Consider the following 1,049,695-nt stretch of genomic DNA (forward strand, 5'->3'; position numbering starts at 1 on the left):
TGCAACATCACTTCACGACTCTTGAATTCAATCCCTCTGCTAATGAACGATAATACTCCATAGGCCTTCTTACAAACTCTAACCACCTGAGTGGCAACCTTCAAAGATCTATGTACATAGACCCCAAGATCCCTCTGTTCCTCCACCTGACTAAGAACCCTACCATTAACCCTGTATTCCGCATTCTTATTTGTTCTTCCAAAATGGACAACCTCACACTTGGCAGGGTTGAAACTCCATCTGCCACTCCTCAGCCCAGCTCTGCATCATATCTAAGTCCCTCTGCAGCCGACAACAGCCCTCCTCACTGTCCACAACTCCACCTATCTTCGTATCATCTGCAAATTTACTGACCCACCCTTCGACTCCCTCATCTAAGTCATTCATAAAAATTACAAACAGCAGAGGACCCAGAACTGATCCCTGCGGAACTCCACTTGTAACTGGGCTCCAGGCTGAGTATTTACCATCTACCACCACTCTCTGCCTTCGACCGGTTAGCCAGTTTTCTATCCAATTGGCCAAATTTCCCTCTATCCCATGCCTCCTGACTTTCCGCATAAGCCTACCATGGGGAACCTTATCAAATGCCTTACTGAAATCCATGTACACTACATCCACTGCTCTTCCCTCATCCACATGCTTGGTCACCTCCTCGAAGAATTCAATAAGACTTGTAAGGCAAGACCTACCCTTCACAAATCCGTGCTGGCTGTCCCTAATCAAGCAGTGTCTTTCCAGATACTCATAAATCCTATCCCTCAGTACCCTTTCCATTACTTTGCCTACCACAGAAGTAAGACTAACAGGCCTGTAATTCCCGGGGTTATCCCTATTCCCTTTTTTGAACAGGGGCACAACATTCGCTACTCTCCAGTCCCCTGGTACCACCCCCTTTGCCAGTGAAGACGAGAAGATCATTGCCAACGGTACTGCAATTTCCTCTCTTGCTTCCCACATAATCCTAGGATATATCCCGTCAGGCCCGGGGGACTTGTCTATCCTCAAGTTGTTCAAAATGTCCAACACATCTTCCTTTCTAACAGGTATCTCTTCTAGCTTACCAGTCCATTTCACACTCTCCTCTTCTACAATACGGTCCCTCTCGTTCGTAAATACTGAAGAGAAGTACTTGTTCAAGACCTCTCCTATCTCTTCCGACTCAATACACAGTCTCCCACTACTGTCCTTGATCGGACCTACCCTCGTTCTCGTCATTCTCTGGTTTCTCACATACGCATAAAATGCCTTGGGGTTATCCTTGATCCTATCCGCCAACGATTTTTCATGCCCTCTCTTAGCTCTCCTAATCCCTTTCTTCAGGTCCCTTCTGGCTATCCTGTATCCCTCCACTGCTCTGTCTGAATCCTGTTTCCTCAACCTTATGTAAGCCTCCTTCTTCCTCTTTACCAGACATTCAACCTCTCTCGTCAACCAAGGCTCCCTCACACGACCATTTCTTTCCTGCCTGATAGGTACATACATATCATGGACACGTCGTATCTGCTCTTTGAAAAAGTTCCACATTTCCACCACATCCTTCCCTGACAGCCTATGCTCCCAACGTATGCTCCTCAAATCCTGCCTTACAGCATCGTAATTTCCCTTCCCCCAATTATAAAATCTACCTTGTTGTGCGCACCTATCTCTCTCCATAACCAAGGTGAAAGTCACAGAATTGTGGTCACCATCACCAAAATGTTCACCCACTAACAAGCCCACCACTTGTCCCGGTTCATTACCGAGTACCAAATCCAATATGGCCTCCCCTCTGGTTGGACAATCTACATACTGCGTTAGAAAAGCTTCCTGGACACACTGCACAAACACCGCCCCATCCAATCTACTTGATCTAAAGAGCTTCCAATCAATATTTGGGAAGTTGAAGTCGCCCATGACTACGACCCTGTGGCTTCTGCACCTTTCCAAAATCTGTTTCCCAATCTGTTTCTCCACATCTCTGCTGCTATTGGGGGGCCTATCGTAAACACCCAACAAGGTGACTGCACCTTTCCTATTTCTGACTTCAGCCCATACTACCTCCAGAGGCAGATCCCCCTCAAACTTCCTTTCTGCAGCCGTTATACCATTTCTAATTAGCAATGCCACCCCCCCTCCTTTTTTCCCACCCTCCCTAATCTTACTGAAACACCTGTAACCAGGAACCTCCAACAACCATTCCTGTCCCTCTTCTATCCACGTTTCCGTGATGGCCACAACATCGTAGTCCCAGGTACCGATCCACGCCTTAAGTTCACCCACCTTATTTCTGATACTCCTTGCGTTGATGTATACGCACTTGAGCCCATCTCTGTGTCCGCTAGTAGTCCCTGTCAGTGCTACCTTCTCCACAGCCCCCCTACAGTCTTGAGAAGATAAAAAAGGAATCACACCTGAAACGGTAAAATCCTAATCCGATTACAGCAAAGGCCACAAAGTATTCAAACATACAGGCCATTTAAGGTGATAGATATGGCCATTAAAAAACAGCTGGCTCTTCCAACTGGACACAAACAATTTAAGTCACATTAAGTTGTGTAATGGAAAACTATCCATTTACTGTGAAATTTGAAAGAGAATGCTTTTCTAAAACTTAATGCTGTGCTGAGCTTTGTAAACAATACTTTGAGGAGGTCTGCAGTCAGCTGTTTGAATTTTGTAAACATTCACCTTGACCTTGCGATAGTCGTACTCAGCGAAAGCTGAAGAATTGTCATGTCCAAGACCAGGGGATGAGAGAATAACAATTTGAGTATTCCCAGTCTTTGCCCTTGAGAGCGTGATAAGAAACAGTATAAGGCAAGTATCTGAACAATGCTCAGATACCCCTTACATTGAGGCATCTAGCTGAATGTACTGGGTCAATTCTGCAGAATTTAAATAAAGCTCCTTTCTTTGCTCTTGCTAATAGTTGAGTCAAGTCGATTTAATTTCCATGACAGTTGCATAAGATCTTCAAATATTTTGGTCAATTTTGGGAATCTCAACATAGTGCATATTCTCAAGATGTTATCAGGAAAAGAGGTACAGACATGATCACAGATTGAGAAGTTCAACCTTTGAGGCACTCTTTATCTGAAAATTATGGAGTGACACGTGGAAGATCATGATTCTAGAGAGTTTTAAGAAGGTGAATAATAATCATGTATTGTCTTATCAACAAATGGAAACAGCAATAGAAAGACAGAAATGATACAGAAGAACTTGAAACAAATACTGAGTGACTGGAAGAGACACCATATATTATGTAAATAGAAGCAGAAACTATAGATTCTCAGAGTGAGCAAAGTTATGACAGATGGGATTTAATGGATAACAGTCTGATGATGATGAGGATGATAAATTAATAATAGCAGAGTACAAACAGTGGAGGAGAAAGGGGCTTTAGGATTTTTAGGGAAAGGGCAAAATAGTAAATTGAATTCAATGCAGTCATCAGGATCGAGATAATGTTTTTAACATGCTCTGTTATACATATCATCAATCAGAGCTGCTGTGGAGCACTCTTCACCCATACCTTTCTTGTTTAACTAAGGGAAAATAATTTTGTGTTCAAATGCCAAAAGCTGAATCTCACCTCACAAAAAACTCTTCTGCTCACACTCTCTACATCTTTCTATTTATTATACTTAGGGGAATGAACGATTTCAGACTGAAGGTTCTGAGCTTCAGCTTTCCAAAATCAGATCATTTTCAGTTGACTGCTGCACCCCTTTTATATTCCTGCAATTTGTAGGTAAATGCAAATCAGAAAAGAATGTGTCAGTTTAGTCAGGATGTTGCTGTATCAAATCAAAGTGACCCAAGCTCCTATTTCAGCAATTTCCTACATTGAATGCTCAGAAAGGAATGGACAGTATGAGAACTTGTCAAGCACTTCCATGAAAAGAGCTGCTTGCCCAATCAATGTTAATATGTGCAAACCATAAACCCTTCTGTTCTTCTAATCAGATGGTCATTCAGTCTCTGGACTTTGCTTCAGAACACTACGCTGGATAAACTGTGTGTGAACTGATTTAGCCAGAGATTGAAAAGCATGATTCAAAACAGTTTAAAAAAAAACTCTTTAAAAACATTGCCTCCCTTTGAGGGAAGGTCGGAAAAGTGCAGGAGGAAAAGATTTGAATTTCAATAGCAATCTTTAAGTTCTAAACTCAATAATTACACAGTAGAAATGGTCACTAAATCCTTGAGAAATAATCGGGTGTACTTATACATATTATTGAGAATTGATGGGCAAGGTCGAAAACAACGAGACACCAGAAATTTTAAGTACATTCCCCACAACTTGATTTTATCACCCACAAATATATTTTACAATTTATCAAAGTATTCCTCACAACAGTCTTTTGGTAAAGGGTCCTTGGGAAAGTGGAACACTCAGGGTAGTTTCTGAAAATGATGACCTGCAAAATGTGCCTGAAGAAAGTGGAGTTGTATTTTGGCATATTGCTCAGGAAACAACAATAATCCTGTCATTGGTCCCACCATCCTGTTGTTGGTACGACAGGGAGACAATCCTTTATTCGAAACCCTCGGGACCAGCTGGTTTGCAGAATTCGGAATTCTTTAGTTTTCAGAGTAAGTGACAGTTTAACAGTAAAATTTTTAAAACTCTCACTGAACAGCAGACCCACCTGTGAAAACTATGAGCCCTGAGACAGAACTGACGCCTGCCAGTGCTGGGCCACACCCCCAGTGTGATGTGGGTCGAGTGGGTGTGGAGTGGGTGTGGAGTGAACCCAAACAACCTTGTTAATTAGACAAAAAAAAAATTCACGACAAAAACTTCAGATTTCAGAGCTTTTCAGATTTTGGGATTTCAAATAAAGAATTGTCTACCTGTATGTTCAAATGTGGGAATTTAACGAGCTCTGGAATCATTACTAAAACAATTTCATCAATGCTTCGAGACCGATAACACATCTCCAATTCTTGAAATGCAAATCCATCCCAAAACAGCTTCAAAATTAATACTTACAGATCAGGGACAAAGATCTGGAGATAATACTTCCTCCTTCTCATCAACACTGTCAGCTCTTTCAGATGTCTCCAACTGGATAACAGTCTTGTGTTCCTCCTTTGGATCCTTGTAAGGTGACCTGGGCCAGGATTCAACATCCAGTTTGAACTGTAATCCTTGATTAGTAAGCTGGATCTTCTCCGCTTGAGACTTCCATGATTTCTTCCAACTGTTCAATAGCGTCCTTCACAAAGGAAGATGGCAATATATCAACCAAAGAATTGGCCTTTGAATCACTGCTCTTCCGATCATCTCCTTTAAAGTCTTCACTATCCTCATGATTGTCCTCAAGTTCCTCTCCTTTGATGTCCACGTGCTCCTCATGGATTTCCTCAGATTCAGGCTCGAGGAATGATACTTTAAATTGAGCCTTTTCCCTGTTGAGTAAATCCAACAGAAAAATTGAAGCGTTCCTGTGGATATTCAGTGAAAACTCCTCCCTTTGTGCACTGGAAGACACATTGGTATTGATATAGGTTTCTGTCTCTAGTACTGCCTTGGATGCTTTCTCTTTGAACACATCAGTATGATTAATGTTTTCTTCATTCTGGTCTTCACACAAGTTTGCCAATCGTTCCTCCTCACCAGACTTGGGCAAGCTCTCTTTTAAATTTTGGTCATCTCCAAAAGTTACCACTGCCTTGCGAGATTCATTAATAATGTGCAGTAAGTCAAAGGTACTTGGTTCAGAAAACTGATTACTTGCATTTGGATCATTCAAGCTGTTTTTAAATGAACTCAGCTTAAAGTCTTACTGAGCTCAAACTCTTACGCCTGCCGTTCTGTTACTTCTTTTAGAAAGCTCTGGCTTTTTTTCCTTCATCACAACACGTTTTGTAGTCTTGACCTAATTTATCCTCCACAAGTAGGTCCCTTTCATCTTCAGTTGTATTGATGCCATCCCCATAATATTCAGGTCGAAGGGAAATCTTGTGGGGAGGAGCAAAGATGCCACATTTGTCCTTGCATGTGAAGTATTCAACTCCATCATATGTCCCATTATGACTGCCTTCTGGCGTATCCAGCTCCACACCAGCCCAAAAGCCACTGGCGAAGCTAGTTCTGCCCTTGAAGTGAAGTGTCCCCAGTGGATGCTACGAACTAAAATTCTTGCACCAATTTGGGATTCAGGCAGCTCATCGGTTTCAGGCAACATGGCTGTTGGGGTGCGACACGGAGACGGAGAATGTGATGGCATGGGAATCTGTTCCTCATTGCTGGCATCACTTTGCTCTTCTCAGTTGGTGATTTCAAGTCTACAAGTTGTTCTGAATGTACGCTACCACAGCTGGGAGAGTATTTCTCACCCAGCCGCTTACTGATTTCATCATCCACACTGATACTTGGTGAAACACTTCGAGAAAGCTTCTTCCCTTCATTCATTCCCTCCTGCTGAAATGCACAGGACAGGAGAGCACTTGGGCCTCAGTGAGATTTTTGTCACTGGTGATTTTGATCCTTCGCGAAAGGACTTCTGCAGATTCCGGGCCAGCTTTGCAACTCCCACCGTGTAAACCTTTATTCATGTCTTCATTCCTCCATCGCAATGACTCAAAACTTTCTGAGTAAGTTGCTTCCTTTCCTTGGGAAAGGTACTCAAAACCTTGAGAATATGAATTATTCTCTGATGGAGTTTGTTTCAATTCTCCAGAGTCAGATAGCGCAGATGCAATGGAGGTGCCCAACTTAACTGATCTGACAATCTTCACAGAACTGGCTGAATGATCACTTGCACCGTCCTCCTCATCAGGATAGCCGTCCTTGTGCAAGTAATATTCTTCATCCTTCAAGTCCTCAAATGTCTTTTCAACAAGCTAAGCTACTAAAGGCTGTTCTGTGTCATCAGATAGGACTCTGTTTAGTGGAGTTAATTCCTTGATACGCTCAGGGACATTGATGTGCTGCAGTTTCTCAATGTCTCATTTCAGCAAGGGTTCAGACTGATCAGATTGCTGAGACAAGCCTAATACATCCTCGACATCAGAGTCTTAGTCATCTAAAATCATAAGTTCCTCCTGGATATCACCTTGCACAGATTGATGACTGGACACAACACTTTCATCACCAGAACCATTCTCTGGCCTAAATGCCAACTGATCTGGCATACGACTATATTTAAGAGTTCCTGCCACATTATCCAGCCCTTCAACAAAGTCAGGTCGAGATTTCAAATAACATTTGAAAACTGGAGAAGGACTCATAGAGGGGGCATCAAGTCGACTTTTGAAGAGTGCAGACTTGTTTCGATCTGATGCATCGTTCGCTGAGCAAGTTGGATTTCTGCCCATCTCGACTCGACGATCTTTGATCTGTAACAAATATAAGCAATTTGTGTTTATAACTCGGTATCTATAAAGAAAGTGCCTAAATATAATGTCTTTCACAATCAATGATCCCCAAAATCTTATTGTAATGAATCAAATAATTTTTCAGCATTGGTTGAAACATTGGAAGTCCAAAACCAATTTTGAACAGCATAGTTCCAGCAATGACACAGATGAAATAAACTGTTTTCGGTGTTCGTTGAAGACCGAATATTAGCTAAGACGCCCACAAGGACCCTCTATGCTTGTCTTCCAAAAGTAGCAAAGACTCTTTGCATTTATCTGATGAGCAGCCGGGGCCTCAGCTCAGCAAATGTTCGCACTCGAACAGCAAAGCACGCCCATGGCACTGCACTGGTGCATCAGTCTGATTCACAAAGCACAGGTCTCTGAAGTGGGACATGAACTTACTTTACATAATCTTATAATGAAAGCGCTTGAGAATGCAATTTTTATACCTTTCGAAAAAATGTGCATTCTTAATGAAAGAACAAGCCTTTTTGAAATATATGTTATTTAGATTATTTAAAAACAAGGTTTAGTGATGGCACATAGTGGTCTGAACTAAATTAAAAAATCCAGCTACAAGGGAGAACATGTTGAACTGAAGCAGTTAGTGAAGAATTTCAGAATTACAAAAAAACCAGATACATCAGCTGTCTATTTATGTTAGTTTCCGGTTTGAATGCTGATAGTTTGCTGCTGAATAAACAAAGTCAATTTATTAAACTACTCGTAAACATTTTATGGAATTTTGCAATCCTGAACTAAATTAACACCATAGGTGTTGTAAAGAAACAAGCCCTATAGTTTGTGGTGTTACATACATATCCTGCTTTGTAATGGGGCCGAGTGATGCTTTGGATATTTCACTCTCAGTAAGAGATTTCCAGCTCTTTGCAGATCCAGTCCTGGAAACATGGGAAATAATTTATAAAGTTGGAACTTTGCAGCATAAAACACACAGCACATGCAGAATAATCAGCTCTGTAATTTCATAACATATACATCCCGACACCACCTTCCTGGACAGTGGTGACAAAGATATAGCATCCATAATTATAGAATTATAGAATTTTACAGTACAGAATGAGGCCATTCAACCCATTGTGTCCATCCCGGCTACCCAAAGAGCTACCGAGGTAGTCCCACTGTCCAGACTTATCTCTGTAGCTGTCTAATTTAATCACTTTCAATGAGCATCATTCCCCTATTTCTGTCTAACCTTCAGTACAGTCTGCAATAGGTAAAACTGGCAACTGAACAGTGATAACCCCAGGCAGAATCACAAAATTGTTGCACGATTTTATTTCCACTAGATCATCATAAATTGCTTTTAGAGTCATAAGGATGTACAGCACAGAAACAGACCTTCCAGTCCAATTCGTCCATGCCGATCAGATATCCCAACCCAAACTAGTCCCACCTGCCAACACCTGGCCCATATCCCTCCTATTCATATACCCATCTAGACGTCTTTTAAATGTTGCAATTGTACCAGCCTCCACCACTTCCTCTGGCAGCTTATTCCATACACGTACCACCCTCTGAGTGAAAACATTCCCCCTTAGGTCTCCTTTATACCTTTCCCCTCTCACCCTAAACCTATGCTCTCTAGTTCTGGACTCCCCCACCCCACAGAAAAGACTTTGCCCATCACGATTTCGTAAACCTCTAGAAGATCACGCCTCAGCCTTCGACACTCCAGGGAAAACAGCCCTAACCTGTTTATCCTGTTTAACCCCTCTCTGTCACTCAGATCCTGCAACCCTAGCAACATCCTTGTAAATCTTTTCTAAACCCTTTCAAGTTTCACAACATCTTTCAGATAGGAAGGAGACCAGAATTGGACGCAATACGACTCATCTCCAGTTATGAGTCATACTTTAAATTACAAAACCAGTTTTCTGTACATCTGTCTTATAGGAGTTACAATAATGAAAAGACAGCCAGCTGTCAAAAAAGTCTCAGAGAAAAGCAAAATAATTCTCACTCCAATTCATGATAGAATTGAAAAAAAATAAGCACATTACTGTACTGATCTGATGATACAACAGTTAAATGCAAAAATGCTTTAAAAAAGCTACCATGCGTCATTTATAAAAGCATAGCAATTTTTATTTTCCACATATGCATGCATTGATATCAGTGCATTAATGTCAAGGAATTACAAGGTTCATACTGCCCAAACCAGGAGCTTATAAATTTTAAATGAATCACTGTTACCAACATCTGAAGGAGAATATAACTGTAGCATCTTAGCACAAACTGATGGAAGGTGATTGAAAATGGTACTGGGTTTGGTACAGACGGTATAAAAAGAAAGGAGTCAGCATCAAGTTGCATGCATGGCACTCACTCCGACATTCCAAGGTGACACCAGCAATTGACAACATGGCATGCAGGTTCGCCTGACACTGAAGGTCACCACAGAACAGTACTCAATGTATATGCAACTGGTTTGCCAAGCTGGAGCAAGACATTCTTCTGACAATACTGGTAATGAAGATCCGGACCCCCAGTGGAGTTGGGGGGGGGGGGGGCGGGCGGTGGTCTCTCTGTTCCATGATCGGTGAAAAAGCACTCACAATTGGTCTGGTTCTTGAACATTTCATTCTTTATTTTTCATACGGCCAGGCACAGATCGTCCACAAACACAGAGGTTATACACTTCCATATTCCTCAGAGGAACTGCGCATATGGCTTAAAACAGACATTTGCAAAGTTTGTAGCTCAGGTTGAGGTTTAGGGTGTAGGTTTGCTCGCTGAGCTGTAGGTTTGATATCCAGACATTTCATTACCTGGCTAGGTAACATCATCAGTGGTGACCTCCAAACAAAGCTGTATCAGAACACTATTCCAACGAGCCAAACTGCAGCACAGACGAACTTTGGAAAACAGAGGAGAACCTCCTATACAACGTATTCAAGAAGAACGGATACTCAAAAAATACAGTGCGCAGATTCCTCAAGAACAAACCATGACAAGCAGACCAAACACAGCCAGAAACCCAAACCACCTTACCATACATCAAAGAAGTTTCAGAAATGACAACCAGACTACTAAGACCCCTTGGAATCATAGTAGCACACAAACTCACCAACACTCTCAAACAAAAACTAACAAACTTAAAAGACCCAGTACAACCCATGGACAAAACCAACGTCATCTACAAAATTCCATGCAAGGATTGCCACAAACACTACAGAGGACAAACAGGAAGAAAGTTAGCCACCAGGATACACGAACACCAGCTAGCCACAAAAAGACACAACCCTCTCTCCCTCGTAGCCCTACACACGGATGAAAAAAACCCCATTTCGACTGGGACAACACATCTATCTTGGGACAGGCTAAGCAAAGACATGCCAGAGAATTCCGAGAGGCCTGGCACTCCAACCACAATGCCATAAACAAACACAGAGATCTAGATGCCATCTATCAACCCCTCAGAAAATGAACAGGAAATGACATCACCACAACCCCAGGAACCCCATCCAGGAGAAAGATATAAATAGAAAGCAGGAGACAACAGCTTCGCTTCACTTCGAGGTCGCCACTGATGATGTTACCAAGCCAGGTAATGAAACGTCTGGATATCAAACCTACAGCTCAGCGAGCAAACCTACACCCCTTAAAACAGACATTTTTATACTTCTCTTAAAGAAAGGTACAGGCCATTATTGTATAGTACATTTAGACAATTACAAACTAACTTATGAAACAATCTTAACTGACAGCTACTTGGTCCAATATTTCCTGGGAACCAACTTTGTTTTCCAACACTTAAGCCACCCTAACCTCACTAACCGAGTCTTGCCATCTGCACTTGAAGGTCAGTTAGGGTGACCAGTAATGTCTCATCTAGTCTAGTTATTTCTATGCTGTAAAGGAAGCATTGTCTGCTAATCTCTGTTGAGGCAGACTGCAGCCCGAACAGCATTAAAAGCTATTTTATGCAGCTTTTAACAGAATTGTCAATTTGCAGCCAAGAAGCCATTCTGTCATATTATTTGCATTGAGAAGCCATTTTGTTCCCACTTAAATTAGTAACAGCATGGGTTAAGTGGTTGTTCCTGACAACAACTAGTTACCTCAGCCTGTATTCAGGTTTCAGATCCTCAGGAGATAGAGATAGGGAAGTGGGAAGCAAAACAAAGGTCACATTTCATGTATAAAAGGGTATTGAATATGAACGGGCAGTGATCTTGTCCATTTCATTGTTTGAAAAATTACAGTATGGGGGTCGGATCACAATATATGTGGCAGTTCTCCATTCCAACAATACTCAATACTTTGGAGAAATCTTTCACCCACTAGACTGCTTTAAGGCACATCTCAAAAACCCACCTAATAGAACTGATTATATTCTATATGAACATATAATATTCTGCAGCAGCAAGTATACAGGTTTTATGTCAAATGCAACCTTCAGCCATCATTCCATCTTTAAAAATCATGATTCATTCTCTTTCTTTTTCATATACAGAATAAACAGATCGACTTAATTACAAATGCATCTTTTTTAAAAAAAATGTTAAACTCCAGATAGTTCTGGCCATGAAATATTTCATCTCAAAAGATTGATTGAGCATGGGGGTCAAAAGGCAAGGGGTCATAGAGTCAGTTATACAACAGACCCAACTCACCCGCACAAACCAGATATCTCAATGTGACCTAGTCCCAGTTTGCGAGCATTTGGTCCATATCCTTCTCAACCCTTCCTATTCATGTACCCATCCCGATGCTTTCGAAAAGTTAAAATTGAACCCCTCTCCACCACTCTGGCAGCTCATTCCATGTATGCAGCACCCTCTGCCTGAAAAGTTACTTCTCAGGCCCTTTTTAAATCTTCACTTCTCACCTTAAACCTTTGCCCTCTAGTTTATGACTCCCCTGCCCTGGGAAAAAAATCTTGGCTATTCACCCTATCCATGCCCCTCATGATTTTACAAACCTCTGCAAAAACCCTTCAGCCTCCAATGCTCTGGGGAAAAATACTTCAGCCTATTCAGCCTCTCCCTGTAAGTCAGTCCCAGCAACACCCTTGTAAATCTTTTCTGCACTCTCTCAAGTTTAACATCCTTCCTATAGAAAGGCGATCAGAACTGTATGCAGTATTCCAAATGAGGCCTCACCAATGTCCTGTACAGCTGCAACGCAATGCCTCAACCACTACAGTCAATGTTCTGCCGGCAACTCCTCTTTCAAGAAACTATGCACCTGCATCCCAAGATCTATTTGTTCAGCAACACTCCCCAGGGCCCGACCATTAACTGTATAAACTAGTGACCGGATAGAGAACTTTGAAAACGAGATTTGATAGAGAAGTTTAAAAATGAAGACCATAAGACATAGGAGTGGAAGTAAGGCCATTCGACCCATCGAGTCCACTCCACCATTCAATCATGGCTGATGGGCATTTCAACTCCACTTACCCGCACTCTCCTCGTAGCCCTTAATTCCTCGTGAGATCAAGAATTTATCAATCTCTGTCTTGAAGACATTTAACATCCCGGCCACCGTGGCAATGAATTCCACAGGCCAACGACTCTCTGGCTGACGAAATGTCTCTCATTTCCGTTCTAAATTGACCTCCTCTAATTCTAAGGCTGTGCCCATGGGTCCTAGTCTCCCTGCCTAACGGAAACAACTTCCCAGCGTCCACCCTTTCTAAGCCATGCATTATCTTCTAAGTTTCTTGTAGATCTCCCTTCAACCTTCTAAACTCTCATGAATACAATCCCAGGATCCTCAGATATTCATCGTTTGTTCAGCCTACTATTCCAGGGATCATCCGTGTGAATCGCTGCTGGACACACTCCAGTGCCAGTATGTCCTTCCTGAGGTGTGGGGCCCAAAATAGGTCACAGTGTTCGAAGTGAGGCTTATCTCAAGCTTTATAAAGTCTCAGTAGCACATCACTGCTTTAATATTCCAACCTTCTTGAGATAAATGACAACATTACATTTGCTTTCTTCACCACGGTCTCAACCCGCAAGTCAATCTTGAGAGAATCCTGGACTAGCACTCCCAGATCCCTTTGTACTTTGGCTTTTTGAATTTTCTCACCGTTTAGAAAATAGCCCAGGCCTGTATTCTTTTTCCCAAAGTGCAAGGCCTCACATTTGCTCACGTTGAATTTCATCAGCCATTTCCTGGACCACTCTCCTAAACTGTCTCAATCTTTCTGCAGTCTCCCCACCTCCTCAGAACATCCTGCCTATCCACCTAACTTCTTATCATTGGTGAACTTCGCCAGAAAGCCCCCAGTTCCCTTCATCCAGATCATTAATATATAAAGTGAACAGCTGCGGCCCCAACACTGAACCCTGCGAGATTCCACTTGCCACCAGATGCCATTCCGCACAAGAACCTTTTATCCCAACTCTCTGCCTTCTTTCAGACGGCCAAGCCTCAATCCATGCCAGTAGCTCACCTCAAACACCATGGGCCCTCATCTTACTCAGCAGCCTCCCATGAGGCACTTTACCAAAGGCCTTTTGGAAGTCTAGATAGATCACATCCACTGGGTTTCCCTAGTCTAACCTACGTGTTACCTCTTCAATGAATGCCAACAAGTTTTTCAGGCATGACCTTCCCTTACTAAATCCATGCTGGCTTGTTTTAATCAGACCCTGCACTTCCAAGAACTTACAAATCTCATCCTTAACGATGGATTCTAGAATTTTCCTACAACCGAGGTTAGGCGAAGCAACCTATAATTTTCCATCTTTTGTCTTGATCCTTTCTTGAACAAGAGAGTTACAAAAGCGATTTTCCAATCATCTGGGACTTTCCCTGACTCCAGTGACAACCAACGCCTCTGCTATTTCCTCAGACAAGTGTCTCAGAACATCTGGAATGGAGCCCATCTGGGCCAGGGGATTTATCAATTTTTACACCTGTTAGCTTTTCTCGCACTCTCTCTTTTGTAATGGATACCATACTCAACTCTGCTCCCAACTCTCCTTCACTCATGCCTTCCACTGTGAAGACTGATTAAGTTCTTCAGCTATTTCCTTATCTCCCATCACAAGCCTTCCTGTATCAATTTGGAATGGCCCAATTTCTACTTTTGCTTCTCATTTGTTTCTTATGTATTGAAAGAAATTTTTACTATCATTTCTAATATTACTGGCAAGCTTATTTGATCCTCTCCTTCTTTATTTCTCTCTTTGTTTGTTTTCACAGTCTTCCCAATCTTCTGATTTCTCAGTTCTCTTGGTCACTTTATAGGCTTACTCACTCTCTTTGATCCATTTCCTGACTTCCTTTGTCAGCCATGGCTGTCTAATGCCCCTGCCACCCCCTCCCCCCACCCCCGAATAATCTTCCTTTTTTTGGGCTGAACCTTTGTACTGTGTCCTCAATTACACCCAGAAACTCCTGCCATTGTTGCTCTACTGTCTTCCCCACTAGGCTCTGCTTCCAGTCGATTTGCATCAGTTCCTCTCTCATGCCCCTGTAATTACCTTCATTTAACTTTGACACCATTACATCCAATTTTGCCTTCTCCCTTTCAAATTGCAGACTGAACTCGACTATATTATGATCGCTGCCTCCTAAGTGCTCCCTTAGTTTAAGATCTTTTACAACATCTGGCTCATTACATAGCACTGAGTCCAAAATAGCCTGCTCTCTTGTAGGCTCCATCACAAGCCGTTCCAAAAAGCCATCATGTAAGCATTCCATGAATTCCCTTTCTTTGGATCCATTGGCAACATTATTCACCCAGTCCTTTGCATATTGAAGTTCCCCATGATCATTGTGACCTTGCCTTTATGACATGCCCTATCTATTTCCTGGTACATCTGTGCCCCTAGTCCTGAACACTGCTGGGAGGTCTGTACATAACCCCCCTTATGGTTTTTTTGCCTTTGTCGTTTCTCAACTCCACCCACACAGAATCCACGTCATCTGACCCTATATCATTCAGTGCCATAGATTTAATTTCATTCTGAACTAAAAAGGCAACTCTGCCCTCTCTCTCTCTAAGTTGTAAATCCTTGGATGTTTAACTGCCAGTCCTGAACCCCCTGCAACCACCTCTCTGTGATGCCTACCACATCATAATCATTCATCATGATTTGTGCTGTTAATTCATCTACTTTGTTACGAATACAACGAGCATTCAAGTAAAGTGCCTTAATGCTAGTTTTCTTATCCTCATGATTTCCAACATCTCTACTAATATGTTCGAAGTTATCCTTCTTTTTTGCTTCAATTCTAGTCTGCCTTGAACTTAAACCCTGCACACATGCTAACCCGCTGCTTATCTTTCTACTTGACTCCATACTCCCTGTTGCTTTCCCTTTTCCCAGACTCATAAGTTTAAAGTCCTAGTGACCACCCGATTTATCCTTTACGCCAGAAGACTGGTTCCAGATCGGTTCAGGTGGAGACTGTCTCATCGGTACAGATCGCCCAGGTTCCAAAAGCTGATGCCAATGTCCCATGAAATGGAATCCCTCATTCCCACACCAATCTCCTAGCCACGTGTTTACTTCCCTAACTTGCTTATCCCTATGACAATTAGCACGTGGCTCGGGCAGTAATCCAGAGATTATGACCCTCGAGGATCTGTTCTTCAATTTCCTTCCTAGTGCTTGATATTCGCCAACAGGCCCACATGCCCAGCTTTGTCTATGTTGTTAGTGCCAACATGGATCACAACAACTGGATCTTCTCCCTCCTGCTCCAATATCCGTTCAAGCTAATCGAAGATATCTGGCACCCTGGCACCAGGCAGGCAACACACCATGTGGGACTCCCAATCCGGCTTGCAAAGGATACTATCTGTCCGCTAATTACAGAATCCCCTGTAACAACTACTTGTCTTTTTACTCCCCTTCTTGAATGGCCTTCTGCACCATGTTGCAGTGGTCAGCTGGCTTATCCTGTCCACAGCCCTTTTCCTCACCCATACAGGAAGCAAAAATTGCATATCTGTTGGACAAGGTCAAGGGCTGAGGGTCCTCCACTCCTGAACTCAGAATCCCCCTACCTGCCTCACTTACAGTCACACCCTGTTGTTCCTGATCACTAACTGAATTTGAATTACTTAATCTACCGGGTGTGACTGCCTCCTGAAACAAAGCAGGTAACTCTCCCCCTCCTGGATGTGCCGCAGTGTTTGAAGCTCAGATTCCAGATCATTAATTCTGATCCGGAGTTCTTTTAGCAACCAACACTTGCTGCAGATATGGTCACTGCCCTTCACAATGGGTCCAGCCAGCTCCCACACCATACAGCTACAGCACATCACCTGTCCATCCATCTCTACTTATTTAATTCATTTATACAAATTTATGAATTAAATAATTTCTAGTACTTCTCTATGGTCTTATTCAACTAACTAACTAATAGCCAACTTTTAATTAATCACACGAAACACAAGAAATATCAATTGAAACACCTTACCTTAGCAACACACGGGAGGCTATTTTTTTGGTTAGAGGAGGGGGCGCGGGGTGGGGGGGAGGGGGGGTAACACTACACGTGTAGCATCTTGGGATTCAGCTGCTGCCCAAATATATATCCACCAGTCCGCTGCGCCTTCCCGTGCCCTCTCCCTCTGTTGCTCCTTTAAAAGCCTCACTTACCCAGCAGTCTCGTGTCCATTCCTGCACAGTGTTTGCTCTGCCAAGGTAAGTTTTTATATTGGAGGAGAAAGTGAGGACTGCAGATGCTGGAGATCAGAGCTGAAAATGTGTTGCTGGAAAAGCGCAGCAGGTCAGGCAGCTTCCAAGAAACAGGAGAATCGACGTTTCGGGCATAAGCCCTTCCTGAAGAAAGGCTTATGCCCAAAACGTCAATTCTCCTGTTCCTTGGATGCTGCCTGACCTGCTGCGCTTTTCCAGCAACACATTTTCAGCTAAGTTTTTATATTTCAAAGTTATCTTCCCATTAGGTCTCTGGTCCTCGCTGTCGCTCCTCCCACTCCACCTGCCACCGAAGAATTGAAAAACACTGAACTCCGAGCTAAGTTATTACATTTTCAAGTTACCTTCCCATCAGGCCTCTGGTCCTCGCTGAAGGTGCCTGAGCTGCATAGAGGGAGAAATGTTTTCACTTGTGAGGCTGACTGAACAGGAAGTTAACATTAACGAATTGAATCACAAATTCAAAACAAAATATTATTCCCTGAGAAAGGTGACAACATGAAACTTGCTAGAGCCGGGAATGCTGAAGTTGAATAGCACAAATTTCTGAAAGGGGAAATTAGATAGGTACCTCAGGGAGAAATATACAGAAGGATGCACTGATGGGATGAGACAAAGTGGGAGTAGACTCGCATGGAGACTAAATAACTGCACAAATCTGTGGGGCCAAAAAACACGTTTCTCTGCTGTAAAGTCTCTGTAAAAGTACTGGTCTCCTTAACTAAAGAACCACTTCATCACCAACTTATTTGGACAAAAGGGGTTCCACTAGGGCATAAAAGAGAAATACAAGAGGCTTTCCTTCGTAAGGTTACAATTAACGTCCATTACTGAAAGTACCTCTGCAGACAAGGAGGTTTCGTCTTCGGTTTCTCAGTAGCAGTGGAGTACAGAGTTTTAATCTGCGGTTTGGTTGAGTTTGAGCTGGCAACATCAAGATCTGTACTGAGTTCAGCTTTGGTCTTCTTTACAAACTCATCATAGGACTGAAAGAAACATGGACAGAAAGTGAAATCAAACATTGGGACTTAAAGAAGTACACATGACACTACTTTGCCAACTGCACTGAATTCAATGTACTTCTGAATATTTTTTCAACTTTTCTGGCAACTAAGGAATAATAGGATTTGGTTTTCAGCAAATTACTCCAGTGAGGACCCAAGTTTTCAATTCAATCAGAAAGTTGAAGCATTTTCTGGATGTGTCCAGGAGAACCAGACAGGTAAGCCAAAAACAGATAAAGCATTTGCCATTTGAAATAATAGAAAATTCAGATGTATGATGCAGTGTTCATAATCGTGACGTAATGCTACAATGTAAAACTGGACAATTCCGAAACTGAAGCACTTACCAAAATATGGGTCATCCAATCACGTTTTCTCCTGCCAAATTTCTTCATCTTCTGCCAAGCTGTCTTCTGCTATTGCTCCTGGTTGAATCCAAACAACATCATAACTTCATTAGAAATGAAGATCTGGGGATAGAAGCACTGGAGAAATGGCAGCTGTTGCAAACACCCTAAATACACAGACAAAACAATCCACAATCCATTATCCGTCTCTAAAACTGCTCAATGAAGATGCAAAATTGGATGAAACTCAAAGCATGTTCTATTTAACAAAAATCTGCTAAATGCTTGAAAACTGAATGACAATTGAAGTGAATAACATCAGTGAGATCTGAAAGCATATACAAAACAACATTAAGGTAGCATGCAACATTCCCAGATTGTGAGAAGTTTTGTCACTTTCTCTTGCTGAAGACCTCGGCTGAGAAAATTAATTATTTCACTTAACGATTCACTGCATTACGTGGTTCAGCACTTTGCCAACAGCACCTTCTAAGAAGCCTCTGCTCCCTCGAATTCCAGAAATGTTCTGCCTTTCATAGACTGTAGGCAGACAACTCAAGATCAGCGCTATGGGAAGTCTCACAATAAATATTGGGGCTGATGTGGATTCATACAGTGAACCCAGCATTTCAGGAGGGTCAAATCGTTCTCAGTTTAACAGATGAGTTCATCAAAGCTATATGACCTAACCACTGCCTCACATGGCTCCAGGCAGGAAGTGTTTGATAGGTTTCCCGGCTAACACCACCAAAGGCAAGTAACACACTGGAAATGTAGGTGTGGGAAATAGTACAGTTCAGACTGAAGACACAGTCGAGTCGAGTTATAAAGACAAAACAAAGGAAATGAACAGTCCCAAATTTGCTCTGTGAATGAAAAGCTGATGTCCAAACATGCCCATTCTCAGTCTCTGGCAAAGTGCAACACTTCACAAACTGTGCTCAAAGTGAAGTCAGGCTAGACAATGAGCAGCTTGATATTGACTTTAGACCGTGGTAAAAAGTTCACATTGCAGTGTTTCAAGTCTGAGTTACTGGAAGAAGTCATCCAGTGTGCACTTCAATGTCAGTGCCACAGTAAAATAGAAGGTGCATTGTTGTAATAGTAAAGAACTTGGTCTGCGTCCTGGACAATACTTTGTAACCAATGCTCAAGTCATCCACCTTAACCTCAAATTGCCAAAAACAACTTGCAAATATACATCACATTTCACACTTGTTGCATGTTGTTCCCAACCTTTGAAGTATATTCACTATTAAAATATCGTCAAAAGCTGCAACAAACTTTCACACAGCAAGTTCCCACAAATTAGAGAAATGGTTCAGTAAACGTTGAGCCAGACTGACTCATGTAGTAGATTGACCAGGACCATGAGGGAGAACTCCACTCCTCTTCAATGTCACACCAAAACTCTTTTAAAAAAACTCACCCAAGGGGGAAAATGTGGCCTCACTTCGAAAACAATATTTCAGTACTGCACCAGGACCGTCATCCAGGATTTCACTTCAGCGTTTGCTTAATCCCCTCTGCTGACTGAGGAAGAGTGCCACTGAGCCATGGCTAACACTCAGAGCTATTACATTGTGTCTCCAGTTTGGAGTAAAATGAGGTTCCTCGAGGATCATCGGGGAGATCAGAGTAAAATGGGGCTCCTCAGTTCCTGATCTTACTTCCATCATAAGGTCAGAAGTGCGGATGGTTGCACAATATTCAGTACCATTCACAGACTTAGTATCTGAGGAGTTATGTTCAAAGACAACAAGAGCTGGACAATATGCAGGTTGGACTGGCAAGAGGCAAGTAAGTTTTGCACCCAAACTGCCAGTTAATGACCATCTCCAGTAGGATGCCTGTGACCAGTGGTGTGCCACAAGGATCGGTGTTGGGTTCACTGCTTTTCTTAGGTTACATAAATGATCTGGATGTGAACATGGGACATAGTATGGTTAGTAAGTTTGCAGATGACACTAAAAATAGAGATGTAGTGGACAGTGTTGCATCTTGTGAAGGCAAATCGGGGCAAGACGTATATACTCAATGGTAAAGTCCTGGGGAGTGTTGCTGAATAAAGAGACCTTGGAGTGTATGTTCATAGTTCCTTGAAAGTGGAGTCACAAGTAGACAGGATAGTGAAGGCGGTGTTTGTTATGCTTGCCTTTATTGGTCAGGGCATTGAGTTTAGGAGTTGAAAAATCACGTTGCGGCTGTACATGACTCAGATTCGGCCTCTTTTAGAATACCGTGTGCAATTCTGGACTCCCTGTTCTCGGAGGGATTTTGTGAATCTTGAAAGGATTATGCAAAGCTTTACAAGGATGTTGCCAGGGTTGGGGGGGTTCTGCTATAGGAAGAGGATGAATTGGTTGCGGCTATTTTCCCTGCAGCATCCGAGGCTGAGGGGCGACTGTATAAAGATATTTAAAAGGTATCTGGATGAGTATATGCATAGAAAGTTTTTCAGAGGAAAAAGGGCCAAACGCTAGCGAGGGGACTAGATTTTATCTCGGATAACTAGTCAGTATGGACAAGTTGAACCAAAGGGTCTGTTTCTGAGCTGTACAACTCAATAACGCTCAGAATATTCAACCAATGGCCCTTGTCATTCAGTGGTGTTACCATCACTGAATCCTTCACTATGAACACCATGGGGGTTACCATGGACCAGAAACTCATCTGGACTCATCATATAAATACTGTGGGCTACAAGGGCAGGTCAGAGACTTGGAATACTGTGGTGTATAACTCACCTCCTGAATCCCCATAGCAAATCCACCGAGTACAAAGCACAAGTCAGGAGTCTGATGGAAAACGCCCCACTTGCCTGGATGAGTGCAGCTCCAGTAACACACAATAAGCTCGTCACATCCAAGACAAAGCAGCCCACTTGATTGGGACCACATCTGCAAGCAGCCAGGCCCTCCACCACCCTCCACTCAGTAGCAGCAGTGTGTACAATCTGCAAGATGCATTGCAGAAATTCAAAGATCTTTAGCCAGATCCTCCCAAATCTATGACCATTTAGATTTAGAAGGACAAGAACAGCAGATACACAGGACTGTCACTTGCAAAAGCCCCTCCAAGCCACGCACCATTCTGATTTAGAAAAATATCACTGGTTCTTCAGGATTACTGTATCAACTCCCTGGAATTTTCCCCCCTTAGGGCTTTGTGGGTCTACCTACAGCACATGGACTACAGTGGTTACAAAAGATAGCTCACCAGGTTCTCAAAATCAACTAGGATCGGTCAATAAATGCTGGCGAGCCGACGATGCCCAGACCCGAGGAGTCATTTAAAAAATGTTCATTGAGGAGTTTAGAATTAAAATGGAGTTCCTTGGTGCTCAATGAGCTTCGAGTAATTTTTTTTTGTTCATTCATGGAATGTGGGCGTTTACATAAATGTGGGCTAGCAGTTATTGCCCCTTCCTAGTTGTCCTTGAGAAGATGGTAGACGGAAGTGGATACTGCAGTTGCTGGAGATCAGAGTCAAGATTAGAGTGGTGCTAGTCTTGCACAGCAAGTCAGGCAGCATCCGAGGATGAAAGGCTTTTGCCCAAAACGTTGATTTTTCCTGCTCTTTAGATACTGCCTGACCTGCTGTGCTACACCAGCACCACTCTAATCTTGACACAATGGTGCTAACCTCGACCCACAATCTCATTAGGGAAGGACTTGCAAGAAGCAGTGGCAGAATTCCAAGTCAGGATAGTGGCCACTGTTTGAGTCACTCACTTACACAATCTACATATTTTAGCTCCAGGTAAAAACAAGGACTGCAGATGGTGGAAACCAGAGTCTAGATTAGAGCGGTGCTGGAAAAGCACAGCAGGTCAGGCAGCATCCAAGGCTCCAACTAGCAGTGCATTTGCAACATTATTACTGACAAGTAAGACAAAAGGATTCCATGGAATTATTACCTTCACTTCATTTAAATTCCTTGCTCGTTTGAAGAAAGCAGAGCTAATTCAGCTTGGCTTCATCCATGGGGCTTGACTGGCACTGGGGTCTTCAGAAAACATCTCAGTGAGAATTTCTCTCGTCACGTTAAATACAAGCTGGAAGAAGTAAAAGGGTAACGGAGAAAAAATTATATTAGATACGTCCTCCCCCCCCAAAAAAAGCTCGTTAGATCGCTACATGGAAAACAAAAAGGAATACTGTTCAAAATATATAAAATAGCAACTGTTTGCTCCACAATCTGAACCAAGGATAAATTTAGAATATCATTGATTGCAGGAGAGAAGGCAAAAGAGAGATTCAAGAAGGGGTTAAATAGGATTGCAAAACGACCAAGGGTAGGTGCAGACGTATTCGACAAGCTTACTAATATAATACTAAGGAAGGCACCACAACATAAAATGAGGCAAATCTTTGAAACAAAATGAATGACATTTGTGGGACATGCTGGAAATAGAAAGCAAACTATCATGGCTCCAATTATTACCTCCTAAAAGTTGACCAGAGGATTGGAGGGCAGCTAACTCCTCGATCAAAATAAGAAAAACAGGAATTTCTCAATCAGTTAGTTTTGCTTCATTTGTTGGTAAATTAAGAGTTAAAAATATGGAGATAAATACAAGCACTTCAAGAGACAGTAGCTAATCAGGAGCAATTAGCATGAATTTCTAATTAGCAGGTTGTGAACTATCAAATAATTTGACAAGGATGTATTAATAAAAGAGCAAATTAGTACGAAAAAAGCGTACATGGTTTACATGGATTTTCAGAAATTATTTCAAGAGTTGCCTCTGAGGAGACCAATGGCAAAACTCAAAAGCACCTCAAATGAAGGGGAGCATAGTCAAATGGATAGAGGTGGTTGGGAAATGCAAGGTTTGGGGTAAAATAAAGATTTCACACGAGAAAGGTGTGGAGAATGGAAGGGGCCCACAGGAGCCCATGCTCAGATCGCCCTTAATTGTTATAGTAATAAACACAATCTTGACTTGGGAATTTAAGAGAAGGAAACTAAATGATTCCAACTTGGGGTGAAGGGACAGAGATGGAATTGTAATGCAGTGACAGATACAGAAGAATATTTACCGGAAGATGGAATTGAAGTTGAGAGTGAGATGAAGTCATACATTGAGAAGATAAAAAAGGAATTACACCTGAAACGGTAAAATCCTAATCCGATTACAGCAAAGGCCACAAAGTATTCAAACATACAGGTCATTTAAGGTGATAGATATGGCCATTAAAAAAAAAACTGACACTTCCAACTGCACACAAATGACTTAAGCCACTAAGTTGCATAAGATCTTAGAGAATATTTTGGTCAATTTTGGGAACCTCAACACAGCACAAATTCAGACTGAAAAGTGCAACTTTTAAGTCTTTCTTCATCTGAAAATTATGGAGTGACCTGTGGAAGATCAAGATTCTGGAGAGTTTTAAGAAGATGATTAATAATTAAATGTTGTATTATCAACCAATGGAAAGACAGATGATACAGAAGAATTAAAAAAAAATGAGTGACTGGAAGAGACACCATATATTATTAAATAGAAACAGAAACTATCGATTCTCAGAGTTGGCAAAGTGGTGATAGATGGGATTTTGTGAATAACAGGATGAGGAGGAGGTTGATGATGATAAATTAACAATGGGAGAGTACAAACAGTGGAGGAGAAAGGGGCTTTGGACTTTTAGGGAAGGGGCAAAATGGGAAATTGAATTCAAAGCTGTCATCAGGATCGAGATAATGTTTTTAACATGCTCTGTTATACATATCATCAATCAGAGCTGCTGTGGAGCACTATTAACTCAGACCTTTCTTGCTTAATTGAGATAAAATAATTTTGTGTTCAAACGCAAAAGCTGAAGCTCACCTCACAAAAAAACTCTTTTGCTCACACTCTCTACACCTTTCCATTTATTATTCTCAAGATAGTCTGGGGTATTCGTAGATCTCCTGGAGCGTGGCCAAGTTCCTTCAACTTCCTCAGCCACTGCATGAACCATCTTCTCAACCTCGAAAGCATCAGGAGCTACAGAAAAGTAAGGTTCCCTTTGGATTTTCAGAGGCACATCCTTTGGAGACGGGGCCTCCTGTACTGGCTGCTGCATTTGCTACAGCTCAGCCCAAAGTCCTCATCAAACGAATTTTGGTCATCTACCAGGTCATCGAGTGTCTCATGACTCAATTCCAACTCTGCCAGGCGTTTGGCTAATTCTTCCTGCCCACTTGTGCCAAACACTGGGCTGCCCTGTTGCAAAGTACACAGACTGTTGGTCAATCTAGAAACTGAAGGTCAGGAACAAAACTGAAATCAAAACATGAAAGCGGGGAGACAAACAAACAAGAACCTTCTTTTTATATCTCAGAGCATGTCTGACGAGTTGGCCACAGGCTGGAATTCATTTCCAATTTATTCTCAGCCATGTAATGAAAGTTAAGGTTTCCACATGGAGTGACATTAAACAGTATATTTTATCGGACTGAGTACTCAAACTGAATACACAATTCAGTTAATGGAGTCAGGAGAAATGCTTTATTCTCGTTTTCGATTTTTAAAAATAGTTGACTTGATCAAGGTGGTGGAAAAAATCATCTTTACAAAGTTGCAAAGTATCCCAAGTGGTCTTCCTGAGCTTTAAAAATGCATTTGTTAACCATTTAACAGTCTTTTTGTAAAGGGCCCTTCGTAAAGGGGAACACTCAGGGTAATTTCTGAAAATGAGACCTGCAAAATGTGCCTGAAAAAAAATGGAGTTGTATTTTGACATATTGTTACAGAAACAATGACAATCCTGTAAGTATGTTAAAACATGGGAATTTAAGAAGCTCTGGAATTATTAATAAAACAATTGCATCAATGCTTCGAGACCAATAACACATCTCCAATTCTTGAAATTTAAATCCATCCCAAAACAGCTTCAAAATTAATATTTGCAGGTCGAGGACAAAGATCTGGAGATCATACCTCCTCCTTATCATCATCACTGTCATCTCTTTCAGATGTCTCCAATTGGATAACCGTCTTGTGTTCCTCCTCTCGATCCTTGGAAGGTGACCTGGGCCAGGATTCAACATCCAATTTGAACTGTAATCCTTGATTAGGAAGTTGGATCTTCTCAGCTCGAGACTTTGTGATTTCATGCAATTGTTCAACAGTGTCCTTGACAAAGGGAGATAGCTCAGGTGCACAATCCTTTATCTAAAATGCTCGGAACCAGCTGGTTCTCGGAATTTAGAACTCTTCAAATTTCAGAATAAGTGACAGTTTGATGGTGAAATGATTAAAAATCATACCGGAGGAATGATTTTTGTAAAATGGGGCAATGAAACAGAATTGCGGTTTGCCAGTGCTGCTCCCCCTGCCCCCACACTACGTTACATCTGAGTGATACGCCAAACAACCATGTTAATGAGGAAATAACTTCACAAAAACAACTTTGGACTTTGGAGCTTTTCGGATTTCGGGATTCAGGTTAAAGGATTGTCTACCGTTTCATATCAACCAAAGAATTGGCCTTTGAGTCACTGCTCTTCAGATCATCTCCGTTAAAGACATCCTTATCCTCACAATTGTCCTTGGGTTCCTCTCTTTTAATGTCCATTGTCCATGTGCTCCTCATGGATTTCCTCAGATTCAGGCTCGAGGAATGGTACTTTAAATTGTGCCTCAAGTTGGTCCTTTTCCCTGTTCAGTAAATCCAACAGAGGAGTTGAAGAGATCTCATGGATATTGAGTGAAAACCCCTCCCATTGTGCACTGGAAGAACACACAGACACATTGGTATTGATTTTGGTTTCTGTCTCCAGTCCTGCCTTGGATGCCTTCTCTATGAACACATCATTCCAGTTCATGTTTCTTCATTCTGGTCTCACTCAAGTTTGCCAATCGTTCCTCCTCACCAGACTTGGACAAGCTCTCTTTTCAATTTTGGTCATCTCCAAAAGTTTCCACTGCCTTGCTAGATTCATTAATAACGTGCAGCAAGTCAAACTTACTTGGTTCAGAAAACTGATTACTTGCATTTTGATCATTCAAGTTGTTTTTAAATGGACAGAGCTTAAAGTCTACTTGCCCTCCAGGAGTATTACTTCGACCCAACTCTTCCGCCTGCAGTTCTGCTAATTCTTTTGAAAGCTCTGGCTCAACCTCCATCACATGCCCCATTATTACGGCCTTCTGGCGTATCCAGCCCCGCACCAGCCCAAAAGCCATTGGCAAAGCTAGTTCTGCCCTTGAAGCGAAGTGTCTCTGGTTGGATGCTACTAACTAAACTTCTTGCACCAATTTGGAATTCAGGCAGCTCATCGGTTTCAGGCAATATGGCTGTTTGAGTGTGACACGGACAGAGACAGTGTGATGACATGAGAGTCTGTTCCTCATTGCTGGCATCACTTTGCTCTTCTCAGTTGGTGATTTCAAGTCTACAAGTTGTTCTGAATGCACGCTACCACAGCTGGGAGAGTATTTCTCACCCAGTCGCTCACTGATTTCATCATCCACACTGATACTTGGTGAAACACTTCAAGAAAGCTTCTTCCCTTCATTCATTCCCTCCTGCTGAAATGCTCAGGACAGGAGAGCACTTGGGCCTCAGTGTGATTTTTGACTCTGGTGATTTTGATCAGATCGCTGGGTGAGCCTCTGAGGTAGGTTACGCCCCCAGTGGGTATCCTGGTCCCAATCAACCCCGTCAGGGCTGGCACACAGCATTTGTGATCTCCCAATCACATGCAGAATTCCTTGAACTGGCCAGTAAGGTATATTTGCATTCTTTTGTTGGCAATGAGTTAAAGCAGCCATGCTTCAGATCGTTCTGAAACTTTCACTAATCAACAACCCAACATTGAACAACAAGACTAATGATTTCTGCCAAACATTCTCGACATTCTAAAATCCGACAGTTTTGTTATATCGTGATACTTCTTTGCTTCGTCTTTCACAGAACAATTTCAGAATTAATTTAGGCAACACCAATCCGACCGAATCCGAGTCCCCTACTCGTCTCTTTTTTTTTCCAAAACAAAAGTGTCCTGGACTCTATTTTGGATCCACAGGTCCCCGACCTGCTAGTGGGTGTTCCCACCTCCTCTTTAATCTTTCCTGAATTAATTCTTACCAAGGCCGATCCCTGGTAAGCAGCGAGGGGTCAAGTGAACCACTAATGAATGAGGGGGAAACCAAAGGGACAAAATACTCACGCCTGGCTGGCCGATTCCTCTACACTCAATAGCGGAGGACCCAAGGCACTTACACCGCTTCCCATAATCTGTCCGTACTGAGTCCGAGTCATAGCACCAGATGGGATTTGGACCCCAGTGGATAGGGGTGGGGGGGTTCTGTTCCGTGATTGGTCAATAAGCACTCACATTCTGTCTGATTCTTTAAGACTTCATTCTTTATTTTTCATATGGCCGGGCACAGATCGCCCAGAAACACAGAGGTTATACGCTTCCGTGTTCCTCAGAGGAGCTGCACGCATGGCTTAAAACAAAGATATTTTTATACTTTTCTTAAAGAAAAGTACAGGCCATTATCGCATAGTAAATTCAGACAATTACCAATCAAGTTACAAAATAATCTTAACAGACAGCAACTTGATCCAATGATATTTCCTGGGAACCAACTTTATTTTCCAACACTTAAGCCACTTTTATCTCACTAACCGAATCTTTGCACCAGCAATTGAAGGTCAGTTAGATTGGCCAGTAATGTATCATCTAGTCTAGTTATTTCTGTGCTGTAAAGGAAGCATTGTTTGCTAATCTCTGTTGAGGCAGACTGTGATTTGTCAACTATGGACTATAACAGCGTTAAAAGCCATTTTATGCAGCTTTTAGCAGAATTGTCAATTTGCAGCCGAGAAGCCATTTTGTCATATTATTTGCATTAAGAAGCCATTTTGTTCCCATTTTAGTTAGTAAGAGCATGTGTGAAGTGGTTGTTCCTGACAACAACTGGTTACCTCAGTCTGCATTCAGGATTCAGATCCTCAGTAGATAGAGATAGGGAAGTGGGAAGCAAAACAAAGGTCACATTTCATGTACAAAAGGGGATTGAATATGAATGAGCAGTGATTTAATTGTTTGAAAACTGACAGCATAGGGGTCGGATCACAGTATGTGTGGCAGTTCTCTATTCCAACAATACTTCAATACTTCGTAGAAATCTTTCACCCACTAGACTGCTTTAAGGCACATCTCAAAAACTCACCCAATAGAACTAATTATATTCTGTATGAACATGTAATATTCTGCAGCAGCAAGTGTACAACCTTCAGCCATCATTTCCTCTTTAAAAATAATGATCCATTCTTTCTTTTTCACATACAGAGTAAACAGATCAACTTCATTACAAATGCATTTTAAAAAAAAAGACGTTAAACTCCAGATAGCTCTGACCATGAAATAGTTTATCTCAAAAGGTTGATTCAGCATTGACGTCAAAATGCATGGGGTCATAGAGTCAGTTATACAACAGACCTAGCTCATCCGCACCAACCAGATATCCCAATGTGATCTAGTCCCAGTTTGCCAGCATTTGGCCCAATCCTTCTCAACCCTTCCTATTCATGTACCCATCCCAATGCCTTTTAAAAGGTACAAGTTGTAATTGTACCCCTCTCCACCACTCTGGCAGCTCATTCCATGTGTGCAGCTCCCTCTGCCTGAAAAGTTATCCGTCAGGCCCTTTTTAAATCTTTCCCTCTCACCTTAAACCTATGCCCTCTGGTTGACAACTTTCCTGCCCTGGGAAAAAAATCTTGGCTACTCAACATATCCATACCCCTCATGATTTCATAAGTCTCTACAAAAACCCTTCAGCCTCCAATGCTCCATGGGAAAAATACTTCAGCCTATTCAGCCTCTCCCTGCAACTCAGTCTCGGCAACATCCTTGTAAATCTTTTCTGCACTCTCTCAGATTTAACATCCTTCCTACAGAAAGGTGATCAGAACTGTATGCAGTATTCTAGGCGAGGCCTCACTAACGTTCTGTACAGCTGCAACGTAACACTTCAACCACTACAGTCAATGTTCTGACCGATGAAGGCAAGCATGCTTTCTTCACCACCCTCTCTACCTGCAACTCCACTTTCAAAGAACTATGCACCTGCATCCTGAGGTCTCTTTGTTCAGCAACACACCCAGGACCCGACCGTTAACTGTATAAACTAGTGACTGGATAGAGAACTTTGAAAACGAGACTTGATAGAGAAGTTTAAAAATGAAGACCATAAGACAGAGGAGTGGAAGGAAGGCCATTTGGCCCATTGAGTCCGCTCCGCCATTTAATCATGGCTGATGGGCATTTCAACTGCACTTACCCGCACTCTCTCCGTAGCCCTTAATTCCTTGTGGGATCAAGAATTTATCAATCTCTGCCTTGAAGACACCCAACATCCCAGCCTCCACTGTGCTCCATGGCAATAAATTCTGGCTGAAGAAATATCTCCTCATTTCCATTATAAATTGATGCCCTCTCATTCTAAGACTGTGCGCACGGGCCCTAGTTTCCCTGCCTAACGGTAACAACTTCCTAGCTTCCACCCTTTCTAAGCCATGCGTTATCTTGTAAGTTTCTATTAGATCTCCCCTCAACCTTCTAAACTCTAATGAATACAATACCAGGCTCCTCAGCCGTTCATCGTATGTTATGCCTACCATTCCAGGGATCATCCGTGAGTCTCTGCTGGGCACACACTAGTGCCAGTATGTCCTTCCTGAGGTGTGGGGCACAAAATTGGACACAGCATTCTAAATGGGGTCTAACTTTATCAAGTCTCAGAAGCACATCAATGCTTTTATATTCCAACCCTCTTGAGATAAATGACCACATTACATTTGCTTTCTTAACCACGGACTCAATCTATAAGTCAACCTTGAGAGAATCCTGGACGAGCACTCCCAGATCCCTTTGTACTTTGGCTTAAGGAATTTTCTCACAGTTTAGAAAATAGCCCATGCCTGTATTCTTTTTTTCAAAGTGCAAGGCCTTGCATTTGCTCACGTTGAATTTCATCAGCCATTTCCTGGACCACCCTCCAAAACTGTCTAAATCTTTTTGCAGCCTCCCCACAGCCTCAGAACATCCTGCCTGTCCACCTAACTACTTATCATCGGTGAACTTTACCAGAAAGCCCCCAGGTCCCTTCATCCAGATCATTATTATATAAAGTGAACAGCTGCGGCCCCAACACTGAATCCTGCGAGACACCACTTGTCACCGGCTGCCACCCCGAAAAAGAACCTTTTATCCCAACTCTCTGCCTTCTTTCAGACTGCCAATCCTCAATCCATGCCAGTAGCTCACCTCAAACACCGTGGGCCCTCACCTTACTCAGCAGCCTCCCATGATGCACCTTACCAAAGGCCTTTTGGAAGTCGAGATGGATAACATCCACTGGGTTTCCCTGGTCTAACCTACTTGTTACGTCTTCAAAGAATTCGAACAGGTTTGTCAGGTACGATCTCCCCTTACTAAATCAATGCAGACTCGTTCTAATCTGACCCTGCACTTCCAAGGATTTAGAAACATCATCCTTAACAACATATTCGAGAATTTTATCGACAACCGAGGTTAGGCTAATCGGCCTATAAGTTTCCATCTTTTGGCTTGATCCTTCTTGGACAAGGGGGTTACAAAAGCAATTTTCCAATCATCTGGGACTTTCCCTGACTCTATTGATTTTTGAAAGATCACAACCAACGCCTTATAGAACATAGAAGAATACAGCGCAGTACAGGCCCTTTGGCCCTCGATGTTGCGCCGATCCAAGCCCACCTAACCTACACTAGTCCACTATCCTCCATATGCCTATCCAATGCCCGCTTAAATGTCCATAAAGTGGGAGAGAGTCCACCACTGCTACTGGCAGAGCATTCCATGAACTCACGACTCGCTGAGTAAAGAACCTACCCCTAACATCTGTCCTATACCTACCACCCCTTAATTTAAAGCTATGCCCCCTCATAATAGCTGACTCCATACGTGGAAAAAGGTTCTCAGAGTCAACCCTATCTAAACCCCTAATCATCGTGTACACCTCTATTAAGTCACCCCAAACCTTCTTTTCTCCAATGAAAACAACCCCAAGTGCCTCAGCCTTTCCTCATACGATCTTCCTACCATACCAGGCAACATCCTGGTAAACCTCCTCTGCACCCATTCCAGTGCCTCCACATCCTTCCTGTGGTATGGCGACCAAAACTGCACACAATACTCCAGATGCGGCCGCACCAGAGTCTTATACAACTGCACATGACCTCAGGACTCCGGAACTCAATTCCTCTACCAATAAAAGCCAGTACGCCATATGCCTTCTTCACCGCACTATTTACCTGGGTGGCAACTTTCAAAGATCTGTGTACATGGACACCAAGATCCCTCTGCTCATCCATACTACCAAGTATCCGACCATTAGCCCAGTACCCCATCTTTTTGTTACTCTTACCAAAGTGAATAAAATGTTTAATACATGTAAAACTTCAGTATGGATACACTCACATTCCAGGCAATTCTCTCAATAAAATCCTAGGCAAGCCTATGACAACTTTGTCAAAGAATTAATAAATGGAAACTTAACAAAGCCATTATGGAATCAGACAATCTTTAAAAAGAGGTTTCTAAATCCTAAAAAAAAAAGAGATAATAATGACAACAAAATGTTAATATTTTCTCAGATAGGATGTCAATTGCTATATAGTCCAATGAGAGTCAACATTAGGATACAGGTCATTTGGTCAATGCTCTATAAATCTTACTTGGGCTTTTTCTAATTAAGAAAAAGATTTATAACTTGAGGACTGAATTTGTCAAAGATCAGCATTTTAAAATAAAAGCAGAAACAGATATCACATTTCAAATACTGGACATCAGATGAGTTATGGCTGAAAAAGGCAATTAAATTCTATTGATTTAGCATAACAATGTTTGCATTTTAACTTGAATCACGTGCAGCAGTTTGTATGACATTTATTGTCAGATTTATAAACTTTTCACAATTTTAGATCAAAACTCAATTCAACAAAATCCTAAGGATTCAGCATGTTTCAAACATTAGTATCGTAGCCACAGACAATGACTTTTTAAAAATAAACATCTTTCATTCCGATGTATCATTTTGTAGGTGATGCAATATCATTTTAATTTGGATTGTAAATGGGGTGGTTTCATTGTAATTATTTGTTTTTATTGCATCCAACTTCTTAATATATTCGGCAGGCAATCCATTCTGTTTTGCACCTGTACAAATTACCTTTTTGTAAAGTGGAGATGGCAGGGTAGAATTAAAATTCTCTATTTCCTTAGCCACTTCCCTCAGAACTCTAGGATGTGGCCCATCGGGCCAGGATATTTATCAATTTTGTTACCTTTTAGCTTTTCTAGCACTTTCTCTTTTGTAATGGCAACCATTCTCAACTCTGCTCCCTGATTTTCCTTAATTGTTGGGATATTACTCATGTCTTCCACTGTGAAGACTGACACAAAGTACTTATTAAGTTCTTCAGCTATTGACTCCCATCTCTAGCCTTCCTGCATCAATTTGGAACAGCTCAATTTCTACTTTTGCCACTCATCTGTTTCTTATGTATTGAAAGCAACTTTCACAAACATTTCTAATATTACTGGTGAGCTTACCTTCATATTTGATCCTCTCCTTCCTTATTTCTCTCTTTGTTATCCTCTGTTTGTTTTTGTAGTCTTCCCAATCTTCTGATTTCTCAGGCTTCCCAGCCACTTCATAGGCTCTCTCTTTTTCTTTGATACATTTCCTGACTTCCTTTGTCAGCCATGGCTCTCTAAATCCACCTCCCCCCATCCGGAAACACCCAGAAACTCCTGCCATTGTTGCTCTCCTGTCTTGCCCACTAGGCTCTGCTTCCAGTTGATTTTCCTCAGTTCCTCTCTCACGCTCCTGTAATTACCTTTATTTAACTGTAACACCATTATATCCGATTTTTGCCTTCTCTCTTTCAAACTGCAGCCTGAACTCTACCATATTATGATCGCTGCCTCCTACGTGTTCCCTGACTTTAAGATCTTTTATGAAGTCTGGCTCATTACATAAAACTAAGTCCAGAATAGTCTGCTCCCACGAGGGCTCCATCACAAGCTGTTCCAAAAAGACATCCTGTAAGCAGTCCATGAATACCCTTTGTTTGGATCCACCTGCAACATTATTCAACTAGGTCATTTGCATATTCAAGTACCCCATGGTCACCTTGACCTTGCCATTCTGACATGCCCTATCTATTTCCTGGTACATCTTGTGCCCTTGGTCCTGACCACTGCTGTGAGGTCAGTACGTAACGCCCATTACGGTTTTTTTGCCTTTGTGGTTCTTCGACTCCACATCATCTGATCCTATGTCATTCAGTGCCATGGATTTAATTTCATTCTGAACTGATAAGGCAACCCTGCACCCTCTGCCCATCTCTCTCTCTTTTCGATAAGTTGTAAATCCTTGGAAGTTTAACTGCCAGTCCTAAACCCCCTGCAACCACGTCTCTGTGATGCCGACCACATCATCATCATTCATGATGATTTGTGCTGTTAATTCATCTACTTTGTTACAAATACAAAGAGCATTCAGGTAAAGTGCCTTAATGCTAATTTTCTTATCCTCATGATTTCCAACATCTCTAGTCATATGTTCAAAGTTATCCTTCGTTTTTGCTTCATTCCTGGTCTGCCTTGAACTGAAACCCTGCACACATGCTAACCTGTTGCTTATCGTTCTACTTGACCCCATACTCCCTGTTGCTTTCCCTTTCCCTTCCCCCAGACTCATAAGTTTAAAGTCCGAGTGACCACCCTATTTATCCTTTTCACCAGAACACTGGTTCAAGATCGGTTCAGGTGGAGACTGTCTCATCGGTACAGATCGCCCCTGTTCCAAAACTGATGCCAATGTCCCATGAAATGGAATCCCTCGTTCCCACACCAATCTCCTAGCCACGTGTTTACTTCCCTAACTTGTTTATCCCTATGACAATTAGCACTTGGCTCGGGCAGTAATCCAGAGATTATGACCCTCGAGGACCTGTTCTTCAATTTCCTTCCTCGTGCTTGATACTCCCCACACAGGCCCACCTGCCTAGCCTTGCCTATGCTGTTAGTGCCAACATGGATCACAACAACTGGATCTTCTCCCTCCCGCTCCAATATCCTTTCAAGCCGGTTGGAGATGTCCAGCATCCTGGCACCGGTCCAGCAACACACCATGTGGGACTCCCAATCCGATTCGTAAAGGATACTATCTGTACCCCTAATTATAGAATCCCCTGTAACAACTATTTGTATTTTTGCTCCCGCTCTTGAGTGGCCTTCTGAACCATGGTGTCATGGTCAGCTGGCTCATCCTGTCCACAGCCCTTTTCCTCATCCATACAGGGAGCAAAAATCGCATACCTGTTGGACAAAGTCAAGGGCTGAGGCTCCTCCACTCCTGAACTCAGAATTCCCTTTCCTGCCTCACTTACAGTCACACCCAGTTTTTCCTGATCACTAACTGAATTTGAATTACTTAATCTACCGGGTGTGACTGCCTCCTGAACCACTGCGTCCAGGTAACTCTCCCCCTCCCGGATGTGCCGCAGTGTTTGAAGCTCAGATTCCAGATCATCAATTCTGATCCAGAGTTCTTTGAGCAACCAACACTTGCTGCAGATGTGGTCACTGCCCTTCACAATGGGATCAGCCAGCTCCTACAATATACAGCTACAGCACATCACCTGTCTAGCCAACTCTACTTATTTAATTAATTTATACAAAATCATAAGTTAAATATTATTCAACTAACCAACTAATAATGAACTTTTAATCAATCACACGATACACAAGAACTATCAATTGCCTTACCTTAGCAACACACGAGAGTCCTTTTCTTTGGTGAGAGAAGAGGGCGGGGGGAGACACGACACGTGTAGTACATCGGGATTCAGTTGCTGCCCAAATATATACCCAACAGTCCTCTGCGCCTCGCTGTGGCCTGTCGCTCTGCTGCTCCTTCAAAAGCCTCACTTATCAAGCAGTCTCACGTCCGTTCCTGCTCAGTGTTCGCTCCGCCAAGCTAAGTTTTTATATTTTAAAGTTATCATCCCATCGGGTCTCTGGTCCTCATTGTCGCTCCTCCCACTCCAACTGCCACCCATAAAATGAAGAACACTGATCCCCCGAGGTAAGTTTGTATATTTTAAAGTTAACTTCCCATCAGGCCTCTGGTCCTCGCTGAAGGTGCTTCAGCTGCATGGAGGGAAAAATGTTTTCACTTGTGAGGCTGACCTGAACAGGAAGTTCACATTAACGAATCAAATCAGAAATTCAAAACAAGATATTCTTCCCTGAGAAGAGTGACAACATGGAACTTGCTTATGCCAGGAATGCTTCAGTTGAATGGCACAAATATGTTTAAGGGGAAATTAGATAAGTACCTCAGGGAGAAATATACAGAAGGATGCACTGATGGGATGAGACAAAGTGGGAGTAGAGTCGCATGGAGACTAAATAACCGCAATAGCCTGTTGGGCCAAAAGGCACGTTTCCCTGCTGTAAATCTTCTGGAAAAGTTCTGGTCTCCTTCACTCAAGAACCATTTAATCACCAACTAATTTGGACAAAAGGGGTCCCACTGGAGTATGAAAGAGAAATACAAGAGACATCCCTTCATAAGGTTACACAATTAACATCCATTACTGAAAGTACCTCTGCAGAGAGCACGGTTTAATCTTCAGCTTCTCAGTATCAGTGGAGTACAGAGTTTGAATTTGCGGTTTGGTTGAGCTTGAGCTGCCAACATCAAGATCTTTACTGGGTTCAGCTTGGGTCTTCGTCATAAACTCATCATAGGACTGAAAGAAACATGGACAGAAAGTGAAATCAAACATTGGGATTTAAAGAAGTACACATGACACTACTTTGCCAACTGCACTGAAATCAATGTACTTCTGAATTTTTAAATAAGTTTTCTGGCAACTAAGGAATAGCAGGACTTGATTTTCAGCAAACTACTCCAGTGAGGACTCAAGTTTTCAAATCAATCAGAAAGTTGAAGCATTTTCTGGATGTATGCAGGAGAGCCAGACAGGTAAGCCAAAAACAGATAAAGCATTTGCCATTTGAAATAATAGAAAATTCAGATGTAGGATGCAGTGTTCATAGTCGTGATGTAATGGTACAATATAATACTGAACAGTTGCTAAACTGAAGCACTTACCAAAATATTGTCCACCCGATCACGTTTTCTCCTGCCAAATGTCTTCATCTTCTGCCAGCCTGTCTTCTGATACTGCTCCTGGTTGAAACCAAACAACTTCATTAGAAATGAAGATCTGGGGATAGAAGCACAGGAGAAATGGCAACTAATGCACACACCCTAAATACACAGACAAAACAACCTCCAATCCATTATCCTTCCTGTAAACTGCTCAATGAAGACTTTGATGCTTGGACCTTCTGATTCTTCTCCCATTCTGAAAGATGTAAAATTGGATGAAACTCAAAGCATGTTCCATTAAACAAAAATCACTAAATGCTTTAAAATGTAATTATAATTGAAGTGAATAACATCAGTGAGATCCAAAAGCATATACAAAACAACTTTAAGATAGCATGCAATACTCCCAGATTATGAGAAGGTTTGACATTTTCCCTTGCCTAAGACCGAGACTGAGAAATGAGTAATTATTCACTTATCAATTCACCGCATTACGTGGTTCAGCACTTTGCCAACAAGTGCTGGCCTCTGCTCTGTCAAATTCCAAAAATATTCTGCCTTTAATAGACTGTAGCTGAAAATGTGTTGCTGGAAAAGCGCAGCAGGTCAGGCAGCATCCAAGGAACAGGAGAATCGAAGTTTCGGGCATAAGCCCTTCTTCAGGAAACGTTGATTCTCCTGTTCCTTGGATGCTGCCTGACCTGTTGCCCTTTTCCAGCAACACATTTTCAGCTCTGATCTCCAGCATCTGCAGTCCTCACTTTCTCCTTTAATAGACTGTAGGCAGACAACTGAAGATCAGCGCTGTGGGAGGTCTCACAATAAATATTGGGGTTGACGTGGATTCATACAGTGGACCCAGCATTTCAGGAAGGTCAAATCGTTCTCAGTTTAACAGATGAGTTCATCAAAGCTATATGATCTAACCACTGACCACTGCCTCACGTGGCTCCAGGCAGGAAGATTTTGATAGGTTTCTCAGCTAACACCGTCAAAGGCAAGTAACATGCCCAGAAATGTTGGTGTGGGAAATAGTACAGATCAGACTGAAGAAACATTACAGTCGAGTTATAAAGACAAAGCAAAGGAAATGAACAGTCCCAAATTTGCTCTGTGAATGAAAAGCTGATTTACACATGCCCATTCTCAGTCCCTGGCAAAGTGCAACACTTCACAAACTGTGCTCAAAGGGAAGTCAGGCTAGACAATGAGCTGCTTGATGTTGACTTTAGACCGTGGTAAAAAGTTCACATTGCAATGTTTCAAGTCTGAGTTACTGGAAGGAGTCATCCAGTGAACACTTCAATGTCAGTGCCACAGTAAAATAGAAGTTGCATTGTTGCAATAGGAAAGAACTTGGTCTTCGTGCTGGACAATACTTTTTAACCAATGCTCAAGTCATCCACCTTAACCTCAAATTGCCAAAAAACTTGCAATATATATAACTTTTCACACTTGCACCATGTTGTTCCCAACCTTTGAAGTATAGCCACTAATTATAATATCGTCAAAAGCTGCAACAAACTTTCACACAGCAAGTTCCCACAAATTAGAGAAATGGTTCAGTAAACGTTGAGCCAGACTGACTCATGTAGTAGACTGACCAGCACCATGAGGGAGAACTCCACTCCTCTTCAATGTCACACCAAAACTCTTTTAAAAAACTCACCCAAGGGGGAAAATGGGGCCTCACTTTGAAAACAATACTTCAGTACTGCACCAGGACTGTCATCCAGGATTTCACTTCAGCGTTAATCCCCTCTGCTGACTGAGGAAGAGTGCCACTGAGCCATGGCTAACACTCAGAGCTATTACATTGTGTCTCCAGTTGGGAGTAAAAGGAGGTTCCTCGAGGATCACTGGGGAGATCAGAGTAAAATGGGGCTCCTCAGTTCCTGACCTTACTTCCATCATAAGGTCAGAAGTGTGGATGGTTGCACAATTTTCAATACAATTCATAGACTGCTTCAGTATCTGAGGAGTTATGTTCAAAGGCAACAAGATCTACACAATATGCAGATTTGGACTGGCAAGAGGCAAGTAATTTTCGCATCAAAACTGCAAATTAATGACCATCTCCAGTTGGAGGCCTGTGACCAGTGGTGGCCCAGAAGGATCGTTGCTGGGTTCACTGCTTTTCGCCATTTACATAAATGATTTGGATGTGAACATGGAACATAGCAAGGTTAGTAAGTTTGCAAATGACACCAAAATTAGAGGTGCAGTGGACAGTGATGAAGGTTCAGAATACAACAGGATCTCGAACAGATGGCCTGAGGAGTGGCAGATGAAGTTTAATTCAGATAAATGTGAGGTGCTGCATTTTGGAAAGGCAAATCAGGTCAGGACTTATACACTCGATGGTAAAGCACTGGGGAGTGTTGCTGAACAAAGAGACCTTGGAGTGCAGGTTCATAGTTCCTTGAAAGTGGAGTGACAAGTAAGCAGGATTGTGAAGGTGGTGTTTGGTATGTTTGACTTTATTGGTCAGAGCATTGAGTACAGGAGTTGGGAGGTCATGTTGCGGCTGAATAGGACACTGATTAGGCCTCTTTTAGAATACTCTGTGCAATTCTGGACTCCCTGCTCTTGGAAAGATGTTGTGAATCTTGAAAGGGTTATGCAAAGATTTACAAGGGTTTTGCCAGGGTAGGGGGCTTCTGGTATAGGAAGAAGATGAATTGGTTGGGGTTACTTTCCCTGGAGCATCAGAGGCTGAGAGGCAACTATGAAAAGATTTATAAAATTATGAGTGGTATGGATCGGGTAAATAGATAAGTCTTTTCCCTGGTGAAGGCAAATCCAAAACTAGAGGGCATAGGTGAGAGGGGAAACCTTTAAAAGGTACGTAACGGGTAACTGATTCATGCAGAGGGTGGTGTGTACATGGAATGAGCTGCCAGAGGAAGTGGAGGCGGCTGGCATAATGACGATATTTAAAAGGCATCTGGCGGAGTATATGAATAAGAAGGGTTTAAGAGGGAAATGGACCAAATGCTGGCAAATGGGACTAGATTTTATCTCGGATAACTGATCTGTATGGACAAGCAGAACCGAAGGGTCTGTTTCTGAGCTGTACATCTCTACGACTCTAAGAGACAATTTAACCAATGGCCCTTGACATTCAATGGTGTTACCATTACTGAATCTTCCACAATGAACATCATCGGGGTTACCATGGACCAGAAACTCATCTGGACTCATTATATAAACACTGTGGGCTACAAGGGCAGGTCAGAGGCTTGGAATACTGTGGTGTATAACTCACCTCCTGATTCCCCATAGCAAATCCACGGAGTACAAAGCACAAGTCAGGGGTCTGATGGAATACACCCCACTTGCCTGGATGAGTGCAGCTCCAGTAACACACAAAAAGCTCACTACATCCAAGACAAAGCAGCCCACTTGATTGGCACCACATCCACAAGCAGCCATGCCCTCCACCACCCTCCACTCAGTAGCAGCAGTGTGTACAATCTACAAGACGCATTGCTGAAATTCAGAGATCTTCAGCCAGATCCTCCCAAATCTGTGACCATTTAGATCAAGAAGGACAAGAGCAGCAGACCGCCACCTGCAAGTTCCCCTCCAAGCCACCCATCATTCTGACTTCGAAAATTATCATTGTTTCTTCAGGATTGCTGTATCAAATTCCAGGAATTCCCTCCCGAAGGGCATTATGGGTCTACCTACAGCGCATGGACTGCAGTGGTTACAAAAGATAGCTCACCAGTTTCTCAAAAGCAACTAGGATCGGTGAATAAATGCTGGCCAGCCGGCGATGCCCTGTGAGTCATTTTAAAAATGTTCATTGAGGAGTTTAGAGTTAAAATGGGGTTCCTTGGTACCCAATGGGCAAAGAGGAATTTTTTTTGTTCATTCATGAAATGTGGGCGTCACTGGCTGGCCAGCACTTATTGCCCCTTCCTACTTGTCCTTAACAAGATGGTGCTGAGGTAGACCCACAATCTCATTCGGGAGGGACTTCCAAGATGCAGTGACAGATTTCCAAGTCAGGATAGTGGCCACTGTTTACAAGATGAGTCACTCACTCACTTACTACATATTTTAACTCCAACCAGCATCACGTTTGCAACATTATTACTGACAAGTAGGAAAAAAGGATTACGTGGAGTTATTACCTTTACTTCATTTAAATTCTGTGGGTTCCTCACTCGTTTGAAGAATGAAGAGCTAATTCGGCTAGGCTTCATCCACAGGGCTGGGCTGGCACGGAGGTCGTCAGAAAAGATGTCAACAAAAATTTCTCTTGTAACATTAAGGACAAGCTGGAAGAAGTAAAAGACTAACAGAGAAAAGATTATATTAGATGCGTCCTCTCCACTCAACAAAAAGCTTATGAGATCATTACAGTGAAAACAAAAGGGAATCCTGTTCAAAATATATAAAATAACAACTGTTTGCTCCACGATCTGAACCAAGGATACATTTCAAAGTTCATTGATTGCAGGAGACAAGGCAAAAGAGAGATTAGAGAAGGGGTTTAAAAGGATTGCAGAACTACCAAGGGTAGGTGCAGATGTATTAGACAAGATTTCCTGCATAATGCTGAGGAAGGCACCACAACATAAAAGGAGGCAAATCTTTGAAACAAAATGAATGACATCTGTGGGACATGCTGTAAATAGAAAGCAAGCTATCATGGCTCCAATTATTAAGGTGAATAATAATCAAATATTGGATTATCAACCAATGGAAACAGCAATAGAAAGTCAGAAACGATGGAGAAGAGTTTGAAAAAAATACTGAGTGGCTGGAAGGAACACCATATATTATGTAAATAGAAACAGAATCTATAGGTTCTCAGACTGGGCAAAAGTTATGACAGATGGGATTTAACGCATAACAGTACAATGGTGATGAGGATGATAAATTAATAATGGGAGAGTACAAACAGTGGAGGAAAAAGGGGCTTTGGATTTTTAGGGAAGGGGCAAAATGGTAAATTGAATTCAATGCAGTCATCAGGATCGAGATAATGTTTTTAACATGCTCTGTTATACATATCATCAATCAGAGCTGCTGTGGAGCACTCTTCACCCATACCTTTCTTGCTTAACTGAGAAAAAATAATTTTGTTTTCAAATGCAAAATCTGGGTCTCACCTCACAATAAGCTCTTCTGCTGACACTCTCGTCATCCTTCCATTTATAATTCCCAAAGTCTGGGGGTATTTGCAAATCCCCCAGATCATGGCCAAGTTCCTGCCATTTGCACAGCTCCTCAGCTGCTGCATGAACCAATGTCTCAATCTCTACAGCATCTTGAGCGAAAGCAAAGTTATTTTCCCCTTGGATGTTTCGGGGCACATCTTTTAGGGACTGCGGCTCCTGCACTGGGCTGCCCTGTTGCAAAGTACACAAACTGTTGGTCAATCTAGATACTGAAGGTCAGGAACAAAAATGATGGAATTCATTTCAAAACATTAATGAACAATACATGGTTATAATAAACTGTGAAATCAAAGCATGAAAATGGGAGACAAACAAACGAGAATCATCTTTTTATATCTCAGAGTATGTCTGACGTGTCAGACACAGGCTGGAATTCATTTCCAATTTATTCTCAGCCATGTATTGAAAGTCAAGGTTTCCACATGGAGTGAGATCCAGAACATTAAATAGTATATTTTATTAGACTGAGTACTCAAACTCAATACAAAATTGACTTGATGGAGTCAGAACAAATGCTTTATACTCCTTTTTAAGTTTTAAAAGTTTTTGGCCTTAATCAAGGTGGTGAAAATAATCATCTTTACAAAATTTCAAAGTATCACAAGTTGTTTCCCTGAGCTTGAAATATAAATTTAGTATGATTAGATTAGATTAGATTAGATTACAGTGTGAAAACAGGCCCTTCGGCCCAACAAGTCCACACCGACTCGCCGAAGCGAAACCCACCCATACCCCTACATTTACCCCTTACCTAACACTACAGGCAATTTAGTATGGCCAATTCACCTGACCCTGCACATCTTTGGACTGTGGGAGGAAACCGGAGCACCCGGAGGAAATCCACGCAGACACGGGGAGAACGTGCAAACTCCACACAGTCAGTCACCTGAGGCGGGAATTGAACCCGGGTCGCTGGCGCTATGAGGCAGCCGTGCTAAACACTGTGCCACCGTGCCGCCCACCATGAAAAGAACACGTCACATTTATCCATTAAGTGGAATCAATATTCCATTCGGCTCACAAAGGGAGATATCATGGACTATCATGGAGTGTGGAGGATGAGAAGAATACAGTTATTGAACTGAAAAGAATACTTTTGGACAGTTCAGGATCAGATACATTGTGATGAAAACAGTGAATATTCTTCAAACTATGCAATCAAAAACATATGGCTTGTTACAAGTAACCATAGAGAAAGTAATGGCCATTTTAGGAAACTGATATAGACTGTTCAAATCTTTCCTGGCTCGCAGTATAAGTATGGAGAATCTCTTTATCTTCTAACTGTTGTGTACTTTGGGGAATGAACGATTTCAAACTGAATGTTCTGAGCTTCAGCTTTTCAAAATCAGATCACTTTCAGTTGACTGCTGCACCCCTTTTTATTCCTGCGCTTTATAGGGAAACACAAATATTGACAAATGAGAAGAGCATGTGTCAGTTTAGTCAGGATGTTGCTGTGTCAAATCAAACTGACTCAAGCACCTATTTCAGTGATTTCCGATATTGAATGCTCAGAAAGGAATGGACAGCATGAGAACTTGTCAAGCACTTTTATGAAAGAGCTGCTTGTCCAATCAATGTAAATATGTGCAAACCATAAACCCTTCTGTTCTTCTAATCAGATGATCATTCAGTCTCAGGATTTTGCTTCCGAACACTACGCTGGAAAAATTGCGTGCGAACTGAAAAAGCCAGAGATGATTCAAAACTTAGCTTAAAAGATCCACTTTAAAAACACTGCCTCCCTTTTAGGGAAGGACAGAAAAGTACAGGAGGAAAAGGTTTGAATTTCAATAGCAATCCTTCAGTTCTAAACTCAGTAATTACACAGTGGAAATAGTCACTAAATCCTTGAGAAATAATCAGGCGTACTTACACTTATTTTGAGAATTGATGGGCAAGGTAGAAAACACTGAGACACCGGACATTTTAAGAATATCCCCCACAGCTTGATTTTATCACCCACAAATATATTAACAATTTATCAAGATATTCCTCACAACAGTCTTTTTGGAAAGTGTCCTTGGGAAAGGGGAACACTCAGGGTAATTTCTGAAAATGTTGACGTGCAAAATGTGCCCAAATAAAGTGGAGTTGTATTTTGACATTTGTGACGGAAACAATCACAATCCGACATTTATGTTAAAATGTGGGAATTTAATATGCTCTGGGATTATTCATCAAACAATGCTTCAAGACAAATAACACATTCCAATTCTTAAAATTAAATCCATCCCAAAACTGGCTCAAAATTAATACTTACAGGTCGAGGGCAAGGATCTTGAGATAGTACTTCCTCTTTATCATCAACACTGTCATCTCTTTCAGATGTCTCCAATGGATGACAGTCTTCTGTTCATCCTCAAGATCCTTGGAAGGTGACCTGGGTGAGGATTCAACATCCAATTTGAACTTTAATCCTTCTCAGCTCTTCTCTTCTCTAATATCCCAAGTTGCCAGCATTTCGCCCATATCCTTCTCAACCCTTCCTATTCATATATCCAACTCAAAGCCTTTTATAAGTTAAAAGTTGTAATTGTACCCCTCTCTACCACTCTGGCAGCTCATTCCATGTATGCAGCACGCTCAGCCTGAAAATGTTAATCCTCAGGCCCTTCTTAGATCTTCCCCTCTCACCTTAAACCTATGCCCTCTAGTTTTGGACTCCCAAAACCTGGGGAAAAGATCTCGGCTATTCACCCTATCCAACCCCCTCTACAAAAATCCTTCAGCCTCCAATCATCCAGGGAAAAAAATGTTTCAGCCTATTCAGCCTCTCCCTGTAACTCAATCCCAGCAACATCCTTGTAAATCCTTTCTGCACACTCTCAAGTTTAACATCCTTCCTGTAGAAAGGCGATCAGAACTGTGTGCAGTATTCTAGAAATGGCCTCACCAATGTCCTGTACAGCTGCAACGTAACGCCTCAAGCCCAACAGTCAATGTTCTGACCAATGAAGGCAAGCACGCCAAATGTCTCCTTCGCCACTCTTTCTACCTGCAACTCCACTTTCAAGGAACAATGCACCTGCATCCCGAGGTCTCTTTGTTCAGCAACACACCCAGGGCCCGACCATTAACTGTATAAGCTAGTGACCGGATAGAGAACTTAAAAAATAAAATTTGATAGAGAACTTTAAAAATGAAGCAGCCCAAACTGCATGGAGGGAGAATGTCTTCACTTGTGAGGCTGACCTGGACAGGAAGTTAACATTAATGAATCGAATCAGAAATTCAAAACAAAACTTTCTTCCTTGGAAAGGGGACAACATGGAACAACATGACAATTAGTACTGGGAATGCTGAAGTTCAATAGCATGAATATGTTTCGGGGGAAATTGGATAAGTACCTCAGGGGGAAACATACAGAAGGACGCACTGATGGGATGAAACAAAGTGGGAGTAGACTTGCATGGAGACGAAATAACTGCACAAATCTGTTGGGCCAAAAGGCACGTTTCTCTGATGTAAAGTCACTGCAAAATGTACTGGTCTCCTTAACAAAAGAACAATTTAATCACCAACTAATTTGGACAAAAGGGGTTCCTCTCGGGTATAAAAGAGAAATACAAGAGGCATCCCTTCATAAGGTTATGCAATTAACATCCATTACTGAAAGTACCTCTGCAGAGAGCACGGTTTAACCTTTGCCTTCTCAGTTTCAGTGGCGCACAGAGTTTTATTTTATGGTTTGGTGGAGTTTGAGCTGCCAACATCAAGATCTCCACTGAGTTCAGCTTGGGCCTTTGCAATAAACTCATCATAGAACTGAAAGAAACATGGAGAGAAGGTGAAATCAAACATTGGGATGATAAGAAGTACACATGACACTACTTTAGTAACTGTATAAGACAAACCACAAAATCTTTTTTGAATGAACAAATCTAATTTTAGCAATCTGTAAAACCAGTTAACAACAAAATTGAGAAAGATTAACAGGGAGACCAAGAAGCCCAGTTGGTTGAATACGATCAAAACAAGTTTGTTTATTCCTCTCAAGCCACTGCACACACCAGTCAACATTACAACAACCTATTTATGCAGCACTTAACAAGTAATAGGCCCCAAAGCTGTTTTAATAAAGAATACTGGGACATTGCTCAGGAAGAAGTATAAGGACAGAATACCCAAGACACCATTGGAAAAAGGAAGCTCTTGAAAGTCGGATGAGATGAGGATATGAAGAGGAATTTGGGATAAAAGGTTTGAATGAATGTTTGAAAGAATATAAAAACTCTTATTAATGGCAGAGAAAAAAATCAAACAGATAAAGCAACCCTGCTTGACCACTTTTGCTTAAGATGGCAAGAATAAAAGTCAACAGCCCCCAACAATTTTTAGTTCAAGGAAATGGATGCTGATTTGGTTTTGAGAACGCAGTATGCAACATGTGAAATGCTCTGAACTCAACCTCTGCAAGGTCACATGTTCCAACCATCCCCAGCTGAAACCTGCAGGGCAGTGGAGGGTTCAATCTCACCTCTAGCTGTTTGATGAGACTGGCCTCCTGTGCTTTCAACCGCTCCTGTTGACGTTCCTCCTGCTCTTTCTTCAGCTTGTCCACAATGGACTTGCGCTTCTTAAGTTCATGGTCTCAATATCACTCTGGTCTGACGTAGTTTCTGTTGAAGATCCACCCAATGGATGTTAACAGGTCTCCTTACAATCAAATTCAACTTGGACACTAACATTAGCGGATAAGAGATATATGCAAACCTGCATAACTCTTGGTGGCACTTCTCACAACTTGTTCAACAACTTTAATCAAACCTGCTGAACCACTGACAAAGCCTCATGCAATGGACACATTGACCACTTGGGGGCCACAGTGTCACCAAACACATCAACTCCTCAGACCGACAGTATCACCGTACACACCGGCCGATCACACAGCAGGACTATCTGGGTAGTCAGTAACGGTGAGCATGGTTAGAACCATATTGAGGCAAAAGCCAAAATGAGAAGCTGGAGACTAAAAGCTTGCAAAAGATGTGCATTTGAAAGACAGGAGAGGAATGGGCTTTGGAAATGAATTCTGCAATTGGGCTACTATACATGGCCATTATTTAAGTTAACTCTGGAAGGGATGCAACAGTCAGAGAAATTAAGACCACAAGAGGTTGAAGGATGATGTTAGACTAAAAGTCACAAAGAGAGACAGGGATTCATCGTGAAGGGCTTTCTTAACTGTGAAAATTAGATTGGAGATGTTGAAAAATTGGGAGGCAAAGTTCAATTAAGGACAGTCTGATAATTTTCAGATAAGCGTTCTTTCCAGACTTTTGGAAGTGCTCACATTCATGGAGTATTCAGAAATCTGACCAGAAAAGGATAGAATGGTCAAGTCTCTGGGTGAGAGTTGTGGATGATGAGGCAGGAGGCATGTAACTTTACAGAGACAGGTTTGTGATTAGTAAATGCTGGGTTTACTCAACGATGGAACATGCTGCTGAGATATAAAGGGTGTGGACCAGCTGAGGATAGCAAATGAGAGGCTGGAGTGGCAAAGGGACACAGTTGGAGAGTCAGAAACAGGCAAACCTGTTGGAGTTGACTTTTCTTTGTTGAATACTTCAGTGGTGTGCAATTTTTTCTGAAAGGCTGGTGACATTCTTTCTCCAATTTAGACAGGTGTAACATGACCGAAGTTACAGACCAATGAAATCAAACTTGCACAGGCATTCAGCTCTCACTGTTTCAACTTCAGAGATTCCAAAGGAAACTGACAGAACGAGATGTTAACAGACAATCTACCACACCGATGCTGACTTAACTCTGGGCTGTCGTCCTCAATTACAGTGACAATACAGTAATAAGCAAAACTAGAGGGAAAACCTCCTGTGACAGAACTCATGTCATCATCCCACCATGCAAGATGGTGGAACTTGAATTCAATAAAATAAAAAGTCTGGAATTAAGATTCAAATGATAACCATAAATTCATTGTCGATTGTCAGAAAAATCCCATCTGATTCATTAATGTCCTTTCGGGAAGAGAAGTGCCATCTTTACCTGGTCTGGTCTCCATGTGACTCCAGACCCACAGCAATGTGGTTAACTCTTAACTGTTCTACAGACAATCATGGATGGGCAATAAATACTGGCCACCCAGCAATGCCCACATCCCACAAGTGAATTAAAACAAAATTCCCTTAATAAATCCTACAGCAAGGCCATTTTAGGTGTTATTTTCACTTTCACACAAGACAAAGTCTCAAGAATCACCATCCCTCGGTGTTGTGCTATACTCTCAGCCAAGCAACATTTTTAAACAAAAATTAATACACATCGTGTTTGAGTTTCGAAGCACATCAAATAATTTGAAGAACCTCTGTGAAGCTTGGTCATGTTTGAAATTTCCTACCTGACTGTGTCTCAGAAACAGTTTCATCAGACCAGCTGCCAGATGCTTGGTGGGATTTTAGAATCGGTCTGTCATGCACACGGATGCTGGAGCTGATTTTCTGGCCATCTTGCTTCGATGTACTCTCAGTCACTTTTGAGGAAGGAGACTGAAAAACCAGAGAAGAAAGCAAACATTAGTTCCAGTCTGACATTATTTTCCAAGTTTATGAAAAAGGAAGAAGGTGGCATAAGCCAGGAGATTGATTGTCAGCCTCCCTCTGGGTGTCACGATGTCTCAGTGGTTAGCACTGCTACCTCTGAGCATTATGTATCTGGGGTCAAATTCCTCTCTTGAGCAACTGTGTGTGTGGAGTTTGCACATTTTCCCTGTGTCTGTATGGGTTTCCTCTAGTTCCAGTTTCCTTCCACAGTCCAAAGACGTGCGGTTAGGTGGATTAGTGACACCACCACTAGGCCATCTAGAATTATGGGAAGATTGAACAATCTCTCTTCCTAAGTTCTAGAATTCTACTTGCTCTATAATTAAAAGTACAGCTTTTAAGGTAAAGCCTTTATTGCCCGTTGAACCTGCTTTTACAAATCACCATCCTTCATAGCACCAGGCCTGCTCCCACTCAAATTACAATTGCTGCTGGTACGCTTAATCTAAAATTAAAAAAACACACTGCCACACACATACCCGCCAACACAATTCTACCTGTCATCTTTCAACCATTCCTGCTTCTTATCAAACCTCCTCACAACTTCCTTAACTTTTCCAAAACACTCATCATTCTTCTTATTTTACAATATTCTGATTTTCAACACCACATGCTCTTGGTACACAATCAAATTATTAAATGAACACCGAAAATAAAAGTGCCCCCAGAAGCAAACCCAGAAACCACGACTTTCTTGAACCACTCTGGAACTTCCCCAAATCCTTTTCTATATTTCCACCCTTCTATCAGTTTAAATCCTGTTTGCTACCCCTGCCTTAATTCCTTGCCAATTAATCTTATGCATGACACCCATCATATCTCCACATCTGAAAGTTGAGGATTTTAAGCATAGTCATCACTTTTGAAATCTGCTCTGATGCTTTATTTCACAGTTACCTGTTTTCTTCCTATTTTATCTTTAAAAACTTGCATTTATAACAAATCTTTCATATGATAAAACAAACCAAGTAGCTTCACAGAAATAGAATAAAACATGATACTGAGCCTCAAAGAGATCCAGGGGCAGATGTGAAATCTGTCATACAGTTCGAGTGTCTTGAAGGAGGAAAGTGACATAGACAGAAATAAAGTTCAGGGAGAGAATTAAAGAGGTCACTGTCTTAGTAACTGAAGGCTTTTCCATTAATGGAGCAATTAAAATTGAAATTCTCAAAGATTTAATTAAAGGAATACAAATAGCTTGCCTGCAATGTATAATCATGTAAATTAATTTAAATGGTGCAAAGACTGGTTCTGGTATTATCCTTCACCAACCGGCTTTCTGGAATAGAACAAGTAGTATAATACAATCGTCAAGTCTGGAAGGAAGACAGACATTGATGAGGCTCCTGCAGTGGAAGAACAGAGGTGGGGCAGAGACAGATAATCGGAGATTCCATAAAGTGCCGAAGCAGGTCATTTGGCTTTTTAAGTCCACATCAACCCTCCGAGGACCAGCCCACCCAGAGCCCCCTCCCCTCCAGCTGGATTTCCCATTGCTGATCCACCGAGCCCGCACATATTTCACATGCCTTCACAAAATTCCTATTCTTTCCCACATTACATTTCTCATTCCCCCTCAGAATTCCCATTCTCTGCCACTCCTGTTTCCCATTCCCCTCAGAATTCCCTTTCCCCCAACACCTATATTTTCCATTCATTCTCAGAACTCCATTCCCTCAGATCTCCCACCCACCTCTCCATACTGTTTCCCATTCTCTCCACTTCCTGTTTCCCTGGGACTGATTTTGAGCGAAGCCAATGATTTTCTATTCTCTGCAGCCTTATATGATATTCTTTACTCATTAGAAACAGTTTTTGTAGAAAAAACAATGCAAAACATCTTTAACCATTTTTCTGTGTGCTGCGACAAAATCCTGGGAATAAACATCATCTATGAAAATACGATGGTCAGGACTGGTGGTCATCTGAAGGGCTGCTGATGGTGATTCCAGAGTCTGAGCAGGTGAACATCTAACCTCCTCAGGAATTGAACTGTCACTGTGGGGCTGGGAGCAAGATGGTGCAGGACATTCTTCCTCACTGCCTGTGTCTAGAGAAAATACCAATACTTAGAACATTTATACTGCAATGGGTTAACAGTGCTTAAAGTGAGGTGCACAATTCAGTATGTCTGTCTTACATGTCCGTCCTCCTTTCAATGTATTCTTTATTTCAGATGCATGTAACAATATCATAAGGAGAGTAGGTTAGAAACAGTTAACCAGAGAAAGTTAAGTTTGCACAGGTCACTGATGAAAAGCACCTTGAGCGAATTCAGATACTATCAGACATAACTGCTCATTGTCAAAATACTCCGATACAACATTCTGTGCAGTACTGCAGTTGCAGTTTCATGCTGCTGCTAATGGTGAGGAATGAAATTAATTATCAATATTGCAAAGAAAATTAGATTTTTCCATGTAAACAAAGTGACCACATAGTCTTGTGTAAACAACGTCCAAGCTCTCTCACTGATTACAACTTTTGCTGCTTCTCAACTCTGCAAGTGATACGCAACCACCAGCAGTGAAAGGAATTAAAATCTGAAACTTCAGCCTCCCTGAGAGGGTGAGTGGGAAACTACACTGGGCTATTGTGTCAAGGTACCATTGAGAAAGATGATAATTCCAACATCTGACCAATGCTGAATAAATGGATGACAGCAGATGCTTGGGAAATGTGATTTCCTTGAATGAATGAGACAGGCAAAATAAAAGGCCAGGTTTACACCTTGCTTCTTCTGCATTAATCGAGACTGATGACATTTACACATCAATACATCACCTCACACGTGCCATGACAATCAGCGATACCAAAGTGCACTTGAAAGTAGTCAGAACCACAGTAAATGCATTACTGTCTCGAAGAGAAAACAAACAAACAAGAAACAGAGACTAACATTACCTTTCGATTCGGGAATCTTCTCGCTTGACTCTCTCTTTGCCATGTTTGGTTTGAGCTCCCTGTCCCAAGCAGCCAGAGCCTGTTTTTCCATTTGCTGGATCACAGCTTCCTCAGCATCAAGCCGCCGCTTCCACTCCAGCAGCTCCTCTGCATGCAGTCGCCGATGCATCAGTTTCTGCTCTGTTTAGTGAGGAACCTGATGGACATGCAAGCAGGACGGGGGAGAGAGAGAAAGGAAGTGTCAGCCAGCTGCCGATATTCATTTCTAAAATCAGACATTAACCTGCAGCTCAAAATGTATAATTCTTACTTTTTAAATTCAACACTGTTTGGGTTATAGTTTCACAACACAAACAAAATTCAGGGCAAGGTCTCTTTGTACAATTCATGCATCCTAGAACATTGCAGCACTACTGCATGTAAATAGGCTCAGTGCAATTAATCAACATATTCAAAAGGGTTTCCTCCAAGTTTGCTGACGCAATATTGGTCAAAACCATCAACTTCAATCTGCAATGCTGCTCTTCAAAAAAACTTCAATCTGTCATAGATTTCCTCACCCCACTGCAATTGGTAACCTGGCCCGGCCCAGGGATTGGTACTGGGACATTAGTGAACTGTGATCTCAAAGGAAGCGAGCAAACAAAATTCTGATAGTAAACTTGTGAGGACCAGGCTAAGAGGTTTGAGACAAGTCAGATGCTATGCCTTCTTGCATTTAGCTCAATTGCATTTCCTATTTACAGTACATTGTTTTGCAAAGTGTAAAGAATTATGTGTTTTTTTGCCATGTTGGGGGATTTTTTTCCTAGTTTATCACAGTTGCTGCCTCTCGCTCCCCAAGTCAAATTATTAGCATCTGTAACAAAACAAAGAACTGCAGATGCTGAACATCTGAACCAAAGAAACAAAGTGCTGGAGAAACTCAGCAGGTCTGACAGCATCTGTGAAGAGAAAGAAAGGTTAAGTTCACTAACTCTTCGTCTGAACGGACAACAGGTCACTGGACTTGAAACATATAACGTCTTTTTCACTTCACTGATGCTGCTGGACCTGAGTTTCGTCAGCACTGCATTTCCAATATTGAACTTTATTTATAAAACAGATCAGAAAAATACTAATCTGTAAAAGTGAAACAAAAGCGTAAACTTGAGCGTAGTTTCCACACTTGAGTTACACAAGGACACCTCAGTTTAAAAACAAGATTTAACTCAGATTTAACTTTAATTCCATCTCAAAATGAGCCAAGTTACACCAGTAATAAAGCTCACCCACCCAATGAGGCACTTCAGCACAACATCCTGCAGTGTTGGACACAGCCACCTTTATCAAAGAATGATCACATGTCACAAAATTGTCGGCCTAGAGCATGTCTCTTTAAAGGAGCTGAAAACAAACTCTCAATTTTTGCGAGGTTTTTTGATCATACTTAATTGAACACTTAAATCTCAGAGAAAAATCTTTGCTTTTTAAAAAATGTTTGTGGGACACATCCCACATCTTGCTCAAGGTTCGGTTTGGTCTGATCCATAGAGACAAAGGTCAAGCAAGCATCACACTTTCCCTTCACTTCTACAAAGGGCTGGCATCACATTTCTTCAGGATTTAAAGAATTTTGGAAATTGTTTGTAAAATCAATGATCACATTAAAGAAGTGGACAATAAATGTATGCAATAAGAGTGAAGCCTGCGACAGCAGATTTTTCTTTGGAGGGCAGTGTGTCTGCTTTCCAAATTCTGGGAGCAGATACATTTACAAGCTATATTGGCGTACAGTCAAGTTCCTTACTGAACAGTGACAGGATTGGACAGAGTCGGCATAGATTTGAAAGAGGGGATTCATACTGAGCAAATCTACTGAAATTTTGAGGACCTAATTAGTAGAATTGATAAGGGGCAACCAGTGGATGTTACATTGACTTCAGAATGCTTTTGATCAGGTCCCACATAAGAAATTAGCATATAATGTGTGAGAATGGGGTGGGGGGGTGTATTTGCATGGACAGAGAACTAGTTGGCAGACAGGAAACAAAGAGCTGGAATAAACAGGCCATTTTCTGAGCGGCAGCCAGTGAGGTACTACAGGGATCAGTGGTTCAAACCCAGTTATTCACAATATATACAATATATATGAATGATTTTGATGAGGGAACTATTCCTATTTCTCAGTTTGTGGGTGACACAAAGTTGGGTGGAAGGGTAAACAGTGAGGAGGATACAGAGATGCTTCAAGTGTGATTTACTTAAGTTAAATGTTTGGGAAAATGCATGGTAGATGAAAGATAATTTTGATAAATGTGAGATTTTTGGTTGCAAAAAGAGACAGCGAGATTATCTGACTAGATTAGGAAAGGGAGAATTACAACAAAGGGTGTCTTTGTACACCAGTTACTGAGAGTAAGCATGCAGGTGCAGCAGGCAAATGGTATGTTGGCCTTCATGGTGGGGTAGGCCAGAACCAGTGGTCAGAGCCTAATGGATATAGGTTAGGCTATTCAGAACTGAGATAAGGAGAAATTTCTTCATCCAAATAGTGTTGAACCAACGAAATTCTCTGCCACAAAATGTATTTCAGGACAAAACATTGAATATTTTCAAGGGTTAGATATAGTTCTTAGAGTGAAAGAGATCAAATGGTATGGGGAGAAAGTGGGACCAGGGTATGGAGTTGGATGATCAGTTATGGTCATTCTGAATGACAGAGCAGGCTCAAGGGGCTTACTATTACTCTTGCTTTTCATGTTACAAACAGGAAAAATGTACAAATACTTCTAAAACATGTTAATTGCTTACCTGGATCACAAAAGAAAAAGCTTATTCTTTTTTACAGCCTCTTTAAAGGTTTACACAAGCATAATTATTACAAAGTTCCAGCGTTATTTAATTCACCCTGGGAGAACATGCTAGTTTCTATTAGCTTTCCAACATTACAATATTCACACAACAAACATAATTCACACTTCAAATTCTGCAATATCTTTCAATGAGTTTACTAATTCAGGGTGAATTGCTTTCAGAAATGTAGTACAGCCTACATGTAATCTAAACGTTCACATCACATTGTACAAGACAAAGAGATCTTCAATTAAACTGGATTATCACAAAATACTGTTCCATTGCTGCAAAATGACAAAGCTTTTTCCTCTCTCATGATTAATTATGAATAAATATTCAGTTAGATGCAGCGTTCTAATGAAAATACTATTTAGAACAGATAAAGTTTATAGCACAGTCTCTGGAGATTGTGTACACAGCTGCACTGTACCAAGGGGTATATTTGTGTTACTTGCTTTCATTGAAGATGGTTTCAAGGAATAAGAGTGGTGCCAATGAAACCAGAATTTGTTGCTCATTCCCAATTGCCCTTAAGTGGTGGTATGCTGCCCTCAGTGCTGTCAGGATGTTTTCCACGTTTAGCGATATAATTCCAATTCAAAAATGTTATGCAGCTTAGAAGGGATTTGGGAGGTGGTAGCATTAGTAAGGGAGCAGTAGCTACCATTGTCTTTCGATGGCACAGATCATGGGTTTGGAAGGTGCTGTGAAAACAACCTTGGTTAGTTGCTGTAGTGCATCTCATATCTGGTACACACTGCTGCAAATGTCCGCCATTGAGGAGGAAATCAATGGGTGGGGTGTCAACCAAGTGAGCTGCTTTGCTCAGGACAATGTCAAGCATTTTCCTTGCTGTTGGAGCAGTACTCATGCAAGCACATGGAGAGTATTCCATCACACTCCCAAAAAGTGCCTCTCAGGCTTTGGTCAGTTATTCTTTGCAGAACACCCAGCTGCTGGGCTGCTCTTGCAGCCAGAGTATTTATGTGGCTGATCCAGTTAAGATCCCAGGTAAGTTACCCTGCCATCAATGCCAAGTCCTTTTCTCTTGAAAAGTGAACAGGAAGAAGATGGTAGATTAACCCCACAACAGATCCTGTACGGTAGAAATACCAACAGTCAACTTGCAAAAACAAAGTAAAAAGAGGGAGATGTGATTGTCTTTTCTGTGGGAGTCTACAAAGGAGCTGCAGAAAAGTATTAAAGTAACAAACTTAATTTTGAATGCAGTTTAAAACAAAATAAAAAAGGGGAAATCAAGTAGCTCTGAAGCAAGATTAAATTCAAATTAGAAATCAATACAGAATTCCTGCCACTGCTAAACTCATCCAAAATGCTCCTGAGTTTGTCCAGTTGCTACTAAATGCAGCCCTGAGCCCTGAATATTATTTCTTATTGGTACTTTCAATTTTAAACAAAGATTTGAGATCTGACAGCACTATTAAACTGACAGGCGTTTTAACAAAAGTAGCTGCATGTAGTTGGAGATACTCATGTCGACTGTGATGGTTACATGCCAATCAAGTTTTCACATCCATAAGACAACCTCATATGTTCACCAAAGACACATTTGCACTCTTAAAGAGGCACTGCCATCTGAAAGTTCAACCTTGCAACTCAAATTTCAGATTTCTTAAAGCTACATTTATCAAGATTAGTGGGCTGTTAACTCTGCCAGACTATTTGCGAAAGTCCAACTCAACTTTAAAAAGGTCAATCTTTGTTGCATCCTGTTCACATGAACAGCTCAAGATTGTTTGTGTAACTTCAATTTGTTGCTTTCACAATAACACCCCTTTATAAGCACGTTCCAGTTTAATTATAAGGTCTGCAGTATATTGCCAACTAGCGGCTTGCTGCATCTATGTGAAGCCACAACTAAGCCAAAGGGATGCACATTTCTCGACACAATTCCTTTCCCTTGGCCCTCCACCGACCCCCACATCATCCACATGCATGTGATGAAACAGAGCATGTTCGATCAGTGAGAAGTAGAGGTTGCACAGTACCTGACCAGCTGGTTGCAGATGTACACCTGGAATTTGGGATGTACGTTGGGGAAACAGACACAGAGAGAAGCCCAGTGATGAGACGTAAAGACAGAGAAGGTGTGGTGACAGTAGAGCAATGTTTACAAAAAAAGGAGCAAAACAAGAAAAACAAAACAGCTGAGTATCACCCCAAAATTGCTTTATCTTAAGATACTCAAGAAAACCTCACATTATGAAGGAGAAATTCCAAATATTCCATCAAAACATTTGTAGCCAACCTCCCTACACCTCTGCCTCAACACAACCCCTTCTGCTCGGATTCATTAACTTCAAATGGCAACAGAGCTCATCAAAGCCAACCCCAGCTCCATTTCTCTTTCTGACTTAGATAGTGGGAGAATCTCAAGCACTGCCTTCCCAAAAGTCCATCCACAGCTTACAAACCCATCTGATGCTTGTTTAATGTTGTCATTATTGCTGCCTTCACCACCAACTCTGGCAGCTCATTCCATACATGTGTGAAAAAAATGCCCCTGAGGTAACTTTTAAATTTTTCCTTTCTTACTTATGCTCTCTAGTTTTCGACTCCACTATCCTGGGAAAAAGATCACTGCTATTCACTCTATCCATGCCCTGCATGATTTTATAAACTTTTAAGGTTACCCTTCAGCCTCTCCCGATAGCTCAAACCTTCAACCCGAGCAACATCCTTGTAAATCTTTTCTGAATCCTTTCAAGTTTCACAACACACCAGCACTGAATGCATTATTCCAAAAGTGGCCTCACCAATGTCCTGAGAAGAAAGTGAGGTCTGCAGATGCTGGAGATCAGAGCTGAAAATGTGTTGCTGGAAAAGCGCAGCAGGTCAGACAGCATCCAAGGAACAGGAGAATCGACGTTTCGGGCATAAGCCCTTCTTCAGGCTTATGCCCGAAACGTCGATTCTCCTGTTCCTTCGATGCTGCCTGACCTGCTGCGCTTTTCCAGCAACACATTTTCAGCTCACCAATGTCCTGTCCAACCATAACATGACATCCCAACTCTTATACTCAATGGTGTGCTGACCAATAAAGGCAAGCACACCAAACGGTTTCTTCACGACCCTGTCTGACTGAAACTCCATCTTCAAGGAACTAGGAACCTGCACCCCAAGGTTTCCTTGGTCAGCAACACTGCCTAGGACCTTCCCATTAAGTCCTGCCCTGATTTGCCTTAGCAAAATGCAGTACCTCACATTTATTTAAATTAATTAGATCAGAAAAAAACACCAGTCATTTAGCACATCATCCCTATCTAATTATTTATTAAATATGCTAAACCTGAATCAAACCTTGCTTAAACCACAATTGGATACTGTGTGCAGGCTGATCATCATACTATAAATAGAAAAAGGAGAAACTGAAGTGGGTACACAGACAAGATTGACAAGGTTGATCACAGAAATGTGTGAGGAGAAAGTGAGGTCTGCAGATGCTGGAGATCAGAGCTAAAAATGTGTTGCTGGAAAAGCGCAGGTCAGATAGCATCCAGGGAACAGGAGAATCGACGTTTCGGGCATAAGGCTGAAGAAGGGCTTATGCCCGAAACGTTGATTCTCCTGTTCCCTGGATGCTGCCTGACCTGCTGCGCTTTTCAAGCAACACATTTTCAGCACAGAAATGTGTGGGTTCACATGTCAGGAAAGAGTTGACAGGCTACATCTCTTTTCTCTGAAAGAAGGCCAAACAGGGACATAATAGAGGTCTTTAAAATGTTGAGAGGGTTCAGCAGACTGGATACAGACAGAATGTTTCCTTTCTCAGGGAAGAACATACCTTGAGGCCACAAAGTAGTCACCAAGAAATCCATCAGGGAGATATGGAAGTTCTGCAGAATTGGATTACAACAATGAAGACTGCACAGGGAGTGGTTGAATCAAATATCATACGGGTGTTTAAGGGGAAGATAGACAAGATTAGAGGGAGAAAGGAATAGAGGGTCAGGGTAATAGATGAGCAAAGGTGACAGGAGTCTCAAGTGGAGCAGTAACACTGATGTGAACTGATTGGAAAAAACATAGAATCCTTCAGTGTGGAAACAGGCCGTTTAACCCATTGAGTCCATAATGGCCCTTCGAACAGCATCCCACCCAGACTCTCTCCCCTATGCTATCAGTGTAACTCTGCATTTCCCATGGCTAATTCACCTAGCCTGCATATCGCTGGGCACTATGGGAAATTTAGCATGGCCAATCCACCTAACATGTATATTTGTGGACCGCAGGAGGAATCCCATGCAGACATTGGGAGAATGTGCAAACTCCACACAGTCGCCTGAAGGTAGAATCGAACCCGGGTTCCTGGCATTGTGAGGCAGCAGGCTCGCCATTGAGCCATGGTACTGCCCCAATAAGACCTGTTGACATCCTCTCTAGTGTACGCAATTGCCTTCATAGGATAAAAAAGCTTACACAATGATGTCAAGCTGATAATTCCACCAGGAAAAACAATTCCTGCAACATTTGCATGTACCTCCAGTTTCCCAACACACTCCACTGAAAGGCAAAGCAAGCTTTGCACCAGTGAAAGTTTTCACATTGCAATCCCATTCTGAGACTGTTGCACCAGGGCAATGGGTGTAAATAAAGAAGATGAGGGTAAGAAAAAAGCTCCACTACTTGGAGACCAGTAGCAGTGAGGCCATATTGATGTTTTGCTGCCCCACTCGCAGGGTCAAACATGACAATACCTCAGGGGGGATAATTAGAAACACCATATGCAGCAAACACACTGTCTTTGAAAAAACACAGTTAAATGGACTTCATCTATTTATCTCTGTTCAGAGCCACTCTGTCTCTCTCTTTCTCATCCTCTCTATAACATCACCAGCTGACAAATGAGATGGTTAGGCTTGCCAGCCTTTCACAGCAATATGCCTTATAAGGAACCATAAGAGATATTACTTTTCATCCATACGACTGTGCATCTTCTTCAGTTTTTGCATGATGCTGCTGGTCTCACTGCCTGAAATCGAAACAGGGGAGGGACTCCACGTCTCTGTATCTGTTTGCAGGGGACTGGAAGTGGGGCTCACTTTGGAAACATTCTCCACTTCTGGTTGTTTTGCATTCCGCTGGTCCTGTCGAGTTGGAACCTGAGAAGATACCAAGATGGACGCATGGAAAGTTAAGTTTGTTCCTAAAAGGAAACAGCTCCAGAATTAGTTGCAGTGAAACACAGATGAGATTCAAAGACTGGTTTCTGCAACTAAGCAACACCATTTCCTTTCAGGCAGGCAGAGCGTTTCATTAGTTTTGAATTAATTGAGCTTTAATTAATTGAAAATTTCAAAAGTGAGACTGATTTTTTGTTTGTTGGGAATGTTTATTCAGAGAAACCGATTAAGGGAGGGAGATGTAGATCAATGAAAATAGAAGTAAGTGCAAACAGATGAGTGGCTCAATAACCTAGTCCCATTCCTATGCACATGATCAAGTGCAAAAATGTTTTGACACCTTTGTAGGATATGCTGATAACAGGTAGGAGCCAGATTGCAGGGAGTGAAAGAACAGAACCACAGATATATTGGGCTGAAAGCTCCATTTCTTGTGCTGTCACTTCTACAGAATGCAGAACAAAACTCGATATCGATGAATACAAAGGATGGTATTCTCGGCAGCAGCAGGTATTCCTGCATATACAGCTTTAGGTTGCAGAGATTCGGACTCTACATAAGGGAACATGGGAACATATTATCAACTTAATAAAAGTACCGAGGCTTAAGTTGATGTTTCTCAGTGGCAGACAAACCATTCTTACATCTTTTCTGTAAAATGTTAAAAGTTTTATTTATATTGTAATGATAATATCGACCAGAAACCTGGCTGAGAGCAAGCTTGGATTGAAAGTGATCATCCAACATTTATGCTGCTGAGTAAATAATTCCTTACTTTAATAGTAACCTTGCATTGAACAGTTCAGGAGTTTACAAATGGTGGGATACTAACCAACTTGCTCTCCCCAGCGGATTTGAGTTTCTCCTGAATTTTGATGGTGGTCTGGAGCATATGTTGAATCTCCTGCTGTTTCAGAATCAGCTGCCTCTCCCTGTGAGCAGCCTTGTTGGCCTCTTGAAGATGCCTGATTTCAGCCTGTGATGAAATTGGATGCAATGTATTACCATGTTAGAGACCAACCAAACCCGTCTTTTCATCGTCAATAAATTTATTTTGACGACAGAGTACAGACAAAAATGAAGCCAGGGCACACAACTCCATAACCCATTAAGTTCTAAGTTCCACAGTTTCCAGGTGGCACTGTGCAACGTTTACAACTTATAATGCTTGTTCTTGATGAAAACTTTGTTTTTCTTTGACAAAATGTATTGTCAACACAAACTCAAACAGTCAAGTACTCCAGGTGGAAAATCATCATGAAAGAGTTACTCACATTCTTTTTCGACAACTGATGCCTAACTTTGAGTGAGCATTTCTGATTTTATTTCAGGAGGTTGCTTCCTGGTCTGTGGTGAGTTAACCTGAATTCTCAAACCTGAAAAACTGTCCTCAACAGCCAAGTACTTTGCAGAAGAGAAAGATGATGAATAGGCAGATTTCCGCTTTCGAGAATTGCACATTAGCTCTTGCTGCTGGGCAAGTTGGAAAGTGTTTCTGGATTAGTGGTGCTGGAAGAGCACAGCAGTTCAGGCAGCATCCAAGGAGCTTCGAAATCAACGTTTTGGGCAAAAGCCCTTCATCAAGAATAAAGTTGGAAAGTCTGCCTGGGTTGAGTGAATACATAATCTGGCAAATCTGTAGTGGATCCAACAGCAAATAACGTAACATTCCAAGTCTGCGTGACACTGCCTGACCCTGCGTGATTGGTAAAACCTCTGCCAACAAAAATCAGCAACTTGTTGAGACCATCGCTATATTTTTCTCAGTTTTGGTTTGGAACTGTGAGCTGAAGTTAAGAATTGAACTTTGAAAAGCAACTTGTTTTAAAACAACTGAATAAGGCTCAGTCGTTTATAATACCAGAGTTGATTTTACTCCCCTTCTTGAACAAGGGGACGACATTTGTTATCCTCCAGTCTTCTGGCACTATTCCTGTAGACAATGACAACAAAGATCAAAGCTCAAGGTTCTGCAATCTCCTCCCTGGCTTCCCAGAGAATCCTCAGATTAATCCCATCCAGTTTAGAGGCCTTATCTATTTTCACACTTTTCCGAATTGCTAACACCTCCTTTTGAACCTCAATCCCGTCTAGTCTAATAGCCTGCATCGCACTATTCTCCTCGACAACACTATCTTTTTCCCGTGTGAATACTAACATTTAGTGCTTCCCCATCTCCTCGGACTCCATGCACAACATCCCACAACTATCCTTGATTGGCCCTGATCTTTCTCGTCATTCTTTTCTTCCTGATATACTTATAGAAAGCTGTCTGGTTTACCTTGATCCTATCTGCCAGTGATTTTTCATGTTTCCTCCTGGCTCTTGGTAGCTCTCTCTTTAGGTCTTTCCTCACTAACTTGTATCTCTCAAGCTCCCTAACTGAGCTTCATGTCTCAACATGAGCCTTTTCTTCCTCTTGACAAGAGATTCAACTTCTTTAGTAAACCACAGCTTCTGACACATGGTATAATGATGCTGGAATTTACAGACAAACTTGGATAAATCTGCCCAAGTAGATCACACAGTTTCACCACTGCTGAATTAGCAACTGAACCAGAAAGAGACTGATCAGGGTTTAAGATTTTGTTAAACAGCAAATTCTTCTTAATATTTTATAACTTTAATGCCCTCCATGCTCGTCATACTCGATTTGGAGAAAATTTATCTCCACAAGATATTGTTTATGCTCACAAAATTAAAAAGGGTATTTTAAAAGTTACTCTGGAAATAAAAGGTTGGTGTCAGTAAAAGTGTCCACAAAGATGTTGAGCAGCCATAAAAACCCAACTAATTCATGGAGGGACTTTGAAGAAGGAAATCTTCTGCCCACAGCTAGTATGACATATGTGACTACAGTGTTACGGCAGCATGGATGGCATGCACACCATACCTACCAAGCATTGACCATCTCTTGCAATCCTTTTGATATGAAGTGTTATTATCATCACTGCTTCCCTCACAATTAACACATTAGAGTTACCCTCGACCTGAAACTGAACTGGATCAGCTAAACAATACTGTGTCAACAAAACCAGGTCAGAAGCTGGAACTTCTTCACTGAGTAACTCACTTCCTGTCTCCCCAGTACATGCCCTAGAAACATAACATCAAATAGAATGTAGCAACCTGCTTGATCAGCATCACATTCACCAATCTATACATTCACATCCTTCACCAATAAACAGTGAGAGCTATGTGCACTATATGATGCACTGCAGGAACTCACTCAATTCCTTCAACAGCATCTTCAAAGCCTCTGACCTCTACCACCTAAAAGGACACAGACAGTAGATAGCATGGTAACACCATTACTTGTAAATTCATCTCCAAGCCATACAACATCCTGACTTAGCAATATACCATTCCTTTACTGCTATAGGATCAAAATTCCAGGTACTCCTTTCCTGTCAGCATTGTGGTTGTACCTGTAGCAGGTGAACTGCAGATGTTTGAGGAAATGGCTCACGATCACCTTCCCAAGTGCAATGAAGGATGGACAACAATACTGGCCTTACCAGCAGCGAAGAAATCCATTGAAGTAATTTGTTTAAAATCCTGACCCGTGGGTTAGGACAACAGTCTTGCATCAATCTGTTCCAGAGCCCTGAACTCCAAACCTAACAGCACTTGCGAGTTGATATGTTTATATTGACCAAGCAGACTGCAGTAGCTCAAGGCAGCTCACCACCATGACCATTTCGAGAATGAGGGATAGTAAATAAATACCAGCATTACCGGATATATCCCAAATTCAAAGAACAAACTTAAAAATTCGAAAAAAAAAGTCAAAATTAAATTAATTCTACTCATTCCGAACAGTGATAAGGGGAAAGATGATGTGAATACCTAGCTTCTGCACAACAGCCTCACTGCAATGAGAAAAGACAACAGCTTTCCCCCTTCTCCGGAAAGGATTACTGGAAGTATCTGCACATTCTTACATTGCATTTTTGAAAAGCTATTCAGCTTAACATCACTGCATAGGTCAGCTACTCACTTTTTCTGGTGCTCCAACCAGGCCAGCTGTGCTTTGGTCTTTTCCTTCAAGGCTTGTCCTCTCAACTTGAGGAGTACACCTGGTGCTGTGCACGCATCTCCTCCTCCTCCATGTATTGTCGCACCATGATGAATTGAGAGAAACTGTCTTGACCTCCTGAAAAGGGCATGCTCAAATCATGCTGAACAGTGAAAGACAGGAGGACAAACAGTACAGAGTGAGGTGATCTGCTTCCCCTGACCCAAGCAAAACTTGCCCCATAATCCACAAAAACTCAGGACTGACTGCAGACAACAACAATTAAAAGTAGCTGGAGTATCATCAGACATGCCAATCATGCTGCATCACAAGTGATCCCAACAAACTATCCCAATATTTATCAGGATAAGTAAATGCTGACTGTCTTATTTCATCATCTGTAAAACACATTAAGACTGGCAAAGTCCCTCATACTGATAATTTTCTGGTCAGGACTCCAGTTACCAAATTGCTGCCGATAAAAAAAAACAAAAACAGAATAGGAGTTGCACATACAGAGAATAAGGGTGTCATGGTGACATCAACATTAACCAGGAGGAGGCTATTTAGCTTCTTGAGCCTATTCCACCATTCACCCAAATCATGGTAATCTTCAACATCATGACAAATCCCTGCCTTTGTCCCATAATCCTTCAGCATTTTGGTTAAAAATCTACCAATCTCAGATTTAAAATTTGTAACTGATTTCACATCAACACTGTTTGTGGAAGGGAGTTTCAAACTTCATCCATTTCCGTGTGCAAAAGTGTTCCACAATATCACACCTCAATGTTCTGACTCTCACATTTTATCTATTCAATCTCTCTTCTTAAATTAAGCCTCGGAGCCCAAATATCACTTCAGTAAGTCTACATTGCACTTCCACCAAGAGTGATACTCTTCTTAAGCCATGGTGCCCAGCCCTGACGGCTTGGACTGACTAGGTTTTGAACTGCTGAAGCATGACTTCTAATTCTTTGTTTTCGAGTCTTCTTTGGACATAAATGTCAACATTCCACTGGCCCCTTGATCACATTTCTGAGCCTGTTTGTGACATTTTCATGAACTGTATGCAGCTGGATCACCCCATCAAGTTTCTTTGAACTCCACTGTCTCTCGATTTTCACAATCAAGAAATATCCTATTTTGATCCAACCTCTCACTTGCCGACACAAACTCATCTGTAGATTTTTCATTTACTTAATCTATCAAGTTTGCTTTCTGATTTTATGCTTCCATCTACCGACACTCAAGATCACTGCTAATCTGTAGAGAGGCCCCAAATTTTGAATGTGGCTTTCCTTTCATTATGAATAGCAAATAAATAGGGCACCAACATAGATTCGTGCAGGTTATCTCTAACCATATCCTTCCAATTAGAATATCTCTTATTATCTGCACAAATGTCTCTTGTTCAAATCAAATTCCTCTGCAAGCTCCACTTGTCTTTTACATCTTATTACCCCCACCTTTAATGGACAGTAGAAAGTTGTCAATTCAGGGACATACTTTGCAGTCAAATTTAGCTTGTGTTTACCTGACGAGGTGAGCAAGGAATACCAGTAAATATTCATCTCTGTCTTCACTACATGGTAACTTGATCACAAAGATTAACAATGCAAAAGATTTATTCCTCTTCAAGATTTATAAACTCTGGTAACATTGTTAGTGAGTGGTACTTATCTTTTTTTAAAAAAACAGCCCCTGACCAACACTTGCCTTACACTCATTGCCCCATCTGCTCCTCATCCTCTACATCTGAATCTCATGGCAAGATACCTAGAACATGCAGAGGAGCAACTATTCCAAGCACTGAGATCCCACTAACTGGCACCACCACTCACCCTTGGCTAACCCATGGGAGAACTCACTTTTGCAGCTATTGAAGCCAATTGATCCTGCAGTATGTCCTCATCGGAATCATCCAGCTGGCTGCGTTTCTTCCCCATATTAAAGCAGCGATGGCTCTCTGATGGCAGAAGGGAATGGAAGGATTTCTCTTCAATCTCATCTTCAGTCACTGACTCATCAAACTTAAGGGAGTACTCAGTGGCAACAGAAGCAGAGCCTGGAGAGACAATAAATGATTTACATTGTTCTTTGTTATTTTCCATTGCTCACTGAAAGATTTAGAACTTGAACATGAAGTTAAAGGCGAAGCTAGAATCCTTGGATTAGTTATCTGCTCAAGGAGCAGAGTTGGGTTACAATTATTGATTCAACACAACTGTTCTGATGAATCACACATTGTTTAAGGGGACATGAGGAAGTTTCCTTATGCATAACCACATATCCAAGGGGAACACAAGAAAATTGGATTGAATAGCTTAAGCATATGACTGAATAAAGGAATCTTGAAATAAATCAGTGCAAGACATGTTACTATTTGACCCACATATCCTTTGGGTATGGAAGGAGTGCTTATGTGACAATTGGTTTGGTTGATTTGAATCACCTAACTGAAGAGACACCATTCCCCATTTAAGTCGTGAGATCAGTTGAAGGACAAAACATCATTTAGATTTGATGAAGTCTGTTGGGCCAAAAGGCACCTTTCCCTGCTGTAAACTCTCTGCAAATGTACTGCTCTCCTTCACTAAAGAACCATTTAATCAACAAATTATTTGGACAAAAGGGGTCCCACTCGGGTATAAAAGAGAAATACAAGAGGCATCCCTTCGTAAGGTCACACAATTAATATCCATTACTGAAATTACTTCCGCTGAGACAGCAGTTTAATCTTCAGCTTCTCAGTCGCAGTGGAGTACAGAGTTTTAATCGGCGGTTTGGTGGAGGTTGAGCTGGCAACACCAAGATCTTTACTGAGTTCAGCTTCGGTCTTCTTCACAAATTCACCACACAACTGAAAGAAACATGAAGAGAAAGTGAAATCAAACATTGGGATTTAAAAAAGTACACATGACACTATTTTGACAACTGCACTGAAATCAATGTACTTCTGAATTTTTTTAAACTTTTGTGGCAACTAAGGAATAGTAGGCCTTGATTTTCAGCAAATTACTGCAGTGAGGACAAGTTTTCAATTCAACCAGAAAGTTGAAAATAAAGCCTTTGTCATTTGAAATAATAGAAAATTCAGATGTAGGACGCAGTGCTCATAATCGTGATGCAGTGGTACAATATAAAACTGAACAGTTGCTAAACTGAAGCACTTACCAAAATATGGTCCACCCGTTCACGTTTTCTCCTGTCAAATGTCTTCACCTTCTGCCAGTCTGTTTTCTGATATTGCTCTTTGTAGAATCTAAACAACTTCATAACCTCATTAGAAATGAAGATCTGTGGATAAAAACGCAGGAGAAATGGCAGTTGTTGCACACACCCTAAATACACAGACAAAACAACCCACAATCCATTATCCTTGCCCAAAACTGCTCAGTGAAGCCTTTGACTCTTGGGCCTTTGGACTCTTTCCCCCATTCTGAATGATGTAAAATTGGATGAAACGCAAAGCATGTTCTATTCAACAAAAATCTTCGGAATGCTTGAAAATGTAATTATAATTGAAGTGAACAATATCAGTGAGATCCAAAAGCATATTCTAAACAACTTTAAGGGAATATGCAATACTCCCAGTCGGTGAGAAGGTTTGACATTTTACTTTGCCTCAGACCTAGACTGAGAAATGATTAATTATTCACTTAACGATTCACTGCACTACATGGTTCAGCACTTTGCCAACAGCATCTTCTAAGAGGTCTCTGCTCAGGCAAATTCCAAAAATGTTCAGCCTTTATAATAGACTGTAGGTAGATAACTCAACATCAGCACTGTGGGAAGTCTCACCATAAACATTGGGACTGACGTGGATTCATACAGCGGACCAGCATTTCAGAAAGGTCAAATCATTCTCAGTTTAACAGATGAGTTCATCTTAACTTCAGGAACTGAAGTTAAGAGTGAGATGAAGTAACACATTGAGTGGATAAGAAAAGGAATTATACCTGAAATTCTAAGATCCTAATCAGGTCAGAGAAAAATGCTACAAAGTATTCAAACATACAGGCCTTTTGAAGTGACAGATATGGCTATTAAAAGAAACCTGGCTCTTCCAACTGCACACAAACAATTTAAGCCACATTAAGTTGCATAAGATCTTAGAATATTTTGGTCAATTTTGGGAACCTCAACACATTACAAATTCAGACTCAAAAGTGCAACCTTTAAGGCTTTCTTCATCTGAAAATTATGGAGTGACCTGTGGAAGGTAAGATTCTGGAGAGTTTTAAGAAGATGATTAATAATCATGTAGTGTATTATCAACCAATGGAAAGACAGAGATGATACAGAAGAATTCAAAAAAATTAGTGACTGGAAGAGACACCATATATTATGTGAATAGAAACAGAAAATATAGATTCTCAGAGTGGGCAAAGTTGTGACAGATGGGATTTAATGAATAACAGGATGATGATGATGATGATGATAAATTAATAATGGGAGAGTACAAACAGTGGAGGATAAAGTGGTTTGGACTTTTAGGGAAGGGGCAAAATGATAAACAGAATTCAATGCAGTCATCAGAATATTTAACAATTTATCAAGATATTCCTCACAACAGTCTTTTGGTAAAGGGTCCTCGGTAAAGGAGAACACTCAGGATAATTTCTAAACATGATGACCTGCAACATGTGCAACCTGAAAAAAGTGGAGTTGTATTTTGACATATTGTGTGGGAAATAATGATAATCCTATAAGTATGTTAAAACATGGTACTTACAGATCGAGGACAAAGATCTGAAGATAATACTTCTTCCTTATCATCATCACGATCATCTCTTTCAAATGTGTCCAATGGGATATCAGTCTTGTGTTCCTCCTCTAGATCCTTGGAAGGTGACCTGGGCCAGGATTCAACATTCAATTTGAACTGTAATCATTGATTAGTAAGCCAAACCTTCTCAGCTACAGACTTTGTGATTTCTTGCAATTGTTCAATAGCGTCCTTGACAAAGGAAGATAGTATCATATCAGCCAAAGAATTGGCCTTTGAATCACTGCTCTTCAGATCATCTCCTTTAAAGTCTTCACTATCCTCACGATTGTCCTTGGGTTCCTCTGCTTTAATGTCCATGTGCTCCTCATTAATTTCCTCAGATTGAGGCTCGAGGAATGGTACTTTAAATTGAGCCTCGAGTTGGTCCTTTTCCCTGTTCAGTAAATCCAACAGAGGAGTTGAAGAGTTCTTGTGGATATTTCGTGAAAAGTCCTCCCTTTGTGTACTGGAAGAACACACAGACACATCAGCGTTAATATTGGTGTCTGTCTCCAGTGCTGCCTTCTCTCTGAACACATCAGTCCGTTAATGCTTTCTTCATTCTTGTCTTTATTCAAGTTTGCCAATCGGTCCTCCTGACCAGACTTGGGCAAGCTCTCTTAAGTTTTGTTTGAGAAAGTCTATAGCCTTAAAACTTGTCCTGAAACTTTTAGACTAAAATGTAATGTTGAATTACAGAACACATTTGCTGTCCACCAGAAAATAGAGAGGCAGGAGGGTAAGGCAATTAAGAATATTTTCCTGAGCATCAGTGAATCTGCATGAAGAGGACACCAAGTGATAACATTCACAGCTGTCCCTTTGTGAAATTAATAACTAGGTATCAATTAACTTCTCTCCCGAATTATTGTCCTTCACTGTTATCTGTCTCATTCAGAACAAGCAGTGCTTTTGTTAACTTTTTGTCGAAAGAAAGCATATTCTTGACAGTACAGCGTATGTAAACGTTCGTATAACGGTAGCCTGTTTGTGATAGTACAACAGAGTAACCAGCCAGGGCTCGTGAAGGAAGAGCAATATCCTACTCTCCTGGGATTTTAGAATCCAGTCAGCCTGGCTTATAGGTGTCAGTGTTATGTTGTAACAGTGATGCTATTAGTAAATTAAGGGGATGACTAAAATTAAACTAAACTGTCTGGAAGAGGTTTTTGTTTTATTCCAGACTTCCAAAAGTACGATCTCCAGGATGAACCGAGAGGGTTACAGGTTGAGTTCACAAGGGATTCCCTGGGCAATCTCAAATCTGTACTTTACCAATTTGGCGCTGCAAGCAGGGTTCCAACAAGGGATACGTTTGAATGAAACTGGAAAAGAGGAGCTTCACCTAAGGGTCGGACTTGAGACCAATGGGTCCACGAGGTAAGATTATACCTCGATTGCTCTCGGTCTGCACCTTTGTGTGCTGCTTCCCCCATTTCATTCTCACGGTACCCGGACGGAACCCTAAATGAGATCGTTTAAATAGGTACTAAAAACCGAATCTTGTGGGGTTAGAGGCCCCTGTGTTTTGTGGGATTGGAGACCCTGTAGATCAGTAATTCTGTGAAGATTTAAAATAAATAGGATAAATATGGGTGCACATTAAAGTGAACAAGGGATTTGGGGAAAAAAGGGAAGTAAACAGAAAGAAGCCATATCAGCGTGGAAAAAGGTAGATAGGGAAAAATGGGAAAAAGCCATGCAATCATCATGGAGACAAAACTGTATTAAAAGGGGAATTAGTCCATTAAATGAGGAAGGATCTGAACTAGATTGGACAGAACTAAAATGCAAATGTGAAGCACATGATTTAGAAGCAGAACTGGAATTGGCTAGGGAGAAAATAAAACAAAGTAAAGATTCAGAACCCTTGCTGAAATGTCAGGGGCCCCAAAGAAAAGGGAAACCGGTGAATAAACAACAGACTGCAACTGTAGCCGCGCAGGACCAGACTGACGACAAAGACAGTTCCTTATACCCCACCTCTCCCAAAGACCCGTTACTAAAGAATCCTGATCCGTGTGTGGATGAGGAATGGGACACTGATTCTGAGGAGGAAATATTTTACGCCTCCCGTCCTGTCAGCCGACTTCCTCCGGTTCCCCCTTCAAAACTCACCCACAGTATGGCCAAGGCGAACACACTGCATAAAACAAAACATTGCCTGAACTCCCCACCCCACTCTGAGGATCAACGTGCCAAGGGCCATACACGTCCCCCAATGAATCATTTGTCCCTGTGTGTTAGGAGTGCTACAATTGCACTGATAAGTGAACTTATGGCCACTGATTTTGATCAAATCTAACTGCTGCTTTTAAAAGCAGCTCGTACTCTTTAACCAGATGGTGAAAGGAATTGATGCCCTGCTGAAAGAAGGGCATCAATTGCAAAGTGACAATTGCAAATTTGTCAAAACATTAATCTCGGGAAAGGAGTGAAGTGTCCCCCAGGTGAAATGCCCTTGCCAAGTGCACCTTCTGACACTATCCAGTGAGATTTTAGACAGTCACCTAGATGCCATTGTTATAAGTATTGCTGAGTGGTAATTAATGTATTTAATAAAGGGTTGGAGTTTATCCCTGTACTGACTGACAGCAACAACAACTTGTAAAATTCTGTTAAGGGAAATCATACCCTTATTTGGAATACCATTAACGGTGTTTTCCGATAACGGCTCCCACTTCTGTGCGGAGCTAACCAAGCCACTATGTAAGAGTTTGAATACGAGTCAGAAATTCCATTGTGCCAACCATCCCCAAGCAGCGAGAATTGTAGAAAGAGACAAATGTAATTTAAAATGTCAGCTAAGCAAGTTGGTAGAAGAAATTGGCCTTCATTGGCTGCAAGTACTCCCAAAAGCACTTTTTAATATGAGAAAACCATGACATAGAAAAAGACGGGATTCTCGGCAGCTGAACTGATATATGGAAAGGCCCTGAGGACTCCCTGGTCTGCACCATTAACTCCCCAACACCCTGTTGATGGGCATGTCATGGCAGAAGAAATGCACATGTACCTGATTAAGCTGACCAAAGCATTGCAGTCGTATCATCAACAGGTCAAAAAAGCCTATTGAGTACGAGGGAAGGAAGAAGAAAGAGTTCCAACATTTAAAAACGTCAACCCTGGTGACTACGTATGATTGAGAGACATTAATCATCAAAAATTGGGCCCTTGCTGGAAAGGTCCTTATCAAGCTCTTCTGACAACTGAAACTGCAGTAAAAGTAGAAGGATGTTCAACATGGGTCGACAAAGGACATTGCAAGCGAGTATCCCCCTCACAGTCCTGTGTTAGTACTGACACAGGTATCCGACGAAAACCGAACCCAAGTAAATACGTCCAGATGTAACCGACCCATCTGTGATATCTCAGACTGGCTAAACCCCAATGTAACTGCATAAATGAAACCTGTACTAATACCATTGGAAGTTATGAATGCAGCTGCCCAGCTGAAGCTCAGTTAAACTGCTCACATTTTGTATCCAAACATCACTCTCGACCTTATTGTCATCCTCGCAACACTTCCATGCCAGCCATCATGGGATGGCACAATTCCATAACCTCAGCCACTCCATCAACCGAAAACTGTTACTTTGAAATGTTTGTCTGTTCCCCTCTCAAAATGAACCGTACAGATTGCAGTATTGAGCACATAGTACCGAAATCACCAAACCCTCAGCCACCTATTCCCATGAGACAGACAACCTATGCCTTCTCGATGGCATCTTCTCCTATCCGACCTACACCACTGACAGAAATACCTTTACACAGGTTCCTCAATTATCCGATAATCAGATTATCCGAAGCTGATCTTAAGGTCCCGATAGAAACATTACGTCAAAGAGCGGTTTCAACCCTGATCATGTCTTCTGTTTACAGGTACAATGATTAAAAGCAAACCCGGCTCACTGAAATGCTGCCGAGGACAGTCCTGACCAGTCCAGGCACCATCTTCAAATGACTGACCTCCTGCCCTCTCTCTCTCCCCCAACACTCTCCCTGGAGTTATACACAGGGGTGAACCCCAAACCCTCCATCCCCAGATTATCGCTCCAACATTGCCCTGTACAGGGCAGAGGCGGAACCTATCAAAAGGTTGTGCGCTATTTAGAGACTTATCCCACAAAGGCAGCAGCAGTCTTCCTGTTGGTGTCCAATCTGGTTGCTCCACAGGGTGGGTTGGGTGGGGCGTGCTCAGGGGTTCGAATGGTAGGTAGGGATCGACAGAAGTGCAGGTTTCGGGGAGTGGGATTGGGGCCGGGCGGTGGGGCGCGGACAAGGTTGGGGGTGGCAATGGGGCTGCTGGGTGGGATCGGACGGGGTTGGAGTTGGGTGGAAGACGGGGCTGGGGTTGGGCAGGCAGGTTCCCACGTACAATGTGCTTTTGCTGAGTCTCCTGAATGGGGAACAGACTTCACAGAAAACTCCGCAACCCAGAGGAAATCACTTTACCGAATAATCAATTATCCGAATGAAATAGCGCCTGCCCATCTCGTTCGGATAACTAAGGTTCCTCTGTTCCTATATTCAGTAGCTACTGTAATTAAGACGACAAGCTGGAAAGATGAACAAAGACCAAAAATACTATGTACTCCCAATCTCCCATCTGTTACCAATGGTTTCTTTATTCAAGCGAAACCCTCGATCCATGTGTTATTTGCTCACTCTTCCATCATTCTGATGTCCAGTGTATAAATGAGACTCACACACTTATGCAACCCCTCACTTATGATGGCAAAACCCATTCAGTAGAAGTAGCACATCGCTGGGTGAAGTGCACTGACAAACGTCAAGGATTCAACGTTAACGCTGTTCCGCTGTTAGAATGGTGCGTTGAAAGAACTTCCGGTCCCCACGACATGGGGAAAGTGAAGCCAGCACTGTGTAAAAAGGTTATCAAAGACACTGGTCATACTCCTGCTCTTCATCCACTAATACACTTGGACAACCAAACGTTTGATAGCACCCGCTGTTTACAAGATTCACCTCTAGCCCTGAGTGGACTCATCATTCACTCACAGAAGTGCGCCTTTGGAACTCCTTTTAGCCTTCATTGGCGATGTGAAAACAAAGGCTACCCATATTTACCCAATGACTGGTCCGAATGTTGTGCCCCCGTACAAACTTTACCACTTTTTACCCTCCACCATGAAGTACCTGAGGTAGATGATGAATAGAATGCCTACCAACATGTGAAGCAGTATGGAACAAAAAGGAGAGGAAAAACAAATGGGACTTAGACAACTTCTTCCATCAACAAACCTGGTGACCCAAGTTGCTGGGAGGACTTATTCCTGGCTGGGATGTTGAGATGGCCCAAGATCAGATAAGTGACCATGCATACGACATCGAAAAACTTGCAAACTCAACTGCCCACGCTTTGAAGCTGGTGAACAAAGAGTTACAGGAGACCCGGATGGTAACACTTCAGAATTGGCTCGTGCTAGATTTCCCCCTTGCTAAAGGAGGCGCTTGTTCTGTTATTGGCCCGCAATGTTGCACCTACATCAATGATTGCTCTGAAGACATTTTGGACAACTTAGATGTTATCAACAAAATGGGTCAAGATGCAGGGAAGACACCTGCCGCACCATCGTCCGATCCATATGGATGGAGTATTACTTGCTAGCTTTGGTCGCTGTGTGGAACATACTGATAGTCCCCAGTCTCATCCTAGGAATATACAGTGTCGTCCACTTATGCATGGAATGGACCGTACATTGCTTTTCGCCTAAACCAAAGAGGAATCTTGTTAATTGCCCTTGTCTATCCCTGTCGCTCCATGTGCGAATGTCTATGCTGAAATCCAGTATCTTTCTGACTCTGATCCTCTGGACAATGACTCGCAAGAGGAAGCACTCAAATTATTGAGAATACAAATCGACTGAATGGATTAATTATACTTGTATAAGCTGTGTAGTTGCCATGAAATGACAAAAGGAGGGAATGAGAACGTTTTCGCCTTAAAACTTGTCCTTAAACACCAACAGGCACCTGACTCGGCTGAATCTGTTTTCCCACCTGATGAATGGCTACAGACCTGTCGGAGTGATCAATTAGGCACACACAGACCTGTTAATTAACTTCTCTTCCTTATGAATTATTGCCTTTCCAGTGTTGTCTGTCTAATTAAGTGCTTAAATCTAATTAAATGCAGTGTTTTTGTAAAAGTTTGTATAAAGGAATCCTGTTGGTGACAGAAGGAGAAAGTAACCTGCGAGAGCTCTTCAAGGCAGAGCTGGTCGCTACTCTCCTAAGGTTTTAGAACCTTAGCTAGCCTGGCTAATAGGTACCAGTTTTATGTTGTAACAGTGATGCTATTGGTAAATAAAGGGGAAGACTAAAATTAAACTAAACCGTCTGTAAGAGGTTTTTATTCCAGACTATTCCAGACTATAAAGAGTACGATTGCCGGGACAAACCAAGAGAGGCTTACAGGTCTGAGCCCACAAGGGATTCCCTGGACCATCTCAAATCTGTACTTTAACATCAGTGCCTGCTAATTTTCATATAACATGTTGTTGCCTCAAATCTGTGCTCATCTTTCCCAAATTCTACGTGAATCCTTCCAATCAAGTTTGCAATTTGCCACATTTTTAAAATGACTCTTATCCAAGTTACATCCAACATGATGACAGAAGTAAATTGTTTTTTTTCTCCGTTTCAATCTACACACATCTCTGTCTACCACACGATTCTCCTAAAATACCTCTCCACTGGTATCCAGCTCGCAGCTCAGGGGCTGTTCTCATTTAGTCCTAATTCTACGGATGCGTTTGTAGACCAAAGAAGCCAATGAATTTAACCTTTATTCCCTCCTCCTCCTCCCCTCCTCAACTATCACAGTTATTGAACAGCTCCTTCAAAAAAAACCTTCCATCTAAAAGAACAAAGGCAGATATATGGGAACACTACTACCTCCAAATTTCCCTTGTGGGAAATAGAACGCACTCACTTCAATCATTTCAGTCCGAGACAAGATCTAAAGCAGCAGTATCATTTATTATACTCTTGCAAGAGTGGTACCTATGAGGTGGGCACATCGAGTTTAACGAGTACACAACTTATATACAATTCATTTTCTCTTTCCCTCCTCCCATTGTTCCTCCCCTGTTTACATTTCCCACTACTCTAAACCCAGCTGTTTACCTCTTGCCTCATCCGGCCTTGGGCATAACAAAGTACAAGTTTTGCTTGGCCATTTCATCACATCCTGCTGAGGTCCACTGTTATATATCCTCCTCCAATGCCATCTGCTTCTTTGCTTGCTAAAGCAACATTTCCTTCCATACTTTGCCCATACTGAGCCTGTTAACCTCTTGATTGTGTTTTTTTTTTGTTTTTACAGAAGCAGGAAACAGATGCTTGTAACTGTGTGTTCAAGCATATCCAGCTTAACCTCCACCCACTCCCCTCACAGCACCTTATCTATTTGTCTGTAACATCTACCATTGTTTGCAGGCACATTTCATTCTTGTATATACATTTTAGCTAATGCAAAAGCAATTACATATTTCCTTTACATTCTTGTTAACTCAGCTCTTGGCTGAACAATTATACACTTAGTGTGACTTCATTTACCTTACATAAGCAATTATGATTGCCGAAGTAACACTGCTTTACCTATATCCCACACCCTTCAAGCCACTCATCATCCTGACTTAGAAATATACTGACACTCCTTAACTATCACTGGTTCAAAATCCAGGAACTCCACCCAAGGGCACTGAGGGTCAACCTACAGCACACACACTGCAGTGGTTCAAGAAGGCAGCCCACTACCACCTATTCAAAGGTAACTAGGTATGAACAATAATGCTGGCCCAGCAGCGACACCCACATCCCCTACATTTTTGTTTTCCGTAATCATAGATGAGCAGGGATTTCCTACAACTGTAGATTAAAGTAATTGCTTTGAATCCAGTCTCCATTGCAATAGCAGGTGAAGCCAGTCTGGACAATCTTGGTGTCAGATTTGACTCTGAGAGGAGCTCCGAGCCTCACAGGGCTGTTCTCTCTGAGACTGAGCCGTTCCATTTTGAATTGCCCGCGATCCAAAGACTCGTGCACCGTGGCCGGCCATTCCGCGCCTGCGCAACGACACATTGGCCGGTAGAGGCGCGCCTGCGCACGACACCAGGCCAATAATCCCACGTCTGCGCGATGACACCGCGTCCGGCCGTACTGCGCCTGCGCAACGACAACAGGCCGATCATCCCACGCCTGCGCAGTTACACCGCCGCCGGTTGTACCGAGCAGCAAACCCACAGTTTTCTCTCAAACGTAATCCCCGCTGTCGCGGTCAACACCGGAGCCGGCATCGGCGGGTTCACCACCCAAACCCCCCAACCGGTATATCCGACACCCGCACAAAACAAACGCGAGCGTATGGAAAACCCTCCCCTACTGAGGTAAAAGGGGGAATTCGTGCAAGGCAACGGAATTGGTCGCACTCCAATTATTATAAATTTTAAATAAAAGTACAACTTGAAGACGCGGTTTCACTTCAGTCTGTTGAACTTTTTTTTACCGAATAAGCGGTGCAGTAGTAAGTCAGAGGGTGGTGGGTTACTCCTCAGAGGGTCGGTATGGATTTGTTGGGCCGAAGGGCCTGTTTCCACTCTGTTGGGAATCTAACCTAAAGTACCAAGCCACGGCCTCATTTCCGCCATGTTGAGGGGCAAGACCAGGAGGGGCGGGGCAAGACCAGGAGGGGCTGGGCTCTGATCACGTGAGTAAAGACACGTGATGGATGGCATGACGTCAGTGGTCCCGCCTCCAGCAGCGCTGATGAATCAATGAACTTTTCCCTGGGAAGTAGTGACCATAATATGATTAAATTCTACTTTCAGTTTGAGGAGTGAAAAGTGACTAGTGTCTGCAACTTAGTTAAGACAGTGATGAGGGTATGAGAGCCAGGCTAGCTAAGGTGAAGGGGCAATAAACCGGAGAGGAATCCATCAGCAGCAATCATGGGAGAGAAATTGTGAATTGGAAAATTGTATAAAAGCTAAATCTTGCAGTCACATTTGCTTGTATCTTGTACAAGTGAAGCCTGCCGTAGCATCTACAAGTAAGATATAGGTCAGGAAAAGTTGGGAGAAAGGAACTCAGCGAGTTTTGAGAAGATTTGTAGCTCAGGTTGAGGTCCTGGATGTAGGTTTGCTCACTGAGCTGGAAGATTCGTTTTTTGCCATACTAGGTAACGTCATCAGTGAGCCTCCAGATGAAACACTAGTGGCATAGCCTGCTTTCTATTTATGTGTTTAGGTTTCCTTGGGTTGGTGACATAATTTCCTGTCCTTTTTTCTCAGAGGTTGGTAAGTGGGATCCAAGTCAATGTCTTTGTTGATAGAGGTCCAGTTGGAATGCTTAAAAGCATGGCATTCCGACTGGACCTCTATCAACAAAGACATTTACTTGGATCCCATTTACCACCCCCTGAGAAAAGAACAAGAAATGACATCACCAGAGGAAATGACATCACCAACCCAAGGAAACCCAAACACAAAAATAGGAAGTGGACCATGACACCAGTACTTCATGTAGAGGCTCACTTATGATGTTACCTAGTATGGTGATGAAATGTCTGAAAATGAACCTTCCAGCTCAGCGAGCAAACCTACACACAGAAAGGAACTCAAGAAAATTACAATCAGTGGAGGAAGAAGTAACAAAAGGCAGAGTGGTGGATGTGATCTATATGGACTTTAGTAAGGCATATGACAAGGTTGCCCTTGGGAGACTTGTAGCAAGTTTAGATCTCATGGAATGCAGGGAGGACTAGACATTTGGATATAGAACTGACTTGAAGGGAGGAGATAGAGGGTGGTGGTGGAGAGTTGCTTTTCAGACCTAGAGGCCTGGGACCAGTGGAGTGCCACAAGGATCAGTGCTGGGTCAACAGCTTTTCTTCATTTATCCAAATGATTTGGAAGTGAATGTGGAAAGTGTAGTTAATAAGTTTGCAGATGACACCAAAATTGGAGGTGTCGTGGACAGCAAAGAAGTTTACCTCAGATTACAATGGGATCTTAATCAGATGGGCCAATGGGCTGAGAAGTGGCAGATGGAGTTTAATTTAGATAAATGCGAGGTGCTGCATTTTGGAAAAGCAAGTCAGAGCATGACCTAAACACTTAATGGTAAAGTCCTCGAGAGTGTTCCTGAACAAATAAACCTTGAAGTGCAGGTTCATAGCTCCTTGAAAGTAGAGTCATTGGCAGATAAATAGTAAAGAAGGTGTTTGGTATGATTTCCTTTATTGGTCAGAGAATTGAGTATAGGAGTTGGGAGGTCATGTTGCGGTTTTACAAGATATTGGTTAGGTCACTTTTGAAATATTGCGTGCAATTCTAGTCGCCTTCCTATCGGAAGGATGTTGTGAAACTTGGAAGGGTTCATAAATGGTTTACAAGGATGATGCCAGGATTGGAGGGAGTTGGATGGAGTTGTCCTGCTTGCCTTTAAACAATCCCCAAACTTCAAACAGATCATTGTTCGTAGCAAACTGCCTGGCTTTCAGGACAACTCCATACGACACTGTCATGGTCGACGCTGCAAGACGTATCAGAGTGTGAACATGGATACCATCATTACACGTGGGGACACCTCCCACCATGTACATGGCAGGTACTCGTGTGACTCAGCCAACGTTGTCTATCTCATATGCTTCAGGCAAGGATGCCCTGAGGCATGGTACACTGGTGAAACCGAGCAGAGGCTACGGCAACGGATGAATGGGCACTGCACAACAATCAACCAATAGGAGTGTGCCCTTCCAGTTGGAGAACACTTCAGCGGTTCGGGGCATTCAACTTTGGACCTTCGGGAAACCATCCTCCAAAGAGGACTTTGGGCCAGGCAACAGCGAAAAGTGGCCAAGCAGAGGTTGATAGTTAAGTTCGGTACCTGTAGGGATGGCGTCAACCAGGACCATGGATTCATGTCACACTGCAGGTGACCACCATTGCACTATATGCACACACATATGCACGTTCTCTCACAGACACTCACAAGGCCCCCCACCCACCCACCCACACACACACACACACACAAACCCACATACACATGTACATTTGTGGGGTGAATTTGTACTTGCAGAGTTACATCATACTTTGCTCAAATCCTGCATGAATCCATGTAAGATTCTGTTAATTCATTTTTCATAATGTTTAGAATCAGTCTAAACATTATGGCACAAACTCCACATAGAAAGTTACCTGAGGTGGGAATTGAACCCAGGTCTCTGGCGCTTTGAGGCTGCAGCACTAACCACTGTGCCACCCCTCCACATATAGAGAATTGGAAATAGTCCACACAGATTTGTCATGGGTAATTTCTAACTAACAAACCAAACGCATTAACTAAAATAGTTGATAGGACGTATAGTCTTAACAACTTTCAGAAATACACAATAATTTTCCGCAAAACAGTCTGCTGACCAAAGTTAAAACCCATGGGATTGAAGATGAATGTTTGACTCGGTTAGGAGACTGGTGACAGACGACAGGGAAAAAAAACACATTTTGAATGGTATTCCACAAGGATTCTGTGACGAGGCCTTAACAGGATACAAATGCTGCAGGAAGGATAGAAAGGGAGGCAAGAGAGGACAGGGAGTGGCATATTTGATAAGGGATAGCAATACAGCTGTACTGAGGGAGGATATTCTTGGAAATACATCCAGGGAAGTTATTTGGGTGAAACTGAGAAATAAGAAAGGGTTATGACTTTATTCAGATTGTATTGTAAACCCTCTGATAGTCAAAGGGTAATTGAGAATCAAATTTGTAAGGAGATTTCAGCTATCTGTAAGAATAATAGGATGGTTATGGTAGGGGATTTTAACTTTCCAAACATAGACTGGGACTGCCATCATGTTAAGGGTTTAGATGGAGTGCAAGTTGTTAAGTGTGTACAAGAAAACTTTCTGATTCAGTATGTGGATGTACCCAGTAGAGAAGGTGAAGAACTTGACGTACTCTTGGGAAATAAGGCAGGGCAGGTGACTGAGGTGTCAATGGGGGAGCATTTTGGGCCAGCAACCATAATTCTATTAGTTTTAAAATAGTGATGGAAAAGTCTAGACTAGATCTATAAGATGAAGTTCTAAACTGCAGAAAGGCCAATTTTGACGGTATTAGGCAAGAACTTTCGAAAGCTGATTGGGTACAGATGTTCGCAGGTAAAGGAACGACTGGAAAATGGGAAGCCTTCAGAAATGAGATAACAAGAATCCAGAGAAAGCATATTCCTGTGAGGGTGAAAGGAAAGGCTGGTAGGTATAGGAAATGCTGGATGACTAAAGATATTGAGTGTTTGATTAAGGAAAAGAAGGAAGCATATGTCAGGTATAGACAGGATAGATCGAGGGAATCATGAGAAGAGTATAAAGGCAGTAGGAGTATACTTAAGAGGGAAATCAGGAGAGTAAAAAAGGGACATGAGATAGCTTTGGCAAATAGAATTAAGGAGAATCCAAAGAAATTTTACAAATACATCAAGGACAAAAAGGTAACTAGGGAGAGAATAGGGCCCTTCAAAGATCAGCAAGGCAGCCTTTGTGTGGAGCTGCAGGAGACGGGGGAGAAACTATTTTGCATCAGTATTTACTGTGGAAAAGGATATGGAAGGTATAGAATGTAGGGAAATAAATGGTGACATCTTGTGAAATGTCCATATTACAGAGGAGGAAGTGCTGGATGTCTTGAAACGCATAAAGGTGAATAGATCCCCGGGACCTGATCAGGTGTACCCTAGAACTTTGTGGGAAGCTAAGGAAGTAATTGCTGGGCCTCTTGCTAAGATTTTTGTATCATCGATAGTCACAGGTGAGGTGCTGGAAGACTGGAGACTGGCTAACGTGGTGCCAGTTTTTAAGAAAGCTGGTAAGGATAAACCAGGGAACTATAGACCAGTGAGCCTGACGTCGGTGGTGGGCAAGTTGTTGGAGGAAATCCTGAGGGACAGGAGGTATATGTATTTGGAAAGGCAAGGACTGATGAGCGATAGTCAACATGGCTTTGTGCATGGGAAATCATGTCTCACAAACACGATTTAGTTTTTTGAAGAAGTAATAAAGAGGATTGATGAGGGCAGAGCGGTAGACGTGACCTATATGGACTTCAGTAAGGCATTCAACAAGGTTCCCCATGGGAGACTGGTTAGCAAAGTTAGATTTCACATGGACAACTAGCCATTTGGATACAGAACTGGCTCAAAGCTAAAAGACAGAGGGTGGTGGTGAAGGGATGCTTTTCAGAGTGGAAGTCTGTGACCAGTGGAGTGTCATAAGGATCAGTGCTGGGTCCACTACTTTTCGTAATTTATATAAATGATTTGGATATGAGCATAAGAGGTACAGTTAGTAAGTTTGCAGACGACACCAAAATTGGAGGTGTGGTGGACAACGAAGAAGGTTACCTCAGATTACAACAGGATCTTGATCAGATGGGCCAATGGGCTGAGAAGTGGCAGATGGAGTTTAATTCAGATAAATGTGAGGTGCTGCATTTTGGGAAAGCAAATCTTAGCAGGACTTATACACTTAATGGTAAGGCCCTAGGGAACAAAAAGACCTTGGAGTGCAGGTTCATAGCTCCTTGAAAGTAGAGTCGCAGGGAGAAAGGAAAGAGAAGGTGTTTGGTCTGCTTTCATTTATCGGTCAGAGTATTGAGTACTGGAATTGGGAGGTCATGTTGCAGCTGTATAGGACATTGTTTAGGCTGCTGTTGAAATATTGCATGCAATTCTAGTCTCCCTCCTGTCGGAAAGATGTTGTGAAACTTGAAAGGGTTCAGAAAAGATTTACAAGGATGTTGCCAGGGTTGGAGGATTTGCGCTATAGGGAGAAGGAAATGAACAGCAGAGTTTGTTTTCTCTGTTGATTAAATTCACCTTGTTTGCTCCTCTGAGCACCTGAAAGAAGGGGCAAGGCTCCGAAAGATTGTATTTTCTAATAAACCTATTGGACAATAACCTCGTGTCGTATGATTTTTGACCTTGTCCTCTGATCACATTCAGGTTATTCCCACAAGCACTGCATGTTCTTGCTTCTCCAAGTCAGTAGGTGGTGATGTTGACTATGGCTTTCACAATGGTCTCCATCAGAGAGGACCCACAAATCAGGGACAGAGACCAGAGATTGCAGGCCTCGCTCTTGCTCCTCAGTCCCAGACCCGAGCACAATGGGCCCCCTGGAATCCCGAGCCCTGTGCAGAATGCAAATGGTGTGACTGATCCTGCTGATTGTTCCCAACCTCACCAGGTCTCCACAGTCACTGAGATTATTTAAATACAGCCTTTGCCTATTAGGGACCCTGATTGATGGGATACAGACTGAAATGGGTTAATAATACAGTATTGGGGGGGTTACACATGCAGATTGTCAAGTGGAAATCTGATGTTGTGGCTCTAACAGAGATCCGGGATTGGGGATTCCTGGATACAAGGTGTCCAGTAAAGATAGGAAAGAGGGAAAACTGTGGGAAGTGGTGGGATTGATCTGGTACCAGACAGTACTGACCAACCTTAGGCCCTGAGATATGATGGAGATGAAGGGTGAACTGTGCCGGGCTTTAACTCACTGTTACCAGAGTAAAACAGGGATTACCCATTTCACAAGAATGGACCTAACAGACCAGGTGCATGTGAAACACCCACCCAGTCCCTGAGAGAGGGAGGGACAAGAACAATGACATTCTCAGACAGAAAGGATGCTAAAAATGGTATCACCCCGAGAGTGAAGGGTGGAGTCGGGATAGTGGCAGCGACATCCCCCAGAGAGTGAGGAAAGTAACACTGACACATTTAAAACTGTATTATCACAAGTGAGAATTCAAACAGACACCCACTCCGTCACACGGTGTTGAAGATGCACTGTCCTCATCAAAACACGTTTGCAAACTTCTTCATAACACGTAAGGGGAGAGAAACATTGAAAACTGTATTATCACGAGTGAGAGATGGTGCATTTAAATCCATGACCATGATGGTAAACGTTCTGAGCCGTAAACAACACTGGTGTATTGACGTCATTATCTTATTAAACAACATTAAAACCACGGCCAAACATTTTCCTGCAGACAGTGTATTTAAAATATCAAGAGGCTTTCCGCATTGTTGGTTTGATCAGTGACGCAGCAAGGAAGCAGCAGCTGCCCCATGAACTCCAACAAAAGAATGAGAACAGGCTCTTTATATGGAGCTGGCTCCCGAGAATCCAAGTCAACAGCAGGGACCAAAGAACAAGGAACAATACAGCACAGGAACAGGCCCTTCGGCCCTACAAGCCTGTGCTGACACATTTTGGCCTTCCTCACAGAAACTGTCTTCACCTACAGGATTCATAGCCCTCTATTCCCTTCCTATTCATGCATTATTTATTTATTGAATAATTCTATTCTGTCTGCTTCCACCCCCTCCTCTGGCAGTGTGTTCCAGATACTCAACTCCCTTTGTGTAAAATACTTATCTCACACATCTCTTTTAAATTCCCCCGCCCCTTGAACCTCTGTCCCTGAGTAAGTAACGCATACACCCTGAAAAAAAGCCTCATATTTTCCACGCTACCTATGCCGTTCACAACTCTGTAATCTTCTATCAGGACACACTTCATTTTCCCGTATTCCAATGAAAACAAGGCAAGTCTATCCAACCTTTCTTCAGAACTACCATCCCCCATACCAGACAATATCCTGGTAAACATTTTATGCACCATCTTCAAAACATCCACATCCTTCTGTAGTGTGCTGACCGGAACTGCATGCGATATCCTAAGTGTGGCCTAACTATTGTTTGATAAAGCTACAGAATAACTTGTCAATCCTTATACTCAGTGTCCCTTCCAATGAAGGCAAGCATGCCATAAGCCTTTTTTACTGCCTTACCTCTCTGTGCTGCCACCTTCAGTGATCCGTGAACATGCACACCCAGATCTCTCTGCATATCAATACTCCAGAGGATTCTGCCATTCACTGTATAATTCCCACCTGTACATCACCTTTCAAAATGCATCACCTCACATTTATCTGGATTAAGCTCTATCTGCCATTTTTCTATCCAAGCAGCCAACTGATCTATATCCTGCGGTATCCTGTGACAAACCTTCTCATTTTCCACAACTCTACGAATCTTTGTATTAACCGTAAACTTACTAATTAGACCAGCTATGCCCTCCTCCAATTCATTTATGTAGACCACCACTGAACCCTGTGGAACATCATGAGTCTCCACCCTCTATTCTGAAAACTATCCTTCCATCACTGCCCTCTGTTTCCTGTGACTAAGCCAGTTCTGTATTTAATGCTGGGAACATTTTAGACAAGACACCTTGTTGCCAGCTCGTCACTGCAACTTGATCCAGTTCATTCAGAAAGAGAAAAAGGACAATGTGCAGATTGTTGAACAGGCCCCTGCACCTGGGCCTGAGGCAGGGGCCCAAGCTCCAACACACTGGCCTCACTTCACACCAATCTTCACACAGTGCGGGGTCATGAACTCAGGCCATCAATTCCTCTGGGACCGGGACAGAATGAGAGTGTAGGGGGAATGTCCAAGAGTCAATAAGGATTAAAGCAAGATGGAGAGAGTGTGTTGGAAAGTGTTCAATGGAGGAAACATACTTTGTGATACCAAACATGCTTTGTGATACCCAATACTGACATAGTCCACGTGTATCATAGAATGAAAAAAAGCACAATCTGGAGACAATCAAAAATCACACCAAAGTACTCCGTTTTGATATACCATAGCATGCAGGGCATTTTCACTGTGATGCGATAAGTATCCTGGTCTGAAAGCTGTTCTCTTTTTTTCTCTCTCTCTCCCCACGATTCTCCAGATGGAGCCGGTTAGATCCTCTCAAAGCCCCAGTTTATTTGTACTGTTCAGTAATGTGGGGATGTCAATGGTGGACTGGGGTACACCTGATGAAGGAGCAGCGTTTCGGAAGCATGTGATTTAAAATGAACCTGTTGACTAGAACCTGCTTTTCTGTGACTTCTGACTTTGTATTGTTCGGGCAGAGAGAAACAACTGCCTTCTACTAACTATAGAGTACTTGCACAGCAGCTGAGGATTATGGGTAATGACTCTTTCCATTAGCCATGAATAAACCCACTTTCATTCCAGTCGATTCCAGTGGGAATGATCTATCAGTTGCCTCCCAGATATTACATGGCTCACCACCGCCATCTCCAGGACAATTCGGGAAGGGCAACAAATAACTGACACGTCAACGCCCACCCCATCCCAGGAGAAATCAAAATAAATGGCATACAATTCAAATGATCAAACTGGTGAGGCTTGAATTCATCTCTTTGAAAGACTGGAGCCTCGGCCAGAAACAGATCCATGACGTGGGTGACCCTGGTTTGTCAGACTGAAAGGTGGAGTGTCCTTTGGATTATCACTGGGATCAGCAAAAAATGAATTATACTCAAAGATCTAACAAACAGCTGTCAAAGCGTGCCCCCAAACTGCAGAGAACAGCACTTGAGGCATCGCGTCCCCATCTCCATCCTTGCTTGTTGCCCTTCCCTAACTGTTGAGCGGTGGTGGTGAGCCATGAGTTTCTTGAAGAGGATCTGACAGAGGGACAAGGTCATGTCCCCAGCCTGAGCACAACTGCCTGACCTGCTGTGCTTTCCCAGCCCCACACTTCTCGACTCCAAGCACATCTATCCCTCAGGAGAATGAGCTGTGACACAGGAGGAAACGTGGGAGTGTTGGAAAGGCACCGGCAGCCTGGTCAGCCTGCAGAGGGGCAGAAACAGATTTGATGAATGAGCTGATATCGTCTGAGCTGAGATGAATACTCAGGCTTTCAGAGCCACACAGTTTACATTATTACTGACCGTGGCTCCATGGGCAATGCTCCTGCCTCATCGTCAAAATGGTCACCTCAGAAATGAGAGCACAGAATCCAGGCTGAGACCGAGGTGCACTGTTGAAAGTTGCACAGTCTCTGGCTCCACCATTTGACGCTCCACCACCACCACACTCCGACCACCCCCACCCCCACCTCAGGTGGTTCGACAAGATCCCATTCTGAAGAGATTCCCTCGGGTATCCTGCTCGCTATTCAACGAGTGCCAACAAAACAGATATGTCTCGTCATTCGTTTCCTGTCTGCGGGACCTCACCATCTTGTCCGGGAACGTGACTGCTCTGTGCTCACAGCTTTGAATATTCTGAGATGATTAAAAAAAAACTGCACCAACAAGAGTTCTTTCCTCATTATCGTGTAAAAGGGAGGAGTTAATATTTGGGGTTCAGTGATGTTTTATCAAAAAAGCAGCAACATTTTATTTTATTTCATTTTAGGTTGTTTTATATTATTTTATTTAAATTTTGTTTATCAAATTTTAGCCCGCTTGTTTGGCACCACTTCCACACATATCCATTCCGTCCACACCAACATTCAGTAACATTTGTGTGTACTCTCTACAAGATGCATTGCAAAAATTCACCAAAAGTCCTGAGACAACACCTTCTAAACCCATGATTACTTGAATCAAGAAGGACAAGGGCAGCATCACCCCAGCAAGTTCCTCTCCAAGCCATTCACCAGTTTGACTTGGAGACATCGTCACTGGGTCAGAATTCTGGAATTCCCTTCCTAAGGACATTATGAGTCTACCTCCAGCACACAGACTGCAGCGGTTGAAGAAAGCAGCTCAGCACCATCTTGTCCAGGACAATTAAAGATGGACAGTAAAAACGCTGGGAAAATTAACAGTAGGCGTGATTCGGGACCAGAAAGTGAGACTGTGTTGTCTCAGTTATTCCTGGATATTGATGTGATCACAATATGTGTAGTTTTGGTCTCCTTACTGAAGGAAGAATATAAATGCATTAGAGGTGTTTCAGAGGAGTTTTACCCGATTGATCCCTGGAATGAGGGGGCTGTGAGATGAGGAAGGATTGGAAAGGCTGGCCTTGTTCTCACTGGAGTTTAGAAGAGTGAGGGGTTTTCCTGTCCCACTGTATCCTCCAAATCCCTATCTGCCTCCCTCGTGTGTCGTACCCTCCTGCCCTTTACTACACATGGAATTGAACTGTGCAGTCCTGAGGCCTATAACTTCCTTCTGGAGCTAAGTCTCCAGGTATCTCCGGCACTCCCTGATATATCACTGCTTTTTCAATTCAGCCTTCATTCCAAACCCCCTGAGTGGGAGTTCCTGTAGTTTTTTACATTCACTGCAGATGTATTTACCCTGGATCATTTCAATGCAATAAAGAAATGTTGATCTTACTTACAACTGAAAAATGTCCATTCCTTCATTGGACCAGTAATTGTCTTCAGTCTCTGTTTTGAAGTTTCAGTACTTTGCATTTATTAACCTTCCCGAATGGACATGTCCAGAAGCAGTCTATTTACACATTCCCTCATACGAAACAATTTCCAGATTCCTATTTTCTTGTTTACCATTTTGTTTCATTCAAACCAAGTGCACGTGCAGGCTCCCAGCAGCTGAAGTGACAGTCCCAAATCACTTTGGAAAAGCAAAGGTGTACTCCTTCCCTGAGTTCACCTAACTCCCACACTGACCAAACCTCCCAGCATTCCCCTCTGTGCTGGCTGCACTCAGTGCGAGCTGCAGTATATAAGCTGCCCTGTATTTATATTGCTTCTGATTTATATCACTCCATTCTGAAGTGCTGTTGTTCAGGACCTGGGTTAAGCTCACTCATTTCTCAATCGAAAGCTTCCTTCTTTCAGCCTGAAAGAGACCTTACATGTGCAACCAGAAAATGGGACTTCAATGTTGGAATCTGTTCTCAGGATTGATGGGCTTGATGAGTTGATTCAATGAAATAACCTCATCTAATCTCTTCAGGGGTCGACGTTTCAGGTGTAACGCTTCTTCAGGAAGGGGGAGGGTAGGTGTGAGGGGAGTTGCAGATAAAGGGGTGAGTGGGAGCGAGGTGGTGAGGTTGGGATAGGTTGAGAAAGATAGAGAGTTTGACCTGATTGGTCGATGGGAGAGATGAATCCAGAATTATCCCTCCCTTCGACCAACCATGTCCTATCCTCGACCTGTCTCCACCTATCCCCACCTAACCACCCTGCCCCGGCCACTCCCTTTATCTGCAGCTCCCACCCACCCCACTTCCTGAAGAAGGTTTACACCCAAAACATCGACTTCTCTTCCTCCTGATGCTGCCAGTCTTGCTGTGTTCTCCCAGCCTCCTGCTTGTCAACCTTGGATTCCAGCATTTGCAGTTTGTCTCTAATCTCTTCAGGGGCCAGGATGAGTGTGAGGAGATTGGGTTTTGATGGAACTACCCACAGACTGAAGTCAAAAAAAGCAAAGTAAGAAAGGCAAGTGGATCAAATTCGAGAGAGCAAATTGTGAGCAAAAAGTAATTGTTACCAGTTTAGCAATTGCAAAGGAGAGAGTGACCACATTGAATTGCTTCTGGTGTCATCCTCTGTGTCCGAACATTTCACAGAGCCAGCTCCACATCCTTCCATTGGCTTTGTCATTGAGAGGCAACATTTCCCTTCCCAAAGGCCTTTTTAAAATGTCCTGTCCCAGGGAATCACTGAGGCAGAGAATACTTCACCTTTTCTGGGAAAGATAGAGAAATATAGGGTGTCAAGGAGCAGTTTCTCTGCCTTCAGGGTCTGACAGAAGGATGTGTGTCGTGTGTGGATTCTGGAGACAGATCACTGAGCTATTCCTCACTCCCATCAACACCTGACTTTATTCTGACATCAGTTTCTATTCTTCATTATAAAGTACCCCCACCAGCTTCAGACTGGACATTTCACACCCAGCCCCCATTTCCCACAATCAAGAACCAAACTTGCCCCATCTCAGGATTGCCCTCTGAATGTGGTGTCAGTGTGTTAATGTTGTGTTTGAATGAAAGAGCCACGGTGGAATCTGGGACTGAGTCCAAGGGGTTTCTGAGCCACCAGCAGCCTCCCCGCTGTGTGAGGGTCTGTTTGGATAAGATTTCAGCCCCATTGATTCCCACTGATACTAAAGCCCTCGAATGAGATTATTGGAGTCACATGTGGACTAAGGAACACAACAGTCAGGTCAATGAGCTGCTCTGGAATCCACCCTGAGCCCTGGATGTCTCTCACTGAGATGGCCCAGGGGTTACAGAATATGACAGCAGAAGGTGGAACCAGTTTATCATTGACTGCCTTCCCCAGCCGTGACTCCCAGACTCCCCAGATTTAACATTCTCAATCTTACTCCAGGGATACACAGGCCCATTCCATTGCACTTTAAGAGTAAAGAAAACCCAAGTCTAATTTAAGTAATATTTATTTCCCAAAACCTGTGAAATTGTTATTCTGAGTAACAAGATGCTGCTGATCATATTCATCAATGCAGGGTTCCCAGTAGCTCTGGCCATTTCCAAAGCACACACGAGACAGAGATTGAATCTTCTTGATCTTTATTCCTTTTTCCAGATTGACATTGACAGAAAACAGACTTCAATTAACAGCCCAGACAGAGGAAGCTGCACAAATTCACAGCCACAATGGAGCTTGAGGAAAACACTTGTGGAGATTTTCTCAATGACATAAGAATCCTGTCCCTTTAAGTAGTGACAGAAGCTTAAATTCGAACTGGCGGCTGAGCAGGAAGGAGATCTGGTTTACTGAAGCAGAGATTTCAGAGGTTCATATTGTTTTGTACAGCTGACAGTTTTCAGCATCTTCGAGAGGTCTTACTTGGCATCACAAGTCATCACTGTCCCCATAAAACACTCCCAGGACAGGGTCAGCACAGGGTTTCATACAGAGTAAAGCTTCCTTTTGATGATCCCAATGACCTGCCTTAACCCTTGAACCTCAGAAATGTCACCGAGCCAATCCCAAGAAGGAAGAGAGTTGAAATTCAGTGCTGACAATGACCTTTGTCCTGCCAGCTCAGCCCTGTTCTTTTTAAAGTTGTGTCTCCTCTGCGGACTGTCTTGAACACTCTACACACATTCTGATCTCCTGATGCTCTTGCTGAGGGGAGAGGTGAGGGTCACGGGGGTGAGGGCACAGGAGAAGCGAGCGTTGGACTCCCAGTCAGACCCAGAGAGGGTCAGCAGGCTGCTGACACTGTAGGTGCTGTCCGAAGCTCGCAGGTAGTTGCTGGTCTGAACCCCATCCGAAATGACTGCACCATCCTTCTTCCACTGCACCTCCAGCTCATCGGGATAGAAGTGATTGGCAAGGCACATCAGGGTGGCAGTGCCCTTGGCATTGACCTGCTCTGGGGAGGGGGGCAGCAGGGTCAGCTTGGGCTGAGAGTTTTCACGGCCTGAAAGACAAGACAAACAATTTTAATCCCTGCCATTCAAAGGGATTTCAACTCTGAACATTCACTGGCAAAGCAATCCATTTGAACATTTGCATTCAATACCTAACAAACCCCATAAAAGGACAGGGCCTTTTAAAATTGCTTCTTGGGATATGACTGTCACTGGCAGGGCGAGCATTTATTGCCCATCCCTAATTGCCCCTGAGAAGGTGATGGTGAAAAAGAAGGGAGAGTTTTGGATCATTCTTTAGGGAATGAATGTGGGCAGCTGGAAGGGCTATCAATGGGGGAGCATTTCAGTGACAGTGATCGGAACTCAGTGAGATTGAGAGGAGGGATGGAAATGGAGAACCATGGGGCAAGTGTGAAAGTTTTCATTTGGGAACAAAACCATTTTACTAAACTGGGCAGGGATTGGGTAAAAGTGGGCTGAAAGACAAAATGCAAGGGTGAAATTTACCAGGACCTGAGGAAAGCAAAGAGCTGACAGGATGAAATGTGTCCAAATGAAGTCAGGGAAATCCTCGTGATGTTTTATAATCACAGAAAGAACAAGAGAATGAAGGAATGTATGAGGCTCATTCAAGAGCAGGAAGGGAACTTGTGTGCAGTGGTGGAAGATGGAGCAATGGTTCCTCATGAAAACTTTTGGTCTGTTTTCACAAAAGAGAGGGACATATATAGCAGTAACTGTAGTTCAGGAGGAGAACTGTGCACTATTGGAACAGCATCTTTCACATCTGAAAGACTCCCAGTTCATCCAATGAAAAGAAAGATCCATGCTGTCCCAAAGACATTTGCAGACCGTGTGGGACTTGTTTGAAATGTGGTCACTGTTGTAATGTAGGAAATGTGCAAGCCAGATTGTACACAAGATCCCACAAGCAACAATGAACCAAGGAACATTTTTGAATGATGTTTATTCAGGAATAAGTATCAGCCTGAATATGATTCAAAGAGAAAGTGGATGAAAAATGAGGAAATGAAAGTTAAAGGAGAAGGGAGGAATACTGGTTAGTGATGGGATTGATTGTTACTCGAAAATAAAAGGAAAGGCACAGAGTATTGTGAATGTCATATTGTACTGAGGAAACTTAAAAGTGCAGGGAAGAACAATTTAGAACAAGCTTAAAGGTTTTGTCTCTTAACACATGAAGCATTTGGATTAATATAGACAAAATGGTACCACATAAACCAAGGGAAATCAAGTTTGCGAGGAGTTTAAACTAATTAAAGAAGGTAGGGACTCAGGAGAAGTTATTAAAGTATCCAGACCAAGTAATAGGATCGAGAGTACGGAAAGGATCAAGAATCGAACTTGAGGCACCGTAGGGTGGAATGGTGGATCAGTGGTTAGCACTGCTGTCTCACAGCTCCGGAGACCCAGACTCAATTCCAACTGACTGTCTGTGTGAGATTTACACATTCTCCCCGTGTCCACTTGGGTTTCCTCCCATTGTCACAAAGAAGTGTAGGTTAGGAGGATAATCCATGGGAATTGTAGGGTGGGTAGGATGCTTTTTGGAGGGTCAGTCTGGGCTGAATGGCCTGCTTCCACACTGCAGGGATTCTGTGATTTCTAAAGGAGATAACTATGAGAAGGAGGCAGTCAGTGCATGACTGAGGGTGTTGTACTTCGATGCATCGAGTATATGAAACAAGGTAAATGAGCCTGTAGCGCAGGGACGTGGCTTGAAAGGAAATGCAGGGGGATAGAGGGTCAAGTGTGAAGGAGGAACTGAAGGTAATCCTTGTTAGTCAGGAAATGGTTTTGGGGAGATTGATGGTATCAAAACTTGTAAGTCCCCAGGGGCCAGCAACTCATCAAAGTATTTAAGAAAGTGGGTGTAGAAATAGTGGACACATTGTTGTTCATTTTCCAACATTCTGTCGACTCTGACAGAGTTCCAATGGACTGGACAGTATCCAATGTAACCCCACTTTTTAATAAAAGGAGGGAGAGTGAAAATGAGGAATTATACATGAGGAAAACGCTGGAGTCAGTTATTAAAGATACAGTTACCGAGCATTTGGAAAGCAGTGACAGGATTGGTCCAAGTCAGCATGGATTTACTGAATGGAAATCAGGCCTGACACATCTTCTGGAAGGTTTTGAGGATGTGATCAGTGGAGAATGGACAAGGCTGAATCAGTGGACAACAAAAAACGACGAAACAGTTCAGCAGGTCTGGCAGAATCTGTGGACAGCAATCGAAGTTAACATTTCAGATTGAGTGACCCTCCCTCAGGACCCAGTAGATGTTGTGTTCTGGACTTTCAAAAGGCTTTTGACAAGGTCCCATACAAGAGATTAGTGAGCAAAATTAAACCTCATGGTATTGGAGGTAATGTATTGACATGGAGAGAGAACTCGTTGGCAGATAGAAAGCAGAGAGTTGGAATAAATGGGTCCCTTTCAGAGTGGCAGGCAGTGATGAGTGGGGTACCGCAGGGTTCAGTGCTGGGACCCCAGCTGTTCACAATATACATAAATGATATGGACAAAGGAATTGAATGCAATCCCTCCAAATTTGCAGATGACACTCAGCTGGGTGGCAATGTGTGCTGTGAGGAGGATGCTCAGAGGCTGCAGAGTGACTTGGACAGGCTGGCTGAGTGGACAAATACTTGGCAAAAGCAATATAATTTGGGTAAATGTGAGATTATCCACTTTGGTGGAAAAACAGGAAGTCAGATTATTAGTGAATGGTGAAAGTTTAGGAAAAGGTGAGGTGCAATGAGAGTTGGGTGTCATGGTGGAACAGTCACTGAAAGGGGGCATGCAGGTGCAGCAGGCAGTGAGGAAAGCTAATGGCATGCTGGCCTTCACCATAAGACGATTTGTGTATTGGAGTAAGGATGTCTTGCAGAATTAAGGCCTCAGCTTGAGTATTATGTGCAGGTTTGGTCTCCTCGTCTGAGGAAGGACATTCTTGCTATTGAGGGAGTCCAGCGAAGGTTCTCCAAACTGATTCCCGGGACGGCAGGACTGACATATGAGGAAAGACTGGATCAACTGGGCTTGTACTCACTGGGATTTAGAAGAATGAGAGGAATCTCACAGAAACATATAAAATCCTGATGGGATTTGACAGGCTTGATGCTGGAAGAATGTTCTTGATATTAGGAAAATCCAAAACTAGGGGTCACAGTCGAAGATTAAGGGTTAAGTTATTCCGATGTTGTGAACCTGTGGAATCAAGGGATATGGGGGTGGAGTGGGAATGGGATAATAGATTGTGTAATCAGCCATGATTATATTGAATGGTGGTGCAGACTCAGAGGGCTGAGTGGCCTATTCCTGCAGCTATTTTCTATGTTTCTAATGATGGGTAGAGGTGTGAGGGTGGTGGTGGTGTGTGTGGGAGGAGCAGGGTTACCCTGTCAGGAAGAACTGAAATTACATCAACAGCAAGAGGAAATATGAAGTTGGAAAGCATAGAATCTGTGTGAGTCAACTTCAGGACCCACAAAATAGCAAAGGGCTTGATGGGAATTATGTACAAGTCTTCTCTCAGTAGTCGGGATGTGGGGCAGAAAATAAATCAGGAGATAGAAAACACATGTAAGAAAGGGATTATTACAATAATCATGGGGACTGCAATATGCAGGTAGACTGGGAAAGTCAGGTTGGGAATGGATCTCAAGGAAAGGAATTCATGGAATGTCTGCGAGATGCTTTTTTTTGGAACAGTTTGTGGTAGACCCACTAGGAAACAGGTAATTCTGGATTCGGTGATGTGTAATGAGGCAGCCCTGATTGGGGAGCTGAAGGTGAGTGAACCCTGAGGGGGCAGTGACCATAATGTGATACAATTCACTCTGCAGTTCGAGAAGGAGAAGCTGGGAATTATATGAAATAATATCAATGAGCAAGTTCGACAAAGGAGAGCCAATGGACATGATCTGTTTGCGTTTCCAGAAGGCCTTTGACAAGTTGCCACACACGAGGCTGCTAAATAACATAAGAGCCCATGGGGTTTGGAACCCAGTACTGACATGGACAGAGAGTGGAAATAAATGGGTCTTTTGCAGGAAGGCAGCTGGTACCTTGTGCAGTTCAGCAGGGGGCAGTGTTGAGACCTCACCTATTCATGTAACAATTAATTCTATATTTACGATCTGGAAAAAGGAACTGAGGGCATTGTTACTAAATTTGCTGATGACACAAAGATGAGGGGAGGGACAGGGAGAGTTGAGGAAGCAGGGAGGCTGCAGAAGGACTTGGAAAGGCTCAGAGAGTGGGCAAAGAAGTGACAGATAAAGGAACTTAGGAGCCCTCTTTCAGATTTCACTTAAGGTTAATATGTAGGTTCAGTTGGCAATTAGGAAGACAAATGCAATGTTAGCATTCATTTCAACTGAGTTAGAATACAAGAGCAGGTATGTACTGCTGACGCTGTATGAGACTCTGGCCAGACTGCATTTGGAATATTGTGAACAGTTTTGGGACCTGTATCTAAGGAGGGATGTGCTTGCATTGGGGGAGATCCAGAGGAGGTTTATGAGAATGATCCTGGGGGTGACAGCCTGGTCTGTTGAGGAGAGATTGAGGACTGTGGATGTGTACTTGATAGAGTTCTTAAGGACATGCGGAGGTCACATTGAAACTTACAGAATACTGAGAGGCCTGGATAGAGTGGGCAGGGATGAGATGTTTCCACCAGTAAGAGAAACATGGACCAGAGGGCACAGCCACAGAATTTAGGGATAATCCATTAGGACTGAGATGAGGAGGAATTTCTTCTGCCAGAGGGTGGTTAATCTGTGGAACTCATGCTGTGGAGGTGAAGGCATTGAGTGTGTTTCGGATGGACATTGATAGGTTCCTGATTGGGAAGGTGATCAAACATAATGGGAAGAAGGCAGGAGAATGGTCGTGGGAAATACATCAGCCATGCCCAAACGGCACAGCAGTCTTGATGGGGTGAATGGCCTAATTCTGCTCTGTTATCATATTGTCTTTTGAACAGACTCTGCCAAACCCTGGAACACTGAAAGGCCTGGATTTGAGCCCAGCTGGAGCTGTTTGTCATCAGAACTTTATCAAGGGATAACCAGGGAGTGGTGAGAGTGTGCACCCTGTTCCATGTGGGAACTTCAGGATGCTTCCCAGCTCCTGGAATACCATGAGTTCAGGAAGTGTGGTCAGTGACAGCAGTTGGAGCTCTGGGTTTCGGAGCTTGAGCAGCAGTTGGTGTCAGTGTGGAGAGTCCGTGAGGCTGAGAGCTCCGTGGAAAGCACGTTTCTTGATGTGGTCACTCTGCAGCTTCAGAATATGCAGGGAGAGAGGGAATGGGGGAGCACCAGACAGTCCAAAAGGACCAGGCAGCTCGTACAGGAATCCCCTGAGTGCATCCTACTGTCCAACCAGGATTCAGTTTGGAATCCTGATGAGAATGATGGTTCATCTGGGGAGTGCAGCCGGAGTCAAGTCCATGGCACCACGGGCACTCTGCTGTACTGGGAGGCACAAGGAAGACTGAAAGAGCGATAGTGAGAGGAGATTCGAGAATGAGGGCAATCGATAGGTGTTTGTGCAGCTGCAGATGGGATTCCAGGATGGCGTGTTGTCTCCCACCCTGAGGGGAGAGGGGGAACAGGCAGCAGTTGTGGTCCCAGTGACAGAGGGAGAAAAGGGATGTGGTCCTGCAGTCAGAATTTAGGGAGCTCTGGAGGCAATTAGCAACAGGAGCTCAAAATTGTGAATCTCTGGATTACTCCCAGTGACCAATGCAAGTGAGAATAGGAACAGAAGGATAAGGCAGGGTGTATCTGAGGCTGGAAAGGTGATCCAGGAGGGAGCGTTTGAGATTCTTGGGATATTGGGAATGACTTTGTGGCAGATGTGACCTCTATAGAAGAGATGGGTTGCTCCTGAACAGAACTGAGTTCCTTGTGGGGTGATTTGCTGGTGCTGTTGGAGAGGGTTTAAATGAACATGGAAGAGGGGCTGTGGGAACTTGGAGGAAATATCAGGGAGGAACACCAAGGAAAACAGAATCATGCGAGAGATAGATACTCTAAAGTAAGGAATAGTAACTTATTTGGCCAGGTCACAGTGAGGGAGAGAGTAATAATTTCTAAATCCAACTAACTGTGTGCATGTATGGGCCTGCGTGGAGTATGGGGAGTAAGATTGGGGAGTTACAGACGCATATTACCAAGTGGAAGTCTGGTGTTGTTGCTCTTACAGATGAGGCTCAAATGAGGACAGGACTGGGTGTTAAATATTCCTGGATACAAGGTGTTCAATAAAGATAGGAAAAGGGGAAGAAGGTGTGGGATTGGTTAAGATCGGTGCAGAGCTGGAGAAAGAGGATGTCCCAGAGGGGTCAAGGGCAGAATGGATTTGGTTTGAGATAAGGAACAAAAAAGGTGCAATCAGGTTGTTCAGTGCAGTCTGTTGGTCACCAACTAGAGGGAAGGATGTAGAGGAAGAAATCTGGAAGAAATTCACAGCACACATTTGGGTAACTTTAATTATCAGAATATAGAATGAAATCGGAGCAGTGTGAAGGGCAGAGAGGGGCCAGAGTTGTGAGAGTGTGCTCGGGTGAATTTTCTCCAACCGTGTGTTCCCATTCCAATCAAAAAGGAAACTCTGCCAGACCTGGATCTTGGGAATGAGGAGGCCCATGTAGATCAAGTATCAGTGGGAGGACATTTAGGGAATTGTATCACAAGGATTAGGGAGACAGTGGAAAAGGACAAAGGACAATCCAGAGTAAAGTCATGACCATGGATCATATCCCATGGATCACCTCCAAATGTCTCACTCTTAGAATTTTCATATTTTATTTTAAAACAGAATATGAATGAGTTACCAATCTAATATTTTGCCGCAGTATTTATGGTTGAGAAGGACATCGAAGTGAAGGAAATTCGGGAAATAAATGTTGATGTCTTGAGAAGAGTCCATATTACAGAAGAAGAGATGCTCTAATCTGTTCTTTAAACTCATAAAGGTAGATAAATCCCCAGGAGCTGATCAGCTCCATCCCAGTACTTTGTGGGAATCTTGGGAAGAGACTTTGACACCCCTTGGTGAGATGTTTGTATCATCAACAGCCACGGGTGATGTGCTGGAAGACTGGAGCATGGCTAATTTTGTGCTGATACTTAGGAAGGTCTGCAAGGAATACCCTGGGAATTATAGACCGGTGAGTCTGATAGTGGTAAGTTGTTGGAGGGGATTTTGACAGAAAGGATCTAAATGCATTTGGAAAGACAAGGATTGATTAAGGATAGTCCACATGACTTTGTCAGTGGGAAAACATGTCTCACAAATTTGATTGAGTTTTTTGAAGACATGACCAAGAAGATAGCTGAGGGCAGAGTGGTAGACATTGTCTACATGGACTTTAGCAAGACCTTTGACAAGGTGCTGCATGGACAACTGGTTAGTAAGTTAGATCAAGTTGGATCCAGGGAAGCTAACTGATACAAAGTTGGCTTAATGGTTGGAGACAGAGAGTGGTGGTAGATAATGGTTTTCAGACTGGAAGCCTGTGACCAGCGATGTGGCAAAAGGATTGGTTCTGGGTTCATCATTGTTTGTCATTTATAGAAACAAATTGAATGAGAATATAGGGGCCATGGTTTGTGAGTTTGCAGATGACACTAACATTGGTAGTTTCATGGACAGTGAAGAAGGCTATTTGAGAGTACATTTACATTACACATTGAGATAATAAGGAGGTGTTACATTTTGGTACAAAAACCAGGCCAGGGCTAACACACTTAATTGTGGGGCCATGGGGAGTGTTGTCAAACAGGGAGACCAAGGGGTGGAGGCACATAGAGGATTGAAACTGGTGTCACAAGGAGACAGGGTGGTGAAGAAAGCATTTGGTACAATTGCTTCTATCGGTCAGAGTATTACGTGTGGGAGTTGTTACGATTCTCCAAGGTATTGATCAGGCCCATTCCCAGTCACCCTGCTATTGGAAGGATGTCTTTAAATTGGAAAGGGTGTAAAAAGGATAACAAGGATGTCAGCGAGATTGGAGGGTTTGAGTTATAAGGAGAGGCTGATTAGGCCTGGGCTATTTCCCTTGGAAGGTCAGAGACTGCTGGGTGACATTTTAGAGGTTTATAAAATGATAATGGGCATAGATAAGATGACTAGCTCAGGTTTATTCCCCAGAGTAAGGGAGTCCAAAACTAAACAGCAGAGGTTTAAAGCAAGAGGGGAAAGATTCAAAAGGGACCTGAGGTGCATCTCCTTCACATAGAGGGTGGTGGGTGTATTGAATGAGCTGCCAGAGGAAGTCGTAGAGGTGAGTATGATAACAACATTTAAAAGGCATTTGAACAGGTACATGGACAGGAACGGTATGGGGGAAATTAGCTAAATGCAAGCAAATGGGACTACGGGAATAGAAAAGGGGAATAATTCATGAAGGATGTGAATATTTTGGAGATGGGGTAAAAAAATTCCCATAGAAGGTTCAGGGATGAGGAATGTCAGTTGTGAACAAACTTTGGAGAAGTTTGGACTGTCTGTCTTGGAGAAGTGAAGGCTGAGAGGAAATTTGTTTGAGGAATTCAAAATCAGGACGTGTCTGGCCAGAGGAAATAGGGAAAAAATGTTCCCACTCATGAAAGTATTGAGAAAGAGAGGGCACAGATTTAAGGTAATTAGTGAGAGAATCAAAAGTGAGATGAGGAAAAACATTCTCAGCCAGTGGGTGGTTAAGGTGTGGAATGCACTGCCTGAGAGTGTGGTGGAGGCAGCTTCAATTGAAACATTCCAAAGGGAATGAGACTGTTATTCGAAAAGGAACAATGTGCAGGGTGACAGGGAGAAGGCAGGAGAATGACACTCAGTGAATTGCTCATTCGGAGAGCCGGCCCAGACAGGATGGGCGGAACGGCCTCCGTGTGCACTGTAACAACTCTGTGATTGTGTGATTGAGCAGAGTTAAAGCGGGGGGAGGTGGGAGCTCGGTGTCTCACTGTGCTGCTGCTGCTGCTGCTGAGGTCAGTGAGATCAGAGACTGGGACAGGGAGCCAGAGCTCACATCAAACTCTGCCCGTGTCTGACACACTGAGATTGGCAGGAGGCTACTCACTGATTTCACTCCATGCTGCAGGAATGGGACCACAGGCTGCAAATGGACAGAGCTCCTCCACACGGTGAGTAAAACTAATTGACTTATATCTTGCTGCTTAAAGGGACAATGGAACTAAAGAAATACAGCTGGACACCCTGTTAGACACAGTGCTCCTTCATCAACTATTTCATTCACTGCAGCTTCTCACTAACACCTTCAACAATTCAGCATTTGTGTTTTAGAAAGTGTGTTTCAGTATTGACAGGGTTAATAACGGAGGATTGAGGTTTACTTACTCAGCCGGAGCTTGGTTCCTTTCCCGAACGTAAGCCACAGTGAGAGCTCCCAGTGCAGAGGCTGTACAAAAATCTCTGCTCTTTGCTTCCCTTTCTCACTCACTCTCACACTCTCCCTCTCACTCTCTTTCTCTCCCCCTCATTCATGTGTCTTTCTGTCTCTGTCTCTCTGGGTTGTGTCCAGCTGGGCTCGGGAGGTTTGTCAAATGTATTTTTCAATGTTAAGTTTTGCAGCTGTTCTTCACGTGTGGCGATGGAGTGTAAGAGGGAAACTTGAGGCCTTCAGTAAATGGTGGACACCACAGAGACTGGAGTGTGTAGTGGACAGTGACAATCCAGCATGGGTTAGTTTGTTCATTTACATTTATATGTAACTGGATGTGTCAGTACAGGCAGTGGGACTGTGCCTATTGAGGTTTTTGTACGGTTCTGTAACACTGTGTAGGGGGAGCTGCTTTCCTGCATACAGTAATAGTCAGCGACATCCTCATTCTGAACGTTGCTGATTTTCAGGGTGTAACTGGTCCCTGATCCACTGCCGGTGAATCGATCAGAGACTCCTGTGAATCGATTTGTTGCTTGATAGATCAGGAGAGAGGGTTTCTGACCTTCTCGCTGCTGGTACCAGCTAACCCACTTGCTAACAGATTGACTGGCCGTACAGGTGATGGTTGCAGTGTGGCCCAGTCCCACTGTCAGCACCGGGGGAGACTGGGTCATGATGATGTCCCCACTGATACCTGAGGGGTCAGAGAGAAACACAGTGAAGTCAAAACTGTCACAGAAAGAGCCTGTCAAATGAGAGATTGTTGGAGACACTGAGCATTCCTCTGGTTTCAGCATTTTCCCTTCAATCACAAGTCAGTGGAATTGGAGTGAAATGGAGAGCAGCTAAAGATTCAAGGTGGAAGGAGAGAGATTTGTACCTGCGACATAGAATGCCAGGGGCCAGATCAGCTGGATGTGTGAAATCATGGTGTGTGCTCCTGTCCCTGTGCCTGGATCCTGATAAACTCTCCCTTCACTGGGCTCTGCTTTATAAAGCTGCAGCCTGTGAGAGTCTGACTGGGTGTTCCTCAGTATGTAAATGGCATCAGGCAGAGAGAGCCACGTCAGCCCCTCACACTTCCTGTTCTCTCTCTCTCTCTCTTTCTCACTGTCTCAGAGAGTGATTGATGTGAACAGCACTGAATGAGGCCATTTGGCCCATTGTATCTGTGCTGTTAAACAGCAATCTGATGACACTAATCCCATCCTCCAGCTCTTGGCCCATTACCCTGGAGCCTACAGCAACACAAGGGGATATCTAAACACTGCTCCAATGTCACGAGAGTTTGTGACTCAACCAGCCTTTCAGGCAGTGAGTTCCAGACTCTCACCACCCTCTGGGTGAAAACATTTCTCCTCAATTCCCCTCTCACTCTCCAACTTGACTGGGCCTGGACTCACTCGAGTTCAGAAGGATGAGAGGGAATCTGATTGAAACATATAAAATTCTAACAGGGCTGGGCAGGGAGGAAGTTTCCCCTGGTTGGGGAGTCTGGAACCAGGGGACCCAGTCTCAGGGGGATGCGGGGTAGACCATTTAGGACTGAGATGAGGAAACATTTCTTCACTCAGAGGGTGGTCAACCTGTAGAATTCTCTACCACTGACCCTCTCTCTCAAAGCCATATTCCTGCTCTCTCCCCATTCCCTTCATGCTGTTAAAATACAAAACAATTATCTCTCTCCTTTTCTTGAATCAGCCTCCGCTCCTCACCCAGACCTGTTTAAGACCAGGGGTTATAAGATTAAGGTGGAAGTATGTTTTGACCCAGCGTGTGGTAGATATATGGAACATGCTGCCTAAGAGAGTGGTGCAGGCTGAAAATTTCACAACCTTTAAAAACATTTGGATGAGCACTTATAGTACCAGGGCATGGTAGGCTCCAGGCAACTGCGGGTAAATGGTATTAGTGTAGTTGAGTGTTTGTTGGACAGCATTGACATGGTGGGCTGAAGGGCCTATTTCTATGCTGTGTGACTCTCGAACCTGCGTCCCTGGCTCTGTGAGGCAGCAGTGCTGTGTTGCCCATATTGAGGGAGGCACACAAAAAAATCAGCACAAGGGGCGATAAGAATTCAGCTCTTCCTGTTTTTGAAAACCCCATCCACATCACCCAGTTAGCAAATTAAAACAAACGATGGGTTATTAGCACATCTCCTTGCTAGGGTGGTGAAGGGAGGTGTGGTCACTGGTCAGATAACAAAGACATAGGAATAGAGGGAGTGGACTCAATGAAAATGAAAGGGGAGTAGTGTGGATGGAATCTGTGAATGGATACTTACTCATCTGACAGAGTGACCTCCACCTGGCAATCTATTTTACATGATGTAGAAACATAGCGGATAGGAGCAGGAGTAGGCCATTCGGCCCCTCCAGCCTGCTATGCCATTCAATATGATTGAAGCTGGTCATGGAGCACATTACTGTAATCCGTCCCTACCCCATATCCCTTGATTCTTTAGCCACAAGAGCTATACCTACCTCTTTCTTGATAACATCATGTTTTGGTTTCAACCACTTTCTGTGACAGAGAATTCCACAGGCTCACCACTCTCTGGGGGAAAACATTTTTTCTCATCTCTGTCCTAAAAAGTTTACCCCTTAACCTTAAACCATGTGCTCTGTTTCTGGACTTCCCCACCATTGGGAACATCTTTCCTCCATCTAATTTGTCTCGTCCTGTTCCAATTTTACAGCTTTCTCCAAGAGTCCCTTCCTTCATTCTTCTAAACGCCAGTGAAGACAATCCTCATCAACTCAACCTCTCCTTATCCGTCAGTCCTGCCATCACCGAAATCAAATGGCATTCAGTAATTAATATTAATCAGCCCAATGTGGAACACAGACTTTGTAGGTCAGGGTTAGAAGACAATCATTGCCGGTTCTAAAATTCAGGGTTCTGTTGCAGTAATCTCAATGGAATCATTGGGTACAATCTTACAACAGCAGAAAGATGGGAGGTGTAGATGGAGGGTGCAGACAATGGTGTAGACAGTGGGTGTAGATGGTGGGTGTTCACAGAGGAACTAGACAGTGGCTGTGGATACTGGGTGCAGACAGTGGGTACAGACGGTGGTGCACACAGTGGGTGTAGACAGTGGGTGCAGACAGTGGTGTAGACAGAAGGTGCAGACAGTGGGTGCAGACGGTGGTGTAAATGGTGGTGTAAACACAAATAAGACTTTGTGTAGTGACCAGACGAGTGGCTGTGTGGAATCACACAGAGAGCAGTCTGTGAGCCTGACACAGTCCGGGACACCCCCTGGTGCTGAAGGTCATGCTGTTGCTGACAAAGGTCACATTTTAACTGAAACTGCACTCCTCCCGACACATTCCGCTCTTGTCCCCATTTACCTCACTACAACACAATGAGATGCCAGTCAGCACCCTGCTCCCTCACTCAGTCTCCATTGACCTTGCCTCCATTAGCCTTGACCCTCCTCCCAAGCACTTACTTGGGCCTTCACTGAAGCTTGAGCCATTTCCTCTGATCCTTGATCATGTGTTTGCCATCTTAGAACTGCCTCACCTAGTCACCATTAACCTGCACTGCCCTCTCAACATGGAGCACAGATTGATACAGAGCAGAAAAGGTCCTTTGTCCCATTGAGTCTGTACCAACATAACTACCACTAAAGGCACTCTCATCCCAATTTCCTGCACTTATCCCAGATTCTTGCATGTTATGATATTTAAAGGTTGTAAGGTTTCCATCCTGCACTACCTTCCCTGACAGAGGGTTGCATGTTTATAGTTTATATCACATCAGGCTCACGGAGCTTAACAAAAGCTCAACTCTTTGGGCATTGTTTTAAATTTGTGGCATGGTGGCTCAGTGGTTAGCATGGCTAACTCACAGCACCAGGGACCCAGGTTCGATTCCAGCCTCAGGTCTTTGTGGAGTTTGCACGCTCCCCCTGTGTCTGTGTGGATTTCCTCCGTGTGCTCCAGTTTCCTCCCACAATCCAAAGATGTGCAGGTTAGGTGAATTGGCCATGTTACAATTGTCACAGTGTTCAGGAATGTGTCGGTCAGGGGAAATGTCGAGTGATAGGGCAGGGGAATGGGTCTTGGGGAGTTTCTCTTCAGTGGGTCGGTGTGGACTTGTTGGACCAAATTGGTGATGTCTGTAATGAAATCTTTCAAACCAATCATTTTGTCTAGTGTCGTTTAGTTCTTGCACTCCTTGTTCAATAAATGTTTCATTTTTTCTGATAATATGAGTTCCCTGATGAGCTGTTAACCGTGTCCAATCAGGGAGTCCTGGCTGACAGATAAAAAGGGGAGTGTCAGAAGGACTGATACTCTGGTACCTGACTCTGAATAACAACCTGCCAACCAACCCCCTCCTTCTGTCACCCTCAATCACCCCATGCTTACTCTTGTGGCCTCGTCGATCCAGCCTGAGCTGCCTTTGGGATAGGTTGACCTTCCCTCCATTCCTGATGAAGAGCTTATGCCCAAAATATTGATTATCCTGCTCCTCGGATGCTGCCTGACCTGCTGTGGTTTCCCAGCAACACACTCTCAACTCTGATCTCCAGCATCTTCAGTCCTCACTTTCCCCTTCCCCCCACATGCTAATTACAAACAGAAATGACTGGTGGTGAGTTTAACCCTGAGGGTCATCACAGCTGAGGCAGAGGGAGAGAAGGTCACACCTTCATGGTGGTAGCACCCTTAATTAATCCACTGCAATCACTCTCGGGGCTGCAAGAATTCAACCTCCCTCACTCAGACAGCTCCCTCCCTGTAAGGTAATATTGCTGCACCTGGTTTAGGGCTAATTGACCATTGAAATACGACTATGGCTAGCCAGCACTGGCTGAGCAGACAACCACAACTGCAATGACCCCGGCTCCTTGTAATTGGGGAGCACATTAGGAACTACAGAGTGCACTGCCTCTGAAATCCCTCGCTTACTGAGAACACACTCTCAGTATTCACCTTTCTCAGCTGCCATCTCAATTTCATGACAAATTCTGTGAACTATGATCCTGCCCCACTAGCTGCCTGATGAAGGAGCAGTGATTAGATTAGATTACATTAGATTACATTACAGTGTAGAAACAGGCCCTTCGGCCCAACAAGTCCACACCGACCCGCCGAAGCGAAACCCACCCATACCCCTACATTTACCCTTTACCTAACACTACGGGCAATTTAGTATGGCCAATTCACCTGACCCTGCACATCTTTGTGATGTGGGAGGAAACCGGAGCACCCGGAGGAAACCCACGCAGACACGGGGAGAACGTGCAAACTCCACACAGTCAGTCGCCTGAGGCGGGAATTGAACCCGGGTCTCTGGCGCTGTGAGGCAGCAGTGCTAACCACTGTGCCACCGTGCCGCCCACAGTGCTCCGAAAGCTTGTACTTCCAAAGAAACCTGTTGGACTATAACCTGGTGTTGTGCAATTTTTAACTTTGGCCACCTCAATGAGCTGCCATCTCAGGCTAAATTGTTTTTCATCTGAGATTTGAGAAGATTAAGGCCTAATCTTCAATCCCCATCACAAAACCTATTCTCAGAGACACCTGCAGGCAACACAGAGTAACACACTGACACTCAGTGAGATACCTACAGGCAGTGCAGAATAACACACACACACTCAGAGACACACCTACAGGCAACACTGAGTTAACACACACACAGTCAGGCAGCACTGAGTAACATGCTCACAACCCTAGCTGCCTGTCGGTGTCTCTTTGAATAATACACCCACACTCAGAGTGACACCTACAGGCAGCATTATGTAGTACACTCACTCAGAGAGACACAGTCTGCAGTGTCAGTGATTGGCCTCAGTTCATTTCAGGGACAACACAGCATGCAGCAGAGAGTGCACAGTGCAATCCCAGCACCTGAGTTTGGACCAGAGAGTGAGTACGGAATGCCTCAGATTGTAATTATTGAATCCCAACAGCTTTCAGTTTCTATTCTGTTTGGAATCTTGAAACCTCCACAGATTCCAGATCAACTGGATTATTTGAAACTGATTGCTGATTGGCTGTCAGTATCATCTACCACGGATTGACAGGCCACGTAGCCAATTGTGACAATGTCATGCTGATATGCAGCTAATCAGCTGAATGGAGGGTCCATTTCCAAAGCACACAGAGACAGAGACTGAATCTTCATCATCTTTATTCCCTTTTCCAGACTGACATTGACAGAAAACAGACTGCAATTAACAGCCCAGACAGAGGAAGCTGCACAAAATAACAGCTACAATGGCTTTTGAGTAAAACACTTGTGGAGATTTTCTCAATAACATGAGAATCCTGTCCTTCAAATAGTGACAAAAACCTTAAATTGGAACTGGCTGCTGAGCAGGAAGGAGATCTGATTTATTGAAGCAGAAATTTTGAAAGTTCACATTGTTTTGTACAGCTGACAGTTTTCAGCATCTTCGAGAGGTCTTACTTGGCATCACAAGTCATCACTGTCCCCATAAAACACTCCCAGGACAGGGTCAGCACAGGGTTTCATACAGAGTAAAGCTTCCTTTTGATGATCCCAATGACCTGCCTTAACCCTTGAACCTCAGAAATGTCACCGAGCCAATCCCAAGAAGGAAGAGAGTTGAAATTCAGTGCTGACAATGACCTTTGTCCTGCCAGCTCAGCCCTGTTCTTTTTAAAGTTGTGTCTCCTCTGCGGACTGTCTTGAACACTCTACACACATTCTGATCTCCTGATGCTCTTGCTGAGGGGAGAGGTGAGGGTCACGGGGGTGAGGGCACAGGAGAAGCGAGCGTTGGACTCCCAGTCAGACCCAGAGAGGGTCAGCAGGCTGCTGACACTGTAGGTGCTGTCCGAAGCTCGCAGGTAGCTGCTGGTCTGAACACCGTCCGAAATGACTGCACCGTCCTTCTTCCACTGCACCTCCAGCTCATCGGGATAGAAGTGATTGGCAAGGCACACCAGGGTGGCAGTGCCCTTGGCATTGACCTGTTCCGGGGAGGGGGGCAGCAGGGTCAGCTTGGGCTGAGAGTTCTCACGGCCTGAAAGACAAGAGAAACAATTTTAATCCCTGCCATTCAAAGGGATTTCAATTCTCAGAATATTCACTGGTAAAATGTTTGAATATTTGTCTCCAATACCTAATAAACCAGACAAAAGAATTAACATTTTTAAAATTGATTCTTGGGATATGAGTGTCACTGGCAGGAGCAGAATTTATTCCTCATCCCTAATTGCCCCTGAGAAGGTGATAGTGAAAGAGAAGGGACAATTTTGGACCATCGTTTGGGGAATGAATGTGGGCAGATGGAAGAGCTAAAAGATGGCGAGCATTTTAGTGAGAGTGATCAGAACTCAGTGAGATTGGAATTAAGGATGGAAATGGAGAACCATGGAGAAAGTGTAAAAGTTTTCATTTTACTAAATGTTTCGGTAATTTAGTAAAAGTGGACTGGAACCAGTGACATGATGGGAAATCAGTGTCAGGGCAGTGGGAGCCCTCAAGTGACAAGACAGAGATCATTCAGAATCTGTTCCCACAAAGAGTAAGGGTGGGACTCCCAAATCTAGACTCTTAGCCTGGGATGTCAAAAGGCAGCCAGTGTAGGGAAGACCAAACAGGGAAGGTGATGTTGGTTATCTGGAGATCAAACCTGCAGAAAGCTGAGAGGAGGATAGAAAATGCAGGATTAAAATTGAACAGGACCTGAGGAAGGCAAAGAGTTGACAGGATGAAATATGTCCAAATGAATCAGGGAAATCCTACCGAACAAGAGGATTGGGGTCATGTACTGACATGGATTGGGAACTGGTTGGCAGACAGGGCAGGAAGAACAAGTCTTTTTCTGAATGGCAGGTAGTTACCAGTTGGGGTACCACAGGGGCCAGTCCTTGGTACCCAGTTATTCATAATATAATAGAGTCATACAGTCAGAGAGACACAAAAGACCCATCAGTCCATTGTGTCCACATTGGTCAAAAAACAACAACCCAATAATTCTCATCCATTTTTCCAGCATGAGGGAATTAGATGCAGTATGTGTTCAAGAAGGAATTAGATATATTTCTTCGGATTAATGGGATCAAAGAATGTGGGGAGAAAGCAGGAACAGGGGATTATGTTGGATGATTGACCATGATCATATTGAATGGTGGAGCAGGCTTGACGGGCTGAATGGCCTCCTATGTTTGATGTTTCTATCTGTTTCTCAGATATTGAAGGAATGTCTCTTGTCAATTTGAACCTGGAAGTCACATGTGTGTGGGGGTGGAAGATGTGGCCATGGTGATTAATGAATGCGGGTCAGTAAGGTGGTTAAGAAGACACATGGGATAAACTGTTTTTCTTTTTCCCTTGATGGAATGAGGTCATTGCTGGATCGGCAGCATTTATTGCCCATCCATAATCGCCCAGAGGGCAGTTTAGAGTCAACCACATTACTGTGGGTCTGGAGTCACATGGTAACGATGACCGTTTCCTTCCCTCAAGGTCATTTGTGAATCAGATGGCTTTTTCCTGACAATCAACGATGGTCATCATTAGACTCTTAATTCCAGATTCTTTTATTGAATTCACATTCCACCATCAGCTGTGGCAGGATTCTAACCCTGGTTCCCAGAACATTATCTAGACCTCTGGATTAAGAGTTCAGTAATTATATCATTAGACCATCACCTCCCTCTATCATTTTTGGTTGAGAGCGAAAGCAAGGAGTTTGTTTATTCTGGAACTGTATAAAAGCCCAGTTAGAGCACAGTGAGTGAACTGTGTACGGCTCTGGTCACCACATTACAGGAAGGATGTGATCCCACTAGAGATGGGGACAGAGGAGGATTTTGTCAAAAATGGGGAGTTTTAGCTTTGAGGAATGATTGGTTTGGCTGGGATTGTATTCTTTGGAACACAGGAGGCTGAGGGAAGATTTGATCGAGGTGTGGAAAATGATGAGGGGCCTGGATAGAGTGGGTAGGAAGGACTGATTTCCATCAGCACAGAGGATGATAACCATGGGGAGAGATTGAAATTAATTGGACACAGAGTTCGAGGGGCATTGTGGAGTAATTGTTTTCAGCCAGAGACTGGTGGGATCTGGGAACACTGTCTGAAAGGGTTGGAGAAGCAGAAACCCTCATCATATTGAAAAAAAAACACTTGGATATTCATTTGAAACAGTGAAACCACAGCCTTATGGAGCAAGAGCTGGAAAGTGGGATGGAGCTCGATATCTCTTTAACAAATCTCCGATTAAGCTAGTCCCATTTTCCAGCATTTTGCGCATATCCCTCTAAACCCTCCCTATTCATGTACCCATCCTCTTAAATGTTGTAATCATACCATCCTCCACCTCTTCCTCTGGCAGCTCATTCTATACACACACCACCGACCACGGGAAAAAGTTGCCCCTTCAGCCCCTTTCAATTCTTTCCCCTGTCGCCTTCAACCTATGCCTCTAGAACTGGACTCCCCAACTATGAAAATAATACCTTCTCTACTCACCCTTTCAATGCCCCTCATGATTCTATAAACCACAAAATGGTCACCACTCAGCCTCCAACAATCCAGGGAAATTAGATCCTATTCAACCTCTCCCAGTAGCTGAAAACCTCCAACCTTGGCAACATTCTTGTAAATCTTTTCTGAAGCATTTTAAGGTTCACAACATTTTTACTACAGCAGGGCAACCAGAATTACACACAGTATTCCAAACGTGACCTAACCAATGTCCTGTACAGCCGCAACAGCTCCCAGCCAATCAGACAAAGGAGAGTCTGAAGAAGTAATCTATTTGGATTTCCAGAAGGCCTTTGACATAAGGTACGAGCCCATAGAGTTAGGGGCAAGGTACTGGCATGGACTGAGGACTGGTAGGTTGATATAAAGCAGAGAGTGAGGAAAAATGGCAGCTGGTGACTAATAGAGTTCTGCAGGTGTTAATGTTGGCACCATAACTATTCATGTCATGCGTTAACAATCTGAATGAAGGAAGTGAAGACATTGTTGCTAAGTTTGCAGATGACATGAGATAGGTGGAGGGACAGGTAGTGTTGAGAAAGTGAGAAGGCTGTAAAAGGTCTGAGATAGGCTCAGAGAGTGGGCAAAGAAGTGGCAGATAGAATACAATGTGTTACAGTGTGAGATTATGCACTTTGATATTAAGAAGAGATGCAAAGGCTGTTTTCTAAATGAGGAAATGCTTTGGAAATCTAAAGCACAAACCTCATTCAGGTTTCTCTGAAGGTGAACAGGCAGGTCCAGTTTGTGCTTGGGAAGGGAAATGAAATGATAGCATTCATTTCAATTGGGCTAGAATACAAGAGCAGAGATGTAGTGCTGAGGCTGTGTAATGCTCTGGTCAGACCACTTTTGGAATATCATGAACAGATTTGGGACCCATATTCTAAGAAACGATGTGCTGTCATTGGAAGGGTTTACAAGAATGATCCTGGGGATGAAGGGCTTGTCATATGAGGCGTGGTTGAGGACTCTGAGTCTGTACTTGATGGAGTTTCGAAGGATGAAGAGGGATATTATTGAAATTTGCAGAATACTGATCAGCCTAGAAAGAGTGTATGCAGAGAAGATGTTTCCGAAAACAGGAGAGTCGAGGTAACCAAGGCACAGCCTCAGAATGAAGGGCCGACCCTTTCGAGCTGAGATAAGGAGGAATTTCTTCAGCCAAAGGGTGGGGAATCTGTGGAACTCATTGCTACAGAGGGAAGAGTGTATTTAAGACAGAGATAGATAGGTTTGTGATTGTTAAGGGGATCAAACATTCCCATGGAGCAGGCAGAAGAATGGGGATGAGAAGCATATCTGCCAAGATCAAATGGCAGAGCAGATTCAATGGGATGAATGGCTGATTTCTGCTCCTATTTCTTAAAGTCTTCTGGAGAGTTTCCCCAAAACCCTGGAACACTGAACCCACTGGACTGTGAGCCCTGCTTTAGCTGTTTGTCATCAGAATGTTGCCAAGAGGTAACGAAAGAGTGGAGAGAATGTGCATCTATGTGGGAATTTCAGGATACTTTGCAGTTCCTGGAATACCATGAGTGTAGGAAGTGTGGTCAGTGACAGCAGTTGGAGCTCCGGGTTTCAGAGCTTGAGCAGCAGCTGGTATCAGTGCGGAGTGTCCGTGAGGCTGAGAGCTCTGTGGAGAGCACGTTTCTAGACGTTAAGAAAGATTATGTAAGGTATAGACAGGATAGATTGAGTGAATCCTTTATAAGAGTATAAAGGAAGTAGGAGTATACTGAAGAAAGAAATCAGGAGGGCAAAAAGGGGACATGAGATAGCTTTGGCAAATAGAATTAAGGAGAATCCAAAGGGATTTTACAAATACATTAAGGACAAAAGGGTAACTAGGGAGAGAATAGGTCCCTTCAAAGATCAGACAGGCAGCCTTTGTGTGGAGCCACAGAAAATGGGGAAGATACTAAATGAGTATTTTGCATCAGTATTTACTGTGGAAAAGGATATGAAAGATATAGACAGTAGGGAAATAAATGGTGACATCTTGCAGAATGTCCATATTACAGAGGAGAAAGTGCTGGATGTCTTGGAACACATAAAAGTGGATAAATCCCCAGGACCTGATCAGGTGTACCCTCGAGCTCTGTAGGAAGTAGAGAAGTGATTGCTGGGCCTCTTGCTCAGATATTTGTATCATCGATAGTCACAGGTGAGGTGCCGGAAGACAGGAGGTTGGCTAACGAGGTGCCACTGTTTAAGAAGGGTGGTAAGGACAAGCCAGGGAACTATAGACCAGTGAGCCTGACGTCGGTGGTGGGCAAGTTGTTGGAGGGAATCCTGAGGGACAGGATGTACATGTATTTGGAAAGGCAAGGACTGATTAGGGATAGTAAACATGGCTTTGTGTGTGGGAAATCATGTCTCAAAAACTTGATTGAGTTTTTTGAGGAAGTAACAAAGAGGATTGATGAGGGCAGAACAATAGATGTAATCTGTATGGACTCCAGTAAGGTGTTTGATAAGGTTCCCCATGGGAGACTGATTAGCAAGGTTAGATCTCACGGAGTACAGAGGGAACTAGCCATTTGGATACAGAACTGGCTCAAAGGTAGAAGACAGAGCGTGGTGGTGGAGGGTTGTTTTTCAGTCTGGAGGCCTGTGACCAGTGGAGTGCCATAAGGATCGGTGCTGGGTCCTCTACTTTTTGTCATTTACATAAATGATTTGGATGCGAGCATAAGAGGTACAGTTAGTAAGTTTGCAGAAGACACCAAAATTAGAGGTGTAGGGGACAGCAAAGAGGGTTACCTCAGATCACAACAGCATCTTGACCAGATGGGCCAACGGGCTGAGAAGTGGCAGATGGAGTTGAATTCAGATAAATATGAGATGCTGCATTTTGGGAAAGCAAATCTTAGCAGGACTTATACACTTAATGGTAAGGTCCTCGGGAGTGTTGCCGAACAAAGAGTCCTTGGAGTGCAGGTTCATAGCTCCTTGAAAGTGGAGTCGCAGGTAGATAGGATTGTGAAGAAGGCGTTTGGTATGCTTTCATTTACTGGTCAGAGTATTCAGTACAGGGGTTGGGAGGTCATGTTGCAGCTATGCAGTACATTGGTTAGGCCACTGTTGGAATATTGCGTGCAGTGCTGGTCTCCTTCCTATTGGAAAGATGTGAAACTTGAAAGGGATCAGAAAATATTTACAAGGATATTGCCAAGGTTAGAGGATTTGAGGTACAGGGAGAGGCTAAACAGGCTGGGGCTGTTTACCCCGGAGCATCGGAGGCTGAGGGGTGACCTTATAGAGGTTTACAAAATTATGAGGAGCATGGATAGGGTAAACAGGCAAATTCTTTTCCCTGGGGTTGGGGAGTCCAGAACTAGAGGGCATAGGTTTAGGGTGAGAGGGGAAAGATATAAAAGAGACCTACAGGGCAACCTTTTCACGCAGAGGGTGGTACGTGTATGGAATGAGCCGCCAGAGGAAGTGGTGGAGGCTGATACAATTGCAACATTTTAGAAGCATTTGGATGGGTATACGAATAGGAAGGGCTTGGAGGGATATGGGCCGTGTGCTGGCAGGTGGGTCTAGATTGGGTTGGGATATCTGATCGGCATGGACAGGTTGGACCGAAGAGTCTGTTTCCGTGCTGTACATCACTAAGACTCTATTACTCTATGGTCACTCCGCAGCTTCAGAGTATGCAGGGACAGAGGGAATGGGGGAGCAGCAGACAGTCCAAAAGGACCAGGCAGCTAGTACAGGTATCCCCTTAATGAATGCCACTCTCCGACCAGGGTTCAGGTCAGAATCCTGACAAGAATGGTGGTTCATCTGGGAATTGCAGCCAGAACCAAGTCCATGGAGCCAAGGGGAGATTCAGCTGTACAGGGGGGCACAAGGAAGACTGGAAGAGCGATAGTGAGAGGAGATTTGAGTGAGTGGATCGATAGGTGTTTCTGCAGCTGCAGATGGGAATCCAGGATGGTGTGTTGTCTCCCTGGTGCCAGGGTCAAGGATGACACTGAGCAGCTGCAGAGCACCCTGAGGGGAGAGGGGCAACAGGCAGCAGTCGTGGTCCACATCGGTCCCAGTGACAGAGGGAGAAAAGAGATGTGGTCCTGCAGTCAGAATTTCGGGAGCTCAGGAGGGAATTAACTTCAGGAGCACAAAAATAGAAATCGTCACATTACTCGCAGTGCCCCATGAAAGTGAGAAGAGGAACAGGAGGATAACATAGGTGAATGTGGAGCTGGAAAGAGGGTCCAGGAGGGGGGGGGGGGGGCTTTGGATTCTTGGGAAATTGGGACTGGGTCTCGGGGAGATGGGATCTGGACAGACCAGACGGCGTTGCTCCTGAACAGAGCTGGGACTGAGTTCCTTTGGGGTGATTTACTCGTGCTGTTGGAGAGGGATTAAACTAACTTGGCAGGGCTGTGGGATCCAGGAGATGATATCAAAGAGGAACACCGAGGTCCACAGAATCGTCAGTGCAGTCAATACAGCACCACCCAGTGGGAAGGATGTGGAGGAATACATTTGCAAGGAATTTACAGAGACCTGCAAATATAATAGAGTCATTATAATTAGGGTGGAAGGGGTGTCTTTAATTTCTGAATATAGACTGGGGTAGTAGCAGTGTAATGGGCAGAGAGGGGCCAGAGTTGTGAGAGTGTGTTCAGGTGAACTTTCTCCAGCCGCATGTTTCCAGTCCAATGAGAAAGGAGGCTCTGCTAGATCTGGATCTTGGAGTGAGGAGGCCCAAGTGGATCAAGTGTCAGTCAGAGGACATTTAGGGAAGAGTGATCATTGTATCACATGGTTTAGGGCGACAGTGGAAAAGAACAAAGGCATTTTCAGGGTCAAACATACTCACTGGGGAAAATGCCAGCTTCCATGGCATATGGATGTATTGGATCTGAATAAAGTAGGGTCAAAGGTTGTCAGGAAAGCCCTGATGAGAATAGTAGAGGATGTGGACCACGGATAGTCAAGGTATATTTGAGGGAGGGCAAACAATTCCTAAACTCACTCGAGGGCAAACGTGGTAGAATTATGGTAAATAAGAAAAGGGCAGAAGAGTAACTAGAGAGAGATTAGGACCCCATGAAGATGAACAATGTACCTCTGGGTGGATCCACAGGAAATGGTTCAGATCCTAAATGAATATTCTGGGTCAGTATTTATCATGGAGAAAGACTTGGGAGTTTGGGAACTTGGGAAGTAAATAGCAATGTCTTGACACAAGTCCACATTATGGAAGAGGATTCCTTAAAGTGAAAGACAGTAGATAAATCTCCAGGACCTGATCAGATGTATCCCAGGACATTGTGGAAAGCTAGGAAAGAGATTGCTGGACCCCTTGCTGAGGTATGTTTCTGATCGATATCCATGAGTGAGGTGCTGGAGAACCAGAGAGGTTGGCTTATGTTAGCCATTATTTAAGGAAGGCTGTAAGGAAAAGCCAGGGCACTATAAACCAATGAGCCTGATGTCATTGCTGGGTAAGTTATTGGAGTGAATTCTGAGGGACAGGATTTACATGCATTTGGTCAATCAATGCAGTTTTGTGCATGGTAATCATGTCTCACTAACGTGATTGAGGTTGTTTGAAGAGAAGATTGATGGAGGCAGAACAGTAGACACTGTCTATATGGACCTCAGCAAAGCGTTTGACAAGGTTCCACATGACAGACTAGTTAGTAAGGTTAGACCACATAAGATCCAGGGGGGCTAGCCATTTGGGTAAAATATTGGCTTGAAGATAGGAGACAGAGAATGTTGGAGAAAGTGAGGACTACAGATGCTGGAGACCAGAGTTGAAAATTGTGGTGTTGGAAAAGCGCAGCAGGCCAGGCAGCATCCGGGGAGCAGGAGAATCGACATTTCAGGCATAAGCCCTTCTTCAGGAATGAAGCTGGTGTGCCAAGCGGGCTGAGATAAAAGGTAGGGAGGAGCGGAATTTGGGGGAGAGGCGCTGTGAATACGATAGGTGAAAGGAGGTGAGGGTGAGGGTGATAGGCCAGAGAGGGAGTGGGGGGCGGAGAAGTCAGGAAGAAGAATGCAGGTCAAGAGGGCGGTGCTGAATCCGGGGATTGGGACTGAGATAAGGTGGGGCGAGGGGCAACGAGGAAGCTGGAGAAATCTACATTCATCCCTTGTGGTTGGAGAGTTCCAAGGCGGAAGATGAGGTGCTCTTCCTCCAGGCATCATGTTGCCAGGGTCTGGCGATGGAGGAGGCCAAGGACCTGCATGTCCTTGACGGAGTGGGAGGGGGAGTTAAGTGTTCAGCCACGGGGCGGTTGGGTTGGTTGGTGCGGGTGTCCCAGAGGTGTTCCCTGAAATGTTCTGCAAGTAGGCGGCCTGTCTCCTCAATGTAGAGGAGACCACATCGGGTGCAGCGGATACAGTAAATGACGTGTGTGGAGGTGCAGGTGAATTTGCGACAGATATGGAAGGATCCATTGGGGCCTTGGAGGGAGGTGAGGGGGGAGGTGTGGGCGCAAGTTTTGCACTTCTTGCAGTTGCAGGGGAAAGTGCCGGGAGTGGAGGTTGGGTTGGTGCGGGGTGTGGACCTGACGAGGGAGTCGTGGAGGGAGTGGTCTCTCCGGAACGCTGGTTTCCAGCATCTGCAGTCCTCACTTTTGTCAATTTGCGACACCTCTGCCCATTTCCCCAAATGATCAAGGTCCCACTGTATTCTCAGATAAGCTTCTTCACTATCCACTGTCCCACCAATTTTGGTGTCATTTACAAATTTGCCATAATTCCTATATTCACATCCAAATCATTTATTTAAATGATGAAAAGCCATGGACCCAGCACCAATCCTTGGGCACACAGCTGATAACTCATCTCCAGTCTGAAAAGCAAGGCTTTACCAACATTCTCTGTTGAAAAGTGTGGTGCTGGAAAAGCGCAGCAGGCCAGGAAGCATCCGAGAAGCAGGAGAATCGACGTTTCGGGCATAAGCCCTTCTTCAGGAATGAGGCTGGTGTGCCAAGCGGGCTGAGATAAAAGGTGGGAAGGGGGTGGGGCACTGGGAATATATTGGTGGAAGGAGGTGAGGGTGATAGACCGGAGAGAGAGTGGGGGCGGAGAGGTCGGGAAGAAGATTGCAGGTCAAGAGGGCTGCGCTGAATCTGGGAGTTCGACTAGAGGAATCCTGATGAAGAGCTTTTGCCCGAAACTTCGATTTTCCTGCTCCTCGGATGTTGCCTGACCTGCTGTGCTTTTCCAGCACCACTTTGATCTAAACGTGTGGCAAATGGAGTTCAATTTAGATAAATGTGAGGTGCTGCATTTTGGAAAGTCAAACCAGGGCAGGAGTTATACAGCTAATGGTAGTGTTGCTGAACAAAGAGACCTCGGGGTGCAGGGGCAGGGGCAGGTATACGGGTAGGTGCAGGGGCAGGGGCAGGGGCATTATTCCTTGACAGTGGAGTCACAGGGAGACAGGGCGATGAAGAAGGTGTTGGGTACACTTGCCTTTATTGGTCACTGCACTAAGTATCAGAGTTGGGACATTATTTGCAGCTGTACAGGGAATTGGTGAGCCTACTTTGGCAATAACATGAACAATTATGATCATCCTGTGATAGGAAGGATGCTGTTAAACTTAAAATGCTGCAGAAAAGATTTACATGGATTCGCCTGGAACTGGAGGGTTTGAGCTGTCAGAAGAGGCTCATTAAATGGGTTATATTTTCTGCAGGATCGGAGGCTGAGGGGTGGCCTTATAGATGTTTATAAAATCATGATGGACATGGACAGGATGTATATCCCAGGTCTTTTCCTTGGGAAGGAGAGTCCAAAACTAGAGGGCACAGGTTTAAGGTGAGAGGCAAAAGATCCAAAAGGGACCTGAGGGGTAACTTGTCACACAGGGGGTGGTGCGTGTATGGATTGAGCTGCCGGAGAAAGTGCTGGAGACGGATACAATTATAGCATTTAAAAGATGTTTGGATGGGTACATGGATAGGAAGAGTTTAGAGGGATGTGGGCCAAATGCTGGCAAATGGGATGAGGTCAGTTTTGGATATCTAGTTAGCATGGACAAGTTAGACCGAAAGATCTGTTTCCACACTGTATGACTCCATGACCATGAGAGGCTGGAAAAGCTGAGACCTTTTACCTTGAAGTGCCGGAGGCTGAGGAGTGACCTTATAGAGGTTTATAAAATCATGTGGGACATAAATAATGTGAATAATGCAGGAAGGAGGTGAATGTTTTGTAGAGATGGCAAACATATGCCCAAAGATCATTCCAGGGATGAGGAACATCAGTTATGAAGATAGATTGGAAAATTTGGGATGTCTTCTTTGGAGAAAGTTACAGATCACACAACACCAGGTTATAGTCCAACAGGTTAATGTGGAAGCACTAGCTTTTGGAGCACCGCTGACAACCACCTGATGAAGGAGGGGCGCTCCGAAAGCCAGTGCTTCCAAATAAACCCCCTGTTGGACTATAACCTGTGTTGTGTGATTTTTAACTTTGTCCACCCCAGTCCAACACTGGCACCTCCAAGTCTTTGGAGAAGGCAGCGAGGAGAATTGTTCCAGAAATTCAAAATCAGGAGGGGCCTGGACAGTGTAAATAGGGAGAAAATGATTCCACTTGTGAAAGGATTAAGATTGAAAATAATTGGATAAGTAACAAAAGTGAAATGAGGAAAAGCATTTTCAGCCAGTGAGTGGTTAAGGTGTGGAATGCACTGCCTGAGAGTGTGGTGGAGGCAGCTTCAATTGAAACATTCCGAAGGGAATGAGACTGTTATTTGAAAAGGAACAATGTGCAGGGTGACCGGGAGAAGGCAGGAGAATGACACTCAGTGAATTGCTCAGAGAGCCAGTACAGACAGGATGGACAGAATGGCCTCCTTGTGCACTTTAACAATTCTGTAACTGTGATTGAGCAGAGTTAAAGCTGTGGGAGGTGGGACCTCGCTGTCTCACTGTGCTGCTGCTGCTGCTGCTGCTGCTGAGGTCAGTGAGATCAGAGACTGGGACAGGGAGCCAGAGCTCACATCAAACTCTGCCCGTGTGTCCGTCACACTGAGACTGGCAGGAGGCTACTCACTGATTTCACTCCATGCTGAAAGAATGGGACCACAGGATGCAAATGGACAGAGCTCCTCCACACGATGAGTAAAACTTACTGAATTATACCTTGCTGCTTAAAGGGGGCAATGGAATTAAAGAAATACAGCTGGACACCCTGTTAGACACAGTGCTCCTCAATCAACCATTTCATTCACTGCAGCTCCCCACTAACACCTGCAGCAATTCAGTATTTGTGTTTTAGAAATTGTGTTTAGAGATTGAAAGGGTTAATAATGGAGGATTGAGGTTGACTTACTCAGTCTGAGCTTGGTTCCTTTACCGAACGTGCAAGGCCGCCTGTTATGCTGCTTACAGTAATAGTCAGCGACATCCTCATTCTGAACGTTGCTGATTTTCAGGGTGAAACTGGTCCCATATCCTCTGCCAGTGAATCGCTCGGAGACGCCTGTGTTTAGAGTTGTTGCTTCATAGATCAGGAGAGAGGGTTTCTGACCTTCTCGCTGCTGGTACCAGCTGAGGTCATTTGTAATATCTTGACTGGCCGTACAGGTGATGGTTGCAGTCTGGCCCAGTCCCACTGACAGGACCGGGGGTGACTGGGTCATGATGATGTCCCCACTAATACCTGAGGGGTCAGAGAGAAACACAGTGAAGTCAGAACTGTCACAGAAAGAGACTGTGAAATGAGAGATTGTTGGAGACACTGAGCATTCCTCTGGTTTCAGCATTTTCCCTTCAATCACAAGTCAGTGGAATTGGAGTGAAATGGAGAGCAGCTAAAGATTCAAGGTGAAAGGAGAGAGATTTGTACCTGTAACACAGAATGCCAGGGGCCAGATCAGCTGGATGTGTGAAATCATGGTGTGTGCTCTTGTCCCTGTGCCTGGTTCCTGATAAACTCTCCCTTCACTGGGCTCTGCTTTATAAAGCTGCATCCTGTGAGAGTCTGACTGGGTGTTCCTCAGTATGTAAATGGAATCAGGCAGAGAGAGCCACGTCAGCCACTCACACTTTCAATGTCTCGAGGGTTTGTGACTCAACCAGCCTTTCAGGCAGTGAGTTCCAGACTCCCACCACCCTCTGGGTAAAAACATTCCTCAATTCTCCTCTCAGGGTCTACCTCAACTGAACCTGAACTCACTTGAGTTGAAAGGATGAGAGGAGGTCTGACTGCAATGTATAACATTCTAACAGAGCTGGACAGACTTTATGCTGGAAGAGGTTTCCCAAGGTTGGGGAGTCTGGAATCAGGTACCACAGTCTCAGGGGGACATTGGGTCGACCGTTTTGGATTCAGATGAGGAAACATTTCTTCACTTAGAGGATGGTTAACAAGTGGAATTCTCTACCAGAGAAGGCTGTTGAGGACAAAGGACTGAATATATTCAAGAAAAAGACAGAGGTAATTCTTTTGCATTTTAACAACATCAAGGGGTATGGGAAGATGGTAGGAATATGGCATTAAGTCAGAGGGCTATCCATGATCATATTGGATGACAGAGATACTCAAAGGGCTGAATGGCCTATTCTTACTATATTTCTATGTCTGTGTTACCTTCAATCTCTGCCCCTTGGTATTGTTCCCTCTACGATGGAAAAGGTGCCTTCCTACCCACCCTATCTCTGCATCTCATAATCTTACAGCCCTCTGTTAGGTCCCCTCTCAACCTTCACTGCTCCAACGAAAACAACTCCAGTCTTTCTAATCTTTCCTCATCGCTCAGCCCCTCCAGGCCAGGCAGCGTCCTGGTAAATCTCCTCTGTACCCTCTCTAGTACAATCACATCCTTCCCAGAATGTGGTGTCCAGAACGTGTCTCGCTCTCTCTCTATCACTGTCTCTCTGTCTCACATCTGCCATGTCTTTCTCTCTACATCTCTCTCCCACTCTTAATCTCTCTCATATTCTATCTCTCCCACTCTGTCTCATAGCCACTCTCTCTAACTCTCTTTTGCTTCTTCACTCTGTCTCACAATCTCCATTTCTTCACCTCTCACTGTTTCCCTCATTCACTCCCTCACTCCCTCCAATTGTGATCTGCCTCTCTCTATTCCTTCCTCTTTTACTCTTCCTCCCTCTCTTCCATCTCTTGTCGGTGGCACAGTGGTGGTGGGCAGCACGGTGGCACAGTGGTTAGCACTGCTGCCTCACAGCGCCAGAGACCCGGGTTCAATTCCCGCCTCAGGCGACTGACTGTGTGGAGTTCTCCCCGTGTCTGCGTGGGTTTCCTCCGGGTGCTCCGGTTTCTTCCCACAGTCCAAAGATGTGCAGGTCAGGTGAATTGGCCATGCTAAATTGCCTGTAGTGTTTGGTAAGGGGTAAATGTAGGCGTATGGGTGGGTTGCACTTCGGCAGGGCAGTGTGGACTTGTTGGGCTGAAGGGCCTGTTTCCACATTGTAAGCAATCTAATCTAATCTCTGCAGTCTCCCTCCCACTCTCTCTCTCCAGCATTCTGTCTCAAATCCTACTCTTGTTTCTCTCTCTCTCTCACTCACAACCCGACCCTCCTATCCTGATTCCCTTCACTCTTAGTCTCACACTCTCTTTCTCCTCCTCTGTCGGTTTCTCTCTTTCTCTCTCTCCATCCCTCTCAGTAACATCCTATTTCTCTCTCTCTATCCCTCAACCTCACCATCTCTACTTTCCTCCACCTCTCTCTCTCTCACTCACTTCACACATCTCACACTGTTCCAGACACTCCTCATTCTCTATCTCTCACCCTCTCACACACACTCTCTCCCTCTACCTCTCTCACTGACTCTCTTCTCTCTCTTTTCCACAGTCTGCCAGGAGGCAATATTTAAATGCAGGGTGAATCCCGCTCTGCTTTGCCTCATGAGTGGATGTTAACCATTGACCCCAGAGGCATGTCTTCTCCTGGAGTAAGGCTCCATTTCCCACACTGAGCAGACTTTAGCCTCTCTCAGGAAGATGGATAGATTCTTGTCAAATGAAGGGCAGTTCTGTGCTGTTGGCCTATTCTCACTGGGGACTGGTTTGGACACAAACCTCATTCCATGAAGGCCCAGCAGAGAGAGGAGATCCTCAGGCCATCAGTGTGAGCTGGAGGGACAGCACAGGCTCTTCCCCACTGACCCAGCCTGACAATCACAACATGTTCCAATCTCTTCCCCTCTCCTTCCCTTTCCATGATCAGTCTCCAGGTCAGAGTGTTTCACTGGGATGAGAGCTGGACAATTACATAGTTACAACAGAATGGAACTCAGCCCCATACCCACCATGGTGCCCATGACCCACTGGACTCTCCAAAAGGGGCCAGTAAACATGGAACTCCTTCCACTGGACAGACCACTCTGCAATAGACACTATTAAATATGGGCATCCTTCCCACTGGACCCTCCAATAGAAACCAGCAAACTGGGACTTCCTTCCCAATGGACAGTCCAATGGAGACCAGTAAACATGGACATCCATACCATTGGAACATCCAATAGATACCAGTAAACATGGGCCTCCTTTCCACTGGACTGTCCAGTAGAGACCAGTAAACACGAGCCTCCTTCCTACTGGATGTTCGAACAGATAGCAGGAACCATGGGCCTCCTTCCCCCTGTACCTTCCAATAGAGACCACTAGATATGTGTCTCATTCCCGCTGGAATCTCTAACTGAGATCAGTAAAGATGGGCCTTCTTCCCATTAGACCTTCCAGTATCTCAGCATTAAACCCCAAATTGGCCTCTGATTTCCATTCCCACAACATTGTCCGCCTTTGCAATACATCAGCCCCTTGACCACAGAAACCTTCATTCCTGTTTGTCCCACTCCATGATTCCGATGTCCTCTCCCAGCTTCCCCCATCCATGCTCCATAAACCCCAATTGTCTGAAATGGAGTGGTCCCTTCCCTGTCTCACATCAAGGAGGAGATGGACAGATTTTTAATGAGTAATGGGTTAAAGGATGATGGAGAATGAACAGGAAAGTGGAGTTGAGGCTGAGATGGGATCAGCCATGATTGTATTAAATGATGGAGTGGGCTCGAGGGGCTGAATTGCCTGCTCCTAGTTCTTATGTTCATCCACCCGCACCCCCATTCCTCTTACTGCAACTTTGTGAACCCTCTTGAAATGTTTTGGACATTGAAGGTGCAATGTGAATTCAAGATCTGTGTGGATTTTATGTGGGGACAGAATTATACAGGGGGAGTGATAGCTCCAGCAAGTGAATATCCCGCTGAGAGGTTCCAGCCTTCCATATACAGAATGGGGAAGTGGGGGAGGTCAGAATATACTGTCAGGGTCCATGGCACTCTCCCCCAGCAATGTGGTTGGCTCTGAACTGCCCTCTGAAATAACTGAGCAAGGCACACCGTTGTATCAATCGTGATGACATCTCAACAAAGAAATAAAATGGGACAGACCACCCAGCATCGATCTAAACACCAAAAAGACAATGACAGAAATAGTCCTGTCTACCCTGCTCCATCCTCCTTACTGACATCTGGGGGCTAGTGCCAAATTCAGGAGAGCTGTCTCACAGACCAGTCAAGCAACAGCCTGACACAGTCACACTCACAGAATCATACCTTACAGACAATGTCCCAGACACCGCCATCACTGTCCCTGAATGTGTCCTGTCCCACCAGAAGGGCAGACCCAGCAGAGCTGGCAGCACAGTGGTGTACAGCCAGGAGGGAGTTACCTTGGGAGTCCTCTCCGCTGACTCCAGACCCCATGGAGTCTCATGACACCAGGTTAAACATGGGTGAGGAAACCTCCTGTTGATCATCACATACCACCCTCCCTTGGCTGATGAATCAGTCTCTCCTCCATGTTGAACAGCACATGGCGGAACACCGAGGGTGATGACAGCACAGAATGTACTCTGGGTGGGGGATTTTAATGCCCACCACTGAGAGTGGTTCGGCAGTAGCACTACTGATCGAGCTGGTCGGGTCCTAAAGGACAAAGCTGCAGGACTGGGCCTGCAGCTGGTAGTGAAGGAAACAACAAGAGGGAAAAATCTACTTGCCCTCATCTTCACCAATCTTGCGGCTTTAGTTGCATCTGTCCTGTATATGTAAGAGTGACCATCACAGAGTCCTTGTGGAAACAAAGTCTGACCGTCACATTGAGAATACCCTCCATTGTGCTGTGTGGTACTAACACTGTTCTAAATAGGACAGACTTTGAACAGATAGAGCAACTCAAGGCAAGCTCGGGAATGGTGATGATCGCCAATGATTCCATAATGTTCAGCATCATTCACAACTCCTCAAAAACTAAAGCAGTCCATGATCAGATGCACCAACATGGACTGTCTGAAAAGCGACATTTCACATTGGTTCCATGCAAATGCCAGGCCAATAAGAGACAATCCAACCATCACTCCTTGACAGTGAATGGTATTATTATCACTGAATCCTCACTGTCAACATCCAGAAACTCAATTGGCTCACCACAGAAACACAATGGTTACAAGAGCAGGCTCGAGGCTAGCAATACTGCATCTAGTACCTCACCTCCTGATTCCCCTAAAGCCTGTCGATCATCAACAAGGCACAAGTCAGAATTGTGATAGAATACCCCCCATTGTCTGGATGGGTGCAGTTCCAACAACATTCATAGAGTGATGGTGTCATAGAATCACAGACCCTACAGCCAAACTTGTCCATGCTGACCAGGTTTCCAAACCTGAACGAGTCCCATTTGCCTGTGTTTGGCCCATATCTCTCTAACCTTTCCTATCCATGTCAATCATATCCTATGTCTTCCTTATCCACTCAAAAAGCTTGATAATGTTCAGAGCAAAGCAGCCTGCTTGGTTGACATCACATCCACAAAGCAGCCATCTTACCACCATTGACACTTAGTCGCAGCAGTGTGTATTATCTATAAGATACACTGCAGAGATTCACCAAAGATTGTCATACAACACCTTCCAAAACCAAAAATAGAAATTGTTGGAAAAGCTCAAGTATGAAGGGTCACGTGCCCCAAAGCGTTAACTCTGATTTCTCTTCACAGATGCTGCCAGACCTGCTGAGCTTTCCAGCAATTTCTGTTTTTGTCTCTGATTTACAGCAGCTGCAGTTCTTTTGGTACCTTCCAAACACATGAACAGCTCCAGTTAGAAGGACAAGAGCAGCAGATATATGGGAACAGCATGTCTGCAAATTCATCTCCAAGGCACATAACATCCTGACTTGGAAATATATCACTGTTCCATCACTGTAAGTGGGTCAAAATCCTGGAATTGCCTCCCTAAGGACATTGTGGGTCAACATACCGTATGTGATCTATAGCAGTTCAAGAAGGCAGCACCTTCTCAAAGGCAACTAGGGACGGGTAGCAAATGCTGACCCAGCCAGTGACGCCCACATCCAATGAGTGAATATATAAAAACAAATGAAGTGTCCCTCAGGAGGGGAGAGGGAATGTTCAAGGTCCTGAACTCCATTCCCCAGCCCAGGCAGCTTGTCTCCCAATGAATGAATGAGATGACAGATTAGGGACAGTCTCATGCTGTGGAACCAGGTCTATAAGAGAGAATTAGAGATCAAGCTGAAAAGGAAAGTATTGCTGGGTTATGGGGAGAGAGAGGGTCAATGAGATTAATTGGGTCACTCACAGGCACAATGGGCTGAATGGCCACCCCCTGTGCTGTCAGATTCCAGGGAGTTCAGACACTGGGGATTTCTCCTGTGGTCAGAATCTCTAATAATAAGTGTCCAATCAGTGACAATCACAGCAGCTAAGAGCAGTCAGGACTGAGGAACCAGGCTCACTGGAAACACATTGGGAAGATCAAAGCCATCCTCTTCAGCTCCCGGTACAAACTCCATCCCTCTCCCTGAGCACTGTCTGCTGCTCAACCAGACTCTTTACAAACTTAGACTCATCTCTGAGAATGATCTGAGCCTTATATCTTCCATATCACAAAGATCAGACACTGAAAATCTCAGCCATGTCTTTTAGACTCCAAATGTGACCATTCCAATGTTGTCTTAACCCATATCATAACCAGTGCTCTTCATACACTTCAGCTCATCCCAAACTGTGCTGCCTGTATCTGATCTCACACCAAGTCCCATTCTCCCATCCCACACTGTGCTCACTGACCTACATTAGCTCCCAATTCAGCAACATCTGATTTGAAAATTCTCACTCTTGTTCTCCAGCCCCTCCTTGTCCTCCACTCTCCCTATCTCTGCAACCTCCTTCAAGCACTCTCAGTCAGTGTGGTCAGCAATCTTAGATATATGGCTCTTGATTAGTTTATCCAAGTCATTGAGAAGTATCATAAAAAGCTGAGGTCCCAGCACAGATCCCTGGGAATACCACTATACATCTTGCTCATTGGAGGAATCATACATCCCCGATTGGTCTCACCTCCCTCTTTCTCACTATAACCCAGCTAACCTTTCCTTTCCAGCTCAATCTCCAGTTCCCTATTGAAGACCTGGGTTCACAGCATGAGCCTGTCCCTAACTTGGTCTCCAATTTGGCATCTTATTCAATCATTGGGAGACAAGCTGCCTAGGCTTGGGGTATGGAACAGAGAAAATAGAATATAGAACATAGAACAGTACAGCACAGTACAGGCCCTTCAGCCCTTGATGTTGTGCCAACATTTTATCCCACTCTAAGATCAAACTAACCTACAAACCCTACATTTTATTATCATCCATGTGCCTATCCAGGAGTCGCTTAAATGTCTCTAATGTCTCTGACTCTACTATTACTCCACATTCCATGCACCCACCACACTCTGTGTAAAGAACCGACCTCTAACATCTCCCCTAAACCTTCCTCCAATCACCTTAAAATTATGCTCCCTTGTGACAGTCATTTCTGCCCTGGGAAAAAAGTCTCTGTATTTACTCTATCTATGCCTCTCATCACCTTGTTCACCTCTATCAAGTTACCTCTCATCCTTCTTCACTTCAGTGAGAAAAGCCCTAGCTCCTTCAACCTTTCTTCATAAGACATGCCCTCCAGTCCAGGCAGCATCCTGGTAAATCTCCACTGCACCCTCTCTAAAGCTTCCACATTCTTCTGATAATGAGGCAACCAGAACTGAACACAATATTCCAAGTGTGGTTTAACCAAGGCTTTATTGGCCTGCAGCATAACCTCGCAGCTCTTAAATGCAATTCCCCTCAGCTACTGAAACACACCATGTATCTTCTTAAGAACCCTATCAACTTGGGTGGCAACTTTGAGGGATCTCTGGATGTGGACCCCAAGGTCCCACTGTTCCTCCACACTGTCAAGAATTCTGCCTTTAACCCTGTCATCTGCATTCAAATTCAAGCTTCCAAAATGAATCACTTCACACTTTCCACGATGAACTCCATCTGTCACTTCTCAGCCCAACTCCACATCCTATCAGTGTCCCATCTTCATAAATGTGTTTTGTCACACCCTCAAAGAATTCAGTAAGACTTGTGAGGCATGACCTGCCCCTCACAAGGCCATGTTGAGTATTTCTAATCAAGCTTTGCTTTTCCAAATCATCATAAGTCCTGTCTCTCAGAATCTTCTCCAATAATTTGCCCACCACTGATGTAAGACTGACTGGTCTATAATTCCCAGGGTTATCCCAAATCCCTTTCTTGAACAAGGGAGTAACATTTGCCACACTCCAATCATCTGGTACTACTCCAGTGGACAGGTTGCAAAGATCATCACCAAAGGCACAGCAATCTCTTCCCTCACTTCCCTTGGTATCATTGGGTATATCCAGTCTGGCCCAGGGGACTTATATATTCTTATGTTTTTCAAAATTATCAGCACATCCTCCTTCTTAACATCTGTTTGAGTGTATCACGCTGTCCTCACAATTGACTAGTGACTACTGAAACAAAGTATTCATTAAGGACTTACTGTACATCATCCAACATGGCACAAGCTCCCTCCACTATCCCTGATCGGCCCTAGCTTCACTCTGACCATCACGTTTTTCCTCACATAAGTATAGAATGCCTGAGGGTTTTCATTAATCTTACCCGCAAAGGCTTTCTCATGCTTGCCCCGCATTACAGCTCTGGATCTGTGGATGGACTCACTTTGGAGCATCCATGAGGCTGTGGATAGCACATTTAGTGAATAGGTCACACTGCAGATTAGGTTTCCTGAGGAAGGAAGGGAATGGGTGACCGAAAGAGCAGGAAGAAAGTGCAGGCATCCTCTGCGGTCATCTCCCTCCAAAACAGGTATACCATTTTGGACACTGTTGGGGGAGGTGGATCACCAGGGGAAGTAACGTTCATGTCACCATGGCTGGCTCTGCTGTACAGAAGGGTGGGAAAAAGAGTGGAAGGTGAATAGTCATTGGGGATTCAATTGTAAGGGGAGTAGATAGGTTGTTCTGTGGTAGAGAATGAGACTCCCAAATGGTATGTTGCCTCCCAAGGGCATGGGTCAGAGATGTCTCAGATTGGCTGCAGGACATTCTGAAGGGGGAGGGTGAACTGGGTGGGTGTTGTGGTGCACATCGGTAGCAATGATATTGGCAATAAACGGGATGAGGTCCTACAAGCAGAATTTAAGGAGTTAGGAGTCAAGTTAAAAAGTATAGCCTCAGAGGTAGTAATCTCAGAATTGCTACCAGTGCCACGTGCTAGTTGGAGTAGAAATGAAAAAATAGGCTGGATTACTGAGTGGCTTGACAGATGGTGCGGTAGGGAGGGTTTCAGAATTTTGGGACATTGGAACCGGTTCTGGGGGAGGTGGGACTATTACAAATCAGACAGTCTACACGTGGGCAAGTCGAGAATCAATGTCCTTGGGGGTGCTTTTGTTAACGCTGTTAGGGAGGGTTTAAACTAATATGGCAGGCATTGATATAGATAACAAACAGTAATAGGTCCAGCACCAAGCCCCAGGGCACTCCACAAGTCTCAGGCCTCCAGTCTGACAAGCATCCTTCCACTATTACCCTCTGCTTCCTACCATCAAGCCAATTAGAGAAAAATATTTGTCTTCGGTCAGGAATTAGTTTGGAGGGAGGAGACAGAGAAGAGGATGATGCGTGTGCTCTCCAATGAGCAAGATGTGAATAGTGTTGTCCCCAGGGATCTGTGCTGGGACCTCAGCATTTCATGATATTTCTCAATGACTTGGATGAAGGAATAGAGAGCCAATTATCCAAGATTGCTAATCACACTGACTGAGGCAGCTTGGAGGAGGTTACAGAGATAGGGAGGGTGGAGGACAGGGAGGGATTTCCAAACAAGGATGAGAATTTGAAAATCGAGGTGTTGTTAAGCCAGGAGCCAATGTAGGCTTCAGGATGCAGGAGTTGGGGGAACGGGACTTGGTGCAAGTTTGGATACGGGCAGCAGAATTTGGGATGAGCTGAAGGATACGGAGGGCAGTTGCTGTGAAGTGTGCAAATACAGCATTGGAATGGTCATGTTTGGAGTCCCATGACATGGCTGAGATTTTCAGTGTCTAATCTTTGTGAGATGGAGGATATGGGGCTCAGATCATTCTCAAAGATGAGACCCAGTTTGTAAAGAGTCTGGTTGAGCAGCGGACAGTGCTCAGGGAGAGGGTTGGAGATTGTACCAGAATCTGAAGAGAATGGTTTTGATCTTCCCAATGTGTTTCACAGTGAGCCTGGCTCCTCAGTCCTGACTGCTCTTAGCTGCTGTGATTGTCACTGATTGGACACTTATTATTAGAGATTCTGACCACAGCAGAAAGCCCCAGTGTAAAAAATAACTGCAAAGACTTCAGATCGCAAGGTTGAAACTTCACCAAGAGAGGAAGTGAAAGAAGGAGCTCAGAGCAGCTGGACTTTTGTTACTGAGACGGGAGAAAACTGTGAACCAACTGTACTCCCTGGAATCTGACAATACAGGAGGCTGGTTCTGGGATTTGTTTTGCAGAAACAGCACAGTGATGAAAAAAGTGTCAGTCACTCTCTCACAAACACACACGCCTGCACTCGGAGATCAGAAACAGAATCCAGCAGCAGCTCTGTCTCCAAGCTGTGAATCCTGCATAGAGTTGTTCCTTCATTCAGTTTTTAACTGGCAGGATAGACCAAGCAGGGGAGGCAACACAGTGGTGTGTACAGTCGGAAGGGAGTTGCCCTGGGAGTCCTCACCATTAACTATGGAACCCATGAAGCCTCATGACAGCAGTTCAAACATGGGGAAGGAAACCTTCTGCTGATTACCATATAGCACTGCCCGCCCCTCCAACCTCGACTGAGCAGTCAGTCCTCATTCATGTTGAACAACACTTGGAGGGAACACTGAGGGTGGGAAGGATCTAGGATATACTCTGAGTAAGGGACTTCAAAGTCCACCATCAAGAGCTGCTCAGAAGCATCACTACTGAGCAAATTGGTCAAGTTCCATCTGATTCAGCTGCTAGACTGGACCTGGGGCAGGTGGTGAGGGAACCAACAAGAGGGAAAAACATACTCACTATCGCCCTCACCAATCTGCCTGCTGCTGGTGTAGCTGTCCATGACAGTATCAGTAAGAGTGACCACCGCACAGTCCATGTGGAGACAAAATCCTGTTGTCACATTTAGATTACCTTACATTTTGTTGGGCAAGAGATATGGGATATCAGGAAGAGCTTTTTTTTCGCAGCAATTGGTAATGACTTGGAAATCAGTGCCCATTCAGGTGAGGCAGGTGAAGACACTCAGTGATTGCAATGGCAGATTGGATGGGCTCTTGATGGAAATAAACCTGCAAGGCTCTGGGGGTCGAGTAGGGGAGGGGGTGGGACTGACTGGATTGCCCCATAAAATGACAGCATTTCCCTGACAGGCTGAATGTTCTCCCTCTGTGCTGGAAATAGGTCTCACTCAATGAAGGGTTCATAATAAGAGAGTTTGGATGCAGTAAATACAGGACAAATTGTTTCTCCAGACAGGAGGGTCAGTAACCAGAGGGCACACATTTCAGAAAGGGTCTGAAGAAAAAGAGAGAAGATAGGAAAATTTTTATCCAGCGAGTTCATGGTGACTGTCTGCAAGGTGAGTGGAAGTGGATTCAACAGCAACTTTCAAAAGGGCATTTGGAGAAATAGCTGAAAAGGAAACAATTGCAGGGTTATACAGGAAGGGCTGGGTAAATGGGACTCATTGGACTAATTTGACTAACAGTGATAATAGGCCCAGTGACCTCTGTCTGTGCTGTACAAGAGCTTACACACACTTAGTCTCACCTTTACACAAAGACTAGGGGAAACAGACAACCAAGTTTACAGAAGAGTGTTTTCTCAAGCAAAACCCTCTTGAACCAACTAGATTTACTGAAATAAATGGCATCATCAAATCAATGGCAAGGGAATATCGAACCGAAAGCGACGGGGTTGAATATTCATTAGCACAACCACTGAGAGGAGGATGGATGAAGGGCAAGAGGTGAGAGAGCATGCTGTAGGGGTCTGAAGGCTCTGCTGTCAATGGTGGGATGGAGGAAGCAACAATGGGCAGGAGACCAGAGACAGAAGATGGAAGGGGGAGGGAGGGAATGTGAGTCTGCAGCAGGACACAGAGTGAGGGAGGAGGGAGGCCATGGAGGTAATTGGCTGGCAGTGAGGTCAGGGGTCATTCTGGAATGACAGATGGGTAAGACAGGGAAGGGCCCACTCCATATCAGACAATGTTGGGGTTTATGGAATGTGGATTCAGGCATCTGGAGAGGACATTGGAATCTTAGAGGTAGGAGGCGGGACAAGCAGGAATTAGCGTTTCTGTGTCAAGGGGCTGAGGTAGTGCAGAGACAGACAATGTTTTTGAGATTGAAACAAGAGACCAACATGATGGAGAGGATGTGGGGGTTGCAGCTCAGGTACTGGGTAGTCCAGTGAGAAGGTGGCCCATGTATACATCATCATAGAGTCGTAGAGGTTTACAGATTGGAAATAGACCCTTAGGCTCAACTCATCCATGCTGACCAAGTTTCCAAAACTGAACTAGTCCCATTTGCCTGTGTTTGGCCCAATCCTCTCTAAATCCTTCCTATCCATGTTCCTGTAAAAATGTCCTTGAAATGTAGTAATTGTACTCCCCTCTCCCACTTCCTCTGGCAGCTCATTACACATACACATCATCCTCTGTGTGAAAATGTTGTCTCTCAGGTCCCTTCTAATTCTTTCCCCCCTCAACTTAAACCCATTCCTTCTAGTCCTGGACTCTTCTCCCCTGGGGAAAAGACTTTGGCTATCCAACTTGTCTACAACTCTCATGATTCTATAAACCTCTATAATGTCACCCCTCAATCTCCTGCATTCCCTGGAAAAACATCTCAGCCTATCCATCCTCGTTTGATAATTCAAACTCTCCAATCTTGGTAACATCCCTGTTAATGTTTGCTTTATCCAAACCAGTGTAATAACTTCCTTTCTATGGAAGGGTAAGCAGAAATATATACAGTGTCCAAATGTGGCCTTCCCAATGCCTTGTACAGCTGTAGCATGATGTCCCAGCTCCTGTACTCCCTGCTTTGACCAGTGAAGGTGAGTGTGCCAAATACCCTCTTCACCACCCTGTCTACCTGTGACCCCACATCCATGGAACTATGTACCTGTACCCCTCGGTCTCTCTGTTCAACAACACTCCCCATGGCTCTACCATTAATTGTGCAATTCCTGCCCTGGTTTGTCTTACCAAAATGTAACTCCTTGCATTTATCGAAATTAAACTCCATCTGGATTTGTTGACCCACTGGCCCAGTTGATCAAGATGACATTGCACTCTTGGATAACCTTCTTCCCTGTCCACGATGCCAACAATTTTAATGTCAGCCACAAACTTACTGACCATTCCTGCTATTTTCTCATCCAAATTGTTCATATAAGTGATGAACAACAGTGGATCCGGGATTGATTCTTGTCGGAGACGGCTGGTCACTGGCTTCCAGTCTGAAGAACAACTCTCTCTCACCAGCCTCTGCCTCCCATCATCAGGCCAATTGTATACCCAATTGGCTAGCTCTCCCTGGATTGTATGTGATATGATCTTACCAAGCAGTCTCCATGGGGATCCTTGCCTAAGGCCTTGCTAAAATCCATGTAGACGGAGTGTACTGCTCTAACTGTATCTATCTTCTTGATGTCTTCTTCAAACACTCAGTCATCTACTGGTCTCTATTAGAGGTCCAGTGAACAGGAGGCTCATGTTTACTGGTCTCACTTGGAGGATCTCGTCAGAAGAAAGTCCATGTTTACTGGTCTCGTTTGGAGAGTCCAGCAGGAAGGAGGCCCATGTTTACTGGTCTCTATTGGGAGGTTCAGTGGGAAGGAGGCCCATGTCTCTCCATAGGGCAGCCCCGTGAACTGAATTCCATGTTTATTGGACTCTGTTGGAGAGTCCAGTGCATTGTGGACACCATGGTGGGTGTGGAGTTTAGTTCCTTTCTGTTGCAACTGTGTGATGGTCCAACCTTCACCCCAGTGAAACAGTCTGACTCAGAGACTCTTCATGGAAGGTGAAGGAGAGGTGTAGGAGAGGGGAAGGGATTGGAACATGTTGTGAATGGACAGGCTGGGTCACTGGGTCAGAGCCTGTCCTGTCCCTCCAGCTCACACTGATGGCCTGAGGATCTCCTCTCTCTGCTGGGCCTTCATGGAATGAGGTTTGTGTCCAAACCAGTCCCCAGTGAGAATAGGCCAACAGCACAGAACTGTCCTTTATTTGACAAGAATCTGTCAGTCTTCCTGAGAGATACTAAACCCAGGTCAATGTGGAAATGGGGCCTCACTCCAGGAGAAGACATGCTTCTGGATCAAAGGTTAACATCCATGAGTGGGGCAGAGCAGAGGGAGATTTATCCTGCATTCAACTGTCACCACCTGGGACACTGTCAGAAAGAGAGAGAGAAGCGAGACAGAGAGAGAGACATAGAGGGAGAGAAAGAGAGAGAGAGATTGTGTGTGTGTGAGAGAGATAGAGAGAGAAAGACATGAGTATGGGGAGAGACAGAATGACAGAGAGGGAGGGAGAGAAACTGTAGATTGGGATACAGAGAGGGAGGGAGAGAGAAAGAGGGAGGCATAGAGAGGGGTAGATAATAGTTGGGGACTTTTACTTGAAGTGAGTGATTGGGACAGTGAGAGATGGAGAAATAGAGATTATGAGATGGAGTGAGGAAGGGTGAATGAATTGGAGAGAGTTGCTATGAGACAGAGTGAGAGAGAGAGAAAATATAAGCGAGATTAGCAGTGGGAGAGAGAGAGATAGAGAGAAAGACATGGCAGGTGTGAGACAGAAGAAGGGGTGGGGAGAGAGAGAGAGAGGGTGGTCCTGCTCACCAATTTCTGGGAAGGTTGTGTACTTGAGAGAGGGTACATAGGAGATTTACCAGGATCAGCTGTGGGGAAAGATTGGAAAGGTGGGGATTGTTCTTGGAGCAATGAAGGTTGAGAAGGGACCTGATAGAGGGGTATAAGATTATTTGGGGCAATCTTAGGGTGGATAGGTAGGCACTTTTTACATGAGTGAAGAACTCAACAACCAGAGACAGAGATTGAAGGTAACACAGTCATAGAAACATAGAAACCAAGCAGGAGTTGGCCATTCGGCCCTTTGAGTCTGCTCTGTCATTCAGTATGATCATGGCTGATCCTCTCTCTCAAAGCCATATTCCTACTTTCTCCCCAATCACTGATGCAGTTAAAATGCAAAACAATTATCTGTCTCTTCTTCTTGAATATATTCAACCTGCCAGTCTTCAGTCCATGCCAGTACCTCACCCCTACACAATAGACTCGTATCTTATGTCAAATACCTCCTGGAAATCCACTTTGTCTGACTGGCTCATTGTCTCCTCAAATATTTCTAACAGATTTGCCAAGCATGACCTCCCCTTGATAAAGCCGTGTTGACTCCGCCCTATTTTCCCATTGCATTTCGAAGTCCTCTGTAATTTCACCCTTAAATTGAAATCTAAAACCTTACCAAAAACTGAGTCCAGGCTAACTGGCCTATAATTTCCCATCTTCTCCCTTCTTAAATAGGGGTGTTATGTGAGCCATTTTCCAGTTCCTTGCCCCCATTAAATCCCTCCCCACACCACCTTTACCCCCCGATTCCATTGATTCCTGAAAGATCATCACGATTGCCTCCACAATCTCCTCAGTGATCTCCTTCAGAACACACTCATGTAGTTCATCCAGTCTGGGTGAGTTATCCACATTCAGACCTTCCAGCTTCCCCAGTACCTCCTCCTTAGTGATGGCCACTACACTCCCCTCTGCCCCCTGACTGTCTTGAAGTCCTGGTATGTTGCTAGTATTTTCCATAGTGCAGACTGATGCAAAGTATCGATTCAATTCCTCGGCTATTCCTTTGTTTCCTATTATTCTTACTCCAACCTAATTTTCCGACAATCCAATGTCTATTTTTGCCTCCCTCTTCCTTTTTGTATATCTGACAAAACTCTTGCAATCTTCTTTTCTATTACTGGCTCACTTTCCCCTATATTTCACCTTCTGTATCCTGAATGTTTGTTTTAGTTATCCTCTCCAGATTTTTAAAGACTTCCTAATCCACTGGCTTCCCACTATTCTCCACCACATTGATGCTTTCTCTTTTGCTTTTATGCTGTCCTTGACCTCCCCCATCAGCCATGGTTGCCTTGTCCTCCCATTAGTATGTTTCTTCTTTTTTGGGATGAATTTCTACTCTGCTTCCTGAATTACCCCCAGAAACTCTGCTGTTTGCTGCCCCACCATCTTACCTGCTCGGCTCCCCTTCCAATCAACTCTGGCCAGCTCCTTCCTCATGTCTTTGTAGTTACCTTTACTCAATTGAAATCCTGTTCCATCTGATTGCAGCTTCTTTCTCAAACTACAGGGGGAATTCTATCATATTATGGTCACTTATCCACAAGGCTACTTTCACCTTCAGCTCACTAATCAACTTTGCCTCAATACACATCACTGAATCCAGACCTGCCTGTTCCATAGTGGCTCAACCACAAGCTGCTCCAAAAACCATCGTGTAGCCATTCCATGAAATCCTTTCCTTGAGACGCGCTACCCAGTCCACCTATCCATTGAAGTCTGCCCTGACATTTTGTATATGGCTTTTCTGTCTCCGAGTTGATTTCCTTCCCCACACCCTGATTACTGCTTGGAAACCTGGACATAACTTGCATCAGATTCTTTATTTCTTGCAGTTCCTCAACTCTACCCACACAGATTCTACACCTTCTGACTCTATATCACTTCTTGCTATTGATTTAATTTCATTTCTTACTAACAAGGCAACTCTTGCCCCTCTGCCCATCTGCCTGTCCTTTTGATAGGACATGTATCCTTGGATATTTAGTTTCCAGCCCGGATCCCCTTACAGCCATGTCCCTGTGATACCCACAACATCGTACCTGCCAGTTTCAATCTGTACTTCAAACCCATTGTGTATACTGTGTGCATTTAAGTACAACACCCTCAGTCCTGCATTGACTGCCCTCCTTCTCATCATTGTCCTCTTATCTCTTGTGTTTGATGTTCAACTCTTGATCCTTTCCATACTCTCTGTCCTATTACATCTTCTAGAAACCTGAATAATTTCTCCTGAGCCCTCCTCCACTTTAACTAGTTTAAATCTCTTGGAAACTCAATTTACCTCAATTTGTGGCATCACTTTGTCTCCCTTACTCGGAATGGTTCACGCATTTAGATAAAAACTCTTTAAGTTTGTTCTATTATTGATTTTCCCTGCACTTTTATGGTTCCTTTGATATTCAAAAATTCTGCACCTTCCTTTTATTTTCTGATAACAATCAATCCCATCACTAGCCAGCAACCTACCTGCTCTTTTCCACTCCATTTCCTCATTTTCCATCCAACTGAACCCAATTATTGGGTCTTTGGGTTGAGTTCAGGACAATATTTATCTTTGAACCAGCATCATTAACAGTGGTCTTTGACCTCATTGCTTTTCATGGGATCTTGCTGAGTAGAAACTGGCTGCCACTTTCCCGACATTGTAACAGTGACTGGTTTTCAAACAAAACTGTCTATAAATGTCTTTGGGAGAGCCTGGGGTGTTAAGGGTTCAATTGAACTTCAGTTAGAGTCAGAGATTTGTACAGCACGGAAACCAACCCTTCAATCCAACTCATCCATGCTGACCAGATATCCTAAATGATTCTAGTCCCCTTTGCCAGCATTTAGCCCACATCCCTCTGAACTCTTCCTATTCATATACCCATTCAGATGCCTTTTAAATGCTGTAATTCTACCAGCCTCCACCACTTCCTCTGGCAGCTCATTCCATACATGTACCACCCTCCGCATGAAAAGGTTGGCCCTTAGGTCCCTTTTACATCTTTCCCCTGTCACCTTCAACCTATGCCTTCTAGTTTTCAACTGCCCCACTCTGGAGAAAAGATCTTCTCTATTCACCCTATCTATGCCCCTCATGATTTTATGAACCACAATATGGTCACCCCTCAGCCTCCAAAGTTGCAGAGAAAATAGCCTCAGCCTATTCAGCCTCTCCAGATAGCTCAAACCCTCCAGCCCTGGCAACATAGTTGTAAATCTTTTCTGAAGCATTTTAAGATTCACAACATTTTTCCTATAGCAGGGAGACCACAATTGCACACAGTATTCCAAAAGTGCCCTAACCAATGGGCTGTACAGCCGCAACAGCTCCCAACTCCAATACTCAATGCACTGCCCAATAAAGGAAAGCATACCGAGCAACATCTTCACCACACTATCGACCTGCAACTCCACTTTGAAGGAACTATACTTTTTTTTGGATGAACTGGGAATCCTTCAGTTGTGAAAGATGCCATTCCATGACACCATTGGAGGAAGAGCAGGCAGCTCCCCCACCCCCTTCCCCACCCCCCCGTGCCCTGGTCAATACTTATACCCCAATCAAAATCAATAAAAATCTATTTCCCTGCTAATTATCATAATGTGTTTGGGATCTTACTGTGCACAGTCTGCTGGAAAGAGCCATTGGGGCATCCTGAGTTGGGGACAGGTGCTACACAAATTCAAGTCTTTCTTTAAGGTTGGAGCTTCCTGGTCCTGACCTTCACCTATTGTCCGTGCACTCTCACTTTCCAGGGGTCATTGAGTCATTAGGAGAAGTGACCTTGGCTGACCCTGGGGCAGTGAAACTCTTTGTAGCCTCACCCTTGACCTCAGCCCATTGGTGTGCAGCAAGGTTTGAAATGTAATCTGGAACCTTCCACATGGGCACCCAATGAAGTGTGTGGATCCAAGTCTGCTCCAATGTTCTCTGATAAAGTTCTCCTGATCTGTGGGTGACAGCAGGTTTGTTAAAGATGTATTGCGCTCCATCCCACTTTCCAGGTTTTGCTCCATAGCTCTGGAGGTTTTGCTGTTTGAAGTGAATATCCAAGTGTTTTTTCAATGTGATGATGGTTTTGGCCTCTCCCACCCTTTCAGACAGTGAGTCCCAGATCTCACCAGCCTCTGGGTGGAAACAGTTACTCCTCAACTCCCCTCAAACCCTGTCCCAATTCATTTCAATCTCTCCCCATGGCTATTGCTTCTCTGCTGATGGAAATCAGTCCTTCCTACCCACTCTGTCCAGGGCCTTCATCATTTTACACACCTCGAATGCTCCACCATTCAATATGATCATGGCTGATTATCCAACACAATCCCCTGTTCCTGCTTTCTCCCCACATTCTTTGATCCCTTTACTCCTAAGAACAATATCTAATTCCTTCTTGAACACATACCACATCTAATTCCCTCATGCTGGAAAAATGGATGAGAATTATTGTGTTGTTGTTTTTTGACCTGTATGGACACAATGGGCTGATGGGCCTTTTGGGTCTCTATGATTCTATGATTGTATATTATGAATAACTGGGTACCATGGACTGACCCCTGTAGTATGACAATTGGTAACTACCTGCCATTCAGAAAAAGACTTGTTGTTTCTGTCCTGCCTGTCAACCAGTTCCCAATCCATGTTAGTACATGACCCCCAATCCTCTTGTTCGTTGGGATTTCCCTGATTCAGTTGAACATATTTCATCAGTCAGATCTTTGCTTTCCTCAGGTCCTGTTCAATGTCACCCCTGCATTTTCTATCCTCCTCTCAGCTTTCTGCAGGTTTGATCTCCAGATAACCAACATCACCTTCCCTGTTTGGTCTTTCCTACTCTGCTGCCTTTTGACATCCCAGGCTGAGAGTCTATATCTGGGAGTCCCACACTTACTCATTGTGGGAACAGATTCTGAACAATCTCTGTCTCATCCTTCGAGGCCTCCCACTGCCCTGACCCTGATTTTCCATCATGTACTTGGTTTCAGTCCACTTTTGCTAAATCACCGCACAGTTTAGTAAAATATTTCATTCCCAAATGAAAATGTTTACACGTGCTCCATTGTTCTCCATTTCCATCCCTCCTCTCAATCTCACTGAGTTCTGGTCACTGTCACTGAAATGCTCCCCCATTGATAGCCCTTCCAGCTGCCCATATTCATTCCCTAAACAATGGTCCAAAACTGTCCTTTCTCTTTCACCATCACACTCTGAGGGGCAATTAGGGATGGGCAATGAATGCTGGACCTGGCAGTGACTCTCATATCCCAAGAAACAATTTAAACAATACCTGTTCTTTTGTCGGAGTTTATTCTGTATTGACTACAAATGTTCAATAAGATTGTGTTGCCAGTGAATATACTGAGAGTCAAAATCCATTTGTTTGTCAGGGATTAAAATTGTTTCTCTTGTCTTTCAGGCTGTGAGAACTCCCAGCTCAAGCTGACCCTGCTGCCCCCGTTCCCCGGAGCAGGTCAATGCCAAGGGCACTGCCACCCTGGTGTGCCTTGCCAATCACTTCTATCCCGATGAGCTGGAGGTGCAGTGGAAGAAGGATGGTGCAGTCATTGTGGACGGGGTTCAGACCAGCAACTACCTGCGAGCTTCGGACAGCACCTACAGTGTCAGCAGCCTGCTGACCCTCTCTGGGTCTGACTGGGAGTCCAACGCTCACTTCACCTGTGCCCTCACCCACGTAACCCTCCCGTCTCCCTCAGAAAGAGCATCAGGAGATCAGAATGTGTGTAGAGTGTTGGAGACAGTCCACAGAGGAGACACAACTTTACATTGTCAGCACTGAATTTAAACTCTCTTCCTTCTCAGGACTGCTCAGAGATACGTCTGAGGTTTGGATGTTGAAGTAGGTCACTGCGACAATGTCGAGAGACTTTATGCTATGTCAAATCTCATGCTGTCCTTGTCCGGGGAGTGTTTGATGGGGAAGTGTTGACTGTATGCCAAGTAAAATCTCTTGAAGTTGCTGAAGACTGTCAGCTGTACAAAACAATGTGAACCTCTGAAGCCTCTGCTTCAGTAAGCCAGATCTTTTGGGCGGCACGGTGACATAGTGGTTAGCACTGCTGCCTCCCAGCGCCAGAGACCCGGGTTCAATTCCTGCTTCAGGCAACTGACTGTGTGGAGTTTGCACATTCTCCCCGTGTCTGCGTGGGTTTCCTCTGGGTGTTCTGGTTTCCTCCCATAGTCCAAAAATGTGCAGGTTAGGTGAATTGGCCACACTAAATTGCCTGTAGTGTTAGGTGAAGGGGTAAATGTAGGGGAATGTGTCTGGGTGGGTGCGCTTCGGTGGGTCGGTATGGACTTGTTGGGCCGAAGGGCCTGTTTCCACACTGTAAGTAATCTAATCTAATCTTCTTCCTGCTGAGCTGTCAGTTCCAATTTAAGGTTTTGTCACTGTTTAAAGGGACATAATTCTCATGTTATTGAGCAAATCTCCACAAGTGTTTTCCTTAAGCTCCATTGTGGCTGTGATTTTGAGCAGCTTTCTCTGTCGGGGCTGTTAATTGCAGTTTTTTTCTGTCACTGTCAATCTGAAAAAGGGAAAAAAGATGAAGAGTCAGTCTCTGTCCCTGTGTACTTTGGAAATAGATGACCTCCACTCCCCCTCCCCCCCAGTTGATTGGCTGCATTTCAGCAGGTCATTGTCACAATTGGTTGCTTGGCCTGTCAATCAATTACAATCATCATTCATTAATCATTTTCAAATGATCCGTTTCGTCAGGAATTTATGCAGGTTACAAGATTCCAAAAAGAACAGAAACTGAAAGTTGTTAGGACTCAAAAGTACAATCTGACGCATTCCCTCCAGGCCCAGCTGATGGGATTGCACTGTGCAATCTCTGCGGCATGTTGGGTAGCCCCTGAAACAATCTTCAGCCATTCAGTGTGAGTGTGAGTGTTTTACTTAATGCTGCCTGTAGGTGTCTCTCTCAGTGTTACTCAGAGAGACACCTGCAGGCAGCATGGAGTGTGACCATGTTACTCAATGCTGCCTGTCTCTCAGAGTGCGCGTGTTACTTCGTGCAATCTGTTGGTGTCTCTCTCAGTGCGAGTGTGTTACTCTGTGCTGCCTGTAGGTGTCTCTGAGGTCAATGTCTCCGAGCGATGGATTGAGAATGGGCTTTGTGCTGTGGATTGAAGATGAGGCTTTAATCTTCTCATATAATGAATGAAAAACAGTTCAGCTGATTCAGTCTGAGAGGCAGTTCATTCAGATTGCCAAAGTTAAAAATCACACAATACCAGGTTTGAGTCAAACAGGTTTATTTGGAAGTAGAAGTACTCGGTGCACTGTTCCTTCATCAGGTAGCTGCAGGGGCAGTATGACAGGACACAGAATTTATAGTAAATTCAGATGGCAGCTGAGAGTGTATTCTCGGTAAGGGAGGGATTTCAGAGGCAGTGGGCACTGTGCTCCCTAATGTGTTGCACAATTACAAGGGGATTTTCTGGATACAGGTTCAGAGCAGTAGTGGCTGCCTGCCCAGCCAATGCTGGCTAACCATAGTTTTTTTTTAGATTAGATTAGATTACTTACAGTGTGGAAACAGGCCCTTCGGCCCAACAAGTCCACACCGACCCGCCGAAGCGTAACCCACCCATTCCCGTACATTTACCCCTTTACCTAACACTACGGGCAATTTAGCATGGCCAATTTCACCTGACCTGCACATCTTTGGACTGTGGGAGGAAACCGGAGCACCCGGAGGAAACCCACGCAGACACGGGGAGAATGTGCAAACTCCACACAGTCAGTCGCCTGAGTCGGGAATTGAACCCGGGTCTCTGGCGCTGTGAGGCAGCAGTGCTAACCACTGTGCCACCGTGCCGCCCACGAAGTTGTATTTCAGTTGTCAATTAGCCCGAAATTAGGAGCAGCAATATTACCTTACAGGGAGGGGAGCTGTCTGAAGGAGGGAGGTTAAATTCTTGCAGCCCCAAGAGACGTTGCAGTGGATTAATGACAGGTATGACCACCATGAAGGTGCCAAGTTCTCTCCTCCTGTCCCAGTTGTGATGCCCCTCAGGTTAAAAACGTGACTGTGCTCCTTTAGGATGGTGACTATGTTCCTGGGTGAGGTAGGGAGGGAAGATCAGCCTCTCCCAAAGGCAGCACAAGCTGGATCGAAGGGGAAACAAGAGTAAGCATGGGGAGATTGAGGGTGACAGAAGGAGGGGGTTGGTTGGCTGATTGTTATTCAGAGTCAGGTCCCAGGGTATCAGTCCTTCTGACACTTCCCTTTTCTTTTTTTTTAGAACCTCTGACATTCCTGTTTATTTTTCTTTCTATTACCCCCACACTACCGCCTAACTGCAGTCGTTTTGTTTTATCCCCAGCACCCATTGTGTGTGTGTGTGTGCAGGTGTGAGACACAGTGAGAGACACAAGGTGTACGAATCTTTATTCAGTTTCCACCACCAGAAAGAAAGGAAACACCCGAGTATCCTGCGACAAGCAGTGCCCTTCGCATCAAAGGGCAATGCTGTGTGATCAAACAGTGAAGGGGAGGGCAGGGATTAAATCAAAATAGAGTTGGAGGGGGAGATAATGCACTCCACTCCCTGTGGCGCCCCCCTCTTCCCTGAACAACTCCAGGGTGTTGGTCGACACCGCGTGCTCCTTCTCCAAGGACACCCGGGCTCTAACGTAACCACGGAAGAGGGGCAGGCAGTCGGCCCTAACGACCCCCTCCACGGCCCGCTGCCTGGACGTGTTTATGGCCAGTTTGGCCAGGCCCAGGAGCGGAGCCATGAGGGTGCCCGAAGATCAGGAGCGTGGGACTGAAGTGGAACCAAAAGCAGAGGAGGAGGTTTTTAAGAAAATCAAAAAGGGAGTGCAAACGCTCACACGCAACATATACATGGTCCACGGCCTCCACAGCACCACAGAACAAGCAGTTGGGCTGGGAGTCCGTGAACCACCGCAATCTGTGGTTGCAGGGACCGCTATGCGCAGCACCCTCGACCCCAGATCCCCGAGAGAAAGGGGGAGGACTCCCACATAGAGAGCCCTCCACTGGGGATCCCCACCGCCCGGTGGCAAATGGGCACGCCATGGCGTGTCCCGACACTGGATGAGGGAGAAGAGGTGGACGGTGTGCAGCAGCAGTCAACACAGGGCTAGCTTTTTTACATCCTTAAAAGGGACAAAATTAAAATTCCGGAGGCGGCTCAGGTTGTGGGAACAGGCTCCCGCGGGAGGTACGGGACCTTGGGGCCAATGTGAAATTCCGTCCGGGCTGGGGTGAGCGCGGATGGGATCCCACCGCACACCTGAGCGTCCTCCAACTGGTGCACTACTTCAGGTCCGAGCACCACCGTTTGACAGTCCCCTTTTCATCTGTCAGCCAGGACTCCCTGATTGGACAAGGTTAACTGTCCCTGTCAGGGAACTCATGTTATATATAAAAGAATAAAACATTTATTGAATAAGGATCTCAAGAGCTAAATGGCACTAGACAAAATGAATGGTTTGAAAGGTTTCATTATGAACACCGCAAATGAGATTTGGTGAAGAACTTTTTCACTCAACAGGTGGTGGGAATCTGGAATGGCCTGTCATAGAATCCCTACTGTGAGAAACGGGCCATTTGGCCCAACAAGTCCACACTGATCCTTGGAAGAGTAACCCACCCAAGACCCAATCACCTATCCCATTACTCTACTTTTTCCCTGACTAATGAACCTAACCTACACGTCCCTGATCACTCTGGGCAATTTAGCACAGCCAATTCACCTAACCTGCACGTCTTTAGATTGTGGGAGGAAACCAGAGCACCAAAGGAAACCTACGCAAACACTTGGAGAATGTGCTAACTCCACACAGACAGTTGCCTGAGGCTGGAATCGAACCCGGGTCAAAACATTTGGACCGGCCTTGACTTCGCTCCAGCTTTTGCATCCACCTCTGGCCCCTCCCACTCTGCAACCCAGACTCCGACTACATTTCCCAAAGTCACCCTGAGTCCAACTGCCTATCTGCAGCCATCCAGCACACTCACTCTCCCTCCTCAACCATACATCCCCACAGTGCATCCTATCCCTCCACTTCTCCCTCTTCACCTCATCCCCACCTTCCCACTCCCCCACCTCACTCCACAACCCACCTCCGCCCCAATCTCCTTTCTCTCCCACACCCATTCCCCTGTGCTGCATCACAATCAACCCTCACCCACCACATGTCATCACCCTTCCCCCTCCCCTCCTTCAGCCACCTTGGGCCTTCCCCAAAAACCTCACGCCCGAGCCTTGCCCATATTTACTACTCCCCCCCCCCCCCCGACCTCGAACTCTCTGAGGCTAAAAGGTCAATCCTCAGGAAAGGGGTCACAGTCATTCCCGCCTGACCCCAGCTCAACGAAACCCGCACCCACCACGACACAGAGCTCTTCTTCCGCCGCCTCTACCTCCGTGTCTTCTTCTTTAACAAAAACTCCCAAACTCCCTCTGAGGAACCCTCCTCCCACCTCCAACCTTCCTCCTCCATTTGGTCACACCCCCCATCCCCCACCACCAGCTGTGTACACATCCTAGACCTCTTCAGTGCTGACCACTGAAGTGACATCAGCCGCCTCAATTTCTCCACCTCCCGCACCCCTACCCCCATCACCCTCTCCAACCACCCCCCTTCTGATTGACGGCTCCACTCTCTCTGCACCAACTCCTGGTTCACTATCAAACCCACTGACGAAGATGGGGTGGTGGTAGTCTGGAGAATAGACCTAAATGTCACAGAGGCCGAACGCCAATTCTCCGACTCCATGCCCTACTTCTCCCTTGCCCATGACCCCGCAGTGACCCATCTGGCTAAAATCACTTGCACTATCAGTGCCCTCATTGCCTCCAGTGATCTCCCCTCCATTGCCTCCAATCTCATAGTCCCCCAGCCCCACAATGCCCAGTTGTATCTGCTCCTCAAGATCCACAAGTCCAACTACCCCAGCTGACCCATTGTCTCAGCATGCTCCTGTTCCACCAAACTCCTCTCATCCTACCTCAACTCCATCCTCTCCTCCTTGGTTCAGGCACTTCCCACCTACATCCACTACACCAACCACACCCCCCTTCTCTTCAGTAACGTCCAGATCCCCAGCCCTGAGTGCTTTATCTCCACTATGGATGTGCAGTCCTTATATATATACATCCATACACATTAAGGATGGCCTCCAGGCCCTCCACCTTTTCCTCTGAAACAGACCTATCCAGTCCCCCCCCACCAATACCCTCCTCCGCCTTGCTGAACTAGTCCTCACCTTCAACAATGTTTACTTTAACTCCTCCTATTTCCTCCAAATCCAGGGGGTGGCCATGGGCACCCAGCTGGGCCCCGGCTACGCCTGCTTCTTTATCGACTATGTTGTACAGTCCCTCTTCAGTATCTACACAGGCACTGTGCCTCAACTCTCCGCCATTACATCAATGACTGCATCAGTGCAGTGACCTGCACCCAGGCTGAACTGGAGCAGTTCATCGGCTTTGCCCACAACTTCCACCCCGTCCTCAAATTCCCTTGGTCCATCTCGGATACCTCCCTCCCCTTTTTTGACCTCTCCATTTCCAATTCTGGTGATAATCTACAGACAGACATTTACTACAAACCCACAGACTCCCACATCTAACTGAATTACACCTCCTCCCACCCAGTATCCTGTAAGAACTCCATCTCATTCTTCCAATTCCTCTGCCCCATCTGCTTCATCTGCTTGGATGAGGAGATATTCCACTGATCCCAGATGTCCAACTGTTACGAACAATGTGCTTTTCCTCCTTCTGCCATCCACTGCACCACATCTATTTCCTGTTTCACTGCTCTAAACCCACCCCCTTGAAATACAATAAAGGCAGAGTCCCTATTGTCGTCACCTATCACCCCACCAATCTCTGAATCCAACGCATCATTCTTAAACACTTCCATCAACTCTAACTAGACCACACCACCAAATACATCTTCCTCTCCCCACCCCTGGCTGCCTTCCACAAGGACCATTCCCTTCGATAATTCTTGATCTGTGCCACTCGCACTGCAACCATCCCGAACCCCTCGGTACCTTCCCCTGGAACCTGAAAATATGCAAAACCTGCAGGTACATCAATCCCACACCTCCATCCAAGGCCCCCAAACAGTCCTTCCAGGTGAGACAGAGGTTCACCTGCTTCTCCTCCAGCCTAGATTACTGCATCAGGTGTTCCCCATGTGGTCTTCTCTACATTGGGAAGAGCAAACGTAAACTGAGGAACATTTCACCGAACATCTCAGCCGGACCCGCAGGGGCCGAGCAGTCCTACCAGTCTTCACCCATTTTAATTCCCCTTCCCACTCCATTTTTGACATGACCATCATCGGCCTCCTCCATTGCCACAATGAACCAAACCACAAAATGGAGGAACAACATCTCATCTTCCTTCTGGCAGCATACAGCCCAGATGACTCAACATTGAGTTCTCCAATTTCAAATAAACTCTCTTCCCATCCCCTGACTCCCTTCCCAGCACCTCTCCCTCCCTTCCACTACTCCCTTACACTTACCAGATTCATTCCTCCCATTGACCAACCAGGTCATACCCTCCACCTGTCATCACTGATCCCCACTTCATCATCCTGTCCCCCGCCATCTCTTTATCTGCAGCTTCCCCTAACACCCACCCCCATTCCTGAAGAAGGGTTACACCCAAAACATCAGCTTCTCCACCGCCTGATGCTGCCTGACTTGCTGTGTTCTTCCAGCCTCCTGCCTGTCATTGAATGGAACCAGCAGGAAAGGGTTAGACAATCAAGGGTCAGGCTCACAAAAATATGGGAATGGGGCATGCTACAGATAGATGCATTGAGACAGTCAATCAAAGAGAGAAGACCAAACTGGAAAAGAAACACTAATACACAGTGGATGGAATTTAATATCAGAAAGTGTGAGACCATGCACTTGGGTCGGAATAATCTAAAGGCCGACTTTTAATTAAATTGTGAGAGATTCCAACAAAGTGCAGTACAGAGTGATCTGGGTAGTATTGTGCATGAAACACAGAAAGTTAGTGGAGGTACAGCAAGTAATTGAGAAGGCGAATGGAATTTTCACCTTTATTGCTGGGGGTTGGAATTTCGAAGTAGAGAAGTCTTGTTAAAACTGTACAGGGTGTTAGTGAGGCTGCATCTGGGGTATTGTGTGCAATTTTGGTCTCTGTATTTAAGAAAGGATGGACAGCCATTGGAGTCTTCTTCCAACTCCTATTTCCCATGTCCTTACGTGCCCCAGTGTCCCTCCCTCACAGCCGAGCCGGTTTGTAGCCTGCCTGCAGTAGCAGCCTCCAGTCTCTGGGTGGTGCTACCAAAAGATCTGCATTGCCCAGACTGTCACAGTTCCCACATCACAATAATGTCTGGTTTTTGGAAGCATTCCATTGGCTGTAATATATTTTCGAACATCTTAAGTTCAAGGATGGTATAACAAAAATATAATTCTCTCTCCTTTTATATTTTATCTCTATGCCTTCCCACCTGTCTCCTAACAACATCACAGACTTGTGTAAAATGTAGAATGAATCATGAATCTCTGGGAGAACTTACTCTGTGACAACACAGGGATTAATGACCACCTCCTCAGTGGGCTTTGAGGGTGAAGGTCAATAGCAGGCTCATTGGGACTTGATCTGAGTTGTCTCCAGTTAGTCAGTGTTATTGTTCTGGGTCCAGACAGTACTGACCAACCCTGTGTTCTGATTGAGATGAAGGGTGAGCTGTGCTGGGCTTTCACACGTGGCTTACACACACAGAGTGAAGCAGGGATTACCCATTTCATGAGAGTAAATGGAACTAACAAAATGGGTGGATGTGACACCCCCAAACTCTCCCTAAGATAGTGGGGACAGGAACAGTAATATTCTCAGACAGAAAGGATGATAGAAATGGTACCCCACAGACAGAGGTGAGACAGGAAAAGCGATGCTCCCGAAAGACAGGGGACAGAAACTGTGTGTTCCCTACTTTCTTGTTGTGACATATGTCCTTGGAAATTGGTTTGGTTTATATTTTCTCAGTTGTATTTAGGTTTGATGAGTTGATTCAGTAACAAGGATTCCAATTCTATATTTCCTGTCATAGCAGATCCACTGAAGGTCATGCTTTCATTTGGAGTTTGCCCAGGTTTCTATCCAGGCTGATACAGTATGATCTACCAGCGCTGCTCCTATTGGGCTCAACCATCACACACGAGGGAATCTGACGAACACTTTCTGTTTGTGCTGGCAAAGGGAGAGATTTGCTTTTACTGCAATGGCGGCCAAAGAAATTAGTCAGTGGATGTCGTTCCAGCTGAATATAGTGTTCTGATGTTCATGATGGGATTAACCTTGACAGTTCTCACTTGCCTTTACCCCAACAGTGGGACAGGAAATCACCACGCAGTGGTCTCCTGGCTCACACTGAGAAACCAAGTTGATGGTATAACTGCAGAGAGCAAGACAATGGCTTGGACTCACCGAACAATCAGAGGCTTCAGCCAACAACTGGATCACAGGCAAATGGAGGGTTGTGTAAACTCTCAGTATCTCAGGGAATAAACACAACTACTGAGCTACAAAACCGAACAGGATATTTTTATGAAAATTGGCATTCCAAAAATGAAATTCAAACACAATATGCATAAAACCTGGATACAATCTAATTTCAGAGACCACAGCATTTTCTTTGAAAGCTGGACAATAATGAGATGGGAATTCAGCCACCCACTCCGTCACACGGTGTTGAAGTTGCACTGTCCTCAGCATAACACTATTCAAAGCCTTTTAATAACACGATAGGGGAGAGAAACATTGCAAACTGTATTACCACAAGTGAGGATCCATTAAAAACTAGGACCATGATGTTAAATGCTCCCAGCCATAAACAACACTGATGCATTCCCATCATTAGTTTGTTAAATGATGTTAAAAAGTCTGCCAAACACTTTCATGAAGAAGGAGTATTTAAATCTCAAGAGGCATGGATGACTTTTTTTCAGTACCATAGCAAGGAAGCAGCAGCTGACATATAAACTCTAACACACTAATGATAACAGGCACTGAATACAGAGCAGGCCCCTGAGAGAGAGAGAAAAAAAACAACAGCAGAGATCTGTCCAGTGCCGGGAACACTTTAGACAAGACAGTTTGTTGCCAGCAAGTTACTGCAGCTTGAAAACTCCAGTACGGTCAGAAAGAGAAAAAGGACAATGTGCAGATTGTTGAACAGGCCCCTACACCTGGGCCTGAGGCAGGAGCCCAAGCTCCAACACATTGGCCTCACTTCACACCAACCTTCACACAGTACAGGGTCATGAACTCCAGCCATCAATTCCTCTGGGACCGGGATGGAGTGAGGTAACAGGGGCAATTGTAGAAGAGTCAAAAAGGAATAAAGCAAGATGGAGAGGGTGTTTTGGAAAGGGGTTAGAGGAGGAAATATACTTTGTGCCCCTCGATACTGATATTGTCCATTTGTATCACAGAATGAACCAAACAGCACACTGTGAAGACAATCACAAGTTACACCAAAGTACTTTTCTTATCACAGGGGTAATTTTCATTGTGGTGCGATAAGTGCCCTGCTTCTGAAGCTGTACACTCTCTCTGCATCTTTGCAGTTTCTTTTTTACTGATCAGGGACAGTGAAGCAGCTGCCCTCTAGTGGCGAGGGCTGTTGAGGATTATGGGTAAAGTCCCATTCCATTCGCGCCCACACAAACCTGCAGCCACTTCAGCTGGTTTATTGAAAATCACAAGCTTTCAAGGGGCTGCTCTTTCAACCGTGTAACTGGACTTCATACATCAGTTGAGGCCAAACCAACTTGTCATATAGCTGAGCACATCTTCCTGGCTTTTAGAGACACACAATTATGTGAATTAGGGGCAGATGAAGCAGATTCATCCTCTTGATCCTGTTCCACATGGCGGATCTGATTACTCCACATTCTTGCCTAACTCTGATAGATTACTGATAAGCAAGGGATGAAAGGCTGTCTAATTCTTCATTACAAGTATTCAGAGATTTTAGTTGACCTTTTGAACAAGAGTTTCAAAGACCTATGACTGTATGCAAGACAAAGAATTCTGCTTTTCTCATTCTTAAATGAGGGAACTTATTTTAGTTTTGTATTACCCCCGAAAACGTAACATTTTTTTCACATCCAGACTGTATTCTATGCTAATGTTGATGTGGCATCTGCTTTATCAGCTGCTCTCTCATGAAAACAGCTGCCTGTGCTGACCTTCAGTGACTAATGCACATAAACATCCAGGTCCTACTGCCCCTGCAGCTATCCATATTTATATCCTTTAATTTGATTTGTCTCACCACATTTTCCTTCCAAAATGAATCAGTGACATCTCTTTCCATTAAATTGTATCTGCAATCATCTGCTCATTCCATTAACTCACCTATATCCTTTTTGAAGTTCGACACTATCATCTTCATAAGCCACAATACTTCAACGTTTTATATCATCAGAAAACTTTGAAATTATGACTTGTACATTCAGATTTATTGTTAAAATTTATGTTAAATAAATGATCATCTGTTTTGACCAAATTCCCCAGTCAGTTAGGCCATGGCTAACCTGGAACACATTCCCCCTTAGTTCTGTAAACCTTATTGTCCTGAGCGAACGAACATCGAACCCTGGCCTTGACAGCTTTTCCAATTGCGAGTTCCGGATTTTCACACTTTTTCAGAAGGAGTTCTTCCTGAAATCATTCTAATTTTAATTTTAACAACCCTCTTGTTCTGAACTCTGGCACTGGAGTAAACAGTTTACATCAACATTGTTAATCATTTCCAGAGGAAAAGTCTCATTAAGCAACCTGTTTGCTCTCATTAACAGTTTCAGGTCTTAAGGTGACATGACAGGCTGGATACTGAGAGGATGGTTCCTGTTATAGGGCAGACAAGAACTAGAGGGTCAATTTAAAATAAAGCAGTCTCCTGTTTAAAACCAGGAGGTTTTGTTTTGATGGCTGAGGGTCAACAGTCTGTGGGATTCTCTTCTCTACATGGGAATGGAGGTTGGATCATTGAGTTTACTCAAGGTTGAGGTAGACAGATTTTTGATGAAGATGACAGTTAAGTACAATGGGGGAATTGGGGGAAGCAGAAAGTGCAGCTGAGACCACACCCAGATGAGCAGTGATCTTCTTCATTGGCACAGCAGCTCCCAAAAGGCCTGCTCCTGCTCCTGGGTCCTATGTTCTGGCAGTGGCTGCAGCAATCCTGGACCCCCATCTTTCCTTTGTCACTCACTGACAAAAATATCATTTCAAAACAAACATTATTTTCTTGAACAAACCCAACTCAACTCTCGTTACATTATTTTTCTCATCTGTCTTCTTATCTCCACAGGGTTTTGGAAACATACGTTTTGTCTTCAGTTGGAAGGGAGGCAAACAGAGACAGAGTGAGGCCTCAGAGAACAGAGAGAGCTCACACTCTGCAAAGCAAAGCTTTTTGGGTGGAGGTGAAGAGGCGAGAATCGCGGGGAAAAGAGAACTTAGAGTTCAAAATAAAAGCTCTTCTCATATTGCCATCACTTAATGAACTAATGTGAGAGGCCTAGAGACCCAGAACAACGAGAGTGTGGTGCTTAAGGGGCTAAAAGGCAAACATTATTCCTTCTCAGGGCATGAATGCCAGTGATAAGCCTCAAATGTATTGCCCATCTCCAGTTGCTCGGACTGAGTTCTTTGCTGAACCAGATCATGGGGCCGTTAAGAATTAATTGAGTCAGTGTGAGACTGGAGTCACAAGACCGGGTGATGACTGGGTTCCCTTGCCCAAAGAACATTCATGAACATGACATGGAGTTTCATGGGCTTTTTTGTTCAGATCCCAATGATGATGTAGACCCCCTTGCAGGACCCCTCGGTCTCATGATCGGTCCAAAGAATCACTAGGAGTACGGTCTGGTTAAAGCAAGGTTACCAGTTTAATAAATTAAGGCAGCCTGGCGCAGATTTGGCCAGCAACACGGAGGTTGAAAGCTTCTGTGTTCCGTGGAGAAATGGCACAATTATATTCAAAAATTACACATTATTTATATGTTTCTTAAGAGATAGGACAGCCTTAATTACAAGAAAAGACCAATCACATATAATAAGTTGACATGATTTACAGCAGGTTACTCCAATGATATTTCCTGGGAAAGGGTTCTTAATTACAAGGAAAGTACAATCAACCATAATAAAGTGATATGATTGCCAACAGGCCAGTCCAATGATATTCCCTGGGAAACAGATTGTTATATTCACAGAATCACCCCAGATTTGCTCGTTCAGGATTAGTTCAAATACCAAATCACTGTCTTAGATTAGATCACATTACAGCGTGGAAACAGACCCTTCGGCCCAACAAGTCCACACCGACCCGCCGAAGCGCAAACCACCCATGCCCCTACATTTACCCCTTACCTTACGCTACGGGCAATTTAGCATGGCCAATTCACCTGACCTGCACGTCTTTGGACTGTGGGAGGAAACCGGAGCACCCGGAGGAAACCCACGCAGACACGGGGAGAATGTGCAAACTCCACACAGTCAGTCCCCTGAGTCGGGAATTGAACCTAGGTCTCTGGCGCTGTGAGGCAGCAGTGCCACCGTGCCGCCCACAATTATAATTCCTAATTTTGAAAAATCCATTGTATTCTCTTATCTTGTATTTAGCTTAACCCAGCAAAGCAGCAGCATACGTTCACAAGAGTCAAATCATTACTTTCAGCCATTTTGTTGTGTTATTTTAAATTGAAAATCCATTTTGTGGTTAATAAAAATCTACATATACTTGTTGCTTCTGACAACAGCCTAAATTCAAATTTTAGATCCTCATTCCCCCCTTTGTCATTCTATGACCACACCATAAGGGTATGGATCAAATTAATCCAATTCAATAGCAGCGAAAGACTGCAATATTTTCTCTTCCACCGAAGATGATTCAGGGGCAGGCGATGATGCTTCTCATCATCATCTAAGTGGAGAAGAAACATTCTCTGGGTGGAGCCAATGTTGTCAATAGAAATTAATATTTTAGCAATAATACTCTTAACAATAGCAATACCAACAAAAAAGACCAACTAAAACAATAGCAGCATACATAGCCATATTGATTAGCCAGTTGTACCATGAGCCAAAACCCCAACCTCCCAATCCTGCACCTTCATTCATTTGGTTGACAAAAGTGTGGATGCTGTCTCTATGCCTAGTAATGTTTTCGATGAAATAAGTGACCCCCATGATACACTTTCCTTTGACTATGGTGCAAACTCCACCTTCCTTCACAAGTATGTAATCAAGAGCATAGCGGTTTTGTTGGGTAAATAGGCACAATTCTGAAAGCATGTCCCTAATTCCTATTAGGGCAGCAGTTGTCTCATTTCATGAAATCGTGAGTCCACAAATGAGATAATTATGGTTTTGATGACTAATAACTCCTGAAGACCCTCCTACAGAAAGAACACTAAGAGCTGCATATGCCAATGAGTGAGTTTTATTTTTTGATAGAACCCTTGCATTCTTCCATTCTGCACAAAAGTCAGGAGAAACTGAATGTTTAATCAGGGCATTTGAGTCTTGTTGTCAGGTAATTGGACAGGGAACAGTAGTTGGAAATAGTGTTCCTACAGCTACATCATGATGTGTACCTGCTCTATTCAGGACAAGGTAGGTATACGCCTTATTGTAACTGAAAAAATAGTATCCAGGTTGAGTGTAGATAATGGAGGGACCTTTCCAATAAGAAGCGGGCCTATCTTTGTAACTTCCTGGAGTACCTGTGTAATTCATGATTACATAATTTGGCCCCGAACGTAAAGGCTGAAAATTATTTAGTAGAATGAGGTGGGTTTCTTGATAAGGGACGTGGTCGACATCCCAGAATAGTTCTACCCATCCAATAATTGGGAAAATATTAGTGCCATTCGGGGTATCATAACGAAGGTGGGTGTTGTTACCCACCTTACAAAAGGTTTGAATACCAGTGGTAATCAAGACACATTTCTCCTTAAGGCATACACATGAGATGCAAGGTCCTTCAAGGAAGCAGTGATGACTGATACATTTAATCATAGTACAGGGGATAATTTTAGGCACTTTTACATAAGTGCATCTTCCTCATTCCTTACCATTGTAGCAATTTGGATAGGATATTGCGACTTATTGGATGAAGTCCATAATCCTGTAAATGCTTTAGAACTATTCTATACCCCCATGTTAGGAGTTGGAAGGATAAACGGGGTCAGGGAGTCTCTTGCTGAAGTAAGGGCAAAACAAACTACCTCATCCTCTCCAAATATTTTATTATGGGTTTTTAGAAACATATTGCTAGTGAAGGATAACATCCCCCTTTTGTCTATTTTAACAAAGGCTTACCAGGGATGCCCATTGTACAAATGTAATCAACTGACACACAACACCTTTACAGGGCAAAGACCATTTAGACTTGTTCTGTAAATTAGCTGGTCAATCTTTTTGATGCAGTTGATCACTGCAATGGTCATTCCTGGTAACATTCAGTTTCTCGGCACACAAGGACATCTTCCTGGTGTAGTTGGTACACAGTCTCTGTTTGCTCAGGATCGCACAGGTACACTGTCCCTTCTTATGCACCAATGCTGGCAATGGCAAGTCCACACAGCAGGTCAAGTTCGATCTTTATCATCTCCCCCTTGCAAGGTAGGAGGCCGCGGAGTGTCCATTGTAATACAATATAAACCGTTTCCTCCTTGTATGTACAATATACACATAATCAATTAAAATAGGCAGCAGCAAAGAAGGAACACAAACTCATCTCGTAAGAGTCACCCATATTCTGGTTTGAGTATTGAGGGAGTACCCGATTTGAGGCCCTAATTTGTGCTCTTTCGCAGGCTAACAGCAATTTTGAAATAAATAATTCTCAAATTAATCAAGTTCAAATAGCCCACTTGAGTAAGTATATTGCCCACACTGGCAAAAGGCTCATTCATTTTAAACTCTGCACTCAAGATTCCTTTCCTACCCATTATTTTCTCACTTTATACAGAGGAGCCCAGGCATGGGTGAATTAAGCAAACCTATTTTTTATAAATCCAGCTTTGCTAAGATGTAATCCTCCTCGAAGTTTTGCTACTAAAAACATCAATATTACCTAAAATTTAGATTAGTACTGCAATATATTGTATTCCATAAAAAAAAATTAACCTTTAGCCCAATCAAATGGCCTGAGCTACAGCTGTAGTTGACAGTATTTAGAATTAAGTGTAGAAAACAGATGGTGATTTTGCCACACTGAAATTTTCTAATATTGAGCTAACGCTAGAATTTAGACATTGGTACTGTCTTAAAATTATAAACCATCACTGTTCAGTATCAAATATTTAAGTGAAGATAATAGCTCAGCCAGACACTCCTTCTTAGATCTAACAGCCCAATCCAAAGATAAATCAAATCAACCAGTGTGCATTCTTATAAGCTCCATACACAAAGCAAAGACATTTAGGTTTAACGTCTACGTATGAAACCAAATCACTTGATAATTCAAACAGTAATACATTGTAATATAAAGTACCTGTAATTAATGCAGAAATGGAAATTTGCAAATTACTTCCAAATTTCTAAACAATATGGAAATCAATCCAAACACTAAACCTGTATGATTACAGTCAGTAAGCAATACAGAAATCAACCTCTACATTGTGAATTGGCACTGAACAGACAGTCTCATTCCTCCATGATTTCTGCACCTTACCCAGGTCTGGCAAACACGTCCTTATACTGTGTCTAACTGGGTTTTGCTAGGGACCCAATGGGATCAGAAGTTTGGGGTGTAAGGCTGCCTGCTTGGCAGCTGCATCTACTTACATACTACTTTAGAAACAGTATCAGTTTCTTCAGCATGAGCCGAAAATATTGATAATTGTCAGATTGATTGGACAAAGTAACATTACTATAACACTGCCCCCTTGAGGTTAGAAGTCTTCAATGTTCCCACAAGGCTCCAAAATCGTGGATCATATTAAAAGCACAATGAAGAATCAGTGCATATTAGTAGATTTTCCTTTTGATAGGATGAAAACATGTCTATTCCCAACGTCAGCACCGAGGTACATTACTCCCCATTGGCCACTTTTCAACAGTTAAAGCAAGGGCCAGGCATTTGTCCCTGGGGGATTTTGCTGTCTTGTTGCCAGTCTCAAAGGTGAAATACTGGGGTCTGCCTGTCCCCATTTTCAGGATCCCCTTGGGAAAAGGTTGTCCAGCAGTGCTAGTCGGGTGGGCACATGAGGTAGTTCCACCCCCAGTGGGTATCCTGGTTCCAGTCAACACTTTCAGGGCTGACATATGGCATTTAGGATCACATGGGCGCTGGATACAATTGGTTTTACCTGTAACTTGCATCATGGTTCAGTCCGGTACTGGCCATCCCAATAGGAAACCACCACTCACCTCATTTGCGACTGTTTCGTAATGTTGGTCTGGGTCGTGTCAGTAACTCCAGGTGGAAAACATTGCAAAAACATCAGACAGATAGGCAAATCTTACAGTCTTGTAACACAAGCCATTCATATTCAGGTTACTCCCAGAATTTTACTGCATTTACATTTGTATCACCCTTGGACATATTGAGCAAAGTTGGCCAGTTTGGTCTTGCAGTCAGGGGCATGGTTCATTAACATAACTCTAGTTCCTGTGCTGGGACCTGGTTTAGAACTGCACAGGCCACTTATCACCATGATATTGGCTATGAAGACTGAATGCTTCATTTCCAAAAGAAGGAAAGGTTTGCAACAAGTGGGTGGTTTAAAATTAAAGCTGGGGACAATCAGGAGATGTTAGGTGCTCTGTGGGTATACAAGAACATAATCCCAATCCTCAAAAAGGGTCAGTATGCCAGACATAGGCTCGGAGTTCCGTGTAGGATCTAAGTTCTTTATTTTGTGGTATTGTTGCTTTAAACTTGTTTATATATTCCTCAGCCTTAGTGGCCTTACACTGTTTTCTCATGTCCCTTTTTATATACCCATTCACAGTCACCTCCCCAGCTTTTGGGAGTTCCATCTGCTATATCTCTATCCCCCAATCACATGCAGAATTTCTTCAACTAGCCAGTAAGGTAGCTTCCCATTCTTTAATTAACAATGAATTAATGCAGCCATGTTTTAAATTAACCATGAGGCAATGGGACAGGTCACTGACAATGTGTAAAGGGATAAAAACAAGCGACCCCGCCAAATAATTTTGATTTGGGCTAATATAATTGATTATTATAAATATTATAAAATATTATTATAAAATAATAAATAAAATAATCATTATCTGTAATTCAGGGTGGGAACCCAACAAGTGACTAAGACATTTTAAAAACTGTACTCTGCTGCTTTATTCTTCTTATTGCATCATTCTCTTCCCTTCTGTACTTGATCTCCTTGCCTCTATTTTCATTTTTACCTTATTTAACCAATTTATGTTTGTCTAACTTTAAAGCCTGTTCCTAACAATACATTTTGGAATCTTGATTGTCATAATCTGAAAACTAGTTTTAGGATTTGAATTTTCAGCGAATCAAAAATTGCAAGAGGAGAATAACTAAATCGGTGATTTGTCTCATTCACTTGTCCTGGTCACTGTGTCATATGGCTGTGACATTATGGAGCCCGCTAACTCCATGGCAATGGGGCAGTGATGCTACAAAAGAAACAGTGATTGATTTACCACCCTGTTCCTCGATATGTTTGGCTATCCCTATTGTCCAAAGGGTGCAATGCTGGGTGTCAGCAGTGCCTGCTTAAGTCAGCAGGCGTCCTTTTTCATTTGTTAGGGACACCTAATGATATGGATAGAATTCAGTTTGCATTTTGTTTTTGGCAAGAGCACTGAGTGGAGTGGTACCAAGCATACTTTATGCATTACTGAGTGGGGATCCAGCTGAAGAAGAGTCCGGAAAAGAAGTTTTCATTTATTTTGTGGACATTGGAGGATCAACAGAGCTAAGTTTTCTTTGTCTTGTTTTGAAAGCAGATCTCCTCTGTGGTGATGGTCATTATTTTTACAATATATATCTGAATAACATGCAACATTTTATTTTGAAAATTCATTTATTCAGTATTTAATATTGAAAATGTAAAATGTATACAGTTCCCAACTTTGAAATCCTCTATACTTATCTGGCTTTAGTCCCTTAATTTAAATCCAAGATGAGGATTCTTAAGTGGTCCTGACCAGTCATTGCCCATTTACAATGCAAAGGTCGTGAAATAACTGGAGCTGCCTTAAAAGGTCTTGTATATTCAAATGAAAAAAAAACTCCTAATGCACGAATAATGGCCAAATCCAAAGACACAGATATTAACCATAGGATATTAATTTTGTTTGATGATTTATCACAACCTAAAGTTGAACTGAAACTTCAATTGTCATTGAGGGAGGGGACTCCCTCAATAAGACTACAACTGTCCTTACCAATAATCACCAATAAAACACAGCAGTTTTATTTTATTTCAAAAATATACTTTATTCATAAAATACTTTGATGATCTGTACAACTGGATATGCCATACATATGTAAACATTCCATTTGTTTGCATACCGAAAACAGAGTAATCATTCCTATTTACAGGTCTGTACGATTACATTTTATTGCTGAGTTGTCAGCAGAGCCCAAATGACTGCACGGGCCCCCTGTTCTTCGTTAGGCAGGCAGATGTTACACGGTGGTCTTTCCCCATCGCGCCTTGGCGGCAGCTGCCCCAAGCTTCAGCGCATCCCTCAACACGTAGTCCTGGACCTTGGAATGTCAGTCAGGGTCAACTCCTTCAGCTGGAAGATCAACAGGTTTCGGACCACCCAGAGAGCGTCCTTCACCAAGTTATTGATCCTCCAGGCACAGTTGATGTTCGTCTCGGTGTGCGTCCCGGGGCACAGGCCGTAGAGCACGGAGTCCCGCGTCACGGCGCTGCTCGGGACAAACCTCGACAAACACCACTGCATTCCTCTCCAGACTTCTTCTGCGTAGGCACATTCCAGAAGGAGGTGTGTGACAGTCTCGTCCCCCCCGCAGCCACTTCGAGGGCAGCATGCGGTGCGGCTGAGAGTCCGGGTGTGCATAAAGGATCTCACAGGCAAAGCCCTTCACCACCAGCCAAGCCATGTCTTGGTGCTCAACTACTCGGAGTGTTCCGCGGCAGCGAGGCCAGGCCCATCCTTCGCAACACCGGGGACAGGTAGAACCTCAGTACGTAGTGACACATGGTGTTTGCATACCAGGAATCCACGCACAGCTTGATGCAGCCACACACAAAGGTGGCCATCAGGGTGAGGGTGGCATTGGGTGTATTTTTTCCCCCGTTGCCCAGATCTTTGTACAGCGAGTCCCTTCGGACCCAGTCCATCTTTGACCTCCATATAAACAGTAAGATGGCCCAGGTGAATGCAGCGGCACAGGTTCTGGGAATAGGCCAGACCTGTGCCACATATAATAGCAATGACAGTGCCTCACACCTGATGACCAGGTTTTTTCCCGCGATGGAGAGCGACCGTAGCTTCCATCTGCCCAGTTTCTGCCTCACTTTGCTGATATGCTCCTCCCAAGACTTGGCGCATGCCCCAGCCCCCCCCCCCGAACCAAACACCCAGCACCTTCAGGTGGTCGGTCCTGACGGTGAAGGGGATCGAGGATTGGTCGGCCCAGTTCCCGAAGAGCATGGCCTCACTCTTGCCTTGGTTTACTTTGGCCCCCGAGGCCCGTTCGAACTGGTCACATATGCACATGAGTCTGCGCACGGACAGCGGATCCGAGCAGAAAACGGCGACGTCATCCATGTACAGGGAGGCCTTAACCTGCAGGCCCCCGCTGCCAGTAATAGTCACCCCTCTCAGGCTCGCATCCTTCCTGATGGACTCGGCAAATGGCTCTATGCAGCACACAAACAAGGCAGGAGAGAGAAAGCAGCCCTGCCTGACTCCAGATCTGACTGGGAAGTTATCTGATTCCCACCCATTGATTGAGACTGCACTGACAATGTTGGTGTAGAGCAGTCTGATCCAATTGCAGATTCCCTCCCCAAAGCCCATTTTGGAGAGAACAACTCTCATATACGTGTGTGATATCCTGTCAAAGGCTTTCTCCTGGTCCAGGCTGATCAGACAGGTGTCCAACCCTTCTGTCCTGCACGTAGGCGATCGTATCCCTGAGGAGTGCGATACTCTCAGCGATCTTCCTGCCCGGCACAGCACAGGTTTGGTCAGGGTGAATCACCGACCCTAGAGCAGACCTGACCCAGTTGGCGATTTTTTTATACAGGTCTGTACATTTTTCAATCATATGCCCATATGATTAGCTGAGGCGTCAGCAGAGCCCAAATGACTGCATGGGCCCCCTGTTCTTCGTTAGGCAGGCACACTTTACACAGTGGTCTTTCCCCACCGCGCCTTGGCGGCAGCTGCCCCAAGCTTCAGCGCGTCCCTCAACACGTAGTCCTGGACCATGGAATGTGCCAGTCTGCAACACTCAGTCGGGGTCAACTCCTTCAGCTGGAAGATCAGCAGGTTTCGGACCACCCAGAGAGCGTCCTTCACCGAGTTGATGATCCTCCAGGCACAGTTGATGTTCGTCTCGGTGTGCGTCCCGGGGAACAGGCCGTAGAGCACAGAGTCCCGCGTCACCGCGCTGCTCGGGACGAACCTCGACAAACACCACTGCATTCCTCTCCAGACTTCCTCTGCGTAGGCACATTCCAGAAGGAGGTGTGTGACAGCCTCGTCCCCCCCGCAGCTGCTTCGAGGGCAGCGTGCGGTGCGGCTGAGTGTCCGGGCGTGCATAAAGGATCTCACAGGCAGAGCCCTTCTCACCACCAGCCAAGCCATGTCTTGGTGCTTGTTGGAAAGTTCTGGCGATGAGGCATTCTGCCAAATGGCTTTGACAGTCTGCTCAGGGAACCGCTCGACAGGATCTGCCCTCTCCTTTTCCCGAAGGGTCTCAAGGACACTACGTGCTGACCACTTCCTGATGGACTTGTGGTCAAAGGTGTTTTTCTTCATACATTTCTCCACGAAGGACAGATGGTACGGAACGGTCCAACTACTCGGAGCGTTCCGCGGCAGCGAGGCCAGGCCCATCCTTCGCAACACCGGGGACAGGTAGAACCTCAGTACGTAGTGACACTTGGTGTTTGCGTACCGGGGATCCACGCACAGCTTGTTCGCGATTACCTTTGACAGAATTTTGTCATCCGCATTCAACAGTGAGATTGGTCTCCAATTTTTGAGTTCTTCCCTCTCCCCCTTCCGCTTGTAGATGAGGGTGATGATGCCTTTCCTCATGGATTCACTCATGGTACCTGCCCGAAGCATACTGATATGCACCTCCAGCAGGTCCTGGCCAATCATGTCCCACAGAGCGGAATAGAGCTCGACCAGTAAGCCGTCGCTTCCAGGAGTTTTATGCTTTTCGAAGGACTCAAGGGCCTTGGTCAGCTCGTCCAGAGATAGCGGCTGGTCCAACCTCTCCCGTGTTCTGTCGTCTAAGACCTCTGTGATAGAGGACAGGAACGACTGGGAGGCTGTGCTGTTGGTCGGATTCGCGTCGTACAGACTGGCATAGAAGGATTTACTGATCCTCATGACGTCAGCCTGAGGTGACGTTATCGAGCCATCTTCTTCCTTCAGGCTGCTGAGCACAGAGCTCTCTTTGTGTACCTTCTGGAAGAAGAAACATGAGCACATCTCGTCCTGCTCCACCAAGCAGACCCTGGACCGGAAGATTATCCTGGAGGCCTCTGAAGCAAAGAGCGAGGCTTGCTGGCCCTTCACCTCCTTGAGGTCCTCCGTGACATCCACCCCCATCGTCTGCAGCAGGAGCAGGTTCTGCATACTTTCCTGGAGCTGGGACAGTTTTCCCCGCCTCTCTCTCGCCTCCTGAACACCTTTGAGGATGAAGAACCTCTTGATGTTTCCTTTTACTGTTTCCCACCAGTCCGCTGGGGACTCAAAGAGGGGCTTCACGGTTCTCCAACCTGCATAGTCCCTCTTGAGCTCCTCAATGTTTCCCGGGGTCAACAGCTTTGTGTTCAGCTTCCACGTTCCCTTACCAGCCCGCTGCTCGTCCTGTAGGTGACAGTCGGCCAGTAGGAATAAAACACAGCAGTCTTAAAATTAAGTGGAAACAAACGAGTCCGAAACAAAAAAAAGCTTATAATATTGTTTTCCTCCATATTAAACTGATTTGAAATTGAATAAAGTTGGCTTTCATGTAAGGTTAAAAGAGATTGGTTAGAAACTGACAGTAGGGCAGTCATGACCTGTAAAAAGAACAGCAGTTAACATTTTATTTCATAACAACTGAAGGGTCCTTAACCTTAAAAGAAATCATGTTAAATTTCCAAAATGCAAATCAGATTCAAAACAGTCCTGGATCTTGAACTCCAGGGAACAAAGGACAAACATTCAATCACCAACAAACAAATGTGTATTCAAACCGAATCACAAAGGGTTAATCTTTGTACGAGTTTTAGGGCTTTCTCTGCCTCTCTCTCTCTCCCTCTGTCTCTCACACAGACACACACACCATATCTCAGTCTTTAGTACAGTAGGGCAGTCATGACCTGTAAAAAGAACAGGAGTTAATATTTTATTTCATAATCACTGAGGAATTGATGGCCGGAGTTCATGACCCCACACTGTGTGAAGGTTGGTGTGAAGTGAGGCCAGTGTGTTGGAGCTTGGGCTCCTGCCTCAGGCCTAGGTGTAGGAGCCTGTTCAACAATCTGCACATTGTCCTTTTTCTCTTTCTGATCACAGACTTTTTGAGATTGTTTAACAAGCTAATGACATACATGCATCATTGTTGTCTATGGCTGGAATAATTTAACATCATGGTTCTCGTTTTTAATGGACACACTCTCATGATAATACAGTTTTCAATATTTCTCTCCCCTTATGTGTAATTGAGACATTTGCAAATGAGGACAGTGCGTCTTCAACACCGAGTGAAGGGCTGGCTGGGTGTTTGAATTCTCATCTCACTATCGCCTAGCTTTCAAAGAAAAGGCTGTAGTATTTGTTGCTATATTTGAAATGAGATTGCACCCAGGTTTTATAAATATTATGTTTAGAATTGATTTTTGGAATGCTAATCGGCAATAAAAATATCCTGTTCGGTTTTGTAGCTCAGTAATTGTGTTTGTTCCCTGGGATACTGAGAGTTTACACAACACGCCATTTGCCTGTGACCCAGTTGTTGGCTGAAGCCTCTGGTTGTTCGGTGAGTCCAAGCCATTGTCTTGCTCTCTGCAGTTATACCATCAGCTTGGTTTCTCAGTGTGAGCCTGGAGACCACTGCGTGGTGACTTTCTGTTCCACTGTCGGTGTTTAAAGCAAATGGGAACTGTCAAGGTTAATCCCATCATGAACGTCAGAACATTATATTCAGCTGGAACTACCTCCATTAACTCATTTCTTTGGCCACCATTGCAGTAAAAGCAAATCTCTCCCTTTGTCAGCACAAAGAGAAAGTGCCCGTCAGATTTCCTTGTGTGTGATGGTTTAGCTCAATAGGAGCAGCACTGGTAGATTATGCTGTATCAGCCTGGACAGAAACCTGGGCAAGCTCCAAATGAAAGGATGACCTTCAATGGATCTGCTGTGATAGGAAATATGGAATTGGAATACTTGTTAGTGAATCACCTCGTCAACTGTGAAAATATAAAACAATCTAATTTCCCAGAAACATACATCACAGCACAGTGAGAAAGTGGGGAACAAGCGATTCCTGACCTCCCCACCCTGAGGAGTGTCACTGTTTGGGGAGCATCGCATTTCCAGTCCCCTTTCCCTCCCCAGGCGGTGTCGCTGTTACTGTCTCCTCTCCCGCTTTGGGGAGTGTTGCTGTTGCTGTTCCCACTCTTTGAGGAGTCTCCCTTTTAATGCTCTCTCTCCCTTGCTGGGAGTATTCTTTCTGTCTGAGGATGTTATTGCTTCTCCCTCCCCTCTCAGTTTGGTCATAAGACCATAAGACCATAAGACATAGGAGTGGAAGTAAGGCCATTCGGCCCATCGAGTCCACTCCGCCATTCAATCATGGCTGATGGGCATTTCAATTCCACTTACCCGCATTCTCCCCGTAGCCCTTAATTCCTTGTGACATCAAGAATTTATCAATTTCTGCCTTGAAGACATTTAGCGTCCCAGCCTCCACTGCACTCTGTGCCAATGAATTCCATAGGTCCACCACTCTCTGGCTGAAGAAATGTCTCCGCATTTCTGTTCTGAATTTACCCTCTCTAATTCTAAGGCTGTGTCCACGGGTCCTAGTCTCCTCACCTAACGGAAACAATTTCCTAGCGTCCACCCTTTCCAAGCCATGTATTATCTTGTAAGTTTCTATTAGATCTCCCCTTAATCTTCTAAACTCCAATGAATACAATCCCAGGATCCTCAGCCGTTCCTCGTATGTTAGACCTACCATTCCAGGGATCATCCATGTGAATCTCCGCTGGACACGCTCCAGTGCCAGTATGTCCTTCCTGAGGTGTGGGGACCAAAACTGGACACAGTACTCCAAATGGGGCCTAACCAGAGCTTTATAAAGTCTCAGTAGCACAACAGTGCTTTTATATTCCAACCCCCTTGAGATAATTGACAACATTGCATTAGCTTTCTTAATCACGAACTCAACCTGCATGTTTACCTTTCGAGAATCCTCAACTAGCACTCCCAGATCCCTCTGTACTTTGGCTTTACAAATTTTCTCACCGTTCAGAAAGTAATCCATGCTTCTATTCTTTTTCCCAAAGTGCAAGACCTCACATTTGCTCACATTGAATTCCATCAACCATTTCCTGGACCACTCTCCCAAACTATCTAGACCCTTCTGCAGCCTCCCCACCTCCTCAGTACAACCTGCCTGTCCACCTAACTTTGTGTCGTCGGCAAACTTCGCTAGAATGTCCCCAGTGCCTTCATCCAGATCATTACTATATAATGTGAACAGCTGCGGCCCCAACACTGAACCCTGCGGGACACCACTTGTCACCGGCTGCCATTCCGAAAAGAACCTTTTATCCCAACTCTCTGCCTCCTGTCAGACCGCCAATCCTCTATCCATACCAGTAGCTCACCTCGAACACCATGGGCCCTCACCTTGCTGTTTTAAAAAATTCTCAAGGTCAGGTTCGTAGGAGAGTAGTCTGACACAGAACAAACGACCAAGAGGCGAGTCTGCTAGAATATGGGCATTTTATTCCCCGCATCGTCGCCACAACCAGGTCCAAACAACGGGTCTGGCTTATACTCACTCTACATGTTACCAAAACTGGGAGCCGTCAGTTCTCGTAGAGCAGTTGCCAACAACCCACGCTCGGCGGTTAAACGTAACCCCGGAGCAGACTCACCGAACTGGAGACTTTTCCAGCTGATATACTCCCTTCCAGATATAAACATTCATGTGAACAGCAGAGCAAGGCTAAAAAACACATTCCATTCTGGTTACATACAGATAAGAAGATTCACACGGGACTAAGCAACACCTCCATTCCGGTTAGATTCACACATGTATTGGGACATAATTTTTAACCGTTTCACCACATTCCACTGCTTGGAATTTTACACCACATTCCACTGCTTGGCCCAATACATGTGTTACATTATGCTTAATTCAGTTCAATTCGTTTCAGTTAATTTCAGTTCAGTCAATTCAGTGTAATTCAATTCAGTTCCGTCCATTTCAATTCAATTTAGCTCAGTTCCATTTTGTTCCGTTCAATTTGATTCACTTCAGTTCCACTCAGTTCAGTTCAGTTCAATCCCATTCAATTCTGTTAACTCCGCTTCATCCTTTTGGACATGCCCACATCCTCCGCTGTACCCCAGGCAAGGGGTTCTTCGGCAGGACTGGGATCCTTTCTCAAACAAACTGCCACGTACATGCCCACATCCATGCCATCCCGGGACGGTCGGGACCTCCACAGTTTGTTCTTCTGGTTTCTTAGTCGTTTTCCAAAACATTGTTCTGTATCAAAATCTCTCCTCAATTGCGATTGATCCTGTTCGACTACGCCAAATGTTCTCAAAAAATTCTCAAGGTCAGGTTCGTAGGAGAGTAGTCTGACACAGAACAAACGACCAAGAGGCGAGTCTGCTAGAATATGGGCATTTTATTCCCCGCATCGTCGCCACAACCAGGTCCAAACAACGGGTCTGGCTTATACTCACTCTACATGTTACCAAAACTGGGAGCCGTCAGTTCTCGTAGAGCGGTTGCCAACAACCCACGCTCGGCGGTTAAACGTAACCCCGGAGCAGACTCACCGAACTGGAGACTTTTCCAGCTGATATACTCCCTTCCAGATATAAACATTCATGTGAACAGCAGAGCAAGGCTAAAAAACACATTCCATTCTGGTTACATACAGATAAGAAGATTCACACGGGACTAAGCAACACCTCCATTCCGGTTAGATTCACACATGTATTGGGACATAATTTTTAACCGTTTCACCACATTCCACTGCTTGGAATTTTACACCACACTTGCTCAGCAGCCTCCCATGTGGCACCTTATCAAAGGCCTTTTGGAAGTCTAGGTAGACCACATCCACTGGGTTTCCCCGGTCTAACCTACTTGTCACCTCTTCAAAGAACTCCAACAGGTTTGTCAGGCACAACCTCCCCTTACTAAATCCATGTTGACTTGTTTTAATCCAACCCTGCTCTTCCAAGAATTTGGAAACCTCATCCTTAATGATGGATTCTAGAATTTTACCAACAACCGAGGTTAGGCTAATTGGCCTATAATTTTCCATCTTTTGCCTTGATCCTTTCTTGAACAAGGGGGTAACAACAGCAATCTTCCAATCATCTGGGACTTTCCCGGACTCCAGTGACTTTTGAAAGATCGCAACCAACGCCTCCGCTATTTCCTCAGCCACCTCCGTCAGAACTCTAGGATGTAACCCATCAGGGCCAGGAGATTTATCAATTTTAAGACCTTTTAGCTTTTCTAGCACTTTCTCTTTTGTAATGACAACCAAATTCAACTCAGCCCCCTGACTCCCTTTAATTGTTGGGATATTACTCATGTCTTCCACTGTGAAGACTGATGCAAAGTACTTATTAAGTTCTCCTGCTATTTCCTTATCTCCCATCACTAGGCTTCCAGCATCAGTTTGAAGTGGCCCAATGTCTACTCTTGCCTGTCGTTTGTTTCTTATGTATTGAAAGAAACTTTTACTATCATTTCTAATATTACTGGCTAGCCTACCTTCATATTTGATCCTCTCCTTCCTTATTTCTCTCTTTGTTATCCTCTGTTTGTTTTTGTAGCCTTCCCAATCTTCTAATTTCCCAGTGCTCTTGGCCACTTTATAGGCTCTCTCTTTTTCTTTGATAGATTTCCTGACTTCCTTTGTCAGCCATGGCTGTCTAAGCCCTCCCCAGATAATCTTTCTCTTCTTGGGGATGAACCTCTGTAGTGTCCTCAATTTTACCCATAAACTCCCGCCATTTTTGCTCTACTGTCTTCCTTGCTAGGCTCTGCTTCCAGTCTATTTTCGTCAGTTCCTCTCTCATGCCCTCATAGTTACCTTTATTTAACTGTAACACCATTACATCCGATTTTGCCTCCTCTCTTTCAAACTGCAGACTGAACTCTACCATATTATGATCGCTGCTTCCTAAGTGTTCCCTTACTTTAAGATTTTTTATAAAGTCTGGTTCATTACATAGCACTAGGTCCAGAATAGCCTGCTCCCTTGTGGGCTCCATGACAAGCTGTTCCAAAAAGCCATCCTGTAAGCATTCCATGAATTCCCTTTCTTTGTATCCACTGGCAACATTATTTACCCAGTCCACCTGCATATTGAAGTCTCCCATGATCACTGTGAGCTTGCCTTTCTGACATGCCTTCTCTATTTCCCGGTACATGTTGCGCCCCTGGTCCTGACCACTGTTAGGAGATCTGTACATAACTCCCACTATGGTTTTTTTTGCCTTTGTGGTTCCTCAATTCCATCCACACAGACTCCACACCATCCGACGCTATGTCATTCAGCACCATAGATTTAATTTTGTTCTTAACTAACAAGGCAACCCCACCCCCTCTGCCCACCTCCCTGTCTTTTCGATAAGTTGAAAACCCTTGGATTTTTTAACTGCCAGTCGTGACCCCCCTGTTACCGCGTCTCTGTGATGCCTACCACATCATAATCATTCACGATGATCTGTCTGGGCCCGGAACAAAAGCGCAAACTAACTGGAGACAACTCAGATCAAGTCACAATGAGAGTGTCATTGACTTTCACACTCAATGTTGCCAAAGAGGACATTCTCCCAGAGATTAATGATTCATTCTAGATTTTAAACAAGAGACTGAGATTGTGAGGGGTGTGGTGGAAAGAACACCCACTACTCTAAGAAAATTACCAGGAGATGCAGAAAATCCTTCATGAAGTTAAACTTTTATTTGCAAATACAAGCTGTGGCAATCAAAAACTGTCTTTCCTGTCTGCCCACCCTCCTCCTGGAGTCTCTCCAGCTTATACTTTCCTAGTTTCTACACTAATCTGATAGCATTAGCATAACCAATCATACTAGCTTGCTTTGTCTCTCTAAACTAATCATCGTCTGACACACTGGTCTACCACTTACACTTAACCTATCACATTAACACCACCATCGTCTTTAGCATTAGCTCATCTATCGTGTGATTTAACTAGCCTATCAGAGTGTGCTACCATTATCTGTTAGCTAAGCCCTGTAACATGATCCTACGCATGCATTACTCCACTAAGTTAATGACATAACTGCCAAATTAAATTCTATATATTCCATACTAGTTACTTTATTTCCTAGACTAGCAGCCCGAAGTTTGCACCACTGCATTTATAGTATCTATGAGCTCCTCCAAACAAACGATTGTGCAGGCATATGCATTGTTGCAACAAATAGCTTATTCATGTCTTTAATGGATGGAAACCTGATGTTTTTACCTACTCTGACTTACAGTGGTTCAGATTCCTTTCTACATAGGTCATCCTTGATTCTGTCAGCAATATCTGATTTGCTAGATTTCCACCCCCCTCCAAAAAAAGCCAAATACTTTGTTTACCGACAAGAAGGAAACATACAGATCTACAATGGAAAGGTGCTTCATGTTTGATGCTGTTCTGGAGCCTGCTTTGTGATGAGTTCATGGTTTTTGCATTTGCTAACCTGTTTCTACTGTTATTCATATGGAATTATTCTTCTGGTGGCTGATTCATTTAAAATGAATTCATATAAATGGAGAGGCTGAGCTCAGCAGGTAATAGCCAAGTCAAAGTGCTGTTGGCCTTTACTTCAAAGGGAGCAGTGTGTAAAAATAGAGAGGTCTTGCTAAAATTATACCTAAAATCAAACCTAAAGTACCATGAAGAGTTTGATCCCCTTATCTGAGGAAAAATATACTGGTATTTGAGATAATCCAGAGAAAGTTCACTGTTAATTCTGTGTATGGAGGGATTTTCTTATGACAGGTTGAATACGTTAGACTCGTATTGATTGGAGTTTAAAAGAATGAGAGGGAACCTGATTGAAACATAAGGAATTCTTAGAAGACTTGACAGGGTAGATGCTGAGAGAGTGTTTCACCTTTGTGATAAAGTCTAGGGCCAGAGGCCATAAACTCGGAGTAAGGGGTTGCTCATTTGAAACCAGTTAGGAGGAGTTTCTTCTCAGGGTCGTGAATCTGTGGAATTCTTTACCACAAGATTGTCAGGGCTGGGAAGCTAAACATATTCAAAGCTAAAATGAATTTTTGTTCAGTAAGAAAATAGAAGGTTATGTGAACAGGCAGGAAAGGGGAGTTGCAGATTATGAGATAACCCATAAGCTTATTGAAAGGTGGAATGAACTTGGGCTGAATGGTCTGTTTTAGAGCTGCGGAACCTTTTCATGTTGGAAGGCCGCATTATGTTAGTTGTAATCTAATAAGGCTTCATCCAAGAAACTACAATTGTATAAATGTTGAGACGGTTAGACTGTGTAACTATTCTCAAATTTCACTTCAAATGGAAAGCCACATGCACTGTTGTCATCAGTTATAAACACTGGTGTACTGGATACACACAGGCTCTCGCCAATCAGCCTCGGGCGGAAGTGGCTCCAGTCAAGCAGGGAAGATAACGTACAGTCTAGAGTCGCATTATAAGTAAATCATGAGCATAGCAGGTGTCGAAATAGCCCTTATGACTTACCAATTTTTTAATTGTGGCGGTCAGTCTGTGAGGATTATTTTGCTGAATTTTCTTTTACTCTCTGGTATTTTAAATACATTCATGTTAAGATTAAAATAAAATAATAAAGGATGAAAAAAATTAATAAAAAAATACAAGATTTGTTCTGCAAAATTTGGATTCATTCAAAAGGCCACACACAATGGCCTAGAAGGCCACAGGTTCCCCACCCCTGATCTGTTTATTCTATGTCTTATTATCTTTTGGTCATTCATGACACAAGTATCGCAAGCATCGCAGCATTTATTACTCTTCATTGATCATGGTTCGTAATGTGGTGAGTTTAGAATTGCAGTCAGAGTGAACTTTGCAGATGTTTGACCCAGTGACAGCAAAGGAATGTCTTTATAATTCCACGTTTCGGTGGTACATGGTTTGGAGGGGAGCTCCAATGTACTTGTTATCTTTGCTTTCATAGGTGGAGGTCAGGAATTTGGATAGTGTTGAGATACAAGCCTTGATAGTTACTGAACTGCTGGCATTGTGCAACAGTGACTGAAGAATATTAAAGGCTGTATATTGGGTGCCATTCACCCTGGCTGTATTGTCCTTGATTTCAACTTCTTGAAATGTTTTTTGTAATAATTCCTGTTTTTCTGCAGGCAATACATCTCAAAAACAATCACATTTGTTTCAACAAAATGTAGTAGACAATATATTTTGGTCCAAGGAAGGACTGGACTTCTTGGCAATAATCTGAATTTGTATCTGGAATTTTAATGGATCGGTCAACATGGAAAATAGTGAATTCGTTTTTTAAGAATATTGTGTGTTTTACTTTTGTTGTGGAAGTTTTCAGCAACTGTGTTGCACATTATCAAAATGTGCGCAGAGTTTTCAGAGCAGATTGTAGGATGTGGGTTGGACTGAAGCTTTCTCAGTGAGAGGAAAGTATTGATAGAAAAACTATTTTTTCCGGTTTTCAACCAAACAGGGGAAAACCTCAAAGAAGGGCTATGTAATTGGAAGAGCATTGAGTTGTCAGTGTGGCAGAGGGATTTACTGTACTCAGTGCCTTCTTCCCCAAGCTGCATTCATCCAGACATCCTGATGTGTAAACAAAACAGAAATTTCTTAAACTCTAGCAGGTCTGGCAGCATCTATGAAGAGAAAGCAGAGTTAATCCCTTCTCAAGCATCCTGACTTGTACTTTTTGCATCAGACTTTGCCGAGTCAGGAGGTAAATTACTTCGCACAGAGTTTCCAGCCTCTGATGTTATCCTGTAAACCTTGCTTATTTGGCTAATCCAGTTCCATTTCTGGTAAATGGTGACATCCTCCAGGATACTGTTAGTGGGATTCAATGATGGTAATGTCGTGAATGATGAGGAGAGATGACTGGATCCTATGTTTTGGTCATTGTCTGGCACTGTTTGTCACCAATGTTATTTCCAACCTATCAGCCCAAGACTTCTTGAATGCTGTTCAGGTTTTACTGATAGTGACTCGGAATACAGCTGAGGAATTATGAATGGGATTCAACAGTGTGCAGTCATGAATCATCCCAATTTCTGACCTTATGGAGAAAAGGACTCTGAAGATGATTGGATCTTGGACAATGCCCTTGGACAATGAGGTGTTTGAACCTGCAATAGGCACAACTATTTCCTGATTCCATTGGCTTCAATTTTTCTCACACTCCTTGATACCATACTTCGCCAAAAGCTCCCTGAATGTCGGCCCAATTATTGGATGTAATGAGGATTGGAGCTGAATGGCCCTGACAGAACCCAAACTGGGCATCAGTCAGCGTTTTATTGGGGAATGTATTTCTTCATTGCATTGTTAATGATGATCAACCATTTTGCTGAAGATTAAGCATAGACAGATGAAGCAACGTTTGAATAGTTTGGATATTCCTCCATTTTGAGGGCAGGATTTACCTGGGTAAATTTACACATTGTTAGTAGTTGTCAGTGTTGTTGCTGCATTTAAACAGACTGCCAAGGGATATGACTAGTTCTGGAGCACAAACCATCAATCGTATAGTTAATATGTTTTCAAGCCTTATTGCTACTGCTGTGTCCTCTTATCCCTTCATAAGTATCAGAGAAGGATGGAGTTAAGTTGGTTATTTTCCCCATTGGTTTTGTTACTACCTGCTGCAGACCAAGTCTACCAAATTTACCCTTTAGGATTTCACCAACCTGGCCATTAGTGCTGCTATGAATGTATGTTTGGTGATGAAAATTGAAGTCATGTACTTAGAGTACATTCTGAGCCCTTGCCACCCTCACTACTTCCTCAAAGTGGCGTTCAACATGGAATACTGATTCACCAGTTAGGGGGTGGTGGTAATCAGCAGGAAGTTGTCCATGGTTGACCCGATGCCCTCAGACTTTATGGAATCTGAAGTCAATATTGAAGTATCCCAGAGCAACTCACTCCCAATTGTATGATACTGCCGCTACCTCTGCCGAGTCTGTCCTGCTAAGGAGGAGTGTGCAACATTGGCTATAAATTGGGTGTGACTATGTCAGGCTGAAACTTGAGTGTTCTGTGGGGCAATTAGACACAATCCCTGAATATGAGGAAGGAGAACTTTGCAGAGTCGTCTGGGCTGGATATATTGCTGTTATTTCTGGTTCCTTGATTGTTATCACATTGTGTGTTTGGTTTTATTATTTATCTTCCCCAGCAGTTTATGGAAGAACTAGGTGGCTTACTTGAGTGCTTCTCCTTCATCAAGTGGTTGTCAACCACAATCATAAGACACAGGATCTTATGATCCTGGTCCACAGTTACCTGATGAAGGAGCAGCACTCTGAAAGCGAGTACTTCCAAATAAACCTGTTGGACTATAACCTGGTGTTGTATGTTTTTTAACTCTGTAGAATTTCAGCAATGTTTGGAGAGGAGTATCTTTTGGTTGTAGTGTACTGATGGTGTTTCACCTCTGGTTTTCTTCAGTTTCTTCCTGTCAACTGATGTAAATTTCAGTCTCAGCAGTCTACTGGTTTCCTCATTCTGTTGCAGTATTTAGAGTTCTCAGACATGTGCAGTTTTGGCGAGGTTTCACTGAACAGACAGTCATCCCGATAAGATGGGCCACCTTTTTGAACAGCAGTGACCCTTGTAATGGTGGTAGGTGATTTGGGATTAAATAGAGCTACCAGTGATGAAGGAGCAAGTCAGAGAGATGGAGGTGATGGGCCTAAGGTGCTGACTCATTTGTAGTGTCAGAAGTTTCTTTGAAGTTTTCAAGTTGGCAGGGTTAGTGTTTGAAAGTGTCAGACTGTATCTGAACCCAGAAGTGTCTAGAAAATGAAATGTGCCATCATAACTTTTTTAATATAGAAAGATGATTATTCCTGTAAGGTGTTGACCCTGATCTCAATTTCTTTTTCTTGGAATGGAAATTTGTTTTCTCAATTTTCTTCCCTGTTCTCCCTATTCTGACTGAGAATTTGGCCAAGTAATCACTTTTTATTTCTGAGCCTTTATCATGTGTTGCCGGGCAAATTAGAGAAGGAATCACAGGGCTGATCCATCCCACATGAGTGCACTTGGCAAAGGGGAATCACTGGATGGATTTTCTTCCCTTTTCTGCCTAAGTTGAAGCCATTCCCTCCAGCTTGGAGATTGATCACTTCCAGAACACTTCAGCTCGTGGTGTGCAACAATGTCAGTGTTGTGTGTAACCGTATAATAGGGCCTGTGTCTGTTGTCTAGTATTGATCTGTGCAACTTCAGAAAAGAAAAGAAAACTTGTTTTAAATGGCACTGTTTACAATCATGGAGCATTCTTTATGTGGCTTACAGCCAGTGAACACTTTGTAGTTTATGAAATAGCAAATGCAAAATACAATTTTTAGCATGTTCGGTTCATCAAAACAGCAAATTGTTGAATAGGATAATCTGTTGAAATAAATATTGGCCAGAATGCTGAGGTCTTCTGCATCCGTCTCCTCTGAAGGACACCATCTGCAACATAGTGCAGTACTCCCTTAGTACTGGACAGGTCATTCTGCTATGACATGCATTTCATTAACACAAATTTGACAAATTGGGGACACTGTTTCTAAAGCACGAACTCTGAAAACGTGTGTTGGCTGCAACCCGAGTACATCGCGAAGACTTTAAATGCTGTTTCTAAAATGTGATTTTCCGATATCATGGGGGTTGGACAGCAAAGCAACCATTGTGTTATGGAAGAACTACCTGGAGTGAAATGCCTGCCTGAGAGATCTGCTCAAATCTCTGGTGGGATTTGAACCCACAATCTACTGTCTCAGGCTACACAACTGCTATCTGGTCAGTGACGGCCCTTTCTTGCTCTTTAAATAAGTGGCACAGTTGTGATGAAATACCCTTTCGGTGTAGTCTGCACATTATATGATATTTCTCCCATTCTGATCCTCTTTATTTGTCTAAATCAATTCAGAACCAGCTAATTTCCTGAATTATCAACCCTTCCACACATTCCCATGTCAATAAATTTTATTCATTGCCCTGAAGACCTCAATTGATAGAGAACAGCAAAAGACCAAGCAGATTATCAGACTTTATTGTTTAAAATATTAAACTTCTTTGATTTATAGGATATTTGATTAATCTACATGCAGAGGAGCCTCGATTATCTGGCATTCGATTATCAGAATTTCGGATCATCCGAAGTAGATTGTAAGATCCCGATGCTTGGCTAAACTGTATTACCCGGCATTCAATTATCCAAACAAAACACTCTGCCCATGTCGCTCGGGTAATCGAGGTTCCTCTGTAAATTGTTCCATTGTTTCAATGTTGTGCTTCCTTGTGAATCTACATTATTACCTGAAAAGCACATGGCTGTTCTGGCTCGTGTTTAATTGTTTGCTGTGAACAGTACGTTCACGACAACATTAAGTGTCCCAAACTAATTGTCATCAAAGTGATTTACCTTTCTCCTTCAGTTATTTTTTAAAAACTGGAACTTTCATTAAACCTTCAGAGTAGTCATAGCATATAACCTTGTGTCAGCTGTTTTCTCGTTCCTGATGAGAAACATTTCTGCCATGACACAAGCCAACCTCTGAGCTTACAGTCACTTTCAAATAAATGTTTGTTCGAACCATTCTTTGTTTCTGTATCAAAGGCATTTGCTATAACAGGCAATAATATTGGAAGAGCTCATTTATCCACCATTTTCCAAGGGTGGGTAATGGAGGCATATAAGAGACATTGACCTGCCAGACACAAACTGGGCATTTGTGTCTGAGCATAAGTTGGACTTTCTCTGCAGATTGCAGCTGCAGTAACATATCCCTATTGTGACCTTTTACCACCTGCTGTAGTTGCTTTATCAAACTCCCTGTTCAGTTATGAATATTTCACGTTTGGAAAAGATTTCTGTGCTGTGGATCTCTGTGACTATTGGACTCTTTGTGACACTCTGTGGCAATCTATTTCTCTCTGTGACTCTCTGTGACTCTGTCTCAAACATAATGAGAAATGCCACAATGTATTTATTGCACATTTCTGATAAATAATTTGTCTTGTGGAAAGGGAACATGCATTTAGCGTGAAGTGAACTGGTAGAGTTGTGAAAAGAGGTCTGTAATGTAAGAAAAAAATGTCAATCATGGTTTAATTTTACTAACGTCAGTAAATGACTATTAACCATTAATTTACATAAATGGAACATTTACATTGTGAGAAGGAAAAGAGACTAGATAATGTAGGGACCAGGAAATGGGACTTGGCCAGATTAGCAGTTGTTTACTGAATGGTAGAGTCTCAGAAAAACAACCAAATATTTTCAGGGGCAAATATTTGGCCAAAGGACTGTTATAAAGAAAGAAATATTTCCATCTAAATAATGAGTGTTGTGGTTACGGGACATCTCAAAATGGCTCTCTGCCAATGAAGTACTTTTTGAATTCTGGTCATTGGTTCAAGGGAGGTATTATGACGTCGTAGCTCCAATTGTTCTGGCATAATAGCCACTTGATGATCACGATAATCTGGATAATCAGATTCCTCACAAAAACTTGGTTGAATATACAACACAAAAACCAAAAGAGCTGCTGGAAATCTGAAACAAAAACAGAAATTGCTAGAAAAGCTGAGCAGGTCTGGCAGCATCTTTGGACAGAAATCAGTTAACATTTCTGGTTCAGTGATCTTTGTTGTTATGGGACATCTCAAAATGGCTCTCTGCGAATGAGGTATTTTTTGAATTCTGGTCATTGTTCCAAGGTAGGTATTACGATGTCATGGCTCCAATTGTTATGGCATAATAGTCAGGGGAACAAGGACTTGGACTTCTGTTGATGGTTACTGACATGATTTGATTTTGGTTCTGGTGTATACACACACAGATGCTCCTAGTTTGAACCTACTACTTACTACTAGTACATTCCTCACTGAAGCTACATTACCTCTCAGGACTGGAGAACGTCCCACATTTGAGTTTCTGATTGCAAGCTTGTAATGTAATCTAATCTGAATCTGAAAATCTGTGTTGTTGATTATCTTTGCTTTGTTTTTGTTTTAGGTGAGCTGACAAATTGTGGAGTAGAACATCTAACAAGTCAGCCCGACTAAATCAGAGACTGATAAAGAGTCGAAGTACGAGGCAAGGTATAGTGGTGCTGATTTGCAAACTACTCCAGTTAGTTGTCGTGCCTTCAATCATTGTTGTGGTGACTACTGGGTCTAGCCATCAATACTGTGTGGCAGATTAGAGATCATTTGATCCTGTGGCCAAAGAACTGTTATAAAGAAAGAAATATTTACATTTAAATGGTGACTTTTGTGATTGTGGGACATCTCAAAATGGCTCTCTGCCAATGAAGTATTTTTTGAATTCAGGTCATTGTTACAAGGGATGTATTATGATGTCGTGGCTCTGATTGTTATGACCTAATAGCCAGTTGGTGTTAGTACTGGATAATCAGATCCCCAGCAAACCTTGATTGAATATACCACACAAAAAACAAAAGAACTGCTGGAAATCTGAAACAAAAAAAAAGAAATTGCTGGAAAGGCTCAGCAGGTCTGGCAGCCTCTGTGGAGAAAAATCCGTTAGCATTTCTGGTCCAGTGATCTTTGTTGTTATGGGACATCTCAAAATGGCTCTCTGCAAATGAGGTATTTTTTGAATTCTGGTCATTGTTCCAAGGGAGTATTATGATGTCGTGTGTCGTGGCTCCAATTGTTATGGAATAAAAGCCGGGAGAACATGGGCTTGGGCTTCTGTTGATGCTTACTGATATTATTTGATTTTGGTTCTGGTGTACACACACAGATGCTCCTAGTTTGATCTTACTACTTAATTCTTTCACATTCCTCACTGAAGCTACATTATCTCTCAGGACTGGAGAACGTCCCACACTGGTGAAGGATTTGTTTGTGCTGTAAGGCTCAACGTTGGTATACAAACCAGATTTCAATTGTTTATACAAAATGTTGTATTTCATTATCATTAAATAATGTCGACTTAATATTTCTGTTTTTGACCAAATTGAAAATCCAAATCCAAAATAAGTATTTGAGTTTCCGATTGCAAACTTGTAATGTAATCTAATCTGAATCTGAAAATCAGTGTTGTTGATTGTCTTTGCTTTGCTTTTGTTTTAGGTGAGCTGACAAGTTGTGGAGTGAAACATCTAATAAGTCAGCCCTACTAAATCAGAGTCTGATAAAGAGTCGAAGTACGAGGCAAGGTATAGTGGTGCTGATTTGCAAACTACTCCAGTTAGTTGCCGTGCCTTCAATCATTGTTGTGGTGACTACTGGGTCTAGTCATCAATACTGTGTGGCAGATTAGAGATCATTTGATCCTATGGCCAAAGGTCTGTTATAAAGAAAGAAATATTTACATTTAAATGGTGACTTTTGTGGTTATGGGACATCTCAAAATGGCTCTCTGCCAATGAAGTATTTTTTGAATTCTGGTCATTGTTTCAAGGAAGGTATTACGGTGTCATCACTCCAACTGTTATGACAAAATAGCTAGTTGATGTTACTACTGGATAATCAGATCGCCAGCAAAAACTTGGTTGAATGTACAGCATAAAAACCAAAAGAACTTTGGAAATCTGAAACAAAAATAGAAATTGCTGGAAAAGCTCAGAAGGCCTGGCAACATATTTGGAGAGAAATTCGTTAACACTTCTGGTTCAGTGATCCTTCCTCTGAACACTGAAACATCAACTCTCATTTCTCTCCATGTTGTGAGGAAGAGTCACTGAACCCGAAATGTTAATTGATTTCTCTCTACAGATGCTGCTACTGAGCTTTTCCCGCCATGTCTGTCTTTGAAGACACAGTAAATGTTTTATTAACCAGCACCAATGGGACCAGGAGTGCTGGTTGATCAAATATTCCAGTAGATCAAATATTCCATCCCATTCTCCCAATTCCTTCGTCTCCGCCGCATCTGCTCCCAGGAGGACCAGTTCAAAATACGTACAACACAGATGGCCTCCTTCTTCAAGGACCGCAATTTCCCCCCCGACGTGGTCGACGGTGCCCTCCACCGCATCTCCTCCACTTCCCGCTCCTCCGCCCTTGAGCCCCGCCCCTCCAACCGCCACCAGGACAGAACCCCACTGGTCCTCACCTACCACCCCACCAATCTCCATGTACAGCGCATCATCCGCCGTCACTTCCGCCACCTCCAAACAGACCCCAGCACCAAGGATATATTTCCCTCCCCTCCCCTATCAGCTTTCCGTAGAGACCACTCCCTCCGCGACTCCCTTGTCAGATCCACACCCCCCACCGACCCAACCACCACTCCCGGCACCTTCCCTTGCAACCGCAGGAGGTGCAACACTTGCGCCCACACCTCCCCCCTCACTTCTCTCCAAGGCCCCAAGGGAAACTTCCATATCCGCCACAGATTCACCTGCACCTCCACCCACATCATCTACTGCATCCGCTGCAGCCGGTGTGGCCTCCTCTATATTGGGGAGACAGGCCGCCTACTTGCGGAGCGATTCAGGGAGCACCTCTGGGCCACCCGGACGAACCAACCCAACCAACCTGTGGCACAGCATTTCAACTCCCCCTCCCACTCCACCGAGGATATGCAGGTCATTGGACTCATCCACCGCCAAACCACAACAACCCGACGGTCGGAGGAGGAGCGTCTTATCTTCCGACTGGGAACCCTCCAACCGCAGGGGATGAACTTGGACTTCACCAGTTTCTTCATCCCCCCTCCCCCCACCTTGTCTCAGCCGGATCCTTCCAGCCCGGCACCGCCTTCCTGACCTGCAGTCTTCTTCTTGACCTCTCCGCCTCCACCCTACTCCGACCTATCACCCTCACCTTGACCTCTTTCCACCTATCACATTTCCAACTCCCCTCCTCCAAGTCCCTCCTCCCTACCTTTTATCTTCTCCTGCTGAACACTCTCTGCTCATTCCTGAAGAAGGGCCTGTGCCCGAAACGTCGAATCTCCTGTTCCCTGGATGCTGCCTGACCTGCTGTGCTGTTCCAGCAATAAAGTTTCAACAAATATTCCAGTAGCCAACAAACTGACACAGTCAATGCAAAAACACATGCTAAGTATTAGAAACGTAATGCAGGGGTATACACATTACTTTATTTATAGTATAACTCACTGAAACAAGCATGCACATTTGCCTTAAATAAAACTTAATGGCAGAGTGCCTTCTCACTTGCAGCCTCAACTCACTACTCTGACACCACGAAAATGCAGTAACCTTCGAATATTTCAGGTGAATAATTTTTGTTGGTTTATCAAGAGCGACAGTTCATAAAGTGCCAGTTAAAATAAAGTTTGCTGACCCATGATTGTTTTTGGCTATCTGGTTGAATTACTAGCGCATGTTGCAGTTCACCATCTACATTGCACAATTCAGTAGTGTGATGGAATACTTTCAACTTGCCTGGATGAGTGCAGGTCTACTCGTACCGAAGATGCTTGACACTATTTGGGACAAAACAGCCCAGGGCTAACACCACATGCACAAACCTTCACTTCCTCCAACTTCAACAATCAGCACCAATCTGTACCATTTACATAATACACTTACAGAAGTTCTCTGAGGCTGACAGGGTGGGACTTTCCAAATCCATTGGCACCTTGAAGGACAAAGGCAGCAGATACATAAGAGCACCAACACCAGCAAGTTGCTATCCAAGCTGCATCCTGTTCCTGATCAGAAATATATCACCGCTTCTTCAGTATTGTTGGTTGGAAATCCTGCAACTCTCTCCCTAATGGCATTGTGGGTTGACCTGCAATAAATGGACTGCAGGGCTTCAAATATGTGGTTCACCATATCTTCTCCATGGCATCCAGGGATGGGCAATAGATGCTGGCTCAACCAGAGAGACACTCATCGTGAATAAATCAGTTTATTTCTATTATACAGGAAAATTCCAAAGCTGGACCCATGGTAGAGTCATAGAGGTGTACAGCGCACGAAAGGACTCTGGCTCAAGTCTTCGCTGGTCAAAAGCAGCCACCTGACTATTTTGATCCAATTTTCCAGCACCTGGTCCATTGCCTTGTGTACTTTGATATCTCAGTTGTACATCTAATTAAATGTCACAAGGGTTTCTGCTTCTAACACTCTTATAGCACTCCCTGATTAAAAACACTTCTCCTATTCCTTTTTAACTTAAATCCATGCCTCCTGATATTGATCACTTCTCCCAAGGGAGAAGGTTTTTTTCCCGTCTACCCTGTTTACGCCCCTCATAATTTTATACATCTTGATCATGTTCTCACTCCATCTCCTCTGCTGTGAGGAATCTGTTAATGAAAGAAATTAGTATCTGAAGTTAATATCAGACTTGAGGTTATTGTGCAAAGATGAGTGGCAGGTCAGATGATTGGTCAGAATATAAAGATAGCAGGTAATAACTAAAAGGTTAATCAGGACGAAAAAATTAATATGGGTAGGAGAGAGTCAGGCATGCAAAATGGACAGAGTAGCTGGGATGAAGCTATTTCCGCTTGTGAAATAAACAGCGATGGGAGGACATAGATTGACATATTGTGCCAATGAAGCAAGAGTGGTGTGAGGAACAAAATATCTTTTTCATACAGCGAGTTGTTCGGATATGGAATACACTGCATAGAAGTGTGGAGCAGAAAGGTTCAGTTAAGTCATTCAATAAGGCATTGGGTTTTTTTTGGATAGAAATAGTGTGCAGCAATAAAAGAAAAAAGCAGATGTTTGTCAGACACTAAAGCTGGTGAAGGCATGATGGGCTGAATGACCTCTTCCTGCACTGTGAAGTAAAATGAGGTGCTGGTCCTGCAGAAAGTGAGAATGGAGATTAAATAGGAGAGAACAAGGGAATGGTAGAGGATTCAAAGAGACATTCCTGGACTAACTGTCAATCAGGTAGTGGAAAGGAGCAGTGGACTTGGTGAAATTACAATCATGAGGGAAACTGATGGAACTCTGCTCTGCCAATGGGGGTGGGTTCATTGAATTTTTTTTACAGAGGTGGTTTATGTTTGCCATGGGAATTGAAGGTAATTGGAGTTCGAATTGGAAACAGAGCAGCCGTGATTATATTGAAAGGTCGAGCAGATTTGAGGTGCCGAATGGGTTGCTTCTCCTATTTCTTTTGCTTATAAAGATACAGAGAATGTAAACATTATTGAAAGAAGGCAAGTAATTGACATTTTTCGTCTTGTACTTATTGGGATTAGCTTACCAAAAAATACTAGAATAGTTTTACTCAAGAAACATGATTATGTTGATAAAATGCTGTGCTCACTGATGATTCTAACTTTTTCTGTACAACTTGCCATTACGTGACCAAAGAGCTACAGTAGAGGGCAAGTTGCACAAAGCTGAGACAACTCCTGAGCTTGTGGAGATCTGGTGGCTCTCACTGTCTTGTTCTCAGACCCAACTGTTTATTTACCGAGAGCCAATCACCTCACTGTTGGCAGGCAGAAGACCCTTGTCATCGATGGGTACTAGTCTGCATACTAATCTTGTTGCTAACCGGATCTTCCCTTGTACACAGACCTTGGCAGCAGCTTATCTGTAAACCTTTCAATACTGCTTGAATCAGCAACTGTGTAAACAGAGCTTAGAATAAGTGTCAGGTAACTTGCTTTCAAAAACTTCAGCACTCCTTGGTTTTTAAACAGTTTTCTCACTTCAATCCATAATCAAAAATACAGAAAACTGAAAAGATCTGGTCTTTACATAGTTTATTTACCAATGTACCACTCCAGGGAAAAAGTGAGGACTGCAGATGCTGGAGACCTGAGTCAAGTGTGTGGTGCTGGATAAGCACAGCAGGTCGGGCAGCATCCAAGAAGCAGGAGAATGAACGTATCAGGCATAAGCCCTTCATCAGGAATGAGGGCTTATGATGAAGGGCGTATGTCCAAAAGGTCGATTCTCCTACTTCATGGATGCTGCCTGACCTAAGAATGTCCCTTTTTTATTTGATAAAAGGCCACATTAAAGGTTATTACTGAAAGTAATACCTCATCTTACAAGAGTTTAACATGTTACCATAAATAGGAGATTGGCTGGGAAACAGGAAGAGAGTCGGCATAAATGGGTCTTTTTCAGGTTGGCAGAATGTAACAAGTGGTGTGCCAAAGGGCTCGGTGCTGCGTCTCAACTGCTTATGATTTATAAAATGACTTGGATGAAGGGATGGAAGATAAGTTGCCAAATTTACTGACAACACAAGGAGAAAAGTAGGCTGTGAAGCAAACATGGGGTTGCAAAAAAGTTACCAGTAGTTTAAGTGAGTGGGCAAAGATCTGACTTAGTTGAAATGTGGGAAAAGTGAATTTTTTTCACTTTGGCAAGAAGGATACAAAAGTATATTATCTAATTGGTGGGAGATTGCTGAGCTGTGAGAGAGAGGGATGTGAATGTCCTGGTGCATGATTTTCAAAAGGCTCAAATGCAGTTATAGCAAAAAATTGGGAAAGCTGATAGAATGTTTTAATTTATTGCAAAGGGACTCGAACACGAGGGAGGTTATGCCTCAGTTGTACAGGCCATTGGTGGGATCCCATCTGAAGTGCTGTGTATAGTATTGGTCACCTTATTTAAGGAAGGATGTAAATGTGTTGAAAGCAGTTCAGAGAAGATTTAGCAGCCCTGCAGTGGAGGGTTGCCTTATGAAGAAAGGTTGCATGGATTGGGCTTGTCTTGCTGGAGGTTAGGAAAATAAAAAGTGACTTGAGAGGCTTTGATAGGATGGATGTAGAGAGGATCCTTCCACTTAATCGAGGCATCTAGAACTGTTTAAAAGTGAGAGGTTGCTGGTTTAAAATGGAAAGATTGGCTCCATATTTTTGAGGGTCATAAGTCTTTGGAGCTCACTTCCTGAGAAAGCAGTGGAAGCAGAGCCCTTGAATATTTTCAAGTCCATGGAGGATGCATTCTTGTAAAGAGGGAATAAAAGGTTATCAGGAATAGGAGGGAATGTGTATTTGGGTTACATTCATGATCGCCATGGTCTTGTTAAACCGTGGAGTAGGCTCAAAGGCTGATTCTTCTTTGTGTGCAGTTTCCACATGCTGACTTCTTTCATTCCATGCTGTACATTTCTACACATTCTATCTTCTGCATCATAGCCCTGCTTGCTTATCACTCTCTTGTTATTTATCTTCATTCTCTGCCTTAACCCAGTCCTTCAGCTGCAAAATTCCTATGTACAGATTTGTTTGTGGCTCCTGTTTACTTTTCCAACTCTTTTCTGCCCTGGCCCCCTCCATGTCTCAGGTCATTCTGTCCGCTGAACATTTTAGCTCCATACTTCCCAGTCTCACCCTGACATTTCCTGCTTCTTAACTTCCAAAATCCCTCAAAATATATATTTGACACCCTGCATGTTTTCTAGTTCCCCTTTGATTCCTGCCTGGGTCTATCCTAAGAGTTTTTACTGCAGGAAACAGACTATTTTAACTTGCATTGTGTTTGATTCATTATTTTTCTTTCATCCCAAGTTGCAGTACATAGAAAACAGGCTTGAAGCTATACCCACCACTACTGCAGTGACAGAAACAGTGATGGATACGAGGGAAGCTTTGAGCAGTGCTACTCGAAAAATTAGCAGACTGGGTAAGTGGAAGGAATACAAAATAGTTGTTCATGGCAATTAGATCAACAGTTACTCTTGACCTCATGCTGGCCATTATTGATCAGATAAAAGTAATAACCCTGGTGAAATTAAGTTAAATGGTCGAGGGTCATGCACTGACATTTTGCAGTGTTTTGAAAGCATTTGCAACAGAAACTGAGGCTATGGAATCTTTTCCTTCTCTCTAATTTATGGAGCTTCTTTAGTAAGACTTAGCAGGCAAAGTCAACCCTCCTGAAGTGGTCATCTCCCGCTCCCATCTGTGTCAACACCTGTTGCCCATTGCAGATTCCCCCAAATGTCTGGTTTATCACTTTGTGCTGGTCCACAGAATTTGAGGAGGTGGACAAGAATTAAATTACCATCTATCTCTTCTATATTCTGACAGCAACAATTTGAGAGAAACTTGTGCTTACTAACCAATCCCATTGATTGTGATAATGGAATGCATGCTCCTTTTTTACTTCTTAAACTTTGTTTCTATTTCTATCAGATGGAAGGTATCTGGAGAATTCTATACCCAGTGCTACATCTGTCAAATCCAGTAGTCGCAGAAAATCACGGAAGGTCAACACCTCCCGCAGCCCCTTGCGATCTACCACTCTGGAAAGTAACATTATGAAGAGCAGTCAAGTTGAATTCAGAGATCCACTAACTGCAGATAGGTATGACCAGACGTATGTACTTTCTGTCGGTCACTTTCTGTTATCAATTCCTTCAGTTGTGCATATATTAGAAACAACCAATACCTGCATGACAGCTTATAATTGCACTCTCCTGACACTCAATGCACGACAGAGTGAACAGTGGCAGGATAGATACGTAGAGGATCCCAGACTTCAGAATGCTTGTTCTTTCACACGTAATCTCATCCGAGAGTGTAATTTTAAAGATCTTGCATGCAAACATTTTCTGTACTTATGACTTTTTACAGTGTGTTCCAACTTGTGTCCAAATTGGACTTGCAGAAGCACTCGAGAACAGAAACCATTCGTAAACTGGGGTCTGCCAGTAGCCTGAGGCAGTTTCCATTAGAAACATGGGCACAATTTCCAATATGGAATAATAATAATAATAGAATGTGTTTACAAGAATCCTTTGCCATGTAGCCCACCTTAGTTAGTTCTATTTGGTTTTTATTCAATGCTCACTGCTCTGTGAACCAACTATTAATGGAGATATGTTGGTGAAGCTCAGTCTTGTGCAGTATTTAGATCATCATCAGTTCATCAGAGCCATTAAGCTTTTATAAATAGGGACTGGAGTACAAAAATGAATGATGTTAAACCATCACAAATCACTGGTTAAGCTACAGTTAGAATGTTGTCCCCAGTATTGGGAACCCTAATTCAGGAAGGACTTCAAGGCTGTGCACAGGAACCAGAAAGTGTTAACTTGACATTCGTTGATTATAGTAATCAAGAGAGATTCGATAAATTGCTGATCAGTTTGATTGAACAGTGATTCAGAGGAGACCTCAAAATTGGTCAGGACTTTGGAAGAACTGCTTCTACTGGTGGAAGAAACAGTAAGTAGAGGGAAAATACAAGGTGAAGTTATGGAAGTCACCAAATTAATAAAGTTACAGACTGTCATTGGCATCAAGTTTCATTTCAAGGGGAGGTGATAGCTGAGTGGTATTAGTGCTACGCAAATAATCCAGATACTCAGCATATTCTAGGAAGCCGACATTGGATAGTCCAACATATGTTGAGCTGGGGTGAATTCTCCTTGACGCTTATAGAAATTGGGTTGTTGGGGTTTTTTGGACTTCATCAAGGGCAAGTAGTCATCAGTGAGCATTTGCTTTATGTAGTGCATGTGATTTTGGAAAGTCTTCAGCTCTTGTATAATGGTGTGCTGTCTGTTGATGTGCATGTGATGTAGTTGTCCTTTATTTTTCCTCTGGCATCCCAGAGAGCTACCAACCAGACGGTGGCTAGTGTGATGGTAGTCACTGATGAATCCTCTTGATGACTCAAATGGACTGGTAAACCCGAAGGACCTTTTAGGCCTTGGCGAGTATGTTGCGAAGCTGTTGTCTGGATTGTCAGGTTTGGCAGGTTCATCAGCCTTTAGGCTGCTGTGTCCAGTCAGTACGTTGTTGTTTAAATTTAAGAGTGGGAATGGTATTGTAGAAGATTGGCTTTTGGGAATAGTAGAGGGAACATGGGCCCATCAAGTAAGGATGGCTGTTTATCCTCATGAAAGGCTTGTGCCGGAATCATGGACTCTCCTCTTTGGATGCTGCCTAACGTGCTGTGCTTTTCCAGTACCACACTTTTTGACTCTGTTTATCCCTAATGCCGACTAAGTCCGACAGATTGTTTAAAGCAGAGCTTCAGCAAACAGGTACTTGATGGCATGAAATCTGCAGTGTTAAATGGTTTAAGTGATGTCTCATTTTGGCAGTTGTCAACATTTGTGATTATGTAAATTTTGTGCTTTCAGTGCTCACGGGGAGTCATCAAAGAAAAGCACAAGCTCTCCATCGTTCCATTCCACTGTGAGTTCTATGTCTCAGAGCACTTTTCAGAATGGCGCAGTGATAACATCCAGCGAGGGGAAAAGGCAGCTGCGTGCTACTACCTCCACACCTTCACCTTCTCTAGCTGATGTCAGTGTTACTGCAGCCAGGCCCTCCACATCCTCTGCTGCAGGTTGGAACTCTCGGAATCATGTCTTCTGTAACTGTCATTTGTTTGTCCTAAACATCGCCATGGGAGTAGGTTTTTTAAAAATAAAATCCTGAGTAAGTAGACAACCAAGGTGAAGTGAGAGGCATAGTGATGATTGGAAGAAATGATGAGGTGCCACGTGACGTGGAAGCAGGTGCTTTTTCATTCAAGTGGTCGGATCCTGTCTGAGGAACATGAAGCAGAAGTAGGTTATTCAGCCTGTTGAGCCAGCCCCTGTCATTCAGTACAATCATGGCTGATCAGTGCTTCAGTATCGTTTTAGCCACCCTGTTCCCATGACCCCATACACTGTTGGAAAACAAATCCTGTCAATTTTTACATAAAACATACTTGATGACTATGCTTTCACAGCTCTCTGTGGTAGTGAATTCCAAAGGTTCATGACCCTGAAGCAGCAACAGAATTGTCATCAGCTCAGACCGAAGTGACATGCTCTCATTTTTAAGTGGTCCCACCAGTCCTAGACTCCCCAACAGGGGAAATGTTACCGACATCCACCCTTTAAGTATTTCGTAGATTTCAATGAAATCAATTCAAAATGCTGGAGAATGCAGGTCCAGTTTTCCCAATCTCTCCCCATGAGAATGTCCTGGAAACAAGTCTGGTGAACCTTTGTTGCATTCCTGATCTTTCACCAGGACCCAAATACAATGATTGGGTTTGGATCTTCTGCACGCTTTGCTATTTGTTGTATCCTGTGAATCTCATGAAAATTTCAATGTCTTGTCCCTTGTCATTTTTTATGCAGTTCCTGAACTTGTTTTGAATCCTGGAGAGGCGTGCAGTTAACCTCATGATCCCAATGCGTTATTTAACTAATTGTAAAAATTGTAATTACACTTTTCATTTTGGTTATTGCAGCCTCGATGCTCAGCTCCCCGCCAAGTGTCCAACACCACATGACTGCTCAACACACTTACTTGGATGCTATAGAAGAGTCCATCTGTCAGCTATCGGAGATAGACACGACTCGGGGAGTAGCCCTTGCTCAACAAGAGACTGTGTCGTTGGCTCAGATCCTAAAGGTACGGTCTATGCCTTGTGCTGTTTCAGAAATGATTTTGTAAAATTGTCTTAAGTGACAATGGCTGCGCTCGTTTTCCAAACCAGGCAATATTCTGAGCAACGTTCTTCAGTTAAATCAGGCAAACAAAGATTTTTCCAAAACTAAAGATTAAATTTACTTACCCTGGTGTTGTGTTGTACCAGGACAATGCCTAATCTTAAATGTGCAGATATTAACATCGAACCTGCGCATGACTGCACTTTACAAGTTGACTGATAGAAGCAGGGCAAACTTGCCAAGTTTTCAAGAAATTTCAGCTTTATAAAATTTGTGCCATTATGATGAGATTTATGAGAATTTTTTTTTATTTATAAAGTTGCAATCTGAAAATTAATTGATTAAAATCTTGTCATTTGTTACTCTTAAGATTTTGGTGCCTTTGCATTTCAATTGTTACTCTCTCTCTCTGGACACTGCAAATTTAAATACCAGCTTTTCACAGAGCAGAGCAGTTGAATGTAGAGTGATGGTTCCTATTTAATCTTTGTTTGTGTCCAGGCCCAACAGCAGAGACATGAGCACGACATAGCCCTGCTGAAGCTGAAGGCCGAGCAGGAAGCTGCTGCAAGTCAGAGGCAGCTAGAGGAGGCCAGACAGAAAGCTGTACAGGTACTTGAACATGTAACAGGTGTCTGGAAATGCAAGGAATTCAGTGTTGACTGCTTCTCACCGTGCAATAAGAACAAACAAATTATATTTATAAAGTGCCTTTAACATTGAAGCCAAACCTCTCCCCACCCCTGCCCTGTTCTGCTCCACTGGTAAACTGCCCCTCTCACCAAAAGCACATCATGAAGATATCATCATGAAAATCAACGGCAAACCCAGACTATGGGGACAGTAGAAGGTACAGTTTTAGAAGCAAAAACATAGGTTGCTGGTGACACTCAGCAGCATCTGTGGGAGGAAAGAAGAGTTAACATTTCGGAGATTCGAAAGAAAACCTGGACAGATTGTAAGACCTTAAGGAGTGAATTCTAAAGACTGAGACACACAACTTGATGGAGTGGGGTTGAACAAGATGACGTCAGGAATGTAGATGATGAAGGGGGATATAGGACTGGAGCATGTTACAGAAATGGGACAAAGGGAGGCTATGCTGACTTTGATTTGGGTGAGTACGTTTGGAAGGTTGCAGGTTCCTGTGTTTTTACTTCTTGGAATTCTGTATCTTAAGAGTTAGAAAGCTTAATCAATATAATCCTTGCTATTGTTCTTAGTTACTTGTGCAAGCTTGCTCCTGTGTTTTAATGCCTTAATGACAAGTTGTGAATTTGCATTCTGTAATTCTGGTGATCTCTAGGTGGGCCATAAAGGCCTGCTTGTTGGCATAGTCCTCAATCCAAGAACGATTCAAAAAAAGGCTGCAGTCTATTTTAGTGTCTGATTGACAGTGGCTCCTTCAACTATTGACGATCCAGGCACTGAAATTTGTTTACTGAACCTGAATGTGTCTCTGTCTTTCTTTAAGAAGCTCCTTAAAAACTATGTTTTATCTGAGCACTTCTTATGTGGCTACTTGTCATATTCTGTAATCATGTTCCTGTCAACGTCCATGGGATGTTATAGTATAAAGGTGTGATACAAATGTCAGTTTATCTCATTGTGAATGCAGCTGCCTCTAAATGAAAACATTTTTGTTTCAAGCCCCATGCTTCGACTTGAATGTAAGCCGACCATATGCCCTCACTCTAGAGCAGGACTGCGGCATTCTTAGAGATGACACCTTTCAGGCAAGACGTTAAAGCAAGTTTCCATCTTCTATTCCAGTGGATAGAGAAGATCCGTGTTAATACTTGAAGAAGTCAAAGGGAGTTCTCCTGTTATCCTGCTCAATATGAATTCCTCACTATTGTAGATGCTGTCTTTTTAGGAGCTTGTCAAAAGGCCCTTCTTGGACAGCGTGACTATATTTTGAAAGAACTCCATTGGCTGAGAAGGACTTTGCAATGACCTGAAGATGTCAATGACATCGTGAAAACTTTAGCTTCTTTAAACGGCAGTTTTTGCTTCAGATTGTCCCCATCTGAGGAACACAGTGCAGAACTGCCTCTGATGCCATATTTGTGATTTCTTTGGTAGAACCCATACAGAGAGAGTAGAACCATGAGGATAAGGAGTATCCACTTGACCAATAAAGATCGTGGCAATAAAAATAGACTGCAGCTTTTTTTGAATTGTTCTTCAGTTGAGGACTATGCTAGCAAGCAATGGCCTACCGAGGGATCACCAGAATTGTGGAATGCATATTCACAACTTGTCATTGGGATATAGGAACAAGAGGAGAACAATCAGCCTCTTAATTCTCTTATGCAATTGAGTTTAAATTTGTTTATGCCGAAATGCCCTTTCGCTTTTCATCAGCCTTATCCCTCAAAACACATGCAAAATAAAAGTATCATCTCATCACAGCAATTTGCTGTATAAAAAGCATTTAAAATAATAAAGTATCACAAAATACTTCAAAAAAGGATCAAATGGAAAAGTTTATGCTAAGTCGTGCAAGATATTCAAAATTTTGGTTAAGTTGGATTTTAAGGAGTGTTTAAAGGAGGAAATGGAGCTGAGAGATGAACAGGTCTAGGAAAGCATTATGATGGAATACTCCCCGCTTACCTGGAGGAGTGTAGTTCCAGCGATACTCAGGAAGCTCAACATCATCCATTACAAAACATTAGCATGATTTGAATTATGTCCACCACCTTAAGTGCCTATTCCCTCTGTCATCTGTATATGGTAGCAACAAGGTGCACCATCTATAAGATGCTCTGCAAGAACTCATTGAAGGCTCCTTTGACAGACCTAGACTCATGACCTATTCTGTCTGGAAGAACAGGGCAGCAAATGCCTGGGAACGCTGCATATAGTTATGACTTTAAAATATATTGCTCTTCCTTTGCTGCCTACAATGGTCTGACATACATTGGGAGTATCTTGCAGCCACGTGGACTGCCGTGGTTTAAGAAGATCACTAACTTTCACCTTTTAATGACAGTTGTGGTTGGACAGTCAGTGTCAGGGATATCTACATCCTGAGAATGAATTAAATAATTAATTCCTGCTTTTACAGTTCTGAATGGTCTGGTTTTTAGTTTTAAGGTTGAATACATCTCCCCATCATGGAAACAATCTCGCAATACCATGACCAGGTTAAATAAAAAAAAAACAAAGAACTGCAAATACTGGAAATCAAAAAAATAAAATCACACTATGACTAGGTTAGTGTGCCATTGGAGGAGAGGGAAAGGCTTAAAGGCTTGATTGTAAAACAGAAGCCATGTCAGTGAGCTTACGTTGCATGATGAAACATGATGCAAGGTCAATGCAGTGTTCTTACTGGATCATAAGTCAATTTCACATTGCATTTTAATAGTGCTCTGTCTCTTGATTAAAGTATCTGAATTATCAATTGCTGGACATGAAAACCTCTCTTTGTCTTCTCAGGCATGTGCAGAAACTCTGCAGCAGTTTGTACAGGTTCGCCAAGAGATGCTGCAAGAGTCCACAACTAAAATGATCGCTCAGCAGGTGGAACTTGCAAGGCTGTTGGCTGATACAGCACGTCAGGTTACAGAGGTACTTTCTTCTAGTGTACTTGGCAAGATGGCCCTTTCCCCCAGTCATGCTGAAGAGCCAGTACTTTCTGGAGTTTTGAAGGAATTTCTCTCATACAGTTGCTGCATTGAGTTAATTGTCACTGCAGTTTGGAATTATTTCATTCCTCTAATGTAGTAAACTGTCAAGGAAGAGCAGGGCAAAGCTTAACAGCACACCATATGATATTAAGAAAGATGACCAACTGCTTGGTCAAAGAAATAGGTCAGATAGAATGTTGGAAAGAAAGAAAATGTTACTATTTGAGCTGTGTTAGGACAGAATTGCATAGCTGATGACCATGCAGCTGAAAGCTTCAGTGCTGAGCTGGGGTGGTGAAAATGAAAATGCTAAAATGGGGAACGTAGACACTTCAAAAGTTTCAAGGATTGAAGGAAATTGCAGAGATAGAAAGGAAAAATATGTATGGAAGGACAGGACTTCTTATACTGAAGCTGTTGGCAAGTCATTAATCAGCAAGCACGAGGATCATGGGTAAAAGGGGCTTGGTATGAGGGCATGGTCAGTGGAGCTTTTGAATATGTTGAAGTTGATGAAAGTACAGTCAAGAGAACATTGAAATAGTCATGTCTGGAAGTGAACAAATAAGTAAACAGCTGAGGATTCAATTTTGGGTCATGTGATGGAAGAGTTTACTGAAGGTAAGAATTCGTATGAACTCTGTAGTAGCTTTCCTTTATTCATGGAGGGAATTGCCTTCATATTCATGACTGCATAGCTGTGATTGATTGAAAAATGCTATCGGAATCAGTATATAAACACCCCATTTTCATTCCTTTTCACAATGTCTGAGATCTTTTAGCACATTGTATCATGCTCCCCTTTGGAGAAAAGAAAGCATGAAATGGAGCCTTAAGGAATTGAGCAGGAGTAGGGTATTCGTCCCCTTGAGCTTGCTCTCCCATTCTATCAGATCATGGCTGGGCCAACCCAGGCCTCAACTTGTCTTTTATGCTTGATCCTCATAGCCCTCAACTGCTTAATATTTCAAAAATCTATCTACCCTCTTTTAAAATAATTTGAGATAGAATCATAGGATCCCTACTGTGTGGAAACAGGCCCTTCAGCTTAGCAAGTCCACACCCACCATCCGAAGAGTAACCCAACCAGACCCATTCCCCTATCCCATTTAGCTGTCACAATTCTTTGGGCGAGAGAATTCCAGCCATTCACTGAGAGAGAAAAAAAAACTTTACTTTTTTTTAAATGAATGTTCCCTTCTGTAATGTCCCCTGGGTTGAGACTTTACTAATACGAGAACATCTAGTCAACATCAACCCCTATTAAGCTCCTCAGAACATTGTTTCCATAAGATAACCCGTTATTTGTCCAGACTCTATTGAATAATGACCTAACCTATTCTTGACAGACCAACCTTTTCATCCTCGAAGCAACTAAATTAATCTTTTTTTGAGTGGCCTCCAATGCTAGTTTATCCTTTCTTAAATATGAGAACAAAAATTGTATACAGTACTCCAAGTGAGGTCTCAGCAACAGCCATTGTGGTTAACCAATCCTCAGTCCATGCTAATACATGACCCCCAATACCGTGAGCTCCTATCTTGTGCAATTGTCTTTTATGTAGCACCTTATCAAATGCATTTTTAAAATCCCAATACAGAACATCATCAGATTCTCCTTTATCAGCTCTACTTGTTATCTCCTCAATGAACTTGAGCAAATTTGTCAAATATAGTTCCCTTTCACAAAATCCAGTCTACCATGTTTAATGATAAGCTTTTCCAAATGTCCTGCTATTTCTTCCTTTAATAATCAACTCTGCTGTTCTGCCAAAACAGAAATTAAACTAACTTTCCTGATTTCTGTCTCCCTCCCTTCTTGAACAGGTGCATCAATCCACTGGAAGCTCCCTGTATCCACTGATTCAGGAATAATTCAAAAGATGCCTTGAATATCTCTGCAGCCAGTTGCCTTAAAAAATGTTTGATACATGCCATTTGGTCCTGTCTGCCTTTAATCGTATTATGATTTGGAGATGCCGGTGTTGGACTGGGGTGTACAAAGTTAAAAATCACACAACACCAGGTTATAGTCCAACAGGTTTAATTGGAAGCACACTAGCTTTCGGAGCGACGCTCCTTCATCAGGTGATTGTCTGATGAAGGAGCATCGCTCCGAAAGCTAGTGTGCTTCCAATTAAACCAGTTGGACTATAACCTGGTGTTGTGTGATTTTTAACTTTAATCGTATTAGTTTGTCATTACCTTGTCCCTTGTGACAAAGACTGTTGCAGCATTTTTCCTCCCATGAATACCTTGCTTTTTGTTATCTTTGGGATGATAATGGTATTCTCCTCCATGAAAACTAATGTAAAATATTGGTTTAAATTATCTGCTGTTTTCCCTGTACACATTATCAATTCCCGAATCAGAACCTCCAAGGGTTCGAAGCTCACTTTAGCTACTCACTTTTTACATTCCTGTAGAAACTTTTGCCGTTCGTTTTTGTTTCTTGTCAATTTAATTTTATGATCAATTTTTTTCCTTTCTCGTCCTCCGCTGTTGTGTCGTTCTTTTCCTGTTGGTACTGTCCTTGACTGCCTTTGTTACCCACGGGTGGTTCACCTTTCTCTCAGAGTTCTCCTTTTTGCCTCAAATAAAATTTTGCTCAGCGTTATGAGAAAAGCCCATCATATCTCAGTGACCGAGCATGTGAATTTTTTTAACACTGGATGCTTCAATTTTAATGACGTTCTCATTGGTTTTTGCTGTTTCAAAGAAGAGCTGAGATCATCTGGAAAGGAGGTGGCAGCTGATTCAGTATTAGTTCCAGAATTAATTTGAATACTTGCAAAAAGAAATTATTTGCAATACTGCGAGAGCAGGGGTCTAGCCAAATAGCTATTCCAAAGAGGCGGCACACATGTGATGGGTTGAGTAGGGGCCTCTGATTTCAAAAGCATGATGTGATCCAAGTTGTCTTCTCATCTGTGCTGTGCTAATTCTTTCTGGTTTAGATGACAGAATTGGCATGTGCACAGGTAGCAGCAGGATCTCTGACTGCCACAAACCTACCTCATGGAACAGCTCCTGTGCCAGTGACAGTGCTGTTGGACCAACAGAGGCAGCAGGATTCAGACTTCATGAACCAACTTCGAACCAGAGCTGAACCTGACAGGTAAGGTTTTTCCACTGCCCCAACCTGATCAATAATATTTAGCTTCTTGGCTTAATAACCTGAGGTTTGTTGCTTGATACGATGCACAGTTTTTGATGTTTTTCCTCTTATCTGTGATCAGGAGAGGCAGGGTCAATGCACTCAGTCTTTTAGGAAAAAAGGAGGTGGCTCAGTGGTCAACACTGCTGCCTCACAGCGCCAGGGACCCAGGTGACTCCAGCCTCAGATGACTGTCTGTGTGGAGTTTGCACATTCTCCCGTGTCTGCATGGGTTTCCTCTGAGTGCTCCGGTTTTCTCCCACAATCCCAAGATGTGCAGGTGAGGTAAATTGGCCGTGCTAAATTGCCCATAGTGTTCAGGGATGTGCAGGTTTGGTGCATTAGTCAGGGGTAAATGTTGAGTAATAATGTTAAGAGATAGGTTTGGTCGGGATACTCTTCAGAGGGTTGGTGTGGATTTGTTGGGCCGAAAGGCCTGTTTCCACACTGTAGGAATTCTATTCTATTCTATGATCAGAGTAATTTTGGGGATCTAATAGGATCCTGGTATTCAGAGGGTACTCTGTTCGTTAAAATAGTATTGTGCACTCTTACCTTCTGCAGCAATTTGAGGTAGACTGCTCTGTACAATTTCTTCAAACATTTTGTTCTGGAACCAATCAGGGACTTGGTAATATGATTGATTAATGAGTTCAAAATTGAAGACCCTTTTGGTAAGATTCAATGCAGCAGTATAGAATTTAGCTTTAGGCGAAGGAATTTGGTTCTTTTACTAGTTTCTAAAGTTAAAGGCAGTCACAAGGGTATAAAGTAATAGTGAGCTAAATGGGAATGGGATGAGAGGTTAGAATGTTAAAGCAGAAGAACATATTTAGTTATTTCATAATTCGCAACAATGTACATTTACTTATAATAGAAATGCACGAGGAAAAGATGGCAACAGCGGTGCATAACTAAAGGAATTGTGGGTGACATCAAATTGAAAGAAAAGATATACAAAACTGCAAAGGTGGTGGTAGGCCAGAAAATTTGAGAATTTCAAACTATTGAAGGATGAACAAAAACTGCTGGAAGATATTTTGTCCCTTGTGATAGAGACTGTTATAACATCTTACCTCCCATTATATACTTTGCTTATTTCCCAAATTTGGGATGGTAACAGTATCTTCCGGATTTGTAAGATAATTGGGCAAATTATCCCACTAGTTACTCAGCCTAAAACAAAGTGCTCTTGTGATGCTGTGGTCATGTCTCCAACTTTGAGCCAGAGGCCTGGATAAGTCCCATCTGCTCCAGAAGTGTTGATTAGGAAAGAAACATGAGACAAACTTCAGTAATTGAATGTACAATCTTGATGGTCTCTGGAAGTTCCAAACTTGACTGTTTTGTATCCTCACCTGAGGCCTGATCTCAATTAACCCATCTCATTTAAACTGAATTGTCTTTTCTTGTGTTGAATATAATTGAGGTTTGTCCTGTCTGCATGCTCCCTTGTGCAAAATCTGTTGCAACCTGTCAAAGAACAAGATTGTAAACTCAGATTCGCTGATAGCCTGTTCAAGGGACAGTAGGTGCTGCAGTATTGATCCCATTTTCCATTGAACTGAGACAGGAGATGGTGAACTTGCTGACATGTCGTTCACGGAAAAAACTGTTTTAATTTAAAAAATTGCCATGGCTGTGGTGGAATTGAATCCAGAGACTTAGCTGGAAGTAGCTGATCGTTGTTTCTTTCTTTCTTTCATCTCAGAAAGAATGAGTGCAGTCCAACACCAGCTGGATCTGCAGAGAAACTGCCGGACACTAAAATGCGTAACTCCACTTTGTTAGACAGTCTGTCTGAGTCATCCAGACTCAAACATCATGATCGGAGGTGGGCACTTTATGTTCGCTGTGGATGCTTTTACATAGTACAATATTAATCCATAACATATTTCTTGAGTACTGAAAACAACAAATACTGGAGATCACAGTGGGGAGATGATGGCCCAGTGATATTATTGCTGGACTGGTAATCCAGAGATCCTGATAACATCCCGGAGAACTGGGTTCGAATTGTTCGAATTGAATTCAATAAATATCTGGAATTAAGAATCTAATGACCATGAATCCTTTGTCGACAGTTGGGAAAAACCCATTTGGTTCACTAAAATCATATAGGTCGGAAACTACCATCCTTGCCTAGTTTGGCCTACATGTGACTCCAGACACACAGCACTGAGGTTGACTCTGAACTGCCCTCTGGGCGTGTTAAGGATGGACAATAAATGCTGCCCAGTCAGTGACACCTTCATCCCATAAACATATATTTTTTTTAATCCATGGAGAGAGCAAGCTAACATTTTGAGTCTAGATGACTCCTCATCAGAGCTCTGAAGAGTCATCTTGACTCAATGTTAGCTTGCTCAGTCTCCATGGATGCTGCCTCACCTGCTGTGAGCTCCAGCATTTGTTGTTTTAAGTACAGATTCCACCATCTGCAGTGATTTCCTTATATATTTCTTCTCTATTTTGTTTATTAAATTCCCCCTAAATTGCAGCTCCTACTCAGCACCTTACCTTACAGAGTACTGTGACCCTGGTGCCAAAAGCCTCCATTGATTTGTTCAATCACACCATACATTGGGGCAATTGCAAAATGCCACTGTGGCTGAAAGGAATAGAATCAGAGTCATACGACATGGAAACGGACGCTTCGGTCCAACTCGTCCATGCCAACCAAATTTCCCAAAATAAACTAGTCTAATTAGCCTGCATTTGGCCCATATTCCTCAACCTTTCCTATTCATGTACCTCTCCAAATGCCTTTTAAATATTGTAACTGTACTTGCATCTACCACTTCCTCTGGCCGTTCATTCCATGTATGAGTCAACCTCTTTGTGAAAAAGTTGGCAACTGATAGTTTCACTGTTGCCTACGGTGAGTGAATCGCTAGGGATTATTGTTCATTCAGGACCACCCCTTGCTGAGCATGGCTCAGGGCCTCAAGCGATTCCTAAATGTGGCTTCAGCCTCCTTGTGGGTTACCACATGCTACTCAAGGCCTTGTGTTTGAGAAGCGCAGGTATTAATGGATGGGGGTGCTGTGGAAGGAAGGAAGGAGGCGGCATTCATTAATTAATTAATTTATGGAATGTGGGTGTCACTGGCTGTGCGAACATTTATTGGCTAATTCTAATGCCCTTGAGTAGGTGGTTGCGAGCTCCCTTTTTGAATCACTACAGTCCGTGTGTTGTAGGGCCGACTGGTAGTGCTGTTGGGAAGGAGTTCCAGAGTTTTGGCCCAATGACACTTAAGGACAGCTGAAAGATTTTCAACTCAAGATGGTAGTGGCTCGGAAGGGAACCTGTAGGTGGTGGTGTTCTCATGAATCTGCTTCCCTTGTCCTTCGAGATGGTATTGGTCATGGGTTTGGAAGATCCATATCGAAGTATTATGAATTTCTGCAGTGTATCTTGTTGATAGTACACACTGCTGCCCTGGGCATTAGTGGTGGAGGGAGTGAATGTGGCCCCAATCACGTAGTCTGCTTTTTCCAGATGCCGTCAAGCTTCTTCAGTGTTCTTGGAGCTGCACCCAAACCAAGCCAAGTAGCGAATAGTCTATTGCACTTCTGACTTGTGGCTTGTAGATGGTGGACAGGCTTCAGGGATTCGGGAGGTGGTTTATTTTTGCAGGATTCATTGCCTCTGACCTTCTCTTGTGGCCACAGTAGTTAGATGGCTAGTCCAGTTCAATTTCTAGTCAATAGTAACCCCCCAGAATGTTGATGGTGGGGAATTTGGTGATAAAATTTAGTCACTAGCAGTAAATGACACCGGATCATCAGGTTATAAAGAAAAGTTGAGCATGGGTTTATTTCTGGGGCTACAGAATGGAGATGTGTTAGATACGTGTAGAACCATGAACAGATCACCCTTGGAGCACTGCAAACAATTCTGATCTTCATATTGTAATATGGATGTAGAGGAAGTAGGGAATATATTAAAAATATTTACTGGAATTATATCAAAACTGAATTTTAATCCATCAAGCAAGATTGGACAGTCTTATCTTGTTGAAAAAGAGTGACATGGTCGAGGCCATTAAAGTTATGTTGGGGTTTGATAGGGTTGACATAGAAAAGATATTTCTGCTTTTGAATGACACTGTCCACTGGAGCTATGGATACAATAGTACATCCAACAGGGAATTTGCTGGGGAGGAGGTGGGGGGTGGAGCGGGGGGCGGTGGGGAAGGTCTTTACCCAGAAAGAGGTTTGACGTCAAACTTACATCACCAGGAATAATTGAAGCAAACAACAGATGAATTCAAGAAGAAGCTTGGAATACAAGTTATCGAAGAAAAATATGTTGATGGGTTTAGGTGGAGAGATACAGAAGGAGGCCTGTATAAATCACAAATACCGAGACTCTGTTTTTGTGTTCTAAACCTGTGCATGTGTGTTGATCTGTGACATTTCTATGGCAGCAGTGGCAGCAGTAAACAAGACAGCCCATCCTTACCATTCTTGGAGAAAAGCAGAACCTCCCACCATACAAAGGGAAACAGCTGTATTGAAGAGGTGGTTCAAACAGCAGCTGACAACTCGATCCGCAGTGACAGTCTGCCTTCATTACCTGGTGAGAAAGGCGAATTCTTTAACCAGAAATGATGTTTTGTCCTTCCACTGATCTCATGACTTAAATGGGGAATGGTGTCTCTTCAGTTAACTGATTCAAATCAACCAAATCAATTGTCACATAAGCACTCCTTCCATACCCAAAGGACATGTGGGTCAAATAGTAACATGCACTGATTTATTTCAAGTTCCCTTGATTCAGTCATGTGCTTAAGCTATTCAATCCAACTTTCTTGTGTTCCCCTTGGATCTGTGGTTGTGCATAAGGAAACTTCCACATGTCCCCTTAAACAATGTGTGATTCAACATAACAGTTATGTTGAATCGATAATTGTAACCCAACTCTGCTCCTTGGGCAGATAACTAATCCAAGGATTCTAGCTCGGCCTTTAACTTCATGTTCAAGTTCTAAATCTTTCAGTGAGCAATGGAAAATAACAAAGAACAATGTCAATCATTTATTGTCTCTCCAGATTCTGTTTCTGTTGCCATTGAGTACTCCCTTAAGTCCGATGACTCAATGACTGAAGATGACACTGAAGAGAAATCCTTCCGCTCCCTTCTGCCATCAAAGAGCCATCGCTGCTTTAAAATGGGGAAGAAACGCAGCCAGCAGGATGATTCTGATGAAGACATACTGCAGGATCAATCGGCTTCAGTAGCTGTAAAAGTGAGTTCTCCCATGGGTTAGCCAAGGGTGAGTAGTGGTGCCAATTAGTGGGATCTCAGTGCTTGGAATAGTTGCTACTTTCCATGTTCTAGGTATCTTGCCATGAGATTCAGATGTAGAGGATGAGGAGCAGCTGGGGCAATGAGTGTAAGGCAAGTGTTGGGCAAGGGCTGTTTTTTTAAATGATAAGTACCACTCGCGAACAATGTGCCCACAGTTTATAAATCTTGAAGAGGAATTAATCTTTTACATTGTTAATCTTTGTGATCGAGTTACCATGCAGTGAAGACAGAGATTAATATTTACGGGGATTCCTTGCTCACCTAGTCAGGTAAACACAAGCTAAATTTGACTGAATTTACAACTTTCTACTGTCCATTAAAGGTGGTAACAAGATGCAAAAGACAAGTGGTGCTTGCAGAGGAATTTGATTTGAACAAGAGACATTTGTGCAGATAATAAGAGATATTCTAATTGGAAGGATATGGTTAGTGATATCTTGCATGGATCTATGTTGGTGCCCTAACTATTCAGTATTCACAATGAAAGGAAAACCACATTCAAAATTTGGGGCCACTCTACAGATTAGAGGCAATCTCGAGTGTAGGTAGATGGAAGCATAAAATCAGAAAGCAATCTTGATAGTTTAAATAAATGAAAAAGTTTGTGTCGGCAAGTGAGAGGTTGGATCAAACTAGGATATTTCTTGATTGTGAAAATTGAGAGACAGTGGAGTTTAAAGAAACTTGAAGGGTGTGATCCAGCTGTATACAGTTCATGAAAATGTCACAAACAGGCTCAGAAAAGTGATCAAGGGGCCAGTGGAATGTTGACATTTATGTCCAAAGAAGACTCGAAATCAAAGGATTAGAAGTCATGCTTCAGCAGTTCAAAACCTGGTCAGACTAAGCCATCAGGGCTGGGCACCATGGCTTAAGAAGAGTATCACTCTTAGTGGAAGTGCAATGTAGACTTACTGTAGTGATACTTGGGTTCTGAGGCTTAATTTAAGAAGAGAGATTAAATAGACAAAATGGTGGAGTCAGAACATTGATATTGTGGAACACTTTTGCACATGGAAATGGATGAAGTTTGAAACTCACTTCCACAAACAGTGATTGATTTGAAATCAGTTACAAACTTTAAATCTGAGATTGGTAGATTTTTAACCAAAATGCTGAAGGATTATGGGACAAAGGCAGGGATTTGTCATGATGTTGAAGATTACCATGATTTGGGTGAATGGTGGAATAGGCTCAAGAAGCTAAATAGCCACCTCCTGGTTAATGTTGATGTAACCATGACACCCTTATTCTCTGTATGTGCAACTCCTATTCTGTTTTTGGTTATTTATCAGAACCTGGCAGCAAATTAGTAACTGGAGTCCTGACCAGAAAGTTACCAGTATGAGGGACGATGCCAGTCTTAATGTGTTTTACAGATGATGAAATGAGACAGTCCGCATTTACTCATCCTGATAAATATTGGGATAGTTTGATGGGATCACTTGTGATGCAGCATGATTGGCATGTCTGATGATACTCCAACTCCTTTTAATTGTTGTTGTTGTCTGCACTCAGTCCTGAGTTTTCGTGGATTATGGGGCAAGTTTTGCTTGGGTCAGGGGAAGCAGATCACCTCACTCTGTACTGTTTGTTCTCCTGTCTTTCGCTATTCAGCATGATTTGAGCCTGCCCTTCTCTGGCGGACAAGACAGTTTCTCTCAATTCACCATGGCGATGGTGCGACAATACATGGAGGGGGAGGAGATGCGTGCACAGCACCAGGTGTCACTCCTCAAGCTGAGAGAACAAGCCTTGAAGGAGAAGACCAAAGCAGAGCTGGCCTGGTTGGAGCACCAGAAAAAGTGAGTAGCTGACCTATGCAGTGATGTTAAGCTGAATAGCCTTTCAAAAATGCAATGTAAGAATGTGCAGATACTTCTAGTAATCCTTTCCGGATAAGGGAGAAAGCTGGTGTCTTTTCTCATTGCAGTGAGGCTGTTGTGCAGAAGCTAGGTATTCACATCATCTTTCCCCTTATCACTATTTGGATTGAGTAGAATAAAGGCAATTTTGATTTTTTTTTTCAAATTTTTAAGTTTGTTCTTTGAATTTGGGATGTTTCCGGTAATGCTGGTATTTATTTACTATCCCTCATTCTCGAAATGGTCATGGTGGTGAGCTGCCTTGAGCCACTGCAGTCTGCTTGGTCAATATAAACATATCAACTCGCAAGTGCTGTTAGGTTTGGAGTTCAGGGCTCTGGAATAGATTGATGCAAGACTGTTGGCCTAATCCACGGGTCAGGATTTTAAACAAATTATTTCAATGGATTTCTTCGCTGCTGGTAAGGCCAGTATTGTTAGTATTGTTGTCCATCCTTCATTGCACTTGGGAAGGTGATAGTGAGCCATTTCCTCAAACATCTGCAGTTCACCTGCTACAGGTACAACCACAATGCTGACAGGAAAGGAGTACCTGGGATTTTGATCCTATAGCAGTGAAGGAATGGTATATTGCTAAGTCAGGATGCTGTGTGGCTTGGAGAGGAATTTACAAGTAATGGTGTTACCATGTTATCTACTGTCTGTGTCATTTTAGGTGGTAGACGTTGCAGGCTTTGAAGATGCTATTAAAAGAATTGAGTGAGTTCCTGCAGTGCATCATATAGTGCACATAGCTCTCACTGTTTATTGGTGAAGGGCGTGAATGTATAGATTGGTGAATATGATACTGATCAAGCAGGTTGCTACATCCTATTTGGTGTTGTTTCTTGGACATGTACTGGGGAGACAGGAAGTAAGTTACTTAGTGAAGAATTTTCAGCTTCTGACCTGGTTTTGTTGACACAGTATTGTTTAGCTGATCAGGTTCAGTTTCAGGTCGAGGGTAACTCTAATGTGAATTGTGAGGGAAGCAGTGATGATAATACCACTTCATATCAAAAGGATTGCAAGAGATGGTCAATGCTTGGTAGGTATGGTGTGCATGCCATCCATGCTGCCATAATACTGTAGTCACATATGCCATACTAGCTGTGGGCAGAAGATTTCCTTCTTCAAAGTCCCTCCATGAATTAGTTGGGTTTTTATGGCTGCTCAACATCTTTGTGGACACTTTTACTGACACCAACCTTTTATTTCCAGAGTAACTTTTAAAATACCCTTTTTAATTTTGTGAGCATAAACAATATCTTGTGGAGATAAATTTTCTCCACATCGAGTATGACGAGCATGGAGGGCATTAAAGTTATAAAATATTAAGAAGAATTTGCTGTTTAACAAAATCTTAAACCCTGATCATTCTCTTTCTGGTTTCGTTGCTAATTCACCAGTGGTGAAACTGTGTGATCTACTTGGGCAGATTTATCCAAGTTTGTCTGTAAATTCGAGCATTATTATACCATGTGTTGGGAGCCGTGGTTTACTAAAGAAGTTGAATCTCTTGTCAAGACGAAGAAAGGACTTATGTTACGATGAGGTGTGAAGTTCAGTTATGGCACTTGAGAGTTACAAGTTAGCAAGGAAAGACCTAAGGAGAGAGCTAAGAAGAGCCAGGAGGGGACATGAGAAATCACTGGCAGATAGGATCAAGGAAAACCAGAAAGCTTTCCATAAGTATATCAGGAAGAGAAGAATGATGAGAAAGATCAGGGCCAATCAAGGATAGTTGTGGGAAGTTGTACATGGAGTCCGAGGAGGTGGGGAAGCACTAAATGGATATTTTTTTTAGTATTCACACTGGAAAAAGACAGTGTTGTCAAGGAGAATACTGCGATGCAGGCTACTATACTAGACGGGATTGATTTTAACAAGGAGGTGTTAGCTATTCGGGAAAGTGTGAAAACAGATAAATCCCCTGGGCTGGATGGGATTAATCCGAGGATTCTCTGGGAAGCCAGGGAGGAGATTGCAGAACCTTGAGCTTTGCTCTTTATGTTGTCATTATCTACAGGAATAGTGCCAGAAGACTGGAGGATAACAAATATCGTCCCCCTTTTCAAGAAGGGGAATACAAACAACCCTAGTATTATCGATGAGTAAACCTTATTCGGTTGTGGGTAAAATGTTGGAAAAGTTTAAAAGAGATAGGATTTATAATCATCTAGAAAGCAATAAATTGATTAGGGATAGTCAACACAGTTTTGTGAAGGGTAGGTCGTGTCTCACACACCTTATTGAGTTCCTTTGAGAAAGTGACCAAACAGATAGATGAGGGTAAAGCAATTGATGTGGTGTATATGGATTTCAGTCAGGCATTTGATAAATTTCCCATTGTAGGCTATTGCACAAAATACAGAGGCATGAGATTGAGGGTGATTTAGCTGTTTGGATCAGAAATTGGCTAGCTGAAAGAAGACAGAGTGTGGTAGCTGATGGGAAATGTTCATCCTGGAGCTCAATAACGAGTAATGTACCGCAAGGATCTGTTTTGGGTGCACTGCTGTTTGTCAGTTTTGTAAATGACCCAGATAAGGGCATAGAAGGATGGGTGAGTAGATTTGTAGATGAAACGAAGGTCAGTGGAGTTGTGTATAGTGCTGAAGGGTGTTGCAGGTTACAGAGGGATATAGATAAGCTGCAGAGCTGGGCTGAGAGGTGGCAAATGAAGTTTAATGCAGAAAAGTGTGAAGCGATTCAGTTAAGAAGGAGCAACAGGAATAAGGAGTACTGGGCTAATGGTAAGGTCCTTGGTAGTGTAGATGAGCAGAGAGATCTCAGTGTCCATGTATAGATCTCTGAAAGTTGCCACCCAGGTTGATAGGGTTGTTAGGAAGGCATATGGTGTGTTAGCTTTTATTGGTAGGGGGATTGAGTTTCAGAACCACAAGGTCATATTGCAGCTGTACAAAACTCTGGTGCGGCCACACTTGGAGTATTGTGTACAGTTCTGGTCACTGCATTATAGAAAGGATGTGGAAGCTTTGGAAAGGGTGCAGAAGAGATTTACAAGGATGTTAGCTGGTATGGAGGGAAGGTCTTATGAGGAAAGGCTGAGGGACTTACGGCAGTTTTCATGAGAGAGAAGAAGGTTGAGAGGTGATTTAATTGAGACATATAAGATAATCAGAGGGTTAGATATAGTGGACAGAGAGAGCCTTTTTCCCCAGATGGTGATGGCTAGCACAAAGGGACATAGCTTTAAATTGCGGGGGTGATAGATATAGGACAGATGTTAGACGTAATTTCTTTAGTCAGAGTTGTAGGGGTGTGGAACGCACTGCCTGCAACAGTAGTGGACTCATCAACTTTAAAGGCAATTAAATGGTCATTGGATAAACATATGCATGATAATGGAATCATGTAGGATAGATAGGCTTCAGATTGGTTCTACAGGCCGGCACAACATTGAGGGCCAAAGAGCCTGTAGTGTGCTGTAATGTTCTATGTTCTATGTTCATGTGACTTTGCCATGTTCTCTAACCAGACGCCTTCGAGACAAGGGAGAAGATGATAAGATGCCATCCATCCGTAGGAGACAACGTGGGCTTCTGCTCAGGTTGCAGCAGGAACAGGTATGACCCACCGAATGCCAGGGAAAATGTCGGGCTATCCACTAATACTTCATGAATGAGCATATTTCCCCAAGGTTCCGATGGTTGCAAACCTTTTTTTTAATGGTGATATAGTTTTTCCTTGAAATGCCAACAACAAATGCTGCTGAATATAATGTATATGCTCGGCCTAGGGACAGATTTCCATGCCATGGTGTTTCTCAATGCAGTTCTCCTACTGGCAATGCTTTGCTATGATTATCCTCAATAGTGCACATTAAGGGGAGAATTAATAATCAAACCTTGAGTAGAATGATTGTACAATGAGGCTACAATACTTTTAATGCTGCTTGTTGTATTTTGAATTTGTTGATTTTCCCCCCCCTTATCCCTCCATGTGAAAGAAATTAGCTGCCTGCTGTTATTGCAATGGATGAGTTCTCACACATACAAATGAACAGATTCCAGCTCTCGTTGGTTGTCAAGTACCCTTGATTTGTCTTTAACTTATGACATTAATTGAAAGGACGCATCATTTATTGCCATTTAAATGTTTTATTTTTCACCCTTGCTTTCCCCTTGCCCTTGTACTTTTTTTTAAAAACTGCTTACAAGGCATGGTATTGCTGATTAGGAGATCACTTAGTTTGGATTCCTAATTGCGTTGGAAAAGCTGGTGAGCTGCTGCCATGATCCTGGTTAAAACATTGTCCTGTCTCTTTGTTGCATCTGACTTTGTCCTAAAGCCATCTTTATGGTTTTCACTTTGTCCTGTTTTCTTCATGAATTGTACATTTGAAGTTTGAGACAGAGATTGCAAGCCAAGCCAAATTACGTCACTACCATAAGTTGGAACACAGTGAAATTGAGATATTAACTAACGCTCAAAATTGCTCAATTGTTCTGACCTTGACTTTAGCAATAACAGATCTTGGACAACAAGGTTAGAACTTAAACAAAAACATGCAACTTTAACAGAATGCAGATGAATTACAAGGAAACGAAATTAATATGTACAATGTAAGCTCAATCTGCTTTGAACATTTACCCTACTTACATGGAACATTACAGTGCAGTACAGGCCCTTTAGCCCTCGATGTCACGCCAACCTGTGAAACCAAACTAAAGCCCATCTAACCTACTCTATTCCATTATCATCCATATGTTTATCCAATGACCATTTAAATGCCCTTAAAGTTGGTGAGTCCACTACTATTGCAGGCAGTGTGTTCCACAGCCCTACCACGCTGAGTAAAGAATCTACATCTGACATCTGTCCTCCATCACCCCTCAATTTACAGCTACGTCCCCTCGTGCTATCCTTCTGCACTCCACCGACTTTAATGTCATCTACAAGTTTACTGACGCATCCTTCTTTGCCCTCATCTAGGAGATTTATAAAAATGAGAAGCAGCAGTGGTCCCAAAACTGATCCTTGCAGTACACCTCTGGTAACTGAACTCCAGGATGAACATTTCCCATCAACCACCAAGTCTGTCATCTGACAGCTAGCCAATTTCTGATCCAAACCGCTAAATCACCCGCAGTCACATGCCTCTGTCTTTTGTGCAATAGCCCACCTTGGGGAACCTTAGCAAACACTTTACTGAAATTCATAAACACCACATCAACCCTTATCCACCTGTTTGGTCACCTTCTCAAAGAACTCAGTAAGGTTTGTGAAGCATGACCTTCCCTTCAGAAAACAGTGTTGATTATCCCTAATCAAGTTATTCCTTTCTAGATTATTATAAATCCTATCTCTTGTAACCCTTTCCAAAACTTTGCCCACAACTTGGCTTCCGCAGATTTCCAGAGATTTAACTTATTTTTTTACAGTCTGAGAATTGTTTCTCAGAACTTTCAACAAATCAATCACTGGAAAATAACTAAAGAGAGCAGCCAAGAACAGCCAGTCCAGAAGAAGTCCAAACCAAACCTGTCTCCTGCCCAAAACCCAGTCAGAGCCAATTCATTTTGTTTTCCGCCTCTTTTCAACATTCGCTGTTAGCAGTCCTTCCTAGATTGTTCAACTTAACATCCAAATTGTCTCTGAGCACAGCAGCACCCTGGTGCTGAAATATCTGGAGTGTTCTTAGACCAGTAATTAATCTGCATCGTCTTCCCAGGCCAGCAGACATCTATCTTTGAGCTCCCCTTTTTATGTTTTAAAACAAGTTGCTTTTCAAAGTGCAATTCTCAACTTCAGCTCGCAGTTCCAAACCAAAACTGAGAAAAATATAGTGATGGTCTCAACAAGTTGCTGATTTTTGTTGGCATAGGTTTTGCCAATCACGCAGTGTCAAGCAGTGTCACGCAGAATTGGAATGTTATGTTATTGCTGTTGGACCCACTACAGATTTGCCAGATTCTGTATTCACTCAACCCAGGCACACTTTCCAACTTGCCCAGCAGCAAGAGCTAATACGCAATTCTCGAAAGCGGAAATCTGCCTGTTCATCATCTTTCTCTTCTGCAAAGTACTTGTCTACTGAGGACACTTTTCAGGTTTGAGAACTCAGGTTAACTCACCACAGACCTGGAAGCAACCTCCTGAAATAAAATCAGAAATGCTCACTCAAAGTAAGGCATCAGCTGTTGAAAAAGAACGTGAGTAACTCTTCATGATAATTTTCCACCTGGAGTACTTGACTGTCTGAGTTTGTGTTGACAATACATTTTGTCGAAAAAACCCACAAAGTTTTCATCAAGAACAAGCATTATAAGTTGTAAACGTTGCACAGTGCCACCTGGAAACTGTGCAACTTAGAACTTAATGGGTTATGGAGTTGTGTGCCCTGACTTCATTTTTGTCTGTACTCTGTCGTCAAAATAAATTTATTGACGATGTAAAGACGGGTTTGGTTGGTCTCTAACATGGTAATACATTGTATACAATTTCATCACAGGCTGAAATCAGGCATCTTCAAGAAGCCAACAAAGCTGCTCACAGGGCGAGGCAGCTGATTCTGAAACAGCAGGAGGAGGTTCAACATATGCTCCAAACCACCACCAAAATTCAGGAGAGACTCAAATCCGCTGGGGAGAGCAAGTTGGTTAGTATCCCACCATTTGCAAACTCCTGAACTGTTCAATGCAAGATTACTATTAAAGTAAGGAATTACTTACTCAGCAGCATGAATGATGGGTGATCACTTTCAATCCAAGCTTGCTATCAGCCAGGTTTCTGGTCTATATTATCATTACAATATAAATAAAACTTCTAATATTTTACAGAAAAGATGTAAGAATGGTTTGTCTGCCACTGAGAAACATCAACTTAAGCCTCGGTACTTTTATTAAGTTGATAACATGTTCACATGTTCCCTTGTGTCGAGGCCAAATCTCTGCAACCTAAAGCTGTATATGCAGGAATACCTGCTGCTGCCGAGAATACCATCCTTTGTATTCATCGATATCGTGTTTTGTTCTGCATTCTGTAGAAGTGACAACACAAGAAATGGAGCTTTGAGCCCAATGTATCTGTGCTTCTGTTCTTTCGTTCCCTGCAATCTGGCTCTGACCTGTTATCAGCATATCCTACAAAGCTGTCAAAACATTTTTGCACTTGATCATGTGCAAAGGAATGGGACTAGGTTGTTGAACCACTCATCTGTTTGCACTTACTTCTATTATAATTGATTTACATCTCCCTCCCTTAATCTGTTTCCCTGAATAAACATTCCCAAGAAAGAAAAAAATCAGTCTCATTTTTGAAATTTTCAATTAATTAAAGCTCAATTAATTCAAAACTAATGAAATGCTCTGCCTGCCTGAAAGGAAATGATGTTGCTTAGTTGCAGAAACCTGTCTTTGAATCTCATCTGTGTTTCACTGCTACGAATTCTGGAGCTGTTTCCTTTTTACTTTCCATGCGTCCATCTTGGTATCTCTCAGGTTCCAACTCGACAGGAGCAGCGGGATGCAGAACAACCAGGAGTGGAGAATGTTCCCAAAATGAGCCCCGCTTCCAGTCCCCTACAAACAGATACGGAGACGTGGAGTCCCTCCTCTGTTTCAACTTCAGGCAGTGAGACCAGCAGCATCACGCAAAAACTGAAGAAGATGCGCAGTCAGATGGATGAAAAGTAATATCTCTTATGGCTCCTTATAAGGCATATTGCTGTGAAAGGCTGGCAAGCCTAAGCATCTCATTTGTCAGCTGGTGATGTTATAGAGAGGGTGAGAAAGAGAGAGACAGAGTGGCTCTGAGCAGAGAAAAATATATGAAGTCCATTTAACTCTGTTTTTCAAAGACAGTGTGTTTGCTGCATATGGTGTTTCTAATTATCCCCCCTGAGGTGTTGTCATGTTTGACCCTGTGACTGGGGCAGCAAAACATAAATATGGTCTCACTGCTACTGCTCTCCAAGTAGTGGAGTTTTTTTCTTACCCTCATCTTCTTTACTTACACCCATTGCCCTGGTGCAACAGTCTCAGAATGGGATTGCAATGTGAAAACTTTCACTAGTGCAAAGCTTGCTTTGTCTTTCAGTGGAGTGTGTTGGGAAACTGGAGGTACATGCAAATGTTGCAGGAATTGTTTTTCCTGGTGGAATTATCAGCTTGACATCATTGTGTAAGCTTTTTTATCCTATGAAGGCAATTGAGTACACTACAGAGGATGCAAACAGGTCTTACTAGGGCAGTACCATGGCTCAATGGCGAGCCTGCTGCCTTACAGTGCCAGGAACCCGGGTTTGATTCTAATTTTAGGTGACTGAGTGGAGTTGGCACATTCTCCCCGTGTCTGCATGGGTTTCCTCCCGCGGTCCACAAATATACATGTTAGGTGGATTGGCCATGCTAAATTGCCCATAGTGCCCAGCGATATGCAGGCTAGGTGAATTAGCCATGGGAAATGCAGAGTTACACTGATAGCGAAGGGGAGTGAGCCTGGGTGGGATGCTGTTCGAAGGGTCATTATGGACTCAATGGGCTAAATGGCCTGTTTCCACACTGAGGGATTCTATGATTTGTTCCAATCAGTTCACATCAGTGTTACTGCTCCACTTGAGACTCCTGTCACCTTTGCTCATCTATTACCCTGACCCTCTATTCCTTTCTCCCTCTAATCTTGTCTATCTTCCCCTTAAACACCCGTATGATATTTGATTCAACCACTCCCTGTGCAGTCTTCATTGCTGTAATCCAATTCTGCAGAACTTCTGAAGAGAGAGCTAAAAGCAGCAAGGAGGGGACATGAAAGGTCCTTAGTAGATAGGATTAGGGAAAACCCTAAGGCTTTCTATAGGTATGTTAGGAATAAAAGAATGACTAGGGTAGGAATAGGTCCAGTCAAGGATAGTAGGGGGAAGTTGCGTGTGGAGGCGGAAGAGATTGGGGAGACACTGAATGAATACTTTTCTTCAGTATTCACTCAGGAACAGGGCATTGTTGCCGACGTGAATACTGAGGCACAAATAAGTAGAATGGATGGCTTTGAGGTATGTAGAGAAGAGGTGTTGGAAATCCTGGAAAAGGTGAAAATAGATAAGTCCCCTGGGCCTGATGGCATTTATCCTAGGATTCTCTGGGAAGCAAGGGAGGAGATTGCAGAGCCATTGGCCTTGATTTTTATGTCCTCTTTGTCTACAGGAGTAGTCCCAGAAGACTGGAGGATAGCAAATGTGGTTCCCTTGTTCAAAAAGGGGAGTAGGGATAGCCCTAGTAACTATAGGCCGGTGAGTCTCACTTCTGTTGTGGGCAAAGTCTTAGAGAGAATTGTAAGGGATAGGATTTATGCACATCTAGATAGGAATAATGTGATCAAGGATAGTCAGCATGGTTTTGTGAAGGGCAAGTCGTGCCTCACAAACCTTATTGAATTCTTTGAAAAGGTGACGAAGGAGGTTGATGAGGGGAAAGCGGTAGATGTGGTATATATGGATTTTAGTAAGGCGTTTGATAAGGTTCCCCATGGTAGGCTACTGCAGAAAATACGGAGATATGGCATTGAGGGTGAGTTGGAGGTTTGGATTAGGAATTGGCTGGATGGAAGAAGACAGAGGGTAGTAGTTGATGGCAAAGTTTCTTCATGGAGTGCCGTCACTAGCGGTGTTCCGCAAGGATCTGTTTTGGGACCATTGCTGTTTGTCATTTTTATAAATGACCTGGAAGAGGGGTTAGAAGGTTGGGTGAGCAAGTTTGCGGATGATACGAAAGTCGGAGGAGTTGTTGACAGTGAGGAAGCATGTGGCAGGTTACAGCAGGATATAGAGAAGCTGCAGAGCTGGGCAGAAAGGTGGCAGATGGAATTCAATGTAGCTAAGTGCGAGGTGATTCACTTTGGGAAGAATAACAAAAAGATGGGGTACTGGGCTAATGGTCGGATACTTGGTAGTGTGGATGAGCAGAGGGATCTTGGTGTCCATGTACACAGATCTCTGAAAGTTGCCACCCAGGTAAATAGTGCGGTGAGGAAGGCATATGGCGTACTGGCTTTTATTGGTAGAGGAATTGAGTTCCGGAGTCCTGAGGTCATGATGCAGTTGTATAAGACTCTGGTACGGCCGCATCTGGAATATTGTGTGTAGTTTTGGTCGCCATACTATAGGAAGGATGTGGAGGCATTGGAACGGGTGCAGAGGAGGTTTACCAGGATGTTGCCTGTTATGGAAGGAAAATCGTATGAGGAAAGACTGAGGCACTTGGGGCTGTTTTCACTAGAGAAAAGAAGGTTTAGGGGTGACTTGATTGAGGTGTACAAGATGATTAGGGGGTTAGATAGGGTCGACAGTATGAACCTTTTCCCGCGTATTGAGTCGGGTATTACAAGGGGGCATAGCTTTAAATTAAGGGGGGGTAGATATAGGACTGATGTTAGGGGTAGGTTCTTCACTCAGCGAGTCGTTAGTTCATGGAATGCCCTGCCAGTAACAGTGGTGGACTCTCCCTCTTTATGGGCATTTAAGAGGGCATTGGATAGGTATATGGAGGATAGTGGGTTAGTGTAGTTTAGGTGGGCTTGGATCGGCGCAACATCGAGGGCCCAAGGGCCTGTACTGCGCTGTATTCTTCTATGTTCTATGTTCTATGTTCTATGTTCTAACTTCCATATCTCTCTGATGGATTTCTTGGTGACTACTTTGTGGCCTCAAGGTATGTTCTTCCCTGAGAAAGGAAACATTCTGTCTGTATCCAGTCTGCTGAACCCTCTCAACATTTTGAAGACCTCTATTATGTCCCTGTTTGGCCTTCTTTCAGGGAAAAGAGATGTAGCTTGTTAACCCTTTCCTTACATGTGAACCCACACATTTCTGTGACCAACCTTGTCAATCTTGTCTGTGTACCCACTTCAGTTTCCCCTTTTTCTATTTATAGTATGATGATCAGCCTGCACACAGTATCCAAGTGTTGTTTAAGCAAGGTTTGATTCAGGTTTAGCATATTTAATAAATAATTAGATAGGGATGATGTGCTAGACTACTGATGTTTTTTTCTGATCTAATTAATTTAAATAAATGTGAGGTACTGCATTTTGGTAAGGCAAATCAGGGTAGGACTTAATGGGAAGGCCCTGGGCAGTGTTGCTGATCAAGGATACCTTGGGGTGCAGGTTCCTAGTTCCTTGAAGACGGAGTTTCAGTCAGACAAGGTTGTGAAGAAACCGTTTGGTGTGCTTGCCTTTATTGGTCAGTGCATTGAGTATAAGAGTTGGCATGTCCTGTTATGATTGTACAGGAGGCCACTTTTGGAATAATGCATTCAGTGCTGGTGTGTTGTGAAACTTGAAAGGATTCAGAAAAGATTTACAAGGATGTTGCTCGGGTTGAAGGTTTGAGCTATAGGGAGAGGCTGAAGGGTAACCTTAAAAGTTTATAAAATCATGAGGGGCATGGATAGGGTGAATATCCGTGATCTTTTTCCCAGGATAGTGGAGTCGAAAACTAGAGAGCATAGGTAAGAAAGGAAAAATTTTAAAGTTACCTAAGGGGCAACTTTTTCACACATGTATGGAATGAACTGCCAGAGTTGGTGGTGCAGGCAGCAATAATTACAACATTATACAAGGGTTTGTAAGCTGTGGTTGGGCTGTTGGGAAGGCAGTGCTTGACATTCTCCCACTATCTAAGTCAGAAAGAGAAATGGAGCTGGGGTTGGATTTGATGAGCTCTGTTGCCATTTGAAGTTAATGAATCCGAGCAGAAGGGGTTGTGTTGAGGTAGAGGTGTAGGGAGGTTGGCTACAAATGTTTTGATGGAATATTTGTAATTTCTCCTTAATAATGTAAGGTTTTCTTGAGTATGTAAAGATAAAGCAATTTTGGGATGATACTCAGCTGTTTTGTTTTTCTTGTTTTGCTCCTTTTGTTGTAAACATTGCTCTCCTGTCACCACTACTTCTCTGTCCTTACGTCTCATCACTGGGCTTCTCTCAGTGTATGTTTTCCCAACGTACATCCCAAATTCCAGCTGTACATCAGCAACCAGCTGGTCAGGTACTGTGCAACTTCTGCTTCTCACTGATCGAACATGCTCTGTTTCATCACATGCATGTGGATGATGTGAGGAACGGTGGAGGGTCAAGGGAAAGGAATTGTGTAGTGAAATGTGCATCCCTTTGGCTTAGTTGTGGCTTCACATAGATGCAGAAAGCAGCTAGTTGGCAATATACTGCAGACTTTATAATTAATCTGGAACCTGCTTTTAAAGGGGTATTACTGTGAAAGCAAGAAGTTGAAGTTACACAAACAATTTTCAGCTGCTCATGCTAACAGGATACAATACCCTGTTTAACGTTGAATTGGACCTTCGCAAATAGTCTGGCAGAGTTAGCAGCCCACTAATATTGATAAATGTAGCTTTAAGAAATCTGAAATTTGAAATGTAAGCTTGAACTTTCAGATGGCAGTGCCTCTTTAAGACTGCAAATGTGTCTTTGGTGAACATATGAGGTTGTCTTATGGATGTGAAAACTTGATTGGCATGTAACCATCACAGTCGACATGAGTATCTCCAACTACATGCAGCTACTTTTGTTAAAATGCCTGTCAGTTTAATAGTGCTGTCAGATCTCAAATCTTTGTTTAAAATTGAAAGTACCAATAAGAAATAATATTCAGTGCTCAGGGCTGCATTTAGTAGCAACTGGACAAACTCAGGAGCATTTTGGATGAGTTTAGCAGTGGCAGGAATTCTGTATTGATTTCTAATTTGAACTTAATCTTGCTTCAGAGCTACTTGATTTCCCCTTTTTTTATTTTGTTTTAAACTGCATTCAAAATTAAGTTTGTTACTTTAATACTTTTCTGCAGCTCCTTCGTGGACTCCCACAGAAAAGATAATCACATCTCCCTCTTTTTGCTTTGGATCAGTGTTTTTGCAAGTTGACTGTTGGTATTTCTACCGTACAGGATCTGTTATGGGATTAATATACCATCTTCTTCCTGTTCAGTTTTCAAGAGAAAAGGGCTTGGCATTGATGGCAGGGTAACTTACCTGGGATCTTAACTGGATCAGCCACATAAATACTCTGGCTGCAAGAGCAGCTCAACAGCTGGGTGTTCTGCGATGATTAACTGACCAAAGCCTGAGAGGTACTTTTTGGGAGAGTGATGGAATACTCTCCATGTGCTTGCATGAGTACTGCTCCAATAGCAAGGAAAATGCTTGACATTGTCCTGAACAAAGCAGCCCACTTAGTTGACACTCCACCCATTGATTTCCTCCTCAATGGCACACATTTGCAGCAGTGTGTACCAGATATGAGATGCACTACAGCAACTAACCAAGGCTGTTTTTACAGCACCGTCCAAACCCATGTTCTGTGCCATCTAAAGACAATGGGAGCTACTGCTCCCTTACTAATGCTACCACCTCCCAAATCCCTTCCAAGCTGCATAACATTTTGAATTGGAATTATATCACTAAACCTGGAACACATCCTGACAGCACTGTGGGTGTACTTCAAGAGGGCAGCATACCACCACTGAAGGGCAATTGGGAATGAGCAACAAATGCTGGTTTCATTGGCACTACTCTTATTCCTTGAAACTATCTTCAATGAAAGCAAGTAACACAAATATACCCCTTGGTACAGTGCAGCTGTGTACACAATCTGCAGAGACTATGCTATAAACTTTTCCTGTTCTAAATAGTATTTTCGTTAGAACGCTGCATCTAACTGAATATTTATTCATTAAATAATCATGAGAGAGGAAAAGGTTTTGTCATTTTGCAGCAATGGAATAGTATTTTGTGATAATCCAGTTTAATTGAAGATCTCTTTGTCTTATACAATGTGATGTGAATGTTTAGATAACATGTCGGCTGTACTACATTTCTGAAAGAAATTCACCCAGAATTAGTGAAATCGTTGAAAAATATTGCAGAATTTGAAGTGTGAATTATGTTTGTTGTGTGAATGTTGTAATATTGGAAAGCTAATATAAACTAGCACTATCTCCCAGGGTGAATTAAATACCACTGGAACTTTGTAATAATTATGCTTGTGTTAACCTTTAAAGAGGCTGTAAAAAAGAATAAGCTTTTTCTTTTGTGATCCAGATAAGCAATTAACATGTTTTAGAAGTATTTGTATATTTTTGCTGTTAGTAACATGAAAAACAAGATAATAATAAGCCCCTTGAGCCTGCTCTGTCATTCAGTATGATCATGACTGATCATCCAACTCCATACCCTAGTCCCAATTTCTCCCCATACCATTTGATCTCTTTAGCCCTAAGAACTATATCTAACCCTTGAAAATATTCAATGTTTTGTCCTGAAATACATTTTGTGGCAGAGAATTTTGTTGGTTCAACACTGTATGAAGAAATTTCTCCTTATCTCAGTTCTGAATAGCCTAACCTATATCCTTTAGACAATGACCACTGGTTCTGGCCTACCCCACCATGAAGGCCAACATACCATTTGCCTTCACCACCTGCTGCACCTGCATGCTTACTCTCAGTGACTGGTGTACAAAGACACCCTTTGTTGTAACTCTTCCTTTCCTAATCTATTCAGATAATCTCGCTGTCTGTTTTTGCAACCAAAACTCTCACATTTATCAAAATTATCTTTCATCTGCCATGCATTTTCCCAATCACTCAACTTTGTAAATCACACTTGAAGCATCTCTGCATCCTCCTCACAGTTTCCCCTTCCACCCAGCTTTGTGTCACCCACAAACTTAGAAATAGTAATAGTTCCCTCATCTAAATCATTTGTATATATTGTGAATAACTGGGTTTGAACCACTGATCCCTGCGGTACCTCACTGGTCACTGGCTGCCACTCAGAAAATGGCCTGTTTATTCCAGCTCTTTGTTTCCTGTCTGCCAACTAGCTCTCTGTCCATGCAAATATACTCCCCCCACGATCTCTCACATTATATGCTAATTTCTTATGTGGGACCTGATCAAAAGCATTCTGAAGTCAAAGTAACACCCACTGGTTGCCCCTTATCAATGCTACTCATTAGATCCTCAGAATTTCAGTAGATTTGCTAAATATGATTCCCCTCTTTTAAATCCATGCCGACTCTGTCCAATCCTGTCGCTGTTCAGTAAGAAACTTGACTGTACGCCAATATAGCTTATAAATGTATCTGCTCCCAGAATTTGGAAAGCAGGCACGCTGCCCTCCAAAGAAAAATCTGCTGTCGCAGGCTTCACTCTTATTGCATACATTTATTGTCCAGTTCTTTCATGTGATCATTGATTTTACAAACAATTTCCAAAATTCTTTAAATCCTGAAGAAATGTGATGCCAGCCCTTTGTAGAAGTGAATGGAAAGTGTGATGCTTGCTTGTCCTTTGTCTCTATGGATCAGACCAAACCGAACCTTTAGCAAGATGTGGGATGTGTCCCACAAACATTTTTAAAAAGCAAAGATTATTCTCTGAGATTTAAGTGTTCAACTAGGTATGATCAAAAAACCTCGCAAAAATTGAGAGTTTGTTTTCAGCCCCTTTAAAGAGACATGCTCTCGGCCGACAATTTTGTGTCATGTGATCATTCTTTGATAAAGGTGGCTGTGTCCAACACTGCAGGATGTTGTGCTGAAGTGCCTAATTGGGTGGGTGAGCTTTATTACTGGTGTAACTTGGCTCATTTTGAGATGGAATGCTACTTTGAGTTAAATCTTGTTTTTAAACTGAGGTATCCTTGTGTAACTCAAGTGTGGAAACTGTGCTCACGTTTACACTTTTGACTCACTTTTGCAGATTAGTATTTTTCCGTTCTGTTTTATAAATAAAGTTTTATAGAAAATGCAGTGCTGGCGAAACTCAGGTCCAGCAGCATCACTGAAGAGAAAAAGACGTTATATGTTTCAAGTCCAGTGACCTGTTGTTCGTTCAGACAGAGAGTTCGTGAACTTAAAACATAACCTTTCTTTCTCTTCACAGATGCTATCAGACCTGCTGAGTTTCTCCAGCACTTTGTTTCTTTGGTTCAGATGTTCAGCATCTGCGGTTCTTTGTTTTGTTACAGATGCTAATAATTTGACTTGGGGAGCGAGAGGCAGCAACTGTGATAAATTAGGATAAAAATCCCCCACTATGGCAAAAAGACACATAATTCTTTACACTTTGCAAAACACTGTACTGTAAATAGGAAATGCAATTGAGCTAAATGCAAGAAGGCATAGCATCTGACTTGTCTCAAACCTCTGACTAAACTTGTGAGGACCAGGCTATCAGAATTTTGTTTGCTCGCTTCCTTTGAGATCACAGTTCACTAATGTCCCAGTACCAATCCCTGGGCTGGGGCAGGTTACCAATTGCAGTGGGGTGGGGAAATCTGTGTCAGACTGAAGTTTTTTTGAAGAGCAGCATTGCACATTGAAGTTGATGGTTTTGACTAATATTGCATCAGCAAACTTGGAGGAAATCCTTTTGAATGTGTTGATTAACTGCTCTGAGCCTATTTACATGCAGTAGTGCTGCAATGTTCTAGGATGTGTGAAGTGTACAAGGAGACCTTGCCCTGAATTTTGTACATTTTGAGCTGCAGGTTAATGTCCGATTTTAGAAATGAATATCGGCAGCTAGCTGACACTTTCCTTCTCTCTCCCCCGTCCTGCTTGCATGTCCATCAGGTTCCTCACGAAACGGGAGCAAAAACTGATGCATCTGCGACGACATGCAGAGGAGCTGCTGGAGTGGAAGCGGCGGCTCGATGCTGAGGAAGCTGCGATCCAGCAATTGGAAAATCAGGCTCTGGCTGCTTGGGACAAGGAGCTCATGGGAAAGAGAGAGGCAAGGAAGAAGATTCCCGAATCGAAAGGTAATGTTAGCCTCTGTTTCTTGTTTGTTTGTTTTCTCTTCGAGACAGTAATGCATTTACTGTGGTTCTGACTACTTTCAAGTGCACTTTGGTATCGCTGATTGTCATGGCACGTGTGAGGTGATGTATTGATGTATAAATGTCATCAGTCTGGATTAATGCAGAAGAAGCAAGGTGTAAACCTGGCCTTTTATTTTGCCTGTCTCATTCATTCAAGGAAATCACATTTCCCAAGCATCTGCTGTCATCCATTTATTCAGCATAGGTCAGATGTTGGAATTATCATCTTTCTCAATGGTACCTTGACACAATAGCCCAGTGTAGTTTCCCACTCACCCTCTCGAGGGAGGCTGAAGTTTCAGATTTGAATTCCTTTCACTGCTGGTGGTTGCATATCACTTGCAGAGTTGAGAAGCAGCAAAAGTTGTAATCAGTGTGAGAGCTTGGACGTTGTTTACACAAGGCTATGTGGCCACTTTGTTAACACGGAAGAATCTAATTTTCTTTGCAAGTTCCACCACCTTGCATGGTGGGATGATGACATGAGTTCTGTCACAGGAGGTTTTCCCTCTCGTTTGGCTTATTACTGTATTGTCACTGTAATTGAGGCCGACAGCCCAGAGTTAAGTCAGCATCGGTGTGGTAGATTGTCTGTTAACATCTCGTTCTGTCAGTTTCCTTTGGAATCTCTGAAGTTGAACAGTAAGAGCTGAATGCCTGTGCAAGTTTGATTTCATTGGTCTGTAACTTCAGTCATGTTGCACCTGTCTAAATTGGAGAAAGAATGTCACCAGCTTTTCAGAAAAAATTGCACCCCACTGAAGTATACAACAAAGGAAAGTCAACTCCAACAGGTTTGCCTGTTTCTGACTCTCCAGCTGTGTCCCTTTGCCACTCCAGTCTCTCATTTGCTATCCTCAGCTGGTCCACACCCTTTATATCTCAGCAGCATGTTCCAGCGTTGAGTAAACCCAGCATTTACTCATCACAAACCTGTCTCTGTAAAGTTACATGCCTCCTGCCTCATCATCCACAACTCTCACCCAGAGACTTGACCATTCCATCCTCTTCTGGTCAGATTTCTGTCCTTATACTCCATGAATGTGAGCACTTCCAAACGTCTGGAAAGAGCGCTTATTCTGAAAATTATCAGACTGTCCTTAATTGACCTTTGCCTCCCAATTTTTCAACATCTCCAATCTAATTTGCACATTTAAGAAAGCCCTTCATGATGAATCCCTGTCTCTCTTTGTGACTTTTAGTCTAACATCATCCTTCAACCTCTTGTGGTCTTCATTTCCCTTCCAGAGTTAACCTAAATCATGACCATGTATAGTAGCCCGATGGCAGAATTCATTTCCAAATCCCATTCCTCTCCTGTCCTTCAAATGCACATCTTTTGCAAGCTTTTAGTCTCTAGCTTCTCATTTTGGCTTTTTCCTCAATATGGTTCTAACCATGCTCACCGTTACTGACTGCCCAGATAGTCCTGCTGTGTGATCAGCCGGTTTGTACGGTGGTACTGCAGGTCTGAGGAATTGATGTGTTTGGTGACACTGTGGCCCCCAAGTGGTCAGCGTGTCCATTGCGTGAGGCTTTGTCAGTGGTACAGCAGGTTTGATTAAAGTTGTTGAACAGGTTGTGAGAAGTGTCGCCAAGAGTTATGCAGGTTTGCATATATCTCTTATCCGCTAATGTTGGGGCCAAGTTGAATTTGATTGTAAGGAGACCTGTTAACATCCATTGGGTGGATCTTCAACTAAAACTACGTCAGACCAGAAAAATCCAAGGGGAAATTAACTTTGCTTTTGCTGAAGATGCTGTCGAGATTTAGACATTGGTTCATGGAGTGGCTGAGGAGCTGTGCAAATGGCAGGAACTTGGCCATGATCTGGGGGATTTGCAAATACCCCCAGACTTTGGGAATTATAAATGGAAGGATGACGAGAGTGTCAGCAGAAGAGCTTATTGTGAGGTGAGACCCAGATTTTGCATTTGAAAACAAAATTATTTTTTCTTAGTTAAGCAAGAAAGGTATGGGTGAAGAGTGCTCCACAGCAGCTCTGATTGATGATATGTATAACAGAGCATGTTAAAAACATTATCTCGATCCTGATGACTGTATTGAGTTCAATTTACCATTTTGCCCCTTCCCTAAAAATCCAAAGTCCCTTTCTCCTCCACTGTTTGTACTCTCCCATTATTAATTTATCATCCTCATCATCATCATACTGTTATCCATTAAACCCCATCTGTCATAACTTTGCCCAGTCTGAGAATCTGCAGATTCTGTTTCTATTTACATAATATATGGTGTCCCTTCTAGCCACTCATTACTTTTTTTCAAATTCTTCTCTATCGTTTCAGTCTTTCTATTGCTGTTTCCATTGGTTGATAATACAAGATTTGATTATTATTCACCTTCTTAAAACTCTCTAGAATCTTGATCTGGAATCTAGAATTTAGAATCATGGGTAATTCCATAACTTTCAGATAAAGAAAGCCTTAAAGGTTGAACTTCTCAATCTGTGATCATGTTTGTACCTCTTTTCCTGATAACATCTTGAGAATTTGCACGATGTTGAGATTCCCAAAATTGACCAAAGTATTCTAAGATCTTATGCAACTTAACGTGGCTTAAATTGTTTTTGTTTATGTGGCCTTTGTTCTTATCTGATTAGGCAAGAGTTTTTTTAAAAAGATTTTTAGTGCTACTTTGAAGAGGAGTGGAGTTCTCCCTCATGGTCCTGGTCAATCTACGACATGAGTCTGTATGACTAAACGTTTACTGAACCATTTCTCTAATTTGTGGTAACTTGCTGTGTGAAAGTTTGTTGCAGCTTTTGACGATATTATAATTAGTGGCTATACTTCAAAGGTTGGGAACAACATGGTACAAGTGTGAAAAGTTATATATGTTTGCAAGTTGTTTTTGACAATTTGAGTATAAGGTGGATGACTTGAGCATTGGTTACAAAGTATTGTCCAGCACGCAGACCAAGTTCTTTACTATTACAACAATGCAACTTCTATTTTACTGTGGCACTGACATTGAAATGTACACTGGATCACTCCTCCCAGTAACTCAGACTTGAAACACTGCAATGTGAACTTTTTACCACGGTCTAAAGTCAACATCAAGCTGCTCATTGTCTCGCCTGACTTCCCTTTGAGCAAAGTTTGTGAAGTGTTGCACTTTGCCAGGGACTGAGAATGGGCATGTGTAAATCAGCTTTTCATTCACAGAGCAAATTTGGGACTGTTAATTTCATAGAAGAATACAGCGCAGTACAGGCCCTTTGGCCCTCGATGTTGCGCCGATCCAAGCCCACCTAACCTATACTAACCCACTATCCTCCATATACCTATCCAATGCCCGCTTAAATGCCCATAAAGAGGGAGAGTCCACCACTGCTACTGGCAGGGCATTCCATGAACTTACGACTCGCTGAGTGAAGAACCTACCCCTAACTTCAGTCCTATATCTACCCCCCCTTAATTTAAAGCTATGCCCCCATGTAATACCCGACTCCATACGCGGGAAAAGGTTCACACTGTCAACCCTATCTAACCCCCTAATCATCTTGTACACCTCAATCAAGTCACCCCTAAACCTTCTTTTCTCTAATGAAAACAGCCCCAAGTGTCTCAGTCTTTCCTCATACGATCTTCCTTCCATACCAGGCAACATCCTGGTAAACCTCCTCTGCACCCGTTCCAGTGCCTCCACATCCTTCCTATAGTATGGCGACCAAAACTGCACACAATATTCCAGATGCGGCCGCACCAGAGTCTTATACAACTGCATCATGACCTCAGGACTCCGGAACTCAATTCCTCTACCAATAAAAGCCAGTACGCCATATGCCTTCCTCACCGCACTATTTACCTGGGTGGCAACTTTCAGAGATCTGTGTACATGGACACCAAGATCCCTCTGCTCATCCACACTACCAAGTATCCGACCATTAGCCCAGTGCCCCATCTTTTTGTTATTCTTCCCAAAGTGAATCACCTCACACTTAGCTACATTGAATTCCATTTGCCACCTTTCTGCCCAGCTCTGCAGCTTCTCTATATCCTGCTGTAACCTGCCACATCCTTCCTCACTGTCAACAACTCCTCCGACTTTCGTATCATCCACAAACTTGCTCACCCAACCTTCTAACCCCTCTTCCAGGTCATTTATAAAAATGACAAACAGCAATGGTCCCAAAACAGATCCTTGCGGAACACCGCTAGTGACGGCACTCCATGAAGAAACTTTGCCATCAACTACTACCCTCTGTCTTCTTCCATCCAGCCAATTCCTAATCCAAACCTCCAACTCACCCTCAATGCCATATCTCCGTATTTTCTGCAGTAGCCTACCATGGGGAACCTTATCAAACGCCTTACTAAAATCCATATATACCACATCTACCGCTTTCCCCTCATCAACCTCCTTCGTCACCTTTTCAAAGAATTCAATAAGGTTTGTGAGGCACGACCTGCCCTTCACAAAACCATGCTGACTATCCTTGATCACATTATTCCTATCCAGATGTGCATAAATCCTATCCCTTACAATTCTCTCTAAGACTTTGCCCTTTGTTTTGTCTTTATAACTCGACTCTAATGTATCTTCAGTCTGAGCTGTTTCACACACCAACATTTCTGTGCATGTTACTTGCCTTTGACAGTGTTAGCCGAGAAACCTATCAAAATCTTCCTGCCTGGAGCCATGTGAGGCAGTGGTCAGTGGTTAGGTCATATAGCTTTGAAGCACTCATCTGTTAAATTGAGAATGATTTGACCTTCTTGAAATGCTGGGTGCGCTGTATGAATCCATGTCAGCCCCAATATTTATTGTGAGACTTCCCACAGCGCTGATCTTCAGTTAGGTGCCTACATTCAATTAAAGGCAGAACATTTTTGGAATTTGACAAAGCAGAGGTTTCTTCGAAGATGCTGTCAGCAAAGTGCTGAGCTATGAAATGCAATAAATCAATCAGTGAATAATTAATCATTTCTCAGCCAAGGTCTTAGGCAAGGGAAAATGTCATACCTTCTCTCAATTTGGGAGCATTGCATGTTACCTTAAAGTAGTATTGTCTGTGCTTTTGGATCTCACTATTCGCAGAGTTTTAAAGCATTTCGCAGATTTTTGTTTCATTGAACATGCTTTGAGTTCCATCCAATTTTACATAATTCAGAATGGGGGAAGAATTAGAAGGTCGAAGCATCAAAGTCTTCATTGAGTAGTTTTAGGGAAGGCTAATGGATTGGGGGTGGTTTGGTCTGTATTTAGGGTGTGTGCAACAGCTGCCATTTCTCCTGTGCTTCTACCCACAGATCTTCATTTCTAATGAAGTTTTAAAGTTATTTGGGTTGAACGAAGAGCAACATCAGAAGACGGCTTGGCAGAAGTTGAAGAAATTTGGCAACAAACAACGTGATTGGGTGGACCATATTTTGGTAAGTGCTTCAGTTTAGGAACTGTTCAGTTTTATATTGTACCACTGCATCACAATTATGAACACTTCATCGTACATCTAAATTTTCTATTATTTCAAATGACAAAGGCTTTATCTGTCTTTGGCTTACCTGTCTGGCTGTCCTGCATTTGTCCAGAAAATGCTTCAACTTTCTGACTGAATTGAAAACTTGGCCCTCGCTGGAGTAATTTGCTGAAACTCAATACCAGCTATTCATTAGTTGCCACAAAAGTTTCAAAGAAATTCAGAAGTATATTGAATTCCTTACTTACCTAATAAAAGCAAATTACTGCAGATGCAGGAATCGGAAACCAAAGGAGAAAATGCTGGAAAATCTCATCGGGTCTGGCACATCTGTAACGAGAGAAAAGCGTCAGTTAGACTTGAAACGTCAGCTCTTTTTTCTCCTTACAGATGCTGCCAGACCTGCTGAGATTTTCTAGCATTTTCTCTTTTGGTTCCTCACTTACCTGTCTTTTAGACCCAGTTTTACAGTAAGTACAGGTCAGGGTTCTTTGCTTAACAAGAGTTACAGTTTGTTACAAAAAATGCAAATAATTACCAACCACTGGCATATAACTACTAACTAAAACTAACAACCCCTCCCACATGCATTCCTCATTGCACATACACTAGACAGAAAGACAGGGACAAAGTGCACTGGGTGTTTTGCATAAAGGGAAAGACTGGGAACGTACTTCCAATGTTACTATTGATGGCTTTTCCTCAGATAATCCTTGTGCTGATCAGAATGCTGTTCCTTGATCTTCCTTCTCCAGATGCTTCCATTGGTTTTCAGAAGGCACAGGGTGACTAGTTCACACATGTACAAGTCTGTAACTTATTAATTAATAGCCACAGATTACAGCAAGTGCTGAAGGGAAAAGAAGCTGGTTTTCTTCAGGCTTTTTACTGCAGAGACAGATCCTTAACTTGTGGAGATCTGGTAATTTCTCAATTCATTTGTATACAGCCCCAGCTGATCAGTTACCTGGGAGCCAATCTCCGTTTTTGTTCAAAGGATATCTGTCTGTGGCCTCGTGACTAGTTAGCTACTTACTATTGACTGAAGGTCCCGTTGAACACAGCCCTTGGCTGCAGCTTGTCTGAAAGCCATCTAATACTGCTTGAACTGTGTGAGTAGCACTTAGTGCATGTCAGGGAACTTGCTACTGTGAAGTGCCAGCAATCCCTGAACAATCCTTGGGTTTTAAAATTGCTTTATTCCCATTTGAGTCCAAAATCAAAAGTATAGAAAAATTAGAAGACAGTTTTTGCAGACCTTTCCAGTCCTTCCCATGTGTTGGTGTGTCACAGCACAACATGTGTCAGCAGATTGATGAGTTTAACAGGTCTGTAAGAACACCGTTATCTTCAGGCCACACCACCACCTTGACTTGGTCAGATATCACCTTTCCTTTTATGTTTACATGTTTAATCTCCTGGAATCCCTGAGCTTGCAGTGCTGTGGGAGTACCTTCAACACGTAGGCTGCAGCACTTCAAGAAAAATATCTTTCCGTAGAGAAATGGGGGGGGGGCAGCATGCATCCCAACACTGAAGTTTTAAAAAATTGGGTGCTTGATATGCCAAAAAAAATCAAATCATTGCTTTTTTTCCCTCTTTGGATCAAACACTTTCAGCTGATAGTGTGTGTCCATTAGGCAAGGGTTGAAAGTCTCTGCTCTGCATCAGCTCAAGTAGAGATACCGTCAGGCCACAGCTACACCAGGGCAGAGGGCCAGCCTAAAGTTACAACGTGTAATTCAGTTACACTCACCAGCTCTTTCCTTGTGGTGGGTATTCCTTTCTGGTTGTGCGTGCTGAGTAAAACATCTCCACTCGTTTATTATGTTACTGGCAACATTGGTGATTGATCTCACTGGTTTGAGGAGTTGTGACGTTGGAATCAAATTCAAAACCAGGTAGGAACAGGATTAAGCCAGCAGCACCCTTCAGTCTGTTCTCGTACTCCTAATCATAGCTGATTTGTATCTTAATTCTGTATATTGATTTCCTAATTGCTCCTAACTGTTACTTGACCTTACAAATATCTCTCAACACTCATATTGAAATGCTGTAACAGTCACAATAGTTTTTAAGGCCAGAGGGAACCCGATTATTTTAGTATTGTTTGTGTGACAAAAGGCTTCTTCACATCACCCCCTAACCAACCTAAGTCTTATTTTCCTGCATGCCCTATTTCTGGCATGCCTCGCTAAAGGAATTAGTTTCTCACTTCCTTCGCTGTCAAATCGTTTAATCATCTCAGTCACTTCTATCGATCCATCCCCTAGTCATCAATACTCAAGAGAACGCAGGCCTCGTTTATCAAATAAAAGTAAAAAATGCTGGAAATATTCAGGTCAGACCTAATTTATGTAGCCAGTCCTTAACCTTCCCAGCCTTGGTATTGTTTTGTACAAGAATAACTAGTGACTCTCCATTGATCTCACAGTGAGCCCTCCAGAACTCCTGTCCAAGCTCCACTGCTGTGTGGGAATGGCCACTTGTGTGATCCTGGACACAAGGAAAGTGGGAGGCCTGAAGTCTGAGTGATTTTAGGGCAAACACTGCTTGGTACGAAAGGAAAGAGCTGTGACAAATAAATCTTGATATAAAAACAATAACACCTCCTCTGTTTTTTCTGGCAGGTTCAAGAGCTTTATGAGGAGGAAGCCCAATGGGTGAATTATGGTCAGGATGAGCTTTGTGTGAAGATGCAGTTGGCAGATGATATTTTTGAAGCTCTGATAAAAGACACAATAAATGTACTGAATGAGATTCACGGGCAACAGTTAAAACTCATGTTATCCTAACACGGGCCATGCCATCGGCCAACTTGTGGACTCCAGAAGGAAACCAAACCTCATGCCCCGAGCAGAAGAGAATCCACCTCGGCCTCTGAACTCCTCTCTCTGATTGAGTTTTGACATCTGGCATAGAATTTCCTCAATAAGTAGCTGGTTTGGGATATCGATCCTTACTGGCGTCAGCCGACTGGCAGGATGTGGATACCAGAAGTGCCAATCTTTCTCCCTACCTATTTATATACAACCCAAACCCATTTATTTATCCAAACTGTAGCATAGACTTGAATTCAAAGAAGTTTGCACATTCAATTTTGTATTTGTATTTACACCTACATTTACCTTTTTAAAAAGTATATCTAGTGGTGCAATGATATGTGTTTGGTGTATGTTAGCTCTGAGAGTTGAAACAATGGCTGATATCAGACACTGAATACTCCCTCTGAGTGAGGAGGACTATATCTGCATGACTGAAGTGGAAGGCAGAGGTATTGAGGATTTTAAATACTTGCACTTACTTCATTATGATAAGTCTTGATTTTATTTTTTGGTTTTAAATGGGCGGCACGGTGGCTCAGTGGTTAGCACTGCTGCCTCACAGCGCCAGAGACCCGGGTTCAATTCCTGCCTCAGGTGACTGACTGTGTGGAGTTTGCACGTTCTCCCCGTGTCTGCGTGGGTTTCCTCCGGGTGCTCCGGTTTCCTCCCACAGTCACAAAGATGTGCAGGTCAGGTGAATTGGCCATGCTAAATTGCCTGTAGTGTTAGGTAAGGTGTAAATGTAGGAGTATGGGTGGGTTGCGCTTCGGCGGGGCGGTGTGGACCTGTTGGGCCGGAAGGGCCTGTTTCCACACTGTAATGTAATCTAAATCGTAATCTAATCTAAATTATTTCAGAAAGGACAATTGATTTTTATTCATGTAAATGGACTGTATTTGTGATATTCGTTTTCAGGAAAAAGTTGCAAACTTTGAGCAGCTTTTGAGATCACTTGCACTGATTCAGAACTTCTTCAGAACTTTCTCTCTCTCTTTCTCTCTCCTTCAGAACTCATTCTCTCTCACTCTCGCTCTCTCTCTCTCTCTCTCTCTCTCCATACTACAGGAATCTCTCTTTCTCCCTCCTTTCTCACCACTCCTGATCATTTCTGTTGCATGCTGCTTCTATCTGTTAATTTTCCCTCATGTTCCTCTTTTTTTAGTAAATATTTATTGAAAAAATATTATATTATAATACAGTAATGTCAATAAACCGCCGGCTGTTGTTCAAGATACAGTTGTCTCATATTTGCTTAACTAAAACCAAATCAGCACAAACTCAAATTAAATAAACTAACATTAAATTTAATGTGGTGGGTGGCACGGTGGCACAGTGGTTAGCACTGCTGCCTCACAGCGCCAGAGACCCGGGTTCAATTCCCGCCTCAGGCGACTGACTGTGTGGAGTTTGCACGTTCTCCCCGTGTCTGTGTGGGTTTCCTCTGGGTGCTCCGGTTTCCTCCCACAGTCCAAAGATGTGCACGTCAGGTGAATTGGCCATGCTAAAATTGCCCCTACTGTTAGGTAAAGGGGTAAATGTACGGGAATGGGTGGGTTAAGCTTCGGCGGGTTGGTGTGGACTTGTTGGGCCGAAGGGCCTGTTTCCACACTGTATGTAATCTAATCTTAATTACAATCCACTAAAATTAAATTGCTCTACATTGGACTATATTACATGACTCCATTTGCCGCACCCTCCAACAAGGCTCCTGTCCACAGGAGCAACAGTGATTATACCCGTATTTACGAGACCACCCCCCCCCCCCCTCCCCCACCCACCAACTCCCTGGGGTCCCCGGACCACCACATACAGCCCTCGTGCCTATATAAAGGCCCTAATCAGTACTGCCGACAGATCCATGTTGATGTAAATTAGAAAGGGCCATGTCTTATAAAATTGCTCCATTCCGTGGTGCCCCATACTGTCAGGTAATCTTGTGGGACGTGCTCCATCACAAGTCTGTGCCACCCTGCAAGACCTGGAGGCTTTGCTGATATTCATTTCATTAGGATGTCCTTCCTCTCACAATGTGTACGAATGTTGAATAACCTCCTCCCATGCTCACCCAAAGAGGGAAGTTTCGGTCGTCCCAAAAGGAGGGACACCAGATCCTCCCAAACTTCCATTCCCAGGATTGTCTCCAGCTCATTCACTATGGCCCCCCAGGATCCGCGGATCTTGTAACAGGACCAAAAACAATGTGTAAGGATGTCAATACTGTTTTTACATTTGGGTCATTTCAGGGAAGACACTTTCTTCAACTTTGCTAATCTCTCTGGCTCCATTTGGGCCCTGGGGAGGATCTTCAATTGCATCACTTGTGCCTTATCACAGATTGAAATTTTCTTTACATCTCCTCATACGTCCTCCCACATTTCTGATGAGATTTCTTCCCTTACTCCTGATTCTAAATCTCCTTGACTCTCTCCATGTCCCCCAAGGCATTCCCTCTCTGCAGATGATATGTGGTACTAAATGAAAGACCGCCCCCACATCGGAGCACTCTTCATTCTATATCCGACTTGTCAGGCTGGGTCAAGAACATAGTCTTCTATATGTAATCCCGAACCTGGAAATATCGGAAAAGGTCCCTCTAGGGGATTCCGTATTTCTGACCTAATTGGCTAAAAGACATCAAGACCTCTCCCTCAAATAAATCTCCCAGACAGAGGATTCCTTTATGCTCCCATGCTCTGAAGCTGGAGTCCTTTTATCCCAGTCTAAATCCTAGGGCTCCCACTAACGGGGTGAATAGCAAATTGCCCCCACCCTGCAGCATTATCCTTCATGCTTTACCGTATTTATGCTAATCAGACTTTCACAATGCGCAACCACCGATCTCATCTTATCCATGAACAGTAAGCTTCTGAAGGGACATCTCGCCTGCGAGGCATCTACATCAAGCCACATCAACTTTGAGTCATTACGCACCCATTCACCTACATATGGCAGCAGGACGCCGATATCTCTTCAGATCTGGGAGGTCCACCCGCCCCCACCCACATATCCTGCGGAAGTTGCAACTTGGTAAATTTAATTAAGTTGCGCCTACAGCGCCAAATAAATGATCCAAGCCATCCCGCAAACCTCCGCAGCACCTGGTTGGGTAATAACAAAGGGAGCATCCTCACAGGATATAACAACCAAGGAACGTCATTTTAATCAAGGCTATACGGCCGAACCATGATCTGGGAATTCCCTCCCATCGCTGCAAGTCCTGCTTCACCCTCTCAAACAGCGACACAAAGTTAGCTCCATACAGTTGCCGGAAGTGAGGGGTAATAAAAATTCCCAGATAGAGAAAACCTTTCTGTGACCATCTAAAAGGAAACTCCATTCCGTCCTCCAGCTTCAGTAGCTCCACCAATCCCCCCACAGGCAGGACTTCCGATTTTGGAAAATTTATTCTGTATCACAAAAAGCTGCCGAATAATTTAATGTTTTGTATTAGCCGGGGTATGGACTATTTGGGGTTAGCTAAAAACAGTAGGACATTGTCCGTATAGAGAGTGATTTTTGTTTCCCCTTCTCCCACCTTTGGTGCCGTTATTTCAGGGTCTTTTCAGACAGTCTCTGCCAGTGTTTCAAGCACCAAGGTAAACAGTTGCGGCAACAGGGAACATCCCTGTCAGCTGCCCCTCCCCACACCAAAATTACTCAATTTCACACCATTCGCGATTCATCTCTCCCATCAACCAATCAGATCATACTCTCTACCTTTCTCAACCTATCCCCACCTCACCACACAGCTCCCCTAAAACCCACCCTGAGTCCTGAAGAAGGGTTACACCCGAAATGCCGACCCCTGAAGAGATTAGACAGAAAGGATTGGATTGCAACAAGAGTCACAGGTACTTCTTACCTCATCTCATTGAATCAAACCCTCGAGCCCATCAATCCTGAAAACAGATTCCAACATTGAAGTCCCATTTGCTGGTTGCAAATGTAAAGTCTCTGTCAGGCTGAAAGAAGGAAGCTCTCGACTGAGAAATGAGTGAGCTTAACCCAGATCCTGAACAACAGCACAACAGAATGGAGTGATATAAATCAGAAACAGTATTAATACAGGGCAGCCTTAATACTGCAGCTGGCACTGAGTGCAGCCAGCACAGAGGGGAATGCTGGGAAGTTTGGTCTGTGTGGGAGCTCGGTGAACTCGGGGAAGGAGTCTACGTTTGCTTTTCCAAACTGATTTGGAGCTGTCACTTCAGCTGCTGGGAGCCTGCACATGCACTTGGTTTGAATGAAACAAAATGATAAACAAGAGAATAGGAGTCTGGTAAGCAGATCAGCTGGGAATTGTTTAGTATGAGGGACTGACTAAATAGACTGCTTCAAGGACATGTCCATTAGGGAAGGTTAATAAATGGAAAGTACTGAAACTTCAAAACAGAGATTGAAGACAATTACTGGTCCAACGAAGGACTGGATATTTTTCATTGTAAGTGAGATCAATATATTTATTGAATTGAACTGATTCAGCATAAATACATCTGTAGTGAATGTATAAAACTATAGGAACTCCCACTTGGAGGCTGAGTTGAAAAAAATGATACATTCGGGAGGGGCAGAGATACCTGGAGACTTTGTTCCAGATGGAAGTTATAGGCCTCAGGACTGTACAGTTCAATCCATCGTGTAGTAAAGGGCACGAGGTTATGACCCGTGAGGGAAGCAGATGGGAGTTGGAGAATACAGTGGGACAGGAAAACCCCTCACTCTTCTCAACTCCAGTGAGAACAAGGCCAGCCTTTCCAACCTTTCCTCATCACACAGCCCACTCATTCCAAGGATCAATCGGGTAAAACCCCTCTGAAACACCTCCAACGCATTTATATTATTCCTTCAATAAGGAAACCAAACTACCCTCAGTATTTGAGATGTGGTCACACCAATGTCTAGGAATGACTGAAACATCACAGTCTCACTTTCTGGTCCTAACTCTTACTTTTACCAGCCTTTTTACTGTCCATGTCTAATTGCCCTGGACAAGGTGGTGATTAGCTGCCTTCTTGAATCCCTGCAGTCCGTGTGCTGCAGGTAGATCCACAATGCACTTAGGAAGGGAATTCCAGGATTCTGACCCAGTGACAAGGTAGGAACAGTGTTATAATTCCAAGTCAAACTAGTGAATGGCTTGGAGGGGAACTTGCTGGGATGATGTTCCCATTGTATCTGCTGTCTTTGTCCTTGATTTAAGTGATCATGGCTTTGGAAGATATTGTCTCAGGATTTTTGGTAAATCTCTGCAGTGCATCTTGTAAATAGTACACAGAGCTGTTACTGAGCGTCAGTGTGGAGGGAATGGGTGTGTGTGGATGTGGTGCCAATCAAGTGGGCTAAACGTTTTTTCAATGAGATTTAAATAAAATAATATAAGACAACATAAAATTAAATAAAATTAAAATGTGCTGCCTTTTTGATAAAACAAAAAGTTAACTTCTCCTCTCCCCATAGAGGCTGCACCTGTTGCCTTTCTCCAGCATCACGCTTCTATTTGAGATTTGCAGTATTTTGTTTATGTATCTGTTTTAATGTCATTGGTTATAAGAGAAGCATTCATCAGCACACTGGGGAGATATTTCCTGAGATGGTCACAAAGCCCTTATATTCACATCGACCTGAGATGGCAGTGGTTTAGCCGATCATCCAGCAGATGGCATCTTTGCCTTTGCCAGCCTCAGGATAGTGCTCCAGTCTCTGGAGTGGGGCTTGAAACCTGCAGGTTCAGATGACGGTGTTACCCCTGAGGCTGTCTATTCTTTCCTGGAATGAGGGTGTCACTGGCAAGGCCAGCATTTGTTCCCCATCCCTAACTGCCCCGAAACTGAGTGGCTTGCTCGGCCTTTCAAATAGCAGGTAAGGGTCAGCCACATTGCTAGAGTCCTGGCAGAGTCAGACGTCTACAACAGGTCTACAAGAACAAGGCCCTTTGGCCCAATGAGCCAAGCCAGTCAAACAACCACCTCACTATTCTAATTCCATGTTCCAGTACTTGGCCCGTAGCCCTGTATGCCTTGGCATTACAGCCACATATCAAAATACGTCAATGTTATGGGAGAGTTTTAGCCTCAACCACCCTTACAGGTAGTGAGTCCCCAGACTGTCACCACCCTCTGAGTGAAAATGTGCGTCCTTATGTTCCCTCTTAACCTTCAGTTATTTATCTTTAATCTATACCCCTCCGATCATTGATTATAAAGTAACCCCATGTGACCAAGTCACCCTTTATTGACACATGAACAGTCCTTGACTGTCATGCCTCATAGAGAGTCAGGCACCGGAGGCTCGGGGTCTCTGACACTCAGCCTGTTTATGTCAGCGAGTATTCTCCCGGTTATATCCTGGTCACAATTTCAGATTTTCTTGTGAAACCCAGTTGGGAATTTTCATGGCACTGAATCTTCCACACACTCCCACCTCTATTGATGCTCACCCTTGTCTGGTTAATTCTTCCCATTTCCTTCTCTTCTTTCAGTTCATTCCATTTCAGGAATGTCTGTGATATTTCCAGGGAGGATGTGCTCTGGAAACCGCCGTTGACAAACTCACTGCCCTTCAATGGAAGGAAGACCAATGTTTGCAGCAAGCCTGGACTATGTCCTTGTGTACCTTGTCTGAAGGATTCCATGTGATCTGTCAGTCTCCATCCCAGCCTGATAACCATCTCGGACATTGGAAGGAAATGCCCAGGGAGTAGGTTAACATGGTGCAGAAGCCTTTCAGTTGAAGCTTCAGTGTTTGCGCTCAGTGTGCATTATCACTTGCTCACTGCTCCCTTTTTACATGATAATGGAGAGAGAACTCTTGCTGGTGCCGTTTTTTTTAATCATCTCAGGATATTGTAAGTTGTGAGCACAGTGCAGTCACTTTCACGACAAGATGGTGAGGTCCCACAGACAGGAAACAAATGATGAGATAAATCTATTCATAGAGTCATAGAGATGTACAGCACAGACACAGACCCTTCAGTCCAACCAGATATCCCAAAACCCAATCAATCCCACCTGCCAGCACCCAGCCCATATCCCTCCAAACCCTTCCTATTCAAATACCCATCCAAGTGCCTCTTAAATGTTGCAATTGTACCAGCCTCCACTACTTCCTCAGGCAGCTCATTGCATACATGTACCACCCTCTGTGTGAAAGAGTTGCCCCTTAGGTCTCTTTTATATTTTTCCCCTCTCACCCTAAACATATGCCCACTCGTTCTGGATTCCCTGACCTCAGGGAAAAGACTTTGTCTATTTACCCTATCCATGCCCCTCATAATTTTGTAAACCTCTATAAGGTCACCCCTCAGCCTCCGACGCTTCAGGGAAAACAGCCCCAGCCTGTCCAGCCTCTCCCTGTAGCTCAAATCCTCCAACCCTTGGCAACATCCTTGTAAATCTTTCCTGAACCCTTTCATGTTTCACAGCATCTTTCCGATAGGAAGAGACGAGAATTGCGCGCAATATTCCAACAGTGGCCTACCCAATGGCCTGTACAACTGCAAAATGACCTCCCAACTCTTGTACTCAATACTCTAACCAATAAAAAAAAGCATACCAAACACCTTTGAGCAGGATATCTGAGGGAATCTCTTCAGAATGGGGATCTTGTCAAGCCACGTAAGGTGGGGGTGGGGGTGTGGTCGGGGTGTGGTGGTGGTGGAGCCTCAAATGATGGTGCCAGAGACTGTGCAACTTTCAGCAGTGCACCACGGTCTCAGCCTGGATTCTGTGCTCTCATTTCTGAGGTGGCTTTCAATCCGATGACCATTTTGACTATGAGGCAGGAGCATTGCCCATGGAGCCACGGTCAGTAACAATGTAAACTGTGTGGCTCTGAAAGCCTGAGTCGGCATCTCAGCTCACAAGGATATCAACTCAATTATCAAATCTGTTTCTGCCCCTCTGCAGGCTGACCAGGCTGCCGGTGCCTTTCCAACACTCCCAGGTTTCCTCTTGTGCCACAGCTCATTCTCCTGAGGGATAGTTGTGCTCGGAGTCGAAAAGTGTGGTGCTGGAAAAGCACAGCAGGTCAGGCAGTTGTGCTCAGGCCGAGGACATGACCTTGTCCCTCTGTCAGATCCTCTTCAAGAAACTCATGGCTCACCACCACCGCTCACCAGTTCGGAAAGGGCAACAAGCAAGGATGGAGATGGGGACGCGAAGCCTCAAGTGCTGTTCTCTGCAGTTTGGGGGCATGTTTTGACAGCCCTTTGTTAGATCTTTGAGTGTAATTCATTTTTTGCTGATCCTAGTGTCAATCTGAAGGACACCCCACCTTCCTGTCTGACAAACCAGGTGCACCCATTTCATAGCTCTGTTTCTGGATGAGGCTCCAGTCTTTCAAAGAGATGAATTCAAGCCTCACCAGTTTGATCATTCGAATTATATGCCATTTATTCTGATTTCTCCTGAGATGTGGTGGGCGCTGACATGTCGGTTATTTGTTGCCCTTCCCTAATTGCCCTGGAGAGGGTGGTGGTGAATCATGTAATATCTAGGAAGCAACTGACAGGTCATTCCCACTGGAATCCACTGGAATGACGGCGTGTTTGTTGATGCCTAATGGATGGAGTCATTTCCCATAATCCACAGTTGTAGTGCAAGTACTCTATAGTTATGCGTAGGCAGCTGTTTCACTGTGTCCGAAAAATACAAAGTCAGAAGTCACACAACACCAGGTTCTCGCCCAACAGGTTCATTTGAAATCACAAGTTTTTGAAGCGCTGCTCCTTCATCAGGTGTACCCCATCCCCCCATCAGTATCCCCACATTACTGAACAGTACAAATAAACTGGGGCTCTGCGAGGATCTAACCGGCTCCATCTGTAGAAACGAGGAGAGAGAGAGAGAACAGCTTTCAGACCAGGATACTGATCGCACCACAATGAAAATGTCCTGTATGCTTATGAGTTTTCAAAAAAGAAGTGCTTTGATGTGGCTTTTGATTGTCTTCACGGTGTGCTGTTTTGTTCATTCTGTGATATGCATAGACTGTGTCAGTATTGGGGATCACAAAGTATGTTCCCTCCATTAAACACTTTCCAACACACCCTCTCCACCTTGCTTTACTCCTTATTGACTCTTCTACAATTGTCCCTGCACCCTCACTCCATCCCGGTCCCAGAGGGATTGATGGCCGGAGTTCATGACCCCGCACTGTGTGAAGGTTGGTGTGAAGTGAGGCCAGTGTGTTGGAGCTTGGGCTCCTGCCTCAGGCCCAGGTGTAGGGGCCTGTTCAACAATCTGCAAATTGTCCTTTTTCTCTTTCTGATCATACTGGAGTTTTCAAGCTGCAGTAATTAGCTGGAAACCAGCTGACTTGTCCAAAATGTTCCCAGCACTGGACAGATCTCTGCTGTTGAATTTTACTCTTGAGACAGATCCTTATAAAGTGTCTGTTATCTTTACTTTGTTAGAATTCATGTGTCAGATGCTGCTTCCTTGCTCTGGTACTGATAAAATCACCAATGCAGAAAGTTTTCAAGAAAGTGTTTGGTACAATTTCAAATATTGTTTAACAATCTAAAGCTGTAGATACATCAGTGTCCGAGTTTAACATCATGGTCTGAGTTTTTCATGGCCCCTCACTCGTGATAATTCAGTTTTCAATGTTTTTCTTCCCTTACATGTTATGAATACGATTGCAAACATATTTTGATGAGATCAGAGCATCATCAACACCATTTGACAGAGTGGGCGGTTGTTGAATTCTCATCCCACAATTGTCTCGCGTTCAAAGAAAGCGCTATCATCTTTCTGGTTACAATTGAAATTAAATTGCTCCCAGATTTTATAAATACTGTGTTTGGATTTTATTTTTGGAATGCTAATTTGCAATAAAAATATCCTGTTCGGTTTTGCAGCTCAGTCATTGTGTTTGTCATAGAATCATACAGTCATAGAGATGTACAGCACGGAAACAGACCTTTCAGTCCAACTCATCCATGCTGACCAGATATCCTAAATTAATCTAGTCCCATTATCCAACACTTGGCCCATATCCCTCTAAACCCTTCCTATTCATGTACCCATCCAGGTGTGTTTTAAATGTTGTAATTATAACAGCCTCCATCACTTCCTCTGGCAGCTCATTCCATACACACACCACTCTCTGCATGAGAAAAGTCGCCCGTTAGGTACCTTTCAAAATTTTCCCATCTCATCCTAAACCCATGCCCTCTAGTTCTGGACTCCCTAACCCCAGAGAAAAGACCTTGTCTATTTCCCTTATCCATGCCTCTCATGTCTTCATAAAGTTCTCTAAGATCATCCCTCAGCTTCCTACGCTCCAGGGAAAACAGCCCCAGCATATTCAGCCTCACTCTGTAGCTCAAATCCTCCAACCCTGGCAACATCCTTGTAAATCTTTTGTGAACCATTTCAAGTTTCACAACATTGTAGATTTGTTCCTCTACATCCCTCCCACAAGTCAGTGATCCAGAGTGAAATCTGATTGCACATTTTTTTCTTCTGTATCTCGAGTGAATAAATTCTGTCCTTGACCCCTCTGGGACATTCACTCATTCCAGCTCCACACTGATCTCGATAAACAATCCTCAACCATTTCTCTATTTCCTATCTTTCCTGAACACCTTGGATCCAAAAACATTTAAAATCCAATCTTGCCCTTCTTTGAGCCGGGTTTCAGTTGGTGGGACAACATCAGATTCCCACATGGCAATCTGTCTCTATAACTCCCCAGTCTTGTTTCCCACAGACCGTGTTGCCCCATACATGCACAGTCACTTTGGTTCAGAATTGATTAAACTCTCCCGCTCTCTGGCCCTGCCTAGTAAGTTACGATTCCTCATTCTGGTGAAATCTATCACCCAGCATTCTTGGAGCTGAGGGTTCGTCTCTGATATTACCTTTTGGTTCCACAGCCCTGCCAAATCAGTTGAAATCCGCCCAACTAGCATTTGCAAGTCACTCCAGAAGGAACTTAGTCCCCAGTTTTGTTCAGGAGCAACCTCTGTCCAGGTCACAACTAACCAGGGCCAGTCACAACATGCAAGAATCTAAAGCCCTCCCTCCTAGCTGAATATTGGACCAGGAGATATCAGCTGGACCTCAGTGGGAGCACTCTCCCCTCGGGCTCATAATGTTTTGGCTTCACATCCCACTCCAGAGATTTCAGCCCATCATCCAGGCCGAGAGTGCAGTGCAGTACTGAGGGAGTGCTGCATTGTCGGAGGGTCAGTACTGAGGGAATGCTGCATTGTCGGAGGGTCAGTACTGAGGTATTGCCACACTGTCGGAGGGTCAGTACTGAGGTATTGCCACACTGTTGGAGGGCCAGTACTGAGGCATTGCCTCACTGTCGAAGGGTCAATGTTGAGGTATTGCCACACTGACGACGGGTCAGTACTGAGGGGGCACCACACTGTCAAAGGGACCACCTTAAGATGGGGCCACCTGATGCCTTTCCCTCTCCAGTTCGTGGAGGGGGGGGGGGGGTGTATGGGGTGGGGTGAAGTGCAGGAGGACTTGCCATGGCACTATTAGATGAAGAGCAAGGCAGTTTTCCCAGGTTTTCTAGTCAATATTTATCCTCCAATCAACATCACTAAAAAAAGGTGATCTGCTCATGACCATTCTGCTTTCTGGAATCTTGCTGAACACAGCCAGACATGAGGGACATAAGGCACCCTATGGTGTGGGACAGGTGCTACACAAATGCAAGTCTTTCTTTGAGGGTGGGAGTCTCCTGATCCTGACCCTCACCCATTATTCACACACTCTCCCCTTCCAGGGGTCATAGGGTCATTAGGAGCAGTGATCCTGTCTAACCCTGGGACACTGAGACTCATTGCAGCCTCACCCTTGACCTAAGCCCAGTGCTAGGAAGCAAGGTTCGAAATGAAATTTAGAACCTTCTACATGAACATCCAATGTGACTCTTTCCTGAAGTGTGTTGATCCGAGTCTGTTCCAATGTTCTTGGATAAAGTTCTCCTGATCGGTGTGTGATCAGGGGTTTGTTAAAGAGCTATCGACATAAAGACCTGATGTCCTTTAAGGAAGGAAATCTACCGTCCTTATCCAGTCTAACCTACACGTGACTCCAGACCCACAGCAATGAGATTAACTGTTAGTTTTTTGAAGAAGTAACAAAGAGGTTTGATGAGGGCAGAGCAGTAGATGTGATCTGTATGGACTTCAGTAAGACGTTCAACAAGGTTCCCCATGGGAGACTGATTATCAAGGTTAGATCTCATGGAATAAAGGGAGAACTAGCCATTTGGATACAGAACTGGCTCAAAGGTAGAAGACAGAGGGTGGTGGTGGAGGGTTGTTTTTCAGACTCGAGACCTGTGACCAGTGGAGTGCCAAAAGGATCGGTGCTGGGCCCTCTATTATTTGTCATTTACATAAATGATTTGGATGCGAGCATAAGAAGTACAGTTAGTAAGTTTGCAGATGACACCAAAATTGGAGGTGTAGTGGACAGCGAAGAGGGTCACCTCAGATTACAACAGGATCTGGACCAGATGGGCCAATGGGCTGAGAAGTGACACATGGAGTTTAATTCAAATAAATGCGAGGTGATGCCTTTTGGGAAAGCAAATCTTAGCAAGACTTAGACACTTAAAGGTAAGGTCCTAGGGAGTGTTGCTGAACAAAGAGACCTTGGAGTGCAGGTTCATAGCTCCTTGAAAGTGGAGTCGCAGGTAGATAGGACAGTGAAGAAGGACAGTGAAGAAGAGTTTAGAGTACAGGAGTTGGGAGGTCATGTTGCGGCTGCATAGGACATTGGTTAGGCCACTGTTGGACTATTGCGTGCATTTTTGGTCTCCTTCCTATTGGAAAGATGTTGTGAAACTTGAAAGGGTTCAGCAAAGATTTACTAGGACGTTGCCAGGGTTGGAGGAACTGAGCTTCAGGGAGAGGCTGACCAGGCTGGGGCTGTTTTCCCTGAAGCATCGGAGGCTGAGGGGTGACCTTATAGAGGTTTACAAAATGATGAGGGGCATGGATAGGATAAATAGACAAAGTCTTTTCTCTGGGGTCGGGGAGTCTAGAACTAGAGGGCATAGGTTTAAGGTGAGAGGGGAAGGGACAACTTTTTCACGCAGAGGGTGGTACGTGTATGGAATGAGCTTCCAGAGGATGTGGTGGATGCTGATACAATTGCAACAGTTAAGAGGTATTTGGATGGGTATATGAATAGGAAGGGTTTGGAGGGATATGGGCCGGGTGCTGGCAGGTGGGACTAGATTGGGTTGGGATATCTGGTTGGTATGGATGGGTTGGACCAAAGGGTCTGTTTCCATGCTGTACATCCCTATGACTCTATGACTCTGTAATGGCCGAGCAAGGCACTCCATTTTAACAATCACTGGAATGTCTCAAAACTGGAATGAAACCGGACAGACCACTTGGCATTGACATCGGTGTCAGAAACAACATCATCAAACACAGTCCTGTCCACCCTGTACCATTCTCCATACTTTATCTGGGGGTGAGTGCCAAATTCAGGAGAGCTGTCTCACAGACTAGTCAAGCAAGAGCCTGACACAGTCATACTCACAGAATCATACCTTACAGACAATGTCCCAAACACCACCCTCACCATCCCTCGATATGGCCTGTCCCACTGGCTGGACAGACCCAGCAGCAGTGGTGGTGCAGTCTTTATCATTTCAGGCACAGATTATAAGATCAGGGAGGATATGTTGGAGCTGGGCAGAACTGGTTAGGCCACAGCTGGAGTACTGTGTGCAGTTCCGGTCACCACATTGTGGGAAGGATGTGATTGCACTGGAAGGGGTGCAGAGGAGATTCATCAGAGAGTTGCGTGGAATGGAGCATCTGAAAAGATGTGAGGAGAGGCTGGATAAGCTTGGGGTGGTTTACTTTGGAGCAGAAAAGATGGATGAGGGACATGATCGAGGTGCACAAGGTCATGATGGGAATGGAAAGGATGGATAGAATGTAGTTGTTGGCCTTAGTTGGAGGTTCAGCACACATTCAATGTGAAAGGCAGAAGGTTTAGAGGGGATTTGAGGAAATGCTTTTTCATCCAGAGGGTGGGAGTCGGGAATGCACTGCCTGGGAGGGTCGCTGAGGCAGAAAGCATCACAACCTTTAAATGTACTTGAAGGACCACCAGAAATGTCTGAACTTTCAATGTTATTGATCTGGTTCTGGAAAGTTGATGCAGTGCAGTGTTGGTGGTACAGATTTGATGGAGTGAATGGCCTCTTCTATACTGTATGATTCGATTAAACCTCTGGTTGATTGGCACGTACTGTCCTCCCTCGGCTGATGAGTCAGTCTCTCCTCCATGTTGAACAGCACTTGGAGGAAGCTCTGAGGGTGGTGAGGGCACAGAATGTACTCTGGGTGGGGGACTTCAATGTTCACCATCAAAAAGGAATTTTAATAAATATCCATTCTTTTGTTGGGTTTATTAGGTATTGGCTACAAATGTTCAAACAGATTGTATTCCCAGTGAATGTTCGGAGAATGGAGGTCCCTTCGAATGCCCAGGATTAAAATTGTTTCTCTTATTTTTCAGGCTATGAGAACTATCAGCCCATGCTGACCCTGCTGCCCCCGTCCCCGGAGCAGGTCAATGCCAAGCGCACTGCCACCCTGGTGTGCCTTGCCAATCACTTCTATCCCGATGAGCTTGAGGTGCAGTGGAAGGACGGTGCAGTCATTTCGGACGGGGTTCAGACCAGTAACTACCTGCGAGCTTCGGACAGCACCTACAGTGTCAGCAGCCTGCTGACCCTCTCGATCTGGCCTCCGTCAAGTTTACAAAATTCAAATCAGAACAGAAACTGAAAGCTGCTGGGGGTCAATCATTACAATGTGAGGCATTCACTCTTCATTCTGTTGGTCCAGACCCAGTTGGTAGGATCGCACTGTGCACTCTGCTGCTGCTGCTCGCTAACACCTGAAATGAACTTAGGCCAGTCACAGGCTGCAGTCGTAAGGTTCATTCCTCCCACCTTAGCCTGTTACTCACTGTGGCAAAAGTGAGGACTGCAGATGCTGGAAACCAGAGTTTAGACCAGAGTGGTCTCTCCACCCTGGAGGCTTCCTGCCTCTATTCCTCATGAAGGGCCTTTGCCCGAAACATCGATTTTCCTGCTCCTCAGATGCTGCCTGACCTGCTGTGCTTTTCCAGCACCACTTTGTTACTCACTGTGACAACTCGAAACTGAACTGAGTGAGGGCATTGTTCAGAGAGAGAATCGGCCAGGATCTCACAGCATACATGACCCTGTATGGGTGTGACTCTAACTCTGTACTATCTGTAGGTGTGTCAGTCAGTGTGGGTATGACTGTTACCCAGTGTAGGTGTGTGTCCCTGTTCCCCAGTTAATGTCTGTGGATGTGTGTCTCAGCCATGCAGCACGTCATCCCTTCTTGAGTTTGATTTCAATGTGAAACCAATTGGTGATTTCAGGTTTGCTTTGAGGTGGGGAGTGGAGAGGATGTGCTGTGTCAGGACAATTTGTGATCATATCCTGGCCACCATTCCCATATTCCGGTTAAACCTGGCTTAACAGGATGCTGTGATTGGTGTGTCTGTAACTGAGATTTGGAGGACAGAATGCAGTCACTTATTGACACCCCACTTCTCTCCAGAATGTGGTCATGATGACAACAATCGAATAGTTTGAAGTAAATGGGAAAGAATTGGGATCTTTCTATACATCTAGATGAAGGGTCAGCAGTGTGGAGCGATCACAGAATACTGGCAGACCAACAACAGTGAGTCAGCTTATTGTTGTAAATACAATTGTTACAAATATAAGTTACCCCCAGAGATGGCTGAGCCAGGGAGAATGACTGGGGGGCAGCTGGCATTACAGATAAGCACACCAACAAAAGGAACCTGTTCACTGGGACAGCAAATTGCAAGAAGTTAAGCATAAATTTTCCTAAATTTTAACTACATTTAATATCGAAGCTGTTTGAAATGAAAGGAACAAGTTAGATCGTTTGCTGTTTGTGCATTGTGCAAAGTCCTTTAGCTGTTTCAAAGTAAACTATCTCTTTTTAACTGTTTCCGTATTTCTGGATTCCCCCACAGGAAGCAACATCCTCTTGGAATTCATCTGTCACGTCCTGTCAGGGTCTCAGTTAGAACAGCAGTGTCTGCGGAGAGAAAATTAGGATTAGCATTTCGAGTCCGGTATAACTTCTTCAGGAACCCTAACTCTGTTTCTCTCTTCACAGATGCTGCCAGAATTACTGAGTTTCACCAGAAACCCCTGTTTTTGGGTTTGGATTTCCAGCATCACAGTCACTTGCTTTTATTTCTCAGGATGCTGTCTGTTTCAATAAGATCATTTCGCATTGTCTGAACTCCAATGTGTACAACGTGTCCAATCTTTCATAGTATCATAGAGCCATCGAGATAAACAGTGCAAAAACAGATTCTTCGGTCCAACTCATCCATGCTAACCAGATATCCACATTAATCTAGTCCCATTTGCCAGCACTTGGCTCATATCCCTCGAAACCATTCCTATTCACATACGCATCCAGATGCCTTTTAAATGCTGTAATTGTACCAGCCTCCACCACTTCCTCTGGCAGCTCATTCCATACAACACTTCCTGCTAAGTGTAAAAGTTGCCCCTTAGGTCCCTTTCAAATCTTTCCACCACCCCAGGGAAAGACTTTGCCTGTTTACCCTTTCCATGTCCCTCATGATTTGATAAAACTCTATAAGGTCACCCCTCAGCCTCCGACGCTTCAAGGAAAACAGCCCCAGCCTATTCAGCCTCTCCCTGTAGCTCAAACCCTCCAACTCTGGAAACATCCTCATAAATGTCTCCTGAACCTTTTCAATTCTCACAACATCTTTCTTATAGGAGGGAGGCCAGAACTGCACAGTGTATTTGAAAAGTGACCTAACCAATGTCCTGTACAGTCACAACATGACCTCCCAATTCCGATACTCAGTGCACTGGCCAATAGAGGAAAGAATATTAAACACTTTCTTCACTAACCTATCTATCTGTGATTCCACTTTCAAGGAACTATGAACCTACACTCCAGGGTCTCTTTGTTTGGCAACAATCCCCAGGACTTTATCATTAAGTGTCTAAGTCCTCCCCTGATTTGCCTTTCCAAAATGCAGTACCTCACATCTATCTAAATTAAGTTCCATCTGCCATTCCTCAATCCATTGGCCCATCTGATCAAGATCCCATTGGACTCTAAGGTAACTTTCTTTGCTGTCCACTGCATCTCCAATTTTGGTGTCACCTGCAATCTTATTGACTATCCCTCCTATGTTCACATCCAAATTACTTAAATAAATGAAGAAAGGCAGAGGACCCAGTACCAATTCTTATGGGACATCACTGGTCACAGGCTTCAAGTCTGAAAAACAACCCTCCACCACTACCCTCTGCCTTCTACAGTCCTGAGCCAGTTTTGTAGCCAAATGGCTAATTGTCCCTGTATTCCATGTGATCTAACCTTGCTAATCAGTCTAAAATGAGGACAATTGTTAAACGCCTTTCCGAAGTCCATGTAGATCACTTTGTCCTCATCATAATTCCTCTTCATTACTTCTTCAAAAACCTCCCTCAAGTTAGTGAGACATGATTTCTCACACAAAGCCATACTGACTACCCCTAATCAGTCCTTGCTTTTCCAAATACATGCAAATCTTGTCCCTCAGGACACCCTCCAACAGCTTGCCCACCACCGATGTCAGGCTCAATGGTCTACAGTACCCTGGCTTTCCCTCACTACCTTCATAAATATTGGCACCACGTTCGCCAACTCCAGTCTTCCAGCACCTTAGCTGCGGCTATCGATGATATAAATATCTCAGCAAGTGGCAAGTGGCCCAGTAATCACTTCCCTAGCTTATCACAGAGTTCAAGGTACACCTGATCAGATCCCAGAGATTTATCCACCTTTATATGCTTTAAGACACCTAGCACCTCCTCCTCTGAAATAAGGACATTTTTCAGGCTTTCACCATCTATTTCCCCTCAATCTATATATCCCATGTTCTTCTCCACAGTAAACGCTGATATAAAATACTCATTTAATATTTTCTCCGAGGATTACTCCCCATCCCAGGAATGAGCTGAATGAACTGTCTCTCACACAATTACATCATAAATGACAGCAGCTGAATTAGGCCATTCAGCCCATCAAGTCTGTTCACAATTCAATGAGATTATGGTTGATCTGATAATGTTTAATACCACTTTCCTGCCTGTTCCCACAACCCTTGATATCCTTTCTTAAGTATCATGAAAACTATACACAGCTCTTTGCAATAAATACCAACGCTCTCCATCTCCCGTGCCTGTGCGGCACAGTGGCTCTGGGCAGCACTGTGGCTCAATGGTCAGCACTGCTGCCCCACAGGGCCAGGGACCCGGGCTGAATTTGACTCTCAGGTAACTGACTGTGTGTAGTTTGAATATTCTGTCCTTGTCTGTGTGGGTTTCTTCCTGGTGCTCCAATTTCCTCCTACAATCTAAAGAAATGCAGATTATGTAGATTGGCCATGTTAAATTGCTCACAGTTTTCAGAACACTATGTGGATTTGGCATGGGAAATGTATGCTTACAGGGATGGGGTTGATCTGGGTGGGATACTTTTCGGAGAGTCGGTGTGGACTCGATGGGCCAAATGGCTTTCTTCCATACTATGGGGATTCTATGATCGATGACCGTCCTCATCACTTGATACAGCTGACTTTGTGATTCATGTCCCTGGACACGTAGATCCCTCTTTGCTGTCTTATAGAAAGGGTCTTTGTGCTGGTCAGGGGTTCAGGTTTGACAAGAGGACACTTGCTAAGGGGAGCTCTTGCTGAGAGAAGAGGTTAGGAGAAAGTAATCAGTACTTTCCAGTGAGTTACTCATCAACAGGTGGTTGTGGTGAGTGAAGGAGTTGCGCTATGAAAATGCAGGAATAGGTACAGGCCTCAAGAAGAAGAGACAGGAAAATGTCTTTGCTCAGAAACTGCTTTGAGCAGAGAGCAGTCAGCAGGTACTGTGCTCACAGCAGCTAAGGCAGACTGGGAATGTTCAACTCGAATGTCTCAAAGCTACAAAAGTATCACCTGAATATGAGACTGAAGATGAAACCTCAGAGTTTGTCATCAGTGAAAGGAAACCGGGAAGCCGGGCCCCAGCAGGGTGTAGCTGCTCTAGGATGGTCACCCACTGACATTAAGAAAGGAATGAAACTCCACATTCAGCCACCCGATGCACCATTCGGTTCAACCCAATCTGCTCAGTGTCCATCACCCAGGAAATAGGCAGCAGGTCATGGTGTCGGCACCTGTCTGTGTTCTGAAATGATGGCACTTGTTCTGCAGACTTCACATTCCGCTTTCACTAACTCCCTGTGAGAAACCTCCTTAATCTGCAACAGCGGGAAAGCAAAGATCAGAACGAGAGGCTCAAACAGCATCAAACAATAACTACATGGACCAGACTCAGGCCTCACTGGACAGTTGGGTTTCATTTTCCAGCCTGTCCCATTCTCCGCTCCAGTGTCCTACCTCCCGATGTCCTGGTCAATAGCTCACTGTTGTTGTGGGAGCCTGCTGAGGGTGAATGAGCTCTCACAGTTCCCACATTACAACAATGTCTAGACTTTGAAGATATTCCATTATCTGTAAAACATCTTTGAACATTCTCAGCTCATGAACGGTGTAACAGAAATACAATTCTCTCTCCGTTTTGTTTCCTCTCCATGCCTTGCCATCTGTCTCCCCACAACATCCCTCCCTTGTTTAAAATCTAGAATGAATTATGAATCTCTGGGAGAACTTACCCTGTGGCAACGTTGAGACTAATAACAACCTCCTCGGTGGGCTTTGAGTGTGAAGGTCAATACCACTCTCATTGGGACTTGATCTGGGTTGTCTCCAATCAGTCAGTGTTACTGTTCTGGGGCCAGACAGTACTGACCAACCTTAGACCCTGTGATCTGATTGAGATGAAGGGTGAGCTGTGCCGAGTATTAACACACGGGTCAGTGTAGTGAAGCAGGGATTACCCACTTCACAAGAGAGTAAGCTGAACAAACAAACTGGGTGGCTGTGACACCCCCAACCTGACAGAGAGGGGTGGGGGACGGGGAACATGAGTAGTAACATCCTCAGACAGAAAGGATGCTCAAAATGGCATAGCCCCAAAGAGGGAGGGGACAGGGACAGCTACACTCCCCTGAGAGAGAGGGGACAGTTACAGTGACACTCCGTAGAGAGAGGGGACAGCAACTGTGTGTTCACTTTCTTGCTGTGTTGTGACGTATGTCCTGGGAAATTGGTTTGGTTTATATTTTCTCAGTTGTATTTGGGTTTGATGAGTTGATTCAGTAACAAGGATTCCAATCCTATATTTCCTGTATCAGCAGATCCACTGAAGGTCATCCTTTCATTTGGAGTTTGCCCAGGTTTCTGTCCAGGCTGATATAGCATGATCTACCAAATGCTGCTCCTATTGAGCTAAACCATCACACACCAGGAAATCTGACCGGCACTTTCTCTTTGTGCTGGCAAAGGGAGAGATTTGTTCTTACTACTATGGCAGCCAAAGAAATTATTGAACAGACACCTACACCTGGGCCTGAGGCAGGAGCCCAAGCTCCAACACACTGGCCTCACTTCACACCAACCTTCACACAGTGCAGGGTCATGAACTCCGGTCATCAATCCCTCTGGGACCGGGATGGAGTGAGGGAACAGGGACAATTGTAGAAGAGTCAATAAGGAGTAAAGCAAGATGGAGAGAGTGTGTTGGAAAGGGGTTAGAGGAGGAAATATACTTTGTGCCACTCAGTACTGACATTGTCTACGTGAATCGCAAAATGAATAAAAAACACACTGTGAAAACAATCATATCACAGGGGACATTTTCACTGTGGTGTGATAAGTATCCTGATTCAAAAGCTGTTGTCCCACGCTCCCTCCCTCTCTCACTCTCCGCATTTCTACAGATTGAACCAGTTAGATCCGAGCAGGGCCCCAGTTCATTTGTTCTGTTCAGGGACAGTGAAACAGCTGCCCTCTAGTGACTATAGAGTGCTGGTACCGCTGCTGAGAACCACGCGTCAAGTCCCGGGCCATGAGCATCTGAACGAAACAGCAGCCATTCCGTTGGATTCCAGTGGGAATGAGTTATCGGTTGTTCCGGCCTGGTTCCCCAGTCAGTCAGTCAGGCCATGGCTGACCTAGAACACATTCCCCCTTAATTCTGTAACCCTGACCATCCTGAGCGAATGAACATTGATCCCCGACCTTGGTAGCTTTTTCAGATTGAAAGTTCCAGATTTCCCCCACTCTTTGTCAGAAAGAGTTCCTCCTGAAATCATTCCCAATTCTAATTTTATCCATCCTCTTGTTTTGGACTCTGGCATTGGAGAATACAGTTTACATAAACACTGTTAATCATTTCCAGGGAACAGCCTCGCTTTTGCAACTTGTTCTCTCTCATTAACAGTTTCTGATCTGAAGGTGACACGGCAGGCTGGATACTGAGAGGATGGTTCCTGTTCCAGGGCAGGTGAGAACTGGAGGGCCGGTTTAAGACAAAGCAGCCTCCCGTTTAAAAGGAAGGAGGGGTTTTCTTGCTGAGGGTTGACAGTTTGTGGAATTCTCTTCTCTACATGGGAATGAAGGTTGGGTCATTGAGTTTAGTCATGGCTGAGATAGGCAGGTTTTTGATGAACAAGGCAGTTAAGGATAATGGGTGGGGGAGGGAGGCAGAAAATGCAGCTGAGACCATAACTAGATGAGCAGTGATCTTCTTCATTGGCACAGCAGCTCCCAAAAAGCCTGCTCTTGGGTCCTATGTTCTGGCAGAGGCTGCAGCAATCCTGGACCCCCATTATTCCTTTGTCACTCACTGACAGAAATATAATTTCAAAACAAACATTATTTTCTTTAACAAGACCAAGTCAGTTATGGTTGCTGTCGTTTTCTCAGCTCTCTTTACATCTCAGCAGGGCTTTAGAAACATGTGTTTTGTGTTACATTGGAGAAGAGACAGACACAGACAGAGTGAGGCCTCAGAGAACACAGAGAGCTTTCACTCTGCACAGCAAGGCTGTCACGGGAAACATCTGGTGAAAGGTTTGGAAGGAGGTGAAGGGGAGAGAGGTATGGGAAAAGAGACCTGACAGTTCAAACTAAAAACACTTCACATATTGCCATCATTTAATGAATTAATGTGAGAGGATTAGAGACCCATAACAGCTAGAGTGTGGTGGACCAGAGGCTCAAAGGTAGACAGCAAAGAGCTGCATTATTCCTTCTCGGGGCATTAATGTCATTGACAAGCCTCATAGTTATTGCCCATCTCCAGCTGCTCGGACTGAGTTCTTTGCTGCACCAGATCATGGGGCCGTAAAGAATGAATCACGTCACTGTGGGACTGGGGTCACAGACCGGGTGATGACTGGGATCCCTTGCTTAAAGAGCATCTGTGAACATGACATTGAGTTTCATGGTTTTTGTTTGTACCCATCCCAGCACCTTCCTTCCCAGAGTGGGAAGGCCACGTTGGGTTTGGTGCTGGATAATGAAACTGGCCAGCTGTTAGATTCAGAGGTAGGTGAGCATGTTGATGATAGTGAACAAAATTTGGTTTTGTTTACTTGAGCAATGGAAAGGGATAGGTATATATTGCAGGGCAAAGGTTATTGGTGGAGGAAAGGCTACTATGATGATATTACGCAAGATTTAGGGTGAATAGGATGGGGGAAGGAAACTGCAGGGGATGGGCACAACTGAAATGTGGAGCTTATTCAAGGAACAGCTACTGCATGTCCTTGATAAGTGTGTACCTGTCAGGATGGGAGGAAGTGGTTGAGCGAGGGAGCTGTGGTTTACTAAAGAAGTTGAATCTTTTGTCAAGAGGAAGAAGGAGGCTATGTTAGGGTGAGACCTGAAGGCTCAGTTAGGGCACTTGAGAGTTACAAGTTAGCCAGGAAAGACCAAAAGAGAGAGCTAAGAACAGCCAGGCGGGGACATGAGATGTTGTTGGTGGATAGGATTAAGGATAATCCAAAAGCTTTGTATAGGTATATCAGGAATAAAAGAATGACTAGGGAAAGATGAGAGCTGATCAAAGAGAGTAGTAGAAAGTTGTGTGTGGAGTCCGCAGACATGGTAAAGTGCTAATGAATATTTTTCCTCAGTATTCACACTGGAAAAAGACAACGTTGTCAAGGAGAATACTGAGGTCCAGGCTACTAGACTGATGGGATTGATATTCACAAGGAGGAGGTGTAGCAATTCTGGAAAGTGGGAAAATAGATAAGTTCCCTGGGCCGGATGGGATTTGTCCTGGGATTCTCTGGGAAGCCAGGAGGAGATTACAGAGACTTTACCTTTGATCTTAATGTTGTCATTGTCTATAGGAATAGTGTCAGAAGACTGGAGGATAGCAAATGTTGTCCCCTTGTTTAAGAAGGGGAGTAGAGACAACCCTGGTAATTATAGGCCAGTGAGCCTTACTTCGGTTGTGGATAAAGTGTTGGAAAAGGGAAGAAGAGATAGGGTTTATAATCATCTAGGAAGTATTAAATTGATTGGGGATAGTCAACACTGAAGCTCGGGCCTCGCAAACCTTATTGAGTTCGTTGAGAAGGTGACCAAACAGGTGCATGAGGGTAAAACGGTTGATGTGATGGATATGCACTTCAGTAAGGCATTTGATAAGGTTCTCCACAAAATAGCGAGGCATGGGATTAAGGGTGATTTAGCGGTTTGGATCAGAAGTTGGCTAGCTGAAAGAAGACAGAGCGTGGTTGTTGATAGATAATGTTAATCCTGGAGTTCATTTACTAGTGGTGTACTGCAAGCATCTCTTTTGGGGCCACTGCTGTTTGCCATTTTTATAAACGACCTGAATGAGGGCATAGAAGGATGGGTTAGTAAATTTGCAGATGACACTGAAGTTTGTGGAGTAGTGGATAGTGCTGAAGGATATTGCAGGTTACACAGGACATGGATAAGCCGCAGAGCTGGGCTGAGAGGTGGCAAATGCAGAGTTTAATGCAGTAAAGTGTGAGGTGATTCACTTTGGAAGGAGCAACAGGAATAAAGAGCACTGGGCTAATGGTAAGATTCTTAGTAGTGTCGATGAGCAGAGAGATCTCTGTGTCCATGTCCACAGATCCTTGAAAGGTGCCATCCAGTTCGATAGGATTGTTAAGAAGGCTTATGGTGGGTTAGCTTTTATTGGTAGAGAGACTGGGTTTAGGAGTCATGAGGTCATGCTGCAGCTGTACAAATCTCTGGTGTGGCTGCAATTGGAGTATTGCAAGCAGTTGTGGTCACCGCATTAAAAAAAGGATGTGGGAACTTAAGGGTTCGGAGAAAATATACTAGGATGTTGCCTGGCATGGAGGGAAGGCCTCATGAGGAAAGGATGAGGGATTTATGGCTGTTTTTGTTAGAGAGAAGAAGGTTGAGAGTTGTCTTAATTGAGACGTACTAAGATAATCACAAGGTTAGATAGGGTGGACAGTGAGAACCTTTTTCCTCAGATGCTGAGGGGACATAGGTTTAAATTGAGGGGTGATAGATATAGGAGAGACGTCAGAAGTAGTTTCTTTACTCAGAGACTAGTAGGGGCATGGAATACACAGTCTGCAACAGTAGCAGACACCCCAACATTAAGGGCATTTAAATGGTCACGGGATACACATATGGATGAAGATGGAATAGTGTAGGGTAGATGGAGTTGAGATTGGTTGTATAGGTTGGCGCAAAATCGAGGGCTGAGGTCTGTCATGTTCTATGTTCTATGTTCCAGATATGACATTGCTCATCACTGCCCTCTCCAGGACAATTAGGGAAGGACAACAAATAGCAGACAAATTAAAACTTGCCCCACCCAAGGAGAAATCAAAATAAATGACGTACAATTCAAATGATTAAACTGGTGAGGCTTGAACTCATCTCTTTGAAACACTGGAGCCTCGGCCATGACATGACATCTGCATTTTCCAGATTGCAATTGGAGTGCCCTATGGATCAGGCACAAAATGAATTACACTCAAAGACGGAACAAACGGCTCCCAAAGTGTGTCACCAAACTGCAATAAACAGCAATTTGTCAGGAAGAACTCAAGAGAAAGCCATTAGTGCGTGTACGCGGGTAAGCCAGACAAATGGCAGATGTCATTGAATGCACCATAAATACACTAAAGCTGTTGGGATGGAGCAGGGAAATGGGATTAATTGAATTTCTCCACTGAGAGCTTTCCTGGTTGTAATGACTCAGAACGTTAAAAGATGAAGTGTAGCTCATATTGCAAACAATGTACTGCAGTGGGCAAGAAAGGATGTTGAGCAACATAAATGCTTAAAATTGGGAAAGAAAATTTATAAAAGAAATGGGAAAGGCCAATGGGATTTTGGAATGAATATTGAGAGTGAGGAGATGGAGGGGAGAGTGGCCAGGACAGCTGTACTGAAGAAGGGTTAGGTCACATCTGGAATATGGTGTACAGTTAGGGGCTTCATTGAGGGGCAATGCAGAATGGGACAGGGATTGGGGACCGAGGTTACAAGGAAATGCCAGACCAGGATCTCGAGGAGGGAGGGAGGATATTCTGATATTCAAAACATCTTAATGAAATCGACACAGTAAATGTAGATTTACTGTCAATGTCGGCAAACAGAAAGGCAGGTACAGGAAGGAGATCAGGAAAAATATTTTGATGTAGAGATTGGAATTTAGTAAGTGCTGGTAAACTGAGTCCTTCATTCATAATGGGACAGAATTTGGAATTTGGAATTTTGGAATTTGAACAGGTCTGAAGCAAAAGAGCAAATTAGGATCAATTAGTCATTTGAGAATATTGACTTAGCCTGAAAAATGCTCGGTTTTTGGAAGCTTTTCATTTTGCCCTCATCAGGACAATTGTAAAAGTACCAATCAAAGGAGAAAAACATGACATTTATATTGCATATGAGGAAAGTGCTGATCGGTTGAGGTGTTGTCACTATGAACACACCAGTTTAAATATTGTTTTCCTTTGCTGTGGCATTTCTTGTAAATTGTCCTGATGCACGCAAGACAAAAAACTTCAACAAAATGCTTTGATTTTTGCAACATTCAAATAAGGATCAGTTTGGAGAGAAAGAATGAACATGGAAATGTATTAAGTTAACAATGAAAATTGATCTAAATTCAGGATAGCTTCACCTTGAACTTAATACAGGAATTATCAGGTGAAGTTTAATCACTGGAATTATTTAATCATCTTCCACCAGTTTAATTGTTTAAATTGTCCATCAGTTACGTTGATTACTCCTGGGATGGAGAGGACATTGACGTATCTGCTATTTATTGCCCTTCCCTAACTATCCTGGAGAGTCATGATTTGGAGATGCCGGTGTTGGACTGGGGTGTGCAAAGTTAAAAATCACACAACACCAGGTTATAGTCCAACAGGTTTAATTGGAAGCACACTAGCTTTCAGAGCACTGCTCCTTCATCAGGTGATAATGGAGGGCCCAATCATAACACAGAATTTATAGCAAGAATTTACAGTGTGATGTAACTGAAATTATACTGAAAAATTGATTGCCTGTTTCATCTGTTAGAATACAGTGATAGTTTCACTTCTTTCATGTGTAAATCACAAAACCTTTTTTTTAAAAAAGTTGCATTCTCGGGTTAGCTGTTAACAATGGTGATAGCTAGACAATATGTTGAAGGTGTTGGCCCCCTGTATTCTCTTTCTATGCCATGATGTTTAGATTGATTCTAATCTAAAAAGTGAGATAACGGAGTTTTACATAAATTCATGCAGTTTTTGAGCTCAGAGTTCTACATGAATGCATGTAGTTTTTGAGCAAAGTATTATGTAACCCTGCAAGTACAAATTCACCCCATAAAACATATGTGTGCATGTGGGTCTTTGTCTGTCTGAGTGTGTGTGTCTGTCTGGGTTGGGGGTTGTGAGTGTGAGAAAGTGTATGTGTGTGTGTCGTGAGTGCAGAGTGTCTTAAGTCTGTGAGGGGGTGCATGTGTGAGTGTGGGAGTGTATGTGTCTGTAAGGGTGTGTGTGTGGGTGTCTGTGTGCGCGTCTGTATTTATGTGTGTCCATGTGTATGTGTGCATAGGAGTGCCTGTGTGTGTGAGAGAGCGTGTGTGTGTAGGAGTATCTGTGAGTGTGTATAGTGCAATGGTGGTCACCTGTAATGTGACATGAACCCAAAGTCCCGGTTGAGGCCCTCCATATGGGTACCGAACTTAGCTATCAGCCTCTGCTCGGCCACTTTTCTCTGCTGCCTGTCCCGAAGTCCACCTTGGAGGATGGTCACCCAAAGGTCCGAGGCTGAATGTCCTGGACCACTGAATTGTTCCCCAACTGGGAGGGAACCCTCCTGTCCATTGATTGTTGTGCGGTGCCCATGAACGGTGTGTGATTTTTAACTTTATCCTGGATAGGGGGGTGGTGAGCCATGAGTTTCTCGAAGAGGATCTGACAGAGGGACAAATCATGTGCTGGGCCTGAGAACAGCAGTCCCTCAGGAGAATGAGCTGTGGCACAAGGGAAAACCTGGGAGTAGTGGAAAGGCACAGGCAGCCCGGCTAGGCTGCAGAGGGGCAGAACCAGTTTTGACGAATGAGCTGAGGTCCTTCCGAGCTGAGTTGCAGACTCAGGCTTTCAGGGCCGCACAGCTCACACTGTTACTGACCATAGTTCCATGTTGATGAAGCCTGCCCCATGAGAACATCCACAGAAAGCTGCCTCCTGTGTGTCTCTCAGACATGACTGAGCAGGGAGCAAGGGTTTCAGCAGCAACAAAGATGTTACTTTAGTGCCCCTCCCACTTTCACCCATCGACTTACAAACTCCTTCTGGGGAAAGGGTTCAGCACATGCTATCGCCTGCTTCAATGTCTCACACCCCAACTCAAGACAACAGACCCCACAGTCCCCTGCCCCCATCATCTGCTCTCCATCTCTCTCCTGAAGGCACTATCTCTGGCTGGGAAACATCTCTAGCTTCCCCAGATGGTCTCATTCCTCCAAGTGTGGGCTGGGATGGGGAAGCAAGGCAGGCTATTGGACTGGGAGATGTCAGCCTGGCCTCAGTGGGCAGCACTCTCCCCTCAGACTCACTATGTTGCAGACTGGGTGGATGAGCCATTGGGAAATGCAGGGTTACAGGGATTAGATTAGATTACATTGTGGAAACAGGCCCTTCGGCCCAACAAGTCCACACCGACCCGCCGAAGCACAACCCACCCACACCCGTACATTTACCCCTTACCTAACAGTACGGGTAATTTAACATGGCCAATTCACCTGACCTGCACATCTTTGGACTGTGGGAGGAAACCGGAGCACCTGGAGGAAACCCACGCAGACACAGGGAGAACGTGCAAACTCCACACAGTCAGTCGCCTGAGGTGGGAATTGAACCCGGGTCTCTGGCGCTGTGAGGCAACAGTGCTAACCACTGTGCCACTGTGCCGCCCACACGGTGGCACAGTGTAGTGGTTTGGATCTGGTTGGGATGCTCTTCGGAGGATTAATGTGAACCTATTGTGGTGAATGGTCTGCTTCGACATTCTACAGATTTCATCATAACATGATTCTATCTCTGAAGCAAATTATCCATGCACAGGGAGTGCCATACTGTCAGAAGGTCAGTACTGAGGGACTGCCACAGTCAAAGGGACAGTACTGAGGGAGTGCCACACTATTGGAGGGTCAATACTGAGGGAGTGTTGGACAATTGGTGGGTCAGTACTGAGGGAGTGCTGCACTGTCAGAGGGTGAGTACTGAGGGAATGCCGCACCGTCAGAAAGTCAATATTGTGGGAGTGCTGCACTGCTGGTGTGTCAATACTGAGGGAGTGCAACACTGTCAGAGGTTCAGTGCTCAGGGACCATCTTTCAGATGGGATATTCTGATATCTGCCTTCTCAGGGGAAAGTAGAAGATGCCATGACACTATTAGAAGAGCAGAGCAGATCCCCATGGTGTCCTGATCAATATTCTTAAAATATACCTTTTAAAAAATACCTGGATCAGCACTTGAAATATCCGAACATTCAATGCTTTGGGCCCAGTTCTGGAAAGTGGATGGAAAGTAGATTTAGTTTTGCCTTGGTGGGACAGACTTGATTGGATGAGAGACCTCTCCTACACTGTATGATTCTCTGATTCTGTGAAACCTCTGGCTGATGACCACGTACTGTCCTCCCTCGGCTGATGAATCAGTCTCTCTTCAACTCTTCACCCTTCCTCCTTCGTGTCTAAATCCTGAGCTCTCACTGTTGCTGGGAAATTTGAGAAGCAGATTTACTCACTTGCTCATTCACTCCCTTCTCAGCCTCTCTTTATCTCCTGAAACTCCACTCAACACCAATCTGCTGGGTCAGGAGCAAGGCTCTCAGCTCAATGGATAAAGGAACCTTTTCCAGCACCAAGCTGGTGAGTGTCAGCTGGAGAACAATGTTCCATTGCAATAATCAAGGTGTCCAGCCATTCTCTACATCCACGTTCACTCCTGGAGGGACCAGGTAGAGAGGAAGAGTCAGTGCAGCCATTGTGCAGCATCCAGTGTCGAGTTGCCCCATCTCCAAACCCATTGCAACATCATTGTCTGCCAACACCAAGCAGATGCTCCCATCACAAGAGGCTCCATGGCCCTGAGGACTGTGAGAATGACCCTGTCCATTCAGCTCGATCATCAAGCTCCAGCCTTCCTGATGTGGTGGCAGCCAGGAGAACCCTGCCCATGGGAGATTCCACACACACTCCCTCCCTCCCTGCAGGGAAAGATGATTCCCTGTCCCTGCTTTCTCTCTAAACTGATCCGAATTTGAGTGTTGCTGAAAAAAGAGACGTTTTGTGGAAGCTTTTGTCTTGCACACATCAGGGCAATTTGCAAGAAATGGCACAGCAAAGGCAAGTACCATGTAGACTGGAGATCCTAGAGGGTCAGGCAGCACCCATGGAGAGAAAGCAAGGCAAAATGAGATGTTTTCATAAGAAGGACTTTTTCTCACTCTAGTTCCAAATTCTCAAATGACTATTTGATCCTGATTTCCTCTTTTGCTTCAGACCTGTTGAAATTCTAAAAAGTAATTCTGTCCTTTTGTGAATGGAGCACTATGTTTATCATCATTCATCATTAAGTTCCAATAACTGCATCAAAATATTTTTCCTGATCTCCTTTCTGTACCTGGTATACGACTGGAGAATATGTTATTTTGCCTTTCAGTTTGTCTGCACTGATGGTAAATCTACATTTACTGTGTTCCTTTGTTTAAGAATTTTTGAACATCAGAATTCCCTCCCTCCACTGTCGAGATCCTGTTCTGACCTTCATAGAATCATAGAATCGAGGAATTCCTTCAGTGTGGTAGGAGGCCATTCAGCCCAGCAAGCTCGTACCGACCCTTTGAAGATCATCCCACCCAGACCCACACTTCCCCTACCCTATCACCGTAACCCTGCATTTTCCATGGCATTTTCCATTTGCTAGCCTGTGCATCTCTTGGACATAATGAGTAATTTAGCACGGCCAATCCACCTAACCTACACATTTTCTCTCAGTTTTGTAAATGAAACATCAGTTTTGAATTTTACACTTTGCGCTAGATGTAACACAGTTGGAAACATAACTCGAGGCACATTTAATCATTCAAGTGGCCCATTTCAATGCCCCCAATGGTAGCAAAATTTCTCCCAATGAATATCAGGATAGAAGGAATGAACTGGAATTCCCAGCCACCAACAGACGACATAAGCTAGATTGAGGAGCCAATTGACATCAACATTCCTGAATCTATCCTGATTTAATGGCAGTTCAGGAATTAAATCAGCTTGGCTTTCCCACAATGTGTCCAACCAAGGGACCTTGCTTCAGATGATGTCCTCATGTTAAACTGCCACCTCTCCCATGACCCACACCTGCCTTTAGTTGCATTTGGCCTGAGATTCCATAATAAGTCAAGGTCTCCAGTGAGAGCCCTGCCTCCAACAGGCATTGCTCTGCTCGCTTCCAACTGGGGACCCCCCCAGGAACCAAAAGGAGCTCCCCAGCAGTCCTGATCTCACTGATGGGTGAGATCATTGTTGACCCAACTTAGAGTGGACTGAACCCAAACCTTTCTGACTCCATGGAAGGAGTTCTACCAACTTAGCCAAGGCTGAAACTTAAAGAAAGTCATAAAATCTGTCAATAATTAGCACTGCCCAAAGGTTGTGAGAAGATTTGTAGCTCGGGTGCTTGTTGCTGTGGTTCTGTTCGCCGAGCTGGAAGTTTTTGTTGCAAACGTTTTGTCCCCTGTCTAGGTGACATCCTGAGTGCTTGGGACCCTCCAGTGAAGCGCTTCACAGGAGGCTCCCAAGCACTGTGGATGTCACCTAGACAGGGGACAAAACGTTTGCAACAAAAACTTCCAGCTCGGCGAACAGAACCACAGCAATTAGCACTGGCTTTGTGTGAGGTCAGAATTTTGAGGTTTAAACGTGTTCTTTTGGACACGTTACCATGGAGAATGTTGCTGCTGGACGAAAACAGCCAACTCTGCCCAAAAGGTCACCACAATAATTAATCCATCACCATCCAGTCGAATGCTTTTCAGCATTACTTTCCCTTTATTATTCCTCTTTTTCAGGTCATTAAATACCTTTTAAAATAGTGCACGTATGGGAATATTGCCATCTACAAGATTTCTCCCAAACCATTCATCATTCTGACTTAGAAATATCTCATTGTTCCTTCACTGTCACTAGGTTAAAATTGGGGAATTCTCTCCCTCAGGGCATTCTTGGTCTACCTACAGCACATGGCTGCAGCAGGTTCAGGAAGGCAGCTCCTCACCACGTTCAAAGAAAATGAGGGACATGCAGGAAATGCTGGCCAGCCAGCAGTGCCCATGTCCCACCAGAGAATAAAACATGGATAGGTTTTGTTTTAACAGCCTGTGGCAGAAAATTGCAAATTCTTACCACCTTCTGTGTAAAGAAATCTACATCCCGAAATAAAACTTGTGACCTAGATCCTCTGTCCCTGTCCCATTATGTATTGTCCCGCAAAGCAGTCCCTAACTGTGCACCATATTCTAGCCATGACCTAACCATTCTTCAGGACAGCTGCCATGGTCACTCTCCCCTCCATCTACTTATCTCAATATTCAATCCAAAACCACATTGACCTTTGTTTCTGATATTGTTCCAAAGTTAAAGGAGATATATCACTCAACATCCTTTCTTGCGCGCTGCAGTGTTGTTTATAAACGGCCCTTCAACCTTTATCGTTCTCAGAGGCGTTACAACCGAGAAAACCCCTTCCAGCTCTCAGTGGAGAAATTCAGTTATTCCCGTTTCCCTTTATGTGTGACTGTGCTTCCGGTGTGTTCAGCAATATCTGACACTTGCCTGCCTAATGCTCTTACACCCACTGATACCTGTTGAGTTCTCCCACATAAATTGCTGCTCTTTGTAGTTTGGTGACCCGCTTTGATAGCCGTGTGTTCGGTCTTTGAGTGTAGTTCATTTTGTGCCTGATCCCAGTGTCAATCCGAAGGACACTCCACCTTTCAGTCTGACAAACCAGGGTCACCCATGTCATGGCTCTATTTCTAGCCTAGACTCGAGTCTTTCAAAGAGATGAATTCAAGCCTCTCCAGTTTGATCATTTGAAGTGTATTTCATTTATTTTGATTTCTCCTGGGATTGGCGGGCGCAAAAGTGGCTGCTATTTGTTGCCCTTCCCTAATTGTCCTGGAGAGGGCGGTGGTGAGGCATATAATATCTGGGAAGGAAGACGTTGGGATCTGAACAAAAAAACCCATGAAACTCAATGTCATGTTCACGAATGTAGTTTGGACAAGGGAACCCAGTCATCACCCGGTCTGTGACTCCAGTCCCACAGTGACATGATTCATTCTTAACGGCCCTATCATCTGGCTCAGAACTCATTCCGAGTAACTAGAGATGGGCAATAAATTTGAGGTATAATTTACAATAGTTTATAAAATAGTTCATTTTAAAAACTATTTAAAATAGTTAAATCTATGTTAACCTGAGTGTACAAGGCATAATTTCAAAATTTGCTGATGGTATGAAACTTGAATGTATTATGGCTCATGAAGAAGATAGTGTCTAACTTCAAAAAAAGATATAGGTAAGTTAATGGAATGAGCAGATGGTTGCGGATAGAATTTAATGGAAAGAGATGTCACTGATTCATTTTGGAGGGAAAATGTGGAGAGACAAAACAAACTAAAGGGTACAAGTATGGGTGGGTGTAGGGGCAGTAGGACCTGGATGTTTCTGTGCATCAGTCACTGAAGGTGGCAGGATAGGTAGCTGTTCTCATGACAGAGCAGCTGATTTAAGCAGATGCCATATCAACATGAACATAGAATACAGCATGGATGTGAAAAGAATGCTTCCTTTTCAGGGAGAATATAAACTAAAATAAGTTCCCTCATTTAAGACCGAGATAAGCAGAGTTTTTTTTTTCTTGCTTAAGATCATAGATTTTTGGAACTCTTCTTCAAACATAGAAATGAAACCTCTGAATGCTTGTAGTGAGGAAGTAGACAGTCATTGCTTATCAAAAATCTATCAGAGTGAGGCAAGAATGTGGAATAATCAGGTCAGCCATGGGGAGCAGCTCAAGAGGATGAAGCTCTTTCATTTGTCCCTAATTCATATGACCATGCGTCAGTTCCACAATTGAAGGATCAGCGCCTTGAAAGCTTGTGGTTTTCAATAAAGCAGCTGAAGTGGCTGCAGGTTTGTGTGGGCGCGAATGGAAGGGGACTTTACCCATAATCCTCAGCAGCAGGGCAAACGCTCTCTCGCCACTAGAGGGCAGCTGCTTCACTGTCCCTGATCAGTAAAACATAAACTGGGGCCCTGCTTGGAGCTAACTGGCTCAATCTGTAAAGATACATGGAGTGTTCAGCTTTACACGCAGGGTACTTGTCGCACCACAATGAAAATGTCCCCTGTGATAAGGAAAGTACTTTGGTGTGACTTTTGTTTGTCTTCACAGCGTGTTGTTTTGTTCATTCTGTTAAACACGTTGACAATGTCAGTATTGAGTGGCACAAAGTATATTTCCTCTAAACCCTTTCCAAAACACCCTCTCCATCTTGCTTTACTCCTTATTGACTCTTCTACAATTGTCCCTGTTCCCTTACTCCATCCCGGTCCCAGAGGAATTGATGGCCGGAGTTCATGACCCCGCACTGTGTGAAGGTTGGTGTGAAGTGAGGCCAGTGTGTTGGAGCTTGGGCTCCTGCCTCAGGCCCAGGTGTAGGGGCCTGTTCAACAATGTGCACATTGTCCTTTTTCTCTTTCTGACCGTACTGGAGTTTTCAAACTGCAGTAACTTGCTGGCAACAAACTGTCTTGTCTAAAATGATCCCAGCACTGGACAGATCTCTGCTGTTGATCTGTTCTCTCAGGATCCTGCTCTGTATTCAGTGCCTGTTATCATTTTGTTAGAGTTCATATGTCAGTTGCTGCTTCCTTGCTATGATACTGGAAAAAAATCATCAATGCCTCTTGAGATTTAAAATACTCCGTCTTTATGAAAGTGGTTGGCAGACTTTTTAACATCATTTAACATTCTAATGATGTGAATGCATCTGTGTTGTTTCTGGCTGGGAGCATTTAACATCATGACCCTAGTTTTTAATGGATCCTCACTCGTGGTAATAAGTTTGCAATGTTTCTCTCTCCTTTCAAATGTGTTATAATGAGAACACCGTGTGATGGAATGGGTGATTGTTTGGATTCCCATCTCATTATCGTCCAGCTTTCAAAGAAAATGCTGTAGTCTTTGAAATGAGATTGTACTCAGTTTTTATACATATTGTGTTTGGATTTTATTTTTGGAATGCCAATTTGTCATAAAAATATCCTGTTCGGTTTTGTAGCTCAGTAGTTGTGTTTGTTCCCTGAGATCCTGAGAGTTTACACAACCCTCCATTTGCCTGTGACCCAGTTGTTGGCTGAAGCCTCTGGTTGTTCGGTGAGTCCAAGCCATTGTCTTGCTCTCTGCAGTTATACCATCAACTTGGTTTCTCAGTGTGAGCCAGGAGACCACTGCGTGGTGACTTCCTGTTCCACTGTCGGTGTAAAGGCAAGTGGGAACTATCGAGGTTAATCCCATCATGCACATTCCGCTCAGCTGGAAATACATCCACTAACTAATTTCTTTGGCTGCCATTGCAGTAAAAGCAAATCTCTCCCTTTGCCAGCAGAAAGAGAAAGTGCCCATCAGATTCCCTCATGCGTGATGGTTTAGCCCAATAGGAGCAGCACTGGTAGATCATGCTGTATCAGCCTGGACAGAAACCTGGGCAATCTCCAAATGAACGCATGACCTTCAGTGGATCTGATGCCACATGAAATATGGAATTGGAATCCTTGTTACTGAGAAAATATAAACAAAACCCATTTCCGAAGGATATATGTCACAACAAGAAAGTGGGGAACAGACAGTTACTGTTCGCCTGTCTCTGGGGAGTGTCACGTTTCCCATCCCCCCTCGCTCTGCAGCTTACCATTTTTACCAACCTTTCTGTCTGAGAATATTACTGTTCCTGTCCCACTGTCTTGGGGAGAGGGTGGGGTTGTCACAATCACCCAGTTTGTTAGTTCCATTTACTCTTGTGAAATGGGTAATCCCTGCTTCACTCTGTATGTGAGCCATGTGTGAAAGCCCAGCACAGCTAACCCTTCATCTCAACCAGATCACAGGGTCTAAGGTTGGTCAGTACTGTCTGGACCAGACAAAAACACCGACTGACTGGAGACAACTCAGATCAAGTCCCCATGAGACAGCTATTGACTTTCACCCTCAAAGCCCACTGAGGAGGTGGTCATTAATCCCAGTGTTGTCATAGATTAAGTTCTCCCAGAGATTCATGATTCATTCTAGATTTTACACAAGTCTGTGATGTTGTCAGGCGACAGCTGGGAAGACATGGAGATAAGATACAAAAGGGAAGAGAATTATATATGTGTTATACGTTCCTTGAACTTAGGATGTTTGGAAATGTTTTACAGCCAATGGAATACTTCCAAAGTCCAAACATTGTTGTAATGTGGGAATTGTGACAGCCTGGGCTAGGCAGATCATTTGGCAGCACCACCCAGAGACTGGAGGCTGCTACTGCAGGCAGGCTCCAACCAGCTCTGCTGTGAGAGAAGGATATTGGAGCACACAAGGACATGGGAAAATCGGAGCAGGAGGAAGCCTCCAATAGCTGTCCATCCTTTCTTAAATACAGGGACCACAATTGCACACAATACGCCAAATGCAGGCTCACTAACACCCTGTACAGTTTTAACAAGACTTCTCTACTTTTAAATTCCAACCCCCAACAATAAAGGTGAAAATTCCATTCGCCTTCTCAATTACTTGCTGTACCTGCACTAACTTTCTGAGTTTCATGCACAATACTACCCAGATCACTCTGTACTGCACTTTGTTGGAATCTCTCATTATTTAACTAATAGTCGGCCTTTAGATTATTCCGACCCAAGTGCATGGTCTCACACTTTCTGATATTAAATTCCGTTCACTGTGTATTAGTGTTTCATTTCCAGTTTGGTCTTCTCTCTTTGATTGACCGTCTCAATGCATCTATCTGTAGCATGTCCCATTCCCATTTGTGTATGGCCCTGACACTTGATTGTCTAATCCTTTCCTGCTGGTTCCATTCAATGACAGGCAGGAGGCTGGAAAAATACAGCAAGTCAGGCAGCATCAGGTGGTGAAGAAGTTGACGTTTTGGGTGTAACTCTTCTTCAGGAATGTGGTTGGTGTTGGGGGAGCTGCCGATAAAGGGGGTGACTGGGACAGGATGATGAAGTGGGGATCAGTGATGACAGGTAGATGGTACTACCTGGTTGGTTAATGGGAGGAATGAATCTGTTTGGTGGCAGGGAGGAGTGGAAGGGAGGGCGAGGGGTTGGGAAGGGAGTCTGGGGATGGGAAGGGTGGTTATTTGAAATTGGCAAACTCAATGTTGACTCCTCCAGGCTGTAGGCTGCCCAGACAGAAGATGAGATGTTGTTCTTTCAATTTGTGGTTTGGTTCATTGTGGCAATGGAGGAGGCCAGTGATCGTCATGTCAGAAAGGGAGTGGAAAGGGGAATTAAAATGGGTGGTGACTGGGAGAACCGTTCGGTCCCTCCGGGCCTGGCTGAAATGCTTGGCAAAACGTTCCCTAAGTTTACGTTTGGTCCCACGATGTAGAGATGACCACATCAGGAGCACCTGATGCAGTGAACTAGGTTGGAGGAGAGGTAGGTGAACCTCTGTCTCACCTGGAAGGACTGTTTGGGGTTCTGGATAGAGATGAGGGGTTGGTGTACCAGCAGGCTTTGCATCTTTTTGGGTTGCAAGGGAAGGTTCCTGGGGGTTCGGGAGAGTTGGTGGGCAAGTGGCACAAACCAAGAATTGTCAAAGGGAATGGTCCTTGTGGAAGGCAGCCAGCGGTGAGGAGAGGAAGATGTTCTTGGTGGTGTGGTCTAGCTGGAGTTGGTGTAAGTATTTAAGGATGATGTGGTGGATGCGGAGATTGGTGGGGTGGTAGGTGAGGACAAGGGTTCTCTGCCTTTATTACGTTTGGAGGGGTTTAGAGCAGTGGAATGGGAAGTGGAGGTGGTGCAGTGCATGACAGAAGGAGGAATAGCACATTGTTCATAATAGGTGGACATCTGTGATCAATGGAATGTCATCCAAGCAGTTGAGGCAGAGGCAGAGGAATTGGGAAAATGGGATGAAATTCTTGCAGGATACTGAGTTGGAGGAGCTGTATTCCAGTTAGTTATGGGAGTCTGTGGGTTTGTAGTAAATGTCAGTCTGAAGATTGTCACTGGAGATGGGAATGGAGAGGTCATTAATGGGGAGGGAGGTGTCCAAGGTGGACCAAGTGAATTTGAGGGCAGGATGGAAGTTGTGGGTGAAGCCGATGAACTGCTCCAGTTCAGCCTGGGTACAGGTCACTGCACCAATGCAGTCATTCATGTAATGGCAGAAGAGTTGGGGCACAGTGCCTGTGTAGGCACTGAAGAGGGACTGTTCAACGTAACCAATAAAGGGGCAGGTGTAGCTGGGGCCCATCCAGGTACTCATAGCCACCCCTTGGATTTAGAGGAAATGGGAGAAGTTAAAGGAAAAGTAGTTGAGGGTGAGGACCAGTTCAGCAAGGCGGAGGAGGGTATTGGTGGAGGAGACTGGATGGGTCTGTTGGAGAGGAGGAAGCAGAGGGCCTGGAGGCCATTCTTATTGGGTATGGACATATGTAAGGACTGCACACCCATAGTGGAGATAAAGCACTCAGGGCCAGGGATCTGGATGTTACTGAAGAGATGGAGGGTGTGGTTGGTGTAGCGGATGTAGGTGGGAAGTGTCTGAACCAAGGAGGAGAGGATGGAGTTGAGGTAGGACGAGATTAGTTCAGTGGGGCAGGAGCATGCTGAGATGATGGGTTACCCAGGGTAGATGGGCTTGTGGATCTTGGGGAGCAAATAAAACTGGGCATTGCAGGGCTGGGGGAGTATGAGATTAGAGGCAGTGGAGGGGAGATCACTGGAGGCAATGGGGGCACTGACAGTGTGAGTGATTTTGGCCTGATGGGTCGCGGCGGGGTCATGGCCAAGGGGAAAGTAGGACGTGGTGTTGGAGAGTTGGCATTCAGCCTGTGCGACATAGCAGTGAGTCCTCCAGACTACCACTGCCCCACCTTTGTCAGTGGGTTTGATGGTGAACCAGGGGTTGGAGCGGAGAGAGTGGAGTGCTGCATGTTCGGGGAGGGTGTGGCTGGAGAGGGTGAGGGGAGAAATTGAGGCACCTGATGTCACATCAGCAGTCAGCAATGAAGAGGTCTAGGAAGTATACACAGCTGGAGGGGGTGACCAAGTGGAGGAGGAAGGTTGGAGGTGGGAGAAGGGGCCCTCAGAAGGATGTTGGGAGTTTTTGTTAAAGAAGAAGACACGGAGGTAGAGGCGGTGGAAGAAGAGCTCCGCGTCGTGGTGGGTGTGGGATTCATTGAGGTGGGGGTCGGGCGGGAATGACTGTGAGCCCTTTCTGAGGATGGACCTTTTGGCCTCAGAGAGTTCGAGGTCGGGGGGGGATAGTAAATATGGGGCAAGGCTCAGGGGCAAGGTTTTTGGGGGGCACAAGTTGGCTGAAGGAGGGGAGGGGGGGAAGGGTGATGGCATGTGGTGGGTGAGGGCTGGTTGTGATGTTGCACGGGGGAATGGGTGTGGGAGAGAAAGGAGATTGGGGCGGAGGTGGGTTGTGGAGTGAGGTGGGGGAGTGGGAAGGTGGGGATGAGGTGAAGAGAGAGAAGTGGAAGGATAGGGTGCACTGTGGGGGTGTATGGGTGAGGAGGGTGAGTGAGTGTGCTGGCTAGCTGCAGGTAGGACTCTGGGTGACCCTGGGAAATGCAGCTGGAGTCTTAGTTGCAGAGTGGGTGGGGCCAGAAGTAGAGGCAGAGGCTGCAGCGAAGTCAAGACTGGTCCGAGTGTTTTGACCCGGGTTTGATTCCAGCTTCGGGCAACTGTCTGTGTGGAATTTGTACATTCTCCCCGTGTCTGCGTGGGTTTCCTCTGGGTGCTCTGGTTTCCTCTCACAATCTAAAGACATGCAGGTTAGGTGAATTGGCCATGCTAAATTGAACATACTGCTCCCTGGATGCTGCCTGAACTGCTGTACTCTTCCAGCACCGCTAATCCAGAATCTGGTTTCCAGCATCTGCAGTCATTGTTTTTACATAGTGATCTGCCAACCAACCCCCTCCTTCTGTCACCCTCAATCTCCCCATGCTTACTCTTGATGCCCCTTCGATCCAGCCTGTGCTGCCTTTGGGAGAGGTTGGCCTTCCCTCCTGAAGAAGGGCTTATGCCCGAAACGTCGATTCTCCTGTTCCCTGGATGCTGCCTGCGCCTTTCCAGCAACACATTTCCAGCTCTGATCTCCAGCATCTGCAGACCTCACTTTCTTCCCTCCATCACCCAGGAATATGGTCATCATCCCAGAGCAGTCACACTTTTAACCTGAGGGTCATCCCAGCTGGGGTGGGGGAGAGAAGGTGGCACCTTCATGGTGGTCATACCTGTCATTAATCCACTCAACCTCTGTTGGGGCTGCAAGAGTTCAACCTCCCTCCCTCAGATAGCTCCCCTCCCTGGAAGATAATATTGCTGCACCTAGTTTTGGATTAATTAACCATTGAAATATGACTATGGGGAGCCAGCATTGGCTGGGCAGGCAGCCATGACTGCTCTGACCCTGGATTCAGAAAATCCCCTCGGAATTGGGCAAGACATTCGGGAGCACAGTGCCCACTGCCTCTGAAATCACTCACTTACTGAGAATACACTCTCAGTATTCACCTTTCTCAGCTGCCATCTCAATTTACTATAAACTCTGTGTCCAATGATCCTGCCCTTCCAGCTACCTGATGAAGGAGCAGTGCTCTGAAAGCTTCTACTTCCAAATAAACCTGTTTGACTATAACCTGGTGTTGTGTGCTTTTTAACTTTGGCCATCTGAATGAGCTGCCATCTCAGACTGAATCAGCTGAACTGTTTTTCATTCATGATTTGAGAAGATTAAAGCCTAATCTACAATTCTGGATTAGTGGTGCTGGAAGAGCACAGCAATTCAGGCAGCATCCGAGGACAGGCAAAATCGACGTTTTGGGCAAAAGCCCTTCCCTGCACAAAGCCCATTCTCAATCCAGAGCTACAGGCACAGACCTCAGAGACACCGACAGACAGCACAGAGTAACACACTCGCGCTGAGAGAGACACCTACAGGCAACACTAAGTAACACATGCACTCTGAGAAATAGGCAGCACTGAGTAACATGATCACACTCCATGCTGCGGACAGATCGCTCCGAATGTGCGTGTGTTACTCAGTGCTGCCTGTCGGTGTCTCTCTGAATGTGGGTGTGTTACTCAGTGCTACCTGTAGGTGTCTCTCTGAATAACATACCCACACTCAGAGAGACACCTGCAGGCAGCATTAAGTTAAACACTCACACTCAGAGAGACACGCAGCCGACAATGTCTGTGAATGGCCAAAGATTGTTTCAGGGGCTACCCAACATGCAGCAGAGATTGCACAGCGCAATCCCATAAACTGGGCCTGGACCAACAGACTGAAGAGGGAAGGTGTCAGATTGTACTTTTTTTCATTAGATTAGATTACTTTACAGTGTGGAAACAGGCCCTTCGGCCCAACAAGTCCACACCGACCCGCCGAAGCATAACCCACCCCTACCCCTACCCCTACCCCTACATTTACCCCTTACCTAACACTACGGACAATTTAGCATGGCCAATTCACCTGACCTGCACATCTTTGGACTGTGGGAGGAAACCGGAGCACCCGGAGGAAACCCACGCAGACACGGGGAGAACGTGCAAACTCCACACAGTCAGTCGCCTGAGGCGGGAATTGAACCCGGGTCTCTGGCGCTGCGAGGCAGCAGTGCTAACCACTGTACCACCGTGCCGCCCGCTGTTATTGAGTCCTAACAGCTTTCAGTTTTTCTTCTTATTGGAATCTTGTAACCTACATAAATTCCTGATCAAAGGGATCATTTGAAAGGGATTGATGATTGTAATTGATGGACAGGCCAAGCAACCAATTGGAACAATGACCTGCTGAAATGCAGCCAATCAACTGAGGTCGTCTATTTTCAAAGCACAGAGACAAAGTCTGAATTTTGATCTTTATTCCCTTTTCCACATTCATATTGACAGAAAAAAAACACAACTGGAATTAACAGCCCAGACAGAGGAAGCTGCTCAAATTCACAGCCATAATGGAGCTTGAGGAAAACACTTGTGGAGATTTTCTCAATAGCATGAGAATCCTGTCCCTTTAAACAGTGACAAAACCTTAAATTGGAACTGACAGCTAAGCAGGAAGAAGATCTGGTTTACAGAAGCAGAGACTTCTGAGGTTCACATTGTTTTGTACAGGTAACAGTCTTCAGCAATTCAAGAAATTTTATTTAGCAACGCAAGTCAACCCTGTCCCCATCAAGCACTCCCAGGACAAGGAAGCATGAGGTTTGACACAGCATAAAGCTCTCTCAACACTGTCCAAAGACCTGCTTTAACATCCAAACCTCAGAAGTGTCTCCGAGCCACTCTTGAGAAGGAAGAGAATTGAAATTCGGTGCTGACAATGACCTTAGTCCTGCCAGCTCAGCCCTGTTCTATTTAAAGTTGTGTCTCCTCTGTGGACTGTCTCAAACACTCTACACACATTCTGATCTCCTGATGCTCTTGCTGAGGAGAGAGTGAAGGGTCATGTGGGTGAGGGCACAGGAGAAGTGAGCATTGGACTCCCAGTCAGACCCAGAGAGGGTCAGCAGGCTGCTGACGCTGTAGGTGCTGTCCGAAGCTCGCAGGTAGTTGCTGGTTCTGAACTCCGTCCGAAATGACTGCACCATCCTTCTTCAACTACACCTCCAGCTCATCAGGATAGAAGTGATTGGCAAGGCACACCAGGGTGGCAGTGCCCTTGGCATTGACCTGCTCCGGGGAGGGGGGCAGCAGGGTCAGCTTGGGCTGAGAGTTCTCACGGCCTGAAAGGCAAGAGAAACAATTTTAATCCCTGCCATTTGAAGGGAATTCAACCTTCACAATATTCACCTCAATACAATCTTTTTGAACATTTTTGGTCAGTATAGAATAAACCCGACAAAAGAACAGACATTGTTCAAATTGCTTCTTGGGATGTGGGTGTCACTGGCAGGGCCACCATTTATTGCCCATCCCTAATTGCCCCTGAGAGGGTGATGGTGAAAGGGAAGGCACAGTTGTAGACCATCGTTTAAGGAATGAATGTGGGCAGCTGGAAGGGCTAACCGGGGGATCATTTCAGTGACAGTGATCAGAACTCAGTGAGCTTGAGAGGAGGGATGGAAATGGAGAACCATGGAGCAAGTGTAAAAGTTTTCATTTTATTAAACTGTACAGTGTTTTGGTAAAAGTAGATCAGAACCAGCGACATGATGGGAAATCAGTGTCAGGGCAGTGAGAGCCCTCGAAGGATGAGACAGAGATCGTTCAGAATCTGTTCCCACAAAGAGTAAGGGTGGGACTTCCAGACCAAGACCGAATGAACTAGAGGATTGGGGGTCATGTACTGACATGGATTGGGAACTGGTTGGCAGACAGGACAGGAAGAAGGAGTCTTTTTCTGAATGACAGGTAGTTACAACTTAGTGTACCTCATGTGTCAGCCCTTGGTACCCAGTTATGCATAATATATAATCATAGAGTCATCGAGTCAGAGAGACCCAAAAGGCCCATCAGCCCATTGTGTCCATACTGGTCAAAAAACAACAATTCAATAATTGCCATACATTTTTCCAGCATGAGGGAATTAGATGCAGTATGTGTTTAAGAAGGAATTAGATATAGTTCTTCGGATTAAAGGGATCAAAGAATGTCGGGAGAAAGCAGGAACAGGGGACTGTATTGGATGGTCAGCCATGATCATATTGAATGGTGGAGCAGGCTTGAGGGGCCAAATGTCCTACTGCTGCTCCTAGTTTGGACGTTTCTATCTTTTTTTCAAACAATGAAGGAATGTCTCTCATCAATTTGAAGCTGGAGGTCACATGTGTGTGGAGGTGGAAGATGTGGCCATGGTGATTAATGAATGCGGGTCAGTAAGGTGGTTAGGAAGACACATGGGATAAACTGTTTTTTTTCTCCTTGATGGAATGAGGGCATTGCTGGATCGGCAGCATTTATTGCCCATCCCTAATCACCCAGAGGGCAGCTTAGAGTCAACCACATTGTTGAGGGTTTGGAGTCACATGGTAAGGATGGCAGTTTCCTTCCCTAAAGGACATTCGGGAATCAGATGGCATTTTCCTGACAATCAAAAATGGTTTCATGGTCGTCATTAGTCTCTTAATTGCAGATTTTGTTTGATTGAATTTGAATGCCACCGTCTGCTGGATTCTAACCCTGGTCCCCAGAACATTATCTGGATCTCTGGATTAACAGCTCAGCAATAATACCATTAGACCATCATCTCCTTTATATCATTTTTGGTTGACAGTGAAAGCAAGGAGTTTGTTTATTCTGGAACTGTATAAAACCCCAGTTAGAGCACAGTGAGAGAACAGTGTACGGTTCTGGTCACCACATTACAGGAAGGATGTGATCCCATGAGAGACCAGGACAGAGGAGGAGTTTGTCAGGAATGGGGAGTTTTAACTTTGAGGAATGATTGGTTTGGCTGGGACTGTTTTCTTTGGAACACAGGAGGCTGAGGGGAGATTTGATCGAGGTGTGTAAAATGATGAGCGGCCTGGATAGAATGGGTAGGAAGGACTGATTTCCATTAGCAGAGAGGGCAATAACCATGGGGAGAGATTGAAATTATTTGGGGACAGGGGTTGAGGGGAGTTGACAGTAATTGTTTTCACCCAGAGGCTGGTGAGATCTGGGATTCACTGTCTGAAAGGGCGGGAGAGGCAGAAACCTTCATCACATTGAAAAAACACTTGGATATTCACTTGAACAGTGAAACCTCCAGAGCTATGGAGCAAGAGCTGGAAAGTGGAATGGAGTTCAATACATCTTTAACAAACCTCCGATCACCCACAGATCAGGAGAGCTTTATCCGAGAACATTGGAGCAGACTTGGATCTACACAATTCAGGAAAGAGTCACATTGGGTGTCTGTGTAGAAGGTTGTAGATTATATTTCAAACCTTGCTGCACAACACTGGGCTGACATCAAGGGTGAGACTGCAAAGAGTCTCAGTGTCCTGAGGTCAGACAGGGTCACTGCTCTTAATGACCCCATGCCCCCTGGAAGGTGAGAGTGAGCAGACAATGGGTGAGGATCCGGATCAGGAGACTCAAACCTTAATGAAAGACTTGCATTTGTGTAGGACCTGTCCTCATCTCAGGATGCCCCAATAGATCTTTCCAACATTCTGTGCACAGCAAGATCCCAAACACAGTATGATAATTAACAGAGAAATAGATTTTTAGTGATTTTGACTGTGGGATAAATATTGACCAGGGACACCAGGGGGGAACTGCATGCTCTTCATCCAATAGTGTCATGGAATGGCATCTTTCACAACTGTAAGACTCCCAGTTCATCCAAAAAAAAATAGTTCCTTGAATGTGGAGTTGCAGGCAGGTAGGTTGGGGGGGTGAAGAAGTAATTTGGTTTGCTTTCCTTTATTGGTCAGTGCATTGAGTATTGGAGTTGCGAGCTGTTGCGGCTGTACAGGACATTGGTTCGGGCACTTTTGGAATACTGTGTGCAATTCTGGTCGCCTTGCTGTAGGAAAAATGTTGTGAATCTTAAAATGGTTCAGAAAAGATTTACAAGGATGTTGCCAAGGTTGGAGGGTTTGAGCAAAAGGAAGAGGCTGAACAAGCTGAGGCCATTTTCCCTGCAGCATTGCTGGTTGATGGGTGACCGTATAGAGGTTTATAAAATCATGTAGGATATATATAGGGTGAATACAGAAGATCTTTTCTCCAGAGTGGGGGAGTCCAGAACTGGAGGGCATAGGCTGAAGGTGACAATGGAAAGATTTAAAAGGGACCGAAGGGACAACGTTTTCATTCAGAGGATGTTAAATGTGTGGAATGTGCTGCCAGAAGAAGTGGTGAAGGCTGGTACAATTACAACATTTAAAAAGCATGGGTATATAAATAGGAAGAGTTTAGAGGGACATGGGTCAAATGCTGGTAAATGGGACTAGATTAATTTTGGATATCTGGTCAGCATGGACAAGTTGGACCAAAGGGTCTGTCTCTGTGCTGTATATCTCCATGACTCTAATTGTATTTCAATCCAGTCCTTAACACTTCAGGCTCTCCCAAAGACATTTACAGACAGTTTTGTTTGACAAGCAGTCCCTGTTGCAATGCCAGTAACGTGGCAGCCAGTTTCTACACAGCAAGATCCCATTAGAAGCAATGAGATCAAAGAGCAATAATGATGTTGTCTCAACGATAAATATTGGTCTGAACTCAACCCAAGGAGAAAGTAATTTGGTTCAGTTGGATGGAAAATGAGAAAATGGAAGGTAAAGGAGAAGGTAGGATTGCTGGTTAGTGATGGGATTGATTGTGACCAGAAAATAAAAGAAAGGGATGGAATTTTGAATATCAAAGGAAGCATAAAAGTGCAGGGAACATCAATAATAGAACAAACTTCTAGAGTTTGTAAAAAAATGCATGAAGCATTCCAACTAAGGTAGACAAAGTGATGCCACAAATCAAGGTAAATTGAGTTTCCAAAGAATTTAAAATAGTTAAAGTGGAGGAGGGTTCAGGAGAGGTTATTCAAGTTTTTAGAAGATGTAATAGGATTGAGAGGATGGAAAGGATCAGAGATCAAACATAAAGCACAGCAGATAAGAGGACAATGATGGGAAGGAGGGCAGTCAATGCAGGACTGAGGGTGTTGTACTTAAATACACACAGTATACACAATGAGCTTGTAGTGCAGATTGAAACTGGCAGGTACGATGTTGTGGGTATCACAGAGGCATGGCTGTAAGGGGATCCAGGCTGGGAACTAAATATCCAAGGATACATGTCCCATCAAAAGGACAGGCAGATGGTGAGAGGGGGAAGAGTTGCCTTGTTAGTGAGAAATGAAATTAAATCAATAGCAAGAAGTGATAGAGAGTCAGAAGGTGTAGAATCTGTGTGGGTAGAGTTGAGGAACCGCAAGAAATAAAGAATCTGATGCAAGGTATGTCCAGGTCTCCAAGCAGTAATCAGGGTGTGGGGAAGGAAATCAGTCAGGAGACAGAAACGCCAGATACAAAATGTCAGGGCAGACTTCAATGGATAGGTGGACTGGGTAGCGTGTCTCAAGGAAAGGATTTCATGGAATGTCTACGAGATGGTTTTTGGAGCAGCTTGTGGTTGAGCCACTATGGAACAGGCAGGTCTGGATTCAGTGATGTGTAATGAGGCAAACTTGATTAATGAGTTTAAGGTGAAAGTATCCCTATGGATACGTGACCATAATACGATAGAACTCCCCCTGTAGTTTGAGAGGGAGAAGCTGCAATCAGATGGAACAGGATTTCAATTGAGTAAAGGTAAGTACAAAGACATGAGGAAGGAGCTGGCCAGAGTTGATCGGAAGGGGAGCCGAGCAGGAAAGATGGTGGGGCAGCAAACAGCAGAGTTTCTCGGGGTAATTCAGGAAGCAGAGCAGGAATTCATCCCAAAAAAGAAGAAACATAATAAGAGGAGGACAAGTCAACGATGGCTGATGAGGGAGGTCAAGGACAGCATAAAAGCAAAAGAAAAAGCATCCAATGTGTTGGAGAATAGTGGGAAGCCAGAGGGTTAGGAAGTCTTTAAAAACCTGGAGAGGATAACTAAAAAAGCATTAAGGGTTGAGAAGGTGAAATGTGGGAGTTGTCTATCCAGTAATATAAAAGGAGATTTCAGGAGTTTTATCAGATATATAAAAAGGAAGAGGGACTCAAAAATATACTTTTGATCATTGGAAAATGAGGCTGGAGAAAGGATAATAGGAAATGAAGGAATCGTCGAGGAATTGAATCGATACTTTTCATCAGTCTGCACCATGGAAAACACCAGCAGCATTCCAGTACTTCAAGACTGTCAGGAGGCAGGGGGGAGTGTAGTGGCCATCACTAAGGAGGAGGTACTGGGGAAGCTGAAAGATCTGAATGTGGATAACTCACCCAGACTGGATGAACTACACCAGTGTGTTCTGAAGGAGATCGCTGAGGAGATTGTGGAGGCATTGGTGATGATCTTTCAGGAATCAATGGAGTCGGGGTGTGGAGGTGGGGTGGGGAGGGATTTGGTGGGGGCAAGAGACAGGAAAATGGCTCACATAACACCCCTGTTTAAGAAGGGAAGGAGGTAGAAGATGGGACATTATAGGCCAGTTACCCTGGATTCGGTTGTTGGTAAGGTTTTAGACTTCACTTTAAGGGTGAAATTGTAGAGGACTTGGAAGTGCAATGGTAAAATAGGGCTGAGTCAATAAGGCTTCATCAAGGGGAGGTCATGCCTGTCAGAGGAAGTAATCTATTTGGATTTCCAGAAAGCATTTGACATACGATAAGTGCCCATAGTGTTAGGGGCAATGTACTGGCATGGACTGAAGACTGGCAGGTTGGCATAAATCAAAGAGTGAAGAACAATGGCAGCTGGTGACCGATAGAGTTCTGCATGTGTCAATGTTGGGACTATAACTATTCACATTATACATTAACAACTTGGATGAAGGAAGTGAAGACATTGTTGCTAAGTTTGCAGGTGACATGAGATAGGTGGAGGGACAGGTAGTGTTGAGGAAGTGGGGAGGCTGTAAAAGATCCTGGATAGGCTCAGAGAGTGGGCAAAGAAGTGGCAGATAGAATACAATGTGTTACAATGTGAGGTTATGCACTTTGGTGGGAAGAAGAGATGCAAAGACTGTTTTCTAAATGAGGAAAGCCTTTGGAAATCTAAAGCACAAACCTCATTCAGGTTTCTCTTCAGGTTAACAGGCAGGTCCAGTTTGTGCTTGGGAAGGCAAATGAAATGGTAGCATTCATTTCAATAAGGCCCGGATACAAGAGCAGAGATGTACTGCTGAAGCTGTGTAAGGCTCTGGTCAAACTGCCTTTTGGAATATTGTGAGCAGATTTGGGACCCATGTTCTAAGAAATGATGTGCTGGCATTGGAGGGGTTTACAAGAATGATCCTGGGGATGAAGGGCTTGTCATATGAGGCATGGTTGAGGACTCTGGGTCTGTACTCGATGGAGTTTAGGAGGAAGAGGAGGGATCTTATTGAAATTTACAGAATACTGATCAGCCTAGAAAGAGTGGATGGGGATAAGATGTTTCCAAAAACAGGAGACACTCCGTAACCAAGGCACAGCCTCAAAATGAAGGGCCGACCCTTTCGAGCTGAGATGAGGAGGAATTTCTTCAGCCAGAGGATGGTGAATCTGTGGAACTCATTGCTACAGAGGGCAGTGGAGGCCAAGTCACTGAGTGTATTTAAGACAGAGATAGATAGGTTTGTGATTGTTAAGGGGAATGAAAGTTCCTGTGAGTAGGCAGGAGAATGGGGGTGAGAAGCATATCTGCCAAGATCAAATGGCAGAGCAGATTCAATGGGCCGAATGGCTGATTTCAGCTCCTGTTTCTTAAAGTCTTCTGCGAGTTTCCCCAAAACCCTGGAACACTGAACCCTGGACTGTGAGCCCTGCTGTAGCAGTTTGGAATCCTGATGGGAATGATGGTTCATCCTGGGCATGCAGCCAGAGCCAAGTCCATGGCACCACAGGGGGCTCAGCTGTACAGCGGGGCACAAGGAAGACTGGAAGAGCGATAGTGAGAGGAGATTCTAGAGGGAGGGCTATCGATAGGTGTTTCTGCAGCTGCAGATGGGAATCCAGGATGGTGTGTTGTCTCCCTGCTGCCAGGGTCAAGGATGTCACTGAGCAGCTGCAGAGCACCCTGAGGGGAGAGGGGGAACAGTCAGCAGTTGTGGTCCACATTGGTCTCAGTGATGGAGGGAGAAAAAGGATGTGATCCTGCAGTCAGAATGTAGGGAGCGTGGAAAGGAATTAGGACCAGGAACTAAAAAGAGGGAATCTGCGCATTACTTCCAGTGACCCCCACAAGTGAGAAGAGGAACAGGAGGATAACACAGATGACTGTGGGGCTGGAGAGAGGGTCCAGGAGGGAGGGCTTTAGATTCTTGGGACATTGGGACTGGGTCTGGGGGAGATGGGACTTGGACAGACCAGACAGTGTTGCTCCTGAACAGAGCTGGGACTGAGTTCCTTTGGGGTGATTTACAGGGCTGTGGGAGCCAGGAGGGAATATCAGAGAGGAACACCAATGTCCACGGAATCCTCACCACCCATTGGGAAAGATGTGGAGGAATACAAATTCAAGGAATTTACAGAGACTTGCAAATATGATAGAATCGTTATAAATGGGGTGACGGGGTCTTTAATTTCTGAATATAGACTGGGGTAGTAGCAATGTAATGGGCAGAGAGGGGCCAGAGTTGTGAGACTGTGTTCAGGTGAATTTTCAGGTGGCATTGTGGACAGTGAAGAAGGCTGTCTCAGAATATAATAGGATCTTGACCAACTGGGCCAGTGGGCTGAGGAATGGCAAATGGAGTTTAATTCAGATAAATGTGAGTGCTGTATTTTGGTAAGACACAGGAGATGGGTGAGATCCTAAACAAATATTTCAGGTCAGTATTTATTGAGGAGAAGGACACAAAAGTAAGGGAATTTGGAAAAATAGTGATGTTTTGAAAAAGTCCACAATACAACTGAGGAGATACGAAAGATCTTAAAACATATAAAGGTAGATAAATCCCTAGGACCTGATCAGGTGTATCCCAGAATATTGTGGGAAACTAGGGAAGAGATTGCTGGGCCCCTTGCTGAGATATGTTTATCATCAACAGCTATAGGTAAGGTGTTGTACCATTATTTCAGAAAGGCTGTAAGGAAAGCCAGGGAACTCTCGACCAATGAGCCCAATGTCAGTGCTGGGTAAGATGTTTGAGTGGATTCTGAGGGACAGGATTTACATCCATTTGGATAATCAGTGTGGTTTTATGCATGGGAAATTGTGTCTTCCTGATTTGATTGAGGAGGTGACAAAGAAGATTGATGAAGGCAGAACAGTAAACATTGTCTATATGGACTTCAGTAAAGTGTTTGACAAGGTTCCACATGATAGACTGGTAAGTAAGGTTAGACCACATGGGATCCAGGGGGAGCGAGCCGTTTGGGTAAAAAAATTAGCTTGAAGATAGGAGAGAGGGAGTGGTGGTAAAGGGTTGATTTTCAGACTGGAGATCTGTGAATAGCTGTGTGCCACAAGGATTGGGCTGGGTTCACTGCTTTTGGTCTTTTAAATAAATGATTTCACTGTGAATATAGGAGTTAACATAAGTTTGTAAATGACACCAAAATTGGTGCAACAGTGGATAGTGAAGAAGATTATCTCAGGGTACAGCGGGACCTTGATCACATGGGGCAATGGGCAGAGGTGTGGCAAATGGAGTTCAGTTTAGATAAATGTGAGACGTTGCATTTTGGAAAGGCAAACCAGGGCAGGACGTATACAGTTAATGGTAGGGCCCTGTGGAATGTGGCTGAACAAAGAGACCTAGGGGCGAGGGTGAGGGTGAGGGTGTGGGTGAGGGTGAGGGTGAGGGTAATGTGCATTATTCCTTAAAACTGGATCACAGGGAGACAGGGCGATGAAGAAGGTGTTGGGTACGTTTGCCTTTATTGGTCACTGTATTGAGTATCGGAGTTGGGACATCATGTTGCAGCTGTACAGGAGATTGGTGAGGCCACTTTGGGAATAATGTGAACAATTCTGATCATTCTGTGATAGGAAGGATGTTGTTAAACTTTTAAAAGGTGCAGAAAAATATTTACAAAGATTTTGCTAGGAATTGGAGAGTTTGGACGATAGGACAAGGATGGATAAATTGGGGCAATTTACCCTTCAGCATTGGAGGCTGAGAAATTTATAAAATCATGAGGGACACAGATAATGTGACTAATTCAGAAAGCATGTGAATGTTTTGTAGTGATGACAAATTATATTCCCAAAGGTCATTCCAGGGATGAGGAACGCCAGTTATGAAGATCTACTGGAGGATTTGGGACTATCTTCTTTGGAGAAGGCTGAGAGGAGATTTATTCGAGGAACGCAAAATCAGAAGGGGCCTGGACAGAGTAAATAGGGAGAAAATGTTCCCAATTGAGAAAGGATTTGAGACCGAGAGACCACAGATTGAAAGTAATTGGGAAAACTAACAAAGTGAGATGAGGAAAAACATTTTCGGCCAGTGAGTGGGTAAGGTGTGGAATGCACTGCCTGAGAGTGTGGTGGAGGCAGCTTCAATTGAAACATTCTGAAGGGATTGAGACTATTCTTCAAAAAGGAACAATGTGCAGGGTGACAGGGAGAAGGCAGGAGAATGACACTCAGTGAATTGCTCATTCAGAGAGCCGGTCCAGACAGGATGGGCGGAATGGCCTCCGTGTGCACTGTAACAATTCTGTGATTGTGTGATTGAGCAGAGTTAAAGCTGGGGGAGGTGGGAGCTCGGTGTCTCACTGTGCTGCTGCTGCTGCTGCTGCTGAGGTCAGTGAGATCAGAGACTGGGACAGGGAGCCAGAGCTCACATCACACTCTGCCCGTGTCTGTCACACTGAGACTGGCAGGAGGCTACTCACTGATTTTACTCCATGCTGCAGGAATGGGACCACAGGCTGCAAATGGCCAGAGCTCCTCCACACAGTGAGTAAAACTTGCTGACTTATATCTTGCTGTTTCAAGGGGGCAATGGAAGGAAAGAAATACAGCTGGACACCCTGTTAGACACAGTGCTCCTCAATCAACCATTTCATTCACTGCAGCTTCTCACTAACACCTTCAACAATTCAGTATTTGTGTTTTAGAAATTGTGTTTCAGTATTGACAGGGTAAATAATGGAGGATAGAGATTTACTTACTCAGTCTGAGCTTGCTTCCTTTACCGAATGTGTCCCACAGTGAGAACTCCCTGTGCAGAGGCTGTACAAAAACCTCTACTCTCTGCTTCCCTCTGTCACTCTCTCTCTCTCCCTGCCCCTCTCTGTCTCTCCCTCATTCATGTCTTTCTTCCTCTCTGTTTCTCTCATTCTATTTCTCTCTGAGATGTGTCCAGCTGGGCTCGGGAGGTTTGTTAAATTTATTTTTTGATATTAAATCTTGCAGCCATTCTTCACACGTGGCCATGGAGTGTAAGAGGGAAACTTGAGGCCTTCAGTGAGCAGTGGACACCACAGGGACTGGAGTGTGTTGTGGACAGTGACAATCCCAGCATGGGGTAATTTGCTCATTTTTATTTATATATTACTGTGTTTGTATCAGTGACAGAGGTAGGGCTGTGTGTCTATTATTATGAATAACATATAATTGTGAATGTGTCAGTACAGGAGGTGGTGCTGTGTGTATTGAGGGTTTTGCATGGCTCTGTATCACCGTGAAGGCCAGCTGTAAACTTCTGACAGTAATAGTCAGCGACATCCTCATTCTGAACGTTGCTGATTGTCAGGGTGAAACTGGTCCCTGATCCACTGCCGGTGAATCGATCGGGCATTCCTGTGAATCGAGTTGTTGCACTGTAGATCAGGGGAGAGGGTTTCTGACCTTCTCACTGCTGGTACCAAGCAAGGTAGCTGCTAATGCTTTGACTGGCCGTACAGGTGATGGTTGCAGTCTGGCCCAGTCCCACTGACAGTACCGGGGGAGACTGGGTCATGATGATGTCCCCACTGATACCTGAGGGGTCAGAGAGAAACACAGTGAAGTCAGAACTGTCACAGAAAGAGCCGGTCAAATGAGAGATTGTTGGAGACACTCAGCATTTTTCCTTCAATCACAAGTCAGTGGAATTGGAGTGAAATGGAGAGCAGCTAAAGATTCAAGGTGGAAGGAGAGAGATTTGTACCTGCGACACAGAATGCCAGGGGCCAGATCAGCTGGATGTGTGAAATCATGGTGTGTGCTCCTGTCCCTGTGCCTGGTTCCTGATAAACTCTCCCTTCACTGGGCTCTGCTTTATAAAGCTGCAGCCTGTGAGAGTCTGACTGGGTGTTCCTCAGTATATAAATGGCATCAGGCAGAGAGAGCCACGTCAGCCCCTCACACTTCCTCTTCTCTCTCTCCCCCTCATTCTCTCTCTGTCTGTCTCAGAGAGTCATTGATGTGAACAGCACTGAATGAGGCCATTTAGTGGCTCCTCCAGCTCTTGGCCCATTACCCTGGAGGCTACAACAACACAAGGAAAATCTATACATTGTTCCAATGTCACGAGAGTTTATGAGTCAACCAGCCTTTCAGGCAGTGAGTTCCAGACTCCCACCACCCTCTGGGTGAAAACAATTCTTCTCAACTCTCCTCTCACTCTCCAATTCGTCTGGGCCTGGACTCAGTTGAGTTCAGAAGGATGAGAGGGGATCTGATTGAAATGTATAAAATTCTAACAGGGCTGGGCAGGGAGGAGGTTTCCCCAGGTTGGGGAGTCTGGGGGATAGGGGGTAGACCATTTTGGGCTGAGACGAGGAAACGTTTCTTCACTCAAAGGGTAGGACAACTGTGGAACCCAAGGAACTGAATAAATTCAAGAAAAAGAGAGAGATAATTGTTTTGCATTTTAACAGCATGAAGGGAATGGGGAGAAAGCAGGAATATGGTTTTGAGATGGAGGGTCAGCCATGATCATACTGATTGACAGAGCAGACTCAAAGGCCGAATGGCCTGCTCCAGCTCCGAGTTTCTATGTGTCCATGTCTGTGTTACCTTCAATCTCTGTCCCAGGTTATTAAGTCCTCTAATGACGTATAAAGTGCCTTCCTTCCCACCCTTTTACTGCCCTGAATAATCCTATAGCCCTCTATCATGTCCCCTCTCAGCCTTCACTGCTCCAAGGAAACAATCCCAACTTTTCCAAGCTTTCCTCACAGCTGACCCTTCAACCCAGGCAGCATCCTGGGAAATCTCTGCACCCTCTCAAGTACAATCACATCCTTCCCAGAATGTGGTGACCAGGACCTGTCCACCTCTCTCTCTCTGTCTCACATCTGCTCTACCCCTCTCTCTACCCCTCTCTCTCCCACTGTTAATCTCTTTCGTTTTCTCTCTCTCTCTCTCTCTCACTCTGTCTCATAGCCACTCTCCCCAACTCATTCACACTTTCTCACTCCATCTCATAATCTCTATTTCTCCATCTCTCACTGTCTCCATCACTCACTCCCTCTCTCGCTTCAATTTAAAGCCTCTGTTACCTCTCCTCTCTATACCTCCCTCTGTCTCTCTCCCTCCCTCTCTGTATTCCCAATCTACAGTCGCACTCCCTCCCTCTCTGTCATTCTGTCTCTAATCATACTCATGTCTCTCACTTTCTCTCTCCCTCTCACACACACACGCACACACGCAAACACACACACACACACACACACGTACAGACATTCGCCCTCTGTCTCTGTCTCACTTCTCTCTCTTTCTCACAGTGTCCCAGGTGGTGGCAGTTGAATGCAGGATAAATCTCTCTCTGCTCTGGCCCACTCATGGATGTTAACCCCTGACCCCAGAAGCATGTCTTCTCCAGGAGTAAGGCTCCATTTTCCACATTGACCTGGGTTTGGTCTCTCTCAGAAAGATGGACAGATTCTTGTCAAATGAAGGGCAATTCTGTGCTGTTGGCCTATTCTCACTGGGGACTGGTTTGGACACAAAGCTCATTCCATGAAGGCCCAGCAGAGAGAGGAGATCCTCAGGCCATCAGTGTGAGCTGGAGGGACAGGACAGACTCTGACCCACTGACGCAGCCTGTCCATTCACAACATTTTTCAATCCCTTCCCCTCTCCTACCCCTCTCTTTCCTTTTCCATGATCAGTCTCTGAGTCAGGGTATTTTACTGGGATGTGGGTTGAACCATCACACAGTTACAACAGAAAGGAACTGAACCCCATACCCACTATGGTGTCCACAATGCACTGGACTCTCCAACAGAGTCCAGTAAACATGGAATTCAGTTCATGGGGCTGCCTGATGGAGAGACATAGGCCTCCTTCCCACTGAACCTCCCAACAGAGACAAGTAAACATGGGCCTCCTTCCTGCAGGAGCCTCCACTAGAGACCAGTAAACATTGGGTAAAAACAATGACTGCAGATGCTGGAAACCAGATTCTGGATTAATGGTTCTGGAAGAGCACAGCAGTTCAGGCAGCATCCGAGGAGCAGTAAAATCGACGTTTTGGGCAAAAGCCCTTCATCAGTAATACAAGTAAACATTGGTCTCCTTCTGACTGGACTCTCCAAAGGAGACGAGTAAACATGGACCTCCTTCCTGCTGGAACCTCCAATACAGACCAGTAAACATGGACCTCCTTCTGACTGGAACCTCCAAGAGAGTAAATATGGGCCTCCTATTCACTGGAACTTCCAATGGAGATAAGTAGATGGTTGAGTTTTTGAAGGCGTGAGCAAGAAGATAGGTAAAGGTAGAGTAGTACACTTTGGCTACATGGAGTTAAGCAAGGCCTGATACAAGGTTCCCCATGGTAGACTGCTTAATAAGATTATATCACATAGGATCCAGAGAGAGCTCGCCAATTGGATATAAAATTGGCCAGATGGTAGGAGGCAGAGGCTGGTGAGAGACAGTTGTTCTCCAGACTGGAGGCTAGTGACCAGCCGTCTGCCACAGGAATCGATCCCGGATCCACTGTTGTTCATCATTTATATGAACAATGTGGATGAGAAAATAGCAGGAATGGTCAGTAAGTTTGTGGCTGACATTAAAATTGTTGGCATCGTGGACAGGGAAGAAGGTTATCCAAGAGTGCAATGTCATCTTGATCAACTGGGCCAGTGGGTCAACAAATCCAGATGGAGTTTAATTTCGATAAATGGAAGGAGTTGTGTTTTGGTAAGACAAACTAGGGCAGGAATTACGCAATTAATGGTAGAGCCATGGGGAGTGTTGTTGAACAGAGAGACCGAGGGGAACAGGTACATAGTTCCTTGGAAGTGGTGTCCCACGTAGACAGGGTGGTGAAGAAGGTAATCATGAGGGTCATAGATAAGGTGAATAGACAAAGTGTTTTCCCCAGCGTAGGCGAGTCCAGTCCTAGAAGGAATAGGTTTAAGTTGAGAGGGGAAAGAATTAGAAGGGACCTGAGAGACAACCTTTTCACACAGAGGTTGGTGTGTATGTGTAATAAGCTGCCAGAGGAAGTGGGAGAGGGGAGTACAATTACTACATTTCGAGGACATTTTTACAGGAACATGGATAGGAAGGATTTAGAGAGGATTGGGCCAAACACAGGCAAATGGGACTAGTTCAGTTTTGGAAACTTGGTCGGCATGGATGAGTTGAGCTGAAGGGCCTGATGCCATGCTGTAAATCTCTATGACTCTATGATGATGTCTACATGTGCCATCTTCCCATAGGAATAATAAACATGGACCTCTTTCCACTGGAACCTCCAATAGTCACCAGTAAACATGGCCCTCCTTCCCTCGGGACTGTCCAGCACCTGAGCTGCAAACACCACATCCTCTCCATCACATAGGTCTCTTATTTCAATCTCAACAACATTGTCCATCTCTGCACTGCCTCAGCCCCTTGACCACAGAAACCCTAATTCCTGCTTATCCTGCCTCCTAACTCTATGATTCCAATGTCCTCTCCCAGCTTCCTAAATCCAACTTGTCTGATATGGAATGGGCCCTTGCCTGTCTTACCAATCTGTCATTCCAAAATGACCCCTGACCTCACTGCCAGCCAATTGCCTCCATGGCCTCCCTCCTCCCTCACTCTGTGTCCTGCTGTAGACTCACATTCCCTCCCTCCCCCTTCCATCTTCTGTCTCTGGTCTCCTGCCCATTGCTGCTACCTCCATCCCACCATTGACAGCAGAGCCTTCAGACCCTTACAGCGTGCTCTCTGACCTCCTGCCCTTCATCCCTTCCCCACTCGATGGTTGTGCTATTAAATATACTGTTCAGTGCCATTACTTTTGGTTCAATGTTCCATTGCCATTGATTTGCTGAATTATTCCTCATCAGTAAATCTAGTCTGGCCTATTCCCTGAGTTGGTTCAAGAGCGTTTTCCTTGAGAAAACACTCTTCTGTAAACTGGGTTGTCTGTTTCTCCCAGTCTTTGTGTAAAGGTGAGACTAAGTGTGTGTAAGCTCTTATACAGCACAGACAGAGGTCACTGGGCCTATTGTGACTGTTAGTTAAATTATTTCAATGAGTCCCATTTACCCAGCCCTTCCTGTATAACCCTGCAATTGTTTCCTTTTCAGCTATTTCTCCAAAGGCCCTTTTGAAAGTTGCTGTTGAATCCACTTCCACTCACCTTGCAGACAGTCATCATGAACTCGCTGGATAAAAATGTTCCTACCTTCTCTCTTGTTCTTCAGACCCTTTCTGAAATGTGTGCCCTCTGGTTACTGACCCTCCTGCCTGGAGAAACAATTTGTCCTGTATTTACTGCATCCAAACTCTCCAATTGTGAACCCCTCATTGAGTGAGACCTATTTCCAGCACAGGGGGAGAACATTCAGCCTGTCAGGTAAATACTGTCATTTCATGGAGCAATCCAGTCAGTCCCACCCCCTCCCCTGCTCGACCCCCAGAGCCTTGCAGGTTTATTTCCATCAAGAGCCCATCCAATCTGCCATTGCAATCACTGAGTGTCTTCACCTGCCTCACCTGAATGGGCACTAATTTCCAAGTCATTACCAATTGCTGAGAAAAAAAAGCTCTTCCTGACATCCCATATCCTTTGCCCAACAAAATGTAAGGTAATCTCAATGTGAAGACGGGATTTTGTCTCCATATGGGCTGTGTGGTGATCACTCTTACTGATACTGTCATGGACAGATAGACCAGCAGCAGGCAGATTGGTGACGGTGATAGTGAGTATGTTTTTCCCTCTAGTTAGTTCCCTCACCACCGCCCCAGGTCCAGTCTAGCAGCTGAATCAGATGGAGCTTGACCAGTTTGCTCAGTAGTGATGCTTCTGAGCAGCTCTTGATGTTGGACTTTGAAGTCCCTTACTCAGGGTATATCCTGCATCCTTCCCACCCTCAGTGCTCCCTCCAAGTGTTGTTCAACATGGAGGAGGACTGACTGCTTAGTTGAGGTTGGAGGGGAGGGCGGTGCTCTGTGGTAATCAGCAGGAGGTTTCCTTCCCCATGTTTGACCTGCTGTCATGAGGTTTCCATAGTTAATGGTGAGGACTTCCAGGGCAACTCCCTTCCGACTGTACACACCACTGTGTTGCCTCTCCTGCTTGGTCTATCCTGCCAGTTATAAACTGAATGAGGGAACAATTCTGTGCAGGTTTCACAGCTTGAATCAGAGCTGCTGCTGGATTCTGTTTCTGATCTCCGAGTGCAGGCGTGTGTGTCTGTGAGTGAATGACTGACACTTTTTCCATCTCTGTGCTGTTTCTGCAAAACAAATCCCAGAACCAGCCTCCTGTGCAGTCAGATTCCAGGGAGTGCAGACAGTTCACAGTTTTCTCCCGTCTCAGTAACAAATGTCCAGCTGCTCTGAGCTCCTTCTTTCACTTCCTCTCTTGGTGAAGTTTCAACCTTGCGATCTGACATTCTTTGCAGTTATTTTTTACACTGGGGCTTTCTGGTGTGGTCAGAATCTCTAATAATAAGTGTTCAATCAGTGACAATCACAGCAGCTAAGAGCAGTCAGGACTGAGGAGCCAGGCTCACTGGGAGACATATTGGGAAGATCAAAGTCATCCTCTTCAGCTCCCGGTACAAACTCCATCCCTCTCCCTGAGCACTGTCTACTGCTCAACCTTGATCTCTTCTTTGAGGCTGATCTGAGCCCCATTTCCTCCACATCACAAAGCCACTGAAAATCCCAGCCATGTCTGTGGGACTCCAAACATGACCATTCCAATGTTGTACTCACACACATCACAGTCACTGCCCACCGTAACCTTCAGCTCATCCCAAATTCTGCTACCCCTATCGAAACTTGCACCAAGTCCCATTCCCCTAATCCCCTGCACCTTGTGTCTACATTGGCTCATGGGCCAGCAATACCTCGATTTTCAAATTCTCATCCTTGTTCACAAATCCCTCTCTGTCCTCCACCCTCCCTATCTCTGTGACCTCCTCCAAGCTGCCTCACTCAGTGTGATCAACAATCTTCCTTCATTGAAGTCATTGAGGAATATCGTGAAATGTTGAGGTTCCAGCAAATATCCCTGGGTACACCACTATTCACTACTTGTTTATTGGAGGACACACATATTATCCCTCCTCTCTGTCTCCGATATCCAAACTAATTCCTAACCAAAGACAAATGCTTTTCTCTAACTGGCTTGATGGTAGGAAGCAGAGGGTCATAGTGGAAGGATGCTTGTCAGACTGAAGGCCAGTGACTTGTGGAGTGCCTCAGAATTCAGTGCTGGGCCCATTACTGTTTGTTATCTATGTCAATTATTTGGTTGTGAATCTGCAAGGCATGATTAGTAAGTTTGCAGATGACATTAAAAGAGGTGGTATCATAGAGATACTGCAGCAGGACATTGATCAGCAGGAGAAGTGGGACATGAAATGACAAATTGAGTTTACTGTAGATAAATGTGAGGTCTTGCATTTTAGCAAGTTAAATCAAGGTAGGAGTTTCATGGTGAATGGTAGGACCTTAAGGACTGTCGTGGAACAGAGGGATCTTGGAGTTCAAGTGCGTGGTTCTCTGAAAGTTCAGTCACAGTTAGACAGAGCAGTGAAGAAGGCTTTTGGCCCATTGGCCTTCATCAGTCAGGGCACTGGAGACAGACGTTGGGACGTTATATTGCAGTTGTACAGGATATTGGTGAGGTCGCACTTGAAGTATTGTGTTCAGTTTTGGTCACCTTGTTATAGAAAGGATATTATTAAAGCAGAACGAGTACAGAAGAAATTTACAAGGATGTTGCCTCGACTCAACGATATGAGTTATAGAGAGAGGTTTATCAAGCTGGAGCTTTTTGCTTAGATTGAAGGGGACTGAGAGGGGGATCTTTTAGAAATGTATAAGACCATGAGAGACATAGATAAGGTGAATGCATTCAGTTTTCTCAGGGTTGGGGGATCAAGAACTAGAGGGCATCAGTTTAAGGTTTGAGTGGCATGAATAAAAGGGAACCTGAGGGGCAACATTTTTACACGGGGGGTGGGACAAGTATAGAATGAGCTGCCAGTGGAAGTGATTGAGGTGGGTATATTAACACATTTAAAAGGCATTTACACAAATACATAAATAGAAAAACCTTTGAACGATGAAACCTATGAGCCAAGGGCAGTGAAATGGGGTTAGCACAGATGGATATTTTGGTCAGCATGGACCAGTTCGGGCCAAAGGGCCTGTCTCTATGTATTACGACTCGATGACACTTGTTGAAAATCACACAACACCAGGTTATACTCCAATAGGTGTAATTGGAAGCACTAGCTTTTGGAGCGCTGCTCCTTCATCAGGTGGTTGTGGAGTATAAGGTTATAAGATACAGAATTTATAGCAAAAGCTTACAGTGTGATGTAGCTGAAGTTATATATTGAAAAAGACTTGGATTCTTTGTTAAGCCTCTCATCTGTTCGAATGACCATGTTGGTTTCAGTTCTTTCATCTGTAAATCGCAAAACTTTTCAAAAAGTTACATTCTCAAGTGAACTTTAACAATTGGTGTCATGTTGGCCCAGATAATTTATTGAAGATGTGAGCTGCCTGTGTGAGAATGTCTGTGCCACAATGCTCAGACTGATTCTAATCTAAAAAAATGGATTTTCAGAATTTTACATGGATTCAAGCAGTTTTTGAGCAAAGTAAAATAATTATTTTATATTTATGTGTGTGTGTCTCTGTGTATGCGTGTGTGTGTGTATGTAGGAGTGTCTGTGTGTGTGCGTCCGTGTATGTGTAGATGTGTCTGTCTGTTGGAGTGTCTGTGTGTGTAGGAGTGTCTTGTGTGCACGCCTGTCTGTGTGTGTGTGCGCGCATCTGTGTGTGTTTGTGTGTGTATATGGTGCAATGGGGTCACCTGTAATGTGACATGCATCTGTGACTCTATAATTCCATATGTTTCCATATTTATGAACAGTCTCTCAAACGTAGAAACAAAGGAACTAGGAGCAGGAGGAGGCTATTCAGCCCTTCAAGTTGGCTCAGCCATTCAATATGACCATGGCTGATCATCCAACTTAGTCCCTGTTCCCATTTTTACCTCATAACCTTTAATCTGAAGAACTATACCTATCTCCTTTTTGAAAATATTTACTGTTTTGGGCTCAACTGCTTTCCGTGACAGAATATTCCACCAGCTTCCCACTCTCGAGCTAAAGAAATGTCTCCTCATCTCAGTCCGAAGTGGCCTGGTTCTGGATTCCCCAGTCATCAGGAACATCCTTCCTGTGTTATTTCTGATCTTGTCCTGTGTTAATTTTCAAGGTTTCAATGTGATTCATCTAAAACTTCTAACCTCCAGTGAATATAATCCTAACTGATCCAGTTTCTCATCAGATCTAAATGCTGTCATCCCAGGAATCAGTCTGGTAAGCCTTCGCTGCCCTCCCTCCACAGCCAGAACATCCTTCCTCAGGTAAGGAAACCAAAACCGTACACAATGCAATCATAAAATCACACAGTACAGAAGAGGCCTTTCAGCCCATTAACTGTGTACCACCCAAACTACACTAAACCTACACCAGTCCCATGTTCCAACATGAGGCCCATAGCTAGAATGTTGTGACATTTCAACTGCTCACCCAAGTACTTTTTAAAGTTTGTGAGGTTTCCCACTTCAACTACCCTCCCAGGCTGTACATTCCAGACTCCCACCAACATCTGGGTGAAAAACATTTTCCTCAAAACATCTTGAAACCTCCTATCTTTCATATTGAATGTGAGCCAACTTGTTATTGACCCTCCCATGAAGGAGAACAACTGCTTTCTCTCCACCCTGTCCATTCCCCTCATAACCTTATACACCTCGATCAGATTCCCCCTCCATCTTCTCTGCTCTGAAGAAAACAACCCGAGCTGATCCAATTTCTCTTCATCACTGAGAGGTTCCATCCCACGCAACATCCTGGTGATTCCCGTCTGCACCCTGTCCAGTGCAATCACATCCTTCCTACAGTGTGGTGATCTGAACTGCACACAGTATTCCAGCTGTGGCCTAACCAATGTTCTGCTTAACGGCAATATATCCTCCTGCTTTTATAACCAAAATCTGAAATGACAAAGGCAAGTCTACCATATGCCTCCATAATTGCTTTGTTAACGTGTCTTGCCACATTCAGGGATCAGTAAACAAGCACCCAAGATCACTCTCTTCCTCTGGGCTTCCTCAGTACAAAGAAAATTACAGCACAGGCACAGGCCCTTCGGCACTGTAAGCCTGCACCAATCCAGATTCTCTATCTAAACCTGGTGTCTATTTTCCAAGGATCTGTATCCCTTTGCTCCCTACCCATTCATGCATCTGTCTAGATACATCTTAAATGAGGCTATCATGCCTGCCTCTACTACCTCTGCTGGCAATATGTTCCAGGCCCCCACGACCCTCGGCATAAAGAACATTCCACGCATAGCTCCCTTAAACTTTTCCCCTCTCACTTTGAACTCATGACCCCTAGTAATTGTGTCCTCCACTCTGGGAAAGAGCTTCTTGCTATCCACCCTGTTTACACCTCTCATGATTTAGTAGACCTCAAGCAGGGTCTCCCTCAACCTTCGACTTTCTAATGAAAACAATCCTGATCTACTCAACCTCTCTCTTCATAGCTAGCGCCGTCGCTACCAGGCAATCCTGGTGAACCTCCTCTGCACCCTCTCCAAAGCATCCACATCCTTCTGGTAATGTGGCGACCAGAACTGTATGCAGTATTCCAAATGTGGCCAAACCAAAATCCAATACAATTGTAACATGACCTGCCAACTCTTATACTCAGTGCCCCGTCATGCCATATGTCTCCTTGACCATGCTATGGACCAATGTTGCCACCTTCAGGGTACATTGGACCTGAACATCCAAAACTCTCTGAATATCAATTTTCCCCAGGGCTTTCCATTCACAGTATAGTTCGCTCTAGAATTGGATCTTCCAAAACGCACCACCTCACATTTGCCTGGAGTGAAATCCATCTGTCATTTCTCTGCCCAACTCTCCATTCTATCTATGTTCTGTTGCATTCACTGACAGTCCCCTTTGCTATCTGCTACTCCACCAATCTGCAGACTTGCTAATCAGACCACCTACACCTTCCTCCAGATCATTTATATATATCACAAACTAGAGCAGTCCCAGCATGGATCCCTGTGAAACATCACTGGTCACAGTTCTCCATTTTGAGAAACTCCATTCCAGTACTACTTTCTGCCTCCTGCTGCCCTGTCTGTTCTCTATCCATCTAGCTAGTACACCCTGGACCTATGTTTTCTCCATCAGACTACCATGGGGAACCTGGATCAAACATCTTACTGAAGTCCATGTATATGACATCCACAGCCTTTCCCTCATTAATCAACTTTGTCACTTGTTCAAAGAATTCTATTTAGTTAGTAAGACATGAAATTCCCTGCACAAATTCATGCTTCATATCACTGATAAGCCTACTTTCTTCCAAATGTAAATCTTCCTCAGTATATTCTCTAGTAGCTTCCCTACCACTGACATCAGGCTCACTGGTCTATAATTAGCTGGATTATCCTTGCTACCCTTCATAAACAAGGAGACAACATTAGGAATTCTCCAGTCTTCTGGGACCTCACCCATATTCAAAGATGTTACAAACATATCTGTTAAGGCCCCAGCTATTTCCTCAGCAAGTTGGGCTAGATCCCATCCGGACCTGGGGACCTCTCCAACCTAATGCCAGTTAGAATACCCAACACTTGCTCCCTCCTTAAACTGACTTGACGGAGAGTAATCAAACATCTATCCCTCACCTCAACATCTGTCATTTCCCTGTCCTTGGTGAATATTGATACAAAGTACTCATTAAGAATCTTCACCCATTTTCTCTGAGTGGGCCAATACTTTCACGAGTCAACTTTCTCCTTATGTGCGCATAAAAGGCTTTGGGATCTTCCTTAACCCTGTTTGCTAATGTTATTTCATGATCGCTTTTAGTCCTTTTAAATTCCTCGTTTCAGATTGGTCCTACTTTCCCGATATTCTTCCAAAGCTTTGGCTGTTTTCAGCCACCTAGACCTTATGTATTCTTCCTTTTTCCTCTGAGCCAGTCTCACAATTTCATCTTTTATCAAGGGTTCCCTACCTTGCCATTTCTATCCTTCACTTTCACAGGGACATGTCTGTCCTGCACTCTAATCAACCTCTTTTTAAAAACCTCCTACGTATCAAATGTGGATTTACCTTCAAACAGCTGCTCCCAATTACATTCCCCAACTCCTGCTGAACTTTGCTATCGTTGGCCTTTCCCCAGTTTAGCACTCGTCCTTTAGGACCACTCTCGTCTTTGTCCATGAGCATTCTAAAATTTATGGAATTATGATCACTGTTCCCAAAGTAATCCCTAACTGAGGTTTCAACCACCTGGCCGGGCTCATTCCCCAACACCAGGTCCAGTAGGACCCCTTCCCGAGTTGGACTATTTACATACTGCTCTATTAAACCTGCCTGGGTGGTCCTTACAAATTCTGCTCCATCTAAACCTCTAACTCTAAGTGAATCCCAGTCAATGGTGGGAAAATTAAAATTCCATCACCGCCACCCTGTTGCTCCTACATCTTTCCATAATCTGTTTCCATATTTGTACCTCTATCCCACGCTCACTGTTTAGAGGCCTGTAGTACAGCCCCAACATTGTTACTGTACCCTTCCTATTTCTAAGCTCTGCCCATACTGCCTCACTGCTCGAGTCCTCCATAGCGCCCTCCTTCAGCATAGCTGTGATATCCTCTCTGACTAGTAATGTAACTCCTCCATCCCTTTTATGTTCCTCTCTATCCCACCTGAAACATCTGTATCCTAGGATATTTAGTTGCTGATCTTGTCCTTCCCTCAACCAAGTCTCCGTAATAGCAATAACATCACACTCCCAGGTACTAATCCAAGCACTAAATTCCTCTGCCTTACCTAATACATTTCTCGAGTTAAAACAAATGCACCTCAGACCACTTGTCCCTTTACGTTCATCATTTGCTCCCTGCCTACTCTTGCCGTTAATCACGCTGACTTCATTATCTAGTTCCTTTAGTTACAGCCTCCTTATTTTCCACTATCCTCCTCATTTGGTTCCCATTCCCCGTCCACATTAATTTAAACCCTCCCCAACAGCACCCCCTTGGACATTGGTTCCAGTCCTGCCCAGGTGTAGACCATCCGATTTGTAATAGTCCCACTTCCCCCATAACTGGTTCCGATGTCCCAAAAATCTGAAACCCTCCCTACCGCATCATCTCTCAAACCATTCATTCATCCTGTCTCTTCTTTCATTTCTGCTCTGACCAGAACGTGGCACTGGTCCCAATCCTGAGATTACTACCTCTGAGGTCCTACTTGACTCTAACTTGACTCTAAATGCCCTAAATTCTGCTTGTGGAACCTCATCCCATTTATTACCAAATCATTGGTGCCTATATGCACCATGGCAACTGGCTGTTCACCCTCCCCTTTCAGAATGTCCTGCAGCCGATCTGAGACATCCTGATCCATTTAGCAGGGAGGCAACATACCATTTGTGAGTCTCGTTTTTCAACCACAGAACCACCTATCTACTCCCCTTCCAATTAAATCCTGTTTGACTATAGCCCTTCCACTCTTTTTCCTGCCCTTCTGTACGGTAGACCTGTTTTGGAAGGACATGACTGCAGGGGACACCTGCACTACCTTTCTGCTCTCTCTCTGCCTTTTGGTCACCCATTCCCTTTCTCCCTCAGCAATCCTAATCTGTGATGTGTCCAATTTGCTAAACGTGGTATCCACAACCTCTTCAGTATTGTGGATGCTCCAAAGTGAGTCCATCCACAGCTCCAGAGCCATCATGTGGTCTAAGAGGAGCTGCAGCTGGTCACACATCCTGCGTGTGAAGGAGTCAGGGACCTCAGCCATGTTCTTGAGCTCCCACATTGAGCAAGAGGAGCATAGCACAAGTCTGGGATCTCCTACCATTTTTACTCTTAAGCATAACCTAGTCCACCTAGTCCTGTTATTTATTGAGTCCCTTGTCTTGTTCCTTTTTCCCAAGTGCATCACCTCACATTTATCAGGGTTAAATTCCATCTGCCTCTGATCTGTCTGTTGGACCAATCTGGTTACATCCTCCTGCAACCTCCTTCTTTCACCGAGCCAATCTTCATGTTATCTTCAAACTTACTTATCATCCCACGTCACATTATCATCTACATTGTTTCTATAGATCACAACTGAAAAGAGACCCAGCAGTGATCCCTGTGGTAACCCACTGCACACTAGACTACAGTTACACAAACAGCTTGCTGCCTCACCCCCTGTTTCCTGTCACTGAGCTAATTTGGAATTGAATACTCCAGGTGTGGTCTCACACCTGGAGTATTCAATTCCAATTGCAGCAAGACATTCCTGCTCCTGTACTCGAATTGTCTCACTCTGAAGGCCAACATCCCATTTACCTTCTACACCGCCTGCTGCTCCTGCACACGGACTTTCAGCGGCCTATGTACATGGACACCCAGGTCTCAATCCGCCTTGCCGTTTTTGCTGTTAAATTGGGTAACCTTACATTTCTCCACATCATATTTCATCTGCGACTCACTCTACTTCTCCAAATCACACTGAGGCATCTCTGCCTTCTCCTTACACCTCACCCTTCCACCCAGATTTGTGCCATTTACATACTTGGAGATATCACCCTTAAGTTGCCTCTCATAGATTATTCTGATGTGTATTTGTGAATAGCGAGGATCTTGGCCTATGATACCCCATTAGTAACTATCTGTCATTCTGAAAAAGGCCCATTTATTTTGACTCTTTGTTTCCTGTCTGGTGACCAGTTCTCTCTCCATGTCATTATGCTACTCCCATCACATGAGCCTTAAGTTTACACACTAATGTCTTACCTTGGACTTATCAAAAGCCTTTCGAAAGTCCAGATAAACCATATCCACAGGCTCCCCCTTATCAAATCCACTCGCTACATCCTCGAACAATTCCAGTCGATTTGTTAATCATGATTTCCCTTTCGACAATCCATGCTGACTCTGTCCAATTCTGTCACAGTTTTCAAAGTACTGAACAATAAAAATTTTTATACTGAAGTTGAGCATTTTTTCCATGTCTGGTTAATTGGTCTAAAGTTCCCAATTTTCTCTCTCTCTTTTCCAATAGACATATTCAATTAGCCGCACTCCAATCTGTAGGACCTATTCCACAGACAACCATCAAGGTTTCCAATATTTTATAACCACTTCCTGGATTACTCTGGAAAATAGATTATTTGTCCCTGCTGATTTAACAAACTTCAATTTTCCCAGAACCATTTCCCTCCAAAAACTGATTTCCTTCAGTACCTTGCTCTGACAAAACCTTGCATTCACCAATATTTTTGACATATATTGGAAAATTAATTTGTGCAGAAAAATCCAGAATAGGTTTATAATTGGTCCGTCATCTCTTTGTTTCAATTATAACATTATAACACTTGTGTGGAACGTCCTCAAATGTCATCTGGAAGTCCATTTGAACAACACCCATTGACATTCCCTTATCTCACTCATTAGTGACCTCTTTAAAAAATGTAACCAGGTTAATTAAAGATGCCTGATCCTTTTTAAATCCATGCTGACTCTCTCTGAGCAGTTCATATTTGTCAATTATTCTGTATCAAAAACCACATTCAATCACTTCCTAACAACAGACATTCAATGGAGATGTTCATTGTGAATGAGGTTAGGAGCTCATTCTGCTCCCAGTTAGCAGACTGGGAGATTATTCCCTGGAGTTTATTGGAGCAGGCTGGAGGGGCTGAATGGCCTCCTGTTGTTCCTATTCCTTCTGTTCTGTTGATGGTGTCAGTGTGTGTTGATGAGGAGCCTCCTCCTGTGCTGGAGCCTTCTCTGTTTCCTTGACTGTAACATTCAGGTAGGGACAGGAGCTGGGCTGCAGCTTCAACAATGAGTTCGATGTGGATGGATGGAGTGTCATTAGTGGGGAATACACAGTTTACATTGTGTCCAGGAGCCTCTCGAAAAGATGTCTTTCTCTTTCTCCCTTTTCAGCTCCAGGGCTGTCATGAAGGAGCTGCAAGAATCTTTGGTGAAGAAGTTTCTGGACGGTGAGGGCTGTGCGAAGGGTTTCAACAGTGACTAATGATTGCAGCTCCTTGTTCAGTTTGCTCCTCCCTCACCACTGATCAAGCCATGTAACCTCCTGTCACACTGAGGGACATTACAATCAATATCATAGTGTCAGTGCCAGCAAACAACAGCATCACAGTCTGACCCACAGGGATAGGCATCATTGTCTGACATCAAAGAATGGATCCTGAATCCCCTTCTGAATTTCCTTGCTCATAAACTCGACAGCATCGAAAATATACTGATACGCAGCCCTTTTGATTAAACACTGACCCCCAGAGAATCCCTTCAGAGGTAAAGTCAGCAGCAAGACGGAGAGAGAGGGAGAGGGAGAGATGGGGTGAGGCAAAGACAAAGAGAGGGAATGGGAGATAGTGAGATACAGAGAGAGAAGGAGGGAGGAGGGAGAGAGAGAGAGATAGAAAGAGGGAGGGAGAGAGAGAGGTGGGAAGAGAGAGAGAGAGACTGAAAGAGTGACTGAGAGGGAGTCAGTGACTGGCAGCCAGCTGTTGGCCATGTCTGAGGGAAGGAATCTTATTCCAATTATGTCAGACCTTGGTGAGGCCACACCTGCAGCACTGGGTCCAGTTTCGATTTCCTTCCCCATGGAAGGATATACTCACCCAAAATCTATCTGGAAGGAGTGCAGAAAGGATTCGTGAGACTGGTTTCTGACATTGGGGGATTCTCCGATGAGGCCAGACGGAATCGACTGGGAGATTATTCCCTGGAGTTTAATGGAGCAGGCTGGAGGGGCTGAATGGCCTGCTGTTGTTCCTATTCCTTCTGTTCTGATGATGGTGTCAGTGTGTGTTGATGACAAATGGGGTTCCTCTTTTGAAACTGCTCCTGATTTAATGATGGAGCTGGAAGCCAGGAGAAGCTGCAGAAACTTCAGTTTCTAACCAGAAACCACTTGGCCTCTTGGATACCATGAGCTGGTTTATTGTGCCCAGCACCGACATCCCCCTCCCTCCCTCCCTCCCTCCACGACAAAGCCCTGTCTGACTGGATTCTCATTGTTACATTTTCCCAATTCTGAAGGAAATCCAGTCCCTCTGATCCAGCATTCCGGCACATTCCCAAAACTGAGATCTGGATCTGGACTGGACCTGATCCTCTCAAATATCGATTCCAACTGGATCCCTTGCTGCAGGGAAAGGATCAGCCAGGGCCATATTCTTCAGCCATGGAGAATAATGACGGGATATTTGGAGTATGAGTTTGATGATGGAAATGTGAAACATTGCAGCAAAGACATTACAGATGGTTTGCACAGACAGCAAAGCCCAAACCACAGCATTGTGTCAATCAACACAGAACTCATGAAAGCTTCAATAAAAATGGTTATTAATGTGATTCTCAGAGATGTGTCATTATTCTAGTCACAAATGACTATTTCCCAGTGACGGGGTCCATGGGCTTTGGAGAAATATTGGGCAGATGGAGTGAATTGTGGGGGACATGAATCACAAAGTTAGTACGCAGCTACAGCAAGTGAATCAGGAGGCTGATGGAGTGTTGGTGCTCCTTGTAAAGGGAATACAATCTAAAAGCAGTGACGTTTTACTGCAGCTGTACAGGGGTTAGGGTTAGGGGCTTGGTGAGAGCACATCTGGAGTATGGTGTCCAGTATCAGGCTCCTTTTGAAGAAAGGACAGGAGCTGCATTGGAAGTAGTTCAGAGATAGTTCCCTTGACTGATTCCTGGTACGGAGCGATTGTCTTATGGACAAAGGTCAAACAGGTTTGGAATCTGATCCCTGGAGTTTAGAAGAATGAGAGGTAATCTCATTGAAATATGAACTGAGAGCATTGACCAGCACGTGGGAATATCATATTGTTGCAATTGCTGAAACATGATTGAAGAAAGATAGGACTGGCAGCTCAACATTCCAGGGTAGAAAAGTCTCAGGTGGGATAGAGGGGATGTAAGAGACGTGGGTGTTTTGCATTATTGATAAAGGAGGCCATCACTGCATTTCTTGGAAGCCTCTTCAAATGAGGCCATCTGGGTAGAGTTAGAAATACGAAAAGGTCAATCACTTTCTGGGATTATACTACAGGCCTCCCAATAGTCAGTTGGAGAGAGAGGAGCAGATATGTCAGCAAATCACAGAGAGGTGTGAGTGGAATAGAATTATATTAGTAGGGAATTTCAACTTCTCTACCATGAACAGGCATTGCCTTTGTGTGAATGGTGGAATTTTTAAAATCTATTCAGGAGAGCTTTAAGTGTCACTACATAGATTGTCCCCTGTGACTAAAGATAGGCAGTGCTGGACTCAATCAGAGGTAATGAAGCCGGTCAAATGGCTGAAAAGTCAATGGGTGAGCATTTTGGAGATAGTGAACACAACTCTGTAAGTTTCATAGCTTTTATGGAAAGGAATAAGTTTAGTGCAGAAATTAAGTGTATATAAATTGAGGCAAGGCCAATTTCAATGACATAAGACAGGATCTGGCAAACATAGACTGGGAGCAGCTACTTGCAGGTCAGTCTACATTTGGAAAGTGGGAAGCTTTTTAATGTGAGACAGTGAGAATTCAGGGCCAGCTCAGAAAGAAAGGCAAGGGCAGCAACTCCTGGGATCCTGGATGTCAAGGGATATGGATAGTTTGAGAAAGAAAAAGAAGGAATTATATGTCAGGTACAGAGCATCAAACACAGGGGAGGCCCTTCAGGAGTACAGAAAGTGTGGGGAGGTGCTTAAAAAATAGGAGGGCAAAGAGGAGCCATGAAATATCTTTGGCAGCCGGATCCCCTCACTTCAGAATACTTTAAAAAGTGGTACTAGAAAGAATAGATGCACTCGTGGTCACCTTTCAGAATTCTAGACTCTGGAGCAGTTTCTATGGATTGGAGGGTGGCTAACATAACCCCACTATTTAAGAAGAGAGGCAGAGAGAAAACAGTGATTTTTGTAGACCGGTTAGCTTGACATCAGTCGTGAGGGAAATACTGGAGTCCATTATAAAAGATGTGCAGCAAATTTTGTTGTAACGTGCACCTTATGAACTGGCACTCTTGACAAACTGCAAAAGTTATATCCCTCAAATGCCACAAAGTTTAATGCATCATTCTGTCCAATTATTATGCATGCATAATTTATTAACTTCAATGTAAATATACTTGTTGTTCAATTGAATGGCTGCATGAAATATCAACAGCTGATTCAATTTCAAGTCAATTTCTCCTCAAACACGGCGATCTGCCATGATGCCCAGGTAATCAGTTGAGAGTGTGAGTGAGAAGGATATGGGGAGAAAGTGGTCTATTCTAGATACAAAGCATTGCTGACCACAATCATCATCTAGTGGCCTGCTGGGCATAGCTTGTCAGGCGCTGAACAAGAAAGAAAGAGTCATTAAGCTGAACCAGAAAGTTTGCAATTAAAAATGACCAAGTTAAGTATATAAGTCACACACTGAGAGCAAAAGGATTTGCTTGGATTCTGGAAAGGTAGGAGCGGTAGCAGTGATGTGGTGACTGACAGATGTGAAAACAGTGTAAGGGTTTGTTGGATTCATCAAATATGAAGTGCCAATTTCTAATTAGAGTGACAGTCATGGTGCTAGCCAACTATTCCCATCCCAACTGCTGGTATTATTAGACAACACAGATCTCAGACTACAACACAAACAGAAACTGCTGAAGAAATGCAATTGATCTACAGCATCTATGGAGCATAAGCACACAATGCTGATGATTTAGATTTAGTAATAAGGCCTCCTGACAAAAATAAATGAAGATAAAATAAAACACACTGACAGAAAATACAAATTCAAAAGATTTCAAAACACAGCAAACTAAAATTCTTTCTATTCTATTATTATTGCTTTATAGTACTCAAAAAACAAGGAGAAGCGGCTCATTTCTCTATCGAATCTTTAGATGTAACTTAACTGTATTTTTCATTTCATTGTCTTTAAAGTTTGATTGCCTTTTCCTTGATTAATACTTCACTGGCCACAGGTGAGGTGCCAGACTGGAGGATTGTCAATGTGGTTCCTTTGTTCAAGAGGGCAGCAGGGATAGGCCAGGCAATTACAGACCAGTTAGTCTGATGTCAGTGTCAGGGAAATTATTAGAAAAAAATCCTGAAATACAGGATTAAGCAATACTTGGAGAGGTAGGGATGCCAGTATTGATTCGTTTGACAAAGGCCCCGCATGGAAGGCTGGTCCAGATGGTCAGAGCCCGTGGGATCCAAGGCAAGGCAGCAAATTGGATCCAAAAGTGGCTTCCAAATATGAGGCAAAGATTGATGGTGGAAGGTTGTCTTTGTGATTGGAAGCTTGTGACCAGTGGTGTGTGACAGGGATTGGGACTGGGACCCTTTCTGTTTGTAATGTACATTAGTGAATTGACTGTGATTGTATAATTAAAAAGCTTTCAGATGACACATAAATTGGTGGTGTTGTTGATATTGATTTGACTTTTATTATATTGTCACGTGTACTCGCGTACAAAAGTATAGGAGGACAGTGAAAAGTGTGTCATGTCACCTTGCACAGTGCCATCTTAGGTACAAGGATGGAGGTACAGAATCTTAAGAACAAGGTAAAAAGAAAGAATAAAGTTAAAAGTTATTTGTTCCAGACCTTTTTAGTTTTAAGAAGAAAATAAAGAAATAAATCTGGAAGTTCAATCATTACAGTCTTTCTTAAGCACTTAGCTACCATGGGATCATATTTTGAGTCATCACCTCGAGACCGGAAGACCATGCTAAGGCCGTGCTGAGCCGAGAGACCACCAAATACAGCAAAAGACTACCCTGTGAGCCAAGAGACAACCATATTGGATCACTGAGAGATCGCCACACTAGGCCAAGAGTCCATCACACTAGAGGGACAGTCTAGCACGTAGGTCTGAGAGGCCACCACATCGAACTGACAGGCCACCATGTCGGACCGACAGTCTGCCTTGTTGAGCTGAGACGCCACCATGTCAGACCATCAGACTGCCTCACCGGGCTGAGAGGTCTCCCTGCCAGGTCAGGACACTGCCACACCAAACTGAGAGGCCGCATCAGTGGGGCTGCACTGGTTAGAGGCCAGGTGTCTGAGGTTGGGAGTTGTGGCCGGGAGAGAAAATAAGAGAGAAGGACTAAAGAAAAACACAAAAGAAAAGAAGTAAAGGTGGAAGAAAAACAAGAAAAGGAAACAGACGGAGCAGATGAACTCGGTCTGAAGCGTCCTTCTCTGCTGCATCTTGGATTACTGGGTCTTAGGCTACAGTCTGATATTGATCAGCTGGTAAATTGGGCAGAGCAATGGCAGGTGGAATTTAATCCTGATAAGTGTGAGGTGATCCAACTTGGGAGGTCTAATAAGGGAAGGTTATACATAATGAAAGGCATGTGCCTTGGTGTCCTTGTGCATGAATCACAGAGAGTGGTCTCCGGGTACAACAAGGAATTAGGAAGGCAAATGGAATTTTGTCCTTCATTGCTAAAGGGATTGAATTTAAAAAGCAGGGAGGTTATGCTGAAGCTGTGCAGAGTGCTGGTGAGGCTGCACCTGGAGTACTGTATGCAGTTTTGGTCTCCTTACTTGAGAAAGGATGTACTGGCATTAGAGGGTGTACAGAGAAGGTTCACCAGGTTGATTTCAGTGTTGAGGGGGTTGGCTTATGAGGAGAGACTGAGTAGACACGGCTATATTCATTGGAACTTAGAAGAATGAGAGGGGGTCTTATAGAAACATATACAATTATGAAGAGAATAGATAAGACAGAGTAGAGAGGATGTTCCCACTGGCAGGTGAAACTAAAACAAAAGGGTTTAGCCTGAAAATTAGGGGAGCAGATTTAGGACTGAATTGAGAAGGAACTTCGTCACCCAAAGGGTCATAAATCTATGAAATTCCTTGTCCTGCGAAGTTGTTGATGCTACTTCAGTAAATGTTTTTAAAGCTAAGATTTTTTTTAACAATAAAGAAATTAAGGGATATGGTGAGAGCGCAGGTAAGTGGAGCTGAGTCCACAAAAACATCTTATTGCATGGTGGAGCAGGCTCAAAGGGCCAGGTGGCCTACTCCTGCTGCTAGTTCTTATGTTCTTATGTGCCTTGGGAGTAGTGAGGAACAAAGGGACCTTAGTGTACATCTCCATCGATCGCGGAAGGTATCAGCACAGCTAGACAGGGTGGTGAAGAAGGCACATGGGATGCTTGCCATCATTAGCCAGGGTGTAGAATATCGGAAGAAGAAATTCTTGTTGTTATTTTACAGAACATTGGTTAGGCCATATCTGGAATACTGTGTACAGTTCTGGTCATGACACTGTTGGAAGGACATGACTGCACTGGAGAGGGTGGAGAGGAGATTCACCAGGATGTTCTCTGGGATGGACAGTCTTACTTATTAGGAGAGACTGGATAGGCTGGTTTTGTTTTCTCTGGGGGGGAGGGGGGAGGGGGGAGTGGTGGGGGAGTCTGATTGAGATATTCAGAATTCTGAGAGGCACAGACAAGGTCAATTGTGAGAATCTTTTCCCACGGCAGACATGTCAAAGACTAGAGAGCATAAGCTTAAGGTGAATAAAATGTGTTTTAGAGGGGATTTAAGAATGCTTTTTTTCCAGAGGGTGGTAGAAATATGGAATGTGCAGCCTGAGAAGGTGGTGGAGGCAGCTCCTCTCACAACATTTAAAAAACATCCAGACGAGCACATAAAATGCCAGGGCATGGAAGGCTATGGACCAAGTGCAGTTAAATGGGATTAGTGCAGTTTGGTGTTTACTGATCAGCATCGACATGATGGGCAGAGGGGCCTGTTTGTTTGCTGTATGACTCTATAACTATGAAGAGAAAGATGTGGAAACATTTTCCATGTCTTTTATGAAGATAGCAACACAAGCGAGGTGGGAAAATAAATGGAGCTTGCCCATGAAAAAATGAACTTGGGAAGCACAAGAGGTTTCTACATCCCTGTCAGAGGAACGTTCTCAGGATCACGAGGAAGTGAAAAGGTGAAAAGCACATATGAGTTGGTCCTGGAAACACACAGACAGATGTTTCAGAACTTACAGAAACAACCTGGACAAACCTCTACTGATTTTGAGAGAGTTCAACAAAATAATGTTGTCAGGTGGACAAGAGCATTAAAGGCTGAGAATACTTATAATGCTCTCGGAGAAATTATTCTTTGAGAAGAATTTAAAACTTCCTTCCCTTGGAGAAGACTGAAGGGGAATGACAGTAAGACAAGCAGCTAGAATGGCTAATGATCTTACACTTAGTTAAAGCCAAAACCCTGCAGATGCTGGAATCCAAAGTAGACAAACAGGAGGCTGGAAGAGCACAACAAGCCAAGCAGCATCAGGAGGTGGAGAAGTCACCTGATGGGAGACCGATCCAGAAACCTTTTTCCCATCAGGCCCAGAAATGGGAGAAAAATGAAAATTGGGAGAGTCTAAGGAAGGCAGGTAGCCAGGGGAGAGAATGGACAGTAGGGAACAGCCCGAGTACCCCTCCTCAGATTAAGAAGGAAATTGCTGAGGGTGGAAGTGATGATCAGAAGCTGAAATGTTTCTCTGGGAATAAGGTGGGCCATGTACGTTTGGAATGTTGGAAGTTGTGAAGTAGACCCAGAGGATTTATAAGAGTTTGTAAAAATAAGTCAGAGACGGGAACACAAACAGATAATCCCACGGAGCAGGTTGTAACTGTAACTATAACAAAAAGGCCAGAGGTGAATTCTGTCGTTCGTAAAGGAAGTTGTAAGATAGATGAGAGGTGGACAGGATTTTTATCAAAAGGAATGGTGACTCCTTTTTCTTCAGCTAAACCCAGAATCAAACTGAGAGATACAAGGGCAACACAGTCACTTTTACTGGAGAATGAATTAATTTTCTCACCACAGAGCTCGATGGGAGCTAAGGTATTAATCAATGGGATTGGTGGAGAATATATTCCACTTCCATTCTGAAAGGTACAACTGGAATGTGATTGGTTATCAGGAGAAGTAATTGTCGGAGTGGGGAAAACATTCTCTGTTGAGGAAGTCGATTTCCTTCTGGGAAATGATTTGTCAGGACTAAAGGCAGTAATTTCCCCGATAATTACAGAATGTCCAAAGAAGGGCCAAAAAAAAGAACAATGACAGGGACAGGTTCCTGGTCTCTCTCCTTCGTGTGAGGTAACCAGGGCAATGGTTAAACAAAACCCATCAATAAGGGCTGATGTGACACCACAGGCAAGTGAAAGGATCGCTGAATCTTTCTGAAAGGGTGAAGATAATCCAGGTGGAGTGTTTGGTATGATGTCCCTAATTACAGCAGATCCAAAAAGCAGATCCTGAATGAAATAAATGAGCACAGTCAGCTCATACTGAGGTCGAGGCTGGAGGAGTTTCAGAGTGTTATTATCTTCAGAATGGAGCGCTGATGAGGAATTGGACACCCCCTCATGGACCCCCATCGTGTTGTGCTGTACTATCACAGTGCTAACTGGGACAGACTTACAACCGACCTCACAACTCACAACTGGGCATCCATGAGGTACTGTGAGTCATCAACAGCAGCAGAATTGTGCTCCTGCACAATCTGAAATCTCATGGCCCAGTGTATTCCCCCACTCAACCATTACAATCAAACCAGGGGATCAACCCTGGTTCAGTGGAGAATTCAGGAGGGCATGCCAGGAGCAGCACCAGGCATGCAGCAAGATGAGGTGTCAACCTAGTGCAGCCACCAAGCAGGACTTCTTGCATTCTAAAAAGCATAATCAGCAAGTGATAGATAGAATTAAACAATCCCACAACCAATGGATCAGGTCTAAGCTCTGCAGCCCTGTTATATCCAGTTGTGAGTGGTGGTGGATGATCAAACATCTTACTAGAGGAGGATGCTCCACAAATATCCCCATTCTCAATGATGGAAGGGCCCAGCACAGCAGTGCAAAAGATAAGGCTGAAGCTTTCGTAGCAATCTTCAGTCGGAAGTGCCGAGTGGATGATCTATCTTGGCTTCCTGCAGTGTTCCCCAGTGTTACAGATACCAGTCTTCAGCCAATTCAATTCACTCCATGTGATGTCAAGAAATGGTTGGAGGCTTGAACAAAACTGGAATCAAATGATATTGGGGGAAAACACTGCAGTGGTTAGCATCAGACCTGACACATAGGAAGATGATCATGGTTGTTAGAGGTCAGTCATCTCAGCTCCAGGACATCTCTGGAGGAGCTTCTCAGGTAATGTTCGAGGTGCAACTATCTTCAGCTGCTTCATCAATGACCTTTCCTCATAAGATCAGAAGTGGAAATGTTCAGTATTGCACAATGATGATTGCACAATGTTCAGTATAATTTGCGACTCCTCAGATATTGAAACAGTCTGTGTCCAAATGCAATAAGATCTGGATAATATCTAGGCTTGGGATGACAAGTGGCAAGTAACATTCATGTCACACCAATGCCAGATATGACGATCACCAATAAGAGACAATCTAACCGCCCCTTGACATTCAGTGGTGTTACCATCACTGAGTCCCCCACTATCAACGTCCTGGGAACTACCATTGATCAGAAACTCAACTGGACTCACCAAATAAACACTGTGGCTTTAAAAGCAAATCAAAGTCTAGGAATACTGTGATAAATACTTCACCTTCTGACTCCTGAAAGCCTGTCCACCATCTACGAGGCACAAGCCATGAGTGTGATGGAATATTCCCCACTTGCCTGGATGAATGCAGCCCCCAACAACACTCAAGAAGCTTAATACCATCCAGGACAAAGCAGACTGCTTGATAGGCACTGCATCCACATGCAACCATGCCCTCGATCACTGATGCTCAGTAGCAGCAGTGTGTACTATCTATAAGATGCACTGCAGAAATTCACCAAAGATCCTTAGACAGCACCTTCCAAACACAACCATTTCAATCTGGAAGGACAAGGACAGCAGACCTATGAGAACACCACCACGTTCAAGTTCCCTCCAAGTCACTCACCATCTTGACTTGGAAATACATTGCGTTCCTTCACTGCTGCTGAGTCCAAATCCTGGAATTTCCTCCCTAATGGCATTGTCAGTCAACCCACCTTCTCAAGAAAGACGAGGGATGAGCAATAAATGCTGGCCAACCAGCGATGCCCATATTCCAAAAAATGAATAGATAAAAAAACTCATGAGGTTGTAGGTAAACCCGTGATGAAAGCAGCATCCTTTTTACCTCTCCCAGTTTTTGAGGAATCATTCCGTCGTGTACAGGTGTGTCAAGTAGTGAGTATAATGGAGGAGGGGATGAGAGAAAGTGTGAGAGCCAAAGACAATTGGACAATTCCCAAAGTGAACTTCCTCCTATGAGGTGAACAAACTCAGAGATATTACAGAATTCAGACACTGTATTTTTGCATCTGGAGAAAGATCAACAGAGGGGCAGAGTGAGATTGCTCAGAGAATACAAAAAGGTTTGTGTGAGGAGTGGTTGAGGCCTGCACTTGGTCTGTACTTGACGGAGTTTGGAAGGATGAGGGGGAATCTCAGTGAAACATATAGTATACTGAGAGGCCTGGATAGAGGAGACATGGAGAAGATGTTTCCACTTGGCAGAGAGATTAGGATCTGAGGGCACAGCCTCAGAGTGAAGGGACCACCCTTTGAAACTGAAATGAGGAGGAGTTTCTTCATCCAGAGAGTGGTTAATCTGTGGATTAATCATTGCTGCAGAGTGCTATGGATGCCAAGTCATTGAGTGTATTTAAGACAGAGATAGATGGATTCTTGATTAGTAAGAGAATCAAGGGTAACAGAGAGAAAGCAGGAGAATGGGATTAACAAACAAATCAACTGTGGCCCAATGGGAGAGCAGACTTGATGGGCTGAATGGCCACATTCTGCACTGATACATGGTCTTTGAAAGATACACTTGGGTGTTCCACATTAATTGAACACGACGCTCTCTGAGCGGTCTGAAACCTGTTGATCTTCCAGCTGAAGGAGCTGACCCTGTCTGAGTGCTGCGGACTGGCACATTCCAAGGTCCAGGATTACGTGTTGAGGGACGCGCTGAAGCTTGGGACAGCTGCTGCCAAGGCGCGGTGGGGAAAGACCACCGTGTAACATCTGCCTGCCTAAGAAGAACAGGGGGCCCACGCAGTCAAATGGGCTCCACTGACGCCTCAGTAGAAGAGCTGGATAGTAAATGTACAGACTTGTATACAGGAAAAATAAATGTTGATGTCTGTATGTAAAGCAATGTAATGTGTGCACAAGAATGGCATGACCAATTGTATAGAGATCCAAATAATTTTATGAATAAAGTTTCTTTTTGAAATTAAAAAAAAATTGAACACAATATGAATGTAGGTAATTCAGACCCAAGAAAACAAAACCCATTTTGGTTAAGACCAGAGAACCAAGCCAAGGTAACAAAGAAAGCTCAATATTTGTTGGAGAATAAATCGATCGAACTGTCAGAGTAATTGGAGTTCTCCCGTGTAGGATTGAGCAAAAATCCCTATCATCTAAAACTCTGGATTTTTAAAAACCTTTTAAAAATAAAGAGGCAGCTGGGCTGAGCTCTGGGAATACACAGAGACACGGAGATGGCTGCCTGGAATCATTGTTCCGCGTGGAATTCCAGTTCACACCTCAACCCTTAAAGAGACACCAACCAGAAATCATTCTCCAGACTGAACCTCACTTTTACACCTCGGCCTACTAACACAGACACTTTGGAACTGACACAGATACTAGACATTCAACACAATCAATATTCATTCACAGAGACATTGGGCATTCAACTGACCCCAAAGGGAACACCAGAAACATATTGACCAACACAGATCTGAGGGGAGATAACGGGGCACACAGTCTGTATAACAGCCAGCCCTAATCTGCGGGTGAGCCTTTTCAACAACAAGATTCTGCAGGAACAGCTTCAGCACTGGAAAAGCACAGCAGGTCAGGCAGCATCCGAGGAGCAGGAGAATCGATGTTTTGGACAGAAGCCCTTCATCAGGAATGTAGGGCCGGAGGACTTACAGCACATTTCAGGGAATATTTCTGGGACACACACACACCAAACAATCCCACTGCCCTGTGACTGGCCAGTTCAAATCCCTCCAACTCTGCCAAATACATGCAGTCCCTGGGGTCCCTCCACAGCTAAATCCAAGCCACCTGCTGCCTGGAGGGAGAATGCCTCATCTTGCGCCATGGGACCCTCCAACCATGTGGCATCATTGTCAATTTAACCAGTTTCCTTATCTCCCCTACCCCCATCTCACCCTAGATCCAACCCCCAAACTCGATACCGCCCTCTTGAACTTTCTGACCTATCCATCATCCTTCCCATGCCACACTCCACTCCGACCTATCATTATCACCCCTCCATCTGCCCCTATCCATCACCTTCCCAGCTACCTTCTCCCCACCCCCAACCCCACCCTCCTATTTATCTCTCAGCTCACATCCCCCCACAACATTCCTGATGAAGGACTTATGCCCAAAACATTGATTCTCCTGCTCCTCAGATGCTGCCTGACCTGCAGTGCTTTTCCAGTGCCTCACTTTTCAACTCAAGCTTCTAGTAGTGTATAACCTGTGTTTAATTTGACAGTGTATTTAATTACTGATCTCTGTATAATTGATGGTGTTAATTTCACTGGTTATTACATATGTATTTGTTCTTGTATTATACTTACCTTTTATATTGAATAAACACAGAGATTATTTTGCCCTGAAACACCTGTCTATTGTCTCTTTCACTTGACATTTTAAAATAAATCTAGTGGCAGAACCAGGGATCAGGGGATGATTCTAACCACCTAAAAATCAGCAAATTACTGATCATAAACTAAAGAGGGTACCCTGATTGAACTGTAAGAATAATTGGAGTTGTCTTGTAGTGTTGGTTCTGAAACCAAACATTTCAATTAGATTCTGTGTATACTGTAGGAAAGTGAATGTAGTCACAAAGATGTTTTTGTACCTATTTCCCGGTCAGGAGATTGTATTGATAGGATAGGTAGTGTGTCATTCTTATTCAAAATTGATTTTTTGAAAGTAATGCTAACAACAAGAGCAAAGGAAATTTCTGCCTGTGCTGCATTCTGGATCTTTGTACACAATAGAAAACTCAAATACATTCTAAACGTGTTGGGATGACAGGGTAGAGACTGACAGCAGAACTGAAGAAACTTAGTTTTATTAGGGAAATGGCTTTGGAAAATTTATGGGATTAAAATCTGATAAAGACACAGGGACCAATAATTTACACCTCAGCTTACTTCAGGAAATGTCCGAGCATTTTGGAAACATTGACGTTCAAGATTCTATACATTCTGGAACAGTTCCCAGTGACTGGAGAGTTGCTAATGTATCATCATTACTTAAAATGGGAGGGAGAGAGAAAACTGGGCATCTTCGACCAGTCAGTCTGACTTTGGGATTGGGGAAAATACTCAAGTCCATTATGAAAGATTTAATCACTGAGCATGTGGAAGACAGTGGCAGGGTTAGACAGAGTCAGCATGGTTTGTGGAAAGGGAAATCATGCTTAACAAATGGACTGGAATTGTTTGAGGATTTAACGAGTGAATTTGACAAGGGGAAGCCAAGGGATGTGGTTTATCTGGAATTTTCAGAAGGCTTTTAATAAGTCCCACAGAAGAGATCAGCATATAAAATTAAGACTCATGGGACTGGGGAAAGTGTACTGACACGGATAGAGAACTGGTTGGCAGGCAGGAAACGAAGCGTAAAAATAAACTGGTCTTTTTCTGAAAGGGTACCACAGGCCTGGATCCAGCTATTCACAATATTTGTTCATGGTTCAGAGAGGGAACTTAAGAGTAATATCTCCAAATTTGCAGATGACACAAAGCTGGGTGGGAGGGGGGGCTGTGAGGAGGATGCAGAGATACCTCAGTGCTATTTAGAGATGTTAAGTGAGTGGCAGTTAAATGTGAGATTAACCAGTTTAGTAGCAAAACCAGGAAGGCAGATTATTATCTGAATGGTGATAGATTGGGAATGGGGAGGTGCAATAAGATTTGGGTGTTCATGTATGCCAGTCACTGAAAGTCAGTGTGCAGGTGCAGCAGGCAGTGAAGAAGGTAAATGATATGTTACCTTTATAGTGAGAGGATTTGAGTGCAGGAACAGGGATATGTTGCTGTAATTATATGGGGCCTTAGTGAGACCACACCTGGAATATTCAAACCAAAACTGGTTCAGTGACAGGAGACAGTGGGTGGAGGCAGAAAGTTGTTTGTGTGACTGGGCCCACTGTGCAGTGGGATACCACAGAGATCAGTGCTGGGTCCCTTATTGTTCAGGATATATTGAAACAATGAAGATGAGAATGTGAGAGGTGAGGGGTGGGGGTGAGTGGATGATGACTGAGTTTGTAGATGACACGAGGTTTGGCAGATGGTTAACAGTGAGGAAGAAGGTCTTGGGTTACACGAGGATCTAACTGGATTGGTCAGATGGGCAGATAAGAGTCAGATGGAACTTACCCCTGATAAATGTGAATTGATGAACTTTGGAAGATGTAACAGGTGAATAAGGTATTTATGAAGTCATATGGGACACTTGCTTTTATCATTTCAGGTACAGATGAGTAGACCAGGGAAGATATGTTGGAGCTGTACAGAACTTTGGTTAGGCCACAGCTCAGGTCACCACGCGATCGGAAGGATGGGATTGTACTGGAGGGGGTGTAGAGGATAGTGACCATGAAGCATTTCAGCGATGAAGAGAGGCTGGATAAGCTCGGGTTGGATTTTTTGGACCTGATAGAGGTATATAAGGTTATGAGGGGAATGGGCAGATTTAATAGAAAGCAGCTGTCCCCTTTACTTGGAGTTGGCACACATTCAATGGGAAAGACAGGGGCTTTAGAGGGGATTTGAAGAGCAGGTTTTCACTCAAAGGCTGTTCCGGTTTGGTTTGCATTGTTGGGAAGGTAGGTGAGGTGGCAAATCTCACAACCTTTAAAAAGTACTTGGATGAACACTTAAAATTTCATAACATTTAAAGCTATGGCCCTTGTGTTGGAAAGTGGGATGAGTGTAGGTTTAGCGTGGTTTGGCTAGTACAGTTTCAATGAGCCAAAGGGCCTCTTCCGTACTGTCTGATTTTATGAGTGTATTGTGTGCAGTTTTGGTCTATTTATCTGAGGAAGGATGTTCTGGCTGTGGAGGGAGGGCAGTGAAGGTTTTCCAGACTGAATCCTGGAATGACAGCACTTAGATCTGAGGAGAAATTGGATCAGTTAGGATTATATTCACTGGAGGTTAGAAGATTGAGGGGAGTCACATTGAAAACTACAAAATCCTAACAGGACAAGGCAGGATGTTCCTAATGACAGGGGAGTCCAGAATCAAGGATTACAACTTAAGGATATGGGAAAGGCCATTTAGGGCAGAGGTAGAAAGTTTTTCATCCAGTGAGTTGGAAGCCTGTGGAAGTTTCTGTCCTTGACAGCAGTTGACCCTAAACCATTAAATGTTTACCAGAAAAAGCTAAATATAGCTCTTCGGATGAAAGGGATCAAAGGTTATGGGGAGAAAGCAGGGACATGCAACAGAGTTGAATGATCAGCTGTGATCATATTGAATGGTGGAACAGGTTTGAAGGGCTGAATGGCCTACTCCTGCTCCTAGTCCCAATGTTTGAGAAACTGTTCGGCAACGTGGAAATATATTGAACTAGAGAAAAGCAATTGCCTTTTTTCAGGAATTAGTGTGGAGGTAGGTGACAGAGAGGAGGGATAATGTGTGTGCTCGCCAATGAGCAAGATGTGAATAGTGGTGTCCCCAGGTCTCTGTGCTGGGAACTCAGCTTTTCACAATATTTCTCAGTGACATAGATGAAGAAACAGAGAGCCATGTATCCAAGATTGCTGACCACACTGAGTGAGGCAGCTAGGAGGAGATTACAGAGATAGGGAGGATAGAAGGACAGGGAGGGTTTGAGAACAAGGATGAGAATTTGAAAATCGAGGTGTTGTTGGAGGGGGAGCCAATGTAGGTCAGTGAGGACGGTGAGGGATGGGATGGGATTTGGTGTGAGTTTGGATACGGGCAGCAGAGTTTGGGATGAGCTGAAGTTAACAGAGAGCAGTGGCTGAGATGTGGCCCAGGACAACATTAGAATGATCACGTTTGGAGTCCCAAAGCAACGGCTGGGATTTTCAGTGAGTGATCTCTGTGATGTGGAGGATTTGGGGCTCAGATCAGCCTCAAAGATGAGGCCAAGATCGGAAGGAGTCTGATAGTAAATAAAAGCTGAAAAAGCTGCAGATGCTGTAAATGAGGAACAAAAGCTGGAAAAGCTCAATAGATCTGGCACCATTTGTGGAAAGAAAGCAGAGTTAACATTTTGGGACAAGTGAACCTTCTCAGAACTGTTCTGAGGAAGAGTCACTCGACCTGAAAGGTTAACTCTGATTTCTTTCCCCAGATGCGACCAGACCTGCTGAGATATTCTGTTTTTGTAAAGAGTCTGGTTGAGCAGCAGACAGTGCTCAGGGAGAGGGATGGAGTTTGTGTCGGGAGCTGAAGAGGATGGCTTTGATCTTCCCAATGTGTTTCACAGTGAGCCTGACTCCTCAGTCCTGACTGCTCTTAGCTGCTGTGATTGTCACTGATTGGACACTTATTATTAGAGATTCTGACCACAGCAGAAAGCCCCAGTGTAAAAAATAACTGCAAAGGCTGTCAGATCGCAAGGTTGAAACTTCACCAAAAGAGGAAGTGAAAGAAGGAGCTCAGAGCAGCTGGACGTTTGTTACGGAGACGGGAGAAAACTGTGAACCGTCTACACTCCCTGGAATCTGACAGCACATAAGAACATAAGGGCTAGGAGCAGGAGTTGGCTATCTGGCCCCTCGAGCTCGCTCCACCATTCAGTAAGATCATGGCTGATCTTTTCATGGTCTCAGCTCCCCCTACCCACCCCCTCAATTCATTTACTTAATTCATTTACTGTTCAAAAAAATTGCCTGTCTTAGTTTTAAAAACATTTACTGAGGAAACCTCAACCACTTCGCTGGGCAGAGAATTCTATAGATTCACAACCCTCTGGGTGAAGAAGTTCCTTCTCAATTCAGTCCTAAATCTGCTTCCCCTAGCACAGGGGGAGGCCATTCAGCCCATCATGTCTGTGAGTGATCCAATTAGTCCCACTGCCCCCCTCTCTCTCCATAACCCAGCAAATCTTTCCTTTTCAGCTCAATCTCCAGTTGCCTCTTGTCGACCTCGGTCCACAGCAGAGACTGGGTTTTAAATTGGCACTTCATTCATTCATTGGGAGGCAAACTACCTGGGCTGGGAAATGGAGCTCAGGACCCTGAACATTCCCTCTCCCCTCCTGAGGGGCACTTGAAGATGAGGTATAGTTCCATGGAGCCATTCTGTGTGTAAAAGGCTGGAGCTTGCCAACAGGATATTCAACAGCAGGAGCCATCATCAGTTTGATTAATTCTGACCACACCCACTCTCCAAACATTTCAACTCATGAACAATATAAAATTTGTCCATCTCTTCCTTGGTGTGAGACAGGGAAGGGACCACTCCATTTCAGAAAATTTGAAATTTCTGGAGCATAGATGGAGGAAGCTGGGAAAGAACATCGGAATCATGGAGTTTGGAGGTGGGATGAGCAGGAATTAGGGTTTCCGTGGTCAAGGGGCTGATGTAGTGCAGACACAAACAATGTTGTGGATATTGAAATAAGAGACCTATGTGATGGAGAGGATGTGGGGTTTGAGGCTTCGATATTGGAGGGTCCAGTGGGAAAGAGGCCCATGCTCACTGCTGTCCATTGGACATTCCAGTGGGATGGAAGCCCATTTTTATGGAATCTGTTGGAGGTTCCAATTGATTCCAATGGAATTGGAATGTTGGCATTTCTTGCAGCAATTGGAATCTTGGTATTTATTATAAAAGGACTGGATTACAGAAATAAAGAAATATTGTTACAATTCTATGAGGCATTGGTGAGACCACATCTGAAGCATTGTGTCCAGTTTTGGTCTCCTTACTTGATAAAGGATATGGTGGCACTGGATGCAGTTCAGAGGATGTTCACCAGACTGATTCCCGGGATGAAAGGGCTGTCGTACAGGAACGGTTGAATAGCTTGGGCCTGTACTCACTGGAAATCAGTCCCATGAGGTGGGGATCTGAGTGAGCAATATAAGATGCTAAAGGGGATTGATAGGGTTCAGACATGGAACAGATGTTCCCTCTTGTGGGCCAGTCTCGAACAATAGGTCATAGATACAGAGTGATAGGAGCTTGGTTCAACACTGGAATGAGGGGAAACTACAGGTGGCACAGTGATGCAGTAATTAGCACTGCTGTCTCACAGTGCCAGGGACCCAGGTTCGATCCCACCCTGGGCAACTGTGTGGTGTTTGCACATTCTCCCCCTTGCTGCATGGGTTTCAGCTGTCTGCTCCTGTTTCCTCCCACTGTCTAACGATGTACACATTAGAAGGGTTGGCCATGCTAATTTACCCATAGTGTCCAGTTAATTGTAGGCTAGGTTCATTAGTCATGGAACATGTAGGGTTACAGAAAAAGGGTGGGGAATGGGTCTGGGTGGAATGTTCTATGAAGGGGCAATGTGGACTTGTTGCACTGAGTGGCCTGTTTACATACTGCAGGGATTCTGTTCTATTCTAACTATTTCTCTCAGCGTGCTGGAATTCTGTGTAAGTCACTGCCCCAGAGCGCAGTGGAGGCAGAATCATTCCACAGATTCAACAAAGAAACAGATACCTTTCTGATTAAAAGCAGGATGAAGGGCAATAGGGAGTAGTCTGGAAAATGGAGATGAGGATAAGATCAGCCATGATCATGTTAAACAGCAAACGGGCTCAGAGGGCTGAATTACCTATTCCTGCTCCTCATTCTGAAGTTCCAAACTTGCTCTGGCAATGTGATCCATGTTCAATGGGTCTGTTGGAGGGTCTAGTTGTAAGAAGTTGCATGTTTAATGGTCTCTATTGGAGGGTCCAAGTTTGAAGCTGATTCATATTTACTGGTCTGCACTGAAGTATTCAATGAAATGTAGGCCTTTCTTGCCTAATTTGTATTGGAGGGCCAGCAGGAATAAGGTGCATTTTTTCTCGTCTCTGCTGGAGTATTCAGTGGGAAACGTATCCATATTTATTGGTCTCCGTTAGACTGCCCAGTGCCAAAGAGGTCCATGTTTAATGGTCTCTACTGGAGAGTCCAGTGGGAATGAATTCCATGCTTACTGGTCTCCATTGAACAGTCCAGTGGGGCATGGATACCGTGGTGAGTGTGGGGCTCATTTCCTTTCTGATGCAACTGTGTGAAGGTCCAGCCCTCATTCCAGTAAAACTTGAGCCTGACTATGGAAGGGGAAGGAGAGGGGAAGGGATTGGAATATGTTGTGAAAGGACAGGATGGGTCAGTGGGCCAGAGCCTGTCCTGTCCCTCCAGTTCACACTGATGGCCTGAGGATATCCTCTCTCTGCTGGGCCTTCATGGAATGAGCTTTGTGTCCAAACCAGTCCCCAGTGAGAATAGGCCAACAGCACAGAACTGCCCTTCATTTGACAAGAATCTGTCTGTCTTCCTGAGAGAGGCCAAACCCTGGTTAGTGTGGGAAATGGGGCTTTATTCCAGGAAGAGCCATGCTCCTGAGGTCAAGGGTTAACATCCATTAGGGGCAGAGCAGAGGGAGATTTACCCTGTATTTAACTGTCACCGTGGTGAGTGTGGGGCTCATTTCCTTTCTGATGCAACTGTGTGAAGGTCCAGCCCTCATTCCAGTAAAACTTGAGCCTGACTATGGAAGGGGAAGGAGAGGGGAAGGGATTGGAATATGTTGTGAAAGGACAGGATGGGTCAGTGGGCCAGAGCCTGTCCTGTCCCTCCAGTTCACACTGATGGCCTGAGGATATCCTCTCTCTGCTGGGCCTTCATGGAATGAGCTTTGTGTCCAAACCAGTCCCCAGTGAGAATAGGCCAACAGCACAGAACTGCCCTTCATTTGACAAGAATCTGTCTGTCTTCCTGAGAGAGGCCAAACCCTGGTTAGTGTGGGAAATGGGGCTTTATTCCAGGAAGAGCCATGCTCCTGAGGTCAAGGGTTAACATCCATTAGGGGCAGAGCAGAGGGAGATTTACCCTGTATTTAACTGTCATCAACAGGGACATTGTGGGAAAGACAGAGAGAGGGAGAGAGAGTGAGTGAGAGGGAGAGAGAGAGAGGGAGATAGAGATAGTGGTGTTGAAGAATAGAGATATAGAGAGAGCCAGATAGGGTATGAGACAGTGTGACTGAGAGAGAGGAGAGAGAGAGAAAGAGACAGAGTAGGTATGAGACAAAGAGTAATGAGAATCAGTGAAAGAGAGAGTGAGAGACAGACAGGTAGGTTTTGGTCGCCACATTCTGGGAAGGATGGGACTGTACTCGAGAGGGGGCAGAGCAGATTTCCCAGGATGCTGCTTGGCCTGGAGGGTCTGAGCTATGAGAAAGGATTTGAAAGGCTGGGATTGTTTCATTTGGAGCAGTGAAGGTTGAGAGCGGACCTGATAAAAGGCTATAAGATTATGAGGGGCAGAGATAGAGTGGACAGGAAGGCAATTTTTCCATGCGTAGAGGGATCAATATCCAGTGGCAGAGATTAAAGATAACACAGACAGAAAAAGATAGAAACAGGGAGCAGGAGTAGTGTCAGTGTCAGTGTTAGGGTTAGGGTTAGGGTTAGGGTTAGGGTTCGGGATTGGCCCTGTGAGGCTGCTGTGTCATTCAATATGATCATGGCTGATCCTCTCCCTCAATGGCAAGCTGGATTAGTGTTGTTAGATCATTGATGACCAGCACAGACTTGTTAAATGCTGTTCATGTCATTGAGTTTCCAATTGAGAGAGGGACAGAAGACAGAGAGAGAGAAAGAGAGAGAGAGAGGGACAGAGGGAGGGAGAGAGAGCAAGTGCACATTGTGAGGTTGAGTGAGAGAGTGTGAGGCATTTAACTGCTGCCCCAAAACTCAGTGTTCCATTATCCTGGAATAACGCCTGCTATAGAGATCAGTTAGAGAGTGACCAGAGGGAAGGAGTGAGACAAAGAGACAATGGAATAATGAGAGATTGAGGGTACAAGGAGAAAATGAGTGAGATAACAGGTGGAAAGATAAATGAAGGAGAGGAATGGAAGATAAGGGATGGAAAGAGAGCAACCAACACAGAAAGAAAGGGAGATAATCAGAAAAAGAGGGAGTAAGTCAATGAGCGACAGGAATATATTCAAGCAAAAAGTGAGAAAGAGGTAAAAGTGAAAAGAGATGGAGGAAGTAGGGAAGGACGAGAGAGAGACAGAAAAACAGGCAATGTGAGGGGCTGACGTGGCTCTCTCTGCCTGATGTCATTTACATACTGAGGAACACCCAGTCAGACTCTCACAGGCTGCAGCTTTATAAAGCAGAGCCCAGTGAAGGGAGAGTTTATCAGGAACCAGGCACAGGGACAGGAGCACACACCATGATTTCACACATCCAGCTGATCTGGCCCCTGGCATTCTGTGTCGCAGGTACAAATCTCTCTCCTTCCACCTTGAATCTTTAGCTGCTCTCCATTTCACTCCAATTCCACTGACTTGTGATTGAAGGGAAAATGCTGAAACCAGAGGAAAGCTCAGTGTCTCCAACAATCTCTCATTTGACAGGCTCTTTCTGTGACAGTTCTGACTTCACTGTGTTTCTCTCTGACCCCTCAGGTATCAGTGGGGACATCACCATGACCCAGTCTCCCCCGGTGCTGTCAATGGGACTGGGCCAGACTGCAACCATCACCTGTAAATCCAGTGAGGATGCTAGTGATGATGTTGAATGGTACCAGCAGCGGGAAGGACAGAAACCCTCTCTCCTGATCTACGATGCAACAACTCGATTCACAGGAGTCTCCAAGCGATTCACTGGGAGAGAAGTGTCCAGCACACACTTCACCCTGACAATCAGCAACGTTCAGAATGAGGATGTTGCTGATTATTACTGTATGCAAAGTCAGAGCTTACCTTGGCACAGTGATACAGAGTCATACAAAAACCTCAATACACGCAGTTCCACCTCCTGTACTGACACATCCCACAATTACATATATTTAATATATAATAAAGAACACACACATACACCTCCTGTATTGACAGGTCCACATTTATAGATAAATGGAACTGAACAAATTACCCCATGCCGGGATTGTCACTGTCCACTGCACACTCCAGTCTCTGTGGTGTCCACTGCTCACTGAAGGCCTCAAGTTTCCCTCTTACACTCCATGGCCACATGCGAAGAGCAGCTGCAAGATTTAACATCAAAAAATAAAGTTCACAAACCGCCCGAGCACAGCAGGACACAACCCAGGGAGAGAGTGAGAGAGAGAGAGAGCGAGTGAGAGAGATAGAGAGAGAGAGAAAGAATGAGAAAAACAGAAAAACATGAACGACAAAAAGAAGGTGAGAGTAAGTGAGAGACAAAGAGAGACAGGAAGAGAGTGAGAGTGACGGAGGGAAGCAGAGAGCAGAGGTTATTGTCCAGCCTCTGCACTGGGAAGTCTCACTGTGGCTTACGTTTGGTAAAGGAACCAAGCTCAGACTGAGTAAGTAAACCTTTACAATACTGAAACTTTCTAAAACACAAATGCTGAATTGTTGAAGGTGTTAGTGGGGAGCTGCGGTGAATGAAATGGTTGATTGGGGAGCACTGTGTTTAACAGGGTGTCCAGCTGTATTTCTTTAGTTCCATTGCCCCCTTTAAGCAGCAAGATATAAGTCAGTCAGTTTTACTCACTGTGTGGAAGAGCTCTGTCCATTTGCAGCCTGTGGTCCCATTCCTGCAGCATGGAGTGAAATCAGTGAGCAGCCTCCTGCCAGTTTCAGTGTGACGGACACGGGGCAGAGTTTGATGTGAGCTCTGGCTCCCTGTCCCAGTCTCTGATCTCACTGACCTCAGCAGCAGCAGCAGCAGCAGCAGCAGCAGCAGCAGCAGCACAGTGAGACGCCGAGCTCCCACCTCCCCCAGCTTTAACTCTGCTCAATCACACAATCACAGAATTGCTACAGTGCACACGGAGGCCGTTCCGCCCATCCTGTCTGGACTGGCTCTCCGAATGAGCAATTCACTGAGTGTCATTCTCCTGCCTTCTCCCTGTCACCCTGCACATTGTTCCTTTTCAAATAACATTCTCATTCCCTTCAGAATGTTTCAATTGAAGCTGCCTCCACCACACTCTCAGGCAGTGCATTCCACACCTTAACCACCCACTGGCTGAAAATGTTTTCCCTTCATCTCACTTTTGCTTCTTTTTACCAATTATTTCCAATCCATGGCCTCTCCCTCTCAATTCTTTCTCAGGTGGGAACATTTTCTCCTGGTTTACTCTGTTCAGACCCCTCCAGATTTTGAATTTCCCGATCAAATCTCCTCTCTGCCTTCTCTTCTCTGAGGAAGACAGTCCCAACTTCTTCAGTCTATCTTCATAACTAACGTCCCCCATCCTCGATGGGTCAGATAGCCCACTCTTACTTAATAAATAAGAACATTAGAAATAGCTCTTATTTCTAATGCCCGGGTTCAATTCCCGCCTCAGGCGACTGATTGTGTGGAGTTAGCACATTCTCCCCATGTCTGCGTGGGTTTCCTCCGGATGGTCCAGTTTCCTCCCACAGTCCAAAGATGTGCAGGCCAGGTGAATTGGCCATGCTAAATTGTCCGTAGTGTTAAGTAAGGGGTAAAGGTAGGGGTATGGGTGGGTTGTGCTTCGGCGGGGCGGTGTGGACTTGTTGGGCCGAAGGGCCTGTTTCCACACTGTAAGTAATCTAATCTAATCTAGTCAGGTTTATAATGTCCCATCTCTGCCTCCCTCCTTTCTTAAACATGGATGTTACATTCACTATTTTCCAGTCTTCTGGGACCACCCCTGACTCCAGTGATTTCTGAAAGATCACAGCCAATGGCCCTACAATTACCTTCGCTATCTCCATCAGAACTCTGGGGTGTAGTCCATCGGGTCTGAATGATTTATCCACGTTCAGACCTTTCAGCTGCCTCAACCCCTCCACCTTAGTGATGCCCTCTCCACTCACTTCTGCTCCCAACTCTCTTGAAGATCAGGTGTGCTGGCTGATATTTTAGTAACATGGTTAGCCACAGGTGAGGTCCCAGAAGACTGGAGGATAGCGAAGACTGTGCCATTGTTCAAAAAGGGCTGAAAAACAAATGCCTGGGAATTATAAGCTTAACATTTGTGGTGGGTAAGTTGTTTGATAAGATAAGATACACATGCATTTGGAAAGTGTGGATTTGATTCGGAGTTTGTGAGTGGGAGAATATGCCTCACAAATTTGTTAAGGTACTTTGATGAAGTGACCAGGAAGGTTGATGAGGGCAGGATGGTATATGTGGTCTATATGGATTTCAGTGAGGCCTTTGATAAGGTTCCACATGGTAAGCTGTTGTGGAAGGTTAGATTGCATGGAATCCAAGGCGACCGGGCTAATTGGATACACGATTGGCTTGATGGTAGAAAGCACAGGGTAATAGGGGAAGGATCCTTATTGTATTGGACGCCTGTGACTAGTGGAGTGCCTCAGGGGTCAGTGCTGGGCCCATTGCTGTTTGCTATCTATATCAATGTTTTGGATGAGAATGTACAAGGCATGGTTAGTGAGTTTGCTGATGACACTCAAATAAGCAGCACTGTGGACAGTGTGGACATTTATCAGAAATTGCAGCAGGACCTTGCTCAGCTGGGGAAGTGGGCCGAGAAATGACAAATAGAGTTTAATACAGATAAATGTGAGGTCTTGTATTTGGGAAATTTAAAGAAAGGTAGGAGTTTCATGATGAATGATAGGGCCTTAAGGTAAATAGTGGAACAGAGGGTCCTTAGAATTCAGGTAAGCAGTTCTCTGAAAATGGAGTCACAGTAAAGAGAGCAGAGAAGAGAGCTTTTTCTGCAGTGCCCTTCATCAGTCAGGGCATTGACTACAGACGTTGGGAAGTTATGTTGCAGTTATACAGGACATTGGTGAAGCCATACTTGGAATATTATGTTCAGTTTTGGTCACCTTGTTACAGGAAGGATGTTATTAACCTGGAAAGAGTGCAGAAGAAATTTGCAAGGATGTTGCCAGGATTGAATGGTTTGGGTTAAAGGGAGAGTACTTTTTTCTTTAGAGTGTAGGAGACTGAGGGAGGACCTCATAAGATCATGAGAGGCTTGGATAGTGTGAATTAACTCAGTCTTTTCCCCAGGGTTTGTGAATATGGACCAGAGCACATCAGTTTAAGGTTAGAGGGGAAAGAATAAAAGGGAACCTGAGGGGCAACCTTTTTACACAGAGGGTTGTTCGCATATGGAATGAGCTGCCGGGGAAGTGGTTGAGGTGGGTACATTAATTATATTTAAAAGGCATTTGGACAAATACAGCAAAGGAAAGGATTCAGAAGGATATGGGCCAAGTGCAGGATTAGGGTAAATGGACATTTTGGTTGGCATGGACCAGTTTGGCCCAAATGGCCTGTCTCCATGCTATAGGGCTCTATGACATTGTTATGGACCAGGCCAGACCCTTCGAAACATTTTGAGAATGCAGCCCAGACCTTACCTTTTCGAATTGTGTTAAGCAAATGTAACCTGGATATTCCAGGATTGATACAACTGGCCAAACCACTCAGCTTTAAGGAAAAGAGAATTTATTTACACACAATCAAAAGAAAACAAAATTTAGAATAACTTAACTATTTGAAAACCCAACTGACGAGAAAATGTAACTTGACAAAGAGCTGTTCCAATTTGCTGCAACAGCCTCGGCAAAAAGGTAAATATAAACACAGGGGTTCTTATAGGAGAGGAATTTCAGACAGTGAGTCCACTGGAAAATGTTGAATTGGGGAACCTTTCTCACCAGCAGCTTTCTTTATCCAGGAGCTTCCAACCGACTGTTTGTCAAAAACAGCAAACTGGAAGAACTGGCCACTCTCCTTTTATTGGACAAGTGTTTAATATAAAACCTAAAAGCCTTTTCCCTGACTGCTGCCTTAGGCAGTATCTGTTAGCCATGAGCAAAGTCCCTAACCCAGACAAATTGGAACCTCTGCCTTTATAACCCCTCTTGAAAAAACATCAAAGGACAACTCAACCTTGTGAAATGAGCAGCATTGTCACACCACTGTGAAAGCTGATTTAACTCACCGATGCACTTCTTCCACCATTTCTTTGTTCCCCATTACTACTTCTGCCTTTTCCAGTGGTACAATTTCTATTATTGACTCCCTCTTGCCTTTCATATATCTAAAGAAAACCTCTTGCAATATTCTTTTATATTACTAGCTCGCTTACCCTTATATTTTATTTACACATCCACCCTTACTTTTCTTTAGTTACTCTCTGATGTTTTTAAAGGCTTCCCAATCCTCTGGCTTCCCAATAATCTCCACCACATTGCATATTTTTTCTTTTGCTTTTATGCTGACCCTGACTTCCCTCATCAGCCATGGTTGGCTTGGCCTCCACTCAGTATCTTTCTTCTTCCTTGGGTTGGATTCCTGCTCTGCCTCCCAAATTACCCCTGCCATTGCTGCTCCATTCTCTCTTATCAACTCTGGCCAGCTCCTCCCTCATGTCTATGTAGTTACCTTAAGTTAATTGCATTACTGGTACCTCTAACTCCAGATTCTCTGTCACAAACTGCAGGGTGAATTCTGTCATATTACGGTCAATGCCCCCAAGGGATTCCTTCACCCTAAGTTCCCTAATCAGGTCTGCTTCATTAAACATCACCGAATCCAGAATTGCCTGTTCCATAGTGAACTCTACCACAAGCTGCTCCAAAAACCATCTCATAGACATTCCATTAATTCTTTCCCTTGACATCCCCAAACAACTTAATTTTCCAGTCTACCTGCATATTGAAGTCCCTAATGACTATTGTAGCAGGGCCTTTATTACATCCTTCTCTATCTCCTGATTTATTTTGTTCCTCATATCCTGACGACTGCTGGGGGGAGCTGTGCAAAGTTCTCATCATGCTCTTTCTCCCTTGCAACTCCTCAACTCTACCCACACAGATTGAATGCATTTCAACTCTAAATCCCTTCTTGTTATTGATCTTATTTCATTTCTTACCAAGAAGGTAACCCCACCCCCACCTGCCCATCAGCATGTCCTGTCAATCGGATGTGCATCCTTGAGTATTTCATTCCCAGCCCTCAACCCCTTACAGCCACATCTCTGTGATACTCAAAACATCATACCTGACAATTCCAATCTGCGCTACAAGCTCATTTACCTCATTTCGGATACTCCCTGCATTCAGGTACAACACCCTCAGTCCTGCATTGACTGCCCTCCTTTTCATAGTTGTCCCCTTATGCACTGTGCCTAAAATTAATTTTCTGACCCTTTCCATAATCTATGTCCTATTAATTATTCTGGGAACTTTATTAACCTCTCCTGAGCCCTGCGTCACTTTAATGATTTTAAAGTCCTTGGGAACCTCAATTTGTGGCATCATTCTGTCTACCTTATTCCGAATGCTTCATACAAAGACTTTAAGTTATTTCTACTGTCAAGTTCCCCTGCACTTCTGTATTGCCTTGTTACAATATGAGATTCACAAATTCTGATCCTTCCTTTTATTTTCTGGTAACAATCAAACCCATCACTAACCACGAATCCCACCTTCTCCTGTGCCTTTCATTTTCTCACGTTCTGTGCAAGTGAACCCATTTGCTTTCTCTTTGGGTTGACTTCAGGTCAATATTCATCCCTGAAACATCACTGAACATGCTCATAATCTCATTTACGATTGCGCGATATTGCTATGTACAAATTATTTTTTCTGCATTAAACAGTGACCAGTGTTCAGACAAGTCCCTCACTCTCTGTAAATGCTTTGGGAGAGCCTGACATACAAGTCTCTCTTTTGATGCACTGGGAGCCTTTCAGATATCAGAGATGCCATTCCATGGCCCTATTAGACAGACAGCAGGACTGTTTCCCCTGGTGTCCTGGTCAATATTGATTCCTTAATTAGCATCACTAAAAACCTGATCTTCGACTCATTGTCACCCAGCTCTCTGGGATCTTGCTGAGCACAGTCTGGTGGAAAGAGCCACTGCGACATCCTTAGGTGGAGGCAGGTGCAACATAAATGCAAGTCTTTCTTTGAGGTTGGAGTCTCCTGAACCTGACCCTTGCCCATCGGATGCATGCTTCCATCTTCCAGGGAACATGGGATCATTAAGAGCAATGACACTGTCTGATCCCAAGACACTGATACTCTTTGCAGCCTCACCCTTGACTTTACCCCAGTGCTGAGCTGGAAGATTTGAAACAAAATCTAGAACCTTCTACATGGACACCCAACGTGACTCCTTCCTGAAGTGTGCTGATCCAACTCTGCTCCAGTGTTCTTACATAAAGTTCTCCCGAGCTGTGAGTGATCGGAGGTTTGTTAAAGAGGTGTCGAGCTCCACCCCACATACCAGCTCTTGCTCCATAGTTCTGGAGGCTTTGGTGTTTCAAGTGAATATCCAAGTGTTTTTTCAATGTGATGAGGGTTTCTGCCACACTCACCCTTTCAGCTCGTGAGGTCCTGATCCCACCAGCCACTGGGTGAAAACAATTACTCCTCAATTCCCCTCTAACCCTGCCCCCAATTCATTTCAATCTCTCCCCATGGTTATTGCCCTCTGTGCTGATGGAAATCAGTCCTTCTTACCCACTCGATCCAGACCCCTCATCATTTTACACACCTCGATCAAAGCTCCCCTCAGCCTCCTGTGTTCCAAAGAAACCAGTCCTAGCCAAACCAATCATTCCTCAAAGCTAATACTCCTCATTCCTGACAAAATCCTCCACTGTCCCCATCTCTAGGGGGATCACATCCTTCCTGCAATGTGGTGACCAGAACTGCACACAGTTCTCTCACTGTGCTCTAACTGGGCTTCATTTGAGGTCAGAAGTCACATGACACCAGGCTATAGTCCAACAGGCTTATTTCAAATCACAAGCTTTCAGAGCACTGTTCCTTCAGCACTGAAGTCGCTTCACCTGAAGAAGGAGCAGCGTTTCAAAAGCTCATGATTTTAAATTAATCTGTTGGACTGTAACCTGGTGTAATGTGACTCCTGAACATGTCCACCCCAGTCGGACACCAGAGCCTCCACATCATATCGATAGTTTCACATCTTTGCTGAGACTCTCTCTTTGGGAATGCCACTCTTACTCTTTTGGGAAAAGATTCTGAACGATCTCTGTCTCTGTCTCATCCTTGGAGGCCTCCCACTGCCCTGTCACTGATCTCCCATCAAGTCGATGGTTCCAGTACTCTTATATCAAATTACCACGCAGTTCGGTAAAATGGTTTGTTCCCAAATGAAAACTTTTACACTTGCTCCATGGTTCTCCATTTCCATCCCTACTCTCAATCTCACTGAGTTCCGATCACTGTCACTAAAATGCTCCCCCATTGATAGCCCTTTCAGGTGCCCACATTCATTCCTTAAATGATGGTCCAGGACTGTCCCTTCTCTTTCTGCTGCATCACCATCACCTTCTCAGGGACAGTTAGGAATGGGCAGCAACTGGCTCTGCCAGTGCTGTACACGTCCCAAAAAGCAATTTTTAAAATGCCAGTGCTTTTGTCAGGTATACTAGGTACTGGATACAAATGTTGAAATGTTTTACCAGTTAATGTTCAGAGAGTTGATGTACCTTCAAAAAGCAGGGATTAAAATTGTTTCTCTTGTCTTTCAGGCCGTGAGAACTCTCAGCCCAAGCTGACCCTGCTGCCCCCCTCCCCAGAGCAGGTCAATGCCAAGGGCACTGCCACCCTGGTGTGCCTTGCCAATCACTTCTATCCCGATGAGCTGGAGGTGCAGTGGAAGAAGGACGGTGTAGTCATTTCGGACGGGGTTCAGACCAGCAACTACCTGCGAGCTTCGGACAACACCTACAGTGTCAGCAGCCTGCTGACCCTCTCTGGGTCTGACTGGGAGTCCAACGCTCGCTTCTCCTGTGCCCTCACCCACGTGACCCTCCCCTCTCCCCTCAGCAAGAGCATCAGGAGATCAGAATGTGTGTAGAGTGTTCAAGACAGTCCACAGAGGAGACACAACTTTAAATAGAACAGCGCTGAGCTGGCAGGGCAAAGGTCATTGTCAGCACTGAATTTCAACTCTCTTCCTTCTCAGGACTGGCTCAGAGACATTTCTGAGCTTCAGGGGTTAAGGCAGGTCATTGGGATAGTGTAGAGAAAAACTTACACTTTATCTAGCCCCATGCTTTCCCTGACCTGGATGTGTTTGATGGGGACAGTGTTAACTTGCGATGTCAAGTAAAACCTCTCGAAGATGCTGAAGACTGTCAGCTGTACAAAAACAATGTGAACCTCAGAAGTCTCTGTTTCAGTAAACCAGATCTCCTTCCTGCTCAGCCGCCAGTTCCAATTTAAGGTTTTGTCACTGTTTAAAGGGACAGGATTCTCATGTTATTGAGAAAATCTCCACAAGTGTTTTCCTCAAGCTCCATTGTGGCTGTGAATTTGTGCAGCTTCCTCTGTCTGGGCTGTTAATTTCAGTCTGTTTTCTGTCAATGTCAATCTGGAAAAGGGAATAAAGATGAAGATGATTCAGTCTCTGTCTTGTGTGTGCTTTGGAAATGGCCACAGCTGAGTCCTCAAGGATAGGTGTATGAAGTGAAAAGCCCCACACCCACAGGTATGGAGCAGGAAGAGGAGAATAGAGGGGGCAATGGGGAACACAATAATCTGATGGGAATTCCCCTGAACACCGACACATCCTTTCAGCACAGCAAGATCCTGAGCCAAGCAGTTCAGTTCGCATTTGACCAGCAGGATCTTGCTACCCAGAATAACGATACCACAGGGTTTGCAAAGTAAATATTCCTTGCAGCATTTGATTTGTATTTGGAGAGAATGTGCAAAATCCACATATATATTTGCCTGAGGCAGGGATTGAACCCAGGTCCCTGGAACTATGAGGCAGCAGTGCTAACCACTGAGCCACCATGTCACCCCCTATAATGACATGATCCATCCCTGGTACAAAATGTTCTGATGGCAATTCCCCCTTCACACCAACCCATCCATCAGGGACAGCAAGATCCTGAGCCAAGCAATTCAGATCAGGGCCACTTGGGACACTCTATTGATCAATATGATCAGCAGAATCTTGGAACTCAGAATAACAATTCCACAGGGCTTGGGAAATAAATATTCCATAAATTAGACCTGGGTTTTCTTTACTCTTCAAATGAGATGGAATTGCTCCGTGTGTCCCTGGGGTCAGATTGAGAATGTTCAGTCTGGGAGTCACCGCTGGGGAGGACAGTCAATGATAAACTGGTTCCACTTTCTGCTGTAATATTCTGTAGCCCCTGGGCCATCTCAGTGACAACCATCCAGCGCTCATGGTGGATTCCAGAGCAGCTCATTGTCCTGACTGTTGTGTTCCTCAATCCACACGTGGCTCCAGCAATCACACTCCATGGTTCTCGTATCAGTGGGAACCATGGGGCTGAAATCTTATGCAAACAGACCCTCACACAGCGGGGAGGCTGCTGGTGGCTCAGAAACCCCTTGGATCCAGTCCCAGATTCCACTGTGGCTCTATCATTCAAACACAGCATTAACACACTGACACCACATTCAGAGGGCAATCCTGAGATGGGGCAAGTTTGGTTCTTGATTCCAATGTGAGGAATGGGGGCTGAGTATGAAACATCCCGTCTGAAACTGGTGGGGGTACTTTATATTGAAGAATGGAAACTGATGTCAGGATAAAGGCAGGGTTTGATGGGAGTGAGGAATATCTCAGTGATCTGTCTCCAAAATCCACAGACTACACACATCCTTCTGTCAGACCCTGAAGGCTGAGAAAGCAGCTCATCGACATCCAATATTTCTCCAACCTTCCCAGAAAAGGTGAAATATTTTCTGTCTGAGTGATTCCCTGGGGCAGGGCATTTTAAAAAGGGCTGTGGGAAGGGAACCGTTGACTCTCAATGACAAAGCCGATGGAAGGATGTGGAGCTGGCTCTGTGAAATGTTAGGGCACAGAGGATGACACCAGAAGCAATTCAATGTTGTCACTCTCTCCTTTGGGAATAATTGGTTTTCCCTCACAATGTGCTCTCTTGTATTCGATCCACTTGTCCTTCTTGCTTTGCTTCTTTTGACTTGAGTCTGTGGGTAGTTCCATCTCAACCCAATCTCCTCACACTCATCCAGGCCCCTGAAGAGATTGGTTAGAGAAGACTGGATTACAACAAGTGTCACAGGTATTTCATATCTTACCTCGTTGAATCAAACCATTGAGCCCATTAATCTTCAAAACAGATTCCAGCATTAAAGTCACATTTGTTGGTTGTAAAAGTAACGTATTTCTCAGGTTGAAAGAAGGAAGCTTCAGACTGAGAAATGAGCGAGCTTAACCCAGATCCTCAGCATTGGCAAGTGGAACGAGATTGCGTTGGGATATCTGGTCAGCATGGACGAGGTGGACTGAAGGTTCTGTCTCTGTGCTGTACATCTCTATGACTCTAATAGCACAACAGAACAAAGTGATATCAATTAGCACCAGTATAAATACAGGGCAGCCTATCTCCTGCAGTTGGCACTCAGTGCAGCTGGCACAGAGGGGGATGCTGGGAAGTTTGGTCAATGTGGGAGTTCGGTGAACTGACTGTCACTTCAGCTGATGGGAGCCTGCACATGCGCTTGGATTGAAAATAGCAAAATAATAAACAAGGGGACAGGAGTCAGTTGACTAGATCATCTGGGAAGAGTTTTGTGTAAGGAACCATATAAATAGTATGCTTAGGAAACCTCCATTAGGGAAATTCAAGAAATGAAAAGCACTGAAACATTGATCCAGAGACTGAGGACAATTACTAGTTTAATGAAAGAATTGATCTGTAGTGACTGTATAAAACTACAGCAACTCCCACTCAGGGGGTTTGTATTGGAAACTGATTTGTAAGAATCCTGATACATCAGGGAGGGGCAGAGATACCTGGAGACTTTGTTCCAGATGGAAGGTGTAAGCCTCAGGACTGGGCAGTCCAATTCCATGTTAGTAAGGGGCAGGAGGGTATGACCCAAGAGGGGGTCAGATAAGGGTTTGGAGAATACAGTGGGGCAGGAAAAACCCCCACTCTTCGAAACTCCAGTGAGAACAAGGCCAGCCTTTCCAATCCTTCCTCATCTCACAGCCCACTCATTCCAGGGATCAATCGGGTAAAACCCCTCTGAAACACTTCCAATGGATTTATATTCTTTCTGCAATTAGGAGACCAAAAGTTCATACAAACCTTGAGATGTCCAGGAAGAACTGAAACATCACATTCTCGCTTTCAGATCCCTAATCACACCTGCTCTTACTCTTCACCAGCCTTGTTACTGTCCATCTCTCATTGTCATGTACACAGTGGCACTGAGTTGCCTTCTTGAACCCTGCAGTCTGTGTGCTGTAGGTAGACACACAATGTCCTGAGGAAGGGAATTCCAGGATTCTGACCCAGTGAAAATGTAGGAACAGCAATATATTTCCATGTCAGACGGCTGAATGGCTTGGAGGGGAACTTGCAAAGAGCGGTGTTCCTGTGTATCTGCTACCATGTCCTTCTTGATGGAAGTGGTCATGGGTTTGGAAGGTGCTCTCTCAGGATCTTTGCTGAACCTCTGCAATGTACCTTGTAGATAGTGCACACAACTGTTACTGAGGGTCAGTGTGGAGGCAATGGATATTTGTGGATGTGGTACCAACCAAGCCGGCTGAAATTTGATAAACAAGATGTAAAAAAACAAAATAACATAAAACAGTTTAAAATTAAATAAAATAATCAAAAACTGTGGTGTCTTTTTGATAAAACATCACTGAATCCAAAACATTATTCTCTCCTCTCTCTAAAGCGGCTCCACCCGTTCCCTTTCTCCAGCATCTTGTTTTATTTGAGATTTGCAGTATTTTACTCTTGTATCTGTTTTAATGCCATTGGGTATAAGAGAAGCATTGGCCAGCACACTGGGGAAATTTTCCCTGAGATGGTCACAAAGTCCTTATAATTACATCGACCTGAGAGGGCAGTGGTTTAACCGATCATCCAGCAGATGGCGTCTTTGCCTTTGCCAGCCTCAGGATAGTGCTCCCGTGTCTGGAGTGGGGCTTGAAAGCTGCAGGGTCAGGTGACGGTGTTACCACTGAGGCCGTCTATTCTTTCCTGGGATGTGGGTCTCACTGGCAAGGCCATCATCTTTTCTCCATCCCTAACTGCCCTGAAACTGAGTGGCTTGCTGGGCCTTTCAAATGGCAGATAAGGGTCAGCCACATTGCTGGAGTCCTGGCAGAGTCAGACATCTACAACAGATCTACAAGAACAAGGCCCTTTGGCCCAATGAGCCAAAACCAGTCAAACAACCACCTCGCTATTCTAATTCCATGTTCCAGTACTTGGCCCATAGCCCTGTACACCTTGGCATCACAGCTGCACATCAAAATACTTCAATGTTATGGGAGAGCTTCTGCTTCAGCCATTCTTACAGAAAGCAAGTTACAAATTACCACCACCTTCTGCACGAAAGTGTGTTTCCTCATATTCCCTCTTAATCTTCTGCCATTTCCCTTAAATCTATACCCCCGGTCATTGATCATGAAATAACTCCACATCATCAAGTCACCCTTTATTTACACATCGACCGTCTTTGACTGTAATGTTAGAGTTAGGCGCCAGAGGCACAGGGTCCCTCACACTCAACCTGTTTGATGTCAGTGAGTAATCTCCCTGTTATATCCTTGTAAAGATTTGAGCTTTTCTTGTAAAATTCCTTTGGTATTTTTTAATGCCATGGAATCTCCCACACACTCCCATCTCTCTTGATGCTCACCCTTGTCTGGTTAATTCTTCCCATTTCCTTGTCTTCTTTCAGTTCATTCCATTTCAGTAAAGTCTGTAATATTTCCATGGAGAATGTGTACTTGAAACCGCCATAGAGAAGCTCCTATGAAGAAGCACTTCAATAGAAGGAAGGCTGATATTTGCAGGAAGCCTGGACTGTGCCCTTGTGTACCTTTTCCACACATTTCCATGTGATCTGTCAGCCTTCTTCAACTCTTCCCATTTCCTCCAAATCCAGTGGGTGGCCATGGGTCCCAGCTATGTCTGCTTGTTGTCGGCTACATCAAACAACACCTTACCAGTACATGCACAGGCACCGTTCCCCAAATCTTCCACCATTACATCAGTGACTGCATCAGTGCTGCATCCTGCACCCAGGCTGAACTGGAGCAGTTCATTGACTTTGCTAACAACTTCAAACCTGCCCTTAAATTCACGTAGTCTATCTTGGACAAATCCTTCTCCTTTCTTGACCGCCCCATTTCCATCTCCGGTGACAGTCTAGGAACAGACATTTACTGTAAACCCACAGACTCACACAACTACCTGGACAACACCTTCTCCCAACCAGTATCCTGCAAGAACACCGTCCCGTTTTCCCAAGTCTTCCATCTCAGTCACATCTGCTCGAACGAGGAGATGCTCCACTCCCAGGTGCCCCAGATGTCCACCTATTTTGAACAATGTACTTTTCCCACTTCTGCCATCCAGACAGCCCTCCACCGCACCTCCTCCATTCTCTGCTCCCCAAATCTAAACACCCCCCTCCAAAATGCAATAAAGACAGGGTCCCCCTTGTCTTCACCTTATGCCCCACCAATCTCCACATCCAACGTAGCATCCTCAAACAATTCTGCCAACTCCAGCTAGACCCCACTACCAAGAACATCTTCCCCTCCCCACCCCTCTCTGCCTTCCACAAGGATTGTTCACTTTGCCAATCCTTGGTTTTCACCACTCTTCACACCTACTCCCCCAACAAAACCCTGGTACCTTCCCCTGCAACCGTAAAAGATGCAAAACCTGCTGACACACACCACGCCTGCCATTTCCATGCAGGACCCCAGTCCTTCCAGGTCAGACAGAGGTTCACCTGCCTATCCTCTAACCTAGTTTATTGTACCCAGTGCACCCGTTGTGGTCTTCTCTGCATCGGTGAGACCAAACATAAACTAAGGGCATGTTTTTCTGAGCATCTCAGCCGTGCTCACAAAGGCTGACCTGGCCTCCCAGTCACTGCCTATTTCAATTCCCCTTCCTATTCCCTCTCTGACATGACCATCCTCTGCCTCCTCCATTGCCACAAGCAATCAGACTGCAAGTTGGAGGAACAAATAATTATCTTTTGCCTGGGGTAGCTTAAACCCAGAGGAATCAACATTGAGTTCTCCAATTTCAAAAAGCGTCCCTTTCCCAACTTTCAACTCCCTTTCCTGTCCCCCTCCTCCATTCTATTCCACTTACGCACCCTCCCTTCTAGCCACCAAATGGATTCATTCCTCCCATCGACCAACCACTTCAAACCCTCTATCTGTGTTCATCATTCAATACCGACCACTCCACCATTCCCCTCCACCCGCCCAAACAACTGATCCCACCTTGATTTGCAGCTCCCCCTACCCCCACCTGCAGTTCTGAAGAAGAGTTATACCCGAAATGTTGACTTCTCCACCTCCAGATTCTGCCTGACTTGCTGTGTTCTTCCAGCCTCCTGCAAGCCTCCATCCCAGCCTGATAACTATCTCGGACATTGGAAGGAAATGCCCAGGGAGCAGGTTAACATGGTGCAAAAAGCCTTTCAGCTGAAGCTTCAGTGTTTGCATTCAGTCTGGATTTTCACTTGCTCATTGCTCCCCTTTTACATGAGAATGGAGAGAGAACTCTTGTTGGTGCAGTGTTTTTTAAATCGTCCCAGAATATTTAAAGCTGCGTGCGCAGTGCAATCCCCTTCACAAGACAAAATGCTGAGGTCCCAAAATCAGGCGAATGAATGATGAGACAAATCTGTTTTGGTGGCATTAGATGAATATTGAGCAGGATACCCGAGGAAATCTCTTCAGAATGGGATCTTGTCGAGCCCCCTGAGGTGGGAGGGATTGGGGTCTGGGTAGTGCTGGTGGGGCTTTAAATGAACATCCCATACATAACATGGTGCAAGAGCTCACCGCAGCCTCAGCCTGGATTCTGTGCTTTTATTTCTGAGGTGCCTTTCAATCCAATGACCATTTTGACTCTGAAGCAGGAGCATTGCCCATGGAGCCAAGGTCAGTAACAATGTAAACTGTGTAGCTCTGAAAGCCTAAGTCTGTATTTCAGCTCAGAAGGATATCAGTTCATTCATCAAATCTGTTTCTGCCCCTCTGTAGGCTGACCAGGCTGCCGGTGCCTTTCCAACACTCTCACGTTTTCCCATGTGCCACAGCTCATTCTCCTGAGAGATAGTTTACTCGGAGTCGAAAAGTGTGGCGCTGGAAAAGCACAGCAGGTCAGGCAGTTGTGCTCAGGCCGAGGACATGACCTTGTCCCTCTGTCAGATCCTCTTCGAGACACTCATGGCTCACCACCGCCCTCTCCAGGACAGTTAGGGAAGGGCAACAGCAAGGATGGAGATGGGGACACGTGGCTGCAAGTGCTGTTCTGTGCAGTTTGGGGGCCGTTTGTTCGGTCTTTGAGTGTAATTCATTTTGTGCCTGATCCCGGTGTCAATCCGAAGGACACTCCAGCTTTCAGTCTGGCAAACCACGGTCACCCATGTCATGGCACTGCTTCTGGCCAAAGCTCCAGTCTTTCAAGAGATGAATTCAAGCCTCAGCAGTTTGATCATTTTAATTTTACATCATTTCTCCTGATTTCTCCTGGGATGGGCAGGCGTTGCCTTTCCCTAATTATCCTGGAGAGGGCGGTGATGAGCCATGTAATATCTGGGAAGAGAGGCGCTGGAATCTGTACAAAAAAAGACATGAAAATCAATGTGACGTTCACAAATGTTCTATCGGCGAGGGAGCCCGGTCTGTGACTCCTGCCCCACTGTGACATGATCCATTTTTAATGACCCCATGATCTGGCTCAGCAAAGAACTTAGTCCAAGCAACTGGGGGTGGGCAATAATTATGAAGCTCGCCAATGATGAAGCAGAAATAATAATGAGAAGGGATAATGCAGCTCCTTGCTGTCTGTCTTTTAGCGGCTGAGCCACCACACTCTCACCGTTCTGGGTCTCTAATCCTCTAACATTAATTCATTAGATTGTGGGTATATGTGAAGAGGTTTTATTTTGAACGATAGGTCTCTTTTCTCCGTGACTCTCTCCTTTTCAACCCCCTACAATCCTGTCACCAGATGCTTGTGCTGACAGCCTTGTTGTGCAGAGTGAAAGCTCTCGGTGTTCTCTGAGGCCTCACTGCCTTGTGTCTGTCTCCACTGCAACATAAGGCAAATGACGTGTTTCTAAAACCGTGTTAAAATTAAAAGCCAGCAAAGAAAAAGACTGCAACAAGAGTTGAGTTGGTCTTGTTCAAGAAAATAATTTTCATTTTAAAATTACATTTTTGTCGGTGAGTGACAAAGGGAAGATAGGGATTGCTGCAGCCTCTGCCAGAACATAGGACCCAGGAGCAGGAGCAGGCCTTTTGGGAGCTGCTCTGCCAATGAAGAAGATCACTGCTTATGGTCTCACCTGCACTTTCTGCTTCCCCACCCCCTCCCATTATCCTTAATTGCCTTGTTCATCAAAAAATCTGTCTACTGCAACCTTGAGCCAACTCCATGAGTGAACCTCCATTCCCATGTAGAGAAGAGAATTCCACAGACTGTCAACCCTCAGCAAGAAAAGCCCTCCTTCCTTTTCAATGGGAGACTGCTTTGTGTTAAACCGGCCCTCCAGATCTCATCTGCCTAATAATAGGATCCACCCTCTCAGTATCCAGCCTGTCATGTCACCTTCGGATCAGAAACTATTAATGAGAGAGAACAGATTACATCAGCGAGACTTTTCCCCAGAGATGATGAACAATGTTGATGTAAATTGCTTTCTCCAGTGCCAGAGTCCAGAACAAGAGGGTTGTTAAAATTGTAATTCAGACAATTTCAGGAAAAATTCCTTCCGACAGAGTGATGGAAATCTGGAACCCTCAATCCAAAATAAAAAGCTGTTGAGGTTGGGTTTCAATGTTCATTTACTCAGGCCAGTATGGTTTACAGGACAAAGGGAGAATGGGGAACTAGGTCAAAGCAACTGATTGGTCATTCCCACTGGAATCCACTGGAATGACAACTGGTGTGTTTGCAGCTAATGGAAGGAGTCATTACCCATAGTCTTCAGCAGCTGTGCAAGTCCTCCATAGTAACTAAAAAGCAGCTGTTTCACTGTGCCCGAACAATACAAAGTCAGAGGATACACAACACCAGGTTCTAGCCCAATAGATTCATTTGAAATCACAAGCTTCCGAAGCGCTGCTCCTTCAACAGGTGTACCCCAGTCCACCATCGGCATCCCCACATTACTGAACAGTCCAAATAAACTGGGGCTCTGTGAGGATCTAACCGGCTGAATCTGTACAAACGAGGAGAGAGAGCGAGAGTACATCTTTTGAACCAGGATACCTAATTGCACCACAATGAAAATGCTCTGCATGCTATGATAGATCAAAAATAAGTACTTTGGTGTAACTTTTGATTGTCTTCACAGTGTGCTGTTTTATTCATGATGTGATACACGGAGAGTATGTCAGCGATGGGTGGCAAAAAGTATATTTCCTCCTCTAGCCCCTTTCCAAAACACCCTCTCCATGTTGCGTTAATCCTTATTGACTCTTCTACAATTGTCCCTGTTCCCTCACTCCGTCCCAGTCCCAGAGGAACATATGGCCAGACTTCATGACCCCACTCTGTCTTAAGTTTCATGTGTAGTGTGTTGGAGCTTGGGCTCCTGCCTCAGGCCCAGGTGTCGGGGCCTGTTCAACAATCTGCACATTGTCCTTTTTCTCTTTCTGAATGAACTGGATCAAGTTGCAGTAATGATCTGGCAACAAGGTGTTTTGTCTAAAATGCTCCCAGCACTGGGTACTGAACTGGCTGAGTCAGAGGAGACAGAGGGTAGTGATGGAAGGATGGATTTCAGAATGGAGGGCTGTGTCTTGTGGGGTTTCACAGGGATCAATGATGGGACCTTTGCTGTTCATGGTCTACATAAATGATTTGGGTGAAAACATAGCTAGTCTAATTGATGAGTTTGTGGATGTCACAAAGATTGCTGGAGTTGCAGTTAATGATCAGATTATCAGAGGATACAGCAGGACATAGATCAATTGGATGCATGGATAGAAAATGGCAGATGAAGCTTAATCCAGATAAATGTGAAATGATGCATTTTGAAAGATGAAGCACGTGGCAGAATACCTGCACAGTGAATGGCAGAATCCTTTGGAGTATTGATATGCAGAGGGATCTGGGTGTACATGTTCACAGATCACTGAAGGTAGCAGCACCTAAGGTAGTAAAAAAGGCCAATGGCACGCTTGGCTACATTGGTAGGAGCACTGAGTATTAGGATAGACAAGTTATACTGCAGCTTTACTGAACTTTAGTTTGGCCACACTTGGAACATTTGCATACAGTTCTGGTCACCACATGACCAGAAGGATGTGGATGCTTTGGAGAGGGTACAGAAAAGATTTACCATGAATGCTGTCTGATATGGAGGGTTTTAGTTATGAAGAAAGGTTGCATAGACTGGATTTGTTTTCATTGGAATGCAGGAGGTTGAGGGGCAACCTAATAGAAGTTTATGAAATTGTGAATGGCATGGAGAGAGTGGAAAATATGAGGCTTTTCCCCAGAGTAGAGGGGTCAGTTACTAGTGGACACAGGTTCAAGGTATGGGCGGGGGGCGCGGGGGGAGCTGGTGGGTATTTAAAAACAGATGTGTGAGGTAAGTATTTCACACAAACGATGGTGAGGGGCTGAACACACTGCCAGTGGAGGTGGTGGAAGCAGATACAATAGCAGCATTCAAGAAATACCTGGATGAATACATGGATAGGAAGGGAATAGAGGGATATGAATCCTGTAGGTGAATACAGTTTCAGTGAGGAAGGGCAAAATGTGTTGGCACAGGCTGGGAGGGCTGAAGGGCCGGTTCCTGTGCTGTATTGTTCCTTGTTCTTTGATCCCTGCTGTTGAATTGGATTCTCGGGAGCCAGCTCCGTATGAAGAACCTGTTCTCATTCTTTTGTTGGAGTTCATGGGGCAGCTGCTGTTTCCTTGCTACGTCACTGATCAAACCAACAATGTGGGAAGACTCATGATGGAGTGGGTGGTTGTTTGAATTCTCACTTGTGATAATACAGTTTTAAATGTGTGGAGGAGGTCACTGTCACTGTCACTGTCTCCACCCCACCTTTTCACTCTTGTAGTGATAGCATTTTTAGCATTCCTTCTGTCGGAGAATGCTGTCATTCCCCCCTCCCTCCCAACCCACCCCCCACCCCCAACCTCCCTACACACCCCCAAACCTCTGGGGCACTGGGTGGGGGTGAATGGAATTTTAGCCTTTATTGCTGCGGGTTGGAATTTAAAAATAGAGAAATCTTGTACCAATTCTAATGGGTGTTAATGAGCCTGCACGTGCAGTGCTGTGTGCAGTTTTGGTCCCTGTATTTAAGAAAGGATGGACTGGCATTGGAAGCATCCTCCTGCTCCAATTTCTCACAGCAGAACTGGTTTGGCCCCTGCTTGCAGTAACAGCCTCCAGCCTCTGGGTGGTGCCTTGCCCAGCCTCCCGATTCCTCTCCCCAGTCTCCTTCTGCAGCAGGTGGGGGAGGTGATATAATGGACCACACGGTTATCCTCAATTCCTCCCCCATCTCCCAAACTCTCCAATCTGGCCTTCCTCCTCATGACTGGCAGCTGTGCCTTCAGTCTCCCAAGCCCTCAGCATGGGGATTTCCTCCAAAAACCCCTCTCACTTCTTAGAATGAGCTCTTTGTCTCTTTTTGGTCACCATCACAAACACCGTATGTCCCCACCTTTTGAATGGTTACTATATTAAAGATGCTATATTAATACAAGTTGTTGTTGTTGATACTACTGACCAGGGGTCATTTATTGACAGGTTTCACTGATATAAGAGGAAAGGGAATGACCACGGCTGTTTTAAAATAGTTCCTTCCAAACCTACGACCACTTCAGTCTGGAACGACATGGGCAGCAGATATATGGGAACACCAATCCCTGGAAGTTCCATGCAAGCCACTCACCATCCTGACTTTGAACTGTTCCTTCACTGCCACTGGGTCAAAATCCTGGAATTTCCCCTCTAAGGGCTTCATGAGTCTATCTACAGCACATAAATGCAACGGTTCAAGAAAGCAACTCAGCACCAACTTCACCAGGGCAACTAGGGATAGGTAATAAATGCTGGCCCATTCAGTGAACCCCACATCCACGAAGGAATTTTAAGAAGCCCATTTCCTTTGACATCTCCCTTCCACCCAGCCTCATACTCAGGCCTCATTGGCTGCTTGGGTTTCACTTGCCATTCCATCCTATTCTCCACTCCACGTCCTATCCCTGAGATCCTTGTCAATAGTTCGCTGTTATTGTGGGAGCCTGCTGAGAGTAAACGGGCTGTCACAGTTCCCACATTACAACAATGACTAGACTATTCCATTAGCTGTAAAACATCTTTGAACATCCTGAGCTCATGAACGGTGTAACAGAAGTGCAATTCTCTCTCCTTTTCGTTTCCTCTCCATGCCTTCCCATCTGTCTCCCCACAACATCCTTCCCTTGTTTAAAATCTAGAATGAATTATGAATCTCTGGGAGAACTTAATCTGTGGCAACATTGAGACTAACAACAACCACCTCCTTGGTGGGCTTTGAGTGTGAAGGTCAATAACACTCTCACTGGGACTTGATCTGGGTTGTCTCCAGTCAGTCAGTGTTACTGTTCTGGGGCCAGACATTACTGACCAGCCTTAGACCCTATGACCTGATTGAGATGACGGATGACCTGCACTGGGCTTTAGCACACTATTACCACAGCACAGAGTGAAATCATGTAGCGCTGGAAAAGCACGGCTGGTCAGGCAGTATCCCTGGCACAGGAGAGTCAGCGTTTTGAGCATAAGCTCTTCATCAGGAATAGGGAGGAGGGAGTGAGGAGTCAGAGAGATAAATGGGAGGGAATTGAGGCTGGGGGGAAGGTCGTGAAGATTGCAATAGGTACGTGGAGGTGGGGGGTGACAGTGATAGGTCAGAGTGAAGGGTGGAGTGGATAGGTGGGAAGGAAGATGGACCGGTAGGACAGTTCAAGAGGGTGGTGCTGAGTTGGAGGGTTGGATCTGGGATAGGTTGGGGGGAGTGGAGATGAGGAAACAAGTAACATCAACATTCAGAGTATTGAGTACAGGAGTTGGGAGTCATGTTGCAGCTGTACAGGACATTGGTTAGGCCACTGTTGGAATATTACATGCAATTCTGGTCTCCTTCCTATTGGAAAGATGTTGTGAAACTTGAAAGATTTCAGAAAAGATTTACAAGGATGTTGCCAGGGTTGGAGGATCTGAGCTACAGGGAGAGGCTGAACAGGCTGGGGATGTTTTCCCTGGAGCGTCGGAGGCTGAGGGGTGACCTGCACTTGTTTACAAAATTATGAGGGGCATAGATAGGATAAATAGACAACGTCTTTTCCCTGGGGTCGGGGAGTCCAGAACTAGAGGGCATAGGTTTAGGGCGAGAGGAGAAAGATATAAAAGAGACCTAAGGGGCAACTTTTTCATGCAGAGGGTGGTACGTGTATGGAATGAGCTGCCAGAGGATGTGGTGGAGGCTGGTACAATTGCAACATTTAAGAGGCGTTTGGATGGGTATATGAATAAGAAGGGTTTGGAGGGATATGGGCCAGGTACTGGCAGGTGGGACTAGATTGGGTTGGGATGTCTGTCGGCATGGACGGGTTGGACCGAAGGGTATGTTTCCATGCTGTACATCTCTATGACTCTATAACATTGATTCTGTGTCATTGGAGGGTCTCAAGTTGGAAGATGTGGTGTTCTTCCTCCAGTTGTTAGATGGCTTCAATTTGGCGGTGTAGGAGGCCTAGGGACTTGCATATCCTTCGCAAGTGGGAGGGGGAATTGAAATGGTTGGCCACAGGGTGGTAGGGTTGTTTAGTGCATGTGTCCTGAAGATATCATCTTCCAATCCTCCAATGAAGATGCACTGTTCTCACCAAAACATGTTGGCAAATTTCTACATAACACATAAAGGGAGAGAAACATTGAAAGCTGTATTATCATGAGTGAGAGTCCATTTAAAACAAGGACTATGATGTTAAATGTTCCCAGCCGTAAACAACACTGGTATATTGATGTCATTATCTTATTAAACAATATTAAAACACCAGCCAAACATTTTCCTGCAGACAGTGTATTTAAAATATCAAGAGGCTTTCCGCATTGTTGGTTTGATCAGTGACGTAGCAAGAAAGCAGCAGCTGCCCCATGAACTCCAACAAAAGAATGAGAACAGGCTCTTCAGACGGAGCTGGCTCTTCATACGGAGCAGGGATCAAAGAATAAGGAACAATACAGCACAGGAACAGGCCCTTCAGCCCTCCCAGCCTGTGCTGACACATTTTGCCCTTCTATACTGAAACTGTCTTCACCTACAGGATTCATATCCCTCTATTCCCTTCCTATTCATGCATTAGGGCAGGTATTTCTTGAGTAATTCTATTGTGTCTGCTTCCACCCCCTCCTCTGGCAGTGTGTTCCAGGTACTCAACTCCCTTTGTGTGAAATACTTGGTTTGTACATCTCTTTACAATTAATTCCCCCCAAACCCCTGCACCTTGAACCTGTGTCCCCTAGTATTTGACCCCTCCACCCTGGAAAAAAGCCTAATATTTTCCACTCTGCCTATCCCATTCACAAATCTGTAAGCTTCTATCAGGACGCACCTCATTTTCCTGCATTCCAGTGAAAACAAACTCAGTCTCTCCAACTTTTCTTCAGAACTACAATACTCCCCCCCCCATACCAGACAATATCCTGGTCAACATTTTCTGCACCATCTTCAAAACATCCACATCCTTCTTTTTGGACGGTATGCAGTTGTATGCAACCAGAACTGTACGCCATATTCCAAGTGCGGCCGAACTAAAGTTCTATAAAGCTGCAGCATAACTTGTCTATCCTTTTCTTCGATGTCCCTTCCAATGAAGGCAAGCAGGCCAAAAGCCTTTTTTACAACCTTACCTCCCTGTGCTGGCACCTTCAGTGATCTGTGAACGTACACACCCAGATCCCTCTGCATATCAATACTCCAAAGGATTCTACCATTCACTGTATAATTCCCACCTGTACACCACCTTTCAAAATGCATCACCTCACATTTGTCTGTATTAAACTACCTCTGCCATTTTTCGGTCCAAGCATCCAACTGATTTCTCTCCTGCCATATCCTAGATAATCCTTCTCATTATCTGCAATTCTACCAATCTTTGTATCAATTGTAAACTTACTAATTAGACCAGCTACGCTTTCCTCCAAATCATTTATGTAGACCATATACAGCAGAGTTCCCATGGAACACCACGAGTCACAGCCCTCCATTCTGAAAACCATCCTCCCATCACTGCCCTCTGTCTCCTGTGACTAAGCCAGTTCTGTATCCAATGCTGGGGACATTTTAGACAAGACACCTTGTTGCCAGCTCGTTACTGCAACTTGATCCAGTTCATTCAGAAAGAGAAAAAGGAGAATTTGCAGATTGTTGAACAGGCCCCTGCACCTGGGCCTGAGGCAGGAGCCCAAGCTCCAACACACTGGCTTCACTTCACACCAACCTTCACACAGTGCGGGGTCATGAACTCCGGCCATCAACTCCACTGGGACTGGGACGGAGTGAGGGAGCAGGGGCAATGTCTAAGAGTCAATATGGAGTAGAGCAAGATGGAAAGAGTGTGTTAGGAAGTGTTTAATGGAGGAAACATACTTTGTGATACCCAATACTGACACAGTCTCCGTGTATCACAGAATGAACAAAACAGCACTTGTTTTGAAGACAATCAAAAGTCACACCAAAGTACTTCTTTTTGATATACCATAGCATGCAGAGCATTTTCATTGTGGTGCGATAAGTATCCTGGTCCAAAAGCTGTTCTCTCTCTCGCCTTGTTTCTGCAGATGGAACCAATTAGATCCTCGCAGAGCCCCAGTTTATTTGTACTGTTCAGTTATATGGGGATGCCGATGGTGGACTGGGGTACACCTGATGAAGGAGCAGCGCTTCGAAAGCTTGTGATTTCAAATGAACCTGTTGGGCTAGAACCTGGTGTTGTGTGCCTTCTGACTTTATATTGTTCAGGCACAGTGAAACAGCTGCCTTCTAGTAACTATAGAGAATGTGCACTTCAACTGAGGACGATGAGTAATGACTCCTTCCATTATCAGAGAATAAAGCCACAGGCATTCCAGTGGGAATGACCTGTCAGGTGCTTCCCAGATATTTCCCAGGGAAGGTCAACAAGCAAGGATGGAGATGGGAGCGCGAAGCCTCAAGTGCTGTTCTGTGCATTTTAGGGGCACGCCTTGATAGCCAGTTGTTAGATCTTTGAGTGTAATTCATTTTTTGCTGACCCCAATGTCAATCCGAAGGACACTCCACCTTGCAGTCTGACAAACCAGGTTCACCCATGTCATGGCTCTGTTTCTGACCGAGGCTCCAGTCTTTCAAAGAGATGAATTCAAGCCTCACCAATTTGATAATTTGAATTATAGGTAATTTATTTTGATTTCTCCTGGGATGGAGTGGGTGTTGCCCTTCCCTAATTGTCCTGGAGAGGGCGGTGGTGAGCCATGAGTTTCTCGAAGAGGATCTGACAGAGGGACAAGGTCATGTCCTTGGCCTGAGCACAACTGCCTGACCTGCTGTGCTTTTCCAGCGCCACACTTTTCAACTCCGAGTAAACTATCCCTCAGGAGAATGAGCTGTGGCACAAGAGGAAACGTGGGAGTGTTGGAAAGGCACCGGCAGCCTGGTCAGCCTGTAGAGGGGCAGAAACAGATTTGATGAATGAGCTGATATCCTTCCGAGCTGAGATGCAGACTCAGGCTTTCAGAGCCACACAGTTTACATTGTTACTGACCGTGGCTCCATGGGCAAAGCTCCTGCCTCATCGTCAAAATGGTCATCGGGTTGAAACCCACCTCAGAAATGTGAGCACAGAATCCAGACTGAGACTGCGGTGCACTGCTGAAAGTTGTACAGTCTCTGGCATCATCATTTGAGGCTCCACCACCACCACACCCTGACCACCCCCACCCCCACTTCAGGGGGCTCGACAAGATCCCATTCTAAAGAGATTCCCTCAGGGGCCCTGCTCAAAATTCAACTAGTGTCACCAAAACAGATTTGTCTTGTCATTCGTTTACTGTCTGTGGAACCGCACCATCTTGCCTGTGAATGTGACTGCTCTGTGCTCACAGCTTTCAATATCCTGATACATTAAAAAAAACTGCATCAACAAGAGTTCTCTCTCCATTATCGTGTAAAAGGGGAGCAATGAGCATGTGATAATGCACACTGAGCGCAAACACTGAAGCTTCAGCTGAAAGGCTTTTTGCACCATGTTAACCTGCTCCCTGGGCATTTCCTTCCAATGTCCGAGATGGTTATCAGGCTGGGATGGAGACTGACAGATCACATGGAATCCTTCAGGCAAGGTACACAAGGGCACAGTCCAGGCTTGCTGCAAACATTAGCCTTCCTTCTATTGAAGGACTGGGAGCTTCTCTATGGCGGTTTCTAGTGCACGTCCTCCATGGAAATATCACAGACTTTACTGAAATGGAATGATCTGAAAGAAGAGAAGGAAATGGGAAGAATTAACCAGACAGGGGTGAGCATCAAGAGAGGTGGGAATGTGTGGGAGATTCAATGCCATTAAAATTCCCAACTGGGTTTCACAAGAAAAGCTCAAATCGTTACCAGGATATAACCGGGAGAATCCTCGCTGACATAAACAGGCCGAGTGTCAGAGACCCAGAGCCTCCGGTGCCTGACTCTCTATGAGGCATTACAGTCAAGGACTGTTCATGTGTCAATAAAGGGTGACTTGGTAACATGGGGTTATGTTATAATCAATGAACAGAGGAGTATAGATTAAAGGTAAATGGCCGAAGGTTAAGAGGGAATATAAGGAAACACATTTTCACCCAGAGGGTGGTGACAGTCTGGGGACTCACTGCCTGTAAGGGTGGTTGAGGCAGAAGCTCTCCCATAACATTGAAGTATTTCGATGTGCAGCTGTAATGCCAAGATGTACAGGGCTACGGGCCAAGTACTGGAACATGGAATTAGAATAGTGAGGTGGTTTTTTGACTGGCTTTGGCTCATTGGGCCAAAGGGCCTTGTTCTTGTAGACCTGTTGTAGATGTCTGACTCTGCCAGGACTCCAGCAATGTGGCTGACCCTTACCTGCCATTTGAAAGGCTAAACAAGCCACTCAGTTTCGGGGCAGTTAGGGATGGGGAACAAATGATGGTCTTGCCAGTGACTCCCACATCCCAGAAAAGAATAGACGGCCTCAGTGATAACACCGTCACCTGAACCTGCAGGTTTCAAGCCCCACTCCAGACACTGGAGCACTATCCTGAGGCTGGCAAAGGCAAAGACGCCATCTGCTGGATGATCGGTTAAACCACTGCCCTCTCAGGTCGATGTGAATATAAGGGATTTGAGACCATCTCAGGGAAAATCTCCCCAGTGTGCTGACCAATGCTTCTCTTATAACCAATAGCATTAAAACAGATACAAAAAGAAAATACTGCAAATCTCAAATAGAAGCGCGATACTGGAGAAAGGGAACAGGTGCAGCCTCTGTGGGAAGAGGAGGATTAACTTTTTGGGTTCAGTGAAGTTTTATCTAAAAGGCAGCAAATTTATATTTATATTTAATTTTATGCTGTTTTATATTATTTTATTTAAATATTGTTGAAAACAAGTTTACCCACTTGATTGGAACCGCATTCACACACATGCATTCCCCCCACACCGATGCTCAGTAACAGCTCTGTGTACTATTTACAAGATGCACTGCAGAGATTCACCAAAGATCCTGAGACAACAGCTTCCAAACCCATGACCACTGATATTTGGACAAGGGCAGCAGGTACACGGGACCATCACCCCAGCAAGTTCCTCTCCAAGTCATTCACCAGTTTGATTTGGAAGTATGAAGCTGTTCCTACATCATCACTGGGTCAGAATCCTGGAATTCCCTTCCTAAGGACATTGTGGGTCTACCAACAGCATACGGACTGCAGGGGTTCAAGAAGGCAGTTAATCACCACCAGGTCCTGGGCAATTAGACATGGACAGTAAGAAGCCTGGTTCCAAGTAAGAGTAGGCATGCTTGAAGACCAGAAAGTGAGACTGTGATGTTTCAGTTATTCCTGGACATTGGTGTGACCACATCTCAAATATTGAGGGTAGTTTTGGTCTCCCTATTGAAGGAAAAATATAAATGCATCGGAGGTGGTTCACAGGAATTTTACCCGATTGATCCCTGGAATTAGTGGGCTGTGTGATGAGGAAAGATTGGAAAAGGGGATAAAGGAAATGGGGCGGAGCAGGGTGTTGAGGTAGGGATAGGTTGAGAATGGTAGAGAGTATGATCTGATTAGTCGATAGGAGAGATTAATTTGTATTCGTCCCTCCCATCAACCAATCAGGTAGTATCCTCTACCTATCTTCACCTATCCCCATCTCACCACCACTCCCTTTATCTGCAGCTCCCCCATCATTCCCCCTACCCCCCAACCCACCCCCATTCCTGAAGAAAGGTTACAGCCAAAACTTAGACTTCTCCACCTCCTGATGCTGCCTGGCTTGCTGTGTTCTCCCAGCCTCCTGCTTGTCAATGTTGGATTCCAGCATTTGCAGTTTGTTTTGTCTCTAATCTCTTCAGGGGCCTGGATGAGAGTGAGGAAATTGGGTTTTGATGGAGCTACCCACAGACTCAAGTCAAAAGAAGCAAAGCAAGAAAGGCAAGTGGATCGAACACAAGAGAGCAAATTGTGAGGGAAAACCAATTATTACCAGTTTAGCAATTGCAAAGGAGAGAGTGACAACATTGAATTGCTTCTGGTGTCATCCTCTGTGCCCTAACATTTCACAGTGCCAGCTCCACATCCTTCCATTGGCTTTGTCATTGAGAGGCAACAGTTCCCTTCCCACAGCACTTTTTAAAATGTCCTGTTCCAGGGAATCACTGATGCAGAAAATATGTCACCTTTTCTAGGAAAGTTGGAGAAATATTAAATGTCAAGGAGCTGTTTCTCAGCCTTCATGGTCTGACAGAAGGATGTGTGTCGTCTGTGGATTCTGGAGACAGATCACTGAGATATTCCACACTCCCATCAATATCTGACTTTATCCTGATATCAGTTTCTATTGTTCATTATAAAGTGCCCCCACCAGTTTCAGACTAGACATTTCACACCCAGCCCCCATTTCCTCACACTGGAATCAAGAACCAAACTTGCCCCATCTCAGGATTGCCCTCTGAATGTGGTGTCAGTGTGCTAATGCTGTGTTTGAATGAAAGAGCCACAGTGGAATCTGGGACTGAATCCAAGGGGTTTCTCAGCCACCAGCAGCCTCCCCGCTGTGTGAGGGTCTGTTTGGATAAGATTTCAGCCTCATTGGGCCCCACTGATACCAGAACCATGGAGTGAGATTGCCGGAGCCACATGTGGACTGAGGAATACAACAGTCAACACAATGAGCTGCTCTGGAATCCACCCTGAGCCCTGGATGATCCTCTCTGAGATGGCCCAGGTGCTACAGAATATGGCAGCAGAAAGTGGAACCAGTTTATCATTGACTGTCCTCCCCAGCCGTGACTCCCAGACTCCCCCGGACTGAACATTCTCAATCTCACCCCAGGGACACACGGGACAATTTCATTTCATTTGAAGAGTAAAGAAAACCCAGGTCTAATTTATGGAATATTTATTTCCCAAATTGTTATTGTGCAATTGTTATTCTGAGTAACAAGGTCCTGCTTGTCATATTCATCAATATAGGGAGCCAGAGCCACTGGGAACCCTAACAGTTGATTTGAATTTCTTGGCTTGTGATCTTGCTGTGCCTAAGGGATGGGTGAGCGTTGATGGGGAATTTCCATCAGATTATTGTATTCCCCATTGTCCCCTCCTGCCTTCCTTCTTTTCCCCATTTATTGGGAAAGATTTCCTTGGGGTTGTGGATTCTTGCTGAAAGTGCCCCTTCTGGACACAATGGTAGCATTGCCCTCCTGCTCCGGGGACCCCATTGCCCCCTCTATTCTCCCCCTCATTCTCCAGGCCTTGAGGGTGGAGGTTAACACTTCACACAGCTTTCCCTGAAGCTTCAGCTCTGGCCATTTCCAAAGCACACACGAGACAGAGACTGAATCTTCTTCATCTTTATTCCCTTTCCCAGATTGACATTGACAGAAAACAGACTGCAATTAACAGCCCAGGCAGAGGAAGGTGCACAAATTCACAGCCACAATGGAGCTTGAGGAAAACACTTGTGGAGATTTTCTCAATAACCTAAGAATCCTGTTCCTTTAAACAGTGACAAAACCTTAAACTGGAACTGGCGGCTGAGCAGGAAGTAGGTCTGTTTTACTGAAGCAGAGACTTCTGAGGTTCACATTGTTTTTGTACAGCTGACAGTCTTCAGCATTTTCAATAGGTTTGACTTGGCATCACAGGTCATCACTGCCCCAATCAAACACTCCCAGAACAGGGTCAGCATGAAGTCTAATACAGCGTAATGCTTCTTTTTGATGATCGCAATGACCTGCCTTAACCCTTGAACCTCAGAAGTGTCACCAAGCCAATCCCAAGAAGGAAGAGAGTTGAAATTCAGTGCTGACGATGACCTTTGTCCTGCCAGCTCAGCCCTGTTCTATTTAAAGTTGTGTCTCCTCTGTGGACTGTCTCAAACACTCTACACACATTCTGATCTCCTGATGCTCTTGCTGAGGGGAGGGTCACGTGGGTGAGGGCACAGGAGAAGCGAGCGTTGGACACCCAGTCAGACCCAGAGAGGGTCATCAGGCTGCTGACACTGTAGGTGCTGTCTGAAGCTCGCAGGTAGTTGCTGGTCTGAACCCCGTCCAAAATGGCTGCCCTTCTTCCACTGCACCTCCAGCTCATCGGGATAGAAGTGATTGGCAAGGCACACCAGGGCGGCAGTGCTCTTGGCATTGACCTGCTCTGGGGAGTGGGGTAGCAGGGTCAGCTTGGGCTGAGTGTTCTCACGGCCTGAAAAACAAGAGAAGCAATTTTAATCCCTGCCTTTTGAAGGGATTTTAACTCTACGAACATGAACTGGCAAAACAATCCATTTGAACATTTGTCGCCAACTCCTAACAAACCCCATAAAAGAACAGACATTGTTTAAAGTGCATCTTGGGATGTGGGTGTCACTGGCAGGGCCAGCATTTATTGCCCATCCCTAATTGCCCCTGAGACGGAATTGAACTTGAGGCACCGCAGGGTGGAATGGTAGATCAGTGGTTAGCACTGCTGTCTCACAGCTCCGGAGACAGACTCAATTCCAACTGACTGTGTGGAGTTTACACATTCTCCCCGTGTCTACTTGGGTTTCCTCCCATTGTCACAAAGATGTGTAGGTTAGGAGGATTATCCATGGGAATTGTAGGGTGGGTGGGATGCTATTTGGAGGGTCAGTCTGGGCTGAATGGCCTGCCTCCACACTGTAGGGATTCTGTGATTTCTAAAGGAGATAACTATGAGAAGGAGGCAGTCAGTGTATGACTGAGGGTGTTGTACTTCGATGCATCGAGTATATGAAACAAGGTAAATGAGCCTGTAGTGCAGGGACGTGGCTGCAAGGGGATCAGGGCTGGGAACTAAATATCCAAGAATGCTAATCGTATTGAAAGGAAATGCAGGGGGATAGAGGGTCAAGTGTGAAGGAGGAACTGAAGATAATCCTTGTTAGTCGGGAAATGGTTTTGGGGAGACTGATGGAATCAAAACTCGGTAAGTCCCCAGGGCCTGATGCTCTACATCCCAGAGTCCATAAGAAAGTGGGTGTAGAAATAGTGGACGCACTGCTGGAAAATGATCACCATTCTGTAGACTCTAATGGACTAGAGAGTATCCAATGTAACATCACTTTTTAATAAAAGGAGGGAGAGTGAAAATGAGGAATTTTACATGAGTCAATTATTAAAGATACAATAACCGAGCATTTGGAAAGCAGTGACAGGATTGGTCCAAGTCAGCATGGATTTACTAAAGGGAAATCAGGCCTGACACATCTTCTGGAAGGTTTTGAGGATGTGATCAGTAGAGAGTGGGTATGGGAGATTCAAGATGGCGGCAGTCTGAACAGTCTGGTGTGTTGGATTCTGTGCCATATCCCAGGCAAGGTGGGCTCCTATACCTCCCCCCATTAGTCACCCCTGACGAAGGTTTGTGGTAGAAAGTCGGGAGAGAACCTAGAGCCCCTTTAAATTAGGATTGGGAAGATCTGAAGCTGAAATGAAGACATCTAAAGGAAAGGGAGCTAGAGGAGTGCAGCAGGCAGGATGCTCCCCTATGTCGGGCACACGCACAGCCATTATGTCAAACCCTGTGGCAGCGTCCTTAAGTTCAGTGGAGCAACAGAATTTACTAACGAAGCCTTGGAGGCCACGATGGAGAGGTCCAAGGGGCGGGTTCGAACCTTGGAAGGGCAGGTTCAGGCCCTGAAGGAACAAACAGACGACCTCGAAAATCAAGGTCGGAGAAAAATCTACAGATCTTGGGCTTACCTGAGCATGTAGAAGGTGAAAACCTCGCTGATTTCCTCAAGAGGTGGCTTCCGGAGTTGCTGGGCCTGGAGATTGAGTTGGGCCGGGTGAGTGTGGAGTGGGCTGACCGCATCGTGATGTGTAGGACTGGGCCGGCCCAGTGCCCCCGCCCGGTCCTAGTGCGACTCCAGCATCACAAGGAAAAGCATTTAATAATAGAAACAGCCAGAAGACTGGGAAGGGATCCATAGGCTTTGGCTTATAAAGGTTTGAAAATAATGTTTTTTCATGAATTTTCTGGGGCTATAATTAAGAAAAGAAAGACTTTTGATGATGTCAAGAAAAAAAAATTAAACATTGAATACTCTGAGGTACCCGGCGGTGCTACGTTTCAGTTATGGGGGAACTGTCTACAACTTCGACTCGGCGGAAAAAGTAAAAGAACTTTTGAACTTGCTGAAATGATAGACTTTGACCGAGGAGGAAGGAAAAGAGGCGAGCGGACAATGGCATAACGTAATTTTTTTTAATCTTCTCTCTCTTTGTTCTTTTCCCTTTTGGGGTCTCGCGCTTTATAGGCTTGGTATTGCTTTAGTGAGAGATCCGGTATGTTTTATATTATAGCTGTTTGGTGGTTATTAGCTATTCTATTGTTCTGATTTGCTGGGTGAGGGTGGTTACTCCTTTGATGTAAAGGTGTGTGGGGTTGAGATGAGAAGGGGGAGGGGTGGGTGTCCATTGTTAACTTGTCGGAGTGGAAATAATATGTTTTTTTCCCCATTGCTTGGGTTTGGGGCATGACCTTAACTGGAAGGTGCTGGGATGGTTGTGAGGTTGGGAGTGAAAGGCCCCTATGGGCAAGGGGTGGATCTCTGGAAATTTGTGTTTTTTGTGTTTATTTGTTGACATTAGGAGTAGTGGTTAGTTTTTTTTAGTTTTAGAAGTTTTGGTGGCGTTTGTAGAAATAGTCTTCAGATTTGATAAAGTCTTTTTTTTCCCACTCGTCACACATTGAATGGGCTTGTTCCTCTCGGTGGACTGCGGGCTGTAGTGTGTGGTCAAAAGGAAGAAGGTGCTCTCAAATCTTAAGAGGGAAAGGGTTGACATCGCTCTACTGCAAGAGATGCATTTGACTGACAGGGAACATCTGAAGTTACAGCAGGGAGAATACGATACGCTGTTCTTCTCCTCCTTCAACTCCAAAAGCAGAGGAGTGGCCATACTGGTATGAAGGAACCTCCCATTTCAGGTGATAGATCAAACTAAGGATGAGCATGGATGGTTCATTATTCTCAACGCTCTGGGACACGGAGAAGTGTATGCCATCCTGAACGTTTACTGTCCCCCGGCGCATCCTCTCAAGTTTTTAGTTGATGCAGTCTCTAAGTTAATGGCTCTTGGGATGCGCCGTATGATTATAGGAGGAAACTTTAATAGTCTCATGGACCCTGGGGTGGACAGGATGCCAAAGGAGCTGTCGGGTACACCTCTGCAGACTAGACAGTTAGTGGACTTGTGAGAGGAGTTGGGGCTAGTGGATGTGTGGAGGTGTCTCCACCCGAATGGGAGGGACTTTACCTTTTATTCCAACCCGCACAAGTGCCACACAAGAATTGAAATGTTCTTTGTTCCTTCGGTTTGTCTGGACTTGGTGTTAACCGCAGGATTGGGAGCATTACTATTTCGGACCATGTGGCAGTATATTTAGATGTTAAGATCAAAGGTAGTGGAGTAGACACACAGCAATGTCGCATGAATCTGTTTCTGTTGAAGGATGACAACTTTGTACAGTGTATCACAAGGGAGTTCAGGGTTTTTGGGACATCAATCTGGGCGTGGCCATTAACCCATCAGTGCTCTGGGAGACCACCAAAGCATTCTTAAGGGGTTTGATTATTTCACACTTGACAATGAGAAGGAGGCAGAGAGGAGAGCAGCAGCTGATACTTGAGGCCTGGCTGAAGGCAGCCAAATCGGCACATTATCCCAGACCATCCGGGGTCAAATTGCAACGGGTCACGGCTCTCCGGGCTGCTCTGGACTCAGCGCTCACACAAGTGGCAAAGACAAGGGTCTCCTTTGCAAACCAAAGGCTGTTTGAATATGGGGATAAGCCAGGTAGATCCCTGGCTTACCTGGCGAGGAAGGAAAGTGCTCCACAGTCCATTGTGTTTATCAGGGAGAGAACTGGCAATGTCACTCGTGAACTGAGGAAGATCGATGCCAGATTTTGGGAGTCCTATGCAGAGTTATACCGGTCAGAGGGCTGTGGGGATGGAGAAGTGAGAATGGAATCCTCTTTTGAAAACTTGGACCTCCCTGGTATAAATGCAGATCAGGCCTCCCTTTTAAATGTACCTCTCACAGTACAGGGGGTGCAAGAGGCGGTAAGGCAGGTCCAACGGGATAAGGCACCTGGTCCAGACGGATTCCCATGTGGATTTTACAAGGAGCTCATACACATGTCAGCTGAACCACTGCTAGAGCTGTATAGTCATTCGTATCGCCAGGACTGTCTTCCACCCTCTCTTACAGAGGCGAATATCTCCCTTATTTTAAAGAAAGGGAAAGACCCTGAGGATTGTGTATTGTATAGACCCATCTCGTTGTTGAATGTGGATTTTAAAATTCTATCAAAGGTGTTAGCTCTGAGACTGAAGAAGGTGCTGCCTGTTATTATAAAAGAGGAGTAGACGGGTTTTATCAAGGGCCGCAGCTCCTCCAACAACATCAGGCAGGTATTGAACATTGTGCAACTGTGTCAGCAGAGAATGATTCCGGGTTTGGTGGTCTCCCTGGAGGCAGAAAAGGCTTTTGATTGAGTGGAATGGTCGTATCTCTTTGCTGTTCTAGATAGTTTTGGTGTGGGAGGGGCCTTTGCCAGGTGGATGGCAGTGTTTCTAAAGACCCCAAGGCGGCAGTTATCATGAATGGGGTTAAATTGAGTAATTTTGGTGTGGGGAGTGGCAGCCGACAGGGATGTCTCCTGTTGCCCCTACGGTTTACCTTGGTACTTGAACCACTGGCAGAGGCTGTCTGAAAAGACCCTGAAATTCTCTTTCCCCGAAGGTGGGAGTTGGGGAAATAAAAATCACTCTCTATATGGACAATGTCCTACTGTTTTTAGCTAACCTTGAAATGTCCATACCCCAGATCATACAAAACATTAAATTATTAGGCAGCTCTTCGGAATACAGAATAAATTTTCCAAAATCTGAAGTCCTGCCTGTGGGGGGATTGGTGGAGGTACTGAAGGTGGAGGATGGAATGGAGTTTCCTTTTAGATGGTCACAGAAAGCTTTTCTCTATCTGGGAATTTTTATCACCCCTCACTTCCTGCAACTGTTTGGAGCTAACTTTGTGTCGCTGTTTGAGAGGATAAAGCAGGATTTGCAGCGATGGGAGGGAATACCCAGATCATGGTGAGGCCATATAGCCTTGATTAAAATGACTGTTCTTCCTTGGTTGTTATATCCTGTGAGGATGTTCCCTTTGTTATTACCCAACCAGGTGCTGCGGAGGTTTGCGGGATGGCTTAGATCATTTATTTGGCGCTAAAATTAATTAAATTTACCAAGTTCTTGACCGAGCCCTACAAGTCGGATACATAATGATGAGTGCTCCGACGTGGGGACGGTCTTTCAGTTAGTACCATATATCATCTGCAGAGAGGGAATGTCTTGGGGGACATGGAGAGAGTCAAGGAAATTTGGAATCAGGAGTTAGGGGAAGAAATCTCATCGGAAATGGGGGAATGAGAGAGAGAGAGAGAGATTGCACATTATTCAGTAACATTCATAACTCCTCAGATACTGAAGCAGTCTATGTTCAAAGGCAACAAGATCTACACAATATGCAGGTTTGGACTGACAAGAGGCAAGTGATTTTTGCACCAAAACTGCCAATCAATAACCATCTCCAGTCGGAGGCCTGTGACCAGTGGTGACCTACAAGGATCGGTGCTGGGTTCACTGCTTTTTGTCATTTACATAAATGATTTGGATATGAACATGGAACATAGTATGGTTCCCCTCCCCCCACCTTATCTCAGTCCCAACCCTCGGACTCAGCACCGCCTTCTTGACCTGCAATCTTCTTCCCGATCTCTCCGCCCCCACCTCCTCTCCGGCCTATCACCCTCATCTTAACCTTCTTCCACCTATTGCATTCCCAATGTCCTTTCCCAAGTCCCTCCTCCCTACCTTTTACCTTAGCCTGCTTGGCACACCTTCCTCATTCCTGAAGAAGGGCTTATGCCTGAAACGTCGATTCTCCCGCTCCTTGGATGCTGCCTGACCTGCTGCGCTTTTCCAGCAACACATTTTTCAGCTCTGATCTCCAGCATCTGCAGTCCTCACTTTCTCCACATACTTCGGTTAGTACTTTGCAGATGTCATCAAAATTGGAGGTGCAGTGGACAGTAAGAAGGTTCACAATACAACAGGATCTCGAAAAGATGGGCTGAGGAGTTGTAGATGAAGTTTAATTCAGATAAATGTGAGATGCTGCATTTTGGAAAGGCAAATCAGGTCAGGACTTATACACTCAATGGTAAAGCACTGGTGAGTGTTGCTGAGCAAAGAGACCTTGGAGTGCAGGTTCATAGTTCCTTGAAAGTGGAGTGACAAGTAAACAGGATAGTGAATGTTTGCCTTTATTGGTCAGAGCACTGAGTATAGGAGTTGGGAGGTCATGCTGCGGCTCTACAGGACACTGATTAGGCCTCTTTTAAAATACTCGATGCAATTCTGGACTCCCTGCTCTGGGAAGGATGTTGTGAATCTTGAAAGGGTTATGAAAAGATTTACAAGGATGTTGTCAGGGTTGGGAGTTTTCTGCTATAGGAAGAGGATGAATTGGTTGAGGCTATTTTCCCTGGAGCAAAGAAGACTGAGGGGTGACTGTGTAAAGATTTTATAAAATCATGAGGGGCATGGATAGGGTAAATAGACAAGTCTTTTAACCGGTGTAGGAAATCCAAAACTGTAGGGCATAGGTGAGACTAGAAACACAGGACTGTCACCTGCAAGTGCCCCTCCAAGACACTCACCATCCTGACTTCGAAAAATATCACTGTTTCTACAGGATTGCTGTATCAAATTACTGGAATAGACAATAGACAATAGGTGCAGAAGTAGGCCATTCTGCCCTTCGAGCCTGCACCACCATTCAATATGATCATGGCTGATCATCCTTAATCAGTATCCTGTTCCTGCCTTATCTCCATAACCCTTGATTCCACTATCCTCGAGAGCTCTATCCAACTCTTTCTTAAATGAATCTAGAGACTGGGACTCCACTACCCTCTGGGTCAGAGCATTCCACACAGCCACCACTCTCTGGGTGAATAAGTCTCTTCTCATTTCTGTCCTAAATGGTCTACCCCGTATTTTTAAGCTGTGTCCTCTGGTTCGGCACTCACCCATCAGCGGAAACATGTTTCCTGCCTCCAGAGTGTCCAATCCTTTAAGAATCTTATACGTCTCAATCAGATCCCTCTCAGTCTTCTAAACTCAAGGGTATACAAGCCCAGTCGCTCCAGTCTTTCAGCGTAAGGTAGTCCCGCCATTCCAGGAATTGACCTCGTGAACCTACGCTGCACTCCCTCAATCGCCAGAATGTCTTTCCTCAAATTTGGAGAACAGAACTGCACACTGTACTCCAGGTGTGGTCTCACCAGGACCCTGTACAGCTGCAGAAGAACCTCTTTGCTTCTATACTCAATCCCTCTTGTTATGAAGGCCAGCATGCTATTAGTCTTCTTAACTACCTGCTGCACCTGCATGCTTACCTTCATTTACTGGTGTACAAGAATACCCAGATCTCTTTGTACTGCCCCTTTACCTAAATTGATTCCATTTAGGTAGTAATCTGCCTTCCTGTTCTTGCCACCAAAGTGGATAACCATACATTTATCCACATTGAACTGCATCTGCCATGCATCTGACCACTAAGGGCATTGTGAGTCTACCTACAGCACATGGACTGCAGTGGTTACAAAAGATAGCTCACCAGGTTCTCAAAAGCAACTAGGATCAGTCAATAAATGCTGGCCAGCCGGCGATGCCCAGAGCCTGAGAGTCATTTTAAAAGAATGTTTATTGAGGAGTTTAGAATTAAAATGGTGTTCCTTGGTGTTCAATGAGCTTAGAGGAAAATATTTCTTTAGTTTGTTCATGGAATGTGGGCATCATTGTCTGGCCAGCACTTATTGCCCCTTCCCAGTTGTTCTTGAGAAGATGGTGCTGAGCTGGACCCACAATCTCATTAGGGAGGGACTTCCCAGAAGCAGTGACAGATTTCAAGTCAGGATAGTGGCCACTCTTTACAAGTTGAGTCACTCACTTAATCGATCGACATATTTTAACTCCAAACAGCATCACACTTGCAACATTATTACTGACAAGTAGGACAAAAGCATGACATGGAGTTATTAGCTTCGCTTCATTTAAATTCTGTGGGTTCCTCGCTCGTTTGAAAAAAACAGAGCTAGTTTGGCTTGGCTTCATCCATGGAGGTCGGCTGGAACTGGGATCTTCAGAAAATACCTCAGTGAAAATTTCTCTCGTCATGTTAAATACAAGGTGGAAGAAGGAAAAGAGTAACAGAGAAAAGATTATATTAGATACGTCCTCTCCCCCCCAAAAAAATGTTTGTTAGATTGCTACAGTGAAAACAAAAGGGAATACTGTTCAAAATACATAAAATAACAACTTACCACGATCTGAACCAGGATACATTTAGAATATCAATGAATACAGGAGAAAAGGCAAAAGAGAGATTAGAGAAGGGGTTTAATAGGATTGCAGAACTACCAAGGGTAGGTGCAGATGTATCAGATAAGATTACCTGCATAATACTAAGGAAGGCACCACAACATAAAAGGAGGCAAACCTTTGAAACAAAATGAATGACACCTATGGGACATGCTGCAAATAGAAAGCAAACTATCATGGCTCCAATTATTATATCCTAAAATTCGACCAGAGGATTATCGGGCAGCTAACTCCTTGTTCAAAAAAAGCAAAACAGGAATTTTGTGATTAGTTAGTTTTGCTTCATTTGTTGGTAAATTAAGAGTGAACAATATGGAGTGAAGTATGAGCACTTGAAGAGACCGTAGCTAATCAGGAGAAATGAGCATGAATTTCTAATGAGCAGGTTGTGAACTATCAAACAATTTGACAAGGTTGTATTTGTAAAAGAGCAGATTAGTGGGAAAAAGTTTACATGGTTGACGTGGATTTTCAGAAATTATTTCAAGTAGTTGCCTCTGAGAAGACCAATGGCAAAACTCAAGGGCACCTCAACTGAAGGGGAGCATAGTCAAATGGATAGAGGTGGTTGGGAAAATGCAAGGGTCAGAGTAAAATAAAGATTTCACACAAGAAAGGTGTGGAGAATGGAAGGGACCCACAGGAGCCCATGCTCAGATTGCCCTTAATTGTTATAGTAATAAACACAATCTTGACTTGGGAATTTAAGAGATGGAAACTAAACGATTCCAACTTGGGTTGAAGGGACAGAGATGGAATTGTAATGCAGTGACAGATACAGAAGAATATTTACCGGAAGATGGAATTGAAGTTGAGAGTGAGACGAAGTCATACATTGAGAAGATAAAAAAGGAATTACACCTGAAATGGTAAGTTCCTAATCCGATTACAGCAAAGGCCACAAAGTATTCAAACATACAGGCCATTTAAGGTGATAGATATGGCCATTAAAAAAACAGCTGGCTCTTCCAACTGGACACAAACAATTTAAGTCACATTAAGTTGTGTAATGGAAAATTATCCATTTACTGTGAAATTTGAAAGAGAATGCTTTTCTAAAACTTAATGCTGTGCTGAGCTTTGTAAACAATACTTTGAGGAGGTCTGCAGTCAGCTGTTTGAATTTGTAATCATTCACCTTGACCTTGCGATAGTCGTACTCAGCGAAAGCTGAAGAACTGTCATGTCCAAGACCAGGGGATGAGAGAATAACAATTTGAGTTTTCCCAGTCTTTGCCTTTGAGAGCGTGATAAGAAACAGTATAAGGCAAGTATCTGAACACTGCTCAGATACCCCTTACATTGAGGCATCTAGCTGAATATTCTGCAGAATTTAAATAAAGCTCCTTTCTTTGCTTTTGCTAATAGTTGAGTCAAGTCGATTTAATTTCCATTACAGTTGCATAAGATCTTCAAATATTTTGGTCAATTTTGAGAATCTCAACATAGTGCATATTCTCAAGATATTATCAGGAAAAGAGGTACAGACATGATCACAGATTGAGAAGTTCAACCTTTGAGGCACTCTTTATCTGAAAATTATGGAGTGACACGTGGAAGATCATGATTCTAGAGAGTTTTAAGAAGGTGAATAATAATCATATATTGTCTTATCAACAAATGGAAACAGCAATAGAAAGACAGAAATGATACAGAAGAACTTGAAACAAATACTGAGTGACTGGAAGAGACACCATATATTATGTAAATAGAAACAGAAACTATAGATTCTCAGAGTGAGCAAAGTTATGACAGATGGGATTTAATGGATAACAGTCTGATGATGATGAGGATGATAAATTAATAATGGGAGAGTACAAACAGTGGAGGAGAAAGGGGTTTTGGATTTTTAGGGAAGGGGCAAAATGGTAAATTGAATTCAATACAGTCATCAGGATCGAGATAATGTTTTTAACATGCTCTGTTATACATATTATCAATCAGAGCTGCTGTGGAGCACTCTTCACCCACACCTTTCTTGCTTAACTAAGGGAAAATAATTTTGTGTTCAAATGCCAAAAGCTGAATCTCACCTCACAAAACACTCTTCTGCTCACACTCTCTACATCTTTCTATTTATTATACTTAGGGGAATGAACGATTTCAGACTGAAGGTTCTGAGCTTCAGCTTTCCAAAATCAGATCATTTTCAGTTGACTGCTGCATCCCTTTTATATTCCTGCAATTTGTAGGTAAATGCAAATCAGAAAAGAATGTGTCAGTTTAGTCAGGATGTTGCTGTATCAAATCAAAGTGACTCAAGGTCCTATTTCAGCGATTTCCTGCATTGAATGCTCAGAAAGGAATGGACAGTTTGAGAACTTGTCAAGCACTTCCATGAAAAGAGCTGCTTGTCCAATCAATGTTAATATGTGCAAACCATAAACCCTTCTGTTCTTCTAATCAGATGGTCATTCAGGCTCGGGACTTTGCTTCAGAACACTACGCTGGATAAACTGTGTGTGAACTGATTTAGCCAGAGATTGAAAAGCATGATTCAAAACTTAGTTTTTTAAAAAAACCTCTTTAAAAACATTGCCTCCCTTTGAGGGAAGGTCAGAAAAGTGCAGGAGGAAAAGATTTGAATTTCAATAGCAATCTTTAAGTTCTAAACTCAATAATTACACAGTAGAAATGGTCACTAAATCCTTGAGAAATAATCGGGTGTACTTATACATATTTTGAGAACTGATGGGCAAGGTAGAAAACAACGAGACACCAGAAATTTTAAGTACATTCCCCACAACTTGATTTTATCACCCACAAATATATTTCACAATTTATCAAGATATTCCTCACAACAGTCTTTTGGTCAAGGGTCCTTGGGAAAGTGGAACACTCAGGGTAATTTCTGAAAATGATGACCTGCAAAATGTGCCTGAAGAAAGTGGAGTTGTATTTTGACATATTGTTCGGGAAACAACAACAATCCTGTCATTGGTCCCACCATCCTGTTGTTGGTACGACAGGGACACAATCCTTTATTCAAAACCCTCAGGACCAGCTGGTTTGCAGAATTTGGAATTCTTTAGTTTTCAGAGTGACAGTTTAACAGTAAAATTTTTAAAACTCTTACTGAACAACAGACCCACCTGTGAAAACTATGAGCCCTGAGACAGAACTGACGCCTGCCAGTGCTGGGCCACACCCCCAGTGTGATGTGGGTCGAGTGGGTGTAGAGTGAACCCAAACAACTTTGTTAATTAGACAAAAAAAATTCACGACATAAACTTCCGATTTCGGAGCTTTTCAGATTTCGGGATTTCGAAAAAGAATTGTCTACCTGTATGTTCAACTGTGGGAATTTAACAAGCTCTGGAATCATGACTAAAACAATTGCATCAATGCTTCGAGACCAATAACACATCTCCAATTCTTGAAATTCAAATCCATCCCAAAACAGCTTCAAAATTAATACTTACAGGTCAGGGACAAAGATCTGGAGATAATACTTCCTCCTTATCATCAACACTGTCATCTCTTTCGGATGTCTCCAACTGGATAACAGTCTTGTGTTCCTCCTTTGGAGCCTTGGAAGGTGACCTGGGCCAGGATTCAACATCCAGTTTGAACTGTAATCCTTGATTAGTAAGCTGAATGTTCAATAGCGTCCTTCACAAAGGAAGATGGCAACATATCAACCAAAGAATTGGCTTTTGAATCACTGCTCTTCCGATCATCTCCTTTAAAGTCTTCACTATCCTCACGATTGTCCTTGAGTTCCTCTCCTTTGATGTCCACGTGCTCCTCATGGATTTCCTCAGATTCAGGCTCGAGGAATGATACTTTAAATTGAGCCTTTTCCCTGTTGAGTAAATTCAACAGAGAAATTGAAGCGTTCCTGTGGATATTTAGTGAAAACTCCTCCCTTTGTGCACTGGAAGACACATTGGTCATTCATTCCCTCCTGCTGAAATGCACAGGACAGGAGAGCACTTGGGCCTCAGTGAGATTTTTGTCACTGGTGATTTTGATCCTTCGCGAAAGGGCTTCTGCAGATTCTGGGCCAGCTTTGCAACTCCCACCGTGTAAACTTTTATTCATGTCTTCATTCCTCCTTCGCAATGACTCAAAACTTTCTGAGTAAGTTGCTTCCTTTCCTTGGGAAAGGTACTCAAAATCTTGAGAATAAGAATCATTCTCTGATGGAGTTCTCCAGAGTCAGATAGCGCAGATGCAATGGAGGTGCCCGACTTAACTGATGTGACAATCTTCACAGAACTGGCTGAATGATCACTTGCACCGTCCTCCTCATCAGGATTGCCGTCCATGTGCAAGTAATATTCCTCATCCTTCAAGTCCTCAAATGTCTTTTCAACAAGGTAAGCTACTAAAGGCTGTTTTGTGTCATCAGATAGGACTCTGTTTATTGGAGTTAATTCCTTGATATGCTCAGGGACATTGATGTGCTGCAGTTTCTCAATGTCTCATTTCAGCAAGGGTTCAGACTGATCAGATTGCTGAGACAAGCCTAGTACATCCTCGACATCAGAGTCTTATGATTTTAGATGACTAAGTTCCTCCTGGATATCATGTTGCACAGACTGATGACTGGACACAACACTTTCATCACCAGAACCATCCTCTGGCCTAAATGCCAACTGATCTGGCATACGACTATATTTAAGAGCTCCTGCCACATTATCCAGCCCTTCAACAAAGTCAGGTCGAGATTTCAAATAACATTTGAAAACTGGAGAAGGACTCTTAGAGGGGGCATCAAGTCGACTATCGAAGAGTGCAGACTTGTTTCGATCTGATGCATAGTTCACTGAGCAAGTTGGATTTCTGCCCATCTCGACTCGACGATCTTCGATCTGTAACAAATATAAGCAATTTGTGTTTATAACTCGGTATCTATAAAGAAAGTGCCGAAATATAATGTCTTTCACAATCAATGATCCCCAAAATCTTATTGTAATGAATCAAATAATCTTTCAGCACATGGTTGAAACATTGGAAGTCCAAAACCAATTTTGAACAGCATAGTTCCAGCAATGACACAGATGAAATAAATTGTTTTAGGTGTTCGTTGAAGACTGAATATTAGCTAAGACACCCACAAGGACCCTCTATGCTTGTCTTCTAAAACTAGGCAAAGACTCTTTGCATTTATCTGATGAGCAGCCGGGGCCTCAGCTCAGCAAATGATCGCACTCGAACAGCAAAGCACACCCATGGCACTGCACTGGTGCATCAGTCTGATTCACAAAGCACAGGTCTCTGAAGTGGGACATGAACTTACTTTACGTAATCTTGCAATGAAAGCGCTTGAGAATGCAATTTTTATACCTTTCGAAAAAATGTGCATTCTTAATGAAACAACAAGCCTTTTTGAAATATATGTTATTTAGATTCTTTAAAAACAAGGTTTAGTGATGGCACATAGTGGTCTGAACTAAATTTAAAAAATCCAGCTACAAGGGAGAACATGTTGAGCTGAAGCAGTTAGTGGAGAATTGCAGAATTACAAAAAGAAAGATACATCAGCTGTCTATTTATGTTAGTTTCCGGTTTGAATGCTGATAGTTTGCTGCTGAATAAACAAAGTCAATTTATTAAACTACTCGTAAACATTTTATGGAATTTTGCAATCCTGAACTAACTTAACGCCATAGTTGTTGTAAAGAAACAAGCCCTATAGTTTGTGGTGTTACATACATATCCTGCTTTGTAATGGGGCCCAGTGATGCTTTAGATATTTCACTCTCAGTAAGAGATTTCCAGCTCTTTGCAGATCCAGTCCTGGAAACATGGGAAATAATTTATAAAGTTAGAATTTCGCAGCATAAAACACACAGCACATGCAGAATAATCAGCTCTGTAATTTCATAATGGATACATCCCAACACCACCTTCCTGGACATGGTGACACAGATGTAGCATCCATAATTATAGAATCATAGAATTTTAAAGTACAGAATGAGACCATTCAACCCATTGTGTCCATCCCGGCTACCCAAAGAGCTATCTAGATAGTCCCACTGTCCAGACTTATCTCTGTAGCCGTCTAACTTAATCACGTTCAATGAGCAACATTCCCCCATTTCTGTCTAACCTTCAACACAGTCTGCAATAGGCAAAACTGGCAACTGAACAGTGATAACCCCAGGCAGAATCACAAAATTGTTGCACGATTTTATTTCCACTAGATCGTCGTAAATTGCATTTAGTGTCATGGGGATGTACAGCACAGTCCAATTCGTCCATGCCGACCAGATATCCCAACCCAAACTAGTCCCACCTGCCAATACCTGGCCCATATCCCTCCTATTCATATAACCATCCAGATGCCTTTTAAATGTTGCAATTGTACCAGCCTCCACCACTTCCTCTGGCAGCTTATTCCATATACGTACCACCCTCTGTGTGAAAACGTTCCCCCTTAGGTCTCTTTTATATCTTTCCCCTCTCACCCTAAACCCATGCCCTTTAGTTCTGTACTCCTCCACCCCACAGAAAAGACTTTGCCCCTTATGATTTTGTAAACCTCTAGAAGGTCACGCCTCAGTCTTCGACACTCCAGGGAAAACAGCCCTAACCTGTTTAACCCCTCTCTGTCGCTCAAATCCTCCAATCCTGGCAACATCCTTGTAAATCTTTTCTAAACCCTTTCAAGTTTCACAACATCTTTCCGATAGGAAGGAGACCAGAACTGCACGCAATACGACTCATCTCCAGTTATGAGTCATACTTTAAATTACAAAACCAGCTTTCTGTACATCTGTCTTATAGGAGTTACAATAATGAAAAGACAGCCAGCTGTCAAAAATGTCTCAGAGAAAAGCAAAATAATTCTCACTCCAATTCATGATAGAATTGAAAAAAATAAGCACGTTACTGTACTGATCTGATGATACAACAGTTAAATGCAAAAGTGCTAAATAAAAGCTACCATGCGTCGTTTATAAAAGCATAGCAATTTTTATTTTCCACATATGCATGCATTGATATCAGTGCATTAATGTCAAGGAATTACATGGTTCATACTGCCCAAACCAGGAGCTTATAAATTTTAAATGAATCACTGTTACCAACATCTGAAGGAGAATATAACTGTAGCGTCTTAGCACAAACTGATGGAAGGTGATTGAAAATGGTACTGGGTTTGGTACAGACGGTATAAAAAGAAAGGAGTCAGCATCAAGTTGCATGCATGGCACTCACTCCGACATTCCAAGGTGAGACCAGCAATTGACAACATGGCATGCAGGTTCGCCTGACACTGAAGGTGACCACAGAACAGTACTCAACATATATGCAACTGATTTGCCAAGCTGGAGCAAGACATTCTTCAGACAATACTGGTAATGAAGATCTGGACCCCTGGTGGAGTTGGGGGGGGGGGGGGGGGGGGGGGGGGGAGGAGGAGGGGTGTGTCTCTCTATTCCATGATCGGTGAAAAAGCACTCACAATTGGTCTGGTTCTTTAACATTTCATTCTTTATGTTTCATACAGCCAGGCACAGATCGTCCACAAACACAGAGGTTATACACTTCCATGTTCCTCAGAGGAGCTGCGCATATGGCTTAAAACAGACATTTGCAAAGTTTGTAGTTCAGGTTGAGGTTGAGGGTGTAGGTTTGCTCGCTGAGCTGTAGGTTTGATATCCAGACGTTTCATTACCTGGCTAGGTAACATCATCAGTGGCGACCTCCAAACAAAGCTGTATCAGAACACTATTCCAACGAGCCACACTGCAGCACAGACGAACTTCGGAAAACAGAGAAGAACCACCGATACAACGTATTCAAGAAGAACGGATACTCAAAAAAATACAGTGCATAGATTCCTCAAGAACAAACCACGACAATCAGACCAAACACAGCCAGAAACCCTAACCACCTTACCATACATCAAAGAATGTTCAGAAATGACAGCCAGACTACTAAGACCCCTCGGAATCCTCGTAGCACACAAACCCAACAACACTCTCAAACAAAAACTAACAAACTTAAAAGACCCAGTACAACCAACGTCATCTACAAAATTCCTTGCAAGGACTGCCACAAACACTACGTAGGACAAACAGGAAGAAAGTTAGCCACCAGGATACACGAACACCAGCTAGCCACAAAAAGACACGACCCTCTCTCCCTTGTAGCCCTACACACGGTTGAAAAAAAACACCATTTCGACTGGGACAACACATCTATCCTGGGACAGGCTAAGCAAAGACATGCCAGAGAATTCCTAGAGGCCTGGCACTTCAACCACAACGCCATAAACAAACACATAGATCGAGATGCCATCTATCAACCCCTCAGAAAACGAACAGGAAATGACATCACCACAAACCCCAGGAACCCCATACAGGAGAAAGATATAAATAGAAAGCAGGAGACAACAGCTTTGCTTCACTTGGAGGTCGCCACTGATGATGTTACCAAGCCAGGTAATGAAACGTCTGGATATCAAACCTACAGCTCAGCGAGCAAACCTACACCCCTTAAAACAGACATTTTTACATTTCTCTTAAAGAAAAGCACTATCATATAGTACAATTCAGACAATTATCAACTAACTTATGAAACAATCTTAACTGACAGCTACTCGGTGTATTTCCTGGGAACCAACTTTGTTTTCCAACACTTAAGCCACTCTTATCTCACTAACCGAGTCTTGCCATCTGCACTTGAAGGTCAGTTAGGGTGGCCAGTAATGTCTCACCTAGTCTAGTTATTTCTATGCTGTAAAGGAAGCATTGTCTGCTAATCTCTGTTGAGGCAGACTGTGATTAGTCAATTATGCAGCTCGAACAGCGTTAAAAGCTATTTTATGCAGCTTTTAACAGAATTGTCAATTTGCAGCCAAGAAGCCATTTTGTCATATTATTTGCATTGAGAAGCCATTTTTTCCCACTTAAGTTAGTAACAGCATGGGTTAAGTGGTTGTTCCTGACAACAACTAGTTACCTCAGCCTGTATTCAGGTTTCAGATCCTCAGGAGATAGAGATAGGGAAGTGGTAAGCAAAACAAAGGTCACATTTCATGTATAAAAGGGTATTGAATATGAACGGGCAGTGATCTTGTCCATTTCATTGTTTGAAAAATTACAGCATGGGGGTCGGATCACAATATATGTGTCAGTTCTCCATTCCAACAATACTCAATACTTTGGAGAAATCTTTCACCCACTAGACTGCTTTAAGGCACATCTCAAAAACTCACCCAATAGAACTGATAATATTCTATATGAGCATATAATATTCTGCAGCAGCAAGTATACAGGTTTTAAGTCAAATGCAACCTTCAGCCATCATTTCATCTTTAAAAATAATTATTCATTCTCTTTCGTTTTCATATACAGAATAAACAGATCGACTTCATTACAAATGCATCTTTTTTAAAAAAAAAGTTAAACTCCAGATAGTTCTGGCCATGAAATATTTCATCTCAAAAGATTGATTGAGCATGGGGGTCAAAAGGCAAGGGGTCATCGAGTCAGTTATACAACAGACCCAACTCACTCGCACAAACCAGATATCTCAACGTGATCTAGTCCCAGTTTGCCAGCATTTGGTCCATATCCTTCTCAACCCTTCCTTTTCATGTACCCATCCCGATGCTTTCAAAAAGTTAAAATTGTACCCCTCTCCACCACTCTGGCAGCTCATTCCATGTATGCAGCACCATCTGCCTGAAAAAGTTCCCTCTCAGGCCCTTTTTAAATCTTCACTTCTCACCTTAAACCTTTGCCCTCTAGTTTATGACTCCCCTGCCCTGGGAAAAAAATCTTGGCTATTCACCCTATCCATGCCCCTCATGATTTTACAAACCTCTGCAAAAGCCCTTCAGCCTCCAATGCTCTAGGGAAAAATACTTCAGCCTCTTCAGCCTCTCCCTGTAAGTCAGTCCCAGCAACATCCTTGTAAATCTTTTCTGCACTCTCTCACGTTTAACATCCTTCCTATAGAAAGGCGATCAGAACTGTATGCAGTATTCCAGACGAGGCCTCACCAATGTCCTGTACAGCTGCAACGCAATGCCTCAACCACGACAGTCAATGTTCTGACCATTGAAGGCAAGCATACCAAATGCCTTCTTCACCACCCTTTCTACCGGCAACTCCTCTTTCAAGAAACTATGCACCTGCATCCCAAGGTCTCTTTGTTCAGCAAAACTCCTCAGGGCCCGACCATTAACTGTATCAACGAGTGACCGGATAGAGAACTTTGAAAACGAGATTTGATAGAGAAGTTTAAAAATGAAGACCATAAGACAGAGGAGTGGAAGTAAGGACATTTGACCCATCGAGTCCACTCCACCAGTCAATCATGGCTGATGGGCATTTCAACTTCACTTACCCGCACTCTCCTCGTAGCCCTTAATTCCTTGCGAGATCAAGAATTTATCAATCTCTGCCTTGAAGACATTTAACATCACGGCCTCCGTGGCAATGAATTCCACAGGCCAACCACTCTCTGGCTGACAAAATGTTTCCTCATTTCCGTTCTAAATTGACCCCCTCTAATTCTAAGGCTGTGCCCATGGATCCTAGTCTCCCTGCCTAACGGAAACAACTTCCCAGCGTCCACCCTTTCTAAGCCATGCATTATCTTCTAAGTTTCTTGTAGATCTCCCTTCAACCTTCTAAACTCTCATGAATACAATCCCAGGATTCTCAGATATTCATCTTATGTTCAGCCGACTATTCCAGGGATCATCCGTGTGAATCGCTGCTGGACACACTCCAGTGCCAGTATGTCCTTCCTGAGGTGTGGGGCCCAAAACAGGTCACAGTGTTCGAAGTGAGGCTTATCTCGAGCTTTATAAAGTCTCAGTAGCACATCACTGCTTTAATATTCCAACCTTCTTGAGATTAATGACAACATTACATTTGCTTTCTTCACCACGGCCTCAACCTGCAAGTCAATCTTTAGAGAATCCTGGACTAGCACTCCCAGATCCCTTTGTACTTTGGCTTTATGAATTTTCTCACCGTTTAGAAAATAGTCCAGGCCTGTATTCTTTTTTCCAAAGTGCAAGGCCTCACATTTGCTCACGTTGAATTTCATCAGCCATTTCCTGGACCACTCTCCTCAACTGTCTCAATCTTTCTGCAGTCTCCCCACCTCCTCAGAACATCCTGCCTGTCCACCTAATTTCTTATCATTGGTGAACTTCGCCAGAAAGCCCCCAGTTCCCTTCATCCAGATCATTAATATATAAAGTGAACAGCTGCGGCCCCAACACTGAACCCTGCGGGATTCCACTCGTCACCAGATGCCATTCCAAAAAAGAACCTTTTATCCCAACTCTCTGCCTTCTTTCAGACGGCCAAGCCTCAATCCATGCTAGTAGCTCACCTCAAACACCATGGACCCTCACCTTACTCAGCCGCCTCCCATGAGGCACTTTACCAAAGGCCTTTTGGAAGTCTAGATAGATCACATCCACTGGGTTTCCCTGGTCTAACCTACTTGTTACCTCTTCAATAAATGCCCACAAGTTTTTCAGGCATGACCTTGCCTTACTAAATCCATGCTGGCTTGTTTTAATCAGACCCTGCTCTTCCAAGAACTTACAAATCTCATCCTTAACGATGGATTCTAGAATTTTCCTACAACCGAGGTTAGGCAAAGCAACCTATAATTTTCCATCTTTTGTCTTGATCCTTTCTTGAACAAGGGAGTTACAAAAGCGATTTTCCAATCTTCTGGGACTTTCCCTGACTCCAGTGACAACCAATGCCTCTGCTATTTCCTCAGACACGTCTCTCAGAACATCTGGAATGGAGCCCATCTGGGCCAGGGGATTTATCAATTTTTACACCTGTTAGCTTTTCTCGCACTCTCTCTTTTGTAATGGATACCATACTCAACTCTGCCCCCAACTCTCCTTCACTGTTGGGATATTACTCATGCCTTTCACTGTGAAGACTGATTAAGTTCTTCAGCTATTTTCTTATCTCCCATCAAAAGCCTTCCTGTATCAATTTGGAATGGCCCAATTTCTACTTTTGCTTCTCGTTTGTTTCTTATGTATTAAAAGAAATTTTTACTATCATTTCTAATATTACTGGTGAGCTTATTTGATCCTCTCCTCCTTTATTTCTCTCTTTGTTTGTTTTCACAGTCTTCCCAATCTTCTGATTTCCCAGTTCTCTTGGTCACTTTATAGGCTTACTCACTCTCTTTGATACATTTCCTGACTTCCTTTGTCAGCCATGGCTGTCTAATGCCCTCGCCACCCCCCTCCCCTCACACCCGTATAATCTTCCTTTTTTTGGGGCTGAACCTTTGTACTGTGTCCTCAATTACACCCAGAAACCCCTGCCATTGTTGCTCTACTGTCTTCCCCACACGGCTCTGCTTCCATTCGATTTGCATTAGTTCCTCTCTCATGCCCCTGTAATTACCTTCATTTAACTTTGACACCATTACATCCAATTTTGCCTTCTCCCTTTCAAATTGCAGACTGAACTCGATTATATTATGATTGCTGCCTCCTAAGTGCTCCCTTAGTTTAAGATCTTTTACAACATCTGGCTCATTACATAGCACTAAGTCCAAAATAGCCTGCTCTCTTGTAGGCTCCATCACAAGCTGTTCCAAAAAGCCATCCTGTAAGCATTCCATGAATTCCCTTTCTTTGGATCCACTGGCAACATTATTCACCCAGTCCTTTGCATATTGAAGTTCCCCATGATCATCGTGACCTTGCCTTTCTGACATGCCCTATCTATTTCCTGGTACATCTGTGCCCCAAGTCCTGAACACTGCTGGGAGGTCTGTACATAACGCCCATTATGGTTTTTTTGCCTTTGTGGTTCCTCAACTCCACCCACACAGAATCCACATCATCTGACCCTATGTCATTCAGTGCCATAGATTTAATTTCATTCTGAACTAAAAAGGCAACTCTGCCCTCTCTCTCTCTCTAAGTTGTAAATCCTTGGATGTTTAACTGCCAGTCCTGAACCCCCTGCAAACACCTCTCTGTGATGCCTACCACATCATAATCATTCATCATGATTTGTGCTGTTAATTCATCTACTTTGTTATGAATACAACGAGCATTCAAGTAAAGTGCCTTAATGCTAGTTTTCTTATCCTCATGATTTCCAACATCTCTACTAATATGTTCGAAGTTATCCTTCTTTTTTGCTTCAATTCTAGTCTGCCTTGAACTTAAACCCTGCACACATGCTAACCCGCTGCTTATCTTTCTACTTGACTCCATACTCCCTGTTGCTTTCCCTTTCCCCAGACTCAAGTTTAAAGTCCTAGTGACCACCCGATTTATCCTTTACGCCAGAAGACTGGTTCCAGATCGGTTCAGGTGGAAACTGTTTCATCGGTACAGATCGCCCAGGTTCCAAAAACTGATGCCAATGTCCCATGAAATGGAATCCCTCGTTCCCACATCAATCTCCTAGCCACGTGTTTACTTCCCTAACTTGCTTATCCCTATGACAATTAGCACGTGGCTTGGGCAGTAATCCAGAGATTATGACCCTCAAGGACCTGTTCTTCAATTTCCTTCCTAGTGCTTGATACTCCCCACACAGGCCCACATGCCTAGCCTTGTCTATGCTGTTAGTGCCAACATGGATCACAACAACTGATCTTCTCCCTCCTGCTCTAATATCCGTTCAAGCTAATCGGAGATGTCTGGCACACTGGCACCGGGCTGGCAACACACCATGTGGGACTCCCAATCCGGCTTGCAAATTCCCTGTAACAACTACTTGTCTTTTTACTCCCCGTCTTGAATGGCCTTCTGCAGTGGTCAGCTGGCTTATCCTGCCCACAGCCCTTTTCCTCACCCATACAGGAAGCAAAAATTGCAAATCTGTTCGACACGGTCAAGGGCTGAGGCTCCTCCACTCCTGAACTCAGAGTCCCCCTACGTGCCTCACTTACAGTCACACCCTGTTGTTCCTGATCACTAACTGAATTTGAATTACTTAATCTACCGGGTGTGACTGCCTCCTGAAACAAAGCGTCCAGGTAACTCTCCCACTCCCGGATGTGCCGCAGTGTTTGAAGCTCAGATTCCAGATTATTAATTCTGATCCGGAGTTCTTTTAGCAAACAACACTTGCTGCAGATATGGTCACTGCCCTTCACAATGGGTTCAGCCAGCTCCCACACCATACAGCTACAGCACATCACCTGTCCAGCCATCTCTACTAATTTAATTCATTTATACAAATTTAATGAATTAAATAATTTATAGTACTTCTCTAAGGTCTCATTCAACGAACTACCTAATAGCCAACTTTTAATCAATCACACGAAACACAAGAAATATCAATTGAAACACCTTACCTCAGCAACACACGGGAGGCCATTTTTTTGGTTAGAGGAGGGGGGGGCGGTGGGGGTGACACTACACGTGTAGCATCTTGGGATTCAGCTGCTGCCCAAATATATACCCACCAGTCCGCTGCACCCTCTCCCTCTGCTGCTCCTATAAAAGCCTCACTTACCCAGCAGTCTCATGTCCATTCCTGCTCAGTGTTCGCTCTACCAAGGTAAGTTTTTATATTTTAAAGTTATCTTCCCATCAGGTCTCTGGTCCTCGCTGTCGCTCCTCCCACTCCACCTGCCACCGAAGAATTGAAGAACAGCGAACCCTCGAGCTAAGTTATTACATTTTCAAGTTACCTTCCCATCAGGCCTCTGGTCCTCGCTGAAGGTGCCTGAGCTGCACAGAGGGAGAAATGTTTTCACTTGTGAGGCTGACTGAACAGGAAGTTAACATTAACGAATTGAATCACAAATTCAAAACAAAACATCATTCCCTGAGAAAGGTGACAACATGAAACTTGCTAGAGCTGGGAATGCTGAAGTTGAATAGCACAAATTTCTTAAAGGGGAAATTAGATAAGTACCTCAGGGAGAAATATACAGAAGGATGCACTGATGGGATGAGACAAAGTGGGAGTAGACTCGCATGGAGACAAATTAACTGCACGAATCTGTTGGGCCAAATGGCACGTTTCTCTGCTGTAAAGTCTCTGTAAAAGTACTGGTCTCCTTAACTAAAGAACCACTTCATCACCAACTTATTTGGACAAAAGGGGTTCCACTGGGGCATAAAAGAGAAATACAAGAGGCATCCCTTCGTAAGGTTACAATTAATGTCCATTACTGAAAGCACTTCTGCAGAGAGGGAGGTTTAATCTTCAGTTTCTCAGTAGCAGCGGAGTACAGAGTTTTAATCTGCGGTTTGGTTGAGTTTGAGCTTGCAACATCAAGATCTGTACTGAGTTCAGCTTGGGTCTTCTTTACAAACTCATCATAGGACTGAAAGAAACATGGACAGAAAGTGAAATCAAACATTGGGACTTAAAGAAGTACATATGACACTACTTTGCCAACTGCACTGAATTCAATGTACTTCTGAATATTTTTTCAACTTTTCTGGCAACTAAGGAATTTGGTTTTCAGCAAACTACTCCAGTGAGGACCCAAGTTTTCAATTCAATCAGAAAGTTGAAGCATTTTCTGGATGTCTGCAGGAGAACCAGACAGGTAAGCCAAAAACAGATAAAGCATTTGTCATTTGAAATAATAGAAAATTCAGATGTAGGATGCAGTGTTCATAATCGTGACGTAATGCTACAATGTAAAACTGGACAATCCCGAAACTGAAGCACTTACCAAAATATGGGTCATCCAATCACGTTTTCTCCTGCCAAATTTCTTCATCTTCTGCCAAGCTGTCTTCTGCTATTGCTCTTGGTTGAATCCAAACAACATCATAACTTCATTAGAAATGAAGATCTGGGGATAGAAGCACAGGAGAAATGGCAGCTGTTGCAAACACCCTAAATACACAGACAAAACAATCCACAATCCATTATCCTACTCTAAAACTGCTCAATGAAGATGCAAAATTGGATGAAACTCAAAGCATGTTCTATTTAACAAAAATCTGCTAAATGCTTGAAAGCTTAATGACAATTGAAGTGAATAACATCAGTGAGATCCGAAAGCATATACTAAACAACATTAAGGTAGCATGCAACATTCCCAGATTGTGAGAAGGTTTGACACTTTCTCTTGCCTAAGACCTCGGCTGAGAAAATTAATTATTTCACTTAACGATTCACTGCATTACGTGGTTCAGCACTTTGCCAACAGCACCTTCTAAGAAGCCTCTGCTCCGTCGAATTCCAGAAATGTTCTGCCTTTCATAGACTGTAGGCAGACAACTCAAGATCAGCGCAATGGGAAGTCTCACAATAAATATTGGGGCTGATGTGGATTCATACAGTAATCCCAGCATTTCAGGAAGGTCAAATCGTTCTCAGTTTAACAGATGAGTTCATCAAAGCTATATGATCTAACCACTGACCACTGCCTCACATGGCTCCAGGCAGGAAGTGTTTGATAGGTTTCCTGGCTAACACCACCAGAGGCAAGTAACACGCCTGGAAATGTAGGTGTGGGAAATAGTACAGTTCAGACTGAAGACACAGTCGAGTCGAGTTACAAAGACAAAATAAAGGAAATGAACAGTCCCAAATTTGCTCTGTGAATGAAAAGCTGATTTACACATGCCCATTCTCAGTCCCTGGCAAAGTGCAACACTTCACAAACTGTGCTCAAAGTGAAGTCAGGTTAGACAATGAGCAGCTTGATGTTGACTTTAGACCGTGGTAAAAAATTCACATTGCAGTGTTGCAAGTCTGAGTTATTGGAAGGAGCCATCCAGTGTACACTTCAGTGCCACAGTAAAATAGAATTTGGATTGTTGCAATAGTGAAGAACTTGGTCTGCGTGCTGGACAATACTTTGTAACCAATGCTCAAGTCATCCACCTTAACCTCAAATATTCAAAAACAACTTGCAAATATATATAACTTTTCACACTTGTAGCATGTTGTTCTCAGCCTTTGAAGTACAGCCACTAATTATAATATAGTCAAAAGCTGCAACAAACTTTCACACAGCAAGTTCCCACAAATTAGAGAAATGGTTCAGTAAACGTTGAGCCAGACTGACTCATGCAGTAGACTGACCAGCACCATGAGGGAGAACTCCACTCCTCTTCAATGTCACACCAAAACTCTTTTAAAAAACTCACCCAAGGGGGAAAATGGGGCCTCACTTCGAAAACAATATTTCAGTACTGCACCAGGACTGTCATCCAGGATTTCACTTCAGTGTTTGCTTAATCCCCTCTGCTGACTGAGGAAGAGTGCCGGCCGAGATAAGCTAGAGGAGGGTCGGGGTGGGGAGAGAGTAGCATAGAGTACAATAGGTAGGTGGGGAAGGAGATGAAGGTGATAGGTCAGGGAAGAGAGGGTGGAGTGGATAGGTGGAAAAGGAGCTGGGCAGGTCGGACAAGTCCGGACAGGTCGAGTTATTGGAGGTTAGAAACTAGGATGAGGTGGGGGAAGGGGAAATGAGGAAACTGTTGAAATCCACATTGATGCCCTGGGGTTGAAGTGTTCCGAGGCGGAAGATGAGGTGTTCTTCCTCCAGGCGTCTGGTGGTGAGGGAGCGGCGGTGGAGGAGGCCCAGCACCTCCATATCCTCGGCAGAGTGGGAGGGGGAGTTGAAATGTTGAGCCACTGGGCGATTTGGTTGATTGATGCGGGTGTCTCTGAGATGTTCCCTAAAGCGCTCTGCTAGGAGGCGTCCAGTCTCCCCAATGTAGAGGAGACCGCATCGGGAGCAACGGATACAATAGATGATATTAGTGGATGTGCAGGTAAAACTTTGATGAATGTGGAAGGCTCCTTTAGGGCCTTGGATGGAGGTGAGGGAGGAGGTGTGGGCACAGGTTTTACAGTTCCTGCGGTGGCAGGGGAAAGTGCCAGGATGGGAGGGTGGGTCGTAGGGGGGCGTGGACCTGACCAGGTAGTCACGGAGGGAACGGTCTTTGCGGAAGGCGGAGAGGGGTGGGGAGGGAAATATATCCCTGGTGGTGGGGTCTGTTTGGAGGTGGCGGAAATGTCGGCCGATGATTTGGTTTATGCGAAGGTTGGTAGGGTGGAAGGTGAGCACCAGGGGCGTTCTGTCCTTGTTGCGGTTGGAGGGGTTGGGTCTGAGGGCGGAGGTGCAGGATGTGGATGAGATGCGTTGGAGGGCATCTTTAACCACGTGGGAAGGGAAATTGCGGTCTCTAAAGAAGGAGGCCATCTGGTGTGTTCTATGGTGGAACCGCTCCTCCTGGGAGCAGATAGGGCGGAGGCGGAGGAATTGGGAATACGGGATGGCATTTTTGCAAGAGGTAGGGTGGGAAGAAGTGTAATCCAGGTAGCTGTGGGAATCGGTGGGTTTGTAGAAAATGTCAGTGTCAAGTCGGTCGTCACTGATGGAGATGGAGAGGTCCAGGAAGGGGAGGGAGGTGTCAGAGATGGTCCAGGTAAATTTAAGGTCAGGGTGGAATGTGTTGGTGAAGTTGATGAATTGCTCAACCTCCTCGCGGGAGCACGAGGTGGCGCCAATGCAGTCATCAATGTAGCGGAGGAAGAGGTGGGGAGTGGTGCCGGTGTAATTACGGAAGATCAACTGCTCTACGTAGCCAACAAAGAGACAGGCATAGCTGGGGCCCATACATGTGCCCATGGCTACCCCTTTGGTCTGGAGGAAGTGGGAGGATTCAAAGGAGAAATTGTTAAGGGTGAGGACCAGTTCGGCCAAACGAATGAGAGTGTCGGTGGAGGGGTACTGTTGGGAACGTCTGGAGAGGAACAAACGGAAGGCTTGGAGGCCCTGGTCATGGCGGATGGAGGTGTAGAGGGATTGGATATCCATGGTGAAGATGAGGCGTTGGGGGCCGGGGAAACGGAAGTCTTGGAGGAGGTGGAGGGCGTGGGTGGTGTCTCGAACGTATGTGGGGAGTTCCTCAAACATTCCAGAAGATTCCCCTGGCCTCGGAAACGCCATTAGCCATGTGGCTGATGCAGCTACCACCCCCACGCTGATTGATGATGTCACTTCTGCCCCCATCATGGCTACTCCCACAGCCACTTCCGGCCCTCACATCATCGCTGATGCCACACGCTCAGTGATTTCCGCCACCCCTACTGCCATGTCTGCCACCACCTCCGCCCCCACCAGCGCCACTCACCTGCATTCTGCTGACACGCCCCCCACAGACCCCACTGTCACTATCCCCACCCCCGAGAACCCCGAGGGGAACATTACCCCTACTCATGACTCTACCCCCATTCCCCCCACCATCACACCCACTCCAGGTACTGGCACCGACCCCACTCCCAGCTCTACACCTACACCAGCTGCCGGCTCCCAGCCCTGCTGAGTTTTCACCATCCCCCCAGACCTCCCCCTCACTGAGGACGAACGATCAGTCCTTAGCAAAGAACTCACCTTTGTCCCCCTCCGTCCACACATCAATGAATTTAATACACGCCGTGACATCGAACAATTCTTCCGTCGCCTCCGCCTCCGAGCTTACTTTCACAATCAGGACTCCCGCCCACCTTCCGAGGACCCCTTCGCCCACCTCCAACACACTACATCCACCTGGACACCCCGCGCTGGCCTATTACCTGCCCTCGACCTCTTCATTTCCAACTGCCGCCGGGACATTAACCGCCTCAACCTGTCGACCCCCCTCCCCCACTCCAACCTCTCACCCTCACAACGCGCAGCCCTCCAATCCCTCTGCTCCAATCCTGACCTCACCATCAAGCCAGCGGACAAAGGGGGCGCAGTGGTAGTCTGGCGCACTGACCTCTACATCGCTGAAGCCAAACGCCAACTCGAGGACACCTCTTCCTACCGCCCCCTTGACCATGACCCCACCCCCCATCACCAAACCATCATCTCCCAGACCATACACAACCTCATCACCTCAGGAGATCTCCCACCCACAGCTTCCAACCTCATAGTCCGGGAACCCCGCACTGCCCGGTTCTACCTCCTTCCCAAGATCCACAAGCCTGACCACCTTGGCCGACCCATTGTCTCAGCATGCTCCTGCCCCACTGAACTCATCTCTACCTACCTCGACACTGTCCTATCCCCCCTAGTCCAGGAACTCCCCACATACGTTCGAGACACCACCCACGCCCTCCACCTCCTCCAAGACTTCCGTTCCCCGGCCCCCAACGCCTCATCTTCACCATGGATATCCAATCCCTCTACACCTCCATCCGCCATGACCAGGGCCTCCAAGCCCTCCGTTTTTTCCTCTCCAGACGTTCCCAACAGTACCCCTCCACCGACACTCTCATTCGTTTGGCCGAACTGGTCCTCACCCTTAACAATTTCTCCTTTGAATCCTCCCACTTCCTCCAGACCAAAGGGGTAGCCATGGGCACACGTATGGGCCCCAGCTATGCCTGTCTCTTTGTTGGCTACGTAGAGCAGTTGATCTTCCGTAATTACACCGGCACCACTCCCCACCTCTTCCTCCGCTACATTGATGACTGCATTGGCGCCACCTCGTGCTCCCGCGAGGAGGTTGAGCAATTCATCAACTTCACCAACACATTCCACCCTGACCTTAAATTTACCTGGACCATCTCTGACACCTCCCTCCCCTTCCTGGACCTCTCCATCTCCATCAGTGATGACCGACTTGACACTGACATTTTCTACAAACCCACCGATTCCCACAGCTACCTGGATTACACCTCTTCCCACCCTACCTCTTGCAAAAATGCCATCCCGTATTCCCAATTCCTCCGCCTCCGCCCTATCTGCTCCCAGGAGGAGCGGTTCCACCATAGAACACACCAGATGGCCTCCTTCTTTAGAGACCGCAATTTCTCTTCCCACGTGGTTAAAGATGCCCTCCAACGCATCTCATCCACATCCCGCACCTCCGCCCTCAGACCCAACCCCTCCAACCGCAACAAGGACAGAACGCCCCTGGTGCTCACCTTCCACCCTACCAACCTTCGCATAAACCAAATCATCCGCCGACATTTCCGCCACCTCCAAACAGACCCCACCACCAGGGATATATTTCCCTCCCCACCCCTCTCCGCCTTCCGCAAAGACCGTTCCCTCCGTGACTACCTGGTCAGGTCCACGCCCCCCTACGACCCACCCTCCCATCCTGGCACTTTCCCCTGCCACCGCAGGAACTGTAAAACCTGTGCCCACACCTCCTCTCTCACCTCCATCCAAGGCCCTAAAGGAGCCTTCCACATCCATCAAAGTGTTACCTGCACATCCACTAATATCATCTATTGTATCCGTTGCTCCCGATGCGGTCTCCTCTACATTGGGGAGACTGGACGCCTCCTAGCAGAGCGCTTTAGGGAACATCTCAGAGACACCCGCATCAATCAACCAAATCGCCCAGTGGCTCAACATTTCAACTCCCCCTCCCACTCTGCCGAGGATATGGAGGTGCTGGGCCTCCTCCACCGCCGCTCCCTCACCACCAGACACCTGGAGGAAGAACACCTCATCTTCCGCCTCGGAACACTTCAACCCCAGGGTATCAATGTGGATTTCAACAGTTTCCTCATTTCCCCTTCCCCCACCTCATCCTAGTTTCTAACCTCCAGTAACTCGACCTGTCCGGACTTGTCCGACCTGCCCAGCTCCTTTTCCACCTATCCACTCCACCCTCTCTTCCCTGACCTATCACCTTCATCTCCTTCCCCACCTACCTATTGTACTCTATGCTACTCTCTCCCCACCCCCACCCTCCTCTAGCTTATCTCTCCATGCTTCAGGCTCTCTGCCTTTATTCCTGATGAAGGGCTTTTGCCCGAAACGTCGATTTTGCCTGTCCTCGGATGCTGCCTGAATTGCTGTGCTCTTCCAGCACCACTAATCCAGAATCTGGTTTCCAGCATCTGCAGTCATTGTTTTTACCACCTTGAGGAAGAGTGCCACTGAGCCATGGCTAACACTCAGAGCTATTACATTGTCTCTCCAGTTTGGAGTAAAATGAGGTTCCTCGAGGATCATCGGGGAGATCAGAGTCAAATGGGGTCCTCAGTTCCTGATCTTACTTCCATCATAAGGTCAGAAGTGCGGATGGTTGCACAATATTCAGTACCATTCATAGGTTCAGTATCTGAAGAGTTATGTTCAAAGGCAACAAGATCTGGACAATATGCAGGTTGGACTGGCAAGAGGCAAGTAAGTTTTGCACCAAAACTGCCAGTCAATGACCATCTCCAGTAGGATGCCTGTGACCAGTGGTGTGCCACAAGGATCGGTGTTGGGTTCACTGCTTTTCTTAGGTTACATAAATGATCTGGATGTGAACATGGGACATAGTATGGTTAGTACGTTTGCAGATGACACTAAAAATAGAGGTGTAGTGGACAGTGTTGCATCTTGTGAAGGCAAATCGGGGCAAGACGTATATACTCAATGGTAAAGTCCTGGGGAGTGTTGCTGAATAAAGAGACCTTGGAGTGTATGTTCATAGTTCCTTGAAAGTGGAGTCACAAGTAGACAGGATAGTGAAGGCGGTGTTTGTTATGCTTGCCTTTATTGGTCAGGGCATTGAGTTTAGGAGTTGAAAAATCACGTTGCGGCTGTACATGACTCTGATTCGGCCTCTTTTAGAATACCGTGTGCAATTCTGGACTCCCTGTTCTCGGAGGGATTTTGTGAATCTTGAAAGGATTATGCAAAGCTTTACAAGGATGTTGCCAGGGTTGGGGGGTTCTGCTAAAGGAAGAGGATGAATTGGTTGGGGCTATTTTCCCTGCAGCATCGGAGGCTGAGGGGCGACTGTATAAAGATATTTAAAAGGTATCTAGATGAGTATATGCATAGAAGGGTTTTCAGAGGAAAAAGGGCCAAACGCTAGCGAGGGGACTAGATTTTATCTCGGATAACTGGTCAGTATGGATAAGTTGAACCAAAGGGTCTGTTTCTGAACTGTACAACTCTATAACGCTCAGAATATTCAACCAATGGCCCTTGTCATTCAATGGTGTTACCATCACTGGATCCTTCACTATGAACATCATGGGGGTTACCATGGACCAGAAACTCATCTGGACTCATCATATAAATACTGTGGGCTACAAGGGCAGGTCAGAGACTTGGAATACTGTGGTGTATAACTCACCTCCTGAATCCCCATAGCAAATCCACCGAGTACAAAGCACAAGTCAGGAGTCTGATGGAATACGCCCCACTTGCCTGGATGAGTGCAGCTCCAGTAACACACAATAAGCTCGCCACATCCAAGACAAAGCAGCCCACTTGATTGGCACCACATCTGCAAGCAGCCAGGCCCTCCACCACCCTCCACTCAGTAGCAGCAGTGTGTACAATCTACAAGATGCATTGCAGAAATTCAAAGATCTTTAGCCAGATCCTCCCAAATCTATGACCATTTAGATTTAGAAGGACAAGAACAGCAGATACACAGGACTGTCACTTGCAAAAGCCCCTCCAAGCCACGCACCATCCTGATCTGGAAAAATATCACTGGTTCTTCAGGATTGCTGTATCAAATCCCTGGAATTTCCCCCCCTCAGGGCATTGTGGGTCTACCTATAGCACATGGACTGCAGTGGTTACAAAAGATATCTCACCAGGTTCTCAAAATCAACTAGGATCGGTCAATAAATGCTGGCCAGCTGGCGATGTCCAGACCCTAGGAATCATTTAAAAAATGTTCATTGAGGAGTTTAGAATTAAAATGGAGTTCCTTGGTGCTCAATGAGCTTTGAGTAATTTTTTTTTGTTCATTCATGGAATGTGGGCGTTTATATAAATGTGGGCGAGCATTTATTGCCCCTTCCTAGTTGTCCTTGAGAAAATGGTAGATGGAAGTGGGTACTGCAGTTGCTGGAGATCAGAGTCAAGATTAGAGTGGTGCTGGCGTTGCACAGCAGGTCAGGCAGCATCCGAGGATGAAAGGCTTTTACCCGAAACGTTGATTTTTCCTGCTCTTTAGATGCTGCCTGACCTGCTGTGCTACACCAGCACCACACTAATCTTGACAAGATGGTGCTAACCAAGACCCACAATCTCATTAGGGAAGGACTTGCAAGAAGTAGTGGCAGAATTCCAAGTCAGGATAGTGGCCACTGTTTACAAATTGAGTCACTCACTTACACAATCTACATATTTTAGCTCCAGGTAAAAACAAGGACTGCAGATGGTGGAAACCAGAGTCTAGATTAGAGCGGTGCTGGAAAAGCACAGCAGGTCAGGCAGCATCCGAGGCTCCAACTAGCAGTGCATTTGCAACATTTTAACTGACAAGTAGGGCAAAAGAATTACATGGAATTATTACCTTCACTTCATTTAAATTCCTTGCTCGTTTGAAGAAAGCAGAGCTAATTCGGCTTGGCTTCATCCATGGGGCTTGGCTGGCACTGGGGTCTTCAGAAAACATCTCAGTGAGAATTTCTCTCATCACGTTAAATACAAGCTGGAAGAAGTAAAAGGGTAACAGAGAAAAAATTATATTAGATACGCCCTCCCCCCACAAAAAAGCTCGTTAGATCGCTGCATGGAAAACAAAAAGGAATACTGTTCAAAATATATAAAGTAGCAACTGTTTGCTCCACGATCTGAACCAAGGATAAATTTAGAATATCATTGATTGCAGGAGAGAAGGCAAAAGAGAGATTCAAGAAGGGGTTTAATAGGATTGCAGAACGACCAAGGGTAGGTGCAGATGTATTCAACAAGCTTACTAATATAATACTAAGGAAGGCACCACAACATAAAATGAGGCAAATCTTTGAAACAAAATGAATGACATCTGTGGGACATGCTGGAAATAGAAAGCAAACTATCATGGCTCCAATTATTACTTCCTAAAAGTTGACCAGAGGATTGTCGGGCAGCTAACTCCTCGATCAAAATAAGAAAAACAGGAATTTCTCAATCAGTTAGTTTTGCTTCATTTGTTGGTAAATTAAGAGTTAAAAATATGGAGATAAATACAAGCACTTCAAGAGACAGTAGCTAATCAGGAGCAATTAGCATGAATTTGTGAACTATCAAATAATTTGACAAGGATGTATTTAAAAAAAAGAGCAGATTAGTATGGAAAAAGTGTACATGGTTTATATGGATTTTCAGAAATTATTTCAAGAGTTGCCTCTGAGGAGACCAATGGCAAAACTCAAAAGCACCTCAAATGAAGAGGAGCACAATCAAATGGATAGAGGTGGTTGGGAAAATGCAAGGTTCAGGGTAAAATAAAGATTTCACACGAGAAAGGTGTCGAGAATGGAAGGGACCCACAGGAGCCCATGCTCAGATTGCCCTTAATTGTTATAGTAATAAACACAATCTTGACTTGGGAATTTAAGAGAAGGAAACTAAACGATTCCAACTTGGGGTGAAGGGACAGAGATGGAATTGTAATGCAGTGACAGATACAGAAGAATATTTCCCGGAAGATGGAATTGAAGTTGAGAGTGAGATGAAGTCATACATTGAGTGGATAAGAAAAGGAATTACACCTGAAATGGCAAGATCCTAATCAGATCAGAGAAAAAGGCCACAAAGTATTCAAACATACAGGCCATTTAAAGTGATAGATATGGCCATTAAAAAAAAACTGACACTTCCAACACAAATGATTTAAGCCATTAAGTTGCATAAGGACTTAGAGAATATTTTGGTCAATTTTGGGAACCTCAACACAGCACAAATTCAGACTGAAAAGTGCAACCTTTAAGGCTTTCTTCATCGGAAAATTATGGAGTGACCTGTGGAAGGTCAAGATTCTGGAAAGTTTTAAGAAGGTGATTAATAATTATATGTTGTATTATCAACCAATGGAAAGACAGATGATACAGAAGAATTCAAAAAAATGAGTGACTGGAAGAGACACCATATATTATGTAAATAGAAACAGAAACTATAGATTCTCAGAGTTGGCAAAGTGTTGGTAGATGGGATTTAATGAATAACAGGATGAGGATGAGGTTGATGATGATAAGTTAACAATGGGAGAGTACAAACAGTGGAGGAGAAAGGGGCTTTGGACTTTTAGGGAAGGGGCAAAATGGGAAATTGAATTCAAAGCTGTCATCAGGATGGAGATAATGTTTTTAACATGCTCTGTTATGCATATCATCAATCAGAACTGCTGTGGAGCACTATTAACTCAGACCTTTCTTGCTTAATTGAGAAAAAATAATTTTGTGTTCAAACGCAAAAGCTGAAGCTCACCTCACAAAAAACTCTTTTGCTCACACTCTCTACACCTTTCCATTTATTATTCTCAAGATAGTCTGGGAGTATTCGTAGATCTCCTGGATCGTGGCCAAGTTCCTTCAACTTCCTCAGCCACTGCATGAACAATATTCTCAACCCCTAAAGCATCAGGAGCTACAGAAAAGTAAGGTTCCCTTTGGATTTTCAGAGGCACATCCTTTGGAGACGGGGCCTCCTGTACTGGCTGCTGCATTTGCTACAGCTCAACCCAAAGTCCTCATCAAACGAATTTTGGTCATCTACCAGGTCATCGAGTGCCTCATGACTCAATTCTAACTCTGCCAGGCGTTTGTCTAATTCTTCCTGCCCACTTGTGCCAAACACTGGGCTGCCCTGTTGCAAAGTACACAGACTGTTGGTCAATCGAGAAACTGAAGGTCAGGAACAAAACTGAAATCAAAACATGAAAGCGGGGAGACAAACAAACAAGAACCTTCTTTTTATATCTCAGAGCATGTCTGACGAGTTGGACACAGGCTGGAATTCATTTCCAATTTATTCTCAGCCATGTAATGAAAGTTAAGGTTTCCACATGGAGTGACATTAAACAGTATATTTTATCGGACTGAGTACTCAAACTGAATACACAATTCAGTTAATGGAGTCAGGAGAAATGCTTTATTCTCGTTTTCGATTTTTAAAAATAGTTGACTTGATCAAGGTGGTGGAAAAAATCATCTTTACAAAGTTGCAAAGTATCCCAAGTGGTCTTCCTGAGCTTTAAAAATACATTTGTTAATCATTTAACAGTCTTTTTGTAAAGGGTCCTTCGTAAAGGGGAACACTCAGGGTAATTTCTGAAAATGAGACCTGCAAAATGTGCCTGAAAAAAATGGAGCTGCATTTTGACATATTGTTACAGAAACAATGACAATCCTGTAAGTATGTTAAAATATGGGAATTTAAGAAGCTCTGGAATTATTAATAAAACAATTGCATCAATGCTTCGAGACCAATAACACATCTCCAATTCTTGAAATTCAAATCCATCCCAAAACAGGTTCAAAATTAATATTTGCAGGTCGAGGACAAAGATCTGGAGATAATACCTCCTCCTTATCATCATCACTGTCAGCTCTTTCAGATGTCTCCAATTGGATAACCGTCTTGTGTTCCTCCTCTCGATCCTTGGAAGGCGACCTGTATCAGGATTCAACATCCAATTTGAACTGTAATCCTTGATTAGTAAGTTGGATCTTCTCAGCTCGAGACTTTGTGATTTCATGCAATTGTTCAACAGTGTCCTTGACAAAGGGAGATAGCTCAGGTGAACAATCCTTTATCTGAAATGCTCGGAACCAGCTGGTTCTCGGAATTTAGAACTCTTCAAATTTCAGAATAAGTGACAGTTTGATGGTGAAATGATTAAAAATCATACCGGAGGAGCATACTCACTCTGTAAAATGGGGCGATGAAACAGAATTGCGGTTTGCCAGTGCTGCTACCCCCCCCCCCCCCCCCCCTCCACCCCACTACGTCACATCTGAGTGATACGCCAAACAACCATGTTAATGAGGAAATAACTTCACAAAAACAACTTTGGACTTTGGAGCTTTTCGGATTTCGGGATTCAAGTTAAAGGATTGTCTACCGGTATCATATCAACCAAAGAATTGGCCTTTGAGTCACTGCTCTTCAGATCATCTCCGTTAAAGACATCCTTATCCTCACAATTGTCCTTGGGTTCCTCTCTTTTAATGTCCATTGTCCATGTGCTCCTCATGGATTTCCTCAGATTCAGGCTCGAGGAATGGTACTTTAAATTGAGCCTCAAGTTGGTCCTTTTCCCTGTTCAGTCAATCCAACAGAGGAGTTGAAAAGTTCTCATGGATATTGAGTGAAAACCCCTCCCATTGTGCACTGGAAGAACACACAGACACATTGGTATTGATTTTGGTTTCTGTCTCCAGTACTGCCTTGGATGCCTTCTCTATGAACACATCATTCCAGTTCATGTTTCCTCATTCTGGTCTCACTAAATTTGCCAACCGTTCCTCCTCACCAAACATGGACAAGCTATTTTCAATTTTGGTCATCTCCAAAAGTTTCCACTGCCTTGCTAGATTCATTAATAACGTGCAGCAAGTCAAACTTACTTGGTTCAGAAAACTGATTACTTGCATTTTGATCATTCAAGTTGTTTTTAAATGGACAGAGCTTAAAGTCTACTTGCCCTCCAGGAGTATTACTTCGACCAAACTCTTCCGCCTGCAGTTCTGCTAATTCTTTTGAAAGCTCTGGCTCAACCTCCATCACATGTCCCATTATTACGGCCTTCTGGCGTATCCAGCCCCGCACCAGCCCAAAAGCCATTGGCAAAGCTAGTTCTGCCATTGAAGCGAAGTGTCCCTGGTTGGATGCTACTAACTAAACTTCTTGCACCAATTTGGGATTCAGGCAGCTCATCGGTTTCAGGCAACATGTCTGTTTGAGTGTGACACGGACAGAGATAGTGTGATGGCATGGGAGTCTGTTCCTCATTGCTGGCATCACTTTGCTCTTCTCAGTTGGTGATTTCAAGTCTACAAGTTGTTCTGAATGCACGCTACCACAGCTGGGAGAGTATTTCTCACCCAGTTGCTCACTGATTTCATCATCCAAACTGATACTTGGTGAAACACTTCGAGAAAGCTTCTTCCCTTCATTCATTCCCTCCTGCTGAAATGCTCAGGACAGGAGAGCACTTGGGCCTCAGTGTGATTTTTGACTCTGGTGATTTTGATCAGATCGCTGGGTGAGCCTCTGAGGTAGGTTACGCCCCCAGTGGGTATCCTGGTCCTAATCAACCCCGTCAGGGCTGGCACACAGCATTTGGGATCTCCCAATCACATGCAGAATTCCTTGAACTGGCCAGTAAGGTATATTTGCATTCTTTTGTTGGCAATGAATTAAAGCAGCCATGCTTCAGATCGTTCTGAAACTTTCACTAATCAACAACCCAACACTGAACAACAAGACTAATGCTTTCTGCCAAACATTCTCGACATTCTAAAACCCGACAGTTTTGTTATATCGCGATACTTCTTTGCTTCGTCTTTCACAGAACAATTTCAGAATTAATTTAGACAACACCAATCCGACCGAATCTGAGTCCCCTACTCCTCTCTTTTTTTCCCAAAAAAAAAAGTGTCCTGGACTCTATTTTGGATCCACAGGTCCCTGACCTGCTAGTGGGTGTCCCCACCTCCTCTTTAATCTTTCCTGAATTAATTCTTACCAAGGCCGATCCCTGGTAAGCAGTGAGGGGTCAAGTGAACCACTAATGAATGAGAGGGAAACCAAACGGACAAAATACTCACGCCTGGCTGGCCGATTCCTCCACACTCAATAGCGGAGGACTCAAGGCACTTATACCGCTTCCCATAATCTGTCCGTACTGAGTCCGAGTCATAGCACCAGATGGGATCTGGACCCCAGTGGATAGGGGTGGGGGGTTCTGTTCCGTGATTGGTCAATAAGCACTCACATTCTGTCTGGTTCTTTAAGACTTCATTCTTTATTTTTCATATTGCCGGGCACAGATCACCCAGAAACACAGAGGTTATTCACTTCCCTGTTCCTCAGAGGAGCTGCACGCATGGCTTAAAACAAAGATATTTTTATACTTTTCTGAAAGAAAGGTACAAGCCATTATCGCATAGTAAATTCAGACAATTACCAATCAAGTTACGAAATAATCTTAACGGACAGCAACTTGATCCAATGATATTTCCTGGGAACCAACTTTATTTTCCAACACTTAAGCCACTTTTATCTCACTAACCGAATCTTTGCACCAGCAATTGAAGGTCAGTTAGATTGGCCAGTAATATATCATCTAGTCTAGTTATTTCTATGCTGTAAAGGAAGCATTGTCTGCTAATCTCTGTTGAGGCAGACTGTGATTTGTCAACTATGGACTATAACAGCGTTAAAAGCCATTTTATGCAGCTTTTAGCAGAATTGTCAATTTGCAGCCTAGAAGCCATTTTGTCATATTATTTGCATTAAGAAGCCATTTTGTTCCCATTTTAGTTCATAAGAGCATGTGTGAAGTGGTTGTTCCTGACAACAACTGGTTACCTCAGTCTGCATTCAGGATTCAGATCCTCAGTAGATAGAGATAGGGAAGTGGGAAGCAAAACAAAGGTCACATTTCATGTACAAAAGGGGATTGAATATGAATGGGCAGTGATTTAATTGTTTGAAAACTGACAGCATAGGGGTCGGATCACAGTGTATGTGGCAGTTCTCTATTCCAACAATATTCATTACTTCGTAGAAATCTTTCACCCACTAGACTGCTTTAAGGCACATCTCAAAAACTCACCCAATAGAACTAATTATATTCTGTATGAACATATAATATTCTGCAGCAGCAAGTGTACAACCTTCAGCCATCATTTCCTCTTTTAAAATAATGATCCATTCTTTCTTTTTCACATACAGAGTAAACAGATCGACTTCATTACAAATGCTTTTTTTAAAAAAAAGACATTAAACTCCAGAGAGCTCTGACCATGAAATAGTTTATCTCAAAAGGTTGATTCAGCATTGACGTCAAAATGCATGGGGTCATAGAGTTAGTTATACAACAGACCCAGCTCATCCGCACCAACCATATATCCCAATATGATCTAGTCCCAGTTTGCCTGCATTTGGCCCAAATCCTTCTCAACCCTTCCTATTCATGTACCCATCCCAATGCCTTTTAAAAGGTACAAGTTGTAATTGTACCCCTCTCCACCACTCTGGCAGCTCATTCCATGTGTGCAGCTCCCTCTGCCTGAAAAGTTATCCGTCAGGCCCTTTTCAAATCTTTCACCTTAAACCTATGCCCTCTAGTTTACAACTTTCCTGCCCTGGGAAAAAAATCTTGGCTACTCACCCTATCCATACCCGTCATGATTTCATAAACCTCTACAAAAACCCTTCAGCCTCCAATGCTCCATGGGAAAAATACTTCAGCCTATTCAGCCTCTCCCTGCAACTCAGTCTCAGCAACATCCTTGTAAATCTTTTCTGCACTCTCTCAGATTTAACATCCTTCCTATAGAAAGGCGATCAGAACTGGATGCAGTATTCTAGGCGAGGCCTCACTAATGTTCTGTACAGCTGCAACGTAACACTTCAACCACTACAGTCAATGTTCTGACCGATGAAGGCAAGCACGCCAAATGCATTCTTCACCACCCTCTCTACCTGCAACTCCACTTTCAAGGAACTATGCACCTGCATCCTGAGGTCTCTTTGTTCAGCAACACACCCAGGGCCCGACCATTAACTGTATAAACTAGTGACTGGATAGAGAACTTTGAAAACGAGACTTGATAGAGAAGTTTAAAAATGAAGACCATAAGACAGAGGAGTGGAAGTAAGGCCATTTGGCCCATTGAGTCACTCCGCCATTTAATCATGGCTGATGGGCATTTCAACTCCACTTACCCGCACTCTCCTCGTACCCCTTAATTCCTTGTGGGATCAAGAATTTATCAATCTTTGCCTTGAAGACACCCAACATCCCAGCCTCCACTGTGCTCCATGGCAATAAATTCTGGCTGAAGAAATATCTCCTCATTTCCATTATAAATTGACGCTCTCTCATTCTAAGGCTGTGCGCACGGGCCCTAGTTTCCCTGCCTAACGGGAACAACTTCCGAGCTTCCACCCTTTCTAAGCCATGCATTATCTTGTAAGTTTCTATTAGATCTCCCCTCAACCTTCTAAACTCTAATGAATACAATACCAGGCTCCTCAGCCATTCATCGTATGTTATGCCTACCATTCCAGGGATCATCCGTGAGAGTCTCTGCTGGACACACACTAGTGCCAGTATGTCCTTCCTGAGGTGTGGGGCACAAAATTGGACACAGCATTCTAAATGGGGCCTAACTAGAGCTTTATCAAGTCTCAGAAGCACATCAATGCTTTTATATTCCAACCCTCTTGAGATAAATGACAACATTAATTTGCTTTCTTAACCACGGACTCAATCTATAAGTCAACCTTGAGAGAATCCTGGACTAGCACTCCCAGATCCCTTTGTACTTTGGCTTAAGGAATTTTCTCACGGTTTAGAAAATAACCCATGCCTGTATTCTTTTTTTCAAAGTGCAAGGCCTTGCATTTGCTCACATTGAATTTCATCAGCCATTTCCTGGACCACCCTCCAAAACTGTCTAAATCTTTTTGCAGCCTCCCCACAGCCTCAGAACATCCTGCCTGTCCACCTAACTACTTATCAACAGTGAACTTTACCAGAAAGCCCCCAGCTCCCTTCATCCAGATCATTATTATATAAAGTGAACAGCTGCGGCCCCAACACTGAATCCTGCGGGACACCACTTGTCACCAGCTGCCATCCCGAAAAAGAACCTTTTATCCCAACTCTCTGCCTTCTTTCAGACTGCCAATCCTCAATCCATGCCAGTAGCTCACCTCAAACACCATGGGCCCTCACCTTAGTAAGCAGCCTCCCATGATGCACCTTACCAAAGGCCTTTTGGAAGTCGAGATGGATAACATCCACTGGGTTTCCCTGGTCTAACCTACTTGTTACGGCTTCAAAGAATTTGAACAGGTTTGTCAGGTACGATCTCCCCTTACTAAATCAATGCAGACTCGTTCTAATCTGACCCTGCACTTCCAAGGATTTGGAAACATCATCCTTAACAACATATTCGAGAATTTATTGACAACCGAGATTAGGCTAATCGTCCTATAAGTTTCCATCTTTTGGCTTGATCCTTCTTGGACAAGGGGGTTACAACAGCAATTTTCCAATTATCTGGGACTTTCCCTGACTCTATTGATTTTTGAAAGATCAAACTAACGCCTAATAGAACATAGAAGAATACAGCGCAGTACAGGCCCTTTGGCCCTCGATGTTGCACCGATCCAAGCCCACCTAACCTACACTAGCCCACTATCCTCCATATGCCTATCCAATGCCCGCTTAAATGCCCATAAAGAGGGAGAGTCCACCACTGCTACTGGCAGGGCATTCCATGAACTCACGACTCGCTGAGTAAAGAACCTACCCCTAACATCTGTCCTATACCTATCACCCCTTAATTTAAAGCTATGCCCCCTCGTAATAGCTGACTCCATACGTGGAAAAAGGTTCTCACGGTCAACCCTATCTAAACCCCGAATCATCTTGTACACCTCTATCAAGTCACCCCTAAACCTTCTTTTCTCCAATGAAAACAACCCCAAGTGCCTCAGCCTTTCCTCATATGATCTTCCTACCATACCAGGCAACATCCTGGTAAACCTCCTCTGCACCCATTCCAGTGCCTCCACATCCTTCCTACGGTATGGCGACCAAAACTGCACACAATACTCCAGATGCGGCCGCACCAGAGTCTTATACAACTGCAACATGACCTCAGGACTCCGGAACTCAATTCCTCTACCAATAAAAGCCAGTACGCCATATGCCTTCTTCACCGCACTATTTACCTGGGTGGCAACTTTCAAAGATCTGTGTACATGGACACCAAGATCCCTCTGCTCATCCACACTACCAAGTATACGACCATTAGCCCAGTACCCCATCTTTTTGTTACTCTTACCAAAGTGAATAAAATGTTTAATACATGTAAAAGTTCAGTATGGATACACTCACATTCCAGGCAATTCTCTCAATAAAATCCTAGGCAAGCCTATGACAACTTTGTCAAAGAATTAATAAATGGAAATTTAACAAAGCCATTATGGAATCAGACAATCTTTAAAAAGAGGTTTCTAAATCCTAAAAAAAAGAGATAATAATGACAACAAAATGTTAATATTTTCTCAGATAAGATGTCAATTGCTATATAGTCCAATGAGAGTCAACATTAGGATACAGGTCATTTGGTCAATGCTCTATAAATCTTACTTGGGCTTTTTCTAATTAAGAAAAAGACTGATTTTGTCAAAGATCAGCATTTTAAAATAAAAGCAGAAACAGATATCACATTTCAAATACTGGACATCAGATGAGTTATGGCTGAAAAAGGCAATTAAATTCTATTGATGTTTGCATTTTAACTTGAATCACGTGCAGCAGTTTGAATGACATTTATTGTCAGAGTTATAAACTTTTCACAATTTTAGATCAAAACTCAATTCAACAAAATCCTAAGGATTCAGCATGTTTCAAACATTTGTATCGTAGCCACAGACAATGACTTTTCAAAAATAAACATCTTTCATTCCGATGTATCATTTTGTAGGTGATGCAATATCATTTTAATTTGGATTGTAAATGGGGTGGTTTCATTGTAATTATTTGTTTTTATTGCATCCAACTTCTTAATATATTCGGCAGGCAATCCATTCTGTTTTGCACCTGTACAAATTACCTTTTTGTAAAGTGGAGATGGCAGGGTAGAATTAAAATTCTCTATTTCCTTAGCCACTTCCCTCAGAACTCTAGGATGTGGCCCATCGGGCCAGGATATTTATCAATTTTTTTACCTTTTAGCTTTTCTAGCACTTTCTCTTTTGTAATGGCAACTATACTCAACTCTGCTCGCTGATTTTCCTTAATTGTTGGTATATTACTCATGTCTTCCACAAGCTGTTCCAAAAAGACATCCTGTAAGCATTCCATGAATACCCTTTGTTTGGATCCACTGGCAACATTATTCAACTAGGTCATTTGCATATTCAAGTACCCCATGGTCACTTTGACCTTGCCATTCTGACATGCCCTATCTATTTCCTGGTACATCTTGTGCCCTTGGTCCTGACCACTGCTGTGAGGTCAGTCTGTAACTCCCATTCTGGTTTTTTTGCCTTTGTGGTTCTTCGACTCCACATCATCTGATCCTATGTCATTCAGTGCCATGGATTTAATTTCATTCTGAACTAATAAGGCAACCCTGCACCCTCTGCCCACCTCCCTCTCTTTTCGATAAGTTGTAAATCCTTGGATGTTTAACTGCCAGTCCTAAACCCCCTGCAACCATGTCTCTGTGATGCCGACTACATCATCATCATTCATGATGATTTGTGCTGTTAATTCATCTACTTTGTTACAAATACTATGAGCATTCAGGTAAAGTGCCTTAATGCTAATTTTCTTATCCTCATGATTTCCAACATCTCTAGTAATATGCCCAAAGTTATCCTTCGTTTTTGCTTCATTCCTGGTCTGCCTTGAACTGAAACCCTGCACACATGCTAACCTGTTGCTTATCGTTCTACTTGACTCCATACTCCGTTGCTTTCCCTTTCCCTTCCCCCAGACTCATAAGTTTAAAGTCCGAGTGACCACCCTATTTATCCTTTTCAACAGAACACTGGTTCCAGATCGGTTCAGGTGGAGACTGTCTCATCGGTACAGATCGCCCCTGTTCCAAAACTGATGCCAATGCCCCATGAAATGGAATCCCTCATTCCCACACCAATCTCCAAGCCATGTGTTTGCTTCCCTAACTTGCTTATCCCTATGACAATTAGCACATGGCTCAGGCAGTAATCCAGAGATTATGATCCTCGAGGACCTGTTCTTCAATTTCCTTCCTAGTGCTTGATACTCCCCACACAGGCCCACATGCCTAGCCTTGCCTATGCTGTTAGTGCCAACATGGATCACAACAACTGGATCTTCTCCCTCCTGCTCCAATATCCTTTCAAGCCGGTTGGAGATGTCCAGCATCCTGGCACCGGTCCAGCTACACACCATGTGGGACTCCCAATCCGGCTCGTGAAGGATACTATCTGTCCCCCTAATTATAGAATCCCCTGTAACAACTATTTATCTTTTTGCTCCCGCTCTTGAGTGGCCTTCTGAACCATGGTGTCATGGTCAGCTGGCTCATCCTGTCTACAGCCCTTTTCCTCATCCATACAGGGAGCAAAAATCGCACACCTGTTGGACAAGGTCAAGGGCTGAGGCTCCTCCACTCCTGAACTCAGAATCCCCCTCACTTACAGTCACACCCTGTTGCTCCTGATCACTAACTAAATTTGAATTACTTAATCTACCGGGTGTGACTGCCTCCTGAACCACTGCGTCCAGGTAACTCTCCCCCTCCCGGATGTGCCGCAGTGTTTGAAGCTCAGATTCCAGATCATCAATTCTGATCCAGAGTTCTTTGAGCAACCAACACTTGCTGCAGATGTGGTCACTGCCCTTCACAATGGGATCAGCCAGCTCCTACAACATACAGCTACAGCACATCACCTGTCGAGCCAACTCTACTTATTTAATTAATTTATACAAAATTATAAGTTAAATATTATTCAACTAGCCAACTAATAATGAACTTTTAATCAATCACATGATACACAAGAACTATCAATTGAAACGCCTTACCTTAGCAACACACAAGAGTCCTTTTCTTTGGTGAGAGGAAAGGGCGGGGGGAGACACGACACGTGTAGTACATCGGGATTCAGCTGCTGCCCAAATATATACCCAACAGTCCTCTGTGCCTCGCTGTGGCCTGTCGCTCTGCTGCTCCTTCAAAAGCCTCACTTATCAAGCAGTCTCACGTCCGTTCCTGCTCAGTGTTCGCTCCGCCAAGGTAAGTTTTTATATTTTAAAGTTATCATCCCATCGGGTCTCTGGTCCTCATTGTCGCTCCTCCCACTCCAACTACCACCCATAAAATGAAGAACACTGATCCCCCGAGGTAAGTTTGTATATTTTAAAGTTAACTTCCCGTCAGGCCTCTGGTCCTCGCTGAAGGTGCTTGAGCTGCATGGAGGGAAAAATGTTTTCACTTGTGAGGCTGACCTAAACAGGAAGTTCACATTAACGAATCAAATCAGAAATTCAAAACAAGATATTCTTCCCTGAGAAGAGTGACAACATGGAACTTGCTTATGCCAGGAATGCTTCAGTTGAATGGCACGAATATGTTTAAGGGGAAATTAGATAAGTACCTCAGGGAGAAATATACAAAAGGATGCACTGATGGGATGAGACAAAGTGGGAGTAGAGTCGCATGGAGACTAAATAACCGCAATAGCCTGTTGGGCCAAAAGGCACGTTTCCCTGCTGTAAATTATCTGGAAAAGTTCTGGTCTCCTTCACTCAAGAACCATTTAATCACCAACTAATTTGGACAAAAGGGGTCCCACTGGAGTATGAAAGAGAAATACAAGAGACATCCCTTCATAAGGTTACACAATTAACATTCATTAGTGAAAGCACCTCTGCAGAGAGCACGGTTTAATCTTCAGCTTCTCAGTATCAGTGGAGTACAGAGTTTGAATTTGCGGTTTGGTTGAGCTTGAGCTGCCAACATCAAGATCTTTACTGGGTTCAGCTTGGGTCTTCGTCATAAACTCATCATAGGACTGAAAGAAACATGGAGAGAAAGTGAAATCAAACATTGGGATTTAAAGAAATACACATGACACTACTTTGCCAACTGCACTGAATTCAATGTACTTCTGAATTTTTAAATAAGTTTTCTGGCAACTAAGGAATAGCAGGACTTGATTTTCAGCAAACTACTCCAGTGAGGACTCAAGTTTTCAATTCAATCAGAAAGTTGAAGCATTTTCTGGATGTATGCAGTATAGCCAGACAGGTAAGCCAAAAACAGATAAAGCATTTGCCATTTGAAATAATAGAAAATTCAGATGTAGGATGCAGTGTTCATAGTCGTGATGTAATGGTACAATATAATACTGAACAGTTGCTAAACTGAAGCACTTACCAAAATATTGTCCACCCGATCACGTTTTCTCCTGCCAAATGTCTTCATCTTCTGCCAGCCTGTCTTCTGATACTGCTCCTGGTTGAATCCAAACAACTTCATAACTTCATTAGAAATGAAGATGTGGGGATAGAAGCACAGGAGAAATGGCAACTAATGCACATACCCTAAATACACAGACAAACAACCTCCAATCCATTATCCTTCCCGTAAACTGCTCAATGAAGACTTTGATGCTTGGGCCTTCTGATTCTTCTCCCATTCTGAATGATGTAAAATTGAATGAAACTCAAAGCATGTTCCATTAAACAAAAATCACTAAATGCTTTAAAACGTAATTATAATTGAAGTGAATAACATCAGTGAGATCCAAAAGCATATACAAAACAACTTTAAGGTAGCATGCAATACTCCCAGATTGTGAGAAGGTTTGACATTTTCCCTTGCCTAAGACCGAGACTGAGAAATGAGTAATTATTCACTTATCAATTCACTGCATTACGTGGTTCAGCACTTTGCCAACAAGTGCTGGCCTCTGCTGTGTCAAATTCCAAAAATATTCTGCCTTTAATAGACTGCAGGTGAAAATGTGTTGCTGGAAAAGCGCAGCAGGTCAGGCAGCATCCAAGGAACAGGAGAATCGAAGTTTCGGGCACAAGCCCTTCTTCAGGAAACGTCGATTCTCCTGTTCCTTGGATGCTGCCTGACCTGCTGCACTTTTCCAGCAACACATTTTCAGCTCTGATCTCCAGCATCTGCAGTCCTCACTTTCTCCTTTAATAGACTGTAGGCAGACAACTGAAGATCAGTGCTGTGGGAGGTCTCACAATAAATATTGGGGCTGACGTGGATTCATACAGTGGACCCAGCATTTCAGGAAGGTCAAATCGTTCTCAGTTTAACAGATGAGTTCATCAAAGCTATATGATCTAACCACTGACCTCTGCCTCACGTGGCTCCAGGCAGGAAGATTTTGATAGGTTTCTCGGCTAACAAAGGCAAGTAACATGCCCAGAAATGTTGGTGTGGGAAATAGTACAGTTCAGACTGAAGACACATTACAGTTGAGTTATAAAGACAAAGCAAAGGAAATGAACAGTCCCAAATTTACTCTGAATGAAAAGCTGATTTACACATGCCCATTCTCAGTCCCTGGCAAAGTGCAACACTTCACAAACTGTGCTTAAAGGGAAGTCAGGCTAGACAATGAGCAGCTTGATGTTGACTTTAGACCGTGGTAAAAAGTTCACATTGCAATGTTTCAAGTCTGAGTTACTGGAATAAGTCATCCAGTGTACACTTCAATGTCAGTGCCACAGTAAAATAGAAGTTGCATTGTTGCAATAGTAAAGAACTTGGTCTTCGTGCTGGACAATACTTTTTAACCAATGCTCAAGTCATCCACCTTAACCTCAAATTGCCAAAAAACTTGCAATATATATAACTTTTCACACTTGCACCATGTTGTTCCCAACCTTTGAAATATAGCCACTAATTATAATATAGTCAAAAGCTGCAACAAACTTTCACACAGCAAGTTCCCACAAATCAGAGAAATGGTTCAGTAAACGTTGAGCCAGACTGACTCATGTAGTAGACTGACAAGCACCATGAGGGAGAACTCCACTCCTCTTCAATGTCACACCAAAACTCTTTTAAAAAACTCACCAAAGGGGGAAAATGGGGCCTCACTTTGAAAACAATACTTCAGTACTGCACCAGGACTGTCATCCAGGATTTCACTTCAGCGTTAATCCCCTCTGCTGACTGAGGAAGAGTGCCACTGAGCCATGGCTAACACTCAGAGCTATTACATTGTGTCTCCAGTTGGGAGTAAAATGAGGTTCCTCGAGGGTCACTGGGGAGATCAGAGTAAAATGGGGCTCCTCAGTTCCTGACCTTACTTCTATCACAAGGTCAGAAGTGCGGATGGTTGCACAATTTTCAATACCATTCATAGACTGCTTCAGTATCTGAGGAGTTATGTTCAAAGGCAACAAGATCTAGATGATATGCAGATTTGGACTGGTAAGAGGCAAATAATTTGTGCATCAAAACTGCAAATTAATGACCATCTCCAGTAGGAGGCCTGTGACCAGTGGTGGCCCATAAGGATCGGTGCTGGGTTCACTGCTTTTCGCAATTTACATAAATGATTTGGATGTGAACATGGAACATAGCATGGTTAGTAAGTTTGCAAATGACACCAAAATTAGAGGTGCAGTGGACAGTGATGAAGGTTCAGAATACAACAGGATCTCGAACAGATGGGCTGAGGAGTGGCAGATGAAGTTTAATTCAGATAAATGTGAGGTGCTACATTTTGGAAAGGCAAATCAGGTCAGGACTTATACACTCGATGGTAAAGCACTGAGGAGTGTTGCTGAGCAAAGAGACCTTTGAGTGCAGGTTCATAGTTCCTTGAAAGTGGAGTGACAAGTAAGCAGGATTGTGAAAGTGGTGTTTGGTATGTTTGACTTTATTGGTCATTGAGTATAGGAGTTGGGAGGTTATGTTGCGGCTGAATAGGACACTGATTAGGCCTCTTTTAGAATACTCTGTGCAATTCTGGACTCCCTGCTCTTGGAAAGATGTTGTGAATCTTGAAAGAGTTATGCAAAGATTTACAAGGGTGTTGCCAGGGTGGGGGGTTTCTGGTATAGGAAGAAGATGAATTGGTTGGGGTTACTTTCCCTGGAGCATCAGAGGCTGAGAGGCAACTGTGAAAAGATTTATAAAATGTGGTATGGATCGGGTAAATAGACAAGTCTTTTCCCTGGTGAAGGCAAATCCAAAACTAGAGGGCAGAGGTGAGAGGGGAAACCTTTAAAAGGTACGGAACAGGTAACTGATTCATGCAGAGGGTGGTGTGTACATGGAATGAGCTGCCAGCGGAAGTGGAGGCCGCTGGCATAATGACGATATTTAAAAGGCATCTGGCCGAGTATATGAATAGGAAGGGTTTAAGAGGGAAATGGACCAAATGCTGGCAAATGGGACTAGATTTTATCTCGGATAACTGGTCTGTATGGACAAGTAGAACCGAAGGGTCTGTTTCTGAACTGTTCATCTCTACGACTCTAAGAGACAATTTAACCAATGGCCCTTGACATTCAATGGTGTTACCATTACTGAATCTTCCACAATGAACATCATCGGGGTTACCATGGACCAGAAACTCATCTGGACTCATTATATAAACACTGTGGGCTACAAGGGCAGGTCAGAGATTGGAATACTGTGGTGTATAACTCACCTCCTGATTCCCCATAGCAAATCCACCGAGTACAAAGCACAAGTCAGGGGTCTGATGGAATACACCCCACTTGCCTGGAGGAGTGCAGCTCCAGTAACACACAAAAAGCTCACTACATCCAAGACAAAGCAGCCCACTTGATTGGTACCACATCCACAAGCAGCCATGCCCTCCACCACCCTCCACTCAGTAGCAGCAGTGTGTACAATCTACAAGACGCATTGCTGAAATTCAGAGATCTTTAGCCACATCCTCCCAAATCTGTGACCATTTAGATCAAGAAGGACAAGAGCAGCAGACCGCCACCTGCAAGTTCCCCTCCAAGCCACCCATCATTCTGACTTCGAAAAATATCATTGTTTCTTCAGGATTGCTGTATCAAATTCCAGGAATTCCCTCCCGAAGGGCATTATGGGTCTACCTACAGCGCATGGACTGCAGTGGTTACAAAAGATAGCTCACGAGTTTCTCAAAAGCAACTAGGATCGGTGAATAAATGCTGTCCAGCCGGCGATGCCCAGACACTGTGAGTCATTTAAAAAATGTTCATTGAGGAGTTTAGAATTAAAATGGGGTTCCTTGATACTCAATGGGCATAGAGGAATTTTTTTTGTTCATTCATGAAATGTGGGCGTCACTGGCTGGCCAGCACTTATTGCCCCTTCCTACTTGTCCTTGACAAGATGATGCTGAGGTAGACCCACAATCTCATTCGGGAGGGACTTCCAAGATGCAGTGACAGATTTCCAAGTCAGGATAATGGCCACTGTTTACAACATGAGTCACTCACTTACTTAATCTACATATTTTAACTCCAACCAGCATCACGTTTGCAACATTATTACTGACAAGTAGGAAAAAAGGATTACGTGGAGTTATTACCTTTACTTCATTTAAATTCTGTGGGTTCCTCACTCGTTTGAAGAATGAAGAGCTAATTCGGCTTGGCTTCATCCACAGGGCTGGGCTGGCACGGAGGTCATCAGAAAAGATGTCAACAAAAATTTCTCTTGTAACATTAAGGACAAGCTGGAAGAAGTAAAAGACTAACAGAGAAAAGATTATATTAGATGCGTCCTCTCCACTCAGCAAAAAGCTTATGAGATCATTACAGTGAAAACAAAAGGGAATCCTGTTCAAAATATATAAAATAACAACTGTTTGCTCCACGATTTGAACCAAGGATACATTTCGAAGTTCATTGATTGCAGGAGACAAGGCAAAAGAGAGACTAGAGAAGGGGTTTAAAAGGATTGCAGAACTACCAAGGGTAGGTGCAGATGTATTAGACAAGATTTCCTGCATAATGCTGAGGAAGGCACCACAACATAAAAGGAGGCAAATCTTTGAAACAAAATGAATGACATCTGTGGGACATGCTGTAAATAGAAAGCAAGCTATCATGGCTCCAATTATTAAGGTGAATAATAATCAAATATTGTATTATCAACAAATGGAAACAGCAATAGAAAGTCAGAAACGATGGAGAAGAGTTTGAAAAAAATACTGAGTGGCTGGAAGGGACACCATATATTATGTAAATAGAAACAGAATCTATAGGTTCTCAGACTGGGCAAAGTAATGACAGATGGGATTTAACGCAGAACAGTATGATGATGATGAGGATGATAAATTAATAATGGGAGAGTACAAACAGTGGAGGAGAAAGGGGCTTTGGATATTTAGGGAAGGGGCAAAATGGTAAATTGAATTCAATGCAGTCATCAGGATCGAGATAATGTTTTTAACATGCTCTGTTATACATATCATCAATCAGAGCTGTTGTGGAGCACTCTTCACCCATACCTTTCTTACTTAACTAAGAAAAAATAATTTTGTTTTCAAATGCAAAATCTGGGTCTCACCTCACAATAAGCTCTTCTGCTCACACTCTCGTCATTCTTCCATTTATAATTCCCAAAGTCTGGGGGTATTTGCAAATCCCCCAGATCATGGCCATTTGCACAGCTCCTCAGCTGCTGCATGAACCAATGTCTCAATCTCTACAGCATCTTGAGCGAAAGCAAAGTTATTTTCCCCTTGGATGTTTTGGAGCACATCTTTTAGGGACTGGGGCTCCTGCACTGGGCTGCCCTGTTGCAAAGTACACAAACTGTTGGTCAATCGAGATACTGAAGGTCAGGAACAAAAATGATGGAATTCATTTCAAAACATTAATGAACAATACATGGTTATAATAAACTGTGAAATCAAAGCATGAAAATGGGAGACAAACAAACGAGAACCTTTGTTTTATATCTCAGAGTATGTCTGACGTGTCAGACACAGGCTGGAATTCATTTCCAATTTATTCTCAGCCATGTAATGAAAGTCAAGGTTTCCACATGGAGTGAGATCCAGAACATTAAACAGTATATTTTATTAGACTGAGTACTCAAACTCAATACAAAATTTACTTGATGGAGTCAGAACAAATGCTTTATACTCCTTTTTAAGTTTTAAAAGTTTTTGGCCGTAATCAAGGTGGTGAAAATAATAATCTTTACAAAATTTCCAAGTATCACAAGTTGTTTCCCTGAGCTTGAAATATAAACTTAGTATGAAAAGAACACGTCACACTTATCCATTAGGTGGAATCAATATTCCATTCGGCTCACAAAGAGAGATATCATGGACTATCATGGAGTGTGGAGGATGAGAAGAATACAGTTATTGAACTGAAAAGAATGCTTTTGGACAGTTCAGGATCAGATACATTGTGATGAAAACAGTGAATATTCTTCAAACTATGCAATCAAAAACATATGGCTTGTTACAAGTAACCATAGAGAAAGTAATGGCCATTTTAAGACACTGATATAGACTGTTCAAATCTTTCCTGGCTCACAGTATAAGTATGGAGAATCTATTTATCTTCTAACTCGTGTACTTAGGGGAATGAACGATTTCAGACTGAACGTTCTGAGCTTCAGCTTTCCAAAATCAGATCACCTTCAGTTGACTGCTGCACCCCTTTTTATTCCTGCACTTTATAGGGAAACACAAATATTTACAAATCAGAAGAGCACGTGTCAGTTTAGTCAGGATGTTGCTGTGTCAAATTGAAGTGTCCCAAGCACCTATTTCAGTGATTTCCGATATTGAAAGGAATGGATAGCATGAGAACTTGTCAAGCACTTTTATGAAAGAGCAGCTTGTCCAATCAATGTTAATATGTGCAAACCATAAACCCTTCTGTTCTTCTAATCAGATGGTCATTCAGTCTCAGGGCTTTGCTTCAGAACACTACACTGGAAAAATTGCGTGCGAACTGAAAAAACCAGAGATGATTCAAAACTTAGTTTAAAAGATCCTCTTTAAAAATACTGCCTCCCTTTTAGGGAAGGACAGAAAAGTGCGGAGGAAAAGGTTTGAATTTCAATAGCAATCCTTCAGTTCTAAAGTCAGTAATTACACAGTAAAAATAGTCACTAAATCCTTGAGAAATAATCAGGCGTACTTACACTTATTTTGAGAATTGATGGGCAAGGTAGAAAATACTGAGACATCAGAAATTTTAAGAATATCCCCCACAGCTTGATTTTATCACCCACAAATATATTAACAATTTATCAAGATATTCCTCACAACAGTCTTTTGGGAAAGTGTCCTTGGTAAAAGGGAACACTCAGGGTAATTTCTGAAAATGTTGACAAGCAAAATGTGCCCAAATAAAGTGGAGTTGTATTTTGACATTTGTGACGGAAACAATCACAATCCGATAATTATGTTAAAATATGGGAATTTAATATGCTCTGGGATTATTCATCAAACAATCACATCAATGCTTCAAGACAAATAACACATCTCCAATTCTTAAAATTAAAATCCATCCCAAAACTGGCTCAAAATTAATACTTACAGGTCGAGGACAAGGATCTTGAGATAGTACTTCCTCTTTATCATCAACACTGTCATCTCTTTCAGATGTCTCCAATTGGATGACAGTCTTCTGTTCCTCCTCAAGATCCTTGGAAGGTGATCTGGGTGAGGATTCAACATCCAATTTGAACTTTAATCCTTGATTAGTAAACTGGATCTTCTCAGCTCTTCTCTTCTCTAATATCCCAAGTTGCCAGCATTTAGCCCATATCCTTCTCAACCCTTCCTATTCATATATCCAACTCAAAGCCTTTTATAAGTTAAAAGTTGTAATTGTACCCCTCTCTACCACCCAGGCAGCTCATTCCATGTATGCAGCACGCTCAGCCTGAAAATGTTAACCCTCAGGCCCTTTTTAGATCTTCCCCTCTCACCTTAAACCTATGCCCTCTAGTTTTGGACTCCCAAAACCTGAGAAAAAGATCTCGGCTATTCACCCTATCCAACCCCCTCTACAAAAATCCTTCAGCCTCCAATCATCCAGGGAAAAAATGCTTCAACCTATTCAGCCTATTCCTGTAACTCCGTCCCAGCAACATCCTTGTAAATCTTTTCTGCACACTCTCAAGTTTAACATCCTTCCTGTAGAAAGGCGATCAGAACTGTGTGCAGTATTCTAGAAATGGCCTCACCAATGTCCTGTACAGCTGCAACGGAATGCCTCAAGCCCGACAGTCAATGTTCTGACCAATGAAGGCAAGCATGCCAAATGTCTCCTTCGCCACTCTTTCTACCTGCAACTCCACTTTCAAGGAACAATGCACCTGCATCCCGAGGTCTCTTTGTTCAGCAACACACCCAGGGCCCGACCATTAACTGTATAAGCTAGTGACCGGATAGAGAACTTAAAAAATAAAATTTGATAGAGAACTTTAAAAATGAAGCAGCCCAAACTGCATGGAGGGAGAATGTCTTCACTTGTGAGGCTGACCTGGACAGGAAGTTAACATTAATGAATCGAATCAGAAATTCAAAACAAAACTTTCTTCCTTGGAAAGGGAACAACATGGAACAACATGACAACTAGTACCGGGGATGCTGAAGTTCAAGAGCATGAATATGTTTCGGGGGAAATTGGATAAGTACCTCAGGGGGAAACATACAGAAGGACGCACTGATGGGATGAAACAAAGTGGGTGTAGACTTGCATGGAGACGAAATAACTGCACAAATCTGTTGGGCCAAAAGGCACATTTCTCTGATGTAAAGTCACTGCAAAATGTACTGGTCTCCTTAACAAAAGAACAATTTAATCACCAACTAATTTGGACAAAAGGGGTCCCTCAAGGGATAAAAGAGAAATACAAGAGGCATCCCTTCATAAGGTTATGCAATTAACATCCATTACGGAAAGTCCCTCTGCAGAGAGCACGGTTTAACCTTTGCCTTCTCAGTTTCAGTGGCGCATAGAGTTTTATTTTGTGGTTTGGTGGAGTTTGAGCTGCCAACATCAAGATCTCCACTGACTTCAGCTTGGGCCTTTGCAATAAACTCATCATAGAACTGAAAGAAACATGGAGAGAAGGTGAAATCAAACACTGGGATGATAAGAAGTACACATGACACTACTTTGGTAACTGCATAAGACAAATTCTTTTTTGAATGAACAAATCTAATTTTAGCAATCTGTAAAACAAGTTAACCACAAAATTTAGAAAGATTAACAGGGAGACCAAGAAGCCCAGTTGGTTGAATGCGATCAAAACAAGTTTGTTTATTCCTCTCAAGCCACTGCACACACCATTCAACATTACAACAACCTATTTATGCAGCACTTAACAAGTAATAGGCCCCAAAGCTGTTTTAATAAAGAATACTGGGACATTGCTCAGGAAGAAGTATAAGGACAGAATACCCAAGACACCATTGGAAAAAGGAAGCTCTTGAAAGTCGGATGAGATGAAGATATGAAGAGGAATTTGGGATAAAAGGTTTGAATGAATGTCTTGAAGAATATAAAAACTCTTATTAATGGCAGAGAAAAAAATCAAACAGAAAAAGCAACCCTGCTCAACCACTTTTCCTTAAGATGGCAAGAATAAAAGTCAACAGCCCCCAACAATTTTTAGTTCAAGGAAATGGATGCTGATTTGGTTTTGAGAACGCAGTATGCAACATGTCAAATGCTCTGAACTCAACCTCTGCAAGGTCACATGTTCCAACCATCCCCAGCTGAAACCTGCAGGGCAGTGGAGGGTTCAATCTCACCTCTAGCTGTTTGATGAGGCTGGCCTCTTGTGCTTTCAACCGCTCCTGTTGACGTTCCTCCTGCTCTTTCTTCAGCCTGTCCACAATGGACTTGCGCTTCTTAAGTTTGTCCTTCAGTGCATGGATCCTGATCTCAATATCACTCTGGTCTGACGGAGTTTCTGTTGAAGATCCACCCAATGGATGTTAACAGGTTTCCGTACAATCAAATTCAACTTGGACACTAACATTAGCGGATAAGAGATATATGCAAACCTGCATAACTCTTGGTGACACTTCTCACAACCTGTTCAACAACTTTAATCAAACCAGCTGAACCACTGACAAAGCCTCGTGCAATGGACACATTGATCACTTGGGAGCCACAGTGTCACCAAACACATCAACTCCTCAGACCTACAGTATCACCGTACACACCGGCCGATCACACAGCAGGACTATCTGGGCAGTCAGTAACGGTGAGCGTGGTTAGAACCATATTGAGGAAAAAGCCAAAATGAGAAGCTGGAGACTAAAAGCTTGCAAAAGATGTGCATTTGAAAGACAGGAGAGGAATGGGCTTTGGAAATAAATTCTGCAATTAGGCTACTATACATGGCCATTATTTAAGTTAACTCTGGAAGGGATGCAACAGTCAGAGAAATTAAGACCACAAGAGGTTGAAGGATGATGTTAGACTAAAAGTCACAAAGAGAGACAGGGATTCATCGTGAAGGGCTTTCTTAACTGTGAAAATTAGATTGGAGATGTTGAAAAATTGGGAGGCAAAGTTCAAATAAGGACAGTATGATAATTTTCAGATAAGCGCTCTTTCCAGACTTTTGGAAGTGCTCACATTCATGGAGTATTCAGAAATCTGACCAGAAGAGGATGGAATGGTCAAGTCTCTGGGTGAGAGTTGTGGATGATGAGACAGGAGGCATGTAACTTTACAGAGACAGGTTTGTGATGAGTAAATGCTGGGTTTACTCAACGCTGGAATATGCTGCTGAGATGTAAAGGGTGTGGACCAGCTGAGGATAGCAAATGAGAGGCTGGAGTGGCAAAGGGACACAGCTGGAGAGTCAGAAACAGGCAAACCTGTTGGAGTTGACTTTTCTTTGTTGAATACTTCAGTGGTGTGCAATTTTTTCTGAAAGACTGGTGACATTCTTTCTCCAATTTAGACAGGTGTAACATGACCGAAGTTACAGACCAATGAAATCAAACTTGCACAGGCATTCAGCTCTTACTGTTTCAACTTCAGAGATTCGAAAGGAAACTGACAGAAAGAGATGTTAACAGACAATCTACCATACCGATGCTGACTTACCTCTGGGCTGTCGGCCTCAATTACAGTGACAATACAGTAATAAGCAAAACTAGAGGGAAAACCTCCTGTGACAGAACTCATGTTATCATCCCACCATGCAAGGTGGTGGAACTTGAATTCAATAAAATAAAAAGTCTGGAATTAAGATTCAAATGATAACCATAAATTCATTGTCGATTGTCAGAAAAATCCCATCTGATTCATTTATGTTCTTTCGGGAAGAGAAGTGCCATCTTTACCTGGTCTGGTCTCCATGTGACTCCAGACCCACAGCAATGTGGTTAACTCTTAACTGTTCTATGGACAATCATGGATGGGCAATAAATACTGGCCACCCAGCAATGCCCACATCCCACAAGTGAATTAAAACAAAATTCCCTTAATAAATCCTACAGCAAGGCCATTTCAGGTGTTATTTTCACTTTCACACAAGACAAAGTCTCAAGAATCACCATCCCTCGGTGTTGTGCTATACTCTCAGCCAAGCAACATTTTTAAACAAAAATTAATACACATCGTGTTTGAGTTTCGAAGCACATCAAATAATTTGAAGAACCTCTGTGAAGCTTGGTCATGTTCGAAATTTCCTACCTGACTGTGTCTCAGAAACAGTTTCATCAGACCAGCTGCCAGATGCTTGGTGGGATTTTAGAATAGGTCTGTCATGCACACGGATGCTGGAGCTGATTTTCTGGCCATCTTGCTTCGATGTACTCTCAGTCACTTTTGAGGAAGGAGACTGAAAAACCAGAGAAGAAAGCAAACATTAGTTCCAGTCTGACATTATTTTCCAAGTTTATGAAAAAGGAAGAAGGTGGGATAAGCCAGGAGATTGATTGTCAGCCTCCCTCTGGGTGTCACGATGTCTCAGTGGTTAGCACTGCTACCTCTGAGCACTCTGTATCTGGGGTCAAATTCCTCTCTTGAGCAACTGTGTGTGTGGAGTTTGCACATTTTCCCTGTGTCTGCATGGGTTTCCTCTCGTTCCAGTTTCCTTCCACAGTCCAAAGACGTGCGGTTAGGTGGATTAAGTGACACCACCACCAGGCCATCTAGAATTATGGGAAGATTGAACAATCTCTCTTCCTAAGTTCTAGAATTCTACTTGCTCCATAATTAAAAGCACAGCTTTTAAGGTAAAGCCTTTATTGCCCTTTGAACCTGCTTTTACAAATCACCATCCTTCACAGCACCAGGCCTGCTCCCACTCAAATTATAATTGCTGCTGGTACGCTTAGTCTAAAATTAAAAAAATACACTGCCACACACATACCCGCCAACACAATTATACCTGTCATCTTTAAACCATTCCTGCTTCTTATCAAACCTCCTCACAGCTTCCTTAACTTTTCCAAAACACTCATCATTCTTCTTATTTTACAATATTCTGATTTTCAACACCACATGCTCTTGGTACACAATCAAATTATTAAATGAACACCGAAAATAAAAGTGCCCTCAGAAGCAAACCCAGAAACCACGACTTTCTTGAACCACTCTAGAACTTCCCCAAATCCTTTTCTATATTTCCACCCTTCTATCTGTTTAAATCCCGTTTGCTACCCCTGCCTTAATTCCTTGCCAATTAATCTTATGCATGACACCCATCATATCTCCACATCTGAAAGTTGAGGTTTTTAAGCATAGTCATCACTTTTGAAATCTGCTCTGACGCTTTATTTCACAGTTACCTGTTTTCTTCCTATTTTATCTTTAAAAACTTGCATTTATAACAAATCTTTCATATGATAAAACAAACCAAGTAGCTTCACAGAAATAGAATAAAACATGAGACTGAGCCTCAAAGAGATCCGAGGGCAGATGTGAAATCTGAAATACAGTTTGAGTGTCTTGAAGGAGGAAAGTGACATAGACAGAAGTAAAGTTCAGGGAGAGAATTAAAGAGGTCACTGTCTTAGTAACTGAAGGCTTTTCCATTAATGGAGCAATTAAAATTGAAATTCTCAAAGATTTAATTAAAGGAATACAAATAGCTTGCCTGCAATGTATAATCATGTAAATTAATTTAAATGGTGCAAAGACTGGTTCTGGTATTATCCTTCACCAACCGGCTTTCTGGAGTAGAACAAGTAGTATAATACAATCGTCAAGTCTGGAAGTAAGACAGACATTGATGAGGCTCCTGCAGTGGAAGAACGGAGGTGGGGCAGAGACAGATAATCGGAGATTCCATAAAGTGCAGAAGCAGGTCATTTGGCCTTTTAAGTCCACATCAACCCTCCGAGGACCAGCCCACCCAGAGCCCCCTCCCCTCCAGCTGGATTTCCCATTGCTGATCCACCGAGCCCGCACATATTTCACATGCCTTCACAAAATTCCTATTTTTTCCCACATTACATTTCTCATTCCCCCTCAGAATTCCCATTCTCTGCCACTCCTGTTTCCCATTCCCCTCAGAATTCCCTTTCCCCCCACACCTATATTTTCCATTCATTCTCAGAACTCCCATTCCCTCAGATCTCCCACCCACCTCCCCACACTGTTTCCCATTCTCTCCACTTCCTGTTTCCCTGGGACTGATTTTGAGCGAAGTCAAGGATTTTCTATTCTCTGCAGCCTTATATGACATTCTTTACTCATTCGAAACAGTTTTTGGAGAAAAAAACAATGCAAAACATCTTTTACCATTTTCCTGTGTGTTGCGACAAAATCCTGGGAATAAACATCATCTATGAAAATACGATGGTCAGGGCTGGTGGTCATCCGAAGGGCTGCTGATGGTGATTCCAGAGTCTGAGCAGGTGAACATCTAATCTCCTCAGGAATTGAACTGTCACTGTGGGGCTGCGAGCAAGGTGGTGCAGGACATTGTTCCTCACTGCCTGTGTCGAGAGAAAATACCAATACTTAGAACATTTATACTGCAATGGGTTAACAGTGCTTAAAGTGAGATGCACAATTCAGTATGTCTGTCTTACATGTCCGTCCTCCTTTCAATGTATTCTTTATTTCAGATGCATGTAACAATACCATAAGGAGAGTAGGTTAGAAACAGTTAACCAGAGAAAGTTAAGTTTGCACAGGTCACTGATGAAAAGCGTCTTGAGCTAATTCAGATTCTATCAGACATAACTGCTCATTGTCAAAATACTCCGATACAACATTCTGCGCAGTACTGCAGTTACAGTTTCATGCTGCTGCTAATGGTGAGGAATGAAATTAATTATCAATATTGCAAAGAAAATTAGATTTTTCCATGTAAACAAAGTGGCCACATAGCCTTGTGTAAACAACATCCAAGCTCTCACACTGATTACAACTTTTGCTGCTTCTCAACTCTGCAAGTGATATGCAACCACCAGCAGTGAAAGGAATTCAAATCTGAAACTTCAGCCTCCCTCGAGGGAAACGACACTGGGCTATTGTATCAAGGTACCATTGAGAAAGATGATAATTCTAACATCTGACCTATGCTGAATAAATGGATCACGGCAGATGCTTGGGAAATGTGATTTCCTTGAATGAATGAGACAGGCAAAATAAAAGGCCAGGTTTACACCTTGCTTCTTCTGCATTAATCCAGACTGATGACATTTACACATCAATACATCACCTCAAACGTGCCATGACAATCAGCGATACCAAAGTGCACTTGAAAGCAGTCAGAACCACAGTAAATGCATTACTGTCTCGAAGAGAAAACAAACAAACAAGAAACAGAGGCTAACATTACCTTTCGATTCGGGAATCTTCTCGCTTGCCTCTCTCTTTGCCATGTTTGCTTTGAGCTCCCTGTCCCAAGCAGCCAGAGCCTGTTTTTCCATTCGCCGGATCGCAGCTTCCTCAGCATCGAGCCGCCGCTTCCACTCCAGCAGCTCCTCTGCATGCTGTCGCCGATGCATCAGTTTCTGCTCCTGTTTAGTGAGAAACCTGATGGACATGCAAGCAGGACGGGGGAGAGAGAGAAAGGAAGTGTCAGCTCGCTGCTGATATTCATTTCTAAAATCGGACATTAACCTGCAGCTCAAAATGTATAATTCTTACTTTTTAAATTCAACACTGTTTGGGTTATAGTTTCACAACACAAACAAAATTCAGGGCAAGGTCTCTTTGTACAATTCATGCATCCAAGAGCATTGCAACACTACTGCATGTAAATAGGCTCAGTGCAGTAAATCAACACATTCAAAAGGGTTTCCTCCAAGTTTGCTGACGCAATATTAGTCAAAACCATCAACTTCAATCTGCAATGCTGCTCTTCAAAAAAACTTCATAGATTTCCCCACCCCACTGCAATTGGTAACCTGCCCCAGCCCAGGGATTGGTACTGGGACATTAGTGAACTGTGATCTCAAAGGAAGCGAGCAAACAAAATTCTGATAGCCTGGTCCTCACAAGTTTAGTAAGAGGTCTGAGACAAGTCAGATGCTATGCCTTCTTGCATTTAGCTCAATTGCATTTCCTATTTACAGTACAGTGTTTTGCAAAGTGTAAAGAATTATGTGTTTTTTTGCCATGGTGGGTGATTTGTATCCTAGTTTATCACAGTTGCTGTAACAAAACAAAGAACTGCAGATGCTGAACATCTGAACCAAAGAAACAAAGTGCTGGAGAAACTCAGCAGGTCTGACAGCATCTGTGAAGAGAAAGAAAGGTTAAGTTCACTAACTCTTCGTCCGAACGGACAACAGGTCACTGGAGTTGAAACATATAACGTCTTTTTCACTTCACTGATGCTGCTGGACGTGAGTTTCGTCAGCACTGCATTTTCCATATTGAACTTTATTTATAAAACAGATCAGAAAAATACTAATCTATAAAAGTGAAACAAAAGCGTAAACTTGAGCGTAGTTTCCACACTTGAGTTACACAAGGACACCTCAGTTTAAAAACAAGATTTAACTCAGAGTAGCATTCCATCTCAAAATGAGCCAAGTTACACCAGTAATAAAGCTCACCCACCCAATTAGGCACTTCAGCACAACATCCTGCAGTGTTGGACACAGCCACCTTTATCAAAGAATGATCACATGTCACAAAATTGTCGGCCTAGAGCAGGTCTCTTTAAAGGAGCTGAAAACAAACTCTCAATTTTTGCGAGGTTTTTGATCATACTTAATTGAACACTTAAATCTCAGAGAAAAATCTTTGCTTTTTAAAAGATGTTTGTGGGACACATCCCACATCTTGCTCAAGGTTCGGTTTGGTCTGATCCATAGACACAAAGGTCAAGCAAGCATCATACTTTCCCTTCACTTCTACAAAGGGCTGGCATCACATTTCTTCAGGATTGTAAGAATTTTGGAAATTGTTTGTAAAATCAATGATCACATGAAAGAAGTGGACAATAAATGTATGTAATAAGAGTGAAGCCTGCGACAGCAGATTTTTCTTTGGAGGGCAGTGTGCCCGCTTTCCAAATTCTGGGAGCAGATACATTTCCAAGCTATATTGGCGTACAGTCAAGTTCCTTCCTGAAAAGTGACAGGATTGGACAGAGTCGGCATAGATTTGAAAGAGGGGATTCATACTGAGCAAATCTACTGAAATTTTGAGGACCTAACTAGTAGAATTGATAAGGGGCAACCAGTGGATGTTACTTTGACTTCAGAATGCTTTTGATCAGGTCCCACATAAGAAATTAGCAAATAATGTGTGAGAATTGGGAGGTGGGGGGTGGGGGCGAGTGTATTTGCATGGACAGAGAACTAGTTGGCAGACAGGAAATGAAGAGCTGGAATAAACAGGCCATTTTCTGAGTGGCAGCCAGTGACCAGTGAGGTACTACAGGGATCAGCGGTTCAAACCCAGTTATTCACAATATATACAATATATATGAATGATTTCGATGAGGGAATTATTCCTATTTCTCAGTTTGCGGGTGACACAAAGCTGGGTGGAAGGGTAAACAGTGAGGAGGATACAGAGATGCTTCGAGTGTGATTTACTTAAGTAAAGTGTTTGGGAAAATGCATGGTAGATGAAAGATAATTTTGATAAATGTGAGATTTTTGGTTGCAAAAACAGACAGCGAGATTATCTGACGAGATTAGGAAAGGGAGAATTACAACAAAGGGTGTCTTTGTACACCAGTTACTGAGAGTAAGCATGCAGGTGCAGCAGGCAAATGGTATGTTGGCCTTCATGGTGGGGTAGGCCAGAACCAGTGGTCAGAGCCTAATGGATATAGGGTAGGCTATTCAGAACTGAGAGGAGGAGAAATTTCTTCATACAGACAGTGTTGAACCAACAAAATTCTCTGCCACAAAATGTATTTCAGGACAAAACATTGAATATTTTCAAGGGTTAGATATAGTTCTTAGGGTGAAAGAGATCAAATGGCATGGGGAGAAAGTGGGACCAGGGTATGGAGTTGGATGATCAGTCATGGTCATACTGAATGACAGAGCAGGCTCAAGGGGCTTACTATTACTCTTGCTTTTCATGTTACAAACAGGAAAAATGTACAAATACTTCTAAAACATGTTAATTGCTTACCTGGATCACAAAAGAAAAAGCTTATTCTTTTTTACAGCCTCTTTAAAGGTTTGCACAAGCATAATTATTACAAAGTTCCAGTGGTATTTAATTCACCCTGGGAGAACATGCTAGTTTCTATTAGCTTTCCAATATTACAACATTCACACAATAAACATAATTCACACTTCAAATTCTGCAATATCTTTCAATGAGTTCACTAATTCTGGGTGAATTTCTTTCAGAAATGTAGTACAGCCTACATGTAATCTAAACATTCACATCACATTGTACAAGACAAAGAGATCTTCAATTAAACTGGATTATCACAAAATACTATTCCATTGCTGCAAAATGACAAAGCTTTTTCCTCTCTCATGATTAATTAATGAATGAATATTCAGTTAGATGCAGCGTTCTAACGAAAATACTATTTAGAACAGATAAAGTTTATAGCACAGTCTCTGGAGATTGTGGACACAGCTGCACTGTACCAAGGGGTGTATTTGTGTTACTTGCTTTCATTGAAGATGGTTTCAAGGAATAAGAGTGGTGCCAATGAAACCAGAATTTGTTGCTCATTCCCAGTTGCCCTTAAGTGGTGGTATGCTGCCCTCTTGAAGGTACACCCACAGTGCTGTCAGAATGTGTTCCAGGTTTAGCGATATAATTCCAATTCAAAATGTTATGCAGCTTGGAAGGGATTTGGGAGGTGGTAGCATTAGTAAGGGAGCAGTAGCTACCATTGTCTTTAGATAGCACAGAACATGGGTTTGGAAGGTGCTGTGAAAACAGCCTTGGTTAGTTGCTGTAGTGCATCTCATATCTGGTACACACTGCTGCAAATGTGTGCCATTGAGGAGGAAATCAATGGGTGGGGTGTCAACCAAGTGAGCTGCTTTGCTCAGGACAATGTCAAGCATTTTCCTTGCTGTTGGAGCGGTACTCATGCAAGCACATGGAGAGTATTCCATCACACTCCCCAAAAGTGCCTCTCAGGCTTTGGTCAGTTAATCATCGCAGAACACCCAGCTGTTGAGCTGCTCTTGCAGCCAGAGTATTTATGTGGCTGATCCAGTTAAGATCCCAGGTAAGTTACCCTGCCATCAATGCCAAGCCCTTTTCTCTTGAAAAGTGAACAGGAAGAAGATGGTAGATTAACCCCACAACAGATCCTATACGGTAGAAATACCAACAGTCAACTTGCAAAAACAAAGTAAAAAGAGGGACATGTGATTGTCTTTTCTGTGGGAGTCTACGAAGGAGCTGCAGAAAAGTATTAAAGTAACAAACTTAATTGTGAATGCAGTTTAAAACAAAATAAAAAGGGGAAATCAGGTAGCTCTGAAGCAAGATTAAATTCAAATGAGAAATCAATACAGAATTCCTGCCACTGCTAAACTCATCCAAAATGCTCCTGAGTTTTTCCAGTTGCTACTAAATGCAGCACTGAGCACTGAATATTATTTCTTATTGGTACTTTCAATTTTAAACAAAGATTTGAGATCTGACAGCACTATTAAACTGACAGGCATTTTAACAAAAGTAGCTGCATGTAGTTGGAGATACTCATGTCGACGATGACGGTTACATACAAATTAAGTTTTCACATCCATAAGAATACCTCAAATGTTCACCAAAGACACATTTGCACTCTTAAAGATGCACTACTATCTGAAAATTCAACCTTGCAACTCAAATTTCAGAAAGCTACATTTATCAAGATTAGTGGGCTGTTAACTCTGCCAGACTATTTGCGAAAGTCCAACTCAACATTAAAAAGGTCAATCTTTGTTGCATCCTGTTCGCATGAGCAGCTCAAGATTGTTTGTGTAACTTCAACTTGTTGCTTTCACAGTAACAAACTCTAAAAGCACGTTCCAGTTTAATTATAAGGTCTGCAGTATATTGCCAACTAGCAGCTTGCTGCATCTATGTGAAGCCACAACTAAGCCAAAGGGATGCACATTTCTCTACACAATTCCTTTCCCTTGACCCTCCACCATCCCCCACATCATCCACATGCATGTGATGAAACAGAGCATGCTCGATCAGTGAGAAGCAGAAGTTGCACAGTACCTGACCAGCTGGTTGCTGATGTACAGCTGGAATTTGGGATGTACGTTGGGAAAACAGACACTGAGAGAAGCCCAATGATGAGACGTAAAGACAGAGAAGTAGTGGTGACAGGAGAGCAATGTTTACAAAAAAAGGAGCAAAACAAGAAAAACAAAACAGCTGAGTATCACCCCAAAATTGCTTTATCTTTAGATACTCAAGAAAACCTCACATTATTAAGGAGAAATTCCAAATATTCCATCAAAACATTTGTAGCCAACCTCCCTACACCTCTACCTCAACACAACCCCTTCTGCTAGGATTCATTAACTTCAAATGGCAACAGAGCTCATCAAATCCAACCCCAGCTCCATTTCTCTTTCTGACTTAGATAGTGGGAGAATCTCAAGCACTGCCTTCCCAACAGTCCATCCACAGCTTACAAACCCATCTGATGTTTGTTTAATGTTGTCATTATTGCAGCCTTCACCACCAACTCTGGTAGCTCATTCCATACATGTGTGAAAAAATTGCCCTGAGGTAACTTTTAAATTTTTCCTTTCTTACTTATGCTCTCTAGTTTTCAACTCCGCTATTCTGGGAAAAAGATCACCGCTATTCACCCTATCCATGCCCCGCATGCACTTATAAACTTTTAAGGTTACCCTTCAGCCTCTCCCGATAGCTCAAACCTTCAGCCCGAGCAACATCCTTGTAAATCTTTTCTGAATCCTTTCAAGTTTCATAACACACCAGCACTGAATGCATTATTCCAAAAGTGGCCTCCTGTACAACCATAACATGACATCCCAACTCTTACACTCAATGCACAGACCAATAAAGGCAAGCACACCAAACGATTTCTTTACGACCCTGTCTGACTGAAACTCCGTCTTCAAGGAACTAGGAACCTGCACCCCAAGGTCTCCTTGATCAGCAACACTGCCCAGGACCTTCCCATTTAGTCCTGCCCTGATTTGCCTTACCAAAATGCAGTACCTCACATTTATTTAAATTAATTAGATCAGAAAAAAACACCAGTCGTTTAGCACATCATCCCTATCTAATTATTTATTAAATATGTTAAACCTGAATCAAACCTTGCTTAAACCACAATTGGATACTGTGTGCAGGCTGATCATCATACTATAAATAGAAAAAGGAGAAACTGAAGTGGGTACACAGACAAGATTGACAAGGTTGGTCACAGAAATGTGTAGGTTCACATGTCAGGAAAGAGTTGACAGGCTATGTCTCTTTTCTCTGAAAGAAGGCCAAACAGGGACATAATAGAGGCCTTGAGGCCACAAAGTAGTCACCAAGAAATCCATCAGGGAGATATGGAAGTTCTGCAGAATTGGATTACAGCAATGAAGACTGAACAGGGAGTGGCTGAATCAAATATCATACGGGTGTTTAAGGGGAAGATAGACAAGATTAGAGGGAGAAAGGAATAGAGGGTCAGGGTAATAGATGAGCAAAGGTGACAGGAGTCTCAAGTGGAGCAGTAACACTGATGTGAACTGATTGGAACAAATCATAGAATCCCTCAGTGTGGAAACAGGCCATTTAGCCCATTGAGTCCATAATGACCCTTCGAACAGCATCCCACCCAGACTCACTCCCCTACACTATCAGTGTGACTCTGCATTTCCCATGGCTAATTCACCTAGCCTGCATATCGCTAGGCACTATGGGCAATTTAGCATGGCCAATCCACCTAACATATATATTTGTGGACCGCGGGAGGAAACCCATGCAGACATTGGGAGAATGTGCAAACTCCACACAGTCGCCTGAAGGTAGAATCGAACCTGGGTTCCTGGCACTGTAAGGCAGCAGGGCTCGCCATTGAGCCATGGTACTGCCCTAGTAAGACCTGCTTACATCCTCTGTAGTGTACGCAATTGCCTTCATAGGATAAAAAAGCTTACACAATGATGTCAAGCTGATAATTCCACCAGGAAAAACAATTCCTGCAACATTTGCATGTACCTCCAGTTTCCTAACACACTCCACTGAAAGGCAAAGCAAGCTTTGCACTAGTGAAAGTTTTCACATTGCAATCCCATTCTGAGACTGTTACACCAGGGCAATGGGTGTAAATAAAGAAGATGAGGGTAAGAAAAAAGCTCCACTACTTGGAGACCAGTAGCAGTGAAGCCATATTGATGTTTTGCTGCCCCGCTCACAGGGTCAAACATGACAACACCTCAGGTGGGATAATTAGAAACACCATATGCAGCAAACACACTGCCTTTGAAAAACACAGTTAAATGGACTTCATCTATTTATCTCTGTTCAGAGCCACTCTGTCTCTCTCTTTCTCACCCTCTCTATAACATCACCAGCTGACAAATGAGCTGGTTGGCTTGCCAGCCTTTCACAGCAATATGCCTTATAAGGAGCCATAAGAGATATTACTTTTCATCCATATGACTGTGCATCTTCTTCAGGTTTTGCATGATGCTGCTGGTCTCACTGCCTGAAATCGAAACAGGGGAGGGACTCCACGTCTCTGTATCTGTTTGCAGGAGACTGGAAGTGGGGCTCACTTTAGAAACATTCTCCACTTCTGGTTGTTGTGCATCCCGCTGCTCCTGTCGAGTTGGAACCTGAGAAGATACCAAGATGGACGCATGGAAAGTTAAGTTTGTTCCTAAAAGGAAACAGCTCCAGAATTAGTTGCAGTGAAACACAGATGAGATTCAAAGACTGGTTTCTGCAACTAAGCAACACCATTTCCTTTCAGGCAGGCAGAGCGTTTCATTAGTTTTGAATTAATTGAAAATTTCAAAAGTGAGACTGATTTTTTTGTTTGTTGGGAATGTTTATTCAGGAAAACCAATTAAGGGAGGGAGATGTAGATCAATTATAATAGAAGTAAGTGCAAACAGATGAGTGGCTCAACAACCTAGTCCCATTCCTATGCACATGATCAAGTGCAAAAATGTTTTGACACCTTTGGAGGATATGCTGATAACAGGTAGTAGCCAGATTGCAGGGAGTGAAAGAACAGAAGCACAGATACATTGGGCTGAAAGCTCCATTTCTTGTGCTGTTACTTCTACCGAATGCAGAACAAAACACGATATCGATGAATACAAAGGCTGGTATTCTCGGCAGCAGCAGGTATTCCAGCATAAACAGCTTTCGGTTGCAGAGATTCAGACTCTACATAAGGGAACATGGGAACATATTATCAACTTAATAAAAATACCGAGGCTTAAGTTGATGTTTCTCAGTGGCAGACAAACCATTCTTACATCTTTTCTGTAAAATGTTAAAAGTTTTATTTATATTGTAATGATAATATCGACCAGAAACCTGGCTGAGAGCAAGCTTGGATTGAAAGTGATCACCCATCATTCATGCTGCTGAGTAAGTAATTCCTTACTTTAATAGTAACCTTGCATTGAACAGTTCAGGAGTTTGCAAATGGTGGGATACTAACCAACTTGCTCTCCCCAGCTGATTTGAGTTTCTCCTGAATTTTGATGGTGGTCTGGAGCATATGTTGAACCTCCTCCTGCTGTTTCAGAATCAGCTGCCTCTCCCTGTGAGCAGCCTTGTTGGCCTCTTGAAGATGCCTGATTTCAGCCTGTGATGAAATTGTATACAATGTATTACCATGTTAGAGACCAACCAAACCCGTCTTTACATCGTCAATAAATTTATTTTGACGACAGAGTCCAGACAAAAATGAAGTCAGGGCACACAACTCCATAACCCATTAAGTTCTAAGTTCCACAGTTTCCAGATGGGAATGTGCAACGTTTACAACTTATAATGCTTGTTCTTGATGAAAACTTTGTGTTTTTCTTCGACAAAATGTATTGTCAACACAAACTCAAGCAGTCAAGTACTCCAGGTGGAAAATTATCGTGAAAGAGTTACTCACATTCTTTTTTGACAACTGATGCCTAACTTTGAGTGAGCATTTCTGATTTTATTTCAGGAGGTTGCTTCCTGGTCTGTGGTGAGTTGTCCTGAGTTCTCAAACCTGAAAAACTGTCCTCAGCAGCCAAGTACTTTGCAGAAGAGAAAGATGATGAATAGGCAGATTTCCGCTTTCGATAATTGCACATTAGCTCTTGCTGCTGGGCAAGTTGGAAAGTGTTTCTGGATTAGTGGTGCTGGAAGAGCACAGCAGTTCAGGCAGCATCCAAGGAGCTTCGAAATCGACGTTTCGGGCAAAAGCCCTTCATCAAGAATAAAGTTGGAAAGTGTGCCTGGGTTGAGTGAATACAGAATCTGGCAAATCTGTAGTGGATCCAACAGCAAATAACGTAACATTCCAAGTCTGCGTGACACTGCCTGACACTGCGAGATTGGTAAAACCTCTGCCAACAAAAATCAGCAACTTGTTGAGACCATCACTATATTTTTCTCAGTTTTGGTTTGGAACTGTGAGCTGAAGTTAAGAATTGAACTTTGAAAAGCAACTTGTTTTAAAACAACCGAATAAGGCTCAGTCATTTATAACACCAGAGTTGATTTTACTCCCCTTCTTGAACAAGGGGACGACATTTGTTATCCTCCAGTCTTCTGGCACTATTCCTGTAGACAATGACAACATAAAGATCAAAGCTCAAGGTTCTGCAATCTCCTCCCTGGCTTCCCAGAGAATCCTCAGATTAATCCCATCCAGCCTAGAGGCCTGAACTATTTTCACACTTTTCCGAATTGCTAACACCTCCTTATGAACCTCAATCCCATCTAGTCTAATAGCCTGCATCGCAGTATTCTCCTCGACAACACTATCTTTTTCCCGTGTGAATACTAACAATATTCATTTAGTGCTTCCCCATCTCCTCGGACTCCATGCACAACATCCCACAACTATCCTTGATTGGCCCTGATCTTTCTCGTCATTCTTTTCTTCCTGATATACTTGTCGAAAGCTGTATGGTTTTCCTTGATCCTATCTGCCAGTGATTTTTCATGTTTCCTCCTTGCTCTTCTTAGCTCTCTCTTTCGGTCTTTCCTCACTAACTTGTATTTCTCAAGCTCCCTAACTGAGCTTCACGTCTCAACATGAGACTTTTCTTCCTCTTGACAAGAGATTCAACTTCTTTAGTAAACCACAGCTTCTGACACATGGTATAATGATGCTGGAATTTACAGACAAACTTGGATAAATCTGCCCAAGTAGATCACACAGTTTCACCACTGCTGAATTAGCAACTAAACCAGAAAGAGACTGATCAGGGTTTAAGATTTTGTTAAACAGCAAATTCTTCTTAATATTTTATAACTTTAATGCCCCTCCATGCTCGTCATACTCAATTTAGAGAAAATTTATTTCAATAAGATATTGCTTATGCTCACAAAATTAATAAGGGTATTGTAAAAGAAAATCTGGAAATAAAAGGTTGGTGTCAGTAAAAGTGTCCACAAAGATGTTGAGCAGCCATAAAAACCCAATAATTCATGGAGGGACTTTGAAGAAGGAAATCTTCTGCCCATAACTAGTATGACATATGTGACTACAGTGTTACGGCAGCATGGATGGCATGCACACCATACCTACCAAGCATTGACCATCTCTTGCAATCCTTTTGATATGAAGTGGTATTATCATCACTGCTTCCCTCACAATTAACACATTAGAGTTACCCTCGACCTGAAACTGAACTGGATCAGCTAAACAATACTGTGTCAACAAAACCAGGTCAGAAGCTGAAAATTCTTCACTAAGTAACTCACTTCCTGTCTCCCCAATACATGCCCTAGAAACATAACATCAAATAGAATGTAGCAACCTGCTTGATCTGCATCACATTCACCAATCTATACATTCACGCCCTTCACCAATAAACAGTGAGAGCTATGTGCACTATATGATGCACTGCAGGAACTCACTCAATTCCTTCAATAGCATCTTCAAAGCCTCTGACCTCTACCACCTAAAAGGACACAAAGTTGATAGCATGGTAACACCATTACTTGTAAATTCCTCTCCAAGCCATACAACATCCTGACTTAGCAATATACCATTCCTTTACTGCGATAGGATCAAAATCCCAGGGACTCCTTTCCTGTCAGCATTGTGGTTGTACCTGTAGCAGGTGAACTGCAGATGTTTGAGGAAATGGCTCACTATCACCTTCCCAAGTGCATTGAAGGATGGACAACAATACTGGCCTTAACAGCAGCGAAGAAATCCATTGAAGTAATTTGTTTAAAATCCTGACCAGTGGGTTAGGACAACAGTCTTGCATCAATCTGTTCCAGAGCCCTGAACTCCAAACCTAACAGCACTTGCGATTTGATATGTTTATATTGATCAAGCAGACTGCAGTAGCTCAAGGGAGCTCACCACCATGACCATTTCGAGAATGAGGGATAGGCGGCACGGTGGCACAGTGGTTAGCACTGCTGCCTCACAGCGCCAGAGACCCGGGTTCAATTCCCGACTCAGGCGACTGACTGTGTGGAGTTTGCACGTTCTCCCCGTGTCTGCGTGGGTTTCCTCCGGGTGCTCCGGTTTCCTCCCACAATCCAAAAATGTGGGGGTTAGGTGAATTGGCCATGCTAAATTGCCCGTAGTGTTAGGTTAAAGGGGTAAATGTAGGGGTATGGGTGGGTTGCGCTTCGGCGGGTCGGTGTGGACTTGTTGGGCCGAAGGGCCTGTTTCCACACTGTCAGTAATCTAATCTAATCTAAATAAATACCAGCATTACCGGAAATATCCCAAATTCAAAGAACAAACTTAAAAATTCGAAAAAAAGTCAAAATTACATTCATTCTACTCATTCCGAACAGTGATAAGGGGAAAGATGATGTGAACACCTCGCTTCTGCACAACAGCCTCACTGCAATGAGAAAAGACAACAGCTTTCCCCCTTCTCCGGAAAGGATTACTGGAAGTATCTGCACATTCTTACATTGCATGTTTGAAAGGCTATTCAGCTTAACATCACTGCATAGGTCAGCTACTCACTTTTTCTGGTGTTCCAACCAGGCCAGCTGTGCTTTGGTCTTTTCCTTCAAGGCTTGTCCTCTCAGCTTGAGGAGTATACCTGGTGCTGTGCACGCATCTCCTCCCCCTCCATGTATTGTCGCACCATCTCCATGGTGAATTGAGAGAAACTGTCTTGACCTCCTGAAAAGGGCATGCTCAAATCATGCTGAATAGTGAAAGACAGGAGGACAAACAGTACAGAGTGAGGTAATCTGCTTCCCCTGACCCAAGCAAAACTTGCTCCATAATCCACAAAAACTCAGGACTGACTGCAGACAACAACAATTAAAAGTAGCTGGAGTATCATCAGACATGCCAATCATGCTGCATCACAAGTGATCCCATCAAACTATCCCAATATTTATCAGGATAAGTAAATGCTGACTGTCTTATTTCATCATCTGTAAAACACATTAAGACTGGCAAAGTCCCTCATACTGATAATTTTCTGGTCAGGACTCCAGTTACCAAATTGCTGCTGATAAAAAAAAAACAAAAACAGAATAGGAGTTGCACATACAGAGAATAAGGGTGTCATGGTTACATCAACATTAACCAGGAGGAGGCTATTTAGCTTCTTGAGCCTATTCCACCATTCACCCAAATCATGGTAATCTTCAACATCATGACAAATCCCTGTCTTTGTCCCATAATCCTTCAGCATTTTGGTTAAAAATCTACCAATCTCAGATTTAAAATTTGTAACTGATTTCACATCAACCACTGTTTGTGGAAGGGAGTTTCAAACTTCATCCATTTCCATGTGCAAAAGTGTTCCACAATATCACACCTCAATGTTCTGACTCTCACATTTTATCTATTCAATCTCTCTTCTTAAATTAAGCCTCAGAGCCTAAGTATCACTTCAGTAAGTCTACATTGCACTTCCACCAAGAGTGATACTCTTCTTAAGCCATGGTGCCCAGCCCTGACGGCTTGGACTGACTAGGTTTTGAACTGCTGAAGCATGACTTCTCATCCTTTGTTTTCGAGTCTTCTTTGGACATAAATGTCAACATTCCACTGGCCCCTTGATCACTTTTCTGAGCCTGCTTGTGACATTTTCATGAACTGTATGCAGCTGGATCACCCCCATCAAGTTTCTTTGAACTCCACTGTCGCTCGATTTTCACAATCAAGAAATATCCTATTTTGATCCAACCTCTCACTTGCCGACACAAACTCATCTGTAGATTTTTCATTTACTTAATCTATCAAGATTGCTTTCTGATTTTATGCTTCCATCTACCGACACTCGAGATCGCTGCTAATCTGTAGAGAGGCCCCAAATTTTGAATGTGGCTTTCCTTTCATTATGAATAGCAAATAGATAGGGCACCAACATAGATTCGTGCAGGTTATCTCTAACCATATCCTTCCAATTAGAATATCTCTTATTATCTGCACAAATGTCTCTTGTTCAAATCAAATTCCTCTGCAAGTTCCACTTGTCTTTTACATCTTATTACCCCCACCTTTAATGGACAGTAGAAAGTTGTAAATTCAGGGACATACTTAGCAATCAAATTTAGCTTGTGTTTACCTGACTAGGTGTGCAAGGAATCCCAGTAAATATTAATCTCTGTCTTCACTACATGGTAACTTGATCACAAAGATTTATTCCTCTTCAAGATTTATAATCTCTGGCAATATTGTTAGTGAATGGTACTTATCTTTTAAAAAAAAAGCCCCTGCCCAACACTTGCCTTACACTCATTGCCCCAGCTGCTCCTCATCCTCGACATCTGCATCTCATGGCAAGATACCTAGAACATGGAGAGGAGCAACTATTCCAAGCACTGAGATCCCACTAACTGGCATCACCACTCACCCTTGGCTAACCCATGGGAGAACTCACTTTTGCAGCTATTGAAGCCAATTGATCCTGCAGTATGTCCTCATCGGAATCATCCAGCTGGCTGCGATTAAAGCAGCGATGGCTCTCTGATGGCAGAAGGGAATGGAAGGATTTCTCTTCAATCTCATCTTCAGTCACTGACTCATCAAACTTAAGGGAGTACTCAGTGGCAACAGAAGCAGAGCCTGGAGAGACAATAAATGATTGACATTGTTCTTTGTTATTTTCCATTGCTCACTGAAAGATTTAGAACTTGAACATGAAGTTAAAGGCTGAGCTAGAATCCTTGGATTAGTTATCTGCTCAAGGAGCAGAGTTGGGTTACAATTATTGATTCAACACAACTGTTATGTTGAATCACACATTGTTTAAGGGGACATGAGGAAGTTTCCTTATGCATAACCACAGATCCAAGGGGAACACAAGAAAATTGGATTGAATAGCTTAAGCATATGACTGAATAAAGGAATCTTGAAATAAATCAGTGCAAGACATGTTACTATTTGACCCACATATCCTTTGGGTATGGAAGGAGTGCTTACGTGACAATTGATTTGGTTGATTTGAATCACCTAACTGAAGAGACACCATTCCCCATTTAAGTCATGAGATCAGTTGAAGGACAAAACATCATTCAGATTTGATGAAGTCTGTTTTTTTCCCACTTGTCGCACATTGAATGGGCTGCTTCCTCTCATGGGACTGCGGGCTGTAGTGTGCGATCATGGCTCGCGATTTACTGTCCCCCGGTGCATCCTCTCAAATTTTTAGTTGATGCAGTCTTTAAATTAATGGCTCCTGGGGTACGCCATATATTTATAGAAGGAGACTTTAATTGTCTCATGGACCCTGGGGTGGACAGGATGCCAAGGGGGCTGTTGGATACACCTCTGCAGACGAGACAATTAGTGGACTTGTGTGAGGAGTTGGGGTGAGTGGATGTGTGGAGGTGCCCCCACCCAAATGCGAGGGACTTTACCTTTTACTCCAACCCGCACAAGTGCCACACAAGAATTGAAATGTTCTTTGTTCCGTCGGTTTGTTTGGACTTGGTGTTAACCGCAGGATTGGGAGCATTACTATTTCGGACCATGTGGCAGTATATTTAGATGTTAAGACCAAAGGTAGTGGAGTAGACACACAGCAATGTCGCACGAATCTGTTTCTGTTGAAGGATGACAACTTTGTACAGTATATCACAAGGGAGTTAAGGGTTTTTTAGGTCTTCAATCAGGCTACAGCCAGTAACCCATCAGTGCTCTGGGAGACCACCAATTTCACACTTGACAATAAGGAGGAGGCAGAGAGGACAGCAGCAGTTGATACTTGAGGCCTGGCTGAAGGCAACCAAATCGGCATATTATTCCAGACCATCTGGGGTCAAATTGCAACGGGTCATGGCTCTCCAGGCTGCTCTGGACTCAGTGCTCACTCAAGTGGCAAAGAGAGGGGTCTGCTTTGCAAAGCAAAGGCTGTTTGAATATGGGGATAAGCCAGGTAGATCCCTGGCTTACCTGGCTAGGAAGGAAAGTGCTCCACAGTCCATTGTGTTTATCAGGGAGAGAACTGGCAATGTCACTCGTGAACTAAGGAAAATCGATGCCAGATTTTGGGAGTCCGATGCAGAGTTATACCGGTCAGAGGGCTGTAAGGATGGAGAAGTGAGAATGGAATCCTTTTTTGAAAACTTGGACCTCCCTGCTATAAACGCAGATCAGGCCTCCCTTTTAAATGTATCTCTGACAGTACAAGAGGCGGTAAGGCAACTCCAAGGTGGTAAGGCACCTAGTCCAGACTGATTCCCATGTGGATTTTATAAGGAGTTCATAAACATGTCAGCTGAACCACTGCTGGAGCTGTTTAGTCACTCGTATCGCCAGGACTGTCTTCTGCCCTCTCTTACAGAGGCTAATATTGCTCTTATTTTAAAGAAAGGGAAAGACCCTGAGGATTGTGCATTGTATAGACCCATCTCGTTGTTGAACGTGGATTTTAAAATTCTATCAAAGGTGTTAGCTCTGAGACAGGAGAAGGTGCTGCCTATTATTATACAAGAGGAGCAGACGGGTTTTATCAAGGAGCGCAGCTCCTCCAACAACTTCAGGCGGGTATTGAACATAGTGCAACTGTGTCAGCAGAGAATGATTCCGGGTTTGGTGGTCTCCCTGGAGGCTGAAAAGGCTTTTGATCAGGTGGAATGGTTGTATCTCTTTGCTGTTCTAGATCGTTTTAGTCTGGGAAGGGCCTTCGCCAGGTGGGTGGCAGTGTTATATAAAGACCCCAAGGTGGCAGTTATCACGAATGGGGTTAAATCGAGCAATTTTCATGTGGGGAAGAGCAGCTGACAGGGATATTCCCCTGTTATTGCTACTGTTTACCTTTGTACTTGAAGCACTGGCGGAGGCTGTCCAAAAAGACCCTGAAACACTGGCACCGACGGTGGGATTTGGGGATCAAACATCACTCTCTATGCAGACGATGAGAGAGAAAAAGACCTTGACTATTTACACTATCCATGCCCCTTCTTGATTGTATAAACCTCTACAAAAACGCTTCAGTCTCCAATGCTCCATGGGAAAAATGCTTCAACCTATTCAGCCTCTCCCTGTAACTCAGTCCCGGCAACATCCTTGTAAATCTTTTCTGCAACCTCCCAAGTTTAACATCCTTCCTATAGAAAGGCGATCAGAACTGTATGCAGTATTCTAGACTAGGCCTCACTAATGTCCTGTACAGCTGCAACGTAACACTTCAACCACTACAGTCAATGTTCTGACCAATGAAGGCAAGCATGCCAAATGTCTTCTTCACCAACCTCTCTACGTGCAACTCCACTTTCAAGGAACTATGCACCTGCATCCCGAGGTCTCTTTGTGCAGCAACACACCCAGGGCCCAACCATTAACTGTATAAGTTAGCGATTTGATAGAGAATTTTAAAAATTAGATTTGATAGACAACTTTAAAAATGAAGGTGCTTGAACTACATGGAGGGAGAAAGGTTTTCACTTGCGTAGCTGACCTGAATAGGAAGTTAACATTAGAGGATCAAATCAGACATTCAAAACAAACCATTCTTCTTTGAGAAAGGTGACAACATGGAACTTGCGAGTACCAGGAATGCTTTAGTTGAATAGCATGAATGTGTTTAAGGGGAAATTGGATAAGTACCTCGCGGAGAAACATACAGAAGGATGCACTGATGGGATGAGACAAAGTGGGAGTAGACTCGCACGGAGACTAAATAACTGCACGAGTCTGTTGGGCCAAAAGGCACTTTTCCCGGCTGTGAACTCTCTGCAAATGTACTGCTCTCCTTCACTAAAGAACCATTTAATCAACAAATAATTTGGACAAAAGGGGTCCCACTCAGGTATAAAAGAGAAATACAAGAGGCATCCCTTTGTAAGGTCACACAATTAACATCCATTACTGAAATTACTTCTGCTGAGACAGCGGTTTAATCTTCAGCTTCTCAGTAGCAGTGGAGTACAGAGTTTTAATCGGCGGTTTGGTGGAGGTTGAGCTGGCAACATCAAGATCTTTACTGAGTTCAGCTTCGGTCTTCTTCACAAATTCACCATACGACTGAAAGAAACATGGAGAGAAAGTGAAATCAAACATTGGGATTTAAAGAAGTACACATGACACTATTTTGACAACTGCACTGAATTCAATGTACTTCTGAATCTTTTTAAACTTTTGTGGCAACTAAGGAATAGTAGGCCTTGATTTTCGGCAAATTACTGCAGTGAGGACATGTTTTCAATTCAACCAGAAAGTTGAAAATAAAGCCTTTGTCATTTGAAATAATAGAAAATTCAGATGTAGGACGCAGTGCTCATAATCGTGATGCAGTGGTACAATATAAAACTGAACAGTTGCTAAACTGAAGCACTTACCAAAATATGGTCCACCCGATCACGTTTTCTCCTGTCAAATGTCTTCATCTTCTGCCAGTCTGTTTTCTGATATTGCTCTTTGTAGAATCTAAACAACTTCATAACCTCATTAGAAATGAAGATCTGCGGATAAAAGCACAGGAGAAATGGCAGTTGTTGCACACACCCTAAATACATAGACAAAACAACCCACAATCCATTATCCTTGCCCAAAACTGCTCAGTCAAGCCTTTGACTCTTGGGCCTTTGGACTCTTTCCCCCATTCTGAATGATGTGAAACTCAAAGCATGTTCTATTAAACAAAAATCTACGGAATGCTTGAAAATGTAATTATAATTGAAGCGAACAATATCAGTGAGATCCAAAAGCATATTCTAAACAACTCTAAGGGAATATGCAATACTCCCAGACGGTGAGAAGGTTTGACATTTTACTTTGCCTCAGACATGGTCTGAGAAATGATTAATTATTCACTTAACGATTCACTACATTATTTGGTTCAGCACTTTGCCAACAGCATCTTCTAAGAGGTCTCTGCTCAGGCAAATTCCAAAAATGTTCCGCCTTTATAATAGACTGTAGGTAGATAACTCAAGATCAGCGCTGTGGGAAGTCTCACCATAAACATTGGGGCTGACATGGATTCATACAGCGGACCAGCATTTCAGGAAGGTCAAATCATTCTCAGTTTAACAGATGAGTTCATCTTAACTTCAGGAACTGAAATTAAGAGTGAGATGAAGTAACACATTGAGTGGATAAGAAAAGGAATTAGACCTGAAATTATAAGATCCTAATCAGATCAGAGAAAAATGCTACAAAGTATTCAAACATACAGGCCATTTAAAGTGACAGATATGGCCATTAAAAGAAACCTGGCTCTTCCAACTGCACACAAACAATTTAAGCCACATTAAGTTGCATAAGATCTTAGAATATTTTGGGAACCTCAACACATTACAAATTCAGACTGAAAAGTGCAACCTTTAAGGCTTTCTTCATCTGAAAATTATGGAGTGACCTGTGGAAGATAAGATTCTGGACAGTTTTAAGAAGATGATTAATAATCATATAGTGTATTATCAACCAATGGAAAGACAGATGATACAGAAGAATTCAAAAAAAGTAGCGACTGGAAGAGACACCATATATTATGTAAATAGAAACAGAAAATATAGATTCTCAGAGTGGGCAAAGTTGCGACAGATGGGATTTAATGAATAACAGGATGATGATGATGATAAATTAATAATGGGAGAGTACAAACAGTGGAGGATAAAGTGGTTTGGACTTTTAGGGAAGGGGCAAAATGATAAACAGAATTCAATGCAGTCATCAGAATATTTAACAATTTATCAAGATATTCCTCACAACAGTCTTTTGGTAAAGGGTCCTCGGTAAAGGGGAACACTCAGGATAATTTCTAAAAATGATTACCTGCAACATGTGCAACCTGAAAAAAGTGGAGTTGTATTTTGACATATTGTGTGGGAAATAATGATAATCCTATAAGTATGTTAAAACATGGTACTTCCAGATCGAGGACAAAGATCTGAAGATAATACTTCTTCCTTATCATCATCACTATCATCTCTTTCAAATGTGTCCAATGGGATATCAGTCTTGTGTTCCTCCTCTAGATCCTTGGAAGGTGACCTGGGCCAGGATTCAACATCCAATCTGAACTGTAATCATTGATTAGTAAGCCAAACCTTCTCAGCTACAGACTTTGTGATTTATTGCAATTGTTCAATAGCGGCCTTGACAAAGGAAGATAGTATTATATCAACCAAAGAATTGGCCTTTGAATCACTGCTCTTCAGATCATCTCCTTTAAAATCTTCACTATCCTCACGATTGTCCTTGGGTTCCTCTACTTTAATGTCCATATGCTCCTCATGAATTTCCTCAGATTGAGGCTCGAGGAATGGTACTTTAAATTGAGCCTTGAGTTGGTCCTTTTCCCTGTTCAGGAAATCCAACAGAGGAGTTGAAGAGTTCTTGTGGATATTTCGTGAAAAGTCCTCCCTTTGTGTACTGGAAGAACACACAGACACATCAGCGTTAATATTGGTCTCCAGTGCTGCCTTGGATGCCTTCTCTCTGAACACATCAGTCCGTTAATGCTTTCTTCATTCTTGTCTTTATTCAAGTTTGCCAATCAGTCCTCCTTACCAGACTTGGGCAAGCTCTCTTAAGTTTTGTTTGAGAAAGTCTATAGCCTTAAAACTTGTCCTGACACTTTTAGACTAAAATGTAATGTTGAATTATAGAACACATTTGCTGTCCACCAGAAAATAGAGAGGCAGGAGGGTAAGGCAATTAACATTTTCCTGAGCATCAGTGAGTCTGCATGAAGAGGACACCAAGTGATAACATTCACAGCTGTCCCTTTGTGAAATTAATAACTTGGTATCAATTAACTTCTCTCCCGAATTATTGTCCTTCACAGTTATCTGTCTCATTCAGAACATGCAGTGCTTTTGTTAACTTTTTGTCTAAAGAAAGCATATTTTTGACAGTACAGAGTATGTAAACGTTCGTATAACAGTAGCCTGTTTGTGATAGTACAACAGAGTAACCAGCCAGGGCTCTTGAAGGAAGAGCGATATCCTACTCTCCTGGGTTTTTAAAATCCAGTCAGCCTGGCTTATAGGTGTCAGTGTTATGTTGTAACAGTGACGCTATTAGTAAATTACGGGGATGACTAAAATTAAACTAAACTGTCTGGAAGAGGTTTTTGTTTTATTCCAGACTTCCAAAAGTACGATCTCCAGGATGAACCGAGAGTGTTACAGGTTGAGTTCACAAGGGATTCCTTGGGCAATCTCAAATCTGTACTTTACCAATTTGGAACTGCAAGCAGGGTTCAACAAGGGATACGTTTGAATGAAACTGGAAAAGAGGAGCTTCACCTAAGGGTCAGACTCGAGACCAATGGGTCCACGAGGTAAGATTATACCTCGATTGCTCTCGGTCTGCACCTTTGTGTGCTGCTTCCCCCATTTCATTCTCACGGTACCCGGACGGAACCCTAAATGAGATCGTTTAAATAGGTACTAAAAACCGAATCTTGTGGGGTTAGAGGCCCCTGTGTTTTGTGGGATTGGAGACCCTGTAGATCAGTAATTCTGTGAAGATTTAAAATAAATAGGATAAACGTGGGTGCACATTAAAAGTGAACAAGGGATTTGGGGAATAAAGGGAAGTAAACAGAAAGAAGCCGTATCAGCTTGGAAAAAGGTAGATAGGGAAAAATGGGAAAAAGCCATGCAATCATCATGGAGACAAAACTGTATTAAAAGGGGAATTAGTCCATTAAATGAGGAAGGATCTGAACTAGATTGGACAGAACTAAAATGCAAATGTGAAGCACATGATTTAGAAGCAGAACTGGAATTGGCTAGGGAGAAAATAAAACAAAGTAAAGATTCAGAACCTATGCTGAAATGTCATGGGCCCCAAAGAAAAGGGAAACCGGTGAATAAACAACAGACTGCAGCTGTAGCCGCGCAGGACCAGACTGACGACAAAGACAGTTCCTTATACCCCACCTCTCCCAAAGACCATTTACTGAAGAATCCTGATCCATCTGTGGATGAGGAATGGGACACTGATTCGGAGGAGGAAATATTTTACGCCTCCCGTCCTGTCAGCCGACTTCCTCCGGGTCCCCCCTCAAAACTCACCCACAGTACGGCCAAGGTGAACACACTGCATAATACAAAACATCGCCTGAACTCCCCTCCCCACTCTGAGGATCAACGTGCCAAGGGCCATACACGTCCCCCAATGAATCATTTGTCCCTGTGTGTTAGGAGTGCTACAATTGCACTGATAAGTGAACTTATGGCCACTGATTTTGATCAAATCTAACTGCTGCTTTTAAAAGCAGCTCGTACTCTTTAACCAGATGGTGAAAGGAAATGATGCCCTGCTGAAAGAACCGAAACCTTGCTAGTTTTTCAAAAAAAGTATTTCAGTTCAACTTTAAAACAACTAGAAGTGCAAGTTGAATTCAAACTAATACAATTTAAAATTCCGATGAGAAGGATTAGGCCAACGTACAGGCTGGCAATTCCAACCCTGCCTCCTAATTAGTAATTACAGACAGTCTGTGGCATTCTACTGGTACCGTGGATTCACAACATCCCAATGGATCTTGGGGTCCTCCTCTGTATCCTCCCCAACAGTCCACGATGTCCTTTACTCCCTATACATCCTCTCACTAGTCTTCACTGCCTCCCCCAGCCCGAGTTCCCCAACAATCACACATTTGTTTCAACCGTAATCAACCTGGACATTGGTCCAAGAACTGCCCTTTCCCAAAGCAGCCTCCGGTTGATCGCTGGAGTGGAAGCAGCTGGCAACCTCTTGGCCACCCTCCCCAGGGACCTCAGCAGGTTTACCCTTTTATTGCACAAAACCCTTTTCTATCCTTGACACCTGTGTTACAGCGGTTCTTATCCAGCAACATGACTCCTCTTGGTGCCCTGTTGCCTATTACTCCACTAAGATTGACCCTGTTTGCTCAGGGTATGCCTTCCTGCACCCAGATTCTCCCCACTATCCATCCTATGGTATTGGCTGCCTCTAATATAACTTTACATCAAAATGTAGAAGTCTGTACCTCGCATTCCGTGGTATCCTTGCTTACTTCTAAACATACTCAACACCCAACTTTGGCTCATCTAAGTTGCTATGAGATTTCATTACTTCAGAATCCACTTCTCCCCTTTAAATACTGCTGTTACATTAACCACGCTACATTCAATGGTTCTTCTTCTATATCTCCAGAGGACAAACACATGTCAGGATATGCGATTGTCACTTTGTCTAATGCAACAGAAGCTTATTCCATCGATCCACCTTGCTCCGCCCAGCAAGCTGAACTCCATGTTCTCACTTGTGCCTGCATACTTGCTGAAGGAAAGTCAGCTCATATCTATACTGATTCCCTTTGGATGTGCCCATGATGAACTCTGGCAGCTGCACAGCTTCCTTACCTCATCAGGAACCCCGATCCTCAATGCTGCCTATGTTGCTAATCTCCTCAGTGCTAGTCAACTTCCCTTTCAATTGGCAATTATCAAACGTTCTGCTCACTCCTCTGATGCTGCCAATGTCACTAAAAGCAACAATGCCGCTGATACAGCTGCTGAGAAACCAGTTTTTGAGCAGACATGGTTACTCAACTGACGAATCGGAAACCAAAGGGAGACTCTCCTATTTCCTCTTCTGACACCGAGAAAAATGCCTGACCAAGAAAAAATTCAGATCCATTGGGGGACGCCTCTGATTCGGGAAAACAAAATGGATGAACCACGGTTGTTATGTAAATAGCTACAATAAGCTTTGGGTTACGCTGGTAGAATAGACATGTCTGCCCGATTCACTTCTGCCTATTCTAGTTGATTATGTTCATACACATACACATGTGGAGAAGGAGGGAATGGTGGACAGAATTCTCCAAACTTGGTGGAATCCCCACCTGCAAGAAAAAGCAAAACAAGCAGCTTCAAATTGCCAAATTTGTCAAAACATTAATCTCGGGAAAGGAGTGAAGTGTCCCCCAGGTGAAATGCCCTTGCCAAGTGCACCTTCTGACACTATCCAGTGAGATTTTAGACAGTCCCCTAGATGCCATTGTTATAAGTATTGCTGAGTGGTAATTAATGTATTTAATAAAGGGTTGGAGTTTATCCCTGTACTGACTGACAGCAACAACTACTTGTAAAATTCTGTTCAGGGAAATCATACCCGGATTTGGAATACCATTAACGGTGTTTTCCGATAACGGCTCCCACTTCTGTGCGGAGCTAACCAAGCCACTATGTAAGAGTTTGAATACGAGTCAGAAATTCCATTGTGCCAACCATCCCCAAGCAGCGAGAATTGTAGAAAGAGCCAAATGTAATTTAAAAGGTCAGCTAAGCAAGTTGGTAGAAGAAATTGGCCTTCATTGGCTGCAAGTACTCCCAAACGCACTTTTTAATATGAGAAAACCATGACATAGAAAAAGACGGGATTCTCGGCGGCTGAACTGATATATGGAAAGCCCCTGAGGACTCCCTGGTCTGCACCATTAACTCCCCAACACCCTGTTGATGGGCATGTCATGGCAGAAGAAATGCACATGTACCTGATTAAGCTGACCACAGCATTGCAGTCGTATCATCAACAGGTCAAAGCAGCCTATCGAGTACTAGGGAAGGAAGAAAGAGTTCCAACATTTAAAAACGTCAACCCTGGTGACTACGTATGATTGAGAGACTTTAATCATCAAAAATTGGGCCCTTGCTGGAAAGGTCCTTATCAAGCTTTTCTGACAACTGAAACTGCAGTAAAAGTAGAAGGATGTTCAACATGGGTCGACAAAGGACATTGCAAGCGTGTATCCCCCTCACAGTCCTGTGTTAGTACTGATACAGGTATCCGACGAAAACCAAACCCAAGTACATACGTCCAGATGTAACCGACCCATCTGTGATATCTCAGACTGGCTAAACTCCAATGTAACTGTATAAATGAAACCTGTACGAATACCATTGGAAGTTATGAATGCAGCTGCCCAGCTGAAACTCAGTTCAACTGCTCACATTTTGTATCCAAACATCACTCTCGACCATATTGTCATCCTCGCAACACTTCCATGCCAGCCATCATGGGATGGCACAATTCCATAACCTCAACCACTCCATCAACCGAAAACTGTTACTTTGAAATGTTTGTCTGTTCCCCTCTCAAAATGAACCGTACAGATTGCAATATTGAGCAGATAGTACCGAAATCACCAAACCCTCAGCCACCTATTCCCATGAGACAGACAACCTATGCCTTCTCGATGGCATCTTCTCCTATCCGACCTACACCACTGACAGAAATACCTTCACACAGGTTCCTCAATTATCCGATAATCAGATTATCCGAAGGTGATCTTAAGGTCCCGATAGAAACATTACGTCAAAGAGCGGTTTCAACCCTGATCACGTCTTCTGTTTACAGGTACAATGATTAAAAGCAAACCCGGCTCACCGAAATGCTGCCGAGGACAGTCCTGACCAGTCCAGGCACCATCTTCAAATGACTGACCTCCTGCCCTCTCTCTCCCCCCGCAACACTCTCCCTGGAGTTCTACACAGGGGTGAACCCCAAACCCTCCATCCCCAGATTATCGCTCCAACATTGCCCTGTCCAGGGCAGAGGCGGAACCTATCAAAAGGTTGTGCGCTATTTGGAGACTTATCCCACAAAGGCAGCAGCAGTCTTCCTGTTGGTGTACAATCCAGCTGCTCCACAGTGGGGGGGTGGGTGGGGCATGCTCAGGGGTTCGGACGGTAGGTAGGGATCGACGGAAGTGCAGGGTTCAGGGAGTGGGATTGGGGCCGGGCGGTGGGGCGCGGACAAGGTTGGGGGTGGCAATGGGGCTGCTGGGTGGGATCGGACGGGGTTGGAGTTGGGTGGAAGACGGGGCTGGGGTTGGGCAGGCAGGTTCCCACGTACAATGTGCTTTTGCTGAGTCTGCTGAATGGGGAAAAGACTTCACAGAAAACTCCGCACTCCAGAGGAAATCACTTTACCGAATAATCAATTATCCGAATGAAATAGCGCCTGCCCATCTCGTTCGGATAACTGAGGTTCCTCTGTTCCTATTTTCAGTTGCTACTGTAATTAAGACGACAAGCTGGAAAGACGAACAAAGACCAAAAATACTATGTACTCCCAATCTCCCATCTGTTACCAATGGCTTCTTTATTCAAGCTAAACCCTCGATCCATGTGTTATTTGCTCACTCTTCCATCATTCTGATGTCCAGTGTATAAATGGGACTCATACACTTATGCAACCCCTCACTTATGATGGCAAAACCCATTCGGTAGAAGTAGCACATCGCTGGGTGAAGTGCACTGACAAACGTCAAGGATTCAACGTTAACGTTGTTCCGCTGTTAGAATGGTGCGTTGAAAGAACTTCCGGTACCCACGACATGGGGAAAGTGAAGCCAGCACTGTGTAAAAAGGTTATCAAAGACACTAGTCATACTCCTGCTCTTCATCCACTAAGACACTTGGACAACCAAACGTTTGATAGCACCCGCTGTTTACAAGATTCAGCTCTAGCCCTGAGTGGATTCATCATTCACTCACAGAAGTGCGCCTTTGGAACTCCTTTTAGCCTTCATTGGTGATGTGTAAACAAAGGCTACCCATATTTACCCAATGACTGGTACGAATGTTGTGCCCCCATACAAAATTTACCACTTTTTACCCTCCACCATGAAGTACCTGAGGTAGATGATGAATAGAATGCCTCCCAACATGTGAAGCAGTATGGAACAAAAAAGAGAGGAAAAACAAATGGGACTTAGACAACTTCTTCCATCAACAAACCTGGTGACCCAAGTTGCTGGAAGGACTTATTCCTGGCTGGGATGTTGAGATGGCCCGAGATCAGATAAGTGACCTTGCATACGACATCGAAAAACTTGCCAACTCAACTGCCCACGCTTTGAAGCTGGTGAACAAAGAGTTACAGGAGACCCGGATGGTAACACTTCAGAATTGGCTCGTGCTAGATTTCCCCCTTGCTAAAGGAGGCGCTTGTTCTGTTATTGGCCCGCAATGTTGCGCCTATATCAATGATTGCTCTGAAGACAACTTAGATGTTATCAACAAAACGGGTCAAGATGCAGGGAAGACACCTGCCGCACCATCGTCCGATCCATATGGATGGAGTATTACTTGCTAGCTTTGGTCGCTGTGTGGAACGTACTGATAGTCCCCAGTCTCATCCTAGGAATATACAGTGTCGTCCACTTATGCATGGAATGGACCGTACATTGCTTTTCACCTAAGCCAAAGAGGAATCTTGTTAATCGACCCTTGTCTATCCCTGTAGCTCCACGTTCGAATGTCTATGCTGAAATCCAGTACCTTTCTGACTCTGATCCTCTGGACAATGACTCGCAAGAGGAAGCACTCAAATTATTGAGAATACAAATCGACTGAATGGATTAATTATACTTGTATAAGCTGTGTAGTTGCCATGAAATAAAAAAAGGAGGGAATGAGAAAGTTTATAACCTTAAAACTTGTCCTTAAACATTTTGACTAAATGTAATGTTGAATTATAGAACACATTTGTTGCACAGTAGAAAATAAACAGACAGCCAGGGAGGCGCCAGGCCACAAAAGGGGGAACCCAGGATGTGCAGAAGATAAAAACATCTGTTCTCACCAAGTGGTAACAGGATGCACCAAGGCAATTAAGAACATTTGCCTTAACAGCAATGAATCTGTGTAAACAGGACACAGAGTGATAACATTCACGGGTGTTCACTTGTGAAATTAATGACAGTGTTTGATTGTGATCTTCGACTTGGTATCATCCTGCAAGCATGTCAAAAGTCTTGTAATTAATGGTCAGGTCATATCAATTATACTGGATTCTTATTACCCTTGCAAGACAGGCAAACAGAAAGGGAAAAACATTATTCTGTTATAGTCCCTAACCTGGGTGTTCAAAAAGACACTAGAGAGAGAATGAGTGAAGAACATTTTAATGCTGAGATTGCCAAAGCCAATAAAAAATTAACTCTTTGTGGTTTGGTTCAAATGCACGCTTACTTGCTGTGGTTTCAATACAGAGAATAGGTGCAGGAATAGGCTATTCGACCCTTCGAGCTAGCACCACGATTTATTACGGCCATGGCTGATTATCCACAATCAGTAACCTGTTCCGGTTTTATCCCCATAACCCTTGTTTTAAATTTAATTGCATTTTGGGGCTTTATGATTATTTTGAGTAACCATCGCTGATTATGAAATGCAAACTTTGTAAAAGGTAATATTGATGAAGCTTTAACTTACTTGCTCTTCTTACAGACCAGGATTGCCCCACTGTCAATTCTAACGAGTCGGATCTTATGTCCTATTTGAATTTGAATCACAACTCTGAAAAGAAAGAGTGTCTAATTCAAAACAAATGAATCATTTAAAATACAACCTTACAGTAACAATTCAGCCTCAGGTTCAGAATTATTCTTTTCTTAAGATAAAAAGCAAAAGTCTGCTCCTAGCTTAAAAATTATTCTCACCCTAACATTGAAGAGATTCTGACACAAACTATGAGGAAGCCATTTTTTACAGTCAAAGTTTGCCCTCCTCGCTAAGAAGCCATTTTGTAAAACATGATACCTGACATGCGAGCAATGCAAGGTTACCTTACAACTTCTCCCACTTAGACTGGTGCCTCCTTATAGTAGGGACTTGTCTCACCAACAGGCACCTGACTCGGCTGAATCTGTTTTTCCCACCTGATGAATGGCTCCAGGCCTGTAGGAGTGATCAATTAGGCACACACAAACCTGTCAATTAACTTTTCTTCCTGACGAATTATTGCCTGTCCAATGTTGTCTGTCTAATTAAGTGCTTAAATCTAATTAAATGCAGTGTTTTTGTAAAAGTTTGTATAAAGGAACCCTGTTGGTGACAGTAACCTGCGAGTGCTCTTCAAGGCAGAGCTGGTCGCTACTCTCCTAAGGTTTTAGAACCTTAGCTAGCCTGGCTAATAGGTACCAGTGTTATGTTGTAACAGTGATGCTATTGGTAAATAAAGGGGAAGACTAAAATTAAACTAAACTGTCTGGAAGAGGTTTTTATTCCAGACTCAAAAGAGTACGATTGCCGGGACAAACGAAGAGAGGCTTACAGGTCTGAGCCCACAAGGGACTCCCTGGACCATCTCAAATCTGTACTTTAACATCAGTGCCTGCTAATTTTCATATAACATCTTGTTGCCTCAAATCTGTGCTCACCTTTCCCAAATTCTACGTGAATCCTTCCAATCAAGTTTGCGATTTGCCACATTTTTGAAATGACTCTTATCCAAGTCACATCCAACATGATGACAGAAGTAAATTGGTTTTTTTCTCCGTTTCAATCTACACACATCTCCATCTACCACACAATTTTCCTAAAATACCTCTCCACTGGTATCCAGCTGGAGCTCAGGGGCTGTTCTCATGTAGTCCTAATTCTACGGATGTGTTTGTCGACCAAAGAAGCCAATAAATTTAACCTTTATTCCCTCCTCCTCCTTCCCTCCTCAACTATCACAGTTATTATACAGCTCCTTCAAAAAAAAACCTTCCATCTAAAAGAACAAAGGCAGATATATGGGAACACTACTACCTGCAAATTCCCCTCATGGGAAATAGAACCAACTCACTTCAATCATTTCAGTCCGAGACAAGATCTAAAGCAGCAGTATCGTTTATTATACTCTTGCAAGAGTGGTACCTATAAGGTAGGCACATCGAGTTTAACGAGTACACAACTTATATACAATTCATTTCTCTTTCCCTCCTCCCATTGTTCCTCCCCTGTTTACATCTCCCACTACTCTAAACCCAGCTGTTTACCTCTTGCCTCATCCGGCCTTGGGCATAACAAATTACAAGTTTTGCTTGGCCATTTCATCACATCCTGCTGTGGTCCACCGTTATATATCCTCCTCCAATGCCATCTGCTTCTTTGCTTGCTAAAGCAACATTTCCTTCCATACTTTGCCCATACTGAGCCTGTTGACCTCTTGTTTGTGTTTTTTTTTGTTTTTACAGAAGCAGGAAACATGCTTGTAACTGTGTGTACAAGCATATCCAGCTTAACCTACACCTACTCCCCTCACAGCACCTTATCTATTTGTCTGTAACGTCTACCATTGTTTGCAGGCATATTTCATTCTTGTATGCACATTTTAGCTAATGCAAAAACAATTATATATTTCCTTTACATAGTTTTCATTCTTGTTAACTCAGCTCTTGGCTGAACAATTATACACTAGTGTGAGTTCATTTACCTTACATAAGCAATTATGATTGCCAAAGTAACACTGCTTTACCTATATCCCACACCCTTCAAGCCACTCATCATCCTGACTTAGAAATATACTGACACTCCTTAACTATCACTGGTTCAAAATCCAGGAACTCCACCCAAGGGCACTGAGGGTCAACCTACAGTAGACATACTGCAGTGGTTCAAGAAGGCAGCCCACTACCACCTATTCAAAGGTAACTCGGTATGAACAATAATGCTGGCCCAGCAGCGACACCCACATCCCCTACATTTTTGTTTTCCGTAATCACAGATGAGCAGGGATTTCCTGCAACTGTAGATTAAAGTAATTGCTTTGAATCCAGTCTCCATTGCAATAGCAGGTGAAGCCAGTCTGGACAATCTTGGTGTCAGATTTGACTCTGAGAGTAGCTCCGAGCCTCACAGTGCTGTTCTCTCTGAGACTGAGCCGTTCTATTTTGAATTGCCCGCGATCCAAAGACTCGTGCACCGTGGCCGGTCACGGCGCGTCTGCGCAACGATACATTGTCCAGCTGCGGCGCGCCTGCGCACGACCCCAGGCCGGTAATCCCACGCCTGCGCGATGATACCGCGTCCGGCCAGACCGCGCCTGCGCATCGACAACACGCCGGTAATCCCACGTCTGCGCGATGACACCGCGTCCGGCCCTACCGCGCCTGCGCAACGACAACAGGCTGATCATCCCACGCCTGCGCAGTGACACCGCTGCCGGTTGTACCGAGCGGCAAACCCACAGCTTTCTCTCAAACGTAATCCCCGCTGTCGCGGTCAACACCGGAGCCGGCATCGGCGGGTTCCCCACCCAAACCCCCCAACCGGTAAATCCGACACCCGCACGAAAAAAACGCGAGCGTATGGAAAACCCTTCCCTAATGAGGTAAAAGGGGGAATTCGTGCAAGGCAACGGAATTGGTCGCACTCCAATTATTATAAATTTTAAATATAAGTACAACTTGAAGACGCGGTTTCACTTCAGTCTGTTGAACTTTTTTTTACCGAATAAGCGGTGCAGTAGTAAAGTCAGAAGAGGGTGGGTTACTCTTCAGAGGGTCGGTATGGACTTATTCGGCCAAAGGGCCTGTTTCCACTCTGTTGGGAATCTAACCTAAAGTACCAAGACACGGCCTCATTGCCGCCATTTTGAGGGGCAAGACCAGGAGGGGCGGGGCTGACCACGTGAGTAAAGACACATGGGCGACGTGAAGTCAGTGGCCCCGCCTCTAGCAGCGCTGATGAATCAATGAACTCTTCCCTGGGAAGTAGTGACCATAATATGATTAAATTCTACTTTCAGTTTGAGGAGTGTCTGTGCAAGCGGGCATCAGAGCCGCCCAGCATTTTCCACGGGACTATGCCTACATCAGGAAATGATAAGAATTCATTTTTATGTTTTAAACAGCAGTCGTAGCTTTAAACCCACAAAAACTCAGCAGCTGCTGGTCTGCCCACGTGACTGGGAGATAGGAGACAGAGGACAGATAGAATCCACACTAGACCAACATTACCCATGACTCATGGGCCAAAACTCCAGAATTAATTAAATATGGAAACCCATCTCCTAATCACATCAAGAGACTGACTGAAACACACACATACCCATCAATACGGAGCCATTCTGACACAAAGGACAGGCATCCACCAGACAGGTACGGACAGACCAATACACACCAACACCCCAAGGGAACAAAGGGGGGTGCTAGCCCCTGCCCTCACAGAGAGAGACAAGCAGATCATACCCGGACCCATTTTACATAAACCAATTAGCACCCTATTGTGCGTGCCCTGCAAATCTCCTGGGATGGCAGGAAACAGCCTATTCGCACCTACTCCAGTGATGATGGGGAACTATCATCCCATTCATCCTCAAATCCCACACATCCTGACAACTAAAAGTATATAATATGAAGCTGCGCGCGGGAACAGCAGAGCAGCCGAGATTCGAACCTCAGTTGGTCTCCGCCGGCGTTACTGCAGTAATAAACGTTACCGATTGTTGAACCGCACTCTGGGCTCGGACTGATATCATTTCATCCGCGCTAACATCTGCAACCTAGTTAAGACAGTTATGAGGGTATGAGAATTAGGCTAGCTAAGGTGAAGGGGCAATAAACCGGAGAGGAATCCATTAGCAGCAATCATCGAATAGAAATTGTGAATTGGAAAATCGTACAAAAGCGAAACCTTGCAGTCACATTTGCCTGTATCTTGTACAATGGCCTGATGGCTCATATGATAGTGAAGCCTGCTGTAGCATCTACAAGTAAGATATAGGTCAGGAAAAGTTGGGTCAAAGGAACTCAGCGAGTTTTGAGAAGATTTGTAGCTCAGGTTGAGGTTCTGGATGTAGGTTTGCAAACTGAGCTGGAAGATTTGTTTTCTGCCATACGAGGTAACATCATCAGTGAGCCTCCGGATGAAACACTGGTGGCATGGCCTGCTTTATATTTATGTGTTTAGGTTTCCTTGGGTTGGTGACATAATTTCCTGTTCTTTTTTCTCAGGGGGTGGTAAATGGGATCCAAGTCAATGTCTTTGTTGTTAGAGGTCCAGTTGGAATGCCATGCTTCTAAGCATTCCAACTGGAACTCTATCAACAAAGGCATTGACTTGGATCCCATTTACCACCCCCTGAGAAAAGAACAAGAAATGACATCACCAACCCAAGGAAACCCAAGCACAAAAATAGAAAGCGGACCATGACACCAGTACTTCATCTAGAGGCTCACTGATGATGTTACCTAATATGGTGATGAAATGTCTGAAAATGAACCTTCCAGCTCAGCGAGCAAACCTACACACAGAAAGGAACTCAAGAAAATTACAATCAGTGGAGGGAGAAGTAACAAAAGGATTGGTGAGGGCAGAGTGATGGATATGATCTATATGGACTTCAGTAAGGCATACGACAAGGTTGCCCATGGGAGACTTGTAGCAAGTTTAGATCTCATGGAATACAGGGAGGACTAGACATTTGGATATAGAAGGGAGAAGATAGAGGGTGGTGGTGGAGAGTTGCTTTTCAGACTTAGAGAGCTGGGACCAGTGGAGTGCCACAAGGATCAGTCCTGGGTCAACATCTTTTCATCATTTATCCAAATGATTTGGAAGTGAATGTGGAAGGTGTAGTTAATAAGGTTGAAGATGACACCAAAATTGGAGGTGTAGTGGACAGCAAAGAAGTTTACATCAGATTACAATGGGATCTTAATCAGATGGGCCAATGGGCTGAGAAATGGCAGATGGAGTTTAATTTAGATAAATGCGAGCTGCTGCATTTTGGAAAAGCAAGTCAGAGCATGACCTAAACACTTAATGGTAAGGTCCTCGAGAGTGTTCCTGAACAAATAGAGCTTGAAGTGCAGGTTCATAGCTCCTTGAAAGTAGAGTCACTGGCAGATAGGATAGTGAAGAAGGTGTTTGGTATGGTTTCTTTTATTGGTCAGAGAATTGAGTATAGGAGTTGGGAGTTCATGTTGCGGTTTTACAGGATATTACTTAGGTCACTTTTGAAATATTGCATGCAATTCTAGTCGCCTTCCTATCGAAAGGATGTTGTGAAACTTGAAAGGGTTCATAAAAGATTTACAAGGATGATGCCAAAATTGGAGGGAGTTGGATGGAGTTGTCCTGCTCGCCTTTAAACAATCCCCAAACCTCAAACAAATCATTGTTCGTAGCAAGCTGCCCGGCTTTCAGGACAATTCCATACGACACTGTCATGGTAGACGCTGCAAGAGGTATCAGAGTGTGAACATGGATACCATCATTACACGTGGGGACACCTCCCACCATGTACATGCAGGTACTCGTGTGACTCAGCCAACATTGTCTATCTCATACGCTGCAGGCAAGGATGCCCTGAGGCATGGTACACTGGTGAAACCGAGCAGAGGCTATGGCATTGGATGAATGGGCACTGCACAACAATCAACAGATAGGAGAGTGCCCTTCCAGTTGGAGAACACTTCAGCGGTTCGGGGCATTCGACTTTGGACCTTCGGGAAACCATCCTCCAAGGCGGACTTTGGGCCAGGCAGCAGCGATAAGTGGCCAAGCAGAGGCTGATAGCTAAGTTCGGTACCTTTAGGGATGGCCTCAACCGGGACCATGGACTCATGTCACACTGCAGGTGATCACCATTGCACTATATGCATACACACATATGCACGTTCTCTCACAGACACTCACAAGGCCTCCCCACCTACCCACACACGCACACAAACCCACATGCACACATACACATGTACATTTGTGAGGTGAACTTGTACTTGCAAAGTTACATCGTACTTTGCTCAAAACCTGCATGAATCCATGTAAGATTCTGTTAATTCATTTTTCATAATGTTTAGAATCAGTCTAAATATTATGGCACAGATAGCAGCACATAGGGAGCTAACACCTTCAATACATTATCTGAGCTGACACCAATTGTTAAATTCATTTGAGAATGTAACGTTTAAAAACGGTTTTGCAATTTACAAATGAAGGAAGTGAAACTAACATGGTCATTCTGACCTATGAGAGACTTAACAAACAATCAAGGTATTTTTCAATGTATAATTTTAGTTACATCACACTGTAAACTTTTTCTATAAATTCTGTGTGTTACAATCATGTACTCTACAACCATCTGATGAAGGAGCAACACTCCGAAAGCTAGTGCTTCCAATTAAACCAGTTGGACTATAACCTGGTGTTGTGTGATTTTTAACTTTGTACGTCACAGTCCAACACTGGCATCTCCAAATTGTGTCAATATAAATTCAGCATTCTCCTGTATCTCCACAATGAAGTGTGCTAAACACAGAGGAGCTCTGGGGCGGCTTTCGATGCAGCATAAGTGGGGGAAAAAGAGAAAAATTCACTTAATCTTTCTTCATCAGTATTGAGTGTTTCAAGAAATCGCAGAATGGTTATGGGGCAGAAGGAGGCTGTTCAGTCCATCCAGTATGCACATCTCTCTGAATGAGCATCATGACTCAGTGCCATTCCCCTCTGTTTTTTCCTGTGCCCTTACACATTATTTCCATTTAAATAACCATCTGATGCTTCTTGCCTGCCTCATTGAACCTACCTCCGTCACATTTCCAGGCAGCGCATTCCAGACTCTGCTGTGTGAGAGAAGTTTTTTTTTTGCAAGTCACGTTTCCTTCTTTTGCAAATGACCTTATATCCCTTCCCCCAGGTTCTCCATCCTTTTATAAGGGGGAACAGTTCCTCCCAATCTATTTTATCCTGCCCTCATGACTTTGAAACCTTCTATCAAATCTCCTCTCAGCCTTCTTCTTCTGAGGGGAGCAGTGGCAACCTCTCTGATCTATCTGACACTGATGTGATGATGTTTGCCAATGGTTGCACAGTGTTCAGCCACCAGTTGCGACTCCTCAGGTACTGAAGCAGTCCATGTTCAAATGCAACAAGATCAGGACAATATCCAGTTTTTAGCTGATAAGTGGCAAGTAACACCACACTGAACCCCACCCAAACCACCTTCTCAAGGGCAACTAGGGATAGGCAACAAATACTGGCCAACCAGTAAACCCCCATGACCCATGGCTGAATATTAAAAGAAACTGGGGAACCATTCAGCCTGAAAAATGCCCGCGAGTCTTTTTTTCACTACAACAATTTGTACCCATGGTGCTACTGTCTTGCTGATTCCATGAGATATCACTTTCCTGTCATATCTGTTGTGTTGCAACGCATCAATTCTTTCAGAAATCCCTATACACCACATCCACAACATTACTCTCATCATCTCTCTGTCTTTAATGAACCTTCTCTTAAAAAACCAATGCCAACTCTTTGGGATTAACCTACATTTTTCAATTAAGCTAGATTCATTCTATATTGAAGATTTGTTTCAAGAAGTTGCCCTTCACTGAAGTTAAACTGATCGGTCTGTAACTGCTGGGATTATCCTTACAACCTAAACAAAGGCACAGTGTTTGCAATTCTCCAGTTCTCTGTTACTTTCCCGAGTCTGAGGAAGACTGGGAGCAAGCATCCAGTTCCTCTGCAATTTCCACTCTCACTTCCTTCAATATTCTCCGATCATTTAGTTCCAGTGCCCTATCACCTGGAAGTAGCATGGTCTATCTAATGCCCCTCCTTATCAATTTTAAACCTTTCTAAGGACTGAGTTTCCTCTTCAGTCACTACAGCCTGGGCAGCATTTCCTTCCTGAGGAAAGTCGGATCAAAAATATTCATTTAACATTTCAGTCATGTTCCCTGCCTCCATGTGTAAATCTTATTGGTTGTCTCTAATTGGCCCCACTCTTCCATTTTTTGCTGTTTATGTGTTCTATCAAAGACATGAGGATTCCCCTTTGTATGAGCTGCCAGTCTTCATTCTTAACCTCTCTTGGCTGCTCTTACTTTGTGTTTTCACCTCCCATCCGAACCTTCTGCTTTCAGCTTGGCTCTCATTTGTATTTCCTTCCTGGGGCCTGCCATAAACATGTGATTCTTCTGAAGGAGATCGCTGAGGAGATTGTGATGGTTTGGTGATCTTTCAGGAATCACTGCAGTCGGGGCGGGGGGAGGAGGTTGCTAAGGGGGGGGTAGATGGTTGCAGGGTTCCAAAGGATTGGAAAATGGCTTAGATAACGCCCTTGTTTAAGAAATAAGGGAGGGAGGCAGAAGACAGGAAATTATAATCGGTTAACTTGACCTCAATCATTGGTCAGATTTGAGACTTAAAGTTAAGGATGAGATTGCAGGGTGCTTGGAAGAGCATGGTAAAATAGGGCTGAGTCAGCATGGCTTCATCAAGGGGAGGTCATGCCTGACAAACCTGTTAGTGTTCTTTGATGAGGTAAGAAGCAAGTTCGACAAAGGAGAGCCAGTGTACGTGATCTATTTGGATTTGCAGAAGGTCTTTGACAAGGTGCCGCACAGGGCACTGCGACACAAGATAAATCCCACGGTGTAAGGGGCAAGATACTGGCAAGGGTAGAGGATTGGCTGGTTGGAAAAAGGCAGAGAGTGGGGATAAAGGGGTCTTTTACAGGAAGGCAGACTAGCAGAGTACCGCAGGAGTCAGTGTTGGGACCACAACTATTCATGCTATACATTAATGATCTGGATGAAGGAACTGAGGGCATTGTTAGTACATTTAGAGATGATACCCGTAATGTCTATCTCCTTTTGCATCCTAGGAGCACTGAATTTGTTTTCCCTACCTTCTCTTTTTAAGGGAATGTACCTCAACTGTCCCCCTACCCATCTGTGCTTTGAAGGTAACCCATTGCTCAGCTGCTGGTTTTCTTGCCAGTCTTCGGATCCAGTCTATTCAATCCAGCTCTGCTTTTGCCCTGTTGATCTCAGCTCTCTCTCAGTTAATTATTCTTACTCTGGACTGTGCTTTGTTCTTTTTTTAAAAAATCATTTTCCTAAATGGGTGGCACGGTGGCACAGTGGTTAGCACTGCTGCCTTACAGCGCCAGAGACCCGGGTTCAATTCCCGCCTCCGGCAACCGACTGTGTGGAGTTTGCACATTCTCCCCGTGTCTGTGTGGGTTCCCTCTGGGTGCTCCGGTTTCCTCCCACAGTCCAAAAATGTGCAGGTTAGGTGAATTGGCCACGCTAAATTGCCTGTAGTGTTAGGTGCAGTGGTAAATGTAGGGGAATGGGTCTGGGTGGGTACGCTTCGGCGGGTCGGTGTGGACTTGTTGGGCCGAAGGGCCTGTTTCCACACTGTAAGTAATTAATCTAAATATTACAATACAATGATCATTGTTCTGAAAATACTTCCCATGACACTTGATCTACTTGGTCTAACTCATTACCAAGATCCAGGCCGAGCACAAACTCTTGTCCTGCATGCCCTCAATACAATCTTGGAATGAAAATAGAAAATCAAACTGAACAGCATGGTACAGGCCCTTTGGCTCGCGATGTTGTGCTGGCCTTTTATCCTACTCTAAGATCAGACTTGCCCCGTCTGTCCTTCATTGCTACTATCCCAGTCTATATTCAGATAATTTAAGTTTCCCCTTCTAATGACTTATTTGCATCTCTCTGTAAGTTCCTTGTAAGTTTGTTCCTATCCATCCTTCCCACTGGTTGGTGACCTGTAGTCTGCTCTGAACAATCTGATTGCACAATTTTTGTTCCTTGTCTCAAGCCAAATCGATTCTGTCCTTGACCCCTCAGAGGCACCCTCTTCCTCCAGCTCTGCACTGATCTTCTTAACCAATCGTACCACTTCTCACAATTGTCCCCCTCTCCTATCTTTACTGAACACATTGTATCCAGGAATACCCAGTCCCGCACTGTCTCTGTCAGAGCCATACATCAGATTTCCACTTCGCAATCTGTGTCTGTAACTCCCAAATCTTATTGACCCATTTCAGTCTGTTTCCCATCAATCAAGGTCCCTAACTGGCAAAGGTAGGCAAAGGCTTTGTCAGTGACTGTAGAGACCTGGTGAGGTTGGGAAAAATCAGAAGGATCAGTCACACCATTTGCATTATGTACAGGGCCAGTGATGCAACAACCAGTACCTGGGACACCAGGGGGAGCCTGTAATCTCTTATCGCTGTCCCTGGTTTGTGGGTCCTTTCTGATTGAGACCATTGTCAGATCCATTGTCAAGATCGCCACCTCCTGACCTGGAGAAGCAAGAACATGCAGTGCTCGTGGGAATAACCTGAATGTGATCAGAGGACAAGGTCAAAAATCATACGACACCAGGTTATAGTCCAACACGTTTATTAGAAAACACAAGCTTTCAGAGCCTCGCCCCTTCTTCAGATTCTCAGAGGAGCAAGCAAGGTGAATTTAATCAACAGAGAAAACAAACTCTGCTGTTCATTTCCTTTGAGGTTAACTCCGTTCTCAATGACATGAACAAGAGACAAGGCAGGAATAAAGAATATAAAGACACCACCAGTGACTTCCTGGAATGCAGTTTCCTGCTTTTTCAGTTTTTAGCATCGATTCAAAGCGGAAAGAGTCTTTCTTTCTCCTTCACGTCTTGAAACTCTTACTGAGATGATCAAACCCAGCAACAGTTCATGTGATGGGTTGAGGGGATTGTCTAATGATAGAGAGAGGGGACTGGGTCAGGAATGGGATTTATCCTTGGACCTTCTGGGAAGCCAGGAGGAGATTGCAGATCTCATCCCTGGAACTTAGAAGGTTGGGAGGAGATTTCACTGAAACATTTCAAATTATCCAGGGCCCTGACAGGGGAGATTTTGGAAGGATGTGCCCCAACCTGGGGATTCTAAAGCAGAGTCACAGTCTGGGAATAAGGGATTGATATTTATCTCAGAGATGAGGAATGGGTGGCACAGTGGCTAGCACCATTGCTTTGCAGCACGAGGGACCTGGGTTCGATTCCACTCTCAGGCGGCTATCGTTGTGGAGTTTGCATATTCTCCCTGTGTCTGTGTGGGTTTCCTCTGAGTGCCGCAGTTTGCTCTCAGTCCAAAGATCCACAGGTTAGGTGGATTAGCCATGGGAAGTGTAGGGTTACAAGAATAGGAGAGGGGGGTGTTTCTGGGTGAGATGCTGCTTGGACTTGATGGGCTGAATGGCCTTCTTCCACACAGTAGGGATTCAATGATTCTACGTTGCTGTGGGTCTGGAGTGATATGTTGGTTAGTTTGGGCAAGGACAACAATCTAAAGTACGTTAGTGGGCCCGATGGGGTTCTCCTCCAACACTGGTCATCATAAGACTCTGAATTCCAGAGTTATCTTTTCAATTTAAATTCCACTCTGTGCCTTGCCAGGATTTGAAGCCAGGTCCCCCAGAACATTACTGGGCTCTCTGGATTAAGAATCTCGTGATGATACCACGAGGCCATTGCCTCCCCACATGTGGATGATCTCCATTTTGAATTTATTCAAATGCCTAAGTATCGACAACTCTCTGGGGATGAGTATCCCAAAGATTCAAAACCCTCTGAGTGAAGAAATTCATAGAATCCCTACAATGTGGAAACAGGCCATTCAGCCCGTACCGCCTCTCCAAAGAGCATCCCACCCAAACTTACTCCCCTATAACCTTGCATTTCCCATGGCCATTCCACCCGACCTGCACATTTTTGAACAGTGGGAGGAAACCAGATCACCTGGAGGGAACCCAGGCAGACACAGGGAGAATGTGCAAATGCCACACAGTCAGTTGCTCGAGGGTGGAATCAAATCCAGGTCCCTGTGCTGTGAAGCAGCAGTGCCAGCCACAGTGCCTCCCCATTTGATTCTGAGCAATAAATGCTGGCATACCAAGTGATACCCAATCCTGTAAATGAATGAAGAAACGATCAGTCAAATTTGGATAGGACTGTGATGGGTTACTCCCCACATGCCTGGAGGGTGCAGCTCCAAAAAGAAGCTTGATATCATCCAGTACAAAGCAGCCTGCTTGATTGGCACCACATCGACAAACATCGACTCCCTCCACCACTGATGTTCAGTAACAGCCGTGTGCACCATCTACAAGTTGGGCTGCAGAAATCCACCAAATCTCCTGAGACAGCACCTTCCAAACCCACAACCATTTCCATCTAGAAGGACAAGAGCAGCAGATACACAGAACACCACCACTTACAGGTTCCCCTCCAATCCATATGCATCCTGATTTGAAAATATATTACTGTTCCTTCAGTGTTGCTGGGACAAAATCCTGGACTTCCCTTCCTCTGGGCATTATAGGTTTATCTACGGCACATGGACGGCAGCAGTTCAAGAAGGCAGCTCACCACCACCTTGCAAAGGGCAGGATTGTGGCTCAGTGGATAGTGCTGCTATGTCACAGCGTCAGGTCGTGGGTTCAATTCCACCCTGGGATAACTGTCTGTGTGAAGTTTGCACATTTTCCCCATGTCTGTGTGGGTTTCCTCCACACAGTCCATAGATGTGTCGGTTAGATGGATTAGCCATGCTAAATTGCACATAGTGTCGAGGGATGTGCAGGCTGGGTGGGTTAGCCAAGGGAAATGTAGCATTACAGGGATGGGGTCGGTCCAGATGGGATGCTCTTTGGTGGGTTGGTGTGAACTTGATGGGCTGAATGGCCTGCTTCCACCCTGTATAATGATTCCATGATTCTCAAGGGAAACTCAGAGTGTGTAATAAATGCTGGCCAAGACAGTAACACCCTTGTGCTCGGAGTGAGTTTAAACAAAAAAACCATCTGCACTGCTTACTATTCCATCAGTCTTTGTGTCAATGTGCAACTATGATTCTCATTAATACATACAGTAATTAGTTAAGGCCTCACCACAGAATCCTTGTGGAACACCACTCGTCACTTTCTTTCTCTGTTGTCTGTCACTAAACCAGCCTCCGAACCAAGTCAAACATTCATCTTCAATCCCGTGGGTTTTAACTTTGGTCAGCAGACTGTTTTGTGAAAATTATCATCAATTCTGAAAGTTGATAAGTCTATATGCATCAACTATTTTCGTTCATGCATTTGGTTTGTTAGTGAGAATCTACCCATCACAAATCTATGTGGGCTATTTCCAGTTCTCTACATGTTCATTCTCTTGACTGTTAATTATAGATTCCAATGAAACCCCCAAAAGAGATGTTAGATTGACCAGGATATAATTTCCTTGGTTCCCTCTCTCATCTTTCCTGAACTCATGGAGTTACAGCAAGATATTTTCCAAACTAAAGAAATGGTTGCTGCTTTGGAACCTGATGGGAAAAGCTTCTGACACTTCTTCCCCACCCCCCCACCCCTCTCCTTTAAACCCCTGAGGTCCTGAAGATCTGTCAGCCTTTAGATCTGCTCACTTTCCAATGCTGTTTTCTGGCACGTATCAAGTTTTGTGAATTCCAGTCTTCCATTCATTATTAACCTCCCTGGAATGGAAGCTGCATTATCCCGTTCCTTGACTGTGAAGACTGACACAACTAATTATTGTACATATCGGCCAGTCCCTTAGTTTCATTCGTGGAATTCCCAGTTTGTTTTAAAGGGTTCAGATTACACTGGAGCCACTTCTTTGTGTTATTCTTGTGACCCCTTGCAGATCCCTCTCTCAATCACTTTTTTGTAACTCTTGGTTCCTTTTTGTCTTCCTTTGCAGTTCTTCATATCTTCCTTCGGTTTCCTGAATTCTCACTGATATTCCCACATTCGAGTGTTCTCGTCTTTAGTTTTTTGTGTTCTTCCACTTATTTTGTCAGTAACGATGTGCTAACAAGTGGGGACCTGTTCCATACTGAGCTGAATTTGTCTTTAACCATCTCCCCATCTCATTGAGAGTCTGATCTGACAATTTTGGCTGACAGCAATCTCTGTTGCATTCTGTTTTCTGGGAGGTGGGTGTCACTGGCATAGATCAGCATTTGTTACCCAAGACTAATTGTCCTTGAACTGCTGGCCTTGCTGTGGCCTTGCTGTGGAGTCACATGAAGTCCAGACTGGGTAAGGTTGAGGCTGGACAGCAATCAGGGATCATTATTGTGATCACCATTAATGAGGCTTGCTTTGTGATTTGAATTCAAATGCCAGCACTTGTCACTGGGGGACATAGTACAGTTGGATATATTGTGGCAGGACCCCTGTTTTGTATCTCACCTGAAAGACAACAGCTCCCTCAGTTTTGCAGTGTCAGCCTTGACTGTGTGTTCAACATAGGAATTAGGAGCGGGAGGAGGCAATTCAGCCCTTCAAGCCTGCTCTGCCATTTAACATGACTGTGGCTGATCTTATCCTGGTCTCAACTCCACTCTCCTGCCTGCTCCCCATCGCTCTTTATCTCACTTTCCATCAGAAACACATCTTTCTTGAACCTGTTGATTGATTCTGCTTCCACTGCACTCTGGGGCATTGAGTTTCACAGATTCACAACCCTCTGGGAGATGTAGTTTCTCCTCAGCTCAGTTTTGAACCGACCTCCTCTCACTCTATATCGATGACCTCTTCTTCCAGAGTGTCCCGCAAGGGGGAGCATCTATTCAACATCCACCTTCCCAATCCCCTTTCCCATTTTCTATCCCTCAATCAGACCCCTCCTTCATTCTTTTGAACTCCAGCGAGTACAAGCCCAAGCTATTTAACTGCTCCATAGTAGGACAGCCCTTTCATCCCTGGAATCAGTCTGGGGAACATCCTCTGAACAGCCTCCAGTGCCACCACATCCTTCCTCAAATAAGGAGAGACAATGCCCAGGTGTGGTCGCACCAATGCCTTACCAATGTCCAGGTTTATAATATATGATCAATGCTCAATCAGTTGGGCCAATGGACGAGGAGTGAGAGATGGAGTTTATTTAGATAAATGACAGGCTTTGCATTTTGGGACGGCAAATTAGCCTTCTTCTCTCCAATGAAAACAGCCTCAGTTCCCTCAGCCCTTCCTTGTAAGACCTTCCTTCCATACCAAGCAACATCCGAGGAAATCTCCTCTGAACCCTTTCCAAAGCTTCCACATCCTTCCTATAATGCGGTGAGCAGAACTGTACACAATACTCCAGGTGTGGCCGTACCAATGTATTGTACAGCTGAAGCATGATCTTGTGGCTCCGAAATTCAATCCCCCTCCCAATAAACACCAACACACCGTATGCCTTCAACCTGGCTGGCAACTTCAGGGATTTATGCACTTGGACACCGAGATATGTTTATATATACTGCCAAGAATTTTACCATTAGCCCAGTACTCTACATTCCTGTTATTTCTTCCAAAGTGAACTACCTCACACTTTTCTGCATTAAACTCATTTGCCACTTCTCAGCCCAGCTCTGCATCTTATCTATGTCCCTCTGCAACCCATAACATCCTTCGGCACTATCTACAACTCTGCCTACCTTAGTGTCATCCGCAAATTTACTAACACATCCTTCTACGTCCATGTCCACATCATTTATAAAAATGACAAACACCAGTAGCCCCAAAACAGATCCTTGCAGCACACCACTGGTAACTGAGCTCCAGAATGAACATTTCCCATCAACCACACCCTCTGTCTTCTTTCAGCTAGCTAATTCCTGATCCAATTCACAAAATCACCTTCAATCCCGAAGTTCTGTATTTTGTGCAATAGCCTACCATGTGGAACTTTATCAAATGCCTTACTGAAGTCCATATACACCACATCAACCACTTTACCTTGGTTCACCATTTTTGTCACCTTGTCGAAGAGCTCAATAAGATTAGTTAGGCATGAGCTACCCTTCACAAAACCGTGTTGACTATCTCTAATCAAATTATTCCTTTCCAGATGATTATAAATCCTATCTCTCATAATCTTTTCCAACACCTTACCTACAACCAAAGTAAGGTTCACTGGCTATAATTGCCAGAGTTGTCTCAACTCCCCTTCTTAAACAAGGGAACATTTGTTATCTTCCAAAATTCTGGCATTATTCCTTTCGACAATGATGACATAAAGACCAAAGACAAAGGCTCTGCAATCTCCTCCTGACTTCCCAGAGAATCCAAGGATAAATTCCATCAGGCCCAAGGGTCTTATCTGTTTTCAAATTGCTAAAACCACCTCGTTATCAACCACAATCCCGTCTAATCTAGTAGTCTATAACTCAGTATTCTCACTAGCATTGCCCTTTTCCAATGAGAATACTGACAAAAAGTATTCATTAAGCACTTCCTCATATCCTCAGATTCCTCACATAACTTTCCACTCCTATCTTTGATTGGCCCTAATCTAGTCATTTTTTTTTAATCCTGATGTACCTATAGAAGGCCTTAGGGTTTTCCTTGACCCTATCCACTAACAATTTCTCATGTTTCTCCCTGGCTCATCTTAGCCCTCTCTTTCAATCTTTTCTGGCTAACGTATAACTCTCAAGCCCCCTAACTGAGCCTTCATGCTGCATCCTCACATAAACCGCCTTCTTCCTCTTGACAAGAGCTTCAACTGGTTTAGAAAACCATGGCTCCCTCTCTCAACAACTACCTCCCTGCCTGATAAGTATATACTTATCAAGGACCCACAGTAGCTGTTCCTTGAAAAAGCTCCACCCCCTGCAGTTTCCTTCCCCATCTGTTGCATCCTAAATCTTGCCTAATCACATCATAATTGCCTTTACCCCAGTTATACATCTTTCCCTGCAGTATATACCTATCACTGCCCAATGCTATTGTCAACATAACCAAATTGTGGTCATTATTGCCAAAATGTTCACCTCCCTCCAAATCTAACACCTGGCCAATATGGCATTGCCCTTTGTTGGCCTGTCTACATACTGTGTCAGAAAACCCTCCTCCACACATTGAACAAAAACTGACCCATCTAAACTACTTGAACTATAGTACTCCCAGTCAATATTGGGGAAGTTAAAGTCCCCCATAACAACTATCCTGTTACACTCACTCCTATCGAGAATCATCTTTGCCATCCTTTCCTCTATATCCCTGGATCAATTCGGAGGCCTACAGAAAGTTCCAAACAGGGTGACCTCTCCTTTCCTGTTTCTAATCTCAGCCCAAACTACCTCAGTGGATGTGTCCTCACATGTTATCTCAGCTGCTGAAATACTACCCTTAATTAACAATGCCACACCCCTCCCTCTGTTACCATCTTCTCTGTTCTTGCTGAAACATCTCAATCCCGGAACATGCAACAAAGTCCTCTAACCATATCTCTGAAATGGCCACAACATCGAAATCCCAGATACCAACCCATGCTACAAGTTCACCCATCTTATTCCGGATGCTCCTGGCATTGAAGTACACACATTTCAAACCAACACCCTGATTGCTGGTGCTCTCTCATGACCTTGCAAGGATGTTGCCAGGGTTGGAGGTTTTGAGCTGCAGGGAGAGGCTGAATAGACGGGGGCTATTTTCCCTGGAGCATTGGAGGCTGAGGGGTGACTTTATAGAGGTTTATAAAATCATGAGTGACATAGATAAGGTGGATAGCCAAGATCTTTTGCCCGGGGTATGTGAGTCCAAAACCAGAGGGCATAGGTTTAAGGTGAGAGAGGAAGGATTTGGTAGGGATTAGATTACATTACAGTGTGGAAACAGGCCCTTCGGCCCAACAAGTCCACACCGACCCGCCGAAGCGAAACCCACCCATACCCCTACATTTACCCCTTACCTAACACTACGGGCAACTTAGTATGGCCAATTCACCTGGCCCTGCACATCTTTGTGACTGTGGGAGGAAGCCGGAGCACCCGGAGGAAACCCACACAGACACGGGGAGAACGTGCAAACTCCAAACAGTCAGTCCCCTGAGGTGGGAATTGAACCCGGGTCTCTGGCGCTGTGAGGCAGCAGTGCTAACCACTGTGCCACCGTGCTGCCCACAAACTAGAGGGCATATGGATGTAAGGAGCAACTTTTTCATGCAGAGGGTGGTACGTGTATGGAATGAGCTGCCAGAGGTAGTGGTGGAGGCTGGTACAATTACAACATTTAAAAGGCACCTGGATGTGTATATGAATCGGAAGGGATTAGAGGGATATGGGCCAATTCCTGGCAAATGGGACTAGATTAATTTCGGATATCTGATTGACATGGATGAGTTGAACCAAAGGGTCTGATTCCATGACTCTCTGACTAAGTCTCTGGTTTAAATAGACAAAGCTTCTGAGACAGAGGTGACAGTGCTCCCACTGACCAGGTTCCAGTTTGCACAGGGCTCTGCTCTCAGCTGGATGGTTGGGAGTTTGAGGTGATTTTAAGCAGTATATTGGAGAGAAGTAAGCAATCTTTTTGATCAAAGCCTCCAGAAATGTGAAGGTGACATTTGTAAGCAATTCAGAGCAATGATCTACTCAGTTGGTTTGACTCCTGGGGCCTGCTGAGTACTAAAACTCAGCATTTAGGGATTGCTGAGAAATATCTTCATTGACTTGGACATTAATTGTACTTTTCAGGTTCCACAGTTTAATGAAGAGTCCAGAAGATTATAGCTTTAGGTTAATTCCCGATCTCATTGTTGCTGTCTGCAGGACTGTGAAGGACACAGAGTGGAAGAAGTACTTTCCAAAAGAATAGAGGCTGCTCCTGTCTTCAAAGGGTTTCCATCCCTTGAGTGGATATGAGACAGAACCACATGCATGCTTCAGGGCTAGAATGGAAAGCAGGAACTTAAATTTGTATCATAGAATCCCTATAGTGTGGAAGTAGGCCATTCAGCCCATCAAGTCCATACTGCCCCTCCGAAGGGCATTCTACCCAGCCACTTATTCTATCTCTGTATTTTCCAATGGTTAATCCACCTAGCCTGCATATCCCTGGACACTATGGGCAATTTAGCATGGCCAATTTATCCAGCCTGCAGATCTTTAGACAGTGGGAGTAAACCAGACCACCCGACAGAAACCCACACAGACTCAGTGAGAATGTGCAGACTCCACATAGACCTGCCTGAGGTGGGTCCCTGGCGCTGTGAGGCAGCAGTGCTAACCACTGAGCCATCGTACCATCCCAAAAGTATAGCACCTTTTGTCACCTGAGGATGTTCCAAAGCATTTTACTACCAGAGCTGAGGGCTTGAAACATGAATAAGGTTACATTTGTGCCACACAACTGCCAGACAATGACTGTCTCCAACAAGAGAAAATGTAACAATCTCCCCTTGATGTTCAGTGGCTGTGTGATGTGTGCACACATTGCCTTTAAGAAAGTCCACCCCTGTGTATGTACAGTGTTGCACTCTACCTACCAGTTAGCCATCTGTGAGCCTGCAAGCTGCACACACCGAGATCAATTCACAGAATCCCTACAGTGTGGAAACAGGCCACCTGGCCCAACAAGTCCAGATCGAATCTTCCAAGTGCATCCCACTCCCTCACCCCATTACTTTACATTTTCCCTGACTACTGCACCTAACCCACACATCCCTGAACACCATGGGTAATTTAGCTTGGCCAATTCTCCCAACCTGCACATCTTTGCACCATAGCAAGAAACCAGAGCACCCGGAGGAAACCCACACTGTCACAGGGAGAATGTGCAAACTCCACACAGACAATTGCCTGAGGCTGGTATTGAACCCAGGTCCCTGGTGCTGTGAGACAGCAGTGCTAACCACTGAGCCAACATGCTGAACATTATTGCTTGCTGTAACGTCTGCTTCATGACTTGTAACATGTTTTATTGTTTTAAATAAATCAACTTACAGAGTTAATGGAGTGATTATGGGACCATTATCTTTAACATGTCCTGGTGAAAAGCAGGAGAAAACACTGCGCAGATGAAGCATATTGTACAAGCAGCTTAATCTGCAGGTAGAAAATATAAACTACATTCTCTGATTGTGTGAAAGTGTATGAGGCAACAAATGGGCAAGGAACAAAAGTAGACCACTCGGCCCTTTGAACCCGCTCCCCCATTCAATAAGATTATGGTTGATCTGATTTTAGCTTCAACTCTACATTCTCTGATAATGTTTCATCCCTTCAGTCATCAAGAATCTATCTATGGTCATGGCTGATCATTGAGCACTGTACTGTAATCCCTCCCTAGCCCATATGGCTTGAATCTTTAGCCACAAGAGCTATCTCTACCTCCTTCTTGAAAACGTAATGTTTTGGCCTCAACCACTTTCTGTGACAGAGAATTCCACAGGCTCACCACTCTCTGGGTGAAAACATTTTTCCTCATCTCTGTCCTATAGGGTTTACCCCTTAACCTTAAACTATGAGCCTGGTTCTGGACTTCTCCAGCATTGGGAACATCCTTCCTCCATCTAATTTGTCTTGTCCTGTTCCAATTTTACAACTTTCTCCAAGATTCCCTTCCTTCATTCTTCTAAACTCCAGTGAACATAATCCTCACCAACTCAGCCTCTCCTTATACGTCAGGCCTGCCATCACAGAAATCAAATGGCATTCAGTAATTAATATTAATCAGCCCATTGTGGAAGACAGACTTTGAAGGTCAGGGTTATGAGACAATCTTTGCCAGTTCTAAAATTCAGGTTCCTGTTGCAGTAATCTCAATGGAATCATTCGATACAATCTTACAACAGCAGAAAGATGGGCGGTGTGGATGGAGGATGCAGACAGTGGTGTAGACAGTGGGTGTAGATGGTGGTGGAGACGGTAGTGTAGACATGAGCAAGACTTTGTGTGGTGATCAGAAGAGTGGCTGTGTGGAATCACAAAGAGAGCAGCCAGTGACACAGTCAGGGACACACCCTGGTGCTGGAGGTCATGCTGCTGCTGGCAAAGGTTGCATTTCATCTGGAACTGTACTCCCTCCCTCCACACTCCCCTCTTGTCCCCACATGCCTCACTACAACCTCTGGAGATGCCAGCCAGCACCTTGTGCCCTCGCTCAGTCTCCATTGACCTTGTCTCCATTAGCCTTGACCCTCCTTCCAAGCATCTACTTGGGCCTTCACTGAAACTTGAGCCATTTCCTCTGAGCTTAGATCATGTATTTGCCATCTTGTGACTGCCTCATCTAGTCACCATTAACCTGCACTGCCCTCTCAGCGTGGAGCGTAGATTGATTCAGCGCAGAAAAGGCCCTTTGGCCCATTGAGCCTGCACAGACATAACTACCGCTAAAGGCACTCTAATCCAAATTTCCTGCACTTATCCCAAATCCTTGAATGTTATGATATTTAAAGGTTGTAAGGTTTCCAGCATCCACTACCTTCCCTGGCAGAGGGTTGTGTGTTTATAGCTTATATCACATCAGGCTCACGGAACTTAACAAAAGCTCAACTCTTTGGGCCTTTTGTATGGGTGGCGTGGTGGCTCAGTGGTTAGCACTGCTGTCTCACAGCATCAGGCACCAGGTTCAATTCCAGCCCCAGGTGACTGTTGTGTGGAGTTTGCACATTCTCTCTGTGTTGGTGTGGGTTTGCTCGGTGTGCTCCAGTTTCCTCCCACAATGCAAAGATGTGCAGGTTAGGCTGAATTGACCATGTTACAATTGCCATAGTATTCAGGAATATGTCAGTTAGGTGCCTTAGTTTGGGGAATGGGTCTAGGTGAGTCTCTCTTTGGAGGGATGTTGTGGACTTGTTGGGCCAAATGGCCTGTTTCCACACTGTTGGGATTCTGTGACAGTCCATTCCAGATTCCCACCACCCGCTGAATGAAAACATTATTTCCCAAATCTCATTTGTGATGTTTGTAGTGAATTCCTCCAAACCATTCATTTTGTCTAGTGTTGTTTACCTCTTGAGCTGCTGGTTCAATAAATGTTTTATTCCTTTTGATAAAATATGAATTCCCAGACAGGGGCTGTTAACCTTGTCCAATCAGGGAGCCCTGGCTGACAGATTAAAAAGGGGAGTGTCAGAAGTACTGATACTCTGGTACCTGACTCTGAATAACAACCTGCCAACCAACCCCCTCCTTCTGTCACCCTCAATCTCCCCATGCTTACTCTTGAGGCCCCTTCAATCCAGCTTGTGCTGCCTTTGGGAGAGGTTGGCCTTTCGTCCATCACCCAGGAACGTGGTCATCATCCCAGAGAAACATAGTCTCACTCATTACAGACAGAGACAACTGATGGTGTGATTAACCTGAGGGTCACTACAGCTGAGGCAGGGGGAGAGAAGGTGGCACCTTCATGGTGGTAGCGCCCTTCATTAATCCACTTCAACCCTCTTGGAATTCAAGAATTCAGCCTCTCTTGTTCAGACAACTCCCCTCCCTGTAACGTAATATTGATGCATCTAGTTTAGGGCTAATTGACCATTGAAATACGACTATGGCTAGTCAGCATTGGCTGGGCAGGCAGCCACTATTGCAATGACCCCAGCTCCAGAATATCCCCTTGTAATCGGGCAACACATTAGGGAACACAGTGTGCACTGCCTCTGAAATCCCTCCCTTACTGAGAATACACTCTCAGCATTCACCTTTCTCAGCTACCATCTCAATTTACTATAAATTCTGTGTCCAACGATTCAGCCCCACTAGCTACCTAATGAAGGAGCAGCGCTCCGAAAGCCTGTACTTCCAAAGAAGCCTGTTTGACTCTAACCTGGTGTTGTGTGAAGTTTAATAAAGACTGAATTGTTTTTCATCCGAGATTTCGGAAGATTAAAGCCTCATCTTCAATCCCCATCACAAAGCCCATTCTCTGTCCATCACTCAGAGACAAATGCCTTAGCAACACCTACAGGCAGCACAGAGTGACACACTCACACTCAGTGCGATACCTACACGCAGTACAGAATAGCACGCACACACTCAGAGCCACTTACAGGCAGCACTGAGTAACATGCTCACACTCCATGCTGCCTGGAGGTGTCTCTCTGAATAATACACCCACACTCAGAGTGACATCTACAGGCAGTATTATGTAGTACACTCACATTCAGAGAGACGCAGCCTGCAGTATCAGCGATTGACCTAAGATCATTTCAGGTACTATCCAGCATGCAGCAGAGAGTGGACAGTGCAATCCCAGCAACTGGGCCTGGACCAACAGAGTGAAGGGGAATGCCTTAGATTGTAATCATTGAGTCCCAACAGATTTCAGTTTCTGTTCTGTTTGGAATCTTCTAACCTCCACAGATTCCAGATGGAAGAGATCATTTGAAAGTGATTGATGATTAGCTGGCAGTCAATACACAACAGATATCTTATTGATTGACAGGCCAAGCAGCCAATTGTGACAACGTCATGCTGAAATGCAGCCAATCAGCTGAACGGTGTGGTCCATTCCCAAAGCACACAGAGACAGAGACTGAATCTTCTTCATCTTTATTCCCTTTTCCAGTCTGACATTGACAGAAAACAGACTGCAATTAACAGCCCAGACAGAGGAAGCTGCTCAAATTCACAGCCATAATGGCGCTTGAGGAAAACACTTGTGGAGATTTTCTCAATAACATGAGAATCTTGTCCCTTTAAACAGTGATAAAAACCTGAAATTGGAGCTGGTGGCTGAGCAGGAAGGAGATCTGGTTTACTGAAGCAGAAACATCTGAGCTTCACATTGTTTTGTACAGCTGACAATCTTTAACAACTTGAAGATATTTTACTTGTCATCACAAATCACCCCTGTTCCCATCAAACACTCACAGGACAAGGACAGCATGAGGTTTGACACACTGTAAAGCTCTCTCTACGCTGTCCCAATGACCTGCCTGAACTCCTGAACCTCAGTAATGTCTCTGAGGAGTTCTGAGAACGAAAAGAATTGAAATTTAATGCTCACAATGATCTTTGTCCTGCCAGCGCAACCCTGTTCTATTTAACGTTGTGTCTCCTCTGTGGACTGTCTCAAACATTCTACACACATTCTGATCTCCTGATGCTCTTGCTGAGGGGAGAGAGGAGGGTCACGTGGGTGAGGGCACAGGAGAAACGAGCGTTGGACTCCCAGACAGACCCAGAGAGAGTCAGCAGACTGCTGACACTGTAGGTGCTGTCTGAAGCTCGCAGGTAGTTGCTGGTCTGAACCCCGTCCGAAATGACTGCACCATCCTTCTTCCACTGCACCTCCAGCTCATCGGGATAGAAGTGATTGGCAAGGCACACCAGGGTGGCAGTGCCCTTGGCATTGACCTGCTCTGGGGAGGGGGGCAGCAGGGTCAGCTTGGGCTGAGAGTTCTCACGGCCTGAAAGACAAGAGAAACAATTTTAATCCCTGCCAGTTTCAACTTTCAAAATATTCACTGGGAAAACGTTTGAACATTTGTAGCCAATACCTAACAAACCCGACGAAAGAACAGTAATTGTTTAAATTGCTTCTTGGGATGTGAGTGTTACTGGCAGGGCCAGCATTTATTGTCCATCCCTAATTGCCCCTGAGAAGGTGATGGTGAAAGAGAAGGGACAGTTTTGGACCATAATTTAGGAAATGAATGTGGGCAGCTGGAAGGGCGATCAATGGGGGAGCATTTCAGTGACAGGGATCAGAACTCAGTGAGATTGAGAGGAGGGATGGAAATGGAGAACAATGGAGAAAGTGTAAAAGTTTTCATTTGGGAGTGAAATATTTTACTAAACTGTGCGGTGCTTTGGTAAAAGTGAACTGGAATCAGCGGCATCATTGGAAATCAGTGTCAGGGCATAGGATCCCTCAAAGGAGGAGACAGAGATCGTTCAGAAGCTGTTCCCACAAAGAGTAAGGGTGGGGACTCCCAAATCTAGACTCTCAGCCTGGGATGTCAAAAGGCAGCCAGAGTAGGGCAGACCAAACAGGGAAGGTGATGTTGGTTATCTGGAGTTCAAACCTGCAGAAAGCTGAGAGGAGGATAGAAAATGCAGGAGTGACATTGAACAGGACCTGAGGAAAGCAAAGAGCTGACAGGATGAAATCAAATAATAGAATTTACAGTACAGAAGGAGGCTATTCAACCCATCATGTCTGTGCTGGCTCTGGAAATAGCTATCCAGCTAGTCACACTCGCCAGTCCGATCTCTGTTGCTCTCTAACTTCATTCATTTGCAATATGCACGTTGAAACCTCCAACAGAATCCACCTCCACCATCCTGTCAGGCAGCATGTTCCAAATCCTAACAACTCCCTCATCTCACTCCAAGCTGTCTTGTTGACCATCTTGAAATTGTTGCCTCTAGTTACAGACATACCAACTCATGGAAACAAAATATCCTCCTTAACCCTGTCAAAAATTGTTCAAAACAGTGAACAACTCTATAAGATCACCTCTTAATCTTCTCTGCTCAGAGGGGAATAAGCCCAATCTCTCTAAACTTTCCTTGTATCTAAAATCACTCATTCCTGGTATCATTTCGATAAAACTCCTTTGACCTGTCTCCAGGGTTTTAATATGGCTCTTTAAATAAGGTGTTCATAACTGAACACAATCTTCCAAATCTGGTCTGATCAGTGATCTGTAGAGGTGTAGCATTGCTTCCTTGCTTTTTTACTCTGTGCTGTATTTTAAAACCCAAGGATTCTGTAAGTTTATAACTAAAAATACAATAAGGGGTTAGAAGATGAAATATGAAGGTTTGCCAGCCAGTAATATAAAAGAAGATTGCAAGACTGTTTTTTTTTTGTCGAAATATAAAAGCTAAGAGGAAGGCAAGACTGGATGTTGGACTGCTGGAAAATGAGGCTGGAGAAGTACTAATGGGGAACAAGGAAATGGCAGAGGATCTGAACAGTGACTTTACATTAGTCTTCACAGTAGAAGACACCAGTAGTATACTAGAACTTAAAGAGATTCAGGGGCAGAGATGAGAGTAATGGTGATCACTGAGGAGAAGTTGCTGGAGAAGCTGAAAGTTCTAAGATGGATAAATCAGCTGGACTGGATAGACTACACCCCAGAGTTTGAAGGAGATAGCTGAGCAGATTGTGGAAGCATTGGTGGTGATCTTTCAGGAATCACTGGAGTCAGGGAGAGTTCAAGACGACTGTAAAATGGCTAATGTAACGCCCCTGTTTCAGAAAGGAGGGAGGCAGAAGATGGGAAATTATAGGCTGGTCAGTCTGACCTCAGTCTTTAGTCAGATTGTAGACTTCAGTTTAAGGATGAGATTGCAGGGGAGTTGGAAGTGCATGGTCAAGTCGGGCTGTGTCAGCATGGCTTCATCAAGGGGTGGCCTGACAAATCTGTTCGAATTCTTGGAGGAAGGAATGAACAAGTTAGATAAAGGAGAGCCTGTGTACGTGATCTATTTGGATTTACAGACAGCATTTGACAATGTGCCATACAGGAGGCTACTGAAGAAGAGAAGAGCCCATGGTGTTAGGGGCAAGGTCTTGGCATGGATAGAAGGTTGGCCGCCTGGCAGAAGGCAGAGAGTGGGATAAAAGGATCTTTTTCAGGATGGCAACCGGTGACTAGTGTGGTTCTGCAAAGGTCCGTGCTGGGACTACAGCTGTTCACCAAAAATGAATGATTCATTAATGATCTGGATGAAGGATCTGAGGACATTGTTGCTCAATCTGCAGGTAACCCAAAGATAAGTGGAGGGACAGGTCGTGTTGAGGAAGTGGAGAAGCTGAAGAAGGAGTTGATCAGGCTCAGAGAGTGGACAAAGGAGTGGTAGATGGAATACAGTGTGGGAAAGTATGAGCTTATGCACTTTAGTAAGAAAGGTAAAGGCATAGACTGTTTTTTAAATGAGGAAAGGATTCACAAATCTGAATCACAAAGGTACTGAGGAGTCATAATCAGGTTTTTCTTAACATTACCATGTAGGTTCAGTTGGCAGTTAGGAACACAAATGCAATGTCAACATTCATTTCCAAAGGCTAGAACATGCGGCACGGTGGCTCAGTGGTTAGCACTGCTGCCTCACAGCACCAGGGACCCGGGTTCGATTCCTGTCTCAGGCAACTGACTGTGTGGAGTTTGCACATTCTCCTCGTGTCTGCGTGGGTTTCCTCCGGGTGCTCCGGTTTCCTCCCACAGTCCAAAGATGTGCAGGTTAGGTGAATTGGCCATGCTAAATTGCCCGTCGTGCTATGTGCGTTAGTCAGGGATAAATATCGGGGAAAGGGTCTGGGTTGGTTGCTCTTCAGAGGGTCAGTGTAGACTTATTGGGCTGAAGGGCCTGTTTCCATACTGTAGGGAATCTAATCACAAGAAAAGAGGTGTACCGCTGAAGCTGTATAAGGTCAGAACACAATTCATATATTGTGAGCAGTTTTTGGGCCCTATATATAAGGAAGAATGTGCAGGCATTGGAGGGTGTACAGAAGGGTTTTACAAGAATGATCTTGGTGATGAAGGGCTATCATATGAGGAACAATTGAGGACTCGATGGAGTTTAGAAGGATGAAGGGAATCTCATTAAAACTTAGAGAATACAGAGAGACCTGTCTCGAGTGGATGTGGAGAAGATGTTTCCAACAGGGGAAGAGACTGGGACCCGACGGCACAGCCTCAGAGTGAAGGGAAGACCCTTTTGAACTGAGATAAGGAGGAATTGCTTCCACCATAGGATTGTGAATCTCACTGCTGCAGAAGGCTAGGGAGGCCATGTCATTGAGTGTACTTCAAACAGAGGTAGTTGGATCTGAATGCTTCCCACCATGAGTGGAGGAAGTGTGGTCAGTGACAGCAGTTGGAGATCCAGGTTTCGGAGCTTGACCAGCAGCTGGTGTCAGTGCGGAGCGTCCGTGAGGCTGAGAGCTCCGTGGAGAAACGTTTCTAGATGTGGTCACTCTGCAGCTTCAGAGTATGCAGGGAGAGAGGGAATGGGGGAGCAGCAGACAGTCCAAAAGGACCAGGCAGATAGTACAGGAATCCCCTGAGTGCATCCCACTCTCCAACCAGGATTCAGTTTGGAATCCTGATAAGAATGATGGTACATCTGGGGAGGGCAGCCAGAGATAAGTCCACAGCACCACGGAGATTTCAGCTGTTCAGGGGGACACAAAGAAGACTCTGAAGAGCGATAGTGAGAGGAGATTCGAGAGTGAGGGCAATCGATAGGTGTTTCTGCAGCTGCAGATGGGAATCCAGGATGGTGTGCTGTCTCCCTGGTGCCAGGGTCAAGGATGTCACTGAGCAGCTGCAGAGCACCCTGAGGGGAGAGGGGGAATAGGCAGCAGTGGTGGTCCACATCGGTCCCAATGACAGAGGAAGAAAAGGGATGTGGTCCTGCAGTCAGAATTTAAGGAGCTCGGGAGGGAATTAGCAGCAGGAACTATAATGTAGGAATCTCCGGATTACTCCCAGTGCCCCACACAAGTGAGAAGAGGAACGGGAGGGTAACACAGGTGAATGTGGGGCTTGAAAGAGGATTCAGGAGGGCGGGCTTCAGATTCTTGGGACATTGGGACTGGGTCTTGGGGAGATGGGACCTGGACAGACCAGACAGTGTTGCTCCTGAACAGAGCTGGCACTGAGCTCCTTTGGAATGATTTACTAGTGCTGTTGGAGAGAATTTAAACTAACTTGGCAGGACTGTGGGAGCCAGGAGGGATATCAGTGAGGAACACCAAGGTCCACAGAATTCTCAGTGCAGTCAATAAGTCACCACCCAGTGGGAAGGATGTGGAGGAATACAAATGCAAGGAATTTACAGAGACCTGAGAGTGTGACAGAGTCATTTTAATGTGGGGGAAAGGGGGTATTTAATTTCTGAATATAGACTGGGGTAGTAGCAGTGTAACAGGCAGAGAGGGGCCAGAGTTGTGAGAGTGTGTTCAGGTGAAGTTTCAGGTGGCATCGTGGACAGTAAAGAAGGCTGTGTAAGAGTACAATGGGATCTTGACCAACTGGGCCAGTGGGCTGAGGAATGGCAGATGGAGTTTAATTCAGATAAATGTGAGTGCTGTATTTTGGTAAGACACAGGAGATGGGTGAGATCCTAAACAAATATTTCAGGTCAGTATTTATTGTGGAGAAGGGCATGAAAGCTCAGGATTTTCGAAAAATAGTGATGTCTTGAAAAGAGTCCACATACAAATGAGGAGATGCTAAAGGTCATATAAAGGTCAATAAATCCCAAGGACCTGATCAGGTGTATCCCAGAACATTTTGGGAAATGAGGGAAAAGATTGTTGAGCCCCTGACTGAGATATTTTCATCATTGACAAGCATAGGTAAGGTGCTGGAGAACCAGAGAGGTTGGCTAATGTTATGCCATTATTGAAGAAAGGCTGTAAGGAAAAGCCAGGGAACTATAGACCAGTGAGCCTGATGTCAGTGCTGGGTAAGATGTTGGAGTGGATTCTGAGGGACAGGATTTATATCCATTTAGATAATCAGTGTGGTTTTGTACATGGAAAATTATGTCTCCCTAATTTGATTGAGGAGGTGACAAGGAAGATTGATGAAGGCAGAACAGTAGACATTGTCTATATGGAGGAGAAAGTGAGGTCTGCAGATGCTGGAGATCAGAGCTGAAAATGTGTTGCTGGAAAAGCGCAGCAGGTCAGGCAGCATCCAGGGAACAGGAGAATCGACGTTTTGGGCATAAGCCCTTCTTCAGGGACCTTCTTTCATTGTCTATATGGACTTGAGAAAGTGTTTGACAAGGTTCCACATGAGAAACTGGTTTGTAAAGTTAGACCACATGGGATCCAGGGGGAGCTAGCCATTTGAGTAAAAAATTGGCTTGAAGATAGGAAACAGAGAGTGGTGGTAAAGTGTTGCTTTTCAGACTGGATAGAGAGATAGGTAGAACAATACAGCGCAGAACGGGCTCTTCAGCCCTCGATGTTGCACCGACCTATGAACCAATCTAAGCTCATGCTCTATGTTATCCCATCATCATCCATGTACTTATCCAAGGATTGTTTAAATAACAATGTGGTTGAGATAACTACATTGGCAGGCAGGACATTCCTTGCCCTTACTACTGTCTGAGTAAAGAACCTGCCTCTGACATTTGTCTTAACTCTATCATCCCTCAATTTATAGTTATGCCCCCTCGTACAAGCTGACATCATCATCTGAGGGAAAGGACTTCACTGTCTACCCTATCTAATCCTCTGATCATCTTGAATGTCTCTATCAAATCCCCTCTTAGCCTTCTTCTTTCCAATGAGAACAGACCCAAGTCTCTCAGCCTTTCCTCATAAGACCTTCCCTCCAGACCAGGCAACGTCCTGGTAAATCTCCTCTACACCTTTTCCAATGCTTCCACATCCTTCCTGTAATGAGGCGACCAGAACTGTACACAGTATTCCAAGTGCAGCTGCACTAACGTTTTGTATAGTTGCAGCATGACATTATGGCTCTGGAACTCAATCCCTCTCCCAATAAAACTTAACACACACTCTGCCTTCTTAATAGCATTATCAACCTGGGCAGCAACTTTCAGGGATCTATGTAAATGGACTTCAAGATTCCGCGATACATCCACACTACCAAGAATCTTTCCGTTGACCCAGTCCTCTGCCTTCCTGTTATTCTTCCTAAAATGAATCACCTCATATTTAGCTGCATTGAACTCCATTTGCCACCTCTCAGCCCAATTTTGCAGTTTATCCAAGACCCCCTGCAACATGCAACATTCTTCCACAATGTCCATCACTCCACCAACTTTAGTGTCATCTGCAAATTTACTAATCTATCCACCTGTGCCTGTGTCCAAGTCATTTATAAAAATGACAAACAGCAGTGGTCCCAAAACAGATCCTTGTGGCACACCACTCGTAACCGGACTCCAGACTAAATATTTTCCATCAACCATCACTCGCTGCCTTCTTTCAGAAAGCCAGTTTCTAATCCAAACTGCTGAATCACCCTCAATCCCAAGCCTCTGCATTTTATCCAACAGCCTACCATGTGGAACCTTATCAAAGGCTTTACTGAAGTCCAGATACACCATGTCAACTGCTCTACCCTTGTTAACATGCTTGGTCACCTTCTCAAAAACCTCAATGAGGTTTATGACATGACCTGCACTTGACAAAATCATGTTGACTATCTGAAATCAAGTTGTGCTTGCTAGATGGTTATAAATGCTATCTCTTATAATCCTTTCCAAATCTTTTCCTACAATGGATGTAAGGCTCACTGGTCTATAATTACCTGGGTCATCTCTGCTGCCCTTCTTCAACAAGGGCACAACATTCGTAATCCTCCAGTCCTCTGGTACTAAACATGTAGACAATGATGATTCAAAGATCAAAGGCTCCTCCATCTCCTCCACAACTTGCCAGAGAATCCTCGGATAAATCCCATGGGGCCCAAGGGGCTTGTCGACTTTCACTCCATCTAGAATAGGTAACACCTCTTCCCTACTCACCTTGATCCTTTCTCGTCTAATATCTCGTATCTCATTCTTTTCCTCTACAATATTCTCCTTTCCCTGAGTGAAAACCAATGAGAAATATTCATTTAGCACCTCTCTGACCTCCACAGGGTACATACACAACTTCCCAATTCTGTCTTTGACTGGCCCTATTCCTACCCTAGTCAACCTTTTATTCATCACGTACCTATAGAAAGCTTAAGGGTCCTACCTGCTAAGGACTGCTCATGTCTTCTCTTTGCTCTTCTTAACTCTTTCTTTAAATCCTTCCTAATTAGCTAATCTGCTAATCTCTATCACTTCGTCTGAACCATCTTGTCTCATTGTCACAGAAGCCTCTTTCCTTCTGCTTAACAAGAGATGCAATTTCTATAGTAAACCACAGTTCCTTTACCTTATCACTTCCTCCCTGCCTGACAGGGACATACCTATCAAGGACATGCAATATCTGTTCCTGAAGCCAGCTCCACACTTTGATTGGCCCCATCCCCTGCATTTTTCTCCCCCATTCTATGTATCCTAAGTCTTGCCTGATCACATTATAATTGCCCTTGCCCCATCGATAACTCTTGCCCTATGGCATGTATCTATCCCTTTCCATCGATAAACTAAATGTAACTGGATTTTGGTCACTCTCTCAAAGTGCTTACCTACAACTAAATCAAACACCTGACCTGGTTCATTACCAAGCACCAGATCCACTGTGGCCTCCCGTCTTGTCAGCCCTTCGACATACTGTGTCAGGAAACCCTCCTGCACACATTCGACAAAACCTGATCCATCCGACATACTTGATCAGATTACTCAGTATGGAAACAGGCCCTCCAGCCCAACAATCCACACTGACCCTCCGAAGAGCAACCCACCCAGACCCACTCCCCTACATTTACCCCTTCACCTAACATTACAGGCTATCCAGCATGGCCAACTCACCTAACCTGCACATTTTTTGGATTGTGGGAGGAAACCTGAGCACCCGGACGAAACCTATGCAGACACGGGGAGAATGTGCAAACTCCACACAGACAGTTGCCCGAGGCGGGAACTGAACCCCGGTCTCTGGCGCTGTGAGGCTGCAGTGCTAATCACTGTGCCACCATGCCGCCCAGAGCCGAGTTATAGCATTTCCAGTCAATGTTGGAGAAAAGTCTCCATAATGACCACCCTGTTCCTTTCACTCCTAGCCAGAATCATTTTGTCAATCCTCTCCTCCACCTCCATGAAACTCTGCAGAGGCCAATAAAAAACTCCCAGGAGTGTGACCTCTTCTGTACCTGTTTCTAACCTCAGCCCATACTACCTCATCAAAACTTCTTTCAGCCACCATTATCCTGTCCTTGACTAACAAAGCCACACACCTCCTCTTTTACCATCTTGCCTGTTCTTAACGAAAGATCTAAACCCTGGTACTTGCGATATTCCTGACCCTGTTCTATCCATGTCTCTGAAATGGCCACAACATCAAAGCACCAGATACCTATCCATGCTGCAAGCTCACCTAACTTATTTTGGATACTTCTGGCGTTGAAGTAGACACACACCAAACCAGCTTGCTTTCTACCAGCACATTCCTGTGACTGTGAAATTCTGTCCATGCCCTCCCTACTCTCATCCTCCTGTGCACTGGAACGACACCTCAGGTTCCCATCCCCCTGCTGCACTGGTTTAAACCCACCCAAAAGCACCAGCAAATTTCCCAGCCAGGATATTAGTGCCCCTCTGGTTCAAGTGATGACCGTCCTGTTTGTAGAGGTCCCACTTTCCTCAGAATGAGCCCCAAGGGAGGGAGGACTTGAAACCCTCCCTCCTACACCATCCCTGCAGCCACATGTTCAACTGATATCTCTCTCTATTCCTTGCCTTGCTATCATGTGGCCCGGGCAACAAACCAGAGAAAACAACTGTGTTTGTTTTAACTCTCAGCTTCCACCCTAGCCCCCTGAAATCCTGCCTTACATCCCTATCCCTCTTTCTGCCTATGTCGTTGGTACCTATGTGAAGCATGACTTGAGGCTAGGCACCCCCTTCCTTTAGGACCCCAAAAACAGGATCCGAGATATCCTGGCACTTGGGAGGCAACGCATCAACCGTGAGTCTCGTTCTCAGTAGAGATCTGTGAAATGAGGAAGCTGGAGAAATCTACATTCATCCCGTGTGGCTGGAGGGTTCTTAGATGGAAGATGAGGCGTTCTTCCTCATGGTTGGAGGGTTCCAAGGCGGAAGTTGAGATGCTGGAGGCAGAGCGCCTCATCTTCTGCCTAGGAATCCTCCAACCCTCCAAGGGTGGCACGGTGGCACAGTGGTTAGCACTGCTGCCTCACAGTGCCAGAGACCCGGGTTCAATTCCCGCCTCAGGCAAATGACAGTGTGGAGTTTGCACGTTCTCCCCGTGTCTGCGTGGGTTTCCTCCGGGTGCTCCGGTTTCCTCCCACAATTCAAAGATGTGCAGGTCAGGTGAATTGGCCATGCTAAATTGCCCATAGTGTTAGGTAAGGGGTAAATGTAGGAGTATGGGTGGGTTGCGCTTCGGCGGGGCAGTGTGGACTTGTTGGGCCGAAGGGCATGTTTCCACACTGTAATGTAATCTAATCTAATCTAATCTAACCAGGAGGAAGAGCGCCTCATCTTCCGCCTAGCAACCCTCCAACCACACGGGATGAATGTAGATTTCTCCAGCTTCCTCATTTCCCCTCCCCCCACATTATCTCAGTCCCAACCCCTGAATTCAGCACTGCCCTCTTGACCTGCAATCCTCTTCCCGACCTCTCTGCCCCCACCCCCTCTCCGGCCTATCACCCTCACCTTCACCTCCTTCCATCTATCGTATTCCCGGCGCCCCTCCCCCAAATTCCCTCCCCCCACCTTTAATCTCAGCCTGCTTGGCACACCAGCCTAATTACTGAAGAAGGGCTTATGCCCGAAACGTTGATTCTCCTGCTCCTCGGATGCTGCCTGGTCTGCTGCGCTTTTCCAGCACCACACTTTTCAACAAGAATTGGTGCTTCGGCCATTGCTTTTCGTCATTTAAGTCAATGATTTGGGTGTGAACATAGGAGTAATGTTAAGTTTGTAAATGACACCAAAACTGGTGCAACAGTGGATAGTGACGAAGATGATCTCAGGGTACAGCGGGACCTTGATCACAAGGGGCAATGGACAGAGGAGTGGCAAATGGAGTTCAGTTTAGATAAATGTGAGATGTTGCATTTTGGAAAGACAAACCAGGGCAGGAGTTATACAGTTAATGGTAGGGCCCTGTGGAATGTTGCTGAACGTAAAGACCTCAAGGTGCAGGTGCATTATTCCTTGAAAGTGGAGTCACAGGGAGACAGGGCGATGAAGAAGGTGTTGGGTACATTTGCCTTTATTGGTCATTGCACTAAGTATCAGAGTTGGGACATCATGGTGCAGCTGGACAGGAGACTGGTGAGGCCACTTTGGGAACAATGTGAACAATTCCTCATCCTGCGATAGGAAGGATGTTGTTAAATTTAAAAAGCTGTGGAAAAGATTTACCAGGACATGACCAGGAACTGGAGGGTTTGAGCTACAGGAAAAGGCTGAATAGACTGGGGCTATTTTCCCTGGAGCATTGGAGGCTGAGGATTGACCTTATACATGTTTATAAAATAATGAGGGGCATGGACAGGATGTAAATCCAAGGTATTTTCCTTCGGTAAGGGAGTCCAAAACAAGATGGTATGGGTTTAAAGTGAGAAGCAAAAGATTCAAAAGGGACCTGAGGGGTAACTTGTCACACAGAGGGTGGTATGTGTATGGATCGAGCTGCCAGAGAAGGTGTTGGAGGCAGATACAATTACAGCATTTAAAACACATTGGGATGGGTACATGGATAGGAAGGGTTTCGAGGGATGTAAGCCAAATGCTGGCAAATGGGATGAGGTCAGTTTAGGATATCTGGTTAGCATGGACAAGTTGGACTGAAAGGTCTGTTCCCACACTGTATGACTCCAGAACTATGAGAGGCTGGAAAAGCTGAGACTTTTTACCCTGAAGCAGAAGGTTCTGAGGAGTGACCTTACAGAGGTTTAGATGATGTGAAGAATTCAAGAAGGAGGCGAATGTTTTGTAGCGATGGCAAAAAATATTCCCAAAGATCATTCAGGGATGAGGAACATCAGTTATGAAGATTAATTGGAGAATTTGGGACTGTCTTCTTTGGAGAAGGCTGAGAGGAGATTTGTTCGAGGAATTCAAAACCAGGAGGGGCCTGGACAGAGGAAATAGGGAGAAAATGTTCCCAATTGAGAAAGGATTGAGACCGAGAGACCACAGATTGAAAGTAATTGGGAAAAGTAACAAAAGTGAGATGGGGAACAACATGTTCAGCCAGTGAGTGGTTAAGGTGTGGAATGCACTGCCTGAGAGTGTGGTGGAGGCAGCTTCAATTGAAACATTCCGAAGGGAATGAGACTGTTATTTGAAAAGGAACAATGTGCAGGGTGACAGGGAGAAGGCAGGAGGAACTCAGTGAATTGCTCATTCAGAGAGCCAGTACAGACAGGATGAGCAGAATGGCCTCCTTGTGCACTGTAACAATTCTGTGATTGCATGATTGAGCAGAGTTAAAGCTGGGGGAGGTGGGAGCTCGGTGTCTCACTGTGTTGTTGCTGCTGCTGCTGCTGCTGAGGTCAGTGAGATCAGAGACTGGGACAGGGAGCCAGAGCTCACATCAAACTCTGCCCGTGTCCGTCACACTGAGACTGGCAGGAGGCTACTCACTGATTTCACTCCATGCTGCAGGAATGGGACCACAGGCTGCAAATGGACAGAGCTCCTCCACATGGTGAGTAAAACTGACTGACTTAGATCTTGCTGCTTAAAGGGAGCAATGGAACTAAAGAAATACAGCTGGACACCCTGTTAGACACAGTGCTCCTCAATCAACCATTTCATTCACTGCAGCTCCCCACTAACACCTTCAACAATTCAGCATTTGTGTTTTAGAAATTGTGTTTAGAAATTGAAAGGGTTAATAACGGAGGATTGAGGTTTATTTACTCAGTCTGAGCTTGGTTCCTTTACCGAACGTAGGAGTAGCTGTTATACTACATACAGTAATAGTCAGCGACATCCTCATTCTGAACGTTGCTGATTGTCAGGGTGAAACTGGTCCCATATCCTCTGCTGGTGAATCGCTCGGAGACGCTGTGTTTCGAGTTGTTGCTTCATAGATTAGGAGAGAGGGTTTCTGTCCTTCTCGCTGCTGGTACCAGCTGAGGTCATTTGTAATGTCTTGACTGGCCGTACAGGTGATGGTTGTGGTCTGGCCCAGTCCCACTGGGGGTGACTGGGTCATGATGATGTCCCCACTGATACCTGAGGGGTCAGAGAGAAACACAGTGAAGTCAGAACTGTCACAGAAAGAGCCTGTCAAATGAGAGATTGTTGGAGACACTGAGCTTTCCTCTGGTTTCAGCATTTTCCCTTCAATCACAAGTCAGTGGAATTGGAGTGAAATGGAGAGCAGCTAAAGATTCAAGGTGGAAGCAGAGAGATTTGTACCTGTGACACAGAATGCCAGGGGCCAGATCAGCTGAATGTTTGAAATCATGGTGCGTGCTCATCTCCCTGTGCCTGGTTCCTGATAAACTCTCCCTTCACTGGGCTCTGCTTTATAAAGCTGCAGCCTGTGAGAGTCTGACTGGGTGTTCCTCAGTATGTAAATGGCATCAGGCAGAGAGAGCCACGTCAGCCCCTCACACTTCCTCTTCTCTCTCTCTCTCTCTGTCAGTCACAGAGAATCATTGATGTGAACAACACTGAATGAGGCCATTTGGCCCATTGTGTCTGTATTGGTCTACAAAAATATGATGTCACTAATCCCATTCTCCAGCTCCTGGCCCATTACCCTAGAGGTTACAGCAATACAAGGGAATATCTAAACACTGCTCCAATGTCACAAGAGTTTGTGACTCAACCAGCCTTTCAGGCAATGAGTTCCAGACTCCTACCACCCTCTGAGCGAAAACATTTCTCAATTCTCTTTTCAGGGTCTACCTCAACTGAACCTGAACTCACTTGAGTTGAGAAGGATGAGAGGAGATCTGACTGAAATGTATAACATTCTAACAGGGCTGGACAGACTTCATGCTGGAAAGAGGTTTCCCCTGGTTGGGGAGTCTGGAATCAGGGGACACAGTCTCAGAGAGATACAGGGTAGATCTTTCGGACTGAGATAAGGAAATATTTCTTCACTCAGAGGACAGTCAACCTGTGGAATTCCGTTCAAGTTGTTGAGGACAAAGGACTGAATATGTTCAAGAAAAAGACGGAGGTAATTGTTTTGCATTACAACAACATCAATGGGTATGGGAAGATGATAGGAATATGGCATTAAGACAGAGGAACATCTATGATCATATTGGATGACAGAGATACTCAAAGGGCCGAATGGCCTATTCCTACTCTAAGTTTCTCTGTCTCTATGTTGGTGTTACCTTCAATCTCTGCCCATTGGTCTTGTTCCCTCTACTCATGGAAAAGGTGCCTTCCTGCCCACCCTATCTCTGCATCTCATAATCTTACAGCCCTCTGTCAGGTCCCCTCTCAAGCTTCACTGCTCCAAGGAAAACAACTCCAGTCTTTCTAATCTTTCCTCATAGCTCAGCCCCTCTAGGCCAGGCAGCGTCCTGGTAAATCTCCTCTGTACCCTCTCTAGTACAATCACATCCTTCCCAGAATGTGGTGTCCAGAACGTGTCTCGCTCTCTCTCTATCACTGTCTCTCTGTCTCACATCTGCCATGTCTTTCTCTCTACATCTCTCTCCCACTCTTAATTTCTCTCATATTCTATCTCTCCCACTCTGTCTCATAGCCAATCTCTCTAACTCTCTTTTGCTTCTTAACTTGTCTCACAATCTCCATTTCTTCACCTCTCACTGTTTCCCTCATTCACTCCCTCACTCCCTCCAATTGTGATCTGCCCTCTCTATTCCTTCCTCTTTTACTCTTCCTCCCTCTCTTTTGTCTCTACAGTCTCCCTCTCTCTCTCTCCTGCACTCTGTCTCAAATCCTACTCTTGTCTCTCTCTCTCTCTCTCTCTCTCTCTCTCACTCACTCACAACCCGACCCTTCTATCCTGATTGCCTTCACTCTTAGTTTCACACTCTCTTTCTCTTTCTCTGTCTGTTTCTCTCTTTCTCTTTCTCCATCCCTCTCAGTAACATCCTATTTCTCTCTCTCTATCCCTCAACCTCACCATCTCTACCTCTCACTCACTCGATTCACACATCTCACACTGTCCCAGACACTCCTCATTCTCTATCTCTCACCCTCTCACACACACTCTCTCCCTCTATCTCTCTCACTGACTCTCTTCTCTCTCTTTTCCACAGTCTGCCAGGTGGCAATATTTAAATGCAGGGCGAATCCCCCTCTGCTTTGCCTCATGAGTGGATGTTAACCATTGACCCCAGAGGCATGTCTTCTCCTGGAGTAAGGCCCCATTTCCCACACTGAGCAGGCTTTGGCCTCTCTCAGGAAGATGGACAGATTCTTGTCAAATGAAGGGTAGTTCTGTGCTGTTGGCCTATTCTCACTGGGGACTGGTTTGGACACAAACCTCATTCTATGAAGGCCCAGCAGAGAGAGGAGATCCTCAGGCCATCAGAGTGAACTGGAGGGACAGGACAGGCTCTGAACAACTGACCCATCCTGTCCATGCACAACATGTTCCAATCCTTTCCCCTGTCCTTCCCCTTCCATGATCAGTCTCCAGGTCAGGATGTTTCACTGCGATGAGAGCTGGATAATCACATAGTTACAACAGAATGGAACTCAGCCCCATACCCACCATGGTGTCTATGACCCACTGAACTCTCCAAAAGGGACCAGTAAACATGGAACTCCTTCCACTGGACAGTCTGCTAATAAATATGGACCACTCTGCAATAGACACGATTAAACATGGGCATCCTTCCCACTGGACCCTCCAATAGAAGCCAGCAAACTGGGACTTCCTTCCCAATTGACAGTCCAATGGAGACCAGTAAACATGGACATCCATACCATTGGATCATCCAATTGATACCAGTAAACATGGGCCTCCTTTCCACTGGATTGTCCAGTAGAGACCAGTAAACACGAGCCTCCTTCCTACTGGATGTTCGAACAGATAGCAGGAACCATGGGCCTCCTTCCCCCTGTACCTTCCAATAGAGACCACTAGATATGTGTCTCATTCCTGCTGGAATCTCTAACTGAGATCAATAAACATGGGCCTTCTTCCCATTAGACCTTCCAGTATCTCAGCATTAAACCCCAAATAGGCCTCTGATTTCCATTCCCACAACATTGCCCGCCTTTGCATTACATCAGCCCCTTGACCACAGAAACCTTCATTCCTGTTTGTCTCACTCCATAATTCCGATGTCCTCTCCCAGCTTCCCCCATCCATACTCCATAAATCCGAACTGTCTGAAATGGAGTGGTCCCTTTTGTGTCTCACACCAAGGAGTGGATGGACAGACTTTTAGTTAGTAATGGGTTAAAGGATGATGGAGAGTGGGCAGGAAAGTGGAGTTGAGGCTGAGATGGGATCAGCCATGATTGTATTAAATGATGGAGCGGGCTCGAGGGGCTGAATTGCCTGCTCCTGCTCCTAGTTCTTATGTCCATCCACCCCCTCCCAATTACTGCAACTTTGTGAATCATCTTGGAATGTTTTGGACATTGAAAGTGCTATGTGAATTCAAGATCTGTGTGGATTTTATGTGGGGACAGAATTGTGCGGGGGGGGGGGTGATAGCTCCAGCAAGTGAATATCCCGCTGAGAGCCTCCAGCCGTCCATATACAGAATGGGGAAGTGGGGGAGACAGAATATACTGTCAGGGTCCATGGCACTCTCCCCCATAATGTGGTTGGCTCTGAGCTGCCCTCTGAACTGGCCAAGCAAGGCATTCAGTTGTATCAATCGTGATGACGTCTTGACAAAGAAATAAAACGGGACAGACCACCCAGCATCGATCAAAATATCAAAAAGACAATGACAGAAATAGCCCTGTCTACCCTGCTCCATCTCCTTACTGACATCTGGGGGCTAGTGCCAAATTCAGGAGAGCTGTCTCACAGACTAGTCAAGCAACAGCCTGACAGAGTCATACTCACAGAATCATACCTTACAGACAATGTCCCAGACACCGCCATCACTGTCCCTGAATGTGTCCTGTCCCACCAGAAGGGCAGACCCAGCAGAGCTGGCAGCACAGTGGTGTACAGCCAGGAGGGAGTTACCTTGGGAGTCCTCTCCGCTGACTCCAGACCCCATGGAGTCTCATGACACCAGATTAAACATGGATGAGGAAACCTCCTGTTGATCATCACATACCACCCTCCCTCGGCTGGTGAATCAGTCTCTCTTCCATGTTGAATAGCACATGGTGGAAGCACTGAGGGTGATGACAGCACAGAATGTACTCTGGGTGGGGGATTTCAATACTCACCACTGAGAGTGGCTCAGCAGTAGCACTACTGATCGAGCTGGTCGGTTCCTAAAGGACAAAGCTGCAGGACTGGGCCTGCAGCTGGTAGTGAAAGAAACAACAAGAGGGAAATATCTACTTGGGCAATTTAGCATGGCCAATTCACCTAACCAGCACATTTTTGGACTGTGGGAGGAAACCCACAGAGACACGGGGAGAATGTGCAAACTCCACATAGAAAGTTACCTGAAGTGGGAATTGAACCCAGGTCTCTGGTGCTTTGAGGCAGCAGCACTAACCATTGTACCACTGTGCCACCGTGCCGCACCTTCTCATATAGAGAATTGGAAATTGTCCACATAGATTTGTGATGGGTAATTTCTAACTAACAAACCAAATGCATTAACTAAAATAGTTGATAGGAAGTATAGTCTTAGCAACTTTCAGAAATACGCAATAATTTTCCACAAAACAGTCTGCTGACCAAAGTTAAAACCCATGGGATTGAAGATGAATGTTTGACTTGGTTAGGAGACTGGTGACAGACGACAGGGAAAAAAAACACATTTTGAATAGTGTTCCACAAGGATTCTGTGATGAGGCCTTAACAGGATACAAATGCTGCAGGAAGGATAGAAAGGGAGGGAAGAGAGGACGGCGAGTGGCATATTTGATAAGGGATAGCATTACAGCTGTACTGAGGGAGGATATTCTTGGAAATACATCCAGGGAAGTTATTTGGGTGGAACTGAGAAATAAGAAAGGGTTATGACTTTATTCGGATTGTATTGCAAACAATACCCTCTGATAGTCAAAGGGTAATTGAGAATCAAATTTGTCAGGAGATTTCAGCTATCTGTAAGAATAATAGGATGGTTATGGTAGGGGATTTTAACTTTCCAAACATAGACTGGGACTGCCATCATGTTAAGGGTTTAGATGGAGAGGAAGTTGTTAAGTGTGTACAAGAAAACTTTCTGATTCAGTACGTGGATGTACCCAGTAGAGAAGGTGAAAACCTTGACGTACTCTTGGGAAATAAGGCAAGGCAGGTGACTGAGGTGTCAATGGGGGAGCATTTTGGGCCAGCAACCATAATTCTATTAGTTTTAAAATAGTGATGGAAAAGGATAGATCAGATCTAAAAGATGAAGTTCTACACTGCAGAAAGGCCAATTTTGACGATATTAGGCAAGAACTTTCAAAAGCTGATTGGGTACAGATGTTCGCAGGTAAAGGAACGACTGGAAAATGGGAAGCCTTCAGAAATGAGATAACAAGAATCCAGAGAAAGCATATTCCTGTGAGGGTGAAAGGAAAGGCTGGTAGGTTTAGGAAATGCTGGATGACTAAGTATATTGAGTGTTTGATTAAGGCAAAGAAGGTAGCATATGTAAGGTATAGACAGGATAGATCGAGTGAATCATGAGAAGAGTATAAAGGCAGTAGGAGTATACTTAAGAGGGAAATTAGGAGGGCAAAAAGGGGACATGAGATAGCTTTGGCAAATAGAATTAAGGAGAATCCAAAGAAATTTTACAAATACATCAAGGACAAAAAGGTAACTAGGGAGAGAATAGGGCCCTTCAAAGATCAGCAAGGCAGCCTTTGTGTGGAGCCGCAGGAGATGGGGGAGAAACTAAATGAGTATTTTGCATCAGTATTTACTGTGGAAAAGGATATGGAAGGTATAGAATGTAGGGAAATAAATGGTGACATCTTGTGAAATGTCCATATTACAGAGGAGGAAGTGCTAGATGTCTTGAAACGCATAAAGGTGAACAAATCCCCGGGACCTGATCAGGTGTACCCTAGAACTTTGTGGGAAGCTAAGGAAGTAATTGCTGGGCCTCTTGCTGAGATATTTGTATCATCGATAGTCACAGGTGAGGTGCTGGAAGACTGTAGGCTGGCTAACATGGTGCCACTTTTTAAGAAAGCTGGTAAGGATAAACCAGGGAACTATAGACCAGTGAGCCTGACGTCGGTGGTGGGCAAGTTGTTGGAGGAAATCCTGAGGGACAGGAGGTATATGTATTTTGAAAGGCAAGGACTGATTAGCGATAGTCAACATGGCGTGGGAAATCTTGTCTCACAAACCTGACTGAGTTTTTTGAAGAAGTAACAAAGAGGATTGATGAGGGCAGATTGGTAGATGTGATCTATATGGACTTCAGTAAGGCATTCAACAAGGTTCCCTATGAGAGACTGGTTAGCAAAGTTAGATTTCACATGGACAACGAGCCATTTGGATACAGAACTGGCTCAAAGGTAGAAGACAGAGGGTGGTGGTGGAGGGATGCTTTTCAGATTAGAAGTCTGTGACCAGTGGAGTGTCACAAGGATCAGTGCTGGGTCCACTACTTTTCGTAATTTATATAAATGATTTGGATATGAGCATAAGAGGTACAGTTAGTAAGTTTGCAGACAACACCAAAATTGGAGGTATGATGCACAACGAAGAAGGTTACCTCAGATTACAACAGGATCTTGATCAGATGGGCCAATGGGCTGAGAAGTGGCAGGTGGAGTTTAATTCAGATAAATGTGAGGTGCTGCATTTTGGGAAAGCAAATCTTAGCAGGACTTATACACTTGTTGCTGAACAAAGAGACCTTGGAGTGCAGGTTCATAGCTCCTTGAAAGTAGAGTCGCAGGGAGAAAGGAAAGAGAAGAAGGTGTTTGGTATGCTTTCATTTATCGGTCAGAGTATTGAGTACTGGGATTGGGAGGTCATGTTGCAGCTGTATAGGACATAGTTTAGGCTGCTGTTGGAATATTGCATGCAATTCTAGTCTCGCTCCTGTCAGAAAGATATCGTGAAACTTGAAAGGGTTCAGAAAAGATTTACAAGGATGTTGCCAGTGTTGGAGGATTTGCCAGGGTTGGAGGAGAGGCTGAGCAGGCTGGGGCTGTTTTCTCTGGAGCATCGGAGCCTGAGAGGAGGCCTTATTGATGTTCACAAATTTATGAGGGGCATGAATAGGATAAATAGACAAAGTCATTTCCCTGCAGTGGGGGAGTCCAGAACTGCATGAATTCATGTAAAACTCTGTTATCTCACTTTTGAGTTTACAATCAATCCAAACATTCTGGCAAAAACAGAGAGCGCAGGCGGCTAACACCTTCAACATATTGTCTAGCTAACACCCATTGTTACAGTTAACCGGAGAATGCCAGTTTTAAATAAAAGGTTTTGTGATTTTCACTTGAAAGAAATGAAACTATCATAGTATTCTAACAGATGAAAGCCTCAACAAACAATTAAGGTATTATTCAATGTATAATTTCAGTTACATCACACTGTAAACTTTTGCTATAAATTCTGTGTCTGACAATTGTACCCTCCGAAAGCTAGTGTGCTTCCAATTAAACCTGTTGGGCAACAACATGGTGTTATGTGATTTTTAACTGAATAAATTCAAGATAGAGATTGCCCACGTGTCGGCGGGCAATGGCCTAGTGGGATCATCACGAGATTGTTAATCCAGAGAGCCAAGTAATGTTCTGGGGGACCTGCGTTCAAATCCTGGCAAGGCATTTAAACTAAAAAAAACTCTGAAATTACGAGTCTAATGATGACTATTGTTGGGGGCAAACTTCATTGGTCCCACCAATGTCCTTTAGATTGCTCTCCTTGCCCATACCGACTGACACACGACTCCAGACTCACAGCAATGTAGAATCATAGAATTCCTACTGTGTGGAAGAAGGCCATTAAGTCCAAGCAGCATTCCACCCAGAACCACACCCCTGTCCTATTGCTGTAACCCTACACTTCCCATGGCCAGTTCACCTAACCTGCACATCCTTGGACTGAGAATGGAGACTAGCGCACCCGGAGGAAACCCACTCAGACATGGGGAGAATATGCAAACTCCACAAAGAAAATCACCTCAGGGTGGAATGGAAGCCAGCTCCCTGGTGCTGTAAGACAGTGGTGCTAGTCACTGTGCCACCCATTCCTCATCTTTGATCTAAATACCTAATCCCTTATTCCCAGACTGCGACTCTGCTTTAGAATCCCCAGGTAGGGGGACAAAGTTAAAAATCACACGACACCAGGTTATAGTCTAACAGGTTTAATTGGAAGCACTAGCTTTTGGAGCGCTGCTCCTTCACCAACCTTCACCTGAGGAAGGAGCGTCGCTCCGAAAGCTAGTGCTTCCAATTAAACCTGTTGGACTATAACCTGGTGTTGTGTGGTTTGTAAATTTGTACACCCCAGTCCAACCCCGGCATCTCCAAACCCAGGTAGGGGCACATCCTTCCAAAATCTACCCTGTCAGGGCCCTGGAGAACTTAAAATGTTTCAGTGAAATCTCCTCCCAACCTTCTAAATTCCAGGGAATCCTGACCCAGTCCCCTCCCTCGATCATTAGACAATCCCCTCAACCCATCACATGAACTGTTGCTGTGTTTGATCATCTCAGTAAACGTTTCAAGGAGGGAAGGAGAGAGAAAGGCTCTTTCTGCTTTGAATTGATACCAAACATTGAAAAAGCAGGAAAATATTCTCACCAAGTATTGTTCACATACTCGGAGGTCACTGGTGTGGTGTCCTTATATTCTTTATTCTTGCCTTTTCTCTTGTTCATGTCATTTAGGAGAACAGAGTCAATCGAGAAGGAAATGAACAGCAGAGTTTGTTTTCTCTGTTGATTAAATTCACCTTGTTTGCTCCTCTGAGCACCTGAAAAAAGGGGCAAGGCTCCGAAAGATTGTATTTTCTAATAAACCTGTTGGACAATAACCTGGTGTCATATGATTTTTGACCTTGTCCTCTGATCACATTCAGGTTATTCCCACAAGCACTGCATGTTCTTGCTTCTCCACGTCAGCAGGTGGCGATGTTGACTATGGCTTTCACAATGGTCTCCATCAGAGAGGACCCACAAATCAGGGACAGAGACCAGAGATTGCAGGCCTTGCTCTTGCTCCTCAGTCCCAGACCCGAGCACAATGGGCCCCCTGGAATCCCGAGCCCTGTGCATCATGCAAATGGTGTGACTGATCCTTCTGATTGTTCCCAACCTCACCAGGTCCCCACAGTCACTGAGATTATTTAAATACAGCCTTTGCCGATTAGGGACCCTGATTGATGGGATACAGACTGAAATGGGTTAATAGTACAGTATTGGGAGGTTACAGATGCAGATTGTCAAGTGGAAATCTGATGTTGTGGCTCTAACAGAGATCCGGGATTGGGGACAAAGTGTCCGTAAAGATAGGAAAGAGGGAAAACTGTGGGAAGTAGTGGGATTGATCTGGTGCCAGACAGTACTGACCAACCTTAGGCCCTGAGATATGATGGAAATGAAGGGTGAACTGTGCCGGGCTTTAACTCACTGTTACCAGAGTAAAACAGGGATTACCCATTTCACAAAAGAGAAAATGGATCTAACAAACCAGGTGCATGTGAAACACCCACCCAGTCCCTGAGAGAGGGAGGGACAAGAATAATGACATTCTCAGACAAAAAGGATGCGAAAAATGGTATCACCCCGAGAGTGAAGGCTGGGTGGGGATAGTGACAGCGACATCTCCCAGAGAGTGGGGAGAGTAACACTGACACATTTAAAACTGTATTATTATAAGTGAGAATTCAAACAGACACCCACTCCATCATACGGTGTTGAAGATGCACTGTCCTCATCAAAACACTTTTGCAAACCTCTTCATAACACGTAAGGGGAGAGAAACATTGTAAAATGTATTATCACGATTGAGAGATGGTGCATTTAAATCTTAGACCATGATGGTAAATGTTCCAAGCCGTAAACAACACTGGTGCATTAACGTCATTATCTTATTAAACAATATTAAAACCTCGGCCAAACATTATCCTGCAGATAGTGTATTTAAAATATCAAAAGGCTTTCCGTATTGTTGGTTTGATCAGTGACGTAGCAAGGAAGCAGCAGCTGCCCCATGAACTCCAACAAAAGAATGAGAACTGGCTCTCCATACGGAGCTGGTCCCCGAGAATCCAATTCAACAGCAGGGACCAAAGAACAAGGAACAATACAGCACAGGAACAGGCCCTTCGGCCCTACAAGCCTGTGCTGATACATTTTGGCCTTTCTCGCAGAAACTGTCTTCACCTACAGGATTCATATCCCTCTATTCCCTTCCTATTCATGCATTAGAGCAGGTATTTATTGAATACTTCTATTGTGTCTGCTTCCACCCCCTCCTCTGGCAGTGTGTTCCAGATACTCAACTCCCTTTGTGTAAAATACTTATCTCACACATCTCTTTTAAATTCCCCCGCCCCTTGAACCTCTGTCCCTGAGTAAGTGACGCATCCACCCTGAAGAAAAGCCTCATATTTTCCACGCTACCTATGCCGTTCACAACTCTGTAATCTTCTATCAGGACACACCTCATTTTCCCGTATTCCAATGAAAACAAAGCCAGTCTATCCAACCTTTCTTCAGAACTACAATCCCCCATACCAATCCCCCCGATAAACATTTTCTGCACCATCTTCAAAACATCCACATCCTTCTGGGAGTGTGCTGACCGGAACTGCATGCAATATTCCAAGTGTGGCCTAACTAATGTTCGATAAAGCTACAGAATAACTTGTCAATCCTTATACTCAGTGTCCCTTCCAATGAAGGCAAGCAGGCCATAAGCCTTTTTTACTGCTTTACCTCCCTGTGCTGCCACCTTCAGTGATCCGTGAACATGCACACCCAGATCTCTCTGCATATCAATACTCCAGATGATTCTGCCATTCACTGTATAATTCCCACCTGTACATCACCTTTCAAAATGTATCACCTCACATTTGTCTAGATTAAGCTACATCTGCCATTTTTCTGTACAAGCAGATCTATATCCTGCGGTATCTTGTGACAAACCTTCTCATTTTCCACAACTCTACCAATCTTTGTATCAACCGTAAACTTACTAATTAGACCAGCAATGCCCTCCTCCAATTCATTTATGTAGAACACCACTGAACCCTGTGGAATATCATGAGTCTCCACCCTCTATTCTGAAAACTATCCTTCCATCACTGCCCTCTGTCTCCTGTGACTAAGCCAGTTCTGTATTTAATGCTGGGAACATTTTAGACAAGACACCTTGTTGCCAGCTCGTTACTGCAACTTGACCCAGTTCATTCAGAAAGAGAAAAAGGACAATGTGCAGATTGTTGAACAGGCCCCTACACCTGGGCCTGAGGCAGGGGCCCAAGCTCCAACACACTGGCCTCACTTCACACCAATCTTCACACAGTGCGGGGTCATGAACTCAGCCATTAATTCCTCTGGGACCGAGACGGAGTGGGAGAGTAGGGAGAATGTCCAAGAGTCAATAAGGATTAAAGCAAGATGGAGAGAGTGTGTTGGAAAGTGTTCAATGGAGGAAACATGCTTTGTGATACCAAACGTGCTTTGTGATACCCAATACTGACAATAGTCCACGTGTATCATAGAATGAAAAAAAGCACAATCTGGAGACAATCAAAAATCACACCAAAGTACTCCATTTGGATATATCATAGCATGCAGGGCATTTTCATTGCGATGCGATAAGTATCCTGGTCTGAAAGCTGTTCTCTCTTTTTCTCTCTCTCTCTCTCTCCCCACGATTCTCCAGATGGAGCCGGTTAGATCCTCTCAAAGCCCCAGTTTATTTGTACTGTTCAGTAATGTGGGGATGTCGATGGTGGACTGGGGTACATCTGATGAAGGAGCAACGTTTCGGAAGCTTGTGATTTAAAATGAACCTGTTGGCTAGAACCTGCTTTTGTGTGACTTCTGACTTTGTATTGTTCGGGCAGAGAGTAACAACTGCCTTCTAGTAACTATAGAGTACTTGCACAGCATCTGAGGATTATGGGTAATGACTCTTTCCATTAGCCATGAATAAACCCACATTCATTCCAGTCGATTCCGGTGAGAATGACCTGTCAGTTGCTTCCCAGATATTACATAGCTCACCACCGCCATCTCCAGGACAATTCAGGAAGGGCAACAAATAACCGACACGTCAATGCCCACCCCATCCCAGGAGAAATCAAAATAAATGGCATACAATTCAAATGATCAAACTGGTGAGACGTGAATTCATCTCTTTGAAAGACTGGAGCCTCGGCCAGAAACAGAGCCATGACATGGGTGACCCTGGTTTGTCAGACTGAAAGGTGGAGTTTGGATTGTCACTGGGATCAGCAAAAAATGAATTATACTCAAAGATCTAACAAACGGCTATCAAAGCGTGCCCCCAAACTGCAGAGAACAGCACTTGAGGCTTTGCGTCCCCATCTCCATCCTTGCTTGTTGCCCTTCCCCTCTGTCCTGCAGAGGGCGGTGGTTTCTGGAAGTGGATCAAGGTCATGTCCTCGGCCTGAGCGCAACTGCCTGACCTGCTGTGCTTTTCCAGCGCCACACTTCTCGACTCCAAGCACAATTATCCCTCAGGAGAATGAGCTGTGACACAAGAGGAAATGTGGGAGTGTTGGAAAGGCACCGGCAGCCTGGTCAGCCTGCAGAGGGGCAGAAACAGATTTGATGAATGAGCTGATATCCTTCTGAGCTGAGATGCTGACTCAGGCTTTCAGAGCCACACAGTTTACATTGTTACTGACCGTGGCTCCATGGGCAATGCTCCTGCCTCATAGTCAAAATGGTCATCGGATTGAAAGCCACTTCAGAAATGAGAGCACAGAGCCAACAAAACAGATTTGTCTTGTCATTCGTTTCCTGCATGCGGGATCTCACCATCTTGTCCGGGAACGTGACTGCTCTGTGCTCACAGCTTTGAATATTCTGAGATGATTAAAAAAAACTGCACCAACAAGAGTTCTTTCCTCATTATCATGTAAAAGGGAGGAGTTAATATTTGGGGTTCAGTGATGTTTTATCAAAAAAGCAGCAACATTTTATTTTATTTCATTTTAGGTTGTCTTATATTATTTTATTTAAATTTTGTTTATCAAATTTTAGCCCGCTTGATTGGCACCACTTCCACACATATCCATTCCCTCCACACCAACATTCAGTAACATTTGTGTGCACTATCTACAAGATGCATTGCAGAAATTCACCAAAGGTCCTGAGACAACACCTTCTAAACCCATGATTACTTGAATCAAGAAGGACAAGGGCAGCATCACCCCAGCAAGTTCCTCTCCAAGCCTTCACCAATTTGACTTGGAAACATCGTCACTGGGTCAGAATCCTGGAATTCCCTTCCTGAGGACATTATGAGTCTACCTACAGCACACAGATTGCAGCGGTTGAAGAAGGCAGCTCAGCACCATCTTGTCCAGGACAATTAAAGATGGACAGTAAAAACGCTGGGAAAATTAAGAGTAGGCGTGATTTGGGACCAGAAAGTGAGACTGTGTTGTCTCAGTTATTCCTGGACATAGGTGTGATCACATCTCAAATAATGTATTGTGTGTAGTTTTGGTCTCCTTATTGAAGGAAGAATATAAATGCATTGGAGGTGGTTCAGAGGAGTTTTACCCGATTGATCCCTGGTATGAGTGGGCTGTGTGATGAGGAAAGATTGGAAAGGCTGGCCTTGTTCTCACTGGAGTTTAGAAGAGTGAGGGGTTTTCCTGTCCCACTGTATTCTCCAACTCCCTATCTGCCTCCCTCGTGTGTTGTACCCTCCTGCCCCTTACTACATGTTTAATTGAACTGTGCAGTCCTGAGGCCTACAACTTCCTTCTGGAACTAAGTTTCCAGGTATCTCCGGCACTCCCTGATATATCACTGCTTTTTTAATTCAGCCTTCATTCCAAACTCCCTGAATGGGAGTTCCTGTAGTTTTTTTACATTCACTGCAGATGTATTTACCCTGAATCGTTTCAATGCAATAAAGAAATGTTGATCTCACTGACAACTGAAAAATATCCATTCCTTCATTGGTCCAGTAATTGTCTTCAGTCTCTGTTTTGAAGTTTCAGTACTTTGCATTTATTAACCTTCCCTAATGGACATGTCCTGAAGCAGTCTATTTCCACATTCCCTCATACTAAACAATTTCCAGATTCCTATTTTCTTGTTTTCCATTTTGTTTCATTCAAACCAAGTGCATGTGCAGGCTCCCAGCAGCTGAAGTGACAGTTCCAAATCACTTTGGAAAAGCAAAGGTGGACTCCTTCCCCGAGTTCACCAAACTCCCACACTGACCAAACTTCCCAGCATTCCCCTCTATGCTGGCTGCACTCAGTGCGAGCTGCAGAACAAGCTGCCCTGTATTTATATTGCTTCTGATTTATATCACTCCATTCTGAAGTACTGTTGTTCAGGATCTGGGTTAAGCTCACTCATTTCTCAATTGAAAGCTTCCTTCTTTCAGCCTGAAAGAGACTTTACATGTGCAACCAGAAAATGGGACTTCAATGCTGGAATCTGTTTTCAGGATTGATGGTCTCGATGGTTTGATTCCATGAAATAACCTCGTCTAATCTCTTCAGGGGTCGACATTTCAGGTGTAACCCTTCTTCAGGAAGGGGGAGGGTAGGTGTCAGGGGAGTTGCAGATAAAGGAGTGGGTGGGAGCGAGGTGATGAGGTGGGGATAGGTTGAGAAAGATAGAGAGTATGTCCTGATTGGTCGATGGGAGAGATGAATCCAGAATTATCCCTCCCCTCGACCAACCATGCCCTAACCTCGACCTGTCTCCACCTATCCCCACCTAACCACCCTGCCCCCGCCACTCCCTTTATCTGCAGCTCCCCCAACACCCACCCACCCCACTTCCTGAAGAAGGTTTACACCCAAAACGTCGATTTCTCCACCTCCTGATGCTGCCTGTCTTGCTGTGTTCTCCCAGCCTCCTGTTTGTCAACCTTGGATTCCAGCATTTGCAGTTTGTCTCTAATCTCTTCAGGGGCCAGGATGAGTGTGAGGAGATTGGGTTTTGATGGAACTACCCACAGACTGAAGTCAAAAAAAGCAAAGTAAGAAAGGCAAGTGGATCAAATTCGAGAGAGCAAATTGTGAGCAAAAAGTAATTATTACCAGTTTAGCAATTGCAAAGGAGAGAGCGACAACTTTGAATTGCTTCTGGTGTCATTCTCTATGCCCTGATATTTCACAGAGCCAGCTCCACATCCTTCCATTGGCTTTGTCATTGAGAGGCAACATTTCCCTTCCCACAGCCCTTTTTAAAATGTCCTGTCCCAGGGAATCACTGAGGCAGAGAATACTTCACCTTTTCTGGGAAAGATAGAGAAATATAGGGTGTCAAGGAGCAGTTTCTCTGCCTTCAGGGTCTGACAGAAGGATGTGTGTAGTGTGTGGATTCTGGAGACAGATCACTGAGATATTCCTCACTCCCATCAACACCTGACTTTATTCTGACATCAGTTTCTATTCTTCATTATAAAGTACCCCCACCATTTCCCCACAATCAAGAACCAAACTTGCCCCATCTCAGGATTGCCCTCTGAATGTGGTGTCAGTGTGCTAACGCTGTTTGAATGAAAGAGCCACGGTGGAATCTGGGACTGAATCCAAGGGGTTTCTGAGCCACCAGCAGCCTCCCCGCTGTGTGAGGGTCTGTTTGGATAAGATTTCAGCCGCATTGGTTCCCACTGATACTAAAGCCCTCGAGTGAAATTATTGGAGTCACATGTGGACTAAGGAACACAACAGTCAAGTCAATGAGCTGCTCTAGAATCCACCCTGAGTCCTGGATGTCTCTCACTGAGATGGCTCAGGGGTTACAGAATATGACAGCAGAAGGTGGAACCAGTTTATCATTGACTGCCTTCCCCAGCCGTGACTCCCAGACTCCCCAGATTTAACATTCTCAATCTTACTCCAGGGACACACAGGCCCATTCCATTGCACTTTAAGAGTAAAGAAAGCCCAAGTCTAATTTAAGTAATATTTATTTCCCAAAACCTGTGAAATTGTTATTCTGAGTAACAAGATGCTGCTGATCATATTCATCAATGCAGGGTTCCCAGTAGCTCTGGCCATTTCCAAAGCACACACGAGACAGAGACTGAATCTTCTTGATCTTTATTCCTTTTTCCAGATTTACATTGACAGAAAACAGACTTCAATTAACAGCCCAGACAGAGGAAGCTGAACAAATTCACAGCCATAATGGAGCTTGAGGAAAACACTTGTGGAGATTTTCTCAATGACATAAGAATCCTGTCCCTTTAAGTAGTGACAGAAGCTTAAATTCGAACTGGCGGCTGAGCAGGAAGGAGATCTGGTTTACTGAAGCAGAGATTTCAGAGGTTCACATTATTTTGTACAGCTGACAGTTTTCAGTATCTTCGAGAGGTTTTACTTGGCATCACAAGTCATCACTGTCCCCATAAAACACTCCCAGGACAGGGTCAGCATGGGGTTTGATACAGAGTAAAGCTTCCTTTTGATGATCCCAATGACCTGCCTTAACCTTTGAACCTCAGAAATGTCACCGAGCCAATCCCAAGAAGGAAGAGAGTTGAAATTCAGTGCTGACAATGACCTTTGTCCTGCCAGCTCAGCCCTGTTCTATTTAAAGTTGTGTCTCCTCTGTGGACTGTCTTGAGCACTCTACACACATTCTGATCTCCTGATGCTCTTGCTGAGGGGAGAGGGGAGGGTCACGTGGGTGAGGGCACAGGAGAAGCGAGCGTTGGACTCCCAGTCAGACCCAGAGAGGGTCAGCAGGCTGCTGACACTGTAGGTGCTGTCCGAAGCTCGCAGGTAGTTGCTGGTCTGAACCCCATCCGAAATGACTGCACCGTCCTTCTTCCACTGCACCTCCAGCTCATCGGGATAGAAGTGATTGGCAAGGCACACCAGGGTGGCAGTGCCCTTGGCATTGACCTGCTCTGGGGAGGGGGGCAACAGGGTCAGCTTGGGCTGAGAGTTCTCACGGCCTGAAAGACAAGAGAAACAATTTTAATCCCTGCCATTCAAAGGGATTTCAACTCTGAACATTCACTGGCAAAACAATCCATTTGAACATTTGTATTCAATACCTAACAGACCCCATAAAAGGACAGGGCCTTTTAAAATTGCTTCTTGGGATGTGACTGTCACTGACAGGGCGAGCATTTATTGCCCATCCCTAATTGCCCCTGAGAGGGTGATGGTGAAAAAGAAGGGGCAGTTTTGGATCATTCTTTAGGAAATGAATGTGGGTAGCTGGAAGGGCTATCAATGGGGGAGTATTTCAGTGACAGTGATCAGAACTCAGTGAGATTGAGAGTAGGGATGGAAATGGAGAACCATGGGGCAAGTGTGAAAGTTTTCATTTGGGAACAAATCCATTTTACTAAACTGGGCAGGGATTGGGTAAAAGTGGGCTGACAGACAAAATGCAAGGGTGAAATTTACCAGGATCTGAGGAAAGCAAAGAGCTGACAGGATGAAATGTGTCCAAATGAAGTCAGGGAAATCCCAGTGATGTTTTATAATCACAGAAAGAACAAGAGAATGAAGGAATGTATGAGGCCCATTCGAGAGCAGGAAGGGAACTTGTGTGCAGTGGTGGAAGATGGAGCAATGGTTCCTCATGAAAACTTTTGGTCTGTTTTCACAAAAGAGAGGGACATACATAGCAGTAACTGTAGTTCAGAGGAGAACTGTGCAATATTGGAACAGCATCTTTCACATCTGAAAGACTCCCAGTTCATCCAATGAAAAGAAAGATCCATGCTGTCCCAAAGACATTTGCAGACCATGTGGGACTTGTTTGAAATGGGGTCACTGTTGTAATGTAGGAAATGTGGAAGCCAGATTGTACACAAGATCCCACAAGCAACAATGAACCAAGGAACATTTTTGAATGATGTTTGTTCAGGAATAAGTATCAGCCTGAATATGATTCAAAGAGAAAGTGGATGGAAAATGAGGAAATGAAAGTTAAAGGAGAAGTGAGGAATACTGGTTAGTGATGGGATTGATTGTTACTCGAAAATAAAAGGAAAGGCACAGAGTATTGTGAATGTCATATTGTACTGAGGAAACTTAAAAGTGCAGGGAAGCTCAATATAGAACAAGCTTAAAGGTTTTGTCTCTTAACACATGAAGCATTCGGATTATTGTAGACAAAATGGTACCACATAAACCAAGGGAAATCAAGTTTGCGAGGAGTTTAAACTAATTAAAGAAGGTAGGGACTCAGGAGAAGTTATTAAAGTATCCAGACCAAGTAATAGGATCGAGAGTACGGAAAGGATCAAGAATTGAACTTGAGGCACCGTAGGGTGGAGTGGCGGATCAGTGGTTAGCTCTGCTGTCTCACAGCTCCGGAGACACAGACTCAATTCCAACTGACTGTCTGTGTGGGATTGACACATTCTCCACGTGTCCACTTGGGTTTCCTCCCATTGTCACAAAGAAGTGTAGGTTAGGAGGATTATCCATGGGAATTGTAGGGTGGGTGGGATGCTTTTTGGAGGGTCAGTCTGGGCTGAATGGCCTGCTTCCACGCTGGAGGGATTCTGTGATTTCTAAAGGAGATAACGATGAGAAGGAGGCAGTCAGTGCATGATGGAGGGTGTTGTACTTAGATGCATCGAGTTTATGAAACAAGGTAAATGAGCCTGTAGTGCAGGGACGTGGCTGCAAGGGGATCAGGGCTGGGAACTAAATATCCAAGGATGCACATCGTATTGAAAGGAAATGCAGGGGGATAGAGGGTCAAGTGTGAAGGAGGAACTGAAGGTAATCCTTGTTAGTCAGGAAATGGTTTTGGGGAGACTGATGGTATCAAAACTTGGTAAGTCCCCAGGGACAAGCAACTCATCAGAGTATTTAAGAAAGTGGGTGTAGAAATAGTGGACACATTGCTGATCATTTTCCAACATTCTGTCGACTCTGACAGAGTTCCAATGGACTGGACAGTATCCAATGTAACTCCACTTTTTAATAAAAGGAGGGAGAGTGAAAATGAGGAATTATACATGAGGAAAATGCTGGAGTCAGTTATTAAAGATACTGTTACCGAGCATTTGGAAAGCAGTGACAGGATTGGTCCAAGTCAGCATGGATTTACTAAAGGGAAATCAGGCCTGACACATCTTCTGGAAGGTTTTGAGGATGTGATCAGTGGAGAATGGACAAGGCTGAATCAGTGGACAACAAAAATTGACGAAACAGTTCAGCAGGTCTGGCAGAATCTGTGGACAGCAATCGAAGTTAACATTTCAGATTGAGTGACCCTCCCTCAGGACCCAGTGGATGTTGTGTTCTGGACTTTCAAAAGGCTTTTGACAAGGTCCCATACAAGAGATTAGTGAGCAAAATTAAACCTCATGGTATTGGAGGTAATGTATTGACATGGAGAGAGAACTCGTTGGCAGATAGAAAGCAGAGAGTTGGAATAAATGGGTCCCTTTCAGAGTGGCAGGCAGTTATGAGTGGGGTACCGTAGGGTTCAGTGCTGGGACCCCAGCTGTTCACAATATACATAAATGATATGGACAAAGGAATTGAATGCAATCCCTCCAAATTTGCAGATGACACTCAGCTGGGTGGCAATGTGTGCTGTGAGGAGGATGCTAAGAGGCTGCAGAGTGACTTGGACAGGCTGGCTGAGTGGACAAATACTTGGCAAAAGCAATATAATTTGGGTAAATGTGAGATTATCCACTTTGGTGGTAAAACAGGAAGTCAGATTATTAGTGAATGGTGAAAGTTTAGGAAAAGGTGAGGTGCAATGAGAGTTGGGTGTCATGGTGGAACAGTAACTGAAAGGGGGCATGCAGGTGCAGCAGGCAGTGAGGAAAGCTAATGGCATGCTGGCCTTCACAGTGAGAGGATTTGTGTACTGGAGTAAGGATGTCTTGCGGAATTAAGGCCTCAGCTTGAGTATTATGTGCAGGTTTGGTCTCCTCGTCTGAGGAAGGACATTCTTGCTATTGAGGGAGTCCAGCAAAGGTTCTCCAGACTGATTCCCGGGACAGCAGGACTGACATATGAGGAAAGACTGGATCAACTGGGCTTGTACTCACTGGGATTTAGTAGAATGAGAGGAATCTCACAGAAACATATAAAATCCTGATGGGATTTGACAGGCTTGATGCTGGAAGAATGTTCTTGATATTAGGAAAATCCAAAACTAGGGGTCACAGTCGAAGATTAAGGGTTAAGTTATTCCGATGTTGTGAACCTGTGGAATCAAGAGATATGGGGGTGGAGTGGGAATGGGATAATAGATTGCGTAATCAGCCATGATCATATTGAACGGTGGTGCAGACTCAGAGGGCTGAGTGGCCTATTCCTGCAGCTATTTTCTATGTTTCTAATGATGCGTAGAGGTGTGAGGGTGGTGGGGGTGTGTGTGGGAGGAGCAGGTTTACCCTGTCAGGAAGAACTGAAATTACATCGACAGCAAGAGGAAATATGGAGTTGGAAAGCATAGAATCTGTGTGAGTCAACTTAAGGACCCACAAAATAGCAAAGAGCTTGATGGGAATTATGTACAAGTCTCCTCTCAGCCGGGATGTGGGGCAGAAAATAAATCAGGAGATAGAAAATGCATGTAAGAAAGGGATTATTACAATAATCATAGGGACTGCAATATGCAGGTGGACTGGGAAAGTCAGGTTGGGAATGGATCTCAAGGAAAGGAATTCATGGAATGTCTGCGAGATGCTTTTTTTTGGAACAGTTTGTGGGAGACCCACGAGGAAACAGGTAATTCTGGATTCGGTGATGTGTAATGAGGCAGCCCTGATTGGGGAGCTGAAGGTGAGTGAACCCTGAGGGGGCAGTGACCATAATGTGATACAATTCACCCTGCAGTTCGAGAGGGAGAAGCTGGGAAGTATATGAAATAATATCAATGAGCAAGTTAGACAAAGGAGAGCCAATGGACATGATCTGTTTGGGTTTCCAGAAGGCCTTTGACAAGTTGCCACACAGGAGGCTGCTAAATAACATAAGAGCCCATGGGGTTTGGAACCCAGTAATGACGTGGACAGAGAGTGGAAATAAATGGGTCTTTTGCAGGATGGCAGCTGGTGCCTCATGCAGTTCAGCAGGGGGCAGTGTTGGGACCTCAGCTTTTCATGTAACAATTAATTATATATTAACGATCTGGGAAAAGGAACTGAGGGCATTGTGACTAAATTTGCTGATGACACAAAGATGAGGGGAGGGACAGGGAGAGTTGAGGAAGCAGGGAGGCTGCAGAAGGACTGGAAAGGCTCAGAGAGTGGGCAAAGAAGTGACAGATAAAGGGACTTAGGAGTCCTCTTTCAGATTTCACTTAAGGTTAATATGTAGGTTCAGTTGGCAATTAGGAAGACAAATGCAATGTTAGCATTCATTTCAACTGAGTTAGAATACAAGAGCAGGTGTGTAGTGCTGAGGCTGTATGAGACTCTGGTCAGACTGCATTTGGAATATTGTGAACAGTTTTGGGACCTGTATCTAAGGAGGGATGTGCTTGCATTGGGGGAGATCCAGAGGAGGTTTATGAGAATGACCCTGGGGTTGACAGCCTGGTCTGTTGAGGAGAGATTGAGGACTCTGGATGTGGACTTGATAGAGTTCTTAAGGATATGCGGAGATCACATTGAAACTTACAGAATACGGAAAGGTCTGGATAAAGTGGGCGGGGATGAGATGTTTCCACCAGTAAGAGAAACATTGGCCAGAGGGCACAGCCACAGACTTGAGGGATAATCCATGAGGACTGAGATGAGGAGGAATTTCTTCTGCCAGAGGGTGGTTAATCTGTGGAACTCATGCTGCAGAGGTGAAGGCATTGAGTGTGTTTCGGACGGACATTGATAGGTTCCTGATTGGGAAGGCGATCAAAGATAATGGGAAGAAGGCAGGAGAATGGTCGTGAGAAACACATCAGCCATGCCCAAACAGCACAGCAGTCTTGATGGGCCGAATGGCCTAATTCTACTCTGTTATCATATTGTCTTTTGAACAAACTCTGCAAAACCCTGGAACACTGAAAGGCCTGGATTTGAGCCCAGCTGGAGCTGTTTGTCATCAGAACTTTATCAAGGGATAACCAGGGAGTGGTGAGAGTGTGCACCCTGTTCCATGTGGGAACTTCAGGATGCTTCCCATCTCCTGGAACACCATGAGTTCAGGAAGTGTGGTCAGTGACAGCAATTGGAGCTCTGGGTTTCGGAGCTTGAGCAGCAGCTGGTGTCAGTGCGGAGCGTCTGTGAGGCTGAGAGCTCCGTGGAAAGCACGTTTCTAGATGTGGTCACTCTGAAGCTTCAGAGTATGCAGGGAGAGAGGGAATGGGGGAGCAGCAGACAGTCCAAAAGGACCAGGCAGCTCGTATAGGAATCCCCTGAGTGCATCCCACTGTCCAACCAGGTTTCAGTTTGGAATCCTGATGAGAATGATGGTTCATCTGGGGAGTGCAGCCAGAGTCAAGTCCATGGCACCACTGGGACTCAGCTGTACAGGGAGGCACAAGGTAGACTGGAAGAGCGATAGTGAGAGGAGATTCGAGAGTGAGGGCAATCGATAGGTGTTTCTGCAGCTGCAGATGGGATTCCAGGATGGTGTGTTGTCTCCCACCCTGAGGGGAGAGGGGGAACAGGCAGCAGTTGTGGTCCCAGTGACAGACGGAGAAAAGGGATGTGGTCCTGCAGTCAGAATTTAGGGAGCTCTGGAGGCAATTAGCAACAGGAGCTCAAAATTGTAAATCTCTGGACTACTCCCAGTGACCAATGCAAGTGAGGATAGGAACAGAAGGATAAGGCAGGGTGTATCTGAGGCTGGAAAGGTGATCCAGGAGGGAGCGTTTGAGATTCTTGGGACATTGGGAATGATTTTGTTGGAGATGTGACCTCTATAGACCAGATGGGTTGCTCCTGAACAGAACTGAGCTCCTTGTGGGGTGATTTGCTGGTGTTGTTGGAGAGGGTTTAAATGAACATGGAAGGGGGGCTGTGGGAACCAGGAGGAGATATCAGGGAGGAACACCAAGGAAAACAGAATCATGTAAGAGATAGATACTCTAAAGTAAGGAATAGTAACTTATTTGGCCAGGTCACAGTGAGGGAGAGAGTAATAATTTCTAAATCCAACTGACTGTGTGCATGTATGGGCCTGCGTGGAGTATGGGGAGTAAGATTGGGGAGTTACAGACGCATATTACCAAGTGGAAATCTGGTGTTGTTGCTCTTACAGATGAGGCTCAAATGAGGACAGGACTGGGTGTTAAATATTCCTGGATACAAGGTGTTCAATAAAGATAGGAAAAGGGGAAGAAGGTGTGGGATTGGTTAAGATAGGTGCAGAACTGGAGAAAGAGGATGTCCCAGAGGGGTCAAGGGCAGAATGGATTTGGTTTGAGACAAGGAACAAAAAAGGTGCAATCAGGTTGTTCAGTGCAGTCTGTCGGTCACCAACTAGAGGGAAGGATGTAGAGGAAGAAATCTGGAAGAAATTCACAGCACACATTTGGGCAACTTTAATTATCAGAATATAGAATGAAATCGGAGCAGTGTGAAGGGCAGAGAGGGGCCAGAGTTGTGAGAGTGTGCTCGGGTGAATTTTCTCCAGTCGTGTGTTCCCATTCCAATCAGAAAGGAAGCTCTGCCAGACCGAGATCTTGGGAATGAGGAGGCCCAAGTATATTGAGTGTCAGTCAGAGGACATTTAGGGAAGAGTGACAATTGTATCACAAGGTTTCGGGAGACAGTGGAAAAGGACAAAGAACAATCTAGAGTAAAGTCATGACCATGGATCATATCCCATGGATCACCTCCAAATGTCTCACTCTTAGAATTTTCATATTTTATTTTAAAACAAAATATGAATGAGTTACCAATCTACTATATTGCCGCAGTATTTATGGTTGAGAAGGACATCGAAGTGAAGGAAATTCAGGAAATAAATGTTGATGTCTTGAGAAGAGTCCATATTACAGGAGAAGAGGTGCAGTAATCTGTTCTTTAAACTCATAAAGGTAGATAAATCCCCAGGAGCTGATCAGCTCCATCCCAGTACTTTGTGGGAAGCTTGGGAAGAGACTTTGACACCCCTTGGTGAGATGTTTGTATCATCAACAGCCACAGGTGATGTGCTGGAAGACTGGAGCATGGCTAATTTTGTGCTGATATTTAGGAAGGTCTGCAAGGAATACCCTGGGAATTATAGACCGGTGAGTCTGATAGTGGTAAGTTGTTGGAGGGGATTTTGACAGAAAGGATCTAAATGCATTTGGAAAGACAAGGATTGATTAAGAATAATCCACAAAGCTTTGTCAGTGGGAAAACATGTCTCACAAATTTGATTGAGTTTTTTGAAGACATGACCAAGAAGATAGCTGAGGGCAGAGGGTAGACATTGTCTACATGGACTTTAGCAAGACCTTTGACAAGGTGCTGCATGGTCAATTGGTTAGTAAGTTAGATCAAGTTGGATCCAGGGAGGGCAAGCTAACTGATACAAAGTTGGCTTAATGGTTGGAGACAGAGAGTGGTGGTAGATAATGGTTGTTCAGACTGGAAGCCTGTGACCAGCGATGTGGCAAAAGGATTGGTTCTGGGTTCATCATTGTTCATCATTTATAGAAACAAATTGAATGAGAATATAGGGGGGATGGTTGTGAGTTTGCAGATGACACTAACATTGTTGGTTTCATGGACAGAGAAGAAGGCTATTTGAGAGTACATTTACATTACACATTGAGATAATAGCGAGGTGTTGCATTTTGGTACAAAAACCAGGTCAGGGCTAACACAGTTAATTGTGGGGCCATGGGGAGTGTTGTCAAACAGGGAGACCAAGGGGTGGAGGGACATAGAGGATTGAAACTGGTGTCACATGTCGACAGGGTGGTGAAGAAAGCATTTGGTACAATTGCTTCTATCGGTCAGAGCATTACGTGTGGGAGTTGTTACGATTCTCCAAGGTATTGATCAGGCCCATTCCCAGTCACCCTGCTATTGGAAGGATGTCATTAAATTGGAAAGGGTGTAAAAAGGATGACAAGGATGTCACCGAGACTGGAGGGTTTGCGTTATAAGGAGAGGCTGGTTAGGCCTGGGCTATTTCCCTTGGAAGGTCAGAGACTGCTGGGTGACATTTTAGAGGTTTATAAAATGATAATGGCCATAGATAAGATGACTAGCTCAGGTTTATTCCCCCGAGTAAGGGAGTCCAAAACTAAACAGCAGAGGTTTAAAGCAAGAGGGGAAAGATTCAAAAGGGACCTGAGGTGCATCTCATTCACATAGAGGATGGTGCATGTCTTGAATGAGCTGCCAGAGGAAGTTGTAGAGGTGAGTATGATAACAACATTTAAAAGGCATTTGAACAGGTACATGGACAGGAACGGTATGGGAGAAATTAGCTAAATGCAAGCAAATGGGACTACGGGAAAAGATAAGGGGAATAATTCATGAAGGATGTGAATATTTTGGAGATGGGGTAAAAAAATTCAAATAGGAGGTTCATGGATGAGGAAAGTCAGTTGTGAACAAACGTTGGAGAAGTTTGGACTGTCTGCCTTGGAGAAGTGAAGGCTGAGAGGAAATTTGTTTGAGGAATTCAAAATCAGGAGGTGTCTGGCCAGAGGAAATAGGGAAAAAATGTTCCCACTCATGAAAGTATTGAGAAGGAGAGGGCACAGATTTAAAGTAATTAGTGAGAGAATCAAAAATGAGATGAGGAAAAACATTCTCAGCCAGTGAGTGGTTAAGGTGTGGACTGCACTGTCTGAGAGTGTGGTGGAGGCAGCTTCAATTGAAACATTCCAAAGGGAATGAGACTGTTATTCGAAAAGGAACAATGTGCAGGGTGACAGGGAGAAGGCAGGAGAATGACACTCAGTGAATTGCTCATTCGGAGAGCCGGTCCAGACAGGATGGGCGGAACGGCCTCCGTGTGCACTGTAACAACTCTGTGATTGTGTGATTGAGCAGAGTTAAAGCTGGGGGAGGTGGGAGCTCGGTGTCTCACTGTGCTGCTGCTGCTGCTGCTGCTGAGGTCAGTGAGATCAGAGACTGGGACAGGGAGCCAGAGCTCGCATCAAACTCTGCCCATGATCGTCACACTGAGACTGGCAGGAGGCTACTCACTGATTTCACTCCATGCTGCAGGAATGGGACCACAGGCTGCAAATGGGCAGAGCTCCTCCTCACGGTGAGTAAAACTGACTGACTTATATCTTGCTGCTTAAATGGACAATGGAACTAAAGAAATACAGTTGGACACCCTGTTAGACACAGTGCTCCTTAATCAACTATTTCATTCACTGCAGCTTCTCACTAATTCAGCATTTGTGTTTTAGAAAGTGTGTTTCAGTATTGACAGGATTTATAACGGAGGATTGAGGTTTACTTACTCAGTCGGAGCTTGGTTCCTTTCCCGAACGTAAGCCACAGTGAGAGCTCCCAGTGCAGAGAGTGAACAAAAATCTCTGCTCTTTGCTTCCCTTTCTCACTCACTCTCACACTCTCCCTCTCACTCTCTTTCTCTCTCCCTCATTCATGTGTCTTTCTGTCTCTGTCTCTCTGGGTTGTGTCCAGCTGGGCTCGGGCGGTTTGTCAAATGTATTTTTCAATATTAAGTTTTGCAGCTGTTCTTCACGTGTGGCGATGGAGTGTAAGAGGGAAACGTGAGGCCTTCAGTAAATGGTGGACACCACAGAGACTGGAGTGTGTAGTGGACAGTGACAATCCAGCATGGGTTAGTTTGTTCATTTACATTTATATATAATTGGATGTGTCAGTACAGGCAGTGGGACTGTGCCTATTGAGGTTTTTGTACGGCTCTGTAACACTGTGTAGGGGTAGCTGTTATACTGCATACAGTAATAGTCAGCGACATCCTCATTCTGAACGTTGCTGATTTTCAGGGTGAAACTGGTCCCTGATCCACTGCCCATGAATCGATTGGAGACTCCTGTGAATCGATTTGTTGCTTGATAGATCAGGAGAGAGGGTTTCTGACCTTCTCGCTGCTGGTACCAGTTAACATAGTTGCTAACAGATTGACTGGCCGTACAGGTGATGGTTGCAGTGTGGCCCAGTCCCACTGACAGCACCGGGGGAGACTGGGTCATTGTGATGTCCCCACTGATACCTGAGGGGTCAGAGAGAAACACAGTGAAGTCAGAACTGTCACAGAAAGAGCCTGTCAAATGAGAGATTGTTGGAGACACTGAGCATTCCTCTGGTTTCAGCATTTTCCCTTCAATCACAAGTCAGTGGAATTGAAGAGAAATGGAGAGCAGCTAAAGATTCAAGGTGGAAGGAGAGAGACTTGTACCTGCGACACAGAATGCAAGGGGCCAGATCAGCTGGATGTGTGAAATCATGGTGTGTGCTCCTGTCCCTGTGCCTGGTTCCTGATAAACTCTCCCTTCACTGGGCTCTGCTTTATAAAGCTGCAGCCTGTGAGAGTCTGACTGGGTGTTCCTCAGTATGTAAATGGCATCAGGCAGAGAGAGCCACGTCAGCCCCTCACACTTCCTCTTCTCTCTCTCGCTCTCTTTCTCACTGTCTCAAAGAATCATTGATGTGAACAGCACTGAATGAGGCCATTTGGCCCATTGTATCTGTGCTGTTAAACAGCGACCTGATGACACTAATCCCATCCTCCAGCTCTTGGCCCATTACCCTGGAGGTTACAGCAACACAAGGGAATATCTAAACACTGCTCCAATGTCATGAGAGTTTGTGACTCAACCAGCCTTTCAGGCAGTGAGTTCCAGACTCTCACCAATCTCTGGGTGAAAACATTTCTCCTCAATTCCCCTCTCACTCTCCAATTTGACTGGGCCTGGACTCACTCAAGTTCAGAAGGATGAGAGGGAATCTGATTGAAACATATACAATTCTAACAGGGCTGGGCAGGGAGGAGGTTTCCCCTGGCTGGGGAGTCTCAAAAAAGGGGACCCAGTCTCAGGGGGATACAGGGTCGACCATTTAGGACTGAGATGAGGAAACATTTCTTCACTCAAAGGGTTGTCACCCTGTGGAATTCTCTACCACTGAATATATCAAGAAAAAGAGAGAGATAATTGTTTTGCATTTTAACAGCATGAAGGGAATGGGGAGAAAGCAGGAATATGGCTTTGAGAGAGAGGGTCAGCCATGATCATATTGAACGACAGAGCAGACTCAAAGGGCCAAATGGCCTGCTCCAGCTCCGAGTTTCTGTGTGTCCATGTCTGTGTTACCTTCAATCTCGGTCCCTGGTTATTGAGTCCTTTACTCATGTAAAAAAGTGCCTTCCTACCCACACTATCACTGCCCCAAATAATCTTATACCCCTCTATCAGGTCCCCTCTCAGCCTTCACTGCTCCAAGGAAAACAACCCCAACCTTTCTAATCTTATCTCAAAGCTCACATTCAAGCAGCATTCTGGGAAATCTCCCCGTACCCTCTCAAGTACAATCACATCCTTCCCAGAATGTGGTGACCAGGACCTGTCCTCTTCTCTCTCTCTCTCTCTTTCTCTATCTCTCTCTCTCTATCTCCCTTTCTGACTCACACTTACACTTCTTTCTCTCTACCTCGTTCTCTCTCTCCCCCACTGTTAACCTCTTTCATATTCTCTTTCTCTGTCTCAAAGCCACTCCCTCCAACTCATTCCCAGTTCCTCACTCCGTCTCATAATCTCTATTTCTGCATCTTTCTCTGTCTCCGTCACTCACTCCATCTCTCGCTATAATTGAAAGCATCCAAATGTTATCTGCCCCTCTCTATTCCTCCCTCTTTCTCTCCCTCCCTCTCTGCATCCCAATCTATAGTCTCTCTCCCTCCCTTTCTGGCATTCTGTCTCTAACCACACTCATATCACACACACACACACACACAGAAACTCTCTCTCTCTCTCTCTCTCTGTCTCGCTTCTCTCTCTTTCTGACAGTGTCCTGGGTGGTGACAGTTGAATGCAGGATAAATCTCCCTCTGCTCTGCACCACTAATGGACATTAACCCTTTACCCCAAAAGGATGTATTTACCTGGAGTAACTCCCCATTTCCCAAATTGACCAGGGTTTGGCCTTGCTCAGGAAGACAAACAAATTCTTGTCAAAAGAAAGACAATTCTGTGCTGTTGGCCTATTCTCACTGGGGACAGGTTTAGACACAAAGCTCATTCCATGAAGGCCCAACAGAGAGAGGATATCCTCAGGCCATCAGTGTGAGCTGGAGGGACAGGACAGATTCTGACCCACTGACCCATCCTGTACATTCACAACATGTTCCAATCCCTTTCCCTTTCCTTCCACTTCCATGATGAGTCTCTGAGTCAGGCTGTTTCACTGGGATGAGGGTTGGACTATCACACAGGTACAACAGAAAGGAACTGACCCCCATACCCAATAGCGACCGGTAAACATAGGCCTCCTTCCTGCTGGAACCTCCAACAGAGACCAGTAAACATGGGCCTCCTATTCACTGGAGTTTCGGTTGGAGACGAGTAGATGACTGAGTTTTTGAAGAAGCAATCACGAAGATAGATAAAGGTACAGCAGAACACTCTGTCCACATGGACTTTAGCAAGGCCTTAGACAAGGTTCCCTTGGTAGACTGCTTAATAAGATTATATCACAGAGGATCCAGGGAGAGCTCGCCAATTGGATAGAAAATTGGCCTGATGGTAGGAGGCAGAGGCTGGTGAGAGAGGGTTGTTATTCAGACTGGAGGCCAGTGAACAGCCATCTGCCACAAGAATCAATCCTGGATCCACTCTTGTTCATCATTTATATGAACAATTTGGATGAGAAAATAGCAAGAACGGTCAGGAAGTTTGTGGCTGACATTAAAATTGTTGGCATCGTGGACAGGGAAGAAGGTTATCCAAGAGTGCAATGTCATCTTGATCAACTGGGCCAGTGGGTCAACAAATCCAGATGGAGTTTAATTTCGATAAATGGAAGGAGTTGCATTTTGGTAAGACAAACTAGGGCAAGAATTACACAATTAATGGTAGAGCCATGGGGAGTGTTGTTGAACAGAGAGACTGAGGGGTACAGGTACATAGTTCCTTGAAAGTGGTGTCACAGGTAGACAGGGTGGTGAAGAGGGTATTTGACGTGCTCACCTTCACTGGTCAAAGCAGGGAGTACAGGAGCTGGGACATCATGTTACAGCTGTGCAAGGCATTGGGAAGGCCATATTTGGACACTGTGTACATTTCTGCTCACCCTGCTTTAGGTAGGAAGTTATTACACTGGTTTGGGTAAAAGAAAGATTAATTGGAAGGTTTGAATCATAAGGCAAGGATGGATAGGCTGAAATGTTTTCCAGGGAATGCAGGAGATTGAGGGGTGACCTTATAGAGGTTTATATAATCATGAGGGTCATAGATAAGGTGAATAGCTAAAGTCTTTTCCCCAGTGCAGGGGAGTCCAGTACTAGAAGGAATAGGTTTAAGTTGAGAGAGGAAAGAATTTGATGGGGCCTGAGAGACAACCTTTTCACACAGAGGTTGGTGTGTATGTGTAATGAGCTGCCAGGGGAAGTGGTAGAGGGGAGTACAATTACTACATTTCAAGGACGTTTTTACAGGAACGTGGATAGGAAGGATTCAGAGAGGATTGGGCCAAACACAGGCAAATGGGACTAGTTCAGTTTTGGAAACTTGGTCAGCATGGATGGGTAGAGCTGAAGGGCCTGATACCATGTTGTAAACCTCTATGACTCTATGATGATGTATACATGGGCCACCTTCCCATAGGACCAGTCAACATGGGCCTCCTTCCCACTGGATTGTCCAGTATCTGAGCTGCAAAACTGACATTGTGTCCACCACATATGTCTCTTATTTCAATCTCAATCGTATTGTCTGTCTCTGCACAGAAACCCTAATTCCTGCTTGTCCCACCTCCGAAATCTATGATTCCAATGTCCTCTCCCATCTTCCTGGATCCACATTCCATAAATGCCAGCTTGTCTGATATGGAGTGGTCTCTTCCCTGTCTTACCATGTGTTGTTCCAGAATGACCCCCGACCTCACTGCCAGCCAATTGCCTCCATGACCTCCCTCCTCCCTCACTCTGTGTCCTGCTGCAGACTCACATTCCCTCCCTCCCCCTTCCATCTTCTGTCTCTGGTCTCCTGCCCATTGCTGCTTCCTCCATCCCACCATTGACAGCAGAGCCTTCAAACCCCTACTGCGTGCTCTCTGCCCTTCATCCCTCCCCCTCTCAATGGCTGTGCTATTGAATTTCCTGTTCACTTCCATCACTTTTGGTTCACTGTTGCTTTGCCATTGATTTGCTGACTTATTCTGGTACATCTAGTCTGGCCTGTTCCCTCTTCTGTAAACTGGGTTGTCTGTTTCTCCCAGTCTTTGTGTAAAGGTGAGTCTAAGTGTGTGTAAGCTCTTATACAACACAGGCAGAAGTCACTGAGCCGATTGTGACAGTCACATTAGTCCAATGAGTCCCATTTACCCAGCCCTTCCTGTATAACCCTGCAATTGTTTCCTTTTCAGCTATTTCTCCAAATGCCCTTTTGAAAGTTGCTGTTGAATCCACTTCCACTCACCTTGCAGACAGTCATCATGAACTCACGAGATAAAAATGTTCCTATCTTCTCTCTTGTTCTTCAGACCCTTTCTGAAATGTGTGCCCTTTGGTTACTGACCCTCCTGCCTGGAGAAACAATTTGTCCTGTATTTACTGCATCCAAACTCTCTAATTGTGAACCCTTCATTGAGTGAGACCTATTTCCAGCACAGGGGGAGAACATTCAGCCTGTCAGATAAATGCTGTCATTTCATGGAGCAATCCAGTCAGTCCCACCCCCTTCCCTACTCGACCCCCAGAGCCTTGCAGGTTTATTTCCATCAAGGGCCCATCCAATCTGCCATTGCAATCACTGAGTGTCTTCACCTGCCTCACCTGAATTGGCACTAATTTCCAAGTCATTACCAATTGCTGCTAAAAACAAAGTTCGTCCTGACATCCTGTATCTCTTACCGAACAAAATGTAAGGTATTCTCAATGTGAAGATGAGATTTTGTCTCCACACGGACTGTGCGGTGGTCACTCTTACTGATACTGTCATGGACAGATACACCAGCAGCAGGCAGATTGGCGAGGGTGATAGTGAGTATGTTTTTCCCTCTTGTTGGTTCCCTCACCACCTGCCCCATGTCCAGTCGAGCAGCTGAATCAGGTGGAACTTGACCACCTTGCTCAGTAGTGATGCTTCTGAGCAGCTCTTGATGGTGGACTTTGAAGTCCCTTACTCAGGGTATATCCTGCATCCTTCCCACCCTCAGTGCTCCCTCCAAGTGTTGTTCAACATGGAAGAGGACTGACTGCTTAGTTGAGGTTGGAGGGGAGGGCGGTGCTCTGTGGTAATCAGCAGGAGGTTTCCTTCCCCATGTTTGACCTGCTGTCATGTGGCTTCATGGGTTCCATAGTTAATGGTGAGGTCTCCCAGGGCAACTCCCTTCCGACTGTACACACCACTGTGTTGCCTCCCCTGCTTGGTCTACCCGCCAGTTAAAAACTGAATGAGGGAAAAATTCTGTGCAGGTTTCACAGCTTGGAGGCAGAGCTGCTACTGGATTCTGTTTCTGATCTCCGAGTGCAGGCGTGTGTGTCTGTGAGAGAATGACTGATACTTTTTCCATCACTGAGCTGTTTCTGCAAAACAAATCCCAGAACCAGCTTCCTGTGCTGTCAGATTCCAGGGAGTGCAGACAGTTCACAGTTTTCTCCCGTCTCAGTAACAAATGTCCAGCTGCTCCGAGCTCCTTCTTTCACTTCCTCTCTTGGTGAAGTTTCAACCTTGCGATCTGACAGTCTTTGCAGTTATTTTTTACACTGGGGCTTTCTGCTGTGGTCAGAATCTCTAATAATAAGTGTCCAATCAGTGACAATCGCACCAGCTCAGAGCAGTCAGGGCTGAGGAGCCAGGCTCACTGTGAAACACGTTGGGAAGATCAAAACCATCCTCCTCAGATTCTGGTATAAACTCCATCCCTCTCCCTGAGCACTGTCTGCTGCTCAAACAGACTCGTTACATCCTTGGCCACATCTATGTAAATGATCTGAACTCCATATCGAAAATCTCAGCCATGTCTGGGACTCCAAACATGACCATTCCAATGCTGTACTTGCACTCATCACAGTCACAGCCCTCCATAATCTTGAGCTCATTCCAAATTCTGCTGCCCATATCCCAACTTGCACCAAGTCCCATTTCACCAACCCCCTGCACCCCATGTTTACATTGGCTCCTGGCCCAGAAACACTTCAATTTTCAAATTCTTATCCTTGTTCTCAACTCTCTCCCTGTCCTCCACCTTCCCTATCTCTGTGACCTCCTCCAAGCTGCCTCACTCAGTGTTGTTAGCAATCTTAGATATATGGCTCTCTAATCCTTTATGCACATCATTGAGAAACATCGTTCATAGGTGAGCACAGATCCCTGGGGACACCACTATTCACATCTTGCTCATTAGAGGACACACACATTTTCCGTCCTCTCTGACTCCTACCTCCAAACTAATTCCTGACATAAGACAAATACTTTTCATGGGAGAAAGCAGAGGTTAATGGTGGAAAGATGCTTGTCAGACTGGACGCCTGAGTCTAGTGGAGTGCCTGAGGGCTAGGTGCTGGGCCCATTACTGTTTGTTATGTGTATCAATGATTTGGATGAAAATCTGTAAGGCATGATTAGTAAGTTTGCAGAAGACATTACAAAAGGTGGTATCATAGAAATTATCAGATATTGCGGCAGGACCTTGATCAGCGGGGGAAGTGGGAAGAGAAATGAAAATTAAATTTATGTAGATTAGTGTGAGGTCTTGAATTTTAGAAAATTAAATCAAGGTCGGGGTTTCATTGTGTAGGGCTTAAGGAGTGTAGTGGAACAGTGGGATCTTGCAGTTCAGGTACACGGTTCTCTGAAAGTTGAGTTACAATTAAACAGGGCAGTGAAGAAGGCTTTTGGTGCTCTGGCCATTATCAGTCAGGGCACTGGGTACAGGAATTGAGAAGTTATGTTGCAGTTGTACAGGACATTGGTGAGGCCGAACTTGGACTATTATGTTTAGTTTTGGTCACCTTGTTATAAGAAGGATATTATTCAACTGGAAAAAGTGCAGAAGAAATTTACAAGGATGTTGTCAAGTTTCAATGTCTGAGTTTTTGGGAGAGGTTGGACAAGCTAGGACATTTTTCTCAGAGTGTACGAGACTGAAGGGGAATCCTTTAGAAGTGTATAAGACCATGAGAGACATGGATAGGGTGAATGCACCCAGTCTTTTTCCCAGGGTTGGGGAATTAAGAGCGATAGGGCAACAGTTTAAGGTCAGAGGGGAAAGAGAAAAAGGGAACCTGAGTGGCTACATTTTTACACAGAGGGTGGTACACATATGGAGTGAGCTGCTAGTCGAAGTGCTTGAGGCGGGTGCATTAACAACATTTAAAAGGCATTTGGACAAATACATAGATAGGTAAACTTTTGAAGGATATGGACCAAGTGAAGGGAAATAGGGTTAATGTGGATGGACATTTTGGTCAGCACGGTCCAGTTTGGGCCAAAGGACCTGTCTCTGTGCTGTAGGACTCGATAACTCTATGACTCTATAATTCCATATGTTTCCATGTTTATGAACAGTCTCTCAAACATAGAAACAAAGGAACTAGGAGCAGGAGGAGGCCATTCAGCCCTTCGAATGGGCTCTGCTATTCAATATGACCATGGCTGATCATCCAACTTAATCCCCTGTTCCCACTTTCTCCCCATAACCTTTAGTCCCTTTAGTCCTAAGAACAATACCTATCTCCTTCATGAAACTATTTAATGTTTTGGTCTCAACTGCTTTCTGTGACAGAATATTCCACTAGCTCCCCAGGCTCTGGCTAAAGAAATGTCTCCTCATCTCAGTCTGAAATGGCCTTTCCCTTTTCTGTAAACTGTAATTCCTGGTTCTGAATTCCCCAGTCATCAGGAACATCCTTCCTGTGTTTTTCCGGTCTTGTCCTGTTAGCACTTTACAGGTTTCAAAGTGATTCCTCTCAATCTTCTAACCTCCAGTGAATATAATCCTAACCAATCCAGTTTCTCCTCAGATCTAAGTGCTGTCATCCCCGGAATCAGTCTGGTAAACCTTCGCTGCCCTCCGCCCACAGCCAAAACATCCTTCCTCAGATAAGGCAACCAAAACTGCACACAATACAATCATAAAATCGTACAGTATAGAAGAGGTCCTTCAGCCCATTAACTGTGTACCAGCCAAACTACACTAAACCAACACCAGTCCAACTTTCCAACATGAGGCCCATAGTTTGAATGTTATGACATTTCAACTGCTCATCCAAGTACTTTTTAAAGTTTGTGAGGCTTCCCAATTCAACTACACTCCCAGGCTCTGCATTCCAGACCCACACCGCCCTCTGGATGAAAAACATCTTGAAACCTCCTATCTTTCACACTGAATGTGAGCCAACTTGTTATTGACCCTCCCAAGAAGGAGGACAGCTGCTTTCTCTCCACCCTGTCCATTCCCCTCATAACCTTATACACCTCTATTAGGTCCCCCCTCCACCTTCTCTGCTCTGAGCTGATCCAATTTCTCTTCATCACTGAAAGGTTCCATCGCACACAACATCCTGGTGATTCCCGTCTGCACCCCGTCCAGTGCAATCACATCCTTCCTACAGTGTGGTGACCTGAACTGCACACAGTACTCCAGCTGTGGCCTAACCAATGTTCTGCTTAACTGCAACATATCCTCCTGCTTTTATAACCAATACCTGAAATGACAAAGGCAAGTGTCCCATATGCCTTCATAACCGCTCTGTTAACCTGTTTTGCCACATTCAGGAATCAGCTGACAAGTACACAAAGATCGCTCTGTTCATCTGAGCTTCCTCAGTTCAAAGAACAAAGAACAAAGAAAATTACAGCATAGCAACAGCCCTTTGGCCCTCCAAGCCTGCACCAATCCAGATCTTCTATCTAAACCTGAGACCTATTTCCCAAGGATCTGTATCCCTTTGCTCCCTGAGCATTCATGTATCTGCCCTGGTACATCTTAAATGAGGTTGTCATGCCTATCTATATCATCTCCACTGGCAACATATTCCAGGCACCCACCACCCTCTGCGTAATCAACTTTCCATGCACATCTCCCTTAAATGTTTCCCCTCTCACCTTGAACTCATGACCCCTGGTCATTGAGTCCCGCATCCCGGGGAAAAGCTTCTTGCTATCCACCCTGTCTACACCTCTCACGGTTTTGTCGACCTCAATCTGGCCCCCACTCAACCTTCATCTTTCCAATGAAAATAATCCTAATCTACTAAACCTCTCTTTATAACTAATGCCCTCCATACCTCAATTCTGATGAACCTCCTTTGCATACTCTCCCAAGTATCCACAATCTTCTGATAATGTGGTGACCAGGATTCTACACAGTTTTCCAAATGTGGCTGAACCAAAGTCCAATACAATTTTAATATGACCTGCCAACTCTTGTACTCAGTACCCTGTCCGATGAAGGAAAGCATGCCATCTACCTTTTTAACCACTCTATTGACTTGCATTGCCACCTTCAGGGAACAATGGACCTGAACACCCAGACCTCTCTGTACATCAATTTTCCCCAGGGCATTCCATTTACTATATAGTTCACTCTGGAATTGCATTTTCCAAAATTTATCATCTCACATTTGACCAGATTGAACTCCATCTGTCTGTTTCTCTGCCCAATTCTCCAATCTATCTATGTTCTGCTGTATTCTCTGACAAACCCCTCCACTACCTGCTATTTCACCAATCTTAGTATCATCTGCAAACTTAATAATCAGTCAACCTATGCTTTCCTCCAGATCATTTGTGCATGTTACAAATAAGAGTGGTCCCAGCACAGATCCCTGTGGAACACCACTGGTCACAGTTCTCCATTTTGAGCAACTCCCTTCCACTATTACTCTCTGTCTCCTGTTGCCCAGCCTGTTCTCTATCCATGTAGCTAGAACACCCTGGACCCCATGTGACTTCAATTTTTTCATCAGGCTACCATGGGGAACCTGATCAAACACCCCACTGAAGTCCATGTATATGACATCTACAGCCCTTCCCTCATCAATCAGTTTTGTCATTTCTTCAAAGAATTTTATTGAGTTGCTGAGACATGACATTACCTGCACAAAATCATACTGCCTATCACTGATAAGTCTATTTTCTTCCAAATGTACATTTATCCTATCCCTCAGTATCTTCTCCAGCAGCTTCCCTACCACTGACATCAGGCTCACTGGTCTATAATTACCTGGATTATCCTGGCTACCCTTCTTAAACAAGGGGACAATATAAGGAATTCTCCAGTTCTCTGGGACCTCACCCGTGTTCAAGTTTGCGACAAGGCCTCAGCTATTTCCTCTCTCATTTCCCTCAGTAAACTGGGATAGCTCCCATCTGGGCCTGAGGACTTGTCCACCTTAATGCCTTTTTGAATACCCCAAAATTCCTCCCTCCCTGTGCTGACTTGACCGAGAGTAATCAAACATCAATCCCTAACCACAACATTCATTATTTCCCTCTCCTTGGTGAATACCGATGTAAAGCACTCATTAAGAATCTCACCCATTTTCTCTGCCTCCACGCATAACTTTCCTCTTTTGTCCTTGAGTGGGCCAACCCTTTCTCTCGTCACCACCTTACTCCTTATATACAAATAAAAGCCTTTGGGATTTTCTTTAACCCTGTTTGGTAATGATATTTCATGACCCCTTTTAGCCCTTTGGATTTTCCATTTCAGATTGGTCCTACTTTCCTGATAGTTTTCCAAAGATTCATCTGTTTTCAGCCACCAAGACCTTATGTGTGCATCCTTTTTCCACTTAGCCAGTCTCACAATTTCACATGTTATCCAGGGTTCCCTAATCTTGCCATTTCAATCCATCATTTTCACAGGAACATGTCTGTCCTGCACTCTCATCAACCTCTTTTTAAAAGCCTCCCACATATCAAATGTGGATTTACCTCAGACTGCGGCTCCCAACCTACATTGGCCATCGCCTGCTGAATTTTGCTATAGTTGGCCTTCCCCCAGCTTAGCCCTCTTCCTTTAGGACCACTCTTGTCTTTGTCCATGAGCATTCTAAAACTTACGGAATTGTGATCACTGTTCCCAAGGTAATCGCCTACTGAAACTTTAACCACCTGGCCAGGCTCATTCCCCAACACCAGGTCCAGTGTGGCCCCTTCCTGAGTTGGACTATTTACATACGGCTCTGTAAAACTCTCCTGGATGCTCCCTACAAATTTTGCTCCATCTAAACCGACTAACTCCCAGTGAATCCCACTCAATGTTGAGAAAGGTAAATTCTCCCATCACCACCACCCTGTTGCACCTACATCTTTCCTTAATCTGTTACATATTTGTACCGCTATCCCACGCTCGCTGTTGGGAGCCCAATATTGTTATCACATCCTTCCTATTTCTGAGCTCTGCCCATATTGTCTCACTGCTCGAGTCCTCCATAGTGCCCTCCTTCAGTACAGCTGTGACCAGTAATGTAACTCTCTGACCAGTAATGTATCTCCTCCACCCCTTTTACCTCCCTCTCTATCCCACCTGAAGCATCTATATCCTGGGATATTTAGTTGCCAATCTTGCCCTTCCCTCAACCAAGTCTCAGTCATAACAATAACATCATACTCCCAGATACTAATCCAAGTCCTAAATTCCTCTGCCTTACCTACTACACTTCTTGCATTAAAACAAATGCACCTCAGACCACCTGTTCCTTTGCGTTCCTCATCTGCTCCCTGCCTCTTCTTCCTCTTAATCACACTGACTTCATTAACTAGTTCCTTACAGGCTTTAATTACTACCTCCTTACTGCTCACTAACCTCATCATTTTGTTCCCTTTCCCTTGAAAGATATGAAAGACAGCATAAGGATTTGTTGGATTCAACAAAGGCAAAGTGCCAATTTCTAATTAGAGTGACAATCATGATGCTAGCCAACTATTCCCATCCCAACTGCTGGTATTATTGGACAACACAGATCTCAGACTGCAACACAAACGGAAACTGCTGAAGAAATGCAGTTGGTCTGCAGCATCGATGGAGCATAAGCGCACAATGCTGATGATTTAGATTTAGTAATAAGACCTCCTTACACAATCCAAATTAAGATAAAATAAAACATACTGACAGAAAACACAAATTCAAAAGATTTCAAAACAGACAGCAAAATAAAATCCTTTCTGTTTGAATGTTATTGATTTATAGTTCTCAAATAACGGAGCAAAGGGGTTCATTTCTCTATCGCACCCTTAGGTTTAACTTAACTGTATTTTTCATTTCAGTGTCTTGAAAGTTTGATTGCCTTTTCCTTGATTAATACTTCGCTGGCCACAGGTGAAGTGCCAGACTGGAGGATTGTCAATGTAGTTCCTTTGTTCAAGAGGGCAGCAGGGATAGGCCAAGCAATTACAGACCAGTTCATCTGATGTCAGTGTGAGGGAAATTATTTGAAAAAATCCTGAATTACAGGATTAACCAATACTTGGAGAGGTAGGGATGCCAGTATTGATTTGATTGACCAAGGCCCCACATGGAAGGCTGGTCCAGATGGTAAGAGCCCATGGGATCAAAGGCAAGTTGGCAAATTGGATCCAAACATGGCTTCCAAAAATGAGGCAAGCAGTGATGGTGGAGGGTTGTATTGTGATTGGAAGTCTGTGACCAGCGGTGCATTACAGGGATTGGGGCTTGGACCCTTTCTGTTTGTAACAAATTGGATGTGATTGTATAATTAGAAAGTTTTCAGATGCCACACAAATTGGTGGTGTTTTTGATATTGATTTGATTTTTATTTTAGTTTATTGTCACGTGTCCTCACATACAAACGTATGGGATTACAGTGAATGGTATGTCATGTCGCCTCACAAAGTGCCATCTTCGGTCCAAGGACCTAGGTACAGAATCTCAAGAGCAAGTTAGAAAGAAAGATTAAAGTTAAAAGTTACACGTTAAAGACCTTTTTAGTTTCAAGAAGAAAATAAAAAAATAAATCTGCAAGTTCAAACATTACAGTATTTCTGAAGCACTTAGCTACCATGGGATCATTTACTTTGAGTCATCACCTCGAGAGCGGAAGTCCACACTGAGGCCATGCTGAGCCGAGAGACCACCATATGCAGCAAAAGACCACCTTGTGGGCCTAGAGACAACCAAACTGGGCCACTGAGAGATCACCACACTCAGCCGAGAGTCAATCACGCTGGTCTCAGAGACCAGCATGCTGGGCCAAGAGGTCACCACATTGAACTGAGAGACCATCATGTCTGATCAAGAGTCTGACTCACCAGGCTGGGAAGTCGCCCTGCCAGGCCAGGACACTGCCACACCAAGCCGATAGGTCACATCAGTGGGTCTGCACTGGGTCGGATGCCAGGCATCTGAGCTGGGAGTCTGTGGCTGGGAGAGAAAAGAGAGAAGGACAAAAGAAAAACACAAAAGAAAAGAAAAAATGGTGGAATAGAAAGAAGAAAAGGAAACAGGCAGAGCAGATGAACTCGGTCTGAAGTGTCCTACTCTGCTGCCATCTTGGATCACCGGGTTTCAGGCTACAGTCTGATATTGATCAGCTGGTAATTGGGCAGAGCAATGGCAGATGGAATTTAATCCTGATAAGTGTAAGATGATCTGATTTGGGAGGTCTAATAAGGGAAGGATATACACAATGAAAGGTATGTGCCTTGGGTGTCCTTGTACATGGATCACAGAAGGTTGGTCTGCAGGTACAACAAGGAATTAGGAAGGCAAATGGAATTTTGTCCTTCATTGCTAAAGGGATTGAGTTTAAAAAGCAGGGAGGTTATGTTGCAGCTGTACAAGGTGTGAAGAGGCCACACCTGGAGTACTGCGTGCAGTTTTGGTGTCCTTACTTGAGAAAGGATGTACTGGCACACAAAGGGGTGCAGAGGAGGTTCACTAGGTTGACTCCGGAGTTGAGAGGGTTGCCTTATGAAGGGAGACTGAGTAGACTGGGATATATTCATTGGAACGTAGAAGAATGAGGGGGGTAGGGGATCTTACAGAAACATATAAAATAATGAAGGGAATAGATAAGACAAAGGACATTTCCACTGGTAGGTGAAACTAAAACAAGAGGGCAGAGCCTCAAAATTAGGGGGAGCAGTTTTAGGACCAAATTGAGAAGGAACTTCTTCACCCACAGGATCATAAATCTCTGGAATTCCTTGCCCAATGAAGTAGTCGATGCTACTTCAGTAAACGTTTTCAAAGCTAAGATTTTTTTTGAACAGTAAAGGAATTAAGAGATACAGTGAGAGCGTGGGTAAGGGGAGCTGAGTCCATTAAAAGATGGGCCATGATCTTATTGAATGGCGGAGCAGACTTGAAGGGCCAGAAGGCCGACTCCTGCTCCTAGTTCTTATGTTCTTATGTTCCTTGGGAGTACTGAGGAACAAAGGGACCTTTGTGTACAACTCCATCGATCCCGGGAGGTATCAGCACAGCTAGACAGGGTGGTGAAGAAGGCACATGGGATGCTTGCCATCATTAGCAGGGTGTAGAATAGGAGCAAGGAAGTCTTGTTGTTAATTTACAGAGCATTGGTTAGGTCATATCTGAAATACTGTGTACAGTTCTGGTCATGACACTGTCAGAAGGATGTGATTGGACTGGAGAGGGTGTAGAGGAGATTTACCAGGATGTTCCTGGGATTGAAAGTCTTTCCTATGTGGAAAGACTGGTTAGACTGGGTTTGTTTTCTCTGGAGCAGAGGAAGCATGGGGGGAGTCTGAAGAAGAGATACAAAATGTTGAGACACATAGACAAAGTCAATCATGATCATCTTTTCCCCATGGCAGGCATGTCTAAGATCAGAGGGAATAAGCTTAATGTGAAGAAAATGTGTTTTAGAGGGGATTTGATTAAGCTTTTTTTTCTCCCAGAGGGTGGTAGACATATGGAATGTGCTGCCTGAGATTGTGGTGGAGACAGGTCCTCTCACAACATTTAAAAAACATCCAGACGTGCACATAAAATGCCAGGGCATGGAAGGCTATGGACCAAGTGCAGGTAAATGGGATTAGTGCAGTTTGGTGTTTACTGACCCGCGTCGACATGGTGGGCAGAAGGGCCTGTTTGTTTGCTGTATGACTCTATAACTATGAAGAGAAGGATGTGGAAACATTTTTCATGTTGTTTGAGAAGATAGTTAAACAAGTGAGGTAGAGAAAAACAATAGAACTTGCCCATGCAAATATGAACTTGGGAAGCACACGAGGTTACTACATCCCTGTCAGAGGAACGTTCTCAGGATCACAACGATGTGAAAAGGTGAAAAGTGCAGATGAGTTGGTCTCGGAAACATACAGACAGAGGTTTCAGAACTTACAGAAACAGCCTCCACAAAACAGCTGAGAATACTTACAATGCTCTCAGAGAAATTATTCTCTGAGAAGAATTCAAAACTTCCTTCCCTTCATGAATCGGAATTCATGTAGAAGACCAAAGGAGAACGACAGTAAGACAAGCAGCTAGAATGGCTCATGATTATAGACTTCAATAAAGCCAAAACCCTGCAGATGCTGGAATCCAAAGTAGACAAACAGGAGGCTGGAAGAGCACAACAAGCCAAGCAGCATCAGGAGGTGGAGAAGTCACCTGATGGGAGACTGTTCCAGAAACCTTATTCCCATCAGGCCCAGAAGTGGGAGTAAAATAAAAATTGAGAGAGTGTGAGGAAGGCAGGTAGCCAGGGGAGAGAATGGACAGTAGGGACCAGGCCGAGAACTCGTCCTCAGATTTAGAAGGAAATTGCTGAGGGTGGAAGTGATGCTCAGAAGCTGAAATGTTTCTCTAGGAATAACGTGGGCCATGTGTTTTTGGAATGTTGGAAGTTCTGAGGTAGATCCATGGGACTTACAGGAGTTAGTAAAAATGAATCAGAGAAGGGAACACAAACAGATAATCCCACGGAGCAGGTTGTAGCTGTAACTATAACAAAAAGGCTGGAGGTGAATTCTGTCATTAGTAAAGGAAGTTGGAAGGTAGATGAGAGGTGGACAGGACTTTTATCAAAAGGAACGGTGACCACTTTTTCTTCAGCTAAACCCAGAACCAAACTGAGAGATACAGGGACAACACAATCATTTTTACTGGAGAAAGAATTGATTTTCCCTCCAGAGAGCTCGATGGGAGCTAAGGTATTAATCAATGGGATTGGTGGAGAATATATTCCACTTCAATTGTATAAAGTGCAACTGGAATGTGATTTGTTATCAGGAGAAGGAATTGTCGGAGTGGGGAAAACATTCCCTGTTGAGGGAGTCGATTTCCTTCTGGGGAATGATTTGTCAGGACTAAAGGCAGTAACTTCCCCGATAATTACAGAATGTCCAAAGGAGGGCCAAGAAACAGAACAATGACAGGGACAGGTTCCTGGTCTCTCTCCTTCGTGTGAGGTAACCAGGGCAATGGTTAAGCAAAATCCATCAATAAGGGTTGATGTGACACCACAGGCAAGTGAAAGGATCGCTGAAACTTTCCGAAAGGGTGAAGATAATCCAGGTGGAGTGTTTGGTATGATGTCACTAATTACAGCAGATTCAAAAAGCAGATCCTGAATGAAATAAATGAGCACAGTCAGCTCATACTGAGGTTGAGGCTGGAGGAGTTTCAGAGTGTTATTACCTTCAGAATGGAGCGCTGATGAGGAAGTGGAAACCCCCCTCCTCATTGACCCCCAGATGAAGAATGGTTGGTTAGACATTGGCTAGTGATCCCACCCAGCTATCATAGGGAGATATTGTGGGGAGCACATCAGATTCCTATGACAGGACCATGGGGATTTGGATAACACAGGCGTCCAGAATCACGTGTACTGAGCCAAAAGTATGTAAAGATGTGGTTCAGTTTTATAAAACGTGTCATACTTGACCTCATCCTTAGAAATCTGTCAGTTACAGATGCATTTGCCCATGACAGTATCAATAAGAGTGACCACCACATAATCCTTGCGAAGATCAACTCCTGCATTCACACTGAGAATAATCTCTATTGTTTTGTGTGGCACTATCACCGTGCTAACTGGGACAGACTTACAACCAATCGCTCAACTCATGACTGGGCATCCATGAGGCACTGTGGGCCATCAACAGCAGCAGAATTGTGCTCCAGCACTATCTGAAACTTCATGGCCCAGTGTATACCCCACTCAACCATTGCCATCTAAGCAGAGGAACAATCCTGGTTCAATGGAGAATTGAGGAGGGCATGCCTGGAGCAGCACCAGCCATACATCAAGATGAGGTGTCAACCTGGTGAAGCCACCAAGCAGGACTCCTTGCAGGCCAAACAGCATAAGCAGAAAGTGATAGACAGAATGAAACAATCCCACAACCAATGGATCAGGTCTAAGCATTGCAGTCCTGTCACATCCAGTTGTGAGTGGATCTCACGGGAGGAAGAGTCTCCACAAATATCTCCATCCTCAATGATGAAGAGCCCAGCACAACAGTGCAAAAGATAAGGCTGAATCTTTCGCAGTAATCTTCAACCAGAAGTGCCGAGTGGATATCCATCTTGGCCTCCTCCAGTGGTGCCCAGCATTACAGATACCAGTCTTCAAGGTGGTAAAAACGATGACTGCAGATGCTGGAAACCAGATTCTGGATTAGTGGTGCGAGAAGAGCACAGCAGTTCAGGCAGCATCCGAGGAGCAGTAAAATCGACGTTTTGGGCAAAAGCCCTTCATCAGGAATATAGGCAGAGAGCCTAAAGCGTGGAGAAATAAGCTAGAGGAGGGTGGGGGTGAGGAGAAAGTAGCATAGAGTACAATAGGTGAGTGGGGGAGGGGATATATCATTTACTGTATCCGTTGCTCCCGATACGGTCTCCTCTACATTGGGGAGACTGGACGCCTCCTAGCAGAGCGCTTTAGGGAACATCTCTGGGCCACCCGCACCAATCAACCCCACCGCCCTGTGTCCCAACATTTCAACTCTCCCTCCCACTCTGCCGAGGACACGGGGGTCCTGGGCCTCCTTCACCGCCGCTCCCTCACACCAGACGCCTGGAGGAAGAACGCTTTCATCTTCTGCCTCGGAACACTTCAACCCCAGGGTATCAATGTGGACTTCAACCGTTTCCTCATTTCCCCTTCCCCCACCTCACCCCAGTTCCAAACTTTCAGCTCACCACTGTCCCCGTGACTTGTCCTGACTTGTCCTACCTGCCTATCCTCTTTTACACCTATCCACTCCACCCCCCCTCCACCCCCGACCTATCACCTTCATCCCCTCCCCCACTCATCTATTGTACTCTATGCTACTTTCTCCCACCCCCACCCTCCTCCAGCTTATCTCTCCACGCTTTGGGCTCTCTGCCTTTATTCCTGATGAAGGGCTTTTGCCAGAAACGTCAATTTTACTGCCCCTCGGATGCTGCCTGAACTGCTGTGCTCTTCCAGCACCACTAATCCAGATACCAGTCTTCAGCCAATTCGATTCACTCCACATGATGTCAAGAAATGGTTGGAGGCCCGAACAAAACTGGAATCAGTGTGTATTGGTGGCAAACTCTCCGGTGGTTAGCATCAGGCCTGACACACAGGGAGATGATCATGGTTGTTAGAGGTCAGTCATGTCAGCTCCAGGTCATCGCTGGAGGAGCTCCTCAGGGTCGTGTCCTTCAGTTGCTTCATCAATGACCTTCCCTCCATAAGGTCAGAAATGGAAATGTTCACTGATGATTGCACAATGTTCAGCACCATTTTCGAATTCTCAGATATTAAAACAGTCTATGTCCAAATGCAATAAGATCTGGACAATATCCAGGCTTGGGCTGACAAGTGGCAAGTAACATTCATGTCACACAAGTGCCAATCTATGACCATCACCAATAAGAGACAATCTAACCAGCGCCCCTTGACATTCAGTGGTGTGACCATCACTGAATCCCCCACTATCAACATCCTGGGAGTTACCATTGATCAGAAACTCAACTGGACTCACCAAATCAACACTGTGGTTATAAAAGCAGGTCAGAGGCTAAGAATACTGCGGCAAGTACCTCACCTCCTGACTCCTGAAAGCCTGTCCACAATCTATAAGGCACAAGTTGGGAGTGTGATGGAATACTCTCCACTTGCCTGGATGTGTGCAGCCCCCAATATCACCCAAGAAGCTTAACATCATCCAGGACAAAGCAGCCACTTGTTTGGCACTGCATCCACATGCAACCACGCCATCTGCCACCAATGCTCAGTAGCAGCAGTGTGTACCATCTACAAGATGCACTACAGAAATTTGCCAAAGATCCTCAGACAGCACCTTCAAGACGCACGACTAGTTCCATCTGGAAGGACAAAGGCAGCTGATATATTTTCAAGTTCCAAGCACCACTTTCAAGTTCCCCTCCAAGCCACTCACCATCTTGACTTGGAATATATTGCTTTCCTTCACTGTTGCTGGCTCCAAATCCTGGAATTCCCTCCATCTGGCATTGATGGTCAGCCCACAGCAGGTGGATTGCAGCAGTTCAAGAAGGCAGCTCCCCACCACCTTCTCAAGGAGCAACTAGGAATGAGCAATAAACGCTGGCCATCCAGTGCTGCCCACATTCCACAAAATGAATAAATAAAAATAACTTGTCGAGTTGTAGGCAAACACGTGACGAAAGCAGGATCCTTAATTCCTCTCCCAGTTTTGAGAAACCATTCAGTTGTGTACAGGTGTGTCAAGCAGTGAGGGAGCAGAGAGGGATGAGAAAAACTGTGAGAGCCAAAGAGAATTGGACAATTCCCAAAGTGAATTTTCTCCTGTGAGGTGAACAAATGCAAAGGCATGAGAGAATTCAGACACTGTATTTTTGTATCTGGAGAAAGATTAACAGAGGGACAGAGGGAGATTGCTCAGAGAATACAAAGAAGTTTGTATGAGGAGTGGTTGAGGCCTGTACTCGGTCTGTACTCGATGGAGTTTAGAAGGATGAGGGAGAATCTCAGTGAAACATACAGTAAACTGAGAGGCCTGGATAGAGGAGACATGGAGAAGATGTTTCCACTTGGCAGAGAGATTGGGACCTGATGGCACAGCCTCAGAAGGGGCCATCCTTTGGAAGTGAGATGAGGAGGAGATTCTTCATCCAGAGAGTGGTTAATCTGTGGATTAATCATCGCCGTATAATGCTGTGGAGGCCAGGTCCTTGAGTGTATTTAAGACAGAGATAGATATGTTCTTGATTAGTAAGGGGATCAAAGGTAACGGAGAGAAGGCAGGAGAATGGGATTGACAAACAAATCAACTGTGATGGAATTGCAGAGCAGACTTGATGGGCTGAATGGCCACATTCCGCACTGATACATGGTCTTTAAAAGATACACTTGGATGTTCCACATTAATCAAACATGACGTGGATGTAGGTAATTCAGACCCAATAAAACAAAACCCATTTTGGTTAAACCCAGAGAAACAAGCCAAAGTAACAAAGGAAGCTCAATATTTGTTGGAGTATCAATTGATTGAACTGTCAGAGTAATTTGAGTTCTCCCGTGTAGATTGAGCAAAATTCCCTATTATTTAAACCCCTGGATTTTTAAAAATCTTTTAAACATAAGGAGGCAGCTGGGCTGAGCTCTGGGGAAACACAGAGACACGGAGATGGCTGCCTGGAACCATTGTTCTGCCTGGAATTCCAGTTCACACCTCAAACCTGAAAGAGACACCAACCAGACCTCATTCTCCAGACTGAACCTCACTTTTACACCTTGGCCTACTAACACAGACATTTTGGAACCTGTACAGATACTGGATATGCAACACAATCAATATTTATTCACAGGGATATTGGGCATTCATCATCAATCAAGATACATTCACACATACTCTTAACTGTCAGGAAGCCAACTGACCCCAAAGGGAACACCAGAAACACATTGGCCAACACAGATCTGAGGGGAGATAACAGCCAGCACTAATCTGCGGGTGAGCCTTTTCAACAACAAGTTTCTGCAGGAACAGCTTCAGCAAGCCCCAACAAACAGCTTCAGAACCAAGAACCACAGAGGCTGAACAGAGAAGCTGCATCCAGAAACCAAACCAAGAGCATCATCGCAACAAAGGACACCCGAGAGCAGGAACACCAACCAAACGCGATCTGAACAAGAGCTTCCAGACACAGGCCTGTTCCGATCACATTCCCAGATACTTTCACCCCATCCCTACCCCCATTCCATTTATCTCTCAGCCCCGGCCCACAGGTCTTATTCCTGATGAAGGGCTTATGCCCGAAACATTGATTCTCCTGCTCCTCGGATGCTGCGTGACCTGCTGCGCTTTTCCAGCACAGCACTCCCGACCCTGATCTCCAGCATCTGCAGTCCTCACTTTCTCACAGACCTGTTCTGAGGCAAGAGAACTGACACTGAGAACCTCACCAACAGGACACATTTTAAACCTGTATTTTCCTCGGTGCTGAGCTGAAAATCCTGAGACCCCAAAGTTTCCCTCTGAGCTCGCAGGGAGGGGATGGCGGCTGGTGACAGTGTATTGGCACCCCAAGGGTAGGGAGCCTGATTAAAGTTTGTGTGATTCAAACTGTTTTGCTTATAATTGTAGAAAGTGAGGACTGCAGATGCTGGAGGTCAGAGTCGGAAAGTGAGGTGCTGGAAATGCGCAGCAGGTCAGGCAGCATCCGGGGAGCAGGAGAATCGATGTTTTCGGCAGAAGCCCTTCATCAGGAATGTTGGGAAGGATGAACTTGCAGAACATTTCTGGGACACATGCACCAAACAACCCCACCACCCTGTGGCCGGACACTTCAAATCCCCCTCCAACTCTGCCAAGGACATGCAAGTCATGGGCCTCCTCCACTGCCAACTCCAAGCCATTCGACGTCTGATTGTATTAGATTAGATTTCCTACAGTATGGAAACAGGCCCTTCATCCCAATATGTCCATACCAACCTCCGCAGAGTAACCCACCCAGACTCATTCCCCAACCTTATATTTACCCCTGACTAATGCACATGACACTATGAGCAATTTAGTATCGCCAGTTCAGCTAACCTACAGATTTTGATTAGATTAGGTTCCCTAGAAGTTAGAAACAGGCCCTTCGACCCAACCAGGCACCGACTCTCCGAAGAGTAACCCACCCAGACCCATTTCCCTCTGACTAATGTACCTAACACTGCGGGCAATTTAGAATGGCCTATTCACCTGACCTGCACATTTTTGGACTGTGGGAGGAAACCGGAGCACCTGGAGGAAACCCACATATGGGGAGAACATGTAACCTCCACACAGACAGTCGCCCAAGGCTGGAATCGAACCTGGGTCCCTAGTGCTGTGAGGCAGCAGTGCTAATCACTGAGCCACCATGTCTGGAGGATGAATGCCTCATTTTCCACCTTGGGACCCCCCAACCACATGGCATCAATGTTGTTTTCACTAGTTTTGTTATCTTCCCTCCCCCCACCCACCAACGAATATCCAATCCTCCAACTAGACACCACCCTCTTGAATTTTCCTATCTTTCCATCATCCATCTCACCTATCTGCTCCACCATCCCTTCTGAACTATCACTACCACCTCCACCCCCACCTGCATCTACCTATCCCCTTCCCAGAAGGAGGCAATTGATGTGGTATATTCGGAACGTTTACAAGGTTTTAATAAGTCTCACAGAAGAGACCATAAAAAATTAAGATTCCTGGGACTGGGGGCAGTGTACTGACATGGATAGAGAACTGGTTGGCAGGCAGGAAACAAAGAGTAAAAATAAACTGGAATTTTTCTGAAAGGGTACCACAGGCCTGGATCCAGCTATTCACAATATTTGTTCATGGTTTAGATGAGGGAACTTAAGAGTAATATCTCCAAGTTTACAGATGACACAAAGCTGTGTGGGAGGGGGAGCTGTGAGGAGGATGCAGAGATACCTCAGTGTGATTTGGAGATGTTGAGTGATGGCAGATGAAATACAATGAAGTTAAATGTGAGGTTACCCGGTTTAGTAGCAAAAAGTGGAAGGCAGATTATTATCTGAATGGTGATAGATTGGGAATGGGGTGGTGCAATAAGACCTGGGTGTCTGTGTATACCCGTCACTGAAAGTCAGTGTGCTGGTGCAGCAGGCAGTGAAGAAGGTAAATGATACGTTACCTTCATAGTGAGAGGATTTGAATACAGGTGCAGGGATGTCTTGCTGTAATTGTATGGGGACGTAGTGAGACCACACCTGGAATATTCAAACCAAAAATGGTTCAGTGACAGGAGACAGAAGGTGGAGGCAAGAAGTTATTTGTGTGACTGGGCCCAGTGTGCAGTGGGATACCACAGGGATCACTGCTGGGTCCCTTATTGTTCAGGATGTATTGAAACAATGAAGATGAGAATGTGAGAGGTGAGGGGTGGGGGTGAGTGGATGGTGACTGAGTTTGTAGATGACACAAGGTTTGGCAGATGGTTGACAGTGAGGAAGAAGGTCTTAGGTTACAGGAGGATCTAACTGGATTGGTCAGATGGGCAGATCAGAGTCAGATGGAACTTACCCCTGATAAATGTGAGGTGATGAACTTTGGAAGATATAACAGATGAATAAGGTATTTATGAAGGTAGACAGAACACTTGCCTTTATCATTTCAGGTATAGATGAGAAGACCAGGGAAGATATGTTAGAGCTATACAGAACTTTGGATAGGCCACAGCTGGAATACTGTGTGCAGTTCTGGTCACCACGCGATCGGAAGGATGGGATTGTACTGGAGGGAATGCAGAGGGTATTCACCAGGATGTTGGTTGGGATGAAGCATTTCAGTGATGAAGAGAGGCCGGATAAGCTCGGATTGTTTTCTTTGAAGCAGAGAAGGTGGAAGGGGGACCTGATAGAGGTGTATAAGGGTATGAAGGGAATGGGCAAAATGAATAGAAAGCATCTTTTCCCCTTACTTAGAGTTGGCAAACATTCAATGTGAAAGACAGAAGGTTTAGAGGGGATTTGAAGAGCAGGTTTTCATTCAGAGAGTCGTGGGGGTCTGGTTTGCACTGCCTGGGATGGTAGGTGAGGTGGCAAATCTCTCAACCTTTAAAAACTACTTGGATGAACACTTGAAATTTCGTAACATTGAAAGCTATGGGCCATGTGTTGGAAAGTGGGAATGGTGTAAGTTTAGTGTCGTTTGGCTGGTACACAATTAATGGGCTGAAGGGCCTCTTCTGTACTGTGTAACTTTATGATTCTATTGCCTGCAGTTTTGTTCTCCTTATCTGTGGACGGATGTTCTGGCTGTGGAGGGAGGGCAGCGAGGGTTTACCAGACTGATTCCTGGGATGACAGCACTTAGATCTGAGGAAAAATTGGATCGGTTAGGATTATATTCACTGGAGTTTAGAAGATTGAGGGGGGTCACATTGAAAACTCAAAAATCCTAACAGGATAAGGCAGGATGTTCCTGATAACTGGGGAGTCCAGAACCAAAGATTACAATTTAAGGATACGGGAAAGGCCATGTAGGGCTGAGATGGAGAGAAATGTTTTCATTCAGTGAATGGGAAGCCTGTGGAAGTTTCTGTCACTGAAAGAAATTGAGCTCAAACCGCTGAATGCTTTCGAGAAAGGGCACGATATAGTTCTCAGGGTGAAACGGTTCAAAGGTTACAGGGACAAAGTGGGAACAGGCGATTGTGTTGGATGATCAGTCATTGTCACATTGAATGGCGGAACAAGCTCCAAGGGATACTCCTGCTCCTAGTTTCACTGTTTGAGAGACTATTCATCAACATGGAAACATATCGATTGAGAAAACACATTTGCCTTGGGTCAGGAATTAGTTTGGAGGCAGGAGACAGAGAGAAAGGATAATGTGTGTGCTCTCCAATGAGCAAGATGTGAATAGTGGTGTCCCCAGGGATCTGTGCTGGGACCTCAGTGTTTCACAATATCTCTCAATGATGTGCATAAAGGATTAGACAGCCATATATGCAAGATTGCTAACCACACTGAATGAGGCAGCTAGGAGAAGGTTACAGAGATAGGGAGGGTTGAAGGACAGGTAGGGTTTGAGAATAAGGATGAGAATTTGTAAATCGAGATGTTGTTGGACTGGGAGCCAATGTCGGTTAGCGAGGATGATAGGGGATGGGGATGGGGCTTGGTGCAAGTTTGGATACGTGCAGCAGAGTTTGGTATGAGCTGAAGTTTACAGAGGGCAGTGGCTGTGATGTGGGCCAGAACAACATTGGATTGATCATGTTTGGAGTCCCAAAGCAAAGAGATTTTCAGTGGGTGATCTTTGTGACATGGAGGATTTGGGGCTCAGATCAGCCTCAAAGATAAGGCCAAGATAGCAAGGAGTCTGATACTAAATAAAAGCTGAAAAAGCTGTGGTTGCTGTAAATGAGAAACAGAAACAGAAATTGCTGGAAAAGCTCAGCAGGTCTGGCATCATCTGTGGAGAGAAAGCAGAGTTAACATTTTGGGTCAAGTGAACCTTTTTTAGAACTGTTCTGTTTTTGTAAAGAGTCTGGTTGAGCAGCAGACAGTGCTCAGTGAGAGGAATGAAGTTTTTAGTGGGATCTGCAAAGGATGGATTTGATCTTCCCAATGAGTTTCCCAGTGAGCCTGGCTCCTCAGTCCTGACTGCTCTTAGCTGCTGTGATTGTCACTGATTGGACATTTATTATTAGAGATTCTGACCACAGCAGAAAGCCCCAGTGTAAAAAATAACTGCAAAGACTGTCAGCTCACCAGGTTGAAACTTCACCAAGAGAGGAAGTGAAAGAAGGAGCTCGGAGCAGCTGGACATTTGTTACTGAGACAGGATAAAACTGAACTGTCTGCACTCCCTGGAATCTGACAGTACATAGGGATATTAAAACTAGGAGCAGGAGTAGGATATCTGGCCCCTCAAGCCCGCTCCGCTATTCAATAAGATCATGGCTGATCTTTTCCTGGCCTCAGCTCCCCCTACCCGCCCCCTCGCCTTAATTCTTTTACTGTTCAAAAAATATCCACCTTAGCTTCAAAAACATTTACTGAGGAAACCTCAACAACTCTGCTGGGCAGGGAATTCCATAGATTCACAACCCTCTGGGTGAAGAAGTTCCTTCTTAATCCAGTCCGAAATCTGCTCCCCCGAGCACAGGTGGTGGCCATTCAGCCCATCATGTCTGTGAGTGGTCCAATTAATCCCACAGCCCCTCTCTCTCCATAGCCCAGCAAACCTTTCCTTTTCAGCTCAATCTCTAGTTGCCTGTTGTAAACCTGGGTCCACAGCAGAGACTTTTCCCTAACCTGGGCTCAAAATTGGCGTCTTATTCATTCATTGGGAGACAAACTGCCTGGGCTGGGAAATGGAGCTCAGGACCCTGAACATTCCCTCTCCCCTCCTGAGGGACACTTGATGCTGAGGGATAGTTCCATGGAGCGCTACAATATATACCCTACCATACACACTTCCCCATTCTGTGTGTAAAAAGCTGGAGCTTGCCAGCAGGATATTCAACTGCAGGAGCCATCATCAGTTTGATCAATTTTGACCACATTCACTTTCCAGAATGTTTCAACTCGTTACTTATATAAAATCTGTCCATCTCCTCCTACGTGTGAGGCAGGGAAGGGGCCACTCCATTTCAGACAATTTGGAATTTATGGAACACAAATGGAGTAAGCTGGGAAAGGACATCGGAATCATGGAGTTTCGAGGTGGGATGAGCAGGAATAAGGGTTTCTGTGGTCAAGGGGATGATGTAGTACAGAGGCAAACAATGTTGTAGAGTTTGAAATAAGAGACCTATGCGATGGTGAGGATGCAGGGTTTGAAGCTCCAATACTGGAGGATCCAGTGGGAAAGAAGCTCAGGCTTATTGCTGTTCATTGGACATTCCAGTGGGATGGAGGCCCATGTTTCCTGATCTCTGTTGGAGGTTCCAATTGAGTCCCATGGAATTGGAATGTTGGTATTTCTTGCAGCAATTGGAATCCTGGTATTTATTATAAAAGGATTGGATTACAGAAATAAAGAAATATTGTTACAATTCTGTGAGGCATTAGTGAGACCACATCTATTGTGTCCAATTGTGGTCTCCTTACTTGATGAAGGATATGGTGGCACTGGATGCAGTTCAGAGGATGTTCACCAGACTGATTCCCGGGATGAAAGGGCTGTTGTACAGGAATGGCTGAATAGCTTTGGCTGATACTCACTGGAATTCAGTCGCATGACGGGAGATCTGAGTGAGCTATATAAGATGCTAAAGGGGATTGATAGGGCAGGCATGGAACCGATGTTCCCTCTTGTGGGCCAGTCTCGAACAATAGGTCAAAGATATAGCGTGAGAGGAGGTAGGTTCAAAACTGAGATGAGGAGAAACTACAGGTGGCACAGTGGTACAGTGGTGAGCACTGCTGCCTCACAGTGCCAGGGACCCAGGTTTGATTCCACCATCAGGCAAATATATGGAGTTTGCACATTCTCCCCCTGTCTGCATGGGTTTCACTTGGGGGCTCCGGCTTCGTCCCATAGTCTAAAGGTGTTAAACCTAGGAGGACTGGCCATGCTAAATTACCCATAGTGTCCAGGGATGTGTAGGTTCAGTTCATTAGGCATGGCAAACGTAGGGTTACAGGGAAAGGGTAGGGGGAATGGGTCTGGGTGGAATGCTCTTTCAAGGGTTGTTGTAGACTTGTTGGGCCGAATGGCCTGTTTCCATATTGTAGGGATTCTGTTCTATTGTAACTCCTTCTCTCAGAGTGTTGTGAATCTGTAGAAGTCACTGCCCCCAGAGTGCAGTGAAGGCAGAATCAATCAACAGATTGAAGAAAGAAACAGGTATCTTTCTGATTAAAAGCAGGATAGAGGGCAATAGGGAGCAGTCTGGAAAGTGGAGATGAGGATAAGATCAGCCATGGTCATGTTAAATGGCAAATGGGCTTGAAGGGCTGAATTACCTATTCCTGCTCCTCATTCCGAAGTTCCAATCTTGCTACTGCAATGTGATCCATGTTAACTGGTCTCTACAGGAGGATCCAGTTGCAATAAGTCGCATGTTTACTGGTCTCTGTTGGAGGGTCCAGTTTGAAACTGGTCCATATTCACTGGAGAGTTCAATGAAATGGAAGCCTTTCTTTCCTGGTTTCTATTGGAAGGCCCAACAGGAATAAGGTCCATGTTTGCTCATCTCTGTTGGAGTGTTCATTGGGAAGAAGGCCCATATTTACTCATCTCCATGAGAGAGTTCAGGAGCAAAGAGGCCCATGTTTAATGGTCTGTATTTGATGGACCAGTTGGAATGAATTCCATGTTTCCTGTTCACTATTGGAAGGTCCCAATGGGTCATGGACACCATGGTAGGCGTGGGCCTCAGTTCCTTTCTGTTGTAATTGTGTGATGGTCCTGGCTTCATCCCAGAACCTGACTGTGAAAGGGGAAGGAGAAGGGAAGGGATTGGACAATGTTGTGGATGGATCAGTGGGTCAGAGCCTGTCTTGTCCCTCCAGCTCACACTGATGGCCTGAGGATCTCCTCTCTCTGCTGGGCTTTCATGGATTGAGGTTTGTATCCAAACCAGCCCCCATTGAGAATAGGCCAACAGCACAGAACTGCCTTTCATTTGACAAGAATCTGTCCATCTTCCTGAGACAGGCTGATGCCTAGTCAATGTGAGAAATGGGGCCTTACTCCAGGAAAAGACATGCTTCTGGGGTGAAGAGTTAACATCCATTTGTGAGGCAGAGCAGAGGGAGATTTACCCTGTATTTAAATGTTGCCAACTGGGACATTCTGAGAAAGAGAGAGGCAGGGAGTTTGTGTGTGTGTGTGTGTGAGAGAGAGAGACAGTCAGAGAGATAGAGATAGAAGGACAGGGTGTGAAATAGAGAAAGGGACAGAGAGAGTCTGAGGCAATGTAAAATGAGTAAAGGGAGAGAGAGAGCAAAATAGAGGGAGATAGAGATGGTAAGGTTGAAGAATAGAGAGAGATAGGGTATGAGACAGCGTGACTGAGAGAGAAGAATAGAAAGGAGAGAGAAAAAGATAGAGTGAGTGTGAGACTAGGGGTAAAGGGAATCGAGTGAGAGAGATAGACAGACAGACAGGTTCTGGTCACCGATTATGAGAAGGATATGACTGTACTCAAGAGAGTTCAGAGCAGATTTCCCAGGATACTGCCTGGCCTGGAGGGTCTGAGCTATGAGGAAGGATTAGAAAGACTGGGATTGTTTCTGTTGGAGCAGTGAAGGTTGAGAGGGAACCTGCTAAAGGTCTATAAGATTATGAGGGGCAGAGATAGAGTGGACAGGAAGGCAATTTTTCCATAAGTAGAGGAATCAATACCCAGGGGCAGATTGAAGATAACACAGACATACAAAGATAGAAACAGGGAGCAGGAGTAGTGTTAGGGTTAGGGTTAGGGTTTCGCCCTGTGAGGCTGCTCTATCACTCAATATGATCATGGCTGATCCTCTCCCTCAATGCCAAGCTGGGATTAGTATTGTTAGATCACTGATGACCTGGATAGATTTGTTAAATGCTGTTCATGTCATTGAGGTTCTGATTGAGAGAGGGACAGAAAACACACAGAGAGAAAGAGAGAGAGAGAGAGAGAGAAAGAAAGGTTCACATTGTGAGATTGAGTGAGAGGGCAAGGCATTTAACTGCTACCCCAGGACTCAGTGTTCCAATGTCCGGGAATAGTGCCTGCTATAGAGATCAATTAGAGAGTGACAGGTGGGAGGGACAGAGACAAAGAGAGTGAGAGAATGAGAGATTGAGGTTATGAGGAGAGAACAAGTGAGGAAACAGGTAGACAGATAAGTGAAGGAGAGCAATGGATGATAAGAGAGAGAGAGATCAACCAACAAAGAAGGAAAAGAAGATAAACAGAGTGTCAAACATACATGGAAAAAGGGAAAGATACAAGTGGTTATATAATTGGGAGAGGACAGAGTCGGAAATGGAAATAGAAAAAGAGGGAGTAAGTCAATGAATGACAGGAACATATACAAGAGAAAGGGGAGAAAGAAGAAAAAGGGAAAAGCGAGGGAGGAAGTTCGTAAGGATGAGCAAGAGAGAGAGAGAGAAGAGGAAGTGTGAGGGGCTGACGTGGCTCTCTCTGTCCGATGCCATTTATATACTGAGGAACACCCAGTCAGACTCTCTCAGGCTGCAGCTTTATAAAGCAGAGCCCAGTGAAGGGAGAGTTTATCAGGAACCAGGCCCAGGGACAGGAGCACACACCATGATTTCACACATCCAGCTGATCTGGCCCCTGGCATTCTGTGTCGCAAGTACATCAGCAATTTCTCCTTCCAATCTGAATCTTTAACTTTCCATTTCACTTCATTGTGATTGAAGGAAAAATGCTCAGTGTCTTCAACAATCTCTCATTTGACAGGCTCTTTCTGTGACAGTTCTGACTTCACTGTGTTTCTCTCTGACCCCTCAGGTATCAGTGGGGACATCATCATGACCCAGTCTCCCCCGGTGCTGTCAGTGGGACTGGGCCAGACCGCAACACTCACCTGTAAATCCAGTCAGAGTACCACGACTGAAGTTGAATGGTTCCAGCAGCGAGAAGGACAGAAACCCTCTCTCCTGATCTACAATGCAGTAGCACGATACACAGGAGTCTCCGACAGATTCACTGGGACAGAAGTGTCCAGCACACACTTCACCCTGACCATCAGCAACGTTCAGAATGAGGATGTCACTGACTATTACTGTCAGCAAAGTTGGAGCTGGCCTTGGTGCAGTGATACAGAGCCATACAAAAACCTCAACACACACAGCACCACTGCCTGTACTGACACATTCCACTGATATATATAATATATAATAATGGACACACAGACCCACCTCCTGCACTGACACATCCCATAACCATACATAATATATAATAATGAACACACAGTCACAGTTATATGTAAACAAAACTTAACAAATTAGCTCCATGCCAGGCTTGTCACTATTCAGTCCCTGTGGTAGTCACTGCTCACTTAAAGCCTCGAGTTTCCTTATTACATTATGAGCACATGTGAAGAGCAATTGCAAGGGTGAACTTTGCAAAATAAAGTTCACAAACCTCCCAAGCCCAGCTGGACACAGCCCAGACAGAGAGACAGGGACTCAACAGAAAGAGAGAAATAGTTTGAGAAAAACAGAGATAAAAGAAGACAGAAGTGACAGTGAGAAAGACAGTGAGAAGGTGAGAGTAAGTGACAGACAGAGAGGGACAGGGAGAAGGTGAAAGTGAATGAGCGACAGAGAGAGAAAGGAAGAGGGTGAGAGTGACAGAGGGAAGCAGAGACCAGAGGTTTTTGTACAGCCTCTGCACTGGGAGCTCTCACTGTGGCTTACGTTCAGTGAAGGAACCAAGCTCAGACTGAGTAAGTAAACCTCAATCCTCTGTTATTAATCCTTTCAATACTGAAACACACTTTCTAAAACACAAATGCTGCAGGTGTTAGTGGGAAGCTGCAGTGAATGAAATGGTTGATTGAGGAGCATTGTGTCTAACAGGGTGTCCAGCTGTATTTCTTTAGTTCCAGTACTCAGCAAGATACAAGTCAGTAAGTTTTACTCACCATGTGGAGGGGCTCTGTCCATTTGCAGCCTTTGGTCCCATTCCTGCAGCATGGAGTGAAATCAGTGAGTAGCCTCCTGCCAGTCTCAGTGTGACAGACATGGGCAGAGTTTGATGTGAGCTCTGGCTCCCTGTCCCAGTCTCTGATCTCACTGACCTCAGCAGCAGCAGCAGCAGCAGCAGCAGCACAGTGAGACACCGAGCTCCCACCTCCCCCAGCTTTAACTCTGCTCAATCACACAATCTCAGAAATGTTACAGTGCACAAGGAGGCCATTCTGCCCATCCTGTCTGTACTGGCTCTCTGAATGAGCAATTCACTGAGTGTCATTCTCCTGCCTTCTCCCTGTCACCCTGCACATTGTTCCTTTTCAAATAACAGTCTCATTCCCTTCGGAATGTTTCAATTGAAGCTGCCTCCACCACACTCTCAGGCAGTGCATTCCACACCTTAACCACCCCCTGGCTGTAAATGGTTTTCTTCATCTCACTTTTGTTTCTTTTACCAATTACTTTCAATCTGTGATCTCTCCTCTCAATCTTTTCTCAATTGGGAACATTTTCTCCCTGTTTACTCTGTCCAGACCTCTCCTGATGTTGAATTCCTCAAACACATCTCTCAGCCTTCTCTTCTCCAAGGAAGACAGTCCAAATTTCTCTGTTCTATTTTCATAACTGGCATTATTCATCCTTGAAACTTCCACTTTTGTTTAACATGTCTGCAAACTATTCACATCCTTCGTGAAATATTCACCTTATCTATTCCCTGTATTCCTATTTGTCTGCATGTGGCTAAAATTTCTGTCAACCTTTCCTATCCATGTTATAATCAGATTCGCCTCTACGACTTCCTCTCACAGTTCATTCAATACATGCACTGCCCTCTATGTGAAAGAGATGCACCTCAGGACCCTTTTGAATCTTTCCCCTCTCACCTTAAATGTCTGCCCTCTAGTTTTGGACTCCCCTTCCCTAGGGAAAAGACCTTGACTAGTCACCTTATCTATGCCCATTATGATTTTATAAACCTTTAAAATGTCACCCCGTAGCCTCTGACCTTCCAAGAAAATAGCCCAGGCCTAACCAGCCACTCCTTATACTCAAACCCTCCAGTCTCGGTGACATCCTTGTCATCCTTTTTACACCCTCTCCAGTTTAATGACATCCTTTCAATAGCAGCGTGACCAGAAATGTGGCCTGACCAACTCCTATACCCAATGCTCTGACTGGCAATTGTTACCAAATGCTTTCCTCACCACCCTGCCCACATGTGACTCCAGTTTCAAGGCACTATATGCCTCCACCCCTTGATCTCCCTCTTTGATAACACTCCCCATTGCCCCATAATTAACTGTGTAAACCCTGGCCTGGTTTTTGTACCAAAATTTAACACCTCCCTTTTATCTCAATATGGAATGTAAATGTACTCTCAAATAGCCTTCATCACTGCCACTATGCCACCAACTTTGGTGTCATCTGCAAACTCATAAACCATGGCCCCTTTCTTCTCATTCAATTAGTTTCTATAAATGACGAACAATGATGAACCCAGAACCAATCCTTTTGCCACATCGCGGTCACAGGCTTCCAGTCTGAACAATAACCTTCTACCACCACTCTCTGTCTCCAACCATCAAACCAATTTTTTACCAATTGGCTTGCTCTCCCTGGATTCCATTTGATCTCACCTTACTAACCAGTTGTCCATGAGGTAACTTGTCAAAGGCCTTGCTAAAGTCCATGTAGACAATGTCTACAACTCTGCCTTCAGTTATCAACTTGGTCATGTCTTCAAAAATCTCAATCAAATTTGTGACACAATTTCCCACTTACAAAGCCATGTGGATTATCCCTAATCAATCCTTGTCTTTTCAAATGTGTGTAGATCCTATCTTTCAAAATCTCTTCAATAACTTACTCCTCACTGGTATCAGACTCACCGGTCTATAATTCCCTGGGTATTCCTTGCAGACCTTATGAACTAACAGCACAACATCAGTCAAGCTCCAGTCTTCCAGCACATCACCCGCGGCTGTTGATAATACAACCATCTCCGCAAGGGGCGTCGCTGTCTCTTCCCAAGTTTCCCACAAAGTGCTGCGATAGACCTGATCTGGTCCTGGGGATTTATCTACTTTAATGAGTTTTAAGAACAGATTACAGCACCTCTTCTTCTGTAATGAGGACTCTTCTCAAGATATCAACATTTATTTCCCAAATTTCTTCACTTCCATGTCTTTCTCAACTGGAAATACTGCAGTAAAATATTAGATTTGTGACTCATCCATATTTTGTTTGATCAAGAAATGGAAATTTCTTGTTCAAACAAAACATTTGGAGGTGATACACGGGATACGATCCATGGTCCTGACTTTACTCTGAATTGTCCTTTGTCCTTTTCCACTGTCTCCCTAAACCATGTGATACAATGATCACTCTTCTCTAAATGTCCTCTCACTGACACTTGATCTGCTTGAGCCTCCTCATTCCCAAGATCCAGGTCTAGCAGAGCCTCCATTCCCATTGGACTGGAAACATACGGTTGGAGTAAAATCACCTGAGCACACTCTCACAACTCTGGCCCTCTCTGCCCTTCACACTGTTGCTATCCCACTCTATATTCTGGTAATTAAAGTCCCCCGAATGTTTGCACTTCACTGTAAACTCCTTCCAGGTTTGTTCCTCTCCATCCTTCCCATTAGTTGGTGACCTACAGACTGCACTGAAAAAACTGATTGCACCTTTTTGTTCCTTATTGTGAACCGAATCGATTCTGTCCTTGACCCCTCTGGGACATCCTCTTTCTCGAGCTCTGCACCGATCTCCTTAACCAATCCCACATCTCTCACCCTTTCCCCCCTTTCCTCCCTTTCCTGAATGCTTTGTATCCAGGAATATTGAACACCCATTCCTGTCCTCATTTCAGCCTCATCTGTTACAGCAACAACATCAGATTTCCGCTTCAGCAATCTGTGTCTGAGCAGGATTCTCCTGCTCCTTGGATGCTGCCTGACCTGCTGCGCTTTTCCAGCAACACATTTTCAGCTCTGATCTCCAGCATCTGCAGTCCTCACATTCTCCTGTGTTCTGTCACTCCCCAATGTTATTTGTTTCTATAAATGATGAACAATGATGAACCCAGAACCAATCCTTTTGCCACACCACTGGTCACAGGCTTCCTGTCTGAATAATAACATTCTAATAACACCACTCTCTGTCTCCAACCATCAAATCAATTTTGTACCAATTGGCTTACTCTCCCTGGATCCCATTTGATGTAACCTTACTAACCAGTTGTCCATGTGTGCAGTCCCATACAGTCAACCGGATTTAGAATTTATTACTCTCTCTCCCTCACTCTGACCTTGCCCAAGAAGTTACTATTCCTCATTCTCGTGTATCTATCTCCCAGGATTCTGTCTTCCTTGGTGTTCCTCCCTGATATTACCTCCTGGTTCCCTCAGACCTGCCAAATTGATTTAATCCCTCTCCAACAACACAAGCAAGTCACACCACAAGAAGCTCAATTCCTGCTCTGTTCAGGAGCAACCCAGCGAGTCTATAGAGGTCGCATCTCCCGTGGAATCATTCCCAATGTCCAATATCTCAAACCCTCCCTCCTGGACCATATTTTCAGCCTCACATTCACCTGTCTTATCCTCTTATTCCTATCCTCATTTGCATTGGTCGCTGGGAGTAATCCAGAGATTCCTACTTTTGACCTCCTGCTGCTAATTTCCTCCCGAGCTCCCTAAATTCTGACTGCAGGACTACATCCCTTTCCTCCCTCTGTCACTGGGACCGATGTGGACCATGATTTCTGCCTGTTCCCCCTCTCCCCTCAGGGTGCTCGGCAGCTGCTCAGTGACATCCTTGACCCTGGCACCAGGGAGACAACACACCATCCTGGATTCCCGTCTGCAGCTGCAGAAACACCTATCGATTGTCCTCAATCTCGAATCTCTTCTCACTATCACTCTTCCAGTCTTCCTAGTGCCCCCCCACCCCTGTACAGCTGAGCCCCCCACCACCCCCGTGGTGCCATAGACTTGGCTCTGGCTGCACTCCCCAGATGAACCATCATTCTCATCAGGATTCTGAACTGAATCCCGATTGGAGAGAGGGATGCACTCAGGGGATTCCTGTACTAGCTGCCGGATCCTTTTGGACTGTCTGCTGCTCCCCCATTCCCTCTCTCCCTGCCTACTCTGAAGCTGCAGAGTGACCACATCTAGAAACATGCTCTCCATGCAGCTCTCAGCCTCACGGACGCTCCGCACTGACACCAGCTGCTGCTCAAGCTCCAAAACCCGGAGTTCCAACTGCTGTCACTGACCACACTTCCTGTACTCATGGTATTTCAGGAGCTGGGAAGTATCCTGAAGTTCCCACATGGAACAAGATGAATCTCTCTCCATTCCCTGATTTCCTCTTGGCAAAGTTCTGATGACAAACAGCTCCAGCAGGGCTCACAATCCAGTGCTTTCAGTGTTCTTGGGTTTTGCTGAGTCTCTTCAAAAAACATCAGAATTAGGCCATTCACCCCATCAAGTCTGCTGTGCCATTTGGTCATGGCTGATGTGTTTCTCAAGACCATTGTCTTGCCTTCTTCCCATTATGTTTGATTGCCTTGCTAATCAAGAACCTATCAATGTCTGTCCTAAATACACTCAATGACTTCACCACCACAGCAACGGGTTATCCTTTAACTCTGCGGCTGTGCCCACTGGCCCAATTTTCTCTTCCTTGTGGAAACATCTTCTCCACGCCCACTCTATCCAGGCCTCTCAGTATTCTGTAAGTTTCAATGTGATCTCCCCATGTCCTTCTGAACTCCATCAAGTCCACAGCCAGAGTCCTCAACCGCTCCTCATCAGACCAGGCTGTCACTCCCAAAGTCATTCTTATAAACCTCCTCTGGATCTCCCCCAATGCAAGCACATCCCTCCTTAGATATGGGTCCCAAAACTGTTCACAATATTCCAAATGCAGTCTGACCAGTCTCATACAGCCTCAGCAGTACACACCTGCTCTTATATTCTAACTCAGTTGAAATGAATGATAACATTACATTTGTCTTCCTAATTGCTAACTGAACCAAATGTTCACTTTCAGAGTGACCTGAAAGAGGATTTCCAAGTCCCTTTGTACTTGAGAATTCTGAATTTCCCCATTTAGAAAACAGTTTGAGCTTCTATTCTTCCAACCAGAGTGCATAACCTCACATTTTCCCACATTGTATTACATCAGCCACTTCTTTGCCCACTCTCTGAGCCTTTCCAAGTCCTTCTGCAGCCTCCCTGCTTCCTCAACTCTGCCTGTCCCTCCCCTCATCTTTGTGTCATCAGCAAATTTACCAACAATGCCCTCAGTTCCTTTTCCCAGATCGTTAATATATAATTAATTGTTACATGAATAGCTGAGGTCCCAACACTGCCCCCTGCTGAACTGCACGAGGCACCAGCTGCCATCTTGCAAAAGACCTATTTATTTCCACTCTCTATCCATTTCAGTACCGGGTCCCAAACCCCATGGGCTCTTATGTTATTTAGCAGCCTCCTGTATACCAACTTGTCAAAGGCCTTCTGGAAATCCAAATAGATCATGTCTATTGGTTCTCCTTTGTCTAACTTGCTCATTAACTCCTCTTACTAATCGAATTCCAGCTTCTCCCTCTCGAACTGCGCGGTGAATTGTATCACATTATGGTCACTGCCCCCTCAGGGTTCACTCACCTTCAGCTCCCCAATCAGGGCTGCCTCATTACACATCACCGAATCCGGAATTACCTGTTTCCTAGGGCTCTACCACAAACTGTTCCAAAAAAGCCTCTCATAGACATTCCATGAATTCCTTTCCATGAGATCCATTCCCAGCCTGACTTTCCCAGTCCACCTGCATATTGCAGTCCCCATGACAATTGTAATAATCCCTTTCTTACATGCCTTTTCTATCTCCTGATTTATTTTCGGATCCACATCCCGATTACTGCGAGGAGGTTTGTACATCACTCCCATCAGGGTTTTCGTTTCTTTGTGGTTTCTTAAGTTGACTTTCACAGATTCTATGCATTCTAACATTATATTTCCTCTTGCTGTCGATGTAATTTCAATTCTAACTGACAGAGTAAACCCGCTCCCCAACACCCCAACCTGCCCATCTACCGATCATTAGAAACATAGAAAATTGCTGCAGGACTAGGCTATTTAGCCCTGAGAGCCTGCACCACCGTTCAATATGATCATGACTGATTATGCAATCTCCGTATCCCATTCCCACTCTCCACCATATCCCTTGATCCTTTCAGGAGATCAGAATGTGTGTAGAGTGTTTGAGACAGTCCACAGAGGAGACACAACTTTAAACAGAACAGGGCTGAGCTGGCAGGACAAAGGTCATTGTCAGCACTGAATTTCAACTCTCTTCCTTCTTGGGATTGGCTCAGAGACAAGTCTGAGGTTCAAGGGTTAAGGCAGGTCATTTGGATCATCAAAAACAAGCTTTATTCTGTATCAAACCTCATGCTGACCCTGTTATAGGAGTGTTTGATTGAACAGTGAAGACTCGTGATGCCAAGTAAAACCTCTCAAAGATGCTGAAAATTGCCAGCTGTACAAAAACAATGTGAACCTCAGAAGTCTCTGCTTCAGTAAACCAGATCTCCTTCCTGCTCAGCCACCAGTTCCAATTTAAGGTTCTGTCACTGTTTAAAGGGACAGGATTAGATTAGATTAGATTACAGTGCGGAAACAGGCCCTTCAGCCCAACAAGTCCACACCGACCCGCCGAAGCGCAACCCACCCATACCCCTTACCTAACACTACGGGCAATTTAGCATGGCCAATTCACCTGACCTGCACATCTTTGGACGGTGGGAGGAAACCGGAGCACCCGGAGGAAACCCACGCAGACACGGGGAGAACGTGCAAACTCCACACAGTCAGTCGCATGAGGCGGGAATTGAACCCGGGTCTCAGGCGCTGTGAGGCAGTAGTGCTAACCACTGTGCCACCGTGCCGCCCACTTATGTCATTGAGAAAATCTCCACAAGTGTTTTCCTCAAGCTCCATTCTGGCTGTGAATTTGTGTAGCTTCCTCTGTCTGGGCTGTTAATTGAAGTCTGTTTTCTGTCAATGTCAATCTGGAAAAAGGAATAAAGATGAAGAAGATTCAGTCTCTGTCTCGTGTGTGCTTTGGGAATGGCCAGAGTTGAAACCTCAGGGAAAGGCGTATGAAGTGTTAACCTCCACCTTCAAGGCCTGGAACAAGAGGGGGAAATCAAGGGGGTAATGAGGTCCCTGGAGCAGGAGGGCAATTCTACAACTGTGTCCAGAAGGAGTTCTTTCAGAAGGAATGCAGGACCCCAAGGAATTCTTTCCCAATAAATGGAGAAAAGAAGGAAGGCAGGAAGGGACACTGGGGAACACAATAATCTAATGGAAATTCCCTCACCCATCCCTTAGGCACAGCAAGATCGCAGGCCAAGAAATTCAACTCAACTGTTTGTGAGGCAGTGCCATTGGGAACCCTGTATTTATGAATATGACCAGCAGGCTCTTGTTACTCAGAATAACAATTCTACAGGGTTTGAGAAATAAATATTTCATAAATTAGACCTGGGTTTTCTTTCCTCTTCAAATGGGACAGAATTGCCCCGTGTGTCCATGGGGTCAGATTGAGAATGTTCAGTCTGGGGGCATCTGGGAGTCACGGCTGGGGAGGACCATCAATGATAAATCTTCTGCTGTCATATTCCGTAGCCCCTGGCCGATCTCAATGAGGATCATCCAGGGCTCAGGGTGGATTCCAGAGCAGCTCATTGTCCTGCCTGTTGTGTTCCTCAGTCCACATGTGGCTTCGGCAATCTCACTCCATGGCTCTAGTATCAGTGGGGACCAATGGGGCTGAAATCTTATCCAAACAGACCCTCACACAGCGGGGAGGCTGCTGGTGGCTCACAAACCCTTTGGATTCAGTCCCAGATTCCACCGTGGCTCTTTCATTCAAACACAGCATTAACACACTGACACTACATTCAGAGGGCAATCCTGAGATGGGGCAAGTTTGATTCTTGATTCCAATGTGAGGAAATGGGGGCTTGGTGTGAAATGTCCAGTCTGAAACTGGTATTTTATAATGAAGAATAGAAACTGTTGTTAGAATAAAGTCAGGTGTTGATGGGAGTGAGGAATATCTCAGTGATCTGTCTCCAGAATCCACAGATGGTACACATCCTTCTGTCAGACCCTGAAGGCTGAAATCAGCTCCTCGACATCATATATTTCTCTATCTTTCCCAAAAAAGATGAAGTATTCTCTGCCTCTCTGGGACAGGACATTTTAAAAAGGGTTGTGGGAAGGGAACAGTTGACTCTGAATGACAAAGCCAATGGAAGGATGTGGAGCTGGCTCTGTGAAATGTTAGGGCACAGAGGATGACACCAGAAGCAATTCAATGTTGTTGCTCTCTCCTTTGAAATTGCTAAACTGGTAACAATTACTTTTTGCTCACAATTTGTCCCCTTGTATTCGATTCACGTGCCTTTCTTGCTTTGCTTCTTTCGACTTCAGTCTGTGGGTAGTTCCACCAAAACCCAATCTCCTCACACTCATCCTGGCCCCTGAAGAGATTAGAGACAAATAAAAAACTGCAAATGCTGGAATCCAAGGTTGACAAACAGGAGGCTGGGAGAACACAGCAAGCCCAGGCAGCATCAGGAGGAAGAGAAGTCGACATTTTGGGTATAACCTTTCTTCAGGAAGTGGGGTGGGTGAGTGTTGAGGGAGCTGCAGATAAAGGGAGTGGTGGGGGCAGGGTGGTTAGGTGGGGATAGGTGGAGACAGGTAGAGGATAGGACCTGGTTGGTCAAGGGGATGGATGATTCCGGATTCATCTCTCCCATCGACCAATCAGGTCAAACTCTCTATCTTTCTCAACCTATCCCCACCTCACCACCTCGCTCCAACCCACCCCTTTATCTGCAACTCCCCTCACACCTATCCCCCCTTCCTGAAGAAGAGTTACACCTGAAATGTCGACCCCTGAAGAGATTAGACGAGTTATTTCACTCAATCAAATCATCGAGCCCATCAATCCTGAGAACAGATTCCAGCATTGAAGTCATATTTCCTGTTTGCAAATGTAAAGTGTCTCTCAGGCTGAAAGAAGGAAGCTTACGATTGAGAAATGAATGAGCTTAACCCAGATCCTGAACAACAGCACAACAGAATGGAATGCTATAAATCAGAAACAGGAAAAATGCAGGATAGCATATATACTGCAGCTCACACTGAGTGCAGCCAGCACAGAGGGGAATGCTGGGAGGTTTGGTCAGTGTGGGAGTTTGGTGAACTGGGGGAAGGAGTCTACCTTTGCTTTTTCAAACTGATTTGGAACTGTCACTTCAGCTGCTGGGAGCCTGCACATGCACTTGGTTTGAATGAAAGAAAATGATAAACAAGAAAATAGGAATCTGGGATTTGTTTAGTTTGAGGGGCTGTATAAATAGACTGCTTCAGGACATGTCCATTAGGGAAGGTTAATAAATGGAAAGTATTGAAACTTCAAAACAGAATGAAGACAATTACTGCTCTAATGAAGGAATGGATATTTTTCATTTGTAAGTGAGATCAACATTTCTTTATTGCATTGAAATGATCCAGGGTAAATATATCTGCAGTGAATATATAAAACTACAGGAACTCCCATTCAGAGAGTTTGGAATGAAGGCTGAATTGAAAAAGCAGTGATATATCAGGGAGTGTCAGAGATACCTGGAGACTTAGTTCCAGCAGGAAGTTATAGGCCTCAGGACTGCACAGTTCAATTCCACATGTAGTAAGGGACAGGAGGGTGTGACCTGTGAGGGAGGCAGATAGGGAGTTGGAGAATACAGTGGGACAGGAAAACCCCTCACTCTTCCAAACTCCAGTGAGAACAAGGCCAGCCTTTCCAATCCTTCCTCATCACACAGCCCCCTCATTCCAAGGATCAATCGGGTAAAACTCTTCTGAACAACTTCCAATGCATTTATATTCTTCCTTCAACAAGGAGACCAAAACTACACACATTATTTGAGATGTGGTCACACCAATGTCCAGGAATAACTGAAACATCACAATCTCACTTTCTGGTCCCAAATCACACCTACTCTTACTTTTACCAGCCTTTCTACTGTCCATCGTTAATTGCCCTGGACAAGATGGTGCTGTAGGTAGACCCACAATGTCCTTAGGAAGGGAATTCCAGAATTCTGACCCAATGATAATATTTCCAAGTCAAACTGGTGAATAACTTAGAGGGAACTTGCTGGGGTGATGTTCCCATTGTATCTGCTGCCCTTGTCCATCTTGATTCAAGTAATCATGGGTTCAGAAGGTGTTGTCTCAGGACTTCTGATGAATTTATTGCAGTGCATCTTGTAAATAGTACACACAGATGTTACTGAGTGTTCGTGTGGAGGGAATGGATGTGTGTGGAAGTGGTGCCAATCAAACGGGCTATAATTTGATAAACAAAATTTAAATAAAATAATATAAAACAACTTAAAATGGAATAAAATAAAATGCTGCTGCTTTTTTGATAAAACATCACTGAACCCCAAAAAGTTAACTCCTCCTGTCCCCACAGAGGCTGCACCTGTTCCCTTTTTCCAACATCATGCTTCTATTTGAGATTTGCAGTATTTTGTTTTTGTATCTGTTTTAATGCCATTGGTTATAAGAGAAGTATTGGTCAGCACACTGGCGAGGATTTTGTCTGAGATGATTGGAAAGCCCTTACATTCACATTGACCTGAAGATGCAGTGGTTTAACCAATCATCCAGCAGATGGCATCTTAGCCTTTGCCAGCCTCAGGATAGTGCTCCAGTCTCTGGAGTGGGGCTTGAAACCTGCAGGTTCAGGTGACGGCGTTACCACTGAGGCTGTCTATTCTTTCCTGGGATGTGGGTGTCACTGGCAAGACCAGCATTTGTTCCCCATCCCTAAATGCCCCGAAACTGAGTGGCTTGCTCGGCCTTTCAAATGGCAGGTAAGGGTCAGCCACATTGCTAGAATCCTGGCAGAGTCAGACATCTACAACAGGTCTATAAGAACAAGGCCCTTTGGTCCAATGAGCCAAAGCCAGTCAAACAACCACCTCACTATTCTAATTCCATGTTCCAGCACTTGGCCTTTAACTCTGTATGCCTTGGTATCACAGCTGCACATCGAAATACTTCAATGTTATGGGAGAGCTTCTGCCTCAACACCCTTACAGGCAGTGAGTCCCAGACTGTCACCACCCTCTGGTGAAAATGTGTTTCCTTATGTTCCCTCTTAATATTCCACTATTTATCTTTAATCTGTACCCTTCCGGTCATTTCCACGTATGGAGTCAGTTATTACGAGGGGACATAGCTTTAAATTAAGTGGTGGTAGGTATAGGACAGATGTTAGGGGTAGGTTCTTTACTCAGCGAGTCGTGAGTTCATGGAATGCACTGCCAGTAGCAGTGGTGGACTCTCCCTCTTTATGGGCATTTAAGCTGGCATTGGATAGGCATATGGAGGATAGTGGGCTTGCGTAGGTTTGGTGGGCTTGGATCGGCGCAACATCGAGGGCCAAAGGGCCTGCACTGCGCTGTATTCTTCTATGTTCTATGTTCTATGTTCTAATCATGACGCAACTCCATGTCACCAAGTCACCCTTTATTGACACATGAACAGTCCTTAACTATAATGCCTCATAGAGAATCAGGCACCGGAGGCTCAGGGTCTCTGACACTCAGTCTGTTTATGTCAGTCAGGATTCTCCCTGTTATGTCCTCGTAACGATTTGAGTTTTCCTTGTGAAACCCAGTTGGGAATTTTAATGGCACTGAATCTTCTGCACACACCCACCTCTCTTGATGCTCACACTTGTCTGGTTAATTCTTCCCATTTCCTTCTCCTCTCTGAGTTCATTCCATTTCAGTAAAGTCTGTGATAATTCCATGGAGGATGTGCACGAGAAGCTGCCACGGAGAATCTCCCAGCCCTTCAATGTTTGCAGCAAGCCTGGACTGTGCCCTTGTGTACCTTGCCTGAAGGATTCCATGTGATCTGTCAGCCTTCATCCCAGCCTGATAACCATCTCAGACATTGGAAGGAAATGCCCAGGGAGCAGGTTAACATGGTGCAAAAAGCCTTTCAGCTGAAGCTTCAGTGTTTGCGCTCAGTGTACATTTTCCCTTGCTAATTGCTCCCCTTTTACATGGATAATGAGGAAAGAACGCTTGTTGGTTCAGTTTTCTTTTAATCATTTCAGAATATTCAAAGCTGCGAGCACAGAGCAGTCACGTTCCCAGACAAGATGGTGAGGTCCCACAGACAGTAAACGAATGACAAAACACATCTGTTTTGTTGGCACGAGTTGAATAGCGAGCAGGACACCCAGGGGAATCTTTCAGAATGGGATCTTGTCGAGCCCGCTGAGGTGGGGTGGGGGTGGTCGGGGTGTGGTGGTGGTGGAGCGTCAAATGATGGAGCCAGAGACTGTGCAACTTTCAGCAGTGCCCCGCAGTCTCAGCCTGGATTCTGTGCTCTCATTTCTGAGGTGGCTTTCAACCCGATGACCATTTTGACGATGAGGCAGGAGCATTGCCCATGGAGCCACGGTCAGTAACAATGTAAACTGTGTGGCTCTGAAAGCCTGAGTCTGCACCTCAGCTCGGAAGGATATCAGCTCATTCATCAAATCTGTTTCTGCCCCTCTGTAGGCTGACCAGGCTGCCGGTGCCTTTCCAACACTCCCACGTTTCCTCTTGTGCCACAGCTCATTCTCCTGAGGGATAGTTGTGCTCGGAGTCGCAACGTGTGGTGCTGGAAAAGCCCAGAGGTCAGGCAGTTGTGCTCAGGCCGAGGACATGACCTTGTCCCTCTGTCAGATCCTCTTCGAGACACTCATGGCTCACCACCGCCCTCTGCAGGAAAATTAGGGAAGAGCAACAAACAAGGATGGAGGTGGAGACGTGGGGCTTCAGATGCTGATCTTTGCACTTTGGTGGCACGCTTTGATGGCTGTTTGTAAGATCTTTGCATATAACTATATTTTTGCTGATCCCACTGCTAATCCAAAGGACACTCCACCCTTCAGTCTGACAAACCAGGTTCACTCATTTCAAGGCTCTGTTTCTGGGCAAGGCTCCAGTCTTTCAAAGAGATGAATTCAAGCCTCACCAGTTTGTTCATTTGAATTGGATGCCATTTATTTTGATTTCTCCTGGGATGGGGCGGGTGTTGATGTGTCGGTTATTTGTTGCTCTTCCTGAATTGTCCTGGAGGTGGCGATGGTGAACCATGTAATATCTGGGAAGCAACTGACAGGTCATTCCCACTGGAATCCACTGGAATGACTGTGGGTTTGTTCGCAGCTAATGGAAGGTGTCGTTACTCATAATCCTCAGCTGCAATGCAAGTACTCTATAGTTACTGGAAGGCAGCTATTTCACTGTGCCCGCACAATACAAAGTCAGAAGCACACAACACCAGGCTCGAGCTCAACAGGTTCATTTGAAATCACAAGTTTTCGAAGCGCTGCTCCCTCATCAGGTGTATCCCAGTCCACCATCGGTATCCCCACATTACTGAACAGTACAATACTGCGAGGATCCAACCGGCTCAATCTTAGAGAGTACAGCTCTCGAATCAGGATACCACAATGAAAATGCCCTGCATGCTATGGTATATCAAAAAGAAATACATTGATGTGACTTTAGATTGTCTTCAGATTGTGCTTTTTTTTCATTCTGTGATACACGTAGACATTGTCAGTATTGGGTATCACAAAGTATGTTTCCTCCATTAAACACTTTCCAACACACTCTCTCTATCTTGCTCTAATCCTTATTGACTCTTCGACATTGTCCCTGTTCCCTCACTCCGTCCCAGTCCCAGAGGAATTGATGCCCGGAGTTCAAGACCCCACACTGTGTGAAGGTTGGTGTGAAGTGAGGCCAGTGTGTTGGAGCTTGGGCTCCTGCCTCAGGCCCAGGTGCAGGGGCCTGTTCAACAATCTGCACATTGTCCTTTTTCTCTTTCTGAATGAACTGGATCAAGTTGCAGTAACGAGCTGGCAACAAGGTGTCTTGTCTAAAATGTTCCCAGCATTGGGCACAGAACTGGCTTAGTCACAGGAGACAAATGGTAGCGATGGAAGAACACTTTTCAGAATGGAGGGCTGTGACTAGTGATGTTCCACAGGGATCAGTGGTGGGAACTCTGCCGTTCATGATCTCCATAAATGATTTGGAGCAAAGTGTAGCTGGTCCAATGAGTAAGTTTACGATTGATACAAAGATTGGTAGAGTTGCAGATAATGAGAAGGATTGTCAGAGGATACAGCAGGATATTATATCAGTTGGATGCATGGACAGAAAACTGGCAAATGTAGTTTAATCCAGCCAAATGTGAGGTGATGCATTTTGAAAGGTGATGGACAGGTGGGAATTATACAGTGAATGGCAGAATCCTTTGGAGTATTGATATGCAGAGGGATCTGGGTGTGTATGTTGACAGATCACTGAAGATGGTAGCACGGGGAGGTAAGGCTGTAAAAAAGGGTTATGGCCTGCTTGCCTTCATTGGAAGGGGAATTGGGTATAAGGATAGACAATGCTGCAGCTTTATCGAACATTAGTTAGGCCACACTTGGAATATTGCATACAGTTCTGGTCACCACACTACCAGAAGGATGTGGATGTTTTGAAGATGGTGCAGAAAATGTTTATCAGGATATTGTCTGGTATGGCGGATAGTATTCCTGAAGAAAGGTTGAATAGACTGGGTTTGTTTTCACTGGAATGCAAAAAAATGAGGTGTGTCCTGATAGAATTTTATAAAGTTGTGAATGGGATATGTAGAGTGGAGAATATGAGGCTTTTTTCCCCAGGATGGAGGGGTCAATTATTGGGGAACAGAGGTTCAAGGGGTGGGGGAATTTAAAAGAGATGTGCGAGGCAAGTATTTCACACAAAGGGAGTTGAGTACCTGGAACACACTGCCAGAGGAGGGGGTGGAAGCAGACACAAGAGAAGTATTCAATAAATACCTGCACTAATGCATGAATAGGAAGGGAATAGAGGGATATGAATCCTGTAGGTGAAGACGGTTTCTGTATGGAAGGGCAAAATGAGTCAGCACAGGCTTGTAGGGCCGAAGGGCCTGTTCCTGTGCTGTATTGTTCCTTGTTCTTTAATCCCTGCTGTTGAATTGGATTCTTGGGAGCCAGCTCCGTATGAAGAGCCTGTTCTCATTCTTTTGTTGGAGTTCATGGGGCAGCTGCTGCTTCCTTGCTAAATCACTGATCAAACCAACAATGTGGAAAGCCTCTTGATATTTTAAATGCACTGTCTGCAGGAAAATGTTTGGCCGAGGTTTTAATATTGTTTAATAAGGTAATGACGTCAATACACCAGTGTTGTTTACGGCTGGGAACATTTAACATCAGAGTCCTTGTTTTAAATGGACCCTAACTTGTGATAATACATTTTACAATGTTTCTCTCCCCTGACGTGGTATGAAGAGGTTTGCAAAAGTGTTTTGATGAGGAAAGTGCATCTTCAACACTGTGTGACGGAGTGGGTGTCTGGTTGAATTCTCGCTTGTTTTAAATGTGTCAGTGTTACTTTCCCCACTCTCTGGGGGGTGTCACTATCACTATCCCCACCCCACCCTTCACTCTCGGGTGATACCATTTTTAGCATCCTTTCTGTCTGAGAATGTCATTGTTCTTGTCCCTCCCTCTCTCAGGGACTGGGTGGGTGTTTCACATGCACCTGGTTTGTTAGATCCATTTACTCTCTTGTGAAATGGGTAATCACTGTTTTAATCTGGTAATAGTGAGTTAAAAGCTGAAAATGTGTTGCTGGAAAAGCACAGCAGGTCAGGCAGCATCCAGGGAACAGGAGAATCGACATTTCGGGCATAAGCCCTTCTTCAGGAATGAGGAAAGTGTGCCCAGCAGGCTAAGATAAAAGGTAGGGAGGAGGGACTTGGGGGAGGGGCGTCGGAAATGCGATAGGTATCAGTGAGTTTAACAGTGAGTTAAAGCCCGGCACAGTTCACCCTTCATCTCTATCATATCTCAGGGCCTAAGGTTGGTCAGTTCTGTCTGGGTCCAGAACAATCCCACCACTTCCCGCAGTTTTCCCTCTTTCCTATCTTTACTGAACACCTTGTATCCAGGAATCCCCAGTCCGCCCGATCTCTGTTAGAGCCACAGCATTAGTTTTCCACTTGGCAATCTGTGTCTGTAACTCCCCAATACTGTATTATTGACCCATTTCAGTCTGTTTCCCATCAGTCAGGGTCCTTAATTGGCAAAGGCTGCATTTAACGAATCTCAATGATTGTGGAGACCTGGTGAGATTGGGAAAAATCAGAAGGATCAGTTGCACCATTTGCATTATGTACAGGGTCCAGGACGCAACAAGCGGTACCTGGGATGCCATGGGGCCCGTTGTGCTCGGGTCTGAGACTGAGGAGCCTGTAATCTCTGGTCGCTGTCCCTGATTTGTGGGTCCTCTCTGATGGAGACCATTGTGAAATCCATTGTCAAGATCGCCACCTGCTGACCTGGAGAAGCAAGAACATGCAGTGCCCGTGGGAATAACCTGAATGTGATCAGAGGACAAGGTCAAAAATCATACGACACCAGATTATAGTCCAACATGTTTATTAGAAAACATAATCTTTCAGAGTCTCGCCCTTTCTTCAGATGCTCAGAGGAGCAAGTAAGGTGAATTTAATCAACAGAGAAAACAAACTCTGCTGTTCATTTCCTTCTCAGTTGACTCCGTTCTCCTCAATGACATGAACAAGAGACAAGGCAGGAATAAAGAATGTAAGGACACCACCAGTGACCTCCTGAAATTCATAAGAAACCTCACCCAGCACTTTGGTGAAAAGTATGTGAACAACACTTAGTGACAATATTTTCCTGCTTTTTCAGTTTTTAGCATCGATTCAGAGCAGAAAGAGTCTTTCTTTCTCCTTCCCTCCTTGAAACTCTTACTGAGATGATCAAACCCAGCCACAGTTCATGTGACGGGCTGAGGGATTGTCTAATGATTGAGAGAGGGGACTGGGTCAGGATTCCCTAGAATTCAGAAGGCTGGGATGAGATTTCATTGAAACATTTCAAATTCTCCAGGGCCCTGACAGGGTAGATTTTGGAAGGATGAACCCCTACCTGGGGATTCTAAAGCAGAGTCCCAGTCTGGGAATAAGGGGTTAGATATTTCGATCAGAGATGAGGAATGGGTGGCACAGTGGCTGGCGCCACTTCCTTACAGTGCCAGGGACCTGGGTTTGATTCCACCTTCAGGCAACTATCTGTGTGGACTTTGTATGTTCTCCCTCTGTCTGAATGGGTTTCCTCTGGGTGCCTCAGTTTCCTCTCTCAGTCCAGAGATGTGCAGGTTCGTTGGATTGGCCATGGAAGTGTAGGGTTAGGAGAGGGGGCTAGTTCTGGTGAGGTGCTGCTTGTACTTGATGGGCTGAATGGCCTTCTTCCACACAGTAGGGATTTTATGATTCTATGTTGCTGTGGGTCTGGAGTCATATGTCAGTCAGTATGGGCAAGGACAGCAATCTGATGGACATTAGTGGGCCCGACAGGGTTCTCCCCCAACAATGGTTGTCATTAGACTCTTAACTCCAGAGTCTTTTTGAATTTAAAATTCCACTTCATGCATTGCCAGGATTTAGATTAGATTCCCTACAGTATGGAAACAGGCCCTTTGGCCCAACAAGTCCACACCGACCCTCCGAAGAGTAACCCACCCAGACTCATTCCCCATATTCACCCCTGACTATGGGCAATTTAGCGTGACCAATTCACCTAACCTGCACATCTTTGGATGGTGGGAGGAGATCGGAGCACCCGGAGGAAACCCATGCAGACACGGGGAGAATGTGCAAACTCCATAAAAGGCAGTCACCCGAGGCTAAAATCGAACCTGGGATCCTGGTGCTGTGAGGCAGCAGTGCTAACCACTGTAACACCGTGCTGCCCCCACGGTGATCCCAGGTCCCCCAGAACATTACTTGGGTCTTTGGATTAAGAATCTAGTGAGAATACCATTAACTCATTGCCTCCCCACATGTGTATTATCGCTATCTTGAATTTATTCAAACGCCTAAATATCGATGAGTATCCCAAAGAATCAAAACCCTCTGATTCAAGAAATTCATAGAATCCCTACAATGTGGAAATAGGCCATTCAGCCCAAACCGCCTCTCCAAAGAGCATCTCACCCAGACCCACTCCCCTGTAACCTTGCATTTCCCATGGCCATTCCACCTAACCCGCACGTGTGTAGACTGTGGGAGGAAACCAGATCACCTGGAAGGAATCCAGGCAGGCACAGGGAGAACGTGCAAACTCCACACAGTCAGTTGCCCAAGGGTGGAATTAAACCTTGGTCCCAGTGCTGTGCCGCCCCATTTGATTCTGGGCAATAAATGCTGACATAGCAAGTGATGCCTAATCCAGTAAATTAATTAAGAAAAGATCAGTCTAGTTTTGGATAGGACTGTGGTGGGTTACTCCCCACTTGCCTGGATGGATGCAGCTCCAAAAACAATCAAGAAGCTTGATATCATCCAGTACAAAGCAGCCTGCTTGATTGGCACCACATCGATAAGCATACACTCCCTCCACCACTGATGCTCAGTAACAGCCGTGTGCACCATCTACAAGATGCACTGCAGGAATTCACACCAAGTCTCGTGAGGCAGCACCTTCCAAACCCACGATCATTTCCATGTAGAAGGACACAGAACGCCACCAAAAACAAGTTCCCCTCCAATCCACATAGAATCTTGATTTGAAAATATATTACTGTTCCTCCAGTGTCGCTGGATGAAAATCCTGAAATTCCCTCCCTAAGGGCATTGTGGGTTTATCTACAGCACATGGACTGCAGTGGTTCAAGAAGGCAGCTCACCACCACCTTGCAAAGGGCAGGATTGTGGCTCAGTGGTTAGTGCTGCTACCTCACAGCACTAGGGACCTGGGTTCAATTTCACCCTGGGACAACCGTCTGTGTGGAGGTTGCACATTTTCACCATGCCTGTGTGTGTCTTCCACACAGTCCATAGATATGTTGGTTAGGTGGATTAGCCATGCCAAATTGCACATAGTGTCGAGGTATGTGTATGCTGGGTGGGTTGGCCATAGGAAATGCTGCAGTACAGGAATGGGGTCAGTCCAGATGGGATGCTGTTTGGTGGGTTGGTGTGGATTTGATGGGCTGAATGGCCTGCTTCTACACTGTATGATGATTCCATTATTCTCAAGGGCAATGCAGAATATGTAATAAATGCTGGCCCAGACAGCAACACCCATGTCCTCGGAGTGAGTTTTAAACAAAAAGACCATCTGCACTGCTTACTATTCCATCAGTCTTTGTGTCAATGTGGAACTATGATTCTCATTAATACATACAGTAAGTAGTTAAGGCCTCACCACAGAATCCTTGTGGAACACCACTCATCACTTTCTTTCTCTATCGTCTGTCACAAAACCAGCCTCCGAACCAAGTCAAACATTCATCTTCAATCCCATGGGTTTTAACTTTGATCAGCCGACTGTATTGTGGGAAATTATCGAGTATTTCTGAAAGTTCATGAGACTTTTTGCCCTATCGACTATTTTAGTTTATGCATTTGGTTCGTTCGTCAGAACCTACCCATCACAAATCTGTGTGGGCTATTTCCAATTCTCTACATGTTCATTCTCTTGGCTGTTAATTATAGATTCCAATGAACCCCCCAAAAGAGATGTTAGATTGACCAGAATGTAATTTCCATGGTTCCCTCTCTCATCTTTCTTGAACCCGTGGAGTTACCGCAGGACATTTTCCAAATTAAAGGAACGGTTGCTGCTTTGGAACCTGATGGGAAAAGCTTCAGAAAATTCTTCCCCCCTTCCTTTAAACCCCTGAGGTCCTGGAGAATCTGTCAGCCTTTAGAGCTGCTCACTCTCCAATGCTGTTTTCTGGCATGTATCAAATTTTGCGAATGCCAGTCTTCAATTCATTACTAACCTCCCTGGAATGGAAGCTGCATTATCCCATTCCTTGACTGTGAAGACTGACACAACTAATTATTGTACATACCGGCAATTCCCTTAGTCTCATTCATGGAATTCCCTGTTTGTTTTTAAAGGGCTCACATTGCACTGGAGCCCCCTTGGTTTTCTAATTTTCGTGTAAAATATTTGTGTTATTCTTGTGACCCCTTGCAGGTCTCTTTCTCAATCACTTTCTGTAACTCTTGCTTCCTTTTTGTCTTCCTTTGCAGTTCTTCATGTCTTCCTTCAGTTGCCTGAATTTTCACTGATTTGAGGGTTCTCACCTTTCGTTTTCTGTTTTCTCTCACTTATTTTGTCAGCGACGATGTGTTAACAAGTGGGGACCTGTTCCTTACTGAGCTGAATTCATCTTTAACCATCTCCCCATCTCATTGAGAGTCTGATCTGACAATTTTGGTTGACATCAATCTCTGTTGGATTCTGTTTTCTGGGAGGTGGGAGTCACTGGCATAGATAAGCATTTGTTACCCAAGACTAATTACCCTTGAACTGCTGGCCTTGCTGTGACCTCTCAGAAGGCACCTAAGAGTTAACCAGATTGCTGTGGGGCTGAAGTCACATGGAGTCCAGACTGGGTAAGGCTGAGGCTGGATAGCAATCAGGGATCATTATCGTGGTCACCATTAATGAGGCTTGCTTTGTGATTTGAATTCAAATTCTAGCACTTGTCTCTGGGGGAAATAGTACAGTTCGATATATTGTGGCAGGACCGTTGTTTTGTATCTGACCTGAAAGACAACAGCTCCCTCAGTTTTGCAGTGTCAGCTTTGACTGTGTGTTCAACATAGGAATTAGGAGCGGGAGGAGGCAATTCAGCCCTTCGAGCCCGCTCCGCCATTTAACATGACTGTGGCTGATCTTATCCTGGTCTCAACTCCACTCTCCTGCCTGCTCCCCATCGCTCTTTATCTCACTTTCCATCAGAAACACATCGTTCTTGAACCTGTTGATTGATTCTGCCTCCACTGCACTCTGGGGCATTGACTTTCACAGATTCACAACCCTCTGGGAGATGTGGTTTCTCCTCAGCTCAGTTTTGAACCGACCTCCTCTCACTCGATATCGATGACCTCTTGTTCCAGACTGTCCTGCAAGGGGGAGCATCTATTCAACATCCACCTTATCAATCCCCTTTCACATTTTCTATCCATCAATCAGATCCCTCCTCATTCTTTTGAACTCCAGCGAGTACAAGCCCAAGCTCTTTACCTGCTCCTCGTGGGCCGCCCTTTCATCTCTGGAATCAGTCTGAGGAACATCCTCTGAACAGCCTACAGTGCCACCCATTCCTTCCTCAAATAAGCAGACCGAAATTGGACATAATACTGCATATGTGTCTCACCAATGCCTTCCGTACGTTCATGTTTATAATGTATGATCAATGCTTATTCAGTTGGGCCAATGCACACAGGAGTGGTAGGCAGAGGTTTATTTAGATAAATGCAAGGTCATAGAGTCATACAGATGTACAGCTTGGAAACAGACCCTTTGGTCCAACCTGTCCATGCTTACCAGATATCCCAAACCAATCTAGTCCCGCCTGCCAGCACCCAGCCCATATCCCTCCAAACCATTCCTATTCATATACCCATCCAAATGCCTCTAAATGTTGCAATTGTACCAGCCTCCACCACACCCTCTGACAGCTCATTCCATACATGTACCACCCTCTGTGTGAAAAAGTTGCCCCTTAGGTCTCTTTTACATCTTTGCCCTCTCACCCTAAACCTATGCCCTCTAGTTCTGGACTCCCCGACCCAAGGGAAAAGACTTTGCCTGTTTATCCTATCCATGCCCCACTTAATTTTGTAAACCTCTGTAAGGTCACCCCTCAGCCTCTGACGCTCCAGGGAAAACAGCCACAGCTTGTTCAGCTTCTCCCTATAGTGTTGCATTTGGTAAGACAAATCAGGGCAGGGTCCTAGGGAGTGTTGCTGAGCAAAGAGACCTTGGACTGCAAAGGTTCTTGAAAGCAAATCCATGGGTAAACAGTGTAATGAAGAAGGTGATTGGTATACTTGTCTTTATTGGTCTGTGCACTGAGTATAGGAGTTGGGATGTCATGTTCTGGCTGTCCACCAAAGTGGCCATTGGTGAGGACCGCTTGAGAATACAAGGCTCAGTTCTCGTCTTCCTGCTCTAGGAACAATGTTGTTCAACTTGAAAGGAGGCAAAAAAGATTTGCATGGATGTTACCAGGGTTAGAGGGTTTGAGCTACAGGGAGAGGCTGAATAGACTGGGGCTATTTTCCCTGGAGTGTTGGAGGATTAAGGGTGACCTTATAGAAGTTTATAAAATCATGAGTGACATTAGTGAGCAAAAGTAGGGCGCATGGTATTGGGGGCAAAGTACTAACTTGGATTGAAAGATAGTTGGCTGATAGGAAGCAAAGAGTAGTGATAAACGGCTCCATTTTGGAATGGCAGGCAGTGACCAGTGGGGTACTGCAGAGATCAGTACTTGGACTGCAGCCTTTTATGATATATGTTAATGATATAGAAGATGGTATTAGTAATAACATTAGCAAATTTTCTGATGATACTAAGCTGGGTGGAAGGGTGAAATGTGATGAGGATGTTAGGAGATTACAGGGTGACCTGGACAAGTTAGGTGAGTGGTCAGGTGCATGGCAAACGCAGTTTAATATGGATAAATGTATGGTTATCCACTTTGGTGGCAAGAACAGGAAGACAGATTACTACCTAAATGGAATCAATTTAGGTAAAGGGGCAGTACAGCGATATCTGGGTGTTCTTGTACACCAGTCACTGAAGGTAAGCATGCAGGTACAGCAGGTAGTGAAGAAGGGTAATAGCATGCTGGTCTTCATAACAAGAGGGATTGAGTATAGAAGCAAAGAGGTTCTTCTGCAGCTGTACAGGGCCCTGGTGAGACCACACCTGGAGTACTGTGTGCAGTTCTGGTCTCCAAATTTGAGGAAAGACATTCTGGCTATTGAGGGAGTGCAGCGTAGGTTCACGAGGTCAATTCCTGGAATGACGGGACTACCTTACGCTGAAAGACTGGAGCAACTGGGCTTGTATACCCTTGAGTTTCGAAGATTGAGAGGGGATATGATTGAGATATATAATATTATTAAAGGATTGGACACTCTGGAGGCAGGAAACATGTTTCCGCTGATGGGTGAGTGCCGAACCAGAGGACACAGCTTAAAAATACAGGGTAGACCATTTAGGACAAAGATGAGGAGAAACCTCTTCACCCAGAGAGTGGTGGCTGTGTGGAATGCTCTGCCCCAGAGGGCAGTGGAGGCCCAGTCTCTGGATTCATTTAAGAAAGAGTTGGATAGATCTCTCAAGAATTGTGGAATCAAGGGTTATGGAGATAAGGCAGGAACAGGATACTGATTAAAGATGATCAGCCATGATCATATTGAATGGTGGTGCAGGCTCTAAGGGCAGAATGGCCTACTCCTGCACCTATTATCTATTGTCTATAGATACGGTGAATAGCCAACAACTTTTTCCTAGGGTATGTGAGTCCAGAACTAGAGGGCATAGGTTTAAGGTGAGAGAGGTAGGATTTATAAGGGATCTAAGGAGCAATTTTTTCATGCAGAGGGTGGTGCATGTATGGAATGAGCTGCCAGAGGAGGTGGTGGAGGCTGGTACAATTACAACATTTAAAAGGCACCTGGATGGGTATATGAATAGGAACGGTTTAGAGGGATATGGGCCACATCCTGGCAAATGGGACGAGATTAATTTCAGATATCTGATTGGCATGGATGAGTCAAACCAAAGGGTCTGTTTCCGTGCCGAATGACTCTCTGACTAAGTCTCTGGTTTAAATAGACAAAGCTTCTGAGACAGCAGTGACAGTGCTCCCACTGACCAGGTTCCAGTTTGTACAGGGCTCCGCTCTCAGCTGGATGGTTGGGAGTTGGAGCTGATTTTAAGCTGTATTTTGGAGAGGAGTAAGCAACCTTTTTGGTCAAAGCCTCCAGAAATGTGAAGGTGAAATGTATGAGCAATTCAGAGCAATGATCTACTCAGTTATTTTGTATCCTGGGGCCTGCTGAGTACTAAAACTCAGCATTTAGGGATTGCTGAGAAATATCTGCATTGACTTGGACATTAATTGTACTTTTCAGGTTCCACAGTTTAATGAAGAGTCCAGAAGATTATAGCTTTGGGTTATTTCCCGATCTCATTGTTGCTGTCTACAAGGCTGTGAAGGATACAGAGTGGAAGAAGTACTTTCCAAAAGAATAGAGGCTGCTCCTGTCTTCAAAGGGTTGCCATATCTTGAGCAGATATGAGACAGAACCACATGCATGCTTCAGGGCTAGAATGGAAAGAAGGAACTTGCATTTCAATCACAGAATCCCTATTGTGTGGAAGTGACCCATTCGGCCCATCGAGTCCACATTGCCCATCCAAAGAGCATTCCACCCAGCCCCATATGCTATCCCTGTATTTTCCAATGGCTAATCCACCTAGCCTGCTCATCCCTGGACACTATGGGCAATTTAGCATGGCCAATTTACCCAGCCTGCATATCTTTGGACTGTGGGAGGAAACCAGAGCACCCGACAGAAACCCACACAGACTCAGTGAGAATGTGCAGACTCCACACAGACGTCCCTGAGGCGGGTCCCTGGCGCTGTGAGGCAGCAGTGCTAACCACTGAGCCATCATGCCACCTGAAAAGTTTAGCACTTTTTGTAGGCTGAGGATGTTCTAAAACATTTTACTGTCTGAGATGTAGGCTTGGAACCTGAACAAGGTTACATTTGTGCCACACAACTGCCAGGCAATGACTGTCTCCATCAAGAGAGAATGTAACAATCTCCCCTTGATGTTCAGTGGCTGTGTGGTGTGTGAACACATTGTCTTTAAGAAAATCCACCCCTGTATATACAGTGTTGCACACTACCTGCCAGTTAGTCATCTGTGAGCCTGCAAGCTGCACAAACTGAGATCAATTCATAGAATCCCTATAATGTGGAAACAGGCCACTTGGCCAACAAGTCCACACTGAATCTCTGAAGAGCATCCCACTCCCCCACCCTGTTACTCTGCATTTTCCCTGACTAATGCATCTAACTCACACATCCCTGAATACCATGGGCAATTTACCTAAACTGTACATCTTTGGACTGTGGGAAGAGACCAGAGCACACAGAGGAAACCCACACAGACATAGGGAGAATGTGCAAACTCCACACAGATAGTCACCTGAGGCTGGAATCAAACCCAGGTCCCTGCTGCTCTGAGGCAGCAGTGCTAACCACTGAGCCCCCGAACCACACATTATTGCTTGCTTAATATCTGCTCCATGACTTGTAATGCGTTTTATTGTTTTAAATAAACCAACTCACAAAGTTAATGGATTAATTAGGGGACCAATATCTTTAACATGTCATGGTGAAAGGCTGGAGAAAACACTGTGCAGATGAGGCCGATTGCACAAGCAGTTTAATCTGCAGGTAGAAAATACGAGTGGCAGTCTTTGATTGTATGAGGCAACATATGAACAAGGAACAAAAGTAGACCACTTGACCCTTTGAAACTGCTCCCCCATTCAATAAGATCGTGGTTGATCTGATTTTAACCTCAACTCTACATTCTCCGCTAATGTTCCGTCCCTTCAGTCATCAAGAATCTATTTACCTCTGCCTTAAAAATATCTAAAGATTCTGCATCCACTGCCTTTTAAGGAAGGGGATTCCAAAGACTGACAACTCTGAGAGTAAAAACATGTTTCTGAATCTCTGTTTTGAATGGACTCTCCCTTAATTTTAAACTGTGATCCCTGGTTCTGGATTCTCCCACAAGAGGAAACATCCTTTCCACATCCACCCGGTCAAGGCCCCTCAGGATCTTGCATGTTGCAATGAAGTCATGCCTTCAGTTTTCCCGCACAACAGACCAATGAGCTTTCCTGATGACTTGCTGTACCTACACACTAACCTTCTGTGATTAATGCACAGAGACCCAGATATGGTTCTGGGGACGCAGGTTCACATCCCACCGTGGCAGGTGGGGAATTTAAATTCAAGAACAAAATAAATCTGCAATTAAGAGTCGAATGATGACCATGAATCCATGTCGATTGTCAGGAAAACCCCTCGGGTTTACTAACGTCCTTTAGGGAAGGGAACTGCTATCTTTACCTGGTCTGGCCTAGTTGGGAATCCAATCCCACAGTAATGTGGATGACTGTTAACTGCCCTCTGGGGCAATTAGGGGTGGGCAATAAATGCTGTCCTAGTCAGGGATGTCCTCATCCCGTGAATGAATTAAAAAGAAAAACCTGACTTTAAATAATCGACATGACAATTAATTGTAATTAATCATTTGTAATGGATGATCAGCCTTTGTTATAGGCCCTCATTATCTCCTGGATTTATTCTCTTTCCCACCATAAAGCTACTGATAGGAAGCATGGAGACTATTCCTACCAGCTCTTGGATCTCTTCCCTATTTGTGCTGCTTTCCAGAACACAAGCGTCTTCCTGCTCCAACCTCCATTCCTCACCCTCACACTGTTCTCCCTCTCTCCACTCCTGACCTCTCACACTGTTCTGCAGCCTCCGCTCCTCACCCAGGCCTGTTTAAGACCAGGGGTCATAAGATTAAGATGAAAGTATTTTTTGACCCAGCGTGTGGTGGATATATGGAACATGCTGGCTGAGAGGGCGGTGCAGGATGAAAATCTTGCAAGCTTTAAAAAACATTTGGATGAGCACTTATAATGCCATGACACAGTAGGCTCCAGACAACTGCAGGTAAATGGGATTAGTGTAGTTTAGTGTTTGTTGGTCAGCATGGACATGATGGGCCGAAGGGCCTATTTCTGTGCCGCATGACTCTCGAACCTGGGTCCCTGGCTCTGTGAGGCAGCAATGCTGTGTCGCCCATATTGAGGGAGGCACACAACAAAATAAGCACAAGGGGCGATAAGAATTCAGCTCTTCCTGTTTCTGAAAGCCCCACCGCCATATCACCCAGTTAGCAAATTAAAACAAACTGTGGGTTATAAGGACAGCTTCCGGCCGGGGTGATGAAGGGGAGGTGTGGTCACTGGTTAGATAACAAAGACATAGGAAAAGAGGGAGTGGACCCAATTAAAATGGAAGGGGAGTGATATGGGGGGAATCTGTGAATGGATACTTACCCATCTGACAGAGTGACCTCCACCTGGCAATCTATTATATGCTACATAGAAACATAGAGGATAGGAGCAGGAGTAGGCCATTTGGCCCCTCCAGCCTGCTCTGCCATTCAGTATGATTGTGGCTGATCATCAAGTACAAGACTGTAATCCCTCCCTACCCCACATCCCTTAATTCTTTAACCACAAGAGCTAGCTCTACCTCCTTCTTGAAAACACAATGTTTTGGCCTCATCCACTTTCTGTGACAGAATTCCACAGGCTCATCACTCTCTGGGTAAAAACATTTTTCTTCATCTCTGTCCTATAGAGTTTTCCCCTTAATCTTAAACTGTGAGCTCTGGTTCTGGACTTCCCCACCATTGGGAACATCCTTCCTCCAACTAACTTGTCTCGTCCTGTTCCAATTTTACAGCTTTCTCTAAGATTCCCTTTCTTCATTTTTCTAAACTCCAGTGAACACAATCCTCACCAACTCAACCTCTCCTTATACATCAGTCCTGCCATCACAGAAATCAAATGGCATTCAGTAATTAATATTAATCAGCTCATTGTGGGATGTCGTGGAAATTAAATTGACTCAACTCAACTATTAGCAAGAGCGACCAAAAAGAGCTTTATTATATATGTTTTTTAACCTCTGTATTGCAGGGGGACCACATGCACTTGACAAAAATGCCTTGTGCAAGGGCCATGAGCGTAATTCAGATATTCACCTTATACTGTTTCTTATCACACTCTCAAGGACAAAGACTGTGAAGATTTGAGTTGTTATTCTTTTCATTCCCTTGTTGTGGACATACTGTTCTTATATTTTTCTCTTGTTGAATGTTTACAAAGTTGCGCCGAGACAAGCTGTCCCTCGACTGCAGACTTCAGCAAAGTGTCAGAAAGTTTTAATTTTAGTCAAGCACTGTCTTTCAGATTTCAGAGTAAATGGATTTCAGAGTAAATGTTAATTTTGTTAATTTTCCATTACATGGAACACAGACTTTGTAGGTCAGGGTTAGAAGACAATCATTGCTGGTTCTAAAATTCAGGCTTCGGATGCAGTAATCTCAATGGAATCATTGGATACAATCTTACAACAGCAGAAAGATGGGAGGTGTAGATGGAGGGTGCAGACAGCGGTGTAGACAGTGGGTGTAGATGGTGGGTGCAAACAGAGGGACTAGACAGTGGCTGTGGATACTGGGTGCAGACAATGGGTACAGATGGTGGTGCAGACAGAGGGTGCAGACAATGGGTGCAGATGGTGTTGTAGACAGAAGGTCCAGACGGTAGTTGCAGATGGTGGTGTAGACAGTGGTGTAGACAAGAGCAAGACTTTGCGTGGTGACCACATGGGTGGCTGTGTGGAATCACACAGAGAGCAGCCAGTGAGCCTGACACAGTCAGGGACACCCCCTGGTGCTGAAGGTCATGTTGTTGCCGGCAAAGGTCGCATTTCAACCAGAATTGCACTTCCTCCCTACACATTCCCCTCTTGTCCCCACATGCCACACTACAACCCAATGAGATGCCTGCACCCTGTGCCCTCACTCAGTCTCCATTGACCTTGTCTTCATTAGCCTTGACCCTCCTCCCAAGCACTTACTTGGGCCTTCACTGAAGCTTGAGCCATTTCCTCTGACCCTTGATCATTGATTTGCCGTCTTGGAACTGTCTAACCTAGTCACCATTAACCTGCACTGCCCTCTCAGCATGGAGCATAGATTGATACAGCACAGAAAAGGCCCTTTGGCCCATTGAGTCTGCACTGACATAACTATCGCTAAAGGCACTCTAATCCCAATTTCCTGCACTTATCCCAAATCCTTGCATATTATGATATTTAAAGGTTGTAAGGTTTCCATCCTCCACTACCTTCCCTGACAGAGGGTTGTGTGTTTATAATTCATATCACGTCAGGCTCACGGAGTTTAACAAAAGCTCCTGTTCTTTAATGTGTGGTATGGTGGCTCAGTGGTTTGCACTGCTGCCTCATAGCACCAAGGACCTTTGTTCGATTCCAGCCCGAGGTGACTGTCTTTGTGGAGTTTGCACGCTCCCCCGTGTCTGTGTGGGTTTCCTCCGTGTGCTCGAGTTCCCTCCCACAATCCAAAGATGTGCAGGTTAGGTGAATTGGCCATTCTAAAATTGCCACAGTGATCAAGAATCTGTCAGTCAGGGGAGATGTTGAGTAAAAGGGTAGGGGAATGGGTCTCGGGGAGTCTGTCTTCAGAGGGTTGGTGTTGGCTTGTTGGGCCAAATGGCCTGTTTCCACACTGTGACAGTCTGTGGAGTCTGTGACAGTCCATTCCAGATTCCCATCACCCAGAATGAAAATCTTATTTCCCAAATCTCATTTGTGATGTTTGTAATGAAACCATTCATTTTGTCTTGTCTTGTTTAGCTCTTGTGCTCCTTGTTCGATAATTTTTTTTTTCAATAAAATATGAGTTCCTTGATGGGCTGTTAACCTTGTCCAATCAGGGAGCCCTGGCTGACAGATAAAAAGGGGTGTGTTGCATGTCTGAAGACCTCCTCGTGGGTCTGCTCCTGGGCCTGGCCAAACTGGCCATAAACAGGTCCAGGCAGCGGGCCATGGAGGGCGACTGCCTGCCCCTCTTCCGCGGTTACGTTAGGGCCCGGGTGTCCTTGGAGAAGGAGCACGCGGTGTCCACCAACACCCTGGAGTTGTTCAGGGAGAGGTGGGCACCGCAGGGAGTGGAGTGCATCATTTCTCCCTCCAATTCTATTTTGATTTAGTCCCTACCCTCCCCTTCACTGTTTTGATCACACAGCACTGTCCCTTGATGTGAAGAGCAGTGTTTGTCACTGGCCACTCGGGTGTTTTCGTATCTTCCTGGTGGTGGAATTTGAATAAAGATTCGTGCACTTTGTGTCTTTCACTGTGTCTCACACCTACGCACACACACCAAAAAAAAAAAAACCAGGAGATAAACCTCCTCTGTTTCTGGCTGCACTTCAGTCCCACGCTCCTGATCTTTGGGCACCCGGTACGGAGGAAGGAGGGCAGGTCTGAAGACCTCCTCGTGGGTCTGCTCCTGGGCCTGGCCAAACTGGCCATCAACAGGTCGAGGCAGCGGGCCGTGGAGGGGGTCGTTAGGGCCGACTGCCTGCCCCTCTTCCGCGGTTACGTTAGAGCCCGGGTGTCCTTGGAGAAGGAGCACGCGGTGTCCACCAACACCCTGGAGTTGTTCAGGGAGAGGTGGGCGCCACAGGGAGTGGAGTGCATTATTTCTCCCTCCAACTCTATTTTGATTTAGTCCCTACCCTCCCCCTCACTGTTTTGATCACACAGCACTGCCCTTTGATGTGAAGGGCAGTGTTTGTCACTGGCCACCCGGGTGTTTTCCTATCTTCCTGGTGGTGGAAATTGAATAAAGATTTGTGCACTTTGTCTTTCACTGTGTCTCACACCTGCACACACACACCATGGGTGCTGGGGATAAAATAAGCACTACTGCACTTAGGTGGTAAGAGAAAAAGAGAACGAAAAAAAAAAAAGGGGTGTGTTGCATGTCTGAAGACCTCCTCGTGGGTCTGCTCCTGGGCCTGGCCAAACTGACCATAAACAGGTCCAGGCAGCGGACCATGGAGGGGGTCGTTAGGGCCGACTGCCTGCTCCTCTTCCGCGGTTACGTTAGAGCCCGGGTGTCCTTGGAGGAGGAGCACGCGGTCTCCACCAACACCCTGAGTTGTTCAGGGAGAGGTGGGCGCCGCTGGAAGTGGAGTGCATTATTCCCCCTCTAACTCTATTTTGATTTAATCCCTGCCCTCCCCTTCACTGTTTGATCATACAACATTGCCCTTCTGTGAAGGGCACTGCTTGTCACTGACCACCCGGGTGTTTTCCTATCTTCCTGGTGGTGGAAATTGAATAAAGATTCATGCACTTTGTGTCTTTCACTGTGTCTCACACCTGCACACATACACCATGGTGCTCAAAAAAAGAAAATAAAAGGGGAGCATCAGAAGGACTGATACTCTGGTATCTGACTCTGAATAACAACCTGCCAACCAACGCCCTCCTTCTGTCACCCTCAATCTCCCCATGCTTACTCTTGATGCCTCTTTGATACAGCCTGTGCTGCCTTTGGGAGAGGTTGGCCTTCCCTCCATTCCTGATGAAGAGTTTATGCCCAAACCATTGATTATCCTGCTCCTCGGATGCTGCCTGACCTGCTGTGGTTTCCCAGAAACACACTCTTGACTCTGATCTCCACCATCTGCAGTCTTCACTTTCTCCTTCCCTCAAGCACCCAGGAAAGTGGAGCATAGTCCCACTCGCTCATTACAGACAGAGATGACTGGTGGTGTGTTTAACCTGAGGGTTACCACAGCTGAGGCAGGGGGAGTGAAGGTGGCACCTTCATGGTGGTAGCACCCTTCATTAATCCACTGCAATCCCTCTTGGAGCTGCAAGAATTCAACCTCACTCACTGCTCCCTTCCCTGTAAGGTAATATTGGTGTATCTAGTTTAGAGCTAATTGACCATTGAAATACGACTATGGCTAGTCAGCATTGGCTGAGCAGACAGCCACTACTGCAATGATCCCAGCTCCAGAAAGTCCCCTTGTAATTGGGGTGCACTGCCTCTGAAATCCCTCCCTGACTGAGAATACACTCTCAGTATTCATCTTTCTCAACTGCCAGCTCAATTTCACTGCAAATGCTGTGAACTATGATCCTGCCCCACTAGCTGCCTGATGAAGGAGCAGTGCTCCGAAAGCTTGTACTTCCAAAGAAACCTGTTGGACTATAACCTGGCATTGTGTGATTTTTAACTTTGGCCACCTCAATGAGCTGCCATCTCAGGCTAAATTGTTTTTCTTCCGAGATTTGACAACATTAAAGCCTAATCTTCAATCCCCATCACAAAGCCCATTCTCTACCCATCACTCAGAGACAAATACCTCAGAGACACCGACAGGCAGCACAGAGTAACACACTCCCACTCATTGAGATACAAAGTTAAAAATCACACAACACCAGGTTATCGTCTCACAGGTTTAATTGGAAGCACACTAGCTTTCGGAGCGCCGCTCCTTCATCAAGGGAGTGTCCTCCACAACCACCTGATGATGGAGTGACTATAACCAGGTGTTGTGTGATTTTTAACTTTGTACACCCCAGTCCAACACCGGCATCTCCAAATCATTGCATTGCCGACAGCCAGTGCAGAATAACACACAGACACCTACAGGCAACACTGAGTAACACTCACACTCAGAGAGTCAGGCAGCATTGAGTAACACACACACTCAGAGAGTCAGGCAGCACTGAGTAACACACACACTCCATGCTGCCTGTAGGTGTCTCTCTGAATAACATACCCACACTCAGAGTGACACATACAGGCAGCATTATGTGATACACCTGCACTCAGAGGGACACTCAGCCTGCAGTGTCAGTGATTGACCAAAGATCACTTCAGGTACAACACAGCATGCAGCAAAGAGTGCAGAGTGCAATCCCAGCACCTGAGCCGGGACCATAGAGTGAAGAGGGAATGCCTAAGATTGTAATTATTGAGTCCTAACAGCTTTCTGTTTCTCGGTAAAAACAAGGACTGCAGATGCTGGAAACCAGAGTCTAGATCAGAGTGGTGCTGGAAAAGCACAGCAGGTCAGGCAGCATCCGAGGAGCAGGAAAATCAACGTTTCGGGCAAAAGCCCTTCATCAGGAATAGAGGCAGGGTGCCTGCAGAGTGGAGAGATAAATGAGAGGGGTTTGGGGAGAAAGTAGCATAGAGTACAATAGGTGAATGGGGGTGGGGATAGGGGTGAGAGGTCAGAGAGGAGGGTGGAGGAAGGTAGCAAAGAGTACAATAGGTGAATGGAGGTGGGGATGGAGGTGATAGGTCAGAGAGGATGGTGGAGTGGATAGGTGGAAAGGAAGATAAGCAGGTAGGACAGGTCATGAGGATGGTGCTGAGCTGGAAGGTTGGAGCTGGGGTGAGGTGGGGGAAGGGGAAATGAGGAAACTGATGAAATCCACATTGGTGCCATGGGATTGAAGTGTTCCGAGGCGGAAGATGAGGCGTTCTTCCTCCAGGCATCGAGTGGTGTGGGAGCGGTGGTGAAGGAGACCTAGGACCTGCATGTCCTGCGCGGAGTGGGAGGGGGAGTTGAAATGTTGGGCCACAGGGCAGTGGGGATGATTGGTGTGGTTGTCCCAGAGATTGGTGTGGTTGTCCCGCTCTGCAATAGGAGACCGCATCGGGTGCAATAAATGATATTGGTGGTTGTGCTGGTAAAAATTTGATGGATGTGGAAGGCTCTTTTGAGGCCTTAGATGGAGGTAAGGGAGGAGGTGTGGGCAGAGGTTTTGCAATTCCTGTGGTGGCAGGGGAGGGTGCCAGGAAGGGAGGGTGGGTTGTTGGGGGGCGTGGACCTGACCAGGTAGTCACGGAGGGAACGGTCTTTGCGGAAAGGAGGAATGGGTTGGGAGGGAAACATATCCCTGGTGGTGGAGTCCATTTGGAAGTGGCTGAAATGTCGTCAGATGTTGTGGTTTATGCGAAGGTTGGTAGGGTGGAAGGTGAGCACCAGAGGGGTTCTGTCCTTGTTACGGTTGGAGGGGTGGGGTTTGAGAGCAGAGGGGTGGGATGTGGACGAGATGCGTTGGAGTGCATCTTTGAACACATGGAAGGGAAATTGTGGTCTCTAAAGAAGGAGGCCATCTGGTGTGTTCTGTGGTGGAACTGGTCCTTCTGGGAGCAAATATGGCGGAGGCGGAGGAATTGGGAATACGGGATGGCATTTTTGCAAGAGGTAGGTTGGGAAGAGGTGGAATCCTCGGTGTCGGTGGGTTTGTAAAAAATGTCAGTGTCAAGTTGGTCATCATTAATGGAGATGGAGAGGTCCAGGAAGGGGAGGGAGGTGTCAGAGATGGTTCAGGTTGTCATTAATGGAGATCTGTTTGGAATCTTGTAACCTCCAATGATTCCAGATCAAAGGGATCGTTTGAAAGTGATTGATGATTGGCTGTCAGTACCTCTACAACGGATGTGTCATTGATTGACAGGCCAAGTAGCCAATTATGACAATGCCATGCTGAAATGCAGCCAATCAGCTGAATGGAGTGGTCAATCTCCAAAGCACACAAAGACAGAGACTGAATCTTCTTCATCTTTATTCCCTTTTCCAGATTGACATGGACAGAAAACAGACTGCAATTAACAGCCCAGACAGAGGAAGCTACACAAATTCACAGCCACAATGGAGCTTGAGGAAAACACTTGTGGAGGTTTTCTCAATAAAATAAGAATCCTGTCCCTTCAAACAGTGATAAAACCTTAAATTAGAACTGGCAGCTGAGCAGGAAGGAGATCTGGTTTACTGAAGCAGAGACTTCTGAGGTTCACATTGTTTTGTACAGCTGACAGTCTTCAGCAACTTCGAGAGATTTTACTTGACATCATAAGTCATCACTGCCCCAATCAAACACTCCCAGGACAGGGTCAGCATGAGGTTTGATACAGAGTAAAGCTTCTTTTTGATGATTTCAATGTGCCTGCCTTAACCTTTGAACTTCAGATGTGTCTTCGAGCCAATCCCAAGAAGGAAGAGAGTTGAAATTCAGTGCTGACAATGACCTTTGACCTGCCAGCTCAGCCCTGTTCTATTTAAAGTTGTGTCTCCTCTGTGGACTGTCTCCAGCACTCTACACACATTCTGATCTCCTGATGCTCTTGCTGAGGGGAGAGGGGAGGGTCACATGGGTGAGGGCACAGGAGAAGCGAGCGTTGGACTCCCAGTCAGACCCAGAGAGGGTCAGCAGGCTGCTGACACTGTAGGTGCTGTCTGAAGCTCGCAGGTAGTTGCTGGTCTGAACCCCGTCCGAAATGACTGCACCATCCTTCTTCCACTGCACCTCCAGCTCATCGGGATAGAAGTGATTGGCAAGGCACACCAGGGTGGCAGTGCCCTTGGCATTGACCTGCTCCAGGGAGGGGGGCAGCAGGGTCAGCTTGGGCTGGGAGTTCTCACGGCCTGAAAGACAAGCAAAACAATTTTAGTCCCTGCTATTTGAAGGGATTTTAATTCTCTGAACATATACTGGCAAAACAATCCATTTGAACATTTGTAGCCAATACTTAACAAACCCCATAAATAAACAGGCATTGTTTAAATTGCTTCTTGGGATGTGAGTGTCACTGGCAGGATCAACATTTATTGCCCATCCCTAATCACCCAGAGGGCAGTTTCGAGTCAACCACATTGCTGTGGGTCTGGGGTCACATGGTAAGGATGGCAGTTTCCTTCCCTAAAGGACATTAAGGAATCAGATGGCTTTTTCCTGACAATCAACAATTGTTTCATGGTTGTCATTAGACACTTAATTGCAGATTTTTTTTTATTGAATTCACATTCCACCATCTGCTGTGGCAGGATTCTAACCCTGGTCCCCAGAACATTAATCTGGATCTCTGGATGAACAGCTCAGCAATAGTACCATTAAATCATCACCTCCTTTATCTTATTTTTAGTTGAGAGTGAAAGCAAGAAGTTTGTTTCTGAACAGGGTGATTAGGAAAAGCACAACTGAAAGACTCCCAGTTCATCCCAAAAAAGATTAGTTCCTTGAAAGTGGAGTTGCCGGTAAGTAGAGGGGTGTCAAAGCCATTTGGCATGCTTTCCTTTATTGGGCAATGCATTGAGTATTGGAGTTAGGAGCTGTTGCACCTGTACAGGACATTAGTTTGGCCCCTTTTGGAATACTGTGTGGAATTCTGGCCTCCCTGCTGTAGGAAAAATGCTGGGAACCTTAAAATGGTTCAGAAAAGATTTCCAAGGATGTTGCTAAGTTGGAGGGTTGGAGCGATCGGGAGAGGCTGAATAGGCTGAGGCTATTTTCCCTGGATCGCTGGAGGCTGAAGGATGACTATATCGAGGTTTCTAACATCATGGGAGGCATTGATCAAGTGAAACAAGAAGATATTTTGGTCAGAGTGAAGGAGTCCAGAACTAGAGGGCATGGGTGGAAAGTATCAGGAGAACGATTTAAATGGGAACTAAGGCAAAATGTATTCCTACTGAGAGTGGTACATTTTTGGAATGAGCTGCCAGAGGAAGTGGTGGAGGCTGGTATGATAACATTTAAAAGGCATTTGGATGGGTATATGAATAGGAAGGGTTTAGAAGGATATGGGCTAAATGCTGACAAATGGGACTAGATTAATTTAGGTTATCTGGTTGGATAAGTTGGACAGAAGGGTCTGTTTCTGTGGTGTATATCTCTCTGACTCTATGACTCTATGTCTCTGTGGTTGGCATGGATAAGTCAGATCGAAGAGTCTGTTTCTGTGCTGTACATCTCCATGACGCTAATTGTGTTTCAATCAAGCCCTCAGCACCTCAGGCTCTCCCAAAGACATTTACATTTTGTTTGAAAACCAGTCACTGTTGCAATTTCAGGAATTGGGCAGACAATTTCTACACAGCAAGATCCCACTGGAAGCAATGAGATCAAAGAGCATTCTTCATGATTTTGGTTCAAGGATAAATATCGTCCTGAACTCAACCCAAAGAGAAAATAATTTGGTTCAGTTGGATGGAAAATGAGAAAATGGAGGGTAAAGAAGAAGGTAGGATTACTGGTTAGTGATGGGATTGATTGTGACCAGAAAATAAAAGGAAGGGACAGAATTTTTGAATATCAAAGGGATCATAAAAGTGCAGGGAAAATCAATAATAGATCAAACGTAAAGACTTTGTGTCTAAATGCACGAAGTAATCCCGAGTAAGGTAGAAAAATGATGTCACAAATCAAGGTAAATTGAGTTTCCAAGGAATTTAAACTTGTTAAAGTGGAGGAGGGCTCAGGAGAGATTATTCAAGATTCTAGAAGATGTAAAAGGACAGAGAGTGTGGAAAGGATCAGGTATCGAACATAAAGCACAGCAGATAAGGGGACAATGATGGGAAGGAGGGCAGTCAATGCAGGACTGAGGGAGTTGTACTTTAATGCACACAGTATACACAGTGAGCTTGTAGTGCAGATTGAAACTGGCAGGTACAATGTTGTGGGTATCACAGAGACATGGCTGTAAGGCGATCCGGGCTGGGAACTAAATATCCAAGGATACATGTCCTATCAAAAGGACAGGCAGATGAGCAGAGGGGCAAGAGTTGCCTTGTTCGTAAGAAATGCCTTTAAATCAATAGCAAGAAATGATACAGTCAGAAGGTGTAGAATCTGTGGGGGTAGAGTTGAGGAACCCAAGAAATAAAGAATCTGGTGCAAGTTATGTTCAGGTCTCCAAGCAGTAACCAGGGTGTGGGGAAGGAAATCAATCAGGAGACAGAAAAGGGTAAAAACAATGACTGCAGATGCTGGAAACCAGATTCTCGATTAGAGTGGTGCTGGATTGGCGCAGCACTTCAGGTAGCATCCGACGAGCAGTAAAATCAACGTTTCGGGCAAAAGCCCTTCATCAGGAATAGAGGCAGACAGCCTGAAGGGTGGAGAGAAAAGTGAGAGGAGGGTGGGGGTGGGGAGAAAGTAGCATAGAGTACAATAGTTGAGTACAATAGGGTTGGGAGGGTGGAGTGGATAGGTGGAAAAGAAGATAGGCAGGTAGGACAAGTTATGGAGACAGTGCTGAGCTGGAAGTTTGGAACTGGAGACAGAAAAGCCAAATACAAAATGTGATGGCAGACTTCAGTGGATAGGTGGACTGGGTAGTGCATCTCAACAAAAGGATTTCATGGAATGTCTATGAGATTGTTTTTGAAACAGCTTGTGGTTGATCATTTGGAACAGGCAGTTTTGGATTCAGTGATGTGTAATGAGGTAAACTTGATTAGTGAGCTGAAGATGAAAGTATCCCTCTGGATAAGTGACCATAATATGTTAGAATTCCCCCTGTAGTTTGAGAGGGAGAAGGTGCAATCAGATGGAACAATATTTCAATTGAGTAAAGGTAAGTACAAAGACATGAGGAAGGAGTTGACCAGAGTTGATTGGAAGGGGAGCCGAGCAGGTAAGATGGTGGGGCAGCAAACAGCAGAGTTTCTGGGCGTAATTCAGGAAGCAGAGTAGGAATTCCTCCTGAAAAAGAAGAAACAGACTAAGGGGAGGACAAGGCAACCATGGCTGATGAGGGAGGTCAAGGACAGCATAAAAGCAAAAGGAAAAGGTATACAATGTGGTGGAAAATAGTGGGAAGCCAGAGGATTAGGAAGTCTTTAAAAACCTGTAGAGGATAACTAAAAAAAAACATTCAGGGTACAGAAGGTGAAATGTGGGGGAAAGCGAACAAGTAATATAAAAGAAGATTGCAAGAGTTTCATCAGATATATAAAAATGAAGAGGGAGGCAGAAATAGACATTGGAAAAAGAATAATAGGAAATGAAGAAAAAGCCGAGGAATTGAATACATACATTACATCAGTCTGCACAATGGAATACACCAGCAGTGTCCCAGTACTTCAAGACTGTCAGGGGGCAGAGGGGAGTGTAGTGGCCATCACTAAGGAGGAGATACCGGGGAAGCTGAAAGGTCTTAATGTGGATAATTCACCCAGACTGGATGAACTACACCAGTATGTTCTGAAGGAGATCACTGAGGAGATTATGGGGACATTAGTGATGATCTTTCAGGAATCAATGGAGTCAGGGTGTGGAGGTATTTTCTAAATAAGGAAAGCCTTTGGAGATCTAAAGCACAAACCTCATTCAGGTTTCTCTTAAGGTTAACAGGCAGGTCCAGTTTGTGTTTGGGAAGGCAAATGAAATGTTAGCATTCGTTTCAATATGGCTAGAATACAAGGGCAGAGATGTACTGCTTAGGCTGTATAAGGCTCTAGTCAGACTGAATTTGGAATATTGTGAGCAGATTTGGGACCCATATTCTAAGAAACAATGTGCTGGCATTGAAGGGGTTTACAAGAATGATCCTGGGGATGAAGGGCTTGTCATATAGGGCGTGTTTGAGGACTCTGGGTCTGTACTCAATGGCATTTAGAAGGATGAGGAGGGATCTTATTGAAATTTGCAGAATACTGATAGGCCTGGATAGAATCGATGGGGACAAGATGTTTCCAAAAACAGGAGAGACTAGGTAACCAAGGCACAGCCACAGAATGAAGGGCCGACCCTTTAAATTAGAGTAGATTAGATTACAGTGTGGAAACAGGCCCAACAAGTCCACACCGACCAACCGAAGCGCAACCCACCCATACCCCTTACCTAACACTATGGGCAATTTAGCATGGCCAATTCACCTAACCTGCACATCTTTGGACTGTTGGAGGAAACTGGAGCACCCGGAGGAAACCCACACAGACACGGGGAGAATGTGCAAACTCCACACAGTCAGTCGCCTGAGGCGGGAATTGAACCTGGGTCTCCGGCGCTGTGAGGCAACAGTGCTAACCACTGTGCCACCGTACCGCCCACACGGCACGGTGAGATGAGATGAGGAGGAATTTCTTCAGCCAGAGGATGGGGAATCTGTGGAACTCATTGTTACAGAGGGCAGTGGAGGCCAAGTCACTGAGTGTATTTAAGACAGAGATAGATAGGTTCATGATTGTTAAGGGGATGGAAAGTTCCTGTGGAATAGGCAGGAGCATGGGGGTGAGAAGCATATCTGCCAAGATCAAATAGCAGAGCAGATTCAATGGGCTGAATGGCTGATTTCTGCTCCTGTTTCTTAAAGTCTTCTGGAGAGTTTCCCCAATACCCTGGAACACTGAACCCACTGGACTGTGAGCCCTGCTATAGCTGTTTGTCATCAGAACTCTGCAAAGAGATAATCCAAAAGTGGAAATAGTGTGCATCCATGTGGGAACTTCAGAATGTTTCCCCGTTCCTGGAATACCATGAGTACATGAAGTGTGGTCAGTGACAGCAGTTGGAGCTCCAGGTTTCGGAGCTTGAGCAGCAGCTGGTGTCAGTGCGGAGCGTCCATGAGGCTGAGAGCTCCATGGAGAGCACGTTTCTAGATGTGGTCACTCTGCAGCTTCAGAGTATGCAGGGAGAGAGGGAATGGGGGAGCAGCAGACAGTCCAATATGACCAGGCAGCTAGTACAGAAATCCCCTGAGTGCATCCCACTCTACAACCAAGATTCAGTTCAGAATCCTGATGAGAATGATGGTTCATCTGGGGAGTGCAGCCAGAGGCAAGTCCATGGCACCACGGGAGGCTCAGCTGTAAGGGGGGGGCACAAGGAAGACTGGAAGAGCGATAGTGAGAGGAGATTCGAGAGTGAGGGCAGTCGATAGGTGTTTCTGCAGCTGCAGATGGGAATCCAGGATGGTGTGTCTCCCTGGTGCCATAGTCAAGGATGTAACTGAAAGTCTGCAGAGCACCCTAAGGGGAGACGAGGAACAGGCAGCATTAGTGGTCCACATCGGTCCTAGTGACAAAAGGAGAAAAGTGGTCTTGCAGTCAGAAGTTCGGGAGCTTTGGAGGGAATTAGCAGCAGGAACTCAAAATAGGAGTCGCCGGATTATTCCCAGTGTCCCATGCAAGTGAGAATAGAATCAGGAGGTGAACACAGGTGACTGTGGGGCTGGAAAGAGAATCCATGAGGGAGGGCTTTAGATTCTTGTGAGGTGGTTTATGAGCGTTGTTAGAGAGAGTTTAAACTAACTTGGCAGGGCTGTGGGAGCCAGGAGGGAATATCAGAGAGGAACACCAAGGTCCACAGAATCCTCAGTGCAGTCAATAAGTCACCACCCAGTGGGAAGGATGTGGAGGAATGCAAATGCAAGGAATTTACAAAGACCTGCAAATGTGATAGAGTTGTTATAAATGGGGGAGGGGGCTCTTTAGTTTCTGAATATTGTTTGGGGTAGCAGCAGTGTAATGGGCAGAGAGGTGCCAGAGTTGCGAGAGTGTATTCAGGTGAATTTTCAGGAGGCATCAGTGGCTCAGTGGTGGCTCAGGGGGGCAGCATGGTGGCTCAGTGGTTAGCACTGCAGCCTCACAGTACCAGGGTCCCAGGTTTGATTCCAGTCTTGGATGACTGTCTGTGTGGAGTTTGCACATTCTCCCTGTGTCTGCGTGAGTTTCCTCCGGGTGCTCTGGTTTCCTCCCACAGTCCAAAGATGTGCAGATTAGGTGAATTGGCTGTGCTAAATTGCCCACAGTGTTAGATGCATTACTGAGAGGGAAATTGGTCTGGGTGGGTTACTCTTCGGAGGATCGGTGTGGACTTGTTGGGCCGAAGGGCCTTTTTCCACACTGTAGAGAATCTAATCTAATCATTGGCTGTGAAAAGGGCTAATTATACAATGGAATCTTGATCAACTGGGCCAGTGGGCTGAGGAATGGCAGATGGAGTTTAATTCAGATAAATGTGAGTGCTGTATTTTGGTAAGACACAAGAGATGGGTGAGATCCCAAACAAATATTTCAGGTCAGTAATTATTGGGGAGAAAGCTAGGGAATTTGGAAAAATAGTGATGTCTTGAAAAGAGATCACACACAAATGAGGAGACTCAAAAGATCTTAAAACACATAAAGGTAGGGAAAACTAGGGAAGAGATTGCTGGGCCCCTTGCTGAGATATGTGTATCACTGACAACTGTGGGTAAGGTGCTGGAGAACCAGAGAGGTTGGCTAATGTTATGCCATTATTTGAGAAAGACTGTAAGGAAAAGCCAGGGAATTGAAGACCAGTGAGCCTGATGTCAGTGCTGGGTAAGATGTTGGAGTGGATTCTGTGGGATAAGATTTACATTCTTTGGATAATCAATGTGGTTTTATGTATAGGAATTCATGTCTCCTGAATTTGATTGAGGAGGTGACAAAAGAAGATTGATGAAGACAGAACAGTAAACATTGTCTATATGGACTTTAGTAAAGTGTTTGACAAGGTTCCACATGATGGACTGGTTAGTAAGATTAGACCACATGGGAACCAGAGGGAGTGAGCCATTGGGGTAAAAAAATTGGATTGAAGATACGAGACAGAGAGTGATGTTTAAAAGATTGCTTTTCAGACTGGAGATCTGTGAATAGCTGTGTGCCACAAGCATTGGTGCTGGGTTCACTGCTTTTGTCATTTAAAGAAATGATTTGGATGTGAATATAAGAGTTACAGTAAGTTTGTAGATGACATCAAAATTGGCGGGACAGTAGATAGTGAAGAAATTCATCTCAGGGTACAGTAGGACCTTGATCAGATGGGGCAATGGGCAGAGGTGTGGCAAATGGAGTTCAGTTTAGTAAATGTGAGATGTTGCATTTTGGAAAGACAAACCAGGGCAGGAGTTATACAGGTAATGGGAGGGCCCTGTGGAGTGTTGCTGAACACAGAGACCTAGGGGTGAAGATGCAGGTGCATTATTCCTTCAAAGTGGGGTCACAGGTAGACAGGTTGATGGAGAAGGTGTTGGGTACACTTGCCTTTATTGGTCACTGCATTGAGTACAGGAGTTGGGACATCATGGTGCAGCTGGAAAGGAGATTGGTGAGGCCACTTTGGGAATAATGTGAACAATTCTGATCACGCTGCGATAAGAAGGATGCTGTTAAACTTAAAAAGCTGCAGAAAAGATTTACACGGACATGGCCAGGAATTGGAGGGTTTGAGCGACAGGGAAAGGCTGAAGAAACTGGGACTATTTTTCTTGCAGCATCTAAGGCCGAAGGGTGACCTTATAAATGTTTAGAAAATCATGAGGGGCATGGACAGGGTGTATATCCAAGGTCTTTTCCTTGGGAAAGGGATTCCAAAACAAGAGGGTATAGGCTTAAGGTGAGAGGGAAAAGATTCAAAAGGGACCTGAGGGGTAAGTTGTCACACAGAGGGTGGTATGTGTATGGATCGAGCTGCCAGAGAAAGTGTTGGAGGCGGATACAATTACAGCATTTAAAACACATTGGGATGGGTACATAGCTAGGAAGGTTTTCGAGGGATGTAAGTTAAATGCTGGTTAATAGGATGAGGTCAGTTTAGGATATCTGGTTATCATGGACAAGTTGGACTGAAAGGTATGTTTCCACGTTGTATGACTCCATGACGATGAGGGGCTGGAAAAGCTGAGCCTTTTTACTCTGACGCGTAAGAGTCTGAGGAGTGACTTATAAACCTTATAGAGGTTTATAAGACCATGAGGGTCATAGATAATGTGAATAATTCAGGAAGGAGGTGACATTTTGTAGAAATGGCAAAAAATATTTCCAAAGATTATTCCAGGGATGAGGAACATCAGTTATACAGATTGATTGGAGAATTTGGGACTGTCTTCTTTGGAGAAGGCTGAGAGATTTATTTGAGGAATTAAAAGCAGGAGGGGCCTGGATACAGTAAATAGGGAGAAAATGTTCCCAATTGAGAAAGGATTGAGACCGAGAGACCACAGATTGAAAGTAATTGGGAAAACTAACAAAAGTGAGATGAGGAACAACATGTTCAGCCAGCGAGTGGTTAAGGTGTGGAATGCACTGCCTGAGAGTGTGGTGGAGGCAGCTTCAATTGAAACATTCCGAAGGGAATGAGACTATTATTTGAAAAGGAACAATGTGCAGGGTGACAGGGAGAAGGCAGGAGAATGACACTCAGTGAATTGCTCATTCAGAGAGCCAGTACAGACAGGATGGGTAGAATGGCTTCCGTGTGCGCTGTAACAATTCTGTGATTTTGTGATTGAGCAGAGTTAAAGCTGGGGGAAGTGGGACCTCGCTGTCTCACTGTGCTGCTGCTGCTGCTGCTGAGGTCAGTGAGATCAGAGACTGGGACAGGGAGCCAGAGCTCACATCAAACTCTGCCCGTGTCTGTCACACTGAGACTGGCAGAAGGCTACTCACTGATTTCACTCCATGCTGCAGGAATGGGACCACAGGCTGCAAATGGACAGAGCTCCTCCACACGGTGAGTAAAACTTACTGACTTAGATCTTGTTTTTTAAAGGGAGCAATGGAAGTAAAGAAATACAGCTGGACACCCTGTTAGACACTGTGCTCCTCAATCAACCATTTCATTCACTGCAGCTCCCCACTAACACCTTCAACAATTCGGCATTTGTGTTTTAAAAAGTTGCTTCAGTACTGACAGGGTTAATAATGGAGGATGGAGGTTTACTTACTCAGTCTGAGCTTGGTTCCTTTCCCGAACGTGTACCACAGTGAAAGCTCTCAGTGCAGAGGCTGTACAAAAATCTCTGCTCTCTGCTTCCCCCCATCACTCTCAATCTCTCCCTGTCTCAGTCTCTCGTTCACTCTCACCCTCTTTCTGGCCTTCTCTTTCTCTCCCTCATTCATGTGTCTTTCTGTCTCTGTCTCTCTGTGTCCAGCTGGGCTTGGGAGTTTTGTGAAATTTATTTTTCGATGTTAAATCTTGCAGCTGCTCTTCAAGCGTGGCCATGAGGGCTAAAAGGGAAACTTGAAGCCTTCAGTGAGCAGTGGACACCACAGGGACTGGAGTGTGTAGTGGACAGTGACAATCCCAGTATAGAGTAATTTGTTCAGTTTCATTTGCATCTAGCTGTGGATGTGCCAGTTCAGATGGTGGGACCATTATTATACATTTATATAACTGGGAATGTGTCAGTACAGGAGGTGGTGCTGTGTGTGTTGAGGTTTTTGTATGGCTCTGTATCACTGTGTAGAGGGGGGCTGCTATACTTGTTGTTCTGACAGTAATAGTCAGCGACATCCTCATTCTGAACGTTGCTGATTGTCAGGGTAAAACTGGTCCCGGATTGAGTGCCAGTGAATCGATTGGAGACTCCTGTGAATCGATCTGTTGCATCATAGATCAGAAGAGAGGGTTTCTGACCTTCTCGCTGCTGGTACCAACTGAGGTAGTAGCTAATGTCTTGACTGGCCGTACAGGTGATGGTTGCGGTCTGGCCCAGTCCCACTGACAGCACCGGGGGAGACTGGGTCATGATGATGTCCCCACTGATACCTGAGGGGTCAGAGAGAAACACAGTGAAGTCAGAACTGTCACAGAAAGAGCCTGTCAAATGAGAGATTGTTGGAGACACTGAGCATTCCTCTGGTTTCAGCATTTTCCCTTCAATCACAAATCAGTGGAATTGGAGTGAAATGGAGAGCAGCTAAAGATTCAAGGTGGAAGGAGAGAGATTTGTACCTGCGACACAGAATGCCAGGGGCCAGATCAGCTGGATGTGTGAAATCATGGTGTGTGCTCCTGTCCCCGTGCCTGGTTCCTGATAAACTCTCCCTTCACTGGGCTCTGCTTTATAAAGCTGCAGCCTGTGAGAGACTGACTGGGTGTTCCTCAGTATGTAAATGGCATCAGGCAGAGAGAGCCACGTCAGCCCCTCACACTTCCTCTTCTCTCTCTCTTGTCCTTCCTTTTTATACTTCCTTTCTCCCTTTTCCCTTTTTTCTCTTTCTCACCTTTCTCTTGTATATATTCCTGTTCTTCGTTGACTTTCTCCCTCTTTTTCTATTTCCGTCTCCGACTCTGTCCTCTCCCAATTACATAACCACTTTTATCTTTCCCTTTGTCCATGTATGTTTGACACTTCGTTTATCTCCATTTCATTCTGTGTTTGTTGGTCTCTCTCTCTCTTTCTTATCATTCATTCTTCTTCACATATCTTTCCAACTAATTCCTCACTCATTCTCTCCTTATACCCTCAATCTCAAATTGCCTCACTCTCTCTTTTTCTGTCTCCCTCCCTCCACTCACTCTCTAACTGATCTCAATAACAGGCGTTATTCCAGGACATTGGAACAGTGAGACCTGGGGCAGCAATTAAATGCCTCGCCCTCTCTCACTCAATCTCACAATGTACACTTTCTCTCTCTCTCTCTCTCTCTCTCTCTTTCTCTCTTTCTCTCTCTCTGTCTTCTGTCTCTCTCTTAACCAGAAGCACAATGACATGAACAGCATTTAACAAGTCTGTACTGGGCATCAATGATCTCACAACACCAATCCCATCTTGGCATTGGGGGAGAGGATCAGCCATGATCATATTGAATGACAGAGCAGCCTCACAGGGCCAATCCCTAACCCTAATCCTAACCCTACTGCTGCTCCCTGTTTCTATCTTTTTATGTCTGTGTAATCTCCAATCTCTGCCGCTGGATATTGATCCCTATACTCATGGAAAACGTTGCCTTCCTTTCCACCCTATCTCTGCCCCTCATAATCTTATAGCCCTTTAGCAGGTTCCCTCTTAACCTTCACTGCTCCAAGAGAAACAATCCCAGCCTTTCCAATCCTTCCTCATAGCTCAGACCCTCCAGGCCAGGCAGCATCCTGGGAAATCTCTGCACCCTCTTGAGTACAGTCATATCCTTCTCATAATGTGGTGACCAGAACATATCTGTCTGTCTCTCTTTCACTAGATTCCCTTTACTCCTAGTCTCACACCTGCTCTGCATCTTTCTCTCTCTCTCTTTCTCTCTCTGTCCCCTCTCTCTCAGTCACACTGTCTCATACTCTATCTCACTCTATCTCTATTCTTCAACTCCACCATCTCTACCTCTCTCTCTCTCTCCCCCTTTTACTCATCTTACACTGTCTCAGACTCTTTATCCCGCTCTCTCTCACTTTCACACCGTGTCCTTCTATGTCTCTCTCGCCAACAGTCTCTCTCTCTCCCTCTCACTCACTCCCTCTCCCTCTCTCTGCCTTTCCAACAATGTCCCAAGTGGTAAAAGTTAAATACAGGGTAAATCTGCTCCAGCTCTATCCCACTACTGGATGTTAACCCTTGACACCAACAGTATGTCTACTCCTGGAGTAAAGCCCCATTTCCCACATTGACCAGGATTTGGCCTCTCTCAGGAAGACGGTCAGTTTCTTGTCAAATGAAGGGCAATTCTGTGCTGTTGACCTATTCTTACTGGGGACTGGTTTGGACACAAACCTCATTCCATGAAGGCCCAGCAGAGAGAGGATATCCTCAGGCCATCAGTGTGAGCTGGAGGGACAGGACAGGCTCTGACCCATTGACCCATCCGTCCATTCACAACATATTCCAATCCTTTCCCCTCACCTTCCCCTTCCATGTTCAAGCTCCAGTTTTACTGGGATGAGGATTGGACCATCACACAGTTACAACAGAAAGGAAATGATCCCCACACTCACCACGTTATCCATGTCCCACTGGACTGTCCAATGGAGACCAGTAAGCATGGAATCCATTCTCACTGAACTCTCCAGTAGAGACCATTAAACAGGTGCCTCTTTGCCACTGGAGCCTCCAATGGAGACCAGTAAAGATGGGTCTATTTCCCACTGAATACTCCAGCGGAGATTAGTTAACATGGAGCTTATTCCTGTTGGGTCTCCAATAGAAACCAGGAAAGAAAGGCCTCCATTTCTTTGACCTCTCCAGTACAGACCAGTAAATATGGACCAGCTTCAAACTGGACCCTCCAATACAGACCAGTAAACATGTGACTCTTTGTGACTGAATCCTCCAATACAGATCAGTAAACAAGGATCTCATTGCCTTAGCAAGATTGAACTTCGGAATGAGGAGCAGGAATAGGTAATTCAACCCCTCAAGCTCGTTTCCTATTTAACATGATCATGGCTGATCTTAACCTCCTCTCCACTTTCCAGACTGCTCCCTATTGCCCTCTATCCTGCTTTTCATCAGAAAGATATCTGTTTCTTTCCTGAATCTGTTGATTGATTCTGCCTCCATTGTGCTTAAGGAAGGGGGTGGGGGGGGGAGTGGGGAGCGGGGTAGGAGGGGTTGGTGGTGGTGCGCACTGACTTCCAACCCTCTGAGAGAAGTAGTTGGAATGGAACAGATTCCATACAGTATCGAACCAGGCCATTCAGCCCAACAAGTCCACACCGACCCTTCAAAAAGCATTTCACCCAGAGCCATTCCTGAACCCATTCCCTGTAACCCTACATTTCCCATGACTAATGAATCTAACCAACACTTTCCTGGACACTATGGGTAAATTAGCATGGCCAATCCTTCTAATGCATACATCATTAGACTGTGGGAGGAAATCGGAGCACACAGATGAAACCCACAAGTAAAACCCATGCAGACAGGGGGAGAATGTGCAAACTCCATACAGTTGCCCGAGGGTGGAATCGAACCTGGGTCCCTGGCACTGTGAGGCAGCAGTGCTCACCACTGCACGACTGTGCCACCTGTAGTTTCTCCTCATCTCAGTTTTAAACATACCTCCTCTCACTCTATATCTATGACCTATTGTTTGAGACTGGCCCACAAGAGAGAACATCTGTTCCATGTCCGGCCTATCAATCCCCTTTAGCATCTTATATACTTCACTCAGATGCCCCCTTCATGCGACTGAATTCCAGTGAGTACAAGCCCTAGCTATTCAACCATTCCTCATATGACAGCCCTTTCATCCCGGGAATCAGTCTGGTGAACATCCTCTGAACTACATCCAGTACCATCATATCTTTCATCAAGTAAGGAGACCAAAACTGGACACAATGCTTCAGATGTGGTCTCACCAATGCCTCACAGAATTGTAACAATATTTCTTTATTTCTGTAATCCAGTCCTTTTATAATAAATACCAAGATTCCAATTGCTGCAAGAAATACCAACATTCCAATTCCATGGGACTCAATTGGAACCTCCAACAGAGATCAGTAAACATGGGCCTCCATCCCACTGGAATGTCCAATGAACAGCAATAAGCATGGGCCTCTTTCCCACTGGAGCCTCCAGTATTGGAGCTTCAAACCCCACATCCTCTCCATCACATAGGTCTCTTATTTCAAACTCCACAACATTGTTTGCCTCTGCACTACATCATCCCCTTGACCACAGAAACTCTTATTCCTGCTCATCCCACCTCCAAACTCCATGATTCCGATGTCCTCTCTCAGCTTACTCCATCTGTGCTCCATAAATTCCAAATTGTCTGAAATGGAATGGCCCCTTCCCTGCCTCACACCAAGGACGAGATGGACAGATTTGATATTAGTAATGAGTTGCAAGGTTACGGAAAGTGGGTGTGGTCAGAATTGGTCAAATTGATGACGGCTCCTGCAGTTGAATATCCTGCTGGCAGGCTCCAGCCTTTTACACACAGACTGGAGAAGTGTGTATGGTAGGCATATATTGTAAAGTTCCATAGAATTAAACCTCAGCATCAAATGTCCCTCAGGAGGGGAGAGAGGATGTTCAGGGTCCTGAGCTCCATTTCCCAGCCCAGGCAGTTTGACTCCCAATGAATGAATGAGATGCCAACTTGGAGCCCAGATTAGGGGCAGTCTCTGCTGTGGACCAAAGTCGACAAGAGGCAACTGGAGATTGAGCTGAAAAGGAAAGATTTGCTGGGTAATGGGGAGAGAGAGGGCAGTAGGACTAATTGGATCACTCACAGACACCATGGGCTGAATGGCCTCTTCCTGTGCTAGGGGGAGCAGATTTAGGACTAAATAGAGAAGGAACTTCTTCACCCAGAAGGTTGTGAATGTATGGAATTCCCTGTCCAGCGAAGTCGTTGAGGTTTCCTCAGTAAATGTTTTTAAAGCTAAGACATGTAAATTTTTGAACAGTAAACAAATCAAGGGTTTTGGTGAAAAGGTGGGTAGGGGGAGCTGAGGCCATGAAAAGATCAGCCATGATCTGACAGAATGGCAGAGCAGCCCAAGAGGCCAGATAGCCTGCTCCTGCTCCTGGTTTTAATGTTCTTATGTGCTGTCAGATTCCAGGGAGTGCAGCCGGTTCACAGTTTTCTCCCATCTCAGTAACAAACATCCAGCTGCTCTGAGCTCCTTCTTTCACTTCCTCTCTTGGTGAAGTTTCAACCTTGCGCTCTGACAGTCTTTGCAGTTATTTTTTACACTGGGGCTTTCTGCTGTGGTCAGAATCTCTAATAATAAGTGTTCATTCAGTGACAATCACAGCAGCTAAGAGCAGTCAGGACTGAGGAGCCAGGCTCACTGGGAAACACATTGGGAAGATCAAATCCATCTTCTTCAGATCCCGGTACAACCTCCATCCCTCTCCCTGAGCACTGTCTACTGCTCAACCAGACTCTTGACAAAAACAAAATACCTCAGCAGGTCTGGCAGCATTTGGGGAAAGAAATCAGAGTTAACCTTTCAGGTCGAGTGACCCTTCTTCAGAACAGTTCTGAAGAAGGTTCACTTGTCCCAAAATGTTAACTCGACTTTCTCTCCACAGATGGTGCCAGACCTGCCGAGCTTTTCCAGCAATTTCTGTTTTTTTTTACTCATTTGCAGCATCTGCAGCTTTTTCAGCTTTTATTTAGTATCAGACTCCTTACAATCTTGGCCTCATCTTTGAGGCTGATCTAAGCCCCAAATCCTCCACATCACAGAGATCACTCACTGAAAATCCCAGCCGTTGCTTTGGGACTCCAAACATGATCATTCTAATGTTGTCCTGGGCCACATCACGGCCACTGCCCTCTGTAAACGTCAGCTCACCCCAAACTCTGCTGCCCGTATCCAAACTCAAAAAAAAAACCATCCCCATCCCCCACCGTCCTCACTGAGTGGCATTGGCAACCCCTCCAACAACACTTCGATTTTCAAATTCTCGTCCTTGTTCTGAACTCCCTCCTTGTCCATCCACTCTCCCCATCTCTGTAACCTTCTCCTAGCTGCCTCACTCAGTGTGGTCAGCAAACTTGGATATATGGCTCTCTATTCCTTCATCCAAGTCATTGAGAAATATTGTGAAATGCTAAAGTCCCAGGACGGATCCCTGGGCACTCCACTATTCACCTCTTGCTCATTGGAGGACATACACATTATTCCCCCACTCTGCCTCCTATCTCCAAACTAATTCCTAACCCAAGGCAAATGTTTTTCTCTAATTCAATATGTTTCCACGTTGATGAACAGTCTCTCAAACAGTGAAACTCGGAGCAGGAATAGGCCATTCTGCCCTTCGAGCCTGTTCTGCCATTCAATATGATCATGGCTGATCATCAACTCAGTTGTCTGTTCCTGCTTCCTCCCCATAACCTTTGATCCCTTTCATTCTAAGAACTGTATCGTGCCCTTTCTAGAAAAGATTCAGTGGTTTGAGCTGAACTGCTTTCAGTGACAGAAACTTCTACAGGCTTCCTGTAGAATGAAAACATTTCTCTCCATCTCAGCCCTAAATGTCCTTTTCCATATCCTTAAACTGTAATCCTTGATTCTGGACTCCCTCCTCATCAGGAACGTCCTGCCTTGTCCTGTTAGGATTTTAGAGTTTTCAGTGTGACTCCCCTCAATCTTCTAACCTTCAGTGAATATAATCCTAACTGATCCAATTTCTCATCAGATCTAAGTGCTGTCATCCCAGGAATCAGCCTGGTAAACCTTCACTGCCCTCCCTCCACAGCCAGAACATCCTTCCTCAGATAAGTAGACCAAAACTGCACACAATACAATCATAAAATCGCACAGTACAGAAGAGGCCCTTCGATCCATTGTACCTGTACCATCCAAACTACAGTAAACCTGCATTCAACCAACTTTCCAACACAAGGCCCATAGCTTTAAATGTTATGATATTTCAAGGGTTAATCCTCAACTACCAGCCCAGACAATGCAAACCAGACCCCCACCACCCTCTGGGTGAAAACCTCCTCTTCAAATCCCCTCTGAAGCTCCTGTCTTTCACAGTGAATGTGTGCCAACTCCGAAGAATAGGGACACCTGCTTTCTATTCATTCTGTCCATTCCCCTCATACCCGTTTACACCTCTATCAGATCCTCTCAACCTTCTCTGCTTCAAAGAAAACAACCCGAGTTTATCCAGACTCTCTTCATCGCTGAAATGCTTCATTCCAAGCAACATCCTGGTTAATATCCACTGCACCCCCTCCAGTACAATCCCATCCTTCTGATCACGTGGTGACCAGAACTGCACACAGTACTGCAGCTGTAGTCTAACCAAAGTTCTGCACAGCTCCAACATATCTTCCTTGGTCTTCTAATCTATACCTGAAATGATAAAGGCAAGTGTCCCATATGACTTCATAAATACCTTATTCACCTGTTACATCGTCAAAAGATCATCACCTCACATGTATCAGGGGTAAGTTCCATCTGACTCTGATCTGCCCATCTGACCAATCCAGTTAGATCCTCCTGTAACCTAAGACCTTCTTCCTCACTGTCAACCATCTGCCAAACCTTGTGTCATCTACAAACTCAGTCACCATCCACTCACCCCATCCCTCACCTCTCACATTCTCATCTTCATTGTTTCAATATATCCTGAACAATAAGGGACCCAGCACTGATCCCTGTGGTATCCCACTGCACACTGGGCCCAGTCACACAAACAACTTTTTGCCTCCACCTTCTGTCTCCTGTCACTGAACCAGTTTTGGTTTGAATATTCCAGGTGTGGACTCACAAGGCCCCATACAATTACAGCAAGACATCCCTGATCCTGCACTCAAATCCTCTCACGTGAAAGGTAACATATCATTTACATTCTTCACTGCCTGCTGCACGCTGACTTTCAGTGACTGGTATACACAGACACAGGCATCTCTGCATCTTCTTCACAGCTTCCCCTCCCACCTAGCTTTGTGTCATCGGCAAACTTGGAGATATTACTCTTAAGTTCCCTAATCTAAACCATGAATAAATATGTGAATAGCTGCGTCCAGGCCTGTGGTACCCTTTCAGAAAAAAGGTCTGTTTTTTCTTACTCTTTGTTTCCAGCCTGCCAACCAGTTCTCTATCCATGTCAGTACACTGCCCCCAGTCCCATTAGTCTTACTTTTATACGCTAATTTCTACTGTGGGACTTAATAAAAGCCTTCTGAATGTTCCAGATAAACCACATCCGTTGGCTCCCCCTTGTCAAATCCGCTCATTACACCCTCGAACAATTCCAGTCAATTCGTTAAGCATGATTTCCCTTTCACAAACCATGCTGACTCTGCCTAATCCTGTCACTGTCTTCCATGTGCTCAGTGATTAAATCTTTCACAACGGACTTGAGTATTTTTCCCAATACCAATGTCAGGCTGATTGGTCCAGGTTGCCCACTTTTCTCTCTCCCTCCCATTTTAAATAGTGATGCTACATTCGCAACGCTCCAGTCACTGGGAACAGTTCCAGAATTGATAGAATCTTGAACACCAATGTTCCCAAAATTTTTGGGCAATTCCTGAAGTAATCTGAAATGTAGATTTTTGGTCCTTGTGGATTTATCAAAATTTAATCCCATAAATTTTCCAAAACCATTTCCCGAATAAAGCTAATTTTCTTCAGTTCTGCCCTCAGTCTCTACCCTGTCGTCCCAAAATGTTTCAAATGTATTTGAGTTTTCCTTTGTGTACAAAGATCCAGAATGCAGCAAAGGCAGAAATTTCCTTGGCTCTTGTCAGCGGTACTTCTCAATATACTTTCATCAAATCAATTTTCGATAGGAATGACGCACTACCCACCATTTCAATGCAATCTTCTGACCTGGGAATAGGATACAAATCCATCTTTGTGACTACATTCACTTTCCTATAGTGTACACAGAATCGAATTGAAACATCTGGCTGAGTCACCAAACAAGAGAACTCCAATTACTCTTAACAGTTCAATCAGGGTACCCTCTCTTGTTTGTGATCAGTAATCTGCTGATTTTTAGATGGTTTAAATCATCCCCAGATCCCTGGTTCCGCAAACGGGCCTATTTAAAAGTGTGAAATTAAGAAGGCAATAGACAGGTGTTTCAGGGCAAAAGAATCTCTGTGTTTATTCAGAACAGGCCTGTGTCTGGAAGCTCTTGTTCAGATCGCGTTTGGTTGGTTTTCCTGCTCTCGGGTGTCCTCTGTTGCGATGATGCTCTTGGTTTGGTTCCTGGATGCAGCTTCTCTGTTCAGCCTCTGAGGTTCTTGGTTCTGAAGCTGCTTGTTGGTCGTGTGTGTTAGTAGGCCGAGGTTGTAAAAGTTCGTTTCAGTCAAGAGAATGTGTTCTGGTTGGTGCCCCTTTCAGAGTTGAGGTGTGAACTGGAATTCCAGGCAGAACAATAGTTCCAGGCAGCTATTAAAAAAAAAAATCCAGGGTTTTAGATGATACTGACTTTTGCTCAATCCTACACAAGAGAACTCCAATTACTCTGACAGTTCAATCAATTGATTCACCAACAAGCATTGAGCTTCATTTGTTACTTTGGCTTGCTTCTCTGGTTTTAATCAAAATGGATTTTGTTTTATTGGGTCTGAATAACCTACATCCACATCATGTTCGATTAATCTGGGACACCTAAGTGTATCTTTTAAAGACCATGTATCAGTGCAGAGTTAGGCCATTCAGCCCATCACGTCTGCTCTGCCATTCGATCATAATTGATTTGTTTGTCAACCCCATTCTCCTGCCTTTTCTCCATTACCCTTGATCCCTCTACCAATCAAGAATCCATCTATCTCTGTCTTAAATAAACTCAATGACTTGGCCTCCACAGCATTCTGCGGCAATGATTAATCCACAGATTAACCACTCTCTGGATGAAAAAACTTCTCCTCATCTCAGTTCCAAAGGATGGTCCCTTCACTCTGAGGCTGTGCCCTCACTCTCTCTGCCAAGTGGAAACATCTTCTCCATGTCTACTCTATCCAGGCCTCTCAGCATACAGTATGTTTCACTGAGATTCCCCCTCATCCTTCCAAATTCCATCTCTGAATTTGTTCACCTCATAGGAGGAAGTTCACTTTGGAAATTGTCCAATTGTCTTTGGATCTCATGATTTTTCTCATCCCCTCATCCATTATACTCACTACTTGACACACCTATACACGACTGAATGGTTCCTCAAAAACTGGGAGAGGAATTAAGGATGCTGGTTCAATCACATGTTGAGGTTTACCTATAACTTGACAAGTTTTTTTTAAAAATTATTCATTTTGTGTAATGTGAGCATCACTGGCTGGCCAGCATTTGTTGCTTATCCCCAGTTGCCCAAGGCCAGCATTTATTGCTCATCCCTAATTCAACTCTTTTGTCCATGTTTGAACCAATCTGTAATGAAGCCAGGAGCTGAGTGACCCTGGCGGAACCCAAACTGGGCATCACTGAGCGGGTTATTGCTGAGCAGGTGCTGATTGATAGCACTGTTGATGACACATTCCATCACTTTCCCGATTATCGAGAGGAGACTGATGGGTCGTTAACTGGCTGGCTTGGATTTGTCCTGCTTTTTATGTACAGGACATAGTTGGGAAATTTTCCACATTGTTGGGCAGATGCCAGTGTTATAGCTTTCCTGGAACAGTTTGGCTAGGGAAGTGGCAAGTTCTGGAGCACAAGTCTTCAGTACTATTACCAAAATGTTGTCAGGGCACATAGTCTTTGCAGTACCCAGTGCCTCCACCCATTTTTTGATAACACGTGGACTGAATCGAATTGACTGAAGACAGTTTTCTTTAATGCTGAGGACCACTGGAGGAGGCCAAGATGGATCACCCACTCAGAACTTCTGGCTGAGGATTTCTGCAAAAGCTTCAGCCTTATCTTTTGCCCTGATGTGTTGGACTCTTCCATCATTGAGGATGGGGGTTTTTGTGGAGCCCTCTCATCCAGTGATATGTTTAATCGTCTACCAGTACTCATGACTGGATGTGACAGGACTGCAGAGCTTAGACCTGATCCATTGGTTGTGGGTTGTCTCATACTGTCTGTCACTTGCTGCTTGTGCTGCTTGGCATGCAAGGAGTCCTGTTTGGTGGTTTCACCAGGTAAATAACTCATCTTGGTAAAAACAATGACTGCAGATGCTGGAAACCAGAGTCTAGATTAGAGTGGTGCTGGAAAAGCACAGCAGTTCAGGCAGCATCTGAGGATCAGTAAAATCAATCTTTCAGGCAAAAACCCTTCATCAGGAATACAGGAATACCTCATCTTGATGAATGACTGGTGCTGCTCCTGGTATGCCCTCCTGAATTCTCCATTGAACCAGCGTTGATCCCCTGGTTTAATGATAATGGTCCAGTCGGGGCTGGAGCACAATTCTGCTGCTGTTGATGGCCCACAGTGCCTCATGGATGCCCAGTCATGAGTTGTGAGATTGGTTGTAAGTCTGTCCCAATTAGTCTCGTGATAGTGCCACACAACACAATGGAGGCTATTCTCAATGTGAAGGCAGGTGTTGGTCTTCACAAGGACTGTGCGGTGGTCACCCTTACTGGTACTTTCGTGGACAGATGCATCTGCAGCTGGCAGATTGGTAAAGATGAGTTCAAGTATGATACATTTATAAAACTGTGCCACAACTTCATATATTTTTGGCTCAATAAAACACCTGATTCTGGATGCCTGTGGACAATTGGACAATTTCCAAATCCCCATGGTCCTGTCATGGAAATCTGATGTGCTTCTCACAATATCTCCCTACGATAGCTGGGTAGTACCACTAGCCAATGTCTAACCAACCATTCTTCATCTGGGGGTCCATGGAGAGGGGGGGAGGGGTCTCCACTTCCTCATCAGTGCTCCATTCTGAAGATAATAGAATTCTGAAACCCCTCCAGCCTCGACCTCAGTATGAGCTGACTGTGCTCATTTATTTCATTCGGGATCTGCTTTTTGGATCTGCTGTAATTAGTGACCTCATACCAAACACTCCACCTGGATTATCTTCACCCTTTCGGAAAGTTTCAGCAATCATTTCACTTGCTGTGGTGTCACATCACCCCTTATTGATGGGTTTTGTTTAACCATTGCCCTGGTTACCTCACACGAAGGAGAGAGACCAGGAACCTGTTCCTGTCATTGTTCTGTTTCTTGGCCCTCCTTTGGACATTCTGCAATCATTGGGGAAGATACTGCCTTTAATCCTGACAAAACATTCCCCAGAAGGAAATCAACTCCCTCAACAGGGAATGTTTTCCCCACTCCGACAATTACTTCTCCTGATAACAAATCACATTCCAGTTGCACTTTATACAATTGAAGTGGAATATATTCTCCACCAATCCCATTGATTAATACCTTAGCTCCCATCGAGCTCTCTAGAGGGAAAATCAATTCTTTCTCCAGTAAAAGTCACTGTGTTGCCCCTGTATCTCTCAGTTTGATTCTGTGTTCAGTTGAAGAAAAAGGAGTCACCATCCCTTTTGATAAAAATCCTGTCCACCTCTCATCTACCTTCCAACTTCCTTTACTAATGACAGAATTCACCTCCAGCCTTTTTGTTATACTTACAGCTACAACCTGCTCCATGGGATTATCTGTTTGCATTCCTTCCTCTGACTCTTTTTTATTAACTCCCATAAAAATTCTGGGTCTACCTCACAGCTTTCAACATTCCATATGCACATGGCCCACCTTATTCCAAGAGAATCATTTAAACTTTTGATCGTTGCTTCCACCCTCAGCAATTTCTTTCTGAATCTGAAGAGTAGTTCTCGGGCAGGTCCCTCCTGTCTATTCTCTCCCCTGTCTACCTGCCTTCCACACACACTCCCAATTTTTATTTTACTCCCATTTCTGGGCCTGATGGGAATAAGTTTTCTGGATCGGTCTCCCATCAGGTGACTTCTCCACCTCCTGATGCTGCTTGGCTTGTTGTGCTCTTCCAGCCTCCTGTTTGTCCACTTTGGATTCCAGCATCTGCAGGGTTTTGGCTTTAATGAAGTCTATAATCATTAGCCATTCTAGCTGCTTGTCATGTTGTTGTTCCCCTTCAGGCTTTTACATGAATTCTGATTCTAGACGGGAAGGAAGTTTTAAATCCTTCTCAGAGAATAATTTCTCCGACAGCATTGTAAGTATTCTCAGCCTTTAATGCTCTTATCCACCTGTCAACATTATTTTGCTGAATTCTCTCAAACTGAGTAGAAGTTTGTGGAGGCTGTTTCTGTAAGTTCTGAAACATCTGTCTGTATGTTTGTGGGATCAATGCATATGTGTTTTTCACCTTTTTACTTCCTCGTGATCCTGAGAATGTTCCTCTGGCAGGGATATAGAAACGTCTTGTGCTTCCCAAGTTCATTTTTGCATGGGCAAGCTCCATTGTTTTTCCTCACCTCACTTGTTTAAATATCTTCTCAATTGACATGAAAAATGCCTCCTTCTCTTCATAGTCATAGAGTCATACAGCAAACAAACAGGCCCTTCTGCCCATCATGTCAATGCCGATCAGTAAACACCAAACTGCACTAATCCCATTTACCTGCACTTGGTCCATAGCCTTCCATGCCCTGGCATTTTATGTTCTCATCTGGATGTGTCTTAAATGTTGTGAGAGGAGCTGCGTCCACCACCTTCTCAGGCAGCACATTCTATGTGCACATTCTTCTGCGTATAATGCAGAAGTTGCAGGATCAGTTCATTCCTAAAAGGAAGAAAGATCCCAGGAGGAGGCATGGGCGGTCGTGGCTGACGAGGGAAGTTAAGAAACATATAAAGTTAAAACAGAAAAAGTATAACATAGTAAAGATAAGAGGGAAAACTGAGGACTGGGAAACTTTTAAAGAGCAACAGAGGATTACTAAGAAGGAAATACACAGAGGGAAAATGAGGTACGAAGGTAAACTGGCCAATAATATAAAGGAGGATCGTAAAACTTTTTTAAGTATGTGCAAGGCAAAAAAATGGTTAGGACTAAAATTGGGCCCTTGAAGACAGAAACAGGAGAATATAGCAGAAACAAAGAAATGGCAGAAGAATTGAATTGGTACTTCAGATCTGTGTTCACTGGGGAAGACGCAAGCAATCTCCCTGAGGTAACAGTGGCTGAAGGACCTGAACTTAAGGGAATTTATATTTGCCAGGATTTGGTGTTGGAGAGACTGTTAGGTCTGAAGGTTGATAAGTCTCCGGGGCCTGATGGTCTACATCCCAGGATACTGAAGGAGGTGGCTCGGGAAATCATGGATGCGTTGGTGATTATTTTCCAGAGCTCGATAGATTCGGGGTCGGTTCCTGAGGTTTGGAGGGTGGCTAATGTTATACCACTTTTTAAGAAAGGTGGGAGAGAGAAAGCAGGAAATTATAGATCAGTTAGTCTGACCTCAGTGGTGGGAAAGATGCTGGAGTCTATTATAAAGGATGAAATTCCTGCACATCTGGATAGTAGTAACAGGATAGGACAGAGTCAGTATGGATTTATGAAAGGGAAATCATACTTGACTAATCTTCTTGAATTTTTTGAGGATGTAACTCTGAAGATCCAATAGATGTAGTGTACCTGGACTTTCAGAAAGCTTTTGATAAAGTCCCACACAGGAGGTTAGTGAGTAAAATTAGGGCGCATGGTATTGGGGGCAAAGTACTAGATTGGATTGAAAATTGGTTGGCTGATAGGAAACAAAGGGTAGTGATAAACTTTCGAAATGGCAGGCAGTGACCAGTGGGGTACCGCAGGGATCCGTGCTGGGATCGCAGCTTTTAATAATATATGTTAGTGATATAAAAGATGGTATCAGCAATAACATTAGCAAATTTGCTGATGATACAAAGCTGGTTGGCAGGGTGAAATGTGATGAGGATGTTAGGAGATTACAGGGTGACCTGGACAAGTTAGGTGAGTGGCAGATGCATGGCAGATGCAGTTTAATGTGGATAAATGTATGGTTATCCATTTGATGGCAAGAACAGGAAGGCAGATTACTACCTCAATAGAATCAATTTAGGTAAAGGGGCATAACAGAGAGATCTGGGTGTTCTTGTACACCAATCAATGAAGGCAAGCATGCAGGTACAGCAGGTAGTGAAGAAGTCTAATAGCATGTTGGCCTTCATAACAAGAGGAATTGAGTATAAAAGCAAAGAGGTGCTTCTGCAGCTGTACAGGGCCCTGGAGTACTGTGTGCAGTTCTGGTCTCCAAATTTGAGTTAAGACATTCTGGCCATTGAGGGAGTGCAGCGTAGGTTCACGAGGTCAATTCCTGGAATGGCGGGATTACCTTACACTGAAAGACTGAAGCGACTCGGTTTGTATACCCTTGAGTTTAGAAGACTGAGAGGGGATCTGATTGAGATGATGAAAGGATTGGACACTCTGTCAGCAGGAAACATGTTTCCGCTGATGGGTGAGTGCCGAACCAGAGGACACAGCTTAAAAATTTAGGACAGAGATGAGGAGAAGCTTCTTCACCCAGAGAGTAGTAGCTGTATGGAATGCTCTGCCCCAGAGGGCAGTGGAGGCCCAGTCTCTGGATTCATTTAAGAAAGAGTTGGATAGAGCTCTCAAAGATAGTGGAATCAAGGGCTATGGAGATAAGGCAGGAAGAGGATACTGATTAGGAATGATCAGCATAATCATATTGAATGGCGGTGCAGGCTCGAAGGGCTGAATGGCCTATTCCTGCACCTATTGTCTATTGTCTATATTTCTACCACCCTCTGGAGAAAGAAAACAATCCTCAATTCCCCTCTAAACCACCTTTTCATCACATTAAGCTTATTCCCTCCGGTCATAGACATGTCTGCCATGGGGAAAAGATGATCACGATTGACTTTGTCTATGTCTGTCAGAATTTTGTATACCTTAATCAGATTCACTACCCACCCCACCGCCCTCCCCACCACCCCCCCCCCCCCCCCCCAATGCTTCCTCTGCCCCAGAGGAAACAAACCCAGTCTATCCAGTCTCTCTCCTCATAACTAACACTTTTCATCCCAAGCAACATCCTGGTGAATCTCCTCTACACCCTCTCCAGTCCAATCATGTTCTTCCAACAGTGTCATGACCAGAACTGTACGCAGTATTCCAGATATGGCCAAACCAATGCTCTGTAAATTAACAACGAGACTTCCTTACTCCAATATTCTACACCCTGGCTAATGATGGCTAGCATCCCATGTGCCTTCTTCACCACCCTGTCTAGCTGTGCTGATACCTTCTGGGATCGATGTAGTTGAACACCAAGGTCCCTTTGTTCCTCACTACTCCCAAGGAACATAAGAACATAAGAGCTAGGAGCAGGAGTAGGTCATCTGGCCCTTCGAACCTGCTCCACTGTGCAATAAGATCATGGCTGATCTTTTGTGGGCGGCACGGTGGCACAGTGGTTAGCACTGCTGCCTCACAGCGCCAGAGACCCGGGTTCAATTCCCGACTCAGGCGACTGACTGTGTGGAGTTTGCACGTTCTCCCCGTGTCTGCGTGGGTTTCCTCCGGGTGCTCCGGTTTCCTCCCACAGTCCAAAGATGTGCAGGTCAGGTGAATTGGCCATGCTAAATTGCCCGTAGTGTTAGGTAAGGGGTAAATGTAGGGGTATGGGTGGGTTTCGTTTCGGCGGGTCGGTGTGGACTTGTTGGGCCGAAGGGCCTGTTTCCACACTGTAATCTAATCTAATCTAATCTTTTCCTGGACTCAACTCCACTTACCTGCGCTCTCATCTTATCTCTTAATTCCTATAAATGTTTAAAAATGTTGACTGAAGTAGCGTCAACTACTTCACTGGGCCAGGAATTTCATAGATTTACGACCCTCTGGTTGAAGAAGTTCCTTCTCAATTCAATCCTAAATCTGCTCGCCTTAATTTTGAGGCGATGCCCTCTTGTCCAAGTTTCACCTGCCAGTGGAAATATTCTCTCTACTTCTGTCTTATCTATTCTTTTCATAATTTTATATGTTTCTATAAGATCCCCCCTCATTCTTCTAGGTTCCAATGAATATATCCCAGTCAACTCAGTCTCTCCTCATCAGCCAACCCCCTCAACCCTGGAATTAACCTTCTCTGCACCCCTTCTAGTGCCAGTACATCCTTCTCAAGTAAGGAGGCCAAAACTGCACAAAGTATTCCAGGTGTGGCCTCACCAGCATCCTGTACAGCTGCAGCATAACCTCTCTGCTTTTTAAATTCAATCCCTTTAGCAATGAAGGACAAAATTCCATTTGCCTTCCTAATTACTTGTTGTACCTGCAGACCAACCCTCTGTGATTCAGGCACAATGACACCCAAGGCACATAACTTTCATTGTGTATATCCTTCCCTTATTAGACCTCCCAAATTGAACTACCTCACACTTATCGGGATTAATTCCATCTGCCATTGATCTGCCCAATTACCAGCTGATCAATATCAGACTGTAGCCTAAGACCCAGTAATCGAAGATGGCGGCAGAGTCGGATTCTTCAGACCAAGTTGATCTGCTCGATCTGTTTCATTTCCTGCTTTTTCTTCCACTGGTTTTTATTTTCTTTTGTGTTTTTCTTTTGTCGTTCTCTCTTCTTTTCTCTCCCAGACACGGACTCCCAGCCTCACTTGCCAGGCCTCTGAACAGTGCAGCCCCAGTGTTGCGGTCTCTTGACTTGGTGTGGCAGAGTCCTGACCTGGCAGAGAGACCTCCCAGCTCGGTGAGGCAGACTCTCGGTCTGACGTGTTGGGCTCTCAGTTTAATGTGGCGGCCTCTCGGCTCAGTATGCTCGACTGTCGCTCCAGCGTGATGGACTCTCGGCCTGGCATGGTGATCTCTCAGTGGCCCAGCGTGGTTGTCTCTTGGCCCTCAGGGTGATCTTTTGCTGTATAAGGTGGTCTTTCAACCCACCACAGCCTCAGTTTGCCTTCCGGTCTCGAAGTGATGACTCAAAGTATGATCCCATGGTAGTTAAGCGCTTAAGCAAGACTATAATGATTGAAATAATGATTTATTTCTTTATTTTCTTCTTAAAACTAAAAAGGTCAAGATGTCTGTAACGTGTAACTTTTAAACTTATTCTTTCTTTTTACCTTGTTCTTAAGAGTCTGTATCTCGGTCCTTGTACCTAAGATGGCTCCTTACAAGGTGACATCACATACATTTTACTATACTCCAATGCTTTTGTACTTGAGTCCATGTGACAATAAAATAAAAATCAAATCAATATCAACAACACCACCAATTTATGTGGCATCTGAAAACTTTCTAATTGTACAATCACAGTCAATTCATTAATGTACATTCCAAACAGAAAGGGTCGCAGCCCCAATCCCAATGATACACCACTGGTCACAGGATTCCAATTACAAAGACAACCCTTCACCATCAACTTCCCAACATGCCGCCTTGCCATTGCATGCTTATGCTCGACAGATGCTGCAGACCAAGTGCATTTCTTCAGTGGTTTTTGGGTTTGTTCTGAGATCTGTGTTGTCCAATAATACCAGCAGTTGGGATGGGAATAGTTGGCTTGCATCGTGATTGTCACTCTAATTAGAAATTGGTACTTCATATTTGATGAATCCAGCAAATCCTTCCACTGTTTTCACATCTGTCAGTCATCACATCACTGCTACCGCTCCTACCTTTCCAGAATCCAGGCAGATCCTTTTGCTCTCAGTATGTGACTTATGTACTTAACGTGGTCATCTTTAATTGCAAACTTTCTTGTTCAGCTTAATGACTCTTTCTCTCTTGTCCCTGACAATGTAGACACTTAACCTCTGCACTGCCCTTATCTGGTTCCATAATAACTATGAAACTTTTTTTTCAACTATAATAATTGCAAAGAATGAAATATTAATCTTTGTTGCATTTGAGGGATATAACTTTCGCCGGTTTCTCAAGAGTGCCGGTTCAAAAGGTGCAGATTATGTGACTTATGAACTTAACTTAGGCATCTTTAATTGCAAACTTTCTTGTTCAGCTTAATGACTCTTTCTTTCTTGTTCAGCTCCTGACAGCAGGCCACTAGATGATGATTGTGGTCAGCAATGCTTTGTATCTAGAATAGCCCACTTTCTCCCCATATCCTTCTCACTCACACTCAACTGATTACCTGGGCATTGCGGCAGGTCGCCGTGTTTGAGGAGAAATTGACTCGAAATTGAATCAATTGTTGATATTTCATGTGGATATTCAATTGAAAAACAAGTATATTTACTCTGAAGTTAATATATTGTAATGTATAATAATTGGACAGAATGATATATTAATAAACTTTCTGGCATTTGAGGGATATAACTTTTGCCGGTTTGTTAAGAGTGCGAGTTCATAAGGTGCAGGTTACAACAAAATTTGCTGCACATCTTTTATAATGGACTCCAGTATTTCTCCCACTACTGATGTCAAGCTAACCGGTCTACAAAAACCACTGTGTTCTCTCTGTCTCCCTTCTTAAATAGTGGAGTTATGTTAGCCATTCCCCAATCCATAGGAACTGCTCCAGAGTCAAGAAGTTTGAAAGGTGACCACGAGTGCATCTATTCTTCCTCGTGCCACTTTCCAAAGTATTCTGGGGTGAGGGGATCAGGTTACCAAAGATATTTTATGGCTCCTCTTTGTCCTCCTATTTTTTAAGCACCTCCCCACACTTTCTCTCCTCCTGAATGGCCTCCCCTCTTTTTGATGCTCTGTACTTGGCATATGCTTCCTCCTTTTTCTTTCTCAAACTATCCATGTCCTTTGACATCCAAGATCCCAGGAGCTGCAGTCCTTGCCTTTCTTTCTGAGCTGGCCCTGAACTACATTAAAAAGATCCCCACTTTCCAAATGTAGACTGACCTCCAAGTAACTGCTCCCAGTCTGTATTTGCCAGATCCTGTCTAATGAAATTGAAATTGGCCTTGCCTCACTTTAGACACTTAACTTCTGCACTATTCTTATTCCTTTCCATAATAATTAGGAAACGTACGGAGTTATGTTCACTATCTCCAAAATGCTCACCCATTGACTCTTCAACAATTTGACATTACCTCAGATTGAGCCCAGCACTGCCCATGTCTATGGGACTATCTACGTACTGGCACCAAAAGCTCTCCTGGTTGGACTTTAAAAATTCCATTCACATGAAGTCAAACATAAAGTTTATGTTAGAGAAGTTGAAATTCCTTGCTAATATAACTCCATTCCTCTCACACCTCTCAGTGATTTGCCGACATATCTGCTCCTCTCTCTCCATCTGACTATTGAAGAGCCTGTAGTATAATCCCAGCAAAGTGATTGTCCTTTTGTCTAGCTCTACCCAGACGGCGTCATTTGAAGACTCTTCCAAGAAATTCTCCTTCAGTAGCAATACTGCAGTCATGGTTTCTTTTATCAATAATGCAACACACCCACCTCTCTTGCACCCTGTCTATCCCACCTGAGACTTCTCTACCCTGGAATGTTGAGCTGCCAGTCCTATCTTTGTTCAATCATGTCTCAGCAATTGCAACAATATGATATTCCAAAAAGACAATGCAACAGCATATGAAATAGCATAAGAGATATGGTTAGTAAATTTGCAGATGACACCAAAATTGTAGGTGTAGTGGACAGCAAAGAAGGTTACCTCAGATTACAACAGGATCTTGATCAGATGGGCCAATGGGCTGAGAAATGGCAGCTGGAGTTTAGATTAGATTAGATTAGATTACTTTACAGTGTGGAAACAGGCCCTTCGGCCCAACAAGTCCACACCGACCCGCCGAAGCGCAACCCACCCATAACCCTACATTTACCCCTTACCTAACACTACGGACAATTTAGCATGGCCAATTCACCTGACCTGCACATCTTTGGACTGTGGGAGGAAACCGGAGCACCCGGAGGAAACCCACGCAGATAATTCAGATAAATTCAAGGTGCTGCATTTTGGGAAAGCAAATCTTAGCAGGACTCATACAATTAATGGTAACGTCCGAGGGAGTGTTGCTGAATAAAGATACCTTGGAGTGCAGGTTCATAGCTCCTTGAAAGTGGAGTCACAGGTAGACAGGATATTGAAGAAGGTGTTTGCTATGCTTTCCTTTATTGGTCAAAGTATGGAGTACAGCAGTTGGTAGGTCATGTTGCGCCTGTACAGGACTTTGGTTTGGGCACTGTTGAAATTTTCTGGTCTCCTTGCTATTGAAAAGATGTTGTGAAACTTGAAAGGGTTCAGAAAAGATTTACAAGGATGTTGCCAGGGTTGGAGGAATTGAGCTATAGGGAGAAGCTGAACAGGCTGGGGCTGTTTTCCCTGGAGCATTGAAAGCTGAGGGTTGGCCTTATAGAAGTTTACAAAATTATGAAGGGTATGGATAGGATAAATAGACAAAGTCTTTTCCCTGGGGTGGGGGAGTCCAGAACTAGAGGGCAGAGGTTTAGGATGAGAGGGGAAAGATATAAAAGAGACGTAAGGGGTAACTTTTTCACACAGAGGGTGGTACGTATATGGAATGAGCTGACAGAGGAAGTGGTGGAGGCTGGTACACTAGCGACATTTAAAAGGCATTTGGATGGACATATGAATAGAAAGAGTTTGGAGGGATGTGGGCTGGGTGCTGGCAGGTGGGACTAGATTGGGTTGGAACATCTGGTCGGCATGGACAGGTTGGACCAAAGGGTTTGTTTCCATGCTGTACATCTCTATGTCTCGATGACTCTATATCCCCACGTGATGTTTAATGCTCTCAGTTCAACCACATGACTTGTCAAGCTCCTTCCATTAAAATCGATACAATTCAGCTTTCTGATCCTCCTGTGTTCTGGATCTTGTCCTAGTGGTCACTCAGTGGTTTTCTGTGTAGCCCTTACTTTTCCATGAAGGGAAACATTGAGCATTTACTTTAGGGAATTTTAGACCAATTATCCGGACATCTGTCGTGGAGAAAAAGCTCAAATTCATTGTAAAATATTTTATAGCTTAGCACTGAGAAAACAGTGACAGAATTGGACAGAGTCAGCATGGATTGTCAAAAGAACAATCATGCTTAATAAATCGACTGGAATTGTTTGAGGATGTAGTGAGTGGATTTGATAAGGGTGAGCCAGTGGATGTGGTTTATTTGGACTTTGTAAGGGGAATAGATAGGTGGTTCTGTGGATGAAAACGAGACTCCCGAATAGCTCTGAAGGGGGAGGGTGAACAGCTAGCTGTGATGGTGTACGTAGGCCGCAATGGTATACGTAATAAACGGGATGAGGCCCTACACGCAGAATTTAGGGAGTTAGGAACCACATTAAAAATAAGGACCTCAGAGGTAGTAATCTCAGGATTGCAACCAGTGCCGCATACTAGTCAGAGTAGACATGGAAGAATAGATTAGATTAGATTACATTACATTACATTACAGTGTGGAAACAGGCCCTTCGGCCCAACAAGTCCACACCGACCCGCCGAAGCGAAACCCACCCATACCCCTACATGTACCCCTTACCTAACACTATGGGCAATTTAGTATGGCCAATTCACCTGGCCCTGCACATCTTTGGACTGTGGGAGGAAACCGGAGCACCCGGAGGAAACCCACGCAGACACGGGGAGAACGTGCAAACTCCACACAGTCAGTCGTCCGAGGCGGGAATTGAACCCGGCTCTCTGACGCTGTGAGGCAGCAGTGCTAACCACTGTGCCGCCTACAGGATGAATGAGTGGCTTGAGAGATGGCGCGGTGGGGGGGGGTGGGGGGTGTTCAGATTTTGGGACATTGGGACTGGTTCTGGGGGAGGTGGGACTATTACAAATCAGACAGTCTGCACCTGGGCAGGTCTGGAACCAATGTCCTCCAGGCTACTTTTGCTCACGTTCTTAAGGACGGTTCAAATTAATGTTGCAGAGGGATGGGAACCAAATGAGGAGGTTAGTGGACAGTAAGGACGTAGTAACTAAAGCCTGTAAGGAACTAAGTAATGAAATCAGCGTGACTAAGGGTAAGAAGGTAGATGATGAATGCAAAGGGACAGGTGGCCTGAGATGCATTTGTTTTAATGCAAAAAGTGTAGTAGGTAAGGCAGAGGAATTCAGGGCTTGGATTTGTATCTGGTAGTATAATGTTATTGCTATTACTGAGACTTGGTTGAGGGAAAGGCAAGATTGGCAACTAAATATCCCATGATACAGATGTATCAGATGGGTTCGAGAGGGAGGTAAAAGGGGGAGAGGAGTGGCATTACTGGTCAGAGAGGATATCGCAGCTGTGCTGAAGGAAGACACTATGGAGGACTTGAGAAGAGGGGCAATTTGGTCAGACCTCAGAAACAGGAAGGGGACAGTAACAATGCTGGGGCTGTACTACAGGCCTCCCAACAGCAAGCGTGAGATAGAGGTCAAATATGTGAACAGATTACGGAAGATGTAGGAGCAACAGGGTGGTGGTGATGGGAGATTTAAATTTTCCCAACATTGACAGGGATTCACTTAAAGTTACAGGTTTAGACAGAGCAGAATTTGTAAGGAGCACCCAGGAGGATTTTACATAGTATGTAAATAGTTCAACTTGGGAAGGGGCCACACTGGACCTCGTGTTGGGGAATGAGCCCAGCCAGGTGGTTGAAATCTCAGTCGGGGATTACTTTGGGAAGAGTGACCACAATTCCGTAAGTTTTTAGAATGCACATGGACAAAGATGAGAGTGGTCCGAAAGGAAGAGGGCTAAACTGGGGGAAGGCCAGCTATAGCAAAATTCGGCAGGAGATGGGGAATGTAGATTGGGAGCAGCTGTTCGAAGGTAAATCCACATTTGATATGTGGGAGGCTTTTAAAGAGAGGTTGATTAGAGTGCAGGACAGACATGTCCCTGTGAAAATGAGGGATTGAAATGGCAAGATTAGGGAACCCTAGATGACAGGTAAAATTGTGAGACTAGCTAAGAGGAAAAAGGAAGCATACATAAGGTCTAGTTGGCTGAAAACAGACAAAGCTTTGGAAGAATATTGGGAAACTAGGACCGATCTGAAATGAGGAATTAAAAGGACTAAAAGGGGTCACGAAATATCAAACAGGGTTAAGGAAAATTCTAAAGTCTTGTATTCATATATAAGGAACAAGAGGATGACTAGAGTGGGTTGGCCTACTCAAGGATAGAGGAAAGTTATGCGTGTAGTCAGGGAAAATGGGAGAGATTCTCAATGAGTAGTTTGTTTTGGTATTCACCAAGGAGAGGGAGAAGATGGATGCTGAAGTTGAGGATAGATGTTTGATTACTCTAGGTCAAGCCGGTTTAAGGAGGGAGAAAGTGTTGAGTATTCTAAAAGGCATTAAGGTGAACAAGTCCCCAGGTCAGGACGGAATCTATCCCTGGGTACTGTGGGAAGCAAGAGAGGAAATAGCTGGGGCCTTAAGAGATATCTTTGTGGCAACCTTGAACACCGGTGAGGTCCCAGAGGACTGGAGAAGAACTAATGTTGTCCCCTTGTGTAAGAAGATTAGCAAGGATAATCCAGGTAGTTATCAAGCGGTGAGCCTGACATCAGTGGAAGGGAAGTTGCTGGAACAGATACTGATTTGGAAGAAAATGGATGTATCCATGATAGGAAGCATGATTTTGTGCAGGGAATGTCATGTCTTACCTACTTTGTAGAATTTTTGAAGAAGTGACAAAGTTGACTGATTAGGGAAGAACTGTGGATGTCATACACATGGACTTCAGTAAAGTGTTTTATAACGTTCCCCATGTAATCTGATGGAGAAATTAAAGTCACATGGCGTCCAGTGTGTACTAGCTAGATAGATAGAGAACAGGCTGGGCAACAGGAGACAGAGAGTAGTAGTGGAAGGGAGTTTCTCAAAATGGAGAACAGGAATCCATTCTGGGAGCACTCTTGTTTATGATAGATATAAATGATCTGGAAGAAGGTATAGGTGGTCTGATTAACAGGTTTGCAGATGACACTTAGATTGGTGGAGTAGCAGATAGTGAAGGGGACTGTCAGAGAATGCAGCAGAATATAGATAGTTGGAGAGCTGGGCAGAGAAAGTTCAATGGACAGATGGAGATCAATCTGGGCAAATGTGATCTGATGAATTTTGGAAGATCCGATGGTGGAGTAAACTATACAGTGAATGGAAAGCCCGGGGGAAAATTGATGCAGAGAGATCTGGATGTTCGGGTCCATTTTACCCTGAAGGTGGTAATGCAGGTTGATAGAGTGGTCAAGAAGGCAGATGGCATGCTTTCCTTCATCGGTTGGGGTACAAGAGTAGGCAGGTCATGTTAGAATTGTAACAGACTTTGGCTTAGCCACATTTGGAATGCTGCATACAGTTCTGGTCACATTACCAGAGGGATGTGGATACTTGGAGAGGGTACAGAGGTGGTTAACCAGGATTGTCTCATATGGAGGGAGTGAGCTATGAAGAGAGGTTGAGTAGATTAGCATTATTATTTTCAATAGAAAGTTGAAGATTGAGTGAGGACCTTCTAGAGGTCTACAAAATCATGAGAGCTATAAACAGGGTTGATAGCAAGAGGATTTTTCCCAGAGTGAGGGGCTCAATTACTAGGGACCATGGGTTCAAGATGAGAGGAGAAAGGTTTAAGGGAGATATACGTGGAAAGTTCTTTCCACAGAGAGTGGTTGGTACTTGGAACACCTTACCAGCGGAAGTGGTATAGGCGGGCATGACAGCATCATTAAAGATGTATCGAGATAGATGCATGAATGGGCAGGGAGCAGAGGGATACAGATCCTTGGAAAATTGATGATAGGTCTAGATAGAAGCTCTGGATCAGCGCAGGTTTGGAAGGCCGAAGGGCCAGTTTCTGTTTTTTTAATTTTCTTTGTCCCTTGTTCTTTGACCTGAGAAAGCTCAAAGGAACAGAGTGATCTTGGGGTGCTTGTCCACTGATCCCTGAATGTGGCAAGACAGGTTAACAGAGCAGTTATGAAGGCAGATGGGACACTTGCCTTTGTCATTTCAGGTATTGGTTATAAAAGCAGGAGGATATGGTGCAGTTAAGCAGAACATTGGTTAGGCCACAGCTGGAGTACTGTGTGCTGTTCAGGTCACCACACTGTAGGAAGGAGGTGATTGCACTGGACGGGGTGCAGACGGGAATCACCAGGATATTGTGTTGGATGGAACCTCGCAGTGATGAAGAGAAATTGGATCAGATTGAGTTGTTTTCTTCAGAGCAGAGAAGGTGGAGGGGGGACCTAATAGAGGTGTATAAGGTTATGAGGGGAATGGACAGGGTGGAGTGAAAGCAGCTGTTCTCCTTCTTGGGAGGCTCAATAACAGGTAGGCTCACATTCAGTGTGAAAGATAGGAGGTTTCAAGATGTTTTGAGGAAAATGTTTTTTACCCGGAGTGTGGTGTGGGTCTGAAATGCAGAGCCTGGGAGTGTAGTTGATGTGGGAAACCTCACAAACTTTAAAAAGTACTTGGGTGAGCAGTTTAAATGTCATAACATTCAAGCCATGGGCCTCATTTTGGAAAGTGGGACGGGTGTAGGTTTAGTGTAGTTTGACTGGTACACAGTTAATGGGCTGAAGGGCCTGTTCTGTACTGTGTGATTTTATGATTGTATTGTGTGCAGTTTTGGTCTCCTTATCTGAGGAAGGAAGTTCTGGCTGTGGAGGGAGGGCAGTAAATGTTTACCAGACTGATTCCTGGGATGACAGCACTTAGATCTGATGAGAAACTGGATCAGTTAGGATTATATTCACTGGAGTTTAGAAGATTTAGATGAATCACATTGGAACTTTTAAAATCCGAACAGGACAAAACCAGAAAAACACAGGAAGTATGTTCCTGATGTCTGGAGAATCCAGAACCAGGAATTACAGTTTAAAGAAAAGGGAAAGGTTATTTCAGACTGAGATGAGGAGACATTTCTTTAGCTAGAGACTGGGAAGCTGGTGGGATATTCTGTCAGAGAAAGCGGTTGAGACCAAAACATTAAATGTTTTCCAGAAGGAGATTGGTCTAGTTCTGAGGACTAAAGGGATTAAGGTTATGGGGAAAAAGTGGGAACAGGGGACTAGGTTGGATGATCAGCCATGGTCATATTGACTGACAGAGCCTACTCAAAGGGCTGAATGGCCTACTCCTGCTCCTAGTTCCTTTGTTTCTGTGTTTGACTGACTGTTCATAAACATGGAAACATATGGAATTATAGAGTCAAAGAGTCATCGAGTCCTGCAGCACAGAGACAGGTGTTTTGGTCCACACTGGTCCGTGCTGACCAAAATGTCCATCCATGCTAACCCCATTTCCCTGCACTTGGCCCATTCCTTTGGAGCCTTTCCTATCCATGTATTTGTCCAAATGCCTTTTTAAAAGTTGTTAATATACCTGCCTCAATCACTTCCACTCACCGCTAACTCTGTGTAAACAAGTTGTCCCTCAGGTTCCATTTTATTCTTTCCACTCTAACCTAAAACTGATGCTCTCTAGTCTTCAATTCCCCAACCTTGGGAAAAAGACTGAGTCCATTCACCCTATCCATGTCTCTCAAGGTCTTATACACTTCTAAAAAAAAAACCCTCAGTCTCCTACACTCTCAGAAAAAAGTTCTAGCTTGTCCAACTTCTCACAAAAACTCTGTTGAGTCCTGGCAACATGCTTGTAAATTTCCTCTGAACTCGTTCCAGTTTCATAATATCCTTCCTACAACAAAATGACCAAATACTCCAAGTGCGACCTCACCAACGTTCTGTACAGTTGCAACATAACTTCCCAACTTCTATACTCAATGCCCTGACTAATGAAGGCCAGTGTGTCAAAAGCCTTCCTCACTGCCCTGTCAAACTGTGACTCAACTTCCAGAGAACCATGTACCTGAACTCCAAGATCTCTCTGTTTCACTACAGTCCTTAAGGCCTTAACATTCACCATGGTACTCCCACCTCAATTAAACTTCCTAAAGTGCAAGACCTCACAATTATCTCTCTGAACTCATTTCACCATTTCTCTGCCCATTTCTCCAGCTGATCAAGGTCCTGCTGCAATTTCTGATAACCTTCCTCAATGTCCATTGTAATGTCATCTGCAAACTTCCCAATCATGGCTTGCAAATTCTCATCCAAGTTACTGATAAAGATAACAAAGAGTAATGGGCCCAGCACTGAGCCCCGAGGCACTCCACTAGACACAGGCCTCTAGTCTGACAATCATCCTTCCACTGTTACCCACTGCTTCCTACCTCAAGCCAATTAGAGAAAAGTATTTGTCTTTAGTCAGGGATTAGTTTGGAGGTAGGAGGCAGAGAGGAGGGATAGTGTGTGCATCCTCCAATGAGGATGATGTGAATAGTGGTATCCCCAGGGATCTGTGCTGGAAGCTCAGCTTTTTATGATATTTCTCAATGACTTGGATGGAGAAACAGAGAGCCATACATCCAAGATTGCTGATCACACTGACTGAGGCAGCTTGGAGGAGGTTACAGATATAGGGAGGGTGGAGGGCAGAGTGGGATTTGCGAACAAGTTTGAGAACTTGAAGATCAAGGAGCCAATGTAGTCACAGGGTGCAGGAGGTTGGGGAAACAGGGAGAAAGTGAGGACTGAAGATGCTGGAGATCAGAGCTGAAAAGGTGTTTCTGGAAAAGCGCAGCAGGTCAGGCAGCTTCCAAGGAGCAGGAGAATCGACGTTTCGGGCATGAGCCCTTCTTCAGGATGGAGGAACAGGACTTGATGCAAGTTTGGATACAGGCATCAGAATTTTGGATGAACTGAGGTTTATGGAGGGCGATTGCTGTGATGTGTGCCAGAACAACATTGGAATGGTCATGTTTGGAGTCCCACAGGCATGACTGAGATTTTCAGTGGCTGGTCTGTATAATATGGAGGATATGGGGCTCAGATCATTCTCAGAGATGTGGCCACGATTGTAAAGAGTCTGATTGTGCAGCAGACTCCCAGGGATTGGGATGGAGTTTGTACCAGGAGATGAAGAGGATGGCTTTTATCTTCCCAGTATGTTTTACTGTGAGTCCGGGATCCTAAGTCCTGACTGCTCTTAGCTGCTGTGATTGTCACTGATTGAACACTTATTATGAGAGATTCTGACCACAGCAGAAAGCCCCAGTGTAAAAAATAACTGCAAAGACTGTCAGATTACAAGGTTGAAACTTCAGCAAAAGAGGAAGTGAAAGAAGGAGCTCAGAGCAGCTGGACGTTTGTTACTGAGACAGGAGAAAACTGTGAACTGTCTGCACTCGCTGGAATCTGACAACACAGGAGGCTGGTTCTGGGATTTAATTTTTGCAGAAACAGCACAGTGATGGAAAAAGTGTCTGTCACTCTCTCACAAACACACACGCCTGCACTCGGAGATCAGAAACAGAATCCAGCAGCAGCTCTGTCTCCAAGCTGTGAAACCTGCACAGAATTGTTCCCTCATTCAGTTTTTAACTGGCAGTATAGACCAAGCAGGGGAGACAACACAGCGGTGTGTACAGTCGGAAGGGAGTTGCCCTGGAAGACCTCACCATTAACTATGGAACCCATGAAGCCTCATGACAGCAATTCAAACATGGGGAAGGAAACCCCCTGCTGATTACCATATAGCACCACCCTCCCCTCCAACCTCAACTGAGCAGTCAGTCCTCTTCCATGTTGAACAACACTTGGAGGGAACACTGAGGGTGGGAATGATGCAGGATATACCCTGAGTAAGGGACTTCAAAGTCCACCATCAAGAGCTGCTCAGAAGCATCACTACTGAGCAAGCTGGTCAAGTTCCACCTGATTCAGCTGCTCGACTGGACCTGGGGCAGGTGGTGAGGGAACCAACAAGAGGGAAAAACATACTCACTATCACCCTCACCAATATGTCTGCTGCTGGTGCATCTGTCCATGACAGTATCAGTAAGAGTGCCCACCTCACAGTCCGTGTGGAGACAAAATCCCATCTTCACATTGAGAATACCTTACATTTTGTTCGGTAAGAGACACAGGATGTCAGGAAGAACTTTGTTTTTAGCTGCAATTGGTAATGACTTGGAAATTAGTGCCCATGCAGGTGAAGCAGGTGAAGACACTCAGTGATTGCAATGGCAGATTGGATGGGCTCTTGATGGAAATAAACCTGCAAGGCCCTGGGGGTCGAGTAGGGGAGGGGGTGGGACTGACTGGATTGCTCCATGAAATGATAGCATTTACCTGACAGGCTGAATGTTCTCCCCCTGTGCTGGAAATAGGTCTCACTCAATGAGGGGTTCACAATTAGTGAGTTTGGATGCAGTAAATACAGGACAAATTGTTTCTCCAGGCAGGAGGGTCAGTAACCAGAGGGCACACATTTCAGAATGGGTCTGAAGGACAAGAGAGAAGATAGGAACATTTTTATCCAGCGAGTTCATGGTGACTGTCTGCAAGGTGAGTGGAAGTAGATTCAACAGCAACTTTCAAAAGGGCATTTGGAGAAATAGCTGAAAAGGAAACAATTGCAGGGTTATACAGGAAGGGCTGGGTAAATGGGACTAATTGGACTAATTTGACCAACAGTCACAATCGGCCCAGTGACCTCTGTCTGTGCTGTATAAGAGCTTACACACATTTAGTCTCACCTTTACACAAAGACTGGGAGAAACAGACAACCCTGTATACAGAAGAGTGTTTTCTCAAGGAAAACACTCTTGAACCAACTCAGAAAACAGGCCAGACTAGATTTACTGAAATAAGTCGGCAATGCAATGGCAAGGAACAACGAACCAAAAGTAATGGGACTGAACAGTATATTCAATAGCACTACCATCAAGAGGGGAAGCGATGGAGGTGGTCAGAGAGTATGCTCTAGGGGTCTGAAGGCTCTGCTGTCAATGGTGGGATGGAGGAAGCAACAATGGGCAGGAGACCAGAGAGAGAAGATGGAAGGGGGAGGGAGGGAATGTGAGTCTGCAGCAGGACACGGAGTGATGGAGGAGGGAGGCCATGGAGGCAATTGGCTGGTAGTGAGGTCAGGGGTCATTCTGTATCGACACTACGTGTAAGAGAGGGAAGGACCCACTCTATATCAGACAAGTTGGGGTTTATGGAATATGGCTTTAGGAAGCTGGGAAAGGACATTGGAGTCATGTAGTTTGGAGGTGGGACGCGCGGATTTAGGGTTTCTGTGGTCAAGGGGCTGAGGTAGCGCAGAGACAGTGTAGTTGCAGAGGTAGTGTTGTTGAAATTGAAATAAGAGACCTACATGACGGAGAGGATATGGGGTTTGCAACTCAGGTACTGGACAGTCCAGTGGGAAGGAGGTCCATGTTTACTAGTCCTATGGGAAGATGGCCCATGTATATATCAGCAGAGAGTCATAGAGGTTTACAGCGTGGCATCAGGCCCTTCAGTGCAACTCCTCCATACTGACCAAGTTTCCAAAACTGAACTAGTCCCATTTGCCATTTGCCTGTGTTTGGCCCAATCCTCTCTAAATCCTTCCTATCCATGTTCCTGTAAAAATGTCCTTGAAATGTAGTAATTGTACTCGTCTCTAACACTTCCTCTGGCAGCTCATTGCACATACACACCGTCCCCTGTGTGAAAATGTTGCCTCTCTGGTCCCTTCTCATTCTTTCCCCTCTGAACTTAAACCTATTCCTTCTTGTACCGGGCTCTCCTACCTGGGGAAAAATCTATGAACCTCGTGATTCTATAAACTTCTGTAAGGTCAACCCTCAATCTCCTGCATTCCCTGGAAAAACATCTCGGCTATCCATCCTCGCCTTGAAATTCAAACCCTCCAATCTTGATAACATCCCTGTTAATCTTTCTTTTACCCAACCCAGTGTAATAACTTCCTTCCTATAGTAGGTTGAGCAAAAATGTACACAGTGTCCAAATGTGGCCTTCCCAATGCCTTGTACAGCTGTAACATGATGTCCCAGCTCCTGTACTCGCTGCTTTAACCAGTGAAAGTGAACATGTCAAATACCTTCTTCATCACTCTGTCTACCTGTGGCCCCACTTCCAAGGAACTATGTACCTGTACCCCTCAGTCTCTCTGTTCAACCACACTCCCCATGGCTCTACCATTAATTGTGTAATTCCTGCCCTGGTTTGTCTTACCAAAATGCAATTCCTTGCAGTTATCAACATTAAACTCCATCTGGATTTGTTGACCCACTGGCCCAGTTGATCAAGATGACATTGCACTCTTGGATAACCTTCTTCCCTGTCCACGATGCCAACAATTTTAATGTCAGCCACAAACTTACTGACCATTCCTGCTATTTTCTCATCCAATTTTTTTATATAAATGATGAACAACAGTGGATACAGGATCGATTCTTGTGGCAGACGGCTGGTCACTGGCCTCCAGTCTGAAGAACAACCCTCTCTCACCAGCCTCTGCCTCCTACCATCAGGCCCATTTTATATCCAATTGGCGAGCTCTCCCCAGATCCTATGTGATATAATCTTATTAAACAATTTCCCGTGAGGAATCTTGTCTAAGGCCTGCCTAACTCCATGTGGACAGAGTGTACAGCTCTACCTTTATCTATCTTCTTGAATAATTCTTCAAAAACTCAGTCATCTGCTCATCTCCATCAGAAACTCCAGTGAATAGGAGGCCTATGTTTACTGGTCTCTCTTGGAGGTTCCAGCAGGAAAAAGGTCCATGTTTACTGGTCTCCTTTGGAGAGTCCAATAGAATGGAGGCCTATGCTTACTGGTCTCTACTGGATGATCCAATCTGAAGGAGGTCCATGTTTACGGTCTCTCTTGGAGGATCCAGTCAGAAGGAGATCCATGTTTACTGATCTCTCTTGGGATGTTCAGTGGGAAGGAGGCCCATGTCTCTCCATTATGCAGCCCTGTGAACTGAATTCCATGTTTACTGGACTCTGGTGGAGTGTCCAGTGCATCATGGACACCATGGTGGGTGTGGGGTCAGTTCCATTCTGTTGTAACTGTGTGATGCTCTGACCTTTATCCCAGTCAAACAGCCTGAATCAGAGACTGATCATGGAAGTGGAAGGACAGGGGAAGGGATTGGAACATGTTGTGAATGGACAGGATGGGTCAGTGGGTCAGAGCCTGTCCTGTTCCTCCAGCTCACACTGATGGCCTGACGATCTCCTCTCTCTGCTAGGCCTTCATGGAATGAGATTTATTTCCAAACCTTATCTTACCAAAATACAGCACCCACATTTATCTGAATTAAACTCCATCTGTCATTCCTCAGCCCACTGGCCCAGTTGATGAAGATCCTACTGCACTCCGAGACAGCCTTCTTCACTGGCCACGATGCTATTTGAAAATTCACCTGAACACAGTCTCACAACTCTGGTACCTCTCTGTCCATTACATTGCTACTACCCCAGTCTATATTCAGAAATTAAAGACCCCTTCCCCGCATTTATAAGGACTCTGTCATATTTGCAGGTTTCTGTAAATTCCTTGCAGATGTATTCCTCCACATCCTTCCCACTGGGTGGTGACTTACTGACTGCACTGAGGATTCTGTGGACCTTGGTGTTTGTTACTGAGATGGGAGAAAACTGTGAACCATGTGCACTCCCTGGAATCTGACAGCACAGGAGGCTGGTTCTGGGATTTCTTTTTGCAGAAACAGCACAGTGATGGAAAAAGTGTCAGTCACTCTCTCCCAAACACACACGCCTGCGCTCGGAGATCAGAAACAGAATCCAGCAGCAGCTCTGTCTCCAAGCTGTAAAACCTGCACAGAATTGTTCCCTCATTCAATTTATAACTGGGAGGATAGACCAAGCAGGGGAGGCAACACAGTGGTGTGTACAGTCAGAAGGGAGTTGCCCTGTGAGTCCTCACCATTAACTATGGAACCCATGAAATCTCATGACAGCAGGTCAAACATGGGGAAGGAAACCTCCTGCTGATTACCACATAGCACCGCCCTCCACTCCAACCTCAACTAAGCAGTCAGTCCTCTTCCATGTTGAACAACACTTGGAGGGAGCACTGAGGGTGGGAAGGATGCAGGATATACCCTGAGGAAGGGAATTCAGAGTCCACCATCAAGACCTGCTCAGAAGCATCACTACTGAGCAAGCTGGTCACGCTCCACCTGATTCAGCTGCTAGACTGGACCTGGGGCAGGTGGTGAGGGAACCAACAAGAGGGAAAAACATACTCACTATCACCCTCACCAATATGTCTGCTGCTGGTGTATCTGTCCATGACAGTATCAGTAAGGGTGACCAATGCACAGTCCGTGTGGAGAAAAAATCCCATCTTCACATTGAGAATACCTTACATTTTGTTGGGCAAGAGATACAGGATGTCAGGAAGAACTTTGTTTTTCGCAGCAATTGGTAATGACTTGGAAATTAGTGCCCATTCAGGTGAGGCAGATGAAGACACTCAGTGATTACAAATGCAGATTGGATGGACTCTTGATGGAAATAAACCTGCAAGTCCCTGGGGGTCGGGTAGGGGAGGGGGTGGGACTGACTGGATTGCTCCATGAAATGACAGCATTTACCTGACAGGCTGAATGTTCTCCCCCTGTGCTGGAAATAGGTCTCACTCAATGACGGGTTCACAATTAGTGAGTTTGGATGCAGTAAATACAGGACAAATTGTTTCTCCAGGCAGGAGGGTCAGTAACCAGAGGGCACACATTTCAGAAAGGGTCTGAAGGACAAGGGAGAAGACAGGAACATTTTTATTCGGCGAGTTCATGATGACTGTCTGCAAGGTGAGTGAAAGTGGATTCAACAGCAACTTTCAAAAGGGCATTTGGAGAAATAGCTGAAAAGGAAACAATTGCAGGATTATACAGGAAGGGCTGGGTAAATGGGACTCATTGGACTCATTTGACTAACAGTCACAATCAGCCCAGTGACCTCTGTCTGTGCTGTATAAGAGCTTACACACACTTAGTCTCACCTTTACACAAAGATCGGGAGAAACAGACAACCCAGTTTACAGATGAGTGTTTTCTCAAACAAAACAGGTTTGAACCAACTCAGGGAATAGGCCAGACTAGATTTACTGGAATAAATCAGCAAATCCATGGCAAGTGAACCGTGAAACAAAAGTGATTGAACTGAACAATATATTCAACAGCACAACCATTGAGAGGGGGAGGGATGAAGGGCGCGAGGTCAGAGAGTATGCTCTAGGGGTCTGAAGGCTCTGCTGTCAATGGTGGGATGGAGGAAGCAACAATGGGCAGGAGACCAGAGACAGAGGATGGAAGGGGGAGGGAGGGAATGTGAGTCTGCAGCAGGACACAGCGTGATGGAGGAGGGAGGACATGGAGGCAATCGGCTGGCAGTGAGGTCAGGGGTCATTCTGGAATGACATATCGGTAAGACAGTGAAGGGCCCACTCCATATCAGACAAGTTGGAGTTTATGGAATGTGGCTTTAGGAAGCTGGGAGAGGACATTGGAATCATAGAGTTAGGAGGCGGGACAAGCAGGAATTAGGGTTTCTGTGGTCAAAGAGCTGAGGTAGTGGAGAAACAGACAGTGTTGCTGAGATTGAAATAAGAGACCTACGTGACGGAGAGGATGTGGGGTTTGCAGCTCAGGTACTGGACAGTCCCATTTGAGGGAGGCTGTTGTTCACTGGTCTCTTCTGGAACATCTCGGCCTATCCATCCTCGCCTTATAATTCAAACCCTCCAATTTTGGTAACACCTCTGTTAATCTTTCTTTAACCCAAACCAGTGTAATAACTTCCTTCCTATAGCAGGTTGAGCAGAAATGTACAAAGTGTCCAAAAGTGTCCTTCCCAATGCCTTGTACAGCTGTAACATGATGTCCCAGCTCCTGTACTCCCTGCTTTTACCAGTGAAGGTGAGTGTGCCAAATACCTTCTTCACCATCCTGTCTACCTGTGGCCCCACTTTCAAGGAACTATGTACCTGTACCCCTCAGTCTCTCTGTTCAACAACACTCCCCATGGCTCTACCATTAATTGTGTAATTCCTGTCCTGGTTTGTCTTACCAAAATGTAACTCCTTGCATTTATCAAAATTAAACTCCATCTGGATTTGTTGACCCACTGGCCCAGTTGATCAAGATGACATTGCACTCTTGGATAACCTTCTTCCCTGTCCACGATGCCAACAAATTTAATGTCAGCCACAAACTTCCTGACCATTCCTGCTATTTTCTCATCCACATTGTTCGTTTAAATGATGAACAACAGTGGATCCAGGATCTATTCATTTTGCAGACGGCTGGTCACTGGCCTCCAGTGTGAAGAACAACCCTCTCTCACCAGCCTCTGCCTCCTACCATCAGGCCAATTTTATATCCAATTGGCTAGCTCTCCCTTGGATTCTATGTGATATAATCTTACTAAGCAGTCTACCATGGGGAACCTTGTCTAAGGCCTTGCTAAAGTCCATGTGGACAGAGTGTACTGCTCTACCTTGATCTCTCTTCTTGATTACTTCTTCAAAAACTCAGTCACCTGCTCATCTCCATTGGAAGGTCCAGTGAATAGGAGGCCCATGTTTATTGGTCTCTGTTGGAGTGTCCAGTGTATCATGGACATCATGGTTGCTGTGTGGTTCAGTACCTTTCTGTTATAACTCATCCCAGTGAAACACTCTGATTCAGAGACTGATCATGGAAGGGGAAGGAGAGGGGAAGGGATTGGAAATGTTGTGAATGGACAGGATGGGTCAGTGGCTCAGAGTTTGTCCTGTCCGTCTAGCTCACACTGATGGCCTGAGGATCTCCTCTCTCTGCTGGGCTTTCATGGAATGAGCTTTGTGTCCAAACCAGTCCCCAGTGAGAACAGGCCAACAGCACAGAACTGCCCTTCATTTGACAAGAATTTGTCCATCTTTCTGAGAGAGGCCAAACCCTGGTCAATGCAAGAAATGGTGCCTTACTCCAGGAAAAGACATGCTTCTGGGGTCAAGGGTTAACATCCATTAGTGGGGCAGAGCAGAGGGAGATTTGTCCTGCATTCAACTGTCACCACCCAGGACACTGTGAAAGAGAGAGAAGCGAGACAGAGAGAGTTGGAGCGAGAGTGTCTGTGTGATCAAGGGATAGAGGGAGGAGCATCTGAGATATGTGAGGGGACTAAGAGAGAGGTAGAGGGAGGTAGAAATGGTAAGGTTGAGGGCTAGAGGAAGAGAAACAAGATGTGACTGAGAGGGATGGAGTGAGGGAAAGAGTGAGGGAAAGAACAAGAGGAGTGAGACCAAGAATGAAGGGAATCGGGAGAGAGAGAGTAGGGTTGAGTGTGTGTGTGTGAGAGAGAGAGAGAGAGAGACAGACATGAGTATGGTTAGAGACAAAATGACAGAGAGGGAGGGAGAAAGACTTTAGTTTGGGATACGGAGAGATAGGGAGAGAGACAGAGGGAGGAATAGAAAGGGGCAGATAATATTTGGAGGCTTTCAATTGAAGTGGGTGACGGAGACAGAGACAGATGGAGAAATAGAGATTATCCAACTGAGTGAGGAAGCGTGAGTGAGTTGGACAGAGTGGTTATGAGACAGAGTGAGAGAGAGAAAGAAAGAGAGAGAGAGAATATGAAAGAGATTAACAGTGGGAGAAAGAGGTAGTAGTAGAGAGAAAGATGTGGCAGATGTGAGTCAGAAAGGGAGATAGAGAGAGGGAGGTAGACAGGTCCTGGTCACCACATTCTGGGAAGGACATGATTGTGGGAAGGACATGATTGTACTTGAGAGGGGGCAGAGATTTACCAGGATGCTGCCTGGACTGGAGGGCCAGCTGTGGGGAAAGCTTGGAAAGGATTGTTTTCCCTGGAGCAATGAAGGTTGAGAGGGGACATGACAGAGGGGGATAGGATTATTTGGGGCAGTGATAGGGTGGGTAGGAAGGCACTTTATACGTCAGTAAGGGACTCAGTAACCAGGGACAGAGATTGAAGGTAACACAGACATGGACACATAGAAACTCGGAGCAGGAGTAGGCCATTTGGCCCTTTGAGCGTGCTCTGTCATTCAGTATGATCATGGCTGACCCTCCATCTCAAAGCCATATTCCTGCTCTCTCCCAACTCCCTTCATGCTGTTAAAATGCAAAACAATTATCTCTCTCTTTTTCTTGAATATATTCAGTTCCATGTACTTCACAGCCATCTGTGGTAGAGAATTCAATAGATTGACCACCTTTTGAGTGAAGAAATGTTTCCTCATCTCAGTCCTAAATGATCTACCCTGTATCCCCCTGGTTCCTGACTCCCCAACCAGGGGAAACCTCCTCCCTGCCCAGCCCTGTTAGAATTTTATATGTTTCAATCAGATCCCCTCTCATCCAACTCGAGTGAGACCAGGCCCTGTCAAGTTGGAGAGTGAGAGGTGAGTTGAGGAGAAATGTTTTCACCCAGAGGGTGGTGGGAGTCTGGAACTCACTGCCTGAAAGGCTGGTTGAGTCACAAACTCTCGTGACATTGGAGCAGTGTTTAGATATTCCCTTGTGTTGCTGTAGGCTCCAGGGTAATGGGCCAAGAGCTGGAGGATGGGATTAGTGTCATCAGATCGCTGTTTACCAGTACAGACACGATGGGCAAAATGGCCTCATTTAGTGCTATTCCACATCAATGACTCTCTGAGACAGAGAGAGAGAGTGAGAATGCGGGAGGCTGATGTGGCTCTCTCTGCCTGATGCCATTTACATACTGAGGAACACCCAGTCAGACTCTCACAAGCTGCAGCTTTATAAAGCAGAGCCCAGTGAAGGGAGAGTTTATCAGGAACCAGGCACAGGGACAGGAGCACACACCATGATTTCACACATCCAGCTGATCTGGCCCCTGGCATTCTGTGTCGCAGGTACAAATCTCTCTCCTTCCACCTTGAATCTTTAGCTGCTCTCCATTTCACTCCAATTTTACTGACTTGTGATTGAAGGGAAAATGCTGAAACCAGAGAGTGCTCAGTGTCTCCAACAATCTCTCATTTGACAGGCTCATTCTGTGACAGTTCTGATTTCATTGTGTTTCTCTCTGACCCCTCAGGTATCAGTGGGGACATCATCATGAGCCAGTCTCCCCTGGTGCTGTCAGTGGGACTGGGCCAGACCGCAACCATCACCTGTACGGCCAGTCATAGCATTAGCAGCTACCTTGCTTGGTACCAGCAGCGAGAAGGTCAGAAACCCTCTCTCCTGATCTATGATGCAGCAACTCGATTCACAGGAATCTCCGATCGATTCACCGGCAGTGGATCAGGGACCAGTTTCACCCTGACAATCAGCAACATTCAGAATGAGGATGTAACCTCAATCCTCCGTTATTAACCCTGTCAAAACTGAAACACAATTTCTAAAACACAAATGCTGAATTGTTGAAGGTGTTAGTGGGGAGCTGCAGTGAATGAAATAGTTGAGTGAGGAGCACTGTGTCTAACAGGGTATCCAGCTGTATTTCTTTAGTTCCATTGCTCCCTTTAAGCAGCAAGATATAAGTCAGTCAGTTTTACTCACTGTGTGGAGGAGCTCTGTCCATTTGCAGCCTATGGTCCCATTCCTGCAGCATGGAGTGAAATCAGTGAGTAGCCTCCTGCCAGTCTCAGTGTGACAGACACGGGCAGAGTTTGATGTGAGCTCTGGCTCCCTGTCCCAGTCTCTGATCTCACTGACCTCAGCAGCAGCAGCAGCAGCAGCAGCAGCAGCAGCACAGTGAGACACCGAGCTCCCACCTCCCCCAGCTTTAACTCTGCTCAATCACACAATCACAGAATTGTTACAGCGCATAAGGAGGCCATTCTGCCTGGCCAGTCTGTACTGGCTCTCTGAATGAGCAATTCACGGAGTATCATTCTCCTGCCTTCTCCCTGTCACCCTGCACATTGTTCCTTTTCAAATAACAGTCTCATTCCCTTCAGAATGTTTCAATTGAAGCTGCCTCCACCACACTCTCAGGCAGTGCATTCCACACCTTAACCACTTACTGGCTGAGAATGTTTTTCCTCATCTCACTTTGTTGCTTTTCCCAATTACTTTCAATCTGTGGTCTCTCGGTCTCAATCCTTTCTCAATTGGGAACATTTTCTTCCTATTTATTCTGTCCAGGCCCCTCCTGGTTTTAATTCCTTGAACAAATCTCCTTTAAGCCTTCTTCACAGAAGACAGTCCCAAATTCTCCAGTAGATATTCATAACTGATGTTCCTCATCCTTGGAATGATCTTTAAGAATATAATTTGTCATCTCTACAAAACATTCACATGCTTCCTGAATTAGTCACATTAGTTATGTCCCTCATTATAAATTTCTCAGCCTCCGATGCTGCAGGGAAAATTGCACCAGTTTATTCATCCTCTCCCTATCGTTCAAACCCTCCAATTCCGAGCAAAATCTTTGTAAATCTTTTCCTGCACCTTTTTAAAGTTTAACAATATCCTTCCTATCACAGAATGATCAGAGTTTTTCACATTATTCCCAAAGTGGCCTCACCAATCTCCTGTACAGCTGCAATATGATGTCCCAACTCCTGTACTCAATACAGTGACCACTAAAGGCAAACGTTCCCATCACCTTCTTCATCACCCTGTCTCCCTGGGATCCAGTTTTAAGGAATAATGTACAGTACACTCACCTTCACCTGCGTCTTCACCTTCACCTTCACCCTCTCGGTCTCTTTGTTCAGCAACACTCCACAGGGCCCTACCATTAACTGTATAACTCCTGCCCTGGTTTGCCTTTCCAAAATGCAACATCTCACATTTATCTAAACTGAACTCCATTTCACACTCCTCTGCCCATTACCCCATCTGATCAAGGTCCCGCTGGACCCTGAGATCATCTTCTTCACTATTCACTGTCCCACCGATTTTTACAAACTTATGTTAACTCCTATATTCACAGTGAAATCATTTATTTAGATTAGATTAGATTAGATTTCTTTACAGTGTGAAAACAGGCCCTTCGGCCCAACAAGGCCGAAGCGCAACCCACCCATAACCCGACATTTACCCCTTACCTAACACTACGGACAATTTAGCGTGGCCAATTCACCTAACCTGCACATCTTTGGACTGTGGGAGGAAACCGGAGCACCCGGAGGAAACCCACGCAGACACGGGGAGAATGTGCAAACTCCACACAGTCAGTCGCCTGAGGCGGGAATTGAACCCGGGTCTCTGGCGTTGTGAGGCAGCAATTTAAATGACCAAAAGCAGTGGACCCAGCAACAATCCTTGCGGCAAACAGCTATTCACAGATCTCCAATCTGAAAATCAAGCCTTTACCACCACTCCCTCTCTCCTATCTTCAAGCTAATTTTTTTACCCAAACGGCTAGCTCCCCCTGGATCCCATGTGGTCTAACCTTACTTACCATTCTATCATGTGGAACCTTGTCACTTCACTGAAGTTCATACAGACAGTGTCTACTGTTCTGCCTTCATCAATCTCCTTTGTCACCTCCTCAATCAAATCAGGGAGACACAATTTCCCATGCACAAAATCACACTGATTATCTAAATGGATGTAAATCCTGTCCCTCAGAATCCACTCCAATATCTTACCTAGCACTGACATCATGCTCACTGGTCTATAGTTCCCTGGCTTTTCCTTACAGCCTTTCTGAAATAATGGTACAACATTAGCCAACCTCTCTGGTTCTCCAACACCTTACCTATAGCTGTTGATGATAAACATATCTCAGCAAGGGGCCCAGCAATCTCTTCCCTAGTTTCCCACAATGTTCTGGGATACACTTGATCAGGTCGGAGGGATTTATCTACCTTTATATGTTTTAAGACCTTTAGCATCTCCTCATTTGTATTGTGGACTATTTCAAAACATCACTATTTTTCCAAATTCCCTCGCTTTCACGTCCTTCTCCACAATAAATACTGACCTGAAATATTTGTTTAGTATCTTACCCATCTCCTGTGTCTTACCAAAATACAGCACTCACATTTATCTGAATTAAACTCCATCTGCCATTCCTCAGCTTACTGGCCCAGGTCAATAGCCCATTGTACTCTTAGACAGCCTTCTTCACTGGCCACGATGCAACCTGAAAATTCACCTGAACACAGTCTCGCAATTCTGGCCTCTCTCTTCCCATTACATTGCTACTACCCCAATCTATATTCTGGAATCAAAGACCCCGTCACCCCATTTATAACGATTCTATCATATTTGCAAGTCTCTATAAATTCCTTGAATTTGTATTCCTCCACATCCTTCCCACTGGGTGGTGAGGATTCTGTGAACCTTGGTGTTCCTCTCTGATATTCCCTCCTGGGTCCCACGGCCCAGCCAAGTTAGTTTAAACCCTCTCCAACAGCACTAGTAAATCACCCCAAAGGAACTCAGTCCCAGCTCTGTTCAGGAGCAACACTGTCTGGTCTGTCCAGGTCCCATCTCCCCCAGACCCACTCCCAATGTCCCAAGAATCTGAAGCCCTCCCTCCTGGACCGTCTCTCCAGCCCCACAGTCACCTGTGTTACCCTCCTGTTCCTCTTCTCACTTGCTTGGGGTACTGGGAGTAATCTAAAGATTCCTACCTTTTAGCTCCTGCTCCTAATTCCCTCCCGAGCTCCTTAAATTCTGACTGGAGGACCACATACCTTTTCTCCCTCTGTCACTGGGTCCAATGTGGACCACGACCGCTGCCTGTTCCCCTTCTCCCCTCAGGGTGCTCTGCAGCTGCTCAGTGACATCCTTGACCCTGGCACCAGGGAGACAACACACCATCCTGGATTCCCATCTGTAGCTGCAGAAACACCTATTGATTGCCCTCACTCTCAAATCTCCTCTCACTATCGCTCTTCCAGTCTTCCTTGTGCCCCCCTGTACAGCTGAGCCACCCGTGATGCCAGGGACTTGGCTCTGGCTGCACTCCCCAGATGAATCATCATTCTCATCAAGATTATGAACTGAATCCTGGTTGGACAGTGGGATGCACTTTGGGGATTCCTGTACTAGCTGCCTGATGCTTTTGGACTGTCTGCTGCTCCCCTATTCCCTCTCTCCCTGCATACTCTGAAACTGCAGAGTGACCACATCTCAAAACGTGCTCTCCACGGAGCTCTCAGCCTCACGGATGCTCCGCACTGACACCAGCTGCTGCTCAAGCTCCGAAACCCGGAGCTCCAACTGCTGTCACTGACCACACTTCCTGTACTCAAGGTATTCGAGGAACTGCAAAGTATCCTGAAATTCCCATATAGGTGCACATTCTCTCCACTCTTTGGTTATCTTTTGACAATGATCTGATGATAGCTGAAAAATGTGTTGCTGGAAAAGCGCAGCAGGCCAGGCAGCATCCAAGGAGCAGGAGAATCAATGTTTCGGGCATGAGCCCTTCTTCACAGCTCATGCCCAAAACATTGATTCTCCTGCTCCTTGGATGCTGCCTGACCTGCTGTACTTTTCCAGCAACACATTTTTCAGCTCTGATCTCCAGCATCTGCAGTCCTCACTTTCTCCTAATGATCTGATGATAAACAGCTACAGCAGGGCTCACAGTCCAGTGGGTTCAGTGTTCCAGGGGTTTGGGGAAACTCTCCAGAAGACTTTAAAAAATAGGATCAGAAATCAGCCATTCAGCCAATTGAATCTGCTCTGCCATTTCATCTTGGCAGATATGCTTCTCACCCCCATTCTCCTGCCTACTCCTCAGGAACGGTCAATCCGCTTAACAATCACAAACCTATCTATCTCTGTCTTAAATACACTCAGTGAGTTGGCCTCCACTTCCCTCTGTAGCAATGAGTTCCACAGATTCACCACCCTCTGGCTGAAGAAATTCCTCCTCATCTCAGCTCGAAAGGGGCCGTCCTTCATTCTGATGCTGTGCCTAGATTACCTCGTCTTTCCTGTTTTTGGAAACATCTTCTCCGCATCCACTCTATCCAGGCCTATCAGTATTCTGTAAATTTCAATAAACTCCTTCCTCATCCTTCTAAACTTCATCGAGTACAGACACAGAGTCCTCAACCATGCCTCATATGACAAGCCCTTCATCCCCAGGACACCTCCAAAGCCAGCACAGCATTTCTTAGAATATGGGTCCCAAAACTGCTCACAATATTCCAAATACAGTCTGACCAGAGCCTTACACAACCTCAGCAGTACATCTCTGCACTTGTATTCTGGCCCTATTGAAATAAATGCTAACATTTCATTTACCTTCCCAAGCACAAACTGGACCTGCCTGTTAACCTTCAGAGAATCCTGAATGAGGTTTGTGCTTTAGATTTCCAAAGGTTTTCCTCATTTAGAAAACAGTCTTTCCATCTCTTTTTCCTCCCAAAGTGCATACCCTCACACTGTCACACATTGTATTCTATCTGCAACTTCTTTGCCCACTCTCTGAGCCTATCCAGGACCTTTTACAGCCTTCCCACTTCCTCAACACTACCTGTCCCTCAACCTATCTCATGTCATCTGCAAACTTTGCAACAATGTCTTCACTTTCTTCATGTATGACGTGAATAGTTATGGTCCCAACACTGACACATGCAGAACTCCACTGGTCACCAGCTGCCATTTTTCCTCACTTTTTGCTTTATGCCAACCTGCCAGTCCTCAGTCCATGCCAATACCTTGCCCTAATACAATGTTCTCTTACCTGATATCAAAGGCCTTCTGGAAATCCAAATAGATTACTTCCTTGGACTGTTCTTTGTCTGACTGGCTCATTGCCTCCTCAAAGAATTCTAACAGATTTGCCAAGCATGACGTCCCCTTGATGAAGCCATGTTGATTCAGCCCTATTTTCCCATTGTACTTCCAAGTCCTCTGCAATTTCACCCTTAAATTAAAGTTGAAAACCATACCAACAACTGAGTCCATGCTAATTGGCCTATAATTTCCAATCTTCTCCCTCCCTCCCTTCTTAAACAGGGGTGTTATGTGAGTCATTTTCCAGTGCCTTGCCCCATCAAATTCCTCCCCAAACAACTTCACACCCCGACTTCATTGATTCCTGAAAGTGAGGAATCACAAGTGAGGAAAAAAGCCTTCACAGTGTCCTCAGCGATCTCCTTCAGAACACAGACGTGTAGTTCATCCAGTCTGGGTGAGTTATCCACATTCAGACCTTTCAGCTTCCCCAGTACCTCCTCCTTAGTGATGGCCACTATACTCCCCTCTGCCCCCTGACAGTCTTGAAGTACTGGGACGTTGCTGGTGTTTTCCATGGTGCAGACTGATGCAAAGTATCTATTCAATTCCTCTACTATTCCTTTATTTCCTATTATTCTTCCTTCAGCCTCATTTCCCAGTGATCCAATGTCTATTTTTGACTCCCTCTTCCTTTTTATATATCTGATAAAACTCTTGCAAACTTCTTTTCTATTACTGGCTGGCTTACCCCCACATTTCACCTTCTTCAGCATCAATGCATTTTCAGTTATCGTCTACAGGTTTGTAAAGGTTTCCTAATCCTCTGGCTTCCTACTATTCTCCATCACATTGGATGTGTTTTCTTTTGCTTTTATGCTGTCCTTGACCTCCCTCAACAGCCATGGTTGCCTTGTCCTCCCCTGTGTATGTTTCTTCTTTTTTGGGATGAATTCCTACTCTGCTTCCTGAATTACCCCCAGAAACTCTGCTGTTTGCTGCCCCACCATCTTACCTGCTCGGCTACCCTTCCAATCAACTCTGGCCAGCTCCTTCCTCGTGTCTTTGTAATTCCCTTTACTCAACTGAAATACTGTTCCACCTGATTGCAGCTTCTCCCTCTCAAACTACAGGGGGATTTCTATCATATTATGGTCACTTATCCACAGGGATACTTTCACCTTAAACTCACTAACCAAGTTTGCCTCATTACACATCACTGAATCCAGAACTGCCTGTTCCATAGTGGCTCAACCACAAGCTGCTCCAAAAACTATCTCATAGACATTCCATGAGACACGCTACCCAGTCCACCTATCCAGTGAAGTCTGCCCTGACATGTTTTTTATGGCTTTTCTGTCTCCTGAATGATTTTCTTCCCCGCACCCTGATTACTGCTTGGAGACCTGAACATAACTTGCATCAGATTCTTTATTTCTTGCGGTTCCTCAACTCTACCCACAAACATTCTACACTTTCTGACTCTATTTCACTTCTTGCTATTGATTTAATTTCATTTCATACTAACAAGACCCCTCTGCCCATCTGCCTGTCCTTTTGATAGGACATGTATCCTTAGATATTTAGTTCCCAGCCCGGATCCCCTTACAGCCATGTCTCTGTGATATCCACAACATCGTACCTGCCAGTTTCAATCTGCACGACAAGCTCATTGTGTATACTGTGTGCTTTTAAGTACAACACCCTCAGTCCTGTGTTGACTGCCGTCCTTCCCATCATTGTTGTCCTCTTTCTGCTGTGCTTTACGTTCGATTCCATATCCTTTCTGTACTCTCTGTCCTATTATGTGTTTTTGAAACTTGAATAACGTCTCCTGAGCCCTCCTCCACTTTAACTAGTTTAAATTCCTTGGGAACTCAATTTACCTCAATTTGTGGCATCACTTTGTCTACCTTACTTGGAATGCTTCATGCATTTAGATACAAACTCTTGAAGTTTGTTCCACTATTGATTTTCCCTGCACTTTTATACTTCCTTTGATTTTCAAAGATTCCGTCCCTTTCTTTTATTTTCTGGTCACAATCAATCCCATCACTAACCGGCAATCCTACCTTCTCCTTCACCTTCCATTTTCTCATTTTCCATCCAAATGAACCAAATTACTTTCGCTTTGGGTTGAGTTCAGGCCAATATTTATCCTTGAGCCAACATCATTATTGCTCTTTGATCTCATTGCTTCTAGTGGGATCTTGCTGTGTAGAAACTGGCTGCCACGTTACTGACATTGCAACAGTGACTGCTTGTCAAACAAAACTGTCTGTAAATGTCTTTGGGAGATCCTGAAGTTTTAAGGGCTGAATCGAAATACACTTAGAGTCAGAGAGATGGACAGCACAGAAACAGACCCTTCGGTCCAACTCATCCATGATGACCAGACATCCTAAATTAATCTTGTTCCATTTGCCAGCATTTGGCCCATATCCCTCTAAACTCTTCCTATTAATATACCCATGCCTTTTAAATGTTGTAATTGTACCAGTCTTCACCACTTCTTATGGCAGCTCATTCCATACATTTAACACCCTCTGAATGAAAACATTGCCTCTTAGGTCCCTTTTAAATCTTTCCCCTGTCACCTTCAACCTCTGCCCTCCAGTTCTGGACTCCCCCACTCTGGAGAAAAGATCTTCTCTATTCACCCTATCTATGTTGCTCATGATTTTATAAACCTCTATACGGTCACCCATCAACCTGCAATGATCCAGGGAAAACAGCCTCAGCCTATTCAGCCTCTCCCTTTCACGCAACCCCTCCAACCTTGGCAACATCTTTGTAAATCTTATGTGGATCATTTTAAGGTTCACAACATTTTTCCTACAGCAGGGAGAACAGAATTGCACACAGTATTCCAAAAGTGCCCAAACCAAAGTCCTGTACAGCCGCAACAACTCCCAACTCCAATACTCAATGCACTGACCGATAAAGGAAAGCAAACCAAATGACGTTGTCACTCCCCTACCTACCTGCAATGTTATCTACAAGGAACTATTCTTTTTTTGGATAAGCTGGGAGTCTTTCAGTTGTGAAAGATGCCATTCCATGGCACTGTTGGATGAAGAGTAGGCAGTTCCCCCTGGTGTCCCTGGTCAATATTTATCCCCCAGTCAAAATCACTGAGAATGTATTTCTCTGCTAATTATCCCACAGTGTTTGGGATCCCGCTGTGCACAGTCTGCTGGAAAGATCTATTGGGACATTTTGAGTTGGGAACAGGAACTACACAAATCCAAGTTTTTCTTTAAGGCTGGAGTCTCCTGATCCAGACCCTCACCCATCGTCTGCACACATTCACCTTCCAGGGATCTTGGGGTCATTAGGAGCAGTGATCCTGCCTGACTCTGGAATAGGAAGACTCAGTGCAGCCTCACCCATCACCTTCAGCCCAGCAGTGTGCAGCAAGTTTTGAAATATAATCCAGAACCTTCTACACAGACACCCAACATGACTCTTTCCTGAAGTGTGTGGATCTGAGTCTGTTCCAATGTTATCGGATAAAGTTCTCCTGATCTGTGGGTGATCGGAGATTTGTTAAAGAGATATCGAGATCCATCCCACTTTCCAGCTTTTGCTCCATAGCTCTGGAGGTTTCGCTGTTTGAAGTGAATATCCAAGTGTTTTTTCAATATGATGAGGGTTTCTGCCTCTCCCACCCTTTCAGACAGTGAGTCCCACATCCCACCAGCCTCTGGGTGAAAACAAATACCCTCAACTCCCCTATAATCCTGCCCCTAACTGATTTCAATCTCTCCCCATGGTTATTGCCCTCTGTGCTGGTGGAAATCAGTCCTTCCTATCCAATCTATCCAGGCCTCTCATCATTTTACACACCACCATCAAATCTCCCCTCTGCCTCCTCTGTTCCAACGAAAACACTCCCAGCCAATCCAATCATTCCTCAAAGCTCAAAGTCCCCATTCCAGACAAACTCATCCTCTGTCATGGTCTCTCGAGGGATCACATCCTTCCTATAATGTGGTGACCAGAACCGTACACTGTTCCCTCACTGTGCTCTAACTGGGGTTTTATACAGTTCCAGAAGAAACAAACTCCTTGCTTTCGCTGTCAACCAAAATGGTATTATTGCTGAACTGTTAATCCAGAGCTCCAGATAATGTTCTGGGGGCCAGGGTTAGAATCCAGCAGTTGGTGGCATTCAAATTCAATCAAAAAAAATCTGCAATTAAGAGACTAATGATGACTATGAAACCATCATTGATTGTCAGGAAAAAGCCATCTGATTCCCTAATGTCCTTTAGGGAAGGAAACTGCCATCCTTACCATGTGACCCCAGACCCACAATAATGTGGTTGACTCTAAACTGCCCTCTGGGTGATTAGGGATGGGCAATAAATGCTGCCGATCCAGAAATGCCCTCATTCCATCAAGGGAAAAAGAAAAACAGTTTATCCCATGTGTCTTCTTACCCACCTTACAGACCTGCATTAATCACCATGCCCACATCTTCCACCTCCACACACATCTGACTTCCCGCTTCAAAATGATGAGAGACATTCCTTCATTATCTGAGAAACAGAAACATCAAACACAGGAGCAGCAGTAGGCCATTCGGCCCTTCAAGCCTGCTCCACCATTCAATATGATCATGGCTGATCATCCAACACAGTCCCCTGTTCCTGCTTTCTCCCCACATTCTTTGATCCCTTTAATCCTAAGAACTATATTTAATTCCTTCTTAAATACACACCGCATTTAATTCCCTTTTGCTGGAAATATGGATGACAATTATTGGGTTGTTGTTTTTTGACCAGTATGGACACAATGGGCTAATGGGCCTTTTGGATCTCTCTGACTCTATGACTCTATTATATTATATTATGAATAACTGAATACCAAGGGCTGACCCCTGTGGTGCCCTAAGTTGTAATTACCTGTCATTCAGAAAAAGACTCCTTCTTTCTGTCCTGTCTGCCAACCAGTTCCCAATCCATGTCAGTACATGACCCCAATCCTCTTGTTCATTTAGTCTAGATCTGGGAGTCCCACTCTTACTCTTTGTGGGAATAGATTCTGAACGATCTCTGTCTCGTCCTTTGAGGGCTCTCACTGCCCTGACACTGATTTCCGATCATGTCGCTGGTTCCCGTCCACTTTTACCAAAGCACCGCCCAGTTTCATAAAATGAAAACTTTTACACTTGCTCCATGGTTCTCCATTTCCATCCCTCCTCTCAATCTCCCTGAGTTCTGATCACTATCACTAAAATGATCCCCCATTGATAGCCCTTCCAGATGCCCACATTCATTCCAGAAACGATGATCAGAAACTGTCCCTTCTCTCTCTGCTGCTTCGCCATCACCTTCTCAGGGGCAACTAGGGACGGTAATGAATGCTGGCCCTGCCAGTGACACTCAGATCCCAAGAAAAATTTGACCAATGCCTGTTCTTTTGTTGGGTTTATTCTGTATTGACTACAAATATTCAAAAAGATTGTATTGCCAGTGAATATTGTGAGGGTTGAATTCCCTTCAAATGGCAGGGATTAAAATTGTTTCTCTTGTCTTTCAGGCCGTGAGAACTCTCAGCCCAAGCTGACCCTGCTGACCCCTCCCTGGAGCAGGTCAATGCCAAAGGCACTGCCACCCTGGTGTGCCTTGCCAATCACTTCTGTCCTAATGAGCTGGAGGTGCAGTGGAAGAAGGAGGGTGCAGTCATTTCGGACGGGGTTCAGACCAGCAACTACCTGCGAGCTTCGGACAGCACCTACAGTGTCAGCAGCCTGCTGACCCTCTCTGGGTCTGACTGGGAGTCCAATGCTCGCTTCTCCTGTGCCCTCACCCACGTGACCCTCCCCTCTCCCCTCAGCAAGTGCATCAGGAGATCAGAAGATCAGAATGTGTATAGAGTGTTGGAGACAGTCCACAGAGGAGACACAACTTTCAATAGAACAGGCCTGAGCTGGCAGGACAAAGATCATTGTCAGTACTGAATTTCAACTCTCTTCCTTCTTGGGACTGACTTGGAGACACTCCTGAGGTTTGGATGTTAAAGCAGGTCATTGCAACAGTGTCGAGGGAGCTTTACACTGTGTCAAACCTCATGCTGTACCTTGTCCTGGGAGTGTTTGATGGGGACAGGGTTGACTTGTGATGCCAAGTAAAATCTCTTGAAGTTGCTGAAGACTGTCAGCTGTACAAAACAATGTGAACCTCAGAATTCTCTGCTTCAGTAAACCAGATCTCCTTCCTGCTTAGTGGTCAGGTCCACGCCCCCCTACGATCCACCCTCCCATCCTGGCACCTTCCCCTGCCACCGCAGGAACTGTAAAACCTGCGCCCACACCTCCTCCCTCACCTCTATCCAAGGCCCTAAAGGAGCCTTCCACATCCATCAAAGTTTTACCTGCACATCCACTAATATCATTTATTGTATCCGTTGCTCCCGATGTGGTCTCCTCTACATTGGGTGACTGGACCGCTTTAGGGAACATCTCCGAGACATCCGCACCAATCAACCACACCGCCCCGCGGCCCAATATTTCAACTCCCCCTCCCACTCTGCCGAGGACATGGAGGACCTGAGCCTGCTTCACCGCCGCTACCTCATCACCACCAGACGCCTGGAGGAAGAACGCCTCATCTTCCACCTCGGAACACTTCAACCCCAGGGCATCAATGTGGACTTCAACAGTTTCCTCATTTCCCCTTCCCCCACCTCACCCTAGTTCCAAACTTCCAGCTCAGCACTGTCCCCATGACTTGTCCAGACTTGTCCTACCTGCCTATCTTCTTTTCCACCATCCACTCCACCCTCTCCTCCCTGACCTATCACCTTCATCCCCTCCCCCACTCACCTATTATACTCTATGCTACTTTCTCCCCAACCCCACCCTCCTCTAGCTTATCTCTCCACGCTTCGGGCTCTCTGCCTTTATTCCTGATGAAGGGCTTTTGCCCGAAACGTCGATTTTACAGCTCCTTGGATGCTGCCTGAACGGCTGTGCTCTTCCAGCACCACTAATCCAGAATCTGGTTTCCAGCATCTGCAGTCATTGTTTTTACCATGTTATTCAGTGCTGCCTGTCTCAGAGAGTGCGTGTGTTACTTTATGCTGTCTGTAGGTGTCTCTCTCAGTGAGAGTGTGTTACTCTGTGCTGTCTATAGGTATCTCTCTGAGGTTTGTGTCTCTGATTGATGGATTGAGAATGGGCTTTGTGCTGGGGATTGAAGATTAGGCTTTAATCTTCTCAAATCATGAATGGAAAACAGTTCTGCTGATTCAGTCTGAGACGGCAGCTCATTCAGATGGCCGAAATTAAAAATCAACAACACCAGGTGATAGTCAAACAGGTTTATTTGAAAGTAGAAGTGTTCAGAGCACTGCTCCTTCATCAGGTAGCTGGAGGGGCAGGATCTTTGGACACAGAATTTATAGTAAATTCAGATGGCAGCTGAGAAAGGTGAATACTGAGAGTGTATTCTCAGTAATGGAGGGATTTCAGAGGCAGTGGGCACTGTGCTCCCTAATGCAGAAATGTCGATTTTCCTGCGCCTCAGATGCTGCCTGACCTGCTGTGCTTTTCTAGCACTACTCTAATCTAGACTGTACTCCCTAATGTGTTGCCCACTTACAAGGGGACTTTCTGAATCCAGGGTCAATCATGGCTGCCTGCCCAGCCAATGCTGAGTCCCCATAGTCATATTTCAGTGGTTTATTAACCCAAAACTAGGTGCAGCAATATTACCTTCCAGGGAGGGGAGCTGTCTGAGTGAGGGAGGTTGAATTCTTGCAGCCCCAAGAGAGGTTGCGGTGGATTAATGACAGGTATGACCACCATGAAGGTGCCACCTTCTCTCCCCTTGCCCCAGCTGTGATGACCCTCAGTGAAAAGTATGACTGCTCTGGGATGATGACCACATTCCTGGATGATGGAGGGAAGGTCAACCTCTCCCAAAGGCAGCACAGGCTGGATCGAAGGGGCATCAAGAGTAAGCATGGGGAGATTGAGGGTGACAGAAGGAGGGGGTTGGTTGGCAGGTTGTTATTCAGAGTCAGGTCCCAGAGTATCAGTCCTTCTGACGCTCCCCTTTTTTTCTCTCTCTTTTTTTTCTTTCTTTTTCTTTTCTTTTATTTCTATTCTTTTTTTTTCTTTTTTGTTGTGTAGGTGTGAGACACAGTGAAAGACACAAAGTGCACGAATCTTTATTCAATTTCCACCACCAGGAAGATAGGAAAACACCCAGGTGGCCTGTGATAAACACTGCCCTTCACATCAAAGGACAGTGACACTTCTGTTTATTTTTTTTTTAAAAAACTCTGCTTTTTTTTTGCTTTTTTTGTCTTTTCTTTTTTTAACCCTCTCACTACCAAAGCTCCCCTTTTTATCTGTCAGCCAGGGCTCCCCGATTGGACAAAGTTAACTGTCCCTGTCTGAGAACTCATATTTTATCAAAAAGAATAAAACATTTATTGAACAAGGAGCTCAAGAGCTAAATGGCACTAGACAAAATGAATGGTTTGCAAGGTTTCATTATGAACACCGCAAATGAGATTTGGTGAAGAATTTTTTCACTCAACGGTTGGTGGGAATCTGGAATGGACTGTCATAGAATCCCTACTGTGAGAATACAGGCCATTTGGCCCAACAAGTCCACACTGACCCTTGGAAGAGTAACCCACCCAAGACCCAATCCCCTATCTTATTACTCTGACTAATGAACCTAACCTACACATCCCTGATCACTATGGGCAACTTAGCACAGCCAATTCACCTAACCTGCACGTCTTTAGATTGTGCGAGGAAACTAGAGCACCCAGAGGAAACCTACGCAGACACTTGGAGAATGTGCAAACTCCACACAGACAGTTACCTGAGGCTGGAATTGAACCTGAGTCAAAACACTCGGACTGGCCTTGACTTCGCTCCAGCCTCGGCCTCCACTTCTGGTCCCACCCACTCTGCAACCAAGACTTAGTCTACATTTCCCAGAGTCACCCGAGTCCTACTGCCTACCTGCAGCCAGCCAGCACACTCACTCACCCTCCTCACCCATATACCCCCACAGTGCACACTATCCCTCCACTTCTCCCTCTTCACCTCATCCCCACCTTCCCACTCCCCCACCTCACTCCACTAACCACCTCCGCCCCAATTTCCTTTCTCTCCCACACCCATTCTCTCCCATTCACCCTTGCCCCCTCCCCTCCTTCAGCCATCGTGGACCCCACTGAAAACCTCGTCTCCCACCCCGAGCTTTACCACATATTTACTATCCCCCCACGACGTCGAACCCTCTGAGGCCAAAAGGTCCATTCTGAGGAAAGGGCTCACATTCGTTCCCCACCTCAAAAAATCCCGCACCCACCAGGACGCGGAGCTCTTCTTCCGCCGCCTCGACCTCCGTGTCTTCTTCTTTAACAAAAGCTCCAAACCTCCCTCTGAGGACCCCTTCTCCCACATCCACCCCCCCCCACCCCCCACCACCAGATGTGTACACACCCTAGAGCTCTTCATTGCTGACCACTGATGTGACATCAGCCGCCTCAATTTCTCCACCCCCCTCACTCTCTCCAACCACCCCCCGTCCGAACGTGCAGCAGTCCACTCTCTCTGTAACAACACCTCGTTTACCATCAAACCCGCTGACAAAGGTGAGGTGGTGGTAGTCTGGGGAACAGACCTCTATGTCGCAGAGGCTAAACCCCAACTCTCTGACACCACGTTCTACCTCCCCCTTGCCCATGACCCCACCGTGACCCATCAGGCCAAAATCACTCGCACTGTCAGTGCCCCCATTGCCTCCAGTGATCTCCCCTCCACTGCCTTCAAACTCATAGTTCCCCAGCCCTGCATTTCCCAGTTCTACCTGCTTCCCAAGATCCACAAGCCCAACTACCCCGGCCGACCAATCATCTCAACATGCTCCTGCCCCACCGAACCCCTCTCATCCTACCTCAACTCCATCCTCTCCTCCTTGGTTCAGGCACTTCCCACCTACTTCATCTACACCAACCATGCCCTCCATCTCTTCAGTAACCTCCAGTCCCCAGGCCCCCAGCTCTTTACCTTCACTATGGACAGTCCTTATATACGTCCTTACCCAATTGGATCAGCCTCCTGGCCATCTGCTTTTTTCTCTCCAACAGATCCATCCACTCGCCCTCCACCAATACCCTCCTCCATCTGGCCAAACTGGTCCTCACCCTTAACAACTTTTCCTTTAACTCCTTCCAGTTCCTCTAAATCCAGGGGGTGGCTATGAGTACCTGGATGAGCCCCAGCTACCCCTGCCCCTTTATTGGCTATGTTGAACAGTCCCTCTTCAGTGCCTACACAGGCACTGTGCCCCAGCTTTTCTACCATTACATTGATGACTACATTGGTGCAGTGACCTGCACCCAGGCTGAACTGGAGCAGTTCATCGTCTTCGCCCACAACTTCCACCCCACCCTCAAATTCACTTGGTCCACCTTGGACACCTCCCTCCCCTTTATTGACCTCTCCATTCCCATCTCCGGTGACAGTGTTCAGATAGACATTTACTGCAAACTCACAGACTCCCATTATTACCCGGACTATACTTTCTCCCACCCAGTATCCTGCAAGAACTCCATCCCATTCTTCCAATTCCTCCGCCTCTGCTCTATCTGCTCGGATGAGGAGACATTCCACTCCCAAGTATTCCAGATGCCCACCTATTTTGAACAACGTACTTTTGCTCCCTCAGTCATCCATCGCACCCCCTCCATTTCCCGTTCCACTGCTCTAAACCCACCCCCCTCCAAACAGAATAAAGACAGAGTCCCCATTGTCCTCACCGATCACCCAAACCAATCTCTGTATCAAACACATCATCCTATTCCGCCAACCCCAACAAGACCCCACCACCAAGAATGTCTTCCTCACGCTACCCCTGTCTGCCTTCCACAAGGACTGCTCCCTTTGACAATTCTTGGTTTGCACCACTCTCTCCACCATCTTTCCTGAACCCCCAGGAACCTTCTCCTGCAAACGGAAATGATGCAAAGCTTGCTGGTACACCAACCCCTCACCTCCATCCAGGGCCCCAAACAGTCCTTCCAGGTGAGACAGAGCTTCACCTGCCCCTCCTCCAACCTAGTTTACTGCATCAAGTGCCCCCAGTGTGGTCTTCTCTACATTGGGAAGACCAAACATAAACTTAGGCAGCGGTTGGTTGTGCATCTCAGCTGGGCCTGTAGGGGCTAACCAGACCTCTCAGTCACCGCCCATTTCAATTCCCCTTCCCATTCCCTTTCCGACATGACCATCATCAGCCTCCTCCATTGCCACAATGAACCAAACCACAAATTGGAGGAACAATACCTCATCTGTCGTCTGGCAGCCTACAGCCCAGGTGACTCAACATTAAGTTCTCCAATTTCAAATAACCACTCTTCCCTTCCCCCAACTCCCTTCCCAGCCCCTCTCTCTCCCTTCCACTCCTCCCTGCCACCTACCAGATTAATTCCTCCCATTGACCAACCAAGTTGTACCATCTACCTGTCATCACCTATTCCCACTTCATCATCCCGTCCTCACTACCCCCTTTACCTGCAGCTTCCTATACACCCAAAACATCAACTTCTCCACCTCCTGAAGCTGCTTGACTTGCTGTGTTCTTCCAACCTCCTGCCTGTCATTGAATGGAACCAGCAGGAAAGGGTTAAACAATCAAGTGTCAGGGCCATCAACAAATGGGAATGGGGCATGCTACAGATAGATGCATTGAGACGGTCAATCACAAAGAAAAGACCAAACTGGAAATGAAACACTAATACACAGTGGATGGAATTTAATGTCAGAAAGTGTGAGACCATGCACTTGGGTCAGAATAATCTAAAGGCCGACTATTAGTTAAATAGTGAGAGATTCCAACAAAGTGCAGTACAGAGTGATCTGGGTAATATTGTGCATGAAACACAGAACGTTAATGCAGGTACAGCAAGTAATTGAGAAGGTGAAAGGAATTTTCACCTTTATTGCTGGGGGTTGGAATTTAAAAGTAGAGAAATCCTGTTAAAACGATAGAGGGTGTTAGTGAGACTGCATTTGGAGTATTGTGTGCAATTTTGGTCCCTGTATTTACGAAAGAATAGATAGCAATTGGAGGCTTTCTCCTGCTCCTATTTCCCATGTCCTTGTGTGCTCTAGTGTCCTTCTCTCACAGCAGAGCTGGTTTGGAGCCTGCCTGCAGTAGCAGCCTCCAGTCTCTGGGTGGTGCTGCCAAAAGATCTGTCTTGCCCAGGCTGTCACAATTCCGACATTACAACAATGTTTGGACTTTGGAAGTATTCCATTGGCTGTAAAACATTTCCGAACATCCTAAGTTCAAGAAACGTATAGCATAAATATAATTCGCTCTCCTTTTATATTTTATCTCCATGTCTTCCCAGCTGTCACCTGACAACATCACACACTTGTGCTAAATATAGAATGAATCATGAATCTCTGGGAGAACATAATCTATGACAACACTGGGATTAATGACCACCTCCTCAGTGGACTTTGAGGGTGAAGGTCAACAGCAGTCTCATTGGGACTTGATCTGGGTTATCTTGATCGTGATCCAGTCAGTCAGTGCTCTTGTCTGGGTCTAGATAGTACGGACCAACCTCAGACCCTGTGATCTGATTGAAGTGAAGGGTTAGCTGTGCTGGGCTTTCACACATGGCTCACACACATAGTGAAGCAGGGATTTCACATTTCATGAGAGTAAATGGAACTAACAAACTGGGTGGATGTGACATCCCCACCCTGTCCCCAAGAGAGTGGGGACAGAAACAGTAATATTCTCAGACAGAAAGGATGGTAAAAATGATATTCCGCAAAGAGAGAGGAGACAGGAAAAGCGATGCTCCCCAGAGACAGGCGAACAGTAACTGTCTGCTCCCCACTTTCGTATTGTGATATATGTCCTTGGGAAATGGGTTTGGTTTATATTTTCTCAATTGTATTTAAGTTTGACGAGTGATTTGGGAACAAGGATTCCAATTCCATATTTTGTGTAGCAGCAGATCTACTGAAGGCCATGCTTTCATTTGCAGGTTGCCCAGGATTCTGTCCAGGCTGATGCAGCATGGTCTATCAGTGCTGCTCCTATTGGGCTAAACCATCGCACATGAGGGAATCTGACGGGCACTTTCTCTTTGTGCTGGCAAAGGGAGAGATTTGCTTTTACTGCAATGGCAGCCAAAGAAATAGGTCAGTGGAGGTAGTTCCAGCTGAATATAATGTTCTGAATGTTCATGATGGGATTAACCTCGACAGTTCCCACTTGCCTTTACATCGACAGTGGAACAGCAAGTCACCACGCGGTGGTCTCCTGGCTCACACTGAGAAACCAAGTTGATGGGATAACTGCAGAGAGCAAGACAATGGCTTGGACTCACCGAACAACCAGAGGCTTCAGCCAACACCTGGATCACAGGCAAATGGAGAGTTGTGTAAACTCTCAGTATCTCAGGGAACAAACACAACTACTGAGCTACAAAACCAAACAGGATATTTTTATGACAAATTGGCATTCCAAAAATAAAATACAAACACAATATGTATAAAAACTGAGTACAATCTAATTTCAGAGATTACAGCATTTTCTTTGAAAGCTGGATGATAATGAGATGAGAATTCAAACAGCCACCCATTCCATCACACAGTGTTGAAGTTGCATTGTCCTCATCATAACACATTTGCAAGCTTCTTAATAAACACGAAAGGGGAGAGAAACATTGCAAACTGTGTGAGAAACAAAGCTCACTCACTTCAATAATTTCAGTCCGAGACAAGATCTGAATCAGTAGTGTCATTTATTTCACACTTGCAAGTGGGTGTGATGTCCAGTGCCTATAAGGCAGAGGACATACACAACCCAAATTCAATTCATACACAATATTTATATAATTTAGTTTCTTTTGTTTTACATTGCTCCTCCCCTGTTTACATCCTCCACTTCCCTAAGACTGGCCCCATTTCTCCTGTTTATCTCTTACCTTATCCGGCATTGTCTGTGACAAAATGCTTATTTCTGACCTCACAAGGCCATTTGACCTCATCCCATCCTTTGCTTACCATTATCTACTCCCTCCATCTGTGCGGCCTCTCACAGCATCTTATCACTAAGCCCTTTTAGTTGGGGTTTGTTCCTGTGTTTCTGTAAAAGTGGGAAACAGATGTTTATACCTACTGTTGTACAGGCGTATCTAGCTTAACTTCATCCCCCCACAACATCTTATCTATTTGCCCATAATATCTACCATTGTTTTGCTGTCACATTTCATTCTGGTATACAATTTTAGCTAATACAAAAACAATTATATATTTCCTCCACATCGTTTCCATTCTTGTTGACTCAGCTCTTGGCTAAAACAAGTACACACTGGTGTGAGTTCATTTACTTTTATATAATCAATTATAATTGCAGAATTGCAGAAGTAACATTAATTTACCTATATCCCACAACTGTATTACCACGAGTCAGGATCCATTAAAAACTAGGACCAGCCAGACGCAACACTGATGCATTCACATCATTGGAATGTTAAATGACGTTAAAAAGTCTGCCAACCACTTTCATGAGGACAGAGTATTTTAAATCTCAAGAGGCATTGATGATGTTTTTTTCAATACCATAGCAAGGAAGCAGCAGCTGATATATGAACTCCAACAAACTAATGATAACAGGCACTGAATGCAGAGCAGGCTCCTGAGAGAGAAAAGAAATCAACAGCAGAAATCTGTCCAGTGCTGGGAACATTTTAGACAAGACACTTTGTTGCCAGCAAGCTACCGCAACTTGAAAATTCCAGTACGATCAGAAAGAGAAAAAGGACAATGTGCAGATTGTTGAATAGGCCCCTACACCTGGGCCTAAGGCACGAGCCCGAGCCCGAGCCCGAGCCAGGTGCCCGAGCCCAAGCCCAAGCTCCAACACACTGGCCTCACTTCACACCAACCTTCACACAGTGCGGGGTCATAAACTCCAGATATCAATCCCTCTGGGACCAGGACAGAGTGAGGTAACAGGGGCAATTGTAGAAGAGTCAAAAAGGAGTAAAACAAGATGGAGAGGGTGTTTTGGAAAGGGGTTAGAGAAGAAAATATACTTTGTCCCACTCAGTACTGACATGCCTACGTGAATCACAGAATGAACACTGTGAAAACAAACAAAAGTCACACCAAAGTACTTTTCTTATCACACGGGACATTTTCATTGTTGTGCTTCTGAAGCTGTGCTCTCTCCCTATGGGTCTGTACAGATTAAGCCGATTAACTCCAAGCAGGGCCCCAGTTTATTTTTTACTGATCAGGGACAGTGAAGTAGCTGCCCTCTAGTGGCGAGAGAGCGCTTGCCCTGCTGTTGAGGATTATGGGTAAAGTCCCCTTCCATTCGCGCCCACACAAACCTGCAGCCACTTCAGCTGCTTTATTGAAAACCACAAGCTTTCAAGACGCTGTTCTTTCAACGGAAGAATTGGACACACGATCAAACGAATTAGGGACAGAGGAAGGAGATTCATCCCCATGGCTGACCTGATTATTCCACATTCTTGCCTTACTCTGATAGATTTTTGATAAGGAGAAAGTGAGGTCTGCAGATGATTAGATTAGATTACAGTGTGGAAACAGGCCCTTCGGCCCAACAAGTCAACACCGACCCGCCGAAGCGAAACCCACCCATACCCCTACATTTACCCCCTACCTGACACTACGGGCAATTTAGCATGGCCAATTCACCTGACCCTGCACATCTTTTGGACTGTGGGAGGAAACCGGAGCACCCGGAGGAAACCCACGCAGACACGGGGAGAACGTGCAAACTCCACACAGTCAGTCGCCTGAGGCGGGAATTGAACCCGGGTCTCAGGCGCTGTGAGGCAGCAGTGCTAACCACTGTGCCACCGTGCCGCCCACGATGCTGGAGATCAAAGTTGAAACTTTATTGCTGGAACAGCACAGCAGGTCAGGCAGCATCCAGGGAACAGGAGATTCGACGTTTCGGGCACAGGCCCTTCTTCAGGAATCCTGAAGAAGGGCCTGTGCCCGAAACGTCGAATCTCCTGTTCCCTGGATGCTGCCTGACCTGCTGTGCTGTTCCAGCAATAAAGTTTCAACCTAGATTTTTGATAAGCAATGACTGTCTACTTCCTCACTACAAGCATTCAGAGCTTTCATTTCTATGTTTGACGAAGAGTTCCAAAGATCTATGACCTCATGCAAGAAGAAACAAAACCCTGCTTTTCTCGGAACTTATTTTAGTTTATATTCTCCCTGAAAAGGAAGCATTCTTTTCACATCCACGCTGTATTCTATGTTCATGTTGATATGGCATCTGCTTTAATCAGCTGCTCCCTCATGAGAACAGCTACCTATCCCGCCACCTTCAGTGACTGGTGCACAATTGCATCCAGGTCCTACTGCCCTTACACCCACCCATACTTGTGCCCTTTAGTTTGTTTGTCTCTCCACGTTTTCCTTCCGAAATGAATCAGTGACCTCTCTTTCCATTAAATTGTATCTGCAAACATCTGCTCATTCCATTAACTTACCTTTACGCTTTTTGAAGTTCGACACTATCTTCTTCATCAGCCGTAATACATCCAAGTTTCATACCATCAGCAAATTTTGAAATTATGCCTTGTGCACTTAGGTTAACATATATTTAACTATTTTAAATATTTTTAAAAAATAAACAATTTTATAAACTATTTTAAGTCAAGCCTAAAACGTATTGCCCATCTCTAGTTGCTCGGACTGAGTTCTGAGCCAGATCATGGGGCCGTGAAGAATGTATCATGTCACTGTGGGACTGGAGTCACAGACTGGGTTCCCTTGTCCAAACTACATTCATGAACATGACATTGAGTTTCATGGGTTTTTTTGTTCAGATCCCAGCGCCTTCCTTCCCAGATATTACATGGCTCACCACCGCCCTCTCCAGGATAATTAGGGAAGTGCGAAAAATAGCAGCCACTTTTGTGCCCGTCCATCCCAGGAGAAATCAAAATAATTGAGATACACTTCAAATGATCAAACGGGAGAGTCTTGAATTCATCTCTTTGAAAGACTAGAGGCTAGGCTAGAAGTAGAGCCATGACATGGGTGAACCTGGTTTGTCAGACTGAAAGGTGGCGTGTCCTTCGGATTGTCACTGGGACCAGGCACAAAATGAATTACACTCAAAGACCGAACAAACTGCTATCAAACTGCAGAGAACAGTAATTTATCCAGGAGAACTCAACAGGCATCAGTGGGTGTAAGAGCATTAGGCAGTCCGATATTGTTGAACACACCGGAAACACAGTCACACATTAAGAGAAGCTATTGGGATAGAGCAGGGAAACGGGAATAATTGAAATCTCTGCTGAGAGATGGAAGTGGTTTTCTCGGTTGTAACTCCTGAGAACGATAAAGGTTGAAGGGCCGTTTATATCATAAACAACATTGCAGCGCGGTGAATTGCTGCCTTCCTGAACCTGCTGCAGCCATGTGCTGTAGGTAGATCCAGATTACCCTGAGGGAGAGAATCCCCTGATTTTAACTCAGTGACAGTGAAGGAACAGGGATTTATTTCTAAGTCAGGATGATGAATGGTTTGGGGAAAATCTTACAGATGGAAGTGTTCCATGTGTGTTATTTTAAAAGGGGTTTAATAACCTGAAAAGAGGAATAATAAAGGGAAAGTAATGCTAGAAAGCATTTGCCTGGATGGTGATGGATTAATTATTGGGGTGACCTTTTGGGCAGAGTTGGCTGTTCTTGTCCAGCAGCAACATTCTCCATGGTAACGCTTCATTGCGTTCCAAAAGAACACGTTTAAACCTCAAAGCTCTGACCTTAAACAAAGACAGTGCTAATTATTGACAGATTTTACGACTTTTTAAAAAGTTTCTGCCTTGGCTAAGTTGGTAGAACTCCTTCCATGGAGTCAGAAAGGTTTGGGTTCAGTCCACTCTGAGATGGGTCAACAACGATCTCACCCATCAGTGACAGAACTGGTGGGGAGCTCCTTTTGGTTCCTGGGGAGGTCCCCAGTTGGATGTGAGCAGAGCAATGCTTGTTGGAGGCAGGGCTCTCACTGGAGACCTTGGCTTATTATGGAATCCCAGACCAAATGCAACTAAAGACAGGTGTGGGTCATGGGAGAGGTGGCAGTTTAACATGAGGACATCATTTGAAGCAAGGTCACTTGATTGAAAACATTGTGGGAAAGCCAAGCAGATTTAATCGCTGAGCTGCCATTAAATCAGGATAGATTCAGGAATTTAGGGGTCAATTGGCTCCTCAGTCTAGTTGATATCGTCTGATGGTGGCTGGGAATTCCAGTTCACTACTTCTGTCCTGATATTCATTGGGAGAAATTTTAGCTGCATTGGGGATATTGAAATGGGCTACTTGAGTGATTAAATGTGCCTGGAATCATGTTTCCAACTGTATTAAATCTAGCTCAAAGCATAAACATCAACCCTGATGTTTCATTTGCAAAACTGAAAGAAGATGTGCAGGTTAGGTGGTTGGCTGTGCTAAATTACTCATTATGTCCATGGGATGTGCAAGCTAGCAAATGGAATACAGGGATAGGGTAGGGGAGGTGTGGGTCTGGGTGGAATGGTCTTCAAAGTGTCGATGTGGACTTGATTTGCTGAATGGCCTCCTTCCGCACTGAGGAAATTCCTCGATTCTATGATTGTATGAAGGCCAGAACAGGATCTCGACAGTGGAGGGAGGGAATGCTGATGTTCAAAAATTCCTAAACAAAGAAACACAGAAAATGTAGATTTACCAGCAACGCTGACAAACTGAAAGGCAAAATGACACATTCTCCAGTCATATACCAGGTACAGAAAGGAGATCAGGAAAAATATTTTGATGCAGTTATTGGAATTTAATGATTATAGACTGAGTGCTCTGTTCAAAAAGTACAGAATTACTTTTTAGAATTTCAACAGGTCTGGAGCAAAAGAGCAAATCAGGATCAAATAGTCAGTTCAGAAGACAGAATTTGAGTGAGACAAAACCCTTCTTGTGAAAACGTTCATTTTGCCTTGCTTTCTCTCCATGGGTGCTGCCTGACCCGCTGGGATCTCAGTCTACATGGTATTTGCCTTTGCTGTGCTATTTCTTGCAGATTGTCCTGATGTGTGCAAGACAGAGTTTTTGACAAAATGTCCTTTTTTTCAGCAACACCTAAATTCAGATTAGTTTGGAGAGAAAGCAGGGCAATGGAATCATCTTTCCCTGCAGGGAGGGAGGGAGTGTGTGTGGAATCTCCCATGGGCAGGGCTCTCCTGGCTGCCACCACATCAGGAAGGCTGGAGCTTGATAATCGAGCTGAATGGACAGGGCTCACTCTCACAGTCCTCAGGGCCATGGAGCCTCATGTGATGGGAGCATCTGCTTGTTGTTAGGGGGCAGACAATGACATTGCAGTGGGATTGGAAATGGGGCAACTCGACACTGGATGCTGCACAATGACTGCACTGACTCTTCCTCTCTGCCTGAATCCCTTCAGGAGTGAACGTGGATGTACAGAATGGCTGGAGATCTTGGTTTTTGAAGAAGACATGTGCAATGGAGCATTGTTCTCCAGCTGACCCTCACCAGCTTGGTGCTGGAAAATGTTCCTTTATCCATTGAGCTGAGAGCCTTGCTCCTGACCCAGCAGATTGGTGTTGAATGGAGTTTCAGGAGATAAAGAGAGACTGAGAAGGAAATGAATGAGCAAGTGAATAAATCTACTTCTCAAACTTCCCAGCAACATTGAGAGCTCAGGGTTAAGACATGAAGGAGGAAGGGTGGAGAGTTGAAGATTTTTTTTCTCACAGACAGTGTGCATGAGTGGGTACAGAGGAAAGAACATTCAATTGGTTTGAACTTACAAATTAGAGACTGAATTAGGCAATTCCATCATTCAAGACTTCTCTACCTTTCAGTAGGACCATGGCTGATGTGTTTGTGTCTCCAATTCCACATTCCCATCCATAGAGTCATAGAGTCATAGAGATGTACAGGATGGAAACAGACCCTTCGGTCCAACCTGTCCATGCTGAGCAGATATCCCAACCCAATCTACTCCCACCTGCCAGCAACCGGCCCATATCCCTCCAAACCCTTCCTATTCATATACCCATCCAAATGCCTCCTAAATATTGTAATTGTACCAGCCTCCACCACTTCCTCTGGCAGCTCATTCCATACACGTACCACCCTTTGCATGAAAAAGTTGCCACTTAGGTCTCTTTTATATCTTTACCATCTCACCCTAAACCTATGCCCTCCAGTCTGGACTCCCCGACCCCAAGGAAAAAACTTTGTCTATTTATCCTATCCATGCCCCTCATCATTTTGTAAACCTCTATAAACTCACCCCTCAGCCTCTGACACTCCAGGAAAAACAGCCCCAGCCTGCTCAGCCTCTCCCTATAGCTCAAATCCTCCAACCCTGGCAACATCCTTGTAAATCTTTTCTGAACCCTTTCAAGTTTTACAGCATCTTTCTGATAGGAAGGAGACCAGAATTGCATGCAATATTCCAACAGTGGTCTAACCAATGTCCTGTACAGCCGCAACATGACCTCCCAACTCCTGTACTCAATACTCTGACCAATAAAGAAAAGCATCCCAAATGCCTTCTTCACTATCTTATCTACCTGCGACTCCACGTTCAAGGAGCTATGAACCTGCACCCCAACGTCTCTTTGTTCAGCAACACTCCCTAGGACCTTACCACTAAGTGTATAAGTCCTACTAAGATTTGATTTCCCAAAATGCAGCACCTCGCATTTATCTGAATTAAACTCCATGTGCCACTTCTCAGCCCATTGGCCCATCTGGTCCAGATCCTGTTGTAATCTGAGGTAACCCTCTTCATTGTCCACTACACCTCCAATTTTGGTGTCAACTGCAAACTTACTAACTGTACCTCTTATGCTCGCATCCAAATCATTTATGTAAATGACAAAAAGTAGAGGACCCAGCACCGATCCTTGTGGCACTCTATTGGGCACAGGCCTCCAGTCTAAAAAACAACCCTCCACCACTACTCTCAGTCTTCTACCTTTGAGCCAGTTCTGTATCCAAATGGCTAGTTCTCCCTTTATTCCATGAGATCTAACCTTGCTCACCAGTCTCCCATGGGGAACCTTGTCGAACGTCTTACTGAAGTCCATATAGATCACATCTATTGCTCTGCCCTCATAAATCTTCTTTATTACTTCTTCAAAAAACTCAATCAAGTTTGTGAGACATGATTTCCCATGTACAAAGCCATGTTGACTATCCCTAGTCAGTCCTTGACTTTCCAAATACATGTACATCCTGTCCCTCAGGATTCCCTCCAACAACTTGCCCACCACTGAGATCAGGCTCACCAGTCTATAGTTCCCTGGCTTGTCCTTACCACCCTTCTTAAACAGTGGCACCACGTTGGCCAACCTCCAGTCTTCTGGCACCTCACCTGTGACTATCGATGATAAAAATATCTCAGCAAGAGGCCCAGCAATCACTTCTCTAGCTTGCCCCAGAGTTTTCTGGTACACCTGATCAGATCCTGGGGATTTATCCACCTTTAACTGTTTCAAGACATCCAGCACTTCCTCTCTGTAATCTGGACATTTTGCAAGATGTCACCATCTATTTCCTTATAGTCTATATCTTCCATATCCTTTTCCACAGTAAATACTGATGCAAAATATTCATTTAGTGTCTCCTGCATTTTCTGTGGCTCCACACAAAGGCCACCTTGCTGATCTTTAACTCTTGAAATTTTGTGCAATAAAAGTCTGCTACCTCCACTTTTAAAATATTCAAATTGTTGAACTTTTGAAACAGTGCTCTCTGAAGGAAATATCCTTTAGAAAGACTGGCAGCCCAGCAGGAAACAGTATCCTGAGAGAAGCCCTTTCAGGTTGCCTGCATGTGCTTAGTGTATCCCGTAGCGCTCAATACTGGGCCCACAGCTGTCAATTTCTCTCACTGGCTTCAGTGAGGGAATAAATGGCATGGGGGCAATACTTTCAGAGGGTTCAAAGAAAAGGAGGAAAGCATGCTGTGAAGATGACATGACAGGAGACAGACCGATAGAGCTCGGTTCACTGGGGAGACAGAAATCAAGCTGATGGTGTATAATTTGGGAAAATGTGAAGTTGTTCACTTTGACAGGAAGAATCAAAATGTTGTGTATTATTGCAGTGGAGAATGACGGAGGAGTTACACACATAGTAATGTATGAGTAATTACTGGACCTTGGTGAGAACAAATCTCAAACACTGTACACGTTATGGTCTCCTTCTTGAAAGGAGAATATAAATGCATTGGAGGTGCTTCAGAGGAGTTTTACCCGATTGATGCCTGGAATGAGTGGGCTGTGTGATGAGGAAAGATTGGAAAGGCTGGCCTTGTCCTCACTGATGTAGAGAAGAGAGAGGGGTTCAAGGTTGGCGCACAGATTTGTAGCTCGGGTGCTGGTTGCCATGGTTGTGGGTGTGTTCGGCCGAGCTGGGAAGTTGATTTGCAGACGTTTCATCCCCTGTTTAGGTGATACCTTCAGGGCTTTGGAGCCTCCTGGGAAGCGCTGTTGCAAAGACTAGAACAAACAGCCATCCCACAAATCCAACCCAAATTCTGGATGAGATTCTTGGACAACACTTTTATGATAATAAAGAGAACAGAGATCGAGAACACACAGTGGATTATCAACACCATGTTCTCAGGGCTCAAATTTACAAAAGAGGAAGAAATTAACAACCAAATCCCACTTTTGGAAGTGATGGTAGAAAGAGCACAGAATGGTGAATGCACAACAAAAGTGGACAGAAAAGCCAGATCCTGAATGACAACAGCAACCACCCAAACACACACAGGAGAAGCTGCATTAGGCCCCTGTTCCTAAGGGCTACAACTCACTGCAGCACTCCCGACCTGCAAAGGGAAGAACACTTCTACAAAGACTTTGCCAAGAACAGATATTTCCATAACTTCATCCACAGATGCCTAAGAGACAAACAACGTGATGAGGAAATGCAATGACCTAACTCACTAGCTACGCTACCTTATATAAAAACATCACAAAACTGACAGCTAGACTTCTCCATCCACTCATAAACTGCCCAGAAACTGACAGCCACGCTCAGACAATGACTCATGAGAACAAAAGGCCCATGGAGAGAAAGACAGATGTAGTTTACAAGATTCCATGCAATGTTTGCACGAAACACCTCGGACAAACAGGCAGACAACTAGCCATCCATATCCATGAGCAACAACGAGCCAGTAAACTCCATGAGCAGCTGTCCCGAATAGCTATGCACACAGATGACAGGGACCACAAATTCGATTGGACCAACACTATGATAACAGGACAAGCTCAGCAGACGGCAGCCAGAGAATTTCTAGAGGCATGATAATCATCCATGGGCTCCAACAATAAACACATTGACTGAGACCCAATATACCGATCACTGCAATGACCATCAGGAACCAGTAACTGGAAACAGCAGGAATGGAACCAAATAAATTCCAGAAGACACAGCACAACAGCGCTTCACAGGAGTCGCAGTGCACTGAAGATGTCACTTAGACAAGGGATAACAATGTCTGCAAATCAACTTCCCAGCTCGGTGAGCATACCCACATTATGGGCGGCACGGTGGCACAGTGGTTAGCACTGCTGCCTCACAGCGCCAGAGACCCGGGTCCAATTCCTGCCTCAGGCGACTGACTGTGTGGAGTTTGCACGTTCTCCCCGTGTCTGCGTGGGTTTCCTCCGGGTGCTCTGGTTTCCTCCCACAGTCCAAAGGTGTGCAGGTTAGGGTGAATTGGCCATGCTAAATTGCCCGTAGTGTTAGGTAAGGGGTAAATGTAGGGGTATGTGTGGGTTGCTCTTCGGCGGGTCGGTGTGGACTTGTTGGGCCGAAGGGCCTGTTTCCACACTGTAATGTAATCTAATCTAATAACTACAGCAAGAGTGAGGGGTTTTCCTGTCCTACAGTGCTCTCCAAATCCTTACTTTCCCTCCTCATTGTCATATCCTCCTGCCCCTTACTACACATGGAATTGGACTGCCCAGTCCTGAGGCTTATAACTTCCTTCTGGAACAAGGTCTCCAGGTATCTCCACACCTCCCTGATGTGTTACCAATTATTTCAACTCAGTCTCCAGTCCAAACACCCTGTGTGGGAGTTGCTGTAGATTTATACATTCACTACAGTTGTATTTAACCTGAGTCACTTTAATTTAATAAATAAATATAGATCCCACTTACAAATGAAAGATACCCATTCCTCTATTAATCCAGTAATTGTCTTCAGTATCTGAATTAAAGTTTTCGTGCTTTCCATTTATTGACCTTCCCGAATGGGGGTGTCCTGAAGCAGTACAAGACGACATGAGGATATAGACGGCCTGGGAGAGTCAGATGGGCTGATCAGTATCAAGTGGAATTCATTCAGATAAATGTGTGTCAGTGGACTCAGCTCTCTCTGACCATGCGAGTGAGGTGAGGGCAGAGTGACAGCACTTGACATCAAGACCTCTTTGATGGTGTGTGGCATCAAGGAGCCTGAGAAATGCAGCAACTTTTCATCTGCTATTCCAGGGAAGGGATCAACATCGGGATCCCTCTGAGCAACTCCTGGGAGTTCTGTCATCCCAAAGGGACAAGTCCTCCTCCTCAGTTCCCACAAACAGCAGCAAGTCAGACACACACTGTCCAAACTGTTTGGGGGAGCTGACCTGAACCCTTGTGCCATGCTCTCCTGGAAGATGGAGGGACTATTGGGGAGCCCTTGGGGCAGGTAGCTCCATCAATATTGTTGGTCTTTAAACGTGAAGGTGAACTTGTCCTGGTCCTCAGCCCTCCCTGACCCGATATGGGCCAGGACACATTTGAAATGACCAATGTGTAAAGACCCATTGCCAGTCCATCAGCAATGAGCCAATCTGCTCTGAACACTCCCTGAGTGAGTTCATTCCATTATGTTCGGATAGACTGCCAGAGAGTGCCCAGGGAGCCCACCCTTACACTCCAGGGTTTTGATAGCTCTCCCATCACAGAGTCCCCCCATGAACCCCTTCAGTTCGTTCACTACTGGAGGGGGCTGATCCCAGTGGTTTTGATGGATGCATCTGTGTGTGAGATATATAAATATATAGTTTCTCCCCCTGTCTAGGTGACATCCTCAATGCTTGGGGGCCTCCTGTGAAGCGCTTCTGTGATGTATCCTCTGGCATTTATAGTGATTTGTCTCTGCCGCTTCTGGTTGTCAGTTCCAGCTGTCCGCTGCAGTGGCTGGTATATTGGGTCCAGGTCGATGTGCTTATTGATCGAATCTGCGGATGTGTGCCATGCCTCTAGGAATTCTCTGGCTGTTCTCTGTTTTGCTTGTCCTATAATAGTAATGTTGTCCCAGTCGAACTCATGTTGCTTGTCATCTGCGTGTTGAGCTACTAAGGATAGTTGGTCGTGTCGTTTCTTGGCTAGTTGGTGTTCATGGATGCGGCCAAAGGACAAGCCACACTAGCATACATCAAGAACATTTCTGAACTGGCAGCCAGATTACTGCAACCATTAGGACTCATAACAGCACACAAACTAACAGCCACTCTCAGACAACAACTCACTAGGACGAAGGACCCGATACCCAGCATGAGCAAAACCAGCAGAGTGTACAAAATCCCATGCAAGGACTGCACAAAACACTACATAGGACAAACAGGAAGACAGCTAACGATCCGCATCCATGAACACCAACTAGCCACGAAATGACACGACAAGCTATCCTTAGTAGCCACACACGCAGATGACAAGCAACATGAGTTCGACTGGGACAACATTACTATTATAGGACAAGCAAAACAGAGAACAGCAACACAAATTCACAGCTCGGCGACCCCCCACCCACACACATATGGACACAGGCTCTTCTCCATTCATCGGGCACAGGTATTCAGGATGGGTACTGCCCCTTCAGAGCACCACCATGGTGGATGGGGGTTTATGGAGTGAAAGGTACCCTCCACACTCTGGGTTGGACCTTCCCCATCTACAATCTGAGTTCAGCTTACTCTCGGCATCATTCTTCAATCTTTCTGAACTCCAAGGTACCTTTCTTCGTTTCCCCATTTATTGGGGATGATTTTCTCAGGGCCCTGCATTCCTGCTGAAAGTGCCCCTTCTGGTCCTGTTGCCCTCCTGCTCCTGGGACCCAATTGCCTTCTCTATTCTCCCCTTCATCTTCCGGGCCTTGAGGGTGGGGGGTTTCACTTCATACATCCTTTCCCTGAGGCTTCAGCTTGGGCCATTTCCAAAGCACACACGAGACAGAGACTGAATCTTCTTCATCTTTATTCCCTTTTCCAGATTGACATTGAGAGAAAACCGACTGCAATTAACAGCCCAGACAGAGGAAGCTGCTCAAATTCACAGCCACAATGGAGCTTGAGGAAAACACTTGTGTGGATTTTCTCAATAACCTGAGAATCCTGTCCATTTAAACAGTGACAAAACCTTAAGGTGGAACTGGGGGCTGAGCAGGAAGGAGATCTGGTTTACTGAAGCTGACACTTCTGAGGTTCACATTGTTTTTGTACAGCTGACAGTTTTCAATATCTGTGAAAGGTTACTACAAGTCAACACTGTCCCCAACAAACAGTCTCCTGGACAGGGACAGAATAGGGTTAGATACAGAGTAAAGCTCTTTCTGTACTGTTCCCACCAAAGAATAAAGCTGTCTCCACACTGTCCTTGTCAAACACTCCCAGGACAGGGACAGCACTGGATGGGTACAGAGTGAATCTCTCTCTCTACAGTGTCACAGTTACCTGCCTTAACCCCTGAACCTCAGAGTCTCCCAGAGGCCAGCCTCAAGAAGGAAGAGAGTTGAAATTAAGTGCTGACAATGACCGTTGTCCTGCCAGCTCAGCCCTGTTCTATTTAAAGTTGTGTCTCCTCTGTGGACTGTCTAGAACATTCTACACACATTCTGATCTCCTGATGCTCTTGCTTAGGGGAGAGGGGAGGGTCACATGGGAGGGCACAGGAGAAGTGAGCGTGGACTAGAAAAAGTATCATTTTGAATATTTGTATCCAATACCCAACAAACCTGATGTTTTTAAAATTCCTTTTTGATGGTGAACATTGAAGTCCCCCACCCAGAGTACATTCTGTGCCCTCACCACCCTCAGAGCTTCCTCCAAGTGCTGTTCAACATGGAGAAGAGACTGACTCATCAGCCGAAGGAGGACAATACGTGGTCATCAGCCAGAGGTTTCACAGAATCAGAGAATCATACAGTGTAGAAGAGGTCCCTCATCCGATCATGTCTGTCCCACCAAGGCAAAACTAAATCTACTTTCCATCCACTTTCCAGAACTGGGCCCAAAGCATTGAATGTTCGGATATTTTAGGTGCTGATCCAGGTATTCTTTAAAAGGTATATTTTTAAAATATTGACCAGGACACCATGGGGATCTGCTCTGCTCTTCTAATAGTGTCATGGCATCTTCTACTGCGCCCTGAGAGGGCAGACATCAGATCATCCCATCTGAAAGATGGTCCCTGAGCACTGAACCTCTGACAGTGTTGCACTCCCTCAGTATTGACACACCAGCAGTGCAGCAGTCCCTCAGCATGAACTATCTGACAGTGCAGCACTCCCTCAATATTGACTTTCTTACAGTGCGGCATTCCCTCAGTACGAACCCTCTGACAGTGCAGCACTCCCTCAGTACTCATGCTCTGACAGTGCAGCACTCCCTCAGTACTGATCCACCATTAGTGCAACATTCCCTCAGTACTGACCCACCATTAGTGCAACATTCCCTCAGTACTGACCCTCCAATAGTGTGGCACTCACTCAGTACTGACCCTCTGACAGTATGGCACTCCCTCTGCATGGATAATTTGCTTCAGAGATAGAATCATGTAATGATGAAATCTGTACAGTGTCGAAGCAGGCCATTCACCTCAATGAGTTCACACCAATCTTCCGTAGAGCATCCCACCCAGATCCAAACCACTACATTATCCCTGTAACCCTGCATTTCCCAATGGCTCATCCCCAGTCTGCTACATTGTGAGTCTGAGGGGAAGAGTGCTGCCCACTGAGGCCAGGTTGACATCTCTCAGTCCAATAGCCTGCCTTGCTTCCCCATCCCAGCCCACACTTGAGGGAATGAGACCACCTGGGGAAGCTCGAGATGTTTCCCCAGCCAGAGATAATGCCTTCAGGAGAGAGATGGTGAACAGGTGGTGGGGACGGGGGCAGTGGGGTCTGTTGTCTCGAGGTGGGGTGTGGGACATTAAAGCAGGCGATAGCAGGTGCTGAGCCCTTTCCCAAGAAGGAGTTTGTAAAGTTGATGGGTGAAATTGGGAGGGGCACTAGAGTAACATCTTTGTTGCTGCTGAAACCCTTGCTCCCTGCTCAGTCACATCTGAGAGACACACAGACACATCAGACACACAGGAGGCAGCTTTCTGTGGATGTTCTCCTGGGGCAGGCCTCATCAATCATGGAGCTATGGTCAGTAACAGTGTAAGCTGTGCAGCTCTGAAAGCCTGAGTCTGCAACTCAGCTCGGAAGGCCATCAGCTCATTCGTCGAAACTGGTTCTGCCCTCTGCAGCCTAGCCGGTCTGCCTATGCCTTTCCACCACTCCCAGGTTTTCCCTTGTGAGACACCTCATTCTCCTGAGGGACAGCTGTTCTCAGGCCCAGCACATGATCTTGTCCGTCTGTCAGATCTTCTTCGAGAAACTCATGGCTCACCACTGCCCTCTCCAGGATAGTTAGGGAAGGGCAATAAATAGCAGACACGTCAACGCTGTCCCCATCCTAGGAGTAATCAACATAACTGATGGACAATTCAAACAATCAAACTGGTGGAAGGTGGTTAAATCATTGCAGTGGTTAAATTTCACCTGATAATTGCTGTATTAAGTTCAAGCTGAAGCTATCCTGGTCTCTGCTGAATTTAGACCAATTTTCATTGTTAACTTAATACATTTCCATGTTCATTCTTTCCCTCCAAACTGATCCTAATTTGAATGTTGCAAAAAACAAAACATTTTGTTGAAGCTTTTTGTCTTGCATGCATCAGGACAATTTACAAGAAATGCCACAGTTCAAAATTCTCAAATGACTATTTGATCCTAATTTGCTCTTTTGCTTCAGACCTGTTCAAATTCCAAGAAGTAATTCTGTCCCATTTTGAATGGAGGACCCAGTTTACCAGCACTCACCAAATTCCAATCTCTACATCAAAATATTTTTCCTGATCTCCTTCCTGTACCTGCCTTTCTGTTTGCCGACATTGACAGTAAATCTACATTTACTGTGTCGATTTCATTAAGATGTTTTGAATATCAGAATACCCTCCCTCCCTCCTCGAGATCCTGGTCTGGTGTTTCCTTGTAACCTAGGTCCCCAATCCCTGTCCCATTCTGCATTGCCCCTCAATGAAGCCCCTAACTGTCCACCATATTCCAGATGTGACCTAACCATTCTTCAGTACAGCTGTCCTGGCCACTCTCCCCTCCATCTCCTCACTCTCAATATTCATTCCAAAATCCCATTGGCCTTTCCCATTTCTTTTTTTCCGATTTTCTTTCCCAATTTTAAGCATTTATGTTGCTCAACATCCTTTCTTACCCACTGCAGTACATTGTTTACAATATGAGCTACACTTCATCCTTTAACGTTTTGAGTCATTACAACCAGGAAAGCTCTCAATGCAAAAATGAAATTAATCACATTTCCCTGCTCTATCCCAACAGCTTTAGTGCATTTATGAAGCATTCAATGACACCTGACTCTTGTCTGTCTTACCCTCTTACACCCACTAATGGCTTTCTCTTGCATTCTTCCTGACAAATTGCTGTTTATTGCAGTTTGGTGACACACCTTGGTAGCCGTTTGTTCGGTCTTTGAGTGTAATTCATTTTGTGCCTGATCCATAGGGCACTCCACCTTGCAATTTAAAAATGCAGGTTCACCCATGTCATGGCCGAGGCTCCAGTGTTTCAAAGAGATGGATTTAAGCCTCACCAGTTTAATCATTTGAATTGTACGTCATTTATTTTGATTTATCCTGGGATGGAGAAAGTGAGGACTGCAGATGCTTTAGATCAGAGCTGAAAATGCATTGCTGGGAAAGCGCAGCAGGTCAGGCAGCATCCAAGGAGCAGGAGAATCGACATTTCGGGCATGAGCCCTTCTTCAGGAATGGCCCCTGGGATGGGGCAAGCTTTGATTTGTCTGCTATTTGTTGTCCTTCCCTAATTGTCCTGGAGAGGGCGGTGGTGAGCAATGTCAGATCGAGAAGATAAAACATAGAACATGACAGTGCAGTACAGGCCCTTCAGCCCTCGATGTTGTGCCGACCTATGGAACCAATCTAAAGCCCATCTATCCCACACTATACCATTTTCATCCATATGTGTATCCTGTGACCATTTAAATGCCCTTAGTGTTGGCGAGTCTGCTACTGTTGCAGACTGTGCATTCCATGCCCCTACTCGTCTCTGAGTAAATAAACTACTTCTGACATCTCTCCTATATCTATCACCCCTCAATTTAAACCTATGTCCCCATAACATCTGAGGAAAAAGGCTCTCACTGTCCACCCTATCTAACCTTGTGATTATCTTAGTACGTCTCAATTAAGACAACTCTCAAGCTTCTTCTCTGTAACAAAAACTGCCACAAGTCCCTCATCCTTTCCTCAGACGGCCTTCCCGCCCTGCCAGACAACATCCTAGTATATTTCCTCTGAACCCTTAAGTTCCCACATCCTTTTTTTAATGCGGTGACCACAACTATTTGCAATACTCCAATTGCGGCCACGCCAGAGATTTGTACAGCTGCAGCATGACCTCATGACTCCTAAACCCAATCTCTCTACCAATAAAAGCTAACCCACCAAAAGCCTTTTTAACCACCCTATCAAACTGGGTGGTAACTTTCAAGGATCTGTGGACATGAACACCGAGATCTCTCTGCTCATCTCCACTACTAAGATTCTTACCATTAGCCCAGTGCTCTTTATTCCTCTTGCTCCTTCCAAAGTGAATCACCTCACACTTTTCTGCATTAAACTCTGCATTTGCCACCTCTCAACCCAGCTCTGCAGCTTATCCATGTCCCTGTGTAGGCTGTAATATCCTTCAGCAAAATCCACAACTCCACAAACCTCAGTGTCATCTGCAAATTTACTAAGTCATCCTTCTATGCCCTCATTCAGGTCATTTATAAAAATGGCAACAGCAGTGACCCCAAAAGAGTAACTGAACTCCAGGATAAACATTATCTATCAACAACCACACTCTGTCTTCTTTCAGCTAGCCAACTTCAGATCCCAACCGCTAAATCACCCTTAATGCCATGCCTCGGTATTTTGTGGAGAACCTTATCAAATGCCTTACTGAAGTGCATATGCACCACATCAACGGTTTTACCCTCATGCACCTGTTTGGTCACCTTCTCAAAGAATTCAATAAGGTTTGTGAGGCCCAATCTACCGTGTTGACTATCCCTAGTCAACTTATTCATTTCTAGATGATTATAAATTCTATCTCTTCTAATCTTTTCCAACACTTTACCCACAACCGAAGTAAGGCTTACTGGTATATAATTACCAGGGTTGTCTCTACTCCCCTTCGTGAACAAGGGGACTACATTTGTACTCCTCCAGTATTCTGGCACTGTTCCTGTCAACAATGATGACATAAAGATCAATGCCAAAGCCTCGGCAATCTCATCCCTCACTTTCCAGAGAATCCTTGGATAAATCCCATCCGGCTCAGGGGACTTAAATATTTTCACACTTTCCAGAATTGCTAACTCCTCCTACTTCAGAGGGAAATCAGGATGGCAAAAAGGGAACATGAGATAGCTTTGCTTAATTGGGCTAAGGAGAATCCAAAGGGAGTTTATAAATGCATTAAGGACAAAAGAGTAATAATTAACAGAATAGGACCCCTCAAAGACCAGCAAGGCAGCTTATGTGTGGAACTGCAGGAGATGGGGCAGATACTAAACAAGTACTTTGCGTCAATGTTTACTGTGGAGAAAGACACAGCAGATATAGAATGTGGGGAAATAGATGGTGACATCTTGAAAAATGTCCATATTACAGAGGAGGAAGTGCAGTTTGCATTAAAATGCATAAAAGTAGATAAATCACTGGGACCTGATCAGGTGCACCCCAGAACTCTGTGGGAAGCTAGGGAAGTGATTGCTGGGCCACTTGCTGAAATATTTATATCATCGATGGTCACAGGTGAGGTGCTGAAAGACCGGAGTTTAGCTAATGTGGTAAGGAAAAACCAGGAACTGGTGAGCCTGACATAGTTGGTGGACAAATAGTTGGAGGGAGTCCTGAGGGACAGGATTTACATGTATTTGGAAAGACAAGGACTGATTCAGGATAGTCAACATGGCTTTGTACCTGGGAAATCATGACTCACTAACCTGATTGAGTTTTTTGAAGAAGTAACAAAGACAATTGATGATGTCAGAGCAGTGGACATGATCTGTATGGACTTCAGTGAGGCATTCAACAAGTTTCCTTGTGGTGGATTGGTTTGCAAGGTTAGATCACATGGAATACAGGGAGAACTAGCTACTTGGATATAGAAATGGCTTGTAGGTAGAAGACAGAGAGTGATAGAGGAGGGCTACTTTTCAGACTGGAGGCCTGTGATCAGTGGTGTGCCACAAGGATCAGTGCTCGGTCCACTGCTTTTTGTCATTGACATAATGATTTAGATGTGAACATAGGAGGTATAGTTAGTAAGTTTGCAGATGACACCAAATTGGAGATGTAGTGGCAGTGAGGAAGGTTACCGCAGAGCACAATGGCCGATGAGTGGCAGATGGAGTTTAATTTAGATAAATGCGAGTTGCTGTATTTTGGAAAGTCAAATCAGGCCAGGATTTAGATGCTTAATCATGGAATTACTACAGTAAGGAATCAGGCCATTTGGCCCAACAAGTCCACACCGACCCTCTGAAGAGTAACCCATCCAGATCCGTTCCCCTACCCTGGTCCTTTACATTTAACCCTGACTAATGAACCTAACGTATATATGCCTGAACATTTGACAATTCAGCATGTCTAATTCCCCAAACTGCACATCTTTGGACTATGGGCGGTAACCCACGCAGACACATGGAGAATGTACAAATTCCGCACGGACAGTCACCCGAGGCTGGAACTGAACCAGAGCTCTGGCACTGTGAGGCAGCAGTGTTAATCACTGAGGCACTGAGCCACCGTGCCTTAATGGTAAGGTACTGGGGAGTGTTGCTGAACGAAAAGACCTTGGAGTGCAGGTTCATAGTTCCTTGAAATTAGAGTCACAGGTTGAAAAGATAGTGAATAAGGCATTTGGTATGCTTTCCATTATCAGTCAGAATTTAATACAAGTGTTGGGAGGTCAGGTTGTGGATGCACAGGACATTGGTTTGGCCACATTTGGAAAGTTGTGTGTAAATCTGGTCTCCCTCCTATCGGAAAGAAGTTGTGAATCTTGAAAGGGGTCAGAAAAGATTGACAAGAATGTTACCAGTGTTGCTGTTTTTGTTAAGCAATGGGGTGAGACTGAACAGGCTAGGGTTGTTTTCCCTGGAATGTCGGAGGCTGAGGGGTGACCTTATAGAGGTTTATAAAACCATGAGCCCCACGGATAGGGTAAAAAGACAAGGCGTTTTCCCTTGGGGGGGGGGGGGGGGGGGAGTCCAGAACTAGAGGGCATAGGTTTAGGGTGAGAGGGGGAAGATTTGAAAGGGACTTATGGGGCAACTTTTTCACACAGAGAGTGGTTCATGTATGGAATGAGCTGCCAGAGGAAGTGGTGCAGTTTGGTACAGTTACAACATTTAAAGGATATTTGGATGGGTGTATGAATAGGAAGGGTTTGGAGAGATATAGGCCGAGTGCTGGCAAATGGGTCTAGATTAGTTTCATACATCTGGTCGATATGGGTGAGTTGGACCGAAGGGTCTGTTTCCATGCTGTCCATCTCTATGATTCTGAGACTCTATGAAATGCAGGAAAGCTGAGACACAAATCCACAGACATTAACTGGGTAACAGTCACACCCACACTCAGGGACACACACCTACAGACATTAACTAGGTAACAGTCACACCCACACTCAGGGACACACACCTACAGACATTAACTGGGTAACAGTCACACCCACACTCAGGGACACACACCTACAGACATTAACTGGGTAATAGTCACACCCACACTCAGGGACACTCACCTACAGACATTAACTGGGTAACAGTCACACCCACACTCAGGGACACACACCTACTGACAGTCATGTATGATGTAAGATTCTGACTGATCCTCTTTCTGAGCTAAGTTGTCACTCAGTTCAGCTTTGAGCTGTCACTGTGAGGAAAAGGCTAAGGTGGGAGAAATGAATGTAATGACTGAAGCCTCCAGTGTCTGTGATTGGCCCCAGCTCATTTGAAATGTGACTCAGCAGCAGCACAGTGGGCTCAGTGCGATCCCACCAGCTGGGTCTGGACCAACAGAGTGAAGAGGGAATGCCTCAGATTGGAATGATTGGGCCCCAGCAGATTTCAGTTTCTGTTCTGTTTCGAATCTTGTCAACTTGACAGATTCCAGATCGAAGGGATCTCTTGAAAATGATTGAAGATTGGCTCAAATCCAGTCTTTAGCTGATGTGTCATTGATTGACCATCCAAAGAGCCAACCATGATAACCATTTGCTGAAACGTAGCCAATCAGCTGAGGCTGGAGCAGTCTATATACAAAGCACTCAGAGACAGAAACTGAATCTTCTTCATCTTTATTCCCTTTTCCAGATTGACATTGACAGAAAACAGACTGCAATTAACAGCCCAGACAGAGGAAGCTGCTCAAATTCACAGCCACAATGGAGCTTGAGGCACAACACTTGTGAAGATTTTCTCAAAAAAAAAAGAATCCTGTCCCTTTAAACAGTGACAGAACCTGAAATTGGAACTGGCAGCTGAGCAGGAAGGAGATCTGGTTTAGTGAAGCAGAGACTTCTGAGGTTCACGTTGATTTTGTACAGCTGACAGTCTTCAGTATCGAGGAGTTTTACTTGACATCACAAGTCAACGCTGTCCCCAACAAACACTCCCAGAACAGGGGTAGTACGGGGTTAGATACAAATTAAATCTCCTTTACACTGTCCCAATGACCTGCCTTAACCCCTGAACCTCAGAAGTGTCTCTGAGCCAGTCCCAAGAAGGAAGAGAGTTGAAATTCAGTGCTGACAATGACCTTTGCCCTGCCAGCTCAACCCTGTTCTATTTAAAGTTGTGTCTCCTCTGTGGACTGTCTCAAACACTCTACACACATTCTGATCTCCTGATGCTCTTGCTGAGGGGAGAGGGGAGGGTCACGTGGGTGAGGGCACAGGAGAAGCGAGTGTTGGACTCCCAGTCAGACCCGGAGAGGGTCAGCAGGCTGCTGACACTGTAGGTGCTGTCCGAAGCTCGCAGGTAGTTACTGGTCTGAACCCCATCCGAAATGACTGCACCATCCTTCTTCCACTCCACCTCCAGCTCATCAGGATCGAAGTGATTGGCAAGGCACACCAGGGTGGCAGTGCCCTTGGCATTGACCTGCTCCGGGGAGGGGGGCAGCAGGGTCAGCTTGGGCTGAGAGTTCTCACGGCCTGAAGACAAGAGAAACAATTTTAATCTCTGCCATTCAAAAGGATTTCAACTCTCTGAACATGAACTGGCAAAACAATCCATTTTAAACATTTATATCCAATACCTATCAAATCCCATAAAAGAACAGGCATTGTTCAAATTGCTTCTTGGGATGTGGGTGTCACTGGCCATTATTGCCCATCCCTAATTGCCCCTGAGAAGGTGATGGTGAAAGAGAAGGGACAGTGTTAGACCATCGTTTAGGGAATGAATGTGAGCAGCTGGAAGGGCTCTCAATGGGGGAGCATTTCAGAGACAGTGATCAGAACTCAGTGAGATTGAGAGGAGGGATGGAAATGGAGAACTATGGGGCAAGTGTAAAAGTTTTCATTTGGGAACAAACCATTTTACTGACCTGGGCAGTGACTTGGTAAAACTGGGCTGAAAAACAAAATGCAGGGGTGAAATTAACCCGGACCTGAGGAAAGCAAAGAGCTGACAGGATGAAATGTGTCCAAATGAAGTGAAGGAAATCCCAGTGATGTTTATAACCACAGAAAGAACAAGAAGAGAATGAAGGAATGTAGGAGGCCCATTCGAGAGCAGGAAGGGAACTTGTGTGCGGTGGTGCAAGATGGAGCAATGGTTCCTCATGAAAACTTTCCATCTATTTTCACAAAAGAGAGGGACAAAACAGAAACTGTAGTTCAGAAGGAGGACTGTGCAATATTGGAACGGCATCTTTCACATCTGAAAGACTCCCAGTTCATCCAAAGAAAAGAAAGATTCATGCTGTCTCCAAGCCATTTGCAGACAGTGTGGGACTTGTTTGAAATATGGTCACTGAAGGAATGCAGGAAACGTGGAAGCCAGATTGTACACAGCAAGATCCCACAAGCAACCATGAACCAAGGAACATTTTGAGTGATGTTTGTTCAGGGATAAATATCAGCCTGAATATGATTCAAAGAGAAAATAACTGGAACAGTTGGATGGAAAATGAGAAAATGGATGGCAAAGGAGAAGGGAGGATTGCTGGTTAGTGATGGGATTGATTGTTACCAGAAAATAAAAGGAAAGGACAGAATATTGTGAATGTCATATTGTACGAAGGAAACATAAAAGTGCAGGGAAGCTCAACAATAGAACAAACGTAAAAGCTTTGTCTTTTAACGCACGAACCATTTGGAATAAAGTAGACAAAGTGGTACCACACAAACCAAGGTAAATAAGGAAGATAGGGGCTCATGAGAATTTGTGAAAGCATCCAGAACATGTAATAGGATGGAGAGTATGGAAAAGATCAGGAATTGAACTTGATGCCTAGCAGGGTGGAATGGTGGATCAGTGGTTAGCACTGCTGTCTCACAGCTCTGGAGACACAGACTCAATTCCAACTGACTGTCTGTGTGGAGTTTACACATTCTCCCCGTGTCTACTTGGGTTTCCTCCCATTGTCACAAAGAAGTGTAGGTTAGGAGGATTATCTATGGGAATTGAAGGGTGGGTGGGATACTTTTTGGAGGGCTGAATGGCCTGCTTCAACACTGTAGGGTTTCTATGATTTCTGACGGAGATAACTATGAGAAGGAGGCAGTCAGTGCATGACTGAGGGTGTTGTACTTAGATGCACTGAGTATATGAAACAAGGTAAATGAGCCTGTAGTGCAGGGACGTGGCTGCAAGGGGATCAGGGCTGGGAACTAAATATCCAGGGATGCACATCCTATTGAAAGGAAATGCAAGGGGATAGAGGGTCAAGTGTGAAGGAGGAACTGAAGATAATCCTTATAAGTTGGGATGTGGTATTGTGGAGACTGACGGTATCAAAATTTGTAATTCCCCAGGGTCTGATGCTCTGCAACTCAGAGTCCTTTCCCTGACGGCTTCAGAATGGCTCCTGTTATTGTGAATTAGAGCGTGTTATAAAGTGACTTTAGCGTAAATGTGGTAAAGATGTAAGGCTTTGTAACTCCAAGAAGAAAAGACTTGAATAACAGTACCAGAAAAACTGTTATTGTAGAAATTGTGGACACATTAGTGACCATTTTCCAGCATTCTGTAGACTTTGACAGAGTTCCAATGGACTGGACAGTGTCCAATATAACTCCACTTTTTAATAAAAGGAGGGAGAGTGAAAATGAGGAATTATACATGAGGAAAACACTGGAGTCAGTTATTAAAGATACAATAACCAAGCATTTGGAAAGCAATGACAGGATAGGTCTAAGTCAGCATGGATATACTAAAGGGAAATCAGGCCTGACACATCTTCTGGAAGGTTTTGAAGGATGTGATCAGTAGAGAGTGGACAAGGCTGAATCAGTGGACAATAAAAACAAAAATTGATGAAAACGTTCAGCAGGTGTGGCAGCATCTGTGGAGAGCAAGCGAAGTTAACATTTCAGATTGAGTGACCCTCCCTCAGAACTCAGTGGATGTTGTGTGACTGGACTTTCAAAAGGCTTTTGACAAGATCCCTTACAAGAGATTAGTGAGCAAAATTAAACCTCATGGTATTGGAGCTAATGTATTGACATGGAGAGAGAACTCGTTGGCAGATAGAAAGCAGAGAGTTGGAATAAATGGCAGGCAGTGATGAGTGGGGTACCGCAGGGTTCAGTGCTGGGACCCCAGCTGTTCACAATATACATAAATGATATGGACAAAGGAATTCAATGTAATCCCTCCAAACTTGCAGATGACACTCAGCTGGGTGGTAATGTGTGCTGTGAGGAGGATGTTAAGAGGCTACAGGGTGACTTGGGCAGGCTGGCTGACTGGACAAATACTTAGCAAATGCAATATAATGTGGGTAAATGTGAGACTATCCACTTTGGTGGTAAAACAAAAGTCAGATTATTAATGAATGGTGGAAGTTTAGGAAAAGGTGAGGTGCAATGAGAGCTGGGTGTCATGGTGGAACAGTCACTGAAAGGTGGCATGCAGGTGCAGCAGGCAGTGAGGAAAGTTAATGGCATGTTGGCCTTCACAGTGAGAGGATTTGTGTATTGGAGTAAGGATGTCTTGCAGAATTAAACAGGGCCTTGGTGAGGCCTCACCTTGAGTATTGTGTGCAGGTTTAGTCTCCTAGTCTGAGGAAGGACATTCTTGCTATTGAGGGAGTCCAGCGAAGGTCACCAGACTGATTCCCGGGACGCAGGACTGACATATGAGGAAAGACTGGATCAACTGGGCTTGTCCTCACTGGAATTTAGAAGAATGAGGGGAATCTCATAGAAACATGTAAAATCCTGATGGGATTTGACAGGCTTGATGCTGGAAGAATGTTCCCAATATTAGGGAAATCCAAAACTCAGGGTCAAAGATCACGAATAAGGGTTAAGTTATTTAGATGTTATGAACCTGTGGAATTCTCTGACACAGAAAACTGGTGGATCCAGTTTGTTCGATATATTCAAGAGGAATATGGCACTTGCAGCTAAAAGGATCAAGGGATATGGGGGGAGAGTGGGAATGGGATACTGAGATTGCATAATCAGTCATGGTCATATTGAACGGTGATGCAGGCTCTAAGGGATAAATGGCCTCTTCCTGCACCTATTTTCTATGTTTCTGTGTTTCTAATGATCTGTAGATGTGCAGGTTGGGGTGTTGGGGAGCGGGTTTACTCTGTCAGTTAGAATTGAAATTACATCGACAGAAAGAGGAAATATAAAGTTGGAATGCATAGAATTTGTGTGAGTCAACTTAAGAAAATACAAAGGAACAAAGAGCCTGATGGGAGTTATATACAGAGTTGGAGAAAGAGGATATCCCAGAGGGGTCAAGAACAGAAGCGATTTGGTTCAAGATAAGGAACAAAAAAAAGGTGCAATCAGATTGTTCAGTGCAGTCTGTAGTTCACCGACTAGTGGGAAGGATGTAGAGGGGAATCTGCAAGGAATTCACACTGGGATAGTAGCAGTATGAAGGGCAAAGAAGGGCCAGAGTTATGAGAGTGTGTTCAGGTGAATTTTCTCCAGTGGTGTGTTCCCATTCCAATGAGAAACAAAGCTCTCCAAACCTGGATCTTGGGAATGAGGAGGCCCAAGTAGATCAAGTGTCAGTGAGAGGACATTTAGGGAAGAGTGACAATTGTATCACAAGGTTTAGGGTGACAGTGGAAAAGGACAAAGGACAATCCAGAGTAAAGTCATGATCATGGATTGTATTCCATGGATAATCTCCAAATATCTCACACTTCAAAATGTTCACCTTTTTTTTCAAACAGAATATGAATGAGTCACAAAACTAATATTTTGCCTCAATATTTACCACTAATAAAGGTAGTGAAGTGAAGGAAATAAATGTTGCTGTCTTGAGAAGAGTCCTCATTACAGAAGAAGAGGTGCAGTGACCAGTTCTTTAAACTCAAAAAGGGAGACAAATCCCCAGGACCTGATCAGGTCAATCCCAGTACTTTTTGTGAAGCTTGGGAAGAGACAGCGACACCCTTTGCAGAGATGTTTGGATCATCAACAGCCACAGGTGATGTGCTGGAAGACTGGAGCGTGGTTAATGTTGTGCCATTATTTAAGAAGGTCTGCAAGGAATTATAGACTGGTGAGTCTGATGTCAGTGGTGAGTAAGTTGTTGGAGGGGATTTTAAAAGACAGGATTTACATGCATTTGTAATGACAAGGATTGGTTAAGGAGAGTCCACAAGGCTTTGTAAGTGGGAAATCGAGTCTCTCAAATTTGATTGAGCCTTTTGAAGACATGACCAAGAAGATAGCTGAGGGCAGAGTGGTAGATATTGCCTACATGGACTTTAGGAAGGCCTTTGACAGGTACAACTGGTTAGTAAGGTTAAATCAAATGGGATCCAGGGATAGCAAGCCAATTAGTACAAAATTGGCTTAATGGTTGGAGACAGAGAGTGGTGGTAGAAGGTTATTGTTCAGACTGGAAGTCTGTGACCAGCGGTGTGGTAAAAGGATTGGTTCGGGGTTCATCATTGTTCATCATTTATAGAAAATATTTGAATGAAAATATAGGAGGTATGGTTTGTGAGTTTGCAGATGACACCAAAATTGGTGGCTTAGTGGGCAGTGACGAAGGCTATTTGAGAATACATTTACATTCCGTATTGAAATAATAATGAGGTGTTGCATTTTGGTACAAAAACCAGTCCAGGGCTAACACAGTTAATTATGGGGACATGGGGAGTTTTGTCAGGCAGGGAGGCACATAGTGCCTTGAAACTGGTATCACATGGAGACAGAGTGGTAAAGAAAGCATTTGGTACACTTGCCTTCGTTGGTCAGAGCATTGAGTACAGGAGTTGGGACATTATGTTACAGCTCTCCAAGATATTGATCAGGCCACATTTCTGGTCACCCTGCTATTGGCTAGATGTCATTAAACTGGAAAGAGTGTAAACAAGATGACAAGGATGTCATCGAGACTGGATGGTTTAAGTTATAAAGTGTGGCTGGTTAGGCCTGAGCTATTTTCCTTGGAAGATCCAACACTACAGGGTGACATTTTAGAGGTTTATAAAATCATGATGGGCATAGATAAGGTGACTAGCCAAGGTCTTTTCCACGGGGTTGGGGAGTCCAAAACTAGAGGGCAGAGGTTTAAAATGAAAGGGGAGAGATTCAAAAGTGACCTGAGGTACATCTCTTTCACATAAAGGGTGGTGCATGTATTGAATGAGCTGCCAGAGGAAGTCATGACATTTGAACAGGTGCATGGATAGGAAAGATAGAGGAAGAAATGACCAAAATGCAGGCAAATGGGATTACGGGGAACAGATAAGGTGAATAATTCATGCAGGATATGAATACTTTGAAGATGGGTAAAAAAAATTCCCATGGAAGGTTTGGGAATGTGGAACATGAGCTCTGAAAATATATTGGAGAAGTTTGGATTGTCTTCCTTGGAGAAATGAAGGCTGAGAGGAAAGTTGTTTGAAGAATTCAACATCAGGAGGCGTCAAGACAGAGTAAATAGGGAGAAAATGCTCCCAATCCAGAAAGGATTGAGACCGAGAGACCACAGATTGAAAGTAATCAGGAAAAGAAGCAAAAGTGAGGTGAGGAAATAGTTTCAGCCAGTGGGTGGTTAAGGTGTGGAGTGCACTGCCTGAGAGTGTGGTGGAGGCAGCTTCAATTGAAACATTCCGAAGGGAATGAGACTGTTATTTGAAAAGGAAAAATGTGCAGGGTGACAGGGAGAAGGCAGGAGAATGACACTCAGTGAATTGCTCATTCAGAGAGCTGGTGCAGACAGGATGGGTAGAATGGCCTCCGTGTGCACTGTAACAAGTCTGTGATTGTGTGATTGAGCAGAGTTAAAGCTGGGGGAGGTGGGAGCTCGGTGTCTCACTGTGCTACTGCTGCTGCTGCTGAGGTCAGTGAGATCAGAGACTGGGACAGGGAGCCAGAGCTCACATCAAACTCTGCCCGTGTCCATCACACTGAGACTGCCAGGAGGCTCCTCACTGATTTCACTCCATGCTGCAGGAATGGGACCACAGGCTGCAAATGGACAGAGTTCCTCCACACGGTGAGTAAAACTGACTGACTTATATCTTGCTTTTTAAAGGGGGCAATGGAAGGAAAGAAATACAGCTGTACACCCTCTTAGACACAGTGCTCCTCAATCAACCATTTCATTCACTGCAGCTTCTCACTAACACCTTCAATAATTCAGCATTTGTATTTTAGAAATTGTGTTTCAGTACTGAAAGGGTTAATAACGGAGGCTTGAGGTTTACTTACTCAGCCTGAGCTTGGTTCCTTTACCAAAAGTAAGCCACAGTGAGAGCTTCCATTGCAGAGGCTGTACAAAAACCTCTGCTCTCTGCTTCCCTCTGTCACTCTCACCCTCTCCCTGTCTCTCTCTGTCGTTCACTCACTCTCACCCCTCCCTGTCTCTCTCTGTCGTTCACTCACTCTCACCCTCTCCCTGTCTCTCTCTGTCTCTCACTCACACTTACCTTCTCTCTGTCTGTATCTGTCTCCCATGCCTTCTTTCTCTGTTTTTCTCATTCCATTTTTCCCCCCCTCTCTCTACCATGCTCTCTATCTCTCTGGCTCTGCGTTGTGTCTAGCAGGGCTCAAGCAGTTTGTGAACATTTTTTTATTTGTTAAATCTTCCAGCTGTTCTTCCCATGTGACCATGGAGTGTAAGAGGGAAACTTGAGGCCTTCAGTGAGCGGTGGACACAACAGGGACTGGAGTGTGTAAGGGATAGTGACAATCCCAATATGGTTTAATTTATTCAGTTTAATTTTAACATAACTGTGGGATGTGTCAGTACAGGCGGTGGGACTGTGTGTATTGAGATTTTTGTACGACTCTGCATCACTGTGCCAAGGCCAGCTCTCACTCTGCATACAGTAATAATCAGCGACATCCTCATTCTGAACGTTGCTGATTGTCAGGGTGAAGTGTGTGCTGGACACTTCTGTCCCGGTGAATCTCTTGGAGACTCCTGTGTATCGTGCTACTGCATCGTGGATCAGGAGAGAGGGTTTCTGACCTTCTCGCTGCTGGTACCATTCAACATCACCACTGGCACTCTGACTGGATTTACAGGTGACGGTTGCAGTCTGGCCCAGTCCCACTGACAGCACCGGGGGAGACTGGGTCATGATGATGTCCCCACTGATACCTGAGGGGTCAGAGAGAAACACAGTGAAATCAGAACTGTCACAGAAAGAGCCTGTCAAATGAAAGGTTGTTGGAGACACTGAACATTCCTCTGGTTTCAGCATTTTTCCTTCTATCACAAGTCAGTGGAATTGGAGTGAAATGGAGAGCAGCTAAAGATTCAAGGTGGAAGGAGAGAGATTTGTACCTGTGACACAGAATGCCAGGGGCCAGATCAGCTGGATGTGTGAAATCATGGTGTGTGCTCCTGTCCCTGTGCCTGGTTCCTGATAAACTGTCCCTTCACTGGGCTCTGCTTTATAAAGCTGCAGCCTGTGAGAGTCTGACTGGGTGTTCCTCAGTATGTAAATGGCATCAGGCAGAAAGAGCCACGTCAGCCCCTCACACTTCCTCTTCTCTCTCTCTCTTTCTCTCTCTCTCTCTTTCTTCCTTCCCTCCTTCCTCCCTCCCTTTTCCCATTTTTCCCTTTCTCTGCTTTCACTTGAATATATTCCTGTCATTCATTGACTTTCTCCCTCTTTTTATATTTCCATTTCTGACTCTGTCTTCTCCCAATTATATAGCCACTTATATCCTTCGCTATTTCCATGTATGTTTGATACTCTGTTTATCTCCCTTACCTTCTGTGTTGGTTGGTCTCTCTCCTTATGTCTCTCTCTTATCATCCATTCCTCTCCTTCACTTATCTTTCTAACTATTTCCTCACTCATTCTCTCTTCATCCCCTCAATCTCTCATTGTCCCCCTCTCTCTTTGTCTCTCTCTCTCTCTCTGTCTCCCTCCGGTCACTCTCTAACTGATCTCTTTCGCAGGCGTTATTCCAGGACATTGGAACAGTGAGTCCTGGGGCAGCAGCTAAATGCCTCGCCCTCTCTCACTCAATCCCACAATGTACACACTCTCTCTCTCTCTCCTGCTCTCTGTTTTCTGACTCTCTCTCTCTCATTCGGAAGCTCAATGCCATGAACAGCATTTAACAAGTCTGCACAGGTCATCAATGATCTAACAATACTAATCCCAGCTTGGCATTGAGGGAGAGGATCAGCCATGATCATATTGAATGACAGAGCAGACTCACAGGGCCAATTCCTCACCCTAACCCCAAGCCTTACCCTGAACATAACCCTAATCCTAACCCTAACCCTAACCCTAACCCTATTCTTGCTCCCTGTTTCTAGCTTTGTATGTCTGTGTTATCTTCAATCTCTGCCTCTGGATATTGATGCCTCTACTCATGGAAAAATTGCCTTCCTGTCCACTCTATCTCTGCCCCTCATAATCTTATAGCCCTTTATCAGGTTCCCTCTCAACTTTCACTGCTCCAAGAGAAACAATCCCAGCCTTTCCAATCCTTCCTCATAGCTCAGACCCTCCAGGCCAGGCAGCATCCTGGGAAATCTCTGCACCCTCTCGAGTACAGTCATATCCTTCTCATAATGTGGTGACCAGAACCTGTCTGTCTGTCTGTCTCTCTTTCACTGGATACCCTTTACTCCTGGCCTCACACGACTCTGTCATTCTCTCTCTTTCCTCCCTCTCAGTTACACAGTCTCATAACCAACCTCATTCTCTCTATATATCTATTCTTCAACTTCACCATCTCTACCTCCCTCTACCTCTCTCTCTATCTCCCCATTTACTCACCTTACACAGCCTCAGACTCTCTCTTGCTCTCTCTTACACACACACTCACTATCTCTCCCTCTCGCTCTCTTTCTCTCTCTCCCTCTCTCTCTTTCCCACAATGTCTCAGGTGGTAACAGTTAAATACAGGGTAAATCTCTCTCTGCTCTGCCCCACTAATGGATGTTAACCCTTGACCCCAGAAACATGTCTACTACTGGAATAAAGCCCTATTTTCCACACTGACAAGGATTTGGCCTCTCTCTCAGGAAGACGATCAGATTCTTGTCAAATGAAGGGCAGTTCTGTGCTGTTGGCCTATTCTCACTGGGGACTGATTTGGACACAAACCTCATTCCATGAAGGCCCAGCAGAGAGACGAGATCCTCAGGCCATCAGTGTGAGCTGGAGGGATAGGACAGGCTCTGACCCACTGAACCATCCTGTCCATCCACATCATGTTCCAATCCTTTCCCCTCTCCTTCCCTTTCCATGGTCAGGCTCCAGTTTTACTGGGATGAGGATTGGACTATCACACAGTTACAACAGAAAGGAAAGGAGCTGCACACTCATGTTGTTGTCCATGTCCCATTGGACAGTCAAATGGAGACCAGTAAGCATGGAATTCATTCCCACTCTCCAGTAAAGACCGTTAAATTTGGGCCTGTTAATTGATTCTGTCTCTACTGCGCTCTGGGGGCAGTGATTTCCACGGATTCTCTACCCTCTGAGAGAAGTAGTTAGAATAGAACCGAATCGCTAAGTATGGAAACAGGCTATTTGGCCCAACAAGTCCACACCGGCCCTTGATAGAGCATTCCACACAGACACAGTATCCCTACATTTCCCGATACATCCTTGGACACTACAGATAATTTAGCACAGCTAATCCCCTTAATATGTACATCTTAGACTGTGGAAAGAACACCCAGATGAAGCCCATGCAGACAGGGGGACAATGGGTCAAATCCACACAGTTGCCAGTGGCTTGGATCGAACCGGGTCCCAGGACTGTGAGGCAGCAGTGCTAACCACTGCGCCACCAAGCCACGTACAATTTCTCCTCATCTCAGTTTTGATCCTACCTCTCTCAGTCTATATCTATGACCTATTGTTTGAGACTGGCCCACAAGAGGGAACATCTGTTTCATGTCTGCCTTATCAATCCCCTTAAGTATTTTATATACCTCACTCAGATCTCCCCTCATGTGACTGAATTCTAGTGAGTATAAGCCCAAGCTATTCAACCATTCCTCATATCACAGCCCTTTCATCCCGGTAATCAGTCTGGTGAACATCCTCTGAACTGCATCCTGTACCACCATATCCTTCACCAAGTAAGGAGACCACAATTGGACACAATGCTTCAGATGAGGTCTCACCAATGCCTCGCAGAATTGTAACAATATTTCTTTATTTCTGTAATCCAGTCCTTTTATAATAAATACCAAGATTCCCATTGCTGCAAGAAATGCCAACATTCCAATTTCATTGAAATCAATTGGAAGCTCTAACAGAGATCAGTAAACATGGGCCTCCATCCCACTGGAATGTCCAATGGACAGCAATAAGCCTGAATTTCTTTCCCACTGGACCCTCCAGTATTGGAGCTTCAAACCCCACATCCTCTCCATCACATTGGTCTCTTATTTCAATCTCCACAACATTGTTTGTGTCTGCACTACATCAGCCCACTGACCATAGAAACCCTTATTCCTGTTCATCCCATCTCCAAACTCCATGATTCTGATGACCTCCCCCAGCTTCTTCCATCAATGTTCCATAAATTCCAAATTATCTGAAATGGAGTGGCCCATTCCCTATCTCACACCAAGGAGGAGATGGCCAGATTTGATATTAGTAATGAGTTGGAATGTTACGGAGAATTGGGGTGGTCAGAATTGGTCAAACTGATGATGGCTCCTGCAGTTGAATATCCTGCTGGCAGGCTCCAGCGTTTTACACACAGAATGGGGAGGTGTGCATGGTAGGGATATATTGTAGGGCTCCATTTAACTAACCCCTCAGCATCAAGTGTCCCACAGGAGGGGAGAGGGAATGTTCAGGGTCCTGAGCTCCATTTCCCAGCCCAGGCAGCTTGTCTCCCAATGAATGAATGAGATACCAATTTGGAACCCAGGTTAGGGGCAGTCTCTGCTGTAGACCAGGTCTACAACAGGCAACAGGAGATCGAGCTGAAAAGGGAAAATTTGTTGCAATATGATGAGAGAGAGAGGGGCAGTGGGACTAATTGGATCACTCACAGACACGATGGGCTGAATGGCCTCCCCCTGTACTGGGGGAGCAGATTTAGGATTGAATTGTGAAGGAACATCTTCACCCAGAGGGTGGTGAATCTATGGAATTGCCTGCCCAGCAAAGTGGTTCCTCAGTAAATGTTTTCAAAGCTAAGACAGGCAATTTTATAAACAGTAAAGGAATTAAGGGTTATGGTGAGGGGGCGGATAGGGGGAGCTGAGGTCAGGAAAAGATCAGCCATGATCTTACTGAATGTTGGAGCAGGCTCGAGGGGCCAGATAGCCTACTCCTGCTCCTAGCCCTTATGTTCTTATGTGCTGTCAGATTCCAGGGAGTGCAGACCGTTCACAGTTTTCTCCCGTCTCAGTAACAAACGTCCAGCTGCTCCGAGCTCCTTCTTTCACTTCCTCTATTGGTGAAGTTTCAACTTTGCGATCTGACAGTCTTTGCAGTTATTTTTTACACTGGGGCTTTCTGCTGTGGTCAGAATCTCTAATAATAAGTGTCCAATCAGTGACAATCACAGCAGCTAAGAGCAGTCAGGACTGAGGAGCCAGGCTCGCTGGGAAACACGTTGGGAAGATCCAAGCCATCCTTTTCAGCTCCCAGTACAAACTCTATCCCTCTCCCTGAGCACTGTCTGCTGCTCAACCAGACTCTTTACAAAAACAGATTACCTCAGCAGGTCTGGCTGCATCTGGGGAAAAGGTCAGAGTTAACTTTTCAGGTCAAGTGACCCTTCCTCAGAACAGTTCATGGTGCCACACCTGCTGAGCTTTTCCAGCAATTTCTGTTTTTGTTCCTCATTTACAACACCCACGGTTTTTTTTTAGCTTTTATTTAGTATCAGACTCTTTACAATCTTGGCCTTATCTATGAAGCTGACCTTGAGGATCTAAAATTTGAAGCAACAAGTATATGTCGATTTTTACTAACCACAAATGGCTTTTCAATTTGAAATAATACAACAAAATGGCTGAGAATAGTAATTGAACCCTGTGAACTTGTACTGCTGCATTAAGCTGAAATCCAAAGATAAGAGGACAATGGAGTTTTCATAAAATGAATACTGACACTTTAATTGACCATTTTAACTAACTTTGAACTGCTACCATGGCATGATGACTTACATAAATAAGATTTCTTTCCCAGAGAATATCATTGGATTAGCCTGTTGTCAATCATGTCACAAGTATTACAGTTGATTGGATTCTCTTGTAATTAAGAACTCTTTCCCAGAAACTATAATTGGATTAACTTGCTGTAAATCATGTCACCTTATTATATGTGATTGGTCTTTTCTTGTAATTAAGGCTGTACTAGCTCTAAAAATATATATAAATAATGTGTAATTTTTGAAAGTTATTCTGCAACTTCACCACGGAACACAGAAGTTTTAACCTTGGTGCTGCTGGACAGAATTGCATCAAGGTGTTTTAATTCAATAAACTAATGACCCTTACTTTTGTACAGACTGCAATCCGTTAATTCTTTTGATGATCTCGAACCAAGATGCCCCTCTTGAGGGGTCTTTATCTTCAATCTGAGCCCCACAAATCCTCCACATCACAGAGATCACTCACTGAAAATCCCAGGTGATCATTCAAATATTGTCCTGGGCCACAACACAGCCACTGTCCTCTGTAACCTTCAGCTCATCCCAAACTCTGCTGCTCTTATCCAAATTTGCACCAAGTCCCATCCCCATCCCCCACTGTCCTCACTGACCTACAATCGCTCCTGGCCCAACAAAACCTCGATTTTCTAATTCTCATCTTTGTTCTTAAATCCCTCCCTGTCCTTCTATCTCTGTAACCTACTCCTAGATGCCTCACTCAGTGTGGTCAGCAATCTTGGATATATGGCTCTCTATTCCTTCATCCAAGTTATTGAGAAATATCATGAAATGCTAAGGTCCCAGCACAGATCCCTAGTGAAACTAGTATTCACTTCTTGCTCATTGGAGGAGACACACATTATCCCTCCGCTCTATCACCTACCCCCAAACTAATTCCTAACCCAAGGCAAATGCTTTTCTTGAATTCAATATGTTTCCATGCTGATGAACAGTCTCTCAAACAATGAAACTAGGAACAGTAGTAGGCCATTCAGCCCTTCAAACCTGTTCCGCCATTCAATATGATCATGGCTGATCATCCAACTCAGTCACCTGTTCCCACTTGCTCCCCATAACCTCTGATCCTTTTCGTCCTGAGAACTATATCGTGCCCTTTCTGGCAAACATTCAATTGGTTGGGATTAACTGCTTTCAGTGACAGAAACGTCCACAGGCTTCCCACCCACTGGATGAAAAACTGTCTCTCCATCTCAGCTCTAAATGGCCCTTCCCACATCCTTAAATTGTAATCCTTGGTTCTGGACTCCCCAGTTATCAGGAACATCCTGCCTTGTCTTGTTAGGTTTTTACAGGTTTCAATGTTAGTCCCCTCAATCTTCTAACCTCCAGTGAATATAATCCTAACTGATCCAGTTTCTCATCAGATCTAAGTGCTGTCATCCCAGGAATCAGTCTGGTAAACCTTCGCTGCCCTCCCTCCACAGCCAGAACATCCTTCCTCAGATAAGGAAACCAAAACTGCATACAACGGAATCATAAAATCATTCATTAGAGAAGAGGCCCTTCAGCCCATTTAACCTGTACCAGCCAAACCACGCTAAACCTGCACTCATTCCACCTTCCAACACAAGGGCCATGGATTTAAATGTTATGAAAATGCAAGTGTTCATCCAAGTACTTTTTAAAGGTTGTGAGATTTGCCACCGCAACTACCAGCCCAGACAATGCAAACCAGACCCCCACCACCCTCTGAGTGAAAACCTGCTCTTCAAATCCCCTCTAAAGCTACTGTCTTTTACAGTGAATGTGCACCAACTCTGAGTAAGGGGAACAACTGCTTTCTATTCATTCTGTCCATTCTCCTCATGACCTTGTACACCTCTATCAGATCCCCCTTCCACCTTCTCTGTTTCAAAGGTGTTTTAAAAAATTCTCAAGGTCAGGTTCGTAGGAGAGTAGTCTGACACAGAACAAACGACCAAGAGGCGAGACTGCTAGAATATGGGCATTTTATTCCCCGCAGTGTCGCACAACGGGTCTGGTTTATGCTCACTCTACATGTTACAAAAACTGGGAGCCGTCAGTTCTTGTAGAGCGGTTGCCAACAACCCACGCTCGGCGGTTAAACGTAACCCCGGAGCAGACTCACCGAACTGGAGACTTTTCCAGCTTTTTATTCTTTTCCAGATATAAACATTCATGTGAACAGCAGAGCAAGGCTAAAAAACACATTCCATTCTGGTTACATACAGATAAGAAGATTCACACGGGACTAAGCAACACCTCCATTCTGGTTAGATTCACACATGTATTGGGACATAATTTTTAACCGTTTCACCACATTCCACTGCTTGGAATTTTACACCACATTCCACTGCTTGGCCCAATACATGTGTTACATTATGCTTAATTCAGTTCAATTCGTTTCAGTTAATTTCAGTTCAGTCAATTCAGTGTAATTCAATTCAGTTCCGTCCATTTCAATTCAATTTAGCTCAGTTCCATTTTGTTCCGTTCAATTCGATTCACTTCAGTTCCACTCAGTTCAGTTCAGTTCAATCCCATTCAATTCTGTTAACTCCGCTTCAGCCTTTTGGACATGCCCACATCCTCCGCTGTACCCCAGGCAAGGGGTTCTTCGGCAGGACTGGGATCCTTTCTCAAACAAACTGCCACGTACATGCCCACATCCATGCCATCCCGGGACGGTCGGGACCTCCACAGTTTGTTCTTCTGGTTTCTTAGTCGTTTTCCAAAACATTGTTCTGTATCAAAATCTCTCCTCAATTGCGATTGATCCTGCCGACTACGCCAAATGTTTTAAAAAATTCTCAAGGTCAGGTTCGTAGGAGAGTAGTCTGACACAGAACAAACGACCAAGAGGCGAGACTGCTAGAATATGGGCATTTTATTCCCCGCAGTGTCGCACAACGGGTCTGGTTTATGCTCACTCTACATGTTACAAAAACTGGGAGCCGTCAGTTCTTGTAGAGCGGTTGCCAACAACCCACGCTCGGCGGTTAAACGTAACCCCGGAGCAGACTCACCGAACTGGAGACTTTTCCAGCTTTTTATTCTTTTCCAGATATAAACATTCATGTGAACAGCAGAGCAAGGCTAAAAAACACATTCCATTCTGGTTACATACAGATAAGAAGATTCACACGGGACTAAGCAACACCTCCATTCCGGTTAGATTCACACATGTATTGGGACATAATTTTTAACCGTTTCACCACATTCCACTGCTTGGAATTTTACACCACATTCCACTGCTTGGCCCAATACATGTGTTACATTATGCTTAATTCAGTTCAATTCGTTTCAGTTAATTTCAGTTCAGTCAATTCAGTGTAATTCAATTCAGTTCCGTCCATTTCAATTCAATTTAGCTCAGTTCCATTTTGTTCCGTTCAATTCGATTCACTTCAGTTCCACTCAGTTCAGTTCAGTTCAATCCCATTCAATTCTGTTAACTCCGCTTCAGCCTTTTGGACATGCCCACATCCTCCGCTGTACCCCAGGCAAGGGGTTCTTCGGCAGGACTGGGATCCTTTCTCAAACAAACTGCCACGTACATGCCCACATCCATGCCATCCCGGGACGGTCGGGACCTCCACAGTTTGTTCTTCTGGTTTCTTAGTCGTTTTCCAAAACATTGTTCTGTATCAAAATCTCTCCTCAATTGCGATTGATCCTGCCGACTACGCCAAATGTTTTAAAAAATTCTCAAGGTCAGGTTCGTAGGAGAGTAGTCTGACACAGAACAAACGACCAAGAGGCGAGACTGCTAGAATATGGGCATTTTATTCCCCGCAGTGTCGCACAACGGGTCTGGTTTATGCTCACTCTACATGTTACAAAAACTGGGAGCCGTCAGTTCTTGTAGAGCGGTTGCCAACAACCCACGCTCGGCGGTTAAACGTAACCCCGGAGCAGACTCACCGAACTGGAGACTTTTCCAGCTTTTTATTCTTTTCCAGATATAAACATTCATGTGAACAGCAGAGCAAGGCTAAAAAACACATTCCATTCTGGTTACATACAGATAAGAAGATTCACACGGGACTAAGCAACACCTCCATTCTGGTTAGATTCACACATGTATTGGGACATAATTTTTAACCGTTTCACCACATTCCACTGCTTGGAATTTTACACCACAAAAGGAAACAAGCCAAGCTTATCCAGCCTCTCTTCATCGTTGAAATGCTTCCTCCCAAGCAACGTCCTAGTGTCTATCCTCTGCACGCCCTCAAGTACAATCACAGCCTTCCGATCGCGTGGTGACCAGACATGCACACAGTACTCCAGCTGTGGCCTAACCAAAGTTCTGTACAGCTCCAACATACCTTCCCTGGTCTTCTAATCTATCCATGAAATGATAAAGGCAAGTGTCCCATGTACCTTCACAAATACCTTCTTCACCTGTTACACCTTCCAAGTTCCATCTGACTCTGATCTGCCCATCTCACCAATCCTCCTGTAGCCTAAGACCTTTATCCTCATCTGCTAAACCTTGTGTCATCTACAAACTTAGTCATTATCCACTCAACCCCCCTCCGCCCACCCCTCCACTTACCTCTCACCTTCTCATATTCATTGTTTCAATACAACCTGAACAATAAGGGGCCCAGCACTGATTCCTTTGGTATTCACCGGGCCCAGTCACACAAACAACTTTCTGCCTCCACCTTCTGTCTCCTGTCACTGAACCAATTTTGGTTTGACTATTCCAGGTGTGGTCTCACTAAGGCCCCATACAATTACAGCAACACATCCCTGCTCCCGCACTCAAATCCTCTCACTGTAAAACCAACATACCATTTACTTTCTTCACTGCCTGCTGCAACTGCACACTGACTTTCAGTGACGGGTATACACGGACACCCAGGTCTTACTGCACCTCCCATTCCCAAACTATCACCATTCAAATAATAATCTGCCTTCCTGTTTTTGCTACTAAATTGGGTAACCTCACTTGGAGATATTACTCTTAAGTTCCCTCATCTAAACCATGAACAAATATTGTGAATAGCTGGATCCAGGCCTGTGGTACCCTTTCAGAAAAATTCCAGTTTATTTTTACTCTTTGTTTCCTGCCTGCCAACCAGTTCTCTATCCATATCAGTACACTGCCCCCAGTCCCATGAGTCTTAATCTTATACACCAATTACTTCTGTGGGACTTATTAAAAGCCTTCTGAAAGTTTCAGATAAACCCATATCCATTGGCTTCCCTTGTCAAATTCACTGGTTACATCCTCAAACAATTCCGGTCAATTTCTTAAGCATGATTTTTCTTTCCACAAACCAGGCTGACTCTGTCTAATCCTGTCACTGTTTTCCACGTGCTCAGTGATTAAATCTTTCATAATGGACTTGAGTATTTTCCCCAATACCAATGTCAGGCTGACTGGTATAAGATGTCCAGTTTTCTCTCTCCCTCCCATTTTAAATAGTGATGTCACATTAGCAACTCTCCAGTCACTGGGAACTGTTCCAGAATGCACAGAATCTTGAACGCCAATGTTTCCAAAATATTTGGGCGCTTCCTGAAGTAATCTGAGATGTAGCTTATTGGTCCCTGCGGATTTATCAAACTTTAATCCTATAAATTTTCCAAAGCCATTTCCCTAATAAGACTGATTTTCTTCAGTTCTGCTCTCAGTCTGTACCCTGTCATCTCAACACGTTTAGAATGTGTTTGAGTTTCCCATTGTGTACAAAGATCCAGAATGCAGCAAAGGCAGAAACTTCCTTCATTCTTGTTGTTAACGGTACTTGTCAATATCCTTTCAACAAATCAATTTTCGATAAGAATGATGCACTACCCATCCTATCAATGCAATCTTCTGACCTGGGAATAGGATACAAATCCATCTTTGTGACTACATTCACTTTCCTATACTGTACACAGAATCGAATTGAAACACCTGTTTTAGGAACCCAATACTACAAGAGAACTCCAATTACTCTTACAGTTCAATCAGAATATCCTGTCTAGTTCTTGATCAGTGATTTGCTGATTTTTGAGTGGTTAAAATCATCCTCAAATCCCCTGTTCTGCCACTGGATTTATTTAAAAATGTCAAATAAAGGCAACAGTAGACAGGTATTTCAAGGCAAAAGAATCTCTGTGTTTATTTAATACAAAAGGTAAGTATAATATAAGAATAAATGCAAAGGAAATAAACAGTGAAATTAATACTATCAATTATATGGAGGACAGTAATTAAAATCAAAGTAAACACAGGTTAAACACTATTAGATGCTGGAGTGGAAAAGTGTGGCACTGGGAAACCACAGCAGGTCAGGCAGCATCCGAGGAGCAGGAGAATCAGTTTTGGGCATCATGAATGTTGTGGGAGGCTGGGAGTGAGCTGAGTGATAATTAGGAGAGTTGGTGTGGGGGTGGGGGGGAAAGTAGCTGAGAAGGCGATAGGTAGATGCAGGTGGGGGGTGATAGTGATAGGGTGGTGCAGATAGGTGGGAAGGATGATGGACAGGTAGGAAAGTTCAAGAGGGTGGTGTTGAGTTGGAGGGTTGGATCTGGGTTGAGACGGGGGTGGGGAGATAAGGAAACTGATTAAATTGATGTTGATGCCATGTAGTTGGAGGGTCCCAATGGCGGAAAATGAGGCATTCTTCCTCCAGGCATCAGGTGGCTTGGATTTGGCAGTGGAGGGGGCCCAGGACTTACATGTCCTTGGCCGAGTTAGAGGGGATTTGAATAGGCTGGCCACAGGGCGGTGGGGTTGTTTGGTGCATGAGTCCCAGAGATATTCCCTGAAATGTTCTGCAGGTTCTCCAGCCCGACATTCCTGATGAAGTGTTTCTGCCCAAAATGTTGATTCTCTTGCTCCTCGGATGCTGCCTGACCTGCTGTGCTTTAACAGCACAACACTTTTCATCTCTGATCTCCAGCATCTGCAGTCCTTACTTTCTACTATTAAACAATAAACAGTTTTAATCACAGAAACTTTAATCAGACTCCCTACCTTTGGGGTCCCAATGCACTGTCAGCACGCATCATCCCCTCCCTGCTCGTTCAGAGGGGATACACTGGGCCATGAGGCTATAGATAGTGCTGGAGCAGAATTCTGCTGCTGTTGATGGCCCACAGTGCCTCATGGATGCCCAGTCGTGAGTTGAGAGATCGGTTGTAAGTCTATCCCAGTTAGCATGGTTATAGTGTCGCACAAAACAATAGAGATTATTCTCAATGTGAAGGCAAGAGTTGATCTTCGCAAGGATTATGTGGTGGTCACTCTTACCGATACTATCATGGACAAATGCATCTGTAATTGGCAGATCTGTAAGGATGAGGTCAAGTCTGACACGTTTTATAAAACTGAATCACATCTTTACATAATTTTGGCTCAGTACACGTGACTCTGGACGCCTGTGTTTTCCAAATCCCCATGGCCCTGTCATGGGAATCTGATGTGCTCCCCACAATATCTCCCTATGATAGCTGGGTGGGACCACTAGCCAATGTCTAACTGACAATTCTTTATCTGGGGGTCTATGGGGGGGGGGGGGGGGTCTCCACTTCCTCATCAGCCTCCATTCTGAAGGTAATAACACTCTGAAACTCCTCCAGCCTCGACCTCAGTATGAGCTGACTGTGCTCATTTATTTCATTCAGGATCTGCTTTTTGGATCTGCTGTAATTAGGGACATCATACCAAACACTCCACCTGGATTATCTTCACTCTTTCGGAAAGTTTCAGTGATCCTTTCACTTGTTGAGGTATCACATCACCCCTTGTTGATGGATTTTGTTTAACCATTGCCCTGGTTACCTCACACGAAGGAGAGAGACCAGGAACCTGTCCCTGTCATTGTTCTGTTTCTTGGCCCTCCTTTGGACATTCTGTAATTATCGGGGAAGCTACTGCCTTTAGTCCTGACAAATCATTCCCCAGAAGGAAATCGACTCCCTCAACAGGGAATGTTTCCCCCACTCCGACAATTACTTCTCCTGATAACAAATCACATTCCAGTTGTACTTTATATTATGGAAATGGTATGTATACTCCACCAATCCTATTTATTATACCAAGCTCAATACATCAGTTCTTTCTCCAGTAAAAGTGACTGTGTTGCCCCTGTATCTCTCAGTTTGGTTCTGGGTTTAGCTGAAGAAAAGGGAGTCACCATTCCTTTTGATAAAAATCCTGTCCATCTCTCATCTATCTTCCAACTTCCTTTACTAATGACAGAATTCACCTCCAGCCTTTTTGTTAGAGTTACAGCTACAACCTGCTTCCTGGGATTATCTGTTTGTGTTCCCTCCTCTGACTCATTTTTACTAACTCCTGTAAGTCCCATGGGTCTACCTCAGAACTTCAACATTCCAAAAACATATGGCCCACCTTATTCCAAGAGAAACATTTCAGCTTCTGATCATCACTTCCACCCTCAGCAATTTCCTTCTTAATCTGAGGAGGAGTTCTCGGGCTGTTCCCTCCTGTCCATTCTCTCCCCTGGCTCCCTGCCTTCCTGACACTCTCTCTCAATTTTTATTTTTCTCCCATTTCTGGGCCTGATGGGAATAAGGTTTCTGGAACAGTCTCCCATCAAGTGACTTCTCCACCTCCTGATGCTGCTTGGCTTGTTGTGCTCTTCCAGCCTCCTGTTTGTCTACTTTGGATTCCAGCATCTGCAGGGTTTTGGCTTTAATGAAGTCTATAATCATTAGCCATTCTAGCTGCTTGTCTTACTGTCGTTCCCCTTCAGTCTTTTACATGAATTATGATTCAGGAAGGGAAGGAAGTTTTAAATACTTCTCAAAGAATAATTTCTCTGAGAGCATTGTAAGTATTCTCAGCCTTTAATGCTCTTATCCACCTGTCAACATTATTTTGCTGAATTCTCTAAAACTCAGTAAAAGTTTGTGGAGGCTGTTTCTGTAAGTTCTGAAACATCTGTCTGTATGTTTCTGGGATCAATGCATACGTGCTTTTCACCTTTTCACTTCCTCGTGATCCTGAGAATGTTCCTCTGGCATGGATATAGAAACTTCTTGTCCTTCCCAAGCTCCATTGTTTTTCCTCACCTCACTTGTTTTAATATCTTCTCAAAAGACATGAAAAATGCTTCCACATCCTTCTCTTCATAATCATAGAGTCATACAGCAAACAAACAGACCCTTCTGCCCACCATGTCGATGCTGATCAGGAAACACCAAACTGCACTAATCCCATTTACCTGCACTTGGTCCATAGCCTTCCATGCCCTGGCATTTTATGTGCTCATCTGGATGTTTCTTAAATGTTGTGAGAGGAGCTGTCTCCACCACCTTCTCAGGCAGCACATTCCATATTTCTTCCACCCTCTCGGAAAAAAAATTCTTAAATCCCCTCTAAAACACATTTTATTCACCTTCAGCTTATGCCCCCTGGTCGTTGACATGCCTGCCATGGGGAAAAGATTCTCACAATTGACTGCGCCTCTCAGAATTCTGAATACCTCAGTCAGACTCCCCCCAGGCTTCCTCTACTCCAGAGAAAACAAACCCAGCCTATCCAGTCTCTCCTCATAACTGAGACTATCCATCCCAGAGAACATCCTGGTGAATCTCCTCTTCACCCTCTCCTGTGCAATCATGTCCTTCCAACAGTGTCGTGACCAGAACTGTACACTGTATTCCAGAAATGGCTGAACTAATGCTCTGTAAAGTAACAAGACTTCCTTGCTCTTATATCCTACACCCCGGCTAATGATGGCAAGCACTCCGTATGCCTTCTTCACCACCCTGCCTAGCCGTGCTGATACCTTCCGGGATCGATGGACTTGTACACCAAGGTCCCTTTGTTCTTCAGTACTCCCAAGGCACATAAGAACATAAGAACTAGGAGCAGGAGTAGGCCATCTGGCCCTTTCAGCCTGCTCCACCATGCAATAAGATCATGGCTGAATGTTTTTGTGGACTCGGCTCCACTTACTTGCATTCTCATCGTATCCCTTAATTCCTTTATTGTTTAAAAAAATCTTGGCTTTAAAGACGTTTACTGAAGTAGCATCAACTACTGCACTGGGCAAGGAATTTCATAGATTTATGACCCTCTGGGTGAAGAAGTTCCTTCTCAATTTGGTCCTAAATCTGCTCCCCCTAATGTTAAGGCTAAACCCTTTTGTTTTAGTTTCACCTGCAATGGGAACATCCTCTCTACTTCTGTCTTCTCTATTCTCTTCATAATTGCATATGTTTCTATAAAACCTCCCCTCATTCTTCTAAGTTCGAATGAATATATCCCAATCTAGTCAGTCTCTCCTCATAAGCCAACCCCCTCAACACTAAAATCAACCCGGCCACGACTCCCAGCCTCTGACCCAGTGCAGCCGCAGTGGTGCGGCCTCTCAGCTTGGTGTGGCAGTGTCCTGGCCTTGCAGGGAGACCTCCCAGTCCGGTGATGCAGACTCTTGGTCTGACATGGTAGCCTCTCAGCCCAGCAAGGCGGAATGTAGGTCCAACATGGTGGCCTGTCAGTTCGATGTGGTGGCCTCTCGGCCCAGCACGCTAGACTGTCCCTTCATATGATGGACTCTTGGCCTAGTGTGACAATCTCCCAGTGGCCCACAGGGAGGTCTTTTGCTCTATTTGGTGGCCTCTCAGCCCAGCACGGCCTTAGCATGGTCTTCCGGTCTCGAGGTGATGACTTAAAGTATGATCCCACGGCAGCTAAGTGCTTAAGAAAGACTGTAATGATTGAACTTCCAGATTTATTTCTTTATTTTCTTCTTAAAACTAAAAAGGTCTGGAACATGTAACTTTTAACTTTATTCTTTCTTTCTACCTTGTTCTTAAGATTCTGTACCCCCATCCTTGTACCTAAGATGGCCCTGTGCAAGGTGACATTACATATTTTTCACTGTCCTCCTATACTTTTGTACGCGAGTACACGTGACAATATAATAAAAATCAAATCAATATCAACAACACCACCAATTTATGTGGCATCTGAAAGCTTTCTAATTATACAATCACAGTCTATTCACTAATGTACATTACAAACAGAAAGGGTCCCAGCCACAATCCCTGTCATACACCACTGGTCACAAGCTTCCAATCACAAAGACAACTCTCCACCATCACTCTTTGCCTCATATTTGGAAGCCACTTTTGGATCCAATTTGCCAATTTGCCTTGGATCCCACGGGCTCTTACCATCTGGACCAGCCTTCCATGTGGGGCCTTTGCCAAACAAATCAATACTGGCATCCCTACCTCTCCAAGTATCGCTTAATCCTGTACTTCAGGATTTTTTCTAATATTTTCCCTCACAGTGACATCAGACTAACCGGTCTGGAATTGCCTGGCCTATCCTTGCTGTTCTTCTTGAATAAAGGAACCACATTGACAATCCTCCAGTCTGGCACTTCACCTGTGGCCAGCGAAGTATTAACCAAGGAAAAGGCAATCAAACTTTAAGACAATTAATTGAAAAATACAGTTCAGTTAAATCTAAAGATTCGATAGAGAAATGAGCCCCTTCTTGATTTTGAGTACTGTAAAGCAATAATAATAGAATAGAAAGAATTTTAGTTGGCTGTGTTTTGAAATCTTTTAAATTTGTTGTTTCTGTCAGAGTGTTTTATTCTATCTTCATTTATTTTGTGCCAGGAAGTCTTATTATTAAACATAAATCATCAGCATTGCATGCTTCTGCTCCACAGATGCTGCAGACCAACGGCATTTCTTCAGCAGTTTCTGTTTGGGTTTCAGTCTGAGATCTGTGTTGTCCAATAATGGGAATAGTTGGTTAGCATCATGTTTGTCACTCTAATTAGAAATTGGCACTTTGTATTTGATGAATCCAACAAACGCTTACACTGTTTTCACATCTGTCAGTCACCATATCACTGCTACCACTCCTACTTTTCCAGAATCCAGGCAAATCCTATTGCTCTCAGTATGTGACTTAACTTAGACATCTTTAATTGCAAACTTTCTTGTTCAGCTTAATGACTCTTTCTTTCTTGTTCAGCTCCTGACAAGCTACACCCAGCAGGCCACTAGATGATGATTGTGGTCAGCAATGCTTTGTATCTAGAATAGACCACTTTCTCCCCATATCCTTCTCACTCACAGTCTCAACTGATTACCCGGGCATTGCGGCAGGTCACTGTGTTTGAGGAGAAATTGATTCGAAATTGAATCAACTGTTGGTATTTCATGTGGCCATTCAATTGAATACAAAATATATTTACATTGAAATTAATAAATTATAAATGTATAATAACTGGACAGAATGATATATTAAACATTTGAGGGATATAACTTTTGCCGGTTTGTCAAGCGTGCCAGTTCATAAGGTGCAGGTTACAACAAAATTTGCTGCACATCTTTTATATTGCACTTCAGTATTTCTCCCACTACTGATGTCAACCTAACTGGCCTACAAAACCACTGTTTTCTCTCTGTCTCCCTTCTTAAATAGTGGGATTATGTTAGCCACCCTCCAATCCATAGGAACTGCTCCAGAGTCTAGAATTTTTAAAGATGACCACGAGTGCACCTATTCTTTCTAGTGCCACTTTCCTAACTATTCTGGGGTGAGGGGATCAGGCTGCCAAAGATATTTTATGGCTCCTCTTTGCCCTCCTATTTTTTAAGCACCTCCCCACACTTTCTCTCCTCCTGAAGGACCTCCCCTCTTTTTGATGCTCTATACTTCGCATATGCTTCCTCCTTTTTCTTTCGCAAACTATCCATGTTCCTTGACATCCAGGATCCCAGGAGCTGCTGTCCTTGCCTTTCTTTCTGAGCTGGCCCTGAACTACATTAAAAAGATCCCCACTTTCCAAATGTAGACTGACCTCCAAGTAACAGCTCCCAGTCTGTATTTGCCAGATCCTGTCTAATGAAATTGAAATTGGCCTTGCCTCACTTTAGACACTTAACTTCTGCACTACCCTCATTCCTTTCCATAATAATTAGGAAACTTACGGAGTTATGTTCACTATCTCCAAAATGCTCACACACTGACTCTCCAACAATTTGACATTACTCGGATTGAGCCCAGCACTGCCCATGTCTATGGGACTATCTACGTACTGGCAGCAAAAGCTTTTCTGGATGGACTTTAAAAATTCCATTCACATGAAGTCAAACGTAAAGTTCATGTTAGAGAAGTTGAAATTCCTTGCTAGTATAACCCTATTCCTCTCACACCTCTCAGTGATTTGCCGACATATCTGCTCCTCCCTCTCCATCTGACTATTGGAGAGCCTGTAGTATAATCACAGCAAAGTGATTGTCCTTTTGTCTAGCTCTACCCAGACAGCATCATGTGAAGACCCTTCCAAGAAATGCTCCTTCAGTAGCAATACTGCAGCGATGGTTTCCTTTATCAATAATGCAACATACCCACCTCTCTTGCACCCTGTCTATCCCACCTGAGACTTCTCTACCCTGGAATGTTGAGCTGCCAGTCCTATCTTTGTTCAATCATGTCTCAGCAATTGCAACAATATGATATTCCAAGAAGACAATGCAACAGTATATGAAATAGCATAAGAGGTATGGTTAGTTTGCAGATAACACCAAAATTGGAGGTGTAGTGGACAGCGAAGACAGTTACCTCAGATTACAACAGGATCTTGATCAGATGGGCCAATGGGCTGAGCAGTGGCAGATGGAGTTTAATTTAGATAAATGCGAGGGGCTGCATTTTGGGAAAGCAAATCTTAGCAGGACTTATACACTAAATGGTAAGGTCCAGTGAGTGTTGCTAAACAAAGAGACCTTGGAGTGCAGGTTCATAGCTCCTTGAAAGTAGAGTCGCAGGTAGATAGGATAGTGAAGAAGGCGTTTGGTATGCTTTCCTTTATTGGTCAAAGTATCGAGTACAGGAGTTGGGAGGTCATGTTCCAGCTGTACAGGACATTGGTTAGGCCACAGTTGGAATATTGTGTGCAATTCTGGTCTCCTTCCTATCGGAAAGATGTTGTGAAACTTGAAAGTGTTCAAAAAAGATTTGCAAGGATGTTGTCAGGGTTGGAGGATTTGAGCTATAGGGTGAGGCTGAACAGGCTGGGGCTGTTTTCCCTGGAGCTTCGGAGGCTGAGGGGTGACCTTATAGAGGTTTTCAAAATTATGAGGGGCATGGATAGGATAAATAGACAAAGTCTTTTCCCTGGGGTGGGGGAGTCCAGAACTAGAGGGCATAGGTTTAGGGTGAGAGGGGAAAAATAGAAAAGAGACGTAAGGGGTAACTTTTTCACACAGAGGGTGGTACGTGTATGGAATGAGCTGCCAGAGGAAGTGGTGGAGGTTGGTACAATTGCAACATTTAAAAGGCTTTTGGATGGACATATGAATAGGAAGGGTTTGGAGGGATGTGGGCTGTGTGCTAGCAGGTGGGACTAGATTGGGTTGGGATATCTGGTCGGCATGGACAGGTCGGACCAAAGGGTTTGTTTCCATGCTGTACATCTCTGTGTCTTGATGACTCTATATTCCCAATGCTCTCAGTTCAACCACATTACTGGTCAAGCTCCTTACATTAAAATAGATACAGTTCAGCTTTCTGATCCTCCTGTGTTCTGGATCCTGTCCTAGTGGTTACTTAGTGGTTTTCTGTGTAGCCCTTGCTCTCCCATGAAGGGAAACATTGAGCATTAACCCTGTCAAGCCCCTTAAGAATTCTGTACATTTCAATGAGATTCCCTCTCATTCTTCTAAACTCCAGGGATCAGATTCAAAACCTGTTTGACCTTTGCCCATAAGACAATTGCTCTATACCAGGAATCAGTCAAGGGAACTATCTCTGAACTACATCCAATGCAGCTCCTGTGCTTTCTTCAATAAGGAGCCTGATACTGGACACCATACTCCAGATGTGCTCTCACCAAGCCCCTAACCCTAACCCCTGTACAGCTGCAGTAAAACATCCCTGCTTTTAGATTGCATTCCCTTTACAAGGAGCATCAACACTCCATCTGCCTCCGGATTCATTTGCTGTAGCTGCATACTAACTTTGTGATTCATGTACCCCGCATTACACTCCATCTGCCCAATATTTCTCCAAAGCCCAGCTGTATCTAATATTTAGCAGGATGGACCCCGTCACTGGGAAATAGTCATTTGTGACTAGAATAAGGACACATCTCTGAGAATCACATTAATAACCATTTTTATTGAAGCTTTTATTAGTTCTGTGTTGATTGACACAATGCTCTGGTTTGGGCTTTGCTGTCTGTACAAACCATCTGTAATGTCTTTGCTGCAATGGTCCATATTTACATCATCAAACTCACACTCCAAATATCCCATCATTATTCTCCATGGCTGAAGAATACGGCCCTGGCTGATCCTTTCCCTGCAGCAAGGGATCCAGTGGAATTTCATCATTGGAATCGATATTTGAGAGGAACAGGCCCACTCCAGATCCAGATCTCAGTTTTGGGAATGTGCTGGAATGCTGGACCAGAGGGACAGGATTTCCTTCAGAATTGGGAAAATGTAACAATGAGAATCCAGTCAGTCAGGGCCTTGTCGTGGCGGGAGAGAGGGAGGGGGTTGTTGGTGCTGGGCACAATAAACCAGCTCATCGTGTCCAAGAGGCCGAGTGGGCAGTTTCTGGTTAGAAACTGAAGCTTCTGCAGCTTCTCCTGGCTTCCAGTTCCATCATTAAATCAGGAGCAGTTTCAAAAGAGGAACCCCATTTCTCATCAACACACACTGACACCATCATCAGAACAGAAGGAATAGGAAGAACAGGAGGTCATTCAGCCCCTCCAGCCTGCTCCATTAAACTCCAGGGAATAATCTCCCAGTAGACTCCATCTGGCCTCATCGGAGAATCCCCCAATGGCAGAAACCAGTCTCAAAAATCCTTGCTGCACTCCTTCCAGATAGATTTTGGGTGAGTGTATCCTTTCATGGGGAAGGAAATCGAAACTGGACCCAGTGCTGCAGGTGCGGCCTCATCAAGGTCTGACATAATTGGAATAAGGCTCCTTCCCTCAGACATGGCCAACAGCTGGCTGCCAGTCACTGACTCCCTCTCAGTCACTCTCTCTCTCTCTCTTCCCCCCTCTTCCTCTCTCCCTCCCTCTCTCTATATCTTCCTCTCTCTCCCATTCCCTCTCTTTGTCTTTGCCTCAACCCATCTCTCCCTCTCCCTCTCCCTCTCTCTCAGTCTTGCTGCTGACTTCTACCTCTGAAGGGGTTCTCTGGGGGTCAATGTTTAATCAAAAGGGCTGCGTATCAGTATATTTTCGATGCTGTAGGGTTTGTGAGCATGGAGATTCAGAAGGGGATTCAGGATCCATTCTTTGATGTCAGGCAGTGATGCCTGTCCCAGTGGGTCAGACTGTGATGCTGTTGTTTGCTGGCACTGACACTATGATATTTATTGCAATGTCACTCAGTGTGATAGAGGTTACATGGCTGGATCAGTGGTGAGGGAGGAGCAGACTGAACAAGGAGCTGCAATCATTAGTCACTGCTGAAATCCTTCCCACAGCCCTCACCGTCCAGAAAATTCTTCAACAAAGATTCTTGCAGCACCTTCATGACAGCCCTGGAGCTGAAAAGGGAGAAAGAGAAAGACATCTTTTCGAGAGGCTCCTGGACACAATGTACAATGTATTCCCCATTAATGACACTCCATCCGTCTACATTGAACCCATTGTTGAAGCTGCAGCCCAGTCCTGTCCCTATCTGAATGTTACAGTCAAGGAAACAGAGAAGGCTCCAGCATTGGAGGAGGCTGTTCAGCCCCTTGTGTCAGCACTAGCTGTTTCCTAACCTCATTCACAATGAACATCTCCATTGAATGTCTGTTGTTAGGAAGTGATTGAATGTGGTTTTAGATACAGAATGTTTGATAAATATGAACTGATCAGAGAGAATCAGCATGGATTTAAAAAGGGTCAGACATCTTTAATTAACCTGGTTACATTTTTAAAAGAGGTCCTAATGAGTGAGATAAGGGAATGTCAATGGGTGTTGTTTCTATGGACTTCCAGATGACATTTGAGGACGTTCCACACAAGTGTTATAATGTTATAATTGAAACAAAGAGATGACGGACCAATTATAAACTTATTCTGGGTTTTTCTGCACAAATTAATTTTCCAATATATATCAAAAATATTGGTGAATGCAAAGTTTTGTCAGAGCAAGGTACTGAAGGAAATCAGCTTTTGGAGGGAAATGGTTCTGGGAAAATTGAAGTTTGTTAGATTAGCAGGGACAAATAATATATTTTCCAGAGTAATTCATGAAGTGGTTATAAAATATTGGAAACATTGATGGTTGTCTGTTTGTCGACTGTGGAATAGGTCCTACAGAGTGGAGTGCAGCTAATTGAATATGTCTACTGGAAAAGAGAGAGAGAGAAAAAAAATTGGGAACTTTAGACCAATTAACCAGACATGGAAAAAATGCTCAACTTCATTATAAAATATTTTATTTTTCAGCACTTAGAAAACTGTGACAGAATTGGACAGAGTCAACATGGATTGTCGAAAGGGAAATCATGATTAACAAATCGACTGGAATTGTTCGAGGATGTAGTGAGTGGATTTGATAAGGGGGAGCCTGTGGATATGGTTTATTTGGACTTTCGAAAGGCTTTTGATAAGTCCAAGGCAAGACGTTAGTGTGTAAAATTAAGGCTCATGTGATGGGAGTAGCATAATGACATGGAGAGAGAACTGGTCACCAGACGGGAAACAAAGAATCAAAATAAATGGGCCTTTTTCAGAATGACAGATAGTTACTAATGGGGTATCATAGGCCAAGATCCTTCCAATCACAAATACACTCAGAATAATCTATGAGAAGCAACTTAAAGATGATATCTCCAAGTATGTAAATGGCACAAATCTGGGTGAAAGGGTGAGCTGTAAGGAGAAGGCAGAGATGCCTCAGTGTGATTTGGAGAAGTTGAGTGAGTCGCAGATGAAATATGATGTGAAGAAATGTGAGGTTACCCAATTTAACAGCAAAAACGGCAAGGCAGATTGAGACCTGGGTGTCCTTGTACATAGGCCGCTGAAAGTCCGTGTGCAGGAGCAGCAGGCGGTGTAGAAGGTAAATGGGATGCTGGCCTCCAGAGTGAGAAGATTCGAGTACAGGAGCAGGCATGTCTTGCTGCAATTGTACAGAGCCCTGGTGAGACCACACCTGGAGTATTCAATTCCAAACTGGCTCAGTGACAGGAGACAGGGGGTGAGGCAGCAAGCTGTTTGTGTAACTGTAGTCCAGTGTGCAGTGGGTTACCACAGGGATCACTGCTGGGTCTCTTTTCAGTTGTGATCTATAGAAACAATGTAGATGATAATGTGACGTGGGATGATAAGTAAGTTTTAAGATAACATGAAGATTGGCTCTGTGAAAGAAGGAGGTTGCAGGAGGATGTAACCGGATTGCTCAGACAGACAGATCAGAGGCAGATGGAATTTAACTCTGATAAATGTGTGGTGATGCACTTTGGAAAAAGGAACAAGACAAGGGACTCAATAAATAGCAGGACTAGTTGGACTAGGTTATGCTTAAGAGTAAAAATGATAGGAGATCCCAGACTTGTGCTATGCTCCTCTTGCTCAATGTGGGAGCTCAAGAACACGGCTGATGTCCCTGACTCCTTCACATGCAGGATGTGTGACCAGCTGCAGCTCCTCTTAGACCACATGATGGCTCTGGAGCTGTGGATGGACTCACTTTGGAGCATCCACAATACTGAAGAGGTTGTGGATACCATGTTTAGCAAATTGGACACACCACAGATTAGGATTGCAGAGGGAGAAAGGGAATGGGTGACCAAAAGGCAGAGAGAGAGCAGGAAGGTAGTGCAGGTGTCCCCTGCAGTCATGTCCTTCCAAAACAGGTCTACCGTACAGAAGGGCAGGAAAAAGAGTGGAAGGGCTATAGTCAAACAGGATTTAATTGGAAGGGGAGTAGATAGGTGGTTCTGTGGTTGAAAAACGAGACTCACAAATGGTATGTTGCCTCCCTGCTAAATGGATCAGGATGTCTCAGATCGGCTGCAGGACATTCTGAAGGGGGAGGGTGAACAGCCAGTTGCCATGGTGCATATAGGCACCAATGATTTGGTAATAAATGGGATGAGGTTCCACAAGCAGAATTTAGGGAATTTAGAGTCAAGTTAGAGTCAAGTAGGACCTCAGAGGTAGTAATCTCAGGATTGGGACCAGTACCACGTTCTGGTCAGAGCAGAAATGAAAGAAGAGACAGGATGAATGAATGGTTTGAGAGATGATGCGGTAGGGAGGGTTTCAGATTTTTGGGACATCGGAACCAGTTATGGGGGAAGTGGGACTATTACAAATCGGATGGTCTACACCTGGGCAGGACTGGAACCAATGTCCAAGTGGGTGCTGTTGGGGAGGGTTTAAATTAATGTGGACGGGGAATGGGAACCAAATAAGGAGGATAGTGGACAATAAGGAGGCCGTAACTAAAGGAACTAGATAATGAAGTCAGCGTGATTAACGGCAAGAGTAGGCAGGGAGCAAATGATGAACGTAAAGGGACAAGTGGTCTGAGGTGCATTTGTTTTAACTCGAGAAATGTATTAGGTAAGGCAGAGGAATTTAGTGCTTGGATTAGTACCTGGGAGTATGATGTTATTGCTATTACGGAGACTTGGTTGAGGGAAGGACAAGATCAGCAATTAAATATCCTAGGATACAGATGTTTCAGGTGGGATAGAGAGGAACGTAAAAGGGATGGAGGAGTTACATGACTAGTCAGAGAGGATATCACAGCTATGCTGAAGGAGGGCACTATGGAGGACTCGAGCAGTGAGGCAGTATGGGAAGAGCATAGAAATAGGAAGGGTACAGTAACAATGTTGTGGATTTACCTTCAAACAGCTGCTCCCAATTACATTCCCCAACTCCTGCTGAATTTTGCTACAGTTGGCCTTTCCCCAGTTTAGCACTCGTCCTTTAGGACCACTCTCGTCTTTGTCCATGAGCATTCTAAAATTTATGGAATTGTGATCACTGTTCCCAAAGTAATCCCTAACTGAGGTTTCAACCACCTGGCCGGGCTCATTCCCCAACACCAGGTCCAGTAGGACCCCTTCCTGAGTTGGACTAAACAGTGAGCGTGGGATAGAGGTACAAATATGGAAACAGATTATGGAAAGATGTAGGAGTAACAGGGTGGCGGTGATGGAATTTTAATTTTCCCACCATTGACTGGGATTCACTTAGAGTTAGAGGTTTAGATGGAGCAGAATTTGTAAGGACCACCCAGGCAGGTTTAATAGAGCAATATGTAAATAGTCCAACTCAGGAAGGGGTCCTACTGGACCTGGTGTTGGGGAATGAGCCCGGCCAGGTGGTTGAAACCTCAGTTAGGGATTACTTTGGGAACAGTGATCACAATTCCATAAATTTTAGAATGCTCATGGACAAAGACGAGAGTGGTCCTAAAGGACGAGTGCTAAACTGGGGAAAGGCCAACTGTAGCAAAATTCAGCAGGAGTTGGGGAATGTAATTGGGAGCAGCTGTTTGAAGGTAAATCCACATTTGATACGTAGGAGGTTTTTAAAAAGAGGTTGATTAGAGTGCAGGACAGACATGTCCCTGTGAAAGTGAAGGATAGAAATGGCAAGGTTAGGGAACCCTTGATAAAAGATGAAATTGTGAGACTGGCTCAGAGGAAAAAGGAAGAATACATAAGGTCTAGGTGGCTGAAAACAGCCAAAGCTTTGGAAGAATATCGGGAAAGTAGGACCAATCTGAAACGAGGAATTTAAAAGGACTAAAAGCGATCATGAAATAACATTAGCAAACAGGGTTAAGGAAGATCCCAAAGCCTTTTATGCGCACATAAGGAGAAAGTTGACTCGTGAAAGTGTTGGCCCACTCAGAGAAAATGGGTGAAGATTCTTAATGAGTACTTTGTATCAATATTCACCAAGGACAGGGAAATGACAGATGTTGAGGTGAGGGATAGATGTTTGATTACTCTCCGTCAAGTCAGTTTAAGGAGGGAGCAAGTGTTGGGTATTCTAACTGGCATTAGGTTGGAGAGGTCCCCAGGTCCGGATGGGATCTAGCCCAACTTGCTGAGGAAATAGCTGGGGCCTTAACAGATATGTTTGTAACATCTTTGAATATGGGTGAGGTCCCAGAAGACTGGAGAATTCCTAATGTTGTCTCCTTGTTTATGAAGGGTAGCAAGGATAATCCAGCTAATTATAGACCAGTGAGCCTGATGTCAGTGGTAGGGAAGCTACTTGAGAATATACTGAGGAAGATTTACATTTGGAAGAAAGTAGGCTTATCAGTGATATGAAGCATGAATTTGTGCAGGGAATTTCATGTCTTACTAACTAAATAGAATTCTTTGAACAAGTGACAAAGTTGATTAATGAGGGAAAGGCTGTGGATGTCATATACATGGACTTCAGTAAGATGTTTGATCCAGGTTCCCCATGGTAGTCTGATGGAGAAAACATAGGTCCAGGGTGTACTAGCTAGATGGATAGAGAACAGACAGGGCAGCAGGAGGCAGAAAGTAGTACTGGAATGGAGTTTCTCAAAATGGAGAACTGTGACCAGTGATGTTTCACAGGGATCCATGCTGGGACTGCTCTAGTTTGTGATATATATAAATGATCTGGAGGAAGGTGTAGGTGGTCTGATTAGCAAGTCTGCAGATTGGTGGAGTAGCAGATAGCAAAGGGAACTGTCAGTGAATGCAACAGAACATAGATAGAATGGAGAGTTGGGCAGAGAAATGACAGATGGATTTCACTCCAGGCAAATGTGAGGTGGTGCGTTTTGGAAGATCCAATTCTAGAGCGAACTATACAGTGAATGGAAAGCCCTGGGGAAAATTGATATTCAGAGAGTTTTGGATGTTCAGGTCCATTGTACCCTGAAGGTGGCAACATTGGTCCATAGCATGGTCAAGGAGACATATGGCATGACGGGGCACTGAGTATAAGAGTTGGCAGGTCATGTTACAATTGTATTGGATTTTGGTTTGGCCACATTTGGAATACTGCGTACAGTTCTGGTCGCCACATTACCAGAAGGATGTGGATGCTTTGGAGAGGGTGCAGAGGAGGTTCACCAGGATTGCCTGGTAGCGACGGCGCTAGCTATGAAGAGAGAGGTTGAGTAGATCAGGATTGTTTTCATTAGAAAGTCGAAGGTTGAGGGAGACCCTGCTTGAGGTCTACTAAATCATGAGAGGTGTAAACAGGGTGGATAGCAAGAAGCTCTTTCCCAGACTGGAGGACACAATTACTAGGGGTCATGAGTTCAAAGTGAGAGGGGAAAAGTTTAAGGGAGCTATGCGTGGAATGTTCTTTATGCCGAGGGTAGTGGGGGCCTGGAACATATTGCCAGCAGAGGTAGTAGAGGCAGGCATGATAGCCTCATTTTAAGATGTATCTAGACAGATGCATGAATGGGCAGGGAGCAAAGGGATACAGATTCTTGGAAAATAGACACCAGGTTTAGATAGAGAATCTGGATTGGTGCAGGCTTACAGTGCCGAAGGGCCTGTGCCTGTGCTGTAATTTTCTTTGTACTGAGAAAGCCCAGAGGAACAGAGTGATCTTGGGTGCTTGTTTACTGATCCCTGAATGTGGCAAGACACATTAACAAAGCAATTATGGAGGCATATGGTAGACTTGCCTTTGTCATTTCAGATTTTGGTTATAAAAGCAGGAGGATATGTTGCCGTTAAGCAGAACATTGGTTAGGCCACAGCTGGAATACTGTGTGCAGTTCAGATCACCACACTGTAGGAAGGATGTGATTGCACTGGACAGGGTGCAGACGGGAATCACCAGGATGTTGCGTGGGATGGAACCTCTCAGTGATGAAGAGAAATTGGATCAGCTCGGGTTGTTTTCTTCAGAGCAGAGAAGGTGGAGGGGGAATCTGATAGAGGTGTATAAGGTTATGAGGGGAATGGACAGGGTGGAGAGAAAGCAGTTGTTCTCCTTCATGGGAGGGTCAATAACAAGTTGGCTCACATTCAATATGAAAGATAGGAGGTTTCAAGATGTTTTGAGGAAAATGTTTTTCACCCAGATGTTGGTGGGAGTCTGGAATGTACAGCCTGGGAGGGTAGTTGAAGTGGGAAACCTCATAAACTTTAAAAAGTACTTGGGTGAGCAGTTGAAATGTCACAACATTCTAGCTATGGGCCTCATGTTGGAACATGGGACTGGTGTAGGTTTAGTATAGTTTGGCTGGTACACAGTTAATGGGCTGAAGGGCCTCTTCTGTACTGTGTGATTTTATGATTGCATTGTGTACTGTTTTGGTTTCCTTATCTGAGGAAGGATGTTCTGGCTGTGGAGGGAGGGCAGCGAAGGCTTACCAGACTGATTCCTGGGATGACAGCACTTAGATCTGATGAGAAACTGGATCAGTTAGGATTATATTCACTGGAGGTTAGAAGTTTTAGATGAATCACATTGAAACCTTGAAAATTAACACAGGACAAGATCAGAAAAAACACAGGAAGGATGTTCCTGATGACTGGGGAATCCAGAACCAGGCCACTTCGGACTGAGATGAGGAGACATTTCTTTAGCTAGAGAGTGGGAAGCTGGTGGAATATTCTGTCACAGAAAGCAATTGAGCCCAAAACAGTAAATATTTTCAAAAAGGAGATAGGTATAGTTCTTCAGATTAAAGGTTATGAGGTAAAAATGGGAACAGGGACTAAGTTGGATGATCAGCCATGGTCATATTGAATGGCTGAGCCAACTTGAAGGGCTGAATGGCCTCCTCCTGCTCCTAGTTCCTTTGTTTCTATGTTTGAGAGACTGTTCATAAATATGGAAACATATGGAATTATAGAGTCACAGATGCATGTCACATTACAGGTGACCCCATTGCACCATATACACACACAAACATACACAGATGCGCGCACACACACACAGACAGGCGTGCACACAAGACACTCCTACACACACACAGACACTCCAACAGACAGACACATCTACACATACACAGAGGCACACACACAGACACTCCTACATACGCATACACAGAGACACACACATAAATATAAAATAATTATTTTACTTTGCTCAAAAACTGCTTGAATCCATGTAAAATTCTGAAAATCCATTTTTTTAGATCAGAATCAGTCTGAGCATTGTGGCACAGACATTCTCACACAGGCAGCTCACATCTTCAATAAATTATCTGGGCCAACATGACACCAATTGTTAAAGTTCACTTGAGAATGTAACTTTTAGAAAAGTTTTGCGATTTACAGATGAAAGAACTGAAACCAACATGGTCATTCGAACAGACGAGAGGCTTAACAAAGAATCCAAGTCTTTTTCAATATATAACTTCAGCTACATCACACTGTAAGCTTTTGCTATAAATTCTGTATCTTATAACCTTATACTCCACAACCACCTGATGAAGGAGCAGCGCTCCAAAAGCTAGTGCTTCCAATTACACCTATTGGAGTATAACCTGGTGTTGTGTGATTTTCAACAAGTGTCATCGAGTCGTAATACATAGAGACAGGCCCTTTGGCCCGAACAGGTCCATGCTGACCAAAATATCCATCTGTGCTAACCCCATTTCACTGCCCTTGGCTCATAGGTTTCATCCTTCAAAGGTTTTTCTATTTATGTATTTGTCTAAATGCCTTTTAAATGTGTTAATATACCCACCTCAATCACTTCCACTGGCAGCTCATTCTATACTTGTCCCACCCCCCGTGTAAAAATGTTGCCCCTCAGGTTCCCTTTTATTCATGCCACTCAAACCTTAAACTGATGCCCTCTAGTTCTTGATCCCCCAACCCTGAGAAAACCACTGAATGCATTCACCTTATCTATGTCTCTCATGGTCTTATACATTTCTAAAAGATCCCCCTCTCAATCCCCTTCAATCTAAGCAAAAAGCTCCAGCTTGATAAACCTCTCTCTATAACTCATATCGTTGAGTCGAGGCAACATCCTTGTAAATTTCTTCTGTACTCGTTCTGCTTTAATAATATCCTTTCTATAACAAAGTGACCAAAACTGAACACAATACTTCAAGTGCGACCTCACCAATATCCTGTACAACTGCAATATAACTTCCCAACGTCTGTCTCCAGTGCCCTGTCTGATGAAGGCCAGTGGGCCAAAGCCTTCTTCACTGCTCTGTCTAACTGTGACTGAACTTTCAGAGAACCACGCACTTGAACTCCAAGATCCCTCTGTTCCACGACAGTCCTTAAGGTCCTACCATTCAGCATGAAACTCCTACCTTGATTTAACTTGCTAAAATGCAAGACCTCACATTTATCTACAGTAAACTCAATTTGTCATTTCATGTCCCACTTCTCCTGCTGATCAATGTCCTGCTGCAGTATCTCTATGATACCACCTCTTTTAATGTCATCTGCAAACTTACTAATCATGCCTTGCAGATTCACAACCAAATAATTGACATAGATAACAAACAGTAATGGGCCCAGCACTGAATTCTGAGGCACTCCACAAGTCACTGGCCTTCAGTCTGACAAGCATCCTTCCACTATGACCCTCTGCTTCCTACCATCAAGCCAGTTAGAGAAAAGCATTTGTCTTTGGTTAGGAATTAGTTTGGATATCGGAGACAGAGAGGAGGGATAATATGTGTGTCCTCCAATAAACAAGTAGTGAATAGTGGTGTACCCAGGGATATTTGCTGGAACCTCAACATTTCACAATATTCCTCAAAGACTTGAATGAAGGAAGATTGTTGATCACACTGAGTGAGGCAGCTTGGAGGAGGTCACAGAGATAGGGAGGGTGGAGGACAAAGAGGGATTTGTGAACAAGGATGATAATTTGAAAATCGAGGTATTGCTGGCCCCTGAGCCAATGTAGACACAAGGTGCAGGGGATTAGGGGAATGGGACTTGGTGCAAGTTTCGATAGGGGTAGCAGAATTTGGGATGAGCTGAAGGTTACGGTGGGCAGTGGCTGTGATGTGTGTGAGTACAACATTGGAATGGTCATGTTTGGAGTCCCACAGACATGGCTGGGATTTTCAGTGGCTTTGTGATGTGGAGGAAATGGGGCTCAGATCAGCCTCAAAGAAGAGACCAAGGTTGAGCAGTAGACAGTGCTCAGGGAGAGGGATGGAGTTTGTACCGGGAGCTGAAGAGGATGGCTTTGATCTTCCCAATATGTCTCCCAGTGAGCCTGGCTCCTCAGTCCTGACTGCTCTTAGCTGCTGTGATTGTCACTGATTGGACACTTATTATTAGAGATTCTGACCACAGCAGAAAGCCCCAGTGTAAAAAATAACTGCAAAGACTGTCAGATCGCAAGGTTGAAACTTCACCAAGAGAGGAAGTGAAAGAAGGAGCTCGGAGCAGCTGGATGTTTGTTACTGAGACGGGAGAAAACTGTGAACTGTCTGCACTCCCTGGAATCTGACTGCACAGGAGGCTGGTTCTGGGATTTGTTTTGCAGAAACAGCACAGAGATGGAAAAAGTGTCAGTCATTCACTCACAAACACACACGCCTGCACTCGGAGATCAGAAACAGAATCCAGCAGCAGCTCTGATTCAAGCTGTGAAACCTGCACAGAATTGTTCCCTCATTCAGTTTATAACTGGCAGGATAGACCAAGCAGGAGAGGCAACACAGTGGTGTGTACAGTCAGAAGGGAGTTGCCCTGGAAGTCCTCACCATTAACTATGGAAACCTCATGACAGCAGGTCAAACATGGGGAAGGAAACCTCCTGCTGATTACCACATAGCACCTCCCTCTCCTCCAACCTCAACTAAACAGCCAGTCCTCCTCCATGTTTAACAACACTTGGAGGGATCACTGAGGGTGGGAAGGATGCAGGATATACTCTGAATAAGGGACTCCAAAGTCCAACATCAAGAGCTGCTCAGAAGCATCACTACGGAGCAAACTGGTCACGCTCCACCTGATTCAGCTGCTAGACTGGACCTGGGGCAGGTGGTGAGGGAACCAACAAGAGGGAAAAACATACTCACTATCACCCTCACCAATCTGCCTGCTGCTGGTCTATCTGTCCATGACAGTATCAGTAAGAGTGATCACCACACAGCCCATGGAGACAAAATCCCGTCTTCACATTGAGAATACCTTACATTTTGTTGGGCAAAGGATATGGGATGTCAGGAAGAGCTTTTTTTTCTCAGCAATTGGTAATGACTTGGAAATTAGTCCCCTTTCAGGTGAGGCAGGTGAAGACACTCAGTGATTGCAATGGCAGATTGGATGGGCTCTTGATGGAAATAAACCTGCAAGGCTCTGGGGGTCGAGTAGGGGAGGGGGTGGGACTGACTGGATTGCTCCATGAAATGACAGTATTTACCTGACAGGCTGAATGTTCTCCCCCTGTGCTGGAAATAGGTCTCACTCAATGAGGGGTTCACAATTGGAGAGTTTGGATGCAGTAAATACAGGACAAATTGTTTCTCCAGGCAGGAGGGTCAGTAACCAGAGGGCACACATTTCAGAAAGGGTCTGAAGGACAAGAGAGAAGATGGAACATTTTTATCCAGCGAGTTCATGGTGACTGTCTGCAAGGTGAGTGGAAGTGGATTCAACAGCAACTTTCAAAAGGGCATTTGGAGAAATAGCTGAAAAGGAAACAATTGCAGGGTTATACAGGAAGGGCTGGGTAAATGGGACTCCTTGGAATAATTTAACTAACAGTCACAATAGGCCCAGTGACTTCTGTCTGTGCTGTATAAGAGCTTACACACACTTAGTCTCACCTTTACACAAAGACTGGGAGAAACAGACAACCCAGTTTACAGAAGAGTGTTTTCTCAAGGAAAACGCTCTTGAACCAACTCAGGGAATAGGCCAGACTAGATTTACTGATGAGGAATAATTCAGCAAATCAATGGCAATGGAACATTAAACCAAAAGTAATGGCACTGAACAGTATATTTAATAGCACAACCATCGAGTGGGGAAGGGATGAAGGGCAGGAGGTGAGAGAGCACGCTGTAAGGGTCTGAAGGCTCTGCTGTCAATGGTGGGATGGAGGTAGCAGCAATGGGCAGGAGACCAGAGACAGAAGATGGAAGGGGGAGGGAGGGAATGTGAGTCTACAGCAGGACACAGAGTGAGGGAGGAGGGAGGCCATGGAGGCAATTGGCTGGCAATGAGGTCAGGGGTCATTTTGGAATGACAGATGGGTAAGACAGGCAAGGGCCCATTCCATATCAGACAAGTTGGATTTAGAAAGCTGGGAGAGGACATTGGAATCATAGAGTTAGGAGGCAGGATAAGCAGGAATTAGGGTTTCTGTGGTCAAGGGGCTGAGGCAGTGCAGAGATGGACAATGTTGTTGAGATTGAAATAAGAGACCTATGTGATGGAGAGGATGTGGTGTTTGCAGCTCAGGTGCTGGACAGTCCCGAGGGAAGGAGGGCCATGTTTACTGGTCTCTTCTGGAGCATCCAGTGGGAAGGAGGTCCATGTTTATTGGTGACTATTGGAGGTTCCAGTGGAAAGAGGTCCATGTTTATTATTCCTATGGGAAGATGGCACATGTAGACATCATCATAGAGTCATAGAGGTTTACAGCATGGCATCAGGCCCTTCAGCTCAACTCATCCATGCCGACCAAGTTTCCAAAACTGAACTAGTCCCATTTGCCTGTGTTTGGCCCAATCTTCTCTAAATCCTTCCTATCCATGTTCCTGTAAAAATGTCCTTGAAATGTAGTAATTGTACTCCCCTCTCCCACTTCCTCTGGCAGCTTATTACACATACACACCAACCTCTGTGTGAAAAGGTTGTCTCTCAGGTCCCTTCTAATTCTTTCCCCTCTCAACTTAAACCTATTCCTTCTAGGACTGGACTCGCCTACGCTGGGGAAAACACTTTGTCTATTCACCTTATCTATGACCCTCATGATTACCTTCTTCGCCACCCTGTCTACTTGGGACACCACTTCCAAGGAACTATGTACCTGTACCCCTCGGTCTCTCTGTCCAACAATACTCCCCATGGCTCTACCATTAATTGTGTAATTCCTGCCCTAGTTTGTCTTACCAAAATGCAACTCCTTCCATTTGTCGAAATTAAACTCCATCTGGATTTGTTGACCCACTGGCCCAGTTGATCAAGATGACATTGCACTCTTGGATAACCTTCTTCCCTGTCCACGATGCCAACAATTTTAATGTCAGCCACAAACTTACTGACCATTTCTGCTATTTTCTCATCCAAATTGTTCATATAAGTGATGAACAACAGTGGATCCAGGATCGATTCCTGTGGCAGACGTCTGGTCACTAGCCTCCAGTCTGGAGAACAACCGTCTCTCACCAGCCTCTGCCTCCTACCATCAGGCCAATTTTATATCTAATTGGCGAGCTCTCTCTGGATCCTATGTGATATAATCTTATTAAGCAGTCTACCATGGGGAACCTTGTATCAGGCCTTGCTTAACTCCATGTAGCCAAAGTGTACTACTCTACCTTTACCTATCTTCTTGCTCACGTCTTCAAAAACTCAACCATCTACTTATCTCCATTGGAAGTTCCAGTGAATAGGAGGCCCATATTTACTCTCTTGGAGGTTCCAGTCAGAAGGAGGTCCATGTTTACTGGTCTGTATTGGAGGTTCCAGCAGGAAGGAGGTCCATGTTTACTCGTCTCCTTTGGAGAGTCCAGTCAGAAGGAGACCAATGTTTACTTGTATTACTGATGAAGGGCTTTTGCCCAAAACGTCGATTTTACTGCTCCTCGGATGCTGCCTGAACTGCTGTGCTCTTCCAGAACCATTAATCCAGAATCTGGTTTCCAGCATCTGCAGTCATTGTTTTTACCCAATGTTTACTGGTCACTAGTGGAGGCTCCTGCAGGAAGGAGGCCCATGTTTACTTGTCTCTGTTGGGAGGTTCAGTGGGAAGGAGGCCTATGTCTCTCCAACAGGCAGCCCCATGAACTGAATTCCATGTTTACTGGACTCTGTTGGAGAGTCCAGTGCATTGTGGACACCATAGTGGGTATGGGGTTCAGTTTCTTTCTGTTGTAACTGTGTGATGGTTCAACCCACATCCCAGTAAAACACCCTGACTCAGAGACTGATCATGGATAAGGAAAGAGAGGGGTAGGAGAGGGGAAGGGATTGAAAAATGTTGTGAATGGACAGGCTGGGTCAGTGGGTCAGAGTCTGTCCTGTCCCTCCAGCTCACACTGATGGCCTGAGGATCTCCTCTCTCTGCTGAGCCTTCATGGAATGAGCTTTGTGTCCAAACCAGTCCCCAGTGAGAATAGGCTAACAGCACAGAATTGCCCTTCATTTGACAGGAATCTGTCCATCTTTATGAGAGAGAACAAACCCAGGTCAATGTGGAAAATGGGGCCTTACTCCTGGAGAAGACATGCTTCTGGGGTCAGGGGTTAACATCCATGAGTGGGCCAGAGCAGAGGGAGATTTATCCTGCATTCAACTGCCACCACCTGGGACACTGTGAGAAAGAGAGAGAAGTGAGACAGAGACAGAGGGCGAATGTCTGTACATGTGTGTGTTTGCGTGTGTGTGTGAGAGAGAGAGAAAGTGAGAGACATGAGTATGATTAGAGACAGAATGACAGAGAGGGAGGGAGTGCGACTGTAGATTGGGAATACAGAGAGGGAGGGAGAGAGACAGAGGGAGGTATAGAGAGGAGAGGTAACAGAGGCTTTAAATTGAAGCGAGAGAGGGAGTGAGTGATGGAGACAGTGAGAGATGGAGAAATAGAGATTATGAGATGGAGTGAGAAAGTGTGAATGAGTTGGGGAGAGTGGCTATGAGACAGAGTGAGAGAGAGAGAAAACGAAAGAGATTAACAGTGGGAGAGAGAGGGGTAGAGCAGATGTGAGACAGAGAGAGAGAGGTGGACAGGTCCTGGTCACCATATTCTGGGAAGGATGTGATTGTACTTGAGAGGGTGCAGAGATTTCCCAGGATGCTGCCTGGGCTGGAGGGTCAGCTGTGAGGAAAGCTTGGAAAAGTTGGGATTGTTTCCTTGGAGCAGTGAAGGCTGAGAGGGGACATGATAGAGGGCTATAGGATTATTCAGGGCAGTGATAGGGTGGGCAGGAAGGCACTTTATACGTCAGTAGAGGACTTAATAACCTGGGACAGAGATTGAAGGTAACACAGACATGGACACATGGAAACTCGGAGCTGGAGTAGGCCATTCGGCCTTTGAGTCTGCTCTGTCAATCAGTATGATCATGGCTGACCCTCCATCTCAAAACCATATTCCTGCTTTCTCCCCATTCCCTTCATGCTGTTAAAATGCAAAACAATTATCTCTCTCTTTTTCTTGAATTTATTCAGTTCCTTGGGTTCCACAGTTGTCCTACCCTTTGAGTGAAGAAACGTTTCCTCGTCTCAGCCCAAAATGGTCTATCCCCTATCCCCCTGAGACTGGGTCCCTTGGTCCAGACTCCCCAACCTGGGGAAACCTCCTCCCTGCCCAACCCTATTAGAATTTTATACCTTTCAATCAGATTCCCTCTTATCCTTCTGAACTCAACTGAGTCCAGGCCCAGTCGAATTGGAGAGTGAGAGGAGAGTTGAGAAGAATTGTTTTCACCCAGAGGGTGGTGGGAGTCTGGAACTAACTGCCTGAAAGGCTGGTTGACTCACAAACTCTCGTGACATTGGAGCAATGTATAGATTTTCCTTGTGTTGTTGTAGCCTCCAGGGTAATGGGCCAAGAGCTGGAGGAGCCACTAAATGGCCTCATTCAGTGCTGTTCACATCAATGACTCTCTGAGACAGACAGAGAGAGAATGAGGGGGAGAGAGAGAGAAGAGGAAGTGTGAGGGGCTGACGTGGCTCTCTCTGCCTGATGCCATTTATATACTGAGGAACACCCAGTCAGACTCTCACAGGCTGCAGCTTTATAAAGCAGAGCCCAGTGAAGAGAGAGTTTATCAGGAACCAGGCACAGGGACAGGAGCACACACCATGATTTCACACATCCAGCTGATCTGGCCCCTGGCATTCTGTGTCGCAGGTACAAATCTCTCTCCTTCCACCTTGAATCTTTAGCTGCTCTCCATTTCACTCCAATTCCACTGACTTGTGATTGAAGGAAAAATGCTGAAACCAGAGGAATGCTCAGTGTCTCCAACAATCTCTCATTTGACCGGCTCTTTCTGTGACAGTTCTGACTTCACTGTGTTTCTCTCTGACCCCTCAGGTATCAGTGGGGACATCATCATGACCCAGTCTCCCCCGGTGCTGTCAGTGGGACTGGGCCAGACCACAACCATCACCTGTACGGCCAGTCAAAGCATTAGCAGCTACCTTGCTTGGTACCAGCAGTGAGAAGGTCAGAAACCCTCTCCCCTGATCTACAGTGCAACAACTCGATTCACAGGAGTCCCCGATCGATTCACCGGCAGTGGATCAGGGACCAGTTTCACCTTGACAATCAGCAACGTTCAGAATGAGGATGTCGCTGACTATTACTGTCAGAAGTTTACAGCTGGCCTTCACGGTGATACAGAGCCGTGCAAAAACCTCAATACACACAGCACCACCTCCTGTACTGACACATTCACAATTATATGTTATTCATAATAATAGATACACAGCCCTACCTCTGTCACTGATACAAACACAGTAATATATAAATAAAAATGAGCAAATTACCCCATGCTGGGATTGTCACTGTCCACGACACACTCCAGTCCCTGTGGTGTCCACTGCTCACTGAAGGCCTCAAGTTTCCCTTTACACTCCATGGCCACGTGTGAAGAATGGCTGCAAGATTTAATATCAAAAAATAAATTTAACAAACCTCCCGAGCCCAGCTGGACACATCTCAGAGAGAAATAGAATGAGAGAAACAGAGAGGAAGAAAGACATGAATGAGGGAGAGACAGAGAGGGGCAGGGAGAGAGAGAGAGTGACAGAGGGAAGCAGAGAGTAGAGGTTTTTGTACAGCCTCTGCACAGGGAGTTCTCACTGTGGGACACATTCGGTAAAGGAACCAAGCTCAGACTGAGTAACTAAATCTCTATCCTCCATTATTTACCCTGTCAATACTGAAACACAATTTCTAAAACACAAATACTGAATTGTTGAAGGTGTTAGTGAGAAGCTGCAGTGAATGAAATGGTTGATTGAGGAGCACTGTGTCTAACAGGGTGTCCAGCTCTATTTCTTTCCTTCCATTGCCCCCTTGAAACAGCAAGATATAAGTCAGCAAGTTTTACTCACTGTGTGGAGGAGCTCTGGCCATTTGCAGCCTGTGGTCCCATTCCTGCAGCATGGAGTAAAATCAGTGAGTAGCCTCCTGCCAGTCTCAGTGTGACAGACATGGGCAGAGTTTGATGTGAGCTCTGGCTCCCTGTCCCAGTCTCTGATCTCACTGACCTCAGCAGCAGCAGCAGCAGCAGCAGCAGCAGCAGCACAGTGAGACACCGAGCTCCCACCTCCCCCAGCTTTAACTCTGCTCAATCACACAATCACAGAATTGTTACAGTGCACACGGAGGCCATTCCGCCCATCCTGTCTGGACCGGCTCTCTGAATGAGCAATTCACTGAGTGTCATTCTCCTGCCTTCTCCCTGTCACCCTGCACATTGTTCCTTTTTGAATTACAGTCTCATTCCCTTCGGAATGTTTCAATTGAAGCTGCCTCCACCACACTCTCAGGCAGTGCATTCCACACCTTAACCACCCACTGGCTGAAAATGTTTTTCCTCATCTCACTTTGTTAGTTTTCCCAATTACTTTCAATCTGTGGTCTCTCGGTCTCAAATCCTTTCTCAATTGGGAACATTTTCTCCCTATTTACTCTGTCCAGGCCCCTTCTGATTTTGCGTTCCTCGAATAAATCTCCTCTCAGCCTTCTCCAAAGAAGATAGTCCCAAATCCTCCAGTAGATCTTCATAACTGGCGTTCCTCATCCCTGGAATGACCTTTGGGAATATAATTTGTCATCACTACAAAACATTCACATGCTTTCTGAATTAGTCACATTATCTGTGTCCCTCATGATTTTATAAATTTCTCAGCCTCCAATGCTGAAGGGTAAATTGCCCCAATTTATCCATCCTCGTCCTATCGTCCAAACTCTCCAATTCCTAGCAAAATCTTTGTAAATATTTTTCTGCACCTTTTAAAAGTTTAACAACATCCTTCCTATCACAGAATGATCAGAATTGTTCACATTATTCCCAAAGTGGCCTCACCAATCTCCTGTACAGCTGCAACATGATGTCCCAACTCCGATACTCAATACAGTGACCAATAAAGGCAAACGTACCCAACACCTTCTTCATCGCCCTGTCTCCCTGTGATCCAGGGAGGATTTAAGGAATAATGCACATTACCCTCACCCTCACCCTCACCCACACCCTCACCCTCACCCCTAGGTCTCTTTGTTCAGCCACATTCCACAGGGCCCTACCATTAACTGTATACGTCCTGCCCTGGTTTGCCTTTCCAAAATGCAACGTCTCACATTTATCTAAACTGAACTCCATTTGCCACACCTCTGCCCATTGCCCCATGTGATCAAGGTCCCGCTGTACCCTGAGATAATCTTCTTCACTATCCACTGTTGCACCAATTTTGGTGTCATTTACAAACTTATGTTAACTCCTATATTCACAGTGAAATCATTTATTTAAAAGACCAAAAGCAGTGAACCCAGCCCAATCCTTGTGGCACACAGCTATTCACAGATCTCCAGTCTGAAAATCAACCCTTTACCACCACTCCCTCTCTCCTATCTTCAAGCTAATTTTTTTACCCAAACGGCTCGCTCCCCCTGGATCCCATGTGGTCTAACCTTACTTACCAGTCTATCATGTGGAACCTTGTCAAACACTTTACTGAAGTCCATATAGACAATGTCTACTGTTTTGCCTTCATCAATCTTCTTTGTCACCTCCTCAATCAAATCAGGGAGACACAATTTCCCATGCATAAAACCACACTGATTATCCAAATGGATGTAAATCCTGTCCCTCAGAATCCACTCAAACATCTTACCCAGCACTGACATCGGGCTCATTGGTCGAGAGTTCCCTGGGTTTCCTTACAGCCTTTCTGAAATAATGGTACAACACCTTACCTATAGCTGTTGATGATAAACATATCTCAGCAAGGGGCCCAGCAATCTCTTCCCTAGTTCCCACAATATTCTGGGATACACCTGATCAGGTCCTAGGGATTTATCTACCTTTATATGTTTTAAGATCTTTCGTATCTCCTCAGTTGTATTGTGGACTTTTTCAAAACATCACTATTTTTCCAAATTCCCTTACTTTTGTGTCCTTCTCCTCAATAAATACTGACCTGAAATATTTGTTTAGGATCTCACCCATCTCTTGTGTCTTACCAAAATACAGCACTCACATTTATCTGAATTAAACTCCATTTGCCATTCCTCAGCCCATTGGCCCAGTTGGTCAAGATCCTATTATATTCTGAGACAGCCTTCTTCACTGTCCACAATGCCACCTGAAAATTCACCTGAACACAGTCTCACAACTCTGGCCCCTCTCTGCCCATTACATTGCTACTACCCCAGTCTATATTCAGAAATTAAAGATCCCGTCACCCCATTTATAACGATTCTATCATATTTGCAAGTCTCTGTAAATTCCTTGAATTTGTATTCCTCCACATCTTTCCCAATGGGTGGTGAGGATTCTGTGAACATTGGTGTTCCTCTCTGATATTCCCTCCTGGCTCCCACAACCCTGTAAATCACCCCAAAGGAACTCAGTCCCAGCTCTGTTCAGGAGCAACACTGTCTGGTCTGTCCAAGTCCCATCTCCCCCAGACCCAGTCCCAATGTCCCAAGAATCTAAAGCCCTCCCTCCTGGACCCTCTCTCCAGCCCCACAGTCATCTGTGTTATCCTCCTGTTCCTCTTCTCACTTGTGGGGGTCACTGGAAGTAATGCGCAGATTCCCTCTTTTTAGTTCCTGGTCCTAATTCCTTTCCACGCTCCCTACATTCTGACTGCAGGATCACATCCTTTTTCTCCCTCCATCACTGAGACCAATGTGGACCACAACTGCTGACTGTTCCCCCTCTCCCCTCAGGGTGCTCTGCAGCTGCTCAGTGACATCCTTGACCCTGGCAGCAGGGAGACAACACACCATCCTGGATTCCCATCCGCAGCTGCAGAAACACCTATCGATAGCCCTCCCTCTAGAATCTCCTCTCACTATCGCTCTTCCAGTCTTCCTTGTGCCCCGCTGTACAGCTGAGCCCCCTGTGGTGCCATGGACTTGGCTCTGGCTGCATGCCCAGGATGAACCATCATTCCCATCAGGATTCCAAACTGCTACAGCAGGGCTCACAGTCCAGGGTTCAGTGTTCCAGGGTTTTGGGGAAACTCGCAGAAGACTTTAAGAAACAGGAGCTGAAATCAGCCATTCGGCCCATTGAATCTGCTCTGCCATTTGATCTTGGCAGATATGCTTCTCACCCCCATTCTCCTGCCTACTCACAGGAACTTTCATTCCCCTTAACAATCACAAACCTATCTATCTCTGTCTTAAATACACTCAGTGACTTGGCCTCCACTGCCCTCTGTAGCAATGAGTTCCACAGATGCACCATCCTCTGGCTGAAGAAATTCCTCCTCATCTCAGCTCGAAAGGGTCGGCCCTTCATTTTGAGGCTGTGCCTTGGTTACGGAGTGTCTCCTGTTTTTGGAAACATCTTATCCCCATCCACTCTTTCTAGGCTGATCAGTATTCTGTAAATTTCAATAAGATCCCTCCTCTTCCTCCTAAACTCCATCGAGTACAGACCCAGAGTCCTCAACCATGCCTCATATGACAAGCCCTTCATCCCCAGGATCATTCTTGTAAACCCCTCCAATGCCAGCACATCATTTCTCAGAACATGGGTCCCAAATCTGCTCACAATATTCCAAAATGCAGTTTGACCAGAGCCTTACACAGCTTCAGCAGTACATCTCTGCTCTTGTATCCGGGCCTTATTGAAATGAATGCTACCATTTCATTTGCCTTCCCAAGCACAAACTGGACCTGCCTGTTAACCTGAAGAGAAACCTGAAGAGAAACCTGAATGAGGTTTGTGCTTTAGATTTCCAAAGGCCTTCCTTATTTAGCAAACAGTCTTTGCATCTCTTCTTCCTACCAAAGTGCATAACCTCACACTGTAACACATTGTATTCTATCTGCCACTTCTTTGCCCACTCTCTGAGCCTATCCAGGATCTTTTACAGCCTCCCCACTTCCTCAACACTACCTGTCCCTCCACCTATCTCATGTCACCTGCAAACTTAGCAACAATGTCTTCACCTCCTTCATCCAGGTTGTTAATGTATAATGTGAATAGTTATAGTCCCAACATTGACACATGCAGAACTCTATCGGTCACCAGCTGCCATTGTTCCTCACTCTTTGATTTATGCCAACCTGCCAGTCTTCAGTCCATGCCAGTACATTGCCCCTAACACTATGGGCACTTATCGTATGTCAAATGCTTTCTGGAAATCCAAATAGATTACTTCCTCTGACAGGCATGACCTCCCCTTGATGAAGCTGTGTTGACTCAGCCCTATTTTACCATTGCACTTCCAAGTCCTCTACAATTTCACCCTTAAAGTGAAGTCTAAAACCTTACCAACAACCGAATCCAGGCTAACTGGCCTATAATGTCCCATCTTCTACCTCCTTCCCTTCTTAAACAGGGGTGTTATGTGAGCCATTTTCCTGTCTCTTGCCCCCACCAAATCCCTCCCCACCCCACCTCCACACCCCGACTCCATTGATTCCTGAAAGATCATCACCAATGCCTCCACAATCTCCTCAGCGATCTCCTTCAGAACACACTGGTGTAGTTCATCCAGTCTGGGTGAGTTATCCACATTCAGATCTTTCAGCTTTCCCAGTACCTCCTCCTTAGTGATGGCCACTACACTCCCCTCTGCCTCCTGACAGCCTTGAAGTACTGGAATGCTGCTGGTGTTTTCCATGGTGCAGACTGATGAAAAGTATCGATTCAATTCCTCGACGATTCCTTCATTTCCTATTATCCTTTCTCCAGCCTCATTTTCCAATGATCAAAAGTATATTTTTGAGTCCCTCTTCCTTTTTATATATCTGATAAAACTCCTGCAATCTCCTTTTATATTACTGGATAGATAACTCCCACATTTCACCTTCTCAACCCTTAATGCTTTTTTAGTTATCCTCTCCAGGTTTTTAAAGACTTCCTAACCCTCTGGCTTCCCACTATTCTCCAACACATTGGATGCTTTTTCTTTTGCTTTTATGCTGTCCTTGACCTCCCTCATCAGCCATCATTGACTTGTCCTCCCCTTATTATGTTTCTTCTTTTTTGGGATGAATTCCTGCTCTGCTTCCTGAATTACCCCGAGAAACTCTGCTGTTTGCTGCCCCACCATCTTACCTGCTCGGCTCCCCTTCCGATCAACTCTGGCCAGCTCCTTCCTCATGTCTTTGTACTTACCTTTACTCAATTGAAATCCTGTTCCATCTGATTGCAGCTTCTCCCTCTCAAACTACAGGGGGAGTTCTATCGTATTATGGTCACGTATCCATAGGGATACTTTCACCTTAAACTCATTAATCAAGTTTGCCTCCAAACACATCACTGAATCCTGAACTGCCTGTTCCATAATGGCTCAACCACAAGCTGCTCCAAAAACCATCTCATAGACATTCCATGAAATCCTTTCCTTGAGACACGCTACCCAGTCCACCTATCCATTGAAGTCTGCCCTGACATTTTGTATCTGGCGTTTCTGTCTCCTGACTGATTTCCTTCCCCACACCCTGATTACTGCTTGGAGACCTGGACATACTTTGCATCAGATTCTTTATTTCTTGTGGTTCCTCAACTTTACCCACCCAGATTCTACACCTTCTGACTCTCTATCACTTCTTGCTATTGATTTAATTTCATTTCTCACTAACAAGGCAACTCTTCCCCCTCTCACCATCTGCCTGTCCTTTTGATAGGACATGTATCCTTGGATATTTAGTTCCCAGCCCGGATCCCCTTACAGCCATGTCTCTGTGATACCCACAACATCGTACCTGCCAGTTTCAATCTGCACTACAAGCTCATTGTGTATACTGTGTGTATTTAAGTACAACACCCTCAGTCCTGCATTGACTGCCCTCCTTCCCATCATTGTCCTCTTATCTGCTGTGCTTTATGTTTGATCTCTGATCCTTTCCATCCTCTCAATCCTATTACATCTTCTAAAAACTTGAATAACCTCTCCTGAACCCTCCTCCACTTTACCTATTTTAAATTCTTTGGAAACTCAATTTACCTCGATTTGTGGCATCACTTTGTCTACCTTAGTTGGAATGCTTCATGCATTTTTTTACAAACTCTAGAAGTTTGTTCTATTATTGATGTTCCCTGCACTTTTATGGTTCCTTTGATATTCAAAATTCCATCCCTTTCTTTTATTTTCTGGTCACAATCAATCCCATCACTAACCAGCAATCCTACCTTCTCCTTTACCTTCCATTTTCTCATTTTCCATCCAACTGAACCAAATTACTTTCTCCTTGGGTTGAGTTCAGACCAATATTTATCGTTGAGACAACATCATTATTGCTCTTTGATCTCATTGCTTCTAATGGGATCTTGCTGTGTAGAAACTGGCTGCCACGTTACTGCATTGCAACAGGGACTGCTTGTCAAACAAAACTGTCTGTAAATGTCTTTGGGAGAGCCTGAAGTGTTAAGGACTGGATTGAAATACAATTAGAGTCATGGAGATATACAGCACAGAGACAGACCCTTTGGTCCAACTTGTCCATGCTGACCAGATATCCAAAATTAATCTAGTCCCACTTACCAGCATTTGGCCCATATCCCTCTAAACTCTTCCTATTTATATACCCATGCTTTTTAAATGTTGTAATTGTACCAGCCTTTACCACTTCTTCTGGCAGCACATTCCACACAATTAACATCCTCTGAATGAAAACGTTGTCCCTTCGGTCCCTTTTAAATCTTTCCATTGTCACCTTCAGCCTATGCCCTCCAGTTCTGTACTCCCCCACTCTGGAGAAAAGATCTTCTGTATTCACCCTATATATACCCTACATGATTTTATAAACCTCTATACGGTCATCCATCAACCAGCAATGCTGCAGGGAAAATGGCCTCAGCTTGTTCAGCCTCTTCCTTTCGCTCAAACCCTCCAACCTTGGCAACATCCTTGTAAATCTTTTCTGAACCATTTTAAGATTCACAACATTTTTCCTGCAGCAGGGCAATCAGAATTGCACACAGTATTCCAAAAGTGCCCGAACCAATGTCATGTTCAACCGCAACAGCTCCCAACTCCAATACTCAATGCACTGACCAATAAAGGAAAGCAAACCAAATTACTTCTTCACCCCCCCCAACCTACCTACCTGCAACTCCACATTCAAGGAACTATTTTTTTTTTGGATGAACTGGGAGTCTTTCAGTTGTGAAAGATGCCATTCCATGGCACTATTGGATGAAGAGCATGCAGTTGCCCCCTGGTGTCCCAGGTCAATATTTATCCCACAGTCAAAATCACTAAAAATCTATTTCTCTGTTAATTATCATACTGTATTTGGGATCTTGCTGTGCACAGAATGTTGGAAAGATCCATTGGGGCATCCTGAGATGGGGACAGGTCCTACACAAATGCAAGTCTTTCATTAAGGTTTGAGTCTCCAGATCTGAATCCTCACCCATTGTCTGCGCACTCTCACCTTCCAGGGGGCATGGGGTCATTAAGAGCAGTGACCCTGTCTGACCCCAGGACACTGAGACTCTTTGCAGTCTCACCCTTGACGTCAGCCCAGTGTTGTGCAGCAAGGTTTGAAATATAATCTACAACCTTCTACACAGACACCCAACGTGACTCTTTCCTGAATTGTGTAGATCCAAGTCTGCTCCAATGTTCTCGGATAAAGCTCTCCTGATCTGTGGGTGATCGGAGGTTTGTTAAAGATGTATTGAACTCCATTCCACTTTCCAGCTCTTGCTCCATAGCTCTGGAGGTTTCACTGTTCAAGTGAATATCCAAGTGTTTTTCCAATGTGATGAGGGTTTCTGCCTCTCCCGCCCTTTCAGACAGTGAATCCCAGATCTCACCAGCCTCTGGGTGAAAACAATTACTGTCAACTCCCCTCAACCCCTGTCCCCAAATAATTTCAATCTCTCCCCATGGTTATTGCCCTCTCTGCTAATGGAAATCAGTCCTTCCTACCCACTCTATCCAGGCCGCTTATCATTTTACACACCTCGATCAAATCTCCCCTCAGCCTCCTGTGTTCCAAAGAAAACAGTCCCAGCCAAACCAATCATTCCTCAAAGTTAAAACTCCCCATTCCTGACAAACTCCTCCTCTGTCCTGGTCTCTCATGGGATCACATCCTTCCTGTAATGTGGTGACCAGAACCGTACACTGTTCTCTCACTGTGCTCTAACTGGGGTTTTATACAGTTCCAGAATAAACAAACTCCTTGCTTTCACTGTCAACCAAAAATGATATAAAGGAGATGATGGTCTAATGGTATTATTGCTGAGCTGTTAATCCAGAGATCCAGATAATGTTCTGGGGACCAGGGTTAGAATCCAGCAGACGGTGGCATTCAAATTCAATCAAACAAAATCTGCAATTAAGAGACTAATGTCGACCATGAAACCATTTTTGATTGTCAGGAAAATGCCATCTGATTCCCGAATGTCCTTTAGGGAAGGAAACTGCCATCCTTACCATGTGACTCCAGACCCTCAACAATGTGGCTGACTTTAAACTGCCCTCTGGGTGATTAGCGATGGGCAATAAATGCTGCCGATCCAGCAATGCCCTCATTCCATCAAGGGGAAAAAAACAGTTTATCCCATGTGTCTTCCTAACCACCTTACTGACCTGCATTCATTAATCACCATGGCCACATCTTCCACCTCCACACACATGTGACTTCCAGCTTCAAATTGATGAGAGACATTCCCTCATTGTTTGAAAAAAAGATAGAAACGTCCAAACTAGGAGCAGCAGTAGGACATTTGGCCCCTCAAGCCTGCTCCACCATTCAATATGATCATGGCTGATTATCCAACACGTTCCCCTGTTCCTGCTTTTTTAGATTAGATTAGATTACTTACAGTGTGGAAACAGGCCCTTCGGCCCAACAAGTCCACACCGACCCGCCGAAGCGCAACCCACCCATACCCCTACATTTACCCCTTTAACCTAACACTACGGGCAATTTAGCATGGCCAATTCACCTGACCCGCACATTTTTTGGATTGTGGGAGGAAACCGGAGCACCCGGAGGAAACCCACGCAGACACGGGGAGAACGTGCAAACTCCACACAGTCAGTCGCCTGAGTCGGGAATTGAACCCGGGTCTCTGGCGCTGTGAGGCAGCAGTGCTAACCACTATGCCACCGTGCTGCCCATCGGCATTCTTTGATCCCTTTCTCCCGACATTCTTTGATCCCTTTAATCCGAAGAACTATATCTAATTCCTTCTTAAACACATACTGCATCTAATTCCCTCATGCTGGAAAAATGTATGGCAATTGTTGAATTGTTGTTTTTTGACCAGTATGGACACAATGGGCTGATGGGCCTTTTGGGTCTCTCTGACTCGATGACTCTATGATTATATATTATGCATAACTGGGTACCAAGGACTGACACATGTGGTACACTAAGTTGTAACTACCTGTCATTCAGAAAAAGACTCCTTCTTCCTGTCCTGTCTGCCAACCAGTTCCCAATCCATGTCAGTACATGACCCCCAATCCTCTAGTTCATTCGGTCTTGGTCTGGAAGTCCCACCCTTACTCTTTGTGGGAACAGATTCTGAACGATCTCTGTCTCATCCTTCGAGGGCTCTCACTGCCCTGACACTGATTTCCCATCATGTCGCTGGTTCTGATCCACTTTTACCAAAACACTGTACAGTTTAATAAAATGAAAACTTTTACACTTGCTCCATGGTTCTCCATTTCCATCCCTCCTCTCAAGCTCACTGAGTTCTGATCACTGTCACTGAAATGATCCCCCGGATAGCCCTTCCAGCTTCCCACATTCATTCCTTCAACGATGGTCTACAACTGTCCCTTCTCTTTCACCATCACCCTCTCAGGGGCAATTAGGGATGGGCAATAAATGGTGGCCCTGCCGGTGACACCCACATCCCAAGAAGCAATTTGAACAATTTCTGTTCTTTTGTCGGTTTATTCTATACTGACCAAAAATGTTCAAAAAGATTGTATTGAGGTGAATATTGTGAAGGTTGAATTCCCTTCAAATGGCAGGGATTAAAATTGTTTCTCTTGTCTTTCAGGCCGTGAGAACTCTCAGCCCAATCTGACCCTGCTACCCCACTCCCCGGAGCAGGTCAATGCCAAGGGCACTGCCACCCTGGTGTGCCTTGCCAATCACTTCTATCCCGATGAGCTGGAGGTGCAGTGGAAGAAGGATGGTGCAGTCATTTCGGACGGAGTTCAGACCAGCAACTACCTGCGAGCTTCGGACAGCACCTACAGTGTCAGCAGCCTGCTGACCCTCTCTGGGTCTGACTGGGAGTCCAATGCTCACTTCTCCTGTGCCCTCACCCACATGACCCTTCACTCTCTCCTCAGCAAGAGCATCAGGAGATCAGAATGTGTGTAGAGTGTTTGAGACAGTCCACAGAGGAGACACAACTTTAAATAGAACAGGGCTGAGCTGGCAGGACTAAGGTCATTGTCAGCACCGAATTTCAATTCTCTTCCTTCTCAAGACTGGCTCGGAGACACTTCTAAGGTTTGGATGTTAAAGCAGGTCTTTGGACAGTGTTGAGAGAGCTTTATGCTGTGTCAAACCTCATGCTTCCTTGTCCTGGGAGTGCTTGATGGGGACAGGGTTGACTTGCGTTGCTAAATAAAATTTCTTGAATTGCTGAAGACTGTCAGCTGTACAAAACAATGTGAACCGCAGAAGTCTCTGCTTCTGTAAACCAGATCTTCTTCCTGATTAGCTGTCAGTTCCAATTTAAGGTTTTGTCACTGTTTAAAGGGACAGGATTCTCATGCTATTGAGAAAATCTCCACAAGTGTTTTCCTCAAGCTCCATTATGGCTGTGAATTTGAGCAGCTTCCTCTGTCTGGGCTGTTAATTCCAGTTGTGTTTTTTTTCTGTCAATATGAATGTGGAAAAGGGAATAAAGATCAAAATTCAGACTTTGTCTCTGTGCTTTGAAAATAGACGACCTCAGTTAATTGGCTGCATTTCAGCAGGTCATTGTCACAATTGGTTGCTTGGCCTGTCCATCAATTACAATCATCAATCCCTTTCAAATGATCCCTTTGATCAGGAATTTATGTAGGTTACAAGATTCCAATAAGAAGAAAAACTGAAAGCTGTTAGGACTCAATAAGTACAATCTGACACATTCCCTCTTCAGTCTGTTGGTCCAGGCCCAGTTTATGGGATCGCGCTGTGCAATCTCTGCTGCATGTTGGGTAGCCCCTGAAACAATCTTTGGCCATTCACAGACATTGTCGGCTGCGTGTCTCTCTGAGTGCGAGTGTTTAACTTAATGCTGCCTGTAGGTGTCTCTCCGAGTGTGGGTATGTTATTCAGAGAGACACCTACAGGCAGCACTGAGTAACACACCCACATTCAGAGAGACATCTACAGGCAGCACTGAGTAACACACCCACATTCAGAGAGACACTGACAGGCAGCACTGAGTGACATGCTCACACTCAGAGAGACACCTACAGGCAGCACTGAGTAACACACGCACATTCGGAGCGATCTGTCCGCAGCATGGAGTGTGATCATGTTACTCAGTGCTGCCTATTTCTCAGAGTGCATGTGTTACTTAGTGTTGCCTGTAGGTGTCTCTCTCAGCGCGAGTGTGTTACTCTGTGCTGTCTGTCGGTGTCTCTGAGGTCTGTGTCTGTAGCTCTGGATTGAGAATGGGCTTTGTGCAGGGGATTGTAGATGAGGCTTTAATCTTCTCAAATCATGAATGAAAAACAGTTCAGCTGATTCAGTCTGAGATGGCAGCTCATTCAGATGGCCAAAGTTAAAAAGCACACAACACCAGGTTATAGTCAAACAGGTTTATTTGGAAGTAGAAGCTTTCAGAGCGTTGCTCCTTCATCAGGTAGCTGGAGGGGCAGGATCATTGGACACAGAGTTTATAGTAAATTGAGATGGCAGCTGAGAAAGGTGAATACTGAGAGTATATTCTCAGTAAGTGAGTGATTTCAGAGGCAGTGGGCACTGTGCTCCCGAATGTCTTGCCCAATTCCGAGGGGATTTTCTGAATCCAGGGTCAGAGCAGTCGTGGCTGCCTGCCCAGCCAATGCTGGCTCCCCATAGTCATATTTCAATGGTTAATTAATCCAAAACTAGGTGCAGCAATATTATCTTCCAGGGAGGGGAGCTGTCTGAGGGAGGGAGGTTGAACTCTTGTAGCCCCAACAGAGGTTGAGTGGATTAATGACAGGTATGACCACCATGAAGGTGCCACCTTCTCTCCCCCGCCCCAGCTGGGATGACCTTTAGGTTAAAAGTGTGACTGCTCTGAGATGATGACCATATTCCTGGGTGATGGAGGGAAGGCCAACCTCTCCCAAAGGCAGCACAGGCTGGATCGAAGGGGCATCAAGAGTAAGCATGGGGAGATTGAGGGTGACAGAAGGAGGGGGTTGGTTGGCAGATCACTATGTAAAAACAATGACTGCAGATGCTGGAAACCAGATTCTGGATTAGTGGTGCTGGAAGAGTACAGCAGTTCAGGCAGCATCCGAGGAGCAGTATGGGCAATTTAGCATGGCCAATTCACCTAACCTGCATGTCTTTAGATTGTGAGAGGAAACCAGAGCACCCAGAGGAAACCCACGCAGACACGGGGAGAATGTACAAATTCCACACAGACAGTTGCCTGAAGCTGGAATCAAACCCGGGTCAAAACACTCGGACCAGTCTTGACTTCGCTGCAGCCTCTGACTCTACTTCTGGCCCCATCCACTCTGCAACTAAGACTCCGGCTGCATTTCCCAGGGTCACCCTGAGTCCTACCTGCAGCTAGCCAGCACACTCACTCACCCTCCTCACCCACACACCCCCACAGTGCACCCTATCCTTCCACTTCTCTCTCTTCACCTCATCCCCACCTTCCCACTCCCCCACCTCACTCCACAACCCACCTCCGCCCCAATCTCCTTTCTCTCCCACACCCATTCCCCCGTGCAACATCACAACCAGCCCTCACCCACCACATGCCATCACCCTTTCCCCCCTCCCTCCTTCAGCCAACTTGGGCCCCCCAAAAACCTCGCCCCCGAGCCTTGCCCCATATTTACTATCCCCCCCGACCTCGAACTCTCTGAGGCCAAAAGGTCCATCCTCAGAAAGGGCTCACAGTCATTCCTGCCCGACCCCACCTCAACGAATCCCACACCCACCACGACGCGGAGCTCTTCTTCCGCCGCCTCTACCTCCGTGTCTTCTTCTTTAACAAAAACTCCCAAACTCCCTCTGAGGACCCCTTCTCCCACCTCCAACCTTCCTCCTCCACTTGGTCACCCCCTCCAGCTGTGTACACTTCCTAGACCTCTTCATTGATGACTGCTGATGTGACATCAGGTGCCTCAATTTCTCCCCTCACCCTCTCCAGCCACACCCTCCCCAAACATGCAGCACTCCACTCTCTCCGCTCCAACCCCTGGTTCACCATCAAACCCACTGACAAAGGTGGGGCAGTGGTAGTCTGGAGGACTCACTGCTATGTCGCACAGGCTGAACGCCAACTCTCCAACACCACGTCCTACTTTCCCCTTGGCCATGACCCCGCCGCGACCCATCAGGCCAAAATCACTCACACTGTCAGTGCCCCCATTGCCTCCAGTGATCTCCCCTCCACTGCCTCTAATCTCATACTCCCCCAGCCCTGCAATGCCCAGTTTTATTTGCTCCCCAAGATCCACAAGCCCATCTACCCTGGGTAACACATCATCTCAGCATGATCCTGCCCCACTGAACTAATCTCGCCCTACCTCAACTCCATCCTCTCCTCCTTGGTTCAGACACTTCCCACCTACATCCGCTACACCAACCACACCCTCCATCTCTTCAGTAACATCCAGATCCCTGGCCCTGAGTGCTTTATCTCCACTATGGGTGTGCAGTCCTTACATATGTCCATACCCAATAAGAATGGCCTCCAGGCCCTCTGCTTCCTCCTCTCCAACAGACCCATCCAGTCTCCTCCACCAATACCCTCCTCCGCCTTGCTGAACTGGTCCTCACCCTCAACTACTTTTCCTTTAACTTCTCCCATTTCCTCTAAATCCAAGGGGTGGCTATGAGTACCTGGATGGGCCCCAGCTACACCTGCCCCTTTATTGGTTATGTTGAACAGTCCCTCTTCAGTGCCTACACAGGCACTGTGCCCCAACTCTTCTGCCATTACATGAATGACTGCATTGGTGCAGTGACCTGTACCCAGGCTGAACTGGAGCAGTTCATCGGCTTCACCCACAACTTCCACTCTGCCCTCAAATTCACTTGGTCCACCTTGGACACCTCCCTCCCCATTAATGACCTCTCCATTCCCATCTCCAGTGACAATCTTCAGACTGACATTTACTACAAACCCACAGACTCCCATAACTAACTGGAATACAGCTCCTCCAACTCAGTATCCTGCAAGAATTTCATCCCATTCTCCCAATTCCTCTGCCTCTGCCCCAACTGCTCGGATAAGGAGACATTCCACTGATCACAGATGTCCACCTATTATGAACAATGTGCTATTCCTCCTTCTGTCATGCACTGCACCACCTCCACTTCCCATTCCACTGCTCTAAACCCCTCCAAACGTAATAAAGGCAGAGAACCCTTGTCCTCACCTACCACCCCACCAATCTCCGCATCCACCACATCATCCTTAAATACTTCCACCAACTCCAGCTAGACCACACCACCAAGAACATCTTCCTCTCCTCACCGCTGGCTGCCTTCCACAAGGACCATTCCCTTTGACAATTCTTGGTTTGTGCCACTTGCCCACCAACTCTCCCGAACCCCCAGGAACCTTCCCTTGCAACCCAAAAAGATGCAAAGCCTGCTGGTACACCAACCCCTCACCTCTATCCAGAACCCCAAACAGTCCTTCCAGGTGAGACAGAGGTTCACCTACCTCTCCTCCAACCTAGTTCACTGCATCAGGTGCTCCTGATGTGGTCATCTCTACATCGTGGGACCAAACGTAAACTTAGGGAACGTTTTGCCAAGCATTTCAGCCAGGCCCGGAGGGACCGAACGGTTCTCCCAGTCACCACCCATTTTAATTCCCCTTTCCACTCCCTTTCTGACATGACGATCACTGGCCTCCTCCATTGCCACAATGAACCAAACCACAAATTGAAAGAACAACATCTCATCTTCTGTCTGGGCAGCCTACAGCCTGGAGGAGTCAACATTGAGTTTGCCAATTTCAAATAACCACCCTTCCCATCCCCAGACTCCCTTCCCAACCCCTCGCCCTCCCTTCCACTCCTCCCTGCCACCAAACAGATTCATTCCTCCCATTAACCAACCAGGTAGTACCATCTACCTGTCATCACTGATCCCCACTTCATCATCCTGTCCCAGTCACCCCCTTTATCGGCAGCTCCCCCAACACCAACCACATTCCTGAAGAAGAGTTACACCCAAAACGTCAACTTCTTCACCACCTGATGCTGCCTGACTTGCTGTATTTTTCCAGCCTCCTGCCTGTCATTGAATGGAACCAGCAGGAAAGGGTTAGACAATCAAGTCTCAAGGCCATGAATAAATGGGAATGGGGCATGCTACAGACAGATGCATTGAGACGGTCAATCAAAGAGAGAAGACCAAACTGGAAATGAAACACTAATACACAGTGAACGGAATTTAATATCAGAAAGTGTGTGACCATGCACTTGGGTCGGAATAATCTAAAGGCCGACTATTAGTTAAATAATGAGAGATTCCAACAAAGTGCAGTACAGAGTGATCTGGGTAGTATTGTGCATGAAACTCAGAAAGTTAGTGCAGGTACAGCAAGTAATTGAGAAGGCGAATGGAATTTTCACCTTTATTGTTGGGGGTTGGAATTTAAAAGTAGAGAAGTCTTGTTAAAACTGTACAGGGTGTTAGTGAGCCTGCATTTGGCGTATTGTGTGCAATTGTGGTCCCTGTATTTAAGAAAGGATGGACAGCTATTGGAGGCTTCCTCCTGCTCCGATTTTCCCATGTCCTTGTGTGCTCCAATATCCTTCTCTCACAGCAGAGCTGGTTGGAGCCTGCCTGCAGTAGCAGCCTCCAGTCTCTGGGTGGTGCTGCCAAATGATCTGCCTAGCCCAGGCTGTCACAATTCCCACATTACAACAATGTTTGGACTTTGGAAGTATTCCATTGGCTGTAAAACATTTCCAAACATCCTAAGTTCAAGGAACGTATAACACATATATAATTCTCTTCCCTTTTGTATCTTATCTCCATGTCTTCCCAGCTGTCGCCTGACAACATCACAGACTTGTGTAAAATCTAGAATGAATCATGAATCTCTGGGAGAACTTAATCTATGACAACACTGGGATTAATGACCACCTCCTCAGTGGGCTTTGAGGGTGAAGGTCAATAGCTGTCTCATGGGGACTTGATCTGAATTGTCTCCAGTCAGTCGGTGTTTTTGTCTGGTCCAGACAGTACTGACCAACCTTAGACCCTGTGATCTGATTGAGATGAAGGGTTAGCTGTGCTGGGCTTTCACACATGGCTCACATACAGAGTGAAGCAGGGATTACCCATTTCACAAGAGTAAATGGAACTAACAAACTGGGTGATTGTGACAACCCCACCCTCTCCCCAAGACAGTGGGACAGGAACAGTAATATTCTCAGACAGAAAGGTTGGTAAAAATGGTAAGCCGCAGAGCGAGGGGGGATGGGAAACGTGACACTCCCCAGAGACAGGCGAACAGTAACTGTCTGTTCCCCACTTTCTTGTTGTGACATATATCCTTCGGAAATGGGTTTTGTTTATATTTTCTCAGTAACAAGGATTCCAATTCCATATTTCATGTGGCATCAGATCCACTGAAGGTCATGCTTTCATTTGGAGGTTGCCCAGGTTTCTGTACAGGCTGATACAGCATGATCTACCAGTGCTGCTCCTATTGGGCTAAACCATCACGCATGAGGGAATCTGACGAACACTTTCTCTTTCTGCTGGCAAAGGGAGAGATTTGCTTTTACTGCAATGGCAGCCAAAGAAATTAGTTAGTGGATGTATTTCCAGCTGAGCGGAATGTGCATGATGGGATTAACCTCGATAGTTCCCACTTGCCTTTACACCGACAGTGGAACAGGAAGTCACCACGCAGTGGTCTCCTGGCTCACACTGAGACACCAAGTTGATGGTATAACTGCAGAGAGCAAGACAATGGCTTGGACTCACCGAACAACCAGAGGCTTCAGCCAACAACTGGGTCACAGGCAAATGGAGGGTTGTGTAAACTCTCAGGATCTCAGGGAACAAACACAACTACTGAGCTACAAAACCGAACAGGATATTTTTATGACAAATTGGCATTCCAAAAATAAAATCCAAACACAATATGTATAAAAACTGAGTACAATCTCATTTCAAAGACTACAGCATTTTCTTTGAAAGCTGGACGATAATGAGATGGGAATCCAAACAATCACCCATTCCATCACACGGTGTTCTCATTATAACACATTTGAAAGGAGAGAGAAACATTGCAAACTTATTACCACGAGTGAGGATCCATTAAAAACTAGGGTCATGATGTTAAATGCTCCCAGCCAGAAACAACACAGATGCATTCACATCATTAGAATGTTAAATGATGTTAAAAAATCTGCCAACCACTTTCATAAAAACAGAGTATTTTAAATCTCAAGAGGCATTGATGATTTTTTTCCAGTATCATAGCAAGGAAGCAGCAGCTGACATATGAACTCTAACAAAATGATAACAGGCACTGAATACAGAGCAGGATCCTGAGAGAACAGATCAACAGCAGAGATCTGTCCAGTGCTGGGATCATTTTAGACAAGACAGTTTGTTGCCAGCAAGTTACTGCAGTTTGAAAACTCCAGTACGGTCAGAAAGAGAAAAAGGACAATGTGCAGATTGTTGAACAGGCCCCTACACCTGGGCCTGAGGCAGGAGCCCAAGCTCCAACACACTGGCCTCACTTCACACCAACCTTCACACAGTGCGGGGTCATGAACTCCGGCCATCAATTCCTCTGGGACCGGGATGGAGTAAGGGAACAGGGACAATTGTAGAAGAGTCAATAAGGAGTAAAGCAAGATGGAGAGGGTGTTTTGGAAAGGGTTTAGAGGAAATATACTTTGTGCCACTCAATACTGACATTGTCAACGTGTTTAACAGAATGAACAAAACAACACACTGTGAAGACAAACAAAAGTCACACCAAAGTACTTTCCTTATCACAGGGGACATTTTCATTGTGGTGCGACAAGTACCCTACGTGTAAAGCTGAACACTCCATGTATCTTTACAGATTGAGCCAGTTAGCTCCAAGCAGGGCCCCAGATTATGTTTTACTGATCAGGGACAGTGAAGCAGCTGCCCTCTAGTGGCGAGAGAGCGTTTGCCCTGCTGCTGAGGATTATGGGTAAAGTCCCCTTCCATTCGCGCCCACACAAACCTGCAGCCACTTCAGCTGCTTTATTGAAAACCACAAGCTTTCAAGGCGCTGATCCTTCAATGGTGGAACTGACGCATGGTCATATGAATTAGGGACAAATGAAAGAGCTTCATCCTCTTGAGCTGCTCCCCATGGCTGACCTGATTATTCCACATTCTTGCCTCACTCTGATAGATTTTTGATAAGCAATGGCTATCTACTTCCTCACTACAAGCATTCAGAGGTTTCATTTCTATGTTTGGAGAAGAGTTCCAAAAATCTATGATCTTAAGCAAGAAAAAAAAAACTCTGCTTATCTCGGTCTTAAATGAGGGAACTTATTTTAGTTTATATTCTCCCTGAAAAGGAAGCATTCTTTTCACATCCACGCTGTATTCTATGTTCATATTGATATGGCATCTGCTTTAATCAGCTGCTCTGTCATGAGAACAGCTACCTATCCTGCCACCTTCAGTGACTGATGCACAGAAACATCCAGGTCCTACTGCCCCTACACCCACCCATACTTGTACCCTTTAGTTTGTTTTGTCTCTCCACATTTTCCCTCCAAAATGAATCAGTGACATCTCTTTCCATTAAATTCTATCCGCAACCATCTGCTTATTCCATTAACTTACCTATATCTTTTTTTGAAGTTAGACACTATCTTCTTCATGAGCCATAATACATTCAAGTTTCATACCATCAGCAAATTTTGAAATTATGCCTTGTACACTCAGGTTAACATAGATTTAACTATTTTAAATAGTTTTTAAAATGAACTATTTTATAAACTATTGTAAATTATACCTCAAATTTATTGCCCATCTCTAGTTACTCGGAATGAGTTCTGAGCCAGATGATGGGGCCGTTAAGAATGAATCATGTCACTGTGGGACTGGAGTCACAGACCGGGTGATGACTGGGTTCCCTTGTCTAAACTACATTCGTGAACATGACATTGAGTTTCATGGGTTTTTTTGTTCAGATCCCAACGTCTTCCTTCCCAGATATTATATGCCTCACCACCGCCCTCTCCAGGACAATTAGGGAAGGGCAACAAATAGCAGCCGCTTTTGCGCCCGCCAATCCCAGGAGAAATCAAAATAAATGAGATACACTTCAAATGATCAAACTGGAGAGGCTTGAATTCATCTCTTTGAAAGACTCGAATCTAGGCTAGAAGTAGAGCCATGACATGGGTGAACCTGGTTTGTCAGACTGAAAGGTGGAGTGCCCTTCGGATTGACACTGGGTTCAGGCACAAAATGAACTACACTCAAAGACCGAACAAACGGCTATCAAAGTGGGTCACCAAACTGCAAAGAGCAGCAATTTATCTGGAAGAACTCCACAGGTATCAGCGGGTGTAAGAGCATTAGGCAGGCAAGTGTCAGATATTGCTGAACACACTGGAAGCACAGTCACACATAAAGGGAAGCTATTGGGATCGAGCAGGGAAACGGGAATAACTGAATTTCTCCACTGAGAGCTGGAAGGGGTTTTCTCGGTTGTAACGCCTCTGAGAACGATAAAGGTTGAAGGGCCGTTTATAAACAACACTGCAGCGCGCAAGAAAGGATGTCGAGTGATATATCTCCTTTAACTTGGGAACAATATCAGAAACAAAGGTCAATGTGGTTTTGGATTGAATATTGAGATGAGTAGATGGAGGGGAGAGTGACCATGGCAGCTGTCCTGAAGAATGGTTAGGTCATGGCTAGAATATGGTGCACAGTTAGGGGCTGCTTTGCGGGACAATACATAATGGGACAGGGATAGAGGATCTAGGTCACAAGTTTTATTTCGGGATGTAGATTTCTTTACACAGAAGGTGGTAAGAATTTGCAATTTTCTGCCACAGGCTGTTAAAACAAAACCTATCCATGTTTTATTCTCTGGTGGGACATGGGCACTGCTGGCTGGCCAGCATTTCCTGCATGTCCCTCATTTTCTTTGAACGTGGTGAGGAGCTGCCTTCCTGAACCCGCTGCAGCCATGTGCTGTAGGTAGACCCAGTGTGCCCTGAGGGAGAGAATTCCCCAATTTTAACCTAGTGACAGTGAAGGAACAGTGAGATATTTCTAAGTCAGGATGATGAATGGTTTGGGAGAAATCTTGCAGGTGGCAATATTCCCATACGTGCACTATTTTAAAGGGTATTTAATGACCTGAAAAAGAGGAATAATAAAGGGAAAGTAATGCTGAAAAGCATTCGACTGGATGGTGATGGATTAATTATTGTGGTGACCTTTTGGGCAGAGTTGGCTGTTCTTGTCTCTATGGTAACGCTTCATTGCATTCCAAAAGAACACGTTTAAACCTCAAAACTCTGACCTCACACAAAGGCAGTGCTAATTGCTGTGGTTCTGTTCGCCGAGCTGGAAGTTTTTGTTGCAAACGTTTTGTCCCTGTCTAGGTGACATCCACAGTGCTTGGGAGCCTCCTGTGAAGCGCTTCACTGGAGGCTCCCAAGCACTGAGGATGTCACCTGGACAGGGGACAAAACGTTTGCAACAAAAACTTCCAGCTCGGCGAACAGAACCACAGCAACAAGCACCCGAGCTACAAATCTTCTCACAAACTTTGGGCAGTGCTAATTATTGACAGATTTTATGACTTTCTTTAAGTTTCAGCCTTGGCTAAGTTGGTAGAACTCCTTCCATGGAGTCAGAAAGGTTTGGGTTCAGTCCACTCTGAGATGGGTCAACAATGATCTCACCCATTAGTGAGATCAGAACTGCTGGGGAGCTCCTTTTGGTTCCTGGGGAGGTCCCCAGTTGGAAGCGAGCAGAGCAATGCCTGTTGGAGGCAGGGCTCTCACTGGAGACCTTGACTTATTATGGAATCTCAGGCCAAATGCAACTAAAGGCAGGTGTGGGTCATGGGAGAGGTGGCAGTTTAACATGAGGACATCATCTGAAGATGGGTCCCTTGGTTGGACACATTGTGGGAAAGCCAAGCTGATTTAATCCCTGAACTGCCATTAAATCAGGATAGATTCAGGAATGTTGATGTCAATTGGCTCCTCAATCTAGCTTATGTCGTCTGTTGGTGGCTGGGAATTCCAGTTCACTCCTTCTATCCTGATATTCATTGGGAGAAATTTTGCTACCATTGGGGGCATTGAAATGGGCCACTTGAATGATTAAATGTGCCTCGAGTTATGTTTCCAACTGTGTTACATCTAGCGCAAAGTGTAAAATTCAAAACTGATGTTTCGTTTACAAAACTGAGAGAAAATGTGTAGGTTAGGTGGATTGGCCGTGCTAAATTACTCATTATGTCCAAGAGATGCACAGGCTAGCAAATGGAAAATGCCATGGAAAATGCGGGGTTACGGTGATAGGGTAGGGGAAGTGTGGGTCTGGGTGGGATGATCTTCAAAGGGTCGGTACGAGCTTGCTGGGCTGAATGGCCTCCTTCCACACTGAAGGAATTCCTCGATTCTATGATTCTATGAAGGCCAGAACAGGATCTCGACAGTGGAGGGAGGGAAGTCTGATGTTCAAAAATTCTTAAACAAAGGAACACAGTAAATGTAGATTTACCATCAGTGCAGACAAACTGAAAGGCAAAATAACATATTCTCCAGTCATATACCAGGTACAGAAAGGAGATCAGGAAAAATATTTTGATGCAGTTATTGGAACTTAATAATGAATGATGATAAACTGAGTGCTCCATTCACAAAAGGACAGAATTACTTTTTAGAATTTCAACAGGTCTGAAGCAAAAGAGGAAATCAGGATCAAATAGTCATTTGAGAATTTGGAACTAGAGTGAGAAAAAGTCCTTCTTATGAAAACATTTCATTTTGCCTTGCTTTCTCTCCATGGGTGCTGCCTGACCCTCTAGGATCTCCAGTCTACATGGTACTTGCCTTTGCTGTGCCATTTCTTGCAAATTGCCCTGATGTGTGCAAGACAAAAGCTTCCACAAAACGTCTCTTTTTTCAGCAACACTCAAATTCGGATCAGTTTAGAGAGAAAGCAGGGACAGGGAATCATCTTTCCCTGCAGGGAGGGAGGGAGTGTGTGGGGAATCTCCCATGGGCAGGGTTCTCCTGGCTGCCCCACATCAGGAAGGCTGGAGCTTGATGATCGAGCTGAATGGACAGGGCTCATTCTCACAGTCCTCAGGGCCATGGAGCCTCTTGTGAAGAGAGCATCTGCTTGGTGTCAGGGCAGACAATGACATTGCAGTGGGATTGGAAATGGGGCAACTCGACACTGGATGCTGCACAATGGCTGCACTGACTCTTCCTCTCTGCCTGGTCCCTCCAGGAGTGAACGTGGATGTACAGAATGGCTGGACACCTTGATTATTGCAATGGAACATTGTTCTCCAGCTGACACTCACCAGCTTGGTGCTGGAAAATGTGCCTTTATTCATTGAGCTGAGAGCCTTGCTCCTGACCCAGCAGATTGCTGTTGAGTGGAGTTTCAGGAGATAAAGAGAGGCTGAGAAGGGAGTGAATGAGCAAATGAATAAATCTGCTTCTCAAATTTCCCAGCAACAATGAGAGCTCAGGATTTAGACACGAAGGAGGAAGAGTGAAGAGTTGAAGAGAGACTGATTCATCAGCCGAGGGACGACAGTACGTGGTAATCAGCCAGAGGTTTCACAGAATCAGAGAATCATACAGTGTAGGAGAAGTCTCTCATCCAATCATGTCTGTCCCACCAAGGCAAAACTAAATCTACTCTCCATCCACTTTCCAGAACTGGGCCCAAAGCATTGAATGTTCAGATATTTCAGGTGCTGATCCAGGTATTTTTTAAAAGGTATATTTTAAAAATATTGACCAGGACACCATGGGGATCTGCTCTGCTCTTCTAATAGTGTCATGGCATCTTCTACTGCCCCCTGAGAGGGCAGATATCAGAATATCCCATCTGAAAGATGGTGCGGAGCACTGAACCTCTGACAGTGTTGCACTCCCTCAGTATTGACACACCAGCAGTGCAGCACTCCCACAATATTGACTTTCTGACGGTGCGGCATTCCCACAGTACTCACCCACTGACAGTGCAGCACTTCCTCAGTACTGACCCACCATTAGTCCAACACTCCCTCAGTATTGACCCTCCAATAGTGTGGCACTCCCTCAGTACTGTCCCTCTGACTGTGGCAGTCCCTCAGTACTGACCTTCTGACAGTATGGCACTCCCTGTGCATGGATAATTTGCTTCAGAGATAGAATCATGTAATGATGAAATCTGTAGAATGTCGAAGCAGACCATTCACCCCAATGAGTTCACACTAATCCTCCGAAGACCATCCCAACCAGATCCAAACCACTACACTGTGCCACTGTGTGGGCGGCACGGTGACACAGTGGTTAGCACTGTTGCCTCACAGCGCCAGAGACCCGGGTTCAATTCCCACCTCAGGCGACTGACTGTGTGGAGTTTGCACGTTCTCCCCGTGTCTGCGTGGGTTTCCTCCGGGTGCTCCGGTTTCCTCCCACAGTCCAAAGATGTGCAGGTAAGGTGAATTGGCCATGCTAAATTGCCCGTAGTGTTAGGTAAGGGGTAAATGTAGGGGTATGGGTGGGTTGCGCTTCGGTGAGTCGGTGTGGACTTGTTGGGCCGAAGGGCCTGTTTCCACAATGTAATCTAATCTAATCCCTGTAACCCTGTATTTCCCAATGGCTCATTCACCCAATCTGCAACATGGTGAGTCTGAGGGGAGAGTGCTCCCCACTGAGGCCAGGCTGACATCTGCCGGTCCAATAGCCTGCCTTGCTTCCCCATCCCAGCCCACACTTGGGAGAATGAGACCACCTGGGGGAGCTAGAGATGTTTCCCAGCCAGAAATAGTGCCCTCAGGAGAGAGATGGAGAGCAGATGATGGGGGCAGGGGGCAGTGGGGTCTGTTGTCTCGAGGTTGGGTGTGAGACATTGGAGCAGCCGATAGCATGTGCTGAACCCTTTCCCCGGAAGGAGTTTGTAAGTCAATGGGTGAAAGTGGGAGGGGCACTAGAGTAACATCTTTGTTGCTGCTGAAACCCTTGCTCCCTGCTCAGTCATGTCTGAGAGACACACAGGCACATCAGACACACAGGAGGCAGCTTTCTGTGGATGTTCTCCTGGGTCAGGCCTCATCAACACGGAGCTATGGTCAGTAACAGTGTAAGCTGTGCGGCCCTGAAAGCCTGAGTCTGCAACTCAGCTCGGAAGGACCTCAGCTCATTCGTCAAAACTGGTTCTGCCCCTCTGCAGCCTAGCCGGTCTGCCTGTGCCTTTCCACCACTCCCAGGTTTTCCCTTGTGCCACAGCTCATTCTCCTGAGGGACAGCTGTTCTTAGGCCCAGCACATGATCTTGTCCCTTTGTCAGATCCTCTTCGAGAAACTCATGGCTCACCACCGCCCTCTCCAGGATAAAGTTAAAAGGGTGACCATCCTCCAACGTGGACTTCGGGACAGGCAGCAGAGAAAAGTGGCTGAGCAGAGGCTGATAGCTAAGTTCGGTACCCATATGGAGGGCCTCAACTGGGACCTTGGGTTCATGTCACATTACAGGTGACGACCATTGCACTATACACACTCACAGATACTCCTACACACACACACTCTCTCACACACACAGGCACTCCTATGCACACATATACACAGACACACATACATACAGACGTGCACACAGACACCCACACACACACCCTTACAGACACATACACTCCCACACTCACACATGCACCCCCTCACAGACTTAAGACACTCTGCACTCACTACACACACACATACACTTTCTCACACTCAACCCCCAACCCAGACAGACACACACACACAGACAGACAAAGACCCATATGCACACATATGTTTTGTGGGGTGAATTTGTACTTGAAGGGTTACATAGTATTTTGCATTCATGTAGAACTCTGAGCTCAAAAACTGCATGAATTTATGTAAAACTCCGTTATCTCACTTTTTAGATTAGAATCAATCTAAACATCATGGCATAGAAAGAGAATACAGGGGGCCAACAAGTTCAATATATTGTCTAGCTATCACCATTGTTAACAGCTAACCTGAGAATGCAACTTTTTTAAAAAAAAAGGTTTTGTGATTTACACATGAAAGAAGTGAAACTATCACTGTATTCTAACAGATGAAACAGGCAATCAATTTTTCAATGTATAATTTCAGTTACATCACACTGTAAATTCTTGCTATAAATTCTGTGTTATGATTGAGCCCTCCATTATCACCTGATGAAGGAGCAGCGCTCTGAAAGCTAGTGTGCTTCCAATAAACCTGTTGGACTATAACCTGGTGTTGTGTGATTTTTAACTTTGCACATCCCAGTCCAACACCGTCATCTCCAAATCATGACTCTCCAGGATAGTTAGGGAAGGGCAATAAATAGCAGACACGTCAATGCTCTCCCCATCCCAGGAGTAATCAACGTAACTGATGGACAATTCAAACAATTAAACTGGTGGAAGATGATTAAATAATTCCAGTGATTAAACTTCACCTGATAATTCCTGTATTAAGTTCAAGGTGAAGCTATCCTGAATTTAGACCAATTTTCATTGTTAACTTAATACATTTCCATGTTCATTCTTTCTCTCCAAACTGATCCTAATTTGAATGTTGCAAAAGACAAATCATTTTGTTGAAGGTTTTTGTCTTGCATGCATCAGGACAATTTACAAGAAATGCCACAGCAGAGGAAAACAATATTTAAACTGGCGTGTTCATAGTGACAACACCTCAACCGATCAGCACTTTCCTCATATGCAATAGAAATGTCATGTTTTTCCCCTTTGATTGGTACTTTTACAATTGTCCTGATGAGGGCAAAATGAAAAGCTTCCAAAAACCGGGCATTTTTCAGGCTAAGTCAATATTCTCAAATGACTATTTGATCCTAACTTGCTCTTTTGCTTCAGACTTGTTCAAATTGCAAGAAGTAATTCTGTCCCATTTTGAATGGAGGACTCAGTTTACCAGCACTTACTAAATTCCAATCTCTACATCAAAATATTTTTCCTGATCTCCTTCCTGTACCTGCCTTTCTGTTTGCCAGCATTGACAGTAAATCTACATTTACTGTGTCGATTTCATTAAGATGTTTTGAATATCAGAATACCCTCCCTCCCTCCTCGAGATCCTGTTCTGGCGTTTCCTTGTAACCTAGGTCCCCAATCCCTGTCCCATTCTGCATTGCCCCTCAATGAAGCCCCTAACTGTACACCATATTCCAGATGTGACCTAACCCTTCTTCAGTACAGCTGTCCTGGCCACTCTCCCCTCCGTCTCCTCACTCTCAATATTCATTCCAAAATCCCATTGGCCTTTCCCATTTCTTTTATACAATTTCCTTTCCCAATTTTAAGCATTTATGTTGCTCAACATCCTTTCTTGCCCACTGCAGTACATTGTTTGCAATATGAGCTACACTTCATCTTTTAATGTACTGAGTTATTACAACCAGGAAAGCTCTCAGTGGAGAAATTCAATTAATCCTATTTCCCTGCCCCATCCCAACAGCTTTAGTGTATTTATGGTGCATTCAATGACATCTGACACTTGTCTGTCTTACCCGCTTACACCCACTAATGGCTTTCTCTTGAGTTCTTCCTGACACACTTTGATAGCCGTTTGGTGACACACTTTGATAGCCGTTTGTTCGGTCTTTGAGTGTAATTCATTTTGTGCCTGATCCGTAGGGCACTCCAATTGCAATCTGAAAAATGCAGGTTCACCCATGTCATGGCCGAGGCTCCAGCGTTTCAAAGAGATGAGTTCAAGCCTCACCAGTTTAATCATTTGAATTGTACGTCATTTATTTTGATTTCTCCTTGGGTGGGGCAAGTTTTAATTTGTCTGCTATTTGTTGTCCTTCCCTAATTGTCCTGGAGAGGGCGGTGATGAGCAATGTCATATCTGGAACATAGAACATAGAACATGACAGCCCTCAGCCCTTGATGTTGCGCCAACCTATGCAACCAATCTAAACTCCATCTACCCTACACTATTCCATCTTCATCCATATGTGTATCCTGTGACCATTTAAATGCCCTTAGTGTTGGCGAGTCTGCTACTGTTGCAGGCTGTGCATTCCATGCCCCTACTAGTCTCTGAGTAAAAAAACTACTTCTGACATCTGTCCTATATCTATCACCCCTCAATTTAAACCTATGTCCCCTCAGCATCTGAGGAAAAAGGCTCTCACTGTCCACCCTATCTAACCTTGTGATTATCTTAGTACGTCTCAATTAAGACAACTCTCAACCTTCTTCTCTCTAACAAAAACAGCCATAAGTCCCTCATCCTTTCCTCATAAGGCCTTCCCTCCATGCCAGGCAGCATCCTAGTATATTTTCTCAGAACCCTTAAGTTCCCACATCCTTTTTTTAATGCGGTGACCACAACTGCTTGCAATACTCCAATTGCAGCCACACCAGAGATTTGTACAGCTGCAGCATGACCTCATGACTCCTAAACCCAATCTCTCTACCAATAAAAGCTAACCCACTATAAGCCTTCTTAACAATCCCATCAAACTGGATGGCACCTTTCAAGGATCTGTGGACATGGACACAGAGATCTCTCTGCTCATCTACACTACTAAGAATCTTACCATTAGCCCAGTGCTCTTTATTCCTGTTGCTCCTTCCAAAGTGAATCAGCTCACACTTTTCTGCATTAAACTCTGCATTTGCCACCTCTCAGCCCAGCTCTGCAACTTATCCATGTCCCTGTGTAACCTGCAATATCCTTCAGCACTATCCACTACTCCACAAACTTCAGTGTCATCCGCAAATTTACTAACCCATCCTTCTATGCCCTCATTCAGGTCGTTTATAAAAATGGCAAACAGCAGTGGCCCCAAAAGAGATACTTGCAGTACACCACTCGTAAATGAACTCCAGGATTAACATTATCTATCAACAACCACGCTCTGTCTTCTTTCAGCTAGCCAACTTCTGATCCAAACCGCTAAATCACCCTTAATCCTATGCCTCGGTATTTTGTGGAGAACCTTATCAAATGCCTTACTGAAGTGCATATCCATCACATCAACCGTTTTACCCTCATGCACCTGTTTGGTCACCTTCTCAACGAACTCAATAAGGTTTGCGAGGCCCGAGCTTCAGTGTTGACTATCCCCAATCAATTTAATACTTCCTAGATGATTATAAACCCTATCTCTTCTAACCTTTTCCAACACTTTATCCACAACCGAAGTAAGGCTCACTGGCCGATAATTACCAGGGTTGTCTCTACTCCCCTTCTTAAACAAGGGGACAACATTTGCTATCCTCCAGTCTTCTGGCACTATTCCTATAGACAATGACAACATTAAGATCAAAGGTAAAGTCTCTGTAATCTCCTCCTGGCTTCCCAGAGAATCCCAGGACAAATCCCATCCGGCCCAGGGAATTTATCTATTTTCACACTTTCCAGAATTGCTACACCTCCTCCTTGTGAATGTCAATCCCATCAGTCTAGTAGCCTGGACCTCAGTATTCTCCTTGACAACGTTGTCTTTTTCCAGTGTGAATACTGAGGAAAAATATTCATTTGCACTTTACCATGTCTGCGGACTCCACACACAACTTTCTACTACTCTCTTTGATCGGCTCTCATCTTTCCCTAGTCATTCTTTTATTCCTGATATATCTATATAAAGCTTTCAGATTATCCTTAATCCTATCCACCAACAACATCTCATGTCTCCTCCTGGCTATTCGTAGCTCTCTCTTTTGGTCTTTCCTGGCTAACTTGTAACTCTCAAGCGCTCTAACTGAGCCTTCAGGTCTTATCCTAACGTAGCCTCCTTCTTCCTCTTGACAAAAGATTCAACTTCTTTAGTAAACCACAGCTCCCTCGCTCGACCACTTCCTCCCTGCCTGACAGGTACACACTTATAAAGGACGTGCAGTAGCTGTTCCTTGAATAAGCTCCACATTTCAGTTGTGCCCAACCCCTGCAGTTTCCTTCCCCCATCCTATTCATCCTAAATCTTGCCTAATCGCATCATAGTAGCCTTTCCTCCACCAATAACCTTTGCCCTGCAATATATACCTATCCCTTTCCATTGCTCAAGTAAACAAAACCAAACTTTGTTCACTATCATCAAAGTGCTCACCTACCTCCGAATCTAACAACTGGCCAGTTTCATTACCCAGCACCAAACCCAACGTGGCCTTCCCATTCTGGGAAGGAAGGTGCTGGGATGGGTGCAAACAAAAACCATGAAACTCAATGTCATGTTCACAAATGTTCTTTAGGCAAGGGATCCCAGTCATCACCCGGTCTGTGACTCCAGTCCCACAGTGGCGTGATTCATTCTTTACGGCCCCATGATCTGGTGCAGCAAAGAACTCAGTCCGAGCAGCTGGAGATGGGCAATAACTATGAGGCTTGTCAATGACATTAATGCCCCGAGAAGGAATAATGCAGCTCTTTGCTGTCTACCTTTGAGCCTCTGGTCCACCACACTCTAGCTGTTATGGGTCTCTAATCCTCTCACATTAATTCATTAAATGATGGCAATATGTGAAGTGTTTTTAGTTTGAACTGTCAGGTCTCTTTTCCCATACCTCTCTCCTCTTCACCTCCTTCCAAACCTTTCACCAGATGTTTCCCGTGACAGCCTTGCTGTGCAGAGTGAAAGCTCTCTGTGTTCTCTGAGGCCTCACTCTGTCTGTGTCTGTCTCTTCTCCAATGTAACACAAAACACATGTTTCTAAAGCCCTGCTGAGATGTAAAGAGAGCTGAGAAAACGACAGCAACCATAACTGACTTGGTCTTGTTAAAGAAAATAATGTTTGTTTTGAAATTATATTTCTGTCAGTGAGTGACAAAGGAACGATGGGGGTCCAGGATTGCTGCAGCCTCTGCCAGAACATAGGACCCAAGAGCAGGCTTTTTGGGAGCTGCTGTGCCAATGAAGATCACTGCTCATCTGGTTATGGTCTCAGCTGCATTTTCTGCCTCCCTCCCCCACCCATTATCCTTAACTGCTTTGTTCATCAAAAACGTGCCTATCTCAGCCATGACTAAACTCAATGACCCAACCTCCATTCCCATGTAGAGAAGAGAATTCCACAAACTGTCAACCCTCAGCAAGAAAACCCCTCCTTCCTTTTAAACGGGAGACTGCTTTGTCTTAAACTGGCCCTCCAGTTCTCACCTGTCCTGGAACAGGAACCATCCTCTCAGTATCCAGCCTGCCGTGTCACCTTCAGATCAGAAACTGTTAATTAGAGAGAACAAGTTGCAAAAGCGAGGCTGTTCCCTGGAAATGATTAACAGTGTTTATGTAAACTGTATTCTCCAATGCCAGAGTCCAAAACAAGAGGATGATTAAAATTAGAATTGGGAATGATTTCAGGAGGAACTCTTTCTGACAAAGAGTGGTGGAAATCTGGAACTTTCAATCTGAAAAAGCTACCAAGGTCGGGGATCAATGTTCATTCGCTCAGGATAGTCAGGGTTACAGAATTAAGGGGGAATGTGTTCTAGGTCAGCCATGGCCTGACTGACTGACTGGGGAACCAGGCCAGAACAACTGATAACTCATTCCCACTGGAATCCAACGGAATGGCTGCTGTTTCGTTCAGATGCTCATGGCCCGGGACTTGACGTGTGGCTCTCTGCAGCAGTACCAGCACTCTATAGTCACTAGAGGGCAGCTGTTTCACTGTCCCTGAACAGAACAAATGAACTGGGGCCCTGCTCGGATCTAACTGGTTCAATCTATAGAAATGCGGAGAGTGAGAGAGGGAGGGAGCGTGGGACAACAGCTTTTGAATCAGGATACTTATCACACCACAATGAAAATGTCCCCTGTGATATGATTGTTTTCACAGTGTGTTTTTTATTCATTTTGCGATTCACATAGACAATGTCAGTACTGAGTGGCACAAAGTATATTTCCTCCTCTAACCCCTTTCCAACACACTCTCTCCATCTTGCTTTACTCCTTATTGACTCTTCTACAATTGTCCCTGTTCCCTCACTCCGTCCCGGCCCCAGAGGGATTGATGACCGGAGTTCATGACCCCGCACTGTGTGAAGGTTGGTGTGAAGTGAGGCCAGTGTGTTGGAGCTTGGGCTCCTGCCTCAGGCCCAGGTGTAGGTGTCTGTTCAACAATTTCTTTGGCTGCCATTGTAGTAAGAACAAATCTCTCCCTTTGCCAGCACAAAGAGAAAGTGCCGGTCAGATTTCCTGGTGTGTGATGGTTTAGCCCAATAGGAGCAGCATTTGGTAGATCATGCTATATCAGTCTGGGCAAAAACCTGGGCAAACTCCAAATGAAAGGATGACCTTCAGTGGATCTGCTGATACAGGAAATATAGGATTGGAATCCTTGTTACTGAATCAACTCATCAAACCCAAATACAACTGAGAAAATATAAACCAAACCAATTTCCCAGGACATATGTCACAACACAGCAAGAAAGTGAACACACAGTTGCTGTCCCCTCTCTCTACGGAGTGTCACTGTAACTGTCCCCTCTCTCCCAGGGGAGTGTAGCTGTTCCTGTCCCCTCCCTCTTTGGGGCTATGCCATTTTGAGCATCCTTTTTGTCTGAGGATGTTACTACTCATGTTCCCCATCCCCCACCCCTCTCTGTCAGGTTGGGGGTGTCACAGCCACCCAGTTTGTTTGTTCAGCTTACTCTCTTGTGAAGTGGGTAATCCCTGCTTCACTACACTGACCCGTGTGTTAATACCCAGCACAGCTCACCCTTCATCTCAATCAGAACTGTCTGGTCCCAGAACAATAACACTGACTGACTGGAGACAACCCAGATCAAGTCCCAATGAGAGTGTTATTGATCTTCACACTCAAAGCCCACCGAGGAGGTTGTTATTAGTCTCAATGTTGCCACAGGGTAAGTTCTCCCAGAGATTCATAATTCATTCGAGATTTTAAACAAGGGAGGGATGTTGTGAGGAGACAGATGGGAAGACATGGAGAGGAAACAAAACGGAGAGAGAATTGTATTTCTGTTACACTATTCATGAGCTGAGAATGTTCAAAAATGTTTTACAGATAATGGAATATCTTCAAAGTCTAGACATTGTTGTAATGTGGGAACTGTGAGAGCTCATTCACCCTCAGCAGGCTCCCACAATAACAGTGAGCTATTGACCAGGACATCGGGGGGGTAGGACACTGGAGCGGAGAATGGGACAGGCTGGAAAATGAAACCCAACTGTCCAGTGATGCCTGAGTCTAGTCCATGTAGTTATTGTTTGATGCTGATTGAGCCTCTCGTTCTGATCTTTGCTTTCCCGCTGTTGCAGATTAAGGAGGTTTCTCACAGTGAGTTAGTGAAAGCGGAACGTGAAGTCTGCAGAACAAGTGCCATCATTTCGGGACACAGACAGGTGCCGACACCATGACCTGCTGCCTATTTCCTGGGTGATGAACACTGAGCAGATTGGGTTGAACCGAATGGTCCATCGGGTGGCTGAATGTGGGGTTTCATTCCTTTCTTAATGTCAGTGGGTGACCATCCTAGAGCAGCTACACCCTGCTGGGGGCCGGCTTCCCGGTTTCCTTTCACTGATGACAAACTCTGAGGTTTCATCTTCAGTCTCATATTCAGGTGATTCTTTTGTAGCTTTGAGACATTCGAGTTGAACATTCCCAGTCTGCCTTAGCTGCTGTGAGCACAGTACCTGCTGACTGCTCTCTGCTCAAAGCAGTTTCTGAGCAAAGACATTTTCCTGTCTCTTCTTCTTGAGGCCTGTACCTATTCCTGCATTTTCATAGCACAACTCCTTCACTTACCACAACCACCTGTTGATGAGTAACTCACTGGAAAGTACTGATTATTTTCTCCTAACCTCCTCTCCCAGCAAGAGCTCCCTTTAGCAAGTGTCCTCTTGTCAAATCTGAACCCCTGACCAGCACAAAGACCCTTTCTATAAGACAGCAAAGAGGGATCTACGTGTCCAGGGACATGAATCACAAAGTCAGCTGTAGCAAGTGATGAGGACGGTCATAGATCATAGAATCCCCATAGTATGGAAGAAGGCCATTTGGCCCATCGAGTCCACACCGACTCTCCGAAGAGTATCCCACCCAGATCAACCCCATCCTTGTAAGCATACATTTTCCATGCCTAATCCACATAGTGTTCACACTCTGGAAACTGTAGGCAATTTAACATGGCCAATCTACATAACCTGCATGTCTTTAGACTGTAGGAGGAAACTGGAGCACCAGGAAGAAACCCACACAGACAAGTACAGAATACGCAAACTACACACAGTCAGTTACCTGAGAGTCAAATTGAGCCCGGGTCCCTGGCCCTGTGGGGCAGCAGTGCTGACCACTGAGCCACAGTGCTGCCCAGAGCCACTGTGCCGCACAGGCACGGGAGATGGAGAGTGGGAGAGTGTTGGTATTTATTGCAAAAGGTTTTAAGGAGGCCTCATCTGGAGAGCTGTGTATAGTTTTTATGTTACTTAAGAAAGGATATCAAGAGTTGTGGGAACAGGCAGGAAAGTGGCATTAAACATTATCAGATCAACCATAATCTCATTGAATTGTGAACAGACTTGATGGGCTGAATGGCCTAATTCAGCTGCTGTCATTTATGATGTAATTGTGTGAGAGACAGTTCATTCAGCTCATTCCTGGGATGGGGAGTAATCCTCGGAGAAAATATTAAATGATTATTTTATATCAGCGTTTACTGTGGAGAAGAACATGGGATATATAGATTGAGGGGAAATAGATGGTGAAAGCCTGAAAAATGTCCTTATTTCAGAGGAGGAGGTGCTAGGTGTCATAAAGCATATAAAGCTGGATAAATCTCTGGGATCTGATCAGGTGTACCTTGAACTCTGTGGTAAGCTAGGGAAGTGATTACTGGGCCGCTTGCTGAGATATTTGTATCATCGATAGCCACAGCTGAGGTGCTGGAAGACTGAAGTTGGCTAACGTGGTGCCAATATTTAAGAAGGTAGTGAGGGAAAGCCAGGGTACAGTAGACCAGTGAGCCTGACATCGGTGGTGGGCAAGTTGTTGGAGGGTGTCCTGAGGGACAAGATTTTCATGTATTTGGAAAATCAAGGACTGATTAGGGGTAGTCAGCATGGCTTTGTGTGAGAAGTCATGTCTCACTAACTTGAGGGAGGTTTTTGAAGAAGTAATGAAGAGGAATTATGATGAGGACAAAGTGATCTACATGGACTTCGGAAAGGCATTTAACAATTGTCCTCATTTTAGACTGATTAGCAAGGTTAGATCACATGGAATACAGAGAGAATTAGCCATTTGGCTACAAAACTGGCTCAGGACTGTAGAAGGCAGAGGGTAGTGGTGGAGGGTTGTTTTTCAGACTGGAAGCCTGTGACCAGTGATGTCCCATAAGAATTGGTACTGGGTCCTCTGCCTTTCTTCATTATTTAAGTAATTTGGATGTGAACATAGGAGGGATAGTCAATAAGATTGCAGGTGACACCAAAATTGAAGATGCAGTGGACAGCAAAGAAAGTTACCTTAGAGTCCAATGGGATCTTGATCAGATGGGCTAATGGATTGAGGAATGGCAGATGGAACTTAATTTAGATAGATGTGAGGTACTGCATTTTGGAAAGGCAAATCAGGGGAGGACTTAGACACTTAATGATAAAGTCCTGGGGATTGTTGCCAAACAAAGAGACCCTGGAGTGTAGGTTCATAGTTCCTTGAAAGTGGAATCACAGATAGATAGGTTAGTGAAGAAAGTGTTTAATATTCTTTCCTCTATTAGTCAGTGCAGTGAGTATCGGAATTGGGAGGTCATGTTGTGACTGTACAGGACATTGGTTAGGTCACTTTTCAAATACACTGTGCAGTTCTGGCCTCCCTCCTATAGGAAAGATGTTGTGAGAATTGAAAAGGTTCAGGAGACATTTATGAGGATGTTTCCAGAGTTGGAGGGTTTGAGCTACAGGGAGAGGCTGAATAGGCTGGGGCTGTTTTCCCTGAAGCGTCGGAGGCTGAGGAGTGACCTTATAGAGGTTTATCAAATCATGAGGGACATGGAAAGGGTAAACAGGCAAAGTCTTTCCCTGGGGTGGTGAAAAGAGTTGAAAGGGACCTAAGGGGCAACTTTTACACTTAGCAGGAGGTGTTGTATGGAATGAGCTGCCAGAGGAAGTGGTGGAGGCTGGTACAATTACAGCATTTAAAAGGCATCTGGATGCGTATGTGAATAGGAATGGTTTAGAGGGATATGAGCCAAGCGCTGGCAAATGGGACTAGATTAATGTAGGATATCTGGTTGGCATGGATGAGTTGGACTGAAGAATCTGTTTTTGCACTGTTTATCTCGATGGCTCTATGATACTATGAACGATTGGACACGCTCTACACATTTGAGTTTAGAAAATGCGAAATGGTCTTATTGAAACAGACAGCATCCTGAGAAATAAAAGCAAGAGACTGTGATGCTGGAAATCCAAACCCCAAAACAGGGGTTTCTGGTGAAACTCAGTAATTCTGGCAGCATCTGTGAAGAGAGAAACAGAGTTAGGGTTCCTGAATAAGTTATACCAGCCTCGAAATGCTAACCCTAATTTTCTCTCCACAGATACTGCTGTTCTAACTGAGACCCTGACGGGACGTGACAGATGAATTCCAAGGGGATGTTGCTTCCTGTAGGGGAATCCAGAAATATGGAAACAGTTAAAAAGAGATAGTTTACTTTGAAACAGCTAAAGGACTTTGCACGATGCACAAACAGCAAACGATCGAACTTGTTCCTTTCATTTCAAACAGCTTCGATATTAAATGTAGTTAAAACTTAGGAAAATTTATGCTTAACTTCTTGCAATTTGCTGTCCCAGTGAACAGGTTCCTTTTGTTGGTGTGCTTATCTATAATGCCAGCTGCCCCCAGTCGTTCTCCCTGGCTCAGCCATCTCTGGGGGTAGCTTATATTTGTAACAATTGTATTTACAACAATAAGCTGACTCACTGTTGTTGGTCTGCCAGTGTCCTGTGATCGTTCACACTGCTGGCCCTTCATCTAGATGTATAGAAAAATCCCAATTCTTTCCCATTTACTTCAAACTATTCGATTGTTGTCATCATGACCACATTCTGGAGAGAAGTGGGGTGTCAATAAGTGACTGCATTCTGTCCTGCAAATCTCAGTTACAGACACACCAATCACAGCATCCCGTTAAGCCAGATTTAACCGGAATATGGGTATAGTGGCCAGGATATGATCACAAATTGTCCTGACACAGCACATCCTCTCCACTCCCCACCTCAAAGCAAACCTGAAATCACCAATTGGTTTCACATTGAAATCAAACTCAAGGAGGGATGATGTGCTGCAAGGCTGAGACACACATCCACAGACATTAACTGGGGAACAGGGACACACACCTACACTGGGCAACAGTCATACCCACACTGACTGACACATCTACAGATAGTACAGAGTTAGAGTCACACCCATACAGGGTCATGTATGCTGTGATTTCCTGGTTGATTCTCTGTCTGAACAATGCCCTCACTGAGTTCAGTTTCGAGTTGTCACAGTGAGTAACAGAGTGTTGCTGGAAAAGCACAGCAGGTCAGGCAGTATCTGAGGGCAGGAAAATCGACGTTTCGGGCAAAAGCCCTTCATGAGGAATAGAGGCAGGAAGCCTCCAGGGTGGAGAGACCACTCTGATCTAAACTCTGGTTTCCAGCATCTGCAGTCCTCACTTTTGCCACAGTGAGTAACAGGCTAAGGTGGGAGGAATGAACCTTACGATCGCAGCCTGTGACTGGCCTAAGTTCATTTCAGGTGTTAGCGAGCAGCAGCAGAGAGTGCACAGTGCGATCCTACCAACTGGGTCTGGACCAACAGAATGAAGAGTGAATGCCTCACATTGTAATGATTGACCCCCAGCAGCTTTCAGTTTCTGTTCTGATTTGAATTTTGTAAACTTGACGGAGGCCAGATCAAAGGGATCACTTGGAAATGATTGACACTTCTCTCTCAGTCCAATCATCAGTCCAATGCCAGTCATTGACAGTCCGAGCAGCCAACCATGACACTCACTGCTGAAATGTAGCTAATCAGCTGAGAGGGAGGTGGTGCACCCAGAGACAGAGACTGAACCTTCATCTTTATTCCCTTTTCCAGATTGACATTGATAGAAAACAGACTGCAATTAACAGCCCAGACAGAGAAAGCCGCACAAATTCACAGACACAATGGAGCTTGAGGCAAAACATTTGTGGAGATTTTCTCAACAATATGAGAATCCTGTCCCTTTAAACAGTGACAAATCCTGAGGTTGGAACTGGCGACTGAGCAGGAAGGAGATCTGGTTTACTGAAGCAGAGACTTCTGAGGTTCACGTTTTTGAAAAGCTGATAGTCTTCAACATCTTTGAGGCATTTTACTTGGCAATAGGAGTCTACACTTTCCCCATTAAACACTCCCAGGACAGGGACTGCACAGGATTAGATACAAAGAAATTGTCTCTCTCCACTGTCTCAAGCTGTCTCAAGCTGTCTCAACACTGTTCCTTGCAAACACTCCCAGGACAAAAAGAGCACAGGGTCAGGTGCTGAGAAAAGCTCACTGTACACTGTCTCAATGGGCTGTCTTGACCCCTGAACCTCAGAAACATCTCCGAGCCAGTCCAAAGAAGAAGAAGAGTTGAAATTCAGTGCTGACAATGACCTTTGCCCTGCCAGTTCAGCCCTGTTCTATTTAAAGTTGTGTCTCCTCTGTGGACTGTCTCCAACACTCTACACACATTCTGATCTCCTGATGCTCTTGCTGAGGGGAGAGGAGAGGGTCACGTGGGTGAGGGCACAGGTGAAGCGAGCGTTGGACTCCCAGTCAGACCCAGAGAGGGTCAGCAGGCTGCTGACACTGTAGGTGCTGTCCGAAGCTCGCAGGTAGTTGCTGGTCTGAACCCCGTTCGAAATGACTGCACCATCTTTCTTCCACTGTACCTCCAGCTCATTGGGATAGAAATGATTGGGAAGGCACACCAGGGTGGCAGTGCCCTTGGCATTGACCTGCTCTGGGGAGGGGGGTAGCAGGGTCAGCTTGGGCTGAGAGTTCTCATGGCCTGAACGACAAGAGAAACAGTTTTAATCCCGGGCATTCGAAGGATTAAATGCCCATGCTCCGAACATTCACTGGGAATACAATCTGTTTGAACATTTGTAGCCAATACCTAATAAACCCAACAAAAGAATGGATATTTATTCAAATTCCTTTTTGATGGTGGACATTGAAGTCCCCCACCCAGAGTACATTCTGTGCCCTCACCACCCTCAGAGCTTCCTCCAAGTGCTGTTCAACATGGAGGAGAGACTGACTCATCAGCTGAGGGAGGACAGTACGTGCCAATCAATCAGCGGTTTAATCAAATCATACAGTATAGAAGAGGCCATTCACTCCATCAAATCTGTACCACCAACACTGCACTGCATCAACTTTCCAGAACCAGATCAATAACATTGAAAGTTTGGACATTTCTGGTGGTCCTTCAAGTACATTTAAAGGTTGTGATGCTTTCTGCCTCAGCGATCCTCCCAGGCAGTGCATTCCCGACTCCCACCCTCTGGATGAAAAAGCATTTCCTCAAATCCCCTCTAAACCTTCTGCCTTTCACATTGAATGTGTGCCAACTTGTTACTGAACCTCCAACTAAGGGCAACAACTACATTCTATCCATCCTCTCCATTCCCATCATGACCTTGTACACCTCGATCAGGTCCCCCATCCAACTTTTCTGCTCCAAAGTAAACCACTCAAACTTATCCAGCCTCTCCTCACATCTTTTCAGATGCTCCATTCCACACAACTCTCTGATGAATCTCCTCTGCACCCCTTCCAGTGCAATCACATCCTTCCCACAGTGTGGTGACCAGAACTGCACACAGTACTCCAGCTGTGGCCTAACCAGTTCTGCCCAGCTCCAACATATCCTCCCTGATCTTATAATCTGTGCCTGAAATGATAAAGACTGCACCACCATTGCTGCTGGGTCTGTCCGACCAGTGGGACAGGCCATATCAAGGGATGGTGAGGGTGGTGTTTGGGACATTGTCTGGAAGGTATGATTCTGTGAGTATGACTGTGTCAGGCTCTTGTTTGACTAATCTGTGAGACAGCTCTCCTGAATTTGGCACTCACCCCCAGATAAAGTACGGAGAATGGTACAGGGTGGACAGGACTGTGTTTGATGATGTTGTTTCTGACACCGATGTCAATGCCAAGTGGTCTGCCCGGTTTCATTCCAGTTTTGAGACTTTCCAGTGATTGTTAAAATGGAGTGCCTTGCTCGGCCATTACAGAGTCATAGAGTCATAGGGATGTACAGCATGGAAACAGACCCTTTGGTCCATCCCGTCCATACCAACCAGATATCCCAACCCAATCTAGTCCCACCTGCCAGCACCCGGCCCATATCCCTCCAAACCCTTCCTATTCATATACCCATCCAAATACCTCTTAAATGTTGCAATTGTATCAGCATCCACCACATCCTCTGGAAGCTCATTCCATCCACATACCACCCTCTGGGTGAAAAAGTTGCCCCTTCCCCTCTCACCCTAAACCTATGCCCTCTAGTTCTAGACTCCCCGACCCCAGCGAAAAGACTTTGTCTATTTATCCTATCCATGCCCCTCATAATTTTGTAAACCTCTATAAGGTCACCCCTCAGCCTCCAACACTTCAGGGAAAACAGCCCCAGCCTGTTCAGCCTCTCCCTGTAGCTCAGTTCCTCCAACCCTGGCAACATCCTTGTAAATCTTTTCTGAACCCCTTCAAGTTTCACAACATCTTTCCAATAGGAAGGAGACCAGAAATGCAGGCAATATTCCAACAGTGGCCTAACCAATGTCCTATGCAGCCGCAACATGACCTCCCAACTCCTGTACTCGATACGCTGACCAATAAAGGAAAGTATGCCAAATGCCTTCTTCACTATCCTATCTACCTGTGACTCCACTTTCAAGGAGCTATGAACCTGCACTCCAAGGTCTCTTTGTTCAGCAACAGTCCCTAGGACCTTTCCTTTAAGTGTATAAGTCTTGCGAAGATTTGCTTTCCCAAAATGCAGCACCTCGCATTTATCTGAATTAAACTCCATCTGCCACTTCTCAGCCCATTGGTCCATCTGGTCCAGATCCTGTTGTAATTTGAGGTGACCCTTTTTGCTGTCCACTACACCTCCAATTTTGGTGTCATCTGCAAACTTACTAACTGTACTTCTTATTAGATTAGATTAGATTACAGTGTGGAAACAGGCCCTTCGGCCCAACAAGTCCACACCGACCCGCCGAAGCGCAACCCACCCACACCCCTACATTTACCCCTTACCTAACACTACGGGCAATTTAGTATGGCCAATTCACCTTACCTGCACATTTTTGGACTGTCGGAGGAAACCAGAGCACCCGGAGGAAACCCATGCAGACACGGGGAGAATGTGCAAACTCCACACAGTCAGTCGCCTGAGGCGAGAATTGAATCTGGGTCTCTGGCGCTGTGAGACAGCAGTGCTAACCACTGTGCCACCGTGCCGCTCACATCCAAATCATTTATGTAAATGACAAATAGTAGAAGACCCAGCACCGATCCTTGTGACACTCCACTGGTTATAGGTCTCCAGTCTGAAAAACAACCCTCCACCACCACCCTCTGTCTTCTACCTTTGAGCCAGTTCTGTATCCAAATGGCTAGTTCTCCCTTTATTCCATGAGATCTAACCTTGCTAATCAGTCTCCCATGGGAAACCTTGTTGGACGTCTTACTGAAGTCCATACAGATCACATCTACTGCTCTGCCTTCATCAATCCTCTTTGTTACTTCTTCAAAAAACTAAAGGGTGGTTAACAGTTAACCTCATTGCTGTGGGTCTGGAGTCACGTATAGGTTAGACTGGATAAGGACAGTCGATTTCCTTCCTAAAAGGACATCAGGTCTTTATGTCGATAGCTCTTTAACAAACCCCTGATCACACATCGATCAGGAGAACTTTATCCAAGAACATTGGAACAGACTCGGATCAACACACTTCAGGAAAGAGTCACATTGGATGTTCATGTAGAAGGTTCTAGATTTCATTTCGAACCTTGCTTCCCAGCACTGGGCTTAGGTCAAGGGTGAGGCTGCAATGAGTCTCAGTGTCCCAGGGTTCGACAGGATCACTGCTCCTAATGACCCCATGACCCCTGGAAGGGGAGAGTGTGTGAATAATGGGTGAGGGTCAGGATCAGGAGACTCCCACCCTCAAAGAAAGACTTACATTTGTGTAGCACCTGTCCCACACCATAGGGTGCCTTATGTCCCACATGTCTGACTGTGTTCAGCAAGATTCCAGAAAGCAGAATGGTCATGAGCAGATCACCTTTTTTTAGTGATGTTGGTTGGAGGATAAATATTGACCAGAAAACCTGGGAAAACTGCCTTGCTCTTCATCTAATAGTGCCATGGCATCTCCGACTGCACTTCCCCCGACCCCATACACCTCCCCCTCCACGAACTGGAGAGGGAAAGGCATCAGGTGGCCCCATCTTAAGGTGGTCCCTTTGACAGTGTGGTGCCCCCTCAGTACTGACCCTTCGACAGTGTGGCAATACCTCAGTACTGACCCTCCGACAGTGAGGCAATGCCTCAGTACTGACCCTCCGACAGTGTGATAATACCTCAGTACTGACCCTCCAACAGTGAGGCAGTACCTCAACATTGACCCTTTGACAGTGTGGCAATACCTCAGTACTGGCCCTCGGTCAGTGTGACAATACCTCAGTATTGACCCTCCGACAGTGAGGCAATCCCTCAGTACTGACCCTCCAACAGTGTGGCAATACCTCAGTACTGACCCTCCGACAATGCAGCATTCCCTCAGTACTGACCCTCCGACAATGCAGCACTCCCTCAGTACTGCACTGCACTCTCAGCCTGGATGATGGGCTGAAATCTCTGGAGTGGGATGTGAAGCCAAAACATTATGAGTCCGAGGGGAGAGTGCTCCCACTGAGGTCCAGTTGATATCTCCTGGTCCAATATTCAGCTAGGAGGGAGGGGTTTAGATTCTTGGGATGTTGTGACTGATCCTGGTGAGTTGTGACCTGGACAGAGGTTGCTCCTGAACAAAACTGGGGACTAAGTTCCTTCTGGAGTGAATTGCAAATGCTAGTTGGGAGGGTTTCAACTGATTTGGCAGGGCTGTGGAACCAAAAGGTAATATCAGAGACGAACCCTAAGCTCCAAGAATGCTGGGTGATAGATTTCGCCAGAATGAGGAATCGTAACTTACTAGGCAGGGTCAGAGAGCGGGAGAGTTTAATCAATTCTGAACCAAAGTGACTGTGCATGTATGGGGCAACACGGTCTGTGGGAAACAAGACTGGGGAGTTACAGAGACAGATTGCCATGTTGTTGTTCCACCAACTGAAACCCGGCTCAAAGAAGGGCAAGATTGGGTTTTAAATGTTTTTGGATCCAAGGTGTTCAGGAAAGATAGGAAATAGAGAAATGGTTGAGGATTGTTTATAGAGATCAGTGTGGAGCTGGAATGAGTGAATGTCCCAGAGGGGTCAAGGACAGAATTTATTCACTCGAGATACAGAAGAAAAAAATGTGCAATCAGATTTCACTCTGGGTCACTGACTTGTGGGAGGGATGTAGAGGAACAAATCTACAATGTTGTGCAACTTGAAATGGTTCAGAAAAGATTTACATGAATGTTGCCAGGGTTGGAGGATTTGAGCTACAGGGTGAGGCTGAATATGCTGGGGCTGTTTTCCCTGGAGCGTAGGAAGCTGAGGGGTGATCTTAGAGAACTTTATGAAGACATGAGAGGCATGGATAAGGGAAATAGACAAGGTCTTTTCTCTGGGGTGGGGGAGTCCAGAACTAGAGGGCATAGGTTTAGGATGAGATGGGAAAATTTTGAAAGGTACCTAACGGGCGACGTTTTTCGTGCAGAGAGTGGTGTGTGTATGGAATGAGCTGCCAGAGGAAGTGATGGAGGCTGTTATAATTACATTTAAAACACACCTGGATGGGTACATGAATAGGAAGGGTTTAGAGGGATATGGGCCAAGTGCTGGCTAATGGGACTAGATTAATTTAGGATATCTGGTCAGCATGGATGAGTTGGACTGAAAGGTCTGTTTCCATGCTGTACATCTCTATGACTGTATGATTCTATGACAAACACAATGACTGAGCTGCAAAACCGAACAGGATATTTTTATTGCAAATTAGCATTCCAAAAATAAAATCCAAACACAGTATTTATAAAATCTGGGACCAATTTAATTTCAATTGTAACCACAAAGATGATAGCGCTTTCTTTGAAAGCTAGACAATTGTGGGATGAGAATTCAACAACCACCCACTCTGTCAAATGGTGTTGACGACGCTCTGATCTCATCAAAATATGTTTGCAATCATCTTCATAACACGTAAGGGAAGAGAAACATTGAAAACTGAATTATCACGAGTGAGGGGCCATTAAAAACTCAGACCATGATGTTAAACTCGGACACTGATGTATCTACAGCTTTAGATTGTTAAACAATATTTGAAATTGTACCAAACACTTTCTTGAAAACTTTCTGCATTGGTGATTTTATCAGTACCAGGGCAAGGAAGCAGCATCTGACACATGAATTCTAACAAAGTAAAGATAACAGACACTTTATAAGGATCTGTCTCGAGAGTAAAATTCAACAGCAGAGATCTGTCCAGTGCTGGGAACATTTTGGACAAGTCAGCTGGTTTCCAGCTAATTACTGCAGCTTGAAAACTCCAGTATGATCAGAAAGAGAAAAAGGACAATTTGCAGATTGTTGAACAGGCCCCTACACCTGGGCCTGAGGCAGGAGCCCAAGCTCCAACACACTGGCCTCACTTCACACCAACCTTCACACAGTGTGGGGTCATGAACTCCGGCCATCAATCCCTCTGGGTCCGGGACGGAGTGAGGGAACAGGGACAATTGTAGAAGAGTCACTAAGGAGTAAAGCAAGATGGAGAGGGTGTGTTGGAAAGTGTTTAATGGAGGGAACATACTTTGTGATCCCCAATACTGACATAGTCTATGCATATCACAGAATGAACAAAACAGCACACCGTGAAGACAATCAAAAGCCACATCAAAGCACTTCTTTTTTGAAAACTCATAGCATGCAGGACATTTTCATTGTGGTGCGATCAGTATCCTGGTCTGAAAGCTGTTCTCTCTCTCTCCTCGTTTCTACAGATGGAGCCGGTTAGATCCTCGCAGAGCCCCAGTTTATTTGTACTGTTCAGTAATGTGGGGATACTGAGGGGGGGGCTGGGGTACACCTGATGAAGGAGCAGCGCTTCGAAAGCTTGTAATTTCAAATGAACCTGTTGGGCTAGAACCTGGTGTTGTGTGACTTCTGACTTTGTATTTTTCGGACACAGTGAAACAGCTGCCGATGCATAACTATAGAGTACGTGCACTGCAACTGAGGATTATGGGTAATGACTCCATCCATTAGCCATGAACAAACCCACAGTCACTCCAGTGGATTCCAGTGGGAATGACCTGTCAGTTGCTTCCTAGATATTACATGATTCACCACCACCCTCACCAGGGCAATTAGGGAAGGCCAACAAATAACCGACACATCAACGCCCACCACATCTCAGGAGAAATCAGAATAAATGGCGTATAATTCAAATGATCAAACTGGTGAGGCTTGACTTCATCTCTTTGAAAGACTGGAGCCTCGTCCAGAAACGGGTGAACCTGGTTTGTCAGACAGGAAGGTGGGGTGTCCTTCAGATTGACATTAGGATCAGCAAAAAATGAATTACACTCAAAGATCTAACAAAGGGCTGTCAAAGCATGCCCCCAAACTGCAGAGAACAGCACTTTAGGCTTCGTGTCCCCATCTCCATCCTTGCTTGTTGCCCTTCCCTAACTGGTGAGTGGTGGTGGTGAGCCATGAGTTTCTGGAAGAGGATATGACAGAGGGACAAGGTCATGTCCTCGGCCTGAGCACAACTGCCTGACCTGCTGTGCTTTTCCAATGCCACACTTTTCGACTCCGAGCACAAGTATCCCTCAGGAGAATGAGCTGTGACACAGGAGGAAACGTGGGAGTGTTGGAAAGGCACCGGCAGCCTGGTCAGCCTGCAGAGGGGCAGAAACAGATTTGATAATTGAGTTGATATCCTTCTGAGCTGAGATGCTGACTCAGGCTTTCAGAGCCACACAGTTTACATTGTTACATTGCTCCATGGGCAATGCTCCTGCCTCATCGTCAAAATGGTCATCGGATTGAAAGCCACCTCAGAAATGAGAGCACAGAATCCAGGCTGAGACCGAGGTGCACTGCTGAAAGTTGCACAGTCTCTGGCACCATCATTTGACGCTCCATCACCACCACACCCCGACCACACCCCCACTCCCACCTGACGTGGCTTGACAAGATCCCCATTCTGAAGAGATTCCCTCAGGTATCCTGCTCAAAGGTGTTTGGTATGCTTTCTTTTATTGGTTAGAGTATTGAGTACAAGAGTTGGGAGGTCATTTTGCAGTTGTACAGGCCATTGGGTAGGCCACTGTTGGAATATTGCCTGCAATTCTCGTCTCTTCCTATCGGAAAGATGTTGTGAAACTTGAAAGGGTTCAGGAAAGATTTATAAGGATGTTGTCAAGGGTTGGAGGATTTGAGCTAGAGGGAGAGGCTGGACAGGCTGGGGCTGTTTTCCCTGAAGCGTCGGAGGCTGAGGGGTGACCTTATAGCGGTTTACAAAATTATGAGGGGCATGGATAGGGTAAATAGACAAAGTCTTTTCCCTGAGGTCAGGGAATCCAGAACGAGTGGGCATAGGTTTAGGGTGAGAGGGGAAAGATATAAAAGAGACCTAAGGGGCAACTCTTTCACACAGAGGGTGGTACATGTATGCAATGAGCTGCCAGAGGAAGTAGTGGAGGCTGGTACAATTGCAACATTTAAGAGGCATTTGGGTGGGTATATGAATAGGAAGGATTTGGAGGGATATGGGCTGGGTGCGGCAGGTGGGATTGATTGGGTTTTGGGATATCTGGTTGGACTGAAGGGTCTGTGTCCGTGCTGTACATCTCTATGACTCTATGAATAGATTTATCTGGTCATTTGTTTCCTGTCTGTGGGACCTCACCATCTTGTCCTTGAAAGTTACTGCACTGTGCTCACAACTTTCAATATCTTGGGATGATTAAAAAAAACTGCACCAGCAAGAGTTCTCTCTCCATTATCATGTAAAAGGGGAGCAGTGAGCAAGTGATAATGCACACTGAGCGCAAACACTGAAGCTTCAGCTGAAAGGCTTTTTGCACCATGTTAACCTGCTCCCTGGGCATTTCCTTCCAATGTCCGAGATGGTTATCAGGCTGGGATGGAGACTGACAGATCACATGGAATCCTTCAGGCAAGGTACACAAGGGCACAGTCCAGGCTTGCTGCAAACATTGGTCTTCCTTCCATTGAAGAGCAGTGAGTTTGTCAACGGCGGTTTCCAGAGCACATCCTCCCTGGAAATATCACAGACTTTCCTGAAATGGAATGAACTGAAAGAAGAGAAGGAAATGGGAAGAATTAACCAGACAAGGGTGAGCATCAAGAGAGGTGGGAGTGTGTGGAAGATTCAGTGCCATGAAAATTCCCAACTGGGTTTCACAAGAAAATCTGAAATTGTTACCAGGATATAACAGGGAGAATACTCGCTGACATAAACATGCTGAGTGTCAGAGACCCCAAGCCTCCGGTGCCTGACTCTCTATGAGGCATTACAGTCAAGGACTGTTCATGTGTCAATAAAGGGTGACTTGGTCACATGGGGTTATGTTATAATCAATGATCGGAGGGGTATAGATTAAAGATAAATAACTGAAGGTTAAGAAGGAACATAAGGAAGCACATTTTCACTCAGAGGGTGGTGACAGTCTGGGACTCACTGCCTGTAAGGGTGGTTGTGGCAGAAGCTCTCCCATAACATTGAAGTATTTCAATGTGCAGCTATAATGCCGAGGTGTACAGGGCTATGGGCCAAGTACTGGAACATGGAATTAGGAAAGTGAGGTGGTTGTTTGACTGGCTTTGGCTCATTGGGCCAAAGGGCCTTGTTCATGTAGACCTGTTGTAGATGTCTGACTCTGCCAGGACTCCAGCAATGTGGCTGACCCTTATCTGCCATTTGAAAGGCCCAGCAAGCCACTCAGTTTCAGGGCAGTTAGGGATGGGGAACAAATGCTGGTCTTGCCAGTGACACCCACATTCCAGGAAAGAATAGACGGCCTCAGGGGTAACACCGTCATCTGAACCTGCAGGTTTCAAGCCCCACTCCAGAGAATGGAGCACTATCCTGAGGCTGGCAAAGGCAAAGATGCCATCTGCTGGATGATCGGTTAAACCACTGCCCTCTCAGGTCGATGTGAATATAAGGGCTTTGTGACCATCTCAGGAAATATCTCCCCAGTGTGCTGATGAATGCTTCTCTTATAACCAATGACATTAAAACAGATACATAAACAAAATACTGCAAATCTCAAATAGAAGCGCGATGCTGGAGAAAGACAACAGGTGCAGCCTCTATGGGGAGAGGAGAAGTTAACTTTTTGTTTTATCAAAAAGGCAGCACATTTTAATTTTATTTAATTTTATGTTGTCTTATATTATTTTATTTAAATCTCATTGAAAAAACGTTTAGCCCACTTGATTGGCACCACATCCACACACACCCATTCCCTCCACACTGACGCTCAGTAACAGCTCTGTGTACTATTTACAAGATGCACTGCAGAGATTTACCAAAAATCCTGAGACAATATCTTCCAAAGCCATGATCACTTAAATCAAGGACAAAGACAGCAGGTACAATGGGAACATCATCCCAGCAAGTTCCCCTCCAAGCCATTCACTAGTTTGACTTGGAATTATAACACTGTTCCTACACTGTCACTGGGTCAGAATCCTGGAATTCCCTTCCTAAGTGCATTGTGGATCTACCTGCAGCACACGGACTGCAGGGATTCAAGAAGGCAGCTAATCACCACCTTGTCCAGGGCAATTAGACATGGACAGTAAAAAGGCTGGTAAAAGTAAGAGTTAGGACCAGAAAGTGAGACTGTGATGTTTCAGTCATTCCTAGACATTGGTGTGACCACATCTCAAATACTGAGGGTAGTTTGGTTTCCTTATTGAAGGAATAATATAAATGCGTTGGAGGTGTTTCAGAGGGGTTTTACCCGATTGATCCTTGGAATGAGTGGGCTGTGTGATGAGGAAAGGTTGGAAAGGCTTGCCTTGTTCTCACTGGAGTTGAGAAGAGTGAGGGGTTTTCCTGTCCCACTGTATTCTCCAACTCCCATCTGCTTCCCTCACGGGTCATAACCTCGTGCCCTTTACTACACGATGGATTGAACTGTACAGTCCTGAGGCCTATAACTTCCATCTGGAACAAAGTCTCCAGGTATCTCTGCCCCTCCCGAATGTATCATTTTTTTCAACTCAGCCTCCAAGTGGGAGTTCCTGTAGTTTTATACATTCACTACAGATGTATTTATGCTGAATCAGTTCAATTCAATAAATATATTGATCTCACTTACGATGAAAAATATCCAGTCCTTCGTTGGACCAGTAATTGTCTTCAATCTCTGTTTTGAAGTTTCAGTACTTTCCATTTATTAACCTTCCCTAATGGACATGTCCTGAAGCAGTCTATTTAGTCAGTCCCTCATACTAAACAATTCCCAGCTGATCTGCTTACCAGACACCTATTCTCTTGTTTATCATTTTGTTTCATTCAAACCAAGTGCATGTGCAGGCTCCCAGCAGCTGAAGTGACAGCTCCAAATCAGTTTGGAAAAGCAAACGTAGACTCCTTCCCCGAGTTCACCGAACTCCCACACAGACCAAACTTCCCAGCATTCCCCTCTGTGCTGGCTGCACTCAGTGCCAGCTGCAGTATTAAGGCTGCCCTGTATTAATACTGTTTCTGATTTATATCACTCCATTCTGTTGTGCTGTTGTTCAGGATCTGGGTTAAGCTCACTCATTTCTCAGTCGAGAGCTTCCTTCTTTCAGCCTGACAGAGACTTTACATTTGCAACCAGCAAATGGGACTTCAATGTTGGAATCTGTTTTCAGGATTGATGGGCTCGAGGGTTTGATTCAATGAGATGAGGTAAGAAATACCTGTGACTCTTGTTGCAATCCAATCTTTTCTGTCTAATCTCTTCAGGGGTCGGCATTTCGGGTGTAACCCTTCTTCAGGGTGGGTTTTAGGGGAGCTGTGTGGTGAGGTGGGGATAGGTTGAGAAAGGTAGAGAGTATGATCTGATTGGTTGATGGGAGAGATGAATCGCGAATGGTGTGAAATTGAGTAATTTTGGTGTGGGGAGGGGCAGCTGACAGGGATGCCCCCTGTTGCCGCGACTGTTTACCTTGGTGCTTGAACCACTGGCAGAGACTGTCTGAAAAGACCCTGAAATAACGGCACCAAAGGTGGGAGAAGGGGAAGCAAAAATCACTCTCTATACGGACAATGTCCTACTGTTTTTAGCTAACCCCAAATAGTCCATACCCCAGCTAATACAAAACATTAAATTATTCGGCAGCTTTTTGTGATACAGAATAAATTTTCCAAAATCGGAAGTCCTGCCTGTGGGGGGAATTGGTGGAGCTACTGAAGCTGGAGGATGGAATGGAGTTTCCTTTTAGATGGTCACAGAAAGGTTTTCTCTATCTGGGAATTTTTATTACCCCTCACTTCCGGCAACTGTATGGAGCTAACTTTGTGTCGCTGTTTGAGAGGGTGAAGCAGGACTTGCAGCGATGGGAGGGAATTCCCAGATCATGGTTCGGCCGTATAGCCTTGATTAAAATGAAGTTCCTTGGTTGTTATATCCTGTGAGGATGCTCCTTTGTTATTACCCAACCAGGTGCTTCGGAGGTTTGCGGGATGGCTTGGATCATTTATTTGGCGCTGTGGGCGCAACCTAATTAAATTTACCAAGTTGCAACTTCCGCAGGATATGGGGGTGGGGGCGGGTGGACCTCCCAGATCTGAAGAGATATCGGCGTCCTGCTGCCATATGTAGGTGAATGGGTGCGTAATGACTCAAAGTTGATGTGGCTTGATGTAGATGCCTCGCAGGCGAGATGTCCCTTCAGAAGCTTACTGTTCATGGATAAGATGAGATCGGTGGTTGCGCATTGTGAAAGTCTGATTAGCATAAATACGGTAAAGCATGAAGGATAATGCTGCAGGGTGGGGGCAATTTGCTATTCACCCCGTTAGTGGGAGCCCTAGGATTTAGACTAGGATAAAAGGACTCCAGCTTCAGAGCATGGGAGCATAAAGGAATCCTCTGTCTGGGAGATTTATTTGAGGGAGAGGTCTTGATGTCTTTTAGCCAATTAGGTCAGAAATACGGAATCCCCTAGAGGGACCTTTTCGATATTTCCAGGTTCGGGATTACATATAGAAGACTATGTTCTTGACCCAGCCTGACAAGTCGGATATAGAATGAAGAGTGCTCCGATGTGGGGGCGGTCTTTCATTTAGTACCATATATCATCTGCAGAGAGGGAATGCCTTGGGGGACATGGAGAGAGTCAAGGAGATTTAGAATCAGGAGTAAGGGAAGAAATCTCATCAGAAATGTGGGAGGACGTATGAGGAGATGTAAAGAAAATTTCAATCTGCAATAAGGCACAAGTGACGCAATTGAAGATCCTCCCCAGGGCCCAAATGGAGCCAGAGAGATTAGCAAAGTTGAAGAAAGTGTCTTCCCTGAAATGACCCAAATGTAAAAACAGTATTGACATCCTTACACATTGCTTTTGGTCCTGTTACAAGATCCGCGGATCCTGGGGGGCCATAGTGAATGAGCTGGAGACAATCCTGGGAATGGAAGTTTGAGAGGATCTGGTGTCCCTCCTTTTGGGACGACCGAAACTTCCCTCTTTGGGTGAGCATGGGAGGAGGTTATTCAACATTCGTACACATTGTGAGAGGAAGGACATCCTAATGAAATGAATATCAGCAAAGCCTCCAGGTCTTGCAGGGTGGCACTGACTTGTGATGGAGCACGTCCCACAAGATTACCTGACAGTATGGGGCACCACGGAATGGAGCAATTTTATAAGACATGGCGGCCCTTTCTAATTTACATCAACATGGATCTGTCGGCAGTACTGATTAGGGCCTTTATATAGGCACGAGGTCTGTATGTGGTGGTCCGGGGACCCCGGGGAGTTGGTGGGTGGGGGAGTGGTCTCGTAAATACGGGTATATAATCACTGTTGCTCTTGTGGACAGGAGCCTTGTTGGAGGGTGCGGCAAATGGAGTCATGTAATGTAGTACAATGTACAGCAATTTAATTTTAGTGGATTGTAATTAAGATTAGATTACATACAGTGTGGAAACAGGCCCTTCGGCCCAACAAGTCCACACCAACCCACCGAAGCGTAACCCACCCATTCCCGTACATTTACCCCTTTACATAACACTAGGGGCAATTTTAGCATGGCCAATTCACCTGACGTGCACATCTTTGGACTGTGGGAGGAAACCGGAGCACCCGGAGGAAACCCACGCAGACACGGGGAGAACGTGCAAACTCCACACAGTCAGTCGCCTGAGGCGGGAATTGAACCCGGGTCTCTGGCGCTGTGAGGCAGCAGTGCTAACCACTGTGCCACCGTGCCGCCCACCACATTAAATTTAATGTTAGTTTATTTAATTTGAGTTTGTGCTGATTTGGTTTTAGTTAAGCAAATATGAGACAACTGTATCTTGAACAACAGCCGGCGGTTTATTGACATTACTGTATTATAATATAATATTTTTCAATAAATATTTACTAAAAAAAGAGGAACATTAGGGAAAATTAACAGATAGAAGCAGCATGCAACAGAAATGATCAGGAGTGGTGAGAAAGGAGGGAGAAAGAGAGATTCCTGTAGTATGGAGAGAGAGAGAGAGAGTGAGAGTGAGAGAGAGCAAGAGAGAGTGAGTTCTGAAGGAGAGAGAAAGAGAGAGAGAGAAAGTTCTGAAGAAGTTCTGAATCAGTGCAAGTGATCTCAAAAGCTGCTCAAAGTTTGCAACTTTTTCCTGAAAACGAATATCACAAATACAGTCCATTTACATGAATAAAAATCAATTGTCCTTTCTGAAATAATTTAGATTAGATTACATTACAGTGTGGAAACAGGACCTTCCGGCCCAACAAGTCCACACCGCCCCGCCGAAGCGCAACCCACCCATACTCCTACATTTACACCTTACCTAACACTACGGGCAATTTAGCATGGCCAATTCACCTGACCTGCACATCTTTGGACTGTGGGAGGAAACCGGAGCACCCGGAGGAAACCCACGCAGACACAGGGAGAACGTGCAAACTCCACACAGTCAGTCACCTGAGGCAGGAATTGAACCCGGGTCTCTGGCGCTGTGAGGCAGCAGTGCTAACCACTGAGCCACCGTGCTGCCCATTTAAAACCAAAAAATAAAATCAAGACTTATCATAATGAATTAAGTGCAAGTATTTAAAATCCTCAATACCTCTGCCTTCCACTTCAGTCATGCAGATATAGTCCTCCTCACTCAGAGGGAGTATTCAGTGTCTGATATCAGCCATTGTTTCAACTCTCAGAGCTAACATACACCAAACACATATTATTGCACCACTAGATATACTTTTTAAAAAGGTAAATGTAGGTGTAAATACAAAAACAAAATTGAATGTGCAAACTTCTTTGAATTCAAGTCTATGCGACAGTTTGGATAAATAAATGGGTTTGGGTTGTATATGAATAGGTAGGGAGAAAGATTGGCACTTCTGGTATCCACATCCTGCCAGTCGGCTGACGCCAGTAAGGATCGATATCCCAAACCAGCTACTTATTGAGGAAATTCTATGCCAGATGTCAAAACTCAATCAGAGAGAGGAGTTCAGAGGCCGAGGTGGATTCTCTTCTGCTCGGGGCATGAGGTTTGGTTTCCTTCTGGAGTCCACAAGTTGGCCGAAGGCATGGTTCGTGTTAGGGTAACATGAGTTTTAACTGTTGCCCGTGAATCTGATTCAGTACATTTATTGTGTCTTTTATCAGAGCTTCAAAAATATCATCTGCCAACTGCATCTTCACACAAAGCTCATCCTGATCATAATTCACCCATTGGGCTTCCTCCTCATAAAGCTCTTGAACCTGCCAGAAAAACAGAGGGGGTGTTATTGTTTTTATATCAAGATTTATTTGTTACAGCTCTTTCCTTTCGTACCAAGCAGTGTTTGCCCTGAAATCACTCAGACTTCAGGCCTCCCACTTTCCTTGTGTCCAGGATCACACAAGTGGCCATTCCCACACAGCAGTGGAGCTTGGACAGGAGTTCTGGAGGGCTCACTGTGAGATCAATGGAGAGTCACTAGTTATTCTTGTACAAAACAATACCAAGGCTGGGAAGGTTAAGGACTGGCTACATAAATTAGGTCTGACCTGAATATTTCCAGCATTTTTTACTTTTATTGGATAAACGAGGCCTGCGTTCTCTTGAGTATTGATGACTAGGGGATGGATCGATAGAAGTGACTGAGATGATGAAACGATTTGACAGCGAAGGAAGTGAGAAACTAATTCCTTTAGCGAGGCATACCAGAAATAGGGCATGCAGGAAAATAAGACTTAGGTTGGTTAAGGGGTGATGTGAAGAAGCCTTTTGTCACACAAACAATACTAAAATAATCGGGTTCCCTCTGGCCTTAAAAACTATTGTGACTGTTACAGCATTTCAATATGAGTGTTGAGAGATATCTGTAAGGTCAAGTAACAGTTAGGAGCAATTAGGAAATCAATATACAGAACTAAGATACAAATCAGCTATGATTAGGAGTACAAGAACAGACTGAAGGGTGCTGCTGGCTTAATCCTAATCCTACCTGGTTTTGAAGTTGATTCCAACGTCACAACTCCTCAAACCAGTGAGATTAATCACCAATGTTGCCAGTAACACAATAAACGAGTGGAGATGTTTTACTCAGCACGCACAACCAGAAAGGAATACCCACCACAAGGAAAGAGCTGGTGAGTGTAACTGAATTACATGTTGTAGCTTTAGGCTGGCCCTCTGCCCTGGTGTAGCTGTGGCCTGACGGTATCTCTACTTGAGCTGATGCAGAGCAGAGACTTTCAACCCTTGCCTAATGGACACACACTGTCAGCTGGAAGTGTTTGATCCAAAGAGGGAAAAAAAGCAATGATTTGATTTTTTTGGCATATCAAGCACCCAATTTTTTAAAACTTCAGTGTTGGGATGCATGCTGCCCCTCCCCATTTCTCCACGGAAAGATATTTTTCTTGAAGTGCTGCAGCCTACGTGTTGAAGGTCCTCCCACAGCACTGCAAACTCAGGGATTCCAGGAGATTAAACATGTTAACATAAAAGGAAAGGTGATATCTGACCAAGTCAAGGTGGTGGTGTGGCCTGAAGATAACGGTGTTCTTACAGACCTGTTAAACTCATCAATCTGCTGACACATGTTGTGCTGTGACATACCAACACATGGGAAGGACTGGAAAGGTCTGCAAAAACTGTCTTCTAATTTTTCTATACTTTTGATTTTGGACTCAAATGGGAATAAAGCAATTTTAAAACCCAAGGATTGTTCAGGGATTGCTGGCACTTCACAGTAGCAAGTTCCTTAACATGCATTAATTGCTACTCACACAGTTCAAGCAGTATTAGATGGCTTTCAGACAAGCTGCAGCCAAGGGCTGTGTTCAACGGGAGCTTCAGTCAATAGTAAGTAGCTAACTAGTCACTAGGCCACAGACAAATATCCTTTGGACAAAAACGGAGATTGGCTCCCAGGTAACTGATCAGCTGGGGCTGGATACAAATGAATTGAGAAATCACCAGATCTCCACAAGTTAAGGATCTGTCTCTGCAGTAAAAAGCCTGAAGAAAACCAGCTTCTTTTCCCTTCAGCACTTGCTGTAAGCTGTGACTATTAATTAATAAGTTACAGACTTGTACACGTGTGAACTAGTCACACTGTGCCTTCTGAAAACCAATGGAAGCATCTGGAGAAGGAAGATCAAGGAACAGCATTCTGATCAGCACAAGGATTATCTCAGGAAAAGCCATCAATAGGTAACATTGGAAGTACGTTCCCAGTCTTTCCCTTTATGCAAAACACCCAGTGCACTTTGTCCCTGTCTTTCTGTCTGTGTATGTGTAATGAGGAATGCATGTGGGAGGGGTTGTTAGTTTTAGTTAGTAGTTATATGCCAGTGGTTGGTAATTATTTGCATTTTTTTGTAACAAAATGTAACTCTTGTTAAGCAAAGAACCCTGACCTGTACTTACTGTAAAACTGGGTCTAAAAGACAGGTAAGTGAGGAACCAAAAGAGAAAATGCTAGAAAATCTCAGCAGGTCTGACAGCATCTGTAAGGAGAAAAAAGAGCTGACATTTCGAGTCTAACTGACTCTTTTCTCTCGTTACAGATGCTGCCAAACCCTCTGAGATTTTCCAGCATTTTCTCTTTTGGTTTCCAATTCCTGCATCTGCAGTAATTTGCTTTTATTAGGTAAGTAAGGAATTCAATGTACTTCTGAATTTCTTTGAAACTTTTGTGGCAACTAATGAATAGCAGGTATTGAGTTTCAGCAAATTACTCCAGCGAGGGCCAAGTTTTCAATTCAGTCAGAAAGTTGAAGCATTTTCTGGACAAATGCAGGATAGCCAGACAGGTAAGCCAAAGACAGATAAAGCCTTTGTCATTTGAAATAATAGAAAATTTAGATGTACGATGAGGTGTTCATAATTGTGATGCAGTGGTACAATATAAAACTGAACAGTTCCTAAACTGAAGCACTTACCAAAATATGGTCCACCCGATCACGTTGTTTGTTGCCAAATTTCTTCAACTTCTGCCAAGCCGTCTTCTGATGTTGCTCTTCGTTCAACCCAAATAACTTTAAAACTTCATTAGAAATGAAGATCTGTGGGTAGAAGCACAGGAGAAATGGCAGCTGTTGCACACACCCTAAATACAGACCAAACCACCCCCAATCCATTAGCCTTCCCTAAAACTACTCAATGAAGACTTTGATGCTTCGACCTTCTAATTCTTCCCCCATTCTGAATTATGTAAAATTGGATGGAACTCAAAGCATGTTCAATCAAAGAAAAATCTGCGAAATGCTTTAAAACTTAATTATAATTGCAATGAATAACAGTAGTGAGATCCAAAAGCACAGACAATACTACTTTAAGGTAACATGCGATGCTCCCAAATTGAGAGAAGGTTTGACATTTTCCCTTGCCTAAGACCTTGGCTGAGAAATGATTAATTATTGACTGATTGATTTACTGCATTTCATAGTTCAGCACTTTGCCTACAGCATCTTTGAAGAAACCTCTGCTTTGTCAAATTCCAAAAAAGTTCTGCCTTTAATTGAATGTAGGCAGCTAACTGAAGATCAGCGCTGTGGGAAGTCTCACAATAAATATTGGGGCTGACATGGATTCATATAGCGCACCCAGCCTTTCAAGAAGGTCAAATCATTCTCAATTTAACAGATGAGTGCTTCAAAGCTATATGACCTCGCCACTGACCACTGCCTCACATGGCTCCAAGCAGGAAGATTTTGATAGGTTTCTCGGCTAACACTGTCAAAGGCAAGTAACATGCCCAGAAATGTTGCTGTGCGAAACAGCTCAGACTGAAGATACATTAGAGTCGAGTTATAAAGACAAAACAAAGGAAATGAACAGTCCCAAATTTGCTCTGTGAATGAAAAGCTGATTTACACATGCCCATTCTCAGTCCCTGGCAAAGTGCAACACTTCACAAACTGTGCTCAAAGGGAAGTCAGGCTAGACAATGAACAGCTTGATGTTGACTTTAGACCGTGGTAAAAAGTTCACATTGCAGTGTTTCAAGTCTGAGTTACTGGGAGGAGTAATCCAGTGTACACTTCAATGTCAGTGCCACAGTAAAATAGAAGTTGCATTGTTGTAATAGTAAAGAACTTGGTCTGCGTGCTGGACAATACTTTGTAGCCAATGCTCAAGTCACCCACCTTAACCTCAAATTGTCAAAAACAACTTGCAAACATATATAACTTTTCACACTTGTACCATGTTGTTCCTAACCTTTGAAGTATAGCCACTAATTATAATATCGTCAAAAGCTGCAACAAACTTTCACACAGCAAGTTACCACAAATTAGAGAAATGGTTCAGTAAACGTTTAGTCATACAGACTCATGTCGTAGATTGACCAGGACCATGAGGGAGAACTCCACTCCTCTTCAAAGCAGCACTAAAAATCTTTTTTTAAAAACTCTTGCCTAATCAGATAAGAACAAAGGCCACATAAACAAAAACAATTTAAGCCACGTTAAGTTGCATAAGATCTTAGAATACTTTGGTCAATTTTGGGAATCTCAACATCGTGCAAATTCTCAAGATGTTATCAGGAAAAGAGGTACAAACATGATCACAGATTGAGAAGTTCAACCTTTAAGGCTTTCTTTATCTGAAAGTTATGGAATGACCCATGATTCTAAATTCTAGATTCCAGATCAAGATTCTAGAGAGTTTTAAGAAGGTGAATAATAATCAAATCTTGTATTATCAACCAATGGAAACAGCAATAGAAAGACAGAAACGATAGAGAAGAATTTGAAAAAAAGTACTGAGTGGCTGGAAGGGACACCATATATTATGTAAATAGAAACAGAATCTGCACATTCTCAGACTGGGCAAAGTTATGACAGATGGGGTTTAATGGATAACAGTATGATGATGATGAGGATGATAAATTAATAATGGGAGAGTACAAACAGTGGAGGAGAAAGGGACTTTGGATTTTTAGGGAAGGGGCAAAATGGTAAATTGAACTCAATACAGTCATCAGGATCGAGATAATGTTTTTAACATGCTCTGTTATACATATCATCAATCAGAGCTGCTGTGGAGCACTCTTCACCCATACCTTTCTTGCTAAACTAAGAAAAAATAATTTTGTTTTCAAATGCAAAATCTGGGTCTCACCTCACAATAAGCTCTTCTGCTGACACTCTCGTCATCCTTCCATTTATAATTCCCAAAGTCTGGGGGTATTTGCAAATCCCCTAGATCATGGCCAAGTTCCCTGCCATTTGCACAGCTCCTCAGCCACTCCATGAACCATTGTCTAAATCTCAACTGCATCTTTAGCAAAAGCAAAGTTAATTTCCCCTTGGATTTTTCTGGTCTGACGTAGTTTCTGTTGAAGATCCACCCAATGGATGTTAACAGGTCTCGTTACAATCAAATTCAACTTGGACACTAACATTAGCGGATAAGAGATATATGCAAACCTGCATAACTCTTGGCGACACTTCTCACAACCTGTTCAACAACTTTAATCAAACCTGCTGTACCACTGACAAAGCCTCACGCAATGGACACGCTGACCACTTGGGGACCACAGTGTCACCAAACACATCAATTCCTCAGACCTGCAGTCCCACCGTACATACCGGCCGATCACACAGCAGAACTATGTGGGCAGTCAGTAACGGTGAGCATGGTTAGAACCATATTGAGGAAAAAGCCAAAATGAGAAGCTAGAGACTAAAAGCTTGCAAAAGATGTGCATTTGAAGGTCAGGAGAGGAATGGGATTTGGAAATGAATTCGGCCATTGGGCTACTATACATGGCCATGATTTAGGTTAACTCTGGAAGGGAAATGAAGACCACAAGAGGTTGAAGGATGATGTTAGACTAAAAGTCACAAAGAGAGACAGGGATTCATCATGAAGGGTTTTCTTAAATGTGCAAATTAGATTGGAGATGTTGAAAAATTGGGAGGCAAAGGTCAATTAAGGACAGTCTGATAATTTTCAGAATAAGCGCTCTTTCCGGACGTTTGGAAGTGCTCACATTCATGGAGTATAAGGACAGAAATCTGACCAGAAGAGGATGGAATGGTCAAGTCTCTGGGTGAGAGTTGTGGATGATGAGGCAGGAGGCATGTAACTTTCCAGAGACAGGTTTGTGATTAGTAAATGCTGGGTTTACTCAATGCTGGAATATGCTGCTGAGATATAAAGGGTGTGGACCAGCTGAGGATAGCAAATGAGAGGCTGGAGTGGCAAAGGGCAAAGAGTCAGAAACAGGCAAACCTGTTGGAGTTGACTTTCCTTTGTTGAATACTTCAGTGGTGTGCGATTTTTTCTGAAAAGCTGGTGACATTCTTTCTCCAATTTAGACAGGTGCAACATGACTGAAGTTACAGACCAATGAAATCAAACTTGCACAGGCATTCAGCTCTTACTGTTCAACTTCAGAGATTCCAAAGGAAACTGACAGAACGAGATGTTAACAGACAATCTACCACACCGATGCTGACTTAACTCTGGGCTGTCAGCCTCAATTACAGTGACAATACAGTAATAAGCCAAACGAGAGGGAAAACCTCCTGTGACAGAATTCATGTCACCATCCCACTATGCAAGATGGTGGAACTTGCAAAGAAAACTAGATTCTTCCGTGTTAACAAAGTGGCCACATAGTCTTGTGTAAACAACGTCCAAGCTCTCTCACTGATTACAACTTTTGCTGCTTCTCAACTCTGCAAGTGATATGCAACCACCAGCAGTGAAAGGAATTAAAATCTGAAACTTCAGCCTCCCTCGAGAGGGTGAGTGGGAAAATACACTGGGCTGTTGTGTCAAGGTACCATTGAGAAAGATGATAATTCCAACATCTGAGCTATGCTGATTAAATGGATCACGGCAGATGGTTGGAAAACGTGATTTCCTTGAATGAATGAGACAGGCAAAATAAAAGGTCAGGTTTACACCTTGCTTCTTCTGCATTAATCCAGACTGATGACATTTATACATCAATACATCACCTCACACATGCCATGACAATCAGCGATACCAAAGTGCACTTGAAAGTAGTCAGAACTACAGTAAATGCATTACTGTCTCGAAGAGAAAACAAACAAACAAGAAACAGAGGCTAACATTACCTTTCGATTTGGGAATCTTCTTCCTTGCCTCTCTCTTTCCCATGAGCTCCTTGTCCCAAGCAGCCAGAGCCTGTTTTTCCATTTGCTGGATGGCAGCTTCCTCAGCATCGAGCCGCCGCTTCCACTCCAGCAGCTCCTCTGCATGCCGTCGCCGATGCATCAGCTTCTGCTCCCGTTCAGTGAGGAACCTGATGGACATGCAAGCAGGACGGGGGGGAGAGAGAAAGGAAGTGTCAGCTAGCTGCCGATATTCATTTCTAAAATCGGACATTAACCTGCAGCTCAAAATGTATAATTCTTACTTTTTAAATTCAACACTGTTTGGGTTATAGTTTCACAACACAAACAAAATTCAGGGCAAGGTCTCCTTGTACACTGCACACATCATAGAACATTGCAGCACTACTGCATGTAAATAGGCTCAGAGCAGTTAATCAACACATTCAAAAGGATTTCCTCCAAGTTTGCTGATGCAATATTAGTCAAAACCATCAACTTCAATGTGCAATGCTGCTTTTAAAAAAAACTTCAGTCTGACACAGATTTCCCCACCCACTGCAATTGGTAACCTGGCCCGGCCCAGGGACTGGTACTGGGACAGAAGTGAACTGTGATCTAAAAGGAAGCGAACAAACAAAATTCTGATAGCCTGGTCCTCAAAGTTTAGAAAGAGGTTTGAGACAAGTCAGATGCTATGCCTTCTTGCATTTAGCTCAATTGCATTTCCTATTTACAGTACAGTGTTTTGCAAAGTGTAAAGAATTATGTGTCTTTTTGCCATAGTGGGGGATTTTTATCCTAGTTTATCACAGTTGCTGCCTCTCGCTCCCCAAGTCAAATTATTAGCATCTGTAACAAAGCAAAGAACTGCAGATGCTGAACATCTGAACCAAAGAAACAAAGTGCTGGAGAAACTCAGCAGGTCTGACAGCATCTGTGCAGAGAAAGAAAGGTTATGTTTTAAGTTCACCAACTCTGTCTGAACGAACAACAGGTCACTGGACTTGAAACATATAACGTCTTTTTCTCTTCAGTGATGCTGCTGGACCTGAGTTTCGCCAGCACTGCATTTTCTATAAAACTTTATTTATAAAACAGAACGAAAAAATACTAATCCGCAAAAGTGAGTCAAAAGCGTAAACGTGAGCACAGTTTCCACACTTGAGTTACACAAGGACACCTCAGTTTAAAAGCAAGATTTAACTCACAGTAGCATTCCATCTCAAAATGAGCCAAGTTACACCAGTAATAAAGCTCACCCACCCAATTGGGCACTTCAGCACAACATCCTCTAGTGTTGGACACAGCCACCTTTATCAAAGAATGATCACATCACAAAATTGTCGGCCTAGAGCGTGTCTCTTTGAAGGAGCTGAAAACAAACTCTCAATTTTTGCGAGATTTTTTGATCATACCTAATTGAACACTTAAATCGCAGAGAAAAATCTTTGCTTTTTAAAAAATGTTTGTGGGACACATCCCACATCTTGTTCAAGGTCTGGGTTAGGTCTGATCCATAGAGACAAAGGTCAAGCAAGCCTCACACTTTCCCTTCACTTCTACAAAGGGCGAGCATCCCATTCCTTCAGGATTTAAAGAATTTTGGAAATTGTTTGTAAAATTAATGATCACATGAAAGAAGTGGACAATAAATGTATGCAATAAGAGTGAAGCCTGCGACAGCAGATTTGTCTTTGGAGGGCAGTGTGCCTGCTTTCCAAATTCTGGGAGCAGATACATTTATAAGCTATATTGGCGTACAGTCAAGTTTCTTACTGAACAGTGACAGGATTGGACAGAGTCGGCATGGATTTAAAAGAGGGGAATCATATTTAGCAAATCTACTGAAATTCTGAGGATCTAATGAGTAGAATTGATAAGGGGCAACCAGTGGGTGTTACTTTGACTTCAGAATGCTTTTGATCAGGTCCCACATGAGAAATTAGCATATAATGTGAGAGATCGGGGGGGGGGGGGGGGGGAGTGTATTTGCATGGACAGAGAGCCAGTTGGCAGACAGGAAACAAAGAGCTGGAATAAACAGGCCATTTTCTGAGTGGCAGCCAGTGACCAGTGAGGTACTTCAGGGATCAGTGGTTCAAACCCAGTTATTCACAATATATACGAATGATTTAGATGAGGGAACTATTACTATTTCTAAGTTTGTGGGCGACACAAAGCTGGGTGGAAGGGGAAACTGTGAGGAGGATGCAGAGATGCTTCAAGTGTGATTTACATAAGTTGAGTGATTGAGAAAATGAATGGCAGATGAAAGATAATTTTGATAAATGCGAGATTTTTGGTTGCAAAAACAGACAGCGAGATTATCTGAATAGATTAGAAAAGGGAGAATTACAACAAAGGGTGTCTTTGTACACCAGTTACTGAGAGTAAGCATGCAGGTGCAGCAGGTGGTGAAGGCAAATGGTATGTTGGCCTTCATGGTGGGGTAGGCCAGAACCAGTGGTCATAGTCTAAAGGATAGAGGTTAGGCTATTCAGAACTGAGATAAGGAGAAATTTCTTCATACAGACAGTGTTGAATCAACAAAATTCTCTGCCACAAAATGTATTTCGGGACAAAACATTGAATATTTTCAAGGGTTAGATATAGTTCTTAGGGCTAAAGAGATCAAATGGTATGGGGAGAAAGTGGGACTAGGGTATGGAGTTGGATGATCAGTCATGATCATACTGAATGACAGAGTAGGCTCAAGGGGCTTATTATTATCTTGCTTTTCATGTTATTAACAGCAAAAATATACAAATACTTCTAAAACATGTTAATTGCTTATCTGGATCACAAAAGAAAAAGCTTATTCTTTTTTACAGCCTCTTTAAAGGTTTACACAAGCATAATTATTACAAAGTTCCAGTGGTATTTAATTCACCCTGGGAGAAAGTGCTAGTTTCTATTAGCTTTCCAATATTACAACATTCACACAACAAACATAATTCATAGTTCAAATTCTACAATATCTTTCAACGATTTCACTAATTCTGGGTGAATTTCATTCAGAAATGTAGTACAGCCGACATGTAATCTAAACATTCACAACACATTGTATAAGACAAAGAGATCTTCAATTAAACTGGATTATCGCGAAATACTATTCCATTGCTGCAAAATGACAAAACCTTTTACTCTCTCATGATTATTTAATGAATAAATATTCAGTTAGATGCAGCGTTCTAACGAAAATACTATTTAGAACAGGAAAAGTTTATAGCGTAGTCTCTGCAGATTGTGTACACAGCTGCATTGTACCAAGGGGTATATTTGTGTTACTTGCTTTCATTGAAGATAGTTTCAAGGAATAAGAGTGGTGCCAATGAAACCAGCATTTGTTGCTCATTCCCAATTGCCCTTCAGTGGTGTATGCTGCCCTCTTGAAGGTACACCCACAGTGCTGTCAGGATGTGTTCCAGGTTTAGTGATATAATTCCAATTCAAAATGTTATGCAGCTTGGAAGGGATTTGGGAGGTGGTAGCATTAGTAAGGGAGCAGTAGCTACCATTGTCTTTAGATGGCACAGATCATGGGTTTGGACGGTGCTGTAAAAACAGCCTTGGTTAGTTGCTGTAGTGCACCTCATATCTGGTACACACTGCTGAAAATGTGTGCCATTGAGGAGGAAATCAATGGGTGGAGTGTCAACCAAGTGGGCTGCTTTGTTCAGGACAATGTCAAGCATTTTCCTTGCTGTTGGAGCAGTACTCATGCAAGCACATGGAGAGTATTCCATCACTCTCCCAAAAAGTGCCTCTCAGGCTTTGGTCAGTTAATCATCGCAGAACACCCAGCTGTTGAGCTGCTCTTGCAGCCAGAGTATTTATGTGGCTGATCCAGTTAAGATCCCAGGTAAGTTACCCTGCCATCAATGCCAAGCCCTTTTCTCTTGAAAACTGAACAGGAAGAAGATGGTATATTAATCCCATAACAGATCCTGTACGGTAGAAATACCAACAGTCAACTTGCAAAAACACTGATCCAAAGCAAAAAGAGGGAGATGTGATCGTCTTTTCTGTGGGAGTCCACAAAGGAGCTGCAGAAAAGTATTAAAGTAACAAACTTAATTTTGAATGCAGTTTAAAAGAAAACGAAAAAGGGGAAATCACATAGCTCTGAAGCAAGATTAAATTCAAATTCGAAATCAATACAGAATTCCTGCCACTGCTAAACTCATCCAAAATGCTCCTGAGTTTGTCCAGTTGCTACTAAATGCAGCCCTGAGCACTGAATATTATTTCTTATTGGTACTTTCAATTATAAACAAAGATTTGAGATCTGATATCACTATTAAACTGACAGGCATTTTAACAAAAGTAGCTGCATGTAGTTGGAGATACTCATGTCGACTGTGATGGTTACATGCCAATCAAGTTTTCACATCCATAAGACAACCTCATATGTTCACCAAAGACACATTTGCACTCTTTAAGAGGCACTGCCATCTGAAAGTTCAAGCTTACATTTCAAATTTCAGATTTCTTAAAGCTACATTTATCAATATTAGTGGGCTGCTAACTCTGCCAGACTATTTGCGAAAGTCCAACTCAACGTTAAACAGGTCAATCTTTATTGTATCCTGTTAGCATGAGCAGCTCAAGATTGTTTGTGTAACTTCAACTTCTTACTTTCACAGTAACACCCCTTTAAAAGCACGTTCCAGATTAATTATAAAGTCTGCAGTATATTGCCAACTAGCAGCTTGCTGCATCTATGTGAAGCCACAACTAAGCCAAAGGGATGCACATTTCTCTACACAATTCCTTTCCCTTGACCCTCCACCATCCCCCACATCATCCACATGCATGTGATGAAACAGAGCATGCTCGATCAGTGAGAAGCAGAAGTTGCACAGTACCTGACCAGCTGGTTGCTGATGTCCATCTGGAATTTGGGATGTACGTTGGGAAAACAGACACTGAGAGAAGCCCAGTGATGAGACGTAAAGACAGAGAAGTAGTGGTGACAGGAGAGCAATGTTTACAACAAAAGGAGCAAAACAAGAAAAACAAAACAGCTGAGTATCACCCCAAAATTGCTTTATCTTTAGATACTCAAGAAAACCTCACATTATTAAGGAGAATTTCCAAATATTCCATCAAAACATTTGTAGCCAACCTCCCTACAACTCTACCTCAACACAACCCCTTCTACTCGGATTCATTAACTTCAAATGGCAACAGAGCTCATCAAATCCAACCCCAGCTCCATTTCTCTTTCTGACTTAGATAGTTGGAGAATCTCAAGCACTGCCTTCCTAACAGTCCATCCACAGCTTACAAACACGTGTTTAATGTTGTAATTATTGCTGCCTGCACCACCAATTCTGGCAGCTCATTCCATACATGTGTGAAAAAGTTGCCCCTTAGGTAACTTTAAAATTTTTCCTTTCTTACCTATGCTCTCTAGTTTTTGACTCCACTATCCTTGGAAAAAGATCACGGATATTCACCCTATCCATGCCCCTCATGATTTTATAAACTTTTAAGGTTACCCTTCAGCCTCTCCCTATAGCTGAAACCTTCAACCCGAGCAACATCCTTGTAAATCTTTTCTGAATCCTTTCAAGTTTCACATCACAACAGCACTGAATGCATTATTCCAAAAGTGGCCTCCTGTACAATCATAACAGGACATGCCAACTCTTATACTCAATGCACTGACCAATAAAGGCAAGCACACCAAACGGTTTCTTCACAACCTTGTCTGACTGAAACTCCGTCTTCAAGGAACTAGGAACCTGCACCCCAAGGTCTCCTTGATCAGCAACACTGCCCAGGGCCTTCCCATTAAGTCCTACCCTGATTTGCCTTACCAAAATGCAGTACCTCACATTTATTTAAATTAATTAGATCAGAAAAAAACATCAGTCATCTAGCACATCATCCCTATCTAATTATTTATTAAATATGCTAAACCTGAATCAAACCTTGCTTAAACAACACTTGGATACTGTGTGCAGGCTGATCATCATACTATAAATAGAAAAAGGGGAAACTGAAGTGGGTACACAGACAAGATTGACAAGGTTGGTCACAGAAATGTGTGGGTTCACATGTCAGGAAAGGGTTAACAAGCTACATCTCTTTTCTCTGAAAGAAGGCCAAACAGGGACATAATAGAGGTCTTTCAAATGTTGAGAGGGTTCAGCAGACTGGATACAGACAGAATGTTTCCTTTCACAGGGAAGAACATACCTTGAGGCCACAAAGTAGTCACCAAGAAATCCATCAGGGAGATATGGAAGTTCTGCAGAATTGGATTACAAAAATGAAGACTGCACAGGGAGTGGTTGAATCAAATATCATACAGTGTTTAAGGGGAAGATAGACAAGATTAGAGGGAGAAAGGAATAGAGGGTCAGGGTAATAGATGAGCAAAGGTGACAGGAGTCTCAAGTGGAGCATTAACACTGATGTGAACTGATTAGAACAAATCATAGAATCCCTCAGTGTGGAAACAGGCCATTTAGCCCATTGAGTCCATAATGACCCTTCGAACAGCATCCCACCCAGGCTCACTCCCCTACGCTATCAGTGTTTCTCTGCATTTCCCATGGCTAATTCACCTAGCCTGCATATCGCTGGGCACTATGGGCAATTTAGCATGGCCAATCCACCTAACATGTATATTTGTGGACCGCGGGAGGAAACCCATGCAGACACGGGGAGGATGTGCCAACTCCACACAGTCACCTGAAGTCAGAATCGAACCCGGGTTCCTGGCACTGTAAGGCAGCAGGCTCGCCATTGAGCCATGGTACTGCCCTAGTAAGACCTGTTTGCATCCTCTGTAGTGTACTCAATTGCCTTCATAGGATAAAAAAGCTTACACAATGATGTCAAGCTGATAATTCCACCAGGAAAAACAATTCCTGCAACATTTGCATGTACCTCCAGTTTCCCAACACACTCCACTGAAAGGCAAAGCAAGCTTTGCACCAGTGAAAGTTTTCACATTGCAATCCCATTCTGAGACTGTTACACCAGGGCAATGGGTGTAAGTAAAGAAGATGAGGGTAAGAAAACAGCTCCACTACTTGGAGAGCAGTAGCAGTGAGGCCATATTTATGTTTTGCTGCCCCAGTCACAGGGTCAAACATGACAATACCTCAGGGGGGATAATTAGAAACACCATATGCAGCAAACACACTGTCTTTGAAAAACACAGTTAAATGGACTTCATATATTTTTCTCTGCTCAGAGCCACTCTGTCTCTCTCTTTCTCACCCTCTCTATAACATCACCAGCTGACAAATGAGATGCTTAGGCTTGCCAGCCTTTCACAGCAATATGCCTTATAAGGAGCCATAAGAGATATTACTTTTCATCCATCTGACTGCGCATCTTCTTCAGTTTTTGCATGATGCTGCTGGTCTCACTGCCTGAAGTTGAAACAGAGGAGGGACTCCACGTCTCCGTATCTGTTTGTAGGGGACTGGAAGCGGGGCTCATTTTGGGAACATTCTCCACTCCTGGTTGTTCTGCATCCCGCTGCTCCTGTCGAGTTGGAACCTGAGAGATACCAAGATGGACGCATGGAAAGTTAAAAGGAAACAGCTCCAGAATTCGTAGCAGTGAAACACAGATGAGATTCAAAGACAGGTTTCTGCAACTAAGCAACATCATTTCCTTTCAGGCAGGCAGAGCGTTTCATTAGTTTTGAATTAATTGAGCTTTGAATTAATTGAACATTTTAAAAGTGAGTCTGATTTTTTTGTTTCTTGGGAACGTTTATTCAGGGAAACAGATTAAGGGAGGGAGATGTAAATCAATCATAATAGAAGTAAGTGCAAACAGATGAGTGGTTCAACAACCTAGTCCCATTCCTATGCACATGATCAAGTGCAAAAATGTTTTGACAGCTTTGTAGGATATGCTGATAACAGGTCGGAACCAGATTGCAGGGAGCGAAAGAACAGAAGCACAGATACATTGGGCTGAAAGCTCCATTTCTTGTGTTGTCCTTCTACAGAATGCAGAACAAAACACGATATCGATGAATACAAAGGATGGTATTCTCGGCAGCAGCAGGTATTCCTGCATATACAGCTTTAGGTTGCAGAGATTTGGCCTCGACACAAGGGAACATGTGAACATGTTATCAACTTAATAAAAGTACCGAGGCTTAAGTTGACGTTTCTCAGTGGCAGACAAACCATTCTTACATCTTTTCTGTAAAATATTAAAAGTTTTATTTATATTGTAATGATAATATAGACCAGAAACCTGGCTGATAGCAAGCTTGGATTGAAAGTGATCACCCATCATTCATGCTGCTGAGTAAGTAATTCCTTACTTTAATAGTAACCTTGCATTGAACAGTTCAGGAGTTTGCAAATGGTGGGATACTAACCAACTTGCTCTCCCCAGCGGATTTGAGTCTCTCCTGAATTTTGGTGGTGGTTTGGAGCATATGTTGAATCTCCTCCTGCTGTTTTCGAATCAGCTGCCTCGCCCTGTGAGCAGCCTTGTTGGCTTCTTGAAGATGCCTGATTTCAGCCTGTGATGAAATTGTATACAATGTATTACCATGTTAGAGACCAACCAAACCCGTCTTTACATCGTCAATAAATTTATTTTGACGACAGAGTACAGACAAAAATGAAGTCAGGGCACACAACTCCATAACCCATTAAGTTCTAAGTTGCACAGTTTCCAGGTGGCACTGTGCAACGTTTACAACTTATAATGCTTGTTCTTGATGAAAACTTTGTGGGTTTTTTCGACAAAATGTATTGTCAACACGAACTCAGACAGTCAAGTACTCCAGGTGGAAAATTATCATGAAAAGGTTACTCACGTTCTTTTTCAACAGCTGATGCCTTACTTTGAGTGAGCATTTCTGATTTTATTTCAGGAGGTTGCTTCCAGGTCTGTGGTGAGTTAACCTGAGTTCTCAAACCTGAAAAGTGTCCTCAGTAGACAAGTACTTTGCAGAAGAGAAAGATGATGAACAGGCAGATTTCCGCTTTCGAGAATTACGTATTAGCTCTTGCTGCTGGGCAAGTTGGAAAGTGTGCCTGGGTTGAGTGAATACAGAATCTGGCAAATCTGTAGTGGGTCCAACAGCAATAACATAACATTCCAATTCTGCGTGACACTGCCTGACACTGCGTGATTGGCAAAACCTATGCCAACAAAAATCAGCAACTTGTTGAGACCATCACTATATATTTCTCAGTTTTGGTTTGGAACTGTGAGCTGAAGTTGAGAATTGCACTTTGAAAAGCAACTTGTTTTAAAACATAAAAAGGGGAGCTCAAAGATAGATGTCTGCTGGCCTGGGAAGACGATGCAGATTAATTACTGGTCTAAGAACACTCCAGATATTTCAGCACCAGGGTGCTGCTGTGCTCAGAGACAATTTGGATGTTAAGTTGAACAATCTAGGAAGGACTGCTAACAGCGAATGTTGAAAAGAGGCCGAAAACAAAATGAATCGGCTCTGACTGGGTTTTGGGCAGGAGACAGGTTTGGTTTGGACTTCTTCTGGACTGGCTGTTCTTGGTTGCTTTCTTTAGTTATTTTCCAGTGATTGATTTGTTGAAAGTTCTGAGAAACAATTCTCAGACTGTAAAAAAATAAGTTAAATCTCTAGAAATCTGCGGAAGCCAAGTTGTGGGCAAAGTTTTGGAAAGGGTTACAAGAGATAGGATTTATAATAATCTAGAAAGGAATAACTTGATTAGGGATAATCAACACTGTTTTCTGAAGGGTAGGTCATGCTTCACAAACCTTACTGAGTTCTTTGAGAAGGTGACCAAACAGGTGGATAAGGGTTGATGTGGTGTATATGAATTTCAGTAAAGTGTTTGCTAAGGTTCCCCAAGGTGGGCTATTGCACAAAAGACAGAGGCATGTGACTGCGGGTGATTTAGCGGTTTGGATCAGAAATTGGCTAGCTGTCAGATGACAGACTTGGTGGTTGATGGGAAATGTTCATCCTGGAGTTCAGTTACCAGAGGTGTACTGCAAGGATCAGTTTTGGGACCACTGCTGCTTCTCATTTTTATAAATCTCCTAGATGAGGGCATAGAAGGATGCGTTAGTAAATTTGTGGATGACATTAAAGTCGGTGGAGTGCAGAAGGATAGCACGAGGGGACGTAGCTGTAAATTGAGGGGTGATGGAGGACAGATGTCAGATGTAGATTCTTTACTCAGTGTGGTAGGGCTGTGGAACACACTGCCTGCAATAGTAGTGGACTCACCAACTTTAAGGGCATTTAAATGGTCATTGGATAAACATATGGATGATAATGGAATAGAGTAGGTTAGATGGGCTTTAGTTTGGTTTCACAGGTTGGCGTGACATCGAGGGCTAAAGGGCCTGTACTGCACTGTAATGTTCCATGTAAGTAGGGTAAATGTTCAAAGCAGATTGAGCTTACATTGTACATATTAATTTTGTTTCCTTGTAATTCATCTGCATTCTGTTAAAGTTGCATGTTTTTGTTTAAGTTCTAACCTTGTTGTCCAAGATCTGTTATTGCTAAAGTCAAGGTCAGAACAATTGAGCAATTTTGAGCGTTAGTTAATATCTCAATTTCACTGTGTTCCAACTTATGGTAGTGACGTAATTTGGCTTGGCTTGCAATCTCTGTCTCAAACTTCAAATGTACAATTCATGAAGAAAACAGGACAAAGTGAAAACCATAAAGATGGCTTTAGGACAAAGTCAGATCCAACAAAGAGACAGGACAATGTTTTAACCAGGATCATGGCAGCAGCTCACCAGCTTTTCCAACGCAATTAAGAATCCAAACTAAGTGATCTCCTAATCAGCAATACCATGCCTTGTAAGCAGTTTTTAAAAAAAGTACAAGGGCAAGGGGAAAGCAAGGGTGAAAAGTAAAACATTTAAATGGCAATAAATGATGCATCCTTTCAATTAATGTCATAAGTTAAAGACAAATCAAGGGTACTTGACAACCAGCGAGAGCTGGAATCTGTTCATTTGTATGTGTGAGAGCTCATCCATTGCAATAACAGCAGGCAGCTAGTTTCTTTCACATGGAGGGATAAGGGGGGGGGGGGGGGGGGGGAAATCAACAAATTCAAAATACAACAAGCAGCATTAAAAGTATTGTGGCCTCATTGTACAATCATTCTTCTCAAGGTTTGATTATTAATTCTCCCCTTAATGTCCACTATTGAGGATAATCATAGCAAAGCATTGCCAGTAGGAGAATTGCATTCAGAAACACCATGGCATGGAAATCTGTCCCTAGGCCGAGCATATACATTATATTCAGCAGCATTTGTTGTTGGCATTTCAAGGAAAAACTATATCACCAATAAAAAAAGGTTTGCAACCATCGGAACCTTGGGGAAATATGCTCATTCATGAAGTATTAGTGGATTGCCCGACATTTTCCCTGGCATTCAGTGGGTCATACCTGTTCCTGCTGCAATCTGAGCAGAAGCCCACGTTGTCTCCTACGGATGGATGGCATCTTATCATCTTCTCCCTTGTCTCGAAGGCGTCTGGTTCGAGAACATGGCAAAGTCACATGAACATAGAACATAGAACATTACAGCACACTACAGGCTCTTTGGCCCTCAATGTTGTGCCGGCCTGTAGAACCAATCTGAAGTCTATCTATCCTACACGATTACATTATCATCCATATGTTTATCCAATGACCATTTAATTGCCTTTAAAGTTGATGAGTCCATCAATGTTGCAGGCAGTGCGTTGAACACCCCTACCACTCTGACTAAAAAAATTACCTCCACCATCTGTCCTATATCTATCACCCCCGCAATTTAAAGCTATGTCCCCTTGTGCTAGCCATCACCATCTGGGGAAAAAGGCTCTCTCTGTCCACTATATCTAACCCTCTGATTACCTTATATGTCTCAATTAAATCACCTCTCAACCTTCTTCTCTCTCATGAAAACTGCCGTAAGTCCCTCAGCCTTTCTTCATAAGACCTTCCCTCCATACCAGCTAACATCCTTGTAAATCTCTTCTGCACCCTTTCCAAAGCTTCCACATCCTTTCTATAATGCAGTGACCAGAACTGTACACAATACTCCAAGTGTGGCCGCACCAGAGTTTTGTACAGCTGCAATATGACCTTGTGGTTCTGAAACTCAATCCCCCTACCAATAAAAGCTAACACACCATATGCCTTCCTAACAACCCTATCATCCTGGGTGGCAACTTTCAGAGATCTATACATGGACACTGAGATCTCTCTGCCTATCTACACTACCAAGGATCTTACCATTAGCCCAGTACTCCTTATTCCTGTTGCTCCTTCTTAACTGAATCGCCTCACACGTTTCTGCATTAAACTTCATTTGCCACCTCTCAGCCCAGCTCTGCAGCTTATCTATATCCCTCTGTAACCTGCAACACCCTTCAGCACTATACACAACTCCACTGACCTTCGTTTCATCTACAAATCTACTCACCCATCCTTCTGTGCCCTTATCTGGGTCATTTACAAAACTGACAAACAGCAGTGCACCCAAAACAGATCCTTACTGTACATTACTCGTTATTGAGCTCCAGGATGAACATTTTCCATCAGCTACCATACTCTGTCTTCTTTCAGCTAGCCAATTTCTGATCCAAACAGCTAAATCACCCTCAATCTCATGCCTCTGTATATTGAGCAATAGCCTACAATGGGAAATTTATCAAATGCCTGACTGAAATCCCATATACACCACATCAATTGCTTTACCCTCATCTATCTGTTTGGTCACTGTCTCAAAGGAACTCAATAAGGTTTGTGAGACATGACCTACCCTTCACAAAACTGTGTTGACTATCCCTAATCAATTTATTCCTTTCTAGATGATTATAAATCCTATCTCTTTTAAACTTTTCCAATATTTTACCCACAACCGAATAAGGTTTACTCATCTATAATACTAGGGTTGTTTGTATTCCCCTTCTTGAAAAGGGGGACGACATTTGTTATCCTCCAGTCTTCTGGCACTATTCCTGTAGACAATGACAACATAAAGACCAAAGCTCAAGGTTCTGCAATCTCCTCCCTGGCTTCCCAGAGAATCCTCGGATTAATCCCAGGGGATTTATCTGTTTTCACACTTTCCCGAATAGCTAACACCTCCTTGTTAAAATCAATCCCGTCTAGTCTAATAGCCTGCATCGCAGTATTCTCCTTGACAACACTGTCTTTTTCCAGTGTGAATACTAAAAAATATATCCATTTCGTGCTTCCCCATCTCCTCGGACTCCATGCACAACTTCCCACAACTATCCTTGATTGGCCCTGATCTTTCTCGTCATTCTTCTCTTCCTGATATACTTATGGAAAGCTTTATGGTTTTCCTTGATCCTATCTGCCAGTGATTTCTCATGTCCCCTCCTGGCTCTTCTTAGCTCTCTCCTTAGGTCTTTCCTTGCTAACTTGTAACTCTCAAGTGCCATAACTGAACTTCACATCTCATCGTAACATAAGTCCTTTCTTCGTCTTGACAAGAGATTCAACTTCTTTAGTAAACCACGGCTCCCAACACATGGTATAATAATGCTTGAATTTACAGACAAACTTGGATAAATCTGCCCAAGTAGATCACACAGTTTCACCACTGCTGAATTAGCAACAAAACCAGAAAGAGAATGATCAGGGTTTAAGATTTTGTTAAACAGCAAATTCTTCTTAATATTTTATAACTTTAATGCCCTCCATGCTCGTCATACTCGATGTGGAGAAAATTTATCTCCACAAGATATTGTTTATGCTCACAAAATTAAAAAGGGTATTTTAAAAGTTACTCTGGAAATAAAAGGTTGGTGTCAGTAAAAGTGTCCACAAAGATGTTGAGCAGCCATAAAAACCCAACTAATTCATGGAGGGACTTTGAAGAAGGAAATCTTCTGCCCACAGCTAGTATGGCATAGGTGACTACAGTGTTACGGCAGTATGGATGGCATGCACACCATACCTACCAAGCATTGACCATCTCTTGCAATCCTTTTGATATGAAGTGGTATTATCATCACTGCTTCCCTCACAATTCACATTAGAGTTACCCTTGACCTGAAACTGAACCTGATCAGCTAAACAATACTGTGTCAACAAAACCAGGTCAGAAGCTGAAAATTCTTCACTAAGTAACTTACTTCCTGTCTCCCCAGTACATGCCCAAGAAACATAACATCAAATAGAATGTAGCAACCTGCTTGATCAGCATCATATTCACCAATCTATACATTCACGCCCTTCACCAATAAACAGTGAGAGCTATGTGCACTATATGATGCACTGCAGGAACTCACTCAATTCTTTTAATAGCATCTTCAAAGCCTGCAACGTCTACCACCTAAAATGACACAGACAGTAGATAACATGGTAACACCATTACTTGTAAATTCCTCTCCAAGCCACACAACATCCTGACTTAGCAATATACCATTCCTTCACTGCTATAGGATCAAAATCCCAGGTACTCCTTTCCTGTCAACATTGTGGTTGTACCTGTAGAAGGTGAACTGCAGATGTTTGAGGAAATGGCTCACTATCACCTTCCCAAGTGCAATGAAGGATGGACAACAATACTAACAATACTGGCCTTACCAGCAGCGAAGAAATCCATTGAAATAATTTGTTTAAAATCCTGACCCGTGGATTAGGACAACAGTCTTGCATCAATCTATTCCAGAGCCCTGAACTCCAAACCTAACAGCACTTGTGAGTTGATATGTTTATATTGACCAAGCAGACTGCAGTGGCTCAAGGCAGCTCACCACCATGACCATTTCGAGAATGAGGGATAGTAAATAAATACCAGCATTACCGGAAACATCCCAAATTCAAAGAACAAACTTAAAAATTTGAAAAAAAAATCAAAATTGCCTTTATTCTATCCAATCCAAACAGTGAAAAGGGGAAAGATGATGTGAATACCTAGCTTCTGCACAACAGCCTCACTGCAATGAGAAAAGACACCAGCTTTCTCCCTTATCCGGAAAGGATTACTAGAAGTATCTGCACATTCTTACATTGCATTTTTGAAAGGCTATTCAGCTTAACATCACTGCATAGGTCAGCTACTCACTTTTTCTGGTGCTCCAACCAGGCCAGCTCTGCTTTGGTCTTCTCCTTCAAGGCTTGTTCTCTCAGCTTGAGGAGTGATACCTGGTGCTGTGCACGCATCTCCTCCCCCTCCATGTATTGTCGCACCATCGCCATGGTGAATTGAGAGAAACTGTCTTGTCCGCCAGAGAAGGGCAGGCTCAAATCATGCTGAATAGCGAAAGACAGGAGGACAAACAGTACAGAGTGAGGTGATCTGCTTCCCCTGACCCAAGCAAAACTTGCCCCATAATCCACAAAAACTCAGGACTGAGTGCAGACAACAACAACAATTAAAAGGAGTTGGAGTATCATCAGACATGCCAATCGTGCTGCATCACAAGTGATCCCATCAAACTATCCCAATATTTATCAGGATGAGTAAATGCTGACTGTCTCATTTCATCATCTGTAAAACACATTAAGACTGGCAAAGTCCCTCATACTGATAATTTTATGGTCAGGGCTCCAGTTACTAATTTGCTGCCAGGTTCTGATAAATAACTAAAAACAGAATAGGAGTTGCACATACAGAGAATAAGGGTGTCATGGTTACATTAACCAAGAGATGGCTATTTAGCTTTTTGAGCCTATTCCACCATTCACCCAAATCATGGTAATCTTCAACATCATGACAAATCCCTATCTTTGTCCCATAATCCTTCAGCATTTTGGTTAAAAATCTACCAATCTCAGATTTAAAGTTTGTAACTGATTTCAAATCAATCAGTTTGTGGAAGTGAGTTTCAAACTTCATCCATTTCCATGTGCAAAAGTGTTCCACAATATCAATGTTCTGACTCCACCATTTTGTCTATTTAATCTCTCTTCTTAAATTAAGCCTCAGAACCCAAGTATCACTGCAGTAAGTCTACATTGCACTTCCACTAAGAGTGATACTCTTCTTAAGCCATGGTGCCCAGCCCTGACGGCTTAGTCTGACCAGGTTTTGAACTACTGAAGCATGACTTCTAATCCTTTGTTTTCGAGTCTTCTTTGGACATAAATGTCAACATTCCACTGGCCCCTTGATCACATTTCTGAGCCTGTTTGTGACATTTTCATGAACTGTATACAGCTGGATCACACCCTTCAAGTTTCTTTAAAATCCACTGTCTCTCAATTTTCACAATCAAGAAATATCCTCGTTTGATCCAACCTCTCACTTGCTGACACAAACTTTTTCATTTATTTAAACTATCAAGATTGCTTTCTGATTTTATGCTTCCATCTACCTACACTCGAGATTGCCTCTAATCTGCAGAGTGGCCCCAAATTTTGAATGTGGCTTTCCTTTCATTGTGAATACTGAATAGTTAGGGCTCCAACATAGATCCATGCAAGATATCACTAACCATATCCTTCCAATTAGAATATCTCTTATTATCTGCACAAATGTCTCTTGTTCAAATCAAATTCCTCTGCAAGCACCACTTGTCTTTTGCATCTTGTTACCACCTTTAATGGACAGTAGAAAGTTGTAAATTCAGTCAAATTTAGCTTGTGGTTACCTGACTAGGTGAGCAAGGAATCCCCGTAAATATTAATCTCTGTCTTCACTGCATGGTAACTCGATCACAAAGATTAACAATGTAAAAGATTAATTCCTCTTCAAGATTTATAAACTGTGGGCACATTGTTAGCGAGTGGTACTTATCATTTAAAAAAACAGCCCTTGCCCAACACTTGCCTTACACTCATTGCCCCAGCTGCTCCTCATCCTCTACATCTGAATCTCATGGCAAGATACCTAGAACATGGAAAGTAGCAACTATTCCAAGCACTGAGATCCCACTAATTGGCACCACCACTCACCCTTGGCTAACCCATGGGAGAACTCACTTTTACAGCTACTGAAGCCGATTGATCCTGCAGTATGTCTCCATCAGAATCATCCTGCTGGCTGCGTTTCTTCCCCATTTTAAAGCAGCGATGGCTCTTTGATGGCAGAAGGGGACGGAAGGATTTCTCTTCAGTGTCATCTTCAGTCATTGAGTCATCGGACTTAAGGGAGTACTCAATTGCAACAGAAACGGAATCTGGAGAGACAATAAATGATTGACATTGTTCTTTGTTATTTTCCATTGCTCACTGAAAGATTTAGAACTTGAACATGAAGTTAAAGGCCGAGCTAGAATCCTTGGATTAGTTATCTGCCCAAGGAGCAGAGTTGGGTTACAATTATCGATTCAACACAACTGTTATGTTGAATCACACATTGTTTCAGGGGACATGTGGAAGTTTCCTTATGCACAGCCACATATCCAAGGGGAACACAAGAAAGTTGGATTGAATAGCTTAAGCACATGACTGAATAAAGGGAACTTGAAATAAATCAGTGCATGTTACTATTTGACCCACATGTCCTTTGGGTATGGAAGGAGTGCTTATGTGACAATTGATTTGGTTGATTTGAATCAGTTAACTGAAGAGACACCATTCCCCATTTAAGTCATGAGATCAGTGGAAGGACAAAACATCATTTCTGGTTAAAGAATTCGCCTTTCTCACCAGGTAATGAAGGCAGACTGTCACTGCGGATCGAGTTGTCAGCTGCTGTTGGAACCACCTCTTCAATACAGCTGTTTCCCTTTGTATGGTGGGAGGTTCTGCTTTTCTCCAAGAATGGTAAGGATGGGCTGTCTTGTTTACTGCTGCCACTGCTGCCATAGAAATGTCACAGATCAACACACATGCACAGGTTTAGAACACAAAAACAGAGTCTCGGTATTTGTGATTTACACAGGCCTCCTTCTGTATCTCTCCACCTAAACCCATCAACATATTTTTCTTCGATAACTTGTATTCCAAGCTTCTTCTTGAATTCATCTGTTGTTTGCTTCAATTATTCCTGGTGATGTAAGTTTGACGTCAAACCTCTTTCTGGGTAAAGACCTTCCCCACCGCCCCCCGCTCCACCCCCCACCTCCTCCCCAGCTAATTCCCTGTTGGATGTAATAGTGACTACTATTGTATCCATAGCTCCAGTGGATAGTGTCATTCAAAAGCAGAAATATCTTTTCTATGTCAACCCTATCAAACCCCGATATAACTTTAATGGCCTCGACCATGTCACTCTTTTTCAACAAGATAAGACTGTCCAATCTTGCTTGATGGATTAAAATTCAGTTTTGATATAATTCCAGTAAATATTTTTAATATATTCCCTACTGCCTCTACATCCATATTACAATATGAAGATCAGAACTGTTTTCAGTGCTCCAAGGGTGATCTGTTCATGGTTCGACACGTATCTAACACATCTCCATTCTGTAGCCCCAGAAATAAACCCATGCTCAACTTTTCTTTATAACCTGATGAATCAGTGTCATTTACTGCTCGTGACTAAATTTTATTACCAAATTCCCCACCATCAACATTCTGGGGGGGTTACTATTGACTAGAAATTGAACTGGACTAGCCATCTAACTACTGTGGCCACAAGAGAAGGTCAGAGGCAATGAATCCTGCAAAAATAAACCACCTCCCGAATCCCTGAAGCCTGTCCACCATCTACAAGCCACAAGTCAGAAGTGCAATAGGCTATTCGCTACTTGGCTTGGTTTGGGTGCAGCTCCAAGAACACTGAAGAAGCTTGACAGTATCTGGAAAAAGCAGACTACGTGATTGGGGCCACATTCACTCCCTCCACCACTAATGCCCAGGGCAGCAGTGTGTACTATCAACAAGATACACTGCAGAAATTCATAATACTTCGATATGGATCTTCCAAACCCATGACCAATATCATCTCGAAGGACAAGGGAAGCAGATTCATGGGAACACCACCACCTACAGGTTCCCTTCCGAGCCACTACCATCTTGAGTTGAAAATCTTTCAGCTGTCCTTAAGTGTCATTGGGCCAAAATTCTGGAACTCCTTCCCAACAGCACTACCAGTCGGCCCTACAACACACGGACTGCAGTGATTCAAAAAGGGAGCTCGCAACCACCTTCTCAAGGGCATTAGAATTAGCCAATAAATGTTCGCACAGCCATAAATTAATTAATTAATGAACGCTGCCTCCTTCCTTCCACAGCACCCCCATCCATTAATACCTGCGCTTCTCAAACACAAGGCCTTGAGTAGCATGTGATAACCCACAAGGAGGCTGAAGCCACATTTTGGAATCTCTTGAGGCCCTGAGCCATGCTCAGCAAGGGGTGGTCCTGAATGAACAATAATCCCTAGCGATTCACTCACCGTAGGCAACAGTGAAACTATCAGTTGCCAACTTTTTCACAAAGAGGTTGACTCATACATGGAATGAACGGCCAGAGGAAGTGGTAGATGCAAGTACAGTTACAATATTTAAAAGGCATTTGGAGAGGTACACGAATAGGAAAGGTTGAGGAATATGGGCCAAATGCAGGCTAAACTGGACTAGTTTATTTTGGGAAATTTGGTTGGCATGGACGAGTTGGACCGAAGCGTCCGTTTCCATATCGTATGACTCTGATTCTATTCCTTTCAGCCACAGTGGCATTTTGCAATTGCCCCAACATATGGTGTGATTGAACAAGTCAATGGAGGCTTTTGGCACCAGGGTCACAGTACTCTGTAAGGTAAGGTGCTGAGTAGGAGCTGCAATTTAGGGGGAATTTAATAAACAAAATACAGAAGAAATATATAAGGAAATCACTGCAGATGGTGGAATCTGTACTTAAAACAACAAATGCTGGAGCTCACAGCAGGTGAGGCAGCATCCATGGAGACTGAGCAAGCTAACATTGAGTCAAGATGACTCTTCAGAGCACTGTTGAGGAGTCATCTAGACTCAAAATGTTAGCTTGCTCTCTCCATGGATTTAAAAAATATATATTTTTATGGGATGAGGGTGTCACTGACTAGGCAGCATTTATTGTCCATCCCTAACACGCCCAGAGGGCAGTTCAGAGTCAACCTCAGTGCTGTGTGTCTGGAGTCACATGTAGGCCAAACTAGGCAAGGATGGTAGTTTCCGACCTATATGATTTTAATGAACCAAATGGGTTTTTCCCAACTGTCGACAAAGGATTCATGGTCATTAGATTCTTAATTCCAGATATTTATTGAAATCAATTTGAACAATTCGAACCCAGTTCTCCGGGATGTTATCTGGATCTCTGGATTACCAGTCCAGCAATAATATCACTGGGCCATCACCTCCCCACTGTGATCTCCACTATTTGTTGTTTTCAGTACTCAAGAAATATGTTATGGATTAATATTGTACTATGTAAAAGCATCCACAGCGAACATAAAGTGCCCACCTCCGATCATGATGTTTGAGTCTGGATGACTCAGACAGACTGTCTAACAAAGTGGAGTTACGCATTTTAGTGTCCGGCAGTTTCTCTGCAGATCCAGCTGGTGTTGGACTGCACTCATTCTTCCTGAGATGAAACAAAGAAAGAAACAACGATCAGCTACTTCCAGCTAAGTATCTGGATTCAATTCCACCACAGCCATGGCAATTTTTAAAATTAAAACAGTTTTTTCCGTGAACGACATGTCAGCAAGCTCACCATCTCCTGTCTCAGTTCAATGGAAAATGGGATCAATACTGCAGCACCTACTGTCCCTTGAACAGGCTATCAGCGAATCTGAGTTTACAATCTTGTTCTTTGACAGGTTGCAACAGATTTTGCACAAGGGAGCATGCAGACAGGACAAACCTCAATTATATTCAACACAAGAAAAGGCAATTCAGTTTAAATGAGATGGGTTAATTGAGATCAGGCCTCAGGTGAGGATACAAAACAGTCAAGTTTGGAACTTCCAGAGACCATCAAGATTGTACATTCAATTACTGAAGTTTGTCTCATGTTTCTTTCCTAATCAACACTTCTGGAGCAGATGGGACTTATCCAGGCCTCTGGCTCAAAGTTGGAGACATGACCACAGCATCACAAGAGCACTTTGTTTTAGGCTGAGTAACTAGTGGGGTAATTTGCCCAATTATCTTACAAATCCGGAAGATACTGTTACCATCCCAAAGATGGGAAATAAGCAAAGTATATAATGGGAGGTAAGATGTTATAACAGTCTCAATCACAAGGGACAAAGTATCTTCCAGCAGTTTTTTGTTCATCCTTCGATAGTTTGAAATTCTCAAATTTTCTGGCCTACCACCACCTTTGCAGTTTTGTATATCTTTTCTTTCAATTTGATGTCACCCACAATTCCTTTAGCTATGCACCGCTGTTGCCATCTTTTCATCGTGCATTTCTATTATAAATAAATGTACATTGTTGCGAATTATGAAATAACTGAAAATGTTCTTCTGCTTTAACATTCTAACCTCTCATCCCATTCCCATTTAGCTCACTATTACTTTCTACCCTTGTGACTGCCTTTAACTTTAGAAACTAGTAAAAGAACCAAATTCCTTCACCTAAAGCTAAATTCTATTCTGCTGCATTGAATCTTACCAAAAGGGTCTTCAATTTTGAACTCATTAATCAATCATATTACCAAGTCCCTGATTGGTTCCAGAACAAAATGTTTGAAGAAATTGTACAGAGCAGTCTCCCTCAAATTGCTGCAGAAGGGTAAGAGTGCACAATACTATTTTAACTAACAGAGTGCCCTCTGAATACCAGGATCCTGTTAGATCCCCAAAATTACTCTGATCATAGAATAGAATAGAATTCCTACAGTGTGGAAACAGGCCCTTCGGCCCAACAAATCCACACCAACCCTCTGAAGAGTATCTCAACCAAACCTATCTCTTAACACTATTACTCAACATTTACTCCTGACTAATGCACCAAACCTGCACATCCCTGAACACTATGGGCAATTTAGCACGGCCAATTTACCTCACCTGCACATCTTGGGATTGTGGGAGAAAACCGGAGCACTCAGAGGAAACCCATGCAGACACGGGAAAATGTGTAAACTCCACACAGACAGTCAACTGAGGCTGGTGTCACCTGGGTCCCTGGCGCTGTGAGGCAGCAGTGTTAACCACTGAGCCACCTCCTTTTTTTCCTATAAGACTGAGTGCATTGACCCTGCCTCTCCTGATCACAGATAAGAGGAAAAACATCAAAAACTGTGCATCGCATCAAGCAACAAACCTCAGGTTATTAAGCCAAGAAGCTAAATATTATTGATCAGGTTGGGGCAGTGGAAAAACCTTACCTGTCAGGTTCAGCTCTGTTTCGAAGTTGGTTGATGAAGTCTGAATGCTGCTGCCTCTGTTGGTCCAACAGCACTGTCACTGGCACAGGAGCTGTTCCATGAGGTAGGTTTGTGGCAGTCAGAAATCCTGCTGCTACCTGTGCACATGCCAATTCAGTCATCTAAACCAGAAAGAATTAGCACAGCACAGATGAGAAGACAACTTGGATCACATCATGCTTTTGAAATCAGAGGCCCCTACTCAACCCATCACATGTGTGCCGCCTCTTTGGAATAGCTATTTGGCTAGACCCCTGCTTTCACAGTATTGCAAATAATTTCTTTTTGCAAGTATTCAAATTAATTCTGGAACTAATACTGAATCAGCTGCCACCTCCTTTCCAGATGATCTCAGCTCTTCTTTGAAACAGCAAAAACCAATGAGAACGTCATTAAAATTGAAGCATCCAGTGTTAAAAAAATTCTCGGTAACTGAGATATGATGGGCTTTTCTCATAACGCTGAGCAAAATTTTATTTGAGGCAAAAAGGAGAACTCTAAGAGAAAGGTGAACCACCCGTGGGTAACAAAGGCAGTCAAGGACAGTACCAACAGGAAAAGAACGACACAACAGCGAAGGACGAGAAAGGAAAAAAATTGATCATAAAATTAAATTGACAAGAAACAAAAACGAACGGCAAAAGTTTCTACAGGTATGTAAAAGGTGAGTAGCTAAAGTGAGCTTCGAACCCTTGGAGGTTCTGATTCGGGAATTGATAATGTGTACAGGGAAAACAGCAGATAATTTAAACCAATATTTTACATTAGTTTTCATGGAGGAGAATACCGTTAGCATCCCAAAGATAGCAAAAAGCAAGGTATTCATGGGAGGAAAAATGCTGCAACAGTCTTTGTCACAAGGGACAAGGTAATGACAAACTAATATGATTAAAGGCAGACAGGACCAAATGGCCTGTATCAAACATTTTTTCAGGCAACTGGCTGCAGAGATATTCAAGGCATCAATTGAATTATTCCCGAATCAGTGGATACAGGGAGCTTCCATTGGATTGATGCGCCTGTTCAAGAAGGGAGGGAGACAGAAATCAGGAAAGTTAGTTTAATTTCTGTTTTGGCAGAACAGCAGAGTTGATTATTAAAGGAAGAAATAGCAGGACATTTGGAAAAGCTTATCATTAAACATGGTAGACTGGATTTTGTGAAAGGGAATTATATTTGATAAATTTGCTCGAGTTCATTGAGGAGATAAGAAGTAGAGCTGATAAAGGAGAATCTGATGATGTTCTGTATTGGGATTTTAAAAATGCATTTGATAAGGTGCTACATAAAAGTCAATTGCACAAGATAGGAGCTCACGGTATTGGGGGTCATGTATTAGCATGGACTGAGGATTGGTTAACCACAATGGCTGTTGCTGAGACCTCACTTGGAGTACTGTATACAATTTTTGTTCTCATATTTAAGAAAGGATAAACTAGCATTGGAGGCCACTCAAAAAAAGATTAATTTAGTTGCTTCGAGGATGAAAAGGTTGGTCTGTCAAGAATAGGTTAGGTCATTATTCAATCGAGTCTGGACAAATAACGGGTTATCTTATGGAAACAATGTTCTGAGGAGCTTGACAGGGGTTGATGTTGACTAGATGTTCTCGTATTAGTGAAGCCTCAACCCAGGGGACATTACAGAAGGGAACATTCATTTAAAAAAAAGTAAAGTTATTTTTCTTTCTCAGTGAATGGCTGGAATTCTCTCGCCCAAAGAATTGTGACAGCTAAATGGGATAGGGGAATGGGTCTGGTTGGGTTACTCTTCGGAGGGTGGGTGTGGACTTGCTAAGCTGAAGGGCCTGTTTCCACACAGTAGGGATTCTATGATTCTATCTCAAATTATTTTAAAAGAGGGTAGATAGATTTTTGAAATATTAAGCAGTTGAGGGCTATGAGGATCAAGCATAAAAGACAAGTTGAGGCCTGGGTTGGCCCAGCCATGATCTGATAAAATGGGGGAGCAAGCTCAAGGGGACGAATACCCTACTCCTGCTCGATTCCTTGAGGCTCCATTTCATGCTTTCTTTTCTCCAAAGGGGAGCATGATACAATGTGCTAAAAGATCTCAGACGTTGTGAAAAGGAGTGAAAATGGGGTGTTTATATACTGATTCCGATGGCATTTATCAATCAATCACAGCTATGCAGTCACGAATACGAAGGCAATTCCCTCCATGAATAAAGGAAAGCTACTACAGAGCTCATCCAATGGGAATTCTTACCTTCAGTAAACTCTTCCATCACATGACCCAAAATTGCACCCTCAGCTGTTTACTTATTTGTTCACTTCCAGACATGACTATTTCAATGTTCTCTTGACTGAACTTTCATCAACTTCAATATATTCAAAAGCTCCACATACCTCACCCTCATACCAAGCCCCTTTTACCCATGATCCTCGTGCTTGCTGATTCATGACTTGCCAACAGCTTCAGTATAAGAAGTCCTGTCCTTCCGTACATATTTTTCCTTTCTATCTCTGCAATTTCCTACAATCCTCGAAACTTTTGAAGTGTCTATGTTCCCCATTTTAGCATTTTCATTTTCACCACCCCAGCTCAGCACTGAAGCTTTCAGCTGCATGGTCATCAGCTATGCAATTCTGTCCTAACACAGCTCAAATAGTAACATTTTCTTTCTTTCCAACATTCTATCTCACCTATTTCTTTGACCAAGCAGTTGGTCATCTTTCTTAATATCATATGGTATGCTGTTAAGCTTTGCCCTGCTCTTCCTTGACAGTTTACTACATTAGAGGAATGAAATAATTCCAAACTGCAGTGACAATTAACTCAATGCAGCAACTGTATGAGAGAAATTCCTTCAAAACTCCAGAAAGTACAGGCTCTTCAGCATGACTGGGGGAAAGGGCCATCTTGCCAAGTACACTAGAAGAAAGTACCTCTGTAACCTGATGTGCTGTATCAGCCATCAGCCTTGCAAGTTCCACCTGCTGAGCGATCATTTTAGTTGTGGACTCTTGCAGCATCTCTTGGCGAACCTGTACAAACTGCTGCAGAGTTTCTGCACATGCCTGAGAACACAAAGAGAGGTTTTCACATCCAGCAATTGATAATTCACATACTTTAATCAAGAGACAGAGCACTATTAAAATGCAATGTGGAATTGACTTATGATCCATGTTTCATCATGTAACGTAAGCTCACTGACACAGCTTCTATTTTATAATCAAGCTTTTAAGCCTTTCCCTCTCCTCCAATGGCACATATAAGCACAGTAACCTAGTCATAGTGTGATTTTGTTTTTTTTGATTTCCAGTATTTGCAGTTCTTTGGTTTTATTGATTTAACCTGGTCATGGTATTGCGAGATGATGGGGAGATGTATTCAACCTTAAAACTAAAAACCAGACCATTCAGAACTAAAAAAAGCAGTAATTAATTATTTAATTCATTCTCAGGATGTAGATATCCCTGACACTGACTGTCCAACCACAACTGGCATTAAAAGGTGAAAGTTAGTGATCTTCTTAAACCTCGGCAATCCATGTGGCTGCAAGATACTCCCAATGTATGTCAGACCATTGTAGGCAGCAAAGGAAAAGCAATATATTTTAAACTCATAACTATATGCGGCATTCCCAGGCATTTGCTGCCCTGTTCTTCCAGGCAGAATAGGTCATGTGTCGAGGTCTGTCAAAGGAGCCTTCAATGAGGTATTGCAGAGCATCTTATAGATGGTGCACCTTGTTGCTACCATATACAGATGACAGAGGGAATAGGCACTTAAGGTGGTGGACATGATTCAAATCATGCTGATATTTTGTAATGGATGATGTTGAGCTTCCTGATATCTTCATGATGTGCTTTTAGTGAGAGGGGCAGTTTACCGGTGGAGCAGAGCAGGGCAGGGGTGGGGAGAGGTTTGACTTCAATGTTAAAGGCACTTTATAAATATAATTTGTTTGTTCTTATTGCACGGTGAGAAGCAGTCAACACTGAATTCCTTGCATTTCCAGACACCTGTTACATGTTCAAGTACCTGTACAGCTTTCTGTCTGGCCTCCTCTAGCTGCCTCTGACTAGCAGCAGCTTCCTGCTCGGCCTTCAGCTTCAGCAGGGCTATGTCGTGCTCATGTCTCTGCTGTTGGGCCTGGACACAAACAAAGATTAAATAGGAACCATCACTCTACATTCAACTGCTCTGCTCTGTGAAAAGCTGGTATTTAAATTTGCAGTGTCCAGAGAGAGAGAGAGTAACAATTGAAATGCAAAGGCACCAAAATCTTAAGAGTAACAAATGACAAGATTTTAATCAATTAATTTTCAGATTGCAACTTTATAAATGAAAAAAACATTTTCTCATAAATCTCATCATAATGGCATAAATTTTATAAAGCTGAAATTTCTTGAAAACTTGGCAAGTTTGCCCTGCTTCTATCAGTCAACTTGTAAAGTGCAGTCATGCGCAGGTTCGATGCTAATATCTGCACATTTAAGATTAGGCATTGTCCTGGTACAACACAACACCAGGGTAAGTAAATTTAATCTTTAGTTTTGGAAAAATCTTTGTTTGCCTGATGTAACTGAAGAACGTTGCTCAGAATAATGCCTGGTTTGGGAAACGAGCGCAGCCATTGTCACTGAAGACAATTTTACAAAATCATTTCTGAAACAGCACAAGGCATAGACCCGTACCTTTAGGATCTGAGCCAACGACACAGTCTCTTGTTGAGCAAGGGCTAATCCCTGAGTCGTGTCTATCTCCGATAGCTGACGGATGGACTCTTCTATAGCATCCAAGTAAGTGTGTTGAGCAGTCATGTGGTGTTGGACACTTGGCGGGGAGCTGAGCATCGAGGCTGCAATAACCAAAATGAAAAGTATAATTACAATTTTTACAAGTAGTTAAATAATGCATTGGGATCATGAGGTTAACTGCACGCCTCTCCAGGATTCAAAACAAGTTCGGGAACTGCATAAAAAACGGCAAGGTACAAGACATTGAAATTTTCATGAGATTCACAGGATACAACAAATAGCAAAGCGTGCAGAAGATCCAAACCCAATCATTGTATTTGGGTCCTGGTGAATGATCAGGAATGCAACAAAGGTTCACCAGACTTGTTTCCAGGACATTCTCATGGGGAGAGATTGGGAAAACTGGACCTGCATTCTCCAGCATTTTGAATTGATTTCATTGAAATCTACGAAATACTTAAAGGGTGGATGTAGGTAACATTTCCCCCATTGGGGAGTCTAGGACTGGTGGGACCACTTAAAAATGACAGCATGTCACTTCGGTCTGAGCTGATGACAATTCTATTGCTGCTTCAGGGTCATGAACTTTTGGAATTCACTACCACAGAGAGCTGTGAAAGCATAGTCACCAAGTATGTTTTATGTAAAAATTGATGGATTTGATTTCCAACAGTGTATGGGGTCATGGGAACAGGGTGGCTAAAACGATACTGAAGCACTGATCAGCCATGATTGTACTGAATGACAGGGGCTGGCTCAACAGGCTGAATAGGCTACTTCTGCTTCATGTTCCTCAGACAGGATCCGACCACTTGAATGAAAAAGCACCTGCTTCCACGTCGCGTGGCACCTCATCATTTCTTCCAATCATCATATGCCTTGGTTGTCTATTTACTCAGGGTTTTATTTAAAAAAAAAACCTACTCCCATGGCGATGTTTAGGACAAACAAATGACAGTTACAGAAGACATGATTCCGAGAGTTCCAACCTGCAGCAGAGGATGTGGAGGGCCAGGCTGCAGTAACACTGACGTCGGCTAGAGAAGGTGAAGGTGTGGAGGTAGTAGCACGCAGCTGCCTTTTCCCCTCTCTGGATGTTATCACTGCGCCATTCTGAAAAGTGCTCTGAGACATAGAACTCACAGTGGAATGGAACAATGGAGAGCTTGTGCTTCTCTTTGATGACTCCCCGTGAGCACTGAAAGCACAAAATTTACAATATCACAAATGTTGACAACTGCCAAAATGAGACATCACTTAAACCATTTAACACTGCAGATTTCATGCCATCAAGTATCTGTTTGCTGAAGCTCTGCTTTAAACAATCTGTCGGACTTAGTCGGCATTAGGGATAAACAGAGTCAAAAACTGTGGCACTGGAAAAGCACAGCACGTCAGGCAACATCCAAAGAGGAGAGTCCATGATTCCGGCACAAGCCCTTCATGAGGATAAACAGCCATCCTTACTTGATGGGCCCATGTTCCCTCTACTATTCCCAAAAGCCAATCTTCTACAATACCATTCCCACTCTTAAATTTAAACAACAATGTACTGACTGGACACAGCAGCCTAAAGGCTGATGAACCTGCCAAACCTGACAATCCAGACAACAGCTTCGCAACATACTCGCCAAGGCCTAAAAGGTCCTTCGGGTTTACCAGTCCATTTGAGTCATCAAGAGGATTCATCAGTGACTACCATCACACTAGCCACCGTCTGGTTGGTAGCTCTCTGGGATGCCAGAGGCAAAATAAAGGACAACTACATCACATGCACATCAACAGACAGCACACAATTATACAAGAGCTGAAGACTTTCCAAAATCACATGCACTACATAAAGCAAATGCTCACTGATGACTACTTGCCCTTGATGAAGTCCAAAAAACCCCAACAACCCAATTTCTATAAGCGTCAAGGAGAATTCACCCCAGCTCAACATATGTTGGACTATCCAATGTCGGCTTCCTAGAATATGCTGAGTATCTGGATTATTTGCGTAGCACTAATACCACTCAGCTATCACCTCCCCTTGAAATGAAACTTAATGCCAATGATAGTCTGTAACTTTATTAATTTGGTGACTTCCATAACTTCACCTTGTATTTTCCCTCTACTTACTGTTTCTTCCACCAGTAGAAGCAGTTCTTCCAAAGTCCTGACCAGTTTTGAGGTCTCCTCTGAACCACTGTTCAATCAAACTGATCAGCAATTTATCGAATCTCTCTTGATTACTATAATCAACGAATGTCAAGTTAACACTTTCTGGTTCCTGTGCACAGCCTTGAAGTCCTTCCTGAATTAGGGTTCCCAATACTGGGGACAACATTCTAACTGTAGCTTAACCAGTGATTTGTGATGGTTTAACATCATTCATTTTTGTACTCCAGTCCCTATTTATAAAAGCTTAATGACTCTGATGAACTGATGATGATCTAAATACTGCACAAGACTGAGCTTCACTAACGTATCTCCATTAATAGTTGGTTCACAGAGCAGTGAGCATTGAATAAAAACCAAATAGAAACAACTAAGGTGGGCTACACGGCAAAGGATTCTTGTAAACACATTCTATTGTTGTTATTCCATATTGGAAATTGTGCCCATGTTTCTAATGGAAACTGCCTCAGGCTACTGGCAGACCCCAGTTTACGAATGGTTTCTGTTCTAGAGTGCTTCTGCAAGTCAATTTGTACACAAGTTGGAACACACTGTAAAAAGTCATAAGTACAGAAAATGTTTGCATGCAAGATCTTTAAAATTACACCCTCGGATGAGATTACGTGTGAAAGAACAAGCATTCTGAAGTCTGGGATCCTCTATGTATCTATCCTGCCACTGTTGACTCTGTCGTGCTTTGATTGTCAGGAGAGTGCAACTATAAGCTGTCAAGCAGGTATTGGTTGTTTCTAATATATGCACAACTGAAGGAATTGATAACAGAAAGTGACCGACAGAAAGTACATACGTCTGGTCATACCTATCTGCAGTTAGTGGATCTCTGAATTCAACTTGACTGCTCTTCATAATGTTACTTTCCAGAGTGGTAGATCGCAAGGGGCTGCGGGAGGTGTTGACCTTCCGTGATTTTCTGCGACTACTGGATTTGACAGATGTAGCACTGGGTATAGAATTCTCCAGATACCTTCCATCTGATAGAAATAGAAACAAAGTTTAAGAAGTAAAAAAGGAGCATGCATTCCATTATCACAATCAATGGGATTGGTTAGTAAGCACAAGTTTCTCTCAAATTGTTGCTGTCAGAATATAGAAGAGATAGATGGTAATTTAATTCTTGTCCACCTCCTCAAATTCTGTGGACCAGCACAAAGTGATAAACCAGACATTTGGGGGAATCTGCAATGGGCAACAGGTGTTGACACAGATGGGAGCGGGAGATGACCACTTCAGGAAGGGAATGGAGGGTTGACTTTGCCTGCTAAGCCTTACCAAAGAAGCTCCATAAATTAGAGAGAAGGAAAAGATTCCATAGCCTCAGTTTCTGTTGCAAATGCTTTCAAAACACTGCAAAATGTCAGTGCATGAACCTCGACCATTTAACTTAATTTCACCAGGGTTATTACTTTTATCTGATCAATAATGGCCAGCATGAGGTCAAGAGTAACTGTTGATCTAATTGCCATGAACAACTATTTTGTATTCCTTCCACTTACCCAGTCTGCTAATTTTTCGAGTAGCACTGCTCAAAGCTTCCCTCGTATCCATCACTGTGTCTGTCACTGCAGTAGTGGTGGGTATAGCTTCAAGCCTGTTTTCTATGTACTGCAACTTGGGATGAAAGAAAAATAATGAATCAAACACAATGCAAGTTAAAATAGTATGTTTCCTGCAGTAAAAACTCTTAGGATAGACCCAGGCAGGAATCAAAGGGGAACTAGAAAACATGCAGGGTATCAAATATATATTTTGAGGGATTTTGGAAGTTAAGAAGCAGGAAATGTCAGGGTGAGACTGGGAAGTATGGAGCTAAAATGTTCAGCGGACAGAATGACCTGAGATATGGAGGGGGCCAGGGCAGAAAAGAGTTGGAAAAGTAAACAGGAGCCACAAACAAATCTGTACATAGGAATTTTGCAGCTGAAGGACTGGGTTAAGGCAGAGAATGAAGATATGGACCCTCAAAAATATGGAGCCAATCTTTCCATTTTAAACCAGCAACCTCTCACTTTTAAACAGTTCTAGATGCCCCGATTAAGTGGAAGCATCCTCTCTACATCCATCCTATCAAAGCCCCTCAAGTCACTTCTTATTTTCCTAACCTCCAGCAAGACAAGCCCAATCTATGCAACCTTTCTTCATAAGGCAACCCTCCACTGCAGGGCTGCTAAATCTTCTCTGAACTGCTTTCAACACATTTACATCCTTCCTTAAATAAGGTGACCAATACTATACACAGCACTTCAGATGGGATCCCACCAATGGCCTGTACAACTGAGGCATAACCTCCCTTGTGTTCGAGTCCCTTTGCAATAAATTAAAACATTCTATCAGCTTTCCCAATTTTTTGCTATAACTGCATTTGAGCCTTTTGAAAATCATGCACCAGGACATTCACATCCCTCTCTCTCACAGCTCAGCAATCTCCCACCAATTAGATAATATACTTTTGTATCCTTCTTGCCAAAGTGAAAAAAATTCACTTTTCCCACATTTCAACTAAGTCAGATCTTTGCCCACTCACTTAAACTACTGGTAACTTTTTTGCAACCCCATGTTTGCTTCACAGCCTACTTTTCTCCTTGTGTTGTCAGTAAATTTGGCAACTTATCTTCCATCCCTTCATCCAAGTTATTTTATAAATCATAAGCAGTTGAGACGCAGCACTGAGCCCTTTGGCACACCACTTGTTACATTCTGCCAACCTGAAAAAGACCCATTTATGCCGACTCTCTTCCTGTTTCCCAGCCCATCTCCTCTTTGTGGTAACATGTTAAACTCTTGTAAGATGAGGTATTACTTTCAGTCATAACCTTTAATGTGGCCTTTTATCAAATAAAAAAGGGACATTCTTAGGTCAGGCAGCATCCGTGAAGCAGGAGAATCGACCTTTTGGACATAAGCCCTTCATCATAAGCCCTCATTCCTGATGAAGGGCTTATGCCTGATACGTTCATTCTCCTGCTTCTTGGATGCTGCCCGACCTTCTGTGCTTTTCCAGCACCACACACTCGACTCAGGTCTCCAGCATCTGCAGTCCTCACTTTTTCCCTGGAGTGGTACATTGGTAAATAAATTACGTAAAGACCAGATTGTTTCAATTTTCTGTATTTTTGATTATGGATTGAAGTGAGAAAACTGTTTAAAAACCAAGGAGTGCTGAAGTTTTTGAAAGCAAGTTACCTGACACTTATTCTAAGCTCTGTTTACACAGTTGCTGATTCAAGCAATATTGAAAGGTTTACAGATAAGCTGCTGCCAAGGTCTGTGTACAAGGGAAGATCCGGTTAGCAACAAGATTAGTATGCAGACTAGTACCCATCGATGACAAAGGTCTTCTGCCTGCCAACAGTGATGTGATTGGCTCTCGGTAAATAAACAGTTGGGTCTGAGAACAAGACAGTGAGAGCCACCAGATCTCCACAAGCTCAGGAGTTGTCTCAGTTGTATGCAACTTGCCCTCTCCTGTAGCTCTTTGGTCACGTAATGGCAAGTTGTACAGAAAAAGTTAGAATCATCAGTGAGCACAACATTTTATCAACATAATCATGTTTCTTGAGTAAAACTATTCTAGTTTTTTTTGGTATCCTAATCCCAATAAGTACAAGACGAAAAACGTCAATTACTTGCCTTCTTTCAATAATGTTTACATTCTCTGTATCTTTCTAAGCAAACGAAATCGGAGAAGCAACCCATTCGGCACCTCAAATCTGCTCCACCTTTCAATATAATCACGGCTGCTCTGTTTCCAATTCGAACTCCAATTACCTTCAATTCCCATGCCAAACATAAACCACCTCTGTAAAAAAAATTCAATGAACCCACCCCCATTGGCAGAGCAGAGTTCCATCAGTTTCCCTCATGATTGTAATTTCACCAAGTCCACTGCTCCTTTCCACTACCTGATTGACAGTTAGTCCAGGAATGTCTCTTTGAATCCTCTACCATTCCCTTGTTCTCTCCTATTTAATCTCCATTCTCACTTTCTGTAGGACCAGCACCTCATTTTACTTCACAGTGCAGGAAGAGGTCATTCAGCCCATCATGCCTTCACCAGCTTTAGTGTCTGACAAACATCTGCTTTTTTCCTTTATTGCTGCACCATTACTATCCAAAAAAAACCCAATGCCTTCTTGAATGACTTAACTGAACCTTTCTGCTCCACACTTCTATGCAGTGTATTCCATATCCGAACAACTCGCTGTATGAAAAAGATATTTTGTTCCTCACACCACTCTTGCTTCATTGGCACAATCTGTCAATTTATGTCCTCTCATCGCTGTTTATTTCACAAGCGGAAATAGCTTCATCCCAGCTACTCTGTCCATTTTGCATGCCTGACTCTCTCCTCCCATATTAATTTCTTCCTCCTGATTAACCTTTTAGTTATTACCTGCTATCTTTATATTCTGACCAATCATCTGACCTGCCACTCATCTTTGCACAATAACCTCAAGTCTGATATTAACTTCAGATACTAATTTCCCTAATTTCTTTCATTAACAGATTCCTCACAGCAGAGGAGATGGAGTGAGAACATGATCAAGATGTATAAAATTATGAGGGGCGTAAACAGGGTAGACGGGAAAACACCTTCTCCCTTGGGAGGAGTGATCAATATCAGGAGGCATGGATTTAAGTTAAAAAGGAATAGGAGAAGTGTTTTTAATCAGGGAGTGGTGTAAGAGTGTTAGAAGCAGAAACCCTTGTGACATTTAATTAGATGTACAACTGAGATGTCAAAGTGCACAAGGCAATGGACCAGGTGCTGGAAAATTGGATCAAAATAGTCAGGTGGCTGCTTTTGACCAGCGAAGACTTGAGCCAGAGTCCTTTCATGTGCTGTACACCTCTATGACTCTACCATGGGTCCAGGTTTGGAATTTCCCTGTACATTAGAAATAAACTGATTTATTCACGATGAGTGTCTCTCTGGTTGAGCCAGCATTTATTGCCCATCCCTGGATGCCATGGAGAAGATATGGTGAACCACATATTTGAAGCCCTGCAGTCCATTTATTGCAGGTCAACCCACAATGCCATTAGGGAGAGAGTTGCAGGATTTCCAACCAACAATACTGAAGAAGCGGTGATATATTTCTGATCAGGAACAGGATGCAGCTTGGATAGCAACTTGCTGGTGTTGGTGCTCTTATGTATCTGCTGCCTTTGTCCTTCAAGGTGCCAATGGATTTGGAAAGTGCCACTCTGTCAGCCTCAAAGAACTTCTGTAAGTATATTATGTAAATGGTACAGATTGGTGCTGATTGTTGAAGTTGGAGGAAGTGAAGGTTTGTGCATGTGATGTTAGCCCTGGGCTGTTTTGTCCCAAATAGTGTCAAGCTTCTTCGGTATTAGTAGACCTGCACTCATCCAGGCAAGTTGAAAATATTCCATCACACTACTGAATTGTGCAATGTAGATGGTGAACTGCAACATGCGCTAGTAATTCATCTAGATAGTCAAAAACAATCATGGGACAGCAAACTTTATTTTAACTGGCACTTTATGAACTGTCGCTCTTGATAAACCAAAAAAAATTATACATCTGAAATACTCGAAGGTCACTGCATTTTCGTGGTGTCAAAGTAGTGAGTTGAGGCTGCAAGTGAGAAGGCACTCTGCCATTAAGTTTTATTTAAGGCAAATGTGCATGTTTGTTTCAGTGAGTTATACTATAAATAAAGTAATGTGTATACCCCTGCATTACGTTTCTCATACTAAGCATGTGTTTTTGCATTGACTGTGTCAGTTTGTTGGCTATTGGAATATTTGATCAACTAGCACTCCTGGTCCCATTGGTGCTGGTTAATAAAACATTTACTGTGTCTTCAAAAACAGACATGGCGGGAAAAGCTCAGTAGCAGCATCTGTAGAGAGAAATCAATTAACATTTCGGGTTCAGTGACTCTTCCTCACAACATGGAGAGAAGTGAGAGTTAATGTTTCAGTGTTCAGAGGAAGGATCACTGAACCAGAAGTGTTAATGAATTTCTCTCCAAATATGTTGCCAGGCCTTCTGAGCTTTTCCAGCAATTTCTGTTTTAGTTTCAGATTTCCATAGTTCTTTTGGTTTTTATGCTGTACATTCAACCAAGTTTTTGCTGGCGATCTGATTATCCAGTAGTAACATCAACTAGCTATTATGTCATAACAGTTGGAGTGATGACACCGTAATACCTTCCTTGAAACAATGACCAGAATTCAAAAAATACTTCATTGGCAGAGAGCCATTTTGAGATGTCCCATAACCACAAAAGTCACCATTTAAATGTAAATATTTCTTTCTTTATAACAGACCTTTGGCCATAGGATCAAATGATCTCTAATCTGCCACACAGTATTGATGGCTAGACCCAGTAGTCACCACAACAATGATTGAAGGCACTACAACTAACTGGAGTAGTTTGCAAATCAGCACCACTATACCTTGCCTCGTACTTCGACTCTTTATCAGACTCTAATTTAGTAGGGCTGACTTATTAGATGTTTCACTCCACAACTTGTCAGCTCACCTAAAACAAAAGCAAAGCAAAGACAATCAACAACACTGATTTTCAGATTCAGATTAGATTACATTACAAGTTTGCAATCGGAAACTCAAATACTTATTTTGGATTTGGATTTTCAATTTGGTCAAAAACAGAAATATTAAGTCGACATTATTTAATGATAATGAAATACAACATTTTGTATAAACAATTGAAATCTGGTTTGTATACCAACGTTGAGCCTTACAGCACAAACAAATCCTTCACCAGTGTGGGACGTTCTCCAGTCCTGGGAGATAATGTAGCTTCAGTGAGGAATGTGAAAGAATTAAGTAGTAAGATCAAACTAGGAGCATCTGTGTGTGTACACCAGAACCAAAATCAAATAATATCAGTAAGCATCAACAGAAGCCCAAGCCCATGTTCTCCCGGCTTTTATTCCATAACAATTGGAGCCACAACACACGACATCATAATACTCCCTTGGAACAATGACCAGAATTCAAAAAATACCTCATTTGCAGAGAGCCATTTTGAGATGTCCCATAACAACAAAGATCACTGAACCAGAAATGCTAACGGATTTTTCTCCACAGAGGCTGCCAGACCTGCTGAGCCTTTCCAGCAATTTCTTTTTTTTTGTTTCAGATTTCCAGCAGTTCTTTTGTTTTTTGTGTGGTATATTCAATCAAGGTTTTGCTGGGGATCTGATTATCCAGTACTAACACCAACTGGCTATTAGGTCATAACAATCAGAGCCACGACATCATAATACATCCCTTGTAACAATGACCTGAATTCAAAAAATACTTCATTGGCAGAGAGCCATTTTGAGATGTCCCACAACCACAAAAGTCACCATTTAAATGTAAATATTTCTTTCTTTATAACAGTTCTTTGGCCACAGGCTCAAATGATCTCTAATCTGCCACACAGTATTGATGGCTAGACCCAGTAGTCACCACAACAATGATTGAAGGCACTACAACTAACTGGAGTAGTTTGCAAATCAGCACCACTATACCTTGCCTCGTACTTCGACTCTTTATCAGTCTCTGATTTAGTAGGGCTGACTTGTTAGATGTTCTACTCCACAATTTGTCAGCTCACCTAAAACAAAAACAAAGCAAAGATAATCAACAACACAGATTTTCAGATTCAGATTAGATTACATTACAAGCTTGCAATCAGAAACTCAAATGTGGGACGTTCTCCAGTCCTGAGAGGTAATGTAGCTTCAGTGAGGAATGTACTAGTAGTAAGTAGTAGGTTCAAACTAGGAGCATCTGTGTGTGTATACACCAGAACCAAAATCAAATAATGTCAGTAACCATCAACAGAAGTCCAAGTCCTTGTTCCCCTGGCTATTATGCCATAACAATTGGAGCCATGACATCGTAATACCTACCTTGGCACAATGACCAGAATTCAAAAAATACCTCATTCGCAGAGAGCCATTTTGAGATGTCCCATAACAACAAAGATCACTGAACCAGAAATGTTTACTGATTTCTGTCCAAAGATGCTGCCAGACCTGCTCAGCCTTTTTAGCAATTTCTGTTTTTGTTTCAGATTTCCAGCAGCTCTTTTGGTTTTTGTGCTGTATATTCAACCAAGTTTTTGTGAGGAATCTGATTATCCAGATTATCGTGATCATCAAGTGGCTATTATGCCAGAACAATTGGAGCTACGACGTCATAATACCTCCCTTGAACCAATGACCAGAATTCAAAAAGTACTTCATTGGCAGAGAGCCATTTTGAGATGTCCCATAACCACAACACTCATTATTTAGATGGAAATATTTCTTTCTTTATAACAGTCCTTTGGCCAAATATTTGCCCCTGCAAATATTTGGTTGTTTTTCTGAGACTCTACCATTCAGTAAACAACTGCTAATCTGGCCAAGTCCCATTTCCTGGTCCCTACATTATCTAGTCTCTTTTCCTTCTCACAATGTAAATGTTCCATTTATGTAAATTAATGGTTAATAGTCATTTACTGACGTTAGTAAAATTAAACCATGACTGACATTTTCTTCTTACATTACAGACCTCTTTTCACAACTCTACCAGTTCACTTCACGCTAAATGCATGTTCCCTTTCCACAAGACAAATTATTTATCAGAAATGTGCAATAAATACATTGTGGCATTTCTCATTATGATTGAGACAGAGTCACAGAGAGTCACAGAGAGAAATAGATTGTCACAGAGTGTCACAAAGAGTCCAATAGTCACAGAGATCCACAGCACAGAAATCTTTTCCGAACGTGAAATATTCATAACTGAACAGGGAGTTTGATAAAGCAACTACAGCAGGTGGTAAAAGGTCACAATAGGGATATGTTACTGCAGCTGCAATCTGCAGAGAAAGTCCAACTTATGCTCAGACACAAATGCCCAGTTTGTGTCTGGCAGGTCAATGTCCCTTATATGCCTCCATTACCCACCCTTGGAAAATGGTGGATAAATGAGCTCTTCCAATATTATTGCCTGTTATAGCAAATGCCTTTGATACAGAAACAAAGAATGGTTCGAAAAAACATTTATTTGAAAGTGACTGTAAGCTCAGAGGTTGGCTTGTGTCATGGCAGAAATGTTTCTCATCAGGAACTAGAAAGCAGCTGACACACGGTTATATGCTGTGACTACTCTGAAGGTTTAATGAAAGTTCCAGTTTTTAAAAAATAACTGAGGGAGAAAGGTAAATCACTTTGATGACTATTAGTTTGGGACACTTAATGTTGTCGTGAACGTACTGTTCACTGCAAACAATTAAACACGAGCCAGAGCAGCAATGTGCTTTTCAGATAATAATGTAGATTCACAAGGAAGCACAACATTGAAACAATGGAACAATTTACAGAGGAACCTTGATTACCCGAGCGACATGGGCAGAGTGTTTTGTTTGGATAATTGAATGCTGGGTAATACAGTTTAGCCAAGCATCGGGATCTTACAATCTACTTCGGATGATCCGAAATTCAGATAATCGAATGCCAGATAATCAAGGCTCCTCTGCATGGAGATTAATCAAATATCCTATAAATCAAAGAAGTTTAATTTTTAAACAATAAAGTCTGATAATCTGCTTGATCTTTTGCTGTTCTCTATCAATTGAGGTCTTCAGGGCAATGAATAAAATTTATTGACATGGGAATGTGTGGAAGGGATGAAAATTCAGGAAATTAGCTGGTTCTGAATTGATTTAGACAAATAAAGAGGATCAGAATGGGAGAAATATCATATAATGTGCAGACTACACCGAAAGGATATTTCATCACAACTGTGCCACTTATTTAAAGAGCAAGAAAGGGCCGTCACTGACCAGATAGCAGTTGTGTAGCCTGAGACAGTAGATTGTGGGTTCAAATCCCACCAGAGATTTGAGCAGATCTCTCAGGCAGACATTTCACTCCAAGTAGTTCTTCCATAACACAATGGTTGCTTTGCTGTCCAACCCCCATGATATCGGAAAATCACATTTTAGAAACAGCATTTAAAGTCTTCGCGATGTAATCGGGTTGCAGCCAACACACGTTTTCAGAGTTCGTTCCTTAGAAACAGTGTCCCCAATTTGTTAATCATGTTATAGCAAATTTGTGTTAATGAAATGCATGTTATAGCAGAATGACCTGTCCAGTACTGAGGGAGTACTGCACTATGTTGCAGATGGTGTCCTTCAGAGGAGACGGATGCAGAAGACCTCAGCATTCTGGCCAATATTTATTTTCAACAGATTATCCTATTCAACAATTTGCTGTTTTGATGAACCGAACATGCTCAAATTGTATTTTGCATTTGCTATTTCATAAACTACAAAGTGTTCACTGGCTGTAAGCCACATAAAGAATGTTCCATGATTGTAAACGGTGCCATTTAAAACAAGTTTTCTTTTCTTTTCTGAAGTTGCACAGATCGATACTAGACAACAGACACAGGCCCTGTTATACGGTTACACACAACACTGTGACATTGTTGCACACCACGAGCTGAAGTGTTCTGGAAGTGATCAATCTCCAAGCTGGAGGGAATGGCTTCAACTTAGGCAGAAAAGGGAAGAAAATCCATCCAGTGATTCCCCTTTGCCAAGTGCACTCATGTGAGATCGATCAGCCCTGTGATTCCTTCTCTAATTTGCCCGGCAACACATGATAAAGGCTCAGAAATAAAAAGTGATTACTTGGCCAAATTCTCACTCAGAATAGGGAGAACAGGGAAGAAAATTGAGAAAATAAATTTCCATTCCAAGAAAAAGAAATTGAGGTCAGGGTCAACATCTTACAGGAATAATCATCTTTCTACATTAAAAAGGTTATGACGGCACATTTCATTTTCTAGACACTTCTGGGTTCAGATACAGTCTGACATTTTCAAACACTAACCCTGCCAACTTGAAAACTTCAAAGATACTTCTGACACTACAAATGAGTCAGCACCTTAGGCACATCACCTCCACCTCTCTGACTTGCTCCTTCATCACTGGTAGCTCTATTTAATCCCAAATCACCTACCACCATTACAAGGGCCACTGCTGTTCAAAAAGGTGGCCCATCTTATCGGGATGACTGTCTGTTAAGTGAAACCTCGCCAAAACTGCACATGTCTCAGAACTCGAAATACTGCAACAGAATGAGGAAACCAGTGGACTGCTGAGACTGAAATTTACATCAGTTGACAGGAAGAAACTGAAGAAAACCAGAGGCGAAACACCATCAGTACACTACAACCAAAAGATACTCCTCTCCAAACATTGCTGAAATTCTACAGAGTTAAAAAACATACAACACCAGGTTATAGTCCAACAGGTTTATTTGGAAGCACTAGCTTTCAGAGTGCTGCTCCTTCATCAGGTAGCTGTGGACCAGGATCATAAGATCCTGTGTCTTATGATTGTGCTAGACAACCCCTTGATGAAGGAGACGCACTCAAGTAAGCCACCTAGTTCTTCCATAAACTGCTGGGGAAGGTAAATAATAAAACCAAACACACAATGTGATAACAATCAAGGAACCAGAAATAACAGCAATATATCCAGCCCAGACGACTCTGCAAAGTTTTCCTTACTCATATTCAGGGATTGTGTCTAATTGCTCCACAGAACACTCAAGTTTCAGCCTGACATAGTCACACCCAATTTATAGCCAACGTTGCACACTCCTCCTTAGCAGGACAGACTCGGCAGAGGTAGCGGCAGTATCATACAATTGGGAGTGAGTTGCTCTGGGATACTTCAATATTGACTTCAGATTCCATAAAGTCTGAGGGCATCAGGTCAACCATGGCCAACTTCCTGCTGATTACCACCACCCCCTAACTGGTGAATCAGTATTCCATGTTGAACGCCACTTTGAGGAAGTAGTGAGGGTGGCAAGGGCTCAGAATGTACTCTAAGTACATGACTTCAATTTTCATCACCAAACATACATTCATAGCAGCACTAATGGCCAGGTTGGTGAAATCCTAAAGGGTAAATTTGGTAGACTTGGTCTGCAGCAGGTAGTAACAAAACCAATGGGGAAAATAACCAACTTAACTCCATCCATTCAGCAAAATGGTTGATCATCATTAACAATGCAATGGAGAAATACATTCCCCAATAAAACGCTGACTGATGCCCAGTTTGGCTTCTGTCAGGGCCATTCAGCTCCAATCCTCATTACATCCAATAATTGGGCCAACACTCAGGGAGCTTTTGGCGAAGTATGGTATCAAGAAGTGTGAGAAAAATTGAAGCCAATGGAATCAGGAAATAGTTGTGCCTATTGCAGGTTCAAACACCTCATTGTCCAAGGGCATTGTCCAAGATCCAATCATCTTCAGAGTCCTTTTCTCCATAAGGTCAGAAATTGGGATGATTCATGACTGCACACTGTTGAATCCCATTCATAATTCCTCAGCTGTATTCCGAGTCACTATCAGTAAAACCTGAACAGCATTCAAGAAGTCTTGGGCTGATAGGTTGGAAATAACATTGGTGACAAACAGCGCCAGACAATGACCAAAACATAGGATCCAGTCATCTCCCCTCATCATTCACGACATTACCATCATTGAATCCCACTAACAGTATCCTGGAGGATGTCACCATTTGCCAGAAATGGAACTGGATTAGCCAAATAAGCAAGGTTTACAGGATAACATCAGAGGCTGGAAACTCTGTGCGAAGTAATTTACCTCCTGACTCGGCAAAGTCTGATGCAAAAAGTACAAGTCAGGATGCTTGAGAAGGGATTAACTCTGCTTTCTCTTCATAGATGCTGCCAGACCTGCTAGAGTTTAAGAAATTTCTGTTTTGTTTACACATCAGGATGTCTGGATGAATGAAGCTTGGGGAAGAAGGCACTGAGTACAGTAAATCCCTCTGCCACACTGACAACTCAATGCTCTTCCAATTACATAGCCCTTCTTTGAGGTTTTCCCCTGTTTGGTTGAAAACTGAAAAAAATAGTTTTTCTATTAATACTTTCCTCTCACTGAGAAAGCTTCAGTCCAACCCACATCCTACAATCTGCTCTGAAAAATCTGCTCACATTTTGATAATGTGCAACGCAGTTGCTGAAAACTTCCACAACAAAAGTAAAACACACAATATTCTTAAAAAACGAATTCACTATTTTCCATGTTGACAGATCCATTAAAATTCCAGATACAAATTCAGATTATTGCCAAGAAGTCCAGTCCTTCCTTGGACCAAAATATATTGACTACTACATTTTGTTGAAACAATTGTGATTGTTTTGAGATGTATTGCCTGCAGAAAAACAGGAATTATTACAAAAAGCATTTCAAGAAGTTGAAATCAAGGACAATACAGCCAGGGTGAATGGCACCCAATATACAGCCTTTAATATTCTTCAGTCACTGTTGCACAATGCCAGCAGTTCAGCAACCTATCAAGGCTTGTGTCTCAACACTATCCAAACTCCTGACCTCCACCTATGAAAGCAAAGATAACAAGTACATTGGAGCTCCCCTCCAAACCATGTACCACCGAAACTTGGAATTATAAAGACATTCCTTCGCTGTCACTGGGTCAAACATCTGCAAAGTTCACTCTGACTGCAATTCAAAACTCACCACATTACGAACCATGATCAATGAAGAGTAATAAATGCTGCAATGCTTGCGATACTTGTGTCATGAATGACCAAAAGATAATAAGACATAGAATAAACAGACCAGGGGTGGGGAACCTGTGGCCTTCTAGGCCATTGTGTGTGGCCTTTTGAATGAATCCAAATTTTGCAGAACAAATCTTGTATTTTTTTATTAATTTTTTTCATCCTTTATTATTTTATTTTAATCTTAACATGAATGTATTTAAAATACCAGAGAGTAAAAGAAAATTCAGCAAAATAATCCTCACAGACTGACGGCCACAATTAAAAAATTGGTAAGTCATAAGGGCTATTTCGACACCTGCTATGCTCATGATTTAGTTATAATGCGACTCTAGACTTTCCATTATCTTCCCTGCCTGACTGGAGCCACTTCCGCCCAAGGCTGATTGGTGAGAGCCTGTGTGTATCCAGTACACCAGTGTTTATCAACTGATGACAACAGTGCACGTGGCTTTCCATTTGAAGTGAAATTTGAGAATAGTTACACAGTCTAACCATCTCAACATTTATACAATTGAAGTTTCTTGGATGAGGCCTTATTAGATTACAACTAACATAATGTGGCCTTCCAACATGAAAAGGTTCCCCACCTCTGAAACAGACCATTCAGCCCAAGTTCACTCCACCTTTCAATAAGCTTATGGGTTACCTGATAATCTGCAACTCCACTTTCCTGCCTGTTCACATAACCTTCTATTTTCTTACTGAACAAAAATTCATTTTAGCTTTGAATATGTTTAGCTTCCCAGCCCTGACAATCTTGTGGTAAAGAATTCCACAGATTCACGACCCTGAGAAGAAACTCCTCCTAACTGGTTTCAAATGAGCGACCCCTTACTCCGAGTTTATGGCCTCTGGCCCTAGACTTTATCACAAAGGTGAAACACTCTCTCAGCATCTACCCTGTCAAGTCTTCTAAGAATTCCTTATGTTTCAATCAGGTTCCCTCTCATTCTTTTAAACTCCAATCAATACGAGTCTAACTTATTCAACCTGTCATAAGAAAATCCCTCCATACACAGAATCAACAGTGAACTTTCTCTGGATTGTCTCAAATACCAATATATTTTTCCTCAGATAAGGGGATCAAACTCTTCATGGTACTTTAGGTTTGATTTTAGGTATAATTTTAGCAAGACCTCTCTATTTTTACACACTGCTCCCTTTGAAGTAAAGGCCAACAGCACTTTGACTTCGCTATTACCTGCTGAGCTCAGCCTCTCCATTTATATGAATTCATTTTAAATGAATCAGCCACCAGAAGAATAATTCCATATGAATAACAGTAGAAATAGGTTAGCAAATGCAAAAACCATGAACTCATCACAAAGCAGGCTCCAGAACAGCATCAAACATGAAGCACCTTTCCATTGTAGATCTGTATGTTTCCTTCTTGTCGGTAAACAAAATATTTGGCTTTTTTTTGGAGGGGGGTGGAAATCTAGCAAATCAGATATTGCTGACAGAATCAAGGATGACCTATGTAGAAAGGAATCTGAACCACTGTAAGTCAGAGTGGATAAGAACATCAGGTTTCCATCCATTAAAGACATGAATAAGCTATTTGTTGCAACAATGCATATGCCTGCACAATCATTTGTTTGGAGGAGCTCATAGATACTATAAATGCAGTGGTGCAAACTTCGGGCTGCTCGTCTAGGAAATAAAGTAACTAGTATGGAATATATAGAAGTTAATTTGGCAGTTATGTCATTAACTTAGTGGAGTAATGCATGCGTAGGATCATGTTACAGGGCTTAGGTAACAGATAATGGTAGCACACTCTGATAGGCTAGTTAAATCACACGATAGATGAGCTAATGCTAAAGACGATGGTGGTGTTAATGTGATAGGTTAAGTGTAAGTGGTAGACCAGTGTGTCAGACGATGATAAGTTTAGAGAGACAAAGTAAGCTAGTATGATTGGTTATGCTAATGCTATCAGATTAGTGTAGAAACTAGGAAAGTATAAGCTGGAGAGACTCCAGGAGGAGGGTGGGCAGACAGGAAAGACAGTTTTTGATTGCCACAGCTTGTATTTGCAATTAACTTCATGAAGGATTTTCTGCATCTCCTGGTAATTTTTTTAGAGTAGTGGGTGTTTGTTCTACCACACCCCTCACAATCTCAGTCTCTTGTTTAAAATCTAGAATGAATCATTAATCTCTGGGAGAATGTCCTCTTTGGCAACATTGAGTGTGAAGGTCAATGACACTCTCATTGTGACTTGATCTGAGTTGCCTCCAGTTAGTTTGCGCTTTTGTTCCGGGCCCAGACAGATCATCGTGAATGATTATGATGTGGTAGGCATCATAGAGACGTGGTAACGGGGGGGGGGGTCAGGACTGGACCTAGTGCTATGTAATGAACCAGACTTTATAAAAAAATCTTAAAGTAAGGGAACACTTCGGAAGCAGCGATCATAATATGGTAGAGTTCAGTCTGCAGTTTGAAAGAGAGGAGGCAAAATCGGATGTAATGGTGTTACAGTTAAATAAAGGTAACTATGAGGGCATGAGAGAGGAACTGACGAAAATAGACTGGAAGCAGAGCCTAGCAGGGAAGACAGTAGAGCAAAAATGGCGGGAGTTTATGGGTAAAATTGAGGACACTACAGAGGTTCATCCCCAAGAAGAGAAAGATTATCTGGGGAGGGCTTAGACAGACATGGCTAACAAAGGAAGTCAGGAAATCTATCAAAGAAAAAGAGAGAGCCTATAAAGTGGCCAAGAGCACTGGGAAATCAGAAGATTGGGAAGGCTACAAAAACAAACAGAGGATAACAAAGAGAGAAATAAGGAAGGAGAGGATCAAATATGAAGGTAGGCTAGCCAGTAATATTAGAAATGATAGTAAAAGTTTCTTTCAATACATAAGAAACAAATGACAGGCAAGAGTAGACATTGGGCCACTTCAAACTGATGCTGGAAGCCTAGTGATGGGAGATAAGGAAATAGCAGGAGAACTTAATAAGTACTTTGCATCAGTCTTCACAGTGGAAGACATGAGTAATATCCCAACAATTAAAGGGAGTCAGGGGGCTGAGTTGAATTTGGTTGTCATTACAAAAGAGAAAGTGCTAGAAAAGCTAAAAGGTCTTAAAATTGATAAATCTCCTGGCCCTGATGGGTTACATCCTAGAGTTCTGACGGAGGTGGCTGAGGAAATAGCGGAGGCGTTGGTTGAGATCTTTCAAAAGTCACTGGAGTCCGGGAAAGTCCCAGATGATTGGAAGATCGCTGTTGTAACCCCCTTGTTCAAGAAAGGATCAAGGCAAAAGATGGAAAATTATAGGCCAATTAGCCTAACCTCGGTTGTTGGTAAAATTCTAGAATCCATCATTAAGGATGAGGTTTCCAAATTCTTGGAAGAGCAGGGTTGGATTAAAACAAGTCAACATGGACTTAGTAAGGGGAGGTCGTGCCTGACAAACCTGTTGGAGTTCTTTGAAGAGGTGACAAGTAGGTTAGACCGGGGAAACCCAGTGGATGTGGTCTACCTAGACTTCCAAAAGGCCTTTGATAAGGTGCCACATGGGAGGCTGCTGAGCAAGGTGAGGGCCCATGGTGTTCGAGGTGAGCTACTGGTATGGATAGAGGATTGGCTGTCTGACAGGAGGCAGAGAGTTGGGATAAAAGGTTCTTTTTCGGAATGGCAGCCGGTGACAAGTGGTGTCCCGCAGGGTTCAGTGTTGGGGCCGCAGCTGTTCACATTATATAGTAATGATCTGGATGAAGGCACTGGGGACATTCTAGCGAAGTTTGCTGACGACACAAAGTTAGGTGGACAGGCAGGTAGTACTGAAGAAGTGGGGAGGCTGCAGAAGGGTCTAGATAGTTTGGAGGAGTGGTCCAGGAAATGGTTGATGGAATTCAATGTGAGCAAATGTGAGGTCTTGCACTTTGGGAAAAAGAATAGAAGCATGGATTACTTTCTAAATGGTGAGAAAATTTGTAAAGCCAAAGTACAGAGGGATCTGGGAGTGCTAGTTGAGGATTCTCTAAAGGTAAACATGCAGGTTGAGTTCATGATTAAGAAAGCTAAAGCAATGTTGTCAATTATCTCAAGGGGGTTGGAATATAAAAGCACTGTTGTGCTACTGAGACTTTATAAAGCTGTGGTTAGGCCCCATTTGGAGTACTGTGTCCAGTTTTGGTCCCCACACCTCAGGAAGGACATACTGGCACTGGAGCGTGTCCAGCGGAGATTCACACGGATGATCCCTGGAATGGTAGGTCTAACATACGAGGAACGGCTGAGGATCCTGGGATTGTATTCATTGGAGTTTAGAAGATTAAGGGGAGATCTAATAGAAACTTACACGATAATACATGGCTTGGAAAGGGTGGACGCTAGGAAATTGTTTCCGTTAGGCGAGGAGACTAGGACCCGTGGACACAGCCTTAGAATTAGAGGGGGTAAATTCAGAACAGAAATGCGGAGACATTTCTTCAGCCAGAGAGTGGTGGGCCTGTGGAATTCATTGGCACAGAGTGCAGTGGAGGCTGGGACACTAAATGTCTTCAAGGCAGAAATTGATAAATTCTTGATGTCACAAGGAATTAAGGGCTACGGGGAGAATGCGGGTAAGTGGAATTGAAATGCCCATCAGCCATGATTGAATGGCAGAGTGGACTCGATGGGCCGAATGGCCTTACTTCCACTCCTATGTCTTATGGTCTTATGGTCTTATGACCAAACTGAGAGGGGAGGGAGAAGCAATAACATCCTCAGACAGAAAGAATACTCCCAGCAAGGGAGAGAGAGCATTAAAAGGGAGACCCCTCAAAGAGTGGGAACAGCAACAGCAACGCTCCCCAAAGCGGGAGAGGAGACAGTAACAGCGACACCGCCTGGGGAGGGAAAGGGGACTGGAACTGCGTTGCTCCCCAAACAGTGACACTCCTCAGGGTGGGGAGGTCAGGAATCGCTTGTTCCCCACTTTCTCACTGTGCTGTGATGTATGTTTCTGGGAAATTAGATTGTTTTATATTTTCACAGTTGACGAGGTGATTCACTAACAAGTGTTCCAATTCCATATTTCCTATCACAGCAAATCCATTGAAGGTCATCCTTTCATTTGGAGCTTGCCCAGGTTTCTGTCCAGGCTGATACAGCATAATCTACCAGTGCTGCTCCTATTGAGCTAAACCATCACACACGAGGGAATCTGACGGGCACTTTCTCTTTGTGCTGGCAAAGGGAGAGATTTGCTTTTACTGCAATGGTGGCCAAAGAAATGAGTCAATGGAGGTAGTTCCAGCTGAATATAATGTTCTGACGTTCATGATGGGATTAACCTTGACAGTTCCCATTTGCTTTAAACACCGACAGTGGAACAGAAAGTCACCACGCAGTGGTCTCCTGGCTCACACTGAGAAACCAAGCTGATGGTATAACTGCAGAGAGCAAGACAATGGCTTGGACTCACCGAACAACCAGAGGCTTCAGCCAACAACTGGGTCAAAGGGAAATGGCGTGTTGTGTAAACTCTCAGTATCCCAGGGAACAAACACAATTACTGACCTACAAAACCGAACAGGATATTTTTATTGCCGATTAGCATTCCAAAAATCAATTCTAAACATAATATTTATAAAACCTGGGTGCAATCTCATTTCAAATATAGCAACAAATACTACAGCCTTTTCTTTGAAAGCTAGGCGATAGTGAGATGAAAATTCAAACACCCAGCCAGCCCTTCATTCGGTGTTGAAGACGCACTGTCCTCATTTGCAAATGTCTCAATTACACATAAGGGGAGAGAAATATTGAAAACTGTATTATCATGAGAGTGTGTCCATTAAAAACGAGAACCATGATGTTAAATTATTCCAGCCATAGACAACAATGATGCATGTATGTCATTATCTTGTTAAACAATATCAAAAAGTCTGTGATCAGAAAGAGAAAAAGGACAATGTGCAGATTGTTGAACAGGCCCCTACACCTAGGCCTGAGGCAGGAGCCCAAGCTCCAACACACTGGCCTCACTTCACACCAACCTTCAACAGTGTGGGGTCATGAACTCCAGCCATCAATTCCTCAGTGATTATGAAATAAAATATTAACTCCTGTTCTTTTTACAGGTCATGACTGCCCTACTGTACTAAAGACTGAGATATGGTGTGTGTGTCTGTGTGAGAGACAGAGGGAGAGAGAGAGGCAGAGAAAGCCCTAAAACTCGAACAAAGATTAACCCTTTGTGATTCGGTTTGAATACACATTTGTTTGTTGGTGATTGAATGTTTGTCCTTTGTTCCCTGGAGTTCAAGATCCAGGATTGTTTTGAATCTGATTTGCATTTTGGAAATTTAACATGATTTCTTTTAAGGTTAAGGACCCTTCAGTTGTTATGAAATAAAATGTTAACTGCTGTTCTTTTTACAGGTCATGACTGCCCTTCTGTCAGTTTCTAACCAATCTCTTTTAACCTTACATGAAAGCCAACCTTATTCAATTTCAAATCAGTTTAATATGGAGGAAAACAATATTATAAGCTTTTTTTTGTTTCGGACTCGTTTGTTTCCACTTAATTGTAAGACTGCTGTGTTTTATTCCCACTGGCCGACTGTCACCTACAGGACGAGCAGCGGGCTGGTAAGGGAAGGTGGAAGCTGAACACAAAGCTGTTGACCCCGGGAAACATTGAGGAGCTCAAGAGGGACTACGCAGGTTGGAGAACCGTGAAGCCCCTCTTTGAGTCCCCAGCAGACTGGTGGGAAACAGTAAAAGGAAACATCAAGAGGTTCTTCATCCTCAAAGGTGTTCAGGAGGTGAGAGAGAGGCGGGGAAAACTGTCCCAGCTCCAGGAAAGTATGCAGAATCTGCTCCTGCTGCAGACAATGGGGGTGGATGTCACGGAGGACCTCAAGGAGGTGAAGGGCCAGCAAGCCTCGGTCTTTGCTTCGGAGGCCTCCAGGATAATCTTCCGGTCCAGGGTCCGCTCGGTGGAGCAGGTCGAGACGTGCTCACGTTTCTTCTTCCAGAAGGTACACAAAGAGAGCTCTGTGCTCAGCAGCCTGAAGGAAAAAGATGGCTCGATAACGTCATCTCAGGCTGACGTCATGAGGATCAGTAAATCCTTCTATGCCAGTCTGTACGACGCGAAGCCGACCAACAGCACGGCCTCCCCGTCGTTCCTGTCCTCTATCACGGAGGTCTTAGACGACAGAACACGGGAGAGGCTGGACCAGCCGCTATCTCTGGACGAGCTGACCAAGGTCCTTGAGTCCTTCGAAAAGAATAAAACTCCCGGAAGCGACGGCTTACCGGTCGAGCTCTATTCCGCTCTGTGGGACTTGATTGGCCAGGACCTGCTGGAGGTATGCTTCGGGCAGGTACCATGAGTGAATCCATGAGGAAAGGCATCATCATCCTCATCTACAAGCAGAAGGGGGAGAGAGAAGAACTCAAAAATTGGAGACCAATTTCACCGTTGAATGCGGATTACAAAATTCTGTCAAAGGTAATCACCAACTGGGTCAGGTCTGCTCTAGGATCGGTGGTTCACCCTGACCAAACCTGTGCTGTGCCGGGCAGGAAGATCGCTGAGAGTCTCACACTCCTCAGGAATACGATCGCCTACGTGCAGGACAGAGGGTTGGACACCTGCCTGATCAGCCTGAACCAGGAGAAAGCCTTTGACAGGATATCACACAGGTATATGAGAGATGTTCTCTCCAAAATGGGCTTTGGGGAGGGAATCTGCAATTGGATCAGACTGCTCTACACCAACATTGTCAGTGCAGTCTCAATCAATGGATGGGAATCAGATAGCTTCCCAGTCAGATCTGGAGTCAGGCAGGGCTGCCCTCTCTCTCCTGCCTTGTTTGTGTGCTGCATAGAGCCATTTGCCGAGTCCATCAGGAAGGATGCGAGCCTGAGAGGGGTGACTATTCCTGGCAGCGGGGGCCTGCAGGTTAAGGCCTCCCTGTACATGGATGACGTCGCCGTTTTCTGTTCGGATCCGCTGTCCGTGCGCAGACTCATGTGCATATGTGACCAGTTCGAACGGGCCTCGGAGGCAAGAGCGAGGCCATGCTCTTCGGGAACTGGGCTGACCAATCCTCGATCCCCTTCACCGTCAGGACCGACCACCTGAAGGTGCTGGGTGTTTGGTTCGGGGGGGCTGGGGAATGTGCCAAGTCTTGGGAGGAGCGTATCAGCAAAGTGAGGCAGAAACTGGGCAGATGGAAGCGACGGTCGCTCTCCATCGTGGGAAAAAACCTGGTCATCAGGTGTGAGGCACTGTCATTGCTATTATACGTGGCACAGGTCTGGCCTATTCCCAGAACCTGTGCCGCTGCAGTCACCTGGACCATCTTCCAGTTTATATGGAGGTCAAAGATGGACCGGGTCCGAAGGGACTCGCCGTACAAAGATCTGGGCAGCGGGGGAAAAAATACACCCAATGCCACCCTCACCTTGATGGCCACCTTTGTGTGTGGCTGCATCAAGCTGTGCATGGATCCCCGGTACGCAAACACCAAGTGTCACTACGTACTGAGGTTCTACCTGTCCCCGGTGTTGCGAAGGATGGGCCTGGCCTCGCTGCCGCGGAACGCTCCGAGTAGTTGGACCGTTCCGTATCACCTGTCCTTCGTGGAGAAGTTTATGAAGAAAAACACCTTTGACCATAAGTCCATCAGGAAGTGGTCAGCACGTAGTGTCCTTGAGATCCTTCGGGAAAAGGAGAGGGCGGATCCTATCGAGCGGTTCCCTGAGCAGACTGTCAAAGCCATTTGGCAGAATGCCTCATCGCCAGAACTTTCCAACAAGCACCAAGACATGGCTTGGCTGGTGGTGAGAAGGGCTCTGCCTGTGAGATCCTTTATGCACACCCGGACTCTCAGTCGCACCGCACGCTGCCCTCGAAGCGGCTGCAGGGGGGACGAGACTGTCACACACCTCCTTCTGGAATGTGCCTATGCAGAGGAAGTCTGGAGAGGAATGCAGTGGTGTTTGTCGAGGTTCGTCCCGAGCAGCGCCGTGACGCAGGACTCCGTGCTCTATGGCCTGTTCCCCGGGACACACACCGAGACGAACATCAACTGTGCCTGGAGGATCATCAACTCGGTGAATGACGCTCTCTGGGCGGTCCAAAACCTGCTGATCTTCCAGCTGAAGGAGTTGACCCCGACTGAGTGTTGCAGACTGGCATATTCCAAGGTCCAGGTCTACGTGTTGAGGGATGCGCTGAAGCTGGGGCAGCTGCCGCCAAGGCGCGGTGGGGAAAGACCACCGTGTAACATCTGCCTGCCTATAGAAGAACAGGGGGCCCATGCAGTTATTTGGGCTCTGCTGACACCTCAGCAATAAAATGTAATCGTACAGACCTGCAAATAGGAATGATTACTGTTTTCAGTATGCAAACAAATGGAATGTTTACATATGTATGGCATGTCCAGTTGTACAGATCATCAAAGTATTTTATGAATAAAGTATATTTTTGAAATAAAAAAAAACTGCTGTGTTTTATTGGTGATTATTGGTAAGGACAGTTGTAGTCTTATTGTGGGAGTCCCCTCCCTCAATGACAATTGAAGTTTCAGTTCAACATTAGGTTGTGATAAATCATCAAACAAAATTAATATCCTATGGTTAATATCTGTGTCTTTGGATTTGGCCATTATTCGTGCATTAGGAGTTTTTTTTTCATTTGAATATACAAGACCTTTTAAGGCAGCTCCAGTTATTTCACGACCTTTGCATTGTAAATGGGCAATGACTGGTCAGGACCACTTAAGAATCCTCATCTTGGATTTAAATTAAGGGACTAAAACCAGATAAGTATAGAGGATTTCAAAGTTGGGAACTGTATACATTTTACATTTTCAATATTAAATACTGAATAAATGAATTTCCAAAATAAAATGTTGCATGTTATTCAGATATATATTGTAAAAATAATGACCATCACCACAGAGGAGATCTGCTTTCAAAACAAGACAAAGAAAACTTAGCTCTGTTGATCCTCCAATGTCCACAAAATAAATGAAAGCTTCTTTTCCGGACTCTTCTTCAGCTGGATCCCCACTCAATAATGCATAAAGTATGCTTGGTACCACTCCACTCAGTGGAAAAAGGACGCCTGCTGACTTAAGCAGGCACTGCTGGCACCCAGCATTGCACCCTTTGGACAATAGGGATAGCCAAACATATCGAGGAACAGGGTCTTAAATCAATCACTGTTTCTTTTGTAGCATCACTGCCCCATTGCCATGGAGTTAGCGGGCTCCATAATGTCACAGTCATATGATACAGTGACCGGGACAAGTGAATGAGACAAATCACCTAATTAGTTATTCTCCTCTTGCAATTTTTGATTAGCTGAAAATTCAAATCCTAAAACTAGCTTTCAGATTATGACAATCAAGATTCCAAAATGTATTGTTAGGAACAGGCTTTAAAGTTAGACAAACATAAATTGGTTAAATAAGGTTAAAATGAAAATCGAGGCAAGGAGATCAAGTACAGAAGGGAAGAGAATGATGCAATAAGAAGAATAAAGCAGCAGAGTACAGTTTTTAAAATGTCTTCGTCATTTGTTGGGTTCCCACCCTGAATTACAGATAATGATTATTTTATTTATTATTTTATAATAATATTTTATAATATTTATAATAATCAATTATATTCGCCCAAATCAAAATTATTTGGCGGGGTCGATTGTTTTTATCCCTTTACACATTGTCAGTGACCTGTCCCATTGCCTCATGGTTAATTTAAAACATGGCTGCATTAATTCATTGTTAATTAAAGAATGGAAAGCTACCTTACTGGCTAGTTGAAGAAATTCTGCATGTAATTGGGTGATAGAGATATAGCAGATGGAACTCCCAAAAGCTGGGGAGGTGACTGTGAATGGGTATATAAAAAGGGACATGAGAAAACAGTGTAAGGCCACTAAGGCTGTGGAATATATAAACAAGTTTAAAGCAACAATACCACAAAATAAAGAACTTAGATCCTACACGGAACTCCGAGCCTATATCTGGCATACCGACACTTTTTGAGGATTGGGATTATGTTCTTGTATACCCACAGAGCACCTAACATCTCCTGATTGTCCCCAGCTTTAATTTTAAACCATCCACTTGTTGCAAACCTTTCCTTCTTTTGGAAATGAAGCATTCAGTCTTCATAGCCAATATCATGGTGATAAGTGGCCTGTGCAGTCCTAAACCAGGTCCCATCCCAGGAACTAGAGTTATGTTAATGAACCATGCCCCTGACTGCAAGACCAAACTGGCCAAATTTGCTCAATATGTCCAAGGGTGATACAAATGTAAATGCAGTAAAATTCTGGGAGTAACCTGAATATGAATGGCTTGTGTTACAAGACTGTAAGATTTGCCTATCTGTCTGATGTTTTTGCAATGTTTTCCACCTGGAGTCACTGACAGGACCCAGACCAACTTTACGAAACAGTCCAGGAATTTCGAGTCGCAAATGAGGTGAGTGGTGGTTTCCTATTAGGATGGCCAGTACCGGACTGAACCATGATGCAAGTTACAGGTAAAACCAATTGTATCCAGCGCCCACGTGATCCTAAATGCCGTATGCCAGCCCTGAAAGTGTTGATTGGAACCAGGATACCCACTGAGGGTGGAACTACCTCATGTGCCCACCAGACTAGCACTGCTGGACAACCTTTTCCCGAGGGAATCCTGAAAATGGGGACAGGCAGGCCCCAGTATTTCACCTTTGAGACTAGCAACAAGACAGCAAAATCCCCCAGGGACAAATGCCTGGCCCTTGCTTTAACTGTTGAAAAGTGGCCAATGGGGAGTAATGTACCTCGGTGCTGATGTTGGGAATAGACATGTTTTCATCTTATCAAAAGGAAAATCTACTAATATGCACTGATTCTTCATTGTGCTTTTAATATGATCCACGATTTTGTCGCCTTGTGGGAACATTGAAGACTTTTAACCTCAAGGGGGCAGTGTTATAGTAATGTTACTTTGTCCAATCAATCTGACAATTATCAATATTTTCGGCTCATGCTGAAGAAACTGATACTGTTTCTAAAGCAGTACGCAAGTAGATGCAGCTGCCAAGCGGGCAGCCTTACACCCCAAACTTCTGATCCCATTGGGTCCCTAGCAAAACCCAGTTAGACACAGTATAAGAACGTGTATGCCTGACCTGGGTAAGGTGCAGAAATCATGGAGGAATGAGACTGTCTGTTCAGAGCCAATTCACAATGTAGAGGTTGATTTCTGTATTGCTTACTGACTGTAATCATACAGGTTTAGTGTTTGGATTGCTTTCCATATTGTTTAGAAATTTGGAAGTAATTTGCAAATTTCCATTTCTGCATTAATTACAGGTACTTTATATTACAATGTACTACTGACTGAATTATCAAGTGATTTGGTTTCATACGTAGGCGCTAAGCCTAAATGTCTTTGCTTTGTGTATGGAGCTTATAAGAATGCACACTGGTTGATTTGATTTATCTTTGGATTGGGCTGTTAGATCTAAGAAGGAGTGTCTGGCTGAGCTATTATCTTCACTTAAATATTTGATATTGAACAGTGATGGTTTATAATTTTAAGACAGTACCAATGTCTAAATTCTAGGGTTAGCTCAATATTAGAAAATTTCAGTGTGGCAAAATCTGTTTTCTACACTTAATTCTAAATACTGTCAACTACAGCTGTAGCTCAGGCCATTTGATTGGGCTAAAGGTTAATGTATTTTTTTAGAGAATACAATATATTGCAGTACTAATCTAAATTTTAGGTAATATTGCTGTTTTTAGGAGCAAAACTTCGAGGAGTATTACATCTTAGCAAAGCTGGATTTATAAAAAATAGGTTTGCTTAATTCACCCATGCCTGGGCTCCTCTGTATAAAGTGAGAAAATAATGGGTAGGAAAGGAATCTTGAGTGCAGAGTTTAAAATGAACAAGCCTTTTGCCAGTGTGGGCAATATACTTACTCAAATGGGCTACTTGAACTTGATTAATTTGAGAATTATTTATTTCAAAATTGCTGTTAGCCTGCGAAAGAGCACAAATTAGGGCCTCAAATCGGGTACTCCCTCAACATTCAAATCAGAATATGGGTGACTCTTACGAGATGAGTTTGTGTTCTTTCTTTGCTGCTGCCTATTTTAATTGATTATGTGTATATTGTACATACAAGGAGGAAACGGTTTATATTGTATTACAATGGACACTCCGCGGCCTCCTACCTTGCAAGGGGGAGATGATAAAGATCGAACTTGACCTGCTGTGTGGACTTGCCATTGCCGGCATTGGTGCATAAGAAGGGCCAGTGTACCTGTGCGATCCTGAGCAAACAGAGACTGTGTACCAACTACGCCAGGAAGATGTCCTTGTGTGCCGAGAAACTGAATGTTACCAGGAATGACCATTGCAGTGATCAACTGCATCAAAAAGATTGAACAGTTAATTTACAGAACAAGTCTAAATGGTCTTTGCCCTGTAAAGATGTTGTGTGCCAGTTGATTATATTTGTACAATGGGCATCCCTGGTAAGCCTTTGTTAAAATAGACAAAGGGGGGATGTTATCCTTCACTAGCAATATGTTTCTAAAAACCCATAATCAAATATTTGGAGAGGATGAGGTAGTTTGTTCTGCCCTTACTTCAGCAAAAGACTCCCTGACCCCTTTTATCCTTCCAACTCCGAACATGGGGGTATAGAATAGTTCTAAAGCATTTACAGGATTATGGACTTCATCCAATAAGTCACAATATCCTATCCAAATTGCTACAATGGTGAGGAATGAGAAGGATGCACTTATGTAAAAGTGCCTAAAATTATCCCCTGTACTATGATTAAATGTATCAGTCATCACTGCTTCCTTGAAGGACCTTGCATCTCATATGCCTTAAGGAGAAATGTGTCTCTATTACCACTGGTACTCAAACTCTTTGTAACAACACCCATCTTCGTTATGATACCCTGAATGGCACTAATATTTTCCCAATTATTGGATGGGTAGAACTATTCTGGGATGTCGACCACATCCCTTATCAAGAAACCCACCTCATTCAACTAAATAATTTTCAGCCTTTACGTTCGGGGCCAAATTATGTAATCATGAATTACACAGGTACTCCAGGAAGTTACAAAGATAGGCCCGCTTCTTATTGGAAAGGTCCTTCCATTATCTACACTCAACCTGGATATTACTTTTTCAGTTACAATAAGGCGTATCCCTACCTTGTCCTGAACAGAGCAGGTACACAGCATGATGTAGCTGTAGGAACACTATTTCCAACTACTGTTCCCTGTCCAATTACCTAACAACAAGACTCAAATTCCCTGATTACTCATTCAGTTTCTCCTGACTTTTGTGCAGAAAAGAAGAATGCAAGGGTTCTATCAAAAAATAAAACTCACTCATTAACATGCAGCTCTTAGTGTTCTTTCTGTAGGAGGGTCTTCAGGAGTTATTAATCATCAAAACCATAATTATCTCATTTGTGGACTCACGATTTCATGAAATGAGATAACTGCTGCCCTAATAGGAATTAGGGACATGCTTTCAGAATTGTGCCTATTTACCCAACAAAACCGCTAGGCTCTTGATTACATACTTGTGGAGGAAGGTGGAGTTTGCACCATAGTCAAAGGAAAGTGTATCATGGGGGTCACTTATTTCATCGAAAACATTACTAGGCATAGAGACAGCATCCACACTTTTGTCAACCAAATGAATGAAGGTGCAGGATTGGGAGATTGGGGTTTTGGCTCATGGTACAACTGGCTAATCAATATGGCTATGTATGCTGCTATTGTTTTAGTTGGTCTTTTTGTTGGTATTGCTATTGTTAAGAGTATTATTGCTAAAATATTAATTTCTATTGACAACATTGGCTCCACCCAGAGAATGCTTCTTCTCCACTTAGATGATGATGAGAAGCATCATCGCCTGCCCCTGAATCATCTTCGGAGGAAGAGAAAATATTGCAGTCTTTCGCTGCTATTGAATTGGATTAATTTGATCCATGCCCTTATGGTGTGGTCATAGAATGACAAAGGGGGGAATGAGGATCTAAAATTTGAATTTAGGCTGTTGTCAGAAGCAACAAGTATATGTAGATTTTTATTAACCACAAAATGGATTTTCAATTTAAAATAACACAACAAAATGGCTGAAAGTAATGATTTGCCTCTTGTGAACGTATGCTGCTGCTTTGCTGGGTTAAGCTAAATACAAGATAAGAGAATACAATGGATTTTTCAGAATAGGAATTATAAGACAGTGATTTGGTATTTGAGCTAATCCTGAACTAGCAAACCTGGGGTGATTCTGTGAATATAACAATCTGTTCCTCAGGGAATATCATTGGACCGGCCTGTTGGCAATCATATCACTTTATTATGGTTGATCGAACTTTCCTTGTAATTAAGAACCCTTTCCCAGGAAATATCATTGGATTAACCCGCTGTAAATCATGTCAACTTATTATATGTGATTGGTCTTTTCTTGTAATTAAGGCTGTCCTATCTCTTAAGAAACATATAAATAATGTGTAATTTTTTGAATATAATTGTGCCATTTCTCCACGGAACACAGAAGCTTTCAACCTCCGTGTTGCTGGCCAAATCTGCGCCAGGCTGCCTTAATTTATTAAACTGGTAACCTTGCTTTAACCAGACCGTACTCCTAGTGATTCTTTTGACCGATCATGAGACCGAGGGGTCCTGCAAGGGGGTCTACATCATCATTGGGATCTGAACAAAAAAGCCCATGAAACTCCATGTCATGTTCATGAATGATCTTTGGGCAAGGGAACCCAGTCATCACCTGGTCTTGTGACTCCAGTCTCACACTGACTCAATTAATTCTTTACGGCCCCATGATCTGGTTCAGCAAAGAACTCAGTCCGAGCAACTGGAGATGGGCAATACATTTGAGGCTTATCACTGGCATTCATGCCCTGAGAAGGAATAATGTCTGCCTTTTAGCCCCTTAAGCACCACACTCTCATTGTTCTGGGTCTCTAGGCCTCTCACATTAGTTCATTAAGTGATGGCAATATGCGAAGAGCTTTTATTTTGAACTCTAAGTTCTCTTTTCCCCGTGATTCTCGCCTCTTCACCTCCACCCAAAAAGCTTTGCTGTGCAGAGTGTGAGCTCTCTCTGTTCTCTGAGGCCTCGCTCTGTCTCTGTTTGCCTCCCTTCCAACTGAAGACAAAACGTATGTTTCCAAAACCCTGTGGAGATAAGAAGACAGATGAGAAAAATAATGTAACGAGAGTTGAGTTGGGTCTGTTAAAGAAAATAATGTTTGTTTTGAAATGATATTTTTGTCAGTGAGTGACAAAGGAAAGATGGGGGTCCAGGATTGCTGCAGCCACTGCCAGAACATAGGACCCAGGAGCAGGAGCAGGCCTTTTGGGAGCTGCTGTGCCAATGAAGAAGATCACTGCTCATCTGGGTGTGGTCTCAGCTGCACTTTCTGCTTCCCCCAATTCCCCCATTATACTTAACTGCCATCTTCATCAAAAATCTGTCTACCTCAACCTTGAGTAAACTCAATGACCCAACCTCCATTCCCATGTAGAGAAGAGAATCCCACAGACTGTTGACCCTCAGCCATCAAAACAAAACCTCCTGGTTTTAAATGGGAGACTGCTTTGTGTTAAATTGACCCTCTCGTTCTTGTCTGCCCTATAACAGGAACTATCCTCTCAGTATCCAGCCTGTCATGTCACCTTAAGACCTGAAACTGTTAATGCGAGCAAACAGGTTGCTTAATGAGGCTTTTCCTCTGGAAATGATTAACAATGTTGATGTAAACTGTTTTCTCCAGTGCCAGAGTTCAGAACAAGAGGGTTGTTAAAATTAAAATTAGGATGATTTCAGGAAGAACTCCTTCTGAAAAAGTGTGAAAATCCGGAACTCGCAATTGGAAAAGCTGTCAAGGCCAGGGTTCGATGTTCGTTCGCTCAGGACAATAAGATTTACAGAACTAAGGGGGAATGTGTTCCAGGTTAGCCATGGCCTAACTGACTGGGGAATTTGGTCAAAACAGATGATAATTTATTTAACATAAATTTTAACAATAAATCTATATTAACCTGAGTGTACAAGGCATAATTTCAAAGTTTTCTGATGATATAAAATGTTGAAGTATTGTGGCTTATGAAGATGATAGTGTCGAACTTCAAAAAGGATGTAGGTAAGTTAATGGAATGAGCAGATGATTGCAGATACAATTTAATGGAAAGAGATGTCACTGATTCATTTTGGAAGGAAAATGTGGTGAGACAAATCAAATTAAAGGATACAAATATGGATAGCTGCAGGGGCAGTAGGACCTGGATGTTTATGTGCATTAGTCACTGAAGGTGTCAGCACAGGCAGCTGTTTTCATGAGAGAGCAGCTGATAAAGCAGATGCCATATCAACATTAGCATAGAATACAGCCTGGATGTGAAAAAAATGTTACGTTTTCGGGGGTAATACAAAACTAAGTTCCCTCATTTAAGAATGAGAAAAGCAGAATTCTTTGTCTTGCATACAGTCATAGGTCATTGAAACTCTTGTTCAAAAGGTCAACTGAAATCTCTGAATACTTGTAATGAAGAATTAGACAGCCTTTCACCCCTTGCTTATCAGTAATCTATCAGAGTTAGGCAAGAATGTGGAGTAATCAGATCCGCCATGTGGAACAGGATCAAGAGGATGAATCTGCTTCATCTGTCCCTAATTCGCATAATTGTGTGTCTCTAAAAGCCAGGAAGATGTGCTCAGCTATATGACAAGTTGGTTTGGCCTCAACTGATGTATGAAGTCCAGTTACACAGTTGAAAGAGCAGCCCCTTGAAAGCTTGTGATTTTCAATAAACCAGCTGAAGTGGCTGCTGGTTTGTGTGGGCGCAAATGGAATGGGACTTTACCCATAATCCTCAACAGCAGGGCAAGCACTCTCTCGCCACTAGAGGGCAGCTGCTTCACTGTCCCTGATCAGTAAAAAATAAACTGCAAAGATGCAGAGAGAGTGCACAGCTTCAGAAGCAGGGCACTCATCGTACCACAATGAAAATGACCCATGTGATAAGAAAAGTACTTTGGTGTAACTTGTGATTGTCTTCACAGTGTGCTGTTTGGTTCATTCTGTACTACAAATGGACAATATCAGTATCGAGGGGCACAAAGTATATTTCCTCCTCTAACCCCTTTCCAAAACACCCTCTCCATCTTGCTTTACTCCTTTTTGACTCTTCTACAATTGCCCCTGTTACCTCACTCCATCCCGGTCCCAGAGGAATTGATGGCCGGAGTTCATGACCCCGCACTGTGTGAAGGTTGGTGTGAAGTGAGGCCAGTGTGTTGGAGCTTGGGCTCCTGCCTCAGGCCCAGGTGTAGGGGCCTGTTCAACAATCTGCACAATGTGCTTTTTCTCTTTCTGACCGTACTGGAGTTTTCAAGCTGCAGTAACTTGCTGGCAACAAACTGTCTTGTCTAAAGTGCTCCCGGCACTGGACAGATCTCTGCTGTTGGGTTTTTTTCTCTCTCTCAGGGGCCTGCTCTGTATTCAGTGCTTGTTATCATTAGTGTGTTAGAGTTTATATGTCAGCTGTTGCTTCCTTGCTATGGTACTGAAAAAAAGTCATCCATGCCTCTTGAGATTTAAATACTCCTTCTTCATGAAAGTGTTTGGCAGACTTTTTAACATCATTTAACAAACTAATGATGGGAATGCATCAGTGTTGTTTATGGCTGGGAGCATTTAACATCATGGTCCTAGTTTTTAATGGATCCTCACTTGTGGTAATACAGTTTGCAATGTTTCTCTCCCCTTTCGTGTTATGAAAAGGCTTTGAATAGTGTTATGCTGAGGACAGTGCAACTTCAACACCGTGTGACGGAGTGGGTGGCAGAATTCCCATCTCATTATTGTCCAGCTTTCAAAGAAAATGCTGTGGTCTCTGAAATTAGATTGTACCCAGGTTTTATGCATATTGTGTTTGAATTTCATTTTTGGAATGCCAATTTTCAGAAAAATATCCTGTTCGGTTTTGTCGCTCAGTAATTGTGTTTGTTCCCTGAGATACTGAGAGTTTACACAACCCTCCATTTGCCTGTGACCCAGTTGTTGGCTGAAGCCTCTGGTTGTTCAGTGAGTCCAAGCCATTGTCTTGCTCTCTGCAGTTATACCATCAACTTGGTTTCTCAGTGTGAGCCAGGAGACCACTGCGTGGTGACTTCCTGTCCCACTGTCGGGGTAAAGGCAAGTGAGAACTGTCGAGGTTAATCGCATCATGAACATCAGAACATTATATTCAGCTGGAACGACATCCACTGACTAGTTTCTTTGGCCGCCATTGCAGTAAAAGCAAATCTCTCCATTTGCCAGCACAAACAGAAAGTGTTCGTCAGATTCCCTGGTGTGTGATGGTTTAGCCCAATAGGAGCAGCACTGGTAGATCATGCTGTATCAGCCTGGACAGAAACCTGGGCAACCTCCAAATGAAAGGATGACCTTCAGTGGATCTGCTATGACAGGAAATATAGAATTGGAATCCTTGTCACTGAATCAACTCATCAAACCTAAATACAACTGAGAGAATATAAACCAAACCAATTTCCCAGGACATATGTCACAACAAGAAAGTAGGGAACACATAGTTTCTGTCCCCTGTCTTTCGGGAGCGTCGCTTTTCCTGTCCCACCTCTGTCTGTGGGGTACCATTTCTATCATCCTTTCTGTCTGAGAATATTACTGTTCCTGTCCCCACTATCTTAGGGAGAGTTTGGGGGTGTCACATCCATCCATTTTGTTAGTTCCATTTACTCTCATGAAATGGGTCATCCCTGCTTCACTATGTGTGTGTAAGCCACGTGTGAAAGCCCAGCACAGCTCACCCTTCATCTCAATCAGAACACAGGGTTGGTCAGTACTGTCTGGACCCAGAACAATAACACTGACTAACTGGAGACAACTCAGATCAAGTCCCAATGAGACTGCTATTGACCTTCACCCTCAAAGCCCACTGAGGAGGTGGTCATTAATCCCAGTGTTGTCACAGAGTGAGTTCTCCCAGGGATTCATGATTCATTCTAGATTTTACACAAGTCTGTGATGTTGTTAGGAGACAGGTGGGAAGGCATAGAGATAAAATATAAAAGGAGAGAGAATTATATTTTTGTTATACCATCCTTGAACTTAAGATGTTCGAAAATATTTTACAGCCAGTGGAATGCTTCCAAAAACCAGACATTATTGTAATGTGGGAACTGTGACAGCCTGGGAAATGCAGATCTTTTGGTAGCACCACCCAGAGACTGGAGGCTGCTACTGCAGGCAGGCTACAAACCGGCTCTGCTGTGAGGGAGGGACACTGGGGCACGTAAGGACATGGGAAATAGGAGTTGGAAGAAGACTCCAATGGCTTTCCATCCTTTCCTAAATACAGAGACCAAAATTGCACACAATACCCCAGATGCAGCCTCACTAACACCCTGTACAGTTTTAACAAGACTTCTCTACTTCGAAATTCCAACCCCCAGCAATAAAGGTGAAAATTCCATTCGCCTTCTCGATTACTTGCTGTACCTGCACTAACTTTCTGTGTTTCATGCACAATACTACCCAGATCACTCTGTGCTGCACTTTGTTGGTATCTCTGACTATTTAACTAATAGTCGGCCTTTAGATTATTCCGACCCAAGTGCATGGTCTCACACTTTCTGACATTAAATTCCATCCACTGTGTATTAGTGTTTCATTTCCAGTTTGGTCTTCTCTCTTTGATTGACCGTCTCAATGCATCTATCTGTAGCATGTCCCATTCCCATATTTTTGTGAGCCTGACCCTTGATTGTCTAACCCTTTCCTGCTGGTTCCATTCAATGACAGGCAGGAGGCTGGAAGAACACAGCAAGTCAGGCAGCATCAGGCGGTGGAGAAGCTGATGTTTCGGGTGTAACCCTTCTTCAGGAATGGGGGTGGGTGTTAGGGGAAGCTGCAGATAAAGAGGTGGCGGGGGACAGGATGATGAAGTGGGGATAGGTGATGACAGGTGGAAGGTATGACCTGGTTGGTCAATGGGAGGAATGAATCTGGTAGGTGTAAGGGAGTAGTGGAAGGGAGGGAGAGGTGCTGGGAAGGGAGTCAGGGGATGGGAAGGGAGTTTATTTGAAATTGGAGAACTCAATGTTGAGTCATCTGGGCTGTATGCTGCCAGAAGGAAGATGAGATGTTGTTCCTCCATTTTGTGGTTTGGTTCATTGTGGCAATGGAGGAGGCCGATGATGGTCATGTCAAAAATGGAGTGGGAAGGGGAATTAAAATGGGTGAAGACTGGTAGGACTGCTCGGCCCCTGCGGGTCCGGCTGAGATGTTCGGTAAAATGTTCCTCAGTTTACGTTTGCTCTTCCCAATGTAGAGAAGACCACATGGGGAACACCTGATGCAGTAATCTAGGTTGGAGGAGAAGCAGGTGAACCTCTGTCTCACCTGGAAGGACTGTTTGGGGCCCTGGATGGAGGTGTGGGATTGATGTACCAGCAGGTTTTGCATGTTTTCAGGTTCCAGGGGAAGGTACTGAGGGGTTCGGGATGGTTGCAGTGCGAGTGGCACAGATCAAGAATTATCGAAGGGAATGGTCCTTGTGGAAGGCAGCCAGGGGTGGGGAGAGGAAGATGTATTTGGTGGTGTGGTCTAGTTAGAGTTGATGGAAGTGTTTAAGAATGATGCGTTGGATTCAGAGATTGGTGGGGTGACAGGTGACGACAATAGGGACTCTGCCTTTATTGTATTTCAAGGGGGTGGGTTCAGAGCAATGAAACAGGAAATAGATGTGGTGCAGTGGATGGCAGAAGGAGGAAAAGCACATTGTTCGTAACAGTTGGACATCTGTGATCAGTGGAATATCTCCTCATCCAAGCAGATGAAGCAGATGGGGCAGAGGAATTGGAAGAATGAGATGGAGTTCTTACAGGATACTGGGTGGAAGGAGGTGTAGTCCAGTTAGATATGGGAGTCTGTGGGTTTGTAGTAAATGTCTGTCTGTAGATTATCACCAGAATTGGAAATGGAGAGGTCAAAAAAGGGGAGGGAGGTGTCCGAGATGGACCAAGGGAATTTGAGGACGGGGTGGAAGTTGTGGGCAAAGCCGATGAATTGCTCCAGTTCAGCCTGGGTGCAGGTCACTGCACTGATGCAGTCATTGATGTAATGGCGGAGAGTTGGGGCACAGTGCCTGTGTAGATACTGAAGAGGGACTGTACAACATAGTCGATAAAGAAGCAGGCGTAGCTGGGGCCCAGCTGGGTGCCCATGGCCACCCCCTGGATTTGGAGGAAATGGGAGGAGTTAAAGTAAACATTGTTGAGGGTGAGGACTAGTTCAGCAAGGCAGAGGAGGGTATTGGTGGGGGGGGACTGGATAGGTCTGTTTCAGAGGAAAAGGTGGAGGGCCTGGAGGCCATCCTTAATGGGTATGGATGTATATATATAAGGACTGCACATCCATAGTGGAGATAAAGCACTCAGGGCTGGGGATCTGGACGTTACTGAAGAGAAGGGGGGTGTGGTTGGTGTAGTGGATGTAGGTGGGAAGTGCCTGAACCAAGGAGGAGAGGATGGAGTTGAGGTAGGATGAGAGGAGTTCGGTGGAACAGGAGCATGCTGAGACAATGGGTCAGCTGGGGTAGTTGGACTTGTGGATCTTGAGGAGCAGATACAACTGGGCATTGTGGGGCTGGGGGACTATGAGATTGGAGGCAATGGAGGGGAGATCACTGGAGGCAATGAGGGCACTGATAGTGCAAATGATTTTAGCCAGATGGGTCACCGCGGGGTCATGGGCAAGGGAGAAGTTGGGCATGGAGTCGGAGAATTGGCGTTCGGCCTCTGTGACATTTAGGTCTATTCTCCAGACTACCACCACCCCATCTTTGTCAGTGGGTTTGATAGTGAACCAGGAGTTGGTGCAGAGAGAGTGGAGCCGTCAATCAGAAGGGGGGGGTGGTTGGAGAGGGTGATGGGGGTGGGGGGGCGGGAGGTGGAGAAATTGAGGCGGCTGATGTCACTTCAGTGGTCAGCACTGAAGAGGTCTAGGATGTGTACACAGCTGGTGGTGGGGGATGGGGGGTGTGACCAAATGGAGGAGGAAGGTTGGAGGTGGGAGGAGGGTTCCTCAGAGGGAGTTTGGGAGTTTTTGTTAAAGAAGAATACACGGAGGTAGAGGCGGTGGAAGAAGAGCTCCGCGTCGTGGTGGGTGCGGGTTTCGTTGAGGTGGGGTCAGGCGGGAATGACTGTGACCCCTTTCCTGAGGATGGACCTTTTAGCCTCAGAGAGTTCGAGGTTGGGGGCGGGAATAGTAAATATGGGCAAGGCTCGGGCGTGAGGTTTTTGGGAAGGGCCCAAGGTGGCTGAAGGAGGGGAGGGGGAAGGGTGGGGGTTGATTGTGATGTAGCATGGGGGAATGGGTGTAGGAGAGAAAGGAGATTGGGGCGGAGGTGGGTTGTGGAGTGAGGTGGGGGAGTGGGAAGGTGGGGATGAGGTGAAGAGGGAGAAGTGGAGGGATAGGATGCACTGTGGGGGTGTATGGGTGAGGAGGGAGAGTGAGTGTGCTGGATGGCTGCAGATAGGCAGTTGGACTCAGGGTGACTCTGGGAAATGTAGTCAGAGTCTGGGTTGCAGAGTGGGTAGGGCCAGACGTGGATGCAAAAGCTGGAGCGAAGTCAAGGCCGGTCCAAATGTTTTGACCTGGGTTTGATTCCAGCCTCAGGCAACTGTCTGTGTGGAGTTTGCACATTCTCCAAGTGTTTGTGTAGGTTTCCTCTGGTGCTCTGGTTTCCTCCCACAATCTAAAGACGTGCAGGTTAGGTGAATTGGCTGTGCTAAATTGCCCAGAGTGATCAGGGATGTGTAGGTTAGGTTCATTAGTCAGGGGAAAAGTAGAGTAATGGGATAGGGGATTGGGTCTTGGGTGGGTTACTCTTCCAAGGATCAGTGTGGACTTGTTGGGCCAAATGGCCTGTTTCTCACAGTAGGGATTCTATGACAGTCCATTCCAGATTCCCACCACCCGCTGAGTGAAAAAGTTCTTCACCAAATCTCATTTGCAGTGTTCATAATGAAACCTTTCAAACCATTCATTTTGTCTAGTGCCATTTAGCTCTTGAGATCCTTATTCAATAAATGTTTTATTCTTTTATATATAATATGAGTTCCCTGACAGGGACAGTTAACCTTATCCAATCAGGGAGTCCTGGCTGACAGATGAAAAGGGGACTGTCAAACGGCGGTGCTCGGACCTGACGTCGTGCACCAGTTGGAGGACGCTCAGGTGTGCGGTGGGATCCCGTCTGCGCTCACCCCAGCCCGGACGGAATTTCACATTGGCCCCAAGGTCCCGTACCTCCCGGGGGAGCCTGTTCCCACAACCTGAGCCGCTTCCAGAATTTTAATTTTGTCCCTTTTAAGGATGTAAAAAGGCTAGCCTTGTATCTGCTGCTGCACACCGTCCACCTCTTCTCCCTCATCCACCGTCCGGACACGCCTTGGCATGCCCATTTGTCACCGGGAGGTGGGGATCCCCAGTGGAGGGCTCTCTATGTGGGAGACCTCCCCCTTTCTCTCGGGGATCTGGGGTGGAGGGTGCTGCGCGTAGCGGTCCCCTGCAACCGCAGATTGCGGTGGTTCACGGACTCCCAGCCCAACTGCTTGTTCTGTGTTGCTGTGGAGGCCGTGGGCCATGTATATGTTGCGTGTGAGCGTTTGCACTCCCTTTTTGATTTTCTTAAAAACCTCCTCCTCTGCTTTTGGTTCCACTTCAGTCCCACGCTCCTGATCTTCGGGCACCCTCATGGCTCCGCTCCTGGGACTGGCAAAACTGGCCATAAACAGGTCCAGGCAGCGGGCTGTGGAGGGGGTCGTTAGGGCCGACTGCCTGCCCCTCTTCCGCGGTTACGTTAGAGCCCGGGTGTCCTTGGAGAAGGAGCACGCGTGTCGACCAACACCCTGGAGTTGTTCAGGTAGAGGGGGGCGCCGCAGGGAGTGGAGTGCATTATCTCCCCCTCCAACTCTATTTTGATTTAATCCCTGCCCTCCCCTTCACTGTTTGATCACACAGCATTGCCCTTTGATGCGAAGGGCACTGCTTGTCACAGGCCACTCGGGTGTTTCCTTTCTTCCTGGTGGTGGAAACTGAATAAAGATTCATACACCTTGTGTCTCTCACTGTGTCTCACACCTGCACACACACACACACACACAATGGGTGCTGGGGATAAAAAAAAACGACTGCAGTTAGGCGGTAGTGTGGGGGTAATAGAAAGAAAAACAAACAGGAATGTCAGAGATTCTAAAAAAAAAGAAAAGGGGAGTGTCAGAAGGACTGATACCCTGGGACCTGACCCTGAATAACAACCTGCCAACCAACCCCCTCCTTCTGTCTCCCTCAATCTCCCCATGCTTACTTTTGATGCTCCTTCGATCCAGCCTGTGCTGCCTTTGGGAGAGGCTGACCTTCCCTCCCTACCTCACCCAGGAACATAGTCACCATCCTAAAGGAGCACAGTCAAGTTTTTAACCTGAGGGGCATCACAGCTGGGACAGGAGGAGAGAACTTGGCACCTTCATGGTGGTCATACCTGTCATTAATCCACTGCAACCTCTCTTGGGGCTGCAAGAATTTAACTTCCCTCCCTCAGACAGCTCCCCTCCCTGGAAGGTAATATTGCTGCTCCTAATTTCAGGCTAATTGACAACTGAAATACAACTATGGTTAGCCAGCATTGGCTGGGCAGGCAGTTACTACTGCTCTGAACCTGTATCCAGAAAATCCCCTTGTAATTGTGCAACACATTGGGGAGCACAGTGCCCACTGCCTCTGAAATCCCTCCTTACCGAGAATACACTCTCAGCTGCCATCTGAATTTACTATAAATTCTGTGTCCTGTCATACTGCCCCTGCAGCTACCTGATGAAGGAACAGCGCACCGAGTACTTCTACTTCCAAATAAACCTGTTTGACTCAAACCTGGTATTGTGTGATTTTTAACTTTGGCCATCTGAATGAACTGACTCTCAGACTGAATCAGCTGAACTGTTTTTCATTCATTATATGAGAAGATTAAAGCCTCATCTTCAATCCCCAGCACAAAGCCCATTCTCAATCCATCGCTCGGAGACATAGACCTCAGAGACACCTACAGGCAGCACAGAGTAACACACTCGCACTGAGAGAGACACCAACAGGTTGCACTAAGTAACACACGCACTCTGAGAGACAGGCAGCACTGAGTAACATGGTCACACTCCATGCTGCCTGCAGGTGTCTCTCTGAGTAACACTGAGAGAGACACCTACAGGCAGCATAAAGTAAAACACTCACTCACACTGTGAGAGACACAGTCAGCAATGTCTGTGAATGGCTGAAGATTGTTTCAGGGGCTACCCAACATGCCGCAGAGATTGCACAGTGCAATCCCATCAGCTAGGCCTGGAGAGAATGCGTCAGATTGTACTTATTGAGTCCTAACAACTTTCAGTTTCTGTTCGTTTTGGAATCTTATAACCTGCATAAATTCCTGACCAAAGGGATCATTTGAAAATGATTAACGAATGATGATTGTAATTGATTGACAGGCCAAGCAACCAATTGTGACGATGACCTGCTGAAATGCAGCCAATCAACTGGGGGGGAGGGGTAGTGGAGGTCATCTATTTCCAAAGTACACAGAGACAGAGACTGAATCTTCATCTTTTTTCCCTTTTTCCAGATTGACATTGACAGAAAAAAAACTGCAATTAACAGCCCAGACAGAGAAAGCTGCTCAAAATCACAGCCACAATGGAGCTTAAGGAAAACACTTGTGGAGATTTGCTGAATAACATGAGAATTCTGTCCCTTTAAACAGTGACAAGCCCTTAAATTGGAACTGACAGCTAAGCAGGAAGAAGATTAGATTACTTACAGTGTGGAAGCAGGCCCTTCGGCCCAACAAGTCCACACCGACCCGCCGAAGCGCACCCTCCCAGACCCATTCCCCTACACCTAACACTACAGGCAATTTAGCGTGGCCAATTCACCTAAGCTGCACATTTTTGGACTGTAGGAGGAAACTAGAGCACCTGGAGGAAACCCACGCAGACACGGGAAAAATGTGCAAACTCCACACAGTCAGTCGCCTGAGGCAGGAATTGAACCCGGGTCTCTGGCGCTGGGAGGCAGCAGTGCTAACCACTGTGTCACTGTGCCGCCCAAAAGGTCTGATTTACTGAAGCAGAGACTTCTGAGGGTCACATTGTTTTGTACAACTGACAGTCTCCAGCAACTTCAAGAGATTTTACTCGGCATACAGTCAACACTTCCCCATCAAACACTCCCCGGACAAGGACAGCATGAGGTTTGACATAGCGTAAAGTCTCTCGACATTGTCGCAGTGACCTACTTCAACATCCAAACCTCAGACGTATCTCTGAGCAGTCCTGAGAAGGAAGAGAGTTTAAATTCAGTGCTGACAATGACCTTTGTCCTGCCAGCTCAGCCCTGTTCTAATTAAAGTTGTGTCTCCTCTGTGGACTGTCTCAAACACTCTACACACATTCTGATCTCCTGATGCTCTTTCTGAGGGAGACGGGAGGGTCACATGGGTGAGGGCACAGGAGAAGCAAGCGTTGGACTCCCAGTCAGACCCAGAGAGGGTCAGCAGGCTGCTGACACTGTAGGTGCTGTCCGAAGCTCGCAGGTAGTTGCTAGTCTGGACCCCGTCCGAAATGACTGCACCGTCCTTCTTCCACTGAACCTCCAGCTCATCGGGATAGAAGTGATTGGCAAGGCACACCAGGGTGGCAGTGCCCTTGGCATTGACCTGCTCCGGGGAGGGGGGCAGCAGGGTCAGCTTGGGATGAGAGTTCTCACAGCCTGAAAGACAAGAGAAACAATTTTAATCCCTGCCAAACAAATGGATTTTGACTCTCAGTATATTCACTGGCAATACAATCTTATTGAACATTTGTTGTCAATACAGAATAAACCCCGACAAAAGAACAGGTATTGTTTAAATTGCTTCTTGGGATATGAGAGTCACTGCCAGGTCCAGCATTCATTGCCCCTTCCTAATTGCCCCTGAGAGGGTGATGGTGAAAGAGAAGGGATAGTTTTGGACCATTGTTTATGGAATGAATATGGGCAGCTGGAAGGGAGCATTTCAGTGACAGTGATCAGAACTCAGGGAGATTGAGAGTATGGATGGAAATGGAGAACAATGGAGCAAGTGTAAAAAATTTCATTTGGGAATGAAATATTTTACTGAACTGTGCAGTGACTTAGCAAAAGTGGACTGAAACCAAGTACATGATGGAAAATCAGGGTCAGGGCAGTGGGAGGCCTCGAAGGATGAGACAGAGATTGTTCAGAATCTGTTCCCACAATGAGTAAGTGTGGGACTCCCAGATATAGACTCTCAGCCTGGGATGTCAAAAGGCAGCAGAGTAGGGAAGTCCAAATAGGGAAGGTGATGTTGGTTATCTGGAGATCAAACCTGCAGAAAGCTGAGAGGAGGATAGAAAATGCAGGGGTGACATTGAACAGGATCTGAGGAAAGCAAAGATCTGACAGGATGAAATATGTTCAACTGAATCAGGGAAATCCCAACGAACAAGAGGATTGGGGGTCATGTACTAACATGGATTGGAACTGGTTGGCAGGCAGGACAGAAACAACAAGTCTTTTTCTGAATGGCAGGTAGTTACCAATTGTCATACTACAGGGGTCAGTCCATGGTACCCAGTTATTCATAATATACAATCATAGAATCATAGAGACCCAAAAGGCCCATCAGCCCATTGTGTCCATACTGGTCAAAAAACAACAACACAATAATTCTCATCCATTCTTCCAGCATGAGGGAATTAGATGTGGTATGTGTTTAAGAAGGAATTAGATATTGTTTTTAGGATTAAAGGGATCAAAGAATGTGGGGAGAAAGCAGGAACAGGGGATTGTGTTGGATGATCAGCCATGATCATATTGAATGGTGGAGCATTCGAGGTGTGTAAAATGATGAAGGCCCTGGACAGAGTGGGTAGGAAGGACTGATTTCCATCAGCAGAGAAGCAATAGCCATGGGGAGAGATTGAAATGAATTGGGGCAGTGTTTGAGGGGAGTTGAGGAGTAACTGTGTCCACCCAGAAGCTGGTGAGATCTGGGACTCACTGACTGAAAGGGTGGGAGAGGCCAAAACCATCATCACATTGAAAAAAACACTTGGATATTCACTTGAAACAGCGAAACCTCCAGAGCTATGGAGCAAAAGCTGGAAAGTGGGATGGAGCTCGATACATCTTTAACAAACCTCCGATCACCCACAGATCAGGAGAACTTTATCCGAGAACATTGGAGCAGACTTGGATCCACACACTTCATTGGGTGTCCATGTGGAAGGTTCCAGATTACATTTCAAACTTTGCTGCACACCAATGGGTTGAGGTCAAGGGTGAGGCTACAAAGAGTCTCACTGCCCCAGGGTCAGCCAAGGTCACTTCTCCTAATGACTCAATGACCCCTGGAAGGTGAGAGTGCACGGACAATGGGTGAGGGTCAGGATCAGGAAGCTCCAACCTTAAAGAAAGACTTGAATTTGTGTAGCACCTGTCCCCAACTCAGGATGCCCCAATGGCTCTTTCCAGCAGACTGTGCACAGTAAGATCCCAAATACATTATGATAATTAGCAGGGAAATAGATTTTTATTGATTTTGATTTGGGTATAAGTATTGACCAGGACAAAGATTTACAAGGATGTTGCCAGGGCTGGAGGGTTTGAGCTATCTGGAGAGGCTGAATAGGCTGAGGCTATTTTCCCTGCAACTTTGGAGGCTGAGGGGTGACCATATTGTGGTTCATAAACTCATGAGGGGCATAGATAGGGTGAATAGAGAAGATCTTTTCTCCAGAGTGGGGCAGTTGAAAACTAGAAGGCATAGGTTGAAGGTGACAGGGGAAAGATGTAAAAGGGACCTAAGGGCCAACCTTTTCATGCGGAGGGTGGTACATGTATGGAATGAGCTGCCAGAGGAAGTGGTGGAGGCTGGTAGAATTACAGCAATTAAAAGGCATCTGGATGGGTATATGAATAGGAAGAGTTCAGAGGGATGTGGGCTAAATGCTGGCAAAGGGGACTAGAATAATTTAGGATATCTGGTCAGCATTGATGAGTTGGATTGAAGGGTTGGTTTCCGTGCTGTACAAATCTCTGACTCTAACTGAAGTTCAATTGAACCCTTAACACCTCAGGCTCTCCCAAAGACATTTATAGACAGTTTTGTTTGAAAACCAGTCACTGTTACAATGTCGGGAAAGTGGCAGCCAGTTTCTACTCAGCAAGATCCCATGAAAAGCAATGAGGTCAAAGACCACGTTAATGATGCTGGTTCAAAGATAAATATTGTCCTGAACTCAACACAAAGACCCAATAATTGGGTTCAGTTGGATGGAAAATGAGGAAATGGAGTGGAAAGGAGCAGGTAGGTTGGTGGTTAGTGATGGGATTGATTGTTACCAGAAAATAAAAGGAAGGGGCAGAATTTTTGAATATCAAAGGAACCATAAAAGTGCAGGGAAAATCAACAATAGAACAAACTTAAAGAGTTTTTATCTAAATGCGTGAACCATTCCGAGTAAGGGAGACAAAGTGATGCCACAAATTGAGGTAAATTGAGTTTCCAAGGGATTTAAACTAGTTAAAGTGGAGGAGGGCTCAGGAGAAGTTATTCAGGTTTCTAGAAGATGTAATAGGACAGAGAGTATGGAAAGGATCAAGAGTTGAACATCAAACGCAAGAGATAAGAGGACAATGATGAGAAGGGGGGCCATCAATGCAGGACTGAGGGTGTTGTACTTAAATGCACACAGTATACACAATGGGTTTGTAGTACAAATTGAAACTGGCAGGTACGATGTTGTGGGTATCACAGGGACATGGCTGTAAGGGGATCTGGGCTGGGAACTAAATATCCAAGGATACATGTCCTATCAAAAGGACAGACAGATGGGCAGAGGGGCAAGAGTTGCCTTGTTAGTAAGAAATGAAATTAAACCAATAGCAAGAAGTGATATAGAGTCAGAAGGTGTAGAATGTTTGTGGGTAGAGTTGAGGAACTGCAAGAAATAAAGAATCTGATGCAAGGTATGTCCAGGTCTCCAAGCAGTAATCAGGGTGTGGGGAAGGAAATCAACTAGGAGACAGAAAAGCCATATACAAAATGTCAGGGCAGACTTTAATGGATAGGTGGACTGGGTAGCGCGTCTCAAGGAAAGGATTTCATGGAATGGCTCCAAGATGGTTTTTGGAGCAGCTTGTGGTTGAGCCACTATGGAACAGGCAGTTCTGGATTCAGTGATGTGTAATGAGGCAAACTTGATTAGTGAGCTGAAGGTGAAAGTATCCCTGTGGATACGTGACCATAATATGATAGAAATCCCCCTGTCGTTTGAGAGAGAAGCTGCAATCAGATGGAACAGGATTTCAATTGAGTAAAAGTAACTACAAAGACATGAGGAAGGAGCTGGCCAGAGTTGATTGGAAGGGGAGCCGAGCAGGTAAGATGGTGTGGCAGCAAACAGCAGAGTTTCTGGGGGTAATTCAGGAAGCAGAGCAGGAACTCATCCCAAAAAAAGAAGAAACATACGCAGGGGAGGACAAGGCAACCATGGCTGATGGGGGAGGTCAAGGACAGCATAAAAGCAAAAGAGAAAGCATCCAATGTGGTGGAGAATAGTGGGAAGCCAGTGGATTAGGGAGTCTTTAAAAATCTGGAGAGGATAACTAAAACAAACATTCAGGATATAGAAGGTGAAATGTCGGGGAAAGTGAGCCAGTAATATAAAAGAAGATTGCAAGAGTTTTGTCAGATATATAAAAAGGAAGAGGGAGGCAAAAACAGACATTGGATTGTCGGAAAATTAGGTTGGAGAAAGAATAATAGGAAACCAAGGAATAGCCGAGGAATTGAATCGATACTTTGCAACAATCTGCACTATGGAAAACACCAGCAGCATCCCAGTACTTCAAGACTGTCAGGGGGCAGAGGGGAGTGTAGTGGCCATCACTAAGGAGGAGGTACTGGGGAAGCTGGAAGGTCTGAATGTGGATAACTCACCCAGACTGGATGAACTACACCAGTGTGTTCTGAAGGAGATCACTGAGGAGATTGTGGAGGCATTGGTGATGATCTTTCAGGAATCAATGGAGTCGGGGGGTAAAGGTGGTGTGGGGAGGGATTTGATGGGGGCAAGGAACTGGAAAATGGCTCACATAACACCCCTATTTAAGAAGGGAGAAAATGGGAAATTATAGGCCAGTTAGCCTGGACTCAGTTTTTGGTAAGGTTTTAGATTTCAATTTTAGGGTGAAATTACAGAGGACTTCGAAATGCAATGGGAAAAAAGGGCTGAGTCAACACGGCTTTATCAAGGGGAGGTCATGCCTGGCAAATCTGTTAGAAATATTTGAGGATACAATGAGCCAGTCAGACAAAGTGGATTTCCAGGAGGTATTTGACATAAGATACGAGTCTATTGTGTAGGGGTGAGGTACTGGCATGGACTGAAGACTGGCAGGTTGAATATATTCAAGAAGAAGAGACAGATAATTGTTTTGCATTTTAACGGCATCAGTGATTGGGGAGAAAGGAGGAATATGGCTTTGAGAGAGAGGATCAGCCATGATCATACTGAATGACAGAGTAGACTCAAAGGGCCGAATGGCCAACTCCTGCTCGGTTTCTATGTTTCTATGTCTGTGTTACCTTCAATCTCTGTCTCTGGTTGTTGAGTTCTTCACTCATGTAAAAAGTGCCTACCTATCCACCCTAAGATTGCCCCAAATAATCTTATACCCCTCTATCAGGTCCCTTCTCAACCTTCATTGCTCCGAAGAGAACAATCCCCACCTTTCCAATCTTTCCCCACAGCTGATCCTGGTAAATCTCCTCTGTACCCTCTCTCAAGTACACAACCTTCCCAGAAATTGGTGAGCAGGACCTCTCTCTCTCTCTGTCTCTCTCTCTCTCCCCACCCCTTCTTTCTGTCTCACACCTGCCATGTCTTTCTCTCTATCTCTCTCTCTCCCACTGCTAATCTCACTTTTATTTTCTCTCTCTCTCACTCTGTCTCATAGCAACTCTCTCCAATTCATTTACCCTTCCTCACTCCATCTCATAATCTCTATTTCTCCAACTCTCACTGTCCCAATCACTCACTTCAAGTAAAAGTCTCCAACTATTATCTACCCCTCTCTATGCCTCCCTCTTTTTCTCTCCCTCCCTCTCTGTATCCCAATCTACAGTCTCTCTCCCTCCCTCTCTGTCATTCTGTCTCTACCCATACTCATGTCTTTCTCTCTCTATCTCTCTCTCACACACACAATCTCTCTGTCTCTCTCTCTTTCTCTCCCTCTATGTCTCTTTCTCTGTCTTGCTTCTCTCTCTTTCTGACAGTGTCCCAGGTGGTGACAGTTGAATGCAGGATAAATCTCCCTCTACTCTGCCCCACTCACGGATGTTAACCCATGACCCCAGAAACATATCTTTTTCTGGAGTAAGGCCCCCATTTCCACATTGACCAGGGTTTAGTATCTCTCAGGAAGACTGACAGATTCTTGTCAAATAAAGGACAGTTCTGTGCTGTTGGCCTATTCTCACGGGGGACTGGTTTGGACACAAACCTCATTCCATGAAGGCCCAGCAGAGAGAGGAGATCCTCAGGCCATCAGTGTGAGCTGGAGGGACAGGACAGGCTCTGACCCACTGACCCAGCCTGTCCATTCACAACAGGTTCTAATCCCTTCCCCTCTCCTACACCTCTCCTTCCCCTTCCATGAAGAGTCTCTGAGTCAGACTGTTTCACTGGGGTGAAGGTTGGACCATCACACAGTTACAACAGAAAGGAGCTCAACCCCACACCCACCATGGTGTCCACAATGCACTGGACTCTCCAACAGAGTCCAATAAACATGGAATTCAGTTCACGGGGCTGCCCTATGGAGAGACATGGGCCTCCTTCCCACTGAACCTCCCAATAGAGACCAGTAAACATGGGCCTCCTTCCTGCTGGACTCTCCAAATGAGACCGGTAAACATGGACTTTCTTCTGACGAGATCCTCCAAGAGAGACCAGTAAACATGAGCCTCCTGTTCACTGGACCTCCAATAGAGACCAGTAGATGACTGAGTGTTTGAAGAAGAAATCAAGAAGATAGATACAGTTAGAGCAGTACACTCCGTCTACATGGATTTTAGCAAGGCCTTAGGCAAGGATCCCCATGGAGACTGCTTGGTAAGATCATATCACATAGGATCCAGGGAGAGCTAGCCAATTGGATATACAATTGGCCTGATGGTAGGAGGCAGAGGCTGGTGAGAGAGGGTTGTTCTTCAGACTGGAAGCCAGTGACCAGCCGTCTCCGACAAGAATCAAACCCGGATTCACTGTTGTTCATCAATTATATGAACAATTTGGATGAGAAAATAGGAGGAATGGTCAGTAAGTTTGTGGCTAACATTAAAATTGTTGGCATCGTGGACAGGGAAGAAGGTTATCCAAGAGTGCAATGTCATCTTGATCAACTGGGCCAGTGGGTCAACAAATCCAGATGGAGTTTAATTTCGATAAATGGAAGGAGTTACATTTTGGTAAGACAAACCAGGGCAGGAATTACACAATTAATGGTAGAGCCATGGGGAGTGTTGTTGAACAGAGAGACTGAGGGGTACAGGTACATAGTTCCATGGAAGTGGGGTCACAGGTAGACAGGGTGGTGAAGAGAGTATTTGGCACACTCACCTTCACTGGTCAAAGCAGGGAGTACAGGAGCTGGGACATCATGTTACAGCTGTACAAGGCATTGGGAAGGCCACATTTGGACACTGTATATATTTCTGCTTACCCTTCCATAGAAAGGAAGTTATTACACTGGTTTGGATAAAAAAAACATTAACAGGGATGTTACCAAGATTGGAGAGTTTGAATTATCAAGCGAGGATGGATAGGCTGAGATGTTTTTCCAGGGAATGCAGGAGATTGAGGGGTGACATTATAGAGGTTTATAGAATCATGAGAGTTGTAGACAAGTTGGATAGCCAAAGTCTTTTCCCCAGGGTAGAAGAGTCCAGTACTCGAAGGAATGGTTTAAGTTGAAAGGGAAAGAATTAGAAGGGACCTGAGAGACAACATTTTCACACAGAGGATGATGTGTATGTGTAATGAGCTGCCAGAGGAAGTGGGAGAAGGGAGTGCAATTACTACATTTCAAGGACATTTTTACAGGAACATGGATAGGAAGGATTTAGAGAGGATTGGGCCAAACACAGGCAAATGGGACTAGTTCAGTTTTGGAAACTTGGTCGGCATGGATGAGTTGAGCCTAAGGGTCTATTTCCAAGCTGTAAACCTCTACGACTCTATGATGATGTATACATGGGCCACCTTCCCACTGGACTACCCAGTACCTGAGCTGCAACCCCCACATCCTCTCCATCATGTTGGTCTCTTGTTTCAATCTCAACAACATTGTCTGTCTCTGCACTACCTCAGCCCCTTGACACAGAAACCCTAATTCCTGCTCGTCCCGTCTCCTACCTCTATGATTCCAATGTCCTCTCCAGATTCCTGAATCCACATTCCATAAACCCCAACATTGTCTGATATGGAGTGGGCCCTTCCCTGTCTTACCCATCTGTCATTCCAGAATGACCCCTGACCTCACTGCCAGCCAATTACCTCCATGGCCTCCCTCCTCCCTCACTCTGTGTCCTGCTGCAGACTCACATTCCCTCCCTCCCCCTTCCATCTTCTGTCTCTGGTCTCCTGCCCATTGTTGCTTCCTCCATCCCACCATTGACAGCAGAGCCTTCAGACCCCTACAGCGTGCTCTCTCACCTCTTGCCCTTCTTCCATCCTCCTCTCAGTGGTTGTGCTATTGAATATTCAACCCCATCGCTTTTGGTTCGATATTCCCTTGCCACTGATTTGATGATGCCATTTATTTCAGTAAATCTAGTTGGTTCAAGAGCGTTTTGCTTGAGAAAACACTCTTCTGTAAACTGGGTTGTCTGTTTCCCCTCGTCTTTGTGTAAAGGTGAGACTAAGTGTGTGTAAGCTCTTATACAGCACAGACAGAGGTCACTGGGCCTATTATGACTGTTAGTCAAATTAGTCCAATGAGTCCCATTTACCCAGCCCTTCCTGTATAACTCTGCAATTGTTTCCTTTTCAGCTATTTCTCCAAATGCCCTTTTGAAAGTTGCTGTTGAATCCACTTCCACTCACCTTGCAGACAGTCACCATGAACTCGCTGGATAAAAATTTTCCTATCTTCTCTCTTTTTCTTCAGACTCTTTTTGAAATGTGTGCCCTCTGATTACTGACCCTCCTGCCTGGAGAAACAATTTGTCCTGTATTTACTGCATCCAAACTCTCTTATTATGAACCCTTCATTGAGTGAGACCTATTTCCAGCACAGGGGGAGAACATTCAGCCTGTCAGGTAAATGCTGTCATATCATGGGGCAATCCAGTCAGTCCCACCCCCTCCACTACTCGACTCCCAGAGCCTTGCAGGTTTATTTCCATCAAGAGCCCATCCAATCTGCCATTGCAATCACTGAGTGTCTTCACCTGCCTCACCTGAATGGGCACTGATTTCCAAGTCATTACCAATTGCTGCGAAAAAAAAGCTCTTCCTGATATCCCACATCTCTTGCCCAACAAAGTGTAAGGTCATCTAAATGTGATGACAGGATTTTGTCTCCACATGGACAGTGCGGTGGTCACTCTTACTGATACTGTCATGGACAGCTACACCAGCAGCAGGCAGATTGGTGAGGGTGATAGTGAGTATGTTTTTCCCTCTTGTTCCCTCACCACCTGCCCCAGGTCCAGTCCAGCAGCTGAATCAGGTGGCACTTGACCAGCTTGCTCAGTAGTGATGCTTCTGAGCAGCTCTTGATGGTGGACTTTGAAGTCCCTTACTCAGAGTATCCTTCCCACCCACAGTGTTCCCTCCAAGTGTTGTTCAACATGAATGAGGACTGACTGCTCAGTCGAGGTTGGAAGGGCGGGCAGTGCTATATGATAATCAGCAGAAGGTTTCCTTCCCCATGTTTGACCTGCTGTCATGAGGCTTCATGGGTTCCATAGTTAATGGTGAGGACTCCCAGGGCAACTCCCTTCCGACTGTACACACCACTGTGTTGCCTCCCCTGCTTGGTCTATCCTGCCAGTTAAAAACTGAATGAAGAAATAACACTGTGCAGGTTTCACAGCTTGGAGACAGAGCTGCTGCTGGATTCTGTTTCTGATCTCCGAGTGCAGGCGTGTGTGTTTGTGAGAGAGTGACTGACACTTTTTTCATCACTGTGCTGTTTCTGCAAAACAAATCCCAGAACCAGCCTCCTGTATTGTCAGATTCCAGGGAGTACAGATGGTTCACAGTTTTCTCCCGTCTCAGTAACAAACGTCCAGCTGCTCTGAGCTCCTTCTTTCACTTCCTCTCTTGGTGAAGTTTCAACCTTGTGATCTGATGTCTTTGCAGTTATTTTTTACACTGGGGCTTTCTGCTGTGGTCAGAATCTCTAATAATAAGTGTCCAATCAGTGACAATCACAGCAGCTAAGAGCAGTCAGGACTGAGGAGCCAGGCTCACTGTGAAACACATTGGGAAGATCAAAACCATTCTCTTCAGATTCTGGTACAATCTCCAACCCTCTCCCTGAGCACTGTCCGCTGCTCAACCAGACTCTTTACAAACTCGGTCTCATCTTTGAGAATGATCTGAGCCCCATATCCTCCATCTCACAAAGATTAGACACTGAAAATCTCAGCCATGTCATGGGACTCCAAACATGACCATTCCAATGCTGTATTTGCACACTTCACAGCAACTGCCCTCCGTATCCTTCAGCTCATCCCGAATTCTGCTGCCCGTATCCAAACTTGCACCAAGTCCCGTTCCCCCAACTCCTGCATCCTGAAGCCTACATTGGCTCCTGGCTTAACAATACCTCGATTTTCAAATTCTCATCCTTGTTTGGAAATCCCTCCCTGTCCTCCACCCTCCCTATCTCTGTAACCTCCTCCAAGCTGCCTCAGTCAGTGTGATTAACAATCTTGGATAATTGGCTCTCTATTCCTTCATCCAAGTCATTGAGAATATCATGAAATGCTGAGGTCCCAGCACAGATCCCTGGGGACACCACTATTCACATCTTGCTCATTGGAGAGCACACGCATCATCCTCTTCTCTGTCTCCTCCCTCCAAACTAATTCCTGACCGAAGACAAATACATTTCTCTAATTGGCTTGTTGGTAGGAAGCAGAGGGTAATAGTGGAAGGAAGCTTGTCAGACAAGAGGCCTGAGACTTGTGGAGTGCCCTGCGGCTTGGTGCTGGACCTATTATTGTTTCTTATCTATATCAATGCCTGCCATATTAGTTTAAACACTCCCCAACAGCGTTAACAAAAGCACCCCCAAGGACTTTGATTCTCGACTTGCCCATGTGTAGACTGGCTGATTTATAATAGTCCCACCTCCCCCAGAACCGGTTCCAATGTCCCAAAATTCTGAAACCCTCCCTACCGCACCATCTGTCAAGCCACTCAGTAATCCAGCCTATTTTTTCATTTCTACTCCAACTAGCACGTGGCACTGGTAGCAATTCTGAGATTACTACCTCTGAGGCTATACTTTTTAACTTGACTCCTAACTCCTTAAATTCTGCTTGTAGGACCTCATCCCGTTTATTGCCAATATCATTGCTACCGATGTGCACCACGACACCCACCCAGTTCACCCTCCCCCTTCAGAATGTCCTGCAGCCAATCTGAGACATCTCTGACCCATGCCCTTGGGAGGCAACATACCATTTGGGAGTCTCGTTCTCTACCACAGAACCACCTATCTACTCCCCTTACAATTGAATCCCCAATGACTATTCGCCTTCCACTATTTTTCCCACCCTTCTGTACAGCAGAGCCAGCCATGGTGACATGAACGTTACTTCCCCTGGTGATCCACCTCCCCCAACAGTGTCCAAAATGGTATTCCTGTTTTGGAGGGAGATGACCGCAGAGGACACCTGCACTTTCTTCCTGCTCTTTCGGTCACCCATTCCCTTCCTTCCTCAGCAAACCTAATCTGCAGTGTGACCTATTCACTAAACGTGCTATCCACGATCTCCTCAGCCTCATGGATGCTCCAAAGTGAGTCCATCCACAGATCCAGAGCTGTAATGCGGGCAAGCATGAGAAAGCCTTGGCGGGTAAGATTAAGGAAAACCCTCAGGCATTCTATACTTATGTGAGGAAAAACGTGATGGTCAGAGTGAGGGTAGGGCCGATCAGGGATAGTGGAGGGAGCTTGTGCCATGTTGGATGATGTACAGTAAGTCCTTAATGAATACTTTGTTTCAGTAGTCACTAGTCAATTGTGAGGACAGCGTGATACACCCTAACAGATGTTAAGAAGGAGGATGTGCTGATAATTTTGAAAAACATAAGAATATATAAGTCCCCTGGGCCAGACTGGATATACCCAATGATACTATGGGAAGTGAGGGAAGAGATTGCTGTGCCTTTGGTGATGATCTTTGCAACCTGTCCACTGGAGTAGTACCAGATGATTGGAGTGTGGCAAATGTTATTCCCTTGTTCAAGAAAGGGATTTGGGATAACCCTGGGAATTATAGACCGGTCAGTCTTACATCAGTGGTGGGCAAATCATTGGAGAAGATTCTGAGAGACAGGACTTATGATGATTTGGAAAAGCAAAGCTTGATTAGAAATACTCAACATGGCCTTGTGAGGGGCAGGTCATGTCTCACAAGCCTTACTGAATTCTTTGAGGGTGTGACAAAACACATTTATGAAGATGGGACACTGATAGGATGTGGAGTTGGGCTGAGAAGTGACAGATAGAGTTCATCCTGGAAAGTGTGAAGTGATTCATTTTGGAAGCTTGAATTTGAATGCAGATGACCGAGTTAAAGGCAGAATTCTTGACAGTGTGGAGGAACAGTGGGATCTTGGGGTCCACATCCAGAGATCCTTCAAAGTTGCCACCCAAGTTGATAGGGTTGTTAAGAAGATACATGGTGTGTTTCAGTAGCTGGGGGGAATTGCATTTAAGAGCTGCGAGGTTATGCTGCAGTCCAATAAAGCCTTGGTTAAACCACACTTGGAATATTGTGTTCAGTTCTGGTTGCCTCATTATCAGAAGAATGTGGAAGCTTTAGAGAGGGTGCAGTGGAGATTTACCAGGATGCTGCCTGGACTGGAGGGCATGTCTTATGAAGAAAGGTTGAAGGAGTTAGGGCTTTTCTCACTGAAGTGAAGAAGGATGAGAGGTAACTTGATAGAGGTGAACAAGGTGATGAGAGGCATAGATAGAGTTGATAACAGAGACTTTTTTCCCAGAGCAGAAATGACTATCACAAGGGAGCATAATTTTAAGGTGATTGGTTTAGGGGAGATGTTAGAGGTCGGTTCTTAACACAGAGTGTGGTGGGTGCATGGAATGTGGAGTAATAGTAGAGTCAGAGACATTAAGGACATTTAAGCGACTCTTGGATAGGCACATGGATGACAGTAAAATGTAGGGTATGTAGGTTAGTTTGATCTTAGAGTGGGATAAAATGTTGGCACAACATTAAGGGCTGAAGGGCCTGTACTGTGCTGTACTGTTCTATGTTCTATATTCTATTTTCTCTGTTCTACACCCCAAGCCTAGGCAGCTTGTCTCCCAATGATTGAATAAGATGCCAAATTGGAGACCAAGTTAGGGGCAGGCTCAGGCTGTGAACCCAGGTCTTCAATAGGGAACTGGAGATTGAGCTGGAAAGGAAAGGTTAGCTGGGTTATAGTGAGAAAGAGGGAGGTGAGACCAATCGAGGATGTATGATTCCTCCAATGAGCAAGATGTATAGTGGTATTCCCAGGAATCTGTGCTGGGACCTCAGCTTTTTATGATACTTCTCAATGACTTGGATAAACTAATCGAGAGCCATATATCTAAGATTGCTGACCACACTGACTGAGAGTGCTTGAAGGAGGTTGCAGAGATAGGGAGAGTGGAGGACAAGGAGGGGCTGGAGAACAAGAGTGAGAATTTGAAAATCAGATGTTGCTGGATTGGGAGCCAATGTCGGTCAGTGAGCACGGTGTGGGATGGGAGAATGGGACTTGGTGTGAGATCAGATACAGGCAGCACAGTTTGGGACGAGCTGAAGTGTATGAAGAGCACTGGCTATGATATGGGTTAAGACAACATTGGAATGGTCACATCTGGAGTCCAAAAGACATGGCTGAGATTTTCAGTGGCTGATCTTTGTGATATGGAAGATATAAGGCTCAGATCATTCTCAGAGATGAAACCAAGTTTGTAAAGAGTCTGGTTGAGCAGCAGACAGTGTTCGGGGAGAGGGGTGGAGTTTGTGCCGGGAGCTGAAGAGGATGGCTTTGATCTTCCCAATATGTTTCCCAGTGAGCCTGGCTCCTCAGTCCTGACTGCTCTTAGCTGCTGTGATTGTCACTGATTGGACACTTATTATGAGAGATTCTGACCACAGCAGAAAGCCCCAGTGCAAAAAATAACTGCAAAGACTGTCAGATCGCAAGGTTGAAACTTCATCAAGAGAGGAAGTGAAATAAGGAGCTCGGAGCAGATGGACGTTTGTTACTGAGATGGGAGAAAACTGTGAACTGTCTGCACTCCCGGGAATCTGACAGCACAGGAGGAGGCCATTCAGCCCATTGTGCCTGTGAGTGACCCAATTAATCTCATTGACCCTCTCTCTCCCCATAACCCAGCAATATGTTCCTTTTCAGCTTGATCTCTAATTCTCTCTTATAGACCTGGTTCCACAGCATGAGACTGTCCCTAATCTGTCATCTCATTCATTCATTGGGAGACAAGCTGCCTGGGCTGGGGAATGGAGCTCAGGACCTTGAACATTCCCTCTCCCCTCCTGAGGGACACTTAATTTGTTTTCATATATTCATTCATTGGATGTGGGCGTCACTGGCTGGGTCAGCATTTGCTACCCGTCCCTAGTTGCCCTTGAGAAGGTGCTGCCTTCTTGAACCGCTATAGATCACATGCTGTATGTTGACCCACAATGTCCTTAGGGAGGCAATTCCAGGATTTTGACCCACTTACAGTGATGGAACAGCGATATATTTCCAAGTCAGGATGTTATGTGCCTTGGAGATGAATTTGCAGACATGCTGTTCCCATATCTCTGCTGCTCTTGTCCTTCTAACTGGAGCTGTTCATGTGTTTGGAAGGTACCAAAAGAACTGCAGCTGCTGTAAATCAGAGACAAAAACAGAAATTGCTGGAAAGCTCAGCAGGTCTGGCAGCATCTGTGAAGAGAAATCAGAGTTAACGCTTTGGGTCACGTGACCCTTCATACTTGAGCTTTTCCAACAATTTCTATTTTTGGGTTTGGAAGGTGTTGTATGAGGATCTTTGGTGAATCTCTGCAGTGTATCTTATAGATAATACACACTGCTGCGACTAAGTGTCAATGGTGGTAAGATGGCTGCTTTGTGGATGTGATGGCAACCAAGCAGGCTGCTTTGCTCTGAACAGTAACAAGCTTTTTGAGTGGATAAGGGAGACATAGGATATGATTGACATGAATAGGAAAGGTTAGAGAGATATGGGCCAAACACAGGCAAATGGGACTCGTTCAGGTTTGGAAACCTGGTCGGCATGGACAAGTTTGGCTGTAGGGCCTGTGATTCTGTGACACCATCACTCTATGAATGTTGTTGGAGCTGCATCCATCCAGACAATGGGGGGTATTCTATCACAATTCTGACTTGTGCCTTGTTGATGAGGTGAGTTACTAGATGCAGTATTGCTAGCCTCGAGCCTGCTCTTGTAATCATTGTGTTTCTGTGGTGAGCCAATTGAGTTTCTAGATGTTGACAGTGAGGATTTAGTGATAATAATGCCATTCACTGTCAAGGGGCGATGGTTGGATTGTCTCTTAATGGTGATGGTCATTGCCTGGCACTTGCATGGAACCAATGTGAAATGTCGCTTTTCAGACTAAACCTGGATATTGTCCACATGTTGGTGCATCTGATCATGGACTGCTTCAGTTTTTGAGGAGTTGTGAATGATGCTGAACATTATGGAATCATTGGCAATCATCACCACTTCTGAGCTTGCCTTGAGTTGCTCTATCTGTTCAAAGTCTGTCCTTTTTAGCACAGTGATAGTACCACACAGCACAATGGAGGGTATTCTCAATGTGACGGTCAGACTTTGTTTCCACAAGGACTCTGTGATGGTCACTCTTACACATACAGGACAGATGCAACTAAAGCCGCACGATTGGTGAGGATGAGGGCAAGTAGATTTTTCCCTCTTGTTGTTTCCTTCACTACCAGCTGCAGGCCCAGTCCTGCAGCTTTGTCCTTTAGGACCCGACCAGCTCGATCAGTAATGCTACTGCTGAGCCACTCTCAGTGGTGGGCATTGAAATCCCCCACCCAGAGTACATTCTGTGCTGTCATCACCCTCAGTGCTTCCGTCATGTACTGATCAACAGGAGGTTTCCTCACCCATGTTTAACCTGGTGTCATGAGACTCCATGGGGTCTGGAGTCAGCGGAGAGGACTCCCAAGGTAACTCCCTCCTGGCTGTACACCACTGTGCTGCCAGCTCTGCTGGGTCTGCCCTTCTGGTGGGACAGGACACATTCAGGGACAATGATGGCGGTGTCTGGGACATTGTCTGTAAAGTATGATTCTGTGAGTATGACTGTGTCAGGCTGTTGCTTGACTAGTCTGTGAGACAGCTCTCCTGAATTTGGCACTAGCCCCCAGATTCAGTAAGGAGGATGGAGCAGGGTAGACAGGGCTATTTCTTTCGTTGTCTTTTCGGTGTTTAGATCGATGCTGGGTGGTCTGTCCCATTTTATTTCTTTGTTGAGATGTCATCACGATTGATACAACTGAGTGCCTTGATCAGTTATTTCAGAGGGCAGTTCAAAGCCATTCACATTGCTGGGGGAGAGTGTCATGGACCCTGACAGTATATTCTGACCTCCCCCACTTCCCCATTCTGCATATGGAAGGCTGGAGCCTCTCAGCAGGATGTTCACTTGCTGGAGCTATCACTCCCCCTGTACAATTCTGTCCCCACATAAAATCCACACAGATCTTGAATTCACATCGCACCTTCAATGTCCAAAACATTTCAAGAGGGTTCACAAAGTTGCAGTAAGAGGAATGGGGGAGGGGATGGATGAACATAAGAACTAGGAGCAGGAGCAGGCAATTCAGCCCCTCGAGCCCACTCCACCATTTAATACAATCATGCATGATCCCATCACAGCCTCAACTCCACTTTCCTGCTCACTCTCCATCATCCTTTAACCCATTACTCATTAAAAATCTGTCCATCTCCTCCTTGATGTGAGACAGGGAAGGGACCACTCCATTTCAGACAATTGGGGTTTATGGAGCATAGATGGGGGAAGCTGGGAGAGGACATCGGAATCATGGAGTGGGACAAACAGGAATGAAGGTTTCTGTGGTCAAGGGGCTGATGTATTGCAGAGGCGGACAATGTTGTGGGAATGGAAATCAGAGGCCTATTTGGGATTTAATGCTGAGATACTGGAAGGTCTAATGGGAAGAAGGCCCATGTTTATTGATCTCAGTTAGAGATTCCAGCAGGAATGAGACACATATCTAGTGGTCTCTATTGGAAGGTACAGGGGGAAGGAGGCCCATGGTTCCTGCTATCTGTTCGAACATCCAGTAGGAAGGAGGCTCGTGTTGACTGGTCTCTGCTGGACAGTCCAGTGGAAAGGAGGCCCATGTTTACTGGTATCTATTGGATGTTCCAATGGTATGGATGTCCATGTTTACTGGTCTCCATTGGACTGTCCATTGGGAAGGAAGTCCCAGTTTGCTGGTTTCTATTGGAGGGTCCAGTGGGAAGAATGCCCATATTTAATAGTGTCTATTGCAGGGTGGTCCATATTTATTAGCAGACTGTCCAGTGGAAGGAGTTCCATGTTTACTGGCCCCTTTTGGAGAGTCCAGTGGGTCATGGACACCATGGTGGGTATGGGGCTGAGTTCCATTCTGTTGTAACTATGTAATTGTCCAGCTCTCATCCCAGTGAAACACTCTGACCTGGAGACTGATCATGGAAAGGGAAGGAGAGGGGTAGGAGAGGGGAAGAGATTGGAACATGTTGTGATTGTCAGGCTGGGCCAGTTGGTCAGAGCCTGTCCTGTCCCTCCAGCTCACACTGATGGCCTGAGGGTCTCCTCTCTCTGCTGGGCCTTCATGGAATGCGCTTTGTGTCCAAACCAGTGCCCAGTGAGAATAGGCCAACAGCACAGAACTGCCCTTCATTTGACAAGAATCTGTCCATCTTCCTGAGAGAGGCCAAAACCTACTCGATGTGGGAAATGGAACCTTACTCCAGGAGAAGACATGCCTCTGGGGTCAATGGTTAACACCCACTCTTGAGGCAAAGCAGAGGGGGATTCGCCCTGCGTTTAAATATTGCCACCTGGCAGACTGTGGAAAAGAGAGAGAAGAGAGTCAGTGAGAGAGATAGAGGGAAAGAGTGTGTGTGAGAGGGTGAGAAATAGAGAATGAGGAGTGTCTGAGACAGTGTGAGATGTATGAAGCGAGCGAGTGAGAGGTAGAGGGAGGTAGAAATGGTGAGGTTGAGGGATAGAGAGAAAGAAATAAGATGATACTGAGAGGGATGGAGAGAGAGAAAGAGAGAAACAGACAGAGAAAGAGAAAGAGAGTGTGAGACTAAGAGTGAAGGGAATCAGGATAGAAGGGTTGAGTTGTGAGTGATTGAGAGAGAGAGAGAGAGACAAGAGTAGGATTTGAGACGGAGTGCAGGAGAGAGAGAGAGAGGGAGACTGTAGAGACAAAAGAGAGGGAGGAAGAGTAAAAGAGGAAGGAATAGAGAGCGGCAGATCACAATTGGAGGGAGTGAGGGAGAGGGATTGAATGAGGGAAACAGTGAGAGGTGAAGAAATGGAGATTGTGAGACAGAGTGAAGAAGCAAATGAGAGTTAGAGAGAGTGGCTATGAGACAGAGTGGGAGAGATAGAATATGAGAGAGATTAAGAGTGGGAGAGAGATGTAGAGAGAAAGACATGGCAGATGTGAAACAGAGAGACAGTGATAGAGAGAGAGCGAGACACGTTCTGGACACCACATTCTGGGAAGGATGTGATTGTACTAGAGAGGGTACAGAGGAGATTTCCCAGGACGCTGCCTGGCCTAGAGGCTCTGAGCGATGAGGAAAGATTAGAAAGTCTGGGGTTGTTTTCCTTGGAGCAGTGAAGGTTGAGAGGGGACCTGACAGAGGGCTGTAAGATTATGAGATGCAGTGATAGGGTGGGTAGGAAGGCACCTTTTCCATCGTAGAGGGAACAATACCAAGGGGCAGAGATTGAAGGTAACACAGACATAGAAATATAGTAAGAATAGGCCATTCAGCCCTTTGAGTATCTCTGTCATCCAATATGATCATGGATAGCCCTCTGACTTAATTCCATATTCCTACCATCTTCCCATACCCCTTGATGTTGTTAAAATGCAAAAGAATTACCTCTGTCTTTTTCTTGAATATATTCAGTCCTTTGTCCTCAACAGCCTTCTCTGGTAGAGAATTCGACTTGTTAACCATCCTCTAAGTGAAGAAATGTTTCCTCATCTGAATCCAAAACGGTCGACCCAATGTCCCCCTGAAACTGTGGCACCTGATTCCAGACTCCCCAACTTTGGGAAACCTCCTTCCAGCATCAAGTCTGTCCAGCTCTGTTAGAATGTTATACATTGCAGTCAGACCTCCTCTCATCCTTCTCAACTCAAGTGAGTTCAGGTTCAGTTGAGGTAGACCCTGAGAGGAGAATTGAGGAATGTTTTTACCCAGAGGGTGGTGGGAGTCTGGAACTCACTGCCTGAAAGGCTGGTTGAGTCACAAACCATCGAGACATTGAAAGTGTGAGGGGCTGACGTGGCTCTCTCTGCCTGATTCCATTTACATACTGAGGAACACCCAGTCAGACTCTCACAGGCTGCAGCTTTATAAAGCAGAGCCCAGTGAAGGGAGAGTTTATCAGGAACCGGGCCCAGGGACAGGGGCACACACCATGATTTCACACATCCAGCTGATCTGGCCCCTGGCATTCTGTGTCACAGGTACAAATCTCTCTCCTTCCACCTTGAATCTTTAGCTGCTCTCCATTTCACTTCAATTCCACTGACTTGTCATTGAAGGGAAAATGCTGAAACCAGAGGAATGCTCAGTGTCTCCAACAATCTCTCATTTCGCAGTCTCTTTCTGTGACAGTTCTGACTTCACTGTGTTTCTCTCTGACCCCTCAGGTATCAGTGGGGACATCATCATGACCCAGTCACCCCCGGTGCTGTCAGTGGGACTGGGCCAGACCACAACCATCACCTGTACGGCCAGTCAAGATATTACAAATGACCTCAGCTGGTACCAGCAGCGAGAAGGACAGAAACCCTCTCTCCTGATCTATGAAGCAACAACTCGAAACACAGGAGTGTCCGAGCGATTCACTGGCAGTGGATATGGGACCAGTTTCACCCTGACAATCAGCAACGTTCAGAATGAGGATGTCGCTGACTATTACTGTAAGCAGCATAACAGCCGGCCTTGCACGTTCGGTAAAGGAACCAAGCTCAGACTGAGTAAGTCAACCTCAATCCTCCATTATTAACCCTTTCAATTTCTAAACACAATTTCTAATACACAAGTACTGAATTGTTGAAGGTGTTAGTGGGGAGCTGCAGTGAATGAAATGGTTGATTGAGGAGCACTGTGTCTAACAGGGTATCCAGCTGTATTTCTTTAATTCCATTGCCCCCTTTAAGCAGCAAGATATAAGTCAGTAAGTTTTACTCACCGTGTGGAGGAGCTCTGTCCATTTGCAGCCTGTGGTCCCATTCCTGCAGCATGGAGTGAAATCAGTGAGTAGCCTCCTGCCAGTCTCAGTGTGACGGACACGGGCAGAGTTTGATGTGAGCTCTGGCTCCCTGTCCCAGTCTCTGATCTCACTGACCTCAGCAGCAGCAGCAGCAGCAGCAGCAGCAGCAGCAGCACAGTGAGACACCAAGCTCCCACCTCCCACAGCTTTAACTCTGCTCAATCACACAGTTACAGAATTGTTACAGTGCACAAGGAGGCTATTCTGTCCATCCTGTCTGTACTGGCTCTCTGAATGAGCAATTTATCGAGTGTCATTCTCCTGCCTTCTCCCTGTCACCCTGCACATTGTTCCTTTTCAAATAACAGTCTCATTCCCTTCAGAATGTTTCAATTGAAGCTGCCTCCACCACACTCTCAGGCAGTGCATTCCACACCTTAACCACTCACTGGCTGAAAATTCTTTTCCTCATTTCACTTTTGTTACTTATCCAATTACTTTCAATCTTAATCCTTTCACAAGTGGAATCATTTTCTCCCTATTTACACTGTCCAGGCCCCTCCTGATTTTGAATTTCTAGAACAATTCTCCTCGCCGCCTTCTCCAAAAAATTAGAGGTGCCAGTGTTGGACTGGGGTGGACAAAGTTAAAAATCACACAACACAGGTTATAGTCCTATAGGGGGTTTATTTGGAAGCACTGGCTTTCGGAGCGCCCCTCCTTCATCAGGTGGTTGTCAGCGGTGCTCCAAAAGCTAGTGCTTCCACATTAACCTGTTGGACTATAACCTGGTGTTGTGTGATCTGTAACTTTCTCCAAAGAAGACTGTCCCAAATTTTCCAATCTATCTTCATAACTGATGTTCCTCATCCCTGGAATGATCTTTGGGCATATGTTTGCCATCTCTACAAAACATTCACCTCCTTCCTGCATTATTCACATTATTTATGTCCCACATGATTTTATAAACCTCTATAAGGTCACTCCTCAGCCTCCGGCACTTCAAGGTAAAAGGTCTCAGCTTTTCCGGCCTCTCATGGTCATGGAGTCATACAGTGTGGAAACAGATCTTTCGGTCTAACTTGTCCATGCTAACTAGATATCCAAAACTGACCTCATCCCATTTGCCAGCATTTTGCCCACATCCCTCTAAACCCTTCCTATCCATGTACCCATCCAAACATCTTTTAAATGCTATAATTGTATCCGTCTACAGCACTTTCTCCGGCAGCTCAATCCATACACGCACCACCCTCTGTGTGACAAGTTACCCCTCAGGTCCCTTTTGGATCTTTTGCCTCTCACCTTAAACCTGTGCCCTCTAGTTTTGGACTCTCCTTCCCAAGGAAAAGACCTTGGATATACATCCTGTCCATGTCCATCATGATTTTATAAACATCTATAAGGCCACCCCTCAGACTCCGATGCTGCAGAAAAAATAACCCGTCTATTGAGCCTCTTCCGACAGCTCAAACCCTCCAGTTCCAGGCGACATCCATGTAAATCTTTTCTACAGCATTTTAAGTTTAACAGCATCCTTCCTATCACAGGATGATCAGAATTGTTCATGTTATTGCCAAAGTAGGCTCACCAATTTCCTGTACAGCTGCAAATAATGTCCCAACTCTGATACTTAGTGCAGTGACCAATAAAGGCAAGTGTACCCAACACCTTCTTCATCGCCCTGTCTCCCTGTGACTCCACTGTCAAGGAATAATGCACCTGCCACTGCCCCCGCCCCTGCCCCTGCACCTGCCCCTCCCCCTGCCCCTGCCCCTGCCCCTGCACCTGCCCCTGCCCCTGCACCTGCCCCTGCCCCTGCCCCTGCCCCTGCCCCTGCCCCTGCACCTGCCCCTGCCCCTGCATCAGCCCCTGCCCCTGCACCTGCCCGTATACCTGCCCCTGCCCCTGCCCCTGCACCGGCCCCTGCATCAGCCCCTGCCCCTGCACCTGCCCGTACACCTACCCCTGCACCCCGAGGTCTCTTTGTTCAGCAACACTCCACAGGGCCCTACCATTAGCTGTATAACTCCTGCCCTGGTTTGACTTTCCAAAATGCAACACCTCACATTTATCTAAATTGAACTCCATTTGCCACACGCTTAGATCAAAGTGGTGCTGGAAAAGCACAGCAGGTCAGGCAACATCCGAGGAGTAGGAAAATCGAAGTTTCGGGCAAAAGCTCTTCATCAGGATTCCTCTAGTCGAACCCACAGATTCAGCACAGCCCTCTTGTCCTGCAATCTTCTTCCCGACCTCTCCGCCCCCACTCTCTCTCCGGTCTATCACCCTCACCCTCGCTTCCTTCCACCAATATATTCCCAGTGCCCCACCCCAAATTCCACCCCCCCCCCCTTCCCACCTTTTATCTCAGCCCGCTTGGCACACCAGCCTCATTCCTGAAGAAGGGCTTATGCCCGAAACGTCGATTCTCTTGCTCCTCGGATGCTGCCTGGCCTGCTGCGCTTTTCCAGCACCACACTTTTCAACAGAGAATGTTGGTAAAGGGTTGCTTTTCAGACTGGAGATGAGTTGTCAGCTGTGTGCCACAAGGATTGGTGCTGGGTCCATGGCTTTTCATCATTTAAATAAATGATTTGGATGTGAATATAGGAATTATGGCGAGTTTGTAAATGGTGGGACAGTGGATAGTGAAGAAGCTTATCTGAGAGTACAGTGCGACCTTGATCATTTGGGGAAATGGGCAGAGGTGTGGCAAATTGACAAAAGTGAGGACTGCAGATGCTGGAAACCAGCGTTCTGGAGAGACCACTCCCTCCACGACTCCCTATTCAGGTCCGTACCCCCCACCAACCCAACCTCCACTCCCGGCACTTTCCCCTGCAACCGCAAGAAGTACAAAACTTGCGCCCACACCTCCCCCCTCACCTCCCTCCAAGACCCCAATGGATCCTTCCATATCTGTCGCAAATTCACCTGCACCTCCACACACATCATTTACTGTATCCGCTGCACTCGATGTGATCTCCTCTACATTGGGGAGACAGGCCGCCTACTTGCAGAACATTTCAGGGAACACCTCTGGGACTCCCGCACCAACCAACCCAACCGCCCCGTAGCTGAACACTTTAACTCCCCCTCCCACTCCGTCAAGGACATGCAGGTCCTTGGCCTCCTCCATCGCCAGACCCTGGCAACATGATGCCTGGAGGAAGAGCACCTCATCTTCCGCCTTGGAATTCTCCAACCACAAGGGATTAATGTAGATTTCTCCAGCTTCCTCGTTGCCCCTCGCCCCACCTTATCTCAGTCCCAACCCCCGGATTCAGCACCGCCCTCTTGACCTGCATTCTTCTTCCTGACCTCTCCGCCCCCACCCCCTCTCTGGCCTATCACCCTCACCCTCACCTCCTTTCACCTATCGTATTCCCAGCGCCCCTCCCCCAAATTCCCCCCCCTCCCACCTTTTATCTCAGCCCACTTGGCACACCAACTTCATTCCTGAAGAAGGGCTTATGCCCAAAACGTCGATTCTCCTGCTCCTCGGATGCTGCCTGGCCTGTTGCGCTTTTCCAGCACCACACATTTCAACTCTGGTCTCCAGCATCTGTAGTCCTCACTTTCTCCAACATTCTCTGTCTCCTATCTTCAAGCCAATGTTTTACCCAAATGGCTAGCCCCCCTGGATCCCATGTGGTCTAACCTTACTAACCAGTCTGTCATGTGGAACCTTGTCAAAAGCTTTGCTGAGGTCCATATAGACAGTGTCTACTGTTCTGCCTACATCAATCTTCTCTTCAAACAACCTCAATCACATTAGTGAGACACGATTACCATGCACAAAACTGCATTGATTGTCCAAATGCATGTAAATCCTGTCCCTCAGAATTCACTCCAATAACTTACCCAGCAATGACATCAGGCTCACTAGTTTATAGTTCCCTGGCTTTTCCTTCCAGCCTTTCTTAAATAATGGCTAACATTAGCCAACCTCTCTGGTTCTCCAGCACCTCACTCATGGCTGTCGATCAGAAACATACCTCAGCAAGGGGTCCAGCAATCTCTTTCCTAGCTTTCCACAATGTCCTGGCATACACCTGATTAGGTCCTGGAGATTTATCTACTGTCTTGCACTTTAAGAAATCCTCTTCCATAATGTGGACTTTTGTCAAGACATTGCTATTTACTTCCCAAGTTCCCAAACTCCCAAGTCTTTCTCCATGATAAATACTGACCCGGAATATTCATTTAGGATCTGAACCATTTCCTGTGGATCCACCCAGAGATACATTGTTCATCATCATGGGGTCCTAATCTCTCTCTGGTTACTCTTCTGCCCTTTTCTTATTTACCATAATTCTACCACGTTTGCCCTTGAGTGAGTTTAGGAATTGTTTGCCCTCCCTCAAATATACCTTGACTATCCGTGGTCCACATCCTCTACTATTCTCTTCAGGACTTTCCTGACAACCTTTGACCCTACTTTATTCAGATCCAATACATCCATATGCCATGGAAGCTGGCATTTTCCCCAGTGAGTATGTTTGACCCTGAAAATGCCTTTGTTCTTTTCCACTGTCGCCCTAAACCATGTGATACAATGATCACTCTTCCCTAAATGTCCTCTCACTGACACTTGATCCACTTGGGCCTCCTCACTCCCAAGATCCAGATCTAGCAGAGCCTCCTTTCTCATTGGACTGGAAACATACGGCTGGAGAAAGTTCACCTGAACACACTCTCACAACTCTGGCCCCTCTCTGCCCGTTACGCTGCTACTACCCCAGTCTATATTCAGAAATTAAAGACACCCCTTCCAGCCTAATTATAATGACTCTATTATATTTGCAGGTCTCTGTAAATTCCTTGCAAATGTATTCCTCCACATCCTTCCCACTGGGTGGTGCTGTATTGACTGCACTGAGGATTCTGTGGACCTCGGTGTTCCTCTTTGATATTACCTCCTGGATCCCACAGCCCTGCCAAGTTAGTTTAAACCCTCTGCAACAGCACTAGTAAATCACCCCAAAGGAACTCAGTCCCAGCTCTGTTCAGGAGCAACGCCATCTGGTCTGTCCAGGTCCCATCTCCCGAGACCCAGTCCCAATGTCCCAAGAATCCAAAGCCCCCCCCGTCCTGGACCCTCTTTCCAGCTCCACATTCACCTGTGTTATCCTTCTGTTCCTCTTCTCACTTTCATGGGGCACTGCGAGTAATGTGACGATTTCTATTTTTGTGCTCCTGAAGTTAATTCCCTCCTGAGCTCCCGAAATTCTGACTACAGGACCACATCCCTTTTCTCCCTCTGTCACTGGGACCGATGTGGACCACGACTGCTGCCTGTTGCCCCTCTCCCCTCAGGGTGCTCTGCAGCTGCTCAGTGACATCCTTGACCCTGGCACCAGGGAGACAACACACCATCCTGGATTCCCATCTGCAGCTGCAGAAACACCTATCGATGCACTCACTCAAATCTCCTCTCACTATTGCTCTTCCAGTCTTTCTTGTGCCCCCCTGTACAGCTGAATCTCCCCTTGGCTCCATGGACTTGGATCTGGCTGCAATTCCCAGATGAACCACCATTCTTGTCAGGATTCTGACCTGAACCCTGGTCGGAGAGTGGCATTCATTAAGGGGATACCTGTACTAGCTGCCTGGTCCTTTTGGACTGTCAGCTGCTCCCCCATTCCCTCTGTCCCTGCATACTCTGAAGCTGCGGAGTGACCATAGAGTCATAGAGTCTTAGTGATGTACAGCACGGAAACAGACTCTTCGGTCCAACCTGTCCATGCCGATCAGATATCCCAACCCAATCTAGACCCACCTGCCAGCACACGGCCCATATCCCTCCAAGCCCTTCCTATTCGTATACCCATCCAAATGCTTCTAAAATGTTACAATTGTATCAGCCTCCACCACTTCCTCTGGTGGCTCATTCCATACATGTACCACCCTCTGCGTGAAAAGGTTGCCCTGTAGGTCTCTTTTATATCTTTCCCCTCTCATCCTAAACCTATGCCCTCTAGTTTTGGACTCCCCAACCCAAGGGAAAAGAATTTGCCTGTTTACCCTATCCATGTTCCTCATAATTTTGTAAACCTCTATAAGGTCACCCCTCAGCCTCCGATGCTCCGGGGTAAACAGCCCCAGCCTGTTCAGCCTCTCCCTGTAGCTCAAATCCTCTAACCTTGGCAATATCCTTGTAAATATTTTCTGATCCCTTTCAAGTTTCACATCTTTCCAATAGGAAGGAGACCAGCACTGCATGCAATATTCCAACAGTGGCCTAACCAATGTACTGCATAGCTGCAACATGACCTCCCAACCCCTGTACTGAATACTCTGACCAGTAAATGAAAGCATACCAAACGCCTTCTTCACTATCCTATCTACCTGCGACTCCACTTTCAAGGAGCTATGAGCCTGCACTCCAAGGACTCTTTGTTCGGCAACACTCCCGAGGACCTTACCATTAAGTGTATAAGTCCTGCTAAGATTTGCTTTCCCAAAATGCAGCACTTCATATTTATCTGAATTAAACTCCATCTGCCACTTCTCAGCCCATTGGCCCATCTGGTCAAGATGCTGTTGTGATCTGAGGTAACCCTCTTTGCTGTCCCCTACACCTCTAATTTTGGTGTCTTCTGCAAACTTACTAACTGTACCTCTTATGCTCGCATCCAAATCATTTATGTAAATGACAAAAAGTAGAGGACCCAGCACCGATCCTTGTGGCACTCCACTGGTCACAAGCCTCCAGACTGAAAAACAACCCTCCACCACCACGCTGTGTCTTCTACCTTTGAGCCAATTCTGTATCCAAATGGCTAGTTCCCTCTGTACTCCGTGAGATCTAACCTTGCTAATCAGTCTCCCATGGGGAACCTTATCGAACACCTTACTGGAGTCCATACAGATTCCATCTATTGCTCTGCCCTCATCAATCCTCTTTGTTACTTCCTCAAAAAACTCAATCAAATTTTTGAGACATGATTTCCCACACACAAAGCCATGTTTACTATCCCTAATCAGTCCTTGCCTTTCCAAATACATGTACATCCTGTCCCTCAGGATTCCCTCCAACAATGTGCCCACCACCGACGTCAGGCTCACTGGTCTATAGTTCCCTGGCTTGTCCTTACCACCCTTCTTAAACAGTGGCACCTCGTTAGCCAACCTCCAGTCTTCCGGCACCTCACCTGTGACTATCGATGATACAAATATCTGAGCAAGAGGCCCAGCAATCACTTCTCTACTTCCAACAGAGCTCGAGGGTACACCTGATCAGGTCCTGGGGATTTATCCACTTTTATGTGTTCCAAAACATCCAGCACTTTCTCCTCTGTAATATGGACATTCTGCAAGATGTCACCATTTATTTCCCTACTGTCTATATCTTTCATATCCTTTTCCACAGTAAATACTGATGCAAAATACTCATTTAGTATCTTCCCCATTTTCTGTGGCTCCACACAAAGGCTGCCTGTCTGATCTTTGAAGGGACCTATTCTCTCCCTAGTTACCCTTTTGTCCTTAATGTATTTGTAAAATCCCTTTGGATTCTCCTTAATTCTATTTGCCAATGCTATCTTATGTCCCCTTTTTGCCCTCCTGATTTCTTTCTTAAGTATACTCCTACTTCCTTTATACTCTTATAAGGATTCACTCAATCTATCCTGTCTATACCTTACATAATCTTTCTTAACGTCTAGAAACGTGCTCTCCACAGAGCTCTCAGCCTCACGGACACTCCGCACTGATACCAGCTGCTGCTCAAGCTCCGAAACCCGGAGCTCCAACTGCTGTCACTGACCACACTTCCTACACTCATGGTATTCCAGGAACTGCAAAGTATCCTGAAATTCCCACATAGATGCACATTCTCTCCACTCTTTGGTTACCTCTTGGCAACATTCTGATGACAAACAGCTACAGCAGGGCTCACAGTCCAGTGGGTTCAGTGTTCCAGGGTTTTGGGGAAACTCTCCAGAAGACTTTAAGAAATAGGAGCAGAAATCAGCCATTTAGCCCATTGAATCTGCTCTGCCATTTGATCTTGGCAGATATGCTTCTCATCCCCATTCTTCTGCCTGCTCCATGGGAATGTTTGATCCCCTTAACAATCACAAACCTATCTATCTCTGTCTTAAATACACTCTTCTCTCTGTAGCAATGAGTTCCACAGATTCCCCACCCTCTGGCTGAAGAAATTCCTCCTTATCTCAGCTCGAAAGGGTCGGCCCTTCATTTTGAGGCTGTGCCTTGGTTACCTCGACTCTCCTGTTTTCGGAAACATCTTCTCTGCATACACTCTTTCTAGGCTGATCAGTATTCTGCAAATTTCAATAAGATCCCTCTTCATCCTTCGAAACTCCATCAAGTACAGACCCAGAGTCCTCAACCACGCCTCATATGACAAGCCCTTCATCCCCAGGATCATTCTTGTAAACCCCTCCAATGACAGCACATCGTTTCTTAGAATATGGGTCCCAAATCTGTTCATGATATTCCAAAAGTGGTCTGACCAGAGCATTACACAGCCTCAGCACTACATCTCTGCTCTTGTATTCTAGCCCAATTGAAATGAATGCTATCATTTCATTTCCCTTCCCAAGCACAAACTGGACCTGCCTGTTCACCTTCAGAGAAACCTGAATGAGGTTTGTGCTTTAGATTTCCAAAGCATTTCCTCATTTAGAAAACAGCCTTTGCATCTCTTCTTAATATCAAAGTGCATAACCTCACACTGTAACACATTGTATTCTATCTGCCACTTCTTTGCCCACTCTCTGAGCCTATCTCAGACCTTTTACAGCCTTCTCACTTCCTCAACACTACCTGTCCCTCCACCTATCTCATGTCATCTGCAAACTTAGCAACAATGTCTTCACTTCCTTCATTCAGATTGTTAACGCATGACATGAATAGTTATGGTGCCAACATTAACACCTGCAGAACTCTATTAGTCACCAGCTGCCATTTTTCCTCACTCTCTGCTTTATATCAACCTACCAATCCTCAGTCCATGCCAGTACCTTGCCCCTAACTCTATGGGCTTGTACCTTATGTCAAAGGCCTTCTGGAAATCCAAATAGATTACTTCTTCAGACTCTCCTTTGTCTGACTGGCTGGGAGCTGTTGCGGCTGTACAGGACATTGGTTAGGCCACTTTTGGAATACTGTGTGTAATTCTGGTTGCCTTGCTGTAGTAAAAATGTTGTGAACCTTAAAATGCTTCAGAAAAGATTTACAAGAATGTTGCCAAGGTTGGAGGTTTTCAGCTACTGGGAGAGGTTGAATAGGATCTAATTTCCCTGGATTGTTGTAGGCTGAGTGGTGACCATTTTGTGGTTTATAGAATCATGAGGGGCATTGAAAGGGTGAGTAGAGAAGGTATTATTTTCATAGTTGGGGAGTCCAGTTCTAGAGGCATAGCTTGAAGGCGACAGGGGAAAGATTTGAAAGGGGCTGAAGGGGCAACCTTTTCACGTGGTGGGTGGTGTGTGTATAGAATGAGCTGCCAGAGGAAGAGGTGGAGGATGGTATGATTACAACATTTAAGAGGATGGGTACATGAATAGGGAGGGTTTAGAGGGATATGCGCAAAATGCTGGAAAATGGGACTAGCTTAATCGGAGGTTTGTTAAAGAGTTATCAAGCTCCATCCCACTTTCCAGCTCTTGCTCCATAAGCCTGCGGTTTCACTGTTTCAAATGAATATCCAAGTGTTTTTTTCACTATGATGAGGGTTTCTGCCTCTCCAACCCTTTCAGACAGTGCGTCCCAGATCCCACCAGCCTCTGGCTGAAAACAATTACTCCACAATTCCCCTCGAACTCTGTGTCCAATTAATTTCAATCTCTCCCCATAGTTATCATCCTCTGTGCTGATGGAAATCAGTCCTTCCAACCCACTCTATCCAGGCCCCTCATCATTTTCTACACCTCGATCAAATCTCCCCTCAGCCTCCTGTGTTCCAAAGAATACAATCCCAGCCATACCAATTATTCCTCAAAGCTAAAACTCCCCATTTTTGACAAAATCCTCCTCTGTCCCCATCTCTAGTGGGATCACATCCTTCCTGTAATGTGGTGACCAGAGCCGTACACAGTTCTCTCATTGTGCTCTAACTGGGCTTTTTTTTAGATTAGATTTTTTAGATTAGATTAGATTAGATTACAGTGTGGAAACAGGCCCTTCGGCCCAACAAGTCCACACCGACCCGCCGAAGCGAAACCCACCCATACCCCTATATTTACCCCTCACCTAGCACTACGGGCAATTTAGTATGGCCAATTCACCTGACCCTGCACATCTTTGTGATGTGGGAGGAAACCGGAGCACCCAGAGGAAACCCACGCAGACACGGGGAGAACGTGCAAACTCCACGCAGTCAGTCGCCTGAGGCGGGAATTGAACCCGGGTCTCTGGCGCTGTGAGGCAGCAGTGCTAACCACTGTGCTACCGTGCCGCCCAGTTCCAGAATAAACAAACTCCTTGCTTTTACTCTCAACCAAAAATGATAAAGGGAGGTGATGGTCTAATGATATAATTACTGAACTCTTAATCCACAGGTCTAGATAATGTTCTGGGAACCAGGGTTAGAATCCTGCCACAGCTGATGGTGGAATGTGAATTCAATAAAAAAATCTGGAATTAAGAGTCTAATGATGACCATCGTTGATTGTCAGGAAAGAGCCATCTGATTCACAAATGATCTTTAGGGAAGGAAACGGTCATTGTTACCATGTGACTCCAGACCCACAGCAATGTGGTTGACTCTAAACTGCCCTCTGGGCGATTATGGATGGGCAATAAATGATGCCGATCCAGCAATGACCTCATTCCATCAAGGGAAAAAGAAAAACAGTTTATCCCATGTGTCTCCTTAACCACCTTACTGACCCGCATTCAATAATCACCATGGCCACATCTTCCACCTCCACACACATGTGACTTCCAGGTTCAAATTGACAAGAGACATTCCTTCAATATCTGAGAAACAGATAGAAACATCAAACATAGGAGGCCATTCAGCCCATCAAGCCTGCTCCACCATTCAATATGATCATGGCCAATCACCCAACATAGTCCCCTGTTCCTGCTTTCTCCCCACATTCTTTGATCCCATTAATCCAAAGAAATATATCTAATTCCTTCTTGAACACATACTGCATCTAATTCCCTCATGCTGGAAAAATGGATGAGGATTATTGGGTTGTTGTTTTTTGACCAATGTGGACACAATGGACTGATGGGTCTTTTGGGTCTCTCTGACTCTATAACTCTATTATATTATGAATAACTGGGTACCAAGGACTAGCCCCTGTGGTACCCCAACTGGTAACTACCTGCCATTCAGAAAAAGACTTGTTCTTCCTGCCCTGTCTGCCAACCAGTTCCCAATCCATGTCAGTACATGACCCCAATCCTCTTGTTCAGTAGGATTTCCCTGATTCACTTGGACATATTTCATCTTGTCAGCTCTTTGCCTTCCTGAGGTCCTGTTCAATTTTAATCCTGCATTTTCTATCCTCCTCTCAGCTTTCTGCAGGTTTGATCTCCAGATAACCAACATCACCTTCTCTATTTGGTCTTCCCTACACTGGCTGCCTTTTGATATCCCAGGCTGAGAGTCTAGATTTGGGAGTCCCCACCCTTACTCTTTGTGGGAACAGATTCTGAATGATCTCTGTCTTGTCACTTGAGGGCTCCCACTGCCCTGACACTGATTTCCCATCATGTCACTGGTTCCAGTCCACTTTTACTAAATTATCGAAACATTTAGTAAAATGAAAACTTTTACACTTACTCCATGGCTCTCCATTTCCATCCTTAATTTCAATCTCACTGAGTTCTGATCGCTCTCATGAAAATGCTCGCCATCTTTTAGCTCTTCCATCTGCCCACATTCATTCCCCAAACGACGGTCCAAAACTGTCCCTTCTCTTTCACTATCACCTTCTCAGGGGCAAGTCAGGATGAGCAATAAATTCTGCTCCTGCTTGTGACACTCATATCCCAAGAATCAATTTAAAAAATGTAAATTCTTTTGTCTGGTTTATTAGGTATTGGAGACAAATATTCAAACATTTTACCAGTGAATATTCTGAGAATTGAAATCCCTTTGAATGGCAGGGATTAAAATTGTTTGTCTTGTCTTTCAGGCCGTGAGAACTCTCAGCCCAAGCTGACCCTGCTGCCCCCTTCCCCGGAGCAGGTCAATGCCAAGGGCACTGCCACCCTGCTGTGCCTTGCCAATCACTTCTATCCCGATGAGCTGGAGGTGCAGTGGAAGAAGGATGGTGCAGTCATTTCGGACGGGGTTCAGACCAGCAACTACCTGCGAGCTTCAGACAGCACCTACAGTGTCAGCAGCCTGCTGACCCTCTCTGGGTCTGACTGGGAGTCCAATGCTCGCTTCTCCTGTGCCCTCACCCACGTGACCCTCCCCTCTCCCCTCAGCAAGAGCATCAGGAGATCAGAATGTGTGTAGAGTGTTTGAGACAGTCCACAGAGGAGACACAACTTTAAACAGAACAGGGCTGAACTGGCAGGGCAAAGGTCATTGTCAGCACTGAATTTCAACTCTCTTTCTTCTCAGGACTGGCTCAGGGACACTTCTGAGGTTCAGGAGTAAAGGTAGTTCATTTGGACAGTGTAGTTAGAGCTTTACGCTGTGTCAAACCTCATGCTCTCCCTGTTCTGGGACTTTTTGATTGGGACAGGGTTGATTTGTGATGCCAAGTAAAATCTCTTGAAGTTGCTGAAGGCTGTCAGCTGTACAAAACAATGTGAACCTTCGAAATTTCTGCTTCAATAAATCAGATCTCCTTCCTGCTCAGCAGCCAGTTCCAATTTAAGGTTTTTGTCACTATTTGAAGGGCAGGATTCTCATGTTATTGAGAAAATCTCCACAAGTGTTTTCCTTAAAACCCATTGTAGCTGTTATTTTGTGCAGCTTCCTCTGTCTGGGCTGTTAATTGCAGTCTGTTTTCTGTCAATGTCAGTCTGGAAAAGGGAATAAAGATGATGAAGATTCAGTCTCTGTCTCTGTGTGTTTTAGAAATGGACCACTCTATTCAGCTGATTAGCTGCATGTCAGCATGACATTGTCACAGTTGGCTACGTGGCCTGTCAATCCGTGGTAGATGATACTGACAGCCAATCAGCAATCAGTTTCAAATAATCCAGTTGATCTGGAATCTGTGGAGGTTACAAGATTCCAAACAGAATAGAAACTGAAAGCTGTTGGGATTCAATAATTACAATCTGAGGCATTCCGTGTTCACTCTCCGGTCCAAACTCAGGTGCTGGGATCGCACTGTGCACTCTCTGCTTCATGCTGTGTTGTACCTGAAATGATCTGAGGCCAATCACTGACACTGCAGACTGTGTCTCTCTGAGTGAGTGTACTACATAATGCTGCCTGTAGGTGTCACTCTGAGTGTGGGTGTATTATTCAAAGAGACACCTACAGGCAGCTAGGGTTGTGAGCATGTTACTCAGGGCTGCCTGACTCTCTGCGTGTGTTAACTCAGTGTTGCCTGTAGGTGTGTTTCTGAGTGTGTGTGTGTTATTCTGCACTGTCTGTAGGTATCTCAGTGAGTGTCAGTGTGTTACTCTGTGTTGCCTGCAGGTGTCTCTAAGTGATGGATAGAGAATAGGCTTTGTAATGGGGATTGAAGATTAGGCCTTAATCTTCTCAAATCTCAGATGAAAAACAATTTAGCCTCAGATGGCAGCTCATTTGGCCAAAGTTAAAAATCGCACAACACCAGGTTAGAGTCCAACAGGTTTCTTTGGAAGTACAAGCTTTCGGAGCACTGCTCCTTCATCAGGCAGCTAGTGGGGCAGGATCATAGTTTACAGAATTTGTCATGAAATTGAGATGGCAGCTGAGAAAGGTGAATACTGAGAGTGTATTCTCAGTAAGCGAGGGATTTCAAAGGCAGTGCACTCTGTAGTTCCTAATGTGCTCCCCAATTACAAGGAGCCGGGGTCATTGCAGTTGTGGTTGTCTGCTCAGCCAGTGCTGGCTAGCCATAGTCGTATTTCAATGGTGAATTAGCCCGAAAACAGGTGCAGCAATATTACCTTACAGGGAGGGAGCTGTCTGAGTGAGGGAGGTTGAATCCTTGCAGCCCCGAGAGTGATTGCAGTGGATTAATTAAGGGTGCTACCACCATGAAGGTGTGCCCTTCTCTCCCTCTGCCTCAGCTGTGATGACCCTCAGGGTTAAACTCACCACCAGTCATTTCTGTTTGTAATGAGCGAGTGGGGGGAAGGGGAAAGTGAGGACTGAAGATCAGAGTTGAGAGTGTGTTGCTGGGAAACCACAGCAGGTCAGGCAGCATCCGAGGAGCAGGATAATCAATATTTTGGGCATAAGCTCTTCATCAGGAATGGAGGGAAGGTCAACCACTCCCAAAGGCAGCACAGGCTGGATCGACGGGGCCACAAGAGTAAGCATGGGGAGATTGAGGGTGACAGAAGGAGGGGGTTGGTTGGCAGGTTGTTATTCAGAGTCAGGTCCCAGAGTATCAGTCCTTCTGACACTCCCCTTTTTATCTGTCAGCCAGGACTCCCTGATTGGACACGGTTAACAGCTCATCAGGGAACTCATATTATCAGAAAAAATGAAACATTTATCGAACAAGGAGTGCAAGAACTAAACGACACTGGACAAAATGAGTGGTTTGAAAGATTTCATTACAGACATCACCAATTTGGCCCAACAAGTCCACACCAACCCATTGAAGAGAAACTCCCCGGGACCCATTCCCCTGCCCTATCACTCGACATTTCCCCTGACCGACACATTCCTGAACACTGTGACAATTGTAACATGGCCAATTCACCTAACCTGCACATATTTGGATTGTGGGAGGAAACTGGAGCACACGGAGGAAATCCACACAGACACAGGGGGAGCGTGCAAACTCCACAAAGACCTGAGGCTGAAATCGAACCTGGGTCCCTGGTGCTGTGAGTTAGCCGTGCTAACCACTGAGCCACCATGCCACAAATTTAAAACAATGCCCAAAGAGTTGAGCTTTTGTTAAGCTCCGTGAGCCTGACGTGATATAAACTATAAACATGCAACCCTCTGTCAGGGAAGGTAGTGCAGGGTGGAAACCTTACAACCTTTAAATATCATAACATGCAAGGATCTTGGATAAGTGCAGGAAATTGGGATGAGAGTGCCTTTAGTGGTAGTTATGTTGGTACAGACTCAATGGAACAAAGGACCTTTTCTGCTCTGTATCAATCTGTGCTCCATGTTGAGAGGGCAGTGCAGGTTAATGGTGACTAGGTGAGGCAGTTCTAAGATGGCAAACACATGATCAAGGGTCAGAGGAAATGGCTCAAGCTTCAGTGAAGGCCCAAGTAAGTGCTTCGGAGGAGGGTCAAGGCTAATGGAGGCAAGGTCAATAGAGACTGAGCGAGGGAGCAGGGTGCAGACTGGCATCTCATTGTGTTGTAGTGAGGTAAATGGGGACAAGAGGGGAATGTGTAGGGAGGGAGTGCAGTTTCAGTTAAAATGTGACCTTTGTCAGCAGCAGCATGACCTTCAGCACCAGGAGGTGTCCCGGACTGTGTCAGGCTCACAGACCGCTCTCTGTGTGATTCCACACAGCCACTCATCTGGTCACTACGCAAAGTCTTGTTTGTGTTTACACTACCATTTACACCACCATCTGCACCCACCGTCTGCACCTTCTGTCTACACCACTGTCTGTACCCACCGTCTACACCCACTGTCTGCACCACCGTCTGTACCCACTGTCTGCACCCAGCATCCACAGCCACTGTCTAGTTACTCTGTGAACACCCACCATCTACACCCACTTTCCAAACCATTGTCTGTACCCTCCATCTACACCTCCCATCTTTCTGCTGTTGTAAGATTGTGTCCAATGATTCCATTGAGATTACTGCAACAGAAGCCTGAATTTTAGAAACAGCAATGATTGTCTTCTAACCCTGACCTACAAAGTCTGTGTTCCACATTGGGATGATTAATATTAATTACTGAATGCCATTGGATTTCGGTGATGGCAGGACTGACGGATAAGGAAAGGTTGAGTTGATGAGGATTGTCTTCACTGGCGTTTAGAAGAATGAAGGAAGGGACTCTTGGAGAAAGCTATAAAATTGGAACAGGACGAGACAAGATAGATGGAGGAAGGATGTTCCCAATGGTGGGGAAGTCCAGAAACAGAGCACATGGTTTAAGGTGAAGGGGTAGACTCTATAGGACAGAGATGAGGAAAAATGTTTTCACCCAGAGAGTGGTGAGCCTGTGGAATTCTCTGTCACAGAAACTGGTTGAGGCCAAAACATGATGTTATCAAGAAAGAGGTAGAGATAGCTCTTGTGGCTAAAGAATCAAGGTATATGGGGTAGGGATGGATTACAGTAATGTGCTCCATGACCAGCTTCAATCATAATGAATGGCATAGCAGTCTGGAGGGGCCAAATGGCCTACTCCTGCTCCTATCCTCTATGTTTCTACATCGCGTAAAATAGATTGCCAGGTGGAGGTCACTCTGTCAGATGGGTAAGTATCCATTCACAGATTCCATCCACACTACTCCCCTTTCATTTTAATTGAGTCCACTCCCTCTCTTCCTATGTCTTTTTAATCTGACCACTGACCACACCTCCCTTCACCACCCCAGCAATGAGCTGTGCTAATAACCCATCGTTTGTTTTAATTTGCTAACTGGGTGATGTGGATGGGGTTTTCAAAAACAGGAAGAGCTGAATTCTTATCACCTTTTGTGCTGATTTTGTTGTGTGCCTCTCTCAATATGGGCGACACAGCACTGCTGCCTCACAGAGCTAGGGACCCAGGTTCGAGAGTCACTTAGCATACTAATAGGCCCTTCGGCACACCATGTCAATGCTGACCAACAAACACTAAACTACACTAATCCCATTTACCCGCAGTTGTCTGGAGCCTACCATGCCCAGGTATTATAAGTGCTCATCCAAATGTTTTTAAAGGTTGTGAAATTTTCAACCTGCACCACCCGTTCAGGCAGCATATTCCATATATATACCACACACTGGGTCAAAACATACTTCCAACTTAATCTTATAACCCCTGGTTGCAGAACAGGTCAGAAGTGGAGAGAGGGAGAACAGTGTGAGGGTGAGGAATGGAGGTTGGAGCAGGAAGACACTTGTGTTCTGGAAAGCAGCACAAATAGGGAAGAGATCCAAGAGCTGATAGGAATAGTCTCCATGCTTCCTAACAGTAGCTTTATGGTGGGAAAGAGAATAAATCAGGAGATAATGAGGGCCTGGAACAAAGGCTGCTCATTAATTACAAATGACTTTAATCCTCGTCGATTATTTATAGTCAGATTTTTCTTTTTCATTCATTCACGGGATGAGGGTGTCACTGCCTAGGACAGCATTTATTGCCCACCCCTAATTGCCCCAGAGGGCAGTTAACAGTCATCCACATTGCTGTGGGATTGGATTCCCATGTAGGCCAGACCAGGTAAGGATAGCAGTTCCCTTCCCTAAAGGACGTTAGTAAACCGGAGGGGTTTTCCTGACAATCGACATGGATTAATGGTCATCGTTAGACTCTTAATTGCAGACTTTTTAATTGAATTTAAATTCCTGCATCTGCCACGGTGGGATTTGAGCCTGTGTCCCCAGAACCATATCTAGGTCTCTGTGCATTAATCACAGAAGGTTAGTGTGTAGGTACAGCAAGTCATCAGGAAAGCTCATAGAACGTTATGGTGTAGTGTGAGAGGAAACTGAATGCAAGACTTCATTGAAACAAGCAAGATCCTGAGGGTCCTTGACCAGGTGAATGTGGAAAGGATGTTTCCTCTTGTGGGAGAGTCCAGAACTAGAGATCACAGTTTAAAATTAAGGGAGAGTCCATTCAAAACAGAGATTAGGAAACATGTTTCTCTCTCAGAGATTGTCAGTCTTTGGAATTCCCCTCCTTAAAAGGCAGTCGATGCAGAATTTAGAATCTATCCAGTGTGGAAACAGGCCCTTCAGCCCAACAAGTCCACACAAACCCTCCAAAGAGTAATTAATCCAGACCCATTTCCCGACCCTATATTTACCCTAGGAAGGGGTAGATAGATTCTTGATGACTGAAGGGATGGAACATTATCAGAGAATGTAGAGTTGAGGTTAAAATCAGATCAACCATGATATAATTGAATGGGGGAGCAGGTTCAAAGGGCCGAGTGGCCTACTTTTGTTCCTTGCCCATATGTTGTCTCACACACCTTCGCACAAGCAAAGACTGCCACTCGTATTTTCTACCTGCAGATGAAGCTGCTTGTGCAATAGGCCTCATCTGCACAGTGTTTTCTCCAGCCTTTCACTGTGAGGTTAAAGATAATGGTCCCATAATCAATCCATTAACTCTATTTGTTGGTTTATTTAAAACAATAAAATAAATTACAAGTCATGAAACAGACATTACAGCAAGCAATAATAGGCAGCACGATGGCTCAGTGGTTAGCACTGCTGCCTCACCGTGCCAGGGAACCGCCTCAGTTGGGTCTGTGTGGAGTATGCACATTCTCCCTGTGTCTGCGTGGGCTTCCCCCGGGTGCTCTGGTTTCCTCCCACAGTCTCAAGATCTGCAGGCTCGATAAATTGGCCATGCTAAATTGCCCAGAGTGTACAGGAATGTGCAGGCTTGGTGAAGTAGCCATTGGAACATACAGAGATAGGATAGGCGTTGAGATAGAATGACCTTCAGAGGGGCGGTATGGAGTCAATGGGCTGAATGGCCGACCTCCACACTATAGGGATTCTGTGTTACAAATGCAAGTTCCTTCTTTCCATTCCCTGCAGCATGCATGTGGTTCTGTCTCATATCCACTCAAGAGATGGCAACCCTTTGAAGACAGGAGCAGCCTCTATTCTTTTGGAAAGTACTTCTTCCACTCTGTGCCCTTCACAGCCTTGGAGACAGCAACAATGAGATCGGGAAATAACCCAAAGCTATAATCTTCTGGGCTCTTCATTAAACTGTGGAACCTGAAAAATACAATTAATGTCCAAGTCAATGAAGATATTTCTCAGCAATCACTAAATGCTGAGTTTTAGTACTCAGCAGGCCCCAGGAGTCAAAATAACTGAGTAGATCATTGCTCTGAATTGCTCATAAATTTCACCTTCACATTTCTGGAGGCTTTGATTAAAAAGGTTGCTTACTCCTCTCCAATATACAGCTTAAAATCAGTTCCAACTCCCAACCATCCAGCTGAGAGCAGAGCCCTGTACAAACTGGAACCTGGTCAGTGGGAGCACTGTCACCTCTGTCTCAGATGCTTTGGGGAGTCTATTTTGATCATAGAGTCCTTCAGCACTGGAGGCTGTTCAGAGGATGTTCCCCTGACTGATCCCAGGGATGAAAGGGCTGTCCCATGAGGAGCAGTTAAAGAGCTTGGGCTTGTACTCACTGGAGTTCAAAAGAATGAGGAGGGATCTGATTGAGGGATAGAAAATGGGAAAGGGGATTGAGAAGGTGGATGTTGAATAGATGCTCCCCCTTGCAGGACAGTCTGGAACAAGAGGTCATCGATATAGAGTGAGAGGAGGTCGGTTCAAAACTGAGCTGAGGAGAAACTACATCTCCCAGAGGGTTGTGAATCTGTGAAACTCAATGCCCGAGAGTGCAGTGGAGGTAGAATCAATCAACAGGTTCAAGAAAGATGTGTTTCTGATGAAAAGTGAGATAAAGAGCGATGGGGAGCAGGCAGGAGAGTGGAGTTGATACCAGGATAAGATCAGCCACAGTCATATTTAATGGCAGATTGGGCTCGAAGGGCTGAATTGCCTCCTCCCTCTCCTAATTCCTATGTTGAACACTGCAAAACTGTCAAGGTTGACACTGCAAAACTGAGGGAGCTGTTGTCTTTCAGGTGAGATACAAAACAGGGGTCCTGCCACAATATATCGAACTGTACTGTCTCCCCCAGTGACAAGTGCTGGAATTTGAATTCAAATCACAAAGCAAGCCTCATTAATGGTGACCATGATAATGATCCCTGATTGCTGTCCAGCCTCAGCCTTACCCAATCTGGATTTCATGAGACTCCAACCCCACAGCAATCTGGTTAACTCTTAGGTGCCTTCTGAGAGGCGACAGAAAGGCCAGCAGTTCAAGGGTAATTAATCTTGGGTAACAAATGCTGATCTATGCCAGTGACACCCATCTCCCAGAAAACAGAGTGCAACAGAGATTGATGTCAGCCAAAATTGTCAGATCAGACTCCCAATGAGATGGGGAGATGGTTAAAAATGAATTCAGCTCAGTAAGGAACAGGTCCCCACTTGTTTACACATCAAAATAAGTGAGAGAAAACAGAAAACGAAAGGTGAGAACCCTCAAATGTGGGAATATCAGTGAAAATTCAGGCAACTAAAGGAAGATATGAAGAACTGCAAAGGAAGACAAAAAGGAAGCAAGAGTTACAGAAAGTGATTGAGAAAGAGACCTGCAAGGGGTCACAAGAATAACACAAATGTTTTACACAAAAATTAGAAAACCAAGGGGGCTCCAGTGCAATGTGAACCCTTTAGAAACAAACTGGGAATTCCATGAATGAGACTAAGGGAATTGCCGGTATGTACAATAATTAGTTGTGTCAGTCTTCACAGTCAAGGAACGGGATAATGCAGCTTCCATTCCAGGGTGGTTAGTAATGAATTGAAGACTGGAATTCGCAAAACTTGATACATGCCAGAAAACAGCATTGGAAAGCAAGCAGCTCTAAAGGCTGACAGATTCTCCAGGACCTCAGGGGTTTAAAGGAAGGGGGGAAGAATTTTCAGAAGGTTTTGCCATCAGGTTCCAAAGCAGCAACCATTCCTTTAAGTTGGAAAATATCCTGCTGTAACTCCACGGGTTCAAGAAAGATGAGAGAGGGAACCGTGGAAATTACATTCTGGTCAATCTAACATCTCTTTTGGGGGGTTCATTGGAATCTATAATTAACAGCCAAGAAAATGAACATGTAGAGAATTGGAAATAGCCCACATAGATTTGTGATGAGTAGGTTCGGACTAACGAACCAAATGCATTGACCAAAATAGTCGATAGGGCAAAAAGTCTCATCAACTTTCAGAAATACTCGATAATTTCCCACAAAACATCTGCTGACCAAAGTTAAAACCCATGGGATTGAAGATGAATGTTTGACTTGGTTCAGAGGCTGGTTTAGTGACAGACAACAGAGAAAGAAAGTGACGAGTGGTGTTCCACAAGGATTCTGTGGTGAGGCCTTAACGACTGACTGCATGTATTAATGAGAATCATAGTTCCACATTGACACAAAATCTGATGGAATAGTAAGCAGTGCAGATGGTCTTTTTGTTTAAAACTCCCTCTGAGGACATGGGTGTTGCTTTCTGGGCCAGCATTTATTACACGTTCTGTGTTGCCCTTGTGAATCATGCAATCATCATACAGTGTAGAAGCAGGCCATTCAGCCCATCAAATCCACACCAACCCACCAAACAGCATCCCATCTGGACTGACCCCATTCCTGTACTGCAGCATTTCCTATGGCCAACCCACCCAGCCAACACATCCCTCGACACTATGCGCAATTTGGCATGGCTAATCCACCTAACCAACATATCTATGGACTGTGTGGAAGAAACCCACACAGACATGGGGAAAATGTGCAACCTCACACAGACAGTTGTCCCAGGGTGAAATTGAACCCAGGTCCCTAGTGCTGTGAGGTAGCAGCACTAACCACTGAGCCACAATCCTGCCCTTTGCAAGGTGGTGGTGAGCTGCCTTGTTGAACCACTGCAGTCCATGTGCTGTAGATAAACCCACAATGCCCTTAGGGAGGGAATTCCAGGATTTTCATCCAGCGACACTGGAGGAACAGTAATATATTTTAAAATCAAGATTCTATGTGGATTGGAGGGGAACATGTTTTTGGTGGTGTTCTGTATCCTTCTACATGGAAATGATCGTGAGTTTGGAAGGTGCTGTCTCAAGAGACTTGGTGTGAATTCCTGCAGTGCATCTTGTAGATGGTGCACACGGCTGTTCCTGAGCATCAGTGGTGGAGGGAGTGTATGTTTATCGATGTGGTGCCAATCAAGCAGGCTGCTTTGTACTGGAAGATATCAAGCTTCTTGATTGTTTTTGGAGCTGCATCCATCCAGGCAAGTGGGGAGTAACCCACCACAGTCCTATCCTAAACTTGACTGATCTTTTCTTAATTCATTTACTGGATTAGGTATCACTTGCTATGTCAGCATTTATTGCCCAGAATCAAATGGGGTGGCACAGCACTGGGACCAAGGTTTAATTCCACCCTCAGGCAATTAACTGTGTGGAGTTTGCATGTTCTCCCTGTGCCTGCCTGGATTCCCTCCCGGTGATCTGGTTTCCTCCCACAGTCCACAAACATGCGGGTTAGGTGGAATGGCCATGGGAAATGCAAGGTTACAGGGGAGTGGGTCTGTGGGAGATGCTCTTTGGAGAGGCGGTTTGGGCTGAATGGCCTGTTTCCACATTGTAGGGATTCTATGAATTTCTTGACTCAGAGGGTTTTGAATCTTTGGGATACTCATCGATGCTTAGGCGTTTGAATAAATTCAAGATAGCGATAATACACATGTGGGGAGGCAATGAGTTAATGGTATCATCACTAGATTCTTAATCCAACGAGCCAAGTAATGTTCTGGGGGACCTGGGATCACCGTGGGGAAGCACGGTGGTACAGTGGTTAGCACTGCTGCCTCACAGCACCAGGATCCCAGGTTCAATTTTAGCCTTGGGTGACTGCCTTTTATGGAGTTTGCACATTCTCCCTGAGTCTGCATGGGTTTCCACTGGGTACTCCGGTCTCCTCCCACAATCCAAAGATGTGCAAGTTAGGTGAATTGGTCACGCTAAATTGCCCATAGTCAGGGGTGAATATGGGGAATGAGTCTGGGTGGGTTACTCTTCGGAGGGTCGGTGTGGACTTGTTTTGCCAAAGGGCCTGTTTCCATACTGTAGGGAATCTAATCTAAATCCTGGCAATGCATGGAGTGGAATTTTAAATTCAAAAAGACTCTGGAGTTAAGAGTCTAATGATGACCATTGTTGGGGGAGAACCCTGTCGGGCCCACTAATGTCCATCAGATTGCTGTCCTTGTCCATACTGACTGACATATGACTCCAGACCCACAGCAACATAGAATCATAAAATCCCTACTGTGTGGAAGAAGGTCATTCAGCCCATCAAGTACAAGCAGCAACTCACCAGAACTAGCCCCCTCTCCTAACCTTACACTTCCATGGCCAATCCAACGAACCTGCACATCTCTGGACTGAGAGAGCAAACTGGGGCACCCAGAGGAAACCCATTCAGACAGAGGGAGAACATACAAAGTCCACACAGACAGTTGCCTGAAGGTGGAATCAAACCCAGGTCCCTGGCGCTGTGAGGTAGTGGTGCCAGCCACTGTGCCACCCATTCCTCATCTCTGGTCGAAACGTCTAACCCCTTATTCCCAGACTGGGACTCTGCTTTAGAATCCCCAGGTAGGGGTTCATCCTTCCAAAATCTACCCTGTCAGGGCCCTGGAGAATTTGAAATGTTTCAGTGAAATCTCATCCCAGCCTTCTGAATTCTAGGGAATCCTGACCCAGTCCCCTCTCTCAATAATTAGGCAATCCCTCAGCCCGTCACATGAACTGTGGCTGGGTTTGATCATCTCAGTAAGAGTTTCAAGGAGGAAAGGAGAAAGAAAGACTCGTTCTGCTTTGAATCGATGCTAAAAACTGAAAAAGCAGGAAAATATTGTCACTAAGTATGGTTCACATACTCTTACTTTTCATCAAAGTGCTGGATGAGGTTTCTTATGAATTTCAGGAGGTCACTGGTGGTGTCCTTATATTCTTTATTCCTGCCTTGTCTCTTGTTCATGTCATTTAAGAGGACAGAGTCAACTGAGAAGGAAATGAACAGCAGAGTTTGTTTTCTCTGTTGATTAAATTCACCTTAGTTGCTCCTCTGATCACCTGAAGAAAGGGCGAGGCTCTGAAAGGTTATGTTTTCTACTAAACCTGTTGTTCTAATTGTTAGCGCGGATGAAATGATATCAGTCCGAGCCCAGAGTGCGGTTCAACAATCGGTAACATTTATTACTGCAGTAACGCCGGCGGAGATCAACCGAGGTTCGAATCTCGGCTGCTCTGCTGTTCCCCCGCGCAGCTACATATTGTGGGATTTGAGGATGAATGGGATGATAGTTCCCCATCATCACTGGAGTAGGTGCGAATAGGCTGTTTCCTGCCGTCCCAGGAGAGTTGCAGGGCACGCACAATAGGGTGCTAATTGGTTTATGTAAAACGGGTCCGGGTATTATCTGCTTGTCTCTCTCTGTGAGGGCAGGGGCTAGCACCCCCCTTTGTTCCCTTGGGGTGTTGGTGTGTATTGGTCTGTCCGTACCTGTTTGGTGGATGTGTCAGAATGGCTCCGTATCGATGGGTATGTGTGTGTTTCAGTCAGTCTCTTGATGTGATTAGGAGATGGGTTTCCATATTTAATTAATTCCAGAGTTTTGGCCCATGAGTCATGGGTAATGTTGGTCGAGTGTGGATTCTATCTGTCCTCTATCTCCTATCTCCCAGTCACGTGGGCAGACCGGCAGCTGCTGAGTTTTTGTGGGTTTAAAGCTGCGACTGCTGTTTAAAACATAAAAATGAATTCTTATCGTTTCCGGATGTAGGCATAGTTCCGTGGCAAATGCGGGGCGGCTCTGATGCCCGCTTGCATAATAAATCTGGTGTCGCATGATTTTTGACCTTGTCCTCTGATCACATTCAGGTTGTGCCCACGGGCACTGCATGTTCTTGCTTCTCCAGTCCACGAGGTGGCGATCTTGACAATGGATTTCACAATGGTCTCCATCAGAGAGGACCCACAAATCAGGGACAGCGACCAGAGATTACAGGCTCCTCAGTCCCAGACCCGAGCACAACGGGCCCCCTGGCATCCCAGGTACCGCTTGTTGCGTCCCGGACCCTGTACATAATGCAAATAGTGCAACTGATCCTTCTGATTTTTCCCAACCTCACCAGGTCTCCACAATCATTGAGATTCGTTAAATGCAGCCTTTGCCAATTAAGGACCCTGACTGATGGAAAACAGACTGAAATGGGTCAATAATACAGTGTTGGGGAGGTACAGACACAGATTGACAAGTGGAAATCTGATACTGTGGCTCTAACAGAGATCAGGCGGGATTGGGGATTCCTGGATACAAGGTGTTCAGTAAAGATAGGAAAGAGGGAAAACTGCGAGAAGTGGTGGGATTTGTCTGGGCCCAGACAGTACTGACCAACCTTAGGCCCTGAGATATGATAGAGATGAAGGGTGAACTGTGCCGGGCTTTAACTCACTGTTACCAGAGTAAAACAGGGATTACCCATTTTACAAGAGAGTAAATGGAACTAACAAACCAGGTGCATGTGAAACACCCACCCCGTCCCTGAGAGAGGAGGGACAAGAACAGGGATATTCTCAGACAGAAAGGATGCTAAAAATTGTATCACCCTGAGAGTGAAGGGTGGGGTGGAGACAGTGACAGCGACACCCCCCAGAGAGTGGGGAAAGTAACACTGACACATTTAAAACTGTATTATCACAAGCGAGAATTCAAACAGACACCCACTCCACCAAACGGTGTTGATGATGCACTGTCTTCATCAAAACACGTTATCAAAACCTCTTCATAACACGTCAGGGGAGAGAAACATTGAAAACTGTATTATCCCGAGTTAGGGTCCATTTAAATCTTGGACTATGATGGTAAATGTTCCGAGCCGTAAACAACACTGGTGTATTGACGTCATTATCTTATTTAACAATATTAAACAATATTAAGACCTCGGCCAAACATTTTCCTGCAGACAGTGTATTTAAAATATCAAGAGGCTTTCCGCATTGTTGGTTTGATCAGTGACGCAGCAAGGAAGCAGCAGCTGCCCCATGAACTCCAACAAAAGAATGAGAACAGGCTCTTCATACGGAGCTGGCTCCCGAGAATCCAATTCAACAACAGGGACCAAAGAATAAGGAACAATACAGCACAGGAACAGGCCCTTCGGCCCTACAAGCCCATGCTGACACATTTTGGCCTTCCATACTGAAACTTCACCTCCAGGATTCATATCCCTCTATTCCCTTCTTATTCATGTATTAGAGCAGGTATTTCTTGAATACTTCTATTGTGTCTGCTTCCACCCCCTCCTCTGGCAGTGTGTCCCAGGTACTCAACTCCCTTTGTGTGAAATACTTGCCTCGCACATCTGTTTTAAATTCCCCCGCCCCTTGAACTTCTGTTCCCCAATAATTGACCCCTCCACCCTGGGGATAAAAAGCCTCATATTCTCCACTCTACATATCCCATTCACAACTTTATAAACGTCTATCAGGACACGCCTCATTTTTTCGCATTCCAGTGAAAACAAACCCAGTCTATTCAACCTTTCTTCAGGACTACTATCCGCCATACCAGACAATATCCTGATAAACATTTTCTGCACAATCTTCAAAACATCCAAATCCTTCTGATGGTGTGGTGACCAGAACTGTGTACAATATTCCAAGTGTGGCCTAACTAATGTTCAATAAATCTGCAGCATAATTTGTCTATCCTTATATTCAGTGCCCCTTCCAATGAAGGCAAGCATGCCGTACCCCTTTTTTATTGCCTTACCTCCCTGTGCTGCCACCTTCAGTGATCTGTCAACATACACATCCAGATCCCTCTGCATATGAATACTCCAAAGGATTCCGCCATTCACTGCATAATTCCCACCTGTATATTGCCTTTCAAAATGCATCACCTCACATTTGTCTGGATTAAACTACATCTGCCATTTTTCTGTCCATGCATCCAACTGATATAATATCCTGCTGTATCCTCTGACAATCCTTCTCATTATCTGCAACTCTACCAATCTTTGTATCAACCGTAAACTTACTCATTGGACCAGCTACGCTTTGCTCCAAATCATTTATGGAGATCATGAACAGCAGAGTTCCCACCACCGATCCCCGTGGAACATCACTAGTTACAGCCCTCCATTCTGAAAACCGTTCTTCCATCGCTACCCTTTGTCTCCTGTGACTAACCTAGTTCTGTATCCAATGCAGGGAACATTTTAGACAAGACACCTTGTTGCCAGCCCGTTACTGCAACTTGATCCAGTTCATTCAGAAAGAGAAAAAGGACAATGTGCAGATTGTTGAACAGGCCCCTACACCTGGGCCTGAGGCAGGGGCCCAAGCTCCAACACACTGGCCTCACTTCACACCAACCTTCACACAGTGCGGTGTCATGAACTCAGGCCATCAATCCCTCTGGGACCGGGACGGAGTGACGGAACAGGGACAGTGTCGAAGAGTCAATAAGGATTAACGCAAGATGGAGAGGGTGTGTTGGAAAGTGCTTAAAGGAGGAAACATACTTTGTGATACCCAACACTGACAATGTCTACGTGTATCACAGAATGAGAAAAAAGTACAATCTGAAGACAATCTAAAGTCACATCAATGTGTTTCTTTTTGATATACCATAGCATGCAGGGCATTTTCATTGTGGTATCCTGATTCGAGAGCTGTACTCTCTAAGATTGAGCCGGTTGGTTCCTCGCAGAGCCCCAGTTATTTGTACTGTTCAGTAATGTGGGGGATACCGATGGGGGTACACCTGATGAAGGAGCCGTGCTTCGAAAACTTGTGATTTCAAATGAACCTGTTGAGCTAGAGCCTGGTGTTGTGTGCTTTCTGACTTGATATTGTGTGGGCACAGTGGAACAGCTGCCTTCCACTAACTATAGAGTACTTGCACTGCAGCTGAGGATTATGGGTAACGACTCCTTCCATTAGCCGCAAACAAACCCCCAGTCATTCCAGTGGATTCCAGTGGGAATGACCTGTCAGTTGCTTCCTAGATATTACATGGTTCACCATCGCCACCTCCAGGACAATTCGGGAAGAGCAAAAAATAACCGACACGTCAACGCCCACCCCACCCCAGGAGAAATCAAAATAAATGGCATCCAATTCAAATGAACAAACTGGTGAGGCTTGAATTAATCTCTTTGAAAGACTGGAGCCTCGCCCAAAAACAGAGCCTTGAAATGAGTGAACCTGGTTTGTCAGACTGAAGGGTGGAGTGTTCTTCGGATTAGCAGTGGGATCAGCAAAAATATAGTTTTACGCAAAGATCTTACAAGCAGCCAACAAAGCGTGCCACCAAAGTGCAAAGATCAGCATCTGAAGCCCCACGTCTCCACCTCCATCCTTGCTTGTTGCTCTTCCCTAATCTTCCTGCAGAGGGCGGTGGTGAGCCATGAGTTTCTCAAAGAGGATCTGACAGAGGGACAAGGTCATGTCCTCGGCCTGAGCACAACTGCCTGACCTGCTGGGCTTTTCCAGCACCACACGTTTCGACTCCGAGCACAACTATCCCTCAGGAGAATGAGCTGTGGCACAAGAGGAAACGTGGGAGTGTTGGAAAGGCACAGGCAGCCTGGTCAGCCTGCAGAGGGGCAGAAACAGATTTGATGAATGCGCTGATATCCTTCTGAGCTGAGGTGCAGACTCAGGCTTTCAGAGCCACACAGTTTACATTGTTACTGACCGTGGCTCCATGGGCAATGTTCCTGCCTCATCGTCAAAATGGTCATCGGGTTGAAAGCCACCTCAGAAATGAGAGCACAGAATCCAGGCTGAGACTGTGGGGCACTGCTGAAAGTTGCACAGTCTCTGGCACCATCATTTGAGGCTACACCACCACCACACCGCGACCACCCCCACCCCACCTCAGCGGGCTCGACAAGATCCCATTCTGAAAGATTCCCTTGGCTGTCCTGCTCACTATTCAACTAGTGCCAACAAAACAGATGGGTTTCGTCATTCGTTTACTGTCTGTGGGACCTCACCATCTTGTCTGGGAACGTGACTGCTCTGTGCTCGCAGCTTTGAATATTCTGAAATGATTAAAAGAGAACTGAACCAACAAGCATTCTTTCCTCATTTTCATGTAAAAGGGGGGTAATTAGCAAGGGAAAATGCACACTGAGCGCAAACACTGAAGCTTAGGGATGGGGAACAAATGCTGGTCTTGCCAGTGACACCCACATCCCAGGAAAGAATAGACAGCCTCAGTGGTAATGCTGTCACCTGAACCTGCAGGTTTCAAGCCCCACTCCAGAGACTGGAGCACTATCCTGAGGCTGGCAAAGGCAAAGATACCATCTGCTGGATGATTGGTTAAACCACTGCATCCTCAGGTCAATGTGAATGTAAGGGCTTTCCAATCATCTCAGACAAAATCCCCGCCAGTGTGCTGACCAATACTTCTCTGATAACCAATGGCATTAAAACAGATACAAAAACAAAATACTGCAAATCTCAAATAGAAGCATGATGTTGGAAAAAGGGAACAGGTGCAGCCTCTGTGGGGACAGGAGGAGTTAACTTTTTGGGGTTCAGTGATGTTTTATCAAAAAAGCAGCACCATTTTATTTTATTCCATTTTAAGTTGTTTTATATTATTTTATTTAAATTTTGTTTATCAAATTTTAACTTGTTTGATTGGCACCACTTCCACACACATCCATTCCCTCCACACCAACACTCAGTAACATCTGTGTGTACTATTTACAAGATGCACTGCAATAAATTCATCAAAAGTCCTGAGACAACACCTTCTGAACCCATGATTACTTGAATCAAGATGGACAAGGACAGCAGATAAAATGGGAACATCACCCCAGCAAGTTCCCTCTAAATTATTCACCAGTTTGACTTGGAAATGTTATTACTGGGTCAGAATTCTGGAATTCCCTTCCTAAGGACATTGTGGGTCTACCTACAGCACCATCTTGTCCAGGACAATTAAAGATGGACAGTAAAAAGGCTGGTAAAAGTAAGAGTAGGTGTGATTTGGGACCAGAAAGTGAGACTGTGATGTTTCAGTTATTCCTGGACATTGGTGTGACCACATCTCAAATAATGTGTGTAGTTTTGGTCTCCTTCTTGAAGGAAGAATATAAATACATTGGAAGTAGTTCAGAGGAGTTTTACCCGATTGATCCTTGGAATGAGTGGGCTGTGTGATGAAGAAGGATTGGAAATGCTGCCTTGTTCTCACTGGGGTTTAGAAGAGTGAGGGGTTTTCCTATCCCACAGTATTCTCCAACTCCCTATCTGCCTCCCTCATGGGTCATACCCTCCTCCCCCTTACTACATTTGGAATTGAACTGTGCAGTCCTGAGGCCTATAACTTCCTTCTGGAACTAAGTCTCCAGGTATCTCCAGCACTCCCTGATATATCACTGCTTTTTCAATTCAGCCTTCATTCCAAACTCCCTGAATGGGAGTTCCTGTAGTTTTATACATTCACTGCAGATATATTTACCCTGAATCATTTCAATGCAATAAAGAAATGTTGATCTCACTTACAAATGAAAAATATCCATTCCTTCATTAGAGCAGTAATTGTCTTCATTCTGTTTTGAAGTTTCAATACTTTCCATTTATTAACCTCCCCTAATGGACATGTCCTGAAGCAGTCTATTTATACAGCCCCTCAAACTAAACAAATCCCAGATTCCTATTTTCTTGTTTATCATTTTCTTTCATTCAAACCAAGTGCGTGTGCAGGCTCCCAGCAGCTGAAGTGACAGTTCCAAATCAGTTTGAAAAAGCAAAGGTAGACTCCTTCCCCCAGTTCACCAAACTCCCACACTGACCAAACTCCCCAGCATTCCCCTCTGTGCTGGCTGCACTCAGTGTGAGCTGCAGTATATATGCTATCCTGCATTTTTCCTGTTTCTGATTTATATCACTCCATTCTGTTGTGCTGTTGTTCAGGATCTGGGTTAAGGTCATTCATTTCTCAATCGAAAGCTTCCTTCTTTCAGCCTGAGAGACACTTTACATTTGCAAACAGGAAATATGACTTCAATGCTGGAATCTGTTCTCAGGATTGATGGGCTCGATGATTTGATTCAGTGAAATAACCTCGTCTAATCTCTTCAGGGGTCGACATTTCAGGTGTAACTCTTCTTCAGGAAGGGGGGATAGGTGTGAGGGGAGTTGCAGATAAAGGGGTGGGTTGGAGCAAGTTGGTGAGGTGGGGATAGGTTGAGAAAGATAGAGAGTTTGACCTGATTGGTCGATGGGTGAGATGAATCCGGAATCATCCATCCCCTCGACCAACCAGGTCCTATCCTCTACCTGTCTCCACTTATCCCCACCTAATCACCCTGCCCCCACCACTCCCTTTATCTGTAGCTCCCCCAACACCCACCTGCCCCACTTCCTGAAGAAAGGTTATACCCAAAACATCGACTTCTCTTCCTCCTGATGCTGCCTGGGCTTGCTGTGTTCTCCCGGCCTCCTGTTTGTCAACCTTGGATTCCAGCATTTGCAGGTTTTTATTTGTCTCTAATCTCTTCAGGGGCCAGGATGAGTGTGAGGAGATTGGGTTTTGGTGGAACTACCCACAGACTCAAGTTGAAAGAAGCAAAGCAAGAAAGGCATGTGGATCAAATACAAGGGGACAAATTGTGAGCAAAAACTAATTGTTACCAGTTTAGCAATTTCAAAGGAGAGAGCGACAACATTGAATTGCTTCTGGTGTCCCTCTGTGCCCTAACATTTCACAGAGCCAGCTCCACATCCTTCCATTGGCTTTACCATTGGGAGTCAACAATGACTCCCTTCCCACAGCCCTTTTTAAAATGTCCTGTCCCAGAGAGGCAGAGAATACTTCACCTTTTCTGGGAAAGATAGAGAAATATATGATGTCGAGGAGCTGATTCCAGCCTTCAGAGTCTGACAGAAGGATGTGTACCATCTGTGGATTCTGGAGACAGATCACTGAGATATTCCTCACTCCCATCAACACCTGACTTTATTCTAACAACAGTTTCTATTCTTCATTATAAAGTATCAGTTTCAGACTGGACATTTCACACCCAACCCCCATGTCCTCACATTGGAATCAAGAACCAAACTTGCCCCATCTCAGGATTATCCTCTGAATGTGGTGTCAGTGTGCTAATGCTGTGTTTGAATGAAAGAGCCACGGTGGAATCTGTGACTAAATCCAACGGGTTTCTGAGCCACCAGCAGCCTCCCCACTGTGTGAGGGTCTGTTTGGAGAAGATTTTAGCCCTATGGGTTCCCACTGATACTAGAGCCATGGAATGAGATTGCTGGAGCCACATGTGGACTGAGGAACACAACAGTCAGGATAATGAGCTGCTCTGGAATCCACCCTGAGCCCTGGATGATCCTCACTGAGATGGCCCAGGGGCTACAGAATATGACAGCAGAAGATTTATCATTGATGGTCCTCCCCAGCCGTGACTCCCAGATGTCCCCGGACTGAACATTCTCAATCTGACCCTATGGACACACGGGGCAATTCCGTCCCATTTGAAGAGGAAAGAAAACCCAGGTGTGTCTCTGAATGTGTATGTGTTATTCTGCACTGCCTGCAGGTATCTCAGTGAGTGTCAGTGTGTTACTCTGTGTTGCCTGCAGGTGTCTCTAAGTGATGGATAGAGAATAGGCTTTGTGATGGGGATTGAAGATTAGGCCTTAATCTTCTCAAATCTCAGATGAAAAACAATTTAGCCTGAGATGGCAGCTCATTTGACCAAAGTTAAAAATCGCACAACACCAGGTTAGAGTCCAACAGGTTTCTTTGGAAGTACTGCTCCTTCATCAGGCAGCTAGTGGGGCAGGATCATAGTTCACAGAATTTGTCATGAAATTGAGATGGCAGCTGAGAAAGGTGAATACTGAGAGTGTGTTCTCAGTAAGGGAGGGATTTCAGAGGCAGTGCACTCACCACCAGTCATTTCTGTTTGTAATGAGCGAGTGGGGGAAGGGGAAAGTGAGGACTGAAGATGCTGGAGATCAGAGTTGAGAGTGTGTTGCTGGGAAACTACAGCAGGTCAGGCAGCATCCAAGGAGCAGGAATCAATATTTTGGGCATAAGGTCTTCATCAGGAATGGAGGGAAGGTCAACCTCTCCCAAAGGCAGCACAGGCTGGATCGATGGGGCCACAAGAGTAAGCATGGGGAGATTGAGGGTGACAGAAGGAGGGGGTTGGTTGGCAGGTTGTTATTCAGAGTCAGGTCCCAGAGCATCAGTCCTTCTGACACTCCCCTCACAGCGCCAGAGACCCGGGTTCAATTCCCGCCTCAGGCGACTCTCTGTGTGGAGTTTGCACATTCTCCCCGTGTCTGCGTGGGTTTCCTCCGGGTGCTCCGGTTTCCTCCCACAATCCAAAAAAATGTGCAGGTTAGGTGAATTGACCATGCTAAATTGTCCGTAGTGTTAGGTGAAGGGGTAAATGTAGGAGTATGGGTCTGGGTGGTATACGCTTCAGCGGGTCAGTGTGGACTTGTTGGGCCGAAGGGCCTGTTTCCACACTGTAAGTAATCTAATCTAATCTTTTTATCTGTCAGCCAGGACTCCCTGATTGTACACGGTTAACAGTTCATCAGGGAACTCATATTATCAGAAAAAATGAAACATTTATCGAACAAGGAGTGCAAGAACTAAACAACACTAGACAAAATGAATGGTTTCAAAGATTTCATTACAGACATCACCAATTTGGCCCAACAAGTCCACACCGACCCACTGAAGAGAAACTCCCCGAGACCCATTCCCCTGCCCTATCACTCGACATTTCCCCTGACCGACACATTCCTGAACACTGTGACAATTGTAACATGGCCAATTCACCTAACCTGCACATCTTTGGATTGTGGGAGGAAACTGGAGCACACTGAGGAAATCCACACAGACATAGGAGGAGCGTGCTGAAATCAAACCTGGCTCCCTGGTGCTGTGAGTTAGCCGTGCTAACCACTGAGCCACCATGCCACAAATTTAAAACAATGCCCAAAGAGTTTGAGCTTTTGTTAAGCTCCGTGAGCCTGACGTGATATAAACTATAAACATGCAACCCTCTGTCAGGGAAGGTAGTGCAGGGTGGAAACCTTACAACCTTTAAATATCATAACATGCAAGGATCTGGGATATGTGCAGGAAATTGGGATGAGAGTGCCTTTAGTGGTAGTTATGTTGGTACAGACTCAATGGGACAAAGGACCTTTTCTGCTTTGTATCAATCTGTGCTCCATGTTGAGAGGGCAGTGCAGGTTAATGGTGACTAGGTGAGGCAGTTCTAAGATGGCAAACACATGATCAAAGATCAGAGGAAATGGCTCAAGCTTCAGAGAAGGCCCAAGTAAGTGCTTGGGAGGAGGGTCAAGGCTAATGGAGGCAAGGTCAATGGAGACTGAGCGAGGGAGCAGGGTGCTGACTGGCATCTCATTGTGTTGTAGTGAGGATAAATGGGGACAAGAGGGGAGTGTGTAGGGAGGGAGTGCAGTTTCAGTTAAAATGTGACCTTTGTCAGCAGCAGCATGACCTTCAGCACCAGGGGGTGTCCCGGACTGTGTCAGGCTCACAGACTGCTCTCTGTGTGATTCCACACAGCCACTCGTCTGGTCACTACGCAAAGTCTTGTTTGTGTTTACACTACCATTTACACCACCGTCTGCACCCACCATCTGCACCTTCTGTCTACACCACTGTCTGCACCCACCGTCTACACCCACTGTCTGCACCACCGTCTGTACCCACTGTCTGCACCCAGCATCCACAGCCACTGTCTAGTTCCTCTGTGAACACCCACCATCTACACCCACTGTCTACACCGCTGTCTGCACCCTCCATCTACACCTCCCATCTTTCTGCTGTTGTAAGATTGTATCCAATAATTCCATTGAGATTACTGCACCCGAACCCTGAATTTTAGAACCAGCAATGATTGTCTTCTAACCCTGACCTACAAAGTCTGTGTTCCACAATGGGCTGATTAATAATTACTCAATGCCATTTGATTTCTGTGATGGCAGGACTGACGGATAAGGAGAGGTTGAGTTGATGAGGATTGTCTTCACTGGCGTTTAGAAGAATGAAGGAAGGGACTCTTGGAGAAAGCTATAAAATTGGAACAGGACGAGACAAGTTAGATGGAGGAAGGATGTTCCCAATGGTGGGGAAGTCCAGAAACAGAGCAGATGGTTTAAGGTTAAGGGGTAAACTCTATAGGACAGAATTGAGGAAAAATGTTTTCACCCAGAGAGTGGTAAGCCTGTGGAATTCTCTGTCACAGAAAGTGGTTGAGGCCAAAACATGATGTTATCAAGAAAGAGGTAGAGATAGCTCTTGTGGCTAAAGAATCAAGGGATATGGGGTAGGGATGGATTATAGTAGTGTGCTCCATGACCAGCTTCAATCATAATGAATGGCATAGCAGGCTGGAGGGGCCAAATGGCCTACTCCTGCTCCTATCCTCTATGTTTCTACATCGCGTAAAATAGATTGCCAGGTGGAGGTCACTCTGTCAGATGGGTAAGTATCCATTCACAGATTCCACCCACACTACTCCCCTTTCATTTTAATTAAGTCCACTCCCTCTCTTCCCATGTCTTTGTTATCTGACCAGTGACCACACCTCCCTTCACCACCCCAGCAGGGAGCTGTGCTAATAACCCATCGTTTGTTTTAATTTGCTAACTGGGTGATGTGGCGGTGGGGCTTTCAAAAATAGGAAGAGCTGAATTCTTATCACCTTTTGTGCTGATTTTGTTGTGTGCCTCCCTCAATATGGGCGACACAGCACCTCTGCCTCACAGAGCCAGGGACCCAGGTTCGAGAGTCACTTAGCATAGTAATAGGCCCTTCGGCCCACCATGACAATGCTGACCAACAAACACTCAACTACACTAATCCCATATACCCGCAGTTGTCTGGAGCCTACCATGCCCAGGTATTATAAGTGCTCATCCAAATGTTTTTAAAGGTTGTGAAATTTTCAGCCTGCACCACCCTCTCAGGCAGCATGTTCCATATATCTACCACACGCTGGGTCAAAACATACTTCCACTTTAATCTTATAACCCCTGGTCTTAAATAGGTTTGGGTGAGGAGCGGAGGCTGCAGAACAGTGTGAGAGGTCAGGAGTGGAGAGAGGGAGAACAGTGTGAGGGTGAGGAATGGAGGTTGGAGCAGGAAGACACCTGTGTTCTGGAAAGCAACACAAATAGGGAAGAGATCCAAGAGCTGATAGGAATAGTCTCCATGCTTCCTAACAGTAGCTTTATGGTGGGAAAGAGAATAAATCAGGAGATAATGAGGGCCTGGAACAAAGGCTGCTCATTAATTACAAATGACTTTAATCCTCGTCGATTACTTATAGTCAGATTTTTCTTTTCCATTCATTCACGGGATGAGAACGTCACTGACTCACACAGCATTTATTGCCCACCCCTAATTGCCCCAGAGGGCAGTTAACAGTCATCCACATTGCTGTGGGATTGGATTCCCATGTAGGCCAGACCAGGTAAGGATAGCAGTTCCCTTCCCTAAAGGACGTTAGTAAACCAGAGGGGTTTTCCTGACAATCTACATGGATTAATGGTCACCGTTAGACTCTTAATTGCAGACTTTTTAATTGAATTTAAATTCCCCCATCTGCCACGTTGGGATTTGAGCCTGTGTCCCCAGAACCATATCTGGGTCTCTGTGCATTAATCACAGAAGGTTAGTATGTAGGTACAGCAAGTCATCAGGAAAGCTCATAAAACATTATGGTGTAGTGTGAGGGGAAACTGAATGCAAGACTTCATTGAAACAAGTAAGATCCTGAGGGTCCTTGACCAGGTGAATGTGGAAAGGATGTTTCCTCTTGTGGGAGAATCCAGAACTAGGGATCACTGTTTAAAATTAAGGGAGAGTCCATTCAAAACAGAGATTAGGAAACATGTTTTTCTCTCAGAGATTGTCAGTCTTTGGAATTCCCCTCCTTAAAAGGCAGTGGATGCAGAATTTAGAATCCATCCAGTGTGGAAATAGGCCCTTCAGCCCAACAAGTCCACACAAACCCTCCGAAGAGTAACTAATCCAGACCCATTTCCCGACCCTATATTTACCCTAGGAAGAGGTAGATAGATTATTGATGACTTAAGGGATGGAACATTATCAGAGAATGTAGAGTTGAGGTTAAAATCAGATCAATCACGATCTTATTGAATGGGGGAGCAGGTTCAAAGGGCCGAGTGGCCTACTTTTGTTCCTTGTCCATATGTTGCCTCACACACCTTCGCACAAGCAAAGACTGCCACTCGTATTTTCTACCTGCAGATTAAGCTGCTTGTGCAATAGGCCTCATCTGCACAGTGTTTTCTCCAGCCTTTCACTGTGAGGTTAAAGATAATGGTCCCATAATCAATCCATTAACTCTATTTGTTGGTTTATTTAAAACAATAAAATAAATTACAAGTCATGAAACAGACATGACAGCAAGCAATAATAGGCAGCACGATGGCTCAGTGGTTAGCACTGCTGCCTCACCGTGCCAGGGAACCGCCTCAGTTGGGTCTGTGTGGAGTCTGCACATTCTCTCTGTATCTGCGTGGGCTTCCCCCGAGTGCTCTGGTTTCCTCCCACAGTCTAAAGATCTGCAGGCTCGATACATTGACCATGCTAAATTGCCCAGAGTGTACAGGAATGTGCAGGCTTGGTGGAGTAGCCATTGGAACATACAGAGATAGGATAGGCGTCGAGATAGAATGACCTTCGGAGGGGCGGTATGGAGTCAATAGGCTGAATGGCCTACCTCCACACTATAGGGATTCTGTGTTACAAATGCAAGTTCCTTCTTTCCATTCTAGCCCTGAAGCATACATGTGGTTCTGTCTCATATCCACTCAAGGGATGGCAACCCTTTGAAGACAGGAGCAGCCTCTATTCTTTTGGAAAGTACTTCTTCCACTCTGTGTCCTTCACAGCCTTGTAGACAGCAACAATGAGATCGGGAAATAACCCAAAGCTATAATCTTCTGGGCTCTTCATTAAACTGTGGAACCTGAAAAATACAATTAATGTCAAAGTCAATGAAGATATTTCTCAGCAATCACTAAATGCTGAGTTTTAGTACTCAGCAGGCCCCAGGAGTCAAAATATCTGAGTAGATCATTGCTCTGATTTGCTCATAAATTTCACCTTCACATTTCTGGAGGCTTTGATCAAAAAGGTTGCTTACTCCTCTCCAATATACAGCTTAAAATCAGCTCCAACTCCCAACCATCCAGCTGAGAGCAGAGCCTTGTACAAACTGGAACCTGGTCAGTGGGAGCACTGTCACCTCTGTCTCAGAAGCTTTGGGGAGTCTATTTTGATCATAGAGTCCTTCAGCACTGGAGGCTGTTCAGAGGATGTTCCGCAGACTGATTCCGGGAATGAAAGGGCTGTCCCATGAGGAGCAGTTGAAGAGCTTGGGCTTATACTCACTGGAGTTCAAAAGAATGAGGAGGGATAGAAAATGGGAAAGGGGATTGAGAAGGTGGATGTTGAATAGATGCTCCCCCTTGCAGGACAGTCTGGAACAAGAGGTCAGCGATATCGAGTGAGAGGAGGTTGGTTCAAAACTGAGCTGAGGAGAAACTACATCTCCCAGTGGGTTGTGAATCAGTGAAACTCAATGCCCCTGAGTGCAGTGGAGATAGAAACAATCTACAGGTTCAACAAAGATGTGTTTCTGATGGAAAGTGAGATAAAGAGCGATGGGGAGCAGTCAGGAGAGTGGAGTTGAGACCAGGATAAGATCAGTCACGGTCATGTTAAATGGCGGAGCAGGCTTGAAGGGCTGAATTGCCTCCTCCCGCTCCTAATTCCTATGTTGAGCACACAGTCAAGGCTGACACTGTAAAACTGAGGGAGCTGTTGTCTTTCAGATGAGATACAAAACAAGGATCCTGCCACAATATATCGAACTGTACTGTCTCCCCCAGAGACAAGTGCTGGAATTTGAATTCACATCATAAAGCAAGCCTCATTAATGGTGACCACGATAATGATCCCTGATTGCTGTCCAGTCTCAGCCTTACCCAATCTGGATTTCATGAGACTCCAGTCCCACAGCAATCTGGTTAACTCTTAGGTGCCTTCTTCAGGCTTATGCCCGAAACGTCGATTCTCTTGTTCCTTGGATGCTGCCTGACCTGCTGCGCTTTTCCAGCAACACATTTTCCGCTCTGATCTCCAGCATCTGCAGCCCTCACTTTCTCTCAAAGCTCTAAAGGCTGACAGATCTTCAGGACCACAGGGGTTTAAAGGAGGCGGGTGGGCGGAAGAAGTTTCAGAAGCTTTTCCCATCAGGTTCCAAAGCAGCAACCATTCCTTTAGTTTGGAAAATGTCTTGCTGTAACTCCACAGGTTCAAGAAAGATGAGAGAGGGAACCGAGGAAATTATATCCTGGTCAATCTAACATCTCTTTTGAAGGTTTCATTGGAATCTATAATTAATAGGTGAGAGAATGAATATGTAGAGAATTGGAAATAGCCCACATAGATTTGTGATGGGTTGATTCTAACTAACAAACCAAATGCATGAACTAAAATAGTTGATGTATATAGACTTATCAACTTTCAGAATTGATGATAATTTTCCACAAAACAGTCTGCTGACCAAAGTTAAAACCCACGGGATTGAAGATGAATGTTTGACTTGGTTCGGAGGCTGGTTTAGTGACAGACAACAGAGAAAGAGTGACGAGTGGTGTACCACAAGGATTCTGTGGTGAGGCCTTAACTAATTACTGTATGTATTAATGAGAATCATAGTTCCACATTGACACAAAGACTGATGGAATAGGAAGCAGTGCAGATGGTCTTTTTGTTTAAAACTCACTCCGAGCACAAGGGTGTTGCTATCTTGGCCAGCATTTATTACACACTCTGAGTTTCCCTTGAGAATCATGGAATCATTATACAGGGTGGAAGCAGGCTATTCAGCCCGTCAAGTTCACACCAACCCACCAAAGAGCATCCCATCTGGACCGATCCCATCCCTGTACTGCAGCATTTCCTATGGCCAACCCACCCAGCCTGCACATCCCTCGACACTACGTGCAATTTAGCATGGCTAATCCATCTAACCGACACATCTATGGACTGTGTGGAGGAAACCCACACAGACATGGGGAAAATGTGGAAACTTCACACAGATAGTTATCCCAGGGTGGAATTGAACCCAAGTCCCTGGCACTGTGACATAGCAGCACTATCCACTGAGTCACAATCCTGTCCTTTGCAAGGTGGTGGTGAGCTGCCTTCTTGAACTGCTGCCGTCCAGGTGCCTTAGATAAACCTATAATGCCCAGAGGGAGGGAAGTCCAGGATTTTGACCCAGCAACACTGAAGGAATATATTTTCAAATCAGGATGCTATATGGATTGGAGGGGAACCTGTAAGTGGTGGTGTTCTGTGTATCTGCTGCTCTTGTCCTTTGAGATGGAAATGGTTGTGGGTTTGGAAGGTGCTGTCTCAGGAGATTTAGTGGATTTCTGCAGTGTATCTTGTAGATGGTGCACACGGCTGCTACTGAACATCAGTGGTGGAGGGAGTGAATGTTTGTCGATGTGGTGCCAATCAAGCAGGCTGATTTGTACTGAATGATATCAAGCTTCTTGACTCTTCTTGGAGCTGCACCCTCCAGGCATGTGGTGAGTAACCCATCACAGTCATATTCAAATCTGCTCATGAACAAAACCAATGTAGTGTACAAAATCCCATGCAAGGACTGCACAAAACACTACATAGGACAAACAGGAAGACAGCTAACGGTCCGCATCCATGAACACCAACTAGCCACGAAACGACATGACCAGCTATCCTTAGTAGTCACACACTCAGATGACAAGTAACATGAGTTCGACTGGGACAACACTATTATTATAGGACAAGCCAAACAGAGAACAGCCAGGGAATTCCGAGAGGCAACACATTCATCCACAGATTCAATCAATAGGCACATCGACCTGGACCCAATATACCAAACATTGCAGCGGACAGCTGGAACTGACAACTGGAAGCGGCAGATACAAATCACTATAAATGCTGGAGGAAAGATCACAGATACACTTCACAAGAGGCTCCCAAGCACTGAGGATGTCACCTAGACAGGGGATGAAATGTCTGCAACACAAATTCCCAGCTTGGCGAACAGAACCACAACAAAAACGTACAAGGAACTTACAGAGAGATGTAAACCAGTCATTATAAGGGGACACTTAAATTATCTGAATATAGATTGGGATAGTAGCAATGAAGGACAGACAGGGCAAGTCTGATCTTAGAGTAGGATAAAAGGCCAGCACAACATCGCGAGCCAAAAGGCCTGTACCGTGCTGTAATGTTTGATTTTCTATTTTCATTCCAAGATTGTATTGAGGGCATGCAGGACAAGAGTTTGCGCTCGGCCTGGATCTTGGTAATGAGTTAGGCCAAGTAGATCAAGTGTCATGGGAAGTATTTGCAGAACAGTGATCATTGTATTGTAATATTTAGGAAAATGATTTTTAAAAAAAGAACAAAGCACAGCCCAGAGTAAGAATAATTAACTGAGAGAGAGCTGAGATCAACAGGGCAAAAGCAGAGCTGGATTGAATAGACTGGATCCGAAGACTGGCAAGAAAACCAGCAGCTGAGCAATGGGTTACCTTCAAAGCACAGATGGGTAGGGGGACAGTTGAGGTACATTCCCTTAAAAAGAGAAGGTAGGGAAAACAAATTCAGTGCTCCTAGGATGCAAAAGGAGATAGACATTACGGGTATCATCTCTAAATGTACTAACAATGCCCTCAGTTCCTTCATCCAGATCATTAATGTATAGCATGAATAGTTGTGGTCCCAACACTGACTCCTGCGGTACTCTGCTAGTCTGCCTTCCTGTAAAAGACCCCTTTATCCCCACTCTCTGCCTTCTTCCAACCAGCCAATCCTCTACCCTTGCCAGTATCTTGCCCCTTACACCGTAGGATTTATCTTGTGTCGCAGTGCCCTGTGCGGCACCTTGTCAAAGACCTTCTGCAAATCCAAATAGATAACATCCACTGGCTCTCGTTTGTCAAACTTGCTTCTTACCTCATCAAAGAACACTAACAGGTTTGTCAGGCATGACCTCCCCTTGATGAAGCCATGCTGACTCAGCCCTATTTTACCATGCTGTTCCAAGCACCCTGCAATCTCATCCCGAGATTTAAGTCTCAAATCTGACCAATGATTGAGGTCAAGTTAACCGATTATAATTTCCTGTCTTCTGCCTCCCTCCCTTATTTCTTAAACAAGGGTGTTATCTAAGCCATTTTCCAATCCTTTGGAACCCTGCAACCATCTACTCCCCCCCCAGCAACCCCCCCCTCCCCGACTCCAGTGATTCCTGAAAGATCACCAACACCATCACAATCTCCTCAGCAATCCCCTTCAGAAGAATCACATGTTTATGGCAGGCCCCAGGGAGGAAATACAAATGAGAGCCAAGCTGAAAGCAGAAGGTTCGGATGGGAGGTGAAAACACAAAGGAAGAGCAGCCAAGAGAGGTTAAGAATGAAGACTGGCAGCTCATACAAAGGGGAATCCTCATGTCTTTGATAGAACGCATAAACAGCAAAAAATGGAAGAGTGGGGCCAATTAGAGACAACCAATAAGATTTACACATGGAGGCAGGGAACATGACTGAAACGTTAAATGAATATTTTTGATCCGTCTTTCCTCAGGAAGGAAATGCTGCCCAGGCTGTAGTGACTGAAGAGGAAACTCAGTCCTTAGAAAGGTTTAAAATTGATAAGGAGGGGCATTAGATAGACCATGCTACTTAAAGGTGATAGGGCATTGGAACCAAATGATCGGAGAATATTGAAGGAAGTGAGAGTGGAAATTGCAGAGGAACTGGATGCTTGCTCCCAGTCTTCCTCAGACTCGGGAAAGTAACAGAGAACTGGAGAATTGCAAAACTGTGCCTTTGTTTAGGTTGTAAGGATAATCCCAGCAGTTACAGACCGATCAGTTTAACTTCAGTGAAGGGCAACTTCTTGAAACAAATGTTTAATATAGAATGAATCTAGCTTCATTGAAAAATGTAGGTTAATCCCAAAGAGTTGGCATTGGTTTTTTAAGAGAAGGTTCATTTAAGACAGAGAGATGATGAGAGTAATGCTGTGGATGTGGTGTACAGGGATTTCTGAAAGACCTGATGCGTTGCAACACAACAGATATGACAGAAAAGTGATATCTCATGGAATCAGCAAGACAGTAGCACCATGGGTACAAATTGTTGTAGTGAAAAAAGACTCGCGGGCATTTTTCAGACTGAATGGTTCCCCAGTTTCTTTTAATTTTCAGCCATGGGTCATGGGGGTTTACTGGTTGGCCAGTATTTGTTGCCTATCCCTAGTTACCCTTGAGAAGGTGGTTTGGGTGGGGTTCAGTATGGTGTTACTTGCCACTTATCAGCTAAAAACTGGATATTGTCCTGATCTTGTTGCATTTGAACATGGACTGCTTCAGTACCTGAGGAGTCGCAACTGGTGACTGAACACTGTGCAACCATTGGCAAATATCACCACATCAGTGTCAGATAGATCAGAGAGGTTGCCACTGCTCTCCTCAGAAGAAGAACGCTGAGAGGAGATTAGATAGAAGGTTGCAAAGTCATGAGAGGGCAGGATAAAGTAGATTGGGAGGAACTGTTACCCCTTATAAAAGGATGGAGAACCTGGGGGAAGGGATATAAGGTCATTTGCAAAAGAAGGAAACGTGACTTGCAAAAAAAAAACTTCTCTCACACAGCAGAGTCCGGAATGCGCTGCCTGGAAATGTGACGGAGGTAGGTTCAATGAGGCAGGCAAGAAGCATCAGATGGTCATTTAAATAGAAATAATGTGTAAGGCACAGGAAAAAACAGAGGGGAATGGCACTGAGTCATGATGCTCATTCAGAGAGATGTGCATACTGGATGGACTGAACAGCCTCCTTCTGCCCCATAACAATTCTGCGATTTCTTGAAACACTCAATACTGATGAAGAAAGATTAGGTGAATTTTTCTCTTTTTCCCCCACTTATGCTGCATCGATAGCCGCCCCAGAGCTCCTCTGTGTTTAGCACACTTCATTGTGGAGATACAGGAGAATGCTGAATTTATATTTACACAATTTGGAGATGCCAGTGTTGGACTGTGACGTACAAAGTTAAAAATCACACAACACCAGGTTATAGTCCAACTGGTTTAATTGGAAGCACTAGCTTTCGGAGTGTTGCTCCTTCATCAGATGGTTGTAGAGTACATGATTGTAACACACAGAATTTATAGAAAAAGTTTAGTGTGATGTAACTGAAATTATACATTGAAAAATACCTTGATTGTTTGTTAAGTCTCTCGTCTGTTAGAATGACCATGTTAGTTTCACTTCTTTCATTTGTAAATTGCAAAACCTTTTTAAAAAGTTACATTCTCAAGTGGTGTCAGTTCAGATAATGTATTGAAGGTGTTAGCTCCCTGTGTGCTGCTATCTGTGCCATAATATTTAGACTGATTCTAAACATTATGAAAAATGAATTAACAGAATCTTACATAGATTCATGCAGGTTTTGAGCAAAGTATGATGTAACTCTGCAAGTACAAATTCACCCCATAAATGTACATGTGTATGTGTGCATGTGGGTTTGTGTGTGTGTGTGGGTGGGGGGCCTTGTGAGTGTCTCTGAGAGAACGTGCATATGTGTGTGTGCATATAGTGCAATGGTGGTCACCTGCAGTGTGACATGAATCCATGGTCCCGGTTGAGGCCATCCCTACGGGTACCGAACTCAGTTATCAGCCTCTGCTTGGCCACTTTTCGCTGCTGCCTGGCCCAAAGTCCACCTTGGAGGATGGTTTCCCGAAGGTCCAAAGTCGAATGCCCCGAACCGCTGAAGTGTTCTCCAACTGGAAGGGTACACTCCTATCTGTTGATTGTTGTGCAGTGCCCGTTCATCCAATGCCGTAGCCTCTGTTCAGTTTCACCAGTGTACCATGCCTCAGGGCATCCTTGCCTGCAGCGTATGAGATAGACAATGTTGGCTGAGTCACACGAGTACCTGCCATGTACATGGTGGGAGGTGTCCCCACGTGTAATGATGGTATCCATGTCCACACTCTGATACGTTTTGCAGCGTCTACCGTGACAGTGTCGTATGGAGCTGTCCTGAAAGCCGGGCAGTTTGCTATGAACAATGATTTGTTTGAGGTTTGGGGATTGTTTAAAGGCGAGCAGGACAACTCCATCCAACTCCCTCCAATTTTGGCATCATCCTTGTAAACCTTTTATGAACCCTTTCAAGTTTCACAACATCCTTCCGATAGGAAGGCGACTAGAATTGCATGCAATATTTCAAAAGTGACCTAACTAATATCCTGTAAAACCGCAACATGAACTCCCAACTCCGATACTCAATTCTCTGACCAATAAAGGAAACCATACCAAACACCTTCTTCACTATCCTATCTGCCAGTGACTCTACTTTCAAGGAGCTATGAACCTGCACTTCAAGATCTATTTGTTCACGAACACTCCCGAGGACCTTACCATTAAGTGTTTAGGTCATGCTCTGACTTGCTTTTCCAAAATGCAGCACCTTGCATTTATCTAAATTAAACTCCATCTGCCATTTCTCAGCCCATTGGCCCATCTGATTAACATCCCATTGTAATCTGATGTAAACTTCTTTGCTGTCCACTACACCTCTAATTTTGGTGTCATCTTCAAACTTATTAACTACACCTTCCACATTCACTTCCAATCATTTGGATAATTGAAAAGCTGTCGACCCAGCACTGATCCTTGTGGCACTCCACTGGTCCCAGGCCTCTAGGTCTGAAAAGCAATTCTCCACCACCACCCTCTATCTTCTCCCTTCTATATCCAAATGTTTAGTCCTCCCTGTATTCCATGAGATCTAAACTTGCTACAAGTCTCCCATGGGCAACCTTGTCGTATGCCTTACTAAAGTCCATATAGATCACATCCATCACTCTGCCTTCACCAATCCTTTTGTTACTTCTTCCTCCACTGATGGTAATTTTCTTGAGTTCCTTTCTGTGTGCAGGTTTGCTCGCTGAGCTGGAAGGTTCATTTTCAGACATTTCATCACCATACTAGGTAACATCATCAGTGAGCCTCTAGATGAAGTACTGGTGTCATGGTCCGCTTTCTATTTTTGTGTTTGGGTTTCCTTGGGTTGGTGATGTCATTTCTTGTTCTTTTCTCAGGGGGTGGTAAATGGGATCCAAGTCAATGTCTTTGTTGATAGAGTTACAGTTGGATCCCATTTACCACCCCCTGAGAAAAAAGAACAGGAAATTATGTCACCAACCCAAGGAAACTTAACACATAAATAGAAAGCAGGCCACGCCACCAGTGTTTCAAGAGGAGGCTCACTGATGACGTTACCTAGTATGGCAGAAAACGAATCTTCCAGCTCAGTTAGCAAACCTACATCCAGAACCTCAACCTGAGCTACAAATCTTCTCAAAACTCGCTGAGTTCCTTTCTCCCAACTTTTCCTGGCCTATATCTTACTTGTAGATGCTAAGGCAGGCTTCACTAACATATGAGCCATCAGGCCATTGTACAAGATACAGGCAAATGTGACTGCAAGGTTTAGCTTTTATACGATTTTCCAATTCACAATTTCTCTCCAATGATTGCTGCTAATGGATTCCTCTCCGGTTTATTGCCCCTTCACCTTAGCTAGCCTGACTCTCATACCCTCATCACTGTCTTAACTAAGTTGCAGACACGAGTCACTTTTCACTCCTCAAACTGAAAGTAGAATTACTTCCCAGGGAAGAGTTCATTGATTCATCAGCGCTGCTGGAGGTGGAGCCACTGACGTCATGTCGTCCATCACGTGTCTTTACTCACGTGGTCAGAGCCCCGCCCCTCCTGGTCTTGCCCATCAACATGGCGGCAATGAGGCCGTGGCTTGGTACTTTAGGTTAGATTCCCTACAGAGTAGAAACAGGCCCTTCGGCCCAATAAGTCCATACCGACCCTCTGAGGAGTAACCCACCACCCTCTGACTTTACTACTGCACCGCTTATTCGGTAAAAAAAGTTCAACAGACTGAAGTGAAACCGCGTCTTCAAGTTGTACTTATATTTAAAATTTATAATAATTGGAGTGCGACCAATTCCGTTGCCTTGCACGAATTCCCCCTTTTACCTCAGTAGGGAAGGGTTTTCCATACTCTCGCGTTTTTTTTGCGCGGGTGTCGAATATACCGGTTGGGGGGTTTGGGTGGGGAACCCGCCGATGCCGGCTCCGGTGTTGACCGCGACAGCGGGGATTACGTTTGAGAGAAAGCTGTGGGTTTGCCGCTCGGTCCAACCGGCGGCGGTGTCACTGCGCAGGCGTGGGATGATCGGCCTGTTGTCGTTGCGCAGGCGCGGTACGGCCGGACGCGGTGTCATCGCGCAGACGTGAGATTACCGGCCTGGTGTCATGCGCAGGCGCGCCGAAGGTGGCCAAGGTGTCGTTGCGCAGGCGCGGTATGGCCGGCCACGGTGCACGAGTCTTTGGATCGCGGGCAATTCAAAATGGAACGGCTCAGTCTCAGGGAGAACAGCCCTGTGAGGCTCGGAGCTCCTCTCAGAGTCAAATCTGACACCAAGATTGTCCAGACTGGCTTCACCTGCTATTGCAATGGAGACTGGATTCAAAGCAATTACTTTAATCTACAGTTGCAGAAAATCCCTGCTCATCTGTGATTACGGAAAACAAAAATGTAGGGGATGTGGGTGTCGCTGCTGGGCCAGCATTATTGTTCATACCTAGTTACCTTTGAATAGGTGGTAGTGGGCTGCCTTCTTGAACCACTGCAGTATGTGTGCTGTAGGTTGACCCTCAGTGCCCTTGGGTGGAGTTCCTGGATTTTGAACCAGTGATAGTTAAGGAATGTCAGTATATTTCTAAATCAGGATGATGAGTGGCTTGAAGGGTGTGGGATATAGGTAAAGCAGTGTTACTTTGGCAATCATAATTGGTTATGTAAGGTAAATGAACTCACACTAGTGTATAATTGTTCAGCCAAGAGCTGAGTTAACAAGAATGAAAACTATGTAAGGGAAATATATAATTGCTTTTGCATTAGCTAAAATGTGCATACAAGAATGAAATGTGCCTGCAAACAATGGTAGATGTTACAGACAAATAGATAAGGTGCTGTGAGGGGAGTGGGTGTAGGTTAAGCTGGATATGCTTGAACACACAGTTACAAGCATCTGTTTCCTGCTTCTGTAAAAACAAAAAAAAAAACCACAATCAAGAGGTCAACAGGCTCAGTATGGGCAAAGTATGGAAGGAAATGTTGCTTTAGCAAGCAAAGAAGCAGATGGCATTGGAGTAGGATAATTCACAGTGGGCCACAGCAGGATGTGATGAAATGGCCAAGCAAAACTTGTACTTTGTTATGCCCAAGGCCGGATGAGGCAAGAGGTAAACACCTGGGTTTAGAGTAGTGGGAGATGTAAACAGGGGAGGAACAATGGGAGGGGGGGAAAGAGAAATGAATTGTATATAAGTTGTGTACTCGTTAAACTCGATGTGCCTACCTTATAGGCACCACACTTGCAAGAGTATAATAAACTATACTTCTGCTTTAGATCTTGTCTCGGACTGAAATGATTGAAGTGAGTGGGTTTATTTCCCACAAGGGGAATTTGGAGGGAGTAGTGTTCCCATATATCTTCCTTTTGTTCTTTTAGATGGAGGGTTTTTTTTGAAGGAGTTGCATAATAACTGTGATAGTTGAGGAGGAGGGAATAAAGGTTAAATTCATTGGCTTCTGTGGTCTACAAACACATCCGTAGAATTAGGATTAAATGAGAACAGCCCCTGAGCTGCGAGCTGGAGACCAGTGGAGAGGTATTTTAGGAGAATTGTGTGGTAGACGGAGATGTGTGTAGATTGAAATGGAGAAAAAAAACCAATTTACTTCTGTCATCATGTTGGATGTGACTTGGATAAGAGTCATTTCAAAAATGTGGCAAATCGCAAACTTGATGGGAAGGATTCACGTAGAATTTGGGAAAGATGAGCACAGATTTGAGGCAACAACATGTTATATGAAAATTAGCAGGCACTGATGTTAAAGTACAGATTTGAGATGGTCCAGGGAATCCTTTGTGGGCTCAGACCTGTAAGCCTCTCTTGGTTTGTCTCGGCAATCGTACTCTTTTGAGTCTGGAATAAAAACCTCTTACAGACAGTTTAGTTTAATTTTAGTCTTCCCCTTTATTTACAAATAGCATCACTGTTACAACATAACACTGGTACCTATTAGCCAGGCTAGCTAAGGTTCTAAAACCTTAGGAGAGTAGCGACCAGCTCTGCCTTGAAGAGCCCTCGCAGGTTACTTTCTCCTTCTGTAACTAACAGGGTTCCTTTAAACAAACTTTTACAAAAACACTGCATTTAATTAGATTTAAGCACTTAATTAGACAGACAACATTGGAAAGGCAATAATTCGTAAGGAAGAGAAGTTAATTGACAGGTCTGTGTGTGCCTAATTGATCACTCCTACAGGCCTGCAGCCATTCATCAGGTGGGAAAAACAGATTCAGCCGAGTCAGGTGCCTGTTGGTGAGACAAGTCCCTACTATAAGGAGGCACCAGTCTAAGCGGGAGAAGTTGTAAGGTAACCTTGCATTGCTCGCATGTCAAGCATCATGTTTTACAAAATGGCTTCTTCGCGAGGAGGGCAAACTTTGACCGTAAAAAATGGCTTCCTCATAGATTGTGTCAGAATCTCTTCAACGTTAGGGTGAGAATAATTTTTAATCTAGGAGCAGACTCTTGCTTTTTATCTTAAGAAAAGAATCATTCTGAACCTGAGGCTGAATTGTTCCTGTAAGGTTGTATTTTAAATGATTCATTTGTTTCGAATTAGACATTTTTTCTTTTCAGAGTTGTGATTCAAATTCAAATAGGACATAAGATCCGACTCGTTAGAATTGACAGTGGGGCCATCCTGGTCTGTAAGAACAGCAAGTAAGTTAAAGCTTCATCAATATTACCTTTTACAAAGTTTGCATTTCATAATCAGCGATGGTTACTCAAAATAATCATAAAGCCCCAAAATGCAATTAAATTTAAAACAAGGGTTATGGGGATAAGACCGGAACAGCTTACTGATTGTGGATAATCAGCCATGGCCGTAATAAATCGTGGTGCTAGCTCGAAGGGCCGAATAGCCTATTCCTGCACCTATTCTCTGTATTGAAACTACAGCAAGTAAGCGTGCATTTGAACCAAACCACAAAGAGTTAATTTTCTATTGGCTTTGGCAATCTCAGCATTAAAATGTTATTCACTCATTCTCTCTCTAGTGTCTTTTTGAACGCCAAGGTTAGGGACTATAACAGAATAATGTTTTTCCCTTTCTGTCTGCCTGTCTTGCAAGGATAATAAGAATCCAGTATAATTGATATGACCTGACCATTAATTACAAGGCTTTTGACATGCTTGCAGGATGATACCAAGTCGAAGATCACAATCAAACACTGTCATTAATTTCACAAGTGAACACCCGTGAATGTTATCACTCTGTGTCCTGTTTACACAGATTCATTGCTGTTAAGGCAAATGTTCTTAATTGCCTTGGTGCATCCTGTTACCACTTGGTGAGAACAGATGTTTTTATCTTCTGCACATCCTGGGTTCCCCCTTTTGTGGCTTGGCGCCTCCCTGGCTGTCCTGTTTATTTCTACTGTGCAACAAATGTGTTCTATAATTCAACATTACATTTAGTCAAAATGTTTAAGGACAAGTTTTAAGGCTATAAACTTTCTCATTCCCTCCTTTTTTCATTTCATGGCAACTACACAGCTTATACAAGTATAATTAATCCATTCAGTCGATTTGTATTCTCAATAATTTGAGTGCTTCCTCTTGCGAGTCATTGTCCAGAGGATCAAAGAGATACTGGATTTCAGCATAGACATTCGGACGTGGAGCTACAGGGATAGACAAGGGTCGATTAACAAGATTCCTCTTTGGCTTAGGCGAAAAGCAATGTACAGTCCATTCCATGCCTAAGTGGACGACACTGTATATTCCTAGGATGAGACTGGGGACTATCAGTACGTTCCACACAGCGACCAAAGCTAGCAAGTAATACTGCATCCATATGGATCGGACGTTGGTGTGGCAGGTGTCTTCCCTGCATCTTGACCCATTTTGTTGATAACATCTAAGTTGTCCAAAATGTCTTCAGAGCAATCATTAATGTAGGCGCAACATTGCGGGCCAATGACAGAGCAAGCGCCTCCTTTAGCAAGGGGGAAATCTAGCCCGAGCCAATTCTGAAGTGTTACCATCCGGGTCTCCTGTAACTCTTTGTTCACCAGCTTCAAAGCGTGGGCAGTTGAGTTGGCAAGTTTTTCGATGTCGTATGCAAGGTCACTTATCTGATCTCGGGCCATCTCAACATCCCAGCCAGCAATAAGTCCTTCCAGCAACTTGGGTCACCAGGTTTGTTGATGGAAGAAGTTGTCTAAGTCCCATTTATTTTTCCTCTCCTTTTTGTTCCATACTGTTTCACATGTTGGGAGGCATTCTATTCATCATCTACCTCAGGTACTTCATGGTGGAGGGTAAAAAGTGGTAAATTTTGTACGGGGGCACAACATTCGTACCAGTCATTGGGTAAATATGGGTAGCCTTTGTTTTCACATCACCAATGAAGGCTAAAAGGAGTTCCAAAGGCACACTTCTGTGAGTGAATGATGAGTCCACTCAGGGCTAGAGCTGAATCTTGTAAACAGCGGGTGCTATCAAACGTTTGGTTGTCCAAGTGTATTAGTGGATGAAGAGCAGGAGTATGACCAGTGTCTTTGATAACCTTTTTACACAGTGCTGGCTTCACTTTCCCCATGTTGTGGGTACCGGAAGTTCTTTCAACGCACCATTCTAACAGCGGGACAGTGTTAACGTTGAATCCTTGACGTTTGTCAGTGTACTTCACCCAGCGATGTGCTACTTCTACCGAATGGGTTTTGCCATCATAATTGAGGGGTTGCATAAGTGTGTGAGTCCCATTTATACACTGGACATCAGAATGATGGAAGAGTGAGCAAATAACACATGGATCAAGGGTTTAGCTTGAATAAAGAAACCATTGGTAACAGATGGGAGATTGGGAGTACATAGTATTTTTGGTCTTTGTTCATCTTTCCAGCTTGACGTCTTAATTACAGTAGCTACTGAATATAGGAACAGAGGAACCTCAGTTATCCGAACGAGATGGGCAGGCGCTATTTCATTCGGATAATTGATTATTCGGTAAAGTGATTTCCTCTGGGGTGCGGAGTTTTCTGTGAAGTCTGTTCCCCATTCAGGAGACTCAGCAAAAGCACACTGTACGTGGGAACCTGCCTGCCCAACCCCAGCCCCGTCTTCCACCCAACTCCAACCCCGTCCGATCCCACCCAGCATCCCCATTGCTGCCCCCAACCTTGTCCGCACCCCACCGCCCGGCCCCAATCCCACTCCCCGAACCCTGCACTCCCGTCCAACCATACCTACCGTCCGAACCTCTGAGCACGCCCCACCCCCCCCGTGGAGCAGCCGGACTGTGCACCAACAGGAAGACTGCTGCTGCCTTTGTGGGATAAGTCTCCAAATAGCGTGCAACTTTTTGACAGGTTCCGCCTCTGCCCTGTACAGGGCAATGTTGGAGCGATAATCTGGGGATGGAGGGTTTGGGGTTCACCCCTGTGTAGAACTCCAGGGAGAGTGTTGCGGGGGGAGAGAGAGGGCAGGAGGTCAGTCATTTGAAGATGGTGCCTGGACTGGTCAGGACTGTCCTCGGCAGCATTTCAGTGAGCTGGGTTTGCTTTTAATCATTGTACCTGTAAACAGAAGACGTGATCAGGGTTGAACCGCTCTTTGACGTAATGTTTCTGTCGGGACCTTAAGATCAGCTTCGGATAATCTGATATTCGGATAATTGAGGAACCTGTGTAAAGGTATTTCTGTCAGTGGTATAGGTCGGATAGGAGAAGATGCCATCGAGAAGGCATAAGTTGTCTGTCTCATGGGAATAGGTGGCTGAGGGTTTGGTGATTTCGGTACTATGTGCTCAATACTGCAATCTGTACGGTTCATTTTGAGAGGGGAACAGACAAACATTTCAAAGTAACAGTTTTCGGTTGATGGAGTGGCTGAGGTTATGGAATTGTGCCATCTCATGATGGCTGGCATGGAAGTGTTGCGAGGATGACAATAAGGTCGAGAGTGATGTTTGGATACAAAATGTGAGCAGTTTAACTGAGTTTCAGCTGGGCAGCTGCATTCATAACTTTCAATGGTATTAGTACAGGTTTCATTTATACAGTTACATTGGAGTTTAGCCAGTCTGAGATATCACAGATGGGTCGGTTACATCTGGATGTATGTATTTGGGTTCGGTTTTTGTTGGATACCTGTATCAGTACTAACACAGGATTGTGAGGGGGATACACGCTTGCAATGTCCTTTGTCGACCCATGTTGAACATCCTTCTACTTTTACTGCAGTTTCAGTTGTCAGAAGAGCTTGATAACGACTTTTCAGCAAAGGCCCAATTTTTGATGATTAAAGTCTCTCAATCATACGTAGTCACCAGGGTTGACGTTTTTAAACGTTGGAACCCTTTCTTCTTCCTTCCCTAGTACTCGATAGGCTGCTTTGACCTGTTGATGATACGACTGCAATGCTTTGGTCAGCTTAATCAGGTACATGTGCATTTCTTCTGCCATGACATGCCCTTCAACAGGGTGTTGGGGAGTTAATGGTGCAGACCAGGGAGTCCTCAGGGGCTTTCCATATATCAGTTCAGCCGCCGAGAATCCTGTCTTTTTCTATGTCATGGTTTTCTCATATTAAAAAGTGCTTTTGGGAGTACTTGCAGCCAATGAAGGCCAATTTCTTCAACCAACTTGCTTAGCTGACCTTTTAAATTACATTTGGCTCTTTCTACAATTCTCGCTGCTTGGGGATGGTTGGCACGATGGAATTTCTGACTCTTATTCAAACTCTTACATAGTGGCTTGGTTAGCTCCGCACAGAAGTGGGAGCCGTTATCGGAAAAGACCATTAATGGTATTCCAAATCTGGGTATGATTTCCCTTAACAGAATTTTACAAGTAGTTGTTGCTGTCAGTCAGGACAGGGATAAACTCCAACCCTTTATTAAATACATTAATTACCACTCAGCAATACTTATAACAATGGCATCTAGGGGACTGTCTAAAATCTCACTGGATAGTGTCAGAAGGTGCACTTGGCAAGGGCATTTCACCTGGGGGACACTTCACTCCTTTCCTGAGATTAATGTTTTGACAAATTTGGCAATTTGAAGCTGCTTGTTTTGCTTTTTCTTGCAGCTGGGGATTCCACCAAGTTTGGAGAATTCTGTCCACCATTCCCTCCTTCTCCACATGTGTATGTGTATGAACACAATCAACTAGAATAGGCAGAAGTGAATCGGGCAGACATGTCTATTCTACCAGCGTAACCCAAAGCTTATTGTAGCTGTTTACATAACAATCATGGTTCATCCATTTTTGTTTTCCATAATCAGAGGCGTCCCCCTGATGGATCTGAACTTTTTCTTGGCAGGCATTTTTCTCGGTGTCAGAAGAGGAAATAAGAGAGTCTCCCTTTGGTTTCCGATTCGTCAGTTGAGTAACCATGTCTTTGCTCAAAAACTGGTTTCTCAGCAGCTGTGTCAGCGGTATTGTTGCTTTTAGTGACATTGGCAGCATCAGAGGAGTGAGCAGAACATTTGATAATTGCCAATTGAAAGGGAAGTTGACTCGCACTGAGGAGATTAGCAACATAGGCAGCATTGAGGATCGGGGCTCCTGATGAGGTAAGGAAGCTGTGCTGCTGCCAGAGTTCATCATGGGCACATCCAAAGGGAATCAGTATAGATATGAGCTGACTTTCCTTCAGCAAGTATGCAGGCACAAGTGAGAACAAGGAGTTCAGCTTGCTGGGTGGAGCAGGGTGGATCGACGGAATAAGCTTCTGTTGTATGGGACAAAGTGACAATCGCATATCCTGACATGTGTTTGCCCTCCGGAGATATAGAAGAAGAACCATTGAATGTAGCGTGGTTAATGTTACAGCAGTATTTAAAGGGGAGAAGTGGATTCTGAAGTAATGAAATCTCATAGCAACTTAGATGAGCCGCAGTTAGGTGTTGAGTATGTTTAGAAGTAAGCAAGGATACCACGGAATGCAAGGTACAGACTTCTACATTTTGATGTAAAGTTATATTAAAGGCAGCCAATACCTTAGGATGGATAGTGGGGAGAATCTGGGTGCAGGAAGGCATACCCTGAGCAAACAGGGTCAATCTTAGTGGAGTAATAGGCAACAGGGCACCAAGAGGAGTCATGTTGCTAGATAAGAACCGCTGTAGAAAAGGGTTTTGTGCAATAAAAGGGTAAACCTGCTGAGGGTGACCAAGAGGTTGCCAGCTGCTTCCACTCTAGCGATCAACCGGAGGCTGCTTTGGGAAAGGGCAGTTCTTGGACCAATGTCCAGGTTGATTACGGTTGAAACAAATGTGTGATTGTTGGGGAACTCGAGGGGCTGGGGGAGGCAGTGAAGACTAGTAAGAGGATGTATAGGGAGTAAAGGACATCGTGGACTGTTGGGGAGGATACAGAGGAGGACCCCAAGATCCATTGGGATGTTGTGAATCCACGGTACCAGTAGAATGCCACAGACTGTCTGTAATTACTAATTAGGAGGCAGGGTTGTAATTGCCAGCCTGTACGTTGGCCTAATCCTTCTCATCGGAATTTTAAATTGTATTAGTTTGAATTCAACTTGCACTTCTGGTTGTTTTAAAGTCAAACAGAAATATTTATTTTTTTGAAAAACTAGCAAGGTTTCGGTTCTTTCAGCAGGGCATCAATTCCTTTCACCATCTGGTTAAAGAGTATGAGCTGCTTTTAAAAGCAGCAGTTAGATTTGATCAAAATCAGTGGCCTTAAGTTCACTTATCAGTGCAATTGTAGCACTCCTAACACACAGGGACAAATGATTCATTGGGGGACGTGTATGGCCCTTGGCACGTTGATCCTCAGAGTGGGGAGGGGAGTTCAGGCAATGTTTTGTTTTATGCAGTGTGTTCGCCTTGGCCGTACTGTGGGTGAGTTTTGAGGGGGGACCCGGAGGAAGTCGGCTGACAGGACGGGAGGCGTAAAATATTTCCTCCTCAGAATCAGTGTCCCATTCCTCATCCACAGATGGATCAGGATTCTTTAGTAAAGGGTCTTTGGGAGAGGTGGGGTATTAGGAACTGTCTTTGTCGTCAGTCTGGTCCTGCGCGGCTACAGCTGCAGTCTGTTGTTTATTCACCGGTTTCCCTTTTCTTTGGGGCCCCTGACATTTCAGCAAGGGTTCTGAATCTTTACTTTGTTTTATTTTCTCCCGAGCCAATTCCAGTTCTGCTTCTAAATCATGTGCTTCACATTTGCATTTTAGTTCTGTCCAATCAAGTTCAGATCCTTCCTCAGTTAATGGACTAATTCCCGTTTTACTAGTTTTGTCTCCATGATGATTGCATGGCTTTTTCCCATTTTTCCCTATCTACCTTTTTCCACGCTGATATGGCTTCTTTCTGTTTACTTCCCTTTTTTCCCCAAATCCTTTGTTCACTTTTAATGTGCACCCATATTTATCCTATTTATTTTAAATCTTCACAGAATTACCGATCTACAGGGGCTCCATTCCCACAAAACTCAGGGGCCTCTAACCCCACAAGATTCGGTTTTTAGTACCTATTTAAACGATCTCATTTAGGGTTCCGTCCGGGTACCGTGAGAATGAAATGGGGGAAGCAGCACACAAAGGTGCAGACCGAAAGCAATCGAGGTATAATCTTACCTCGTGGACCCATTGGTCTCGAGTCCGACCCTTAGGTGAAGCTTCTCTTTTCCAGTTTCATTCAAACGTATCCCTTGTTGGAACCCTGCTTGTAGTGCCAAATTGGTAAAGTACAGATTTGAGATTGCCCAGGGAATCCCTTGTGAACTCAACCTGTCACCTTCTCGGTTCATCCTGGAGATCGTACTTTTGGAAGTCTGGAATAAAACAAAAACCTCTTCCAGACATATTAGTTTAATTTTAGTCATCCCCTTAATTTACTGATAGCATCACTGTTACAACATAACACTGACACATTTAAGCCAGGCTGACTGGATTCTAAAACCCAGGAGAATAGGATATCGCTCTTCCTTCAAGAGCCCTGGCAGGTTACTCTGTTGTACTATCACAAACAGGCTACCGTTATACGATCGTTTACATACGCTGTACTGTCAAGAATATGCTTTCTTTGACAAAAAGTTACAAAAGCACTGCTTGTTCTGAATGAGACAGATAACAGTGAAGGACAATAATTCGGGAGAGAAGTTAATTGATACCAAGTTATTAATTTCACAAAGGGACAGCTGTGAATGTTATCACTTGGTGTCCTCTTCATGCAGATTCACTGATGCTCAGGAAAATGTTCTTAATTGCCTTACCCTCCTGCCTCTCTATTTTCTGGTGGACAGCAAATGTGTTCTATAATTCAACATTACATTTTAGTCTAAAAGTTTCAGGACAAGTTTTAAGGCTATAGACTTTCTCAAACAAAACTTAAGAGAGCTTGCCCAAGTCTGGTAAGGAGGACCGATTGGCAAACTTGAATAAAGACAAGAATGAAGAAAGCATTAACAGACTGATGTGTTCAGAGAGAAGGCATCCAAGGCAGCACTGGAGACAGACACCAATATTAACGCTGATGTGTCTGTGTGTTCTTCCAGTACACAAAGGGAGGACTTTTCACTAAATATCAACAAGAACTCTTCAACTCCTCTGTTGGATTTACTGAACAGGGAAAAGGACCAACTCAAGGCTCAATTTAAAGTACCATTCCTCGAGCCTCAATCTGAGGAAATTAATGAGGAGCACATGGACATTAAAGCAGAGGAACCCAAGGACAATCGTGAGGATAGTGAAGACTTTAAAGGAGATGATCTGAAGAGCAGTGATTCAAAGGCCAATTCTTTGGTTGATATGATACTATCTTCCTTTGTCAAGGCCGCTATTGAACAGTTGCAAGAAATCACAAAGTCTGTAGCTGAGAAGGTTTGGCTTACTAATCAATGATTACAGTTCAAATTGGATGTTGAATCCTGGCCCAGGTCACCTTCCAAGGATCTAGAGGAGGAACACAAGACTGATATCCCATTGGACACATTTGAAAGAGATGATAGTGATGATAAGGAAGAAGTATTATCTTCAGATCTTTGTCCTCGATCTGTAAGTACCATGTTCTAACATACTTATAGGATTATCATTATTTCCCACACAATATGTCAAAATACAACTCCACTTTTTTCAGGTTGCACATGTTGCAGGTCGTCATGTTTAGAAATTATCCTGAGTGTTCCCCTTTACCGAGGACCCTTTACCAAAAGACTGTTGTGAGGAATATCTTGATAAATTGTTAAATATTCTGATGACTGCATTGAATTCTGTTTATCATTTTGCCCCTTCCCTAAAAGTCCAAACCACTTTATCCTCCACTGTTTGTACTCTCCCATTATTAATTTATCATCATCATCATCCTGTTATTCATTCAATCCCATCTGTCACAACTTTGCCCACTCTGAGAATCTGTATTTTCTGTTTCTATTTACATAATATATGGTGTCTCTTCCAGTCACTACTTTTTTTGAATTCTTCTGTATCATCTCTGTCTTTCTATTGGTTGATAATACACTACATGATTATTAATCATCTTCTTAAAACTCTCCAGAATCTTATCTTCCACAGGTCACTCCATAATTTTCAGATGAAGAAAGCCTTAAAGGTTGCACTTTTCAGTCTGAATTTGTAATGTGTTGATGTTTCCAAAATTGACCAAAATATTCTCAGATCTTATGCAACTTAATGTGGCTTAAATTGTTTGTGTGCAGTTGGAAGAGCCAGGTTTCTTTTAATGGTCATATCTGTCACTTTAAATGGCCTGTATGTTTGAATACTTTGTAGCATTTTTCTCTGACCTGATTAGGATCTTAGAATTTCAGGTGTAATTCCTTTTCTTATCCACTCAATGTATTACTTCATCTCACTCTTAACTTCAGTTCCTGAAGTTAAGATGAACTCATCTGTTAAACTGAGAATGATTTGACCTTTCTGAAATGCTGGTCCGCTGTATGAATCCACGTCAGTCCCAATGTTTATGGTGAGACTTCCCACAGCACTGATCTTGAGTTATCTACCTACAGTCTATTATAAAGGCGGAACATTTTTGGAATTTGCCTGAGCAGAGACCTCTTAGAAGATGCTGTTGGCAAAGTGCTGAACCATGTAATGCAGTGAATCGTTAAGTGAATAATTAATCATTTCTCAGTCTAGGTCTGAGGCAAAGTAAAATGTCAAACCTTCTCACAGTCTGGGAGTATTGCATATTCCCTTAAAGTTGTTTTGAATATGCTTTTGGATCTCACTGATATTGTTCGCTTCAATTATAATTACATTTTCAAGCATTCCGTAGTTTTTTGTTGAATAGAACATGCTTTGAGTTTCACATCATTCAGAATGGGGGAAAGAGTCCAAAGGCCCAAGAGTCAAAGGCTTCACTGAGCAGTTTTGGGCAAGGATAATGGATTGTGGGTTGTTTTGTCTATGTATTTAGGGTGTGTGCAACAACTGCCATTTCTCCTGTGCTTTTATCCACAGATCTTCATTTCTAATTAGATTATGAAGTTGTTTGGATTCTACCAGGAGCAATATCAGAAAACAGACTGGCAGAAGATGAAGACATTTGACAGGAGAAAACGTGATCGGGTGGACAATATTTTGGTAAGTGCTTCAGTTTAGCAACTGTTCAGTTTTATATTGTACCACTGCATCACGATTATGAACACTGCGTCCGACATCTGAATTTTCTATTATTTCAAATGACAAAGGCTTTATTTTCAACTTTCTGGTTGAATTGAAAACTTGTCCTCACTGCAGTAATTTGCTGAAAATCAAGGCCTACTATTCCTTAGTTGCCACAAAAGTTTAAAAAAATTCAGAAGTACATTGATTTCAGTGCAGTTGGCAAAGTAGTGTCATGTATACTTTTTTAAATCCCAATGTTTGATTTCACTTTCTCTTCATGTTTCTTTCAGTCGTATGGTGAATTTGTGAAGAAGACCGAAGCTGAACTCAGTAAAGATCTTGATGTTGCCAGCTCAACCTCCACCAAACCGCCGATTAAAACTCTGTACTCCACTGCGACTGAGAAGCTGAAGATTAAACTGCTGTCTCAGCGGAAGTAATTTCAGTAATGGATATTAATTGTGTGACCTTACGAAGGCATGCCTCTTGTATTTCTCTTTTCTTCCTGAGTGGGACCCCTTTTGTCCAAATTATTTGTTGATTAAATGGTTCTTTAGTGAAGGAGAGCAGTACATTTGCAGAGACTTTACAGCAGGGAAAGGTGCCTTTTGGCCCAACAGACTTCATCAAATCTAAATGATGTTTTGTCCTTCAACTGATCTCATGACTTAAATGGGGAATGGTGTCTCTTCAGTTAGGTGATTCAAATCAACCAAACCAATTGTCACATCAGCACTCCTTCCATACCCAAAGGACATGTGGGTCAAATAGTAACATGTCTTGCACTGATTTATTTCAAGATTCCTTTATTCAGTCATATGCTTAAGCTATTCAATCCAATTTTCTTGTGTTCCCCTTGGATATGTGGTTATGCATAAGGAAACTTCCTCATGTCCCCTTAAACAATGTGTGATTCAACATAACAGTTGTGTTGAATCAATAATTGTAACCCAACTCTGCTCCTTGAGCAGATAACTAATCCAAGGATTCTAGCTTAGCCTTTAACTTCATGTTCAAGTTCTAAATCTTTCAGTGAGCAATGGAAAATAACAAAGAACAATGTCAATCATTTATTGTCTCTCCAGGCTCTGCTTCTGTTGCCACTGAGTACTCCCTTAAGTTTGATGAGTCAGTGACTGAAGATGAGATTGAAGAGAAATCCTTCCATTCCCTTCTGCCATCAGAGAGCCATCGCTGCTTTAATATGGGGAAGAAACGCAGCCAGCAGGATGATTCCGATGAGGACATACTGCAGGATCAATTGGCTTCAATAGCTGCAAAAGTGAGTTCTCCCATGGGTTAGCCAAGGGTGAGTGGTGGTGCCAGTTAGTGGGATCTCAGTGCTTGGAATAGTTGCTCCTCTCCATGTTCTAGGTATCTTGCCATGAGATTCAGATGTAGAGGATGAGGAACAGATGGGGCAATGAGTGTAAGGCAAGTGTTGGGCAGGGGCTGTTTTTTTTAAAAGATAAGTACCACTCACTAACAATGTTACCAGAGTTTATAAATCTTGAAGAGGAATAAATCTTTTGCATTGTTAATCTTTGTGATCAAGTTACCATGTAGTGAAGACAGAGATTAATATTTACTGGTATTCCTTGCTCACCTCGTCAGGTAAACACAAGCTAAATTTGACTGCAAAGTATGTCCCTGAATGTACAACTTTCTACTGTCCATTAAAGGTGGGGGTAATAAGATGTAGCTTGCAGTGGAGCTTGCAGAGGAATTTGATTTCAACAAGAGACATTTGTGCAGATAATAAGATATTCTAATTGGAAAGATATGGTTAGAGATAACCTGCATGGATCTATGTTGGTGCCCTATCTATTTGCTATTCATAATGAAAGGAAAGCCACATTCAAAATTTGGGGCCTCTCTACAGATTAGCAGTGATCTTGAGTGTCGGTAGATGGAAGCATAAAATCAGAAAGCAAACTTGATAGATTAAGTAAATGAAAAATCTACAGATGAGTTTGTGTCAGCAAGTGAGAGGTTGGATCAAAATAGGATATTTCTTGATTGTGAAAATCGAGAGACAGTGGAGTTCAAGGAAACTTGATGGGGGTGATCCAGCTGCATACAGTTCATGAAAATGTCACAAACAGGCTCAGAAATGTGATCAAGGGGCCAGTGGAATGTTGACATTTATGTCCAAAGAAGACTCGAAAACAAAGGATTAGAAGTCATGCTTCAGCAGTTCAAAACCTAGTCAGTCCAAGCCGTCAGGGCTGGGCACCATGGCTTAAGAAGAGTATCACTCTTGGTGGAAGTGCAATGTAGACTTACTGAAGTGATATTTGGGCTCCGAGGCTTAATTTAAGAAGAGAGATTGAATAGATAAAATGTGAGAGTCAGAACATTGATATTGTGGAACACTTTTGCACATGGAAATGGATGAAGTTTGAAACTCCCTTCCACAAACAGTGGTTGATGTGAAATCAGTTACAAATTTTAAATCTGAGATTGGTAGATTTTTAACCAAAATGCTGAATGATTATGGGACAAAGGCAGGGATTTGTCATGATGTTGAAGGTTACCATGATTTGGGTGAATGGTGGAATAGGCTCAAGAAGCTAAATAGCCTCCTCCTGGTTAATGTTGATGTAACCATGACACCCTTATTCTCTGTATGTGCAACTCCTATTCTGTTTTTGGTTTTTTTTTTATCGGCAGCAATTTGGTAACTGGAGTCCTGACCAGAAAATTATCAGTATGAGGGACTTTGCCAGTCTTAATGTGTTTTACAGATGATGAAATAAGACAGTCAGCATTTACTTATCCTGATAAATATTGGGATAGTTTGTTGGGATCACTTGTGATGCAGCATGATTGGCATGTCTGATGATACTCCAGCTACTTTTAATTGTTGTTGTCTGCAGTCAGTCCTGCGTTTTTGTGGATTATGGGGCAAGTTTTGCTTGGGTCAGGGGAAGCAGATCACCTCACTCTGTACTGTTTGTCCTCCTGTCTTTCACTGTTCAGCATGATTTGAGCATGCCCTTTTCAGGAGGTCAAGACAGTTTCTCTCAATTCATCATAGTGCGACAATACATGGAGGAGGAGGAGATGCGTGCACAGCACCAGGTGTACTCCTCAAGCTGAGAGGACAAGCCTTGAAGGAAAAGACCAAAGCAGAGCTGGCCTGGTTGGAGCACCAGAAAAAGTGAGTAGCTGACCTATGCAATGATGTTAAGCTGAATAGCCTTTCAAAAATGCAATGTAAGAATGTGCAGATACTTCCAGTAATCCTTTCCGGATAAGGGAGAAAGCTGGTGTCTTTTCTCATTGCAGTGAGGCTGTTGTGCAGAAGCTAGGTATTCACATCATCTTTCCCCTTATCACTGTTCGGAATGAGTAGAATGAATGTAATTTTGACTTTTTTTTCGAATTTTTAAGTTTCTCCTTTGAATTTGGGATGTTTCCAGTAATGCTGGTATTTATTTACTATCCCTCATTCTCGAAATGGTCATGGTGGTGAGCTGCCTTGAGCTACTGCAGTCTGCTTGGTCAATATAAACATATCAACTCGCAAGTGCTGTTAGGTTTGGAGTTCAGGGCTCTGGAACAGATTGATGCAAGACTGTTGTCCTAACCCACGGGTCAGGATTTTAAACAAATTACTTCAATGGATTTCTTCGCTGCTGTTAAGGCCAGTATTGTTGTCCATCCTTCATTGCACTTGGGAAGGTGATCGTGAGCCATTTCCTCAAACATCTGCAGTTCACCTGCTACAGGTACAACCACAATGCTGACAGGAAATGAGTACCTGGAATTTTGATCCTATAGCATTAAAGGAATGGTATATTGCTAAGTCAGGATGTTGTATGGCTTGGAGATGAATTTACAAGTAATGGTGTTACCATGCTATCTACTGTCTGTGTCCTTTTAGGTGGTAGAGGTCAGAGGCTTTGAAGATGCTGTTGAAGGAATTGAGTGAGTTCCTGCAGTGCATCATATAGTGCACATAGCTCTCACTGTTTATTGGTGAAGGACGTGAATGTATAGATTGGTGAATGTGATGCTGATCAAGCAGGTTGCTACATTCTATTATTGTTATGTTTCTAGGGCATGTACTGGGGAGACAGGAAGTGAGTTACTCAGTGAAGAAGTTCCAGCTTCTGACCTGGTTTTGTTGACACAGTATTGTTTAGCTGATCCGGTTCAGTTTCAGGTCGAGGGTAACTCTAATGTGAATTGTGAGGGAAGCAGTGATGATAATACCACTTCATATCAAAAGGATTGCAAGAGATGGTCAATGTTTGGTAGGTATGGTGTGCATGCCATCCATGCTGCCGTAACACTGCAGTCACATATGTCATACTAGCTGTGGGCAGAAGATTTCCTCCTTCAAAGTCCCTCCATGAATTAGTTGGGTTTTTATGGCTGCTCAACATCTTTGTGGACACTTTTACTGACACCAACCTTTTATTTCCAGAGTAACTTTTAAAATACCCTTTTTAATTTTGTGAGCATAAACAATATCTTGTGGAGATAAATTTTCTCCAAATCGAGTATGACGAGCATGGAGGGCATTAAAGTTATAAAATATTAAGAAGAATTTGCTGTTTAACAAAATCTTAAACCCTGATCAGTCTCTTTCTGGTTCAGTTGCTCATTCAGCAGTAGTCAAACTGTGAGATCTACTTGGGCAGATTTATCCAAGTTTGTCTGTAAATTCCAGCATCATTATACCATGTGTCAGAAGCTGTGGTTTACTAAAGAAGTTGAATCTCTTGTCAAGAGGAAGAAAAGGCTCATGTTGAGACATGAAGCTCAGTTAGGGAGCTTAGAGATACAAGTTAGTGAGGAAAGACCTAAAGAGAGAGCGAAGAAGAGCCAGGAGGAATCATGAAAAATCACTGGCAGATAGGATCAAGGAAAACCATACAGCTTTCTATAAGTATATCAGGAAGAAAAGAATGACGAGAAAGATCAGGGCCAATCAAAGATAGTTGTGGGATGTTGTGCATGGAGTCCGAGGAGATGGGGAAGCACTAAATGTTAGTATTCACACGGGAAAAAGATAGTGTTGTCGAGGAGAATACTGCGATGCAGGCTATTAGACTAGACGGGATTGAGGTTCATAAGGAGGTGTTAGCAATTCGGAAAAGTGTGAAAATAGATAAGGCCTCTAAACTGGATGGGATTAATCTGAGGATTCTCTGGGAAGCCAGGGAGGAGATTGCAGAACCTTTGATCTTTGTTGTCATTGTCTACAGGAATAGTGCCAGAAGACTGGAGGATAACAAATGTCGTCCCCTTGTTCAAGAAGGGGAGTAAAATCAACTCTGGTATTATAAACGACTGAGCCTTATTCAGTTATTTTAAAACAAGTTGCTTTTCAAAGTTCAATTCTTAACTTCAGCTCACAGTTCCAAACCAAAACTGAGAAAAATATAGTGATGGTCTCAACAAGTTGCTGATTTTTGTTGGCAGAGGTTTTACCAATCACGCAGGGTCAGGCAGTGTCACGCAGACTTGGAATGTTACGTTATTTGCTGTTGGATCCACGACAGATTTGCCAGATTCTGTATTCACTCAACCCAGGCAGACTTTCCAACTTTATTCCTGGTGAAGGGCTTTTGCCCGAAACGTCGATTTCGAAGCTCCTTGGATGCTGCCTGAACTGCTGTGCTGTTCCAGCACCACTAATCCAGAAACACTTTCCAACTTGCCCAGCAGCAAGAGCTAATGTGCAATTCTCGAAAGCGGAAATCTGCCTATTCATCATCTTTCTCTTCTGCAAAGTACTTGGCTGCTGAGGACAGTTTTTCAGGTTTGAGAACTCAGGTTAACTCACCACAGACCAGGAAGCAACCTCCTGAAATAAAATCAGAAATGCTCACTCAAAGTTAGGCATCAGTTGTCGAAAAAGAATGTGAGTAACTCTTTCATGATGATTTTCCACCTGGAGTACTTGACTGTTTGAGTTTGCGTTGACAATGCATTTTGTCAAAGAAAAACAAAGTTTTCATCAAGAACAAGCATTATAAGTTGTAAACGTTGCACAGTGCCACCTGGAAACTGTGGAACTTAGAACTTAATGGGTTATGGAGTTGTGTGCCCTGACTTCATTTTTGTCTGTACTCTGTCGTCAAAATAAATTTATTGACGATGTAAAGACGGGTTTGGTTGGTCTCTAACATGGTAATACATTGCATCCAATTTCATCACAGGCTGAAATCAGGCATCTTCAAGAGGCCAACAAGGCTGCTCACAGGGAGAGGCAGCTGATTCTGAAACAGCAGGAGATTCAACATATGCTCCAGACCACCATCAAAATTCAGGAGAAACTCAAATCCGCTGGGGAGAGCAAGTTGGTTCGTATCCCACCATTTGCAAACTCCTGAACTGTTCAATGCAAGGTTACTATTAAAGTAAGGAATTACTTACTCAGCAGCATGAATGATGGGTGATCACTTTCAATCCAAACTTGCTATCAGCCAGGTTTCTGTTCTATATTATCATTACAATATAAATAAAACTTTTAACATTTTACAGAAAAGATGTAAGAATGGTTTGTCTGCCACTGAGAAACATCAACTTAAGCCTCGGTACTTTTATTAAGTTGATAATATGTTCCCATGTTCCCTTATGTAGAGTCCGAATCTCTGCAACCTAAAGCTGTATATGCAGGAATACCTGCTGCTGCCAAGAATACCATCCTTTGTATTCATCGATATCGAGTTTTGTTCTGCATTCGGTAGAAGTGACAGCACAAGAAATGGAGCTTTCAGCCCAATATATCTGTGCTTCTGTTCTTTCACTCCCTGCAATCTGGCTCCTACCTGTTATCAGCATATCCTACAAAGGTGTCAAAACATTTTTGCACTTGATCATGTGCATAGGAATGGGACTAGGTTATTGAGCCACTCATCTGTTTGCACTTACTTCTATTATAATTGATCTACATCTCCCTCCCTTAATCGGTTTCTCTGAATAAACATTCCCAACAAACAAAAAAATCAGTCTCACTTTTGAAATTTTCAATTAATTAAAGCTCAATTAATTCAAAACTAATGAAACGCTCTGCCTGCCTGAAAGGAAATGGTGTTGCTTAGTTGCAGAAACCAGTCTTTGAATCTCATCTGTGTTTCACTGCAACTAATTCTGGAGCTGTTTCCTTTTAGGAACAAACTTAACTTTCCATGCGTCCATCTTGGTATCTTCTCAGGTTTCAACTCGACAGGACCAGCGGAATGCAAAACAACCAGAAGTGGAGAATGTTTCCAAAGTGAGCCCCACTTCCAGTCCCCTGCAAACAAATACAGAGATGTGGAGTCCTTCCCCTGTTTCGATTTCAGGCAGTGAGACCAGCAGCATCATGCAAAAACTGAAGAAGATGCACAGTCGTATGGATGAAAAGTAATATCTCTTATGGTTCCTTATAAGGCATATTGCTGTGAAAGGCTGGCAAGCCAACCAGCTCATTTGTCAACTGGTGATGTTATAGAGAGGATGAGAAAGAGAGAGACAGAGTGGCTCTGAACAGAGATAAATAGATGAAGTCCATTTAACTGTGGTTTTTCAAAGGCAGTGTGTTTGCTGTATATGGTGTTTCTAATTATCCCACCTGAGGTGTTGTCATGTTTGACCCTGCGAGTGGGGCAGCAAAACATCAATATGGCCTCACTGCTACTGGTCTCCAAGTAGTGGAGCTTTTTTCTTACCCTCATCTTCTTTACTTACACCCATTGCCCTGGTGTAACAGTCTCAGAATGGGATTGCAATGTGAAAACTTTCACTGGTGCAAAGCTTGCTTTGTCTTTCAGTGGAGTGTGTTGGGAAACTGGAGGTACATGCAAATGTTGCAGGAATTGTTTTTCCTGGTGGAATTATCAGCTTGACATCATTGTGTAAGCTTTTTTATCCTATGAAGGCAATTGCGTACACTACGGAGGATGTAAACAGGCCTTATTGGGGCAGTACCATGGCTCAATGGCGAGCCCTGCTGCCTTACAGTGCCAGGAACCCGGGTTCGATTCTACCTTCAGGCGACTGTGTGGAGTTTGCACATTCTCCCCGTGTCTGCATGGGTTTCCTTTCGCGGTCCACAAATATACATGTTAGGTGGATTGGCCATGCAAAATTGCCCATAGTGCCTAGCGATATGCAGGCTAGGTGAATTAGCCATGGGAAATGCAGAGTTACACTGATAGCATAGGGGAGTGAGCCTGGGTGGGATGCTGTTCGAAGGGTCATTATGGACTCAATGGGCTAAATGGCCTGTTTCCACACTGAGGGATTCCATGATTTGTTCCAATCAGTTCACATCAGTGTTACTGCTCCACTTGAGACTCCTGTCACCTTTGCTCATCTATTACACTGACCCTCTATTCCTTTCTCCCTCTAATCTTGTCTATTTTCCCCTTAAACACCCGCATGATATTTGATTCAGCCACTCCCTGTGCAGTCTTCATTGCTGTCATCCAATTCTGCAGAACTTCCATATCTCCCAGATGGATTTCTTGGTGACTACTTTGTGGCCTCAAGGTATGCTCTTCCCTGTGAAAGGAAACATTCTGTCTGTATCCAGTCTGCTGAACCCTCTCAACATTTTAAAGACCTCTATTATGTCCCTGTTTGGCCTTCTTTCAGAGAAAAGAGACGTAGCCTGTTAACCCTTTCCTGACATGTGAACCCACACATTTCTGTGACCAACCTTGTCAATCTTGTCTGTGTACCCACTTCAGTTTCTCCTTTTTCTATTTATAGTATGATGATCAGCCTGCACACAGTATCCAAGTGTTGGTTAAGCAAGGTTTGATTCAGGTTTAGCATATTTAATAAATAATTAGATAGGGATGATGTGCTAAACGACTGGTGTTTTTTTCTGATCTAATTAATTTAAATAAATGTGAGGTACTGCATTTTGGTAAGGCAAATCAGGGCAGGACTTAATGGGAAGGTCCTGGGCAGTGTTGCTGATCAAGGAGACCTTGGGGTGCAGGTTCCTAGTTCCTTGAAGACGGAGTTTCAGTCAGACAGGGTCGTGAAGGAATCGTTTGGTGTGCTTGCCTTTATTGGTCAGTGCATTGAGTATAAGAGTTGGGATGTCATGTTATGATTGTACAGGACATTGGTGAGGCCACTTTTGGAATAATGCATTCAGTGCTGGTGTGTTGTGAAACCTGAAAGGATTCAGAAAAGATTTACAAGGATGTTGCTCGGGTTGAAGGTTTGAGCTATTGGGAGAGGCTGAAGGGTAACCTTAAAAGTTTATAAAATCATGCGGGGCATGGATAGGGTGAATAGCCGTGATCTTTTTCCCAGGTTAGCGGAGTCGAAAACTAGAGAGCATAAGTAAGAAAGGAAAAATTTAAAAGTTACCTCAGGGGCAATTTTTTCACACGTATGGAATGAGCTGCCAGAGTTGGTGGCAGAGCAATAATGACAACATTAAACAAGCATCAGATGGGTTTGTAAGGTGTGGATGGACTGTTAGGAAGGCAGTGCTTGAGATTCTCCCACTATCTAAGTCAGAAAGAGAAATGGAGCTGGGGTTGGATTTGATGAGCTCTGTTGCCATTTGAAGTTAATGAATCCGAGCAGAAGGGGTTGTGTTGAGGCAGAGGTGTCGCGAGGTTGGCTACAAATGTTTTGATGGAATATTTGTAATTTCTCCTTAATAATGTGAGGTTTTCTTGAGTATCTAAAGATAAAGCAATTTTGGGGTGATACTCAGCTGTTTTATTTTTGTTGTAAACATTGCTCTCCTGTCACCACTACTTCTCTGTCTTTACGTCTCATCACTGGGCTTCTCTCAGTGTCTGATTTCCCAACGTACATCCCAAATTCCATGTTACATCTGCAACCAGCTGGTCAGGTACTGTGCAACCTCTGCTTCTCACTGATCGAGCATGCTCTGTTTCATCACATGCATGTGGATGATGTGGGGGTTGGTGGAGGGCCAAGGGAAAGGAATTGTGTAGAGAAATGTGCATTCCTTTGGCTTAGTTGTGGCTTCACATAGATGCAGCAAGCTGCTAGTTGGCAATATACTGCAGACCTTATAATTAATCTGGAACGTGCTTTTAAAGGGGTGTTACTGTGAAAGCAACAAGTTGAAGTTACACAAACAATCTTGAGCTGCTCATGCTAACAGGATGCAACAAGGTTGACCTTTTTAACGTTGAGTTGGACTTTCGCAAAATAGTTTGGCAGAGTTAACAGCCCACTAATCTTGATAAATGTAGCTTTAAGAAATCTGAAATTTGAGTTGCAAGGTTGAATTTTCAGATAGCAGTGCAAATGTGTCTTTGGTGAACATTTGAGGTATCCTTATGGATGTGAAAACTTAATTTGTATGTAACCGTCAGAGTAGTATCTCCAACTACATGCAGCTACTTTTGTTAAAATGCCTGTCGGTTTAATAGTGCTGTCAGATCTCAAATCTTTGTTTAAAATTGAAAGTACCAATAAGAAATAATATTCAGTGCTCAGGGCTGCATTTAGTAGCAACTGGACAAACTCAGGAGCATTTTGGATGATTTTAGCAGTGGCAGGAATTCTGTATTGATTTCTAATTTGAATTTAATCTTGCTTCAGAGCTACTTGATTTCCCCTTTTTATTTTGTTTTAAACTGCATTCACAATTAAGTTTGTTACTTTAATACTTTTCTGCAGCTCCTTCGTAGACTCCCACAGAAAAGACAATCACATGTCCCTCTTTTTACTTTGTTTTTGCAAGTTGACTGTTGGTATTTCTACCGTATAGGATCTGTTGTGGGGTTAATCTACCATCTTCTTCCTGTTCACTTTTCAAGCGAAAAGGACTTGGCATTGATGGCAGGGTAACTTACCTGGCATTTTAACCGGATCAGCCACATAAATACTCTGGCTGCAAGAGCAACCCAGCAGCTGGGTGTTCTGCAAAGAATAACTGACCAAAGCCTGAGAGGCACTTTTTGGGAGAGTGATGGAATACTTTCCATGTGCTTGCATGAGTACTGCTCCAACAGCAAGGAAAATGCTTGACATTGTCCTGAGCAAAGCAGCCCACTTGGTTGACACTCCACCCATTGATTTCCTCCTCAATGGCACACATTTGCAGCAGTGTGTACCAGATATGAGATGCACTACAGCAACTAACCAAGGCTGTTTTCACAGCACCTTCCAAACCCATGATCTGTGCTATCTAAAGACAATGGGAGCTACTGCTCCCTTACTAATGCTACCACCTCCCAAATCCCTTCCAAGCTGCATAACATTTTTGAATTGGAATTATATCGCTAAACCTGGAACACATCCTGACAGCACTGTGGGTGTACCTTCAAGAGGGCAGCATACCACCACTTAAGGGCAATTGGGAATGAGCAACAAATTCTGGTTTCATTGGCACCACTCTTATTCCTTAACCATCTTCAATGAAAGCAAGTAACACAAATATACCCCTTGTGTACAGTGCAGCTGTGTACACAATCTCCAGAAACTGTGCTATAAACCTTATCTGTTCTAAATAGTATTTTCGTTAGAACGCTGCATCTAACTGAATATTTATTCATTAATTAGTCATGAGAGAGGAAAAAGCTTTGTCATTTTGCAGCAATGGAATAGTATTTTGTGATAATCCAGTTTAATTGAAGATCTCTTTGTCTTGTACAATGTGATGTGAACGTTTAGATAACATGTCGGCTGTACTACATTTCTGAAAGAAATTCACCCAGAATTAGTGAAATCATTGAAAAATATTGCAGAATTTGAAGTGTGAATTATGTTTGTTGTGTGAATGTTGTAATATTGGAAAGCTAATAGAAACTAGCACGTTCTCCCAGGGTGAATTAAATACCACTGGAACTTTGTAATAATTATGCTTGTGTAAACCTTTAAAGAGGCTGTAAAAAAGAATAAGCTTTTTCTTTTGTGATCCAGGTAAGCAATTAACATGTTTTAGAAGTATTTGTACATTTTTCCTGTTTGTAACATGAAAAGCAAGAGTAATAGTAAGCCCCTTGAGCCTGCTCTGTTATTCAGTATGACCATGACTGATCATCCAACTCCATACCCTGGTCCCACTTTCTCCCCATACCATTTGATCTCTTTAGCCCTAAGAACTATATCTAACCCTTGAAAATATTCAATGTTTTGTCCTGAAATACATTTTGTGGCAGAGAATTTTGTTGGTTCAACACTATCTGGATGAAGAAATTTCTCCTCCTCTCAGTTCTGAATAGCCTAACCTATATCCATTAGGCTCTGACCACTGGTTCTGGCCTACCCCACCATGAAGGCCAACATACCATTTGCCTGCTGCACCTGCATGCTTACTCTCAGTAACTGGTGTACAAAGACACCCTTTGTTGTAATTCTCCCTTTCCTAATCTAGTCAGATAATCTCGCTGTCTCTTTTTGCAACCAAAAATCTCACATTTATCAAAATTATCTTTCATCTACCATGCATTTTCCCAAACACTTAACTTAAGTAAATCACACTTGAAGCATCTCTGTATCCTCCTCACTGTTTACCCTTCCACCCAGCTTTGTGTCACCCGCAAACTGAGAAATAGGAATCGTTCCCTCATCCAAGTCATTCATATATATTGTATATATTGTGAATAACTGGGTTTGAACCACTGATCCCTGTAGTACCTCACTGGTCACTGGCTGCCACTCAGAAAATGGCCTGTTTATTCCAGCTCTTTGTTTCCTGTCTGCCAACTAGTTCTCTGTCCATGCAAATACACCCCCCCCTCCCATTCTCACACATTCTTGCTAATTTCTTATGTGGGACCTGATCAAAAGCATTCTGAAGTCAAAGTAACATCCACTGGTTGCCCCTTATCAATTCTACTAGTTAGGTCCTCAAAATTTCAGTAGATTTGCTAAGTATGAATCCCCTCTTTCAAATCTATGCCGACTCTGTCCAATCCTGTCACTGTTCAGTAAGAAACTTGACTGTACACCAATATAGCTTGTAAATGTATCTGCTCCCAGAATTTGGAAAGCGGGCACACTGCCCTCCAAAGAAAAATCTGCTGTCGCAGGCTTCACTCTTATTGCATACATTCATGTGATCATTGATTTTACAAACAATTTCCAAAATTCTTTAAATCCTGAAGAAATGTGATGCCAGCCCTTTGTAGAAGTGAAGGGAAAGTGTGATGCTTGCTTGACCTTTGTCTCTATGGATCAGACCAAACCGAACCTTGAGCAAGATGTGAGATGTGTCCCACAAACATTTTTTAAAAAGCAAAGATTTTTCTCTGAGATTTAAGTGTTCAATTAAGTATGATCAAAAAACCTCGTAAAAATTGAGAGTTTGTTTTCAGCCCCTTTAAAGAGACATGCTCTCGGCTGACAATTTTGTGACATGTGATCATTCTTTGATAAAGGTGGCTGTGTCCAACACTGCAGGATGTTGTGCTGAAGTGCCTAATTGGGTGGGTGAGCTTTATTACTGGTGTAACTTGGCTCATTTTGAGATGGAATTAAAGTTAAATCTGAGTTCAAATCTTGGTATCCATGTTGGCATTTAGGCCAGAGGATGGTTCTGGTGATGAAAGTGTTGTGTCCAGTCATCAGTCTGTGCAAGGTGATATCCAGGAGGAACTTAGTCATCTAAAATCATAAGACTCTGATGTCGAAGATGTATTAGGCTTGTCTCAGCAATCTGATCAGTCTGAACAGTTGCTGAAATGAGACATTGAGAAACTGCAGCACATCAATGTCCCTGAGCATATCAAGGAATTAACTCCACTAAACAGAGTACTATCTGATGATACAGAACAGCATTTAGTAGCTGAGCTTGTTGAAAAGACATTTGAGGACTTGAAGGATGAGGAATATTACTTGCACAAGGACGGCTATCCTGATGAGGAGGACGGTGCAAGTGATCATTCAGCCAGTTCTGTGAAGATTGTCAGATCAGTTAAGTTGGGCACCTCCATTGCATCTGCGCTATCTGACTCTGGAGAATTGAAAAGAATTCCATCAGAGAATGATTCTTATTCTCAAGGTTTTGAGTATCTTTCACAAGGAAAGGAAGCAACTTATTCAGAAAATTTTGAGTCATTGCGAAGGAGGAATGAAGACATGAATAAAAGTTTACAATGTGGGAGTTGCAAAGCTAGCCCGGAATCTGCAGAAGCCCTTTCGCGAAGGATCAAAATCACCACTCACTGAGGCCCAAGTGCTCTCCTGTCCTGTGCATTTCAGCAGGAGGGAATGAATGAAGGGAAGAAACTTTCTCGAAGTGTTTCACCAAGTATCATTGTGGATGATGAAATCAGTGAGCGACTAGGTGAGAAATACTCTCCCAGCTGTGGTAGCGTACATTCAGAACAACTTGTAGACTTGAAATGACCAACTGAGAAGAACAAAGTGATGCTAGCAAACAGGAACAGATTCCCATGCCATCACATTCTCCCTCTCACCCCAACAGCCATGTTGCCTGAAATCGATGAGTTGCCTGAATCCCAAATTGGTGCAAGAATTTTAGTTAGTAGCATCCACTGGGGACACTTCGCTTCAAGGGCAGAACTAGCTTCGCCAGTGGCTTTTGGGCTGGTGTGGAGCTGGATAAGCCAGAAGGCAGTCATAATGGGACATATGATGGAGTTGAATACTTCACATGCAAGGACAAATGTGGCATTTTTGCTCCTCGCCACAAGATTTCCCTTCGACCTGAACATTATGGGGATGGCATCGATACAACTGAAGATGAAAAGGGCCTACTTGTGGAGGATAAATTAGGTCAAGACTACAAAACGTGTTGTGATGAAGGAAAAAAGCCAGAGCTTTCAAAAGAAGTAACAGAACGGCAGGCGGAAGAGTTTGAGCTCAGTAAGACTTTAAGCTGAGTTAACTTAAAAACAGCTTGAATGATCAAAATGCAAGTAATCAGTTTTCTGAACCAAGTACCTTTGACTTACTGCACAGTATTAATGAATCTAGCAAGGCAGTGGTAACTTTTGGAGATGACCAAAATTTAAAAGAGAGCTTGCCCAAGTCTGGCGAGGAGGAACGATTGGCAAACTTGTGTGAAGACCAGAATGAAGAAAACACCGTACTGATGTGTTCATAGAGAAAGCATCCAAGGCAGTACTAGAGACAGAAACCTATATCAATATCAATGTGTCTTCCAGTGCACAAAGGGAGGAGTTTTCACTAAATATCCACATGAACGCTTCAATTTCTCTGTTGGATTGACTCAACAGGGAAAAGGCTCAATTTAAAGTATCATTCCTCGAGCCTGAATCTGAGGAAATCCATGAGGAGCACGTGGACATCAAAGGAGAGGAACTTGAGGGCAATCATGAGGATAGTGAAGACTTTAAAGGAGATGATCGGAAGAGCAGTGATTCAAAGGCCAATTCTTTGGTTGATATGTTACCATCTTCCTTTGTGAAGGACGCTATTGAACAGTTGGAAGAAATCATGAAGTCTCAAGCTGAGAAGGTCCAGCTTACTAATCAAGGATTACAGTTCAAACTGGATGTTGAATCCTGGCCCAGGTCACCTTCCAAGGCTCCAAAGGAGGAAGCCGGAGATGTGTTGCTGGAAACGTGCAGCAGGTCAGGCAGCATCCAGGGAACAGGAGAATCGATGTTTCGGGCATAAGCCCTTCTTCAGGAAGGAGGAACACAAGACTGTTATCCAGTTGGAGACATCTGAAAGAGCTGACAGTGTTGATGATAAGGAGGAAGTATTATCTCCAGATCTTTGTCCCTGATCTGTCAGTATTAATTTTGAACCTGTTTTGGGATGGATTTGAATTTCAAGAATTGGAGATGTGTTATCGGTCTCGAAGCATTGATGCAATTATTTTATTAATGATTCCAGAGCTCGTTAATTCCCACATTTGAACATACAGGTAGACAATTCTTTATTCGAAATCCCGAAATCTGAAAAGCTCCGAAATCTGAAGTTTTTGTCGTGAATTTTTTTGTCTAATTAACAAGATTGTTTGGGTTCACTCCACACCCACTCGACCCACATCACACTGGGGGTGTGGCCCAGCACTGGCAGGCATCAGTTCTGTCTCAGGGCTCATAGTTTTCACAGGTGGGGCTGCTGTTCAGTAAGAGTTTTAAAAATTTTACTGTTAAACTGTCACTTACTCTGAAAACTAAAGAATTCCGAATTCTGCAAACCAGCTGGTCCCGAGGGTTTTGAATAAAGGATTGTGTCCCTGTCGTACCGACAACAGAATGGTGGACCAATGACAGGATTGTTGTTGTTTCCGAACAATATGTCAAAATACAACTCCACTTTCTTCAGGCACATTTTGCAGGTCATCATTTTCAGAAATTACCCTGAGTGTTCCGCTTTCCCAATGACCCTATACCAAAAGACTGTTGTGAGGAATATCTTGATAAATTGTGAAATATATTTGTGGGTGATAAAATCAAGTTGTGGGGAATGTACTTAAAATTTCTGGTGTCTCGTTGTTTTCTACCTTGCCCATCAATTCTCAAAATATTAGATTAGATTAGATTACTTACAGTGTGGAAACAGGCCCTTCGGCCCAACAAGCCCACACCGCCCCGCCGAAGCGCAACCCACCCATACCCCTACATTTACCCCTTACCTAACACTACGGGCAATTTAGCATGGCCAATTCACCTGACCTGCACATCTTTGGACTGTGGGAGGAAACCGGAGCACCCGGAGGAAACCCACGCAGACACGGGGAGAACGTGCAAACTCCACACTGTCAGTCGCCTGAGGTGGGAATTGAACCCGGATCTCTGGCGCTGTGAGGCAGCAGTGCTAACCACTGTGCACCGTGCCACCCAAAATACGTATAAGTACACCCGATTATTTCTCAAGGATTTAGTGACCATTTCTACTGTGTAATTATTGAGTTTAGAACTTAAAGCTTGCTATTGAAATTCAAATCTTTTCCTCCTGCACTTTTCTGACCTTCCCTCAAAGGGAGGCAATGTTTTTAAAGAGGTTTTTTTTAAAACTAAGTTTTGAATCATGCTTTTCAATCTCTGGCTAAATCAGTTCACACACAGTTTATCCAGCGTAGTGTTCTGAAGCAAAGTCCAGAGATTGAATGACCATCTGATTAGAAGAACAGAAGGGTTTATGGTTTGCACATATTAACATTGATTGGGCAAGCAGCTCTTTTCATGAAAGTGCTTGACAGGTTCTCATACTGTCCATTCCTTTCTGAGCATTCAATGTAGGAAATTGCTGTAATAGGAGCTTGGGTCACTTTGATTTGATACAGCAACATCCTGACTAAACTGACACATTCTTTTCTGATTTGCATTTACCTACAAATTGCAGGAATATAAAAGGGGTGCAGCATTCAACTGAAAATGATCTGATTTTGGAAAGCTGAAGCTCAGAACCTTCAGTCTGAAATCGTTCATTCCCCTAAGTATAATAAACAGAAAGATGCAGAGAGTGTGGGCGGCATGGTGGCACAGTGGTTAGCACTGCAGCCTCACAACGCCAGAGACTCTGGTTCAATTCCCGCCTCAGACAACTCTCTGTGTGGAGTTTGCACGTTCTCCCCGTGTCTGCGTGGGTTTCCTCCGGGTGCTCCGGTTTCCTCCCACAATCCAAAAATGTGCAGGTTAGGTGAATTGGCCATGCTAAATTGCCCGTAGTGTTAGGTGAAGGGGTAAATGTAGGGGTATGGGCCTGGGTGGTATACACTTCGGTGGGTCGGTGTGGACTTGTTGGGCCGAAGGGCCTGTTTTCACACTGTAAGTAATCTAATCTTAAGAGTTTTTTGTGAGGTGAGATTCAGCTTTTGGCATTTGAACACAAAATTATTTTCCCTTAGTTAAGCAAGAAAGACATGGGTTAATAGTGCTCGACAGCAGCTCTGATTGATGATATGTATAACAGAGAAGGTTAAAAACATTATCTCGATCCTGATGACTGCATTGAATTCAATTTACCATTTTGCCCCTTCCCTAAAAATCCAAAGCCCCTTTCTCTTCCACTGTTTGTACTCTCCCATTATTAATTTATCATCCTCATCATCATCATACTGTTATCCATTAAATCCCATCTGTCGTAACTTTGCTAACTCTGAGAATCTATAGTTTCTGCTTCTAATTACATAATATATGGTGTCTCTTCCAGTCACTCAGTATTTGTTTCAAGTTCTTCTGTATCATTTCTGTCTTTCTATTGCTGTTTCCATTTGTTGATAAGACAATACATGATTATTATTCACCTTCTTAAAACTCTCTAGAATCATGATCTTCCACATGTCACTCCATAATTTTCAGATAAAGAGTGCCTCAAAGGTTGAACTTCTCAATCTGTGATCATGTCTGTACCTCTTTTCCTGATAATATCTTGAGAATATGCACTGTGTTGAGATTCCCAAAATTGACCAAAATATTTGAAGATCTTATGCAACTGTCATGGAAATTAAATCGACTTGACTCAACTATTAGCAAGAGCAAAGAAAGGAGCTTAATTTAAATTCTGCAGAATTGACCCAGTACATTCAGCTAGATGCCTCAATGTAAGGGGTATCTGAGCATTGTTCAGATACTTGCCTTATACTGTTTCTTATCACGCTCTCAAAGGCAAAGACTGGGAAAACTCAAATTGTTATTCTCTCATCCCCTGGTCTTGGACATGACAGTTGTTCAGCTTTCGCTGAGTACGACTATCGCAAGGTCAAGGTGAATGTTTACAAAATTCAAACAGCTGACTGCAGACCTCCTCAAAGTATTGTTTACAAAGCTCAGCACAGCATTAAGTTTTAGAAAAGCATTCTCTTTCAAATTTCACAGTAAATGGATAATTTTCCATTACACAACTTAATGTGACTTAAATTGTTTGTGTCCAGTTGGAAGAGCCAGCTGTTTTTTAATGGCCATATCTATCACCTTAAATGGCCTGTATGTTTGAATACTTTGTGGCCTTTGCTGTAATCGGATTAGGATTTTACCGTTTCAGGTGTAATTCCTTTTTTATCTTCTCAATGTATGACTTCGTCTCACTCTCAACTTCAATTTCATCTTCCGGTAAATATTCTTCTGTATCTGTCGCTGCATTACAATTCCATCTCTGTCCCTTCAACCCAAGTTGGAATCGTTTAGTTTCCTTCTCTTAAATTCCCAAGTCAAGATTGTGTTTATTACTATAACAATTAAGGGCAATCTGAGCATGGGCTCCTGTGGGTCCCTTCCATTGTCCACACCTTTTTTATGTGAAATCTTTATTTTACCCTGACCCTTGCATTTTCCCAACCACCTCTATCCATTTGACTGTGCTCCCTTTCATTTGAGGTGCCCTTGAGTTTTGCCATTGGTCTTCTCAGAGGCAACTACTTGAAATAATTTCTGAAAATCCACGTCAATCATGTAAACTTTTTCCCACTAAGCTGCTCTTTGACAAATACCACCTTGTCAAATTGTTTGATAGTTCACAACCTGCTCATTAGAAATTCATGCTCATTTCTCCTGATTAGCTACTGTCTCTTCAAGTGCTCATACTTCACTCCATATTGTTCACTCTTAATTTACCAACAAATGAAGCAAAACTAACTAATCACAAAATTCCTGTTTTGCTTTTTTTGAACGAGGAGTTAGCTGCCCGATAATCCTCTGGTCGAATTTTAGGATGTAATAAATGGAGCCATGATAGTCTGCTTTCTATTTGCAGCATGTTGTAGGTGTCATTCATTTTGTTTCAAAGATTTGCCTCCTTTTATGTTGTGGTGCCTTCCTTAGTATTATGCAGGTAATCTTATCTAATACATCTGCACCTACCCTTGGTAGTTCTGCAATCCTATTAAACCCCTTCTCTAATCTCTCTCTTGCCTTTTCTCCTGTAATCAATGATATTCTAAATGTATCCTTGGTTCAGATTGTGGTAAGTTGTTATTTTATGTATTTTGAACAGTATTCCCCTTTTGTTTTCACTGTAGCAGTCTAACAACCTTTTTTTTTTGGGGGGGAGAGGACGTATCTAATATAATCTTTTCTCTGTTACTCTTTTCCTTCTTCCAGCATGTATTTAACATGATGAGAGAAATTTTCACTGAGGTGTTTTCTGAAGATCCCAGTTCCAGCCAACCTCCATGGATGAAGCCAAGCCAAATCAGCTCTTTTTTTCAAACGAGCGAGGAATCCACAGAAGTTAAATGAAGCAAAGCTAATAACTCCATGTAATCCCTTTGTCCTACTTGTCAGTAATAATGTTGCAAGTGTGATGCTGGTTGGAGTTAAAATATGTAGATCGATTAAGTGAGTGACTCACCTTGTAAAGAGTGGCCACTACCCTGACTTGAAATCTGTCACTGCTTCTGGGAAGTCCCTCCCTAATGAGATTGTGGGTCCAGCTCAGCACCATCTTCTCAAGGACAACTAGGAAGGGGCAATAAGTGCTGGCCAGACAATGATGCCCACATACCATGAACAAACAAAATAAAATATTTTCTTCGAAGCTCATTGAACACCAAGGAACTCCATTTTAATTCTAAACTCCTCAATAAATATATTTTTTTAAATGACTCTCAGGCTCCAGGCATCGCCGGCTGGCCAGCATTTATTGACTGATCCTAGTTGCTTTTGAGAACCTGGTGAGCTATCTTTTGTAACCACTGCAGTCCATGTGCTGTAGGTAGACTCACAATGTCCTTAGTGGTCAGATGCATGGCAGATGCAGTTCAATGTGGATAAATGTATGGTTATCCACTTTGGTGGCAAGAACAGGAAGGCAGATTACTACCTAAATGGAATCAATTTAGGTAAAAGGGCAGTACAAAGAGATCTGGGTGTTCTTGTACACCAGTCAATGAAGGTAAGCATGCAGGTACAACAGGTAGTGAAGAAGGCTAATAGCATGCTGGCTTCATAACACGAGGGATTGAGTATAGAAGCAAAGAGGTTTTTCTGCAGCTGTACAGGGTCCTGGTGAGACCACACCTGGAGTACAGCGTGCAGTTCTGGTCTCCAAATTTGAGGAAAGACATTCTGGCTATTGAGGGAGTTCAGCGTAGGTTCACGAGGTCAATTCCTGGAATGGCGGGACTACCTTACGCTGAAAGACTGGAGCGACTGGGCTTGTATACCCTTGAGTTTAGAAGACTGAGAGGGATCTGATTGAGACGTATAAGATTCTTAAAGGATTGGACACTCTGGAGGCAGGAAACGTGTTTCCGCTGATGGGTGAGTGCTGAACCAGAGGACACAGCTTAAAAATACGGGGTAGACCATTTAGGACAGAAATGAGGAGAGACTTCTTCACCCAGAGAGTGGTGGCTGTGTGGAATGCTCTGCCCCAGAGGGCAGTGAAGTCCCAGTCTCTGGATTCATTTAAGAAAGAGTTGGATAGAGCTCTCAAGGATAGTGGAATCAAGGGTTATGGAGATAAGGCAGGAACAGGATACTGATTAAGGATGATCAGCCATGATCATATTGAATGGTGGTGCAGGCTCGAAGGGCAGAATGGCCTACTTCTGCACCTATTGTCTATTGTCTATTCCAGTAATTTGATACAGCAATCCTGTAGAAACAGTGATATTTTTCGAAGTCAGGATGGTGAGTGTCTTGGAGGGGCACTTGCAGGTGACAGTCCTGTGTTTCTAGTCTCACCTATGCCCTACAGTTTTGGATTTCCTACACCGGTTAAAAGATTTTGTCTATTTACCCTATCCATGCCCCTCATGATTTTATAAAATCTTTACACAGTCACCCCTCAGTCTTCTTTGCTCTAGGGAACATAGCCTCAACCAATTCATCCTCTTCCTATAGCAGAAAACTCCCAACCATGACAACATGCTTGTAAATCTTTTCATAACCCTTTCAAGATTCACAACATCCTTCCCAGAGCAGGGAGTCCAGAATTGCATAGAGTATTTTAAAAGAGGCCTAATCAGTGTCCTGTACAGCCGCAACATGACCTCCCAACTCCTATACTCAGTGCTCTGACCAATAAAGGCAAACATTCACTATCCTGTTCACTTGTCACTCCACTTTCAAGGAACTATGAACCTGCACTCCAAGGTCTCTTTGCTCAGCAACACTCCCCAGTGCTTTACCATTGAGTGTATAAGTCCTGACCTGATTTGCCTTTCCAAAATGCAGTACCTCACATTTATTTGAATTAATCTTCATCTGCAACTCCTCAGCCCATCTTTTAGAGATCCTGTCGTATTGTGAACCTTCTTACTGTCCACTGCACCTCCAATTTTGGTGTCATCTGCAAACGTACTAACCATACTATGTGCAGAAAGTGAGGACTGCAGATGCTGGAGATCAGAGCTGAAAAATGTGTTGCTGGAAAAGCGCAGCAGGTCAGGCAGCATCCAAGGAGCAGGAGAATCGACGTTTCGGGCATAAGCCCTTCTTCAGGAATGAGGAAGGTGTGCCAAGCAGGCTAAGGTAAAAGGTAGGGAGGAGGGACTTGGGGAAGGACGTTGGGAATGCAATAGGTGGAAGGAGGTTAAGGTGAGGGTGATAGGCCGGAGACTGGGTGGGGGGCGGAGACGTCGGGAAGAAGATTGCATGTCAAGAAGGCGGTGCTGAGTCCGAGGGTTGGGACTGAGAAGGTGGGGGGAGGGGAACCATACTATGTTCCATGTTCATATCCAAATCATTTGTTTAAATGACAAAAAGCAGTGAACCCAGCACCGATCCTTGTAGGCCACCACTGGTCACAGGCCTCCTACTGGAGATGGTTATTGACTGGCAGTTTTGGTGCAAAAATCACTTGCCTCTTGCCAGTCCAAACCTGCATATTGTGTAGATCTTGTTGCCTTTGAACATAGACTGCTTCAGTATCTGAGGAATTATGAATGTTACTGAATAATGTGCAATCTCTCTCTCTCTCTCTCTCTCTCATTCCCCCATTTCCGATGAGATTTCTTCCCCTAACTCCTGATTCCAAATTTCCTTGACTCTCTCCATGTCCCCCAAGGCATTCCCTCTCTGCAGATGATATATGGTACTAACTGAAAGACCGCCCCCACATCGGAGCACTTTTCATTCTGTATCCGACTTGTAGGGCTGGGTCAAGAACTTGTTGAAACTTTATTGCTGGAACAGCACAGCAGGTCAGGCAGCATCCAGGGAACAGGAGATTCGACGTTTCGGGCACAGGCCCTTCTTCAGGAAGAAGGGCCTGTGCCCGAAATGTCGAATCTCCTGTTCCCTGGATGCTGCCTGACCTGCTGTGCTGTTCCAGCAATAAAGTTTCAACTTTGATCTCCAGCATCTGCAGACCTCACTTTCTCCTCAAGAACTTGGTCAATTTAATTAAATTTAGCGCCAAATAAATGATCCAAGCCATCCCGCAAACCTCCGCAGCACCTGGTTGGGTAATAACAAAGGGAGCATCCTTACAGGATATAACAACCAAGGAAGAACAGTCATTTTAATCAAGGCTATATGGCCTCGCCATGATCTGGGTATTTCCTCCCATCGCTGCAAGTCCTGCTTTATCCTCTCAAACAGCGACACAAAGTTAGCTCCAAACAGTTGCAGGAAGTGAGGGGTGATAAAAATTCCCAGATAGAGAAAACCTTTCTGTGACCATCTAAAAGGAAACTCCATTCCATCCTCCAGCTTCAGTACCTCCACCAATCTCCCCACAGGCAGGATTTCCGATTTTGGAAAATTTATTCTGTATTCCGAAAAGCTGCCAAATAATTTAATGTTTTGTTTTAGCTGGGGTATGGAAGTTTCGGGGTTAGTTAAAAACAGTAGGACATTGCCCATATAGAGAGTGATTTTTATTTCCCCAACTCCCACCTTCGGGGACAGAGAATTTCAGGGTCTTTTCAGACAGTCCCTGCCAGTGGTTCAAGTACCAAGGTAAACAGTAGGGGCAACAGGAGACATCCCTGTCGGCTGCCACTCCCCACACCAAAATTACTCAATTTAACTCCATTCACGATAACCGCCACCTTGGGGTCTTTATATAACACTGCTACCCACCTGGCGAAGGCTCCTCCCACACCAAAACGATCTAGAACAGCAAAGAGATACAACCATTCCACCCGACCAAAAGCCTTTTCTGCCTCCAGGGAGACCACCAAACCCGGAATCCTTCTCTGCTGACATAGTTGCACTATGTTCAATACCTGCCTGATGTTGTTGGAGGAGCTGCGGCCCTTGATAAAACCTGTCTACTCCTCTTTTATAATAACGGGCAGCACCTTCTCCAGTCTCACAGCTAACACCTTTGATAGAATTTTAAACTCCACATTCAACAACAAGATGGGTCTATACAATACACAATCTTCAGGGTCTTTCCCTGTCTTTAAAATAAGGGAGATATTAGCCTCTGTAAGAGAGGGAGGAAGACAGTCCTGGCGATACGAATGACTATACAGCTCCAGCAATGGTTCAGCTGACCTGTGCATGAGCTCCTTGTAAAATCCACATGGGAATCTGTCTGGACCAGGTGCCTTATCACGTTGGACCTGCCTTACTGCCTCTTGCACCTGCTGTACTGTCAGAGGTACATTTAAAAGGGAGGCCTGATCTGCATTTATACCAGGGAGGTCCAAGTTTTCAAAAGAGGATTCCATTCTCACTTCTCCATCCCCACAGCCCTCTGACCGATATATCTCTGCATCGGACTCCCAAAATCTGGCATCGATCTTCCTCAGTTCACGAGTGACGTTGCCAGTTCTCTCCCTGATAAACACAATTGACTGTGAAGCACTTTCCTTCCTAGCCAGGTAAGCCAGGGATCTACCTGGCTTATCCCCATATTCAAACAGCCTTTGCTTTGCAAAGAGACCCTTCTCTTTGCCACTTGTGTGAGCGCAGAGTCCAGAGCAGCCCGGAGAGCCATGACCCGTTGCAATTTGACCCCGGATGGTCTGGGATAATGTGCCGATTTGGCTGCCTTCAGCCAGGCCTCAAGTATCAGCTGCTGCTCTACTCTCTGCCTCCTTCTCATTGCCAAGTGTGAAATAATCAAACCCCTTAAGAATGCTTTGGTGGTCTCCCAGAGCACTGATGGAATAATGGCCACACCCAGATTGATGTCCCAAAAAACCCTGAACTCCCTTGTGATACACTGTACAAAGTTGTCATCCTTCAACAGAAACAGATTTGTGCGACATTGCTGTGTGTCTACTCCACTACCTTTGGTCTTAACATCTAAATATACTGCCACATGGTCCGAAATAGTAATGCTCCCAATCCTGCGGTTAACACCAAGTCCAAACAAACCGATGGAACAAAGAACATTTCAATTCTTGTGTGGCACTTGTGCGGTTGGAATAAAAGGTAAAGTCCTTCCCATTCGGGTGGAGACACCTCCACACATCCACTAGCCCCAACTCCTCTCACAAGTTCACTAACTGTCTAGTCTGGAGAGGTGTACCCGACAGCCCCCTTGGCATCCTGTCCACCCCAGGGCCCATGAGACTATTAATGTCTCCTCCTGTAATCATACGGCGCACCCCAAGAGCCATTAACTTAGAGATTGCATCAGCTAAAAACTTGAGAGGATGCGCCGGGGGACAGTAAACGTTCAGAATGGCATACTCTTCTCCGTGTCCCAGAGCGTTGAGAATAATGAACCATCCATGCTCATCCTTAGTTTGATCTATCACCTGAAATGGGAGGTTCCTTCATACCAGTATGGCCACTCCTCTGCTTTTGGAGTTGAAGGAGGAGAAGAACACCGTATCGTATTCTCCCTGCTGTACCTTCAGATGTTCCCTGTCAGTCAAATGCATCTCTTGCAGTAGAGCGATGTCAACCCTTTCCTCCTCAAGATTTGAGAGCACCTTCTTCCTTTTAATGGGGGAATGGCTCCCCTTTATATTCCAGATGCACCACCTGAACAGATCGCTAGCCATGAGCACACACTACAGCCCGCAGTCCACCGAGAGGAACAAACCCAGTCAATGTGTGACGAGTGGGAAAAAAACACAGACTTTATCAAATCTAAAGACTTTCTACAAACGCCACCAAAACTTCTAAAACTAAAAAACACTAACCACTACTCCTAATGTCAACAAAAAACATATAAAAACACAAATTTCCAGAGATCCACCCCTTGCCCATAGGGGCCATTCACTCCCAACCTCACAACCATCCCAGCACCTTCCAGTTAAGGTCATGCCCCAAACCCAAGCAATGGGGAAAAAAAACATATTATTTCCACTCCAACAAGTTAACAATGGACACCCACCCCTCCTCATCCCAACCCCACACACCTTTACATCAAAGGAGAAACCACCCTCACCCAGCAAATCAGAACAATAGAATAGCTAATAACCACCAAACAGCTATAATATAAAACATACCGGATCTCTCACTAAAGCAATACCAAGCCTATAAAGCGCGAGACCCCAAAAGGGAAAAGAACAAAGAGAGAGAAGATTAAAAAAAATTACATTATGCCATTGTCCGCACGCCTCTTTTCCTTCCTCCTCGGTCAAAGTTTATCATTTCAGCGAGTTCAAAAGTTCTTTTACTTTTTCCACCGAGTCGAAGTTGTAGACAGTTCCCCCATAACTGAAACGTAGCACCGCCGGGTACCTCAGAGTATTCAATGTTTAATTTTTTTTTTTTCTTGACATCATCAAAGGTCTTTCTTTTCTTAATTATAGCCCCAGAAAATTCATGAAAAAACATTATTTTCAAACCTTTATAAGCCAAAGCCTATGGGTCCCTTCCCAGTCTTCTGGCTGTTTCTATTATTAAATGCTTTTCCTTGTGATGCTGGAGTTGCACTAGGACCGGGCGGGGGCACTGGGCCGGCCCAGACCTACACATCACGATGCGGTCGGCCCACTCCACACTCACCCGGCCCGACTCGATCTCCAGGCCCAGCAACGCTGGAAACCACCTCTTGAGGAAATCAGTGAGGTTTTCACCTTCTACATGCTCAGGTCAGCCCAAGATCTGTAGATTTTTCTCCAACCTTGATTTTCGAGGTCATCTACTTGTTCCTTCAGGGCCTGAACCTGCCCTTCCAAGGTTCGAACCCGCCCCTTGGACCTCTCCATCGTGGCCTCCAAGGCTTCGTTAGTAAATTCTGTTGCTCCACTGAACTTAAGGATGCTGCCACAGGATTTGACATAATGGCTGTGGGTGTGCCCGACATAGTAGAGGAGTGCCCTGCCTGCTGCACTCCTCTAGCTCCCTTTCCTTTAGATGTCTTCATTTCAGCTTCAGATCTTCTCAGTCCTAATTTAAAGGGGCTCTAGGTTCTCTACCGACTTTCTACCACAAACCTTCGTCAGGGGTGACTAATGGTGGGGGGAGGGGTAGGAGCCCACCTTGCCTGGGATAAGGCACAGAGCCCAATACACCAGGCTGTTCAGACTGCCGCCATCTTGAATCTCCCATACCCACTCTCGACTGATCACATCCTCAAAACCTTCCAGAAGATGTGTCAGGCCTGATTTCCCTTTAGTAAATCCATGCTGACTTGGACCAATCTTGTCACTGCTTTCCAAATGCTCAGTTAATGTATCTTTAATAATTGTCTCATGTAAAATTCCTCATTTTCACTCTCCCTCCTTTTATTAAAAAGTGATGTTACATTGGATACTGTCTAGTCCATTAGAGTCTACAGAATGGTGACCATTTTCCAGCAATGTGTCCACTATTTCTACACCCACTTTCTTATGGACTCTGGGATGTAGAGCATCAGGCCCTGGGGACTTAACAAGTTTTGATTCCATCAGTCTCCCCAAGACCATTTCCTGACTAACAAGGATTACCTTCAGTTCCTCCTTCACACTTGACCCTCTATCCCCCTACATTTCCTTTCAATAGGATGTGCATCCCTGGATATTTCGTTCCCAGCCCTGATCCCCTTGCAGCCACGTCCCTGCACTACAGGCTCATTTACCTTGTTTCATATACTCGATACATCGAAGTACAACACCCTCAGTCATGCACTGACTGCCTCCTTCTCATAGTTTAGAATTCACAGAAACCCAACAGTGTGGAAGCAGGCCATTCAGCCCAGACTGACCCTTCAAATAGCATCCCACCCACCCTACAATTCCCATGGATAATCCTCCTAACCTACACATCTTTGTGACAATGGGAGGAAACCCAAGTAGACACGGGGAGAATGTGTCAATCCCACACAGACAGTCAGTTGGAATTGAGTCTGTGTCTCCGGAGCTGTGAGACAGCAGTGCTAACCACTGATCTACCATTCCACCCTGCGGTGCCTCAAGTTCGATTCCTGATCCTTTCCATACTCTCGATCCTATTACTTGGTCTGGATGCTTTAATAACTTCTCATGAGCCCCTACCTTCTTTAATTAGCTTAAATTCCTCGAAGCTTGATTTACCTTGGTTTGTGTGGTACAGCTTTGTCTACACTATTCTGAATGGGTCATGTATTAAGAGACAAAGCCTTTAAGTTTGGTCTGTAAATGAGCTTCCCTGCACTTTAAGTTTCCTCAGTACAATATGACATTCACAATATTCTGTCCCTTCCTTTTATTTTCTGATAACAATCAATCCCATCACTAACCAGTAATCCTCCCTTCTCCTTTAACTTTCATTTTCTCATTTTTCATCCAACTGTTCCAGTTATTTTCTCTTTGAATCGTATTTCAGGCTGATATTTACCCCTGAACAAACATTTCTCAAAATGTTCCTGGGTTCATTGATACTTATGGGATCTTGCTGTGTACAATCTGGCTTCCACATTTCCTGCATTCCTTCAGTGACCACATTTCAAACAAGTCGCACACTGTCTGCAAATGTCTTGGGGACAGCATGAATCTTTCTTTTCTTTAGATGAACTGGGAATCTTTCAGATGTGAAAGATGTCATTCCAATGTTGCACAGTCCTCCTCGTCATCTACAGTTTCTGCTTTGTCCCTCTCTTTTGTGAAAACAGACCAAAAGATTTCATGAGGAACCATTGCTCCATCTTGCACCACCGCACACAAGTTCCCTTCCTGCTCTCGAGTGGGCCCCATACATTCCTTCATTCTCTTGTTCTTTCTGTGATTATAAACATCACTGGGATTTCCTTCACTTCATTTGGACACATTTCATCCTGTCAGCTCTTTGCTTTCTTCAGGTCCTGGTTAATTTCACCCCTGCATTTTGTCTTTCAGCTCACTTTTACCAAATCATGGCCTAATTCAGTAAAATGGTTTGTTCCCAAATGAAAACTTTTACACTTGCTCCATGGTTCTCCATTTCCATCCCGACTCTCAATCTCACTGAGTTCTGATCACTGTTCCCCCATTGAGAGCTCTTCCAGCTGTTCACATTCATTCCCTTAACAATGGTCCAAAACTGTCCCTTCTCTTTCACCATCACCCTCTCAGGGGCAATTAGGGATGGGCAATAAATGCTGGCCCTGCCAGTGACACCCACATCCCTAGATGCACTTTAAACAATGTCTGTTCTTTTATGGGGTTTGTTAGGAGTTGGCAACAAATGTTCAAAATGGATTGTTTTGCCAGTTCATGTTCAGAGAGTTAAAATCCCTTCAAAAGGCAGGGATTAAAATTGCTTCTCTTGTCTTTAAGGCCGTGAGAACTCAGCCCAAGCTAAAGCTGCTGTCCCCTCCCCGGAGCAGGTCAATGCCAAGAGCACTGCCACCCTAGTGTGCCTTGCCAATCACTTCTATCCCGATGAGCTGGAGGTGCAGTGGAAGAAGGACGGTGCAGTCATTTCGGACGGGGTTCAGACCAGCAACTACCTGCGAGCTTCGGACAGTACCTACAGTGTCAGCAGCCTGCTGACCCTCTCTGGGTCTGACTGGGAGTCCAACGCTCGCTTCTCCTGTGCCCTCACCCACGTGACCCTCCCCTCTCCCCTCAGCAAGAGCATCAGGAGATCAGAATATGTGTAGAATGTTTGAGACAGTCCACAGAGGAGACACAACGTTAAATAGAACAGGGCTGAGCTGGCAGGACAAAGGTCGTTGTCAGCACTGAATTTCAACTCTCTTCCTTCTTGGAACTGGCTCAGAGACACTTCTGATGTTCAAGAGTTAAGGCAGGTCATTGCGATCTTCAAAAAGAAGCTTTACTCTGTATCAGACTCCATGCTGACCCTGTTCTGGGAGTGTTTGTTTGGGGCAGTGGTGACCTGTAATGCCAAATCAAACCTGTTGAAAATGCTGAAGACTGTCAGCTGTACAAAATCAATGTGAACCTCAGAAGTCTCTGCTTCAGTAATACAGACCTACTTCGTGCTCAGCCGTCAGTTCCAATTTAAGGTTTTGTCACTGTTTAAAGGGACAGGATGCTTAGGTTATTGAGAAAATCTCCACAAGTGTTTTCCTCAAGCTCCATTGTGGCTGTGAATTTGTGCAGCTTCCTCTGTCTGGGCTGTTAATTGCAGTCTGTTTTCTGTCAATGTCAATCTGGAAAAGGGAATAAAGATGAAGATGATTCAGTCTCTGTCTCGTGTGTGCTTTGGAAATGGCCAGAGCTGAAGCCTCAGGGAAAGCTGTGTGAAGTGTTAACCTCCACCCTCAAGGCCTGGAGAATGAGGGGGAGAATAGAGGGGGCAATGGGGTCCCCGGAGCAGGAGGGCAATGCTACCATTGTGTCCACAAGGGGCACTTTCAGCAGGAATGCACAACCCCAAGGAAATCTTTCCCAATAAATGGGGAAAAGATGGAAGGCAGGAGGGGACAATGGGGAACACAATAATGTGATGGAAATTCCCCATCAACGCTCACCCATCCCTTAGGCACAGCAAGATCACAAGCCAAGAATTTCAAATCAACTGTTTGGGAACCCTATATTGATGAATATGACAAGCAGGACCTTGTTACTCAGAATAACAATTGCACAATAACAGTTTGGGAAATAAATATTCCATAAATTAGATCTGGGTTTTCTTTCCTCTTCAAATGAGATGAAATTGTCCCGTGTGTCCTTGGGGTCAGATTGAGAATGTTCAGTCCGGGGAAGTCTAGGAGTCACGGCTGGGGAGGACAGTCAATGATGAACTGGTTCCACTTTCTGCTGTCATATTCTGTAGCCCCTGGGCCATCTCAGTGACAACCATCCAGGGCTCAGGGTGGATTCCAGAGCAGCTCATTGTCCTGACTGTTGTGTTCTTCAATCCACATGTGGCTCCAGCAATCTCACTCCATGACTCAGTATCAGTGGGAACCCATGGGGCTGAAATCTTATCCAAAAAGACCCTCACACAGCAGGGAGGCTGCTGGTGGCTCAGAAACCCCTTGGATTCAGTCCCAGATTCCACCGTGGCTCTTTCATTCAAACACAGCATTAGCACACTGACATCACATTCAGAGGGCAAATCCTGAGATGGGGCAAGTTTGGTTCTTGATTCCAGTGAGGAAATGGGGGCTGGGTGTGAAATGTCTAGTCTGAAACTGGTGGGGGTACTTTATAATGAAGAATAGAAACTGTTGTCAGAATAAAGTCAGGTTTTGATGGGAGTGAGGAATATCTCAGTGATCTGTCTCCAGAATCCACAGACTACACACATCCTTCTGTCAGACCCTGAAGTCTGAGAAACAGCTCCTTGACATTTAATATTTCTCCAACTTTCCCAGAAAAGGTGAAATATTTTCTGCGTCAGTGATTCCCTGGAACAGGACATTTTAAAAAGGGCTGTGGGAAGGGAACTGTTGACTCTCAATGCCAAAGCCAATGGAAGGATGTGGAGCTGGCACTGTGAAATGTTAGGGTACAGAGGATGACACCAGAAGCTATTCAATGTTGTCACTCTCTCCTTTGCAATTGCTAAACTGGTAATAATTGGTTTTCCCTCACAATTTGCTCTCTTGTATTCGATCCACTTGCCTTTCTTGCTTTGCTTCTTTTGACTTGAGTCTGTGGGTAGTTCCATCAAAACCCAATCTCCTCACTCTCATCCAGACCCCTGAAGAGATTAGAGACAAAACAAACTGCAAATGCTGGTATCCAACATTGACAAGCAGGAGGCTGGGAGAACACAGCAAGCCAGGCAGCATCAGGAGGTGGAGAAGTCAACGTTTTGGCTGTAACCTTTCTTAAGGAATGGGGGTGGGTTGGGGGGTGGGGGGAATGATGGGGAAGCTGCAGATAAAGGGAGTGGTGGTGGCAGGGTGGTGAGATGGGGATAGGTGAAGATAGGTAGAGGATACTACCTGATTGGTTGATGGGAGGGATGAATACAAATTAATCAGGTCATACTCTCTACCATTCTCCGCCCCATTCCCTTTATCCCCTTTTCCAATCTTTCCTCATCCCACAGCCCACTCATTCCAGCTAACAATCGGGTAAAATTCCTGTGAACCACCTCCGATGCATTTATAGTCTTCCTTCAATAGGGAGACCAAAACTACCCTCAGTATTTGAGATGTGGTCACACCAATGTCCAGGAATAACTGAAACATCACAGTCTCACTTTCTGGTCTTTAAGCATGCCTAATCTTACTTGTACCAGGCTTCTTACTGTCCATGTCTAATTGCCCTGGCCCTGGTGGTGATTAACTGCCTTCTTGAACCCCTGCAGTCCGTGTGCTGTTGGTAGACCCACAATGTCCTTAGGAAGGGAATTCCAGGATTCTGACCCAGTGATGATGTAGGAACAGCTTCATATTTCCAAGTCAAACTAGTGAATGACTTGGAGAGGAACTTGCTGGGGTGATGTTCCCGTGTACCTGCTGCCCTTGTCCAAATATAAGTGGTCATGGGTTTGGAAGCTGTTGTCTCAGGATCTTTGGTGAATCTCTGCAGTGCATCTTGTAAATAGTACACAGAGCTGTTACTGAGCATCGGTGTGGGGGGAATGCATGTGTGTGAATGTGGTTCCAATCAAGTGGGTAAACTTGTTTTCAACAATATTTAAATAAAATAATATAAAACAGCATAAAATTAAATATAAATAAAAATTTGCTGCCTTTTAGATAAAACATCACTGAACCCAAAAAGTTAATCCTCCTCTTCCCACAGAGGCTGCACCTGTTCCCTTTCTCCAGCATCGTGCTTCTATTTGAGATTTGCAGTATTTTGGTTTTGTATCTGTTGAAATGCTATTGGTTATAAGAGAAGCATTGGTCAGCACACTGGGGAGATTTTCCCTGAGATGGTCACAAATCCCTTATATTCACATCGACCTGAGAGGGCAGTGGTTTAACCGATCATCCAGCAGATGGCGTCTTTGCCTTTGCCAGCCTCAGGATCGTGCTCCAGTGTCTGGAGTGGGGCTTGAAACCTGCAGGATCAGGTGACGGTGTTAACACTGAGCCCATCTATTCTTTTCTGGGATGTGGGAGTCACTGGCAAGACCAGCATTTGTTCCCCATCCCTACCTGCCCCGAAACTGAGTGGCTTGTTTAGCCTTTCAAATAGCAGGTAAGGGTCAGCCACATTGCTGGAGTCCTGGCAGAGTCAGACATCTACAACAGGTCTACAAGAACAAGGCCCTTTGGCCCAATGAGCCAAAGCCAGTCAAACAACCACCTCACTATTCTAATTCCATGTTCCAGTACTTGGCCCATAGCCCTGTACACCTCGGCATTAAAGCTGCACATTGAAATACTTCAATGTTATGGGAGAGCTTCTGCCTCAACCACCCTTACAGGCAGTGAGTCCCCAGACTGTCATCACCCTCTGGGTGAAAATGTGTTTCCTTATGTTCCCTCTTAACCTTCGGCCATTTACCTTTAATCTATATCCTCTGTTCATTGATTATAACATAACCCCATGTCACCATGTCACCTTTATTGACACATGAACAGCCCTTGACTGTAATGCCTCAGAGAGAGTCAGGCACCGGAGGCTCGGGGTGTCTGACACTCAGCCTGTCAGTGAGGATTCTTCACGTTATATCCTGGTAACGATTTGAGTTTTCCTTGTGAAACCCATTTGGGAATTTTAATGGCATTGAATCTCCCACACACTCCCACCTCTCTTGATGCTCACCCTTGTCTGCTTAATTCTTCCCATTTCCTTCTCCTCTATCAATTCATTCCATTTCAGTAAAGTCTGTGATATTTCCATGGAGAATGTGCACCAGAAACCACCATAGAGAAGCTCCCAGCCCTTCAATAGGAGGAAGACCAATGTTTGCAGCAAGCCTGGACTGTGCCCTTGTGTACCTTGTCTGAAGGATTCCATGTGATCTGTCAGTCTCCATCCCAGCCTGATAACCATCTCGGACACTGGAAGGAAATGCCCAGGGAGCAGGTTAGCATGATGCAAAAAGCCTTTCAGTTGAAGCTTCAGTGTTTGCGCTCAGTGTGCATTATCACATGCTCATTGCTCCCCTTTTACACGATAATGGAGAGAGAACTCTTGTTGATGCAGTTTTTTTTAATGTATCAGGATATTGAAAGCTGTGAGCACAGAGCAGTCACGTTCACGGACAAGATGGTGCGGTCCCACAGACAGTAAATGAATGACAAGACAAATCTGTTTTGGTGGCACTAGTTGAATTTTGAGCAGGGCCCCTGAGGGAATCTCTTCAGAATGGGATCTTGTCAAAGTGGGGGTGGAGCCTCAAATGATGGTGCCAGAGACTGTGCAACTTTCAGCAGTTGAAAATGAGTTGCTGGAAAAGCGCAGCAGGTCAGGCAGCATCCAAGGAGCAGGAGAATCGACGTTTCGGGCATGAGCCCTTCTTCCTGAAGAAGGGCTCATGCCCGAAACGTCGATTCTCCTGCTCCTTGGATGCTACCTGACCTGCTGCACTTTTCCAGCAACACATTTTCAGCTCTGATCTCCAGCATTTGCAGTCCTCACTTTCTCCTCAACTTTCAGCAGTGCACCGCAGTCTCAGCCTGGATTCTGTGCTCTCATTTCTGAGGTGGGTTTCAATCCGATGACCATTTTGACGATGAGGCAGGAGCATTGCCCATGGAGCCACGGTCAGTAACAATGTAAACTGTGTGGCTCTGAAAGCCTGAGTCTGCACCTCAGCTCGGAAGGATATCAGCTCATTCATCAAATCTGTTTCTGCCCCTCTGCAGGCTGACCAGGCTGCCGGTGCCTTTCCAACACTCCCACATTTCCTCTTGTGCCACAGCTCATTCTCCTGAGGGATAGTTGACTCGGAGTCGAAAAGTGTGGCGCTGGAAAAGCACAGCAAGTCAGGCAGTTGTGCTCAGGCCGAGGACATGACCTTGTCCCTCTGTCAGATCCTCTTCGAGACACTCACGGCTCACCATCGCCCTTTCCAGGACAATTAGGGAAGGGCAACACCCACCCCATCCCAGGGAGAAATCAAAATAAATTACCAATAATTCAAATTATCAAATTGGTGAGGCTTGAATTCATCTCTTTGAAAGACTGGAGCCTCGGCCAGAAACAGAGCCATGACATGGGTGAACCTGGTTTGTCAGACTGCAAGGTGGAGTGTCCTTTGGATTGACACTGGGCTCAGCAAAAAATGAATTACACTCGAAGATCTAACAACTGGCTATCAAAGCGTGCCCCCAAACTGCACAGAACAGCACTTGAGGCTTCGCGCTCCTGTCTCCATCCTTGCTTGTTGACCTTCCCTGGGAAATATCTGGGAAGCACCTGACAGGTCATTTCCACTGGAATCCCCTGGATTGCCTGTGGGTTTATTCTCAGATAATGGAAGGATTCATTACTTATCGTCTTCAATTGAAGTGCACATTCTCTATAGTTACTAGAAGGCAGCTGTTTCACTGTGCCTGAACAATACAAAGTCAGAAAGCACACAACACCAGGTTCTAGCGCAACAGGTTCATTTGAAATCACAAGCTTTCGAAGCACTGCTCCTTCATCAGATGTACCCCAGCCCCCTATCGGCATCCCCACATAACGAACAGTACAAATAAACTGGGGCTCTGCGAGGATCTAATTGGCTCCATCTGCAGAAACAAGGCGAGAGAGAGCACAGCTTTCGGACCAGGATACTTATCGCACCACAATGAAAATGCTCTGCATGCTATGGTATATCAAAAAGAAGTACTTTGGTGTGACTTTTGATTGTCTTCACAGTGTGTTGTTTTATTCATTCTGTGATACACGGAGACTGTGTCAGTATTGGGTATCACAAGGTATCTTTCCTTCATTAAATACTTCCTAACACACCCTCTCCATCTTGCTTTACTCCTTATTGACTCTTCTACAATTGTCCCTGTTCCCTCACTCCGTCCCAGTCCCAGGTGGAATTGATGGCCGGAGTTCATGACCCCGCACTGTGTGAAGGTTGGTGTGAAGTGAGGCCAGTGTGTTGGAGTTTGGGCTCCTGCCTCAGGCCCAGATGTAGGGGCCTGTTCAACATTGTCCTTTTTCTCTTTCTGAATGAACTGGATCAAGTTGCAGTAACGAGCTGGCAACAAGGTGTCTTGTCTAAAATGTTCCCAGCATTAAATACAGAACTGGCTTAGTCACAGGAGACAGAGGTCAGTGATGGAAGGATGGTTTTCAGAATGGAGGGCTGTGACTCGTGGTGTTCCACAGGGAACTCTGCTGTATATGGTCTACATAAATGATTTGGAGGAAAGCGTAGCTGGTCTAATTAGTAAGTTTACAATTGATACAAAGATTGGTAGAATTGCAGATAATGAGAAGGATTATCTAGGATATGGCAGGATAGAGGTCAGTTGGATGCTTGGACAGAAAAATGGCAGAGGTAGTTTAATCCAGACAAATGTGTGGTGATGCATTTTGAAAGGTGATGTACAGGTGGGAATTATACAGTGAATGGCAGAATCCTTTGGAGTATTGATGTGCCGAGGGATCTGGGTGTGTATGTTCACAGATCACTGAAGGTGCCAGCACAGGGAGGTAAGGTTGTAAAAAAGGCTTATGGCCTGCTTGCCTTCATTGGAAGAGGCATTGAATATAAGGATAGACAAGTTATGCTGCAGCTTTATAGAACTTTAGTTCGGCCGCACTTGGAATATGGCAAACAGTTCTGGTTGCATACAACTGCATACAGTCCAAAAAGAAGGATGTGGATGTTTTGAAGATGGTGCAGAAAATGTTTACCAGGATATTGTCTGGTATGGGGCGGGGATTGTAGTTCTGAAGAAAGGTTGGATAGACTGGGTTTGTTTTCAGTGTCATGCAGGAAAATGAGGTGCATCCTGATAGAAGTTTACAGAATTGTGAATGGGATTGGCAGAGTGGAAAATACGAGGCTTTTTCCCAGGGTGGAGGGGTCATATACTAGGGGACACAGGTTCAAGGTGCAGGGGTTTGGGGGGAATTAATTGTAAAGAGATGTACAAACCAAGTATTTCACACAAAGGGAGTTGAGTACCTGGAACACACTGCCAGAGGAGGGGGTGGAAGCAGACACAATAGAATTATTCAAGAAATACCTGCCCTAATGCATGAATAGAGGGGAAGGGAATAGAGGGATATGAATCCTATCGATGAAGATAGTTTCAGTATAGAAGGGCACAATGTATCAGCACAGGCTTGGAGGGCCAGAGGGCCTGTTCCTGTACTGTATTGTTCCTTGTTCTTTGGTCCCTGCTGTTGAATTGGATTCTCGGGAGCCAGCTCCGTATGAAGAGCCTGTTCTCATTCTTTTGTTGGAGTTCATGGGGCAGCTGCTGCTTCCTTGCTGCGTCACTGATCAAACCAACAATGTGGAAAGCCTCTTGATATTTTAAATACACTGTCTGCCAGAAAATGGTTGGCTGAGGTTTTAATATTGTTTAATAAGATAATGACATCAATACACCAGTGTTGTTTACGGCTGGGAACATATAACATCATAGTCCTTGTTTTAAATGGACTCTCACTCATGATAATACAGTTTTCAATGTTTCTCTCCCTTTACGTGTTATGAAGAGATTTGCCAACATGTTTTGGTGAGGACAGTGCATCTTCATTGGAGGATTGGAAGATGATATCTTCAGGACACATGCACTAAACAGCCCCACCACCCTGTGGCCGACCATTTCAACTCCCCCTCCCATTTGCTAAGGATATGCAAGTCCCTAGGCCTCCTCCACCGCCAAATTGAAGCCATCTAACAACTGGAGGAAGAGCACCACATCTTCCAACTTGAGACCCTCCAATGACACGAAATCAATGTTATAGAGTCATAGAGTCATAGAGATGTACAGCAATGGAAACAGACCCTTCGGTCCAACCCGTCCATGCCAACCAGATATCCCAACCCAATCTAGTCCCACCTGCCAGTACCCGGCTATATCCCTCCAAACCCTTCCTATTCATATACCCATCCAAATGCCTCTTAAATGTTGCAATTGTACCAGCCTCCACCACATCCTCTGGCAGCTCATTCCATACGCGTACCACCCTCTGCGTGAAAAAGTTGCCCCTTAGGTCTCTTTTATATCTTTCCCCTCTCACCCTAAACCTATGTCCTCTAGTTATGGACTCCTCAAACACAGGGAAAAGACGTTGTCTATTTATCCTATCTATGCCCCTCATAATTTTGTAAACCTCTATAAGGTCCCCACTCAGCCTCCGACGCTCCAGGGAAAACAGCCCCAGTCTGTTCAGCCTCTCCCTGTAGCTCAGATCCTCCAACCCTGGCAACATCCTTGTAAATCTTTTCTGAACCCTTTCAAGTTTCACAACATCTTTCCGATAGGAAGGAGACCAGAATTGCATGCAATATTCCAACAGTGGCCTAACCAATGTCCTTTACAGCCACAACATGACTCCCAACTCCTGTACTCAATACTCTGAATGTTGATGTTACTTATTTCCTCATCTCCACTCCCCCCAGCTTATCCCAGATCCAACCCACCAACTCGGCACCACCCTCTTGAACTGTCCTACCTGTCCATCTTCCTTCCCACCTATCCACTCCACCCTTCACTCTGACCTATCACTGTCACCCCCCACCTCCACGTACCTATTGCAATCTTCATTACTTTATCCCCAGCCCCAATTCCCTCCCATTTATCTCTCCGACTCCTCACTCCCTCCTCCCCATTCCTGACGAAGAGCTTATGCTCAAAACGCCGACTCTCTTGCTCCAGGGATACTGCCTGACCAACCGTGCTTTTCCAGCGCTACACGATTTCACTCTGTGCTGTGGTAACAGTGTGTTAAAGCCCAGCGCAAGTCATCCATCATCTCAATCAGATCACAGGGTCTAAGGTTGGTCAGTAATGTCTGGCCCCAGAACAGTAACACTGACTGACTGGTGACAACCCAGATCAAGTCCCAGTGAGAGTGTTATTGACCTTCACACTCAAAGCCCACCGAGGAGGTGGTTGTTGTTAGTCTCAATGTTGCCACAGATTAAGTTCTCCCAGAGATTCATAATTCATTCTAGATTTTAAACAAGGGAGGGATGTTGTGGGGAGACAGATGGGAAGGCATGGAGAGGAAACAAAAAGGAGAGAGAATTGCACTTCTGTTACACCGTTCATGAGCTCAGGATGTTCAAAGATGTTTTACAGCTAATGGAATACTTCCAAAGTCTAGTCATTGTTGTAATGTGGAGCGAGTCGGGGGAGGGGGGGGAGGCGGCGGGGGTGGGGGGAGGTAGGGGTGAATGACAGCATCCCCAAACAGAAAGAATGCCAAAAATGCTATCACTATGAGAGTGGAAAGGTCAGGCAGGGACATTGACAGTGACGCCCTCCACAGAGAGAGGGGAAAGTACACTGACACATTTAAAACTGTATTATCAGAAGTGAGAATTCAAACAATCACCCACTCCATCATGAGTCTTCCCACATTGTTGGTTTGATCAGTGACGTAGCAAGGAAGCAGCAGCTGCCCCATGAACTCCAACAAAAGAATGAGAACAGGCTCTTCATACGGAGCTGGCTCCCGAGAATCCAATTCAACAGCAGGGATCAAAGATCAAGGAACAATACAGCACAGGAACAGGCCCTTCGACCCTCCCAGCCTGTGCTGACACATTTTGCCCTTCCTCACTGAAACTTATTGACGTACAGGATTCATATCCCTCTATTCCCTTCCTATCCATGTGTTCATCCAGGCGTTTCTTGAATGCTGCTATTGTGTCTGCTTCCACCACCTCCACTGGCAGTGTGTTCCAGCCCCTCACCACCGTTTGTGTGAAATACTTACCTCACACATCTGTTTTAAACACCCACCAGCTTCCCCCCACCCCTCCCCCCCCCCACACCTTGAACCTGTGTCCACTAGTAACTGACCCCTCTACTCTGGGAAACAGCCTCATATTTTCCACTCTCTCCATGCCATTCACAATTTCATAAACTTCTATTAGGTTGCCCCTCAACATCCTGCATTCCAATGAAAACAAATCCAGTCTATCCAAGCTTCCTTCATAACTAAAACCCTCCATATCAACAGCATTCTTGGTAAATATTTTCTGTACTCTCTCCAAAGCATCCACATCCTTCTGGTCATGTGGTGACCAGAACTGTATGCAAATGTTCCAAGTGTGGCCAAACTAAAGTTCAGTAAAGCTGCAGTATAACTTGTCTATCCTAATACTCAGTGCTCCTCCCAATGAAGCCAAGCGTGCCATTGGCCTTTTTTGCTATCTTAGGTGCTGCTACCTTCAGTGATCTGTGAACATGTACACCCAGATCCCTCTGCATATCAATACTCCAAAGGATTCTGCCATTCACTGTGCAGGTATTCTGCCACGTGCTTCATCTTTCAAAATGCATCATTTCACATTTATCTGGATTAAACTTCATCTGCCATTTTCTATCCATGCATCCAATTGATCTATGTCCTGCTGTATCCTCTGATAATCTGATCATTAACTGCAACTCCAGCAATCTTTGTGACATCCACAAACTCATCAATTAGACTAGCCATGTTTTCATCCAAATCATTTATGTAGACCATGAACAGCAAAGGTCCCATCATTGATCCCTGTGAAACCCCACAAGACACAGCCCTCCATTCTGAAATCCATCCTTCCATCACTACCCTCTGTCTCCTCTGACTCAGCCAGTTCTGTACCCAGTGCTGGGAACATTTTAGACAAAACACCTTGTTGCCAGATCGTTACTGCAACTTGATCCAGTTCATTCAGAAAGAGAAAAAGGACAATGTGCAGATTGTTGAACAGGCCCCTACACCTGGGCCTGAGGCAGGATCCAAGCTCCAACACACTACACATGAAACTTAAGACAGAGTGGGGTCATGAAGTCTGGCCATATGTTCCTCTGGGACTGGGACGGAGTGAGGGAACAGGGACAATTGTAGAAGAGTCAATAAGGATTAAAGCAAGATGGAGAGGGTGTTTTGGAAGGGGGCTAGAGGAGGAAATATACTTTTTGCCACCCAATGCTGACATACTCTCCGTGTATCACCTCATGAATAAAACAGCACACTGTGAGGACAATCAAAAGTTACACCAAAGTACTTCTTTTTGATCTATCATAGCATGCAGAGCATTTTCATTGTGGTGCAATTAGGTATCCTGGTTCAAAAGATGTACTCTCGCTCTCTCTCCTCGTTTGAACAGATTCAGCCAGTTAGATCCTCACAGAGCCCCAGTTTATTTGGACTGTTCAGTAATGTGGGGATACCGATGGTGGACTGGGGTACACCTGATGAAGGAGCAGCGCTTCGGAAGCTTGTGATTTCAAATGAATCTATTGGGCTCGAACCTGGTGTTGTGTGTCCTCTGACTTTGTATTATTCGGGCACAGTGAAACAGCTGCTTTCTAGTTACTATGGAGGACTTGCACAGCTGCTGAAGACTATGGGTAATGGCTCCTTCCATTAGCCACAAACACACCAGTAGTCATTCCAGTGGGAATGACCAATCAGTTGCTTTGACCTGGTTCCCTAGTTAATCAGGCCATGGCTGACCTGGAATACATTCTCCCTTTGTCCTGTAAACCGTACTGCCCTGAGAAAATGAACATTGAAACCCAACCTCAACAGCTTTTTATTTTGGATTGAGGGTTCCAGATTTCCATCAGTGTCGGAAGGAATTTTTCCTGAAATCGTCTGAATTACAATTTTAACAACCCTCTTGTTCTGGACTCTGCCACTGGAGAAAGCAATTTTCATCAACACTGTTCATCGTGTCTGGGGAAAGGTCTCGCTGATGTAATCTGTTCTCTCTCATTAACAGTTTCTGATCTGAAGGTGACATGACAGGCTGGATACTGAGAGGGTGGTTCCTGTTTTCGGGCAGATGAGAACTGGAGGGCCGGTTTAACACAAAGCAGTCTCCCATTGAAAAGGAAGGAGGGGTTTTCTTGCTGAGGGTTGACAGTCTGTGGAATTCTCTTCTCTACATGGGAATGGAGGTTGGCACAAGGTTGCGGTAGACAGATTTTTTGATGAACAAGGCAATTAAGGATAATGGGAGGGGGTGGGGAAGTAGAAAGTGCAGGTGAGACCATAAGCAGTGATCTTCTTCATTGGCAGAGCAGCTCCCAAAAGGCCTGCTCCTGCTCCTGGGTCCTATGTTCTGGCAGAGGCTGCAGTAATCCTGGACCCCCATCTTCCCTTTGTCACTCACTGACAGAAATGTAATTTTAAAATGAAAATTATTTTCTTGAACAAGACCAACTCAACTCTTATTGCAGCATTTTTCTTTGCTGGCTTTTAATTTTAACAGGGTCTTAGAAACACGTCATTTGTCTTATGTTGCAGTGGAGACAGACACAAGGCAGTGAGGCCTCAGAGAACACCGAGAGCTTTCACTCTGCACAACAAGGCTGTCAGCACAAGCATCTGGTGACAGGATTGTAGGGGGTTGAAAAGGAGAGAGTCACGGAGAAAAGAGACCTATAGTTCAAAATAAAACCTCTTCATATATTCCCACACTCTAATGAATTAATGTTAGAGGATTAGAGACCCAGAACGGTGAGAGTGTGGTGGCTCAGACGCTAAAAGGCAGACAGCAAGGAGCTGCATTATTCCTTCTCATTATTATTTCTGCTTCATCATTGGCGAGCTTCATAATTATTGCCCACCCCCAGTTGCTTGGACTAAGTTCTTTGCTGAGCCAGATCATGGGATCATTAAAAATGGATCATGTCACAGTGGGGCAGGAGTCACAGATCAGGCTCCCTCGCCCAAAGAACATTTGTGAACATCACATTGATTTTCATGTCTTTTTTTGTACAGATTCCAGCGCCTCCCTTCCCAGATATTACATGGCTCATCACCGCCCTCTCCAGGACAATTAGGGAAAGGCAACGCCCGCCCCATCCCAGGAGAAATCAGGAGAAATGATGTAAAATTAAAATGATCAAACTGCTGAGGCTTGAATTCATCTCTTGAAAGACTGGAGCTTCGGCCAGAAGCAGTCTGACATGGGTGACCGTGGTTTGTCAGACCGAAAGTTGGAGTGTCCTTTGGATTGACACCGGGATCAGGCACAAAATGAATTACACTCAAAGACCGAACAAATGGCCCCCAAACTGCACAGAACAGCACTTGCGGCTTCGCGTCCCCATCTCCATCCTTGCTGTTGCCCTTCCCTAACTGTCCTGGAGAGGGCGGTGGTGAGCCATGAGTGTCTCGAAGAGGATCTGACAGAGGGACAAGGTCATGTCCTCGGCCTGAGCACAGCTGCCTGACCTGCTGTGCTTTTCCAGCACCACACTTCTCGACTCCGAGTAAACTATCCCTCAGGCGAATGAGCTGTGGCACATGGGAAAACGTGAGAGTGTTGGAAAGGCACCGGCAGCCTGGTCAGCCTGCAGAGGGGCAGAAACAGATTTGATGAATGAGCTGATATCCTTCTGAGCTGAAATACAGACTTAGGCTTTCAGAGCTACACAGTTTACATTGTTACTGACCTTGGCTCCATGGGCAATGCTCCTGCTTCAGAGTCAAAATGGTCATTGGATTGAAAGCCACCTCAGAAATGAGAGCACAGAATCCAGGCTGAGGCTGCGGTGAACTCTTGCACCATGTTATGTATGGGATGTTCATTTAAAGCCCCACCAGCACCACCCAGACCCCAATCCCTCCACCTCAGGGGGCTCGGCGAGATCCCATTCTGAAGAGATTCCCTCGGGTATCCTGCTCAATATTTATCTAATGCCACCAAAACAGATTTGTCTCATCATTCATTTGCTGATTTTGGGACCTCAGCATTTTGTCTTGTGAAGGGGATTGCACTGCGCACGCAGCTTTAAATATCCTGGGACGATTTAAAAAAACACTGCACCAACAAGAGTTCTCTCTCCATTCTCATGTAAAAGGGGAGCAATGAGCAAGTGAAAATCCAGACTGAATGCAAACACTGAAGCTTCAGCTGAAAGGCTTTTTGCACCATGTTAACCTGCTCCCTGGGCATTTCCTTCCAATGTCCGAGATGGTTATCAGGCTGGGATGGAGGCTTGCAGGAGGCTGGAAGAACACAGCAAGTCAGGCAGAATCTGGAGGTGGAGAAGTCAACATTTCGGGTATAACTCTTCTTCAGAACTGCAGGTGGGGGAAGGGGGAGCTGCAAATCAAGGTGGGATCAGTTGTTTGGTGGGTGGAGGGGAATGGTGGAGTGGTCGGTATTGAATGATGAACACAGGTAGAGGGTTTGAAGTGGTTGGTCGATGGGAGGAATGAATTCGTTTAGCGGCTGGAAGGAAGGGTCAATAAGTGGAATAGAATGGAGGAGGGGGACAGGAAAGGGAGTCGAAAGTTGGGAAAGGGAGGCTTTTTGAAATTGGAGAACTCAGTGTTGATTCCTCTGGGTTTAAGCTACCCCAGGCAAAAGATAATTATTTGTTCCTCCAACTTGCAGTCTGATTGCTTGTGGCAATGGAGGAGGCAGAGGATGGTCATGTCAGAGAGGGAATAGGAAGGGGAATTGAAGTAGGCAGTGACTGGGAGGCCAGGTCAGCCATTGTGAGCACGGCTGAGATGCTCAACAAAACATGCCCTTAGTTTATGTTTGGTCTCACTGATGCAGAGAAGACCACAGCGGGTGCACTGGGTACAATAAACTAGGTTGGAGGAGAGGCAGGTGAACCTCTGTCTGACCTGGAAGGACTGGGGTCCTTCATGGAAATGACAAGCGTGGTGTGTCGGCAGGTTTTGCATCTTTTACGGTTGCAGGGGAAGGTACCAGGGTTTTGTTGGGGGAGTAGGTGTGAAGAGTGGTGAAAACCAAGGATTGGCAAAGGGAACAGTCCTTGTGGAAGGCAGAGAGGGGTGGGGAGGGGAAGGTGTTCTCGGTGGTGGGATCTAGCTGGAGTTGGCAGAATTGTTTGAGGATGATACGTTGGATGTGGAGATTGGTGGGGCGTAAGGTGAAGACAAGGGGGAACCCTGTCTTTATTGCATTTTGGAGGGGGGTGTTTAGATTTGGGGAGCAGAGAATGGAGGAGGTGCGGTGGAGGGCTGTCTGGATGGCAGAAGTGGGAAAAGTACATTGTTCAAAATAGGTGGACGTCTGGGACACCTGGGAGAGGAGCACCTCCTTGTTCGAGCAGATGTGACGGAGATGGAAGAATTGGGAAAACGGGAAGGTGTTCTTGCAGGATACTGGTTGGGAGAAGGTGTTGTCCAGGTAGTTGTGTGAGTCTGTGGGTTTACAGTAAATGTCTGTTCCTAGACTGTCACCGGAGATGGAAATGGGGCGGTCAAGAAAGGAGAAGGATTTGTCCAAGATAGACTACGTGAATTTAAGGGCAGGTTGGAAGTTGTTAGCAAAGTTAATGAACTGCTCCAGTTCAGCCTGGGTGCAGGATGCAGCACTGATGCAGTCACTGATGTAATGGCGGAAGATTTGGGGAACAGTGCCTGTGCATGTACTGGTGAGGTGTTGTTTGATGTAGCCGACAACAAGCAGACATAGCTGGGACCCATGGCCACCCACTGGATTTGGAGGAAATGGGAAGAGTTGAAGAAGGCTGACAGATCACATGGAAATGTTTGGAAAAGGTACACAAGGGCACAGTCCAGGCTTCCTGCAAATATCAGCCTTCCTTCTATTGAAGTGCTTCTTCATAGGAGCTTCTCTATGGCGGTTTCAAGTACACATCCTCCGTGGAAATATCACAGACTTTACTGAAATGGAATGAACTGAAAGAAGAGAAGGAAATGGGAAGAATTAACCAGACAAGGGTGAGCATGAAGAGAGATGGGAGTGTGTGGGAGATTCGATGGCATTAAAAAATCCCAAAGGAATTTCACAAGAAAAGCTCAAATCTTAACAAGGATATAACAGGGAGATTTCTTACTGACATCAAACAGGTTGAGTGTGAGGGACCCTGTGCCTCTGGCGCCTAACTCTAACATTACAGTCAAGGACGGTTGATGTGGAAATAAAGGGTGACTTGATGATGTGGAGTTATTTCATAGATTTAAGGGAAATGGCAGAAGATTAAGAGGGAATATGAGGAAACACACTTTCGTGCAGAAGGTGGTGGTAATTTGTAACTCGCTTTCTGTAAGAATGGCTGAAGCAGAAGCTCTCCCATAACATTGAAGTATTTCGATGTGCAGCTGTGATGCCAAGGTGTATAGGGCTACGGGCCAAGTACTGGAACATGGAATTAGAATAGTGAGGTGGTTGTTTGACTGGCTTTGGCTCATTGGACCAAAGGACCTTGTTCTTGTAGACCTGTTGTAGATGTCTGACTCTGCCAGGACTCCAGCAATGTGGCTGACCCTTACCTGCCATTTGAAAGGCCCAGCAAGCCACTCAGTTTCAGGGCAGTTAGGGATGGAGAAAAAATGATGGTCTTGCCAGTGACACCCACATCCCAGGAAAGAATAGACGGCCTCAGTGATAACACCATCACCTGAACCTGCAGCTTTCAAGCCCCACTCCAGACACTGGAGCACTATCCTGAGGCTGGCAAAGGCAAAGACGCCATCTGCTGGATGATCGGTTAAACCACTGCCCTCTCAGGTCGATGTAAATATAAGGACTTTGTGACCATCTCAGGGAAAATCTCCCCAGTGTGCTGACCAATGCTTCTCTTATAACCAATGGCATTAAAACAGATACAAGAGTAAAATACTGCAAATCTCAAATAAAACAAGATGCTGGAGAAAGGGAACAGGTGGAGCCGCTTCAGAGAGAGGAGAGAATAATGTTTTGGATTCAGTGATGTTTTATCAAAAAGACACCACAGTTTTTGATGATTTTATTTAATTTTAAACTGTTTTATGTTATTTTGTTTTTACATCTTGTTTATCAAATTTCAGCCGGCTTGGTTGGTACCACATCCACAAATATCCATTGCCTCCACACTGACCCTCAGTAACAGTTGTGTGCACTATCTACAAGATACATTGCAGAGATTCAGCAAAGATCCTGAGAGAGCACCTTCCAAACCCATGACCACTTCCATCAAGAAGGACATGGTAGCAGATACACAGGAACACCGCTCTTTGCAAGTTCCCCTCCAAGCCATTCAGCTGTCTGACATGGAAATATATCGCTGTTCCTACATGTTCACTGGGTCAGAATCCTGGAATTCCCTTCCTCAGGACATTGTGTGTCTACCTCCAGCACACAGACTGCAGCGGTTCAAGAAGGCAGCTCAGTGCCACTGTGTACATGACAATGAGAGATGGACAGTAACAAGGCTGGTGAAGAGTAAGAGCAGGTGTGATTAGGGATCTGAAAGCGAGAATGTGATGTTTCAGTTCTTCCTGGACATCTCAATGTTTGTATGAACTTTTGGTCTCCTAATTGCAGAAAGAATATAAATCCATTGGAAGTGTTTCAGAGGAGTTTTACCCGACTGATCCCTGGTACGAGGGGGCTGTGTGATGAGGAAGGATTGGAAAGGCTGGCCTTGTTATCACTGGAGTTTCGAAGAGTGGGGGGTTTTCCTGTCCCACTGTATTCTCCAAACCCTTATCTGACCCCCTCTTAGGTCATACCCTCCTGCCCCTTACTAACATGGAATTGGACTGCCCAGTCCTGAGGCTTACACCTTCCATCTGGAACAAAGTCTCCAGGTATCTCTGCCCCTCTCTGATGTATCAGGATTCTTCCAACTCAGTTTCCAATCCAAACCCCCTGAGTGGGAGTTGCTGTAGTTTTATACAGTCACTACAGATGTATTTACCCTGAATCATTTCAGTTTAATGAACAAATGCTGATCCCACTTACAAATGAAAGAAATCAATTCTTTCATTAAACTCGTAATTGTCCTCAGTCTCTGGATCAATGTTTCAGTGCTTTTCATTTCTTGAATTTCCTTAATGGAGGTTTCCTAAGCATACTATTTATATGGTTCCTTACACAAAGCTCTTCCCAGCTGATCTAGTCAACAGACTCCTGTCCCCTTGTTTATTATTTTGCTATTTTCAATGAAGTGCATGTGCAGGCTCCCATCAGCTGAAGTGACAGTCAGTTCACCGAACTCCCACATTGACCAAACTTCCCAACATCCCCCTCTGTGCCAGCTGCACTGAGTGCCAACTGCAGGATATAGGCTGCCCTGTATTTATACTGGTGCTAATTGATATCACTTTGTTCTGTTGTGCTATTAGAGTCATAGAGATGTACAGCACGGAGACAGAACCTTCGGTCCAACTCGTCCACGCTGACCAGATATCCCAACGCAATCTAGTTCCACTTGCCAATGCTGAGGATCTGGGTTAAGCTCGCTCATTTCTCAGTCTGAAGCTTCCTTCTTTCAACCTGAGAAATACGTTACTTTTACAACCAACAAATGTGACTTTAATGCTGGAATCTGTTTTGAAGATTAATGGGCTCAATGGTTTGATTCAACAAGGTAAGATATGAAATACCTGTGACACTTTTTGTAATCCAGTCTTCTCTAACCAATCTCTTGGATTAGTGTGAGGAGCCAGGATGAATGTGAGGAGATTGGGTTTTGATGGCACTACCCACAGACTCAAGTCAAAAGAAGCAAAGCAAGAAGGACAAGTGGATCGAATACAAGAGAGCACATTATGAGGGAAAACCAATTATTCCCAAAGGAGAGAGTGACAACATTGAATTGCTTCTGGTGTCACCTCTGTGCCCTAACGTTTCACAGAGCCAGCTCCACATCCTTCCATTGGCTTTGTCATTGAGAGTCAACGGTTCCCTTCCCACAGCCCTTTTTAAAATGCCCTGCCCCAGGGAATCACTCAGACAGAGAATATTTCACCTTTTCTGGGAAGGTTGGAGAAATATTGGATGTCGATGAGCTGCTTTCTCAGCCTTCAGGGTCTGACAGAAGGATGTGTGTAGTCTGTGGATTTTGGAGACAGATCACTGAGATATTCCTCACTCCCATCAAAACCTGCCTTTATCCTGACATCAGTTTCCATTCTTCAATATAAAGTACCCCCACCAGTTTCAGACTAGACATTTCACAGCCAACCCCCATTTCCTCACATTGGAATCAAGAACCAAACTTGCCCCATCTCAGGATTGTCCTCTGAATTTGGAATCAGTGTGCTAATGCTGCGTTTGAATGAAAGAGTCACGATGGAATCTGGGACTGAGTCCAAGGGGTTTCTGAGCCACCAGCAGCCTCCCTGCTGTGTGAGGGTCTGTTTGGATAAGATTTCAGCCCCATGGTTCCCACTGATACGAGAACCATGGAGTGAGATTGCTGGAGCCACGTGTGGACTGAGGAACACAACAGTCAGGACAATGAGCTGCTCTGGAATCCACCCTGAGCCCTGGATAGTTGTCACTGAGATGGCCCAGGGGCTACAGAATATGACAGCAGAAAGTGGAACCAGTTTATCATTGACTGTTCTCCCCAGCGGTGACTCCCAGACTGAACATTCTCAATCTGACTCCAGGGACACACGGGGCAATTCCATCTCATTTGAAGAGTAAAGAAAACTCAGGTCTAATTTATGGAATATTTATTACCCAAACCCTGTGGAATTGTTATTTTGAGTTCCAAGGCTCTGCTGATGATATTGATCAATAGAGTGTCCCAAGTGGCCCTGATCTGAATTGCTTGGCTCAGGATCTTGCTGTACCTGATGGATGGGTTGGTGTGAAGGGGGAATTACCATCAGAATATTTTGTACCAGGGATGGATCAAGTCAGTATAGGGGGTGACATGGTGGCTCAGTGGTTAGCACTGCTGCCTCATAGTTCCAGGGACCTGGGTTCAATCCCTGCCTCAGGCAAATATCTCTGTGGATTTTGCACATTCTCTCCAAATACAAATCAAATGCTGCAAGGAATATTTACTTTGCAAACCCTGTGGTATCGTTATTCTGGGTCGCAAGATCCTGCTGGTCAAATTGCGAACTGAACTGCTTGGCTCAGGATCTTGCTGTGCTGAAAGGATATGTTGGTGTTCAGGGGAATTCCCATCAGATTATTGTGTTCCCCATTGCCCCCTCTATTCTCCTCTTCCTGCTCCATACCTGCGGGGTGGGGCTTTTCACTTCATAAACCTATCCCTGAGGACTCAGCTGTGGCCATTTCCAAAGCACTCACGAGACAGAGACTGAATCTTCTTCATCTTTATTCCCTTTTCCAGATTGACATTGACAGAAAACAGTCAGCAATTAACAGCCCAGACAGAGGAAGCTGCACAAATTCACAGCTACAATGGAGCTTGAGAAAAACACTTGTGGAGATTTTCTCAATAACATGAGAATCCTGTCCCTTTAAACAGTGACAAAACCTTAAATTGGAACTGGCGGCTGAGCAGGAAGGAGGTCTGTTTTACTGAAACAGAGACTTCTGAGGTTCACATTGTTTTTGCACAGCTGACAGTCTTTAGCATCTTCGAGGAGGTTTTATTTGACATCGCAAGTCAACACTGTCCCCATCAAACACATCCAAGTCAGGGGAAGCATGGGGATAGATAAAGTGTAAGGTTTTCTCTACACTATCCCAATGACCTGCCTTAACCCCTGAAGCTCAGAAGTGTCTCCAAGCCAGTCCTGAGAAGGAAGAAAGTTGAAATTCAGTGCTGACAATGACCTTTGACCTGCCAGCTCAGCCCTGTTCTATTTAAAGTTGTGTCTCCTCTGTGGACTGTCTTGAACACTCTACACGCACTCTGATCTCCTGATGCTCTTGCTGAGGGGAGAGGGGAGGGTCACGTGGGTGAGGGCACAGGAGAAGCGAGCGTTGGACTCCCAGTCAGACCCAGAGAGGGTCAGCAGGCTGCTGACACTGTAGGTGCTGTCCGAAGCTCGCAGGTAGTTGCTGGTCTGAACCCCGTCCGAAATGACTGCACCGTCCTTCTTCCACTGCACCTCCAGCTCATCGGGATAGAAGTGATTGGCAAGGCACACCAGGGTGGCAGTGCCCTTGGCATTGACCTGCTCCGGGGAGGGGGGCAGCAGGGTCAGCTTGGGCTGAGAGTTCTCACGGCCTGAAAGACAAGAGAAACAATTTTAATCCCTGTTTTTTGAAGGTACATCAACTCTCTGAACATTAACTGGTAAAACATTTGAACATTTGTATCCAGTACCTAGCATACCTGACAAAAGCACTGGCATTTTAAAAATTGCTTTTTGGGACGTGTACAGCACTGGCAGAGCCAGTTGCTGCCCATCCCTAACTGTCCCTGAGAAGGTGATGGTGACGCAGCAGAAAGAGAAGGGACAGTCCTGGACCATCATTTAAGGAATGAATGTGGGCAGCTGGAAGAGCTATCAATGTGGGAGCATTTCAGTGACAGTGATCGGAACTCCGTGAGATTGAGAATAAGGATGAAAATGGAGAACCATGGAGCAAGTGTAAAAGTTTTCATTTGGGAACAACCCATTTTACCAAACTGTGTGGTAATTTGGTAAAAGAGTACTGGAACCGACTTGATGGGAGATCAGTGACAGGGCAGTGGGAGGCCTCCAAGGATGAGACCGAGACAGAGATCATTCAGAATCTTTTCCCAAAAGAGTAAGAGTGGCATTCCCAAAGGGAGAGTCTCAGCAAAGATGTGAAACTATCGATATGATGTGGAGGCTCTGGTGTCCGACTGGGGTGGACATGTTCAGGAGTCACATTACACCAGGTTACAGTCCAACAGGTTAATTTGAAATCACGAGCTTTTGAAATGCTGCTCCTTCTTCAGGTGAAGCGACTTCAGTGCTGAAGGAACAGTGCTCTGAAAGCTTGTGATTTGAAATAAGCCTGTTGGACTATAACCTGGTGTCGTGTGACTTCTGACCTCAAATGAAGTCCAGTTAGAGAATAGTGAGAGAACTGTGTGCAGTTCTGGTCACCACATTGCAGGAAGGATGTGATCCCCCTAGAGATGGGGACAGTGGAGGATTTTGTCAGGAATGAGGAGTATTAGCTTTGAGGAATGATTGGTTTGGCTAGGACTGGTTTCTTTGGAACACAGGAGGCTGAGGGGAGATTTGATCGAGGTGTGTAAAATGATGAGGGGTCTGGATCGAGTGGGTAGGAAGGACTGATTTCCATCAGCACAGAGGACAATAACCATGGGGAGAGATCGAAATGAATTGGGGGCAGGGTTAGAGGGGAGTTGAGGAGTAATTGTTTTCACCCAGTGGCTGGTGGGATCAGGACCTCACTAGCTGAAAGGGTGAGTGTGGCAGAAACCCTCATCACATTGAAAAAACACTTGGATATTCACTTGGAACACCAAAGCCTCCAGAGCTATGGAGCAAGAGCTGGTATGTGGGGTGGAGCTCGACACCTCTTTAACAAACCTCCGATCACTCATAGCTCGGGAGAACTTTATGTAAGAACACTGGAGCAGAGTTGGATCAGCACACTTCAGGAAGGAGTCACGTTGGGTGTCCATGTAGAAGGTTCTAGATTTTGTTCCAAATCTTCCAGCTCAGCACTGGGGTAAAGTCAAGGGTGAGGCTGCAAAGAGTCTCAGTGTCTTGGGATCAGACAGTGTCATTGCTCTTAATGATCCCATGTTCCCTGGAAGATGGAAGCGTGCATCCGATGGGCAAGGGTCAGGTTCAGGAGATTCCAACCTCAAAGAAAGACTTGCATTTATGTTGCACCTGCCTCCACCTAAGGATGTCACATTGGCTCTTTCCACCAGACTGTGCTCAGCAAGATCCCAGAGAGCTGGGTGACAATGATTCGAGGATCAGGTTTTTAGTGATGCTAATTAGGGAATCAATATTGACCAGGACACCAGGAGAAACAGTCCCGCTGTCTGTTTAATAGGGCCATGGAATCGCATCTCTGATATCTGAAAGGCTCCCAGTACATCAAAAGAGAGACTTGTATGTCAGGCTCTCCCAAAGCAATTACAGAGAGTGAGGGACTTGTCTGAACACTGGTCACTGTTTAATGCAGAAAACATAATTTGTACATAGCAATATCGCGCAATCGTAAATGAGATTATGAAGCATGTTCAGTGATGTTTCAGGGATGAATATTGACCTGAAGTCAACCCAAAGAGAAAGCAAATGGGTTCGCTTGCACAGGACGTGAGAAAATGAAAGGCACAGGAGAAGGTGAGATTCGTGGTTAGTGATGGGTTTGATTGTTACCAGAAAATCAAAGGATGGATCAGAATTTGTGAATGTCATATTGTAACAAGGCAATACAGAAGTGCAGGGGAACTTGACAGTAGAAATAACTTAAAGTCTTTGTATGATAACGCATGAAGCATTCGGAATAAGGTAGACAGAGTGATGCCACAAATTGAGGTTCCCAAGGACTTTAAAATCATTAAAGTGACGCAGGGCTCAGGAGAGGTTAATAAAGTTCCCAGAATAATGAATAGGACATAGATTATGGAAAGGGTCAGAAAATTAATTTTAGGCATAGTGCATAAGGGTACAACTATGAAAAGGAGGGCAGTCAATGCAGGACTGAGGGTGTTGTACCTGAATGCAGGGAGTATCCGAAATGAGGTAAATGAGCTTGTAGCGCAGATTGGAATTGGCAGGTATGATGTTTTGAGTATCACAGTGATGTGACTGTAAGGGGTTGAGGGCTGGGAATGAAATACTCAAGGATGCACATCCGATTGACAGGACATGCTGATGGGCAGGTGGGGTGGGGTTACCTTCTTGGTAAGAAATGAAATAAGATCAATCACAAGAAGGGATTTAGAGTTGGAATGTATTCAATCTGTGTGGGTGGAGTTGAGGAGTCGCAAGGGAGAAGGAGCATGATGAGAACTTTGCACAGGACCCCCCAGCAGTCGTCAGGATATGAGGAAGAAAATAAATCAGGAGATAGAGAAGGATGTAATAAAGGCCCTGTTACAATAGTCATTAGGGACTTCAATATGCAGGTAGACTGGAAAATTAAGTTGTTTGGGGATGTCAAGGGAAGGAATTAATGGAATGTCTACGAGATGGTTTTTGGAGCAGCTTGTGGTAGAGTTCACAATGGAACAGGCAATTCTGGATTGGGTGATGTCTAATGAAGCAGACCTGATTAGGAACTTAGGGTGAAGGAATCCCTTGCGGGCATTGACCGTAATATGACAGAAGACACCCTGCAGTTTGTGACAGAGAATCTGGAGTCAGTTGTACCGGTAATGCAATTAACTTAAGGTAACTACAAAGACATGAGGGAGGAGCTGGCCAGAGTTGATAAGAAGGGAAGCTGAGCATAAGAGAGAATGAAGCAGTGATGGCAGGAGTTTCTGGGGGTAATTTGGGAGGCAGAGCAGGAATCCAACCCAAGGAAGAAGAAAGATACTGAGTGGAGGCCAAGGCAACCATGGCTGATGAGGGAAGTCAGGGTCAGCATAAAAGCAAAAGAAAAAACATGCAATGTGGTGGAGATTATTGGGAAGCCAGAGGATTGGGAAGCCTTTAAAAACAGCAGAGAGTAACTAAAAAAAAGTAAGGGTGGGTGTGTAAATAACATGTAAGGGTATTTGAGCTAGTAACATAAAAGAATATTGCAAGAGTTTTCCTTTAGATATATGAAAGGCAAGAGGGAGTCAATAATAGAAATTGTACCACTGGAAAAGGCAGAAATAGTAATGGGGAACAAAGAAATGGTGGAAGAAGTGCATCGATGCTTCAAATCAGCTTTCACAGTGGTGTGACAATGCTGCTCATTTCACAAGGTTAAGTTGTCCTTGGATTTTCTTTCAAGAGGGGTTGTAAAGGCAGAGGTTCCAATTTGTCTGGGTTAGGGACTTTGCTCATGGCTAACAGATACTGCCTAAGGCAGCAGTCAGGGAAAAGGCTTTTAGGTTTTATATTAAACACTTGTCCAATAAAAGGAGAGTGGCCAGTTCTTCCAGTTTGCTGTTTTTGACAAACAGTCGGTTGGAAGCTCCTGGATAAAGAAAGCTGCTGGTGAGAAAGGTTCCCCAATTCAACATTTTCCAGTGGACTCACTGTCTGAAATTCCTCTCCTGTAAGAACCCCTGTGTTTATATTTCCCTTTTTGCTGAGGCTGTTGCAGCAAATTGGAACAGCTCTTTGTCAAGTTACATTTTCTCGTCAGTTGGGTTTTCAAATAGTTAAGTTATTCTAAAGTCTGTTTTCTTTTGATTGTGTGTAAATAAATTCTCTTTTCCTTCAAGCTGAGTGGTTTGGCCAGTTGTATCAACCCTGGACTATCCAGGTTACATTTGCTTAACACAATTCGAAAAGGTAAGGTCTGGGCTGCATTCTCAAAATGTTTCGAAGGGTCTGGCCTGGTCCATAACAATGTCATAGAGTCCTATAGCATGGAGACAGACCATTTGGACCAAACTGGTCCATGCCAACCAAAACGTCCATTTACCCTAATCCTGCACTTGGCCCATATCCTTCTGAATCCTTTCCTTTGCTGTATTTGTCCAAATGCCTTTTAAATGTTATTAATGTACCCACCTCAACCACTTCCACTGGCAGCTCATTCCATATGCGAACAACCCTCTGTGTAAAAAAGTTGCCCCTCAGGTTCCCTTTTATTCTTTCCCCCCTAACCTTAAACTGATGCGCTCTAGTCCATATTCGCAAACCCTGGGGAAAAGACTGAGTGAATTCACATTATCCATGCCTCTCATGATCTTATGAGGTCCTCCCTCAGTCTTCTACACTCTAAAGAAAAATGTACTCTCCCTTTAACCCAAAGCATTGAATCCTGGCAACATCCTTGCAAATTTCTTCTGCACTCTTTCCAGGTTAATAACATCCTTCCTGTAACAAGGTGACCAAAACTGAACACAATATTCCAAGTGTGGCTTCACCAATGTCCTGTTTCACTGCAACATAACTTCCCAACATCTGTAGTCAATGCCCTGACTGATGAAGGGCACTGCAGAAAAAGCTCTCGTCTCTGCTCTATTTACTGTGACTCCATTTTCAGAGAGCTGCTTACCTGAATTCTAAGGTCCCTCTGTTCCACTATATTTCTTAAGGCCCTATCATTCACCATGAAACTCCTACCTTGCTTTAAATTTCCAAAATACAAGACCTCACATTTATGTGTATTAAATTCTATTTGTCATTTCTCGGCCCACTTCCCCAGCTGAGCAAGGTCCTGCTGCAATTTCTGATAACTGTCCATGATGCTGCTTATTTGAGTGTCATCAGCAAACTCACTAATCATGCCTTGTACATTCTCATCCAAAACATTGATACAGATAACAAATAGTCATGGGCCCAGCACTGACCCCTGAGGCACTCCACTAGTCACAGGCCTCCAGTACAATAAGGATTCTTCCCCTATTACCCTGTGCTTTCTACCATCAAGCCAATCGTGTATCCAATTTGCCAGGTCACCTTGGATTCCATGCAATCTAACCTTCCATAACAGCCTACCATGTGGAACCTTATCAAAGGCCTCACTGAAATCCATATAGACCACGTCTACCATCCTGCCCTCATCAACCTTCCTGGTCAATTCATCAAAGTACCTTAACAAATTTGTGAGGCATATTCTCCCACTCACAAAGTCATGCTGACAACTCCTAATCAAATCCACTCTTTCCAAATGCATGTGTATCTTATCAAACAACTTACCCAACACAAATGTTAAGCTTATAATTCCCAGGCTTTTGTTTTGCAGCCCTTTTTGAACAATGGCACAGTCTTCGCTATCCTCCAATCTTCTGGGACTCACCTGTGGCTAACCATGATACTAAAATATCAGCCAGGACACCTGACCTTCAAGAGAGTTGGGAGCAGAAGTGAGTGGAGAGGGCATCACTAAGGTGGAGGGGTTGAGGCAGCTGAAAGGTCTGAAGGTGGATAAATCATTCAGACCCGATGGACTACACCCCAGAGTTCTGATGGAGATAGCTAAGGTAATTGTAGGGCCATTGGCTGTGATCTTTCAGAAATCACTGGAGTCAGGGGTGGTTCCAGAAGACTGGAAAATAATGAAAGTAACATCCCTGTTTAAGAAAGGAGGGAGGCAGAGATGGGACATTAGAAGCTGGTTAGCCTGACCTTGGTCATTGGTAAGATTTTAGAGGTCTACTTAAGGGTGAGATTGCAGGTATTTGGAATCTCACCCTTAAGCCTGGTAAAATTGCAGCCTGGTAAAATTGGGCTGAGTCAGCACAGCTTCATCAAAGGGAGGCATGCCTGACAAATCTGTTAGAAATCTTTGAGGAGGTAACAAGTGAGTCAGACAAAGGAGAGCCAATGGATGTGATCCATTTGGATTTCCACAAGGCCTTTGACAGGGTACAACAAAGGAGACTGCTAAGTCAAATCAGAGCCCATGTTGTCAGGAGCAAGGCACTGCAGTGGGTAGTGGATTGGCTGACCGGCACAAAGACGAGAGTAGGGACAAAGGGATTCTTTTCTGGATGGCAGTTGGTGCTTTGTGGCAATCCGCAGGGATCTGTGTTGGGACCACAGCTATCTATTAACAATCTGGATAAGGAACTGAAGATATTGTTCATATGTTTGTAGATGACACAAAAATTGATGAAAGGACAGGTGGAGTTGAGGAAGTGGGGGAGATTGCAGGAGGACTTGGTCAGGCTAGGAGAATGTGCAAAGCAGTGGCAGGTGGAGTACAATGCGGGAACTTGTGAGGCTAGATACTTTAGTGGGAAGAATAGAGGCACAGACTGTTTTCTAAGTGAGGAAAGATTTCAGAAATCTGAAGCACAAAGAGAATTGGGAGTCCTTGCTCAGGTTTCTCTGAAGGTTAACATGTAGGTTCACCATTGGCAGTTTGAAAGGCAATTACAATGTTAGCATTAACTTTAACGTCAGAGGTGTATTGCTGAGTTTGTATAAGTCTCTAATCAGACCAGATTTGGAATTTTGGGCTCCTTATTAAGGAAGGATGTGCTGTCATTGGAGAGGGTCCAGAGGAAAAAGTGAGAAAGAATAAGAATGATCCTGGGAATATAAAGAGTGGTTGAGGATTCTGAATCTGTATACAATTGCGTTTAGAAAGATGAGGGGGGAATCTTATTGAAACTATAGAATATTGAGAGGCCTGGAGAACATGGAGAAGGTGTTTCCACGAGTAGAAGAAACTAGGGCCCGAAGGCACAGCCTCAGAGTGAAGAATGATCCGTCAGAACTGAGATAAGGAGGCATTTCTTCAGCCACAGGGTGGTGAATCTGCGGAACTCATTGTCACAGAGGTCTATGGAGGCCACGATGTTGAGAGTATTTAAAACAGAGACAGATACGTTCTTGATCAGTAAGGAGATCAAACATTAAAAGGAGAATGTAGGAGAATGGGGTTGAGGAACACTTCACACGAGATCAAATGGCAGAGCAGACTCTATTCTGACTGGCCCAATTCTGCTCCTATATCTTAAGTATTTTGGGTTTATGTAGAGGTTCCTGGAAAACTGGAAGTACGGTCACTTCGTGGTTAGCCCTGCTGCCTCACAGCGCTATGGACCCAGGTTTGATTCTAGCCTTGGGCGACTGTCTGTGTGGAGTTTGCACGTTCTCCCTGTGACTGCGTGGGTTTCCTCCGGGTGATCTGGTTTCCTCCCACAGTCCAAAGCTGTGCAGGTTCGGTGAATTGGCCATGCTAAATTGCCTAGAGTGTAGGTTAGGTACATTAGTCAGGTGTAAATGTAGGTTAAAAAGATAGGGGAATGGGTCTGGGTGGGTTACTGTTCGGAGGGTCAGTATGGACTTGTTGGACCAAATGGCCTGTTTCCATACTGTAGGAATTCTATGATTCTATGGACATTGAAAGGACTGGATTGTGAGCCCTGCTGTCGCTGTTTCTCAAAAGTACTTTGACAAAAGATAATCAGGGAGTGGTGAGAGTGTGCATCAGGCTGCATGAGGGAACTGCTTGTCCTGCTTCCTGGAATACCATGAGCACAGGAAGTGTGGTCAGTGACTGTAGTTGGAACTCTGGGTTTTGGAGCTTGAGCAGCAGCTGGTGTCGGTGTGGAGAGTCTGTGAGGCTGAGAGCTCCGTGGAGAGCACATTTCTAGATGTGGTCACTCTGCAGCTTCAGAGTATGCAGGGAGAGAGGGAAGGGGGGAGCAGCAGACAGTCCAAAAGGATCAGGCAGCTAGTACAGGAATCCCGTGAGTGCATCCCACTCTCCAACCAGGATTCAGTTTGGAATCCTGATCAGAATGATGGTTCATCTGGGGAGTGCAGCAAGAGCCAAGTCCCTGGCACCACGGGGGGCTCAGCTGTACAGGGGGGCACAAGGAAGACTGGAAGAGCGATAGTGAGAGGATATTCAAGAGTGAGGGCAATCGATAGGTGTTTCTGTAGCTGCAGATGGGAATCCAGGATGGTGTGTTGTCTCCCTGGTGCCAGGGTCAAGGCTGTCACTGAGCAGCTGCAGAGCACCCTGAGGGGAGACGGGGAACAGTCAGCAGTCATGGTCCACATCGGTCCCAGTGACAGAGGGATGTAGTCTTGCAGTCAGAATTTAGGAATTCCAGAGGGAATTAGCAGCAGGAGCTCAAAAGTAGGAATCTCCAAGATTACCCCCAGTGCCCCACGCAAGTGAGAATAGAAAGAGGAGGATAGCACAGGTGACTGTGGAACTGAAAAGACAGTCCAGGAGGAAGGGCTTTCGATTATGTTAACATTGGGACTGGCTTTGGGGGGAGATGGACATGTACAGACCAGACAGGTTGCTCCTGAACAGACCTGGGACTGAGTTCCTTTGGGGTGATTTACTCGTGCTGCTGAAGAGGGTTTAAACTATCTTGGCTGGGCTGTGGGAGCCAAGAGGTAATACCAGAGAGGAACACAGAGGTGCACAGAATCCTGGGAGAGATAGATAGCACCAGAATAAAGAATAGAACTTCTTACCCAGTTTCAGAGTGAGGGAGAGAGAGTAATAAATTCTAAATCAGGGTCACTGTGTAAGGATGGGACTGCACGGAGTGTTGGGAATAAGACTGGGAAGGTACAGCCACAGAGTGTTAAGTGGAAATCTGATGTGTGTCTCTCACATAGGATGATAAGATAATAAGAACATGAGAATTAGGAGCAGGAGTGGGCTATCTGACCCATCGAGGATGAGGGATGTTAGTTATGAAGATAGACTGAAGAAGTTGGGACTGTCTTCCTCAGAGAAGAGAAGGCAGAGAGGAGATTTGATCGAGAAATCAGGAGGGGTCTGAACAGAGTAAACCAGGAGAAAATGTTCCCACCTGAGAAAGAATTGAGAGGGAGAGGCCATGGATTGGAAATAATTGGTAAAAGAAACAAAAGTGAGACGAGGGAAAACATTTTCAGCCAGTGAGTGGTTAAGGTGTGGAATGCACTGCCTGAGAGTGTGGTGGAGGCAGCTTCAATTGAAACATTCCGAAGGGAATGAGAATGTTATTTGAAAAGGAACAATGTGCAGGGTGACAGGGAGAAGGCAGGAGAATGTCACTCAGTGAATTGCTCATTCAGAGAGCCAGTACAGACAGGATGGACAGAATGGCCTCCGTGTGCACTGTAACAACTCTGTGATTGTGTGATTGAGCAGAGTTAAAGCTGGGGGAGGTGGGAGCTCGGTGTCTCACTGTGCTGCTGCTGCTGCTGCTGCTGCTGCTGAAGTCAGTGAGATTAGAGACTGGGACAGGGAGCCAGAGCTCACATCAAACTCTGCCCGTGTCCGTCACACTGAGACTGGCAGGAGGCTACTCACTGATTTCACTCCATGCTGCAGGAATGGGACCACAAGCTGCAAATGGACAGAGCTCCTCCACACGGTGAGGAAAACTGACTGACTTATATCTTACTGCTTAAAGGGGGCAATGGAACTAAAGAGGTACAGCTGGACACCCTGTTAGACACAGTGCTCCTCAATCAACCATTTCATTCACTGCAGCTCCCCACTAATGCCTGCAACAATTCAGCATTTGTGTTTTAGAAAGTTTCAGTATTGAAAGGGTTATTAACGGAGGATTGAGGTTTACTTACTCAGTCTGAGCTTGGTTCCTTTACCGAACGTAAGCCACATTGAGAGCTCCCAGTGCAGAGGCTGTACAAAAACCTCAGCTCTCTGCTTCCCTCTGTCACTCTCACCCTCTCCCTATCTCCCAGTCTGTCGATCACTCCCACCCTCTTTTTGTGTCTTTCTGTCTCTGCCTCTGGGTTGTGAACTTTATTTTTCGTTGTTAAATCTTGCAGCTGTTCTTCCCATGTGGCCATGGAGTGGAAGAGGGAAACTTGAGGCCTTCAGTGAGCATTGAGACACCACAGGGACTGGAGTGTGTAGCAGACAGTGACCATCCCAGCATGGGGTAATTTGTTCAGTTTCATTTGTATCTAACTGTGGGATATGTCAGTTCAGGCGGTGGGACTGTGTGTCCATTATTATGCATTTTATATAACTGTGGATGTGTCAGTACAGGAGGTGATTTTGTATGGCTCTGTATCACTGTGTCGAGGGTAGCTGCTATGCTGCATACAGTAATAGTCAGCGACATCCTCATTCTGAACGTTGCTGATTTTCAGGGTGAAACTGGTCCCTGATCCACTGCCGGTGAATCGATTGGAGACTCCTGTGAATCGAGTTGTTGCATCATAGATCAGGAGAGAGGGTTTCTGACCTTCTCGCTGCTGGAACCATCTAACCCACTTGCTAACAGATTGACTGGCCGTACAGGTGATGGTTGCGGTCTGGCCCAGTCCCACTGACAGCAACGGGGGAGACTGGGTCATGGTGATGTCCCCACTGATACCTGAGGGGTCAGAGAGAAACACAGTGAAGTCAGAACTGTCACAGAAAGAGCCTGTCAAATGAGAGATTGTTGGAGACACTGAGCATTCCTCCGGTTTCAGCATTTTCCCTTCAATCACAAGTCAGTGGAATTGGAGTGAAATGGAGAGCAGCTAAAGATTCAAGGTGGAAGGAGAGAGATTTGTACCTGTGACACAGAATGCCAGGGGCCAGATCAGCTGGATGTGTGAAATCATGGTGTATGCTCCTGTCCCTGTGCCTGGTTCCTGATAAACTGTCCCTTCACTGGGCTCTGCTTTATAAAGCTGCAGCCTGTGAGAGTCTGACTGGGTGTTCCTCAGTATGTAAATGGCATCAGGCAGAGAGAGCCACGTCAGCTCCTCACACTTCCTCTTCTCTCTCTCTCTCTCTTTGTCTCAGAGAGTCATTGATGTGAACAGCACTGAATGAGGCCATTTGGCCCATTGTATCTGTGCTGTTAAACAGCGATCTGATGACACTAATCCCATCCTCCAGCTCTTGGCCCATTACCCTGGAGGTTACAGCAACACAAGGGGATATCTAAACACTGCTCCAATGTTTCACGAGAGTTTGTGACTCAACCAGCCTTTCAGGCAGTGAGTTCCAGACTCCCACCACCCTCTGGGTGAAAACATTTCTCCTCAATTCTCCTCTCACTCTGCAATTTGACTGGGCCTGGACTCACTCGAGTTCAGAAGGATGAGATGGGATCTGATTGAAACATATAAAATTCTAACAGGGCTGGGCAGGGAGGAGGCTTCCCCTGGTTGGGGAGTCTGGAACCAGGGGATGCAGTCTCAGAGAGATTTGGGGTAGACCGTTTAGGACTGAGATGAGGAAACATTTCTTCACTCAGAGGATGGTCAACCTGATGAATTCTCTACCACAAACGGCTGAGGAGGATAAGGAACTGAATATGTTCTAGAAAAAAAGAGAGATAGTTGTTTTGCATTTTAACGGCATGAAGGAAATGGGGAGAAAGCAGGAACATCGCATTGAGAGAGAGGGTCAGCCATGATCATACTGAATGACACACAAGACTCAAAGGGCCGAATGGCCTGCTCCAGCTCCGAGTTTCTATGTGCCCATGTCTGTGTTACCTTCAATCTCTGTCCCTGGTTATTGAGTCCCTTACTCGTGTATAAAGTGCCTTCCTACCCACCCTATCACTGCCAACAATTATCTTATACCTCTCTGTCAGGTCCCTTCTCAACCTTCAATGCTCCAAGGAAAACAATCCCAACCTTTCCAATCTTTCCTCATAGCTGACCCTCCATCCCAGGCAGCATCCTGGGAAATCTCCTCTGCCCCCTCTCAAGTACAATCACATCCTTCCCAGAATGTGGTGACCAGGACCTCTCTCTCTCTCTCTCTTTTCCCCTTTCTGTCTCACATCTGCTACTTTGATCTCTCTACATCTATCTCTCTCTCCCACTGTTAATCTCTCTCATATTCTCTCTCTCTCACTCTGTCTCATAGCCACTCTCTCCAACTCACTCACGCTTCCTCACTCCGTCTCATAATCTTTCTCCATCTCTCACTGTCTCCGTCACTCGCTCCATCTCTCACTTCAATTGAAAGCCTCCAAATGTTATCTACCCCTCTCTATTTCTCCCTCTGTCTCTCCCTTCATCTCCGCATCCCAATCGACCTCTATTTCTCTCTCTCTGTCTCGCTTCTCTCTCTTTCTCACAGTGTCCCGGGTGGTGACAGTTGAATTCAGGATAAATCTCCCTCTGCTCTGCCCCACAAATGGATGTTAACCTTTGACCCCAGAGGCATGTCTTCTCCTGAAGTAAAGCCCCATTTCCACATTGACCAGGTTTTGGTATCTCTCAGGAAGATGGACAGATTCTTGATAAATGAAGGGCAGTTTTGTGCTGTTGGCCTATTCTCACTGGGGACTGGTTTGGACACAAACCTCATTCCATGAAGGCCCAGCAGAGAGAGGAGATTCTCAGGCCATCAGTGTGAGCTGGAGGGACAGGACAGGCTCTGACCCACTGACCCATCCTGTCCATTCACAACATGTTCCAATCCCTTCCCCTCTCCTTCCCCTTCCATGATCAGTCTCTGAGTCAGGGTGTTTTACTGGGATGAGGGTTGGATCATCACACATTTATAACAGAAAGGAACTGAACCCCACTCCCACCATGGTGTCCACGATACACTGGACTCTCCAACAGAGTCCAGTAAACATGGACGTCAGTTCACGAGAGTGCCCCATGGAGAGACATGGGCCTCCTTCCCACTGAAGCTCCCAATAGAGACCAGTAAACATGGGCATCGTTCCTGCTTGAGCCTCCGATAAAGACCAGTAAATGTCGGCCTCCTTCCTAATGGGCTCTCCAAAGGAGACCAGTAAACATGGACCTCCTTCTGACTGGATACTCCAAGAAGACCAGTAAATGTGGGCCTTCTATTCACTTGTCCTTCTAATGGAGACAAGTGGATAGTTGAGTTTTTGAAGAAATAGATAGATTAAGATAGATCAGTACACATCGTCGACATGGACTTTAACAAGGCCTTAGACAAGGTTCCCCCTGGTAGACTGCTTAGTAAGATTATATCACAGAGGATCCAGGGAGAGCTAACCAATTGGATATGAAATGGGCCTGACGGTAGGAGGCAGAGGTTGGTGAGAGAGGGTTGTTCTTCAGACTGGAGGCCAGTGACCAGCCGTCTGCCACAAGAATCAATCCCGGATCCACTGTTGTTCATCACTTATATGAACAATTTGGATGAGAAAATAGCAGGAACGGTCAGTAAGTTTGTGGCTGACATTAAAATTGTTGGCATCGTGGACAGGGAATAAGGTTATCCAAGAGTGCAATGTCATCTTGATCAACTGGGCCAGTGGGTCAACAAATCCAGATGGAGTTTAATTTCGATAAATGGAAGGAGTTGCATTTTGGTAAGACATACCAGGGCAGGAATTAACAATTAATGGTAGAGCCATGGTGAGTGTTGTTGAACAGAGAGACTGAGGGGTACAGGTACATAGTTCCTTGGAAGTGGTGTCACAGGTAGACAGGGTGGTGAAGAGGGTATTTGGCACGCTCACCTTCACTGGTCAAAGCAGGGAGTACAGGAGCTGGGACATCATGTTACAGCTGTACAAGGCATTGGGAAGGCCACATTTGGACACTGTGTACATTCCTGCTCACCCTGCTATAGGAAGGAAGTTATTATACTGGTTTGGATAAAAGAAAGATTAACAGGGATGTTACCAAGGTTGGTGAGTTTGAATTACACGGCGAGGATGGATAGGCCGAGAGATTTTTCCAGTGAATGCAGGAGTGTGAGGGGTGACCTTAGAGAGGTTTATAGAATCATTAGGGCCACAGATAAGGTGAATAGCCAAAGTTTTTTTTCCCCCAGGGTAGGACAATCCAGTACGAGAAGGAACAGGTTTAAGTTGAGAGGGGAAAGAATTAGAATGGACCTGAGAGACAACCTTTTCACACAGAGGATGGTGTGTATGTGTAATAAGCTGCCAGAGGAAGTGGTAGAGGGGAGTACAGTTACTACATTTCAAGGACATTTTTACAGGAACATGGATAGGAAGGATTTAGAGAGAATTGGGCCAAACACAGGCAAATGGGACTAGTTCAGTTTTGGAAACTTGGTCAGCATGGATGAGTAGAGCTGAAGGGCCTGCTGCCACGCTGTAAACCTCTATGACTCTATGATGATGTAAACATGGGGCACCTTCCCATAGGACCAATAAACAGTAAACATGGGCCTCCTTCCCACTGGACTGTCCAGTACCTGAGCTGCAAACCCCACATCCTGTCCATCACGTAGATCTCTTATTTCAATCTGAACAACATTGTTTGTCTCCGCACTACCTCAGCCTCTTGACCACAGAAACCCCAATTCCTGCTTGTCCCATCTCCTGACTCTATGATTTCAATGTCCTCTCCCAGCTTCCTGAAGCCACATTCCACAAACCCCAACTTGTCTAATATGGAGTGGTCCCTTCCCTGTCTTCCAATGACAGTTGTTCCAGAATCTGACCTCACAGACAGCCAATTGCCTCCATGGCCTCCCTCCTCCCTCACTCTGTGTCTTGCTGCAGACTCACATTCCCTCCCACCCCCTTCCACCTTCTGTCTCTGGTCTCCTGCCCATTGCTGCTTCCTCCATCCCACAATTGACAGCAGAGCCTTCAGACCCCTACAGCATGCTCTCTGACCTCCTGCCCTTCATCCCTCCCCCTCTCGTTGTTTGTGCTATTGAATATACTGTTCAGTTGCATCACTTTTGGTTCGCTGTTCCCTTGCCATTGATTTGCTGATTTATTCTAGTAAATCTAGTCTGGCCTGTTCCCTGAGTTGGTTCAAGAGTGTTTTGCTTGAGAAAACACTTCTGTGAATTGGTTTGTCTGTTTCTCCTAGTCTTTGTGAAAAGGTAAGACTAAGTGTGTAAATGCTGTCATTTCATGGAGCAATCCAGTGAGTCCCACCCTCTCCCCTACTCAACCCCCAGGGCCTTGCAGGTTTATTTCCATCAAGAGCCCATCCAATCTGCCATTGCAATCACTGAGTGTCTTTACCTGCCTCACCTGAATGGGCACGAATTTCCAAGTCATTACCAATTGCTGCTAAAAAAACGTTCTTCATGAGATTCCGTATCTCTTGCCCAACAAAATGTAAGGTAATCTCAATGTGAAGATGGGATTTTGTCTCCACATGGACTGTGCGGTGGTCACCCTTACTGATACTGTCATGGACAGATACACCAGCAGCAGGCAGATTGGTGAGGGTGATAGTGAGTATGTTTTTCCCTCTTGTTGGTTCTCTCACCACCTGCCCCAGGTCCAGTCGAGCAGCTGAATTAGGTGGAACTTGACCACCTTGCTCAGTAGTGATGCTTCTGAGCAGCTCTTGATGGTAGACTTTGAAGTCCCTTACTCAGGGTATATCCTGCATCCTTCCCACCCTCAGTGCTCCCTCCAAGTGTTGTTCAACATGGAGGAGGACTGACTGCTTAGTTGAGGTTGGAGGGAGGGTGGTGCTCTGTGGTAATCAGCAGGAGGTTTCCTTCCCCATGTTTGACCTGCTGTCATGAGGCTTCATGAGTTCCATAGTTAATGGTGAGGACTCCCAGGGCAACTCCCTTCTGACTGTACACACCACTGTGTTGCCTCCCCTGCTTGGTCTATCCTGCCAGTTAAAAACTGAATGAGGGAACAATTCTGTGCAGGTTTCATAGCTTGGAGACAGAGCTGCTGCTGGATTCTGTTTCTGATCTCCGAGTGCAGGCGTGTGTGTTTGTGAGAGAGTGACTGTCCTTTTTTCCATCATTGTGCTGTTTCTGAAAAGTAAAATCCCAGAACCAGCCTCCTGTGCTGTCAGATTCCAGGCAGCACAGACAGTTCACAGTTTTGTCCCGCCTCAATAACAAACGTCCAGCTGCTCTGAGCTCCTTCTTTCACTTCCTCTCTTGGTGAAGTTTCAACTTTGCGATCTGACAGTCTTTGCAGTTATTTTTTACACTGGGGCTTTCTGCTGTGGCCAGACTCTCTAATAATAAGTGTCTAATCAGTGACAATCACAGCAGCTAAGAGCAGTCAGGACTGAGGAGCCAGGCTCACTGGGAAACACATTGGGAAGATCAAAGCCATCCCCTTCAGATCCTGGTATAAACTCCATCCCTCTCCCTGAGAACTGTCTGCTGCTCAACCAGACTCTTTACTAACTTGGCCTCATCTTTGAGGCTGATCTGAGCCCCATATCCTCCACATCACAAAGATCAGCCACTGAAAATCTCTGTCATGTCCATGGGACTCCAAACATGACCATACCAATGTTGTGCTTGCACACATCACAGCCACTGCCCTCCGTAACCTTCAGCTCATCCCAAATTCTGCACCAAACTTGCACCAAATCCCATTCCCCCAACCCCTGCACCCTGTGCCTACATTGGCTCCTGGTCCAGCAACACCTCGATTTTCAAATTCTCATCCTTGTTCTCGAGTCCCTCCCTGTCCTCCACTCTCCCCATCTCTGTAACCTCCTCCAAACTGCCTCACTCAGTGTGATCAACAATCTTGGATATATGGCTGTCTATTCCTTCATCCAAGTCATTTAGAAATATCGTGAAATGCTGAGGTTCCAGCCCAGTTCCCTGGGGACACCACTATCTACATTTTATTCATTGGAGAGCACACACATTATCCCTCCTCTCTGTCTCCTACCTCCAAACTAATTCCTGACCAAAGATAAATACTTTTCTCTTACTGGCGAGAATGGGAGAAAGCAGAGGGACATAGTGGAAGGATACTTGTCAGACTGGAGGCCTGTGTCTAGTGGAGTGCCTCAGGATTGATGCTGGGCCCATTACTGTTTGTTATCAATATCAATGATTTAGAAGACATTACAATAGCCGGTATTGTGGACAATGAGGAAGGTTATCAGATATTGCAGCAGGACCTTGATCAGCTGTGGAAGTGGGAAAAGAAATGATAAATTGAGTTTAATGTAGATAAGTATGAGGTCTTGCATTTTGGAAAGTTAAATCAAGGTAGGAGTTTCATGGTGAATGGTAAGGCCTTAAGGACTGTAGTGGAACAGTGGGATCTCGGAGTTCAGGTGCACAGTTCTCTGAAAGTTGAGTCCCAGTTAGACAGGGCAGTGAAGCAGGCTTTTGGCACACTGGCCGTCATCAGTCAGGGCACTGGGTGTAGAAGTTGGGAAGTTATGTTTCAATTGTACATGACGTTGGTGAGGCTGCACTTGGAGTATTGTGTTCAGTTTTGGTCACCTTGTTATATGAAGGATATTATTAAACTGGAAAGAGTGCAGAATAAATTTACAAGGATGTTGCCAGGTTTCAACATCTGAGTTTTTGGGTGAGGTTGGACAAGCTAGGACATTTTTCTTAAGAGTGTTGGAGACTAAAGGGGAATCTTTTAGAAATGTATAAGATCTTGAGAGACATGGATAGGGTGAATGCACTCAGTCTTTGTCCCAGGGCTGGGGAATCAAGGACTAGAGGGCATCAGTTGAAGGTTAGAATAAACGGGAACCTGAGAGGCAACATTTTTACACAGAGGGTGGTACCCATATGGAATGAGCTGCCAGTGGAAGTGATTGAGGCGGGTACATTAACAACATTTAAAAGGCATTTGGACAAATACATAGATAGTATGTAATTTGAAGGATATGGGCCAAGTGCAGGGAAATGGGGTTAGTGTGGATGGATATTTTGGTCAGCACGGTCCAGTTTGGGCCAAAGGGCCTGTCTCTGCGCTGTCGGACTCGATGACTCCATGACTCTATAATTCCATAGGTTTCCATGTTTATGAACAGTCTCTCAAACATAGAAACAAAGGAACTAGGAGCAGGAGCAGGCCATTCAGCCCTTCGAGTGGGCTCTGCCAGTCAATATGACTATGGCTGATCATCCAACTTAGTCCCCTGTTCCCACTTTTTCTCCATAACCTTTAATCCCTTTAGTCCTAAGATCTATACCTGTCACCTTCTTGAAAACATTTAATGTTTTGGGCTCGACTGCTTTCTGTGACAGAATATTCCACTAGCTTCCCACTCTCTGGCTAAAGAAATGTCTCCTCATCGCAGTCCAAAATGGCCTTTCCCTTTTCTTTAAACTGTAATTCCTGGTTCTGGACTGTCCAGTCATCAGGAACATAATTCCTGTGTTTTCCGGTCTTGTCCTGTTAGGATTTTACAGGTTTCAATGTGATTCCTCTCAAATTTCTAACCTCCAGTGAATATAGTCCTAACTGATCCAGTTTCTCATCAGATCTAAGTGCTGTCATCCCAGAAATCAGTCTGGTAAACCTTTGCTGCCCTCCCTCCACAGCCAGAACATCCTTCCTCAGATAAGGAAACCAAAACTGCACACAACAGAATCATAAAATCACACAGTACAGAAGAGGCCCTTCAGCCCATTAACTGTGTACCAGCCAAACTACACTAAACCGACACCAGTCCCACTTTCCAACATGAGGCCCATAGCTTGAATGTTATGATATTTAAACTGCTCACCCAAGTACTTTTTAAAGTTTGTGAGGTTTCCCACCTCAACTACCCTCCCAGGCTGTGCATTCCAGACCCCCACCACCCTCTGGGTAAAAAACACTTTCCTCAAAACATCTTGAAACCTCCTATCTTTGACATTGAATGTGAGCCAACTTGTTATTGACCCTCCCAAGAAGGAGGACAGCTGCTTTCTCTCCTGCCTGTCCATTCCCCTTATAACCTTATATATCTCTATCAGATCCCCCCTCCACCTTCTCTGCTCTGAAGAAAACAACCCGAGCTGATCCAATTTCTCTTCATCACTGCAAGATTCCATCTCACACAACATCCTGGTGATTCCCCTCTGCACCCCATCCAATGCAATCACATCCTTCCTACAGTGTGGTGACCTGAACTGCACACAGTACTCCAGCTGTGGCCTAACCAATGTTCTGCTTAACTGCAACATCTCCTCATGCTTTTATAACCAATATCTGACATGACAAAGGCAAGTGTCCCCTGTGCCTTCATAACTGCTCTGTTAACCTGTCTTGCCACATTCAGGGATCAGTGGAGAAGCACCCCAAGATCACTCTGTTCCTTTGAGTTCCTCAATTCAAAGAACAAAGAGCAACGGAAATTACAGCACAAGAACTGGCCCTTCGGCCCTACTAGCCTGCACTGGTCCATATTGTGGGCGGCACAGTGGCACAGTGGTTAGCACTGCTGCCTCACAGCGCCAGAGACTCAGGTTCAATTCCCACCTCAGGTGACTGACTGTGTGGAGTTTGCACATTCTCCCCGTGTCTGTGTGGGTTTCCTCCGGGTGCTCCTTTTTCCTCCCACAGTCCAAAAATGTGCAGGTGAGGTGAATTGGCCATTTTAAATTGCCCGTAGTGTTAGGTGCAGGGGTAAATGTAGGGAAATGGGTCTGGGTGGGTTGCGCTTCGGCGGGTCGGTGTGGACTTGTTGGGCCGAAGGGCCTGTTTCCACACTGTAAGTAATCTAATCTAATATCCTCCACCTGTCATCAATTTTCCAAGGCTCTGTCTCCCTTTGCTCCCTGCCCATCCATGTATCTATCTAGACATATCTTAAATGATGCTATTGTGCCTGCCTCTACCACCTCCACTGGCAACATGTTCCAGGACCAATCACTCTCTGTGTGAAGAACTTTCCACACATATCTCCCTGAAATGTTTCCACTCTCACCTTGAACTCATGACCCCGAGTAATTGAGTCCCCCACTCTGGGAAAAAGCTCCTTGCTATCCACCCTGTCTGTACCTCTCATGATTTTGAAGACCCCAATCAGGTTCCCCCTCAAGGTTAAACTTTCTAATGAAAATAATCCTAATCTACTAAACCTCTCTTCATAGCTAGTGCCCTCCATACCAGGTGATATCCTGGTGAACCTCCTCTGCACCCTCTCCAAAGCATCCACATCCTTCTGGTAATGTGGCAATCAGGACTGTACGCAGTATTCCAAATGTGGCCAAGCCAAAGTCCGATATAATTCTAATATGACCTGCCAACTCTTGTACTGAATACCACGTCTGGTGAAGGAAAGTATGCCATATGCCTTCTTGACCACTCTATCGACCTGTGTTGCCACCTCCAGGGTACAATGGACCTGAACACACAGGTCTCTCTGGGCATCAATTTTCCCAGGGCGTTCCATTCACCGTACAGTTTACTCCAGATTTGGTTCTTCCATAATTCATCAGATCGCATTTGCCTGGTTTGAACTCCATCCGTCCGTTTCTCTGCCCAACTCTCCAATCTATATTGTGCTGCATTCTCTGACCGTCCCCTTCACTATCTTCTACTCCACCAATATTAGTGTCATCTGCAAACTTGCTAATCAGACCACCTATAGCTTCGTCCAGATCATTTATGTATATCAAAAACAAGTGCGGTACAAGCACAGATTCCTGTTCTCCATTTTGAGAAACTCCTTCCACTACTACTGTCTGTCTTCTGTTGCCCAGCCTGTTCTCTATCCATCTAGTGAGTACACTCTGGACCCCATGCGACTTTAATTTCTTTATCAGGCTACCATGGGGAACTTTATCAAACACATTCCTGAAATCCATGTGTATGACATCCACAGCCCTTCCCTCATCAATCAACTTCATCACTTCTTCAAAAAATTCTATAAAGTTGGTAAGACATGACATTCCCTGCACAAATTCATGCTGCCTATAACTGATAAGTCAATTTTCTTCCAAATGTAAATAGATCTTACCCCTCAGTATCTTCTCCAGCAGCTTCCCTACCACTACATCAGGCTCACTGGTTGATAGTTACCTGGATTATCCTGGCTACCCTTCTTAAACATTAGCAATTCTCCAGTCCTCTGGGATCTCATCCATGTTCAAGGTTGCTACAAAGATATCGATTAAGGACCCAGCTATTTCCTCTCTCGTTTCCCTCAGTAAGCTGGGATCGATCCCATCCCAACCTGGGGACTTGTCCACCTTGATGCCTTTTAAAATACCCAACACTTCCTCCCTCCTTAAACCAACTTGACCTAGAGTAATCAAACATCTATCCCCAACTTCAACATCTGTCACTTCCCACTCCTCGGTGAATACCGACGTAAAGCACTCATTAAGAATCTCATCCATTTTCTCTGACTCCCCACATAACTTTCCTCCTTTGTCCTTGAGTGGGCCAACCCTTTCTCTAGTCACCCTCTTGCTCCTTTTATATGAATAAAAGGATTTGGGATTTTCCTTAATCCTGTTTGTTAATGATATTTCGTGACCCCTTTTCGCCCTTTTAATTCCTCATTTCAGATTGGTCCTACTTTCACGATATTCTTCCGAAGCTTTGTCTGTTTTCAGCTACCGAGACCTTATGTATGCATTCTTTTTCCTCTTAGCTAGTCTCACAATTTCATCTGTCATCCAGTGTTTCCTAATGCTGCCATTTCAATCCCTTATTTTCACAGGGACATGTCTGTCCTGACTCTAGTCAACCTCTCTTTAAAAGACTCCCACATATCAAATGTGGATTGCCCTTTAAACAGCTGCTCCCAATCCACATTCCCCAGATCCTGCCAAATTGTGGTATAGTTGGCCTTCCCCCAATTTAGCTGTCTTCCTTTTGGACCACTCTCGTCTTTGTCCATGAGCATCCTAAAACTTATGGAATTGTGGTCACTGTTACCAAAATAATCCCCTACTGAAATTTCAACTACCGGCCAGGCTCATTCCCCAATACCAGGTCCAGTATGGTCCCTTCCTGAGTTAGACTATTTCCACATTACTCTGTAAAATCCTCCTGGATGCTCCTTACAAATTCTGCTCCATCTTAACTTCGAACATTAAGTGAATCCAAGTCAATGTTGGGAAAATTAAAATCTTCCATCACCACCACCTTGTTACTCCTACATCTTTCCATAATCTGTTTACATATTTGTACCTCTATCCCATGTTCACTGTTAGGAGGCTTGTAGGATAGCACCAACATTGTTACTGCACCCTTCCTGTTTCTGATCTCTGCCCATATTGCCCCACTGCTCGGGTCCTCCATAGTGCCCTCCTTCAGCACAACTGTGATATCCACTCTGACCAGTAATGCAACTCCTCCATCCCTTTTACCTCTTTATCCACCTGATGCATCTATATCCTGGGATATTTAGTTGCCAATCTTGCCCTTCCCTCAACCAAGTCTCAGTAATAGCAATAACATCATACTCCCAGATACTAATCCAAGTCCTAAATTCCTCTGCCTTACCTACTATACTTCTCACATTAAAACAAATGCACCTCAGACCATCTGTCCCTTTGCGTTCATCATCTGCTCCCTACCTACTCTTAACCTTAGTCACGCTGACTTCAATATCTAGTTCCTTACAGCTTTAGTTACTCCCTCCTTATTGCCCACTAACCTCCTCAGTTGGTTCCCATCCCTCTGCTACACTATTTTGAACCCTCCCCAAGAGCGTGATCAAACATATCCCACAGGACATTGGTTCCAGTCCTGCCCAGGTGTAGACCGCTCGATTTGTAATTGTCCCACCTCTCCAGGAACCAGTCCCAATTCCCAAAAATCTGAACCCCTCCCTCCTGCACCATCTCTCAAGCCACGCATTCATTCTGCCTATATTTTCATTTCGACTCTGACTAGCACACGGCACTGGTAGCAATCCTGAGATTACTACCTCTGAGATCCTACATTTTAATATGGTTCCTAACTCCCTAAATTCTGCTTGTAGGACCTCATTCCATTTATTACTGATATTATTGGTGCCTAAGTGAACGATCACAGCTAGCTGTTCACCCACCCCTTCAGAATGTCCTGCAGCCGATCTGAGGCATCCCTGAGCCTTACAATTGGGAGGCAACATGCTATTCGTGAGTCACGTTTTTGACCACAGAACCGCCTATCTACTCCCCTTACAAAGTCCAAATCAATCATATCCACAGGTCCCGCCTTATCAAATCCACTCAGTACACCCTCAAACAATTCCAGTCAATTTCCCTTTCGACAATCCATGCTGACTCTGTCCACTTCTGACACTGTTTTCAAAGTGCTAAGCTATAAAATATTTTATAATGAACTTGGGCATTTTCTCCACTGCTGATTTCCGGCTAATTGGTCTAAAATTTCTTATTTTCTCTCTCTCTCTCTCTCTCTATTTTTCAATAATCATGTTAAATTAGCTCCTTCCACTCTATAGGACCTATTCCACAGTCGACAAACAGATAACCATCAACGTTTCTAATATTTTCCAACCACTTCCTGAAGCATTCCTGAAAATAGATTATTTGGCCCTGCTGATTTAACACACTTTAATTTTCCCAGAACCATTTTCCTCCAACAACTGATTTCCTTCAGCTCCTTCCTCTGATAAAACTCCAGGTTCACCAACATGTCTGAGATTTATTTCAGAATTCATTTGTGCAGAAAGATCCAGAATATGTTTATCTGTCATCTCTTTGTTCCAACTGTAACATTATAAGACTTGTGTGGAACTTCCTTGAATGTCATCTGGACATCCAAATAAACAACACATTCCCTTATCTCACACATTAGTGACCTCGTTAAAACATGTAACCAGATTAGTTAAAGATGTCCCTGACCCTTTTTAAATCCGTGCTGACTTACTCTGATCTGTTCATATTTGTCAGACATTCTGTCTCTAAAACCAGACTCAATTACTTCCAACAATAGACATTCAATGGAGATGTTCATTGTGAGTGAGGTTAGTAAACAGCTCGCACTGACATGACGGGCTGAACAGCCTCCTCCTAGAGTCATAGAGTCATAGAGATATACAGCATGGAAACAGAAACAGACCCTTCGGTCCAACTTGCCCATGCTGACCAGACATCCCAACCCAATCTAGTCCCACCTGCCAACTCCTGGCCCAGATCCCTCCAAACCCTTCCTATTCATATACCCATCCAGATACCTTTTAAATGTTGCAATTGTACTAGCCTCCACCACTTCCTCTGGCAACCCATTCCACACTCGCACTACCCTGTGAGTGAAAAACTTGCTCCTCAAGTCTCTTTTATATCTTTCCCCTCTTACCCTAAACCTATGCCCTCTAGTACTGGACTCCACCACCCCAGGGAAAAGACTTGGTCTCTTTGCCCTATCCATGCCCCTCATGTTTTTATAAATCTCTGTAAGGTCACTCCTCAGCCTCCGACACTCCAGGGAAAACATCCCCAGCCTATTTAACCTCTCCCTATAGCTTAAATCCTTCAACCCTGGTAACATCCTTGTAAATCTTTTCTGAACCCTTTCAAGTTTCACAACATCGTTCTGATAGGAAGGAGACCAGAATTGAATCCAATACTCCAAAAGTGGCCTCGGTGACCTCCCAACTACTATACTCAATACTCTGACCAATAAAGGAAAGCATACCGAATGTCTTTTTCATTATCCTATCTACCTACGACTCTACTTTTAAGGAGCTATGAACCTGCACTCCAAGGTCTCTTTGTTCAGCAACACTCCCGAAGAGCTTACCATTAAGTGTATAAGTCCTGCTAAGATTTGCTTTCCCAACTGCAGCACCTTGCATTTATCTAAATTAAACTCCATCTGCCATTCCTCAGCCCAATGGCCCATTGGATCAAGATCCTGTTGTAATCTGAGGTAACCTTCATCGCTGTCCACTACACCTCCAATTTTGGTGTCATTTGCAAACTTACTAACTCTACCGCCTACGTTCATATCCAAATCATTCATGTAAATGTCAAAAAGTAGTTGACCCAGCACCAATCCTTATGACACTTCACTGGTCACAGGCCTCCAGTCTGAAAAACATCCCTCCACCGCCACCCTCTGTCTTCTACCTTTGAGCCAGTTCTGTATCCAAATGGCTAGTTCTCCTGTATTCCATGAGATCTAACCTTGCTAACCAGTCTCCCATGGGGAACCTTGTCGAATGCCTTACTGAAGTCCATACACATCCTGTCTAACGCTCTGCCTTCATCAATTCTTTCTGTTACTTCTTCAAAAAACTCAATCAAGTTTGTGAGACATTATTTCCCATGCACAAAACCATGCTGACTATCCCTAATCAGTCTTTGCTTTTCCAAATATATGGACAATCTGTCCCTCAGGATTCCTTCCAACAACTTCCTCACAACCGACGTCTGGCTCACTGGTCTACAGTTCCCTGGCTTGTCCTTACCACATTTCTTAAATAGTGGCACCAATTAGTGAACCTCCAGTCTCCTGGCACATCATCTGTGACTATTGAGGATACAAAAAGCACAGTAAGAGGCCCAGCAACCACTTCCCTAGCTTCCCACAGAGTCCTTGGGTACACCTAATTAAGTCCTGGGATTTATCCACTTTTATGCATTTCAAGACATCTAGCACCTCCTCGTCTGTAATATGAACATTTTTCAAGATGTCACCATCTATTTCCCTACATTCTATATCTTCAATATCCTTCTCCACAGTTAAACTGAAGCAAAATACTCGTTTAGTATTTGCCCCATCTCCTGCAGCTGCACACAGAGGTCGCCTTGCTGATCTTTGAGGCGCCCTATTCTCTCCTTAGTTACCCTCTTGTCCTTAATGTATTTGTAAAACCCCTCTGGATTCTCCTTAACCCTATTTGCCAAAGCTATCTCATATCCCCTTGTTGCCCTCTTAAGTATACTCCTACTGCCTTTGTATACCTCTAAGGATTCACTCGATCTATCCTGTCTATACCTGACATATGCTCCATTCTTTTTCTTAACCAAACCCTCAACTTCTCTTGTCATCCAATAACCCCTACATGTACCAGCCTTTCCTTTCACCCTAACTAAAATATACTTTATCTGGACTCAAGTTATCTCATTTCTGAAGGCTTCCCATTTTCCAGCTGTCCCTTAACCTGCGAGCAACTGCCCTCAATCAGCTTTTCAGAGTTTTAGATTAGATTACTTAGTGTGGAAACAGGCCCTTCAGCCCAACAAGTCCACACCGACCCGCCGAAGCGCAACCCACCCAGACCCATTCCCCTATGTTTACCCCTTCACCTAACACTATGGGCAATTTAGCATGGCCAATTGACCGAACCTGCACATTTTTGGACTGTGGGAGGAAACCGGAGCGCCCGGAGGAAACCCACACAGACACAGGGAGAATGTGCAAATTCCACACAGACAGTTGCTTGAGGTGGGAATTGAACCCAGGTCTCTGGCAGTGTGAGGCAGCAGTGCTAACCACTGTGCCACCGTGCCTGATACTGGCAAAATTAGCCTTCCTCCAATTTAGAACTTCAACTTCTGGATCTGGTCTATCCTTTTCCATCACTATTTTAAAATGAATAGAATTATGGTCGCTGACCAAAAGTGCTCCTCCACTGACACCTCAGTCACCTGCCCTGCCTTATTTCCCAAGAGTAGGTCGAGTTTTGCAGCTTCTCTAGTAGGTACATCCACATACTGAATCAGAAAATTGTCTTGTACACACTTAACAAATTCCTCTCCATCTAAACCCTTAACACTATGGCAGTCCCAGTCTATGTTTGGAAAGTTAAAATCCCTGACTATAACCACCCCATTATTCTTACTGATAACTGAAATCTCCTTACAAATTTGTTTCTCAATTTCCCGCTGACTACTGGAGGGGGGCTATAATATAATCCCAACAAGGTGATTATCCCCTTCTTTTTTCTCAGTTCCACCCAAATAACTTCCCTGAATGTATTTCCGGGAATATCCTCCCTAAGTACAGCTGTAATGCTATCCCTTATCAAAAATGCCACTCTCCTTCCTCTTCTGCCTCCCTTTCTGTTCTTCCGATAGCATTTGTATCCTAGAACATTAAACGGCCAGAGCTGCCCATCCCTGAGCTATGTTTCCGTAATTGCTATGATATCCCAGTCCCATGTTCCTAACCACGCCCTGAGTTCATCTTCCGTCCCTGTTAGGCCTCTTGCACTGAAATAAATGCAGTTTAATTTATCAGTCCTACCTTGTTCTCTGCTTTGTCCCTGTTTGACTTGCCTTTGTTTTCAACTGTACCAATCTCAGATTGAAATCTTTCCTCACTATCTCCCTGGGTCCCACCCGCCCATCTTACTAGTTTAAATCCTCCCGAGCAGCTCTCGCAAATTTTCCTGCCAGTATATTAGTCCCCTTCCAATTTAGGTGCAATCCATCCTTCTTGTACAGTTCACTTCTACCTCAAAACAACTTCCAAAGATCCAAAAATGTGAATCCTTTTCCCAAACACCAGCTCCTCAGCCATGCATTCATCTGCTCTATCCTCCTATTCCTGCCCTCACTAGCTCATAGCACTGGGAGTAATTCAGATATTACTACTCTCGAGGACCTCCTTTTTAAATTCCTGTCTAAGTCTCTGCAATCTCCCTTTAGAATCTCAACCTTTTCCCTTCCTGTGTCGTTGGTTCCAAAGTGTACAATGACCTCCTGCTGGTCCGTCTCCACCTTGAGAACATTCTGCATCCTCTCGAAGACATCCTTGATCCTGGCACCAGGGAAGCAACACACCATTCTGATTTTTCACTGCTGGCCACAGAAACGTCTGTCTGTACCTCGAGCTAGAGAGTCCCCTAACACAGTCGATCGTTTGGAACCCGACGTACCTCTCATTACATTAGAGCCAGTGTCAATACCAGAAACTTGGCTGCTCATGCTAAGTACCCCTGAGTTTCCATCATCCCCTACATTTTCCAAAACAGCAAACTTGTTTGAAATGGGGATAGCCACAGAAGACTCCTGCACTACTTGCCTACCACTCTTGCCTTTCCTGGAGTTATGGTAAGAGTCCATGGGATCCAAGGCATTTTGGCAAATTGGATCCAAATATGAGGCAAAGAGTGACAGTGGAGGGTTGTCTTTGTGATTGGAAGCCTGTGACCAGTAGTGTAAGACATGGATTGGGGCTGGGACCCTTGCTGTTTGTAATGTACATTAACAAATTGACTGTGATTGTATAATTAGAAAGTTTTCAGAGGCCACATAAATTGGTGGTGTTATTGATATTGATTTGATTTTTATTTTAGTTTATTGTCACGTGTACTTGAGTACAAAAGTATTGGAGTACAGTGAAAAGTATGTAACGTCACCTCACAAGGTGCCATCTTAGGTACAAGGACCTCAGTACAGAATCGTAAGAAAAAGGTAGAAAGAAAGAATAAAGTTCAAAGTTACACGTTGCAGATCTTTTTAGTTTTAAGTAGAAAATGAAGAAATAAAGCTGAAAGTTCAAGCATTACAGCATTTCTTAAGAATTTAGCTACCATGGGATCATACTTTAAGTCATCATCTCGAGACCGGAAGTCCACACTGAGGCCTTCCCGGGTGGAGAGACGACCATATACAGAAAGGACCACTATGTGGGCTGAGAGACAACCATGCTGGGCCACTCAGAGATCGCCACACTAGGCCGAGTGACCATCACGCTGGGCTGACAGTCGAGCATGCTGGGCCGAGAGGCCACCACATCGAATTGAGAGGCCATCATGTTGGACCAAGAGTCTGCCTTGTTGGACTGGAAAGTCTCCCTGCCAGGCCAGGACACTGCCACACCAAGCCAAGAGGCCAACATCATTAGGTCTGCACTGGGTCAGAGGCCTGGCGACTGAGGCTGGGAGTCCATGCCCGGGAGAAGAAATAAGGGAGGAGGACAAAAGAAAAACACAAATGAAAATGAAAAGAGAAGTGGAATAGAAAGAAGAAAAGGAAACAGACGGAGCAGATGAACTCGGGCTGAAGCATCCTACTCTGCTGCCATCTTGGATTACTGGGTCTCAGGCTACAGTCTGATATTGATCAGCTGGTAAATTGGCAGAGCAATGGCAGATGTAATTTTAATCCTGATACCTCTGAGGTGATCCAACTTGGGAGTTCTAATAAGGGAAGGTTATACACAATGAAAGGCATGTGCTTTGAGTGTCCTTATGCATGAATCACAGAGGGTTGGCCTACAGGTACAACAAGCAATTAGGAAGGCAAATGGAATTTTGTCCTTCATTGCTAAAGGGATTGAGTTTAAAAAGCAGGAAGGTTATGTTGCAGCTGTACAGGGTGCTGGTGAGGCCACAACTGGAGTACTGTGTGCAGTAATGGTCTCCTTACTTGAAAAAGGCTATACTGGCACTAGAGGGGTGCAGAGAAAGTTCACTCGGCTGATTCTGGGGTTGAGGGGGTTGGCTTATGAAGGGAGACTGCGTAGACTGGGATATATTCATTGGAACTTAGAAGAATGAGGGGAACTTTATAGAAACAAATAAAATTATAAAGAGAATAGATAAGACAGAAGTAGAGAGGATGTTCCCACTGGCAGGTGAAACTAAAACAAGAGGGTTTAGCCTCAAAATTAGGGGGAGCAGATTTAGGACTGAATTGAGAAGGAACATCTTCACCCAGAGGATCATAAATCTATGAAATTCCTTGCTCAATGAAGAAACTGATGCTACTTCAGTAAATGTTTTAAAGCTCAGACAGATTTTTTTTAACAATAAAGGAATTAAGAGATATAGTGAGAGCAAATGCCAGGTCTTGCACTTTAGAAAAAATAATACAGGCATGGTCTATTTTCTAAATGGTGAGAAAATTCATAAAACCAAAGTACAAAGGGATCTAGGAATGCTAGTCCCGGATTCTCTAAAGGTTGACTTGCAGGTTGAGTCTGTGGTTAAGAAAGCAAATGTAACGTTGCCATTTATCTCAAGACGATTGGAATGTAAAATGAGATGTGCTACTGAGACTTTATAAAGCTCTGGTTAGGCCCCATTTAAAACACTGTGTCCAGTTTTAGGCCCCACACCTCAGAAAGTACATACTGGCACTGGACCGTGTCCAGTGGAGATTTACACGGATGAGCCCTGGAATGGTAAGTCTAATATATGATGAACGGCCGAGGATCCTGGGATTGTATTCATTCGAGTTTAGAAGGTTGAGGGGAGATCTAATAGAAACCTACAAGATAATGCATGGCTTAGAAAGGTTGGATGCTGGGAACTTGTTTCCATTAGGTAGGGATACTAGCATCCGTGGGCACACCCTTAGAGTTAGAGGGGGTCAGTTTAAAATGGAACTGAGGAGACATTTCTTCAGCGAGAGAGTGATGGGCCTGTGGAATTCATTGCCACACAGCGCAGTGGTGGCCGAGATATTAAATGTCTTCAAGGCAGAGATTGATAAATTCTTAATCTTGCAATGAATTAAGGGCTACAGGGAGAGTGCGGGTAACTGTCCTTAAATGCCCATCACCCATGATTGAATAGCGGAGTGGACTTGATGGGCCAAATGGTCTTCCTTCCACTCCTATGTCTTTAGGTCTTATGTGGAGCTGAGTCCATGAAAAGGTCAACCATGATCTTCTTGAATGGCAGAGCTGGGTTGAAGGGCCAGATGGCCTACTCCTGCTCCTAGTTCTTATGTTCTTATGTTCCTTGGGAGTACTGAGGAACGAAGGGACCTTGGTGTACAACTCCATCAATCCCGGAAGGCATCAATTCGACAGGGTGGTGAATAGACAATAGACAATAGGAGTAGGAGTAGGCCATTCTGCCCTTCAAGCCTGCACCACTATTCAATATGATCATGGCTGATCATCCTAAATCAGTATCTTGTTCCTGCCTTATCTCCATAACCCTTGATTCCACAATCCTTGGGAGCTCTATCCAACTCTTTCTTAAATGAATCCAGAGACTGGGCCTCCACTGCCCTCTGGGGCAGAGCATTCCACACAGCCACCACTCTCTGGGTAAAGAAATTTCTCCTCATCTCTGTCCTCAATGGTCTACCCTGTATTTTTAAGCTGTGTCCTCTGATTCGGCACTCACCCAACAGCAGAAACATGTTTCCTGCCTCCAGAGTGTAGGAAACATGTTTCCGCTGATGGGTGAGTGCCAAACCAGAGTGCCGAACCAGAAGAAAGCATATAGGATGCTTGTCATCATTAGCCAGGGTGTAGAATATAGAAAGGAAGAATTCTTGTTGTTACCTGATAGAGCATTGGTTAGGTCATGTCTGGAATATTGTGCACAGTTCTGGTCATGACACTGTTGGAAGAACGTGATTGGACTGGAGAGGATGCAGAGGAGATTAACCAGAATGTTCCCTGGGATGGAAAGTGTTAATTCTGTGGAGAGACTGGATAGACTGGGTTTGTTTTCTCTGGGGGGAATCTGATTGAGGTCTACAAAAATATGAAAGGCATAGACAAAGTCAATTGTGAGAATCTTTTCCCCATGGCAGACATGTCTATGACCAGAGGGAATAAGCTTACCGTGTGAAAAAGTGGTTTAGAGGGGTTTTGGGACTTTTTTCCCCAGAGGGTGGCAGAAATATGGAATGTGCTGTTTGAGAAGGTGGTGGAGGCAGCTCCTCTCACAACATTTAAGAAACATCCAGACAAGCACATAAAATGCCAGGACATGGAAGGCTATGGACCAAGTGCAGGTAAATGGAGTTTGGTGATTACTGATTGGCATCGACATGTCAACAAACAGAAGGGCCTGTTTGTTTGCTGTATGACTCTATGACAATGAAGAGAAGGATGTGGAAGCATTTTTCATGTCGTTAGTGAAGATAGCAACACAAGCGAGGTGGGAAAAACAGGTTGGACCTTGCCTGTGCAAAAATGAACTTGGGAAGCACAAGAGGTTTCTACATCCCTGTCAGAGGAATGTTCTCAGGATCATGAGGAGGTGAAAACGGCTATTCTAAGCACATATGAGTTGGCCCCAGAAACATACAGACAGATGTTTCAGAACATACACAAACAGCCTGGACAAACCTGTACTGAGTTTAAGAGAGTTCAACAAAATAATGTTGACAGGTGGATAAGAGCATTAACAGCTGAGAATACTTACAATGCTCTCAGAGAAGTTATCCTTTGAGAAGAATGTAAAATTTCTTTCCCTTCTAGAATTATTCATGTCGAAGACCAAAGGGGAACGACAGTAAGACAGGCAGCTATAATGGTTAATGATTATAGACGTTGTTAAAAACCCTGCAGATGCTGGAATCCAAAGTAGACAAACAGGAGGCTGGAAGAGCACAACAAGCCAAGCAGCATCAGGAGGTGGAGAAATCACCTGATGGGAGACTGATCCAGAAACCTTTTTCCCATCAGGCCCAGAAATGGGAGAAAAATAAAAATTGGGACAGTGTGAGGAAGGCAGGGAGCCGGGGAGAGAATGGACAGGAGGGAACAGCCCGAGAACTCCTCCTCAGATTCAGAAGGAAATTGCTGAGGGTGGAAGTGATGATCAGAAGCTGAAATGTTTCTTTTAGAATAAGGTGGGCCATGTGCGTTTGGAATGTTGAAAATTGTGAGATAAACTCATGGGATTTATGGGAGTTAGTAAAAATGAGTCAGAGAAGGGAACACAAACTGACAATCCCATGGAGCAGGTTGTAGCTGTAACTATAACAAAAAGACTGGAGGTGAATTCTGTCGCTAGTAAAGGAAGTTGGAAGGTAGATGAGAGGTGGACAGGATTTTTTTTTAAAAGGAATGGTGACTCCCTTTTCTTCAGCTAAACCCAGAACCAAACTGAGAGATACAGGAGCAATGCAATCACTTTTACTGGAGAAAGAATTGATTTTTCCACCACAGAGCTCGATGGGAGCTAAGGTATTAATCAATGGGATTGGTGGAGAATATATTCCGCTTCCATTCTGAAAGGTACAACTGGAATGTGATTTGTTATCAGGAGAAGTAATTGTCGGAGTGGGGAAAACATTCCCTGTTGAGGGAGTCGATTTCCTTCTGGGGAATGATTTGTCGGGATTAAAGGCAGTAACTTCCCCAATAATTACAGAATGTCCAAAGAAGGGCCAAGAAACAAAACAATGACAGGAACAGGTTCCTGGTCTCTCTCCTTCGTGTGAGGTAACCCGGGCAATGGTTAAACAAAATCCATCAATAAGGGTTGATGTGACACCACAGCAAGTGAAAGGATCGCTGAAACTTTCCGAAAGGGTGAAGATAATCCAGGTGGAGTGTTTGGTATGATGTCCCTAATTACAGCAGATCCAAAAAGCAGATCCTGAATGAAATAAATGAGCACAGTCAGCTCATACTGAGGTCGAGGCTGGAGGGGTTTCAGAGTGCTATTACCTTCAGAATGGAGGCTGATGAGGAAGTGGAGACCCCCCCCCCCCCACCCCATGGACCCCCAGATGAAGAATGGGCGGTTAGATATTGGCTAGTGGTACCACCCAGCTATCATAAGGTTTCTTGGCCCTTCTTTGGACATTCTGTAATTATTGGGTAAGTTACTGCCTTTAATCCCGACAAATCATTCCCCAGAAGGAAATCGACTCCCTCAACAGGGGCACATGAGACTCCCATGGCAGGCCACATGAGGATTAGGAAAACACAGGCATCAGGAAACAGGTATTTTACTGAGCCAAAATTGGATAAAGATGTGGTGCAGTTTTATAAAATGTGTCCTACTTGTCAAGTTGTAGGTAAACCTCAACATAAAACCAGTATCCTTATTTCCTCTCCCAGTTTTTGAGGAACCATTCAGTCGTGTACAGGTTTTCAAGTAGTGAGTATAATGGAGCAGGGGATCAGAAAAAGCTTGAGATCAAAAAAGAACTGGACAATTCCCAAAGTAAACTTCCTGTTATTAGATAAACAAATTCAGAGGTATTAGAGAATTCAGACACTGTATTTTTGTATCTGGAAAAAGACCAACAGGTAGATTTAGTGAGGTTGCTCAGAAAATACAAAGATGTTTGTATGAGGAGTCATTGAGGACATTGGTTCTGTACTTGATGGAGTTTAGAAGGATAAGAGGGAATGTCATTGAAACTTACAGAATACAGAGAGGCCTGGATCGAGTGGACATGGAGAAGATGTTTCCAATAATAGGAGAGTTGAAGACCCAAGGGCACAGCCTCAGAGTGAAGAAACAATCTTTTGTTCTTGTCAAAAATTGATTTGTTAAAAGAATGTTGACAAGAACTCACTGATAACTAGAACTAAGCGAGTTTCTGTATTTATCACACCTAATGGATTATACCCAATGGCAAGTTTTGCTATTTGGACTTAGCAACGTTCCAGTCACATTTGAATGATTATTGTGAAAGTGAACAAGGTCACACTCCCCACATTACACTCCACCTGCCCAATATTTCTCCAAAGCCCAGCTGTATCTAATATTCAGCAGGATGGACCTTCACTGGGAAAGAGCCATTTGTAACTAGAACAATGACACATCTCTGGGAATCACATTAATAACCTCTTTTATTGAAGCTTTCATAAGTTCTGTGTTGATTGACACAATGCTCTGGTTTGGGCTTTGCTGTCTGTACAAACCATCTGTAATGTCTTTGCTGCAATGGTTCACATTTCCATCAACAAACTCACACTCCAAATATCCCGTCATTATTATCCATGGGATTCACTGGAATTGGCTCAGATCAGACTCCCAGCAGCTCAAGTTGAGAGAGGGGTGGAGTTCAGAGAAAGAGAGAGAGAGAAAGAGAGAGAGCCGGAGAACTGAGAGAGTGGGGGATCGAGCTTGGAGAGAGAAAGAAGGGTGGAATTCAAAATGAGATCTGTGCAGCTGAGGCGGAGGGGGGTGGGTGAGGATGGAGAGGGGAGAGAGAGTAAGACAGATATGGAGGTCAAGGAGTTGTATATCAAAGATAAATTATACTCTGTTAAAGACTGCACTGGATGAATGCTGTATGACTCTCTGACTCTCTTGACACTACTTACAATGCTGCCTAACTTTGTGTCATTAGAAAACTAGAGTATCTGACTTTCTATGTCATTATCTAATTCATTAATAAATATTGTAAATAACTGAGGCATAAAGAACTGCTCTTCAGTTGTTTTACCCATGAGCAGATTTTCTGTCTCATCTCGTTAGAACATAGAACAATACAGCACAGAACAGGCCCTTTGGCCCATGATGTTGTGCCGAATATTTGTCCTAGCTTAAGCACTCATCCATGTGTGTGTGTGTGTGTGTGGGGGAGAAGGGGCAGGGGGGTGCATACAATATCTATTACAGTAACCAGTGGTGTCCAATAGGCATAAACACACATTCCTATTGGACACCACTGGTTACATCCTGCCAATTTCAGCACTTACCCATTATCCCTATTTTCGATGACCTGTCACTCAACCAATTTCCAAGTGTGTCAGTATTTTAGCCTCAATTCTGTGGATTTCTACCTCGGTTGACGGTTTCTTACATGGGACTTTATCAAATGCCTTCTGGAAGTCCCTGTAAACAACATCCATAGACATTACTGTGTCCAGGACTTTCGTATCCTCTTCAAAAAAGTTCAATGAGATTTTTTCAGCGTGACCAACTTGTCATGAATCCATGCTGACTCTCCCTGATTAACTGACCATTTTCAAGGTCTTCAGTTACCCCCATCCTTGATTATACATCCCAACAATTTCCACACCACAAATATTGGCTTAGTGACCTGTAATTTCCTGGTTTTTCTCTCACATCCTTGTTAAATGTGAAGTGACATTTGCAATTTTCCAATCCAGAGGTATGACTGCTGTATCCAGGGAACTCTGAAAGATTATAGCTGAAATTGTGTTGCTGGAAAAGCACAGCAGGTCGGGCAACATCCAAGGAGCAGGAGAATCGACGTTTCGGGCATGAGCCCTTCTTCAGGAATCATTCTGAAAGATTATAGTCAGTGTGTCTACACTGTGAACTGATACTACCTTTATCACCCTTAGATGGAAACCCAGGTTCTGTGAATTTGTCACTCTTTAGTTCCATTAATTTCCTCATTACGGATATTTTACTGACATTAACGTTTTATTCAGTCCCTGATCCTCTGTTAATTCCTTTGGGGCTTCAGGCAAATCCTTTTCCTTTTCTACTGCAAATCTTGAGGTAAAGTATTTATTTAACATGGCTGTCATCTCCCCATTGTCACTGACAAGATCCCTCACTTTCAGTCTTTAATGGCCAACATTGCTCCTGACCTCTCAGCTTCCCTTTTATGGAACTGTAACATTTCTCCTTATTGATTTTGATTTCCCTTACATGTTCCCTTTCAGAATCCCTTTTGGTGGCTCTTAGAAGCTGCTTTGTGGCCCTTTGTATTTTTCCCATTCAGCAGAACCTGTTATTTTATTTGCTTTATTGTAAGCCCTTGTTTTTAGTTTTATTCTTTTCCTTATCTCTGTAATTGTCCATTGTTGTTTGTTCTAAGAAGTGGAGCTTTTCCCTCTCAGGTATAAACTGGTTTTGCTTCTGGTTGAATATTTCTTTAAACATTCCCCACTGCTCTTCAGTTGTTTTACCCATGAGCAGATTTTCTGTCTCATCTCGTTAGAACATAGAACAATACAGCACAGAACAGACTCTTTGGCCCACGATGTTGTGCCGAACATTTGTCCTAGCTTAAGCACTCATCCATGTGTGTGTGTGTGGGGGGGGGGGGGGGGGGGGGAAGAAGGGGCAGGGGGGTGCATACAATATCTATTACAGTTTTAGTTCCTTTTCTGCTCCTCAGTTGCACTGAATGCTTTCCCCTCATTATAACCTCCCTCACCATTGAAGTCTTTGTGTTTCTAATCAATAAAGCTGCTGTAGCTCTTCTGTCATTTCCCCATGTCCATCCTGTGAACCTTACAACCGGATATATTTAGTTCCCAATCCTAACGATTCTGCAGATATGTCTCAGTAATTGATCCCATAGCAAAATCTTAAGTTTGAATTTGTGCGTGCAGATTATTGAATTTATTCCTTACACTCAGTGCATTCGTATATTTCGAATTCTTATTTGGTCCATTCACTGGAATCTGTTCCTCAGCACTGATGCTGTATTCACCTATTTCATATTTCTCTCTGTCTGTTTAATCTGATATACACTTCGGATAGCTTTCCTGATATTGCCCAAATAGGACCTTTTGCCTATTTTTACTGAGGTTGTTGGTCCCAACACGCACAACAACTGGATCCTCCCCCATTTCCCCCACCCCCGCACTCCATTATACTTTCAAGCCGGTTCTAGCTGCCCCTTATCTTGGCACCAGGCAGGCAACACACCATGCAGGACTCTCAATCCTGCTTATAAAGGATGCTATCAGTCCTCCTCATTATCAAATCCCCCTCTTTTCTTTGTTCTCCCCCAGCCTGAATGGCCTCCTGACCCACGGTACAGTGGTTTTCCTTCATTCATTCATAGGATATGGACATCTCTGGCCAAGCCAGTATTTCCTGTTCATAGGGCAGTTAACAGACAACCACATGGAATCATAGAATCATAGGTTCCATACAGTGTGAAACAGGCCATTCAACCCCATGAGTCCACACCAACATTCTGAGGAGCATCCCACTCAGATCTATCCCCTTATCCCTGCATCTCCCATGGTTAATGCACCTAATCTACACATCGCTGAACACTATGGGTAATTTAGCATGGCCAATCCATCTAGCTTGCACATCTTTGAATTGTGGGAGGAAACCAGAGCACCTGACAGAAACTCATGTAGACATCGCGTGAACGTGCAAACTCCACACAGACGGTCACCCTAGAGTGAATCAAACTCGGGACCCTGGCACTGAGAGGCAGCAGTGCTAACCACTCAGTCACAATACCACCCATTGCTGTGTGTCTGGAGTCACATGTAAGGCTGGGTAATGATGACAGATTTTCTCCTCTAAAGGTTATTAGTGAACTGAATGAGTTTTCTCCACAATCAACAATGGATTAACACTCACCATTAGACTCTTAATTCCAGAACCATTCTTGAATTCAAATTCCACTGTCTGCTATGGCAGGATTTGACCCCAGGTCCCCAGAACATTAGCTGAGTTTCTGGATTAATAGTCCAGCGATAATACCAATGGCCATTGTCTCCCCCTGTGTTAGCCCAGCTGATGGTGTCAAAATTGGCCTTCCCCCTGTTTTGACACTTAATTTCTGCTCTATCGTTATCTCTTTACTTACTATAAGTAAAGGGTGGCACAGTGGCTCAGTGGTTAGCACTGCTGCCTCACAGCACCAGGGTCCCAGGTTCTATTCCGGCCTTGGGCAACTGTCTGTGTGGAGTTTGCACGTTCTCCCTGTGTCTGTGTGGGTTTCCTCTGGGAACTCGGGTCTCCTTCCACAGTCCAAAGATGTGCAGGTCAGGTGAATAGCCCATGGTTGTTAGGTGCATTAGTCAGACGAGGGTGGGTTACTCTTTGGAGGGTTGGTGTGGACTTGTTGGGCTGAAGGGTCTGTTTCCACGCTGTAGGGAATCTAATCTAATCTTAATGACTTTGAACCTGATAGAATTATGGTCACTATCGCCAAAAAGCTCCAAACCACGCTTGCCCATTCTGCAGTGTATCCGCAATAGTTTCCAAAAGCAATCCTTTTCCTCATTGACACAGGAAGCAAGTGCCTCATTCCTGGTGGACAAGGAGCTGAGGCTCCTACAACACTAAATTCAGGCTGCATCAACCTTCTCACTGAAAGTTACACCCTCCTGTCCCAGAGCACTGGCCATAATTTGAAGTATTTAACCTACAAGCTGTGACTGCCTCCTCAAGCACAGTGTCCAGGTAACTATCCCCCTCCCTGATGTGTCACAGTGTTTGAAACTCAGATTCCAGATCATCAACTCTGAGCTGGAGTGCCTTGAGCAACCAACACCGACTGCAGATGTGGTCACTCTGAGCTACAATGAGCTCCACCAGCTTCCCCATCGTGCAATTACTCCACATCGCCTGGCCCTGTATGTGGAAATTGTTTGAGGCGGTTTTAATTTGTATTTTTAAATTTCTTGTTGGTCTTTATTTTTTAATCTGTAAAATATTTCCGTCAAGGAGACAGAGAAGGCTCCAGCACAGGAGGAGGCTGTTCAGCCCGTCATGTCAGTGCTGGCTGTTTATTAACCGCATTCACAATGAACATCTCCATTGAATGTTTGTTGTCAGGAATTGATTGAATCTGTTTTTAGTGACAGGATGACTAACAAATGACTAACTAACATGAACTATTCCGAGAGAGTCAGCATGGATTTACAAAGGTTCAGACATCTTGAACTAGCCTGGTTACACTTTGTTAGGAGCTCATTAATGTGGGATATAAGGTAATGTCGATGGCTATTGTCCATAGGGAATTCCACAAGACATTTAAAAAGAGACATGGAATCAGATGGAATTTGAGAAATGCATTTACCTTGGGTCAGGAATGGGTCCGGAGCTAGGAGACAGAGAGGAGGGATAATGTGCATGTCTTCCAATGAGCAAGATGTGAATAGTGGTGTCTCCAGGGATCTGTGCTGGGACCTCAGCTTCACACAATATTTCTCAATGACTTGGATGAAGAAATAGAGAGCCATATATCCAAGATTGTTGATCACACTGAATGAGGTGGTTTGTAGGGTGAGATAGGGAGAGTGGAAGGACATGGAGAGGTCTGAGAACAAGGATGAGAACTTGCAAATCAAGATGTTGCTGGACTGGGAGCCAATGTAGGTCAGTGAGCACAGGGGGAGGGAATGAGGGAATGGGACTTGGTGTGAGTTCGGATACTGGCAGTAGAGTTTGGGATGAGCTGATGTTTACCGAAGATCGTGGCTGTGATGTGGGCCAGGACAACATTGGAATGGTCATGTTTGGAGTCCCCATCACATTGCTAAGATTTTCAGTGTCTGATCTTTGTCATGTGGAGGATGTGGGGCTTAGATCAGCCTTAAAGATGAGTCTAAGGTCGTAAAGAGTCTGGTTGAGCAGCAGAGAGTTCTCAGGGAGAGGGATGGAGTTTGTACTGGGAGCTGAAGAGGATGGCTTTGATCTTTTCAATGTGTTTCCCAGTGAGCCTGGCTCCTCAGTCCTGACTGCTCTTAGCTGCTGTGATTGTCACTGATTGGACACTTATTATTAGAGATTCTGACCACAGCAGAAAGCCCTAGTGTAAAAATAACTGCAAAGACTGTCAGAGCACAAGGTCGAAACTTCACCAAAAGAGGAAGTGAAAGGAGCTTGGAGCAGCTGGACCTTTGTTTACTGAGACAGGAGAAAACTGTGAACTATCTGCACTCCCTGGAATCTGACAGCACAAGAAGAGGCCATTCAGCCCATTGTGTCTGTGAGTGACCCAAGTAGTCCTACTGCTCCTCTCTCTCCCCATAATCCAGCAAATCTCTCCTTTTCAGCTCGATCTTAATTCTCTCTTGTAGACATGGGTATACAGCACAAGACTACCCCAACCTGGGTTCCAAATTGGCATCTCATTCATTCATTGGGAGACAAACTGCCTGGGCTGGGAAATGGAGCTCAGGACCCTGAACATTCCCTCTCCCCTCCTGAGGGACACTTCATTCGGTTTTGCATATTCACTCGTGGGAAGTGGGCTTCACCGGCTGGCCCAGCATTTTTTACCCTGTCCCTAGTTACCCTGAAGAAGGCGGTGGGAAGCTGCTTCTTGGATCGCTATAGTCCACAATCTGTAAGTTGACCCACAATGCTCTTCGGGAGGGAATGCCGGCATTTTAACCCAGCAAGGCTGAGGGAACAGCAATATATTTCCAAGTCAGGATGCCAAGCTTTTCCAAGGGGAAATTGCAGCTCATAGTGTTCCCATGTGTCTGCAGCTCTTGTTCTTCGAAATAGAAGAACGTGGACGTGGGTTTGGAAGGAAACCAAAAGAAATGCGGATGCTGTAAATCCGAGACAAAGGTCGAAATTGCTGGAAAAGCTCGGCAGGTCTGGCAGCATCTGTGAAGAGAGATTGGTTCAAGCACGAAACCTTAACTCTGATTTCTCTCCCCAGATGCTGCAAGACCTGCTGAGCTTTTCCTGCGATTTCTATTTTTGTTCATGGGTTTGGAAGGTGCTATCTGAGGACCTTTGGTGAGTTTCTGCAGTGCATCTTATCAATAATACACACTGCTGCTACTGAGCGTCGGGAATGGTGAGAGTGGATGCTTTGAGAATATGATGCCAATCAAGCAGGTTGCTTGGCTCTGGATGGTATCAAGTTTTTTGAGTTGATAAGAAAGACATAGACAGGAATGGATTAGAGGGATACGGGCCAAATGCAGGCAAATGAGACTCGTTCACTTCAGAAAACCTGGTCAGCAGAGAGAAGTTTGGCTTAAGGGTTTGTTTCTACGCTGTATGACTCTGTGACCATCAATCTATGAATTTTGTTGGAGCTGCACCCATCCAGGTAAGTGGGGAGTATTCGATCACACTCCTGACTTGGTTGACAGGCTTTGGGGGAATCAGGAGGTGAATTTCTCGATACAGTATTCCCAGCCTCCAACCTGCTCTTGTAACCACTGTGTTTCTGTGGTGAGTCCAGTTGTGTTTCTGGTCAATGGTACCTCAAGAATGTTGACAGTGGGCGTTCAGTGATGGTAATAGCATTGACTGTCAAGGGGCGATGGTTAGATTGTCTCTTATTGGTGATGGTCATTGGCTGGCATTTACATGACACCGATGGGAAATACTGCTTCTGAGATGAAACCTGGGTATTGTCCAGATATTGTTGCATTTGAACATGGACTGCTTCATTACCTGAGGAGTTGAAAATGGTGCTGAACATCGTGCAATCTTTGCAATCATCCCCATTTATGAGCTTGCCTTTAGTTGCAATATCTGTTCAAAGTCTGTCCTATTTAGCATGGTGATAGTACCACACAACACAATGGAGGGGATTCTCAATGTGAAGGTCAAACTTTGTTTCTACAAGGACTGTGTGATGGTCACTCTTACCAATACTGTCAAGGACAGATGTATCTACAGCCACAAGATTGGTGAGGATGGGGTCAAGCATCTTTTTCCATCTTTTTGGTTCCTTCACCACCAGCTGCAGAGCCAGTCCCTCAGCTACGTCCATTAGGAACCAACCAGCTCCATCAGAAATGCTGCTGCCGAGCCCTTGTGTTGCTGTCGCCTCCAGGGTAATGGGCCAAGAGCTGGAGGATGGGATTAGTGTCATCAGATCTTTGTTTAACAGCACAGATACAATGGGCCAAATGGCCTCATTCACTGCTGTTCACATCAATGACTCTGAGACAGTGAGAGAGAGAGACGAGGAAGTGCGAGGGACTGATGTGGCTCTCTCTACCCGATGCCATTTACATACTGAGGAACATCCAGTCAGACTCTCACAGGCTGCAGCTTTATAAAGCAGAGCCCAGTGAAGGGAGAGTTTATCAGGAACCAGGCACAGGGACAGGAGCACACACCATGATTTCACACATCCAGCTGATCTGGCCCCTGGCATTCTGTGTCACAGGTACAAATCTCTCTCCTTCCACCTCGATCTTAGCTGCTCTCCATTTCACTCCAATTCCATTGACTTGTGATTGAAGGGAAAATGCTGAAACCAGAGGAATGCTCAGTGTCTCCAACAATCTCTTATTTGACCGGCTCTTTCTGTGACAGTTCTGACTTCACTGTGTTTCTCTCTGATCCCTCAGGTATCAATGGGGACATCACCATGACTCAGTCTCCCCCGGTGCTGTCAGTGGGACTGGACCAGACTGCAACCATCACCTGTATGGCCAGTCAAAGCATTAGCAGCTACCTTGCTTGGTACCAGCAGCGAGAAGGTCAGAAACCCTCTCTCCTGATCTATGCTGCAACAACTCGATTCACAGGAGTCTCCAATCGATTCACCGGCAGTGGATCAGGGACCAGTTTCACCCTGACAATCAGCAACGTTCAGAATGAGGATGTCACTGACTATTACTGTCAGCAGCATTACAGCTGGCCTTCACAGTGATACAGATCCGTACAAAAACCTCAATACACACAGCACCATCTCCTGTACTGACACATCCCAGAGTAATATAAAATGTATAATACTGGACACACACAGTCCCACCACCTGAACTGACATATCCGACAGTTAGATATAAATGAAACTGAGCAAATTACCCCATGCTGGGATTGTCACTGTCCACGACACACTCCAGTCCCTGTGGTGTCCACCGCTCACTGAAGGCCTCACGTTTCCCTCTTACACTCCATGGCCACATGTGAAGGGCAGCTGCAAGATTTAACATCGAATTTCACGACTCTCCCAAGCCCAGCTGCACACAACCCAGAGAGACAGAGACAGAGACACAACGACACATGAATGAGGGAAAGACAGAGAGGGGCAGAAAGAGGGTGAGAGTGAATGAGAGACTGGAAGAGGTTGAGAGTGATGGGGGGGAAGCAGAGAGCAGAGGTTTTTGTACAGCCTCTCCACTAGGAGCTCTCACTGTGGCTTATGTTCGGTAAAGGAACCAAGCTCAGACTGAGTAAGTAAACCTCAATCCTCCGTTATTAACCCTGTCAATACTGAAACACAATTTCTAAAATACAGTTGCTGAATTGTTGAAGGTGTGAGTGGGGAGCTGCAGTGAATGAAATGGTTGATTGAGGAGCACTGTGTCTAATAGGGTGTCCAACTGTATTTCTTTAGTTCCATTGCTCCCTTTAAAAAACAAGATATAAGTCAGTTAGTTTTACTCACCGTGTGGAGGAGCTCTGTCCATTTGCATCCTGTGGTCCCATTCCTTCAGCATGGAGTGAAATCAGTGAGTAGCCTCCTGCCAGTCTCAGTGTGACAGATATGGGCAGAGTTTGATGTGAGCTCTGGCTCCCTGTCCCAGTCTCTGATCTCACTGACCTCAGCAGCAGCAGCAGCAGCAGCAGCACAGTGAGCCACCGAGCTCCCACCTCCCCAGCTTTAACTCAGCTCAATCACAATATCACAGAATTGTTACAGTGCACAAGGAGGCCATTCTGTCCATCCTGTCTGTACTGGCTCTCTGAATGAGCAATTCACCGAGTGTCATTCTCCTGCCTTCTCCCTGTCACCCTGCACATTGTTCCTTTTCAAATAACAGTCTCATTCCCTTCGGAATGTTTCAATTGAAGCTGCCTCCACCACACTCTCAGGCAGTGCATTCCACACCTTAACCACTCACTGGCTGAACATTGTTGTTCCCCATCTCACTTTTGTTACTTTTCCCAATTACTTTCAATCTGCGGTCTCTCAGTCTCAATCCTTTCAAAATTGGGAACATTTTCTCCCGATTTACTATGTCCAGGCCCCTCCTGGTTTTAATTCCTCGAACAAATCTCCTCTCAGCCTTCTCCAAAGAAGACAGTCCCAAATTCTCCAATCAAACTTCATAACTGATGTTCCTCATCCCTGAAATGATCTTTGGGAATATTTTTTGCCATTTCTACAAAACATCACCTCCTTCCTGAATTATTCACATTTTCTATGTCCCCATGATTTTAACAACGTCTATAAGGTTACTCCTTAGACTCTTACGCATCAGAGTAAAAAGTCTCAGCTTTTCCGGCCTCTCATTGTCATGGAGTCAGACAGCGTGGAAACTGACCTTTCAGTTCAACTTGTCCATGCTAACCAGATATCCTAAACTGACCTCATCCCATTTGCCAGCATTTGGCTTACATCCCTCAAAACCCTTCCTATCCATGTACCCATCCCAATGTGTTTTAAATGCTGTAATTGTATCTGCCTCCAACACTTTCTCTGGCAACTCGATCCATACACATACCACCCTCTGTGTGACAAGTTACCCCTCAGGTCCCTTTTGAATCTTTTGCCTCTCACCTTAAACCTACGCCATCTTGTTTTGGACTCCCTTTCCCAAGGAAAAGACCTTGGATATGCACCCTGTCCATACCTCTCATGGTTTTATACACATCTATAAGGCCATCCCTCAGCCTTGAATGCTGCAGGGGAAATAGCCCCAGTTTCTTCAGCCTTTCCCTTTAGCTCAAACCTTCCAATTCCTGGCCATGTCCTTGTAAATCTTTTCTGTAGCTTTTTAAGTTTAACAACATCCTTCCTATCACAGAATGATCAGAATTGTTCACATTGTTCCCAAAGTGGCCTCACCAATCTCCCGTACAGCTGCACCATGATGTCCCAACTCCTGTACTCGATGCAGTGACCAATAAAGGCAAGTGTACCCAACACCTTCTCCATCGCCTTGTCTCCCTGTGACCCCACTGTCACGGAATAATGCACCTGCATCTTCACCCCTAGGTCTCTGTGTTCAGCAACACTCCACAGGGCCCTCCCATGAACTGTATAACTCCTGCCCTGGTTTGCCTTTCCAAAATGCAACATCTCACATTTATCTAAACTGAACTCCATTTGTCACACCTCTGCCCATTGCCCCATCTGATCAAGGTCCCACTGTACCCTGAAATGATTTTCTTCACTATCCACTGTCCCGCCAATTTTGATGTCATCTACAAACTTACTGAAACTCCTATATTCACATCCAAATCATTTCTTGAAAAGACAAAAGCAGTGAACCCAACACCAATGCTTGTGGCACACAGCTATTTACAGATCTCCAGTCTGAAAAACAACCCTTTACCACCACTCTCTGTCTCCTATATTCAATCCAATTTTTTTACACCAATGGCTCACTCCCTCTGGATCCCATGTGGTCTAACCTTACTAACCAGTCTATCATGTGGAACCTTGTCAAACACTTTACTAAAGTCCATATAGACAATGTTTACTGTTCTGTCTTCATCAATCTTCTTTGTCACCTCCTCAATCAAATTCAGGAGACATGAATTCCTATACATAGAACCACATTGATTATCCAAAGAATGTAAATCCTATCCCACAGAATCCACTCCAACATCTTACCCAGCACTGACATCAGGCTCACTGGTCTATAGTTCCCTGGCTTTTCCTTACAGTCTTTCTCAAATAATGGCATAACATTAGCCAACCTATCTGGTTCTCCAGCACCTTACCCATAGTTGTCAGTGATACACATATCTCAGCAAGGGGCCCAGCAATCTCTTCCCTAGTTTCCCACAATGTTCTGGGATACACATGATCAGGTCCTAGGGTTTATCTATCTTTATGTGTTTTAAGGTCTTTTGTGTCTCCTCATTTGTGTCTGGTCTCTTTTCAAATCATCACTATTTCTCCAAATTCCCTAGCTTTCTCCACAGTAAATACTGACCTGAAATATTTGTTTGGGATCTCACCCATCTCTTGTGTCTTACCAAAATACAGCACTCACATTTATCTGAATTAAACTCCATCTGCCATTCCTCAGCCCACTGGTCCAGTTGGTCATGATTCCATTGTATTCTTAGACAGCCTTCTTCACTGCCAATAATTAGATTAGATTCTCTACAGTGTGGAAACAGGCCCTTCAGCCCAACAAGTCCACACCGATCCTCCAAACAGTAACCCACCCAGACCCAATTCCCTCTCTGTAATGTATCTAACACTATGGACAATTTGGCATGGACAATTCACCTGACTTGCACATCTTTGGACCATGGGAGGAAACTACAGCACCCGGAGGAAACCCATGCAGACATAGGGAGAATGTGCAAACTCCACTCACCCAAGACTGGAATCGAACCTGGGACCCTGGTACTGTGAGGCTGCAGTGCTAACCACATGCTGCCCCACCGGAGCCACCACTGAGCTACCGATGCCTCCTGAAAATTCACCTGAACACACTCTCACAACTCTGGCCCCTCTCTACCCATTACACTGCTGCTACTCAAACTATATACAGAAACTAAAGACCCCCATTCTCATCATGATTCTTAACTGAATCCTGGTTGGAGAGTGGGATGCACTCAGGGAATTTCTGTACTAGCTGCCTAGTCCTTTTGGACTGTCTGCTGCTCCCCCATGCCCTCTCTCCCTGCATACTCTGAAACTGCAGAGTGACCACATCTAGAAACGTGCTCTCCATGGAGCTCTCAGCCTCTCGGATGCTTCGCACTGACACCAGCTGCTGCTCAAGCACCGAAACCCGGAGCTCCAACTGATGTCACTGACCACACTTCCTGTACTCATGGTATTCCAGGAGTGGGGATACATTCTGAAGTTCCCACATGGATGCACACTCTTTCCACTCTTGGATTATCTCTTTGCAGAGTTCTGATGACAAACAGCTACAGCAGGGCTCACAGTCCAGTGGGTTCAGTGTTCCAGGGGTTTGGGGAAACTCTCCAGACGACTTTAAGAAATAGGAGCACAAATCAGCCATTCAGCCCATGGAATCTGCTCTGCCATTTGATCTTGGCAGATATGCTTCTCACCCCCATTCTCCTGCCTACTCCTCAGGAACCTTCCATCCCCTTAACAATCACAAACCTATCTATCTCTGTCTCAAATACACTCTTCCCTCTGTAACAATGAGTTCCACAGATTCACCACCCTCTGGCTGAAGAAATTCCTCCTCATCTCAGCTCCAAAGGATCGGCCCTTCATTCTGAGGCTGTGCCTTGGGTACCGAGTCTCTCCTGTTTTTGGAAACATCTTCTCTGCATCCACTCTATCCAGGCCTATCAGTATTCTGTAAATTTCAATAAGGTCCCTCCTCATCCTTCTAAACTCCATCGAGTACAGACCCAGAGTCCTCAACCACACCTCATATGACAAGCTCTTCATCCCCAGGATCATTCTTGTAAACCCCTCCAATGCCAGCACAATATGGGTCCCAAATCTGCTCACAATATTCCAAATTCAGTCTGACCAGGGCCTTACACAGCCTCAGCAGTACATCTCTGCCCGTGTGTTCTAGCCATATTGAAATGAATGTTAACATTTCATTTGCCTTCCCAAGCACAAACTGGACCTTCCAACCTGAAGAGAAACCTGAATGAGGTTTGTGCTTTAGATCTCCAAAGGCTTTCCTTATTTAGAAAATACCTCCACACCCTGATTCCATTGATTCCTGAAAGATCATCACCAATGCCTCCATAATCTCCTCAGTGATCTACTTCAGAACACACTGGTGTAGTTCATCCAGTCTGGGTGAGTTATCCACATTCAGACCTTTCAGCTTCCCCAGTACCTCCTCCTTAGTGATGGCCACTACACTCCCCTCTGCTCCCTGACAGTCTTGAAGTACTGGGACATTGCTGGTGTTTTCCATTGTGCAGACTGATGTAATGTATGGATTCAATTCCTTTTTCTTCATTTTCCTATTATTCTTTTTCCAATGTCTATTTCTGCCTCCCTCTTCATTTTTATATATCTGGTGAAACTCTTGCAATCTTCTTTTATATTACTGGTTCGCTTTCCCTCCACATTTCACCTTCTGTCCCCTGAATGTTTTTTTTTAGTTATCCTCCACAGGTTTTTAAAGACTTCCTAACCCTCTGGCTTCCCACTATTCTCCACCACATTGTATGCCTTTTCCTTTTGGTTTTATGCTGTCCTTGACCTCCCTCATCAGCCATGGTTGCCTTGTCCTTCCCTTAGTCTGTTTCTTCTTTTTCAGGAGGAATTCCTACTCTGCTTCCTGAATTACCCCCAGAAACTCTGCTGTTTGCTGCCCCACCATCTTACCTGCTCGGCTCCCCTTCCAATCAACTCTGGTCAGCTCCTTCCTCATGTCTTTGTACTTACCTTTACTCAATTGAAATACTGTTCCATCTGATTGCAGCTTTTCCCTCTCAAACTACAGGGGGAATTCTATTATATTATGGTCACTTATCCAGAGGGATACTTTCATCTTCAGCTCACTAACCAAGTTTGCCTCATTACACATCACCGAATCCAAAACTGCCTGTTCCAAATGATCAACCACAAGCTGTTTCAAAAACCATCTCGTAGACATTCCATGAAATCCTTTTGTTGAGATGCGCTACCCAGTCCACCTATCCATTGAAGTCCGCCACAACATTTTATATATGGCTTTTCTGTCTCCAGTTCCAAACTTCCAGCTCAACACGGTCTCCATAACTTGTCCTACCTGCCTATCTTCTTTTCCACCTATCCACTCCACCCTCCCACCCCCTATTGTTCTCTATGCTACTTTCCCCCCACCCTCCTCTCACTTTTCTCTCCACCCTTCAGGCTGTCTGCCTGTATTCCTGATGAAGGGCTTTTGCCCGAAACGTTGATTTTACTGCTCCTCGGATGCTACCTGAACTGCTGTGCTTTTCCAACACCACTCTAATCTAGAATCTGGTTTCCAGCATCTGCAGTCATTGTTTTTATCCTTTTCTGTCTCCTGATTGATTTCCTTCCCCACACCCTGGTTACTGCTTGGAGACCTGGACATAACTTGCATCAGATTCTTTATTTATTGGGTTCCTCAACTCTACCCCCACAGATTCTACACCTTCTGACTGTATCACTTATTGCTATTGATTTAAAGTCATTTCTGAGTAACAAGGCAACTCTTGCCCCTCTGCCCATCCTTTTGATAGGACATGTATCCTTGGATATTTAGTTCCCAGCCCGGATCCCTTTACAGCCATGTCTCTGTGATACCCACACCATCGTACCTGCCAGTTTCAATCTGCACCACAAGCTCATTGTGTATACTGTGTGTATTTAAGTGCAACTCCCTCAGTCCTGCATTGACTGCCCTCCTTCCCATCATAGTCCCCTTATCTGCTGTGCTTTACGTTCGATACCTGATCCTTTCCACACTCTCTGTCCCATTATATCTTCTGGAAACTTGAATAACCTCTCCTGAGCCCTCCTTCACTTTAATTAGTTTTTATTCCTTGGAACCTCAATTGACCTTGATTAGTGGCATCATTTTGTCTCCCTTACTCAGAATGCTTCTTGCATTTAGATACAAACTCTTTTAATTTGTTCTACTATTGATTTCCCTGCCCTTTTAAGATTCTTTTGATATTCAAAAATTCTGTCCCTTCCTTTTATTTTCTGGTCACAATCAATCCCATCACTAACCAGCAATCCTACCTTCTCCTTTACCTTCCATCTTCTCATTTTCCATCCAACTGAACCAAATTACTTTCTCTTTGGGTTGAGTTCAGGACAATATTTATCCTTGAACCAAAATCATGAATAATGCTCTTTGATCTCATTGCTTCCAGTGGGATCTTGCTGTGTAGAAATTGGCTGCCCCATTCCCGAAATTGCAAAATTGACTGGTTTTCAAGCAAAGTGTAACTGTCTTTGGGAGAGCCTGAGGTGCTGAGGGCTTGATTGAAACATAATTAGAGTCATGGAGATGTACAGCACAGAAACAGACTCTTTGATCTGACTCATCCATGCCGACCACAGAGACATAGAGTCATAGAGATGTACAGCACAGAAATAGATCCCTCTGTCCAACTCATCCATGCGGACCAGATAACCTAAATTAATCTAGTCCCATTTGTCAGCATTTGGCCCATATCCTTCTAAACCCTTCCTATTCATATACCCATCCAAATGCTTTTTAAGTGTTATCATACCAGCCTCCACCACTTCCTCTGGCAGCTCATTCCAAAAATGTACCACCCTCTGCAGGAAAAAGTTATGCCTTAGTTCCCGTTTAAATTGTTCTCCTGATACTTTTCACCTGTGCTGTCTAATTCTGGACTCCTTCACTCTGACCAAAATATATTCTCTATTCACTTGATCAATGCCCCCCATGATGTTAGAAACCTCGATATGGTCATCCCTCAGCCTCCAGTGATCCAGAGAAAATAGCCTCAGCCTATTCAGCCTCTCCCGATCGCTCAAACCCTCCAACTTGGCAACATCCTTGGAAATCTTTTCTGAATCTTTTTAAGATTCCCAGCATTTTTCCTACAGCAGGGAGGCCAGAATTCCACACAGTATTCCAAAAGGGGCCAAACTAATGTCCTATACAAGTGCAACAGCTCCTAACTCCAATACTCAATGCATTGCCCAATAAAGGAAAGCATGCCAAATGGCTTTGACACCCCCCCTACCTACCTGCAACTCCACTTTCAAGGAATTAATCTTTTTTGGGATGAACTGGGAGTCTTTCAGCTGTGCTTTTTCTAATCACCCTGTTCAGAAACAAACTTCTTGCTTTCACTCTCAAGTAAAAATAAGATAAAGGAGGTGATGATTTAATGGTACTCTTGCTGAGCTGTTCATCCAGAGATCCAGATTAATGTTCTGGGGGCCAGGGTTAGATGGTAGAATGTGAATTCAATTTTAAAAATCTGCAATTAAGTGTCTAATGATGACTATGAAACAATTGTTGATTGTCAGGAAAAAGCCGTCTGATTCCCTGATGTCCTTTAGGGAAGGAAACTGCCATCCTTACCATGTGACTCCAGACCCACAGCAATGTGGTTGACTCGAAACTGCCCTCTGGGTGATTAGGGATGGGCAATAAATGCTGATCCTGCCAGTGACACTCACATCCCAAGAAGCACTTTGAACAATGCCTGTTTATTCATGATTATTGTTAGGTATTGGCTACAAATGTTCAAACGGATTGTTTTGCCAGTGAATGTTCAGAGAGTTAAAATCCCTTCGAAAGGCAGGGATTAAAATTGTTTCTCTTGTCTTTCAGGCCGTGAAAACTCTCAGCCAAGCTGACCCTGCTGCCCCCCTCCCGGGAGCAGGTCAATGCCAAGGGCACTGCCACCCTGGTGTGCCTTGCCAATCACTTCAATCCCGATGAGCTGGAGGTGCAGTGGAAGAAGGATGGTGCAGTCATTTCGGACGGGGTTCAGACCAGCAACTACCTGCGAGCTTCGGACAGCACCTACAGCGTCAGCAGCCTGCTGACCCTCTCTGGGTCTGACTGGGAGTCCAACGCTCACTTCTCCTGTGCCCTCAGCAAGAGCATCAGGAGATCAGAATGTGTGTAGAGTGTTCAAGACAGTCCCCAGAGGAGACATAACTTTAAATACAACAGGGCTGAGCTGGCAGGACAAAGGTCATTGTCAGCACTTAATTTCAACTCTCTTCCTTCTCAGGACTGGCTCAGAGACATTTCTGAGGTTCAGGGGTTATGGAAGTTCATTGGGACACTGTAGATAGAGCTTTACACTGTGTCAAACCCCATGCTGTCCCTGTTCTGGGAGTGTTTCATGGGGACAGAGTTGACTTGTGATGCCAAGTAAAATCTCTGGAAGTTGCTGAAGACTGTCAGCTGTACAAAACAATGTGAACCTCAGAAGTCTCTGCTTCAGTAAACCAGATCTCCTTCCTGCTCGGCCGCCAGTTCCAATTCAAGGTTTTTTCACTGTTTGAAGGGACAGGATTCTCATGTTATTGAGAAAACCTCCAGAAGTGTTTTCCTCAAGCTCCATTGTGGCTGTGAATTTTTGCAGCTTCCTCTGTCTGGGCTGTTAATTGCAGTCTGTTTTCTGTCAATGTCAATCTGGAAAAGGGAATAAAGATGAAGAAGATTCAGTCTCTGTCTCTGTGTGCTTTGGAGATTGACCATTCCATTCAGCTGATTGGCTGCATTTCAGCATGGCGTTGTCACAATTGGCTACTTGGCCTGTCAATCAATGACACATCCGTTGTTGTGCATACTGACAGCCAATCATCAATCACTTTCAAATGATTCCTTTGATCTGGAATCATTGGAGGTTACAAGATTCCAAACAGATCTCCATTAATGACCACCTGGACCATCTCTGACACCTCCCTCCCATTCCTGGACCACTCCATCTCCATTAATGATGACCGACTTGACACTGACATTTTTTACAAACCCACCTCTTCCCAACTTCCCTTTTGCAAAAATGCCATCCCGTATTCCCAATTCCTCCACCTCCGCCATATTTGCTCCCAGGACGACCAGTTACACCAGATGGCCTTCTTCTTTAGAGACCGCAATTTCCCTTCCCACGTGGTCAAAGATGCGCTCCAATGCATCTCGTCCACATCCCACCCCTCCAACCATAACAAGGACAGAACGCCCCTGGTGCTCACCTTCCACCCTACCAACCTTCGAATAAACCACATCATCCGACGACATTTCCGCCACCTCCAAACGGACTCCACCACCAGGGATATATTTCCCTCCCCACCCATTCCTGCTTTCCGCAAAGACCGTTCCCTCCGTGACTTCCTGGTCAGGTCCATGCCCCCCAACAACCCACCCTCCCATCCTGGCACCCTCCCCTGCCACCGCAGGAATTGCAAAACCTCTGCCCACACCTCCTCCCTCACCTCTAAGGCCCCAAAAGAGCCTTTCACATCCATCAAATTTTTACCAGCACATCCACCAATATCATTTATTGTATCTGTTGCACCCGATGCGGTCTCCTCTAAATTGGGGAGACTGGACACCTCCGAGCAGAGCGCTTTAGGGAACATCTCCGAGACACCCGCACCAATCAACCCCACTGCCCTGTGGCCCAACATTTCAACTCCCCCTCCCACTCTGCCGAGGTCATGGAGGTCCTGGGCCTCCTTCACCGCCGCTCCCTCACCACCCGACGCCTGGAGGAAGAACGTCTCATCTCCCGCCACGGAACACTTCAATCCCATGGCATCAATGTGGATTTCACCAGCTTCCTCATTTCTCCTTCCCCCACATCACCCCAGTTCCAACCTTCCAGCTCAGCACCATCCTCATGACCTGTCCTACCTGCTTATCTTCCTTTCCTCCTATCCACTCCACCCTCCTCTCTGACCTATCACCTCCATCCCCACCTCCATTCACCTATTATACTCTTTGCTACCTTCCCCCACCCTCCTCTCTGACCTATCACCTCCATCCCCACCCCATTCACCTATCGTACTCTATGCTATTTTCTCCCCAACACCCTCTCATTTATCTCTCCACTCTGCAGGCACCCTGCCTCTATTCCTGATGAAGGGCTTTTGACCGAAACATTGATTTTCCTGTTCCTCGGATGCTGCCTGACCTGCTGTGATTTTCCAGCACCACTCTGATCTAGCCTCTGGTTTCCAGCATCTGCAGTCCTTGTTTTTACCTAGAAACAGAAAGCTGTTAGGACTCAATAATTACAAGCTTAGGCATTCCCTCCTCACTCTGTGGTCCAGGCTCAGGTGCTGGGATTGCACTCTGCACTCTTTGCTGCATTATACCTGAAATAATCTGAGGCCAATCACTGACACTGCAGGCTGCGTGTCCCTCTGAGTGCAGGTGTATTACATAATGCTGCCTGTAGGTGTCACCCTGAGTGTGGGTGTGTTATTCAGAGAGACACTGACAGGCAGCATGGAGTGTGAGCATGTTACTCAGTGCTACCTGACTCTCTGAGTGTATGTGTTACTCAGTGTTGCCTGTAGGTGTCTGTGTGTGTATGTGTGTGTGTTATTCTGCACTGGCTGTAGGCAATGCAATGATTTGGAGATGCCGGTGTTGGACTGGGGTGTACAAGGTTAAAAATCTCACAACACCAGGTTATAGTCCAACAGGTTTAATTGGAAGCACACTAGCTTTCGGAGCGCCGCTCCTTCATCAAGGGAGTGTCCTCCACAACCACCTGATGAAGGAGCGGCGCTCCAAAAGCTAGTGTGCTTCCAATTAAACCTGTTGGACTATAACCAGGTGTTTTGTGATTTTTAACTTTGTATCTCGATGAGTGTGAGTGTGTTACTCTGTGCTGCCTGTAGGTGTTGTCTCTGAGGTATTGTCTCTGAGTGATGGGTAGAGAATGGGCTTTGTGATGGGGATTGAAGATTAGGCTTTAATGTTGTCAAATCTTGGAAGAAAAACAATTCAGTCTGAGATGGCAGCTCATTAAGGTGGCCAAAGTTAAAAATCACACAACACCAGGTTATAATTCAACAGGTTTCTTTGGAACTGCAAGCTTTCGGAGCACTGCTCCTTCATCAGGCAGCTAGTGGGGCAGGATCATAGTTTACAGAATTTACAGTGAAAGTGAGATGGCAGCTGAGAAAGATGAATACTGAGAGTGTATTCTCAGTAAGGGAGGGATTTCAGAGGCAGTGCACACTGTGCTCCCTAATGTGCTCCCCAATTACAAGGGGACTTTCTGGAGCTGGGATCATTGCAGTAGTGGCTGTCTGCTCAGCCAATGCTGACTAGCCATAATCGTATTTCAATGGTCAACTAGCTCTAAACTAGAAGCAGCAATATTGCTTTACAAGGAGGAGAGCAGTGAGTGAGGTTGAATTCTTGCAGCTCCAAGAGGGATTTCAGTGGATTAATGAAGGGTGCTACCACCACGAAGGTGCCACCTTCACTCCCCCTGCCTCAGCTGTGGTGACCCTCGGGTTAAACACACCACCAGTCATCTCTGTAATGAGCGAGTGGGACTATGCTCCACTTTCCTGGGTGCTGGAGGGAAGGAGAAAGTGAAGACTGCAGATGGTGGAGATCAGAGTCAAGAGTGTGTTGCTGGGAAACCACAGCAGGTCAGGCAGCATCCGAGGAGCAGGATAATCAATGATTTGGGCATAAGCCTCTTCATCAGGAATGGAGGTAAGGTTAACCTCTCCAAAAGGCTGCACAGGCTGGATCAAAGGGGCATCAAGAGTAAGCATGGGGAGATTGAGGGTGACAGAAGGAGGGGGTTGGTTGGCAGGTCGTTATTCAGAGTCAGGTCCCAGAGTATCAGTGCTTCTGAGACTCCCTTTTTTTATCTGTCAGCCAGCCCATCAAGGAACTCATATTTTATTGGAAAAAAACCATTTATCGAACAAGGAGCACAAGAGCTAAATGAGACAAGACAAAATGAATAGTTTCATCACGAACATCACAAATGAGATTTGGGAAATAAGATTTTCATTCTGGGAGATGGGAATCTGGAATGGACTGTCACAGAATCCACAGACTGTCACAGTGTGGAAACAAGCTATTTGGCCCAACAAGCCAACACCAACCCTCTGAAGACAGACTCCCCGAGACCCATTCCCCTACCCTTTTACTCAACATCTCCCCTGACTGACAGATTCTTGATCACTGTGGCAATTTTAAATTGTCAATTCACCTAACCTGCATATCTTTGGATTGTGGGAGGAAACTGGAGCACACGGAGGAAACCCACACATACACAGGGGGAGCGTGCAAACTCCACAAAGACAGTCACCTGGGGCTGGAATCGAACCCAGGTCCCTGGTGCTGTAAGGCAGCAGTGCTAACGACTGAGCCACCATACCGCACATTAAAGAAAAGGACAAATAGTTGAGCTTTTGTTAAACTCCGTGAGCCTGACTTGATATAAATTATAAACACACAACCCTCTGTCAGGGAAGGTAATGGAGGGTGGAAACCTTACAACATTTAAATATCATAACATACAAGGATTTGGGATAAGTGCAGGAAATTGGGATTAGAGTGCCTTTAGTGGTAGTTAGGTCAGTGCAGACTCAATGGGCCAAAGGGCCTTTTCTGTGCTGTATCAATCTATGCTCCATGCTGAGAGGGCAGTGCAGGTTAATGGTGACCAGGTTAGACAGTTCCAAGATGGCAAACTCATCATCAGGGGTCAGAGGAAATGGCTCAAGCTTCACTGCTACCTCTGAGCACTATGTATCTGGGGTCAAATTCCTCTCTTGAGCAACTGTGTGTGTGGAGTTTGCACATTTTCCCTGTGTCTGCATGGGTTTCCTCTCGTTCCAGTTTCCTTTCACAGTCCAAAGACGTGCGGTAAGGTGGATTAGTGATATCACCACTAGGCCATCTAGAATTATGGGAAGATTGAACAATCTCTCTTCCTAAGTTCTAGAATTCTACTTGCTCCATAATTAAAAGCACAGCTTTTAAGGAAAAGCCTTTATTGCCCTAGGAACCTGCTTTTACAAATCACCATCCTTCACAGCACCAGGCCTGCTCCCACTCAAATTACAATTGCTGCTGGTACGCTTAATCTAAAATTAAAAAAATACACTGCCACACACAGACCCGCCAACACAATTATACCTGTCATCTTTAAACCATTCCTGCTTCTTATCAAACCTCCTCACAGCTTCCTTAACTTTTCCAAAACACTCATCATTCTTCTTATTTTACAATATTCTGATTTTCAACACCACATGCTCTTGGTACACAATCAAATTATTAAATGAACACCGAAAATAAATGTGCCCCCACAAGCAAACCCAGAAACCACGACTTTCTTGAACCACTCTGGAACTTCCCCAAATCCTTTTCTATATTTCCATCCTTCTATCTGTTTAAATCCCGTTTGCTACCCCTGCCTTAATTCCTTGCCAATTAATCTTATGCATGACACCCATCATATCTCCACATCTGAAAGTTGAGGTTTTTTTAACATAGTCATCACTTTTGAAATCTGCTCTGATGCTTTATTTCACAGTTACCTGTTTTCTTCCTATTTTATCTTTAAAAACTTACATTTATAACAAATCTCTCATATGATAAAACAAACCAAGTAGCTTCACAGAAATAGAATAAAACATGATACTGAGCCTCAAAGAGATCCGAGGGCAGATGTGAAATCTGTCATGCAGTTCGAGTGTCTTGAAGGAGGAAAGTGACATAGACAGAAGTAAAGTTCAGGGAGAGAATTAAAGAGGTCACTGTCTTAGTAACTGAAGGCTTTTCCATTAATGGAGCAATTAAAATTAAAATTCTCAAAGATTTAATTAAAGGAATACAAATAGCTTGCCTGCAATATATAATCATGTAAATTAATTTAAATGGTGCAAAGACTGGTTCTGGTATTATCCTTCACCAACCGGCTTTCTGGAATAGAACAAGTAGTATAATACAATCGTCAAGTCTGGAAGTAAGACAGACATTGACGGGGCTCGTGCAGTGGAAGAACGGAGGTGGGGCAGAGACAGATAATCGGAGATTCCATAAAGTGCCGAAGTAGGTCATTTGGCCTTTTAAGTCCACATCAACCCTCTGAGGACCAGCCCACCCAGAGCCCCCTCCCCTCCAGCTGGATTTCCCATTGCTGATCCACCAAGCCCGCACATATTTCACATGCCTTCATAAAATTCCTATTTTTTTCCCACATTACATTTCTCATTCCCCCTCAGAATTCCCATTCTCTGCCACTCCTGTTTCCCATTCCCCTCAGAATTCCCTTTCCCCCAACACCTATATTTTCCATTCATTCTCAGAACTCCCATTCCCTTAGATCTCCCACCCCCCTCTCCACACTGTTTCCCATTCTCTCCACTTCCTGTTTCCCTGGGACTGATTTTGAGCGAAGCCAAGGATTTTCTATTCTCTGCAGCCTTATATGACATTCTTCACTCATTAGAAACAGTTTTTGTAGAAAAAACAATGCAAAACATCTTTTACCATTTTCCTGTGTGCTGCGACAAAATCCTGGGAATAAACATCATCTATGAAAATACGATGGTCAGGACTGGTGGTCATCCGAAGGGCTGCTGATGGTGATTCCAGAGTCTGAGCAGGTGAACATCTGACCTCCTCAGGAATTGAACTGTCACTGTGGGGCTGGGAGCAAGGTGGTGCAGGACATTCTTCCTCACTGCCTGTGTCTAGAGAAAATGCCAATACTTCGAACATTTATACTGCAATGGGTTAACAGTGCTTAAAGTGAGATGCACAATTCAGTATGTCTGTCTTACATGTCCGTCCTCCTTTCAATGTATTCTTTATTTCAGATGCATGTAACAATATCATAAGGAGAGTAGGTTAGAAACAGTTAACCAGAGAAAGTTAAGTTTGCACAGGTCACTGATGAAAAGCGCCTTGAGCTAATTCAGATTCTATCAGACATATCTGCTAATCGTCAAAATACTCCGATACAACATTCTGCGCAGTACTGCAGTTACAGTTTCATGCTGCTGCTAATGGTGAGGAATGAAATTAATTATCAATATTGCAAAGAAAATTAGACTTTTCCATGTAAACAAAGTGGCCACATAGCCTTGTGTAAACAACGTCCAAGCTCTCACACTGATTACAACTTTTGCTGCTTCTCAACTCTGCAAGTGATATGCAACCACCAGCAGTGAAAGGAATTAAAATCTGAAACTTCAGCCTCCCTCGAGAGGGTGAGTGGGAAACTACACTGGGCTATTGTGTCAAGGTACCATTGAGAAAGATGATAATTCTAACATCTGACCTATGCTGAATAAATGGATGACAGCAGTTGCTTGGGAAACGTGATTTCCTTGAATGAATGAGACAGGCAAAATAAAAGGCCAGGTTTACACCTTGCTTCTTCTGCATTAATCCAGACTGATGACATTTATACATCAATACATCACCTCACACGTGCCATGACAATCAGCGATACCAAAGTGCACTTGAAAGTCGTCAGAACTACAGTAAATGCATTACTGTCTCGAAGAGAAAACAAACAAACAAGAAACAGAGGCTAACATTACCTTTCGATTCGGGAATCTTCTTCCTTGCCATGTTTGGTTTGAGCTCCCTGTCCCAAGCAGCCAGAGCCTGATTTTCCATTTGCTGGATCGCAGCTTCCTCAGCATCGAGCCGCCGCTTCCACTCCAGCAGCTCCTCTGCATGCCGTCGCCGATGCATCAGTTTCTGCTCCCATTTAGTGAGGAACCTGATGGACATGCAAGCAGGATGGAGGAGAGAGAAAGGAAGTGTCAGCTCGCTGCTGATATTCATTTCTAAAATCGAACATTAACCTGCAGCTCAAATCGTATAATTCTTACTTTTTAAATTCAACACTGTTTGGGTTATAGTTTCACAACACAAACAAAATTCAGGGCAAGGTCTCTTTGTACAATTCATGCATCCTAGAACATTGCAACACTACTGCATGTAAATAGGCTCAGTGCAATTAATCAACATATTCAAAAGGGTTTCCTCCAAGTTTGCTGACGCAATATTAGTCAAAACCATCAACTTCAATCTGCAATGCTGCTCTTCAAAAAAACTTCAATCTGTCCTAAATTTCCCCACCCCACTGCAATTGGTAACCTGGCCCGGCCCAGGGATTGGTACTGGTACATTAGTGAACTGTGATCTCAAAGGAAGCGAGCAAACAAAATTCTGATAGCCTGGTCCTCACAAGTTTAGTAAGAGGTTTGAGACAAGTCAGATGCTATGCCTTCTTGCATTTCGCTCAATTGCATTTCCTATTTACAGTTCAGTGTTTTGCAAAGTGTAAAGAATTATGTGTCTTTTTGCCATGGTGGGGGATTTTTATCCTAGTTTATCACAGTTGCTGCCTCTCGCTCCCCAAGTCAAATTATTAGCATCTGTAACAAAACAAAGAACTGCAGATGCTGAACATCTGAACCAAAGAAACAAAATGCTGGAGAAACTCAGCAGGTCTGACAGCATCTGTGAAGAGAAAGAAAGGTTATGTTTCAAGTTCACTAACTCTCTGTCTGAACGAAAAACAGGTCACTGGACTTGAAACATATAACGTCTTTTTCACTTCACTGATGCTGCTGGACCTGAGTTTCGTCAGCATTGCATTTTCCATATTGAATTTTATTTATAAAACAGATCAGAAAAATACTAATCTGTAAAAGTGAAACAAAAGCGTAAACTTGAGCGTAGTTTCCACACTTGAGTTGCACAAGGACACCTCAGTTTAAAAACATGATTTAACTCAGATTTAACTTTAATTCCATCACAAAATGTGCCAAGTTACACCAGGAATAAAGCTCACCCACCCAATTAGGCACTTCAGCACAACAGCCACCTTTATCAAAGAATGATCAAATGTCACAAAATTGTCGGCCGAGAGCAGGTCTCTTTAAAGGAGCTGAAAATAAACTCTCAATTTTTACGAGGTTTTTTGATCATACTTAATTGAACATTTAAATCTCAGAGAAAAATCTTTGCTTTTTAAAAAATATTTGTGGGACACATCCCACATCTTGCTCAAGGTTCGGTTTGGTCTGATCCATAGAGACAAAGGAGAAGCAAGCATCACACTTTCCCTTCACTTCTCCAAAGGGCTGGCATCACATTTCTTCAGGATTTAAAGAATTTTGGAAATTGTTTGTAAAATCAATGATCACATGAAAGAAGTGGACAATAAATGTATGCAATAAGAGTGAAGCCTGCGACAGCAGATTTTTCTTTGGAGGGCAGTGTGCCTGCTTTCCAAATTCTGGGAGCAGATACATTTACAAGCTATATTGGCGTACAGTCAAGTTCCTCACTGAACAGTGACAGGATTGGACAGAGTCGGCATGGGTTTGAAAGAGGGGATTCATACTTAGCAAATCTACTGAAATTTTGAGGACCTAATGAGTAGAATTGATAAGGGGCAACCAGTGGATGTTACTTTGACTTCAGAATGCTTTTGATCAGGCCCCACATAAGAAATTAGCATATAATGTGTGAGAATGGGAGGGAGGGGGTGTATTTGCATGGACAGAGAACTAGTTGGCAGATAGGAAACAAAGAGCTGGAATAAACAGGCCATTTTCTGAGTGGCAGCCAGTGACCAGTGAGGTACTACAGGGATCAGTGGTTCAAACCCAGTTATTCACAATATATACAATATCTATGAATGATTTCGATGAGGGAACTATTCCTATTTCTCAGTTTGCGGGTGACACAAAGTTGGGTGGAAGGGTAAACAGTGAGGAGGATACAGAGATGCTTCAAGTGTGATTTACTTAAGTTAAGTGTTTGGGAAAATGCATGGTAGATGAAAGATAATTTTGATAAATGTGAGATTTTTGGTTGCAAAAAGAGACAGCGAGATTATCTGACTAGATTAGGAAAGGGAGAATTACAACAAAGGGTGTCTTTGTACACCAGTTACTGAGAGTAAGCATGCAGGTGCAGCAGGCAAATGGTATGTTGGCCTTCATGGTGGGGTAGGCCAGAACCAGTGGTCAGAGCCTCATGGATATCGGTTAGGCTATTCAGAACTGAGAGGAGGAGAAATTTCTTCATCCAGATAGTGTTGAACCAACAAAATTCTCTGCCACAAAATGTATTTCAGGACAAAACATTGAATATTTTCAAGGGTTAGATATAGTTCTTAGGGTGAAAGAGATCAAATGGTATGGGGAGAAAGTGGGACCAGGGTATGGAGTTGGATGATCAGTCATGGTCATACTGAATAACAGAGCAGGCTCAAAGGGGTTACTATTACTCTTGCTTTTCATGTTACAAACAGGAAAAATGTACAAATACTTCTAAAACATGTTAATTGCTTACCTGGATCACAAAAGAAAAAGCTTATTCTTTTTTACAGCCTCTTTAAAGGTTTACACAAGCATAATTATTACAAAGTTCCAGTGGTATTTAATTCACCCTGGGAGAACGTGCTAGTTTCTATTAGCTTTCCAATATTACAACATTCACACAACAAACATAATTCACACTTCAAATTCTGCAATATTTTTCAATGATTTCACTAATTCTGGGTGAATTTCTTTCAGAAATGTAATACAGCCTACATGTTATCTAAACGTTCACATCACATTGTACAAGACAAAGAGATCTTCAATTAAACTGGATTATCACAAAATACTATTCCATTGCTGCAAAATGACAAAGCTTTTTCCTCTCTCATGACTAATTAATGAATAAATATTCAGTTAGATGCAGCGTTCTAACGAAAATACTATTTAGAACAGATAAAGTTTATAGCCCAGTTTCTGGAGATTGTGTACACAGCTGCACTGTACCAAGGGGTATATTTGTGTTACTTGCTTTCATTGAAGATGGTTTCAAGGAATAAGAGTGGTGCCAATGAAACCAGAATTTGTTGCTCATTCCCAATTGCCCTTAAGTGGTGGTATGCTGCCCTCTTGAAGGTATACCCACAGTGCTGTCAGGATGTGTTCCAGGTTTAGCGATATAATTCCAATTCAAAAATGTTATGCAGCTTAGAAGGGATTTGGGAGGTGATAGTATTAGTAAGGGAGCAGTAGCTATAATTGTCTTTAGATGGCACAGATCATGGGTTTGGAAGGTGCTGTGAAAACAGCCTTGGTTAGTTGCTGTAGTGCATCTCATATCTGGTACACACTGCTGCAAATGTGTGCCATTGAGGAGGAAATCAATGGGTGGAGTGTCAACCAAGTGGGCTGCTTTGCTCAGGACAATGTCAAGCATTTTCCTTGCTGTTGGAGCAGTACTCATGCAAGCACATGGAGAGTATTCCATCACACTCCCAAAAAGTGCCTCTCAGGCTTTGGTCAGTTATTCTTTGCAGAACACCCAGCTGCTGGGCTGCTCTTGCAGCCAGAGTATTTATGTGGCTGATCCAGTTAAGATCCCAGGTAAGTTACCCTGCCATCAATGCCAAGTCCTTTTCTCTTGAAAAGTGAACAGGAAGAAGATGGTAGATTAACCCCACAACAGATCCTATACGGTAGAAATAGCAACAGTCAACTTGCAAAAACAAAGTAAAAAGAAGGACATGTGATTGTCTTTTCTGTGGGAGTCTACGAAGGAGCTGCAGAAAAGTATTAAAGTAACAAACTTAATTGTGAATGCAGTTTAAAACAAAATAAAAAGGGGAAATTAAGTAGTTCTGAAGCAAGATTAAATTCAAATTAGAAATCAATACAGAATTCCTGCCACTGCTAAAATCATCCAAAATGCTCCTGAATTTGTCCAGTTGCTACTAAATGCAGCCCTGAGCCCTGAATATTATTTCTTATTGGTACTTTCAATTTTAAACAAAGATTTGAGATCTGACAGCACTATTAAACTGACAGGCATTTTAACAAAAGTAGCTGCATGTAGTTGGAGATACGACTCTGACGGTTACATACAAATTAAGTTTTCACATCCATAAGAATACCTCAAATGTTCACCAAAGACACATTTGCACTCTTAAAGATGTACTGCTATCTGAAAATTCAACCTTGCAACTCAAATTTCAGATTTCTTAAAGCTACATTTATCAAGATTAGTGGGCTGTTAACTCTGCCAGACTATTTGCGAAAGTCCAATTCAACGTTAAACAGGTCAATCTTTGTTGTATCCTGTTAGCATGAGCAGCTCAAGATTGTTTGTTTAACTTCAACTTGTTGCTTTCACAGTAACACCCCTTTAAAAGCACGTTCCAGATTAATTATAAAGTCTGCAGTATATTGCCAACTAGCAGCTTGCTGCATCTATGTGAAGCCACAACTAAGCCAAAGGGATGCACATTTCTCTACAAAATTCCTTTCCCTTGACCCTCCACCATTCCCCACATCATGCACATGCATGTGATGAAACAGAGCATGCTCGATCAGTGAGAAGCAGAGGTTGCACAGTACCTGACCAGCTGGTTGTAGATGTCCACCTGGAATTTGGGATGTACGTTGGGAAAACAGACACTGAGAGAAGCCCAGTGATGAGACGTAAAGACAGAGAAGTAGTGGTGACAGGAGAGCAATGCTTACAAAAAAAGGAGCAAAACAAGAAAAACAAAACAGCTGAGTATCACCCCAAAATTGCTTTATTTTTAGATACTCAAGAAAACCTCACATTATTAAGGAGAAATTCCAAATATTCCATCAAAACATTTGTAGCCAACCTCCCTACACCTCTGCCTCAACACCACCCCTTCTGCTCGGATTCATTAACTTCAAATGGCAATAGAGCTCATCAAAGCCAACCCCAGCTCCATTTCTCTTTCTGACTTAGATAGTGGGAGAATCTCAAGCACTGCCTTCCTAACAGTCCATCCACACCTTACAAACCCATCTGATGCTTGTTTAATGTTTTCATTATTGCTCTGCCACCAACTCTGGCAGCTCATTCCATTCGTGTGAAAAAATTGCCCGAGGTAACTTTTAAATTTTTCCTTTCTTACTTATGCTCTCTAGTTTTCGACTCCGCTATCCTGGGAAAAAGATCACGGCTATTCACCCTATCCCTGCCCCGCATGATTTTATAAACTTTTAAGGTTACCCTTTAGCCTCTCCCAATAGCTCAAACCTTCAACCTGAGCAACATCCTTGTAAATCTTTTCTGAATCCTTTCAAGTTTCACAACACACCAGCACTGAATGCAATATTCCAAATGTGGCCTCCTGTACAATCATAACATGACATCCCAACTCTTATACTCAATGCACTGACCAATAAAGGCAAGCACACCAAACGGTTTCTTCACGACCCTGTCTGACTGAAACTCCGTCTTCAAGGAACTAGGAACCTGCACCCCAAGGTCTCCTTGATCAGCAACACTGCCCAGGACCTTCCCATTAAGTCCTGCCCTGATTTGCCTTACCAAAATGCAGTACCTCACATTTATTTAAATTAATTAGATCAGAAAAAAAACATCAGTAGTCTAGTACATCATCCCTATCTAATTATTTATTAAATATGCTAAACCTGAATCAAACCTTGCTTAAACCACAATTGGATTCTGTGTGCAGGCTGATCATCATACTATAAATAGAAAAAGGAGAAACTGAAGTGGGTACATAGACAAGATTGACAAGGTTGGTCACAGAAATGTGTGGGTTCACATGTCAGGAAAGGGTTGACAAGCTACATCTCTTTTCTCTGAAAGAAGGCCAAACAGGGACATAATAGAGGTCTTTAAAATGTTGAGAGGGTTCAGCAGACTGGATACCGACAGAATGTTTCCTTTCATAGGGAAGAGCATACCTTGAGGCCACAAAGTAGTCACCAAGAAATCCATCAGGGAGATATGGAAGTTCTGCAGAATTGGATTACAAAAATGAAGACTGCACAGGGAGTGGCTGAATCAAATATCATGCGGGTGTTTAAGGGGAAGATAGACAAGATTAGAGGGAGAAAGAAATAGAGGATCAGAGTAATAGATGAGCAAAGGTGACAGGAGTCTCAAGTGGAGCAGTAACACTGATGTGAACTGATTGGAACAAATCATAGAATCCATCAGTGTGGAAACAGGCCATTTAGCCCATTGAGTCCATAATGACCCTTCGAACAGCATCCCACCCAGGCTCACTCCCCTACGCTATCAGTGTAACTCTGCATTTCCCATGGCTAATTCACCTAGCCTGCATATCGCTAGGCACTATGGGCAATTTAGCATGGCCAATCCACCTGACATGTATATTTGTGGACCGCGGGAGGAAACCCATGCAGACATTGGGAGAATGTGCAAACTCCACACAGTCGCCTGAAGGTAGAATCGAACCCGGGTTCCTGGCACTGTAAGGCAGCAGGGCTCCCCATTGAGCCATGGTACTGCCCTAATAAGACCTGTTGACATCCTCTGTAGTGTACGCAATTGCCTTCATAGGATAAAAAAGCTTACACAATGATGTCAAGCTGATAATTCCACCAGGAAAAACAATTCCTGCAACATTTGCATGTACCTCCAGTTTCCCAACACACTCCACTGAAAGGCAAAGCAAGCGTTGCACCAGTGAAAGTTTTCACATTGCAATCCCATTCTGAGACTGTTACACCAGGGCAATGGGTGTAAATAAAGAAGATGAGGGTAAGAAAAAAGCTCCACTACTTGGAGAGCAGTAGCAGTGAGGCCATATTGATGTTTTGCTGCCCCACTCACAGGGTCAAACATGACAACACCTCAGGTGGGATAATTAGAAACACCATATGCAGCAAACACACTGCCTTTGAAAAACACAGTTAAATGGACTTCATCTATTTATCTCTGTTCAGAGCCACTCTGTCTCTCTCTTTCTCATCCTCTCTATAACATCACCAGCTGACAAATGAGATGGTTAGGCTTGCCAGCCTTTCACAGCAATATGCCTTATAAGGAGCCATAAGAGATATTACTTTTCATCCATATGACTATGCATCTTCTTCAGTTTTTGCATGATGCTGCTCGTCTCACTGCCTGAAATCGAAACAGGGGAGGGACTCCACAGCTCCATATCTGTTTGCAGGGGATTGGAAGTGGGGCTCACTTTGGAAACATTCTCCACTTCTGGTTGTTCTGCATCCCACTGGTCCTGTCGAGTTGGAACCTGAGAAGATACCAAGATGGACGCATGGAAAGTTAAGTTTGTTCCTAAAAGGAAACAGCTCCAGAATTAGTTGCAGTGAAACACAGATGAGATTCAAAGACTGGTTTCTGCAACCAAGCAACACCATTTCCTTTCAGGCAGGCAGAGCATTTCATTAGTTTTGAATTAATTGAGCTTTAATTAATTGAAAATTTCAAAAGTGAGATTGATTTTTTTGTTTGTTGGGAATGTTTATTCAGAGAAATCGATTAAGGGAGGGAGATGTAGATCAATTATAATAGAAGTAAGTGCAAACAGATGAGTGGCTCAACAACCTAGTCCCATTCCTGTGCACATGATCAAGTGCAAAAATGTTTTGACACCTTTGTAGGATATGCTGATAACAGGTAGGAGCCAGATTGCAGGGAGTGAAAGAACAGAAGCACAGATACATTGGGGTGAAAGCTCCATTTCTTGTGTTATCACTTCTACAGAATGCAGAACAAAACACAATATCGATGAATACAAAGAATGGTATTCTCGGCAGCAGCAGGTATTCCTGCATATACAGCTTTAGGTTGCAGAGATTCGGACTCTACATAAGGGAACATATTATCAACTTATTAAAAGTACCGAGGCTTAAGTTGATGTTTCCCAGTGGCAGACAAACCATTCTTACATCTTTTCTGTAAAATGTTAAAAGTTTTATTTATATTGTAATGATAATATCGACCAGAAACCTGGCTGAGAGCAAGCTTGGATTGAAAGTGATCACCCATCATTTATGCTGCTGAGTAAGTAATTCCTTCCTTTAATAGTAACCTTGCATTGAACAGTTCAGGAGTTTGCAAATGGTGGGATACTAACCAACTTGCTCTCCCCAGCGGATTTGAGTTTCTCCTGAATTTTGGTGGTGGTTTGGAGCATATGTTGAATCTCCTCCTGCTGTTTCAGAATCAGCTGCCTCGCCCTGTGAGCAGCCTTGTTGGCCTCTTGAAGATGCCTGATTTCAGTCTGTGATGAAATTGGATGCAATGTATTACCATGTTAGAGACCAACCAAACCCGTCTTTACATCGTTAATAAATTTATTTTGATGACAGAGTACGGACATAAATGAAGTCAGGGCACACAACTCCATAACCCATTAAGTTCTAAGTTCCACAGTTTCCAGGTGGCACTGTGCAACGTTTACAACTTATAATGCTTGTTCTTGATGAAAACTTTGTGTTTTTCTTCGACAAAATGTATTCTCAACACAAACTCAAACAGTCAAGTACTCCAGGTGGAAAATTATCATGAAAGAGTTACTCACATTCTTTTTCGACAACTGATGCCTAACTTTGAGTGAGCATTTCTGATTTTATTTCAGGAGGTTGCTTCCTGGTCTGTGGTGAGTTAACCTGAGTTCTCAAACCTGAAAAACTGTCCTCAGCAGCCAAGTACTTTGCAGAAGAGAAAGATGATGAATAGGCAGATTTCCGCTTTCGAGAATTGCACATTAGCTCTTGCTGCTGGGCAAGTTGGAAAGTGTTTCTGGATTAGTGGTGCTGGAAGAGCACAGCAGTTCAGGCAGCATCCAAGGAGCTTCGAAATCGATGTTTCGGGCAAAAGCCCTTCATCAAGAATAAAGTTGGAAAGTGTGCCTGGGTTGAGTGAATACAGAATCTGGCAAATCTGTAGTGGGTCCAACTGCAAATAACGTAACATTCCAAGTCTGCGTGACACTGCCTGACACTGCGTGATTGGTAAAACCTCTGCCAACAAAAATCAGCAACTTGTTGAGACCATCACTATATTTTTCTCAGTTTTGGTTTGGAACTGTGAGCTGAAGTTAAGAATTGAACTTTGAAAAGCAACTTGTTTTAAAACAACCGAATAAGGCTCAGTTGTTTATAATACCAGAGTTGATTTTACTCCCCTTCTTGAACAAGGGGACGACATTTGTTATCCTCCAGTCTTCTGGCACTATTCCTGTAGACAATGACAACATGAAGATCAAAACTCAAGGTTCTGCAATCTCCTCCCTGGCTTCCCAGAGAATCCTCAGATTAATCCCATCCAGCCTAGAGGCCTTATCTATTTTCACACTTTTCCGAATTGCTAACACCTCCTTATGACCCTCAATCCCATCTAGTCTAATAGGCTGCATCGCAGTATTCTCCTCGACAACACTATCTTTTTCCGATGTGAATACTAACAATATTCATTTAGTGCTTCCCCATCTCCTCGGACTCCATGCACAACATCCCACAACTATCCTTGATTGGCCCTGATCTTTCTCGTCATTCTTTTCTTCCTGATATACTTATAGAAAACTGTATGGTATTCCTTGATCCTATCTGCCAGTGATTTTTCATGTTTCCTCCTGGCTCTTGTAGCTCTCTCTTTAGGTCTTTCCTCACTAACTTGTATCTCTCAAGCTCCCTAACTGAGCTTCACGTCTCAACATGAGCCTTTTCTTCCTCTTGACAAGAGATTCAACTTCTTTAGTAAACCTCAGCTTCTGACACATGGTATAATGATGCTGGAATTTACAGACAAACTTGGATAAATCTGCCCAAGTAGATCACACAGTTTCACCACTGTTGAATTAGCAACTAAACCAGAAAGAGACTGATCAGGGTTTAAGATTTTGTTAAACAGCAAATTCTTCTTAATATTTTATAACTTTAATGCCCCTCCATGCTTGTCATACTCAATTTAGAGAAAATTTATTTCAATAAGATATTGCTTATGCTCACAAAATTAATAAGGGTATTGTAAAAGAAAATCTGGAAATAAAAGGTTGGTGTCAGTAAAAGTGTCCACAAAGATGTTGAGCAGCCATAAAAACCCAACGAATTCATGGAGGGACTATGAAGAAGGAAATCTTCTGCCCACAACTAGTATGGCATATGTGACTACAGTATTATGGCAGCATGGATGGCATGCACACCATACCTACCAAGCATTGACCATCTCTTGCAATCCTTTTGATATGAAGTGGTATTATCATCACTGCTTCCCTCACAATTAACACATTAGAGTTACCCTCGACCTGAAACTGAACTGGATCAGCTAAACAATACTGTGTCAACAAAACCAGGTCAGAAGCTGAAAGTTCTTCACTAAGTAACTCACTTCCTGTCTCCCCAATACATGCCCTAGAAACATAACATCAAATAGAATGTAGCAACCTGCTTGATCAGCATCACATTCACCAATCTCGACATTCACGTCCTTCACCAATAAACAGTGAGAGCTATGTGCACTACATGATGCACTGCAGGAACTCACTCAATTCCTTCAACAGCATCTTCAAAGCCTCTGACCTCTACCACCTAAAAGGACACAGACAGTAGATAACATGGTAACACCATTACTTGTAAATTCCTCTCCAAGCCATACAACATCCTGACTTAGCAATATACCATTCCTTTACTGCTATAGGATCAAAATCCCAGGTACTCCTTTCCTGTCAGCATTGTGGTTGTACCTGTAGCAGGTGAACTGCAGATGTTTGAGGAAATGGCTCACTATCACCTTCCCAAGTGCAATGAAGGATGGACAACAATACTGGCCTTAACAGCAGCGAAGAAATCCATTGAAGTAATTTGTGGGCGGCACGGTGGCACAGTGGTTAGCACTGCTGCCTTACAGCGCCTGAGACCCGGGTTCACATCCCGCCTCAGGCGACTAACTGTGTGGAGTTTGCACGTTCTCCCCGTGTCTGCGTGGGTTTCCTCCGGGTTCTCCGGTTTCCTCCCACAGTCCAAAGATGTGCAGGGCCAGGTGAATTGGCCATGCTAAATTGCCCGTAGTGTTAGGTAAGGGGTAAATGTAGGGGTATGGGTGGGTTTCGCTTCGGCGGGTCGGTGTGGACTTGTTGGGCCGAAGGGCCTGTTTCCACACTGTAATGTAATCTGTAATCTGTTTAAAATCCTGACCCGTGGGTTAGGACAACTGTCTTGCATCAATCTGTTCCAGAGCCCTGAACTCCAAACCTAACAGCACTTGCGAGTTGATATGTTTATATTGTCCAAGCAGACTGGAGTAGCTCAAGGGAGCTCACCACCATGACCATTTCGAGAATGAGGGATAGTAAATAAATACCAGCATTACGGGAAATATCCCAAATTCAAAGAACAAACTTAAAAATTCGAAAAAAAAGTCAAAATTACATTAATTCTACTCATTCCGAACAGTGATAAGGGGAAAGATGATGTGAATACCTAGCTTCTGCACAACAGCCTCACTGCAATGAGAAAAGACAACAGCTTTCCCCCTTCTCCGGAAAGGATTACTGGAAGTATCTGCACATTCTTACATTGCATTTTTGAAAGGCTATTCAGCTTAACATCACTGCATAGGTCAGCTACTCACTTTTTCTGGTGCTCCAACCAGGCCAGCTCTGCTTTGGTCTTTTCCTTCAAGGCTTGTTCTCTCAGTTTGAGGAGTGACACCTGGTGCTGTGCACGCATCTCCTCCTCCTCCATGTATTGTCGCACCATCTCCATGGTGAATTTAGAGAAACTGTCTTGACCTCCTGAAAAGGGCAGGCTCAAATCATGCTGAACAGTGAAAGACAGGAGAACAAACAGTACAGAGTGAGGTGATCTGCTTCCCCTGACCCAAGCAAAACTTGCTCCATAATCCACAAAAACTCAGGACTGACTGCAGACAACAACAATTAAAAGTAGCTGGAGTATCATCAGACATGCCAATCATGCTGCATCACAAGTGATCCCATCAAACTATCCCAATATTTATCAGGATAAGTAAATGCTAACTGTCTTATTTCATCATCTGTAAAACACATTAAGACTGGCAAAGTCCCTCATACTGATAATTTTCTGGTCAGGACTCCAGTTACTAAATTGCTGCTGATAAAAAAAACCAAAAACAGAATAGGGGTTGCACATACAGAGAATAAGGGTGTCATGGTTACATCAACATTAACCAGGAGGAGGCTATTTAGCTTCTTGAGCCTATTCCACCATTCACCCAAATCATGGTAATCTTCAACATCATGACAAATCCCTGCCTTTGTCCCATAATCCTTCAGCATTTTGGTTAAAAATCTACCAATCTCAGATTTAAAGTTTGTAACTGATTTCACATCAATCACTGTTTGTGGAAGGGAGTTTCAAACTTCATCCATTTCCATGTGCAAAAGTGTTCCACAATATCACACCTCAATGTTCTGACTCTCACATTTTATCTATTCAATCTCTCTTCTTAAATTAAGCCTCGGAGCCCAAGTATCACTTCAGTAAGTCTACATTGCACTTCCACCAAGAGTGATTCTCTTCTTAAGCCATGGTGCCCAGCCCTGACGGCTTGGACTGACTAGGTTTTGAACTGCTGAAGCATGACTTCTAATCCTTTGTTTTCGAATCTTCTTTGGACATAAATGTCAACATTCCACTGGCCCCTTGATCACATTTCTGAGCCTGTTTGTGACATTTTCATGAACTGTATGCAGCTGGATCACCCCCATCAAGTTTCTTTGAACTCCACTGTCTCTCGATTTTCACAATCAGAAATATCCTATTTTGATCCAACCTCTCACTTGCCGACACAAACTCATCTGTAGATTTTTCATTTACTTAATCTATCAAGTTTGCTTTCTGATTTTATGCTTCCATCTACCGACACTCGAGATCGCTACTAATCTGTAGAATTTTGAATGTGGCTTTCCTTTCATTATGAATAGTGAATAGATAGGGCACCAAAATAGTTTCGTGCAGATTATCTCGAACCATATCCTTCCAATTAGAATAGCTCTTATTATCTGCACAAATGTCTCTTGTTCAAATCAAATTCCTCTGCAAGCTCCACTTGTCTTTTACATCTTATTACCCCCACCTTTAATGGACAGTAGAAAGTTGTAAATTCAGGGACATTCTTAGCAATCAAATTTAGCTTGTGTTTACCTGACGAGATGAGCAAGGAATCCCAGTAAATATTAATCTCTGTCTTCACTACATGGTAACTTGATCACAAAGATTAACAATGCAAAAGATTTATTCCTCTTCAAGATTTATAAACTCTGGTAACATTGTTAGTGAGTGGTACTTATCTTTTAAAAAAAACAGCCCCTGCCCAACACTTGCCTTACACTCATTGCCCCATCTACTCCTCATCCTCTACATCTGAATCTCATGGCAAGATACCTAGAACATGGAGAGGAGCAACTATTCCAAGCACTGAGATCCCACTAACTGGCACCACCACTCACCCTTGGCTAACCCATGGGAGAACTCACTTTTACAGCTATTGAAGCCAATTGATCCTGCAGTATGTCCTCATCGGAATCATCCAGCTGGCTGTGTTTCTTCCTCATATTAAAGCAGCGATGGCTCTCTGATGGCAGAAGGAGATGGAAGGATTTCTCTTCAATCTCATCTTCAGTTATTGACTCATCGAACTGAAGGGAGTACTCAGTGGCAAGAGAAGCAGAGTCTGGAGAGACAATAAATGATTGACATTGTTCTTTGTTATTTTCCATTGCTCACTGAAAGATTTAGAACTTGAACATGAAGTTAAAGGCTAAGCTAGAATCCTTGGATTAGTTATCTGCTCAAGGAGCAGAGTTGGGTTACAATTATTGATTCAACACAACTGTTATGTTGAATCACACATTGTTTAAGGGGACATGTGGAAGTTTCCTTATGCAGAACCACAGATCCAAGGGGAACACAAGAAAATTGGATTGAATAGCTTAAGCATATGACTGAATAAAGGAATCTTGAAATAAATCAGTGCAAGACATGTTACTATTTGACCTACATGTCCTTTGGGTATGGAAGGAGTGCTTACGTGACAATTGGTTTGGTTGATTTGAATCACCTAACTGAAGAGACGCCATTCCCCATTTATGTCATGAGATCAGTTGAAGGACAAACCATAATTTAGATTTGATGAAGTCTGTTTTTTTCCTACTTGTTGCACATTGAATGGGCTTCTTCCTCTTGGGGGACTGTGGGCTGTCGTGTGCAGTCATGGCCCGGTGCATCCTCTCAAATGTTTAGTTGATGCAGTCTTTAAATTAATGGCTCCTGGGGTACGCCATATATTTATAGAAAGAGACTTTAATTGGTCTCATGGACCCTGGGGTGGACAGGATGCCAAGGGAGCTGTTGGGTACACCTCTGCAGGCGAGACAGTTAGTGGACTTGTGTGAGGAGTTGGGGCTAGTGGATGTGTGGAGGTGCCCCCACCCAAATGGGAGGGACTTTACCTTTTACTCCAACCCGCACAAGTGCCACACAAGAATTGAAATGTTCTTTGTTCCGTCACTTTGTTTGGACTTGGTGTTAGCCTGCAGGATTGGGAACATAACTATTTCGGACCATCTGGCAGTATATTTAGATGTTAAGATCAAAGGTAGTGCAGGAGACACATGACAATGGTGCACAAATCCATTTCTGTTGAAGGATGACAACTTTGTACAGTATATCACAAGGGAGTTCAGGGTTTTTTGGGTCTTCAATCATGCTACAGCCGGTAACCCATCAGTGCTCTGGGAGACCACCAAAGCATTCTTAAGGGGTATGATTATTTCACACTTGACGATGAGAAGGAGGCAGAGAGGACAGCAGCAGCTGATACTTGAGGCCTGGCTGAAGACAGCCAAATCAGCACATTATCCCAGACCATCCAGGGTCAAATTGCAATGGGTCATGGCTCTCTGGGCTGCTCTGGACTCTACGCTCACACAAGTGGCAAAGAGAGGGGTCTCCTTTACAAAGCAAAGGTTGTTTGAATATGGGGATAAGCCAGGTCGATCCCTGGCTTCCCCGGCTAGGAAGGAAAGTGCTCCACAGTCCATTGTGTTTACCACGGAGAGAACTGGCAATATCACTCGTGAACTGAGGAAGATCGATGCCAGATTCCAGGAGTTCAATGCAGAGTTATACCGGTCAGAGGGAATGGGGATGGAGAAGTGAGAATGGAATCCTTTTTTGAAAACTTGGACCTCCCTGGTATAAACGCAGATCAGGCCTTCCTTTTAAATGTACCTCTGACAGTACAAGAGGTGCAAAAGGCGGTAAGGCAGCTCCAAGGTGGTAAGGCACCTGGTCCAGACAGATTCCCATGTGGATTTTATAAGGAGTTCATACACATGTCAGCTGAACCAGTGCTGGAGCTATATAGTCATTTCTATGGCCAGGACTGTCTTCTGTTCTCTCTTACAGAGGCTAATATCTCCCTTATTTAAAAAAAAGGAAAAGACCCTGAGGATTGTGCATTGTATAGACCCATCTCGTTGTTGAACGTGGATTTTAAAATTCTATCAAAGGTGTTAGCTCTGAGACTGGAGAAGGTGCTGCCTGTTATTATAAAAGAGAAGCAGACGGGTTTTATCAAGGGCTGCAGCTCCTCCAACAACATCAGGCGGGTATTGAACATTGTGCAACTATGTCAGCAGAGAATGATTCCGGGTTTGGTGGTCTCCCTGGAGGCAGAAAAGGCTTTTGATCGGGTGGAATGGTTGTATCTCTTTGCTGTTCTAGATCGTTTTAGTCTGGGAAGGGCCTTCGCCAGGTGGGTGGCAGTGTTATATAAAGACCCCAAGGTGGCAGTTATCACGAATGGGGCTAACTTGAGCAATTTTCATGTGGGGAAGAGCAGCTGACAGGGATATTCCCCTGTTATTGCTACTGTTTACCTTTGTACTTGAAGCACTGGCGGAGGCTGTCCAAAAAGACCCTGAAACAATAGCACCGACGGTGGGATTTGGGGATCAAAAATCACTCTCTGTGCAGATGTTGAGAGAGAAAAAGATCTTGACTATTTACACTATCCATGCCCCTTCTTGATTGTATAAACCTTGACAAAAATCCTTCAGTCTCCAATGCTCCATGGGAAAAATGCTTCAACCTATTCAGCCTCTCCCTGTAACTCAGCCCCGGCAACATCCTTGTAAATCTTTTCTGCAACCTCTCAAGTTTAACATCCTTCCTATAGAAAGGCGATCAGAACTGTATGCAGTATTTTAGACGAGGCCTCACCAATGTCCTGTACAGCTACAACGTAACACTTCAACCACTACAGTCAATGTTCTGACCGATGAAGGCAAGCATGCCAAATGTCTTCTTCACCACCCTCTCTACGTGCAACTCCACTTTCAAGGAACTATGCACCTGCATCCCGAGGTCTCTTTGTGCAGCAACACACCCAGGGCCCGACCGTTAACTGTATAAGTTAGCGATTGGATAGAGAACTTTAAAAATGAAGGAGCTTGAAGTACATGGAGGGAGAAATGTTTTCACTTGCGTAGCTGACCTGAATAGGAAGTTAACATTCGTGGATCAAATCAGACATTCAAAACAAACCATTCTTCCCTGAGAAAGGTGACAACATGGAACTTGCTAGTACCAGGAATGCTTTAGTTGAATAGCATGAATGTGTTCAAGGGGAAATTGGATAAGTACCTCAGGGAGAAATGTACAGAAGGATGCACTGATGGGATGAGACAAAGTGGGAGTAGACTCGCATGGAGACTAAATAACCGCAATTGCCTGTTGGGCCAAAAGGCACTTTTCCCTGCTGTAAAGTCTCTGCAAATGTACTGCTCTCCTTCACTAAAGAACCATTTAATCACCAAATAATTTGGACAAAAGGGGCCCCACTCGGGTATAAAAGAGAAATACAAGAGGCATCCCTTCATAAGGTTACACAATTAACATCCATTACTGAAATTACTTCTGCTGAGACAGCGGTTTAATCTTCAGCTTCTCAGTAGCAGTGGAGTACAGAGTTTTAATCGGCGGTTTGGTGGAGGTTGAGCTGGCAACATCAAGATCTTTACTGAGTTCAGCTTCGGTCTTCTTCACAAATTCACCATACGACTGAAAGAAACATGGAGAGAAAGTGAAATCAAACATTGGGATTTAAAGAAGTACACATGACACTATTTTGACAACTGCACTGAATTCAATGTACTTCTGAATATTTTTAAACTTTTGTGGCAACTAAGGAATAGTAGGCCTTGATTTTCGGCAAATTACTGCAGTGAGGACAAGTTTTCAATTCAACCAGAAAGTTGAAGATTTGTCATTTGAAATAATAGAAAATTCAGATGTAGGACGCAGTGCTCATAATCGTGATGCAGTGGTACAATATAAAACTGAACAGTTGCTAAACTGAAGCACTTACCAAAATATTGTCCACCCGATCACGTTTTCTCCTATCAAATGTCTTCATCTTCTGTCAGCCTGTCTTCTGATATTGCTCCTCGTAGAATCCAAACAACTTCATAACCTCATTAGAAATGAAGAAATGGATAAAAACACAGGAGAAATGGTAGTTGTTGCACACACCCTAAATACACAGACAAAACAACCCACAATCCATTATCCTTGCCCAAAACTGCTCAGTGAAGCCTTTGACTCTTGGGCCTTTGGACTCTTTCCCCCATTCTGAATGATGTAAAATTGGATGAAACGCAAAGCATGTTCTATTCAACAAAAATCTTCAGAATGCTTGAAAATGTAATTATAATTGAAGTGAACAATATCAGTGAGATCCAAAAGCATATTCTAAACAACTCTAAGGGAATATGCAATACTCCCAGACTGTGAGAAGGTTTGACATTTTACTTTGCCTCAGACCTAGACTGAGAAATGATTAATTATTCACTTAACGATTTACTGCATTATTTGGTTCAGCACTTTGCCAACAGCATCTTCTAAGAGGTCTCTGCTCAGGCAAATTCCAAAAATGTTCCACCTTTATAATAGACTGTAGGTAGATAACTCAACATCAGTGCTGTGGGAAGTCTCACCATAAACATTGGGGCTGACGTGGATTCTTACAGCGGACCAGCATTTCAGGAAGGTCAAATCATTCTCAGTTTAACAGATGAGTTCATCTTAACTTCAGGAACTGAAGTTGAGTGAGATAAAGTAATACATTGAGTGGATATGAAAAGGAATTACACCTGAAATTGTAAGGTCCGAATCAGATCAGAGAAAAATGCCACAAAGTACTCAAACATACAGGCCATTTAAAGTGACAGATATGACCATTAAAAGAAACCTGGCTCTTCCAACTGCACACAAACAATTTAAGCCACATTAAGTTGCATAAGATCTGAGAATATTTTGGTCAATTTTGGGAACCTCAACACATTACAAATTCAGGCTGAAAGGTGCAACCTTTAAGGCTTTCTTCATCTGAAAATTATGGAGTGACTTGTGGAAGATAAGATTCTGGAGAGTTTTAAGATGATTAATAATCATATAGTGTATTATCAACCAATGGAAAAACAGAGATGATACAGAAGAATTCAAAAAATGAGTGACTGGAAGAGACACCATATATTATGTAAATAGAAACAGAAAATATAGATTCTCAGAGTGGGCAAAGTTGTGACAGATGGGATTTAATGAATAACAGGATGATGATGATGATAAATTAATAATGGGAGAGTACAAACAGTACTCTCCCATTATTAAGTGGTTTGGACTTTTAGGGAAGGGGCAAAATGGTAAATTGAATTCAATGCAGTCATCAGAATGTTTTAACATGCTCTGTTATACATATCATCAATCAGAGCTGCAGTGGAGCACTATTAACCCAAATCTTTCTTGCTTAACTGAGAAAAAATAAGTTTGCGTTCAAATGCAAAAGCTGGATCTCACCTCACATGAAACTCTTTTGCTCACACTCTCTACATCTTTCCATTTATTATTCTCAAGATAGTCTGGGGGTATTTGTAGATCTCCTGGATCATGGCCAAGATCCTGCAACTTCCTCAGCCGCTGCATGAACCATCTTCTCAACCTCTAAAGCATCATGATGTACAGCAAAATGAGGTTCCCTTTGGATTTTTAGAGGCACATCCTTCGTAGACTGGGCCTCTTGCACTGGCTGCTGCACTTTGCTACAGCGCAGCCCAAAGTCCTCATCAAACCAATCTTGGTCATCTACCAGGTCATCGAGCATTTCACGACTCAATTCCAACTCTGCCAGGCATTTGGCCAATTCTTCCTGCCCACGTGTGCCAAACATCAGACTGCCTTGTTGCAAAGTACACAAACTGTTGGTCAATCTAGAAACTGAAGGTCAGGAACAAAAGTGATGAAATTCATTTCAAAACATTAATGAACAATACATGGTTTTAATAAACTGTGAAATCAAAGCATGAAAACGGTAGACAATCAAACAAGAACCTTCTTTTTATATCTCAGAGTATGTCTGACGAGTTAGACACAGGCTGGAATTCATTTTATAGGTAAACACAAATATCAACAAATCAGAAAAACGTGTCAGTTTAGTCAGGATGTTGCTGTGTCAAATCAAAGTGACCCAAGCTCCTCTTTCTGTGATTTCCTACACTGAATGATCAGAAAGGAATGGACAGTATGAGCACTTGTCAAACACTTTCATGAAAAATGCTACTCGTCCAATGAATGTTAATATGTGCAAACCATAAACATTTCTGTTCTTCTAATCAGATGGTCATTCAGTCTCTAGACTTTGCTTCAGAACACTACGCTGGAAAAACAGTGTGTCCACTAAAAAAGCCAGAGATTGAAAAGCATGATTCAAAACTTAGTTTAAACGATCCTCTTTAAAAACACTGCCTTCCTTTAACCGAAGGACAGAAAAATGCAGGAGGAAAAAGGTTTGAATTTCAATAGCAATCTTTCAGTTCTGAACTCAATAATTACACAATGGAAATGGTCACTAAATCCTTGAGAAATAATCGGGTGTACTTACACATATTTTGAGAATTGATGGGCAAGGTAGAAAACACCGAGACACCAGTAATTTTAAGAATATTCCCCACAGCTCGATTTTATCACCCACAAATATATTTAACAATTTATCAAGATATTCCTCACAACAGTCTTTTGGTAAAGGGCCCTTGGTAAAGGGGAACACTCAGGGTAATTTCTAAAAATGATGACCTGCAACATGTGCCTGAAAAAAGTGGAGTTGTATTTTGACATATTGTGTGGGAAATAATGATAATCCTATAAGTATGTTAAAACATGGTACTTACAGGTCGAGGACAAAGATCTGAAGATAATACTTCCTCCTTATCATCATCACTATCATCTCTTTCAAATGTGTCCAATGGGATATCAGTCTTGTGTTCCTCCTCTCGATCCTTGGAAGGTGACCTGGGCCAGGATTCAATATCCAATTTGAACTGTAATCATTGATTAGTAAGCCAAACCTTCTCAGCTACAGACTTTGTGATTTCTTGCAATTGTTCAATAGCGTCCTTGACAAAAGAAGATAGTATTATATCAACCAAAGAATTGGCCTTTGAATCATTGCTCTTCATATCATCTCCTTTAAAGTCTTCACTATCCTCACGATTGTCCTTGGGTTCCTCTATTTTATGTCCATGTGCTCCTCATGAATTTCCTCAGATTGAGGCTCGAGGAATGGTACTTTAAATTGAGCCTCGAGTTGGTCCTTTTCCCTGTTCAGTAAATCCAACAGAGGAGTTGAAGAGTTCTTGTTGATATTTAGTGAAAAGTCCTCCCTTTGTGTACTGGAAGAACACACAGACACATCAGCGTTAATATTGGTGTCTCTCTCCAGTGCTGCCTTGGATGCCTTCTCTCTGAACACATCAGTCCGTTAATGCTTTCTTCATTCTTGTCTTTATTCAAGTTTGCCAATCCATCCTCTTTACCAGACTTGGGCAAGCTCTCTTAAGTTTTGTTTGAGAAAGTCCAAAGCCTTAAAACTTGTCCTGAAACTTTTAGACTAAAATGTAATGTTGAATTATAGAACACATTTGCTGTCCACCAGAAAAGAGAGAGGCAGGAGGGTAAGGCAATTAAGAACATTTTCCTGAGCATCAGTGAATCTGCATGAAGAGGACACCAAGTGATAACATTCACAGCTGTCCCCTTGTGAAATTAATAACTTGGTATCAATTAACTTCTCTCCCAAATTATTGTCCTTCATTGTTATCTGTCTCATTCAGAACAAGCAGTGCTTTTGTTAACTTTTTGTCTAAAGAAAGCATATTCTTGACAGTACAGCGTATGTAAACGTTCGTATAACGGTAGCCTGTTTGTGATAGTACAACAGAGTAACCTTCCAGGGCTCTTGAAGGAAGAGCGATATCCTACTCTCCTGGGTTTTTAGAATCCAGTCAGCCTGGCTTATAGGTGTCAGTGTTATGTTGTAACAGTGATGCTATCAGTCAATTAAGGGGATGACTAAAATTAAACTAAACTGTCTGGAAGAGGTTTTTGTTTTATTCCAGACTTCCAAAAGTACAATCTCCAGGAAGAACTGAGAGGGTTACAGGTTGAGTTCACAAGGGATTCCCTGGGCAATCTCAAATCTGTACTTTATCAATTTGGCGCTGCAAGCAGGGTTCCAACAAGGGATACGTTTGAATGAAACTGGAAAAGAGGAGCTTCACCTAAGGGTCGGACTCGAGACCAATGGGTCCACGAGGTCAGATTATATCTCGATTGCTCTCGGTCTGCACCTTTGTGTGCTGCTTCCCCCATTTCATTCTCACGGTACCCGGACGGAACCCTAAATGAGATCATTTAAATAGGTACTAAAAACAGAATGTTGTGGGGTTAGAGGCCCCTGTGTTTTGTGGGATTGGAGACCCTGTAGATCAGTAATTCTGTGAAGATTTAAAATAAATAGGAAAATATGGGTGCACGTTAAAAGTGAACAAGGGATTTGGGGAAAAAAGGGAAGTAAACAGAAAGAAGCCATAACAGCGTGGAAAAAGGTAGATAGGGAAAAATGGGAAAAAGCCATGCAATCATCATGGAGACAAAACTGTATTAAAAGGGGAATTAGTCCATTAACTGAGGAAGGATCTGAACTAGATTGGACAGAACTAAAATGCAAATGTGAAGCACATGATTTAGAAGCAGAACTGGAATTGGCGAGGGAGAAAATAAAACAAAGTAAAGATTCAGAACCCTTGCTGAAATGTCAGGGGCCCCAAAGAAAAGGGAAACCGGTGAATAAACAACAGACTGCAGCTGTAGCCGCGCAGGACCAGACTGACGACAAAGACAGTTCCTTATACCCCACCTCTCCCAAAGACCGGTTACTAAAGAATCCTGATCCATGTGTGGATGAGGAATGGGACACTGATTCTGAGGAGGAAATATTTTACGCCTCCCGTCCTGTCAGCCGACTTCCTCCGGGTCCCCCCTCAAAACTCACCCACTGTACGGCCAAGGCGAACACACTGCATATAACAAAACATTGCCTGAACTCCCCACCCCACTCTGAGGATCAACGTGCCAAGGGCCATACACGTCCCCCAATGAATCATTTGTCCCTGTGTGTTAGGAGTGCTACAATTGCACTGATAAGTGAACTTAAGGCCATTGATTTTGATCAAATCTAACTGCTGCTTTTAAAAGCAGCTTGTACTCTTTAACCAGATGGTGAAAGGAATTGATGCCCTGCTCAAAGAACCGAAACCTTGCTAGTTTTTCAAAAAAAGTATTTCAGTTCAACTTTAAAACAACCAGAAGTGCAAATTGAATTCAAACTAATACAATTTAAAATTCCGATGAGAAGGATTAGGCCAACGTACAGGCTGGCAATTCCAACCCTGCCTCCTAATTAGTAATTACAGACAGTCTGTGGCATTCTACTGGTACCGTGGATTCACAACATCCCAATGGATCTTGGGGTCCTCCTCTGTATCTTCCCCAACAGTCCACGATGTCCTTTACTCCCAATACATCCTCTCACTCGTCTTCACTGCCTCCCCCAGCCCCTCGAGTTTCCCAACAATCACATATTTGTTTCAACCGTAATCAACCTGGACATTGGTCCAAGAACTGCCCTTTCCCAAAGCAGCCCCCGGTTGATCGCTGGAGTGGAAGCAGCTGGCAACCTCTTGGTCACCCTCCCCAGGGACCTCAGCAGGTTTGCCCTTTTCTTGCACAAAACCCTTTTCTAACCTTGACACCTGTGCTACAGCGGTTCTTATCGAGCAACATGACTCCTCTTGGTGCCCTGTTGCCTATTACTCCACTAAGATTGACCCTGTTTGCTCAGGGTATGCCTTCCTGCACCCAGATTCTCCCCACTATCCATCCTATGGTATTGGCTACCTCTAATATAACTTTACATCAAAATGTAGAAGTCTGTACCTCGCATTCCGTGGTATCCTTGCTTACTTCTAAACATACTCAACACCTAACTGCAGCTCATCTAAGTTGCTATGAGATTTCATTACTTCAGAATCCACTTCTCCCCTTTAAATACTGCTGTAACATTAACCACACTACATTCGATGGTTCTTCTTCTATATCTCCAGAGGGCAAACACATGTCAGGATATGCAATTGTCACTCTGTCCCATACAACAGAAGCTTATTCCGTCGATCCACCCTGCTCCGCCCAGCAAGCTGAACTCCATGTTCTCACTTGTGCCTGCATACTTGCTGAAGGAAAGTCAGCTCATATCTATACTGATTCCCTTTGGATGTGCCCATGATGAATTCTGGCAGCAGCACAGCTTCCTTACCTCATCAGGAACCCCGATCCTCAATGCTGCCTATGTTGCTAATCTCCTCAGTGCTTCTCAACTTCCCTTTCAATTGGCAATTATCAAATGTTCGGCTCACTCCTCTGATGCTGCCAATGTCACTAAAAGCAACAATGCCACTGACACAGCTGCTGAGAAACCAGTTTTTGAGCAAAGACATGTTTACTCAACTGACGAATCGGAAACCAAAGGGAGACTCTCCTATTTCCTCTTCTGACACCGAGAAAAATGCCTGACCAAGAAAAAATTCGGATCCATTGGGGGACGCCTCTGATTAGGGAAAACAAAAATGGATGAACCACGGTTGTTATGTAAATAGCTACAATAAGCTTTGGGTTGCGCTGGTAGAATAGACATGTCTGCCCGATTCACTTCTGCCTATTCTAGTTGATTGTGTTCATACACATACACATGTGGAGAAGGAGGGAATGGTGGACAGAATTCTACAAACTTGGTGGAATCCCCAGCTGCAAGAAAAAGCAAAACAAGCAGCTTCAAATTGCCAAATTTGTCAAAACATTAATCTCGGAAAAGGAGTGAAGTGTCCCCCAGGTGAAATGCCCTTGCCAAGTGCACCTTCTGACACTATCCAGTGAGATTTTAGACAGTCCCCTAGATGCCATTGTTATAAGTATTGCTGAGTGGTAATCGATGTATTTAATAAAGGCATGGAGTTTATCCCTGTACTGACTGACAGCAACAACTACTTGTAAAATTCTGTTAAGGGAAATCATACCCAGATTTGGAATACCATTAACGGTGTTTTCCGATAACGGCTCCCACTTCTGTGAGGAGCTAACCAAGCCACTATGTAAAAGTTTGAATACGAGTCAGAAATTCCATTGTGCCAACCATCCCCAAGCAGCGAGAATTGTAGAAAGAGCAAATGTAATTTAAAAGGTCAGCTAAGCAAGTTGGTAGAAGAAATTGGCCTTCATTGGCTGCAAGTACTCCCAAACACACTTTTTAATATGAGAAAACCATGACATAGAAAAAGACGGGATTCTCGGCGGCTGAACTGATATTTGGAAAGCCCCTGAGGACTCCCTGGTCTGCACCATTAACTCCCCAACACCCTGTAGATGGGCATATCATGGCAGAAGAAATGCACATGTACCTGATTAAGCTGAACAAAGCATTGCAGTCGTATCATCAACAGGTCAAAGCAGCCTATTGAGTACTAGGGAAGGAAGAAGAGTTCCAACATTTAAAAACGTCAACCCTAGTGACTACGTATGATTGAGAGACTTTAATCATCAAAAATTGGGCCCTTGCTGGAAAGTCCTTATCAAGCTCTTCTGACAACTGAAACTGCAGTAAAAGTAGAAGGATGTTCAACATGGGTCGACAAAGGACATTGCAAGCGTGTATCCCCCTCACAATCCTGTGTTAGTACTGATACAGGTATCCGACGAAAACCAAACCCAAGTACATGCGTCCAGATGTAACCGACCCATCTGTGATATCTCAGACTGGCTAAACCCCAATGTAACTGTATAAATGAAACCTGTACTAATACCATTGGAAGTTATGAATGCAGCTGCCCAGCTGAAGCTCAGTTAAACTGCTCACATTTTGTATCCAAACATCACTCTCGACCTTATTGTCATCCTCGCAACACTTCCATGCCAGCCATCATGAGATGGCACAATTCCATAACCTCAGCCACTCCATCAACTGAAAACTGTTACTTTGAAATGTTTGTCTGTTCCCCTCTCAAAATGCACCGTACAGATTGCAGTATTGAGCACATAGTACCGAAATCACCAAACCCTCAGCCACCTATTCCCATGAGACAGACAACCTATGCCTTCTCGATGGCATCTTCTCCTATCCGACCTACACCACTGACAGAAATACCTTTACACAGGTTCCTCAATTATCCGATAATCAGATTATCCGAAGCTGATCTTAAGGTCCCGATAGAAACATTACGTCAAAGAGCGGTTTCAACCCTGATCATGTCTTCTGTTTACAGGTACAATGATTAAAAGCAAACCCGGCTCACTGAAATGCTGCCGAGGACAGTCCTGACCAGTCCAGGCACCATCTTCAAATGACTGACCTCCTGCCCTCTCTCTCTCCCCCCCCCCAACACTCTCCCTGGAGTTCTACACAGGGGTGAACCCCAAACCCCCCCATCCCCAGATTATCGCTCCAACATTGCCCTGTACAGGGCAGAGGCGGAACCTGTCAAAAAGTTGTACGCTATTTGGAGACTTATCCCACAAAGGCAGCAGCAGTCTTCCTGTTGGTGTACAGTCCGGCTGCTCCACAGGTGGGGTGGGTGGGGCGTGCTCAGGGGTTCGGACGGTAGGTAGGGATCGACGGGAGTGCAGGGTTCGGGGAGTGGGATTGGGGCCGGGCAGTGGGGTGCGGACAAGGTTGGGTGCAGCAATGGGGCTGCTGGGTGGGATCAGATGGGGTTGGAGTTGGGTGGAGGATGGGGTTGGGGTTGGGCAGGCAGGTTCCCATGTGCAATGTGCTTTTGCAGAGTCTCCTGAATGGGGAACAGACTTCACAGAAAACTCCGCGCCCCAGAGGAAATCACTTAACCGAATAATCAATTATCCGAATGAAATAGCGCCTGCCCAGCTCGTTTGGATAACTGAGGTTCCTCTATTGCTATATTCAGTAGCTACTGTAATTAAGACGACAAGCTGGAAAGATGAACAAAGACAAAAAATACTATGTACTCCCAATCTCCCATCTGTTACCAATGGTTTCTTTATTCAAGCTAAACCCTTGATCCATGTGTTATTTGCTCACTCTTCCATCATTCTGATGTCCAGTGTATAAATGGGACTCACACTTATGCAACCCCTCACTTATGATGGCAAAACCCATTCGGTAGAAGTAGCACATCGCTGGGTGAAGTGCACTGACAAACGTCAAGGATTCAACG

At 44.4% G+C, this 1,049,695-nt stretch overlaps 5 gene segments (V, D, J or C); 2 read left to right on the forward strand and 3 right to left on the reverse strand.

The window, feature by feature from the left end:
• Nucleotides 1-105,826: 105,826 nt before the first annotated feature.
• Nucleotides 105,827-119,049, reverse strand: LOC148149228 (Ig kappa chain V region Mem5-like). The segment is given in 3 exon segments: nucleotides 105,827-106,682; nucleotides 118,475-118,804; nucleotides 118,991-119,049. Coding segments are annotated over 3 exon segments (708 nt in total).
• A 197,915-nt stretch (nucleotides 119,050-316,964) lies between these two features.
• Nucleotides 316,965-326,150, forward strand: LOC148149229 (Ig kappa chain V region Mem5-like). The segment is given in 4 exon segments: nucleotides 316,965-317,043; nucleotides 317,230-317,528; nucleotides 318,074-318,107; nucleotides 325,272-326,150. Coding segments are annotated over 4 exon segments (711 nt in total).
• A 162,414-nt stretch (nucleotides 326,151-488,564) lies between these two features.
• LOC122545140 (Ig kappa chain V region Mem5-like) lies at nucleotides 488,565-974,618 on the reverse strand. The segment is given in 4 exon segments: nucleotides 488,565-489,399; nucleotides 498,804-498,836; nucleotides 974,077-974,373; nucleotides 974,560-974,618. Coding segments are annotated over 4 exon segments (708 nt in total).
• Nucleotides 565,401-576,400, reverse strand: LOC148149230 (Ig kappa chain V region Mem5-like). The segment is given in 4 exon segments: nucleotides 565,401-566,277; nucleotides 575,331-575,364; nucleotides 575,853-576,154; nucleotides 576,341-576,400. Coding segments are annotated over 4 exon segments (714 nt in total).
• On the forward strand, nucleotides 852,034-865,838 carry LOC148149231 (Ig kappa chain V region Mem5-like). The segment is given in 3 exon segments: nucleotides 852,034-852,096; nucleotides 852,283-852,612; nucleotides 864,977-865,838. Coding segments are annotated over 3 exon segments (708 nt in total).
• Nucleotides 974,619-1,049,695: the final 75,077 nt, after the last annotated feature.

Source organism: Chiloscyllium plagiosum, unplaced genomic scaffold (assembly GCF_037043375.1).
Source record: "Chiloscyllium plagiosum isolate Xiang-an unplaced genomic scaffold, Cpla_swu_hap1 HiC_scaffold_9, whole genome shotgun sequence".
NCBI classification, from domain to species: Eukaryota; Metazoa; Chordata; class Chondrichthyes; order Orectolobiformes; family Hemiscylliidae; genus Chiloscyllium; species Chiloscyllium plagiosum.